This window comes from Pongo abelii, chromosome 4 (genome assembly GCF_028885655.2).
Source record: "Pongo abelii isolate AG06213 chromosome 4, NHGRI_mPonAbe1-v2.0_pri, whole genome shotgun sequence".
NCBI classification, from domain to species: Eukaryota; Metazoa; Chordata; class Mammalia; order Primates; family Hominidae; genus Pongo; species Pongo abelii.
In genome coordinates this window covers 6,987,653-8,141,085 of record NC_071989.2, presented here as the reverse complement: position 1 = coordinate 8,141,085, position 1,153,433 = coordinate 6,987,653, and the positions used below count along the sequence as shown (strand labels likewise).

The following is a 1,153,433-nucleotide window of genomic DNA, read 5'->3' as shown; positions in this document are numbered from 1 at the left end:
TCAAGGAATAAATGGGTAAAGGAAACGGGGCCCATACACACAAAGGAATACTATTCAGCCACAAAAAGAATGAAATTCTGTCACTTGCATCAACAAGGATGAACTGGAGGACATTTGTTAAGTGAAATAAGCCAGGCACAGAAAGACAAACACTGCACAGTCTCTCTCATTTGTGGCATCTGGAGAAGTGATCTCTCATTGAAGTAGAGACTGGAATAGTGATTACAAGGCTTGGGAGGATAGGGGGTAAGGCAATTAGGGAGAGGTTAGCCAACTGGGGCAAAGTTACCATTAGATAGGAGAAATAAGTTCTAGTATTTTATTGCACAATAATGTGCCTATGGTTAACAATATTGTGTATCAAAATTGCTAGAAGAGAGGATTTTGGATGTTCTTACCACAAAGAAATGATAAATGTATGAGGTGATGCCTATGTGAATCATCCTGATTTGGCTATTCCACAATGTATACTCCTATTGAAACATCTCATTGTATCCCATAAATACGTTCAATTATCATGTGTCAATCATAAACAAAATTAAAAGAAGAAAAGAGGTGCTTGATGAAAAGGTGCCTCATTCTGTTCTAAAATCTGCTCCAGTGAAACTCCACCACTGGCTCTATCATAACACCTGAGACTGTCCTCATTCTCCCTCTGGCCTCCCCTGCTGTCACAGCTTTGTCACTCTGGCATGTGACAGCACAGCTTGCAAATAACTGAAGGCCATTCACCCCATTTTCCCTTTGGCTAAGCCCCACCCCCAAGTTCATTCAGCGCTTCTTATGAGAAGCAGTCTATTGAAAGGAATGACCTCTAAAATTTCCTCTAATTTTAATGTTTTGTATTTAAAGGAAGATCTTTACATCCTGTGAATTATCTCTAACTCTGTTACAAAAAAGACCATGGCGGGGCCGAGGGGGAGGAAGGTGCTTGCTATAGTGGGACTCTAACCTCCTCAGATCTATATCATATTTATCTTTAGCTGAAAATAGTTTCAAATTTTCGTTAGCCAGAGTTTGGCTTTTGAAAAATTGAAAGAACCTTATTATAGCTAAAATATCTTAGCTGATATTGATTCTAGGAAATTTATAGAACTGCAGCGGTGTTTAATTTTATTATAATACCAGCTATTGTTCCTTTCTCCCAAAACTGCTACTGAAATGGGAAAGGTTTTCCCTTATCCCCCTCAGTGTGCGCGACGGGGTGTGGCTCACTTCTTTGGTGCCCCACAGCTCAAACTCCTAAGGGGATCATGCACACGGCAGGTCATGGGGAGAATTTTTGGGCTCCAACCCAATGGCATTGTCTAGGGCTGAGTGTTTACAGCTCCCGAAGCCCCAGTGGGCATGGGCTACAGTGTGCTCTTTCAGCTTAGCCCTCTGCAGGCAGCTTGTGTTAATGGACTCAGTTAGACCCTCTGCCTTATCATAAGGACAGAAGGGTTCCTGTATCCCAGGGTTCTTGCCTTAGTGTACCAGAAAAATCGGATCACACGTGGGCTTGGAGAATTGAGTACAAGGTTTTATTGAATGGTGGAGGTAGCTCTCAGCAGATGGATGGGGAGCCACAAGGGGGATGGAGTGGGAAGATGGTCTTCCCCTGGAGTCGGGCTGCTCAGTGGCCGGGCTCTCCTCTGACCACCCTCCGCCAAATTTCCCTTAGTGTCCACGTTGTTCCACCGTCCATGGCCTGTCAGGGTCTGTATGTTCTCCTGCCACTGTGTTCCTCTTGACATCCAGCCGCTTGTGTGTGTGCCCACCAGGGTCTCAGGGTTTTTATAGGGGGGTGGAGTGGGAAGATGGTCTTCCCCTGGGGTGGGGCTGCTCAGTGGCCGGGCTCTCCTCTGACCACCCTCCGCCAAATTTCCCTTAGTGTCCACGTTGTTCCACCGTCCATGGCCTGTCAGGGTCTGTATGTTCTCCTGCCACTGTGTTCCTCTTGACATCCAGCTGCTTGTGTGTGTGCCCGCCAGGGTCTCAGGGTTTTTATAGGCACAGAAGAGGGGGCGTGGTGGGCGAGAGTGGTCTTGGAACATGCAACATTTGGGTGTGAAAAGAACAGTGCCTGTCCTCACCTAGGTCCATGAGCATAGGACCAAGAGTGTAGCCCTCGACAGGGACACACCCCCCACCCCAGCACTAAACTGTCCCCATCTGTATCACGACTGAAAATGAAACTAAGAAGTTAATGGCATCTCCTGAATTTGGTGTTTACCAGGTAATACCTGGTAATAACAGGTATTTAGCATGTGTGAACTGTTTTATATGCATTTTCACATTTAATTCCCAGACAACCTTGATTTCAATACATTTCATTTTTGATGAAGAAATAAGCTTAGTAATCAGTGCAAAATCATTTAAATAACTAACAAGCAGGACTAGAATCCAAGCCCAGGTCTGGGCGTCTCTGGAGTCTACCTACTTGACAATGTGCAGTTTGTCTCAGGTGTCTCAGATGTTCGAAGCCCTGTTTAGATGGATTCTGAATCTGCCTCAGTGTGGGATAATCTTCATGGAAGTCATTACAGTTCACCATAATGTTAGCTATAGTATCCTACAAATGGGGGTATGGAATTACACTTTATATTATTTAAATTTTAAAGCTACCATTGTAGCTGTCCATTTGAACTAAAGTAAGCAAAGCACCATTTGAGATTGTGAACATTCTCACCTGTGGGTCTGTTGTATGAGATCCAATCTTTCTGTGATTCTCCAAGAAGGAGATGGACCATGAGGTTGTTGGCATGCTCTAGGGCTGGGGATCAGGAGGATTTTGAGGAGGTGGAAGGCCATGAAGAGTCTGAGTTCTCATCCCCCCAAGTTCAAGTGGACCTGATGCATCATGCAGAGAGGGGCTGCTCTTTATTTCTCCTGGGGGAGCAATATGGGAATTGGGGACAGCAGGAGGTGACCTATTGGCATGCCATGGAGGTCAGCCAGAGCACTACTTCTGCACATTAAATTGAACTGGAAGTCACTCCCCTGCTGTATATATCAGAAGTTATCTTAGATAGATGTGAGCAAATCATCACTAGAGAGGTTGTTGTGAAGGGATTGGGAATTTCATTTTTCTCTCATTTGTAGGCCAAAAAAAAAAAAAATTTATTAGTGACTGGTTGGGAGCTTTTAATTTTTCTATGAATCCTCTATGTGGTAGTTCTGTATGATAATGGGAAATAAAAGTATTGACCTTGGGGATTTAGTCTGTGTTCCTATTAAATCACTTTCATGCTCTTCCTTTAGGGAAGTTCCAGAGGTCCTTTTTCTGAGTTTTTGATAGATGCTGTATTTTCCTTTAAAATTATTGTCTATGTTGCTAGTGCTTAGGACACATTAAGTATGAGTAAAAGCTTCCCTATTTCCCATTGCCAGCTTCTCGCTGTGTTGTAATCACCTGGTTTGGGAAGCAACAGAAAGGAGATGTGCTCGCTTGAGAACAGAGAACAGTAAAATGGCCCCGATCCTCGCAGCAGGTTAGTGTCAGGCTGTGGGTGGAAGGGAAGGAAAGCCTGTGCCAGCGCCTCTAAGATGCTTTCCTTCTTCTGCAGAACTATGTTCTCAGGTCTGTAAACCTTGTTCAAAGCTGTCTGGAGAACAGATGCCACTCCAGAGAGAGTGCTGCATTTGCTTGCCTGTGGGAATTTCTCCTTTCGTTTAATTTGGAAATGGGGCATGCTGCAGTGGTTCCATATGGAACATTAAAATCCGCGAGCTGTGAAGCATGAGATCCTCTGCCTGATTCATCACTGGTCTTCACCACCATCACTCTGACAAAGAATGTCTGTTCAGGAGTCGGGGGTCCCACATCGCCACCTCCCCAGGTCAGTGGGAGAGCCACAGGCCTGGCTCTGGACAGGTCCAAATGAGACCCTGAGCAGTTTCCTTTCTGTAGCAGGTGTTTCTGAGCTGCCATTAGTGTGATAACTTAGAAATAGAAAAAAAGGCAAAGAGAAAAAGTGACAAACCATAACTGCTTCCTCAACACTCAAAACTTAATTAGTCATTGTTGTGACTGATACTAAAATCTATGATTTCCGTGGGACTGATGTGTTATTTAAGCTAAGATTGCAGAGGGTTTCATGTCAGAGGTGTCACACCCTCTTGAAAAATAATTCACACATGATGATAAATATTAAAGCTTCCAAATAATCACTCTGCAAACTGCCACTCCTCATCACCGGAAGTTGTCAAAAGACGACAACCAAAAAAAAAGGGGTGGGGGTGGTGGGAAAAAATACCTGAAGAGCTCCAGCTAAAATTCTAATTTATCCTTATTTTAAAATTATACTATATTCTTATTTAAATGGGGCCAGGGGATGGAGGCAACTATCACATCCTAATTGGAATTCAGATTCTTAGAACTCAGACTGGATACAGAAAATATGAAGGACAAACTGCAACTAATGGAATGGGGCTGCTGGAGACATGAGGCCCGTCCTGTTCACCGAGGGAGCAGGGATGCACCTGCTGCACTCCCCTCTGCTGGGACTTGTTTCAGAGGAACAGACCAGGCACAGGCCAAATCCTCTCACAGAGGCCATGATAGGAAGGCAATACCCACATCTCTTCCAAACGCAGAGAATCACACAGGTTGCAGAGGCCCTAGTAACCCAGCATAGTGTTCCTCACTCAGAAGACAACAGAAGCATCCATGCACTCTTTGTAGATGAATCTGCACAATGATTTTTAAAAACCAAACACCGCGTGTTCTCACTCATAGGTGGGAATTGAACAATGAGAACACATGGACACAGGAAGGGGAATATCACACACCAGGGCCTGTTGTGGGGTTGGGGTAGCGGGGAGGGATAGCATTAGGGATATACCTAATGTTAAATGATGAGTTAATTGGTGCAGCACACCAACATGGCACATGTATACATATGTAACTAACCTGCACATTGTGCACATGTACCCTAAAACTTAAAGTATAATACAAAAATAAAATAAATAAATAAATAATAAATAAATAAATAAATAAAAAGTCAATGGCATAACAGCCAGGTGTAGCCCTCGAGGTTCACATGACAAAATATAAGCCTCCACCACAGTATCTTCCAAGAAGGGCCAGTATGCAACATCGGATCTGACCGTGCCATGATATTTGCACCCACCTCAAAGATCCTGATGAAAGTCAGGGGCCTGCCTTCTACAGAGAGGAACCCCGGCCTTTTGTGCTGCAGTTATTTTTTGTACCGGAGAGGTGAGGAGATGTGGCAAGCCTCGGGCAGGTCATGACCTGGAGTAACCAGGAGATGGGTTTTCCCCACAAAAAGACCATTAAATAAGTTCCACCGTGTTCAGAAGCAAAAGACACTCTGAGTGTGATTCCTCATTTGACCCTCACTGCAATCCTCAAAGTGAACTTATTGTCTGCCCATGACCAGAGAGGGAACTGAGATTTTGAGAGACTAAAAATCTTGTCCCATATCACTCAGCTAAGGGCCAACAGAGGGGAGGATCCAATTCAAGATGTGTCTGGCCCCAGAGTTTAACTTCTGCCAGCAACCTGTATCTCCCTCTGGAAAACTTTGTAAAGGTCGTGTGTCCCTGGGGTCTTTTCCCCAGTGGTCCAGAAGGCGACTTTCTTCACCCATAGAACAGCAATCACTCAACTCATGTTGAACACACAAGGTAGTCAAGTTGTGAGAAAACAGGAAAGAAAGAACAGCAACGTGTACAGAAGGACAGAAGCTACCACATTAAAGCACTCGGTTAATCACTGCCAGGTTGAGGAACAACAGGAAGCCATGTTTTGCAGGTTAGGTGCCAGGCCTTTACTTCAGCTGCTGTGAGCTACTGGCATTCTCAAGTATGTTTTCTTGGATGTGATGGTTAATTTTTATGTCAACTGGGCAAGGCTACGGTGCCCAGTTGTTTAGTCCATTATCAGCCTAGATATTGCTGTGGAGGTATTTTTCAGGTGTGATTAAGAGTTTGTATCAGTAGACTTTGAGTAAAGTAGATTGCCTTCTATAATATTGGTTGGCCTCATCCAATTAGTAGAGAAGGCCTTATGAGCAGAGACTGAGACTTCCCAGGAAAGGAGACATCTCCTCAAGACTGTAACATAGAAATCCCTCCTGAGCTTCCAGCCTGTCCTTCTGGGAAGTCATACAGCACGTCCCCTTGAACCTCCCTCAAATTCCATTGATATGATTTGGCTGTGCCCCCACCCAAATATCATCTTGAATTGTAGTGTCTATAATCCCCATGTATCATGGGAGGGACCCGGTGGGGGGTTATTGAATCATGGAGGCCATTACCTCCATGCTGTTCTCGTGATAGTGAGTTCTCACAAGATCTGAGGGTTTTATAAGGGGATTTCACTTATGAGGATGTCTCTACAATGCACTTCTTTCCACACTTTTTTCTTGGAACTGGAACTGGACAACACAAAAAGTGAACTCTAATATAAATTCTGAACTTAGTAATAATTGATCAATATTCATTCATCAATTGTAACCAAAGTACCATGGTGATGTAAAATGCTGATAACGGAAGCAAATCAGAGGAAGAGGGTTGAGAAGGAAATAGATGGGAACTCTCTGTACTCTCTGTATGCCCAACACTGCTCTAAAAACAAAGAGAATAGTTCTCTACCACATAGTCACAAAATTTAATAAGTATAAAATATGAAAAATAGGTGGTGAAATAAGTCCTACCAGAACAGTATTTGTAGGGAAAAGTTTATTCAAAATTTATTGTGGGTGAAACAACTCCTGCACTGGATTTTTTTAAGGATCCAGGAATATTTTTCTATCAAGAGAGACACCTGCCTTGGGCTCTGAATTTACAGCTAAGGGCGGCAAACTGTGGCCCACGGGCCCAATATGGCCTACCACCTGTTTTTATACAATCTTCAAGCTAAGATTTTTTTTAAATTTTAATGGATTTTAAAAATCTAAAGAATAAAAATATTTTGTGACACATAAAATTTTATTAATTTCAAAGTTCAGTGTCCATAAATTACTTTTATTGAAACACAATAAAGTACCCTCATAAAATGTTCAATTTTGCCTCTCAGCCCACAAAATCTAAAATACTTCCAATTTGTCCTTTGCAGGAAAAGTTTGCTGGCCCTAATTTAGAGGGTCCATTGTATTATAAAAACAAAAATTTATGAAAGAACACATGTACATCTCTCTCACTCAAGGTCTCACATTTATGGCAGGTCCAGCGAGAGCAAAACTGTAAGCATCTGCTTACATTACTAACATCAGTGAGGCCCAGGGAAACATTTCTCCGCAACTGTTGCTTATATTGTTGAAACAAAAGCACTTATGTCTGAATTCCACGGAGTTTTGAAGTTTGTGCTCCCAGAAGGGCTTAAAACAGACAGCACTTTGGAGTATGGTGTGGATTTGAAGAGTAACAACACCTAGGTAAAAGAAAAGACAATTGAATAATCTCACTAAATTTTTCCTCTTACATACTAACATCAACAAAAGAGACATGTACACACGAGGTATCATCCCAAGTAATGTGGATAATATACTTTCTTTTAGTTGGATTCAAGTGTGTAGTTGATTTTGGAAGTATCCTTAAATTGGAAAGAGTTGCAATTTGCATATGATGCCTGAATAATATTTTGCAATAATAAAAAATTCAAATACTCTTAAAATTACATAGCCTAAAATATTCTTAAATTTGTATAGTCTACAATATTGTTAAGTGTATTTAGTCTAAGTAACGTGTTTGAAGTATGACATTGATTTTTTTACCTTGGCAACCACAATTGGAAAAATTTTTAGCAGGACAGCAGGTAGGAATACATATTGAATCAATATTAAAAATATTTAATATTGATTCAATATTAAAATCCATTTATCTTAATAGGAATTGCCCAAAGATGAACAGGCAATTATTTAATTACAATACATCACAGCAAAACTTGGAAACATCTCAAATGGCCTTACATAAGAGACTGATTAAAAAAAGTTTTGCACATCTATACAATGAAACCTAGTTCTAGTAGCTCGTAGATCTATTTGTGATAGGGTTAAGTGCAAAGGCACATCATTCTAGAGCATGGAGATGGGGCAGGGCGTGAATATTGCTGGCATGATGCTTGCTAGAGATGTACCTTAACCTGAGTTATTTAGAATGTTTTTTAATCAGGGACATATTTTTTAAGTATATTTTAATTCTGGAAAAATACGCTTATGTGAGCTTAGGTTGATCAGTCAATAAATCTGAAATACTGGGTTAGAATTAGAAAGCCATCTTGTACTAAAAATGGCCCATTTCTACCCTGGCTGTTCTCTAGTCTAATCTTCTGCCTGTGTTTTACTTCTGAATTGCATGAGAGATTTGTGGAATACCATTAGCTATGGCTGAGGAATTACTTTCATGCTAAACTCTTGTTCTTAGCCACTTCTAACTTCTTGAAAATATTAGCCAAAAATTTCTCTAGCTGTTTTTGAGCCAAAGATAACTTTCACTGGAAAAGCTTAGGAGGAAAAATAATTCCCCTTCGCTCCTGTTAGCTATTTATGCCTAAATCAAAGATTTTTAATGCGTTGAAAGAAAAAGAATAGCATTCACATATATTTTTATTTATGGATAACCGGAAAGGGTTTTTGCTAAATATCCCCTTAACTTGGCACGGTTTCAGGTAAGCAGAATAGAACAGGAGCAACTGAAACATTCCTGTGTTTATGGCTTCTCTGTACATGTGGAACCACAGTGTGAGTCTTTTCATATGCAAGTATCATTCTCTAGTGTGTGTTTGTTTATTTTTAATGAAAGCAGCAAGCCATGTGATTTTTCTTGTATTTTTATATTATTTCTCTCTCTCTCATTTTGGATTTTATTTAGTTTTAAATAGGTAATACACACAAGGTACAAGACTTCAATGAACAGAAGGGCAACGGTGAAAATTAACTTCTTCCACCACCCATTCCTCAGGCCCACCTCCTGAGTCAGATGACGGGCTGGACAAGCCCAGTGCATCCTTCCAGGTGTCTTCTCTACATGTGCAAGCATGTGTGCACATACAGCAGATTTCTGCTGACTCAAGTGGATTTGTGTCTATTCTGCATTGCAATCCCCGGGCCTCAGAGGGCTTTTGCTAAGACGTCAATTCAAAGAGAGGAACCATGCATGTGTGACCATCTGTGTGCTCCAGATCAGTTTCTTTATTATCTCATCAATCAGCTTCAACCAGACACCATCACCACGAGGATTCTCAATAAAAGGAATGGCTCCGTTGGCTTTCACTGTGCCTGCTTGTTCACTCTGGAGGGAAAAGCAGCAGTGGATACCAAGACCTGTGTGAACCTTGCCCTCATATTTCCATACTTGGTAAAATCTGGAGGTGCGGTCTTCTGCCCTTTGTGCCCAGCAGTCACTCTGAGTCCTCCAATTACCCTATCCCAGGCATTCACCTTTTGAACTCCAAAATAACTTACCCATGCATCCTACAAGAGAGCCAGAATGGCTCACGCCTGTAATCCCAGCACTTTGGGAGGCCGAGGCGGGTAGATCATGAGGTCAGAAGATAGAGACCATCCTGGCTAACATGGTGAAACCCCGTCTCTACTAAAAATACAAAAAAATTTAGCCGGGCGTGGTGGCAGGCACCTGTAATCCCAGCTACTCGGGAGGCTGAGGCAGGAGAATGGCGTGAACCCGGGAGGTGGAGTTTGCAGTAGGCTGAGATCGCGCCACTACACGCCAGCCTGGGCAATAGAGTGAGACTCCCTCTCAAAAAAAAAAAAAAAAAGAAGAGAGAGAGAGCCAGAATGTGCATCCCAAGACACAGAGGAACTGAATGGCCAGTAGAGGTTATCATCAGTGGCAGCAGAGACTGGCAGGATTGCACCACGTCAACAAAATAAGGATGTACTTGACATTTCCCATCCATTACTTCCTGGAACCCTCAACCAGAGAAGTTAGGCTCTGCAAAAGGAAGGGAAGGGAGGTCCCAGAACAACTCCATAGTCCCTTTCTCCACTCACCAGTGCTGGAGCAGGAAGGAGAGGAGTGAAAGAACAGACAGACCCCTCCCAAGTACAGGTTCCTGGAGCCACCAGCCTGGCCATGCATGGGGGAGAGAGAAACTTTGAGATGAAGATTGGGATTTAAAACTGAATGGATTTCTAAAATCTAGTGGATATGGTCAAGATGGAATTAAAGAAACTGCTACAAAATGGTGAAGGAAGGTTTGACATAGAACGTTACTGGCAGCGGCTACAGAAAACAAAGCCACACCACAGTCACCCCCTATCAGATTCAGACTTTTTACTATGTGTTTCCATAATCCATGACTTACGAGTTAGGGACAGATAGATAGGTAGACAACTGACCTATTGTTCTTATCACATGATTGAAACCATTTTTCAGTTTATGTATTAAAATGCTTTGATTAGAGAGTGTAGACCCAGGTGCATGTTCAGATATGTTATTATAGTCTTTGAAAATTTATTGCCCAGAAATACAGGCTTTCTTCCTTCATTTTCCCTTTCTGTGTGCTACACTCACACGCACACACATGCATAAGAAATACAGCTGCACACATCAGTATGAACCACTCTGTTAAGAAGCAGATTAAGAAGTCTGGACATAGCCAAGGAACAGGCACGGATGGTAAGGGAGACTCATGATGGGAATACAGATGGTGCCCACTCTAGCGGTCTCTAGCAGAAATACAGGGTAGAATGGAGACCAGGTAGTCAAGTGTGCCAAGAAGAGCAAATGCAGTGTCCATGGTGACAGGGAAGGACAAACGACCTGAAAAATGACTTAGGAGACAGCTTAATCACAGTTTGAGACTAACTGGATGTGGGGATAGAGGAGGAGGGGATTAGGCGGGAGGTTGCCAGTGTCTGATCTTGGCAGACTATGCATCTGGATGGAGAGATGGTGACTCAGTCAAGAGAAACAGACTCGTGGAGTTTCTAGAGAGGGGGAGTTTCTGGCACCCACCACATACCTTGAAGGACCAAGGGTGTTGGATGTGTAAATTAAAAATTAAATTCCAAGTCCTCCACTGACTGAATGGAATTCTTGTGGCCAAGAGGACCCCAGAAAAACCTTGAAGCTGAGTTCCAGGCCATGACGGGATGGGAGGTCAGACAGGCCTCATTATGCCCCCTCCCTTTTGGAGTTGAGACACAACAACTGAACAGCATTTATGTTACAAGAAAGATCCTAAAACTGACAGAACAGACTCTTTGTGACAATAAGACACCAAATTATAAACAGAACCTAAGGCCATACCAGGCAAGGGTGAAGTCATGCCCCCTGCCTTTAAAGAATGAACTATGTTCTAATTGCTCTCGGCTCACTGCAAGCTCTGCCTCTCGGGTTCATGCCATTCTCCTGCCTCAGCCTCCCAAGTAGCTGGGACTACAGGTGCCCGCCACCACGCCCAGCTAATTTTTCATATTCTTAGTAGAAATGGGGTTTCACCATGTTAGTCAGGATGGTCTCGATCTCCTGACCTCTTGATGCACCCACCACGGCCTCCCAAAGTGCTGGGATTACAGGCATGAGGCACTGCACCCAGCCAATTGTCTTTTGGTTTTTTAAGTTAACAGATGTAATAGGCAAAGCCCAGGGGAGAGGCCTGGGCTGAAACTTGGGGTGAGGGTGCCCTGAGCTGAAGGTGAGAGATGACATGGACCAGGAAAACAGCCAGATTTCAGAGTGGAAAACTGTGAGCACAAGCAGAGGCCTGAGAGAGCTACTTCTCTCTTCATTTTGTAGAGCAGTTATTTTATATTCAAAGAGTACAGCCAGGGTGTTTTTGAATCATGATGATAAAGGATTCCAGCTAGCCAGGCTTTCCTGAGAAGTTTTAGTCATTATCATCATTGTTTCCAGATGACCTGAAAATAAGGGCAGGTTCGTGCTTGGGGTTGAAGAAGACAAAAATTCTTAACAAAAAGGATTTAATTTCTGAAGAATGAAGAAAATGATGCCATTTTTATTTTGATTCATTAAAAACAATATTTGGATAAATGACTTCTCAAATCATTGTCTTTAAACATTTGAGCAGGTGCAGAAAAAAAACAAAATATCGCAATTTATGAAAGGCAAAACTTAAAAAATAAAGCTGAAGCAATGCATACATCCAAAAGCAGTGTTAGTTCCTGGGCTTCCCTAGTCATAGGCCGATAGGAACGGTAGCCATGCTCAGGAGGGCTTCAACACTGGCCCACCCCCTTACATTTTCCATCAAAGGAGCAACTGTCCCTGCAAACACACCTCGTAAGTCACAGTCCTCTGAATCACTTGCCTCTCTGCCAGCGCAATCACAGAAGAAAGCAGAAAGACTACAGCACCACATCCCTCCAGGGGGCCACAAGAGACAGGAAAGTTGCTTTTGGTGGAACCACAAGCTCAGGTGCCAGTTAATCTGCTGCCCTGGGTTCCAGCCCCTCCGCCGGTGTCTCTGTGTGGAGGCCCCACTGTGCTGCCTAAAGCCAGGCCGCCTGCCATGGATCGAACTCCCAGCTGCCCCAGCAGACCCCCTGTGCTCCACTCTTCTGCCCTTGCTACCTATAACCCCTCTGCCTTCCTTGCCCCAAGTCATTATCCCCTCTTTAAGTGGCACAAAATAATCAATCTTAGCTGCAGCTGTTATCTCAGTGTTGTGTTTGACCATCCACTGTTTTCTGTGTTGGAAATTAGAGAGCCGCTTTGCATAAACCTGCAGTGTGATGAGTCTTTAGAGGAACACCAGTACCCTGCTCATCTGACCCTGCCTAACTCCTCTGGCCCCACCTGCCAGCCCCACACCCTCCCCTGCACACTCTGTGCACTCTCCTGCCTTAGAGGAATTCCTTCCTCCCGCTTCTCCACTTTCTATCTCGGGGCAACCCTCTCCAGCAAAGTGGGGCCAAGGACCCAGCCTGGGATGCATGCTGTCTCCTGTGCTCCTGCATAATATCTCTGCATAATAATAAGCCACGAAATAAACAAATTGAGAGAACAGAATGGGAAGAGATGCCTCTGTGGGACTAATTATGGAAAACACAATGACTGTCTGTCAGTGCTGGTGTAACGGTAGAAAAACAAGACAGGCACCCCCAGTGAAGCAAATTAGGTCCCCTACTACACCCCCGTGGAGCTGAAGGAGAAAGTTCTCTGCAGGAGCCCGCAGGGTACAGAGCCCATGGTGTGTGGAAGCCTGACAGACCCAGGGCGCAAGGAGGAACCGATTGACCCAGCAGAGCACACAGTTTGGAGACAAAAAGCAAAGTTGGAGACTTAGGTTTTCGGTTCTGTGACAGTGGAGACAATGCAGGCTGAATCCCCAGAACCCTGGGGTCTCTATGTGTCTCTGGTCTCTGCACTCAGGGTGGGATGCGGGGCTGCAGATGCCTTTCTCCTTCCAAGGCTCTTGATCCAAAGCTATAAGGTCCCCAGAGTGTTGAGATACACAAGATGCAGGTGTAAACCCACTCTTGTGTGACTCCTGGGGACTGGAGCTTCCAGTGGGGCCTGGGACTGCATGCCAATTCCCTGAACTCAGGGCCACGTCAAGTATGTGGTGGGTATCACTAGAGGTGTGGTGAATGAGCAAATACATGAGCAAAAGGAAGAATAATGAATGATGCTCATCATACCCTCGGGTGAGGTGGTGCCTGCAACGCTGGACAGAAGTACCTGGACGGGGATGCTGGCAGAGCCGGTGTTTGAAACTGATGAAGTTGAACCTCCCTGCCCAGGTGCCGGCTTGGTGACCTCAGGCAAACTGAAAGAAAGTCTGGATGAGTTTAACTAAGGGATGAATATCTACACCATGAGGTGTGGTAAGTACCATTCGGAGAGTGTCTTTCAATCCAGGGGAAAGGATGTGACCAGCCATTCTCTACAGCCTGCTTGGGTGAATCTGTCCCAGGGCGAGCCACTTGTGGAAGGGCTGCTATATGTGCTAAGGTAAACTCTGCACTCAATATCCACAGCAATGCAGCAACACAGAATATCCACAGCAACACAACAATACAGAATATCCACAGTAATACAGAATAAGCACAGTGATACAACAATACAGAATAACCACAGTAATACAGAATATACAGAGCAATACAGAATATCCACAGCAATACAGCAATACAGAATATCCACAGCAATACAAAACATCCACAGCAATACAGAATATCCACAGCAATACAACAATACAGAATATCCACAGTAACACAGAATATACAGAGCAATACAGAATATCCACAGCAATACAGCAATATAGAATATCCACAGTAATACAGAATATCCACAGCAATACAGAATATCCACAGCAATACAGAATATCCACAGCAATACAGAATATCCACAGCAATACAGAATATCCACAGCAATACAGAACATCCACAGCAATACAGAATATCCACAGCAATACAGAATATCCACAGCAATACGGAATATCCACAACAAAACAACAATACAGAACACCCACAACAATACAGAATATCCACAGCAATACAACAATACAGAACATCCACAGCAATGCAGAATATGCACAGCAAAACAACAATACAGACTATCCACAGCAATACAGGAACAAGCCTAACTCTGCTCATCCTCTTTGGAGTCTTTATCTTATTACCATGACAACTTACTCCATAATTTTGTTGCCAAACACATGATTAAAAAAAATAGGACAGGGACTTTACCTAGTAAAATTGAAAATAAATCCTCAAAAGTACAAAGTAAATAATAATCCAGTATCCAAAAGAATTAAAAATGTAACTTAAAAAGTTAATTTAGTGGTGAATAGACTTTTAAATTCCTAATATTGTTAAAGCCTTTACAAATATTGAAGATATAAGTTCTCAAAAAATACAAAATCAAAGGTTAACATAAAACAATATTTGCTTGCTCAAACGATATTTTCTGGGCTTTGGAATACACCCATGCTTTATTTTACTTACAAAGGATTTTTTGAAGTCTTTCTCTTTGTAAAACAACAGAACCATCCAGAACTGAAGTAAAAACAGAAATTGCTCCTTCACTCTCTCCGCCTCACACAGCTAGTGATTTGCTTTCTCTTCCCCCAGAGCAACCACTCTTAATAGCGGGCATATTTTCATACGAATAGATAGTCTCTCTATATATATACAAAAAAAAAGTCATATATATCTTATTTTATAACAACAAAATCACTTTACAGTCATAGTAATGCATAAGAGTGCATTCAGCTGTGTCTCATTCCCTTTAATGTCTGTGTGGTACAACATAATGTGGATATACTTAAATTTTTAACCATCCTCTTATTGACCGATATGCAGGTTGTTTTCAATTTATCATTAATACTAAGAAGGTTGCGAAGGACGTTTTGTACATATGCCTTTAGGGCACAAGGCGTGATGGATAACAAAAGTAAAAGTGCTGTTCACACGATATGCACACTCGATATTTGATAGGCATTACCCCATTGTTCTTTAAATGGTCTATGAAATGCTATTCACAAATGAAAGTGCCCATTTCTTCACTGCTTTGTCTTCATATTATCAGTTTATTTTTTGCCAAGGTGATTGATAGCTATATATGTATGTATATATAATATATACATACTACATATATTATTGATTTTATAATTTGCATCCCTGATTACTGTGAGATAAGGCATTGTTTTATAAATATATTAACATTTTGTTGATGTGCTTATTTTTACTTTGCACGCTTTTCTATGTGGTCATGTATCTACTTTGTTGAATATAAGGGGTTAATCATTCATTATGGACCTTCATCTTTCCCTGTGATAAATGCTGTGTGTATCCATTATATCAAACCCATTCTTGTAGTTATATTTTTGTGGGTTTTTTCACATTATATCTTTGAATTCTAAAAGTTGAATGTCATACATTCAAATTGGATTATCAATTTCTCCTAGTATGCCATGCCACGTACTTTTTGTTTCGAGTATTTAGAAACTCTATTGGTAGCGATAGAATGAATTATCTGTGTTCTTAGTGGACTGTAATTTTCACCTCCATTTGTCCCATTTAATATTTTTCAGCTGGAGTTTTGATTTTACAACTGCCAGGCTATCTTTGTATTAACCTACTCCTGATAGATTTTTTTTTACCATGCATTTACTTTTTACAAAGGAGAGTTATTGAAAGTATAGTCTCTGGAGTCAAACTCACGGGTCAGTAATTGTGCTTAGTTCATAATGTCATTTTGAGGATTAAATGAGGTGATCTATATAAAAAGATTAGTCTACTGCTTCTAACATACTCAGCATATATTGTGTCATTGTATTTTTGGTATATGTCCTTGTAAGTGGCTTTTAGCTGGGTTTTTATTTTGTCCAAAACTGACAATAAATCTATACCATTCAAATTCATTGTAAAAAATAACATTTAGCCTTTTCTAGTCTTCCATTTGACTCACATTTAGGGAAAAACCATTTAAACACACTTTTTATTTAACATCAATAATTAAATTTTGTGTGAAGCCTCTCTAACTTGAACAAGACAAATCCATCACATGTTCATATTCGTTAATTTCTTATTTCTCATATATTTTAAACAATCACTTAGAGCATTTGCCTATGATTTCTTCTAGTAATAAATGTCTATCAATGGATGAATGGATAAAGAAAATGTGGTATATATACACAGCAAAATATTATTGAGCCCTAAAATAAGAATGAGATCCTGTCATTTACAGCAACACGGATGAACCTGGAGGAGATTATGCTAAGCGAAATAAGCCAGGCACAGAAAGACAAATACTGCGTGATCTCTCTATTTATGGAAACTAAAAAATGTAATCTCGTAGAAGTAGAGAGTAGAAAAATAGTTTCCAGAGGCTGGGGGCCAGGGAGGGGGGTAGGTAGGGAGAGATTGGTCAATGTGTATAAAGTTACAGTTACATAGGAGAAATAAGCTCTGGTATTCTATTGCACAGTAGTAGGGTGACTGGTTAACAATAATTTATCACATATTTCAAAATATCTAGAAGAGAGTATTTTGAATGTTCCCAACACAAAGAAATGATAAATGTATGAGGTAATGAATATCTCAATTACCCTGATTGATCACTGTGCATTGTATGCATATAATATATTGAAATATCACATGGACACCAAAAATATGTAAAATTATGTGTCAAATTTAAAATCACCTAGAATTTTAATTATAAATTATTTTCACAGTACACTTCTGCATTCTTGGGAATTGTTTCTTATCAACTGGAGTTTACATTGTGGCTACATTATCCACAATTTTGTAAATTGTGTAGGTATAAATACTTTTTTAAATTCCCCACCCATTTTAAATACTGTGTTCGAACCTAAATTCTGTTTTTTTCATCTCTATACTATTATTGGCCTTAGTTTGCTCTTCTTTTTCTAGCTTTTTAAGGTTAAAACTTGATTTATTATTCTGAAACCTTTCCTTTCTAATATAAGCATTTAAAGTGATAGTACTCCTCTAAGACTTGTTTAACTGCATTTCACAAATTTGTATGTTTGTCTATACTGCGGGTGGCAAATTTTTCTGTCAAGAACCAGATATTAAATATTATAGGTTTTTTAGGCCAAGAGTCAAAATTTTAAAAATTCTATAAGTACTAACAAGAGAAAAAACTTTGACAAACATTTATCGATACAATATATAATAACATAAGAATAATTGAGCAAATTATTTTGTAGTTTCACTGATGAAAAGAATGAAATTCTGATTTGGGGAATAATCTTTCTCTTTGGGGGATTCTAAGTGATACGTCATTATAAATGAAAACAAGAGCTTGATATTAGTTTGCTGTATTGTGCAAAGGTGAGAGAAGTTGATTTGAAATTGTAAGGATTGTGGCTAGGATTCAGGATGGGAAATGGAGAGAAGGAAGCAAGTGCACAGACGCCATACAGCCTAGATGCTTCTCCCATACTGTCACTCATTCATTCAACAAATGGCTATTGAGGGCCAAGCATGTTCCCAGCACTCTTCTAGGAACCTAGGATAAGCCAGTATCCTGTAGAAAAAAAACAGCAAAGATACTTGTCCTCATGGTACTCACATTTTGCAAAGTGATGTAAGGAAATGCATGGGTCAAGATATAATAGTTACATGGTTTCATGCTTTTGCATATGGCTAGGGAGTTATCCTAGCACCATTCATTGAATAGGGAGCCCTTTCTTCATTGCTTATTTCTGTCAACTTTGTCAAAGATCAGATGGCTCATTTCTGGGTTTCCTATCCTGTTCCATTGGTCTATGTGTTTATTTTTGTACCAGTATCATACTGTTTTGGTTACTTATAGTTTGAAGTAAAGTAACATGAGACCTCCAGCTTTGTTATTGATGCTTTCAATTGCTTTCTCTGTTCAGGCTCTTTTTCAGTTCCACATGAATTTTATAATTTTTTTAATCTAATTCTGTAAAAAATGATGTTGGTGGTTTGGTAGGAATAGTGCTGAATCTGTAGATTGCTTTGGGCAGTGTGGCCATTTTAACAATATTGATTCTTCCTATTCATGAGTATCAGTGTTTTTCCATTTGTGTCATCTCTGATTTCTTTGAGCAGTGGTTTGTAGTTCTTCTTGTACAGATCTTTCACCTCCTTGGTTAGCTATATTCCTAGGTATTTTATTTTCTTTGTGGCTGCTGTAAATGGGATTATGTTCTTGTTTTGGCTCTCAACTTGAATATTATTGGTGTATAGAAATGCTACTGATTTTTGTACATCGATTTTATATTCTGAAACTTTACTGAAGTTGTTTACCAGTTCCAGGAGGAGCCTTTTGGCAGAGTCTTTAGGGTTTTCAAGGTATAGAATCATATTGTCAGTGAAGGGAAATAGTGTACATTATACCGAATTAAACTAGCTCACTTGTAATAGTCTCAGATTTAGAAATACAGAAAAACTTTTGTAAATAAGTGAAAGTTAGAAATGTGCATATAAATTGTAGCTACAATTACTTAGAAGATAACTAAAATAATTCATTGCAGTTCATCCTTAAGCATATTTTACATGAACATAGACATTTCAGGAAAGCTTATCAGGGGATCATTGAGGTATTTTTATAAAATTAAAAATCAATTTCTTAAACATTATCTTAAATTTTTGTTAGAGTATAAATGGCTGTAGAAGATAACAAATATAATAGTTTTGACTGAGTCTTTGAGTTGCCTCTTTATGTAGAAAACAAAATGCAAACTTTCAAAATTTGTTTGCTTTCATTAACCAACAATCAAAATAACTTATTGCCACATTAAAATAATAAGAAATAGGAAATTATATTAATATGATACTTTACCTGATACTGAGATTGAGATTAAAGGATAATAATTTATTCACCCTATGAAGAAAGTGAATATAGAAAGATCAATGTGAAAATCCCTGCAATTCTTAAATTAATATCACAATATTATATTATGAATAAGATATAAAGTGGGATTATCATTCTACTATATATAGTATTCTTTGGGAAATACCCCACAAAAATTAATTCACAATTCTAAACTGAACAAACATATTGGCTTACATAAATTTATAAGTATTTTTTATCATAACACTTTTTCTGCATTCAGCTATATTTTTATTTTGTCGAATGCAATGTTCTTCTTCATAACAATTATGTAAAAGAAGTATATCATAAAAAAGAAACACTTACAATAACAGCATAACTATTTTAAAAACGTTCTGACTGGGTATAGTGGCTCACACCTGTAATCCTAGCACTTTGGGAGGCCAAGGTGGGCAGATCACAAAGTCAGAAAATCAAGACCTTCCTGGACAACATGGTGAAACCCCGTCTCTACTAAAAAACACAAAAATTAGCTGGGCATGGTGGTGCACGCCTGTCGTTCCCAGCTACTTGGGAGGCTGAGGCAGGAGAAGTGCTTGAACCCAGGAGGTGGAGGTTGCAGTGAGCCGAGATTGCGCCACTGCACTCCAGCCTGGCAACAGAACTAGACTCCATCTCAAAAAAAAAAAAACAAAACAACAGTAACAAAAACTAACTTTCTACAGGAAACCATATATTATTACACAAAATGATCTGTTTAGGCTCATGATGTGAATGTCTTCAAAAATTATGGTTTGAAACAGAGCAAGTAATCTGCAACATTCTGCACCAAGTAAGATACATGCACACCCCAAAAATAAATCACATGGGGCTTCCTGGAAAGATAATTTATGACTTTAAACAATTTCCTTTCTATTTAGCAACATTTAAAATTAAACCCAATGTAACTATAGTTAAAATGCACTTTTATTAAAAAGTTAATATTATTTTTGAAATTTTTCATTCTTTTAATTGTGTAGTACTATGCTTTCTTTAAAACACTGATATGGTTTGACTCTGTGTCCCCAACCGAATCTCATATTGAATTGTAATCCTGAATTGTGGCTGTTGTAAATGTGATTGTGTTCTTGTTTTGGCTCTCAACTTGAATGTTATTGGTGTATAGAAATGCTACTAATTTTTGTAATCCCCATGTGTTGAGGGTAGGACCTGGTGGGAGGTTATTGGATCATGGGAGCAGTTTCCCCCAGCTGTTCTCGTCATAGTGAGTGAGTTTTCACAAGATCCGATGGTTTTATGAGGGGCTCTTCCCTCTTCACTCGTATGCGCTCTCTCACCTGCCACCATATAAGAAATGCCTTTGCTTCTCTCTCACCTTCCCCCATGATTGTACGTTTCCTGGGGCCTTCCCAGACATGTGCAATGGTGAGTCAATTAAATGTCTTTCCTTTATAAACTACCCAGTCTTGGGAAGTTCTTTATAGCAGTGTAAAAATGGACTAATACAAACATAAAACAAAATAAAATTTTTTGAAAGATAAAAACATGTTGTCAATTCAGTTTCTTACACAGAATTGATAGGATGGCTGAAGCCTGAAAACCTTTCTCAGACTTCTGAAACTTCCCACGTAATAGCCCTTCTTGTAATTGTTCATCTGGTCCATAATCAGCAGGTTTCTTTTTTGGGTCCCTAAGATGAGCCTGTGCCAGATCCTAGGTCAGCAAGACATAGCAAGACCTGCAGGGTTCATAGATGTTCATGAAACTCTAGGTGAATTACAGGAGATCATCCAAATTAAGCAAATAAATATGGCCCCATGTGATATAAAAGCTGCATGCTGGGCTGGGTTGAAGAGTGAGGGGAAAGATGTTTGGAGAAGCCACAAACCTCTTTCCAGGGTCTACTCTGTGTGGGGCCTTCAGCAGAAAAGAAAGCAGGAGGTACAAGGTTTACAAGAGAAGATTTGGAATTAAAAGAGATTTTAGACTTAGTGATTTTTTGAGCCTTTGTAAGCTCATTTTCTCAACATTTTATACATATTAATCCTTGAATATTCATAAATGTTAATAAATATTTGTGCTGTATTTATTACAGCTTTAATAAATATTGTTTTTTCTGCTTGGTTTTTCCTTTTGAACTCACCTCCTCTCACCTCCATTCACAGTCTGTCATCTCCAGTTTTGGATAAATTTGTGAGCTGTGGCCAGCCAACCTTTTACTTTCTGTGTCCTTTTATAGAGAGCTGAATCATAGCCAGACCTCCCAGGGAACCCATCCAAGTGCTGGCCTAACTTCCTGTGGAACCTAAGAGAACCAAAGCCTTGAACCCAATCTTACCCTGAAGTCAACCCCTACGTGACTCCAGAACAACTTCATGACGTGGGAGTAGTACATGCTCAATTGAAAGAAAAGGCAGCCCAAAAGAAGACTCTGTCACTTCCAGTGCCAACATAATCAACTATCATGGTAGCCTGTGGACATTCAGGGAATATCACTGTTCTAATGAAAAGACTTTCTGGTTAACTGAAAATCAGGCTTCATGGGGGAATGCAGGTCCAGCAAGATTGCAGCTATTAACCCTCAAATTATAAGGTTAAAATTAATAAACTTTTTCTCTTCATCGGTCAGTGATGTTCAATTTTTGCAAAAGGACAATGAGTGGGGGAGGCATCAGGAGCTACAACTTCAATTTCAATGGAGAGAAAAACATTGAAATTAGAAGGAGAAGTTGATTTTCAAGGAGTTATGTTCCCATAACTTACCTCTTCATGAAGAGACTCAGGAGTTGAACAAGGAAAAAGCACTCACGTGTGATCTATGTCGCCCCTTGGGACTCTGGCAGGTGTGCAGCAAGTCATTTTACTAATAGCTGAGAACCAGTCCACTGCCTCAGGAAGAAGTGACAAAAGTAATGACCCTCATACCCTGAGATGTAAGTCTGACCACACTTTCTTTCTTTCTTTCTTTCTTTTTTTTTCTTTTTGATTTGGAGTCTCACTCTGTCGCCCAGGCTGGAGTGCAGTGGCACGATCTCGGCTCACTGCAAGCTCTGCCTCCTGGGTTCACACCATTCTCCTGCCTCAGCCTCTCGAGTAGCTGGGACTACAGGCGCCCACCACCATGTCCAGCTAATTTTTTTTTTTTTTTTTTTTTTTTTTTTTTCAGTAGAGACAGGATTTCACTGTGTTAGCCATGGTCTCTTACACCTCACCCCATGTGACAGAATCCAGAACTGCAGAGATTCCCCATGCAGGACTCTCTCAACCTCTAGAGCTGCCTAAGGGTTGAAATCTCTGCTCATCACCTCTGGATGTGACCTTGGACAACTTACTTAACCTACTGTGCCTCAGCTTTGTCATCTCTAAGATGGGCACAACAAATAGTATCCATTTTCTCATGTTATCACTAGGATTAAATGGGTCAATGTATTTAATGTTAAGAATAATATTTGACATATAATTAGGGCTACTAAACTATTATAATTATTTTACTTAGATGCCCACAATATCAAACCAGAAAGGAGCCAGGACACTGTCTATGGACATCCAACATGGTGGCCACTAGCATCCTGTGGTCACTGAGTGCTTAAAATGCGGTTGGTCTCAACTGAGATGTGCTGTAAGTGTAGACATCAACCAGATTTTCAGGACTCCTTACAGGCAAAGGAATAGAAACTATCCGCTTACTACTTACTCTTTTTTTTTTTTTTTGAGACAGAGTCTCGCTCTGTCACCCAGGCTGGAGTTCAGTGGCACAATCTCGGCTCACTGCAAACTCCACCTCCCGGGTTCACGCCATTCTCCTGCCTCAGCCTCCCGAGTAGCTGGGACTACAGGCGCCCGCCACCACGCCCGGCTAAGTTTTTGTGTTTTTAGTAGAGATGGGGTTTCACCGTGTTAGCCAGGAAATACTTATTCTTATATTGGTTACATGTTGAAATGATAATGTCTTGGATATATTGAGCTGAATAAAATATATTGTTAAAATTAATTGAACCTATTTCCTTTTAATTATTTTAATGTAGCAACCAAATTCTTAAAGTGTAGTTCACATTATATTTTGTTGATTCACATATATCTAAACTAACATCCTCATTTCACATAATAGGAAACAAGGAAAGAAACAATGTTTTGTGTCTGAACTTAGCAGGGTCCAGCTGAAATCGATAATGTCCAGTGCCCAGTCGCTACACCTCCTCCTACAACCATGACCTATGACGTCACTGTACAAATAACTTTCTCCAGAATCCAAGTGGAGAAATTATGTGAAAACTGACCAGAAAAGGTCAGCAGAATAGACCAGGCTTATTGTGTATTTTCTTACTGGATATTTTTAGTAGCTTTTCTCTCCTATAACTCTTTTTTTTTTTATTTCTAGTTTTCTACATACATTGTAAAGCAAAAGTAATAGTCATTATCCACTATGCCACATTTTCAAAAGACACTGAATTTTCTATAAATGTCTTCTGAATCTCAGCTTTAATAAAAAGAGACGCTCTCACCCTTTTATTGTCAGAGTTGCTACTCTCTGCTGCACATCAACTTCTGACAAGTCTGTAAATGAATAGCACAAAAATGAGGTTCCTGTTATTGTCTGTTAGGTTCAGCAGTCCCTGAACTCTCCAGAAAATAAAGAAATTTTAAAATCTCCCTCAAACACCGGAACACACACAAAGACAATGTCACTTCAGGAAAATATTTTTGGTTGAATGGCCTTGTTCTTAGCCTAGTTACACACCAAAAATAGTCTAAATAGCATGTACAAACGGTCTAAGTGGCATGTGAGATGAGAGAAGTACCACAAATGACCCTCAGTGATCCAGAAAGACCTGAGCTCTTTACATCAGAGGCTTCTCTGCTTCCAAGGAAATAACATGGGCACCTAGAGATAGAGGGGGGAGTCACCTGGACTTCTGAAAATATGCCTGTGAGGGATCAAAGGCCAAGGACCTTTGCAAAAACTGACCTTCCTTCAATTCTTGTATGAACAACTAATTGTTCACATTCTTGTCTTGCCTGGATTCTCTTTCTAGTGTCCTTAATGGAGTGGTCATTTCATGTCAGTTGGGAAAAAAAACAAAAAACAAAACACTCTCAGTCACATAAGATAGTTCATTCTGTTTTTACAAAAGCTCTAAAAATTAGAAAGTTTTGCAAATTTATTACTCCATTCCACATGTAAAATCCTGTTAATTCTCTCAAAATCATATTTAACTTCAATAGTTTCATGATACTGTATAGCATTAAGTTTTCCACTCGATTTTAAGTTCTGCTTATATCAACCAATCAACAGATTAATTGAGCATTTACTGTAGAGATTTCAGAGTAAATATAGAAGAAGCCTAAACAATGGGATTAAATACAAATTCTGTGTACAGATAAAAAACATCTTCACTAGAAAAAAATGAATTTATACTATTCATTCTCGTGTGTGTGCATATATGGGTGCATATACGTGTGTGCATATACATATATCCACACATTTGAATGAATAGCTTACTTTATAGGCTGCGTATTCTAAAGAGTGATATAGTGAATGCTCAAACCATCTTCTCAAACATCATCAATTTATTTCAAAGGAGGGACAGCCCTAGATAAGATCTCTCTAGACACCTCCATATCAATATATCATATGGCTGAGCCTGGATTTAAAGGAGTGTCTTCCTGTTCTTTGTTGCTCTTTACTGTTTCCAAATCAAGCCCCTCCCTCCCTCCTGGGCCTCCTTAACTTTGAATCTCAGATACCGGAATACACTGCACGACACCCACTCTGTTATTGTCTTCTACCAACCCCTGTGTGCCAGCCCTTTACTATTTGACTCAAAACAACTCATAATTTCTCTCCCCAATACCAACCCTGCCATCACTGTTCAATATCTAGGAAGATGAATTTTTCCATATAAACTGATATTTCAGTCAATTCTTTGTTCTCTTCTCCAACCATCTTCTGCTCCAAATTAACTCAACACTCACTTGGATGGTTAAACTATTGATCTTGTTACCAACTGCTGCGATACCATCCTAATCACAATTTTCGGAAGGCTGATCTCTAACATCTACCCTCCCAGATTTCTACCATACTCCCTCTCTAGCCCCACTCCAAAAATCCTTTTTCTTACAAGGACCTCAAGTCTAGTTCTCCTCCTATCTCTTCACTGTCTGACAACAGCTGTCTCATGCCCTCTGATCCTCTGTTATTCATCTTAAAATCTGGGATTTTTCACTTTAATCAAGGTTTTCATCCACCTTCCAGGTCTCTCTGTACATGCTTCCTCAAAAGATAAACAGCAACCACAACAGGAACTGAAATACACAACTCTGCACCAGTGTGGCTAAATGTGGCTGGGCAAAAACAAACAAAACAAGCTAACTGTTCTCATTTTGAAGTCATAATTTCTAATATCCAGTGGCTTGTCATGCTGCCTCATAATCCTTGTAAATTTCTTTCTTCTGTTTGCCTACTTACACCCTTCTCTCTTTTCTTCAATCTCTCTTCCTCCCCATATCCTGGCTCTCAGTGGAAGACCTGCTTTCCTTTCACTGAGAAAAGAAAAGCAATTTGAAGAGGGCTTCTGCAAAGCTCCACCGCCATACCTTCCCACCCATGTGCAACTGTGCCCTATGTGCTGGATTCTCTGCCTTCTCTCCTGGAACCACAGATGAACTGTCCCAAGGCAAATCATCCTGCAAGTAAGCTGCAGCCCATTTCCTCTTTCTTAACCATGGATATTGTTCCAGCACTTCCCTCCTTTCTCTCCTACTTCATCAGTGTTCCTCTACATATGGATCACCTCCATTACAATATCAACAATCTCTGATTTCATGCATATTTAAAAATATATAACTGTCTCCTGGCTCCACATTCCTCCCTAGGTACCAGATCGTTCCTCTGCCTCCAAGCTTCCTTTCCCACCCTTCTGAACCCACCAAAGTCAAGTTTTTGATGCCACCTGTTCTTTATCAAATCTGCTCTTTCCAAGATCACCAGTGGGCTCCCAGTTGCTAAATTCAGTAGTCTAATATGAAACTTGCTTTTACTTAATTATACTTTATTTAATTATCATTCATTCTTTCCGCAAAATGCATTTTCCCTTGTCTTCCAGGATACGCATCAATCAGCATTTCTTTTGTTATATCTTAATGGAAAAACTCTTCATTTCTTGTTCCTTCTTATCTCAGCCTCTAACTCTTCAAATCCTTGAGGGCTTCCCTGGAGCCTCTTATTTTTCTTTCTACACTTACCCATCGGAGATCTCATTCGCACCCAAGCCTTTAACTACTATCTATAATCTGATGACCAATAAATGTATCTCAAGCCTGGGTCTCTCCAAGGAACACCCAACTGTAAATCTCACTATCTTCTGAATATCTGTACTGATAGGTATAACGGGCATCTGAAAAACATAACATGTTGGAAGCAGAAACCCTGATCCCCCCAATGCACACACACACACACACACACACATACACAAACACACAATAATTACTCCAGAATTCTATCCTATCTCTGTAAAAAACAAGCCTATTTTCAGTCAGTTGAGCCAAAAACCCTGGAATAATCCTTATCTGCTCTCTCTCACACTTACTTGCAACCCTTCAGCAAATACTTTTGGTCCTAGGTGGTGAATACATGCAAGAACCCCACCACCAGCACCTTCTCCAAGCCCCTACTCTTGCTTTCTTGTGGATCATGGCAGTAGTATAGGAACTGGTCTTCTACTACATTTGTTCCTTGAGTGCTGCTCCCGACACAGCAGCTGGCGTCATCCTCTTCACATGTAAGTCAGATCACCACACACTTCTTCCCAATACCTTCCAAGTCTTCACATCTTGCTCAAAGGCAAAAACAAAGTCACTATAATCGCCTTCATGGCTTCCTGTTCCTTTCAGCTGTTAGGTACCATCCTCCCGCCCTGGGCTTGCGTTTCCCCAGGCGCACTGACCTCCTTGCTCTTGTTGGAAACAGCAAGCACTCTCCTCCCTCACAAGTTTCATACTTGCCCTGTCCACTGCCGGGACACAACTATCTCTTTATGATTTGATGCATGAAGCTGCCCAATGGCCACTCTTTGAGTAAGGTCTTCTCCGCATGATATGAAAGGGTGACTCCTGCTTTTATCATACTCTCTGTCACCCTTATACCACGTTCTTTCCATTACATTTACCAGGAAATATGTAATATATATGATATATGTATTTTATATATAACATATTATATTATATATGCATTATATATGTATAATATATACATATATCATATATGGTATATATGTCAAATATATAGGTTACATAGATAATACATGATACATACCATAGATAATATTATTTTTTATGTTTAGTATCCTCTAATTAGAATTTGGTTTTTTCTCCGCTAAGACTTAATACCCACGATAGATTTCAGTCAGTTTGGTTTACTGCTAAATCCCCAGTACTCAATACAGTGTCTGGCATGCGTAAAGCACTTAGTAAATATTTGTTTAATTAATCAGTCAATCCAAACCAAATTCTTATCCAGCTTATGTTTAAACCTAGGGAACAGATAATAACTACATTTTTAGATAATTTATTCCATTCCTAGAGAACTCTGCTGGGAGCTTGCTGCATGAAATCCAGCATGTTGACTTCTGATCAACTTTCCTATGTCTGTCTAATACAGTCAATCTGAACAAGTCTAATGTCTCTTCCTCCAGATTTTTCATAACAACTATCTTCATTAAGGTTGTGCAAGGAATTCTGAAAAGAAGACTTGCAAAAACAAGCAAATTTTTAAGCAACATAATGCATATGATATGACATAGCTCCTATGATTATATTGAGAATCCTTTTCTTGCTCAATAGCCATTGTCTGGGATTGATCAGGAGGTGACATTAATGTTCTCCAAATACTTTTTAAGTTAGCTTATAGCCAGTTCTCTTGGCTCACTGGAGGTTTCTGCTGAATATTGTCTGAAACAGTCTTCTTGGCCAATTAAAATGCAACAGACGTAAATCTGAAGCCTGTGTCTGAAAATGGAGCTTCCATAAAACATGGCAGTGACCGTGGTATTAAAAGAAAAGGCAGTAGTAACAAATAATTGCAAAGAATGTTCAAGGTTTGGGACTCCAATAAAAATTTACAAAGCCATGTAAAGTCTTAAGAGATGGCATGGGGTAGTAATTAAAAGTCAAGTTTCAGGAGCTAGTTCTCAGTATTTAAATTCTGACCCTCAATGAGCTTGTTAGATTTCAGAATTATTATTTAACAGTGAGTTATGTGTGCCTACCATTTTATCCATTTTTGAATGAGGGTCCATAGCAGTTATTCTCTACTTTTTTCTACCATAATATGTCAGGTGAGTGCTGGGGGAGGGAAGAGAAAATAAACTCTTCTTTTGAGCTCACAGGTCTGCAGATGGAGAGGTGCTATACTCAAGGACTTTACTCAGGGACACCTGGAGAGCCTCAGCCATGCCTGAACTGGAGGCAGCTGATGAGATTTAGAATTTTAAGCTGATGCTATAAAGGGTTGAGACTCTGGGGAACTTCGAGGGTGGTGAGTATATTTTGCAGCTAGAGGAACAACATTCCTCGGGGAGGGGTGGTGTGGGGAGCAGAGGGTGTGACGTGACAACCAGCTTCCAGATGGCTTCCAATAATTGCTGCCTCCTAGGATTTATGTCCTGTGTTTTTCCTCACACATAGAATCAGGGCTACCCTGTGTGGAGAATTCTGTGAACAGGAAAGTATATAATTTTTGAGGCTACGTCATAAAAGGCACTATAGTCTCTGCTTTGGGCTTTTTAATTGCTTAGACCAGAAGAAATTAACATCCATGATATGAGGCCACTCAAATAGTTCTGTAGCAGGTCCACAGTGGAGAGGAACTAAGGCTGCCTGTTAGCCATGTGAGTGGGCTTCCAAGAAAGCAAATTCTCCAGCTTGGCCAAGCCTCCATGACTATGCCCTGGTTAAATGTTATACTACAATAATACAATAGCATTGTCCTATAGCAAATATGTACAGAATAATTGTCTGATGATGGAGAGTTATTAAAAAAAAAACAGCTCAACACACGTCTATTAAGCACCTATTTGTGGCAGGTGATATTATAGAATAGGACATGCTACTTGCCTTCAAGAGTCCTTTGGCAGTGTCGGGGAGAGAGATCTAGTCACAGGAGGTCATTAAATGTGCTTAAACAGAGGCTTTTAGAGAATATTATGGAGTAGACATCTATGTCTGGAAGTTAGAAGGGCTCCCTGGGTAGGTTATGTTCACCTTGGGCCTTGAGGAACTAACATGATGGTCTTCTGCATACAGACTAGCCTAGGTTTTTGTTCACACAGCCTGGGAATAGGAGACTGACTTTACCCAAAAAAGCTGGGGCTTTAAGGCTTTGCAAGAAGATAGTGTTTGCACTTACGTGGGAAATTTGACTTACAGAAAAGGGGATAAAGAGTTTTTAGAAAGGAGGAAAAGCAGAGAGCAAGCTCAGAGGTTGGAACATGCTCAGATTTTGAGGAAAAGACCCTCCTGTGGATGGAGCATGAGGAATTAAAGGTGGAGAAGAGAATGGAAGGAGTCGACCAAAGTTTGGGGTGAGTCCCGCAGCAACGCGGCCTGAAGCCACATTACAAAATGTGCACATTTTCTGTATTTCTGAGGAATCACCTGAATATTTTAAGTGGATATTTCAAGGTCAGATATGAGTTTAGAAAATATCAGTTTGACCTTGAATGGAAAGATACAATCAAGGAAAATGAGATTAAGGGGGATGATATGGTTTGGCTGTGTCCCCACCCAAATTTCATCCTGAATTGTAGCTCCCATAATTCCCATGTATTGTGGGAAGAACCCAGTGGGAAGTAACTGAATCATGGAAGCAGGTCTTCCCCATGCTGTTCTCGTGATAGTGAATAAGTCTCATGAAATCTGATAGTTTTATGAAGGGCAGTTCCCCTGCAGACACTCTCTTGCCTGCCACCATGTAAGATGTGCTTTTTGCTTCTCCTTCACCTTTTGCCATGATTGTGAGGCCTCCCTGGCCATGTGGAACTGTGAGTCCATTCAATTTCTTTTTCTTTATAAATTACCCAGTCTCGGCCATTTCTTCATAGCAGCATGAAAATGGACTAATACAGAGGGAATGAGATGAAATTCTACCCTAATACCTCTGATGCTCCTTCTTTAAGTGAGAAAGGAAGGAGGTCAGACACCAAAGCAATAAGGACAGAAACAACCGGACAAGTCAGAGACGCACACAAGGAAACAATAAACCAAAGAGTACACCGTGAGAGAGGTAATGGGCCCTATTCTTCTAGAATAGTGAATGGTTCACTATTTTCACTGTATAATTACATAATAGCATATTTCCCTCCATTTTTCAGTAGACAGTAGACCCGTTACCTACAAATCATAAAGCTACTGGTTTTAAGGCTGCCCAGGTTTAAAAAGAAACTTTCAAATGGACTAAAGGATTTAACCCATATTTTTTATTTTTTTAATTCTTTTTTTTCTTTTTTTTATTATTATTATTATTATTATTATACTTTAGGCTCTATGGTACATGTGCACAACGTGCAGGTAAGTTACATATGTATACATGTGCCATATTTAGGGCTGCTTAATGCCCAAGGATTTGCCTCACTATCTTGAAAAGCCATAATATATACATACGTTTTGTTCACTTATTTATCCTGAATTTACAATGTACATTTAAAAAAGATAATCTGGGCTGGAGTGGATTTTATGTTTCAGTGTTTCTCATTCCTCTCACTCTTCAATGTGAATATTCTGAATAATTTCTTTCCCGGGCATGTGTTCATCACTGGATTTCACTGTGGGAGGCAGAGGTGGGCTTGAAGCCGAAGGCTGGTCCAACGCCCTGGGTAAGACGTGCACTCTGTCCAGCACCCGCCAGCTCATCTGTCCGTCCTGCTTCCCTCCAGTACTGTCTGTTCCTGGGTAAACCCATCTAGGAGAAAGAACTGCAGCTGCTTGATGACATTGAGTGAAAGCCAATGAAAAGTAAAACAAAGCACAAATATTTATTTTTTTTAACTTTGAGGATGATACCATATTCTAAGTGTTTGTAGCAGAAACCACAGCACTGATCTCTCCAATATTACTAGCAAATAAGTGTCCAGAACAACAATGGGATAATATGGAACAGCTAAATGTCAAGGCCTTCCTCAGCATTCTCAAGACAGGCCTTGAAAAAATAATCTGAGAGCACAAAGGGCCAAGATATACCTCCCATTTGCCCTCTTGGGAGGTGCTCCTATGAACAGAATTTTTTTAATGCATTTAACTTTGATTCAGGAAACCTGATATTGAGCTCTAACTACGTTAGTGGATTTCTGCAGAATCGAAAATAGTCACGTAAGCTGAAAAATTCAAAATTTTGTAAAGTAAATAGTATTTATTGTAGTGGCCACAACCTCAGGAATACAAAAAAAAATGTGCAACATTATGTTTCTGTAACTAAATGGTCTCAAGCCCAGTCCCTTCATCATGTCAGAAAATGTAATACAGCATGCATCAGGGAAAATAAGTCCTTCATTTTAAAAGGCACTCTTTCAGAATCTGTACCCTCCTTCTCCTCAGGGTAGACCTTACACCTCAAGCTTCACAAGTAACCTTGTGGGGTTGCAGGTACAAGCTACATCCACGAAGTTGCACAGTGTCATTCCCACTGCATTCTCTTGAGCACTCAGGCAATGCCACTCAGTGTGGGAAGGGACTGCTTCCCTCCTGCCCTTGGGCAGGAGGCTCAGTTCACCAGGCCACCTGGACAACTGGCTACTAGGAGGCTAGCATTCACAGAGTAAAGGGTGGTGGACAAGAAGAAAGCTACCACAGTGAGGGTGTGTAAGGGGTGTGGGGATTTGAGTCCTAGTCCTTTTAACTAGAGGAATGTTTGTGACACAGCAGACAGGAGCAGTGATGAGAGAGAAGCTGGCTGACCTCTATTGAGGGGATGCCACATAGTAACTGAATATCAGTGTAATTTAAAGAGAGAACTCATTTAGTTTCTGTAATACGTGTTAATATTGGATTGAGGAGGAAGGGGGAAACACGGGCATTGAGCATTGCTATTTCTTTTAAAGAAAACACCATTATCAACTGTACCCCAGTAAAGGACTAAGTGATACAAGTATCTCTCTGGTACTATAGATTAAAATTAACAGTAGGGGGAAATAACAGGAATGATTGTGTTATCACAAGGAAAAGAGGAGCCAAGCTTATGCTCAGAGTCAATGAGAGCCTTGAAGATTCCCAGCAATCAAAGAAGCTGTCAGCTTATTTATTTGGAAACCAGAAGTGTGACTTTGCCTTCATTACAGATAAGGAAGGCATCCACTGGGGACATGGTAACGGATGCTGCCCGGTGCAAAATGTCACAATGCATGGCCTGTTCTCCCCTGTGACGTTGTTCTGTGGTCATAACTGGATACAGGAATCACTTTGAAATCCTCAAAAGCCCCTAGGCCTTGTGTTAAACCCCACGAGTATTTAGAGTCCCACAACTACGAAGCTGAATATCAAGAGAAAAAGACAGATTCAAAAAATGTTCTCAAAGTACCTCCTTGTTTAAGTTGGCTGCCAGCGAATCAGTTCATCTCCAGCAGAACAGAAGCCGCCTTTTCAGGGAAGCGTGGCAGCTGCCAGTGAACACAAAGCAGCTCTGTGATGGTTGAAGCCGGGAAAGAAAAGCGCCCCCTCTGAGTGGAATCACAGGAAGGAAACCTCCGTGGGCAGCAGGAGCAAGTGCAATCCCTGGAGACGAGCCGAAGGTGCCCGAAGCTCCGAGAAGGGCAGGATGCGATGCTGGGTGTGTGACCTCAGCCATGGAAGGGCCACCTGCCACCGGGGGGCTGAGCCGTCAGGCCCTTGGCTGTGGAGGGAAATACGTTGGCCATTTGCTGGAGCTGGGAACGTGCAGTGATGAGCACTAGGACAAGAGGACCGTGACAAACAGACACAGAAGGTAAAACCGCCCGCGTACAGGCTGTGTCCCTGGAGAAGCCTCAGGGTGGATCTGGAAATGCAGGACAGGTTCATGAAATCCTCACACACTTGCCACATATTCAAGGAGGGTGCTGTTTACTTGATTGTTTGTTTGTGCTGGTCCTGAACATCTGACATGATTTGTGCTTATAAATGGGTGTTTGCCATTTACTATAACTATCTTGGAGTAATTTAACAAACAACAATAGGTATTGGGGCAGGTCAGTGCGTCTCCACCTGGAAGACAAAGGAAAGCCGTGAAGGCAGGGCGGGCAGCTGTGGCTCTCGGGGCTCACTTCTCTTTTTACAGAAGTCCTGTCTGTGCTGAGTGAAGAGAACACTTTGTGTTACCTCCAGGGAAGGATGTACTGGGGTCCCAACTTCCCTTCAGGGTCCAAACACCTTCGTTCCTTAGCCAGAGCATCAAGCATCAAGCACCTGACTGGGATGGCACATTCGGACGAAACCCCATGTCCCACTCAGGCCCAGCAGCCTCAGGAGGAAATCTAAGGCTAGCAGGGCATTCGTGCTGTAAGAACGGGGACAGTTCACAGCGCCAGGGAGAGGTGATCAGAACACACAAACTCACTGCTTCTGAGTACTTTAGAACTAAGGCCCTTTGTCTCATTATTTCACCTCAGGTACATTTTTGAAGGTTGCCAGGACTCACAGAAGGCTGTAGTGGGTGACAGGGGTACACAGCACTGCCCTAGGGGCCTCCAGATGGCGGTTTCTAGACACTCGGTAAAGTGATGGCCTTGGCTAGTAAATCCATCCACTGGGATGTCATCCTCCTCAAAACAAAACAGGGTTTAGACCAGCAGATCTCTGACCTTTGTGGCTTTCAGATGAGAGACCAGTTGATCATGATTGGACTGAATGTTACTGATTTCACCTGTTCATCATTCACTTATTCCATGTATCTGTAAGCCTGGAATGTGCAGGAAAGCTGGAGTAGCGGAGATCCCACGATGTGGCTGCGGCTCTAGAGCAGCCTCTACCACAATAAACAAACAGACACACAATCGCTTTTGATAATGTTGATATAATGAAGGTAACTAAGTTTAACATTTATCAGAAAAGTGTGACCTCTGCCTGCCTGCCACCTTACAATTTGAATCATTTAGTACCATGGCAGTAAGAGTCCACACCCAAAACCACTTACAACGGCTGGGTACTTCGAGCCAAAGTATTTCTTAGCACAGCTCCTTCCGCTCAGGACCCCAAGGGAGATCCATAAATAGTGCCTCATATGAGCAGGCAAAATTATACTCCTCTTCTCTGCTATGCTTTTGACGGGTTATTAAACCCTGAGATAACTATAGGATCCAATTCAGAAATTAAGACTTCTAAATAGTACCCTCCAAACCTGAAACGAGACTTTAATAAACGTCTGACAAATGCTCTGAATGACACACAACATTTTCCCCACCATCGATATGTGCAGTATCACATTTCATCATCTCATCGAGGTGTGAGGTGCACAAGGGAAAGCGGTTGAGGTTCCAGAAGTTTAGTTAATCTTCTCAAGTTCTTCCCTCTGATACACGGTGTCTACAAATTTCACACTTGGGTTTTTTAGTTGGAAATGCAGTTCTGTTTGTTGAAACAAAGGAGGTCAGTTCCCACACGGTTCGTGCACAGGTCACGTTACGTACCGGTGAGCATCGGACCTCCCACCAGTGATCGGCCCCAGCAGCACAGCATCTTGAGATGAACCCAGCCAGCTCCCTCACGGCAGCTGCTCCAGCAGCTGATGCTCAGTTTCCTCACCGCCCAGCTCTGCCCTGTGCTGCCTCTGCGGCCGCTCTGGCTTGTAAGCTGCTCTCTGCTGGGCTATTTCCTGCTTGTTCTGCTGTAGGAGGCACCAGCTCTCCGCACAGAGTCAATGAGGGGTGACCATCACTCAAATCCATGGGCGAAAGTGGAGGGAGAGACCTCACGTCACCAAGAAATCCACACTCGACTCTTACCAGATCATCATGGAGAGATTCAAAAGTCAAGGGTAATCGTAAGTGTCCCAGAAGGTCAGATTTGAGAACCACCGTCTTTCAATAAACAGGGAGGATCCCTGAACAGAGCAGCATTTGCTGTGCTTAATTTGCCTGAGGCAGCTGGTATGATGGAGAGTCCTGGAGGCTGAGGCTTAAGCGGAGCTCTCACCCCATTTACTCCGGCGGGAAAGGGCAGGTGAGGTGGGGGAAAGGCAGGGACCACGCCCCCTTTGCCTGCTGTTGAGGCACAGCAGAGTCCTGAAGAGATGGCCCCTCATTCCTAGTTGGGAACCCCTTTGGCCTCCCTGGGACCCTGTTCCTGGCTTTTCCCTCCATCAGTTGGGATGAGAATGTTTATCAAAGAATGCTTCTCACATGGTTTTCAGACGTCCTTGAAGAAAAGCTGTTTTCTACGTTGTCCTCAATATTTATTCCAAGAGCAGGATCGCTTAAAACTTAAAGCTGAAGACTGACACGAGACTAAATTCCACAAGCCATTTCATTCCCAAGTGTCCCAGCAAATACACGTCTCAAGTGCCCAATGTGAGAAGCTATGTGTGTAGAGCTGATGCACGTCCTCTCCAACCCTTAGTGCTCCTGTGCTAATGAAGGATGCTGAACGCAATCGTTGTGGTAATGAGGAGGTAGACAGCGCAACCTCAGCTTCCCTCTGTGTTCAACAGCCTCCAACAGGGCAGGCCCCACAAGGGCTGAGGCTGAGACTCAAGGCTGATGACTCAGCAGAGCAGATGAGTGTGTGTGTGAGATAGTGTGTGTGTGTCACAGAGAGAGATTGGATGTGTGTGTTTGTGTCAGATTTCTAGTGCATGTTTGTGATCCTGTGAGACTGTCAATGTACCTTTGTGAGTGTTTTGTGAGAGTGAGGCCTTGTTTGGTGAAAACATGTGTGACTGTGACTGTGTGTGTGTGTTCTGGGGGATGCAGAAGTAAGAAGAGGGATAGAGAGCCTCTTACTTTCCCCGGGAAATAATGGACACTGGAATTTCGCCCAGTCCATGGATGTGTGTCTCGATGAAGCCTCACTCTGCCCCGCAAAACTTGGGAAAGTGATGTGGCAACCCTTCAAAATGAAACATGAAATCCCTGTAAACACAGCGCTCCCAGTGATCCTGCTCATCCATGCCCTGCAGGGCGTTGATCTTGGTGGCAGCTCTCAGCTGACTGCATGGGTTCCCTTATCAAAGGAAAAAAAGCCAGCTAGCAATGTTGTACAATCTTCTTCTTACTTTATTTTTCAGCCTGTCTTTTCAGTCCCTTTATACTTTCAGAACGTACAATGCTGATCACTTCAGGTAAAAAAAAAAAAAAAAAAAAAAAATTAAGTTATTTTTGAAAGAAAATGAAGTGATTTAGAAAAGTCCATTTGCTAATTTTAGATTCTGCTTTCATACAGGTATTAAAGCAACTTAAGTAACAAAATCAGCATAAAAGCACAGAGATTTCTGAATTAGCCGTTTCCGTTTTGCCTTGAAGAAATCCCGCACAGCTGGGCACTGAGAGCTTGTTGGAAGCTCTAACCAGGGGGCTCGGCTGCCGTTTGCCACCCTCGCAGGAAGAGCATTCCTCCTCCTTCCCTGGGGAAAGCCTCTCCCAGAAGGTTTTGCTGAGGAGCAGGGAGAGGACAGGGCTACACAGCCACCCCTTCTGCCAAATCTCTCTGAGGAAACAAGTGGTGACAGCTCAGGTCCCCCAAAACAGCTTCTTTCAATCCAGGACTTTCTGTAGAAGAGGTAAATGTGTTCACTTAGGGGGCAAGCAACCATACAGAAAACAGGAAGATGGACTCAACTGCTGGAACATTCCACAGATGAGAACCTCAGGCAGGGAGTCAGGACTTAAAGCTCCATCTTCAGGCTTTTGTCTTGAAGTGTGATTCAAGTTTTTAAAATATTTTCATCCTTTATGGAAATACTCATTAATTTTTTGGGAAAACTTGTTTTAACCCTGAGCACTGAGGAGATAAGTTCATGTTAGGAAGCTTGTTTGCCACAGATTTTTCAGACCCAAGGAAGAGCTGCCAGGGGTATCACATTAACGTTGGTTGAGTTCTTCCAACAATGATGCTCAGCTAAGGCCCCGGGCAAGCAGGGGTGGAGACGATTTTATCCTCTACCTTGACCTTTGTCTTTGGTCCATTCTGTGTCTGTCTACAGTGGCTGCTGCTGCTGTTCTGTAGGGAGACAATCTACAGGGAGAAGAGACGAAGCTGAGACAGGGAAACTTGTCACTCCTAAACTGTGACCTCACTGTGACATTAAAAAATGAAAATAATACCTGTTCTAAACTTCTCAAAAGAAGACGTTGAAATGACTGAGAAAATTGGAAGAACTGTCTTATGATTTGTTTCTTCATGGATTTTCACTTTTGTGATCTCCCAGTTTTAAGATTAAAGACAGAACCAAAGAGAAAATGTCTGGTAGTACTGTGAAAAGCATTTTACAGTCATTTCTAACATATACAGTGGCCAAGATATTTTCATTTCTAAAAAGAACGGCATCTGCAGAGAGACTCTTGCCTTGAGCTTTTCTTAGTGACTTAAATAGAGACCCAGGATGTCTAAAACTTCTTAACTGAAGAATGTGCATGTCAGGGGACAAAGGGAATGACCTTCCAGATATTTGTGACACCTCTGGAAAATTATCTTTGTCATCTGTAGAAGTCCTCTCTTAATGTTTCTATGCAAACACCCACGAGCATGTCCTAGTTTTCCTTCAGCCTCAGAAAAGCACCCAAAGATTCTGTAGTATTAGGCATATGCTACAAAACATTAACAGGGAAAGAAGATAAAACAGAGATTCCACATTGATAATCAGTGTGTTTTTCATTATTTCATCAAGTATATTCAGAGTATCAAATTTTTGTATTGTTTTGTAATGATCACGCCTTGAATCCAGGGAGAAATGCATCTTCTTCAATGGAGCTGAGAATAAGTATCTCAGTTTAAGCTGGTTTTGATTTGTTATTCATTGAAAACAAAGCTAGTTGTTGGTTTTTAATAAATGTTAAAACCAATCAATAAAAAGTAAGCTGGACTTATGAAACGGTCCATTCGGGACTCATAGAATATGAGTTCATAGATGAACTAAAGCGTTTTTAGCAAAGCACCTGAAAGGTTGAAAAGATGTCGTTTCTGGAATGCCTGGAGATTTAAAGCACAAGGGCTAGAAAAGAAAACAAAGGAAAATTCAGTCCAGATTTATCAACAACATGAAGCCAGGAGACATGAAGCTGGAAAATAAGCAAGCTAATTACCCATCAATGAATAATAAATTAGACCTCCACTAAGCAGAACAACATTTATTTAAGAAGAAATAAAAATAAAAGTACTTCTTATATTGCCTGTAATGTTGCACAGCCATTTTAGTTTCTTTGTATATTCACTGGCTTTATATTATTTTGGAAAACATAATATTGGCTGTCTATACTCTGAAACGAAAAGGTACATTTGAGGATTTTAGGAGGATATCACATCTTGCCTGCACTCAGAAAAAAACATTGCTCCTGAGGAAAAATTGCTGCTCTTAAATTTGCTGTTGCATTTTTTAGCTAAGATGAGAAGATTGCTTAGTGGAAGTGGAACAGGACAAGGGTTAGCTCTTCCAACTGCTCTAAAAGAAATTTAAAAATAGAGTAATTGTAGGTAGTAATTCCAAATAATACAAAATATTTAAACTCTTGTTCCGGTAAAAGTGTCTTCCATTTGGAAAGATAAAGTAGAATTTTGAGTTTAAATTGTTGAAAATTAATGTTGAATTGTTTTTTAAATACATTGAGAAAGACACATGTCCCATTTTGTGTCCATTTATTTATATGTGCTCTGTTTCTTAACCCATACACATTTATTTTTTATATGTATATGTATTCTATACATTATTAAATATTTGATGCGCATTTATAAATAGTATATTTAGATATATACATGTCCATACATGTATATGTAAATATCTGAAAGAAAGATCATTAAATATTTCTGTGCACTGAACACTGATATTTCAAGTGATTTGTTTCTTTTTTGTGCTTCTCTGTGATGTAAACGTCTTTGTAAAATCATTATGTATTTATCCATGTCACAAGGAAAAAATGTTAGACATTTTTATTAGGGGAAAAAATGTAACTGCTTAATATGTGAGAAACAGATCTGGCTCTTTCTCCGGTATATCCTCCTCTACAATATAATAGACTTTCTTAAGGCTTTCAAGAAATGAAATACCTTTCTCGCCCCTAGACACCACCTCCATTTTAAACTAATAGGGGAAAACGAAAATTATTATTGTTTCAATTTTATTACTTTATAGTGAGCCACTGTATCTTTTAAGAGCATAAACCATATTTGCCTGGAACCAAATCATTCACTGTAGATGATTCTTGCAAACTGGATTGATGTGTGGGAAGCATATTCTGATCCACACAAGATAGATGGTTCAATATCAGGGCCAGATGCAAAGCTCAATAATTCAAAAATCTTCATTCAAATCAATGACCAAAGAGCAAAAAAGCCCCCGACACACATCCCCGACACACACATCCAACTCCATACGATGGCTTTGGCTTTTCCCAGCACACAGAGAAAATATTTTTTAAAAAAACAAAATCCTTAAAAGCCTAAGGGGTTTTAGTTTGTTCAATTAATTGCCAAAGCTGACACCAGAAATAGGAAAGTTCTCCTCATCACAGTCCTAGTTGGAGACAAATCACTGGAATTAAGGTCAATATTACCAGCACTAGTTAAGCTGCTTTTATCTTTTCCTTTTTGCCTTAGTACATTTTTTTCATAACTGTTTGTAATTTTTGTTCAAAAAAAACGCTGCTTTTACTCATTTGCTACAAAATATTTCTAATGTAAGACAAATTCAGGGTAAAATGACTTTAATTTCTTCTCATGCACAGATTAGTGAAGGCAGAAACTTCTGACAAAAGTTCAGCACTAAAGGTTATAGGAAAAGGAATCACAAAAAGAAAATGACAGGAGGAAATATTAAATACAAGAAAACCTGCTCTGAACAAACACAGTACATTGATATGTTGGTTTCATAGCATTTCCAATACCAACAGTAAAACTGTCGTACAAGGTGCCTATACTATTTTGAAGGTAAGTCAAAGGATTCAGGCACAATGGAGAGAAATCTCCACAGTTGGAGGCTGATGCCCTTGGTGTTGGCGCCAGAATTGGCATCAGGGCCTGGGTCCCAGGGTCCCTGTGTCTCAGCGGATGCTCGTGGGTGTTCACCCAAGGGCCTGACATCAGCGGGCTGTGGTCATGGTGAGTGACGTGATCCAGGGCAGGAGGAGGGCGGACCTTCGGTACCAGAGTCACTAACAGGAGCGAAAACACACAAACCAGTATGTGTGTGACACAGAACGTCCCACACAGGGGTTGGGTCTCCGAAGGGCCCCCCTACAATCCACCCATTGCCCCACCTGGGACTCTGCATCAATAGAGAAGTAAATGGGTAGATGCCTCCTTGGAGCATCACCCTCATTCCTGATGAGGACCTGTGGGGCAGGCATGCTGAGCAGCAGATGCACCCAAAGAGGACAGGGACAAGGCTGAGTGAGCCCGCCCAGCTCATTCTTCCAGAGATCCAGCTCAGGCTCGGGTGAGGAGGCTGAAGTAAGCAGCACTCACACTAGGAGCTCCCTTCCCAGTGGGAGAATCAAGGTGGGCCCAAGGCTTTCTCCTTAACACACAGCCATTAGAGTTAGATGCCCCTGACCTTGACTCTCACCCACGACTTACAGCCAGTTGGCTGAGAACCTTGCCTGATTCCCACAAGATTCCCTTTTCTCATACACAGAGGGAGAGCACAGTTAAATATGTAAAATACCTAGCAGATGCTTAAGAAATGGAAGCCAATATAGAAATTGTCACGCTATGCCTGTGCAAGTTTCAATCTTGCACCAAATGCAGTCATCTTGTTTCACTGATAGCTACTCACACATAAACATCTGTTCAGCCTGTGGTTGCCCCCACACTGCCCCTCCACTCTGGCTGTCTGTGCGGATGCTAACAGAAATTAAAATTCCTGGGCAAGGATAATGGAGCACTTTCAATTAAATGCATGCAAGTAAAACTAGTCTATAGCCAGATTTCACAACCCCTGCCCCCTGGAAAAAAATCCTCTCGTCAAGTCTACCTTCTTAATGTGAACAAATGTGCTGCCTTTATCCACCTTACAGGATGCAACCATGGTGTAGCCCCTCTTACCTGTCCCCTTGGATAGTCTCTGGTCACTGGTCCACTTCTTCCAATCTCTACCCCAGCTAATCTCAAGTGATTCTTCTAAAAATGCCAATCAATTCAAAGATTTCTGTCTGCCACAAGTCAAAATCTAAGCCTTGCACCACTCTTTAACTCCATCAAATGCAGTCGCCGCCTGGAATCCTGGGCTCCAACCATGCTTATCTTCCGGATGGGTCAGTTTCTGCCCTTCCTCTGGGCCTTGGTGTCCTCTCCTCTACACCCTGTCCTCCTCCTCCGGCCTGGTACACTTTTACCAGTTTGTTTTTGTTTTACCTAACTGGGTACTGTCAATTCTCAGATTAGAGTGACTTTTTCAGGAAAGCATTTCTTCACCTCCTGGTGCTGGAATAAGTACTTTTATTCAAGCCATCACTTCACATGTGACATTATGCTATCACTTAGTTTTCAGCTGTCCCTCTCACTAGACTGGACACTCCTCAAGAGCACAGAAGGAATCATTTCATGAGCATTTTCACTGCCAGGCACAGGGAAGACAGGCACAGGGTGTGTCTTGAGTAAACAGTTATCCAAATCCACTCAGCATTGAATGAATGAATGAATGAATGAATGGGATGTAAGTATGTGACTGTACTTTAGTGACTCTCTGCTGTTCCCAATCAATATTTCCATTGTTCCAATCACTGTTTTTCCCATCCGCAGGTTATCTATTTATAATTTTTTTCATTCCCCTACCCCTGGTTTATTCAGAGCTTCACTCACTCCTCTATATTGAATGGCCAGAATAAGACTCAAGGTCATGATCACTGTTGGTACATGATGGTGCAATTAGTAGATGTCTGAGTGTGAAGATTAAAACTTGTGCATAGAGCAAGACTCTGTTAAAAAAAAAAAAAAAAAAAAAAACTTGCAGAATCCACCTGGTGAATTCCTTTCAGAATTGTTTCTTTTAGAATTTCTTCCTTGTAGATTTCTCCCCTTTCATACACTATTTTTAAATTCTTCTCTCTGTATATCATAATTATCTCTCTCTTTTTGGTTTGATTAATGTCTACTAAGCCTTTCACTTAGATAGTTTCAGTTCTCAGCTATTTAGGACACAACCAATACCTGGGAAGATTTCTTCCTTTTGGAAGGGCTGTCAGCACCAGGGCAGAATGCAGAAGGCAGGAGGAAAGAAATGCATGACTTAGACAAGTTGTGCTAGGAGAAGGATGCAGTGTCTCCCAAGGCACTTTTCCTTCGGTGTTTCCTCATCTTATCTCTCCATAAACTGTGGAGGTAAAGAGAAGCAATGGAGTGTGTCAAGGAGAGGAGCACCTAAGTGAAAGGAAGCAGGAGACAGAGGCTTTCATCCAGGGTGCTTTGGTACCAAAATTGTGCCTCTTACACTTGGACCAGACCAGTTCATCAGGTCGTGTTCCAACATTGACCATTTGGGCCTACATTGAAAATAATAAGCTAAACATACATTTGCTGGACTTGCCAGCTCTGTCTCCCTTAGGCCTCTGCACAGATGTCCACAGGCAGCTAGCGGAGTTTGCAGAGATCCTGGACTTCAGCCATTCATCAACATCTTCCCATCATAGAGAATAATAACATCTCTTCTCATGATAAGTGATCTTCCCTCACCTAGCACCTTTGACCCCATTTATCTTACCTTGTGCCCTCAAGTTTTTAAAGCTGTGTCAGCTGTTTCTGCCTTTCCGAGGCCCCTTCCATGAGCAAACTTACTCAATTTCTGACCACCTTAAAAATAATTATTTCCTCAGCTGTATCCTTCCTTCTCCTTCTTATACAGTTGACCTATTTCTCCCCTTGATTCTTGTCAAATTTCCAGTTTTCTGTAGTGACCATATCTAGTATCTCTTCCCTTCCATTCATTGACCAGACTGCAAATCACCTCTCTTTCTTTTTCTTTCTTTTTCTTTCTTTCCTTTCCTTCCTTTCCTTCCTTCCCTCCTTCTTTCTTCCTTTCTTTCCTTCCTTCCTTCCCTTCCCTTCTCCTTTCTTCCTTACTTCCCTTCCTTTTTCCTTCATTCCTTCCTTCCTTCCCTTCCCTTCTCCTTCGTTCCTTCCTTCATTCCTTCCTTCCCCTCCCTTCCCTTCCCCTTCCTTCCTTCCTTCCTCTTTCTTTCCTTCCTTCTTCCTTCTTTCCCTTCCCTTCTCCTTCCTTCCCTTCCCTTTTCCTTCTTTCCTTTCTTCTTTTGTTCCTTCCTTCCTTCCTTCCATCCTTTCGTCTTTCTTTCTTTCTTTCTTTCTTGAATCTCCCTCTGTTTCCTAGGCTGGAGTGCAGTGGCACAATCATGGTGCACTGCAGCCTTGAACTCCTGGACTCAAAGTGATCCTCTCATCTCAGCATCCCAAGTAGCTGGGATTATAGGTATGAGACACTGCACCCAGCCTCAAACTGCAAATTCTGTAATTCCCATCTGTCTTCTGAAATCATCCCTGCTAAGGCCATCAGTTACCTAAGGTCATCAGTTACTTAACTACCTTCCTTTGTTTTTTTTTCTTTTCCAGTCAGGAGACATTTACTAATCTAGTTGTTAGGTTGTTATTACTAGATTACTAGATCATTTCTCCAGAAGAGTGTCGGAGAGTTAAAGTAGATGAAAAATCAGTACCAGACTACCTGGTTTCTGCCTCCCAGGGGCAAACAGTCATCTGCACAGTCAAAGGGTAAACAAATAATGACTGCAACTCTATGCAGGCTCCCGACCCCTGAGTAACCACAGCCAGGGAAGGGAGACAGTCAGTGAGACCAGTTTAATGCCCTCACAAGTTCTCTTCACTAAGGCATAGTGATTTTTAAAAATATATATTATCTCCTTGTGGGTTTATCCTTACTGCAATTCATTTTTATGAATCTTCTCTTTGGCTTTCTTTTTGAAAAACAGCTTGATGTTTAAGCAGCCAATCCTGCAAGTCTTGTGTTCTCACAGCTGTCAAGGGACTGAGTCCAAGTGTTAATATTAATTTGCAATTATCTTATAGAGGAGAAATGTGTATGCTGCCAGAAGTATCAGAATACCCTCATAGCAAGTCCTATTTTAAAATGTATTGCAACACGGTTTTTTCCAATTCACTGAATATTTCCCAGAGCAGAAATAAATTTAAATGTGATTATTTCTTAGAATTATCTGTTCACTACCAAAACACCCTACTTCATTTAATCTAAAATTGACTGCAATTTAAGCTGTAATGCACATCTTTTATGAAATGCTATAGTGTGAAGCAAACCTTAAAGAATCACAGGTTGTAAGTGATATTGTGTGGCTCACCCCAGCATCTGGGTGTCTCTGGGGAGCCAGACAAATTCCCATGATCCGCAGCTCTGAAGGTAGAAATCAATTAGTGAAAGAGAGAGAGAAAGATAGAGATAAAAACATTTTTAAATCGATTTTATTCTCTCTACTTTCTCTATTTGAGAGAGAGCTGATGTGTATGGCATTCATAGGTCACAACTTCATTACAGCAATAAAAATATTATGGAAAAAGATGCACTCAGGTTTAGAAAACCAGATTACTTTTTAGAGTTCAGTAAGCTACTTCTGATATAGCTTGTCCTAACTTTAAACTTGGTGTTTCTAATAAACCCAAAGTGAAGTACAAAATGAGAAACCTACTGAGGTCTGTGCCAATGAGCCAAAGCTAGAGAGATGAAATAAGAAGGTACCTGGGGAACACCTCTACCATGCAACTGAGAACCCTTGATGAGAGACAGAGGAAGCCAGGGTACCAGGAGGGGCCTAGAAGGCTCCTTTCAAAGGATTGCTTTATACCAGGAGATGGTCCACCCACAGAGGAAACTAAAGGAAAACCTCATAGCATATCACAGATTTGAAGGCCTCCCTTGGAAGAAGGAGGTGACTTATTTCAGCCTGCTCCAAACCTCCAAACTACAAAATAAGTTTAACTTTGACAGAGTAAGAATTCATTTAAATAAATGCACATTTAAAAAATATTTCAAAGCCTTTTTTTTTTTTTTTTTTGAGATGGAGTCTTGCTCCGTCGCCCAGGCTGGAGTGCAGTGGCATGATCTCGGCGCACTGCAACTTTCTGGGTTCAAGTAATTCTCTTTCCTCAGTCTCCCCAGTAGTTGGGACTATGGGCATGCGCCACCACGCCCAGCTAATTTTTTTTGTATTTTTAGTAGAGACAGGGTTTCGCCGTGTTAGTCAGGCTGGTCTTGAACTCCTGACCTCAAATGATCTGCCCGCTTCAGACTCCCAAAGTGCTGGGATTACCATAGCTCCCTCAGGTCTCTCCGATTTTATGATTCTATTCAACTACAATTTTGGAGGGAGATAATAAAATAGCCAAATATTTTGGGGGCAAAAAGCATAGACATGACATGCCATAACAAGGAGTTGGCAGTTGTTTTGGTAAAGGGCCTGATAATATTTAGTGTTTGCAGGTCATGCCATCTCTGCTGCAATTGTTCAACTCTGCTGCCGCAGCAGAAAAGCAACTACAGACTATACGTAACATAGGTGTGGCTGTGTTGCAATAAAACTATCCACAAAAACAGATTTGGCCTGCAGACCATAGTTTGCCAATGTTGTTTTATAATATTAAGTTGTGTTCTGAACTACATGTAACTATCAGCAGAATCCAAAAATTGAAATTGTTTATGGTACACTCTGGCCCACCTCCCATGTGGGCCATGTGTAGATGTGGCCTCAGTGGATGCTGAAGGTTCACATCAGGTAGGTGACAATCACCTTCCACTCTGCTCCGCTCAGCACCACACAGAACCATAGTCAGAATCCCACCTTCTGTTCTTGGGTTCAGAGACAAGGCAACACTGGAGAATGTTCCAATGAGACCAGCTACAGCTGAGACAGCTAAGCCAGCTTTGTCACCTGAAGAAAAGTTGAATGAAGACAGGAAGTTGAAGGCAGCCAGCATGTTAGCCCCAGGAGCAGGCACCTAAGAGATATTTTACCTGAATCCAAGTTTCTAGCAAATCCTAACATGAAATGATTCTCATTTATATGCAGGACAGTTACTTTAAACTTTGGGAAGGTAAATTTTTTCTCAACATAAGGTAGACGTTGACAAAAATTCGAGCTACCTCGTAATGCAATTGGCTGCCTGTGGACGTTTCTCTTTCACTCAGGGTGCTGCGTGAAGACCAAGCTAGTGCTCTGAAATTAAACTAACTGAATGGTTTTTATGTTTTTCTCTACTTCTAAATCAAGACTTAATACATTTTGTCATTTTGGATTTCCTTTCTATTTTTTGTTTTTTGTTTTTGTTTTGTTTTGTTTTTTGTAATTTAGGAAAGGTCTCTGACATGTCCTAGAGACATTTTCCCCATTGTCTTGTGGATTAACATTCAGCTCCTCCTTACTTATGCAAAATTCTGTAGCCAGCTTAAATTTCTCCTCAAAAAAAGGGATTTTTCTTTTCTATTGCATTGTCAGGCTGCAAATTTTCCAAACTCTTATGCTCTGTTTTCCTTTTAAAACTGAACGTCTTTAACAGCACCCAAGTAAACTCTTGAATGCTTTGCTGCTGAGAAATTTCCTCTGCTAGAAACCCTAAATTATCTCTCTCAGGTTCAAAGTTCCACAAATCTCTAGGACAGGGGCAAAATGCCACTAGTCTCTTTGCTAAAATATAACAAGAGTCACCTTCTCGCCAGTCCCCAATGAGCTCCTCATCTCTGTCTGAGACCACCTCAGCCTGGATTTTATTGTCCATATAATCAGCATTTGGTCAATGTCATTCAACAAGTCTCTAGGGAGTTCCAAACTTTCCCACATTTTCCTGTCTTCTTTTTTTTTTTTAATTTTATTATTACTATACTTTTAAGTTTTAGGATACATGTGCACAACGTGCAGGTTAGTAACATATGTATACATGCGCCATGTTGGTGTGCTGCACCCATTAACTCGTCATTTAGCATTAGGTATATCTCCTAATGCTATCCCTCCCCCCTCTCCCCACCCCACAACAGTCCCCGGTGTGTGATGTTCCCTTTCCTGTGTCCATGTGTTCTCATTGTTCAATTCCCACCTATGAGTGAGAACATGCAGTGTTTGGTTTTTTGTCCTTGCAATAGTTTGCTGAGAATGATGGTTTCCAGTTTCATCCATGTCCCTACAAAGGACATGAACTCATCATTTTTCATGGCTGCATAGTCTTCCATGGTGTATATGTGCCACATTTTCTTAATCCAGTCTATCGTTGTTGGACATTTAGGTTGGTTCCAAGTCTTTGCTATTGTGAATAGCGCTGCTATAAACATATGTGTTCATGTGTCTTTATAGCAGCATGATTTATAATCCTTTGGGTATATACCCAGTAATGGGATGGCTGGGTCGAATGGTATTTCTAGTTCTAGATCCCTGAGGAATCGCCACACTGACTTCCACAATGGTTGAACTACTTTACAGTCCCACCAATGGTGTAAAAGTGTCCCTATTTCTCCACATCCTCTCCAGCACCTGTTGTTTCCTGACTTTTTAATGATCGCCATTCTAACTGGTGTGAGATGGTATCTCATTGTGGTTTTGATTTGCATTTCTCTGATGGCCAGTGATGATGAGCATTTTTTCATGTGTTTTTTGGCTGCATAAATGTCTTCTTTTGAGAAGTATCTGTTCATATCCTTTGCCCACTTTTTGATGGGGTTGTTTGTTTTTTTCTTGTAAATTTGTTGGAGTTCATTGTAGATTCTGGATATTAGCCTTTTGTCAGATGAGTAGGTTGCGAAAATTTTCTCCCATTTTGTAGGTTGCCTGTTCACTCTGATGGTAGTTTTTTTTTGCTGTGCAGAAGCTCTTTAGTTGAATTAGATCCCATTTGTCAATTTTGGCTTTTGTTGCCATTGCATTTGGTGTTTTAGACATGAAGTCCTTGCCCATGCCTATGTCCTGAATGGTATTGCCTAGGTTTTCTTCTAGGGTTTTTATGGTTTTCCTGTCTTCTTTTGAGTCCTCCAAACTGTTCCAACCTCTGCCTGTTACACAGTTCCAAAGTTGCTTCCACATTTTTGGTACGTTTTCAGCAGCATCCCACTATACTGGTACCAATTTACTGTATTAGTTTGTTTTCACACTGCTGATAAAGACATCCCTGAGCCTGGGCAATTTATAAAACAAAGAAGTTTATTGGACTTACAGTTCCACATTGCTAGGGAGACCTCACAATCAAGGTGGAAGGAAGGCAAGGAGAAGCAAGTCACATATTACATGGATGGCAGCACACAAAGAGAGAGAGCTTGAGCAGGAGAACTCTTCTTTTTAAAACCATCGGATCTCATGATACTTATTCACTACCACGAGAACAGCTCAGGAAAGACCTGCCCCCATGATTCAATTACCTCCCACCAGTCCCCCAACAACAGGTAGGAATTCAAGATGTGATTTGGGTGGGGACACAGCCAAACCATATCACAGAGTAAATCAAATGAAATCCAATATGACTGGTGTGGTTATAGAAAAAAGGAAATTTGGACACAGAGACCCATATGAAGACACAGGAAGAAGATGGCAATTTATAAGCCAAGGAGAGAGGCCTGGAACAGAACCTTCCCCCATAGCCTCAGAGGGAACCAACACTGCTGATACCTTGATCTTGGACTTCTAGCTTCCAGAACTGGTGTTTAAGACCCTAGTTTGTGGTCTTTGTTACAGCAGCATCAGTAGATTGATACAGATGGTTAACTACTTACCCAGAACTTGGAAGATCATAGCTTCATAGATGCCTATCTTATCTAACAGGTGGGATGTTGGCACTGTTCTCCCCAAAGGTAAGATATTATTCTTTCAATATAAAACTGTCCTTTTTGTTGCTCCCCAAGGCTTCGCATAACTACTTTGCCCATTGCTTTAACTTTTTTTTCCAGCCACACCCAGTGATTTTTTTGTCTTTTTTTTAAGTTCTGGGATACATGTGCAGAACTTGCAGGTTTGTTACATAGGTATACATGTGCCATGGTGGTTTGCTGCACCTACCAACCCATCATCTAGGTTTTAAGCCATGCATGCATTAAGTATTTGTCCTAATGCTCTCCCTCCCCTTGCCCTCCACCCTCCGACAGGCCCTGGTGTGTGATGTTTCCTTCCCTGTGTCCTTGTGTACTCATTGTTCAGCTCCCACTTATGAGTGAGAACATGCAGTGTTTGGTTTTCTGTTCCTGTGTTAGTTTGCTGAGAATGATGGCTTCCAGCTTCATCCATGTCCGTGCAAAGTATATGAACTCATTCTTTTTTATGGCTGCATAGTAGTATTTCATGGTGTATATGTGCCACGTTTTCTTTATTCAGTCTACCATTGATGGGCATTTAGGTTGGTTCCAAGTCTTTGCTATTGTAAATAGTGCTACAATAAATATACGTGTGCATGTGTCTTTATAGTAGAATGATTTATAATCCTTTAGATAGATACTCAGTAATGAGATTGCTGGGTCAAATGGTATTTCTGGTTCTAGATCCTTGAGGAATTGCCACACTGTCTTCCACAATGGTTGAACTAATTTACACTCCCACTAACAGTGTACAAGCATTCCTATTTCTCCACAGCCTCACCAGCATCTGTTGTTTCCCGACTTTTTAATAATCTCCATTCTAACTGATGTGATATGGTATCTCGTTGTGGTTTTGATTTGCATTTCTCTGATGACCAGTGATGATGAGCTTTGTTTTGTATGTTTGTTGGCTGCATAAATGTCTTCCTTTGAGAAGTGTTTGTTCAAATCCTTTGCCCACTTTTTGATGGGGTTCTTTGTTTTTTCTTTTAAATGTGTTTAAGTTCCTTGTAGATTCTGGATATTAGACTTTTGTCCAATGGATAGATTGCAAAAATTTTCTCCCTTTCTGTAGGTTGCCCGTTCACTCTGATGATAGTTTCTTCTGCTGTGCAAAAGCTCTTTAGTTTGATTCGATCCCACTTGTCAATTTTGGCTTTTGTTGCCATTGCTTTTGGTGTTTTAGTCATGAAGTCTTTTCCTATGCCCATGTCCTGAATTGTATTTTTATGGTTTTGGGTTTTACATTTAAGTCTTTAATCCATCTTGAAAAATTAATTTTTGTATAAGGTGTAAGGAAAGGGTCCAGTTTCTGTTTTCTACATATGGCTAGACCCATGGCTTTAACTTTTTAAGAAGTTGACTAAGATCTAGAATATGTAGATATCCCCCAAATGGAAAAGTCAGATGATCATATTCAGAAATACCTTTTTCTAAGTTAACTTTTCTATATCCAAATATCTCTGATTACAGATATCTCATGAATGTATAGTTTGGAGAATCAATGATCATTTAAGTAGTCTTCATTATCTGTTTTTGTTAGTTTTTTTCTTTACCTTTCACATTATCCTTTAATAAGGCTTTGTTATTGATGGATAACTAATGGACCAATAGAGCGTCCTGTGGAGAACCTGCTGCTTTTAATCTGGTGGAATCTCCAGATGTTATACTTCACTTTGTCACCACCAGAGATAATTGAATCATATTAGTGGTTATTCTTATAAGCCATTATAAGCCATCAGTGGCTTATATATTTATAAGCCACCATTTAAAAGCTTTTGGTTATAATGGTTCACCTAGTAGAGTGCCATGGAGTTTAAATTCTCTACATTATTTAGAAAGGAAATTCAACATCACAGCACTATTTACAATAGCACAGACATAAAATCAACTTAGGTGCCCATCAGTGGTAGACTGGATAAAGAAATTGTGGTGCATTTACAGGATGGCATTCTACACAGACATAAAAAAGAAGGAAATCATGTCCTTTGCAGCAACATGGATGCAGCTGGAGGCCATTATCCTCAGTGAATTAATCCAGGGAGAGAAAATCAAATGCTGCATGTTCTCACTCACAAGTGGGAGTTAGGCTTTAGACATAAACATGGAAATAGCAGATACTGGAGACTCTTAAGTGGGGGAGATGGGAAGTGGGGAAAGGGCTGAAAAACTACCTATTGGATACGATGCTCACTACCTGAGTGCTGTGATCATTCATACCCCAAACCTCAGTGTCACACAATGTACCCATGTAACAAACCTGCACATGTACCAGCTGGATATAAAATAACTGAATAATAAAATAATAAAATAACCATTTGACCAAAACGCTGATAATATGGACAATAAAATCCAGGCTGAGGTGATCTCAAATGGAGATGAGGAGCTAGCTCATTGGGAGCTGGAGCAAAGGTGACTCTTGTTGTATTTTAGCTAACAGACTGGTGGCATTTTGCCCCTGTCCTAGAGATTTGTGGAACTTTGCACTTCAGAGGGATAATTTAGGGTATCTAGCAGAAGAAATTTCTAAGCAGCAAAGCACTCAAGAGGTGACCTGGGTACCGTTAAAGGCATTCATTTTAAAAGGAAAATAGAGCATAAAAGTTTGGAAAATTTGCAGCCTGACAATGCAATAGAAAATAAAATCCCTTTTTTGAGGAGAAATTTAAGCTGGCTACAGAATTTTGCATGAGTAAGGAGGAGTTGAATGTTAATCCCCAAGAAATGGGGAAAATGTCTCTAAGGCATGTCAGAGAACTTTGTGGCAGCCCCTGTCATCACAGACCCAGAGGTTTAGGAGGAAAAAATGGTTTTGTGGGCCAGGCCCAGGGTCTGTCTCCTGTGTGCAGCCTAGGGACTTGGTGCCCTGCATCCCAGCTGCTCCAACTGTGACTAAAATGGGCCAATGTAGAGCTTGGGCTGTGGCTTCAGAGGCTGCAAGCCTCAAGCCTTGTCAGCTTCCACATGGTGTTGAGCCTGCCAGTGCACAGAAGTCAAGAATTGGGGTTTGGGAACCTCCGCCTAGATTTCAGAGGATGTATGGAAATGACTGGATGCCAAGGCAGAAGTTTGCTGCAGGAGTGGAGCCCTCATGGAGAAACACTGCTAGGGCAGTGTGGAAGGGAAATGTGGGGATGGAGACTTCACACAGAGTCCATACTGGGGCACCACCTAGTGGAACTGTGAGAAGAGAGCCACCATGCTCCAGACCCTAGAATGGTAGATCCACTGACAGCTTTCACCATGCATCTGGAAAAAGCAGAGACACTCAATGCCAGCCCATGAAAGCAGCTAGGAGGCAGTCTGTACCCTGCAAAGCTACAGAGCAGAGCAGCCCAAGACCATGGGAACCCACCTCTTGCATCAGTGTCACCTGGCTGTGAGACATGAAGTCAAAGGAGATCATTTTGGAGCTTTAAGATTTGACTGCCCCATTGGACTTCTGACTTGTGTGGAGCCTGTAACCCCTTTGTTTTGGCCAAGTTCTCCCATTTGAAATAGCTGTATTTACCCAATGCCTGTACCCCCATTGTGTCTAGGAAGTAACTAACTTGCTTTTGATTTTACAGGCTCGCAAGTGGAAGGGAATTGCCTTGTCTCAGATGAGACTTTGGACCATGGACTTTTGAGTTAATGCTGAAATGAGTTAAGACTTTGGGGGACTGTTAGGAAGGCATGATTTGGTTTGAAATGTGAGGACACAAGATTTGGGATGGGCCAGGGTGGAATGATATGGTTTGGCTGTGTCCCCACCCAAATCTCATCTTGAATTCCCATGAGTGATGGGAGGGACCAGTGGGAGGTAATCAAATCATGGGGCACGTTTTTCCAATGCTGTTCTTGTGATAGTGAATGAGTCTCACAACATCTGATCATTTTAAAAAGAGCAGCTCCCCTGCATAAGCTTTCTCTCTTTGCCTGCTGCCATCCACATAAGATATGACTTGATTCTCCTTGCCTTCCACCATGATCGTGAGGCCTCCCCAGCCATGTAGAACTGTAAATCCAATTAAACCTCTTTATTTTGTAAATTGCCCAGACTTAAATATGTTTTTAACAGCAACATGAAAACAGACTAATACACTCTGTAAAAATTATCTCTGCAAATAAGCTCACATTCTGAGGTGGCAGGGATTAGGTCTCCAAATAGCACTTTTTTATAGGGGATACAGTCGAACCCATCACACCTTTCCTGGAACATGTAAGTCTTACTTTATATCTAAGGATCTTTATCAGCAAAATAAGGTCTTTATTTTTGCTCAGGGCAGCTCATTTCCACACTCTCTCTGTCACATAATTAGACTTGACAATGCAGGGTGGTTTTCTGAGCTATGGAGAACCATTTTATCACATGCATTCTCAGGCATTTGTGATGAGTCTATCAGAAAAATAATGTATGAATCTTCAGATAATTCCAAAGACCTCATGAAATAAAGTCTGCCTTTGACCCATCAGGAAAGACACATGTTCTCAATGTACTGCAGTTACAGAGTTGGGGCTAATAGGCCTTCAACATCTGCATTCCTGTCACATATGGTGACTGCTTTCAGCCCGAGTAAAATCTTAACTAGATGCCACCTGTACAGCACTATAGAAAAGAGCTCAGTAATAACATGGCTCGACATTTCTCAGCTCCACATGAACAGCAGCCACCCATCAGCTGGCAGAAATTGGGAGCTGAATAAAACGAGCAACTGAGAATCAATATGGGTCTCCTTAAGCATCCAGACTCATCAGGAATTGTCTATGCTGACTGTAATTGATCCCACTTGGCCACATCAGTGTGAGCAGAAACACACCCACACACTTAGAAGGAGTCCCTGGCTAACATATCGATTCACAGCCCAGGAAACAGGAGGCTGCACTTCTGTTTGGGGCCCTATTACCACTCATCCAACACAATCTTCTATTAGCACTTCCATTTTTTAGTCACTGAAACAAAGCAATCAGACTTTTAAAATATTGGTGAGGGAATGATGTCATGTTTTCAACACCATCTCAGATCATCAAAAAAATTTTAATGAAAATACAAGTATTTAAGAATTGTATCAAAGCTTATTTTCTTTTCTGGAGTTTAGGACTAGAGAATGAGGCACTATTGCGGGTTGAATTGTATCCTCCAAAAGTTATGTTGAAGTCTTAACCCTTGGGACCTCTTAATGTCACCTTATTTGAAAATGGGGTCTTTGCAAATGTCACCAAGTTAAAATGAGGTCACACGGCATTAACCCTTTCTGTTTAGAAAAAAAAAGTGCAGCTCACTGTCAGCACTTATTTAAGTTTACATAAACACGCTCTTTGAGGTTGAAGCAAATCTGACTGATTTTCAATGTGAAAATAATCCAGTCAGAAATCCAATACGACTGGTGCACTTATAATCAAAACATTTCTGAAGGTAACCAACATCAAATGAATCTTCAGCCAACAATAGTTTAAGAATTGTGTTAACATCAGGAATAGGAATGCTATGTTTTCTAGCATTTGACATTTTCAGGGATCAAGAATTACTACATGTCATAAATGGAAATAACACTACTAAAAACAGAACGCTATAAATAGAATGATGTCTTTTGTTTCCAAAGTCGATATTCTAGAGTGATGCAAAAATAATAATAAAAGCGAGATATTTCATGGTAAAGTTATCTCATGGGGAGTAAACACTGCAGCCACAAGTGTGCAGGCAAGCATTCTCCAGACACGTAGGAAAAGGGTTAAGGTGGGCACTAACCCAATAAATGGTGTCCTTCTATAGCAAGAAAATTTGGACACAGAAACACAGAGAGAATAATGCCCTGTGAAGACATAAAGGGGGACAGACACAGAGGGGAGAATGCCATGTGATGACAGAGACAGACCTCACAGTGATGCAAGCCAAGGAAAGCCAAGGACCGTCAGCAACCATGAGAAGCCCAGCAGATGCAAGAAAGGAGCCTCCCTCAGACCCCTCAGGGACAGCACATCTTTGCCAACATCTTGATCTTGGACCTTCAAGCATCTATACCTGTGAGAGAATGAATTTTTGATGTTTTAAGCTGCCCAGTTTGTAGTCATTTGTTTCAGCAATCCTGGGAACCTAATACAGGCACTAAGATGTTATTCATTAAAAAAAAATCATGAGTCCTTCCTGAGCTATGCATATGAAAAACACCATGATGAATCAATCATGACTCTTTCCTTGAGGAGTTTATCATTTGGTTAGGGAAATAATACACAAATTGTTATAATGCAGATAGAAAGTCACACTGCTTTTAAAAGATACTTATCAATTCAGTTCTATTCTCTCACCTCTGAGACTTCTTTATGGAGAGTGAAAAAATAAACTGGATTCAAGGCTTCTCATTGACATACCCCCCATGAATCTGAGATTTAGGACTTGGGGCATATATATATGGGGCAATAGGTGTGGGTGAGAGGAAAAGTTTGTAAGTTATAATAGCAGATCCGATATCAACTCTAACTAATTCTTCCTGCTTCTAGACTTTTCAGGAAGAGCCAAATTGTCTCATAGTAGATGCTTGCTTCTTCATGGAAGCACACAGCCTCAAGAAAAACAAAGCATGGTGGTTACACTAATGTCAGCCTGCCTGTTCCTCATGATGTCTGCTTGCTCTCTCTCATCCTGTTAGGGACCAATCCCCAGCAGCACATGGGCCAGAGGTGGGACTGGCAATCACCGTGTTCTTTTCCAACAAAAGAAGGAGAATGGCTACAATGGGAGACGCGGCATTGAGAAATGATCCAAAAACATATATCTGGGTCTTGCTTGAGATTACTATACGGAATTTGAAGGCAGACAAGTTGTCTCTTCCCTGAAAGGATAAGAGATCTGGGGTACCCACTGCTGTTTGCTCTCAATATGGAGAAAGTCTATCTGCGAAAAGAAGCCATGCACAACCAACCAAAACTATGATAAAGGAAGAGGCAGAATCCTGTGTACCCTGATCCAGCCACACCAAAGCCTGATCCACCCCTGCACTTCTTGACCACGTAAGACAACATACTCCATCTTTTCAGTGTGGCTCCTCCATCAGAATGAGCCCCAACCTTCACAAATATGTGCCTTTATTAATGAACACAGCCTCATTGGCCATTGCATATCACACCACCTTGTTTATACCCTCGCACAGAATCTTATTCTTACGTAAGTTTAACATTCCAAATTTGGGGGAAAAAACCCAATGCATACATTAATTTATTTTAACCACTAATTGCAGTCTATCTATCACCTATCTCTAAGTAGATACATTTAAATATAGAGATATCCTAGTAATGCAAGGTTAGCGTAACACTGAAATGCCAATCAGCATAATTTTCTATATAGATGAAATAATTCATTAATAGAAAGAAAGAAAAGCATTATAGTCTCAACAGTTTAAGAATAGCTATTTGATACAGTCTAACACCTATTAATATTTTTAAAAACATCAATAAAATAAGAATGTAAGTGAACTTCCTCAACCTGATACAATGCTTCTACAACAAACCTACATGTAAAATTAGAATTAACGGTGAAACACTGCTTTTCTCTTAAGAGCAGAATCAAAAACAAGGATATTTGCTCTTGGTACATTTATTAAATATCCTGTTGGAAGTCCTAGATAATCAGTAAGTCAAGAAAATAAAACAAATGCCATAAAATTAGAAAATTTGGGAGGAAGCCTCTAAGATGGGCCTTCCCCAGGATCTCTGATCCTGGCACTCATGCCTTCATCTAATCCCCTCTCCTTGAGTGTGGGCTGGGCTTACCCATCTGATTCTAACGAACACAATGTGGCAGAAGTGAAAGAATGTCACTCTTGATATGAAGTTCTAAAAAGATGGCGGCATTTGCTGGGCACTCTCTGGCTCTCTCTCTCTGTCAAATCACCGGTTGCTATAGCATGAAGTCACCCAGGAGGTCTGTGGAGAGGTCCACATTACAAGAAATCAGGGCCTGACAGCCACCATATGAATGAGTTTTGAAGCAGATCTTCTGAGGCCTGGAGACAGCCCAGTGAGTATGCTTGGAAGCAGACACCCCCCTATCCGAGTTTAACCTTCATATGAGACCACAGCCCCAGCTGGTGGCCTACATGCAGCCTCGTGAGAGACCTTAAGCCAGAGTGACCCAGCTAAGCCACATCCACATCCCTAACCCACAGAAACTCTGAGATATTAAATATGTCATTTTGTACCAAATTATGACATTTTATTTGAGGTAATTTGTTATGTAGCAATGAATAAATCAAACAGGTAAGTATGCAACTGTCTTTATTTGCAGAAGATATGACTTCTATTGAAAGAAACAAAGGAATCTATGAAAGAGATCCTAGAATTAATACATGAGTTATGCAAGGTCACAGGATGCAATATCAATTTTATTTCTATATACTGGCAACAAAAAAAAGGAAATTAAAAAATAAATATTTAAAGTAGAATTAAAAACATAAAATAATTAAGGGTAAATTGACTAACCTATGTGCAGAATATGTAACTAGAAACTACAAAACATTGGAAGAAAAGTTAAAGAAAATCTAAATAAATTGGGAAATACATTATGTTAAAAGATGAAAAGAATAAATAGTGTTATGATGTCAATTCTCTCCAAATTACCTATAAATTCAATAAACTTTCTGTCAAACTATGATTAGGCTTTTTAAAAAAACTTGACAAGCTGATTCTAAGATTTATATGAGAATTAAATGACCTAAAATTGGCCAAGTTTTTAAAAACTGGATGGAACATTTACGGCAATATTTCAATGTTATAATTTCTTTTCCACCCAAATGCTGTATAAAAGTTTTGTTTTGTCTTATTTTGTTTAAATTGATTTTTGTTGTTGTTCTGTTTGCATTGTTTTGACCTAACATTATTTCATAGTGGAAACTGTAGGCAGAGAATATGGCCAGGATTATTTATGCTTTGAAAATCTACTGTAATTTCATAGCTTTAATTATTCCATGAAAATAAACTTTAAAAATGTGTATATTGGATATTTGTTATTTAATATAGTGCTATAATTCAAGCCATAACTAATGCATTTCTGTAACAAATTTTTCAAAGGAAGAAAATACTTCAAAATCAGAAATGTTCCTAAAAAGGGAAGTTATTGATTTTTCAAATACTAACTGTGGGCAAGTCTAACTGTAGGCATCTTGTAGTGGTTCTCCCTTATATGATCTCTTATGGGCTGAAAATGTGCTCCCTCAGACCCCCACATTCCTAGGGTGTCTCTTTTTTTTCAGGGTATCCCTTTTTAAGGGCCCCTCCCCTAATGCTCTGCAGGCAGTCTACTTATGCTTTTGGTCTTCTATGTGGCATTTTATCACTTCTATCAAAGCAAGGGGATATGTTTTCCATTGTTATTTAAATGATATACAAGCACTGTCAGAATAATAATAAAATATTTTTTAAATATTTTGGCCAGGGGTGGTGGCTCACGCCTGTTATCACAGCACTTGGGAAGGCCGAGGCGGATGGATCACGAGGTCAAGGGATCGAGACCATCCTGGTCAACATGGTAAAACCCCATCTCTGCTAAATATACAAAAATTAGCTGGGCATGGTGGCGCACACCAGTAGTCCCAGCTACTCGTGGAGCCTGAGGCAGGAGAATTGCTTGAATCCTGGAGGTGGAGGTTGCAGTGAGCCAGGATCACACCACTGCACTCCAGCCTGGTGACAGAATAACAACAACAACAGCAAATTAAGTATTATGTTTTTCTATTATAAAGGAAAGTGTTCACAGTCAGGTTTCCTTTACATCTTAGGCCATAGGAAATGGAATTCTGCGTCCTCCACACAACCACCTACCCTCCAAATTTTTCTGGCATCTCTTCCTAGCTTCTTTAACCCTGAATTGGCCTATTTTGTGGCACGTTCCCCTCCTCTCTGGAATATGAAATTTCCTAGGCCTCTGTGACAGTATTGCTCTGTTTTTAAGCTGCTAACTGGGCAGTCATGCAATCATGTTACTAAATTCATTCTGAGTTTTCATGCTTTGTTTCTTCCCACTTCACTTCCTTCTTCTGTATGGGTGAAGCTCTCTGCACTGTTGTACCCAGTGTTTTAGTTATGCCACATTCTCAGCAGATGGAGGCCCCCGTCTGCCAAGCGCTCCTGCCTCCCTTGTGCAGTGATCCTCCATGCGCAGGTATCTTGAGAGGTGGAGGACCCTTCAGGGCTTTCTGATTCCTGCTCATTTTCTTACAGATCAAATGCCCCAGATTGCATTTAATCGCTACTCATTTTGTTCTCATTTTTCCCCAGCTGGAACTATCTAAAAGGGTTGCTGTGGGGTCAAAAAATAATAACTACGTATAGCAATGAAATTTGGCCAAATAAAGGTTTTTCAAATTTTATATTCCAGTTCTTCCAGCAGTTTCTTTTTCCCCCCAGGACTGAGGCCACAGTGGGTGTACACTCCTGCCTGATGCCCTCCCCTGCAACCTTCTGCTCGTGCCCACTGACTCCCGTGGACTGTTGGCTCTCACACTTCCCTGAGAGCTTCTGAATCTGCACCAGCAAGTGGCCAGGTAGCCTGATGGATTATGAGACTGTTGGATTTTTATCCAACTGTCATATTCAAGGGTATCTCTATATTCACCTTCATCAAAGAGTACTATAAAACCATCCAGCTGCTGCTGAGTTCTGAGCAGAGAGAAATCTATGCCTTCTTCTCTCTTCTCCCCAGACAACTGCATTCTTGTACAGTCAGCTTCCTGATCCCTGCACCAGAACATGAGGCATAAGCTTAAGTAGATCAAAAAAAGGAAATCAGAGGCTGAATGCATTTAACAATCACTGTGTTGAACCATTCCTTTCAGGAACTTGTTGTTCAAATCTTATCTAAGAAGAGTGACATCCTTTCAGCATCTGAGAGTGCAGCACAGATGTTTAAGGATCCAAGGAGCAGGAGTGAGGGATAAACAAACCAACATACTCCTACCTGCAAGGCTTCAAAAGGCAGCTGCAGAAACCATGAAACGCCCATTCGTTCAGACCACTCTTCTTCTACCAACACCTTTCTCACCAGCAGGATTGGCCTCATAATTTGCAAGGTTCTGTGCAAAGTGGAAGGTAAGGCCCTTGTTTAAGGAAGTATTAAAAAAATTCAACATAGTGACAGAAAAGCATTAAACCAAGCATGGAGCCACCTGGAATGCACATATCACATTCCCATGAAGCTGGTCCCAGGAAGCTAGTCAGCATGGAAAGTAAGGCTTGAAAAACTACCCATTTGGTATTATGCTTCTTACCTGGGTGGAAAAATTATCTGTACACAAAGTCCCCATGACACACAATTTACCTATATAACTAACAAGCACAGGTACTTCTGAACCCAAAATAAAGTTTAAAAATTAATTAATTTTAAAAAACATACCATCTAGAAACATTAGGACAACTGAAAACTGTGATATGTAGCTAATGGGAATACCAGAAGGAGAAGAAAGACAGAAAGAAACATGATAAATCTGAAGCAATAATGACTGAGATTTTTTTTCCCAACTTGTCAGATACCAAACTACAATTCAGGAAGCTCAGAGAATCCAAGATGAATGTCTGAGAAACTACACCTTGTCATATTATTTTTAAACTACAAAAAGTCAAATATTTTAAAAAAAGAAAATTTGAAACTCAGAGAGGATAAACACCATATATAGACAGCAGCAAAGGTAAGAATTGCTTCTGATTTTTTTCAGATGTTATGCAATTGTATTAGTTTGTTTTCATGCTGCTACTGATAAAGACATACCCCAAACTGGGCAATTTACAAAAGAAAAAGGCTTGTTGGACTTACAATTCCACATGGCTGTGGAGGCCTCACAATCATGGTAGAAGGCAAGGAGGAGCAAGTCACATCTTACATGGATGGCAGCAGTCAAAAACAGCTTGTGCAGGGAAACTCCCATTTTTAAAATCATCATATCTCATGATGATCTCATATCATCATGAGAACAGCACAGTCAAGACCTGCCCCCATAATGCAATTATGGGTCCCTCCCACAACACGAGGGACTTATGGGAGCTACAAGATGAGATTTGGCTGGAGACACAGAGCCAAACCATATCATTCTGTCCCTGGGCCCTCCCAAATCTTATATCTTCAAATTTCAAAACCAATCATGCCTTCCCAATAGTCCCCCAACGTCTCAACTCATTTTGACATTAGCTCAAAAGTCCACATTCCAAAGTCTCATCTGAGACAAGGCAAGTTCCTTCCACCTATGAGCCTGTAAAATCAAAAGCAAGTTAGTTACTTCCTAGACACAATGGGGGTACAGGCATTGGGTAAATGCAGCCATTCAAAATGGGAGAAATTGGCCAAAACAAAGGGGCTATAGGCCCCATGCAAGTTCAAAATCCAGCAGGCCTGGATTCAAATCCTAAAGCTCCAAAATGATCTCCTTTGACTCCATGTGTTGGGAATACAACCCCCAAAATCTGGCCATAAACTGGCCCCAAAACTCGCCATAAACAAAATTTCTGCAACATTGCGACATATTCATGATGGCCATAACGCCCATGCTGGAAGGCTGTGGGTTTACTGGAATGAAGGCAAGGAACAGCTGGCCCGCCCAGGGTGGAAAACCACTTAAAATTGTTCTTAAACGATAAACAATAGCATGAGTGATCTGTGCCTGATGGTATGTTCCTGCTGCAGATAACTAGCCAGACTCACCCCTTTATTTCAGCCCATCCCTTCATTTCCCATAAGGGATAGTTTTAGTTAATGCCATTTCCCATAAGGGACACTTTTAGCTAATCGAATATCTATAGAAACAATGCTGATGACTGGCTTGCTGTTAATAAATACATGGGTAAATCTCTGTTCGAGGCTTTCAGCTCTGAAGGCTGTGAGACCCCTGATTTCCCACTTCACACCTCTGTATTTCTGCGTGTGTGTCTTTAATTCCTCTAGCATCGCTGGGTTAGGGTCTCCCCAACTGAGCTGGTCTCGGCAAGTGGCGTCCATCATGGGGGCTTGAATTCAGGTAGAAGGGTGGCCGGAGTGTCGGTTGGATAATGTGCAACTAGCCGAAGGACACCGAAGTACTCTTAAAGCAATCCCTGTGGTGAGTAAGAAGGGGATCTTGGAAGCATCAGGGTGACAATGGGACAATTTTGGGGTCTGGTTCGTTCCACCCTGGAACTTTTTCACACTGATGATGAGGAGGAGGGAGAGTATAACGAAGTAACAGAAGAGGTTACAGAGCAGGTTTATTTGCCAGCTAAAGCTAAAGCGGCAAAGGAGGGAGAGGTTCATCCTTATCCTTCTGCACCCCCTCATTATTATTTTGAAGATAAAGACCCTCCAGATCTTTCTTTTCTGGAGGACACTGGGCAAAAAGTAGTTGCCCTAGTGACCGTTCTAGTAGCACCGTGAGTGACTGCTCTTAGTTCTATTCGGGAAGGAATTCAGCAAGCTAGAAGACAGGGTGATATAGAGGCTTGGAAGTTCTCTGTTAGAATACACTCCCCAGATCAACAGGGAAATATTATAGCTACATTTGAGCCTTTTCCTTTTAAATTCAGGAAAGCACATTTAGTTGATTATATCAAGGCCTGTGATGGTATCGGAGGTAATCTGCATAAAGCTACTGTGTTGGCACAGGCAATGGCAGGACTGAGAGTGGATAAAGGAAATACTCCATTTCCTGGAGCTTGTTTTAACTGTGGGAAGCATGGTCATACTAAAAATGAATACAGAAAAAAATCAGCGAATCAGGCTGCCAGATAGGGGAGAAAAGAAAACTGCTGAGTCTGAAATATGTCCAAAATGTGAAAAAGGAAAACATTGGGCTAATCAGTGTCACTCTAAGTTTGATAAAGATGGTAAACCAATTTTGGGAAACGCCATGAGGGGCCCATAGCGGGCCCCATTCCAAACTGGGGCATCTCCAGCTCAGGCCATTCCCTCACCCCTGTACAATGTTTGTCCCCACCACAGCCAGCAGTGCTGCAGTAGATTTATGCTGCACAAAAGCTGTGAGCCTTCTGCCTGGGGAATCCCCGCAAAAGGTCCCAGCAGTAGTCTGTGGACCCTTGCCAGCGGGGACAATAGGATTACTTTTAGGAAGGTCTAGTTTAAGTTTAAAAGGGGTACAAATACATACAGGAATCATGAGGAAATTCAAATTGTTATATCTACTTCTGTTTCCTGGAAAGCAGAGCCAGGAGAGTGCATAGCACAGCTCCTGATTGTGCCGAATGTGGGAATGGGGAAAAGTGAAATTAAATGAACAGGAGGATTTGGAAGCACAAATAAACAAGGCAAAGCAGCTTATTGGGTAAATCAAATTACTCATAAACCTCCTACCTGTGAAACAACTATTCAGGGAAAAAAATTTAAAGGTTTGGTAGATACAGGAGTGGATATTTCAATCATTTCTCTACAGCACTGGCCGTCCACGTGGCCAATTCAACCCACTCAATTTAACATAGTCGGAGTTGGTAAGCCACTGAAGTATATCAAAGTAGCTATATTTTGCATTGTGAAGGGCCCGATGGACTACCTGGGACTATTCAACCAATTATAACTTCTGTACCTATAAATTTATGGGGAAGAGATTTATTACAACAATGGGGAGCACAAGTTCTAATTCCAGAACAATTATATAGCCCTCAAAGTCAACATACAATGCATGAAATGGGGTATGTCCCTGGTATGGGACTAGAAACAAATCTGCAAGGTTTGAAAGAACTGCTTCAAGCGGAAAGAAAAAGTTCCCGCCAAAGATTAGGATATCATTTTTGATGGCAGCCATTGTTAAGCCTCCAGAACCTATACCTTTAAAATGGTTAACAGATAAGCCAATTTGGATAGAACAATGGCTGCTAAGCAAGGATAAACTGGAGGCTTTAGAGAAATTAGTTACTGAACAATTAGAAAATGGGCACATAGCTCCAACATTTTCCCCTTGGAATTCTCCAGTTTTTGTAATTAAGAAAAAATCAGGTAAATGGAGAATGTTAACTGACTTAAGAGCCATCAATTCAGTTATACAACCTATGGGAGCACTACAGCCAGGATCGCCTTCTCCTGCTATAATGCCAAAAAATTGGCCTTTAATAGTCATAGATTTAAAGGACTGTTTCTTTACTAGCCCCTTAGCTGAGCAAGACTGTGAACGGTTTGCATTTACAATTCCTGCGGTAAACAACCTGCAGCCTGCTAAGCATTTTCATTGTTTCACAGATGGGTCTAGTAATGGTAAAGCTTCTTATTCTGGATCAAAAAGTAGAATTTTCCAGACACCCTATACTTCAGCTCAAAAAGCGGAGCCTGTAGCTGTAATTGAGGTATTGACTGCTTTTAATATGCCTATTAATGGGATTTCTGATTCTTCATACGTGGTTCATTCCACACAGTTAATTGAAAATGCTAAGTTATGATTTCATACAGATGAACAACTGATGACAAAAACAAAAAAGGGGGAGAAATAGGGATTATGGGACAGCCCATATACAATTGAATCTAGCATTTTTAACTTTAAATTTTTTGAGCCTGCCCAAAGGCCAGATGTTATCAGCAGCTGAACAGCATCTACAGAAACCAGCTGCAAAGACAGAAGCAGAACAACTGGTTTGGTGGAGAGATCCAATAACAAAATTTGGGAAATAGGTAAAATAATAACTTGAGGTAGAGGTTATGCTTGTGTTTCTCCAGGCCAAAGTCAACAGCCAATTTGGATACCATCAAGACATCTGGAACCTTATCATGAGCCAGATGCCAAGGAAGAGATTCCAGGAGGATCCCAAGGACGCCCTGGTTGCAGCCATGTCGAGACTGACGCTGAGGAGGACCCCAACTGTCATGAGCAACACCCATTCAACACAGCCACCCACCTGGGGACAGATCAAGAAGCTGTCACAGATGACGTAAGAAAACCTGAGGAAAGCAGAATAACCAGTCACAATGAGTAATTTAATGGTAGCTATGATAGCGATGATCACCACTGCCATGAGTATTCCTTCAATAAGGGCTGATACAGAGAACAATTATATTTATTTGGCATGTTTATCAATCTTGGCTGGCAATAATGCCTAGATGTAATCACTCTATGACGCAGTTACACATGCTTCCTGATCTCAGTATTTACCATAATAAATCTGCTCCTATAATTGAGGCATACCGCCCTCAGAAACCTACCTGTAAACAAAATTGAACCTGACCAGAAAAAATGAACGTACCTTTTTAGGAAGATTGCATTGCAGAATAGGCAGAGGTGCTGCACAACGATTCCTATGGAATCATTATTAATTCTTCCCCTAAGGGGATGTTTAGCTTAAATTGTACCTCTCAGTCTGCATGCCATGGTCACACTATGTTCAGCTGGTCTGAACAAAATGGTCAGATGGTAGAAATAATAAGAAGTACGGCAAGAGTTCCCATTATCTGGAACCATGGTGGTATAGTAGCACCTCAACTTCAAATGATACGGCCCACTGTAGGAGCTAAACATTAAGGATTTGTGGAAACTATTAATAGCTCTTAATAAGATCAAAATTTTGGAAAGAATAAAAAAGCATCTAGAAGAACACTCTACAAACTTGTTTTTGGATATAGCAAAATTAAAAGAATAAATATTTAAATCATCCCAGGCACACCTGACCTTAATGCCAAGAACTGGAGTGCTTAAAGGAGCTGCAGACAGATTAGCAGCTAGTAACCCATTAAAATGGATAAAAACACTTGGAAGCTCTGTGATCTATTTATCAGTCAATTACAGTTTAGTACGAATAAACATAGAGCTTTTCTTAAGTGATAATGCAAGTAGAAAGAAAAGTGGTCCAATTATGAGGACGCTGGTGACGGAAGAAGGGAGAAGGGGGTCCCACTAAGTGAGGAAAATGAGCTGGGCAGGTGAACCCTCCTGGTTCAAACAGACTCTCACATCTCCACTTCTGGCAAGAGCTTGCCCAGAATTTGAGTGATCTTAATATTGACTTCAAAGAACGTCAACCAGAAAGAATCATTAAGGTCACATTAATCAGGCCCCCATTTCCACTACCTTCCCTGTGGGCTGCTGATGTGCACTTTGCTAAGAAGGATAGCAACCTCACATCTCCATTAACACGAGTAGACCCAGTTCCTTCATTCTGAAGTCTGGCTAGATTTTATCTTTGTACCGCCACGTCTTCAGCCAAGATCATATCGGATTCTGATTCTTCAACCTAAAATTGATTTCAGGAAAAGTTTCATTTGGAAATGAATGACTTTATTTTAGAGATATAAAAATTTAGAGCATTGGTTTAAATTCAGAGATGAAAATAAAATATGTGCAATAATATTGCCAGAATCACTGTAACAGGAAACTACAGTATTTCTGACCAGAAAAAAAATATTACTGATAATAATAATAGTTAAAACCAACACAAACGAATTGTTGGCTTTATTCAGTGCGTCTCATACTGCAATTGCCCACTACAGGAAATTTCAAAAGCAATGCAAAATCCTTCTTCTGGTCAGAACAAGAAATGTGAGTCCCACCTTCCTGCCTTGTTAGAGAACAGAGGGAACGGCTCTGAGGTCATGAGAAGGCTATTTGGTTTCTCACCACTCTGTGCCATAGCTGTATTAGGACCTCTGCTCCTTCCACACTTTGTCTACATAATTAAAGCCAAGTGGTGCTGATACTTCAGATTGCATGATGGTTACAAGGCTCAAAATCAAACAAAGATCATTTATGTTTAAATTTTAAACATCTACATTAGGGTGCTGTGCAAACTATAGCTTATCATTTCTTGTCTCTTCACTCTTGCTTTTTCATTACTATTCAGTTTTCCATTCCTGATCCATCTTACCTTTTTAGAATGCCTAAATTCTCTAAAAAATTCATCCTGGGTAAAGTAGAGTGCATGAAATATGTACATATATATATATATATGCACACACATATATATACATATATATTATTCATATTAGTAATTGTATTTTCACACTAAACTCTTATAAGAGAAAGGATCTGAACTCATCAGGTGATTACCAACATTGTTGCCTTATAATTCCATTGGATCAGGGAAAATCTCTAGAGAAAAGAAATGGGAGTAAAAGGAGGATGTGATTCATAGTCAAGAGCTGTAGCCACAGAAAATCTGTCATTTATTCAAGGTGTATTGAACTTGTACTTCTGAAATGTGCATTTAATGTAAAGTTTTCAATTTTAAAAATGGCACATAAGGCAAGAAGACATAGCCAAATTTAGATATGGATGAATGCTAATCTGTTCACATGCAAAGATAAATGCTTATAAAAAAATAAAAAGTATTTGAAGAACCCTGTGTGACAATGCAAGGGGTTTTCTCTGCTTCTTTCAATCTCTGCTTTCCCACAATTTCAGTGTTTGTAGCAGCAAGTGTTAGGTGACCTCAGGTCCTCACTTGGCTTCAGTCAACAAAGGATAATAACAGTTGCTTGGAAGCCATTCACAGGACATTGTAAAGATTAATGAGAAAATGTTCTCCTGCTCAGTGCTCCTCCAAAAACGATGGCATCAAACTGGAAGGCGTATTGTCTTGTATCCTTGAGAGGAAAAATACACAGAAATAAAGTGGTCGCTCTTTGAATGAATAGAAAGTTCTGCCATTTATTTGGGCAGAAAGCCCTAATTTTTAAAGTACTGTGACTGAATAAGTTTCGTGTTTGAAAAGAAGAATTTCTCCAGATTTTCATACTTATATTTCTCATTGTCCTCTTCTGATAACTTGGAAGTAAGCATTATTTAAATTTATAACCAATGCCAGAAAACTAGAAATCATGTTGAACGTTAAATAAACATATGTTTATATCTATGGATTGGTATATCTCATATAGTTCTATTTAAGGTTGAAAACTCAGTGCTTGAGGTCATTCAAATCCTCTGCATTATAATGTGATGGTCATTACATAATTTATATTACATAATATAATGTACAAGATTCATTTTGTACAAAAAAATTCTTGTTTTCTTCATGTCTTGTTTATCCTAGTTATTTAATTGTCCATTTTTTTCTCATGTTTTGAAACCAATTATAATACATTATATCTATGAAAGAATTTCAGGTAATTTTTGTATTTCATGGGGTTTTTCTAATACAAGAAAAATTTACATGAATTAGGGCCATTATATTTTGCCAACAGAATCACACATTAACATATCAAGGCCAGACTAAATTAACTCTTCAAAATTAAATATGCTTTTGCTGTTGTTAATTTGCTTAATTCTACTCCATTTAATTAGTCCTGCTGTCTTCACTCAAATCAACACCCCCTTCCCCACCTACTCTAAATTCTTATTAGCAAAGTGGTTTGGCCATTACCAAGTGCACAGTCAACAATATTTATTCATCTGTTCAGATGTAAGAATTAATGCTATGAAAAAATTAAAAGTTGAAAAGAATATTCTTTGAAAATATACCTTTTTCCCAGATACAGTGCATAGATTTTAAAGAGGCACAGGCTCTGATAAAGAGTTTAGGAGGTTCTTGAAACACAGTAAGAATAGGACTTAAAAAATGAAACAATTCAATGTTTGAACAGCACCTATCTTTGTGAAAATGATTCATAAAATGAGACATAAGATATTTGAGAATTGTGTCAAGAAAAAAACTACAGAATAAAAATGTTAGGTACTCTTTTACATCCATTTCAATGGCTGTTTAAGAAATGGCTGCTATTACCAGAGTGAAATTTAGAATCAGTTTCCTTATAGATGCTGCACAATTTATGTGGCCACTTACTATTACAAGAGCATACACAAATAATTATTTGAAGAAACGTGTATTTCTGAATGATTGTCAGAGGAGCTCAGGAGGAGGAAAAGCAATATCATGGGGGCTGAATTTGAGGGTTTCTCAAGGTTTGCTGCATGTTGGAATCACCTGGAGAATTTTTAAGGTAACACTGATTGAGTCTGTCCCAGAGATACTGATGTGATCATTGCGGGGAAAGCTGCGACATAGCATCATTAAAAATCTCCCTAGGTGATTTCAACATGAAGAAAGTTTTGAGGTTTATATTTAGTTCAGTTCACATAAATTGAAGAGTCACATTCACTGGTCTATATATTTTCCTGTTCTAACACCAAGGCTCAAACGGAGCTGCCATTTATGACTGGATTTTGGCAGAGGTCTTCTGTGTCCCTCATCCACTGTTCTCATCTGGCTGAGAGTCGTTTCCCAGACTTGAGCTTCTCATACTTTTGTGGGCTTAGGAGCCACCTGGGGATGTTGTTAAAGTGCAAATTCTGTTTCAGGCGATTTGGGGTGAGGCCCATACCTCAGCAAGTCTAACAAGCTCCCACGAGATGGTGGGTGGATGGTCCAGGAACCACATTTTGAGTGCCAGTAACTAGAATTTATTTGCTTAATGATTCTTACTTCCAAACACCATTAAAATTTCTTTTGAATGCATTTGTATTGTGGGAAGAGGAGAGAGATTCAATAAGCTATCAATATATAAACATCCTCACTAAATATTATAATGTGGATGTCGTCCACACTGTTTCTTACTGTCTCTGTGCAATGTAAATATATCAACGTTCCCATTAAGTTCTGTCATTTGTAAATGAAATTAACAGGGCAGCTTTCTTGCCTGGGAATTCCGATATTACCCATTTTTTAGGTCTATGTGATGACGTATGATAACTGATAGAAATTTCAGTCCACAGACTCACATGTGCAAAAAATGTACTTTTATTTTTCTGTAGCACCACTTAGTGTGGACTCTGAATTACCAGTTAGCCAGTAGAAAGTTTAGTGCTAGCTCTTGGCTGGAAGTGGGGGGGTTGCAGGGACAGGTTGCAGCTTTGAATGCTAGGGCTTGTCCTACAGCTTTGGACCAGTCTCATGTCAAGACACCAAGAGTTGGAGGTGGAAACTAAAGGTTCCTTTATCAGTCCATAAAACAGTATGCCATAATGCAGGAGCTACAGGCATGGGGCAGAGGGCTAACTACACGTGCAATATGCTTTGATTGGCTGATTGATTTACTATGTACTATGAGAAACATCCACTCTGGTAATTCACTCAGCCAATTTTGTATTTGTGGATGTATAAGACAATACTCTATAAAATAAACAATATGGTGGCCATATTTCATCTGTGAGCTCTTGGCCAGTTTCTAGATAGGAGAATGTGCATATGCAAAGGGTTTTGATGAGAGATTAAAAATGCATAAATATTCTTACACTATGTAAGTGCTAGTTCCAACAGCCTCCTGCCAATGCTTCTACCATTTTTTTTTTTTTTTTTTTTTTTTGAGATGGAGTCTACCTCTGTCGCCCAGGCTGGAGTGCAGTGGTACAATCTCAGCTCACTGCAACCTCTGCCTCCAGGGTTCAAGCCATTCTCCTGCCTCAACCTCCCAAGTAGCTAGGACTACAGGCACCCACCACCATGCCTGGCTAATTTTTGTATTTTTAGTAGAGAGGGGGTTTTACCACACTGGCCAGGCTGATCTTGAACTCCTGACCCCAAGTGATTTACCTGCCTTGGCCTCTCAAAGTGCTGAGATTACAGGCATGAGCCACCACACCTGGCCACTTCTACCATTTTTAGTAAATTTCTCTAATTAGATAAATTTTAAACTATTACCATTTAAATTTCCTGTTTGAAGTATTTCCCATTCATATGGCTTGCTCCTTTTTTAAACTATGAGTTTGTCTTTTAACTTGGAAGTGGTACTTCTTTTTTTTTTTTCTTTTTTTTTTTTCTTTTATTATTATTATTATTATTATTATACTTTAGGTTTTATGGTACATGTGCGCAATGTGCAGGTAAGTTACATATGTATACATGTGCCATGCTGGTGCGCTGCACCCACCAACTTGTCATCTAGCATTAGGTATATCTCCCAATGCTATCCCTCCCCCCTCCCCCCACCCCCCACCCCACAACAGTCCCTGAAGTGTGATGTTCCCCTTCCTGTGTCCATGTGTTCTCATTGTTCAATTCCCACCTATGAGTGAGAATATGCGGTGTTTGGTTTTTTGTTCTTGTGATAGTTTACTGAGAATGATGATTTCCAATTTCATCCATGTCCCTACAAAGGACATGAACTCATCATTTTTTATGGCTGCATAGTATTCCATGGTGTATATGTGCCACATTTTCTTAATCCAGTCTATCATTGTTGGACATTTGGGTTGGTTCCAAGTCTTTGCTATTGTGAATAATGCCGCAATAAACATACGTGTGCATGTGTCTTTATAGCAGCATGATTTATAGTCCTTTGGGTATATACCCAGTAATGGGATGGCTGGGTCGAATGGAATTTCTAGTTGTAGATCCCTGAGGAATCGCCACACTGACTTCCACAAGGGTTGAACTAGTTTACAGTCCCACCAACAGTGTAAAAGTGTTCCTATTTCTCCACATCCTCTCCAGCACCTGTTGTTTCCTGACTTTTTAATGATTGCCATTCTAACTGGTGTGAGATGGTATCTCATTGTGGTTTTGATTTGCATTTCTCTGATGGCCAGTGATGGTGAGCATTTTTTCATGTGTTTTTTGGCTGCATAAATGTCTTCTTTTCAGAAGTGTCTGTTCATGTCCTTCGCCCACTTTTTGATGGGGTTGTTTGTTTTTTTCTTGTAAATTTGTTGGAGTCCATTGTAGATTCTGGATATTAGCCCTTTGTCAGATGAGTAGGTTGCGAAAATTTTCTCCCATTTTGTAGGTTGCCTGTTCACTCTGATGGTAGTTTCTTTTGCTGTGCAGAAGCTCTTGAGTTTAATTAGATCCCATTTGTCAATTTTGGCTTTTGTTGCCATTGCTTTTGGTGTTTTAGACATGAAGTCCTTGCCCATGCCTATGTCCTCAATGGTAATGCCTAGGTTTTCTTCTAGAGTTTTTATGGTTTTAGGTCTAACATTTAAGTCTTTAATCCATCTTGAATTGATTTTTGTATAAGGTGTAAGGAAGGGATCCAGTTTCAGCTTTCTACATATGGCTAGCCAGTTTTCCCAGCACCATTTATTAAATAGGGAATCCTTTCCCCATTTCTTGTTTTTGTCAGGTTTGTCAAAGATCAGATACTTGTAGATATGTGGCATTATTTCTGACGGCTCTGTTCTGTTCCATTGATCTATATCTCTGTTTTGGTACCAGTACCATGCTGTTTTGGTTACTGTAGCCTTGTAGTATAGTTTGAAGTCAGGTAGTGTGATGCCTCCAGCTTTGTTCTTTTGGCTTAGGATTGACTTGGCGATGTGGGCTCTTTTTTGGTTCCATATGAACTTTAAAGTAGTTTTTTCCAATTCTGTGAAGAAAGTCATTGGTAGCTTGATGGGGATGGCATTGAATCTGTAAATTACCTTGGGAAGGATGGCCATTTTCATGATATTGATTCTTCCTACCCATGAGCATGGAATGTTCTTCCATTTGTTTGTATCCTCTTTTATTTCCTTGAGCAGTGGTTTGTAGTTCTCCTTGAAGAGGTCTTTCACATCCCTTGTAAGTTGGATTCCTAGGTATTTTATTCTCTTTGAAGCAATTGTGAATGGGAGTTCCCTCATGATTTGGCTCTCTGTTTGTCTGTTATTGATGTATAAGAATGCTTGTGATTTTTGCACATTGATTTTGTATCCTGAGACTTTGCTGAAGTTGCTTATCAGCTTAAGGAGATTTTGGGCTGAGACAATGGGGTTTTCTAGATATACTATCATGTCATCTGCAAACAGGGACAATTTGACTTCCTCTTTTCCTAATTGAATACCCTTGATTTCCTTCTCCTGCCTAATTGCCCTGGCCAGAACTTCCAACACTATGTTGAATAGAAGTGGTGAGAGAGGGCATCCCTGTCTTGTGCCAGTTTTCAAAGGGAATGCTTCCAGTTTTTGCCCATTCAGTATGATATTGGCTGTGGGTTTGTCATAAATAGCTCTTATTATTTTGAGATACGTCCCATCAATTCCTAATTTATTGAGAGTTTTTAGCATGAAGGGTTGTTGAATTTTGTCAAAGGCCTTTTCTGCATCTATTGAGATAATCATGTGGTTTTTGTCTTTGGTTCTGTTTATATGCTAGATTACATTTATTGATTTGCGTATATTGAACCAGCCTTGCATCCCAGGGATGAAGCCCACTTGATCATGGTGGATAAGCTTTTTGATGTGCTGCTAGATTTGGTTTGCCAGTATTTTATTGAGGATTTTTGCATCAATGTTCATCAAGGATATTGGTCTAAAATTCTCTTTTTTTGTTGTGTCTCTGCCAGGCTTTGGTATCAGGATGATGCTGGCCTCATAAAATGAGTTAGGAAGGATTCCCTCTTTTTCTATTGATTGGAATAGTTTCAGAAGGAATGGTACCAGCTCCTCCTTGTACCTCTGGTAGAATTCGGCTGTGAACCCATCTGGTCCTGGACTTTTTTTGGTTGGTAAGCTATTGATTATTGCCACAATTTCAGCTCCTGTTATTGGTCTATTCAGAGATTCAACTTCTTCCTGGTTTAGTCTTGGGAGGGTGTATGTGTTGAGGAATTTATCCATTTCTTCTAGATTTTCTAGTTTATTTGCATAGAGGTGTTTGTAATATTCTCTGATGGTAGTTTGTATTTCTGTGGGATCGGTGGTGATATCCCCTTTATCATTTTTTATTGCATCTATTTGATTCTTCTCTCTTTTTTTCTTTATTAATCTTGCTAGCGGTCTATCAATTTTGTTGATCCTTTCAAAAAACCAGCTCCTGGATTCATTTATTTTTTGAAGGGTTTTTTGTGTCTCTATTTCCTTCAGTTCTGCTCTGATTTTAGTTATTTCTTGCCTTCTGCTAGCTTTCGAATGTGTTTGCTCTTGCTTTTGTAGTTCTTTTAATTGTGATGTTAGGGTGTCAATTTTGGATCTTTCCTGCTTTCTCTTGTGGGCATTTAGTGCTATAAATTTCCCTCTACACACTGCTTTGAATGCATCCCAGAGATTCTGGTATGTTGTGTCTTGGTTCTCGTTGGTTTCAAAGAACATCTTTATTTCTGCCTTCATTTCGTTATGTACCCAGTAGTCATTCAGGAGCAGGTTGTTCAGTTTCCACGTAGTTGAGCGGTTTTGAGTGAGATTCTTAATCCTGAGTTCTAGCTTGATTGCACTGTGATCTGAGAGACAGTTTGTTACAATTTCTGTTCTTTTACATTTATTGAGGAGAGCTTTACTTCCAAGTATATGGTCAATTTTGGAATAGGTGTGGTGTGGTGCTGAAAAAAATGTATATTCTGTTGATTTGGGGTGGAGAGTTCTGTAGATGTCTATTAGGTCCGCTTGGTGCAGAGCTGAGTTCAATTCCTGGGTATCCTTGTTGACTTTCTGTCTCGTTGATCTGTCTAATGTTGACAGTGGGGTGTTAAAATCTCCCATTATTAATGTGTGGGAGTCTAAGTCTCTTTGTAGGTCACTCAGGACTTGCTTTACGAATCTGGGTGCTCCTGTATTGGGTGCATATATATTTAGGATAGTTAGCTCTTCTTGTTGAATTAATCCCTTTACCATTATGTAATGGCCTTCTTTGTCTCTTTTGATCTTTGTTGGTTTAAAGTCTGTTTTATCAGAGACTAGGATTGCAACCCCTGCCTTTTTTGTTTTCCATTTGCTTGGTAGATCTTCCTCCATCCTTTTATTTTGAGCCTGTGTGTTTCTCTGCACGTGAGATGGGTTTCCTGAATACAGCACACTGATGGGTCTTGAGTCTTTATCCAATTTGCCAGTCTGTGTCTTTTAATTGGAGCATTTAGTCCATTTATATTTAAAGTTAATATTGTTATGTGTGAATTTGATCCTGTCATTATGATGTTAGCTGGATATTTTGCTCGTTAGTTGATGCAGTCTCTTCCTAGTCTCGATGGTCTTTACATTTCGGTATGATTTTGCAGTGGCTGGTACCGGTTGTGCCTTTCCATGTTTAGCGCTTCCTTCAGGAGCTCTTTTAGGGCAGGCCTGGTGGTGACAAAATCTCTCAGCATTTGCTTGTCTGTAAAGTATTTTATTTCTCCTTCACTTATGAAGCTTAGTTTGGCAGGATATGAAATTCTGGGTTGAAAATTCTTTTCTTTAAGAATGTTGAATATTGGCCCCCACTCTCTTCTGGCTTGTAGGGTTTCTGCCGAGAGATCCACTGTTAGTCTGATGGGCTTCCCTTTGATGGTAACCCGACCTTTCTCTCTGGCTGCCCTTAACATTTTTTCCTTCATTTCAACTTTGGTGAATCTGACAATTATGTGTCTTGGAGTTGCTCTTCTCGAGGAGTATCTTTGTGGCGTTCTCTGTATTTCCTGAATCTGAATGTTGGCCTGCCTTGCTAGATTGGGGAAGTTCTCCTGTATAATATCCTGCAGAGTGTTTTCCAACTTGTTTCCCTTCTCCCCATCACTTTCAGGTACACCAATCAGACGTAGATTTGGTCTTTTCACATAGTCCCACATTTCTTGGAGGCTTTGCTCGTTTCTTTTTATTCTTTTTTCTCTAAACTTCCCTTCTCGCTTCATTTCATTCATTTCATCTTCCAGGGCTGATACCCTTTCTTCCATTTGATCGCATCGGCTCCTGAGGCTTCTGCATTCTTCACGTAGTTCTCGAGCCTTGGTTTTCAGCTCCATCAGCTCCTTTAAGCACTTCTCTGTATTGGTTATTCTAGTTATACATTCTTCTAAATTTTTTTCAAAGTTTTCAACTTCTTTGCCTTTGGTTTGAATATCCTCCCGTAGCTCAGAGTAATTTGATCGTCTGAAGCCTTCTTCTCTCAGCTCGTCAAAGTCATTCTCCGTCCAGCTTTGTTCCGTTGCTGGTGAGGAACTGCGTTCCTTTGGAGGAGGAGAGGTACTCTGGTTTTTAGAGTTTCCAGTTTTTCTGCTCTGTTTTTTCCCCATCTTTGTGGTTTTATCTACTTTTGGTCTTTGATGATGGTGATGTACAGATGGGTTTTTGGTGTGGATGTCCTTTCTGTTAGTTTTCCTTCTAACAGACAGAACCCTCAGCTGCAGGTCTGTTGGAGTACCTGGCCGGCCGTGTGAGGTGTCAGTCTGCCCCTGCTGGGGGGTGCCTCCCAGTTAGGCTGCTCGGGGGTCAGGGGTCAGGGACCCACTTGAGGAGGCAGTCAGCCCGTTCTCAGATCTCCAGCTGAGTGCTGGGAGAACCACTGCTCTCCTCACAGCTGTCAGACAGGGACATTTAAGTCTGCAGAGGTTACTGCTGTCTTTTTGTTTGTCTGTGCCCTGCCCCCAGAGGTGGAGCCTACAGAGGCAGGCAGGCCTCCTTGAGCTGTGGTGGGCTCCACCCAGTTCAAGCTTCCAGGCTGCTTTGTTTACCTAAGGGAGCCTGGGCAATGGCGGGCGCTCCTCCCCCAGCCTTGCTGCCGACTTGCTGTTTGATCTCAGACTGCTGTGCTAGCAATCAGCGAGACTCCGTGGGCGTAGGACCCTCTGAGCCAGGTGTGGGCTATGCTCTCCTGGGGCACCGTTTCCTAAGCCCGTCGGAAAAGCACAGTATTCGGGTGGGAGTGGCCCGATTTTCCAGGTGCCGTCTGTCACCCCGGAAGGGGAACTCCCTGACCCCTTGCGCTTCCCGAGTGAGGCAATGCCTCGCCCCTGCTTCGGCTGGCGCACGGTGCGCTCACCCACTGACCTGCGCCCACTGTCTGGCACTCCCTAGTGAGATGAACACGGTACCTCAGATGGAAATGCAGAAATCCCCAGTCTTCTGCGTCGCTCGCGCTGGGAGCTGTAAACCGGAGCTGTTCCTATTCGGCCATCTTGGCTCCTCCCCCTGGAAGGGGTATTTCTGTTATGTGGCAGCTATTTGTCTTGATTTGTCTATTGTTTTAAATCTTTAATGATAAAATATTTTTGAATATTTAAAAATGAATTAAGTAACCTATTTCTACTCATGTTTCAGTGCTATTGCCTGCTTAGAAAATCTTCCATTACCATCTTACAATATAGGAAGCTCAATTTTCTTCTAGAACTTTTATGCTTTAACATGTAACATTTAAATCTTTAATCAATCTCTAATACTTGTTTCCTCACCTTGCACCAGCATCAGTTATCCTCATTCTTTCAAGTCTTTGTCAGTCTTAATATTTTCTTTTTTTTTTTTTCAGTTCAGATGGAGGATAATAATTTCTTTTTTTTATTATTATACTTTAAGTTTTAGGGTACATGTGCACAATGTGCAGGTTAGTTACATATGTATACATGTGCCATGCTGGTGCGCTGCACCCACTAACTCGTCATCTAGCATTAGGTATATATTTTCACTTGCACTTCTGAGGCACAGCATCCCTCCTTAAAGGAGAACCGCACTTTATCAGAGACGGCTCTGAAAACCACCCACTGAAATATGGGGCAGATTAACGAGGTGTTAAACAGAGATGAAAACACTTGGATCGGGTAAAAGGAGGATCAGAGGAGTCACAAAATCTAAGGAGCTTGAGATTGCTCTTTAACCCATTTATGCCTAAAGTCCCATTATTGGGATGCTAAGCTTCTGGGAGTTGTTTTTATCCTACTGTTCAAGGTCATGGGCCAAGGTCTAATTTTTCACACACACAAAAATTGCAAACTCCGGGATAATTAGGGAGGAGAGGACCTCTGGAAGAAATGAGCAAAAGAAAGGAACTTACAGCAGCTTCTCTCCCAAGAAAACTATATCCACAGAGTCACCGGCCATGAAAGGCATGGTGCAAGGGAGATGGGAGGAGCTCTGCTTTCTGAGTTGTTGAGTTTCTAGATTGCTGAGCGTGGGGTGTGAAAGCATGAGGGGAAAGATAAAGAGAACTATGAGACCAGCTTATAGAGAATCTTAAATGCATAATTAACTATTTCAGCTCATTTTATAGCCCAAGGACAACCACTGAAGGATTGCATATAGAAGATGACTCTTGCTGCAAGAAGCAAGACTAGTGGTGCAAAACCTGACTTTAACATGAGAGGACAATGAATTCACAGCCTCCACGTCACTAATTCTTTAAATTTGCACATGACAGTCTGAATTGCAACTGACATTAAAGAAGAAGACATATTTCCTACCTAAAATGAGACGTGGGATCTCCCAGAAGAAAGATATGCAGAAAAGACAACAGTACAAGGTCACCTGAAATTGGTGCCAAAAATGAGACATGCAACCACTCACAGGGGTTGAGAGAACAAGGAATCTTCTGCTCAAGAAAATAGAGAAAGAATTCAGGGAAAAGGAGTAATGAGTGCATGAAAGAGATTATTTCAAAGAGGTTGATGAATAGATGATAGAAAGATAATGTATCAGATACATATTAGATAATATATTTAATACATATCAGATATATCTAATGTATACATTAGATATATATATGATGTATCCAATGTAATATAATATGTAATACATATGGATATTATATCCACATATAATTTCTGTGGATGTCATAGAAGTTAGGTAGACAAGAGGAAAAAAGTTATAGAGGAAAGAAAGCTTATGACACATTTTAACAATCACCAGTTTTTAACTCAACTGGAATAGTGGGGACTAAATAGACAAATTAAAAGGAGTCTGTAAATGGCCTTAACAGCCCAATTAAGAAAACCTAGCTCAATAACCACATGACCTAAGGGCCTTCCTCCCCTCTGTTCAGAGGTCAGTCCTTTCCAGGTCATAAATGGGAAGAGGGAAAAGTGTATTGCCTGATGCTCCAGAGATACGGCCTCTGCTCCTGCTCCTCAGGTCCACAGCCCCTCCCACCCTCTCTGAGTCTCCTGCTCCTCAGGTCTACAGCCCCTCCTGCCCTCTCTGGCCCCGCCCTCTCTGGGTCGCTGTCCTCCTCCCTGGTACTGCTGCTGCTCAGGAAGCTGCTCCTCAGCATAGATAAAGGTAGAGAGGCCTCACTTGTCCCCACCATTCTTCCTTTACTGCCTGTAGAACCACCCACCCAAGGCTTTACATGTGGGCCAGCATTCATGGAAGTGTGGGGTCCAATTGACCCAGGACAATTCCCGGGTTCTGAGGACATGCTTTCAAGAAGCCAAGCCCTTTCAAGGCATTTTCTTTGGGGGTCAGCTCAAGATCTACTAGTTTCTCTTGTTCACATGTCCATAGCTATCTGAGAAAGGACACCCACTCAAACCTCTAATGGGCCAATCTTTACCCACCTCTCTGGGAATGGCACTTAAAACTCACGGGGGTGGCTTTGCTCATGAACCATCTCCTCTCAGAAAAGTATATGTCGATACCTTTGGCATCTCTGGTACCAAGAATGTTCCAGGAAGGGTCGTAATGCTCTCCAATTCCAGCGGCAGAGCCCAGGGTTGCACAGACAATCCATGAAACAGGTGGAGCCACTGCAGGTTTCTAGCCAGGGAAGGGGTATGATCCAATTGGTATCAAACAGAAGAATTTCTCAGTTGCAGTGTGCATCACTGGCTATCAGGAAGATGTTTTGGAATGAAGCAATTTAGGAGACTGTAACCATGGAACAGAAATAGAATGAGCACCAGGGGGTCCATCTGGAATTCGGTAGGCTCACTGGAGCTACAGGTGTTGGTATTGAGAGTCGTGTCACGAAGACCACCCAGCTCACTGTTGGGGGCAAGAACCACTCACCTATGCATGAAGATTTATCCTGCACAGACACTGGCTGCTGACCCAACCCCACTGCAGCCTTCCTGCCACCTGAGGACCACTGGCCCAGCCCAAGCAAAGGCCTTGGGCCCCACTCCCGTCTGCTGTACCCGCAAAAGTTCTTCATCCCAGCGATACTTGGTGTCTTGTGCTCATACCTTCCTAGCATTGCTAAAGGTGGCTGTTTCATAAGCCTAATACATCTCTTCACTAAGTGTAAGAACACAGGCACCATTTCTGGCTTATCTGGACCTGAATACTCCACTCACCTGTTAGAGATAATGACACAGCCAGATAATAAGTGAGGTTAGTAAGCCTTACTTCTTCTGTCATGCCTGGACAATAGCTCTGCCCAATATTTTTCTTCTCTATTTTTTTTTATTTAAAAAATCCTCATATCTAGGGGACACAACCACAGCATTTGATCAGTGTGAAAAATCTTGAAATTCTCTGGTTTTGTTTTTAAATGTCTGCTTTGAATGTAGCCTTTGGGAGCCAAGGACACGCATCGCACAGGGACCTTCTGTGAGAGAAGCCTTATCTGTTTGATTCATTTTGGCCTTTTGTTTGCAAGAATCTAAATAACATTCTAAGAAAATACGTTTTTCAAAAGTCATGATTTCTTATTTGTCAACTAAGGGACATAACTGGCATTTTCTTGTGGGTAGAACTGCATATGAGCAAGAAGCAATAACTTAATGCTACCCTGGAAATCACAGAGCTTGAGGCTTGGTTACCATGGAGATACTACCCGCCTCTCACCTGCGGCACATTTGTGACAATGAAGATGAACTGTTGCTTTTGTACTTTGGTCCTTGGGTAGACACCATCACAGAGAGCCAGTGCTCTTCAATTTACACAGAAAATCCATATGAGGATAAAGCATTCCCTTGCTGGGCATTGCCCTCAGAGATTTTGGTTTACTTAGTTTCTGGGCCCTGAACACTGAAATATTTTCTAAAGCTTCCCAGGTGACAATAAAGTCCACCCAGGGTTATAACTTTCTGACTTAATGTGAGATAGGTACTTAATGGCAATCAATTGTTCCAAAGGCTTTTCTTTTAAATCAGTCCCCAAACTAATTTTTAAAATAAGGCAGCGAAATTCTGATTTGGGGAAGATGGAGTAGACATACTTCTTTTCTATTTCTCCAGCTGAGTACAACTGAAAACCCCAGACAGTGTACATCAGCAAACATGGAAAGACTTTGAAGACAGCACAGCTAGTGAGCATCAGCACCAAGGGAAGACACAGTGATGAGTTCCCTGGGTTGTTTTTGTTGTTGTTGTTGTTGTTGTTGTTGTTTTGTTGTTTTTTTGGTCTCATAAATTCAAGACTGGGACATAGAGAAGCCAGCATTCAAGAAACAAAAATAGGCATAGAAACAAAAAGCCCCAAATAAAGCCTGCTCTCTCCAACCAAAGGACCAGGAAAGGGGTAGCTTAGTAGGACTGCAAACTCTTAGATGGTAATTACTCTACTATGAACACCACAGAAAATACTGCAGCCCTACACCCACCTTCTCCAGCAAAGGCCTAGGCTGCCACCCTTGCTCGGCTATAACGACGTGCCCCACACCAGGGCAGGGATATCAGAGAAGGTTGAGTGGAGGTTTTCTTCTCTGCCAGACAGTAAGGGATTCCCCTATGGTGGAAATAGAGGCCATGGGGGAACCAGAACTTCCACTGTTACCTGATGGTACCAAGATGGCTGCTCCTCCTCACTGACATGGTGTTAAAGAAGGCTGCCTGGGAAGTCCATTAATGGTGATGGGGCCGTGCACCTCTACAGTCAGTGGAAGCTGCATGTGAAGTGATAATGAGGCACCTCTTCTACTTCCCAGCCAGCAGATACTTGGCAGGAAGACTGGACTCCTGGTCTTATTCCCTACAGGCCTCTCTTTCCTCACCATTTATCATGGCAACAGAAGCCAAGTGGAAATCCTGTATTTCCAGCCCCACCAGGCAGCACTGAGAAGGTACTGCTATCCCTGCTGAAGTGGTAGCAGAGGAGATCTACTAAAACACACTTTAAATAAGAACCAGAGTCTTACAATATAATGCCCAAAATATTCATAGTTCATTGAAAGTTATCTCGTGAAAAGAACCAGGAAGAACTAAACATGAATAAGAAAAAAATATCAGACACAAACATTGGGATAACATAGACGTTAGCATCATCTGACGAGGATTGTAAACCAGCCAGTATGAAAATGTTTCAAAAAGCAATGACAAATATGCTTGAAACCAACGATAATATTAAAAGCCAAAGGAAAACAATTGAAGATATAAGAAAAACAAAAACTTTAGACATAAAATTCAATATGAAAAAGTTTTTTTTTTAATGGATGGGATTGATGGCAGAACGGAGAGAAGAGAGGAAAGAGTTAGGGCGCTTGAGCATAGAGCAATTAAAAAGTACCCAGTTTGAGTGGAAGAGCAAAAATAGACTGGAAAAAAACTAGCAGAGCCTCAGGAACATGTGAGACTATAACTAAATCTATAACACTCATGTCACTGGAGCTTCAGAAGCAGAGGAGAAGAGGCAGTGGAGGTGAAAAGTATTTTTTTTAAAGGCTATATTTTTCCAATTTTGGCAAAAGGAAAACAGCCATAGACTTAAGAAGCTAAGTGAATCCCAAAAATAATAAATAAATGTAAAAATGCATACCAGGACACATTACAATCAAACTTCTGAAAACTAAAGAAAATCTTAAAAGCAAAATCATACAATGATTCATTTTTCACTAAATGACAGCAGCCTTTTAATCAAAAAACATGGATGCCAGAAGAAAGCAGTACTTTGTCCAAGTGTTGAAATCAAATGACTGTCAATTCAGGATTTAATGTCCAGCAAAACATACTGTACCTCAGGAATTAAGATGAATTCAAGATATTTTTAGATGAAGGAATTTGTTACCAGCATAATTTTTCTAAAATAATGACTAAAAGAATTTATCTAAGAAGAAAGGAAATTTTAAAAGAATAAGTCATAGAAAATTGGGAGAAAAGAAAGAACACAGTAAAAATAAAAGATGACAAATGTAAAATGTTCAGGTATTACACAAGAAGGCAGGACAAAATAGAAAAATAATAAACACAATAAACAGAAAAATAAAATGTTAGACTTAAACTATAACATAATCATTATATAAAATATTAATAATTTTATTAAATTGTATTACACATAAATGGTCTAACTACATTCATTCAGAGACAAAGTTTAGAAGCATGGATTAAAAATATGACATAACTATATGCTATCTATAAGATATTACCACTAATGTAAGAATACATGTAGATTGAAAGTAAAAAAAAAAATGGAAAAAGATATGCCATGCAAAGAAAAATGAAGAGAAACTGTGAGTGGATAAATTAATATAAAGTAGACTTCAGAGCAAAGCAAATTGTAAAGACAGAGAGGAACATTATATAATGATTAAAGGATCAATTCATCAAGAAGACATAGCAATTCTAAATGTTTATGCACCAACAGAGTTACAAAATGTATAAAGCAAACACCAATAGAATTATAAGTAGAAAAATACAAATGCACAATCATAGTTGGAGATTTCAACACCTTTCTCAACAATTGATAGAGCAACTAGACCAAAAATAAGCAATTATACAGAAGAATTTAACATCATTTATCAAAAGGATCTAATCAACATTTATAGGACATTCTACCCCAAAACAGTAGAATACACATTCTTTTCAAATGCCTACGAAACATACACTAAGAGACCATAATATAGGTCATAATACAACCCTTAACAAATTCAAAAGAGTTAAAATCATACAGAGGGTGTTCTGTAACCACAACAGACTCAAACTAGAAATTAACAATAGAAAGAAAGAAAAATCTCCAAACATTGGGAAACCGAAGAACAATTTTGCTTTTGTTTTTGAAACAAAAGACTAGCTCTGTGTCCCATGTTGGAATACAGTGGCAGGATCACAGCTCACTGCAGCCTCAAACTCCCTAGCTCAAAAGATCCTCCCACCTCAGCCTCCTGAGTAGCTGAAACTACAGGTGCATGCCACTATGCCCAGCTAATTTTCTTTTTATCTTTTTGTTTTTATTTTTATTTTTATGTTTTGAGATGGAGTTTCAGTCTTGTTGTCCAGAGTGCAGTGGCGCAATCTTGGCTCACCACAACCTCTGCCTCCTGGGTTCAAGAGATTCTCCTTCCTCAGCCTCCCAAGTCGCTGGGATTACAGGCATGCGCCACCATGCCCAGCTAATTTTGTATTTTTAGTAGAGATGAGGTTTCTCCGTGCTGGCCAGGCTGGTCTCAAACTCCCGACCTCAGGTGATCTGCCCACCTCGGCCTCCCAGAGTACTGGGATTACAGGCATGAGCCCCTCCAACCGGCCTCTTTTTATTTGTTTTATAGAGACAGCGTCTTGCTATGTTGCCCAGGCGAGTCTTGAACTCTTGGGTTCAAGCATTCCTTCCACCTCAGCCTCCAAAAGTGTTGAGATTACAGGCATGAGTTACCAAAGCCTGGCCAGAACATATTGCTATATAATTCATAGATGGTAAAGAAAGATGCGAAAGAAATCAGAAAACACATTGAACTGAATGAAAGTAAAAACATAACATATTAAAACTAGTGAGAAACAGCCAAGGCAGTGCTGAGAGGAAAATTTATACTACTAAATCTTACATCAGAAAAGAAAAAAGGTCTTCAGTTATCTGATTTTCCACTTCAAGAAACGGGAAAAAGAATAAAATAAACCCAAAGCAAGCATAAGGAAGAAACAATAAAGATAAAAGAAATCAATGCAATCTCAGAGAAGCAATAAAGGAATTCAGTGAAAAAAAACCTTATTTTTAACAGATTAATACAATTGATAACCCTCTAGCAAGGTTGACAGTGAAAAATATAGAGAAGACACAAATTACCAATATCAGGAATGAAACAGCAGAAATCATTGCAGACTCTGAAGACACTTGGAGGATAACAAAAGAATACTATGAACAACTCTACCTACATAAATTTGACAACTTAGATGAAATGTTCTAAATCTTTAAAAAAGCTACTATAACTCAAGGAATAGGAAAAAATTTGAATTGCCCTATAACTAGTATGAAATCTAAATTCATAATTTTAAATTTCTGCCCCCAAAAAGAAAGGTCCAGATTCTAATAGTTTCACTAGAGAATTTTACAAAATGTTTAAGAATGAACACACATCCTACACAATCTCTCCCAGAAAATAGAAGAGGGAACACTACCCAACTCATCTCTATGAAGCCAGAAATACCTTTATACTAAAACCAAAGACAGTACCATAAAGGAATAGTACACATCAATCCCCCTCATGGATGTAGATGCAAAAAATATCTGAAAGAATGTAGCAACATATAAAGGGAATTACACACCATAAATAAGTGGAATTTACTCCAGGTGTTCAAGAGAGGCTTATTACTCAAAAATCGATCATGAAGCAGAATGCCTAGAGATGTGTCAGAGCCTGGAGGAGTTAATGATTTCACCAGAAGCCCTGAAATTTTAGGAGAAACCCAGATGGTCCAAGCATCTAACCACTCACATATTTTCAACTTGTAAACTGAATGGGTTAAGCTGGGTTATCGTTAGGTTCCCTGCTAACATGCATTTTGGGTTATCTGTGTGATTGTCATTAAAGACTTCATAAATATGCATCTTCTCCACCCTCTTCCCAGCAGATGACAGGGCTGAACTTTTTCTCCCCTTTTAAAAGTGGATGTGGAATGTAACTTGCTGTGGCCATTGATATGTGAATGGACAAGGAATAGTTTACTGTAGGTTACAAGCTTTCAGAACCAATACATGACTTGCCCCATTTCCTTTTACACACTGTGGGAACCGTGAAAACATGTACTGTGTTGAAGCTTTCGTCAGTGTGAACCTTGAATAACTATGAATGGCAGAGGATCCCTGCCATCCCACCTTGGAAAAGTAGTATGAGTTAGAAATTAACTTAGTTATCTTTAGCCACTGAGATTTTTAGGATTATTTGTTACTTTAGTAAAACAGTTCATTCTGACTGATATCTTATAACCCAGCTTCTGAAACTTAAAATATTTAGTGCTGACTGAGAGGGATTTGGGATAATATATGATGAGAATTATGATTATGAGAGGGTAAATATTTTATTTATTAAAAAATTAAATAGGTTTTTAATGTGTGGCAACTATAAAAATGTATTTATGACTTCACTTGGTCATTGAGATTTACAGATTTCAGTGTGTTCCTAAATTTTCTGACTCTGAGGCTGAGAACTGAAAATATTACCTTATTTTGGAAATATGTCTCTAAAATGACAGCAGACAAAGCTGTAGTGAGAGCTAATTTTGCAACTCAGTGGTCAGTGAATTAGACTTCAAGGAGAGACTTCAAGGAGGAGAAGGTTCACAGAAATATAATAAAGTCAATTTTCACCTTTGGGATTATTTTATTAGGTTTAGCGTTCTATTCTTGAGATTTGTTATTAGCCAATGCTTATGGCAATGAATGAGTTAGATGACATTCAATGAGATAATATGCAAAAAATTACACGAAGAATTAAAATATCAAGATTATTAGCACAGCATTTTGCTAATGGAAATACATGACTAATAAAAATAATTATCGTCTGGGCGCAGTGGCTCACGCCTGTAAACCCAGCACTTTGGGAGGCCGAGGTGGGTGGATCACGAAGTCAGGAGATCGAGACCATCCTAGCTAACAGGGAGAAACCTCGTCTCTACTAAAAAATACAAAAACATTAAATGGGCATGGTGGCAGGTGCCTGTAGTCCCAGCTACTCGGGAGGCTGAGGCAAGAGAATGGCATGAACCCGGGAAGCAGAGCTTGCAATGAGCCAAGATAGTGCCACTGCACTGTAGCCTGGGCGACAGAGAGAGACTCTATCTCAAAAAAAAAAAAAAAAAAATTATCACATATCAGAGAGATCTATCTAAGGCTCTAAATTTAAGCCCAGAGATACAACATATCCACCAAAGAGACAGAAATAATCTAAGAGAAAAAAATGAGACACTATTTCTAAACAGTTTCTAAACAATTTCTGAAATTGTGGAATCTAACTGGGAAGAAACTTCGACTTTTTGTAAATGGAGAATCAAAGCCTCCCTAAGCATGTATCCTGGCTAGTGTCATCCTGGCTTGACTTGAATCAAAATCACAAGTGTCCTGTGTCTAGACAAGTCTTTCGATCAAAGCTCTACCTAGTGTTGTCATTTCTGGTATGATTTCTTATATTTTTGCCTCTGGTTCATGTGTTATAAAGCAGGACATTGAAACGCTAATAAGTCTTTGGCTGAACTTTAGAATCATAGCAGTGACAGCAGCAAACATACCCTGCCTTTGTTCTCTTTCTTGTGTTGAAGATACTAAAATATTCTTATCTGCCAGAGCCAAATCAGAGCCCTAACTTGCCTGATAGCTGGAACTGCATCTTTCTTTTTTATTATTCTTAACAGTGAGTACTTGTATTGAAGAATTACATGATAAAATAGATGGAAAAACACTCTTTGATATTCTTGAGAAAGATTTAGGAGCAAAAGTAATAGTCACTGAGGATGTAAAGTTTAAAGCAATAGTGAACAAGATAGGAAACATGAACACAATTAGGAGATATTGGTAGGATCTTGAAGGCTGAAGTTCAAATACAGTTTCTTGCACAAGGACAGCTGGATGTACAGTCTCAATCCTTTAGTGGAAGTCTGAGATAACCACTATCAGGTTGTTGTTCAATCATTAATATCTTGGTGAAAACCCAAATGGAATGTCTGCAGAAAAGTCTGGTGAAGGCTATTTCACACATTTTCTACAGATGCCCAGACATGTCTTCATTTTGGTATGTCGTTCTTCTGTCCATACAAGCCACATGTTGAAAACATGTTGGGTCTTGATGCTTATCCAGACCTTCTATGTGCTAGGACTTAGGATAGAAAAATCAGCAAGGCATGGCTCTTACTTATAGCTTACTACTAAGAAACAAAACAGTTTACCATTAAAAACAAATTACTTATAGTTTGCCATTAAAAGCAAATTCCTTCTCTCTTTTGATAGCTTAGCAGAGTTCAGCATGTAAGAAATTTCTCAACGAAAGAGCAGGCTATCAGACACTGTTCACCCTTCCTGAAAAAGCCACTTCTCAAACTAGGTATTGTCTACTAGTAATAGTCAAACAAGTGTTCCTTGTTTTCGACCCTATAAATTTGAAGACTATTAAAGGGATGGAGGTGTTGTATACTGGCAGGCTGGCCACCACAGGATATGAAGACTAAGAGGTGGGATGGTGAGAGCTCATGGATGTGCTGTATTAGTTTTCAGCTCCTACGGTCTTCCCGAGTAAATCCCATGTTCTAGCATTACTATGTGCTAGTGGTGTCTGACAGTAATCCCTATGCAAACTCAGGAGGGACACAGAGAAGTAAACAACCAACCCAGGGGGTGTTAAGGTAAAGAAAAAGCAATATTCTCCTTTTATTGCACAATGAAAACAAAACACTGATTTCATCTGCAATCTATGAGATGATTTCATGGAAGTTATGGTCATTAGGCTGAGCCCTGAAGGACAAGTAGAACTGGATAGAGGCAGAGAGAAGACATTGGGGTTGATGACAGGGGTTTGAGAAGGGTGCTGTGTGCCTGGTTGGTACTATGGTCTGAATGTGTCCCCCTAATATAACCTATGTTAAAACTTAATCCCCAATGTAATAATATTAACAGATGAGACCTTCAGGAGGTGACTAAGTCATGAGGGTGGAGCCCAAGTGAGTGGGATTAGTGACCTTATAAAAGAGGTACAAAGGAGCTATTTATCCCTTCTATCTCTTTTGCCATGTAAGAAGACCTACACAGCACCATCTGTGAGGAGTGGGTCTTCACCAGACATCAAATCTGCCAGTGCCTTTATCTTGGACTTCCCAACCCCTCTGGAACAGTTAAAAATAAATTTCTATCTTTTGTAAATTACCCAGTCTAGGGCATTTTATTATAGCCACACGAACAGACTAATACAGGTAGTGAGAAACCCGGTGGAGCTGGGATGTACGTGTTTTTAGTAGACTGGCTCTTTGCAGAGAGCAAAGGGCACGGGAAATAAAACCTGCATTAGTTTTTACCACAGCCCTCCTGGGAATACTCATGTCACTAGGACAGTTATCAACAGGGAATCCAGAACAGCTGAAAGGCATCTGAAATCTGTTGGAATATTTTTTCACTTCATAATGGTTTTCCACTTCTCCCTTAAAGCATTGCTTCCTTTAAAGGGAGGCAGCCTTGAGCTCCTGAATATTGCAAGCACTCTGTTAAACATATATTTACTTCAATGGACACACTTTACTAGCCATTCTCATAATTTTGTTTAGTATTCAATGATACTAGATAGATCCTACTTCTCGTAACAATTGGCTTTGTAAAGTCTAGGGTTTGAATTTGTTGATAAAGTATGTCTAAAGTCATTAGCATCAAGGGAGAAAGATTAGTTTCCTTTAGAATTTCTAAGAAAACATCTGTGTTCAGACACTACATAAAATACATCATTTCTCTGTGACATTGCATACTACAAAATTGTAAAGTAAGTCTTATTGATGTCACTGTTAGCAGTATAAATACAGGGAAAAAAATGTAAAAGGTTATCCAATTACTTCATTGTAGCTTTTTCTCAAAAATGCACATACCATTAACATGAGTTAGAATTGTAAATTTCAAGAAAAATTCTAGAAGTCAGGTGTTGACAGCTGCAGGTGTCTGAAAATGAAAATCTTAAAGACTGAGGTCAGGTCAATAATATAAATTTTATAGGAGAACACAATTGGAAATATGTTAATTTCTGCAGATATGGCATGAGTTGGTTAGAAAAAGTGGGGGCAGGCTTATCACATTAAATTAAAAACATGTGTAATGTTCTTTGTCACACTCATTTCAACTGCTTTAATTTTTTAAATACACAGCTGACTTTGACCTTCCCAAATATCCATTTTCAGAAGTTGGGGTAACTAGTTTTTCTAAATGGGCACTGGTAGGGCAAGGGGTAAGCATTATAATGTTCACCACAAATTTCTGTAATCAATTTTCAACCTAGAATTCTTCATACAGCTTTTTTTCACATGAAGATGAAAAAAAGACATTTTAGACAGCAAAAGCAAAAGCAATGCATTGCCAGCAACCTGTATCAAAAAAGTTAAATTTCTTCAGGTTGAAGGATAATAACACTTGATGGAAATTTGCATCTATATGAAGGAAGGTAGAACCATGGAAATAGTAGCTACATAAGTAAATGTCTCGGAATTTGAAACATTTATTTTAAAGCTCAATAATCTATTCTCAAACTTTTTAATCTTAAGATACCTTTAACTCGTAGCAACCTTTTGGAATTCACAGAGGTTCACAAAGAGCTTTTTTCATATATATAATTTATAGCTGCTAATACATTTAACATATTAGAAATGAAAACAGATAAATACATATTAAAGATAACAAGAATTCCATACATGTTTTAAAAATCTTTTTAAATAAATATAACTGTCTTTTTAAAACAAAAAAATTACTAGCAAAAAAAGTGACACTGTATATCTTTGCAAATTTCTTTAATGTCTGACTTAAGAGGGGACAGTTAGATTCTCCTATTTTTGCATTCAATCTGTTACAATACCATATGTTATGTAGCCTCTGAAAATGCAAATATATGCTATGATAGCATGAAAGTAAAAATGTAAATAAGGTATTCTGAAAATAGTTTCAAACTCATAAACAGCGGAAAAGAGTTTTAGGGGTTTTAGGGATTTCAAGTATCACAATATAAAAAATTATTTTGGATAAAAATAAAGAACAACAACAATAATAATATACTTTGGAGTTTAAAGCATATGTAGAAGGACAAAAAGCATATAGAATGGGAAGGAGGAAATTGAAGTACAATTTTGCAAGGTCATTACACTCTGCCAAAGCATTATAATACAATTCAAAAGTTAACCACCATAAGTCAAAAGTGTATATTAAAACTCTAAGACAGTCATACTAAAAAGAGTAAAAAATGAAGAGAGTTATAGCTAATAAACCAAGAGGGAAGATAAAAATGGAATACCCAAAAGTTAATTACTTGATCACCAAAAAGGTAAAAAAAAAAAGTGAAAAAAAGAAACAATAAACAGATAGGGTATATAGAAAATAAATGGCAAGAAGAAAGGTTAAACCCCAAAATAGTAGAAATTACATTAAATAAAAAATATGTTAAAAGTCCAGTTTAAAATAAACACACTACATCAGAATTTTTGTAAAAAGCAAGGTATTAAAACAATATTTTGAGTATAAGAGATAAGTGTTATACAAAAACACGGCGAAAGTATACCAAAAAAAGATGTATACACCATTGTAAATACTAATTATAACAAACTCCAAAAGACATACTGAGATTGAACAACATTTTCAAGACAACTATAAAAGATATTTAAGTAATGATAAAAGCTAATAAATCAAGAAGATTAAATGCTGTATATTTGTATATGTATATCTATTGTAGAGCTTTCACATACATGAAGAAAAAACTATGTCAAATAAAAGCAAAAAGATACAAGTGTACAATGGTAGTGGTAGATTTTAACAGTTTATCTCAAGTGTCATTATACATTAGAACAATAAAAGCAATAACGATTGAAAACATTTGAATAACCCAGTAACACTATCAACTAAAGTGACCTAATTGACCTTTATGAAACACTTTTGTCCCAAAAGAACAGAATATGCATTTAAGTGCAAGAGTAACTATAACATCGTTTTCAATAAATTTGAAAGATTGAAATTACGTAGTATATGCTCCGTGACCAAACACACCTAAATTAGGATTCACCACAACTATCTGAAAATTTTCCCAAATATTTGCTAATTGAACAACAGAATTCCAAATTATACATGGGTCAAACAATAAATCACAAGGAACATTACAAATGTTTTAATAAATGAAAAATAAATTAATACGTATTAACTGTATGGAATGCAGCTGGAGCAGAACTTAGAAGAAAATAGTATCTTTATCTCCTTATATGAATAAAAATAAAAGATTTAAATCACTGACCTAAGTTTATATTTTAAGAATCTAAAAGAAGAACAAGTAAAATGTGAAGTAAGCAGAAGGGAGAAAATTGTAAATACGAGAGCAGAAAAAAATAGAAAATAAGCAGTAAAGAACAATAAATAAGTCCTGGATTGGCATGTAGGCAGCTCGTAGGTCATTACCCCATTCCAACTGGTAAAAACCTAAACAAATGGAAAAATCACCAACTCTTCTTAGATCCATCTTAGAAGTGAGGCAACAGGGCAAGTGCTGCCCCTAATATTGTAGAGACAGAAGGATGAATACAGAGAATCAAAACTTTCCATATCAGAAGCTCATTAGCAGAAACCTCTACAGGAGCTGGTACTGGCTTAGAAATACCCAAACTATAATTGACAAATTGCTGGAGATTCAGAATGAGCAAGGCTGAGACGAGGAAACAGTCAGAAGGGCCTCCCACATTTTTATGAGTTTTATTTCCAAGACCTCTGCCATGGTTCTCATCATGAAAATCAGAGAAAACCCCCCTCCTGTTTCAGGCAGGGGAGAAAGCCAAGGAACCATTGTGCCATGGTGCAGGGCATTCTTTTCTATTTAACAAGGCCAGCCTTCAAAAGAAACTATTGTAGGCACAGCCTCATCTATTGTGGTTTTATCAGAGACTGACTGGCCTGGGGAAAGGTAAATATCCAACTCTACCTCCTTGTAGCCATCCCGTACCCTCTAAGGGAGTAAAACAAAAACAAAAACAAAAACAAAAACAAAACTCTGAACAGCACTTTTGAAGTTCATAGCCGAGGGGCACAGGCTCACTAAAAGACCGGGAACTAATGATGAAACTATAAAAAGATTCCCCCATACTTTACCATTACATTATTCAAAACCTATTTGCCACAGTTCCATTTACACAGTCTATTATGTCTGCTTTTACATGAAAAACGACAAGGCATACCGAAAGAGAGGGAAAAAAACACTGTTTGAAGAGGCAGAACAAGCATCAGAACCAGAACCAGAACCAGATATAAAATGAATAGTGGAATTGTCAGATGATGAATTTAAAACAACTATGATTAATATTCTGAGGTCTTCTAATGGGTAAAGCAGACAGCAAAAACAGAAGGGCAATGTAAGCAAAGAGATGAAAATACTAAGAAAGAACCACAAAGACATGCTAGAGATGAGAAACACTGTAACAGAAATAAAGAATACCTTTCACGTGCCCACTGGTAGACTGGATACAGCTAAGAAAATAATCTCTTCACTTTATGATATGTTAATAAAGCCTACAAAACTGACAATCAAAGAGAAGAAAAAAAGGCTGAACAAAATAGGTCAAAATAAAATTCCAGAAAAAGAAGAAAGGAATAGAATAAATAGTTGATACATTAATGCCTAAGAATTTCCTCCAAATTAATATCTGAGACCAAGCCACAATCCAGGAAGCTCAAAAAACACCAAGCAGGATAAATAAATAAATAAACTCTACACCTAAGTACATCATATTCGAACTGAAAAAATTAGTGTCTTAGTCCGTTCTCACGTTGCTAATAAAGACATACCTGAGACTGGATAATTTATAAAGAAAAGAGGTTTAACTGACTCATAGCTCAGCATCACTTGGGAGGCCTCAGGAAACTTATAATCACAGCAAAAGGGGAAGCAAACACATCCTTTTTCACATGGCAGCAGGAAGGAGAAGTGCTGAGCAAAAGGAGGAAGGCCCCTTAAAAAAACATCAGATCTTGTGAGAACTCACTATCACGAGAACAGCATGAGGGTAACTGTCCCCATGATTCACTTACCTCCCACTGGGTCCCTCCCATGACACATGGGGATTATGGGAACCACAATTCAACGTGAAATTTAGGTGGGGACACAGCCAAATCATATCAATTAGATAGAGAAAAAAAATTGAAAGACACTAGAAGAAAAAAATCACCTTACATATAGAGAAGCAAAAGTAAAAATTACATTTGATTTCTCAGAAACCATGCAAACAATAAGACAGTGTAGTAAAATATTTAAAATGTTGAAAAAAACTCATCAAGCTACGATTTTGTACCCTGAGCAATCCTTCAAAAACAAAGGAATCAAAATTTTTATCTTTTTATATCATGTATTCCTTAACAACATACCATAGCTTTTGTTATTTTTTAATGTTTTGATTTTTAGCTTCCATACTAAAGGCATGAATGATTTACACACCACCATTACAGTACTACAGTATTCTAAACTTAACTATATATTTAATTCTACCAGTGAGCTTCATATTTTGTTATGTTCTTATGATATCTTTTTGTTTTCCCTTGAACAGCTCTCTTAAACTTTTTATGTAAAGCAGGTCTAGTGGTGATGAATTCCCTCAGCTTTTGCTTCTTAGGGAAAGACAATGTTGCTCCCTCATTTCTGAAGAAAAACGTGGCTGAGTATAGCATTCTTGGCTGTCAGGTTTTTTGTGTTTCCTTTCAGCACTTTGAATATATCTTTAAATTCTCCTCTGGCCTGCAAGGTTTGCTGAGAAATCCACTGATAATCTAATAGGAATTCACTTATATGTGACATGTTTTTGTTTTTTCTTGCATTTATTAAAATGTTCTCTTTGCCTTTGACTTTTTACAACTTGATTATAATGTAATTAAATCTGTTAGGGAAACTTTGAGCTTTATGAATGTGAATTTTATATCTCTCTCAAGACTTGCAAAGTTTTTAACAATTGTTTTATTAGATAAGTTTTCTGTTCCTTTATCTGTCCCTTCTCCTTCTAGAGCTCCCATACTGCAAATAAGTGTACGCTTAATGGTGTCCCATAAGTCCATTAGGCTTTCTTCACTCTTTTTCATTCTTTTTGTTTTCTTTTCTTGTACCCTCTGACTGAGTAATTTCAAAGGACCTGTTTTCAAGTTTACAGATTCTTCTGCTTGAGCTAGGATACTGTTGAAGCTTTCCGTTGTATTTTTATTTAATTTTTTATTTAATTAATTTTTTTATAATTAATTCATTTCTTTAGCTTCAGGATTTCTGTTTTATGGTACCTATCTCTTTGTTAAATTTCTTATTAACATCATGAATTGATTTTCTGATGTCATTGAATTGTATATCTGTATTCTCTTGGGTCTCACTGACTTTCCTTAAGCATATTATTTTGAATTCCTTTTCAGACAATTTATAAGTTCCTGTTTTAGGGGGTTTGTTACTAGAGAATTCTGTTTCATTGGTGATATCATATTTTCTTTTTTTAAAAATGTATTTTTAAAAATATATACTTATTTATTTATTTACTTATTTTTGTAGAAATGGGGCCTTGCTATGTTGCCCAGCCTGATCTCAAACTCCCAGCATCAAGTGACCTTCTCACCTTGGCCTCCCAAAGTGTTGAGATTACAGGCATGCACCACCATGCCCTAGTCAGTTTTCTTGATATTTCATATTGTTTTATCTCTCTCTGGTGATATCTGCATGCCTGAAAGACAGATCCCAAATAAATACAACTAACAGTATGCCTCAAAGAGCTAGAAAAAGAAGAAAAACTAAACCCAAAGTTGGCAGAAAGAAGGAAATATAATAAAGATCAGAACAGAAATACATTAGTGAGTAGAAAAAACAATAGGAAAATTAATGTTTTGAAAATATAAATAAAACTGATAAACCCTTAGCTAGACTAAGACAGAGAAAAAATACTCAGATAATAAGATAGAAATGGAAACATTGCAACAGATGCCTCAAAAATAAAAAGGATTATAAGGGACTGTTATGAACAAGTCTATGCCAACAAGTTAAATAACCTAGAGAAAATGAATAAATCCCTAGGAAAATACCACTTACCAAAAAAATCAGGAAGAAATAGGAAGCCTGAAATGATAAATAATAAATAAAGAGACTAAAGAAATAATCAAAAACTTCCTAACAAAGAAAATCCCTAGACCAGTTGGCTTCATGCTAAATTCTACCAAATATTCAAAGAATAATTAATAACAATACTCCTACTTCCAAAAAATAGAGCTACAGGAAATACTTTCAAAAGCACTTTATACTGCCAACATCACTTAGATACCTAAGCCAAAAACATCCCAAGCAAAGAAAATTACAGTCCAATATATCTGATGAACATTGATGCAAAATTTCTCAATAAAATGTTAGCAAACCAAACTCAACAACACATCAAAAGATTATACACCATGACAAAGTGGGATTTGTCTCTGGGATGCAAGGCTGATTTAACATATGGAAATCAATAAATACTATACATCACATTAACAAAATGAACAATAAAAACTACACGATCATCTCAATTGATGCAGAGAAAGCATTTGACAAAGTTCAACATCCTTTCTTGATAAAAACATTTTATTTATATCTTCAAACTATCATACATAATTTTTATCAGTAATTTACTATAATTGGTGTTACAAATCTTCAAACAACCTTGTTCCCAAATTTTTGCAAACGTCTACAACAAATGTTCTTTTTATGTGAATTTTAATTTTTTTGTTTAATTTTAAAATTATTATATATTTATCATGTTATTCTCTGTTTAAAATCTCCTCCTGACATAGGATACATCCCAAATGTTATATATAAGACACATGGCCTTTTATGACATGGCCTTATTTTATACATATTATTTTGTTTTTGCCCTTTTTTGCCCTGTCTTTCCTATGCAAGTCACAGAATGCTATTAACCAGCTTCAAAACTTTTAAAAGTGTTGAAGTCATACAGACTATATTACCTAATAACAACAAAATTAAATTAGAAATAAGACTGATATCTACAAAATATCCCAAATATTTGGAAATATTTTGAAATTAAAAAATACAGTTTAAAATTATCTATGGATAAAGAAAGAAAGCACAAAGGACATTGGAATATTTTGGATGAAATGAAAATGAAAACATGCCAACATTTGTTGAATACAGCTAAATCAATGCTTGCAAGAATCTTTATAGTACTAGAAGCTTACATAAGAAATGGAGGCTGGAAGTGGTGGCTCACACCTATAATCCCAGCACTTTGGGAGGCCGAGGTGGGCAGATCACCTAAGGTCAGGAGTTCAAGACCAGCCTGACTAACATGGCGAAACCCAATCTCTACTAAAAATACATAAATTAGCCAGGCGTGGTGGTGTGCACCTGTATTCCCAGCTACTCAGGAGGCTGAGGGTAGAATCGCTTGAACCCAGGAGGCAGAAGCTTCAGTGAGCCAAGATCATGCCACTGCACTCCAGCCTGGGCAACAGATTGAGACTCCATCTCAAAAAAAAAAAGAAATGGAAAAGATATGAAACTAATTATCTACTACAAAAACCTAGAAGGAAAAAGTAAATTAACTGAAAATAATGTAGAAAGCATGATAAAACAGAAATAAACATGATTAATCAAATATAAAATAGACAAATATGAGAAAAATCAAGGAAACCAAAGCTAATTCTTTGAAACAATCAATGAAATTCATAAGCCTTTACTTAGAATGATTAAGAAAATAGGAGAAGACACAAATTATTAACATCAAGGATGAGAGACAGGACATCCTTACTACAAATATTAATAATAAGGGAATATTGTGAACAATTTTATGCCAATACATTTGACAATTTAGATGAAATGGAGAAATGTCTCAATACATTTCTGTATTAAGGTGACACAAGCAAAAACAGAAAATCTAAAGTCTCTTATTTCCTAAAGGATACAGGTTTCTGCCCTGTCAGATCCACCACCCTCCTCCCACTTTCTCCAGTTAACCCTGCTGCCGCAGCTCAAATCACTAATCTCAGTTCTGAAAAAAATAAAGAATCATGTTCCTCAATAGAACTATTGCAAAAAGCTACTACCCCATCCTCATCCTTATGAAAGTCCGTATTCAGACTTTTAAAAATAAAATGAAGACCTTTCTTTATCAGATAGGAGTTGAGGGTAGTGATGCTCTATTCTTTCCTGGATAAGCTCCCAAATCACCAAAAAATAAGTAAATAAGGAGTACCTGGTGTTTGTTTCTTATTAACACACTTTCACCCACACATAGGAATATATTTGTGTGTGTGTGTGTGTGTATATATATACACATATATACATATATATATTTAATTTTTATCTACCAGCATCTTTGCATCTTTTTCTCTATTTTTCTTCCTTAACAGATCCTGATTTTATTGGACATAATGCTCCCTAAGCATCCTAAGTAATTTATCAGCAGCTGATTCCACTTTCTTTCCTTCCTTCCTAGTTCCAGTTGCTCAGTTGGTATGCTCCAGACACAAATATGCTTCAAAATTTTATTTAAGTATTAACTTAATAGAATTCCTAATTTCAGGTATGGCCCCTAGTCATCTGAACAAATCAGATTTAGCTCATCCCTGTTGTTTATAACTGGCTGCAGAGTGGAGATGACAGTTTAGGCCAACGGGATATAAAGAGATTCACCACTGGCTGCAGATGAAATTTCTCCTCATTCTCCCAAGAGAGTGCCCAAGAACAGTCATCTTCATGCCCAGGTATGAATGAGGAATCCCCTGCATCTTAGCAGCCCCCATCCTCAGGGAAGCAGCCCTGGGAAGACCTCGATTGTAGACCAGAAAGCCTAGAGGGGAGGCAGGAAACCTGGGTCCTTCACTACTCCACTAAGCAATGGGACCCTTCAGCAAGGCCAGCAACACCTTGGGCCTCCAGAGCCTGAACTCTGGGTTTTCTTACTACTCAACACAGTTAGGGTTGGCTTCATGCAACTGAAAATACCACAAACGTTTCACAGAAGAGAGAATCAGGTTGTTTATAATTCAGTAACAATGTACATTCATAAAGAGAAGCACCCACTGAACTAAGTCCAGGAAGTTTATGTAAATAGGAGACCTGCTCAAGAGACCTGTTCACCTTTTAATTATAGACAAATTTGTTATTTCTCCTTTCTGTGCTTTAGCCTTTCCTTGGTTTTAACATTCAAAATGTTAAGAAAAACTACTTCATGGGACTCAGTGAATATGTAAATGACTGGCAATACCCACACGAAGTCCATTATAATTAAATGTATCATGCTTCCAGCTAAGTCTGAGGAAGTCAGTTTTCAGATGGTTTTAAATTAACGCTGGAATAAAATATTAGTCTCCAGTTCCTTCCCATGCAGCACTATTAACAGTCAGCCAGTCGCAGTGATTTAAATAGCACTCCATTAGGAAGTCAAGCCAGAGGAATGCCCCTGCAAAAGTCAGAGAAAATGAAATAACTTGATATGTGCATAGCCCTCTTTTGCAATGCATGCCAGCTAAGTTCCTAGATGAATATGTTTACATGACATCACAAAATGTTGATTCCTGTCTGGTCAGAGTTCCAAGGAACTTATTCTACGTCTTCCTTCCCAGAGTCACTGGTGAAAACTCTGCACCTATGGAAGGGATGCAGGGTTATAAAGTTGTTTCTATGGGCCTGTTTGAAGACATTAACTCAAGCATAGCAAACCAAATGCTCTCTCTTAGGACTTTATATCCTGAGCAAGTGACTTCAGATGATGGAGCCAGATGGTGACTGTATTATTCCTGGAGGCAATGATGATGTTGTGCTGACCAAAATCTTCCCATGGCATGACCTTTGGTCTGCTCACCACTGTCCAGACCCCCTTGATGCCTGTTCAGTTCTCAAGCACGGACTTTCAGTTTTTCCTCCAAGCACATGAGAGGATTCCAGTAAATCCCATTTTGTATTAAGATGGCCAGAATCAAATTCCTCTCTTAGTAACCAGAACGTGATTTCCACTGACATTCAGCCTTCTCCCTTTCCTCACATTCTCAGAAAATAATTATCATCTTGCTGCCATCTAGTACTTTTTGTCTGCACTGTAAAGGGAGCAAAGAGGGAGGAAGAGAAGTTTTACTGGTGTGTCCAAGGAGCATTATGGCAAGTAAAGGTGATCCTGGTACATCCAACTAGGTAAGACAATTGTTTTGATCCCCGCCATTTCCACTATGCACCTGGTCTTGTGACATCTCACTTGAACAGTGCCCTAGGATGTTGTAGTGAGATTTGAACCCTATGGCTTTGAAGCTAGTCAGTCCTATTTTGAATTTCAACCTTTGCCCTTGATAGTTTTACATTCTTGACATCTCTAATTCTCACTTCTTCAAAATGTATATGTTACTGAGCTTGCACATTATTGAAAAAATGAGAGATGCTGGAGGTAGCAACTGGGACATCTGTGTGCACCATAAATGGTACATATTATCATCATCACCAGAGTGCTCCTTCTTCTGACCTCTCCCACTCTGATCTTGCTACACACTAATGCCAGAGGAACTGAAGTCATATTATTTTTTGCAGAATAGTACAATGGCAGAAGCTCATGGTTTGAAGCTGACAGGTCTGCTTTAAAATTTGGACCTGACAACTTCCAGCAGAGTGAAAATTCAAGCATCAGTGGAGTTCAAAAAGTTGTTTATTACCAATTAGCATAGGCTGAACATATTTCAGCTTCAACCACTTTTCTGTAAAAGGTGTATAAACACCCTTCTCAAGATTTGAGAAAGTTAAATCAGACGATATTCTTAATACCCAGTACCATGACTGACTCATAGTAAGTGTGCAATTTCCATTCATTTTCTCCTTCTCCTCTTTTTCTTTTCTTCTTTCTCCTTCTAATTCTTAAAAAATAAAATAAAATCCATTCAGTTAGTCATCAAATTCCTGCTCAACTTACATCTTAGTCAGTTCATGCTGTATCACAAAGTACCCAAGACTGTGTGGCTTATAAACAACAGAAATTTATTTCTCACAATTCTGGAGGCTGGAAGCCCAAGATAAGCATGCCAGCAGGGTTAAATTCTGATAAGAGCTCTCTTCTTGGCTGCGGACTGCTGATTTCTTTTATTGCTGTCTCACGTGGTGGAAAGAGTGAGCTAGCTCTCTGAGCTCTCTTTCATAAGGACACAAATACCATTGATGAGGGCTCCACCTTTTGAATGGTTTGGATGTCTGTCCCCTCCAAATCTCATGTTGAAATGTGGTTCCCAATGTTGGACATGGGGCCTGGTAGGAGGTGAATAGATCATGGGGGTGGATGCCTCCTGAATGGTTTAGCACCATCCCCTTGGTGACAAGTGAGTTCTCACTCAGTTCATGTGAGATCTGTTTGTTTAAAAGTCCCCTTCACTCTCTCTTGCTCACTCTGGCCTCCCCCTGGCCATGTGATATACCAGCTCTCCTTTTGCCTTCTACCATGACTGTAAGCTGTCTGAGACCCCCACCTGAAGCAGACGCCAGCACCATGCTTCCTGTACAGCCTGCAGAACCATGAGCCAACTAAATCTCTTTTCTTTATAAATGACCCAGCTTCAGGTATTTCTTTACTGTGATGCAAGAACCAACTAATACAACTTTCACGGCTTCACCACCTCGCAAAGTTTCCATCTTCTAAAATTATCACCGTGAGGGTTAGAATTTAACATATGAATTGGGGGGAGACACAAATATTCAACCATAACTGCTTGGCTCCAGTTTAGCCTTCGACCTCACTTTGAAATTCCCTCGTAATGAGTCCGCCTGTCTCTCTGGAGCCATTTCTGTGCATCTTCCAATCTCTGCGCATTATGCCCGCCATCCTTGCCTCTGTCTTTGCTTCTCTCCCTCTCTGGAAGGCTTTGCCCCACCCTCAGCACCCACGGACCTGGGCAGCCCAATTTGCAGCCTGCGTCTTCACAAAGTCCTCTCCCTGCTGCAGCCTCCATGAGGTCTGCCTTCACTGCCGAGCACACTCTCTCTGTACTGCTCCTCCTCGAAGACCGTCTTGCCCTCACCTGCTGTCCCACAGTGAGGGACAGCAACTCACTTTCAGGTGTCTGTTTTCTCACTGGCTGGACACTAGGCTTCTTGCAGGAGGGAGAGAGGCACCGTATCGCACCCTCTCACACAGTGGCCACAGCAGCTTAGGGGCCCCTCTCTACCTGCCGATGTTTTCACTCCTCATCTGTGCTCCAGTGGGAGACTGGATAAATTAATTCATCTTCTCTTTGATAATTGGATAGAATGATCAATATTAAAGATGACATAAGGCTGGGTGCCGTGGCTCACGCCTGTAATCCCAGCATTTTGGGAGGCCGAGGCAGGTGGATCACAAGGTCAGGAGATCAAGACCATCCTGGCTAACACGGTGAAACCCTGTCTCTACTAAAAATACAAAAAATTAGCCAGGTGTGGTGGTGGGCACCTGTAATCCCAGCTACTGGGGAAGCTGAGGAAGGAGAATGGCATGAACCCGGGAGGCGGAGCTTGCAGTGAGCCAAGACCTGCCATTGCACTCCAGCCTGAGAGACACAGTGAGACTCCGTTTCAAAAAAAAAAAAAAAAAAAGACATAATTGAAAAAGGCAAATTTTATCAATTACATGTGTAATTTATGAATGAAAAAATGAGATTCTCAGATGAATATTATTAATCCTCATTCTTTTTATTATTTTCAGAACATAAATTATTGTACAAATGAACCAAAGAAAATGAATATTTTGGGCATCTTCTGGCTTTTTAAAATTTCAATAGATTTTTGAGGAACAGGTAGTGTTCTAAGTTCCTAAGTGGTGATTTCTGAGATTTGGGCATTTTTATGGACTATTCATCACCTCGTGATTAGAGAGGTTGCAAGAGTTGTTGCTAGAACACGGTGAATCTCAGCTCTGCAACTTGCCAGGCATGGGATCCCGGCAAGATAGGATCTCATCCCACCAGCCGTCTGGGTAGGAACCGGTTAGCACAGTCTGGGACACAAGATGAAAGTGGTATGAGGGTGCTTACCCTTCCAATTCCAGACTCCATGCTTGGGGCCAAGACTCTTGTTTAGGTGAGGGAGACTGGAAAAGGGGGTTTCTCTTTAGGCCTGTTAAGGCCCTCATGGTTTTATTCTCTAAAGCCACTTCTAGGCACTTGATTAATACGAACCAGCTGAGTGATGTCCAGCATCTGCAGTTCAGGCCAACTTGACAAGTAGTGGTTCATTGGAGTGGAAGGTTTTGACAAAATAGCCTCTCAACAATAATCATCCATAAGGATATTACCCCACATTGACGCTATGTCAGTGTGGAAGAGCACTCCCATCAGAATGATGATAAATGATCAAGTTAACTTGCTGCATTCTTCGGATGCTGACAAAAGATACACAACCCCTAGGCCAGAAACAAAGGACTTTATGACTCTTAGTATCGGCAACAGCAGGATTATTACCACAGTCCCACTGGCACCTAGAGCTACAAATCCCACTGGGTGTTGCAGAAGTCCAAGTGGAGCTGCATGGAAAATGGGGTACACAATAGGAGAAAAACTTTGAGCTTATGGAATCTGCTACTTCTGTGTAAGCTGTAACCAACCCCATTATTTGTCAGAGAAAGAACACTTTCAGCAAGAACCATGTAGTACATTCGTGGCTGCATATTTTCATCTCTTCAGTACTGCAAGCTGCATAAACAATCCTGAGAGGTGGTACAGGTGAAAGAACAGTCAGGGCATTGAGATTTTGGACCACTCAGCAAGATATGTAGGAGTGAGAGAGGCCCATGGTGAGCTACCTCCCAACACTGTCCACCAGGAAAATGCTGCCTCCCCCACCATATGCCAAAACTTACCCATGACCAAATCATTTTGTGACCGAAACAAGGACAAGACTTTATTGCAGGGATTCTTTTTTTATTGTTGGAGACAAAAGAAATGGTCATTTGATGAATTTAAAACTGTAGGAAATGAAAAGCAAAATGGCCCAATTTAAAGATATTTACTGCAACATTTGCACAGTGTAACTAAATTTATTCCAAATTTTGCAAAAGAATAAAATTATTGGAAAATTTATTGTTTAGTTACAATTATTGTTCATATAGCATAAATTTACTAGCAGACAAGTCTGAAAAAAATAATATGACTTGTAAGAACCAAATTGAGAAGTCCTGGTTTAGCAAAATATAATCACAGCCTGAATTGTCATGAGATACTGTGCCTCAAAATAGTTTATATATCAAAATTGACAAGCAATTGTTTTATCCACATATTGTTATTATCAAATATTTATAATTGAATTATTGATGCCTTTCAGTTGCCTGTATTGAGGAACACGCCTCATAACTAATGAAAAATTTAAAAGCACAATTAGAACCTATGACATAAATGTTTTAACAGATTTTTTTAATACTGTGGTTTTATAGAGGTGATATTTATAGCTTAAAATAAATTCTGAATGCAATACAGTCAGATGTGTGACTAAAAATTGCATATGTAAATGTTAATTTAAAGTGTATGATACTAGTTACAGGAAGAGCAGATAAAGATATGTTAATAGCTACATAGCTGTGAAACAGTAAACATGAAATTCCTTCCCCAGAGATCTTGCAGAAATCTTGCTGACTCTGTTCGAGAGCACAGAACAGTACCCTTTGTATTTTAATAAAAAGGAGGCAGTAATACCATATGACACATGAGTAAATAGAACACATCAGGTATTGTTCTAAGGATTTTATAAATGTGGTAGATAGAATAATAGCCCCCAAAGATACCTACATCCTATTCCCTGAAACCTGTCAATATGTAATCATACATGACAAAAGAGACTTTACAGATGTGATAAAGATAAGGATCTTAATGTAGATTATCCTGAATTATCAGGTGATCCCAGTGTAATTATACAGGTCCTTCCTTATAAGAAGAAGGCAGGTTGGACATCAGCAAGATGGGAAAATCAGACTTTCCAATGCTTATTCCCCCATAGAAAAGTCAATTTGAACAACTGTCCATGCAAAAAAATACTTTCAAAGAGCTAATGAAACCAGGTGAGGGATTATAGCACCTAGGTGTAGCTGTGAATAACAAAAGACTCATTGATGAGGGTAATAAGGACAGTTTGATATTACCTGTGTCACCCTTCCCCAAGCCCCAGGCAGCACAGGGGGAAGAGACTTATTAATACCATCTTCAGAGGAGTGGGAAGTGAGCATTAGGCTTTGCCTCAACCTTAACACCAGGGCTGCCCCAGTAAAATCCAGCACTGGCCATGTCCCAATGGCCCAAGACACCTGGCTTCAGACTGAGCCTTGTGGCCAGCCCCAGTGCCAGGCCAGATCCTACAGCCCAGGCTCCTGGCCTTGCCAGTAGGCTCAGTCTCTGGACCCACCCCTCTGCCAGGCTGGCATCCATGGACCCATCCTCCAGAAAGGATGCTGTGGATACAGACTCCAGGCCTACCCAAAACGAGGTGAGCCCCTTTGGCCTCAGGATCCAGGCCTACCCCAGATTCCAGAGCCAGGTCAGTTTATAGAGCTCTAGGCTTTGGTTGCATACCAGTCCCAGGTCAGTATCCCTGAAACAGGCACTAGGCCTGCTTAATGTCAAGTGGGTCCCAGTAGACCCACAATCCAGCAGACTGAAGGTCCAGGCCCATCCCACTAGACCTCAGTACTGGGCTGATGCCCATGAACTCAGGCTCCAGGACCAACCTTGTGGACCCAGGTTCCAGGCCAGCCAGTACGCAAGCAAGCCCTCATGAACCTAGCCTCCAGGCCAGCACCTACACACCCAGCCTTTAGAATAGACCCTGTGAACTCAGGCTCCAGGCTGGTCCCCATACCCCAGTATGTAGGCTAGCCTCAGTGGGCTCAGGCTCCAGGTGTGTCTCAGTGGATACAGGTGCCAGGCCTATCCAAGTGTCTGGCTGGCTCCTGAAGACTCAAGCTCAAGGTCCACCTCAGTATTAGGTCACTCCAACCCAGGCTTTAGGCAAGTTCCCACATACACAATCAAAATCTCTCCCTTCTCCTTGCCCTCCACCCCTGCCAGTGCATTCAGGCTCCAGGCACAACCCCACAGACCCAGGCACCAGGACCACCTACTTCTTGACCCAGGTATCAGGTACCAGGCCATGTCTGAAGATTCAGCAGCAAGCCTACCCATAGACCATAGTAGACAGCCTGCTCAGTATCTCTGGACAAGCTGACCGGTGAAGGGGGGCTTTCCCTGAAGGAACAAGTCTGCAAAGACAAAAAACAGTCCCCACTTCTTCAAATGTGCAGACAATCATGCACAACTACAATGGTGGAGAACAATCAGGGAAACATGACACTACCAAAGGAACAACAACAACAAAAAGAGCCAGTAAATGAGTCTAAAGACAGGAAAATTTGTAAACTGCTTGACAAATAATTCAAGATAATTATTTTAAGAAAGCTCAGTGAGCTTCAAGAAAATATAAACTACTGAACAAAATCAGGGAAACAATAGACAACTAAAACAAGAAATTTAACAAAGACATTAAATTATTTTTTAAAAATCCAATTCTAGGACTGAAAAATCATATTGTTAATGAAATAAAAATGCAATAGAGATTATCAACAGCAAAATTAGTCAAGCAGAAGAAACAATCAGTGAACTCAAAGACTTATTTGAAAATATATAGTTAGAGAAGAAAAGAGAATGGAGAAAGCTTGCAGAATTCATATAACAGCATACACAGAAAATATTTGAATTATAAGCGTTCAAAAAAAGAGAGACAAAGAGACAGAAATGTTATTTTTAATGTAACAGCAGAAATACTCTAAAATCTGAAAAAAATCTATTAATATCTGGGTACAGGAAGGTCGAAAGTCTCCAATAAGATTCAATTCAAACAAGACTACCCTGAGATATATTATAATCAAACTGTCAAAAATCAAATAGAAAAAGAAGATTCTGAAAGCAGCCAGATACAAGAAGCATATCACATGTAAAGTAGTTCTAGTAAAGCTAAGAGTCTCAGTAGAAAACTTATAGACCAGGAAAAAGTGGACTAATATAATCAAAGTTCTAAAGGGGGTGGGTGGAAACCCTGCAAACTAAGAATTCTGTACCTGACTATGCTGTCTTTCATAAATAAAGGAGAGATAAAGTGTCTTAGCCCAAGTTTTGTTGTTTATTACAAAATACCTAAAACTGGGTAATTTGTGTTTTTTAAAAATGAATTTATTATCTCTAGTTGTGAAGTCTAAGTCCAAAGTTGGGGAGGCACATTGGGTGATAGCCTTCTTGCTTTTGGGGACTCAAGAGTCCCAAAGCACAGGGTATCACATGGTGAGGCAGCTTAGTGTGCTAATGTGCTACCTCAGTTCTCTCTTTTCTTATAAAGCCACCAGTTCTCCTCCTGTGATAACTCAATAACACATTAACCCACTAATTTGTTCATCTATGAATGGATTAATCCATTTACAAAAACGAGCCTTTATGACCCAATCACATCTTAAAGGCACCACCTTTCAATACTGCCATGATGGGGATTAAGTTTCAACATGAGTTTGGAGAGTGGGCATTTAAGCCGTATCATTCCACCCCTGGTCCCCAAAGCTCATGTTTATGTCACATACAAATAGATTTATTCTTTACCCGTATCCCCAAAGTCTTAACTTGTCACAGCACCAACTCAAAATTTCAAAGTTGGAAATATCCTCTGTTGAGTCTGTGAAATCAAAACAAGTTATCTACATTTAAGATACAATGGTATAACAAGCATAGAGTAAACATTCCCATTGGAAAAGGGAGAAATAGGCAAGAAGTAGGGGTAACAGGCCCCAAGCAAGTCCAAAGCCCAAGAAAGCAGATATTGGGTCTTAAGACTCCCGAATAATCTCCTTTGACTTCATGTCTGGCATCCTCTGCACACTAGTGCAGGAGTTGGGACCCCAAGGTCTCAGGCCACTATGGCTTGAGTGCCACCCAGCTCTCTCAGACCGGCATTACATGCTGGTAGCTCTGCAGTTCAGGGATCTTGGTGGCAGCCCTGCGTCTATGATTCCACTAGTCATTGACCTAGTTGGAACACTCAGTGTCATCCCCAATCTCACATATCCACTCAGCATTGCTTTAGTAGGGCCTCTCTTCAGTTTCTTCTCCCTAATGACAAGTCTCTGCCCTGGATCTCAAGACTTTTGATAACATCCTCGGAAATCTGGGTGGAGGCTGCCAAGTCTCTACGGTGTTTGCTTTCTGAAAGCCTGAAGAATTAGCACCAGGTGGATGCCACAAAAGTTTATGACTTGTACATTTCAGAGCTCCAGCACAAGCCAAACCTGGGACTGCTGGGGTGACAGCAGAGCACTGTGCCAACATGTGGCTAGTAGAGTTTTGAGGCAGCCCTGGGTAATGAGCCTTAGCCTGTGGAGAGTACACCAGGGCTGTCCTCTGAAATCATTCTGCTTTCCTGGGCCTACAGAACTGTGACGGGAGTGGCAACCTCAAAGACCTCTAAAAGATCTCCAGGGTCTTTCTTCCATTGTCTTGAAGAATAGCACCTGGCTCCCTTCTAGCCATGCTAATCTCTTTAGTAAATGACCACTGGGCTATACCCTTGATTTCCTCTGCCAAACATGCTTTTCCACTTTTTTATATGGCCAGGCTGAGAGTCTTCCAAATCTTTCCACTCTGGTTCCCTTTTAGTTACAAATTCTGTTTTTAAATTATTCCTTTGCTCCAGAATCTCAGCAAAAGTAGCCAAAATTAATCATGTATCTCCTTCTATATTTTGTTTAGAAATTTATTCTGCCAGACAGGAGAATCACTTGAACCCAGGAGGCAGAGGTTGCAGTGAGCTGAGATCGTGCCACTGCACTCCAGCCTGGGTGACAGTGTGAGACTGTCTAAAAAGAAAGAAAGAAAGAAAGAAAGAAAGAGAGAGAGAGAGAGAGAGAGAGAAAGGAAGGAAGGAAGGAAGGAAGGAAGGAAGGAAGGAAGGAAGGAAGGAAGGAAGGAAGGTAGGAAGGAAGGAAGGAAGGAAAGAAGAAGGAAGGAAAGAAAGAAATTTATTCTCCCAGATACCCCAGTTCATCACTCTCAAGTTCAGCCTTCTGCAAAGGCCTTGGGCATGGACACAGCTTAGCCAAGTTCTTTCCTAATTTATAACGAAGATGTCCTTTACTTCAGTTTCTAATACCATCTTCCTCAGTTCCATCTGAAACATTGTCAGAATAGCTTATACTGCCCATATTATTCTCGTCACATCCACTTATTCAGTTTCTAAAGAGTTCCGAACTTTCCCTGGTCTTCTTGTCTTCTGAGTCCTCACCAGAATCTAGGCTTTTTCTAGCCTGCTCCTTCTAATTCTTTCAGTCTCTGCCCATTACCCAATTTTAAAGCTGCTTCTCCATATTCAGGTATTTATTATTAGCAACATCCCCACTCTTGGTACCAATTTTCTCTCTTAGTCTGTTCTATATTGCTTATAACAGAATACTTGAAACTAGGTAATTTATAAAGAAATTGAATTTATTTCTTAGAGTTATGGAGGCTTGCTTGTAAGGACTCCGTGTGCTGTCCTGAGGCAATGCAGGGTGTCACATTGTGAGGGGGCTGACTGTGCTAATGTGCTAGCTCAGGTTTCTCTTCACTATCTTGAAAAGCCACCAGTTCTTATTCCATGATAATCCATGACTATTAATCATGAATTAACATATTAATTCATGAGTGGACTAATTCATTCATGAGGACAGAACCCTCATGATCTAATCACCCCTTAAAGTCCCCACCTCTCAGTATTGCCACATTGAGGATTAAGTTTCATTGTGAAATTTTTTTTAGGGTGGGGACATTCAAGCTATAGCGAAGCCTTTCTCAGACAAACAAAAGCTGAGGAAGTTTATCACCAACAGGCTTATCTTACACGAAATGCTAAAGGAGGTTCATCAAGCTGAAGGGAAAGGAAGTTAATTAATAGCATGAAAACATATCAAAATATAAAACTCATTGGTAAAAGTATGTTTTTAGTACAAAAGTTAAAAAAACAAAAATAATTATAGCTATAATTTGTTAAAGATATATAAAAAGATACAAATTGTAATGTCAACATAAAATGTGGGGGAAAAGTAAAATAAAAATGAAAAATATTGAGTTTTTTCATGTGATCAAAGTTAAGTTGCTATCAACTTATGATGGCTTGTTATAAGTTGTTTTACATAAGCCCTCATGGTAACCACAATGCACAAACCTGTTGCAAATAACAAAAGATAAAACAATAAAGAATCAAGGCACACTACTAAAGAAAATCATCTAATCATGAAGATAGCAAAGGAGGAAGAAAGGATTTACAAAACAATTAACAAAGTGGCAATAGTACTTATCAATGAATATCTTAAATGTAAATGGATTAAATTGTCAAATCTGAAGACATATAATGGCTGAATGGAAAGAAACAGGACCCTGCTATATATCATCTACAAGAGATTTTCATCACAGTTAAGGAAATACATAGACTAAAAGTGAAAAAAAATTTTACACAAATAAAAATCAAAAGGGACTGGAGGTAGCTATACTTATATCAAACAAAATTAAAAATCTAACATTACACCTCAAGAACCTAGAAGAAAAAATAAACGAAGCCCATGGACAGAAAGAAAAAATGAACACCATATCAGAAATAAATGGTACAGAGACTAGAAAAACACAAAAGTTCAGCAAAACTTTGAGTTAGCTTTTTGTAAAAACAAATAAAGTCAACGAACCTTTAACTAGACTTAAAAAAAGAGAGAATAGTGAATAAAACTGCAAATAAAGAAGAGACATTACAGTTGCTACCAACGAAATACAAAACTCGTAAGAGGTTACTAGGAACAATTATATAGTAACAAAATGAATCATACAGAAGAAATGGATGAATTCCTAGAGGCATACAACCTACCATAACTGAATCATGAAGAAACAGAAAAAGTGAACAGATTAATGAGTAGGGAGATTGAATCAGTAGTAAAAAGGTTCCTATCAACAAAAAGCCCAGGACCTATCGGCTTCACTGTTGAATTCTATCAAACATTTAAAGGACTAATATCAATCTTTCTCAAACCCATCCGAAAAATTAAGAAGAAGGAATATGTCCAAACTCATTTTACCAGGGCAGCATTAGCCTGACAGCAAAGTCAGACAAAGTTACCACAAGAAAAGGAAATGGCCACACATGATGGCTCACGTCTATAATCCCAACACTTTGGGAGGCCAAGATTGGAGGATCATTTGAGACCAGGAGTTCAAGACCAGCCTAGGCGGCATAACAGGACCCCATCTCTACAGAAAATCTTAAACATTAGCCAGACATAGTGGCACACACATGTGGAACCAGCTACTCAAAAGGCTGAGGCAAGAAGATCACTTGAGCCTGAGAGGTTGAGGCTATAGTGAGCCATGTTCATGCTACTGCACTCCATCCTGGGCAACAGAGTGAGACCTTGTCTCAAAAATAAGAAAATAAATAAATAAGTTAAGTAAAGTAAAAGGAAAAGAAAATTATAGGCCAATATCTCTGATGAACATAAACGCAAAAATCTTCAATAAAACACAAGCAAGCAAAATTCAACAGCATATTAAAAAAATCTTTCACCATGTTCATATTAAATTTATCCCAGGGATGCAAGGATGGTGCAACAAATACAAATCGATAAATGTGATATACTACATTAACAGAATAAAGAACTGTGATTTTGTGATATTTATATATTGGTTTTCATTCATAATTCCTCTTGTAATCCCTGTTGTTTCCTAAGTAACTAAAACAATAAGCATATCTTTTGTAAAAGTATTTGGCCTTTTGTCCTTGTTTTTCAAGCATCTGTAGAACAGCTTCAGAGCAAGAAACGTGAAAGATAGTCTTTAGTTATAATTTTGGGGCATTTAGGCCTCAGAAGCAGGCCTCAGAAAACAAAATCTTTCTTTGACCTTCTCCTGCCCTCCTTCTTCTTGCTTCTTTTTCTCCCCAGGACAGGGCATAGGAACTAAAAATATGCTCTAATCTTCCCTTGCCTTTCTTTCTTGGAGCTGGCTGTAAAGAAATTCTCTGACCTTCCTTGTCTAACTGTAGGTCATAAGACTCCCATTCCAGAAGGGGTCCTGCTCCACACCCTAGAGGAAGGAATGCTGCACAGAGAGGCCAAGAAGAATCCAGACAGGCCTTGCTGTGCTTTCCTACTTGGTCTATTAGTAGTAGATCATACCCTCTTTGGCCAATCACATCTCTACACAGTTGTAAATCTTCAATCATGCCTCTTCCATGAAGTCTCCATTAACAGCCAAGAGGAGAGGGTACAAAGAGCTTCTGGGCAGCTGAGCTTTTGGAGACTTGCTGAAAGGTGAATAAGAACTCTTCCACAGGGCAGGAGTGTGGTGCACCCCAGTTCCTTGGAAACAGAAGCTCCTGTGCTCCAATGTCCTTCCAGACATTGCCGTATGTTTTTCTTCATCTGGTTGTTTACTTTTATTTTTTAAAATATCCTTTACAATAAGCCAGTAAATTAAGTAAGTGTTTCCCCAAGATTAGTCACTCACTTTAGCAAATTGTGTCTAAAGAGGGTTCATGGGAACCCCTACTTGAAGCATTTGACAAAATTCAATATCCATTTATGACTTAAAAACTCTCAACTACTTAGTAATAGAAGGAATGTACTTCAAAACAATAAAGGAAATGTGACAAACTCACAACCAACAACATCATACTCAGTGGGAAAAAGTTAAAAGGTTCCTCTAATATCAGAAACAAGACAAGGACGCCCACTCTTGCCATTCTTATTCAACACATTTCTGGAAGACCTAGCCAGTAAAATTAAGCACAAGAAACAAATAAAGGCATCCAAATTGAAAATAAACAAGTCAAATTTTCCCTGTTTACAGATGACATGATCATATACATAGAAAAACCTAAAGACTTCACCAAGAACTGTTAGAACTGATAAACAAACTTAGTAAATTAACAGGATTAAAAATCAGCATACAAAAATGAGTACCACTTCTACACACTAACAAAGAACTACCTGACAAAAAATCAAACATTCCTATTTACAATATTACCAAAAACATAAAATACTTAGGAATAAATTTAACCAAGGAGGTGGAAGACTTGTATGCCAAAAACTATAAAATATTGATAACATAAATTGTAGAAGACACCAATAAATGGAAAAATATCCCAGGTTCATATATTGGAAAAATTAATATGCTTAAAATGTTCATACTACCCAAAGCACTCTACAGATTCAATGTAATCTCTATCAAAATCCCAATAATATTTTTATATAAATAAGAAGAGAATCCTAAAATTTATATGGAAACACAAAAGACCCCAGATAGCCAAAAACATCTCGAACAAAAAGGAACGAAGCTGGAGAAAACATACTACCTAACTTCAAAATATACGACAAAGCTATAGTAATCAAACAGCACGGTACTGGCATAAAAGCAGACAGATAGACCAATTGATAGACTGAAGAATCCAGAAATAAATCCATGCATTTAAGGTCAATTGATATTCAACAAAGGTACCTAGAACACACAGTGGGTAAAGGACAGTCTCTTCAATAAATGATGTTGGAAAAACTGGATACCCACAGGCAGAAGAAGGAATTTGGACATCATATACAAAAATCAACTCAAAATGGACTGTAGACTTAAACATAAGATGTGAAACTGTAAAATTACTAGGAGAAATCATAGGAGAAAAGCTCTATGACACTGGTCTAAGCAATTAATTTTTAAATAGGACTCTAAAGGAACCAGCAGCAAAAGCAAAAATGAACAAATGAAATTATAACAAATTGAAAAGCCTCTGCACAGGAGTCAACAATCAACAGAGTGAACAGACAACCTACAAAATGGGAGAAAATATCTGCAAACCATACATCTGAAAAGCAGTTAATATCCAAAATATATAAGAAAATCAATAGCTAGTAAACAATCTATTTAAAAATGGGCAAAGGCCCTGAATAGACATTTATCAAAAGAAAACATATAAATGGCCAACAGATGTTTGAAAAAATGCTCAACATTACTAATCATCAGGCAAATGCAAATTAAAACCACAATGAGCTATCACCTCACACCTGTTAGGATGGATATTGTCAAAAAGACAAAAGATAAGCATTGATAAGGATGTGGAGAAAAAGGAACCCTTGCACACTATTTGTGGGAATGTAAGTTAGTTCACCCATATTGAAAACAGTATGGAGGCGCCTCAAAAGATTAAAATTAGAACTCCCAAATGATCCAACAATTCCACTGCTGGCATACATCTAAAGGAAATGAAATCAGCATGTTCAAGAGATATCTGCACTCCCATGTTCACTGCAGCATTATTTGCAATAGCTAAGATATGAAATCAACTGGAGTATTCACCAGAGGATGAACGGATAAGAAAATGTAGCATATATACGCAAGGAAATGCCATTCAGACTTTACAAAGAAGGAAATCCTGTCCTCTCTGACAACGTGGATGAATCTGGAGGACATTATGTTAGATGAAATAAGCCAGGAACAAAAAGCCAAATACATGTTATCACTTACATGTGCATCCAAAATCATTGAACTCGTAGAAGCAGAGAGTAGAATGGTGTTTGCTAAGAGCTGGGGTGGGAAGTATGGGATGGGAGAGATGTTGGTTGAAGGACACAAAATTTCAGTTAGATAAGAAGAATAAGTTCAAGAAATCCAGTCTATAACATAAAGAATAAAGTTAATAACAATGTGTTCTTGAAAATCACTGAGAGAATTAAGTATTAAAAAACGGTAAGTGTGTGAGGTAACGCAAATGTTAACTAGGCCAATTTTGCCACTCCATAATGTATACATATGTCAAAACAAATCCTTCTTTCTCACATCCCTCACATCCAGTCCCTCAGCCAATCCTTTCTATATGACACCAAAATAGACCCAGAATGTGATCGTTCCTTACGACATCCACCTCAGGTCCATGATCCAAGCACTGTTGTGTTGAGAATAGCATCAAATAGCAGTAGCTTCCTGGCAGCTCTATGGCTCTTGCTGGCCTTGCACAGACCCCCTGCCACCTATTATCCACAGAATGGAGGGGCCCCTTTAAGATCTAAATCAGGCCCTGCCCCTCCTCCATCAGCTCCCATCACTCAGAGTAAAACCAGATCCTCCCCACCCCTGTGCCAGCTGACCTGGCCTGTCTGCTTTGGCCCATATCTCTTTCATGCTCTCTGTCCTTTATCCTTACCCTCTGTCCTAGGGAGGGCACTGGTCTCTGTTCTAGAACCCACCAGGCAGTTTCTATTCTTAGTTCTAGTGATGAGCTCAATTGTGTATGCCCCAAAATTCATACGTTGAAATCCTCACTATCTTAGAACATGACTGTATTTGAAGACAGGACCTCTAAAGAGGTAGAGTTAAAATGAAGCCTCCATTCAGTATTACTGGTGTCCTTATATAGAAGAGTGAATTTGGACACAGACATGCATAGAGGGAAGACTCTAGGAAGACAAAGGGAGAAGACACAGGGAGAAGATGGCATCTACAGGCCAAGGAGAGAGGCCTCAGAGCAAATGCCCTGTTGACACCCCTATCTTGAACTTCCAGCCTCCAGAATTATGAGAAAACAAATTCATGTTATTTAAGTACCCACTCTCTGATTTGCTGTGACAGCCTGAGCAGGTGTGTACAGGGCCTTAATCCCCCTATGTCCTTCAGGTCTTTGTTCAAAAATCACCTTCTCAGCCTGGCCATTCCTGAACATATTTTCCACCCCTCTACCTCTGAATTTTCAAGATTGCTTGCCTCATTTGTGTTTACTTCAAACTTGGGCATTGACCCAGAATCTCCCTAGGGCCACCTGCAGATGTGATGGGAGTCTCTCATCATTTAGAACAACTTTGATGATATCTATGACTGATCTGTAACCTGCTGGGAGCCGACTTTTGTCCATATGAGTCACATAAATTACATCCCTTAATATCCTTATAAGGTGAGAACCCTGTTTGCTCTTGATTTACCAATGAAGAGAATGAGGATCATGGAGGTTAAATAGCTTGCCGAGGTTGTACAGTTTGTAAGAGGTAGAGTTTTTTCCTTATCCACTTTTCCCAAACTCCTGTTCTCTGGCTGTAACCATGCAACAACAACAGCACACTACCCTGTATCTCAGGGCCATGGCAGGTGTTGCCGCATAGGTCAAAGAAATCCACTGCACCTGCTCAGGGCATTCCCTGTCACTGTGAGAGTCAACTGTGTGCCAATTCACCAAAATGTTCACAACAAATCAGAAACAGAATGATTTAGAGCAATTTAACCATTTTTGAGATGGTAGAAATAACCTAATTGCTACATTTTTGTCATTAATTAATAAAATAGTTTAAATGAGGTGCTCTATATTGAACCAAATGATGCTGTTTGTGTTTACTAATTTACCCAGTATCTCAAGTCATCAGGATCTGCAAATACAGGACTAAATTAGCCTAGAAATATAATTGCTTCTGTCCTTGAAACGACCTTTGCAAAAATTATAACTGAGGAAATTATGACAGTGAAAGAGGTCAGACCTAACTGACTCCATCTTGCTTCTGACCTTTAAGCTGTCCTTGTTCATTCTTGGGCATCAGCCAAACTAACCTTGGGAAGGAATTTAGTTTATAGTTTGACTCTGAAAGAAAATTGATAATAGTCCTTTCCCAAAAAGACTCCCTTCTTGCCTGGGGATCAGTCTGCCTTTGTAGGGCAACCTGATTAGCTACAAGATTAGAAATTAAGAAGCACTGCTCTCCTCACAGCTGTCAGACAGGGACATTTAAGTCTGCAGAGGTTACTGCTGTCTTTTTGTTTGTCTGTGCCCTGCCCCCAGAGGTGGAGCCTACAGAGGCAGGCAGGGCTCCTTGAGCTGTGGTGGGCTCCACCCAGTTCCAGCTTCCAGGCTGCTTTGTTTACCTAAGCGAGCCCGGGCAATGGCGGGCGCCCCTCCCCCAGCCTCACTGCCGACTTGCTGTTTGATCTCAGACTGCTGTGCTAGCAATCAGTGAGACTCCGTGGGCGTAGGACCCTCTGAGCCAGGTGCGGGCTATACTCTCCTGGGGCACCGTTTCCTAAGACCGTCAGAAAAGCACAGTATTCGGGTGGGAGTGGCCCGATTTTCCAGGTGCCATCTGTCACCCCTGGAAGGGGAACTCCCTGACCCCTTGCGCTTCCCTAGTGAGGCAATGCCTCGCCCGTGCTTCCGCTGGCGCACGGTGCACTCACCCACTGACCTGCGCCCACTGTCTGGCACTCCCTAGTGAGATGAACACGGTACCTCAGATGGAAATGCAGAAATCACCCGTCTTCTGCGTCGCTCGCGCTGGGAGCTGTAGACCAGAGCTGTTCCTATTCGGCCATCTTGGCTTCTCCCAGCACGCAGCTGGAGATCTGAGAACGGGCTGACTGCCTCCTCAAGTGGGTCCCTGACCCCTGACCCCCGAGCAGCCTAACTGGGAGGCACCCCCCAGCAGGGGCAGACTGACACCTCACACGGCCGGCCAGGTACTCCAACAGACCTGCAGCTGAGGGTTCTGTCTGTTAGAAGGAAAACTAACAGAAAGGACATCCACACCAAAAACCCATCTGTACATCACCATCATCAAAGACCAAAAGTAGATAAAACCACAAAGATGGGGAAAAAACAGAGCAGAAAAACTGGAAACTCTAAAAACCAGAGTACCTCTCCTCCTCCAAAGGAACGCAGTTCCTCACCAGCAACGGAACAAAGCTGGACGGAGAATGACTTTGACGAGCTGAGAGAAGAAGGCTTCAGACGATCAAATTACTCCGAGCTACGGGAGGATATTCAAACCAAAGGCAAAGAAGTTGAAAACTTTGAAAAAAATTTAGAAGAATGTATAACTAGAATAACCAATACAGAGAAGTGCTTAAAGGAGCTGATGGAGCTGAAAACCAAGGCTCGAGAACTACGTGAAGAATGCAGAAGCCTCAGGAGCCGATGCGATCAAATGGAAGAAAGGGTATCAGCCCTGGAAGATGAAATGAATGAAATGAAGCGAGAAGGGAAGTTTAGAGAAAAAAGAATAAAAAGAAATGAGCAAAGCCTCCAAGAAATGTGGGACTATGTGAAAAGACCAAATCTACGTCTGATTGGTGTACCTGAAAGTGATGGGGAGAATGGAAACAAGTTGGAAAACACTCTGCAGGATATTATCCAGGAGAACTTCCCCAATCTAGCAAGGCAGGCCAACATTCAGATTCAGGAAATACAGAGAACGCCACAAAGATACTCCTCGAGAAGAGCAACTCCAAGACACATAATTGTCAGATTCACCAAAGTTGAAATGAAGGAAAAAATGTTAAGGGCAGCCAGAGAGAAAGGTCAGGTTACCATCAAAGGGAAGCCCATCAGACTAACAGCGGATCTCTCGGCAGAAACCCTACAAGCCAGAAGAGAGTGGGGGCCAATATTCAACATTCTTAAAGAAAAGAATTTTCAACCCAGAATTTCATATCCTGCCAAACTAAGCTTCATAAGTGAAGGAGAAATAAAATACTTTACAGACAAGCAAATGCTGAGAGATTTTGTCACCACCAGGCCTGCCCTAAAAGAGCTCCTGAAGGAAGCGCTAAACATGGAAAGGCACAACCAGTACCAGCCACTGCAAAATCATGCCATAATGTAAAGACCATCGAGACTAGGAAGAGACTGCATCAACTAACGAGCAAAATATCCAGCTAACATCATAATGACAGGATCAAATTCACACATAACAATATTAACTTTAAATGTAAATGGACTAAATGCTCCAATTAAAAGACACAGACTGGCAAATTGGATAAAGACTCAAGACCCATCAGTGTGCTGTATTCAGGAAACCCATCTCACGTGCAGAGACACACATAGGCTCAAAATAAAAGGATGGAGGAAGATCTACCAAGCAAATGGAAAACAAAAAAAGGGAGGGGTTGCAATCCTAGTCTCTGATAAAACAGACTTTAAACCAACAAAGATCAAAAGAGACAAAGAAGGCCATTACATAATGGTAAAGGGATTAATTCAACAAGAAGAGCTAACTATCCTAAATATATATGCACCCAATACAGGAGCACCCAGATTCATAAAGCAAGTCCTGAGTGACCTACAAAGAGACTTAGACTCCCACACATTAATAATGGGAGACTTTAACACCCCACTGTCAACATTAGATAGATCAACGAGACAGAAAGTCAACAAGGATACCCAGGAATTGAACTCAGCTCTGCACCAAGTGGACCTAATAGACATCTACAGAACTCTCCACCCCAAATCAACAGAATATACATTTTTTTCAGCACCACACCACACCTATTCCAAAATTGACCATACACTTGGAAGTAAAGCTCTCCTCAATAAATGTAAAAGAACAGAAATTGTAACAAACTGTCTCTCAGATCACAGTGCAATCAAGCTAGAACTCAGGATTAAGAATCTCACTCAAAACCGCTCAACTACGTGGAAACTGAACAACCTGCTCCTGAATGACTACTGGGTACATAACGAAATGAAGGCAGAAATAAAGATGTTCTTTGAAACCAACGAGAACCAAGACACAACATACCAGAATCTCTGGGATGCATTCAAAGCAGTGTGTAGAGGGAAATTTATAGCACTAAATGCCCACAAGAGAAAGCAGGAAAGATCCAAAATTGACACCCTAACATCACAATTAAAAGAACTAGAAAAGCAAGAGCAAACACATTCAAAAGCTAGCAGAAGGCAAGAAATAACTAAAATCAGAGCAGAACTGAAGGAAATAGAGACACAAAAAACCCTTCAAAAAATCAATGAATCCAGGAGCTGGTTTTTTGAAAGGATCAACAAAATTGATAGACCGCTAGCAAGATTAATAAAGAAAAAAAGAGAGAAGAATCAAATAGATGCAATAAAAAATGATAAAGGGGATATCACCACCGATCCCACAGAAATACAAACTACCATCAGAGAATATTACAAACACCTCTATGCAAATAAACTAGAAAATCTAGAAGAAATGGATAAATTCCTCAACACATACACCCTCCCAAGACTAAACCAGGAAGAAGTTGAATCTCTGAATAGACCAATAAAAGGAGCTGAAATTGTGGCAATAATCAATAGCTTACCATCCAAAAAAAGTCCAGGACCAGATGGGTTCACAGCCGAATTCTACCAGAGGTACAAGGATGAGCTGGTACCATTCCTTCTGAAACTATTCCAATCAATAGAAAAAGAGGGAATCCTCCCTAACTCATTTTATGAGGCCAGCATCATCCTGATACCAAAGCCTGGCAGAGACACAACAAAAAAAGAGAATTTTAGACCAATATCCTTGATGAACATTGATGCAAAAATCCTCAATAAAATACTGGCAAACAGAATCCAGCAGCACATCAAAAAGCTTATCCACCATGATCAGGTGGGCTTCATCCCTGGGATGCAAGGCTGGTTCAATATACGCAAATCAATAAATGTAATCCAGCATATAAACAGAACCAAAGACAAAAACCACATGATTATCTCAATAGATGCAGAAAAGGCCTTTGACAAAACTCATCAACCTTCATGCTAAAAACTCTCAATAAATTAGGTATTGATGGGACGTATCTCAAAATAATAAGAGCTATCTATGACAAACCCACAGCCAATATCATACTGAATGGGCAAAAACTGGAAGCATTCCCTTTGAAAACTGGCACAAGACAGGGATGCCCTCTCTCACCACTTCTATTCAACGTAGTGTTGGAAGTTCTGGCCAGGGCAATTAGGCAGGAGAAGGAAATCAAGGGTATTCAATTAGGAAAAGAGGAAGTCAAATTGTCCCTGTTTGCAGATGACATGATAGTATATCTAGAAAACCCCATTGTCTCAGCCCAAAATCTCCTTAAGCTGATAAGCAACTTCAGCAAAGTCTCAGGATACAAAATCAATGTGCAAAAATCACAAGCATTCTTATACATCAATAACAGACAGACAGAGAGCCAAATCATGAGTGAACTCCCATTCACAATTGCTTCAAAGAGAATAAAATACCTAGGAATCCAACTTACAAGGGATGTGAAAGACCTCTTCAAGGAGAACTACAAACCACTGCTCAAGGAAATAAAAGAGGATACAAACAGATGGAAGAACATTCCATGCTCATGGGTAGGAAGAATCAATATCATGAAAATGGCCATCCTTCCCAAGGTAATTTACAGATTCAATGCCATCCCCATCAAGCTACCAATGACTTTTTTCACAGAATTGGAAAAAAATACTTTAAAGTTCATATGGAACCAAAAAAGAGCCCGCATCGCCAAGTCAATCCTAAGCCAAAAGAACAAAGCTGGAGGCATCACACTACCTGACTTCAAACTATACTACAAGGCTACATTAACCAAAACAGCATGGTACTGGTACCAAAACAGAGATATAGATCAATGGAACAGAACAGAGCCCTCAGAAATAATGCCACATATCTACAAGTATCTGATCTTTGACAAACCTGACAAAAACAAGAAATGGGGAAAGGATTCCCTATTTAATAAATGGTGCTGGGAAAACTGGATAGCCATATGTAGAAAGCTGAAACTGGATCCCTTCCTTACACCTTATACAAAAATCAATTCAAGATGGATTAAAGACTTAAATGTTAGACCTAAAACCATAAAAACCCTAGAAGAAAACCTAGGCATTACCATTCAGGACATAGGCATGGGCAAGGACTTCATGTCTAAAACACCAAAAGCAATGGCAACAAAAGCCAAAATTGACAAATGGGATCTAATTAAACTCAAGAGCTTCTGCACAGCAAAAGAAACTACCATCAGAGTGAACAGGCAACCTACAAAATGGGAGAAAATTTTCGCAACCTACTCATCTGACAAAGGGCTAATATCCAGAATCTACAATGAACTCCAACAAATTTACAAGAAAAAAACAAACAACCCCATCAAAAAGTGGGCGAAGGACATGAACAGACACTTCTCAAAAGAAGACATTTATGCAGCCAAAAAACACATGAAAAAATGCTCACCATCACTGGCCATCAGAGAAATGCAAATCAAAACCACAATGAGATACCATCTCACACCAGTTAGAATGGCAATCATTAAAAAGTCAGGAAACAACAGGTGCTGGAGAGGATGTGGAGAAATAGGAACACTTTTACACTGTTGGTGGGATTGTAAACTAGTTCAACCCTTGTGGAAGTCAGTGTGGCGATTCCTCAGGGATCTAGAACTAGAAATTCCATTCGACCCAGCCATCCCATTACTGGGTATATACCCAAAGGACTATAAATCATGCTGCTATAAAGACACATGCACACGTATGTTTATTGCCGCATTATTCACAATAGCAAAGACTTGGAACCAACCGAAATGTCCAACAATGATAGACTGTATTAAGAAAATGTGGCACATATACACCATGGAATACTATGCAGCCATAAAAAATGATGAGTTCATGTCCTTTGTAGGGACATGGATGAAATTGGAAATCATCATTCTCAGTAAACTATCACAAGAACAAAAAACCAAACACCACATATTCTCACTCATAGGTGGGAATTGAACAATGAGAACACATGGACACAGGAAGGGGAACATCACACTTCGGGGACTGTTGTGGGGTGGGGGCAGGGGGGAGGGATAGCATTGAGAGATATACCTAATGCTAGATGACGAGTTGGTGGGTGCAGCGCACCAGCATGGCACATGTATACATATGTAACTTACCTGCACATTGTGCACATGTACCATAAAACCTAAAGTATAATAATAATAATAATAATAATAAAAGAAAAAAAGAAAAAAAAAAAAAGACTGCTAATATATAAAAATACAGCTGATTTTGTATGTTGATGTATGCTGCAACTTTTCTGAATTAATTTCTTAAATATAGTAGTTTTTATGGATTACTTATGGTATTCTATATATAAGATCATGTCACCTATGAATAAAGATAATTCTATTCTTTATTCCCCCAAAAAAAAAAAAAAAAAAAAAAAAGATTAGAAATTAAGGTTTAGGGGCCATGCAGCCTCTGGCTGTAAGAGTCTGAACCTCCTGAGATTGCTCCTGGGATAACATCACTATTGTAAAGCCTAAGATCAGTGCTTCAGACATTTTGCAGACTTTGCACTCGACGGATCAGCTGACACCACCCAGGCCTGTAATTTGGCTCAATCTTTTCTGCAATCCCACCCAGGAACAGAAGACACCAAGAAAACCTAAATTCATCCACCTATGATTCCATCTCCAACCCGACCAATCAGCACTCCCCACTTACCGAGCCCCTACCCACCAAATTGTCTTTAAAAATGCGGATCCCGGAAGGCTCAGGGAGGCTGACTTGAGTAACAACAAAACTCCAGTCTCCCACACAGCGGGCTAAGCCTGAATCACTCTTCCTCCATTGCTATTCCCCTGTCTTGATCAATTGGCTCTGTCCAGGCAGTGGGCAAGGTGAACTCGTTGGATGGTTACAACCCTCTATATGTTTTTACTATGTATATGAAAAAAATGGCGAATACTTAATAAAAATTGCAGGCCAAGGCACGTGGTTTTGTTGGCATGTAGGACTACTCCGCACAAGGATTCAGAGCCTAGGATCATTTCAACTCACAGCACACCCATCCGCAGGGCTTCATCTTCATCTGCATCCAGCCACTGTAGGGGAAAGAGTGAAGAGGAAGGTCACACACAATGCTCAGAAGCCTTGGTGTCACTTCTCATGTCTCATGGCTGTGACTCCCTCACCAGGCAGCACAAGTCCAACAGCAAAGGAGGCTGGAAAATGCAGCTTAGCCTGGTGCCAGGACACCCGTCCCATTTCCATGCAAGGTGACGAGGAATTTCAATGGCTGCCTGGTAGGTTCTAACACAGAATTTCAGAGTTTCTAATTCTGAATTTAGAAACTCTAATTCAGAGCCAACTAATTTCAGAGTTTCACAGAACTATCCACCCAGTCATGAGTCATGACCAACTGGGACAGGCCTCTGGACAAGAGCCACAGGCCCAGGTAAGACAAAGCCTAAACCAGCAGAGCAGAACCGCACTCCCTGCAGGCAAGCTCACACCCCAGAGCAAAAAAGGGAGGCGCACAGTCAACAGCGACATTCTTCATTAATTATCAATGCAGTAATTTCATAAATCCTAGTACAGAGAGAGGAAAGGGGGACAGAGGTCAGCGTGTTACACTCATTAGGCTCTTCCCGCACAGAAGGAAACATCCAGGCAGGAAAGAACAGTTCCACTCTAACATCAGCGTTCAAGGACAAACCCAGTTTCTCCTATTTCCAAGGTAACTGACCCTCCAGGCAGAAGCAGTCACCCATTCCTCTGTCTTCCTTAAAGTTGTGGACTCTCCAGTGGAATTTGTCCTGTTTCCCTTTTATCATACACATCTATTTACATATTTAGTATCCCTAAATAGACTGTGCCCTTATGAAAAAAGCTCTTTATCTCTTAGCATTTTGCATTATTTTCAGTAGCTAACACTTTGTCCTTATATACGCTAAAATCTTAATGATGAATAAATACATGATTCAGAGGTGTAAAATAAGCAAAAGTAATTGATTTGTATTTATGACAAAAGCGTGGGTTTCTTTCTCCTTGTGGCACCATGAATTGCTTACTGCATACATTTATTGCTACTAGAGAGAAAGTCCAGGTTAAAATTCTTCTCATGTGTCAAAACCCTGAAAGATATGGAACCAGTTTGGAACCTAACACGGCATGTCAATTACAAAGATGGAACACGAAGCCTGAGCTTTCCAGTTTCACTTTTGGATTTTTAAAAAGATAAACCAATTACTCAACAGTTAGATTAGCAAACCACATAGCATAAATTGTTCACAAGTTTTTTTTAAAGCAAATTTGAATATTTTCTGTTCTTGAATAACTCATTTTATTCAATGTTTAAAACAATGAATTATTAATATGACTGAAATTATTTTCATTAAAAGGCAAAGCTTCCAAAGGGTTTTTAATCCCAGAAGAAGTAAATTGTTGATCTGGCATTTGTAAATTCTAACTTAAATATATATATATATATATATATATATTCATTTTGTAGAGCTTAGGACATTTTGAGTTAAAGCATTAAAAGTAATATTCTCTCTTCCAATTAGGAAAAGTCAGTTGTTGGAATAACAGATTACCAAATATCATTTTAGAACAAAATAAGAATGTAAACTAATTGAAACCCACAGCTTTGTTATTCCCCTTTGTAACATAATTTTGAAAAGGAAATATATTCACTACTAATAATGGTAAAATTACTTTGTTTTTGCAAGTATCCCTAATTATCCACTCTGTTTACCAGGAAAGCATCTACTGGTCTGACCTTGGAAAGGCTCCTCTTGGCTCTCTCAACAGCTCGTGCATGTCTCTGGAATTGCATCCACCACTTCATCGACTCTATCGGTCCATCAGGTCCATCTCCCACATCAGGCAGAAGCCCCTCAAGGGTGGGGGCCATCTCATCCAACCAGCATGTTTCCTTGTGGCCTACACGCCCCTCAGCCCAACACCCCAAGCCCTTCACAATCTCCTCACTAGTTTCTCTAAGAGTACAATATGGGCATCCTGAGACCACACTACCTGGGCGTTCCCATTTCTGGGCTCATGTCCTCCCACTTTCCAGCTCCCTCCATTCAAAGTGGAGCAGCCATATTACTCCACCATGAAACCTCTCGTTCACAGACAGAGGCAGCATTCCCATCAGCTAATCTGTGATTGCCTTCTCTGCTTCTTTTTATTGTGATATTCTCCATTAGAATGGGCTTCGTGTTTATATATGGCCATGCTTTTTCTTTTAGACTGAATGAGAGGCTTTGTTATGGTAGTCCAAACAGAATAACACAGCCTGTTTGATTACCTTAATTCAAGCTTGTTTCACATCTCATCAAAACTGATGATTGTCTTTCAGAAAAGAAATGAATTAATATGCAAAAATAATTGTAAATTAATTGCAAAAAAATTAGTAAGTATTGCTAAGGAATACTTAGGAGGGTCATTGTAAACATAGATATTTATGTGATATGAAGACTCTTTGTTAGGATGTCAATGTCTTTTGCTTTATTGGAGAAATTAATTTGGAGGCACAAAGGGTTACTCTCTGAGGTCTAATATTCTGTGGATCAGCGGATCAAGTGTTGCTTTGGAGTAGATCATAGATACCTGACTTCAAATCTAATCTTTATATTTATCTGCTGTGTGACCAAAGACAATTTCCATAATTTCTTGAGCCTTGGTTTTTCTCATTTCTACAAGAAGGAGACAATTCTCCTCTCTCCACTGCTGGAAAGAATATGATATTGTATAGGAAGAATCTAGCAGAGGAATCATTATTATTTTTCAGGTTTTTTTCAAGCATTTTGCAGGCTTCCAGGATGCCAGAATTTGTAGAAGCTCTTCTGGAAATAGATATTACTGTGGGTATTCTCACTTCTCTATAAAGGTAATCAGAATATTGTTTTGATAGTAGGATCAAAAGATGAATTAAACTCCGGGCAGTACTTACTCAATGACAGATTATTACTATTAATATAAAGAATATTACTAGACATGAACACTGGACTCAAGACCAGAGTCTGCCACTTTTCAGGTAACTTAGGACAAGTTATTTTATTTCTGGCTTCAAGTTCCTCCTATATAAAATAGGGACAACTATCCCTTCAACTTCACAGCTGTTCGTGGGATTCAAAGGCAATCAATAAAAGTGTTCTGAAGTTTTTCTAAAAAGAAATTAGAGCCTAACACAAAGGAATCATCAGGTTTTAATGGAATCTCATTCTACAGTGACTGAGGACATTGCACCATGTTCCAAGCAGTCAATATTTAAAGGAACAACATTGGGCCACGTGCTAGGCACGAAGTCCGTGTCTAGTAACCAAAAGGAATTTGGTTCCTGCCTTGAAGGAGATTTCTATCAAGCAGGGCAGACAGATAAGAAACACGCAAGAAAACTAATACATTCATTAATCCAAGATGTGGAAGGTCCTATTAGTGAAGAGATTGGGCAGCCATGAAAAAGAATAGCTGGGGCAAGGGGACTGATTTAGACCAGGAGTCCAGGACACCTGGCAGGGTGAGGTTTATGCTGTGATAGGCAGGAAAGATGGAAGTGAGGCAGGGAGAGTGGAAGAGGCAGCCTAGGCATGGGGAGGAGCTCATGCCACTGTCCTCAGATAAGAAGCCATCATGGCCACACCTTAGAGAGCAAAGGGGCAGGGACATTAGGAAGACACAGGAAGAGGGCTGGATGAGGGAGAGGTAGGGCCAGGAAGAGCACGTAAGAGATTCTTTATTTGAACCCCCATGCATGGGCGAATCTTATTAGAAATGTCTTGATATTTCTTCCTTTCTCTCAGAAAGAGTAATGTAATCCACCAATTTCACAAAAAGAAATGAAGGCAAGGCATTAGTTGGTGCTAAGAGAGAAACCTGATTAGGGTTTTAGTCAGTATTAGTTATTTCATTGTCCTATCAAATTTCTCTCATATTAACTGAGTCTGATAAGATTGTGTGATTATACTTCAGCCTCAAAATCATAAGTTGTTTTTTGCTTCTGGTATTTTTCTGAAGTTTCCCTACATGGGCCATTCCTAAACAATTTATATTTTATTCCTTCAATTTGTTATAATAATTATTTTAATTATACCCTACTTTTATTTTGTAGCCTGTATTTTGGTTTCTTTTTCTTTTGTTTGCCTTTATGGCAAGTACACTATTAGTTTACCAAAAAAAATGGCAGGTTTGTATAACCACAACACAATAAAAATTTTAGCCATTTTTCAAGGACGGCAATTATAAAAGGAAACTTTACACTGTGGTTATACCAATAAAACCATACACAGTTTCTCAATAAAATGCGTCACAATTTGGAGTTACAAAGCTTTTAGGTTTTGATCATCACCACATTTCAACTTGTCATCATCTCTTTATTATTAATAATACCCCCTAAATTCCTTTCCTTCAGGCTTATCTGCTTTCATAATTCTCTATTCTCAGGGCTGGCAGGGAGGAAGGATGGCTGCTCTCACTAGGAGCACATGAGCCATCTGTAATCACTCATCCTGTAGGGGAATTTTGCACAGCAATTGGTTCTGTAAATCCCTTTCTTTTCAAGTTGTGAAGTGATGGATTCATTTTGTCATGCTATCTTTCATTCGCTCATGTATACATGAAGATAAATTGTAGTTTACACCATTACATCAATATAGTAGTGCCATTTTTGAATGCTGTTAAGAGTATTAGAGATGCTATTTCCACCAAATCCATGTGAAAAAAAAAAATACTGAGGTCAGGCATAGTGGCTTATGCCTTTAATCCCACCACTTTGAGAGACCAAGTTGGGTGTATCGCTTGAGGTCAGGAGTTTAAGACCAGCCTGAACAACATGGCGAAAGCCTGCCTCTACTAAAAATACAAAAATTAGCTGGGCCTGGTGGTGCACACCTGTAGTCCTAGCTACTCGGGAGGCTGAGGCAGGAAAATCACTTGAACCTGGGAGGAGGAGGTTGCAGTGAGCCGAGACTGCGCCACTGCATGCCAGCCTGGGCAACAGAGCAAGACTCCATCAAAAAAAAAAGAAGGAAGGAAGGAAGGAATGGAAGGAAGGAAGGAAGGGAAGGAAGGAGGGAAGGAAGGAAGGAAGGAAGCAAGGAAGGAAGGAAGGAAGGAAGGAAAGGGAAAAGAAAAAATGCTGATAACAACAACACTAGTAAGATTACATATCTGCATTAATTCCGTTCTCTAGAACCTGAGATGTGACTAGAGCAGTGAGTAATTAAGAATCAACTTGTTTCAGGGAGATGAGTTATGTTCACCTCTCTAGTACTCGAATGAATCTTCCTAAGGTTGAGACAGATGCTTCCAACTTCCAAAAAGCTCTGGCAGTGACCTTGTTGGGACACCAAGCCTCCCGTAGGTGCTCTCTCCTGGGAAACAGATCTGAGGAATAGATAATTTGACCTTGTGTCTCATGTTTCCAGGCTGGTCAGAACCAACTGTACCTTGAGCTACCTGCAAACAGTCAATGGTGTCAACATAGTTTATCTTCTCTATGAGCCCCTAAAGTTCATGAAACTTTAAGGACTGAAAAAACATGGGCATTTTAAGTAGCACCGGTTCTATAGATAACACAAAATTATCCAGAGAATACATTTGGCTTTGTCTTCTCATACAGAAATCTCTGCCCTCTATACAGAATAACACAATTATAAGGAGGAAAAAAAATTGCTTTAAATCCCCTTTCTATAATGCTGCAAGGTTTATATAAGACATCTATACCATGGGGAAGGAAGAGTTGTTAGTAGACCTATTCCACAGATGAGGAAAATAAGGAGAAAAAATGGCAATTCCTTCAGGGTTCCAGAGCTCACACTTAGCAGAGTCAGATTCCAGCCACCCCATGGACTCCCAGTCTTGGTCTCTTTAACGTGAGCATCCTGACCACTCCATACGGGCTATGGGCCCATGGGCCACCATCCTTCCATGCCAGGAGCTAGTGCACACTCTGTGGACTAAGGGATAATGGATGCATGAAAATCATGCATGTATTACATGATATTCCTGTGGGCATTTTTTCTTATTATTTGACTTCATATTGACCTGGCCGCATTTAAAAATAAATACATAAATAATAAAAATTAAAAAAACTATCATCAGTGTATTTTCTTATTTTGGGTCATTGTGGATTAGCTTGCTGCAGACCAACTCTTCCACCCAGAACAATTAGAAAGGCCTTGAAAAATAAAAATAAATAACTAGTTTATGTGTGCCTTCAAAAAAAGGCTGTTTTGTGATTTTCTTTCTGTATGCAGTTTCATCAGTTTTATTATGCTGAACTTGGTGTGTTTTTCTTTATACATAGTTGATTTAGGATTTATTGAGTTTTAATCTGCGGTTTGATATCTATCAATTGGTTAAAGTTTTAGGGCTTAATTTTTCAAATATTGATTCCCCTCCTCCTTTTTTTCTCCTCTTCTATTTTAGAGTGCCAATTCCACATGTATCTTTTCACCATGCCCCATATCTCTCTTAGGCTCCTATCTGTATTTTCAAGGAAAAGACTTCTCAATAGAAACAAGAGAGGCCAGAAAACCTGATAATGCAATATTCAGAGTGTTGAAAGAAAATAAATGTCACTTTAGATGTCTATACACATTTAGATTTCTATACACATGAAAAGCATCACTTATAAACAAAGACAAAATAAAGACATTTTCTAACAAGTAAAACCTGGTAGAATTTGTAACCAATGGATACTTCCTAGAAAAAACAATATTATCCCAGAAGGAAGGATAAAGACAATGGGAATAATAAAAAGCAAGAAAAAATGATAAATATGTAGGTAAACCTAAAGCATATATATATAATAATAATGCATTTGCCTTGAAATATCTAGAGAATGAAATACAGGGCAACAAAGGTACAAGATATGAGAGGGAGGTAACTAAATGGAGTTAAAAGGGCTGAAGATCATTGAAGGTAAATAAGAATTTACACCAGACTTCATAAATAATGGATTCATGTTGTAAATTCTAGGGTAACTACTCAAAATAGTAAGAAACTGTATATGTTAAAAGTATTATTTTAGAAAAAAAGAGCAACAAAAATATTTAACAAAAAATAGTCAATAAAGAAAAGGAGAAATATAGAACTGATGTTAAAAATAAAAAAACTAATAAGAAAAGGATACATTTTTAAGCATGAGTATATGTGATTACATTAAGTACAAACCAATTACATACTCCAAATAAAAAGCTTGGCAGACGGGATTTACAAAAATAAAAACAAAAATGTAAAATATCTTGCAACCTTTTTCTGAATCTGAAAAATATTCAGAAAAAGTCATTTGAAAAATTTCCACCAATATTTTGACAAAACCCTTTGAAAATAGAAATAGAGTGAAATTTTATGTGTTAAAAATTTACTTCAAATAATTTGCAAAGGAAAACACACATAATAGGAAACTGTTGAAACTTTGCCCTTAGATCAGGACTGATGTATGAAACAAACTTTTCTTCAGTGTTGTTTTACTGGAGGTCCTAGCCGAGGCAATAATACAAGAAATTTAAATAAAACAGGCTTAAAGATTGGAAAGGAAGAAATAAATCTGTCACTATTTGCAGAGATCACATTATATACTTATGCATATATTTATATACATTATGTATATATTATACATATACATTAATATATATTATGCATATATTAACAAAGTTTATGGATACACAGTTCTATTATTGGGCTAGGGCTGCCATAACAAAATATCACAGACTGGGAGGCTTAAACTATTGAAATGTGCTGCTCACAGTTCTGGAGGCAAAAGTCCAAGATGGAGGTGTCAGCTGAACTGGTTTCCCTAGAAACCTCTCTCCTTGGCTTGCAGATGGCCATCTGCCTGCTGCTACTTCACATGGCTGTCCCTCCATGAACACTTAATTCTGCTGTCTCTTTTGTGTCCAAATTTCCTCTCTGCATAAAGACATTAGTTCTATCAAATTAGAATCTCACCCATATGACCTCATTTAACCTTACTTACTCCTTAAAAGTCCCTAAATTCAAATACAGTTACATTCTGAGGTATTGAGGATCAAGACTCCAATATATGAATTTTAAGAAATGCAATTAAGTCCATAACAAAGATCAATATACAAAAATCTATTATATCTCTGCATACAACAAACAATTAGAAAATAAAATTTTAAAAATATTGCTTATAATAATACAAAACCCTGAAATTGTGAGGAATAATTGTAACAAGAGTTTTGTAAGGCCTCTGTGTAGAAAATTATTTAACATAATTGAGAGAAATTTAAGAGGACAAATAAATGCATAGATATACCATGTAAATGAATTGAAATGCTCGATAGTTTAAAGATCTCTATTTTATTCAAATTGATATATGTAATCTCAATTAAAATTCCAGCAGATCTCTATAGAGATATGTAAATTATGAAGCAAAAATCCATTTGGAAATGCAAATGGCCAAGAATAGCCAAGATAAGCTTGAAGAAGAATAGCAAAGTTGAAAGAATTTTTAGAAAGATGTCAACTGACAGAGATAAGTAGAGCATGGACTATTGTAGTATCTAGAAACAGACCCACACATAAATGGACATGTAATTTATTCAGAAGCTGGTACTGCAGTGTTGTAAAGAATATCATGATTTATTTATGATTTTGAATAAATTATAATGGCTAAAGTGGATATTCACAATAAAATAATATATTGACCCCCACTTTATACAGTGGACAAAAATCCCTTCACAGTGGACTTTATATCTAATTCATAAAAGAATAATAAAGCTTCTAAAAGGTAATATACAAGAATATCTTTTATCTTAAGAACAGGCAAAACTTTCTAAACAGAACACAAAAAAACTATAAAAGAAGACAGTGATAAATTACATTAAAATTATGGACAATTCAATATCAGAAAGTAGAAATGCAGATCAGAGTGAAAATGTATTTTAATATGTATACCCAACAAAAAAAGCATATGCAGAATTCTTTTACATCTTACAAATAATAAGTGAAAGATAGATCAATGGATTAATATGAATTTAAATTTCCTTGGCACCTGAACCAAATAATAAGAAACCAATCATTGTGACTGTTTCCAGTAAAATAAAAAGTGGAAGATACATGAAAGTTACAATACAATACTTCTGAAATATAAAGTCATACTTTTATAAAGTTGTTCAGAAATGCAGCTTGTTTTTGTTATCTTTCACTGTCTTTTTATTCATTATTTTTACATTGAATTACATGAATCAAAAAAAACTTTTCCAGTCATTTTCATTCTAAGGCAAAAGGAGGGTTGCTAAACCATAATTGTTTATTCTTTTGTTTAATTTTTGTTCATTATATTGCTATGGTTTGAATATTTGTCTCCTCCAAAACTCCTGCTGACATTTAATTTCCCATCTGGCAGTATAGAGAGGTGGGGGCTTTAAGTGATGATAGGTCATAAGGGCACATAAATTAATTAATTCATTGGGTTTTCACGGGAATGGGATTGGGGGCTTTTTAAGAAGACAGACTGCATGTGCCCCTCAGCATGCACTTGGCCCCTTTTCTTTATAAACTACCCAGTTTCAGGTATTCCATAATAAGCAACAGCAAACAAAGACATATGTATTTCTTTTTGAAGCCACTGTATATGTCAAACTCTACCAGCTTGTTATAGAAATGGCAAATGGGAAAAACAATAAGTAGTAGACAGATAGGCCACCTCATATTCAGAGGGAAGATATTTTTATATTTTCATTCACAATCATTTCTAAAATTCTGTAAATTAAAAAGATGGTATATTTTTACAATAAACATAGAAATGTTCAGGAAAAAGTATCTCTAGATTAAAACAAAGCAGAAAAGAAAGAGACTTCATTCCCTTCCAATCTATTAAAGTCTGCAAGCTATAATGAATTCATTTTCCTATTCTCTGCAATGATTATTTCAAATACTTTCACTTCTGAAAGCTCTGTGTATTTTTCAACAGAAGCCCCTGTTTCTAACTTCTTTAAGAGATTAGCCATTGATCTAGCTCAGATTTGTATTGCCATTCTACAAACTCACCTGCATTTCATTCACCATTTTCTCCTTCTCTCCTATTAACCAGGAGCAGGTGCCTCAGTTTTGTTTCAGCTCAGCTTCTCCCCAGATACCATGGAACTCATCCATGCCACCTCTCAATCATTAGGCACCCCGGTCTATAAATTATCTCCTTTCGACTGTATATTCAATCTATCTTCTGTGTATACTCATCAGCATTAAAAATTGCTTTAAAATCTTCTATCTGGCCAGGCGAAGTGGCTCTCATGCCTATAATCCCAGCATTTTGGGAGGCCGAGGCGGACGGATCACCTGAGGTCAGGAGGTCAAGACCAGCCTGGCTAACATGGTGAAACCTCGTCTCTACTAAAAAATATATAAATTAGCCAGGCGTGGTGGTGGGCGCCTGTAATCCCAGCTACTCTGAGACAGGAAAATCGCTTGAACCCAGGAGGCGGAGTTTGCAGTAAGCCGAGATCGCACCACTGCACTCCAGCCTGGGAGACAGAGCAAGACTCCATCTCAAAAAAAAAAAAAAAGCCCTCTATATCCCTGTCATTACTCATGTAACTCTTTCTCCCCACCAGAAACTTCCTTAAAACTGCTACTTTGCTCTCTCCATTTCCTCATCCCCACCCGCAACTCAGTCCTCACCTCACTCAAGTCTCTCCTACCCCAGCACGAAGTTGCAACCGCTCTCTTTAAGGCACCCAGTGATCCCCTGTGACTACATCCAATCAATGTCTCTACATCTTTCCCTGCAAAATGGATTCTGCTCCTTCATCCGCGATGTCAACAAATAAATGACAACATGTTCTACTCCGTTGTTAATGTCAGAAACCAAGCAAGAGGCAGCGTGGGGCTGGAGCCCCGTAGAGAGTGTGGGCTCACCACCCAGTTCTTATGGAATTCTGCTGTGTTTACATGGGCGACAGATGATGTGGATTCAATGCCAAACAAAAGTTCAAAGCTTTTCAAAGTTTGTCAACTGCCTAAATGTAAATGTGAGAGTTGATATTTCTACTGGAAAAGCAACTTTCCACACACCTCCGACATGACCAGAACCTTCCCGTTCCCTTCTCTCCTCAGAGCCCTGGGGAAATGCTGGATCCTGGCCCCACCCGACCCGTCCAAACGTGGCCAAAGACCCCGGGGCTCGCCAGGACTCCTGAGAGTCTGAGGCTCCCACAGGGAATGGCATAGGATGCCTCCGCCTGCTTTGCTGTTTAGTGGCCAGAGCCCGCCCTGTCTCAGGGTCCCTCGGCCTCACAGTAGACCGGGCTGAGGACTCCTCGTCTCACCTGGAGCGCCCCATGCCTGGATTCTGCCCCGACCCCAGCCAGGGTCCGCGAGGCTCCACCGTCCCCGCCTCGGGGGCTGCACCCAGGCTGGGCTCTGCGTAGCGCTGCCCGGGCCTCCCAGATCCACTCTCTCCAGGTGATGAGCCAAGGCCGACCTCATCTCAGGCTCCCTAGGCAGGTGCCCAGTCCTAGAGAAGGGCTCTCTGCAGGGCCACCGCCCTCGGAGGTCCTGTCCTGTGCTAGGTGGAAGGCAGAGGCATGGGACATATAAATTCCAGAGACTCCAGCTCCTCTGCTGGAAAATGGAATTGAAAACATATTTTGAGCGGTCAAGAGAACCATTCGCCCATGATAGCTTTTTGTAGTGACGCAAATTATCCCCTCCAATTCCGGGTTAGGGGTGTGCAGAAGCAGGGGAGCCACTGTCATATGCTCCAAATTATCCTAACGATTGAGTGGACATATTAGGGGTTTTCTTCAAGTAAGAAGTTCAGGGGTACAGTCCGGGTGCTCAGCCAGCTGAGCTCCTTCTGACTTCTTTCCACTCCTACAGGGGGATTCCAGCCTCAGGGTCACAGAGGCACAGTCCCTGCCAGAGAAAGAGCACCAGGTTTAACTGTAAGGAGGGCCGTCTCCAGGATCTTCAGTCCACATTTCACGGATCAATTAATAACTTAACACTTATAATGAACGTATGGATTGTATACATATTACTATATTAATTAATTATATATTAATTAATATATTGATTAGGCAAATATATTGATATATTTATAATAATTTTATAATAATAATTGACCCTTATTAATAAATTACAAGTAAGGCCATTTGCTTTTTTTTTTTTTTTTTGAGACAGAGTCTCATCTGGAGTGCAAGGGCACCATCACAGCTCACTGCAGCCTAGATCTCCTCAGATCAAATGATCAGTCCACCTCAGCCTCCCAAGTAGCGGGGACTGCAGGCACACACGACCACACCTGGCTCATTTTTATTATTATTAGTAGTAGTAGTAGTAGTAGTAGAAGAGTAGCAGGAGAGAAGAAGTCTTACTATATTGCCCAGGCTGGTCTGAAGTGATCCTACCATCTTGGCCACCCAAAGTGCTAGGATTACAGGACTGAGACACTGCACAGCCCATTTGCTTTTAAATTGTTGGATAATGTAAAGAAAGCGTGGAGAACTCCCACTGTTGAAAATTTTAACATTGTATGTTTCACTTCATTAGACACACAAATGCACTTCTAGATCCTTCTTCAGGAAGAACTGACTGGCCAGAGGCAGGGAGTGGGGTCAGCAGACACCAGGTCCAGCTCGCAGCCCTTCCAGGGTCAGCCTCAGCTGCAGTGAGCCACCCTGCCCATGGTCACCCCTTTTTTTGGGTGCCCATATCCAGAAGCTGAACAGGTGGAAGCAAAGCCCTGAGCTTGCTGCAGGATGACTCTGCCATCAATTCCCCAGCCCGGCTGCCCATCATGCAGGGAGGCTTGGTGACATCACACCTGGACCTTACCTCTGTCCAACCATGCCTCCTCCCTTTCCCTTCACAGGTGGTAGTGCAAATGAACATCTTGCCCCTCAAACGTCGTCTCTTGCCCCTCAAACATCATCTCAGGGTCTGCACCCAGGAAAATCAACCTGAGACACAATAGCACTATTGTTGTGCATTGTCTTCCATTTTTATTTTCAGATAGTTTGGTAAAAGTCTTTTTAAACAACGGACATAATTTAGAAAACTATGATCCATTTTTTAGAAATCTTTTACAAGAAACAATTCCAAAGTAATTATTGTATTTCTGCTATAATTCTTTCATCTTCTTCTTTTTTTTTTTTTTTTAGATGGTGTTTCACTCTGTTGTCCAGGCTGGAGTGCAATGGCACAACCTCGGCTCACTGCAATGTCCAACTCCAGGGTTCAAGCGATTCTCCTGCCTCAGCCTCTGGAACAGCTGGGATTACAGGAATGAGGAGAGATGGCCTTGGTGGTCCTCCTTAGGTTGGCAACATCCAGATGCAATTGTTCACATACCAGCTTCTCATAGCGCTACCAAAAGTCTTCAACTCCTGTGGGTTTGTTTCATATCTTGAACTACTATTTTAAATAACTCTATTATTCAATGTCAAATCAAAAGCCATTAGTATTTGAATGGCTTTTCTTGGGGACTTTTCTGTGTGTGTTTTTTTTTAAGTTGCCTACTTTCACCCCTTCAGCTTTTAATTTTGCATGTCTTTTTTTCCCCCCCCATGAACAGTAGTTGGGCCTCTCATGCCAAGAACCAGAGAGAGGCACAAAATTCCTCATTGAGATACTGTGTGTTCTACTTCCACGACTTCCACACACCATTCTTAGAAATAGGAGGTGAGCATGAACAGAAGGAAAAGGCAAAATATCATTCACATCTGACCTACATTGTTTCCAATAAGAGTAAAATTCGTCTCATCTGACAGTGACATTATTGCATGATTCTTAAGATTGTAACAGTCTTTATACATTTATCTTGTTGATGATTTAAAATAACAAAATTAAATGTGTATAAAATATTATGTTAATATAGACCAACTCATTTATTTCTTATGAAATCTGATAGCCTAGTTCAGATTGCAGAGTTAGGTTGGCAAGTTATTTTCTCCAAGAGCAATTGCACAAATTTGTAATTCAGGTAAAAGTGGCCTCCATTTCATGCTTCAATTATCAATGTTCACTGATCCTTGCAATTTTGCAATAACAGAGCAAAATAGAAAGTCATTTGCTCCAGCCATAGGACGGTAAAGAAAACTCCTAGGGTGCTAGTTCTTTCTAATAAGGGCATTTATACAAATTTTCTGAGGAAACTTTAATGCTGTCTCTCCTCTTCAATTAAAAAATGAATAAAGGAGAAAAAATTACTAATTTATTCTGACATTTTTCTATGTGCACTCCTAATGTCCAGTGATAGTAGAATATCAATGGAAAAGAAGAATATGCATGTATATTTGTGTGTATGTTTGCATATACATGTGTGTGTGCCTGTGCATGTGTGTGTGTGTGTGTGCCTGTGTGTATCAGTTACTTGACTGTTATGCCCTTCAAAAGTGCCCATGGCCAAATTTTTGTTGGTGTCTTTTATGATGTTTGCTAAGATTCTTTGCATTTTATTTTCCCTTGCAATATTTTAGACTTGGTACCCATTAGGGTTTTCTTAAGCTGCAAGTAACACAAACTTGCAAAAGTGACTTATCCAAACCCCTTTTCCTTCAGATAAGTGAACACTAGAGGTATACAGCTATGGATAGAAAATGGAATTCCAAACTGTCCCCAGGGAACCAGCCCCTCTTGCTTTCTTGCTCTATGACTGTCGGGTGTGGTGCCATCCTCATGCTCACAGGATGGCAGTTGTACCTCTAGGCATCACATTTGTATTCCAGACACACGAGACGGAAGTGGGGCCAAAATGGTGATCCAGCTCGATCTGTTTATTTTCTTATTTCTTTAACTAGGGGAAAGTGTAAATGCAGTTCCCTACTGCCACAATTATGCAGTGGAGTTTATCACATTTGGGAAAATGATAGGGGTCAGCACATGTGGAGTGCAATGGATAAGTTTTGCCGTGGGAAAATCACCTTTGTGATCATGATGTCTCCCCTGCTAAGTGAGTCTGTTTCTTTTTATCTGAAAACAGCAGTTTTCCTAGGAGCATCACCCAAGAAAATTAAGATTCTCATTGGCCAGAACTATGTCAAAAGGTCACCACTAGATGAAAGGAAGCCCACAAAATTGAGACTTTTAGCTGGACATGTAGCTAACCAACCAACAGAGGAGTGTCCTTCTAAATGAACAGAAAGTAGTGATAAATATTGAATTGACCAATCACAGTGTCTTCTACAGTTTTTCTGTGATTAGAATATGTTTTCTACATGGAAAACTTCTACATTTTTCTATAGTTGTTATATATTCATTTGTTACTTAATAATTGGCAATAGGTGATATGGTTTGGCTGTGCCCCCACCCAAATTTCATCTTGAATTGTTGCTCCCATAATACTCATGTGTGGTAGGGAGGACCCGGTGGGAGGTAACTGAATCATGGGGGTGGGTTTTCCATGCTGTTCTTGTGATAGTGAATAAGCCTCATGAGATCTGATGTTTTTATAAGGGGCAGTTCCCCTGCACACACTCTCTTACCTGCCACCATGTAAGACGTGCCTTTGCTCCTCCTTCACCTTCCACCACGATTGTGAGGCCTCCCCAGACATGTGGAACTGTGAGTCCATTAAATCTCTTTTTCTTTATAAATTACCCAGTCTTGGGTATTTCTTCATAGCAGTATGAAAATGGACTAATACACTGGGTATGGGTTAAAGATACCCATAATATTGAAATTCATAATAGTTATGGTGCCGAGAGAAGGGAGCCATGATCCTCAGGGGAATCCTCAAACCCTGGCTGACCCATGTGTGGAAGAGCCACAAGGTCCTCAGATGAGCCCCTGGGAGTAGGCCCCATCTTCCCCCTGGGCTATAGCTGTGCTCACTGGGTATCATGGTATGAGAGTGAATGGGAAGAAGGCAGACGTGAACTGGGAAGGGGCACATGTGTTGCAACTGGGGGGAAATGAAGCACAGAAACCACATTGAAAGTCTCTCCTTTGGTTGCAGTGAGCTGAGATCATGCCGCTGCACTCCAGCCTGGTGACAGAGTAAGACTCTGTCTAAAAAAAAAAGAAAGAAAGTCCTTCCTTTGTACTGAGCTGGAGATAGAGCATCACTGTTCTCCTTGATGTGGTGTTTATCACAGAGAAGCACATCTTCCTGAAATCCTGTAATCAGAACAACGTCTAATTTATCTATAGGACATTGATAATCCCAGAAAGACCATATGATGATTATTAAAAACACAAAGAACACCTCCACCATGTGCTAGATACTGAACTAGAGTATTGATCCTGCACTAGGTGCTGTGTTGGGTTCATTATCTACATTGTCTAACTTGACCCTTGTAAACCCTGTGGCACAGGGATTATTGACCCTATTTTACATATTTACACCATGGACAAAACAGGTCTCCAACTGACCAAGGGCCACTTGGTTGCACCAAGAAGTGAGTTGTCCTAAGAATAATGCCCATCAGAAGTACAGGAGAGACAGAGATACCCACAGCCTTTGAGCCCCTGGATCCAGCCATATCTGAAGCTAGAATTTTCTGTTCTATGACCTAGTGCATTCTCTTTTCCCATAAGCTAGTGTCAGTTTGGTTTGTCTGTCAAAGGATCCTTCTTTACATTCAACTTGCATCTCCTTCTTCATGATTGCTACATGGGCAACCAGCCATTCTGATTCAGAAAATGCCCTCGCAGAGACCTGCTCCTCAAAGTGTTCATGGGCCCAACAAGCCATCCCCAGTGTGGGGAAAAATAGGTCAAATGCAGCTAGTATAAAAAACAAAATGTGCATAAACACACCCACACACACCTTCCAGCCATCAGAGAACTCTCCCAGCCAAGTCTGCATGCTGATTTTTGAAGTCATGATTTGAAAAAACAAATGACTACTCATTTTAGATATAAAATAAATCTACTCACCATCCCTGCACGGTATTCCATCAGCTTTCTCTTCCTATCAAATCAAAACAAATCTAGATTTTACAAGAACGTTCCAAGTTATATTACATTGTTTTGTTTTGGGAAAATAAACATTTTCAGTCTCTGAGGATACACATAATCTTTCTTCCACATGGCATTCCTGATATAATCAGGTGAGATTGCACCTATATTCTATCCCAGAAACAACTGTAGAGATGAAAATCCCAGAGCAGGCACTTTTTCCTTGGGCAGAGCTGAGAATCCTGCCTTCACTTCACTGTGATATCCTCTCCCTCTTTGCTATCCACTGTGAGCATGAACTCAGCTTTATCAGCATGTTCTTTCATGCAGTTTCTTGATGTAATCAACATATTTTCTCTCTAAAACGTCCCTTTAGAAACTCCGATAACTCCTGGAATTCCCTAACCTGGCATGATTTTATGTTAGCAAGAAAATCACTTGCCTCATAGGTATAGCACATATTTCATATTCCATACACACATAATAGCAGGTCTTAGGTCTTGGGAAGGTAATTTAGCAGCATAAGTTGAGGCTAAGTGGATTTATATGTATATAAATTGATGCTGAGTTCTTTTATCCCATGGCTACTTTTCCAATATTATTCTCCTGTCACAGAACCTTAAATCCAATGAAATGTGTCTCGTCTCCTCTCCTTTCCACATCTATGTTTATGATCATATGAAAAGAAACACACAGCTTCGGTTTTCTTTAAGTATTGAAAATATATCACTGTCTTTCACGATGAATAAAATAAATCACTTATTTTCCTTCTAATCAGAATCTCCTCTGTTAGGACTTCGCATGTCAAGGTTAAAATTAACAGCAGATTTTCAGGCTACTTGTAATGAGTTCTGTGCCATACTACCCATTGTTAAGAGCAGCAATTAATTAAGTTACCGTAATAAATTGTCACCATTCCATTGACACTATTGAAACCACATTCGGTGATTTTTTGTTTTTGTTTTCTGTTGCTTTCCTCTAAACTTGGGGTAGAAGAGTTTTGTGTAACAAATTATTATATCATGACCAAATTGTGTTTTTTTCCCATAAGGGGTTTTATGCATTATGGCTAGTCAGAGGTCAGAGATCTGTTCTTACAGATTTTGGTTGTTTTTAAGTTGAGAGGACAAAGGGGAAACATATGTTCAGAGGGAAAAGTGTCAGACTATGGGGCATTGTCTGGATTTGTGAATTCATGCTTTATCTAGATGTGGCCACTGGGAAGTCTCTGTGAGCCCCAAGTGAACATTTATGTGTGGGGAAACCACAAATTCTTCTAAGAATTGTGACCATGAAGATGTAATTATTGGGGGTTTGGCAGTTATTGTAAAAGCAAATAGGATCCAAGAGATTGATAAGGCATAGAAAAATGTCTTCATATGAGAGGAAAAAAAAAGACTAAAAGGAAAATCCTCAGAAATCCGGACATGAATAGCACAAATTCAATACCCATTAAAAACACTAGAATGAATCAGCAAAGATTCCATTCATATACACTTCCACAACTATGGGGGACTAAGCCAAGAAATCCATCAGGCTTTGTGAAGAGTCTATTCAAGAGCCCAAACCAATTTCACCCAGTGTATTGTGACACGTTGGAAGGATCAGGGGAAGGAAGTGAGAGGACCCAGCCTGATGTGAAAGGCACTGTCCCTTCCTGTGGCTCTCTCTTGGACAAGTTAGAAAGTTTGCCCTTCGGGATCTTAGAAGACAAAAAACCAATTCATTGGTTTGCAAAGTTAACTAACACTACAGACCAGTAAAATGGAATGTAAGCCAGGTATAACTCCCATCAATGATTTACTAAGAAAATCATTCGGCAAAATAAGATGAATTTGAGGCTATCAATGATTCCGTTAAAACTAAGAAAAACAGAAACATAAATTAAGCTGTATAAATTTAGACTGAATCTCTGCAGACATATTACTTGATGATTCATTGATTTTATATTTAATCAAATTATTGCATTGTTTATGTGATTCACAATCTTTATTGAATGATGCTGTGGAAATAAACAAAAGCCAACCGAATGAGAACAAGCCAAGTCTGTTATTCTTTACTTGCTAGAGCAAGAGAGTCAGCCTCTGTTACTTGTGTTGGGCAAATTCAAAGGCAGGCAGAGGAGAGGGAGAGCTTCACAGTGGGAAAAGAAGGCCTCGAGAATGTCCTGATTGGAGGCTGTTGGTCTGGGGAAGCTGCAGGTGGGATTACCTGGAATCCGGGCACTCAGTTGGTTAGGGGTGCATATTTGGCTCTCTCTGATTGATCCTAAATTGTAACAAGAGACACACATTTCAAAAGCTGTCAGTTATTAGTCAAGTTCTGGCCATTTGGGGTCAGTTGTTGCAGGGAATATTGTTTGTTTTGCTGGATTGTTTGCCCAGAGATCCTGGTCTGACATCCTACAAGTCTGGCTTGGCTAGAAAACAGGTTAGTTTCCTGGGCTGGTTGCTGCAGATCCTGGGTCACAGTTCTATTTTTATAGATGATCTGACCACTGTCCCTTGGTGTATTCAATCTTTTACTTCCCTATGACCAACAATGACATGTACCATCCATTATTTCATTTAATCTCATTTAATCCCAATATGAAGCTTTGAGAATTCCTGTTTTACAGACGAAGAAATCAAGGTTTGATCAGTTCATATACATGTCCAACCCACACCAAACGAGTGCTAGGGTTGGTCATTAGAGTCCAATGATCTGATCCCCAAAGCCTAAGTTCTGGACAGGCATGTGTTCCTGTGTCCCAAATTCTCCCTGGTAAGGCTGGTGATAACTGTGAAAGTGAAGAGGCAACTTGACACCTGTTTCTCTCCACAGTTTATGTTTCCAATTCCACTGGAGATTTTAAGCACACTGTTTCAGAAAATTCTCACTCTAACTGTAACTTTCTCTCAAGGAGTTTAAATTAACTTCTATAGTAGAGGGTAAAACTAAAAGTCCACCAGGCCAGGCAAGTAACCTGGATATGTGAGTCTCCTTGAGTAGAAGGCCATCCATATGTGGGAGGAGTTTGTATCTGCCTAAAGGAAGAATGTTCCCATCCCCACTCCTGGCTTTCTAGTTAATTTTACCAACACTGCACTGAAAAAAAAACAAAACTTCTGGGCAGGAACTTGCGACTCCAGTTCAAATTTCTGCAGTAAAATCAAGCAAGAAATATGCTAAATTAAAAGTTGGATCAACAGTGCAATTGGTGAAGAAGAATTTGAAGAATTCTTAATGTACCTTCTGGATACATAAATTTTAAATTCATATCCTTTAAAAATAAAATAATTTGACCCATTTCTCAAAATAATAACAGCTATGTATGACAAACCCACAGCCAATATCATACTCAAAGGGCAAAAACTGGAAGCATTCCCTTTGAAAACTGGCACAAGACAGGGATTCCCTCTCTCACCACTCCTATTCAACAGTGTTGGAAGTTCTGGCCAGGGCAATCAGACAGGAGAAAGAAATAAAGGGTACTCAATTAGGAAAAGAGGAAGTCAAATTGTCCCTATTGGCAGATGACAAGATAAAATTCTTCCAGAACATGGGGGAAACGATCTTAGTTTTAGTTGTCATAATACACAATTGTGCACTGTGGACCTGCATTCTTCTTTGTTGATAAAATACACCTGGTACAGCCCACTAGGTTTTATTGATGGCATCTCTTTATTCAATACTCCTGGTGCACTCTCTCTCTCTCTCTCTCTCTGTCTGTCTCTCTCCACGTATATAGATAGAGATATAAATGTGTGTGTATCTATATCTGTGTGTGTGTGTATATATATACATATAACCTCAAACCAACATATCTGTGTGTGTATATATACACACACAGATATATATATATCCTTATATACATACATATGAGGTAACATATATAACTCAAACCAACATCAAGTGCAGCAGCACTCCATGAACCTGGACGTAACCCAAGGAGATGCGTAAATTGATACCTATCCTTAATTCAACCAGAAGATGAGTCTTGTCTGCAGGCAGCAGGTATAAAATTGAAGACAGTACCAAGCATGGGTCATGGTGAATGGGTTTCTGCAGCTTCACAGAGCTCAGAGAACTTCATTCCCTTTGCATAGCTGAGAGGGGGGCTCAGGGACCTAAGTGACACCGGCGGGAGGCAGTCCACATGGACCCTCACACACACAGAATGCTCCAACATGTGTGGGGACAAAAGCCCACTCAGGAGACTCCACCCCAGGACTCTACACAGGAGGCAAAAGTAGCATTTGGCTGTACCTCAGAAGTTGGAGGGCCAGCCCTGCCCCTGCCCCTGTCCCTGCCCCAGTGAGATCTGCCACCTAGAAATGCACTTTGCCCTCCTGCTTGAGGTTCCTCAAAGGTGGGAGGAAAGAGCTGTCACTAGATCAGCTCTGAGTGCAAGTCAAGCTGTGGTATTTTGTTCATTCAACATATTAAGGACAAATACAGGTCATGTTGAGATTTATAGCATTGTGAAGATATTCAAGGATTTTGTAATACAGTAAAGGATGTTCCTCTGTCTAGGAAGAAAGGTAAAATAAGACATTTGCTGCTGCAGCCAGAAGTTTCCTGTGATTGAGGAGCTCACTGATGATCATAAATGACTGTATGACTGCAGGAGTACAAAGTACACAGTGTCTCAAGATTTGTATTTTTCTCCAAAGAGTTTACAGAAGCCAAGGGCCATAGATTTTATTTTTGAAAGAGACAAATGGGAGGGATGTGCCCCTCACAAAATCTGAGGCATCAAGCAGTTATGGGAACAGAGTTGTGAATGCAATGTTTGTTTGTTTTTTATTTTATGAAGAGAAACAGTTTTTTTCCAGAGAAATTGTGTGTCTGCTTGAATCCAGGAAAAAAAATCATAAGGTGACAGAAATCAAAGAGGCAATATCAAAACATGTTTTTCTATGGTCACTTTAAAACAACAAAACGTTTTATGCTGATTTCACCAAAGATATCACTTTCCTAAAGATTATAAGTTTTATAAACTTCTCATTGAAATTGTTTTTTTTAATGATAGAAATTTCTAAAATCTATAGTGTATAAGTAAACTATAACATAGGAGTAAGCTATAGTGTATGAGTGAGCTACCTGTTCATCACATTCTTCTATGATCCGTTCATTGATGCAGTAGATTGCATTGAGACCCCTTTGTGCCAAGACACTGCTCTGCCAAACACTTTAAAAATGTGTGTCTAATCAGTCTTTCCTTGAGGAGGTACGGTCATAAGACATGATGGACACACAAATATTCACAAATAGCACAGTGAGAGATAAGTACTACTGAAAATTTTTCTCAGTCTGCCTAGTTTGTTTTAAAGCATTAACTCTTGCTGATTTCCTCAACAAGTCTGAAGAACAGAAAAGCAGGGGTGATATTGTCAGAGGCCTTTGAACCACAGCAACTCCATCTTGAATAGAGGGTGAGCAAAATAAGGCTAAGACCTACTGGGATGCATTCCCAGACAATTAGGCATTCTAACTCACAGGATGAAATAGGAGGTTGGCACAAGATACAGGTCATAACGACCTTGTTGATAAAAGAGGATGCAGTAAAGAATCCAGCTAAAACCCACCAAAACCAAGATGGCGACGAGAGTGACCTCTGGTTGTCCTTAAGGCTGTACTCCCACCAGCACCACGACAGGTTACAAATGCCATGGCAACTTCAGAAAGTTATCCTACATGGTCAAAAAATGGGAGGAACCCTCAGTTCCGGGACTTGCCCACCCCTTTCCCAGAAAACTCATGAATAATCCACCCCTTGTTTAGCATATAATCAAGAAATAACCATAAAAATGGGCAACCAGTGCCTCCTGCCCCTGCTCTGCCTATGGAGTAGCCATTCTTTTTCTTTTTTTTTTTTTAAGCACATTAAAAAGTAGGATTTATCCTAGAGGATGCAGGGTTGGTTTAATGTTTGAAATAAATTAATGTAACACACTGTATCAATCTGATAAAAGACAAAAACCATGTGATCGTCTCAATAGGGAAGCTGTTTGACAAAATCCAATATCCTTTCTTGACAAAAACATTCAACAAATTAGGACTAGAAGGAACTTCCTCAACCTGATAAAGGGCATCAACAAAAACCCACAGTAAAGTAGCCATTCTTTTTTTTTTTTTTTTTTTTTTTTTTTGAGACAGAATCTCACTCTGTCGCCCAGGCTGGAGTGCAGTGGTGCAATCTCCGCTCACTGCAAGCTCCGCCTCCCGGGTTCACACCATTCTCCTGCCTCAGCCTCCCGAGTAGCTGGGACTACAGGCACCCACCACCACAACCGGCTAATTTTTTGTATTTTTAGTAAAGACGAGGTTTCACCATGTTAGTCAGGATGGTCTTTATCTCCTGACCTCATGATCCGCCTGCCTCGGCCTCCCAAAGTGCTGGGATTATGTGGAGTAGCCATTCTTTATTCCTTTACTTTCTTCATAAACTTGCTTTCATTTGACTCTGTGGACTCATCTTGAATTCCTTCTTGTGTGAGATCCAAGAACCTTCTCTTGGGGTCTGAATCTGGACCCCTTTCCAGTAACAATATTGCTCCAAATTAACCAGTGAGAACACAGCCCAAGTCCCCAAGGGTGCAGTAAGCAATCAGGAAGTACAGGTATTTACTTCTTTCCAATACACCAAGCTATTCTTATAGTTCATGGGAGAGAAGCATTATTTCCAAATGTCAAGATTAGAAACCAAAGAAAGCCTATTGAATGCTTGGCTATTGACTTGAATTGGGAAGAACAGGTACAAAGTCTTTCAATGTAGTTGAGGGTGCTGAGCAGTTCAGATAAACAAAACAGCATGGGCAGAAGGAGGAGCATGGCAAAGTGTAAGGGATGCTCAGGCTACTCACTGAACGAGGCTGCTGCAAAGCCACAGGTGGAGGTGAGCCTGGAGGGCACTGCCGCATGTGTCAGGGCTGCACTATCAGCTGGAGTTTGGACTTGGAAAGTTTTTCTGCAAAAAAAATTTAAATCGTTGGGAATATTTAAGCATGAGAGTCATCGATGACATTGGTAATTTAGAAAGAGTAGCTTAGAAGCCTGTAGTACACTTACCTTGAAAGAATCTCACTGGTCTGGGGCTGGAGGGAAGTGGGAATTAGTGAGGGTAAGAAACTCAGTTCTAACTTTGAAGCACAAAAGAAAGCTTATCACTTTACACACACAGACACACACATGCACACACATACACACACACATACACACACACACAGAGTCCAGATGTGCTGATTCCTGAGCTCGGGTACTAAAACTACATCATCAGAAATCTGCCCCCCCGCCGCCACCCTCGCCTCCATTTCTGGGTTCTGCTCTCCTCAGTGGTGGTTTTTTTCTTGGGCACATTTTCTTCAAGGAGTAGGCAAGAAGGGCCTAGCAACTGCAAGCTCTTCCATGTTTGTTCTCTGGAAGCTCAGAAAGGGAGAGATATGTTCTCTCCCAGTGACATTCTCCACCCCTGAGAAAAGACTCAGGTTAGTCCCTATAGGGTCTCAGGTGTCATGGAATCCTGGCAGATAGGGGTAATCAGATCAACCAGCTTAGATCTCATGCAACCCCTGTGAAGGGAGAGCCAGGCAAGGGCCCAAGATTGACAGCCTGCTTTAGCTAGGTTGGGGGTAGGACCTGGTGACATGACAAACCACCCCTAATGTCTATAGCCTAAAGCAGCAGGCAGGCCAATGCCCTCACGGACAATTCATCAGCAGACTCTTTTCTGGACCCAGGAGGATGCAGCAGGCATTCTCAGAACCCTTACAGGCTCAGACACTGACAGAGCAAAAGAGCAGCATAGCAAAGGACACCCCGGTTCTTAAAACCCCCACCATGGAGTAACATGTGTCACCTCCATTCATATTTCACTGTCAGAGCAAGTCAGAAAGTCACCCTCACTTTTAAAGAGGCAGATTGCAATCTCATCGTGTCCTCAAGAAGAGCCAGGAAATTGTCTAAGAAAAGCACTAATGACCCCCACACAATCCCCAAAATCACAGAATTTGAGAATCATGCTACTGAAAGAAAATACTATGGCACTGCTAGGTCAAGCACTGTGCTGGGAAACTCACTGCCATACAGTTAGGAGAATAAGGCTATAGTTCAACTATCATGTGAGAATGAGAAAAGCCAGAAGTGAGATGAAGAAGTAAGAAGGGACAAAAACGGAAGTTACATCAAAGGAATAATCATGAGGACTTAGAAACAGGATACAAAAAAAAAAAAAGACAGAAAATTATAGTTAACACTGGAGATTTTTGTTTAGTTACTATTTTTCATTTATTCATTTTTGTCCTGATGCCTGGAGACGATGAGATATTCTAAACAGACACAGAAAAATCAGGATTAGGAAGCACTGAGGAAAGGAGGATTATCAGACACAAAATGTCTAGAAGGCAGATGAAAATGTGACTCTGCAGTAGCCTACAAGGTCACTGTCATAAGACTTTCTATAGCAGTGATTATTGCAGCTAATTTTGTCTTCCCAAATTTGTATATTCAAGTTCTAAAGCCCCCCACCCCAGTAACTCACAGTGTAACCATATTTGGAAATAGGGTCTTTAAAGAGTTAATTAAGGTAAAGGAGGTCATTAGAGTGGCCCCTAATCCAATAGGACTGGTATCCTTATAAGAAGAGGAGATTAAGACAGAAACATGCAAAGATGGAAGACGATGTGCAGACACCAGAGGAAGAGGCCATCCAGAAGCCGAGGAGAGGGCCTTCTAACACCTTGATCTAACCCTGCTAACACCTGACCCTGCTAACACCTTGATCTTGGACTTCCAGCCCCCAGAATTGTAAGAAAATAAATTTCTGCTGTTCAGGTCACCTAGTTGTTTTATTTTGCTATAGCAGTCCTAGCAAACTAATACAGTAACTTCAGAAGCAATTTCCTGAAGGCCAATTTGGAGTTTGAAATAAGACACTCCTAATTTCATATACCACAAATTTGCACATTGCCACAGACACTGTGTGGGATATCCTGAGGCCAGGTGCAATTTAAAGTTTCATTAATGCTTCTCTGAAGTCCACTGTGCCCATGTTGTTTGCCCTCATGCTATGTGTGACTCAAATTCTGCAACCTATATTTGAGAAAAAGAGAAGGTGGAAAATTGCCAATCCGAACAAGTAGAAAACTCCCTGAAACGTGGCAGGTTGATGGCAAAATGAAGATAATATTGACAGCTCTCATCCGTGTTGCAGAAAGTATTTTCCCATTGAAGATGCAGCAATATTTCTGGTCCCACGTGTGCTCCCCCATTTATAGGTGGATGGTTTTTCTCCTTCCCTTGAACCTGGCAGGTGAATGAACAGGATGTAGTCAAAGTGATGCACCTGACTTCTGGACCTGTCTCTCTCACTTTCAGATGCTCACCTGTGCAACCCAGTGACACACTGTGAAGAAGCCCTGGCCACATAAAGAAGCCACAGGGAGATGTTTCAGGCAAGAGGCCCAGCCAGGGTCCCGTGTGACAGCCCCTCATGTGAGTAAATGAGACTTCAGGCTGTTCCAGCCCCCAACCTTCAGCTTCCCAGGCTCATGCTTGAGAATTTCCCTTCACCACTGTTGTTCAAGTTCACCTCTGAGTGTTGGGGGAGGCCCCTTCTCCCTCTTGGCGTCTGCCCAGCACCAGCCTACAGTGTGGAGGAACAGCAGCTCTGAGACCGGCCAGGAGTTCTCAGTGTTCCTGTGAGTCTGAAGGCAGGAGGGTTCTCCGAGAATTTGCACGCTCTGCATTTTGGCCAGGGGTAATTTACCCATGGAAAATGGCAAAGGGTCAGGCTTGTTTGTGGGGATGCAGGGTCACCCTCTTAGGGCTTCCAGAAATTACTTGGAGAGAGTATCCTTGGGGGAAAGGACTGATGCTCCATGACCAACTCGGAGACTTACCTAAAGGGATGCACCAACTACATCCTTATTTCACACAAGCATGGCACTGCCCCACAGGCAGGTAGGGTGATCTCTGAGTAGAGATGGTTTATGCCTTTTCTACAGATAGGCCTCCCCTTATTCTAACTAAATGGGCTCATCATCTCAGAATCATTCAACATGCTAGATGGCATTCATCAATAAGCCTGGCAGAGATGAAACACTGAATCTGTAAAGCTACTGTTGTGCTTGGAAATAGGCAACATGACATACTGTTGATCAAGTGGACTTTTCCAGAGAGCAACATAGCAGTGACATCAGAAGCCTGAAATAGGTGCTTGACTTTGACCTGGTAACTTTGTTTACAAGAACGTATCCTTATCTCAGCATGGTGTGCATGTCTACAAAGACATTCATAACAGTCTTGTTTTTAACAGTGACTGCTGGAAACCACCTACATTTCCAAAACTGACAATTGGCCTTCATATAACGGAAATTACACTGTCTGCTGAAAATGACAAAACAGAATATGTAAGAGCATCTTGCATGGAAAAATGTGCTTGCTATAACGTTAAGAGAGAAGGAACTGGTGGCCAGGCATGGTGGCTCACGCCTGTAATCCCGGCACTTTGGGAGGCCGAGGCGGGTGGATCACGATGTCAGGAGATCGAGACCATCCTGACTAACACGGTGAAATCCCGTCTCTACTAAAAATACAAAAAATTAGCCTGGCATAGTGGCAGGCACCTGTAGTCCCAGCTACTCGGGAGGCTGAGGCAGGAGAATGGCGTGAACCCGGGAAGCGGAGCTTGCAGTGAGCCAAGATCGCGCCACTGCACTCCAGCCTGGGCGACAGAGTGAGACTCTGTCTCAAAAAAAAAAAAGAGAGAGAGAGAAGGAACTGGTTTGCAGCATTTTGAATCCACATTCTACCCTGTTTATCCTAAGAAACATGAAGATCAAAAGGCTTTTGCAGTTACCACTGCGTGAAAGGATAGCACGAAGCGTCTTGCTCTTTGTCTTCATATTGTGCGTCCTCAACACCTGCCTTCCTTACAGGCTTGATTTTCTTTGGGATCATAATAGACCCAGGCAGACAATTCCATTCTCAAACTTCCTTGAAGCTAGGGGTTCTAGTCAATGCAATGAAGCAGAGGCAGCTGCGGATTTCTGAAAAAATCCTGGTGTGGTGGAGGACCACCCTCTCCTCATTTCCTCCTATGTCCCATCCCTCCCTCTCTCCCTTTCTGGAAAACAGATAACATACTTGGAGATGGGGCAGCCATCTTTTGACCGTAAGAGAGAAAAACACTTTTTAAGAAAACAGGGGCCAGAAGGTAAAGGTAAAAGGAGTGCTGGTTCTTGAAGACACTGTTGAGCTGGCCTGGATTCATTAAATGAGACCTAAAACCCCCCGTGAGGCTAAGCCTGAATTTCTTGGGTTTCTCTTAGAAACTAACTTTTTACTTTTTTAAAATATTTTTTCTTTTCTCTGCTTTGCTTTTTTTTTTTTTTTTTTTTTTTTCTGACAGGGTCTCACTGTGTCACCCAGGCTGTAGAGCAGTGGTACAATCATGGCTCACTGCAGCCGCTGCCTCCCTGGCTCAAACAATTCTCCAACCTCAGCCTCCTTAGTAGCTGGGACTACAGCTAAGCACCACCATGCCTGGCTAATTTTTGTATATTTGTAGAGAAAAGGTCTCGCCGGGTTGTCCAGGCTGTTCTCGAACTCCTGGGCTCAAGGGATCCTCCTGCCTCAGCCTCCCAAAGTGCTGGGATTACAGGTGTGAGCCACCTTGCCCAGAGTATCTTTATTTTTCACTGTTTTAATTGGCAAGTAAAAGTTGTATACATTTAGTATGCACAGCATGTTGTTTTAAAATATGTGAAACTGTTAGTCAAGCTAATTAGCATAGTGCATTACCTCACATACATATCACTTTGTTTTAGGGTGAGAACATTAAAAAATCTATTCTTAAAAAAAATACTAAAATAGCTGGGCATGTGGCATGCACCTGTAGTCCCAGCTACTCAGGAGGCTGAGGGAGGGGAACTACTTGAACCCAGAAAGTGGAGGTTGCAGTGAGCCGTAATCCCACCACTGCACTCCAGCCTGGGCAACAGAGCAAAGCCCTGTCTCAAAAAAACTAAAAAAAAAAAAAAAAAAAAAAAAAAAAGATAAAAATGAAAATAAAATTTGTTCTTCAGCCATTTTCAGTCAAAAATACATTGTTATTCACCACAGGCATCATGTTGTACAATAGATGGTTTTGGTTTATTCCTCCCATCTAACAGGAATTCCACATTCTGTCATTTGTGAGAACATGAATGAACCTGGAGGACATTATGCTAAGTGAAATAAGCCAGGCACAGAAATACAAATACTGAATAATCTCACATATATGTGGAATCTGTAGAAGTCGAACTCACCGGAGCAGAGAGTAGAACGCAAGTTACCAGAGGATGGGCTGGTGGTGGGGCGGGGGCTGGGGAGATGTTGGTCAAAGGACCCAGAATAACATTTTAAACTAATAATAAGTTATATAATTATGAATTTTACAATATAAAGAGTCAGCTTTAAAGGTTTTCGATAAATATGTTTCTGTATTAAAATGTTAAGAGACAGAAGTAGACAGAAGCAAATAGAGAACATTTCTGACCATCCCCACGTCATTAACCAGTGTCGGGTGTGGGTTCTGGATATTCCCCCTACACCAAGCCATCGTAGGTGTCTATTTCCTTCCCCTTCCTGACGAAATAGACAATCCAGGTTATACATTTTCTCTCGTTAAACTTCATATCAGTTTGTCTTCTCAGCTTATTAAATTTTTCACCATTCTTTAATGAGTCCAATTTATTTTTCAAACTGTTACATGGAATTCTCCTAATAGCAAATGTTTGTATATTTGCATGTTTGCAAAGCATTTTCATATATATTGTTTCATAGGATTGACATTACACCAATCTCCCTACCAATATTTCATTTTTTTGTTTTTTTTTAATCATTTTCATCTTCTGGTTCTATTCACATTCTATAGGCTGAGTCACCTTTTCAGGTAAAGAACTTTATCCTTCTGATTTCTGATATCACATTAAATGTGTAATTTCCTATTGCCCTGAATACACACACACACACACACACACACATCCCCCCTTATCCCACATTGGTATTATAACCATGTTTGCCACATCCACATTTTTTTTAAAAAAGTATTTGTCACAATAAGAGTTCAGATATACATATGGAAAGTCCTTCAAAACTGTCTACTAAAAATATTTTTACAACAATGTTAAAATACATTATTGGCCTAAATATCCTTATCAAATTTCACTGACACTTTAGGACCTTATATTAAGTAAGTACTGCCCAGAACAGCGTATGGTAGTTGGAAATAATTGTAGGCATTTCTGTTAGTTTATGAATGGTGATATTTGCTATTTCCAGTTGTGTTAGCTGTCAACTAGTTGGAAAACAATGAGGACAAGCTTTACCGCTTGTCCTAGGAAAATAGACATATTTTAGCAAAAACCTTTGAGCTAAACAAAATGTAAAAGCACCACTTTAGCAACACTATAAAATTACGTCTAGAAAGCCAAAAAATATTTTGTTTTGGTTCCCAAAAAAATGCACTTGTGCCCTTAGCATCCTTTCTCTCTCTCTCTTTTTTCTCTTTCTCCCTCTGTCTCTCTCTCTCTCTCACACACACACACACACACAAACACACACACACACAGTTCCAAGCACTGATTTATTTAGCATTTATTCTGTCTAGGGAGCTGCAGGCTGTGCAATTAGGTAAAAAGCCTCACTGGACTCCCTTTAGGCTTAAAGCAGCTCATTTCTTTGATATTAGTTCCATCTCCAACATGCAGCGCTCCCTAAACCCAAAACTGTAAGAGTCTGTAAGAACTAAAAGCGTTTTCGCCTTCACATTGATTTCTCCCCAGCTCCCCTCCACCTTGTCTTTCACTTTCCCTCACCCGCCTCCTCCCGTGCCTTTGCCAATCATCTACAGAGTCTCTCTGTCCTGGACATAGAAGGAAAGCCCAGGACTTCAGTCTGAGCAAAGCCATGTCCAGTCATTTAAAAAACGATGTACAATTTCTCTCCAGCCACATTTAAAATTTTTTTATTTGTATAAATTTAAAGGAAACAAATGCAGTTTTGTTACATGGATATATTGTGTAGCAGAGAAGTCTGGACTTACAGTGCAATCATCACTGGAAAACAGTATGGCCATTTCTCAAAGAACAAAAACATAAATGTGATTCTATCCAGAAATTCCACCACTGGGTATCTACCCAGTGCAAAATAAATCATTATATTAAAAAGATACTGGTGCTCATATGTTTATCGTATTTCTTCCTAAGGCAGGAGTGGATCTTGTGTAACTGCTGGTCACTGTATTCCCATCCCACGAGGCCCTCCACGTGGCTTGTGGGTTAGACCGCTGAGCTGAGAAAGTGGAGCTTTGTAAAGTACAAGGTAGGGTCTCTGGGGCTTCAGCTCCCTTAAGACAAAAGAGTCAAAGGCAAGAAAGGGTCTAGTCCCTGAGATGATTTTGGGGTGAGCAGCTGAAGAAGAAAAGTAATAGGGCGTGTGGTCCTTAAAACATAGCCCAAAGATGTCTTAAAAATATTTATAAACACAGTAAGAAAATTTTTTCCAAGTCTCCCAAAGACACATAAGAAAATGATTATTCAAGAAATTTTAAACATGTATAACCTTAATAATTTCCCATAGAAATGTCATTTTGACAAATAGTCTATAATTTTACGACACAAACCAATTATTTTTGCTCTATTGCTATTTCTGAATATTTACTATTATACCACTAGGCTGATTAATTACTCACATTTATTTTATCTGACCTCATACAATTCTCAACATTTAGAACTAGATTTAATTAACCCTTTCCATCCTTCACTCCTGACATTCGCATACCTGCTCCATGCATATTCTTCAAATACTTGTGAATTAGTGGAAAACAAGTAGATATCTACATATGCCATCTGAAAACAATAGTGAGACTTTACAGTGTGTTTAAATGTAAATGATATATATAAACTTTTCACTACAGCTAAGTGTTTTGAGTTTGAAGTCATTTAGGTCAAGAAATTGCCAATATTCTAAAGACTTATTTCAAATACTATAAAAATTCCAAATTTGTCTATTTGCAATTTGAGTTCAGCTGATGGAAACATCTCTGCGGGAAGTGCCAGAAGATTTGAGTTCTAGTCATTTCCTAACTGAGGGTCTGGAGTAGAAACATGTCAGTTTGGTTTGTTAGTTTGTTTGTAAAATAGAGATGAAAATATTATCTTCTCTAGTGTCCCATCCGGAGGTTATTTTGATGTTAATAGGAAATGGTGTAGAAGAAACCTTAATAAAATATAAAGCACTAAGCTCATGTGAAATATGGCCACTATAATCCCACTTGCTCTTTTTTTCAAATTATGTACTTTGTGTCCAACATACAAATTCTGATGCATAGACATGTGTGGGGATAAAAAAAACACAGGGAGGATTTTAAATTAAAAGTCCTGTGTTACATCTTCATCGATAAGAAAGCATGTATAAAAGTCAAACTTCCCTTGGCCTTTTGACATGATGTTTGCCTTTGTCTGCCTAGCTGATCTTGCCTTCCCATTTTTCTAATAACAATGTCAAGATTTCCATGGAATGTTCAGGAGCAGAGAACAGGTTCCACTCCTGGACTTTGAGGGTGAAATACGTGTGCCTTTCTGCAGTGGGTGCAGAGGAGGGTGTGGATATTAGGAACACTGCCTAGTTCCAGGGTCCCAAGGTTGGGCAGCCCCGCTGAGAACAGAAACAACACAGAGAGCACAGCAGGAGTCTCGGAGAGTTAAGAGTGATGAGCAGAGCTTCAGCAGGCCTGCGTGTGGCTGGAACAGAAACCCCTGGAACTTCAATCTTGGAGCTGACAAATCTCTTCTGCTCTTGCCAGTCTCAGATAGACATTTTTGAACTTGCAAAAAAAGAAAGAAAAAGATCCTATCTAACAGGCATCTTGAGACACTAGCACTTTTTAAAATAAACATACTCTTTTTAGAAATGGTCTATTATGAGTAATATGGTAGGTTAATATGCTTCTGCCACTAAACTTTAATAGGTTACATCCTAAATTCATACAAATATGTATAAGAAAAATCTCCCAAATGGCAAATAGAGACCTATATTCAAGGCCATTTGAAAATGTGATTGGCAAAATGATGTTCAGAGTCATAAACAATTAGAATCACCTAAATGTCCCTAAAGGGGAAATTTGCAATGAAATAGCCTCGCTTGCCCTCCCAGCTTCTAATGCCGAGCTGTGTGTCAACTTGCCAACGCAGAATGTGCCCGGAGAGGTCCTCCCCAGAACTCCTAGGGCAGCAATGTGACTCCATTTGTATTCTCTGAACTGGCAACTTTTACATCCCAGCCACAGATACAACATGTGGAGAAAAAGGTGCCAAACCCCTTCCTACCTAGTGGAGAAGAAAGACACAAATTTTAAAAATTCCATGGGATTTTTCCAAGCCTTACACATGCAGTCTGTATACTCAGTAGGTGATTTGCCCACACTCCCTACCTTTTCATTTTGCAGCTGTCTACTACTTTATTCAACTACTGGTCTCAGGCCATGAAGAACGATGCTGTGATAATGGCAAGTGATGTTGCTAGCGGTTGCTTTGGACATGCTCCTTTAAGGGACTGAAGGGATGTATGTGTGTATTTATCAGGTACCAATGAGAGTTTCAAACAAATGGTGCACAAACAGCTAAACTGTGGTTCCGCATAATTCAAAGCTTCAGCAGTCAGACTCTAAGACATTTCTAATGTCTTATGGAATTTTATTTGAATGGCTGCAATTCTCTCAGTAAGGCAAAAAATCAGAGCATGATAAATCCCCGAAGCATTCTATTAAACCTTCCCACAGAAAGTTATTATGCTTTTGTATTCTATACAATTCATCAAAACTTCTGACATACACTTTTAATTTTAAAATATTTGTTTATTGTTTTCTTGCAGCTCATGCGTTTATTTTCTAGAATTAGATTGTGTTTTCTCACTTGTTGCTTTTGTTTCAAAAGGGAAGTAGCTTTGTTTCAAGTATCAAATTAGCAAATGCTCATGAAAGAAAACCACACGCTTAAAGAGTTATTAAATATTTCATCTATCTTTCTAAAGTGTTTTATGCACATATATGCTGATATACATGTAATTACAAAATGGATGGCAATACAATATGTGTAAAATGACCTTCCTTGTTTTAGACTCTTTTTCTTTTAATTTTGAGACAAGGTTTCACTCTGCTGCCCAGGCTGGAGTGCAGTGGTGTGAATATGATTCACTGCAGCCTCAACTTCCCAGGCTCAAGTGATCCTTCCCAACATAGCATCCCAAGTCACTGGGACTACACGCACTCACCACCACACCGGCTAATATTTTCTATTTTTATTTTAGTAAAGGCAAGTTCTCACTGTGTTGCCCGAGCTGGTCTCAAACTCCTGTGCTCAAGCATCCCTCCTGCCTCAGCCTCCAAAAGTGCTGGGGTCACAGGCATGAGCCACCCTGACTGGCCTGTTTTACATTCTTGAACTAGCTGACAACATCCATTTGCCAAAGCCTACTACTTTCTTTAGCCTGCACAGTGTCTTACTCTCATACTTGTTACTACCTAGGTTAAAAGCATGGTATGGCCACTCAGATTGCGATGGGCTTTCTGTTTTATTGCCTTGTATCAGTTTTCTTGCAGTTGGCCCTGGTCCTTCAATTCTTGACGATCTGATTTCTGAGGCCGCTCCAGATTCTTCACCACCTGCCTTCTTGGTGTACTTGTTAGTCCTGTCGGCTTTGGCTGTGACCTTCTACCTTCTCGAGTTCTTGATAGAACTCACTTTGCCCACAGGGCTCAGAACCACAGCCTGAAATGGAATGTGCCAAACCAAATTTGTCTATCTTCAATTTCAGTCCAGCTGATGGAAACATCTCTGTGGGAAGTGCCAGAAGATTTCAATTCTAGTCATTTCCTAACTGAGGGTCTGGAATAGGAACAATTTAATTTGGTTTGTTTGCAAAATAGAGAAGATGAAAATATTATCTATACTCTAATGTCCAATCTGGAGGTTATTCTGAAGAACGTTGTAGAAGAAACCTAATGAAATATATATGTAAAGCACTGAGCTCATGTGAAATATGACTACTATAGTCCCACTCACTCTTTTTCATCAAATGTATGTGCTTTGTGTCCAACATACAAATACCGATGCATAGGCATATGTGGAGATAAGAAAATATGGGGAAAATTTTTAATTAAGGGTCCTGTGTTTCATCTTCATCAATAAGAAAATACTATAAAAGTCAAACTTCCCTTTGCCTTTTGACTTGGACTAATGCCATTGTCTATCCAGCTAATCCTGTCTCCCCATTTCTCTGATAAGTGTCAAGATTTCCATGGACTGTTCAGGAGGAAAAAATAGGTTCAACTCTAGGATGTCGAGAGTGAAATAGGTGTGCCTTTCTGCTGTGGGTGCAGAGGAGGGCATGGCTAATTCAAGGACACTGCCTAATTCTAGGGTCCCCAAGGTAAGGCAGCTCCCCTGAGGACAGAAACAATACAGAGAGCACAGTATGAGGCTGCGGGGGTGAGAGTGATGAGTAGAGCTTCAGCAGACATGCGTGTGGCTGGGGCAGAAACCCTCGATCCTGGATTTCTGACTCTGCCTTGACCAGGGGCTTCCAGAGACTGCTCCAAGAACAAAGACCCTCACCTTTGCACATTGCCTCATATCTCAGGTCCTGGCCCTGTAATCTGTGACTCACCATGTTTATGGTTCCGACACCGAAACTAAGCATTTTACCAAATAATTAGAAATGAGATGGAAACAAAAAGATATCTGAGGTAGGACCCTAGTTTCCTAGGAACGTTGTGGAAAATTACCACAAACCTGGATGTTTAAAACAGGAGAACTTTATTCTCACATGGATCTGGAGGCTGGACGTCTGGAAGTAAGGTGCTGACAGGGCCATGCTCTCTGAAGGATCCAGGGGAGGATCCTTCCTTGCCTCTTTAAGCTTTTGGTGGCTTCAGGTGTTCTTTGGCTTTTGGCAGCATAACTTTCATCTCTGCCTTCATCTTCATATGGTTTTCTTGCCTGTATGTCTCTCTGTGACCTCTCCTTTTATACAGAAACCTGTCACTGAGTTTCAGGTGCACCCTAATCCCAGGAAGATTTCATCTCAAGAACCTCAGCTCATTACCTCTTCAAAGATCTTATTTCCACATAAGATCAATTCCAAGGTTCTAGATGGACATAAATTTGGTGGGGAACAGTATTAAGACCACTACAGGCAACAATATATATTTCCATCACCACAACTCTGAACAGATTTTGCAGTGTATAAGATGAAATTAAGGTCATGTCTTCGAAAAGGTCTGAGTTTCAAAGCTGTGTTGCAAATGAAGTCAGCATTCCATCCCAACCAATATGGGGATACAGAATATCATTCCCAAAAGAAGACATACATGTGGCCAACAATCATATCTCAAAAAAAAAAAGCTCAACATCATTGATCACTAGAGAAATGCAAATCAAAACCATAATCAGATACCATCTCACATCAGTCAAAATAGCTATTACAAAAAGTCAAAAAATAACAGGTGCTAGCAAAGTCAGGGAGAAAAAGGAACACTTACACACTGTTGTAAATGAGCTCAACCATTGTGGAAGACAGTGTGGTGATTCCTCAAAGACCTAAAGACAGAAATACCATTCAACCCAGCAACACCATTACTGAGTATATATCCAAAGGAATATAAATTATTCTATTATAAAGACATATGTATGTGTATGTTCATTGCAAGACTATTCACGATAGCAAAGATATGGAATCAACCAAAATGCCAATCAATGACAGACTGGATAAAGAAAATGTGATACTTACTTACCATGGAATACTATGCAGCCATAAAAAAGAATGAGATCATGTCCTTTGCAGGAACATAAATGGAGCCGGAGGCCATTATGCTTAACAGACTAATGTAGGAACAGAAAACCAAATACCACCTGTTCTCACTTATAAGTGAGAGTTAAGATGAGAACGCATGAACGCCTAGGGGAGAACAATGCACACTGGGACCTATCAGAGGGTGGAGAGTGGGAGGAGGGAGAGGATCAGGAAAAATAACTAATGGCTACTAAGCTTAATACCCGGGTGGCGAAATAATCTGTACCACAAACCCCCAAGACACAAGTTTGCCTATGTGACAAATCTACACATGTACCTCTGAACTTAAAATAAAAGTTAAAACTTTACATGAAATAAGAAAATTGCGGGGGGAGGAGCCAAGATGGCCCAATAGGAACAGCTCCGGTCTACAGCTCCCAGCGTGAGCGACGCAGAAGACGGGTGATTTCTGCATTTCCATCTCAGGTACCGTGTTCATCTCACTAGGGAGTGCCAGACAGTGGGCACAGGTGAGTGGGTGAGTGCACCCTGCGCCAGCCGAAGCAGGGGCGAGGCATTGCCTCACTCGGGAACTCGGGAAGCGCAAGGGGTCAGGGAGTTCCCTTTCCAGGGGTGAAAGACGGCACCTGGAAAATCGGGCCACTCCCACCTGAATACTGTGCTTTTCCGATGGGCTTAGGAAACGGTGCCCCAGGAGATCATAGCCCGCACCTGGCTCAGAGGGTCGTACGCCCACGGAGTCTCGCTGATTGCTAGCACAGCAGTCTGAGATCAAACAGCAAGTCGGCAGCCAGGCTGGGGGAGGGCCGCCCGCCATTGCCCAGGCTCCCTTAGGTAAACAAAGCAGCCAGGAAGCTTGAACTGGGTGGAGCCCACCACAGCTCAACCAGGCCTGCCTGCCTCTGTAGGCTCCACCTCTGGGGGCAGGGCACAGACAAATAAAAAGACAGCAGTAACCTCTGCAGACTTAAATGTCCCTGTCTGACAGCTTTGAGGAGAGCAGTGGTTCTCCCAGCACGCAGCTGGAGATCTGAGAACGGGCTGACTGCCTCCTCAAGTGGGTCCCTGACCCTGACCCCCGAGCAACCTAACTGGGAGGCACCCCCCAGCAGGGGCAGACTGACACCTCACACGGCCAGGTACTCCAACAGACCTGCAGCTGAGGGTCCTGTCTGTTAGAAGGAAAACTAACAGAAAGGACATCCACACCAAAAACCCATCTGTACATCACCATCATCAAAGACCAAAAGTAGATAAAACCACAAAGATGGGGAAAAAACAGAGCAGAAAAACTGGAAACTCTAAAAAGCAGAGTACCTCTCCTCCTCCAAAGGAACAGTTCCTCACCAGCAACGGAACAAAGCTGGACGGAGAATGACTTTGACGAGCTGAGAGAAGAAGGCTTCAGACGATCAAATTACTCTGAGCTACAGGAGGATATTCAAACCAAAGGCAAAGAAGTTGAAAACTTTGAAAAAAATTTAGAGGAATGTGTAACTAGAATAACCAATACAGAGAAGTGCTTAAAGGAGCTGATGGAGCTGAAAACCAAGGCTCGAGAACTACGTGAAGAATGCAGAAGCCTCAGGAGCCGATGAGATCAAATGGAAGAAAGGGTATCAGCCCTGGAAGATGAAATGAATGAAATGAAGCAAGAAGGGAAGTTTAGAGAAAAAAGAATAAAAAGAAACGAGCAAAGCCTCCAAGAAATGTGGGACTATGTGAAAAGACCAAATCTACGTCTGATTGGTGTACCTGAAAGTGACGGGGAGAATGGAAACAAGTTGGAAAACATTCTGCAGGATATTATCCAGGAGAACTTCCCCAATCTCGCAAGGCAGGCCAACATTCAGATTCAGGAAATACAGAGAACGCCACAAAGATACTCCTCGAGAAGAGCAACTCCAAGACACATAATTGTCAGATTCACCAAAGTTGAAATGAAGGAAAAAATGTTAAGGGCAGCCAGAGAGAAAGGTCGGGTTACCATCAAAGGGAAGCCCATCACACTAACAGCGGATCTCTCGGCAGAAACCCTACAAGCCAGAAGAGAGTGGGGGCCAATATTCAACATTCTTAAAGAAAAGAATTTTCAACCCAGAATTTCATATCCTGCCAAACTAAGCTTCATAAGTGAAGGAGAAATAAAATACTTTACAGACAAGCAAATGCTGAGAGATTTTGTCACCACCAGGCCTGCCCTAAAAGAGCTCCTGAAGGAAGTGCTAAACATGGAAAGGCACAACCAGTACCAGCCACTGCAAAATCATGCCATAATGTAAAGACCATCAAGACTAGGAAGAGACTGCATCAACTAACGAGCAAAATAACCAGCTAACATCATAATGACAGGATCAAATTCACACATAACAATATTAACTCTAAATGTAAATGGACTAAATGCTCCAATTAAAAGACACAGACTGGCAAATTGGATAAAGACTCAAGACCCATCAGTGTGCTGTATTCAGGAAACCCATCTCACGTGCAGAGACACACATAGGCTCAAAATAAAAGGATGGAGGAAGATCTACCAAGCAAATGGAAAACAAAAAAAGGCAGGGGTTGCAATCCTAGTCTCTGATAAAACAGACTTTAAACCAACAATGATCAAAAGAGACAAAGAAGGCCATTACATAATGGTAAAGGGTTTAATTCAACAAGAAGAGCTAACTATCCTAAATATATATGCACCCAATATAGGAGCACCCAGATTCATAAAGCAAGTCCTGAGTGACCTACAAAGAGACTTAGACTCCCACACATTAATAATGGGAGACTTTAACACCCCACTGTCAACATTAGACAGATCAACGAGACAGAAAGTCAACAAGGATACCCAGGAATTGAACTCGGCTCTGCACCAAGTGGACCTAATAGACATCTACAGAACTCTCCACCCCAAATCAACAGAATATACATTTTTTTCAGCACCACACCACACCTATTCCAAAATTGACCACATACTTGGAAGTAAAGCTCTCCTCAATAAATGTAAAAGAACAGAAATTATAACAAACTATCTCTCAGATCACAGTGCAATCAAGCTAGAACTCAGGATTAAGAATCTCACTCAAAACCACTCAACTACATGGAAACTGAACAACCTGCTCCTGAATGACTACTGGGTACATAACGAAATGAAGGCAGAAATAAAGATGTTCTTTGAAACCAACGAGAACCAAGACACAACATACCAGAATCTCTGGGATGCATTCAAAGCAGTAGGTAGAGGGAAATTTATAGCACTAAATGCCCACAAGAGAAAGCAGGAAAGATCCAAAATTGACACCCTAACATCACAATTAAAAGAGCTAGAAAAGCAAGAGCAAACACATTCAAAAGCTAGCAGAAGGCAAGAAATAACTAAAATCGGAGCAGAACTGAAGGAAATAGAGACACAAAAAACCCTTCACAAAATTAATGAATCCAGGAGCTGGTTTTTTGAAAGGATCAACAAAATTGATAGACTGCTAGCAAGATTAATAAAGAAAAAAAGAGAGAAGAATCAAATAGATGCAATAAAAAATGATAAAGGGGATATCACCACCGATCCCACAGAAATACAAACTACCATCAGAGAATACTACAAACACCTCTACACAAATAAACTAGAAAATCTAGAAGAAATGGATAAATTCCTCAACACATACACCCTCCCAAGACTAAACCAGGAAGAAGTTGAATCTCTGAATAGACCAATAACAGGAGCTGAAATTGTGGCAATAATCAATAGCTTACCAACCAAAAAAAGTCCAGGACCAGATGGGTTCACAGCCAAATTCTACCAGAGGTACAAGGAGGAACTGGTACCATTCCTTCTGAAACTATTCCAATCAATAGAAAAAGAGGGAATCCTCCCTAACTCATTTTATGAGGCCAGCATCATCCTGATACCAAAGCCTGGCAGAGACACAACAAAAAAAGAGAATTTTAGACCAATATCCTTGATGAACATTGATGCAAAAATCCTCAGTAAAATACTGGCAAACCAAATCCAGCAGCACATCAAAAAGCTTATCCACCATGATCAGGTGGGCTTCATCCCTGGGATGCAAGGCTGGTTCAATATACGCAAATCAATAAATGTAATCCAGCATATAAACAGAACCAAAGACAAAAACCACATGATTATCTCAATAGATGCAGAAAAGGCCTTTGACAAAATTCATCAACCTTCACGCTAAAAACTCTCAATAAATTAGGTATTGATGGGACGTATCTCAAAATAATAAGAGCTATCTATGACAAACCCACAGCCAATATCATACTGAATGGGCAAAAACTGGAAGCATTCCCTTTGAAAACTGGCACAAGACAGGGATGCCCTCTCTCACCACTTCTATTCAACATAGTGTTGGAAGTTCTGGCCAGGGCAATTAGGCAGGAGAAGGAAATAAAGGGTATTCAATTAGGAAAAGAGGAAGTCAAATTGTCCTTGTTTGAAGATGACATGATTGTATATCTAGAAAACCCCATTGTCTCAGCCCAAAATCTCCTTAAGCTGATAAGCAACTTCAGCAAAGTCTCAGGATACAAAATCAATGTACAAAAATCACAAGCATTCTTATACACCAATAACAGACAAACAGAGAGCCAAATCATGAGTGAACTCCCATTCACAATTGCTTCAAAGAGAATAAAATACCTAGGAATCCAACTTACAAGGGATGTGAAGGACCTCTTCAAGGAGAACTACAAACCACTGCTCAAGGAAATAAAAGAGGATACAAACAAATGGAAGAACACTCCATGCTCATGGGTAGGAAGAATCAATATCATGAAAATGGCCATCCTTCCCAAGGTAATTTACAGATTCAATGCCATCCCCATCAAGCTACCAATGACTTTCTTCACAGAATTGGAAAAAACTACTTTAAAGTTCATATGGAACCAAAAAAGAGCCCGCATCGCCAAGTCAATCCTAAGCCAAAAGAACAAAGTTGGAGGCATCACGCTACCTGACTTCAAACTATACTACAAGGCTACAGTAACCAAAACAGCATGGTACTGGTACCAAAACAGAGATATAGATCAATGGAACAGAACAGAGCCCTCAGAAATAATGCCACATATCTACAACTATCTGATCTTTGACAAACCTGACAAAAACAAGAAATGGGGAAAGGATTCCCTATTTAATAAATGGTTCTGGGAAAACTGGCTAGCCATATGTAGAAAGCTGAAACTGGATCCCTTCCTTACACCTTATACAAAAATCAATTCAAGATGGATTAAAGACTTAAATGTTAGACCTAAAACCATAAAAACCCTAGAAGAAAACCTAGGCATTACCATTGAGGACATAGGCATGGGCAAGGACTTCATGTCTAAAACACCAAAAGCAATGGCAACAAAAGCCAAAATTGACAAATGGGATCTAATTAAACTCAAGAGCTTCTGCACAGCAAAAGAAACTACCATCAGAGTGAACAGGCAACCTACAGAATGGGAGAAAATTTTTGCAACCTACTCATCTGACAAAGGGCTAATATCCAGAATCTACAATGAACTTCAACAAATCTACAAGAAAAAAACAAACAACCCCATCAAAAAGTGGGCGAAGGACATGAACAGACACTTCTCAAAAGAAGACATTTATGCAGCCAAAAAACACATGAAAAAATGCTCACCATCACTGGCCATCAGAGAAATGCAAATCAAAACCACAATGAGATACCATCTCACACCAGTTAGAATGGCAATCATTGAAAAGTCAGGAAACAACAGGTGCTGGAGAGGATGTGGAGAAATAGGAACACTTTTACACTGTTGGTGGGACTGTAAACTAGTTCAACCATTGTGGAAGTCAGTGTGGCAATTCCTCAGGGATCTAGAACTAGAAATTCCATTCGACCCAGCCATCCCATTACTGGGTATATACCCAAAGGACTATAAATCATGCTGCTATAAAGACACATGCACACGTATGTTTCTTGCGGCATTATTCACAATAGCAAAGACTTGGAACCAACCCAAATGTCCAACAATGATAGACTGGATTCAGAAAATGTGGCACATATACACCATGGAATACTATGCAGCCATAAAAAATGATGAGTTCATGTCCTTTGTAGGGACATGGATGAAATTGGAAATCATCATTCTCAGTAAACTATCGCAAGAACAGAAAACCAAACACCGCATATTCTCACTCATAGGTGGGAATTGAACAATGAGAACACATGGACACAGGAAGGGGAACATCACACTCTGGGGACTGTTGTGGGGTGGGGGGAGGGGGGAGGGATAGCATTGGGAGATATACCTAATGCTAGATGACGAGTTAGTGGGTGCAGCGCACCAGCATGGCACATGTATACATATGTAACTTACCTGCTCATTGCGCACATGTACCGTAAAACCTAAAGAATAATCATAATAATAATAAAATAAAATAAAATAAAATAAAAAAGAAAATTGCAAGGAGCTTGCAAAAACTAAAAAGAGAAACTAAGGTATTACTTCAAGGTTTCACAAAGGCTGGTCCTGGCATAAAGCTAGATCTGTTCATTTCTAGTCCAAAATTTATTCAAAATTCCCCTCTCCAAAATTAGCTTTTCATTATTTTCAACTTTATTTTAATTTGATATGTTAATGTAAGTCAACTAAATCAATGTCAGAAAAATGACTCTTACACTTGTTATCTTTCCCCATGTGGTCATCATTCCCTCTGCCCCCCTGAAGTTGAGACTTATCTTCAGTTCTCTTTTATCTACGCCAGATGCTGGAAAGTGTTCAGAGCCCCCTTAGAGAGGAAGTGTGGATTTACTAGTCTATGTAGGGGTTAGTCATATACTTCTAAACCCCAAATCATGGCTTCAGTCTTCAAAAGATCTTTCTCCTTGGTTGTATTTTTAAAATGCCATTATCAGAGAATTCTGAGAACTTACACTTTTTATTTCTCATCAATGCAAAATTTCTATAAACCCATCATTTCATAATTTCTATGAAGCCAAGAGCGATTTTCATAAGGCTTGATATTTAAGAAACTACAGTTCTTCATAGATGACCTAGAGTGCTCAAAATCACAAAACAGAACGTCTTTCTTCAGAAAATAATGTCCATTTTCTTACAAAGTACTTTTACTCTTATTGGCAAACATTTGGCAAAATAGGCTCTGTAAGTTCAAAGTCTTTTTATAAAACTCAGCAATTTTTAACATTATTTGCCCCTATTGATATAAAAAAGGCACTTACTAAATAAACAATAGTATTGAAAAATACCAGTTATATTTTAAAGAAATCGGTGTCTAAATTCCTAGTATGTGATGCATGTTTCTGTAGAACTATATAAAAATTAAATGTTTCAGTAAGAGCTAATGGAAACTAACTGTTTTAACAAATAGTTCAAACACATGGTTTGCAAATGCTTTCTCCCTTTTTGTAGGTTGCCTTTCTGTTGATGGTTTCCTTTGCTGTGTGGGAGCTTTTCAGCTTGACATAGTCCCACTTGTCTATTATTGTTTTTATTGCCTGTGATTTTGGTGCCAAAAGGGTTATAAGGGTGGATCTATAGTAAGGGGTTAATTTCAAAAATATGTAAGAAACTTTTACAAATCAATAGCAAAAAACAAACAACCCAATTAAAAACTGGGAAAAGGACTTGAACAGTTATCCAAAGAAAACAAGAGGTATATGAAAATATCATCAACATCGTTCATTAACAGAAAAATGCAAATCCAAACTACAATAAGATAACATCTCATATCTGTTAGCATGGCTAGTCCCAAATACTACCTTTGATGCAATACCTAAGTCTGCCCACCTTCTGCTAAAGATACTTTTGCCCCCAGTGGTGGATGCCTCATTGTGGGCTAGTATTATACTTGCCTCTGCCTAGACTCCTGATATCAATTCTAGACTAATTTTTGTTTGTTTGTTTGTTTGAGATGGAGTCTCGCTCTGTCACCCAGGCCAGAGTGCAATGGCACGATCTCGGCTCACTGCAACCTCCACCTCCCAGCTTCAAGCGATTCTTCTGCCTCAGCCTCCTGAGTAGCTGGGATTAATGTCACACACCACCACGCCCGGCTAATTTTTTTTTTTTTTTTTTTTTGTATTTTTAGTAGAGATGGGGTTTCACCATGTTGGTCAGGCAGGTCTCGAACTCCTGATCTCGTGATTTGCCCACCTCAGCCTCCCAAAGTGCTGGGATTACAGGTGTGAGCCACTGTACCTGGCCTAGACTAGGTTTTTTAATCCACTTTATTGAGCTATGAATTACATAAAATAAAATGTACAATTTTAAGTGTATAATTCAATCAGCTTGCATTGTTTACATTTGTGTAACCTCCATCACAGTAATATATAGAACATTTCCATCAACCAAAAATAATTCTTTTGAGCTTCTTCGCAATCAATATCTTCTCCTCCACAAAACACTGCCCTGCTTTCTGTCACCATAGTTTTGCCTTTTCTAGAACTTCGTATAAATTGAATTATACTTCATGTAACTTTTGTGTGTCTGGTTTCTTTCATTTAGTACAGAGCTTTTGAGATTTACCTATGTAGTTGTGTATATATGCAGTTGTTATTACTGAGTAGCATTCAATTGCATGATGCATAATAATTTGCAAGTTTATTTACCTGTTGATAGACATTTGGGTTGTTTCCAGTTGGGGGTAATGATGAAGAAAGCTGCTATCAGTGTTCACATAAAATATTTGTTGGATATATGTTTTCATTTCTCGTTTACTAAGGAGCGAGTGGAAATCACTGGGTTGCTAAACTTTCTGTTTAGCTTTATAGGAAACTGCCAGATATTTTGCAAAGCAGCAATATTATTTTTGCATTATTGCTAGCAATTCATGAGTTTCACTTACTCTGAATTGAATCCTTGCCAATTCATGTCATTGCCAGTATTTTTCATTTCAGTTCATGTAGTAGTTGTGTAATGGTAGCTCATTGTGGTTTTAATTTACATTTACTTAAAAACTAATGATAATATCTTTTTATGTACTTATTTTAGATCTGTATCTCTTCTTTGGTGAAATGTCCATTCAAATCATTTGCCTATTTTTGAATTAGATTTTTGTCTACATATTATAGAGTTGTGTTTTATATATATTCCAGATACAATCTCTTTAAAATATGTTCCACAAATATTTTCCATCTTTGGCTTGCCTTTTCTTGTTTTAACAGTGTCCTTTGATTTTTTTTTAAAAAGTTTTCATTTTAATTAAGTTCAATTCATTATTTTATTCTTTCATGATTTATGCTCTTTGTGTTCTCTTTAAGAAATAATTACTTAAACTAAGATCACAAAGATGATCTCTTATGCTTTATTCTAAGTTACAGCTCTTTAAGTCAAGTTCGTGATCCATTTGGAGTTCATTTTCTTATATAACATGAAGTAAACAACAAAGCTCAACTTTTCGCATGTGAATACAAAACTGTTTTGTTACTGTTTATTGATAAAAAAAAAAAGAGACCGTTTCCTGCATGGAATTACCATGGCTGCTTTGTACCATGTATGAGTATATACACGTGGATCTACTTCTGAACCTGTAACAGGAACTTGTAGTTTCTGCTCTCACTTCCCCTGTGATATTGTCAGACATCTTTGTTTTACCTATGTTAAAACTCCACTATGTAACTTTATTTAAACACTCCATTTTCTTTTGAAGCGTTTAAAAAATGACAATAATATCTTACATTTTGTCCACATACTTACTATTTCCAGCACTCCCCCTTTCTTTGTGGAGGCCCATATTTCCCTCTAGTATTTTTTCCTTCTTCTCGAAGAACTTGCTTTAACATTTTCTTTGGTGCAGTTCTACTAGCAATGAATTCTCTCAGTTTTTGTTTGACCTCAAAATTTTTAAAAGGCTTTATTTTACCCTACTTAAAGACATTTTTACTAAAATTAGACTTCTACTCTGACAGATTATTTTTTCTTTCAGCTGCTTCAAAAATATTTTTTCCATATTCTTCTGCTTTACATAGTTTCTGAAAAGGAGTCTGCTGTAATCTTATCTTTGTTTCTCTGTATAAAATGTGTTTGTATGTTTCTCTAGCTGCTGTAAGATATTCTCTTTATCATCACTTTTTAGAAATGTGATTACGATGTCCCTTAGTGTGATTTTTCTCATTTTTCTTCTGCCTGGATTTTGTTGACTTTCTGAGATCTGTAGGTTTATCATTTACACTAAATTTGGGGAATTTTTGGCCATTTATTTCTTCAACTCTTCCCCTCATTTTGTCTCTCCTCTGAGACTGCAATTAAATATAATCACTTCATGCAAGCCATCTATGTTCATTCTTTTTCTAGTTCTGTTCTGTTCATTCTTCTTCTAGTCTCTTCTCTAGACCGAGTTCTTCATTTCATGTAGGATAAATGAAGAACCCCAAGCCCATGCATATTAAGGCAGGAGGTTCTGCCACATGGGTACTAGATCCCGAAAGAGTGAGCAGAGGCTGGGCACGGTGGCTCACACCTGTAATCCCAGCACTTTGGGAGACCAAGGGGGGCGGATCACTTGAGGTCAGGAGTTTGAGACCAGCCTGGCCAACATGGCAAAACCCCATCTCTACTAAAAATACAAAAATGAGCTGGACCCGGTGGCCGTGCCTATAGTCCCAGCTACTCAGGAGGCTGAGGAATGAGAATTGCTTGAACCCAGGAGGTGGCAGTTGCAGCGAGCTGAGATGGTGCCACTGCACTCCAGCCTGGGCAACAAAGTGGGACTCCATCTCAAAAAAAAAAAAAGACAGTGAACAGCAGATGTTTTTTAGTCCTTATATTCTGGCCTTACATAAACAGGTTTAATTCTAGTCTCTTCCCACCAAACTCAAGAAAATAACTGTCCTTGTAGGAACACTGAATATCTAGTACTCAAGACAATCTTTGTTTCTGATGTCTCCACAGAGGTGTTCCACTCTCATGTTCAACATGCTCAATACCCACTCAGGCTTTGGATGGAAATCCCCACTCATTTTAGGTACCTGTGGTTTTATTTTTCATTATTGCAATCTCAGCTATGCATTTTTATTTTACATTAACTATAACTTATTCAGCATTTTTCTGTAGTTGGCATGTGTACATTGCTGAGAGGTTGAGGAGGAAGGCACTCCATGTTAGTGCCATCTCCCACAGATTGGAATTCTCATGACAGCATCTAAGGGAAATGATCCCAGAGACTCGTGGCTGCCATGGTTACTGGAAGGTCCACTGAACAAGGAGCTTGTTTCTATACATGAGTTGCCATGTGCATTTACTGAAGAATGTCATTTTTCTCAGTATTCAAAACAAATGTAGTATCTCTTTATAGCAAAGGTTGAGACCTTGTGTGTCTGAAAAAGGAGAATATACAGGAAACTCCAAAGTTTCTTATGCCTAGGTGTTGAGTACTCTACTTGAAGATCACCCACCTGAGACTTTCCTTACTCTTCCTGTTAACTGTGTAATTAAATACAACTGTAGTAAATTAAACACAGAAAAAAATGATTTCCTTGACATAACCTCAGTACAGTCCGCCTTAATTCTAATTGGCAAAATCTTCTGTTTCAAGAAACAATTTAGTTTAAAAGGTTTTAGGCATTTTTCATGTTAAAGTGTTGGCTATCACGACTTTTTCTGTAGTTTTTGTTTCCTTAGAGCTATTCTTTGAGTGTTACTAGAGTGGGCTGCAGGGAATTGGAAAGCTTGGATGTGGGGCATGCTGGCGGCCGTACTTTGGAGGTGATATAAAAGCAATGTAGGCCAGGCGTGGTGGCTCACGCCTGTAACCCCAGCACTTTGGGAGGCTGAGGCGGGTGGATTGCCTGAGGTCAGGAGTTCAAGACCAGCATGGCCAACATGGTGAAACCCCGTCTCTACTAAAAATATAAAAAATTATCCAGGCATGATGGCAGTGCCCGTAATCCCAGCTACTCTGGAGGCTGAGGCAGGAGAATCTCTTGAACCCGGGAGACAGAGGTTGCAGTGAGTCGAGGTTGCGCCATTGTACTCCAGCCTGGGCAACAAGAGCAATGTAGACCAGCTTTCCTATGGGAAAGTGTTTCAAAATCCATCTTATCACAAAAAGGTAAACCCAGTGTGATTTAGTGGATACAATAACCTTCTCCCAAAGAGACAAAAGCTGGCAACCTTCTTTCTAACATGTCCATTTGAAAGTTAGGCGTATTCACTTGTTTTTCCACTTTAGGCTGTCAAATTTTTGTAGACATTGGTGTCCATGTCTGATAACGTGAACACAGGATTCAGACGATTCAGACATGCCCTGGATTTTTCCCTCAACCCCTTCCTCTCCGTTGTTTCCAAGCATCTAATCTTTTATTTCTGTTGGCAGAATTATCCTTGCCAAAGTGAGCAAAATTCTGTCTCCACCTGCGTTGGGTAATATCTCATTTCTCATTGTTGTTTCCAAATGACTTTGATAGTTTGTCACAAAGGATGACCTTCAAAAGCTCCCCATTCTGACACAGCGCAACAGTAGGATTTGTTGTTACCTGGGTCCCATTTTAATTTTACTACACTGGCAAACTGTAGTTTCTGAAATGAAATAACCTGACTAAACTGTAAAGTTAACAGTGATGACTTTTAAGATAAACAGGACAGTTGGTTATTTTCTAAGCACTGAGCACTGGCCCCAGTATCCTGATATGCAGGCTTTGCAATTTGACATTTGCTGACACAGACAATATAGGGTCCATTTATAACAAAAAGGCACAGTCTCCCACCCGAGGGAGCTTTCATTCTCTCAATGCACCTATCATCATTCTCTCACTCTGCAATTACAAAACCTTTTCCACCTGGTTGTGCTGTAGTCATTGCCTCTGGATCTACGAATGGATTATCACTTCCCAGGGAGGGCTTCCAGGGTGCAGATTCCTTCAGAAGCAGCAATTTGATTGGAGGTTTCTATTGGTGCTGGCAGCCCCTGGCCCATGGGTAATGGGGCAGGAAAAGCACATCCCTCCCACCCCACGGCCACACCAGCTCTGCCTTTAACTGTTCTACATATTTGTGTTCCACATAAATGTTTTTATTTCAGAAAGAAGGAAGCTCTACAACATGAAACAAAAGTTAAGTGAAAGCCACTTGTCTGCAGGAGTGAGAGTTGTTTTTGTTTCTTTCTTTTTGTTTTGCAACAAAGGTAGACAAAATCCTCATCGTGAGGTTTTTCCAGGTCTAACTCCTCTCTTTCCTTCACGCTTCTCTCCACAGAAATGCTCTGTCCCTGTCAAACTCATCTGTTTACCACCAACCACTGCAACACGCCACATGCAATCTCACTGCCTTTCATCCACTAATACTCTTTCCTTTGCATAAAAAGCACAACTATTGATTGTCAACATCTGCCCTTCAGGATCTGCTCAATTCTTACCTTTTCAGGAAAGCAGCCAATTATTTCTATCTCATGGGGCTACCTCGTGATCCCCACGGCAACTTCACAACAAGGCCTTGAGGACGCTCCTTGATTGTTACTTCAGAGTTGTACACAGTAGACTTAGATCTTCTGCACGACATCACTCCTCAGCTAGTGCTTCACACATGAGAATACTCAGCCAAGAGTAGGACAGTTAGTCCTTAGAAAATTCGTTTAAGCCTACCGAGTGAAGAGCAGGGTAGCTAGTAATTAACAAATTTGCTTAAGCTTTGCAAAGTCTTACTTTTCATATACATACGACGAATGACTGAATTTTCAGAAAAGTAATATCTTTCTATGAGATTGCCGTTACCAAGAATAGATCCATATTGAGATTCAGCTGATGCGAAAGATTTGACTTTTGCAAAATTATGTTTATCCAGGTAGGTGCCAGTACCTCCCCAGCAGTGAGATGTTTGGATGCAGTCAGTTGACCTGATTTGATAAATGCCTTCCATTTTGTGAAGACAATAAGAAATGGATGATGAGAAGAAAAAAGAAAAGCGCTAAACTTGGGCATTCCTTAATGAATGCCAGTCACATCTCAGCGTAGGCATTTCTTAGCCTTACTAAAATCCTTTAAAAAGTCTATCATGCTGGTCCTCATTAATCCAGTCATTTCCCATGTGATCTCCGCTTTTATGAAAAGGTTTTCAGAACCACTCTCTGCACATGCAGTGATTCTATTATTGTGTTCAAGGACACATCATCCCACATTTGTCTGCAAACTGCACATGGTTATGTGATGCTGTTCTCCCACAAATCCAGAATTCACTCATGCACATCCACACTTCATATCCAGTGTACACGCCAATGTTCTCTCACCCGGCTCCCTCTGGGAGAGTGGCAGGAAGTGGGTGGGTTGGAGCAGAAGTGCTCATGCAGCTGAGGGCACCAGCAGGCTCACTAGGCTGCACCCCAGTAAATGTAACAGTAAATTTTACATTGTAAAATTTTAAATTTTAAAATGTAAATGATCTCAAAGACCTGAGTTCCCCTCAAAGATCAAATCACTTAAGAAATTACACTGCTCCTAGTTACCCACTCACTCCCCCTCCAGGTTTCCCAGGGCACAGGAAGTCCACACTGGTGGTGTAATTCCGGCCATGGTGTAACAGTAAATTTAGGGTCTCTGTTTTTCTAACTGTATTGTGAACTTCTTGAGGGCAGATCATTGGAATCTTTTACTTCCTTCTATCAACACTACATCTCCTAAATTACTAAAAGTCTGTGGGTTTAAACGGACTCTCCCATTTCTTGGCATATTCCAAGCTAGAAGCAGTGAGTGTTTCAGCGTCTCTCAGCACGGTTAAGGTGGCAGAACCAGATGTAAGATCATATTTTCAGTTCACGTTGAGACTTGCATGTGTGACTCCATTTGCACTGCTCCAGGCACTTGGCTGGCACGAGTTGGTTTTCAAATTTCCCCAAATTTATTCACGTCAAAAAACCACTCAAAAGCAGAGCCAGGCAAGGACTTTATAATTGATGAGGGCTGGTCTTGCTCTAAGCATTTGGCCTTTTTGTTCTATATTATTCTTTCCTTAAAACAACTTCAATTTCTCTGCCTGTCTCTAACCACAGATGTACATTTCCCAGGTGCTGCCTTATGCTGTCCCCAGTGAGGTCCAGAGCTTCTCCTGGGAGGCGGAATGGATGGATAATGCCCGACCTGGCCCCAGCTTAGAGGATGCCTCTCAAGAGCACTGATGCGTGCCTGATTATTTTGCAATGTAATCCTGTTCCCTGGATTACAGCTGAGTTTCAGGGAGCTTTCCATTCTTTCCCTTGGTTCCCTCTGGCATAAACAGCACTGTGCTCTCACATTTGGCCACCCTGAAACCTGTTCCTTCTCCCAGCCATTAGAAAGGAATTGATATACTCAGTCGCTCCAACTGCTAACCTTTATACTCTAGGAGCTGGTTGTTGAATTAGAGACTGCTTCCCTCTCACAGACCTTTGTAAAATAAATTTACAAAGGTCTCATAGACCTTTGTAAATGCTCTTGCCTATCACCTTATGTACGGATCGCATATTTTGTCTCTTGTGAGGGAGTTAACAAAAGCCTTTCAAATCTAGAAAATACTGTATGCCTATATAAATCATGTCTCCTGGGCTTCCTTTAGCCACTTTTATATCAACTTCAAAAGTTTAGGAATATATTAATTTTATAAAAATCGGCATTCTCAATTTTTTATTTTTATTAAATCTCTGTTGGCTAAGGATTTACTTGGGGTTTCTTTGTTCCTTTCCTTTGTCCTCACTACTATTAGAGGCCAAAATTAATCATGTCCACTGGAATCATACTCATCCTAGACTCTCCTTTCTTTTTCAGCATTCCATTCCTCACTGGATTTACAATTCTCATACAAAACCTGTGAGTGACATCTTTGGACGCCTTTCATCAGGATCTATAGTGCAATTACCAGGAAGTCTATATGTTGGTCCCTGGAGTTTATTCAAAAAGTAATACCTGTATTTTAGATGGACATCTCATCACCCCAGGACATAGCTCCAATGTTTCACAGACCAGCTCTCATGCCTGATCATATCTACAATAGTGAGGACTCATCCTGGGGTAAAAGTTTAAGAGTTCTGCTCAATTTCTTATCCAAGGTCATGGAGTTCAAATTTCACTAAGGAAGATTAGGCACTAGGGGCTACTTAATTAGGAAATATCCATCACAGCTCAGATTACCCTCCCTGCAGCCTATGTGTCAAGCAGACTTGTCCAGCAGGCAGTAACTTTGGCACTGGAGCTGCCCTTAGGACAGATGTGGGAGGAGGACTATACCCTTCCTCACTACAGTCTCTGTCTCTGGCAGAGTCAGCATGCATGGTTGATTCCACATTGTGCTATCGCAGCTGGAGAAGATGTAGGAAAAGACACACGCATGCTGGACCACTCTGGAAGGAGCTGCTGTCCACGATTGAAGCCTCCAGAGAAGGAGGCTCAGGTTCAAGTTTGTGGGCTAATCAAAGTGGACCATGATGGCCCCACGGCTGTCCACATGTCCTGACTTGATGGTGCTTGGGCACAGGTATTACAAGTCCTGAATGGCTTAGGTGAATCTCCTCTGCTCCTCCCACCCTCCCAAATCAGATTCCTCATTCCAGCCTTGCCAAGAAATGCATCAGCATCCATAGGGCCATTACTGCTGCTCTTCTGCTCTTCTGGGGGTTGAGTAAAAGAGCGAATCATGAAAAAACAGAAGGAAAATGTTTTGCCTGGAATGTTTCTGGGAGGAGGCACCCCTGAGAGTACAAGGTTTAATTTAGACTGTCTCTTTTGACCCCAATAGGTCAGGAGAGCCTTATGAAAAAGGTGATGCGTTCTCAGTTTTCATTCCCAATCCAATGACCATAGACAGCCTAGACTGCATTGACCTACTACAAAGCCATTCATTCATTTCAATACTGGAAATACAAAGGTGAGAGGGCCAGGCAAGAGAGGAGGAGAGAGGAGGGGGACAGCAAGGATTGTAGGGCAAGAGTGAGGGCTTTGAAGGACTGCGAGGGTTAGGGAGGTGATAATCTCTGAACAGCCATGTGGATGGTGAGCAGTAGAATGAGCTATATGACATCTGGGAGCCCTGAGCTCTGGGAACTCACTGGATGTGTATTTTGTCCCCATCAGTGGCCACCACCCAGCTCAGAACCCCTGCCCATTTCCTTCACCACCTGCCAGATTCAGCTTCCTCCACCTTATCACCCTCCCACTGGCCAAAACCCTGAAGGGGCTATATCAACATATATATATATATATATATATATATATATCTCACTCCTATATTCTATCAACAATAAACTGCAAATGAAAGAAAGAAGGAAGAAGATGGCCGAATAGGAACAGCTCCGGTCTACAGCTCCCAGCGCGAGCGACGCAGAAGACTGGTGATTTCTGCATTTCCATCTGAGGTACCGTGTTCATCTCACTAGGGAGTGCCAGACAGTGGGCGCAGGTCAGTGAGTGAGCGCACCGTGCGCCAGCCGAAGCAGGGGCGAGGCATTGCCTCACTCGGGAAGCGCAAGGGGTCAGGGAGTTCCCCTTCCAGGGGTGACAGACAGCACCTGGAAAATCGGGCCACTCCCACCCAAATACTGTGCTTTTCCGACGGGCTTAGGAAACGGTGCCCCCAGGAGAGTATAGCCCGCACCTGGCTCAGAGGGTCCTACGCCCACGGAGTCTCGCTGATTGCTAGCACAGCAGTCTGAGATCAAACAGCAAGTCGGCAGCGAGGCTGGGGGAGGGGCGCCCGCCATTGCCCAGGCTCGCTTAGGTAAACAAAGCAGCCTGGAAGCTTGATCTGGGTGGAGCCCACCACAGCTCAAGGAGGCCTGCCTGCCTCTGTAGGCTCCACCTCTGGGGGCAGGACACAGACAAACAAAAAGACAGCAGTAACCTCTGCAGACTTAAATGTCCCTGTCTGACAGCTGTGAGGAGAGCAGTGGTTCTCCCAGCACGCAGCTGGAGATCTGAGAACGGGCTGACTGCCTCCTCAAGTGGGTCCCTGACCCCTGACCCCCGAGCAGCCTAACTGGGAGGCACCCCCCAGCAGGGGCAGACTGACACCTCACACGGCCGGCCAGGTACTCCAACAGACCTGCAGCTGAGGGTTCTCTCTGTTAGAAGGAAAACTAACAGAAAGGACATCCACACCAAAAACCCATCTGTACATCACCATCATCAAAGACCAAAAGTAGATAAAACCACAAAGATGGGGAAAAAACAGAGCAGAAAAACTGGAAACTCTAAAAACCAGAGTACCTCTCCTCCTCCAAAGGAACGCAGTTCCTCACCAGCAACGGAACAAAGCTGGACGGAGAATGACTTTGACGAGCTGAGAGAAGAAGGCTTCAGACGATCAAATTACTCCGAGCTACGGGAGGATATTCAAACCAAAGGCAAAGAAGTTGAAAACTTTGAAAAAAATTTAGAAGAATGTATAACTAGAATAACCAATACAGAGAAGTGCTTAAAGGAGCTGATGGAGCTGAAAACCAAGGCTCGAGAACTACGTGAAGAATGCAGAAGCCTCAGGAGCCGATGCGATCAAATGGAAGAAAGGGTATCAGCCCTGGAAGATGAAATGAATGAAATGAAGCGAGAAGGGAAGTTTAGAGAAAAAAGAATAAAAAGAAACGAGCAAAGCCTCCAAGAAATGTGGGACTATGTGAAAAGACCAAATCTACGTCTGATTGGTGTACCTGAAAGTGTCGGGGAGAATGGAAACAAGTTGGAAAACACTCTGCAGGATATTATCCAGGAGAACTTCCCCAATCTAGCAAGGCAGGCCAACATTCAGATTCAGGAAATACAGAGAACGCCACAAAGATACTCCTCAAGAAGAGCAACTCCAAGACACATAATTGTCAGATTCACCAAAGTTGAAATGAAGGAAAAAATGTTAAGGGCAGCCAGAGAGAAAGGTCGGATTACCATCAAAGGGAAGCCTATCAGACTAACAGCGGATCTCTCGGCAGAAACCCTACAAGCCAGAAGAGAGTGGGGGCCAATATTCAACATTCTTAAAGAAAAGAATTTTCAACCCAGAATTTCATATCCTGCCAAACTAAGCTTCATAAGTGAAGGAGAAATAAAATACTTTACAGACAAGCAAATGCTGAGAGATTTTGTCACCACCAGGCCTGCCCTAAAAGAGCTCCTGAAGGAAGCGCTAAACATGGAAAGGCACAACCGGTACCAGCCACTGCAAAATCATACCGAAATGTAAAGAACATCAAGACTAGGAAGAGACTGCATCAACTAACGAGCAAAATATCCAGCTAACATCATAATGACAGGATCAAATTCACACATAACAATATTAACTTTAAATGTAAATGGACTAAATGCTCCAATTAAAAGACACAGACTGGCAAACTGGATAAAGACTCAAGACCCATCAGTGTGCTGTATTCAGGAAACCCATCTCACGTGCAGAGACACACATAGGCTCAAAATAAAAGGATGGAGGAAGATCTACCAAGCAAATGGAAAACAAAAAAAGGCAGGGGTTGCAATCCTAGTCTCTGATAAAACAGACTTTAAACCAACAAAGATCAAAAGAGACAAAGAAGGCCATTACATAATGGTAAAGGGATTAATTCAACAAGAAGAGCTAACTATCCTAAATATATATGCACCCAATACAGGAGCACCCAGATTCATAAAGCAAGTCCTGAGTGACCTACAAAGAGACTTAGACTCCCACACATTAATAATGGGAGACTTTAACACCCCACTATCAACATTAGACAGATCAACGAGACAGAAAGTCAACAAGGATACCCAGGAATTGAACTCAGCTCTGCACCAAGCGGACCTAATAGACATCTACAGAACTCTCCACCCCAAATCAACAGAATATACATTTTTTTCAGCACCACACCACACCTATTCCAAAATTGACCATATACTTGGAAGTAAAGCTCTCCTCAATAAATGTAAAAGAACAGAAATTATAACAAACTGTCTCTCAGATCACAGTGCAATCAAGCTAGAACTCAAGATTAAGAATCTCACTCAAAACCGCTCAACTACGTGGAAACTGAACAACCTGCTCCTGAATGACTACTGGGTACATAACGAAATGAAGGCAGAAATAAAGATGTTCTTTGAAACCAACGAGAACCAAGACACAACATACCAGAATCTCTGGGATGCATTCAAAGCAGTGTGTAGAGGGAAATTTATAGCACTAAATGCCCACAAGAGAAAGCAGGAAAGATCCAAAATTGACACCCTAACATCACAATTAAAAGAACTAGAAAAGCAAGAGCAAACACATTCAAAAGCTAGCAGAAGGCAAGAAATAACTAAAATCAGAGCAGAACTGAAGGAAATAGAGACACAAAAAACCCTTCAAAAAATCAATGAATCCAGGAGCTGGTTTTTTGAAAGGATCAACAAAATTGATAGACCGCTAGCAAGATTAATAAAGAAAAAAAGAGAGAAGAATCAAATAGATGCAATAAAAAATGATAAAGGGGATATCATCACCAATCCCACAGAAATACAAACTACCATCAGAGAATATTACAAACACCTCCATGCAAATAAACTAGAAAATCTAGAAGAAATGGATAAATTCCTCAACACATACACCCTCCCAAGACTAAACCAGGAAGAAGTTGAATCTCTGAATAGACCAATAACAGGAGCTGAAATTGTGGCAATAATCAATAGCTTACCAACCAAAAAAAGTCCAGGACCAGATGGATTCACAGCCGAATTCTACCAGAGGTACAAGGAGGAGCTGGTACCATTCCTTCTGAAACTATTCCAATCAATAGAAAAAGAGGGAATCCTCCCTAACTCATTTTATGAGGCCAGCATCATCCTGATACCAAAGCCTGGCAGAGACACAACAAAAAAAGAGAATTTTAGACCAATATCCTTGATGAACATTGATGCAAAAATCCTCAATAAAATACTGGCAAACAGAATCCAGCAGCACATCAAAAAGCTTATCCACCATGATCAAGTGGGCTTCATCCCTGGGATGCAAGGCTGGTTCAATATACGCAAATCAATAAATGTAATCCAGCATATAAACAGAACCAAAGACAAAAACCACATGATTATCTCAATAGATGCAGAAAAGGCCTTTGACAAAATTCAACAACCCTTCATGCTAAAAACTCTCAATAAATTAGGAATTGATGGGACATATCTCAAAATAATAAGAGCTATTTATGACAAACCCACAGCCAATATCATACTGAATGGCCAAAAACTGGAAGCATTCCCTTTGAAAACTGGCACAAGACAGGGATGCCCTCTCTCACCACTTCTATTCAACATAGTGTTGGAAGTTCTGGCCAGGGCAATTAGGCAGGAGAAGGAAATCAAGGGTATTCAATTAGGAAAAGAGGAAGTCAAATTGTCCCTGTTTGCAGATGACATGATAGTATATCTAGAAAACCCCATTGTCTCAGCCCAAAATCTCCTTAAGCTGATAAGCAACTTCAGCAAAGTCTCAGGATACAAAATCAATGTGCAAAAATCACAAGCATTCTTATACATCAATAACAGACAAACAGAGAGCCAAATCATGAGTGAACTCCCATTCACAATTGCTTCAAAGAGAATAAAATACCTAGGAATCCAACTTACAAGGGATGTGAAAGACCTCTTCAAGGAGAACTACAAACCACTGCTCAAGGAAATAAAAGAGGATACAAACAAATGGAAGAACATTCCATGCTCATGGGTAGGAAGAATCAATATCATGAAAATGGCCATCCTTCCCAAGGTAATTTACAGATTCAATGCCATCCCCATCAAGCTACCAATGACTTTCTTCAAAGAATTGGAAAAAACTACTTTAAAGTTCATATGGAACCAAAAAAGAGCCCGCATCGCCAAGTCAATCCTAAGCCAAAAGAACAAAGCTGGAGGCATCACGCTACCTGACTTCAAACTATACTACAAGGCTACAGTAACCAAAACAGCATGGTACTGGTACCAAAACAGAGATATAGATCAATGGAACAGAACAGAGCCGTCAGAAATAATGCCACATATCTACAACTATCTGATCTTTGACAAACCTGACAAAAACAAGAAATGGGGAAAGGATTCCCTATTTAATAAATGGTGCTGGGAAAACTGGTTAGCCATATGTAGAAAGCTGAAACTGGATCCCTTCCTTACACCTTATACAAAAATCAATTCAAGATGGATTAAAGACTTAAATGTTAGACCTAAAACCATAAAAACCCTAGAAGAAAACCTAGGCATTACCATTCAGGACATAGGCATGGGCAAGGACTTCATGTCTAAAACACCAAAAGCAATGGCAACAAAAGCCAAAATTGACAAATGGGATCTAATTAAACTCAAGAGCTTCTGCACAGCAAAAGAAACTACCATCAGAGTGAACAGGCAACCTACAAAATGGGAGAAAATTTTCGCAACCTACTCATCTGACAAAGGGCTAATATCCAGAATCTACAATGAACTCCAACAAATTTACAAGAAAAAAACAAACAACCCCATCAAAAAGTGGGCGAAGGACATGAACAGACACTTCTCAAAAGAAGACATTTATGCAGCCAAAAAACACATGAAAAAATGCTCACCATCACTGGCCATCAGAGAAATGCAAATCAAAACCACAATGAGATACCATCTCACACCAGTTAGAATGGCAATCATTAAAAAGTCAGGAAACAACAGGTGCTGGAGAGGATGTGGAGAAATAGGAACACTTTTACACTGTTGGTGGGACTGTAAACTAGTTCAACCCTTGTGGAAGTCAGTGTGGCGATTCCTCAGGGATTTAGAACTAGAAATTCCATTCGACCCAGCCATCCCATTACTGTGTATATACCCAAAGGACTATAAATCATGCTGCTATAAAGACACATGCACACGTATGTTTATTGCGGCATTATTCACAATAGCAAAGACTTGGAACCAACCCAAATGTCCAACAATGATAGACTGGATTAAGAAAATGTGGCACATATACACCATGGAATACTATGCAGCCATAAAAAATGATGAGTTCACGTCCTTTGTAGGGACATGGATGAAATTGGAAATCATCATTCTCAGTAAACTATCGCAAGAACAAAAAACCAAACACCGCATATTCTCACTCATAGGTGGGAATTGAACAATGAGAACACATGGACACAGGAAGGGGAACATCACACTCTGGGGACTGTTGTGGGGTGGGGGGAGGGGGGAGGGATAACATTGGGAGATATACCTAATGCTAGATGACGAGTTGGTGGGTGCAGCGCACCAGCATGGCACATGTATACATATGTAACTTACCTGCACATTGCACACATGTACCATAAAACCTAAAGTATAATAATAATAATAATAATAATAATAAAAAAAAAGAAAAAAAAAAAGAAAGAAAGAAGGAAAAAGGAAGGAAGGAAGGAAGGATGGATAAAGTCTACAAACTCTTTAAAATTACTGCTTATATCATGGGAAAATGCCAATGTCTGTTTTGACATATTTTTAGAACTGGCAGACTAATTTGCTTAGCAGTTTTCTACTAGGAATTGATGATATTTGAAATGTTGGATAAGAACAATAATGCTGTGTTTTCTGTAGCTTGAGTCAACACACCAAAATGGAAAATGTTAAGATATTTAAATTCTGATGGATGGGCTTGGGTTTTTTGACTTATTTAATTAATGGTGTGAAGTACAAAATGTCATATAATTAATGCATTGAGATTTTTAAATTATAGAAATTTTCAGGATTTATAGCATCTCTTATAATTTAAACCATTTATGATCAAGTCAAACACAACCACTTCATCTAAAAGCAAAAGTTATGAGACCTATAGAAATATCACATGTTAACCTATAAGAGGTAAATATAAAAGTGTTCCCAACTCTCCTTGTTTTCTTGTGTAAAACAGGCCTAAAATCTCTCAATCTATTTTTTTATCATTTTAGTGGATAAATCTACTATTTTAAACTTTTTAGGAGAAAACTTGTACAGAAAACCCAAATCTTTCTTTGGGAACTCAGATACGGGCTCCAGAGCTCCAGAGGACATGCCCATGTTTCTATCTGGAAAGCCTTTGAGCCATCACCAAAATTTAGAAAGACAAAACTACTGGTTTGTCGAAAAAACTCCAGGAGTAGGTACTGCATATTTAAGAAAGAAAAACAGAATAACTGAAATCTTGCATGCATTGAACAAGCTAAAAAAAAGTTACACTTCAGCTTATTTGAATCCTTTCTGTTTATTACCCATCTCTCTCCCCTGGGCTAAGAACAAGCAGAACTTCTTCCTTTAGCATTCTGACAACCTTTCCAACTCTCTCCCCTGTCCAGTTCTCCCCCTTCTCAGAGACATGGCTGTCCCGTGAGTCCACAGCTCTATTTTACAGAAACCTTAACAGCTTTCCAATGCCTGGAATTACGTTATCATTTCCTGGTTCTAACTATGATTTCCGGGGTACAGTGAGACCTTCATGTTTCCACGAGGAAGTTTATGCAAAACCAATTAATCAGAGAAAAGTAATTTCAGATTTTATTTTGACGTGTCCTATAGAAAACAGTAAATCAACTGTATTCCAGAAAAATAAAACTGGTCCAGATATTATCTTAAGAATGATTTCCTCTTATATTTGACTTTTACAGTGATGCAGTGAGTGCACGCAACCATTTTTGCTATCCTGAATAAGCTGGGCTAAAGGTGAAAATTTAAATGGAAACTTATATTATGTATTTCAAGTAGGTACAGACAGAAATTTTAGATTATAGTTCAAATTTTATTTAGGAAAAAATGAAGCAGATTCTATAAAAATTTACATATAAAAGCATCATATGAAACCATCATTTCAGAATATAGATCACTAGAGTTGCAAAGGAAGTTTCAAAAAAAAAAAAAAGTTGCCAAAAAGCAGATTGTGTCAGGACACACTTCTTCATCCCAATTCATCTCTAAACTGACAGAAAAAAAGTGTAAGCTGTTATTCAAATTCTTCAAAATGTCAATATTTTATTACTTGGAGTTTAAGATACAGTTTAATCACTGTAATATGCTTGCTTCATTAGCTCATATTGCTGTGGGTTTGGTCATTTTCTTTTCTTTTCTTTTTGCCTTCATTTCAAGAGGGCCTTTGTACACATACATGTATGTATGAGTGTACATATATTTTTAAAGGGATTATGAATATTGAAATAAGGCTGTCACTCAGTGGAGTGATTTTGCTTAGTCAGACATGTTTGTGTTGTGTGTGCTGATTGATAGCAGGAATTCATTCAAAACAAAACAAGTTTATGCAAAAAAGAAGAATTCAGTGTGCTGGAGAGAGGGTGACTATAACCCAGCTCAATACATCATTCCTCAAGAGGATCTGTGTATTTGTCCATTCTTGAATTACTATAAAGAAATACCTGAGGCTGTGTAATTTATAAAGAAAAGAGGTTTAATTGGCTCACATTTCTGCAGGCTGTACAGGAAGCATATCGGCTTCTGCTTCCAGGGAGGCCTCAGGAAACTTATAATCATGGTGGAAGGGGAAGTAGGCATATCTTTTTTTTTTTTTTTTTTGAGATGGAGTCTCGCTTTGTCGCCCAGGCTGGAGTGCAGTGGCGTGATCTCGGCTCATTGCAAGCTCCGCCTCCCAGGTTTATGCCATACTCCTGCCTCAGCCTCCCGAGTAGCTGGGACTACAGGCGCCTGCCACCACACCCAGCTAATTTTTTTGTATTTTTAGTACAGACAGGGTTTCACTGTGTTAGCCAGGATGATCTCGATCTCCTGACCTTGTGATCCACCCGCCTCAGCCTCCCAAAGTGCTGGGATAGAAGTAGGCACATCTTACATGGTCAGAGCAGGAGTAAGAGACAGCAGTGAGCCACACACTTTTAAACAACCAGAGCTCGTGAGAGCCCTATAATGAGAACAGCACCAAGGGATTCATGAAGGACCTCCCCCAACAACGATCCAGTCATCTCCCACCAGGCCCCACATCCAACATTGGGGATTACAATTTGACATGAGATTTGGTGGGGACACAGATCCAAACTGTATCAATTTGACACCAACTCCTTATAAATGGAAAACCTGGCCAACTTTCCCTGTCATGCATTTCCTATTGCCATGGACATCACAGAAGGATCACGAAGCTGGGTGCTCCCGTTCAGTTGGTGCCATGAGGGCCTCCCTTCAAGGGGCCTTAGCATCTGAATATCACACAGAGCACTTTCCAGGGTTTGCCCAGGAGGTCGTGTGCAGTCAGGCTCCGATGAATGCCCTTCTCAAAGGTTAACATGGATCTTCAGGTAGTAATCATGCCTTAGCACATGTGGGGAGACAGGGGACTTTGAGGTTATGCAAAGTAAAATGCTATTAAATTGTTTCCTAAATGGTAGGATTAATTTCAAAGCTCACCTACAATCAAATGAGACAAACAAAAACATTAGAATTTTCTTATTTTTCTTCCTAAAAAATATTAACCAGATAGAGATGAAGGGGGTGCAAAAGGAAGAATTGCTGCATTGTTAGCTATGAATTTGTTTTTTAAAACAAACAGGTTTGGGATCTAGAAACTGGCAATCCACTAACAGCAGTGGAGAATACGATGTTTTCACTTCTATAATAACAGCTAATGTTCTCTTACAAACAGGTTTGCTTTCCTCCTAGTTGAAGTTTGAAGCAGGTGTGAGCTGATTTCCAGTAATTGGTTGGGTAACCCCACCCACCCCTTCTCTGACTTCCATAATTGATCTCACGTGGCAGGTAATGAGCTCCCTGCCTGTGCTGTGACAATTTGTGTCTTAAACTGATTTCTGGAAACAGTGTTTCTGTCAGGTATCATTAAGCAACAATCTGAGATACAGACCTGGACAGTTCTCAGGGAGCATTGACCAGTAAATTGATGGACAGAAGAGACAAAAGTGACGACCACGAAAAATTTATATTTCTCATGTCTAACAACAAGATATTGAATAACTATAAAAACAAGATTTTCAGAACTGAGAAAATATATGTTGTGCCCAATGAACCAGGGAGAAAACCCAGCATTCAAACCGGGCAAGGAAATTGTATTTTTTCATTTAAAGAGAGGACAAAGGCAAAGGTGTCTCATTCAGTGAAAGGTTTATTAGAGTTAATAGACTGAATTTTTCAAATAATTTTTGAGAGAAGTGAGGTCAGTAACTTCCCGCACATTTATCAAGGGTTGAATTTGGCTTTAGAGAACATCCAATGACAAAATGAAACAATTCCAAATAGTTACATCACAAAATAGGCAACAGAAATTTAACACAGGAAGAGGCATTTAGTATTTCATGATATCTTCAGAAGTCACATGAAGTGGTATAACACAAGGGTGTTGTCACACATCTCAAAGAATTCCACATTGGACTGAATTTACACATATTTTTGCAGGTGATATAGAGTTTCAGTGTTGAATCTGGATGCTCAGATTGAAGCTTATGTATTACCTTTAACAGTGCCTAAGTTCAAGTTTGAGGTTGGTCAACAGTCACCGTACTGGGAGAAAGCAAAACTAAGGGTGAGCTCTTCTGTAAATTTGTGAAGCAGTTTGAAATTGACTTTAAAAAGTAAAAATCAGGCAATGTTCTAGGTGACTCTCATTTAGCCCTGCACCATATCTATGCCAGCTGTCACCAGCCTGTGTCTGCTTTTTTCTGTACCTATGGACTTGTCTGAAGAGAAAGAGTAACACATTCCAATTTCCATAGGCGTCATGCTGACATTCCTAGTGTAAAACACTGCAGTGGTTTTGGAAGTTGTTTGTTTATTCATTCGTTTGTTTTGGGAAGGTGTAAAATTAGAGTGACAACATATTCTGGGATGCTGAATACTGGATTAACCTAAATTCTAAGTACCCCCTGCAGCTCTTCTGGCACTACGGTGGAGAGTGCTGATGCGTTCATTGTTCATTTTCTATTCTCAATTCAAAGAGAATTATAAAATCAATTTTCTTTAAAGTACATCCAGTCAATCCTCTGCTTCTAATTGAAACCAGTAACATCCAGGTGAAATGATAAACCATCACCTTAAACAGGCACTAGCAAATTCTTGTAGGAAGTTGAGCTGTCTACACTTACAGAGATGAAAGCCAGCAATGTGACCTTAGCAACAGGTTAGAAGGAAAGTCTGGATTTTCCAGAATCCCTATCTCCCTTCTACCTTGTGACTCTATCTAGCACTGAGACATTTTACGTGTTTCACGTTACATAGCATTAAATTGCCAAACAGTTGAGAAGGAAAGGGAACACATTTGAACTGCTGACCTCTGATTACTAATTAAATAAGAGGTGGAATACAATTTTTTGTCTGACCTACATTTTAGTTTAATAAATATCATAGAGTGGTTTTTTGCCACTAGCATTGTGTAAAGAATTTGTACTACTTTTCTCTTTTTTTTGTGAAAGTGGTCTTGACTAGCTAGCTTTATCTTGTCAACATAGTACGATAAGTTTACCTGAACTAGATCTGATATCAACTCTTATCATGAGTAATAAGCTTGATTTTTTTAGTGGATGAGCTAATATGATCTTTAGAACAGACTGTATGAAATGACATTTACTAGTAACTGTACAATTGGTGTCAGTCTCTAAATTAGGTTTCTATTAATCTCTAAGCCACTTTTCTACATGAACCATATTTTCAGGAGAGAGCAGATTTTTATTCCTGATGTTTTTATACCAAATTTCTGAAAATAAACTATAGTAAAATTGAATAAAACATTGTTCCATCTTCTCAGAGAAATGTATAATTCATTTTAATATTAAGCTCATTTAAAAAGTGTATAAAATATTGCTATTTTAGAAATCACTGCCAATACTTCGACATTGCAGAGAGGCAATCAGGCTGGGAGAACGCATCGCCTTCACTGTTTTTCAGTATCCAAAAAGAAGACAATTAGGATTAGAGCAATATATTTTCTTTGGTTTTACAGTTTCAAAGCAGATAATCTGAATGCTTTAGTTCAGCATTTATTGAGTTATAAAAATTTCTTAAATCAACTATAAATCTATTATTATTCATGGCCTGGATGGAGAAGCACAGCAGAAATAAATTCTAAAATGGTGCCTTGTCTGCAAATATTGTATCCGACATGACAATGCATTGTCCAATATTTAACATTACGGTCTGTGAATTTCTCAGGTCAAAGTGAATATTACTCTGTTTCTCCCATTTCACACCCACTGATTGAAGCAGGGGACTCAATGTTTTTCTGGTGTCTGACATAGATAATCTGCTGATTGGTAATCAAATATTGACTATGTTCTGTCCAAAGAAATCACTAAGTACACCATCAACGAATAGATGTACTGGACAGAACAAATGCAATCATTTTAAAAAGAATGACAAAGGTTTTACACATGAGTTGATTTAAGGTTGCCATCAGAATGCTCTACTTATGCAGAAATGTACTACTAGAGCTGTGGGATTAAAGCGTGAGCCCCCCCCTAAAATGGAGAACAACTGCTTTGAGTCAGACGCAGTTCATCATATCTGCTAGCGGTACCTGTTACCTACTGTTTTGTACCCCATAACCATCTTTTGAGGCAGAAATGCTGAACTCAGGTAAAAGCAATAAAGATACTCTAAAAATTCATGCACACACACACACACAAACAGGGAACTGTAAAAGACACCCTGGGGCTAAAGAAAGTTGATGGTCATGGGGCAAAATTGTGACAGTGTTAATGTTCCTGATTTATTCTGAAAGTTAGAAAAACATTTTCAAGTATCCTAAAGATATTTGCAAATCCAAACATTATCAAGCTTGCACCTTCAGTGTTCATTAAGAAAGTATTCACACAAAATGATTAGCCGAGTATAGACGATATATTTTGAGGTAAAATTTCCTTTGATATTCAATTGTATGCCAATGTATCCCCTTAGACGGCCAGTTGGGGACATGGAGAACCTCTGTTGAGACTTTGTTCATGACTTTGATGGCATGACCCACTAATTCCACCAGACATTCCAGTGGGAACACTCAGAAAAATAAGCTTTGACTCCCATGATTTTCATTCTTTTGCTGATAAATAAGGAATTAAGGACACCCTTGGCTAAAACTCTGGCACTCTGGGCAGTTGATCCTGGCAGAGTCCAAAGGTCAGACCCATGGACCTGGGCAGTGGGTCACAGGCCCCGGGAACTGTCCATAGCACTCGCTGGGGTGAATAGGTCCCACCTTTCATGTCACCTACTTATCTGACCGTTTCCTCCATTTGCTTCTTTTCTCTTGATGTCACCTGTGAGCCGATGGGACCAGACCCCTGGCTCATCCCAGACCACATGAACATGAAAGAACCCTCTCTAGGGACAGAGGTTTCTCCCCAGCAGGGATGCCCTCACACTCATTCACTGTTTATAATCTCCTTTCAATTCCTTTAGAGCCTCGGCCCCACACAAACACACATATTTATTAAATGTTCTTTTTTACTCCAATATGCATGCTAATTCTAGTGAGAACCTACTTGAACAGGGTTAGGGAAACATCCCTACAAACAGGAAGAAGCTGAGATGCCTCATGTAAGTCACAAGAAGCAGCAGCATAGAAATATGCTCAGAGTGGAATGGGGAGTTCTGGAGGGAACGCCATGAGCCTGGAGACTGTGGCTCTTCTGTGTGGCAGAGCCTGACCCAGTGTCCCTGAGTTCCTTAGAATTCACTGAGTCTACATCATTCAGAGGTGACAAAGCCCCAAGTTTCACCAAAGCCACATGTCACTGGAGCTATGGGGAAGGCCACGTGCTGTCCAGTGTGCAGGAATTCTGTCCTTCTCCTTCCTGTAAACTGTCAGGGCACTGTAAAATCAATATTAGATGGTGATGAGTCTAGCCTCAAGAAAGGACCCTGAATAGCACTGGAAGTCACTTTCAAAGAATTTAAATGTAAGACTAAAGCCAGCTTCCTCACAAAAACCAGCCAATCTTCAACTGTATTCAGAAACAACCATAGAAATTAAACTGTGGTTTGTGATTAATGTCATTTGACATCGGGTTTCTCTTAGAGGGATTAAATTACTTGGTGAAGTTTAAAAGTATTGGTCTTTAATTGCATTTCTTACAGTAAAAAGAAAGATAAAAAGAAATTAAAAAGTTATACAGAAGGGAAGAGGAGGGAGGGATAGCATTAGGAGATATACCTAATGTAAATGACGAGTTAATGAGTGCAGCACACCAACATGGCACATGTATACATATGTAACAAACCTGCACATTGTGCACATGTACTCTAGAACTTAAAGTATAATAATAAAAAATAAATAAAAAAAAAGAAAAAGTAAAAAAAAAAAGTTATACAGAAATTAGAACTGTGACAAGTGTCCCCAGAAAGTTTTGGCAGGAACCCCAAACTTTCCAGCCTAAAGAAGAGATGCGTTATGAAAGAGGTTCCAGTAGAGGTGGTAGATAGCACTGCATATGCCCGCCACATGATGGTTCATGTAATAGCAAGAGGAGGAGTGCGAGTCATGAAAACATGAGCAAAAGCTATAGAGTCATAGGAAAACAAAAGTTTTTCCACGGCTGGCGAGAATATAGCTTAGAATATAGCTAAAATTGTTCTAAACCAATCACTCTTCTGCTAAATGATAATTTTAAAAGGTAACAACAATGACACACCACTGCACACCCACTAGGATGACTAAGTTCCAAAACATTGACAATATCAATTGCCGGTGAGGACGTGGAGCAACAGGAACTCTCATTCATTGTTGGTGGGAATGCAAAGTCATACAGCCTCTTTAGAAGACAATTTCGTACTTTCCTGCAAAGCTAAACATAACCTTATCATATGATCCAGCAATAGTGCTCCTGTTGGTTTTCCCCAACAGATTTAAAAATGTATGACCACACAAAAACTGGCATGCAAATGTTTATAGCAGCTTTTTTTCATAATCATCAAAAACTAGAAGAAATCAAGATGTCTTGGTTATGGATCCATTTGTGATAAATTTATCTCTTTTTTTTCTTTTTGGGAACCTCTATGAATGACGTTATCACAGTCTGAAATGTTTATCAATGATCAGTGATGACAAGACAGGAGAGTTCCCTGGTTCCCCTCACAGGGCATTCAATCCCCTCACAGGGGTGCTGCCCTCTGTTCCACCGCCGTGAGCTCAAACCCCCCTTAAGGGAGGGGGACCACACAGATGGCAAGGTGCAGGAGCTGGGGTGAGAGCTTTGGGCTCTGGCCCCGCGGTAGCATCTGGGGTGGGTGCCCACAACCCCAGTATTACAATGCTCTTTTAGCTCTGCCTTGCAGATGGCTTAAGTGTTAACCAGCTCTGTGCCCCCTCTGCCTTTCTGCAAGGGCAGAGGGACAGTGTGACAACTTTCTGTATCCCAAGCTCTTCTCCAGCATCCTGGAAGGATTGGGTCACACAGGGACTTGAAGAGTGGAGAATGTGGGGGCTTTATTGAGTGGTGGAGGTGGCTCTCAGTAGGATGGATGGGGAGCTGGAAGGGGGATAGAGTGGGATCTTCTCCTAGAGTTTGGCCATCCAGCAGCTAAACTCCTCTCTGACCATCCACAGCCAAGCTCCTCTTGGCATTCAGAGGCTCCTCCTCTTCTCTCTTTCTCTGCTGCATCGTTTTGCTGTTCATCTGCTTGTCTCCTCATCTTCTCATCTGCTTCTGGAGACTGGGGTTCGGCGTTTATAGGGGTGTAAGACAGGACGCATGGTGGGCCAAAAGGCAACTTTTTGGGAACAAAAACAGGAATGCCTGTTCTCACTTAGGGCCACAGGTATTCAGGCTTGAGGGTGGAGCCTTCGCTGGCGACCCACCCTCTTCTATCCAGTATTTCCCTGTCTCCTGTCTGTATCAATGAGACCATGAGGATCATAAAAACCCTTACTTGCAGCTACCCTGACATCCCAAGGTACATCCTGAAATGCTGTTGCCTCCATACGGAGGGAAACGGGGGTGGGTGAACTGAGCAGGCAGGAAGGCAGCACTGACATAAAATAAAAGGTACCAGAGCTGAGCATCTCCTGCTCCCCTGGCTTGGATGCAGCAAGTAACAGAGGAAACCAGGGATCACACCTCATATGGATCCAGCAGACTCCAGAAAGCCAGCTTTACACGGCACTACTGCTGTGTAAAGAGGGTGATTGCCACAAATTAGTTACACTGGGGAGATGCAAAATAAAATATTAATTTTCATTAATATCAGTTCTTTCAATATTTTTCATAACATGAAAAATACATGTTGTTTTTAATTATATTTCACTATTTTCAATATTCCCCTAATTGGTATCCATAAATATTCAAGATTTTGCTTTGCAGAGAAAGAGGAGGTGTGGAGTCTATCCAAAAGCTAAACAAGTTGTTGGTTATTTTACAGACTGGCTCTTCAGGACGTCACTATGGACCAGTCAGGTGGGCTTCCAGGCCAACAGCATGGCAGGAAGCTCCCTGGAATGTCATGAAATCCAAAAGTCAGAATAAGGCGAGTTTAGCAGCAATCTGCAGAACACATCCATGCTTCATTGTGCCTGTGCCTCTGCTCCGCTGCCTCCACCAGCAATGGCACAGAAACTGCATCAGGAGCAAGGTGGGGTGCCTACTGTAGCTTCTGCCGGTGCGGACCAGGTGGAATTCCTGGGCTTCCAAGATTAAAACACACAAGCTGCTTCCAAGAATTCCACAGTGTTATTCAGACAGAGGAACATGGGAGATCCATGGTGAATAACTGTGTGGTCACATTTATTTTCTTCATTTTATCAAATGCCACGAACCCGGGCACTCTTGGGGCGGGGATGAGGGGAATGGATTCTCAGACAAAATGCCTGTTACCTCGAATTAAACATCTTGAATATTCTCAATCAAAAGTGAGAAGATGTCCTGTTCCTAAAGACTTTTTCAAATAAAAATAAGACTATTCCAAAAGTATAAGACTATTATTTAAGAAAAAAAAAAAAAGCTCAAGAAAACAATCCACTTGTTAGAGGAAACTGGTGGAACACAATCATCAACTTCACGCTGTGACCTGCAGTGCTTCCCGTGACTCCTCCAGCTGTGCTCCTGTATCATAGACTGAATTGTCACACAGCCATGTGTAATTTTTGTTGCATTTAAAGGATGTGATTTTTGGCAAGGATGGGCACTCATGGCTTGAAGTGCGCTTGCAATATATCACTCTTCACCTCTGAAGCCTTGGAAACGTGGGGAGGCACTGAGCGTATACTTAGGGCACTGGGAAATTATGAAAGATGAAAAATATAAAAGCTCTTAGAATTCACTGGAATTCATCAGAATGATCGAGACCCAGAAAGCAGGCATTAGAAGAGGTGTTTCTGTGATGTGGCTTGAAGTATTTGCTTCTTTCCCCTAGAATCGTTTTATTATTAAACTCTAGGAAAAAAATGTTTTAAAAAATACTCAATAAGTAGACTTTGAGAAAGAGACTATTATGTTATGACTCAACTTCTCTCCAAAAGTCCTGTGATGCTAAAATGTGCTTTTTCATGGTGTTTTACCACAGATTATTCACTTCAATAAGAACTTATCATCTAGTAACTGAATTGGCAAACATTTTTCTATTTCTTCCAGTCTATTTTTCTGCTTTTGCCACAATATTTTCAAGAGAAGCTAAGCATTATTTATTATAATAGCAAACTCAAGAAACTCAGCAAATGCTTCATTTCCAATGAAGAGACACTTAGAATGTTACCAAGTATTACCCTGTGAAGTTCTGTAGACATATAAGTAGATTTCTGATTATCAAAGAAAGGTACATTCATAAGTTCCTGAAAGACCTTCTTCAGCTAAATTCCTCATGTTGCAAATGTCTGAATTACTATTCATTTGTTCCATGTGCAGTTTGTTTGAAAAGTGACTATTGTACCTATTTCTGGATATAACCTTCCTCATTCATGATGTTAAAGTAAGCTGAAATTTCAAATCATTACACTCACAGGTGGAGGGTAAGTATTGGGATGACTGGAGAATGATGAAGATGGTTGGCATAAGCCAGCCATGGGACAGGGGGGTCTGAGAGATTCATGAATGATCAGGGGACAGGTCAGTGCCACCAGAGTCTGCTCAAATGGCAGCAAGACTTCTGATTAACTCAAAAGGCTCCACATCCCAAGAGAGAACTTAGCACCAGCTAAATGACCATCCAGATTCCTGGAGTGACCACACAGCATTCATGTTGGAATCACATGTAGCCAAATCCACTTCTTTTGTCCTGGAAGTTCATTTGGAAAGTTCTCAAGACCTCTTTATACAGGAGAATGTGGAAGCTCCTTGTAAAAGCAGTTGCTTTTTCTCCTCCTCACCTCTGGGAGCCCAGTTCTGAGGGGCCGTGAGGGCTTTGTGAGTAATTCACGATGCTTCACTTCAGGACTTTCACCTGACTCATGTGAGGAGCTGATGGATTCTTTACCCCAGTTCAACCAGAGGCCCCGGGAGTACAGGCAAACTAGTAGGAAGAAACTTTAATTACAAAGGGAGATGATGTGGGTACAACAGAGGGGAAATCACAACACTCCCTAAGGATTTTAAGGGAAATAATCAAATGAATGAGAAAATCATGTTTGGTTTACCTAGTTCAGAAGAATTCCCTTCATCCACAGCTGTGAGAGTGGAGGTTGAACGCAGCCTTTCATGTCTCTTCAGGTTCCCTTGCAGCCTTGCGTCGAGGCACAAGTAAGACTACCAGCTACCCTTTGCTGAGCACATTCACCCATTTAAACCCTACAGCAAGATGGAAATACACAGCCTTTCATCCGTGTGAAAGATGAAGACACTGAGACACAGGAGGCCAAGTACCTCACCTGGGGCCACTTTGATAAGAAATGTCTGTAGGGCATCCTGTTTCAAGCCTCCAGCTATAACCACCACATGAAATCCCTCAAACAAGACCCCAATTTCATGAGCACTTAAGTGTCATGCACTGTTGAAGGCATTTTATAGAAATTGCCTCACGAAATCCTCACAACACTGCTGTAAGTGAAGGTCGTTATCCCCAGCTTATAAAGAAATGGAGGCCTAGAGGGTGTGAGCGTCTGACCCGACCGAGGTCGGCCGAGTCCAAAGCTGATGTCCTTCGCAGCCCTTCTTCCTGCGGACTAGGAGGCTGGCCCTCCACACAAAATGTCTGCTTTAAAAACTAGGGATTTAATTGTCCAATGGGGGAAAAAATACAGAACACGCCACCTCACACCAGAAATGGGAAGCTGCCTTATAGTATGCGAGGCACTTTTACTGCTCTGGAAAGAGAGCTGAAGGTGTAATTGATAACGATACAATAGTTGTCTCAGGCTGCCATCTAGAGGCAGGTGCTGAAGCGACACCCTCTCCATCCTGCCGCCTTTTCTCTGTCCCTTGGGACACGGAAGCCACAGTTTGGGCTGAGGCAGAGCTGGACACTGGACAATTACCCAACATGGGGTAGGTCTTTATTTCTTGCTTTTCCTTTGTTCCTTTATAATCTATGTACCCAAGGTGACACACCATGGTTTCACAGGCGCCCCAAAGCTAGAAAGGCAGTTTTTCATAAGGGGAACCCTTACCTGTCCCCAACTCCGCCACCAACGCCACCCCCACAGAGCTTTGCTGAAAGTCCCCGCGTCCACCTGCCTTCTGTGCACACCTGGCTGCTGCTGATGCTGCCAACTCCTTATCTTGATGGCCTCCACCGAGTCGTACTTGTCCAGTTTGTTGGTGTGGTTGGTTATGCTGGTGTTGAGGGGGGTAGGCGAGACGGGGTGGATGACAGTCGCATTGTGGGATTGCTGTTGGTGCTGCTACTGTAGGTATAGATGAGCAGGCTGAGGATGGAGCGGCTGAACCCGACGTGATCATGTGGAACACACTGAACCCTGGGGGGACAGGAGCAAAGTGGTACTGGCTCCCTTCCCCATCCCTTCCTTCCCTTCCTGAACAATTCAGCCTGTGGGTGCAGAACAAGGCAGGTATCTGAGAAGGGCTGTCCTAGCTCAGAGGCCTCAGCTTGAGTAGCAGGGTGAGAAGCCTATCCACAGACAGAAGCAGCCCAGCGAGAGAAGTGAAATGCTTGCTGGGCATCACTGCAATGGCAGGCAAGTCCACCTGGCTGCAAAGCAAAGCCTTCAGGGATCTCAGGACAATGGGAAGGGCCTGTAGGTTTTCCCCTGCACCTGAGGCCGGGGGTGTCTGCACATTAACCACTCCAGCCTCCTCCCCAGGGATTTTCCCAGCCATCTTCCCTGTGCTCATGATCCCCACCACCTGGAAGAGACTTTGTCCTGCCAGCGCCAGCCATGGGGTTTGATGTCAAAGGGTCACTCGGCCACTCTTCACTGAGTTCCCACCAGGCTTGGGTCTCCAGGGCTCTGCCTGAGTCCGTCCTGAACCTCATGTAACCCTGCAGTGTCCAAGAGGCCCTACGGGAAGCTGAGCCACAGGTCAGGAGATGCCATCAAGACCTCAACTGTGCTACTGGCAGAGGTTGACTATCCCCTTTTGTCCCTAAACCCTGAGCTTTTCCCTCTAAGTCCTGCTCCTTGGCTGTTTTAGACACCATGTTCCAGGAACCCAGGACTTTGGAGCTGGATCTGCCCCCTTGGGTGCACACACTGTGAAGGGAGGCTGCCTTCTCTCTGACTCGCTGTCAGGCAGAACTCACAACACACTCCTGACCACTGAAGTCCCAGTGGGCAATGCAGTTCCCAGCACAGGCGCCCAATGTACTCAGCACTAAGGGTTGGATCATCCCAGATGACAGCACTAGAACATTCCACAAGCATCAGCCACTCCCTGACAACCACCTCAACTTTTCACTTGCAGCTTAGTTGGTCAGTGGTTTCAGAATCATTGGCCTTTCCTGACTCAGTCATGAAGCCTCTAGGGCTGAAGAACTCCCAACCTGGGACAGCTGGATAAAGCATCCAGGGGGCATTCCACCAGCAGCCACTGGGACTTTAACACTGAAGCTGTACTTAGATAAGCAAGAGCTGCTTTCACACAAGTTCTTACTTCTCTGTACTTTAGCTGTTAGCTCTCCCCAGGGTCAATGCCTTGTACCGAAGGAAATACTTCCTGCTACACTGATAACTCATATTTCATTATAACATAAGGAAGATGCATGATGGTCTCCATATGCAGATACTGTGTCATTAGTCAAATGAATCATTCCAGCAGGTGCCTGGGAAAGGCTGGGGCCAGCTGACATCTTTATGATGATTATATAGTCTTTGTGTCTCATGCAACTAAAAATAGCTCTCTAAGATGAAAAATTTCAATGGAAGCACATTTTCTGCGTAGAGAAAAATAGTGCCCATTAAATCGTTTTTGAATCTGCTTGGTGTGGCGCTTTCTTTTGAACGTGTTTTTTTGCCATTACTGGCCAGTAAGCAGGGATGGAAACCATCCTGTTGGTTAAGCAAAGTCTGATTTTTCAATAAACAGAAGAAAGTCTACATTGTCTCCCTAAGCATCCTAGAGCAGCTTTGTCAGATAATCGCTTGTTTTTAACCTGTCAGTTCTAAAATAAAATCCATCCATTCTCTCATCTGCCTATTATGTTGATGTGTCAATATCAGCAGCCTAAAGAGTTAAAACATCATTTCTGAAGATTATGGAGTAATTAAATTTTCTATAAGTTTGATCAATATCAACATGAGTTGGGTAATCAGTTGGCCTTGCTGGCTCTGACACACAGAAGCAGCATTTTAGGATGGAAATAGGGTTTGTGTCATTTACCTGTTGCTCAAGGCCCTTGAAAAACTCCCACTTTTTAGCCCAGACAGGGTCGACCAGAGCATCTGTGTTGCTAACAGTAAGCCCCTCTTCTCCAAGTAATAGTTGACACATAGGTGAGCACTTTCATGGCACACAGATGGCATTGACTGAAAAGTCCAAATTTATTATGGAATTGAACCAGAGAATGTGGTTTCTTTTTTCATCCAAGGTTGTAGAATGCCTCTAATATGTAGGTAAATCTTCATGCTCCATTAAAATTGAGTTCATTCCAGAGGACTAGAGACTTGGCACTGACCGTCATGGATCTGCAATGCCAATGTACATAAATGCTTCAATTCTGTTTCACTCCAGTGATGTTTCAACTAGGTATTATCTAGCCATCAATTATTTAATAACACATATTTATAATTAACATACATGGCATTTGGGGTCCATGGAGTGTCTCCAGTCTCAATTTTGGCCACGAGACCAAGAAACAATTTATAAAAGATTAAAAAAAGAAATCATTAGAAAATATCAGAAAGTAAGTAGGGAAATAACCGACCTCCACATGTCCTCTCTCCTAAGTCCTGGATCTTGCTACAGATTCTTCTGGGAGAACAAAGAATACAGAAGGATGCTCACTTTAATGCTTCTCTTTAAAAATACTTAAGTAGTTTTTATTTGTACATGACTTATAGTTCTAGAAGCTTATTTTATGACTAAAAGTTATAATATTAAGCCAGGTGTTGAATATTTCTACTTTGGGTTTTATGTGTGTTTATTTGTACATCTGCTTTTGGTCAGGGATACCTTGAGGGAGGATGTAGGGAAGTTGCCCAGCACTGCCCCTCGGGCCAAAATCACAGCACTGGCCTCAGCCAAGTCCTCATGCTTGTGCTGGTTGCCTAGTAAAATGCACACTTCCGGCTGTGGAGCCTGGACAGTGCCTGCAGTGGTGGGCAGTGTTTCTGCCTCAGCTCTTTGGTTTTATCAAAGCCAGTGTTGTCCCATTTCCTGCAGAGATGGACTAATCCAGGAGAGCTCAAAGGAAGTCACCTGAACAAATAAAGTCCCTCTTCAAGAGCCTATGCATGCTCTTTGCCATCCCAAATACAAAACCCACAGCAAGCTGCCAGCGACGGGACATCTCCTACGTGTTTTAGCCCTCAAGGATAACACACCATACCGTGAGTCCAGAAATCTTTTTCTTTTGGAAGATGAGAATTGAAAGTGGGTCATGAGCTGGGCTTGGTGGCACACACCAGTAGTCTCAGCTACTCAAGAGGCTGAAGTGGGAAGATCGCTTGAGTTCAACATAGTGAGGGCCTATCTCTAAATAGAAAAGAAAGATCACACCCTTACAATTTTATTCCAATATTTAATCCAGGTGTTGATAAGGTGAAAGCTAATAATTCTCTCTAGAACAGTATTATCTTCACTATAAATAAAAGAATAAAAGTAAACAGGAGAAAAAGAGCAAAAACTTAACATTTTCCACAGACTGACCTTTGCTTTGGTTCACATCAAGACCCAGATGTCCATTGTGGCATATAGGAAATGATTTACATGTATACAGCATTACTCCTCAGGTGGGGGTGCAGTACCTGTTTGAGTTCTTTTGGAAAGCCTGTAGCATAGGGGCCCACCTGCTCTCCAAAATAAGACTGATGAAGGCTTTCTATTTTTCCGTATATATTAGGATCTCTTAAACAAAGTGACTCTTTGGTTGTATAAAATTGTATAACCAAAAATCAACACCATATTAAAACCATTAAAGGAAAGACTTTAATAGTTAAAATCAAAATTGGCTAAAACATAGTTAACAAACTAGGAAAATCACCATTCTAGAAAAAAACTAAATAATGAACTAAATTTAAGTTTTCAACTTTTGTTTTCTACATATTCATATTCTAAAGACCACAGGAACACAACAGTTGATACACCCTATTTAATATTACATATTAAAACCAACTATTCAGCTTCCTTTTGACAAATGGGGCCTGAAAAAATAGACAATTTTTTCACCCATAAATCTTTTTATCTTTAATTTTTGTGAATACATAACAGTTGTGCATATTTATGGGGTACATGTGATGCTTTGATACAAGCATACCATGTGTAGTTATGAAATCAGGGTAACTGGGATATTCTCATTGCCTCAAGCACTTATTATTTCTTTATGTTAAGAACATTCAAATTTCACTATTCTAGTTATTTTGAAATATACAATAAATTATTGTTAATTATGACCTCTCTATTGTGCTACCAAACACTAGATCTTATTCCTACTATCTAACGGTATTTTTGTGCCCATTAACCAGCACCCCTCTATCCCCCACCTCCCCGCTACATTTCCCAGCCTCTGGCAATCTTCATTCTACTCTCTATCTCCATGAGGTCAACTTTTTTAGCTCTCATATATTAGTGAGAACATGCAATATTTGTGTTTCTGTGGTTGGCTTGTTTTACTTCACATAATGGCCTCCAGTTCCAGACATGTGGTTACAAATGACAGGATTTTATTTTCTGGGGGGCTGAATAATATTCCATTGTGTATATATATTACATTTTCTTTGTCCACTCATTAATTGATGGACACTTAGATTGATTCTATGTCTTGAAGCTGTTGTGAACAGTGTTGCAATTAACACGGCAGTGCAGATATCTCTTTGATATACTCATTTCTTTTCTTTTGGATATATGCCCAGCAGTTTAGATGATAGTTCTACTTTTATTTTGAATTAATAGACACTTTTATTTTGGATTAGATGATAGTTCTACTTTTATTTTGAGGGCAACTTCCATATTGTTCTCCATAGTTGCTGTACTAATTAATTTACATTCCCACCAACAATGTACAAGGGCTCCCCTTTCTCCACATTCTTTCCAGCATCTGTTATTGCCTTTTTTTAAATAAAAGTTATTTTAACTTGGGTGAGATGATATTTTATTTTAGTTTTCTACAAAGTTGTAATAACCAAAACAGCATGGTAGTGGCAGAAAAAATAGACACAAAGACCAATGAAACAGAATAGAGAACCCAGAAATAAGTCTATGTATTTACAGTCAACTCGTTTTTGACAAAGGGGCCAAGAACATGCACTGGGGAATGAACAGTCTCTCCAATAAACGGTGCTGGGAAAACTGAATATTAATATGCAGAATAATGCAACTAGACCCTTAGCTCTCACCATATACAAAGTTGAATCAAAATAGAGACTTAAATAATAGACCTGAAACTATAAAACTACTAGAAAAAAAACACTAGGGAAACTCTCCAGAACACTGGTCTGAGTAAAGATTTCTTGATAAAACCAAAAGTGCATGCAACCAAAGCAAAAATGGACAAATGGGATCACATCAAGCAAAAAGCTTGTGCACAGTAAAGGAAATGATCAACAAAGTGAAGAGATAATCTACAAAATCCATCTGACAAGGAATTAATAGCCAGAATATAAAAGAAACTCAAATAACTTAGTAAAAAACAAAGAATCTGGTTTAAAAATAGGCATAGATTTGAATACACATCCCTTAAAAGAAGACATACAAATAGTCAACAGGTATATGAAAAATTGCTCACCATCACTAATCATTGGAGAAATGCAAATCAAAACCACAAATCACTTATAAATCTTATTATCTCTAATTGATGTGTCTGCCCTCACCTAGAATAAAAAGTACACAACTAGCTTTCCATGGTGTTTGCAGAACACCAGTTTTAAGAAAACACTAGTTTTAAGAATAGAGACATTACTAGAGAGAGAGAGAAGGCAGTTTCATAATGAAAACATGCCAGTTCATCAAAAAGAAATAACAATTCTAAATTTTTTGTACATAATAATAAAAATATGCGTTTTCAAAATATATCAAGATAATAAACCTGGTAAAAATGAAATAATTAAGAGATTAAATTCACAATTATAGCTGGAGATTTCAACACCCCTTTCTCAGATATTGATAAAACATGTAGACAGAAAATCAGCAAGGACATAGAAGGTTTGAACAACACCATAAAATCAACTTGAGCTAATTAACATTTATAAAAGTTTCTATACATGCACATTGTTTAAAAGTGAACATGAAACATAACAAAGATAGACCATATTACAGGTCATAAAAGAAGTGTCAAACATTTCAAAGTCTTTTATTATACAAAGTATGTTCTCCAACCATAGAAATTAAATTAAAAATTCATAACAGAAAGATATCTGGAAAATCTACAAATATTTGTAAAGTAAACAACATACTACCAAATAATACATCAAGCAAAGAGGAAATAATAACGGAAGATTAGAGTATTTTCAAATAAAGTCATGACATCAAAAATCATAAGATGCAACTTAAGTAGTAATTAAAAGGAAATTTATGGTGTTAACACTTACATTAGAAAGGTTTCAAATCAGTTACCTAAGCTTCTGCCTTAAGAAACAAGATTTTGTTGAAATATCATATTAAATCCAAAGTAAGTGGAAGATGGGAAAATATAAAGTTAAGAGCAGAAATCAATGACAGATGACAGAAACACAACAAATAAAACCAATGAAACTAAATCCTGGTTATTTGAAAAGATAAATAAAACTGATAAACTTCTAGCCTGACTAGTCATTTGAAAAAAGAGAGAATCCATCACAACAGATTCTATAGACAGTAGAAGGATAATGAAAAAATATTATAAGCAACTTTAGTCAATAAATTTTACAACTTGAATGAAAAAGACAAATTCCTTAAAAAACTAATTCAAAAAGAAATAAGTTGTCTCACACTACCAAATTTTCCTCACAAAGAAGTAGATGACCTGAATATTCCAATACCTATTAAAGTAATTGAATTTATAAATAAAACCCTTCCCACAAATAAAACTCTAGGTAGATTCACTGGTGAATTATACCACACATTTATGAAGGAAATAATACCCATTCTACACAAATATTTTCAGAAAAAGAAAGGAAGGAACATTCCCCAGAACTCATTCTGTGAGGTCAGTATTATCCTGATTAAGAAAAAAAAAAAAAGACATTGCAAAATAGAAAACTACAGGCCAATATATGTCATGGAAATAGATATAAAAGTTATTTTAAAAAAAATTTTAAATCAAATCTGACAATATGTAAAAAGGATAATATGATGGCCACATAGGTTTATCTTAAGACAAAGTTACTGTATTATTCAAAAATTAAGCCATTTAATTTACCATGTCAACAGACCAATAAAGAAAACCCCTATGTACATCTCAATACATGCCATCAATATTTAACAAAATCCAACATCCATTAATGGCAAAGATTCTCAGCAACTCAGAAATAGAATGAAGCTTCTGAAACTGGATAAAGGAAATCTATGAAAACCCTACAGGTAATGTCATATGCAATGATAAAAAAAATGGGCCAGGCGCGGTGGCTCATGCCTGTAATCCCAGCACTTTGGGAGGCCAAGGCAGGCGGATCACGAGGTCAGGAGATCAAGACCATCCTGGCTAACACGGTGAAACCCTGTCTCTACTAAATATACAAAAAATTGGCCAGGTGTGGTGGCAGGGGCCTGTAGTCCCAGCTACTCAGAAGGCTGAGGCAGGAGAATGGTGTGAACCCGGGAGGCGGAACTTGCAATGAGCTGAGATTGCGCCACTGAACTCCAGCCTGGGCGACAGGGTGAGACTCCATCTCAAAAAAAAAAAAAAAAAAAAAAGTTTTCCCCCAAAGATCAGAAACAAGTAAAAAATATCTCTTCTCCCCCTTTTATTCAACATTATACTGAATGTTATAGCCAGTGCAATAACACAAGAAAAAGAAATAAAGTATGTGAAGACTGAAATAATAAAGTATAATTTTCTTTACTTGCAGATTATGTGCTTATCTATGTAGAAAATCTTAAGCCATTTAAAAAACAGCTATTATAACTAATAATTGAGTTATCATGGTTACACAATAAAAGGTCAATATACAAAAATCAATTACATTTCTATGCACCAGCAATGAACAACTGGGAATTGAAACTTTTAAAAATACCATTTAAAAGCACATGAAAAAAATGAAATATTTAGATAAATTTGACAAAAACTTTCTAAAATGTGTACACTAAAATTTATAAAGCATTGCTGAAAGAAATTAAATGTCTAAATAAATAGAAGAATATCCTATGTTTTATGAAGGAAAGACTCAGTATTGTAAAGATGTCAGTTTTCCCCAGTGCAATTTAAAGTTTGAGAATAATTTTTTTGTAGAAATTGAAATGCTCATTCCAAAATTTGTATGGAAATGCAACGAACCTAGAAATATCATATTTTATAACAGAAGAACAAAGTTGGAGAATTACACTACTTGATTTCAAAACTTTGTAAACCTATAATAGCTAGTTTTGTATGGGCATAAAGATAAACACAGAAATCAATGGAACAGGTTAGAGAATCCAGAAACACAGCCACACTGTACAGTTGATCTTTGAACAACACAACTTTGAACCGTGCAGTTCCACCATATGTGGAGTTTCTTGCACTTCTGCCACTCAAGAGACAGCCAGACCAACCTCTCCTCTTTTGCCTCCTCCTCTTATTTGTATTCAACATGAAGACAATGAGGATAAAAAGCTTCATAACGAGTGTCATAATGAAACTGGTAAAGTTTCCAGTCAACAGCAGGCTATTAGTAGTTAAGTTAGGGGAAGTCAAAAATTATATGTGGATTTTTGACTACACAGGGAATCAGCACTTCTAACTTCTGTGTTGTTCAAAGGTCAACTACTGACGAGCAATTCAAATTTGCCAAAGGTACCAAGGTGATACAATAAGGAAAGTCTAATTGTTTAAATAAATAGTGCTGGAGCAACTGGATATCCATTATCCATATGCATGAAAAATGAACCACAACCCTTACCTTACATAATACATAAATACTACCTGAAAATGGGTCATAAACCTAAATTTAAGAGAAAAAATCATAACATTTCCCAAAGAAAACATAGGAGAAAATCTTAGAGACCTTGAGCTTGGTGGATGTTTTTAAGTAGAACCCAAAAGGCATTAACAATTTAAAAAAAGGAAAAGAACTTTGGACTTCATTTTAATTAAATATTTTTCCTCTCCAAATATGTATTAAAAATGAAACTGTAAGTCACCAAATGGGAAAAAATATATATTTGATGAAAACTTGTATTCTGAATATATAAAATAAAACTCTTACAACCTAATGATAAAATATAAAATATGGAAAACAGTTTTGAATGGACACTCTACCAAAGATGATAAATGAATGGCAAGTAAACAGCTGAAAATAAGCTCAACATCAGTAGTCATTAGGAGAATGCTGGTTAAAAGCACAATGAGATAACACAACACAAACATGAGAATAGCTAAAATCAAAAGAGATTGACCAGAACAAGTAGTCCTGGTGAGGATGTAAAACAAAAAAATAAGAAATAAAAATAAAAACGTCTCTTATAAAGTAGCACAACCTCTTTGGGAAACACTTTGGAAGTTTCTAAAAACATTATCTTCACATGGCCCAGTTATTCCATATCTAGGGATCTGCTGAAGTAATAAAAGCATATAGTCACACAAATTCCTGTGCACCAAAGTCACAGCAGCTTTATTTGAAATAGGCAAACACTGGAAAAACCCAAATTTTTATCAAATGGTGAATGAATCAGCAAATCATGATATATTCATACAATGGAATATTACTCAGCAATAACAAGGGATAAACTACTAATGCACACAACAACATAAATTTTAAAACACTTATGCTGACTGAAAGAAGTCAGAAAAAAGGAAAGTACATAGCATATGATTCAATTTATAGAAAGTTCTAGAAAATGTAAAGTACTCTATAGTGACATAAAGCAGACCCTCGGTTGTTTGCAACAACAGGGGTATTGAAGTGATGGAAAGTATGTGTTTCAAAGGGTCACAAAAAAGTTCTTGGTGTTCATTATTTCAACTCTGTGATATGTGGATGTCAAAAGTCACCATATTGTGAACTTTAAACATGTACAGTTGATTCTATGACAGTTATCATTCAATAAAGCTGTAAAAACTGTGATTCAATAACTGTTATGGATTGAGTTATATCCCCCTTCCCAGGTTTATACGTTGAAGTCCTAACCCCCGGTACCTCAGAATGTGGCTATATTTGATGATGGGGTGTTTAACAAGGTAATTAAGTTAAAATAGAGTCATTAGGGTGTCCAGTATGACTGGTGTCCTTACAGGAAGAAGAAATTTGAATACAGACATATACAGGGAAAATACCATGTGAAGATACAAGGAAAAGACAGCCATATACAAGCCAAGGAAAGAGGCCTCAGAAAAAGCTAACCCTGCTGACATTGATCTTCTGTGTTTCCAGAACAGTGAGAAAATAAATTTCCTTCGTTTAAGCCACCCAGCATGTGGTAGTTTGTTACGACAGTCCTCACAAACTAATACAATAACTTACCTAAACTTTCAGAATTCAACAACATTTTCTCTTTCCAATGTCCATTAAACATAATATTTCTGTTAAGGGAAAGTGAGGAATCGATCAAATATTTAACAAAAGTTATAATACTAGTAATAAGAAGGCAGCCATTTGCCTAGAACTTTATAATTTTTGAAAACACTTTCCCATATCTTTTTTGTCTCAATAGAACATTTGCTGGTAGTTTTTCTTTTTTCTCAATCTATACTATGAGTTAACACTTGTATAACCTGCATACTAAGAAACAGAAGACTATAGATGGAAAGCTCCAGTTCATAGAGCTCGGCTGCCTGGATGTACAGAGGAAGATGAAGGTCTTGTCAAGATGATGTCACTTGTTGAGATGGTGTGAGAATGAATGGCTTGTCAAGATGGTGTAGGAGCCAGCCTTGGAACCAACTTTGTGATTCGAGTTTCCTTGGTTTTTAACAAAAAAAAATCCAATGACATTTCTATGGAAATAAGCCTAAATGGGCACGTTCCCACTCATTCTAGGATCATGCACATTAATGATCTCACACCAGGAAGCTGAGGCATGTAAGCTTCCCTGCAGTATTTCAAACAGTATTTATTCCCATTCATTTTTCAATACCTACACCAGTTTGTAAGTGATCTACCCTAATGGTTGCCCTTGTCCAAACTGCCCTTCGAGTTTTATAATGAATTCTCCCAAGAAAAGCAGCTTTGCAGTGATGTGGAGAGACAAGCTGTTTGAAATGTGAGCAGGATGAGGGAGCCCTAGAGGTTTCTGTGGGCATTTGTAATAGAATCCAGTTCCTAAATCATTCTTACATGTGTGGTTCAAAGTAAACATTACACAATACCGCTATCATTTCCAATTTAACTGCCCTGAGGGCTAAATTCTGAAAGCCAAGGAAATAGATACTTCTATTATTAAGGTAAATTGAAGAAGACCTTCATATACCTCTTCAATTTTATGCTTGCTCCCTTTGCAAAACTGCCTGCTTTGGGAACCTTTTCACTTATTTCTTCCTTCATCTCCTAGACTTATTTCCATTTGTCTGGAGGCTGGCCTTTTATTCCACTGAGATCCCAGACACTTGCAGGATAACTACAACCAGCAAAAAGAACCTCATCTTCATGGACAGGGCTTTGTTTGCTGACACCTCTCTGAAGGCTCCTTCCCTCTCCTATTCTAATCCCTGCTTCTGCCTTGACCCTGCCACAGCTTGGGATGGGGCCTTGTCACCTTCATCCCTTCTACCTGGGCTTCCCACGGTCATAGGGTCTTTAACCCAAAGCCTCACGATCATATGAGTACTGTTCTGTGACTATTGATACTGCATTTGACGTCTGTCAGAGGGAAAGCTCTCTGAGGAGAGGTACTACACTCACCACAGTGACCTCAGCTCCCAGCATAGGCCTGGCACACACTAGAAATACCTATGGATGATTGTGGAATGATGAGGAAACAAGAGTTGGCTAATTGATCTTCCTTGTTGCCAGAGCACACCATTAGTTCATTCCATTTCTCCAGCAAACATTTTTGGGTAACCCACAGTGCACCACTCACAGGGATTATGAAGATGCAGTGCTATGGTCCAGGCCAAAAAAGAACTTAGAGCTCAGTGAGGTGGCCTCCTGTGAACAGTGTCAACCCAGTATGGTCACTGGCTAGTGGTCTGGTGACAACAACAGGCAGTGGTTAAATCAGCCAGGAACCAAATGAGCCGGAATCATGGCAGCTACACCAAGCAGCCTCTCCTGGGCTGAGTTTTGAGGGATGGGAAAATTGGCCAAGTAAACAAGCAGAAATTGGGAATAGGAGTCATTCCAAACATTGGTTACAATATTTAAAAGGAATGGAAGCCTGAAAGTGTGGCATATTTTTCAGGAGAAACAAGCAGCTTTATGTTGCTGAAGTCTCAATAAATTGAGACTAGGAGTGGTGATAAGAGTGCCTGAAGAGACAGACAAGGACAGAAATTCTCAATATGTTTACAGTGTGACTTATCTTATTTAACAATTTATTATCTAATAATTTATCAATTAATATAATTGTCTCCCACCCTAGGCTGTGCATTCTTTGTGGAGCACCTAGCAAGGAACAGGTTTGTAACAGGGGCTCACTGAGCATTTGTTGGATGGAGGGATGGACGGATGGATGGATGGATAAATATGTATATAAAACTAAAAACACACAGGTCCAAACTTTTTAGCTGAAGCTCCCAATAATGTTTCTGTTTGTACAGCTACATGGCTCCTCCTGAGGTGCCTCTGCCTGATTTTCTCCAGCCTCAGGAGACTCTTCCTCTGCCCACCCAGCCTTCCCACCCAAGCTGATGCCAAGAGGCTGGAAAAAGTCACCAGGCTGCTCTTTCCCAGCCCCAGTAGAAGGATTCTTTCAATGGGGGGCTGAAAAGCAGCCCATGAGTGGCTTCACTAGATTCAGGTCCATGCTTGTAAACTGGAATAAGGGCAGGTGCTATGGGAATGTGAGGGCGCCTCCACCCAACTTTGCCTCCTGGCATTCCAGATTTGATTCCTCATTGCCATCAATAGAATGTGCAGATTCCTCCAGATGCTTGGGCGCTGTCCTGGTGCAGGAGTGCGAAGGGTCCCTGTCCATCTCAGAGACACTCCATTAACCTGATCCGTTGGTTGCCTTTATTTTGGTTGATTTGGCAGTCAAACCAGAACATTTTCGATGCAGCCTCAGTATCTTGGCCCCATAGCTGTTCCTTCCCAACTTCTCTTGCTAAACAGAAGCTGCTCAAATAAAGACTGATAAACGCCAGAATGTCCTTCTTCTAAGAATAATCTTGGACTAACTATTCCAGAAACTAGCTAAACTTAGGCTTACCCACTCGCTAAGGCTCTATAAAATTTCACCTCTCCTTCTCCAAGGCAGAATATTCCTAGGGAGTAGTCTGAAACCTCGGTATCCTGATTAATGGTTTACATTAACCATGCTCTGTGCTCTGGTTGATTTTCATCCACTGAAGGATGCATCTCCCATATTGAACCTGTTCTGTGTTACATAGGGAAAACTGAGAGACAGGGTTATAATGCAGATTTAATTGACTTGGGACTTTGGCTCAGGTCAGCTCTGAAGCATTGAGGGAGAAATTCAGCCCTATTTAGGTACTATTTAAGTTCTTTTAAGAGAACCAGGTCATTTACTGCTCAGTAGGGGAGTATTTTGAGTTTCTCAGCTACAACACTTTGATTAGCCAGCAAGTGGAACTGTAGATCTAATATTCAAGGGAGAATATGGGCAAGAAGTATTTCCCATTCGCTTTTCCCTTATTTTTTGTATTTCACATTCAATAACTTTGTCCCATAGAATTTCAACATGTGTTAGTTGTTGGATCTAAAATTATTAAAGCACATCAGTGCATCACTAAGGACCACACATGGCTGCCTAATCACAGTTTATTCCCAAATCTTACTGGATCAAACCACATTCATCCTCTGGAATTTTCCAGTCTAACTCCAAACGAAAGCATCTTGAGTCGGTCCCTCTTGATCATTAGTTAATAAGGCAGAAATGCAGGTGAGTGATAATTTGCTACAACTATAGATTATCTATCTGTAGTTGCTATTAAGTATGAGCACAAATGGGAAAACAATTTGTGTATGTGGCTGATATGGTTTGGCTGTGTCCCCACCCAAATCCCGTCTTGAATTGTATCGCCCATAATTCCCACGTGTTGCGGGAGGGACCCAGTGGGAGGCAATTGAATTATGGGGACGTGTCTTTCCCATGCTATTCTTGTGATAGTGAATAAGTCTCACAAGATCTGATGGTTTTAAAAAGGGGAATTTCCCTGCACAAGCTCTCTTCTCGTCTGCTGCCATGAAAGACATGCCTTTCACCTTGTGCCATGACTGTGAGGCCTCCCCAGGCACGTGAAACTGTGAGTTCAATAAAATTCTTTCTTTTGTAAATTGCCCAGTCTCAAGTATGTCTTTATCACAAGCATGAAAATGGACTAATACAGTAAATTGGTACTGGTAGAGTGCGGTGCTGCTGCAAAGAAACCCGAAAATGTGGAAGCAACTTTGGAACTGGGTAACAGGTAGAGGTTGGAAAGTTTCGAGGGCTCAGAAGACAGGAAAATGTGGGAAAGTTTGGAACTCCCTAGAGACTTGTTGAATGGCTTTGACCAAAATGCTGATAATGATATGGACAATGAAATCCAGGCTGAGGTGGTCTCAGACAGAGATGAGGAACTTGTTGGGAAATGGAGCAAAGGTGACTCTTGTTATGTTTTAGCAAAGAGACTAGCAGCACTTTGCTCCTGCCCTAAGAGGTTTGTGGAACTTTGAATTTGAGAGAGATGATTTAGGGTATCTGGCAGAAGAAATGTCTAAGCAGCAAAGCATTCAAGAGGTGACCTGGGTGCTGTTAAAGGCATTCAGTTTTAAAAGAGCAGCAGAGCATAAAAGTTCAGAAAATTTGCAGCCTGACCAATGTGATAGAAAAGAAAATCCCATTTTCTGAGAAGAAATTCAAGCAGACTGCAGAAATTTGCATAAGTAATGAGAAGCCCAATGTTAATCAATGGGGAAGATGTTTCCAGGGCACCTCAGAGACCTTTACAACAGCCCCTCCCACCACAGTCCCAGAGGCCTAGAAGGAACAAATGGTTTTGTGAGCCCAGGCCCAGGGTCTCTCTGCTGTCTGCAGCCTAAGAACTTGGTGCCCTGCATCCCAACCACTCCAGTCATGACTAAAAGGGGCCAAGGTACAACTTGGGCTGTGGCTTCAGAGGGTGCAAGCCCCAAATCTTGGCAGCTTCCACATGGTGTTGAGCCTGTGGGTGCATAGAAGTCAAGAGTTAAGGTTTGGGAACCTCTACCTAGTTTTCAGAGGATGTATGAAAATGCCTGAATGTCTGGGCCCAAGTTTGCTGCAGTGGCAGGACATTCATGGAAAACTTCTGCTAGGGCAGTGCAGAAGGGAAATGTGGAGTGAGTGCCCCCACACAGAGTCCCCACTGGGGTGCTGCCTAGTGGAGCTGTGAGAAAAGGGCTACCATCCTCCAGGCCCCAGAATGGTAGATCCACCGACAGCTTGCACCATGTGCCTGGAAAAGTCACAGACTCAACCCTCCCATGAAAGCAGCCAGGAGGGAGGCTGTACCCTGTAAAGCCACAGAGGCAGAGCTGCTCAGGACTATGGGAACCCACTTCTTGCACCAGAGTGACCGGATGTGAGACATGGAGTCAGAGATCATTTTGGAGCTTTAAGATTTGACTACCCTGTTGGATTTCGGACTTGCATGGGGCCTGTAGCCCCTTTGTTTTGGCCAATTTCTCCCATTTGGAATGGCTGCATTTATCCATGCCTGTACCCTCATTGTATCTAGGAAGTAACTAACTTGCTTTTGGTTTTACTGGCTCATAGTCAGAAGGGACTTACCTTGTCTCAGATGAGACTTTGGATGGTGGACTTTTGAGTTAACAGTGAAATGAGTTAAGACTTTGAGGGACTCTTGGGAAGGCATGATTGCTTTTGAAATGTGAGGACATGAGATTTGGGAGGGGTCAGGGTCAGAATGATATGGTTTGGCTGTGTCCCAACCCAAATCGCATCTTGAAATGTAGCTCCCAGAATTCCCATGTGTTGTGGGAAGGACCCTGTGGGAGGTAATTGAATCATGGGGACGGGTCTTTCCCATGCTATTCTCATGATAGTGAGTAAGTCTCACAAGATCTGATTGTTTTAAAAACGGAAGTTTCCCTGCACAAGCTCTCTTCTCTTGTCTGCCACCATATGAGAAGTGCCTTTCACCTTCCACCATGATCATGAGGCCTCCCCAGCCATGTGGAAATGTGAATCCAATAAACCTCTTTCTTTTGTAAATTGTAAATTGCCCAGTCTGGGGTATGCCTTTATCAGCAGCGTGAAAACAGACTGATACAGCAGCTAAGGCCCTCAGCTGTACTGGGTCTTGTGAGAGTAGCTTGTGACAGTAGCTCACATATTTTACAGAGAAACTTCTTACAAAGAAATTACAACTTTCTCACTTCCCCTTGAAAATACTGAAGCAAAAGAAAAACTTAATAACCTACAGATATGTTCTGAAACAAAGGCAGAATTTAACTGCTCTTATACACAATGGAGTCATGATCTTTTGTTAAAGTCATCCAATTGGAAAAATAAAAACATGATTTAGACCTTTTCTGAACCTGTTCTTTGGCTGTTAACCTTTAGAAAATGAATTAAAGCTGTGAAAGGCGATGAGTTAACTGCTACTGAATAAAGGACCATGGAGACAGATGTCTGCTCTGGAACCATGTGATGAGCTGGGCACTTGCCAGGAGAACTAAAAACATCAAAATGACCTTGTTGTACATTAAATACTTCTCCAAAATTCAGAGCACACCCATCAACCTGGTGTTTCTCCAGGAACATTTGTAGAAGTGATAGTAGTAATAGTAATAGCAGTAACAGTAGCATAAATACTCATACATTTTAAATACTTATTTTGTGTCAGATATAGCTTTAAACACTTTACATATATTAAATAAACTAATGAACCACTATCAAAATTCCTATGCATTTAGGTTAACATGCCTACCCTATTACAAAGGCTGATAAAGATTTAATAATTTCCTCAAACGAGGACAATGTTAACAAAGGCTGTAACACCAAATTTGCAAATCAAAGTTCTTGGTTGAACGAGAAGGCCAGTAGACTGAGAGATACAGGAAAAATTTTTAAGCTCTACTCCTTTTTTTGTTTACCCAGAGCCCAGCTCAAAACACAGGAAGGAGTGTTTTCAGAGAAAATGATTTAGTGTCGATACTGTTTTGAGTAGCATTTGAAGCCTTAAGCCATACAAGTACTATATATACATACATATATATATGACACTAAAAAAGATAAACATTCAGAAATTAAAATGTAATTCATATATTCCAAAGTACCATCATATATATTCTAATTTGTTGTGATTAAAAAAGATGCTGAAGAGTCTACCTTGCAAAAGGATAAAGGTAGTTTAAGATGCCAAACAATCAAGAAAATGTACTATTTTTTAATGGCAGAAATAGTGAAAGGGAAGAAATGTTCCATTTTCTGACCTGCATTTTAACGGAGTAGAAAAATATAGAATGTTAAGAAAATGGTAAAATTTTTAAATGATTTTCTATTATTATTTTTAATGAAATTCTTCCTGTAGCATAATAGAAAGCTCATCACTCAGGACACTGTGTTATTTATTATGATGATCCCATGTACTTCCTCTTTCAAAAGTCATGCTTTGGTTCAGCAGTGTTATCCATAACACATTTGAAACCCAAGCAGATAATGGTTTATCACTCACATCCTTTATGTGACAAAATTCTTTTCAGTAGTAATTATGTAATGAAACATATATTAATAATGGTGGAAAAGAAACACAGTAAAAATGTTTACAGTCATTAAAAAGCACACTCAGTAAAACAGTCAGTAAAAATGTTTACAGTCAGTTAAAAAAAAAGTTTTACTGAACTTCATCTATGTATGTATCATTCCAGTTAAAAATAAAAAGTAAAATAAGTATTATAATTTAAATGAAAGCTTCCCATTCCAAAATGGTGGTGTAGAAACAAGTTGGCCTCATTACCTCCTCCCCACAGAAACCCAGAAACAAATACACAGTGCCAAGATTATCACCAGTAATATTCCAGGACTCAGATATGAGAATGAGACAGTTCCTGGAATCACAGAGAAGTAAACAAACTTTAAGCAGACAGTAAGGGAATCAGACTTCCATATTCATAATGCCCCTCCACCCAATCTGCCCATCACAAAGCATGTGGAAAATTTTCCCTCAACATACAGTCTCTACACTGAAAAAAGTGGACATCAAGGTGGACAATCAGCTTCCCCACCATTCAGGGCACCCTAGTAGGAGACCTTTCCCTTTTGCCCACAGAAACTATCAGTAGTGTCTGAAGGGAGAAATATCCCTGAGAACAGCCAGAGACAAAGAGGGAAGGTGGAACTACCAACCCTAGACCTGAAAATTTTGCTCTGTAATTTGGCCAACTAAGACACTAAATCAGAGTGGCTCTTCAGTAGCATGATGCTGTAAGAGGTTTGTTTCACAGGTCCTCTGGGCATGAACACCCAGCCTTCTCATACTACTGGGATACCCCTTTGAAACCTTCTGATTTGAGATAGGTGGTACTCTGATTGCTTACTAGAACCAAGGCAAACTTGGTCTTAAGGTGTCATCTACTGCTGAAAAGTGGGCAGCACCCTAGTAGGGGAAAAAAAGAAAAAATATCAAAAGGTAAATTATAAAGGATCTCTAAGAAAATATATCCAATAAAAAACAAAAATGTCAGCGAAGACTAATATAAATAACTAATTCTTCAATGAAAAGACACAGATGTACATCCAACAGAAACAATAGCAGAGAACCATGATCTCTCCTAAATGGACAAAGCAAGGAATCAGCAACTGACCCTAATGAAATGTGATATGTGAACTCTCTGACCAAGAATTCAAAATGGCAGTTTTAAGGAAACTCGGTGATATTCAGGATAACACAGAAAAGCAATTCAGAAACTTATCAGAGAAATTTAACTAAATGAAATAATCATAATAAAAAGTCAAACAGAAATCTTGAAACTGAGAAATTCATTTGCCAAAATGAAAAATTCATTAGAGGCTCTCAGCAGATCAGGTCAAGGAGAGGAAATAATCAATGAGCTCTATGACAGACCATTTGAAAATAAATAGTCAGAAGAGAAAAAATAATGAAAACAAATGAAGATTGGCTACAAGATATAGAAAATTACCCGAAAAGATCAAAATTAATAATTAGTGGTATTCAAGAGGGAGTTGAGCAAGAGCAAGGGATAGAAAGCTTATTCAAAAAAATAATAACAGAAAACTTTCCAAAACTTAAGAAAGGGATAAATATCCAGCTTTAGAAAGGTCAGCAAACCCAAAACAGATTCAATCCAAATAAAACTACTCCAAGGCATATAACAATCAAACTATCATAAGCCAAAGAAAAAGAGAGGATCCTAAAAGCAGCAAGACAAAATCAACAATGCACAAAGAAACTCCAATTCATTGGGCAACAGACTTCTTAATGAAAGTTATACAGACCAGGAAAGAGTGGGGTGACATTTTCAAAGTTCTGAAAGAAAAAACACTTCCATTCAAGAACACTGTATTCAGCAAAGCAATCCTTCAAATATGAATGAGAGATATCTCAAACAAAAGCTGAGAGAATTCACCACCAAGAGACCCATCTTACAAGAAATGCTAAAAGGTGTTCTTCAATCTAAAATAAATAAAAACACTTCAGTGAAAAAAGAAAACATTTGGAAGTATAACACACACTGATAGAATTAAGTACATGGAAAACCAAGAATATGCTAATACTGCAATTATGGTGAGCAATCCATTCATAATTCTAGTATGAAGAAAGAAAGACAAGTCTATCAAAACAATAATAGACACAGCAACCTGTTAAGAAATAGGCAGTATAAAAATATGAAAATTGAGACAATATAAAGCCAAAATTGGGGGATGAAGTTAAAGTATACAGGCTTTTTTCATTTTTTCTTTTCTTTTCTGTGTGATCTAAGTTTTCACCTCTTTGAAATAAATTTTTACATGTATAAGTTGGTTTTTGTAAGCCACATAGTAACTACAATGCAAAATCTATAATAGATTCATAAAAATAAAAACACTGGCATATAGAGGTCCAGAATAGACCCCAAAAGTCCAGAATAGCCACAAAAAAAGTATCAACAAATTCAAAAATGTATAAATCATATCAAGTATCTTTTCAGACCACAATAGGATAAAACTAAAAATTAACAGCAAAAGAAACTTTGGAAAGCACACAAACACATGGAAATTAAACAACACGGTTCTGAATGACCAATGGGTCTATGAAGAAATTAAGAAGGAAGTTAAAAAAATATTGCATAGCCTCACTCATATGTGGGAGCTAAAAAAAAAGTGGATCTCATGAAGATATAGGGTAGACTGGTGATTACTGGAGCCTGGGAAGGGTAGAGGGAAGGGGAGGATGAAGAAAGGTTTGACTAATGGGGACAAATATACAATTTGTTAGAATAAATAAAACCTAGTGATTGATAGATCAGTAGGGTTAGCATAGTTTACAATAATCTATTAAATATTTCAAAATAGTCAGAAGGGAATAATTTGAATGTTTCCAGCATAAAGAAAAGACCAATATTTAAGGTGATGGGTATTCTAGTTACAGTGATTTTATCTTTACAAATTATATAAAGGTATTAAATTAGCAGATATACCCCCAAAATTTATGTTTATTGGGATAAATTTTAAGAATTTTAAAGATAAAAAGCGATAAATTCTTTTTAATTGCACCAATGTGTTTTTTGGGAAAACAAGGGAAACTTACACCTACATATTGGTCTTACACCTTTGTGAATTATATTATAGTGTCTGCTTTTGATCTGTAACTTCTGCATATTTACAAAAATTAATTTTTGTATATTCACATTCTATGGATATTTAAGAGAATTTATCAGCTTTCTTCACTCAAATTGAATTGAAAAATTTACTTCTTAAATTTTAATTTTGAAAAGTTTTTTTCATGTGGACTCATAGATGTATGAAGACTTGGAAAAAGTCTTAAGTACGAGGATGAGTTTTCAGAGATTCATAAAAATTACATTTTACAATAAGCTCCAGAAATTGAAATACTGTTCATGTTTTTCTTTCTTCAGGATGGATTATAATAGTTTTCAAACATCTCTGCAATAGAAGGAATTCCTCTAAGATATTTTCACCAGAAAATTCATCATAAGTTTCTATTATAGTGGGTGAAAGCTTCTAAAGTTTTTCTTCTCTGCTAAAAGAATATAAGAAAATGGGCTAACATTAAGGAACTTGAGAATGCTTAATCCACCGCTTTAGAAGTATCTAGTTCCTGGTGGAAATTATCAAAATATTCAACACATCCTGCAATTCCTTCTGCTACTGCAAGGCCAGCAGTTGTTGTTCTTTTCCCTAATATTCTTCCCAGAAATTTGATTCTTTTTTTTTCTGTCTAAATGTCATTGACTTTTTTGTTGTTGTTACATAGTTAATAATTTTCTACACAATTTTTGTGTGCTGCTCTTCAAGGAACAATTTTAAAGCTTGAGTTTCACTATATCATTTTTAGAGTTGATTTTGACTGTTTGCAAATATTTTTATATCTAACTTACTTGATTTACAATTTCATACCAGAAAAGAAGATAACTCAAAAAAAAAAAATGCAGCAGAGGAGGAAATCTGAGAAGAAACTCTTGTGTCCACATTAACTTTCAGAATTCACTGCCCTTGAAGTTGACACAGACTTTCCAACATTTGTCTGTAGTGCATGCAAAGCTTCATAGTGAGCATATCATAACATCAGGAACAGTCTTTTCACAGTTATAACTATATTCTGAAGCATTTTTCATCTATGAGGTGACACTGAAAGAAATAATTTTCCAAATGTTTAAACAAAAGTCATCATGAGGAAAAATTCAAGTGGTCACACACACAATAATAGAACTAAAGTAACTCTATTTGTATTTCTTCGTGTTGTTTATAATTTCTATGCTATCATTTTAATTTTGAATTACTGTTTAAATGCACAGGGACTGGAGACATGGACTGCACCAAAGCAAATTCTAACAATGCTGAACTCTTAAAAACGTCTCTCAAAAACAAATCCATGAACTCTCATTCCTTGTTCATGGGAATGTAAAATGAGACAGCCACTTTAGAAAACAGTTTGACAGTTTCTTAGAAATTAGAAGAAAAACTTAGCATACGACCCAAAAATCCCACTCTGACGTATTTATCCAAGTAAATTAAAAACTTACGTTCATGCAGAAATATGTATGCAAATGTTTACAGCAGCTTAATCATAATTGTCATAAACTGGAGGCAACCAAGATTTCCCTCAATAAACGAATGGATAAATAAACCACTGTACATCCATACAACAGAATAGTACTGAGCAATAAAAACGAACCAGATACCAATTCACACAACAACACGGGTTAACCTTAAATATATTTCACTAAGTGAAATAAGTCTGACCCAAAAAGCTCAATGTTGTATAATTCCAGTTATATCACACAGTCCGGAAAAGGCAAAACTATAGGCATGGAAAATAGCTAAGTGGTTGTCAGGGGTTCTCTGATAAAAGGAATTGTGACTTACTGAAGAAATGGTTGATTCTTAACACTGGGACAGGTAAAAAACAAGGGCAACCTGGAGCATTTTAGACTACCAAAAAAAACGAAGTGCTGAAACAGTGAAACAAATTATACATATCGCAAAACATCATGTATAAACAACATTCATATATATGTGAAACTTTAAAAAACAAAAATAGTTCTGCAACTGCAAAGCCTTTTAAGATTCTGGCCCAGCCAAGGATGTCTGATCTCACTGTCATCAGCACTTCTTTGTCTCCCTTTCCATTCTCCTTAGTAAAATGGCTTGGCCCTCCTCCCCAACAAAAAAGGAGAGCATGGCAAAGGAACACAACAGTCACCCTGAGAGACGTCACATATGATCATCTGAGCAATAAAATAAGTAATACAGTATTATATTATAACCCAAAGTATTAAATAAATATCCATGAGTCCATACTTCCAGAAATACATGATAAAATAAATAAATAAATTGAGAGAAGGAACAGCTTTTCCTTGCAAAAGAATTACAAATTATACATGTAGATAGTAACCCCTCCAGGAGGTGGAGCTTAATTTCTCTTCCTTTGAATGTAGGCTGAACTTAGTGACTCATTTCCAAACAATGTCATATGAAAAGGGAAAAAGAGTAACCTCATAATAGAGAAACTGGCAGATACCATCTTACCAAAGGGATCAGGGTTGAGATCCCTAGTGATTAATCATATTATACCATATACTCCATGATATGAAATGATGAGAAAAAAAAAAAAAAACTGCTAGTGTGCTCTCCTCAAAACCCAGAAACCCAGTGTAATCATGCGTAAACCTCAGACGAACCCAAATTGAGGAACCTCCTACAAAATACCTGACCAGGGCTCTTCAAGGTCATGACAAACAACAAAAGATGAGAAACTGTCACAGACTGGAGAAGACTCAGGAGGCAAAAGAACGAAATGCAATGTGATGTCCTGGATGAAATTCTAGAACAGAAAAATGTTGGTGGGAAAAGTCAAGTCAGAATAAAGCCTGTGGTTTAACTTTTAAAAATGGGCATGCGCACAGCTTCCTAAGCACACAGCAGGTGCTCACTTCCCAAGGGTAAGGGAGGCACTGAGTGTGCGGGCAGCCCACCCTAAGGAAAGAATCGTGGGAAAAGTGCCAACCTATAAAGTCCTAACATCACTGTTAAACAGGGCACTTGACCTTGGTGCCAGCTTGGGTCTCTTCCAAGCATTCTCTCCTTTCCTTTCTTCCCTGCTCTACAGCCTTTTAAATAAACTTCCACTCCTGCTCTGAAACTTGCCTCGGTCTTTTTTCTGCCTTATGCCCCTCAGTTGAATTATTTCTTTAGAGGAGGCAAGAATTGAGGTTGCTGCAGACCCATACAGATTCACTGCTGGTAACTCAAATACCTTCCACGGTTAACACTGACCAAATGGATTTGTATTCAGAGTAAAAGCCAAAATCTTATGACGATCTGAAACCATTATCAGACCTCCCCATTTCTCTCCTGTAGTCATTACTTGTTAGTCTCCCCCTTTGTCACTGCTCAGTACCCAATGCCCTCCTTGCTGTTCCAACTTGCCTGGCAGTTATGTCACAGGCGTTTGAACTAGAGTGACTCCATCTTGAATGGGGCAGGGCAAAATGAGGCTGAGGCCTACTGGGCTGCATTCCCCGGAGGTTAGGCATTCTTAATCACAGGATGATAGGAGGGCAGCAGGATTGGTATCACAAGATACAGGGTGTAAAGACTCTGCTGATAAAATAGGATGCTGTAAATAAGCCAGCCAAAACCTGCCAAAATCAAGATGGCAACAAGTGACCTCTGGTAGTCCTTACTGCTCATCATACGCTAATTATAATGGATTAGCAGCACCATAACAGTTTACAAATGCCATGGCAACATCCAGAAGTTACCCTTTAAGGTCTAAAAGTGGGAGGAACCCTCAGTTCTGGGGAAATCCCCCCCTCTTCTTGGGAAAACTCATGAATAATCCATCCTAGCATATTATCAAGAAATAGCCGCAAAAATAGCCAACCAGCAGCCCTTGGAGCTGCTCTCTGTAATTGCCATTCTTCTGTTTCTTTACTTCTCTAATAAACTTGTTTTCACTTTATGGACTTGCCCCAAACTCTTTCTTGTGCGAGATCCTAGAACTCTCTCTTGGGGTCTGGATTAAGACACATTTCCTGTAACCATTCTATCTCAGGGTCTTCGTTCTGACTTCTTCCTCCACAAGATACTCATGATGGCTGGCTCTTTTATCTTTTTCAAGTTTTTACCTTCAGAGACTCCCTGAGTATGAAGTCACACCAACCCTCCAAGACTGCAGGCCACACATCCCATTTACTCTGACTTGTCATCCTCCATAGCCTTTATCACCTTCTCAGACCCCATGCAATTCATGGATTTATTATTTTACGTCTCTCCTCAATGTAAAGCTCCCTGAAAACAAAGGTGTTTTAACTATTTTGGCCACTGGGTGCACAGTACTTTGTGAAATAGATGAATTCTCCCCCTGGGTATTGTTCGCCTGAATTCCATGTGTACATTTAATAATTTGAGCTATGAATCATCTGCATGTGTTTAAAATGTTCCACTGTGGCCTTTGTGGGTTTTTTTGCAGTTAGTTTTTTATTACGTTAGAGTCAGTGAACAACGCTTTATTTCATGTAATTTGCTGAGTTTTCCTTTATGGCTTAGTTCATGGTCAATGATTTAAAATGGTTCAAGTGTATTTGAAATCAACGTGGGTGCCCAGTTTGTTGGGTGTAGCATATATGTCATATAGTTTGCGGTGAAATCCAAATTCTTTTTATTTTTTATCTGGTAGTTTATGACTCAATAGAATGATTGTTTCAGTACAACAGTGTAACTCACTTTAGAATAATCCACAAACACTGTATAAGTCTGAACCACAAAAAGGAACCCTCTAGATGCAGTGAGCATTCTAATCAGAAATGTCACATTGCAGAACTGCCTACTACAAGCTCTTTTGTTAATTTTATCACTGATCAGTATGAAGACTGGCTATGAAAAATAATGAGCGCTACAGTGGCTTGTTAGAATAGCAGGTTAGAAAAGGTCCCTCACTGCTAACTACTCCCTACCCCTACATAAACAAGGTTAAAGACTTCATCTAGCAAGGCCCTAGGGTGATGCCTGAGGCTTAACTGAAATAGCATGTCCAGTCACTAGGTTAGAGGATGGTTCATAGTAAGGACAAAATTTTGCCCCTGGAGTAGTCACATCCACATTGTGACGCACCTCGAGTAAACTCTTCTGCGAGATGTGGTGGAGTGCCTAAAGAGACAGCTGGAACTTCATTAGGCTTAGAAACTAGGACAGTAGAACTGTTTTGTGCCTGATTACTAATAAATCATAGATAATAATAAATAATAAAAATAATAAATAATAGATAATAAATACATATCTGTATGCACAGCAGCATTTACAATGAAATGTATTTTCACTATCCCTAGCTCGTAAGGCTGTGGGGAGCAGTTGAACGATACCCACCTAAAACTTAGATAATCCAGCAGTTTCTAGACATAATTTGGATGCTGTGTATAAGCAAATTGGCTTAGGTCAGTTTCCAACACCAAGTTATGATTGACTATTTGTCAGTTTCTTTTTATAGATAAAAGTTTTGGGTCATGTAATTATAGACAGTATTGGTAGGTGGACACAAGTTCTTGATTGTTGTATCTTATTAATAAGGAATATTTTTGTCTCTTTTAATGTTTTCACCCTGTGTATCTTGGCTGATACATACAACCTACACATGTAATTATGTATGTTACATAGTACTTGCTTAGTATATTTTCCTATCCCATATTTTTAGATTGGTTTCTATTATAAAATATATAATAATGAAGAGATCACACAGCTACAAAAACTTACCAAGTTTTAAGATTATGCCATTTCTTTCAGATCTTTATTTCTCAAAAGGATCAAAAGCCTTCAACAGAGATGTTTTAAATCCCAAGCTATCAAATAAAAATACAATATATATTAGAACAGTGGAGAAAGGTTATCATAATATTTTGTTTTGTTTGGGCAAATTATAACAGGAAATTAGACACTGGGAATCTAAAAATCCAAGGATACTAACTGAAGTCAGTATTTTAGGTCCAGGACACTGCTTGAGTGGTATCATGCAGACAAATAATGTGGGAAAACTCAAAAATGTGCCAAGCAGCAGAAATAAAAGGAGTGAAAAGAGAAGAAAAAGGTTGTATCTTTTTACTAAAATATGTACGTACTGGTACCTGTACATTGAATGCAAATGTCCCCAAATTCTGAAATTGTGACTTAAAAAAAAGTAATGCTGATAGATAAATCATATGCCAGAGTGAAATTTTAAAATACATTTCATATTTCCAGCATCATAAAAATAAATCCCTCTGTAGGCAATTATCCTAAAATATTTTTTATCAGAAATATAGCTTTAGTAACAAATAACCATTTGATAGTTATATAAACATATAACAGATACGCTCCACATGTGTAATTTAAGTACATTAATATGAGCATTCTTTATGGGTATACATCATATAAAAATAAATCATTTTCATATTTTTTTAAATGTTGGCACTGTAAGTCACAAGAATGGGCTACTCAGTCACTCTCCCTATTTCAGGAAGCCTTTGCATGGAAGGACAGAGTCTCTGTGAAGTTCTCTGGCAAGTAAAGGAGGCGCTGATGGAGACTGAAGGCTGCCTTAGCTCAGAAGAGCTCAATTCAACAGGGCAGTCTGGGGAGAGTCACAGGCACAGGAAGGGCATAGATGGAAGATACGTAAAATCACATCAGGAAGTTTTGTTATATTGTTAAATGATCCAATCCCCACTCCATCTCCTTCAAGAAATGTTGAAAGAAAATTTTCTTTTGAAAATTTAAAGTCTCAGCACTAGTAAAGCTGACTTTTAGCACTTTCAGTCAAAAAAGCTTATTTCTCTAATTTCTGGTTTTATGACCAAATATCCTGAAGATAGCGTTTTTCTTCTTTTAAAGTGGCCAGGGTTTTCATTGCTTCTAGTTTTTCAACTCCAACCTCTTTGCTTATTATTTCCACAAGGGCATCATGTACATCCTTGGCCATATTCTTAGCATCTCTAGAAAAGAAAATAATAAGATGACTGCTTACAAACAGGCATTTTTACTAAATCCTCCTTAATTCACAAGTCTAATTCCCTTTGACTGTACCACCATAGTTCTTCCCTCCCTCTTCTCGGAACATCTCACACAGATCTCCCAGCCTCACTCATGCCCAGGCCAGGCCTTTGCCTACGGTGACTATTCTAGGAGACAGAGCTGACCACACAGTTCTACAGCTCCCAATCCTCCACAGGCTCCAGGTCCCGACAGTAGGCCAAGGATTTCCTAGGTGTCAGAGAAGCATCTGAGGTCCAGCCTGGCTCCGGCCCACCTGCCGGCTCACCCCTCATTCCCTGCCCTCCACTCTCAAAGCACACAGTAGACTCGTGCTCCTGAAGGGAACCAGATCTCGCGCACACTTCTAGGTCTTTATACACATACAGTTAGTAACAGACACCTTTATTGAGGACTTAGTATGCGCCAGGTCCTTTTGAAGTGCTTCTACATCTTAACTCTTCAATTTACAAGAAAAGGGCGGTACCCCTCCTGGGTGCTCTTGCAGTCCTCTCTGGAACACGTCCAACGTTAGAAACGTCTGTTTATATGTAGCTTTCTCACCAGGGAGTAAGTTGTTTGAGGGCAGGAAGTGTAACTCACTTATCCTCTGATACAGTCTGGATGTGTGCCCTCTCCAAATCTTTATGTTAAAATGTGGTTCCCAGTGTTAGAAGTGGGGCTTGGTGGGAGGCGTCTGGGTCATGGGGGCAGATCCCTCATGAATGGCTTGATGCTATGCTCGCTGTAATGAGTTCTCCCTCTGAGTTCCTGAGAGATCTGGCTATTTCAGAGTGCGGCACCTCCCCCTACCTCTTGCTCCCTCTCTTGCCATGTGAGGTGCCTGCTCCCCCTTTGCCTTCTGTCAGAGTGGAAGCTTCCTGGGGTCTTCACCAGAAGCAGGTGCTGGCACCATATTTCCTCTACAGCCTAAACCATGAGCCCATTAAATCTCTTTTCTTTAGTCTCAGGTATTCCTCAACAGAAAAACTAATATATCCTCGTATCTACTGACATCTGAATATGCCCAAGCACTTAGCCAGCACTCAGGTGTTTGCTGAATGAAGCAAAGTGTCAGACAAGATTCTACTATGTTAGGAACTGAACATGTCCTGGCCCCTCACAGTGAAATTTCTTGAGAGGTGTCTGTCTCACCTGTCTCAAGAGGCTCTCCCCTCCACTATTCTCAGGGAACTTATACCCCACGATCCTGCTCCACTGTCTTCTCATTTGACTCATCAGTAGTATAGGCTCCCTCCCTGAGACAGCACCCTCTTGGCTTTGGGACAATTTTGCTTCTTCAGTGGCTGTTCCTTCTGTCTACTTTGTTCCTGCTTCCCTGATGGACCATCAATGTTCACGTGCCCCAGGGTTTCCTTCTGAGCCCTCTGACCACTGTTATTAATGCTTCCAAGTGCATTTCACAAACGTGACAAGTAAAGCACCAGTGATTGGGAGGAGCTATTTCTGGAATAATGTTTTAAGAGTATGGACATTTAAGATATTCTCCAAGTTCTCAATGACCAATTATCTGTGATCTGTACAATGAACTCTGCCTCTACTGTTTAGAGGTGCATCTCTAAAACTCCAGCCTGTACTTGACCACCGACGACACTGTCCTTGCCAAACAAAATGCAGATTAAATACTTCATTAAAAGCGAAGGAAAATGTAAACCAAAACAGTGTCTAGAATTTCTGCCCTTTATCGACCTAAAGCAATGTTTTTCAATTAGGAGTCAAAATCTATTGAAAGGACATGAAATCAACTTAGTAGCCAAAGCTAGCTTTTAAAGCAAACTAAATAAAATGGAAGAGAAATGATCAGAATGTGTTATAAAAACTAAACAGAAAATGTTGCTTTGTTTCATGAAACTTGTTTCAATTATCTTTATCCATATGTTCTGGGTCACAACGCCAGTATTTTGTCTTCTGCATTATAGTTGAAAAAAAAAGAACCTGACTTAGAGAATGTGTTAAATCCTAGGAATGTGTTTGGATGAAAAAGTGAATTTCTTACTTCAAAACTCCTTTTTAACTAGCAGAAATTTTTTGAGTCTCATCAAAATAAGCAAATAAGCGTTAAACAATTTTTCCATGGCAATTACAGGTTCCTGTAACAGATCTTGCCTCAGAAAGTAGATCAAATTTAGTAACACAGAATGTTTCTGGGTTTATCTCAACTTTATCACCACGAATTATGCCTAGAAGAAAAAGAATCCTAGTATCCACATTCTCAGCATCAAAAAATCATACTTTTTCTTTCTTAGTTATCAATAGTTCACAACAGCACAAACCACCTATTCTTATACACAACAAAATCAATCTGGAGATTTCAAGTCACATGATTAATGTAGTAACATGAGTGTAATTTTCAGAGGCTAAAAACAGGTAAGAAAATGGTACCAAGAATGTACAATGCAAGCATTAACTTTCACCACTATTTTCCTGATAATAACAACTTCTGGGCTATTAAATATGCCAAAATCATTTCAGAACTATTATTTCTATTCCTGTACTTAAGAATCAAATGTCTTATCCCTACATATCTAGATTATTGGCTTCTCGGTCCTTTGTTTCTTCTACAGACATCACTGATGGCCCTCTCCTACCCGACTTAGGCACGATAATGACTCACCCACACACATAAATATGGCCGTTCTCCTGGAGGAGGATTCTCGCCACCTGCTGGCCATGAAGCTGGATGTTGTCTTGAACATACTTTGCTGGGGCTTCCTCCTCCCCAACAACAGCATCTCTTGAGAAGGAAACCTTTAGATGAGTTAAGATCCCATGCTTAAAGAAATGTCTGAGCTCTTTTCTGAAATATAATATATAATGGATCACTAAAAGGTTGTCAAGCTGAAAAAGTCTGAGAATTAGAATTGTACACTCAGTGGTTGAGTACAATACTGGAATTGTACAATACCTGAATAGATAATCCCTATCCTTATGCCTGCAGCCAAAAAACAACCACATTGCTCCAAAATTTCCATCTGGGTGTTGTTCTTGGAGTTTCTCTCTAAGTGGGAAAAAAAAAAAGTTTAGGTGTGTGATATAAAGAATATGTAAAATCAATCTCTTTCATTAGGAACTACCACCAACAAACTCAGATGGATTTGTAAAATCCATCTCTGCAATTGAACATTCAGTCATTTAATTAGCATTTTACTCTCCACAGGCTGTCATGGCCACTCCAGCAGATGCCACACTAGGCAAGTGTGTGGAGAGGCAGCTACATACGACATACACAAAATGAGGACAATTCAAAGTATCACACTGTGAGATCTAGAGAGTTCTACATTCAATAACATTAATAGCAATTTTATGAATAAATGAACTTGTACTAGGGAAAAGTGGCTCAGGGCTGTGAAAGGCAGAATGTGTAAAGTGTCTATGAAATGGTGAACACACTGATGAGACAGAGACATCTGTGATTATGCTTTTGCTTCCTTAAGGAAAAAATTAAAACGAAATAAAATAACTGTCCAAAGGACAGGACTCTACTATCTGACGAATAGTACCTAAGACTTGCTCATTACTTCACAAATATAAACAGAAGTACAATTTTATTTTACTTATTTCATATCAAATACTTTTGATATAAAGTTAAACTTATTAATATTCTGTTGAAAATTACTGATGTTTGAGTTTAATGTTGAAACTTTTACTAAAATTGGATCTCTGTCGCTACCAATTGTATCCAATTAAGGGATAGATACAACAGCTGTATATCATCACAGTATGAAGGTATGCCCAATATTTGTCCCCAACCACATATGCTATAAACCACAGTGTAGCTGAGAAAAGAAAAAACTAAAAGTGCCACAGTAAAAAAGGAAGTTCTAGTACAAAGCACAATCTCTACAACATTGTGTGTTTACTTTTCCCATGGTGACAAATTACGTTACCGCACACTGAATAATAATTTTTTAAATAAAAATTTTACAATCGAAGTCCAATTATCCTCAAAATGACTAAAGAAACAAAAACGGTTACTCGGGAATACATTTTCCCATTAGCCAAAAAAAGAACATACCTATGTTGTAGGAACCCAATAAACGGGGCTATGCCGGTTCCTGGACCCACCATTATGATGGGGATTGAGGGGTCGTCTGGTAAGTGGAAAGAATTTGTTGTTCGAGGAGAGATGGATATCTGAAATATTACACCAAATGTGGTAAGTATGAAAGAAAACCTAGGCAAGAGTATATAACCAAGATGATCTTTGCTAAACAAATCAGAAAGGGAAAATTCCCATCAAAGAAACATCACTAAATAGCGGCACTAGAGTTTATTGAAACCATGAGCACATTTGTCACTATAGAAAGAAGTTTGTCTTGCAAATTTTTCTTTCCTATTCAAATAAAAAATGTTTTAAAAAATGATAGGCATGGTGTCTTTGAGGTAGAACTCTAAACAGATAATCAAATCATGTTTCTTGGTCTATGGATAAGATCTGCTTTCTGGTGGGCAGACAATAGGATATATTATGGAGAAATGTACCCTAAATATGAAGACAATAAAGATTAGCATCACGATGAGGTTGAAAAATTTTAAATAAAAGTCAGGCACCTTAAAAAGAAATTGAGGGGCTGCTCCAAATATTCTAGATAATGGTGCTGTATTTGCTATTCTGGGTCCACTATTACCCAGAATTATTTTTGTTATAACTAAACAAATCATATAATTATCAAAATCTTTTTGTTAAAATTTCAAAAGATATTTCTGAATCAATCTGAGTATGTTTCACTTCCACTTTCACTGTCATATGCAAAAGTCACAGTGATACCGAGGTTTACGAATGACAGGATTCCCCTCCACCTTGCATGGTGGTGTAACTGTATACATTTTAACTTTTAACTCAAGGACAACTGTAGGAAGTAATGATGAGCCTGAACACCATACCTTTTAAATGAAGGAATGGCAAAGCTGTGTCTCATTACTGCTCTTACTTGGGAATGAAACTAGTTAACATTACATTAGCCTTATTTGCTTCATTCATTTAACAGATTTACTGAAAGTATTCACTATGACAGGCATTAGGGATACAGAAATGAACAAAACAACACCCCTGTCTTTATGGAACTTACATTCTAGTGGAAGGAAAAGAAAATAAACATACACATTATCACATATATCCACAGAATGATGGGTAATGACTTCCCATGTCTTAGGAAGCAAAATTACACAGGGTAAGGAAATGATGGGTGTGGCAGTGAGCTGCTAATTCAAACACCAATGTCAAAGAAGGCCCATGTCTACAATGAGACCTTTGACCAAGATCTGAATCAAGAGAGTTAGCCATGCCACAGCATGTTCCTGGCAGAAAAGAAAAACACATGTACAAAGATCCTGTGACAACAGCACACTTTCTACGTTCTGGGGCTCTCTTCCTCGAAGGCTGTGGGGCTGCTTCACTTGGGGGTCTATATGGAGAGAGTATCATGGCAGATAGGAAGAAGAGAGTCAAGCTACGCCACGCCCACAGGCTTAGTGCTCCTGCTTAGATGTGGCAGATGTCCTTCTGTTCACACAGCCAGGCTGAACATCAGTGGCAAGGTTAATCTGTGAACAACTGTACTAGCTGCCATAGTAGGGCAGGGCCTGTGATGGGTCGTGCAAAAGTCAACATTCTGTATAATTTGTAATAAAACACAACAAAAGCACAGGTAATTTCAGATAGTTTTAAATTATATCCTTCATATCTGCACTTCTACTGCATATAGATTGGACAGTCAATAAAAATCTGTTAAAATGGGGAAGGAAGGAGGAAGAGAGGGAGGGAGGAAAGGAGGAGTAGGCGAAAGGCACCCATGCTTAGCGTTTACAATACACGATGGACACACATTGTTTTTAATGTTCTGGAGATCATCTGCTATCTTTATACAATCACCAAGTGACATATACTTGTATATCAGTACTATAATATTTCTTCTCAAAAAAGAAAGTTTCTATAAGGTTCCTAATATTTTGATGTATAATGAATACATGATGTATAGAGAACACAATAAAGCATCTCTCTGTTCCAGGCAGCAGATTGGAAAAATATCAAGGTAAAGGGCAATTTCAAGCAGCAATCATCCCTTATCTTCTCAAGTATATCCCAGGAAGTCTTAATTCGCACTATTGAGGTCTATGAACCTTTCAACTCTACTAACTTAAAGAAACCAAACTTCTCCTAAGACAACACTCCAAGTGAATCACTGATTTCTTCATTACCATGAAGAAAGAGGACTTCATGATAAGCCTGAAATGTTGCTTTATTTCAACCATTCTTGTGGACAACTTTAAATTGTTCCCTACACACATGGTCTTGAAATTCTGCTGAGTGCCGTATCAAAACATAAAAAGATGTCACTGAGTCCAGGTGTAAAGCGTCCATAATCTGTTGAGAAAATCACATAACCTTTTACTCCTAGGTGTTGTAAAAGTATTTACAGCCATATGTCTTCTCAATAATGGCACAAGTTCAGATGTCAGACACCACAGATAACGAAAGCAGAGAAACAGGGATACGGGAATCCTACTAGCCAAAATTGGACAATATAAAATTAATCTTTAGTTGCCCTCAGACTCCCAATGTAAAACTACTTATTTGAGAGGCAGTATACATCTTAAACATAAAATGAGACTGTCTCTCATCACCCCTCTTAAATACTTCCTAGACTGTTCTCCACCCCTCCCCAGGCCAATGTACCAAGAATATCAGCATAAAAGGTCTTCTTTTCCATGAATAGGACAAGCAAAGACCGTACTATATAAAATTCATGCTTTACACATTCAGAAAATACACACACTAGTTAAAGAGTACATGGAAGTAAACAGTTTTCTGCTCTTGCAATAGAGATTTTAAAATTCAAGAACAGCATAAATTTTCTTATGATAGTAATGAATGATGTGGGTGAGACAACATTGTTTTTTCTAATCAAACAAACAGTATGAGTTAACAATGCTGAGGTTAAGGTACTAATTTCTTACCTTAGGAGCCAGGGCTTTCCCGCTGTCTTCGTGGGATGCATGTATGTTTGGCTGAAGAACTGAAGCAACCAACAAGGCCAGCCAGCCTGTACACACTCCCTTCCGCAGAACCTCTGTTGTGGCAGTAGACACAAATTCCACAACATTGAAGACAAAATGGAGCTTTCCTGGGTGAAATAAACTTGAGCTGCAAAGATACACAGACAAGTTTTGAACTCGATATCAGTACTACTACACATATGGGTCAAACCAATCCTTTTTTTATTCAGTTTAGAAATATTTCCTTATAGGCTCTAATCTACCTTCCAAATCCTCACAGAGGAAAGCTATTATTACGTAATTAAAAACTGCCCCCAACCTTCACACTCTCACACCCTACATTTTGTTATTCAAGAAAGTTTCCAATTTTATTTGCTTGCACTAGGACTAGGTGAGATTTATAAAAACTAATATGCCCTAAGGATCTTCATGTAAAGGATTCATTCACTCAATATTTATTATAAAGATGTGAAGAAATCGGGATAAATTCTAACAAATATCCATACATTATCTACTGGTAAGATCATAAAACTTGAAAGTGACTGAAGTATACACCCAGAAAGGAGAAAACTAAAAATTCAAAGTAAAAACATCTTTAAAAGACATCCCTACAAAAGTAGATTTCTTTTCACATTACAGAGTAAATAATGCAAAAGAACTTGAGTTCATTCTTAATTCCCTTTTCAACCAAAAGAATGGTGCACTTTCTTGTATTATTACTGAAAGGCAAAAGAGAGCCAGACGGGAAAATGGTAGAGGCTGTGCAATGGAACGAAGGCCACAGGGAGAATCCTATAAGCCAGTGCTCATCAAATGTTTTTTTTTTAATTTTTTTGAGACAGGGTATCACTGTTGCCGAGGCTCGAGTGCAGTGGCACGATCTTGGCTCACTGCAAGCTCTGCCTCCCGGGTTCACGCCATTCTCCCGCCTCAGCCTCCCAAGTAGCTGGGACTACAGGCACCCGCCACCACGCCCGGCTAATTTTTTGTATTTTTAGTAGAGACGGGGTTTCACCGTGTTAGCCAGATGGTCTTGATCTCCTGACCTCGTGATCCGCCCGCCTCGGCCTCCCAAAGTGCTGGGATTACAGGAGTGAGCAACCATGCCCGGACTCATCAAATATTTTATAGTGGAACTTTTCTGTCTCCCCTGCCTTCGGCTGCCACTTAGTGAAGGTGGCTGGGCACACGAACACAGGAAGCACGTGGAGGAGCCTGAGACTCCTAAGTGGGGAAACATAGTGCTGGGCCGTGGGAAGCCACCCCAGATCTTAAATTCTATGAAGTCCCAGAGGACAGGAGCTCTGTGATTCTTCTTCTGCTTTATTATGCCTGATACTGTCTTCCATAAATCAGGTAAGTTTTCACTGAATAAATTAGTAAACTCTAAGGATTTGGAAGCCTGAGTATCCTAAGATTTTGGAGAAACAATGCTATATATTATCTGAATAAATATTAGTACCTTGCACACGAATATGGTCTGGGTTGAAGTTTAGGAAGATGTTCTAGAAAAAAACAAAAACAAGCAATTATTAATTCACTACTACTGAAAATAACCTTACCTAAAAAAAAAAACAAAATCCATGTCTTATTTAGAATACTCAAAATAAATCAAGTTCTAGTTTTAAATCATAGTTAAGAGCATGTATAAACTTTGTGTTCAAGTAAAATATTACTATTTTTTCTTTCAACTCCTAAAGTTAAAAACCACATAAGATGCATTTTCTTACTCTTAAATCAGTGTTTCTACCCAAAGGCTAATTTTGAAAGCAAAGGCTTCTAGGAATGGGTCCATGAGTTGGCTTCAGACGTGAGGAGCTCAGCAAACCCTTACTAGGTATGTGCAGTTTTCTGCAGGGAGGTGCCCAGCTTTCAGATTTAAAATAAAGTCATGATCCCAAAAAGATTAAAGGCTACTCTTTCATGAATTACTGAAAATACTAAGGCTTGAAATATTTTCCATCTTACATTTAAAATAATTAAAGTGTTTGGTTTTTAAAAAATTATCAAAAAAATTCAGTGATTTCAAAATACGTAGGTATTCTTTCAAAAGCAGGTTAAATAATCTGTATTTAAATATTGAACTATCCACTAATAAACCTTGAAATGTTTTATGTTTTGGTATGTTTTATTTTTAGCAGTCACTTAATTGAAAATTTGAAAAGGTCTATGTATAATGGCATAGTTTTAAACATCAAAATAAGGTTTAGTAGGGTGTTCAACTTAATATCAAGCTTTAGATATTTTAATTTTTCTTAATTAAAAAATAATATTTTTTATAAGTCCCAATGACTTTAATTTTTTTATGTAACTACGTAATATGTGGTATTGTTCCAAACATTCTAAAAGGTAACAAAAACTCTACGAAAAGAATTGAAATAAATTAGTATATGATAAGAGAACCTTCTAATACTACTTAGAACTCCCCACCCTGTGTTCTGTCATCCTATTCCTGCTGATGGTTCTCAAAGACTTCACTGGAGAGCGTGAGAGGGCCAGCCTGAGGACAGGATGGCGAAAAGAGCAGCCTCATTCAGCAACATGGTCTTACCATTTTGGGGAGGTCCTAAGTGGAAAGAACACTAAGAAAAAGGAGGAGAAATCAGGCCCTGACTTGCAAAGGAGGATGCCTTTAATTGTACTGGGCATCGAAAAGGATCTTGCTGGCCTAAGAGTAAAAAGGACAATACACATTTTGGTGTCACCAAAGAAAAATGCAAATGTTAAAGGCATGACTACTTACCACTACGGGAAAGGAGATGACAAAATTACAAGCACAAGAAAGTAAAAAAGGCTTTGAAGTCCTATAAAGCGCTTAGTCTTCACCCCTAGCAAGCATTTTCAATCCCTTCCTGAGAGCCACAGAGAGGACCTAGGACATCGACTGCTCAGGGACAATGCTGAGGTCTCTTCTGTTGGAGTATGAGGACTAGAAGAGTCACTCTGGGCAAAAAAATGGGTTACCTTTCATCTGAAATGGGATGATGGTTCTCTGCCTGGCAGTACCATGAGTATGTTGACTTGCACTGGTACAACACAGTCCCCTTTTGCTCTTGAAGGACCCTCGATCTGGACTTGCTCAGATGGGGGCATTTCTGCATTCTGCACACAGCACAGACTGCATCAGCCTCTATCAATTAAATATGATGTTCGTTAACTTTGAAGAAGAAAATTTTATAGAAAGCTCATTTTTAGACATTTAGCTAAACAACCTTTCTGAAAAAAGTTAAATTAGAAAAGATGCTCAATTCTGAGCCAAAAAAAGAGAGTAACAACTGACTCTATTAAGAGAGAAAATGATAGTGACACTGCTGGAAGGAAAAAAAAGAAAACCAAAAGTTTGGAAGGGGAATTCTGTGACTTCTGGAAGGGCACACAGATGTCACAGCACCCTGAAGACAAGATATAAGATGTTTACTTACCAATCACCACCATTCATTTAGATGTATTCTTTAGGCATAGGATACAAAGGGTGAGACAAGAGTAGCAAATTTTCTTTACTACAGAAAGGTGGCCCGCCTGTCAGTGCAAGAACAGCCACCACGGTGCTTGTGAAAGCGACTACTCACCGAGCAGGAGACTGAGCGGTGGCTGGCAAGAAGGGAAAGCGAGGAGGAGATCCAACAAGCAGGCACAGGCATCTCGTATAAAGCGGCTATAATCGGCTGCCCCTTGTTTACTGCACAGCTCCTGTAGCCTGCGCTTTTCAGCACCGTCACTGGTATAGTCCACAAGGGCTCGCAAAAATGCCTACAAAAAGGAGCCCGCCTTAAATTATGACACAATTTGTGGGTAGAGCTATTAGAATATTCAGTTAAATGTCTGCCTGGGGATGCACCCAATTACTCAAGAAAAAATGAGAAAGCCACTAGGAGCTATTGTCAGGAGGAGGGAATTTAATTTACCATTTGCTTTAATGTTGAAATGTTAGAAAAATTCCACAATATAAATAAATAAATAAAACTAATAAAATTCTGAATCTCAATTCTCAAAGTCTAAACTCCTGAACAAAACATCAAACTTGCTAATAAGAATCTTTTATTTCAATGCAATTACAAGCTATTAATTACACGCAGACACAGCTTATTTCTCAAGGGCTCTTTACGAACAAAGCACTTCAGTAATTATCTGCATCAAATGTTATGTGAAATGCTAATGGGTACTGCTACTTTAAATTCCATGGCTCAAGATGATTGTGTCCTGGACTTCCTTAACAGGGGGGACAAAATCACTGTTTCCAAAGGAGTCACAGGTTTCCAAAGGTTTGGCTAAAGAATCTCTGTCTAAAATACCCGGACACTAACAAATTACACGTGTTCCTCCAAGTGCCAAACTCAGCGTTGAACAAAAACAAGGACTCAGGAAACACTGCTGAAAGCACGCCCCAAATCTCTGCAAAGACTTTGGCAAGATAATAAAACAATCTACCAATAACAGTTTGTAAATTGTAAAGCCAATACAATTTCCTAAATTAAAAGCTAAAACAGTGACAATTTTAAATCCTTTAACATACTTTTTTCACTTTAGAACTACAAAAACCTTATGGTACTACCACAGGAAATACTGCACTGTTTTTGGAGAACAAGCTGACAAACCTGACAAACATTACTACAATTTAAAATGTAAATATTTTTAAAACAGCAATTCTACTCCAAGGAATCTGTTTTACAAATATACTTCAAGTAAGTATTCAAAAATTAATACAGTACAAGAAAGTTTGCCTTTCTTTTTTAATAGTGAAAAAGCAAAAATGACTCAATTGCCCATAATTACATCAACAAATAATGGTGTATCCATAGTATCCATTAAAACTCTTTCCATCCTGAAATATATAGATTCTTGATTTAAGTTAAAAAGGCAAGTTATAGAACAGCACATGTAATATAGATACCCATATTTTCCTCAGGAAAACAAAATTCAAGTGTTAACTCTGAGTGGTTGATTATAAAATACTTTGGTTTCCTGGGTTATTTATTTCTGTATCCAGAATTTTTCCAATGAGCATACTATTTTTGGAAAAAACCCAGATATATATATATATATATATACACACACACACACACACACACACACAAATATATACATACACACACATATACACACACACATATATACACATATACATACATACACACACACTTTACACAAATTTTAAAAGCGGTAGAGCTGAACCAAAATCGTGACTTAATTGGTAAGCTTTCATTACAGTAAATTAATTCTAAATTTACTCAAATTACATCTCGAGTTGATTATCAGGAAAGGAAGATGGAACATATATATATATAAATATATAAATATACATAAAAATATATAATATATATAAAAATACATATATAAATATATAAATACATATATAAATATATATAAATAAATATATATACATATAAATATATATATCTATTTATTTAGAGAGAGCTGAGCCTCTCTCTAAAGTACTTTACTCACCCAAGACTAGAAATGCAATAAACACATTAATAAAATGACACGAAAACCACACGGGGGAGATGGTGGCCTAATTACAACACTCTTTATGCTCACTGACAATACAAGTGTGGCAAGGCACATGTGAAAAATTTTATCCATTAATGGCCACTTCCCGGAACTGGTTAGAAGAAATCAGTTACAAGTAGTTTAAAAAAAAAAAAAACAGTTCCTGGTACAATACTGACATCTAGTGAATTATTCTACCTCCAAGTTAATCTAAAAATTGATTATTACCTACCAAAACCCTTCCATTTTTCCTGAAACATTCTGTTACAGCAATAAATAGTTATTTAGTATTACACAAAGTAGATCTTAACAACTGTAGGAAGTGGCAAGTGGTGGTTGGGGGGAATCTTAAGCTCTCATTAGCTTTCTGTCACCAATTAAAGCAGCAGCAGCAATGTGTAGCTGGGTAACACAAGGTCAACTGCAGTCACCTCCATCACTGTGGAATGTGCTACATAGTTAATAACTAGTAAAAGTAAGACAAAGAAAAAGCCCTATTTAGACTAAGAAAAAACCCTATTTAAGCCCTCATTTCAATAGAAAACAAAAATTTAAATGCAAATACAACATAAAAAGATTTGTATATGATAGTTACGATGATAGCACACACCCTTGAGAACTAATATTAAAAACATGCTATCAAGATCACATTTTTTAAGACTGCAAAGGTCAGATTCTAGATTTGTTTAATCAATCCTAAATAAAGCTAAGCATATTTTAAAATAGTTACCTGAAGAAGACAGAAAAAAATACCTTTTTAGGAATTGCTCGGATTTCAAGACACCAGGTAAAAATGAACTGGAGAGAACATCTCGCAGGTATATGCTGGGGTAAGGCAGCTCCTTTTCAGGTAAAGACGGGAAAGGGGTTCATGACATAGAAGATAAAGAATAAAATGTTGTACACACTCCCCAAAACACAATTACTATAGTACTTTACAGCGCATCAAAGTGCAACATGACTTGTGGCAATGTTTATTCAGCCAAAAAAATTCCCCAAAATGAATACAGTAAAAAAAACTCCACCTTACAAAAACATAAAAAGACTATAAATTCAAGACAGGCCAAATAAAAGAAAGGAAAATTATTTAAAATTAAAGAACAAAAAGCTAAAAAGACAGCAGTACTCCATTAGCATTATTATTCTCAAAAAATCAATTTAGGACTACTTCAAGATTCTAAGTAAATAATATACTTAGATTTTGAAAAATAAATAACTTCTCTTAATTATGGAAAAAGCAATTATTTTATATAATAAATGAGCAAAAACAAACATACTACGAGAAATAAATATAACAGGAAAAGAATTTTTAAAAATAACCTAGGCCAATGCTTCTCAAAAACTACATTTACACTCAGTTTTCATGTCCACAAATGTCCAATAATCAGAACATCCATTATCTTCTTATTCAGTGTAATTAACATGAAAGTTAAGAAACTAGCAATACCAGTGTATGCCTGTGTTCCCAGACCCTGATGCGCAGCTGAGTCCCAGGCATCTGTACGGCCACCACACAGGACCCTGAACCTTAGAGCCACACTCTCACCATCAGCTCCAGTCCACTGGCCCACAACACCCCAACGTCACAGCATCAGGGCTGTTACCTTTCTTCTTTGTGTCTGCCTTTATTTTCAAAAGGACGCAGTGCTCTCTTTTATCTTCAAGCTGCAGTCTTTGGAGTAGGCTTTGTACCTCAGAATCACTGTTAGGGCAGATCACGCTGAAGGCATCTCCAGGCTGATAGGAAAAGTCTGTATTCTAGAGAAGAGCCAAATTGGAAAAAAAAAAAAAAAAAAAAATACATTATATGTGTTACATAGTTTAAGCTGTAGGGTAACAAAAATATAGTTTTCAATATTATGATTTTAATATATGAACTCAGAAAACAGAATTTCAAAAAAAAAAAAAAAACACAGTTGTTTTAAAAAATAAGCCCAACTAACCAAATAAACATACTTTCATCATTAGCAGTTACCATTAAAAAGAAATCTGGTAGTTATCCAGTGTTTTGCCTTTTATCATACTTAAAGAATGGAAGTCAGACCTTCCTTGTTCTCTACAAAGTAAGGTCCTATGGTGTTTTCAATAACCCATGTAAATATAAAAATCCCTCTTACAAAAACATACATGCACACACACACGAAAACATATATTATGACCAAAAGCTAATTATGGTCCAATGCATTGGTTTTCAATTTTCTTCCCCTTACTTTACTCTTTTCCTTTAGGGGACAGGAAAGGGTACTTTATTTCCTTAAGTATAAAACATTACACCATCTGGCTTGATATTGGTTGTGAGCAAACATGGGTTGAAAAAGCCACCACTTCCCAAGTCAAGTCTATTACTAGGCCCACTGCCTCTATGCCCCAGAGTGATACAGATGCAGGCCAGGGCTCTGGGAAGGAGCCTCTCACAATGACACAAGCTCACATTTCTTGGCTAGCAAGGGAGACAGACTGGACTAAGCACAGACCAACCCTTGCCTCTTTATGACAAAAATGTAAAATACCAGAATAAAAAAATATTTTGGTGTACATAGTATTAATATTTATGGATGCAAAACCATCTAGTTTTGGCACATTGTATTTTTTTTTCTGCCAGGAAGTTTGATTAAATCTACAGACAGCCTTAATGTGCCCTTGCTTTTCTGAAAGAACAACCCACTTAACCTCTCAAGACTTTCATAAAATAAACGGTTTAGCTAAATGACTTTGAAGAGGTACTCAAACACTTGTTTTAGGATTATCAGTCAGTTTCTTAACCTAAGGTCGATGGATTCCAGCAGGGTGTGGAGGGTAGGAAGGGGGCCCATGGAGGGGGTGCATAGAGGCACAGCTCAGACTAAAACTGTATGTAAATGTTTCTGTAGAAGTTGGCCCTCCATATCCTCAGGCTCTCCATCCTCAGAATCAACCAAACCTGGATGGAAAATATTTGGGACGGAAAAAACAATAAAAAATAATAATAAAAATAATGTAAACTTAAAAATACAGTATAGCAACTACTTACGTTGTGTTAGATACTGTAAGTAATCTACAGATGACTTAAAGTGTAGGGGAGGATGTGCATAGATTATATACAAATACTCTAACATTTTACATAAGGGACTTGAGCTTTGAGGACTTGGGTATCTGAAAGGGGTCCTGGGACAAATCCTTCGAAGATACTAAGGGACAAGTGTAATCATTTTTCGGGAAAGTCCATAATTTTTTCCAAATTCTCAAGAAATCAAAACCACTGCTCTGAGGAATTAACCCTAACCTGCCTGTCTAGGTTCTATTCCTTTTCTTTTTTAAAAAAAATCGAGGCAGGGTCTCACTCTGTCACCCAGGCTGGAGTGCAGTGGCACAATTACAGCCCACTATAGTCTCAACCTTCCAGGCTCAAGTAGTCCTCCCACCTCAGCCTCCCAAGTAGCTGGGACCATAGGTACACGCCACCATGCCCAGCTGCTTATTGTATTTTTTTGTAGAGACAAGGTCTTGCCATGTTACCCAGGAACTCCTGGGTTCAAGTGACCGCCTTCAGCCTCCCAAAGTGCTGGGGATTATAGGCAAGAGCCACCTCGCTTGACCTTAGGCTCTATTTCTAACTTCCTGGCTGACCTGAGTGGACAGCTTCCTTTCCTGGGCCTCTTAGATATAAAATGCTGTTCTGAGCCCATTATTCTTTCATGGCTTATTGAGTCAGCCAGCATCTTCCTCTCAGGCTGAATCTCCTCCAGCCATTCTTCACCCTAGCCCTCCCCTGAAGTGGAAAGAAAATAGGTGTGAAAATACAAGAGAGAAAAACATCATGGGTCAGGAATAAAACGGCGAGATGTCCTGTCAGAGACCTCTCATTCTTCTGAGCATATATAACCAAGCACCACGCAACTCAGCATATGTAACCAAGCACCACGCAACTCAGCATATGTAACCAAGCACCACGCAACTCAGCATATGTAACCAAGCACCACGCAACTCAGCATATGTAACCAAGCACCACGCAACTCAGCATATGTAACCAAGCACCACGCAACTCAGCATATGTAACCAAGCACCACGCAACTCAGCATATGTAACCAAGCACCACGCAACTCAGCATATGTAACCAAGCACCACGCAACTCAGCATATGTAACCAAGCACCACGCAACTCAGCATATGTAACCAAGCACCACGCAACTCAGCATATGTAACCAAGCACCACGCAACTCAGCATATGTAACCAAGCACCACGCAACTCAGCATATGTAACCAAGCACCACGCAACTCAGCATATGTAACCAAGCACCACGCAACTCAGCATATGTAACCAAGCACCACACAACTCTTTCTGCACATCTTGACAATATTACTGTGCTGAGAAATAAATTTTGCAACTTACTGAAATGTCCAATTCTACCAGCAGAGTGGTTTTTATGGCATCATTCGTAGTAAGTTGAACTGCCTTTGAAATTGGAACTTGAAAAACTGGATCTGCTGAAGTCACAGATGCTTGGCTTTCCTCCTTGAGAAACAAATGTGACAAAATGTAAGTGCAATGTTCAATTATACCCTTCTTTCACTTAGTGACTACGGAAGATCCATAGGGGCTTATAAAACTTCCTGGCTACTCAGTATTCATTTCCAAGGTAAATGAGGGCAGACATACGGAGCTACCTTTTCAGAAGAGAGAAGCTCAATTCTATTTCAAACTCTTTATCTATTAGACATTAGAATTTCTGAAATACACATAGAAAATAAAAATACTGGCATGTTCATGTAAAGATCTAGTAGTTTTCCTAATAAACGATGTAAAGGGAAACAGTATGTATGCAAATGTTTCAGGAAGGAGAGGAGATCTTGAAGAATGTGAAGGATGTTTAAGAATGCAACATGTGTCTGTAGATGGTCACAGGAACTCCCTAGCGTGGGGCAATTGCTGTTCATATGGCTGCTGAAATATGGCTTGTGAAATATGGCTAGTGTCACTAAGAAACTAATTCTTAATTTTAACAAATGTTCACTAATTTAAATTTGAGTAGCTATATGTGGCCAGCAGCTCCTGTACTGGACATAGTAGGTCTTGGAAAACTGCAAAAAATCCCAATTCTTTATAATACTCCCTACTCCTTTTCTATATTCCTAAGTTTAAAAACAAAATATTTTAACAGTGCTAGTCAATTAATTGTGGATAAGTGGCTATATGGGAAAGCTGGGATGAAGGTCAGTTCTGTGCGTCTGGGAGCCATAATGTGGGGGTACTGAGATGTACCCCTAAGAAGACTGCCTTCTGCAAAGGCTATGGCAGTGCTGACAATGACTATCTCTGCCACCTGCAAGAACCACTTCAGCATTCTCAGGTCACACCTTGCCCCTGCCCACACCTCCTTTCAGGATGTGCCCCAACCCACATCCAATGTCTCATCAAAGACTACAAAGGTCCAGCCTCTTCGTTCCAACTTAGGACAACTCTGAAGACCCACCAGCTCCAGAAAACCCTGTGGGATTGGCTGAGGCCTTTGCTGAGACCGCACAGCAGCTCAGCTTCTCACTGTGCCCAATTCTGCTTCCATCCCTCCATGCCCAAAGATGATGCTGTCAAGAGGATGCCCTAAAAACATCTCATTGTTTGATTCCTGGGAACCAGCCTGTGACAGTCAGTGCCAGGGTAGCCTGGGAAAGATGCTAAAATGGAGTCTGGAGCTGGATCATCTGCCTGTTTGACAATGAGAACACCACACCAGTGAGAGAGCAGACAGATGGCACTGGCACACAGCAATAATACAACTGTAAGTAGAAGGGAGAGCCAGTGGAAGCAAATGCATTACCTTGCAAGATCCATCAGGTGCTTGAGAACTATAGAGAAACAGTAGAAGAGAAGACTGGTGGGACTTGGGGGGCTACTGCTAAAATTCACTCACACTTGAAAAAAAATGCAAAAAGCTTAAATGACAAATCACCAATTAAGAACTAAGTAAAACTAAAATAGAACTAAGCCAGGGGACATCCTCAGGAGCTTAGAAAGACACAGTCATCTCATGCAGCCCATGACAGTGAAGGCAGAGAAAGCCAAGGACTAACTGGGAAAAAAATCTTGAATACTCAGATTCCCTTAAAAATCCTGACTACCTAGAATCCCTTAAAAATCTTGACTACCCAGAACCCCTTAAAAATCTTGACTACCCAGATTCCCTTAAAAATCTTCCTACCCAGATTCCCTTGAACTCTTTGAGCCTGCAGATGCGGCCAGTCCCTCCCATGAAGAGTAAGAACTCCCTTCTCACATGTGGATGGTGTAAAGACCTCTGCCCACAACATATGCCTGTACCCCCACTACCACACCCCATCCCCTCTTCTGGTTGCTAGACCAATAACTGGGGTTGTTGCGACACACTCGGCCACTAAAGCACTGGGCTAGCTAAGGAAGGTAAGGGACTAACCCCTAAGAAAGTATAGGACAGAGCACTATGTCCCTACAGGAGCTAGGAGAGAATGCACACAACACACAGCTGAGGTCCTAAATTGAGGAGGGCAGAACACAGATGTAAAAAATGTGCAGCCCACAAAGGCACTGGATCAATCCTTACAATGAAAATAAATCAAGGAGGCATGTAAAACGAGCTGTAGGCATCTGCTCCAATAAAAACGATCCTTTGCCGTGTTTCCAGACCTGCAACCCACTGACTGTAGGAGACAAGTCCCTCCCTAGGAGGAGGGACTGTGAGACACTATAGAAACTGTACTTGGCAATGGCTTCTGCAGTCCTTCTCCCAAAGGGGAAATGTACACTGGGCTAAGGGGAATGTGCAAACATTCCAGGGTCTGTTAAGAGGGGGTTCAAATGAATGTTGTTACCCACAGACCCAAAGCGTCAGCACAGCTCATCTATGACAGCAAGGCACATGGGGGCCAGGCGGTAAATGGAGTCCTGGCCCAGGACCTCCAGTGGCCACTCAGCAGCTGGCACAGGGCAACACCGAATTCTTGGCCTATGACGTAAGATCTATCATCATAGGGAAGGCCAAGAAGTCTGAATTCGACACCATCCTCCTCCCTAAACACCAAGATAGAACAAGAGAAACAAAATAGCATCCTGAGAGAAATGACATCCTTAAAAAGCTGATGGACACAGGGGATGGTCTCTATGATATCTCCATTTAATTCACCAGTCTGACCACTGCAAAAACCACACAAGTCCTGGGGGATGACACTGAACTACTGGAAACTCAAACAAGTAACAGGTCCGCTGTAGCCTCCGTGCAAGCTGGTTTTCCTTGACAGAGTAGACTAGCATGGCCTCAGGTACACGGACAATGATTTAGTCAAAGTGCTCCTTCCCAACCCTATCACTAAAGAGGATCAGAAACAGTTCACTTTGAGTTGGAACAATGTATAAATTTACAATTATGACCCAGGGCTATCATAAGTCCTGCCTGCTGTTATAAGAGTCTGAATAAATGTGGAGCATCTGCAAAGCACCACACTAGCCTACTCTATCAGGGGCATTGTGCTATCAGACTGAATGAGCACAGAGGAGTGGCCAGAATAGCGGAGTCCTTGGTAAGACCCATGCCCTATGCAATTAAAGGGCCTGCAGTGTCAGCACAATTTTTAGGGTTCTAATAGTTTGGTGCACGTCAGGACATCCCCTCCCAAGTAAAGGCCACACTAGTGCACCTTGTATCTCACTTCTCCTAGAGAGAAGCAGAACCACTGCTAAGTCTCTTCAGGATCTGTGGGTAGCACATTCCATACCTGGGAGGACTGCTGAGACCCAAATACCAGGTGACAGAAAAGGCCACCAGCTTTGCATGGGGCCCAGAGCAGGAGAGGGCTCTACAGCAGGTCCAAGTGACAGTGCTCATTAACAGGTCCTGCCGCTCTACCACACAACCCAGAAGACCCTCTGGTTATTAGAGGTAATACTTCCGCATGGGAGAAAGGTACCATATGGAGAGGAGCTGACTGAGGCCTTTGTTGAGACTGCATCGCAGCTCAGCTTCTCACTGTGCCCAATCCTACTTCCAACCCCTCTGTGCCTCAAGGCAATGGTCTCAAAAGGATGCCCTACAAAACACTGTTTTTTTTTCCAATTCTTTACTCTCTCAGTATATTATTTCATATTTATATTGTCTCCTTTAAGTACTTCAGATTTGTTAAATCTTTTAACTACATTATTAACAACTCAAGCCTATTTAATGACACTTTCTATTAAGAAAAAACCCAGAAATTTTTTTTTTTTTTTTTTTTTTTTTTTTTTTTTTTTTTTTTTGAGACGGAGTCTCACTCTGTCACCCAGGCTGGAGCGCAGTGGCACAATCTTGGCTCACTGCAACCTCCGCCTCCCGGAAAAAACCCATCAACTCTTAACAGATCTTCCGGCTAATTTAAAACTCCTAGTCAGATTAATGATTAATCTCTATCCCCGCTGCCATGAACTGATTCTGTCTCTGGTGTAACACTGCACTCTGCTCCTACCAGTCCAGGCATGCGTTGTGTCTGTTCCCAAACCAGACGGAGATACACTTACTGCAATTATCTCACTTAAACAATTCACAAAATAATGAAGTACAAGTGCAAAAACAATAGCCCATAGTTGTTTATACACAAAATCACACTTACATGAAAGCTTTAGAAAGACACTATAAAAGATGCTAAAAAAATTGCTATTGTACCAGGTGTTTACAAACAGTGCTAATATACAAGAAAGATGCTGCATCCAAATTATTTCTTAAATGTCTATATCTGTCTTCATTAAAAAAACAAGAAATTAAAACTGGTGACAGCTGCAGTAAGGGTGTGGATTTTGTAAGGAAAGTCCATGTGGAACTCCAAACAGCCACTCAACAGAAAGAGGACTTAGCCCTGCATTCAAAGATCGCCTGCTCTGGAAACTTATTTTAAGCAGGTCAGAAAAACTTCAGGGTACCATACACTGACTGTGGGGAGAAATTAGCTATTATGCAACGTGATACTCAACTCACTGCCCACACAACTTATCTCTGTTTGACTCATCTAAAATGAGAAACCAAGTTGTTAGTTGTCCAAAACGATGACGAAACTGAGTTCTTAACTATTTACTTCTTCAAATACAGAGGTAATAATACAAGACCTTTTGTAATACCTGAGTGGGAAAACTTCTACTGGAAGGGGCCAAATGCCCTAGGCATTGCAGGCCCCTGTGGTAACCACTAACTCTGCTATTGTAGCTCAAAAGCTGTCATAGACACTACCTAAATGAATAGGCATGGCTGTGTTCCAGTAAAATCTATTTATAAAAGAAAGGCTCTGGGCCATATTTGGCCAGTAAGCCACAGTTTGTTGACCTCTCTTCTAATGTAATAATAATTAAAAAGCCCAAAGCAAACATCCATGATTAAATAGCATCTACAGCATAAAGAAAAACTTCCTTACCTGGCCAAGAGACTCCTGCAGATGTATGTGTAAATATTCTGGGGGTAAAGCAGGAAGATTCAGAGAGGCTTGTGAGAGTGGGGGTACCGAACGGGTAAGTGAGGACTCAAAGTCTTCAATTAGAACTTTGGATTGGTTGCTGTTCACTGCATTTTGCTTCAAAACCTCAGAATCCTTTCTTCCTGAATCATCGAATCTCAGAAGCTCGACTTGTGATTCAATGTGTAGCAGCTGTGACTTCACAAGGTCTGTCCTCGAGGACACAGGTGATGCCACCGGGAGTGCGCCACTTATCTCCTTTTGTCCTCTGCTTGACCTAAAATGCTCTCTGAGGGCCGGCCAGAGTCCAGCAATCCATGGCTCAACCACAAGTTCTAAGCTGGACAGTAAAAACAAAGAAAAAACAAAACAAATGCCTAAGTTCTCCATCTGAACACAGGACAGGATAATGACAGTCTGTCCATTTGGCAAAGTATGCACTTGTTAGAAACACTATGAAGACCATTCAGAATACAAAAAATACTTCATGATTAAGTTTTAAAAAGCAGGATATATTATGTGTTCATTAGCACTGTAGCTGAAAACATGAGTATGTATAAAAGTAAAAGAAATGAAGAGGGATAGGAAGATATTCTAGTAATAGGATGATAAGAACAGAATTCCTCTTAATGTTCCAGAATTGGTAAACTTTATTTTAAGAAGATATAACTTTAAATAGGCATACTAATGCTAACAGAACTTAACCAAAATCCAAGGCTACCATAATGCTGCAAATTCTCATTCCATCAATCAAATGCACTGTTTCTTTTTCTTTTTTTTTTTTTTGCCTAGCCAATTTACTGATCTGCTGATCTGTTTCCTACAGATTAAAATATCACCAAGAAATTACTACGGATTAATGCCAAGTCCTTGGACTAAATAAATAGTTAAAGCCCTTCTCTCAGTTCTGAACAATTTTATTTATTTTTTTATTTTAGTAAAATTCCCAGGGAGGCTGACAACAGGAGAAAAAAAAAAGCAACCATCCTTTGGGAAAGTTGAATTCATCATAAATAGATTTTTTAAATGTGGCAATCCACCTACTATTAACAAATTATGATAACAACAGCCATTCCCTGAACAGAGAAGTTTAAGTAGAGTCAGTAGATAAGACCGTGTCAGGGCTGTGGAAATAACACCACTTTTAATCACAGCTCAAAGGAGGTTGGTTCAATTAAATTCTAATTCCTAAAGCGAAATGAATATTAAGAGGAGGCAGATTTCAGGCCTGTGTCTCATTATGACTCAGGCTGCCATTTCACTGTGCTCGGTAAGTGCTCATGTGGTACACTGCTCAAAATTTGGTTACACATTAGATCTGCCCTGAGGAGCCTTTGTGAAAACAAGTTGACAAAACTACAGGTTCAACAATAACAGCTACATTTAAAATATCACTCTCGTAACTCAGAAATATTAAGGTGATAGTATGCATAACCATGAAGAGAACTAACGTTCACTGAGTGTTTACTACATGATGACAGGCACTCTTCTAAGAGGACAACATGTATTAATCCATTTGATCCTCCTACGAAGCTTACACAGTAAATAGATTACTGTTATCTATTGCATAGAGGCAAAAACCGAGGAACAAAAAGCTTAACTAATTTGACCAAGATCTCAGTCAGTAAGTGGGGGATCAAGGATTTGAATCCAGGTATTGGACTCAAGTGTGCATTCGTAACCCCATTTAGTGTGGTGGCACATCAAGCAAGAATGTCTTGAAAATATCTTCATTTCAGAAAAAGGAAAAATTCAAGTAAGGTAGTTAGGTTGAAAATCTAAGCACTGTAGTCTACTGAAATATACGGTCAAGCATTTTAATACTTACACCAATAAATCAACAGAGAAAATGACAGCCTTTGAAGAGAAGTGAAATATAGATGAGTGATGGGCCTAATGGATGACACAAGCATTACATTAACAGTTAAACACAGCTCATACAAGACTGAGCATTTAATGTCAATGAGCTTCTGGCAAAACAAAAAAGCTCAATATAAAGGTACACAGCTAAAAGTGAATTCCCAAGGAAATGTCACAAAGCTTTGTCACAATCAGGAAGAATATGTGTGCTGGGGATATGGAAAAAACCCATGGCATCACAGCTGAAGGGAAAGATGGAAGAAGTAGGCACAGGGATGAGTTCAGCAGAAATACAGTATGCCGAAAAGCAAGACATTTGCTGAATTTGTAATTTTCTCATAAACAGATTATTCAGTAACATAGTGAGTGAAAATTAAATTAACACATGGACCTACTAGAAAAAAATCAAGGGTGTGTGCTGTTATCTGGCTAAAATAGTTGAAGGCTAAGTAAGTTATAGGACAATATCTGTAAGACCACTGAATAAACACATCAGGATGATTTGAAAGGTGGCACAATGGGTGAAATACTGACTTGTAAAAACAAGAATAAAAGCAACGAAAAGATAAAGTATGCATCTGTAAACGTCTGACTGGCATGGTGGCAAATGGCCGTTCAGAGGGTAAGAGCACGCCAAGCAATGCAGCCTGCAGCGAAGGCCCACAGACCTGTGTTCTCTAACAGCGAAGTGTGGCTCACCAGCCTCCCTCCGTGTAAAGAGCCCAATCCAAAGGCTCCATGTGCATGGCAGAGAAAAGCGCATGCACGATTAAAGTTCCTAAAGAACAAGCTGATTTCTGCAAATACCTACACTGTTTAAAATAAAGATAACTGTACTGTGGCACCTTTTCTAACTCTTGCCGTTAGCATATACTGACAAGGATGAGACGGACACAAAAGAAAATCAGCAAAATAGGTAAATCAATCTCTGGCTGACCCTCTTGGGTCCTAAAGCTTAAAAAGCTAACAAAAGTAAAACATGAGGAAAATTTCAGTGTTAAGTGAAAAGCCAACATGTTTTATAAATGAACTTCCATTATGTATAGAGGGCTTATTGGAATAAACAGAGAACACTGCCCTTACCCTACACAGTCATCTGCATGTCCAGTGTCATAGAAATGCCGAGCTCCAAGCTCTTGAAGTCGTTTATCAATTATCTTCCCCCCATTGCAAAAGTAGGTGTATTCTGAATCACCGAGACCTAGAGAGCCCAAATACATAATTAATGCACAATAAGGTTTAAATTTAAGGACACAAAGACTAGGTAAATAAAATATCTAAAATAATACTATTTCATGCTCTTATGGATGAAGTAATAATGCAGAGCTTCACATTTTATTCTCCTTGAGTAATACTATGCATGTAGGCAGTTTTCTTCTATTTTACAATATAAAAGTACCAGATATAACAAACAAAATACTTATTGGCCACTGTTGAAAGAAAAGACTTCACATTTTCATCTCCATGACTATGTGTAAAAATACAGAAATCTTAAAACAAGGATCAGACAGGTTGCAAAACCACAATATCTGTCATCTGTACATTTTTTCTGATACTGAGCAGGGGTCAGCCAACCATAGCTTCTGGGCCAAATACCATGCACTGCCTTTCTTTGTAAATACAGTTTTATTAAAAGACAGTCAAGTCCATTTGTGTACATATTATTCATAATGGCAGAGTTGAGCAGGCCTGCAAAGCCTAAAATATTTACTATCTGGACCTTTATAGAGTTTACTGACTCCTGATAAAGAAAGGTACACCAGCCATATAAATAACCACAATTAACGACGTGGTATGTTTCTGTGTTGGGGAAATCAAGAATTGCTTCTATGTCTCATGGTAAAAAAAAAAAAAAAAAAAAAAAAAAGCTTAAATTCCTCAGTTGTGTAGTCATCTCCACGTTCTTTCTCTACAAAAGGGTGAGAAATGAGTGGTTCCACGCTTAGGCCTAACATTGACTAGAACAGTGGGACAGGCTTCTGTTTCTGTCTTTTCTGGATTTTCAAACAAGTACGTGTTCTCTCTTTGAAAATACAGAAAGTATAAAAACTTGAGGTTAAAAAAATTATAAATACTGTGAAATACTCTCTTGAACATGTTATATATGACAGATCGTTGCCAGGGTTACAATCTCAAATTTCTAATCAGTTATTTATTATACTCGACCCATCCTTGCTAGATACCCTCTCCAAAAAAAAATCCTCAAAGATAAAACAATATAGGTCACAAGTCAGGAATGCAGACCCTCAATTCCCCTCTGGTATCATATTGTGCTGATCTGGTCCTTTTGATCCTTTAACAGTTTTAAACTATGGTTCACAGAGTCCTAAGTCAGTTTTTCTTCACCAGGGATACGTGTTAGAATCACCTGGGAGCTTTTAAAAATAACGATGCCAGGGCCCTACCTTGGAATAATTACATCAGAATCATTGGAGGTGGGCCTAAGTCATAGAATTTAATAAAAACTCCCCTAGCTAATCCTGATGTGTAGCTGGGGAATGAAAAATCATTCATTTTGGGAGAATTGTTCTTAGAGAAGCTATCAAAATCGTTGGGAGTGTTTTGTTTTGTTCTGCTTTTCTAAACAGAGGAATGGCATGAAGGGTTGCTTCTTCAAGGACTGTTTCGGTAGGTTTAGGATGAGGCCCAGCCACTGCTATTCTGAAAATGTTTCATGGCTGCATCTGAGGTGCACCCTTAATTAAAATGCTACTCAAGAGGTTCTGCAGAGGTGTGGCTCTGGGGTAAAGTCTCGGGAAGATTCAGAAAAGGTAGCACATTACATACATTTATATATACATATACATAATATTTACATAAGAAAAACAAAACCTATATGATCACACTTCATAGTTCTGAAAGATAATTTAGATACCAGAGATATCAATAGTATACTATAGTAAGATCAGAAGAGAGAGTCCATTACCCAGTAACCCATACCGCAGGTGAGCAAAGAAATCAACCGGCAGTGTTTGGTTCTGTATTTCCTTAACAAACTTGCGGGCTGTGTCGGGTGGGTCTCCGGTGCCCGTGGTAGAAACCACAACAACAAGAGGAGCTGTTTCGGTTTTTAGGTCATACTACGAAACAAGGATATCAAGTCAGGGACCTAAGACTACATGCATTCTTGATTTAACACAACAGCAAAGCAATCAGCTTAGTTTCCTGTCTTGTATTTCAATTTTCCTCCTTGCCAGTTTTTTTGAGATGACCAGTCCAGTGACTAGGTGCTCTCAGCTTAATCAATTTGCCTAATGCAGGATGTCATTCAAGGAAACCATGCGTCTGTTTTGTTGATGCTCATCAAGAGGCTGGGGGGAATTAACACGTCTTTCTCTTCATGTTGTGTACGAGAGACAGGGACAGGCACAGACAGTACCCATCCCAGGTTTCCATCTAGTCCCAGCCTTTCATTTTTAGAAAATGAGAGGAAACAGAATATAGTCAACTCTTTGCCACTGAGTCATGGGCCAAACATTAACATGAGCTCTAATCTGCAAGGCAAATCAGCACTGCTAAGAGCCAAGATGAGGCACCTAGGCACTGTGATGAGCTGCCAAGGAGAAACAGCAGCTAACTGGGTGAAAACGTCTTTTCATAAGAAAGTAAAAAAAAGCAAGGAAAGAGGTGTTAAAATGGGGATGGGGAGACTCGGAAATAAAGAGAACTGATACATAAGCACTCAGGATTAGAATGCCAAGACAAGGAAGCAACAAGTAGAATACTGTGGTAAAGAAAGACAGCAATAAAAACACAACAGCTCTGAAATCTTCAGCAAAATATAAAACCAGCCATGTGACTGCATGTGACACTAAGGCAGAGGGACAACAGGGCATTTTAAAACTGGGAAATTAAAAGTGTTACCCCTTCTAAATCAGGGACCTGGCGATCAAGAACCGCTCATTCCCTCAGGTTTCCAGAGAGCTGAGAATATCATTAGCTATAAGCGAGCTACAAACTCTTACAAATCAAGTTTATTCTTATTCTCACGTAAGTTTAAATATTTCACATAGAGCATTTCACTGTCTTAACTCTGAGAATATCATTAGCTATAAGCTGAGCTATAAACTCTTACAAATCAAGTTTCTTTATTCTTACTCTCGTGTAAATTTAAGTATTTCAAATAGAACACTTCCTTGTCTTACTTATAAGACTCCACAAGCTTTACTGCCCATGAACACCAACGAATTTGGCTCCAAATAATTCACCTTATTTTTCACACTGATAAAAGAGGTAATGACTTGAGCTAACTTTTTACCGAAGTATTTAATGCTTCCAAGACTCTACATAAGTTGTGTGTTAAACTCTACATACACAGTTTGTATAAGTAATGTCAGTACCTTGAAAAGGACTATGTGAACTGGGAAGGAGATTAGATTATGAACAGCGAGAGGAAACCATCAGCCAGGGAGGATAAACAGCATGACTAACTTGGTGTTAAAAAAAAAATTCACCATTCATCTGACTGCCAAAACACCTGCTGATCAACTTACCGAGGTCAACCACAAGGGGCCAAATCAGGACTAGTTTTATGATACTGATGGCTCTGGTTTTGTTCAAAGTAACAGATTCAGATACTTCATCATGTGGCATTGCAATGTGAACTTAAGTTACTGCAGAATGACAGAGTCTGCTGACTGGCAGTCTCCTCTAGGAAGCTCCCTTTTCTCTGGTGTCCAGAGTTATCATGGCAGGGCTGCATAAAGGAACCAGGTGAGTCTCCTTCCATGAGCTGGGTTTATAATTCACTTGAGCTGCACACAGTCTAGTGTTCTGAACTAGAGTTTCAGGAAAGGCCAGAGAGGGTTGTGCACTTGGGTGAGAGAGCACTGGCAGGGCAGTCTCTGAAATGTTGAAGTGAATTTTAACTGCTTAGTGGCTGGCAAATCATCTTGTGGTATAAAGCCCCTGCCAACTGTTATGGCCTGAATTGTCTGAAATAGTATAATCTGGAAGCAGCAAACTAAATAAAAGAACACAAGATGGTAAAGTTGCATATACCCTAAGGTAGGAACTTCTGCAGAGAATGAACATAAACAACTAGTCCCTGAAGAAGCAGCTGAGTTTTTTCCAGATCTTTATACTACTACTTTAAATTTTATTTCACAAAAGAATCTAGGCAGTCCTTCATCAGGAGGAACTCTAACACGAACGGCAGGCCTTTCTTTTGGGGAAAAAAGTGGGACACTGAGATTCAAGAGGTGGAAAGCACACCTGAGCAGGCAAACACACACTCACTTGTTCTCACAGCCACCCTGTGAAACAGACAGAGCACATGCTACTTCAGTCATTTACAGTTAAGGAGTTCTTGTTTCAATTTTTGAGACCATTTAGTCTAATTCAATTGCACATTTCTATATTACAAAAAAAAATGCTGGTGATATCTTACTATACCATTGAACAAATACATTTCTGTTAAAAAACAAAGACTATCTGGTGGTATTTAGTGTCCTTTCATTGTTTCATAAATATCACTTCCCAACCAAAATTCTTCAAAGCAGAAAACGGTAAAATCCACTGTAACGGCTCTAACCTTATCGGATTCACTAATACAGTGAAGATCTGCAGAAAATCCATGTACCACAGCTTGCTCATATATTTCTTCTGCGATGGCCTTTGCCTGTCCCTGCTGTGTAGCATATAGTAACAGAAACCTCCTCATCACTTCAAGGCATGTAACACTGAAACTGAAAAATGGGGAAAAAAGAGATACCCTCTTTTTAATGCAGCAGTAACAACCTAAACATATTAATTCTCCTTCAAGCTTTAAGAAACAATGCAACAATACCCACACATAATATGAAATGGCCTTTTCTAAATTTGTTTTTAGCGCTAATCTCAAATGAGCCTAAATAAGAATTCATCAAATTAAGGAGAGCTTACGAATGAAACTCTAATTCCAAGGCTCAGAAATCAGATGATCGGCTCGGAACTACTTGGGCTTGAATCTGTGGTTCATAACTGCAACCCTGTAGACAAGCTCCCCAAATGATCCGTGACCACAGCACCTTTATCCTAAAAATGAGACTATTACCACCTACCTAAAAAACCATGTGGCACAAGCCAAGAACCTGGACAAAACTTGAACCACAGTATCATTCACAACAGTCTTAAATATCTTTTGGTTTTCTCTTTTTAAAAAAAGATAAAAGTAAAAACTATATTAAAATGATAGGATTCTTGGTTCTTATTTGATCCTAATGCTAAACAAACTAATCACAGTACCAAAGGTAACTGAAGCACACACTCTCCTTCATCATTTAATGCAAATCAAAAATATGTGAGTGTATGGGCGTATATACATACAGATGCATACAACGAAAAAATATTTCCAATCCACTTAAACATTTTGCTAACACACGTTTTTCCTCAAGAGATAAGCAGTAGTAAAACAAACGACACTCACAGATTTTTTTTCCATACTCATCTAACGGCTAAAACTTGTGGGCTGTCAATTTGCAGAGACAGATTTAAACTGAAACCCAAACCAAAATCTTGGCTTTTGGTGAATGAACCGCCCAGAACGGCACCTGGCATGAAACTGGTACTCGATAAGTTATCTGAATGAGTGAATAAACAATATGAAAACACTACACATTGACAGCTCACAGAAAACGGTGGAAACGATAATGAAAACCTTACTACAGCTAAAATTTCTATCACTTCCCATGAAACACACATCCTGAGGGCTTCCCAGGATCAATCAACCCCTCACCCCTGCTACCGCCCCACAATCCGGCACCACTTTCCCACGACTCTCAGCGGAGGCCCGGGCCCCAGCAGCCCCGGGGGCGGCGCGGAGGCGGTGGGCAGAGCTCACGGCCGCGTCCCGCCGGGTGGGCGCTCGGAACGTCCCCGGTTCCCCGGAGCGCGCCGCCCCAACCCGGCATGTTCCCCAGTTCCCCGCGTCCCCGAGTGCGGTTTCCCTAGGCCTGGAAAGCGCCTAGAACCAAAGGCAGAACAGGAGGAGAGACCCCACACTGCTCAGGGGCCTTCCCCGGGCAGAGGCCGACGCCGAGCCCAGGGACACGCTCCCGAGGACACCAAGGCCAAAGGTCAAAGGCCAAAGGCCGAGGCCGAGCCCGAGCCCGCGGCGACCCCCGGAGCTCGAAAGGCGTGGGAACCACGCGCGCAAGCCGGCTGCCCACCCCCGCCCCGGGCCGCCTCTCCCAGGAGATTAGTGCACGGCGAGCGGCCGGAATCCGGGAACCGTAGCCAACAGGCAGCTCACCTACACCGCGCCAGCGGAGCACGAACCTGCACAACGCGACTTCCACTAACCTTGCGCCAGTGCGCACTGTCGTAGCGCCCATGCTCGGTACCCAGGACCAATAGAAAGTTCCGAAGGGGACCTGGGCCAATCACATTGCGCCGCCGTGAGCCGTGCTCGCGCCCCGCCCCGCTCCGCGTTTCCTACGGAAGCCCACGATGCCCAGGCGCTTCCGCGACCACCCGGAGTGGTTGGCCGGCAGAGCGCGGTAGGTGTTGGTCCGGCTGGGCGTCAGACCTGGCCGGCTTTCTCCTCAGGCTGCGCCGCCAGGCCCGTGTCTCAGCGCAGGTCCCCGGGGCGCCGAGTTTGGGGGTGCTCGCCCCGCGGATCCCTTTCATTCCTAGGAAGACGCGCCGCGGGGCCTCCCGTTTGTCTGTCCTGCACACACGTGTTGCCAAATCCCCCCGCGGCGTCTTTAGATCTGGACTGGCCGCCCCACCTTCTCCCTTCATTGATCTATGTTTTGCTTTTTCTTTTCCTACCTTGTTTCCATTGACAAAGTAGACCCTTTCCTTCAACACTAACCGTCTCCTGACACCGAGGGGAAACCAACAGCTTAGGGCCTTTCCAGCGCGTTTTTACCCTTGCCTTGCTCTAACCTCGCCTAATTTTGCCCACTTTACCTGTTCTTTGTTTGATTTCTATCCAATTGCAATTTCTTCCCTCAACCAACGTTTAAGGGCCACCCTTAAGAGCTACATTGCCTGAGTTTGAACCCTAGCTCTGCCACTTAACCACCTGCATAAACTGGGCGCAGTAACTTTGTGCTTCAACTTCTTCCTCGTGTAAAATGATGGTAAAGGTACTGAATCTGTGTAAGTTAATAGAATACCTACAACAGTGTTTAGCAAGTAATAGCGATTGTTATTGTTCAATGTCAGCCACTCTTCTAACTCTAGGATACAGAGACTTTGCTCCTCTGCTGTTTATATGTTATCCATCCTTTTTTTTTTTTTTTTTTTTTTCAGATACTCGATACTCGTTTGTAGTTTCATAAACATTGATGTTGGGTCAATAATGTTCTTAACATATTTAACCATGTCTTTTTAAATTTTTTAATTTAGTTATCAAATTGAGAATCTGATGGTATGGCATTAATCACCTTGAGGAAGAACCTTTATCGTTTATCTGATTTTCGGATGCATAGAGCTCTGGCTGCTTTAAAAAATCAACCTCTAAATCATGTTCACAAGGTAGTCAAGGAGCGTCTGTGCCCTTGGTTGTGTTCACGACAACCTGAGCCTTTCAGGGTGAGATTCCATCATGCCCATTGTAAAAAGTTTCATTCGAAAAATGGAAATGACCTTCATCCACTCGGTGGGCCAGTGTTCTTTCAAGTATCTGACTGCGACAGGCTTGAACAAAATGTTAAAAATGAGGAGAGTCAGATGTTTTACAAGAGACTGAGCAACTTGACTTCATCAGAAGAAGTGCTAAGTTTTATAAGCACGATGGAAACCCTGCCTGACACTATGGCAGCAGGAGCTTTACAACGAATTTGTGAAGTGGAAAAAAAGGATGGTGATCAAGGGCTGCCAAAAGAAATACTGGAGAATAGCATCTTTCAAGCTTTATGCTTTCAGTTTGAAAAGGATCCCTCACAGCTGTCAAACACTAGTTTGGTGACTGCTTTGCAAGCTCTGATTCTGTTGCATGTGGATCCTCAAAGTAGCCTGTTACTGAACCTGGTGGCAGAATGCCAAAATCGTCTCAAAAAAGGTGGCATGGAAGTTTGCAATCTTTGTATTCTTGGGGAAAGTCTGATTAGACTGCACAGTTCAGGTTGTGTGACACTAGAACTCATTATAAATCAACTGCAAGGTGAAAAATTGGAAACATTTACCCCAGAGGATATTGTGGCCCTTTATAGAATCTTGCAGGCATGTACTGAAAAAGTGGATGAACACCAAACATTTTTAAATAAGATAAACAACTTTTCCCTTTCAGTAGTTTCCAACCTGAGTCCTAAATTGATTAGCCAGATGCTCACTGCCCTGGTGGTTCTTGATCAAAGTCAAGCATTTCCTCTGATTTCAAAATTGGGCAAATATGTCGTGAGGCATGTCCCACATTTCACTAACGAGGAGCTTAGGAGAGTCTTGGAGGCGTTCATATATTTTGGGCACCATGACACATTTTTTACAAAAGCCCTAGAGCATCGTGTAGCTGCGACGTGCCTCACGTTGGATCCTGAAGTTGTCTGCAGAGTCATGGAGTACTGCAGTAGAGAACTGATTCTTTCAAAACCCATCCTCAATGCAGTGGCAGAAACTTTTGTTTGCCAAACAGAAAAATTTTCACCTAGTCAGATTTCTGCATTAATGGAACCATTTGGGAAACTCAATTATTTGCCACCAAATGCCTCTGCTTTATTTAGAAAGCTGGAAAACGTGCTATTCACTCATTTCAATTATTTTCCACCCAAAACATTATTGAAACTTCTTCATTCATGTTCACTTAATGAATGCCATCCAGTCAACTTTATGGCAAAAATATTCAATCCTTTTTTCCTTCAACGGCTGCAAGGTGAGTTGGTTATAAATTCTGACAGTTGGAAAAAAGTAACCTTTGAACTGGCAGTGGTTTCAAGTCACATATAAAGGTAGTGTGTTGCCTTTAGTTTTTCTTCCACAGTGATCTGAAGATGAGACCTGAAGTTAACAGATGCTGGCATAAACACAAAGCATGCTAGGAAATCGTGTAGAGGGAGGAAAGCTGTCTCAGATAAACTGACTTTTGCCTTATCTGAGAAATTGCAGCATTCTTAGGAGATATGGTAATGGCAGTGGAAATAGCCACATTAACATGTTAGAACTTTTGATGAGTGAGCAACTGTATCTTTTGTTGTTGTTGTTGTTGAGAGGATGGTATTATTCATCTTAATTCAAGGCCACCCAAATAGGTCAAATTTCCGGAACTCCATAGTTAAAGGAAATTTCCACTAATTCTGTGAACATATTTTATCTCTTTTAATTGTATTCTGTAGCTAGGAGCTTGGGTTCTTGGAAGTCAATTTCATTGGTGGCAAGAGGAGGGCATAATTAATTCTAACAAGTTCATTTCATAGTGTCATTTAAAAATAGAATACTTCTGTCTGGAGTGTGTAAATTGATGTTGAATGTTCATGATGTTCTCTCATACATACCTCAATTCAGACATAACTATGACTGGGATGCTTTCTGTTTCAGGTAAAAAATCTCATTTGGACAGATTGAGTCGGGCACAACTGACCCAACTTTTCTTAGCCTCAGTCCTGGAATGCCCTTTCTATGAGGTAAAAGCATGAACTATATGTGCCTTTATTTCCCCATGGGTGCAGTTTCCTTTTAAGTTCCTTTACTTCTGATCTGTCTCAATAACCTGAAAAAGCAGAATTTCATTTACTTGGAGTCAGTTGCCACCAGATAGGCTTTTCTTTGATAAATGGACCCCATTTTTGTGTTCTTGTTCTTGAAGGAACAATTTCCTGCTGTGTAAGATTTCTTAGGAGGTTTTATCAAGTGCTGCAGGCATGTGAGTTACAGTATTTCTCCATTCTCTCTGAAGGTTTTACAGGGTTTTAGTACTAAGTTTACTACTAGGTTTCCCATAGCTGTTTGTTATCAAAGTGTGAATGTCTGGACTGAACAAATACCTAAATTATTTGCAAGTACAGTACATTTTTAAGCCAAGCCAGAAATTTCACTTTTATCTAATAGAGTTTAGTTTATCTAGAGTTCGCTCTTCCCATAAAGACCTATAAAGATTTATCCTATTATCTATCCCATTCCGTATGTAGAATCAGAAATAGCGCACCAGACTATGACATTCTCTCTCTGCTTCTCTCTACTTGACTCTGAATCATAGTTTAGAGTATCTGATTTTTGAAATAAGGTAATAAGAATGGAAAAATACCCCTTTTTTAAAACAGCTTAGACAGTACTAAGTTATATAAAGATAAATAATAGTTAACCCCAATCTCTTACCACTTCTAAAGGAACAGTATTAAAAGCAGTTTCTACACCCAAATGTATACAGATACATAAACACTGCCTATTTTTTTTCTCTTTTCAAGGAATGAGACTGACTAATCAAAGTACAGTTTGCTTTTATGCCCAGTATATCACAGCCATCCCTTGAGGCCAGTGCATACAGATCACATGCATTCTTTTTAGAAAGGCATGATATTTCATGGTGTTTATTCTACTATTGATGCACTTGGAGGTTTTTTGCAACTTTCGTCTCTATCAGGAATGCTATAATAAACATTCTTGCAAATCCTGTCATACTAGAGCCTTTTTGGTTTTTTTCATATATAAACTAGATTCCTAAAAATGTGATTACTGGATTAATTTTTGATGGATACTGGCAGATTTTTTTTCCCTAATAGTTACAGATGTCACATTTCCCCAGCAATGAATGAAGGTGGCCATGTCTCCTCCACTTCTATTGCAGTGTGTTAGTAGTCTCTTTAATTTGTGTTACTCAACTACATGAAAGAGGATATCATATCATATATTTAAGTTGCATTTTAATGAGCATTAATGAAGTTTAGCATATTTTCAAATATGTGTTGGCCATTTACATTTCTTTTGAATTGCCTTTCTACACCTTAATTTACTTCTGTTGGATGGTTTGTCTTTAAGGACTCATTGTAAAACAGATATTAACTATTATGAATGTTGTACATATTTTCCCCTGATTTGTACTCTTATTACTTTTTAATATTACTTATGATGTATTTTTAAATGTTCTGTAGTTGAATCTGTCTTTTATGACTTCCGAGTTTCCTGTCTCAAGAGCATGAATATTTTACATTTTTAAAAATATCTTTTAAATTTTATTTAGATCTTTGATCTAAAAGTAAAATTGAATTTTTATTTATGTATTCTAATTAACAAATAAAAATTGTATATACTTATTGTGTTCATGTTGTTTTGAAATATGTATACATTGTAGAATGGCTAAATCAAACCAATTAACATGTGTATTACCTCCATACCTATCATTTTATTTTGTGGTAAGAATATTTAAAATGTACTCTTGCCGGGCGCAGTGGCTCATGCTTGTAATTGCAGCACTTTTGGAGGCCAAGGCGGGTGGATCACCTGAGGTCAGGAGTTCGAGACCAGCCTTGCTAACATGGTGAAACCCTGTCTCTACTAAAAATACAAAAAATTAGCCGGGCATGATGGCACGCGCCTGTAGTCCCAGCTACTCTGGAGGCTGAGTTAGGAGAATCGCTTAACCCGGGAGGCAGAGGTTGCAGTGAGCCGAGGTCGCGTCATTGTACTCCAGCCTGGGCAACAAGAGTGAAACTCTGTCTCAAAAACAAAAAAAACAAAAAATAATAAAAATAAAAATAAAAAAGTACTCTCGGCCATTTTCAAGCATGCAGTCATTCTTATTAACTATAGTCAACATGTTGTACACCTGGAATTTATTAGAGTCTGTAACGGATAACAGAAGTTTAATTTAGTTCTTTTCCAAATAAATAACCATTTTCTCCAGCATCGTTTATTATATTGCTATCCTTTTCTTCCTAAATTGGAATGTCATTTATATCACGTTTTCCATTACAGATTGAGTATCCCTTATCCAAAATGCTCAGGACCAGAAGTGTTTCAGCTTTCAGATTTTTTCATATTTTAAAATATTCTCATTATATTTACCAGTTCAGCATCCCTAATTCAAAAATTTGAAATCCAGAATGCTTCATGAGCATTTTCTTTAAGCAGCCTGTCTGTGCTTAAAAGGTTTCAGATTTTGGAGCATTTTGGATTTTGGATTTTCAGATTAGAGAAATTAAACCTGTGTTGAAAACTTTAGTTGTGTGTACTTAGGACCCTTGGGACAATTCTCAGTTCTAAAAATGTTTCTTGAACTGTTAGCATTATTATGTTTCTTCTCACTCCCTCCTCACTCCGTTTTACCTTCCTTCTTTACTTTTTTTTCTGTTTATGGTAACCAGTGACTACTGTAAAAACACATATAAAAGACATTTTGAACTATTAGACTTGCACTGTAACAAGAGAAGTTTGCATTGTCATTTTGAGAGAGATGCCTGTCCCAATTCCTGGAAAAGTATCATGCCTATAAAGTAATGTTATATCAAACTTTTCTACCTAGGTAACCTTCAATTTATTTTCTGTTGTTATATCTTATTTTTCTTTCTCACGTTTGCACTTATGATTTTTTAGGGTCCAAAACTCCTTTCTAAATATCAAGTGAAGTCATTTCTTACCCCATGCTTTTCCCTGGAGACCCCTGTGGATTCTCAGCTTTATAGATATGTGAAGATCGGGCTGACTAACCTTTTAGGAGCAAGATTATATTTTGCTCCAAAAGTGTTGACACCCTATTGTTATACAATAGGTAAGTAGTATAAGGAGTTTTGTTGTTTTAAACCTAAACAACATCAGAATCATCAGAATTTTGGAGATATATGGGACTTAGAAGCAATAGAAGTTCTCTGGAAATGCAAAATGGAATGGTCCCTTCCCTGAAGGCAAGTTGGGGTTAGCAGCAGAGCTGTTGAGTCAAGACTGTCTGGGTTTAAGTCTCAAATATTAGCCATGTAGTAGCAGAATGTCCTGGGCAGAGTATTTAACCTTTTTCTGCTTGCTTCTTCCTCTGTAAAATGATAGTAATATTGACCTCAAAGACTTATTTAAGGTCTAAATAAAATAGTACCTGGAACGTAGGAAATGTTCACTAATTGTTAGCTACTACTATAACCTAGGCTTGTACTGTCCAAATATAGTAGCCACTAGACCATGTGGCTATTTAAATTTAAATTATTGAAAGTTTAAGAAAATTCAATTCCTCAGTCACATTTCAAGTGCTTAGTAGCCACATGTGGCTCATGGCTGCCAAATTGGACAGCGCCATTATAAAGATTTCCACATCACAGAAACTTCTCCTGGACAGCACTGACTAGAGACTCCAAGTCTTCCGTCCTTACAGTTCTTCTAACTTGATAAGTAGAAGAAAGCCTTCTCATAAAGGACAGCAGTTCATAGGCTTCAGATGGTCACTTCTCTTCTCTTTACGAAAGGAACTGCAGTTTACCAGAGGGGAAGGACAGCGAAGGCTTCTGTGCTCGCAGACCAGGTGTCTGGGTGTGGCATGCTTTCTTTACTTACCATGGAGGCACTGCAAGTTGGAATGATGGAAGTTATGAGTTGCATAGATGTCTAATGGCTTAACTCAAGGGTTTTCTTCACAGTCTGGACTGAAGGATCTCTGCCACCTATTATAAGGGGAAAGAGAAACCATGCATGGTTCTTGTCATACCCCAGATAACTTCAGAACCCATTCTGTGGTTTAGCGTTGTTGAGCTTTCTTAATTTAAGGCTGACTTGATTGATCATAAAGCCAATTCAATTAAAATTCTCACCATTGTTTGGTTGTGGTCGTTACTTTGCAGCCTTCAGTCCAATTGATCAATGCAATGTGGAAGGAATCAAAGCAAAGCAAAGGAATGAATACAGGAAGATAGTGTTTGTGAGGGTATCACACGAGGAATTTTTCCTTTCTTCTCTCACCAGATGTTGAAATTAAATTAGATGAAGAAGGATTTGTATTGCCATCCACAGTTAATGAAGATATCCATAAAAGGTACAGGAAAATGTTGTGTTTTTCGCATTACAAGACTTGTTGAGGCTAATAAGCAGTGGTATCTTTTTCTCAAGAAGGTGAATAAAATAGATATGATTCTGGAATTTAAAATACTACATTTCAGAATACCATGTTGGGAAATTCCTTGTAATATTTTATAAGCAATATTAATAAGATCAAATTCATGATTCATTTGAAAATAATATTGGCACATAGTAATAGCCAAATCCCAAATAAACTTTGGCAACTAAAATATGTAATAAATATTTTGGATTATTTTAAAAATTAAGTTTTTTTCTCCTTTTTTATTTTTCAGGATAGCACTATGTATTGATGGTCCAAAAAGGTTTTGCTCCAATAGCAAACACTTACTGGGAAAAGAAGCTATTAAACAAAGACACCTACAGTTACTTGGTTATCAAGTTGTTCAGGTACGGTTTCACCTATTTTTTTTGTTTCCCAAAAGCAAATCCTAATTCAAATTTTTTTTTCCCGGTTACTGTTAAAAAGTAATCTTGAGGCACAGTAAAATTTTAAAGAATTTGATCAGACAGCAATTATTGAATTGGACAGCACAAAACCCGAAATGGCTTGGGAACACAAGAGGGAGGCTTTTATAGGAAGAACGCAAGTACACAAAGAATCTACTTGACTGGTTACAGTTACATATTGTTGCTGCCTTGTTTGAACTATTCTGTGGAAAGTTCCTAGTTATATAATTTTTAGTTTGTGAGATGCTTCTGATTGGTTGAGCTTAAGTTCTGTTTTTCTCTAGTAGAAGTTTTACAAGGAATAGCCCAAGTTAAATTTTGCTTAACATTTGCACTTTAAGCAAAGTTAAGGTTATTTTCAAGGCCCAACTGGCTTGGTCTGCTCAGGGATTTTTCAGGCACAGGCTCCATTTTAATTTGCTTTTACAATACTAACTGGTCTGCCAGCCCAGTGGACCACCGATCTTACGTCTAGTTTAAATCCCAACGTTGTTAATTCGGCTTAAATCTCTTGACTTATATTTTGAAATACAGAATTTTCAGAGCTTTGATTTTTCAAAAGTGGGGCATACCTATATTCGTTATAAGCTATGCTTAACCCTGCTTTTAGAATTACTCAATTGTTGGAATATATGTTCTGTTTTAATTTCTCCTTGATTTAATAAATAAAAATGGACAAGATAATCCATTAAAAGAAGGAGCTTCACCAACACTTAATATTTAAGACCTTTTAAGTATTTTCACTGTAGATAATGTAAGAAGGTCTTATGTGAGGGCTCAGCAGTGCGTGAGAATGAGAGCTGCCCTAATTCTCTAAGCTGTCAGTACTAGGCAGCACTATGGTTTCATATCTGCTGACTTTTTTCTCCATCTTGCACATCCCCAGCTGAATATTCCTAAAACTAATCATGCCAGTGTCTACTCAGAAGCCTTCATTGTTTCTTTACTGCTTACAGAATAAAGTAAAAACTTCTCTATATCTTCACATTCAAGACCCTCCATGGTTGGCCTGCAGCCGGGCTCCAGGCACGTGATTACTACCTGGCCCCTCTGCTCCCAGCTGAGCAGACTCTCTCCTTCGCTGCGCCTCCTGCTGTCTCTCTCTTCATTCCCTCTTTGTCCCTGCTGCATCCTCCAGCTCTCTGAATACCTACCTTCCAGCAGTTTGTCAGCATCCCCACCCTCATCTAATGAAATGCCCACTCCCTCTTAGCACTAGATCACCAATCTACAGCTTGTTTTTTATATTTATTGTTTTTTATATTTATATTGCCACCCAAGTTGTGAACTCCTGGAGAACAAGATATCATGTTTAATTTTTATTTGCATATTCTACATATTAATTCATCAAATATTTACCAAGCCCCTTCTCAGTGCCAGGCACTGTTCTAGACATTAGGGATACAGGATGGAGAAGCTGGTTGGGATATTTGCCTTCAGGAGCTTACATTCCGCTGTGGGGAAGCGTGTAAGAAACAAACAAGGTAACCAATAGCCAGAGGAACCTCAGATTTTGAAGGATCTTGACCAGTTTTACTTTTCTACCTTTACAGATCCCCTATCATGAGATTGGGATGCTAAAATCAAGACGTGAATTGGTGGAATATTTACAAAGAAAACTGTTTTCTCAAAACACTGTTCATTAGTCACAAGAATGAATACTGACTTCAGAACTCAAAAAAATGAAAGAACTTGCATTTTTATGGAACTCAGTATTAAAAGAAAAATATAATGTGAATTAGTCACTTTGCATAATATGTTCTAGACTGGTGATCTGAAAGCATCTATAGTTTTCCTTATACTATGTATACATTTATTGTGGTAAAATTTAAAATTAATTTTAATTTAATACTAGTGTCATAGATACTTTTTGTACATCAAACAATTGATCATGTGCAGTAAAGGAATTCAATGAATAAATGTTATTTTTAAGTATTTTGTCATAGTTATCTGCTAAATGAAAATATTTTGCTCTTTAGAGACCTTTTGTTTTCTAACAGATGTAAGGAGGAAATTTTATCTCTTTGTAGGCTGTGAGTGGAAGTGAGATTTACCGTAAGGAAAAGGAGCAATGAGAAATAGAGTACAGTGCTTTGGATATAAATATTATAGAATTATGCAGAAACAATCTTTTAGTTAATAAGATATATTAGTATGGAAACTTTTTTTTAATAAACATTTAGAGAAATGGAAAAGCAATTTAGGTAGGTTTTTTGGGGAGGTGTTTGATTAGAGGGGGGATCTTCTAAATTATAAATCAAGACTGAATTAAATTGTCATTAGTTCATTGCAGATCCTTCATTGCCTCATCACAGTCAGGTTACAGTTTCAAGGGAGAAGAGGAAAAGAGGGCCGACTGCAGTAGCAGAGTGTATTTTTTGAAGGAGGGAGGAGGGACACAATTGAACCTGTAACAGGTTGAGATGATAATTACATAAAGCACCTAGAAAAGTTCCTTGCACAGAGTAAGCACACCAGTGCAAGTTAGCTGGTATTAGTCTGAACGTCTGCCCCATCATGGTTTTTACTTCACTTTAGCTTTTTGGGTCTATTTACTTATCTTTAGAACAGGAAATAGAAACTAGATGAGCTAAGATCACTTTTTGTCTCCAATTACAAAGAAAGAGAGAGGCAATGGAAGCAAATTGAGATTGAGCAGGAGATAAGCACGGTAGATTCTGATGTATCCGGGTACCCAGCTGACCTTGCCGCTCATTTGGGACCTGGCTTGGAAGGATTCTCACAGCTCTCTGAAATCTGGATAATTAGCTGATTTACACTTTTTCACAGCTCTTAGATGACTTAAAACAGGCATTCCTGACACTGAGCCTAAGATCTGTTCCAGATCATATCAGGCCTCAGAAACCCGTTTCACACCTCCTTGCAGCTGATATCCAGTCCTGTGTCTTTTTCTGCCTTTTTAGTGAACTCAGGTTCCCTCCCTGGCCTCTGGTCCACCGTCACTGTGCTGTACACCTCTCCCTATGACTCAGCTAATTCTTGGTGCGAAACTCAACCCAGAAATGTGGTGTGAGGTTAAAAGCATACAGTTTAAGGAGCAGAAAGGGACTTAACCAATTAAAGAGCCACACGAAGAGGTAATGACGGTCTGTTACAAATGCTATGAAGAAAAATACAGCACAAGCATTCTTCACCTCTGCTGTTGATGTAAGTCCATCTCATCCATTGCAAGCATTTCCCTGTTTGCTCATCAGAATCAGATGCTCCTCCTTCTGCAGTTTTCACTTACAGCCTCTGCTGAGCCTGTCTCATTTGGCTGTCCCCTACCCTCTTCACGTACGTATTCAGCAGACACTCACAGTTCTGATCACGCTGGGCACACTCAATGCTCCAGCTCTAGGGCCAAATAGGAAAGAGCCCCTGCCCTTGAGGGGCTTGAAACAGGTGAGATTAGTGAGCAGGTGACGGGAGTGGTGAGGCCTCTGGCACCCTGACACACAGGCAAGCCTCTGGGAACACAGAGACCTCAAGCCCCCCCCTGGGCAGTGAGAGAGAGCCTCAGAGTGATTTGTAAGCTGAGTTTTAGAAGGAAGAGAGCAGGGTCTAGGGGCGCAATTGTCAATGGCTGGAACACCCAGTGTAAAGCATACAGGGTTAGCCCAGGGAGGGAAGCTAGACCTGCCTCTGGCCCTGTTCAAATTTTAATCCTGAAGTACATGAAAATAATTTAGGCTAATAGATATAAGGTTGCTGGTGTCACTAATGAGCGAATTTGACAAGCTTTGTCGAATCATAAAGCTAAGTCCTTTTAAACTGAATTCTCATGCTGATGAATTCATTTGTATGTCTATACCTGTACAAACAAAAGTGATCTGAATGTGTCAGTTGCAATTACATATTCAATATGATGGCTCTTGCAACTATATATTTGATAATATTTTTAATAATTGCATAACCTTTCTACATTTGTTTTCAAAAGTAAAGCAAAGCAAGAAAAATGAGTGAAAAAAAATTGTTTTACTTACTAGCACAACCCTTGCAGCAACAGTGATAGTCTTTGGGCCTATCAATAGGGGGCACCAAAGTTCAGGACTTTGATTGGGCTGCAGCAGTTGAAACTAGAGATCTCTGGAGGGGAGAGTGGATCCTCTCTGAGTGTGTGTTGTGAGTGTGTGTTGTGAGTGTGTGTATAGATGGCAGGCAGGCAGGAGCTGTGGAAGAGTGTGGTGACAGTTCTGCCTGAACAACACAGGCAGTCTTCTTTACCTTTCCTTACCTTCCTCTATGTAAGGAATGTGTATCGCTTGGGTACATGTGGACACTTGCTAAATATTTGATAGAATTCTGGGAAAACAGAAGCAGTCAGTTCCTTCTAAAAATAAATAAATAAATAAAATTTTTTTTAAAAAAAAGTATACCTACCAGAAGATGATGGGCGCAAATCCAGAGAGGGGTCTTGGCTCAGTGAGGAACCAGGCAAATTATCCCCTTAGGGCTGAGATCTCCCAAACTGGGAATATACCCACCCCCATTTGGAGTCCAAATACTTAGTGTAGATAGTGAAATGAGACACATCTTGTAAGCTGTTTAGCCCAATTCCTGGAAAATAGTAAATACTCAGTGAACATCGGATGCGATTATTGTTATTGGTACACGTGTTCCTTCATTCTCAGTTAAACTTTATCGTACAGCTCGCGGTGAAGGTTCATGTAAGGCATGGTCTATAAGAAGGAACATAGCTAACTTGCTGGTCAGGACTTCTAGGGGTGCCACTGTGAGCCTTTGACAACTGCCTTTGTTAATTATCATCAAGGACATAGTGCTAAGAAACTTTGTTCTCTAAAGCCTTTGTTGTTTGAAATCAGATCAGTAAAATGGAACATCTAACTGTTGTCTATATGAGCTGAGCCACATGGGCCAATCTGACCAATGGAGAAGTAGCTTCAATATCCCCCTCAATTGCAGAGCTCTAGACATGGGAATTTTGCATGCAACGTTCCACATTTCTCTTCCCTTTGAGGGACCTGAATCGGCTTCTTAGGTCAGGGTTACTGTTAACTCTTTGGCACACTAACTTGCTGTGCTTGAGTCTCTGCAGCTCAGCTTCATTAAATTTTACCTGAATTCACCCCTCCCCAAATCCTACAACAGCCCTGTCTAGTCCTGTGTTTGACTCGATGTTTCTAGGCTCCTGTGGTGTGCAGTCTCCCTTGCTGCACGAGTCAGGAAACCTGCCTTTATGTTGATGTTCCCCCCACGTTGGGCTCCATCAAAAGAAATTTTGCCTTCATCCAGTACTTGTAATCCCATCCCAGAAAAAGCAAACATCTCCCTCCCAGTCCCACAGTCTCCGATACAGAGTGCTCAGAGTGTGTGGGTGGAGCTGATATTTCGGGTTCTAATGTTTACAAGAAACAATCTCTTTTAATAACCCTACTGTTTTTGCTTGTATTACAGGAAATTTTGAACACACATAAGAATTGAAAGAAAAGTATAAGAATTGAAAGAAAAGCTGGCTCAGTGGCTCATGTTGTATTCCCAGTGCTTTTGGGAGGCCACGGCAGGAGGATTACTTGAGGCCAGGAGCTATGATCATGCCACTGCTCTCCAGCCTGAGGGGCAGAGCAAAACCCCATCTCTAAAAAAAAGGTATAATAAGTTTGCAAGTTCCTCTATTCAGCATGAAAATTACCATAATTTTCCAATCATGTTTCATCTATTCTTTAACTTTTTCTTTTTTTTTTCCACTGGAATGTTTCTAGAGAAATCCAAGCTATCATATTATTTTATCCTAAATACTTCAGTATTCATCTATAACTGATAAGCATTTTTTTCTTATCTAACCATTCAGCCATTGTTACAAATAACAAAATTAGTTATTATTCCCTGTCATCATTTAATGTCTAGTCTATATTCTAAATTTCCTGTACTATCTCAAAAATATTTTTTAACTGTTGATGTTTTTGAATCAGGATCCAAAGTCCACATATGACTTTTAGAGATTGTACCACTGAAGTCTCTTATGTCTCTAACTGCCACTCTTTCTCACCTGGTTTTCATGTCATTGAGTTATTGGAGAAATTAGATCAATTGCCCTGCAGAATATCCCACACTGTTGATTTGGTGTTGTCTAACTTGTTTCTGTATCTATCTGCTGTATTTCCTATTAAACCAAAGGGCAGATCCAGAGACTTGCTTCAATTTGGCTTGAATGCCTTGGAAATGATGCCAGAATATAAAAGCAGGCAGAAAAACGTGAAAGACTAGACTGGCTTAGCCTCCCAGCCTACATCTTTCTCCCGTGCTGGATGCTTCCTGCCCTTGAACATCAAACTTCAAGTTCTTCAGCTCTGGGACTCAGACTGGCCTCCTTGCTCCTCAGCTTGCAGATGGCTGATTGTGGGACTGATATGTTTGGCTCTATGTCCCCACCCAAATCTCCATAATTCCCATGTGTTGTGGGAGAGACCCCGAGGGAGATAGCTTGAATCATGGAGGTGGTTTCCCCCATATTCTCGTGGTAGTGAATAGGTCTCATGAGATCTGATAGTTTTATCAGGGGTTTCCACTTTTGCATCTTCCTCACTTTTTCTTGCTGCCGCCATGTAAGAAGTGCCTTTCACCTCCTGCCATGATTCTGAGGCCTCCCTAGCCATGTGGAACTCTAAGTCCAATTAAACTTCTTTTCATCCCAGTCTTGGGTATGTCTTTATCAGCGAGTGAAAACGAACTAATACAGGGAACTTGTGATCACGTGAGTTAATACTCCTTAATAAACTCCCATATAAAAAATATATATAATATATATCTTTACATAGATATATATAAATCCTATTAGTTCTGTCCCTTGAGGGAACCCTCACTAATACACTATGTTTAACCCAGCCCCAGTGTGTGTCCTTACTCTATTAATTTGCCTCCTTTGAGAGGAGGGTTTTCATGCTTCTTTCATCCTCCCCTTCTCCTGCACAGAACTTTTGAGTACAAGTACAGACATGAGGAGCCTAAATGTATGACTCTGTGACCTTATATTCCACTCATGTACCTGGGAATATATAATAAGATCATATAGGAAAATACTTTTTCAAAAAGAGTATTTTGAAAAAAAGGAACTAAAGCCTCTTAATAATCAAAATTGCCAAAGTCTGCCTTGCCCATGGTTTCATCTGTCTCTGGTAACCTGCCCTGCATCCTCAGGGCCTCACATCTCATTCCACCCTCATCTCTGGTGGACCATTCCGTGGGGCTATGACTCACCTCATGAAAGAAGCATCTCACCTCCAGTACATGCCCCTGTCTTTTGCTGTCAGCCCCAGGGCTCCTCGGACACCAAGGAGGCAAGACACTGCAGGGGAGACTGTGAGGCCCTGGGGCAGTGGTCGTACAAGTTCAGGAGTCAACAATTGAAGGAGTGAGCCTCCACCGAGCAGACAGGAGCAAGTGATGAAACACGCCTCCATGTTGATCCTCTGGGTCAATTCTTCAAGGCCTCTCCAGGCCCCTCAGAAACGTTCATGGCCATGCACCAGTTGCCCTCAGCAGTGACCTGGGTAGTGCATCCTTGGTGTCTCTCCTGCTTCTTACTCCTCTTGGTCCCTCTCTCCTGTTCCCTGGAATTACCTCCCAAATAAACTCAGGCCCTTGTCTCAGACTCAAATGTTTGAGTTCCTACTGTATACCAGACTTGAGCCATCTGTATAAGTTTGTTCTCATGCTGCCATAAAGAAATACCTGAGACTGGGTAATTCATAAAGGAGAGAGTTTTAATTGACTCACAGTTCATTATGGCTGGAGTGGCCTCAGGAAACTTACAATCATGGCAGAAAGCAAAGGGGAAGCAAGGCACCTTCTTCACAAGGTGGCAGGAAGGAGAAGCACCTAGCAAAAGGGGCCCCTTATAAAACCATCAGATCCTGTGAGAACTCATTATCACAAGAACAGCATGGGGGAAACGGCCCCCATAATTCAATTATCTCCACTTGGTCACTCCTTTGACATGTGGGGATTATGGGGATTACAATTCAAGATGAGATTAAGGTGGGGACACAAAGCCTAACCATATCTCCATCCAAGAAGAAAAAGATGTAGGTAGCCTTGCCTTCAAGAGCTCTTGGTCTAGGACATGACAAAATGTCACCTACTGAAATTGAAGTTAGCAGATTCACATCTGTATAACTGTGTCAACTTTACTTATTTCTTTTACTAAGAAATTATCTCAGTCTCAATTTTAGCTGAATTCCCAAGATAATTGGTTTCAAGTACCTTCACTTTCCAAAGTATGATACCGGGTCACCGATGCAAAGCTTACAAAATCTTGTGACCATTAGTTGACCTCTCTTGTGTCTTTGGAGACATTGAGAGAGGTCGAGAGAGGCAGTAGATTATAAGGGCTTAAAAAAAAAACATATTTGGCTGCTGCTTTAATGAGGCCAAAAAAGTATGAGTCATGCCTTTCATGACTTCAGCCCATGGGAGAAAAATAAGAGCCCCTTTTCCTTCACTTCACATGTAGGAGAGATGGTGCTCCATCTCCAAGCACCAGGGATATGTCACCCTCTCCAAGTGGCTCCAGTGAGGTTGCTAGGTCCCCTGGGGCTTAGAGACATGGTGGGCAGGTGTCTGACCCTTGACTCATGGCTGACTCATGTTCTGCCTGCCCATGGAGCAAAAAGATGTGTTAGTGGGACAAAGAAGGCACATGGGTTTCTCAGGAAGCTCATGGGGACCCATGAGAGAAACAGATGTCAATAAAAAAAGCGAGAAAAAGCGTGGTGGCACCGGGATGTCTTAAATCCTGCCCAGAAGGATCTCTAGGACTCTGGAGACCTCTACAAGTGGATCACCAGGTGCCTCAGAATGAGAGAGGCATCGTAAGCCACCAGCCTGCATCATAGAATGGCAGACAAGAGATTCCTACCTAGTTGCAGGGGTGGGGGAGAAGGCAGGGCACTGCTCCTTCCATGGTCTGTAAGATCTCTCCATCAGGCCCCCGCCTATCTGTTCACCTTCACTTCCTACCAGTTTCTGGCTTCATGAGGCCACACCACCCCACTTCCTGCTGCCATTCAAACACAAGATTGCCTCTGCCTCAGAGGACCAAGTCGGCTTGGAAGGGATTGCCAGACTCACAGAACTGGCTTCTCATTATTGCTATGCTTCATCTCAAACACCACCTCCTCAGCGAGGCTGGCCTTCCCAGGCACCTGGCTAAAGCATTTCCCAAGCCTTGGTCATCATGGTTTTTTTTTTTTTTTTTTAACTTTTCTTGGCTATGCACCCACCAATCACGAGTACACAGCTTAACACATTTTCAACAAACGAAACGCAGGTATTGACCCAGCATTCCGATCAAGGGCCAAGGTAACCACATTGGCAAAGGATTGCAAGAGCCCTGTCCACAGCAGCTGAGTTCTGCCAGATTCTGTAAATTCATGCAGCCTTACACCTACACTGGCCAATACTGTAACTGCTAGCCACACGTGGCCACCGAGCGCTTCAAAGGCAGCTAGTGCCATTTGTTGAAATGATAACGTTTTGGACTTACTGAGTCAAATAAGAAACGACACACGTGGCTCTAATCATGGTTCTATTGGACAGCGCTGCCCTGGAGCCTCGGCAAGTCATTTGGCTTCTTCATGTCTTTCATCTGTCTTGTCCAGCCGACTGTAAGCTCCCTGTGGACAAGGCCTGCTCCGTTCAACGCTCGATCTCCAGCTCCTGACACACCACGCGCTAGGTGCTCAGTCACTAATGGTCTCGCGAAGGAGTGATCAGTGAGTGAAGCAGGGGCTGCTGCATGGGAAAGGTGAGCGGGCTGGAAATGGGTAGTCCCCGCGGCGTCTCCCAGACGGGCTCCTCCCGAGGAGGAAGGAAGGAGAGACCCCACCCCGGGTGTAGTCGAGGGGCCAGGAGGGAGGAGGGGAGGGTCGCTCCACCCTGGAGCGGGAATGCGCCAGGGCAGGTGGCGGTTTCCAGGCAACGACCGAACACAGACGCGAACTGGACGCTGGCGCCGAGCAACCTGAAGCCGGCAGACTCCGACTGGGCCCCTGGGCGGGCGGGACGGACCGCGGCCAAGGAGGGGGCGCTGGACGGGGGCGGCATGGAGGACGACGAGGAGGAGACCACCGCGTCCACGCTGCGGGGCAAGCCCAGGCAGCCGCCCGTCTCGGCGCAGTCCGCCTTCAGCTACATCCCGCCGCGGCGCCTGGACCCCAAAGAGCACAGCTACTACTACCGCCCGGCGCGGGTGAGGACCGCAGACGCGGCGCGGAGACCGGAAGGCTGGGCGGCTGGGCATGGGCGGGCGGCCGCGAAGGGGCGGGGGAGAGGAGATCCCCAGCCTAAGGGTCTTGGGGCGGGGCTCTCCCTCGGAGAGAGGTCGTGAGGGCGGGGCTCATCTTAGGGGAAGAGGCCTGGGGACGGGGCTCAACTTAGGGGCGGGGTCTGGGGGTGGGGTTCACCTTAAGGGAGGAGGCCTGGGGGCGAGGCTCACCTTAGGGGAGGGGTTCTGGGGGCAGGGATGCGCCGCCGGGGACAGGAGAGGAGCTCACAGCAAGGAGGGGCCCTGGGAGGAGAGGGGCCGCACCGCTAGGGATCGGGGACAGACCTCACAGCTTAGAGGGGCCCTAGAGGAGGAGCGCACCTTCGGGCAGGGACCCTGGGGGCAGGGCCTCACTACCAGGGGTGAGCTCCGAGGGGCGGGGCTGGACAGCCTGTGGAGGGGGCCGGGTGGGAGCGTGCAGAGATGGAGGGGGCGCGACAGGGTCAGCTGGGGAGACAGGGAGGGTGAGCTCCCGCCCGAGGCGCCTGGACCCCAAAGAGTACAGCTAAGGCGACTACCAGGGTCAGCTGAACCCCGCCCCGGGAACGAGGATGTGGGAGGAGCCGGGTGCGCGAATGGGTGTCTCAGCTGCGATCAGGGGCTGGAGGTCGCGGGAATTCTCAGATGGGACCCGGCGCTCTTCGGAGAAGGGAGCGGGAGCCACTAGGTGTCAGGATCCCTCAAAAGCACAGTGGCTCTGTCGGGACAGCAGGGCGCTCTTTCTGCCCGGGGTCTGGAGGGGGTCGCGGGAAGCCCGGGCGGCCCAGCGGGCTGGGCGCGGCTCCCTCTGGGGTCCGTCTGCGGCAGGCCCAGGGTAGCAAGGAAACAAGGCCTTGCCGCCGAGTCTACGCCCGGATGGTCCAGGGCGCGGGAAACCCTCTGCCCTCCTGCAAACCGAAGACCAGAAGGAATAGCTGGCGAGCCGCCTGCAGGGAGGGCTGGACTGAGAGTGGTCCCTCTGTTCTGTCCTGGCCACACCGGCCCGTGCATTTCCTGGGATAGGCTCTGCGAGACTGCAAAGGCCACTGGGCACCCTGCGTCTCCCACCAGCGGCCAAAGGCAGGAAAAGTAGCAAATTCAAAGCCAGTTGAGGGTCATCTACTCCTTTCTTCTCACCATTGTGCCTAAATGTCCCCAGTTTGTCTTGCTCAGGATGCAGAGGCAGGGGAGTCATTACTGAAAAGAAGCATTCATTGAGGACCCTCAGCCTGCAGGCGTAACTGGAACAGGCCTTTCTAATTCTAGCTGTCCTGGTGGCTTGAGTGGCTAGAGAGGATATAGATTAGCCAGGTGTCTAGGTGGAAGGAGTTCGTTTCCTCATGGTGTATAAGGTGTTCCCAGAAAATGCATCCTTCCTTTCCCCCACTCCCGCCCCCGCAATCCTAGACCCTAAATAAATTCCCCTTCTGATTGGGTTAGCACACACTGGCCTGCATGCCACACATAAAGTGTAAGCACTCTTGGACAGCCTCACCAACAGAAGCAATCGTGTTTCTGGTTTAGACAACTGCTGTCGGTTGAATTGTGTCCCCTTGAAATTTCTGTTTTGGAGTCTTAATCCGCAGTACCTTAGAATGTGAACTTATTTGGAGATAGAATTTTACAGAGATAATCAAATTAAAATGAGGTCATTAGGATGAGCCCTATTCCAGTATGACTGGTGTCTTTGAGAAAAGGGAAAATTTGGATATATAGAGACAGACATGCATGTATTAGTCCTTTCTCACACTGCTAATAAAGACATACCCAAGACTGGGTAATTTATAAAGGAAAGAGGTTTAACTGACTCACAGTTTAGCATGGCTGGGAAGGACTCAGGAAACTTAAAATCATGGCAGAAGGGGATGCAAATATGTCCTTCACGTGGCAGCATGAAGAGGAATGAGTGCACAGTGAAGAGGGAAGACCCTTATAAAACCATCAGGTCCTGTGAGAACTAACTCACTACCACCAGAACAGGATGGGAGGAACTGCCCCCATGATTCAATTGTCTCCAGACGGTCCCTCCCAGGACATGTGGGAATTATGGGAACTACAATTCAAGATGAGATTTGGGTAGGGACACAGCCAAACCACATCAGGGAGGATGATGTAAAGGGACACAGGGAGAAGACAGCCGCCTACAAGCCTCAGGGAAAGGCCTGGAACAGGGCATTCCTTCACAGCCAACTGCTTGATTTCATACTTCTGGTTCCAGTACTGTGAGACAATGAATTCTGTTGGTTAAGCCACCTCATCCGTGGTACTTAGTTTGTGCAGCCCCAGCTGGCAAATACGGCAGCCATAAACCTCAGCCTGTTCCCAGGAGGATCTCTGGTATCTGATAGCTCCTCTCTGCTTGGCTTTGAGCAATATACAAGGACGGGGGAAAAGGGACATTTGCAATCAGATCTGTCTCTGCAGCCCTGTTTGCCTGTTCTCCCAGGCTCGATTATCCTCTGAATATTAAGACAGGAGGGAAACACGAGGGAATGGTAAGTTCCCAATCTCATTGCCACCAGGGACTTCATTTTTTTCCTCCTGGGAGCAATATATTTTGAAAGAACTGTTACCTATACATAATCTCATTTATTAAATGAATTTTACATTTTAAGTATGCAATACTCATGTGACTGCCAATCAGTTTATGATTAATGCATAGCAGTAATGCACCGCATGAGATAAACAGCTGAAAAAGTAAGGAGCCTTGTTGTGTTAACTTGTTCTATGCTGTTTTGTTGAAAGGAAATAAAATTCATCTGGCTGTTGGACAGAATACAAACATTGGTAATAATGCCATTTGAGGGGTCCTGTAAATCAGATGGGGGCACCAGGAAAAAGAGCAGAATCTGCATCCCCTGTGGGCCAGCTACTGCCTAGGGAAAGGCGGTGAAATTGATCCTGGCAGGCATAGTTCATTCTTGCATTTACCAGTCTAATTAACGTCTCCACCTTCCTGGGACCAAATTAACCAAAGGGCAGAGAGATGCCCGAAGTGTGAAGTGACTGGGACTCCATCACTTGGAAGGAGGTCCGCTGGGAGTGGGCCAGAAATCTGTCCCTTTAATGCAGGGATCAGTAAACCGAGGCTCCTTGGCCAAATCTGGCCAGCTGCCTATTTTAATAAATAAAGTTTTCCTAGAACACAGTCTCATACCTATGTGTTTGCGTGTCTGTGGTTACCGCAGAGAGTTGTGTAGATTTGGCAGAGACCATGTGACCTGCAAAGCCCAAAACAGTTACTACCTGGCCCTTTACAGAAAAAGTTTCCCACCCCCTGCTGTAATGTATCACTACCTTCTGGAAGGTAGGTATGGAACTTAGAACAAATTAATGCAAAGTGGATTTTTGAAAAAACAATTTTTTTCCATGCAGTTTGGATAACTGAGGTCACAAACAAATTCAAGTCCTGAGGCCTTTAGTACCACGCAAAAGAAAATGATGCTACATAAATGTTAACATCTAAATTAAAACAGCCTTGAAAGCAACAAGAATAACAAAAGCATTTTGAAGCCCATTTGACAAATACCTACCAATGGAAATAATCCACTCCTCAGGATGATATGAACTGGGATTTAATTAGCTGCAGGACCAAAGAAACTGATTCTCTGACCTGGAGACTATTTGGAATAAAGAGGGTAAATTCTGCATCACAGGTTTTCTAGAGAACTCAGTTACACCTAAATTTACTGTAAATAATTTCAGGCTCTATTTTAGGAGGCCGAGGAGGGTGGATCGCTTGAGATCAGGAGTTCAATCAAGACCAGCCCGGCCAATGTGGTGAAACCCCATCTCTACTTAAAATACAAAAATTAGCCAGGCATGGTGGCCCATGCCTCTAGTCCCAGCTACTCGGGAGGCTGAGGCAGGAGAATCACTTGAGCACAGGAGGTTGAAGTTGCAGTGAGCCGAGATTGCACCACTGCACTCCGCTCTGGGTGACAGAGTGAGACTCTGTCTCCCAAAGATAATAATAATAGTAAGAGGAAGAATAATTTCAGGCCCTAATCAAGCTGAGTCGTAAAAACAGTACAGAATTAGTCCTTAAGACAATGCTATGGTCTGAATATTTGTGTTCCCCCCAAATACATACGTTGAAATCACAACCCCCAACATGACAGTATTAGGAGGCAGTCCTTTGGGAAGTGATGAGGACATGAAGGTGGAGCCCTCATGAATGGTATTATCACCCTTGTTAAAGAGACTCCAGAGAGCTCCCTCGCCTCTCCCAGCATGTGAGGACTCAATGAGAACGTGCCATGTAGCAACCAGAAAAAGCTCCCTCACCAGACACCGAATCTGCCAGCACCTTGATCTTGGACTGCCCAACCTCAAGAACCTTGAGAAATGAACATCTGTTGTTTATAAATCACCCAGTGTATGGGTATTTTGTTATAGCAGCCTGATGGGACTACTCTATTTAGTTTATTTCTGTGTGGCACACAGTAGTGTGTGTACTGATTAGTTGGTAGCACAGGCTGAGTCATCCTGGGTAAAAATATTGGCTCCATGTTGACCAGCCATGTGGACCTGCCATATTAACACACACTGTTTCACTCTACCCACCTTTAAGGCAAATGGTGCCAACTTCATAGAGGTCTTATATGAATGACTTTAATTAATCAATGCAAAGTAGCACATAGTAAGCCCAATGTAAGTATAGCTATTATTATGATTTGCTTTTGTTAGTGATTATTTAGAGCTTCTTTTCACTAAGTGCTGGATCCCAGTGGCAAACCTCATATCCCTGACCCTCGTTTGCTGTCAGAAATTAACACAGGTGAAGGCAAAATGTGAGTGTCAATCTGTGGCTTCTAATCCTCTGAAGAAGCTCCCTTCAGGGAGCCCACAGAGTGGATTCACTGAAGGCTGCACACTTATTTAAAACCCCAGTAATGCCTCTGAATTGTAAGACAAATTTGTCATCTAAAGCTGCCAGCAAAAATGTGATCGGCTCCTGTACTGCTCCCTAGAGAGTTCTGGTAGTGTGGGCTTTGCCCATAAAATATGGTTCCTGCGGCAGCAAAGCAGATTCCGTTCAACGGTGTTTTTTCAATTACTTTTTTCTTCTTCTGCCTTGTGCAGCATTTCTGCCGCTGAAATGAAAAAGCAGTCAAAGGACAATGCCATTTTATGAAGGTTTTGATTAAATTCCTCAAAGTCTAAGAGCTGCATTTAAAGCAATTATAACTGGTTTTAGAATCCGCTTTCCCTCATGCTGAGGGGGCTTGTGGATAGCTCTGTCCCGAGTGAGGATTTGCTGTAAAGGCCCCACCTTAGGTTTGGTGGGATTAGCTGGCTTTTCTTCTCTGTGTATGTTGGGGACAGAAGCTGACTGTTTCTTTATGCATCAAGGACTCCACCTCCCTGAGCACTGAATTTCCGTTTGCCAAATGCAGCCAAGCACCTTATACAGATGCATGTTGATATGGTTTAGCAATAAGTCCCCACGCAAATCTCATCTCCAATTGTAACCACCACGTGTCGAGGCAGGGACCTGGTGGGAGGTGATTGGATCATGGGGGCAGTTTCCCCCTTGCTGTTCTCGTGGTAGTGAGTGAGTCCTCAGGAAATCTGATGGTTTAAAAGTGGCACTTCCCTCTTTGCTCTCTTTCTCTCTCTCCTGCCAGCACGTGAAGAAGGTCTTTGCTTCCCCTTTGCCTTCTGCCATGATTGTAAGTTTCCTGAGGCCTCCCCAGCCATACAGAACTGTGAGTCAATTAAACATCTTCTTCTTTATAAATTACCCAGTCTTAGGCAGTTCTTTATAGCAGTGCAAAAATGGACTAATACACATGCTAACTGTCCAGGGGCACAAAGGGGAATCTCCGAAGGGCCTGTCAGTATACAGACAGTGCTCAATATGAGCCTCCCTAGGTTCTCCCTCTATGGATCATGTCTGCTTAGGAACCAAGCACCTTTACCACACACACTCAGCCACTCCAAGGGGGCTGTGCGAGGAAGGTGAACTCAGTTCTGTTGCTGATCTGCCTGTCAATATCTAGGCAACTCTCCATTATCCAGCAGACTCTTAAGCTTACATGTCTTTCCAAAAGAATTTGTACTGGCCCAGTGAAATTATGACCTCTCTGCATGGATCCCTCTTTCCTTCTCCCTGCCTATTTTTCTCCTTTTGCCTATTAGTATCTAACCTGCTAAGTATTTTCTTTACTTATCTTGTTGTTTTCTCCCACTAAATGTGAGCTTTGTGAGGACAATGATTTACCTTTATCACAGCTATGTCTTCAGCAATCAAAAGAGTGCCTGTCTCATAGTTGGAACTCCATAAATACCTGTTGCATGAACAAATGAGGAATGAATAATCGGAAAGCCAATTTTTAAAACAAAGGGATAAGTCACCGATTTACAAAATTTGCTTCTTAGACTAAATAGGGGCTTTCGGTTTGGATTATCTGCTGCTTTGCTTATCCCTGTCCTCGTTCTCCTCCTCTGGTATCAACAACGGCAGCGGGCTATAGTTTCTTCTCTACTTCTCTAGTTGCATTTTCACTATCCAGTGACCTGCCCTTGGAAAACTCAGGGCTTGGGGGAATGGGGCTGAATATCTTCCTCCAGGGCAGGTAGCTCCTTAAAAAGGGGTTGGTCGGGGGGCTGAGCCCAAAACCCAGTTTCCCTTGCAAACCCATGTATGAGAGAGGAATGAGGGAAAGGGGAGGCAGGCATGTTCTAGCAGAGACGTTTCACATGGTATGAAACACCGAGTGAGGGATCCATGTTCCAATGAATCAAAACTCCTGTGTGAGCATGTGCTCTGTGTCTTTTCCTTGAGTGCATGTTTGTCAAGATACGTATCTAATTTTTTTTATACAAGAACATATTCACACACAGATCACACAAATTTAGACATATATTTGCAGCTTGCCCTTTTCATTTAATAACATATCTTAGTTTTTCAAAATCACCCCCTTTTAAGGGGTACAAGCAAATGACACAAGAAGAGACATTTTTCCCAATGACTTTGACCAAGAGGAACATGTAAGATTGAATTCGAGTTTCAGCCCCTGTGGATCACTGTTTCTTCCTGAGTTGTGAATTGCTGGACTGGGGGTGATGGGGTGAGTAGGGAGCTGGTATCAGTGGAAGAGGAAAAACAATTGACTCCACAATCACCAAATTTCCAACTGGTGACAAGTTGAGCACATAGATGAATGTAGAACTCTCTGAGTCAGAACACTCTTAGAATTTGACACAGACACGAGATCAGAGGGAGGAATTATCTTGACTTCAGTCCAATGGTAAAATATCCAGATTATTTGAAAATGCATAAGAATTTCTAAAACTTGCGATATTAATGTACCAGGAGAGGACACAGAATCTTTTCCACAGGAAAAAACAAAAACCCAAAGAGAATAGTTGAGTATTGTCTTTTCAAAAATACCTAACATTGTGTCCTTCGCAAGCAACAGTCCTCAGAGATACAGAATTTTGAATGCTGTTAAAATTAATGAAAATGTCCTCATTAAGCTTCACACAATACCAAACCTCCAAGGAGATGCTCTGGATTTATTAGAAGTAAATTGAGGCCCTGATGAATCAAAGGAAACTGTTTTGGATCACCTTGGGGGTTTTCAGTTTTAAAAGTAGGTCGTTTATCCCTGGACAAGCAAACTCACGGAAAGCTTCAAGATGAGGAGGTCATAGTGCTGTGGCTTCTGAGGACAGGAAATGAGGTAGCCCACTCATAGGCTGATTAGCATATCAGACAAGGTGGGCTAGGATGTGCTATGGAAACACACCCCAAACCCAAAGAGTCTTAACCCCCGGTGTGCTGGAGCTGGCTTGTATGACTCACAAAAGCCAACTGTTAGCATTTCTTCTAAGCTCTGCATTTAATTGGTAGCCTAAAATTGACCATGATCGAAGTATTTACACCACAGAAATCATCAAATACTACAAATCAGATTTTTTTTTTTCTCCAGAAAGTGGGTTGTTAAACATAGTGCACCAACAGGCTTAACAAAATAACCATGACATCATAGAGGCTTACTTTTTTCTCATTCATAGCCCAACATTTATGTTTCTCCAGGGAGGCTCTTAGTGCAATTGCTTGGAAATCCAAGTGCCTTCTTTTTCATGGTTTCACTATTACTAGGGCCTAGAAGTTTTTGGGACTTTAGAGTCATTTATTGGATGCTCTGAATTTATTAGCCTGTGAGTGGGGAGAGAGGGTTTGGAGGGCTGCCTGGGAGTTTTTTATGGACCAGGACTAGAAGTAGTATTTATTGGAGTCACCCACATTCCTGGCCCCAGCCTAATTGTGAGGGAAACTGGGAAATGCATCTTCTGCTTGTTGTGGAAGAGGTAGTATGTTTGATGAGCACATAGCATTACCCCTGCCACAATTACATGACAAAAGGTATTAATTTTTTTCTCTTTTTTTTTTTCTTTCTTATAGAACTTACTGGTCCAACCTTATGGTGGAGAGTGAATTAATGCTTTAAACAGTCTGAAAGGGAGGAGAAAATAAAGGACTAGGGCCCCAGTTTGCTCAAAAACTTACCCCAGTTATTTGTGTGAGAGTGTGTGCAACTTCCGGGAGTAAGTGCTTCTCAGGTTGGGAGGAGTCATGGGGCATGATGGCTACTTCTTGCCAAGTGTGTTTGCCTGGGCTACCATAAAATGTACCATGGACTTGATGGCTTAAAACAACAGAAATTTCTTCTCTCTTAGTTTTGGAGGCTAGAAGCCTGAAAGCTGGGTGTTACCAGGATTTTTTTTTCTAATTTCCAACTTTTAATTTGTGAAGGATATGCAGGTTTGTTACATATGTAAACGTATGCCATGGTGGGTTGTACAGATCATCCCATCACCCAGGTGGTAAGCCCAGCATGCATTCACTATTCTTCCCGATCTTCTCCTTCTTCCCACCTCCCATCCTCTGACAGGCCCCAGTGTGTGTTGCCCGCCCCCCATGTGTCCCTATGTTTGTATCACTTAGCCCTCACTTATAAGTAAGAACATGCGGGATTTGGTTTTCTGTTTCTGTGTTAGTTTGTTAAGGATGATGGCCTCCAGCTCCATCCATGTCCCTGAAAAGGATGTGATCTCATTCCTTTTTATGGCTGCATAATATTCTGTGGTGTATATGTACCACATTTTCTTTATCCAGTCTATCATTGATGGGCATTTAGGTTGACTCCATATCTTTGCTATTGTGAGTCGTACTACATTGAACATACATGTGCATGTGTCTTTATAATGGAATGATTTCTATTCCTTTGGGTGTATACTCAGTAATGGGATTGCTGGGTTGAATGGTATTTCTGCCTCCAGGTCTTTGAGGAGTCACCACACTGTCTTCCACAATGGTTGAATTCATTTACACTCCCACCAACAGTGTATAAGCATTCCTTTTTCTCCACAACCTCACCAGCATCTGTTGTTTTTTGACTTTTCAATATCCATTCTGACTGGAGTGAGATGGTATCTCATTGTGGTTTTGATTTGCGTTTCTCTAATGATCAGTGATGTTGAGTTTTTTTTCGTATGTTTGTTGGCCACATGTATGTCTTTTGAGAAGTGTCTGTTCATGTCCTTTGCCCAATTTTTAACGGGGTTTTTTTTTCTTGTAAATTTGTTTCTTGTAGATGCTGGATATTAGACCTTTGTCAGATATATTGGTTGCAAAAATTTTCTCCCATTCTGTAGGTTGTCTGTTTATGCAGTTCATAGTTTCTTTTGCTGTGCAGAGGTCTGAAGTTTAATTAGATACTATATGTCGATTTTTGCTTTGTTGCAATTCAGCAGGATTGGTTCCTTCTAGGGGCTGTGAGGGGAAGGCTCTGTTCCAGGCCTCTCTCCTTGGCTTGTTGACGGCCATCTTCTCCCAGTGTCTCTTCACATCATCTTCCCTCTGAATGTTCATGTCCAAATTTCTCCTTTCAATAACGACATCAGTCATATTAGCTTGGAGGTCTACCCTACTCCAGGATGACCTCACCTTAATTAACTATATCTTCGATTACCTTATTCCAAATAAGGTCACATTCAGAGTTCTTGGGGGTTAGGACTTCAACATGTGAATGCTTGGAGGACACAAGTCAGCTGATCACATCCAGTGAGGTTGTTCGGCAGTGGTTCTAACTACAGCAGTGTGGTGCGGTCTCCCGTCTCACCTTCAGTCACCTGCACTTCCTACCCCCGGCCCAAGCAATTGCCCATCATTCATTCTTTTCTGCTACTGTGCTTTGTGCACACCTCTCTTATTCCATTTATATTTTTCTGTGGTTCATAACTAATGGGTTAATTTCTCTTCTCAGTCTGTGGGCTCTTTTAAGGTAGGGACTCCCCATTTCTGTCCTGGAGCCTGGCATAGTGTCTTGCACAGTAGTAGGCCTAATGTGCTGTGGAGGTTGAAAACTGGAGGCCTCCACTCTACCCACGGCATCCGCCCAGGCCTGTGGACCAGAGCAATTTCTCAGGATCGGGGTGGAGGTCACTGTGAGGGAAACTGAGGGTAGGTGATCAACCACCATGAGCAGGCTAAGGCCATGCTACATTTTAACAACATTCAAAACACAAAGGGAGAGACCACAAGGTAAAAAATGGGTATTTTCTCTTTTTTTTTTTTTTTAAGGGAACATCATCTGTGAAACAGACAATTCCTTGAGGGATTTTAATGGCAAAATTTCAGTAATTTCAGAAACTCTGTCTTATGATAGCATCTAAATCCCATTTGGTTTTTATTAGTATCATTTTGCTTCAAGCCATACAAGAATAAAAGAAAAAAAAGAAAGATTAATAATTAAAATCCAGGGAAAAGGCAGATTTTCAGTTTGATTAGTTATTGAAAATGGATAGTCACATTTCAAAGCGAGGCTGCCTGCCTGCTGATGAATTTATTTTTTTTGGTCCTTATTTTTCAATGATAGAAAAATTCACTTTTACTCTGGAAAGTTCTGAATATGCAAAATCTGCACAAAAATAAGCTTGCTAAGATTCTGATCACTCCACACCCACAAGCAGTGAGAGTCCTAGTAAACACTAAGATGTAGAAGACTTTTGGCAACTAATCCAGGGATTGTGAGGCAGGCATGGCTGCTCATAGTGGTTACTTTTATAGTGTTTTAGGAGACCTGATTAGAATGAGAAGAAATAGGCATTTTCTCTGTGAAGTTGCATATTACACTGGACTTCTTAATATAGGGAACAAAATGAATGAACATATCCTTTCTCATTCTGATAACAGTAATTGCATTCTCATTCTATTCTTAAGTCCATTCTTCCTTCTTCAGAGTTTTTCTCCCAGGATAATCCAAGCACCCCAGTAGGGGCTCACTCAGTTCAGGAGGGTTGGACCTGATTAAAAGCACTGTGCAGAAGAAAATACAAGACCAGGCAGCCACTGGAGGATCTATTTTCCCTGCTGTTCGTGCCACCCACTCGGGGGGCTGTCCCTCAGACCTGGATGATATCGTTTGGCTGTGTCGCCACCCAAATCTCATATTGAATTGTAACTCCCACAATTCCCATGTGTCGTGGGAGGAACCCAGTATGAGGTGATTGAATTGTTGGGGTGGGTCTTTCCTGTGCTGTTATTGTGATAGTGAATGAGTCTCATGAGATCTGATGGTTTTAAAAAGGGGAGTTTCCCTGCACAAGCTCTCTCTCTGGCTGCCACCATGTAAGAAGTGCCTTTCACCTTCTGCCATGATTGTGAGGCCTCCCCACACATCATCCACGCAGAACTGTTAAGTCCATTAAACCTCTTTCTTTTATAAATTGCCCAGTCTTGGGTATGTCTTTATCAGCAGCATGAAAACAGACTAATACACTGGGTGAGGGTGGCTGCCCACCTGCAAGGAGCATTATAGGGTTTGAGGGGCCACCAGACAACTCCACTTTGCCACAAGGTTCTCAGGGTGCAGGAGGAGAGAGTGCTTCCTGGCCGTGGGTGTAGCTTTCTCCCAGGGGTTCAGTTCTAGAGACTAGGTCTTCATGTTGGACACTGCAGCTGTTCTCCCCAAAATGCGTGGAACGGGGTCAGCAAGGTCAGGAGGGATTCCAAAGGCAATAGAACAGCTAGATGATGAGCAAAAGCCTGGCTACTATTGAATCCCTTAAAATATTGGGCATATGTGGAGTGGCATGGGGGTGATGGAGACCATGCTATTGGCTGGCCAGTGGCTCTGAATCTCAAAGGAAAGGTCTGGATGGCAATGTTTTTACTCTGGAGAATTTATCCTCCCTCATCCTTGCAGAATGTGTGTGGTATACTTGGGCTTCCTGTGTGTTACTGGGTGGCCCATCCCAAAAATGTTTGCTTAGCCTCTGCAGGCCAGCAGCAAATTAGCTTCTGCACCAACAGCTGCCTCTGTTATGGATATTAAAGATATCGAGATTTCTCTATCATGTCTTAAAATGTTTTAAAGTTTTCATTTTATTTGATAAGCAGATGTCTAATTTGTATGTAGTCAAAGTGATTGATATTTTCTGACATTTTTCCTATTGTTTTCATGTGTATGAGTTTTCTAATGGGTTTTCTTTTTCTCTTATTTTTCTCATCATCCAGAATTTACTTTTGGCTATAATGTGACGTGAAGGCCCAAAAAACTAGCCAATTGTCACAATACTAAATGTTGAATGGCTTATCAATTCTCCATTGATTCAGGCTTTTAAAAAATTCTATGGGTACATAGCTATAGGGTAGGTTGCCATCAGGAGACATGAGGGCCAGGATGGTTTGACGTGAACACGTCCAGAAGTTGAGCGAGACTGAAGACAATGATAAGAGATGCTTGTGTCTGGCGAACTCATAAAATGGCCAGCAGAGGCACAGAGGCAGAAGCCACAGCTCCTGGTTGGAGGTTGCTTTCCTCCTTCAAGCCGATTAGAGTGACTCTGAACTAAGACACACCAGGATCCCTGCCATGGCTGGCCAGGGGCCTTACACATGTTGCTGTTGGAATTCTTATGAATCTTAAAGTAATAATTCTTAAAGACCATGTTGTTTCCTTACTAGATGGTTCATTGAGTAAGGACAGTAGCCACGTCTGAGTTATCTTCTAAATTCCCTCAGCAGGAGCACAGCATGTTGCACATGACAGATGATCTATGAATGATTTGCTAAGGATTGGCCAAAACTACGTTATGCTCTAGTTATTCCCATTACTGGCCAGAGTGCCAAGTTCCTGCAGTCAGTGTGAGTGGGCATTACGTGTTTTCCAACATACTACATGTAAGTCTTGCATCCTTTTCACTGCCTACTTCCACCTCTGTATCCTTCTGTTGGAGGGAATCATTCTAGCATCACTGTCTGGGAAAAAAATAAAAACAAAACCAACCAAGCATAAGCTAGAGACCTAATGCTCCCAAATTCCACAGAGACATGTCTTTGAGTTTGCTGCTGGAAGATTTAAGGCAGCTGGAATAACATAAATGACAAGCCTCACTTACAAGGTGAAGATTAAAGACCAGCTAACACATGCATTCTTTTTTCTTTTACTAGATACCGAACAAGGAAGATTTTCTTTTGTACTCAGAAAAAGTTGGGATGATAAAATGGAGATAATACAGATAATAGCTCTGTTAATGGGTCATTTTCTAATCCATCAGAGCTGTGTGTGTATGTAAATTACATATGTATGATATATACGTGTATATTATATATAATATACGTATTCATATATATATGGATTACCAAGTGTTACACTTATCACATATGATTAAAGAAAAAATACTTTTATCTCTCAAGAGAGGGGTTTGCACATAGACAGCCTGACTCTTGGCTAGTGTTAGAGTTCAGGAACCAATACACCAAAATATGCCACTCTGACACTCGGCTAGTGTTAGAGTTCAGGAACCAATACACCAAAATATGCCACTCTGACACTCTGGCCTCAAGAAGAAGGCTCAAGGTCTCTCTGACCATCCCCTACCCCCGCCCCTGGTTCTTGTCTCTCAATGGTTTGTCTCTCCCAAAGCACTTGATGAAGTTGATCTCTAAAGTTCGCTTATCTGCCTAAAGTCTAGACTCACCAAAGAAGAAAGCAATGACCCCTGGTACCTTCCGTGAGTTTTCATTAGCTGCATTCATGTCATGGGAAGACAGGTTGAAGTCTGTTAAGACACCTGGACAGACTTTTGTCACAGACCATCGTCTGCTCTGTGGGCCAAACAGACTTTCTCCCAGACCATTGTATCTTCTCCAAGCCCATTGTATCCCCCTAAAAATAACTTACTACCTCCCTAAAATCATCCGCATTTCCCCATCTTCCTTTCTCGTATGAAGAAGGCTATACAAGCATCTGTAGCCCATGGTGTGGTGGGGTAATCACCCTGAGATGTCTCCTATGCACATTAATAAAAATGTGTATGCCCTTTCTTCTTTTAATCTCCCTTCTGTCAGTTGATTTTCAGGCAACCTTCAGAAGGCAGAGAAAACATCTGCCCTTGGCTCCTGCACTAGCAACTTAAAGGGTGACTCCTGTTAAGTTTCATTATCCTAGTATGTAGGTATTGTTTGTTTTTCAAAGAAGCTCAAGCTTATTATAGAAAATTTGAGAACACAAGACAAGTAGAAATGAGGGAAAAGTACACACATATATAACCTTAGAGATGTCATTTTGTTATGGTCTGAATGTTTGTGTCTCCCCAAATTCATATGTTGAAGCCTCACTCCCAATGTGGTGGTATTGGGAGGTGAGGCCTTTGGAAGGGGATTAGGCCTGAGGGTAGAGCTCTCATAAATGGAATTAGTGCCCTTATAAAAGAAGCCTGAGGGGGCTTGTTTGCCTTTCCAGCATATGAGGATACAGGGAGAAGACATCATCTGTGAATCATAAATTGAGCCCTCACCTGATATCCAATCTCACAGGGCCTTGAATTTGGACTTCACAGTCTCCAGGACTGTGAGAAATACACTGCTGTTGCTTATAAGTCACCCAGTCTGTATGGTATTTTGTTATAGCAGCCTGAATGGACTAAGATACATTTTTATTTTAAAGTTTGAGCTCTAGCAATGTAGTCAGACAGCAAGACAGCTTGGGGAGCCACCTCTCTCAACAAGGGAGGGGAAAGTTGAGAAGTGCCATGAAAATGTCCCTGCTTCATACTGGGCCTCTTAGCAACCTTCTCTTGCTGGTGAGGCCTGGGCTTCTCCCTGTTCCACGTCACAGCTGGTTCTGCTTGGTGAGGTGACCTTTCCTACCACATACTCACCACATGCACCTCCAGACTCCCTTGGGAAAGAACTGGCATCTGTGCTCCATCGGGCCTCAATGACCCAGCCTTCAAATTAACCCATGGCTTTCTTTCTCTTTTTTTTCCTAGACAGGAATTATTTCCCTCTATGATTGTGTTTTTAAGAGGCGCCTAGATTATGATCAGAAGTTGCACCGAGATGACAGAGAACATGCAAAAAGTCTGGGACTTCGTGTTAATGAAGAGGTAATATTAAGACAGAATATTAACAAGTTGTCAACAGATTACCAAAACTTTATACAGGCATATCTAGTTTTATTACATTTCACTTTATTGGGCTTCATAGATACTGTATTTTTTTACAAATTGAAAGTTTGTGGCAACCTTATGTCAAGTAAGTCTATTGGTGCCATTTTTCCAACAGCGTGTGCTCACTTCATATCTCTGTGTCAGCATTTTTTAACAGTAAAGTATCTACAAATTAAGATCTGTACATTTTTCAGACATAATGCTATTGCATACTCAATATACTATAGTATAGTGTAAAGGTAACTTGTATATGCACTGGAACACCAAAACGTTTGTATGATTCACTTAATAGTGATATTTATTGCCGTGGTTTAGAACCAAACCTGCAATATCTCTGAGGTATGCTTGTACATGTGTGTGTGTGTGTGTGTGTGTGTGTGTGTGTGGTGGGACGGTGTATGTACAGTCATTCATTGCTTAACAACAGGGATTCATTCTGAGAAATTCATTCGGAGAAATTCATTGCTAGGCGATTTTGTCATTGGGTGAACATCAGAGTGTACTTAACCCAAACCTAGATGCCATAGCTAACTCCACACCTAGGCCATATGCTACAGCTTATTGCTCCTAGGCAACCAATCTGTACAGCGTGTTACCGTATAAAATATTGTTAATGATTATAACACAATGGTAAGTATTTTTGTATCTAAACATAAAAAGGTACAGTAAAAATATAGTATAAAAGATAAAAAATAATACACTTATGTATCATTTACTTACCATGAATGAAGCTTGCAGGACTGGAAGTTGCTCTGGGTGAGTCAGAGAGTGAGTGGTGAGTGAATGTGAAGGCCTAGGACATTACTGTACACTACCGTAGACTTCATAAGCACTGTACACTTTGGCTACACTACATTTATTTTAAATTTTTTTCTTCCATAATAAATTAACCTTAGCTTACTGTAACTTCTTAACCTTATAAACTTTTTAATTTTAAAAATTTTATGACTCTTTTGTAGTAACTCTTAGCTTAAAACACAAACACACTGTACAGCTGTACAAAAATATTTTTTCTTTAGATCTTATAAGGTGTCTATTTTTAATTTTTTTAAGGTTTTAAAGTTTTTGGTTAAAAACTAAGACACAAACACACACCTTAGCCTAGGCCTACACAGGGTCAGGATCATCAGTATCACTGCCTTCCACCTCCACATCTTGTCCCACTGGAAGGTCTTCAAAAGCGATGTCACGCAACACGCATGGAGCTGTCATCTCGTAGGCTAACAATGTCTTCTCTGGAATCCCTCCTAAAGAACCCGCTTGAGGTTGTTTTACAGTTAACTTTTAAAAATAAGTTGAAGGAGTACACTCTTAAAATAGTGATAAAAAGTAGAATAAATACATAAACCAGTAACAGTCATTTATTATTATTGTCAAGTACTAGGAGCTGTACATAATTGTATGTACTATGTTTTATATGACTGGCCGCACAGTAGGTTTATTTTCACCAACATCACCCAAACACATGACGAATGTGTTGCACTACAACATGACAACAGTTATGACATGATAACTACGTCATAACTGTTAGGTGATAACTATGTCAACACTAGTTAGGTGATAGGAATTTTGCAGTTCTATTAGGTTTTGACATTTTCATGGCAAAAACAGCAGTTACTTTTTCACCAACTTAATGTTACAACCTTACGGGACTATCGTCATATATGAGATCCATCATTGAATAAAATGTCATGTGGCACATGACTGTTGTGTATATGTGTATGCATGTATATAGGCATACATGTGTGTACGTGTGTATGTATATATGTGTGTATATGTATATACAGATATGTATATTTGTATATGTGTACATATGTTTGTGTGTGGGCATATGTGTACCTATGTGTATATATGTGTGCATGTGTTTGTGTATATGCATGTGTGTATGTGTGTATCTATTATATATGTGTGTATATGTGTGTGCATGTGTGTGTGCCTGCTTGTGAATGTGTGTAAATGTGTGAATAGATGCATGCATATGTGCATATGTAGGTGGATGTGTATATATTATGTGTGTATATATGTGTGAATACATGTATATATATCATGCACATATGTATATTGTATGCATGTACATGAGTGTACATATGTGTGTACATGCATGTGTGTGTATGTGTGCACATACACGTATATATTTAATATTGTGCTCAGCTGCTTTATGTAATTTTCTTTATGCAGCTCTCCTCTTTTTGTGCCAAGAAGCTAAGGCTAACGTACTATTATAGTTCCCTCTATTCAGTCATGTCATTGTGTATTTTTCTTGATATTGTTGTTTGGTTCTTTAGAATTTAACAATTTAAGGACAGCAAAGCTAAGACATTCCCTTCAACAGATAAAACAAGTCTCTGCTTAACCTCTGAGTCCTGGCTTTCATAATTTTTCTAGAAAAGTTGGTCTTGCAGAGCTGAAATTGCACACATGAAAACACTTCTTCCAAGTTTAGTTACCAAGCCACTGTAACCAGCACATGTGTGCATTCTAAGTTGATGCAAAGTTAGTGTTTTCCTCAGGAGAAAACTGTGGCACGTAGTTTTTCAGAAAAAAGCCCTCTCAGAGCTGCCATTCCTGAAGGAAGAGAGAAAAAGGCAAAGAAATCATGGGCTGGGTGCGGTGGCTCACACCTGTAATCCCAGCACTTTGGGAGGCCGAGGTGGGCAGATCACCTGAGGTCAGGAGTTTGAGAGCAGCCTGGCCAACATGGTGAAACCCCGTCTCTACTAAAAATACAAAAATTAGCTGAGCATGGTGGTGCACGCTTGTAATCCCAGCTACTCGGGAGGCTGAGGCAGGAGAATTGCTTGAGCCTGGGAGGCGGAGGTTGCAGTGAGCCGAGATCTAATCATTGCACTCCAGCCTGGGTGACGACAGCAAGACTCCTTCTCAAAAGAAAAGAAAAAAAAAGACATGATGAGCAAATTCTAGGTAGTGATGAGTGGTATGTGGGAAGAGGAAGCCATGTGAGGATGTAAGATGGGGAAAGTGAGAGGGATGAGCAGGGAGCTGGGGAGGGGAGGGGCCAGGGAGGACCTGGACATCTGAGCCAGGATCTGGGTGGTGGGGAGAGACCAGCAGCAGCAGGAGCTGGGAAATGACCAGGAAGAGCACAGGGACAAACAGGTAGAGCAAATGGTCCGGCACAGTTTCCCAACATGTCCAATGAATACACCAGCCAGCCTTCTAGCAAATTCCATGATTCCCCGCCATAGGCTACTTCCCTGTGAAGGCCCTGGCTTCAGCGTGGAAGTTCCCTCTTGGTCTACCGTGGCGGGACCCAGGCAGGAAAAGCTCCCAGGACCCAGGCTGATGGATGCACGGGTGAGCTGTGCTGGCGAATGCAGTGGTGCTAAGTGCTTTGATAACTTTCACCAGGAACAGGAGAGGCAGGTTGGAGTGCTGACGTCTTCTGTCTATGGGAAGCGCATCAATCAGCCCATTGAGCCCCTAAACCGGGACTTTGGCCACGCCAACCACGTGCAGGCTGACTTCTACAGGAAGAACGACATCCCCAGCCTCAAGGAACCCGGCTTTGGGCACATTGCTCCAGCCTGAAGCATCCCTGTGGCCCACAGGGCATGTCATGATACCCTGTGGGCTGGCAAGTTTGCATGGAGAGAAAGTGGCGTCTGGAGCCTGCTTTCCCCTTCTCATGACACCTAGGAGCTTGGCTATGCCTGTGTTGCATCTCTACAGTGGGACACATGAACACTTTAGCAGCCTCCCTCAGGTTGCTGGGGTTAGGAGCCTGACCAACAACACCTTTGGTACATGTGAAGAGTCTCTGATGTGATGATTTTCAACTGGAATTATTTTTGATCAAATGAATCTGAAGACCGATTCATTGTGAGCACCTGAATAAAATGAAAACTTTGTTTCCCCTCGGTAATGGTTGGGTTGGTTTCTGTTCACTGGCTCTACATTTGCCAGGATTCTTTGGGGAGGCAGTCACAGGAGTGAGGTGCAGTTACTTCTCCCAAGAGTTAGGGGAACTCCTGCTGCCTGGTAACACAAACAACCCTGATATGTTCCTTTCTCCAAGAGGAGATGTAATGACAATTGTCTTTTGGCACAATTGAACTCTAGAAATTCCATTTTTGTTTTTCCAGAGGTCTGAATCACAAATAACAGAATTTTGTGCAGTTGGGACCAGGAGCCCTAGTAAGGATGGGTGGCCCTGGTGGCCAGCAATGCTCACTATTACTGCTCAGAGAGAGGGGGCCAGTCATGGGAAGAGACTAGATTTCGGTGTTCAACAAACGGGTAAAATTCTGGTTGCTGCATTTTCTAGATTTGTGTTCTAGGGCAAGTCATATCATCTATATGAGCAGACATTTCCTCATCTTTAAAGTGGAATTTCCAAACCTAGAAGAGTTCATGCGGGAGGCAATGAGCTGCTGGAGCGCAGGCATAACACAGGCACCCAGTGCATGTCCCACCCAGTGCCCCGCCATCACAGCAATGACTTGACTTTAAACAGTCTTCTTTTTGGAAGCAGTCGCTTTTAACCTAAGTTGGAAATACTTACTTTTGGAGATAATTTGAAACTTACCCAAGTATTAAAGTATCAGCTACATTTTTAATGAATGGATCCCTTGGAAGAAATCATCTCTCATCTACCATGATTAAATTTCCCACAGTTTAGCAGTGAATGGGCAGGTGGCCTAATTAATTTCAATACTGATTGCTCCATCACTGGTTTTATTGTTTTGAATATGCAAAAAGGATTCTCTAAAAATAAATGACACTGAATTCCAGCAATTTCAAGGCTGAGTGACTCCTAAATATTTCTTTATTTTTTTGAAAACAGTTTTTCAGTGTAGGTGTCTTTTATTTATTTCAAACAAATGGCAGTAGTTTATTTCGAATGCCTTTGGGTGCATTATACCATATTTATAGTAACATAATAGAAAATATATAAAGTTTGGGTTATAGAAATATTTATAAATTATTCATTATTCAGACTTGATTTCAACAAAGACAAGGCATCTGTAAGTGACTGTAATAAATTAAAGTCAAACTAAATTATTTTCATTTACTTTAAGTCAGACCTTACTCCCTTCACCTTCTACTACATACTGACTTTCAAAAGGCAGGGCTGTAATTGGCCAAGATTTCAAAAGATCTCACATTTGTTAGGCCGTAAGAGAAAATTAAGTGTATTTCTCTTGGTATCTCAATGTTTATCATTTAAAGCCAATGCATGAATGCTTGTTAAAGTCATCACACATAATATATTCTTATATTAATGGATTGTTTTGGTTTATCAAATTTTCATCACTGGGCAATTATGTTTCTTTTTCTTTTTTTCTTTTTTTTCTTTTTTTTTTTGAGACAGAGTCTCACTCTGTCACCCAGGCTGGAGTGCAGTGGTGTAATCAAGGCTCACTGCGTTCTGGACTTCCTGGGCTCAAGTGATCCTCCCACCTCAGCCTCCCATGTAGCTGGGACTACAGGCACGTGCCACCATGCCCAGCTCATTTTCTTATATTTTGTAGAGATGGGGTCTCGCTATGTTGCCCAGGCTGGTCTCAGACTCCTGGGCTTAAGTGATCCTCTCTCCTTGGCCTCCCAAAATATTGGGGTTACAGGAGTGAGCCACTGCACCCGGCCTGATGATGTTACCTGGTATCCAGAGGAAAGGAAAGAGGAATGGTTGCTGCCTTTAGGAGCACAGTGAGTTGGGAAGGAAGAATAACATCGTGGATTGATGACAAAACTTAGACACTTCTAAACAGATATGTAAAACACTGGGGTTTTTAGGCAACTGGACTGGAGGCAATTTCTATGAAAGGCTTCCTGTAAGACTTAAAGGTTAAGGAGAGCATTGGGGAGAGATTTTTTTTCCTTAAACCAATGGCACTGGGACCTGGGCTGATGAGAGGTGCACTGCCAGTTTTCTGCCTGGCATTTTTGCTCAAAGGGATGCTTTTAGCTGCCCAGAGCTTTAAGGAGCTTTGACCAGGAATAATGCTCTTTCAGATTCAAGAAACAGGCAGTTTTCCATTCTAGCCTGGCCTCAACTGCTAATCAGCTGTGGAACTCTGAACACATGTGCCTGAATTACTCTGCCCGTTTCCTCAACTGCAAAAACAATGGGGAGGGAGGGAGGTCTCAAGCTTGATCAGGGATCAGAATCACCTGGAGAACCTGTTCACTAAACAGCAATTGTGCTGGGCCCCCGCCCCAGGGATCTCAAATTCAGGGTCCTCCTTCAGGTTGGGGCCCGAGAATTTGCATTTTTGATAAGTTCCCAGGGGATGCTAAGGCTGCTGCTATGGGACCACACCTAGAAGGGCCCAGGTGCACACAGAGCTTCCCACAGTGGATTCTGACAATGACTCTGAATGCTTTTAAAAGCCTATTGTTTGGTAAGACTGGTGATATGGCTTTGGGAGAGCACGGTTCTCCTTTTGAGTTCTTTTTAGCACAAACCCAAGTTCAGTGCACCCCGTGGGGGAATGGGAGGGACTCTGTTTATGAGAACTTGGTGGACCACCCACCCAGCTGCGGGTGTTCACTCAGGGTAGGTGAACTAAGGTGACCTGTGGATGAGTGTAGCAGGATGTAACGGAGGAAGAACCCACGAGGTATGCCTGCTGCTCATCCTTACACATTTTACACCAAGGCCAGTTTGAGCTCACGAAAACACTATGGTATCCTAGTCCAGACTAGTCCAGATTTCGATTAGAGGAAAGAGAAAAGCCCTTGTAATAATTCTCTTGCTTTAATCACTGTTTTTGGAGATTTAGGTATATTAAGGCCAATGCCGAGTTGTGATTACAGGATCAAAAAAATCCCCACTGAGGCAGAATACTAAATAAGTCATGCTCTACTCATACTTCGGTGATGAAGGACGGTTATCAGCTTCGATAAGTGCCTTTTACTGGGAATGAGTCACAGTCCTGGCACAGCAGCTGCGCCCGTGCTGTGAATGTGCCACAGGGCACCTGCCAGGTTCTCTCACAGTCATTGCCTCGTTTAATCACTAGTGATTCCATGAGTTGCCAATAAGGAAAGTACTCCTAAGAGGGACTAAGAGATGTGTTCAAAGTCACACAGCCAGTAAAAAAATCAGAGCCGGGATTCGAACCAGGAACTTGTGCTTCAAGTTCGAGTTCCCACGAAGAAAAGGCTTCCTAAGAGATCATCTGGGTCCTCTACCTCTTACAGATGCCTGCCATGAGTTATAAAAAGAAAACAAGTTTGACCAACTGGGCTACAATTTGCAGTTTTGCTTTTAAACATTAGATTACACACGATTGCTCTACTTTTCACTATTTGGCAAAGTATGATTTCTTTATGTTAAAAGTACCAAACAACTTGTGTTGGATTTACAAGAACAAATTCTTCAAGGCCTTCTGTCTTTAAAAATGCATGAACGTTGGCTGTGTGTCTTCTTTAGCCTTCTCAGACTTAACAGGCAGTTTGTGGGACTTAGTACTTCTCTCGGTTAGTTCACGCTATTGTGAGACTGATTTGCATAGCTGGTTCCAAATTATTCTTTTGCAGTCTATGTCTGTTAGCTCCAGCAAAACATTCCTGTAGACAGGAGCGTAGTGGACGGAGGGGGCACTGTTGCTCGCAGAGAATCTTTTTACTATTAAAGTATTTTTCCCTGAAAGCGTTCTCTAGAGATGCCCAAATTAAAATCAGACCACTAGATACATTCAACATGCTTGCCTGCTTTCCAGGAGCTGAGTAGCCAATTATCTGCATCACACACTGCGTCCTAATCTGAATTACATCTCAGTATTGGCTTCTGGAGAGCTCTTTCTGAAACAACTGTGTCAAAAGGGAGAATGGATGGAAACCAAACTTTAATTCTGGAGCAAATCACAGGAGAAAGAAGACAGGAAAATAAAAGATACAGGCACTGTAAATCAAAGTACATAAAACTTTTAATGAATTAACTTTACAAAAGACAAATGGCATCAAAACATCAGACGAGTTTGATACAAAACTGGTCCTAGGCTGTGAGGACTAATTCTGGTGATGGATGGCGACGTGCTGCTGGCATGAGACACATGGAGCAGAGGGAAGAGAGCCGTGGGTCCCAACGGGGGCCCTTGGACACCACTGGCAATGAGACAATGGGTGAGCAGAGACTCCGTGTGGGGGACAGAATCAACTTATTCACGAATACTGTGTGTTTGAATATCAGACCAGCAGATGCGGTTGGCGAGCTACCGTATTTTCCAGAAAAGAACATGCACCAGAAGATAATATACACCCCCTAGTTTTATTGCCTTAAGAATGTGTGTGTGTTTCACCTTCCTCCTCTGTTAGTTCTCTCAACACTTTTCTTCTATCATGCGCACTTCTTTTCCCTTTTGCTTGGGAGCAAGCACAGTGCAAGTGGCAGAACGATCTGGGCACACATCAGACACCAAACGGTATGCCACTGGGTCATGGGAACGAGTCTGCAGAGGCTCCATAGGACAGACAGCACGCACATCAAAAACAAGGGACAGAAGTTGCAGTCAGAAAGTGTGTGATACCTTCCTGAAAATACAGTCTTCTTGCCAAAATGAAGGTGACTCTTCAGGATGCCACGTTGCTCTGGGAAAGGGACCTTGACATTTCTGTGTTTACAAAGTACGTCTTCAGGTCCCCCTTTCCTTTCACATTGATTATTCCTCGACAGGTGCACGTGTATCCGAGGGTCTGCAGGACGAGGCTCGTCTCCTCGGTAACCTAGAAGGCACAGGAACATGGGAAAATGGGCTTAGTAATACATTGATACAACCCATCTGACTCAAGGATGAAGAGCTAAAAAAAGCACCATGCTCTTTGACCCAGGAATTCCACTCCTGAGAAGTTAGTAGAAAAGTGAGAGTAATCCACAAGAAAAAAAGGTTGTAAAGGACAATGTTGTTTAATTCAGCGCTGGGATAGTGAAAAACTGGAAACAACCTAAAATTCAAGTACTCCAGTAAACTACGGTGCCACCATGATGCTATCATGGATGAGACAATGTCGAACCATTTCACCCAGAAAAGGAATTGAGCCTGGATCCAGGCTATGATTTCAACCACGTGATGTTGTGTATTCACACTGAGAGACCTGGAAAAAGAGTAAACCAAAATAGGCTGGAGTGGTGGGATTCTGGATGATGTTTATACATTGTCATGAATGTCCTTTCATGAAATAATAAACATTAATCATAGATTTCAGTGTCCATGGGAGGAACACCCTGAGAAGGAGCACTGAACACTGTCAACCCCTGCAAATGGTCGCGTCTGTCAGGTTTGATGCCTGTGAGTGAAGTGACCTAAAACTGAAAGAACTGTGGGAATTTGCACTGGTGTCCTCATGAGCATGACGCTCCCAGTCGAGTCTCAAAGGTCTCCTCGCTTCACTGCATTGAAATGGGGGGCTAAGGAGGGCAGCCCCTCTTGCAGGCCGCTGGCTTGACAGGACGACTTATTTCCTGCCATTGCACCGACAGGCGAGGGCCCCGGCAGCCAAACCATGTCCAGGCCCTGTGGGTCAGATGGCCGTGAACTTCCTGGCTCTGACGGCTTCCTCCTCAGTGGAGATGCACTGTCCCGTACTGGCTCTCTCAGCTTCCGCGTGTGCTGTGCCTTCCTTGGGACACCCTGTCTGGGACTGTGGGCCCGCACCTGCCTGGGCTTAGGCTGCCTGAGTGTGGAGGAGCTGCAAAAGCAGAGAACCAGTGAGGCACATAGGCGTGGTCTGAGGGTGAGGCCTCAGCTTCTGAGGCCAGGGAAGACCCCTCTGTTGGCTACCTGCTCCTCCACCCAGTGTCCCCTAGCAGGTATCTGAGTTTGGGCAGACAGAAAGCCCTGGTAATGCTGCTTTAGAACCATGAGAAAAAGGCACAAAGGAGCAATCTCCTCCCACTTCATCCGAGAAAGCAGCTGGCATGGCTGCAACAAGGGCACCTGTGAGACCCTGGCCACCTCCAGCAAAACCTGTGCCAGGCAGGTGTGGCAGGGCTGGGCAGCTTGCAAGCCACACAGCAGTGTTATGGCACACAGCAGCATTGTTGTGGCACAGCAGCGTTGTTATGGCACACAGCAGTGTTATGGCACACAGCAGTGTTATGGCACACAGCAGTGTTGTTGTGGCACACAGCAGCATTGTTATGGCGCATAGCAGCGTTGCTATGTCACACAGCCTTGTTGTTATGGCACCCAGCAGCGTTGTTGCGGCACACAGCAGTGTTGTTATAGCACACAGCAGCGTTGTCATGGCGCACAGCAGCGTTGTCATGGCGCACAGCAGTGTTGTCGTGGTGCACAGCAGCGTTGTTGTGGCACACAGCAGTGTTACGGCGCACAGCAGCGTTGTTATGGCACACAGCAGTGTTATGGCACCCAGCAGCGTTGTTGCGGCACACAGCAGTGTTGTTATAGCACACAGCAGTGTTATGGCACACAGCAGCGTTGTCATGGCGCACAGCAGCGTTGTCGTGGTGCACAGCAGCGTTGTCGTGGCGCACAGCAGCGTTGTCGTGGCACACAGCAGTGTTATGGCACACAGCAGCGTTGTTCTGGCATACAGCAGCGTTATGGCGCACCGCAGCACTGTTATGACACACAGCAGTGTTATGGCACACAACAGTGTTGTTCTGGCATATAGCAGTGTTATGGCACACCGCAGCGCTGTTATGACACACAGAAGCGTTGTTGTGGCACACAGCATTGTTGTGGCACACAGCAGTGTTACGACACACAGCAGCGTTGTTCTGGCACATAGCAGTGTTATGGCACACAGCAGTGTTGTTATGGCACAATTTTGGTTGTGGTGTGTCCTGGGGAAGGTGCAAAGGTGGGGGCCATGTCAATAGCAAAGCTCCAGCCTCCTTGGACTTGGAGACTGAGAGGGGCCTTGAGGACAGACGCCGCTGTTGGGGCAGAGGCAGAAGTGCAAGGAAACCATGAGGGGCTGTGCTCATGAGAGCCCAGGACAGCATCCAGGGACACCCAGAACCAGGGTGAATCCTCCATGCACAGATCTTAAGGACGGGCTATGGAAGAATCATCCACCCTTCTGCAATGTCATGGAAGGACAGCCCCTAGCACAAGATCCACATGTGGGTCCTCAGGACCCTGATGAGCAGAGCAGAAAGGAAAAGGAAGCACAGGTGCCAGATGCCCATGTCCTGCTGCTCTGGTCCAGCCCAAGTCCCAAGAGGAGGGCAGGAGCCCAGGGAGTGCTTTGTGTATTGGATAAGAACCGAAAGAAGATGAAGAAAACCAAGAAACTCAGGTTTGCAAATTCTGCAGTCATTGGACAAGTGGCCTTCCACACAGAGAACAAACCAATCTTTTGGTACTTTGGGGGTTAACTGTTGAGGTATTTACTGGTGCTAATGTCACTGGCATTTTAAAACTATCCATGGGTGTTCATAATGCCAAACCACCCGCCAATCAGCACCGCATGATTAATGGGAAACCGGGAGGAAGAAGCTGTCCATCTCGATGCGCACTGGTTACTATGCCTCCAGGCCTAAGAGAAGCCCGCAGCATTGCAGAGTGGGCTTGCTATGCTGTTCTTGGGGTTTCCAGGCTAGAAAGCATGCTGGGAGTTAAATGCTCTTTAATAAAAAGAACCCGTTCCTCAGGCCTAGGAGAAGCTTATTAATGGTCTGGGCATCGTTTTTTATTTTCCTGGCATCTCACTACTATTTTTTGCACATAAATGGAAAAGAGAGCTTACTGGAGTGGGGAAGTGAGCCACACCTTCGGGATTAAAAACCTACCCAAATGCAGCCCTTCCAGCTTCTGTGCTAAGGAAGCAAACACAGGTCTACAAACATGGCTCCCTACTGACAGGCAGAAACCTGTCTTGTTTCCCTCCAGGGATCAGAAGTCATGGAGCAGGTGCAGGTGGCTGACCTGCCCTGAGTCACATGGAGCTTTATGAAGCCCAATATCCTCTTTGAGACACACATGAGCTCAAACTCATTTCAAACATCGACCCCTAGGAGATTTACGATCTCCAAGAGGGAACACTCTCCATGACCTGCCTCGCTCAAATTGCTTTTGATACTTATCCCAGGTGCTTAAAAGCTGCTAGGGGAGCTAGAAAGCATATTAAAAACTGCCATAAATCTTCGGAGTATTCCGGGTGTTGTGCTGGGGACATGGGCTGGCCTGCAGGTGGGAAAGTGAGTCCTTGGTAGGGGCAGGCCTCTCTTCCCTGCCAAGATAAGACCCGGGGTTGTCCAGGATTGTAGGAGCATCCCTGGGCATTGGAAGTGGCTAGCGATGTTTATGCAGAAAGTCCCGGAAGCCTTGGTACCATCAGGAAATGATTAGACTAGGCTGCCAAAACGCCCCACGATTCTTGTTCTGGCTGGGCAACTGAGCAGTCTCCACAGATGATGACCACAGCTGCAGCCCCAGGGAGAAGAGCCTCGTCTTGCACCCTAGCATGAGGGGAGGCAGCTGGAGCCGGTGTTGGAAACTCACTCCAAGTCTGATCTCGTGAGCAGATCCTTGGCAATGGCCAGTTTGGTTGGAATATTTCCTCTCCACCTCCCATTAGTTTTCTTTTATCTCTTCCTTCTCTTTGTTGGACTTTTACTTACTTTGTAGCAAGTGTTGACTCAATCTAAATAAAAGAAGGCAGACACTTAGAAGTAATGTTTCCTCCATTCCATACAAAAATTAAAGATATCCTTTAGAAAGACCACAGGAATGAACGAGGTGGGGTAAATATGAAAGGCAGGTAAGTCGAGGTTTAATAAAAGCCCATTCTGACAACAATGGAGGGGACGGTCTTTTAAAGAGGAAAGGACGGTGCCAGTCTGTGCAGTCAATTTTAGGAGGCAAGGCTATTTGCGTGTCTTGGCTAAGCTGAGACACACACTATAGGGATTCATCAAAAGCCCAGAGGGCCACCATGATAAACCTATTGTGAGAGTCCGGTGACTTTCATATAAATTTGCCATTTAGCAGAAATTCATTTTCCAGAATGTAACATAATGGGAGTGAGACGTGAATCCACTGCTTTGTGAGAGTGAGACAAATAGAGTGTTCAGCACAGACACACACACACATGCATGTACACACACGTGCACACACGCTTCTCACTTGCAGATCCCAGCCCTTCTCTCTGGGTGTCTGGAACTGTGCACAATCAGGTGTACGTGTTCCAGCTGCTGATGATCAGCTCACTGATGAGCTCACTGGAAGGCAGATTGAATTTCACTAATTTCTAGCTATTAATAGAAGCAGAATTTTGAAGAAGGTAAGGAAGGACCATAAAACCTTGGTATCTCCAAGCTCTTCACTGAAACACCTTCTGTGTTGCTAGATGTTTGTGCCTCTGAGGGGGACAGATATTACATTGGCGTGCCATTTTGTCACTATGATAGCAAGCTTCAGGATAGCTTCTCGGCGTAATAATGGTAAAATTGAATGAAATTCTAGTATTAACCAAAATATATTAAGTGGATTTGGGTGTGGGTTGAATGGTGAAAATTTAAAAGGTAATCTCTAACCACAGTTTAAGCAAAATTTCCAAACCATGGTACAAAATGGCTTTACAGTTACATCTTAACCTTGTGAACATGTTTACCATTCTACATATATTACCAAGAGTATAATGGTAGATTTAAAATGTAATGACATGCACCTCTTCATCTTCTTATTATTCTTTTCTTAGCTGAGATCCCCTTCTTTCTTCCAAATACTGGAATGAACCATAGCTTCCTGTTTCCACTCTTGCACCCTTCCTTCTTCATTTTTGTCCATTAATGCTGCAGATGTTGCTACTCAGCTGTGAGCCCACTCTCCAACCACACACTGTTCCAATCTCCTTCCTTCACTGGGGGAACCTCAAACCACCTTTATTTTCACTGGTCCCCTCACTCTGTTCTTCCTGTGAGCATTGCCCATGTTCAGGATAATTATTGAAAGCAGCCTTGAACTCCCTTCCCCTTCTGCGCCATCAGCTCACTTCATGTCTGAAAAGGCGGTCTTCACACACTGTCTCCAGTTCCACACCTTTCTTACACAGCCTGTCGTCTGAAAATCGAGTTCTCCAGAGCCTTCCCCAGCCACACAGGCCAGCTGAAGTCCTCCAGCACAGTCACACTTGCAGTGGCACCACCGTTACTTCTGGTGGATAACGGTCGTCTCCAAGAGAACATTCGCTGTACAAGGGCAAAGTTGAGTCTGACTTGCTCATGCTGTAGCCACAGCACCTAATCAGCACGTGGGAGGAGCACAAGATGTGGGTGCGGAGCAAACTGAAGAACAGATTTGACAGAGCTTCTGTCTTTGTAGCCTCCCTTCTTTCTCTTCCTGCTCTTCCTTGATTCTGTCACTGTCAACCTGGGCAGAACCACTGCTCTTTTGTAACTTGGGTGATAGTTTCAGCATAGTTCTAATAACAGATTTTTTTTTCTATTATCTTTTCAGTGATGTTAAAATACTTTTAAAAATATGATATTATTAGTGCTATTGTAATATAGTTACTTTAACCATGATTATAATTGATTTAATGAACAACGGAAATAGTCACACAAAATAATTTTAGTTCTCTCTAACCACTGCTTTTCATTTGTTAGACCTTCCTTTCTCCCTCTTGGGTGGATTCCAGAGCTGCCATTCATATCAACCTTCTATTTCATCTCCCGCCTCTCCCAAGCCTACCACTTCCCCTCCTCCCAATTCAGCTTGAGAGAAGAAGGTGAGGGGTTGTATCTGGTTTTGGTTGCATGTGATCCCTCTCATTTGCAAAGTCCTTTTCAAGGTATTGGCACCAGGAGAAGTAATAAAGGTGGAAGAGGGCACCACTCCTGTACCGAATGCTCAGGGCTGTTGTGCCATCATGCTGGTTGCTGTTGGATCATTTGTTTTCACAGATGCAATTGCCTTTATATTGTTAGAATTTTGTTGTTGTTGTTAACAGTCAATACAGAAACTGACATTTCCCCAAAAATTGTTCTCCAAAAGATTTAAGTAAATTTCAAGGTTTACTTTTTTCCTTTGTTTTAATATATTAGTATCCTTATTATACTTATTTATGGTTCCCAAGAGAACAGACATGGTTGATGAAGGCAGCGCAGACCACACACTGCATTACCTGTATTTTGTCCAGGACTCCAGTGCTGTCCATCCTACTGGCCACATTGACGGTGTTGCCCCAGATATCATATTGCGGCTTCTGAGCTCCAATCACACCAGCTATCACAGGTCCATGGTTAATACCTGTGCCACATCAGAGTTGAGTTAGCAAGATTCATCTTATAGCCATTGTCTTTTTTTTTTTTTTTTTTTTTGAGATAGGGTCTTACTCTGTCACCCAGGCTGGAGTGCAGTGGCGCAATCTTGGCTGACTGCAACCTTCACCTCCCAGGCTCAAGCAATCCTCCCACCTCAGCCTCCCAAGTAGCTGGGGCTACAGGAACACACCACCACACCTGGCTAATTTTTTGCATTTTTGGTAGAGACAGAGTTTTGCCATGTTGCCCAGGCTGGTCTCAAACTCCTGAGCTCAGGAGATTCACCTGTCTTGGCCTCCCAAAGTGCTGGGATTACAGGAGTGAGCCACCACGCCAGGCCAAAGCTTCCCTTTTGCAATGGAAAGTTAGGTCAGGAAACAGCCCCAATACTCTTCCAAGCAGTACCTTTGCAGGTACAAAAGAGGTAAGAAATAAATTCTCCTTTGGTTTTGTGGCATACTCAGGAAAACACACTTCCAGTTTAGGCATCTCAAATAATTTATTCCAGCTCTGGCACAGGTCAGAGCACCCAGGGGTCAGCTGCTGGACACTGGCCTGCGGTTCCAGTCTTGCATCTGTCAGCTCAGCTTTTCTTCTGGCCACTGTTCATCTCTGCTTGGTCAGCAGCTCTAGGGGTGGGGAAGAGCCTGGACTGATTATTGCTGGCAACAGGGCCATCTCTAGTTAGTGTAGGTGTGTGCTCGATTTGTGGTTCCAACTGATTCTACAGTTAGATACGCTGAAAAGGATGCTAGGAGTGAATTCGCCTCATTATTTGTCCCATCACTTTTGTTGGCAATATTATTCTTCCACGTTGCTATCCCCGAACTGCCTCTGGATGTCACAGTGCATGGAGGTCAAGCAGGGAAGCCCCCTCCTGGGAGAGACTGAGGGTCTGGGGAAAGGAAGACTCAAAGGCCAAGTGAAACGTTGAGTTCGGGCTTCCTTAGAAATCTAACAAGGCTGATACATGGGGTTGAGGTATAGACTTTATCAGTTATTGGACAATCAGGGTAAAGTAGGCATTTAATGTCAATAAACACCACTGGAAGGAGGTCCATTCAATAGTTCACATGAATCTGAACAATATCACTGAAATCTAGACCAGGAAAATGGCACTTTGGATGTAGCACATGTGACTGGCAAATAGCTGTTCTGGTCCCATGCTGCAGTGCAGGGCAATATTATTTTGGTCTCCGTAAGTTTGATAATAGAAGAGGTCATTCTCCCATTGTGATAGTTAATACTAAATGTCAAATTAATTGGATTGACAGATGCAAAGTACTGTTCCTAGGTGTGTCTGTGAGGGTGTTGCCAAAGGAGATTAACATTTGAGTGAGTGGATTGGGAAAGGCAGACCCACCCTCAATGTGAGTGGGCACCATCTGATCAGCTGCCAGCATGGCCAGAATAAAAGCAGGCAGAAGAACGTGGAGAGATTAGACTGGCTTAGCATCCCAGCCTACATCTTTCTCCTGTGCTGGATGCTTCCTGCCCTCCAGCATCAGACTCCAAGTTCTTCAGTTTTGGGACTCGGACTGGCTTCCTTGCTCCTCAGCTTGCAGATGGCCTAATGAGGGACCACGCCTTGTGACTGTGTGAGTTAATTCTTCTTAATAAACTTTCCTTTATATATACATCTATCCTATTATTTCTGTCCCTCTAGATAACCCTGACTAATATGCCCATGTAATACATTTTTTTTTTTAAGAGGCATAGTAGCAACATTTGAGGAGCCCATTTTCCAAGCTGTCAAAACAGTGTAGAGTCTCTGGGGTCAAAGGGACATGCCCATGTTTGGTGTGGTCATCTCATCTTTGTGTAAGGTAGAGCCCCCGAGAGGGGTTTACTATGCACAGAACTGAGAAAGTAAAAAGAAAAATATGGCCTTTTGGGAGACTGAGGTGGGCAGATCACTTGAGGTCAGGAGTGAGAGACCAGCCTGGCCAACATGGTGAAATCCTGTCTCTACTAAAAATACAAACATTAGCCAGGTGTGGTGGCACATGCCTGTAATCCCAGCTAGTTGGGAGGCTGAGGCAGGAGAATCATGTGAACCCAGGAGGTGGAGGTTGCAGTGAACTGAGATCGTGACACTGCACTCCAGCCTGGGTGACAGAGCAAGACTCTGCCTCAAAAAAAAAAAAAAAGAAAAATGTGATTAAACACTGACAACTAATAGTACAAGTGGAGAAACACATCTCATTTGTGAAAGAGATGTAACATATTTTAGATTTATATGAAATTCAGGACATACCCATAGCAAAGGAAAAAAATGGCTTTAAATATTCAGATTTCTTTTTAAAGTTGAAATTTGTATGTAAGAGAGCGTTAAAGACCATTCAGATAGAATTTGCTGCCTGAACTGCTCTTATATAAACTGAGTCTCAGAAGAAGCAAAATGTGTTGCCAAGAAAACCATAAAATGGTCAAGGAAGCTCTTAGAAATCTGAATGGTTGCAAGTAACTGCACACATCACAACCCAGCTGTGTGTTGACTTGATGGCTTAAAACACACATTTAAAAAAACAACAATTTGTAAAAGGCAAGTAATGAAACATGCTAAAAAAAAAATCAACTTAAAGTCTGTTAAAAATTTAGAAATCAGGAAGCCTTTGTTTTCAACCAAGTAAACGTTACTTTTTTTTTTTTTTGGTGACAGGGTCTCTTTCTGTTACCCAGGCTGGATTGCAGCAGCACTATTATGGCTTGCTGCAGCCTCAACCTCCTGGGTTCAATCAATCCTCCCACCTCAGCCTCTGAAGTAGCTGGGACTACAGGCATGCACCACCAAGCCCAGCTAATTTATTTTTTGTAGAGATGGGGTCTCATCATGTTGCCCAGGCTGGTCTCAAACTCCTGGAATCAAGTGATCTTCCCACCTCAGCCTCCGAAAGTGCTGGGATTACAGGCATGAGCCACTGCACCAGGCCTAAAGGTTATTTTTTAACAATATTATAAAGAAAGCTGGATTTTTTTTTCTCTAGGATTTGAACACAATCTGAAAAGCTGTCACTGTTTCAGAACCTATGACACATTTGGTGTTCTTACAGCTTGTGGCCCCAGGAAGATGGAACTGTATTGCAACAATTCTAAGATCCACTTTTTTAAAGAAAATATTTTTACATCTCTGAAATATGGATGTATCTTATAGTTAGTGGCAGGTCCCAGTTTCATTGGCAACAGCCCATAAAATAATGCAGCAGCTCTTAGTGGATGTCTCACAGTGAATCAGCAATGCAGGACGGCTCAAGGCTGTGCGTGCCGTGTTTGTAGACAGGACCTTGACTGAGTGCAGGTAGCCTAGGTCCAACCAAAGGGGGGTTTTTTCTAATTTGTTCAAAAGTGTCCTTCCTTCTGTCATCCAGTCTTGCAATGGGATGCATTTGTAATTGTTCTACTCCAACACTGAAAGGATCATCAATATCTCCTATGACTTACTCCTTATTCCACATCTTTGCCACAACTGAAACTGAGACCTCTTTGCAGAACGTACCCACTCGCAATTTGAAGTCGTTGAAGGAGTGCTTGTTGATGGCATCCAGCTTCCCTACCAGGGCAAAAGCAAACTCCACCATGGTGCCAATGTGCATGTACTGCCGCTCGGGCTCCTGAGAACGAACACACACAGGTGGATGGAAGTTAGAGCATCACAGCTGGAAACTGTTCCCCTTTGTCCCAAACCTGAGCTTTAGGCCGAAAGGAACGCTGGCAAATTCTAATGCTACAAGGCACTGCAGACATTCTATAAGAATCAAATCCCATCTCAAGGAAGCACTGTGTGGACAAGGGGAGATGTTAGGTGCTAGAAGACACTGACTTCCGTGTCTCAGGCCCCCTCAGGCCAAACGCATCATGCAGGCTAAGGCTGATTACGGGGAACCTATATTGTATTAGTCCAGAAATCACCAAGGGAAGCTGGCTTTGAGGAGGGGCTGGCACCTTCTTCCCTCTTTTCCCCTCCACAGCCGGCCTTTGCCTTTCTCTGCTGGGCTCTGGCTCTGGTGGCCTGACCGCTAGGGGGTGCCCGCTCCTTGTCCTTGGGCTGCCAGTGGAGATTGCCCAGTGAGAGGTGCCGTGGAAAAAGAGAGCGGGGAGGAGGTTTGGGGCCTCGTTCCTCCTCTTCCCTTCTCACCGCAGGCTTTCCACAGGGGTCAGTCTTCACGGAGGACAAGCGCTACTGCCCCGGGTGGCAGCTACTGTCTCTGCACTGCAGCGCTCTCTAGTTCTGGGAACATCCCCCTCCATTTGCCCTCTTAGGCCTTGAAATGGAGGTTTTTAGGCTGAATTGTGTCCCTCCAAGTTCATATGTTAAAGTCCTAACCCCAGTCTCTCAGGATATGACCATATTTGGAGATAGGGTCTTTAAAGAGGTGATTAAGATAAAATGAGCTTATAAGGGTGGGCCCTAATCCAATATGACTGGTGTCCTTTTAAGAAGAGGCAGTTAGGACCCAGTCACCCACAAAGGGAAGGCCGTGTGAAAACACAAGAAGAAGGAAAGAGCCCCGAAACGGGGAGAACAGAGGCCTCAGGAGAGACCAACCTTGCTGACGACTTGATCTTTGGTTTCCAGTCTCCAGAACAGCGAGGCAATTAACTTCTGTGGTTTAAGTCCCCCGTTTGCAGTACTTAGTTAGGGCAGCCCCAGCAAACTAATATGCAGGGTAACAATTTCCTCATTTACTCGTCCTTGAGGGCTGTGTCATCCCACGAGGACGAGGTAATTACAGAGCTGAAGGAGAGAAGTCCTGAAGATTTCCCAGTGGGAAGAAGTGAACATTTCTATGCAGATTTCCTATTAATTTCTGTTTACCATTCCTGTTACCTGTTTATATTTAACATGAATTTGTAGCACTTACTATATTTATATTTGGAATTTCACCTTTTTAAAAGTTTCTATTTTTTGTTACATTATTAGTATATGCATAGAATTCATTTAATTCCTTTAAACGTCCTGAAGGTTCCTGCTCCCCCAATACTTAATGATTCTGGGCACCAAAGTGGGGTGGAGCACGGTTTCTGTTCCAGCCTGCCTGGTGAGCTGCTGGGCCTTTGGGGTTTCACTGACATGCGGTCCCAGGCCTGCTGGGCATGGCTGCTTGGCCGAATGGACGTCCGTGTTAGCACGGAAGCCAGTGCCTTGTGTCTTTTCAAGTCGGCATCCCTCATTGGTTTGTGAGTTCCACCAGGGTGGAGACCTTGCTCTATTAATCTGTGTCTCCACAGCAGAATAAAGTCCCTGACAAAGAAGAAGAACGCAATAAATGCTTATTGAATGACTATACTTAGGTTGGCAGTGGGATCACCAAGAGGAAATGGCTGCGAGGAACGCAGACATGGACTCATTAAGTTTTGGTGGAAGGTCAAAGGTGACCACTGTGCATTTGAAGAGCATGCACCCAGGAAGGATCATAATGTGCCTACTACAGCATGTGAGGGCTCCAAGGGAAGAAAGGAGAATAGGATAGTAGAGGGTTGAGCTGGCAATATGCCCTCGGCTAGGACATGGGTCGGGGGGAGGGAACCAGCAGGGCACACTGGGAAACAGCCGAGAGACCAGGAGAAACGGAACATGGGGCTGTTGCGGGCCTTAGGCAGTGACTTCTGAGATGAGCATTGGAGCCCAAAGGGAGGTAAATCAGAGATGAAGAAGGGTCTGGGGACAAAGAGGAGCCACCTGCTGACCTTGGGGGAGCATCCTCTACGGAAAGTGAAGAGAAAGCCCATCTCTCAGTGACTCAGAAGGGATGGGTGAGAAGATAGATGGAGACTGTAGACATAAGCACCTATTCAAGGTGACAGCAAGGTAGAGAAAAGCTACTACCAAGGTGGTAGCTAAAGGGGAGAGGAAAATGAAGAGGGGTTATGCATCCGCTCTACACAGTGTTTAATAAGGAGTGTGCACGGGGATTGCAGTAATGCAGGGTTTCCCAACCTTGGCACCATGGACACTTGAACTGGGTTGAACTGGGTTATTCTCTGTTCTGCGGGCTGTCCTGCACATCACAGCATGTTTAACACCATCCCTGGCCTCTGCCTACTGGACGTCAGGGGCATCCTTCACCTCTCATTGTGACAACCAGAAATGTCTCCATTGACAATAACAATACTCCGGGGGGTGGGGGGAGGATTAAAATTGCTCCCAGTTGAGAATCACTGCACTAAACAGTATAAATATGAATGGAGAAGAAGAATTAAATCTCTGTTCAAGAGGGAAAGACATCTTCCTATCCTCAGGTGAATTATATCATTCCAGAAAAAGTCAAAGGAAATAGAACTATTGCAGTAAATTCTCAACTTAGAGTCATGAGAGAAAAACCATATAACTACAAAATTGGAGTTACAAAGTTGACTGTCAGCTAACTTTGGTGGAATTTCAGAAGTCATTTCTTAAGAACAGTTAGTCTTTTCTATCATAGCTCACTAGTATTTTTTTGTCTCACGACTTATGGGGAAAACCTGATTTGGAGGCTTGTGCAGTCAGTTGGAAAACATCGTGCTCCTTAATAGGAGGCACAAGCTGTTAAATCAACAAGCAAAATCTTGTGTAGTAAAAATTACAGCTGTCCAAGTAAGGAGGACATATTTGCCATGGGAGAAATGATTTTGCTTTTTACCAAACCAAGGTGCAGCAAACAAGCTCCGCTCCTTGAGAAATTATTGCCCAATCTGTTTTCACACAGTTGGTTTAAACTGGAGGTTTTAAGTGACGTCAGTAATAAAAGAAGAGATTGAGTTCTGGGAATGAAGTTTAATTCAACATCAGTAACTCATTTGGGCTTAGCAAACCCTAGAAAAAATTATGTTCAGTCTCTAGAAGAACTCATTCATTTCAACAAGTCTTCATAAGTTGGGTCTCGATAAATATCTGATGGCAGTATGAAGCAGTTATTTCTCCTATGATCTGAATAATTTATGTTATATATCCCCAGATATTTAACGGGCTTCCAGCTACACAGAGAGACTACTCACTCAGTTCCCTGAAACACATTTTATAAACTGGTTGTTTTGGAAGTTTCACCAGCAAGGAACATTGCTTAAAGTAGATGCATGTTTACCAAGACGATTTTATAACCCAAGTGTCTGTTTGGTAATAACCGAGGTAATTTTTTAGGCTAAAATAAACATAACCTTCCTCTTCTGTACTCTCTTCTCCCTCTTCCTTCCATAAATATTCACTGAGCATTTGTTATGTGTCTGGCCCTGTGTTCTATGCTGAAAAACTTCTGGTGTTCAAGTTTCCCTGTATCTGATTTGGAAGATAAATGGGGATTGTTATCTAAGGAGCATTCTGTTCTCCTGACGGGCTTCAAGGAGATCTCATCAGACTTCTCCCAGCCGAGCATAAAAAACTGCATACTGTGATAATCAGCTTACCTGGGAGAGGGTTGCCAATGGAATATTGCCTGCATCAGGCAAAAATAGGTTCAGCTCCAGCTTCTGCAATCATTAGCTGTGTGGCCTTGGTAGAGTCATTTAACTTCTCTGGGCCTCAGTTTTCCTCACCTGTTAAATGGGACAATAACGCCCTACCTTTCTTTCTTCTTTTTTTTTTTTTTTTTTGAGATGGAGTCTTGCTCTGTACCCCAGGCTGGAGTGCACTGGCACCATCTTGGCTCACTGCAACCTCCGCCTCCCAGGCTCAAGCCACTCTCCTGCCTTAGCCTCCCGAGTAGCTGGGACTATAGTTGTGTGCCCACCATGCCTGGTTAATTTTTTGTATTTTTAGTACAGACAGGGTTTCACCATGTTGGCCAGGTTGGTCTCGCATTCCTGAGCTCAGGTGATCCACCTGCCTTGGCCTCTCAAAGTGCTGGGATTACAGGCACAAGCCACCGCACCCAGCCAACTCCCTACCTCATTAGGTTTCAGTTAAGATTGAATAAATGGATACAAGCAATGCATTCAGCCTGCATCCCTGGGTCTTGGGTCTTAGTCTCCTTCGTGATAGTGTAGAGATGCATGTCACTCTGCTTGACATGACAGCCATCTAGGAGGAAGATACTAGTATTGTTTTATGGCTAAGTGTGGTACTTTTGCCTCTTACTTACAGCTTTAACAACGACCAAGGTGCCTGACCTTTTAAGTGTCTTTGAGATTCTCTGTATGTATAGTGAAGAGGGACAGTTCATTTTCTTTCAGTTTTGAGTTTCCTGCTAACAGCATAAGAGCAGAAGGAAATTTCTCTCTTCTTCTGACACATCATGACAGCTTTGGGGTTTGCACAAAAATACACAGACTTAGGATTTTTTGCTTTTCATTTCCACAGAGACCTAATCTATTTTCGATTCTTACCAGTGAAGGGAATTGGGGCTATTAGTTTTAATGGACCCCTTGACTACTATGACACTGGCAGGGACGGTCTCTGAATGACTCCTAGCTTCCTCTTTGGTCCATGTGGCAGGATCTCTCTAATCTTCCCAGATTCTCTGTGCCCACCTCACACAGGAATTGCTGTTTGTACTCCCGGTTCACTCCCAGACTGTAAAACTCTGAGAGCAGTCACCAGCATGTACCTGGAACTTGGCTCAGTCAGTAGAGAAAATGTCTGTTGGATGACACAGCAGCCACATAAAGGTCCTAACAGGTGAGCCGGGCGGTCCTAACTCGGAGCAGTCTTCGGGAGTCAGTGGATGTGGACAGCAAATGTTTCCTGTTCATTGCTTTGTCAGCTCAGTTTTGCCAATAGGCTAGGAGGGTAAGGGTAGGAATCTCAGAGGTGGCTCAGATGGAGCCTAGGGTCTGATTTGGGGGATGGAGGGAGCAGAATAATGGAGCAAATTCAGCAAGAGCCAGTGGAGCAGGAGGTCGTGCTTATGAACTACTGATGACCCTCAGCCCACAAACCCAGGCCTGCCATTGGACTTGTTTAGATGTAATAAGTAAATAAAATTATATATTTATTTTAGATAATATTTGGATAAAATAATTGTTTTAAAAAATAAAATAATTGAAAAGAAAGCAAAAACTCAGATTTTTTTTTTCTTTTTTTGAGACGGAGTCTTGCTCTGTTGCCCAGGCTGGAGTGCAGTGGCACAATCTTGACTTACTGCAAGCTCCGCCTCCCGGGTTCACGCCATTCTCCTGCCTCAGCCTCCCGAGTAGCTGGGACTACAGGCGCCTGCCACCACGCCCGGCTCATTTTTGTATTTTTAGCAGAGACGGGGTTTCACCTTGTTACCTAGGATGGTCTCGATCTCCTGACCTCATGATCCACCCACCTCGGCCTCCCAAAGTACTGGGATTACAGGCGTGAGCCACCGCGCCCAGCCCAGATGTTTTTAAGAATGGAAGCAGCACCAGTGTTGACACCTTGCTGGAGAACAGCTCCCCTTTCCTCTTGCTCCCCTGCTCTCCCCTCCGTCTGTTCCAGAAGTGCAAGTTCTTTCCTTCCAGGTTGTTGGGGGAAATGGGTGTCAACCTGTTAGAAATTGTCAGTGATGGCTAGAGGTACTGCATATTACAGCAATACTACAATCAAAGCATGGGTCTGAATGAAAGTTTTCTTCCCTAAACTTTGTTTTTGACTTCAGTTCCTAGAAAAATTTGTTTGAAAAAGATCAAAACTATTTACATACTTGTTAAGATCAGAGTTATCTCTAATCTTTGATTAGGGCAGATTTCCACATCTGAAAAGCCCCTCAGATGTGGAACAGGTGAGGCTCTGGAGTGCAGCAGAAGGAATGAGGCAACAGGGAGTGGTGTGGACTACGGTAGTGGAGAACACTCCCAGTCTAATGAACAGCTGCTTCTATGCTCCAGCTGGCTGTTGTCATCAGAATGAAGATCAGGTAGATAACCCACCAATCAAACAGATAACCCACCTACCAGGTAGATAACTCAGGTAGATAACCCACTCATCAGGTAGATAACCCACCAATCAATCAGGTAGCCCACCACCAGGTAGGTAACTCACCAATCAGGTAGATAACCCAACATTCAAGCAGATAACCAACCAACCAGGTAGATAACCCATCAATCAGGAAGATAACCCACCAAACAGGTAGATAACCCACCAATCAAGCAGAAAACCCATCAACTAGGTAGATAACCCACCCATCAGGCAGATAATCCACCCATCAGGCAGTTAACCCACCCATCAGGTAGATAACTCACCCATCAGGCAGATAACCCACCAACCAGGTAGATAACCCATCAATCAGGTAGATAACCCACCATTCAAGCAAATAATCCACCAATCAGGTAGATAACCCATCAATCAGGAAGATAACCCACCCATCAGGTAGATAACCCACCATTCAAGCAGATAACCCACCAATCAGATAGGTAACCCATCAATCAGGTAGATAACCCATCAATCAGGAAGATAACCCACCAATCAGGTAGATAACCCATCAATTTTCAGGAGTACCTGGATCATTTTCCGGCAAAATATCCTTTAAAAAAAAAAAAGCACAACTCTACAAGTCAAGGAGAACATACCACAGCCACTAGTTTTCTCTAAAGTCCATGGAAAGAAACAAGCAGGGGCTGCAGGTATGAGGCTCAGAAGAGAGTGAGGTCTTGAGGGCAAAATGAAGGGCCATTGAGATGGGCAAACTCTCATTTTCTACCGACCACTAAATCCAAGCCAGGGTGTCTACACCTCAGGGAGTGTGCTCAGGGAATGAATGAAAGCCCATTTCCAGTTTAATATTTCCTTTCCTGACAAATGCCTGTTTCTTTTAAAAACAACAATCGGTTCTTACATGTAATTCAACCGTTTAGCCACATTGTTGACTTAAGCTTAAAATTGGAATGGATCATTTCATTTAAAAACTACAAATGAGGAAAAACAGAGCCAGGCACAAAAGCCCTGCCTCACTAGGTGCTGATATACTTCTATGCACGTGTTTCTCCATGGGTAAGTATGTTGTTACTGCAAACAGAAAATGCCGAGGTAATTACAAATAAAGGCTAAATTTCAAAAGGCTATTACCCAGATAATTTGCCTCTTTTTGGATTTAAGAAAAAGACATTATTCCTTGGGTTACCCCATATATTTTGTAAACTGAATATCTTTTGTTGCCAGACTAAAGATTTGGCTAAACAATAAATAGAAAATATTTTGTTTATAACTAGAGAAGCAAAGGCTTAAGCCCATTTTGGGCACGTTACAAAAGGTAAAAGTGACATTCATTTCTTATAAAAGTAACTAATATTAGCATGAATATTTATCAGGTATGTTATTTTCCCCAAATCAATTGTAATGAACTTTCCTTTCATTGCACTTCAAAATATTTCTAGGATGCCTTTATAAAGAATCTAATTAAATGCTCTAATCATAAATAGCACATACAGTACTGAGAGAATTTCCCTCCATATGACTACATATCATATTTCAATGTCCCAAAACCCTTATCTCTGTTCTATTTGAGGCAGCAATGGTACCAATATGCAAAACACAGTACAAACCACAACTATATTATTATTACTGTTAGCATTTTTATTACTTACTATGCCCGTGGAGTCAATTAAGTATTTTGCATGTTAAATATAGTCTTCTCAACAGCCTCATGTAACGGGCGTGATCACCATTTCATGCATAAGGTAACAGAAGTGCAGAACACTTAGCTATAATAGTAAGTAATAAGCAGTTTCATTTGATATTCATGCTCTTTCAACTCTACCCTGAAAACAGTCATGTGTTAACAACAGTGGCTGGGTTTGAAGTCAGTAAGCCATTCAAAGATAACCAAGAAGACAAGTTTCATTGCTGGGGCAGCTAAGGGTGGAGGAATGGGGCTCCTGGGAAGGGATTTGCTAAAGGGCTAGGAGCAGTGATGAGTGAATAGGATAGACACAAATGTAGGGGTGCAGGGATGCTCAGGAAAGGGTGGGGGCTGGTGGAGGGGCAGGTGAGCCAAGGACAACAGGAGGCAGCACCAGAGGCTGCCGTGCAGAGCTCTGGACAGACAGATACACCCAGGTCTGAGCCCTACTCTATGGCTACTTGTTTTCCCTAGAACATGGAGAAAGTTACTTGACTGCTCCGTGCCTCAGTTTCTCCATCTTTAAAGAGTTTTACTGCTTACCTCCTAGGCTTGTTGTAAGGGCTCAGGAGCCATTCAGTAAAGGTTCAAGGTCAGGGAAAGAAATTAGAGGGTTTGCATTGGAAGTGGCAGGTTTGTAAAACAGTGAAGGAAGCTAAACACTGTCTGGGAGGTGGAGTGGGCACAGGTGCAATCACTCCTTGAACAAACACGGGTGATCACTTAAAGGTCCTGCTGGGGACTTTGAAGGCCACTGCATAACACATGGCACCTGCTATAGTCTGGATGGTGGCTAAGAAACATATACACACTTCCAGGAAAGTTGAAAATGAGCAAACAGTGAAGAAAGGAAATAAGATCTGGACCCAGACAGCCAGGTGAGGAAAAGCTCCCCAGGTCGGGGCACAGGAAAGTCTTCTATGAAAGTTGGAGCCTTGGCATTCTGATGAGTGAGATTCTGAAAGGCTCCTTGACCAGGCAGGGAATCTTCTGTGAGCATCAGAATCACCTGGGTAAACTAGTGGAAATGGGGGTCCCCAGCCCACCCCAGAAACACAGCAGGCTTGGGGCTGTCTGTGAAAACCACTGTAACAACCACCACAGTTGGTGCTGCTACAGGTCATGGGTGCACCTTACCTGGAAAGGATGTGGATAGAACCCAGGTTGGTCTGCACAAAAGCACATGCATGTTTGAGGGCTGGTGTAGAGACTGTAGGGAGAAGTAGGGGATGGGTCAGGGCAGGGAGCTGGGGCAGAGGGTTGGGGCCCTGTTTCCAAAGTGGGGAGGACAAGAAGAAAATGGCAGTAGTGTTAGAAAGCAGGGTGTCTACAGGAAGCTGGAAGTGATCCAAGTCTGTCCCAAAGGTCAAGACAGTAGATAGAGGTTTTGGTGGAGAGAGAATGTGCAGAAGGGATGGATAAAGTCTTAGGAGAGGTCTCTGATGGAGAAGAGGGGTTGAGGAAAGAATATTACAATGTCCCAAAGAGAGGGACCGCAGGCTGGGGCCAGACAATGGAAGGGCTCAAAAGCCAAGGGAGGATTACTGAGCAAAGGCAACGGCCACCCACAGACAGGGCGTCACCCAGGACGAATGCTCAGAGAATGTGATTGGACTGGAGTTTTGGAATCTGGAAGTGTTTTTTTGGTCATCGAGAGTAGAATTCCTGATGGCACTCGTGAGGCAGGATTGTGGAGGCGTAGAGAGAAAGTAGAAGGTGAAATATAAAGGCAGTGGATACAAACTCTTAGTCTATAAAGTGTGGCTACAGAAAGGAAGATAAAAGACCTGGATACTTTTCTTGAAGATCCAGGAGACTGGGTCTGATGGAGGCAGAGTTAGGGTCAGAAAGAACAGGCAGACATGCACCCTGGGCTGTAGAGTAATGGGCTGTAGAGTGAAACTGAATGTGGAACAGGTCTTCACGTGGTAGTGCCTCAAAAGATCTCCCACTCCAAGGCCCTGCCAAAGGATTGGTAGTTGGCTGTCTTAAGAGCAAAGGGCTGGTAGTGGATGTGATCGGGTGAAGTGCTCCTGACGGCCCTCACTAGATGAGCTGGAGAAGCCTCCAAGTCATAGCTGGATGAGGATGAGGTAAGTGAGGCACTCACCCAGGAGTGAAACTTCAGAAGGAGAAAAAAGCTCAGCAATCATGAGAAATAATATCCTAGTGCAATATTTTTAAAAATCAAAATCAATGCAGAAAAATTCAAGATGAACTAAAATAATGAAATTTTAAATAAAGACACTGCTGTGGATAGGATTGTGTCCTCCCTAAAATTTATATGTTGAAGTGCTGATCTCCCAGGTGACTGTACTGAAGACAGGGCTTTGTTAGGGGGTAATTATGGTCAACTAAGTTGATAAGAATGAAGCTCCGATCCAACAGAACTGGTGCCCTCTTTAAAGTGGAAGATAAGTCAGCTCTCTCTCTGTCTCTGTCTCTCTCTCCCCTCCATGGGAGGCCTAAGAGAAGTGAGAAGGCTGCTGTTTGCAAGACAGAAGAGGAGCCCTCAGCAGACACCTAATCAGCCAGCACCTCAGTCTTGAATTTCCCAGCCTTCAGAACTGTGAGAAATAAATTTCTGTCATTTAAGCCACCCAGCCTGTGGTATTCTGCCTGGCAGGCCAAGCAGACTAAGACAGATAGGTCCTGACAGTGTTGTGCTGAGCATCTTAGAGCCTGAGGCAATAAGAAAAATGCCTGTGTCTATACATATTTTAATGTTATTTTTTTTAATGGCCAATGTTTTCCAGAACATTAAAGGCACTGGAGAAGCATATATTTGTTTCCATGAAAGCCAGGAAAGTAAAATTGTAATTAGTTCTGGTTTGGGTTATAAATAGAATATTTAAAGTTAAAAGAATGTTGTATATTTTAATATCTCGATTTTACATTTTTTTTCAATTTTTAACACTTTAATGTTCTGGAAAAAACCCTAACCATTAAAAATCTACAACACCATGCAGAGGGTACAGCAGTTTTCCTTTGGCCACAGACTCCATGATGGCTTGAGAGGGTGTTGCTCAGAATTCAAAGGCAGGGTTCTTCTGGGGTTTCTTTTATGGCTTGTTTCTTTTATTTTCTTTATTACTGAAGTAATGCATACTCGTTAAAAAATAATAATCTGAAGGCAACCACCTGAAGAGGAGAACCAATGGAATACATATCACTCCAATTAACTGGAAGAATGCTAGGGTTCCATCTTGAGTCAGACGTCTATCCACGTTCTACTCTTTGCCCATGAATGCATGAATGTTAAGCAGGAAACTAGGACCCTCTCCTGATATTCCTGGAAGAGGGAGCTCTGTTATGGTGCCTGCTGCCTCTCTCCCCGCTCTCACTCTTCCCATGGGAGGTGGTTATGGGAGAGGGGCTCATACATGGTACTCAGCCCTTCTTCTCTTCGAGAACCTGCCTGTCCACAGAAAGTGTGTTCTGCTAAGTGCAGTTTCTCTGTGGGTCTGCCCAGCAGAGGGCAGGCTCCACAGCAAAGGCCACTGTCCTGAGGGGAAAGGAGGTCTTTTTTACAAGCCCCTACTAATATTCCCACAAGTCACACAAGCATGTCTACGTACATGCTGTCTCTCTCTCTCTCTCTTTCTCACACACACACACACACACACACGAGAAAATCTCGAAAACCTTAGTTGATTGAAGATATTCAATTTTGCCCAAATGACATTTTCAATGAAATTTCCATCTGGCCAACTTGTTTTTTGACCACATTATTTTATTTTAATTCATTTTTTAGATGGGGTGTCACTCTGTCACATAGGCTGAAGTGCAGTGGTGCGATCTCAGTTCACTGCAACCTCCACCTCCCAGGCTCAACCATCCTCCCATCTCAGCCTCTCGAGTAACAGGGACCACAAGTGCATGCTACCACACCTGCCTATTTTTTTTTTGTATTTTTGGTAAACACGGGGTTTCACTATGTTGCCCAGGTTGGTCTCGAACTCCTGAGCTCAAGAGATCCACCCGCCTCGGCCTCCCAAAGTGCTGGGATTACAGATGTGAGCCACCGCACACGGCCTTGACTATATTCTTTTAAATAAAAAGACCTGGATCCATCCTTACTGAGTCTCCTTCAAATAACTAGCTTTCATCTTCTACTTCATTGAGTATTTATCTGTATTAACAAGCAGCTACTGATTGGTTTTTCTTCTCCTGTTGGCCAGCAGAAGGAGTTCTGTGAACAGATTCTCTGGCTCTAAGAAGTCTGGAATTTTCATCTTCTCTCATAGGACCTTGACTCTGAGCTTTAGGTTGTAAAAAATATACAGTTCTTGGGGCATTTCATGGCTGTTTTGGTCCGGGGGTGGTTTGTGAATGGGGCTGAGGTTCACCTGTGCCGTTAAGTGGCCAACACGTCTTACCTGGGAGTGCTCCTGGCTGGGCACAGCGCTCAGACCTGTTGCTGCCATGTATGTGCTGCCAATGGTCTTAATCTTTTCAACTCCACTGAATTTTGGCTTGGAAAGAAGCTGTGAAGCAATGACAACCATCCAGTTACTCAGTTGGATGCTGACCTGAAGCTGAGCATTTTATAGAGACATTCTCAAATGCTGGTTCACAGTAATGCCATGACTTGTTTCAACCACTGCGTATGCACCCTTGGGCCCTGGGCTTTTCCAGGAATGAAAACTTCATGTATTTCATACAGCACATGTCCTTGGAGGAAAGTACAGCATAATGATTTACTTCCAAGGAACACGAATTACCATTCAAACTTCGCTAGTGAAGGAACCAAGATGAATTATGATGCAAATGACAATGGGCTTGAATAAATTTCCTGACTATGCATTTGAAAGGCATAAATATAAAATTATGATTCGATGAGTGAGCTCTTTCTTGCATGGTCAGAATTATTTATGATCAAGTATTAGTGCTTCAGGTGGATGGAATAAAGATCTAAATGGTTGTCATCAGCCCTAGCCTAATACATATATTAGCAAGAGAAGCCAGCTCTCCCTCTCTCTCTCTCTCTCTTTCTCCCTTCCATGGGAGGCCTAAGAGAAGTGAGAAGGCTGCTGTTTGCAAGACAGAAGAGGAGCCATATGATATACGTGTATATATATATATATATATATTTGAGACAGAGTCTTGCTCTGTCACCCTAGCTGGAGTGCAGTGGTGTGATCATAGCTCAGTGCAGCCTCCATCTTCCAGGCTCAAGTGAACCTCCTGCTTCAGACTCCCAAGCAGCTGAGATCACAGGCATACACTACCACGTGCAGCTAATTTAAAAATTTTTTTGCAGAGACAGGGTCTCCCTATGTAGCCCAGGCTGGTCTCAAACTCCTGGGCTCAAGCGATCCTCCCACCTTGGCCTCCTAAAGTGCTAGGATGACAGGCACAAGCCAGCACAGCTGGCCCGAGCCCTACTATTTCTTGTCTTGGAATTAGTTATCAGCGTCCCACTTGACTCCTCCTTAGTCTGCTGAGTTAGGCTTTCAGCTGGGATGGAGGAAAGGCAGGGATAAGAACAGAAGCTGTAGGAAGGAAGAGGAATGGGCTTGCACGTGAAGGACACCCTGGAAGGTCTGTACCCACTCAGGAGGGCAGGGCTCAAATGGCACTGACGGGAGACCAAGAGCGTTTTCTTGCCCCTCCCTTGGATCTCTTGATTTCAGAGGAGATTCCTCCAGGATTACATATCTAATAATTTAAGACAGATGAGCAAATCCCTGTATCACCTATCCACATATCCACTGTCACTCACTCGTTAGTACTGGGGAATGTTTATTTCACTGAGGAGCAGCTGAGACCCCCAGCCGCTGTTTGTCACGATGCACCCAAGATCACAGTGGTAATCGCTGGCGGTCATGACGTCACCATGAATATCTAGCATCGACCTCACAGTGATGATGGTGGTGAGAGAAAATGCACAGGGCCCACAAGACATTTAGGAGGTTTGCCTGAAACCACCGTGTTATGTAATCTCATCATGTATTTCAAAATTCCATGAATCATCATTAACACATGCTCCTGGACAGATGTCAATTTTCTTCTATTTTGCAAGATAGTGATAAGAATAGTGTGGCTGCAATATCCTTAAACCAGAGGGGCGTTTGTTCTTACTGGGAAATAGAACACACTCTTCTCTATGTAGAAAGTTGAAAAATGACACCTATTTCAAATTCTAAAACAGACACTCTGTCCCTTCTAAAGTATGTTGTATTATCCCCCCATACAGATTGTATTTTCAATAAAATGTCATCCATGCATAGTGCAAGTTGGTATCTGACAAAGGCATTGAAGTAGGCACAGACACACCAATAGTCTATTACAATTCATTATCTTTTTATGTAGAAAAGGATGGGCAAGTATTTTACGTCAAATTCAAGCCTTTGTAGAGAATCTACTAGCACACTGGATACACATTTGATTTAACAGATTTTGGTAGCTGTTCCTAGCAGTCATACCAGCTTCAAAAATACAATGTATTTGTCTACCTCAAATTAGTCAGAGACCTAAATAAAGCAAAAGGCTTTAATGCCATCTGCCAGAAATTATGCCAAAGGACAAGTTTTTTTGGGATAGGCCACTATCCTGAAGTAACTTCAAGTGCACAGGTGTGAGACTGGGTGTACTCCTGCCCTTCAAGGGCAACTCTCAGTACCTACATCATCAAAGTCAGCGATGATCTCGTTCAGGAGCCGAAGGCATTCCAAGCCCTCCTTGTTCACGTCGGATTCTGTATAAAATTCTTTGAAATCCGGAATGGAGGCAAACATGACGCAGACGCAGTCATAGGACTGGTGGTATAGCTCCTGCTTGGAAGAAAAGCAAGAGCTGATCACTAGGAGACTGACCTTTAGACAGAAACACTCCACAGGCAAGTGGCTTGTTTATGCCGGGATTCACACAGACATCACCCAAATGCCTACTCCACTTGTCCCACCCCAGCCTCGGCCCAATCCACACGCTGCCGCTGCTCGCAGGGGAAAGCTTCTAATGAGCTGGATTCAGGCCACTACCAGTTAAGAAGAGGTGCCTTGCCAGTTAAACCTCTCTGTCATATTGACTTGAGACAATGACAAGAGACCACAGAGTTCTGGCTTAGTAAAAAGTGTCCTTTAAACAACTGAAGGGAAACAAAATAATTTCCCAAACTCTCAGATTGTCCTGAAATAACTCGTTATGGCTATAGTATTTGGATGGGAGTCTTGATGAATTTTCCTCTTCAGTGTCTCCTGAAAACAGCACATGGAATTCATCAAGTTACTTCTTATTACACCAGAAAGAACCAATAGAGCTCCTCAGTCTACTTATTTCTATTATATTAGACACTGACTATATTTATTCAAGATATTCTTTTGTTTTTAAATAGGAAGAAGCTCATAGTTCTTTATCCATAGACATGAGTTAAATTGCAATGTCTTGTAAACACAATTTCAAGGTGTTTCCATAATTTTCCCAACACAGTGACACCTTCGAATTCAATGAAGGTTCCAGAAAGGAAGAGTTGTTAGGTGGTCTTGGGGGCTAGTCCGAGGTGTGGAGGATCTGCCCTTCCACTGGCAAGGGCTCCTCAGACCCCTGAGATGGCCCTGACACAGGCAGACTGGCCAGAGACACTGTGGACGCAGTGCAGCATGGGAAACGCTTTCTTGTCCAGGAAAGGTGAGGAGAGTTCTGTTAAACAAGATGGCTGACCTCTGAGGGGAGGGAAAAATGGTTGGTGCTTCCTGTGTGTCTGGCAGGGCGAGGGAATCCATTCTACATGAACATTATCAGTAAGCCCTGCTCTTTGGGGCACCCAGATGAACTCCTTTACAGAGAGCAAGCACTTAAATAGTATTATAACTCCAAGGTTTGGTGGCACCTCAGAGGAACTGTTCTTTCCCCAGGGAGGTCCCGTCACAAACCCATCAGAGCCAGGGCAACCCAACTGAAGGTCACAACAGTTTTGAGAAAAAGATGGACTTTTTCCTTTTCTGGTTATCAGGACCAGCCACTCTATAATCCCTACTACTGCCTCAAGATCTGTACAAAGTACATGAACAATGAAATCAAGGTTTTCTTTTCTATTTTGTGCTCAATATGATTGTGCTGGTTTCTTGTGCAGAATTGTATTTTCTCTCTCTCTGCAAAGCTGCCTTTGTGAACACTCATATCCTCGGTAGGCAGCCTATGACAGCCAAGGCACAGTGCTGGCAATGCTGACAGCAGCCGGGGGGTCAGAGAACAGGGATGAGAACCCCCTAGGATCTTGTGTGGGTTAAAAATGTCAGTTTTATAAAAGTGGTATAAACTCCACTGACGTCCCTGTGCTTGAGGAAAAGGGTGCATCTAGCAAGGGGAGGACATATTTTCTTTCTTTCTTTTTTTTTTTTTGAGACAAAGTCTCACTCTATTGCCCAGGCTGGAGTGCAATGGCGTGATCTTGGCTCACTGCAACCTCCACCTCGCGGGTTCAAGCTATTCTCCTCCCTCAGCCTACTGAGTAGCTGGTATTACAGGTGTGCACCACCATGCCCAGCTGATTTTTTTATTTTAGTAGAGACAGGGTTTCACCATGTTGGCCAGGCTGGTCTCGAACTCCTGACCTTGTGATCCACCCACCTTGGCCTCCCAAAGTGCTAGGATTACAGGGGTGAGCCACTGCACCTGGCCGAGGACATATTTTCTATATCCTGCATTTCCCCACTCTCTGCTGACACTGTCCAGAGTGCTCTTTGGGGAATGATAATGATGACAAGAATAAGCACGATAACAGCCAGCACTTACTGAGTGCTCACCACATGGTAGGACGGGCACCTCTCTGAACACTTTACGTGTATGAACTCACCACAACTACAACCCTATGAGGCTGGTACTAGAGTTTTCCACCTACAAATAAAGAAACTGAGGCACAGAGTGGTTACATTACTTGCCCAAGGCTGGAGTTATCAAGTCTGACAGTAGAATCCACCCTTGTAAATGCTACACTTTATACTTTATCAAGTCTCCGGGATGATCATGGGCTTCACTGCTTGGTTTGGGGGTAGCACAGGGCCTCTGACACTTGCGGGTCCTGTCACTTTACCTTTGTCTTTTCCTCTGGAGTCTTTAAGGGTGTCTTGAAGTTGGAGATGATGAAATGCAAGACTGAACTGATGGGCAGTTTGGATCTGACATGTCATTTCATTACACAGGACCAAAATGGGGCTGCACGGGAAAATCTCTAATGGGACTTCCAAGAGGGCAGGTGCCTGGGCCTCCCCACTGACCAACTGACCCTCATCCCCTAGGCTGGGCTCCAAGCACAGGCATTGTTTTGGAAAGTTCCCTGGGTTATTCTGCTGTGCAGCCTTGAGTAAGAATGACAGATTACATGAGGAAATGGAGCTCAGGGGAGCTCGGGTTGCCACCAAGGCTCTCAGCTGGCTGAGGGGAAGGGCCAGGACCAATCCCTGCATTCTCTGCAGGCTGTGAATGCTTCTGGGGAGCTTGGACTACAAACTGATCACCCACCTTCTTTGGCAGAGTGGTCACTTGGAAGCTCTGAGGGAATGCCCAGGGTGAGCTCAGGTCACTGCTCACCTGGTCCTCAGATTCAGGGCTTCCATAAGACTATAACTACTGGGAAACCAGGGAAACTTCTAGGCTTCTTAAATTCTCTGGAGCCTGTGAAACTTGGAGGGCTGAGAACCATGCACTGAACTCGTGAGAGGTTCCCTCATGTGGTTCCATTGGGCGTGGGGCCAGAGAGGATTGCATGCTGACTGGTAGATGACTTGAGATTGTCTTAGACTTCCAGAGGACCTGGGGGCTGGAGTAGGGCAGGTGGGCAGCCTTTGAAGATAATTTGGAATTCAAGGTCTAGAATGGGTGACCCATGTCAGCATATAGCTACCCAAAAGTATTACTGAGCTTTAGAATTGAAAGTGAGTTTAGATGTCTCCTCAACACTCATTCACATGTAACCATTCTGTTGAACGAGCTCAAGGCATGAAAAGATAATCACAAAGCAACTGCATTTCTGTGGCCACTACCCCTTTCAGTTTTTGGAGTGTGGCTAGATCTTCCCTATCTTGGATGAACACTCGGGACTACTCTGGCCCTGCATGTCACTGTGTGTAATGCAACATCCTCTCATCCATAATTAGAGGCCCCAGTCCAAGAAATAGTCAAAACTCGGCCGGGCACATTGGCTCATGCTTGTAATCCCAGCACTTTGGGAGGCCGAGGTAGGTGGATCACGAGGTCAGGAGATCGAGACTACGGTGAAACCCTGTCTCTACTAAAAATACAAAAAATTAGGCAGGCGTGGTGGCAGGGGCCTGTAGTGCCAGCTACTTGGGAGGCTGAGGCAGGAGAATGGTGTGAACCTGGGAGGTAGAGCTTGCAGTGAGCCAAGATTGTGCCACTGCACTCCAGCCTGGGCAACAGAGCAAGACTCCGTCTCAAAAAAAAAAAAAAAAAAAAAAAAAAAAAGAAATAGTCAAAACTCTTGCCCTCGTTGTACCTATGGCTTGTGCTCTTCCCCAGTGTGGGCCTTTTGCAGGTGGAGAAGGGGGATCAGTTGGCTTCTACTCTCTCTCCACCACTCCTTCCACCTCCACTCTTCCTAACTTGCTAGCTGGGTTTTCCAAACCATCCAGAATGGAGAACAGGGGAAGGAGGAAGAGGCTGTGAGGCAGGACAGCTTCCTATTAGCTGCATCCTGCTCCCTGAATACTCAAACCTGGCTTTCCTCCTGTGGATGTCTTCATGGGTTTTTGGAAGACTCCCTGCCATTTCGCCCATCCCTGGACATCCCCCCAATCCTGAGTCTTCCATGATGGAGGCCATGCACGTCCCTCCTGCTCCTCACTACCCTCTCAGGTCCAGGCTTTTGGGCTATTTCTTCGAGTTTCACTGTGGAGGTGCCTTCACCTCCCACTGCCTCCCCTCCGTCCCCCAGGCAGCTTTGTAACATTGGATCTAAAACAACCCTACACCAATTCTCTTTTTCTTGCTTGATCCTTGGGCAACACTGAGCACCCTTTGCTGTCCAAACAACTGACAGTCCAGCCATGTCCCAAACCACAGCTCCCCACCCTGTGTGCCCAGATGCTCCATCAGCACCTGCATTCAGCATTTCCAAGTATCAGAACCTGCCTGCTATCGGTGTCCCCCAGTTGGAGATGCTTCCCAGGACCACTCAGAGACTCAAGTCATGGAGTGCTGCCAGGCTGAGCAGTTCTGGCCTGTTCACAAGGCTGGAGGTGAGGGGGGATCCCCACCTTCCCCTCTCGGAGGGGGCTCATCCCCACTACATTCTGCCCAAACCCTCTTTCAACCTCTAGTCTTCTGGCCAATTCATAAGCTCCCTGCAGGTCAAAGAAGGCATTTGTAAGCTCTGCACACTGTTTAATGCCTCCTTTGGAATAAGAGAGCAAGTGTCTCTTAGTGTCACAGGCTGAAATTCCCTTTGACACCCTGTTACACACACATGTGCCTTATCAAAGGGCCTGCTGTGTGCCAGGCTTCATACCAGGTGTTAGGGACACAGGGAAAAAGAACACAAGCCCTGCCCTTAAGGAGCATAAAGTCTGGTGGGAGAGACAGAGAAAATCAAGAAAACATAATAAAGCGCAGTTGGTGCCGTGGGCCCAGGTGTGGAGACGTCTGGGGCTTTTCATCCAGGTGGGCATGGGGGTTGGAGTGTTCTAGAAAACACTCAAAGCTGCCACCGGTGCTCAGGTCTCCCACCTTCCAGACCAGACTGGTGCTTTGTCTCACTGACTTGGGCTGCATAGAAGCTTTGGATCTTCCACGTTTCCTGAGTTGACCGACGTGGGAACCGTTAAGCACCTGGTGTCCCCAACTGTCAGTTAATGCCTAATTTACTCAGGGGAGTCAAATGACTAGAAAGTACAGAAATGTCTATTGAAACCCCAGGGGCATGCTAGCCTGACCCTCCTGCAGAGGACGCATGGGCATAGAGCTTAAAGCTCAGCGCTGTTGAGTGATCTGCCCGGTTGTCACTGGGAGGGCTCTCCCCAGCAGAAAGGGAGGTGCTGTTTGCACATGAGGGGCATTTCCCAAATTTCTGTGGTGGCATCCATGGCTCATGTGGCTTGTTTTGATCAGGCAAATGAGGCTCCAAATGAGGCTGTCTGGCTCACAATCCTCTACCACCCGGGGACTTGGCACGTGGTCGATTTGGTGACAAAATGCAGTCTTCTCCCCAAGTGATGAGAACTGGCTTTGATGCCCATTGAAGGGACTTTTCAGAAATGTTCCTGCCACACACAGAGGTAGGGAGAACAGGCTTCCGAAAGAGAGAAGGCTCCCATCTGGGTGCACAGAACTCTCCTGATGAGCCTGAGGGTTGTGTGGGCTGAATCTGGCCATGACAGTTAGCAGCTGATGGAGAAGCTTCAGGAAGTTTTAAGTAACACAAATGCCCAGGAGAAAGAAGAGGCACTGCAAAGCCAGGGTAGACACAGGCAGCCAACCCTATGCCCATGAGCCCGAGCACAGGCCTATGAGCACTTCTCCATTGAAATAAACCCTTTTCAGAATTGATTGTTACAGCGATTACATCATTCTTGACTCCCTATTTCTGAAGGGAAATTAATTTCCTTTGTGCATTGATGCAGTGGGTAGGAGAGCAAAAATGACATGATCTGTGTTAATGCAGGTCTTGGCATAAGCTGTGCCATTTTCCAAGGATTGTTCCAGAAGCCATGGAGTGGAGGCTATCCAAAGACGCCCTGCCCCGGACTCAAAAAGTCATCAGCAACCACAGGTTGTGCCACAGAGAGGAATGGAACTGCCTGCCTGGTCTCTCCCAGAGTCCTGACCTGTCGGTTTTGGTCCCAGGAGGCCATTCATCCTCAGGGCAGTGATTCTGCAGGGAAGCAGCTCCCATCCTGTTTATGCATGAAGTATTTCACTAGTTAAGTCAGAAAGGATGCAGGTATAAGCTGATCCCATGCAGGGAAATAAAACATGACTTCAAGTCCTTTTTTTTTTTTGGCTTATAGGTAGACCTTGTTGTATTGCGTCTTGCTTTATTGCAGTGCACAGATATTGCATCTTTCACAAAGTGAATGTTTGCTGCTGCCCTCCCTTGACCAAGTCTAATGGCACCATTTTCCCAACAGCATGTGCTCATTTTGTGTGTCCATGTCAGCATTTTTTGCAACAAAGTATTTTAAAGTTAAGGTATGTACATTTTTTTACACATAATGCTATTGAATACTTAAAACATACAGTATAGTGTAAACATAATCTTCACATGTGCTGGGAAAGCAAAAATTTGTGACTTGCTTGATAGTGATATTCACTTTATTGCAGAGGTCTGGAACCAAACCGGCAATATTGGTGAAGTATAGCTATATTTGCTTTTGCCAAAGTCTTGTTTTCCTGTGTTATTTCCAGAAGACTCACAGAGCAGTATCACCAAGAGTTTAGTGGAAATGGATTAGTGTGGTGGATGCCGGGGTAACCTACACAAAGGGGCTGAGGGCCTGCTCCCATCCACCCCACACCCCAGAAGCCTCCCCCGGGACCTCTGCATTCAGAGGCACTGAGCACTCAGCATCAGGGCTTGGCCCACCCTGCTGAGAGGGGGCTGGGAAAGCAGACGCTGCCCACAGTGCTTTTTATCCAATGCCAGGAACGGGAGCGAAGTGATTACATTGAGTTTTGTTTTCCACTTTATTCGGGCTCTAAAAATGTTGGGCAGGAGCCCTTTCTGAAAGCTTTTGATCAATTCCCAGGGGCAGTGATTCTTAAGTTTTGCATGAATCTGGGATATTTGCTTAAAAGATAGCTAACAGTATTTACTACATGCCATGCACAGTTCTAAGAGCTTCATCTAAATTATTGCTTCAAAAATTGGTAATGGTCTCTGAGAGGACTCTGAGGCCCCACAACCAAGAGGTGCCAGGGCTGGGACAGATGCTTTGCTCTCAGTCACCTCTCAGGGCCCAGGATGTCAAGGAAGGCTTGTGTGGGGACCAGGAATAGCCTGTTTAGCAGGTGCTGCAGGTGGTCCTTCACTTTCAGAAGCGCTGCTCTTGTCTGCAGGGACTTCTTTGGTCCCAGCATCAGCCACACTTTGCCATGCAGGTTCAGTAAGGGGTAGGGCTTCTGCTCAGGGAAACCTTAGGGAGGGAAAGAGCTCAGGCAGGATGTCAGTATTTGGTCCTGACACTGTAGAGGGGACAGAAACCTTGATGATAGCTACACTCTAAAACAGCATGGGCACCGTTATCATTCAGCTGTGCAAGGCCACACAATATTAGCCCCACCTGGTCTGGGATTGCAAGGTTAATATTACATCATTAGGTCAAGGAAATTGATTCTTCTGTCCAGTGAGGAGGCTACTTTAGGGCAGCAGGGTCCAACGGCCATAGGGGACATTCCACAGAAGGGAGGGGCACGACTTTGCTATGCTTTATGCACGCAGGTGGCTCTCCTTATAACACCCTCATTATGTGTTTTCAGAACCAAACAAAACTCTCCCTTTCTGAGACTCACTGTGGGAACTCTGAGAACTTTTGGCAGGGGGTTGGTGCCTCTCTTTCTTGCTCAAACCCTTTGTGTGGGCTGTGTTTTGCATGCAGTGCTGTTCCCATGGGGACTGAAGCCTCCAGAATCTCCCCACACTCACTGTTCCTGCAACTGGCTAGCAAACCTCCCCTGGGGGAGTACAGGGTCCTTGAGGAGACAGCATGTGGCTGCTCTGATTGTGGTGGGGACTGGGGGCTCCTTTTTATAGTTTAGTCCCCAAGTCTTACAATGGCTGCTAGAGTAGCCATCACCCCCATTGCTTACCCTTTTAGACAGAAATTGGTAGTAAAATTTGAAATGTTACAGCCAAAGGAAGATCTGCATTGTGTGATTAAATACAGAGAACCCTGCAGCCCGCCAGCTGAGCAGAATGACACGATCATGTCATTTCCCAGCATCATAGTGGGAATGATGATGCTCTGATTTAAGGTTCAGTGTCCACTCTTCTCCCTTCCAGAGAACCGTGTCAGGTCAGCAGCGAGACTGCAAGCCTACCAGGCAGGAATCACTGGCCTTGAGCGTCATCCAAACATCCTTGGCATGCCTGTTACAGAACGTGGAGCCATCCGTGCTGGTCCAAGTCTGAAGAGCTCTGAAACCAAGCTCTTTCATTTTCCTACAGGGCTGTAGGCTGCCCCCAGTCAGGTGTAGATTTGAGGACCCTGTATTTCCTGAATGAAGAAAGGAACCATCTTCAGGTGCTGCAACTGGAAGCTTTTTGAACAGGCACTGATCATCTGCAGGCGGATTTATTTCAATGCTTAAAGACAGGTCCCCATGTACACACAGGGCTACAGTGGCTGTGATGACACCCCCAAGGGGTTCACCTTCTTTATTTGACAAATACAGAAACAAAGCCCAGAGCTGGCTTCATCTAAATGTTCCCATTCCTGCTTTGTTCCTGGAAAGTTCCCGAGCTGCCCTTGCAGTGAGGCAGTGCCAAAACCAGGGCTCAGCCCAGGTCCTGAGTCCCCACTCTGGGCTCCTGTTAGGCCGTGCTGCCTGCCCCACTACTCAGCCTTACACCATGGAGCTCGCAGGGTGGTGAATGCTACAGGAGACAGTGTGTGTCTTTTTTGTTGTTGTTGTTGCAGTTGAGATGGAGTCTCGTACTGTTGCCCAGGCTGGAGTGCAAAGGCACGATCTCGGCTCACTGCAATTTCTGCCTCCCGGGTTCACGTGATTCTCCTGCCTCAGCCTCCTTACTAGCTGGGATTACAGGCACATACCACCATGCCCGGCTAACTTGTTTTTGTATTTTTAGTAGATACGGGGTTTCACTATGTTGGCCAGACTGGTCTTGAACTCCTGACCTCATGATCCGCTCGCCTTGGCCTCCCAAAGTGCTGAGATTACAGGCCTGAGCCACCGCACCCAGCTGACACTGTGTGTCTTTAACCCAACAGCAGCACTCCTTAGGAAACTTGGAGGAAAATGTCACGTCACCCTCAGGAGCACCAGAGGGTTGTGCAGTGGCATGAAGGTCCCTGGTACACAGCAGGGCCACGAAGGAAATGGAGGACTCACTGTGAGCTGCCAACACCCGCACTTCGCTGCTGTCTTCCCTCTCATGCATATCCCACCTGTGTGGATGTGGGTGCCGTGCACACCTCTGTGAAATGCCCGCCTCACCTGGGGGGCTGCAGTGCGAAGGCACCATGCAGATGTCCCTCAGCCTGCCTCCTGCAACTGGAAGGCAAGGCACCATGCTTCTTCTTTTATGGATGAGGACGGTGAGGCTCGGACAGGGAAGTAACCAGCTCATGTTCACAGGAACAGACAATGTTGGGAGTAAGATTTGAGGCCACACTGTGTAGCTCTAGGTTTTATTCTCCTTCCCCATCTTGCCTTTCCTTATTATTTCCAAGGAGGATAACTGTATTCTGATGCTTGCTTAGAATAAGCCAAGCAAACAAGAAAGAGCAGAGAGAACCTGCTATTCCTGGAGGTCTGGCCCAGGGAGGCTGTCAGGACATGAGACAGGGCTCTGCAGGGCTGTGAGGCTGAACCCTGGGGCCAGTGTACCTTCTGTGCTCCCCACAGACCTTCACAGAGCTTCTCAAGCTCCAGAGCTTTCCTCTGAGCCCATGTCCAGGAAGGGACCCTCCTATCAGCTCTCAAATTCTTTTTAAGATGTTTATTTATTTATTTAGAGGTGGAGTTTCGCTGTTGTCTCTGAGGCTGGAGTGCAATGGCGCGAGCTCGGCTCACTGCAAACTCCACCTCCAGGTTCAAGCAATTCTCCTGCCTCAGCCTCCAAAGTAGCTGGGATTACAGGCACCCACCACCATGCCCAGCTAATTTTTTTTTTTTTTTTTTTTTTTGGTATTTTTAGTAGAGACAGGGTTTCTCCCTGTTGGCCAGGCTGGTCTTGAACTCCTGACCTCAGGTGATCCACCCACCTTGGCCTCCCAAAATATGAGATTACAGGCGTGAGCCACTGTGCCCGGCATCAGCTCCCTTACTCATCTCCCTTTGCTCTCTTCCTGCCTGCTCCAGTGGGCTCTTCTCAGGTCTTGAATTAGGCACTTTCCTGGCACCTGTGGAAAAGTAGCCCCTTGGAGCCTGAAATGTTCTCTCCCTGTTCCTCTCTCCCCCTGGCCCCCTTCTCCCAGCTAGTTTCTAGCACTTTCTTTCCAGATTCAGAAGCCACTTCCTCATGGTGGCAGCCTTTCTGGAGTACCATATTTACACCCCCGTGTCCTTGGAGATAACAGGATCCTATCCCCAGGAGGCGCCCACGGAGGATGAGGCCACCTCTAATCCCATTCATCTCTGTATCCTGGGCCACCACCAGCCTGGCTACAGGGCAGCGGAAACATGGGGACCTTGCTGAATTTAAAAATGGGCTGGAGACCCTTGTTAACGAGAACAGAGGGCCCTTTAATAGACATCGTGATTTTATTACCTGTGATCAATAGGAAAATCAGGTGCTGAAGAACCCACCAAATGTAATAAACACCAGGAGAAGAGACAGGAAAGCCAGCGGGCCATGAGACTTGTTGTATAGCCCTGGAAGACCCACTGTGCCCTGAATGTTTCCGGGAAGATGAGAGTGGTGATGTCTAGCACCTCATCTGCCACCTGGCACCTTCTTCTTAATGCCAACTTCAAATCCGCTACAGAAAAATACTGTTCCAAGGCTTCTCACTGCAGGTTGCTTTGTGTTCTGGTATCATCTGGGTTGAGCTTATCCATTAAGGAGTTCATCCATCTACAGGTGACCCCCGTCTCTTTTGCGCATGCCTCCCACACCTCAGTGAAAATGTCCTAAGAACAGGGGTTACACCTCTGAAAAAAGAATCTCAGGACCCCAAACTCACTACAAGTTAAGCTTGGGAACTGGGTCATGCAAGAAACTACCTGCTTTTTGTTCCCACATGGATGGCTGCAACATAGAAGGGCCACAGAGCACCCTAGGTGGCCTCCCTCACAACTGCTCAGGAAAGAATTCCTTGTGGGCCCTGAAATCTTTCAGAATAGACACCCCACAAAAAAACTAACCAGAAAACAGAGTTCTGTTGACTCTCATCCTGGCAATGCAAATTAATAGCTGATCTTCACAGATACTGGACAAAGACCAGACCAGAAATCATCCCTTGGCTCAAGCAGAGGAAGGCATAATGGGCTTTTCTGACTCCTCTCTTTTCACATGGAAAATGTGGTTTCAATGAGCACTAATCAAGCCTCACAAGAATGTAACCACCTCCCGTCTACCCCATTTCTCTTTTTATTCCTTTTCCTCCTTCCCCTACTGTCCACCCTTTCCCCTTTCAGTATTGAAGTCCTCAGAACTCTCTTTGGGAAAAGCACAGGCCAAGAATCCTAGTGTAACTTGTGTTTCTTTTTCCTGGGCACCATCCTCAACCTTGGAAAATAAACCTCTAACTTGATTGAGACCTGTCTCAGACACTTCTTGGTTGACACATCTCAGACATCTGGGAAACACCACAGAATTGAGCGCAGGGCTTTGCATCCTGTGGATGCTCAGATACATCCTTCTCACGTTAAGTCTAAATGTAGACACATCTGCTTTCTCTTGCACTTCAGCAATACAATATTAAAGACATCTCACAACATCTCTCTTCAAAACCCATTTCAATATTTAACTGACATTGTAGTCTTTGCAACTCTAGCTAATCCATTCGGATAAACACTCCATGAAATTCCCATTTCCATCCACTCTAACGGATGGACTCAGGTCTTTGGTCTGCTCTTGTGTAGATAACTCCTAAATCCTGTCACACTCACTGTGTATCTGGTATCTTTGAAATTCTAAAAGCCTTGGAAGGCTCTCAGGGAAGCTGAGTGTGGGGAAACAGGGGGCGTGTGGAAGGCATGGTTTAACGCTGCCTCTTGGTTTGAGCCTCCATTGCATGCTGGTAAGGCAGGCCTCTTCCCACACTGGGGAGAGAGCAGTGGCTTCTTTGGAGGCATATTTGGGATCCTAGTGCCTCATAATAGACATTCAGAACTTTACATGATTGGGGAAAAAATCTCTAATAATGAATCCACCTCCAAACTCAGACTTTTAGAGGTCATTCTAACCCACTATTCTCAACTGATATCTCTACAACCAATCAATATTTTCTTGAAAACTGAACAATTCAAGCCAATCTTGGCCATTTTGAACACTCAGATGTGCGAAGTACTGCAGCCTTTATGTCACTGAAGAAGCTTTCAGCCCTCACCCAGGTCATCACAGCATCCAGCCCCATCCCCCAGCCCCCAGCCCCCCCGGTCTGACCTCATTCTTCAGGCTCCTGGCCAGGAAGTGCTCAGCCACGTGTGCGGGAAGCACGTTCTCCAGCAGCACGCGGTTCAGGTTCTCCATGGTTTCTATCTCCTCCCGCTCTTTTTTGAACTTGTTCTTCCATAAGAAGTCTAACCTACAGTAATATTCATTCTGTTACAAGAGGACACAGAGGTAAAGAAACAATAGGCATCTTGTCCTGCCAGAGAGTGGAGGTTTTAAAGAGAAAACAAAAAGAACAAAATGAAACCGAAAAAAGAACCCCCAAACAGAACTTCCACCCTCCCTATAAAGCCCTCTGTGTCCCTGAAATGTCCTTCAGTCAACCTCTGACATGGATTTGCAAAAAACAAGAACCAGCCTCAGACACAGGGAAATCAGCTATATGGAGGCTTAAATTCAAAGTGCCATTAAAGCTTCCTGCAAAGTTATGCTACTAAAAGATGGCTTAAATTATTTTTTGAAAAGAGGCATTGTAGAATATAAATGATGAATAAATGAAAAATGAAAAATACCTCTGTAGAGAGAGTGGATTTTTTGATGATTTGAATAAAAACTGTATTGTTCGTTTATGGCAGTTTGCCTTTAGCATTTGTAAATTAGTTTTTCCCTAACACAAATTGTATAATTATGTAATCATTGCAAAATATGGACTTTTTTTCCACTTGGGATTGTGCTGTTCTGACAGAATGCCATTCGTTACATTTAGAGAAAAGTTCATTTTGATATTAATTAAGATAGTGCCTGTTAGTAAAAACCTGTGTTCATGCTTTATAATGTATTAAAATATAATGTATTTTAAAAGTAGTTATTACTAACATTGTAGGAATGGAGAGGCCCAATTACTGACAAAGAGTCTTGGCATCATTTTATGCCTCCTATGATGTAAATAATTTAATATAATGAAATAGTCTTGAATGGATCCTCCTGTAATAGAAGGGCTTAGTGGAGAGTGTATATTTCACACAGATAGTCACTTATTGACAAATAAATGCAAAGAAGAGCTAACTGCGAGTTTTTGGTTTGCTTTGTTGAGTTGACTAATTCTACCAATGACAGTACAAAGTAAAACAAAACACACACACATGCACACAGATGGCCTCTCACGCACAAATGGGAATTAAAAAAATTTAAAATCCACATTTTGAAATTTGAAAGAACAATGGTCATTCATTAGTTATGTTTGATTCAAATTATCTGCCATACATTAGGAAAACTCCTCCTCCTCTGGTGTGGCATTTATGTTTATCTCATGTAGTAAGGTATTTTCAAAAACCTGCCAAAAAGATATTTTAAAAGTTTGTTTATATTTAGCATTTAGCCAGACATGGTGGCTCATGCCTGTAATCCCAGCACTTTGGGAGGCCAAGGTGGGTGGGTCACTTGAGGTCAGGCGTTTGAGACCAGCCTGGCCCACCTGGCAAAATCCCGTCTCTACTAAAAATACAAAAATTAGCCAGGCCTGGTTGTGTGCGCCTGTAATCCCAGTTACTCAGGAGGCTGAGGCAGGAGAATCACTTGAACCCAGGAGGTGGAGGTTGCAGTGAGCCGAGATTGAGCCACTGTACTCCAGTCTGGGAAACAGAACGAGACTGTGTCTCAAAAAACAAAAACAAAACCCCAAAAATAAAAGTTTGTTTATATTTAAAGTTTCACATTCATGCCAGAATTTCCACACCATGGACTGATAGAAATTATGCACTACATTGACTAGAAAAGCCTTCTGACTTGAAGAATGGATTTTTAAAAAAATAAATCAGTGGTGTGTCTGGCTTCAAACTAAAATTATAGATGCACCCAGTGGTGGGGGCATTGAGAAAACACAGGTGCACACTTCAAATTAGACAAAAGTGAAGCATGAGATGAAACCACCTCCAAGGGAGCAGTTAAGGCAGCAAGTCCAACCCAAGTGAGCACGAAAGGTTTCCGTGCGCCATGCTAGGATGTTGCTCAGGTTTTCAGAGCCATTGTTATTGCATAACAGGTAAGCATTTTGTAAGTCTACTAAAAATAATCAGAGTATTTTGGAACCAGCTGCACTGAACCGAAATGACATTTTGCCGAATCTATCTATCTATCTATCTATCTATCTATCTATCTATCTACCTACCTACCTTTCTATTTATCTATCCATCTATCAATCATGTATCACCTTCCCAAGCAATGCAATCTGTTTAGAATCCTCTGTCTAAACAGAGGCTCGTTTAGACACTGCTGCTGGCACATTAGCAGCTCATATGAAGGGCTCCCTCAAAAAAGACTTAAAAAAAAATCCCCAATCAAATGGAATGCATTGAATAATAATCCTCCAAAAGATAGTTCCAAGTCCTAACCCTTGTTATTGCGAATGTGACCTGATTTGGAAATAATGTCTTTACGGATGTGATTCAGTTAAAGATCTCAGGATAATATCATCCTGGATCTAGGGTCGGCTCTAAACCTCAAGACGGGTGTCCTTACAAGAGAAAGGAGGGGGGGATTTGACTCAGAGACATGGCGGGAGGCCATGCACAAGTGTCTAGCAGAGGCCAGGATGAAGCCCCTGCCTGGGTGACTCGGGGAGGGCAGTGCTGCGGAGGAGACAGAGGATTCTGTGTGCAGGGGAGGAACAGGGAGAGACACACAGGCTTCCTCAGCTTCGAGAGCCTCCCATCCCTCGGATTGCCACCCACCTCTCGGATTCTGCCTGGGGCTACTCTACAGGTTTTCAGGGGCCCAGATCCCATGAAGAGACACCGAATTTGCTTTTCATTGGCTCTATCAACAATGAGTGAGACAGAAGGAAGAGCCCGGGCGAATCCTCCAGGACATGCCTGGGACCCCATGACCCTCCCTGCTGGGGCTCTCATCTAGCACAGCCTCAAGGGCAGTTCTGAGATTTTCTGATTCTGAAAACAACCTGAGGAACTGGAGGGCTTCACATCTTTCTACATAGGCAGAAGAACCAGTCACTGGGCTGGAGTACAGGGCAGTTGGTGACCCTGTAGATGCTTGGGTTCTAAGCTTTCCTACAAAACAACAGCTTCATTCTGAGGTCATGTAGACTGTCCCCTGGTTTTATAGTATAAATGTATCCCACCTCAATGTGCTGCTGTTTAAGCTCTGCTGAGACACTAAGCTTCTTTCTTTTTCAAAAGAGACCCCTGAGTTGGCTATCACATCTATCATAAACTAGACTTTAGGTACAGCAAGTAGTACTGTACCTGTTGCACAAGAGATGTGTTATGTTTTCTTCAAGGCTACTTAGACACCTAAAGCAATATTTAGTATACTGATTTGCTCAGAAAGCAAACTTATCTCCATCATTTCAAAAAAGATGGTCATGGAGCAGGACAAATAACAATGAAAATAGGTTGCAAAATGCATATACTATCATTTAATAAACCAGTCAGGAAATACAGTAACTGAGGCCATGAATGCTTGACTTATGGCACTTGAAAAATCTTATTTCCAATATGGAGTGTTTTGTGATATACCTCCCCTCCTTTCGGGGAAGGGAGTACTAAAGCACTGTATCACAGACTTCAAAGTTCTTACCCAGAAGACTTGGGGCCTTAGTAAATCATTCACTCAATGATTTTGGTTTGCAGGTCAGCCTCCTGGCTCACCTTGGTATTTCCCACAGTGTCTTATATAGATTTGGTGATTTATAGCTGGTGTTAAAGAATGGTTATGAAGAATGGTAAATCCTTTAGAGGGAGTAATAATTTTTCTAGGCCTCTAGATGTAAATATTACTTTTTGCTACACTAAAGACAAAAATGGAATGACTCCCTATGAGACTGGTATCAACCCAATTGTGTAAAATTAGTGCTCAATCATAATATTGAACACTTTTGATTATTTATCTTAATTAGAGGGTAATGGATCAACTGTCAGCCATTGGACTCAACCATAATTATGTAGTGGTACTGAATGTGTATCATCTCAATGACCAATAACAAAGTTGGGATAATTTAATTTGATACTAGGTTCTTAAAATTTGCTGCTGTGAAGGAATCTGAGAGATGATTCTAGCAGGAAAAAGCATCTCCAGTACGAAATGGAGAAACAGGTGATCCCACAGAGGAGATGGCTGCATTGTTTTCTGAGAAATGATCATCTAGGTGATATTATTCAAGGAAGTGCAATTCTCTCACATCTAAATTATAAGGTACTCAAGGGAGAGCATGCCTGCCATATGAGTGAGAGCAGAAAGATGGCCAGTCGTGAGAAAAGAAAAATGGGTTGCAGGAGAAACCAGGGAAAAAGAACTGGATATGGTGCAGGTTGTCAAAACTGCAAGCTGAAGAATGCAGAACAGAGAAAATGCAAGAGGGGTGGTGGGGTAGGAAGAAGGGACCTCAAACAGCTTTGCAGCAGGACAGGACAGCTCGGTGCTAGGGAGATGGATGAGGGCTGCACCATGAGCTCCTAGGGAGGCTGCAGCTCACATTGCTTAGGAAGCTAGAGGAGGACAGTTGTCCCGGACTGCTGGCCTGACAGCCAGATCCAGACTCGGTCCAACTGTCTATGCAATTACTAACAGCTTTTGGGTGGGGAGAACTGGAAGCCAACTGGAAGCCAGACCCAAACTCATAAGTATATAGTGTACCTCTTAGATATTGGGCAGATTTAATTGAATTGGCATTGCTTCTTCATGGGTTCTTTCCAAATACATAAATCATTGTTTTTTGTTTGTTTCATACCACCCTTCATAGAACTTAAAACAGACTGTGGACAAGGCAGAGGTGCTTGGCTTCAGATGAGTCTTGTAGTCTTTGGGCAACTGTCTTTGTTGAAGGCAGAGGAAGAATAATTGTCTTTAAAAATCTTGCACCCACAGCCTCTATGGGAGACCAGAAGGGGTGGAGGGACCAAAGAAGGAAGAACAGTTTCATTTGCATTGCAAAATAAAACTTTTTAACAGGGGATCATATTTCTAGGAATGATTGCAAATGACAGCAAAGGTATTCAGGCCCAGTTCAAACAAGTGTGCTACATATTCTGAAATGCAAATGAAAGCCCTAGTCAAGGGGAGATTTTTTTTTTTTTTCAAATAGTGTCAGTTATTGAAGGAACACTTTCGTAGGCTTACAAAACCTACAAAATTTGTTTTGAGATTTAACAGGAAATTAACTGATTAAAATTTCAGCCATTCATAACATTTGCCTTTTGTGGAAAAAAAGAAAGATATTTTTCCTTTTGTCTATATCAAAGCATCCACACCCTGTACTAACTAGTTTTAACTTCAGTGATAAGATGATTCTGATTCTTAGATGTCTGTTTCCAAGAAGGTTAACTACAATGCACAGCAAAGCACTATTAATACAGCACTTTAGAGAAGGTATACATACATATGTATAAACAGACTTCTTACCTGTCTGCCCAGAACAAGCAGTGTGATGAAGAATATAGAGAGAGACACAGAGCCCATGGTCTTCAGGTCTTTCCAAATGCCTGGTCTATTAAAAAACAGACAGACAACAACGCAACAAAACAACATGCATACAGGACTTAGAATTTGAATATCAACAAATATCAGATTCTCTAGTGCCTGTCTACATCATATACCAGCCAAACACATGTTTCAAATCTCCTTCCAAACCCAGCTTGCATTAAAACAAAACAAAAATCCCTATTTTGAGAGCACAGTAAAATCATACAGACTTCCTACTTTATATCAAGCTATACGAAATATGAAAAGAAGACATACAAGAATATTAACATTTTCTTTATACTTCTGGGATCAATATGGGTAATTGGATCTATGGTTTCTTCAATGTTTTCATCATTACTCTCGGAAAGAGACAGTATGCTTGAAATGAGTAATCACGTGAGGTATAAACATGAAGCACGGAACTTAATTTCTGCAAGCTGAATTACACAGTTTCATATAACTTTCAAGCAGTCATCCAATCTTATTCACTCTTTCATATGATTTTGTATCACAAAGGCATAACAGAGATGAAAATTCTGGGTACACTGCCCGAGTGACCTCAGGTTCAAGTTGATAATAAATGACATCAGTCATGCATCCCTGCCAAGATGTCACTACACTGGGTGGGCTCCCCCAATCCTCACTATCACATTCCAGGCAGTGAACAACCACACATCCTTCAAATGCTGACATGTGAACATTTCCCACATAGGACTGTAACTAAGACTCGAAAAATAAAAGTGGATAATGCATGGACACCATGTCACATAAGCAGCATCGATAGCATTTGATCAACTACAAACAGCAGGTCATCACTTTCTGCTTGTGTGTTGTCCTTGCTTTTTTTATTTTTCCAGCTTCTCTGTGGGGGGTTCAAGGACAAATGAGATAACAAGAGGCTTTGGTGTAGTACTAAAAAGCCCAGGCGGGCTTTAAAGCAAGAGAGCCTGGGTTTCAATCCTGAGCTATAGGACCTTGCATAAACCCCTTCAAACATCACTTTCCCCATCAGTCAAAGGTGGGTACCAACCCCTACCATGCAGGCTGTTTTAGCCACTACATTAAATATTTATATCCCTGGCACAGAGCCTGACACATAGGAAACTCTTTCCAAATGGTACTTGTGATTTTTAACATTAATTACAGAATGATAAGTTAGGGGAGTGGGGTGGGGCTAAGAAACTAGAGAAAAAGATAAGGAAACACAAACTGGAGAATATTATTAACAGAATGAAAGACTCAAGCGCAAAGAAAAGGTGGATTCCTGCAGGAATGAGGAAAGAGAATTGCCTGGTCCCAGTGGCTTATGGGCTTAGAGCCACAGAGAACTCTCCAATAAGGTTGTGCTTGCATTAGGAGTTCTTTCCTCCCCACCAAACCTGCGGCGGCTGGAGGAATCTGAGCTCGTGAAACTTAAGGAGGTCACCATTTCTCTCTGAGAATGACGCTGGGGAGCAGTGCTGCCTTCTTGTTTCACTGGCTTTGATTTTATAAGATGAAGTTGCTCCTTTCTGAGCCTATGATTGCGGTGTCCAACAGCACAGCTGAAGTGACCGATGGGTGCAGATGTTTAAAACCAATTCTGACTCTGACTTTCATGAATTTTAAACTCTTTTTACCCTATATTGACCATGTTCATGCTATATTGAATAGTGAAAGTGGTACCACACAGCTAACAACATCCTAAGAAGCTAGTGTAGGCTGAGTTTTTAATTGGCATGCTGCTTTGTGAACATCACATTACTTTACAATTCCAAGGGGCCAGAGAAAGCATCTATGACATCCCCTTCTTCTACCCACCACCCCCATAATTCCTAAACTAAGAGTAAATCTCAGGCCAGGATTTATAGGAGCTTCATTAGTGCAACAAATCAGAACGCAAGTCCCCTTTGCATTTCTAACTAAAGGACCAGATGCCCCAAACATACAGAGCCAGCTTAGATCCCTCTCACTGACAGAGACATAGGTAGGACCCTCTTAGACAATTCAAGACCTGGCTGGGTTTTCAGTTAATCAGACAGAAAATTCACACAAGCAACCTATTGGGAGAAATCCTGTCTGGGGAGTCCTCACATTAATGCATTTGAATCTTGGTTTATGGGGGTAGAAATACCCTGCTCACCCATCTCCCAGATCTTGAGTCTTCCTGAGGAATAGCGGTGGGTGGAGGGGGAGCTTGGATGAAGCTAGACCAGCAGAGGCTCTCCCTGCAGGACTGGGGAGTGGATTTGAAAGTGCAGACCTAAATGGATCCCAGGAATCACGAGGCACCAGCAGCCCACAGAGCCAACTGGCACACCAAAACACGGCCACCTTTTTCTCTTCTGAAGTTCTCTGACAACTACTAGGGACTCCATCTGGCTTTTCTGGATTTCACTTGGATTTCTGAAGACTTCTTTCATTCCGTTAGCAAAAGAGAACTGCCAGCTTCTACTGAAGGACTTCTCTCTTGTGTGGGCCACTTGTGGATGGATGCTGTTAGGGCCCCTATGGTTTCAGTGACATTTCTCCACCGTAGATCCGTTCCTAGATCACCTCACTCTTTGTGTGTACATGGGAAAGGCGGGGAGAAGGAGGAGCATGGAGCATGGTGGGAGACAGGGAGAGGTACATTAAAATCCCAGGACATCTTTCTGGCAGAGTAGTTAGTTGTGTTGATCTCTGAATTAGCTTCCTAGAGTTGGTATAATGAGATAGCATAAACTAGGTGACTTAAAATAACAGAAATGTATCATCTCAGAGTTGTGGGGGCTAGAAGTCTGACAGTAGGATGTTCTCAGGGCCATGTCCTTCTGAAACTCTTAGGGAATGTTTCCTTGCCTTGGTCTCACTTCAGGTGGTTTGCTGGCCATCACTGGCTTTTCTTAGCTTGCCACCACGTGACTCCAATCCCTGCCTTCATCATCACGTGGCATTCCTGTGTGTCTGTCTCTTCACCTGGCCATCTTCTTAGGAGGGCATCACTTATACTGGATTAGGGGCCACCCTCCTTCAGCATTACCTCATCTTAACTAATTCCACTTGCAATGATTCTATTTCCAAATAAGGTCACATTCTGAGACACTGGGGACTGAAGCTTTATATCTTATTTTGGGGGACACAATTCAGACCACCAATCACGTCAGCTGTTTAGAGAAATATGAGCTGCACAGCTAGTTGGGTATGAGCTCTCTCTCCTCCCTCTCTCTTTCCCTCTCTCTTTCTCTCTCTCTCCTTTATGTTTTAAGGATGAAATCTACTTTGGACTCTCATGTGTTAGGGTGGCACCGTCATTGAGTTATGAAGTAGAGAAGATACAGCTAAAATAACTGAGAAAGTTTCTAACTATATGATTTCCAACACAACAATGGTAGCCAAAATGTGATGGAACACACTTCCTTTCATATCTAAAAATCAGACACTGGGGACTCAGATGCTCACGTGCCACACAGGTGTCTGCAGTTGGTCCTCTGCCTGAGGTTGTTAATGGAGTAATCATTTTGCTCATCAAGTTTCAGGAGTCCAAAAGAACACCACACCCCAACGTACTGGTGAGGGAGATGGAGGAATTGCTTAGTGAACCAGCCTCTAACCTGAAGGCAGACACTTCAGATGGAGTAAAAAAGGACATTTTCAAGATTCTCAGGAGGGAAAGCAGTCCAGGCACATAGACACAAACATTATCCCACCTTCAAAAACTTTACATTTCTGTGGGTGAATATTTTGAAAAAGAAAAGTACCCAAAGGAGTCTAATTTCTGTTGTGTCGTTAACAGTGGTTAGCTGAGGTAAAATCGTATCTTCTCAGGTCACTAATTGGGATAAATAAAAAAATTGGTTCACTGATCACTGAGGGCCACGGCTCATAAAGACCAGGCTAACAAGGAGACAATGACTTCCTTCCCCTTTACCCACACAATATCCTCATGGTCTTCAGCTAATCTATCTTTTGTCTTTCTTTCCTGCCTCTGGTTACACCATTACATTAGAAAATGCCTGGCTTTGTCCACAAGTGACCCCCAAATCCTCAGGAATCGTCAATGTCAAACGATGCAGAAAGCAAATGTCTTGTCCGAATTGATAATGCCACAAGGACGAGTCTGCTCACTGAGCCTCACTCAGCAAGGGATTGGGACCTCAATCACAGAGCCAGAAGACAACATTGTCCTGCGTAAAACAAGATAAAACACCCCAGAAAACTAATCTGAGGTTAAGATGCATAAGGCAAAATAAGTCAGTCCCATGCCTTGTCAGAAAATCTTCATCTAACTCTGACTTGAGAAGCAGCAGGGAATTGCTAAGACACACTCGGTCTACTTTCATGGTGCCCTCTCCTGCTGTGTTTGTTGCAGATCCTGTGGATTTCCTCTTTGGACTCTTCTCCCAAACTTGAGCCACTGAGGCAGTACCTTCCTCCTGGCCCATGGCTGGCTGGTAAAGTATGGGATCAACAGCTCAGCCAGGGTTCCCATGCTCCATATCAAGGGCATTCAATACAAGTGTGTTGTGAAAATGAATAAATGAGTGGACAAATGACTGTGCTGGCTTGGAAATGGCTCATCTTCCCTAAGGGGTTTCTGGGCATTCTCTCCTCTCTGGCTTGGACACAGATGGACCAGAATGCCATGTGAACTTGCAGCAAAGATGGCCCAACATCCTCCAGGGACAGATGGCTCAAAGGCTCCCGCTTTTTCAGAGCTGTGTTCATAAATGCCAAGCCAGACATGCCAGTGCTGCAGCAGAACCACAAATTAAGGAATAGGCTCCTGCTTAGAAACGAGCTCCGGAGGCAGTGGCAGGTCAGAAGAGATGACGAAAGTGTGTGTGTGTTGGGGGGTTGGACTGGGAGTGCTGGCCCTTTGCTGTGGAGACAATCATGTGTCCTGATTAATGCAGTTGTGGTTTCCTTTTGTGAAGAAGAGTGATTTTAAGTTGGAAGCCACTGCTACCTCAGTGCGATCTGATGTGGTTGGGCTGGGCATGGCTTTAGCATCACATGGAAGAACTGATGATTAGAAGCATTGCACATTCTGTGGAGTCTATGCCACAGGCCCTGTGAATCCCTCCCCCCATTCTAAAATCAAACAGAACAAAACAAAAGAGCCTAAATATCGAGTTTCTTCCTGCAGATGAGTCTAAACCACAGGACATTTTCTGTTTTAGGTCAGATAGAGAAGTAGTTCACTAACAGTTGCTCTTTATAGAAGGAAAAGAAGCTTGTTAGACCCTGCATAGCCCTAGGACGACTTGCTTTGTTGTTAAAGTTAGGCAGCTGGGATTGCTTCCCTCCCTGCTGCCCTGATAGTGGGTATCAGGCACAGAAAAGCATGCTGTGCTCCTCACTTTCTGAAATGGCATAGGGTGCAGGAAACAGGCAGAGTGGGGAAAGAGATGGTAAATCTGAAAGGAATTGAAAATATTTTCAATATTAACTTGACTATATTATGGCTTGGAATGCAAATTTGAAATATATTCTTCATTTAAAGAAAAGACATGAAAACAATTTCAGGTTCTTGGGAATATCCACAGACCATCTGCCCCAGGGTGAGGCCTGCAGCTCTTCCTGACCTTTCCTGTGTGGGATTGGTTTTCTTGTTCTTCCTCAAGACTTTCCTTCAGTTCATCATCAATCAATCCCTCGTTAGGACATTGTCAAAATACATCGCAATATCCAAAATTCCAGCCATTGGGATTTCCATGAGACACGGGAAAATCAAGGAAAGCAGAAAAATACAAGGAAGGTGCTTAGTTCATGCATCTCAATGACAGGTGCAAGTCCGAGCATCTCCAGTGCTCTTCCTGATAGGAGGCTGTTGCTAAGGCTGGGAAGGTAAACTTTTGCAGACATTTCAGCCAGTTGCAATCTAGAGCTTCTGGATGAGGCTAAGCACTGTTTATCACTGCTGCTTAAACACCGTATTTATGTGCTTTCCAGAAAGTACTTATTTTACTGGGCTAAAGTTCCAGCACAGAACTAATTGGTCTTTAGGGATCCTTGTTAGTTATCTGCTTTGTTCAAGCTCTCCATGTCCCTAGAATTAAAGGTACATTTAATTCTCCATGTCCCTAGAATTAAAGGTACATGTGTCTCTAGAATTAAAGGTACATTTCTAGCCTCCAGGTGAGTTAACATAATGGCTTGGTCCAAGTGAAGTAACACCCATCCCTTGAGACTTTTCAGTTCTGCAAGAAAAAAAACTCAGGAAAAATCTGACAACTTCTTGCAGACACAGTAGCAAGCCTTTGTCATGGGAAGGATAAGTGTCTTTGAGACAAAAACAGCTTCCAGCAACATCAGTTGTTATTAACATCACCATCACCTTGAAGAGCAGTTGGTGTCTCAACAGCTCTGGCTAAGGGATTTGGGAGACAGTGTCATAGATAGGAACCACAACCATTATTGATCAATTCACAGACAATATGGAGGACTACTGTGAACACCAAAGAATAGGAAACATCTGAGAAACTCCCGAGCTACCTTCAGCAGGAGGCGACTTATCCGAATCACGTCCCAGCAGGTCACTCCTCCTGACCTCCTTCCTAATGGATTTTCAATGGCACACTCTCTCTGAGTGGTCTTTTTTTCCTCCTGAAAAGTCTACTTTCCACACTCTTGAATGTGTAAGAATGTCTTAAATACCATTTTCTTAACTATTCATCGATAAGAAGTTTTTCTAGTGCATACCTCTCCTTTTTCCTCTGCCAACTCCATTGGTTTGTAACATCTTGTTGGCTTGCCCATGAGCAATGCCAAGTTGGTTCTGAAAAGGCCTCGCCACAGGAGCCATGATGAAGTCATACGCAGGACAAAGTATAGAGGAAGATGGCCAGCACTGCCTTTAAACAGAGATGCCCTCCCTGAACTTTCCTTTGAAATATAAAGATATAAACAGAACCTGATGTGGATACTAAAAGACACATCCTCAGTGATCTGGAGATAGACTCTGTCTTCAGGGAAGCAGGTGAGGCGAAGAGATTTCAGGAAGCCGGTGTCAGGCTCTTCCCATCGTTTGAGAGCATGACGTGCTTTTGTTCATTCATTCAACAGATGTTTTTTGAGTACTAGACACCAGGCACAGTTGCAGGCACTGTTCATAAGCCACGGTATTTGGTTGAGATCTTCTCTTCTGCGTGATTCAGAAGAGTGTGTTAAAGTCCTCAGCCCATATGTGTATATCACAGAAAAGGGGTTAACAGGCAACAAAGGCCATGTCCCCTTCATCCAGGATGGGTACCTTCCACCTTTCCTGGGTGAAACAGGACAGAGGAGCTGCTTGGTCCTCAGGCACACCAAGGGGTGAAAGCCAGAAGCTTGAGGGAGGTCTATGTATTAGTTGGGGTTTTCCAGAGGGCTAGAACCAATAGGATGTATATATATATATAGAAGGGAGTTTATTACCGAGAATTGGCTCACCGGATCACAAGGTGAAGCCCCATGACAGGCCGTCAGCAAAGCAGTGAAAGAGAGATGCTGGGAGTGGCTCAGTCCAAGTCCGAAAGCGTCAAAGCCAGGGAAACCAACAGTGCAGCCTTCTGTACTAAGAACCCTGGAGATACTGCTGTACAAGTCCCAGAGTCCAAAGGCCAAAGAACCTGGAGTTTGATGTTCAAGGGCACGAAGCATCCAGCACAGGAGAAAGATGAAAACCATAAGAGCCAGCAAGCTAGCTTATCCCACCTTCTTTCACCTGCTTTGTTCTGGCTGCGCTGTCCACCGATTGGGTGGTGCCCATCACACTGAGGGTGGGTCTTCCTCTCCCAGTCCACCGACTCAAATGTCAGTTTCCTCTGGCAACACCCTCACAGACACACCCAGAAACAATACTTTACCAGCTATCTAGACATCCTTCAATCCAATCATGTTGACATCTAACATTAACCATCACAGTGTCGTCGGAGCACTCAAGGCCAATGAGGAGCAGGTCTAGGGGCCTGGGTGGACAGGAAGGACACTGACCTGCCACAGCCAAGCAAGGGTCCCAGAAAGCAGACCAGAACAGAAGAGAGAAGGCAAGGAGTAAGAATGAGGCAAGAATGTGGTGCCCAGAGACAGGTCACCAAAGGGATGGGACAAAATGCCGTGACTTCAATGGCACAGATGGGCTTAATCAGAAAAGGCAATGCTGCCTGGCCATCCTGTGAGCCAGCTCCCGCCCTCAGGGGCACCTCTGGCTTTGGATTAAGTGATGTTCACTCTCAAGGCACCACGCCACACAGCTTTTTTTTTTTTTTTAGGATCTCACTTTCATATTGGGAAGTGTGTGTCAGCATCAATAAGCAAGGCAAAGGATGAGAAAACTGATGTCAATTATTTGATGGGGAAAAGCTCTTGCATCTCAGAAAAGAGAAAGAAAATATTGACATTGATTGGTTTTACCTCTGGCACGAGTCACAGGGTTACGTAAAACAGGCAATGAGGCTGGAGAAATTGGGGGGCTTCTAAATTCCCACTCTTAAGGGTCTCCCATGTGGGGTTAGTTTTAAGTGGACATCATAGAATATTCATTGATTTTGAGGTATTATGCTTTTCTGCTATTGCATCAGTAAGACTCATCTTTCCATTGAAGATGCTTCTGATAATATTGTGCAGCCTGTTCAGGGATCAGTTCAAGAAGTGCCAGAACTTCTGATGAAAATTAGGAAGTAGTAAAAAATAATGAGTAAGACCTACTATTTCATAGCACAACAAGGCAACTATAATCAACAATAACTTAATCGTACATTTAAAAATAACAAAGGCTGGGTGTGGTGGCTCATGCCTGTAATCCCAGCACTTTGGGAGGCTGAGGCAGGTGGATCACCTGAGGTCGGGAGATCAAGAGTAGCCTGGCCAACATGGTGAAACCTCATCTCTACTAAAAATACAAAAATCAGCCAGGCATGGTGGTGGGTGCCTGTAATCCCAGCTACTTAGGAGGCTGAAGCAGGAGAATTGCTTGAACCTGGGAGGTGGGGGTTGCATTGAGCAGAGATCATGCCATTGCACTCCAGCTTGGGCAACAGGGTGAGACTCCATCTCAAACAAACAAACAATCAAAACTAAAAGAGGCCAGGCACTGTGGCTCACGCCTATAATCCCAACACTTTGGGAGGCTGAGGTGGGTGGATCACTTGAGGCCAGGAGTTTGAGACCAGCCTGGCCAACATGATGGTGAAACCCCGTCTCTACTAAATATATATATATATATATATATATATATATATATATATATATATATATATAAAAAATGTAGCTGGGCATGGTGGCAGGCACCTGTAATCCCAGCTGCTAGAGAGGCTGAGGCAGGAAAATAGCTTGAACCCAGGAGGCAGAGGTTGCAGTGAACCCAGATTGTGCCACTGCACTCCAGCCTGAGCGACAGAGCAAAATTCTGCCTCAAATAAATAAATAAGTAAAAAGTGTAACTGGATTATTTGTAACACAAAGGATAAATGCTTGAGGGAATGGATACCTTATTCTCCATGATGCGATTATTTCACATTGCAAGATGTATGAAAACATCTCATGTACCCCATAAATATGTATACCTATTATGTATCCACAAAATTTTTTTTAAAAATTAGGAAGTGAGAGACAGGTGTGTGCCCCCGAGGAGGATGCTGGCTTTACTGATGGAAGTGAAGGCAAGTCGCTGAGGCTTCTCAAGTCAGTCTCCCTAGCTTCAAGGTCATTGCAAAGACAAACTGAGCGCAAATACAAAATACCTTTAATACAGTGAATGTGATCTAAAGGCAAAACTCCTTTTCTTCAACCTGATAACTAGTCTCCTGCTGCTAGGGTTCCACTCAGAGATTGCGTATCTCCTCAAGCGCCTCACTGAGGTCCCCAGAAGCAATTCTCTCCACACCAGAAACTTGCTAATCTGATTTCTTCTTTTGCTTCGGATGCATAACATATTCAGGTGCTTTAAATTTAATAAAGGGAAACTTAGTAGCGTTATCAGCTGCGTGTGAAAATCAATAATGCTACATTTATTTAGGAATACAACACAGGCTTTCTGGATATAGTAGAGCAATAGTAAAACATGTTTAGTTGGCAATTTTGACAATTTATTGGAAAATTAACTTCCCTTCTCATTTTGGCTAAGGAATCATAAACACAATTATGCATTTTTGCAACTCCACTGCCTTAAGCTTGATTACAGATTAGTAGAGTTTCATTGTGTGGAGGATAATGAAAATTAAATTAGGTGAAAAGAATGGGTTGCACCTTCTGCAAAGGTTCTTATTGGTAAGAAATGTCTACACAGTGCGATGACTGCCATTCCTAACACCGGGTCTCCAGTGGAGAAATAGGTGGCCATGTACTGTCAACACAAAACAACTTTCTGGAGTAATAAATCAATGCAAATATTTAAGGCATATTTTAAATATTTTAAAATAAATATAGAAATAAGATGGAGGACAGTGCAAAACACTCCTAGAAAATACTTTGACATCTGGTGGGTTCAGAAATAAACCTAACACTTGTTACAAAATGTTGTTTTGTTTTTGAGATGTGATGTGGAGAGTATCATAATTATTAAAACAATTTTTTTCAAACAAATATTCATTATAAGCTTATGGAAGTAATTTGGTAGCAGGAAACCAGTTATAAACCTGAGTGAGTGCACCTGATAGAATCATTCTTGCTGCATCTAGGCTTACGGTTGAAAGACCTAAAGCAACCATATATTTTCTTGGAAGTCAATTTCTCCATAGAACAAAGAATTTTCAGGACTGATAGTTCCCCTTCCCCATAACAGTATTTTAGAAAATCTCTAGTGAAAAATGTAACACTGTAACTTGTGAATACAGCTACTTATTTTTTCAATATTTTGCTTTGAACTGAGGGCCATTTTGCCTTCCTGAGGACATTTGGCAATTTCTAGGGACATTTTCAGTTGTCATGACTTGGGGCAGAAGAGACTCTGGCATTCAGTGGGTAAAGGCCAGGGATGTCACTAAACACCCTACCTACCACGCACAGAACAGCGCCCACAACAGAGGATTATTTAGTCCAAAATGTCAACAGTGCTGAGGTGGACAATCTCAGATTACTTTTATCAGCATAGTACAGTTATAACACAGTTCTTCTCTCCAAACCACTTCACATCTTCTGTGTGTGTTTGGGAATACATAATCAGATGTAATCTATAACAAAAACACATATTATCTTTCTGAAGCATCACTTCAAAGAAATTCTCTCAGAATGATTTATCAATGACAATGACATCGCTAACTTGCATTTACTCAACACACGCTCATGCTATCCACAGGCTGGGAAAGAACTAAAGTAAGAGAAGGAAGAGGCAGTGGCTCACCTCTCAAATAAGACCTGGCTGTAGTCGCCCAGGACATGGGCGTGGGTGTGGAGTAGGATGGTGTTGTAGCCCACCAAGGCCACCATCATGATCAACATCTTCAGCTCGTAGTTTACCCGCAGGAACACGGAACAGGATATCAGTCCCAGAATGCAGCTGTAGATAAAGTACTGAAACAGGGAAGGACACCAGACAAATACTTAGGATCTCTTCTGAGAAATGCTGAAACAATTACAATCAGGGGCCAACGCCAATCTCATTTGGTCAACATATAAGCTGGCTGTGAAGACAGAGGCTTGTTTCTTATCTTTGACCCAGTGGTCAATGCCTGGATACATTAAATTAAAAAAAAAAAAAATCATCCAAAGTTTTCCGACCCAACCTTGCATGATAAATAAAAAGAAGCATGTATATTGCCACTTTTTAGAAATAAATTGTAAAAAAAAAAAAAAACTTATATGGAAGACACATCATTATAAGCCAGTGTTATTTATTTCTTCAAAATGAAAACATTGTGGCCTCCTATAAATTCCTTAAATGTAAGTTAAGTCTATGGAATCTCTTTTGGCCTTTCAATTCTTTAATTCATTAAGAGAATATAAATCATTACAGATAACACTGTTAAAAGCATAAGGAAGCCCAGACATTTTATTAAAAGAGAAATTTGTGTGTCAGAGGGCCTATTTAAAACAGAAGGACTTAAATTAAAAGCCTTGACTAGGGTCAGTCATGAATCCCCCAGGAGTTTGACAGGCACCAGAAGAAAGTGGAAGAAGCAAGTGGGAGCCAGAGAGCTGGTATCTTCTATCTTAGGGCAGAGCAAGCTGAAGGCAGGCCTGCCCCAGGTGAGCCATTTCCTCACCATTTACCACGGCAGGCACCATTCAGATAGGCTTTGGATAGCTCTGAATTCAACCCTTCACTAACTCATTAGCTCACTTACTTTCAGCCAGTGACCTAACATGCTTATATCACAGGGTCTGCATGACACTGTAAAATGAGGGTAATCATATTCTCCTTGTAGGTCATTGAAAACAACAGAGATAAAAAAGTAATGCACAGAGCCCAGAGTCCTGCACGCCAGGAGGGACTCACTGCAGGGAAACAGGTGCCATCCTCAGAAAGGCTTTATTTGCTACATCATGGGGTTTTTGTGAACAAGGGTTTGTGTTTCTATCTCAGCATTCCTAGAACAGAGACAACACTCAAAAAAAATTAAGACTTTTAATAAAACATAGATCTTATTGATGTTTTTTAAACCTTGTCTTTAAAAATAGCCCAGCTTTTAAACTACTCAATTTTAATTTCATCATATTGAGTAAGCCTGGTAAGAACTGCTTAGTTTTGTCATTTGAACTCTTCCTTTGATTTCCTCAGCTAAAGCCATCTACATTAAGCTATGTGGAAGGCTACTGATATTAGCTCAACAGTCCTGTTCTTGTGGAAGGAAGAAAGAAAAGTTGGAAATAGGAGCTTGCAGTGATCATATGGCAGGCTTTCTCTTTGTAAGGGGCATGTTTGAGTGGAGGCACTCAAGCAGGAATGAGTAGAAATCCCATCAGTAAGGACTTCGACCTGGCACTGTGGCTTCAAAAGGAAGACCAGCACCTCGCACTGGATTACACACCAACTAGGTCACTCTTTAGAGAGTTAAAGTCTTCCTTTGCATGAGAATGTGAAGGCCACCCTTCATTTCAGGTGGCAGCATTTTAAGGAATACAGAGTGTTGTAAGCACAGTTTCTTAGCTGCAATTGCCTGATGTCGTCTCCACTCTTCTGCCTCTCATGCCCTCCCACAACAGAGAACAGGAAAAGGAAAAGAAGAGATGATGTGGGTTAATGTAGTAAAATGATAGAATCAACAGAGCTGTGAACAGGTGGACAGGCAGCATCTCAGAGGGAAGAGGGGTGTAGCATGCTCTTTGAAAGGAGACCTTATTTCTATGAGAGTTCTGCGCTTGTCACCTTAGAGAAGTTACTAAGTATCTACTTCAGGGCAGGTCTGAGGACTCTGATACAAGGTACATTAATGCTCCATGTTGCTTAGAACAAGACCACTCAAAGTACAGCAGTAAGTTCTGCAAGACAGGTACACAATGTGGATAGAAACTTGGCAGAGTAAGCTTGTTTCTGTTGAATATAATGAAATATGAGCTTGCATTTCATATGGCTTCCTTTTTAGTTCATTTTGCTGGTGATTCACCATTACATTTTTCAAAAGCATTAGTCTGTCATAGATTAGAAATTAAAAACACAAAACAAAGCAAAATGAAAAAAGGGCCTTCACAAAGAGTTTGAGAAGCCCTTATTTATAACCTAGTAGCCATTTAATCAATAGTCTTGAGTATTTTAAAACTGCTCCTTCAAACCTGGGAAATTGCCCCAAGAACTGGTGGGGGCAAGGCTCTTATTCAGTGATCCTGTCCCATCGGATTCTCCAAAGCAGCTGATCTTAACAAGGCAATCCTGTGTCTTCCATGAGTCACTCAAAGTAAAGATGATGATAACACCCATCTTGGAGAATTTTCACGAAGATTAAGTAACAAAAGAGTTTAGAACAGCCTAGTCCATGAGAAGCTTGCAAATTCTGCTATTATTACTATAAACTAAAGTCCTTTGTAAGTTTTGGTTTTTGAAACAGCTCTGTTTCTAAAATTATGCTTGAAAACCACTGTTAAATGAAAGTTATCAACCAGTTCAGCCTAATCGAAGGAGAGAGCAGAATAAGGAACCACTTATAAGAGGGTGTGTATGTATCAATGGGTATATGTGGATTGTTTGGTGTGTGGGGACCTGGGGTAAAATTTTAAAGGTTTTCACAGTTTGAACCTTTGAACTAGGTGTCAACACCTATAAAATATGCTAAGGTTTCACATTTCAAAATTCATTCTTAAGCTTTAAAATTTTTATTTTCACATTTCAGAACTACTAAAATATGTATGGTAATGGGAAGCATACTTTTAGTCCATTTCTGTTAAATGGCTTTCTAGAATGCTTGGAGACTGTGCAAGAGGTGATCTGGCATAAAAAGGTAGGTTGGGAACCTGCAAATAGCCATCCAGGGATGTGTGGGAGAGAACACTGCAGGATGCCAGGCTGGGAGCCTGTCCTGGCTCCACGGTTTAGCCGACCAGGGAAGGCTCGAGATGGTCAGCGATTCTGGCAGTAGGATACTGAACTGATTTCTATCGGAGTGTACTTACTGGTAACCTGATTGCTAGTAATGTTTATCAGTTTTGACATAATCATTGAAACCAACTTGCATTTTATAGTAAGGTAACAGCCACCATTATCGGGAGTAATTTATTAACACTAAAGTCTCTGGGTCTTGGCTTCTTCACCTGCAAAACGAGAATCCCAATAATATCTACTTCACCAGGGTCATTTTTGGATGAAATGACGTAATGCATACCAAGTGCCTGCTGTGGTAAAAACAACTTACATGGCAAAGATCTTTATGGCTAATTTGGGTATTTTAAAAGGACTATGTTTTCCCGCTACAGAAACAATATACCAGATGTTAAAAATTGGAAAATATATGAAAGGATATATATAAAAATAAGGGTCTCTGATAATCCCCAACATCCACTTTAGCCACTATTCATTATTTGTATATGTGTTTCCAGACTTTTTCTTGCTACTTATTATTGGTAGTATTATTTTAAAAAATTATAATCATACGGTTTGTATTTTTTAAAACAATACTTTTCAATGAATAATTTATTATGAATACGCATTTATATGTCATTAATTTTTTTAAAATGTCTTATGTGGTGGTTAAGCATAACGTTATCGTGTGTTACAATAAAATGTATTCTAAAATTTGCATTTTCAAATTTTTAGGTTTTCTTTCTTTTGCTTTCTTTTTGTTGATGTTATGTAAACACATGCACAAACACATTTTTGGTAAACCTTTTCACTTTTAAAATTAATTTTCAAAATTAGTGTTACAGGGTAAAAAGTAGTCTGTCTTGTGCTTTTTGATAACTATTGAAATTACCATTTAGAAGAGTTATATCACTTTATACCACCACCAGCAGTGAACTGGGCATACTTCTCAGCTTGCTGGTCAACTTCAGGCATCACATAACATGGGGTTTGAGAGAAATGACGCCTGTTTGGCACACACCCACAAAACGGCTATTCTACTGTTCCCTGGGATCCTTTAGGGAGGAAGCCAGGATGTCTCCAGGCTCCTTGGGGACTGCTAAACCCGTGAGTTCACAATGTGGTTTCTGTGCAGCCAGTCCATGCAGACCTGGGGCTTCCTTGGCAACGCTGGCCAGGATCTTCAAGGCCTCATTATTGGAAAGATAGTAGCCCGTTTACTAAATCCCACCTAGATTTTAGAGACCCTATTGTGTGCTTTTTCAGAATCTTTAAAGGTTGAATAAATGTTGCCTTTCCCCACTTTAAGTTTTTAATAATTTTCTTTGATTGCAAATAAGATATTATATAGATTTACCTAAATGAAATTCATAATGATTTCCTTATTCTTTTAGTGATGCCAAGTGTGGTGAGTTGTTCAGCTCAAACATAGTGGAAGGAGAGATTTAAAAAAATATTGCAGCTATACATTTTTTTCCTGTCGAAATGCATCTTCATGTTAAAAATTTCAACTCAAAGTGCCACGTGGATGCGAAAGGGGGACTGCTTGGGTCAGTGCACTCTCTTCCCAGCATCCAGCCTATGGATCATACGGATGCTAACACCATTGGAGCAAGGAGGAAGAGGCAGGCCACACCGTTAATTTAAATATTTCTCTAAAAAAGAGACCTCCAAATGGCCCACAAATGGCCCACAGTGAGATTACAGTCAATAAACTCTAACACTGACTCCAGCTTTTCACTTTTCACATAACTAAATAGAGAAGTCAACACCTAGCCCTCACTGGAGTTTATGATAACACCTAATTTGAAGCGCAGGATCTTCTGGGTAGGGGATGAACCTATACCACCCCCCTCTTCCCAAGCCCATGGGGACATTGCTTTTGGACCTTGGTCATCTTCGCCCATGACCTAGTCAAGGCCTCAGAAGCCTCCAGGAAAGAACACCAGAAGCCACTTCTTTTTTTTTTTTTCTTTTTGAGATGGAATCTCGCTCTGTCGCCCAGGCTGGAGTGCAGTGGCACGATCTTGGCTCACTGCAAGCTCCACCTCCCAGGTTCATGCCATTATCCTGCCTCAGTCTCCTGAGTAGCTGGGACTATAGGCGCCCACCACCACGCCCGGCTAATTTTTTGTATTTTTAGTAGAGATGGGGTTTTACTGTGTTAGCCAGGATGGTCTCGATCTCCTGACCTCGTGATCCATCCGCCTCGGCCTCCCAAAGTGCTGGGATTACAGGCGTGAGCCACCGTGCCCGGCCCAGAAGCCACTTCTATCTGTGCACGGAGCTGTGAGCTTCCCAAGAAATTAAATGGTGGGAAGGGAAAAAGGACCAGAGTAAAATATCAAGGAAGCAAATCAGAGAAGGAGGAATAGGAAAATAAATCCACTTTATTGCCATAGCTAATGGAGTTAAAAATTTTGGTAAGGAATTTTGAAAGCATACATATTAAATTACCAATTTCAGTCCCCAAAATAGTTCACTTAGCATTCTCAAAAGCCATTATTTGAGATGGAAACTAAACGAGCACAATCTGCACTACTTTCAGATAATTATTCGGAAAGTAAAAAGGACAGTAGCAAAACTTTTTTTTCAAAAACGATTTATGGAAGAACAAAGTTGTTAAGCAGTAAATAACTGACTTAACTCTCCACTTAGAAGACTAATGTGTTAATAAGTTTTGAAGTTTCAACCTAGGTCCTTTGTGACACTGGTTAAGATGAGTCAGTTAACAAGAATTACTAGGGAATAGAATCACTGGGCAACGTATGTTGCCAAAGAAGAGGGAAGATAATGAGATGTGGGTAGTTTTATCACAGCTTTAAGGGGGATAATATTAATTCACTGGAACAATTAGCAATGTCTCTAAGTAAGAAACCCAGAAACATAGTGCCTTGTAATTGAATGCCATATGGTAGGAAATATGCTTGAAATGCTGTAGTGGTTAAGAGAAGAAGGAAACATTACTGGTGAAAGCATGACCATAACATTGTAAGTTTTCAGATGTAAGTTTAGCCAGTCCCCAAGGGCCTGGACTTCTAGCAGAGGCTGACATTTGTTAATTCAGGACCACTCAGGGATTGATACCAGAGAGAAAATGCAAAGTCTAGAACAGATCTGAGACTAAAGGATATATGTTATACAGACTACGAGCATACAGGAGAGCCACCAAAGCAGTCATAATTGCAATGTTCTTACCGGGAGGAAAAATAAATTTTGCGCACGCAGAATCGCCGCCTGATTATTTGAGGCTGAAAAGCTTGTGTTTGTTGTATTGGCCGTTGGAGGGATTGTTTCCTCTGAGTCACTCAGGAAAAACTGCAAAGAGAAGGTTTTTTTTCAATGAATTAGTGCAAATTAAATTAAATAACTAGCAGGTGGGTGCTAACTTTATGAATTCTGTGTTCCTTATGCACAGTAAACAGGATTGTTTATGTGGACTCGGGAATTTCTATTGAATAAGTAGTTAACAATTTATTGTTCTATACATTCAATAGAGAATTCCAGAACTTCAAAATTCACATTAAAGGAATTAGAGTCACCTCTATCAAACAGTAAATTAAAAGTACACAAAGCTCTGGGCAGAGGGCGTGGTTAGAATTACATTTGAAACCGATATCACCTTTGAAGCCAATATCACCATGTATACATTCACCTCTCTACCATCAAATCGGAGCCTTCAGAATGTTTTTTTCCCCCAGTATCTTTGCCATCTTGGCTCAAACATTAAATGAGTCAATACAGTCCTATGAATTTTTGATGTTTGGAATGAAAATTAATTTTATGGGCAAAATGCAATCACCAGCCTGGACATTTGTATCTATTATTTGTGAGTGCTTGGCAACTCAGATCATAAGGGGTGAAAAATTTAAAAGGATGGATGTTTTCAGGACTTCTGGAAAGGGAATTTAAACTAAAAAAACAAAAAAGGTAATGCTGAGAAAATAATTAGCTCTTATGTAATGGTCACCATTATAAGCATCAGAAGGACAGTATCAACCTGTTAGCAAGGCAGGAGAAATTTGTATCTCTCTTTTTATCTCTCTCATCCTCTCTCTCTCTCGCTCACTCGCTCTCTGTCCTACAGAAGCTGCACACAGACTAAATGCCCAAGGATTAGCCACTTTTCTGTCATGTGGCTAAGGGTCAGAGGAATGTTCTGGAAACAAACCAGAGAATCATGACTTCAGCCCACTCCTTTTACTGAAAGAAATTAATCTCATCCACAAACCTATTAAACAGCTTGTGTTTTCTGCATAGGGTTAACCATACATATTCAAGGTTTAAAAAGCAAAACTTCCCTATAGTTTCTATGGTTGCTTTTGTTTGTTTCTGTGGAGTTATTTCTCTGGATTGCATAGTTCTTGTCAAATACCTAAACTAATTTATTTGGACAGATAAGAAGACATTTACTTAGTCTATTCTTGGGAACATTCCTCTCATAGTCAATAGAGATACGAGATGCGGTATTTCTGCCCATTATATCATTTGATTAAATTTGGCAAAATGCTGATTTAAGCATCAAAGAAACGTAGTAGATTTCTTTATGTATGATGAAAGAACTTGTAAAAATCGTCACATCCCTGGCTGAACTACAAATGTGCTAACATTTTGGAAAAACTTATACCAGGGATTAGAAAAAAAACAAATGGAATAATTGCTTGGCAAACATCAGGCTCCAAAAGGGTACAGATTTAGATTTAGATTTGATAGACCAAAAATTCAATTGATTTAAATATTAAAAAATCAATAAATGGCAAACAAAAGGAGATTGTTTAGCTTGGTGTGTTACTAGTCTTAAGTGCCAAGGATCTTAAAATAATTAACAAAAACTTCTTGGTTATATCACCTATAGGCAAAAAACTAGGTAAAATGAAGTGTTGCATTCTTGACACACAATGAATGAGTAGTTTACTTTGTGAAAAATGTGTCTTGCAAGGAGATTTTGCAATAAATATGATGGTTGAACTTGAAGTACAAGAGAAAACTCCAATCACTACACACGTTTCCTAACCCACTTCTGCTATGTCTTTCTAGTATTTATTAATATCAACTACCCGTAAATTCAAGAAACTCTTCATTCTGTCTAAAATCATACTACAATTTTGAATCAGCTTCCCTTCCTCTGTCTTCATTGCATTTTAAAGTAACAAACTCATGTCATTCCCTAATTGTAGCCAGTCAAATACTCAAGAGAGTTACTAATCCCTTGCCTACCTTCCCTCCAGGTAAAACTGCCCCAACTTTCTCCACTGAAAATATTTTTAGCATCACAATGATTTAGGGAGCTCTTCTCTGGACCCAATTTAATTTTCTACATCCTTTGTCACAATTGGGACAATGATGTCATCATTCTGTTCAAAACATCCTAAATAAAATGCTAATGAACACTGCATATTTTTAGTTTACTGGCAAATTTTACATTTCTCAGGCAATTTAAAATATATCAGAATTACGTTTTTTGAATCACATTAAATAGTAAACAGGTGCTTTAGTATTGTTTTATGCCTGATGACATCATTGTGTTTGTCATTTGGTGGGAATTAGAAGTCTACCTGACTAGACTACTAATTAACTATGGCTAACGCCTTGTCTGGGTGGCTCACAGATTTATATATGCTTTACTTATAGTAAATTTCTTGGACATTTCTCAGAAGAAATTGCAAAATGCTGTGAGGAATCAAGTGACGACATTCTCAAAACGTCAGGAATAAAATGGCAGCACATTCGGCCACTCATAAGTGATTCTCAACAGCCAGCTGGAGACTAAGATGGAAAAAACACTATATATGAAACAAGCATGGACAACCAATTGTTTTTCTCCACTTTTGATTGAGGTGTTGGTATCACATGGATAAACATCGAGTGTTTAAGATATCCTGTTAAAATCGCACAATTCATTGGAAATAAAACTGACTCGGACATTTTGGCATTCAATACCAATGAGTAATGAGATTTAAAAAGCCAGTTCTCTGAACACACTGTTCCCGTTGACCCTGGCTCTTGTAAGGGTCATTAAAATTCAGGCTGGGAATAAATATCAGTGACTGGAAATTGACGTGGAGCCTCGAGATGAACCAGCCCATCCACCCAGTCAACAGCAGAGACAGGTCAGGGCAGCCTCAAGCGGTCACATGTTACTCCTAATGCATCTCTCCCCTTTGAGGTACAGAGTCATGGCAGGCGATGACAGAGAGGCAGTTAATAAGGGCGCTTGCCACTGGCTGGAAAAACGCAGGGCAAACCAAGGCTCACCTGCTGCAGAGGGACTGGGGCTTCCAGAAGAAAAGGAACACCCGAGGGCACGATGCCAGGGGCAAGGAGCCAGACACAGAGGGCCAGATACTGTGTGACTCCACTCATGTGAGGTCCCTGGAATAGGCAAATTCATAGAAATAGGAAGCAGCACAATGGTGACCTGGGGCTGGGGAGAGGGAGGATGGGGAGTGAGTGTTTCATGGAGACAGAGGTGCTGTAGGGAAGATGAAAATCACTCTGGAGATAGATGGTGGTGATGGTCGCACAACATTGCAAATGTACTTAATGTTACTAAATTGTATGTTTAAAAATTGTTCAATAATATACCTTATGTTATATATATTTCACATAATTAAAAAATACATTAGAGGCCGGGCGTGGTGGCTCACGCCTGTAATCCCAGCACTTTGAGAGGCTGAGGTGGGTGGATCATGAGGTCAGGAGATCGAGACCATCCTGGCTAACACAGTGAAACCCCGTCTCTACTAAAAAATACAAAAAATTAGCCAGGCGTGGTGGCGGGCGCCTGTAGTCACAGCTACTCGGGAGGCAGAGGCAGAATGGTGTGAACCCGGGAGGTGGAGCTTGCAGTGAGCTGAGATCTCACCACTGCACTCCAGCCTGGGCGACAGAACAAGACTCCGTCTCAAAAAAAAAAAAAAAATACATTAGAAACAGAAAAAAAAAAACAAAGAAAGAAAATGAAAGCACTCTTTCTCTGTCTCAAAGGGAAAACTTAAAAAAATCACAGGTGCTATACATGAGGACATGATTGAGGCTATGACTTTAAAACGATGAAGTTTTCTGAGAGCAAATTAAATGTTCTTCCCAGTGACTTAAAGCATATGCACTCCCACAGCCCCCCATCTCCACCAACACAAAGAACTGTTATTCTTGCTGAAATGTGAGTCTGATGCCTGGATTAGTCTCACTGGGTTAACAACTGAGAAATAGAAATACTACTTGGGGATGGGGCTCCATCAGTCTAGAAAATGTGTTCAGAACAAAAAAATACTGAGAAAAACATGAAAAGCTGTACTCCTTTAACTAGAAACTGCTCCAGGATGGACAGGTTAAAGTGGGACTAGGTAAAAAGAGACAGAAACAACCCTGGGACCATTGAACTGCATGTAGGTAAAGACTAGGTTTCACTCACGTCCTCAGCAGAAGGTGTCACCTTCCTGACATGAGTGACAGGAGTCCACTTCCCTTGCACCGCCCTGCACAGGTGCTCCCTCCTAACCTGCCTGTCTGCCTGGGGAGTCTGAGTGCTGCATCAGCACCACCTGTGTGTGGCCCCGTGCATTGCCTCTGCCTCACACAGTCAGAGCACAGGAGCCCAGGGCATCTGCAGATCCTCAGGTGTGGCCAGAGGCAGAACCCCATGGACAAGTCCTGCCTCTTCTGTGATTAATAAGACATTATAAACAAGGCTCTACAGCTAGGTCATGTTACTTCCTCTCTGTACTTAACATCAACTTTCCTACAGTTTTATGATTTTTCTTTGATATAAGTACAAGAGGAGCACCCGTGTGGTTCATGGCACCAGGTATCAACACAAATGGTATTTTTCTGCACTCTTGGAGGAATTCAGTGCTTGAGTCTGCACTCTTGGAGGAATTCAGTGCTTGAGCAGCTCTGATTTCTTCTCCCCATTAATCGATAGACAGGAAAAGTGGGGGAAGGTAATTTAGCTTATTTCCTGCTCCTACTGCTACAGAAGGCAGCTTAGTATGTGGAAAATCTGCAGAAGGCACATTAAAAGTATTAAAAAGTGTGATGAATGATTTTTGAGAAAGAAATACATCTCAAGGGTCATTCATCATACTTTTAATGTGTCTTCTGTGGAGGAAGGAAAACAACATTGGAAGACATATTTCTGTTACTGAAGGCAGTTGTTCTCTCTCTAAAGGATCGTAGCTACTGTTGAAAGAATGTCTCCTCCTAAATGATCAGCTTGTCAAACATTTATAGACAGTGACTGAACCGTCTGTCAATCATGACTAATTATGCTATACAAAATAGAGTTAGCTTCCAAACCAGATTTGTTTCTCATTTATATCGTCTTTAAGAATTAGGTGATAAATCCTGGTTTTATAAGGTCAAACTAGATGTTACAAAAAGAAATCGTTTCTTATTTAAAGGGCTGTATGCTTACCTATTCATTCACTCATTCTTTCATTTAATAACTAACGAATGGAAGGCACTTTCCTAGGGCATGTGAAAAAAAACAAAGATCTCCTCAAAGTTCATTCTAGCATTATTCATAACATCCAAGATATGGAAACAATCTGTCTATTGATGGATGATTAGATAAAGAAATTTTGGGATGGGAATGGTGGCCCACACCTGTAATCCCAGCACTTTGGGAGGCCGAGGCAGTGGATCATGCGGTAAGGAGTTCAAGACCAGCCTGGCCAGCATGGTGAAACCGCATCTCTACTAAAAATACAAAAATTAGCTGGGCATAGTGGCAGGTGCCTGAAATCCCAGCTACTTGGGGGGCTGAGGCAGGAGAATCATTTGAACCTGGGAAGCGGAGGTTGCAGCGAGCCAAGTTCACCCCATTGCACTCCAGCCTGGATGACAGGGCAAGACTCCATCTCAAAAAAAAAAAAAAAAAAGAAAAGAAAAGAAATTTTGATACACACACATACACAATGGAACATTATTCAGCCTTAAAAAAGAGAAAAATCTTGTCATTTGCAACAACATAGATGGATACGCAGAACATCATGCTAAGTGAAATAAGCCAGGTACAGAAAAATGGATACTGCATGATATCGTATGTGGAATAAAACAAAGTTGAATACACAGAAACAGAGAGTAGAACAGTAGAACGGTGGTTACCAGGTGTTGGGGACGCCAGGAAATGGGGAGATGTAGGTCAAAGGGTACAAAGCTGCAGTCATGTGGGATGAATGCATCTAGATTTCTAACTCACAGCTGAAGGACTTGGTTAATAATATTCTGTTGTATTCAAGATTTGCTAAGGGAGTAGATTTTAGGTGCTCTAATCACACACACAAGAAGCTATGTGGAAGGTGACGGATGTGTTAAATTGCTTGCCTGTAGTAATCATTTCACAATTTATATGTATATCAAAACATCATGTTCCACAACTGAAATTTATATAATAACAGAGAAAGAAAAAGATGATCTCACACTTAAGTGTGTGCATATGATGTTAAATGTATTGTCCCCTAACTCATATGTGCTGCTACTGGCCAGTGAAGGTCAACTCTCAGGAAGTGTGCTCAATTTGCCTGCATGCACGGTGAACACACTCCTGACAGGCCAGGAGGAGGCTTAATTTTATGGGCATATGTCAGTCACCTGAGGGTTCTGAGTAAATCAGAACCTTAGCTTGTGCACCCTGCTCCTCTTCAAGTGTGCTTTCATCCTCAGCCCCTTGGCTACGGAGTCAACTTCCGACCCAGTCTCTCTCGCAGCTTTCACCTACCAAAGTCCACTTGGTGCTTGGCAGTGTGCTCTCCCAGGGAGCTGGATCTTGGAATAGCAGGACTAATGCATAAATGCAGGTTACAAAGTCGAGCCCAAAAAACCCATTTTAGAAAACACACTCATGTTTCTGGCATCTCAGGCCAGTGCCCCTTGCCTGCCTCTCTCTCTGTCCAGGTTCCCCCCCTGTGATTTCTTCACATCCTTGCAGTATCTAGGAAATTGCCTATGCAGAGAGCTGAGGCATTCTTGTGGCTCGTGGTGTGTCTGCAGAAAGGATCTTTCAAGAAAGCCTCTCCTTTCCCTGTCCTAAATCTCTCATCTTGAGTTCCCCGCCCTGAGGCTTTCCCCTGAAGAAAGCTCTGGGACCACAGCAAGAACACCACTCCCCACTGCCCCCATTCCCCAACCCTGTTCTTCAGGCAGAATCCCCTGGCTGGCCAGTCTGGCTCCCATGAGCAGGTGCCTCGGGTGGATGAATGGATCAGGTCTCCACCTGAGCCCTGGCGTTTCTATCTTTCTGGAGCCCAGTGGTACCCCAGGGAATTGCTTGTTGTCTAGACATGGCACATTTTCCCTCTTCAGCTGTTTCCCATTCACTCTGGATTAAGCCCTAATTGGAAATAAATGACGTTCACCATCCAGGCACGCCTGAGACCTAGAAGAGGAGGCCTCTTCCCCCAGAGGGAGGCCTCATGATCCCTGCAGCAGAAAATGAGCCTCAGGTGATGCAAACATCCAGGAAGAAGGGGAGACCCACTTTGTGCCACCGCTCATCTTACAGAAGGGCAGGAGGAGGGTTTCCAGTGGTGGACCTGGCCCGTCAGGACCTCTCCACAGGGGACTGCCAGCCGAGGGCCTGCATTAGCCCTGGGAGGCTGTGGCCTGCATGGACTTGCCTGCTGAGCCCCTCCTTCCCCAGCAACAGATGAGCCTTTGAACTAGCTGCTCCAGAGGCTGAGCGGGTGGCTGGAGGAGGTAGCTGTGGTGGCAACTTTCAGTGGCCTGCATGCCTGGGGAGCCCCACATCAGGGCTGACCTCATGTTCTTTCTTGGGGAGCTCCTGAGAGGGAGCTGGGGCACACAGGCAGGTGAGGTAGGGCTGCTGGCATACTTGTCCCCAAACTCATGACACAGGAAAACCTTCGGGAATCGCACACATTCACCTCTAGACAGTAGGGAGGACAAGCTACAGCTTCTCTCTGAAGGCCCCTTTGCAGGAGTCCCTAAGATCAATTTCTAGGCAACACAAAGCGATGGAGAGGCCATCCCACCCCTGCTGCTAGTGCTTGGCCCATCTGGGGTCCAGGTGGCGTCACCCTCACCTGAATCGTAGGTGTTTGAGAGGAATTTATGATCTCTAGCGTGACCTGGAGGACTGACCCCACGTAAACATTGAAGGTCCTAATCCACTTCTTCAGCTTTGTTTTTCTCTACTTCTTAATATGAATTTCTGCTCTTGTCCCAGATCCAAACATCCCTCTTTCTCCCCTTCCATCCACCTGCCCTTGCCCCTCACTTCCTCCAGGTGAGGCAGTCTCCTCCTTTCCGCCCTGCAGGACTCCATCTAGCAGGCCCTGCTCTCCCTTCCCCTCATGCCTGTGTTGCTGTCTTCGCCTCCTCATTTCAGAACGACTTGATGATGAGGTTACCCAGCTGTCTGTCTCCTACTTCTACTCTTGGAAGACAGAGAACTGTCTTTGGGGTCTGAGCACCCAGCACATACCAGACACATCTTTATATACAGTAAATATTACATTTTGCTGCATGAATGCTTTCTACCTTATAAAAACGATGTTATTATTATGAAATAACATATGGTCTGTCACCACAACCTGGCTTTGGGTCCCTGGAAGGCAAGGACTATATCTCCTAACACTCTGCATTTCCCACAGTGAGTGAAGCCTCCACTACAGGAAGCATCAGATCTCCTACGGCTGCTGCTGCTGCTGTGAGAACAATAAGGGCGTGTCTCAAAGCACCCTGATGAACCAAGTGTCTATTGTGGGGAGATAACCAGCACTGATGAGACTGATATAGTCAGAGTGGCCATTGGTTCAATAGTTACAAAATGGCCAGGACTGTCCTAAGTGTGGTGGGAACATTGGCTCATTGAATTCTTAGAACCACCTTGGTAGAGAAGTCTTGGTTCCCACTTTCAAAGAAGTGAAAATGGAGCCTGCGGAGTTCAATGAAAACGTCTTTCTAGTCGCGCAGCTGGTGAGACGGGGAGCACAGTGTTGCAATCGCGTCTTTTAAACTCCAGGGCAGGACACTGCACTCTCCTTAGTTTGAGGGTTCCTTTGTCCCTCATGACTATCCTTAAGACATTGCAGTCATTTCTATAGCCTGTTGAGGGGCCACCGTGAGCAAGGAAGTGAGGAACTGCTCCAAGGAGTTGCCCAGTCTCTCAAGCTGGCTCCGTGAAAGCATCCCTTTCCTTAGAGAAATGACTGCTGTAGCCATGAGATGCTAAATTTAATAGGCAGCAATTGGTGTTGCAAAGGAGCTAAATGCAAGTTTCCAAAATTCCACAGGACAGGTCCCAGAAGGGAAGAACGCCCTGCCTCCTGTGAGCCCTGACTCACCCCGGGGCTGACCATGTTGAACACAGCCATGGTGCGGGGCTTACCCTGTTGAACACGGCCATGGTGCGGGGCTTACCCTGTTGAATACAGCCATGGTCCGGGGCTTACCAAGTTGAACAGGGCCATGCTCTGGGACTTACCATGTTGAACACGGCCATAGTTAATATGATGGCTGTGGTGATGATCGTGAGAGAGATCCGTGGCCAGGGGCGGTTGGCAATGATGCCCGAGGACTTCAAAAGCCACACGAGCAGGGGAGAGGCTTTTTTGCTGCATTGCTAGGAGAAAAGAGAAAGAAAAAGAGAAGCATTGCTAGTTGATGACTTCTCTCCAGTTTCTTGATGACAATGTTTACAACCACAAGAAGCACCAACATTGTTCACAGACTAAACGTGTAGATTCTATCCTCCCCTGGGGACTCATACAAAGTCACAAACCTTATTAAAATTATGTTGGCATCATTGCTACCAATTGAGAACAAATTAAATGCCTATGACAAAGGTACAATGTGCTTGTATGTCTTTTAAAACAGACCTGAAATTATGTTTTTAAGTGATTCCTTTCTCAAAGGAAAAATGTCAGTTAATTAAATCACCCTGGGGGATGTGTTGGGTCTCTGATCACAGCTATGATGAAAGCTATCATTTATCCAGCTGATTTATGTGGAAAGAGATCAACACATCTCCTAAACCTTTTAATGCTGCATTAGCAGATCACAAGAATACAGCCCAGGCCACAGACTTAGTTTGGCGCCTGAACTTACAAATACGGTGTCTGAAAATCTCAGGCATGAGGTATGATGGCTTTGTGTGATCTCGTCTGGTCTTGTGGGGGTTTTCTCCCACACAGAGAAGCTCCTTTTTTCCCTCCAAACAATTTTTAACAGTGTTGAGAAACACATAATATAAAATGTGCCCTTCAAACCATTTTCAAGTGTACAGTTCAGTAGTGACAACCACATTCACATTGTTGTGTAACATCTCTAGGGTTTTCAATCTTACCAAACTGAAACCCTATACCCATGGAAAAACAACTCCCCGTTCCTCCCTCCTCCCAGCCCCCGGCAACCACCATTCCCCTTCCTGTTTCCACGACTGTGACTACTCTAAGACCTCGTATAAGTGGAACCATCTAGTAGTTCTCCTTTTGTGACTGGCTTATTTCTCTCAGCATAATGTCCCCAAGGATCATGATGTTGTAGCATTATGCCAAGATTTCCTTCTTTTTCAAAGCCTGAATAAAACTCCATTGTATGAATCCATACTTTTTTTTTTATCCATTCATAAAATGGACACTGAGTTGCTTCACCTTTTGGCTGTTGTGAATACGCTGCTGTACATGTGGGGGTTGGGGAAGCTTTTATGATACAAGAAGGAATTGAGATCTTTGGGGAAGGACAGCCAGCATTTGCTCCCCATTCACCATGGGGTCTCAGTGCATGAGCTCACCCATCTTGAGGGCCACCTTTCCAAGGATCCTCACCTTATTCTCACCATATTCTCCCAGGTATGAGTGTGGAGCAGTACACAGAGTTCCACTGAACTGTGGGTGACATCAACTCTGCCTATGCAGATGCTGCGTGGGCATAATTTGCATACATTATCTGATATGATAAGCAGGACGTAAAAGTCCCCCAGGGATTGACATTTTTATCTTCACACTAACGAGACTGTGGTCCCAAGGCTATGTGTCTTGGAAACAAAAAAAGGTGATGATTTCAAGAAATTCAGAAGAAGGAATAACATAAATTATGCCCTTTGATCGATACTACTAAGTTAACCTATTGGCAAACAAAGCTGGTGTGACATCTGTGAAATTCAAATTCAAATAAAGAATATTCCTGAACAGCACAAATAGGCTGCGCTTTTAGTTCTCTACTTCTTTCACATCTTCTTTTTGTATTGTTCCTAAAATTATTGTTGCCCTAAGCATTGCTGTATGTTCAATGTTGATACAACAGTTGAATGATCGTCTAAACACAGGAAAGAGGAGTTGAGAAGGGTAAAGAATCAGCCATGGCCTAGCTTCAAACCTCTACTGCTGGGAAACTTGCTGCAAGTTAATGATCCTCTCTGAAATGGGGTCCCAGTTTCTTCCTCTCTGAAACGGGGATAATAACAGTACCTGCCTCCTCTGTCTTTGCAGAGGTTTAAACGAGTTAGAGAAGGTGTGTGCAACAGGACTTACAAGTGTTAGCTCTTCCTGTTATTTCAATGAAGAAAACACAATATTTCTTAGAAACATTTTAATGACCAAAATCCTATTTGCTTTATATCTATGTAAACAACAACAAAATCTCCTCCTCTCTACTCCTTTCCACCATGTTTTTTTTTTTTCTTCCTTCCAGCTCCTGATAGGAAAAGATGAAGAATGTTTGTGTACAGCGCACATGCCCCCCTGAGGGAGACACAGGACCAGGTTCCGGGTTCACTTCTTGGGCTGATTTTCCTGCGCCCTCGTCTCATTTCTCTGAGTACCTACCAGGGAGCTTGAGCCAGTGCTGCCCTCAGCCGCAGAGGCTGCCCAGAGCTGGACTGCTGGCTGGCGGCAGGGGGCGCCCTGGGCCCAGCTCTGCAGGGCATCTGATCACGGGCAACAGAAGAACCAGATCTGTACTTGACGCTTCTACTCAAGAGCAGGTTTGGATAGGGGTTGGTGATGGCAGTAAATCTGTCATGCAGTAAGATGTCCCTTAATGCTCTGAACATGCAGCATCTTAGACGGTCAGGTAGCCAGAGAACATCCACCTACGAATGGTTATCATTAAACATCCACCCACGAATGGTTATCATTATTGTTTAATACATGCTACTTCTAATAATACTAATATCACAAAACACAGTCAAATCTGTGTTCCATAGAAGAAAGTTTTTTTTGTTTGTTTGTTTTTGTTTTTGTTTTCCTGAGACGGAGTCTTGTTCTGTCGCCACTCAGGCTGGAGTGCAATGGCACGATCTCTGCTCACTGCAACCTCTGCCTCCTGGGTTCAAGCGATTCTCCTGTCTCAGCCTCCCAAGCAGCTGAGTTTTTTTTTTTTTTTTTTTTTTTTGCCATTACATTTAAACCGCAACTACTTTTGCACCAACCTATAATACAATATGAAGAGCTGAGCTTCAAATGAAATATGCTCATCTAGCTCAGATTCCATTAGATAATGGCATTTGGTTTGATTCTCACAAATTAAGACAGCATTTATATATTCACATCCAGACTGACTACAATTAGTACCTTTAAGAGAAAATTATTAAAATCAATGCTCTTATATTTGTGAAATTATCAATAGATATGATAATGAAAATGTTAACAGCAGAACATTTAAAACATTTATGACTTCAGGGGAAAATGTACATCTAGCTAAGATTGCATATCACTGTCAATTAGGTAAAATATTATCTAGTTATTACACAGACAAATTTTTGAAATTACAAAATTAAAACAAGTTACTGTGTTTGAAGATTTAGAAAAATACGTGGTGATAATCTTGTCAAATATGCTATCTAATAGGAATATGTTATATTCTGCTCATAGGCTAGTAATTTACTAAAACAGACCTGGGCAGATAGGCAGGATTTTTTTTTCTGTTCGTGTGACATGCCAGGCAAAATGACGAATCGGCAGCACTTGCAGCTACTTACTAGACGTATGGGGGTTTGGCAGACATGGGTTTGGCACAGCAGGTTCAGGATGCACTTGGTTCAATTATTCACCCATGCATTTTCTATGAACACCTCAAAGTTCTCCCTCACAATTGTTTTAAAACTTACGCCAAATGTGTTGTTCCAGAGGTCAGGGAGACAGGCGGCTATCTTTCCTTGTCACCAAGCAGTGACAAGGTAAGTAAACCTGTTCTGAAGTGTAAAAATTGGTAGGCATTGCTGCTGGCAAGGACAAGAAAGTAGAAGAGAACAGAGAGGTGACAGATGCAATGACAGTGATGAAAGAGGAAGTGGAGGATCAAGCTGGTAGGGGGAGCAGAAGAAACGAATGATGGGGATAAGAGGAGAAACAAGACTAAGATCCTAAAACGGAAGGAATCTGATTAAGAAAAATGGAGACCCTTGATTCAGTTTGTAGCTCTGTAGAAAAATTACAACTTGGCTCTTGATATGATCATTGGCTTCAGTTTATCCTGTTTCTGATTAAGTATTAAAGGCCCTGGTGGAAAAATGTTTATCAAAATTCCGACCATCCTAATTAAATGTTATAAATGACAACATCTCAAAAAATATTTTGGCCTTTATTTGGAAGACACTATTAACTGAAAATGAGAAAATGCCTGCTGTGAGCCCAGTTGGTAGAGTCATTTGCTTTGATCTTTGGTTTAACTCCTGGCATAATTTCAACCACATCTGTTTCCTCCCTTACTTGATCATCTCACTGAACCCCATGATCGGCTCTTACTTATAGTGAGCTCACCGTGTACCTTCTAGAAATGCACTTGGATGTGAATATCACATTCATCCACTAACAAACAAGGGATTGGTACTAAATGTAGTGGGAGATGTAATAAAAGAAGAAATATAAATTTATAGGAAAATCCTAGCCAGGCACGGTGGCTCACGCCTGTAACTCCAGCACTTTGGGAGGCTGAGATAGGCAGATCACAAGGTCAGGAGTTTGAGACTATCCTGGCCAACATGGTGAAACCCTGTCTCTACTAAAAAGACAAAAATTAGCTGGGTGTGGTGGCGGGTGCCTGTAATCCCAATTACTAGGGAGGCTGAGGCAGGAAAACTGCTTGAACGCGGGTGGCAGAGGTTGCAGTGAGCTGAGATCGCACTACTGTACTCCAGCCTGAGTGACAGAGCAAGACTGTGTCTCAGAAAAAGAAAAAAAAAAGGAAAATCCTATCACAGAATTGATGATGGGACAACGAGCAGTGGGGTGTGGTAGGAAAAACATGGGAAGAATCCCAATGTTCTTAATCCAGTACATGCAGATCCTCCTCAGAAAAACAAAATGTTCATACATGCTCCACCAAAAATATCAGCCAGCTTCTCTTCCTTCCCTCTCTTTCCTTTCTTTTTCTTCCCTTGTTTTGATCCACTTGCAATGGAAACAACTGGTAGTCTCTCAAATTAAGTTAAATCTAAATTTTTCACTCTAAAATTAATTCTTCATAATTTAACTTAATCATGATAAAAGTAGACTTCATTTACAGTTTCATTAGTTTCCATTTTAACAATAAGATGAGACACTTGAAGAGAAGTAGAAGCTCATATTAAGTGAAGTTAATAAAATGAAAAAAAAATGCAGAAAATTTATAAAGATATCAGAGTGGCTGAGAAGCAAACTATTATTATTGGAAAAACAAAATCCATCTTAAAAATCTTGCTTGGAAAATATAGTGGTTTCATGTTCCATATAAACATGTACTTTTGTGTATTTGCCTAAAGAAACATCTACTTTGGCATTTTAATTAGCTGAGCACTGTCATTCTGAATGGCAGGAACAAGCCGAAGCAATAATTACTTGTAACATTTAATGTCACAAAGACTGTGATGTGTATTTTGATTATTTAATTGTCCTTTAATTTCCCATAGGAAGACTTCTTTATGCCAATCAATCATATTTTACAAAATCAACCTGTTTCTTCCTTTCGCCCTGGGTGAGCCACATCCCTGCACTGCTGCTCCACTGGGTACCACATTGCATCATTTTTGCTGACATGCTTGTCTCTGGCCAAATGCAGAGCTGATTGAGGACAGTGACCACATCGCACTTGTCTCTGTTTTCCCAGAGGCCAGTATAGTGTTTGTTAAATGGTAGGAACTCATCAAATACGTGCTGATTCTGTTTACTATTTTTAATGATGGACTCAAAGGGAAATTACCAGGGCACAGAAACAAAGAGAGAGCTCAGTGATAAAGGAACTGAGGCTGTGGGGTGTGTCCAGGAGTGTTCTGGATCAGGACTCAGGCTATGGCACTTAGGGGGTGAGCTTTTAACACCCATAGGGAAAAGAAGATATTTCCTTGGGCCAGCAAAACGTGGGCAGCTGCAACTAAGACTCTTGAATAAAATCCAGAGCCTCAAACCGCTATTCCTTCTGTACAAAGAAGTCTAGAAGAGCCCAATTCACTAGCTCAGGGAAGTATCAATAAGCTTCCAAGGATCAATCCAAACCCTAAAGTGCTGGGTTTGAAATTACATTACCTGATTCATAACAAGAATTCCAAATTGAAGGGTTGTTAATTAGGTCAAAACCAGAGAAAATCCTTGGGGCTATGGCAGAAGCAAGAATGACACTGCTGGTAAATGATACTTTAGACTACAGCATGCAGGGATGTCCCATCTGGGGGCTGGGGCAGTTCCTCCTGAACATAACCTCACAATAAAAACCAAATTATAAAGTACCTAAGGCAATGGACCATGTGAGGAAGAGTCAAAAAACATTAGAAGTAGTGGAATTAGCACCACGAGATCTGCAGATACGACAACAACCTGAAATAGCTTCTAAATTAAGATTAAAGTAACAAAAGAGGGATTATAATCCATATGAATGAGTAAGTTGTTAAGGAAAAATAACAAGTATTTTTTAAAATGAGCCACACAAACTTTCTAGAGATGAAAATGTAGATATTGAAATTAGAAACTAAATGGTTATTAAGGAACTGGATGAACTGCCCGTGAATGGGAGAGGCTAAGAAACATCTCAGGAAATAAACCATAAAATAGCACAGAAAGATAAAGAAGTGGAAAATAGGAAAAAGAGACTGAGACACAGAGGATATGATGAAGAGATTCAACATACCTTTGATAAAAGTTTGAAAAAAGCAGAACAGAAAGACCAGGGAAGAGACAAAACACAAGGAGATATTGGACAATGACGTTGCAGACCTAGAGCAGATTATGAGGTCTGTGGTTGAGAATACACAGCTGAGTCTCAAAAATAAAAGTCAGGCTGCACTTTGACACACAGAATCTACTGCCCATGATACAAAGAGCAAATCCTACAAAAACTCCCACCGAGATAAGGGACCAAGTGTCTACAACAGTTAGATGGACAGGAGAGTTAATCTCATTCCCACACAGGCCAGGAAATTATGGAATCCTGTTTTCAGAATGTTAGAAAAAATTATAAATAATCACAATGAGGAAAAGATAAAGACTTTTTAAAATACAAAATCTGAGTGGGTATATTATATACAAGCCCTCATGGGAAGGATTATAAAAGGAAGCATTTTAGTAATATGGAAACTGAGTCCAGAAAGGTGGAATGGTATTTGGAAAAAAATGTAAACAAATACATTGTTTAACAAAAACAGGAATAAACATTGAATAATTTGAGCAGTTTAAATTTAGAAAAATTTAAACCATGCTAGTATGGAAGATGAGAAAAATTACCAGACTCAGAGTATGGTCCCTGTATTGTTCAACAAGAAAGTGGAGATATTGTTAATAATACACTTTGTTAATCGTGTGTACATGTTATGTGTTTTAAGGTAATAACTGAAAAAAACAAACTAGAGTATATAAGTTCGAAGTCACTAGAGAGAATAAAAGAGAATAAACTCCAGGAGTCCAAAAGAAGGCAGAAAGGAAAAACAAGTAGAAGCAAAAAAGATACAAATTGGGTTTTAAAAGATTTTAGTAATAATTATAATACAGGTAAATGGATCACACTTGTCAAATAAGAGAGAGAGATGTTTGGATCAGAGAAAAGGACATAGAGCTACATGCTGTTCACCAGAGACACACCTAAAACCTATATCCTTTTCATTGACAAGGAAAAGCTGAAAGTAGAAAGATGGAACAAGGAACACCAGGCAAATACTAACCAAAAATAAAATATGGTGGAGGGATATTGACAGGAGAGAAAACAGACTTCAAGGGAAAAACACCGCTGTGGGGTAGAAAGCTTTTCTATTAGCTGTATGACCTACTTTCCCTTTCCCAAGGCGACCTCTGTATTTGCACTTTTATCTCTGCCTGCAAGAACGTTGGTGGGCTGGCATCGTATTATCTCTGCTATCGAAAGCAGAAGGTAACAACACTGAGAGAAAAATTTCTTCTGATATTTTCTGGAATTTTCATTTGCCGTATCCAGCATATGCATTCTAAAGGTGATTTGGGGGTTGGTTTGTTTGGTGGAATTTTTGGTTAGAGTCACTCTCTTGTATTTATCATAGAAATGTAAGTCTGCCTCAGGTAGTTTAGAAAGTTAAATCTGACTGTGAATGTGCACTTATTACTATTACTGCTACAATGACAACTAGTACTATTTTTAATTGCCAATTGTAATGAAAATGTGAACTTGAATCTCTTATTCTAGTCTTAGCTTCTGCCTAGATAAAATGGATTATTTTCATTATCAAATAAAATAATGTCTGAAAATACTCTGAAGGACTATTATATGTATAAAACATTTTGTAAAGTATTATTATAATAGTGAGTACTTTCTTACTAGATTATTTTAATCTAAATACAACTATAAATTAACTTTAAAAAATTACCAAATGTCTTTTAAGATGAATTTACACTTTGCCCAGAACCTAGTTTTAAATAAATGGGACCAACAGCTGAAAAACATATTTTAGGAAGCTAGAGTAGAGAAGAATAGGAATAGGTACTATGTGAGGTTACCATGACTTACCAATGTGATTTTGATCAATGGGTGCTGAGCAGTCACCACAAGGCAACTTTGGTGCCATGCTGGTCCATGTCCATGAACATGGGCATCCCTGCCTAGTGCTGGGCACCGTCTGCCTGTGACTCACCCCATACACAGCCTGGCACCCTCTGCAACCTGCCTCTACTATAAGGTTCCAAGGCTTGATTCCAATTCCGGCTCCAACATCTACTTGCTATATACTACTGGGAAGGCAAGTTATGTAGCATCTGTGAGCCCCCGTTCTATTAAACTGTCAAATAGATACTACCTGCAAGGGCTCTTGTGAGCATAAATGAGCCAGTAGAAGCTAAGTACCTAGCAGAGTAAGCAGGTATTTTTAATATAACATTTACTACTTATAAACTATGATGAGGCTGGAATCAGAACCACTCATTGGGATCTTGCCCATCATAGATAGTTTGGATTTATTCCAAAGGTTCTTACCCAAGAATAGGAAACCTTTGCAGACCTCGTAGTCATTGCGTTCCTGATTCTACTCCAAAGCCTCCATTTCCTTCCTCAAGAGGCCTGATTACAGCCTCTTCAGCATTTTGTGTGTGTGTGTGTGTGTGTGTGTGTGTGTGTGTGTGTGTGTGTTGGAGGGTTGGGGGAAATGTTTATTTTAAATAATTGGAAATAAAAACTCACTTAAGTGGATGGCAACTTTGGAGTCCTGGGTCCCTCATTCACAAAATTAGAGGCTGGGTGAGGTTATCTCTAGGTTCTCTCTCAGCTCTTGAGTTTTAAATTCTGTAGTGCTAAGTAGCATCTGATGTAGAAAGCATTTCAGAGTCAAGGAATCATGGTGAATGTGAGCAAGAAATTTCAATGCAGTGTGATGAAGGCCACTGACTCACCATCCCTTCTCTCATCCACACATTCCTTTACACATAGAATCTGCCCTCCTGCTAGGGCATCTGGAGAAGGTCCCTTAGGGCACATCTTTCTCTGCCTGAGAATAGTTGGCAATGGTGAGATGAAGGGGCTGCTATGTGGGCCCAGGAAGGCACCTGAGGCAGAGGTGTCTAAGGAGATCCAACAAGCGAGAACATCAGGATGCCAGGCCCAGATGCAGAGGCTGGGAACCTGCCAGAATGCAGAGCAGGATGCCGTGACTGTGAGCTGGATTCAGAGCTTTGAGTTCGGAAGGAGTCCAGTTGGGGTGAGAATGGGGGTGGAACGTTTTCTGAGCAGTGGTGCCAGGAAACCGCACTTGGGTGCAACCCAACATTTCTTCGAGCAGACTGATATTAAATATGTATCTTGTGTTTCAAGTGCCCGAAGTAGTACAAGGAACAAAACAGGGCTGCAGTGAACTTGCTGAAGATCTTTCCATCCACAAGAATAAAAGTAATAATGCAAAATGGGAATCCCGGCCAGCCAGCACGAGGGGAGTTGGTGGTGCAAAGGCAGGCTCTTCAGAGTTGGATTATGAAAGTTAGACGATAATTTCCAACCGAGGAGACAGCTGGAGGCACGTCAGAGTCAAGGAATCACGGCATATGTGAACAAGGCATTTTGATGCAGTGTGATGAAGGCCACTGACTCTCATTCCTCCTCTCATCCACACGATCATTTACACATAGAGCCTGTCCCCATGCTGGGACATCTGGAGAAGGTTCTGTAGGGGACACCTAACTCAGCCTGAGAAAGGTTGGCCTCCATGAGATGAGGGAGTGCTAACCAGAGCCGGCTGAGAGGAGAAAGTAAGAAAGGACCCCATAAAAACGCTACAGTACAAGGAACTCTATACATTCAAGGGGAAACAGAAACAATTTAGAGGTCTCAGTGAGATCTTATGCGATGGAGGCTAAGCTACGTGACACAGATTGTCAGTCCCACGGTGTAAAAAGCAGGGCTTGGTGCAGGAGTTGGTGCAGTTTCAAGGTTTCTTGGAAGGTGCCCGGTGGCTGGGCCCACCCACGTGCACAAGAACTGAGACCTGGGCAATGTGGGGGTAGCAGGGAGCCGGCATGGGACATGCCTCAGGTGGGAGTGAAGGGGCCGATGGAGGCAAGGGCTGGGCTTCTCACAGAAATAATGATCACAGAAAAGAAATGCCTGCCATGTGTTTGAGAACATGTCACTGAACAAATATCTGTATGATTTTTCTATCAACAGAAAAAAAATCTGCAATTCATCATTATCACCCTTTTTTTTTTTGCCTATTTCGATATTTTTCTACCTTTTTATGAAGGCCAGTTGTAAAACAAGCAATCAATTTGATTTATTGGCACTACGCTTTTTGTGCAACAGAGAATGACAGAAGCAAAGCTCTTGGAAGAAAACATTAGCCAGGCTGACCTCTCCTCAGCTTCCTTTATGAAGTATTATATTTTATGTTAATTCTTCATACGGAGAACTGAAAGCTGGTATTAGAGCACAAATATTGCCTTTGGCATCGAAGTTTTCACAAAGTTACCATATGTTAATGGAAGGTAAGTTTTGGGTATTAAGTACTCTTTAATAAACTCAGTATTTAATTCATAATAAATGCAAATCAATATAACACCTTACACAACTGGGAAGCTATTAAGAAGCCAGGGAAGGAGCACTTAGGAAGCGACAATGTTTCTCCACCACCACTGCGGAATATTTGTGATGAGCAGTTTTTGACTGAATTTGGATGGCAGAGTGCAGAGTACACTTAAGCCCTCTTAAATTGGCTGTACACCAATATATTTGATGTTGCAAATTAAAAAAAATCCTTACAGAATGGTTTAAACAGTAAAAAAGGACCTATTATTAAAGTGAAAAGAATTCCTTCTTGATTTTTTTCAGGGATTACATCCAAGGAGGAGGAATTGCAGCTGGCCACTAGGGGGAGCCTCATTCACGGATCTTATGGAATCAAGTTTGGGAAGACCCAGTGTCGTCACATTTAGGCTTCCTGGGCACTTTGACACCATCCAGGCTTCTTGTGAGAAGGAGGTAAGCACCAATTTATTTGTAGCCTTGAAATCTTCCCTTTGTGATACCACGGAGTCAAAACGAACTTCCTAGCATGTGGCCTGTGGAGGCCAGGGTCCTGGGAAGCTCCAGGGATGGGAGGGCAGGAAGAGCTGTGGATGTCACCTTGACAGCTTACCGGGGCTTCAGGCTGACCACAGGAGGAGTTATGGCAGCGGCAGCAGGGCGTGGGATTCCAGCAAGGCTGAAAGGGAGGCATCAGAGAGGAGCAATGCTTTCCCACAGACGCAGCACAGTTGTTCCTGAGATATTTTTTTCTGCCCCCAGCTCTATGTTTCTTTAATATAACAACTTAGTAGAATGAAAAAAAGTCAGCTTGATACCCTAAATATCATGCCCCCATATCCAAGACCAGATTCCCTGGGATAGAAAATGATAAATATGGCTAGTTAGTCACAATGATCTGAACTGACTTACTTAGAACTAGGTTGGGAATTCCAGTGGAACCACCAATGATGGTTCCTATTTTGGAAACCTGAGAAATGGGCTTCAGGAGATTTATGGGGGCAAGGAAGACAGCAGGGGAGCCTGTGTGCCTTTCCACCTGAGGGATGATTCCAGGAACATAGAAAACCAGGCTTCTTTCTACAATAAGCATTTTCAAACTTTGCCAAAGAGTTCCATCAGGGCCTTTTGGAGTGGATTCATATTAACCAAGGGTCTTCCCTCTTCTATACAACCCACAATGTCTTCAGGGGGTTTCAGAGAATCGAGATGCTATGTGTGCATTTGGGTAAAGCAGAAACCACAGTCCCATTTTTGGAAGAGCTTTCAATACAATTTGAAACATCTAAACTATCATACAGTAAACAAAATCCACACAAGTTTGCAAAGGTATAAGGCACAGAGGGCAAAGTGCTTACAGTCGACTGCGGAAAGACAGAGACAAGCTTTGGAATCTTAACCAGCTTTGGCCAAAGGCTTTCAGCACATCAGACTGGAATGCAATGAACAGCTTGGGGGTCAGGACTGCCGCTTTTCAGAGCTTTTGAAGGGAGGACGAGGATTCTAAGAGGCCCACTATTGCGTTGTCCTGATGTTGTTGCTAGCAGTAGTAGTGTTTTATGAAAAGCAAAACAACATTGCAATAAAGCCACAGATGCAAACTGTAAACCCATGCAGAATGAGAAAAAATTCTTTCATAGAAGCCACAATAGTCCTGAGAGGTAACAGACAGACCACAAACCTCAGGAGGCTTCCTTGGCAGTGTCTCTAAATGCGTTTGTTACAGTCTAACCAGCAAAAGAAATCAATTTTGACAATGTGAAAATATCTAGACTATAGTCTGTAACTGTAGAACTCACATAAAATGCATCCATTGAAAAATATTTTAAAGAACATTTCTATTTATTTTTTATAATAGGTTATTAATTATCATGTTAAAAGTCTTATTAAAAAAAATCTCTGAAGCTTCTCTTGAGAATGCCCATGGGGGCAAGGAAGAGAGCTGTTGAGAAGCTCAGAGTGGCCTGTCTGTCCCAGCTCATCTCCATTGAACAAAACGAAACAGTGGCTTATCTTCACGGCCTTCTATTCCATTGTTTGCTTTCTTAGGATGCTCTCATAGACCTATGGCCAGCTAGCAACACTTGCTTTAGACTTTCAATTTTAGATTTAATCTGTATATCCAGAACTAGCATTTAAACCTGATTGGCTTAAATTAAACACTAATAAAAGATATTTTAACATATGCTTTCCTCAACTACTCCAACATTTTATAGCTTGAAAGTGGATGTAGCAATGTATTAGGTTTACTTTTTTTTTAAAATTTACTTTAAGTTCTGGGATACATGTGCTGAATGTGCAGGTTTGTTACATAGGCATACATGTGCCATGGTGGTTTACTACACCTATGAACCCGTCATCTAGGTTTTATGCCCCGCATGTATTAGGTATTTGTCCTAATGCTATCCCTCCCCTTTTCCCCCACCCCACAAAAGGCCCCAGTGTGTGATGTTCCCCTCCCTGTGTCCATGTGTCCTGATTGTTCAACTCCCACTTATGAGTGAGGACAGGCAGTGTTTGGTTTTCTGTTCCTGTGTTAGTTTTAATTCTCCTGTACGCTGAAAGTCTCGTATTATACTTGCATTTGCTGCTATAAATACTCTGAAAACTTAGAGGAAATGAAAAAAATATATTGACAGAACCAAATAAGCAAGAATGCAACTTCTGATGTGACATCGAACGTTTTAAATCATCTTCGTATTCGTGTCTTGGTTGTGCATGAGCTGTCCCAGTCTATATTCTTGGTTGTAGACCTGAAGGGTGCGTGTTTCCTTAACTGGGATCTGGAGTTCTTGAAGTGGTAAAGCAATAAGCTCCTTGTTTTGGAAAGTTTTAGGCAAGAAATCAGCTTTCATGAAATGAGCATACTTTTCAAAGAAGCGCCACATTTGAATACCTACCAGAAGCTGTCCAGCAAAGCAGATGAAGAGGATGAAGGCCAGCAAGAGAAACGCAGCCCCAAAGGAGATGCCCAGGACGGACGTTCTACCGGGAAACAAAAAGCAGCAAGTCAGGGTGGAGATCGTTTCTCTCATTCTGGAAAGCTACCAGTAATACTTTTGGGTTAATGAGGACTTTATTAAATGCGGACTGCAATCCTCACTAAATTTTTGAGAAATAAAAATGGAGCTAAAATGCCACACACATGTCCATAGAAAAGGGTCCACACAGCGATGGCCAATTAACTTATTCTGACTCAATAAAACTGCCTCATAAGCATCAGTTCTTTAGGAAGGATAAAGAATCTTTTTAAATGACTTGCCCATGTTCCTGGCAGTTTCATGTGGCACTTGGCCACATCCCCCATCTCGGTGGCCTCTTCACTGCCAGTGAGATCCTGGCAGCTGCCGCCTTAAGGACAGCCTCACCTTGATAGCCTGGAAGTCCTCAAGTTCCACCCTTGTTCCTGTTGACCCAGGAGACATTGAGTCCTCACCCTCCCCAATCTCATGAAACCGGATTCAACCTATTTTGTTCAACATAGATGCAGCAAAACGTGTAGCGAGGCTTTTTACATGCTTGAGTGAGCCAATGAACTCAAAAGCATCCATGATCATATGAAAAACATGCCTACTGAGTTGCAAATCCTGCTACTGATAGATTACAGGTTTATTTATAAGAATTGTATATGTATCCGAAAGGTCCCTTAAATAATTAAATAATTCAAAGCCTTTTAAAAGTTAGTTTAATCCAAGGATAGAAGTTTCAGAGGTATAAAAAGGACTGAAGCACAGTGAATCATCAAAGATGAAATGCAAATGGAACATCCAAGGAGAGGTTGTATGGTGTCTGAGACCAAAATGGAACCTCATGCCAATGAGGTTGGCTAGAGACAGTGAAGAAACAGAGGATTTGGCTAAGAAGAGGAATAACATCCAGAAATGACGTATGGGATGGAAGAACCAGATATAAGCCAGCCACAAGCTGACATCCTCCTGCAGGTGCACTCCTGCGAGCCCCACAGAAAGAGAAACAAATTGAGCAGTTAGTGCCCTGAGTAAAGCTCCTGATGCTGTCATGATGAGAAGCCACCCTCAACTCTCTATCTCAGATACCTACTCCATTAAGAGAGGTGACCACAGGGACACACATCAAACATCTACAAAAACTTGAGTTCAAACCAACAATTGGACCTGACCCAATTAATGACTTTATGGGCACTGAGTCATGTCCTGGACATGATTCACAGGCTTTCAAACACCTGGCTTGATAATAATATTTGTTCAGATTTTATGAGTGATGATAAGACTCTGCGGGAGGGTGTGTATATACCAAATACACCTAGATTGTTGACTAGTCTCATGGGCCAGGCTCATGCTAGGCTGTTCTGACACAAAGATGAGTAAGATGTGATCCTGCAGCAGCGGGAGGAGTGCCAGTCCACATCTCAGAGCTATGGAGGGCGCTTGCCATCATCCTCATGACTAAAGGGGACCACAGTGATTCATCTGCTGAGCTTTGATTTGCTATCTTCTCTTCTGTTTTACGAAGGAGCTCTGACAGGTTTTTTTTTTTTTTTGGGCATTATGCTCTTCTAGCTTTTTCTCGGTGTCAAGGTAATGCCAGATTCATAAGGCTGAGTTTAGAAACAACATTTCGTCTTTTTTTTTTTTTAGGCCCCAAACTGTTTAAATACTGAATGAATGATATCTTCTTGAAGGTTTGGTAAAACTCAAGTATAAAATTATCTGATGATGATGATGATGGTGATGATGATGATAATAATGACAGTGATGGTAATGATGATAGTGGGTGATACAGTGATGGTGACAGGGATAGTGATGGTGATGTTGATAGGGATGGTGATGATGATGATGAGGATGGTGATGGTGATGATGGTGGTGATGACGGTGATGGTAATGATGATGATGGGTGATGGTGATAGGGATGATGATGGTATGGTGACAGCGACAGGGATGGTTATGGTGATGATAATGGTCATGGTGATGATGATGGTGATGGTGATGATGAGGATGGTGATGGTGATGAAGGTGATGTTGATAGGTGATGGTGATGATGTTTATGGTGATGGTGATGGTGATGATGATGATAATGAGGATGATGATGGTGATGATGGTGATGATGATGGTGATGCTGATCGTGATGGTGATGATGATGATGATGGTGATGGTGATAGGGATGGTTATGGTGATGATGGTGATGGTGATGGTGGTGATGATGATGATGATGATAATGAGGCTAGTGATGGTGATGATAATGATGATGATGGGTGATGGTAATGGTGATGGTGATAGGGATGGTGATGGTGATGATGATGGTGATAGGGATGGTGATGAGGATAATGGTGGTGGTGATGGTGGTGGTGCTGATGCTACATTCTGACATCTATAGAGTACTCACTATGTGCCAAGTGCTATGTATATATGTACATATATAGTTCACTTTATCCTCACAATAATCCTATATAGTAGTTAGTATTATTACCTCATTTTGCAAGAGAAACTGATACACAGGGAAGTTGAGGAACTTGCCTAAGTTATACCTCTATAACTTTCCTAAAGTTGTACTTCTATTAAGTGATGGTGTCTGGATTTATGTCTACCCAATTGTATTCCTGATCCAGGTTCTGTTTTAGAAATAGACATGTCACATTTCTGCCATGTTTATTGGTTCTGCTTCTTGAGTAAATTTTGATAATTTTCCTAGAAAATTATCTATTTCATTTAGATTTTCAGATGTAAAATATTCTATATAACATTTTCTTATAATTTAAAAACTCTCCATATTTGTAATTTCTTATGCTTAATGCTATTTTCTTTAGATCAGATTTGTGAGGTTTTGCATGTTTTGTTGATCTTCTCAAGGAATAAGTTCTTGGTTTATTATTAAGGTCTGTTCTTTTTTTCTATGTTAATTAGTTTCTGATTCAACTTTAAAAAATTCCTTTCTTCTTCCTTATTTAAACTTATATGCTTTATCTTGGATTGTCATTTATTAGAAAATCTTTTGTATTTTCTAATAAGTGCATTTAAGGACATAAATATTCTACTAGTTATGGCTTTTGCCAAATCCCACAACCTTTAATTCATAGCTACTCATTATAACTCTTTTCTAAAAAGCTACACTTTCAATTTCCATTTTCTTTTAATACTAAAAGTGACTCAGAAGTCTGAATTTTAAATTCCACAAGAATATTATTTTTGGTTGGTTCTTGTTATTTCTAATTTAATTCGATTGTATCAGAGATTGTGGCCTCTATTATTTCACTTTGACAATTTGTTTTTCTTCTGGGATGTGATAAATATGCTCAACTTTTATGTCTTACGAATTTTTGAAAATTATATGTATTTTTTATGCTGGTAACAAAGTGTTTCTCTAAATATAACTATTGAAGGAACCTTATGAGTTAGTCAAATCCCTAATGGGCTGGCTTACTTGATCTGTCAATGTTAGAATATATTAACATTTCCAACTAGGAGTGTAGGTTTGTCCACGTATTTGAACATTTTAACACTTTCTACTTTATTTATTTCAAAGAGATTCTGAGGTGCATAAATATTTATGACTGTTAAATTTTTGGTGCCTGAATCATAATAAAATTTTTTTAAAATGCTGAATACATTTCATTTGAATTCTTTATTGTCAGGAATTTATATTATTGATATGTCCTTTATTCTATAAGCTGTTTCCTGGAATAGCTATTCTATATTCTTTATTTCCAAACTTTCTCATTTTATTTCAGCTAGATTTCCTACACATGATGTAGATGTGGCCTTTGGTTTGTAGCCCCAATCTTTTAGCCTCTTTCCATGAATAAGACATTTTTATCCATTCACAAATATAAAATTTGTTAATATTTGACCAATTCTTTCTATCTTATTTTCTTAAAATGTTGGGTAGAATTCACACACAAATAATATGGGTATGAAGTTTCCTTTGTGGGAAAAATTTTTAAAACAAATTCAATAAATGTAATAGATACATGCACAGTTAAATTTTCTATTATGTTTCAGCTTTTGGTAAATAGTCTTTTCAAGAAACTCATTTTATCTAAATTGTAAATCTGTTTGGCCTCAAGTAATTTATGGCATTTCATATATATCCTGTTAATATCTGTAGAGTCTGTACTGAGTCCTCTTTTTTCCCTTAAATTGTTAGTTTGGGTGCTTTGTGGTCTTCTCCCTGTTTCTCTTTCTTCATCAGTCTTGCTAGTGGTTTAGGAATTTTCAAAATCTTTTTCAAAGAGCCATATTTTGGCTTTATTAATTTTCACTACTGATGGTTTTCTATTTTATTGATTTCTTCTTTTTAGTATTTATTCCTTTCTAATTGCTTGATTCTAAATTGCTCATCTTTTTCTGCTTCCTAAGATGGAAATTTGGACAACTGATTTTCAACTCTTTCCTCTTTTCTAATTTTGAAGCATTTTAAAGCTACAAATTCCCCCCTAATTGCTGCTTTAATTGCAATTCCACACATTTTGATACATTACATTTTGATATTTAAACATTTTTACATTTTTCTTGTATTTCATATTTGACTCCTGGGTTAGAAGCACATAGTTTAACACTAAAATATTTGGGGATATTTTAAAATATTCTATTGTTAAAGATTTCTAATTTGATTTTAGTGTGGTTAGACATCAGATTATATGTTTTTTTGGTCTTCATATTTGTTTCTGTATTTTCAAATTTATGGAGATGATTTATGGCCTAGTATAAGTAATATCTTTGTAGGTTAATGTTCCATGTGTACTTTAAGTAAACAAGTATTTTTCAATTCAGTTTAGTGTTTTATGAAACATCAATTAGTTTTAGGAAGTTGATAATGTTGTTCAGACCTCCTATATATTCCTATTGGCATAATAAGAACTAGAAAAGAGATACTAAATATCCAATTATGATGTAGATTTGTCTCATTTTTTTCTTTGATTTTGTCAGATATGCATAAGATGGTTTTATGGTTTTAAGTGCTTTCATATCTGTATTTTATGGATCTGTTATTAGGTATAAGCACATTTTATGATTTTATGCCTCATGGTGAAATGACCTTTTTATCATTACTTACTATCTATATTTATCTCTGTTAATATTTCTTGCCTTCATAACTACTTTGTCTGATATTAATATATGTATAGTAGCCTCCTTGTGCTTATTGTTTACATCACATACGTTTTCCATCCTTTCACTTTCAAGCTACCTAACTTTTGTATTTAAAGGACATCTCTTGTAGAGAGTATGTGGCTTGGTTATACTTTCTTTTGGAGTGTTTAGTCCTTTCCGATTTATAATGTTTGAATTTAATCTTACCCTCTGGCTATCTATTGTTTATTTGCCCCATTGCTTTTATTTGTATAGTGTGGTCTGTTACATTTGTTGCTACTATTTCAAACCTACCATTTTACTATCTGTTTTATATTTGTCTCATTTATTTTTGTTTTTCTGTTCTTCCATTATTGTCATTTTATTAATTAAATATTTAAAAGTATTTTTCATTTCCTCTTGGCTTTTTAGCTATACTTCATTTATTTTTAGTGATTGCTCAAGGCTTAATACATGCTTTACTAACTTATCATTAGTTATTTGGCATTAATATTGTGCCACTTCAAAAAATACATGACACTTACAATAATTTAACTCCATTCTCATAAGAATTCTCAGTATATGTCATATGTCATTGTTTTTGCATCAGATCACCTGTTGTCTTTTATAGACATGAAAGATAAATACATTGTCTTTTATACTCTCTCATAAAGTAAGCATGTCCAATACTTTCCATTGCTTCCTTAGATTCATGTTTCCTTCTGACATAATTTCACTTTAGCTTGAGGAACTTCCATTAGCATATCTTGTAGGTTTGCTGGTGATGAATTCCCTCTTTTTTTACTTGCAGAATGTATTTCATCTCGACTTCGAAAAGGAATATTTGAATTGAATGTTTAATTCAGGGTTGATCATGTTCCTATCAGTGGTTTACAGATCTTCAAGTGTCTTTTGCTTTCCATCATTTCTGATAAGAAGGCAGCCATTTATTCTGTCTTTTTTTGTAATGTCTTTTTTTGTGGATGCATTTAATGTTTTTCTTTCTTTTTTCCTTTGGTTTCCAGAAGTGTGACTATAATATGCCACATGTGGTTTCCTTCATATTTATCCTGCTTGATGTTCATAGAGATTCTTGCCTTTGGAGAGTGATGGATTTTAACAAATTTAGGAAAATTTGTCACTAAGTGTGTTGGTAATTTCTTGTTTGCTTTCAGGTATATTTCTATCCATCTCTTAGAGACTTCATTTCAGACTCTTTGTCAAATGTTTCTAGCTAGTTTGGCCTATGAGAACTGGTGGGAGACTGGAAGGCAATGGAAAGAAAGAGATTGGGTATTTCTCTTACTCTCTACTTAGCAGCCATTTTCTGAGTGGCCTGCAACTCCTGCCTTTTCTAAAGTTCCAGATCCTTGTCAGACAACACCTTACCGTCGTCTAGCTCTAGCTTTGCATGGTTCTACCATCTGCAAGAAAGCCCTGGAGCCTGGGTTTCTGCTAACAACATCTCTATCCTGTTTCCTTACAAGTCTAGAAGTGGTAGGAGGTTTCTTCTGTTGCTAATATCATGGCTAGTATACTACCCCCTATTTGGTTTATCAGCTTTTCTGCCATTCTGTAAATACTTCTTTTTATTAAATTCCCTTTCCGAAATACCTAAGGCAATTTGTTTTCTTTATTGGAGCCTAATCCATTAACTAGATAAAGCTTTCTCTGGGCACTATAATATCATTAATATTTAGGTAGAAACCTAGGGAAGAACTGTAACAGTGACTTCTCTAAATTCCTTCCTTTTTCTTTTGAAAACAGCAAAAAAAAAGTTTTTACTGGAAGTATTTATCATTAGAAGTATTGAGCAAATATGTATATATTCCTTGGGTTATGCCATGCTCTAATTTTTTTATAAATGGAACAAAGGATTATGGAATTATATTGGCCTTCAATTAAACACATATCAACTGATTTAGAGTAGATTAATTATGTGTTAATCTACTAACAAATCATAAGGTTTTTTTTTGTGAATCAGAGTTTAAATAATGGATTCTTGTACTACAATGAATTATATAGGCCTTTGTTTCCTAAAATGCACTTCAATGTTTCTTTTTTTTGAATAATTATTCCACTATGAAGAGAGTTGACAGAGACATTCTGAAGTCAGGTCAAATAGACCTGAAAAACAATAAGGGTGTTAAAATGTGACTCTTCCTATTTTATAATAATATGCTGGACACAGCGAAGAGCATCCCAGAAGAGTTGTTAACATTTTTTTGTGAATGTATCTGATGACCACTGCTTACTCCTTCCTCAAATGTCAAAATCTATTAAGAGCTGATAAAGGAATACAGTGTTACTAATACAGCTGACTATCTGTTTTTGATTTGCTGTAATGTATGACATGCCCATTTAAGCAGGGATGATCATTCTTAGGAGTATGTTGTGACACACAAAACTGACTAAAGAAGAAATGAAAAATATAAATAGGCTTACCTACAAAAAGTAAAGAGATTAACTTAGTAATTAAAAAAATCTACTTACAAAGAAAAAGTCATGTGCAGATGGCTTCACTGATAAACTTTCCCAAACTTTCATTTAATTTTTAAATTTTTTTTGAGACAGAGTCTTGCTCTGTCACCCAAGCTGGAGTGCAGTGGTGCAATCACAGCTCACTGCAGCCTCTACTTCCCGGGCTGCAGCCATCCTCCTGCCTCAGCCTACCAAGTAGCTGGGACCAATAGGCCTGTGCTGCCATGCCTGGCCAATTTTTGTATTTTTGGTAGAGATGGGGTTTTGCCCCTTTGCCCAGGGGTTTTGCCATGTTGTCCAGGCTGATCTCAAACTCTTGAGCTCAAGCAATCCACCTGCCTCTGCCTCTGAAAGTGCTGGGATTACAGGTGTGAGCTATCATGCCTGGCCCAAAACTTTGAAAGAAGAATTAATATCAATTTTTTACAAACTATTCCATAAAATGGAAGGGAAGGGAACAGTTCTTAACTCATTCTGAAGCCAGTATCACCCTGACACCAATACAAAAGACATCACAAAAAAAAGTAGAAATCAGTATCTCTTATGAATGTGGATACAAAAATCCTTAACAAAATATTAGTCAATTGAATCCAGCCACAAGTAAAAAGGTTTATATATCAATACCAAGTGGGGTTTACCCAAGAAATGTAAGGTTGCTTTAATATCTGAATATCAGTCAACCTATTAATAGATCACATTAATAGAATAGAAGAAAAAACACATTATCATCTCAATAGCTGCAGAAAATGGATTTGACAAAATCCAAACTATTTCACAATGAAAACACTCAACAAACTATTAATAAAATGGAATTTCCTTATCTTAATAAAAGGTCACCATGAGAAACTCACAGCTAACATCATTCTTAATGGTGAAAGGCTGAATGCTTTTCTCCTGAGATTGAATAAGAAAGGATGTGTGCTGTGGCTACTTCTATTTAACTTTGTACTGGAGGCTTTAACCAGGGAAACTGGGCAGGAAAATAATATAAAAGGCATCAGATTGTAAAGTAAGAAGTAAAACTATCTTAATTTGTAGGTGATATGGTCTTGCATATAGAAAAGTATGTGACAACCTGAGATTCAGACTTGGGGTGGCTCAAACTCTCACCAATATGCTCAACTTCAGGCTCTTCAGTATTCTAGTCTGTGGCATACTGGCATTTATGTTCAGATGGACCTCTCTTCCATCTGAGTTCTTATGGGCTTAATGCTTCTGTCCCCCAAAATCTATCTGTTGAATTCCTAACCCCCAATGTGATGGTATTAGGGAAATGGGGACTTTGGGAGGTGATTGGGTCATGAAGGTGGAGACCTCATGAATGGCATTAGTGCCCTTATGAGAACTGGCTGCAGAACTAGCTATTTCTTTCTGCCATGTGAGGATACAAGGAGAAGACAGTAGTCTGCAACCTGAAAGGGAAACCTCACCTGAACCCACTCATGCTGGCACCCTGATGTCAGACTTTTGCTTCTGGAACCATGGCTTCTAAATTTCTATTGCTGCTAAGCTGCACAGTCTATGGTCCTTTGTTAGAGAAGTCCAAATGGACTAAAACACCAGGGAACAAGAAATACTGTGAGACAAAGTAACGGTTGGTCAAATGCTCTTAATTATAACCACTTATCCTGCCTGTTCTGTCAAAAGCATGTTCAGGTCCATTAAGTATACCAAGATGTTGGTGTAACTTAATCAATTTTAATTAACAGCCCAGTTGCAAAACTGCTTCTTTTTAACCCTGAAGCATAACTTATTACGTACTTACTGAAAAGCAAACTTGAGTCTTCCCTGTCATGAGGCAAGAAAAATTACTTTTAGTGTTCATTTTTGACTTTGGTGCTTTACTCAAGTACATTGTTATGGAATATGGAAGAGGATGATTTTGGACAAGGTCCTCCTTCCTTTCTGCTTTTTTTCCCAGTCAATGAATTGCTTAAAGGTGGCCCTGACAGGGATAAGAAACACATTTATTGATGAGATAAGTCCAGTGGAGACACACATTCCCCTCAAAAAGCCTACGAAATGTATTAATTACAAGCCACCTCTCTGGGTGAATAATGAGTCTTTGGCATTCTATTGAATGTCATGACTTTCACGGACTCTCTCCTGGTTGACTTCACTTCCCTTACTTCCTCCCTAAAGCAAGCCTCTCATCAGCTCTCCACTCACATCTGTGGCGTGGGATTCAGTCAGGATGATAAGAACCAAAGGAAGCAAACTTTTCTTTTAATTATAAGTTAGCATGAAATAAAAATTCCTCTTTTTTCAATGATAGAACTTCAAAGTGAAAGGGAATTCAGTAAAAAAGAAAAGAAGAAAGAAAGAATCAAAAGTTGAAAGGAGGAAATGGAATTGAAATATTCATCACCATTACAGTAGCTTTTCTCTGATGAGAGGACTTAGCTTTGAGATGTTCTGGACACTTGAAGGTTCTGAGATGTGGGAAAGAAAAAAGAGATGATCTTTGGCCAAGTAAGAAGAGTTCTACCTTTACAGCAATGACAAGGGCTGAAGATCTGAATTTTCAGACACACTGTATTCCCCAGAAAGTACAGAGTCTTCTCTTCCTATACCCTCTACTTGGGGGAGCTCATCCCATCTTTTGGATTTAAATACTACATAGGTGTGGGTTTTTTAGACTGTATCTCCACCCAGCTCTGTAGAATCTATAGGAGCTATAGGGGGTTCAACGGAAGTTCTATAAATTCTACAGGTCACATACTCCCTTTTGTGTGAAACTCCAGCACCTGATGTGTAACACACACATGTATCTAATGTCCAGAACTGAGCCCTTGAGTTTGCTGTCCCTCCCCAACCTGTGCCTGCCCCAGGATTCTCTCTGTGTAAATGGCAGCATTTTTTCCAGTTGTTCAGGACAAAATAAAACAAAATTAAAAACCCTGCAAAACTTACTTTTTCATACTCCTTATATCTAATCCAGCAGCAAGACTTGTCTACATCACTCTGTACAACCTATCCCAGGATTTGAACACGTTTTACCACCTCTAGTATTGAGTGTTGAAATAAGTAATGACACTGATATTAGAGATCTGAGTAGAAATAATAATTCTAAGACATTTAACATTATAATTTGGTTTATTAATTTTTCTTAAGTAAAACATCATTATTTTTAGTTTTTCTTGGGCTAATGAAACACATGCACGTTATTTACCTAAATTGTGCTAGAAAAAAATTCATCCTTGTTTTAACAATTGCCCTCATGACTGGTTAAACATAATCCATTTAGTTTGGCAGATAAGATGAATGAAACTACTTAAAAACAAAAAAAGCAATTCATACTTGATCAGTTTTGGTCTTTGAAGGTAGCTCACATTTCTGATAAAGTTATACTACAGGGCAGACAGAGTGAGAGAGCAGCTCCAAAAAGAGGAGTCAACCAATAATTTAATTCTATCTATTCAAATTCTGAGACTAGAGCCAGATTCAACAATTATAGGCTGAATAAGGATGATGTTGGGCTCCCTTTCAGGAAAACACCTCCCTTTACTGGTCCTTTCCAGCTAACATATTTCTCCATTATTAGTTATTCATTCATTCATTTACTCACTCATTTAATTATTTCTTTCCCTTTTTCAAAAACACATGAGGCAATTTACCACAAAAAAAGCTAAACAAATGAAACAAAGCAAAAGTATAATTAATGAGTTAAGAAAACAAGTCAGCAGAAGTGAGAAGCACCATTATTTTAACAAAAATGCTTCATAAAATACAGCAAAATGGTTTTTTAAAGAGATGAGATAATAGGCAAGAAAGAGATTCCTAGTACATAGACGGTATTCAAATGCAGACTGCTGAGAGGTGCTGATGCTAAATGGCCCAGGAGAAACCAGGGGCTAATACCTGCTTTTGGTGTAGGATTGCTATCTACCCAAGGAAGGTGATGCTCCCAGGCATTTGACTAATATGAAATTAGAACTGAACTCTTGAATAAAGGCAGGGGCCCTGAAGGGCTGTCCCGCCAAAAAACAAGAAACAGAAAACCTCTCCACCAGTCTGGTAATTTTTAGGGAAGATAACCATCTGACTGGGGCCATAAAGAAAAGGTCAGTTTTGAAAATTGGGATTACCAATCTTGTTCCATGCCAATAGGTGTTGACCCAAATTCACTCGACCTCCTTAATGCAGGAACCTTAGTATAAGGATTTAATAAAATATTTTGACTTGAATTGGTGAATCCCAGAGATATCTGGCAAAGATACACTGAAGTCTATCCCATAGTGATGCCGTTACAACTCAGAACATACAAGACTACCATGGACCCAAATCCTTGCTGTTGATGAACATACAGACAAAATTACAGATAATACAAGGATAGACTTAACAGATAGACTAAATGGCAGAATCACATATTTATCAACCCTAAGGAACACAATAAAATAAAATTTCCACTAGGCACAGTGGCTCACACCTGTAATCCCAACACTTTGGGAGGCCGAGGCAGGCAGATTGCTTGAGGCTAGAAGTTTGAGACCAGCCTGGCCAACATGGCGAAACTCCATCTCTACTAAAAATACAAAAATTAGCTGGTGCAGTGTCAGGTGCTTGTAATCCCAGCTACTCGGGAGGCTGAGGCAGGAGAACTGCTTGAACCTGGGAGGCAGAGGTTGCAGTGAGCCAAGATGGTGCCACTGCACTGCAGCCTGGGTGACAGAGCAGAACTCTATCTCAAAATAATAACAAAAAGTATAAAAGAAGTGATATTTCCATATAATATGTTTAAAATCTCCAAGTAGGCCAGGCGCGGTGGCTCATGCCTGTAATCCCAGCACTTTGGGAGGCCAAGGCAGGCAGATCTTTGAGGTCAGGAGTTCAAGACCAGCCTGACAAATATGGTGAAACCCCATCTCTACTAAAAATACAAAAATCAGCCAGGCATGATGTTGGGTGCCTGCAATCCGAGCTACTCGGGAGGCTGAGACAGGAGAACTGCTTGAACCCAGGAGGCGGAGGTTGCAGTGAGCTGAGATTGTGCCACTGCACTGCACTCTAGCCTGGGTGACAGAGCAAGACTCTGTCCAAAAAAAAAAAAAAAAAAAAAAAAAAATCTGCAAGGAAAACAAAACAAAACTCCACAGGCAAAATATAAAATTACATATACAAAAAGGTTAGGTTTTAAGAACAACATAGACAAACAACATAGACTTCTTAGGTATGAAAACAATAATCATAAAGATTATAATCTCAATGTTGGGTGAAGAATTTATCAGAATGCAGACCAAAGAAATAAAAAAGTGGAAACTGGGAGGAAACATGACAAGACCTGGAGCCCAGGATGAGAACACAATATGCAGCTACAAGAACTCCAGAGGAAAGAATAGACAATCGAGACAATCAACAGCAACATGTCAGAGATAGAGGCAGAAAACTTTCCAGAACTGAGCAGAGATATGTGTCCTCAGATTGAAAAATCAAACCTAGTCACTTAGGTTGATGAAAATAAATACACTTATGGCAACAATATAGTGAAAATACCGCCCCCCGACCCCCAAGCAAAAAAGATACCTAAAAGCACTCAGAGAGGAAAGACAGACTCCCTAGAAAGGAATGTAATGAGACTGACAGAAATACTTCATTAACAAAAATAGAAGATGTAATGCCACAGAGTAATGCCATCATAATTCTGAGGGAAAATAAAAGTTAACCTAGAATTATATGCCGAGTTAAACTATTATTCAAGAACTGTGAAATAAAGTAGATAAAGAAATTTTAATATAAACAAAAAAGGCAGCTATTGTTACTCATAGACTCCCCCTCCAAAAACCCTAACAAATCATATACATCACCAAAAAAATAAATAAATAAATTTGAAGAAATGAATAATTTTTAAAAAGGATTGATGAGCAAATTAATTGGTAAAGAATGTGGCAGGTTTAAATAAACACTGACTATAATTACTGTCAGAGCTAAAATCCTAGGAAATCATTACATTGAAGAGAGATTATGAATAACTTTAGAATGTATTGAATTAAGCATAAATGTTAAAATTCAATTCACAATTGCCAAGACATGGAACCAACGCAAGCATTCATCAACCAATGAATGGATAAATGAAATGTAGTGTACATACACGATGGAAAATTACTCTGCCATAAAAATAAAAGAAATAATATCTTTTGCAGCAAATTGGTTGGAGCTGGAAGCCATTATTCTAAGTGAAATAACTCAGGAATGGAAAACCAAATACTGTATGTTCTCACTTATAAATGGTAGCTAAGCTGTGGGTACGTAAAGGCACACAGAGTGACACAATGGACTATGGAGACTCCAAAGGGGGAAGGGTAGGAGGGGAGTGCGGGATAAACAACAACATATTGGGTACAATGTGTACTACTTGGGTGCTGAATGCACTGAAATCTCAGACTTCACCACTCTACAATTCATCCATGTAACAAAAACCACTTCTATCCCAAAAGATATTGACAAAAAATATATAATATTAAAAACATGTAAATATACAATACATATTGTAAATAATTATATATTTTTATTCTTTAATATAAATAATATGTATTGAAATTGTAATGATAATCATTAAAAGAAAAATATACATGATGTATATTCTATGAACTTTAATAGTAATCTTTAATGAAAAATATATATCTACTTCCTAACCAGTAAAAGAAATAAAAGAATAAACAGGCTGCTCTGCCTATGGAGTAGCCATTCTTTTATTTCTTTACTTTCTAATAAAGTTGCTTTTAATTTACCATAAAAAAATAAAAGAATAAAAGAACTTGATCAATCCAATAGAAATCAGAAAAAAGAGAAAAAAGGACCAAAGAAAAGCAAGGTAAATAAAACACAAAATAAAATGGTAGAAGTGGGTCCACACACATCAGTTATAAAATCAAAATACAGATGACAAAATAAATATAGAAGAGATTAATATAAAGAAAGATATCAAATCGAATAAATAAAACCAAAATAAAACCAGGTTTTGTTTAAAGGAAGCATACCCAAATAATAACAGTGTAGAGGGTGGAAAATTGTGTCTATAGTAAAGAGCACACAGGGTAAACATTTGCAAAAGTCTGGATTGTGGACACGTGTGTGTTTATTATATCATACTCTGTACTTTTCTGTATATTTGAAATACTTCCTAGCAAGATTTTTTTAAAGACAAAGAAAAAAATGAAGATATTCACATGAAAGAAAAATGAAGAAGTCACAGAACAAGAAGCCTGAGGCTGTTACAGCAAGTGCAGGTCTGGGGGCTCCATTAGATGAGGCTGTGGATTTTCCTTAGAGCAAATGCAACCTGTGTGCACCCACAAAAATAATGGGTGATGAAGCTTGAGAGAATGAATGTCCATGGGTCCTCATAAAGATGCAACACCACAGAAGAAAGACAAGAAAATCAAAGCCAAGCCAGCAAAAACATGACAAGGATGTGTTTCTTAAAAGTGAAATCCCATGAAATGTTTTTCCTGGTTCCTGGAAGTCTTTTTGTCTTCTTTGGAGGCATCTTTTAAAATGCCCCCAGTCACTCTCCCCACCCCCAGCACCTCCCAGTAGGAGACAGATCCTGTATTACTTATAATGTAGAGAATATAGAAATGCTCGTCCAATAGGAAGATGTAGAAAAATTAATGAATCTATCTATGTAAGAGTAACAATAAGGACCCATTCCCTAGGTAATATTTATTTCACATATGTAGCTTTCAAAATGCTTTTCTGATCTACCAGTCTATAAGCCAGTGTGTACTGGGATGGCTGTTTCTCTCCAGTACCATGGTACAGGCCTGACACTAAGGAGCTTAATTTGTTAATATTTGTTTGAATGGAAAACTGATATGTTAACATTGGGAAATTTCACTGAAGATTCTGTAAGTCCTGAAGAAGGGCTCCTTTGGTCTATGTATTACACCTCCAATTCATGGGAAGAGAAGTCTACTGGAAACCCCTTCCGTAAGGGAGCACATTGCTAAGGAAGTGTACAGACATGAACAAAACTTTCACCACTTTACAATTCATCTATGTAATCAAAAACCACTTGTATCCCAAAAGTGGTTTTTGGCTATTTGGCTCAGTGCCCAGAAGAAAATCCTTTGAAGTACAGAGGCGGAGAAACAGACAACTTCTTTGTAGTTTGCTCAGCATGTTCATGAGACAAAGCGCTACTCAATCTAAGCAGTTTGAGTTGCCCACAAAGGCTGGCTGCACCGTGAGAGTTAAATGCAAGCACATAACTGAATTCTACTAGATTGAAAATGGTTGCTTTGACCTTAACAAAATAGGTTAAGAAAGAAAAAAATATATGATCAGAAGGAAAAAAAAATCTATCTTAAAATTTCTTTCTATATCCCCAGTTATTAAAAGAAGGACAAGAATTTTCTTTAGATTGTAAAATGAGAATTAGCTTTCTTGAAGAAAGTCACCTGATTGGTCTTGAACTAATTAAGAAGGTGCAAGAGAAAGATGACCTAGGGATCATAAAGCATTCATTTTTCACCGTTAAATGGAACCAGAAGGAATTCACCTCGAAGCATGAAATATGGTTTGCTCAGATTCTCCCATTTGCACCCACGTCTCTCCGGGGAGAGGTCGGCTGAACCCTGACCTATAACAATCAAAGATGGCTGCAGAGTGGATTTCAGAGAAGAGAGGGCCGTGAAACACTCAGAACTTGGACAAAATGGATGGGTGGGCAAAGTGTGTCTTATAGTGAAAGGTCATGCCCTTTCAATATAAGATAATGGTATTTGTTTATTAGAAACCACATCTGGGGATGGCACTCTTTGTGGGTAAAGTTTATTGGGCTACATTTCCTAGACTGTGTATCAGAGTAATACCAACATCAAAACAAGAAGGTTAAATTACTTTTTTTTAAATCTCTAGAAGTTCGAATTAACATGTCCACTTTGAAAATCCAACATTATGCTAAGGAAGACACATGGGGGCCACTTAACCTCCGAGGTCCTGAGTTACTCTCCCTTTAGCATGACATGTTAAATCACCCCTCTGTCTAAACATTGGCATCCTTTCACACCTTTAAATATAACTGGGCTCCAGTGGAAAGGCACTCCAAGTGAGAATCCCAATGGAAACCAGAAGTACTTACTTTGGCAGCACGAGAATCTGCACAATGAAGATGCAGAAGAATATGAGACAGGCACAAGTCACATAATACTTGAACGCTGGCAGTGCCGTGGCCCGGTACTGAGGGGGAGAAAGGAAACTGTGAGTGACAGTTCTCCAAGAGAAGAGCTGCACACAGTGCCCAGCAGCCTAGTTGTACCCACAGCATGCACCACACTCAGAAATTGTGCAGATTGCAGCCAACGTGAGCTAAGGAAAAAGCCTGTTCATCTCAGCAATGAGTTTTTCCTTCCCCTACACGAACTGTGAAGGAGTGACTTCCAAGGACCACAGTTTATGAGTGGAACTGTTCTCGAACCCATCTATAAGTAACTGAATCTCTCTAGTAAGGAGAGAGGCACCTGACCAGAAGGTTGAGTGAGTGAACTGTGAATCGTGCCTGTGCCCTGGGTCCCATGAGGGTCTGTTGTCTATGACTACTGAGGGAAAGGGCATGACTTCTCATATACTGTTTTGCTTTTGAATACTACTGAGGAAATGCAAGACATACTCATTTATTTTAGTATTTTATTATTTGTCTTAATGCTATTGAGAGGTGATGGGTAAAGTTACAAGACCAAAAAGGTTTGCCAACTTGGTTCTTAGTTGGCTTGTTCTGAGCCTAGCCAATGGGTTCCCCTTCCTTTCTCTCATTCAGTGCATTCAGCAGGGGGCCCACATGGTTTCCCATGCCATGAATAAGCTGACCAGCATTAGCTGCCTACCTATGGCTGACCCTGCTTGACTTAGGCGGGATAAAAATTCCAGATAGGGCTATAGTTACGATGCTGATGATGACCCCTGCCACATTCAGCACAGTGCCCTGCATTCCCTGCTTTCCCTGTACTAATCATTCAACCCACACAACAGCCCCTATTTTTGGATGAAGAAACTGTGGACTGGAATAATTGACTACAATCAGTGAGATACAGTGCATGGGAAACCAGGACCTTCACCAGGCTCTGAACTCAGACTCTCAACCATGAGGCTCAACTGCCTTACGAAAGGTTGTATGGTAAAATTAAAGGAAATAAAATTTTGTGCCAATGCCATTGAAACCTCCTGAAAATACTGTCAGTTTGCATTGGCTACATTTGCATAAACTTTCCCAAGTTATAGGGACACATATGTATTTCTTGGATTTTAGCCTCCCTGGTTTAGTGCTGAATGAGGGATCTCTGAGGGGTCTCCAGAGATTTCTCTTCTGATAGCTCTTGTGACCTTTTGCTCTACCTCACTCTCTGAAGGGCAGACTGGGGATAGATGGACAAAAACTGAGCTTAAGTCTTGCTGCTCTCTAAAATTTGATTTAAAGTTGGCATCCGCAAATATGTGTACATGGGGAATGTAAAGCTGCAGTTTTAAATGATCACTTTCTGTTTCTAGAATTTTGGGGGGTATATTTTGTGACTTAGTAGCCAGCATAATTTCCATGCTCATGAAGAAGCTACTTTAGCATCATTGCTGAAATGTGATTGCATTCTATGCACTCAATTAAATCTTTATCTTTTAACTTCTTCAGGCCTTTGTGCAGAGATATGAGTAGGAATTTCTTTGTGGTATTAACAAAGAAATGGACTTCTATCAGGACAGAAATAATGTAGCAGCTAAGCAATAAGTGGCCATTAATATTTGCTAAAGTTATTAAGGATAAAGTGGTCAATAGTAGTGCATTATAACAAGCATCAATTTGGTAAACTGTCTGCAGTCAATGGTCAGAGTCCTCTACTTAGCAGTAGAAAATAGATCCTCTTGACCACCAACATTAAAAAAAAAAAAAAAACTTTTGGTGTGTCCATAGATTTTGGAAGGAATTATCATATTTAATATTTCTATTTGATATTCATAAAATAATGCACTAAATTTTATCAACATAATCTTAATACCAGAGCTGCGAATGCTACCATTAATGTAACTTTTGTTCAAACTAGGCCTGTAATTATATAGTTGGATGATGCAAATTATTTCTAAGTCTGGTTCCTTCTCTAGATCAACAAAAAACAAAAGGCGAATAAAATAAAGTTGAGCTAGAAGAATGGTTGTCCTTTCTGCAACAATTAACTGAATTCATTTTAGCAAACCCATATATAGCTTGACATGTAAAAACTAAATGTCTGCTTACTTATTTGTGCCTGAAATAGCTCTTACTTTAAGAGCCATAATATGAAAGTATTTAGATGCAATAAAGCTTAAAAGTTCTAATTATCCGGAAAAAGCATTGAATGTAAAGCTCATATTTTGGTCAAAATATTAAAATAATTTGTGTAAAGACATTGTTGATTTAACAAGAAGGATTCTGTTTTTTTTAAGACTTTTCTGAGAGAATTTCACATTGAGAAGAGTAGATATTATTTCCCACATCTTTCATTTAATTGGGATAGTTCGCACACATTGCAGATACCATTTACTATCGAGAGGGTTGAGAATGGTGACTGACCAAAGATAGAAACTTGGTAACAAGAAATACAATAAAGCAATATATGCACGAAAGAACCACCAGAAAAGCCAGAAGGAGTTCGAATATAGTCAGAGGCAGTTTAAATGTCACATATAAAAAACATGAGCACAATTTCATGAAGAAATTCAAATTTCAGAAAACCCGATTGATGATTTTGAAGAAGAAAAAAGCTTACCTCTTTTTCCAGTACTTTGTTATAGAAAAGCAGTGAGATTCTCTGAATGTCTTCAGACTTGAGCCATTGCCTAGAAATAGAAAGGACCAACACATCATAAAACTGAATCTCCAATCAAACATCTGGAACTATTTTTTAAAATGACTTGCACTCTTCTTTCTTTATTGTGTATCATTCCGAACAGCATTTTTTTTTTTAAAAAAAAAACAACATGTGATGCCAACTAACTGGATATGGAATCTGGATACTGCTAACAGGATCTGAAAATAGAATATTCCTAATCACACACTTCCCTCCTTGGAAAATTCTATATTATAAACCAACTGTCATATCAATTGAAACTCAAGGGATCTGAATTAAATAACAAGGGAGATAAGTCGTCTAAAGGAGTAAAGACATCAATAATTTGATTCCCTAATGTTTTTCCAAAATCACACAGTGGTTTCACCTCCTTAAGGATCTAGTTCCTAGAGAAGCACCTTTTTTTTTTTTTTTTTTTTTTTTTTTTTGTTGGCTCTAGAGGGCAACAGATCACAGAACATCCAAACCATCAGCGTGCTTTTTAAGATTTGGGTGAGAAGGTTTTGCTTCTTTCAGACTTAGCGAAAATACTTTCATTGTCATTTTTTTTCATTTCTAGAAGGTAAAAGTCATGCTTGAATAAAGTTTTTTCTTTTCTCTTTTTCTTTTTTTTTTTGAGACAGAGTCTCGCTCTGTCACCCAGGCTGGAGTGCAGTGGCATGATCTCAGCTCACTGCAACCTCTGCCTCCCAGGTTTAAGAAATTCTCCTGCCTTAGCCTCCCAAGTAGCTGGGACTACAGGCACGTGCCACCACGTCTGGCTGATTTTTGTATTTTTAGTAGAGATGGGGTTTCACCACGTTGGCCAAGCTGGTCGTGAACTCCCAACCTCGTGATCCATTCGCCTCAGTCTCCCAAAGTGCTGGGATAACAGGCGTGAGCCACCGCGCCTGTCTAGAGTTTTTAAAAAATTGATAAAAATACTAATATAATTAGCAATCCGTTCAGAATAGGTTGATGCAAACATAAAAACGCATGCATAAATACTATGCATCTCTCAGTTGTTGACAAATAAATAAAAATTATATGGAAGTATGCATTGTACCACATTGTCTGACTTTTAAACATCTGTTTTAAGCAAGTAATTTGGAAGACTCTCACTGCCAGGCACACACCATGATTAGCTTGAACATCCCAGGAACTAGACCATCCGCAGGGCACTTTGGACTGGGGCAGGGAAGTCAGTAATTTATTCTAGACTGACTGCCATTAAAAGTGAGAACAATAAAAATACTTCTTTTTTAAAAACTTTTATTTAGTGCAGGATTGTCACATAGGTAAAATTTGTGTCATGGGGGTTTGTTGTACAAATTATTTCATCACCCAGGTATTAAGCCTAGTACCGATTAGTTATTTTTGCTGATCCTCTCCCTCCTCCCATCCTCCACCCTCCAACAGGCCCCAGCGTGTGTCATTCCCCTCTATGTGTCCATGTGTTCTCATCTCTCATCCCACTTATAAGCGAGAACATGTGGTATTTGGTTTTCTATTCCTGTGTTTGCTAAGGATAATGGCCTCCAGCGCTCCATCCATGTCCTTGCAAAGGACATGCTTTTTTTTTTTTTTTTTTTTTTTGAGATGGAGTTTCACTCTTGTTGCCCAGGCTGGAGTGCAGTGGTATGATCTCAGCTCACTGCAACCTCTGCCTCCCAGGTTCAAGCGATTCTCCCGTCTCAGCCTGCCAAATAGCTGGGATTACAGGTGCACGCCAGCACTCCCAGTTAATTTTTGTATTTCTTAGTAGAGATGGGGTTTCTCCATGTTGGTCAGGCTGGTCTTGAACTCCTGACCTCAGGTGGTCCGCCCACCTCGGCCTTGCAAAGTGCAGGGATTACAGGCATGAGCCACCACACCTGGAGGATCTCATTCTTTTTTATGGCTACATAGTTCTTTGATTCAAGGGTATAAGCTGTAGGGAAACAAACTTTTTTGGTATTTCTTATAACCGTACCAGCTGCAGAACTATTATTCTATTTCACAGGACTAGATGGAGGAATCAAAGATTGGTTAACATTAAAATGAGCAGAAAATACAACTTAAGATAAATTTTAACCATACACACTTTCAGAACGGTGTCTTTATCAAACTATGAATAATATATGCAGGTAACTTACTAAAAACAATATTTCCTTTACTGAAAAAAATATAGTTTATAAATGCTCCTGGAAAATGTCAGCTTGGGAGTGAGAGTGAAATTAAGGAAGTGAAAATAAAACCAGCACCTCCTTTACTAGTTCGGCCAGCATGCACCCAGTCTAGGTTTCCATGGCCTGTGACCTGCAGGTGGACGGCAAGGGCTTGGGATCAGGCTTCCTTGCCTTAAGTCCCCAGAACCCATGTGGTGCTTCGTGAACCCCAGCACTAGATCTGTGCTTGGGGACACGACTGAGTCCCCACCAGTGGACACACTTGCCTCCCTTTGCCAAAGCACACTGGGTCTGGCTTATGGCTTCTCCCTTGCAGCACTGATGGATGGGCCTAATTCTCACCTTCTCTTCAGAATTAAGAAGCGTATATTTTTCCTACACACTTAATCACCTCTGTGAATCTTCTGAGGTGGCCTCCACTCCCACTACTGACTTAGAACACAGGTATCTCAACATTAATTCTGTAATAAGAACAGATGCATTTTTGATGGATAGTATCTAAAATTTGAAGATTTTCCCATATAGAATATATCTTTTAAAAATGTGACTGGAGGTATCACGCTACCTGACTTCAAACTATACTACAAGGCTACAGTAACCAAAACAGCATGGTACTGGTCCAAAACAGAGATATAGACCAATGGAACAGAACAGAGCCCTCAGAAATAATACACACATCTACAACCATCTGATCTTTGACAAACCTGACAAAAACAAGAAATGGGGAAAGGATTCCCTATTTAATAAATGGTGCTGGGAAAACTGGCTGGCTATATGTAGAAAGCTGAAACAGGATCCCTTCCTTACACCTTATACAAAAATTAATTCAAGATGGATTAAAGACTTAAATGTTAGACCTAAAACCATAAAAACCCTAGAAGAAAACCTAGGCAATACCATTCAGGCCATAGGCCTGGGCAAGGACTTCATGACTAAAACACCAAAAGCAATGGCAACAAAAGCCAAAATTGACAAATGGACGCTAATTAAACTAAAGAGCTTCTGCACAGCAAAAGAAACTACCATCAGAGTGAACAGGCAACCTACAGAATGGGAGAAAATTTTTATAATCTACCCATCTGACAAAGGGCTAATATCCAGAATCTACAAAGAACTCAAACAAATTTACAAGAAAAAATCAAACAACCCCATCAAAAAGTGGGCGAAGGATATGAACAGACACTTCTCAAAAGAAGACATTTATGCAGCCAACAGACACATGAAAAAATGCTCATCGTCATTGGCCATCAGAGAAATTCAAATCAAAACCAAAATGAGATACCATCTCACACCAGTTAGAATGCCGATCATTAAAAAGTCAGGAAACAACAGGTGTTGAAGGGGATGTGGAGAAATAGGAACACTCTTATACTGTTGGTGGGACTGTAAACTAGTTCAACCATTGTGGAAGACAGTGTGGCAATTCCTCAAGGATCTAGAACTAGAAATACCATTTGACCCAGCCATCCCATTACTGGGTATATACCCAAAGGATTATAAAACATGCTGCTATAAAGACACATGCACACGTATGTTTATTGCGGTACTATTCACAATAGCAAAGACTTGAAACCAACCCAAATGTCCATCAATGATAGACTGGATTAAGAAAATGTGGCACATATACACCATGAAATACTATGCAGCCATAAAAAAGGATGAGTTCATGTCCTTTGTAGGGACATGGATGAAGCTGGAAATCATCAGTCTGAGCAAACTATCACAAGGACAGAAAACCAAACACCACATGTTTTCACTCATTGGTGGGAACTGAACAATGAGATCACTTGGACACAGGGTGGGGAACATCACACACAAGAGCCTGTCGTGGGGTGGGGGGAGAGGGGAGGGTTAGCATTAGGAGATATACCTAATGTAAATACGAGTTAATGGGTGCAGCACACCAACATGGCACATGTATACATATGTAACAAACCTGCATGTTGTGCACATGTACCCTAGAACTTAAAGTACAATAATAAAAAAAAACGTGACTTGCTGAACACATGCTGTAATTTTTTCTCTCTCCAATCACACCTCAGGTTATTTATTAGCAATTGACTTGGGAATATTTTGACTTGTAGAAAACAAGGAGATTGATAAATGTGATTTGGATATTTGGAAGGGAATAGATTTGTGTGTGCTGATTAGGTCAACTATTACTTGGGGGGATTGGAACTACAGAGAAAGACAAGATCAGTGGAGGGGAGAGGAGAGGAGAGAAGGGAGAGGGAATGTGTGTGCGCTTGATTTAGGGCCTCCTGAAATTTTTCCTGACCCCAGTGGTCTATGGCATGAAGAAAGTCAACCCCATCCTGGGTTATCACAATAAGTGATTCTCTATTTATTTATACTAAGGTCTTTTTTTTCTTTTGTCAAGAGGTTAAGGAAAATACAGGAAATTCTGAATACTATGCTTACTAGAGGGGCTTGGGTACACCCACACCTGCACCCAGATTTATTCAGGAATATGGGAATGCAAGTCCTTGCCACAAAGGAGGTACTAAATGAGAAGACCACTTTCTTATTGTTATGAACTGCAAGTTTGTGTCCCCTACCATAGTTCATCTTTGAAGCCCTAACTCCCAGTGTGGCTGTATTTGGAGATGGAGCCTCTAAGAATGAAATGAAGGTTAAATGAGGTCATAAGAGTGGGGTCCTGATCTGATAGTATGAGTGTCCTTGGAGTCCTTCTAAGACAAGACACCAGGGAGCTCCCTACCACCATGGCATGCACTGGGGAAAGGCTGAGCAGATGGTGACATCAGTCATCTTTAAACAAATGCGTGTTCAATATATCAGTGAATGAATAAGCAAAAATCTGCATAGAAATCACTGTTTTATGGCAATAGCAGGAAACAACTGAATGGTACATCAAGCCTGGAGCCCCAGTTGAGTCCTCAAGTGAAAATTCAAAGATCAGAAGAACTTCATGTCAAAGAACAAGAGGAGTTAATGAGTAAGGCATAACAAAGTGTAACTGAGGTTAATAAAAAATATATGCATAAGAGCTTCCATTTGAAAAATTTCCCTTTTATTTTTTGAGTACAGCACACTTTTCTCTATTTGATTTCTGAAACATGTTGGGAAAATTACAACATAAGCAGTTACACCAGCACTAAGCATTACTTTGGACTAAAACTACATTAAAACATAAGGTATTAACTAAACATATATTTAAATACTAAATGACACAAAGCAAACACACAATTTAAAAGCAACTTTAACAACAATAAAGCAATGCCAATGGTGGCACTCTCTGATGATTTGTTTGGTAGGAATGTTCTAAAAGGTGCATACAAAAATAATTTTAAAAGGTAGGTGTCCTGTGTGAACATACGCTGAGGTTAACTTTAGGAATTAGTTTTTAAAATATTAACATTATTATTATCATTATTTGCTAACTTTTGTCAAATAAGAAGATTCCCTCTTTCTTCTGATCTTGTGTCTTATTCTGGCGAGTCACACAGTATCAGATGCTATTTCCTCTGCTTGAATGAATGCGTCCTCCCACCTATATTTTATGAGATCAGGTGCCTCCCTAGGTTTTAGCTGCTGTTAGATTGCAGGAAGTTATTTATTTCTCAGTGTGTGTACGGTTTGAGGCAGAGGTGAGGTTGTTTTTCACACTGACCCTAGTGCCAGGCAAAACAGAGCACTGGCCCTGGTGCTGCTGGTGGGCCTTGGACACTCTGGGACAGGAAGAAGGCTTCACCTACTTGTAGCACAGGAAGGGGATCTAGACAGGTGATAATTCAGTGTTCTAGCACATCCGAATGGCAACTCTTGCCTGACCGAGATGCTTTATTGCTTAGAAAATATGCGCTCACACTCACACACAAAGGCACACACCCACCATAGACACACATATCACACTCATGTGATTCTTTCATAAGCCCTGTAAATATTCAATAATAAATACCTACAAGGAACAATCTAAGGCTGGGAGCGGTGGCTCATGCCTGTAATCCCAGCACTTTGGGAGGCCGAGATGGGTGGATTACGAGGTCAGGAGTTCGAGACCATCCTGGCTAACACGGTGAAACCCCGTCTCTACTAAAAATACAAAAAATTAGCTGGGTGTGGTGGCGGTCACCTGTAGTCCCAGCTATTTGGGAGGCTGAGGCAGGAGAATGGCGTGAACCCGGGAGGTGGAGTTTGCAGTGAGCTGAGATCGTGCCACTGCATTCCAGCCTGGGTGACAGAGTAAGACTCTGTCCCCCTCCCAAAAAAAAAAAAAAAAAAAAAAAACAACTAAAACAGGCATGCATTTCACAAAGCCATGCACTATTTGAGGCCCTGTAACTTAATTTTAGAGACAAAGAGCTCTAGGTGAAAATCATTTACACTTTTCAAGAGTCAGCTTTCATGATAAGAATTAAATAGGTCTCCATAAGGATGGAAGCTTTTCTGTGAAGGCTTTTCATTTGGACCTCCTGATGTTTTCACTACAGTTCAACTCAACAAACAGGAATGGAATGTCTGACGTGCGCCAGGCACCATACTGAGCCATGTGCCTTCTGCTCTCCATGGGTTCACTTATGACACACGTACCCAAGGAGAACATGAAGGGTGATGAGCGCAGTCATTCTGTCCAGGCTGAGAAGGCCATCACGTTCTTCAAATTGTTTCCCTCCCACAACTCTGGACCATTTAAAACCATAACAGCAATTCTTGGCCTCAGAAGCTAAATGACATTTTGTGCCCCCAACATCAGTCTTCCTCTCATTGCTCACCAATGCTAATTCTCTTCCAGGATTTAGAACACAGGTACCTCAACATTAATTTTGTAATAAGAACAGATGTATTTTGGATGGATAGTATGACATGCTAAAATCTGAAGATTTTCCCATATAGAATCTATCTTTTAAAAATATTATTTGCTGGACACATCGTGCTGTAATTTTCCTCTTTCCAATTACACCTCAGGTTGTTTATCAGCAATCAACTTGGGAATATTTTCTGGCAGGAATTAAATATTTTTTAAAAAGATGTAAGAAATACTTTTAACAAAAACTATTCTGAGGGACAACTGAAGTGAAATGAATGAATGGTCTCAGAAACTTGGCTTTGTCATGGCAACTATTGCAGAGCCTATGATAAAATACATTTGGAACATAATAAAAGATGAATGATAATTTAAGAGAAAGAAGTACTCACTTCTGTGCATTAATCCCATCAATTGCTTGAATCATCCTTTCATTCAATTCTTCTTCAAATCTCTTCTTTTGTGACTTGGTTCTATATGAAAAACAGAATATTATGGGTAAGGATATTATTAGTAAAATAAATATTAAGCCAATTTTTTAGAGATACATAATATTTTACATCCTTATGAGGTACAGATGATATTTTGTTGCATGCATGTGCAATGATCAATCAGGGTATTTAGGGAATCCATTATCTTGAGTATTTATCATTTCTATGTTTTAGAAACATTTGAAATTCTCTCTTCTGACTACTTTGAATTACACAGTACATTGTTGCTAACTACAGTCACCCTACTCTGCTATCAAACATTAGAACTTATTCCTTTTATCCAACTAAAGTTTGGGCCCACTGACCAACCTCTCAGTACCCACCCATCTCCCATCCACACACCTTTCCCAATCTCTGGTATCTATCATTCTACTCTCTACCTCCATGAGGTCAACTTCTTTGGCTCCCACATATGAGTGAGAACATGCCAAATTTGTCTTTCTGTGTCAGTAAGCCTATTTTTCTATGATGTCAAAAGCTCTGTTTAATTCGGTCAATCAAGTAGAAAAAGAAACAACAGCCTATGAGCAGGCTCTTCTCTATTAACATCCAGCCACTCTTTGGATTAAGTGAATAACTAAAGTTTTTGGGATGGTAAAGATGTTTCCTTATTCACTCACAGTGAAATTTACTAGGCATTTACAAGGCAACACTGAAAGATATATACTTGGTGTTTGAGATAAAGTAACTTTCTCTCCTAGGAGATGTATTAGCTTTTGACTTGTTGCCTTCATAAACTTTATTTTATGAAAGAATACATTGGTTCTAGAAATTCCCCTGTAAAAATGTGGCTTGGTTGACAAAATAGTCATTCCTTTTTCGTGTTTTCCTTGGTCGACTCTCAAAAATTTGCAGAACTACAGTCTTATTTCAGGTATACCAAAGCTTAATCGTATGTATTTAAATGCTCCTCAGTTTTCAAAGTACTATTCACAGAAAACTCCACTTTTATTTGCAGACCATCTCACTTAGCTGCAGAAGCAAATAACCTTTAGCCATAATATAAGATACTTTCTGAATAAATTGTGCCAAATAGTAAGAGCTCTCCAAGGTTAATTTGACAATTTGCATGAGAATGATGTCAGGAGAAAACCAAAATAGTACCTATTCTTAGAAGTTCAATATCCACTGCACAGATTAAAAGCACAGCCTGCTAGCCTGAACAAGCCTATGCCTACATCATGATTTAGGCATGAATTCTCTGTGTTATGGCTGATTAGATTACAAATGAATAGACCATCTAATCCGGAATAAAAATCACACTTTTCTGAGTTCAGAATTTCCTCTACATATAGATAAGAATAGCATTAAATATGCAAAGTCACATTTATCTGTAATTAAATCTCACAGAATTATCATTAATGAGATGGACGAGTTTTCCAATTCCATCATCCTAAGTTTGTGGATTTGTGCCTTTGGGCCCTGTCTTCTTCAAACAGGCTGAGAGCAGTCTTGGTTAAAAAAATAAAATGACTGATATTAAGTGATCCACCCAGAGATATTGAGCCAACTGAATTAAGAGGTTTTAGCATATCAAATTCCTAGTTGTTTGAAGAAGGCAAATTAATTTTTATTTTCCTTAAAAAAAAAGAAAAAGCAAGGAACCCTTTACCAAGCAACTAGTGTGGCTTGCACATTCTCATTTATAACTGAGACCTGTAGGACCTTAGACCCTTCATTTAACTTTTATCAGTCCCACATCTAGACTTGAGCTTCTTGACTTCAATTTGATGGCTTTCTCTTCTGCAAAGTCTAAGAAGGAGCAGTGTAAGAATGTTGAGTCTTACAGGAAAATGTAATTCTTTGATATTTTGTCCGGTGCTAACAATGGTATTGCCTTTGTTAACCTGTTTTAGGATTTGATTAGATGATGCCTGTAGAGAGCTCAATGCTGTAAATGTGACATGCAAAGTAGCCAATAAATGCGTACTTTCTGCATTATTTGAATTCACTAATTATCCGGACAATAATTCTTGACATACAGACACTTTTCTTGTCTCTGCAGTCTTGCGACCTCTGCCATGGAGAGGATAAGGTTCCCTGGGGCTGACGATCCTCCCACCAGGAGTCTTCATTTGCCTCCAGGACTCTCTCCCTCTGACTTCCAGCATCTCTCATCTTCCCATCCTGATGCCTTCCCTTGGGCTCCACCACTGGCCTTCCCACTGCTCTAGGACCCCAACCCCTGTGTCCAACACATCTCCTTTCTGTTTCCCTGGCTCCTTCCCCAGACCCGTGCCAACACCTTGCCTGAGCTGATAGGCCTAAGCAGGCATGGGAAGGGACATGTGACAGGAGTGTGTGGGCCAGGCTGGAGGCTCAGACAGGTATTATGAGGCAGTCCACGTTACAAAGCCCGGAAGTGCCTGGGCATCCTGGGTAAGTCTGACTCAGAACTGGGGTTCTCTCCAGGAGGCCTTGAGGCCACCAAAGATCAATGACTACAGAGACAAATGGAATAAATATGGAAGAGGCCCTTAGTAAAGCAGGCAAGCCTGAAGAACAGTTAGGAACTTGTGCTCTGCAGTCACAGAGCCTGGGCACAAATGCTGGCTTCATCTCCACCGGCCATGTGACTCTGGCATTCTCCTATCCCTTTGTGCCTCAGCTTCTTCCCTTCTAAAATGATAATGGCAACAGATTCTGCCTTGCAGTAATGCTGCAGAGACCAAATTAGAGTTTCTATAGCCTAGCGCAAATAAAAACAACAGCTTCTTATCATTGACTTCCAGACAGCACTCATCCTGGATTACGCTGCCCCACGTAATACTGGGCTTCCATGACACATTACCCACTGTAACTTCTATAGACTCTTAAAGCAGGATTGCTGGAAGGGAGAGACAGATAACAGAAGAGACTGTGAATATAAAGTGAAAGGAAGTCGGTGACATTTCTGTGGTCAGTTGCTCATAGATATGTCAGCATCTTATTGGCCAGAGGCACCGTGCGGTCTCCAGGTGTCTTATGGGCTCTCCAGTATGCCTCAAATTAGCTTAAGTTCTCTTTATTACAGTATATGCCACTTAAATATAATGCTTCAAAAGCTCAATAACCAAATTATCCTCATAACATAAAGACTATGAATGTTACATCTCAATGTTAAAATGTCAAAGTCCAAATTAGAGCTCATTCCAACAGCTACTTAGAAGGATCCTGGGCTAACGTGCCCTGTTGCCTTGTTTCAGCAGGTTACAACCTATTTTTCATTTTTACTTGGATACAATTCCTTTTCTATAGAAAATAGGTCAGATCTCATATTTTTCCTTAGTTTCTATAAAACTATCAATAGCTCCAATAAATTGACCTCTCTGGGGAGAAAGAAAGCCTGGCTTAGGGTTTGGAACTACATCTTACACTGGTTATCTAAATGTCCTAATATTGATTTGATTAACTCCCAAACCAAAATTAAAGTAAAACTCTGAGCCCGAAAGATAGAGGAACATGGGAAAAAAGGAGTTAGTGCCTGGGATTTTACAGTGGCTGTGACAGGGCGCCTGGAGACATTTGTGGGAAGCTTTTCTCTTTTTTTGAGCAAAGTGGGTAACGCTTTATTTCACTATAGACAGACTGGATTTATCTTGCTTTTACCTTTAGAATTCAACAGAAAAGTGTAATTTTTTTCTTGAGACACAGTTTCACTCTGTCGACCAGGCTAGAGTGCGGCGGTGCAATCTCGGCTCACTGTAACCTCTGCCTCCCGCATTCAAGTGATTCTCATGCCTCAGCCTCCTGAGTAGCTGGGATTACAGGCATATGCCACCACACCCAGCTAATTTTTTTGTATTTTTAGTAGAGACGTGGTTTTGCTATGTTGGCCAGGCTGGTCTCAAACTCCTGATCTCAAGTGATCCACCCGCCTCAGCCTCCCAAAGTGCTGGGATTACAGGCAGAAAAATGTAATTTTAAGCAACATACCCATTTTAAGACAATTCTTTTTTTTTACCACACATTAATATTAAGAAGAGTCACTTTAGGAAAACAGTTTAACATTCTAAAATGAGTATCAGGTGGTGTTTTCCTTCTCCCTCTCTCAATTCTAACAATAAGACCCCAATGATTCTATTTTTAGAAGCTGAAAGCAATTTAATAGGGCTTTTCAGGGGGAGCCGCTCTTTCAGAAGTAGCCTTTGAAATTACCATAATTGATGATAATTACTCTCAGAAATGAATAAAGAGCAATAAGCTTTAAAAAATCAGATAGTCAAAGAGGTACCATACCTTAAGGTGCGATTTTGAAAATTATGCTGACCCATGGGTACATCCTATATTGAGAAAAAAGATTATTAATTGTCAAAACATGTTTCAAGAAGAATGTTGCAATGATAATGAGGTGAAACATATTTCCTCTTTTATCACGGACAGTAACATTTAGGTAACAAATAATTAATTACTCGTGTAGAGAAAAAGAGCTTAATCCTAAATGTGAATCAAGGTGTAAACTCAGTTTATCTTTGGAATGTTGGTGTAATCTCTAAACTCTGGATGCTAGAAGCATCAGGATTGTTGTCTGGAGTTTTAAGATTTATAGCCTGCTATTATCAGATCTGATTTCAAACAGTGGCCTGCTGGGGACTGATATCAGAGTTACCATCAGTAACCTATAACCATGTGAAAATGGACTTTGGTATCAGACAAATATTAGAAAATGCTGTAGAAAGAACAAAAATATAACCACAAAATCTGTAGTCATCCCCATCACTGAACTGGGGTGTTAAGAAACAGCACCGTTGGTTAAGTATGTGAAATCACAAACCATCGGACAAAATGAAGAAATCAGCAAAGGGGTGCTGGTAGTTCCCAAAGGAGAAATGGAAGAGAGACAGAATTTATCAGTGGAAAAGCCACTGTCAAATATTCAATAATAGGCTTTTAAGGAAAGATTGCCTTTACACATTTATAGTGGGAATGAAAATAAAAGTTGGAACAAAACTGCTCCAAAGAAACTTTGGTTTGCTGCTTTGATTTCCAAGGTTATATTAGGATATGGATTTAGCCTATGGAAAGGAAAGATTTTTTTGAAAAAGTAATTGAGCTCCAAGTTTCATTCCATACAGTAAAGTACTATATTATTCAAGGGCTCTATCAATGTTGAATCAAGAGTGAATGGAGTTCTGCACAGGCGATTAGATAAAGGAATCACTTTCGGCAATGTCAGTTGTTTGACCCTGGGATTTATAAGTGAAAACTCCGATGAGGTCTTTCTGAAAGTGAGTGAGACACACAGTTAAGTCAAAGTGGTTTGGGCTTAATGCATCACCAAACACTTGAGACTTTCTTAAAGTATGCTATACTGCTACTAAGGCAATCCAAGCCTGGCTTTGAATCTACAACAGGTGGGACCAGATGGTTAAGAAAATAGAGTTCGTTCAAGAGGTCTTTGATTTTTATAAACAACTTTCTGAAGTTGAGGCACTCAACAGTTCTGGCCATATCTTGAAGAAGGCATCTTCATCAACACATAACACCAGATTAAAGTCAGACTGAAACCATTCCTGGATCCTACGCTCAGATAATAAAAGAGACAGTCACTCTTAAGTCTTAAGACAATAAAGGCTGATAAGAAATCAACAACAACAACAATATACCTGGAAAAGTAAGCCTTTTCCCCACAGGAACACATGAAAAACAGCACAGGAAATCACATTCAAGTATTTATATATGATTCTTATTCCTTAAAAACCAACCGACCAACCAACCAATTGCTGATGTACAATAAATCCCTATGGGAAATGTAGTTATCAGACATAACACTAACTAGCAAGACTGAGGCTAACTTATCCAAATTATCGTTTTTCATGAGTGACAGAAACATAGGCTTTCACTGGTTGGGTACTGGAGTCCTAGGATGCTGTTTCTCTAACAGATCTAAATGCCGGAAGGCCCCAGATGCCCCAGGCCTCCCACCTTGGATTGTTCTCCTCTTGATGATTTTATCTAGTCCCATGGCTTCAAATATCATCTACAACCTGATGATGTTCACATTCATGCCTCCATCTTGGACCTGTCCCGTGAGTTCTCGACTTGCAGATCCAACCATCTACATCCTCTCTGCACTTAACTATAGGTTAGAAGATGTCCAGCAGAAAAGTCTTAATTTTCCATCTTAAATAATCTGGTTTCCTCCTTGTATTTGTCATCTCAATTAATGGCATCATCATTGTTCCAGCTGTGGGGCCAAAAAGTTTGGATTCATCTCTGTTCCTAATGTTCATGCACATCCAATCCATCACCAAGTCTTATTGGCTCTACTTTCACATTAGCCCCTGAATTTGCTTCTCGTTGCTTCCACTGCTAAACTCTTAGCATAAGGTGGTATCCTTCTCACCGGGGACCCCTGCACTCTTGCTCCATTATTCCAAAGCCTAAATTATATCATGACCCTCCCTTGCTAAGATTCTCCATGACTTCCAATTGCACACAGAATGCAATATAAACTTTTACCATGGTGCATCTCACCCCATGACGTCCCTTTGCTCATTGTTCACGATGCTCCAGCCACAGCAGCTTCCTCTCTGTCTCCAGGGGACACCACACTCACTTTCATCTTTGCGCCACTGACTTTGTTCTTCTGCCACCTCCTCTTCCCATTCACTCATTTCTCCCTCTGAGATTCCCTCAGCTGACCTACTGCAGTGGCCATCCCATTTACTCCGGATGCCATCACTCAGTTTTATCTTCCTCATGGCCCTCATCAGCACCTCACATGATCTTGTTCATTTATTTGTTTTTCTATCTATGGTCCCTCCTTTGCTGTTAAAATGCAAGTGCTAGGACTTGTGCAGTCTTACGGATTGTTTGCTGGGACATGGTCTTCTGTCTGATAGTCACATTTACTTTTAGTTGAAAAAAGATGAAGAGAAGTTGGGAGAAGAAATATAAGTAAGCCAAAACATAAATGCTGAGCCCCTGCCTGTTGGGCGTGGGAGTGTCACTTTGAGACCTTGGGACAGGTGGGGGCCCAGGGCGACTGAAAAACTCCACTTTCACCTGACAACTGGCATGTTCTTTCTCATTAGACAATAAGAATTATGTAATATTATATTTTAAAAAAGCTGTAACTGCATCCTTAGCACAGTTAATAGCATTATACATGAAATTTTACCCCCAGATAGTTTTAAAATCTAAAAATACTTTGGGGATTATCCTAAGTGCTTGGTTGTATTTACTTTTCTCTCCTCCTATGGGCCTTTCTATTTTCCTTCTCCATTGCAGCCATCTTATCGCAGATGTCCCTGGTGTAAGGAGCTTCAGTGCTTTCTCATATGCTGGAAGTTGCAGGGAAACATGCAACCATAACAAGATAGTATCCACTGCTGCCAACACAGCCTGGACATTTGGGCAATGAAGAAATGGCCTTGATGATACTACTTAAACTCCAAGGGCATCATGCCTTTGTCTTTTTATTAAGAATCTCAAGGCTTTCTACTTCATGATAAAAGTTTTTCTTAAAAAACCCCTTAATTAATAAATAATTGTATTTAATTGCTACTATCAGTTGTAAATAGCACTGTCTTGGGTTATGAAGCTATAATGCAAAATCACGCTAGGGTGGAACCCTTAGCAATGTCGGCATGGAGCTCACTCATACCCTGATGGTTGTTCATAAGGGCCTCTCTGAGAAGAAGAAGGTGATAAGTTTGTTTCTTACAGACAGGAGTTATTTTGGCAGGAGATGCCCAGCCTTTGGTTTTGGGAAGTTAGCTTTCCCCCAGTGCTCAGGCATTGGAGGCAGGGGAGGTCATACCGTGGTGCTGATCTTGCCGTTCTCTGTGGTCATGCTGTCCCTGTGATGTAGGTGTGCAAAGGGCTTGGCCGCCCCCCAGGACTCCAAGTACCGGGTCATGCGGACCGAGGCCCTCATTTTGGCTCCGTCGAGGGTGTGGCGAGGTCTGAAGAGATGCTGGGGGCTCCGTCGTTCTCCCTTGGGGTGAGAAACAAAGCATCACACCTGGCACAGCACAGGGCCACACATGATCCTTTTGCCATCAACCTCATTGGACTAGGGTCATTCCTCCTGACAGCCCTCTATTCGCCCTCTGTGTTTTCTGTCCTTATTCCTTCAGTGTTACTGGGGAACACACTATTTAAGTTGAGGGAATCTTTTTTCAGCTAGCAAAACATACATGTAATTGAGACTTAGAAAATAATGACATGTTAATGGACATTTTTTATTAAGTAAATTCTTAAAACAGAATGTGCTGACCTGTCTAGCTTTTTCTTGATGGTTGTGTTTTTCTAAAGTGATAACTGTAGCTGTTTCTAATGCTACATAGCCCCAAACATCGTGTTTTGGTGTTCTTTACCTGAACATAATGTTCTTTGTACATGTATTTTTTGAGCCTTCCGCCGCCCATCACCTCCCAGTTCCTGCTGCTTGCCACACATCTATCTCCAGATCGATCATCAAGCTAGTTGAAAGTTTGTCTTCAAAGGTGAAACTGGGGCTTCCCAGATGCTACCATAAGTAAATGTCCATAAAGTTGATCTTGTTGATTTTATGATATTGGTTTTCATGGTTCAGAGGTCTTTCTTGCTGATATTTGCACCATTTACCAGCTGTGTAATTTGGGAAGAATTACATAACCCCTGAAAGCTTCAGATTCTTAATCTGTAAATAGTGATAATACCCATTTGGCAGGAATTTGAGAAGGGTTAAAGGAAACGAGAACTCTAAGCCCCTTGATCTGGCCTAAATGTGGTGTGAATGAAATAAGAGATAGTTTCTCACTGTTTGTATGGGGTGGATCATCTTCCAGGCAATAGATATTCTTATGTTACGGAAGGTAAATATGCTTATGCATACAGACAATCTCGCAAGCATGTTGATGTAATATTTATGTGTTAACCTTTCAAATATTTCTTTTCTTTTTTTTGTATATGTTCATCCTATTTTACTTAATTGGATTTTTATCTTCTAAAGTCCTAAGTCAATCATTTTCTCTTTATTTAATTTCCCAACTGACAGGTGTCAACAGCTGTGCCCACTGAGAGGCTTTCAGATGCAGCATCCACCAAGGAATACACCAACTAACACACATGACGGCCTGAACTAGCAACCTGCATCAACACCCTCATCCTGCAGACAAGCAATGCATTTCAACTGCTCATTTAATAAGTATTTGAATTCATAATTACAAAACATCTTCCGTAATTAAACCACCATATGCATTTAAAATATTTTGGGGACAAAGAGTAGCAAAGAATTATATTGGATATTGACTAAAAACACTTATGAATATCAATAATTTGCTCCTCCTCCCTTTTCATCGTAGACTCTTAAAATGATACTGACCTTGGGGTTGATTACAAAGTAGGTTTTCACCAGGTGCTGTTTTAAATATGGGTCCCTAATGTCACCATCTCCCTCCTCCACTTTATAAGCGCCATTCAAGTGCTCCAGGGTGACGGAAGAAATGTGAACACGTCTGAAATTGCATTTTAAAATCACAGTCAAGACATAAAAGGATAAGTGTGAAGAAAGGTTTCTATTTGCTCATGATTTCTGAAATAATTTATCCACCAAATGAAGGAAAACCTACATGTTCTTAGGAGCACTGACCGCAATTAAAGTTTATATTCTATTGACCACTGCTTTGGAAAGACGCTCTTAGAGGTCGTGCACTACTAGTTTTGGAGCTTCTCTGCACTCACAGAAACCTGCACGGTGGGTGTGGTGAATTACAGCAAATACAACTGATTATCTTGAATTTTTGTGAGAATATCTTTGAAATGTATGTCATGGGCATTTTAGGAAGTATGCTAATCTGTATAATAATGTAGATTTTCTTTCTCAGTGCTTGCTCTCTTGCTTCTCTAAACTATAGCCCTTGATAAAGATTCTCTTGACTGAAATATGTTATTCTCCCCAGAGAAGAATGCTGTAGTCACTTATTTTAATATAATGGTTTTAGAGGTCAACAGTTCTAGACAGATGCCATATCTGTACTGTTTTGTAAAACGTCTTTAAATCAGATCTCTATTCATACATTTGCAAATAAGTAAAAGTTTGTAATTTACTGTCTGATATTCACAGTCTTTGAACTATGGACAATAGGGGTCATGGTGTAGGGACTTGAGAACTCATCTTTATCTGCTTAACATAAGAGGCCATTGGGCATGAGTAACATGATACCAACAGAAGCAACAGAAGTGATCAAAAACTGAGCACTCCGTCATTAGGCTGATAATCTGTCATTCCTAATAGTGCTGCCTGCTTGAAGAAAGAAATCCAATGCTTGGCCTTACCCAGGGACCCCTCCAGCTTCCATGTGGTTGGCCAAGGTCACATCATGTGACCACACATCATACTGCCACTTCTGCAGACCAATCACGCCACACAGGACATTCCCAGAATGCACGCCCACACGCATGTTGATATCAACTCCAGTAGCATCCCTCACTTTCCTAAAGAAAAGGGAAGTAAGATTATGATCAAGTAACATCCACTGTTTCCTTTAACTCTTGGCCAATTTTCGCAGTATTTTATTATTCAGAATTTTTCAAACTGTCGGAAATGACCATAAACCTTCCTATGGGAGGAGATCACTCCTCTGAGCTAAGAACGGTTTTTCCTTCCAGTCACTCCAGACTAGACCAATGTTCTTGCTATTAAAGCCAGATCAGGCCAGACTATAGTGATGACAAAACATTTTGGCTATAACTTTTACTTCTGCAATGAATATGTATCAAGCAACTACCATGTGCTGGCACATGTCTGCATTTTCATACTAGAATCACGTGACATTGCCTTGTAATGTCAGAAACAGTCTTAAACAGGGTTTGCAATTTTAGTGCTTAGCACAATGTACCTCTCCAATGAATATCTTCTGCTAACAAGAGAACAATATAGCTCATTTGTGAGCTTAATAATGATTTTAGCCTACATAAGAATTTTTAGCAAAATAATCACGACATTAAGCCTTTCCAGTTGTGCACATTCTTTAACGAAAAGAGAAAAAATACTTTTTAGGACCTTATCACCAACTCATTAACAGAGAAAAATGATGAACTTCAATGAAGAAAAAATGGAAATGCTTGGCAATGCTTATTTGTTCTTGCTGGCTGAATACATTAAAGTAGTATTGCAAAAAAAGTATACAGGAAGATGTTTCTAGTTACATCTGAAGAATTACCCCAAGAGGCAATGTGGAGGGAAGCAATGATGCCGACTGCAGCACAATCAAAGAAAGACACCACTACTTGTGAATCGTAGTGAAACGAATCATTAACATCTCAAAATGGCATAGGCATGTATGTCATGCTTAAATGATATAATGATACCATTTTAGCATGCTAAAAATGATCAAACGAAATGGACCCACGATATAAAAATAAATCGCACTCTGAAAAAAGAATATAGAAAGATATTTTCCTTCCCGTTTCCTTTCCTTTTTTTCCCTCACTGTCTTCCTTTCTTGTTTTTGCAAAAAACCCATCTACCCATTTGGCTCTATGCAAGTCATCCAAACCTTTCCTTCCCGCCCCACAAAACGAGCCAGAGCATCAGCAGGACAAGGAGACCCACCCCCACCCCTCTGCCCTGTATCTGCAGGCTGTGGCTGTGCGAGCACTGGGGCGTCCCTTCCTCCAGACTTTGCTTATAATGACTCCTCTTCCTGCTCCCCATGCCCCCAAGCCTCTCTTTGGTGTCATGTGGCCAGCTGGCATTGTTCTTCCGGGCTCAGACACAGCCCCATTCAGAAAGGCGTTCTGTGCTCTCCTCTCTAGGCTGGTCTAGGCAGCCTTGCTGCCTCTGTCCTCTAACTGCCTTGAGGGCAATTAGCACTCCCTGTCTGTCTCCATCTTGGCCCTCAGCAGAAATTCAGCCTGGGTGGACACAATCTCCTCCAAGTGGATTGTTTACCTCTCAAAGGGTTCAAGGCCCAATGCAACAGCACAACTTCATACAAGTTTACTAATGGACCAAGGTCATTTTTGAAAAATGTACTGTGCTTCTGTCTTTGAGCAATGATGATTCTGAAAAATTCGTTAGAGAACCCATAATTGTTCCTAACATTTTATGTTGTTGAGAGGACATTTCCAACCACGTGATGTTTCTGTTTACCAAAATAGGCCAGCAGAGAGCCAAGGAAGCAGAAAAAAGGAGTCTCAGATTGTCCATTTGACAGAGCTGAACTCCTTAACGAGCTGACTGGTGAAAACATTAAAACCGTCTCCATGTTGTCTTCTTTTAAAAATGAGTTGACCGTGGGTTCAAATGAATCAACTAGCCACATGTTGTTTTTTTTTGCAGTGGCGCAACCTCGGCTCACCACAAGTTCCGCCTCCCGGGTTCATGCCATTCTCCTGCCTCAGCCTCCCGAGTAGCTGGGACTACAGGCGCACGCCAAACTGCGGGGCTAATTTTTTGTTTTTTAGTAGAGATGGGGTTTCAATGTGTCAGCCAGGATGGTCTTGATCTCCTGACCTCGTGATCCACCTGCCTCGGCCTCCCAAAGTGCTGGGATTACAGGTCTGAGCCACCGCGCCCATCCAACTAGCCACATGTTTTGTTGCATGTATATGCAATTTATATGATCTGTAGAAAAACGCTGAAGTCATTGCTTAAAGCTTGCAACAGTAGTAGGTAAGCAGTACAGTTTAAGAGAAGGCTTAATCCCTTATAAAATCAAGGTCCTGAATATTACTTGATTAAAAATAATTTACATGTTCATGGCAGAAAAAAGAAATGTTTCTAAGCATTGGAAATGTTCCAAAACTGCAGCTGAAGTGCCTCTGCAGTGGTGCCTGGGCTAGCAGGGAATGAGGTGCTGCTAAGTGTGGAGGTGTGAACACAGAGGGAAGAGCAGGCAGCTGTCTGGGACTCATGCTGCTGGTTCCTATGACACTGAGACCATCTGGCAAAAACCCAAGTGCCAGGTGTGCATGTTCCCCTCACCGGCTTAAAAAATGAAAATTCCTGTCTGGTACCCATCCCACCTCATGGCTCAATGAACAGGAATGGAAATGTGCATCCTTGCACGGGAGAGAGGATGAAAGTGAACAAACAATTCCTGGAACGTGCTGAGATGTTCTCTCTGTTGCTGCCCTTTCATGCGGGTGGGGGTATAACAAAATAAACTTTTTTTTTTTGGACAGAATCTTGCTCTGTTGCCCAGGCTGAAGTGCAGTGGTGTGATCTTGTCTTACTGCAACCTCCATCTCCTGGGTTCAAGTGATTCTCCTGCCTCAGCCTCCTGAGTAGCTAAAATTACAGGTATGCACCACCACACCTGGCTAATTTTTGTATTTTTGTAGAAACAGGGAAAATGGCCATACTGCCCAAGGTAATTTATAGGTTCAGTGCCATCCCCATCAAGCTACCAATGACTTTCTTCACAGAATTGGAAAAAACTACTTTCAAGTTCATATGGAACCAAAAAAGAGCCCGCATCGCCAAGTCAATCCTAAGCCAAAAGAACAAAGCTGGAGGCATCACACTACCTGACTTCAAACTATACTACAAGGCTACAGTAACCAAAACAGCATGGTACTGGTACCAAAACAGAGATATAGACCAATGGAGCAGAACAGAACCCTCAGAAATAATACCACACACCTACAACCATCTGATCTTTGACAAACCTGACAAAAACAAGAAATGGGGAAAGGATTCCCTATTTCATAAATGGTGCTGGGAAAACTGGCTAGATATATGTAGAAAGCCGAAACTGGATCCCTTCCTTACACCTTATACAAAAATTAATGCAAGATGGATTAAAGACTTAAATGTTAGACCTAAAACCATGAAAACCCTAAAAGAAAACCTAGGCAATACTATTCAGGACATAGGCCTGGGCAAGGACTTCATGTCTAAAACATGAAAAGCAATGGCAACAAAAGCCAAAATTGACAAATGGGACCTAATTAAACTAAAGAGCTTCTGCACAGCAAAAGAAACTACCATCAGAGTGAACAGGCAACCTACAGAATGGGAGAAAAATTTTGCAATCTACTCATCTGACAAAGGGCTAATATCTAGAATCTACAAAGAACTCAAACAAATTTACAAGAAAAAAATCAAACAACCCCATCAAAAAGCAGATGAAGGATATGAACAGACACTTCCCAAAGAAGACATTTATGCAGCCAACAGACACATGAAAAAATGCTCATCATCACTGGCCATCAGAGAAATGCAAATCAAAACCACAGTGAGATACAATCTCACACCAGTTAGAATGGCCATCATTAAAAAGTCAGGAAACAACAGGTGCTGGAGAGGATGTGGAGAAATAGGAACACTTTTACACTGTTGGTGGGACTGTAAACTAGTTCAACCATTGTGGAAGACAGTGTGGCAATTCTTCAAGGATCTAGAACTAGAAATATCATTTGACCCAGCCATCCCATTACTGGGTATATACCCAAAGGATTATAAATCATGCTGCTATAAAGACACATGTACACATATGTTTATTGCGGCACTATTCACAATAGCAAAGACTTGGAACCAACCCAAATGTCCATCAATGATAGACTGGATTAAGAAAATGTGGCACATATACACCATGGAATACTATGCAGCCATAAAAAAGGATGAGTTCATGTCCTTTGTAGGGACATGGATGAAGCTGGAAACCATCATTCTCAGCAAACTTTCGCAAGGACAAAAAAACAAACACTGCATGTTCTCACTCATAGGTGGGAATTGAACAATGAGATCACTTGGACACAGGAAGGGGAACATCACACACTGAGGCCTGTCGTGGGGTGGAGGGAGAGGGGAGGGATAGCATTAGGAGATATACCTAATGTAAATGACAAGTTAATGGGTGCAGCACACCAACATGGCACATGTATACATATGTAACAAACCTGCATGTTGTGCACATGTACCCTAGAACTTAAAGTATAATAAAAAAAAAGAAACAGGGTTTCACTATGCTGGACAGGCTGGTCTCAAGCTCCTGACCCCAGGTGATTGGTCCACCTCGGCCTCCCAAAGCACTGGGATTACAGGCATGAGCCACCATGCTCAGACCATAATAACCATTTTATTGATCACCTTGTCTACTATACATGAAACAAACAGAGGAAGAATGTGGAATCCCTTGTTCTGGAAGTGGCAGGTAACAGGGACGCAAAGCCATTGCCTGACTTGAGGATTGAGTTGAGGGATCAGCAAGAATTGGGAGAGGTCCCTCAAACCTGTTGACATTACTGAGATTCTGCACACATAAGATATTACTGATGCATCAATGATCAAAAATAAATAAAATGTGGTATATACCCACAGGGGAATATTATGCTGTCATCAAAAGCATCAAAAGGTGCTGACACATGCCACCACAAAAATGAACCTTGACAACACTAGGCTGAGTGACAGAAGCCAAACACAAAAGGAAAGATATTATATGATTCCATTTACATGAAATATCCAGAATAGTAAAAATCATAGAGACAGAAAGTAGAATAGAGATGGCCAGGAGTGGGAGAAGGGGTAATGGGGAGTTACTGCTTAATGGGTACAGAGTTTCTGTCTGGGGTGATAAAAAGGTTCTGGAAGTTGACAGTGGTGATGGTTACACAACATTTTGAATTTACTCAACATCACTGCACATAACTGTATATTTTTATGTATCATTGTACATTTTTATATACACATAAAAATGATTCAAAGGGTAAGATTTATGGTATACATATTTTATCACAGTAAAAAATGTAATAGTATTTCTAATGAACTGGTGACATGCCAGTGCATGTAATGTAAGGATTCTTTCTCCTAAAACATCTTCAAGACATTGGAATAACTCAAACATTATGGAACTGGAAACAGTTCATTCAAAAGCAGAAACAAGGCTTTAGTAAATGGGTGGATTCTTTAATCCAATGTGTTATTGATGCACATAATTTTGCCCTTCATAAGACTCTTTTCCGCAACTAATTGAAAAGGAAATAAAACAAATACCTCCCTCCAATAGTATTCATTTCACCTTATGTTTGAAACCAACATTGAGGTTGTCACCAGCGGCAGGTTACAAATTTGAAAAAAAAAAAAATATTTTTTTCAATCCAATAGTTCCACTGATTAGATTCACTTACATCTAGATCCATAGAATTAAAAGTAGTTACTTTTTAAAAAAAGCTAAAAACTATTTTTCATATATCAGAGAGTACATATGATTTACTTATGGGAAGAAGCAATTATGGCTATTTCTCACACTATGCATTTTGTATAGGAAACTGAGTTCACACTAACCACTCTTTCCATCTCAACTCCCTCATCGACTTCATTTCCCTCCCATTTCTGATCTGTCCGACAGAAGCATGCAGGAGTTTGCTACGGAGCTAGTGAATATGGAACATGCGGGTCTCTCCATCTCATTGGCTGAGGCTGTGTGTGTGTGTGTGTGTGTGTGTGTGTGTGCGGTGGGTGTGAGGGGGTGGGGAGTGGGGGCATTAATCTTCCCAGGACCATGCTGGGGAAGTCACCTGTTAATATTTTAGTTGCTTCAGCACATGACCAACACAGTGACAACAGGATTTGATGTATTCTCACATAAAGCCCTTTCTACTTTAATCCTGAGACAAGGAATGAGAACATCAAGCTCACAATTCCAACCCTGTTCAGATTAAAAAAAAAAAAAAAGTTGAGGGTAAGGTCAAATAATTTGACCAAAATGGACAATCAAAAACCCAATGAAGTACAATATTGCAATCATGCAGTCAGCAAACAAAAGGCTTTATTATTTATAAGAATATTCTGGCTTCTACAAAGGGCATTACTAAAGAAGGTATTGCTAATATAATTGTGATGCTGGTAATAAAAATTACCCTTTTACCTTATATTTTTACCTTGTAGCAGTCAATGGTAATGATATCATTATTCTAGGTAAGCAAATCTTCTCTGGAATCACAGTGAAAAAAATTACAGACACAATGCAGAAAACATACGTTACAAATACAAATTAAAATTAAATTCACAGAGCGGAGCATTTTTGACTCAATGAAAATATTTTTGTATTGGTTTTTACATTAACTGCAGTCTGTTTGTAAAAACTACCTCTTCCCTTACAATGTGTGTGAAGCCACAGAATTTGTCAGAAATTGGAAAGATGATAACATGTGCACACTCTCACCTTAGGATCAAAGAAGACGTTCAAAATTTCTTTTAAAAATCACCTTTGAAACAAACAAAACTGTCCTTCCCTATAGATTTCCAACTCAGTTTCACTGTAATCTAAGGCTCATAGTAACAATACTAGGCTGGGTCAGGCAGTGCATACCTGTCATGTCAACAATTTGGGAGGCCAAGGCAAGCAGATCGCTTGAGCCTAGGAGTTCAAGACCAGCCTAGGCAACACAGAGACACCCCGTCTCTACAAAAAATACAAAAATTAGCTGGATGTGGTGGTGCTTGCCTGTGGTCCCAGCTACTTGAGAAGCTGAGGTGGGCGGATTGCTTTGGGCTCAGGAGGTAGAGGCTGTAGTGAGCTGTGATCTTGTCACTGCACTCCAGCCTGGGTGACAGACCATGACCTTATCTCAAAAGCAAACAAACAAACAAAAATAATACTAAACACTTAATGAAGTCTTACTTTCCATTGCGTTACTCACATCCCAATAAATGGGTTTCTGCACAATTATATTTAAATGCACAATAATGTATTTAATGCCAGTAGGCAGAACAACAGAAATAGTCACAGGTGAGATTTACAACCCCAAATTGTTAGACAGTTAAAAAAATGCTTACTGTTGTTTCCTGACTCAGGAAACAACAGATGCTGGAGAGGATGTGGAGAAATAGGAACACTTTTACACTGTTGGTGGGAGTGTAAATTAGTTCAACTGTTGTGAAAGACAGTGTGGTGATTCCTCAAGGATCTAGAACTAGAAATTCCATTTGACCCAGCAATCCCATTACTGGGTATATACCCAAAGGATTATAAATCATTCTACTATAAAGACACATGCACACATATGTTTATTGCAGCACTGTTCACAATAGCAAAGTCTTGGAACCAATCCAAATGTCCATCAATGGTAGACTGGGTGAAGAAAATGTGGTACATATACACCATGGAATACTATGCAGCCATAAAAAACGATGAGTTCATGTCCTTGGCAGGGACATGGATGAAACTGGAAACCATCATTCTCAACAAACTAACAGAGGAACAGAAAACCAAATACCGCATGTTCTCACTCATAAGTGGGAGTTGAACAATGAGAACACATGGACACAGGGAGGGGAACATCACATACCAGGGCCTGTCGGGGAGGGGGTGGGGGGAGGGATAGCATTAGTAGAAATACCTAATGTTAATGATGAGTTGATGGGCTCAGGAAACCAGCACAGCACATGTATACCTATGTAACAAACCTGCACGTTGTGCACATGTACCCCAGAACTTAAAGCATATAACAAAATGCTTACTAAGCAGTCCACTTACTTTATGGCTTCACACATGTCCAGCCCCATTTTCACACAGTTCTTGGCATGGTTAGGGAGAGATATAGGGAGTCCAGATACACAGTAGTAGCAGTCTCCTAAAATTTTAATTCTCATGCATTCATTCTCCTGGAAGAATAAATTACAGAATTTCAGTTGCATTAAGCACTTGCAAAATGATCCAGATTCATGTAATATCATCAAGCACCAGCTCTGCTTACACCATTCCAGGGGCGTCTGGAGAGAGCAATGAGAACCAGTTGGGCTTCCCTTCATTACTCAACCAGAATGAGCTGCCCTCCCCTACATGCCGATTTCCAAAGAGGAATAAAGAAAGAAAAAGGGAAAAATGAGAAAGAAGGGAGAATGTTCTGGAATGATTTACACTTCATAGAAGCAGAGAACGATGGTGATGGGGCCAATCTCTTTAGTCTGAGCAGCTCCAAACATTAAGGGTGAAATAAAACATTCTATGCTCAGCTGAGTCTTTCAGAGTAGAAAATGATGACCAGCACTCAGTATGAATTAGAAATCTCAAGTCCTTCCCTACTGTGCTTATGGTTTATTTTATTTATTTTAAATCCAAAGCAGATTCTTACCTGCAGATATGTTGCTTCTGATAGACATCATCACACCTAATGAGCTGCCATTCAATACTGCCAAGTAATTTAAAACTTAATTCTCATCTTAGGCTCGACGGTTTTAATGTAAAATTTGACTACCTCATTATTTTCTGGGCTAAATTTTGTATTTATATTTTAATATTTAGATTAACTGCATTCATATATGTTGATCCTATATTTGTTTCTAACCCTTTGATGCAGCTTACAGACTCTTCAGTAAAATAAAAGAAAAAGAAAAGCAAAAAAAGATGTACCAAATGCAGGCATTTTTTTCTCTAACATGAACATAGGCTTATGTATAAACTGAACACATTTGAAATAATCAAGTGAACACATCTTCTCAAGCATGTGTTAGATTTGCTGAATATTTTGCATATTTTTTCCCTGTCTGATAGTGCATAAGCCAGGATGTACTTTCATATGTATCTATAGTACTACAGATGATGTGCTTAGTAATTCTTGATGACAATATCATAAATAAGAAAAAGGCAAACCATTACATATTAATCAAGCTTCCCTCCCATTCTTCCTAAACAGATATTCTGAGACTAGAAAACATGACAGTTAACAGCGAATGGCAATGGTTTTGAGTTCCTTAGTGTAAGGTTATGTGCTTTACATAGTACTCAGTGCACTGGGGTATCTGTTTGCCGACAATAACCCCCCGTTATTGAACTGTGAGCCATGAACTCATGTCGAAGGCACACTGTCCCTCTGACCAATGATGGATAAACCAATGGCTGATAGTCAGCCAAGGGTGTATACTCCTTTGTTCCAGTGATTAGAGGAAGTCATCTTGAGTACTTCTGTTATGGGTAATGAATTGTGTCCTTCCAAATTCACGTTAAAGTCAGTCCTGATACCTGTGAACGTGAACCTATTTGGCAATAGGGCTGTTGCAGATTTAATTAGTTAAGACGAGGTAGAACTGGAATTGGGTGGGCCCTTATCCTCTAAGAAGGGGAAATTTGTTCACCGAGACAGGCATGTAGAGAAGAGAATGTCATCTGAACACTGGAGTTATGCTGTTCCCAGCCAAGACTGAAACGTTTCTTCCTAACATGAATAGGTAGTCCAACAAAAATGACCTTTTATTAATTCAAACTTTTAAGGCATCATTTAAGTTTCAAACCTTTCTTTTCTTATAAATGAACACCCACAAAACTCACCCCCTTCCTCTGGCTTGGTAAAGGAAGGAAGCAGAGCTGTGCTTTTACTGATTTTTTGTAATCTCCAGCGAGAGCTGTCATGGTCAGTGGAACTACAGAAGGCAAAAACCTTTGGGAGTTTGGCCCAAGAATGATCACGCTAACATCTGCAAGCCAGATTTCTTCCGAAGAGACTCCGCTGGAATGTTCTGTCTTGTTTAAAAGTGATCTAAATCACACAGTGAACTAAATTTAGGATCTATTCTTCCATAGCTAAATAACTGATATTAGTAGGCATAATGAAGCATTTTTGTTGTGGTTCTTGGGAACAATTCAAAGAGAGAATTGACCAGAAACATTTAATGAGAAGTACAGGGCTTGCAGGAAGAAACTTTTTGTCATTGATATTGCCACCAGCAACTGTGGCAGTTCTAATAAATAACAGAGTCTAGTGTAGTTTCAGACAGTTTCATGTCATTTCCTGTCTGTGAAATTTCCCATGAAAGAGCATATGAATGGAAGATGCTAAACTTCCATTTCTGTTTAAGTGGCACAAGAATCAAAGGATTAAAATGAGACAAGAGTAAGTGAAGGCTTTGCATGGAAGATATGCATTCTATTTCAGGAGCTCTTCCAGGGTCCTGCTTAACAATAGGAATAGAGGATGTTGGCAACTAGAGGAGTGGAAATGATTCTACCAGATCTTTGACATGGAAATGCCTAAAAGAGCACCTTAAAATAATACCATGTAGAGGGATTTGCAAATGGAATCTCACTGCCTGGAATGTATTTATTATATGTGTGCTGAATTATACATAGGGGGAAGATTTAAAATAGACAAAAACGTGATAATGATATGCCATGGCGTTTTTTCATCCCTGAGACAGGTTTGAGGCTTATGAAAGATCAATAGCAAAGAAATCCAACAACTTTTACAAACAACATTCCTAAAGGATGCTTTTATGAAAAAGTAAACTATTGATAGGTGGATGAAGAAAAACGAAACCAAGAGTTTAGAAATCTTCAGAGAGGAAGAGGATCCATAATACTCACCTTTGCAATTTGATCAAACTTTCCGAAGAGCTCATTCAGCATGTGGACTAGTTCTCCCGGGGAGCAGTCACTTGCCAGCCGGGTAAAGCCAACGATGTCAGCGTATAAGATGCTGTGGGAAGAAAGGAGGTGAGGAGACAGAGTTTTCCAGTTTATACATTTTTTTAAGAAAGCAATAATAATTTTTCCACTAAAATCATGTAATTTTGCTTACACTTTATATTTTCATGAGTAAGATGTCATTTTCTCAGATTAAGAATATATAAACATTTTTTTGAACTTGTTAAGCATTTTTTGAGGTTAAACTTTTGTAATTAAGATGGGGAGTGAAGCAGCAAAATAATTTTAAAAAATTCTGTTTGTATTGAGTCAAAGAAGAAACTGGAAAAATAATCCTCTTTTTATAAAAGATTACTTAAATGATTCTGGAGTCCTTCCTATCTGCCAGGATGACGCAGACATGGAATATCTTCCTGACGTTCAGAATTTAGCTGGGAGGATGTATTGAACAAATGTGAACATCAACAAATGTCCAATCACAAATCATAAAAAGGGTTACAAAGGAAAACGAGACAGTGTTATGAGAGAGAAGAGTAGGGGCAGATTGGACAGTGAGGAGGCCGGGAAGGTCACTCTTAGGAAATGACAGAGCAGCTCCCTTCACGGGATGTACACACTAGGGAAGGCGAGTGTGAGATTCCTCAGAGCTTTTTATGTGTTTAAAATAGGAAAACACAGCACCTGTGTGCGCACTGCAACTTTTCCTACACAATAACATGTTTCTGATTTGTATCAAGGTCTTATAAAGAAGCCTAAATTTCTGCAGGTGGTTTGAGATTCACAAAGTGAATATGTATGCCTTAAGATGTCCCATGGAACAAAAACAACTACTATTTCCCAGCCATTAGGATGGCTCTTACAAAACATACAAATAATGGTTGTGGATGAGAACCTGGAGGAGTACACATGCGTTGCTGGTGGGAAGGTAAAATGATGCAGCCACTCTGAAAAACAATATGTTCGGTCCTCAAAAAAATTGAACAAAATACCATATGATTCAGCAGTGCCACTTCTGGGTATATATCCAAAGATCTGAAATCAGGAACTTGAATGGATATTTGTACACGAATGTTCATAGCTGTAGTATTCACAACAGCCAAAAGATGGAAGCAAACCGAATGTCCATCAACAGATGGATGAATAAACAAAATGTGGTCTATCCATACAATGGAATATCAGGCAGCCTTTAAAAGAAATGAAATTCTGACATGTGCCGAAACTCCTGAAAACATTCTACTAAGTAAAATAAGCCAGGTACAAAGAACAAATACTGTATGATTCTACGTATATGAGGCACACAGTATAGTCAAACCATAGGGACAGAAACTAAAATGGCAGTTTCCTGGGACTTGGGGGAGGGGGAGGTGTGGAGTTATTGTTTAATGGGTTCGGAGCTTTAGTTTGGGATGAAGAAAAAGTTCTGGAGATGGATAATACTGATGGTTGTAGAACAACGTAAGTGTCTGTGATCTAACCGAACTGTGTACTTAAAATTGATTGCAATTGTAAATGTTATGCTATGCATATTTTACAACAATAAAAAATGTACAAAAAGGGGCACCAGTCAGCAGGGTCTCAGCCAGAGCAGGGCAGGACTCTGCTGTTGGCCATACTCTGCTCCTTCTGCTAAGCCCAGGATGTGTGGCTGCACCTTAGAGGAAATACTTGCTCCTCTGCTGATGGACACGACCTGTGGGAGACCTCTGATGGTTACAGGAAAATCAGGGTTTCTAGGGCAGCTTTACCCTCCACTCTGTTCAGATGATCCCGTAGAAATCATCCCTATTTCTTCCATGCTGATTTATAGTGGCAGGGATCACAAGTGCTGAGCCATTGTGCAAGAGGAAGGATGAACGATGCTCGCTCAGAGAAAGAGTCCCTGATTCAAAGCAGTATCAGGGAGGTAGCATGTGTGGATGGGCAGTTGACTCCACTTCCTTCTTGCTCACGTCATCCACAGTGCTTCTTGTGCTCAAACTTACAGTGAACAAAGCAGCTCTGAGATAGGCTACCTGTAGATAGCTTAAGCTGGTCCAGAGGTTATTTTATAGCAAAGGGATTTAAAAAGTAAGCAGGTGGCCGGGCGTGGTGGCTCATGCCTGTAATCCCAGCACTTTGGGAGGCCAAGGCGGGTGGATCACCTGAGGCCAGGTGTTCGAAACCAGCCTGGCCAACATGGCGAAACCCCATCTCTACTAAAAAGTACAAAAAAAATTAACTGGGCACGGTGGCAGGTGCCTGTAATCCCAGCTACTTGTAAGGCTGAGGCAGGAGAATTGCTTGAACCTGGGAGGCGGAGGTTGCAGTGAGCCGAGATTGCACCATTGCACTGCAGCCTGGGTGACAGAGTGAGACTCCGTCTCAAAAAAAAAAAAAAAAAGAAAAGAAAAAAGAAAAGCAGGCAATTGTGATGCAAGGTACAAAGCTGCAAAGGATTATGGTAGAGAAAGCACGTGTACTTATAGGACCATAGAGGAAGAAAAACGCCTCGTAGAACCTGACCATATTGCCACTTTAGAAACATCACTCCTGCTGTGGCAACCTGGACGCAGGCAGTTCAGTTACAACTATATCCTTGGAACCCTGGAAAGCCCCACTGAAGGTCTATAAGGTGGTGAAATAGAAGTGGACAGACATGGGAGATAGGAAGAAGAATGAACTAGATTTGTCACTAATTTGATGTTGTAGCGGGGGTTGTCTGGGAGAGGGAAGCATTGAAAATGAAGATCCTGTTTCTGGCTGAGCAATAGAGTTCAGAAATCTAGGTTTGTGCAAATCAAAACAAGTGTGTAGGGGAAGATAAGTAGTCCAACTTTGGTTGTGCTATGCTTGATGGTGGTGTCTTAGATGCACGTTAAGTACATGAGTATGGAAAGCTATGGTTGAGGCCTGTGTATGAGCATCATTTAGGTGGGAATTAAAGTCCTGGAAGAGGACTGGAGAGAAACCGAGAGGAGGTAACAGAGAACCCCCAACATATTCTCATTTACAGGAGAGACTTGATTTAGGGAAAAGAAAAGAACAAAACAGATTGTCAGAAGAAAACTAAGGGAATGCAATGTCATGAGACAAAGGGATGGGAAAATTCTTTAAGTGGGAGGACAAGGCCAAGGGGTCAGGTACACTTGAGTGGTCAAAAAGTGACTTAAAAATATTTCCCAAGATGGGAGGGGCATTGCTGAATTTCAGACATTTAAGGCTAGAAAGAGCCATTAATAGCATAATACACTTAGATAACTAAATGTTTCTTCTATAATCGTATAGGCAAAATGCTCACAAACCTGAAGGCAAGCCAGTATTTTAAATAATTTTACTCCTTAACATGTGTGAACTTTCTTTAAATGTATTTAGTTTTTACTATCATGTATCCATCCAGTTGTGCTTCCTTAGATGCCATTCATACACATATGAATGCCATTCATACACATATGAATGCCATTCATAACATATCTGTTACCTCCTTCCTGATATGTCCTATATCACACTGACATCTGTGTATGCTTGGGTATTATATAGCTAATCTAAAATCTGGTGTCAAATGAGATTTGTCCTAGCAATGTCTTTAAGTAACAGTTAAATTTGTTTCTTATTAACAAGCTTCAAAAAACAGACCTGAAGCAGCCTCACTCTTCTAAAAACTCTAATGACTAAACTAAGACCATCAAAACATAACAGATGAGGTCAGATACATGCACAGGTTACTTATGGCGATAACTCAGTGATATGGTTTGGATTTGTGTCCCCACCCAAATCTCATGTCGAATTGTAATCTCCAGTGTTGGAGGAGAGGCCTGGGAGGTGATTGGGCCAGAGGGGTAGATTTCCCCCTTGCTGTTCTCATGATAGTGAGTGAGTTCTCACGAGGTCTGGTTGTTTAAAAGTGTTTGGCACCTTCCCCTTCCCTCTCTTTCTCCTTCTCTGGACACGTAAGACGTTCCTGCTTCCCCTTCACCTTCTGCTGTGATTGTAAGTTTCCTGAGGCCTCCCCAGTCATGCTTCCTGTAAGGCCTGCAGAACTGTGAGTCAATTAAACCTGTTTTCTTTATAAATTACCCAGTCTCAGGTAGCTTTTTTATAGCAGTGCAAGAATGGACACATACACCCAGCTAGAATGCAAAGCAGTGTATTAACATACTGAGTGGATGAAAGAACAAACCCCCGAAAGATGTGGTACTGGGAATGGGAGGGGCACAGAAGTCGAGATGGTCTGGGTGGGCCTCACTTTGCTGTGGCTCGGAGACAGAGGCAGGAGAGAAACGGGAGGGACGATCCTCTCCAGCCTGAAGTGAGGCCTCCTTACAATTTCTCTCTAGAGCTCATGGGAGACAGAAGCCCCACATCAATCTCTTTCCCTACTATAATCCCATGATGATAACATGTTAGTTTTCTAGGCACTGTAATTCCCAGAACGACTCCTGAGAAGTAGATATGAGTATACCAGTCTCAGAAAAGCAGTAACTTTCATGGTAAATTAACTAAGGTGCACATCAGTGTTCTGTGACTTTGGTCACTGGTCTTCCAGACCTGAGAAACTCATCATGCTGGTGGAGAGAGGAACACCCAGCTTCCCTGGGATGTGTTGTCTTCACAGAGGCCCTGCTCCTGCAAAGTCTATTTGGAGGACTCAGTCTTGTGCCTGGAGATCCCACAGACTCTCCCTCCAATCTTACTGCAATCTGACCACGGGGTTTCCAGAATGAAGACCCCGCTGTCCCCCTCACTCCTTTCTGTGATGGATGCTTGGCTACAGAAGCCAGGGCTGTGAAGGACAACTCAATCCAACACAGCAAACAGCATCCTATTTTCTCATCTTAATGTGAAGGCCCCGAGAGGCAGGAACAGGTGAGTGGGATGGCAGAATCTGTGTGATTATTTCCCCTGCAAAGGATCCACTGTCACAAAGGAGAGATGGTGATATGAGGTGTGAGATCCCAGGCAAAATGTCTCCAGTCAGGCAAACAGACTCCCAGACCAGCCAAGGAGCAAGCATAGCGTCATACCTCACGTTGGTATGCCGCTTCACGTACAGGTTGTGGAAGTTATTTGTGTTCTCCATCTGGCCCGCCTTGGGGCCCTGCAGCCTCTGGATGATCTCGGCTTTCATCTCCATGGCAATGTGGGCCGGCAGCAGGGAGAGCAGAAGCCGCTCCTGTACAAGGTGGGGAAGGAGGAACAAATGTCTCTCAGACACCTCGGGGGATGACCAAATAACATTGGAGATCCTCACTGATTTGTAGGAAGGCCAATTTGGGAATTCTTTCCTGGAAGCTAAAATATAGATTCTAGAAATATATATTGGGAATAAAAAGAGATTTTCTAAGGTCAGACTGTATCATGATATTATTTATTATTTATTGAATTCTAAGTGTGTGTTCTTCAGTATGAAGAATAAATGAAAGCAAAGTTATTTCCCTAAAGATTTTTTAATCTATTTTGATTTTAAAGTAGCAAAGCCAAAACAATATTAAAATTTCAGAAACCACGGGTCAGTCTGAGATAGAAAACACTCATTTTCGCCTGCATGTTCATTTCTGAGCTAAAATACTAGCTTTATTGCACTTAAGAAAGACAGCTGATATTCCACCTATTCCACATTTCTTAAATAAGATAAACGCTTTCAAAAATTTCATTTCCTCTATGATAAGCACCTAATCCTCTTTAGTAATTCTAAGCTATTATAAAAATGGAGTCAGAAATGTTAGCTTCTGTAAAATGTCATCCATAAGAAACTACAGGTGGAACACAAGGAAATGATAACATATGAGCTTTTTGAGTACTTTTGGTCTTTATATTCAGTAAGTCCAGGAAACAATAAATATTAGTAAACAATATTGTACTCATTTTAACATAAACTTATTTTAGTTAGAGTGGCATTTTCTCATTCTCCTCAATGAAAATACACAATAGTTTTTGGAGGAAAAGCCTAACAGAAGGGTAATCTTCAGGACATATAGCCATCCTGGAGAATTTTAATGTTAATACATTTTAGAAATCATCATATTCTTCAGCTATTGTAGAGTTTAGCAACTGATATTCAATGTTGATAAACAAACATTTGTTCAATGAAACACTTTATCTATCACATCTTTATCTATCACATTGTCTCTCTTTCTCTTTTTCTTTTTTTGGTAAGCTGATGAGGGATTAGGGGAGGAGGGGAAGCTCGGATTTGCTTCCAGGTTCACAGGGCCAGGTGTCTATCTCTTTGTCCACTCCTAGTGCACATCACTTTGGTGGCTGTTGGAAACTTCCACTGAGAGAGCTAAGGGTGGGTCAGGAGTTCACTCTGATGCAGATGGGATGATCCTCCCCCCGGCTCATCCCTCCATGGAAAGACAAGGGCAAAGGCAACAGAAAACACAGTATGTGGTCATGGGGGAAGCTCAGTGTATAGAAGCTAGTTTCTCCATGTACTGGCATAACTGAGCATTGATCATTTATTCATTCATTCATTCATTCGCTTATTCATTTATTCAGAAAGTATCCATCTTTGACCAATAAATGCCATGCCCTTTGTAAAGCACTAATGGTAAATTAAAGAAGGATGCAGAGACTGCTCTGCTTCAGTTGCCCTTCTGTTTCCCAAGAGTCAGGCATTAAGCTTCCTCCAAACACCAGCCTGTCCATCTAGTCTTGTCTGACAGCAAGTGCATTGTGTGTTGAAGCCTTGGTTATGAATGATATGATACCAGAGACCCTGTCGCATTCTCCTTTGATTTACCATTAGCGCTTTTGAAAGGGCATGGCCTGATCCAGCTCTCGTCTCAGAGCCCACTTGAAAAAACCAGGGGGTTTGTACTAAGTTAATGTGCTTCTATTTCTAGCTTTCATCGTCTTGATATAAAGAACTACTCCATCATCTACTCACTTTTGGCTACTCATCCCCAAAATGCATAAACTTGCCACTTGTCTTCAATTTCTCTATGCTTTGGCCTCTGTGACTCATGAAATGGTTAGACCTTTGGGAAACTCTAAAGGTAATCAAACTCGTGATGTGCCCATGGAAGTGTTTAGCAGATAGAAGTTGTCCTGTAAGTTTAGGGATTGAGTTCTGCTAGTATTGCCTCCACTGAATTCCATTTCTGCAGGTCCTCAGTGTACACTACAGTGAGGCACCCTGTGGGTGGCCACTTCCTATTCTTTCTGTTTATTGATTAATAGATGGAATAATTGGATGTGAGACCAAAATATTACATACAAAGGAGTTATAATATCTAAAGTCTATTCATACCAATAGAGGAAAGCTGGTGAGGAAAGTGTGAAATTTCCATCCACAAACATCAAAGACCTGGTCAGGCGTGGTGGCTGACACCTGTAGTCCCAGCACTTTGGGAGGCTGATGCGGGCAGATCACCTGAGGTCAGGAGTTCGAGACCAGCCTGGCCAACATGGTGAAACCCCATCTCTACTAAAAATAAAAAAAATTAGCTGGGCGTGGTGGCAGGCGCCTGTAGTCCCAGCTGCTCGGGAGGCTGAGGCAGGAGAATCGCTTGAATCCAGGAGGCAGAGGTTGCAGTGAGCCGAGATTGTGCTACTGCATTCCAGCATGGGCAATAGAGCGAGACTCTGTCTCAAAAAAAAAAAAAAAAAAAAAAAATCAGGAGATCTGTCTGGTCATATCCTCAGACATGAACAGAGGAGCCCCTGATGGGAGAAGAGAGGCATGTGGCTTTGAGGTTTCCCCTTGAATCTGTCATAATCAAAGCAAGTAGATGTTGAAAACAAATGTTAACTTCTAAAGCAGTGATAAGGAATATTAACATGTAGACTATAAATAATTATGGGTCTGGATCTAGGCTATCTATTTAGAAATTCCAGTAGCATCTGTACATCTACAGAGATGTCTTAAGATTGGCTTGATTAGGTTAAAACCCATTTTGTACTCTTTCTGATGGGTAATGAGTCAAGGGCTGAGACAAGATGAAATGCATCAAGCCACAGGTGCTCAGTGTACATAACTCTCCATTAGCAGAGCTTATGATGATAACCTGTGTGTACGTGGATTCAATACCATCTTCCATTGAATTTAAAACAATCAGTCAACTTTCTCAGTGTTTACATGAGTTTCTAGCTATCTATAGCTGAGGCTGTCAATATCCTACTCATATTCGCTTCTTCCTTGCTTGGGGGTCACTGTAGATTGTTCCTTCCTAAATGTATGGTTTCCTGTGTGTCCGCTAATGAAGAGGTAGCTGACGAATAAATACTCCAGCTTTTGCATCAACATCCCTCAGTGAGAAATCTGAGCATGGTCGGCACATTGCTCAGAGAGTCCCAGGCAAGACTGAGCCCTGCTTCCACCATCGGCCCCTTTCATGAGCTGACCTCCCTCTTTGGAGGGAGTGGACCTCATGGTCCCACACCCTCACCCTGCTAAAGAGAACCACTTCCCAACTAAATTACGGTACCCAGACCCTTGTCTTAGGATCTGCTTGTGGTAAATCTAACAGACTTTTCCAAGCATCGTCTTTCCTCCTCCTATATTCTGTAATAAGATTATGCTAAACCCCAAATCACACAGAGCCGGTCCTTCCTGAAAGATACAGATTCTAGGATCAAAAAAAGAGAATCAAATATAGTAATCCTTTTCCACACCCAGAGCCTCATTTAACAACCAAATGTAAGTTAAAATCTTTATTTTAGACCCATATGTAGAAGAATGACTGACTTAATAGGTGGTTTAAAAAATACAGAAAGTAAACTTCATATGTTGTACAAAACAAGAATTTTTTCTTTTGTTGGAAGTGTTAAAGAATCCATGTGAATTTAGACTGAAATGAAGATGTTGGTAACTGCCACCTAGCCTAATAAAAGAACTCAAGCCTTCCTCCTATCATTCAATGCTGGCACCACTGGTGGATGGTAGATAGCACCGCACCTGGTGACAGCTCAGGGTCCATGCTTTGAGTGTGCATATGCCCTCTAGGTGATCACAGTGCTGGGCAATTGAATGAGTTTCCGAAAAAAGCCTGAGCTCAAAAGTGGTAAAGCAAGACTCCTTTTAAATTTGTCTTTCTCCTCTTTAAAAATGTTCTGATCTGAAGGAAAAGACCACTATTATGGCATACATGATAAATTTCAGCCCAATTTGTAAAATCTGACAATGTTAATGCTTCCATTAATATTTTAGCATTTTGCAAATGTAGCTGTGTGCCCTGCCAAATTATCTGAAAGCAACACACACACTTAAGTGCTTAATATACTGGGTACAACTTAGCTACATTATTTTCCCAAGTTTGTTAGAGAAATTCCTTAAGGATACTTTTGAAAAATTAAGTTGTCATTAAACCGATTGATGCACACTGGTTATTACTTCTTTCTCTTTCTAGTAAAGCTCATGCAACTACTGAGAATTTGTCTAATTCCAGCATATTCAATGGTTGTCTGATTAATAACTTGCCCTTGATTTGGGGGTTCCATTTAACACATCCCTTTGTTAAACCTCCAATTATTATTCATTAGCAATACATTTTTCTTAGAACTTGTTCTTTTAAATTATGTCTGATATAAGAGATACAGAGTTAATTTAGTAAATTTCAATGTACTAGTGATCAAAGTTCAGAACAATCTGAGCTCTGAAGTGTTTCTAAACTAATGAAGCAAGGCAGACATTGTAACTATATTTTATGTCTTCTTTTTAGACTATTTCAATTGGTAGGAAAATCCAATTGAAGCAAAGAAGACTTGTACTTAAATTTTAAGCTAAGATATAGAAATACATACTATACCCTGTTCCTTCAATAAATCATGCATGTAATAGATACTTAAAGCTCCTTTACTTTCCAAATGGGAGGATAACAATGAAACACTCCTTTCATATGAACCTTTAAGTTTTTCTTTTTTAATTCTTATTTTAAATTCAATTTCAATTACATCAGGATGCTAAATCAATGGGATAAACATATAGGATGTTGTAAGTTTTTCTCCTTCTAAAAGAAAGTAGCTAACAGAGTGGACAAACACCAGATCCCTAAGCAGCCATTGGGCCACCTGTGGCTCCCTCACCCGTGTACTTAGGAAACAGAAATCATTTAATAACGTCCTCCAGTATCAAAAAGCTAGTTGTCCATCATCACAAAATGTTGCCTATGCTGCACCTCCCCCAGCTCCTATCACACATCTTCCCTTGCAGGAGGCTCCACGTCTCCCAGTCTCAGACAATAATGGTCCTCCTCCAGCCTCAGCCTTCATCACCCTGTTCTCCCAACAACTGCTACTGTTGCTGTTTCCCATTACAAAATTCAGCTTTTTCTCTTAGGTCCCTCAGTAGAATTTTTGCTTCATATCAATCAATTAAAACTCTCACTCTTACTATTTGAAAGATCTTGCTTTATCTTTCTCTGACTTTTACCAAAAAAAATTGGTCATCATATTCACATGGGATGGATAGTAGAAATGGCTCTGAAGCAGGAGAAGATGGGATTCCACCCTTTCTCTGCCACCTCAATTAAATCGGTCAGCCTTTGGGGCCCAGCTTGGTCATCTGGACAATAGGTCTCCTGGGCTAAGGAGTTGAAGGCCTCCATGTCCATGTAAGGGCGCAGCTCTTCAAAGAACCATGGGAGGCCCTTTCTAGAACTTACCTTCCAGCATCTTAGAGATGACTACATCCTGCTGCACCCAAGTGCCCAACCACTAGCACCATGCAGAGGAAAGAACCAAAGTGCTCAAATCCCCACACGGTGGTGAAGACTGCAAGTCCAGATGGCCTGAGGGCAAGGAGACTCCAAGTGGGATCCAGAACTAGCACCCAGGGAGGAGGCTGAGTCTGGGCCGTATGTTCCTTGCAGTGTCTCTGACTTGTGGGAGGAGGATGAAGAAGGGCTGAGATTACTGAGGAGCGACTTTAAGGGCCCGTGTTTTCACATCTGTGTGCAGAGGGAAAGTCAGCCTACTTCTTTCAAGCCTAGGAAACTGGAATGTTTTGTGCATATTAAAATCACTAGGCACTTCAGCAAATCAGGTGACCCTTTTATAAGACAGCAAGTGCTTTCCTTGCATGAATATCTTATTTCACTTAACAAACCCTGGTCACATATAATATCATTTAGATTTAAACATGTTTTGACAAAAAAAAAAAAAAAAAAGGCACAACAGACATAGATGTGGCTCCGAGGGACTGAAGCCAGGTGGTCGTCAGCTGCAAGTTGAGACTGGATGGAACTCGTCTTCCAGCTTCACAGCCAGCTCTTTCCATCCAGCTGGATTTGCAGGTTCAAGGAGATGACCAGAACATTTTTAGAGAGTACACTGTTAAAAGATGCTGGAAGGAATGAAATTGTCACTCACATGCGATGACTCTTCAGTTAACGGTTAGAGAAGAAAGTGCTAATCAAGTCAAATTATAAAGTATGTCTATGGTCACTGATGACAGTAAATTGGTATTTCTAAACTGGAACTGTTTATCATCAACAGTCAATTCAATTCTCTAAAATAGAGCCTCTAGGGAAATGAGAATCACTCAAAAGGTGGAAAAATATTCAATCCTTGGATAAGACTCTATGGAGGTCATCAGATGAGAGCTGCAGCTGTGCTCTCTGGAGTAGGCACAGGGCACCTCGTGGCACACCAGCACCCAAGTCAAGCCCCGCAGGCTGGTGCACCTGCAAAGCCTGAGCAAGCACGGATCAGCACCAGTGTGAGAAAATAACCCAACGGGGAATTTTGTCCTGCAAACATGACTGCCACACTCACACATCATGAAGTGAAAAAGCAAAATGCTCAAGAGGGGAGCCAAGTCTGATGTGACTTGCCTCTCAAAGAGTATCCATCCATAGGTAAGCAATGCCATCCAGCCTGACACGGGCAATGCCAGTGGAGGCACACTGGGGAGAGAATGGGTGAAGGCAGACCACGCTCCTGGGCATTGGCCAAAAACCCTCAACATAAGGTACAGAAGGCCAGGCAGGTGGTGGAGCCAGCCTTTGGATTTCTTCTGAGGAGGAGGACAAGGTGGAGATGCTGATAATATCATTGACAGAAGGAGATAAGAAGAAGAAGGAAAAAGTGGTAGCACATTGGTATCGATTTGATGAAAGGTCCCAAGGAGCAAAATGGAATATTTTTTATGTTCAAATGCAATCCCTCAGAGCAACTCTATGCTACAGATGACAGACACATGATGCAGTTATGTATGTGCTACACTTGCAATGGACTGGACTATCGTTCTGAAATGTGTTGATCCTCCCTCCCGTGCCCCCCTGGGAGGCAATGTATCTTGGTAGAACCAGTGACATGTAAGCAGCAGTGATATGTGCTCCTTCTAACAAAAGCCTTAAGAGCCACTATGGGCCTCACCATGCTTTCCTTTCCCTCCTCTTTCGGACCAGCAGTGTCACAGATAGTGACTTTGAACCTGGATCCTGTTCATGGTGCAAAGTGGCAGTCCCCCTACAGTGGACAAATACAAGTGAGAAACCACTATTGTTGCCAGCCACTTTGATTCGGGGGCCATTTTTATCACCACTTACCCTAGCTCTTGAGACATATGCAAATCCATGCAAGTATGTGCACACCAACTTATGTCCTCCGTCCCTGAGTGCTTAGGATTTTCTCAGCTGCTCTGACCTGGGGAGAGGTTGCTCATCCACTCACATGGTGCACTCACAAGCTGCAGCTTCAGGGCAAAAGCTCTGGAAAGCCCCTCTGTGAAGTGCTGATTCTTTTCCCTCACTTAGAGTAAGAGGAGGTTGAGCCTTGGCAAGGCCATTCCACCTGTGAGGAGTCTTCAGGGCAGGGACCTCATGACTTTGAAGCCCACACTGGTAACCCCCACTTGTCTGCCTTGCAGTCCATGGAAGAAAAGGCTAAGAATGTGGTCATTTCAGGGGTGTCAGAATTACACAGAGCAGGAATGATCCCACCGAGTACAGGGACAACTTTGTACTAATGTGCATTTCTTCCTCCAAAATAAAAACCAGAGGTCATGTCTCTAAAAGATTTTCTCTAACTAAAAGCTGGAGTCATGAGAATTCACTCATTCTACTTCGTGGCAGATGTTATCCTACATGCAGATTATTGTTGTTATATTCTCCAGTCAAAGTTTTAATTCTCATTGGATGCAAAAGTAATGGGGATTAATCAGCCAGTCTGGTTCCCATCCTTAAGAATGCTGGCAGCATGGCATCACCATCCTAAACTCAGGGAGGCAACACTATGATCTGTTCGGAGGGGCACAGACTCCAGCTCCCTCCCTGATGATGCTGAAACTGTGGGCTCACTTCCCTTCATCCTTGAGAATCAGCCCCTCCCAGATTCAGTCGTGAAGAGAAACAGAGCTTGGATGACAGGCTCCTCCCACATTCACGGTTCTCTTTTGGAGTAGGCTGTGCTGCCAAGCTTAGAAGCTCGAATTTATAAAACCATCATGAGTATAAGAGAAGCTTGAAGGGGTGAGGATGAGCAACAGAAGGGGGCAAAGCCATGGGAGGGGAGACCAGACCCTGAAATAGCTCTGCTAACTTTCACCTTAAAGGGGGTCTATAAACTCATGTTTGCAGTGTTCAAAGTTGTTGACTGAAAAAACGGGTCTCTTCTTTTGCACAGAAATGCACCCTCTCCTATTATTCCCAGGCGATTTTAGAACTGCTCTACTTGCATGCAGACACTGTGCTCTTAATTCAATATTCTTTCTTCCACTCAACAAATATTTATCAACCATTTTCCATGTATCAGTTCCACATCTAAACAATTTGTAAGTATTGTCTTGCTTAATTCTCTCAGCACTTAATGTTGTAGATATTATTATTTCTCCCATTTCTATGAAGAAGAAATTGGAGACCAAATAGGTTGCACGGCTTGCTAAACAACCCAAAGTAAGGAGGTGGAGGAGTTGGGATTAGAACCAGTGGGAGGAAAGTAGTTAGTGGTTAATGGCTCTTAACCAGTTTGCTAAACTGTACCCAGGAAAAAGAGACAATACATAAATAGGTGCAAGAATAAATAACATAGCTCCAGCTGGGGACAGGAGAGCAATCGTTCCATACCGAAGTGGCTTAGGGCATGACTGATTTTCTTTTATTTCAGTGGGGACAATGGCCCCCTTTTTTTTAAAGGCTTTTGAAATCGGAGATTTGAACCCAAAGCAAAACTGCTCTTGAGGAGAGTACCACAAGTATCCCACACTGTCGGCAAACTCCCAATCTCTCCCCACCAAGCCAAGCCAGTCCAGGCTGGAAGCACCTCCTGGGTGAGAGTTGGGGCCCAGAGCAAAATTGTAGCCAATATCAGAAGGCTTCCTTTGAAAATAGTGTCAACTGGGGAGGTTTCTGGAAAAAACTGCACTGCATTTCTCTCTTGAACACATGACTGAATCCTGAAGCGGTCACATACATTTTCTGCTGTGAATGCTTGGGAAGGTGAGCCTAGGACACTCCCGCACTGAGGCAGATGTCCACATCTCTGCATATTTGTTCTGATAAATTAAGTGCTCCATGCCCGCCCCCACAGAAAAGCCTCCAAAGATACAACCCAGCAGATAACAACCTTTAAATATTGTGCCTGTCTTCAAACACTAATTGTCCCTGTGGGCACTGATGTAGTTGATACCAAGAGATGTACCCGTCATTTCTGCATAACAACTTTTCAGGAAAGAATAATAAGTGAGGAAAGAAAGGCTGCAGAACTGTTCTAATTCTCACTCTGCTCATGAAGCAATGTCCTGAGCTTCTTCAGATAAGGATTAAAGATGCAAAAGGCAACTGCAGGGAAGTCATCACATCAGAAAGCTGAAAGCCTGTCATGATCCTGGAATGTTATTAAATGTAACTCAATGACTGCTGCTCAAACTCAAAAATAAAGGTGCTCTTCTGCTGTAGCTTGCTTGGCTATCAATTTTCTACACATACATATCTTATTTGTGTACCTATGTTGCTGGCACATGGTATTGTTTAAGCTTTCTCTTTGTCTTTAGAAAATGCATTCTTAGTAATTAGAATGCAGATTTTCTTTCAGGGACTCCTCCTTCTGAGTTCCACCAATAGCTTTGTCTTTGGAGGAAATCACATCAAATATTAGCTAAAAACAGGCTGTCATGTGCCCCACTACCTGACAAAAATAAACCATGGCTTAGAGCTTACAGAATTTAAGAAATCAATCACGTAATGCATTTCCTTGCAAGTTACATAGGATGAAAACTCAAGTTTACTTTATCTATGTAATGCATTGGGAAATCTTGATTGGGTGTGTTCTCTCACTCGCTTACTGAATCTGAGTATGTAAGTTCTTAAGACTCGTCAAAATTTTAAGTCCAGAAAAAGGCAAATGGCAGCCTGTGAGCTGAGCCTGGTCAGTCAGATGTACTCTGATCAGCTTGCAGAGTGCATAGTTATGTGTACATGTTTAAAGAATTTGAACCCCTTCAGATAGGTCATGCACTGTACAGCTTACCACAGCCCTTGCCATTCCTTAATGACTTGCGAGTTCACTGCACACATTTACCGCATTTGCCTATACTCTAAACCATGGTTTCTCACCCTCAGCACTATCGGCATTTTGAGAGACATGGCTCTTTGCTGTGGGGGGCTGACGTGCAAACTGCAGGATATTTAGCAGCATCTGTCCAACAGACTGAGACATAGACTAGACTTTAGTACCCTTTACCCACCAGATGTCAGCAAGACCCCCAACCCCTTTTATGACAATCCAGACTGCTCACAAACATTGAAAACTGTTTCCTGGTGGGTGTAGCAGTCTCCCTCTGGTTGAGAAACATTCCTCTAAATATAAGACCTCTCCTCTGGACTTTTAACCTAACTAATTTCCCCTATACTCTTCCCCTTCATTTACCTCTGTTCCTCTCCACCTTGGACTCTGTGGCCCATCACTTTCATTGTTGTCTTGCCCCTGTCACTCCAGAATGGCACCTATCCAGGATATCACTAGGATGTACACCATCACTTCTCACATGCCATTGGCTATACCCAGCACTAAGGGATGCAGTGACATATCTCTATTCTGGGTGAGACATACCCAGCCACAGAGATCGTCTTACAACAGAGGAAGAAGAAGACAACGAGTACTGGGAGACAATCCATTGGTCTCTGTCACATGCAGAGAACTCAAATGCAGCTGTTTACAAATGAAAACTGTCACCTTCCCTCCAAAAGCTATCCCTCCGTTTATAATCTTAGTGCAGTCAGTATCTGCTCAGGTGCCCAGCTGCCCATGCAGAAACCTGCTTTCATACCTGACTGTTCTTTCCTTCTTACCAGTCCACATCCAGTGAAGCAGGCTCCTGACATTCACACTTCAGAACCTGCCCCTTCCTCAACCTACTGCTCTGCCCAGTTCTCAGCAACCTCTGTCACCCAGAGAATCACCTCCTAACTGGCTTCCTTCCTCCTGTCCTCCTTTTCCCTCACCTTCTTTTCTGCAGTGGGGGTCTTTCTAAAATGGGAAGCAGTCAAATAAGCTCAGCTCCAGCTCTGAAGGCTTCTAACACCTGGGACAAGGCCAAAGCCCTTCAGTATATTACAAGATATGATATACCCCAGGCATCCCACCTTCTTTATTTCCTCCTCCTCCTTTCTTTGACCCTGCAACCCAGCTCTTCCGAATCACCTGCAGCCTCAGACCCGCACTGGAGCAAGCTCCCCCTGGGACCTGGATGGCTGGTTCCATCACGTCATTTCCACCCATTCCTTTGCTAAGGCTATTCCCACCAATTCTCCAGACAAACTTTCAACCACCTCCTCCCTAAGGATGCCCTCCCCACCCACAGCTAGGCTAGGTGCTGTGTGCTGTGTTAGTTGTCAACATTCACCTTGCTAATGGCCCCTGAACTCTGCCAAAGTCACCTGTTTACTTCAAGCATAGGCATTAGTGAGCCCAGACTGTGCCTTCTTCAATATTTTGTTCCCAGTACAGAACACAGAGGCCATTGCCTGGCATAGGAAGACAAACAATAAACATTTGTTGGATGGATACAGGAGTGAATGCATGATTGTGTGACCGAATGCCTCATTACACTTTGAATAAGATTTTCACTGAGAAACTCATTAAATAATCTGATTTTTCAATGACACAAGCCAGGAGAACATTCTGGCCTCAGCTCTGTCACTCTTTAAGTGGACAATGGGTAAATTACATAACCTCTTGACCTTTCGCCTGAGAAATGATGAGGTATATTACTGCTGTCTCTTTCAGTTCTAGGTGTCTCCCATTCAATAAAGTGACAGAAGGAAATGGTAAGACATCCTTGAGGGTGACAGCAGAAAAGTAAATACACTTTGAATTCTATTTTTGGTTACTGTTAAACACCTATGTGTTTTCTCCATTAGAAGAAATGATTGGAAGATGTATATAAATATATATGTATATGTTATGTATATTATGTGTGTGTGTACATCTCTCTCTTTCAATTTTATCACAATATGCATTATTGATATCCATGCATAGATTTCCAGGGGAACTGCAGAGAAGGAAGAGTATTTTAATTCTTTCCAATGTGTATCTCAAAGGTCTTCTGATATCTGATCTTTCTAGGGCTGATGAAGCAACATTCTCCTTTTTGTTATTCTGCAGGTACAGGTCCAAGCACTCATGTTAATCACATCGTTGAAGGCTACTCCTGTGGCTGACTCCAGCTACACGCCATGACGGAAGACATGTGGCCCAGAATGCAGTGTGGAAGAGCCAAAAAGGGAATGAATAACTTATAAACTGCAGCCCTGCCAAAGTGAAAAGAAGGCAAGTTTTCTGCCAGGAAACAGAAATCAAGATCAGCATGGAAATGGAAGTCATGGCTAATGAGAAAATGCTATATTACATTAAAAAATATTTATTGATTAATTTGAATAAGTACATTAGCATAAACAAACTCAGGAATTCTCAACTTTGTCATGCCAACAAAAATATTTATCAAACAGTAAACAGATGTTTAAGAGTACTAAACTGACATGTATAAAGCTGAGTCTGGTAAAATATTAAATCTTACGCAGAGATTTCTAAGGAAAATAATGTGTTATTCTCACCAGCTATGCACCCACACTGACTTGAGCTCAAGCCTGGCTTGGTTTAGGAAGCATTAATATTTCAATCATCTATTGCTGCAAAACAAATCACCCCAAAACTAGTGGTTTGGAACAACAATGATGGATTTTTTCTCCTGATTCAGTGGGCTGGGTGGCTAGGTACTGGGTCCTCCTGGTTTTGCTGTCAACAATCCCATGATTGTGCTCAGCTAGAGGGTGGGCTGACCCTACAAGCTGGCCCCAGTGACGTGTCTTTCTGGCCGTTGCTGCTGGCCATGGGCTGGGACTTTGGGTCTTCTCCATGTGGAGACTCATTCTCTGCCAGGCTGGACTGGCTTCCCTAATGGTGTTCTCAGGGCAGCAGTCCCAGAAAATGAGAGAGGATCTTCAAGAACTTATAAGGCCAGGACTCCAGAATTCACAGTCACTACCCCATTTCCTGTTAGTCAACGCAAGTCCCAAGCCCTCCCAGATTCAATCGTGGAGAGGAACCGTTCACGTTTTCCACCTGCCACAGCTTGGATGACAGGCTCCTCCCACATTCATGGTTCCAAAGGCTTGGCGGAACCAAGGGTTAAGTAATTTCCTTTTTTTTGTTTGTTTTTGTTTTTTTTAGATGGAGTCTCTCTTTTGTTGCTCAGGGTGGAGTGCAGTGGCGTGATCTTGGCTCACTGCAACCTCCACCTCCTGCGTTCAAGCGATTCTCCTGCCTCAACCTCCCGAGTAGCTGAGATTACAGGCCCGCACCACCAAGCCCTGCTAATTTTTTGTATTTTTAGTAGAGATGAGGTTTCACCATGTTGGCCAGACTGGTCTCGAACTCCTGACCTCAGGTGATCCGCCTGCCTCGGCCTCCCAAAGTGCAGGGATTACAGGCGTGAGCCACCGCACCCGGCTGGGTTAAATAATTTCTACAGTGAATCTGGGGGCTCAGGTCCTCTCCATAAGGGGCCCTGAGAGCAGGCAATACAGAAACTCCAACTTCAAGTCCAGTTTCAGCTACCTAAATTCCAGTTTGAATTTCTGTGAATTCACCTTGTGGCCAGTTCTATATTCAATATATTTCTCTTCTGTTCATTCTTGTCCAAACATATGGCCAAGGCTGGACTGAAACTCCACAGGATAAGACACGGAAGGATTGGTCCTTCTAGGAGGACATAGGGTGAATACACAAATTATTATCACTCAGCTCACACTGTGGCTTCTACCTCAAATTAACATTTGGCAAATAATTCTTAGAAATGCCTTAAAACAAACAAGACAGACAATGGAAATGAAGCAGCTGTCTACAAATGCAGTGACTCACTTTCAGTTTATTTTAAGACTGTTGTAGACGTAAATCCATATGAATTATCTCAGAAAGTGTTTTTTTTTTAAATTCATGTTGACGTTTTGTCAAGAAATTTAAAGTAAACAAAAATTAGACAGGTTTGAGAAGATTTAATAAACAATTTTGAACAAAGAAAGAAGGAAATTAATGAAATGACATTTAGGTATGTTTCATGATTCATCCTTTAGTGATCCATTGAAATATCTGGGACTGTTCTGTTCTCTATTTAGTGACTATTTAGTGATTTTACTAAAATACCTTTTTGCTAGCTGATAAAAGCATACCATAGCACTACCTGTAGCAAGATGTTCTTTGCATATGATATAAGCAATTATGACAGAGCAGAAGATCCTTAAAAGAAATGTTCAAAACTCTCAATTCAGTAGATGAATCTGAGGCTTTTTATGCAACTTGGATTCAAGACTGAAACTGACATCAAATGTCTGATCCTCACTCATCATTTACCCAATACTGCAAAGCTACAGAATAGAGTATCTTGTTTTAAAGTAACACATCTGAAAAGTAAAACAGAAGTATCTATTAACTTTCAAAGTAATTATTTCAAAAACATCATATACTTGAATTCACAAATATTCTCCTGTAGCTAAATGTTCTTTATCGGGAAAACTATACACTTGCTAGTCTTAACTTGCTAACATTATCAACATAATACCAACGATATCAATTACCTAGTAAATTCATTGGTGTCCTCTACTACTGCTAAAAGAACCTCAAGCCTAAACATGTCCATGAAGTTCATAATTGGATCCAGTCTCACCTACACACCTGCCCACCATTTCATTAACATTCTAGAGAGTTGTGGCTGCTGATTCTTCCCTGCATAGTCTCTCCTGATATATTTTGTTTGGTTTTGTTCCTACTTCTCCTTTAAAATCTGCTCTTGCCCCACAATGGTAGGGTCGCAGGGTTAAAGGAATTAATATCTACAATGGAACAGTGCCTGGTTTGCAGAAAACCTTCATATGTTAGCCTCGACAGGCACAAAGTCTCTTTTGACAAGTTCAAGCCTACATGCATCCTTCTTTTCTCTGAATTAGGATGGCGCATAGTCAGTAGTGCCCCTTGTCACTTAATTATTCTCTAACTCTTTCACTTACATTGGTCATCCCAGTTGCCCTCCAAATCATTTGGTGGGGGAAGGGCAGGCAGAAATAATGCATTTTATTTACACATTCTTTGCACTTCCAGATGTTTATTTCACTTATTTAATGATCAATAATTATGGTTCCATTTTTTGATAACCATAAAGATATGAATATGGGTGGCCAAATATTAGTGTCATATTAAAACGATTGGGCAGAACTTCCCTATACAATACCTAACAAAATAGACCAACATTTCTTTTTCTTTTTCTTTTTCTTTTTTTTTGAGACAGAGTATCGCTCTTTCGCCCAGGCCAGACTGCAGTGGTGTTATCTCGCCTCACTGCAAGCTCCACTGCCTCCCGGGTTCATGCCATTCTCCTGCCTCAGCCTCTCGAGTAGCTGAGACTACAGGCGCCCACCACCACACCCAGCTAATTTTTTGTATTTTTAGTAGAGACGGAGTTTCACCATGTTAGCCAGGATGGTCTCGATCTCCTGACCTCATGATCCACCCGCCTCGGCCTCCCAAAGTGCTGGGATTATAGGCGTGAGCCACCGCACCCGGCCAAAATAGACCAACATTTCTAAAATGCAACAAAGGAAATTCACCACTACAGCCACGACACAAAAAAGGTCATGGTTCAGTATTATAAACTTCAAAAATCAGTGGCCAAGAGGAGAAAGAAGATTCCAGAGCTGAGCATAAGATGAAGGTGTGCTTGACTTTTAACCCTCCCCACCCCTCCAAGCAGCGGCTTGGAACCGACAAAGTCAGAGAATTCTTCTGAATACCCACAAAGTGGGGCTAACAGCCATATTCAATTTCAGACCTAAGGATGATGAAAATCATTGCTTGATTGGAAACAGAGAAAGTTTTCAAAAAAATAAATAAAATGGAACAGCTTCTCTTGGTTAGAAATGAAGCCTTCCAGGCTGAGGAATGGATGGAACCCCAAATTTGTTCTCCATGGCAAGAGATCTGCTCCCCTCAGGGGGTGAGCAAACTCGAAATGGCGCGTAACCAAACACAGGGAGAAAGCCAGCCCTGCTGTCCTGTGGGCTCCCTCCCCACACCAATACTTCCCTCTGCCCCGCCACAAAGCAGATAGAGCACTAAGTATGTAAACTGCACCCACCCCACACCGAAACCACTGAATCGCCTCCCATACGGCGGGAAAAGGGGTAAGATGTGAACGATGCTCCTACTGGATCCCAAATGAAGCAGAAAACAGCTCCACCACTACTACCACAACAAGTGCAACAGGTGACACCGTGGGGGCCAGGAGGGAGCAGTGCGGGTGAATCCAACACCGAAGCTAGGGACAGCTGAAGACAGACATGCTGAGACTGGACCCTACCCTCTGGGGCCCCTGCTAGTGGGCGGCTGAACCCAGGGAACAGCCCTTCCTCCTCGTTCATCTTCCAGTTGATCATTTTCTCCCACTGGACACATGGGTGTAAAGAACTTAGAGTGCTTAGGTACCCTGACAATGTAAGTTTCTCGGGGGGTAGGAATCCCAGAACACATTCCAGTGGCCTCACAGATATGCCTCAAAAAGAATGGAAACAGCTTCCAGGATACAACAGCCCTGGAGGCTGCCCTTCATGAACTCACTGTCCAGTCCTGCTCTAAGGCCTCTGGCTACTACGTGTTGTCAGGGTCTCAGCTTCCCCTGTCTCCCACCTCTTGCCTATTGGCTTTCCTGCAGGGCCTCACTCTAAACCAGTGGTTGCAACCAGGGACAACTTTGTTCCCCACACAAGTGGATGTTGGGCAGAGCCTGGAGAAAGGCTACTTTCATCCAGTGGGCAGAGGACAGGGATGCTGCTACGCATCCTGCAGTACACAGGGCAGACCCCACCTTGATGAAGTACCCAACTCCAATGCCCACAGTGCTGAGGTGCAGAAGCTGGTTCAACACAGGCTATCACATCAGGTTTCGTGCACATTGTAGGCTTTTTTTTTTGAGATGGAGTCTTACTTTGTTACCCAGGCTGGAGTGCAGTGGCTTAATCTCAGCTTACTGCAACCTCCACATCCTGGCTCAAGTGATTCTCACGCCTCAGCCTCCCGAGATGCTGGGACCACAAGCATGTTCCACAACACCTGGATAATTTTTTGTATTTTTTTTTTTTGGTTGCCCAGGTTGGTCTTGAACTCCTGAGCTCAAGTGATCCACCTGCCTTCGCCTCCCAAAGTGCTGGGATTATAGGCATGAGCCACTGCACCCAATCATTGTAAGTTTATAAAATTCGGTTTTGCTTAAGCATGTGATGAAGTAACTTGGTTAATAAAATTACATGATATTGTACTCCTGACCCTTCCAAGGAGGCATGTCCTCTGTGAGGTGTGGGATACTATAGTGTCTCCAGCCTCAGAGGAAAGAGGCAGAGTCACAACACTGTGGGATGACATCCCAGAACTTCGAGCCTCCATTCAGGTGGAACAGAGCAGGGGCTGGCACACCACCCCTGTAAAGGGTCATAAGTGAATAGTTCAGGCCTGGAGCACCATGGCCTCTCTGCCATGACTACCCAACTCTGCCACTGTAGACTGTAAGCAGCCATAGCCAATGTGCAAATGAATGAGTGTGGCTGTGTTCCAATAAAACTTGATTTATGAAAAATAAACAATTTCATATAATTTTCATTTGTAATAAAATACATATATTTAGTTTTTAAAACATCAGCCAGAAGTGGTAGCTCACACCTGTAATCCCAGCTACTCGGGAGGCTGAGGCAGGAGGATCCTTTAAGCCCAGGAGGTCGAGGCTGTAGTGAGCCATGATGGCACCACTGCCTTCTAGACTATCCTGGGTGATAGAGCAAGACCCTGTCTCTTAAAAAAAAAAAAAAAAGAAAAGAAAAGAATCATCTAACAATATAAAAACCATTCTTAGTACTCAGGCCACATAAAAACAGGTGGCAGGCCAGATTTGACCCACAGGCTGTAGTTTGATGACTCCCAGTACAGAGAAAATTCCCTTGAAAAGTCTCAAAGTTAAAGGCATTGCAGACACATTAAAAATGTCACTGACAATTGAATTAAGGACAATAAAGGTTATATCCTTCATCCAAAGGGCGTTTTTACTATTGTCTCCATAATTTGACACTCACAGCTTACTTAACATGTTGTACCTTGCAATAAAAGCCATACAATAGATCTTTTAGAAAATAATAAATTTCAAGTTATCACTGAGTTCTCAGCTGAGAAAGAGAGTGTGGTAGCTTTGGAGTCAAGAGTCTGAATCAAATCCCACCCCACCACCTCCTTGTGTCCTGATAGTATATGGGCTTATGCAGGGACCTGATCACGTCTGAATTTAGGTGACTGCTTGCTACTGAGGTAGCCATCAGAGAGCACAAAAGTCACTGCACCAAAACCAGAAAATGGAAATTCAAGTCTGAGCTCACCCACTCATTTGAATGAGACTCCAGGTCACCACCTAACCTTCCTGGGCATCATTTTCCTCACCTGAAAATGAAGGGGCCGGACTAACAGCTGTAGAAGCTGGTGAGTCAATACTTCTGCAACTTGTATTTTTAGATAAAGCCAAAAAAAAAAAAAAAAGTCAACTTGAGTGTAGCTGCAAACAAAAGTATCCATTTCCCCACTCAATGCTAATTCTCTAGCAGTCAGAATTCAGAACACATGTTGCTTGATTTACGGTGGCAACCAGTAATTTGTGTGAGAAAGACTTAATTTAGAAGAACGCACATGTCATTTTTTTTCATAACCAAGTAAGAGTTACAATTAGTTTGATTCATATGCTGTCACGGATGTCTCCACCACACTCATAGTGAACAATAAGAAGTTTCCAAGGCAGCTCTTTGATGGAGAGAACTATTTCTCAGTTGTGTAATTAATACTAAACATAAATCCTCCTCCGTTTCCCTGTTGACTATCCCATGCTCACTTGAGCATCATTGTCCATGAGTGATCTTTAAGTAGAAAAACCACTGAATATATATTTTTTTTACTGAATTTTAATTTGTAGCATTTTGCCTTTGGGAAATTGCCAAAATTTGTAGTGAAATGCCCCAAATAACCAGCTGAAAAAGTTGGGAAATACCTTAACTTTTTTTTCCCATTATGACACATATCTTAAGCAAAATTTTAATAATATGATTCCATTGAAAACCAGATCAATCGAAATGTTTTCTAATGTTTGTTATACAAATAAAGAAGATGCAAGATTGGATTTAAAATACAAATAGGCGTGCTGTTCATAGCTGAAGAATTGAAGTGGCCATGATCATTTCTAGTTGCAAAATTCCTCTCTTGCCTAACATCTGTCTGTAAAATAATTAAAATCACATTAAAGATTGATTTCATCAAGAAGAAATAAAGCACTACCCAGAGATGGAATCTTAGAAAAGTTATCACATGGGATATGGAATAGCAGATATGGGATCAATAGAGTTCATTTTAGAGTAGGAGTCCCCAACCCCCAAGCCAAAGACTGGCTGGCCTGTTAGGAACTGGGCTGCAGAGCAGGAGGTGAGTGGTGGGTGAGTGAGCATTACCGCTAGACCTCCGCCTCTGCTGTCAGATCAGCGGCAGCATTAGATTCTCACAGAAGCATGGACGCTATAGTAAACTGTGCATGGGAGGGATCTAGGTTGCATGCTCCTTATGAGAATCTAATGACTGATGATCTGAGTGTGAACAGTTTCATCCCAAAACCATCCTCTCCCCTGATCTGTGGAAAAATTGTCTTCTACAAAACCGGTCCCTGGTGCCAAAAAGGTTGGGGATGGCTATTTTATAACACACATGTGTACACATGTTCCATGTACCATTGAGCACATATTCCTAGTATATAAACCAAGTTTTAGTTTTCTGTCATAAGGTTAAATAATAGGTTAAATAATAGCATAGTAGTATAGGTGTTGAATAAAGCCATTCATTCCATGTACATTTTGTCACAAAAATAAATATAACAATTTTTTAAATGATCAAATACTTTACACAAAATATCCACTCAATCAATATTGAGAAAATGGATATTATTATGAGACACAAGCTCAGTCCCATCGGCTTGGGCTATCACAGTCTCTTAAACTAGGTAGACATGGAATAATCAAACTGGTTGGAAAGAGGCAGAGTGAAAAGTGGGAGGGGCACCACCACTTTTCACCACTGAAAGGCCCTCAGTGCCATGCCTCCCTGTAGTGTTTGCAGGTCTCATAGTCCACATGGCCTATCTTTAGGTTGATTATGCAGTGTTTTTCATATACTGGGCAATGAATGAAAATAAATACATTAAATCCCAAAACATTAAGTAAATGAAAAAATAACATTGGTGACAACTCATCTGTCTGGAGTGGTTACCCTGTGCCAGGCACCATGTGCTGGGCCATAAGAAACACAGACAGCCCATGTGGTGGGAATGGTTACTATGCCCACGAACCATTGAGGAACATGACTGACCTAAGCTCACATTGCCTGGGGGTGGCAGAGCTACAGTATCCCAAAGCCATCCTCTACATAACCCTGCCCCTGTCATCTATCCTCTCTCTGAAACAACAGTATCTTTCTAAATGCAAAAGCTAACCCTGCTGCTTGCACTTTTAAACTCTTCAGTGGTTCCCCATTGCCGGCAGCAGTGGCTTTTGACCTGTGTGATTAGGATTGATGGACTGGAAGAAAACCCTGTGCATACACACTGATAATAAATAGTGAGAGATGTAACTGGAGCAACTGGTTCCCCCCACCAAAACTTACCTTTTCTACATGAAATTCACTGACATTTCCTATTCTAGTCTATTCTGTAAAAATGCAAATTGCAACCCATTGAATTGATTTCATGACCCACTAACCAATGCCACGTAAACTGAAAACCACCCATCTGAATGGTAAAATGCACGTTCCTTGGCCAGGGATACCAAGTTTTCTGGGATCTGGATTCTCATCTCTCATTGTGATCCCAATGCACCCAGATCCTCCCCATATCATTTGATTTGCAGTTCTCCCATTGAATGGTCTCCTGAGCTTTGTGTACAAACTCAGCCCTCTGACCCACCATGTCCATCTGGGAACTCCTGCTTAGACTCACACACCTGGACAGTCCTAGATTGTCTGGCTTCTCACCACCCTTTGACCCAGGTAAGTATTTATTAGTTTAGAGGGGAAGAGATATTCCTTCTGCTTTTCTTGGCTATTTACTCTATTGGAATTTGGACTTGGCTCATCTATACTCTTGATTCCTTTTGTTCCTACCAGTGTATTCCCTCTAATTCTTGTTCATTTGCTCCTTTTTAGAAGTGTCAGCAGTTCAGGTGATTCCCACAATATTCACAAGGTGCACTGCTTCCCACCACTGGGCCCAGGATGGCTGCCTGCTGTGGCTCCTCATACTGGGTGCAGTTAGAATCAGGCACATTTCAATATAGAATTATGTTTCAGGAAAATAGTGGAGTAGACATGGATTCTAGGCTACTCTTAAATTAGTAAAGACTGGAGCTATGGTGGATTTCAGGCTATTCCAAAATTAGTATAGACTGAACAGGTTGTTGAGCAACATCACATCCTCATCACACTTCACATCTTCGGGTTAGAATTTCAGAGCAGCTGGCATCTTCTGATGCCAAGCTGATCTCAGATGACTGGAAGATGAAAGACAAGAAAACCTTTGTCTGACAAATGTCTTAGCTATAAGACAACTAATGCCATACTCTTTTCTCTCCACCATTAAAAAAACCCCTTTCTGTTCATATCAATTATTTTTCCCCACATAAACATATTTATATTAAAAAACAAAAACTCTTGTTTTCTAGATCAGTATTTTCAAACGTGTGCTTATTGTTTTTAACTTCTCCATGTTATTCTTCTGATTTCTAGTGATCTTTGAAGTACCCATGTGTATTGTTAGTTCTCCAAAGAAACAGAAAAAATAGGATGTGTCCATTTCTGTCTATCTGTCTATTGAGAGAGAGAGAGAGAGAGAGAGAACATTTATTTTTAGAAAGTGGCTCATGTGACTGCAGGAGCTGGCAAGGTAAGATTCCATAGGGCAGATGAGCAGTCTGAAGGTAGCCTGGAGGCAGAATTCCTTCTTCCTTTGGAGATTTCAGTCTTTCTCTTCAGGCCTTCAGCTGAATGGATGAGGCTCACCCGCATTATAGTGGGTAATCTGATTTACTCAGAGTTTACTGATTTAAATGGTAATCTCATCTTAAAAATAACCTTCACAAAAACATCTAGTCTTTGACCAAATATCTGGGTACCATGGCCTACCCAAATTGACACATCATCACACCATAGTTTCAGACAACTTAAATAATGAAGCACATACTTTGTAGAAAAAATATTTCCTCTCATCCTCACTAATTTTTCACTGGAGTTGTTTGTGTTGAAATCTAGAGGGATCATACAATTCATTTTTCCTGTCTTATTCTCCAGGAGAGTAGCCCATTTACCTGAAATGGCACAGACAGGTAGCTGTCAGCAAAGAAGAAATCATTGTTCTAGAGAAGTCACACCAGATCACCATGGCATCATCTCTGCATCCCTGATACTATCCTAGTGAGCAGAACCCATGTCTACACCATCAACGCTTAGAACGTCTTCTTAATAGAGGGAGGGAGGTTAAATAAGCATTGCTTTCACCTTCAATATCCTTTGCAACTATGGAATACTTTCATTTTAATTGATTTAATTACTTACAGGCAATAAAAATTTAGTTAAGTTTAGTTAGTGGAAGATGATACACAAAATTGTTATCATATACAATGGTTACCTCATTGTGCTACCCACATCAGTGTAGAATGTATTCATTCCGACAGACAGAATGGTCTTTTCACTCCTGAACAAGTCTTGACATGTTATTTTATGAGCTTGGAAGGGAATATTATCATGTTAAAAGTATTAAGAAAAGTCAATGAATCACACATCTTAAATACTGAGGAACAGTTACTCAAAAAAATGTAGATATCTTTTGGAGTTTGGAACCAGATGAACAGGTACCAAGAATGCTGGCTCTCCTGTTCTGAGGTCTCTTTAGCCTGAAACTTTCTGATGGTTTGACAGTGGAACACGTGACCTTTGCAAAACATCTACATATTGAAGCCTGAAGGCAGAACTGAAGAAAGAACATGAAGCTTTCCTTTCCAAGACATGTCAGTCATCCCCGCCGAGACACCTATTATTTGTTTACTCTTGCACTTTCCCTCATCAGGAAAGTGGAAAAGCCTGGAAGTAGCTGCAGTAATCCTCTCCCCTTCTGACAGCTTGTGAGACAGTTTATTTGCTCATATGCTCTGAATGCTCTTTTATTTACCCGAGTATGAGTCTTGCCGTTCTTCATCCATCCATCTCTTGATATACATTGGACTATCCCATCAGGTTCCAGGACAGCACTAGCTACTGAGGACAAACAGATGCCTAGAACACAACCCATCCCTGAGGAGTCCTTAGTCTATGCAGAGGAACTGGGGCATGAAGCTGAGACTAGTAATTAACCAGCTACCTTGGTAGCTGTTTTGTAAGAGTTATGTTCCAGGGAAAAACGCAAGCACACGGAGGGAAGACCAACTGCTAGGGAATAGAATCCATGACCCTGACCCACAGTGGGAAAGGATGGAGCAGGAAGGCAGGAAGCCAGGAGGGCAATATCAGCTGAGCACAGAGCCAGAGGCACCGCCAGCACTGGCACTGAGGCCCAATGTGGGAAAGAGCTGGGCATTTAGAACCAGATAATGGGGGCTGAAATCCCAATGCAGAAATTATACACAGCTGTGCAATCTTGGACTTCACGTATGGGAATCTCAGTATCATCATCAGCTCCATAAAGAAAACTCCACCCGGCCAAGCGCAGTGACTCACGCCTGTAATCCCAGCACTTTGGGAGGCTGAGGCGGTCGGATCATGAGGTCAGGAGATTGAGACCATCCTGGCTAACATGGTGAAACCCTGTCTCTACTAAAAATATAAAAAATTAGCCAGGCATGGTGGCGGGCGCCGTAGTCCCAGCTACTCGGGAGGCTGAGGCAGAAGAATGGTGTGAACCTGGGAGGCTGAGCTTGTAGTGAGCCGAGATCGCACCACTGTACTCTAGCCTGGGTGACGAAATGGTCCTGGTGTAACAGGAGCACAAATAAATGCTAGTTCCTTTCCTCCTGGCAGCCTAGGAAATGGCCTCTTTAACATGTCGGTGATATACGGAGGTGGTTCCTATCTGTCATAGAATTTGGACAAAGTGATTAGAGATTTTTTTTCCTAAGAATTAAATAAGGGCTGGGCGCAGTGGCTCATGCTTGTAATCCCAGCACTTTGGGAGGCTGAGGCGGGCGGATCACGAGGTCAGGAGATCGAGACCATCCTGGCTAACATGGTGAAACTCTGTCTCTACTAAAAATACAAAAAATTAGCCAGGCGTAGTGGCGGGCACCTGTAGTCCCAGCTACTCAGGAGGCTGAGGCAGGAGAATGGCGTGAACCCGGGAGGCAGAGCTTGCAGTGAGCCGAGATGGCACCACTGCACTCCAGCCTGGGCTACAGAGTGAGATTCTGTCTCAAAAAAAAAAAAAGAATTAAATAAAAAAAAAAAACATAAATAGACCCAGAACAGATATCTTAAAGAGTAATATCATGTGGCCAGGCAGCAGCTGAAATGCAAGGAAAAAGAGCAGGAGAAGGAAACGGCCAGTGTTTCTCCAGCGATGACCTAAGGAAAGGCCCCAGGAGAGGCCAGGTGGGCTCAAGACTATCATCCATGTCCAGGTGTGACCTTGTCACGACAAGGCGTCCCAAAGCTCCACTTGATCTTATTTCTGCTGGTGGGGCATGATGATGAAGATAACTGACCTGCAAAGGGGAGAGTCTCACATGGGTGAGGTCGGACTGCTCAACATCAATTCATAGATAATCTACTTTCTGCTTTCAATGCCTCAGTGTCTGTGAGCCTGGTGCAAGAGTGGGGTGCGTGTTTGGGGTGCTGACAAATTACATTGCTGAGTTCCCAATGGGAAAGGCCAGCCCCGGCTGGATCGAAAGGTCTGGCTGTTATCTGGGAAACTATCTTGGTGGACATCCAGATGGACAACTGGGACATCCAGGAGGCAGCTGTGATCACTGCTGCCTCTAAATGCAGCCAAAGAAGGGAAGGAAAGGACAATGGTGTTGATGAAAAGAGTCAAGCTCTGTAAAATATTTGAAGAGATTTATTCTGAGCCAAATATGAGTGACCATGGCCTGTGACACAGCCCTCAGGAGGTGCTGAGAACATGTGCCCAAGGTGGTCGGGGCACAGCTTGGTTTTATATATTTTAGGGAGGCATGAGACATCAATCAAATACATTTAAGAAACACACTGATTTGCTTCAGAAAGGTGGGACAACTCGAAGTAAGTGGGAGGGGGTGGAGGCTCCCAGGCTATAGGTAAATTTAAACATTTTGTGGTTGACAATTGGTTTGAGTTTATCTGAAGACCTGGGATCAATGGAAAGGAATGTTGAGGTTGAGGTAAAGGATTATGGAGACCAAGTTGTATTGTGCAGAGGAATCTCTCAGATAGCAGACTTCAGAGAGAGGGCAGGTTGTAAAATGTTTCTTATTAGACCTAAAAGGGTGCCTGTCTCTTAGTTGATGACTTCCTGGATCTGGAAAGGAAGAAGGAAAAAATGGGGATTCTCTATAGAAGGTGGATTTTTCCCACAAGAGACTTTGCAGGGCAATTTCAAGGTATGGCAAGGAAATATATTTTGGGGTAAAACATTTTGATTTTCTTCCTCGTTATGCTCAGATTGGAAAGTAAGTCATGATATACATGGTCAAAGAAAACCCATGTGATGAGAATTTATGGTTTGTAGGGCATGACTCCCCAGACCTCTTAGATAGGAACTTGGGCAAGATAAAAAATCAGAGCTTAGTTCTCAATGGCAAGCCTGTCAAGCCAGTGCTCCCCAGCAGGGAGTGTCTCCTTTCCGTTCCTAAAGGGAAAGTCCTCCCTTACCATCACTCTCTGAAAGTGAAAGTCTTACTGGAGGAAAGTGAAAGTTGTAAAAAAATAGTTCTTTAGAGTTGAAGTAAAATTTTTAAAATGAGTTTTCAATTCAGCTAAGAGAAAGAAAATTCACATGTTTTTCACATTGAACAGTTTGTGGCTATGTCCTTTAGGTTATTTGGTCCCATCTTTTGCCATTAAATGTTTTTATTAGAAAGCTTTACAAACAGGTTCTTTTGAAATGTTCATTTAACCTCAATTTTGATGGTTTCTATAAATAGAAACTGCTAGTGTTACCTTGAAAACCCACTTCCAGTTTGTAGGGTTTTGTCATGCTAAACCCGGAAGCTTCCAGCTTGAGCTCCAAGGAATGCAAAGGGTATTTTAGGCATTGGATCTACACAATGGCCTCTCCAAAGAGTCGCACTTCGGAAATCCTCTTCCAGCTTGAACTTGTTCAGTTGCTTCAGATACCTTTCTGACCTCTGCAATTCCCAGTTTAAAGAAAATTTCCCGTATAGCACAGAGCATGAACCTCCTTCCAAGAGAGAGTTCTGAGCTATGCAAAACTCTGCAGAGGGTGTGCCTGGCCTCCGGTGTTTGTCTTTAATCTCAGGGCCCCACTTGCTAGAATCCCGACCCCAAGCCTATGGGCCTGACCAAATATGCTTCGTCCAACAGCCTCACACAGGGATCCATCTATGGAGGGCTCTGGCTGGTCTTCCAGAAGAAACAAGATTCAATGATCAGGATCATGAAAGTGGCAGGCCCTAAGTAATCCACATTCCAGGCTCTTCCAAAGTACCCAGAATAAACACCCTTAACTTATTTCCTCCAACATGAGATTCCCAAGCTCACTAATGCAGAAGCCATGAATATCTTCAGAGTTTCTCAGTTACAGTGCACAGTCCTGAGGTCTGTTGGTGGGCACTGAGGCTTGGGTACCAGGCTCCAGGCCCCCCAGTGGGAGGTGCTGCAATGGGCAGGATGCCAAATACAAAAGTGCACCCAGAGACATGGGGTGACTCTCATGCTAGGTGTGAATAGGGTCAGTGCCTGGGGCTTCCTGGAATTTGCTTTTCACTGGGCCATTTATGCTTTATGTGGAGTGCCTGGGTGATGAGTTGGTGCTGGTGTAGAGTTTCTTTCTTTTTTTTTTTTTTTTTTTTTGGTGTGGCTAAATCTGTATCAATCTAGAAGGTATGTACCTAACTCTGTCTACTGTAGTAATTTAATAGATGCTTAGTAGTAGAATTAAGAATTCTGCTAGTGATATAAAAACCAAGAGATAAACAGATTGATATATTCGTTGATTCTGGATTGCTGGATTTCTCCATTAGGTCTCTAATATCTACTTAATCCAACACTAAACAGATGTTTGACAATCAATTGCTAATTCAAAATGAATGTATGAGTTTCACTGCAGACATAAAGAAGCAGGCATGGGGTGAAGACCTCATACCACTCTTTAAACAGACGATGGTTTGGGTAAACTGTTGTGGTTCTATCAATTTCCTTGCTCGTGCTAGGATTGGACCTGCTTCTGAGCATGCCAAAGGCAGTGTACCCAGAACTTCTCTGTGCTCTTGCTGCCTTCTGTAAAGTCCTTTCACGAAAATCTCTTTCAGGAGATTCTTTACGCAGGCTGACAACCAGGATAGGGTGGTCTGTGTGCAACAGCATCCAGGTAACCGAGGCTAAGGATGATGAAGGAAACCGTGGTGGCTTTGGGGGTAAGAGAATAAGTATTCTTGGCAATGCTTTTCTAGACCTAACTCAAAATGTGCTCTAAGCTGTGTGAAATGCTACTAAAACATCCATGGTCCCAACACTATAAATTAAAAATAGAACTGAAGGCAGTGCTGCCGTGCTGGGCTGGCAGGAGGCTGGCCGTGCAGAGAGAGGCGGGAGGACATCTGTCTGCTGGGAAGGCTGGGAAAAGACTGACCAGGCTTCTTCCATGCTGGTGGCCACTGTGCCATGGAGCGGGCAGCAGCTGTTATCTGCACTAGCAACAGTTGGATGAAGGAGTCTCAGTTGCATTTCTGCCTGTGACCTTGAAATGAGGAGAGGTATATTCGCCAATGGTCCCTTGCTTCCAGAACACTGATGGCTGCTAAATTTTGCACATTTGCTTGCTTGGGAAATGCTGATAACCTAAACTAAGGAGTTCTGTTATCCTTTATACCCCAGTATTGTCTCCCTAAAATCTAAAAATTATTTTTTTCTTTTGGTGTTTGTGTGTGCTGTACCAATAACTTTTATGTTGTCCCTTGAGCGACAGTGATTAACAAAAGTGAGGAGGCTATGCGTGGTAAGGAGAATAATGGCTTTCCTCAAACATTCACATCTGAATTCCAAGAACCTGTGTATATGTTACCTTGCACAGCAAAAGGAACTTTGCTTTCAAAATAAAATAGAGATGAGGTGAGAAATGATCTATTTAAAAGAACATGCTATGGAGATATCATCTGTGAAAAGCATGCAATTAGAAATGTCTTTTTATGTGATTTTCTTGACAAAAACACTCTAAACACTCTCATATCCACACAGTGATATACCTTAGGAAAAGAATTTTTAAATTCAGTTAAAAATCTTCCAAATAAAGATTCAATGAGTCTTAAATCCACTTGCTTAAAAATAAAAATACAATATTTTTTGGTTGAGTTTCCAGAACTGACTGACATCAGGAAAGATGGAGACAGATCAGCTGAATTTTATCAAAACTTCCATGTCAGTGTGAACAGGATTGAGAAGTGAGTATCGTGATTTGGAAGCCAGGTCACTGAGCCTTGCATCATTGAATCATTTATTTGACCATTAAAACCAAGTGTTGGGATAAACCAAACTTTGTAACAAGTATTTGATTGCAAAGTGTTAACTAAAATTTTCCTAAACATACCTTTTGATTGGGAGTTTAATCCACTTGCATTTAATATAATTATTTATTGGGAGGGGTTGCCTTTGCCATTTTGTTCACTGTTTTCTGTTTGTCTTGTGGTTCTTTTGTCCCTCTTTTTCCCTTTTGCCAAGTATGCATTTTCCATCATAAGACTCTTACCAAAAATATTAAAGGTTTAAAGTATTTTTGAGCTATTAAAAAGTAGATCTTTTAAAGTATTTTTTAAATCTTTGTCTACCCTTAATTTTAACTTGTGATTTATGATCTATGTAAGTATTAGCACATATAATTTATGAATAAGCAAATATATATAATGACTGGTTAAAAATATTTACCCATAGGTGTGCACAGTCAAAACAGTTTGATGCCCCAAGCTTTAGAGATATATACCCCTGTCCAAATCACCCTTGTTGGTTTTCAAGTAGCCAAAGAAAATTTAAAAAACTTTACAAATAAGGAAATATACTGCCTAGGGACTTAGGGAAGCCAGTCATGCGGTGAAGATTTTTTGAGTTTCTACATTCCTTGGTGTTGGGACACTGGATTCTGCCTCCAGCAGCATGTACAAGAATCTTTCCTCACCTCCCATAGCTACCCTTCCCTGCTTCTGAGCTGAGACGGTTAATTTTATGTCAACTTCAGTAGGCCATTGTGCCCAGTTGTTTGGGCAAACGGTAGTATAGATGTCACTGTGAAAGTTTTTTTTTTTAACATGTGATTAACGTTTACAATTAGTTGACAGATTAAGTAAAGCAGATTACCCTCCACAACGTGGTTGGGACTCATCCAATCAGCTGAAGAACTTAAGAGTGAAGACTGAGGTCCCCCGAAGAAGAAAGAATTCTACCTCCAAACTGTAAAACAGAAATTCTGCCTATGTCTCCAGCCTTCTGACTCCAGACTGCAGCATCAACTCTTAGCTTACTCTCCAACCTGCTGGCCTGCCTTACAGATCTCAGACTTGCCAGCACCTGTGATCACATAAGCTAGTTCCTTAAAGTAAATTTCCTTCTCTATATATACACCTATGCCATTGTTTGTATTTCTCTGGAGAACCCTGACTGCCTCACTAATCCACATGTAAAGGAAGCAAAGTCAGAGCCAACAACCCTGTCCTGCCCATGCCTCTCTCACTCTTCAGAGAAGGATCTGAGCAGCTCAATATAGCCTCTCCTTCCCTTTTCCTTTCTCATAGTCCTCCCTCCCTCCCTCCCTCCCTTCCTTCCTTCCTTCCCTCCCTCCCTCCATCCTTTTCTTTCTTTCTTTTCCACTTTTATTTTGAGTTCTGGGTGTACGTGTACGGATTTGTTAAATGGGTAAATTGCATGTGGGTGAATCTTGGTATACGAATGATCCACTCATGGAAGTAGTAAGCATAGTACCTCATAGGTAGCCTTCCAACCCATGGCCCCTCCCACCTTCTCTCAAGCAGTCCCTGGTATCTATTGTTTCCATCTTTGTGCCCATGTGAATTCAATGTTGAGCTCCCACTTATAAGTAAGAATATATTGTATTTGGTGTTCCCACTTACATAAGTAGCTCCATCTTTTATTACTGTGTTTACACAGGTCATCTGGTTATAGCCAATTTATTATGCACAGCAGTTTGGAAAGCAGGTAGTATGTAAATGGAGGCTCTCGCCAAGTACCTGGACAGTTGTGTGTAGCTGGGCCACAGTTCCAAATGCAAAGTCGAGTTTTCCAACTACTCCTAGGAATCTCTACTTTCATGTAAATTGCACAAGAATAATGAAACTGTTTCTTGTAACTTGGGTCATTCTGGTGGTGTCGGCTCACAGCAGAGGTATTACTTATCCTTAGTAACTCAATTTCCTGGTCCCACAAATGTCCTGTTACAAGCTATGGACATAAGAAGACTAACTGGCAAGTATAACTCTCAGAAACCACAGAGCTGTGGGTTTCAACACCAATTGCTAGAGGTTTTCAGCACATTTACAGAGAAAGAGACAATAAGTTTGGCGTCAATTTAACCAGACTGTTTCCGTTTCCATTGGAAAGCTGGTGAAACACAATGAAATAACCAACACAGTACAGCAATCTGGGTACTATAAAGATAAATAGAACACAAATGTACACACTCACACATACACACAAAGAAGACATGTTGGTTTATGCCAAATCTCATCTTAAATTGCACTGCATTGGAGAGATGTGTGTAATTAGTTAAGTTACACATTATTTAACTGGAACTGGATTGAATAGAGTGAACAGCTGCAAAATAAGGAAAACCATACCTATGCTGAAAAGCAAACATCTGTAAAGTTTTAGCCAACAGCATTTCTTGTTTCTTTCATCTCAGAATCTGAGTATTAGCACATTGAAATATTTCGTTTTCAAAAGACTCTGCATAAACTGCATCTTAGTGTTTTAAACCAAATCACCAAGAAAATTCAGTGTGATGGTAAATTGTATGTGTTAAGTTGACTGGGCCATGGTGCCCAAATATGTTGTGGTCAAGCATTTTTCTAGATGTTTCTATAAGAGTTGTTTTTGGATGAAATGAGCATTTAAATTGGTGATAAATCAAATTGTTCTTCCTAATGTGTTCAAGGCCTTTAAAGAAAAAGAGTTATTTCCCCCAAGCAAGAAGAAATACTACAGTGGATACAGTGGACGGGCTTTGAACTTGAACTGCAGTATCTGCTCTTCCCTCGGTCCAGCCTGTAAGTCCACCCTGCAGGTTTTGGAATTGCCAGCCCCTATAATTGTGTGAACCAAACTTAAAAGAAATCTCTTTCCATATACACACACATTTTATTGGTTGTGTCTCTGGAGAACCCTTACTAATACACTTAAGATTTATACAATTTAATGCTTCTGCTTCATTAGATTTGTGCTTTTTACAGAAGCAATGCAGTAAATACACTTCTTGGTGGGTGTGGTGCCTCACGCCTGTAGTCCCAGCTACTCGGGAGGCTGAGGCAGAATTGCTTGAACCCAGAAGGCAGACATTGCAGTGAGCCGACATCACGCCACTGCACTCCAGCTTGGGCAGCAGAGTGAGACTCCATCTCAAATATATATATATATATATATATATATATATATATATATATATATACACATATATATATACACACATATATATACATATATACATATATACATATATATACACACACACACACACACACACAATTCTCTTCACTGGTGAAAAGGAGAAACAAAAACTTATAGAAAAAAAGCAAGTGAACATGTCAAAGAACTGCACAACCCAAGAGTGGACAAATCTTCAGGAGAAGGGATTCAAGGAATTGGTTCATGAGAAAAACCTGGAGAGGACAGCAGCTATATGGAAACAGAAACTTCAGCTCAGGAAAGGTAGAGATATTCTCCACCCAGTGTGCAGGGGTTCAAAACAGTCCATCAGTGCAGTGCATTGGTTGGATACAACTGAAGATCTCCATGTTGAGAAAAAGTCTTTGGCTGACCAGCTTTGATATCTGCCTCTTTGAACCTAGAAGAGGGTTCATGTTGAAGGGTGAGGGACTCCTGCATTCACCACTGGAGACCTGAGGAAGGCAGAGATGTCACTGCACCTGGCGGTCTGGGGTCCGGGACACTCATTGCCAATGAATGGTCCCTCCCATCCATCAGCCTCAGTGGGAGCTGGGAGCTGCCTCCGTCCTCAGTCACAGCTGTCTCCTCTGCCTGGTTCTTATGGCTTTTCAGGAGAACTAATTGCTGGGAATTTTGGCATCTAAATTTCAGCTGAGAGGGAAAAGCAAAGGTCTGGATTGTGCATATCTGAACAGACACTTGTGACCCCTGGAAACCTCATGCTGAGGAGACATTTCTATTGCGGGGGAGGCACATCTTTTTGGTCCTTGATTTGCGAACGTAGGTGATTAACCCTCACGTGTGTTTAGCCCTTAGTGCAGGAAAGAATGAAAGAGCATACCCCTATTAAGTACTTTGTTTATGCACTGAAAATTAAAAATGTGTCCTGGCATGTGTACACATGTGTGCATGGCAGGGAGATGGTGTGGGGGTGGAGCACAGACAGAGATGAAAGATACAGGAGGCAAGAATAGCATTGGCTTGGGAATGGAGAGCCACTGTGACATATTTAACCCTGATCATCACTTCATGTCACTTTAATGTTCAGGGAAGACAGCATCATAGCACATATTTATTCCCATGTTTGTAGAAGACTTTGCCCTAATCTACACATTGCCCTAATCTACACATTCTGCATACACAGAAAAGTATGCGTGATAAAGGAAGCAGACACTCAATGACTCAATGAGCTTCACTGATTTTCAACTATCCAGCACCCTGCCTCCTCAGCCCTCCAGTGGACTTACACTTTCCAAACTCCTTCATTTCGGGGAGCACGTTATTACAGGTTGAGTATCCTTTATTCAAAATGCTTGGGACTAGAAATGTTTCAGATTTCAGAATTTTTTGGTTCTTGGAATATTTGCATACACATAATGAGATATCTTGGGGATAGGACCCAAGTGTAAACATGAAATCCACTTTTGCATATACATCTTATACACATAGCTCGAAAATAATTTTGTACAATATTAATAATTTATACAATTTTAATAATTGCACATGATGAAATTTGTGTTAAGCACTGGCGTGTGGAATTTTCCACTTGTGGCATCATGTTGGCACTTAGAAAGTTTCCGATTCGGAAGCATTTCAGATTCTGGATTTTCGGATTCTGGATACTCAACCTTTACTATGTGTTCAGAATTTGACAGCTCAGTCATAGAAGACTGCAGACTCTAAAATCAGATGCTTTCATTCCTAGGGACTATACCTGAACTCAGGATCTGTCATCCCCCTTCAGGGGGATTACAATCGCACATCTGCCTGAGTCACAGTGCACTCCCTCACATCCCTCCCACTTTGCTTATGTAATGAGATGATGAAATGCTGCCATATAGAATTCTGTACTCTGGTTCAAGTGCTGTGAGTGGGGACGGGACAACTGGCTGCTCAGCTACCCAGACAAGGAGGAAGGCCCTCAGGGCCCCTTTGACATGACAGACTAAAAAGCATTTATAGCTCTATATAGACTTTCTGTTCAATAATGTCATTTAGTGAATTTTCCCAATTAATCTTCCCAGAGTGCTTATTACTTGGAATCAATTGATTAATTTTGTTGTAAAAAATCCTGAAAAATTTTAAAGAGTAGAATCAGCATAGGATCAATGCAAGTCATCTAGGGAAGTGTTTCAGCACTAGCAGTTGGCCAGGCACCGTGGCTCACGCCTGTAATCCCAGCACTTCAGAAGGCCGAGGAAGACAGATCACCTGAGGTCAGGAGTTCGAGACCAGCCCAACAAACATGGTGAAACCCCGTCTCTACTAAAAATACAAAATTAGCTGGGCATGGTGGCACATGCCTGTAATCCCAGTTACTTGGGAGGCTGAGGCAGGATAATCACTTGAACCTGGGAGGTGGAGGTTGCAGTGAGTCAAGGTCACGCCATTGCACTCCAGCCTGTGCACCAAGAGTGAAACTCCTTCTCAAAAAAAAAAAAAAAAAAAAAAGAAAGAAAAGAAAATGAAAAAAACATAACAGCTCATGTTTGAGGAGAGGTGTCTATGAGACAGGTGCTGTGTTAACTGCTTTCCATGTTAACGTCACAAATACCCTCATTTTACACGACACAGCTCACAGGTGGTGAAGAATCATCTGGGTCCAGACAGCTGAGCTCCAGAACCCATGCTGTGGAGACTCGGGTGTTTCAAAAGGTGATCAGATGCAGATGGGTGAGGGCTTTGTTTTGCTTCCCCACAATTCCTACACCATCTTTCTAATTGTACATTTACTTCTGACAAATAAAACATGTACTTTCTTATAGTTCTGTTAATTGGGCCACATGATGGTGAATTCTATGTGTCCACTTGACTGGGCCACGGCGTGCCTAGATGAGCCATGATTTCTGGATGTGTCTGTGAGGGTGTCTGCAGATGAGACTGGCGATTGAATCGATGGACTCGGTAAAGTAGACTGCCCTCCCAGTGTGAGCGACCACTGCCCAATCTCTACTGAGGGCCAGAAGAGAACAAAAGGTGGAGGAAGGAGGAATTAGTCCCTGTTTTGGCTTCCAGCCTCCTGGCTTCAGCTGGAACGTCGGTCTTTTTGCTCGTGAGCTGGGATTTTACATCCCGGACGTTTAGGCCTTCAGATTTGGCCTGGGTCACACCACTGGCTTTCCTGGGCCTCCATCTTGCAGAAGGCAGGTCTTGGCACTTCCCAACCTCCACAATTGTGTTAGTGAACACTTCCCAGTAGATCTCTTCCTGTATATATCCTATGGCTTCTGTTCTCTAAAGATCCCTGACTAATACAGTCCTAAAAACATTCAGACACTCACAAGTAACACCACAAGCAACAAAGTAACACAACCAGGTAAAGTGCCATGAACGTAGAGCCCCTTTCCTACACAACCACTTTACAGTCACTGTTGGTTCCTTAGTCCCAGCCCTCAGTCATGGGAAATGCCTGCTCAGGACGACTTCCGTGACAAAAGCCTTGGGAGCTATCCACCCCAAACTCAGAAACAACATTTCTAGATCTCTCAGTGTCTAAAACCTAACGGGGATCTCAAAGGGCATCTAAAATTTGAAACATGAATGTTTCAGCCAGTCACAACCTCTAGGTATGCATTTCAGAAGGTGCCACTCTCCAGGTAGGCAATGCTTATTTGCATTTTTTCCCCTAAACGGGGATTTCCATGTCCCAAGATCTCGGCCTCCTTTTCAGTATTTCGAGATGTCCTAGGCTGCTTCCCCTTAATATTGACAGCAGTCCTGGGCATGCACACTCCTCTGGGCATTCACATTTTCAGTGGCAGCAATGTTTATTAACTGCCCACGTTTCCCACCCCTCTGTGTTTGCATGGGTGGAGGCAAGGAAGGTGCGGTGTTTGTAGGCACAAAAGGAGTAAGTCAAAGAGCATGAGGAAATGATAAGCTTGTAAAATGAGCAGGCAGAAACACATATAACTCGAATAAAAGACAGGAGAAACAACCACCTGCCAGCATCTCCGCCTATGTCACTACATCCCTCCTCTAAGGGGGAAACATCTGCTCCTGCTCCTGTCAGAGCTTCATGGAAGGAACCCGTCCCTTCCTTCCTACTCAAGGATGTGGCTCCAACAGCCTGTCTACCTCTCTACAACATCCATGTTTCCTTCGCTGCTGGATCATTCCATAGTGTACAGGCATGCTGCTCATTCCCTCATCTTTAAAATAACCTTCTCTCGATCCTGTTTTCCCTCTTGGCCTCTGTGCTGCAGTGAGGCTTCTCCCCGCCACCCCACTAGAGCTCCTCTTGTTAGGACACAGGCCATTGCCTTCTTCTTTCCTGAAACCCTGTCTACTGGGCTGTCTCTGTCTAGACACCATGCTCACCTGTCTTTCCTCTCGCTGGATGCGCCATCTCTTCCCAAGGCCCTTTCCTGACTTCTCTTTATCTCCTGGCTCTCTGAATGTCAGGAGTCCCGTGGTGACTGTGCCTAGCCTCAGGGTGGTAAATGCTACTGCTCTGCTGGCTTCTCTCAAATGCGGATCTCTGGCCCAGCCCAGGTCCATGACCTCTAGACGTGTGGCTCCACTGGTCTTCTCAACAGCTCTTCTGGGATTTCTACCAAACTCCTCACAATGAAGTCTAGAACTGAACTCCTAATCTGCCCCCAAACTGACTCCTCCCCCAGGAGTGATAAGAATTTGAAAGCTCATGATATTTTGTGATAGGGAAATACCCACATAATAATATTTTATACTCATAAAACATGAAAAAAGTGTCAATTGCAGAAGGTTATCTAAGGCAATTTTTGTTTAAATCAATCAGCAAATATTTCTCATTTAGATCAGTATCCTCACTGTTTTAGATGCCAACATCAAGATAAAATATTTGTAATAAACTACCTAATATTTTCTAAGCTCCGTGTGCCAGGAAAAGAGCAAACTCTTCACATTTTTTTTTTTTTTTTTTTTTTTTTTTGAGACAAAGTCTCGCTCTGTCGCCCAGGCTGGAGTGCAGTGGTGCGATCTCACTCACTGCAAGCTCCGCCTCCTGGGTTCATGCCATTCTCCTGCCTCAGCCTCCTGAGTAGCTGGGACTACAGGTGCCCGCCACCACGCCTGGCTAATTTTTTTTTGTATTTTTAGTGGAGACAGGGTTTCACCGTGTTAGCCGTCTTCACATTTTTTACTCATTTAATCTTCCCTAACACTGCAGCATGCATGGGGATGATTATCATCATGACTTTTTACATCTTCAAAGTCTCAACAAAGAGCAACTTGCCTGACATCTCACAAGAGTGAAACCCACGCCCAGGCTGGCCGGCTCCAGAGTCCACACTGCCTGCTTAGGGTATGAGAGTTGTCATGGCAAAAGCAAAGGGACAGAAAAGGAAGTATTTTGAAACTATATCTCTTAGAAATTGCACTTAGCATAAAATCTAACTCCTGTTGACAGAACTACCAGCATTCTGCACTGAAATGTGAGCCCTCCCTGTCTACACCCACAGGGCTAACAGATTCATGAAATCAAAACAACATCATTTCCATCATACAGTAACATGGAAACAACTCAGCATCATGGAATTTACTCCTTTTGTCCATTCTAAAACTTGTTTCTTCATCTTTTTTTTTTCCTTTTCTACATGTTTCTTCTCCTTCTGGATGATATTTTATTGCTCTCTTCACAGAGCTCACTGAAAAATGTATGTAATAGTGACAGGTCAGTGTGTCTTGGTCAGGGCACGCCACAGAGCAAGAGAGGGTCTCTTTGTAGAAGGCAAGGGAGCATAATACCCCAGGCACTCATGAAGAACCTATGCCCAGCATTAACAGCTTGACTTAGCACGTGTTTAACCAAGTAAAATCAGTGTCAGATCAGTTGCATTCACCTCACTAAGAGCCATACACTCAACATCTTTGAGCTTTGCGCTCCTGGTGTAAAATGAGGTTAACCTGACAAAAGGAATTTTATAGACCTTGTATATAAAATTAAGGAATCATTACTCAACTGATAACAGTTATACAGAGAATACAATGTCAGTTTTTAAATAGCATATCCAAAATGCATCATACCCTAAAGAGTAGATAAAAGGGATAGTTATCTGCATTGTTGTTATAATGTTTACTATACGACCACGCTTTAAAAAAGATCAGTGGAAAACGTTTTTTATGGTTGATACTTGAAAACTGAGTTTTTGTTCAGCAAGAAAACTAGCAATTTGTATCAATCTTTCCTATTGATCTCTCTCTTTCTGTTCTCTTGCTCTCCTGTAATATAAAGGACTCATTTTTATACATGTCACTACTTAATGGGAAAGGTAAAGGAAGTGCCCATAGCTATAATCAGGGAATGATTTAAAACTTGTACTGTTAATAGTTATGTTGATCGGTTTTTATGTCTGTGATAAATGTTGGCATATCTCCTGCTCAGGGTTGGAACTCTCAGTAGGGTTAAAGTGATTTTTAAAAGAGGTGAGGCCAGGTGCGGGGACTCACGCCTGTAATCCCAGCACTTTGGGAGGCCGAGGTGGGTGGATCACAAGATGAAGAAATAGAGGCCATCCTGGTCAACATGGTGAAACCCCTGTCTTTACTAAAACTACAAAAATTAACTGGGCGTGGTAGTGTGCACCTATAGTCCTAGCTACTTGGGAGGTTGAGGCAGGAGAATCGTTTGAACCCAGGAGGCGGAGGTTACAGTGAGCCAGAATCGTGCCACTGCACTCCAGCCTTGTGAAAGAGTGAGACTCCATCTCAATAAATAAATAAATAAATAAATAAATAAATAAAGGTGAAGGTGGGAAGAGATGTTCATTAATGGACAAGGTGATGGTTAACACTGAGTGTCAACTTGATTGGATTGAAGGATGCAAAGTGTTGCTCCTGGGTGTGTCTGTGAGGGTGTTGCCAAAGGATATTAACATTTGAGTCAGTGGGCTGGGAAAGGCAGACCCACCCTCAATCTGGGTGGGCACCATCTGATCAGCTGCCAGTGCAGCCAGAATAAAAGCAGGCAGAAGAACATGGAAAGACTAGACTGGCTTAGTCTTCCAGCCTCATCTTTTTCTCCTGCTTCCTGCCCTCGGACATCGGACTTCAGGTTTTCTTGGACTTTCGACCACAGACTGAAGGCTGCACAGTTGGCCTCCCTACTTTTGAGGTTTTGGGATGCAGACTGGCTTCCCGGATCCTCTGCTTGCAGATGGCCTATTGTGGGACCTCACCTTGTGATTGTGTGAGTCAATACTCCTTAATAAACTCCCCTTTATATATACATCTATCCTATTAGTTCTGTCCTTCTAGAGAGCCCTGACTAATACAGACATGAAATTAAAATTTACTAGAAGAACTGGCCATCAAACAAATTGCACTTTTTTGTATTGTTTCCTCTATCTTTGGTACCTCGGATACACTTGCTGGACAAACAGTTTTAAAGAAGAATGCTTTGATGCTGGGTTTCAAATTAGGACCCCTGGGTTGGGATGAGTACCTGCCACTGATCATGCAGGCAGCTACATAATCTAGAAGAAGCAGAGTTGCAGAGCTGCTGGATGAATCCCAGGCTCCATTCCTCTCCACAGGCCTCCTCTCTGCCAAGTCACCAAGGAGTGGTAACCTAACCACCGAGCAATGTCTTGTCAGTAAATTAGCACCCTTTTATACAAACATTACTCCCTGGGCAACCACCCTACAAACAGAGAATGATTTCTGTTCCAGAAGCCATCCCACCTTGCTCAATTCCATTTTGTTAGGATATGGGGAAAACATGTCTTTGTTCAACTCTATTTTCGTTTTAAATTGACCCTTACTCCATGAGGCTCAAAAGAATTGAAATTTTTAAGAGAAAATCACAGTTCACACTCTGTCCTCATTATTTCATTTAGAAAAACAGCAGCAGCAATACTGGAATATACAGAAATTGCAAGCCACTGTCCAGGGGGCAGGAGCATAGAAAGTAAAGTCACAGAGGCTCCCACGCAGTGGGCTCAGGAAGGAGGAAGGCCTCTGTGGGGTTCCTCCATCCTGTGTCTGGAGGCGCACTTCTGCTACTCAAATCTACATTCCACTTATGTAGTTGGTACTGTAAAGTATTTTTTAAGACATTACTATCCCTGAATTTTACCTAATCGAATCTAATTCTTCTCATGAGGTACAAAAGACCAAAGGATATAAATTAATATTTATGGCAATGGCAGCTGTCATACACCAATGGCCTCATAGTGGCGGCCGTCATTCTAGACAGTTTTCATTTCTGAGCCTGCACACTCAGGGACAGTAAAATAAAGGAAGTGTGACGAGGAGGAGAATGTGCATTTGTGTGTGTGTGTGTGTGTGTGTGTGTACCTGTACATGGACTTGTGACCAAAGTGATGGCTTTGGGTTTCACTCCCTGGGGTTAAGATGAGGGTAATGCCAGTTAATGAACTATTTTAAAGGCTCAATGTGGCTGCTGTGTATGGATAGACTAGGTAGGCAGGAGTGTGAACAAGGACAATTCAGTGAGTGCTGAGGTCCAGGGAGAAGAATGCTGGCTTCAATGAGGATGGTAAGGGGGAAAGAATAGCATCTTTGGGTTTACTTTGAAGGTAGATCTGGGGCCATTTGCAGATGGTTTGGATACGAGGAGTGAGAGGAAAAAGTCCAGTATGGCTCTTCCTAGAGTTCTGGCCTGGGAAAGTGGGTAAATGGAGGATCATTTACCTAGAAGGGTAAAGAGGGGGAAAGTTGGTTTAGGAGGCCATCAAGAGCTCTGTTTTGGTCATGTTTTGTTTGAGATATTCATTAATTCAAATGAAGACTACACTAAGCAGTTGGACTTTGAGTCTGGATTTCAGGGCAGAGATAGGAGCTATGGAGTTATTAGTGTGTAGATGGTTATAAAGCAGTGAGAATGGGTGAGATCCCTAAGGGTGAATGGCAGAGAACAGACTGGAGACCTAAGCCCTGGTACAATCTGGCCTTCAGAGGGGTCAGGCAAGCAAGGCATCCTGCCAAGTCCTCTCCCTCTGAAGCACTGCGTGCTGTGGTCTGCAGCTTTTATTCTCCCACATAAATACAATAAACAGAAGACAAAATATGTACTTTCATTCTTCTCTTTCTCTCTCTAGAAATGTACATGATAATAGGTAGCTTAGTAAAAGCTGTTTAGATCCTCCAGACTCTTAGAATTTGTTAAGTTTACCATGTTTAATGAAGAACATTGAGAGCTCAACTGTGCTTGCTCTAAACTGATGATGCATCCATAAATAAACGCAATGTCCAGAGTGTTCAAATATCCAGGCTTAATCTTATAGCAAATCAGAATGCAAGCAACGGAAATTGTTTTTAATATCAATGTTCCAATTCACATCAACACAATATTTGTGGTTCTAGGAGATAAAGGGAAACATTTTACTCAGTTGTTACCCAAATGAGGAGCAGAGCAGGAAAATGGCATTACTTATGTTTTTCATATTTTAAAAGTTTTCATATTGTTAGAAAAAAGAACAAAGAAATTCTTTTAGTGAGGCTATATCTCTAAAAGTGGATCCCACTATGTAACCCTGAAGATGTAAAAATGATAGCATTTTCTTAGCTGAAGAAGTGATTTATCACAGAGCTCTTAAATTTATGAGACAGGTTTTATGTCCACTAAGTTCTATAGCTTATCTTCTGAGCTATCACTGTTTGCCTAAGCCATAACCATGGGCAAAAGACCTTCTTCCAATTCTAGTAGTTTTCAGAATGTGACAGAAAATCTATTTTGCCTACAATGAAAGAAATGACTCACTTCACAAATTTAAAATAATGCCTTTTTTTGCTTATCAAAATTATATTAAATGAAACAAAATGGTTTTAATTCATTTTGTCAATAGTTAATATTTTCTGGATGTTATGACCTGAGACTGGTGTATTGTATACATATTTATATATTTTAATTCTCACAGTAAGTCAGTGTTTCTAACCCCAGGGATTTTACTTGGCAAAGGTTTTCTTAAATCATTAGGAGACCCTGGCTTTTTCTATTACCATGACATTTGTCGTAGTGAGTGCTTATTACTTGAAACACTAGTATGAAGAGTAGTGAAGTTCTTGGACTGCAATTGATAATATTAATGGTAGAACCTTTAATGGCAAACCTTAATGGCAAAATCCTATTTTCCCATCATGTCATACTATTCTTCCCCATAAATGCAAAGAAGTTTCGCTTAAGAAACTTACATTCTTATGCTTTGCTCTGAAGAGTTTTTTAGAATGAGCACACATGAGTATTTACAGTTACTGAAAATAATTAGCTAGGATGTGAGTAATGTGCCATAAGAATTGAACATTCTGCCCACAAGATAGAAAAGATAGGAAAGAGTGAAAGGACTCATAGAAAATACCTGAAAATTACAGTCAAAATTGGAGATACAGTAAAACTGAAAAGAAAAAAAAGACAACCAGTCATATAATTTTCTTGGAAGGCTTCTAATAGATTGAAAATAATAACCAGAAAAATGTGAAATCTCATGGACTATTAAGGCTGGAAGAAAACCTATTATGATAAGGTCTAGAATCCTCATTTTACGCAGGAGGAAACTGAAGTCCAGAGCACATTTAAATCCCTCTTGGCATTGCACCTTTTCCCCAGGCTCCTTTAATCGGATGGAGGAAGAAAAGGAGAAGGTCCGCTTATTTGTTCTTTTGCTTTATACTTCAAGTCTGAAATATTTCAATACAGAGGGGAAAAGAGAACATTAGGAAACATCAAAGTCAAGGACAGTTGGACCTACAGCAGGTAGGATTGATGAGTCTTTGTAGATGTTTGAATTTCTAAATTTTGCCAAATGATGGTGAAGAAGGAAGAGAAGGCCAGAGTAAGAGGCCAAATGCTTGGCAACACACTAGCTGGTTTATAACCTTCACTCTCAGTACCTGTTGATCTTCCTCTAGTTGCCATTTTCTTAATTTTTAAGCTGTGTCAACAAGCATTGAACATTTCCAAAAGCTTCCTTTGGGGCTACCTTTTCTGAAATATTTAGGGCTATTTCTGAGGTGTATATGATATGTGAATTTTGGTGCAAAACCATACATTCACAGGTCATGGAAAGCAGGTGGAGACGGGTTGAACCTCTGCAAGCACACAGGGCCCACGTAAACTGTGTGCTGGCTGCCAAGCCTGCTCTAAGTCTCTGATGCCTGCAATTTGTCTCGGGAAGAATCTTGTGCGGCAGATATTATCATTGCTGACATGGCCTGCTCTGTGTCTCTGATGCCTCCTATTTGTCTCAGGAAGAATCCTCTGGGGCAGATATTATCATTACTTACATGTTACAGGTCAGGAAACTGAGGCACAGAGTGTTAAAAATCAACCAAACAAACAAGCAGAACCAAATCCCAAATGAACAGAACCAAAAATCCAGGGTTGGTCACATATAAGGCAGAGCTGAAAGGCATGTGTTAGAAGCTGAAAGGCACATTCGCACACCTCCAAAGAAGGACAAGGAAAGAGTCTGCTCAGTGAGGGAATCCTGAATAGGATGAAGGTCTCACCTTTCTTCAGGGCACAAAACTTTCTTACAATAACTTTTTATGGGGAACTCGTTCAGACTGAACACATCAGAGGATGATGCTGGAATATGGGGCAGCAAACGCAGGCGATCCCAAGACCAAGTGTTCCCGAATAAAACCTGTCCTTGAGTCTGGCCTTCAAGATCATGGCCGAAATTGCCCATTTGCTCAAGCTTTTCTCGAAAACCCAGTAATTCTCCACCCTATGCCTTGCTGGTGATAATACAACAATATGGGATCATTTTATGGAATGTGAAATTCGGTATATTTATGCAGAACTTGGTTCCCTCAGATGAAAGATGCTATGAAAACACAAACACCAACAATGCTGAGCTGTACGACGTGCTTCAGGGAATTCTGGCTTTCACAGCTTAAATGTAATAAGCATTATTTACCTGGTCCTAAAATGGAAATTTTATTGCACATAGACGGAAGAAAATAGTGAAGGCTCAGAGCACTGAACTGCATCATTCAAGGAGAGGTCTTGTCCTTGTATAAACTATGCCTTTCTCCTTCACACTGAATGTTGAATTACCATTATAAGAGAGTCTTTTAAGCTTATTAACCCATAATCCTCTTTGATGAATATAAAAATCTAATTTTCTCCTTTGAAGCTGTATGAAATTAAAAGTAAAGCATTTACTGTGATTTAAAGCAGTGAGATAAACTATTTATATAAATATGTGTATATGCACGTATATATATATATATTTCTTTATATATATAAATAATAAGTTCTCCTAGAAAATATGTCCATTACCTCAATACCTCTCAAGGTAAAATCATTTGATTAAAAACAATGTCTGGCTTTGTTATTCTTGCTGTTTTAATTAACAGTGTTATTTTACATTAGGTAACTACAATTATTTAGTCTTAATCAGGTTTTACCCATTTCTTTGCTTATGATGTTTTTTTAAAAATCCCAATTTTTTTCTCTTTTGTTTGAATTCATTTTTGTTTCACTGGAGGAAATCCACTAATGCCATGCCATAATAGACGTGCGGAAGTTGCATTTTCTGAATCCACATTTGCCTGAAAGTCTTTGTTTTAACCTTATTTACAAATAGTAGTTTGACTTCGCATACAAATTGAAGTGCAACATACTTTTCTTAAGTATTTTTAAGATGTTTGCTTTATTGTTTTTTGACAACTGGTGTTGTTTATGCAAAATGCAAATCTGACTCTTGTCCCATGGCAGATAACCTAGTTATTTTCTCTCTAGAAGCTGTTAGGATTCCTTTCTTTATCCCTAACACTGAAATAGTAGCAGCACAGCAATGAGTCTAGCATGGTTATTTGGAAAGCCTGTTGAATAAGTGAAGACTCAGGCTCATAAGGGGAGCATCTTATCATTTCCTCATTTTTTTCAACATAAACAAATGTCTGTAAATAATGACGTAAAGAAGAATGGGGATAAAGGTGTTACTGGGCAGAAATTTATGTATTTGATTAGGAATTTGTTCACTCACTGGTAACCTGGTGATCCAACCAGTCATCCTCCTTCCCAAAGTTCTTATACCACACTGGACATTGTCTCATTGGTAATGAAGGTTGAATGTCCTTTAATCTTACTGCTCTTCAGTGTCTCTTTCTTCATTGTCTGTTGGCTGAAAAAGTATATCCTTTTTGGCCTTTATGGATTGGGCCAGCTTTCTTTTCTGAGGATTTTGAAGGTGCAAATGCCAGCTCCGCTTTTATTATCACTTTTTGAAACTTTCCAGTGAATCCAGGAACACACCACTTAGGCCTCAGCCATCCATCTATCCTGATATAAAGCACTGGCTACTTTCCATGGACTTTCTTTAGGCCATTTGCAATTCAAAAAATATATATCTTTAATAAGCACATGCACCTTGAGTGATTATAAAAATGTGTAAGATGCCCACAACTTGACTAAGGCAGGTAATGTCATTATCTCTGCTCTACAGATAAGGAAACCAAGGACTTGAATGATGAAGTAACTTTCCTAAGGACACACACACAGTTATCAAGGGTTTCTAAGGATTCACAACCAAAGAGCATGAAACTACAGCCATGCTCATAACAAGGACAGAATAGTCCCTCTCAACAAACGATTCAAAGAAGAACATCAGTTAAGGGCACTGCATTATTAACTAGGGTGTTAACAGACTCAGCCTTGTTCTGAGACTAACCGTGCCTTGGGAGGATTAATATGATACTACTGTATGGCAAGAATTTGGTGGGGTGGAGTGTATGAAAACTTAAGCTAAGGGTGTAGCTTTGGGAATGGCAAATAGAAACTACAATATGTACGAAGAACTATATAACAGAGCAATTAATGTTATGGGGGACAAGAAGAGAAAGTGAAAGCCAAAAAGGGAGGTTTCGAGTTGGGGTGGGAGAGAAAAAGGTGCAGTCATACACAGAAATAGAAAGGGTGATTGAAGAATGGGATTTGGGCAAAAATGGTGTTTGAACATTCTGAGTTTATGGTGTTAATGAAATATAGATCTGAAACTCAAGACAAGATACAGGAATTACTGAATTGAAAGCCAATAATCCAGACAGGGTGACTAAAAATGTGCGATGAGCTAAAAGCTGGCCAACATAAATATGGAGAAAATGTGCCCCTGTGCAGAGTCCTAGAGAATGTGTGTGTTTGGTGGGTGGGAATAGAAACGGTGTCTCCAAAGGACATGGAGAGGAAAAAAGACGTCAGAGAACTGAATTGGTACCAGGTGATGCCTCAATAATAGTTTTTCCCCAAGTAGACAAAAATGTGGGTAGCAGAAGGAAACACTGAGGAAATCAAGGAGGAGGATGGAAAATGCCTTTAAATTTAGGAAGTGTTTTCAGTTGAATGGTGAATTTAGATGGCAGTTCAACAGCAAAGTTAAGAAGTGGGTAAGTATTGAGGAAAGGTAAAAAAGAAAAGTAACTACTTTTTCAAGAAATTTAGTGGTGAGTGAAAGGAATCAAGAATGAAGACACTACTTGTGAGATATTTAAGAAAATATAACTTTTTTAGTTTATTTTAAAATAAGAGAAACTGGAATGTGTATCAGCAAGGGATAACACAGACATGCATTATTGGAGCCATTTAATAAAAAATAATTATATTGTTAAATGTGGTAAGGTATTCTAAGATGCTCAGAAGACATGCCAGAAAAAGAAAAGAGGTCTTAAAAATAATACTTTAAAAGAAAACACACAATAGAATGTGATTATTATTTTAAAAAATTATTCCCTCACTAGTTGAGATTAAAAAAAAACTAAAATAAAATTTAGAAAGACTAGGAAACAACACTAAGTATCAGGAAACAGAATGAGAGACACTAGATATGGTATAACAATTCTTACCACAAATAAAAATGGACTACATTTATTTCTCCAAAGAGCAAACTATGTTTAGATTTAGAAGGCAATCAAAATGTTATGGATTAAAAGATAAATGTTTAAAGAAGCTAGAAAAAAAAAATCACCAAAATATTGTTAAGGTGTTATAAATTTTATTGTGGAAAAAAAAAAAAAAAGAAACCAAAACAATGAGCCTTTCCTGTGAACACAGACATAACAAATGTGCTCCATAGAATAATGTCATTCAACACAGCTTTGGTATCTCTGGATATCAGAAAATATAAAAATTTCAGGGGATGAAAACAAAAAAGTGTAGTTTGTGGAAGAGTAATGTATATGAGCTCAGGTAGAAAGCACTAGAGTGAATAGAGAATTTACTGAGTGTCTGGATACAAGATAAATGTACATCCCAACAGTATTCCTGGATATTATTTATAATCAGGTAAAATTCATGCTGAAAAAATTAATCTGTTTGCTACAGCATGCTAACCTATAAAATTTTTAGAATAGACATTTAAATTATTTAGAAAGTGCAGAGAAAACACTAAAAGCATGCTGATGGATTTAATGGCATATTTTCATAAATAGAAAAATCCAACATTTCTGAATGGGAAGGCTAAAGAAATACATTTGAAAATCTGAAAAAAAAATCCTACCACAGTCTCTGTAGACAAAGAAAAAGGATTTAAAAAAATAAAAAAAAATTCTAATTAAAAAAATATACTTAAGAGTGTTTTTTGGTAGTAGGTATGGTTCTTTCATTTCCACATTTAGAACTCCCTTAATGAGCTCTTGAAAGGCTGGTCTAGTGGTAACGAATTCCCTTAGTGCCTGCTTGTCTGGAAAATATTTTATTTCTCCTTTGATTATGAAGCTTAGTTTGGTGAGATATGAAATTCTTTGTTGGAATTTCTTTAAGAATGTTGAAAAGAGGCCCCCAATTTCTCCTGCTAAAAAGTCAAGTCTGCTATTAGTCTCATGGGAATTCAGTTGTACATGATCTGATCATTTTATGTTCATTTCTGTCAGCTGATGAAGTACATTGCTCTATAGTGGAAAAATTTTCCTCTGTTTTTCAATAAAGCATTCACAATTCCACTCATATCTTTTCAAGAGGCCCACTCATATAAAATTGTTATGTCTTCTGAGCCCAGATTTTGATCATGATCTAAATGCCTCTTTAAAGGGTAGAATCTGTGGTTTGACATTTGCCTTTTTGTACTGATCCACTCCTTGCAATGGCCACTAGTAAGTATTCCTCTAAACATTTTTTTCCTTGACTCGTTAATAAAATTCACCAGTGGAAATCTGGAATAATAATTATGTTAAGTACTGTACTTATCAATGTCAAAATCTAACACTGTTTTAAAGATTCATTACCCTGCAAACTGTCGTCACAATCGTATCCCTCAGCCAAGTGTTTTAATAAAGACTAGTTTAAATGCTTGTTCTTCCTCAGATCTGGATTAATTTAACAGGCTGGGATGATGTTGAGCTTGTGTTTTATCTTCGACATAAAAATTGCATCTTTCATAACACAAAAAATTTCCGTGTCTACATTCCCTACTGGAAGGAGACTAATCACTTCTATAACAATAAGGCTAAAATAATTCAAGTTCATAGAAATATGTCAGCCAAAATTACACTAGAAACTAGAGGAATACAGGCCTGGGAGGGAGAATGAAGCATTGTAAATCTCTGCTGTTTATCCTGGCTTGGTGTTTGAAGCTTCAAGATGACCAAGTATTACTTTTGTGAATGATGATATAAGTGAGCCTCATAATGAATAAGAAGGTGTATGCAATAATACCTGAGCTCATCCAGAGCAGTCATGAGGTATGGAGTGTGCAAAAATTGCATTTAACCTGCATAGAATTTAGAAAAGATAGAGGGAGAGATTTCGAATGGAGACACTAAATGGTGTAAGAATAATGCAAGAGTCCAAGGATTGCTATAAACGATGAGGAGTACAAAGTATTGGAAGACATGGTTTTAGGACTACTGATAATAACTAATTATCACAAAATAAAAAAGCCACAGGTGGTTGCTCCAGCCATTTCCTTGGGTTAAATGTGAGAAAGCAGCAACAGGTGTCCTGAGCCTTTCTCACTGCTGTGCAGTGGACTCTTGGTCATTTTGAAACTTCAAACACCAAGCAAGTATAAAGAGCAGAGATTTACAATGCTTTATTCTTCCTCCCAGGCCCATACTTCTATAATTAATTATATGTATGGATTAATACATATTATGAAGGTTGCTCAGAGAGAGAGAGAGCAAGAGAGAAAGAGCAAGCTAGTGCAGAACATATTTCTGTGTTTTGTCAGTTGGTGTTTGGAGAGTATATGTTCTCACTTACTCCATGAAGGGCACTGTAGTAGGTTCTAATACTCTAAAGAAAAATAATGAAATAATAGCCATTGCCCCCTGTATTAGTCCATTTTCACACTGCTGAAAAACACATACCCGAGACTGGGCAATTCACAAAAGAAAGAGGTTTAATGGACTTACAGTTCCACGTGGCTGGGGAAGCCTCACAATCATGGTAGAAAGCAAGGAGAAGCAAGTCACATCTTACATGGATGGCAGCCAGTGGAGGGAAACTCCTGTTTTTAAAACCATCAGATCTCATGAGACTTACTCACTATCATGAGAACAGCACGAGAAAGACCCACCCCCATGATTCAGTGATCTCCCAGCTAGACACTCCCACAACACATGGGAATTATGGGAGCTACAGGATGAGATTTGGGTGGGGCCACAGAGCCAAACTGTATCACCGCCAAAGATTTCAGAGTCTGGTTTCCGGATGGCAGATATGGGCCCTAAACAGGCTGGCTAGGAAGCTGATGACCCTAGGAAATGAATCTCTGAGTCACTTCATCCAGGATCAAACTCTCTGATGTCTGCTGAAATGGCTGCTGCATTCCAGTGATCCCTGGACTGGCAGAGTCACAGGAAGAGTCTGTGCTGAGACTTCTGCAAGGCACTTACACACATTGGCCTCATGCTGGGAGTGTGTTTTGTTTCTTTCATCATTGGCATCATGCCTCATGCCGGGAGTGTGTTTTCTTTCTTTCAAATGCACTTTTCTTCCTCCAATCATTGGTTCCTGCCCCGGAGGAACAGAAACACACTAGAATGGCAGAGTCCACACTACTAAGTAAACCTTGTCCAAGGGATGGTCATTTTCTTCAGGGCAGAGGTCATAGGTGCGGGCTGCTGAGCCTCAAATTCTATCAGATGGCTCTGAACTCATTCTATAGTCAATGATAAAATATTCCTGTTTTTATTCTATGCTACTGGTTTAGAAAATAAAGTCTTAATTTCCTGGAGAATCTGCCTCACGAGGAGCCAGAAAGGCATAGAAAATAGGACCACACACACAAAAATATATGATAACAAAGAAAATTCCATCTGGAGGCCAAACACGATTTGCTAACCTCCTGTCGCCTTGAATCTGCTCAATCACCAGGTGCCCAAGTCCACAGCACAGCAGTGAGAAAGGCTCAGGATATCTGTTGCTGCTTTCTCACGTTTAACCCATGATGGCTGGAGCTGCCACCTGTGGCTTTTTTATTTTTGCATTTCAGCTCTAATAATTCTACTTGCTGCTGACTGATGTTTATCTGGAGGAGAAGCTCCTAGCCTTCTTGCTTTTTCCATATTTATAATGAGGATTGTGCTTGTAGTTAAACTGCCCAACCTTGAAACTCTCAAGCTCTGGATAGCAGTTCTTTCCCGGAATATGGTTATAACGTGACATGCACTGATATGTGCAGATTCCTTTGCCTAGAGGATCAGTTGGTTTACTTTTAACATTTAATTTTATATTTTTGCTTTAATATACTTCTAAAACATAATTAAACTTAGTAGAGGCTTGAATTTCTGTCTTAATGTATTCTTTTCATTTTACCTAAAATCTTGTTGACATTTTATTCCTTTTCATGCTTTCCAGGTTATTTGCCTATTTTTAAATAACTTTTCCTTTGTTTCTATTTGGATTAAAACCTTTTTAGTAGCTATTACCAGAACATTAGCTACAATGGACTACAGCTGTGATTATTTAGTAACTGTAATGAATGTAATGCAGCAAACTCAGTTGCCTTTCTCCTTCTTCTTTTCTTTTTTTTTGAGACGGAGTCTCACTCTGTCACCCAGGCTGTAGTGCAGTGTTGTGATCTTGGCTCACTGCAACCTCCGCCTTCTGGGCTCAAGTGATTCTTCTGCCTCAGCCTCCTGAGTAGCTGAGATTACAGGCGCTCACCACTACATCTGGCTAATTTTTGTATTTCTAGTAGAGACAGGGTTTCGCCATTTTGGCCAGGCGGGTCTTGAACTCCTGACCTCAGGTGATCCGCCCGCCTTGGCCTTCCAAAGGGCTGGGATTATAAGTCTGAGCCACCGCACCCAGCCCCAACTGTTGCCTTTCTATAAAAATCAACCAACCCTTGTGCCCATCCCTTCCTTAGAATCAATGATTCAGAATACAACACATTAGGAAAACTATGTAATGTAATAAATTAGAAATAATTAACAGGCAATTTAAAATGTATTACCAAAGATGCCATATTAAGATATGTTATACAACTTTGATTTATGCCATGAGCATAGAAAATCTTGAACAAACTCCTCGGCATTTCTTGGCTCCTCTTCCCTGCTACATACATCAGAAGAGCTGTGGGAACTCACTTCATGGCTTCTGCACCTCCTGTCTTCTCTTCACCCAACCTCAGTCACTTTAGCACGATTGCTTCACTTAAACGTATTGTCCAGGCCACTGGTGACCACCATTTGTTCAAGACCAGCGGCCACTTCTTTACCCTCTTCTCACTATGACTCTTCAATATGTGACTATGTTGGCCACTATCCCACTTATACCTTCTTCTCTTGTCTTCTATTGAACAATTCTCTCTGGCTTTTCCCCTATTGTAGTGAATTCTTATAATTTTTTGTTGGTTTGGGATCAATTTTAAATTTAGATTGGTCTTACTCAGGCAAAGCCTAATCATGTTTGACACAGTTTCCATTCCCCCACCTCCTTGCAGTTTCTCAAGGTGGTCAATCAAGACATCTGCCTTGTACACTGCCTTCTGGTAACCACCTCCCCGTGGGACAGCTGGATACACCCTACTAATCCCCACACCCTGCATAGACTGCACAGGTATCCCACCCACACTGACCTTCTCTCAGTCACAGCATGACCCCATAGGGTCATGTGCCCGCTTGTTCTAAACCCACCAATTAGAAACCCGATTGCATAATGTCCTGAACCCCAATAAAGGCTTTGGCCCAGAGCTCCCTCTGTCTCTTGTTCTGCACCTGCTGGTTGAGCCTGTGTGTTCCGGATGGCTCCTTGCTTTTTGCTGGCCCTGCAAATGGTGCTGTGCCCTCTCTTACCCAGATCTGTAGACAATAAACTGCTTCTGCCATTTCACGGGTTCTGATGAGTTGCCTTTTCTACCCCATCCTAACTTCTTTCCTGGTCAGGGCTCTCCGGGAGAGTGGCTGTCTTGGTAGGAATAAACTGGATACAGGTCAGACGAGAGCCACAAGGGCATGTGTCAGGATAAACAAGCTTCCCGTGAGAGGGACACCTGGCCACAGGTTGGACACTTAGGAATCAGGCCATCTGTGAGGTCAAAGAAGGATTCCATGAAAGGCATATGGGAAACACCCACAACCACATCCCCAGGATCCCCGTCAGGGCAGGGCTAGAGTTTCCAGCCACTATCATGAGAGGGAACTCAAGACTAAATTAGGAAAAAACAAATCATCTATATAACTGGTTGATTTTTCTCAGTGACTTGGGCTTCATCTTCCTCTATTCCTGCTCAAATGTTCGTGTGCTTTGAGGTTTGGTCCTGGACACTTTTTATCTTTTCTAATCCCACTCTCTCCTTGGGGCATCTCATCTGGTCCTGTAGCTTGAAATAGCAACTATATGCTGATGCCTTTCAAGTTCACATCTTTAACTCCAGATCTTATTTACAGCTGCTGGCTCGGCATCTTGAAATTAGCTGTTAAAAACTCAACTCTGGATTTCTACTGTACCTTACCTCCCAATAAATAATGTGACCAAGATGTTGAAATGTTAGATGCCACACCAACCATCATCCAGTTACGCAAGCTCAAAACCCAGAAGGCTCTCTTCATTATTTTATTTTTATTTCACTCAGCATCTAATCCAAAAGTAACCCATACTAAATCAATTTTAAAATATGTCCTAAATCTGTCCACTCTCACCCAAGCTATTCCTGTATCCAGCCTGTACTGCTGCGATAGTATCCCATGGCTTCTAAGGAGTCACCTACTAACACTCATCCCTTCTCCAACCCATCCCCTACTAGGAGCCAGAAGGATCCTCTAAGAATGTTAATCAGTTTACGTTGCTATCTTACTCAAAACCCTTCAGTGACTTCCCACTCAATATAACATCCCAAGTCCTTGACCCACCTTCCAAGGCCCAGCGTGTAGTCTGGCTCCTGCCTCTCTCTCCCCAACTGTCCCACTGACCCCTATGTTTCTCAAACAGGCCACCCGGCTCCTGACTCAAGACCTTGGTAGTTCCCATTTATTTTGCTGGAAACATTTTTCTTCAGGCCCTCCTAGGTCTGAGAGCTTCAGCAATTCGTATTTCAACCTAGATATCACATCCCCAGAGAAGCCTCCCTGCCTGGCCTCTCCAACAGGCCTCTTGGTCTTCTCCAGCCACCATGCTTCATCACATTATCTTGTTATATCTTCTCATGAAATTATGGGTTTGATAAGTTACAGTCTGTCCCCTGCTATTAGAATTTAAGCACAAAGAGAACAGGTACCTCTAGTCTTGGCTACCTCTGCATTCCCCAACCTGGGAAAATCGCCAGCACCTAACAAGCCAAAAAAAAAAAAAAACTGTAAATTTGATAAATAGGAGAAGAGGGCTTTTCTGTATCTTGTATAATCCTGTATTTAACAGAAGAACATATGTAAAAATACTATGCAATTTGAAAAGGGTATGAATGGGTTTATGTGAGTATCATTATCTCACATGCCTCTTGCATTGCATTCTGAGTGCATCATATAGTCCACATTTATGACAGCGTTAGTCTTCAGGAGGAATTTTCACATCCAGTAACACACATATATTAAATGGCCCATCATACGTAAATACATTAAAGTACTCTTCTACAGAAGTTCTAGGATAAAATTTCCTAAAATCTTGACAGCACTCAGATAACCCCAAAAGTAAAATCTCCAAAAATAATACCATTTGAAGACACATATATGGATACCTCGGTTCAGTAAACACATCACTAGTGCCATAGGAGGTATATGTATCTGCAACTATGCTCATGGTAATATACTATTAAATATGCACGATCAGTAACTTCAACATTTTGAAGTCAGCCCCATGAAAGTAAGTTCAAAATGCCTTTCCCCCCCATTAAAAGGCATAGTGGCCTATTCGTGATTACATTTGCAGGAAGAAAAATGACGGCAATCACAGAAGACTTGAGTTTTGTTTCTATATGTGACAAATATCACAAGAATGTTTAATGAAACAAAAGGGCTAATTTTAGAATTGCTTTTTATTGGGTTTATTTTACTGTTATCAAGTGATGTCAAATTTTCTTGAATCTTTTCACTAGATTATTCTTTGCCTATTAAACATTCTTACTAGCATGAAAGTACCATATCACAGAGTATTAAAAATAGGCAGTCCCCAGGAAATAGTGAAAATTCTAGGGCTCTCAGAAACATCAAAATCAGGTCCTCTCCTTAGTACACGACTTCTGGTTGTGGGGGCTTCTTGAGTATTATCAACAAAAATCTGCTTGTGATAATCTGGAGTAATATAACTGTTTCCAGGTGTTTCTTCAACAAGACAGGTGAGTTGCTTCTTCACTGTGGACATGAGCAGGAGGTCTTGCTCAAGTTTCTTATACAGAGGAAACTTCTAGAAGGTTTAATTTTATCATTTGGCTTCTCTACTGCCATGATGTAAATAGACACCTGCAAATATTTAACCATTAAAAGAATCTCTGCTTAATTAATTGCTATAATTCTTTTTTTTTTTTATTTTTTCCTTTAAAGCAAAATGTCTATTTTTTTTCTTTTTTTTTTTTTTTTGAGATAGAGTCTCGCTCTGTTGCCCAGGCTGGAGTGCAGTGGTGTGATCTTGGCTCACTGCCACCTCTGCCTCTCAGGTTCAAGCAATTCTCCTGCCTCAGCCTCCCAAGTAGAGTAGCTGCGATTCCAGGTGCTCACCACCACACCCAGCTAATTTTTGTATTTTTAGTAGAGACAGGGTTTTACCATGTTGGCCAGGCTGGTCTCAAACTCCTGACCTCAGATGATCCGCCCGCCTCGGCCTCCCAAAGTGCTGGGATTACAGGCATGAGCCACCGCGCCCTGCCAAAATGTCCTTTTTTTTTTTTTAAAGAATGAACAAATAGTTGCTAATGTGGCTTTTGTAAACCCCTATAATGGCCTGCATTTATATTCTTTGTTAGGCATCAAGACTAGACAGTGATTCCTGAGAGTTCCTTCATCCTCCCCCTGGATCTTGGATCTGTAACTGTTGACTCCTCCTTAAAGGAGGTTGATTGCACAGTCATAGCACAATCTTCATTGCAATCTTCTCAAATATGTAGTGATCTCAACCATTCTAACTAAAGGACTTCTCAGAAAATACTGCAGACTTGATTTAAGGATTATTGACAATTTTCTGGAATTAATTTTCGTTTCTCATTTAAAAGCATCCATAAACATCATGGCAAAATTGTAGCATCCTGAAACATCTTGTACTGGAATTTCTCAGTGAGGCATAACATCTGAGCTTCATGAGAATTTAAGTAACCAATATAATACAGTGTGGTACAAACTGAAAATATTTCTTAAAGTTCATTCTGATGGATTGGAATAGCAAACACTGTGATGAGAACCTTTTATAACATCTCAGCTCTTCATTTTTTTTTCAGTTTTCAAGTAAAGTGTATGTGTCGTCTTCCACATCATTTAATGTTTCACTAATGAAAGCTGAGATAAAAGCAATAACCAACACTGGCTTAAGCTATGCTCTCTGCACTGGGGAAGAGATGCCAAAGAGAAAAGTATATACTAATCATTTACAGAATGAAAAAAATGTGATGACCAAGATGGATGGAAGTTACAGCCTCTTTATCAAGGAAGAGATACCAAAGAAAAAAATGACACAACTAATGATTTAATAAAAGATGAAAAGTGGAGATCTCAAAAACATAAGCGGGCGGTGTGGGAGAGTTTAATTAATGGTCTGAGATGTCAGAACCCAGGCAAGGCCTTTGTATCTGAGCCAAACTGTACCTGCCGCACGATGTGTGTTTCTCCTGTTAGGCTCTCTCTGTTGGGCGCATCCCCCAGCCCTGCACCTCAAAGCTCAGGCATGACATTTATATTAAAATGTGCTGCTTTAATTCTTCAGCAACTGCAGTGAGAAAGTCTCACTGGCTTGAATTCCTCTCATACTATTAATGTCCAGCTTGGCTTTATGAAAAAGTACATAACTGTTGAGATGCCTCACCTCAAGTCCATGTAACAACTCAGGTTAAGACAATTGGGTAAAACAATTAGTCTTGTCATTGATAAGTCCTCGTAAGGTCCATTTCATTGGCAAAAGGTAAACTGAACATGCAGAGATGGGGTTGGTAAAAGACTGTTTTGAATAACTCACCACCACATGTCCAAGCAGACAAAGCTGCAGACTCCTCTGTTCAATCTTCTTGCCTCCAGGAAGAAGAAAGCTGACCCTGGAGGGATCTTTGGGGATGGCATGGCTGGCATCAGACCCTCCCCATGCCTCACAGAGGGAGTAGGACGGCAGCTGATTTCTGTTGCTTCATGTTAGTGCATGAGAATTCAATGGAAGAACAGCTACGGACTGCCTTCTTAGCAGGATAACATTTCGGATGCTTAAAGTTGCTCAAAGTGGTTCCTACTCTTTGTAGGACTTCCATCAAAGAGTCCTTCATGTCCCGGAAAATCTCCAGTTAACATTCCCAGAGATCAGACCAGAAAACCCATGCAAAATCAACATGAAAGACAGAAGGGCCCTGGAAGTTACACTTACTCACTGAGTGATCTGGGCCAAGTAATGTGAACAGTTTCTTTATTCGGTTTAAATGGGAAAAAGGACTTAGGTCCTAGAGTTGCTATAGGAATAAAGAAGACGGAGAGTGGCAGGCTGACTAACGGTCCCACAAAAGTATCTCCATCTTAATCCTTGGAATCTGGGACTATGTTAGGTTACATGGCAAACCAGGAATTTTGTGGATGTGATTAAATTAAAGATCTTGAGACGGTGAGGTTATCTTGGATTAGCCTGGTTAGTCCAGTGTAATTACAGAAGCCGTAAGAGTAAAGCAGGAGGGTTGGAGTCAGAGGAAAGGAAGAAGATGCAACAGCAGAATCAAAAGTCAGAGACAGGCCGGGCTCAGTGGTTCATGCCTGTAATCCCAGCACTTTGGGAGGCCAAGGTGGGTGGATTGCTTGAGCTCAGGAGTGCAAGATCAGCCTGGACAACATGGCAAAACAAATACAAAATACAATAAATAACAAAAGTTAGCCAGCTGTGGTGGTGGACACCTGTAGTCCCTCCTCCTTGGGAGACTGAGGTGGGAGGATCTCTTGAGCCCCAGGGGGCAGAGGTTGCGGTGAGCCGAGATCATGACACTGTACTCCAGCCTGGGTGACAGAGCCAGACTGCATCTCAAAAAAAAAAAAAAAAAAAAAAAAAAAAGACAAAGAAGGAGAGAGAGAAAGCAATTGAAAGAGTCTATCTTCCTGACTTTACATATGGTGGAAAGGGGCTAGGATCTAGGAGCCAAAGAATGCAAGCAGTCTTCGGAAGCTTGAAAAGGCCAGGAAATGAATTCTCCCTTCAAAATCTCCAGAAAAAAATAGCCCTGCTAATATCTTGTCTTCAGCTCAGTGAGACTGATTTTGGACTTGTAACCTCTGAAACTGTAAGATAAAAAAATCTGTTCTGTTTTAAGCCATCAAATTTGTGGAAATTTGTTACAGCAGCAATAGGAGTCTGATACAACAGTACACACAGAGTACTACATAAACTACCCGGGATATTATAAAAACTTAAAGAAATAGTACTTGCTTCTGTTTGCTTTTCCAAATTTTAGCAGCCCAAATCTAGAAAAACTTCAAAAACTCTTCACCTTGTGAAACAAATGAGCCATAAAATGCATTCAATAAAGCCATTATAATACCTGCTATCACATTAGGATTAAAAACAGGTAAATTTGTCATTATCTACCCAGCCATGACCACCCAAGGATCACTTTCTTGTTCCACTAAATTCTGCAGAGAGGAAAACAATTTTGCATCCAAGGACAGCCAGAAAGACTACTGGTTCACTAACCCCCACAGAGAGTCACAGAATCCAGGTATAGCCTGGGGTCTCTGAGCCTCGCTTGACTAGTATTTTTTACTAAAAGGAATGTTCTGTCATATTTCATCCACAGGATGGTTCAGATTAAGTAAATCACATAAACATTTGTTAAATTATTTTAAAACAAAGACAATATATAAATTAAAGAGGGTTTATTCTCCCTCTATGAAATAGCAAACCTGGCTTTTACTCCTACGGAAACAGCATTCATTTCAACTGCCTGGGCAGTTAGCAAACAGTGTTCTTGTTTTGCTGTGAATCCAGCTCTCATTAATTCCTAAGAGCCTATTACATACCCCAGAGAGCAACACTCACTGAATATATGTTTTCTCAGGTCTGATAAGAGCCATCTGCCACACTACACGGTGCTCAGGAAACAGCCGTGGATTTTACTGTGGGATATGAAACTTAAGACAAAAGTCAAAACTCGAGACAGGTGAATACCTTCAGTTTCTAAAGCTGGCCTCAATTCCAAAGCAATGCATTATTTTCCCTACCTTGTAAAGAGTCATGATTTTTATTGTTCATAATGAGAACACTTTTAGGGCAAGAACACAACTCTGAGAAAATCTCTAGCAACATTTTTCATTCCTTCTTCCCTCAAAATCTTATAGTACAAATAGCCACTTTATTCAAGCATGGGCTTTAGTCTTTAGAAATTCATCTCACTTGCATCTGAAAAATATCACAAAATTTGAAGAAAAGAAAGCATGGGGTTTTGCAATTTTGAAAATATTTCAGAATATTTAGACAGGTCCCAATAGTTTCAGTACCCCACCCCCCATCCTGGGTGAAGAGGGACGGCTTCCTGGGCTAACCCGCCACTGCATCCTCTCCAAGGAGGAAGGACAGCAGAGAGTGGGGCTGTGAAACGAGGCCAAGGAACTCCCAAGGTGGCCGCCTCTCAACCTCTGGGAGCACCAGCTCTCTCTGACGCAGCTGCTAATGTGTACATTAAATTGGATGCTATTTATTTATCTGAACAATGACTGAAACTGTTTTCTGGCTGGTCAACACATATCCTTCCTGAATGAAGAACTTTGAAGGACATTACTGTTTGCCACAGTGACTGTGGATGAAGCGAAAGGTGGTTTGTGGTTCAGGGCAAGCAGGAAGTGACACATGGAACCCAAACCTGAATTTGATCAGTGGCCCTACTGGGCCTCAGTGTCTCAGGGGCCTCTCCCTTCTATGAAGGTCACACACATTGCCACTGGCCAGTTTTTACTAGTTTCCTTAAATCTATCAGATTATATCTTACTGATGGTTTTTTTTTTTTTTAAACCAAGATAATCTCTTCTTCCCATTTAATTACATGCTGGTCTGAGAAAAGTACAAACACATCTCGTCGTAGACACATATTCTCTGAAGCCCTAACAAGAAAGGTACTGCATTCTAGGAGTAGACTCTGGAAATGGACTTCCAACGATGGTGACAAAATGCTCTTGAGATGTAAAGTTGTATTCTATTAAACATATTTAATATCAGTTCTTATTTCTTTAAGAACTTTCTTCTCACTTTCTTTATTTTTAAAAGAATCACTGGCTTCTTTTCTGAAACTAGTAGATGCATGTCTTTCTAATGTCTCCCATGATGGTCCAGTTCTTGAGCTCCACAAGGTCAGTGTGGCTCCTCTAACCCTCAGCTCACTGTGGCAAGGGATGCCATGTGCTTTCGGCTGCTCAGGCCTCTTCAGAGAAATATGATGTGCAGGTGAGGTCAGTGACCTGAAACTGCTTTTATCAAAGCTGTTCCTAAAAATATTAGGTTATGTAATCCATCTACTTGGAATTTCTGTTCTCTGTAGCTTTAGTGCTATTTTGAAGGAGATTACAGAGCTGATGAAAAAAAAGTTAAACATGTCTGTAGGACCCAACTTGCTCCAGTCTGTACTGCTTGAGAAAGGAAACCATCTCTCCGAAAACATTTGAACCCTGTAGCATGCACTACAGCAGGACCACCCATGAATGCTAAGTGCTACTTGTCGAAACTGTGGAATTTTCTAGAACCCAGATGTAAAACATTACTGAAAATAGGTATATAAGAATAAACTGGATAATAGTCCCAAGTTAACAACTGTGTCTCTTAATTTTGAATTCAGAATATGACACACATCTAGAACAAACAAACAAAAACATCGGTTCCTGAATACCTTTGCTATACAGGTGGTAAGACAAAATGTATTTTTTAAAAAGAAACCATAATATTTGCCAATCATACCAATGCAAAGGCAGTGTTTACAGTTATATCCCAGTGCCTAGAGCCATGCCTGCCACAGCCTTGGTGTTCACTAAATATTTGTTGAATGAATGAACTAATATCCTGGATCCCTGTTTTCAAAAAAGAATGTGATTGCCATTCAGCAGTCCACACACAGACAAAGGACTAGTGCCAAAATTTAAAGGATATATTTTTTGCTCCCACCACAATACACTTTGATGAAATTTTATAGAGTGAACTAACTCAATACAACTTCACAAACAATAATTAAGGATCCATGATATGCCAAACACTGCTAAGAGCTTAGGTAATGTGATGAAGGCCCACAGGGAGGGGGAGCACAGTGTTTATGGCCAGCCATGCTAATTATTAGCTTTACAGACTGGGTTCCCAGTGAGAAATACACAAACCCAGGAACACACAGCTGTTCACATGGATATCTGCCATCACCCAGAGTGAAGCACAGCAAATCCAGGGCCCCTCTATGGCTTCTTCTCCATGTACATCTGTTGTGCCTGCTTTCCACCATCCTTGGTGTATCTTGGTCCCCGCACATCTCCTATTGTCTCCGTTGTTTGTTTTCTGTAATGCTTCCTTGCAGTCTATACATTTCCCTGATGTGCATTTGTGTCACCCACAACAATCAACCTAGGATGCCCCTAACAACGACACCTGGCTCCTCCCCAGACTCTTCAATCACCTCCCTGAGGAAGACTCCAACATTTCATCCTATGTGGACAACAGGTGCTGCAGGAAGTGCTGTGATGGCACAGTGCGGTGAGGGGGCGAGGAGGGGGAGGCTCATACTTCTGCTGGTGCAAATGCTTGTCACAAACACTAACCAGAAGTGAGCATCTTCATGAACTGTTCTTATTTGACTTCCCCAGCCACTTGTTGATGATGGTTGGCGTATGTGGCTGTGGGTGATCCTGGGTCCCTTGGTCTGAAGGCTGCATGGGGAAGATGCAGTCTTTGCTCTTTTGATCATAACTCTCTATTACAGTTTAGATGTTTGTCCCCTCCAAACCTCATGTTGAAATTTGATCCCCAGTGTTGGAGGTGAGGCCTGGTGGGAGGTGTTTGTGTCTTGGGGGTGGATCCCTCATGGACACATATATGCCCTCCCTGGGAAGGGAGTTGGAGGGAATTTCTCACTATATTGCTCCCATGAGAGCTGGTTGTTCAAAAGAGCCTGGCACTGCCCCTCCTTCCCTGCCTCTCTCTTGCTTCCTCTCTCGCCAAGTGATCCCTGCACATTACCCATTATCCATTAGTGGAGGCAGTTAAAGGCACTCACCAGAAGTAGACATGGCACAGGCTTCTTGTGCAGCCTGCAGAACCATAAGACAAATAAACCTCTTTTCTTGGTAAATTACCCAACCTCAGATATTCCTTTAAAGCAGCACTAAGCAGACTAAGACACTCCCCAGGTGCAGAGCCCAGGGTTTCTTCTCTGGTTTCTCTGAAGCTCATGAATGAATGAACCACACTCAACATTAATAGTAACAGCATCATTTTAATAATGCCTAAAGTAATGTGGATGTAAGATGAACCATGCATTACCTGTTGACGTTTTTCAAATTCCAACTTGATCCGGGACTTGATGCAATTACAGGTGTCCTGATACGTTTGCTGAAGAGCAAGTTCCATGAGGTGCTTATGGTAGGCTCCCGCCAGGTTCCCGCAGATGAAAATGATCACATTGGCCAAGATCTAAAGAGACAGAAAGAGCTGCTCAACAGGGTAACTGTTTCTCACTTGTGAATACAATCAAAACAAAGTGCACATTAGCAACAGTCTTCAGAGAGATAACTGCAGGAAGTTAATTTTACTTCTGTTTCCAATGTATCATTTTTATTTGCTTAACAGAAAACATCAATCTCCAGAAGAGTTCTGCCCTTTTCCTGGATCCATGCCCTTTGGTAGATGACTTTGCAGTCCCTCCCTCGACTTTGGGCTTAGCCATGAGATCTGCTTTGCTTTGGCTAATGCAATGTGGACAGAAATAACCATGAGCCAGATCCAGCCCAGGATTAGGAGACCTTTTGTTTTTCAGGTCACTCTCTTGCACCTCATTAGGAAAAGAACACTTCCGGGTAGCCCACCGGTCCCAAGATGAGAGACACATGGAGCAGAGCTGCCCTAGTCAACCTGCAGTCTATTATTGTGTACCTCTGAGATTTCATGGTTGTTATGCAGCATTATTGCGATACTAGGTGACTAATACAAACTGCCCTCACACCAAAACTGCATTTGCTGAGCCTGGATAAGTGACATTCACCCATTATCTTTTGTTTATGTAGAAATATGGTAGTCTTTCAAAACATATAACTCATTATTCTTTTAATGATTAAAACAATTCATGTTCATATAATTTGGGAGAAAAACAAAGATATAAAGACAAACTAAAAATAATCTCTAATTGTCCTGCCCAAGCAGAACACTCTGCTGTCCATATGGCCTTGTCTGCCTACTCCATTTTCCTCTGTATTTTCAAAATTGGTGGCATACTTTACTTTGTCAAGACCTCTATCTTGTTCCAAGAAGCTTCAGTTCATTCTGAATGTAGTTTTGTGCTTTGCTTTAACATTTAATAAAATATTTTTTAGCTCATATAAGTTCTGTAGAAACAGCATTTTAAATGCTTAGATAATATTCAGTTCTGTGACTGTATCATCCTTTAGATATGTCCATATTGTTCAATACTTATTAATATTCTGTGCATTTGTGTTATGCTATAGTGGTCAATCTCATGTATAAAGCTTTGGCTTCCTATTTGATCATTTCCTCAGACACAGTTACTGAAAAGCCATAAGTATTTTTAAGTTATTGATATGTATTGCAAAACTGCTCTCAGGAAATGTTCCATTTACATTATCATCAACAGTGTATGGCAATGGTCTTTTTAGTGTAACCCACTATTTACATAGAGCAAGCTCTTGTGTGTTCACGGCAAGACCTACAGGTCTATCTGTGAGTGGACAGACATATCTGGTTAAAATCCACTCTACCCTCCATTTCCACATGACTTGTATTCTCACCAAGACAGGTCAGTAGTGGCTTTAATAACAAGTCAGTGGCATCAGTTCCAAATATCCTATGCTCCTCCCTAAGAATCTCCCCATAACACAGACCACTTTATCACATTAATCATCCAACGTGGTGAGCAGGAGTGGCTGGAACCCATTATGGGAATTTTATTCCTAAATCTTCAAGGTTCCCTGTGACAGGACTGAACAGAGAATCATAGCTGTCCTCCCTCTCTATGCAGTGGGGGAGGTCACTCCTCCCAAGGAAAGCAGGATAAACTGGTCTAACTTGAGGGTTTGGGAAAAGGATATGAACCCTCTGCATCTTGAACCCTCTGCATCTTACCCCATCCTCCCCCACAAGCAGGGTCTTCCTCCCTGAAGTGGGTGGTCATCTCCATGTTCTGCATTCTCAGCCAAGCAGTGGACCTAGTGGGCCACTTGCCCCTGTGCTGGGAAAGACCTTGATTTGGGGACAGATGGCTGTAGTGAAAGATGGGTAAACTCAGGGGATAATCAGCAAGATCATTTATTCTTAACTGTACTCTCCAAATAGGTGTAAGTGTAATAAGGTGACATTTTGTTCTCTATCTACCCAATGCCTTGGTCTATCTCTCAAAGGGTTCTGAACACAGGAGGAAAACAGTGATATTAATTATTAGCCTCCTCAAGTCCTGCAAAATAAATGTTTGGGATACAGAGAAAAAAGAGGACAGAGTTAGAAATTAAAAGAATGATGTGATGAGTTTCTCTCTGAATAAATGCAAATGCACAATAGAAGCGGGGTCCAGAATGATGCAGATTAGAAGGGGCCTTCAATGCTGTTCCATGTAACTCACTCATTTCACAGAGATTTGGGGCCAGAGAGTTCCTAAAACTCACCCACATTCTCACAGCTAACCCCCATAATGTCCAGTTATGCATCTATATTTTATCTCCTCCACATTAGTATGGATAATTAAAATCTTTACTGGGAATTGCTCTGTGTGTGTGATCTGTGTGTGGTATATGCATGTGGTGTGCATACATGCATATAACTTGTGTGTAATCTGTGTGTGAAATGCATGCTTGAGTGACGTGTGTGCAGGTGATATGCAGGTAACACACGTGCTCTGTGTGGAAGGCCTATGTGCTCATAGTCTGTGTGTAAGCAGGTGCAGCAGCCCAGCACTTCGGAGCAATGTGGCAGTCTTCAGTATTACTTCTACAGATTTTCTAGCATCACAGGGCTCTCTTCCTTCCTATTGCCATACTGTGACGCATCACCTCTTCTGAGAATGTCAGTCCTGGAGCATGTGGAAAGCCCGGATGACCTTCCTGGCTTCTGATTAGAGGGGACCCTCCACTAGCTGAACAGGAGTTGATTTCAGCACCGTGTCCAATGGTGCATTGTCAATTAAGTCCTGCCATACTTTGCTTCTGCAAAATGACCATCTGCTTTGCTAAAAATTCTTCAGACCTTGTCATTGCTGGATATGCTTTGAAGAACAGTGCACCAAAGAATGCAGGAAACGAGAGAAGCCAACGCAAACCATGCTGCTCAGTGTTAGAAAATGCTAACTCCTTATTAGGTGTAGCTGAAATAATAATAAAAACAACTCAGTGATTATTCATGAGAGCTTTTTCTCTTCCTCCTCAGAAAATGCCTTCAAAGCAAACCCGTCAACATTTTAGGGAGTACATTCCTCCAAAATAAAAACCAAGTGTAAGCAACAGAACTGAATGAAGCCATCTTCTGTCCCTGGGCTTCCTCTGCAGGGCATAGAAACGGGGTACTTTGATACCGACACTGAGGCTCCAATATGAGTTTCTATCCTCTGGAATGTGAGTGCTGCCTTGTCCTGTTTTCCTAGAATCCCACTCCCCACTTATTTCCTCTGAATTCTCTTGGCTCAGAGGGCCTTGTTGTAACAGAACAGTTGGCCTTGAGTGTCACAGCTTTTTCCTTTATTGCCATAGGCTTTTCTTCCCCCACGTTGGGGCAGCCTGTATAGGGTAGTGCCCCCTCTGTGGCAGAATACTAACAGTAGACTGAATTCAGGGTGCTCCCCGCTGTGCTGCCTGGCCCTGTGCACAGAGCCAGTGTACCTGACCAGGCAAACGTTTCTTGTCCATTGAGAGGTTTCCAAACATTTGACAACAGAAGCTCATCCCAAGCAAGAGGAGGCCCCCTGGAGAGCAATGAGGCTTTGCATTTCTTGCTGCCTGTCTTCCAGCCAATGCTCTCCGACTGCCACATTCTACTGGCACACTTGCACTGCCACGGCAGCTAAGGAAAAACCTTCTTGGAGTCATTCATTCTGGATGCTGCATTGCTTCCAACAAATGTAATTTGAACCCCTCTTTTCTGTAGATAATGCGAAAGAATGCATTTACTGATTTTTAATTTATATATTCAAAGGAAAACTTTTAAGCAATATACAATGTAGGGCTTTAATGTCAAATAGAATATGATATGTCTTTTCTGATGGAAAACTTATCAAATTATAAGCCTGTTCCTGATACCCGGTTTCATCCCTATATTCTAAGGTTAATTGAATTGACCTTGGCATTTTGATAATGACACACATTTACAAATACAATTGATGTCCTAAATAATTTTTCTTTTAAAATGATGCATACATGGAATGACTTTATACAAGACCTAGGGCTGCGAGGAAGTGATTAGGTTACAATTTTCTTTTCAAAAGTAATATCAAAGCATTTTATTTTACAGAAGACTGTTAAGCAGAACCTCTGACAAACAATCCTATTTCCACAATGTTGAGTTTGTTTCATAGCATCATACCATCTTGATGTCTCCTTTTATCTTCTTGCTTCATTTAGCTACCTTCACATCTGTCAGAAAACAGGAGAGGAACTTGGCCTCCAGAGATGTCTTAGGAGGAAAATAAATTATTTAAGGTAATAATAGCAGTCAAGGTTTACCCTGAAGATTAAAACCAGGTCTTGAAATCGAGCATGCACGGGGTCTGGAATCTGCGTAAGTGGAACCGTGCCCACACATCCTCACAGAGGCTTGCTGTCTGCGCTGCACCCCATCTTCTCTTGATGTAAATGTGGGGTGATTTGTCAACACTTCACATGCTTCTCAGAGGATACAAATTAATGAATCCTGTACTTCTGGGAAGGGTGGTGTCTACTAGCAAATTATTATTATTATTTTGCTCCTTTCATAATGACCACCGTAGCCCTTCTAAATATACCGTCTATCTTTTCACCTTTAAAAGTACAGAGAGCAACGCAATCAGGAGAATGGACTTCTTTTATTATTTCATCTTATAGATGAGGCAACAAAAGGTACAAAAAATTAAGTGACCTGAGGGCTGTCGCCAGGCTGGGAGAGGCTCTCCAGATTGTCCCTGTATATTCTACAAAGCCCCTATTCATACGCATACAGTCAGATTTCTCCACCATACACACAACCCCCTCTAGGGCACGGGGAAGGTGTTTCTGAGGAATTTCTAAAGAGACACATGTTATTTTTTAAGAAACTAATTTTTTTCTTTATAAAGCATTTGTGTTTATGCTGTAAAGTGCTTTCATCATTTAAAGTTACATTAAGTTCTTGGAGACCATACGCCCATGGAGCCTTTACTGGTTCAGCTCATGCATCTCTGCGTGTTTAGAGGAGAGTGAGGGGAGGGTCAGGCTGCTCTCACCCAGGTCATGAGGCACAAGTGTGACCCCTCTGAGGATTATTTCACCTGGGAAGAAAACATTTAAGGGTATCAGGTCATTGTCTTTAAACATTTGAGAAATTATCACATGAGTTAGGCGACCACTCAGATCCCTCCTTGTGGCTTTGATATATTATGCATTTTAAAGAGTTTACTATTCTAATTCTTAACCTCATGTTGGGGTGGCAAACTAAAATGGCCCAAGCAGACACCAGGCAGCACCCTGCAGGCTGAGGGCAAAGCCAGGCTCCTGGTAATGAGGGAAAGGCCATCACTTAATGACAGTTTTTTTTTTTTTTTTTTCTATGAACTAACTGCACAGTGTCAAAGGAGAAAAGTTATAGCATTTGACACAGGTCATCAGCTTAAAACAAAGCAGATCATAAATATGCAAAAACACCAATTATAAGTCAAAGGAAAATAAAAGGGAAGACAAGGACATGATGAAGAGAGCTGGGAATGAATATTCAGTAAGCTCACATCTCATAAGCATCCAATTTGGCTTACAGAAAGCAATGCTCTTGCCTGGGGGAGAAAATGATCAGGTATAGTTTTCCTTAACTGATCTCTCAGACATGGCTGCAGAGAATCCCAATCCCATCTCCTTAGCATTTTTCACAGCCCTCTAAGAATTAAATTTGCTATGTGCAGTGGCCTCAGGGTTTCTGCTCTTTATCAGTCATTTAGTGACAATCAGGAACACTGTGCTTTGGTTAATGACATCCAGTGATCCTTAGAACATGTGCTAGGATCTTCTAATTTGAAGTCCCTTCAAATGAGGAGAAGTGGAGTCAGACAGTAAGGCATAAAGAAGATTGAAACACCAACTTTCTCAACAATGGATGTTATTAGGGCTTTGGGCTAAAAGACTAGAACCAAAAATTGGGAGTCAAATGCAATTTGATTTCCCATGGAAGTTTCCATTACAAAGTAGATAGTACTGTTGGTCATGATTATTATTTTCTTTATTCTTTTTATACCACATCTGTTGCTATTAAGTCTTTTTGAATAGCAGGCATCATGTTATTTTTCCAGATATATTTGGACTGAAGGGCTAAAGGGTCTTATAAGTAGATAGGTCTCATGTCTGGCTAATAACTAGAGTATGGCAGCTTGGAGGGCTCTTTGCTCCTCTCTGAACTGCTCCAGCAACTCTTTAAAAGCCAACTGGAAGAGATAAGCCTAGAAGATCTTCAGATCGTGATAGAAAGTTCCTCCCACAAATTAATTCATTGAGAACACAGTTTCCCTCCAAGAAGAGAAAGCTGAATTAACCATGCAGAAATCCAGACTTGTACTTCTCAGCTCAGTGACTGCAAACTTGAAATTGATGGGGAGAAGATTCACTTGATTATAGCTTAGAACCAGAGAAAAGGGAATAGCACGGAGTTTCCAATACTCAGGGCTCCACAGAAGAAAACAACACAAGCCATGAAGATTTATGGCTTCCCTATTTTCTGCAGAGGAGGGTACTGTCACCCTGTTTACTCTTCTGTCCATTCTGTCTTTGATTTCAAGCACACAGAACAATCTTAGCTTCAGGGTTTAACTCCTCTCCACTACGGGAAAAGAGAAGATGAAACAAGTGAGTTGTATGAGGAAGTTACAAAGATAAAAATGGAAAAGGAAAAAGGAACACTGTCATCAATTTCTATGATGGAATATCTTTAAAGAGTTACACAGAGCTTTCCATTTCTCCACAGGAGATTTCTTAGTCCTTTATGATAAGTTAAAGCAGAGAGAATCACTATCACCAAAACTCATATTCCACTTTGCTTGCATCCAAAATAGGGCAGATGCTTCCTTTTCATCCTTGACCTATTCTGCAGACCATTTCTGCAAAGCAACACTACCAGATCTTCTCCCTACTACCTTCTGTCTCAACACAGCTTCAAGCCCAATTCCGAGAGCACCTATAGACTACAAAGCATGTTTATGAGCATTAGTCTCTGTCCAGACAGCCAAAACACTGTCTCCTGACCCAGTCTGATGTTTGGATAATTGCATCTGATATTTGGTCAGGCAACAAGTCAATGATTACCTAAACTTTACATCGCCACTGATACCTATAGAAGTCATTATCTCTTTGGTCTTTTTGAGTTCAGATAGTTGAGTGAGTGTTAATTATTCCAAAGATGTTTGACCTGCTTATTTCAGAAACCCAAATTACTGAATGGTCCTGGATCTTCCAAGAGGCTTATTAAAAATGCTGGTCTCTGTGTCTTCCCAAACCCTGTCTCCCAAAGTAATGACACAACAGGAGGACACATTTTTAAGTGCTGCATCTCAATGCTTTTCAAAAACTTAGAAACATAAAATTATACACCAATTAAAACAACAATTTTTCTAGTCTTAAATCAGCTCTCCTAAGGATCTGCACCAACCAATATACACTTTGCCTGGTTCTGGTGATTTCTGTGGACTTAAATGCTTAAAAAAGAAATTTTAACACACTCTAATTCAGACTTTTCATTAATTTAGACAGATCATCTCTCTAATTAATCTGAATCAATGAAGTTTTGCTTCATTTAAACACCATTTCTAATTCTCTTCATTCACCACCACTTAATAGGTGACACATGTGGTCCACACCCACTCATTTAAAAATTTAAAAGCTGACAGGTATTTAGTTTTATTTAAAAGCATGACCAAGGCTATTAGAGAGTCTGACTTATGCAGCTTAGTTTAGGAGAAAATAATACTCCATTTTAGGGTGAACATGTGGAGTATTACCCTTCTATTGCCATAGCACACAAGAAGGGATAAAATGTATTTTGTGGATACAAGGAGAAGGTTGCATTGCTATCACATTTGCAACTGGCATTGTGACCTACCTATAGCCCCATTTATAATCTATACAATAGAAGGTCAATTTGGAATTACACATAAAAAGTTCAGAGCGCCCCGCTGATTATGACTGAATCAGAAAACACCTGATGAAAGGATATGGGCCTAAACATTGACATCAAACGTAAGAAGACAATGGAGAGACAAGATTGCGCAGAGGTATAGAAATAACAACGCAGGGATGCCACGGCCAATCTCACCTGGGGATTTAAACGTGATATTAGTAAGCACATCCGTAAGGAAATGACAGCTTGCAAAATCCTGTGAAACAGTCATGGACTCCAAATAAAGGAGAAAAATACTGAGTGCTGTGATTCACGAGGCCTACTTTGAATTGGAATGTCCTTTTTGGTGTGACCAAAATATTCTGCATAAAGTCATAATGTAATTATAAAAGGATGCATCACTGAAACCATTTGGGAAGAGGAGAACAAAAACTTTTCTATTACAAACGAAACTTTAGTTGTTTCATTAATCATACTCATTAGGAAAGGGCATGCCTGGCCGCTGCTTCCCTTGATAGAATCAAAGACTGAAAGGTACTCAAAAGCACTCTCCCCACAGTGTACTCTTGGGGTTACCACAACCACCTTCCTTCCTCTCCTTGTGTATGTTTTCCTGAAAACCATGTTCTGTAAGAATGCAAAGACAAATTTTTAAACCCATTGGCACCATACTCTGACTTCTTGTAAATTTCTGTCAGAGAACATGTATTATTTTTGCCCCAAACACCAAGTGACATCTCACGTTTTCCCAAGTGGACAAGACTGCAGCTGCTTTTCCCAGTCAATAGCATTCAAAGACCACAATCAAAAGGAGTGGGCTTTGCTAAATATGTGCATTAGTATGCTATGACTATGACTACTACTGCTAATAATAATAATAATAATAATAATAACAAAATACCACAGACTGAGTGGCTTAAACAGCAGACATTTATTTCCTCACAGTTCTGAAGGCTACAGTCCAAGGCCAAGTTGTAGTTAGGTTTGATCGAGGCCTCTCTCCTTGGCTTGCAGACGGCTGCCTTCTTGCTGTGACTTGGCCTATTTTATGCTGCAGTAGCCCACAGACTGGGTAACTTATACAAAATAGAAATTTACCAGCTCACAGTTCTGGAAGCTGTAAAGTCCAATATCAAGGTGATGGCAGGGTTGGCAGTTCTCATTCCAGGAAGGAGCCTTGAACACAGCAGCCTCTGCAGGGGAGGAATGCTTTGTCTCCCGTGGCAGAACACAAAAGATCAAAGGGAATAAAAGGGATTAACTCCCTTTTATAACGGTGTTAATCCCACCCATGAGGTCAGAGTCCTCATGACCTAATCACTTCGTAAAAGTTCTACTTCCTAATAGTGTTACAATGGCAATTAAACTTCAACATGAGTTTCAGAGGGGACAAAAATTCAGTGACCTCACAGGGTCTCTTCTCTGTGAGCACACAACCCTGGTGTCTCTGTGTGTCCTAATCTCCTCTTCTTATAGAGACACCAGTCAGATTGCATTAGGGCCCACCCTAAAGATCTCATTTTACTTCAGCCACCTCTTCAAAGGCCCTATGATTAAATACAGTCACATTCTGAGGTGGTTAGCCTTCAACATATGAATTTTGAGGGAACACAATTCAGTCCATCACAATATGACATTAAGTTTTAAAGACATTTTATTTACACATCACCAGAGAATCTACTGGAATGTCAAAATGGGCAAGCCTTAGACATTTGGGGCTGGTAGCTCTTTTGCAGAAATTCCATGTACTACCCATGATGGTTTAATGTGCACCAAGATGGGGTATTCATTAAATACCCTTTAGTCATTCCACAAAACATTTGCTGAGCATTTATTTTTAATCAATTAAATTTTGTACTCTCCCCCTAAATAAATCAATGTCATTAGAATAAGTGCAATAAAATAAGACAACAATAGAACTCAACAAAGCAAACAAACAATTTAGATGATGCAAGGCAGGCTTCTCATGAGCTGGAGAAGTGAGATTTTAATTGCAGCCACTAGGTTCTCAGAGTGAGGGCTATGAAATTTCTGCCATTGGGATCATCATTAGTTTTCTATATAAGAACATACAAATGCTTGTGATTGAAGGAAGACTGGTGATAAACTTCTTCTGACATTATTATACTTCTTCTGACATTATTATAAAACTAATTGCAAAAATAAAACCACTAATGCGAGGTTCCTGAGTTTTCCTGGTTCATAATACTCATTAATTTTTTTTATCATGTTACTAGACTAAAGGAAATTCCCAGGAGTTTTGTTTATTACTTAGTGAGGTCATAGCAACTTAAGTATTATGCCCAAACAACTTAGTACTTGATGCAAAAACCACTAGCACCACCATATATGAAAATAAGATATAATATTTTTATTTCATTCTTAAATAATCATGGTGAAATACTAATGATGATCAGTGGCCAATGTGTCTGTTGAGTGTTGCATAACTTTACAGAACATGGATTCTGATTCAATACTGCCACCTACATATCCCATTGCATCTTAATATCTGCATCGTACTGGTTTTTGCTCACAGCAACAACAAAAACCCAGCTTTGCAAAGACATGATGTCAACAAAGGAATGCTGCATGATCTAATGTTGAAACTATGAACTATCTCAAGAGTAGTTTGCTGAGCATCTTTGTATTTCCCTTGAAATTTTATAATATCCTGGAGTGCCCCTTGGTGCCTTGGAACACAGTCTGAAAACCACGTCACCAAAGAACTAAAGTTCTGATGAAGTAAATAAATATACAAATTAATTAAATAAAATAGTTATTAAAACTATGATGAACTTGCTATCTATATTCTCTTCCAAAAATTTTGAGATAGTAGCAGATACTTCCTTTCTGTGCTCATTTTTCTTCTTCTGAGGCAAGAAGTAGCCATCTAACATACCCCATGAGTCCAGATTTGCTCAAGTTCTCACTTGAAAAAGATGGCTTGCAAGAAAGAGCTATAAGTCACATGAAGTGACAGTTAAAAATTATTGGCTGGAAAACCAACAAGGCATTCAGAAGTACCCCAGGGATAGCAACAGAAGTTTCGTTACCACATACGGATCTGAGGAGGCAAGGGGAGTGATATGGTCTGGATTTGTGTCCCCCCCAAATCTCATGTTGAATTGTAATCCCCAGTGTTGAAGGAGGGGGCTGGTGGGAGATGATTGGACCATGGGGGCAGATTTCCCCCTTGCTGTTCTTGTGATAGTGAGTTCTCATGAGATCTGGCTGTTTACAAGTGTGTAGCACCTCCCCATTCTCTCTCTCTCTCTCCTGCTCCACTATGTGAAGATGTGCCTGCTCCCCCTTCGCCTTCTGCCATGATTGCAAGTTTCCTGAGGCCTCCTCGGCCATGGTTCCTGTATAGCCTGCAGAATGGTGAGTCAATTAAACCTGTTTTCTTCATAAGTTACCCAGTCTCAGGTAGTCCCTTATAGCAATGCAAGAAAACAGACTAATACAGGGAGGGAGATGTTGCTAGAACCTGGAGAAAGGTGTTACTGCTGGGGAGTCAGCTACCCAACAGGAGTTGGTGGAAGCAGTCACTGCAAACCTGTGTCCTAGCACACGGGCTGTTACAGCCTCAATCCCTGACCTCATTCTCCTCTTGCCCTGCAGTCCCCTGGCCATGCCTCCCACTTGCCTGACCCAACCTGAAGCCAGAGGGCAAAGGAGCTGGTGACACAGTGCTTCACATTCACTTCCACAGGACAGCAGGGTGAGAAGAGTGACTATGGGTCTGGAGCAGCAAACAGGGACCACCCACCCCAAGTTCAATACCTCAACCTTGTGCAAAATCACAGCTAACAAAACCAAAGGTGGACTTTTGGGCTGATCAGATTCTGTCTCCAGGAAATTAGGTTTGAGTCTTAGAGGTTGAGGGCACCAAGATGAAGACCAGGTAACCTGGCAGTTGAAGTTACCATTTTGGGAATTCTGTAATGAAATTTTGTACAGACAGAAAGGTGAACCAAGAAGCTGGCTTTGGGGAAAGGAAGGACGGGGCAGATGTACACAGAGGCAGAGATGGGCCACTCAGAGGGGATAGAGAGATGGAGGTTCTTAATCGTAGGAGGCCTGACCAAACTTTAAAAAAATGAGATGTGAGATATTTCAACATAACCTCCTTTCACAAATTTACTCAAACAATTTTGCTTTCTGTTCATTGTGATCTGGGGTCTCTGTTGACACTCATGAGATGCGTGAAGCTCATGTTGTGTCAACTTAGAATTAGCTTTGATGACTATGGATAATATTAAGTAAATTAAATATGTGTTTTTGACTGCTCAAACTGGTCAAATTTAGAGTTATATTAATTCTTCAAAGCGTGTCCTCCCAGTGCTCTCTGGGTTACCTCCTTGAGTTCTCTTCTGTCTACAAGTAACTTTAACGTAAAGCCTACTCTTCAAAGAGGCATATTCTTTTGTATAGTAAATAATATGACTGGTTTTTGTCTTTTATTTCTTGGAAGATTAAATCCTTGGGCTATCCTGAGTAATAGGAATGGTTTTGTTATTGGTGAGCCTCTTGGATTATACCTGAGTTTATCCTACAAGATAAGATGAGGCTCAGGATGGCTGATCATCTGCATAAACAATTGTGTGATTAGAGGAGTCAGGCTTTGAGCCACATAACATAAACTTAACCTCTGGGGAAGGGAGCTGGAAAGTGAGTTCAATCACATGGATGATGATTCAGTCAGTCATGCCTATGAGATGAAACCCCAAGAAAAACTTTGTACACCAAAGCTCAGTGGTTGATGAACACACTGATGTGCCAGGGGAGGTCATGGAAATTGGAATCTGTAGTCAGTTGGTTAGAAATGCAGGTGACCTGGGGACCCCCACCCCCACCCCCCTGCCAAGCATGGCTGGCATGTGAAGGACAGCCTGGTGGAATTCTGAGCCCTTAACTTGTGGGGTCTCCCCTAATGCAGGATGGTTAGTGCCACCAGCTGGTGTCAGAATATCTTCCTTTCATGAGGTGTCATTCATTAGGTGATAACTGCCCCTATACTAGAGGCTCTGGTGACAGGACACACCATATCAGCCTGCATTTCTGTAGTTGAGCTATTTGTGCCTTCTCCATCTCTGGTTTCCTGGGATTCCTAGGACTTCTCCAGTGTGCCTGTCTCAGAGCTCAGCTTATGAGTTAACAGCTCTCATGTGCAATCTTTTCTTTTTTTAATTATACTTTAAGTTTTAGGGTACATGTGCACAACGTGCAGGTTTGTTACATATGTATACATGTGCCATGTTGGTGTGCTGCACCCATTAACTCATAATTTACATTATATATTTTATTTATATATATATAAATAAATATACATATAAATATATAAATATATATATATATTTTTTTGAGTCAGAGTCTCGCTCTGTCACCCAGGCTGGAGGACTGGAGGACTGGAGTGCAGTGGTGCGATCTCGGCTCACTGCAAGCTCCACCTCCCGGGTTCCCACTATTCTCCTGCCTCAGCCTCCCAAGTAGCTGGGGCTACAGGCGCCCGCCACCACACCTGGCTAATTTTTTGTATTTTTAGTAGAGACGGGGTTTCACCGTGTTAGCCAGGATGGTCTCGATCTCCTGACCTTGTGATCCGCCCGCCTCGGCCTCCCAAAGTGCTGGGATTACAGGCATGAGCCACCGCGACCAGCCTCGTGTGCAATCTTATCCAGCAGTTGCCCTTGGGTGACTGGAGCTATCTCTTAGTTTTAACCACTCTCCTTCTCACCCTTCACTCCCATCTTCCCTGCCCCCTCCCAGAGCAGCCAACGACTCCCGTCATCAGCCATTCCCTCATATAGTCAATGACTGACAAATACAGCAGTGTTCCTGCTTCAAGGTAGAATAAACTCCAGTGCCCCCCATGAGATCAGACTGTGGTGAGGCCTCACCCAAAACCATCACTCTCGTTTGCTCAGCTTCCTCCTTCCCTATCCTGTCCCCCTCACTATGGTTCAGGGTTTGTGCTAGGCCCCCCCTCAACTTATCCCTATCTCAGGGCCTGCTTCTGGGAAGCCCAAACAAAGACACCCTGTATCTGCATTGCATAAAAACCAAAAAGCCACATATTTGACTATTTTGTCATTTCACTGAAGTGCAAAAAGACTTGTCTTTCTTGAGGAAATAACATGAGGTTTCCTATTTATAGTGCATGATGTTCTAAATACCTAATTAGGTGACTTCTAAATGGGAAATGATTCCTTTTTATAGGATCTAGGCCCTTTTTTTTCTTGCTGGTATCCAACTGTGAGAAATTCAGAATCACTTCTAAGAATAAAAAAAATGGAAACTATTATGTTTTAGGGAAAAAGAAAACATTCGATTAAGAGCTCTGTGTATTGCTAACAACTCTTTTCAGTTGAATTTGCTTTTCTGGAATAAGACGTCTCACGCACCCCTTATTACTTTGAGACTTATCCCATGTCATCAGGCATTGGATAGTACAAGAAAAAACTTCTGCCACATTAATTTGAGTCTAGGTCCAACTTCTAGAATCATCTCATTGTTGTGCCTAGATGAGCTTTGGATTACTTGCCTAACAAAACCATTGTGATTTATAAAAAATTACACACTTATGCTTACTGGGTACACTTCTCTTAGGAAGCATGACAGTGTTTTCCATATGGTGGGCTTCACACACACTTTTTCAGCTTATAAAGAAAGTAAGAGATAAACCCCCAACCTTCATTTGGAACTGTCATGGTCAAAATAAACTCTCCACTGTTCCCAAGTCTAAATGCATTTCTGGGATGAATTAACATGCTTCCTGATGGTGTGAAGAGGTATTACAAGCTAGAAATAAAATAGAAATCCATCCAAGCCTACTAGAATTTTGAAGAATGAGTATAAAATGTTAAAAATATTCATTTCCATTTTTTCCAGTGGATATATTACATAATAAACCTGCCACTAAAAAATCAAGCATAAAACAATTAGATGTTTAACAATCAAGACTAAAACTATTAGTCCAGAGGTACCAATTTTTTAAGGACCTTAATAAAGAGTGGGCACACTAGGTAACAACTAATGAAGTTTTTTTGTATCATATATAAAATGAACTTTAACAGATCAGAATGATATTTATCTTCTCATTATTTAACTACTTTTCTCATTATTTAACTACTTGAGAAACATTTAATATATTTCTTATGATTTAATAAGGCTATGTCACATATAACATTAAATAAAAGCAGCAAAAGAGTTTACCCACAGTTTAAAGGAGAGAGAGTGTCCTCATAACTCATCTTTACACTGGAAAGAGGAGAGATACAGAGTGCAGAGCTTCCCATGGTCAGGTGGCCCTATAAGTTGTTTTCCTAACAGAAACATTTAAATTCTGTGCTTGCTACAAGGAACAGTTTTCACACCTCAAGGATTTCTATAGCAATCACTGCAGTGAAAGATGCTGATGAGAAAAAAAAAAACCATGCCTGGCATCAGAATCACTTGGGAGTAGAACAGAAATGAAGAAAACCAGTTTGATTTTAGATTATGCATTTAAAAATTCCTTTATTTAGATCAAATTTGACAACCAAATTCCATAATTTGCAAGAAAAGCACTTTTTAACTCCACTTCAATGCATAAGAAAACCACATAGGCCTGGACCATCACTCTATCAATTGTCTCCAGGCAACAGGGAGTCTAAGCCACTGTGCTAACTCACTCCTGACTGCTTAATGCTACGGCATCCCTCTCTCCCTCTTTGAATCATTCCCAACAGCCAGTGAGCCTACTCCTTAGCTAACAACACCCTTCCTTAACACACACATCCTTCCATCTTCTCCATTTCTCATTTCCCTTTACAGCTGAGCCTCTAAGACTTGTCTACTTAAGCTCTTTCTATTTCTTGATCCCTGTCTCTCCTGAATCCATTTCATGTAGCAACCCAAGGCACCACCGAAACTACTCTAGGCAAGAATATCAGTTACCTTCAAGTTTGCCAAACCCAATGTCTCCTACCTACTCTCTCCTGACCTCACTCCTGAGTGTCTCTCTCAGCAGCAGCTGGGCCCTTTCTCCTATGGAGAATCCCAGCCTGCCTCAGCTGCCCTGGCATCATGCACCCTGGGGTCAGCCCATCTCACTGAATCCACTGCCTTAATTCAAATGTTGGCAATCTCCAGGGCACTGCCCAGGTCTACTTCTCTTTAAATTCCCCCAAGTTCTCCCTTGCAGCATCATCCATATACCTAACTTCTTCAACACCATCGAAGTAACACCAATGCCCAAAGATATACCTCTAGCCTACATCTTTCTTCTGAGGACTAGACACAGAAAAGTAGGCCTCTCCAATTTAATATGTTTCTCATGAAAGTATCCTACCCTAAATTCTTTATACAACCCACCCCTGTCTGCATCTGCAAATTCCATTCATGCCCTGTCTCAGCTCCACTCTAGGCACGAAGCCCTCCTCTGGGGTGCTCCAACTTGGCCAGGCTCAAGGCCTTGCACACGCACTTTTCTCTGCCTGGCAATCTCGTGCCTGGCTCTCTCCCTGTGTGGAACTCCTTCTGCTCATTCCTGGCTTGTATGTCAGGGGCTCCCTGGGCACACTCTCTGAATGCCTTCCTGCTATTCTCCAGGACAGCTTCCTGATATGTCTGCAATATCACTGGAGTAATACTCCCTGATACTTCTCCAACATCAGTAGAGTAATACTCCCTGATACTTCCCCAACATCATTTGCCAAAAGTAAATGTTTTGCATTTCTCCATCTGCTTATTGTCTGCCTTTCATGTTCTGCTCTATGTTTGTTGAGGGTCAAGATCCCACCTGTTTTATATTCCCCTATATATAGATTGGGTAATCCATATAGAACTTATTGGGACATGTACTGATAAGTATTTATTCAATGGATAAATAAAATCCCACATATACCTATGATTCAGTACCTAAGAATTGGAAATATCCTAATTCATGTATTGAATGAAAATTTATTCTTTCATTCAACAAGTATTATTGACAGCCTCTTATGTACCCCAAACTGCTCAAAGTATAGAAACTATAATTTTAAGAAAACTTTTTAAAAAGGCCAAAGCCCTGCCCTCGTGGGCTTATATTAAAATGTGAGTTTTTGCCCTAAATCAATTCAATCTACTTTTCCGCCTCTCCTGTTTAGTGAGAAAGCTTTGTAATTGCTTCATAAAATATCATCCCTGAATATCAGGGTTATGCCTTGATATATACCTGCCGTCCCTTCAGTTAATCCATGAAAATGATACTCAGAAGAGACATGAAGAATTTGGACCTGAGCTTATCCTATCAGAGTTAAACTGGAACCATGAAGCTATGTTTTGTCACCTGAAAGGGAATGAAACCTTCCCAGACTGGCCAGATTTGAGTCTGATCTGTTGGGTAAACTAAAATATCTAAAGAAAGAATATGTGCATAAAAAAGGGGAAGTGGGTGGTGAAGATTTCAATTATGGAAACATGGAGAAAGGCCTGTCTCTTAGGGGGAAAAAAACGGCACTGTCTAGAAGAGAAGGTATCCTGTCAGCAGACTTCAGTACCTGGTCCATATGGCTGGCTCACCCCTCTAGCAGAAATGCATACACTTTAGGCTTTCAGAGTTTGATGTCTTAAACTATGCATTCTCAACAGAGGTCATTGCACCCCGAGAGGGAAACAATGGTTCTTGGGGAGGGCAAAAATGCACACATCACATAAACAGATACGCAATATACCTGTGGCATTAGATTTTCATGAGAGGCCAGGTAGGAATAAAAATATCTAAAGAGTTTCCTTAGGAGGGAGTATAATAGAAAAAGATCTAGAAATACTGCTTTAAGCATTTATCTTTAATTTTTATTCTTTTGAGACAGAGTCTCACTGTGTTGCCCAGGCTGGAGGGGAGTGGTGTGATCTCGGCTCACTGCAACCTCCTCTTCCTGGGTTCAAGCAATTCTCATGCTTCAACATCCCAAGTAGCTAGGATTACAGACATGCACCACCACGCCCGGCTAACTTTTATATTTTTAGTAGAGATAAAGTTTCCCTGTGTTTCCCAGGCTGATCTCTTGAGCTCAAGCAATCTGCCTGCCTTGGCCTCCCAAAGTGCTGGGATTACAGGTGTGAGCCAACACACCCAGCCTGTTTTAAGCATTTAAATCAGCCCTCCAACTGTGTTATCTCCCTGCTCACAGGTGATCTTTGGATAAGGTGGTTTCTTACTATAGAGACAATTTAAGAAGTAGTTTCATAAACTGTCTGGTCTATCGGATAGTCATATTCCTCATGACAAATTAACAAATTAGCATTCTGAGTTTAATTAATTAGCATTTTGTGCCTGTAATTAATTAATTCTTTTCTGCCTGCTAAGTAGTTAAAACTAATCAGCATCCCAAGTCTGATAAAGGATGGATTACTCCTAGGATCATACGTCAGAGCTCTCAAGGCTGAAGGCCACTCCTTCAGAAGAGTGACCTCTCCCAAGAGGATGGATGCTACCTGTGTTGACAGGCCTCCCCAGGAGACACATCTTTGGTGTGATCACATCATTCACCAAATTAATACCAATTTATTTATGACTCCACTAGCCACAGATTTAAATATGGCCTTCTTAACTTATGTATCTTTCTCATTTGGTAATATTTAAGTTACAGCCAATTCTGCACATAAAGTTCACCAATGCTTACAACTATAATGAATCAAATAAAAACATCACCATCATATATAAATGCAAATTTCATTTATAAACTATGCTCTCGTTAGGGAAACAAAGACTTGTAATATTTTAAATCATGTCATTGATTGTAAGTGCCATGCAAATACATATTCTGATTTGTTGTTAGCTATTGGAAAGGCAAAATAAAGTTCCACCAAGGTGTTTTTCTCATGAGAGCTCATGGCTCCTCAGGGGTGCAGCAGGCTGTGCAGTGGAATCACTTGGCACTTGCAAAAGATGCACACGCGCCTGGAGCCCACTCCGGAGTGTCAGTGGGTTATTACTTTTTAAAACATAAATCTCCCCAAGTGAATATGTTGTGCACTACCAACAGAGAAACTGATGTCAGATAAGAAGCAGATGACTAAACGTGAATTCTTCCAGATCCAGAACAAAGAAACAGTTCAGGTGGAGAGAAGAACTGAGAATGTAATAATGAATGAATAATAGCTGATGCTAATGAGCATGAGCTTCCTCCACAGGAATGACAAAAATGTGAGACCTGGTGTAATTTTTTAAACCAAAAGAAAGTCATCCTTCCGCTACATCAGGAGGGCTGCTGTACTGAATAGGGAAGAGAGATGAGCAACTCAGTTAAGAGAACCAGAAAGTAAACTCAGATGAAGCTGAGGTGGTGTGGGACAAAAAGGGAGGGAAGCGAAGGCAGAACAGGATCAAAGGGCTCAAAGAAAGACAGCTGAGGCCCAGGCTCAGGTGCCCTGTGTGTGCAGGGCAGGTGGAATTTCAGAAGACCCACAGCAACAGGTGAACTAAGAACAGGGGTGGGAATGGAATGGAAGACAGTATGGACACATGACATCAAAGATTATACTCTTGGGAGGACAGGTTTCCCTGTAACTTCTAAAGGAATATTTTTAAAAATGCACTCTTTTGGAATTATAGCATTTATACATATAGTGTATGTATACATTTCGTTCTGAAAGCAAATAGCAAATATTCCATAGCTTCAATGATAAATGAAAAATAACAAGCATCAAGTGAGAACTAGTTAAATGAGTATTCTGATGTGACATATCATTCTCTTGTTTCTTTTGTTTGCTGAGTATGATAGCATTTGGGTTAGCAAATCTGATAAAGTTTGGATTAATGAGGGGATCACACTTCAGAGCCTGCAAGAACGTGCCCGGGTAGAGCCTTCAGTAATAATAAATGTTGCATTTAAATGATCATGGACCAAATTTAGATTTAAATGTAAAATAATCTCTTTCATAATATTTGCATAAATTAAATTTTGCATTAATAGTTAATGCAGATAAAATATCCACATAATTAGTTGTGTTTTTCCAGGCTTCCCTTTCATTTTTACCTCTACATCACCATTGGACATAAGCCCAAAGGGGAACATCGTCACTCAGTCAGAATTTTCTCTCCCTTTAAAAAAAATGTTTCCATATCCAAACCTGGGCCACATTTATTTTTCTATTTTCCAATCCAATTTTTGAAGTACATTTTTATCGAAGTAAAACATATGAACAGAAAAGTACATATATCTTAAGTGTCTGGCTTGATAAATCTTTAAGTGAATAAACCCACATAAACAACACCAAGATCAAGAAAGAGAGCATTACCCCAGAATTTTCTCCTGCTTGAAAGCAGATGCCATACTGGAACCTTCACTGGCCCTAACGACGGTGTCTTCTACACACTCCAGTAACACCAGTCATTAGAACATCTGTGGGTATGCTCCTACGTATGGTGAGTTTCCCGTCTAAAGAACACCCTTCCTCAGGCTCAACAGTAGCTTCAAAATGGCTGCATGGACACTCTCTGTCCGAGGAGGTGATTACAGCACCACATTCTAAGCAGCATTCACCTGTATATTTCAAGGAAAAAAAATTCTGCAGCCACGTGATTTATCAACTTGGGAGTTAATTATTGCTTACTACATCAACAGCTGTTCTGAACAATTCTGGCATTGGAGGAGATGCCAGTAAGAGGTGGGGCAGTGAGGACATGTGAACACCAGCACAACCTGGGTGGCAGAAGCCCTGTAGGGGCTCTGGCAACACAGTCAGGAAACACTGCTGATCAGCTCGTCAAGACCTGTCCCACCCCTTCTACCTGGCTACCTCCCACTACAGACGCTGAACATCCACACATTGGCTTTCCCAGGCTCTCCTGTGGCTGGAAAGGGTGATGGAACAAGATGTGAATGAAGTCAGCCTCAGGAAGGAACGGCCTCTGTGTAAGTAGCTTTTAATGTCCTAATAAAAAAGAGCAGATACTGTTCATGGGACATTTCTACTTTGCTACTTATTCCGCTTGCCTTGAGTGCAGATGAAATGGCTGGATCTGCAGCAGCCTCCTTATGAGGGTGACAGCAAAGCCAATGGGCTCCTCCAGACATCAGTCCTGATTTTATTAATTTGCCAGACCAAAGCCAGCAGCCCCCATGTCTGGACTTCCTTTCACGTGAAGCAAATAAATTCCCATTTGTTTAATCCTCTGTAGTCTGGTATTCTGTTTCTAGGAGCCAAATACAAGGCTGACTCATATATTTGGGACAGCCCAGTTGAGTCAGCAAACACAGCCTTGCCTATGCTGTAGGATAAGCTTCTGTTACATGGAGTTTGCTCAGTGAGTTTGGTGTGAAGCAAATGAATAAATTGAGACCACCTACAAAAGCTATGTATGCGGCATACCTTAAATAAACTGGCAAACTAGTCAGAGAAGGAATTCAGACCAACCTGAGAAAAGTTAGCTGTTTTATGAAGGGAATAATGCCAAGAGAAATTTAAGGGGGAGAGGTGAATGGAGCATTGTGTGGAACCAACTAGAGGAGACTTCTTGCAGGTAGAACTTGAGCAAAATGTTGAAAGGTAGGAGTGAGGCTGCCCTGTGCATGAAGGTCTGCAAGCTGAGAAGAGGCAAATCCAGCTGAAATGGGAAAGACATCCTGGAGTGTACCTGGTGGAACATTCAAGAAAGAGCCATAGAAATAAAAGACACATTCTTTCCCTCAGGGAGTTATTATATGGTTAAGAGAGTTATGTATCACCAAAGGAGGGCATCAAAGCAGATTGTGCTCAATTGCCATTTTTTGATTGTAGTGGTTTGAATGGTGACTCCCTTCTTCCACCAAAAATTATGTCCACTTGGAACCTGTGAATGTGACCTTACTTGGAAAAAATTATACCTTTGCAAATGTAACTAAGTTTATGATTTTGAGATAGGATCATCATAGGTTAGAATAGACCCAAAATCCAATGACAAATGTCCTTCTAAGAAGAGAAAACACAGTGCAGAAGGCCATGTGAAGACACAGACACAGGTTGCAGTGATGCAGCCACAAGTCACAGACCACCCTGCGTCACCAGAAGCTGGAAGAGAGAAGGGAAGATCCTCCCATAGAGCCTCCAGAGGGAACATGGCCCTGCTGACACCCTGATTTTGGACTTCTGGGTTTTGGAACTATGAGAGAGCAAATGTCACGTTGTAAGTCACCAAGTTTGTAGTAATGTATTACAGCAGCCCTAGGCAATGGATACTCTGATGCACGCAGCATGCATCACTGCTGAGGGAGCAGGAGGGAAATGCGGGAAGGCATGACACCTAAGGAAGGAAGGGAAGGAGAGAACGGGGTGCTTGGAACAGAGTGAAGAGAAGAATGAAGGGTCTGGAAGGAACATGATGACAGACCTGAGGTTTCTGTGTTGGATAATGGTGTAGATTGTCTCATTCATTAAATGAGTGATTTTCCTTCAGCAGAAGGCCATATTGTTTAAGAAGTTTCTTATTCTCTTTAAGGCAAACTGAGCTTGCCTCTTGGGGCTTAGTTCCATGTAGTTTCAATATGACCATGACTTGAAGGTGAGAGTTTGGAACAGGTGAACTTCTAGAGTCTGTACAAAAGTTACCATCCTACATAAATCTTAGTACCAGATATTTCAAATGTCCCTTTAACTGACTTTTGCCCCGTACAGAGGCCTGAGGTACATGCAAGTGTGATGGAGTTGGCTGTTCCTGAATTTCTTCCACAGTTTTTTTTTCTTTTTAATTCATCACGATATTTGTTTAAAATTGAGCTATTAATAACTTAATATTAAATTGGCCTCAAAAACTACTGTCAAAAGAAAAACCTGGATCAGGTGGTGAGGGACAATGAGGGGAATCTGGCCTTGAGTCTTGGGCAAAGGCTTTGACCACGTGTCTCCATCCTTCACCCTGGGAAAGACGGGACTGAGTCAGTCATCCTGAATTCCAATTCCAACATCATCCACTGAAGGCTTTGAGACTAGTCTAGAGGCCTCCATGGTACCAGCTTCCAAGAGATTTTAAAGGATTTCAAAATTCATGAACATAATCCACCCAAAAATTCTTGAAAATTTGTAACACCAGTGACCTTCATCCCAATTGCCAAGGCCATAATTCTGAACTTTCTGATTACATGAACCTATTCTCAGAAATCTCCGATTCCTTATCATCCATTCTTCCTTTCCAGCCTCCTATGGCCTGGCTTCACTCTAAACTTCACAGTGACCTAGCTCCCCAGGTCCTGCCATTTTCTGCTAATCTATCAGCCTATTTAATGGGAACTCACCACAGATGGTCTGAATTTACCCCCCACCAGACCCCTGGTGACCACCTGCACTGTGCCCAGCCAGTCATGAATCACTGATGGATGCCATTGTCTTATCCATTCTTCTACTCAGAGCACAATTCCAGAGGATTCCCCACGGATGTTAAGACTGAGTCACTCCAGCCTCATGGTCTCCAATCTCAGCATGCTTTCAGCACCACCAGCAAGTCACTAAGTACAGCCTTCCTCTCACTTCCGTCTCCCTCTGAGACCATCTCAGATCCTCTACAGTCTCCCCTGTCTCAGCCCTTGCCTTTGTGCCTTGAGACAGTTGTGCTTTCTACTTCTAGAAGACTGAGGCCATCCTTTAGTTCCTCAAGGTTTTGCCAATGGCTCCAATTACATTTGTAGCCATGTCCATACCAGTTTCTCCAGTCCACTGTGCCCTCCTGTTCAAGGACAACCTCTCCATCTTGACCCAACACCCCTCCCAGAAACTTCCTCTGGAGCCTCACTACAGCTCCATCCCTTCCCTCTCTCCCATTGATTCGGCCACTGAAGGGGATGCTTGCATTTCTCCAGATTCCACTCCATGCCTTCCCTCTTCATCTCTATCAAGTTTCTTGAAAGAGAAGTCAGTTCCAATTTCAAGTGTGCACCATATTTCCTCAGGGAAGCTTTGCAGAACCCTGAAGTCCATCCCACATAGAACCCAGCAAGTCAGCATCCCAGGACCCAGCACAGGAACCTGCTTTTAACAAACGGCCTGGGTGCTCCTTGTGTTGCCCGCCTGCTGATAATGTGGTCTATGCTCCTTCCTCCCTTTCCACCCTTTAACTCACTGCCCACCGGGATTCCTTTATATGCACGATGAAGTCAGTGACAACCTTTCCAATTGCCAAATCCCAGGAGTATTTTTAAGCCTTTATATACATTGTTCCTGTGTTTCTTGGAGACTTTTGACATTTGTAATTCCTTCCTCCTATTTGGCGATCTCTTTCCATACTGCACTTTGAGATCTTCTTTCACTGATGATTCCTTGAGACTCTTCTGCTCCTCTAGCTCCACACACCTTGAAACCCTCTAGGATCGCGCCTTTACTTTCACAAGATTTCATCTAAGTGACTGTGTTGGCTCCCATGGTTGATACAATCCCCCACAGTGTAATGTCCCCCAAATCTGTGTCTCCAGCCCAGACTCCCTTCCTTCCATAATTCAGGTGATCAATCATAGCCAGCTGCCTGATATCCCCCTGGTGGCCTCACGCACATTCTAGAATACGGACAAAAGGAATTCCCCATCTTCCTTCCCTGAAGTTATCCTGCCTCCATTCTCTCTATGCATTTGGTGTCTCCTCCCACTACCCAATCATTCAAACTAGCAACAGGACATTCCTTCCTGACCTATCCTTTTGCCACACCACTCATCAACAATCAGTAAGCTCTCAGTTTTGTTCACAAAATATCTCTTGAATCTGTGTCCTCCCCCTCTTCATTCCTGCTTCTCCTACTCTATTTCTCAATCAACTCTGGATTCTCACAAAAAAACTCTTACTGCCCCTGGGCTGTCCCTACTCAATCTATCTGCCCTTGGGCTGTCCCTGCACAAATCCAGCTGCCCCTGGGCTGTCCCTGTACAAATCCATCTGTCCCCGGGGGCTGTCCCTGCACAAATCTACCTGCCCCTTGGCTGTCCCTACACAAATCCATCTGTCAGAAGTCACCAAAATGCAGCAAATGAGCGCAAGACCACCTGCCTCAGTCAGGACATGTGGGGCAATGCTGTGGCAATGAGCAGCTCCCAGATCTCAGCATCTTCACACAAAAAATGTCCACGTCTCCTTCAACTTTGAAATCCACCATGGATTCCAACAGAGGGTGGGGAGAACTCTGCTTAATGAAGGCACCTGGGAGACCCAGGCTGACATGGGCGTCATCTCAATGCAGGTGTCCACAATCACTGTCAGAGGGGAGACGATGCAGTGGCTCTTTCGGGAGGTGTCACACATCACTGCTGCTCATGTTTCACTGGAAATCAAGTCACCTGAGTGCAATGGGGCTGGGAAGCACAATCCTATCGTGTGTCCACTGGAAACAACTCAAACCCCCAGCACCCACACCTAGCAGCCTTCTGCCTCGAATTCTCCAGCAATTCTCCACTGCCTTCAGGTCAGGCCCTCCAACTACCCTATGTATAATGAAGACTAAGGATGTGTGTTTAAAATACAAAATTTCAGAACCCCCCACAGAAAATTCTGATCAGTTTGAGATATAGTACAAAAATATGCATTGCAATTAACCTCCAAGGGGATTATGTTACTGGTAGCCCATGAGCCATACTTTAAGAACCTACAAGGTCAAGTATGGTGTGAACTTCTTAAAATAGTATAGGATGTCCTTGATGCTGGGACTCAGGCTTTCTCTAGAAGTCCATATTTAGGCTCACCCCTACCCTGCAGCCACCTTGCTTCTAAGGTGAGGTTACCCATGAGTCTGGCCTCGAGGTTTTGCCCTCTTCCTTGCTCCCGCTCCCACCTTTCCCTTTCTCTAATGTTTGGCCACTACGGAAGTGACTGTAGGACTCAGCACAGGAGGCACAAAAAGACGAAAGCTTCTTAGCTCCCAGTCCAGCCCAAGCTGCAAAAGGTGGCCTCTCTCATGCACTCCACCACACCATGCATATCTTGTATTTCAGTTGACCACTAATAATTATGTACATTTATGTGTTCTATGTAGTGTTTGACCTATGTATACGTTGTGCTGGGCATGTTCCAGGGCCTGGCTGGGGGCTGAATTGCTGACTGGAGAGGAAAGCTCCTTCAATAGAATTTTCCACTAAGACATTGCAAGGATTTTTCCACCCCCAAGCACAGGGCAAGGTACACAGAAGGTGTTCCATGAATTATCATGGGGTGAGTGGGTGAGAATGAATGAATGAATATCTATTCCAGCTCTACGCTACTACTGCTTTTTCTTTGTTTTTGAGGCAGGGTCTCAGTCTGTCACCCAGGCTGGAGTACAGTGGTGCAATCATGCAATCATGGCTCACTGCAGCCTCAACATCCCAGGCTCAAGTGATCCTCCCACCTCAGCCTCCCGAGTAGCTGGGACTATAGGTACAAGCTAACATGCCCTGCTGAGTTTTAAAGTTTTTTTATACAGACGGGTTTTTGTCATGTTGCTCAGGCTCATCTTGCACTCCTGGGCTTAAGCAATCCATCCACCTTGGCCTCTCAAAGTTCTGGGATTACAGGCGTGAGCCACTGCGCCCCGCCACTACTGCATTCTTTATCCTGCGTATTCTACTGCTCCTGAAGGGAAGCATCATGGATGGCAGGGTCAAACCCTGTAAGCAGCAGGGGCCTAGAAGCATCTCACTGCAGCTCAACCTTCTGCTCCCTGGAGAGGGGGCCTCTGGGCCCAGCTGGGCGCAGCCTGAGGTGCCCAACTTCTCAAAGAGGTCTCTGTGCAGCTTCTGCCTGCACTGGCTAGAACGTTTGCTTTGAATCCAGCCCAAACCGCAGCCCTGGCCTCACCCTGGCCCTGCTGCCGTTCCTTCTCCTGCCTTCAGGCATAAGACAGAAATAGCAGCTGGCAGAGCAAAGAGGGAGCAAGTAAAAGCCTAATATTGTTTCCTTGCCCTTCAGACAGCTAAAAAAAAGACCAAGATAAATAGAAATTTCTGGATTTTGCTCCCTGGATACCTGCAACCTGAGACAAATCTTTTGGGTTCTTACAGGAGCTCAAAAAGTGGCTCATGGAGCTGTACTTCCTCATTCACTAGTTTTCCTGGACTCCCTTTCTTACTTGTAGAAATATGTTTAACTTGGCTGTATCATTTGTATGTAGCCCTTCTTAATCCCTGTTTGAAATGAAATGACGACTAAATTTTTTAAAACAATGACTACTCTAATTTACTGATTCAGTATAGGCCCCAACCTTGAGATTACATTGTCTGTGGCATCTAATTCCATGAGTACTAGTTAATAACAATAATAAAATAATTACAATAACAATAGTAGCAACAGCAACAACACAGGTGGGGTAGATGCAGCTTTTACTGAGTGCCAGGCACTGTTTCCAGTGCTGTATATATATTTATTCATTTAACGGGTTTAACTCCCGTCTTAAAGATGAAGATGTGAGGATAAAGGTGTGAGGTGACCTCCCCAGGGATCTCCAGGGAACTGCACAGCCTGACTCCAGAGCTCCCAGCTCAGCCACCCACTCACTTGCCTCAGATGAGGGAATTACACTCTTAATTTTTAGAAATTTTGTTGTCATTTTAGGTATTTCTTCGTTGTTCACATTTTCTCAACTCACTAGAAGACAACTCCTTTGACAAACTAATCACTCAAGTAATTGGATCACTCCATTGTAAATAACGACTGTATTGTTAGTGAGGAAACAGTGGAGATATTTATTCCCGTGGACCTGGAGTTTCGTATTGCCTTGGGTTCTGATACCCCAGAGGTGGACTAACTGGTCGGGGGGAGTTTTTGGATTGGGCATTTGGTTATCATCAAAAAGTATCCATTGGCAAGGCTGTTATCATTTTGTGTGTCTAGTTATCCATTTGAGAAATGAACATTAAAAAATTGTTTTGTACCTGCAAGAGGAACTATGATAGCTTACTCACTATGGAAGACTGGAAGAGACAGAAAATAAATAAATTCCTCGGTAAAGAAAAGCAAAATATAAGTGCAAAACAGCATCTACTGAGGATTTAAATAATATCTGCAGAGAATTTAAATAACACCTACTGAGAATTTAAATAATACCTACTGAAAATTTTCTAAATGCACGCGCGCACACACACATAGTTTAAAAGCTTTTAACTAAGAGGCCATTAGGCAAGAATGGCTCCAGAGCTTTTAGTTCCTGGTAAGGAAACTGTAGCCAATTGTAAACAGCAAAACCAAACTGGGGACTTGACCAATCTGAAACCACCAGCTAACTCCTATCTAGGATCTTCACTGTAACCAATTATATATATTTTCTTTCTTTTCAATTAAAAACATTTTAAATCAACACATAATAATTGTATATGTTTGTGGGGCATATAGTGATGTTTTGATACATATCATGTATAGTGATCAGATGAGAGTAATCAGCATATCAATCAGCTCAAACATTGATCATTTCTTTGTGTTGGGAACATCCAATACATTCCTTCTAGCTATTTGAAAGTATATATTATTGTTAACTATAGTCATCCTACAGTGTTATAGAACACTAGCACTCACTCCTCCTATCCAGCTGTAATTTTGATTTTTATTTATTTTTATTATTATACTTTAAGTTCTAGGGTACATGTGCACAATGTGCAGGTTTGTTACATATGTATACATGTGCCATGTTGGTATGCTGCACCCATTAACCCGTCATTTACATTAGGTATATCCCTAATGCTATCCCTCCCCCCTCCCCCTACCCCACGACAGGCTCTGGTGTGTGATGTTCCCCTTCCTGTGTCCAAGTGTTCTCATTGTTTAATTCCCACCTATGAGTGAGAATATGCGGTGTTTGGTTTTTCTCCTTGTGACAGTTTGCTGAGAATGATGGTTTCCAGCTTCCATCAATGATAGACTGGATTAAGAAAATGTGGCACATATACACCATGGAATACTATGCAGCCACAAAAATGGATGAGTTCATGTCCTTTGTAGGGACATGGATGAAGCTGGAAACCATCCAGCTGTAATTTTGTATCTTCTTTGTCTTAGTTCTGAGTGAAGCCTATAAAAAGCTCATGATCCACACTGCTGGAGTGGTACTCTCTGAACCTCTTCTGGTTCTGCATGCTGCCTGATTCATGAATCCTTTGATGCTCAAATAAACTGTTAAATGTATTCTGTCTAAAGTTTTTCTTTTAACAATATATAAAAACATTTCCCCAAATGGGGAAGCTAAAGGGGGGCTTTCAAGTCAGCCAGTGCTGGTAGACACAGGATAGGGTGTTGTCCACCACCCTGCCCCACCCCTGCAGGGGAGGGGACTTCCTAAGCAGGGCTGGGTTCCTGCAGAGATATCTTGCTGCAGAAGGCCTCTGGAGACAGTGTGTCGCTAGACTTGGAGGAAGCTAAGAAAGGATTATATTAAACTAGCATCACCATAAAAAATTTCTCATATGTCTATATAATTTGCTACTATAGTCAGCCCTCCATATCCATGGGTTCCATATCTGTGGATTCAACCAACTGCAGATCAAAAATATTTCTTAAAAGATATACATTGAGTCTGTACTTAACATGTCAGACTTTTTCTTGTCATAATTCCCTAAACAATACAGTATGCCAACTATTTACATGGCATTTACATTGTATTCGATATTATAAGCAGCCTAGAGGTGATTTAATGTATCCAGGAGGATGTGCACAGGATGTATGCAAAAATTATACACCATTTTATATCAGGGACTTGAGCATCATAGATTTGGGTATCTGTGAGGTGGGGGGTCTGGTAACAAATTTCCTTTGGCTACTAAGAGATGAGTATATTTAAAAATTAAGTCACTTGTAATGTAGAGACACCAGAGCTTAGGAGATGTCAAACACTCCTAAGTTTTGAACATTAGAGAGGAATTTCTCTCTCCAACAAGAAGATATGCGAGATAAAAGAAAATAACAGGATGGTTGTTCCTTGAAGGTTCATGCTATGTTTTTAAAAATGAAGCCAGGAACTAATATCATTTCATGTATATTTGGAAAAAATAGATTTAAATGCTCCAAAATATTTTTAAGGCTTAAACATTAACACAAAGGTTTACAGGTAATGACTCATTAAAATATTAATACAGTATATAAGTATTAAAATAAATGCTCCCAAATTAGCGATGGTCAATAAGGAATGTGCTATTTAATTTTAAGAAAGGCGAAGCTAGTATTGACTCACTCTTTAATAATAACACTGTTGTTTTTAAATTTATTCCTACTTTATTTCAAAGAACTTGCACTGGGGTGTGATCAGGTGTTTGGGTACCTGTTGCAATGTAGTCATTATAAGGGGATAATTATAATTAGATAATGAACAAAACCACTATCCCTTTGTAAACCACTTTGCCTTGAAGGACAAAGAAAACAGATTAAAAGGGGAAGGGAAGGCAAACCAATTTAGAATGATATACCAATATGTCAAATAATTGGCTTAGAGAAGCATGAACAGATAGCATTTAAAAGCAGGCTCTGGACTCTGTCCTTTGAAGCTGGCCTTGAGGCTCCGTTCTTCCTTAGACATAATCTTTCTTCCTGCTATGAAATAAGGTTCATGATGTTAGTCTAAGAGGCTAACGGGGACAGCTCTTTACGTAAGAGCTTTGGATATTTTTCTTTCATAATTTTATATCTTTTCTTTTGGATGAATGTTTCCCAAATATAGAAAATCCCACCCACCTGGTGAAGTTTTATTTATTTGGTCATTTGTTCATCAAACATTTTATTGAAGACAAGACAGACAAGTCCCCTGCTCTCATCAAGATTTATGTTTTGGTTGGGGACAATAACAACAAATGCATAAACTCATTAATTAAGTCAATAATTAATTACAGACTGCAATGTGCAAGGAAGGTGCTGCAGAGAGGGTCACACAAGAGTTCCTGGCTACTTACAAACTGGGACATTTCAGCAAAATACTGTTTATTGTTTCAAAAGCTAGAAAACATCTGGGGCTTTCTCTCGAATGGCATTTGAGCTTCTCAGCTTCCTTTACTTTCAAAGGTTGACCTGGTACACATTTGCCCAACATCCCCCAAACCTTGGGGTCCTATGAGCTGCCTCTGGCTCTCTCTCATTCTCCACATCTGATTGGTTGGTGTATTTAGATATTTCAATGTGTGTAGCTCACATACTGAATACCTCCTACCACTTCCATCACTAATGCCCAGGTCCAAGCCACCATCACCTCTCGTCTGGATTTGCAGTGGCCTCTAAACTGCCCTTGAGGCCCTGTCCTTGTCTCCACCTGTCTCATCTTGGCACTGTAACCAGTGCCAGATTGGATGAAAGTCAGACCATGTCATTCATTTACTCATAATTCTTCTCAAATCAACCCAGAGCAAAAGTCAGCGCCTTTAACACGCCTCCGAAGCTATTTGTGGTCTACCCATGTCCACCTCTCCAATCTCAGGGCTGGCTTGCTTTGTCTTGTACTGTACACTGGTTTTCTTGCACTTTGTACCTAGAGTTCTCTTAACCCAAGTATCTGCATCCTTCAGTTCTCAGCTCAAATGACACTTTTACATCTCCTCTCTCCAGCTCTGTATAGCGTTTCCTGCTTTACTTTTCTTCTTATAGAAGTATCACGTACCATCATGTTTTTTTTTTTCACGTTTGTCTATTGTCTCATCTTCCCCCAATTAGAATGTGTCATCAGAACAGAGTTTTTATCATTTGTATGTATAGCTTTCCCCAACATCTTGAAAAAGGGCCTGGGGGCATTTAGCTAGTCTATGTTGAATGGATATTTTTGAATGGATATGTATCTGTTTGGGTCAGTATTCCATAACAAAGACAGTCCCAGTCTTTTCTTTTTGAGTGAGTTTTAGCAGATTTTGGCTATTTTTTTTCTTTTCTCGTCCTATCCTTTCCTTCTTTCTCCTACGCTCCATCCCTGTTGGTAACAAAGTCCTGTGTGACATTATAGGAGGAGAGAAATGAATATGCTCGTAGGGTTGGCAGAGGAAGATCCCAGACTCCACGCCTTTTCTGTTTGCATGTGAATGGCCTTGGCCAGGATCAAGCCAACAACCTCTTTAATTAAAACTCCTGCAAGACAAGTTCACTTTCTTGTCACATGTCCTGTTCATGAGCTAGTTTCACACTTTACACTGAAATAATATAGAGGTACTTTTATGCGTGGGTTGTGTGTGGGTGTGTTTGGTGCTCTATATAATTAAAGTAGGATTTTCTCCACTGCCTAGTCCCAGATGAAGCCCAGAATTTTTGTTCAAATTTACTTCATTCTAAAACCTCACTCCTTCAAGGTTTTCCTCGATTTGCACTCATCCCCCAGAGGGCGCTGGGCAGCTGCTTCCACAGCTCTCCCTCCTGCTATTGGTCCCCAAACCTATCTGCATTTTATCTCTCAGATATACAAGGCTTGGTGCCAAAAATATCTACCTATAAAATGTGAGTAACATAAAACCTCAGGCTATGCATTCTATCACGTATAACATGGTAAATCACACAATCCCAGGAGGAATTCTCTTTTTTGTTAAGTTTTGTCTTCTGAAGGAAATAAGTCATACTTCATTACTATTTAATGGAGGTGCTGTAGTGGGCTGGGGGGTGTTTCATGTTCTACACAGTTAAAGGAGGGTTTTCTTCATTGCCTGGTACAAGATGAAGCCCAGTTTTTGTTCAAATTTAATTTATTCCAAAACTGCTCTCCTTCAGAATTTTCCTCTGTTTATGTTTATTGACAGGATAATAGTTAACTGATGATTGTTTTGGCATCAATACCAACCTTGATTTCACAGTATGTTATCATTACATGGAAGGAAGGTCTTCCTTACTATTTTACTTATCTTATAGTTTTCTTATATGTTCTCAAGATTTTTTATTTTTTGTAAATTTTAACTTTTTTTTTTCCAGTTCCCCTAGTGCATTAGGTAGGAAAGAATGGGCACTGCTGGGCATTACGTCTTCCCACTGGGAGTCTCCATTGCCATGTCTCCAGATTTTATTTTCTTTCAATCGAATTATATTTTATTTGCCTATAGGTGCTGAAACATTCTATTTGAATCTATTCCTCATTTACCTCACCCATCATTATTAATAACAAACAGTTTTTTTACTATAGAATCTTTTTTTATTCATCCAACGATATCAGCTTCCATGTGAAAGAAAACATTTCTAGGGTCTGTTTTCATAATATTTAAAAATGAATTCCAGATGAATTATATTTGAATTAAAAAGCAAAAATATACTAATGACTATTTAGGAGACCCTCTTTGCAATATTGGCAATGGGAGATACTTTTCTAAACAAGACTGAAACCTAAAGGCAATAAGAGGAAAGAGCCATATGTGCATACCGCATGTTTAAATTGAGTAGTGAATGCCACTGTAAACAAAGGCAAAAGAAAAATGCCAAGTTTGGATAAATATACTTGTGACACATATTAAAAATAAAAGTTAAACATTCCTATTAAATATGTAACTTCTACAAATTGAAAAGGAAAACAATGCTATGGATAAGAAGATTGAAAAAGTTACTTCAGAGACAAGGAAATCCAAATGGCCAGTAAACATATAAATAGAAACCCAGTCTCACCAGCAGCCAGGAAAATGCAAATAAATTAAAATGAAATACCATTTTTACTAGTCCTTGGCAAAAACTAAGAGACATAACATCCAATGACTTCTAATCTAGGTGTGTTTGATTCTATGCGTGGATTGCCCTCCGGGGTTTTTGCCCAGAGCTGGAACATCTGGCTCTCCTGGTTTGAGGGCTCATGGCTGAGACGTGGTACCCCACTTCTTCCTTCTAACTCTCTAGTCCTAGAGAGAGTATTATAGGAAGAATGGAGACTTACACCGTTGCTGTATAACCATCAACGTGATCAAAATGAGTATGTTTAGTACTTTGAGGTAGACAGATAAGAGACATTAAATATTAGACCTAGTTTGGAAATGATCAAATTAAAATAAAAGGCCTCAGAAGACTCATTCATGGTAAGTAGCCTGTGGATGGGAGGTTCCAACTTGTTTCCTGACTGTATGTTCACATCACCTGTCCTGTTCATGTGCAGAACTATAAATGTGATCATTACTTTCTTAAACTTTCTCATAGAACCTACACCGAAAGGGTGGTGTTATACAAAAATTGCAAGAGTATCATCTTAGGAGTAGTAAGTTATAAAGAAGTTTCACTGCACAAAAAGCCAAAAAAAAAAAGTTCTGTCTCTGAGTTTTCTGACATAGGTATATCAACCCACAAATATTTTACTTTCCCTTAAAAAATGTAAACTGCACACTTTAGACGGTGATCAATTGAATTAAGTATAAATCCATAAACTATTCTAATTAAATAATGTCACCAGTAATCACATGAGCAATTTCAAAAGCTAAAAACAAAATCATTCCAAAATTTGCCTACTATAATTTTGAAGATGTGTATGAAATCATGATAAAACTGAATTACTTTTAAAATATAAAAATACCACAGATTTGGAAAATAACCACTTTTTCCATTTGAATATTATTTATTTTTCTAATGTTAAAATATTTAAAAAACCAATTACAGAAATAAATAATAAGAGTCTTGACTATATTAATGGTTAAGATAAATTAATACCAAACTTTCTAAATGCCTAGAAGCAAAAACATACTGGACCCTTTTCTCTATATATTAAACATAACCACATTTACATCATGGATTCCTGTGGGCTGACTTTGTCCACACCATAATGTTCATTACTTTTGGTATTATTATGAAACTATAGTATGGTCTTGTCAAATAATTTTGTGTAATATTTCACCTTTTCTGATGACAAAAAAACGGGCAACACACTTAAACTATTAAGTTATCTACAGAGAGAAAAATCTTGCTTTTTTTTTTAAACATGGTCACAAGTGAACCACTTATTTTTTTCCCCTAAATCAAAACAAGCACAAAAGTCTTGATATTTAAATATGGCTTTGGATAAAGAGAACATAAGGATCCTAGAATGACTTACATGATTATAAAACTATTTTTAAAAACAGAATTTTAAAAAGAATAGCCAACATTTAAATGTAATCTAATTTTGCAGCAGTATGTCTCCAATTTATTCTGTTCTCTGTTACATCTGTCAAGAAAAGCGTCTATCATTATCTGAGTAAATGAAATTAGATGGCAAAACTAAAAGATTTACAATATCAATTAATAATCCCCATATTCTATACTTTTTTGCAAGTGTCCCAAATTTAGCTTTCTTATACCTCTCTTTACCTTATTACTCCTTTTCGTCCTTTGCACTTAGTTGAAGTGCGGTGACTCCCCAAGTGACTCATTTCATTTTATCTCATTTCCAATAGCTCCTGTCGGCTTTGATTTTGGTTTTAGCAGACGGAGCCTAAATCCTTGCTTGGCCATGGGATTTGGGTTTCTTCAGCAGCCAGACGTACCAGTGTTGGCCACACGGTTGTGAGCCACCTGTGGCTAACACCTAAATAGACAGGTAAGGATGAAGCAGTTCATGACCAAGAGGCCTTTTGGAATCAGCTGTGAAAGGACCCATTTAACGTTGCATAACCCAGGCTTTACTTCATTGGATGGCTTTAATGTATCTGGGAGAGGAAAAAGGGGATTTAGTAGTGTTTCCTCTGGATGCACAAATAATGAAAAGTGCTGTGAGCTCCCGAGTGCTGTATCATTGGTTACCCCCAACAGCCCATCTCTGTGCCATGGGGCAGCAAGAGGGAAACCCTTCACAGATGCTTGAAATTTAGTGGACAAACAGGAGGAACACTCAGGAAAACAGGTGCAGAATTTAGGGCCCAGAGAGAGTCCCTTTTAGACTTAGAAATGTCTTCCTCACTACAATATTAGATATTCACTGGTATGTATTTTCTTTCCTTCCTTCCTTCTTTTCTTTCTTTCTTTCTTCCTTTCTTTTTTCTTTCTTTCTTTTCCTTCCTTCCTTCCTCTCTTTCTCTCTTTTATCTTTTTTTTTTTGCCAGTGGACATTGTTTATTTCTTTCCAGTCTTTTTTACTTTGTCTATGTATATTTTGTAAAAACAAAATTGGAATCATTTTTCTTTTGTTGGTTACAGTGCATGTTTTTCATCTGTTTTCCCTAGCCTTTTACTAAAGTCTTAAAAAAATCAGACACTAGCAAACCCTTTAGAAAATAAATTAGGGTGAATAAGGCAATTTAATGCTATTAATTTTTGTAATGGTCAAGGTTATTGTGCAATTATCAAGTGGCTATTAAGGACCATTACAGTGCCTTGCAAATCGGTTAGTTTTACCTGCTGCACTTCACTCTTAATTTTAAGGTGATTAAAATTAACCTTGGATAGTGAAGGTTTAACATAAGTTTTTCCCTCAGTGATGGAGCCAACTCCTAATACCTGTTTATCGGATAACTTTTATTTTCCTCCTTTACAATATTTTCCTTACTTACGTGTCGTATTATCTGTTTCTTTGCTCTTTGATCTATTCCAGGGATTGGCAAACTACAAACTACAGGCCAAATCAGTCCTGCAGCTTGTTTTTGTACAGCCCAAGAGCTAAGAATGATTTTTACATTTTTAAATGATTAAAATAAAATTCCCAAGCAACATAATGTTTCGTGACACATGAAAATTACATAAATTTCAAATTTCAGTGTACATAAATAAAGTTTCATTGGAACAGAGCCATGCTCATTTACATGTCTATGGCTGCATTTGTGCTAAAACAACAGAGATGAGTAGTTTGGCCCATGAAGCTGAAAATGTAAGTATTGTCTCGGCCTTTACAGAAAAAGCTTGCCATCAGTGGCAACAGTCCATTGATCTAGCCACTGGTTCTTAACCCATAATTGATGGTGCATTTTTTCAGATACCATGTCTGGTTTACTTTTAAAAATAAAATATAGCATTATTTTATCCAATTACCAAAAAAGGCCCAGTGGGCTGTTGATTAGTATTTTTACCATTATAAATAAATCTGGCAAAGATTGGTCTTGTTGTAATATGTACTATTTCCACCCAATAACATGGTATGTCCACACTCCCTATTTATGTGGATTTTTTTATGTGTTTCAGGAAAGAATTTTAGTTTTCTTGTACATGTTTTCTATTTTTCTCATTATTTTTTTCCAAAACATTGCATTTTAAAAACATTTCTGATAGAATCCTTTCTTTTATGATATTTTTATAACCATATTACTGAAATAAGGAAAGCTTATCAGCCTCTTACATTGCTTCTAATTACTTTTCTTAATTTTCTTGGGTTTTTCTGGTATCAACATATTATTTGCAATAACAATAACGGATTGTAATAGTAGTAATAATAAATTTATACTGTCTCTCTAATACTTACAGCTTTTTTCTTTCTCTTGACGAATTGTATTAGCTAGTATTGACACAATAATTTTAATAAGACTGTTGGCCTGTCCTGGTCATTTTAATGGGAAAGTAGAAGAAGGGACATCAGCAGTCCCAGACTTCTGGCAGCTGAACCCCTAATGAACCGATTCTCTCAATGTTTCCATATCCTCTTCTACGACCCTGTGTTTATGTTCTCTTTTATTTGCTCCTTCTCCAAATCTTTCCCTTACTTGGCCATAACATAAATAGGAATCATTTTCTAAATTGATTGCTGTCATTCTGAATATAACTTTGTTCTTAATTAAAGATGAAGGGCTTCATCCGTGAAGTAATCCAGGCAGGTTTTAATCCGCTACCACATTTCAGGCACCTGGCCCTACCTAAGATTCAAGGAATGGAAAGATAAATCCCACCTGTTCCCTAGAAGGTACAGGATCCCATCAACTGTGGAACTCTGGGGGAGACTGGTCATTGAGAAGGAAGACTGTTTTAATTTTTTTTACTACATCATGTATGATATTTATAATAGATGTCAATGCTTTGACTTAAAGTAAAAATAAAATTGAAATGAAAGAAAATGCTATGTGTCATCAAGCATCTCGCAACAGAGTAGGGAAGATGCCACATAAATAGATCAAACTCATGACACCGCTTAGTGCCACTGGACAGCAATTAGACAAGGATCCCCAAGTGATCACCTGGGAGGAGGGATGCCACCTCGGGAAGGAAGCAGGGCGAGTGGGGACACCCTGCAGCAGGTGATCCCTGACTTAAGTACCAAGGGATGAGTTGAAGTTAGTCCTGTGAATGATGGTATTGTGCAGCTGAAAGCCAGCACTTCGGGCCTGGGAAGGAAAGGGTTTGGACCTGACTCCACCTGTCATTGGGTCTATAACTCTAGACACTCTCTTCAAATCTGAGCCTCAAACTGTTCACCTGTAAACTAGGGGATTAAACGATCTATATCACCTATATCTATGTCTTTGTCTATCTATCTATATACCTGTGTGTCTATGTACAGACATAAATACTATCTCTACAGATAGATAAATGAGATGATACTGCATCTACAAATAGAGATCTGCAGGGATAGACGACGAAGATGTGGCGATGGATATAAACATGGACACAGACATAGAATAGGATCCATGTAGGAGCTCCATTCAAATGACCTTCACTTGCCTTTGCCGTAAATTAAAGAGGACTCCCCAAGGCTCACCTACCACAGTCCACACACTTACACCACCACCCTGCTGCAGGCCTTTCTCAGCCACTCTTGATGAGTTTATCACGGGCCTGTCTGGGCAAGCTAAAGACAGCCGGTGAGCTGCCTGAAGACATCCCCGAGACGCACGGCGGGTTCCTGTCAGCGGCTCATTAGATGACCTTGTCTCCTATTCGAACATGAAGACCTGCAGCAAATGTTACGGGTTGAATTAACTGCATAGTTCCTTTCCCTCACATTGGTCAGAACTCAGGAATTGACACAGAATCGTTTGGTGTCGACATAGGCCTGCACTGAGATCTGGAAAGGAAGACAGGAGGATGAGAATGGATGAAGGTGGGAGAAGCTGACAGAAAGGACAGGCCTGTTAATGTGGTTGGGACCTTGAAAGTGGCTGTTTTAAAAAATTACCATTCTGGCTTGAGTTTCCACATCAATAATTTAGTATAATTTTTTTCTCAACCTTTAAATGCCATGATCAGCTTGCCACGGATTAATCCAAATTTATCATATCGGTTTGCCAGAACAAAAGGAAAACGAGATAAATAAAACAAGTACATTACTTTCCCTTTCTAAATATAGTGCTAATCTTACCTACCAGTCATGATACAGGGAAAAATATAAGCCAAGTTGGCTGAATTTGACTTTACCAGTTACTAGAATACAAGTTGTGTGTTAAGAAAACAATGAAATGAATGATGTATTTTCACTAAACGAGAACTCGAGTTTTAAAACATTGTGATAGTCAGCATAAAAAAGTCACAGATTTGAAACAGCCCCTGTTAGTGTTATCAAGAAGAATACTTTCTTGGTTGCTTTTAAAAGAATGCCAACTAAGAAAATTTAATCTTTGATAATTGCAGTTGAAAGATTCTCAGTAGTAGCATGGTAATTTATTGCAAATATACCAGAGGACAAAGGAGAACAAACACCTACAGGAATCTTTCTTTCTTTTTTTTTTTTTTTTTTTGAAACGCTGGGCACAGTGGTCCATGCCTATAATCCCAGCACTTTGGGAGGCCAAGGTGGGTGGATCATTTGAGGTCAGGAGTTCGAGACCAGCCTGGCCAACATGGCAAAACCCGGTCTCTACTAAAAATACAACAACCAAAAAAAGTAGTGAGGCGTGGTGTTGGGCACCTGTAATCTCAGCTACTCAGGAGGCTAAGACAGGAGAATCTCTTGAACCCAGAAGGTGGAGGTTTCAGTGAGCTGAGATCACACCACTGCACTCCAGACTGGGCAACACAGTGAGTGAGACTCCGTCTCAAAAAAAAGAAAAAAAAAAAGTCCATTTTGCATTACTTAGTTACGTAGCAGTACATCACTTTCCCTCAATTTCCCTGGGCCCTTTTTCCCTACATGATTAAAAAAAAAAAGAAAAAAGGAACACATCCACATAATTGGGGTTCAGCAATAACATATTTTTTGGTCTGTTATGTTAGGATAACTCCTCTTAGCATGAGAAGGGATGATCTAATGTTTTTCAACATATCCGTGGAAGAGGGCAAGTAGAAAGCCCTGGAAAGAACTTGGGTTCTCCTTTTTACTAGGCAAGCTGCATAATTTGCCATCAAGCTGCATAATTTTTAGAGCCTCCAGGTAAAAACAGGGACATCATCTATTTTGTAGAGCTGGTTGGAGGCTAAAGAGATGAAATGCCAAGGGCAGCGATTCATGAATCAGAGCAGCCCTGGTTTCACCCTCCACTCTCTCCTTTTCCCCCGTGGCTGCCAACCTGACCTATAACAGTGGGCACCGATGTGCTAAGAATACTGACGATGAGAGGGAGTGGGGAAGAGTGCTTCTGGTGGGCGAGGGGCCTTTCTGACCAGTTTTCCTGTACTAATTTATTCAATTCTCATAAGACTCATTAGAGCAATTCCCCCATTTCATTACTATTACCCACATTTTCTTTAATTTTCTTAACTACTATTGAGTATTTTGTTAATTTCTCCCCAATATTTTATTCTGAAAATGTTCCAACATATTAACAAGAATTGAATAGTGAACACTCAGAGGTTGACAATGAACATTTTTTTTGTTATATTTGCTTTATCATGTATCTTTTCCTCTACTTACTTCTCCGTCTCTTGATCTATCTTATTTTTTAATGTATTTCAAAGTAACTTGCAGAGATCAGGACACTTTACCCCTACACACTTCAGCATGCACGTCATTGAGTGAGTTGAAAATTTGGTTGTGATTCATTTTTGAGGTAAAATTGTGCATATAATTACGTTTTAACTCTTTTCAAGAAACTGTATATATTTAAGAAGTACAGCGTGGTGTTTCACCATGTACATACAAATCGCGAAATGATGACTGCTGTCGAGTAAGTTAACACAGCCATTGCTTCACATAGTTACCTTTTTTTGGTGGTAAGAACACCTAAATGCTACTCTTAGCAAAGTTCTGGTGTGCAATCCAATGGGTTTGGATAATAATCCCGAAAGACACAAACTTGAATGCCATAATGCTAAATGTGGAAATCTTGAAAGCTGAATTCTGGGGAAGGGATTAGTGTATTTTGGGTTGTAGGTAGGAAAATTATGTTAGTTGCATCATGTTAGGTGGAACTATTAACTTTTTATTGTCTTTATTTGCATTTGAGAGAAAATTCAGATTTGTAGATTGGCTATGAAATACAGTAACTATGGAAAACTTCAGTTTAAACATGTGTCATTTGCCTGCATTAGCATTCATTCCAGTTGATGACATTCCAGGAGCATTTAATCAATTAAAACCACATTTGCCTGAAGAAGCCAGTGAAGTTCCTGACTGGATTGAAAATAATATGTGCCTGCTAGGATAAAGGGACATGCAAGATGTTGCTATTCTATCACCATTATCATTTCCACTAAATTCGTGGTCTGTGGATGAATACGTGTGGAATGGATTTCCACATACACAAAACAACATAGAGGCATGGCACAGAAGATGGGAGAATTTGACAGGGAATGCTCGTCTTGATGTATATTGACCAAATCATAGAAGAATTTCAAAAAAATTGAAATTGCCACGTAGAAAATGAATGTGAACATATTCTCAGAGGAGCCCCAGGTCCTAAAAGAAAAAAAGCAGCTATTCATTGTGATGCAAGACTTCTAAATATAGTTAATGATGGTGAAATCTGGCCACCTCTTATACACTATGTCGTGCCCATAGCCCCCTGTAATATACTTTTTCATAAGTCAAACATTATTTTTAGATTTTCAGTTGTTTCTTTTTAGAAAACATTTTTTTCCACTATTTTACGTTGTCAGCATTATTTTTACAGTTTGTGATGCTGTGTATTTCATCTCTGCATCACTTTCAATAGTGAAGGTATAAACTGTGTAGAGAATTTTAGAGAGTTCTAATTCATTTCACGCATTTTGGCAAATTTGCGTCCACAAAAGTGCATCATCACAAAGTTAACTTTTTGTATAAGTATTGTATATATTTGTAAAAATGTTGAAACTTTCTCCATAAATGAAGATGTGATCTTTTTGTACACCTACATTTGTGATAAATAAAAATTTTACAAGATCTCAGCTCTTTGGGCAACTGTGGTGGTGACCCACCATAATTTTTTATCAATTTCAGCAAAAGACATTTTTACATAAAGACTTTGGTTGTTCGTCACGGCATTTCAGATAACCACAGTTACAAAGCTGGGTGCACACAATCTCCAAACATAGTGATATGTGTCTATACATTCTTCTCTTTGATCTATTTCTTTATGAACACAGTTCATCTGCTCAAAACTATTACAGTCATACTAGTGTCCTTATTATACCTGAATATTTATGCAAAAATATGCAGATTATTGCCTATTTTATTGTGCAAAGTGACCTATGAAGTGTTCTGCCATGTTTTTATATGTTCTCAAGTAAACCCCCTTTTAGGAATATAAACTAATATCTTTAAAACGTATTTTTTCCAAAATGATATTTTTGGGGTTTTGATCCTTCAGGATTTCAACATTCGCTATCATTGTTTTTGGGATTGTGCCTTTTAGGACTATAATCACCTCCTCAATCCAATATTATTAATTATGCTTTACATTAGGTCTTTAGTACCATTTAATAATTTTTGACAAATGCATCCATCAGAGTAAAGAAAAACCCTATAAAGATGTGGAACATTACCACTATGGAAGAAATCACCCCATTCCCAGTTATTCCCTTTCCTTCTTTCCTAGAGGCAAACACTGTTCTGCTGTTTTTCATCCAGTCTTACCCTCATATAAAACAATCACACAGTACACTTTGCATTGGGCTTCCTTTCACTTAGCATATGTTTTCGTGACTTATCTATGTTGCATGTAACAGTTGTTTGTTCCTTTTGACTCCTCAGCTGTACTCCAGTGTATGAATACTTCATAGTTTGTATAGCCATTATTCTGTTCCTGGACACTTCAGCTGCTCCTGGTTTTTGCTATTTGGAATCAAGCTTATGTGGTCACGTGTTTATTTCTCTTGGGTATATACCTAGAAGTTGAATTGCTAGGTCACAGAGCAGGTGTGATTCATTTTGAAAGAAATTGCCAGATCTTTTCCCCAAATGGCTATACCATTTTGCACATCTACCATCAATATATAAAAGGTCCAGTTATCCGATAACTTTGACAATAATTGGTGCTGTCATTCTTTTAAATTGAGTCATTTTGATATGTGGGTAGTGTTATCTCATTCTAGTTTCAATTTGCATTTCCTTGATGACTGCTGAATTTGAGTCCCTTTTTATGGGTTTATGGGACATTGATCTATTGGTGGATCCTTATGCTAGGACCACTGTATCCTGATTAGCAAAGCTAACCAAAGTTAAATACTTTAACTTTGTTCTACTTTTACAAGATCACTGTGATTACCCTAAGTCCTTTGTATTTCAATATAAATATTATAATCAGTTTATAAATTTCTACAAATAGACTGTTGAGCTTACCATTAAGATTGATTCACTATGTACAACAATCTTGAGAAAATTTTCATCCTAATGTGTTTGAGGTTTCCAATTCATGAGTAAAGTACACTGTTCTGTTAACTTTGGTCTTTTTAAATATGTCTTAAATGTGTAATTTTAAATGTAGAGATCTAATTTGTCTTTTCTTAAATTCATTATTAGATATTATAATTTTTGAAAAAACTGTAAAGGAAATTAGATTTTTACTTTTATTTTACATTTTTTCCTACCAATATATAAAACACAACTGATTTTTGTACATTGACATTGTATTCTTCAACCTTGCTACACTTGCATATTAATTCTACTAGTTATTTAATCAAATTCTTAGAATTTTCTATATACATAATTGATCTTCTACGAAAAAGACAGTTTTACTTGTTCCTTGCTATGTTTTATGCCATTTTTTTCTGGCCTCTCTTCATTTGCATGCCCTGCAGTAAATATTAAATAGAAGTTCCTTGTTCCAGACTTTAGAGGAAAAGTGTTTAATATTTGACCATTGAGTAAAATGTTAGTTTTATTTTTCTCATATATGCCCTTTTTCAGTTTGAAATTTCTACTTTCTCTTCTAAACTGCTGAGTGTTTTAATCATATAAGAGGGTTAAATTTTGCCATGTAATTCTCCCATTTATTGTAATATTCATATAGAGTTTCTCCTTTGTTCTGTGCATGTGTTAAACTATTCTTAGGATAAACTTAATATGGTCAAAATATATTATCCTTTGTATATATTGGTGGATTTTATTTTCTAAGATTTTAGTAAGAATTTTGTGTATAAATTCATCTGGAATATGGGTCAGTCATTTTCTTTTCTACTATCTATGTTAGGTTTTGGTATCTAGGTTATGCTGGCCTCATAAAATGAGTCGACAAGAGTTCCTTCCTTTTTAATTTTTGAAATGGTTTGTGTAAGACTGGTGTTATTTTGTTCTCTAAGTATCACTGGTTCATTTTAAGAGGATTTGTCTCTTACTGTTTTTCATTTTAACCGTTGTTTTCAGGTATATACTTTAAGCCCATACATGTCCACAACTGTTATGTCCTCCTAATGAATGCAGCATGATATTATTGTAAAATGTCTGATAATGATCTGTCTTGAAACCTATTCTAAATAATGTTAACCTAGCTACTCCAATCTTACAGTGCCCGTTTGCCTGGTTATCTTTTGTTGCCTTTTATCTTTAACCCATGTCTTTATACTTAAAGTGCACCTCATGCAAGCAACATATAACTTGGTCTTGCTTTTTACCTATTTTGAAAATATCAGTCTTTTAGTCAGTGTTTCTAGTCCACTCACATTCAACACAATTATTCACATAGGGCTAATATTTTACTAGTTATTTTATGTTCATCCTATGTGTTTCTGTTCCTCTTTTTCCTTTCTTTCTTTCTTTTTCCTTTTTGAGACTGAGTCTCGCTCTGTCACCAGCCTGGAGTGCAGTGGCACAATCTCGGCTCACTGCAAGCTCCGCCTCCCAGGTTCAAGCAATTCAAGCAATTCTCTTGCCTCAGTCTCCCGAGTAGCTGGGACTACAGGCACGTGCCACCACACCCAGCGATTTTTTTTGTATTTTTAGTAGAGATGGGGATTCACCAGGTTGGCCAGGATGGTCTCAATCTCTTGACCTCATGATTCGCCCACTTCGGCCTCCCAAAGTGCTGGGATTACAGGTGTGAGCCACCATGCCTGGCTGTTCGTCTTTCTCTACTTTCCTCTTTCCTTCTGTAAATTATTCTTTTTAACCCCATTTCAATTAATCACTTGGATTTGCAGCTATACCTCTTTGCGTTACTACTCAAGTGATTGCTCTAGTGATTAAAGTTGATTTAGGATTAATATTATACACCTAATATAGTATGAGAATCCTGGAACTCTATGTGTTCATTCCAATTCTACTATACAGTATACACTATATATGAAATATATGTGTGTTTGTATGTGTGTACACATACACTATATACTATCCCTGTCATGTATTACAATGCAAATATTACAAATTTTTCAACATGATGTTATCACATCCATCTTAAGCTTCCATATGTGTTTTTTAAATTAAGATAAAACAGGTTTTTTTTTTTTAAATATTTACAAACATTTTACAATTTCCAAATGTTGTTTTTCCTTCCTGGCAATCCAACTTCCCATCATTTAAACTCAGTCCGAAGGAGTTCCTTTACTTTCCCATACAGTTCATGTCTGCTGGTGAATAATGCTCTCAGTTACTGTTCATTTAAAATGCCTTCATTTTGTCTTAATTCTTGAAGGATATTTTCACTTAGAGTTAGAGCTGTGGTCTAACACGTTTGTTTTCTTTTAGCATTTTAACAATGTTATCGCACTCTATTGTGGCTTCACTGATTCTGATGAAGTGTCAACAGTCATTCGTATTGTTTCCCTTCGATATGTCAGTTTTCTCTGGCTATCTTTGAGATTTTCTCTTGGTTTGCATCAATCTGACCATGACACGTCTGGTAGAGGTGTTCTTTGTATTTAGTTAGCCAGGCATTTACTAAACTTCTTGAATCTGTATTTTTATTTTCCCCCACAGTTTGGATAAATTTAGCCATTATTTCTCCAAATATATTTTCTTCTCCGTACTCTCTCACTCCTCTTCTGTGACTCCATTACAAATATGTTAGGCTTTTTGTCATATAGATTACTGAGCCTTTGCTGTCTTAAAAAAATCATTTTTCTCCCTGTTCTTCAGATTAGATAATTTCTAGTGGTCCTACTTATGTGCAATACTATTCTTCTGTCATCTCCAATATGTTGTTAATCTCACTCATTAATATATTAACATTGCAAATTAGATTTCCAGTTATTTTAATCTGGTTCCTTCTTATAGTTTCTATTTCTCTGTTAAATTTATGTCTTATTGTTCACTCTACTTTCTTTTGCTTCCTTTTTAAAAACTTAATTATAACCACTTTACATTTTTAGAGTGATTATAATTTCTTTTTTAAAAAGTAATTTTAACTTTACTTTAGATTCAGGGTATACATGTAAAGGTTTTTTATGTGGGTATATTGCAAGATGCTGAGGTTTGGGTAAAGTTGATCCCATCACCCAGGTACTGAGCATAGTACCCATAGTTAGTTTTTAAACAGATGTCCTCCTCCTTTCCCCTTCTAGTAGCTCCTAGGATCTTTATGTCAATGAATACCCAATGTTTAGCTCCCACTTATTACTGAGAATGTTTGGTATTTGCTTATCTGCTTCTATGTCAATTCACTTAGGATCATGGCCTCCAGCTGCATCCACGTTGCTGCAAGACATATGATTTTGTTTTTGTTTATGGCTCTGTGGAATTCAATGCTGTATATATACCACCTTTTCTTTGTCCAATCCATTGCTGGTGGCCACTTCAGTTGATTCCATGCCTTTGATACTGTGAATAGTTATAGCCGCTTTAAAATTCTTGCATGCTGATTATAGATTCTGTGTAATGGTCCCATTGGTTTCCACTGATTGTCTCTTTTTTAACATGGTCACTTTTTCCTTGTTTCATTTCTTTTTTTTAATTATTATTATACTTTAAGTTTTACGGTACATGTGCACAATGTGCAGGTTAGTTACATATGTATATATGCGCCATGCCGGTGTGCTGTACCCATTAACTCGTCATTTAGCATTAGGTATATCTCCTAATGCTATCCCTCCCCCCTCCCCCCACCCCACAACAGTCCCCAGAGTGTGATGTTCCCCTTCCTGTGTCCATGTGTTCTCATTGTTCCATTCCTTTCTATAAGTGAGAACATGAAGTGTTTGGTTTTTTGTCCTTGCAATAGTTTACTGAGAATGATGATTTCCACTTTCATCCATGTCCCTGCAAAGGACATGAACTCATCATTTTTTATGGCTGCATAGTATTCCATGGTGTATATATGCCACATTTTCTTAATCCAGTCTATCATTGTTGGACATTTGCGTTGGTTCCAAGTCTTTGCTATTGTGAATAGTGCTGCAATAAACATACGTGTGCACGTGTCTTTATAGCAGCATGATTTATAGTCCTTTGGGTATATACCCAGGAATGGGATGGCTGGGTCAAATGGTATTTCCAGTTCTAGATCCCTGAGGAATCGCCACACTGACTTCCACAATGGTTGAACTAGTTTACAGTCCAACATGATTGTATATCTAGAAAACCCCATTGTCTCAGCCCAAAATCTCCTTAAGCTGATAAGCAACTTCGGCAAAGTCTCAGGATACAAAATCAATGTACAAAAATCACAAGCATTCTTATACACCAATAACAGACAAACAGAGAGCCAAATCATGAGTGAACTCCCATTCACAATTGCTTCAAAGAGAATAAAATACTTAGGAATCCAACTTACAAGTGACGTGAAGGACCTCTTCACGGAGAACTACAAACCACTGCTCAATGAAATAAAAGAGGATACAAACAAATGGAAGAACATTCCATGCTCATGGGTAGAAAGAATCAATATCGTGAAAATGGCCATACTGCCCAAGGTAATTTATAGATTCAATGCCATCCCCATCAAGCTACCTTTTATTTCTTTTAATTTTGAATTGTAGACCAAGCATTATGAATGACATGTTATAGAGACCTTACATTCTGTCACATTCTTCTGGAGAATATGGATTGTTTTGTTTCATTTTAGTAGGAGTCAAACTCTGTATCTGGTCTCTCCCACAGCGGGCAGCAGCTGAAATCTCCATTCTGTTATTTATCCTCTCATCTGTGCTCCTGGGATGCTGGCTGGATCATGCTTATTTCAACAGCCAGTCTCAGGTGTCAAGTTTATATGCAGTATTGGCTGTTATCTCTCTTTCTGTGGATCTCTTTTTTTTTAGGGTTTTCCCTCATGTTTAGCTACTGTAGTGATGTTGAACTCTCTCTTCCAGTAGTATAATCCAGGGAAAACATAGATTTCCTTTTTAAAATTTTATCCATCCCAACTGGCACTGAGTGGGGTTTCCCCTAAGGCCAAAATCTATAAAAAGAGAAAGGTCATCCAGGTGCTGTTTGTCTCCTTTAAGAATTGACTCCTATGTAGCTCTGTTTCTTTTGGGTCACTTTCCAGTGCCTTCAGGTGGTTTTGTTTTATATTTTGTCCAGGATATGTATTGCTAGGTATAGAATGATTGGCTTGACGGAAGTGAAACTATATTACCCCACTGGAAAAATGAAGAGCCTGAGACACAGAGAATAAATGACTTTCCTAAGACTTATCATTCCAAGATGAGATTTTTATATTTAAAGACAATGACTTTCTCAATTCGATAGGAGATATGTCTGAGTGGCTTACGTGGAGTCCTTCTCTGTTTGTCCTAGTCCTAACCCAGCACGCTGTCAGGGTTCCCATTACTCACACTAGCCAACCAGGATGGACCGTATTTGGACTCAGAGTGGCTGTGTGCCCAACATGAAAGACCTCCCACCACAGGTTTGCAAGGAACTTACTCTGTTGGGAGCATCAAGGAGCATCAGGAATGGGAGTAGGGGATGTCAGGCACCATGGGTTGGCACGTTGACTGTTCAAATATGAAAACTAGAAATACAGAGGAGCCTCCTAGCTTTAAGACAGCTCCTACTTTGGAGTTAGGTAAAAGTAAGCTCCTAAAATAAGATGCCCACAATTCCAAAATATTTTATTTCTTCACAGAAATCAGATAAACAAACAGAAAATTTATTGCAAAAATACCTAAACCACCACCATAACAACAAAATGCAAAATACATCAACAAACAAAAACTTGCTAAAAAGAATAATTTCTCTTTTAAAAATACCTAGGCAGCAAATAGGAAGGTGTGAAAGATATTTCAGGGTGTGGAAACAGTGAGAATAAAGAGCTAAGTGTTTACACTGGGGAAACCTCCGTGCTGTATTTATGTAACTTTCTCAATAAAAAAGCACTGGAAACACACTCAAGACTTCTGTTTCAATTTGACCACTGGCACCACATCAATGCAAAGTTAACATTTCAGAAGGTCTCCTCTGGCTGGAATTTCTCAAAGTGCTCTCAGACATTACATGCCAAGAAGCAAAACACCAAGTCATCCACATTAAAAGCATTCTCCTTTCATGTATCTTCCAACAATGAATATTATGTTCATATAAATTTTGCAAGGTTGCACAAAATACACAGCAAGGAGCCTTCAGTCTGTTGGCTTTTATTTGAGATAGCTGGAGGGAGCTCTGTAGAAAATATGATGCCTTTGCTGAGAACTAAGGATGGTGCCTATGAGAGACGCAGGTAAGTATGTTCCCACCAGCCCTCCTGCCTTAGCTATAACAGTTACAGGGTTAAGACCAAGCCAAGAGGTGGGAAAATCTCTTGTCCTTCTCTGTTGCCCATTTCGCTCCATGATGGGCCCCAGAATTTGACTTTCCTTTTACTCTTGTCAGCAATCAAACTGTAAGTGCTTTTAACCAAACATTTTTCTTTTCGCTGGTCAATGGGAGTCAAGTAACAAACTCAAAATTTCACCTTTTCTCCTGTTTTAGAGGTAAACTACGGCCCTTGAATTTTGTAAGTTTTGTTGTCATTGATTTCTTATTATTATTATCATTAACACAGGTAATTCTAAAAAATTAGTCTAGGGGACACGGCATACACAGAGGGTATTTAGAATGTCATGAGACAGTCTTCTCCTAAGTTTCATCAGCTGTTCTTGGACTTATGACTGGAGCCAGGCTCACCACTTCTCCCAGCTGTTGGCTCCACCCCCAGTGCCAAATTCACTATCAACTTACTTTATTCCTTGGGTACAAATCATACACACCCTTGCCTTTTAAAATACATCTCTATCCCAGCTATATGAGTATCAAAATCCCATATACATATGTAAGTTGCAAATTTGATGGATAGTAAAATTGTTTTTAGTGCATTATAAATCGATCAATCCACTTTAAAGTCCTCTACAGACCACAGAACAGCTTCATGCACATGCTTTAAGACTATCTTACGTTTTTTGGTAATATATCTGATATGAAATTAAAATTGAAAGACTCTTTCTGATCCTGCAGTGTGAATAAGATGTCACCTCTTTAAAAGGCTTTCCCTGTCCACCCTGGAATACTTTAACAACCACATTTCTCTGGGTAGCAGAGACTGACTAATGTTTGGTATATCCAATAGTCTATGAAAAAATAATAGAGAAACTAACAATCTTCGTATCACAAACTAAATGAAAACAGAATCATATTCAGGGCAAATCAGGGGGGAAGGAATTGAGTATCTTGAGATGTTGGGACTGCTTAATTAAGATATACATTAAGCAATGCTATGATGTAAAAAAGTTACCTTTTCAGTAAAGATAAGTCTATTCAGGAAAACCAGACTTGCACATGTATTTTCCTTAAAATAGTCTGCCAATTTTAAATAGGTTGCTAGCTCTACTTATTAAGCAAGTTCTGTTTAATGTTTGGGGATGTGCTTAGAATAAATTTCTAGTCAGGAAAGCTCTTAACAGTGGTGTTGGTGGGGAAGGGGATGTGGGTAAAATGGTTCATTTTCTATCTTCATTTACAAGCTCTGTGACCTTTAAGCAAGTTTTTTAAATTATCTGAGCCTCAGTTTCATATTCTGCAAAGAAAAAACAGTACAGTTTGGTTCATTTAAAACAAAATAATATGTTGAATAATATTGCCTTGTCTAGTGTCTGGCACACAGCAAGCACTTTCAAAGGGCCTGTTGTTATTACTTACCCAAGAGCCCCTGCAGTTCTTGGATTATAATACCAGCTTTTACATAAGGTATCATGAAAAGTTGCCTTAGTTTGTATAAGCCTGTTTCACCTAAAACATCTAGCATGTCACTGTCCTGTCCATTCCAAATGCCAACCAGAAAAACACAGATGCAACAGAGAGGAATGGGAAGCATTTTCCATCTGTAATTAATGGGCTTGCCTCTGCCCGTTCACCTACTGGAGCATCTCTGGAGTTTACATGAATACACTTTCCAGCCAACCCTGTCCCTCCCCCAAGGAGTCATAAACCGAGGCTGAAGATTTAGCACAGAACCATCTGTGGCAGCCCTGTGACAGCTCTGTTACTGCTACTCGCCTCCTGGGAGGGCCTGTGTGCAGCACAATGAGCCAGAAAGAAAACATTTTCGGCTCCGCTCCAATGGGGGCTGGGAGGAGGGAAGGCAGAGGATGCCCAAACACACAGATTTCTGGTAGAGGAGTCTAAACCCAGAACATCATACCTAGCCAGAGCACCAATTTCAAAATATTTCAGTCTAAATAATCCTTCCTTGTTGCTTTAGAAAATAGAAAAGAAGTATCTCCGGTTGCCAAAAATACACAGACATACATACACACGCATTCACAGACAGGCTTAATATTTCTTAATTACTGAAAAACAGCAATATTATGTTAGAGGTAATTCATTTTAAAGATGCAGATTTTGTTTTCTCATAAACTTGATTATTTACAGTAAATTACAGGGGTTTTTTTTAGCATTGGTGTTAGAACATTTTGTTAAGGTTGGTCGATGGTACATATTTGAATATAAAAATACAGTTTAAATGACTTTAAAAAACTGATCCATAATTGGATATGTAAGGTTGGCAGTTTTCCAAAAGAGTAAATACAAAATGAATGGCTTTATCAAAGGTATGCACAGCAAGAGAGTATCTAGGACTGCGGAATATTTAGGACCAAGGAAGTCCTAAATCTTCAGAATATTTAAAATAAGAGATAATTTTCAGTTAAATCAATAAAACAAGAACAAAAAAGGAACCAATAAAAAATGAACCAATGAAAGAATGAATAAACTGCTGGAAAATGAATGCAAAAGCACTGCACTTCAAAAATTCTAAATCATCATCTTTATGAAACCTAAGCAATCATACATTACTGTTTCTTGAACATCTTTCTTACATTTAAATAAATTAAAATTGAGGTTTTTTAAAAACAGTTTTGTGTTTTTTTCATTTATTTTAATGCATGGGAAACAGACAATCCAAAAGAAGAAAAAATCACCAATAATGTCACCACTTCAAAATAATTGATTTTATTTCAATGTGCATCCTTCCAAAGATTATATTAAAATACAGACTTTTTCTCTTTTTTATTTTTTAATTTAAAAATATTTTTTATATAGAGACAAAATCTTGCTATGTTTTTCAGGCTGGTCTCAAATTCCTGGCCTCAAGTGATCCTTCCGCCTCAGCCTCCCAAAGTTCTGGGATTACAGGCATGAGTCTCCACACCCTGCCACAGACACTTTCTTTACACAAATGGAATTGTACTATTGCTATCATTTTAAAACCTGTTTTTTTCACACAATAATATAAGAATTTTCTCATATTGTTGGTCTTCACTGTCTTTATATTATTTTATTTGGGTATAAAAAAAAGGTCTCTAACCCACTCCCTAGTGTCAGACACCTAATTCTTTCTAATCTTTGCCATTCTAATCCAATAACCATTCTTAGAAACTAAATTTTTGCATGCATTCATTGGAACTTCTTGGATACATGATTATAGGCTTCCCTGGTGACTCAAAGGATGTCCTCCATGTGAAAAGCATTGCTATGTTTTACTAGATTGTCCTCTACATCTGGGATCTAATTTAAAGGTCATAGGTAGTATATGAGAGAATCCACTTGTATGGGTCTCATCAACTTTAGACATCACATAGCTTTGCCACTTTGCCTAAGGATGCTCTAATTTAAACATTGTAAATAAGATATTTGCATCTGTTAGCTATGGTATTTATATGTATGTGCGACAGAGCCAGTTACTCCATGCCCATTGCCATGGGTTTGTTTTTTGCCTCTTGCCCCATTACCTTGTTGTAGGAATCTGCTGGAAACATTTCTTAAGTCATTAAGAAAATCAACCCCGTATCCCAGAGGCTGCAAATGTTTTCCCAGTTTTTTATGTAACTTGTATTGTTGATTAGAATAATTTTAATGTACATAAATAATCATGTAGTCAAATATACATCTTTTCCCCTGTGTCTATCTTTCTAGAACCATGCATCCATGCCTGTGAAATATGTGAGCACACACTCCTGACACCCCCTCCAGTCACCCTCCACAGAAAACACCTTCAATCCTTCTCTCACAGTTCATCTGAACATGAATTTGCATGTTTACCGTGTGCTTTGTTATCTTATATCACTAATTTCAAAAGGTGAATTTTAAAGAAAACAAGCTTCACTTCAGATAAGAGCAAAACTTATATTAAACCTTATTGCATTGATTTGCTAGTGGTGTCATAACAAAGTACCACAGACTGGGTAGATTAAATCACAAAAATTTATTTTCTCACAGTTCTCAAGGCTAGACGTCCACAATCACGGTGTAGGCAGAGTTGGTTTCTTCTAGGGCCTCTCTCCTTGGATTGTAGATGGCCGTCTTCTTCTGGTGTCTTCATATGGTCTTCCTTCTGTGTGTGTCTGTGTCCTAATTGCCTCTTCAAATAAAGATGCCAGTTATATCAGATTACAGCCCACCCTAAAGACCTTGTTTAAATTTAATTACTTCTGTAAAGACTCGATCTCCAAATATAGTCGTATTATGAGGACTGGGGGTTAGGACTTCTACAAATAAACTTTGTGGGGAATAACTGGCTAGTCATATGCAGAAGACTGAAACTGGACCCCTTCCTTACACCATAAACAAAATTAACTCAAGATGGATTAAAGACTTAAATGTATAACCCTAAACTATAAAAACCCTAGAAGACAACCTAGGCAATACATTCACAACATAGGCACTGGCAAAGATTTCAGGATGAAGATGCCAAAAGTAATTGCAACAAAAGCAAAAATTGACAAGTTGGATCTAAGTAAACTAAAGAGCTTCTGCACACCAACAGAGTAAACAGACAACGTACAGAATGGGAGAAAATTTTTGCAAACTATGCATCTGACAAAGGTCTAATATCCAGCATCTATAAGAAACTTAAACAAATTTACAAGAAAAAAAAAACATTAAAAAGTGAGCAAAGGACATGAACAGACACTCCCCCAAAAGAGACATACATGTGGCCAACAATCACATGAAAAAAAGTTCAACATCACTGATCATTCAAAAAATGCAAATGAAAACCACAATGAAAAATCATCCAACACCATTCAGAATGGCTACCATTAAAAAGCCAAAAGAGTAACAGATGCTGGTGAGTTTGTGTAGAAAAAGAAACGTTTATACACTGTTGACGGGAGTGTAAATTAGTTCAACCATTGTGGAAGACAATGTTCAACCAGTGTGGCAATTCTACAAATACCTGAAGATAGAAATACCATTTAACCCAGCAATCCCATTACTAGGTATAGAGCCACGGGAATATAAATTGTTCCATCATAAAGACACATGCACGTATATGTTCATTGCAGCACTATTCACAAGAGCAAAGACATGGAATCAAACTAAATGCCCATCAATGATAGACTGGATAAAGAAAATGTGGTATATATACACCATGGAATACTATGCAGCCATAAACAAGAATAAGATCATGTCCTTTTGCAGGGATATAGATGAAGCTGGAGGCCACTATCCTTAGCAAACTAATGCAAGAACAGAAAACTGAATACTGCATGTTCTCACTTATAAGTAGGAGCTACATGATGAGAACACATGGATATACAGGGGGAACAACAGACACTGGGGCCTATTGGAAGGTAGGAGGTGGGAGGAGGGAGAGGATCAGGAAAAATAATTAATAGGTACTAAGCTTAATACCTGGGTGATAAAATAATTTGCACAACAAACTCCCATGACACATGTTTACCTATGTAACAAATTTGTACATATACCCATGAACTTAAAAGTAAAAAAAAAAAAAAAAAAAACTTTGAGAGAGGTGACACAATTCTGGCCATAGCAATAATTAATACAATCCTTAATACGGAACAACAAACTATACAAAATTTTAATTCTAGGTGTGTGCATGCGTGTGTTTCTGGAAGAGATTCACACTGAAATTAGCAGGCTGAGTAACGAAGATGACCCTCACCAATGTGAGTGGGTGTCACCAAATCCACTGAGGATCCAAACAGAACAGAAAGGCAGAGGAAGGGCAAATTCATTCTCTCTTCCCCCTTGAGCTGAAATGTCCATCTCCTCCAGTTGTTTGACATCAGAACTCCTTCTCAGGCTTTTGGATACAAACAGGACTTAACACCCTTGGCTTCCTAGTTTCCAGGTCTTTGGACCAAATTGGACCACTGGCTTTCTTGCTTCTCCAGCTTGCAGATGATAGATCATGGAACTTCTCAGCCTCCGTAACTGCCTGAGCCAATTCTTATAATAAATCTCTTCTGACACATATCCAGAATATATACTGCTTCTGTTTATCTGGAGAACCTATTGACTCTGCTTCTCTAGAGAACACTGACTAATAGATTCCATACCAAAAAAAAATCCCATAGCATATATTTACCAAAGTGTAAGTTATTGCTTCCAATTTTTATAGTAAGTCTCTAATAACATATCAGCAAAGCCTATTTCTGATAGAATCAACAATCAATGCATTAACAAGGAGAGTGTTTCTCAATCTTGCAAAATTGAAGGCCTAGGGTTTCATAATGAAAGAACATTGACAACAGCCAAGGACAGATGTCAGTGCCCTTCTATGTTACAATTTTAAACATAAATAAATAGCATCAGAGTTTTATTGCCATGAAATTAAGTTGAACCAATACAATATTTGAATTGTGATAAATTTATTGTGACTTGAAAGAAAGTTTCTAGAAGCCACATTCTTGAAGGGAGGGTGAAATTCTGTAGTGTGGAGTTCAAATATATTTAGACATCTCTTTGTGGCTTTTTTACTCCCAAACACAAGCCTTTTTTTTTTTTTTTTTTTTTTTTTTTTTTTGTCCCTTGACTACTCCTTAGCTTACATAGCTATGTATTATCTTCTTTTTTTCTGCATTTTTTCTTCATCTCATCCTCATTTCTGGTCCACTTTTAGTCACTCCTACCCATGTTCAGAGGTGACAAAACGTTGCTTCACTTTCTCAGGTCATACTGAATTAAGAGGGAATGCCTGATCAATGTTGCATAGACTTACAGAAGTTTAAATTGCAGTGGTTATATGAAATGTTGAAGAAAAAAAGGTTTTTAAACTGCATTTATTACAACAAAATTATAGGATGTTAAAATATTTTGGTTGGTCCATTTAAGTTTCTCATGATGATATTTAACACACAGTTCAGCTGTTCTGGTCAAAAAGTCAAGGCACCAACCAGTGGCTTGATCTAAGATCTTCTATGTTTTCATTTTGCCCCAGAAATATGTGACTGCCAGACTTTGTAGTCACAGCCCCTCAACAAATCCCAATTATGATCTGATTGGAAATTTAATCATTCAGGGAAAAGCTTAAGTGAAATTTTCAAGCAGAAGTCATAGGGTTACACTTACAGTAACTGTGTGACCTTAATCTAGTCATTCAATCAGTTTCCTTTTAGAAAATCAATGATACTGGTTTAAAAGATATGTAAGGTCCCTTGCACGTTCGAGATTATTAATGGTTTAATAATTAATTAATGTTTATCCATTGAAAATTCTTCATTTTCAAACCACAGTGAACTTTCCCATACACGTGTGAGTAGAGGACTGAAACAGCACAGCTAAATTAAGTTGAGATTCAATGCTCAGTAACCCCAGTTGGGTCAATTACATCAGTCTTCTTTCCTTCTCCAAAGGCAGAAAACCAATCTTTCTGTCTCTCTTAAGCCTGAGCAGTTCACCATTTCAACTATGGGCTTGGAGCTCAGGAAGTCAGAGTCATATTGAGACCACAGTTCAGAGAAATGATTAGGCAAGAAGTTAGGCAAATGGAATATGAAAAAGTCTTGTATATTCCAAGTGGCTTGGTGACCTAGGGTTGGAAGGAAATTAGGGAGCTAACTAACTGGAGTACCCTGGTAACTGAAGAACCCTAAATAAACCTCTAGGGCAGCAGCTGTGGAGTGTGTAGATGACAGATGAATAGGCATGTTCCTCAGCAATCCTGGATCATATCCTTACATTGTTTAAGGCAATTATCTCTTTAGTGCCCATAACGAAGGCCAAATTATTTGTGATGAACTATGTGTGTTTTTCATGATTTGGCCCAAGTCTTTTTCAAGCCTCAAGCACTCACCCACATCCAACAGCCAGGTCAACCCGCCCTTAGCAGGTGTGAGATTCCTGAACATACCTGCATTCTTAGATCTCTCTGTTATCCAGATTCTGTCCTGTGGTATCCTCTGCTTTGGAACCATCCCCACCTGCCTTAGGTGTTGCTTAGGTGTTGAAAAGCTCTTTCTTTGGTGTCCGTAGTGCCTTGCTCACATCATCCCTCACACCGAACTGGGTTGCTCATTTCCCTCTCTGTCCCTCCATGAGACCATATGGAACCTGCATAATGAGCTCTTTGTCTATAGCTACTAAGTAGAATCAACCTCTTAATGCAAAATAGCTTCTGTTTCAGTAGCACATTGCAGTCTACCATAGTCGTTAGTCTATTTGACAAACAGCCCATGTACAGACACTGCAGGTTTTACTGCCCAGTTTAATTGGAAAAGATGGGAAGTCTACAGATGTGCACTTAGACTCATGCAGATCCATGTCACCATGGCTGACAAACTGAGAGAAAAAATGTACTTCACACACAAGGAAAGCTATGCAGCTAGAAAGAATAAGACGTTTTATAGAACTGTTGTCAGTTGAATAGAATGAAATAAAATTTCACCTTGGTTATGCACTGTGTTGTGAGGAGAGGTGGTGAATTTTTTGATTTAACTAGAAAACTCTAAAGTCCCATATTTTATCTCCAAGAAGGGGAAAATTCCAGTTCCGGTAGCAGCAGCATCAAACAGCCTATCTGGTGTGAAACCATAGCCTTTATTAGAAGCCAACACTATGGTCATGCATCAACACCTCCCATCTTGGACTCTGTTTTCACTCCCAGTGAGAAATTCCACCATTAAACTATGGAACACCTCTGGAAGTGACACAAAGCACTCATACAACAAAATTTCCATGACCCAAGAGAAATAACTTTAAAAAACAAGGGCTGTCAACAGCTAATTATTTTACCAACATTAAGGATAATACCATGTGCTTCCTCAACTTTCTTTTAAATATATCTTAGTAAGGATTAATTAAGAGGTATGCATCTGATTAAACCGTATCAAGACTGAAAGGCTGGAGTGCCAAAGATCAGAGCCCAAGATATTTAAATCAGTTAATATAATATCAATTAGGACCGCCAGGACCATGTGGACATGAACTGGCTATGAAATAAATGCTGCTGGAGAAATGTGTGTGAATAAAAGGAAAGCTGTAGTTTGATTTTGAGTTCTCATTCCATACTACATTGAGTGCCAAATGAACAAAAAGTGAAATATTTCTAAAAATCAGATCACAAACTATTAAAAACAAAACCCAGAATGTTGTTTTCTCTTAAAGGGATAGAACCAGCTCTAATGAAAAAGGTGAGCACACAAAAAGAAGGCAGTTAAAGACAGAAGACGTCTGACAGAGAGAGAGAGAGAGAGAGAGAAAGAGAGGAAGAAAGAGCACTTTGTTGCATCTCAGCTTTGTACATCCATTGTTTTTTGATAATTCAGTGTAGGTTAGATTTTTCTTGTGTTTCTGTGATCTAACATAGTGAATTCTTTCATAGATGCTGACCAAATAAGAAAATGTGTGTTGAATAAATACAGAAATGAGGCAATTATATAAATGTTATGTACTTCTATACAGTGAAGCCCAGGAAAACCAAGACTAAACAGGAATTGAGAAACATCAGAAATAAATATGATTGGTAAAGTTTGAATTTCCAAACTGCTTAAATAAAGCTAAACTCAACACAACCATATTAACCCTGACTCAAGCCCAGTCCATTGCATCATGGCTGAAAAATTGAGAAAAAATTTATACTTCACACAAACAAAGGAAGCTATACAGCTAGAAAGAAGGCCAGAAGATCAAAGTTTACACAATATGAACTACAAAGAAGAACACAGCCCTTGAAGAAAATGTCAGCTTCATTGGTAATTAAAGGAAAAAGGACATAAATTCCTGAAGTATCAGTTTTAACTTATCATTTTAAGGAAAAAAAAATAAGCAAATGCTAAAATCCACTGCAGATAAGTTTATTGTGCTTTGATCAACAGAAACCAGAGAGAAGTCTTTTAAACTAATTCTACTTGTTCTAGGGAGCTAATTCAAAATACATAAGCAGCAAGAACTACTGCCCTTCAATTCAAAGATAATACAGTAGAAAACCTTTAAAAAATCAAAGCCTGCAGCAATAAAATGGTAAGCAAGAAGTGATTTAGACACGTACAAAAATTTATCTAAACTGTTATCCAAAAAGTGGAGAACAAATTATATTTCTATCATGATTATCTCTAAGTAAACACTATGCCAATGATAGACACAGATTGAAAAGAATCTCACAAATGTAGGTATCTGTTAAGTGATGAATTGGCAATATAATCTACTTAGAATTATTTAAAAATGCATTTTACAAATAAGTCACTTGAAACTGGTCAAGACAGACTTGAAATAAACTATAATGAACAGTTGCTATTTTCTTAGCCATTTCAATACTTCCCCCCAGGCCAAAACACTATGATATTTGAAAAGTTCCAAATGCTACTTTGCAATTTCACTGGCAAAATCCCAGAACATTTGGACAACCATACAGTTACTAATTCTGTTTTTTCTTTGTTAGTTTGTTTTGCCACTGAGGAATCTGAGGTCCCATAACCTGACGCATTTAGTATCTCACCTAGAAAGAACTGGCCCCTCTATGCCATGCCATCTCATGACACCAAGCCTCCTGGCTATTGCGAGGCGGACATCTACAGAGTGGGGCTTATTTCTACAAACACACTTAGTAAGAAGAAACAGAGTTTGGGAGTGTTCTATGAGTCTGTTACTCATAAGAATAATGTCCCTTTCTCTCTCTCTCTCTTTCTCTTTTTAGAGACAAGTTCTTAGCTCTGTCACCCTGGTTGGAGTCCAGTGGCTCGATCATATCTCACTGGAGCTTCAAACTCCTGGGCTCAAGCGATCCTCCCACCTTAGCCTCCCAAGTAGCTGGGACTGCAGACATGCATCACCATGCCTGGCTAATTTTTTTTATTTATTTTTTTATTTTTGTAGAGACAAGATCTCATCATGTTGCCGAGCTGGTCTTGAACTCCTGAGCTCAAGCGATCCTTCTGCCTTGACCTCCTAGTGTTAGGATTACAGGCTCAAGCCACTGTGCCCAGCCCAGTGTCCCCTTCTCTTAATGTTGATGGAAAGGCATCTTCGCACATGAGTATTTGATAGCTGCCTTCAGAATGCGCTGACCCATCTTGGTGCAATTCCTTGCTGAACCCAAGTTCTTCCTCCCTGATAAACACTTGCATAGTCGTTTCACTTGCTCCAAGAGAAAAATCCTTCTTGCAAAGTGAGTTTTGCTTATTATTATGAATATAAAACTAGATTTACTTTTTCTTTCATTTGGAAAAAAGCTAAGTGAGGTTTCTCAAAGCAGGTTTCTGAGAACTAGGGATACTATTAGATGTTAAATGGAAAAAGTTCCCATGGTCAAATACATTTGGGAAAAGCTGGATTGCTCAGGACTCAGTGCTCTGGGATTCTAAGGGCTGTTAATTGTCATTTGGCAATGTGGTTTCTTAGAGGAGCAGACAGCATGTGGCCATCCCCCAAAACCATCTGGACACAGGCTCTTTGCCTGTAGAGGTGTCCTCAAAGACTTGGGTCTGTGAACACATTTGGCAGATACTGGTCTATGTTATTATATAGCCACATGCCCCCTGGACTCTGTGCTAAGACAGCCACTGGCCTACAATCAATTTTATTTGTAGCTCAAACTACAATTGTGTGAGCATGACTTTGTTTTTTGAACTTTGGGATTGCCACAATCTGTTTCCAAATCTTGAGAAGAAAACTGATGTTGGAGAAAATAAGCGGCTCAAAATAGTGTTTACCGAGGCTTCATTTTTTCCCTATTGATATTAAAACGGAGGCCATAAAAATTATTACAACCAAGGGTGTCTGTAAGTTCTGCGGTTATTTTAGCACATAAGAAAGATAAGTCTAATGAGAACTACTCAATTCTGCATTCATTTCTCTAGCTTTGAAAAGAAACTGAAAGCACTTCTGATAAACGTCTTAATGAGTTGCCCAGCGTTTCATTTATGTGTGCTTTGAAAGGCTCTTGAATAATATCAAGTGAATTTGCAATTAACTTCTGAAGGTAAAAAGACCGACCCTGAAGGAGCCCAGCAAGGAGAAAGGAGAAACTTTTCCTTCTAGTCCAGCACGTGAGCTGGGCCACCGGCATGAGGGCTTTACAGCCCATGTGCGTTTATTCCAGGCTCTGAGTGGCCTGGAGATGAGCAAGTTCACATCCACCTGCTTCAGCATTTCTATTTGTTAAGTGATAAATAAAGTGATGACTGTTGCATGTGCATGACTGCTAGGAAATTTGCATAAACCTTAGAGAAACCTTTATGTAATGATGTGTGTTCTTGAATTCATCATGATCTGTGGTCTCCAATGATGCTTTTTCATTATCTCTTGGTAATAGTCTTGTACACCATTAGGTTGTTATTTTTGTGAATCCTCAAGAACAGAAAAAAACCTTCTGCTTGCTTTGGGGTGACATTCACTATGCTTTATTTGAGCTCTGTTAGGTAGTGGCGGTGCCTGGGACCCAAGTGATTTATAATGTACCTTTCCTCAAAGCCCAAGGCCCTTAGCAGGCAGGGTGGCAGGATGAGCATTTCAGGTGCAGGAAAAACTAGTTCATAATCTAGAGAAACAATAACTATGAGCAGAGAGCAATTCGAGTTTGCAGAAGCAGCCTGATGCAACTATGAAGATCACAGGCAGGGACATGGCACACAGGACGGGCTTCCAATTTTAATACCTGCCAGCTGGGTGGCCTTGAATGAATCAGTCACGCTCTCCATGCCTCCCAGGCCTGCTGTGAGGAGTGAATGGGTTAATATATGCAGAGGGCTAAGAAAAGTGCCCAGCATGCTGGAAACCCTGTAGTAGGCCATGGTTATTGTTTGCACTTAGATCACGATGAATCCCTTGAACTTCTCAGTAAGTACATCACTCATATCGTAATACATCCCTCATTACAATAAGAAGAGAATATTAAATTTGTCATCTCCTTAACCTAGCATATAAATGTGTCCTCATGCTGCATGGCTATGGTGGCTCACAGAATAGGAAGAAATAGCACTAGACCAACAGATAACCAACCCTAGTTAACTGCTTTTGGGGGAAAGGTGTTATCTAAGTAACTAAAGCTACCATGTTCAAGGGGAGAAAAGAAGGTCTTGAATATATTTACAAAGACTATATTTTACAGAATTAATCTTCAAACAAACGATCTGTTTAATTAAATTCACTTGCAAATCAAATAAGAATAAGGACATAAGCATTGCATGTGACCAGAATTAGTCTAAATGTGCAATTTCCATATGGGAAGCGATTGGGATGGTACTTATGATAAAAGCAAGAGGAGTCTTTGTTTAAGTCAACTGTAGTATCCAGCCTATTTGATCACGCACTCACACAATCAATATTTATGGAACATAAACAACAGGTAAGGTGCTGCAGGGTTACTAAGGGTCCTTACTCCCCTAAAACTTAGGACGTGAAGAGAACCAACAGCAGTATGTTTTAAGATAGAAAGTAAAATTGAGGCCAGGAACTTGCAAAGTAAGCACTGGATGCCTTAAAAAGCTATAAAGCTCCCATGTTCTCATTTATGATGCCTCTGCCTTGTGCTTTTCAGGAGGACCCAAGGTGCACCCTCACAGGGATATGCTACCTTTTGTCTAGGTAATAGAAAGCTCTATATATGAAGTTCCACTCTACTCCATATTCATGATTAGGACTGCTATGAATGTGTTATCAGGAAGACTGCAATACATGCAGCCCGCACATTTTGATCTTAAGAATTAAGCAAGTGATTCCAAAAAAACGAGTGGCTTTGGAGCAGATCTTCATAGCCCAAGTCTCCAGAGCCTGCCAGGCTCTGAGAAGCTACTGTGGACTCAGGGGCGCCTCAGGGTACAATCAGCAGCTTTCTTTTGCAGGGTACGCTCATCGCTAGTTTCCTCTGCATATTTTATTTTTTACTCACCTGCTGTGAAGTTCTATATTGCTGGACCCTAGAGGACTGTGGAAAATAGAGGATTTCTCCAGTCACAAAGACAGAGGATACAGATGGAGTGGCATTCATAAATAGTAAGTTCATGTTGGTTCCATTAAAACCATGTAATTTGCTAATTCCTTTTAACTCTACTTTCTTAAAAATAAATATCAGAGATCACCTCTTTCATAAGTAGATCCCAAATATGGTGAGATCAAACACTAAATTTGTCTCCAAGATATCAGGAATGAGAACAAGACCAATATAATGCATTTAAAACAATGAGCAGGATAGCAAAATAAGCTGATTAAACCTGAGATACAGAATTTAAAAAAATAAAATAAAGGAAATGTAGTTAATAAGAATGTCTTGCCATTTTCCTTAACTGAAATGAGAACCTAATATTGCCCTACAAAGGTGGTTCTAGCAAACAGAGAAAAGAAAATCTGATGACTTATTATTGGAGTCCCAGGCTCAGTCTAGAAAACAGTTCATAAACCCACTGAGAATAAAGAAAAGGAAGGCATTTTGTAAAAACTTAAAGTCTTGTAGTTTCTAGCTAAACTAACAGCCTTTGCTATTTTGAAACCTGTGTTCACCAATGTCATCTGTTTCCCACTACTAAGGCCATGTGTGTGTCTGTCTGTCTATGTCTGTCTGTGTACACGTGTGTGTCTGTGCACGCATGCTCCAGGATGGAAATGATTCAAAGAAACTACTTGTGTAAACTCTTTAAGTGAAATATAAAGGACTACTACATTTCCTGTTCAGCACAGAAAACGACACTAGTCATTTTGTGCAACAATGGCCCTAAACAATGAGTTGTCATGGTAAATAAAATTTTACAAAGATCATACTGAAGATAAGTAAGAGAGTCCCTTCCATTATTATCAGATGCTATGAGGATGCTCACTCTCACCACTTTTATTTAATATCTTTCCCAGAGTTTAACTTCATCAGATACATAGATGTAAATAAAAAAATAAAATCAGGGATATAAATATTAAAAATTATTATAAATGATAATATAATTATACCATGTCATAATTCACAGGCATGTTCATCTATGTGGAAAAAACAGAACAAAAACAATAGGGTTACTAAAAGTTCAACTAGTTGACTTGTTAGAAGCTCCAAATATTAAAATTGAGAGTTTTTCTTATATATCAACAATAATTAGTTAAAAACATAATTTTTAAAAAATTATAAACCCATTCACAGAATCAACAAAACTATATAAAACACTCAGAAATTAACAAGAAATGTATAAGGCCTACATACATACTACGGAGTCTATGGATGTATACAGAAAACATCACGCAAATACATTGCTAACTGTGCAATATGATATTCCTGAGTGTGAAGACTTAGTATTATAGAGAATCAAAATTAGCTTAGACCTAATCAAAATTGGCAACTTGGAGAATCTGAATAATTCAGTCTGGTTGGAGGGAAGACAGCAAGGCATAAAGGTAGCTGCAATGGCATCATGGCAACAATATGAACAGTTTATTCCTAAAAGAGAATGAGTCCCCAACACAGTGACATGTATCTTCTTAGATGCCAAACATATAACTTGTGTAATAGCTAAAGCAGGCATTCTCCATTATGTTACAATAACCATGTTTCAACACCTTGCAAATACGTGCATTCGGAAATTATTTATACATTTTAATATTACTGTAAAGATACATATTTATTATTTGTCTTCACATTCTAAAAGTTCACATTTTATACGGCCATGCACTGCATAAGAAAGTTTCAATCAATGACAAATCACATATACAACAATAGTTTCATAAAAGTATAATATTGTATTTTATTGTACCTTTTCTATGATTAGATACCCAAAAGCTTACTATTGTGTTATACAACTGCCTACAGCATTCAGAACAGTAACATGCTGCATATGTTTATAGCCTAGGAGCAAGAGGCTGTGCCACACGGCCTAGGTGTGTAGCAGGCTACACCATTTAGGTTTGCGTAAGTACATGCTATAATGTTCACACAATGATGAAATTGCCTTAACGATGCATTTCTCAGAACACATCCCTGCCATCAGACAATTCATGACAGTGTTTGAATATATCTGTTAAAAGCATTGAAAAAATAGAAACATAAAAAATGAAAATCACTAAATAGTATCAAGTTTCAGAAGGAGCCCAAGCATGCAAGCATGTGTCTTCAGGTCATGCTTAACCATAATCGTAACCTTTCCTTATGAACTGTTAAGTTCTCACTCATAGGTGGGAATTGAACAATGAGAACACATGGACACAGGAGGGGGAACATCACACTCTGGGGACTATTGTGGGGTGGGGGGAGGGGGGAGGGATAGCATTAGGAGATATATCTAATGCTAAATGGCGAGTTGATGGGTGCAGCACACCAGCATGGCGCATGTATACATATGTAACTAGCCTGCACATTGTGCACATGTACCCTAAAACTTAAAGTATAATAATAATAATAATAATAATAATAAAAAGAAGTATGATTTTTACTATCTGTAAATTATACCTCAATAAACTGGACTCACAAAAAAAAAAAAGTATGTGGGATCAAAATATCAACAATGAAAACAAACTACGAACATATTTTTAAGAAGAAAGAATAAGCAGGCCGGGCACAGTGGCTCATGCCTGTAATCGCAGTACTTTGGGAGGGTGAGGCAGGTGGATCGCTTGAGGTCAGGAGTTCGAGACCAGCCTGGCCAACATGGCGAAACCTGTTTCTACTAAAAATACAGAATTTAGCCAGGCATGGTGGTGCATGCCTGTAATCTTGGCTACTCAGGAGGCTGAGACAGGAGAATCGCTTGAACCTGGGAGGTGGAGGTTGCAGTGAGCTGACATGGCACCACTGCACTCCAGCCTGGGTGACAGAGCAAGAATCTGTCTCAAAAAAAAAATCTGTTAGTGAATTTGGACAGACTTTTTTCACATTATTGTTCTGCATAAGAAACATATGTGAACACCTTCAATTGAGGCTGGTGCAGAAGTCTCAACACCACAAATTTCAAAAAAATAAAGCTCAAAATGATAACATGAATATCAAACATGTGCATAAAGGGTCAACACCATTAAAAAAAAAGGCAGGCAGTTATTTCAAGGTAGATATGAGATAAAGACATTTTTAAGTGGCATTTTCTCCCTTGCACTAGAACATTTGTTACTATTTTTTAACTGCTTTTTAAAATTGAAAACATTCAAAAGACAGAAGAGTACAGAAAAAATAATATGGTAAACACCTTAAACTTGCTATAATACCATCTTTAAAAATGACACACCACACAGTACCATCACCAGCTAGTGAGCAACACCTAGCATCCCTCTCTCCAGAGAGGCAACTGGCATCCAGTCTCTTTCCACACATTCACCTTATGTGGATCTCATCATAAACAAAACGCAGGACTGTTCTCTATGTTTTAATTTTACAAAATGGCATCTTGACATTTACCCAGTTTCCAGCAATGGGCTATTTTTACTCAGTTTGCTGTTTTGAATAACCGTCTCTGTTAGTGCACATATATCTAGTTCATGGCATCAATCTCTGATTAATGCTCTTGTCTTTGAATAAACCACAACTAATTATTCACTTTCCTATCAATGGAGGCTTATTAGTTGTTATCAGTTGTTTACCATCATAAATGATGCTGAAATAAATATTCTAAAATCTGTCTCCTTGGGAGAACTCACTAGTCTTTCCAGGTGTAACAGGCAAGTGCCATTTCTGCTCCAAATTTTCATAAAAGTTTTATGTTTCTGAAGTAGGCTTTTTCATTTTCACCCCCAACAGCAGTATGGTCTTTCTTGCTTCTTCATATGTGACAAAGCCAGAAGCATTCCCCTTGAAAATCAGCACAAGAAAAGGATGTCCTCTCTCACCACTCCTATTCAACATAGCATTAAAAGCTCTGGCCAGGGCTATCAGGCAACAGAAAGAAATAAAGGCATCCAAATAGGAAGAGGGGAATTCAAACTATCCCTGTTTGCAGACAACATGATCCTATATCTAGGAAACCCCACAGTCTCAGCCCAAAAGCTTCTTAAGCTGATAAATAACTTCAGCAAAGTCTCAGGATATAAAATCAATGTACAATAATCACTAGCATTCCTATACACCAACAATGGTCAAGCTGAGAGCCAAATCACAAACAAACTCCCATTCACAATTGCCACAAAAAGTATAAAATACCTAGGAATACAGCTAACTATGAAGGTGAAAGATCTGTACAAGGAGAACTAGAAAACACTGCTCAAAGAAATCAGAGATGACACAAACAAATGGAAAAACATTCCATGTTCCTGGATAGGAAGAATCAATATCATTAAAATGGCCATATTGCCTAAAGCCATTTATAGATTCATTGCTATTCCAGTTAAACTACCATTGAGATTCTTCACAAAACTAGAAATAACTATTTAAAAATTCATATTAAACCCCAAAAGAGCCCAAATAGCCAAAGCAATCCTAACCAGAAATAAAGCTGGAGGCATCATGTCACCTGACTTCAAGCTATACTACAGGGCTACAGTAATCAAAACAGCATGGTACTGGTACAAAAACAGACACACAGACCAATGGAACAGAATAGAAACCCTGAAATAAGACCACACACCTGCAACTGTCTAATCTTTGACAAACCTGACAAAAACAAGCAATGGGGAAAGGATTCCCTATTCCATAAATGGTGCTGGGATAACTGGCTAGCCATATGCAGAAGATGGAAACCAGACCCCTTCATTACACCACACACAAAAATTAACTCAAGATGCATTAAAGACTTAAATGTAAAACCCAAAACTATGAAAACCCTGGAAGACTACCTAGACAATACCATTCTGGCCATAGAAACTGGCAAATATTTCATGATAATGATGCCAAAAGCAATCACAACAGAAGCAAAAATTGAAAAATGGAATCTAATTAAACTTCAAAGCTTTTCCATAGCAAAAGAAACTATCAATGGAGAAAACAGACAAACTATAGAATGAGAGAAAATTTCTGCAAACTATGCATCCAACAGAGGTCTAATATCCAGCATCTATAAGGAACTTAAACAAATGTACAAGAAAAAACAAACCACCCCATTAAAAAGTGGGCAAAGGACACAAACATATACTTTTCAAAAGAAGACATACATGCAGCCAGCAATCATATAATAAAAAGCTCAACATCATTGATATTTGAGAAATGCAAATCAAAACCACAATAAGATACCATCTCACACCAGTTAGAATGGCTATTATTAAAAAGTAAAAACAAACAGGCCAGGCACATTGGCTCATGCCTGTAATCCCAGCACTTTGGGAGAACGAGGCAGGTGGATTGCTTGACCCCTGGAGTTCCAGACCAGCCTCGGCAAAATGACGAAACCCTATCTCTACTAAACGCACAAAAATTAGCCAGGCGTGGTGGCATGCACCTGTAACCCCAGCTACTCTGGAGGTTGAGGCACGAGAATCACTTAAACCCGGGTGGCAGGGGTTGCAGTGAGCCGAGATTGTGCCACTGCACTACAGCCTGGGCAACAGAGTGAGACTCCATCTCAAAAAATAAATAAATAAATAAAACCAAAACCAAAACAAAACAAAAAAACAGATGCTGGTGAGGTTGTGGAGAAAAAGGAATGCTTATACACAGTTGGTGAGAGTGTAAATGAGTTCAAGCAAGACAATGTGGCAATTCTGCAAAGACCTAAATACAGAAATACCATTCGACCTAGCAATCCCATTACTGGGTATCTGGGTATACACTCAAAGGAATAGAAATCATTCTACTATGAGGACAGATGCACATGTACATTCATTGCAGCACTATTCACAATAGCAACAACATGGAATCAACCTAAATTCCAATCAGTGGTAGACTGGATAAAGAAAATGTGGTACATTGTGGAATACTATGCAGCCATAAAAAGAACAAGATCGTGTCCTTATGCAGGGACAGGGATGAAGCTGGAAGCCATTATCCTTAGCAAACTAACACAAGAACAGAAAAACAAATACCTCACACTCTCACGTATAACTGAGAGCCAAATGAGAACACATGGACACAAAGAGGGGAACACACTCTGGGGCCTATTGGAGGATGGAGGGTGGGAGGAGGGAGAGGATTAGGATAAATAACTAACAGGTACTAGGCTTAATACCTGGGTGATGAAATAATCTGTACAACAAACCCCCAGGACACAAGTTTACCTACATAATAAACCTACACATGTACCCCTGAACTTAAAATAAAAGCTAAACAACAAACAAACAAACATGTTGTGAGGCTATTTCAAGTATGTCAGACTTTAACATGTTGCCAGTCCCATGGTTGTGCAATTATACCTCCTTGTTATTCAATGTACATTCTTCTGATTACTAAGGAGGTTGAGCATCTCTTCCCCTGTTTACTTGTCATTTAGATACACTCACTTAAAAATGCCATCTCTTTTCCATATATATGAGTTTTACATATCTATATCACATATATATGTATGATTATTATGTATATTATATCTATAAAGTTTGTATATATATATAAACTGTTTTTGCTTCATGATTTATAGGTGAGATAACTTTCATCAGCTGTATTCATTGAAAAATCCTCTCCTGGTCCTGATTGTTTCTTTACTTTTAAAATGGCATCTTTGCACAAATAAAATTTTAAATTTTAGTGAACTAAAATGATCTATCGTTTCTTTGTAGTTGGTGCTCTTTGGGTCTAATGCAGCAGTCCCCACTCTTTTTGACACCAGAGGCCAGTTTTGTGGAAGACAATTTTTCCACGGATGAGGTGGGGCAGCGGGGTTGGTTTCGGGATGAAACTGTTCCACCTCAGAATATCAGGTATTGGATTATCACAAGGAGCACACAACCTAGAATCCTTGCATGTGCAGTTCATAATAGGGTTCCCGCTCCTATGAGAATTTCATGCTGCTGCTGTTCTAACAGAGGTGGAGCTCAGGCAGTAAAGCAAGCTCGCCTGCTGCCCACCTGATGCTGTGTGGCCCAGTTTCTAACAGGCCATGGACCAGTACCAGGGGTTGGGGACCCCTGGTCTAAAGTTCTCACAAAAGCATAAGCCATAATGGCAAAAACATATAATGTTGAAACTTCCCATATGAAAAAAGTTACCACTGGCAGAATTAAAGCACGACATACTGAGAACAGATGTTTACAATCATAATAATGGCTCAACTAATACATACCTAGTAAGAACTCTTGTGATGCAAATTTATTCACAAATTTACTATTCATTCATTCACTCTTTTTCACTCTGTTGTTTATTTTCCAGAACATAAGTCTCATGGTACCACAGATCTGCAACTATTTTTTATTTATTCCTGTAGAGCAGTTCTAGGGACACAATGGCTTCTCTACACTATTCACTGACTGATGAATGAATTACTGCACACAAAGGAGATGCAATCAATATGTGTAAAAATTTATATATAAGGTTGTTCATTACAGAATTATTTAGAATATTGAAATAGTGGGAATTACCTAAATCCATAGCTATTGGCGGTGGGTTACATAAATTATATTCTTTGAGCACCCAATATGGTAGCCGCTCACCACAAATAAGTGGCACATGTGGTTGGGAAACTAAATTTTTTATCATTTTTATCTTAAATTTAATTTTAAATAGCCACATTTGTCTAGTGGCTACCATATTGTGCAGTACAGGTCTATAACACGAGATATAATGCAAAGTTTTTGTTTTATTCATTTGAATTTTATTGATTATCACCCAAGAATCATGTCTCTGTGTGTGTGTGTGTGTGTGTGTGTGTGTATGTGTGTGCTCACATATGTGTCTGTAAAAGAAGGGAGATCACTGATTTTCCTGAGATGAATTAGAATTTAAAATTAAGTCTCATTATGAAAAGATATGTATAATTCAAAAAGATACATGAAAAGATACATGCAAATGGTGCAACCACATAAATTTATAAGATACAAATGGAGCCTAAAGTTATGGGAATGCCATATTCCTAAAACAAATTATACATGCTTTGAAAGTACCTAACGCTCTCATTTTAAGTTCATCTTTCAAATTAGCTTCCTGTGTATTTAAAGTGCTTTTTGACCATGGGCATATACAATTATACTTAAATAAATACCTGTAACATACAAACAGTTAACAAATAAAATTTGTGTTCTATCTAGAGTTAAGCAATGGAAATTATACCACGAATTAACTTTCACCAACGTAAAAGCTAAAGATCTGAACAATTTGCCAAAAATCCATTTCTACCCCAAAACACAAACAAGCACAAATATTGCAAAACATAAATATCAAGTGCCACTTAAGTTTTCATAATTTTTACTAGAATAGGTTCTTGAAAGCAAACATTCAAATATGTAGCAGGCATTCAATGGATATTTGCTGAACAAATGAATGGCGGTAACTGAGTGCAAGATGCATCTAACTCCCTGTACAATAAAACTTTCCAAGGAAGAGATCCTTGTAGGCCACATGCAGATTCAACAGGGTCATCATATAACAGTAAGTTGGATACATGATTGTCAAGATGTATCTTAAAACAGTTCAAATATAGAAAGGGACATTGATAAATTCAGTGCACACCCACTCATGTATTAATGGCATAAACAAGGCATGACTTTTGATCTGAGGATGAACTGATTATGAAACTGCCACTTCCTTCCTTCAAGCATCTTGTGGGGAAGTGGAAAGGATACATTTTGGATGACACCTGGGAAGCTGAGAGAGGACCAGGTTGCAAAGAAACAGCATAGTTCCCGTTCCTTCACATTCTGGGGATAGTCACTTACCTCTATGAATAGCTAACAAAAACTGTTGAGACATTTGCATATATATAAAATATTTCACAGAATTTCAGAAGGTTCCTAGATCCTATGAAATCTATCATGAACCATGTGCTCTAGGCTTGAATTTCTAGCCAGAGCCTGACACTTGACCTGCAAAACAACGCAGATTTGACCCAAGACCCTCTTCACTGGAACTTAAAACAAAACAAAACAAAAAACTTGATGATTAAAGGAAGTTGATCTGGCCACCGAACAGACATGCTTTTTGGCCTTAAATGATCAAATCTGCAGTCTCGTGAGCTTACAAAGAGCTTAGTACATATATTTTTTTAAAAGAACTACAATATGGAAATGCACAACCAAACCCCACCCAGACTCTTATTTATGGCAAGTAAACATTTGTTGATTATAATTAAAATCAAATATGTACTTCCAGCTCCCAAATAACCACTTCTTTATTAAGAATAGCATATTGTCCCCATTATGGTTAAAATGCAAAAGTATGTTTACTGTTTAGAACGTCATTGGAACCCTTAAGTTCTCTCATGTGGGACAAAAGTGCTCAGAATAACTAATGCCTCTATTGAAAAATCAAGACAAATCCCTTTATTTACTTACTTTTCGTTTGAAAGAAAATCTAAATTTAAGCACATTTGAAAACATTTGACTAATCATTTTCTTTTCTTTGGCTGGCCTTAGCATAACTACTTTCAGAAGTGAAATCACTAATAAACAAATTCCTATTTGTTTGCTTGTCTGTTTATTTAAACCTGCCCTTTTTCTCCAATGCCCTTTTTTTTAAAGACACAAGATGCTTGAATGGCTGATTTTCACTTGTGTAACTTCTAAGCCCTCCATGTTTCTTAAATAATTCATGCCATAGTGGGATTTTCAAAGTAACTCCAGCAAGAACTCATTTTTCTAACCTTAACATGTTTGCTATTCCCTCACATTTTCCTTTCCATATTAAGAAGGAAATAGAGGTCACTCTCGTGCTTCTAGCTCTGTGTCCCACTGGGAACACCCTGGGTTAGGTGCTCTGGATTGAATCAGAGGATTGGGTGCTCCCAAGCACTGGCTGGGGAGAGAGCGACCTTCAGTCCCTGACCACAGGGTTCATGCACAGTGGGAGTGAGGCCCTCTCGCCATGCCCTGGGGCACCCCACAGTTAATAGCCACCACACCCTCCCTGCTTCTGTCCCCTCAGCTTATCGGCAGCAATGTCATGCTTGTCTGCAGGGTCTTGGTGATGCTTCTCAAAATCATTACCCAGGCCCAACTGACTTTAGTTTAATTTAAGACCATCTGGAAGCAAGGGGGCAGGTGAGCTATTGTTTTGTATAGTCTGCCCACTTTTTCCTTCTTTTTCTTTCTTTTTCCTTTCTGGGAAGCCTGAAAAGAAGGCCCAGATTTTCCTAACACAAGTTGAGTCTGCACAACTGACGCTCAAGCCTTTTCTTTAACATAAGTAGAAAGCCCAGAAGGGCCTTCCACCGGGCCAGGTCAAAGGCCAGCAGCCTTCAGAACTGCGCTCCTCCGAAGACTGCAGTGAACGCCACTGTGGTTAACCTCACATATAATGAGATGCAACACTTTACATGTACTTTTTGATGAGTTTTGATGAATCTGGGATCCTATTTAGGCACCAGAACAGTCAAGATATGGAACATTTCCCTAATGAGGACAGAGATTGTGGGTTAACACTGAAATGCTAACTTAAACGGTTCTGTGGCCATCTTCTCTTACCAGCATGTTTTTGGGCTTAAGCATCTGTTGAGAATACTGAACTTGTGTGAGTCTGGGTCTTATTATCAGGCTTTCCAGAAAGGAAAAGGGCACTGAAAGAAACAAAAAGTGGTCAGACTACAAAACAATAGCTAACCTGTCCCCTGAGTGGCCAGTTTAAAGCCCCAGGCTTGACCAGCACAACAGCAGCCTTTTTCTTTACTAGTAGGATGGAGGGTGGCCATAGAAGGTCCTCCCACTTAAAAAGAGTAATAATAAATAATGTATTATCAGAAAAATATTTTAAAATGCCATACAGGTTCTAAAGCTTTAGTACAAAATGGCAACCTAAGAAAAAATATAGCCTTTTTAAAAAATGCTGAGATCTCCTAAAAGTTAATAAGGCCAAGTTATTTGGTACATTCATAATTCAAAATAACAAAATATTATGAGAATCTACTTAACACTTCTTTCTTCAGAGCTCTTTCTACCATTTTACTTGAATGACCTGAAAGTGATTTTTGGGGATCGGAAGAAGTTGCCACTGAACAGTTTTAAGAAGTATTGTGTTCAATAAATATTTCTAAAAAGACTAACATTACTGTATTCAAAGTCTTCCAAACAAGTTAGGCACAACAGATCAAATTTCTTCTAATATTCTTAAATATAGTATGTGGATGATTTTATTCCCTCAGCAAAAAAAAAAAAAAGATTTGCAATAAAGAAAGACGGCTTCTCCTTAGTCCTGGCATGTGCAGAGATGCTGAAAGAGTCTGTCAACCATCAAAATACTGCTTCTCACTGATGAAAGACTCAGAATCCCAGGCCCTCATTTTCAGATGGATGTTTTTAAAAACAATGTAATTAAAATGTAGATTAAGGAGAAAAGTTTGTTTTCCACTGTCTTAACAAGTCAGTTTATTTGAAGAAGTTTATCCTAGTACTTCAGCTGGTTTCATGAAAGAACCCTTTCTATACCTAATAGGAAGCTCTGTTCACTGAAAGCAATTATGACCAATTTATTACTCTTTCCAATCAATAGGTCTATTAAAAATCTACTTCCAAATATTATAGGATTCTCATTAAGCCATTGATAGTAATTTTAATTAAATGGCACAACTCTGTACTGATTTCATTATTTTTAGCTGACATATTGTTCAGGTAATAAAATTAAGTATACACAATGAACAAATAATACATCTCCCACAGGCATATACATACAGAAAAAGATATTGGGCATAAGTTTAGACAAGGTTTAGTTATGGAGTGGCTTTCAAAGGTATCTGTGACCTCTGTACGTCTCTCCAAATCTTTTTCAACCAGTTAATAATTACATACTGGACATTCAAAGAAACATTTCCAGTAATATGTGATAAAAAAGATCTATGGCCATCTCTTGAAATAAGCTTCCTACAAAAATACAATCTGCCATTGCTGATAAGACTGATACTGGTTTTGTTTGGATATCAGTGTTGGCTGTTCAACCCTTTGGAGGTTGATAATTCAACCCTTGGGAATCACTAGTGCCTGATACACTGTAGACTTTCTTAAATATTTGGAATAAGTAAAAGAACACATCGATAAAATTATTAATGTATTCTTAAAGGAAAATCATAGATATTATTTCTAAATACTTTTGAGTCTTTAGATGGAAGCTTGTGTCTACTGAGTTACAGGACAATGCAAAATAAGAACACTGATCTTGACGCTTGCCTGCAATGGAGACTTGGTTGAGTCATTTCAACCCTCTGAAGCTCAGTTTGTCAATATTTACAATGGGACAAAAATAGTAACCTTATCGATTGTCAGGAGAATTAAAAGAATTGTGAACATAAATAGTGCAGGCTCTGAATCCTAACTGTCATGAACTCAGAATAGTTTTCTTTCCTTTGCATCTCCCAACCCCAAATAAGATTTTTAGAGCTACCAAGAGAGTGAAATTTGATGCAGGGAAGACTGATTTTTGAAGACAAGGAAGCTCTATTCATTAAAAGCAATTATGACCCTTGAACACAAAGATCAGAAGGTTAAAACTTTTGCAGAATATTTTGAATTTTTGGTATGTGTAGGTCAAGGAAAGAAAGAGAAGGAAGGAAGGAAGGAAGGGAAGAAGGGAGGCCTAGCTCTCCTTGTGAGTTGTCAAGAAATGCTTCTTAAGTCAAGTGACTCTCAAGCTGATTTTAAAATGATGAATAGAAATTGTGAGAAAAGAAGGGTACAGAGACAAGAGAGAATGCCATGGAGTGTCCACTATCAGATTCCAGGGGCCCCAGGGAGCAGGTGGCTCAGGCATTTCTAAGCAGATCAGTGTGGCTGAGATGCTGAGTGTGAGTGGAACCGCATAGGTGAGGATGAAGGGCGTGGGATACCATGCTGGGATGGGCGCTGCCTCAGGTAAGTGATGACAGCCCACCAAGGTGTAATGCAGGGAGTGGACTGGGCCCAGAGGCAGGGAGACAAGACACAGGGATGCTGGCTGTGGGGCAAGAACACTCTTCCAGAATAATAGAAGGCAGGAGAAAATACAGTTCATGGCCAAGAGGGACATAGACATTTCATGGGGTCCTGACAACAGGCTTGGTCATCCCAAAGTTGACAGAGATGTCTAGAGAAGAAATGTTTATCCAAAGTACTTCTTCATATGATGCAATTTTCACTTCAGGGTCACTGCCATTGAGATATTCCCACGGAACAATGGGAGAGTCAAAGTCTCATTTTCCACAGTGATGCTCATTCTGGACTCATACTTCTTCTTTAATGATACTTCTGGGGACAGGGATTTTTAGACCCAGTAGACTGTTAATGGTTAACTTTCTCAGTAATAAGTAAAAGGGAATTTATAGAAAAATCAAGATGTGTTTTGTTCTTTAAAAAAATTTCTTCATCAATTCACAAAACAAAGAAGGCTTGGGTTCCAATTTTAATAGTGAAAAAGTTCCTAGTTGTCATTTGAGTGAAAGGTGAACCACTCAATTCAGTAGAGAGAATTTTAGAGAGGGCCATAGTGGGTGAGGATTAATCTGTATTCTTACTTTTGGAAGGCTGGAATGCCAAAACAGGACCTCAGGGTTCTATTTGCAGAATATCTCTGGGGTCCCAGGAAAACCACGTGGAGAGACACAGCAGCCAGTTGTTGGGCCACTAGATGAGAACATTCTGAATTCCAAAGAGGGAAGCTGTGAGAAAAATAAATCATGCAAGTACTGGAAATAGACTTATCTGAAGCAGGAGCTGACAGAAAGTTTGGTCTATCCAGGATCCTGTGGATAGTGGCTAGAGAAAGCTACTTCCAGGTATGACCTAGGGCTACATCCCAGCACTCACACGCTGCCTGGCCTCTTGTTGGGGGACTGCATCTCACGTTCCTGCACAATGAGAATTTTTGAAGGGAAAATATCCGGGCTACTTCGTAGGGCCCTAAAAATGAGAAACAAACGTTGGCACTTAAAACAAGACTATCAAAATTTAGCCAAAGGAGTCATAATCTCAGGGAGAGAACTCTTCAGATTCAAGTGGTGGTGAAGCCAAGGTCCACAGCAAATGAGCACTTGCTTGTGAAAGTGTCTTAAAATGCAGAGAAAATTTGAGAGGGTGATACCTTCCCATCCCATTTTCTTCAGCCATGGTCCTGTGACTTGTGATCCCCTTCCTATTCGAGGAATTACATTTTCCTGCCCAGCTGACACAAAGTTTGGCTAAAGTATGATCAGTGAAAGTGACCAGAGCCCCTTCTGAGCAGAAGCTTTAGGGACATCACAGGATTCTGCCATCTCCCTTCCATTTGCCATGAGCCCAGCAATGCTCCAGATGGGAGTGCTGCCTCCGCCAGGGATCTGGAGGAAAGAGGATGGTGTGAGAACTGCAGCCCACTATCCACAACAGAAACCTAATGTAGCAACAGAAAGCAGCTCTGCTGTCAGTCACAGGGATCTCAGGGTCATTTGTTACAGCAGCATCACCTCGCCACTCCTGCTTCATATGCAACTTCATGGCACTGATGGTCCCTTGTAAGAACTAGAAGAAAATGTGAACAGGACAGAGCCTATAGCAGTTATGTAACACTACCAGCTTCATGAATGTCTTTCTAACTTGTTTTTTCAGTATCATTATCCTCGCCTCCAAAAACACCACCTGTAATTATCTGCTGCTAACTGCAGATGCAGTAAGAACAACTCAGCCCTAGGGTTTTAGGACAAATGAATGCACTCAGCCTACTATCTCTCCTCCCAGAGTGAGAAACAAAGGCAGACAAGTAAATATTATGGTTGCATGTTTATTTTTAATTTCACAATGTTCATTTGTATGCAAATTACAGATGGCTTTGGGGTTCTAGGCAAGCTGCCAAGAAGATTCTTCAGGGCCTAAAGTATGCACATACTGTGTCGACTGGACTCCACTTTCAACATATTTCAGGGATTAGAGCACTTCAGCCTGAAAAAACATTTCAGATCCACTGCTATTAAGAAAACAACTGTTAAAGTTACTGGCAAACACTGAGATTGTAATAGCTTATTCTTGAAGGGACAGAATAATTAGAGCTGCTGGTGCAAAACTGAAATAGAAGTTGTTCATGCAGACACAGACATACAACACAATGACATGCAGGTTCATGCTCATTCTACCAGCTGTTCTAAAAAAAATTCGCTACAAATCTTTATTCTTACAATGATTTCTATGTGGCATTTTATTTTCTCACTCAGTTTTAAATTATTGGCTTTTACATTATGATATATATACATGTACACACACACACTCATATATATACACACAATTTATAACATATAAATTTATGTTATCTATACTATAGTAATATATAAAAATATTTTTACAAAGTAGACCCTTCATGACTACTTTAAGTAGATAATGCTATTTTTTCTTTTTATACTGAAGATAAAAATTAATTTAAAAAGAAATAGTTCACCTATACAAACTTCAGTAGCTAATATTTGCACTTCCCAGACAAAACTGACAAGATATGTTTGTTTAATTTGGCCCTATACAGAAAAGAAAACAGTTTCACAAATGCTGCTCAGATTCAGCCCTGAGATGGGCAGGTGTCAATGGAACTAGTGGCAGTTTCATCTTAACTTGCATGGATCCCAGAGGGAGAATATGGGGTTCCTAGAAACTAGGAGGCATTTATAAAGGAGGAGCAGCGTGCTGGGGCCACTCTCATAACTAAGACTCCTGAATCTCAGAGCATAGGAAATAGCGTAATGCTGTCCATGGGCTTCACCAGTGGAAAGCAGTGAGCTGTGGGAAAGTCCCTCCAGGATGGACGACTGCATAGTCCCTCTGCAAGAAGTCTGACATGGTGAGGGTGTGGGGAGGAGCAGCTCCATTGTCAAAAACGAAATCATGGGAGAAGTGACTGAAAGTAGACAGCAGGTCGGCCCCTGCTGACACACCTATTCACTACAAAACGTTGCGTGTCAACTCTGAGAGAGGCACAGCTAAAGATCACCTGCTTGGAACTGGGTATGCCAGGCATGCCATTGATAACACAGGAAACAAGGAGACAGGCAAGCTCAGAAGCTCTTTAATTCTGAAAGGTTGTAAGAAATTCCCAGAAAGCCCACCTTTCTGCATCTGAACCAGGGGCACCTGGCAGGTTCTCCCCGGACACTCCCGTCTGTCAGCGTGTGTCCTCAGGTAAGAAAGACAGGATGTGAGACCCATACCTATGACTGCACCATGAAGCTTTTCAGGATCTCCTGGACTGCATTAGGGCCTCTCCACCCATGCCACCCAGGCCTGGTGCTCAATTTCATTGGCAGGGAAAGAAAGGGGACTACTGTAATTATCCAAGTATGTCTGTCTTGTCCATTAGGTTATGAATTCATAGAGACACAGAGTATTTCCTGAGTCCGTATTGAAGCCCAGGCACCATAGCATTGGATGAGAGAATAAATCAAGTAAGAAAGCCAGAAGTCTCTGCTGTGGGTCCTGCTTTTACCCACTTGTGTTGTGACACCCCCACCCTTCCCTTGAGGAACATCCTATTTATGTGTAGTTCCTCATCAGTAGCAGCAGCTCTGGTATTCACCATTTGGGAGTGTGCAGGAGTAGCATATTCTGAGAGTAGATCCCACTCTCATATACCCATGGAACTTTTAAAAAAACGATGGGAAGAAAGACACTGAACAAATAATGATGTAAACTTGATATGGTGAATGCCAAATGGGGTCAGGAGAAGGAACATGGGGACTTGCCTGGGCCATAAAGTAAGGTTTCTCTAAAGAGGTGACAATTTAAAGCTGAGCCCCAAGGAAGAAGAAGGAGCCAGGAAATGCTGCATTGGAGGAGGTGTGGTGCATTCTGTAAACGAAAGAAGGAGAAGACAGCTGAAAGAGAGGCGAGCTGGAGAAGCGCAGCCCACGGACGGCCCTGCAAAGGCATTTTGATTTTAGTCTAGCAGGTTGTGCATCTTAAGCATAACACATGATCCAGCCTGCTTTTGCAAGATCTAAGTGAAGGAGTGAGGGAAGGAAGCAAGTGTGGAGCCTCATGGTATATTCTGGAATGACCCAGACTTGGAGCCTGATTGAATGCTCTGGGAAAAGGGGAATCATTGGCTGTGGGTGCAGAAGGTGGCATCTACATGCCTGCCCCCAAATCCAGCTCTGCCACTTACACACTGTGTGCCCTGGGCCAGTCACTTCATCTCTCCCAGGCTCGGTCTTCACACCAGAAAAAAGGAGGTAGGGATCTTATTACGAAGATTTAACAGAACAGAAAACGTCAAACACCTTGAAAACTGCTTGCTCCAGATAGGAAGCCCTGAATAAATACTGTTGTCAGTCACCATCTCTATTATCATCGATGTATTTAGTCATGCGTTACCATTCATTCAAAGCCAACTCTGGACATGGCTGGGAAAATAAATACCTAAGAGAAAGCGTTAGATGAACTGGATTTCTGTTCTGCCTTGTAAAGAAAGGACCATAGGAATCAGTACAAGAAAACATAACCTTATTAGGGTACTTTTCTGAAAACATTTCGTGTCCCCTAAAGGAGGGCTGTATGGCACCAGTATTCAAATACATGAAAGGAGTTACTGATGGGAGGGAAGAAGCTTATCTTTAAGGGAGGGCTTCCTAAGACAGAAGAAGTGAATTTCTGTCAATAGTTCTAGAAAATGATCATTAGGAAGAAGAAATTTCTTCAAATGTTTGGTCTGCAGTGATCCCCGTCTGCACACACCCAGTGCAGACACCTTGCCTGGAAAACCTGTGGTGGTTCTCACAGTACATTCAATCTCCCAGCCTCCAGTTACCATGGCTGAACTGCCCATAGGGAAGGGATTACCTAGGAAGTGCAACTGTGGGAAAGAAGGAAGGAGCAAAAGGGCTGTTTATCGGTTGGCGTGTAACCCACCGACCGCATGCTGAAGGACTGCCATGTCACTGTCAGAATGACCTTCAGAAAGAACTAACTGCCCTTCTGAAGGACAGGCCAGCTTCTCCAAGCACAGAATCGTAGACACTTTAAAAATAAACACTGTAGAAATAAACCCCTTTTCTAAGCAGTGACTTTGGGGCGGGGGCAGGATAGGTCTGGACAAAGTGTTCGTTCACTGGAAACTTCTACGAGTCAAGAGCACAATGGGTGCTTGTTCCTTGGCCACACAGGCACAGAGATCCTCCCATAACCAGCTCTTTCATTAACAGGAAGGTGAAACTTACCCTGGTTTTTAAGTATCCAGGACACTCAAACACTCACCAGTAGGAAACAGGTTCCCTAATAAACTATTTTTCTTTTCCTTGTAGAAAGGAGAGAAACCAAAGGCACCACATTAGTGGATACTGACCCTGGTAAATCCAATATGGTTCCCAGAAGCACTGTAGAGAGGGATGCCTGAGGACACCAAGCGGAGGGGCATGCATCTGCACAGCCAGTTTCCTGGATGGTGCCCAAGATCCACCTCCTACTGATATCTGTGTTCTGATGTTATCCCATCCACTTAAGGGTGAGACCCAGTAACCTCCTTCTTATGACCAGAATAGGCAAAAGTGATGGGTCAGATGTCACTGGCCAGATTAGGCTCCACAGACTATGGCTCCCATCTTGCTCCTATGCTCACTCTCTCGCTGGTCTCTGCAGCCCTCTTCCTTGCTAGCCCAGAGGAAGCCAGCTGCTTGATGGATGGACTCAGGGCAGGCAGGCCCAGGCCTGGCCCCAGTGCATACCCATCAAACATTCAGGGTTCCTTGTGCTTTCTCCGTGGGAGTCAGTCAGGTGGGGACAGGCAGGTTTCTCCTGGGTTTCATTTCTTTTTTATTTCTGCATGATTCCCTTTTCTCATGTCTCCAGGAGGAGGGACTTCCCTGGAAACTCTCTCCCACTCTTTTCCTTTATTTTACTCACCTCTCCTCCCAGGAGGGTATGGGCCTGAGTGTGAGCAGAACAATCTCCCCACAAGATGTCCACGTTCTAATCCCCAGGGGTGGGCTGAGCCATGGGCCCTCCAATGTCATCCACATCCTAATCCCTGGAGCCTGTGGATGCTGCCTTCCATGGCAAAAGGGACTTTGCAGACGTGATGAACCTCAGGAGCTTGAGATGGAGAGAGCATCCTGGATGACGCAGGTGGGTCCAGTTAATCACAGGGGTTCTCGTAAGACGGAGGCAGGAGTATGAAAGAAGAAATCGGAGATGTGAGGATAGAAGAAAGGGGTGGAATGATTCAGGAACGCAGCAGCCTTTCTTTGGAGGCTGGAAAAGGCAAGGATAGAGATTCTCTCATAAAGTCTCCAGAAGGAACTAGCCCTGCCAACACCTTGACTTTACCCCAATGAAACTGGCTTTGTATTTCTGGCGTCCAACACTAAAATGTGTATTGTTTCAGGCCACCAAGCTTGTGGTAATTTGTTATAGCAGCTTTGGAAACCAATGCTGCCTCCTGGCCTCAGCTGGTCTTCAATAGCTCTGCAGGATCTGCCTGTTTCTTTTCCATCGGGAGCTAATGTTCTGATGGGTGGGCTCTTTGTCATGGGGAAGGGGCTCAACCCAGAGTGGGGCAGGGAAAGGATAGGGTTAAGTGCTAGGGAGCTGACTTGCTCTTGGGCCTAATGGGGACAATTTTTTTTTTTTTTTTGAGACGGAGTCTCGCTCTGTCGCCCAGGCTGGAGTGCAGTGGCGTTATCCCGGCTCACTGCAACCTCTGTCTCCTGGGTTCATGCCATTCTCCTGCCTCAGCCTCCCGAGTAGGTGGAACTACAGGCACCCTCCACCATTCCCAGCTAATTTTTTTGTATTTTTAGTAGAGACAGGGTTTCACCATGTTAGCCAGGATGGTCTCAATCTCCTGACCTTGTGATCCGCCCGCCTCAGCCTCCCAAAGCACTGGGATTACAGGCATGAGCCACCGCGCCCGGCCAATGGGGACATTTTGATCTCTGTCCCTGCTATTTATGAGTGCATCTCTCCCTTGGTTTTGGAAGAGAGATCTAACATGATATGCACCTCTGTTAAGTTGGTGCAAAAGTAATTGTGGTTTTTGCAATAACTCTTGCACCAACCTAATAAAACCTTCATCAGTTTCACATGTGTGAAGGGACGCAATAACTGTTGGGGAACCTAGGACTGGCAGCTGAACTCACTTCAGGTTTAAAGCATTTTAGAGCCAAAATAAAATTTAGGATTTACATATTACTAATTGATCTAAAAGGGTCAACTCAAATACAAGAAGATTTATTTTTTCAAAGAAACAAAGTAAATCAAAATATTGAAATAAATACTAATCCAATTAATTAAAATATTAATCGATTAAGATATTAATTAGATTAAAATATCAATTAGCTTAAGACACTGTACTATAATAGCATTATGGTGAACATATTTATTTTAATGATGCCTTTGAATGTGATGTACACCAAGCAATGTAATAAAAATTTGCTTGATACCTTGTAAGAAGATTGTACTCCACATACGTGTTGTACGTGTTTGTATATATCTATACATAAACATATATATGCATATTTTTATTTCCTCTTTTATCATCTTATCATATAACATAGGATGCATTAATGATAGCACAGTATTTAAGTTACAGGATATAAAAAAGTGAACAGCACTCCAAAGAGTCTGCACACCCCTCTGGGGATGTCAGTGTATTTTCAGTAGTATGCAGGGCAGTTGTTTCATGCTATGAAGAAACATGGCTTTGTTACTGTCTTTGTCTAGAGAAATGGTTTAAAGTGGATGTGCCTGAGTGTCCAGTTGACAAGGGGTGGACTGTGATAGTTTTATGTGTCAACTTGGCAAGGCTATGCTACCTAATTATTCTCAAACAATTATCTAGGTGTTGCTGTGGAGGTATTGTGCAGAAGTGATTGACATTTACAATCAGTTTGACTTTAAGTAAAAATGGCTACCCTTGATAATGAAGGTAGGCCTCACCAAATCAGCTGAAGGCCTTGAGGGCAACAATGCAGTTTCTTAGCACTGTTGCGCAGCAAATGCCAGGGTGCTATCATTTCATAGCCATACTGCTACCACAGGCCTTTCACTTCTCAGTGGACCATGAGTTTCTTCCGTCTTCCTTTTTTACACAGTTTTTACATAAATGCACTACACTTTGTTTAGCAAATCATGAAAGGACAGAATTGGAACAGAGCTCAGGATCATTTTCTCCAAACTCCTCATTTTAAATATGAGGGCATTTGCTCAGGGCTCCACAAAAATAATTGAATCAGGGACACCGGCAATGCCTCAATGGCCTTGAAGAGACCCATTTTTTTTCCGTAATATTTTACCTGTCTTTCTTGTAAAGTATAACCCAGTTATGGACCCTGTGACAAAAATAAAACTCATCCCCAGTCTGCCATTAAAGACTGTTTAAATGTTTAAATTAAAATGTTACATGATTGTAATTTACAGTTTATTTACTGTAAATTTACAGTTTATTTACAGTTAATTTACTGTTTAAATTAAAATGTTACATGATTACGTGCCATTACACGTAAATCATGTAACATTTTACTTTCAACACATGAGTTCTGAGAAAGCTGAGTCTCCTATTTGGACCATTTGGAACATCAGGAGAGTAGGTTGATGGGGGGGGACTCTGCAGCCAGCCTGCCTAAGTTCGGATCCTACATCTTCCACTTACAAGCTGAGCCACTGAGTCATCTTTGGCCACTCCCTCTGAAGTAGAAGGGGCGACGTGTCATGCTGTGTAGAGTGTGGACGATCACATGAGTCAGGATGTGTAAAGTGCTTGGAAAAGTAAATGCTAGTTAACATAAGTCAGCTCAAAGCTAACTAATGAGTGAATGTTAACCCACTCATTATTATCCGTCCATTTCATGGAAATAGTTGCATTTCATAGTAAGAACATTAAGATAGAGGCTCTTGAGTTTATATTATTTGTTTTACATGTATTTTTATTATTTTTGTTCTAATCTTCAACAATTTGTCACGTGTTCTAACTGGATGAAATCTCTTTGGACTCTGTATTCTATTTCCATCAGATTTAGTATCTCCTCCAGACTTGTGACATCACTAGCTGCTCTAGAGGGGCTCCCAGCATCTCCTCCGTCACCCGACAAGCCTTTGATCTAAAATGCAGGGCAGTTAGAACCAAGGGTGACCCCTGAAAGGTGTACCTGAAAATTCCCCTTCACATGAATATGGGTCACCTGACCACTGTGGGCCACCTGCTCCATTGGGGCCAGGTCCCCAGGTGACACAGCCTTCCCAGCTACACTAATGTCTTGTCCTTGGGGAGCTCGTGTGTGAGCTCATCAAGAATGTTGCTCAAAGACAGACACCCTCTACCTCCGACATTCCCCCGATTAAACAGCCCACTGTGTGTCTACTAGGAGCATGTGTTCCCATCAGACCTTTAATAAATGGGAAAGGATGTGTATTCTGGTGAATATATTTTCATTTCACAAGTCTTGCATTTCACACCATCTGCTGATTTGGGCACTTCTCATGCTGCCAGTCAGCTTAAATCTTATTTTTAGACACCAGCTTTGGGCAGACCATGAAAACCCTGCAGGCTACATTTTCAGATATTCTGTACAAAATAACTCAAGGGTCTTTTAAGACCCCATGAAACTAGATTGTGACTCAGGAGCTTAAGTCACTTAAAATCACTTGCTTATTTCATGAAGAGAGAAACGGAAGCTGATGCAAATGTAAATGGCTCCAGTAACTGATACTCTGTGCCGAGATCATGCACACTGGTCGGGAGGGTTGACTATAGGCAGGCCATTGTATGGGAAGCAGAGCATTAGGAGAACGTTCTCAGCTGAGAGAGTGAAACCTGAGGCTGAACAAGCAGACTGCTATGACAACTCCAAAGTACAGGACGGAAGTCCTCGAGTGCCTTTTCATCTTAAGAAGTCTCTGATCTTCCCTTGCTCCCACCCCCTGAATCCGGACCAAATTCAAAAGAGAGAATAGAAGGTGGGAAAGCAGGAGAAGCACTATGAGTCAGCAATGCTTTAGTAAAATAAAGAGCAGTCTTATTTCACTGACAGGAGCCTGTCTTCTTCCAATGCAGACCCCAGCTGGGACATGAACTGGGAGAAATGCTCACCAGTGTGTCCTGGAATATTCTGAATATTCATTCTGCTCTTTGGAGACTCTTTGGGGAAATATTTAACAGTGCCCTGCAAGCTGAAAAATTATGGCATGTGTGCCTAAATTGCCCAGACACTTCCACAGTGTCGAAAAATGTAAATGTGCTTCATGAAATCCGAAGCATCTGCTTAAAATCCAGCAGAGGATGTTCAGACACATTTGGGGTATTGCGGAAATTAGAGATGGAAAAAGGATAAAAATCTTACAGCCAGAGTGGAGGTGTTGAGACCAATTAGATAAAAACTAAACCTCACATCCACCAGGGATTTAACACAAGTGAGCTTATTCTTAGACTCAAAGAACAAACAGATGAGGGTATACTTTCTTTCTTTTTTTTTTTTTGGTTTGTTACATAGGTAAACATGTGCCATGCAGGTCTGTTGTGCAGATTATTTCATCACCTGGCCTAGTATCCATTAGTTATTTTTCCTGATCCTCTCCTTCCTCTCACCCTCCACCCTCTGAGAGGCCCCAGCGTGTGTTGTTTCCCTCTATGTGTCCATGTGTTCTCATCATTTAGCTCCCACTGATAAGTGAGAACATGTGGTATTCAGTTTTCTGTTCCTGCGTTACTTTGCTAAGGATAATGGCCTCCAGCTCCATCCATGTTGTGGGGGGCATATTTTCAAGAGAAAGAGTTGTTTTGGAAGTTACATATTATAAGTTTTTGAAACAATAATTAACTGTGTTTAGTAACATAATTTTAACAGCAGACAGTTAAGGACTTTGTGGGGTGATAAATTATTCTCCTGAAAGTGGAAATACGATTACGGTTTGTTATCCTAGAGCAGACCCATGGGCCAAGCCTGAACACTGCCTATGTTTGTACATAAAGTTTTGTTGGCCAACAGTCACACCATTTGCTGACGTGCTGTCCTTAGCTGTTCCTAGAGCCAAGCTGAGTAGCAGCCACCTACACTAGATGGCCCACAGTCTGAAAATGTCTCCTCTCTGACTCTTCCCAGAAAATGACTGTCAGTCCCTGTTCTGGAACATGCACAAGCCTTCCATTGCTGCTCATAATCTCACTCGAAATACCTATTGACAACTTCATAGTTGAGTGATTGGAAAGGCCCAATATTACTTTAAGGCATCCTCTGGGTTCTAAATGCAGAATCTGGTACAGTATACATGACTTGACTATGGCTAATTATTTAGTGAACAATTCTATTATACAGGAAGCAGTTACTGTCTGCAAACTGCAGTGAATCCACATTTCTGGAGGTTAAGAACACAGGTTTCCTAGTAGATGCTAAGGTGCATGAGGTTTTTTTTTTTCAATCCCACGCATTTTGGTAGTCCTTTAAAAAGTACTGGAATATAGCAGTTGCTTAAAATATGTCTGCTGGATAGCTCAATGAACTTGCAATTGACATCAATGTAACGAATTATCTTAATTAACAAGAGACAGATTTATCAAAACTGTAATCTGATTTGTAAAAATACAATGTAGCTAAAATTTATACTCAAAAGGCTGAGCACAGTGACTCACACCTGTAATCCCAGCACTTTGGGAGACCGAGGCAGGTGGATCACCTGAGATCAGGAGTTTGGGACCAGCCTGGCCAACATGGTGAAACCCTGTCTCTACTAAAGATAAAAAATTAGCTGGGTGTGGTGACATGTGCCTGTAGTCCTAGCTACTCAGGAGGCTGAGGCAAGAGAATCACTTGAACCTGGGAGGCGGAGGTTGCAGTGAGCTGAGATCATGCCACTGCACTCCAGTCTGGGTGACAGAGTGAGACTCTGCCTCAAAAAAAAAAAAAAAAAAAAAAAAGAAAAAAGAAATTTATATTCAAAAAATTTGTTTTGAAAACCAGTGAACTACTCTTTTTGCTTGCCTTTCATGCTACATAATGGTTTCTGCAGTTTTGGACATTTAACTGTTGATCTAATTGACATAATGTTGCATTTCTTCCCATTAAGGTTTATATGATTCATCAATTAGCTGTTCTAGAAAACCATTATGGGATATCTTGCTTGATGTTTAAATGTATTAACATTTAAAATGTCAAAGTTTAAATGAGAAAACTTAAATGTTTTCTCCCATTTAAATATTTCAAGCAGAAGTTCTTTCCTAACCTTAAAGGCTGATGATGTGTGTGTTACCGAAAAATAAACAAAAAATAAGGCAGAGAGAAAGAAAGCCATAACCTAATAAACAGCCACTGTTTATTGGACACTTAACATGAGCCAAGCATTTAGCTGGGAATTACATACTCCCAATCCCTAATCCTCAGTCATATTCCATTATTGGTCCTCTTTTACAGATAAGTAAACAGATGGCCAGAGAAGCTAAATCACTTACTAAAATTCATACAACCAATTCATGCAGAACTGGGACTGGAGCTCAAGTCTTCCTGACTCCAAAATTAAAGCTGTTTCTATTATGGATCATGCTATCTTTGAAAAAGGGAAACATGTATTTTTGTTCTGGGAGAGTCAACAAAAAATATTTTATATTATGTCTGACCAGTAAGCATTATCTGCTATGTACCTGAGATCAAAGACAAAGTTCCTTCTCTCACGGAGCTCACAGGGTAGATGGAGTCAGGAAAGAGAACCCAGTGTTACTCAGGTGAGAGGAGAATTATGACTGCTCTGAGAGCTCAAATGTGAGCTTCTGGGATGGGCTCATGGGCTATCAAGGACTTTCTGTGGGTGACACCTAGGCACTGGCCAGGTGACAGTGCTGGCATGCCCCAGATGGAGATAGAACAGACTTAGCAACAGCGAGAAGAGGAACGGCCAAGCACAGTCGGGACCTGTGAGGAGCCCAGCATCTGCAGAGCTCAGAATCCATGCGAGGGAAGGGAGGGGCCAGGCTGTGGAGGCTTCAGGGCCATGTCCTACAGGGCCTTGCATGCTGCACCAAGAGATGTGGACTACGTTGTTCCGCAGGTACTAAAAAGCTATTGAAGGATTATAAAGGCAGACTTCAGTTTTAGAATGAGCACCTGGAAAGCAAAGGATGAGGCTGGGGGTTCCCGCAGCTCCCCAGGCAGTTAAGTGATGCATTCTGACCCAGGGCAGGGGCAGAGGATGAAAAGCAGGAAAGTGACTTGGGAGGAGAGCAAAGAATGTGCAATAAACAGAATCTGGTGCCTAACAAGATGGAGGGGTGAGTGTGATGGAGGAGGCGACAAGTGAGTCTCCATTGAAAGGCTGGGAAGTACAGAGGATGGTGGTGCCATCTACAGAGACGGAGGACACTTGAGCAGGAAAATACGAGTTGACTTTGGGAAATGCTTAATTTGAAAGCTTATGGGACATTGAAGCGGAGACAATGAGTTTTCTAACACTTAAGACAAACACGTATTGAAACCTGGAGCCAGGAATAAAAATGAATTTTAAATTATGTATAAATCAAAAGTCCCGTAATTAAATGGAAATGTTTTTACTTTGCAGATGTTATGAATATTAGATTTTAAAACATAGTAAATAAGAAATGAGAATTTTAAATTGGTCCAAAATGTAAGTTCAAAATAGTTTGTAAGATTTCCTATAAGAATCTAAAACCAGAATAAAATTTCTACACACTCACTGAGACTTTTAATCAAAATCCACAAAATTCTTTTATTTCCATAGGATACAGAATTAAAGACAGTAAATAACTGTGATTCATTGATTACTTAAAGTCAAATTTTGTTTATAAATGACTGTTCTTACTCTAAATATGTTAGATCAATGTGAAATCTTATTTATAAAAAAAAAACTCTTCCTGCACCCATCAACCCATCACCTACATTAGGTATTTCTCCTAATGCTATCCCTCGCCTAGCCCTTCACCCCCTGACAAGCCCCGGTGTGTGATGTTTCCCTCCCTGTGTCCATGTGTTCTCCTTGTTCAACTCCCACTTATGAGTGAGAACATGTGGTGTCTGGTTTTCTGTTCTTGTGATAGTTTGCTGAGAATGAAAAACACTGCTAGATGAGTAGGTAAAGGTAAACTCCAGTTGCGTCAAAAATCTAGAATGGTTTTGATATACAGAAGATCAAGCAACAAAAAGAACTAAAAATTTTGGGAAACTAATTTGCAATGATATATTGAGGTACTGCATGGGTAAGATCCCAGTTCCTAAAGTCATCCGAGAAAATTCTTCAAGGGAGGCAATCAATCAAGATGAGAATCAACTGACCCCATTGTTCCTGAACCGACGCTGGGGCATGTGTGGGGGGATGACAGTGATGAGTGGTGCACTCTACCTGCACAGGTGAGGGCTTTCAAGTCGCCTCTTCTTCTCAGCTGGGATCCATCCACCCCTGTCTAAACGACTATCATCTCCAGTACTGTAATGGCCAAATCTGCCCTACACGATTGGTCTGAGGGTGGAAATGTGTTCCACTGGGGGCACCCCCATGTCTGCAATATAGGACTTCCACCCCATAAGGGTCTGGATAATCTTCAGCAGGGAAAGTCTGGAGGATTGGCCAGAAGAAAGCTCAGCTTTGCCTCAGAGAAACTCCTTTGTACTAAATCAAGAAACACAATCTTTAACCTGTTAATAAGCCTTACATCAGAGTTTTATAAGCCACAGCTTGGAGCAGTAAAATACTGCACTGACAAAACTTCTTGAGCTAGGTGTAAGACAGTTTACTTCCAATTAATGCCCTCAGCGTCTCCTGTAGTATTTTTGAAAATGCCTTTTATTCTATATTAATAGGAAATCAAAATGGTGACCTTCTCTGACTAGTTAAATAGCTAAAGTTAGGTGATCTCTACTGTTCCAGAGACAAACATTGCGGGGGCTGCTTGGAATCACACACAAGCCACGATGCTTTCTACGGGTCAGCTTAATATCATTAGCAACAGTTCAAACTTAGCTCATTTTTCTGCCAGTGACAAGAAATCCCAGATCTTTGAACTTCTCTTTGCATATCCGATTTCTTATTGCTTCAATCACCTTCGTATCCTCCCTCCGATCCCTCTATAATAGAATAAATGTGAAGAGCTCAGAAAGACATGTAAATCCATGTATGGATCTCACTCATCTTGAAGAAAACAAGAGAATAACATCAAAGTTTGAGGATGCCGGAGGCGTGGTCATTTTTCATGATTATCTTTAAAGGATGCCACTAACTCAGCTACTTTACATTTAGCTGTCATGCTTAGAGATGGTGAGTGCAACAAGAAAGAACTGCTCATTATTGCCCTGGTTTGGCGATTCTGAAGACACCTGGAGGCTTTTTATTTGTCTACATTTGATCATGCATTAGAGTGATGCATTTATTCAAGCACTCTAGATTTAGTCAAGCATGAATCCATTTAATACTATGTGTACTCACTGCAAATAAAACTGTTATAAAGCTTTGGTCACTTTGGGAGGCCAAGGCGGGTGGATCACCTGAGGTCAGGAGTTCAAGACCAGCCTGGCCAACAGGGTGAAACCCCGTCTCTATTAATAATACAAAAAAATCAGCTGGGCGTGGTGGCAGGTGCCTATAATCCCAGCTACTCAGGAGGCTGAGGCAGGAGAATCACTTGTACCTGAGAGACAGAGGTTGCGGTGAGCTGTGATTGCGCCATTGCACTCTAGCCTGGGTGACAAGAGCAAAACTCCATCTCTAAAACAAACAAACAAACAAAAGCAAAGCTTTGGTTTCTGCCAAAGATCTCAGAAGCTCATCTCAAGGCCCAGGGAATGTGCAACAGAAGGAGAGGTGGGAAACACATAGAAATAAGCAGAGTGAAATATGATATGACTATGATACGAGGGGTCCTGTAGAAACTAATAATAACCAAGAGCAGGTTACAGCAGGAACATAACAGGGGGAGGCCCCCACCACGTCAACCTTTATCTTCTGATCAGTGATTTACCACTAGCCACTTAAGTCCAGGGACATTGACACTGCCACTGCCTTGGCTCTGCTTCTTGTCTGCCCAGAAACAAGTCTGTCTTCTGGCAGATGCAATTCAAAAGAGGAAAAGAAAGCAGGAATGCCCAGGGATTAGAACATCAGGCTGAGCTGCATGAGTCCTTAAAACAACGCTGAGACTCAAACCTGCTAAACTTCTACTAAACCAAATAAACCAGCCAATGGCTAGAGATCTTAGAAGAGTATCTTAAATTATGATAAAACTCTGCTCACTCTCTTTATCTTTGCTTTTCTTCATCCCTCTCTCATCTTATGTTTAATATCTCAGTCTAGAGTTTGAGGTTCAGACATGGCATAAAAAGTAAATTTTTAAGAAACTAAAGAAAAGGTTAAAAACCATTTCCAGTTAGACACACAAAGACAACATTTCCTCTTCTCCACGTGGGAATTATTCAGAACACCAAAGAAAATGAGAAACACACATGCAATTTATGTTTCCAACAACATTACATAATTGACAGAACCCTCAGCCACCAACATGGGTGTGATGGCTACCAAAAGCTAGCAGTGCCCAGGAGTAGAAGCCAAGAAAAGACATTAGAAGAGAACACAGATTAGAAGGCAGGTGTCAGTAGGGAGCAGAGATGTGCTTGTCCAAAGTGAGGGGCCTGCCCAGAGGTAGGAAAGCCAAGTCAATGAGTTGACAATGGTATGAATGCTGGCAGGAGCCCCTGCTGGATTCAGGAGACTCAGGAGGCTGGACTCCAGATAAAATGACATTATCAAGGAATATCTGTAGGAGACAGTCTATCTCAGCAGCACGAAGATCCCACAGTCAGCATCTCCATTGGCTATGGGAACCACTAGGACTGATGAGCACCACGTGATATGGGGATTCACACACAATGAATGCTCAGTAAGTTCTGGCGCTAATGGCGGAAATAAGCAGCAATGGTAGTACCAACATGTAGTTCATATTATAAGAACATATTTACAAAAAGAAAGGACATAGACAATTTCTAATCTTAATGCAGTAAAACTAAAATTAATAATACAAACAGAAAATAAATCTCCTATTGCCTGAAAATAAAATACAGGTTTCTTTATGTGAAAAGTAAATCCCAACCAAATTAGCAAAATATATAGAAAATAATGATAATGAGCACATCAGACACATAGAGGGAGAGTCATTTTTGAAGAAAAATGTATAGCCTCAATATTTATGTAAATAAATGGGAGAGAAAAAAATGTGTGTTAAGCATCTAACCTAAGATGTTAGAAATACAGAACAAAAGAGAACCAAAATGAAAACATTAATTAAAAAATCAAGATAAAAATGGTAAAACAATAAAAATAATAAATATATCCCAAATTCATTTCTTGGAGAAATAAAACAAACAAATCATCAGCCAGGTGAATCATGAATCAATAGAGAAAGAGCAAATCCCAAAAATAAGAAACTAACCAGGCAAAAGCAAGCACAAATACAGAGGGAATTAACATTGAGAAGAGATTACTCAACTTTATGAAATACAGTTTAAACCTTGAATGAAAGAGACTGCATTTATAAGAAAATATCTTTGACAAAAACAACATCCTGAAGAGAAAGTGAGTCTACACAGAAATATTTTCACAGGAAAAATAGAAAACAATATTTAATATAGTGTGTATATGCATATATGTATATATGTGTATATATACATGTATATATACATATATGTTTATATATGTATATATGTATATATCAAATGTGTATATATGTATATATATCAAATGTTTATATACACATATATACATATATGTATATATATCAAATGTTTATATACACATATATATATGTGTATATAAAAACATTTGAGATTAAAGAAGCTCATGAATAAAGCACTCAGAATCATCTCTGACTCATGGCCAGAGCTGCATAAGTGTTTGTTATTATTATTATTGAGATATATGCAAAATCCTTAATGAGTTATTGCTCAAAAGGATCAAGCCACAAATTAAAGAAAAACACAACATGACCTATTGAGGAGAATTCTGAAAATCCAAGAATTGTTCCACGTTACAAAAGGAGAGAAATCATATAGTCTTGTCCATGAATGATTTGTTTTAAAAAGTCTTTTGATATAGTTCTAGATTTACACTTAAAAACAAAAACAAAAGAGTCTCTAAATAAGAACCAATGGCTACTTCCTTCACACTATAACATTTATTTAACCTAACCCAAAAGCTAGGAGACAGCTTAAAGGGAAAACATTAGTCCTACTAAATAAAAAATTAGACAAATGTGTCTACTATGACTGCCTTGATAATTCTTTTCTTCCTGGAGGAACAAGGCAAAGCAGTTGGAAAGAGAAGAAAGTTTTAAAATATGTAAAGTGGAAATCTACTTGAAAATGATGTGACTACTTACCCAGAAAACCTAAGGGGATCAAATGAAAAACTTCTACAAACAATGAGAGAACTCACAAGTGGCTAGAGGAAAAGTGTATGCACTGAAAATCCTATGAAACTCTCTCTCTCTTTCTCTTTAATGTGAACATATCACCTGTTCGTAAACTAGGCAAGGAGTATCAAGAATAGAAGTTCAGTTGCCTTACCTATCTGCAATCATCCGGCAAGAACGCTTTCTCCGTTTGCTCTACGGATGATAGTTTTGTTTCAACAAGGGTGAAATTCCCATATGTTTCTTCACTCTGAATTTTTGTAGTTTTGCTTTATTTTCCTATGTTACCATAAATACTTACCAAGAAGCTATCTTCATATGTTGTACACTACAGAGCTTAGTAATGCCTAAGCAGGCAAGAGAAGGGAAACCCCACAGACTCTCTAGCCTTAAAGAATGCATGGAACAGTCTGCAATAACCCATGGAGGGAAAGAAATACAAGCGCAGTCCAACTGTGGGTATCGGTATCTGTGTTGGGTTGAAAAGTAGACTCACTCAAAAGTTATGTCCACTGGAAACCTCAAAATATGACTCTTTTGGAATAAGGTCTTTGCAGAAGTAATTAAGTATGCTGCAATGAGATCATCTTGGATTTAGAGTGGCCCCTAAATACAATCAATCGTGTCCTTATAAGAGACAGAAGAGAGGAAAATGCAGGGACAAAGAGAAGAAGGACATGTGAAGACAGAGGCATAGATGGGACCTATGAAGACTGAGGCGAAGGCATGCTGAGGACTGCTGGCTGCCACCAGAAGCTAGGAAAGAGGCACAAAAGCAGTCTCCCTCACAACTTCCAGGGGGAACCACCCCTGCTAACACCTTGGTTTTGATTTCTGTGAGATAATAAATGTCAGAATTTATAAATCTCTGTTGTTTCAAGCATCCAAGTTTGTAGTAATTTGTTAGAGCAGCCCTTGGAAACCAATACCATTTCTCATCTGGGGGGTGGTAGAAGAGATTCAAAGACATGGAGCTATAGAAGTGCATTTCTTCAAGACAACAAAACTTAGATGTAGCATGGTCAGATCCATATTATCAAGGTACCATGAAGCTGGTCAGAGTTAGAGGAAAACGGCAGACCTCCAGGTCGTCTGGGTAGCAGAAGTGGGCTTCTCTAAGAAACAAAACACTCTAGACAAAGAGTGGCATGATAATCTAAGATAACCAGCTTTCCATATGCCTACTGTTATATTTCTCCACCTTATTTATGCCAAGGAGTGATTTGAGGAACTGTGTCTCAAGGGTTTTCAAAGCCTGCTATTCCATTAACCTTCAGGAGCTCAGACCCTCAGGCATTAGCAGAACTTTCTAACTGCACTCATCAGTGTAGCGTAGGCTTCTAGTATCTTGCTAGGATGAAGTTCAGCCATGACTGAGGGATATTTGTACATGTATGGGGTGCTATGGGAGCTCCTTGCAGCCTGAGAAGCCAGTCCTGTGAGCCAAGTCCTGAAGGTTGAATAGGAGTTTGCCAGGCAGGGAAGGGGTAGGAAAGGCACTCTGGGCAGAGGGTACAGCATGTGTAAACACGTGGAGACGAGAATGAGCATGGCACTGTTGGGGCTCCCATGGCAGGGAGAATAGAAGACAAGGCTAGGAAGGTACATTGAGGCTATTGAAGGGTCCACAGAGGAACCAGGATTTCATTCTGAGGATGAATGAAATCATCCTCAGAGGATGAAGCCACCAGGAATTTCAGGCAGAGAGTGAAGTGATCAGAGTTGTTTTTTGGATAGATAGTTATCTGGATGAGGTATTGGGACTGGGAGACTTGGCTCTGAGATGTGTCATTTAAAATAGCTTCTCAGCAGTGGCTCATACCTACAATCCCAGCCAAGATTCCTCCTTTGGGAGGCCAAGCTGGGAGGATCGCTTGAGGCCAAGAGTTTAAGACTGCAGTGAGCTATGATCATGCCATGGTCTTCCAGCCTGAGTGTCAGGGCAGTCAATCAGAACCAGACTTGGGCTCTGACAGTCTTACACATGTATGATCCAACTCTTGCCTTACTCAATTCATAGGTCATTTGGGTTTTGATTATGAACATATTTCCCAAAGCATTTTTACACCCAGTTTCTAAAAACTTATCTAAAATTATGCAAATTTAGCAAAATACATTACTGCTGCTGCTGCTGCCTACTACTCATTGATGGCTAAGCACCAGATTAGCTTGATTCCAGGTTCTTTTTAGAGGTCATCACATCTAATCAGCACCAAGGCCAGCAACCAAACAAGGAAGTTGGCCATCGCTGCTGCCATTTTACAGATTTGAAAACTGAGCAAGCTAAAGAATTAGGCTAAGCTCATGCAGTGTTGCAGCTTGGGTTCTCCAGGAAGCAGATTCTGAAATGAGGTTGTGTTTATTAGGGAGTGCCCTCAGGATCAGTTCCTGTAGGGAAAGACAGAAGTGGTGCTGGGCACGGGGAGAAGCTAACCTGCTATGCAAGTGCAACAACTAGCAAACTCACAGACACCCTGGAGCTGAAATGGCTGTCAGAATTGCCTGCAATTGATCAAAATGGAAGGAGTTTATACCTTCAACTCTATCAGTCACGGATGTGGGCCACCCTCACAAGGGCACAACCTCAGGCTGGCAGGTGTTTTCAAGCATTCCCCAAAGAAGTTGATGGCTGAAAGCCAGCTGCAGACAACACTCTCAATGGCCAGGAAGCCAATGTTTACTTGAGGGGTACCTAGGACATCTACTTCCATGTTCACTGCAGACAGCTGTGAAGTAGGAGAAGCAGAAGCCAACCCAGATTCTGCCTGAGGACAAAATGCTTGCTCTTCCCACCCTCCCACACTCACTTCCATGTCCAGACATTCACGAGATGCTGAGAGGGGTTTCAAAAATAACTAGCCCAGAGTCTGGCCACTGGGATCTCTCATCTCCTAGGAGAGGTAAAAATTGATGCACATTATTCTCAAAGAAAGCATGCTGCGATTATTGCTGCAAAAACAGAAAGCACATCCCCTCCCTCTGCTCCCAGCCTGCCCAGCTTGTTGCACTCTGAAAACATAATAACGTTGTGGTCTACCATCAAGTAGTTATTATCTTTAATACCTGATGCTTCTGAGCACTAACTATGCACCAGGCCCACTTAAGTCCTTTTCATTTATCCCTCATTTCCTCATTCCTGCTGCCCTAGGAAGAGGCCATGATAATCATTTCTGTTTTACAGATAACTAGGATCAGCCCAGCTCTGTCTCTCCCTGGACTGTCTCCAGGTGATGATGTGTACATCCTCCTTCCATGGCACCAACTCACTGGGTTTCTCCTTACTCTTTAAAGGGAATCTCTTAGAACCAGAGCAGTGCTCTTGTTGAAGTCAAGCTGCAGATATGTGATTCTCTTCAGTTCCTATAACTTAGTAGATTCATCATTCTGTGCTGCAAGAACATAGGAGGAGTCTGTCCTGTGTGACTCGCATTGGGGATGCTGATTTTCTCATTGTCTTACACGGTTTCGAAGATTGATTACTGGTGGTTTAGTAGATGCCTAGAATTAGTATCTTTCACAAACTACCCCCTCCCTAAAAAACAAACATTTGGAATGAGCAGAGCCTCGTTATCTTTGTAAGTAATGGACCAAAGATGCAAGGATTGGGGAAATTAAGAGAAAAATCACTGCCAAGATGCCAAGTGAAACATTAGTGAGTGGTGCCTCTAGCCAACATTTAATCAACTTGTAGTAAAGTATCATATTCGACATAAACCCATTGCTTAGAATAAACAGAATACATGGTACAGATGATGGAATCAAGAAGAGGATAGAGACAGTTAATTGATGGCTGTCACTTTTCATTTTTAAATAAATTCTTCTTTTCTGTGCTCATTTGATCAAATCTCCAAGAGAAATTCATGTTATGATAGGGCTTCCCTGTACCTCTGTTCTCTCAATGCCCTCCACAAAACAGCTCCAAAATGCTGAAAATGAACCTAGGTCTCATTCTACCATTACAGTCAAATTGTTAGTTACCAACATGAAAGTTCTATGTCTCTAACTTTCTTGTATTTTTGTTCTAGAAATTGCCAGTGCATTTTTAAAGTCTGATGGCCTGCATTAAATGTTAATGCTGGTGTTTTGTCCACTGGCCGTACCAAAACTCTACCAAGGTATAGGTGTCAGGCCTGGGAAGGGACCAGGGAGGAGAAAGGAAAGCAGGGATGAGAAATGCATTTAGATTTGCTTTAGGATTTAGTCACATTAGGCACTTTCCTATTTTTAGCTCCTCCCAATCCTTACTCCCATTCCTTCCAATTTTAATGCCTTTGAAACAGGTAAGCAATGGCTTGCTAAACCTAAGAGATGGATTCTACTCAATCAATAGCTTCATGCTATACAGAATGGACAATGGTACAGTCTCCTTTTTCTTTTCCTGTGAAAAAAATTAATACCCTATGTTCCCTGAAGACAAACAGTCAGAACAGAGATCCAGATTCCTAACAATTAGTCTCTCCCACAGCCAGAAACCGGGCAGCTGGTAACCTGCTGTTTTTCCTTTGAGCTTCTCAGATTAGATCCTAAATGCAATTTAATTCCAGACTCCAATATACACTTTCTGAATTATACTTCAAAAGACTCAGTTATGTAACAAATCCACATTGCTATTGATTACACACTTGGCATAGATGATTTGCTGTATTAGGTGCAATCTAAAATTTTTCAAATTGTATCACAACTTAAATATATTAAAGCATCCACAGTGTAAACGAGTCCTATAAAATTTATCTAACATATAAGTAATCCTGTTATAAAATCAATAAGCACTCCTTAGCTTTGCTTCTTTAATAAATATGGATTCTTGCATAACTGGCTTGCTTAAGTAAATCTATATTCAAATTACCCTCTCTCTCAAGGGAAAATAAAAGATATATGAAATGAAAATTCAGAATGTGCTATGAATAGCAAGGAAATAAAAATGTAAGAAAAGTGAGTTTCAAATACAAAGTGCAATCATGATATATAAATAGGAATATATGGAAATTCCTTGAGGTTGGCTCATTATTATGCCAACAGTGATACTAACCTACAAAAGTACAGCAAATGAAGAACAGGCACGATGTATATGTACGATGAAATAAGCACTAAACACGCACAAGCTTTGGGCTGGACCAAGGCTCCTGACCTTTGGACCCACTGAGCCTGGCTGGAAGGCACGATCCCAGCCTCTGATATCCTCTGAGGGCCGCACCACTGCCACCACCCCTGGGGACCAGGCAGGAGGCAGCCGCCACAACATCAGGTGGGTGGAGAGGAGGGTTTCACATCTTCTTTTCCTAGTCCTAATTTCCCTTTGCCTTGATATGATGGTAAGCAAAAAAGACTCCTTGCTTCTATCACGGAACTTACAGTCAAATGCATGTTATCCTATGATATAAGTAAAATTTTTATTTTCTAGTTAATCATGAATTACTAAGGGCTTTTGGTTTTTACACTAAATGTATTGTATAGAAATGATATATTCTTAACGCGGCTAATATAAAACTGCTTCTCTTTAAGTTTTCTGATAATTAAATATTGTCTTCCCTTCATCATTAAGGGATTCCAGCATGTCTTCATAATCCCAGATTCCAGAAAAATGTTTCTTCGAAATTCAGTTAGGATAACAAAGAAAAAACAATTATTTTAAAAACTTGCAGAGAACAGTATGAAATAAATCAGAGAGTGACTTAAAAATATCTCTTCCTCTTTCACTAATAATTGCTGTGTTCAAAATGTGTTAGTTCTCTTTCTTGTTCTACCTTTTCTCCCTTTTTTTTTCTTTATTGATATATAATAGTTGTACATATTTTGGGGGTATATATGATATTTCAATACTTGTTTACAAGTTGTAATGATCAAATCAGGGTACTTAAGGTAGCCCTCACCTCCAAACTTAATCCTTCCTTTGTGTCGGGAACATTACAATTCTTCTCTACTAACTATTTTGAAATATATAATGAATTGTTGTAAAATACATACAATTGTTGTTGTATGTAATTTCCCTACCATTCTATCGAACACTAGAAATTATCCTTCTCTCTACCTGCATTTTTGTACTTGTGAACCAATTTTACCACCTGCTTCCCTTCCCAGCCTTCCCTTTTCTTCTTGTCCTTCTCCTTCCTTCCTGCATGATTCAGGCCTAAAGCCATCAGACAAGGCCCCGTAAGGAAGCATCTGCACCAGCAGTGGATGGGGGAGGCCAAATTCATCCAAAGATGACAAAGCTGGGTGTGAGGCGCATCCAGAATGGGAAAGCCAACCGCAGGGGGACAGAGCCTGAGCAGAGGAGGGGACACCTAGGCACGGGGCAGCCCCACACACGTGGGTGTCAGAGCTGGGACAGGGGAGAGGACACCCAGGTGAGGGGCAGCCACACACGCAAGGGGTATCAGAGCTGGGACAGGGGAGGGGATCCACACATGTGTGGGGTGTCAGAGCCTGGGCAAGGGAGGGGGACATGCTTTCAGGGTACAAGCTGGGTACAGGCATCAGAGCAGGAGCCAAGGGAGGAGGCAACTGTGCATGAGGAGGGGATGGCAGCAGAAATAGGAGGCTGGTTACAGACACAAATTGGTCCAATAAAGGAAATCTATCATAAATCATGGAAGCTAGATATTTTTTACGGTTGGTCAAGGGAGCTGCAATTGAAAGGGCAAAAACTGAAGTGAAACCTATGGTTGCTTGGAAGTGGAAATGTCCTTGTGAAGTCATGACTATTAGTATATACAAACACACACACACACACACACACACACACACACACACATCTATAATGTAGATGTAAATATGTGTGGACTTCACCTTGGTGCAGTGACACCCAACACCTAATGCCTAGATCATGCCTCTAAATGCTGTTCACTAAAAAAAAAAAGAATAAGAAAAAAAGTCAGGCCTCCTGATTCTTTCATCAGAATCAGGACCCTAAAATCAGAGAGGGCTGATTTTAGGCCTGGAGCAAACAGGAATAAGATCAGCCAGAAAGATCTTGTTCCACTAGAAAGCAAGAAAGGGCTCCAAAGATGGTGGGAATGTGTCAAGAGGACACAGAGGCCAGCTTGAAGAGGTGCCCACTGCACAAAGCAGAGACGATGTGGGCATCAAAATAAATAGTGACGGTGGCCAAGCGCAGTGGCTCATGCCTCTAATCCTAGCACTTTGGAAGGCCAAGGCTGGCAGATTGCCCGAGCTCAGGAGTTTGAGACCAGCCTGGGCAACATGGTGAAACCCTGTCTCCACTAAAATACAAAAAAGAAATTAGCCAGGCATGGCAGCGTGTGTCTGTAGTCCCAGCTACTCGGGAGGCTGAGACAGGAGAATTGCTTGAACTCGGGAGGCGGAGGTTGCAGCAAGCCGAGATTACACCACTGCACTCCAGCCTGGGCGACAGAGCGAGACTCCATCTCTAAAAAATAAATAAATAAATAAATAAATAAAATAGTGATGCTAATGGTGTATAATCGATTTAATAAAATAGGAAAATACAAGACTGTATAGATATGAATAAATAAATTGAAACAAGTTATATGCCTAGTTTCAAAGTGCCTTTCCACAAAATATGTCTTAATTATAAAGAGGAAAAGAGTAATTTCTATGTAAAAGAGTTGGATGGACAGAGCCATCATACAAGTGAACACCATAGGTAAGGAGACAAAGAGAAGCCATACAGCCCTGACTGCGCTCCGGGAGGACGCACCCACCATCACTCTGTGATTCTTGCCAAAGATGCAGAACCGGAATCTATTCATGAGGAAGCATCAGACAAACTCAAGTTGAAAGACATATTACAAAATAACAGTCCTGCAATCTTCAAAAGTGTTAAGATCATAGGGCCAAAGAACCACTAAAGAATTGTTCCATCCTGTAGAAGATCAAAGAGACTGGAGAACACATTACCATGTGTCATGCCATGCTTCTGAGCGAGGTCCTTCTGTGATGAAAGACATTGTTGGGAAAGCTGGAGGAACTTGAATAGGGTCCGGGCATCAGATGGAAGTCATAGAGCAATGTGGACTTCCCAGTGTTGGCAGGTGTCTTGTGGTTACGTAGGAGAATGGTACTGTACTAAATACACACTAAAGCTTTTGGGGTGGTGGGGCATCAGATTGGCAACTTACCTCTAAATGGCTTAGCAAAAAAAAATAATAATTCTCTGTACTCTATTTGCAACTTATTGGTAAGTCTGTAATTGTTTCAAAACAAAAGTTACAAAATATATTAGTGATTACACTTCAGGTTGAAAATGTGTTAAGGAATACCATCCATAATTTTCAGTTATTAATTAAATTTCCTTAATCAGGTGATATATCATAGCCTGAGAATGCCTTCCACTTCAAGGCAAATGCCGGTAAAATGAATTTCCCAAGAACAATGAACTCCCTTATGCAACAGGGAAGGAGAACATGGATTTATCTTAAGTGAATATTTTGATTAACAGATAAGTTCTACGTGCTATCAGTGGATTGCCAATGTTCAAATAAATAAAATGAAACAAAAACTTCCTAATATGGATCTGTGCTAAACAAAATGCACTCTTCCTTCCTTTGATGGCTTAGAAGGCAGGGTGATATTGACTATCGTTTGTGGGCAACCTCTGTCTTCATATCAGGCCAGTATCCTTATTTTACACAGTGTTACATTCAACAATTACACTGCAGCAATACAACCACCAAATTTGTATCATTCTAATTTATATACACCATGCATAAAAAGAATTCAATAAAGTGTTTTTCTGGAACCTCAAACCAGTGGTATTTTTAGGTTATATTTCCAACAGTGGCCAAGGGTACTGAAAGCTCCTTTCTTCATTACCGTGATGTTTACCTACAAACCTCCCATTTCAAATCTGTTCTCGTGTTCTACCTTTCCCAGCTCTTGGAATTACTGTGAAATTGTTTCTGAGAAAATGGGAAATGGACTTCATGTTATTCTGTTCTTTTGGGTGTTGTTCCTTTATAAAATACTATGGAGTGAAGCATTTTTATTCTTGATGCTATTTTAGAATTATCCCATCTCTGGCTGTTTGCTGATAAGATGTATTTTTCTTTGTCGGTTTTTGAAACTGAGTAAATAAAAATTTAAGGTTCCATCTTTCCCTCTTGTTTTTTTTTTTTTTTTTTTTTTTTTTTTACCAATGCAGGAAAATAAAAATGCTTAAAAAAAAACCCAGCTCAATAAAGAATATAGTATTCAGTGACCTGCGATACACAAAGTTCTTCATGCAGCACCTTCCTTTTCCCTTTTTTGTTTTAACCCTGTTTGATTCTTACAGACAGGTATTAAAACCTCTTCTTCTGAAATATTTTTTCTCCTATTACATCTGCACCAGCAGACACTTCATTTATTCCTGAAGGAGCAGAAAGGATAAGTACAAGGGATGTGTTCCAGGGTACCCCAAATAGTGAAGGTGCTGTGAGCCATGGCATGTTTTAGTGTCTGATTGCTCATGTGAGAAGGGATTTCCCACAGTTATTTTCAGCATATAAAGTGGCTGAGAAAATTGTTTTCTCATTTCTTTTTTTCTTTCTTTCTTTTTTTTTTTTTTTTTTTTTTTTTTTGAGACGGAGTTTTGCTCAGTTGCCCAGGCTGGAGTGCAGTGGCATGATCTCGGCTCACTGCAAGCTCCGCCCCCTGGGTTCACGCCATTCTCCTGCCTCAGACTCCCGCGTAGCTGGGACTACAGGTGCCCGCCACCACGCCCTGCTAATTTTTTGTATTTTTTTTTTTTTAGTAGAGACGGGGTTTCACCATGTTAGCCAGGATGGTCTTGATCTCCTGACCTCGTGATCCGCCCGCCTCGGCCTCCCAAAGTGCTGGGATTACAGGCGTGAGCCACCGCGCCCGGCTGTTTTCTCATTTCTACTGCAAAAACATGCCCACCACCCTGACCCATTATGTGAACGCCTAATGTTGAGCTTAACAGCTCAAATAAATGAGAAGACGGAAGAGTGGAATTTATAGGAGAAAGGAGAAATGCCCCACAGATACCCTCAGGAGAGGCTCTGAAGTGCAGAAACAGGAAGTGAAGGCTGGGGTAGAGATTGTATCCACAGGAGTGTTTCTTGCACTTCATCCCAGGCAAGGCTAGATTGTTCTTGTGAGTAGAAGGGTGGTTTCCAGGGGCTAGGGGTTGGGGGAAATGGGGAAAAGTTGGTCAAAGGATGCACGCTTTCTGTGATAAGATGAATAAATGCTGGGGATGTAATGTACAGCATGGGTGGTGATAGATGTGTTCATTAATCTGAATGTGACAACAATTACACAATGCATACATATAGCAAATCGTAATGTTGCACACCTTGAATACATACCACCTTTGTCATTTAAATATTTTAAAATAAACATAAAACACCCACCTTCATTCTCTCATTGGATTAGTTACTGGCTGGCCTCTGTCTGTCTCAGGTGGTGCTGGTTCCTAGCATGTGTCAAAGGCAATGCAGAGAGGAGCCATATGGCCTTCCTCTTCTTCCTGGGAGTGGACGCTTCTTAGTAATATCCAAACAAGCCATAGTGAAACTCTAGCCCACTGTGTAAAATTAGAGGCCACTGCCTCTACAGTCAGTGTGGACAAAAGATGCCTAATGAATGCAGGTTTTCCTGGCTACTCTTAATGAATGTGATGTGATAAGCAGTAGGAAATAAGCATTGAAAAAAGTGATCCCCAGAAAGCTTTCCAACTGAGAGAGACTACTATAGACCCAAGAGTGAGCCTTCACTTCCACCTCAAGTTTCCAAATGAAATAGCACATCAAGTGAAAGAAAAACTGGTTTCTCAGACCCAGCAGGGCTTAGGTGACCTGTGCCTAAAGTTCCTTTAGAATGGCACAGTGCTGTCACAACTGCAATTTTCTCAGCCCCACTGCATTTTATGTCATGGCTGCATTTGTTGCAGTTGATCTCCACAGAGCAAATTAAACGTGCTTTTAATAGGTAAAACAGAGAATGTTAAGAATAGCTCCAAATCACCCTCATGTTTATAGGTGTACATAATTAGAAATCAAACAGCATTTAAAATGCTTGTAACTAATTAAATAGAATGGCTTCTTTGAAATGCTATTTATTAGTAAGGCAAAATTTGTTGTTGTAGCATTTTAAAGAATTACTTTATTTTTTTAATGCTCATAGACCTGACAGAAAATTTTAAAATGAAGAAAATGTTTATCTTTGTAAAGACAGTTTTGAATATCAAGGTAGAGCAAAGGTGGGAACAAACTATGAAATTAATCGTATAAGTTACTTTACTATAAATATGAGTATTGAATTATAACATGTAAGAACACCTTTTGATCATCAAAATCATACCACCACCCAGCAATTGCAAAATAGAATTGTCACATCCAACTTTCCTGCTAACATTACTTTTACAGTTGCTAACTGCTAAGTGACTGTGGATCCCACTAATGGCAGTGGAGTGGGGCTGGCTCCTCAGTGTTACAGGCGGTCAGCCTCAAGGGGCAGAAAGGGAACAGCTGCAGGTACCACACTACATACACCCTGAATGGGCCAGCAGCACCTGCCTCACCCCCTGGTGGGATGTGGAAAGTCATTCTCCACGGATGTGGAGGTGCACCCACCTGCCAGACCAGGTGCTCCTTGCCTCCCGGTGTTGCAGACAGGCAGACGCTAAGCACGATGGTGTGGGAGGAGGAGGTGAGGACACTGGCAATGATGGCATCTCGCATGTTGAAGGGTAGCATGGTGTACACCACGAAGATGATGAAGAGGAAGAACGATACCTACGGGCAGAGAAGAAGAACAATAAGAGTCACCAAATATTCTGGTTTCTAAGGGCCTCCTGGTTCGATCCCATTAAAGGCTGCATAGAACAGCATGAGACGTGCTCATTTTAGAAATAATCTATGGACAAAATAGGGCAGTCGATGCAAATAAGTCCACTGGATTACAATAACAGACTAATCGTTGTGATGGAGAAAAGTTTGTTTTAAAAATTTTGGGACTTCACTTTGGTATCCAAACCACTCCATGAGTATGGATGCAAAGCTGGTCCTAAACTATCAGGGTTCTGTATCTTTGCTTTAGAACATGCACTGAGGATTCTTGAAGTGACCTAGCAAACTGCAAAGGGAGACCCACAGACGAGGGACAGGCATCATTGGGGACAGGGGTGGACAGGGTGGAGACCCATGGAGGAGGGTCAGGCGTCATCATGGGGAGTTAGTGAAAGCAGATGCTGAGAGCACAGGTATGTAACAAACAAAATAAAACAGCCGTGGATGGCTCAGCTGCCGGGGAACTCAGAGTGGCAATTCCTCAAGAAGTTAAACATACACAGCAGTTCTACTCCTGTGTATATTTCCAACAGAATTGAAAACAGGTACTGAAACAGATAAATGTACACCCATTTCATAACATCATTTTCCTAGCAAGCAACCCCAAGGTGGAAACACAAATGTTTATCACAGGATGAATAAACAATATGTGGTATATCCACACAATAGACTATTATTCAGCCTTAACATGGAGCAAGATGTGAATGCATGCTACCATACAGGAGAACCTCAAAAACATGCTAAGTGAACAAAATCTGGGCAAAAGACCTCATAGTGTATGATTCCATTTACATCAAATATCCAGAATAAGTAAACCCATAGGGATGGAAAGCAGATTGGGGGTTGCCAGGAGCTGGGGGAAGGGGACTGGCTGGGGAACGGAGAGTAGCTGCTGACTAGGTGCACAGTTTCCTTCGGGGATGATGAAAACTTCTCTGAAACCAGATGAGGTGTTGGTTGCACAACATTGGAAATGCCACCTTAAATTGGGTAATTTATGTTGTGTGAATTTCAGCTTAATCAAAACAATCAACATGAAACCTCTCAAAGAAATGTTTGGCATGAAAAAGAAAATGGTTTAGTAGGTAATAAAAAAAGATCATTTTCATTACAAAAGGAGCAGAGAGAGAAGAACATCAAAAAGGACAAAAGGTGAACAATCCAGTTGGAAGGGACTGAGGTCAGGGAAACAGGGAATGGGACATGTGGCCAGCTTCCCATGCAGCTCTTGACTCCAAGCAGAAGGGAAGCTAAGGAAAGCATGCCCCACTTTCACAGTGTGATCTGTGTCACCTGAAGGGGACGCTCAAGCGCTGCACAGCTGGAAGGACGTGGTGCAATCATGCCAGCGCTTCTGGTACCAAGTCTGGATGTGAGCTCCTGAGAAGAATGTGGGCAATGAGCTGGGCTCCCGACGGATTTAAAGAGGGAAGCCTGGGAGAAAACCAGGCGTCTTCTCTCCTGGGAATCTGCACCACGTATTACAACCTGAAAAGAACCATCTGTCACCACTTCACTATTCCAGGGTGGTGTCTGATCAGCTGTATTTGTGTAATTGTCATACACAAAAGAGCACAGGAAAGATTAAGGAGACATAGTCTAAAAATAAACGTGGGTCCTGAAAAGGCACTCTTCGATTTGGCACTCCAAGCTTTTTGGAATAGGCTTGCTGAATGAATGCTTGTTAAGGCACTCCGACCTGAAGAAGCATTCATTCTGCAAGCCTGTGTGAAGCTCCTGTGAATGCAGCCAGGTTCTGGAGGTGGAGGGTGCAGGACAGAGCCCCAGCTCTCAGGGCCCTCAGGGCCCAGCAGAAGAGATGGTCATGCATGCAGCTGTCATCTCACAGTCTGTGTCCTGAGAGAAGGGCACCTGCTCTCACTGTGAGGAGACAACGGGGTGGACTCTGAAGCACCTTCTCTAATTCTTGTGAGTCCAGCCGTCTCGGGACGACAGCCAGGAGAAACCCACTGTGAGTGGGAAAAATGACCCGGAATCCTCATCAGGAAGCCCAGATTGGGCATGGACCATCTGCTTCATGCCCCCGTCTCCTCCCATTCAATCTATATTTAAAAGGGCCCTCAGGCCAAAAACTGTGGGGGAACACATTGCCATAGCAATATTTTTCTCTGGTAAATATTTTTTCTTTCACCTCTTTAAAAATAAAGACTCTGAAGGTTTTTTCAGTAAAGCATTATTATTTAGCATCATATGCATTCCACTTGTTCCATTCCATATTTGGGATGTGAAACCAAGGCAAAAACTATTGTCTTAGACCGTTTATGTATAAAAATGCAAAGTTTGGCTGGGAAGACATATCAGGCATGCCTTTGGAGGGACTAGTAGTAAGCGATGCTCTATCTACACAGCAGGCTGGGGAACCTCCCTCACTTCATCTTCCCAAGGAAGGAACATGCATGAGTTCTAGCCCCAAAATCATCTTCCAAAACCACTAAGAGCTACCACCAGCACACACTGGTGGTGTGCTGTGCAGATCCCTTCCCAGGTCTCCAGCGAATCTGACTGAGAACCACTGAGCTATCAGAAAAGTTTCTTTAGGAACGGGAAAATCAATTGTTGTGTATTTATAGCTTATTGAGCAAATGAAATTTACTTTGGAATCTCTGTATTGCCCTCCTAATTTACAGAAAGTATGTTTGATTAAGATACTGTTTTTTCTACACATAACATTTATGTAAAATCTTATATCCCATAACAGGTATTAAATGAATAATTTCAGGTACCAGAGTTGACAATTACAAAAGAGAACCTCTCTTTTATGATTACATATTGCTTCTATGCAAAAACCTTTAGCATTTCTTTAAAATTATCATAACTTTTGAGTAGCTTAATTTTGGATAACTTTAAAATTCTAATACCATCTCCATTAAAATATACTTCTGCAAATATTTCAAGCCTTGAAATGGACGTCTGTGGAAGGCTTATCCACAAGAACCAAATGGAAAACAGATCTTCAGTTTTCCGAATACAGGAGTCCCTGTTAAGTATTCATTATGAGATGGCAAAATTAATTTTCAAGGGTCAATTGCGCAAATTGCATTAAATCAAATCAGAGGTTTCCGTGGTAGCATTTCAGGAGTTTGGCTAGTGGTGCTTGGGGGGTGTTCGGCAGGCGGGACAGGGAGGAAGAAACTCAACTGCAGCTTTGAGTCCCACAGGGAGAATGTTCTTCACTTCTTATTAATCTCAAAGAGTTCTCATTTTTTTTAAGCCTGCTTTCCAATGCAACTTCAAATAGGGCCATATGTAAAACTAAAATGGATTTGGCACATGTAAAGAATGTGTGGGTAAAAAGCTCCAGAGAGTCGAACACTATCTCTTGGGTTTCCATGTTACCATGGGGACATTCCCCATGGATGACATTCCCCTTAGATGCACCTCTGTCTAGAGGCTAAAGAGGGCAGAGCAAGGGATCTCATTCCTGTGATCCTGCGCAGAAACCCGAAGTTTGCCCAATAGCTGAGGCATCAGCACTCATTCCAATAAAACAGTTTCAAGTGTGTCTCTTAACTCCAGCTCTGCACTTGCCTTTTGCAAGACATGCCTATCTTCCTATGTATCTTCTACTTGCATCTCAAGCTCCACAAGTTTCAAATCAACCAAGAGCTTCTTTATGTTCTTAAACCTATTTGTCTTGCAGGATAACCCAAGTCTGCCCATAATGGCTCTGTCTCCAATAACCCAGGTGCAAATCCTTGAAATCCACCTTTGAAAATTCTCTCCTCACACCCACACTCAAAAACAGGTCTTCTCATTTTAGGATTCCAGACCAGTGGGTTGTCTCTGTCTGTCTGCTTCTCTCCATCCTGACCTCACTGAGCTGGTTCCTGGCATTTCTGTTTGTTAGGAAATACAGTTCTATCCTCTTTCCCTCTTTGCACTGCTTCAAACAAAGGAAACAGAGTGTGTACCCTTCCTCCTTCGTGTCCACTCCATGCCTTTCTCCAAGCCTCGGGTAACCATCAGGACTCTTTACAAATAACTATTGCTTTCTTCCTTCTGGGCATGTAATATAATTGCATTTCACTATTGTCATTTCAGTTAGGTGAGGGGCGAGTGGAAACTTTAAAAGCTCATGCACTGTTAGCCATGTCCTCTTGCCTCCTTGGCAACCATGGAAACACGGAGTTGAGGCTTCTCCCAGTCTGGGTCCCCAGACCCAGACTGAGCAGCACAGTCTCTCAGCTGACCCACACAAACCTGTGTTCATGTGAGTGGTTGACAATCCTTTGTGATGTTAAGCCCGGAATTCCTAAGCACAGTTCAGCTGGTCCTGACTGATACCAAGTTTACAGAAACACATACCCGCACTCATGGGATGTCTTACTGATGTCATATTTATAAAAATTGGGTGCTTTTATATATAATACCCTGCCATTTGCATTTTTTCAATTAACTATACATCACGGGCCTCTTTCCAGGTCTATAATCACAAATACATTATTTACTTTTTACTAGCTGCAAAATATTCCAAAGATGGGTGCACCATCTTTGACTCTAGTATTTCCCCACTGATGCTCTCCCTCCTGGCAGGATGGGAGCCCTTGTCTAACTGCTGCAGTAATGCTCCTTCAGTTCTTCCTTGCTCCAACACCATCCTTTCTCTAACCCAGACAGCATTCCACTGCCAGATGCATGATTCTGAATGCACAGGTCTCATGTGTTTCTCCCTTGGATGAAAACCTCCTGTAGCTTGCCTCAGACCACCTGCACGAAATGGAAAACCCTCCCCTGCCTCCACCCACACCCTCTAGTCCTCTTCATTGGCTTTACTTATTCACAGCATTTAAAGTCCCCATTTATTTGTTAATTTTCTACCCTGACACGGGTAAGCATAGTGACAAAACCAGGAACTTGATTCACTCATAGCCAAGACCCCAATGCCCAGGACAGTACCTCACATATGGTAGATGCTTCATGAATATTTGCTGTGTGCAGGAAAGACTATTATACATCCTAATATGAACCAAGCCGTGACCACCTCATTAGCATCTACTCACCAAATGCATCTCTAAAAACATTCCAACATCCTCCTTGTTCCAACTGGACTCGCCATTAGCTATAGACATGCTAATTTTCAAATTACCATTTCTCTATTTAGTAGATCAATTACACTGAAACACTCAACTGGACAGACATTTGTCAGATGCCTATGGCAGGCAACAGCAGATACTGGGTTGAATCAGGAGCAGCCTCAGTTTGGGCAGCCCGTGTTCTCAGCCCAGAGAAGTTGGCCCCTTGCAAGTCCCCCACTCAACTCTCTTGACTAAGCACATCTGCTCCTGCCTTCCCCAAAACATAAGATCTTCCAAAGAAGGCCACTTTTGAAGAGTTTGATACAACAAAAACTCACTAGGGAAGGAGAACATGAACACTGTCACCACTTTTTCATGAAGAAAGCTCTTTTGTGGAACCAAGCTCAAGCTCATCTTCTTTCTAGAGGGTGGGCATAACCCCCTGGGTGAGTGTGCAGTAAGAGCTCCTTGTGCTAATGAGATTCTGAGCTGAATTTTTTAAGAGGCAGTGTCATAATTGTGCAGTCAAACAACAGTAGAGTGGAAGGGACCATTTAATCCATCTCTTCAAAGGCAGGCTGCAGAAAGCATAGGACTTGGAAGACGAGCTGCTCCAATGATTTTATGGCTTCTTCAGATCATGCGTCAAGTTCATTAGCTTCTTGAAGACTGCTGTAACAAATTACCACAAAGTGGGTGGCTTTAAACGACAAAAAACTTTTCTCTCACAGTTGGGAGGCTAAAAATTTAAAATCAAGGTGTCAGCAGGGTTGGTTCCTCCTGGAGGCTCTAAGGAAGAATCTATTGCAGATTCTGGTGGCTCCCACCAATCCTGAGCAACCTCTGATCATTCCACTGCCATCTTATATGGCCTTGCTCCCATGTGTCTGTGCCTCCGCACAGCGTTCTCTTCTCCATGTATCTCTGTCCAAATTTCCCTCTTGCTATAAAGACCCCAGTCATTGGATTTGGGACTGAGCCTAAATCCAGTATGACCTCATCTTAACCTGATGACATCTGCAAAGACCCTATTTTCAAATAAGGTCACATTCACGAGTACTGCGGGCTAGGACTTCAATATATCTTTCTTGGAGAACACAATTCAACCCATAACATCAGGTTTATGCTGTAATGAAACCAGGGTTTAGATCTCAAGTATTTTCTGCCCACTTCACATCCCATGTTCCATTCCTGAGTCAGACATGAAAGGTAAGTGTCTATAATATCAAGGTTACCTACAATTTATAAGTCCAAACTAATTTGATAGAAATATTCTATTTTTACTTTTTGGACATAAAATTACTATGAAAATGGAGAAGAGTTGAGGTACAGCTTAAGCAAATGTAGACCAGAGTCATGGATAGGTCCTGACTTGATTCTACACACATCAGGTCTATTAGGGTTCCACTCTGTCTCAGGCCTCTGCTTCAAGGCCCATGGACTTTCACAGTGTGGCTCAGTATTTCTTTCAGAGTGCAATGACAGGCCAAAATATTCCCAAATATGCCAATCATAGATTAAAAGATGAAGCTTCTGGTTTTCTCTTTCAAATGACACTCAACTCTAATATATGAATGGAGTGTTTCCATTTGTTGCATTCTTCCCTGGAATGTATAAGCAAGCAGAATCAGCAAGCTAATCAAGATTAGCTACAGAAAGCACAGTGGTTCTGTGGAGAACACACCATCAGAGAAATACTTCCTATTTTTGTTAGGCTAGTAACATTAAAGGAAATAACATCTCAGTGAACATAATGTATTTTATAACCAAAGGCAGAGCAATTAATACCATTTTTCTCTCCAAAATATCTAAGAAATTAGAAATACCATAGTATTTACAGTAGTAACTTAATTTTCAAAGACAGATTTTACCAAAAGCCATAGGAATTCCAACAATAGTACCGGGGTATAGTTCTTATACATTGTATCTCATTGTTGTTGCAGAATACAACTAGAAATGCCAAAATTTAGTAAAAATAGTCCAAGGAAATTTAGAATTCTTAAACATATTAATCTAATTGAGCATTCTTAATGGTAAGTTCTAAGTTCAAAGTAATGTTTTCTCATTGGATGTCATCTATATCTCAAAGAATTGATGACTGAGAATACTGATGACTTTGATACCATTTACTAATTAGGAACATTGTTTAAACTTTCTGGAAACATAACTAGAAAGCTGTATAGTGGAAATGTACTTTAACATTTTCGATAACAAAATCTGCAAAACAATAAACATGTTTTCACCTAGATGATTATTTTCTTATCTTGTTCCTTGATAATACTTCACATAAGGATTACTCTGAGTCACAAGTTTTTTTCATATAAATATCACAAACTGTGTAAGGGCATCTTCTGTTTAATTGGGGAAACCTCATCCATCCCAATGTCTAACGCTAAACTGTCAGTGTTACAGATTCTTTGGGTATCTCTTTATGATTCCCTATTTCTCAAGTTTAACTTCTTTTCCCTTCTCCTCTCTCCCCAGATCTGTGTGTGCGTGTGTGTATGTGTGTGTGTGTGTGACATGTATTTTCCACATATTCTTCCCCACTGAAATTCCATCACATCCCAGCTCTGGTTCAGTTGAGAAACCACCTCATCCCATATCAAAGACCCAGGCGGACCCACAAGTATACAACCAAGAGAAAGGGTCTACTGTGTCTCCAGTCTGGCATCTCCTCATCTCCTCTACAGAGGTTTGGATCTCTGGACCAGGTTTCAGCAACAGTTCAGGTCTTGATGCTTCCAGATGCTTCCACAGGTCTCTTAGATTCCATTCTCTTTTCAATGACTCTGGCTTCCCCATGCTTCACAGAACTTCACATGGGGCTGCAGGCTGAGCTCCACTGGCTCAGCTCTAAGGTCTAACTCCTAATTCCCACATTCATATACCATAGTGGATTACACAGACCTTATGACCAAATTGTTAATATTATTTACAGGAAGACATGACACAGAGACTCTAGATTATCAAAACAGGCCTGGAATATGTGGACGCAATTTTCACAAGGAATATTTTATGCCCCAACTCCAGTGAATCTCTGTCCTTCTTGTACTTTCTCCCATCTCATTTAATAAAACCCCTAATCCCCAAACCTAGGAACTATTCTTAATAGTTTTCTCTTCCTCATTCTTCCCATCCCTACAAAAACATCCAGAGCCCATCTACTCCCTCCTGCCTGTGGCTACAACATCATCCAAATCACATGATCATCCCTGGATTCCTACGACAGCATCCAAATAGCCTTTCTTACACCAGTGTCCCCTAGAATGGATTTTCCACACAGAAGTCAAAGCAATATTTTAAAAAGTTAAATCTGATAACAGTAATCCTCCTCTGTTTATAGCCCTCTGATGGTTTTCTTTTCTTTTTTCTTTTTTTGACAGAGTCATGCTCTACTGCCCAGGCTGGAGTGTGGTGGCGTGATCTTGGTTTACTGCAACCTTCATCTCCCAGGTTCAAATGATTCTCCTGCCTCAGCTTCCCAAATAGCTAGAATTACAGGTGTGCACCACCACTCCTGGCTAATGTTTGTATGTTTGGTAGAGACGGGGTTTCACCATGTTGTCCAGGCTGGTCTTGAACTCCTGGCCTCAAGTAATCTGCTCACCTCAGCCTCCCAAAGTGCTGGGATTACAGGTGTGAGCCACAGCGCCTGGCCCCTTCAATGATTTTCCGTAACACTTAGAATAAATTCAAAGTCCTTATCATGCCAATAAGGATCTCTCATGATCTAGTCCTGGTGCTATCTCCAGTCTCCGATCCTACCAACTCCCATCACCGCCATGTTCATACTCCCTCCTGCTGGTCCCTGAGCAACCGCAAGACCTTTGCACTGGTTGTTTTTTTGCCCCAAAGTCCTTCCCCAAATCTTTCCTTGGCTGGCTGTTTCTAGTCATTCAAGCTTACCACTCAATTGTCACTTCCCCAGAGAGAATCCCCCTGATCTCCCTATCTAAAAAACCCCTCGTTTTCTTTCTTGCTAATCACACTACATTTTTTTTTCTTTTTTGAGACAGAGTCTTACCCTGCCGCCCAGGCTGGAGTGCAGTGGTGTGATCTCAGCTCACTGCAGCCTCCGTCTCCCAGGTTCGAACAATTCTCCTGCCTCAGCCTCCTGAGTAGCTGGGACCACAGGTGTGTGCCACCACACCCGGCTAATTTTTTGTATTTTTAGTAGAGACGGGGTTTCACTATGTTGGCCAGGATGGTCTCGATCTCCTGACCTCGTGATCCGCCCGTCTTGGCCTCCCAAAATGCTGGGATTACAGGCGTGAGCCACCGCCCCGGCCCCTACATTCTTTATGTCATTATTGCAATTAGAATGTTTATTTTTACATTTTTAATTTTTTTTATATTTTTGAAAATTTTTATCTTCTGTCTTCCCCCATACATATGCAGGCTCTATGGGGACAAGGACACTGTTGGGATGGGTCCCTGCATCTGCGAATTCTACCCAGCACCTAAAAAACCTCAATGAAGATTTGCTGAAAGAAGGAAGGAAACACTTCAGGCATAGTAACACTTGAAGGTTATGAGTAGGGAAGCCCCAAGGAGGCTGACTGAGCAGAGGCAGGTTCTCAGCGACATGGAAGTCCAGGGCATGTGTCAGGTGCTGCACACATGTGTTAATTCCCTAGTGCCTCAGGCAGCACCTCGATGGCAGTCATTTTATCCCTGCTTATCTTAACCTCTCTGCAGTAACAAAGCAGAGTATCACAACTCTTCATACCATGTTCTTCACTAAAAGACCCACGCACACTGTAAGTAAGTAAAACCACCTTAGAACAAATAATGAAAATTAAATCAATTCCTTTGCATCCACTGTATGTTCTGTACATTTGTTAACCTGGGTCTCATGACTTTTACCTGGAGAGATGCACCATCTGCCCTTTTCTCCCCAGTTCATTGAGAGAGTGGGAGGTACCAGCATCCTCAGCACTTCCCATGATTCCCTGGAACAACAATGACCCTGCATCCTATTTGATTTTGTGGAGCTCAAGATCTTTGTTAACACCAAGTATGGTGCTTGGGCCTGAGCCTAGCCACGCCTGGGAGCTTGTTAGGAATATACTCTCTGGGACCCCACCCTAAATTGACTGAATCAGACTCTACGGTAACCCCGCTTCCCAGGTGCTGTGCCAGTGATCCACACTGCTCCGAAGGGTTGTCAGTGAGTCCCGTGATCAGAGTTACTCTTGCTATAGTGACAGCCACTGCAGGGGAGTTTCCAATATTCCAACCAGATAAGGATCATGCATTCAGCTCTGCCATGCAGTTCTACTCAAAGTCTGGTGCTAAATAAACGTTGACTAAATCAATGAATCAGTGAACTAGGAAGAATAATTATGCATCTTTTGACTTGGTTACTAGTTTCTATTTCTTGACACCTCCAAACCAAGTTGATTTTAAAATAAAAACCATTGAAAAAATATATATTTCCTTTAAATTTCATTTCTACTTAATAAGAAAAAGGACCACATCAAAAATTACAGAGGACATGAGACTCTGGCCTTTTTCAGACCTTCTCTGTGTCATCATTACCCCATTCTGCTACTTCAGTTTTACTGACGGACAGCCCTTGTTTCAGAAAAGGTAACCAAACTGTCCGTTTGCATCACCAAATAATATCTCTTATTCAATACCTGACCATTTTAAGTAGAATGCCATCTTTCTTACGGTGAAAAGCATAATTGGAAATTCTTGGAAATTCATTTTATACTATTTAATAAAACCTTTTATGATCATAATTCAAGATAAAAGCTCAGGAACATGTCGATGACTAGATTGTATAAAAGATTTTATCTTTACCATACATTTACCTTAGGCTTAGAATATCAACTCTATAGAATGTGAAAATATTTCTTTAAATATTATATTATTAAGCAAAAGAATACATATTATGTTCTTTGATGGAAAGCCAGGGCTTCAAAAGAGTAATGATCAAATCAAGAATCACTGGGTAGCTTTCATTCTTCTTCTGAAAATGTTATTCAGAGTTAGAGAGATTGATGATGGAATCAAAGGTAAAACAACAACTTTCACTGTGCTTTTTTAAATTTAAAATAGGTAGGAGGTATGTCATGCATTTTAAAAAGCTTGAGAAAAAGAATAGTAGGATATAACATTAAAAAAAAAATGGGTGTCCTAAGGGAATACAGATGGCTGACTGTCTTCTCCAGCTCTTCATCTGTTCTGAACCCTCAGCCTCTACGTTGGGCAAAAGGACGGTGGCTATGGATTTTGGCCCCATTTCTCCTCCTCTTCTCCTAATCCTGATTCCTCCTTTTGCTGTGACTATCCATATGCCATATGTGTCATCTTCCCTCTCCATTCACCATGCATGCATTCATTTATTCACCAGTACTGGTTTTAACTCTACAATATACATGCATTTTCTTAGCTATTAGAGATAGCAACAAGGTCCCTGCTCTTAAGATCTCTGAAGTCTCCCAGAGTGAAGCCCTATTTCCAAACTTGTCCATTGATTTCCCAAACCTTCTTTTTTTCCCTAACACAAACATTATTAACTTCAGGATCTCTCTGAAAGCCTAATTTGTTTAGTTAAAGTCTGCAAACTTTCTACCAATAATTAACAAATGACTGTCTTATGACTGAATGTGGGCTATCATCTCTATCTTCATAGTTAAAGCAAACTCTGTTCCTTGGGCCTGGAATAATATTGCACCGTTCCCACATAGTACTCCTGTGTCCCCCAGTACCTATTCAGATTGTGAAAGACTTCTTTTGGAGGCGGTTTTCTTGGCCAACATGAGGATGAAAACACAATGGCCCCTTCCTTGCATTTTCCTCGGTTCCCTAATGTAGAAGATGTGGTGGAATGCCAGATCAGACCACAGTTCCTTCTCCTTCCTCACCTGGCCATGGAACCTGGCAGGTGAAGTGTGCTCCCTACCCACCTGAGCATAGACCTGGCTGTGTGACTCACATTGAGTAATGGAATATGGGTGGCAAAGACACCTTGCCAGTTCAGAACTGAGGCTTTTAGAAGCCTCAGTCCATATTTTAGACAGCCATCTTGGAGCTCTGACTTTCCACAATGAGACAGTTGTGGTCCAGAAAGTCACATCTCTTCAACTGAGTCCTGGGTCAAATACACATGGAGCAGATCTGGACCCAAACCAAATTCTGGAGTTCATCCTTCCTGCTGAGCTTGTGGAGAAGGCTAACAGAGATCAGACAAACTCAGCCGACCTGAAGACGAGGGGGTGTGAAATATGAAATAAATTATATTGCAATAGCCACTGAGATTTGGGGCTTGTTATTCAGTATTCTTTATCTGAGCAGAAACCTAACTAATATAACTTTTGTCAGAAGTAAGATGCTACTGTAACACAAACGTTAAAATTGGTAATTATGCTGGTGACTGGCAAAGAAGGACTTAAGCAAAATGTTAACCCATTGGAAAAGTAATTGGTAAACACAGTTTCTAAGGTAGCCATTTACCTATAATGTCCAGGCTTCCCGAGCTCTTTGAATTGTATGATAAAGTCTTTAGAAACATCAGAAGAAGAACTGAAAACAGTGAAATATTACACAAATATCTCTCCGTATATAGAAAAAAAAACATTGTCCAGCTTAAAATTGATCTTTTGTCTACCTGAAAATATTTTATAAGCAGGCTTTATTGGCAAGTTTTTTTTTAATTTTACATTGGGAAAAACAAGGTACTGAGGGATTAAGTAGTCGCCTAAAGTCATAAGGCAAAGTAAAAAGAGGCCATGATCTGCTGAAGTCTAACATTATTCCTACATAATCCCTGAAGGTTAATGGAACACCATGAGGTAAGCTCACTCAGTACACGGGGTATTCACGTTGTTCAAAATACACAGAACCTTGAGAATCCATCTGCCCTAACAAAAACACCTCATTCCAACACCAGGAGGTCCTTTTCCTTAAAAATTACCTTTCTCATCAAATGCAAAGAAAGAAAGTTTATTTGGAAGCAACCAGGTAAAGTTATGTTTATCAGAAAGTGTCTCCTTCTTATTTTTTCTAGTTACATAATTAGGAGAAAATAATGTATCTTTTGATGATTTTTTAATCATTTATTTCAGAAGGTAGTAAGTAACTTTCTACCCTAGGTTTTTACAAAAGTGGCTTTGTTACCATTTTTATCTCTGCCTGGCTCCCTTTCGATCTGCACCAGAAGAACACAAGCCCTCCCGCATGTGAAGAAATCCCCACCTCTGTAACTCGGCGTGTAGACATCAGTCAAGAACAAGGCAGGTAGATCACGAGGTCAGGAGATCGAGACCATCCTGGCTAACACGGTGAAACCCCGTCTCTACTAAAAACACAAAAAATTAGCCGGGCATGGTGGCGGGTGCCTGTAGTCCCAGCTACTCGGGAGGCTGAGGCAAGAGAATGGCATGAACCCAGGAGGCGGAGCTTGTAGCGAGCCAAGATTGCGCCACTGCAGTCCAGCCTGGGCGACAGAGCAAAAAAGAACAACGCATCACACATTTACCCCTTTCTATCGCAATTACTCCAATTTCACTTTCATTAGTATTCAGATACAAATTATACAATACACTGCCATTAAATCAAGGATTTATTCTAAGCCCACGTGTTCAAAGAGAAAGTTACAGCACTTAGGTAGCTAGTATTATAAAACAATACACTTGGACTTAGGAATTACTTAACTAGGAATACACTGACGATTCCATCTAAACAATTAATCAATCAAATATCACAGTGCCCTGGCTTTTCTTAAACCATTTTTTTCTCGGGCAATGGTAACCATGGCCTTCATTGTTATTTATCTTTCTTTTTCTGTTCAAATGCCAGCTGTTTCATCCTACTGTTAAGGACTGGGGATAAGGGAATCTTTGCTGCTTGTTTATCCAGTATATAATAACATAAGTGTTGTATGTATGACAGTTTTTAACTTTTAAATCACTGGCCTATATATAAAAACATCTAAAAATAGTCTGCATATTTTACATGTAAAAACTAGTTATACATTTTTGAAGGTACATGATCTTTTTTAACTTCATTTTTGGCATTCTTCCAACTGTTTACACACTTTGTTGAGTGTTTGGCACCATGCTAGGCTGAATCTATGGCTAATAGATTATGCCATTGGCAAATACTACCTTATTTCTATTTATGTAAAGGAAAATAGTGATGAATGAAACAATTTGGAAAATAAGTGATCACGCCCTCAATAACAGGTTGGCTTTGTAGAAGAAATGGTGTCCTGGAAAATTGCTTTGAATTATACCATTTCAGAAGTGGGGGAAAAAAAAAAGGTAAGGTCTTCATAAAAAAAAAAATAAAATGTTATATAAAAGGGCTTTTATTTATATTCACTGTTTTGGTCCTTATGAATATTCATGTCCATATTCTTTTGAAACATTAAATTTATTTAATCTGAAAGGCCAGCGCTTCAGATGAGAAAAGCTCATGCAGGGAAAATGAGTGAATTATTCATTTAAAAACAAATATTGTTTTGGGACTCCGTTTTATACTTGTGTATTCAACAACGACATAAATCAGCATCTAGTGGAGCAGTGTATTGTAGAATGGGCTCTTACCACAAAAAGACCCTCCAAGTTCTAAATGCCTTTGTTTGCTTTTCTCCTTACTGAAAGAGGACAATCTCAATAGGAAAGATGCATATCCGTGAGCTATGAACACGAATTATTTTAGCATCTGCGTTGGCTCAGTGGGGCTTTCTTGAATTACATAACATCTTCCTGCACAGTCCTCGGCTCCAACCCATCAGGAGGATGGTTGCCTGAATCCTTGTGCTCTCCCCTGTATGTTCGTGCAAATGGGGCCTCTAATGGGCAAGTCCACTGCCTGACAATAATTAAAGCACCACTGCCTACTGCACCAGCAGTTCCCTCGCATTTATATGGGACTCCATGGTTTGCACAGGACGTGGTCTTTCTAAGCCTTATTTACACCCAGGATTAAGTTTCAGGTTTATAACACCCTTATAACATGTACCATGCTGTTTAAAACAATGAGATTCAATCACTGCTATCATGAAAACCAATAAAAACTACACACCTTAACAGGCTTTGCATTACTTTAAAATCACTTCAGGCCAGGCACGGTGGCTCACACCTATAATCCTAGCACTTTGGGAGGCAAAGGTAGAAGAGTTGCTTGAGCCCAGGAGTTTGAGACCAGCCTGGGTAACATGATGGAACCTCATCTCTACAAAAAACACAAAAATTAGCCACAGAAAGGCATGGTGGTGTGCGCCTGTGGTCCCAGTTACTCGGGAGGCGGGGGTGGGAGGATCGCTTGTGCCTGGGAGGCTGAGGCTGCAGTAAGCTGTGATGGTGCCACTGTACTCCTTTCCAGCCTGGGTGACTAAATGAGAGCCTGTCTTAAAAAAATAAATAAACCCTCTCTTCCTCTGAATGCAGTAGTATACTTTAAAAAATAATAATAATAATAAGGCTGCAATTTTTGGTCAGGCATGGTGGCTCACACCTGTAGTCCCAGCACTTTGGGAGGTACAGACAGGCGGATCTTTTGAGCCCAGCAGTTCAAGCCCAGCCTAGGAAACACAGTTAAACCCTGTCTCTGCAACCAGCCAAGATCGCACCACTGCACTCCAGCCCAGGCAACAGAGCAAGACCCTGTCAAAAAAAAAAGAGAGAGAAACAAAGAAATCACTTCAAAGTAAGAAAACATGGTACTTCTTGCTGAACAGTGTTTATTTTTAAGGTGATAATGACTTGACTATTACCTAAATATTAATAGGTGTATATAAATTCCTGCCTTCATAGGCATTATGTCCCAGAGTCCAACGTTAACTAGAGAAATGGGAAAATTTCACACTCTGCATATTTTCACAATTCTATCCCTTTAAAAAGGCAGATGTTGAAACAGACTCAATTGGTTTTATCAAAAGGAATATTGTATTGTAGATTCTGTAACATTGATATTTGGGTTTGTGTCTGGGTCCATTTTATTTTTATTTATTTTTATATTTTTCTGGTTTTTAAGGGATTTTCGCTCTGTCATTTCACAAACAGGTTCTTCATTTAAGAGGTAGCCATGGGCACACATTTAACCCACACCCGGAACAACATGAAGCTCTAGGAGTCAGAACGCCTTCAGCTGATATTTTTTCTGGAAGCCCACCAGGTGTTTTTCTCAATCCCAGAAGCCAGGGCAGCTGAAATAGCTCTTCACATAAGAGCACACCTACATCAGGAGCACAGCCAAAACCTCAGCGAAACGTGCCTTTCACTGATTGCTTTCTGCGGCGGTAAACTCCCGCAAAGGACAAACCCAGGACAGTGAGCGGGTGTGTCTGCTGCTCTCGAAAAAGCCTGTGCTTTCCTGCCTGCATTCTGTTCTCTCTCCTTGAAATGCCACCCCTGCCTTCTTTTTAAAAAGTGGTTAAATGATGTTAAAGACTTGTCTTTGACTGTGGGTTGAACCAGGTGTCCATGCAATGTGCTCTTGTTGCATGAGTGCCCACATGCACACTGGCGCTGATCTCTACTATTGAAACACTTTTCCATTTCACCACAGCTGCGTGGGCCATGCTTTCTTCCTCTCTATGTTAATAGTCATCGACACAGCTGACATAACTGTGCGATAGTCCTATGAGCTATTTAATGGATAAGGAAACAGAATCCAGAGGTGAAGCACCTTGTCCAGATCCCCCCAACGGCAGGCGGCAGCATGTGGGTCAAAACCTGGGAGTCTGGCAGCTTTCTTGCCCCTATGCTCAGCCTAAAACTCACATGCAGTTATTAAACTGCCATGACTTTAAGATGAAGCCTGTCTTACTTAAAAAGTTCAAATATATTAATAATCATCTGAAAGAGTACGCAGAGGTAGGGGTGCGAGCGATTGGTTTCTCATCGTCACCTCTACTTATAAACATTTACCTCTGCATCTGTTGTGATGCACTTGAATGGCCAAGTAATTTAATACCTAATTCACTGCATACTTCTCAGGCACTTCTAAAATCTTGAGAGGAGAGTGTTAGAACAATGAAAAGCACTTATATGAGACTGACAATGAAAAGCACTTATATGAGACTGACATGAATTCAGGGGAAATCAAGGAACAAATACTCTGGGTAAAGATGAAGTCCAGTGAGATCAAACGTCATTTCATTTCTTCATTCATTAAACCATATTTATCAAGCACCTTCTGTGTGCCCAGCTCTGCATTCCACACTGGATACAAGGGGAGCAAAGGAAAATGTATCTCAATCTCATGGAGCTGGGGCTGCAGTAGGCACCAGACAAACAGCTCTGACAAAGGCACAGGAGTTGCGGATTATCCACAGGGAGTGCCACAGGAACTCAGAAGGACAACAGCTTTATCATATTATATCAATACCATATCAATACAACTGCCTCAAGAAGAACTTTCTAGGGAGAGGCACGATGCCTGCAAAGCATCGTGCTGGAGATTCTTCACATGAAACGATTTTGCTCTACTGATATCCAAGGACGCTGGGTGATTTTACTCGTGTCAAGCACAGTATTGGGAAAAGCTATATTAGTATCAGGGTCATTCCCACTTTTCCTGAAAAGCTTCAAAGGAGCTGCTAGAAAAATGTATGGGCAAATTATCCTGGAAGAGAAATGTAAAACCATGAATTCGCAGAACACGAGGATTCCACTAACTAATCTCTAATGAACATATATTTGAATGACCCCCAAATTTAATTTCCTTTTTCGTTAAGCCCACCTCTTTCTCTTGGTACCATTGGCCATCAGGGCTAAGAGATCAGGCCGGAAGCAAAGAAGAGGGCCTTGTGACGCTGAGGAAACTGGAAGCCCGAAGCCTGCCTCTCTGTCCTGGTCCACAGTGGGAGTAAGAGGTGGCTTCAAGGTGAGGAAGGCAGTGTGAGATGATGGATGCCTTCTCCACTCTCTGGACTGGAGGGGTTTGGTCATCACTGGCTGACGAAAGTGCCCATAGCAGGGGCTGCTCCCTGGCCTCATATGTGGGGCTCAGTGGGAAACAGCCTCTAATGCTGCCCTGCCTTAATTTGGAGACTGCCCCCAAGTAAATAGCATAGTGTGCTTAGGCAGAGGGAGGGCAGAGTCCCACTTGCATTTGGTGTGTGTGGTTTTCATCAGGGATCACATCCTTTTTTCTCACCATTGTTGCTGTCTTTGAAGAAGTGTGGATGTAAACACTGCTCTGTAAGCACAAGGCACATATCAGGACCAGAGAGCGGCTTTTAATTCATCCACCACCCTAGTTCCTTTTCCAGGGTACAGCGTGGTTGTGTCTGGTTTCCTTCCCAGGTAGATCAGCCATGTTGAAAGTCTCCCATTGACCGTGAATAGTATTTCCCCAGCTTAGGAAAGGGACTCTCTGCATCTGGGTGAAGGAACCATTTAGTGCGATGCCCGGGTGTTGAAATGACGAGGGTGTGGGTCCTCCTGTTACTGGACCTAGCCTGAGGGCAGGAGGAGGAAGCAAATAATCCACTGATCCTGCAGGCTCCCTGCCTGGTGGACGCCCCTTGGACTTCCAGGCCAACCAAGGCTGAAGGTGGACTCAAGGCCAAGTGAGCCCTCTCTCTTCAAAAGTCTCCACTCACTTCCCCCTGCAACATTCTTTTTCCTTTGTAACATAACTTGAAGTTACTAGGGGGGATGGAAATCTCATTCTTTTTTGATGGGATATGAGGAAACATCTACTCCTATGTCAATATCATTCCTCATGGTCTCTCACCCACTGAGTTTCCTAAAAATTATTTCTGATTTTTTATTCTATATCAAAACTAAACTTCTTCCCAAGCCAGATTACACCATTTAAAAATGTAACTAAAAAATGTCAAAAAAGTTGACATTGAAAAAGATCCATGATTCTGATTGAAAAGCATCAATATCTTAATAATTTCTTTTGTTGAATGACACCGTCTTATGCCTCAAGGTTGTTAATCTTTAGAAACGCTTCTGCATGCTTAAGTGTTTCCATCGAGTGCATGCTGTGCATGTGTGCTTAGGACCTCTAGGGAAAGCAGCCAAGTTTGACTTTGGCTTCTGTATTCCTCTTGCTTCATATGGAAGCATAGAATAGAATAAGCACTAAACAAAACATCTTGTCAACAGCCTCAGCAGGAAGTCCAATGAAGGAAGAAAATGTAGACCTTTTTTTTTTTTAAAAAAAAAAAAAAGCTTTTATTTAAATTGTAGCTGTTACTTGCGAACAAAAAAAAGATGTTGAAAGTCATCCTTAAAAACACTCGTAAAGACGTTTTCAGAAACCCTGCACCATCATTCCAACTGTGAAATCACTTGACGAACTTAGAAGTGTTTACCCACTTCAGAGACGCAGTTCTCCCTGTTGATGAAGCTTGTGTTGATCATTTTCAAAGAATGCTTTTTCATCTCAGACCTAAATCAAGAACTTCTGCAAGGATCCTAGTTTCTTTAAGGGGAAGAATATTTAAGCAGGAGCTAGGTGTGTGGAGTGACCTTTCCCCAGGGTGCCACGTTTTTCCATTCACTTTCTATGGCCACAGCTGAGAAACACATATGTAAATATTTATTAGAAATAACTGCATTCCATTTAGTTGTCATGTTTCCGGATTGTCCTCCTGGTCCTGACAATTTCTCAGGCTTTCCTCGTTTTTGATGACCTTTACAGTTGTGAGGAACACTAATAAGCTATTTTGTAGAATATTCCTCTACTGAAAGTTGTCTGGTGTTTTTTCTTCTGATTTTACTGGGATTTTGTGTTTGAGGGAGAAAGACTACCTGGGTAAAATGCCATTCTCATCACATCATAGCATGGGGACACACTGTCAACATGAGTTTTTGCTGTTGGTGTTGACCTTGGTTAATGGGCTGAGGTAATGCTTGTCAGAGTTCTCCACTGTAAATTATCCTTTTTCCTCTCACTTTCCACTGTACTCTTTGGTAGTAAGTTACCCTGTGAAGCCCATACTTAAGGAGTGAGCGGTTCTGCTCTCCTTCCTTAAAAACAGAGTATCTACATGAGTTATTTGGAATTCTTCTGCAGGAAAGAGTTGACAGTCCTCCTCATTTATCTATTTAATCACTTGTTTATTTCAGTGTGGACTCATGATTATAACCCAATGGTGTTCAAATACTTCCAGCTTTGACTCTCCTTGGAGAAATGGCTGATTCTAGGACTGGGGCAAGAAACATCCAAGATCAGCTGTGAGCCTCTTACAGTGCAAGTAAGTGCATAAAAACAAACACAAATGATCCCACAATAATGAGGCATGTGAAAGGAACAAAACATAGGAGACAACTGAGAGTTCTTCTTTGTTAGCCTTCCAGAATCACTTTGAGTCTCTTGTAAAAAGCATAGAGTTAAGTTTTATTTTGTAGTTTTTTAAATTTTCTCTTATAAGTGAGTTAAGCTCATTTACATTTAATGATATGACTGAAAGTTTCCAACTTGGCCAAGCAGTTTATCTTAATTTTACTGTGTATATAATACTGTATTTACTGTGTTTTTTCTCTATATGGGCAGTTTTCTTTGCTTTTTCATTATACTTATTTGTAGCTAGAATATATATTTTGTATTTTTTAGTGGTAACATTTTATATATATATATATATATATCCACCCACATATATGTACTTCTTTAGTGCTCTGTTCCTAAATAGGTATGTATTATTTGCTTTGTTAGCTTTAAATTATATCCTTTGACTCTCATTTATTACTTAAGCAATGATGAAAGAACTCACTTTATTTTTCTTCTCTCTTTTCCTCTCAATTGTGAACCTTTTATTAAAGTGTGGCATCAAAATACAAAAGTACAAAATTTCTAACTACACAGGAAGATGGATTTTACAAAGTGAACACAGTTGTATAATCAGGACCTAGAAACAAAATATCTCAAGCATTCCAGAAACCTGTCTTTGTGCCCCTCTCCCTCCAGCAACTACCCTACAAAAAAACCACTCGGCCAGGCACAGTGGCTCACGCCTGTAATCCCAGCACTTTGGGAGGCCGAGATGGGTGGATCATGAGGTCAAGAGCTCGAGACCATCCTGGCCAACATGGTGAAACCCCATCTCTACTGAAAATGCAAAAATTAGCCGGGTGTGGTGGCGCGTGCCTGTAGTCCCATCTACTCGGGAAGCTGAGGCAGGAGAATTGCTTGAACCTGGGAGGCGGAGGTTACAGTGAGCTGAGATGGCGCCACTGCTCTCCAGCCTGGAGACAAAGCGAGACTCCATCTCATCAACAACAACAACAAAAACAACAACAACAACAACAACAAAAAACTCTCTGATTTCAAACACCATGGATAATTTTGGCTGTTTTTAAGATTTATATGAATGGACTCATATAACATATATCCTTTTATGCTTGGCTTTTTCTGGCCAACATTATACTTGTGAGATTTATCCATGTCTTTGAATGTAATCATTATGGTTGCTACATTCTCATCGCTGTCTAGCATCCCATTGTGTAAATATAGCACACTTTATTTCATTGTTCTTCTGCTAGTGGACATGTAGGTAGTTTTCTAATTTAAACTACTACCACAGTGCTGCTGTGAACATTCTTGTACATATCTTTGATGAATATATTTTAACATTTATGTTGAATATAAACTGAGGAACGAAATTGCTGTGCAGTAGGCTGTGCACATGAACTATAGTAGATACTAATTTACAGTTTTTCAAGTAGTTGAATCAATTTACATTATCAAAAGCATTGTATAAGAGTTTTACTTGGCCGGGCGTGGTGGCTCACGCCTGTAATCCCAGCACTTTGGGAGGCTGAGGCGGCTGGATCACGAGGTCAGGAGATTGAGACCATCCTGGCTAACACAGTGAAACCCTGTCTCTCCTAAAAATACAAAAAATTAGCCGGGCGCGGTGGCGGGTGCCTGTAGTCCCAGCTACTTGGGAGGCTAAGGCAGGAGAATGGCGTGAACCTGGGAGGTGGAGTTTGCAGTGAGCCAAGATCGTGGCAGTGCACCCCAGCCTGGGTGATAGAGCAAGACTCCATCTCAAAAAAAAAAAAAACGAAAATAAAATTTTACTTACTCTATATCCTTGTCAATACTACTCCCATTTATAAGTTTGATTATCTCTATATTTTCAGAAATAATAACATTTACATATACTGTTCTCCCACGCTTGTCTCTACTTTCATTTTACTCTCAGATCTAGAGTATCAATAAAGTTTGAAAAGAGATAATATTGTCTTTACTATTATTGTTGTTTTTGTTTTACAAAATGAAGGTGTCCTAGAAAACACTGTAAATGTTCACCTATGCTTCCAGTTTCAATGAATACACTGCAGAACTCAGTATATTCACTTATTCAATGGACATCCTAAGTCCTTTTGTCTATGTTTTTCAGTCATTTCTTCTTAGATAATTCCGGTCCTTCAGTCTGGTGCTACTCAAAGTGTTGTCTACAGACTGGTAACTGGTTAAATAAATATAAGAAACTTGTGCCAAATTAAGTAAATTGTTTCACTAAGAAGATTGTTTAGTTCAGGCAACTTTTTTTTTCTGTGCAATTTCTTCCTAATTCCACCTGAGCATGGTTTCCATATCTGGCTCTGCTGGTAGCTTGTACGTGAAAGTTGATTTCTCAACATAAAAATTACATAGGTGCTTGCTAATTTCTCTCTCCGCATTACGGATGAATTATGAACGACTCTTGGATGCTTTCATTTGCTCTCCTTATTGATGCAATTTTTTTGGAGGGATGTATGAAAAAATTTAGATTATGAGGCCGCCTCAACTAGATATTACTGACACTAGAATACTGAAACTGGAAACTGTAATTTCCTGTTTTTATTCCCAAATGGTTAGCTAACACTTTTTTTGAAGACTCAAATTAATTTCCCACTGATTTGAAATGATGCATTTATACTTGAAACTATTTCTGTTCCAGCTATCCATTTTTATTCTTTTAATTATAAACTTTATACATTTTAATATCACAAAAATTCAAGTAATTCTCTACAGATCTGCTTATATAACTGCCCTGGTTATTCTTGTTTGTGTATCTTCCATATTGTTAGTGACATGTGATTAATATTCCCATACTTACATGTGTATTTTGGTTGAGACTGCCTTCAATTGAGAGATTAAAGATGGGAATTTGATACTTTTTGAAGAACACTGCATCTTCATAAGTGGGAATGTGCTTTATCTTTGGATGCATTGATAGCTTCTCTTATGGCATTCCTTAAAGTTTTATAGTTTTCTTCAAGAAATTCTGAACAATTCAAGTGTAGTTGGGAAATTAATAAGGACCTGAGTCTATATATTTAAGGGTCAATTAAGTACCTGAGAAAACTGACATAAAACGATTAATGCCAAGGAAATTCTGACCATTGCTTATGTTTATTCCTAGATATATTATTGCTGATATAGTCATATAAAATATTCCTAGATATATTATTAATGTAAATAAAGTTATTGCCCCATTATATTTGCTAACTTTTTGTTCCTTATATATTGGAAAGTAGTCAAGCTTCACTCCTAACATAATTAATCTCTCCATTAATGCTAGTGGTTTTCAATTGAGTCTCTCGTTTATCAGGAGCTAATACTAAAAATGACTAAAATTTACAGAAGGCATACTCTCTGTCAACTATTGTAAAATAATATCTTATATGCATTATCCAATTTATTTTAACAACAAAATTGTGAAGTACATGGTATTAATATTCTCAATTGAACAATTAAATATTAAAGCTTAGAGAGGTTAAATAACCTGGCCAAATTCATTCAGCTATTATATATCAAGGTCAATGTGTAATAGCCACAATTAGTGATCATTTTTTCTTACCCTTTCTGTATACTTTCATTTTTCTCCTTGTTCAACCAGCTTGGTTAAGTACAGCGTTACCCAACAGAATTAGGAGCACACACCCTCTTTGGTCTTCATCTTAATGATAATTCCTCCAATGTTACATTCCTAAGAATTTGGAGTTAGCGATTTTTATTAAAATGTTGTTGTTTATATAAACATTTTATAAAGTGTACAGGAAATTTTCTTTTGATTTTTTATCTTACTAAGCGTCTCTCCCCTATAAATTAGAGTGGACTTATCAGAACTATTTTTCAGCATGTCCTTTTGCATGGTGTGTTGTTTGCCTTCAAAATCAAATATTTAATGAAAAATCATAAGTCTTAGACAACCTCTGATAGTTCTAATCTTTGGTTCTTACATTTTAAACAGGCCATTCACACTTTAATCTTGGACTATGCAGCAGCAACAACCACCCTTCAGTGCTTGCCTAGGAGAACTGCACTTACAATGGGTTACTTTGCAGAGAAAGAACACACATGTATTGGTAGGCGTGAAAGAAAATTATTTTTATAAATTCAGTCATCTTCTACGTGATTACTCCTTTTTCTAAAATGAAAACTTTCCACTGACTGGCTAAATAATTCATTGAAAGTGCCTCCAAATCTATTTCTAAATTTAAGAAATGAAAAGTATTTCACAAACTATTTTTAGATAAGGATGTCAAAATGTTCAGATTTAGCATACTCGCATAACGTTCCAGAGGGAAAAAAGGTACAGTATGATTGTTCCAGGTTTACTTGTAATAAGACCAACTGCATTGGAAATAAAACACTATTTAAGAAGAAATTTTTATTACCAACAGATGAAATAACTTAGTCTCCTCAAGATTAAAAGCAATTCATAAATATACTCATTTTAGGTCATTTTGTGTAAAAATAACTATCCTCCTTTGCAAATAGATTTAGATTCATTTTCTGGGAACAAAGCAAAATTTCTGATATTAAGGTCTGTTATTCTTCTGCAATAATATCCCCTTTTATGCTTATAGCATTAATTTCCAAAGCTAATTAATTTATCCTATCTTAAGAGTTCATGGTAGCAGGCTAGAGTCTTCCAAACAAAAGAGCTTGATGATGTAATGAAGCTCGAGATTCCTGACACAGAGATACAGGTGTTTCCTGGCACACAAGGAACAAGGGCACAAGTTCCCACGAAGCCAATTTAACTCCTTTTATTTAGAGCATATTCGGGAGTGAAGTCAGATGCAGAACATGTAGGTGAGGCACAGGGGTGATTAGGGCTAACATACATGTGTAGGCACCTAAACATGGCTAATAGACTAGACTGCACTAAAGATAGTCACCAGGATATTAAATATGGGTTTTCCTGAGTTTCGTTTTATCTTTGAGACACGGAAAATCTGAGCAAGAAATGGTAAAAGCAAAGTGACAGCAGAGATGAGGAAAAGCTGGACAATTCCCCAGATGGGGTGTGGCCAAGCCTTGGGTACAGCCACTGGCACATCCACAACATGGCAGCTGGTCCAGTGTTCTCTCAGAGAAGCTTGGTTTGGAAGGATGGAGCCAACAGTTACAACACCTTTTCCACTGTCCAAAGTTTAGTCAAACCTACAAGTTCAACTAATCAAAATGAAGTCTGTTTCTTTTTCTTGTTCTTAACACCTTGTTGAATTCTGTTACTTGACACCCTGGTAGGTCTCCAGGCAATTCACACTTTGCTGGAAACCTACAAGAGCATTACCAAGTCCTTACTGTGACATTAAAATAGAGCTGAGAGTCTCTGCCTCCGTAATCACTAACACTAATTAAAGAGTTCACTCCCATTAGCCTTGAGCCCCCACCATCTGCCAGGCCTGGAGGAGCCCTTGGAAACAGGATCCAGATCTTGCTCACTAGGATGGGTTAAGGATGGTGAAATTTGAGCACATGTAAGAAGTACACAGCTCAGTTTTGAATAACAGGGAAAATACTACAACAAGCACAATGTCCCATGCAAAGACTTCAAAGTAGAGTGCAGCATATGCGGAGGGAGGGAAAGCGTAGAGTTGAGAGCAGAGAGAGAAGGAGAGGCCAAAGCACCTGCAGATTCATGAGCTTCAGCAAGAAGTTTAGAATTGATCAGGGGCATGAGGAGCTACAGAAGGGTTCCAAGCAGGGGGTGGGATTTGACCACACTGGAGTTTTAGTAAGATTGCCCACCCTGGTGAGAGTGGGTTGCAGAGGCTTGAGCTGGAGGTAGGGCAACAGCAGGAAGCAGGTGATTCCCGTGGATGGGTGAACCGAATGGTAAAAAGCACCTGAGGCTGCCAGCAAAGCAGGGTGCATCTCAGCACCAGAGCTCAGCACCAACTTGTGCCTCTCATCACTAGGGGCCCCTGTCTGCACGTATTTGACTGCTGAGGCACAACAAAGCCTACATCGCACAGAGCAGGAGGGACCTGGGGACCTTTCCTCTCTGCAGCTCGGCTTTTCCAGAGGATCCTCCTCTGGTTTCCACCTGGACAGGGGAGAGAGTGTTATAGGGCTGGCTGCTGGGTTTATGGACCTGGGCCAGGGGTACAGACTTGCACTTATTTGACTCAATTTCCTTTCTGCCTCAACCTGCCTTCCCCTAGCCAGGGATGCTAGAGATGGAAGACTTCCTCTGTTGCTTAGGATGAATCAGCAACAATTTGTGTACCTCAGAGCAGTTGTTGTATCCCATGATTGAACTCCTGAAGCTCCCAGCTCCACTACTATCCCTCCATCACTTTCTATGTGTGGTCCTATCTCTCTCCACTAAGAAAACAGAAGACAGTAAGAGCCAATCTCCTCAAATTCACACTCCTGCCATCCCAAAGCTGCATGCCTACTGTCTTCACATCTTCTGGGAAGGGATCCCCTTCTAACCCCACATTGTAGACATCATCGTTTCCAGCCTTAAACAACAGACTTCCAACAATTATTTATTCCTTGTCCATCCATGTTTGTGTCAATTTTCAGATCCTTACAGTTTAAAAACAGGCTCATGTTTCTTCCTTTCTATATAAAGGCACCCGATACCCGCTCTCCTCTCTCCTTCACTCCACTGTCCTCTCCTTAGAGGAGTAACAGGCACTCACTTCCTCTTACTCATCTTCCTGCCACTCCATGCATAGAAGAGCTGCTACCCTCAAAGCCCTGCTGAGAACCTTTTGGAAGGCTGCCCATGCCCTCATTGACTGCTCTTGGAGAGATGGACCCAGGCTTTCTCTTCACTGTCTTTCCTTCCAAACTTACAGATCAGTGCTGACTCCTGGCTTTCCTCCCATACCTCTTACTTTACTTCTGCTTTCTTTTTCTTCATTTTTTAACTCCTTGACCTTCTCTTACATCAATGGTTTGCAATCTCTTTGCCATTAGCCACTGCCCTGAGACACTGAGGAAGTCAAGTTGTCTCCCCACAGACACACTCTTCCCAGGACGTAGCTCAGAACCCCGGATGAGCACAAGAGCAATGGCCATGAACTCAGGATGCAGCCCAGGCCCTCACAGCTCCTCACTATGTCCTTTTTCCTTAGCAGGGGTCTCATCACAGCCACAGCATCACTACTGCACCACTGAATGCAGGTAGAAGAGCCCCGATCTATAACTGCAGCTCATCCTCCTCTGACTTCCAGAACTATAGTGTCTTCTACTTACCCTTCATTACTATTATAACACCTTCACCTCCCCAAACTGGACTCTGCAAGCCACTCCATTAACCTCCCCAAACTGGACTCTGCAAGCCACTCCATTAACCTCCCTCCTCTGGCCTTTTTCTCCTCTCAGATGCAAATCTCTGTTAAAGGCACCACCTTCCTCCCCGGTGTTTAACTTAGGAATCTCAGAGTTGCTCCCACATCTGACTGATCTATAAGATCTGACAGCTTGATGATTCAATTCTCCAAATATCCATTGCCTCTGGCTCCCTTTCTTGACTCCTACAGTCCTTCCTTTAATATCTGTTCATCTTCTGAAGGCTTATTACAGTCATTGTCTAACTGAACTCCCAGGGGCTGGTCTTAACATCCTGCAATCTAACTTCCCCATGGCAAAACTGCTAAAACATGGATATGATCACATTCCTCCAATGCCCCAAAAAGACTGGATGATTAATCAATGCTTATGCAAAAAATTCCATCCTGTGGTGTGACATTACAGGTCTTTACAATCGCACCTCCACCTACCATTGTGGTCCCTCTTCCAAACATGTCACTGACCAACATACACCCTGTCCTGTGGCCACAGCATGACACAGTGATTTGTGTTCTTCTCACCTCCATCCTTGTGATGGTCCCTTTCTAGGATCCCTCGTGCCCTTTCAACCTGGTCAATAATTTCCTACTCAAAACCCAAGTCCAGTACAGCAGGGTGATCCCTGCTGCTGAGAAGCAGACATCTACAGCACCTGGCACCCTGGCCCACGTGCCCTCCACCCCATGACACCTGTGCTCTTTCATGGCAGAGCCCCTGTGTTACTCAGTGCTGTGCAACAGACAGCCTGGCACACACAGGAAGTTCAGTTAGTTCTTTTTAAAATGTAATAAATGACCACAATGTGGAACATGGAAACAGAATATAGTAATAGATAGATGAATAAAACAAAACAACTTGTTTGGTTTAAAAAACACATTCTAAATTTTCCCAAATGGAAATAGTAATCATTAAAGAAAGATAAACATTAAGAATATAAAAAATTAGTTTCATATTATAATATGATGTCAACAACCCAGTTAGGGGCTATAACTTATTTGTTACATAAAGTAGTCATTTTAACATCAATTTTAGACCTAAAAATATCAATGGCTTATGTTTTAAATTATCTACCAAAATTATATAAACTGTTTTTCTATACATAATGCACAAAAAGAAAAGAACAAAAAATGATTATTCAAAGTAAAAATAATAATGGGTTAACTTGTTCCCTTATGAGATTCACCAGGGATCAATTTTATATAATTAGCATTTTTATTAGTTTCTAAGTCCTCTTACAAACACAAAGATAAATGGAAGAAAGTAGGTAATGTGATAAAAAATATATACATCATTTTGAGCCTGTAATCCCAGCTACTCAGGAGGCTGAGGTAGGGAAAATGGCTTGAAGCCAGGAGGCGGAGGTTGCAGTGAACTGAGATGGTGCCATTGCACTTCAGCCTGGGCAACAGAGCAAGACTCTATCTCAAAAAAAAAAAATTATTTTTAATTAGATCATTTTTGAACCAAGCACAGATATGTGAGAATACATCCTGAGTATCATAGAATTCAAGTTATTAAATAGATAAAATTATAATTTGTTGATAAACCAAGTAAAACACTCAGCTACCATTTATCAATTATAGTTAGGCATTTCCCTTGTTTAATTTTGTACCTCCTGGATGGCCACATAACATAATTAATCTAATTTTGTGCACTTTGTAATTTTCTTACTAGTATTTTAATTGTAAGGAGCATGTTATTTTTTAATGCAATAGCATCGTCCTTTCCCTCAAGTTTATGTCCTCAATTACATATACTTCATTTTCAAAGTTTCTATTTCTTACTTGTATCATATTAAATGACACCATTATTTAACAGACACCTGACTTAGGGTGACTGTGATTTATAACATTTTTAATGGGTTTTCTCTAAATTTCCAGTTAAGTGACATGTCTGTTCAGGTGGCCTTTGGAAAGGTTGCTTGGTATACCCTAAACCAAGTAGATTTAAGACACTCAACCATCTATCAGGCAATACCATCCCCAAAATGATGGTGTGCCTGTGTGTGTGTGTGTGCATGCATGTGTGTGTGTGTGTGTGTGTTTACTGGCTACAGCCTTTGAAGTATATGTGCTGATTACCTATAAGGTACATTTCTATTCTTTACATTTATTTTTCAGATTGGGACAATAAAATCAGACTAGGAGAATTTCCATGTCTGTGTATGTGCTAAAGCCTCTGTGGCCTCATTGCTCCTAATGTCTAGTGCTAAATTCACCTCATCAAGGCCGTTCTACCTCTCAGTGGCAGGCATATCTCTGTTCATGCATTGCTTCCTATTCATCCTACAGGGGTCATGAGTGGGTGAGGCACACAGTAATCAGCTTGCAATGAATTACAAACAGTTAAATACTCTCCTTTGAAAATAGTTCCATTTAATATTATGGAAAGTAACTTCTTAAAGATATAAACCATGGTATTAATGGAATAAAAGAACAACTCTTATAGAAGCTATTCTTATTAAACAACACCTACTAGTTGTAAAAGGAAAAAGAACAAATGTCAATTATGTATATTTTAATCTATGAAAACTCTTTCTTACTGTCATAGTAATAATGAACCTCCAATCACATAGCACATTGCCTCTTCTCAGAAACAGTACCCCAGCCCACCAAGAATGATCATTTTTACCACTACATTCCTTAGAGTCTTTACTTCTGCATTAAATGAAATGTTAAATCTGTATTCAAGATTCACCAAAAAGCACAGAAATCAGGAATAACAGGATAGCATTCTAATGCTGAAGCTATACGCAGCTCAAGTCTCCACATCAGTCACCCCATCTTAAGTCATCACAGGACAGCTCAGGTCTGCTAACCCGGGTCTCCAAGAGTGAACCTCCCACCACCCCACCACACACACACACACACACACACACACACACTGAAGCAGAAATAGCAAAGGCAAGTGCAGAGGGCACTGCATTGAGGATATTCTATGTTTTACATCCTGGGTACTCTCAGTCCAAATGTCCCTCCTCCAGTTGGGGTTGGAGATGCATACCCAAGACTGGGTAATTTATCAAGGAAAGAGGTTTAATTTACTCAAAGTTCAACATGGCTGGGGAGGCCTCACAATCATGGTGGAAGATGAAGGTAGAGCAAAGGAATGTCTTACATGGCAGCAGGCAAGAGAGCTTGTGCAGGGGAACTCTATTTATAAAACTATCAGATCTCATGAGACTCATTCACTACCATATGCCTAGCCAGGCACAGGGATGTGATAGAATCATGCCAAGATGACCCAGCAGTGGCCCCAGGATAAGCCAAGAGATGAGGAAAAAGAAAACAGCCCCAGTTGAAGAAGCAACCCAAGGAAGGGCTGAGTGGCAAGGTGAACCAGGGAAACTGCAACACTCAATATGTAAGTATGTCAAAAAGAAAGGAGAAAGTGGAGGGTGCAATAGTCCCTGGATTGGCGAGTGCCTCCTAGGAGTGCTAGGGGCCCTGCTGTCCTACTTGTCCTTGTATGTTTCTTGTGAGGACTCTGCTAACAGGCCTCAGAGACTCAGATGCATAATTTTAGAAAGTTTGCAACAAAGGGGGGTATCTGAGACACCCAAGATGCATGTTTCACAGTAGAAATGGGAGTGGGAGAGCCGGGCCTCAGGAGTGCTCTGGGCAGGGCAGGCAAGTCTGTGTTTTGCATATTTTTCTTACAGAAATGGTAAACTGGGGAGAAGGCAGAACTCAGCTATTTGAGTCAGCTCACATTAGAGCAATGTCAACGTGTCAGTTACTGATGAGGGACAGATGACTCGTTCTTCAGGGGAGGCTCATTCATGGGTCCCTTGGGGTTGCACAGGCAGGTCTGGACCACAGATGAGCCTGAGGAGGAGATTCACAGCTTAACCTCTCCCAGGAATCTTGGTGTTGTGGGCTGGGCACTGATGAGGGGCTTTGGGATTCTAGAAGAAATGGGCAAAGGGATCTAGGGGCGAGGGTGCTCAGGACACTGGCCTCGTGGGAAGGGCATTGGGAGAAATTCCCATCAGTGGTCAGGCCCTTTTGATCACCTAACTTCCATTTCAACGTGCTCCCCAGTGTCGTGTGTCATACTCTCTCCATTGCCCCTAAAAAATGAGCAGACAAAAGAAAAGCCACTATGCAATGCAGCCTTGATACAGGAGGGTTAAAAATTTAATGGAAGCAGAAATTCTGAGGGAGAGCTAAGTAGGAGAAGTGCAAGTCCCTTAGAAATATGCTTGAGGGACAGGGGCACAAGGAATTCCCCACACGACAGGGGGATGGAGGGAATCAGTGATCCCCAAGCCCACATACCTCCTGGAAATCCTGGCAAGATGTATTAGTCAAGATGTATTAGACATACCCAAGACTGGGTAATTTATCAAGGGAAGAGGTTTAATGGACTCACAGTTCGACATGGCTGGGGAGGCCTCACAATCATGGTGGAAGACGAAGGAAGAGCAAAGGGGTGTCTTACATGGTGGCTGGCAAGAGAGCTTGTGCAGGGGAACTCTATTTATAAAACCATCAGATCCCATGAGATTCATTCACCACCATATTACAGTATGAGGGAAACTGCCCCCATGAGTCAGTCATCTCCACCTGGCCCCTCCCTTTACACATGGGGATTATTACAATTCAAGGTAAGATTTGGGTGGGGACACAGCCAAACCATACCATAAGACCACTTGGTTACTTTTAACTTTTATGATTAATATCACAATGTTTTTTTCTCTCCTTTCAGTAGGAATCCAAACATTAAAAAGCCCTTTTAATGATGTGTGTTTTGAATACACAAGTTTTCACCTACACCACTTAGAGCTTTCCAATAAAAGAATCTCTAAATAAACAGTCTGAACTTGTCACATAAGAACGTATATTTTGGTCCTGAAAGAAAACAAAGAAATCAATTTAGATGATGACTCAAAAGTACCATATTTTAAATGGTTTCATGTCAGATGTGTTATTCTCATCAAAAGTGGAATAATCTTCATCTTCTCCCAGCACCATGACCTCAGGCAACACATTTTAAATGTCTCATTGGGAAAATGGGAAGAAAATAATGACTTCATGGGGAACCAAGTGCTTTGCCACTGAACAAACCAAATGTGTTATCTAGGGGCTGAGTACATGAAGAAGATCCAACACGGCTCATCAGCGGTCTCCTCACCCACAATGGAAAGCTCTCTCTGTATTAGACTCTGTCAGGCTCTGGGTGGCAAAGGAGAGATTGCTTCTGCCTTCACAAAGCTTCTGGACAGGAAGAGGAGACTTTCTTTTAACAAATGATAACCAAAGACATAGGTTATCTGTTTATGATGAGGCCCATAAAAGGAAAACAGTGTGCTATGGTAACAAACAGCATTGGGAAAGGAATGTGGACCTTCACGTTTGGGTGTGGCAGTGGTGATGGTGGGGGTCATTTCAGAGAAGGCTCCTCCGAGAATGTGGAGGGTATGACCCACAGCATGACAAGCAGGCACTGGGACTGACAGGTTGGGCAGGCACTTGGCTGTGATGGTCTGGAGAAGGGGTGAATCTGAATTCCAGAGATCCAGCATGGGTGGACAGCTGTGTCATATCAAGGACCATAATACTTTCCTGACAGCCCAGGCTAAGCAATCACACATGTAGCCTTTTTATGACATCTTGAAAGACAGATCTTTCATTCACAGTCATGAACTCGAACTAATGCTTGGAAACCACTGAGAGGAAGCCTGTGTCCATGACACTGCCACCTTAGCATGGTGTCTGGTCCCCAGAGGCATGTTGTCTTCCACCACATGGGAGACTGAGGCCATTCCCTTCCAGGAACTGGCCTTATCAAGGAACCCTGACCTCCAACGCACATGCCCCTTTATTCTGACTTGCCTACCTTGGACCTGTGCAGTCATTGCCAGGCACTGTCTCAATTTTAGCTCACAGGCAATAAACTTCTGATCGATCTCATTTTACCTTCAAGTCAGCTTGCTCCAATGGCAGTATGTACTCCAAAGTCAATATATATTTTTTTGTGTGTAAATTTCTCTTTGTAAAATGCCAGAATTTATGGAGGCAAGAGATGGAAGTTGCTACGTGAGCAAGGTGAAGCTAAGCATGATACTTCAGGCACCCTACCCCATTTCCTATAAAGCAAGGTCTGTTTCCACAGTGACAATCAGCCTAGAGGTGCCGGAGACATTCACCGTTGCTCAAGCAGCTATCCCCTGCTGCAAAGAGCGGGTGTTGCCCTTCCCTAAACACTGTCTGAAACTCTCAGCTTCTAACACAAAAGCTTTGTTTTAACTGCCCTTAAAATTCATTTTAAAAATAACTTGGAGAAACTCACACAGAAAGTTTATAAACCAAGTATCAGGGATGTGCCAGAAGACTCAACTAGAAATACGTGTATGTATATATATGTGTGTGCATGTTAACTCCTGTGTGTATAAGCATGGAAATATATGTATATTTGTGTGCCCATTCACATAGGTGTATCATGTCTGTGTATAAACTTTGACTATTACGATACTTCATGAAACTCTTTAAAATTTGCAACAGCACTATAATGAAGAGATAGCGAGAGTCAGGCAGTGCACACTTTGAATGCCCACCTGCCCCCTAGAGACAAAGTTTCCCCAGGAACTCATTCAATTTCTCTCATCTTATTTGTTCGTAATGAATAATATCACATATATTTTCACCTTGGATTTAAACTCAGAACTTTCCCTTAAAAGAATGCCGTGTTTTATTCTATTTTATTACTTTATCTTCATAATAATAGATATTTATTAAAATAAATGTAAAAGATTCAAATGAGGGGGATTATCACTGTAAATATCTCTAACATCCATACCCATAGATCACTCCTTTTATTATCTAGATATTTCTCCTTCTATCTGTTTTTCTAATATAAAGAACAAAAACAAGATTGCACTACATATATTGTTCTGTAATGATGTATCACAACTAGAATGTTAATAAAACTTTATATCATAGTTTATACTAATGTGCCATAGTTTTTTAAAATGTAGTGCTTCTCTACTGCAGAATGCTTCTATGAAGACTCAGTTATATATTTTGCATATTTATATAATTATGTTCTTAGGATAGTTCACCAGATGTGAAACTGATGTGTCAAAGGAAATGCACATTTTAAGACATATGAAAAAAAATCACCAAAATCCTTTTCATGAATTTGTAGCAACCTTCACTCCATCAGCAATATATGTGCGTGTCTCTTCTGCTTTGTATTATAATTCTTCCTGTTTTGAAAGCATGTCATATCCCTGACATGTTAGTTTGAATTTATTTATTATTGGTGAAACTAAACTTAATTTTTTCATGCATTTTTTTATTCCACAAAATTTACATTCATGTCTTTGTCTATTTTATTTTGATTTTATTACTAAACATAAAAAGTTCTTTATATGTAAGAATGTTAACCTTTTGCCTCTCAGATAACTTTCACGTACTTTTTCCAATTGATAGTTTATTAAAATTCTTTATATGTCTATGTTTTCTACTTAGACTTATAAAAGTTTTAAATGTCTGCATAGCGTATCTATTCAAGTTTCAGAGGGAGAAAGGAACTCTCTGTGTACAGCAAGTATAAAGAGGGCTGATAATCGGTCCACTGGATTTAGTTAGTGACATGTAAGTTACTGGTGACCTTGTCAAGATGACCTTAAGTGCAGTTTTGCTGAATGGGCTCATTCTGTGACCTGTGCTCTCCTCTGTCTCCTCTTACCTCCTTTCTGACGTCATCCATTCCAGACTGGCGTGGGGTCTAGGGAAGACTGGGACCAAGGAGCATAGACGATACTTTCAAAGAGTTTGTTATCAATGAGAAGAGAAGAATGGGATGGCCGTTTATGAGAAATCGGGTCTGAAGTGCTGAATTTTAACATGTAAGAAGTAAAACGTAAGTGTGCTGAAGGAAAACATCTAGAGAGATTTTTAGGATGCAGAAGAGAAAGGAAAACAAAAACAGCTGGGTAGCTGAGAATACCTGAAAACTGGTGCCCAAGAGAAGCTGGCCCAAGATCGGAGAGCCACAGGCACGTCATAGTTCACGATAGGAAGAAAGAGGATAGAAGTGTAGTTATTTGGATGTGGTGGTGGAAGCTCTTCAGATTGCTTAAACCTTTCCAGTGGCATACGATAAGAAACAAAGTCATCATCTGGGAGTGAGAATAGACACAGAGAGGAGAGAAGACGTGGAATTGTCCTTTGAATGCAGTTACTTTCTGGGCAGTTCCAGGAAGGGTAATGGAGCTTCGGTCTCTCTGCAGCAGTGCTCCATTCATTCAAGGCTTCTTTTAGGTCAACAGGCACACTCACACAATTTCATTATTTTCCCTGGGAAGATGATGCACATTTGTTATAAAGTGCATTCCTTAAAAACCTTGTAGGTCTTGCAAATTTGATTATTTTTCCCTAATCCATTTTCTAATTGGGTATTACTACATTATGAATAAATTCTGAATGCTGTATATTTGTTGTTTATTTAGCTGGTCACTTAGAAGACCTCTCAAAGCACCAATAATCATATTTTCAACTCAGTAGTATATAAGTAGAATAAAAGCTTGGGACATTATAATTGATTTAACATTATATTTTGTCAAGAGGAAGACTATTTCATCAATTGACAGGTGGATTAAAGTAAATATTGATGTCTTACAGGAGCATCATTTAACTTCTTGGAACCTGGGTTTCCTCACCTTTGAAAGATAAAATCTGGTCTATCAATATTATCTGATAATCAGATAATATCAATCTGAGCTCAATAACATAAGATTTTCATAAAAATGTTTGTAAATTTCCCAGTAATATGCAAGCAAATAATACTGGAAATTATTAATATTAGTTAAGAGTGAGAACTGCAGATCAGTAAAGCTTGATAGAGTAAAAGACAACTGAATCACATTTTGTGTATTGAACCAGATTTGGGAAGGAAAAGATGGAAACAGGAGGCCACTCATAGGAGGAAGGAGAGGAGGTACAGAAGGTGTATTCCAGTGGGGGTGCATGAGACCATGGACAGGGCCAGCAAGGCAGCACCTGTAAAATGTCACTCAATGGCACATTCTAGCACCTTCCACCCGGCACTCCCATGCCATGTCATCTCCCTGGGCTCCAAACACCCGAGGTCATGTCAGAACAGTACAGAAAAGTCTTAACGTGAAGAAGCTTTCAAAATGTATTACTTTAATTTGTTGGTGACCCTCTCACATTTTTACATGACATTCATGAAATGAAATGTTTTCAGTACTCTGGTTAATAATGAAACAAATGCCACTGGTCCCTCTAAGATGAAATGCATTTTTTTTATGTACTGCAGTTTTCAATCACTGAAAGGCTAGCATGTTCTCTGAAGGATTACCTAACCTGCAGATTCTTGAATCACGGTCCCAGTAGATGACTACTCTCAAAATTTTTTGATACATAATAATTATACATAGTAATGGGGTACATGTGATATTCTGATACATGGATATAATATATAATAAATTAGGATAGTTAGGATATGTATTATCTCAAACATTTGTCATTTTTTGTTGGAAATATTCTAATTCTTCTTTTCTAACTACTAAGAAATATATAATAAATTCCTGTTAACTATAGTAATCCTACTGTGTTACTGGACACTAGAGCTTATTCCTTGTATCTAACTGTATGTTTGTACCCATTAACCAATGTCTCTTCATCCCTCTTCCCTCACACCCTTCCCAGCCTCTGCTTACTATCATTCCACGCTCTACTCCATGAGATCAATGTTTTTAGCTCCCACATAAGAGTGAGAATATGTGGTATTCATCTTTCTGTGCCTAGCTTATGTCATTGAACCTCCAGTTCCATCCATGTTGCTGCAAATGAGAAGATTTCATTATTTTTATGACTGAATAGCATTTCATTATACATATATACACATATGTACACATATATACATATATACATATATACACATATATACATATATACATATATATATTATATATGTATCTCACATTTTCTTTATCCATTCATCAGCTGATGGACACTTAGGTGGATTCCATATCGTGGCTATTATGAATAGTGCTGCAATAAACATCAAGGTGCAGGTATCTCTTTGATATTAGGATTTCCTTTCCTTGGATAAATACCCAGTAGTGGGATTGTTAGATTGTATAGTAGTTCTAGTTTTAGTTTTTTGAGAAACCTCCATACTTTTGTGCATAATGAGTGTGCTAATTTACATCCACAGTACATAAAAGTCCCCACCAACAGTACATAAGAGTTCACTCCACATCTTCAAACGCAGGCAACAATGAAATAGACTAATAGGACTATTTTAAACTAACAAGATTCTGTATAGCAAAGGAAATGATCAACAGAGTGAGAAACAACCTGAAGAATAAGAGAAAATATTTGCAAACTATTCATCTGACAAGGGACTAATATCCAGAATACACAAAGAACTCAAACAACCCAACAGCAAAAAATGAAATAAAATAATAATAATCCCATAAGAATTGGGTAAAAGATCTGAGTAGACATTTCTCAAAAGGATACATACAAGTGAACAACAGGTTTATGGAAAAAATGCTCAGTGTCGCTGTTGGGTAAATGCAAACCAAAACCACAATGAGATGCCATCTAACCCCAGATCAATACTTTCTGAAAATTTAAATCTTATACCATTTCTGAGTCAGGAGGGAAAATACACATATTAACAGACTTAGAGCTATAATAATTCACTATAAATCATGATTTTCAGAACTTCATCTCAGACTAACTTCCTATAGTAATTGGACCACCTTAGAAATAAATTTAGAAATAAAATATAGTGCCTCAAACTATAAAACTACTAAAAGAAAACATGGGGGAAACACTCCAGGACACTGCAAAGGTTTCTTGAGTAATACCTCACAAGCACAGGCAATCAAAGCAAAAAAATGGACAAACAGAATTACATCAAGTTAAAAAGCTTCTGCACACACACACAAAACAATCAGCATGGTGAAGAGAAAACTCATTGGATGGGAGAAGATATATACAGACTGCTGTTCTGACAAGGAATTAATAACCAGAATAACAAACAACTCTATTGGAGAGAACCTAATAATCCAATTGAAAAATGGGCAAATGATTTGAATAATTTCTCAAAAGAAGACACACAAATGGCTAATAGGCATATGAAAAGGTACTCAACATAGGCCGGGCGTGGTGGCTCATGCCTGTAATCCCAGCACTTTGGGAGGCCGAGGTGGGCGGATCATGAGGAGAGGAGATCGAGACCATCTTGGCTAACACAGTGAAATCCTGTCTCTACCAAAAAATACAAAAAATTAGCCGGGCGTGGTGGCGGGCGCCTGCAGTCCCAGCTGCTCAGGAAGCTGAGGCAAGAGAATGGCGTGAACCCGGGAGGTGGAGCTTGCAGTGAGCCAAGATCGCGCCAGTGCACTCCAGCCTGGGCAACAGAGTGAGACTCTGTCTCAAAACAACAACAACAAACAGAAAAGATACTCAACATCATTCATTATCAGAGAAATGCAAATCAAAACTACAATGATATATCATCTCACCCCAGTTAAAATGGCTACTATCCTTAAGACAGGAAATAACAGATGCTGGCAAGGATGTGGAGAAAGGGGAACCCTTGTAAAATGCTGATGAAAACATAAATTAGTCCAGCCACTATGGAGAACAGCACAGAGGTTCCTCAAAAACTAAACATGGAGTTACCATATGATCCAGCAATCCTACTCCTCGGTATATACCCCCCAAAAATAAAATTGACATGCCAAAGAGATATCTGCATTCCCATGTTTATTGCAGCACTATCCACAATAGCCAAGATTTGGAAGCAATCTTTGGAAGCATTACTATTTTTAATTCAACTTTTATTTTAAGTTCAGTACATGTGCAGGTTTGTTATATAGGTAAGCTTGTGTCATGGGGGTTTGTTGTACAGATTATTTCATCACCCAGGTATTAAGCCTATTACCCATCAGTCATTTTTCCTGATGCTCTCCCTTCTCCCACTCTCCACCCTCCAATAGGCCCCCGTGTGTGCCGTGTGTGTTGTTTCCCTCTATGTGTCCATGTGTTCTCATAATTCAGCTCCCATTTATAAGTGAGAACATATGGTATTTGGTTTTCTGTTCCTGTGTTAGTTTTCTAAGGATAATGATCTCCAGGTCCATCCATATCCCTGCAAAGGACATGATCTCATTCTTTTTTATTGCTACACAGTATTCCATAGTGCATATGTACCACATTTTCTTTATCCAGTCTATCATTGTTGGGCATTTAGGTTGATTCAGTGTCTTTGCTATTGCAGACAGTGATGCAATGAATACTCCAATACATGTGTCCTTATAATGGAACAATTTATATTCCTTTGGGTACATACCCAGTAATAAGATTGCTGAGTCGAATGGTATTTCTGTCTTTAGGTCTTTGAGGAATCACCACGCTGTCTTCCACAATGGTTGAACTCATTTACACACCCACTAACAGTGTATAAGCACTCCTTTTTCTCTGCAACATTGCCAGCATCTGTTATTTTTTGACTTTTTAATAGTAGCCATCCCGACTTATGTAAGATGGTATCTCATTGTGGTTTTGATTTGCATTTCTCTAACGATCAGTGATGCTGAGCTTTTTTCATATGATTATTAGCTGCATGCATGTCTTCTTTTGAAAAGTATCTGTTCATGTCCTTTTCCCAATTTTTAATGGGGTGGTTTGTTTTTTTCTAGTACATTTGTTTAAGGAACTGGTTATTATTATGTTACATGAAATAAGCCAGGCACAGAAATACTAACTTTGCATGTTCTCACCCATTTGCGGCAGCTAAAAATTAAAACAATTGAACTCATGAAGCTAGAGAGTAAAAGGATGACTACAAGGGGCTGGGAAGGGTAACTGGGGGGATTTAGGGGACAGTGGGTATGGATAATGGTTACAAAAATTACTTAAAGAATAAATAAGACCTAGCATTTGCTAGCACAACAGGGTGACTATAGTAAAAAAAAATTTCAATTGTACATTTTAAAATAACTATTAACAGTATAATTTGATTGTAACACAAAAGATAAATGCTTGGGGTGATAGATACCCCATTTACCCTGATGTGGTTATTATGCATTGCATGCCTGTATCAAAATATCCCACATAACCCATAAATATGTACACCTATGTACCCACAAAAATTAAAAATTAAAATAAAATATAATGATTGCTCCATTTTATTATTGATGGAACAGATTTACTAAGCTGTAAGACTGTAGCTAAAATCAGATAACTCTTGAGACAGTTGTTGGATTTTCTTCTTACATTTGAGTAAATAACCTTATGATCCCAGCATCTGAATCATAAAGAATGAGCCAGTACAATGTTTCTGGGACACCATGGTTTATTTATAATCTTATCACTCTTATTCAAATGTGCCCCTTTTTAAGAAGTTATACTTTTATTCCAGACGTCCTCATCCTGGATTTTAACCCCTAAACACACCAGTGCATGAACTATAATTCATGAACCAAGTATATAATAATCTACTTTCGATTCCAAGGATATCACCAATAATACATCGCAAATCTATGGTTCTTGCCAGGTTTTAATCATCCAAACACTGACAATAATATGAGCGATAAAAAGTTATGCCTTTATAAAATAAAAGATAAATATTTAATTCTATAAGAGCTTATTAATTCTAAATTCAGGCATTTTACTTGTATAAATGACACGCCAAACTATCAAATTAAACTTAAAAGCATGCACATTCATGCTGGATCACAGACTGTTACTAAATGTCCTGTATGCAGTTGTGGTCATATAGAAGGATTAGTGTTTTACTACGACTCTAATACATAATGTAAAATCTATCATCCCTTTAGATGATTCTAATGTGTCATCAGTGAAAAATAAACACACTTTCAGTATCAATTGTTTTTCAGGCCAGGAACTTTCCCTTTAAAAAAACATCATCAGTGTGTGTTGAGTTTAGTAATCCTGTACAAATAGAGGTGCCTTTGTGTGCTTTCAAAGATTAGCCTTACCATAAAACATTAGCTGACAAAACAATATTACCTTATCAAATATGTTTCCCCTTTCATTCAAATGGTTCAATAAACATTTATTAAACAGCAAAGATACAACATTCATTCAACAGATATTTGAGTTTCTGGTATGTTAAGTATATTCTGTAATTATAGAGTTTATATATACACACTTATGTATACACAAAAATGTATAAGTACACATATGAGAAATTAATGTAAAAGGTGGCACTATTTTTATATGGAATAACATTTCCTCATATGCTGCTTCAATTGCATATGCTAGTTAATGGCCACATTAGTTTACATGTTTGTTTTAGCAGAATCCAGATCCTTGTTAACCCTTTTGTTATCAGTCAACTAGGCCTAGAGTGTACCCAACAGTTCAGAGAGAGAACCCACAAAGACAACCCTGCTCACCTGGAAGCAGTAGATTATAACTGCTCACAGAACCCCAGAAGGAGATATTAATAAATAGGCCCTGAGTCCAGAATATTGATAAAGTAAATGTACAAAGTTACAGAAATACCACACCACTGTCACTTATATCAGCCAATATTTTATATTCATTTAGTCAGTCAAGAAATTCTTTCTGGTTATTTTAAATCTTCCGGACACCATATGGGTTAAAAGACTAAATACAGTGAAGTAAATGCCCCTAGGTTCACAGCTGTGTCCATTCACAAAAAATAATTACTGCCACCAGGGTAAATGCATATATCTGATGTAATTAAATATTTTTGTTGCTTTATTTAAATCACTAGATGTTAAGAGTAGAGCAGTGATACGGCGATGATGACGGGTTCAATCCCCATTCACATCAGTTAATTTCGCCCAGAGATGGTTTCAATTCTCTAGCCTTAGTTCTGATTAGGCCTCAAACAATATTTTACACAAAGGTATTTTATCTAAAAACACAGAAATTCATGTAAACTGAAGACTGGATAAGAGCAAATCTTTAAAAGTTATCTAAAGAAAAATACCAGGGCCTTTAGGAACGGCCTGAGCTGTCTCTGGTGCACACTTAAGGTGTTAAATAGAAGTATGCAACCTTAGAGATTTCCTCTCAGGTGCTGTGTTTTCTGGCACCTGCTATGTGACTGACAGCAGGTGCTAGATGTTGAACTAGAGAAGAGCTCCTCTATTTCTATTTTACCCTCCAACTCAAGGTTGAAAATTCTGCAAGTAGAATATAAATGAATGCACCACTTCATCTATGTATTCCTTTAAAACTGACAGTTCCAGAATATGCAGACAATACTCTGAAGCACATAGTGAGGGCATATGAGAAACTAGGCTAGAATTAAGGATATTAAATAGCTTTTCTATTTTCATTTAAAAATTCAATATTTTCTGTCTCTTGATTTAGCCTGGCTCTTTTAATGGGGGTCTCTTTGTAAAGAAAAAAATCAAGCCTTTTCTGCAAAAGGATCCTTCTGCCTTTATAATCCATTATCATTAGAGGAAACACAGAAGAAAGTGGAGATAAATATAAATATAAGAACATGAGTGAGGTAATATTACGTGTGGAACAAGCTTTACTAGATAAATTGATGCTGGAGAATATATTTGCAGAGCTAAAATTTTATGGTTTTCAAGAAGTACTCTTAAGTTTCTTGGACACAAAGTAATATTCTAGGTGTCAAAGAAAAGCACGACACAATATTTCTTTTTCTGCTCCTCCAAAGTTTGGCTACTCCTGTCTGATATTATTACTGAGTTGCAAAAAGCAAAAAGAGTGAACTTCATAAATGTTCTCAATTAGATGCACTATATTTTTGCTTATATATTAGAAAACAAGACACTGACTTATAAATAAGAGAATAATGTGAGCAGTGGAACTTTTTGAAATGTGGAAATTAAGAGATTTCTGGAGATCATCCATTTGCTGTTGATCTTGTCCATCCTTGTGTAGACAAGACAGAACCATAGGAATCAGCTCTGAGAAGCAGCTTTTGGGAAATCTGGATCTCTTCAGGGGTCTCCATCTGTAGGTCACTGGGAACTAAACTTGGGAGCAGACTGGTGGCCTTACACTGAGACGGTTCCTGATGACACCCAAAGGGAAGAGGCCTAGAAGAAGCCAGTTCCCAGTGTTTAGGGCACATACATGTTCCAGGGCTACATTTTGACTCTCTTCCTGAGTCCCTGAGGAGTGTCAGGCTCTGTTGACCACTCTGGCATCGCCAACTCCCCACACTTTCCTCACAGGACACCGTTTTCCTCCTACCTCACTGGCTGCGCCATGTCCTCCCACAACGATGTCCAGGCGTGGGGGATCCACCAAGCCTGGCCTGTGGGCTGGGTCTTCTCCACCCATGCCGGCTTCCTGGGGGGTCTCACCCAGTCACCCAGCCCCAAGCTCCAACATTCATACTTTTTTTTTTACCCCCATCCAGACGTCTCCTACTAAATATGGAACAAGCTTTAGCAGATTCATTGAATGTGGAGAATTTTTTCAGTGCTAAAATGGGTTTTCAAGAAGTACTTTTAAAGTTCCTGGGCTTACAGTGATACCAGAAGCGTCAGAGCACAGGAAGATGCGGTATTTCTTTTCGTGCTGTCACTGTCTGTCTCCTCCTCTCTGATATTATTAGTACCAACGGGTTGAAAAACTATGGTGAACTTCAAAAATGAGTTCTCATTAAATACATTATTCATATATGAGAAGATTTTTTTAATTAGAAGAATGTATATATTAGAAGTATGACATCTCCACTTGGCTGTTCCAAAGTCCACTCAGACTTTAGATCTCCAAAATATCATTGAAGCTTTCTCCCTCGAACTCAGTCCCGCCACAGTCTCCTCATTTCGGAAAGGAGTGCAGGCTTCTGCCCTTCTCCAAAGCCTGGGAGCTGCTCTTGACTTTGCCTCACCCTTCAAATCTCATTCAACAAGTCACGCTTGTTCTCCTTTAAAAATACATCTCACCAGGTGCGGTGGCTCACGCCTGTAATCCTAACACTTTGGGAGGCTGAGGCGGGTGGATCGCCAGAAGTCAGGGGTTCGAGACCAGCCTGGCCAACGTGGCAAAACTCCGTCTTTACTAAAAATACAAAAATTAGCCAGACGTGTTGGCACGTGCCTGTAATCCCAGCTACTTGGGAGGCTGAGGCAGAAGAATCTCTTGAACCTGGGGGACGGAGGTTGCAGTGAGCCGAGATGGTGCCGTTGCACTCCAGCCTGGGCAACAAGTAAGAAACTCTATCTAAGAAAAACAAAAACAAAACAAAAAACTCAAGTTTCTCCCTGTCCTCCAGCACAGGACCTCTCCCTGCTCCTGACTTCACATCCGCCCTCTCCATTCTCCAGACCATGGATACAGTGACCCCTCAGAGGAGATTCAGGACTTGTTCGCCTCATTGCTGCCCACTTGGGATTTTCTCTTTACTTCTGATCTTCTTTGCACTTCCGGTCTTTGCATTTCTGGTTTTCTCTTCATATCCGTGCTCCGCACTTCACCTATGTGCTGGAGAAGCAGCTGTCAGAACTGGCCAATGGGTTCCTTTCCATGTTGGGTTCCTTTCCATGTTGGCTTCCGATGGGGTTTCCCACCAGAGGCCCAGGCAGGAGGTGGGAGGACACCCCTGCTGGGTCACCCAGGCCAGCGACCCTCCCGCCAAAGCCACGCCTCCCGGGAGCTCTCTGGAGGCTTGTGGCCCAGGTCCAGGGATACCCTTCCCCACTCAGGCTAGGCTGGTAACAGCTGCCCATTGTGGCTGGCCTGGGGGCCGCATCATCCGAGTTATTTTCTCTTAAACTGGCCTAGGCCTTGTTAACACCGGCTTCATTAACACTTTCCAACCACCCCACCAGAGAGGTGTTATCTATTTCCATTAGGATCCCAGTTGATACGTGAATTCTTGTACAATCCACCAGCCACTTCCCAGTGTGCTTACAGTAAAACCCAAGCTTCTTTCTTTCCACTACCTCCACAAGCTACAAAACCTGGCTCTGCCACCCCTGTCTTGCACTTCTCCTCAGGGGGTCTCTCTGCCCGGCTCAGTGGCCTTTTATTCATTCCTTTAGCAGTCTCCTCGCCGGGTTTCTTTGATATCTTCTGTCTGGAAAATTGTCTCCAAAATCCCTTCCAAAAACTGCCACAACCACAACTCTTAAGCCTTGCTTCTTTTCAGCCTTCAGATTTCTGCACCATTTCATCTCCTTAAGAGCATTGTCCAGTACACTCCCACTCCCACATCAGATCATTTTGACTCCCTATTACAGCATCTTGTTAATCTCCTTCAGAGCACTCCCATTTTTCCCTTCATTGCATTATTGCTTTATTTTCTTATATGTTTGTGAGCACCATAAAGCAGGGCCAAGTCTATCCTTGTATGCAGTATCTTCATGAGAAAGCTCTGTACCTAGCTTCCTACATGTTCAATCTTGCTTTGTTCAACAAATGAGTTAATGAATAGATTGAGAATGTAAAGTTAAGTAAGTAAGAGCTCTGGCTTCTGGTTAGAATGCAATTACCTGTAAAGAGCATTGTTCCCAGCCTATCACAAAGAAAAAGCATGATAACTTACAAATTCATATCATTCCTTGAACTCTTCAGAGAGCTGAGGTCACAGCAATGAACTGGCCTAAAATCTTAAGAAAGACAGGTGCTTCCCAGGGGAGAATGGCATGAATACTGACTCATTTGTGGCTGAATGAATGGAAGACAGGGCCACCATGCAGGCAGGTAAGATGTCAGCTGCAACTTTAATGAACTGCTAAGACCAAGGGCTAGCCTGAAAGGAGAGAACCCTGGGAATTGAGATGCAAGAAGAGCACATTCCTGTTTACAGGCTTTTCTCCACAGGCCTCCACCAAGCATTCATAAGAAAGGTTGGGAGCTAGAACAGAGAGAGGTTGAAATCTCTCCTGATAGTTCAAGTCAGGGAGAAGAGAATGCCTACCACTGCAGAAAGGAAACAGAGGACTGACCTTTCTCATGTAAAGGCCTTAAATTGCTAAGAAAAGGCATGATACCCTGTCATTCCCAGGGTGCAGGTGAAGATCTACTACACCTGGGAGAAAGGTAAAGGTATTTTAAAAGAGCCCTCTGATATGATATGGATATTTGTCCCCTCCAAATTTCATGCTGACATTTGATTCCCAATGTTGGAGGCAGGGCCTAGTGGGAGGTGTTTGGGTCATGAGGGTGGGTTCCTCAAAAATAACTTGGTGCAGTCCTTGAGATAATGAGTGAATTCTTGTCCTATTAGTTCCCACCACAGCTACTTGTTCAAAAGAGCCTGGCACCTCCCCCAACTCTCTCTTGCTTCTGTCTCACCATGTGATGTCTGCACATGCTGGCTCTCCTACTCCTTCCGCCATGTTGGAAGCAGCTGGAGGCCCCCACCAGAAGATGTGGGTGCCATGCTTCTTGTACATCCAGCAGAATCATAAGCCAAATAAACTTATGTTTTTTACAAAATACTCCGCCTCAGGTATTCCTTTAGAACAACATAAATGGACTTTGACACTCTCTATGTCTGGGGAAGGGGCAGGAAGGCATCCTGTGTCCAGATTATAAGAATGTGCCTTATGCTGGGGGAGGTGCAGGACCACTGAGAAACCCATCCCAGGGTTCCGGGAACACAGAGGCTGTCTATTACTGAGGCAAGGCCAGTACAGCAGAGAATCCCCCTCCTCTGAGACCCACTACTGGGCTTGCAAGTCTGAGTAACAAGTAGGAGCAGTGTATAAACCAACTCAGGAAGGGCAGGAGTAAACACAGAGACCCTCTCTGGGGGAAAGGGTACACAGGAGAAGCCTAAAGCTGAGAGTGGAGCATGAACCAGTATAACACTTTAAAAACTCACCAACCAACAAATCAGAACACACCCTAAGGACAAGTTAAAGTTAGAGAATGTGGTGTACTGAAGTTGCAAGACAAAACCCAAACCAAGCAGAATTCTTAGCAAGATTGATTCAGTCCTCCATAACTAACAGCCTAGCTGAAGGAGAGGTATGCTAATTTCTAGGCATAAATTTGATCTGTCTCAGTCTCTGCTGTCCTATTCATAAAGCCTAACATTCAAACAAAAATTATGAGACACATAAAAATGCAAGGGAAAATGAATTGATAAAAGATAAACCATATATATATATACTTGCATATATATATATGCATATTTCCCTTGCATCATATATTGTATATGTATATCAGAAAGGGAATTTAAAATGTCTATGATTAATATATTAAAGACTACTGGAAAAGGTAGGCAAAATCCATAAACATATGGACAATTTCAGCAGCCATAAGAGAAAAATTAAAATGCTAGAAATAAAAATTTGAAAATAGAGTTTAAGAAGCCTTTGATAGATTCACGCGTGGATTCAAGAAAGTTTAGATAAGAATCAGTGAAATCAAAATAGGTTAATCAAATTAATCCTGTGTGAGCACAAGGAAAAGAAAGCCAGAGAAAAACAAATAGAACATTGCATTCCAGAGTTGTGCAACAATACCAAGCAGCCTAACCTATGTGATCAGAATCCCATAAGGAAAAGACAGAAAGAATGGGACAGAAGAAATAATAGCTGAGAATTCTTCTACAAATAATGAAATATGTCAAGATGTAAATCCAAACAAGAAGCTCAGAGAAAACCAAGTTGGATAAGTGAAAATACAATGAAATAAAATCCAAACACATCAATTTCAAGCCACTGAAATTCAAAACAAAAAAAGACAACAAAAACAAAAAGAGGCCTCCAGGGAAGGTGAAAATACATTACAGAGGGAGGAACAAAGAGAAGAATTACACCTGACTCCTTGTTAGACACTATGTAAGAACATAAACAATGGAGTAGCATCTTTAAAATATTGAAGAGAAAAAGCTGTCAAATCAGAATATATACAGAAGAAAATGTCTCTCAAATTGATGGAAAAATGACACTTTTTTTTTCAGACAAGCAAAACATATAGAACTTATCACCAGCACAGCTACAGTACAGAAACTTGGATCTACACAAACAAATGAAGATCTCCAGAAATAAAGTAAATGTAAAATATATAATCATAAACATATTTTTACCTTTTAAAATAATTCTAAAATATAATTTATTTTATCATACAAAGATAGCCACATATTGTAGATTTGTAGCATAGGTAAAAATAAGATATATAAAAATAGCACAAAAATGGGAGGGGGAAATTGGGAGTATATTGTTATAAGTGCCTTAAATGCATATGAAGGGAAATAAAATTATTTAAAGGTAGACTATAATTAAGTGTATCCACCAAAAATGTTAAGAGGTATAAATAATAAGCCAAAAGGGGGGATTTTTTAAAATCATTAAAAATAATCAAGAAACAGGCAGATAGGACTTTTAAATGCCAAATGAACATAAGAACAAATAGAAAACAGTTACCAAAATTGTAGTCTTTAACCTTTCCAATAATTATGTCACTCTAAAATGGTTAGACACACTAATTAAAAGCCAGACAGATTGGATAAGAAAGTAATACCCAACATGATGTATGCTGTCTATAAGAAACTCAGTTTAAATATAAAGACATTGATAGGGTAAAAGTTAAAAAATTTAAAAAAAGATAAACCCTAATTGAAAGAAAACTAGAGTGGCTATATTTTGTCAGACAAAGTATATTTTGGAATGAGGAATATTATTAATAATAAAAAAGGACATTACTTACTGATAAAAGAGCAAATTCATGAAGAAGGCATAAGAAACAAACATGCATGCACTTAGCAACACAGCTTCAAAATTCATAAAGCAAAAGCTATAGATCATCTTCAAATAAACTCAAATCATAGTTGGAAAAATCAACACCTCTGTCTTAATAATTAATATATTAAGTAGACAGAAAATCAGTAACGAGGAGAAACCTGAAAAAACACCATCAACCAACTTACCCTAATTCCTTTACAGAACAATTCATCCAATAATGGTAGACTATACTTTCTTTCTTTAATTACCAATGGAAGCAATATTCATCAAAATAAAACATGTTCTGGGCCATTAAAGTATATATATATTTGTATACACACACACACATATATACATAGTAGTTTTTAAAACTGTATATACATAGTCTAATATACAATTATATAGTCTAACGTATATAATATATAATATATGCATATATTAATTGTAATATATGTATATAATTTCATATAATTAGTTATAATTAAAACTATAGTCTAATTTATATTGTCTAATACATATATTACATAATACGTACTTTGTGCTTTCACTACAATCCATGAAAAAGCCATCTATGAAAAAAGGAATAAAAATAATTCTAAAAGAGCTAAACAAAATGTAGAAAGAAAGAAGCTGAGATGTATGCAGAAATAACAAGTGAGCCCTGAGAGACAAAAACACTAAAGAATCTGTATATTGAATTACAATCAACAACCACTATCCTAGTCACATTTGACGAAATTCTAGAGGCATGTCCATAAAAATTACCACAACACAGCAACACCACTAGCAGTTGTGCTATTTATTGTTCTCTAAGGTCTAGGCAAACCAATGAGATGATAAAAAAAATCATGAGATAAAACTATTGGAAAGTCAATGAAGACTTATCTTTTAGAATACTAACCAAAATAAGTGAACAAGTTTTCAAATAAATAAAGTTAAGTTGGCCAATTATTTAAAATATGCACAAAATTAATAATATCATTGATGACAGAAAATTTGGGTAAAATTTCCTCATGCAAATTTTGAGAATAACATGGGTCTGGAGAGAAACAGAATGAAAACCTATAGAAAGTACATATAGAAAACAATGAACCCGCATTGTATATGTATGCATATATATGTATGTGTGATGCATGTATGTGTGGTGTGTGGCGAATGTGTATGTTGTATGGGTGTGCATGTATGATGTCTGTGTAAAGATTTGGGTTTAGAAGTCACTCCAGGCAGAAGCAGGAGGTTGGAACAATAACCACATTTTGCAGTGATTTCACAGGAAGGTTTCAAACCCAGAGGGATTTCTCCTCAGCCCTGAGAGCATGAAATTAAACAGAACATTGCAGCTGAGATGACGGGGACTCTGCTCTCTTTGCAGCGAGGGAAGGGGCCAGCACTCCAGGAAAGAGCTGCCCATGGACAGCGTCACCCAACAAAGTCTCCCATTCTGTACACAAGAACCCGTCACATCATCCTATACTGAGAGCCTTACCAAATCAGAAAAAAAGAATGAGTAAATAAAAAAAATAAATAAAAAGTTTCACTGTGTTCTTATATAGGAAGAGTTATTATTGTGAATTTGTTATTATTCCCAAATTAACTTTTAGCTGTCTTGCAATGGCAATAAAACTTATAAAGGAATTTGGAGAAAAATGTTTCTCAAGTGACCCATGAAAAATAAACTAGAATGAACGGCAAAAAAACCATAGAATAATAAGAAAGGATTTGAAATGTCAAACATCAGAATAGGATAAATGAAATAAAACTAAAGCCAAAGCTTAAAAAAAACGTGCAAGCTCTTTCTCCTAGAAATAGCACTTACAGAATTTTATTCTATGAAATGATCTGGGAGATATATATATAAAACATATATATACTCTCTCTCTCTCTCTCTCTCTATATATATATATATATAGGCAGGTTTAGAAAAAGACTGGAAGTTAGGTGACGCACAATAAAGGACTGTTAGGTTATGACAAATAGGATAGAGCCATTCATGTCAGAAGAATATTATTAAGATTATCATCTATAATGAATAGAACATTAATCATATATTATAAATAAATTTTGTGATCACAGTTTTAAATGTATAAAAATGAATGTACTCATACAGTCACACATATTGTATAAAGCAGAAACTACTGCGTCTTAACACTAAAAAATTACTAGTACTTAGGAATGGCTGGTTAGATAATTGGTCATTTTATTTTTTTAATGTTGGTCTTTTGCCTGGGTTATAAATTTTCTGCAAAAAAGCCTAGGTTACATTTATAATCAAGAAATAAATGAATGCTACTTATTAAAGTTCCCAGAAAATGGAAATTGTCATAAAAGTAACCACTCACTTAGGGCTACATTACTCTAATAAAGTAAAGAAGAAGGCAGATTTGACCACTCTTCTGCCTTGACCTTGTAAGGACAATATGGGTTAATCAAATACTGTGGAGTGATACAGCTTTGGCATGAATTTACAAGGCTGTTGAAAAATTACATCATAACCTTTCCAGGACATGAAATACTCAAACATTTTTTGAAGGTGTTATTTATTTAAACAGTCATTTTAGCATTTGGTTTCCAATGACTTGAAAACATGAGGAGTTTAAATGTCTGGCCTGAAGTCACAAAGTAATAGAGTTTTTTCAATAGAGTGAATTCACAGCCTCTATGCCCTTGCCTTTTATGCTAACTTCTAGACCTGGCAGATAAATAGGAAGGTTTTAGCTAAGCAGCAAGATACAAATTCAGAGCAATAATTTCCCACCCACCCACCATTAGCCTCTTCCTTTTTCAGCTAACAAACTTTTGTGATTGGTGACATAGTATTAACCAAATTTTATAATCGCAAAAAAATTAATAATTATACTCCATAAAACTGAAAAAAACAATCACAGAATCACACCTTCAGTGGCAATACAAATGAATATATTTGATCTATCATTTAGCTCTCAAATTGATAAGAAATATGCCCAAATTATTTAAGAATGCTTTTTCTTCTCTCCTACTGGGCAGCTTTTCTTTAGGAATGTCCTGGCCTAGCCAAGTCCATCACTGTTCTTTCCTCAAAGAGCACTTCACAAAGAGTCCTTCATTCATATATTCACACCTCATTTTCTGTAAGTCTCTCATGCCCTGTCTGCGATTTTAATTCCAATATCATCCCATCCCATCAAATCTGATCCTTCCCGAGTATGTTCTTCAAAAGGCTACTGATTTATTTGCTCTATTTCTGATTAAACTGAGATCATACAAACTTATAAGGAAGGGATTGATTTTTTTAAATTCTTCTCCTGAAGGACAACTATAACAGTCTCTATAATCAATACCACACACAGATCACTCATGGATATTTTTATAACATTTAAAGAAAATGGGAAGTTAATTTGACTGTTCTTCTTATGGAATTATGGTTTATAAACCAGTAGTTTTTCTTTTCATTTTATTTGCATAAAGTGGCGAGATTTTTGTTAATCTACATTCATTCTTATCTGGACTTCTCTCGAGCAATTTGCACTATCATTTAACCAACTGAAATGTCAGGATGAAGTTCTAGAAAAACTATTTCCCAATATGCATTAGAAAACATCATTAAGGAAATATCCATGCAGCAATGATTTATTTCATCATATGCCCTTTCCTCTAAGAGACTATAGAGAGAGAGGAATACGACAGTCTTCTAAAGGAGTTTTAAATACAAATGAATGTAAAAATAAAAGTGTTTCTTTGAAAATTCCACTTATTTTTGTTAGAAAGAAAGATCCTATAAATTATTTCCTTCTCCACAAAAGCCATTTATCAGGAAACACTGCCAAAGCACAGAATTTTTTCCAGAGGCAGAAGTCTGAGGATTCAAAGTTGGATTAAAAAGTCATAAGAACTCTGAAGGCCAGTTAGCACAAGTTGCACACATGCACAAAACGGCCCGCCCGTCCATGGTCACGTGGGGACCCTTCTCCATGGCGGTCAATGCTGACAGTAATCACCAAAGCTTCCTGGACACTAAGCACTTGTCAGGACTCGTGCACCCTGCAGAGAAAGGGCAATTGCCTGGAAGTGTAGAAGAGGGAGCTTGGATAAAAACATAGTTGGCTGATGCCTCAAGGGCTATCAGCATCCAAGAGTTCTGCTTCTCTGTAAGTTATGAACATGTTTGTTGCCATTGTTGTTTTAAGGGGCAAGATAGCTGAGCGGTTAAGAGCACAGGTTCAAAGCCACTATCTGGGTTAGCAGCCTGGATTTGCCATGAACTGGCTGGCATTTGGGCAATTCACTTAAGCTCTCTCTTATCTCCAAACAAGGGCTGGTGCTTGTCCACTTACAATGGGGTTACATCCCGATAAGCCCATGGTAAATTGAAAATATCCTAATTCAAAAATGCGTGGCTGACCAGGCTGATCAGGATGCTGGCACTGCCCAGCATCATGAAGGAAGGATGGTTTCTACTAAATGCACACCACTTTAACACCATCATGAAGCTGAAAAATCCTAATTCAGGAACTGTCTGTGCCTCATGGGGTGGGTGTGAGGATTGAGCAAGTAAAAGTCCTCCATGAGAATGCTGTCGGGCACACAAAAGCATGGTGTGTGTGTTACTTGCTATTATTTTTTTTCATTCCTTAAATTACAGTTGGCCCTGATTCAACTTGAAATGATGTGGACTCTATTATTTACATTTTTACCTTGAAAATACAGTCAAGAGAAACTCATTAAATTCACCAGCCTCCTTAAATGATGGGCTCTAGCAGCCAGTCTGTGGCTTCCTAGGGGGACTGTGGTGTTTTCCCTTCTCTTCCAAATGCTCATTGCAAGGTAGGATAGCACAGTGGTTAGAGACAGAGGCTCTAGAGCTGGCCTGGCAGGGCTTAAAAGCAGGCTCTGCCATGCACTGGCAGTGTGGCCTTGGCAAAGCACTTAACACCTTGTGCCTCGGTTTCACCTGTAAAAAGGGGTGCTGATATCACCTTTCTCACTAGAGCTGCTGAAATGAATAAATAAGTTAATGTGTAAGGGATCTAGGGCGGGTTGGGCACATAGAAAATGCTCTGTAGATATTAGTTGCTATGTACAAACAAGTCTGGAACTATATGAATAAAAATAAAAATAATATTCCACAGGCCACCACATGAGGTTATAACAAAAAGAAAACTTGGAGGCATATCTGGAGGATTTTACTAAGAAAAAAATATACAAGATATAGCTGAAGTTAATATTCAAAGCAGTCATAGATAAACATTTGTCTTATATTGCTAATAATTTATCATAGCAGCAGTAATAAAGAATTTCATCTTAAAGTGTTTTACTCATTATGGCACCTAATAAAGATTCTTAGTTCTAAAAGGAGGAAAAGCTATTTCAAAGAGGTAGGACTCATAGAGTTGGCGTCATCTGGAAGGTAGAAAATAGACTTTTTATTTTCTAAGATTTTCTCCAATGACATATCAATGAAGAATGTCTGGATGTCTATGATCTTCTTTCCCCAAATTTCATTGACCTTTCAGTAAGCATAGGTCAAAAAACATGCAAATGTAACACCCCCTCTTCAGTGAAACTCTCTGGGCAAGCCAGCCAGCCCCATTACACATATTCTAAGCTAAGAGAAAGGAGGATTTATTCCAAAATAATTTAGAACTGGTATATATTTATAGATCTATCTATACATACACATATGTAAAATTTCATTGAGCTGTAAAACTGTCATCCTAACATTCACACACTTTGCAGCATATAAGTAACACTTCAGTAAAAATAAAAACATGGTAATTAAAAAGGATCTGAGTAGCTTCTATCTGAAAAACCATAGGTGTCTGCATTCTCAGGAACTTCATCCCAAATACACCTTATACCTGCTCTGCAGAGCCTCTACCAATAGCTTGCAACACCTGTGCACGCGCTGTGAATCAAAGAAGCACAGAGTTAGACGGAGGCTTGTGAAGGGATTTAGGGACAGGAGAAAATGAAACTAACAGCCTGGAGAAAGTGGCTTACTTCGAACTACAAGGAAGGTGGATACTGACTCTGCTTTAATGTGGAGCTTACTGGACTTAGGAAGCATCCATATGGGATGTGAGAAAAAAGACTCAGGAGGGAGCACTCCCAGGTGTCTGACCCAGGCAACTACAGACCTCCAGCTGACATTATGTGAGATGAAGGAGACCATATGAAGGAAGTTCCCTTTAGAAGGAAAGATAATGATATGGTTTGGCTGTGTCCCCACCCAAATCTCATCTTGAATTGTAGCTCCCATAATTCCCACGTGTTGTGGGAAGGACCCAGTGGGAGATAATTGAATCATGGTGGTGGTTCCCCCATACTGCTCTTGTAGTAGTAAGTCTCATGAGATCTAATGGTTTTATAAGGGGAAACCCCTTTCGCTTGGCTCTCATTCTCTCTTGCCTGCTGCCATGTAAGACGTGCCTTTCGCCTTCCACCATGATGGTGAGGCTTCCCTAGTCACATAGAACTGTGGGTCCATTAAAAATTACCCAGTCTTGGGTCTTTATCAGTCTCTTTATCAGCAGTGTGAAAATGGACTAATAAAGATCATAAATTTAATTCTGTGACATTAGTTCGACATCCAAAGGGATATCAAGATTTTAATCAATTTAATATTGTCAACACAATATCCCATCAACTTCTCACACCTAAAATCTCCTCTTACCACCACCTACTCTTGTCATTTAGATTTGGTCATTTTGACTCCTTCACATCCAATGTTCAATCAACTACTTTTTTGACTGCATATCGAGTGTAACAGAGAGCCCTGCACCCCACCCCAGCTCTGGTCCATGCCCTAAGCTGAGGTGAACTGATGTTATTGGTTCCCCTTATCTACTGCTGCATAACAAGCTACCCGCAATCTAGGTGGCTTCAAACTGCAATGGTTATCTCACAATTTTGCGGGTTAGGAATTGGGCAGGGCCAAACTGGGAGAACCTATTGTTCCATGTGACATTGCCGTAGGTCAGTAGATGGCACTCTGACCTATGGTTTGGCTGGTCTGGATGGTCCAGAACAGCTTCACTCACATGTTTGGCACCTTATAGGATGGGTGGAAAGAGGCACTCAGCTGAGACTCTGAATCAGAGCTCCTGCCCTTCAGTATGGCGCTCTCAGTGTAATCAGACAACTTACACAGCAGCGCAGAGCTCCGAGAGAGAGAGAGAGAGACAGAGAGAGAGAGAGAGAGAGTGTGTGTGCTGGAGGACAACAGGCAAGGTGCATGCCTGATCTGACCCAGCTTCAGCCCTCAAACAGCTTACAATGAAGAGGAAAGGGTAGACAACACACACACAAAATACACAGGATATTTTGGGGAAGTAACTAGTACCAATAGAAAAATAAAATGAATCTACAGTTTGTAGAATGAACTTCCTAAAAAACTATTGATTTATGCCATTTCTCTATTCGAAATCTCCAATGGCTTCCCTTGATACCAAATAAAATACAAACTTACTTGGGTGTTATATAAGACGCACCAAAATACAGCAGCCAAAATGGAGAACGCAGGACCCGTCCCCTAAGTCATCCTCCATTGCTTTCTTTGTAGCTTTGCTGTTGCTGTTACTTCCCCCAGCATTTGTCCTTTCTTCCTGTGATCCTATCCCACCTTTTAAACCACTGTCTCCAAGAAACATTTTTAATCTTTCAATCAAATTAATTCTCTTTCTCCTTTCAACCGCCATGAATTTTTCTGGAGGGTAAGAGTAAATAATTTTATATTTTCTTTACTATGTTATTATAGAGACATTTACATGCTTAGCACATTCCTTTTCAGGACGATCTCATTCTTTTTTTTTTTTTTTATCTATCACCTTGTGCTCTCAGCATAAGCCCATCCATGTGATGAATGAGAAACAACAGTACAGCTTCAAGTTGAAAAATCTGAGCTTTGGAATTGAACTGATCTGGGTCTACATCTGAGCCCCAACAGCAAAGAGCTTGATTACACCACCTCTTTGGGTGACAGTCCCCTCAAGTGCAAAGGAGAGGACTTATAATAATTACTTCACAAGGGTAAAAAAGAAACACATCCCAGGCCTGTGGTGAGCACCACTACACCGCATGCACCACAGAACGATTGTTCTTTTTGTCCTCCTCATGACTGTGTAATGGACACTGAATAAATCCTCACAGAATTGAGGGGCAGTGTTAGCAGAGACACAATGATAGCATGAAGATTTTAAAAGACGTTAGCAGTCCTTTGATGTGGGGAAACCAAAAAACAATGGCATGTAATAGGCATAGGTACTGTATTTGGTTTCAAAAGCCAATTTTATAGGCATGTTTATTCAAACAACTTTTTTAAGAAAACACTATTGCTATTGACTCCAAGGAAAACATCAGCCAATTCAAAATGAACATCACTTTCAAAAAAAATAAATAAATAAATAAATAAATCTCAAGTTCATGGACAGCCCAAACCTATCCAAGTATCACAAAGCCCTCCATGCCACTCCCCTTTCTGAGGCATCTCTGGAATTCATCCCCTCTCCTTTCAGGCTTGCTGCATCAGCTAGGGAGGTCTCATCTGCTCAACCCCTTCATTCTCTGGACACTGCAATATCCTCTCAGAAGGAATCCACCCTGCTAAGGACAAGGGCCACAGATACCAATCAATTTATTTAATGTCTATTTTCTAATCCAACCCACACACGTGATCAAATAGGGAAACCTGCCTAACAGAGAATTGTTATTTACACCACGAATGAGCACCTGACACTCAAAAAGAACTAAAATAAAGCAAATCACATACTAAAAATACACTGGATATAATGTCACCACCCTAACAATTCAAAAGGTAGTTCCAAATCTTTAGGTATTTTTGGTAATAACTGCCATCAGTTACTATTATTGTCTTAAAAGTTTTCCTTAATAAAATGTCAAATGATTTAATTTTTGGTAGCTATGTTTAACACTCTGCATTTTTTAATAATGAGAGGAAGTATTTCCTGTAAGAGATATGAAGTGTCAATTACATTACTTATTAAGTTTAGTCAATGTCAAGAAGATAGCAGTATTGGGAATGCCATTTAATCAAGAAATTAAAACTTGGCGACTGACCTAGCATTATCAATCAGTGGCTGAAAAACACAATTTGGGGACTGACATGTTTATTACTTTCATCTGCCAGTATTTTTTAAACATTTCCATTAATTAGTCTGAGAGATTGATGACTCTTTTCCAAGTGTTATTCAACTGCTACTTGAAAATAATAAGGTTAGACGCACTAAGAGACAGTGTTTGGGTTCTTCTGCTGCTGTTAATTAAAACACATTAGGCCTAATCAAATACTCAGGCTGCATTCTGTAGACAACTCCACTTGCTCTATTTAAAGGAGAAAGAGTGAACAGCAATGATCTGCTATCAAAATGTGCAGACACCATAAACCGACCGACAGGAAAAGTGGTCATCCTCACTTCTCACCAACAGATCAAATCATAGACAAGAAAGCAGCCTTGCCCTCCATGGCATTCCTTCTCAGGGAGATTCTGACAATGTTGCAAACTCTCAAGAATGATAGGACTTTTCCTTTAAAGTGTTTTCATTATCATAGATGCTTAAATATGAGATCTAAACAGAAATCATTTTTGTCACTAGCAATCAAGTAATATTTCAAATGTGAGTTCAGAAATAAAACCGAAACATTTTTAAAGTTGCTTGGACAGTGTAACCAGCATTCATCACTCAAATTCACAAGGAAGATTAACTTGAAGATTTATCTAATAAATTTCTACTCCAAAACTGTAAGGAATTTCCTTCTTTAAAACCAAATTTAATTTTTCCATAAAGAGCCCCATACAAAAGAGTGGCTCAATGAAATTCCCAGCTCTTTTTAAAAACATGGTTTGATTGGCTGGGAAACTATGTCGGATTCTAAGATGTGCCAAAGGCACATATGTGGAAACAGAATTATAGCTTCAAGGCAGCTTATAAAATAAATAAAAGCTATGAGAAGGCAAAATATTATACTCAATTATTATGCACTCTGAATGTACCTAAAATGTTGGGATTTGATGCATATCACAATAGGCATCTATAACTACACATTCAGAATGTTCTCTAAAGACAAACTGTGCCATGTGCATTGAGGCGGAGCTTGCCAGTTGCCTCCAGTATTAATCCTTCCCTTCTAGTAAAGAAAAAGAAGCTCATTTCTTTGCTAACTCAGCCAAAGAACTACATTCCCTAGTCCCTTCCCCATAGATACGATCATATGACTAAATTCAGCCAATGAGAGACAGACAGGTCTCTAAGGTTGTAAGGTTTCTTCCTGGAAGTCTCTTTGAAAAGAACAGAGAGAACCCTCGCCCCAGGTGTCATGCCTTGTGGTGGCCTCAGACCAGCTGCCCCTGAGAACATGATGGGAATGGGGGCAGTGGACAGCAAGGAGCCAGGCCTCTGCTGGGCCATGAAGGATCTCTACCAACTCAGGATTCCAAACTCTGGACTCGAGTGATGTGAGACAGAGACAGACTTCTCTCCTATATAAACAACTGTGGCTGAGATTGCTTTTCTTGTAAATGCAGAGGAACCTACTCTCGAATGATAGAAACAAAACTTAAAGAACTTATAATGTCCATCCCCATTTCAGGCCACTCCCATCACCACGTCCAACTACTTGCAAGTTTGTGTCTCCTCCCTGCCCTTTGTCTAAAGGAAGAAAGGCTCAGAATGTTACAATAGTTTCTACATAATCCCATAAGAAATACATACTCATGTGTACAATTCCATGTCCACAAAAAAACAAATTAAGACATTTAGTGTACAAAAAGAAAAAACCAACCCCAAGTGAACCCACATTCAGGTTCTTCTTGACACCTTCATTTTGAAGATTGCTTGTAAGAAACACATCAACCACAGCTACTGAATTAATACCATGCTCCTAGGACATTAAGTATAAATTTCCAAAGATCATAACTCAAGAGTTTTAATTTAGATAACACTGAACATTTACATTTATATTTCAGCTGAAAAAAATTAAAAAAAAAAAACTATAGTAAAAAAGCCAAGTGTATGTTGGCAGCATTTTATCACTGTATATAAAAGCTGCTTGTTTATCCATGGTGGCATGGACCTATAGTCCCAGCTACTTGGGAGGCTGAGGTGGAAGGATCACTTGAGCCCAGGAAGTCAAGGTTACAGTGAGCTGTGATCGCCTCATGGCTCTTCAGCCTGGGCAATAGGGCAAGATCCTGTCTCAAATAAATAAATTAATTAAATGAAAAATGTTGTTTAATTTTTAAATGATCCCTGCTTATCAATTCTGCTAAGTAGAATTTTAGAAGGCACACAGCCCAGCAGATGTAATAGGATTAAATATTCACTTTGCAAAAAAAATGTTTAAAAATTACCTCTTAAACAGCCAGGCACGGTGGCTCATTCCTGTAATCCCAGCACTTTGGGAGGCCGAGACAGGTGGATCACAAGGTCAGGAGATCGAGACCATCCTGGCTAACACGGTGAAACCCCATCTCTACTAAAAATACAAAAAATTAGCCGGGCGTGGTGGCAGTCACCTGTAGTCCCAGCTACTCTGGAGGCTGAGGCAGAAGAATAGCGTGAACCTGGGAGGCGGAGCTTGCAATGAGCCGCGATCGCGCCACTGCACTCCAGCCTGGGCGACAGAGCCAGACTCCGTCTCAAAAAAAGAAAAAAAAAAAAATTACCTCTTAAACTGCTAGATAGTTCATTTATTTGACTTATTAAGGTTATATGTTGCTAATGTTATGTGCCATGTCTAGAGGTTTTTATTTTTAATGTACATTACCAAATATACACAACAATAACTATAACCCATTTAATTTTGGAGTTAAGGCAAGAACATACACTGATCCCAACTACTCTTCAAGTTGCCAATACTATTCTTAGAAGAAATTTAGCCATTTCAAGATCGTCACTACTAAACAAGACCCACTGCTTGGAGGCGAGTTACTAGGAAAAGCAAATCTCAAAAGTGTCTTCAAAACGTGAGCTATGGGTTTGATGTTAACCATCAGAATGTGAAATGACAATAAACCTTACATTCACCTGTGCACATCCGTGAAAAGAAACAACAGCTGCAAGACACCCGTGACTATTCTCGTCCTACTTAAACAATCCTTTGAACTGGGTTAGGCAAGTGTTCACTCTGCTCCAGTTCCCTCAATGGGCAGAGAACACTCCAGCACCCTGAGGTCTGCCTGGGCCATGTGACTTGCCGTGGCCAATGCATTGCTAGTGGACTTGATGAAACAGTGGCTTAAATTTGCTTGCAGAATTGGCTTGGTCCTTTTCCTGTGGTCATCCCCCAAGGAACTCCCGGTCCATGGGGAAAACAGAACTATGTCAGAAGATCTGCACCCACCTACAGCCTAGAGTGAGGGCAGCTGACAGTCACCAAATCCCAGCCAACGCACAGATCTGAGTGAAAAACGCATCTTCATGATTTAAGCCATTGGTCTTGGGGCAAGTGGTTGTACAGCATAATTGTGGCAATGGCCACTTGATACACCACCCAAAGTCATTCTGGCCAGTCCCTGGAGTAGCCATCCTAATGAGCAGCCCTCCATCAGCCCTTCTTGTGTGACGTGCCATTACTTCAATCAGAACACTTTTTTTCAGGCTAAAGTCAACCCCACATAACTGTTTGCCAAACAGCCCATGTGTTCTTTGTTTTGTGTACTATCGAGTCTTAGGTAAACAGTCTTTGCCATATTGTCTTGACTTCTGTAATTGTTTTACAATTGTGTGATAATGGTGATATCTGTGTTGCATGGTATCAAACTCCCTGTGGGAAGAGACTTTTTCTTGTACTTCTTTTAGACAGCCACAATGTTAGACAGAAACGCCATTAACATATGCCAGCTGGAAATGATTAGAACTTGGGAACGAGAAAGCTGAAGTTCAGAGCAGACTGACAATATCACAGAATACATGTTTTATTTTTCCTAAACGCATATTGGAGGGAAAAATAAAAGAGCATCTCTAAAAATATAAATTATATCTTAGTTAAATATATCTGATCATGATTTGCAAATAACTGCTTTATCTAAATAACTAAATAACTGCAAGTTAATGCAAGTTAATATTGCTTCCTCATTATACATTACAAAACTGTTCATTATTCTCATTAATAATTTAAAGTATAACATGAACTATTCAAAACTGTTGTATTTGTAAATAAGATAAAGGACTCTATTATTTTTTGGCCCAAAGTTCATTAATTAAGAATATATTTTTCCCACTCTTTTTCTGTTCTTTTACTTACCATGCTGTTATAATGTAAGCAGCAGCGGAATCCTATCAGAGTACTATCCATTACTCAAGTCTATTCATGACTATTATATACCACCATTCCCCCAGTATCCCTGAGGACATGTAAAACCAAGAAACCTCTACACAAAAGTATGCAGGTCATCATTTAGAATAATACATTTGAGAAATCATACAGGAAATCCAGGGCCAAAAGTGAGGAAACTATGCTTGAAATAAAAGGCATATATTTGTACTGGATTCTACTTTTTTTTTTTGTCTGCTATTATTCATCAAATTTTGAGATTTATTTTACTTTTGCAAACATGGTGACTGCCATCCTCACTGATAACAGGACGATATGGTGACTGCAAACACACTGTGTTCTGTTTTACCGATTGCCTCTTACTTCTCAGCTTCAGAGAAAAATGAGGAAGCCTTTTGGTCCCCACTCTTGATTTGAATGGACTACAGAACCGAGGGCCAGAATTCCTTAGCCAATAGGGCATTGGCCTGGATCCTGATCTGCAGGTGTGGGCAACTGTGTGCAAAAATGTTATCCCCTCCATGCCCATTCTCCCCTTTAGGGTGTGACTTTGCATCCCCTCCCCTGAAGAGGTGGAGTCCTTTCCACCACTGCTTGACGCTGGGCTGGCTTTGAATCTTGGGGTAGTCAACAGAAAAGGACAGAAGGAACACAGGTGGCTTCTGAGGCCTTGAATGCGCCTTTCATTCTCTAGGAATCCTGGAAGAGCCTGGAGCCACCTGCTGCAGGAAGAAAGGCCACAGATGGGGCAGACCGGGCTTCGCAGCTGAGGGCACCCCGAGCTCTCCAGCCCCCAGCTAAATAGCAGCTGACCACATGCACAAGGAAGCCCAGCCAGGCCAGAGGAATCACCTGGGAAGCCCGCATGCTTGTTTAACCACTAATTTCTGGAGTGGTTTGTTATAGTACTAAAGCTAACTGATATGGCAGGTTTTCATCCAAAACCTCAATCTATTTCCTAAAACCTGAAGCATCAATGCAGATGAGTATAGTAAATTTCAAGTAGGGACATTCTGTAAAAAATTTCAACATTCTTGGTTCTCAAACTGTCCTGTGCATCAGAACCATCTGTAGAGTTTGTTAAACGCAGATTGCTGGGACCTCCTCTTAAGTTTCTGAGTCAGTTGTTCTGGGGTGGAGCCTGAGAATTTGCATTTCCAACAAGTTCCCAGCTTTTGCTAATCAAGTTATTGGTGTTGGCTCCACACATTGACAATCACTGTTTTCTACAAACAAGTGGAATGAGAATAAAATATTCCCTCCCTTACAAAATCCTATTCTTATAAAACTAGAAGAATAAACACATCTCTTTTAAAACCCCTATTAGAGTAGGAAGTCCTATCAGATTTTAATACAAAAAAGGAATTATATTCATTAAGGAGACATGCTGGGCAACATGAACATTAAACTGGAAAACAATAGATTATTCCTCCTACAGTCATCAACACTTCATGAATTACCCCCAATACAACAGTTTATGATCCTATTTAAAGCTTTTTTAAAAGTGTAAAGAATATGAATCACATTAAATATTACAGCAAGAATAAGCAGTATTTCCATATACAATCAATATTTAAATTTTAAAAATCACAGCAAGTGGAACATTTATTTCTTGAGCCTGATCGCAATAATATTTCAGATAGTATTCATGTTGTTGATGCCATCCATGGTTTATGGAGTGTACACATTTTCATTTCAAGCGTCTTACTTCAATAACTTAAATATATTTGCACTCTCTGAAGCTCTGAGTTTTCCTGGCAGTAATTCCTGACTTTTTTTGAGGCACAGGAAGCTATTTCTATCCAGTCTCCTTCAATCTGTGCATCCAACAGATCATCACTGAACACTGAATCCCTAAAGACATACAATTCTTCAATGTAAATTCATTTCGTTTAAATCAATACCAAATTCATAATTTAGAAAACTGACTTTTACTTTTAAAATGAACATTATTTATTCTGTTTTCATTTCAAACTCATGATTATTAGTCCAATTTAAGGCAGTTTTAAATTTCATTATTTTATAAACTATAAATATAGCTAATGAATAATTTTAAAGCAACTACCATTTTTATATAATAGGACTACTTTCCTTCCTACAGACACTATAAAATAGTTTATCTCAAGGCCTCATTTCTTAAAGATGAAAGTGGCAGATAAAATTTTTATTTACAATTTTAAAATTTAAAATTTAAATTTTTATTTAAAATTTTATTCCTACTATGCTTTCCTAATAACTTATATAGCTTATATATTATATAAATGCATTAATATGTTATAATATACTATGCAATTTTATAACAATGTACATAATACATTATTATAAATATGTAGTGTGCCATTATAATATATTATAATAATGTATAAGAATATATGTGTTATATAATATATAGTATATATCTAAATATTTTTATATAATACATACTGTATATCATATATTATAATAACATAATTATGTTAATAATTGATATAACATAAAATGTATGTATTATAATTATATATTTGTTATATAATATATACAGTATATATACACATACCATATGTAATATAACAAATATATAATTATAATACGTACATTTTATGTTATTATATTCATTATATTCCTACATGTTTTATAATATATGTGATATTTTAAAACAAATTATGTACATTTGTGATTATGTTTTTGATTGAATAGGTAATCACATAATTTTGATCCCCTATGATAATGTGTGATATCACATTTAGTGAGAACTTTTCCCTCAAATGTCCATAGTTTAAGGAGACTTTCATCAGCTGTGTTGCAAATTTTAGTGGAACAGTATGTGATCACTGACCAGCATCTCAGACAGACTTTTAAACCTAAATCTAACTTGTGTTTTCACACAGCAGCATAAGTCTAGCCTCTCTTTACTAACAAAATATCAACAGTGACAGCAACGTAAGTCTAACTGTGGTGACTTAGCTAATTTTATCCTTCTGTTGTATCCTTCAAGCTGACATTCATTACAACATACAACACACAAAGAGAACCTAGGAAAGATGGCAGTACGCTAAGTTTGTGTAGGGAGAAAAGAAGAAAACCCAATTTCACAGGTGGGGTATAGAATGTGGAAAGTTCTGGCAACGCTGTTGGATGTCTACTCTATAGCCATATAAACACTCTTTCGGACCAGCAACTTCACTTTTACATTCAATACTAAAAAATAACTATCAAAAAGCACATAAAAAATGCTCTATGCATGAGGGGCATTTATCACAACATGATTATAATAATGAGAATATTTGGAATAACCTAAATATCTAAAAACCAAAGGAGAGTTAGGTATATTGTACAAAAAATTAACACTTACAAAGAATTTTAAACACATATGAAAAAGGCAAGCTACTAAATTGAAGATAGAATATGAGCTCAAATACATCATAAATGAAAAGAAAACATCCCATAGGAACTTCCAAAACAAGCATAGTGTCAACTCTGAAAGTTGGAATTCTCTGTGAGTTTTGTTTCCTTCATTGCATGTTAAGGTACTTACATTATAATTTTTGCAACAAAACATTGTTTTATAACATTGCATGAATAAATACTTCTATAAAAATCTTTTGCCAGATTATATGAAAAAAGAAGTGTTCACCAATATTTGGAAGAGGCAGCAAGATAGGAATCAAGGATAAATTTATCTTTAAATTCGAAAACATCTGAAAACTGTTTTCTCCATTGGGAATTGAAAAGTAAATAGACGCATACATCACTAATATTGTAGGTTGGGCTCCACACCATTGCAATAAAGAGAATGCCGAAATAAAGTGAGTCGCACCAATTTTTTGGTTTCCCAGTGCATATAAAAATTATGTTGAAACTATACTATAGTCTAAATAGCACTACTTAAAGAATGCACATACCTTAATTTAAAAGCACATTATTGCTAAAAATGCCGTTAACTGAGCCTTGAGCAAGTCATAATCTTTTTGCTGATGAAAGGTCTTGCCTCAATGTTGACAGCCGCTGACTCAAGGTGCTACAGAAAACAACTGGTCAGACATGAACAGGGCAGGAGAGGGCACCCCCCACCCAACTAGAAATATCAGGTGACCCTCAGGTGATGTTCAGGCAGTTGTCAACTTTCTCTCTAAAATAATAATTGGTTGCAGCCAGCACCAGGGAAAAGCAGTCTCCCTGTAGATAGAAAAAACCTGAAAATGGTGATCATGGTGATCATCAGCTTCTTAATAAGATCTCAGGAGTCGGGTGAGTGGGCTCACACAGGTGCATTAAGAGGCAAAATGGTGGAATTTAACTGGTATATGACCTCCTAGGGACATTCAGCTGGTAAGGGAAGATCACCCCAAGTGAGCATGAGTACAACTCCAGTAAACACACTGTGCATGCTCCCCCCGCAAGAGCTGGCAGGCCACTGTGCATGCAAACTGCCCACCCCGAGGGAAGAATCAGAGGAGAAGGGACACAAGACCCCGGAAGTATGCCAACGTATACTTTCCCAAGTCGAAAAGTCAAACCATGCACTCGTCTTTCAAGTCGCCCACTTGGCCCTCTTCCAAGTATACTTCCCGTCTTTCCTTCCTACTCTAAAGCTTTTTAATCAATTTCACTCCTGCTCTAAAATTTACCTTGGTCTTTCCTTCTGCCTTCTGCCTCCTCAGTCGAATCCTTTCTTCTGAGGAGGCAAGAATTGAGGCTGCTGCAGACACATAGGGATTCACCGCCAGGAACAAGAACTGTGGTTGCTGACGGTGGGGGTGGCTATGGTAATTTCTTACAATAACACTGATCTTTAACAAAGCACACAACAACATAAATCAGGGGGAGAACACAATGTTTAATAAATGATGCTGGGTAAACTGGATAGCCACCTGTGGAAGAATGAAACTAAACCTGCACCTCTCACCTTATACAAAAATAAACTCAAGAAGGGTCAAAGACTTAAATCTAAAATATGAAACCATAAAAATTCTAGAAGCTAACCCAGAAAAAACTCATCTGGACATTGGCTCAGGCAAAGAATTCATGACAAAGACCCCAAAAGCAAGTGCAATAGAAACAGAAATAAATAAATAGGAGCTAACTAAACTAAAAAGCCTCTGCACAGCAAAAGAAATAATCATCAGAGTAAACAGGCAACCCACAGAATGGGAGAATATATTTGCAAACTCTGCATCCAACAAAGGACTAGTATCCAGAATCTACAAGGAACTCAAATCAACAAGGACAAAAACAAATAATCCCATTAAAAAGTAGGCAAATGGCATGAATAGACATTTCTCAAAAGAAGATACACAGATGGCTAACAAACATATGAAAAAAATGTTCAACATCATTAATCATCAGGGAACTGCAAATTAAAGCCACAATGAGATATCACATTACCCTAACCAGAATAGTCATTATTAAAAAGTCAAAAAAAAATTGATGTTAGCATGGATGTGGTGAAAAGGGAACAACTTATTCACTGGTGATGGGAATATAAATCAGTACAACCTCAATAGAAAGCAATATGGAGATTTCTCAAAGAATTCAAAGTGGATCTACCATTTGATCCAGCAATCTCACTACTGGGTATCTATGGAAAAGGAAAGAAGTTATATCAAAAAGATACCTGCATGCATATGTGTATCACAGCACATTTCACAATTATAAAGATATGAAACCAACCTAAGTGTTCATCAACTGATGAGTGGTTAAAGAAAATGTGATATGCATACACCATGGAATACTATTCAGCCATAAAAAAGAAAGCAATAATGCCTTTGAAGCAACTTGTATAAAACTGGAGGCCATTATTCCAAGGGAAGTAACTTAGGAATGGAAAACCAAATGCTGTATGTTCTCACTTATAACATACAGTGGAAGCTAAGCTATGAGTGTGCAAAGGCATGCAGAGAGATATAATGGACATTGGAAACTCAGAAATGGGGAGGGCAGGAGGAGGATGAGGGATTGAAAAAACTACACATCAGGGGCTGGGCACGGTGGCTCATTCCTGTAATCCCAGCACTTTGAGAGGCTGAGGCTGGAGAATCGCTTGAACCTGGGAGGCAGAGGTTGCAGTCAGCCGAGATGTGCCATTGCACTCCAGACTGGGCAGTAGAGCAAGACTCCATCTCAATAAAACAAACAAAAACAAAGAACAAAAAAACTTACATATTGGGTATAATGTATACTACTTCTGTGATGGGTGCATTAAAATCTCAGACTTCACCACTATACAACTTATCTATCTAACCAAAAACCACTTGTACCCCTAAAGCTATTGAAATAAAAAAATTTTAAAAGGATAAAGACATAACAAAATAAGAATAAAATTAAGTTTGCCACATCCATGTACTCCTTCTTTCAAAAAAAATTTCTTTGTAGCATATGATACTAATTTATAGCATTTTACCCACACTAGAACTTCCTTCAAATTTGCAGTTAATCCTCTCAAATCCTGTCACTGCCTTATCAACTAAATTTCTGTAATATTATAAATCCTTTGTTGTCATCTCAACAATGTTTATGGCGTCTTCATCAAGAGTGGAGTCTATCCCAAGAAACTACTTTGCTCATCCATAAGAAACAACAACTCATCCATTCAAGTTTTATCATAAAATTGCAACAATTTGTTCACATCTTCAGGCTCCACTTCTGATTCCATTTCTCTTGCTGCTGTCACCATATCCACAGTTACTTCCTCCATGCCTTGAACAAAGACGAAGTTACCCATGAGGGTTGAACTCAACTTCTTCCAAAATCCTGTTAATGTCGACATTCTGACTTGCTTCCATGAACATGAATATTCTTAATGGCATCTGGAATGGTGACTTGTTTCCAGAAGATTTTCAATTTACTTTGCCCATATCCAACAGAAGAATCCTTGTCTATGGCATCTATAGCCTTATAAAATGTATTTCTGAAGTAATAAGACTTGAAAGTTGAAATTACACCTTGATTCATGGGCTGCAGAACAGATGTTGTGTTTGCTGGCATGAAAATGATATTAATTTCCTTGTACATCTGCATCAGAGCTCTTGGGTGATCAGGCTTATTGTCAGTGAGAAGTAAGATTTTGAAAGGCATCTTTTTGTATTTCTAAGCAGTAGGCCTCAACAGTAGGCTTAAAATATTCAGTAATATTTTAAGTTCATGTAGTTCATGAATATTCCAATAGCATGCTGTATACAGATACACTGTCCTCTAGGCTTTGTTGTTCCATTTATAGTGCACAGGCATAATAAAATTAACATAATTTTTAAGGGCTCTTGGATTTTTCAGAATAGTAAATGAGAATTGGCTTCAACTTAAAGTTACCAGCTGTGTTAGTCCCTAATAAGAGATTTAGCCTTTGAACCTCTGAAGCCAAGCATTGACTTCTCCCCAGCTATGAAAGTCCTAGATGACCTCTTCTTATAACAGAAGGTTATTTTGTCTACACTGAAAATCTGTCATTTAGTGTGGCCACCTTCATCAATGATCTTAGCTAGGTCATTCAGATAACACGCATCAGCATTTGCTGCTTCACCTTGCACTTTTATGTTAAGGAAATGATGTCTTTCCTCAAACCTCATGAAGCTACCTCTGCTAGATTCCAACTTTTCTTCGGCAGCTTCCTCACCTTTCTCAGCCTTCACAGAACTGAAGAGAGTTAGGGCCTTTCTCTGGATTAGGCTTTGGCTTAAGGGAATGTTGTGACTGGTTTGATCTTCTAGCCAGACCACTCAAACTTTCTCTGTATCAGCAATAAGACTTGCTTTCTTGCCATTCATGTGTTCACTAGAGTAGCATTTTTAATTACCTTCAAGAACGTTTCCTTTGGACTCACAACTGGGCTAACTGTTTACTGCAGGAGGTCTAGCTTTTGGCCTATCATGACTTAAGACATACCTTCCTCACTAAGCTTAATCATTTCTAGCTTTTGATTTGAAGTGAGAGACATGCAACTCTTCCTTGCATTGAACACTTAGAGGCTACTGTACGGTTATTAATTGGCCTAATTTAAATATTGTTGTGTCTCTGGGAATAAGGAGGCCTGAGAAGAAGGAGGGAGATGGACAACAGCTGGTCAGTGGAGCAGTCAAAAGACACACAACATGTATTAAGTTCACTGTCAAATGTGGCTGCGGTTCGTGGTGCCCCAAAACACTTAAAATAACATCAAAGATCACGGGTCACAGGTCACTATAGCAGATACAATAATAATGAAACTTTTCAAATACTGTGACAATGACCAAAATGGGACACAGTGACGTAAGTGAGCACAGGTTGTTGGAAAAATGGCACCAATAGACTTGGTTGACACATGGTTGCCAAAAACATTCAATTTGTAAAAAATTCAGTATCTGAGAAGTGCAATAGAACAAAGCACAATCAAATGAGGTGTGCCTATACTGTATATGGAGTTGGCTGTTGCCAGTGTGGAAAATCAACTCCTTTTCTTTCCAGCTCCTATAGTGAGTCATTAACTATTTCAATAGGGGAATACAGATTTTCCATTTTATTTTTACGTATTTTTTGGCTATTCATATTTAGTAGCACAGCCTGAAAGTGAAGCTGCCACCTCTTGGTTGTTCTTGTTCTGTTTTATACTAAAAAGTACCAGGCTGATAGAGTTCTGCATAGGAAAAGGTAAGGCAGAGATGCTCTTTTGTTCACCCAAGTATCAAAAATAGTACCGAATACACCGAAAACACATTTCAAGTACTCATTTTAAGGAGAATCATGTTTTTGTTTCTCAGTCTATTTTGGGGGACAACATTTCTTAAAAGAAAAATTGGTTGTTCTGGATTGAATGAATTGATGGATTTGCTTCATGAGAATCTGAACTTGAGAAGATAGCAATCACTAGAGAAATGCAAATCAAAACCACAGTGAGATACCGTCTCACACCAGTCAGAATGGCGATTATCAGAAAGTCAAAAAACAACAGACGCTGGCAAGGTTGCAGAGGGAAAAAAAAACGCTTTTACACTGTTGTGGAAATGTAAATTAGTTCGACCATTGTGGAAGACAGTGTGGTGATTCCTCAGAGATCTAGAAGCAGAAATACCATTTGACCCAGCAATTCCATTACTGGGTATATACCCAAAGGAATATAAATCATTCTGTTATCAAGATACATACACACATATGTCCATTACAGCAGTATTCACAATAACAAAGATATGAAATCAACCAAAATGCCCATCAATGATAGACTGAATAAAGAAAATGTGGTACATATACATCATGGAATACTATGCAGCCACAGAAAGGAACAAGATCATGTCCTTTGCCGGGGCACAGATGGAGCTAGAAGCCTTTATCCTCAGCAAACTCAGAAACAGAAAACCAAACACCACACATTCTCACTTATAAGTGGGAGCTGAATGATGAGAACACATAGACACATGTAGGGGAACAACATACACGAGGATCTGTCAGGGGGTTGGGGAGGGAAAGCAACAGGAAGAACGGCTAATGGATGCTGGGCTTAAAACCCAGGTGATGGGATGATCTGTGCAGCAAACTGCCATGGCACATGTTCACATGTGTAACAAACCTGCACATTCTGCACATGTACCCCAGAACTTAAAAGTTGATGAAAAAAAAATAATGAATGAATCTGATCAACACCAACACACCTACAGCTGTTACAGGCCTTACATAAAATAAGTCAGAGCCATCTGCTAGACAGAGAGAGACTCAGGGGAGAATCTCTTTGCACCAGAAACACTGAGCACGAGGGAAAAGGACAGACAGCACCTGACCTGGGTCTGGCACACGACATACTTCAGAGACCCTTGTGCATCTTTCAAGTATTCTCCTGAAAACTCCTTTGAGACAAGTAGGACAGAGTACTTAGCTCTTCATATTGAAAGAGCTCCAGAGCTGCAGCTGAGGGAAGCAATGACCAGAAATACCCCATCCCTACCTCAGGGTCTTGTGGGATTAGAAGAAGCCAGAGTTCCAGGTGTCCCCAGAGAGCACACAGGGTTTGCACACAAGAGGGGCTGTTGTAAGCAGAGCAACTTCAGGGGGTGCTTGTGCCAAGATATTTAGGAGGCCTCCTCAGGGGACACCCTCTGGTCCCCGTGTCTGTGGAGGTCTTGGCCAAGCTCTGCAGCTGCCCCCTCCCTTCTGCAGGAAGCCCCAGGTCCTCAGGAAAAGCTTCTGCAGCCCCATTAGGTCCTGCTCCCTCCCCAGGCTCTGCTCCGGCCTTTTGGACACTTTTCTTCTGGATTTTCCCTCCAGCCTCCTCATTAAGCCAACTGTAAGTGCAAGAAATTCTGCTGAGATCTGGTACAATAGCACCTTCCACCTTTGTCCCTGGAAGCCCCTTGTCTGCAGGATCCAGCTCCCCACTGTGCCGATCTCTTCCTACTCTCAGAAGAGCCTCCTTCTGCCTCTCGACCTCTTCACTGCGCAGGACCCCCTGGCTTCCCACTCACTGCCCAGCTGCAGGCTGTGGGAATGAACATTTCTGCTACAAGAAAGGCAGACAAACAAAGCTGAAAAACAGAAATCACATAAGGTGGGGGTAGGTCTGGAGATTACCTGACCAGACCTGGAAGTCACCCTGTACCAGCACAGAGCTGGACAGGCCCTGAGGTCCAAGCTCTCAATTCCCTGAACCAGATTCTGAAGTGAAGGGATCCCTATGAGACACATGCTCTCAATTCCCTGAACCAGATTCTGAAGTGAAGGGATCCCTATGAGACACTTGCTCTCCCACTGCCAGGATGATGCCCACTGCCAGGATGATGCCCACTGCCAGATGATGCTGCAAGCCCTTTCCTCTGAGGGGCAGAAATAGCCGTGGCCAGGCAGGGTCGCAGGCAGTTAGACCTCAGTGTGCAGGGCCGTCCAGACCAGAGACATCAAGAGCCTAAATTAGAGGTGAGACCACAGGAGAAATCCCAGAGTTGCAGAAGAGCTTGGGGGATTTTGTTCTGGAAGGATCCCCAGAACAAGCTTCTGAGTAAGGTCGGGTGGTGGGCACTGAGCCTATTTAACTTCAGCCCTCGTACCAGATGACCAACTGAGGGAAAGAGTGATGACAGACAGCATAACTGTGACGCGCTCCAAAAGTGAAGAAACACATACGTCACCTGCAGCTAACAAAACAAGCAGCATCCTTCAGAAGGATGAACTTAACACGAAAGGGCGGGTTCTGTGGATACTCATTAATTTCGGTAGTGCTTATAAGAGCAGGAAGCCAATAGTCCTATCAAAGAGGTATTGTAGAAGAACATTGTAGAAGAGTATTCACAGAAGGCAACAGCAAAAGAAAAATATAGTTCTAAGTGCCAAAAGAAACCATCTCCCCTTTTAAAATAAGTAAATAAAACAAAAGCAAAACAAATAGACCACATGGCAAGACTATGTATCTATACTGTGCACACATGTGGGTATGGATCCAATTGTGTGTTCACTCACAGCAGAACTGAGACCAAGAATGCTGACTGCATCGATAAACGCAAATGGCCCTCTCTCACCTATTAAAACAAGACTTTCGGGTTACAATACAATAACTCTATTCTGTATACCAAAGACTAACATTTATTATGTATGTATGTATGTATGTATGTATGTATGTTTGTATGTATTTATTTCAGAGACAAGGTCTTGCTCTGTGGCCCAGGCTGGTCTTGAATTCTTGGCCTCAAGCAACAAAGACAATTGAAATATCCCAGAAAGCTTAAAAACAAAGAAATGTAAAAGAAATTACCAGGCAAAAGCAATAAAATATAATCTGAAGTTAGAATTTGATATCACACATCATGAAATTTAGGATAAAAATTATTTAAAGGAAAACAAATACAGGTGCTTTATAATGCCAGAGACTACAACGAACAATCAAATTTCTTAAATACAGTTGATATTAAACGATCTATGAAATTCATTTCCAAAAACATCAAAAGGCATTTAACAAACTACAACAACAATTCTTTATAAAAACACCCAGCAAAAGAGGAGATGATGGATGCTTACTTAACATTGAATGTAATTATGTAAATATAAAAATTTTAGTCCAAATGCCAGCTCTTACTTAATATGGAAACACTGGAGAGATTCCTACTAGAGTGAGAAAAACTGCACAGATGCCAACTGTCGCCACTATTATTAAACATGGTAATGGATGTATTAGACGATGCAATGAGACAAGAGAAAGCAATTAGAAGCACCGGAATTGAAGGAGAAAAGACATAAAACAATCTTTATATGCAGATAAAACTGTGTGAAGATTCAAAAGTGCATTAAAAGACTGTTGAAAACAATATGAGGATTCTTTCAAATAGCAGAACATGAATTTAAGAGAGAAAAATCAATAAACCCAATTTAAAACAAAAATATGAAAAAAAGAGAAGACAGTGTCAGAAAATATCTTTTACATAATAAAATAATTGAATGAATGAATGACAAAAAATGCAATGCTTAGGCAGAGAAATTAGATACGTGCTAAACCTGTATGAGGAACTTAGAACACTCCTGAAAGAATGATTCATGTAGACATGCATAAATGGAAAATGTAATGTTTTTGGATGAGATCACAAAGTCACCACTTCTCTTTAGGTTTAGTTATAATTTTAATGCAATCCCCATAAAAACATCTACATGTTTTAATTTTTTTCTGAGGGTAGAAATTCCATTATAAAATGTGTAATATTATAAAAGATCTAGCAGATATTAAACATATAATTTTCAAAAATAAAACAGAGTGGTCCTGGCACCCACAGAGGCTAACAGAAGAAAATGAAATCGATGAAATGACCTGAGTGCAAGTGGAGATGAAGCACAGGAAAGCAGGGTGACCTTCCAGTAAACAGCGCTGGGCCAGCTGGGTAGCCACATAGATAAAGATGACACTGGATATGCATGTCACACTTTCCACAGGGACAAATGTCCCATGAATCAGTAATCTAAGTGTAAAACTGAGCTCATGAAAGTGCACTGCTTTATAACCCAGCAGTGGGGGTGAGGGGAAACAGACTTCCTAAATATGTCTCCAAACACACTATAAGATTGATTTACTTAACTACATAAAAACTTAAAATAGAACTCTTATATGCAAAACATCACACCAAAATGCAAAAGACAAGGTAAAAACTGGGGAAAATCTTTGCAACTTAAATCAAAGGTAAATGACAAATATCCCTATGAATAAAGAACTCTTAAAACTGGAGAACAACCTAATCCAATAATGGGCAAGACCATGAACGAACAGTGGAGAGGAGAAAAAATTCAAATGTCCTTTGGACACATGGAAAGCTGCTCAAGCTCACTTATAACAAACAAAATGCAAATCAAATCTGCCTTGGGATGTCGTATCTCTAACTGTGTGATAACGTACTCTCCTGATTGGCAAGCTGCAACCCAGGCACTGTTAGGCATTAGTGGGGAAGAAAAGCAGTCCAAGCCCAGGGGAGGGAAATGGACAATATCTAGCAATATCATGCTCATCCTTTGCCCTAAAAATCCTATTCCTTAGAGACCATCCCAAAGATACACGGGTAAAAATGGAAAAAATTATTCATTGTAGCATTGCTAAAAGATTGAAAATAACTCCAATGTCAATCAATATTGGAATGATTAATGAATTAAGATAAACAGTGAAATGAAACATGCAGCCAAAAAGTGAGCTCTATATACTGATACAGAGTGTTAGCTCTAGAATATCCTTTAGGAGGAAAAAAAAGGAGTAACTAAAAAGATAAAAACAGCCTGGGCACGGTGGCTCACACCTGTAATCCCAGCACTTTGGGAGGCCGAGGCATGAGGATCACGAGGTCAGGAGATCGAGACCATCCTGGCTAACACGGTGAAACCCCATCTCTACTAAAAATACAAAAAAAAAATAGATGGGTGTGGTGGTGGGCGCCTGCAGTCCCAGCTACTCGGGAGGCTGAGGCAGGAGAATGGAGTGAACCCGGGAGGCGGAGCTTGCAGTGAGCTGAGATCCCGTCACTGCACTCCAGCCTGGGAGACAGAGCGAGACTCCGACTCAAAAAAGAAAAAAAAGATAAAAACCGAAACCAGCAGAATTGGCCACCAAAAGGGGCTTGAAGAGAACAGGACAAAAAGAGCAGATATAAGGAAGATTTACCTGAAATCTCTCTGAGATTATACATAGATAGCCATATAGTTATAAGTTTGGAATTATGCATTTTATATATCCAAAAAGTCAAACTAAATTTTACAGATGAAAACTGCTGAAAATTTAAAACAAAGTCAACACAACTATATATCAGGAAGAATCACAAAAACACCAAGAAAATGTTCCAAGGGATGTCAGAACACAATGTTCTGACTGTATGTATTTCGTGAAAGGCAGCTTTAGAATGGAGACAGCAACAAAAAAATCTTAACACTCAATCAGTGGTCATAGTATTAGTGTTAATACTGGTGTTTCAAAAATGTATATTATATATAAATATGTGTATGTGCTCACATATGTATTCTAGAATAAAACAAGAATAAATAATTATTTAAAGGTGTTGAGTACATAGATTTTTAAATATAAGGGTATATTCAGGCATAAGATTGGCATGAAGTACCAATCGCATAATTTCAAATTTAAATAAGAAATGTCAGCATAAACTCATGGTCTCTTTCTCCTCAAAAACACTTCGTTTCTAGTTCTGTCTCCTAAAAATACATGAAAACAATGACATGGAGCAATGAGCCCTCCTTAAACACCATTCCCATCCCTGCTGTGGAAAAGGAAAGATGGAGGGTGTGTCAGGGGTATTTTGTTGTGCAGAAATCCAAAAGCTAAGGAAGACTAACAGGCTGTGTCCAAGGATGCAGAAGTGAACGTCATGGGGCTCTGACTAGCCAAAGAAGGGATAATTTGAGCATCAAAAATAATGGCTGTAACTGATAGAAACACATCAAATACATAAAAACATTTAGGATAATATTCAGGAGTATCAATCCAAGAGTTTATGTGATGCTCTCCAAAAAGAAAGCACCCCCCCAGAAAAATTAATCACTGAGTAACAGGGCACAGATTCCTTACTCTGAAAATTAGCAGTTGTTGAGAAAGATAACAATTTATTCCTATTTTCCTATTCAAGTTTCATTTCAGATAAACTAATTAGCCCTACTCATAAGTGAAAGTTCCTTACAGGATAATTTCAAGAAAAGAAGGGAAACAAATGAAATAATGAGTTCAAACCAGGGTGAGTGAGAAATAAAACCAGGAAATGAAAGGGCAGTGAGAGAGGGAGCAGTGGAGGCATCAGTTTGTCACCCTCTGAGTCCACTGATCTATCTCAGTCCCAGGAAGACTGGGACAGAAAGACACACTATGTCTCCTGATCACAACCAGTGGGAACACACACCACCAGGGCAGCATTTGTGTCCTCACTTCCAAAAAACAAAAGTTAAACCAAATCTAATGAAGCCATTAGAGGTATCGCTCAGTTTACAGAATGTATTCAGCACAAAGACCCAGACCCAAGCTAAAAGCCCAAGGAGACAGCAAATGGACAAATCCAGAATGTGAGGCATCGCACAACCCAAGACAGAGTTTGTAAGACGAGCAATTTAGAGGAATCAAGTTGGATAGGAACAAAAGAGGAGACACTAGTCTGGATGAGAAGACACACAGGAGGCACAACATGCAAATGCAATTAATATCCCTAATGTGGACTTTGACTACATCAAACCAAATGCAAACAACAGATGTTTTTGAGACAACTGGGGCAATCAGAATATAGACTGGATTGTGTCATAGCAAGAAGACATTGTTAGTTTTGTTAAGTGTGATAATGGTGTATCAGTCAGGGTCCTATCACAGAAATAGAATCCATAGGACCTATACCAGAAAAACAGAGAGAGTTTAAGGGATTCACTCATGTAATTGTGGCAGTTGCCAAGTCTAACATGACGAGGGCAGGCTGGTGGACCGGACACACTGAGGCAGGAGCTGAGGCTGCAGACTTGAGGCAGAATGTCTTCTGCTCTGGGAAGCCTCCAATTTTGCTCTTAAGGCCTTCCAGCTGATGGCCCATCCAGAATTTCAAGAACCACCTCCTTGAAGTCAATTGATTAGAGATGTGCCACCATATCTACAAAATCCCTTCAGAGCAACACCTAGACACATGTTTAATTGAATTACGAGGTACTATGGTTAGCCAAGTTAATACATAAAACTAACCATCACAAATATCATGGTGGTTATATAAGAATTTTGGGAGCCAGTGGCAGCTTGAAATGAACCATGGGGGCATAGTTATGCCTTGGAAAACAGCAACCACTATAAATCAGGGCTTTTTTTCCTTATTTTTTTTCCTCTGACAGGTGGTTTACCAGCACGCTATCATTCTAGTCATCAAGTCAAGAAAATGTTGTGTACATGTCCATTAACTTATACATTGACTGATTATTTTTTGGAAACCACTAAAAATAATTGAATTTCATCAATACAACATGCAATATCACTCAGCTAAGCATCTTCACTCGAAGGCACCAATTGATACTTGTTATACCCCAGTTTAGGGATTTCAGCCATCAGGAAGTAGGTTGTGACAATAGCTGCTGCTGCAATTCCATCCCGTCTCCCATGCATCAGTCTTGCCAAACTGCTCTCAGTGAACAGTTGACCAGACATTGCTGGACACCTCAACTCCAAACCTTGGAAATCCCCAGAAGTCAAGAAGTTTGTGTCCCTCAGTCACTTGATTTTTTTTTTAGGCATTCAAAATTCCTTTCTTCCTAAGAACATATCTCCAAAACCATCCTGCCCTCTACACCCTGACCATAGCCTCTGGCTGAGCTCACATCCTCCAAAGGTACAAAACCATGTTCAATTTCTGCAGCTCCATTCCCTGCCTGCACTGACTTCCTATGACTTGGGTTTCTCTCCTGTAACGTGGACACAGCAGCATCTTCTACCTCAAAGGGCTGTTCTAGCTCCAGTGGGCTCTTTGGCTCAGCCTCTCATAACCCTCCATGTGCCTGCCTCTTCTGCTCAACTCCTGGGCCACACTGCCCTTTTTCTGGCTTATCCGACATGGTTATATGTCAGCATTTATTGATTTCTTTTGTATCATAAGTTCTGTTTTTCACATTTTGAAAATCATCTGCTGCTTCCTAGGTTTTTTCCTATCTCTAAGAAATTTCTCACCATGAAGGATCACTAGCATCTTTAATCCTCATTAGCGGATCTTTCACTGTGTTTCCTCCTATAAAGCAACATGGTGGTGTTTGGGGGACTCTGGAAGGGCTGAATTAGGCTGAATAAGGGACAGAGAATGCTGTTTCCATGTAGCTTGTGCGTACAAAAGGCCTAGACTCAAAATGTTCAGTATAAAATAGGTCCCGTTAATCATTCATCTGCAAAAATGCATGTTTCAACTCTGAAACGCAAAATGAAAAGATTTTTTTTTAAAGTAGCTTAGGGAAAAAATACTTCAAAGGCTTCTGTAATTAAACATTTTAGAACATAATCATAAAAGCTGAGTGCGCACAGTGCATTTCTTCAGTGAATCATCTAGCTCCCTGTGAAAGAGAACCAAGAACATCCTTTGCTAAATAATTTAATGCGATCTCTAAGTGAGGGCTCATTTTTAATAAATATAAAAGTAATGCATGATAAAATCCTCATCTTGACTGGATAGATGTCCACTCTATTATAACAACTTGAATTTAAGCCAATCCTAAGCACCCTCTCCTCAGACCTAGGACTTCTTGACATCTGTCATTATTCTCATCATTTTTAAATTCTCTCATCTTTGACATCACAGTCACTACACATAGCTGGAACTTCTCCTGTGATGTGGATGCTGTCCACCCCTCTTCTCTGTACCTCTCACCCATCTTATTCCACAGCTTTGGAACAATCGCAGGTTTACTTTTAAACCAACCTTTCTCTTGAGCTCTGAACTCTCCTCTCACCCCCGGAATTCTTCACCTGTAGAGTGGTAAACTCCTTCACTCCCTCCCACCTGTGTCTCCCATTTCTCCTCTCTGCCACATTCAAAACTTGCAGCCAGCTTAGCTCCTCCTGCTCTTCTCCATCCTCATCCATGACATGAAGTGCCCTGGACTCTTCCACAATGTCTCCTACAATCAGATGGATTGTGTATAAAATATGGACTCTGGAACTTTCTCCGTGACACTTTCTCATTGATAGTAGTTACCATTATTCCATTTTGTTTGATATGAACTTAATAAATTATAAGCATTCTAATAGAGAATAGTTAATACTTATTAATGAGGTTACAATATGCATAATGTATATGTACACACATACTTGTGTGTGTGTGTGCGTGTGTGTGTGTATCTTAACCCAATTTGGCTATGTCCCCACCCAAATCTCACCTTGAGTTGTAATAATCCCCAAGTGTCAAGGGTGGGACCAGGTAAAGATAATTTAATCAGGGGGTGGTCTCCCTACATACTGTTCTCATGGTAGTGAATAAGTCTCATGAGAGCTGATGGTTTTATAAATGGGAGTTCCCCTGTACAAGCTCTCTTGCCTGCCGCCAGGTAAGACGTGTCTTTGCTCCTCATTCACCTTCAGCCATGATTGTGAGGACTGCCCAGCCATGTAAAACTGTGAGTCAATTAAACCTCTTTCCTTCATAAATTACCCAGTAGTGGGTATGTCTTTATCAGCAGTGTGAGAACAGACTAATACACTCTACTTCTTTATAAAATGATTTTCTTAAAAAAAATAGATCATACGTAAGAAAGTCTATCTCATGGTAATGATGTCTTCCTAATTCTGCTTTCCCTCTGTGGTCACACCAACAACAGAGAAATGCACTCACAGTGTCCAGGTGCTGGTATATTTTGCAGCATTGGTGGGAGAGAAAAGACAGGAAATGAGCCTTGTGTTGCTCCCAGGTGAGCTGGCCTGAGAGCACTGCTCAACGTGCTGTGTCCTGCTGCTGTCCTCTCTCAACCCAGGGGACCCTGAGGGTTCTCACGTCAGCTGGCGAGCCTCACAGCCCATGGCAGAATCAGGCCCTACAAATGCCACCCTGCTGCTCCTAACAGAACCTCCGACTGTTCACTCAGCATTTTCTCTGTGACACATGCAGTAAATACTAAAGGATTTATTAACCATCAAATCTGGAAACTGACCTGTGATGTTTCATTATGCCCATTTTACACATGAAGAAACTGAGGCTCAAAGAAATTAAGTCACATACAGCAGGCAAGCAGTAAAACCAAACTCAGAGTTCAGTGTTTCTGGCTATTGCTGCTCCAGCACTCACGCCTCCCTGCTGTCCCCCTAAACCACAGCCACACCCCTGAGGCCGTCTCTTTATAGGACGTTGGGCTCCCACATCATCCAAGTCATCATTGGTACCCCCACCCCAGCACTGCAGTCTCCTTCATATTATTCGCTTATTTCCCCCGCAATACTCGCCATCTTCTAACAAGTATATAACTTACTGATGCGTTGCATGTTATGTTTGCTCCTTCTCCTGGTAGAGTGTAAGCTCCATAAGAGCAAGAGGTTTCATTCCTTCTGTTTCCTGCTCTAATTTCAGGGCCTAGCCTCTCCATAATTACTTGTTGAACTGAAATAAATAATAGTGGGTAAGCACAATGCCCTAACAAGGAGAACAGGAGTCAGTTTTGAGGCTTTCAAAAATATCTTGTCCATCACCCTTCCATCTGGAATCTTCCGGTGGACCTTCTTGGCTGAAATGGAGTTGACGTTTACAACAATGTAAGAAATGCCTCTAGCCAGCCAGGCACCACACAAAAGGGAAATAAATAGATTGTAATCAGTGAGTTGAGTTATATGAAAATGCCAACACATTTCTTTTCTCTTCTTATCAAGATGATCATGGCACAGGGTTTAGCCTAAGAAATGGTGGCCAGACCACAGGAGCACAAAAATCTTGCCAACAGGGTCAGAAGAACAAAGGAAAGGGATATTCTGAGACTTGTGCTTCATTCAAAATTTGCACACCGCTGTCATTACTGCAGAAGTTTATACTCTTCTTGTGCTTTCTGATTTCAGCACATAAATTTTGCACAAGAAATACTGTTCAAACTGCTAATTAAAAAGTTACTCAAATGCAGCCTAGATCCCATTGGTATCAGTATCTTCATTACGCACCTGTTGAACAAAGGAGCTGTACCACATTCAGAGTTCAGGAAAAGATATTTTGGGACACTGGAAGACTCACTGCAATCACTAAAATGTCCTGAGTACCTATCACGCTGTGCCCAGCACTGTGCTAAGAACTATCCTTGCAAATCTCCCACAGCCCTCTGAGCTGCTGCTGTTATGATTATGATTTTATAGATGAGGAAACTGAGGACAAGTGGTTTCCCTGACCAGGGTCTTTGTAACGTGCACACGGTGACACTGAAAGTGGCCTAGTTCAGTGGATTGCAGACCTGTGCTCTTAACTTCCACTCCATACTCCTCACAGCAGTGTGCAATAACACATGTGGTCTGTGGCTCCCCAATTTTCCCTCCTGCAGGGGCCTTGGGTAGCCTGTCTCAGGAGGGGAGGCTGGAACATGTCTTAAAGTTGGGTTTGCAAAGCCAATACCATCATTTTACATAGCTCTGTAGTAGCTTGAGGGGGCTGAAAAAGATCACAGGGGAGGCTGAGCACCCATAAGCCAATCCCTTACATGCATGAGCTGCTGTGGAACATCAGCACTTTGTAAAAGTCCTGTCCAGCACATTGTAATATGTCCTAATGACACCTCCTGGCCTGAGTTCCTGCAACCTTCTGCATGATGGAGGGAAGCACTGGCCCCACAGCTGGTGCCTGCAAAGCAGAGCTGGGCCTGATCCCAGTGGCCCCTTTAGAGGGCCCCTTCTCTCCTTAAATACCACCAGAGGGACAGAAACAGCCCCTTGTGAAGGTGGAGCTGATTTCACACCACTCAGCATGGGGAAGGCGGCTCGGCTCCAACAAGTTCAGCTGGCCTGACATCAAAAGATTCCCCAGCACACGCCCTGCGGAAGAGGCAGTGGTTTTATCTGGATCAGACCCACTCCCATCACAAAAGTGTCCCAAACAGGGACATGCACACGCCTGGCATGTTATCCTTAGGCTCTCTTTACATGGCTGTCTCAGGAGCCCATGAGAGTGCCGCGATCATGCGTCACCTGATCCGCCACCTGCAGGCAATTCCTTGCCAAAGGCACTGGTGGCTGATGAGCGAAGGTCACTGTCAACATCCAGGGATCATTTATCAAAGACATGCAGACTTAGGGATCTTTGTCTCAGAATTTTAATCCTGAAATTCCTCAGTCCTTCGCATGGACCTGTTCTTCAGGTTTTCTAATACAATCACGGGTTTACTATATGTCAACAACGGGTTTAAATTGTTGAGTGGGACAAAAACACAACTCACAGAGACATCGAAGCCAAGGCATATATTGTTTCAGTACATCAGATATGAAGGTGGAGAAAGCAACGATAGAGATAGAATGTGAAGTCAGCAACTGCAATGTCATTTCCATAGGTTATTTTATTGATATTGCCATTGTTCACTTCTCCCAAGCTAAGGTATGGTCAATTCTTTTTACTTGAGGTAGTTATGTCTATAAAGTTGCCATGGACACTGAATTAGAGAAAACTGATCAATTAAATACAGGGTTACATTCCTATGCACCCCTGGTCACAATATTTTCATCAGCAAATCAATGCAGAACCTTGTTTTATGTGTGCTTCTGTTTAAAGATACTGTATTTAATATAGTGTTGATTAATTATCATTGAACTCTGTGAATGACACCAATAATTAATTTTGGAGTTACAAAGAAATTCCAGAGAGTAGGTAAATTCACAAATATGGAACCTGCAAATAATGGAAACTGACTATATTTTCACTCCATTCTGACTCTACTCAAAAACCAAGGTTAAAATGTTGAGGTTTCTGAAGGCTTCTAAAATTTTACAGTGCCTTCATTCTACAGAAGTGCACCATTACAAAGTCACTGTTGGGTGGGAAAAAACCGCTCAGTTATCTGAGAACTTTGTTCATGTCTAACAGCTACAAATGCCCAAGTCTGATGTTAAATTCTGTTGAACGTAAACATCCCAGCATTGTGAGTAAAGTTGAGTCCTGTTTGGTCCTACTATTGACACACGTGGACAATGTCCTATACTCAAAATAGAGTTTGGCTCAAAATGAGAAAGAAACCTAAGCTGCTCTTTTAATAGTCAACACATTCTCCAACTACTCTCAGGGCCATGATTTTCCAATTGGAACTATAAGAAATCTTTTTGGATTCTTAAGGAAAAGTATGTTCGTGTAATTAACAGCTTATATGCAATGAGAGTGTTTCCTGCACTTAGAAATGAGCTATTGTATGCCCTGAACTGTCCCTGCTGGCCACAGAATCTAGAACTTGCTGGGCATTTCTGCTGGAAATTCTGATTATGTCATATGACTAAAAGGATAGGTTCTCCCACTGGCAGATGTGTTAAGTCATGAGTGAAGAGGCATCAGGCAGCGAGAAGAAAAGCCGTAGCCAAAACTAAGCCCAGGTTTTCCACAAATGGCTAAGCACAATGCTAGTATTCCAAAAACATTCATTCCCTTCCCTGGGCCAAATTTAATGTAAGTGAGCTTACATCAGTTCACTTGAGAATGCTGGAGAAGCACTGACACTTATCTCACAGAATCTTCACATAACATAGCCCAAGACCACGGCACAACATAGCGACCACATAGTGTGACAGTGATACTCCTCGGATTCTGCTGTAGCCTGAAGAAAACACACAAGGAGAGCACATAATCCCCTCTGTTCTGATCTGATCCTCAAAACACACCCGACTGAATGGGTTTCCCAGGTAACCTAACACCAGAAAGAAGATATTTTGGTTAGCGATAGGAGCATTCTCTTAATAGCAATTGAATAATAAATTGGCATTTAGATGAAAGTAAATTAATTCACCACTCTCAAATCTTCCCTATAAAGCTAGGAAAGAGATTTTGGACCCATGCAGGCCTCCCACAGCACAGACGCTGAAAGAGTCTTGGCTGAGACCATTGGCTCTTTATAACCACAATGTGGGAGACACACTTTGTAGAATCCCACTTCCATCTTGCATGGGCTAGGTCCCTTTTCCTCCCTGTGAAACTCACAAATAGTCAGAGGAAAGCCTGCAGAGGCTACACCAGAAACTAGCAGGTAGATATGCTCCCAATTATAAAAGCATGCTTCTGCATTTATTAAACAGCCTATGATGGCACTTAGAGTTTGTGTGCACATCCTAAGAGCATGTGGAGTTTATATGTCCTACACTTGACCTGGGTGGCTTCCAATTTTCAATAAAGAAAGAAGTATCCATGTTATATCCAGCCTGTGAATCCCATCTTCTTCAAAGCTGTCTCTAAGGTGAAAGTGGCTTGGAATGCAAGGCAGTGAATGCAGCACACACAGCGTACTATATCTGCAGTTAAACTATGCCCCATATGTTAAAAGAATATGGGACATCATCTGATATATGCAGATGTACTTTATTCCTTTGACTCTAACTTAACATTTCATTGGATGAAAATGCCAAATCGATTTATCTAGTTCCCAGCTGATTACCATTTAGGCTATTCCTTTCTTTCCTTTCCTATAATAGACAATGCTGACAGGAACAAACGTCTCCAGGAGTCCCATGCATGCGTGTAAGACCAGTGGGTAGCTGCAAATATGCAGAACTAATTAGGATGGGTCTTTTCTTTTGCATTTACTTGTCATCATTCTTTCTTTACTTAAAATGTTTGCTTTTCATGCATATTTAGGAAATTCTTCCCTATATTGACGTCATGAGGAGATTTCCCTCTGCACTTTTTTGAAAACTTTACTAGTTTGCTTTTCTTATTTAGATTTTAATCCACCTAGAATTTGTATTTTTAACTAATTTGTATTTTAACGAATTTTTAATTTGTATGACATGAAGACATGACATGACAGAAGTAGGAATCTGATTTTCTCCAAAAGATAGCCAATTTTTTCTTTCGTTAATTTATTTCATTAATTTTTTAAATGTATCAAGTACTCCCTCCTGTTCTCACTGTTTTAATTTCACCCCGCCACATAAACAAGTCTCTTTCTGAGCTCTCCATTCTGTTCCCAAGGTCTCTTTATTTGTATCTGGGCCAATACAATACAGTTCAATTCTATTATTTGATTTATTAAAATAAATCATCCATTTTTTTTTCTTTCTTCAAGGAATTTGGCTTATCTGCTTACAAAAACAAAAGTTATCTAACTGTTCCACAATTTTTGGAGTAATGTGTTTTATGGTTTTTATGCTTCTTAGAATATTTCGTTCTTTGGCTACGTCCCTCATCAGGAAGTAAAAACTGTGATAAAAGTAATTTTTGCATCTCAAGAATATTAAAGAAATACAGCTTGGTGACCTAGGCATTGTATGTGGGTGTGCGCACACACACACACAAACCATGTACGGTTTTTTTAAGTTAACGACGTTGAAGAGAGACTGAATTTTTTTAAAACTCAGCAACTGATTTTACAATGTTTTTTAAAAAACTAATAAAATATGTGTTTGCCCAAGGAATCGTCTCCTCCTTAAGTAAACTTGATAAAAATAGAAATACTGCCATTTTCTTAGACCATCTCAGTAACTTTATTCTACTTCACAATCCTTGATAAAGGCAAGGAAGAGGGAAGGCCAAGAGTGATGGAGTGAGCATATCTGAATGCAAAGAAGGAAGGAGCAGTGGTTTCCAGCCTGGACATGTTTTTTGGCAAGTCATCAAATCTCTTTTGTATCTCAGCCTTGTTTTGTTTCATGTTTGCCATGTGAATAACACCTGTTGAAGACATGTGTTAATAGCCGGAAATGAAAAATGTGAACATTCTTTGTATGGTACAAAATCCTATACACCATCTTACACCCATACTGAGGTATAACTGATGTACAATAAGCAGTACACACTGAAAGTGTACAATTTGATGAGTTTTGACATACATAAATACCTGTGAAACTATCACCACAATTGAGATAAAGAACACAGCCATCACCCCAAAAGTGTCCTTGTGCCCATTGTACCCCATCCCTCTATGTCTTGGTCAACATTATGTACAACCAGCTTTTGACTTTTAGCAAATCTAAATTGTATGTAGCAGTACTTCACTGGGCTCTGAATTTGCATTTGCCTAATAGTTAAGAATGAAGCAGGATTTTTCCCTCACCCCTTCATGGGCAGGAACTGAAGTGTGGGCTCCGGAACTGCCAGTCACTTCCATGCCAGCTGGGGTGAACTCCAGTCACTCGAACCTGCTGTGCTCAACCCCTCTTGGGATGGAGCACGAAGGTGAGCGGGTCCAGGAGCCAGGGTGAATGCTTTTGGGTGCTGGCAGGAACAAACTCTGTACCAGCCCTGCAGCAGCGTCTAGTGGGTAACCCACGACCCCTGAAGCCCCAGAAGCAGTATTACAGTCAGTGCTCTTTTAGCTTTGTCATCTGCGGACAGCTTTAGTATTAACAGCTCAGTGGAAGGTCAGTATTACAGCCTTTTGCACCCACACACACATTCTTGTCCAGCGCCCAGGAGGAAAGAAGTCTCACAAACAAATTGGAGATGGTCAATAAAGGAGATTTTATTGCCAATGAAAGTGGCTCTCGGTGGGAAGGGGAGCTGAAAGGGGACAGAGAAGAAAAGTAATCTTCCCCCAGAGTGCAGCCATCCCCAGCTGGACTCCTCTCCAAAGCTACACTGTCAGACAGCTGTCCCTCTGAAGTCAAGACACTTCTTTCCAACGTTCAATGCTAGTCTCTGACATCGAGCTGCTTCTCCTCTCTCTGCCAGTAGAGCTTGAGGTTTTTATGGGCACAGGACAGAGGTGGGGTGGTCATGGGTGGTTTTGGAAAAGGCAACACTCCAGCGAGAAAACAGGGATGTATGTTCTCACTTTGGGCCACAGTTTCATGCTTGAGGGTGGGGCCCTCACCAGGGACCCACCCTCTTCTGCCCAGAATTTCCCTGCCTCTTGTCCCTATCAATAATACTGAGCATGTTTTCATGTGAGTATTTGCCATCCATCTGTCTTCTGTGATAAAGTATGTTTTGAAGGTTTTGCTAGTTTTTTGTTGTTATTTGTCTTATTAAATTGTCAGTCTGCTCTATATATCCTAAGTAAAAGTCCTTGGTCAGATTTTGTAATTATTTGCAACTATTTTTTCCTGCCTGTGGTTTGCATTTTCATTTTCATAACAATGCCCTTGAATGGTAACAGTGTTTAATTTTGGTCAAATCAAAACAACTTTCATAAAATTTTATCTATCAGGGTTTTTTTTTAATAGTTCCCACCTTTTTTTGTGTCATATTCAAGAAATCATTTTCTAACACAAGGGTACTAAGAGCTTTCTTCATGTTTTCTTCTAGATGTTTAATAATTTTCAATCTAAAATTTACATCTATGGTCCATTTCATGTTAACTTTTATACATTGTGTGAGGTAAGAGCAGAAGTTTAGTTTTTGCACAAAACCATCTGTTTTTTTTTCAGCAACTATTACTGATAAGCTTATACTTTTCCCACTGAATTGGCTTAGAACATTGTCAAAAATAAATTGACCACATATGCATGGGACTTATTTCTGGATAGCCTAGTGTATCCCATTGGCCTAAATGTCCATTTTTATACCAATATCATGCTATCTTGATTACTATAGTTTTATAATAAATCATGAAACCTGGTAGGGTAAGATCTCCATCTTCTGCTTTTTCAAATTTTAAGGGGTATTTTGCATTTCCATATACATTTTAGAACCAGCTTCCTATTCTCTATGAAAAAGCTTGCTGGGACTTCAATTAGGATTGCACTGAATCTCAGGATGTGTTGATCAAATTTGGGGAGATTTGGGGAGAATTAACATTTGTTGTTGGTTAAATTTGGGGAGAATTAAGATTTAACATTGTCATTGGATCCATGAACAGAATCTCTCTCCAGTTATCTAGCTCTTTAATTTCTCCCAACCACGCTTTACAGTTTTCTGTGTAGAGAAATTGCACTTATCTATTCAAATTTACTTCTAAGTATTTCCTATTTTTGAGTTTATATTAAATGGTTTTTTTTTCCATTTCTAACAGGATGATTCCAATATGTAAGAATACAAAATGCCTTTTTGGCATCTGCTGAAATGGTGACACACAGTGCACCATTGTTGAAATTATCCTTAAGGTGGTGAATCACAAAAATTGATTTTAAAATATTAAACCAACTCTGCATTCTTGAGATAAACTACATTTGTTCATGCTATCCTTTATATATATATCTAATATATATATAATATATATATACACACACACACATGAACATATAGATATATATGTGTTACTAGATTAAATGTGGTAATCACTTGATAAATTTTGATTCGAATTTTGTTTAGAATGTTTGTGTCCATGTTCCTGAAAGATACTGGTCTGTAGTTTTCTTTCTTTGGAATGTCTTTGCTTTTATCAGAGTAATGGTGGCCTCATGACATGAGATGGGAAATGTTTCCTGTTCTATTTTGTGGATGAATTTCTGTAGAATTGAGATTACTTATTCTTTAAGCTTTGGTATAATTCACCAGGGAAGCCATTTGGACCTGGAGCATTCTTTATAGGAAGATATTTAGCTACTTATTCAAATTATTTCTACATATAGAGCTATTTCATTTATCTATTTCTTCTTGAATGAGTTTTACTGGTTCGCTTTTCAATAAATTTGCCCATTTTATCTATATTGTGAAATTTAATGGACAGCTTTGTTCATAATATTTCCTTATTAAACTTTTATGGTCTGTAGAACCTATAACAATAACCCCTTTCATATTCCTAATATCAATCATTTTATCTTCTATCTTTATTCCCAATCAGTCTTGCTAGAGTTTTACCAATTTTACTAACCTTCCCAAAGAACCAGTTGGGATTTCATCGATTATTGTTTTCCTGCTTCCAATTTTGTTGTTTTCTGTTCCTTTTAATTTATTTTCCATTTTCTTAAAGTGAAAGTTTAAGTTACTGATTTCAGTCCTTTCTTCTTTTCAGCATAAACATTTAATGTTATCACTTTCCTGCTAAGCACTGCCTTAGGTGCATTCCACAGATCGTGATACATCATGTTTTCATTTCATTGAATTCAAGATACTTTCTAATTTCCCTTTAATTTCTTCTTGGACTCATGGGTTATTTAGAACTGTGTTGGTTAACTTCCAATTATTTATTAATTTTTCAGACTTTTAAATGTTATTGATTTTTAATTTAAGTCCATTATGCCCAAAGCACATACTTTGTATGATAACAACCCTTTTAAACTTGGCAACACTTTGTTGCCCAGAATATGGTCTATCTTAGTAAATAAATGTTCCACATGCATTTCAAAGAAAACACACTCTTCATTGTTGGGACGTGTTCTATAAAGATGAATTAGGTCAATTTGTTTAAAGTGACTTTTCAAATCTCCTATATCCTTATTCATTTTCTTTCTTTTTGTCTCAGCAGTTATTGAGAAATGGCTACTAAAATCTCTGAGTAAACGTGGATTTTTACATCATGTATTTTGAACTTCTCTTACTAGGGGCACAGGTATTTGAAACTGTTAGCTCCTCCTGATGTACTAATTCCTTTATCAGTAGGCAATGTCCCCTTCTCACTGAACCTGCTCTTTCAGGGCCTGTGTGAGTACCAGAAATTATTTCACCTGCTCTTTCCTGGAGCTTTTTTCTTTGGCCTCAGTAGATTGCTCTTAGGCATGTGCCTGTCAGTACTCTGCTGATGAATTGGTGGGACCCTCTACAAATCGCTAGAGCTCTCTCTTTCTCTCTGTCTGTGCAACTCTTCTCATACCTCTTGGTATTCCATCCTGAGAATTTCAGCACCTTTGTCTTCCCAAACTCAGAATTCTGTTTCCTCAACTCAGTGCAATTAGCTGGGCTCTGTTTGGGTCCCCTCCCTGTGTCACAGCCCACGGACTCTTTCCCGAAAGGAAACTGGAGCAATCCCTAGAGTTCACTTCTTTTGTTCCCCTTCTTATCAAGGTCAATTTCCCATAGTATCCTTTGACCAGTGTCTTAAAGCCATTGTTTCAAGTATTTTGTCCTGTTTTTTAGCTGTTCAAGGTGGGGAGGTAAATCAGGACTCAATTTCTGCATCATGTTTGAACACGGACATACAAAACACTGTCTACTTGGGAATGAAATTATCCCCTCACTGGTTTTAACAGAATACTTATTAATCTCAGCTTTGAATTTATCGGACAATAAAATTATGAAACTCAGCTTATTGAAAAATAATTCAATTTAACATAATTTATACCAGTACACAGAGTGGTATGTATTAATGGAAACTTGGGAACTAAAGCTTTTCTTTAAAATGGAAGCTGAACTTAAGCAAATGAAAATGGTCATAAATCATGTATCATGGAGTGAAAAGACATGTATTTAGCAGAAAAAAACTCTTATCTTTGGCTTAAGATAGTTTTTGGTGTTTTTCCCCTGAACAGAGATAAGCAGCCACTTAAAAATTATGCCTTGTTTCCTCTACTTTTCTCATTGATTCTCTCTGAGGTAAGCAGCATTCCCTGTGTTTCAGATGGCTGGAGATTCCCTCCTGCTAGTATGAATTTTTTGCCTGAAGCAAAGTCATGATACAGAAAATGTAAGTGGTCCTCAGATTCTCAAACCTAAAACCTGAAAGCTGAAATCACCTTTCAGCTCCCCGACCCCTGCCCTCTGCATGATAGCAGATAGGCCCAGCTCCCTGGGGTGTGGCCTGTGCAGCCTCGCAGGGCTCAGTCTTAGAGGGGGCCTGCCTTTGGTTAACGCTCCGTAGTTGTTGTTCTTAAATGCTTAATAATTTTTCTTTTTTTGAGATGGAGTCTCTCTCTGTCGCCCAAGCTGGAGTGCAGTGGCATGATCTCGGCTCACTGCAAGCTCCGCCTCCCGGGTTCACGCCATTCTCCCGCCTCAGCCTCCCCAGTAGCTGGGACTACAGGCACCTGCCACCGTGCCTGGCTAATTTTTTGTATTTTTAGTAGAGATGGGGTTTCATCGTGTTAGCCAGGATGGTCTCAATCTCCTGACCTCATGATCCGCCCACCTTGGCCTCCCAAATGCTTAATAATTTTTGAACAAGGGGCTCCACAATTGCATTTAGCACAAGGAGCCATGCCACATGGAGTGGATTCTGCATACAGACTAGGTCTAGATGTGAATTTTAGGTCCGCTGGGGCTTCAAATACTCCAAAGCAAATGGAAAAGTAGAAATAAAATTCTCACAATTCCCACATCTGAGTTCCTTCCTTGGTACTTGCTACTGGTTGAATTTTGGTCCCCTTCCCCACCAAAACAAAGATATGCCAAAGGCTTAACCCCCTAGAACCTCAGAATGTGACCTTATTTGGAAATAAGGTCATTGTAGACGTAATTAACTAAGATGACATCATACTGTTGTGGGGTGGTGATATGGTTTGGCTGTGTCCCCACCCAAGTCTCATCTTGAATTGTAGTTCCCATAATCCCTACGTGTTGTGGGAGGGACCTGATGGGAAGTGAGTGGATCATGGGAGCAGTTTCCCCCATGCTGTTCTCGTGATAGTGAGTGAGTTCTCACGAGATCTGATGGCTTCATAAGCCTCTTGCACTTCTCCCTGCTGCTGTCTTGTGAAGAAGGTGCCTTGCTTCTTCTTCACCTTCTGCCATGATTGTAAGTTTCCTAAGGCCTTCTCAGCCATGCAGAACTGTAAGTTGATTAAACCTGTTTCCTTTATAAATTACCCAGTCTTGGGCAGTCCTTTACAGCAGCATGAGAATGAACTAATACAGGTGGGCTCCTAATTCAATATAACTGGTGTCCTTTAAGAAACTGGCATGTGAGGACAGAGACATAGAGGAAAACACGTGACAAGGGAGGCTGAGATTGGAGTATCGCAGCTGCAAGCCAAGGGACTCCAGTGACTGTTAGCAAACCACAGAATATTGAGAAGACGCAAGAAGGATTCTTCCAGGATTTTGGAGGGAGCATGGAACTGCACCTTAATTTCAGATTTCTGGCCTCAACAACTGAGACATTTCTGTTGTTCTAAGCCAGCCACTTGTGGTACTTCATTCTGGCAGCCCTGGGACACGAATGCAGCAGACAACCACAAATATTGCAAAGTGGCATATTAACACAGCATCCTAGCTCTGTTCACCACTCTTGGCAAAGCTTTTCTCTCCTAAATTCTGCACCTGGTGAGCCTCCCATGGCCATTCCTCATTTGGGTCACACTCTTTAGAGATGGCAAGAGGAGCCATGACCTCAAAGCCATTACAGAGGGTAGAAGCCAGTGCTGGCAGCTCTAGATCTCCTGGGGGAGACCCAGGCATGTTCCACAAGCAGAGAGAAATACCAACATCTCCATGCTTATGGTGCTGAAGCTAAGATCTGGAAATGATTACAAACTCACAAACTCCAATCCAAGGCTTCCATGGTTTACATGTTTATGTCCTCTCCAAAATTCAAGTTGAAACTTAGTCCCCAGTGCAACAGTGTTAAGAGGTGGGGCCTTTAGGAGGTGATTAGGCCCTGACAACTCCGCCCTCATAAATGAAATTAATACCCTTGGAGTGCTCAGATAGCTGCCTGGTCTTTCCATCTCTTCTGACATGTGAGGACACAGCAACAAGACTGTCTTGGGAGCAGAAAGCCATTCTCGCCAGACACCAAATCTGCCGATGTCTTGATCTTGGACTTCCTAACCTCCAGAATTGAGAGAAATAAATCTCTATTATTTATAAATTACCCAGTCTGTGGCATTTTGTTATAGCAGCAAAATGGACTAAGACAAAGGCCAAATAGTTCTAAAAAGTAAACGATGAGAACTCAATATTCACTTTTAACTCAGAGAAATGTTTTATTCTGGCTAAAACTCTTATTAGAGGGCAGTAATCTTTGGACAAAAATAGAAGGTAAGCTGTCTGGCCAGAGCAGTGTTTAAAAGAATGAAATGGACTTTCCTTATGCAGGATGGGGCCTCTCCACCTCATCTCTGGCAACTCCTCCAGGGACTTCACTACCTCGCCTCTGAGTCACATGCTTGTCTCTCGCCTGGGGGTTGGGAATACCAGTTGTGAGCAAGATGACACAAAGGCTGGGCCTGATGGGAAGCTGATGGTACAGCAATGAGTTAATTAAAATCTACAGTACCTGTTAATACCCAAACTCATTCTACGAATACGAAAATTACAGTTCCAACGAGAAACACACATTAACAAAGCACTGCAAATGTAGAGAGCAAGAAAAAAATACCATGATAGTATAAAATATTCAACTGCTTTCCCCCATACTTATTCAGCATGAATCTAAAAGTTTACTGTGAAGCCTCCAGCAGGCAAATGCCTTTATTGGATTTGCAGGTGTGTACTTTACTCCTCCCTTTACGACTTGAGTGAAAATAATATTAGTTGCTGCTAAGAAAAAATATATTTGAAATACAGAATACCAGAGTTTAGTGAAGTGTTGCTTAGCAACTTTTCATAGGAAATAATTTAAACTCTGAATTTATTTTTTCCGGAGAATTTGCTACTCTAGCCTGGAGTCTATAATTCACTCTCTTACATTCCAGCAGGTTCTCTGCATGCCTGCATGGGTACATATACACAGCTCTATTCTGATGGAGACGAAGTTGTATTCGTCACAAATTCTCTTAAGAATGTTTCTTGGGATAGAACAACAGCATCCAAGACGTAATGCTCAAGTAGTTGGAATTCCATGACAAACACAAGGGAGATGATGCAGAAGCCCTAAGATAGCTGCCATTGAAAACACCTCCATTGAAACTAAGTCAAAAATAGATGTTTGGGAAACTCAGAGAACATTTTTCCTCCCTTGTAAAAGTCCAGCTCATTCAGGAAAACACTGCAAATCCCAGACCCCACTCACACCTCCTTGTTGCGCCGTTGCGTTGCCTTCCCTAGGAGGCTCTTCCAGATGCCCTGAGAGCTGCACACACAGGTCTGGGGCTCTCAAGACAGTGAGCAGCACTGGGCAGGCTTCAAGGGAAGTCACAGGACCCACGGCTGGCACCGCACAGGGAGAAGCTGGCAAGTGGCTGGACTGAACCCTGTGTGGCATCCTGGTGAATGCCCTTCCAGTGCCCTTTGAACCTGATGAGGTTTTCCTACAGGGAGGAATGGGGCCAAGGACAGGCATATAGGAGCTAGGGCAGACCCAGATGAGAAAACCAGCACAAAGAGGTACAATTATAAGGACCCTATGTATAATAAATCTCTTTAGGAGAAAGTAGAATTTCAGTTTTAGTTGATTCCCCTACAGTAATGCTGCCTAATACATACATGGGCTATTATTATTATTCCTTGGGCCAAGTTAGTGCTATTTCTCTTATTGATTCATGTGAGGAGTGAAAAATACCTCCAAATGGAAATATCATCTGGCAAATCGAAACAGTGAGAGTACCATATTTCTGCCATCTCTGCAGAAACTGCTCCCTCCCCATGAAGCTTTTCCAAACAACATCAACCCAAAAGTGGTTCAAATAGAACAATCCAGACTCACAAATATGTCCCTTTCACATCACACAATAATCTGTCATGTGCCAGGGCACAATAGGAGGGGGACACCCTAGTCACCAACGACAGTGGGCATCTGGAGATTCCATGTGATGGTGGCAGAATGCCAAGTCCAAATTCTGGTCCTCTTCCTCACTGTGTGACTTTGAGGAAGTTGGTTAACTTCTCTGGCCTTCAATTTTTTCATCAGCAAGATACAAGTGATAATATATTTACCTCACAGGGATATACAGATCAAATAAGTTGTGTATGCAAAGTAACCACATGGTGCCTGCTACTGGAGGACCTTGGAAGTGACTCTGATCATTCTATGGTAGAAGGGGCAAGTGCACAGATGCAGTATTTGTACACTCATTTGTTCCCACAATTTTTGCGATGTGATCACTACGTGTGTGGTGCTGTGTTGTGCACTGGGAACAGAGCAGCGAGCAAAAATGTCTCAAAGACCACACAGTCTTTATTTATTTTTATTTGTACAAAGTTATGGGGTACAAGTGTAATCTTGTTGCACGCATAAATTGCACAGTGGTGAATCAGGGTTTTAGGGTATCCATTATCCAAACAATTTACATCGGACTCCTTAACACACACTGGCTGTAGAGGTGGGGGTGGGAGGAGAATCACAAAGCCTGTGTGCAGGCCAGAGGACAGTTTAGTCATGATGCCAATTTTCAGTACCGGAGCCCATACTCCTCTTAAGAAAAGCACTACAGGGAAAATGAGCAGAGAGAATGTTCCAGAATGACCAACAGAATTGTCCATTCAAGGAAGATCAGGTCTAGGAAGGCCCAAGTGAGGGTTAGGGTAAATCCTCAGCTCGAGGCACAGCCAGTGTATTAGTCTGTTCTCACGCTGCTAATATAGACATACCAGAGACTGGGTAATTTACAAAGAAAAGAGGTTTAATGGACTCACAGTTCCACATGGCTGGAAAGGCCTCACAATCATGGCAGAAGAGGAGCAAAGTCACGTCTTACATGGTGGCAGGCAAGAGAGTGTATGCAGGAGATCTCCCCTTTATAAAACCATCAGATCTCATAAGACGTATTCACTATCACCAGAACAACATGGCAAAGATCCACCATGATTCAATTACCTCCCACCAGGTCCCTCCCAAGACACATGGGGACTATGGGAGCTACAATTCAAAATGAGATTTGGGTAGGGAAAGAGCCAAACCACATCAGCCAGTTTGGTTTCTCAACACTCTGGCTGGGAACTCACAGTAGGGATAACTCAGAAATGCCTCCTCTGCTCCAAAGAGCCAGAAATATGGAGGTCTCCCAATAAACACATTGCAGGCTGAGCCCAGCTCAGCTGCACTTCCCTCAAATGCACAGGTGTCATCAGGATAAGCATGGTTATTAAACAACAAAAACATATCCTCATCTTTATTGTTAATGGAAATAATTTTAATTACTGTTTAATTTTTCTCAGGTGTGTGCTTCTTCATAGTAAGTCCAAATGCCTGCACTGAAAAATCATCCTGGCACAGAGCAGCACACAGAGAAGAGTTTCTTGGGTGCACAGAGACAGGCTTTCTAGGTTGCATTTTTCTACTTTCATTCATATGCTACTCAGTTCTTCCAGTGGTAAATACATTCTTTGGTCACATTCCAAGTGACTGCACTAGAGGAAAAGCAAAAGGATTCTGCACCAGTTCAAAGACTAAGAGAAGCCTTTATTTTCTTGCATTTTCGCTCATTTTCAATAAAAAAAGATGTTTGCACACTGATGTCCTATTTTTGTAAGAAAGGACACACATGCACATGCTGAATGTCTGACATCCTTTTAGGTAACAGGACAAAGAAAGTCTCTCCTTGTAGAGAAAAATGTTAGCCTTTCGAGTTGGTGGTAATTTAACAAATCTGTAAAATAACTTCAGCATGGTCTCCCTGCCAAGGCTGAAATGGGGTTGTCAGGAATAGAAGTTTCTATTGAACTCTATTCAATGAGCTTTAGTACGAGAGAAATGCAGAAAGCTGGAGTCAGATGCAAATGTGGGTCAGCTTTCCTATCCTTCCTGACCACACTGATGACTCTTTAAGCCCATGAATGAGCAGAAGACATTCCAGGCAATTCAACCTGCCTGAAAAAAAACCATCTCAGAGGAGGGTCCTAAGTCAGTAATTATCAGCTGAAATGAAGCAGATCCATGCTTGTCAGAAAATCATTAAACAGGCTGGGCACGGTGGCTCACATTTGCAATCCCAACACTTTGGGAGGCTGAGGCAGGAAGATTGCTTGCAGCCAAGAGTTCAAAACCAACCTGGGCAATATAGCAAGACCCCCTTCTCAATTTAAAAAAAAAGAAAGAAAAACAAAATCATTAAATAAAATGTCACTTAAAAGCTTAGAGTTTACAAAGTGAATCAAAGTTTTATTTGTTTGTTTGTTTTAATGTAACAGGCAAGAAGGATTTAATCAATGTCATGAATGTAAGAACCAACAAGAAACACTTCCATGACAGGAAGGGCAGAGATAAATCAACAACGTCTAGCATGCTAACATGACTTGACAGCACTCTGTTTATTTACACAGCAATGTGATTGGACCAGTTATTTTCTCTTTACATTCATGAGTGTTGATTTGTTTCAACATGACATTCACACACAAGAACGTCTCTAATTCCTTAGAGACACAGGTTTGTATAATGGCAAAAACCCCAATTACTTTTGCACCAACCTGATAAAAGCCTCAAAACTTTCATAGCCCACATTTAATTTCAAGGTGGATTTGAAGGTTAAGGGAAAGCCGACATTAAGAGCAATTTCCAAATCTAAGAAGGAGGAGTGAACCTCAGAGCAGCACTCCACAAGATGGAAAGGCCTGTCCTACTACCAGAGAGCACCCACTTAGGGAACGTTGTCAGTTAGGAGTTGAACTGTGTCCCCTGAAAAGATAGCTTCAAGTCCTAAACCCCAGTACTTGTGACTGTAACCTTATTTGGAAACAGGGTCTTTGCAGATGTCATCCAATTAAGATGAGGTCATTAGGATGGTTGTAATCCCATATGATTGGTGTCACCATAAAAAGAGGAGAAGAGCCACAGAGGAGCTACCACGTGAAGACGGAGGCAGAGATGGAGTGATGTGTCTGCAAGCCAAGGAATGCCAGTGACACCAGAAGATGGAAGAGGCAGGGGAGGATTCTCCTCTAGAGTCTTCCAAAAGAATACAGCCCTGCTGACACTGTGATTTCAGACTTCTGCAGACTTCTGACCTCCAGAGCTGAGACAATAAATATCTTCTATTTGTTCTAAGCCATGGAACACAACTTGAAAGAGGCTTAGTTACAGCAGCACTAGAAACAGATCCAATGTCTACCCATGGGACAAATGACTGCTCTTTTTGAAATCAGTGACAGGACTCCAATAAACACATTCTGGAATTCCAAGCTTCCCTGTTCCTTCCGGTGGGACTGGTGGGTGCCACAGCAATTATGGGTAGAGATCCTTGCTGTGTTGTGTAATTGAGCTGGACAGAGAGAGAAAGATACACCCCATACACTCTGCCACTGATTTCTTAAAAATAAAAATGATCCCACTTACTAGATGCACCAGGACAGAGAAAACATACTCCTCTGCTAATTTTGAGTTCAACATGCTCATGTATTTTTAAACCATTCAGAAAAATGAAACACAATTGCAGCATCACCCTCACAGCCATCCTAACAGCTCTATCAATGGGGAATTGGAAGCACAAATGAAAGGCGTTTCACAAGGCAGTCAGGCAAGAGGCAGGCCAAAAAGACTTTCCTGTCAAATGCAAATGCTGCCCTGAACTCCTGGAGCCAGAAACTCTGCAGGTTACTGCGCAGACCTCACTCAGAGGTTATATTGTTTTAAAAGAGTTTTCATCTGGGAGGCAGCTACGTGGAATGGCATCAGCTGGGTTGAGTGCCAGTAGCACAGAGCAGAGGGAACCTTCGGGATGGGGGTGGTTTGTGCCGAACTAAAATAACGATGTTTGGAAAACCCCACCCCTTACAGTCAAAACCTGTGAGGGCAAATCTCTTGAAGGTTTGGGGTCTTTTTCCCTCCATTTTCCTTATTTTCCCAGTGACTCCTCCCAAACCAGGTTGTTGACCCACCCCCAGGGTCCCCACCCTTGTTGCTGCCTATACTTTCTCAGGGGCACACACTGAAAAATCACTCCTTTTTCCTGATCAAAACTGCCAACATCACTCTTCAGTCGTGCCGTGGCAACTTCATACAATTCCACTCACTGAGGGCTTAAGAGCTGGTTATTTAAAAGGCATTACAGAGAGGCCATGTTGGGTGATATGCGGCTTCTCAGGCTCAGCACTGGGCTGCACAATTCTTTGTCCTGTGCATTGTATGGTGATTAGCAGCATCCCCAGCTTCTGCCCGCAAGATGACAGTAGCATTCCCCCATACCCCGCCAAGCTGTGACAAATGGAAGATGTTTCCTGACACAATCACATGTTCCCGGGGGGTGCAATCGCTCCCGTTTGAGAAGCACAGGTCTCCGGGCTGAGAGCCAGCCTCAGGAGGCAGACCCCTTGGGCTCAAATTCCTTTGTACTTCAGCCTCCCTCCTGTGCCTTCGTCTCTGCACTTGGAAAGCTGGGGTAGGATGGTGCCCCGCTCATAAACGAATGAGTGAAGTCATGTAAGGGAAGCACTCAGAACAGGGCCTGGCACTGGGTCCAGACCATGCACGTGCTAGCTGTCTGTGCTTCGTGCACGTTGCTGACTGTGAGCTACACTCAAGCCACTGTACAGTTTAGAGTTAACCTTATACGAGGTCTGGCCTTGCCCTCAACTGCTGGAAGGTGATCTAGGCCCTTGGAATGTCCTGCCCGAGAAGAGTATGTTTATTTATCTGGGGGCTTAGACCCCAGGACAGTCTGAATGTGGTTTATGATGGGAACTTAGAGCCCTGTGATGTCAGTGCTGCCTCCAGAGGGGCTGGAGAATAAAAGTGTCAGCCTCACCTTCGGAAGGCTGGAGACTAAAGGTCAGCTGTGCAGGCAGGACGTGATTGAGCCCCAGTGGAGAACTCTGGACATCAAAGGCTCAGTTGAGCTTCGGCAATAGATAATTCTCTTTGGCTATTGTGACATGTGGTTGTAGGAGAGCAGCACCAGCCATGACTCCACAGACAGAGGACAACAGGGGCTCCACGTCTGGTGGATTTCCCGGGCCCTTCTCTTTGCCAAAGTGCGTCTGTATTCTCCCCATGTAGCAATCCCTAATCACAGAGATAACAGCTGTCACAAGTTCTGTGAGTTCTTCTAGAAAATTGTCCAATCTCTGGGTAGTCCTGGAAACCCCCCAGCTTGCAATTAGTATCAGCAGTGAGAGTGGTCCTGCATAGACTGTTCCCTCTGACTGCACAGCAGGCTCATTCCTGCATCACTTTACAACTATGTTGTTAATTAACCATCTTCCAGTGGGAACCATTCTATTCTAAAGGATACTGAAAGCAGCCTGCTTTCCTAAGCACACTGCTTTCTTAAGCAAAGTGAACCTGCCACAACACTTCCTAATGGCTAATTAAGGGGTGTACATATGTGAAGTCTGTAGTAAAAGACACCAGGACTGGGAGCAGTGGCTCACGCCTGTGATCCCAGCAGTTTGGGAGGCCAAGGCAGGCAGATCATGAGGTCAGGAGTTCAAGGCCAGCCTGACCAACACGGTGAAACCCGTCTCTACTAAAAATACAAAAATTAGCCAGGTGTGGTGGCATGTGCCTATAATCCCAGCTACTCAGGAGGCTGAGGGAGGAGAACTGCTTGAACCCAGGAGGCGGAGGTTGTAGTGAGCCGAGATCGCACCACTGCACTCCAGCCTGGGTGACAGAGTGAGACTCAGTCTCAAAAAAAAAAAAAAAAAAACCCAGAAGGTATACTTTTGTTTTTAATTTCATTTTAAATCCCCATTCCCATAGAATGGACAGGGGCAGCTAGAAGTGTTGGGCAGGACTTCAACCTCTAGGAGGGGCAGGACTCGATGTCTCTCCAAGAGGTGTGAGCCGGTCTACCGCATGAGGCACACACCCTGCCAATGCTTCTGGCTTGGGAATACTGGGCAAAAATAGCTACAGTCACTGAGCCTGGCTGTGGCCTTTTCCGAGCATCACGCCCTGGGTGAGAGGGCCGAGCAGACACAGCTGTGCTCCTCCCAGAAACATCCCCAGGCCACAGGTTGAGCTGGCCTCCCAACCTGAAAATTAACATGGAATACCCGGGCTGAGCCTCATATACACTCACGATCCAGGGCCCCAGTGGCGTGGGAAAGACAACCACTGAATGGTTGGGGCTATATTAGGGGCAGAGGTGAATATATTCCAATTCAAGATGTAAGTAAAAGTAAAAATGTCAAGGTACACAGGGAGAGCTAAAACCAAGAAATCTGGCCAACAAATTCAACACCTGAGAGTAGTCAGTCTTGAGAAAACGACTATGATACAAGCATGTTTATGATCCTTGGGGAGATTTTTAAAAGGAGGCAGATGGTGTCAAAAAAACAAAATACAGTTATAAAACAACAACAGCAAAAAAGGTTAAAATACAAACAATAACAACAACAAACCTGAAGATGAAAATACAGTCATCTGTCAATGAACATATGAAATGAGTAGCTACTGGCTGCCAATGGCTGGACAGCATTCTGCTAAGGGCAAGGATAGGACACTGGAGAGACAGTCACGTCCCTGCCCAGAAGTTTATGTTCCAGCAGCAGACAATCAATAAACAAAGAGAGGGGTGTGTCCTGTAATTTAAGGTTCTATAAGTTGCCCTAAGTGTCACGGAAACACTCAAGCAAGGTGAGTGATGTTGCCTTATGAAGTGACAGATGGGGTTAGGAAAGATCGTTCTAAGGACATGCAACCTGTGGACAGGAACATTCCAGACAGACAAAAGGACCTTATCCTGATTAATTGGTTCTATTATAAATAGTAACAATGATAAAGCAAACATTGTATTACTGGAATCTTCCATGTTTCCATCAAGTTAAACATCTGATGCTACTTACACTCTGTTCTTCCCCACTCAATTAGAAATCCTGGCTAAAATAATTAGACAAAATACTACATCAGAATAAGGTAAATTAAGGATATGAAAGGGAGAAAGGAAATTCTATACAAATAAATTGAGAGTCTCAGATCAAGTAACAGAACCCAGAAGAGCCCACTGACACTGTAAGGTCAACATAAAAACAATAGTATTCTTATATATAAACACCAACCAATTAGAAACGGTAATTTTAAAAATTCTGTTTATAAAACAACAAAAAGACTTTAGGTACCTAAGATTGAGTCTAACGAAAATTATTATTGATTTTATGAAGAAAAAAAAGAGTCTCTGAAGGACACAAAAAGTAATCAGAATTCTTTGAGAGACACGCCATGCCATTTGATGAAAAGACGAAACACAAAAAGAGCATATTTCTGGATGTTTTCTATACTACCCTTTTATTAATTCTTAGGCTTTAAATATCTTTCATAACAAAAATTTAGAAATTCAATATAATTTAAATCCAGAACCCAAATGGACTTTTCATTGAACATGACAAACTGATCCGTAAGAAAAAGTGAGCTAAAAACATTCTGAACAAGAAGAGGTACTTGGCCTTCCAGATAGTAAGTCTTCCTAGAAACCTGTAACATTAAAACAAGATGGCTTTGGTGCAAGGAGAGACCACCAGATCCAGGCAACAGACCAGCAGGATCTTAACTGTTCTCCTGTTTACATTACCTGGGCACCAGTATGCACGCAACAGGATGTCTAGGCTGCTGGGGGAGAAAATTTTTAAACAGTAATTTTTACAATTACCTTTTCTAATTGGTCAGTGTTGATGCATAAGAATACTACTGATTTTATATTAATCCTGCAGTCATGGTGGGCTCTCTTGTGCGTTCTGTTAGTTGATCTGAGACTCCCAGTTTATTTGTATAGATAGTATGGTCATCTGCAGATAATTAGAATTTTCTTTCTCCGTCTCATGTTTACCTTATTGTTATGTAGTATTTTGTCTAATTGTATCAGCCAGGATTTCTAATTGAGTGGGGAAGGACAGAGTGTAAGTGGCATCAGGAGCACAGAGAGTGAAGGAGAGAGCGGGGAGTGTGAGGGAGAGGAAGAAGCCAGACAGAGCATGGGGGCCTGCGCCCAGCCCTCCAAGGGGGTCTAGTGGGAGAGTGATAAAGGAGAGGTGATGGCGCCCGCCGGGTCTTGTGTCCACTATGACAGTGTCCTCTTAGAGCCATAAAGACTAACTTGAGTTCACTTAGTCCAGCCTCCTCCCTTTGCACAAGAAATGGAGGCATAAAGAGAATAATGACTTGGCAGAGGTCACATGACTACTTACCAACAGAACCCACTGTCCAGCTCATCTTTGGGCTCTTTCCAAGTGAGGTACACCAACAGCATTCTGTCCCTTGACATGGCATTTGAGCCATTCTGTCCACACCCTCTGGAAACCCTGGACACCCTCCCTGCTTCACCTCGACAGCAGTGTACCCTCACTGGCTCTCTTCTCCCCATCAGGGCTCCTCTATTCCTTTCCAGATCCTGTTCCTGGCACACCCCTGGCTCTCAATGTCCCCACCAACCCTGTGACAGCCCTCTCAGCTACTCAGTCACCCTCTCCCTGGATGGCTTCAAAACTCCATGTCTTGGTTGACAAGCTCTAAACTAGTAGCTCACATCTCAGCCTAGGCCTGTCCCCTAGACAACACACCATTTATCATGCTGTCAGATGAATATGCTGGGAGCAGCCACCCACATAGCAGCAGCACTACAGAAAAAAGCCAATAGTTAGACAACACTCTCCTCAGGATATGACCTGAGGCCCAGAGCCTCAACAGGTGCAAAATGAATGAATGTGGGTTTTTCAGCAGGTATCTGAAGCCACCCTTTCCATAGCTTGTGACCATTTGGAGGGAAAATCAGTGTCAAAGAAGTAGGAAGGGTCTTTAAGTAGGAAAATTCTAGTAATTGAGAAGGAATTTAAGGACAACAACCAGTCCTGGAGGGTTGCAGGCACCTGGAGAAATAGGAAGCCTAGACAAGGCACTCCGGAAACAGAAGGACTGAGTTGTCGAAACTGTGGTTCGAGATGTAAAACAAGGCTACGGACAGAATTGAAGCTCAGCTATCCCAAACAAGTGACAGTATGAGGCCCCGGCCAGCTCCTTGGCTGTGGTACGATGGGTTTGCTAAAATGGGGACAGAGTGACTTTGACCATGAGTCAAAGACAGCTATTTCAAAAGCCTTTGTTCTCTGTGCCTGGCTTATTTCACTTCCAGTTAGACAGGAGGAATAAGATTCAGTGATCCATTGCATAACATGCTGACCATAGTTAATAATAATGTATTGCATATTTCAAAATTGCTTAAAGAGTAGATTTTAAAGCTTCTCACCAAAAAACTATGGAAGTGACATGTTGCATATAATTAGATTTAATTTTATATTAAACACGTATGTATCCAATTATACACACACACATATATACACACACATATATATACATATACACATACATACAGATATAAATACATATACCTTGTACCCCATAATACACACAATTATATTTTGTTGATTAAAAATAAATTTTAGCAATATAAATTGAAAAAAATAGACTCTGCTCTCAGTTATAGGACTCCTCCTTATAGTTTAAAGCCAAGTTGTTTACAGAACTAAGTATGTCACAAATCAAGACATAAAAGAAGTACAAAAAATATTTTCACACCTTACCTGGTCCCAGGGAGAGACAGTGCCTCCAAAACACATGAACAGGTATCCCATGGCAACAAGGCATATCCATATCACCAACGAGAAGAGGCGCAGCAGCTTCTTAAACACAGACTCAATGCAGACCAGGATAAATATCGCAAAGAAAATCGCCAGGGCAGTTGGAACTGTTATTAGAAACGCCACATGGTCTTCAACTTCCTGAGGAGAGAAAAAAATACATGGAAAAGTTACCATTTAGAGACACTGTGATACCAATGATTTATGTTGTTAAAATGTTATCAACACTTGTCAATGTCAGAATATATTGGGTTTAAGAAATTGTTTTGAAAGTAGAACAGTTTGAACATTTAAAATTCAACTTTCATAATAAATAAGCATGTTTTTCTAAATAGATAATCCAATGTTGGATATTTAAAATAGGACAAACAATATCTCATCAAAGTTGCATCTTCCCTGATAAATGCAGAAATGGATTTTATTCAGAAGTGAACGTAAGAACACATTAATGCCAGGAGAAAATAAGACAACCAACTTCCCTCCCTAAATCAGAGGAGCAGAAATACCCTGGCCTTAGAAAACTATCTTCCAAATGGATTTTAAATGTTTTATTTAAAAAACTTCTTTTAAAATTATCTGTCTTTAAAGTGATGAGCTTTTATTTTAATGCACGGCAATTAATGTTTTGATGGGATCATAGGTTAATAGAAAAGGGTCAGAAAGTGTTGAATATGGAAAGTGAGGGAGCGGGAAATGCATAGAGGAGGGCGCCATGTTTGTTATTTCTCTCTCAAGAGAGGTGGAGAAAATAAAATAACAAACATGGCAAAAAGAAACAAGCAAAAAGAAAATTGGCATCTATTATTCACTTCTTACTAATGCATTTCTTTACATTTATTTTGGCACACAATTTTTTTTTTATTTATCTCTTCCTTACCACATGACAAAGACCCACTATTTCCATTCTACACAAGTTCAACTCCACATACAGACATTATGTTTCATTTGATTACACAAGCCTGGGCTTAGGCTTCAGCTTCTGCAAAACATTATGCTGGAAGCTTGCTATGGGCAGCGTTTACTATGGAACAGAACACAGTGTTAAGTTCTTTAATCCTCACCCAAACATGTTTAGTTACAGAAATATCCATAGACACTTCTATTAAAAAAAAAAAACCAGCCGGGTGCGGTGGCTCACGCCTGTAATCCCAGCCCTTTGGGAGGCCGAGGCGGGCAGATCACAAGGTCAGGAGATCGAGACCATCCTGGCTAACAGGGTGAAACCCTGTCTCTGCTAAAAATACAAAAAAAAAAAATTAGCCAGGCGTGGTGGCGGGCGCCTGTGGTCCCAGCTACTCCGGAGGCTGAGGCAGGAGAATGGCTTGAACCTGGGAGGCGGAGCTTGCAGTGAGCCGAGAGCGCGCCACTGCACTACAGCCTGGGCGAACAGAGCGAGACTCCGTCTCAAAAAAAAAAAAAAAAAACCCAAGGCTGGGACCATATCTGGGACTTACAAAGGGACTGTCTGTCTGGTGATCTCTATTCTTTACAGGTGGGCACAAGGTTCATTCCACCCATTGGCAGCTCTAACTTCACACTGGAAATGGCTCCATGCAAATACCAAGCAACGAAGCACAGGGAGATGGGGAAACAGAGCAGACCAGCCAAAAATCCACACGCGGTCCTGGTTCCCAAGGAGGAAAAAAACAAGCATCCAAGCCCTCTTAACTGACATCGTTTCCCTTTCTCTCCCACAATTATGTATGTTAAATGATGCCCGGGAAAGAGGCAAGAGGAACAACAAGAATGGTAAATGCTAGTTAAGTGCTACTTGTGCTAAGCAGGCTTACATATATTAACCTCTTTAATCTTTACAACAACCATCCTGGTGGGGGCAGGCAGGGTGGGGGGCACTAGTGTTAGTTCCATTCTACAGCTGACGAAACTGAGGCACGTAGAAGGGCTGCCATGGATTGTCCAGCTGATGGGTGAGACAGGCCTCCAGCCGGGGATGGCCTGTGGGTCTGTGGTCCTGCAGCAGACAGTGAGCTCAACCGAATGGGGCTAGTTGTTGCCGTGGCCAAAAGAGTGTGTGTTTCCAGAATTGGCAGAAAACAAGTGGATCAAATGAGATGTTCTTTTTCTCTCCCTCCACTGCTATTTTTATCCACGATTAAGTGCCTAAGTTATTACTGTTACCCTCAGACACAGTTTACAATTACTGCAAAAGGGTATTAGGTGTCTGCCAGGCTGCGAGCACTTCCCGGCACTCAGACACCATGAACAAATGGACACGTGGGACATGACAGTGTGTCATCTGAGGACATCAAATCTGAGATGATGATCACTACACACATGGAGCCATGAAAACTGATTTAATTTAAACCTCCCCAAATGAACCTCACTGAGCTGTGGACAGAAAACTAACCAGTAAATAATCAGGAAACCTATTTCCTAGTATGACTTTTTTTTCCAGTCATTTCATTATCCCAGCAGGGACGAAACAATCATTGACTTTACTGGCTCTTAGATCTCCAGAAAGACTGAAAAACCGTGCAAAAATATGCATGACTGTAAAGTGACAATTAGTAAAGCAGGGAACCAGGGAACAAGAAGATGCTGATATAGTCCTTCCAGGAAGCAGAGGAGAAACGGAATGACCTGTAAGAGCTTTCCCGTGCTTCTCTTTTAAAGGATCTCTCTGTCAACAAGACAGAGACCCAATGTCTTATTTTTCTGGGTAAAGTATGTGTAAGACTTGATGTTGATTTTGGTTCTAAATTGCAAACTCTCTATTTTTTCTCTCTCTTTTTTAAAAATCAGATCCCTGAGATGTGATTTGTCAGGGCTGCAGGTGACTTCTCCATCATTCGTCACAGTGAGCACAGTGTCTGGGTCCTACAACCCTCTTAGAGTCCTGCAAAAATGTTTAAATTTCTTTCAAAATGAGAGCAGCCAAAAACGCACAAACTCTTAGGGTCAAAGATTACATACATCTTTATGACAATGCAGTTGCAAACTATAAAGAGGACTTCGACCTCTGAAGTCCTAATCTAGGTCATGATCCTCGATGGCTGGTGGTGTGCCTGCCCTCACCAGATGGGTGACATTAGCAGGTGGGTTCTGCACAGCAGAGGAGGAGCATCATCCTCAGACCACACACCCCCACCTCGGAGGGTGAGCCAGAGGCTCAGATGGCCAACGGCTTGAGACAGTCAGCTGCTGCTTGTGAGGCCTGTGACCCTAACCTTTGCAAAAGCTGGGCCCACTGAAAAACAGAGACTCTTCAAGGAAGAGAACAGCCACCAGTTTGTTCTGTATCTGCCTTTGAATGCTAACTCTGAAGGCGTTTTGAGAACCTTGCATGAGGGTGTCATGGGAAGAACCGAAAAGTATTCACTGAAGGATGTACGAGCTTACAGGCCACAGTCTTCCCTGGCCTGCCTGCCTGCATCATGCATTTTTCTTAGCCTAAGTCAATGGAATAAAGAGATACCCTCAGACCTAGGATGACAGCTCCTCCTCTCTCCTGTCCAGCTCCCAGCAGATGGAGAAAGGAAGGAAGCCAGCAAGGTACACCCCGAGGCCATGTTCTTCTGATTGAGTTGTTTTCAAACATTAGAATATAAAACAGACAGACTAGCTTAAAATAAGCAAACTAAAACATTAAAACCATCATCAATTCCAATTAAATATTCCTATGTATCCTAACCCCTCCTCCCTTTGTGGAAAAAAAATACCATATAATGCAAACTAAATAAAATATACTAAAATCCTTTTAATATTACCTGAAATATACTAAAATGTCTTTTTTAAAATGGCTTTAACAAGGTAAAATAAAATTTACCATATAATGCATACTAAATGAAATGCATGAAAATGCCTTTAAAGCAGGAGATTTTGACTATGGTATCATCCACTGTGATGATAATGGGTTCCTTCCACTCTAAGCATTTTATCCCTTCATTTTCCATCCATTTTCTGGTAATTTCAGATGGCTTCTAATTGCTAGGCCTATTAAATACCCGTCACTTTTATTCCCTATGTGACAACTCCTTTGCTTCTTAGATGTTTTTCCATGCAGTAACAGCTTATCTGTATTTTCTTTCTTTTCAATGTACTTTTTCTTTTTTCTTTTTTTTTGTTAAACAGTACTATTTCGTATGTAGGTGGTAAAAGACAGTCTAATGTAAAATATTGCCTTTCTATTTAATTAAAAAAATTATATTTTAGTGAAATGCTTTGAAGTTAGCAAGACCAAAGGTAGAAACCAATTTCCATCACTTTCTGCTGTGATTTTTCAGTGGGAGAAGCCGAATGTCCCTCAGCCAGCTTCTTCACATGCAGTCATCCAGATTTGGTGTGGCTTCTGGGTGTTTCGTATGTCACAGGTATACCACAAAATTACTAGGAAAAATGAAATCAGCCTTTAGCTCTGATAAACATTTGACTACAAATGGATGTGTGGAGATATATTTTTTCATATGTATACAGATAAATAGATAGATAGACAATTTTTATTCTTATCTACATACATAGTCATACTCCATTTTACCATGAGGTGTGAAAGGAATAAATAGGCAATTATAATAATTTTAAACATCTATAAAACTAATAAAATAGCCTCAAACTGTATAAAGCAAAAATTTATAAAATCAGAGGAAAAAAAGTAAACTAATCTACTAAAAGCAGACAATTTCAGCTCCCCATCTTGCTATTGATAGGCCAAGCAAATAAAATAAAAATGCAAACAAGAAAAGATATTAAAGGATCCGAACATCATAATTAGTAATCTTGGCCTAACTGAAAAATACAGAATTCCACACGCAACCATTAGGTGGAACAATATTCTTCTGAAGTGCATATGGAATATTTATAAAAATCATGTGTCAGGCAACCTCCAAAGATTTCAAAGAAACGTTATCACACAGACCCATGTTCTTTGATTACAGCATAATTTACCTTAAAAGTTCATCACAAAAATGTAAATTAAAAGTTACCACATAGAAGATAAAAAGCACAATTCTGAATAACCTTTAGAATGAAAAGTAAAACATAATATGAATTTTATTTTATTTTTAACATTTAAGTTCAGGGGTAATTGTGCAGATTTGTTACAGAGGAAACTTGAATCCTGGGGGTTTGTTGTACAGATTATTTCATCACCCAGGTATTAAGCCTAGTACCCATTAGTTATTTGTCCTGATCCTCTCCCTCCTCCCACCCTCCTCCCTCCTCGGATAGGCCTCAGTGTGCGTTGTTCCCCTCTATGTGTCCATGTGTTCTCATAATTTAGCTCCCACTTACAAGTAAGAATATGCAGTATTTGGTTTCCTGTTCCTACATTAGTTTGCTAAGGATAATGGCCTCCAGCTCCATCTATGTCCCTGCAATGGACATGATCTTGTTGTTTTTCATGGCTGCATAGTATTCCATGGTGTATATGTACCACATTTTCTTTATCCAGTCTACCATTGATGGGCATTTGGGTTGATTCCGTGTCTTTGCTGTTGTGAATGCTGCTGCAATGAATATTCACATAAATGTGTCTTTATAATAGAATGATTTATATTCCTCTGGGTATATACCCAGTAATGGGATTGCTGGGTCGAATGGTATTTCTGTCTTTAGGTCTTTGAGGAATCGTAACGCTGTCTCCCACAATGGCTGAACTAATTTACACTCCACCAACAGTGTAAAAGTGTTCCTTTCTCTCCACAACCTCACCAGAATCTGTTTTTTGTTCTTGTTTTTTGTTTTTTGTTTTTTGTTTTTTTGTTTTTTTACTTTTTAATAATAGCCACCTGGCTAGGCACGGTGGCTCACACCTGTAATCCCAGCACTTTGAGAGGCTGCGGTGGGCGGATCACCCGAGATCAGGAGTTCGAGCCCGACTGGCCAACATGAAGAAACCCCATCTCTACTAAAAATACAAAAATTAGCCAGGCATGGTGGCACATGCCTCTAATCCCAGCTACTCAGGAGGCTGAGGCAGGAGAATCGCTTGAACCCGGGAGGCGGAGGTTGCAGTAAGCCAAGATTGTGCCACTGTATGCCAGCCTGGGTGACACAGCAAGACTCTGTCTCAAAATAATAATAATAATAATAATAATAGCCACCTAATGTAAATTTTTAAAGAATAATGAAAACAGTGCACGTCAACGTTTGCGGTGTGTGGTAACAGTGGTGTCTGGTGGGAAAATTACAAGTTCAAATACTGAACTGAGTTGCTTAGGTGTCAGTTTTGCTGTTTGTTACCTTTCCCAGAATCCCCTTCCCTCTAGAGTTCTTGGTTAGAACTGAACAGAAGGGGCCAGGCACGGTGGCTCATGCCTGTAATCCCACCCCTTTAGGAGGCTGAGGTGAGCAGATCACGTGATCTGGAGATCAAGACCATCCTGGCCAACATGGTGAAACCCCGTCTCTATTAAAAAAATACAAAAAATTAGCTGAGTATGGTGGCACATGCCTGTAAACCCAGCCACTCGGGAGGCTGAGGCACAAGAATCACTTGAACCCAGGAGGCGGAGGTTTCAGTGAGCCAAAATCATGCCAGTGTACTCCAGCCGAATAGACAGAGCGAGACTCAGTCTCGAAAAAAAAAAAAAAAAAAGAAATTTGTGCCACAATCTGTGCCAGAATTTTGAGGCAACAGTGAAGCAAGTCTTCATGGTCAGACATGACGATGGACACTCACGGGGTCCCAGGCCAGCTTCTGCACATCCTCACTCTCCCTGGCTCTATGTCCTGCTCTTCTTCCCAACTTGTGGCCAAGTGATGAATGGGGGCCCAGCAGACGCTGGCTGCTGAAGCACAGAGTCAGCGGATACACAGAAGCAACAGATGCCCATCGACCTTTTCACCAAGCTTTTCGCCACCCTTTTCGCCACCCTTTGGCTGACTAGACATGTGATACGGTTTGGCTATGTATCCCCACCCAAATCTGATGGTTTAAAAGTATTTGGCGGTTCCCCATTGCTTGCTCTCTCTCTCTCTCTTGCCACCGTAAGAAGGCATGCCTTGCTTCCCCTTCCCCTTCCCCTTCAGCCACAACTGTAAGTTTCCTGAGGCTTCCCCAGCAATGCAGAACTGTGAGTCAGTTAAACCTCTTTCCTTGATAAATTACCCAGTCTCAGGTCGTTCTTTATAGCAGTGTGAAAACGGCTAATACAACATGTTTGTCTTCAGATTTCCCTGAACGTTCTGACTTTTCCACCCAAACCAGTGCCTTACAAAGACTTCTGAGTAACTGTGCAGATAATTATTCCTCTTTTGAGAAAGAAAAAATTGCTGTCTTGTTACCAGACCTTAGAATGGTCTGAATGTTGACAATGGGCCACAGAGTCACCATGCAATCTGCGATGTCCACCACTGTTGGAGTTCATCCGACCCTCAGATAACACATTGTTGAAAACCAAATGGATAAAGGTGCCTTGAAGTTAACTTCTAAATAAGAGTGTGGTGCCAGGAAATTATTTCAACTGAACAAAATGGCACAGGGAAAAGTAAACTCAGAGTGTGTTTCCCATACGGGCTTAAAGTACATAGAAGCTGAAAGAGAGAAAGAGAGAGAGATAGACATAGCATGAGAAGGCAGAGAAAAATAGCAAACCTTTCAAGAAGCATGTCTTGAAAAGAACTCTGGCTGTGACTATTGATATTATGAGGTTGAATAAGTTTTGAGAGATTTGTGTTCCTCAAAAAAAACTAACCTGAACTATGGATGTTCTAGACTTAAGAGAAACTGTGCCTTCTTATCTATGGCAGTCAAGAGGTGAGAAAGTCACTCAGCCCCCAAGAAGGTAATATCCAAATACTCAGTTCAAATGTAGCTAAGAGGATGGTAAACAAAGAAGAAGGACCTCCCAGGGGAAGATTCAAAGGCCACATAAAACAGAAGAAAAGGGGACTATCTCCTAAACAAGAGTCTGGTTCTAATGAAGAAGAATCTCCAGTCTCTGTGCCAGGGCCCCTCACCCTGCCTGCCCAGGTGGACGTAGAATTGCTGTGAACCAAGGGCCAATGAGTTTCATTCTTCTTTTGGGACAGCAGAAGGGTTTGCTGTGGTTATCCTAGGTGTATGAGGTGGCTGGGTAGATGGCGGATAACAAGTCTTTTTAGACCACTGATCTCCAGATCACAGAAGCCACACCCAGGCTTGATGGAGAAAAGACCATTCATTGGTCCCTTTGAACAAAAGAGTGCCCTTCCCTTAGAGATCCTAGATTCTGAGCTTACTGCCCTTCACAGACAAGACTTTAGGGTCATCTCCCTTGAAAAGGGAGTATGTATATTTTCTTAAAAAAGGGAGTATGTATATTTTCTTAAAAAGGGAATAAATTGGTCTGGCACAGAGGCTGATGCCTGTAATGCCAGCATTTTGGGAGACTGAGGTGGGTAGATCATTTGGGCCCATGAGTTTGAGACCAGCCTGGGCAATATGGCAAAACTCCATCTCTACAAAAAAAAAAAAAAAAGAAAAAAAAAATTTAGTAGGGCACGGTGGCACACACCTGCGTCCCAGCTACTCAGGAGGCTGAGATGGGAGGATAACTTGAGCCCAGGGAGGTCAAAGTTGCAGTGAACTGAGATCGTGCCATGGCACTCCAGCCTGGATGACAGAGCAAGACCCTGTCTCTAAATAAATAAATAAATAAATAAATGGGAATAAACTATATATTGGGTGACCAGGTAGGTGGACTGCTGTAGTAATTAGGGTTGCTCAGCATTCTAGTTTGCTTTTCTGTTATGGCTTTTTTAAAAATCCCAATTGGCTGCAATAATCCCCTTCCCTGTATCCATGCCCATGTGTAATTCTCTCCTACACTGAGTCTGGCTCTAGCCATGTGGCTCCATTTGGCCAATCTAATGTCAGGTGCATGGCACAAGCAATAACTTGAACAAAGACTTGGGCAGTAGGGCTTGCCCCTTTCCTCTTGCTCTTTGCAAGCCCCTGAACTCCATGCAAAGAAGCTCAGGCTAGCCTGCTAAATGAGAGGAGACAGCCGAGTGACCTGGTACCCCACTCAACAGCCATGGTGGATAGCCTGCCAACTGGCCACACACATAAATGTAGCTATTTTGAGTAATCCAGTGATTAACTAACCTGCCAGTAGAGCACACAAACATGAGACAGATCAGCAGAGATCAACTGGGAAACCTAGGTCAGAAGACCCAAGACCTGACCCACATAATTATGAACTAAAAAAAAAAAAAGAGTAGTTCAAATCTGTTAAGTTTTTGGTTGTTACACAGCACAAGTTAATTGATACACCCTTCTTCCAGGCATATGGTATTTTCCACACAAGGGGACAATCTACATTTCATCCCATGTATGCTTGACATTCCTTTCATCAAGTTAGGTTCTATCCCCTTAGACTGACCACCCACCTGAGAGGGTCTTCATGATGCCTCAATCAATAGAGTATGGCAGAATTCCCTGACTTGAGAGACAGGGTCATAAAAATGTCATGCAATTCCATCTTTTTCTTTTAGGATGATCATTCTTGAAACCAGCTCCCATATCAAGAGAAAGTCAAGTAATCATGTAGAGAGGTCACATGAAGGTGTTCTGGCCAGCAGTGCCAGCTGAATCTCAGTTGCAAGCCAGCATGACCACCAGACAGCGAAGCGAGCAAACCTTCAAGGGAGGCAAGCCCCAGCCTTCAAACCACCCCAGCCGATGCATGGGGCAAGGAAGAGCCACCACTGGCAAATGTGCCCAAATTGCAGGTTCAGGAGGAAAATAAATGATGTTGGTGGTGTTTCCAGTCATTAAATTTTATGGTGGTTTTTAAGGCAACCAAAGACAACTAAGAACACTTACTCTGGCCAATAAAAAATGAATGAAAGTGATGTGTCACTTTCATGTGGAAAGTGTTCATCGCCAGTAGTTAGACATGGAAGCAAGCTTTTCCTCCTTGGTGCAACAATTAGGAAAGAAGTGTGTTGTGGGATGTGCCCTCCTTCATCCTGAAACCCTGAGTGACAGGACTGTCAGCAGAGTCCCTCTACTGAATCATCTTTACCGTGTATCCTGAGCAAAATATAAACCTTTGTTGTGTTGTGTTAATCCAGGAAGACTTTGGAGTTGTTTCCATGACATAATCTAATATGTTCTGACTGACGTAACAGGAGATAATAAAGATAAAAACACACACAAAAGAAGTAATGGATAAGATAAACAAAGAGGGATGGTTCTTGAAAAAGCTAAAAAGACATCTGGTAAGATTATACATGAAGGCATATAAAAACAATATTATAAATAAAAATCAAAAATAAAGCATATGTAAAACATCAAAAGGAGAACATTATTATCAAAATGAGAATGCAGTTAAATTTGAGAATTTGGATGAAATGCAAAAATTCCTAGAAAAACAACTTATTGAAACTGACCCAAGAAATAAAATTAGAAATACTAGACAATCTTACTACTATCAAAGATACTGAAGCAGAAGTTTCACTCTCCCCACAAACAAATCAACAATACTTATTACGGAGCTTTAGTAATTGTGTGTGTGTATGTGTGTGTGTAGCATTGAAAGGATAAAAAGAAAACAAAACAAAAACTTAGTCAATGGGGCAGAACAGCCCATAACCAACCAACCATATGTAGAATTTTGATACATGACGGATGTGAAGAAAGTAATTGAAATGGATCAGTGGCAATTGATTCTCCACAAGGAAAAAATAGGTAAATGAATCTCAATTTCTATAACACACCACACATATATATCATTTATGTGTATATGTCTATATATGATAAAACGAACAAAAAGACAAGTAAAAGAATGGCAAAACCCAGTGTCTGCTGTTCCCATCTTTGTGCCCACTTGTTCTCATTATTTAGCTTCCACTTACAGGTAAGAACATGTGGTGTTTGGAGTTTGTCTATAATAACAAATGTGCACATGTACCCCTTAACCTAAAATAAAAGTTAAAAAAATTTAAAAAAAAAGAATGATAAAACCCAATTTCAATATGAAGTTTACATTTGAGGATAGAGAGTAGAATGGAATTAGTTGAGCATATAGAAAGAAATTTGCTATTAGAGATATTTTAGTTCAAAATGGATTCATGAAAATTTATTTTACTATAAATGAGCCACATAGAGATTAATGAGGATTATGCCTGAGAATCAAATATTAATCAAATTAATCAAATGAGTAATTCTATTTTATGCACCTAAAATTTAATTCCAAAGAGCATGGAGGTTGTGTATTTGAATTCACTGCAAGTCAATGATGGGAAAGAGTTAGACATTAGGTTGACCATATGTCTGAACTATGCTAACATTTCCTCATTATCTGTTTTATTCACATTAACCTGATCTCTGTATTTAATTTTTAACATTAATAACTTTAATTAGTTCTAGTAATGGACTAGTCTAAAATTTTGTTTCTTTCATAATGTCCACAGATCATTAGTAACTTGATATCTTAATTATTTGCTCTTTTTTTCTCTATATACCTAAAAAAAAAATACAGGACACTAAAAAAACACACACACATATACACACACATAAAATAATTCAGTGTTGGGAGTAAGCACACAGGAATAAAAACCAGCACCTTTGAGCTCTGGCTTGTCCTAGCTGCAATACCCCAGCATCATTATGTCTGAGAGACAGCAAAGGACATTGATATAAATGGGTAGAATTCATAATTCCAAGATCTTGCAGGCAGGGCTCCCGTTACAATAGTGCTGATCTGCCATCTTTTCTACCAGGAACTTTCTATGGGGTGATGACCCTAGAGACCTGATTTATTCACAGGACTCTCCCAGAAAATAATGACCATCTTGAGAAATCTTCGGAATTACAATCTTTTAAAATGAAACGATTGTATTATACTTTCTGTCTATATGTTTCAAATGCAATAAATTATTTACTCAACATATTTTAATTGCCCTATAATTGAAATTTCCCATTTCCAGCATCAAGCTTTTCAGAAGTGACTTGGTTCAACTCTGAGATACAATCTGCCTTACACATCTCTATGAGCCATGGTCAGGTCTGTGTTTTCATTCTCTTTGTCTTGGCACAATTGTTCTAGAACTCTGGGCAGAGTCAGAAAACTAGCTGGGAAAGCTGCCCACAATGGTTTTTGGGTTGAGGTTTTTCTTACTGTATCTACCCCACTCTCACCTGCATCTGGCTCCTGGAGATAGAAGTATAAGCAGAAGCAAAAAGAGGGAACCAAAGGAACTATGTCTAACATTGCCAAAAACAGTTGAACAAGCAAAGTCTTCTCCTAACCCTCTCTTCATCCACTCCCTTGTGATTTTTTATCGCATCCTTATACCAAAAAAGGACTGAAGATTTAGCACAGGCTTAATTTTGTCAAATGGAGCAAACCCATGAGCTAACTTAACCCTTTTCTGTCCTCCCAAACGTTTGGATATAAGGCACGGAGATGTGGAAGAGACTTTAAGATTAGGGGAGGCAGTCAGGAAGATCCAGAAAGTGGAGAGGGTCAGAGGTGAATGCCCTCAGCTCTTATGGTCCTTAGATATGATAATGATAATGATGATAGCTTGCCCTAGAGCAATCAACAGTATTTAAGGGATCATGTCGACATGCGAGGGGTGAGCCAGTTCAGGGTGGAGTGCCATCCAGGGTGATGTCAATCACAGTGCTTGCACCCCCAACCCAGGTGCTCTAAATACTCAATGAAGGAAGAAATCAGTCAGGTTCAATGAATTGTCTCGATGTCAATATCAAGTGGTAGGAAGAACCCATATACCAGTGGAGTATGCCCAACATCCAGCTCAGACTCTCCTGTCACTAACAATTTCTCATGAAATATATCACACAAAACACCTTCAACACAGGAATATTGCAGCTTTAACAGTGTTGTTCCATTTTTAGTAGAATATTCGGTTTTAAATTATCAGTAAGAATCACGGCTTAATAGGAATGATTCTCACACCCATGGTGCATATGCCAGGACTTCTCAGACAACAAAAGCATAGCCACATTAGAGGCTCCACTTGATGGGGAAGACACTGGGGACATTTAGCATAATGAAAATAAATAATGCCAGCACGTCAGTGAATTAATTATGAGGAAGCATCTCTACTGAATTCCTTTAACTCTGGAAGAGAAAAACATTAAAGGGTAACTCCGTTACACAGAATGAAGATTGAGGCTGTTCATATCAGTAAGAAATTTCAACAAGAAAACTTGCTATTTTCCAAAACCAGCGCTGGGAATTCTAGACCTTCAATCTTCTCTAGCAAAGTCACCCAGGGAAAGTCAAACACCCTGTGACCCTGTGACAGCGTAGCAGTTGCATGACCTTGAAGAGATGAGTTCACTTCTCCGGGTCTCAGTTTCGTCATCTGTAGAATGAGCACCTTTCTGGCTCTAATGCAATGTGACTAGAGTATTCTTTCACAGTAACAGTGAAAATGCAGCTACAAAGACCTAGCAACAGCTAACAGGCCTGGAGGCTTACTTTATGCCAGGCATTGTTCTAAGGGCTTTGCATGTACTAATTGAGACCATCAGCTTACAAGGCAGGTACCATACCATTTTACAAACAAGGAAACTGAGACATAGGTTAAACAATTTTCCCAAGGTTACAGAAGTGGAAATGGACAAAGCCACAACTCCCACACAGGCAGATGCTCTCAACTATTTCACTCCACTGTCCTTTCAAAATGGGAAAGGAAGGTGCCATGTATATATTTAATCATACATTTCAATATCCAAAGGATGCTTCCAAATCCTTTTTGGCTAGTCCTCTAAATTGCAACCATCTTTCCTGCAGAAAATTACAGTTTTTCCTTGGCCTTTGTTATACCACAAGTAAATTATAACTAAAACGACTTAGAGAATTACTGGTTGCAAATTACAAGCACCTGCAGAGTAAGATTTCCTGCATGTATAGAAATACATAAAAAGATGAATCTTTAGTTACCTTTACTGCAATACCTAAGAACATGCTCTATTCCCTTCCACAAGGGAAACTAGAGAAACCATGCACAGAATTTCCTGCTTCTTAGAGGGGATGTTGGGCACATTTGTCCGCCCTCCCATCCTTCAACCCCCAAGGAAGGAGGTGATTCTTCCACCTATTGGGGTGCTGAAAGATTGTCTGCAATAATAAAGTTGGTTGGCCTCTACAAATAATTAGCTATGTTAATTTGTTTTGGAAAAATAAGATTCTTTCTCGATGTACAGACAAAAGAACCTCACTGATAAATCTGCCCTTCGAAAAAATATCTGATGCTGGAAAATTGATTCATAATAAAAATACCTCTAGTTATTGTTTTAAATATCTAGCTCATTACATCACCATAAAAGAAACAAGGTGGGCCATATTCTCAGTCACATATATTACCTATTTATAGTTAATAAAAGTGCATACCCTTATTTCAGTATCATACTAAAAAAAACTTTAAAAAAAAATCTACTTTATTTCTCTGACTACTTAAATTATGGAATACAATTTTTTCATTTATATTGAAATATTGACTATTCCTAATCATAAATTTTAGCCAAAACAAATCTGGCTGGAGCCAGCTGGTATTCTGACAAAATAAAAAAAAAATTATATCAACCTTTCTTAACACTGACAGGCAAATTGTGAAAACAGCTGGCTGATTTTGGATATAATAAATGAGAGTATTAAATTCTGAAAAAGGGTTTTCATGCATTCAGTAATAAAAACCAGTTCCAAAAAACAAAGTAGAAAGAGAAAAAAAAATGAGAAAAAGAAAAAGAAAAAGAAAAAAAATTAAAAACCAAGTGACATGATAAGACTTACGACTTAAAATTTCATTTCATTAGTTCTAAGTTTTCTGATGCCGGGGTCAAGTTTATTTTGTTCCCCATGCCCAGCATTATTGCCATTCCTGGCACTTGGTAGGCACTCAACAAGCTGATGGTGAAAAAATTATTAATCAGATTTTTCATGAATACTCTCCATGATAAACAGCAGAAACTATTACTCATATTATTAAACAGACTAAATTCAAGACATGCCATCAAATTTTATATTTACTGAGTTTCATGTCTTCAAATAATTCTTCACAAACATGGGATTAAAACTACTTAATAATTTTCATGTAGTAAATAATCAATTAACCAAGACTGTGAAGTTTCAATTCAGGATTTACTTTTACAGCATATAAAACTTTGAGGATTACTTTAACTTTAGGGCCAACAATGCAGAATCAAGGATTGATCAAAGGTTGAAATTAAATGAAATCACTTTGTGAACAATATCAATTAGGAAAATATTAAATCAAAATGAAGCTTCCTTTTTTCTTTTTAGTGTGTATTCCAAATCACTTCTACAAAGGCAATTACATACAGCAAAAAAACTCTATGTATTTGCATTATGCTAAGAGCATTTTGTAGTCCAAATGCTCTAGGAGGCTAGGGATGTGCTTTAAGAAAATTGCCAAACTTGTATAAGAACTGATGAAAGTCTAATGGAAATCAAAATCAGGCAGATTCAAGGGGAAAAAAAGGAATCTGTCCAAGATTTTAGGCAGCAAAAATAGATCTGCTTAGCTCCTGAATTGCATGACAGCCCAGCTATTCAAGTAAAGTGCTCCAGCGTGGAAACCTTGGCAGGGTCCCAAAGCAGACATTCCCACCTCCCAAGGTAGACCTCTCTGAAGTGAAGCCCTGCCAGCCCAAGAAATGAACTCATCTCTAATTACATGAACACAGCTTTACCTTAGCCCTATTCTACCTTCAAATGCCCCTACCCCAGCCATCGTTGACTATCTGGATGGAGAACATGTTTTGGAAAGCAGAGATGCTGGTTATGGTGTTTCTAAAATCAAAATAGAAACAGGCTGTTGAGAGCCCAACATCATCCCAGTCCCGACTCAGGTCCAGTTTCAGAACACAGGGCACATTTCTCCTAGGCATAGCTCCTTCCGACTTGGTCCTGCAGCTGGTCTCTGCCTGAAGGTGGCTTTTCTATCAGACTGAGTAACCCTCCCTGATTCTGGAACATTTCTGCACAGCTTATCTCTTTGAAGGGTGCACATAGTAGACATGAGACCATGAATTAGGTATGGCCAAGAACAGGATTCATTTCACTCTCTCTGGGCCTCACCATAGGTGACAGCCATGCTGTGGGAAATGCCCACTTTGTGCTTAAAATGATTTAGCTGAAGGCAAGAGGAGCATGAAAATGATTGATTTATCAAGGACAAGTAGAGATGCTTGGAAAACGTTTTGAAAAGGATACCACTACCACAGATGCACCAAGCAAAATGGAACATAAAGGAATTGAATATAGAAACACAAATATAAAGAACAAAGACAATTCAAAGAAGGGTGCTTTAAGCCCAATAATGCTAAATCTCTGCGTGACCCATTCAAGAATCTCTATCAATGAGATTTAAGAGATTAGAATTCTCCATCACAGAAAACAAAGTGGTGTGTGCAGGGGAAGCATGAACTTTACACTTGTGTTTAAATATATTAATGCTGCTATAAATAGGTCATCACCTGCTCCTTTCCATTTAGAAGAGAACAAACCAGAGCCGGTTTGAATTACAGGTTCAAGAGAATCACAAGCCGAAATGCCCCAGCAGAACAGATTTCCAAAGGAAAACTCTGATCTTTCTTTCTTCCTGGCAAGTAAAAAACAATAAGTAGATGACTTTAGAGATCCTGCTTGCCCGTGAGACTGAGCATAAGTCTCTCCCCAAGTCCTTTTTGTTCCTAAAAGTAGTAAAGAGAGATAAAAATGCCATTCCAGAGAGCATAGAAGGCTGGTTACTTGTGGAGAGAGTAAGGGTTGCTCCGGACTCGTATCTAGACTACAGGGATCAAAAGGTACTCTCTGCTCTAGGTTTGATAGTACAAGAGCCAGTGTGTGATCTGTGACTTCATGGCCTCCTACATTCTATTTTCTATTCTTACCTCATTGAACTCAATCAGTAGACAGCTACCATTGAGCGGTGTGGGGGAATTTTTTTATTTTTTAAAAACATGATGGTAACAATTCTTCCCATGCATAATATTTGAACACCATCTGGCTCCGGATATCCTAAACAAATTGCCAAATACCTATTTTATGCATGGTGAAATATAAGCAAAATCCACTTCTTTGGTGGTGGACACGTATAAATATAGGCACATATTTATATTCTAAGCTCAAAATACATCACCCAGTGGAGACATTCACAGATCAACCACTGACTAAAAAAAAAAAAAAAAAAACTCACTGGATAATCAATGCCTCGCACAAAATCTGCACATGCATGTCACAGGCAGTGCAAAAGTTTGAACCACACACTCAGAGATCAGTAACAGGAAGTTATCGCCATCTACAGACTTCCCCTCACTTTTCAAGGGAGCGAGCCAAGGATTTCTGCTTGAAAAATATAAACTGGCAAAACTGACATCAGCTGTTGAGCTGCATTATACTCCTAGTGATGAAATCCACTTTAATAACCTGTCCAAAACCCTAAACACGTTAGTTCTTTAGAAACGGGAAAGCAATCGTCCATCCCAAACGCTTCTTAACTGTAGGCTCTGAGATGAAAGATTGATTCACAAGTCAACACCACATCACTTTCCGTCTATCGGGCTAAAGGGCTAAATGCATACAGATTTAAAGGCAAAGATGTATACTTAATTTTTCTTCTTCATTTTCCTTGTCATTACCACTTTCCCAAGGCAGGCTTTCTGCAGAGTTCAATAACGCCCAATTCAAACTAAAATGCCAACTGTGGGGCCATGCCAGTGGAACCGGGCAGGAGACAGCGACTCGCCCAGGAAGCCCAGGGCTGATTCGGGAAAGACCTATTCGAGCGCTGCGGGCAGCGGTGCCCGGCGGAAAGCGCAGTTTGCCAGCGGGTGCGCAAAGATGCAAAAAGCACACGCCCTGCGCGTCCACCTGGTGAACACCTCGGGAACTTTATTTTGGGAAGAGCCTTCCCAGGAAACTTTTCTCTCGCCCGCAGCCCTTGCCAGAGCCCACCGGGCCGCGGGCCAGCAGGAGGAGCAGGGAGCCGCGGGCCGAGGGGCTGCCGCGGGCCGAGGAGCAGCCCGGAGCGGGACGCGGCTCGGCTGGCCGGGGTCCTCTCGGGGCCCGGGAAGGCGCGGCGCTGGACCCGCGGGGAGGCCACTCACCAGCCCGAGCGCGAAGAAGACGGCGAGCAGGGCGAGGCAGGAGCCCATGACGATGAGCAGCAGGAAGACGATGAGCGGGTGCTGCTGGCTCATGCAGTAGTAGGACTCGTAGAGCCAGTCCCGGGACCGCGGCAGCCCGTCTCCGCCGCCCGCCGCCTCCTCGGCGCGGTCCCGCAGGTAGCGGCGGCGCCGCATCGCCTCCTGCCACATCGGGGCAGCTCACAGGGCGCCCGCCGTGCGCGCCCGGCCCGGGCAGCGCCGCTCGCCGCGGCCGCCCGCGTCCCACCCCCGCGCCGCCTCGGCCGGCCCGGCTGCCGGCACCCGGAGCTGCGCGCAGGGGCCTCCGGCGCGGGCGGAGCTCGGCGCCCCGGGCTGGGCGCGCAGACGCGCGGGCGGGGGCCGGGCGGCGGCCTCGGGGGCAGCTCCCGGCGCCGCCGCCGCCACCGCCACCGCCACCGCGCGGGAGGGGGCGGGTTCCACGGGGCCCTCCGCCCGCCGCTCCCCGCCCCGCGCGCAGCCGGCCTCCGTGCAGGGGCGGTGTCAGCCCCCACCCGACGGCCCGGCTGCAGGCTGGGGACGGCGGGGGCTGGACGGTGGGGGGAGTGGCTGACTGAGGGGCTCCCGCTGCGCCCTGGCCCGGGGTCGTCCTCGCCCGGCGCCCTCCCACACTCAGCCACCGGGTCGTCCACCTCCTCTGCCCTATCCCGAGTGCAGTGTGGGTGGGGTGGGGTGGGAGGGACAGCCCTCTCCGCTACGAAGTGAGAACACAGCCTAAGGGGTGGAGGGAGGAAGTCCTACCCCCACCACTCCCCCGCCCCACCTTGCTCGGAGCACCGCGGGGCTCCTAAGCTCCTCTCCACTACCTCAAGCTCAGCGGGCAGGGACGCTGCCACCCTCCTGTTCCCCCCACCCCTTAGTGGGCTGCGGGGCCTGCTCCCACCCTCCCCCACAGTCACAGAGCGCAGCCGGGATCAGAGGACCCGGGGGGTCCCTCCTTTAGTACGCGGGTCAGAGGACAGCGGGGGACTCCCTCCTTTTCACTCTTTTGGGGAGCTGGAGAGGATTTCCTACCCTTCCCGCCTCCCCGCGGTGGGCACCGGTTTGCCGTCCAGCCCTTCTTCCCCTCAGCGTAGCAGGGTTGAGGGCTCCCCCACCCTCTCCACTCTCCTGAGAGGGCCGGGGCTCCCTGAGAGGGCGGCAGGGCGCGGAAACGCCAGGGGACCTAACTGGAGACCGGCACCATATGGAAGTGAAGCGGCAGTGACTGCACTGGGAGCCCCCGCCACGGCCTCGCGGGGGCAGCCTCCCTTGCGCCCTCCACGCTCAGCTTCAGTCATACTTTGGAGGTGCCGTATAAGCCTGTCATAACACAGGTTTCCAGAGGTGCCCCGTGGCTTGTCGTGGTCCTCGCCGAGCCCCTCTGCGGAGCGGGAATGGCGGCAAAGGGGCGCCGGGGAGAGCGGCTTGGCGCGGGGGCGGGCGGGCGGGTCGGCCCTGGGAGTAGCTCCCTCCCTGTCACCTTGAGGGACTGGACGCAGGAGGCGCTAGAGAGCTGGCAGGAGCGTTGTGGGGGCGGATGTCATCAGGGACAGTGTCCCCTCCCGACACGCGTGGGAGCGGAGGCCGCTGGCCTTCGCCCTGGGGGCCGAAGGGGCTTCATCACTTATCACCAAAGGAACCCACCCTTCTGGAAGTTTCCTCCTATTCGAGTGTGGTCCGGCCCAAAGAGCCCCCAAATCCCACCTCCTCCCCCAAAGCCTCACCCCAAGGAATCCAAGGCACAAGAGCCCTCCCTTCTCGTGCCACCAGCGAGCAGCCCAGAGGGCAGCCCCAGAGGGCTGTTCCATGCACTTTTCATCTCTTCCAGGAGATGACCAGTTCTCAGGACTCGGCCTTTGTCACCACCTAAGACCTCAAAACCTTCTCGAATGCCCCATGCCCCGCCTCCCTGGCTGTCCTGTCCTCCTCGCTGGCAGAGGGCTTGTAAGCTAGGTAGCTGCGTTACCCTGAGCACAGGGCCAGGCCGGGCACGGATCCTTCCAGAGGTTTTCATTTTAGCATCAGTCAGTGCCCACAGGGCCTAAGGATGAGGTCTCAGGAGCTGCACAGCTCACCCGCAGATCTCATAGAGACCAGAGGCAGGGAGGTGGCCGAGGAGACTGGGCCCAGGGCTGCGTGCAGGACCTCAGGTCCGGCCCCACCAGGCTCTCTGGTCCCTGGACTTCCCTCCTTCTGAGGACCTGGAAACAAGGAGTGGAGGAGGAGGCAATGGGTGGGAGGGTGTCCCCCTGAAGCCTCCTGTAGATCCCAAGGCTCACCTCCCACCCTGGGTCATCCTGCCCTAGCAGCAGAAAGAAATTCTCTTCCCTGCAGGGTTTATGGGCTGCTGTCCCCACCCTGTCCTGCCTGCCCTCCACTCCAACACCCTCCTGTGACTGTAACCCAGGTAATTTCAACCTCAGACCCTCCCACCAAACCTCACTGGGCTGGATGCTTTGGGCTCAGTGCTTTGCTATGAACCTCAGGATGTGATTACTATACTCCCAGATTTTAGGTTTTTGAAGGTTCTGAGAGCAAGCTTCCATGACAGACAACACTGATGAATCCGCGGTATAAATATCCAGAACCCAATCCCTTCCAAGGAAACACGGTTGAGTGGGAAGCTGGACACAGTTTCTATTGTGTTGGTTCTGTCTTCCTCCGGCTGTGTGCTTGGTCTTTCTGGGGCGGGCAGAGTTGCACATTTCCAGTCCTTTCCTGTGCTAGCAACAGACTAATTATTCATCTTCTCTCCAATCCTTGCTTCTTCTTTACCCCTTGTATTGATAAATGTTTGCCTTCACCCACTCAAGACGGAAGAAAAAATAAATAATCTGTCATTTAGGTTTATGCGAAAAGAGCTGAAAAACTTATGAGGAAAAGGAAATGCTTAATTACTGTCTCCTTCTTCCTAGTGGGGAAGTGGAATCTTTTAAATATCCAGTATCTATACCATATATATGTTCTCTGTATGGTAAAGGGAGTCTTAAGACTTTTAAGAAATGTTACAATGTAATGACATGGAGATTATTTTGCCCTTGATCCTTTTGAATTTTTTTAATTCACTCATCCTTCCATTAGTTTATTAAACTAACATTTTGTGCCTACTATGTGCTGGATGAAGGGGGCAGGGTGAGGGGGTGGGAAAGACAGGGATCCTGGGACCCTTGTAATAGTTTCCAATTTACTTTGAAAAGTAAGGCTACAAGAAGTGAAACAGGAACAAAAATCAACATTCCTACTCCTCCTTTCCTCCTGAACACTACAATTTAAATTTCATCATCAAAGACACAGGACTTAGAAGGAAAATAATATAAAAATCAAGAATATGTCAGGGCTTCTCTGAGACTTTGTTTGATCTTTGTTTTGTTTCGATGCTTATTTTTATGGGGGCTTCTGTCATTGCTTTATGTTTAATACAAAAAAAGGTGAAACAGTACGATCATCACAGTTTCTGTATTCATGTTTTAGAATCGATTGCGCTAAGTATGCCTTTTAAAAAGTTCTCCACAACAGTTTCTATTTTAAAAAGGAAAAAAAGAAAAAAAGAAACAAAATAATAACTTACAGGCCATATGAAGTAAAATGAAAAATGTCCTTTAGTACAAAGCCAGGAGCGTGGAATGTGGACTCTTGAAACTAAAGGGACCCTAAGGAGACCTCCGGTTCATTTCTGTGTCTCTGGGTAGCAAGGCTGCCACTCCAAGTGTAAGGCGTGGAGAGCAAGGGGTTCTCCCATATATTTACTCTGTAGCAATTTATTTGTGGCAAAAAGAAACCTACTGGGGAATCTCTAACTGGGCGTGTGGGAGAAAAAATAAAAAGCAAACATCAGGAAGCAGAATTCTTCTTTCCTATAACGCTAGAGGGCAGCCCTCTATCCTCATAACCCAGCAAGCAAGGCTGACTTTGGATCTGTGACTTGTGCAGCTGGTTTCAGGTTCAGCTGGTTTAAGTTTCCCTGAAATTCTTCAACATTTTTGATCAAAAGGTTCTGCATGTCCATTTTGCTCGCGGCCTTGCAAATTAGAAAGCCCGTGCTGGTAACAGGTCACACCAAACAGCACTCCAGTCTGGGCCCGCAGGCAGAGCCTATGGCAGGCCAGCCAAAGGACAAGGCCTCCTCTGCCTGTGAACTCAAGCCACCTATCCCCTCCTAATGTGGTCACCTCTCAGGGATTACATACACACTAAGACACACCTAATCGATTATAAATCTAAGCAATCACGCTGCAGGATAGGTTTATGCATCAGTGGGTTTTGGTTTAAAAATAACCCATCTTCTAGCTCCTATTTCAAATCCAGTTAGATTAGCTCAGTCAATGACGCCGTCATGTTCCTCTCAACATCCACAGGGCTCTGATTGATTAAATCAAGGCAGCCCAGCAAACTGCGCCAAGGTCAGAAGCGAACGTGTGCCAGCCAACCCGGGGCAGATTGTAGAGCTGAGCACAGAGTCTTTCCCTGTGTATTCATTTTTCTCTCTGGCAAATACATTACTAAAATTTATATAATAAAGTATGAACGGTATGTCAACAGATTCATTATCACCATGAAATATGCTTTGTGTACCCAGATAACATTTACAATTTTATTGAACCAGAGTCTGGGAATACAGAATCCACCCAACCCAAGCCAGTTTATGGCTCTTAGAAGTCAAATTAACTCTTTCAGTTCATTTAAGTACTTCTTTGCAGTTCAGTTTCCAAAGCATCAACAAAACGTTGCTGACTGTAAGATTAATATGTTCGTTTTCTTGTCCATCCTGTGCTGAATTGTCCCTACATGCCTTTAAAAGACCCTACTTAATTGGCTTATTTGATAAATTAAATTTTCAGGGACAATACCAGAATCAATATTTCAAAAAATGATCTGTAAAACCTGATTTGGAGTGACTTACTGAGATTTTTGGCCCTTAACATGTGAGAAGATGGTACTGGTATTTCAGAACAGACCTTTCACAAATGCCCACTGCCATGGAGAAGTTTAATCCTGGTACTCTTTCAAAATCCATTGACATGCTGCAACTCCTTCCATGAGCGCTGGGAGGAGTGACAATAGGTTAATGACTAATCAGTTTCCAGCACGTCTACAACCTTGTGAGAGATATCGATTTCTCGGCTCTTGCTCGGAGAATGTGATCTAAAAAGCAATGACTCATGCCACCATGGAGACGTGTGCTCAGGATCAGTTGCCTAGAGAGGTGCAGGAAGAGGGGCTTATTTAGCAAGCTTACGTAAATGGAAAGTTCAGATACCTTGGCTTTTATTTTTATACCCTTGTAAGTGTCCCTTAAAATAGTCATTAAGGAGTAACTTAATTACGCTCTAAAATTAAAAAAAAAAAATGTTTATTGAGGGACAAGACATGGACTCTATGGAACCATGCCAAGATATAGTTCATGCATGTTTTTGTCCAATTTCACCTTTCTCATTCAATTCAACCAACGTATGATTTTAAGCCACTTCACATGTTTTGATTCATGATTTTTTTTTTTAATTTGAAAATAAATCAAGTTCACTTCTAGTCTTATTCCACACTGTAGTGTAGTAATTGTGAATATTCTCAGAATTGCTTCCTTAATGTACTGGATTTTGTTCCATCTCTGATATCAACTATACATCCTTGGAGAAGTCACATAAGATCTCCAAGCTTCAGTTGATTTATTTTTAAAGTAAGAAAATAAAAAATGGACCAATTTTTCTAAGACTCTTTCAAACATGTTTGTACCACCGCTGGGTAAAGGAATGGATTTTAATCAATATTTTTAGACTGAAAGGAAAAAAAATGTTTGCATCCAATTAAAAATATATAAATATAATAAAATTGAACTGCACCAAGAAGGTTGTTGAATTTTGTCTAATTATTTAATAATAAGTACTATTTCCTTTGGTATAAAGCAAGAAAAAAAGTATTAGTGGTGTGTCATAACAATTAGTAAACACCCACAAATCCTACTTTTATATTAACGTGGCCTGTGTTCCCTCACTAAGAGGTAAGTTCTGTCAAGGCAAAAGATTTTGTTTCTTTTGTTCATTATAGTCTTCTTACCTGAAATTCGCAAAACACATAATAAGTGCTTAATAAGTATGTGCTAGATGAATGAATGAATAAATCAAGAAAGACACAGACAACTTCATTCTTTTAAAAACTGAGTTCAATTGATGAGTAATGGCAGTAGATTAAGCAAAACTTCATTTGACAAAAATATTTCCAGGTCCTGAAGAGGTTGTCTTTATATGTTTGCTATTATACTATATTAAACAGTACCCTCCACTATATCTTTAAAAACCTCATGATGTTTTCAAATTTTAAAGTGGCAAGGTTTTCATGAAAGATTGAACCTCTATTGCTACCAGTTCCACTTGACCAATAGAGCAAAGGGTAACAGTACATAAAAGGTGAGCTACTGAAGAAATAATGATAAAATAAATGTGTCCAGGAAAAGAGATTATCTGGAGAAAATATCATTGAGGTTGATTTTTTATCAAGAGAAAATGGCATCTAGTACTGTGAGTTCCCAGCAACAAATCTTGGGCAAAACATGTGTGTTCCCAGTAATACATCTTGAGCAATATCAATGAAGTCTCCCAGGATTTATAAAGTGTTAATTTAAACCTTCGTCCTCGGCCAGGCACAGTGGCTCACACCTGTAATCTCAGCACTTTGGGAGGCCGAGGTAGGTGGATTATGAGGTCAGGAGTTCGAGACCAGCCTGGCCAACATAGTGAAACCCGTTTCTACGAAAAAGAATACAAAAAGTTAGCCAGGCGTGGTGGCAGGGGCCTGTAATCCCAGCTACTCAGGAGGCTGAGGAAGGAGAATCGCTTGAACCCAGGAGGTGGAGGTTGCAGTGAGCCGAGATCACGCCATTGCACTCCAGCCCAGGCGACAGAGTGAGACTCCATCTAAAAAAAAAAAAAGAATTTCATCCTCTTTGCAGCTTAACTGTGTTGAGACATTGACATCAAGAAGGCAGAGGTAGGATGCAGTATAATGTGTGAGCTCCCTGCATGGCCACACTGATTGCCAAGTGTGAAGACCAGTGTAGGGGGTAGTAAGAAGAACGACGGCTCAGAATAGGCTTGCTGTTTGCTGGATTTTGTTTGTTCATTACACCTGGCATTTTTGTAAAATGTGAAATATTTCTAAATTTAATTTCAAATGCTGTAAGGCCCCATATTCATGGACTGAGTTACAGATTCCCTATAATAAATCCAGGATTTTTTGCTATTAAATGGAAGACTTCAAAAAGAAACCATAATAAATATTTTAAGTAGCACATTTGAGTGCTGCAGGACACGATACATATGAGTATCTTCATGCCTAAGTAACTGTGCACTTCTCTTCCAAATAGTACCCCAGCCACACCCTCAGCTCTCATAAGTGACAAGTCTGAAACTGAACTCAATGTCTGAACCCAACAAACCTTCTCCTGGCTCCAGGAGGCTTGGATTGTCCTGCTCTTACTCTGTCACTGGCCCACATCCAAACAACTGTTGTTCCTGCCAATGTTACCCAGTATTTTCTCAAGTCTCCCCCAGTTTCTTCCCCCATCATCTCCTTCCTGCTTGCAGCTGCCCTGCTTAACCCTCTAATGCCATTATACCTCTTGCTTTAGGCTCCAGAAATAATTGCAGGGAGCCCCTCAAGGTTCTGCCACCACCCTACTCCCACCCCCATTTCTGGACCTATATCCCTGTTTCTTCCTTTGTCTGCAACGGCACCCCTCACCCACACCCACCCACACCAACTCTCACCTACCCACCAGCCTCCACTTCCCTTGTGCAGAGAGCTGATTCTCATCATCTACATCTGGGGCTCTCCTTGACCTCCCTCCTTCACCCACTCTCAGCACCATTAGCTGATTATAACACTATTTCAATCCTGATTACTCTCCTAAAATAGCAAGCCACTATTGTTAAGCAATATTTTGGGTACTGGGAGGGTTAAGTAAAAGACATTTTGAGAGTACATCTTTTTAGTAATGCATTATAACGATGACTAGCATGCAGGCTCATTTTGTTCTTTATTATTTAAAAAGCATGATCATTTGTATCACTATGAACAAGGAATTCTAAACATTGGGGTTTTTTAAATAAGGTGAATACACAGATAAATAATGACTAAATTTTTATATAAAAACTAGTTAAGAAAATACTGTCAGAGTAATAATTGATATTTCAAATGAATAATCAATTGAACCTTCCTGAAAGAGACAGAATCTGCTTTTTCCTGCACATAAGCCACCTGAAATGTACTTCTCTCATCTCCTATTTCAGTACAACGTGATTCCTGGGACAATGTTTAGGGAAGGTTGCTGGGCTTATGTGGCCAATTGCCTCCAAATGACCAGATATGGTTAATGTGCCAACTCTATCAAGACAAGCTGTATTTACATTGTTACTGAGAAACGTTGAAGACATTTTCATGCTCAGCAGGCTAAAGGAATAAAAAAGCAATCTTCAACCTAGACCCTCATTATTGCATTACGGTCTAATAACTAACACGTGGGGAAAAAAAAATCTGTCTCCCTGCTGCAGGGAGCTGTTCTTCTAAATATATTCTTCCGAGGAGCCAACAAATGGAAGACTTATCTTAAACATTTAAAAAATATACACTTAGAAATTTTAAAGATATTAATATTAAAATATCTAGATTAAAATATAGAAAATATATATCAGGCTTGGAGGTTGCTCAGTATTGATTCAAATTACGTTATATCAAGTTTCATTAGAGTGCAAAGTATCTACTCTTAAGATGTACAGTTTGTAATTATGTGTTGTTACAGCGATGCGTTTACTTTTTTATATGAAGAGAAAAGTATGTAATTACATTTAGTCTTTAAATTTGCAAATAATACAATTATGTCTGTTTTGGACAAAATTTTACAAATCTAAGTTGTTAAGTCCTTGTTGCCAACCCTCTACATTGATGGTGTAGAAAAGTATCCACTAGCCGTCTTCTTTCCCTCTTTCAATGGTATTTTACAGGAAAATTCAAGGGATAAAGGACTTGAGAAGTTTGACACCAGGAATCACAGGTGTAAGTGCATAACAAAATCAGATTAGTCCAGTGATTCACACGTTGCCCATCAGATGTCTTCTTTCATTTGGAACCTTTCAGAATGTTTTTGCTTCCTGTGAGTAAAGTATTCTTGACCCAAATAATATTCGGCCCTTTTCTTCTTCGGGGTCTATCAGTCATGTTTCAGTGAATTACATCTAAACAAAAGGGCAAAATGGAGTTTATAAAATGATTTTTGTACTTAGCCTGGTACTTAGACTTCTTTTAGAGCCCAAAGTTTAAGAATGGGCTCTTATGCCGGGCAAGGGGACTCAACACCTGTAATCCCAACACTTTTGGTGGGTGAAGTGGACAGACAGCTTGAGCCCAGGAGATCAAAACCAGCCTGGGAAACATGGTGAAACCCCATCTCTACAAAAATACCCACAAAACTTAGCCGAGTAGGGTGATGCATGCCTGTGGTCCCAGCTACTCAGAAGGCTGAGGTGGGAGGATAGCTTGAGCCCAGGAGGTCAATGCTGCAGTGAGCTGAGATCGCACCACTGCATTCTAGCCTGGGCAACAGAGCAAGACAAATAACCATGGAGATTTGTATTAAGAAATGCTGAACTGCTATTGTCCAGGTATGTTTCTTATTAAATAGGTTACCATAACCAGAAGCAGAAGGGATACTTGTTCCACTCAACGCTTTCAATTCAGTGATTGTTAGATGAATAAACCATTGAAATGTCTAAAATGTTTTAAAGCATTTAAAAGATGATTACTTGTGCCTATTTACCTTCTGTTTGATCATTGCCCCAGAATAATTTATAATATTCTTACACAAATTCTTATAGTATAAGTCCTTTAGGGAAAGGACCACACTGTTTAAGCTGCTCAGACGACTGGATACTCCACATTCATGATCTTGTTTAATTAATTTACTTATTTTTACTTTTATACATATGTAATCCTGTAATCCTTTGAGTTTTGTAGCTTCTTTTAGCCATCTGGAAGCTTTTCTGTTTTTTAATTTACTGACGATTGATTGATACCCCACCCAATTCTCAAGAAGGATTAGTGGATTGATGGCAGTCCTCTGATTGTTCTATTTCAAATAGTGCTTAATTAAAAAGATAATTCCAACTGGTTTAAAAATAGGTGGAATATAAATTTCAATTAAATAATAGTGGGAGTAAGCAACTAAAGATAATTAAAACATAGCAAATTTTAAAATGATTAATGAGCACATACAAAATCTAGACTTGATTATTTTAGAATGTGTATTTAATTTCAGAAATGAACTCTAAGAAATGATGGTGAGGAACTAAGAGCATGGCAATAAGAGTAACCAAGCAGAACCTGGGCTCAGAATCTCTGTGTTGCACAGTGTGCCTGATGGAGCTTTCTTTTGATACTGTAACTCGGAAAAAAAAATGCTTCCCAGCAACACACTTCTCAAGTAGAGCTCATCTGAGCTTTATTTTTCTATAAGTGATTTCAGCTTTTCACAGAGCCCCATCTCTGGGGTAGGGAGGAGAAGAAGTTGTTGGAGTGCAGTGCCATCCATCGGGATCTGTGATAGGGTTTGGCTCTGTGTCCCCACCCAAATGTCATCTTGAATTTTAATAATCCCCATGTGTCAAGGGTGGGACCAGGTGGAGGTACTTGAATCACCGGGGCGGTTTCCCCCATGCTGTTCGCATGATAGTAAGTGAGTTTTCATGAGATCTGATGGTTTTATAAGGGGCTTTTGCCTTTACTTGGCACGCATTGTCTCTCCTGCCACCTTGTGAAGAAGGTTCCTTGCTTCTCTTTTGCCTTCCGCCATGACTGTAAGTTTCATGAGGACTCCTCAGCCATGTGGAACTGTGAGTCAAGTAAACCTCTTTCCTTCATCAATTACCCAGTCTTGGGTATTTCTTCATAGCTGTGTGAGAACAGACTAATATAATCTGTAACTGGGGTTACAGAGTGTATCATATAAGATTGCATTATATAAAGGGGTTATAATTATATATAACCTCTTATTATATATACATGTATAATGCCCTTTATATATAATATAAATATTATATATTTATATTTATGTAACCCTTTATATACAGATGTATATAAATTTGTATTTATATATAAATATATCTATACAAATTTATATACAGATAAATTATATAACCCCATATATATGGTGTTATAGATTGTTTCATATAAGATTGAGTTATATAAAGGGGTTATATTTTATATATTATATATTGATATATCTGTATGAATACAGATTGTATTTATATAAGATTGGGTTATATTATTATTACCGATTCTTATACATTATTATTATTGATTAATTGGGTTATATTATTATTGAAAAATACGAATAAAGGTTTATTTACACTATCTTGAATTATACAGATTGTATTTTTATGAGATTGGGTTATATAAAAAAGGTTATATTTATATTTATATCATGGGGTTATATTTATATAACCCCTTTACGTAACCCAATCTCTGAGTTGAAAGCAGCAGCTCCACTTTCAAGATCTGCCCACCCTTCCCAAACTTAACCAAAGTGTCCCCTAGGAGTGAGGGGAAGGGGAGATTCGTTATGCAAGAGGAATCTTAGCTTCAGACCCAGGGGCTTCTGTGATCCTCACTTGTCAGAAAGGCTCACTGTGCCAGTGGCTTCTGAAGTGTGTCTGCCCTGGGCATTGCATTAGCACTGGCTGATGGACAGTGTAACTTGTGGCTACCCCAGTCAGGGTCTGGTGGCACTCCAGTCTTGCCAGACTTCCATCAGCTCTCACGGACTCTTTTCCATCACCCTTGACTAAGGTAACTTTGCCTGGCACCCTGATAGACCCAGGCAAGATGGCTAGCTCTCACCCCAGCTGCCTTCAGGGCCTCTTGACAATCAGAGGCATGCAGGGATTTTTGAGGCATGTCCATGCCACAAAATTGGGTGTGTGTGTTGTGGGGGTCAGGGATAGGTTCTCAGCAGCAAACCGATTCTCCCCCTGCTAGCCTGCCAGGCACTATTGGTGCTGCTCTGATACAGCACCGTTTGTGAGTACAAGACACGAGTCCACACTGAGGGCTGTGCCCGTGCCATACTGGTTGTTGAATGTTTTGACTATCACACATGTCCTAAATTTTTCTAACATCTGCCTCCTCCTATGGAGGTTCTAAGAGAACACATTCCCCGCTTCCAAATCCTCCCTAGCTCTCCCTCCTTTCTTTCTTCTTACTACCCAGTCTGGGGCTTTCCACTTCCTATTCTTCATAGGTTCTTTTTCTCTGTCCTTGGAATTCAATGAAATTCTTAGATCTGTGTCTGCAGGCCTGCCTTTTGATGTGCTAAAAGTGCAGTAGTGGTTAGGATGGCTTTCAGCATCAAGGAAGAGGATTCCTGACCACCCAAGACTCAATTATCTAGGTAGTTAATAATTGCATCCAACAAGATGTCTGGAGGTGGCTCCATGAGGTCCTATATTCCCAGGGCCATTCATCACTTTGCTGTACCATCCTTGGCACAATGACTACTCTTCCCTAAGCTTGTCACCTGTTGGGTACAAGTAACCACTGGAGCAAGAAGTGTCCTGTACTCCCATAACAGAATTCTGAATAGAAATGTCATGGGAACAAAAGGGTTTTCGCCTCCAGGACATTTTAGAAAGAAGAATTCTGCCTGTAGCCATTGGCCAGAACAAAGCCATGTACATATCTTCCAGCCAATCATAGGAAGAGAAATGAGATCACCATAATGCCAATATCCATGAGGATTCACTCCCTGGAGCCTGCCTCTCCAGAGCCTGTGCTGAGCAGATGCCTAAACAAAATCAATATTGGTTGAGTTAGCAAGGAAAAAGAGAAAAGTTCTGGTTAAACTGACAAGCTGCTGTGTCCATCCCAGAGGAGATAAAAAAATTTATAATAGTCATTTCTCTCCCGACAAAGACTTTGATAATCATTGCTTTGCTAAAGAAGTCAAGAAGGTCAATTTTAAGATTAAAAAGTAATCAGTGTTCTCTTTGTTTTTAGCAATGTATATCCTTACCTCTTCTGGGGTTACAGTGGCACATGGTTTCGAGGAAAAATTAAAAAAAAAAAAAAACTTCTGGTTTAATTTTAGTAAAATTAAAGAGCTATTTTGAAATATTTTCAGGCTTGTGATCTCATCATTTATCTAAATAGTGGATATACAGTAGGAACTGGTATTGAGCTCTGAGCTAACATCTGAAAGAAGCTTATCTGAGAAGATTCAATGAGATAAAATTTAAAATGATAATTTGAAAATTAGGAGAAATACATCTTGGTACAATAAAAGAACTTTTCTCCTTCTGCTAGTTAAGATGTAACAGATTCTCTAGGGAGTTAGTAAATGTGAAGAATGAGATCTGTGATAGATATAGACTGGACAAGATGACTTCTGATTTTCCAATTTCAATATTTTAAGACACTTGGACCAAATCTAATAAGCGTGACCACCACAAATAGGCAAACAATAAACATTATCATGCTACTCTATGGGAGTGCTATTTATGTTAAAATTCTGAATATAATACCATGAATTTAATGTGCACTTATCCTTTGGAATGCCGAATAGCTGACTGACAGCAGATCTAGTTTTATTACCACTTATTCTTAGAAAATTCACACATGGTAAATGTCTAACCCTTACCATATGTTTTTGCCTGCCAGCGAAGCTTGACATATTTTCATGGGATCTATCCATCATTCAGATATAATATGCGTAACATTGTGAGGCTGTTTCCTGAGTAAACACTCTTCAACCCCCAAAAAGAATACTTTTAGAAAATGTGAAGCATCCGTTTTAATTTGAGAGTTTGGATTACAGAATCAAGACACCAATGGCACTAGAGAAAATGAATAAATAGTAGTGATCATCCATATTTTGTATTGTCATAACATTTTTATTTTCTTTCATACATGCAGAGAAACCTGGGGTAACTTGTTTTATTCACCTAAAACCAAATAAATGATATATTATGATACTTAATAATAAAATGTTTGTATTTATGAATTATAGTTTTCTGTTGGCAACCTTCCCTATCAACTAATGATTGGTTTTAGAATTCCATAATTTTATTTTGCAAAGATAAAATGAATTTAGGCCAATATAAATAATGATGAGAATTATTGTTAACTGGATACCAATTCCAGTGTAAGGATTAATTTAATGGCCATCTGCATTGGCGTTATAATTTAGTAAATGTAAGATTTTTTACAAATATACTTTTGTTTCAAATGTACATTTAATTCTCTTTTTACTTCCTGCCTAGTATATGAATTTGAAAAAAAATAATAAAAGTTGATTTATGCTATCTTGAATTGTTAATATTTTTAAATAGTGCTCTAAGAGTTATGATTTCTGTGAAAGCAGAATGGATATATCGAAACAACCCTGACCAGAAAATAATGCACAACTCTGGAAATCAGCATTCCACACTCATATACACACATGCACACAGACTCGGACTCATTAACTGAGAAGTCCATATCAAGCAGAACATGAATTTGAAATGAAGACTTTTAAGATAAATAAAATCTGAAAAAGATTAATTACCAGTAGACCTGTACCATAAAACATTTTCAGCATGAAGGAAAATGATATCAGATGGAAATGTACATTTACACGAAAGAATAGAAATATGTAGGTAGATGCAACTGGCAGGGTGGCTCAAGCTTGTAATCCCAGAACTTTGGGAGGTAACTGGCAGAGGATCACTTGAGGCCAGGAGTTTGAGACCAGGCTGGCCAACATCGCAAAACCCCATCTCTACTAAAAATACAAAATTTAGCCGCGTGTGGTGGCACACACTTGTAATCCCAGCTACTCGAGGGGCTGGGGCATGAGAATCTCTTGAACCTGGGAGGCGAAGGGTGCAATGAGCTGAGATTGCACCACTGCACTCCAGCGTGGACCACAGAGAAAGACTTCCTCAAAAATATAAAAATAAAATAAGAAACATGTGGGCAGACGTAAAAGACGGTATTTTTTCCTCTGTTATTTTATCTAAGAGAAAACTAGATATTTAATGCAAAAATTATTTAATTGTAATGTGAAGTTTATAGCAAATACTTTATAAAAATTATGACACTAGCAAAACACAGGTAGATAGGTTAATTTATACACTGACAGCTTTTATAATGTATGTGAAGTAATATTTATAGTTTTAAACAGACAGTGATAAATTAAGAATGCATATTTTGATTCCTAAAATAACCACTAAGAAGAAATATAATGTATAACTAAAAAAGTATAATTTAAAATATTTTTCTCATTTGGTTTGGATTATTTCTACTATGCTACTTTTAATTCAGTACAAGTACAGATTTCAGTTGAACTAAATATTGAAACAAAATTCAATCAAAGTATTGAATTGGAATTCTAGTAGCAATAATCTAACCTAAAATAATATAGGAAGGGAGAAACAAAGGAATAAATGACACATGAGACAAAATGAAAATGCATTGCAAGGTGGAAGAACTATGACCAATCATATCAGTAATTGCCTTAAATATAAATAGACTGAATACTCCAGTTAAAAAGCAGAGACTGGAAGATGAGATAAAAAAATCAGGTTCAGCTACATAATCTAAAATCTCAGATAAAGAACTGTGTAAAGATGGAGGAAAGATATAGCATACAAAAGTAAGAATAAGGAAGCTGGTAGAATTAGATTAATATCAGACAAAATTGAATTCAAGATTAGAAATATTACCAGAGATTATGAAAGACTTAAAAAACATATTAAAAGGCTCATTTTGTCAAGAATACATAACAAATCACCAAAACATTAATTTAAGATGGATCACTGCCCTAAATATAAAAGTTAACATTAGAGAGCTGCTATTGGAAAATATTAGAGCATAACCTCAGGACTTTGGTACAGCAGCAGTGATATTTAGTCCACAAAATGGACTCAACATAAAAGGAAAAATATGATTAATTGGATGTGATTTTTTAAAAACTCTGTTCATAATATATGATTAAACAAATTATAATGTAAACCACATTATAAAAGAAAATATTTGCAATATGTATACTTGAGGATTGTCATAGATCCAGAATTTATATAATTCTTATAGCTTAATAAAAAGAAAAAAAAATCAAAATTAAATAGGCAAAATACTTAGACATATGTTTCAAAAAGAAAATATACCAGTGGCCACCAAGGGCAAGAAAATATGGTCAATACCATTGTTCATGAGCTAAACCAAAATTACATTCACAAAAAGCATTTCATCCTACTCCAATGGCTAACATCAAATAGATCAATACACCCAATGTTGGAGTGGTTGTGGAGGAATTAAGACTCTCCTACATGCAAAATGTTACTTTGGAAAGCAGTTCAGCAGTTTCTGAGAAATGTAAACTTACACCAACCCTAAGATCCAGCAATTCCACTGTTAGTAGGTATTTACCAAAAACAAACAATAATGCCCACAAAAAGTCTTAAGAATGTTTACAGTTGCTTTTCCCATAACAACCAAAACTGGAAGAGGCCATGCGTCCATCAACAGAATAATGTAAGAAGCTGTGGTATGTTTATACAATGGAATATGATTCACTAATTTAAAAAATACACGGACTACTGATACAAACAACAGCATGAATGAATCTCAAGAACTGTGAATAAAAAGAGCTTAATTATGCTCCTGCCTGGTTCCATATATTGAAATTCAAGAACAGGTAAAGTCTTGATGCTACAAACCAAACCCGTGGTTGCCAGGGGCATCACCTGGAAGCGGGTGTAAGAGAATTTTTGGGGTAATGGACATGTTCTTTGCCTTGATTGGTGTATACATTGCTCCATCCTCATTGCATTGCACACTTAAGATCTGTATGTGAAAAAAAATAAGAAGTATTTTGTAGGATGGAATATTTATATAGAAATAAATTCAGACAAAATTATTCTAAAACAACAAAATCATTAATATATCATTTAAAGGATTGCCAAATTTGACTGTGGTATATATAATATCAAACATTTTAAAATTATATTTTAGGATATGTATTCATTTCAAAATTTCTTAGACCATGTTTTTTTCCTATATTTCACAAACATTTGTATTGAAAATAGTTCAATATGACATTTTAACTTCTGATTGGAAACTCTGATCTGAAATCAAGTTATGGTACGGGTAGGAAAGTAATAGTAAAACCACTGTTAAGAATAGGAAGATCTGAGGGCCTGGCACAGTGACTCACATCTCTAATCCCAATTCTTTGGGAGGCCAAAGTGGGAGAATTTATTGAGGCCAGGAGTTCGAGACCAGCCTGGGCAAGATGGGGAGACTCCATCTCTACGAAAATAAAAAATAGACAGTAGGAACATATAAAATGTTCAGTTTAATACACAATGTGTGAAAATAAAAATAAAATACATCTTTCTTATAGATACTAAAATAAATGAAAAAGTAATAGATACAAAGCTAAAAGATCAGTGTTGATAAAAAATGACATAATTTTCAGTAATAAAGCTCCTATCATTAAATATTCATCCAACAAATCTCACCTTGAAGTAAATATTTAATTTAGTTGTGCTAGGTAATGGCCTAAAGTATAAGTTATTCACATGATAAAGTCATAGGTCTCTAGTCAAAATTAAATAGGTAAAATACTCTAGCAAGTGCATACCACAATTCATTAAACTCCAATCCTATAGAGTATTTCTCTCACTTTCTGATTTATTCTCTTTCCTTCTCATGCCTCTTCTCCACCTCAGTATGGTTACCTTCCAGAATCTCAGAATTCTGAGGATAGAGCCCCATTCTTTCCAGAGGTTTTGTTTTGGGAGCCTCAGAAACCTAGGTCAGCTAGAGGCTGTGAGTGGGAGAACGCGCTTCACATAAGCCCCAGGTACAGCAAACTCTAAAGGCCTCTACCTCTTCCTTTCCTGGGACATAGAGCCACCCCCTCCCATCCTGAGTGCTGCCCAGATGTCCCTGAGGCCACGGATCCTCCAGTGGAACATAGACACATGGTGAACCAGAATGAGTGTCTGCAGCTGTCCATTCATCACTCTGCCTTGGAACAGGAGCTTACACACAGTACTGAGCATCCCCACTCATTCCTGAGAGGAGGAACAATGTTCTCAGGGCTCTTCTAGGTAGTTCTTTGGTGGTCATTTTCATTGAAGACCTCCCACAGAATGGCAGGTGTGAATGTAGGCACGCATTTCCTCTGTGGTTTTATTTACTCATCCCATATGTTGTGCCACGATTTTTGTGTGCGTTTGTGTACAGGCATTTGATAATGTTTACCTGAATCATACATGAACTATCTTCCTGATGTTCTTCTTTAAAGAATGTTATTTGTTAATTTGATAGAAGTTTGAAGTTTGAAGGACCAAGCAGTAAATCTTATCATATAATAGCTATAGTGTGAGTTTTCAACAGCATTTTGTAAGTTCCCTGAGTGTACTTGCAGCCCATTATAATTACTTCCTGTTCACTTTGAACAATTTAGAGAACTCCAAGGTCAGCCTATACTCCCCTGTTAAAATGATTGTAATTCATCTCCCTGGAGTGGTGGGTTTAGTTGCATAACCTAACTTAGGAAAAACAGAGAACCTGGAAAGTGTCCAATTAAGGCAATATGAATTGCTACACTTTATTAGAAAATGAACAGTGTCTCTCTTTGTATGTAACCTATCACTAATGGTGCAGTTACTTAGATTTGTTTTTCTGCGTCATATCCAGTAACATGTTTTCATTGTTCCCTTTATGACTAAGATAATACATATTTGAGAAAATTGTCTGAAGTTATTAAGATATGAATTCACGATGTTATGAAAATCGGATGAAATGAGATGAAACTTGCCTTATTTGTGCTTTGATGTGAACCACGGAGCCTCCCATAAGATATCATTCCAATTGTGGGTCAGAACTTACTCTTGTGTCTTCATAAACTTGGGCCTGCAGTGTTAGTGCTCAGTTCTGATTATTTGTTGACTAATGTCAGCCCTGAAATGATGGAAAAGAACATGATTCATCATATGCTTCTTGAATGCCGGCAATGGGGAGTGAGAAAGATGCCTCATGGCTGAGTGAGACAAGAGGCTATCCAGGCAGATGCAGCACTCAGCTCACCAGTCATTCTACTTCATAAAACATGATCATCAGTGAACATTTACTAGCTAGATTTTCTGCAAGATATTCGAATAGTGCCCTTTCTTAATAGGGCTACACTCTCTGCATGTGTCTGGCCAATATTTTTGTGTCTGCAGTGTATACATGTAACCATTGTTTCCTGAGAAGAATTTGCATAGAACTACTGACAACTGGGGAGAAAAGAAAATTTTGCAAGAAGGCAGGGAGATGACAGTGATTAGGAGATGGGAGGTCACCCCCCTAATGCTAGGAAGAGAACAAGCCCTGGATGAGAGCCAATGTGAGGCAGAGAGAAAGCAAAGAGGAAGTTAAACTTAAAGCTGTGCATTTATTTCTTCTCTTTCCTCCCTTCCTTATTTCTCTCCCCCAAGAAGTTCTTGTCACCTGTCCCATCTCAAACCCCATCTTGTGGAAAAGTTCCTCAGAGGTCTGAAGCATTGCCTTTGTGCCCTGGTCAAGAGACCTCCAGGGACTCCTAAAGGAGGATTCAAGTGTCAGCCTGATTGAGGATATTTTTAATGTCATTATATTATTGATAACACTGTTTTTACACTTGGTTGCTGATGTAACTAATTTTGCTCTTTCAGAAGAATAGTATTCTGAAGGAAGAAAGGGAAATAAAAAGAGAAGGCAATAGAAAGTGGAAACACTCTGAGAGAGCTGGGCAAGACTGAAAGAGAAGCTGACACAAAACTAAAGGTAAAGGTGTTGGAGATAACGTGCATTCACACGGAGAAGGGTGGTCCAAGTGGGAAAGCTGCAAGTGAACAGCTCAAGGAAAGAATTAACAGGCAAGGGAGGAGGCCATGGCAGGTTGCAGGGGTTGGGTTCTATGACCTTGGAGAGGAGGGATGGAAGAGTGGAAGGTCCTGGGCTTGGAGTTAAGTACATGGACTCAGCCCTGATGCTGCTCCACTCTTTGTAATGGCCTGGGGCCATGTCTTAACTTCTCTGAACCTCAATTATAAGTGGATGTGTTTGATAAAGTAAGTTCATGGGTACGTGAAGCATCTAGCAGTAGCTCATGATCTGACAAAAGTAGGTTTTGTTGATCTGACTTCCTCTTCTGCCCCATCCTTATCAGAGAAATATAGAGAATGAGCCAGGCAGGCTCATGCCCCTGAAGCTATCATTCTGATGTATCCAGCCACATCCTCTGCAGGGCAAGGAAGACCCAGGCCAGTTCTTACTGGCCTTGCAGGGTCATTGGCCTGAATATTTCAAACCAACTGTATTATGGAACCCTGTCTTTAAAGTTGATAGAACCTGCATCCCAAGACCAACAAGATGGAAAGATATTATCTTAGGATTGAAAAGAAAAAAAAGAACGAAAGAAAGAAAGAAAAAAGAGTGCTTGTGATAAGAATCAGAACCTTTTAGGCTGGGATCCAAAGACGGCTTTTGGAACATTACATTTACAAAATATGTTTATTCCTTCTTAATTCTAAATTATCTCAACCAAAATCCTTTTAACACATAAAGTTATTTTAAAAGTACACTGTCATTTCCTGCTGAAGGCTAATGGGGAAATGCTACTATAATAAAACTAGAAATAAAAAAAATCAAGCTACATCTATGAGAAGAGGAATGTAGTATACATTTTGTGTATTTCCTGAAAGAGACTCAGAATTGGATGTGTGTGCCTGTTTACATCAGCCACATAAATCAGTGTAGTCTCAGGCACTAAAAGAATTCACTCTAGAACAAAACAACAGAGGAAATATGTTTAGAAAAATCTCAGGCATCAGAGAAGTAAAATCTTTAATTAATCATCCTCCCATTTCACTGTCCATTTGGTGAGGTTTCCATAGGAATTGGTGTTTCAGGACATTAGATATTTAGTGGTGCTGTGGATGGGTGAGCTGGCTTGAGGCAGGTATCCTAGGAACTGTAGGAGGCCAGAGGACATCGTTTTCTGCTTGGTGAAGATATCACTGAATTTTATTCACATGATTCATATAATGTATCTATTGAAAATCAGCACGATTGCTGAAATTTGTACAAGTGCAATCAAAGTACACACATTTAGGGTTACTCAGTATCTAAAAGGATAGTATGAGATGAGCACTTAAGCTAAGCTATCCCTAATGTTCATGTTTTCAAAAAAGTTGGGAAAATTATTCCATAGTATTAAATGAATAGTTAAAATATTGATCACTCATTATTTCAAATGTTTAAGGTAAGCACACAAGGAAACCTTATCGGTGATAAACTGTGGGCCGGGTGCGGTGGCTCACACCTGTAATCCCAGCACTTTGGGAGGCCGAGGCGGGCGGATCATGAGGTCAGAAGATCGAGACCATCCTGGCTAACATGGTGAAACCCCACCTCTACTAAAAATACAAAAAATTAGCTGGGCTTGGTGGCGGGCGCCTGTAGTCCCAACTACTGGGGAGGCTGAGGCAGGAGAATGGTGTGAACCCGGGAGGCGGAGCTTGCAGTGAGCCCAGATCGCGCCACTGCACTCCAGCCTGGGTGACAGCGAGACTCCGTCTCAAAAAAAAAAAGTGATAAACTGTGGATGGTGGAAGTATTGGTGACTTATGCATACAATTTTTTTTTTACTTTCCACATTTTCTGAAATGACTATGTGTTCCATTTATAATATATTTTTAAAATCTTCAAAAAAAAAAAGAAAGCATTCTGATGTTAAGTCAAGGACTAGAAACAATAACAAGAATATATTCGTTATTTATGCCAATATAGACACATCATTTAAACATATCAGGGCCTTGCTTCAACTGCTTACTGAGAATTAATGAGAAATAAGTCATTTTTGATGTTGGTCACCTGGTAAAACACCTGGTAACAGCCTTCAGGGAACCAAGTTCCAGTTCAGTAAGTAACTAATGAAATATACATTGCCTTGTAAGCACATCTTTGAGATGCCATTGGGGAAATCTCTAGGTTTGAAAGATAAGGGATTAACTGCTTAACACACTTAATCCATGCCCAGCTGTCAAGCAGAAATTAAATGTGTTAACTCTCAGTGAGGAAGTAATGAAAGAGTCGGGAATATCGCTCTTTTATTTCTCAAAAAACATTTAAAAAAATCTAGAGAAGCCCTCTGTGTTCTGCAACATAACAAGATGATTCATTGGACATTCCCCTGTGGCCGACACCTCTGTATGGTATAGGGTAAAAAGAGCTAAAGAAAAATAAGATACAAATAACTTCTTCATTTTGAGTTCTGCTGGAAGCAGCAGCTGAACCTTTTCAGCTTTATTAAGTGCAAGATGATGATCTTGCTGCCTTTACAGTGTTTTCTCTTTCTCTGTCGTCTTTAAGTATGAAGGAAGAAATATTTTACTTATGATCATCCACAATTTCTCCCCAGCCAATTTAGCTTTGGCTGCAGTAAGAACATGTTTGCACTGTATCAGCATAATCTCTTTCATTCCTTGTTGACTTGAGAGTCAAATGTGTTCATCATGCAATATACTATAAATTAGTAAAGAGAGGGAATCATAGGATTATTCTTTCTTAATACCTTACTTTGAAGATAATAGATGAAGATTTAAATTCTGTATTTTCGATTAAGTCAACTCTATGAATTTTCTGGTTTGGATATAAGAAGCAAGGGTGATGTCCACGTAAATATTGCTACATAAGCTTATATCTTAAATAAATTTAATATCTCCACGTATTTTCATAATGTTTTAATAATATGCTATGATTATTTTGATTTGACATTGTTACTTATTTAAGAATTGGTTGCAAATAACAAAAACAGAAGATTCTCACCTCTCAGATGGCTAAAGCACAAGCAGATTTGATACAGCTGTGTTTTTCAGATGGAGTCTCACTCTGTCGCCCAAGCTGGAGTGCAGTGGCGCAATCCCAGCTTACTGCAACCTCCACCTTCTGGGTTCAAGCGATTCTCCTGCCTCAGCCCCCCGAGTAGCTGGGACTGCAGGCGTACACCACCACACCCGGCTAATTTTTTGTATTTTTAGTAGAGATGGGGTTTCACCATGTTAGTCAGGATGGTCTCGATCTCCCTCCTCAGCCTCCCAAGGTGCTGGGATTACAGGCATGAGCCACCACGCCTGGCCTGATACAGCTGTATCTTTAAAGCTCCAACATGTAAGGAGGTTCAGCCTTGAGGGGCCTATCAGGAACCAAGAACCACAACATTCTTTTCCTTTCTGAGGTCATAGCCACTGTAAGTCTTTGCTTCTCTCTGCATCTGTGAGGCCATCTCCCTTTCTGTAGAGCATATGACCTTTACTGATGCACCTGCATCTGGCTCAGACTTAGTCACCCAGCCCTGAAATTATATCATATCACAGGTCATTCTCTGAGTCTCTTAATGTGAGGCCTTGAGAGAAAAATCAACATGTCTTCTGTTGGATGAAGACCAATCAGCAAGGTGGTGGTGGTTGTGGTACAGGTGGTGGTGATGATGGTGGGGGTGGTGGTGATGATAGTGGAGGTAGTGGTGATGGTGGAGGTAGTGGTGGTGATGATAGTGGTAGTGGTGATGATGGTGTTGGTAGTGGTGGTGATAGTGGAGGTAGTGGTGATGGTGGGGTAGTGGTGGTGTTGAAGGTGGTAGTCATGGTGATGGTGGTTGTGGTGGTGATGGTGGAGGTAATGGTGGTGATGGTGGTGGTGGTGGTGATGGTGGAGGTAGTGATGGTGATGATAGTGGTAGTGGTGATGATGGTGAAGGTGGTAGTGGTGATGATGGTGTTGGTAGTGGTGGTGATAGTGGAGGTAGTGGTGATGGTGGGGTAGTGGTGGTGTTGAAGGTGGTGGTCATGGTGATGGTGGTTGTGGTGGTGATGGTGGAGGTGGTGGTGGTGGTGGTGGTTGTGGTGGTGATGGTGAAGGTGGTGGTGGTGATGGTGGTGGTGGTGGTGATGGTGGAGGTAGTGGTGGTGATGGTGGTGGTGGTGGTGGTGATGATGGTGAAGGTGGTGGTGGTGGTGACGGTGGAGGTGGTGGTGGTGATGATGGTGGTGGTGTTGGTGGAGGTAGTGGTGATGGTGGAGGTAGTGGTGGTAATGAAGGTGGTGGTGGTGGTGATGATGGTGGTGGTGTTGGTGGAGGTAGTGGTGCTGGTGGTGGTGTTGGTGGAGGTAGTGGTGATGGTGGAGGTACTGGTGGTAATGAAGGTGGTGGTGGTGGTGATGGTGGAGGTGGTGGTGCTGATGATGGTGGTGGTGTTGGTGGAAGTAGTGGTGATGGTGGAGGTAGTGGTGGTAATGAAGATGGTGGTGGTGGTGATGATGGTGGTGGTGTTGGTGGAGGTAGTGGTGATGGTGGAGGTAGTGGTGGTAATGAAGGTGGTGATGGTGGTGATGGTGGTGGTGGTGGTGGTGATGGTGGAGGTGGTGGTGATAACGATGGTGGTGATAGTGGTAGCGATGAAGTTGGTGATGGTGGTGATGGTGGTAGTGGTGGTGGTGATGGTGGAGGTGGTGGTGATAACGATGGTGGTGATAGTGGTAGCGATGAAGTTGGTGATGGTGGTGATGGTGGTGGTGGTGGTGGTGATGGTGGAGGTGGTGGTGATAATGATGGTGATGGTGGTGATGGTGGTGGTGGTGGTGGTGGTGATGGTGGAGGTGGTGGTGATAATGATGGTGGTGATAGTGGTAGCGATGAAGTTGGTGATGGTGGTGATGGTGGTGATGGTGGTGGTAATGAAGGTGGTGGTGGTGGTGATGGTGGAGGTGGTGGTGATAATGATGGTGGTGATGGTGGTGATGGTGGTGATGGTGGTGGTGGTGGCGATGGTGGTGGTGGTGATGGTGATGGTGGTAGTGGTGATGGTGTTGGTGGTGGTGATGGTGGAGGTGGTGGTGATAATGATGGTGGTGATAGTGGTAGTGATGGTGGTGATGGTAATGATGATGGTGGTGGTGGTGATGGTGGAGGTGGTGGTGATAATGATGGTGGTGATAGTGGTAGTGATGGTGGTGATGGTAATGATGGTGGTGGTGGTGGTGATGGTGGAGGTGGTGGTGATAATGATGGTGGTGATAGTGGTAGTGATGGTGGTGATGGTAATGATGGTGGTGGTGGTGGTGATGGTGGAGGTGGTGGTGATAATGATGGTGGTGATAGTGGTAGTGATGGTGGTGATGGTAATGATGGTGGTGGTGGTGGTGATGGTGGAGGTGGTGGTGATAATGATGGTGGTGATGGTGATGGTGGTGATGGTGGTGGTGGTGGTGATGGTGATGGTGATGGTGGTGGTGATAATGATGGTTGTGATGATGGTGATGGTGGTGATGGTGGTAATGATGGTGGTGATGGTGGTGATGGTGGAGGTGGTGGTGATAATGATGGTGGTGATAGTGGTAGTGATGGTGATGGTGGTGGTGTTGGTGATGGTGGTGGTGGTGGTGATGGTGGTGGTGGTGATGGTGGAGGTGGTGGTGATAATGATGGTGGTGATAGTGGTGGTGATGGTGGTGATGGTGGTAATGATGGTGGTGATGGTGATGGTGGTGGTGATAATGATGGTGGTGACAGTGGTAGCGATGAAGTTGGTGACGGTGGAGACCATGGTGGTGGAAGTAGCGAAGGGCCCTATGGTAGAGAGAATTTCCGATTCAGGGTGGTGATGGGAGGGTTTATTGAGAAAACATTAGGAAACAGAGAGGGTATTTCTGGTATCTCTGAAATAATAATAATAATTTCCTAGCTCTGTAACAGTGCAAAAGTCAGAAGTGGTCAAAATGCAAAATTCAGGTAAAGAAAGCACATTTTAATCAAATTCCAAATCATATCTGTTCATAATATTAGGCCAGTTTCTCGTCTAGCCTTATCAGTCTTTATGCGTTTTTGTTGTTGCTGTTGCTGCTGTTGTTTTGTTTTTTTTAGACAAAGTCTCACTCTGTCACCCAGGCTGGAGTGCAGTGGCATGATCATGGCTCACCACAGCCTCGATCTCCCGGGCTCAAGCAAGCCTTCTACCTCAGCCTCTTCAGTAGTTGCTCCCACAGGTGTGCCACCACACCTGGCTAATTTTTTTTTTTTTTTTTAGAGATGGGGTCTCACTATATTGCCCAGGCTGGTCTCAAACTTCCTGGGTTCAAATGATCCTCCCATCTCAGCCTCCCAAGTTGCTGGGATTACAGGTGTGAGCCACCGACCTTGGCCCATTATGCATGTTTTGAGTCAGATTCCCTAGATGCAGGTCCACAAATTGCACCACAGTTACCCTGCATCAGGCCAGGTGGCCAGTCTTTGACACACCATGGTGGTTGGCCATCGGCTGCTGGATGCCCTACCTGCTCAGGGAAGAGGGATATGTGGTCTCCAAGACAAGACAGTCCCTGTCCTGCAGAAGGCCATAAATAGAGAAGACGGCAGCTGTGACCCATCAGCTGCCAAACTCAGCAGCTTGGGGCTGGGTGCAGCTGTTAGGAGAGAGACCCCCACAGTGCTTACCACACACAGCACAGCACAGAGGCCCAAGCATGACTGGTACTGCACAAAGCAAATGCAAGGTCCAGTTGGATCATCTCAATGCTGCCTTCTCATTTTTCTGTACACCCTTCCCTAATGACTTGCTTCTGGAGCTCATCACTCCGGGCCAGACTCTACCATGGCCTCAAAATCTCCTGTAACCTGGGGCTGCCTCCTTCTCCTGCCTCATTCCATGCCCCACTACGGCTGCCCACTCTCTCCAGCCACGCTGGCCTTCTCTTGTTTCTTCACTGGACCAAGTTCCTTCCTCTCCCAAAGCCTGTGCGCAGGCCCCTCCTACTGGTCACAGAACCCTAGAAAGCTCTTCCAGGCTTTATCCAGACCAGTCACTCCTGCCTTTTATTCCTAGGCTCAGAGGGACCTTTCTTTTTCCCACTCCCACCCCCATCCTTAGAGCTTCTATATCACACTTAAAAAATTACAGTTGTTTTGTGACCATCCTTTTAATGTCCCTCCAGGATCCTACCACAAAATTAGTGATTTTTAAACTCTCAGTTTGTGACTTATTAGGGAGGGACTCATGACATCAGTTTAGTGAATGGGGACAGATACTTTTAATAACATTAGAATACATTGTAAGAGCATAGAAAATATGACAGTACACTGCACTTAGTAAAATACATATTGTTGGTGACACTTTAATTCCAGATACATGTGTTTAATTGTGCATGTGTTTGTGTGTGTGTGTGTGCATGTGTGCGTGCCTGTATACCGAATCATGATGTAAAAGCTATTCTAACTCTGGGTAAGAGATCAAATACATTTGAAAGCCACTCTACTAAATTGTAGGCTCCATCTTTGATTAGATATGTGGCTTTGGACACATCACTTGACTCTTTCTGTGCCACAATACCCTTTTTATAGAGTCCTTGCAAGGATCAAGTGAGTTGAAATCCATAAGGTGCTTGGGAGAATGCCTGGCGTCTGTGGAAGCACTGTGTGAGTATTACACAGCATTACATTTATTTATGCGTTTTGTTTGTTACCCTGTCCTCCCTGCCTATCTTAGTGCCTGACACACCCTAGCTCTCAACAACTACTGACTGAACAAACAGCAAGGAGCCTGCGGCATGAGCCACGTTGCATGTACCTATGGGTGAGAACACAGCACATGTGGATTCAGTGCATCTTCTTAGTAAGTAGCTGAGGAGGTTTCAGGGTGATTTCCTGCTAGTGAATCTGCCCCTCTTCCTGCTCCCCAACCACACTTCCTCTTACGGAAAATCAGCCTGAGCCAGTATGTATTTATCGATATGTCTGGCCACCTTTAAACATTACATAAATAAGTAACGGGAACCAAAGACAATGGGTGGGAACGTCTTCATTTATGAATGAAGTCAAGCAAAACCCAAGCATTCCTTCCATCGTTTTTCAGAAGATGCTCCTTTGGGGCCAAACCATGGGCAGCTGCACGAGGAGTTTACTGTGTCTGATTTAGGCAAAACTGAATTGTTCATTTTATTCTTAAATCTTCCTCCACCAAACCTAAGAGAGACCCAAGGGAGGCGGCATGAACTACTAACATTGTTGAGGACCAGATGATCTAATTCAGAAGGACCAATTATATTTCTATTCTTCCAAAGGCAAAAGTAAAATTCTGAGTCCCTTTTCACTGGAAATAGGTTAATGGTTTATTTCCCGTTGTGACTGTGGCTGATCCTGGAATGGTCACTCATAAATCACATCCAACTTTGCTCCCTGGCCACCTTCTAGGGAAGCAGACCCTGGAATATGCCAGTGACTGTTTTCTTATCTCATGAAGGAAGAATCGGTGGACGTTAGATGAAGGCAGGTTTAAAGTTAACTAAAGGACAATTGAGTTGGCCAGTGAAAACCAACACCTAAGAAAAGAGCTGTGGCAGTGTGAATGTCTATCACTGAATGAGCCCACCCGAGGACTAGATGACCATTTCCGTCTCTTTCAGGGGTTTACACCGGGGATGTGTCAGTCCATTTTTGTGTTGCTATAAAGGAATACAGGAAACTGGGTAGCTTTATAAAGAAAAGAGGTTGATTTGGCTCATGGTTCTGAAGGTTGTACAAGCATGGCACCAGTATCTGCTGGGCTTCTGGTGAGGCCTCAGGAAGCTTTCAATCATGGTGGAAGGTGAAGAAGGAGCTGGCATATCACACGGCAAGAGAGAGAGAGGAGGAGGTATCGGGCTCTTTTGTGCAAACTAACAGAGCAAGAACTCACTCATTACTGCAAGGACAATACCAAGCCATCCATGAGGGATCTGCCCCCATGACCCAAACACCTCCCACAAGCCCACCTCCTACATTAGGAACCACATTTCAACATGAGATTTGGAGGGGACAAACGTCCAAACTATATAAGGGGATTCTAAGATCTCTGTCTTTCTCACCATTCTCAGTGCTGCAGTAATTCTGCTGACGTCATCCCCATACTTGCCATCCTCTTGCAGGGGTGTAGGTTCTAAGGCTGGCCTCCATGGGGTGGTTCCACCCTCTTCTCTTGCTGTGTCTTTAATGTGATGTATCAGGTATGCCATTACCTTTATCTATGTCTTAGGTCCAAAGCACTAGGCTTTCTTTACTCTGAATGTGAGAAGGTGCCTGTGCACCCTCGCCTTGGTGAGGGAAGTGGCTGTGTTCTTTGACAAAGATCAGCCTCTCAAGGCACATGGACACCCAAGCTTATAACCTATTTATATATCAGAGCCTGTTGTCATCATTTTTGTGTGGGAGTAATTATTATATCTTAGATTTTTCTTTTTAAAGTTGAAGTTGGATTTGCACAAAATGTTAAGAGCGTTTTTACAGCTTTTCTGTTGTATGAAGAGTATGACTTTGAACATATGAATCTGGATAAAGGATATAATTTTGTGTAGGATGTTGATTCAAAATGAAAAGGTAGAGTTGTCATTTTAAATAGGAGTGGAATTTACTTCGTAGAAACCCACGTACGTACTAGATGGTTTAGTTTTTCCAAGTTTTCTTTGCATTAAAAAAAGAAATGTTTATTTTAGACAGAATTTCACAGTTACTTTATTGAATGCAGATAGCCTTCAGACAAATTCCATCACATCACTCCATAAGTGTTCATTGAATAAATGAATCCATAACAAGAGTACTTATGGCTAATGTTTTTACAGTTTTGGAGGATGGGAGAGATGGGAGAGATGAAATTGTCATTGGTACGAATACACAAATGTTTTCTAAAATATCCAAACTATTCTAGAATCCATGAATTAAATTAAATATCTAGTTTTTTTCTTGAAAAGAACTATCAGAGAAGAAATTGAAGGAAGAAAAATAGAACTCTTTTCTTTGGGTACAAACATTTTAACACAAAGAAATACTCAGACCTGTCTGGTTTTATTTACTCAGAGTTATAAAAAATGTTACTTTGGATTAAATTAGTCCAATTATGTATACCTTCTGCTGAATTAAGCACATATTCTAGAAGATGGATTATGTATACATAAAATTTGTGCTAACTAAAGGAATGAAGGAATGAATGTATCTAAAACGAGAGTCATTGTTATTACTTTCTAACCTGATATAATACCACTCCTCAAAATGAAATACATAGAGATAGGTTTCTGAGAAAATTCTATTTTAGAATTTGCTCAAGAATTGTCAAAATATGCTTAAAATCACATGAGCTGTGGTTGATGTAGGTTTTATTTATCAGTTTTTATTACATGAGAAATTCAAACAGAGGGATTTAAAAACATGTATTCATTTATTTAAACTTATTAAGCCAATCACATGTATACATAACTTTTTCTAATGAAAAGTATATTTTCCCAAACCAAAAAAATAGTGATATGGGTGGTATTGATTCAATTTTTGCAAGTCTGTTTGATGTTTGGTTTAATAAAAGATGCCCGGATTCTCATATCTGCTTCTACATTCAATCTGTTGTGTTATGTCATTTTGGTTGAAATATATGAAGAAAATCTGGCTTACTATGGATATACAGATGGAAAAGGGAGAAATATTTTAATAGCCTTCTCAGATAATTGTAAATAGTCTTTTTGGTTACCACATCAAATCTCAAAATATAGTAATTCTTTAAAGGTTAATTGCAATGTAAAATCTGAAACCATAACAATGATCTTTCTATATTCTGTATACTCATGACATTGAGAAACCAAATACTGATTTTGGATTATTAAGAAAAATTTGGAGTCTCCAGTTTTTCTCGTATAACACTGTGAGAACTGTTGTTTTAACCGCCCCCCCATCCCCATTTTGCTGTAGTAGTTTGGAAGGTAAGTATAAAGGAGAGAAGTTTTTAAAATACGTCTTAACAATCCCAGAAGACTTCTTTTGGAAATAATAACAAACACCAAAATCAATACTAAAATTTACATTGAAAGGTAAAGAACTCAGAACAAGCAAGGCAACCTTGAAAATGAATAACCTTGGAGGATGCACAGTCCACAGTCCTCTTTTTTTTTTTTTTTTTTGAAACGGAGTCTCACTCTGTCGCCCAGGCTGGCGTGCTGTGGCACGACCTCGCCTCGCTGCAAGCTCCGCCTCCCGGGTTCACGCCATTCTCCTACCTCAGCCTGCTGAGTAGCCGGGACTACAGGCGCCCACCACCACGCCCGGCTAATTTTGTTTTTGTATTTTTAGTAGAGATGGGGTTTCACCGTGTTAGCCAGGATGGTCTCAATCTCCTGACCTCGTGATCCGCCCGCCTCAGCCTCCCAAAGTGCTGGGATTACAGGCATGAGCCACCGCGCACAGTCCTCATTTTAAGAGTACTGTACAGTTACCCTGTCATCAGGATAGTGCGATCTGGTTTCAGGATAGGTGAATGAAACTGAATAGAGTCCAAAAGCAGATCTGCATATATGCAGAAAGATTAATTTTGACAATTGTGCCAATGTCATTCAATGAGGGAAAGGAAAGTCTTTTTTAGCAAATCATACTAGAACAACTGGTTATTCGTATAAAAACAATTGAAACTTTATCTATCCCTAACCTGAAAATGAACAGAAATGGATGGATTACAGATGAAACATAAAAGCTAAAATTTTGAAACTTTCTATAAAAAACCTGAGGGGAATCCTTTTTGTGATATATGTAGTCAAACATTTCTCAGAGAGATTGCAAAACACTTTATTAGAAAAAAAGAAAAGTAAACTGGATTCATGAAAATTAAAAATTTCTGTTCTTCAAAAGAGTGTTAAAAAAAAAAAAGCGCATCATAGACTAAGAGGAATGTTCCTAACCTATATATGACAAAGGACTTGAATTTGAATTACATAAAGAACTGCTACATGTCAAAAACAGTAAGACAGACAATCCAGTAAAAATTTTCAGAGGAGTTGGATAGATATGTGAGCCCCAAATATCTGAGACAGGTCTCAGTCAATTTAGGAAGGTTATTTTGCCAAAGTTAAGGACACACGCCAATGACACACCTGATGACATGTGCCCAAGGTGGTCTAGGCACAGCTTGGTTTTGTAGACTTTAGGGAGACATGAGGCATCAATCATATATGTACATTGGTTCCATCTGGAAAAGTAGGATGACTGGAAGCGAAGAGGGGGCTTCCAGGTCATAGATAGATAAGAGACAAATGGTTGCATTCTTTTGAGTTTCTGATTAGCCTTTCCAAAGGGGGCAATCACATATGCATTTATCTCAGTGAACAGAGGGATGACTTTGAGTTCTGTCTGTCCTTTGTCCAGGAGGAAATTCCTTGTGAGGGAGGTATGTCGCTTTGTTATCTTAGTAGCTACCTTTTTTAGGAATAGAATGGGAGGCAGGTTTGCCCTAAGCAATTCCCTGCTTGATTTTTCCCTTTCCCTTAGTGATTTGGGAGTCCCAAAATTTATTTTCCTTTCACAGATATTCCAAAAAAGAAGATATAAATATGACTATAAAAGACATGAAAAGATGTTTAAACCTGTTAGTCATCATGGAAATGCAAATTAAAACCACCATACAGACACTAGAGTGGTTTAAATTTGAATGACTTCCAACACCAAATGCCAGACAGGACATAGAGCAACTGGATGTCTCATGCTCACTGGTAGGAATGCAAAATGGTGTAACTTCTGTAGAAAACTAATTGGTAGTTTCTTATAAAATTAAATGTGCACCTACCTTATTTATGATCCAGCAATTTAACTCTAAGGTATTTCTCTAGCGGAAATGAAAACATATGCCTACACAAACTACTTGTACACTAGTGTTTATTGCGGCTTTATTTATAATAGCAAGAATGTTAAACAATCCAAAAATCCATCAACAGGAGAATAAATAAACAAATTGTGATATATTCATACTATGGAATAATAGCAGTAGAAAGAAATGAACTAGTGGTGCACACAACATGGATGAATACCAGAAATACTATGCTGAATGAAAGCAGGCAGACTTAGATATGATATCTAGACATTTCCTTTTTTATGAAGCTCCAGAACATGCAGAACTAATCTATGGGAACATAGTTCAGCATGGTGGTCTTTCTAGATATGGGAAAGAGAATATATGCCAATAAACATGAAAGACTTTCTAGGTTGAAGGCAGTGCTGTATGTCTTTACTGGATGTTGTTTCCAAGGGTACATACATTTTTAAAAAACATCACGGTATGCACTTAAGATCTTCACATTTTACTATATGTAATTATACCTCAATAAAAATTAAAAAACCCTAATTATCACAACTGTTATGAATATTTTCTTGGTTTATTAAATGAGGCATTCAATCAAATATGCATTTTGATTGCATTATGAATATGAAACATGCTGATTACCAATTCATATTCATTTGGAAACCTACAGGCAGAAGGGAAAACTACTGTGTGTGACAGGAAGATGGACTTACCCAACCTTCAGCATTCTCAATCTCTTGTCTATTAACATAGTAATTGCCTTTAATGACTTTGTTCTCCTCGGTGTAATCAGACAGGAAACTTTAGAGGGAAAATGCATAAATTATTCTAACTCCTGCCAGGGAAAGAATCCAGACTTTAATCAACTTCTGTGCATTTTATTCTTCTATTAAAAAAGCTTTCTTTACATTTGGACTCAGTCAACAAGCTCTCTTGTCTAGAAGAACAATCCCTGTTTTGTGCTCCCATCAGTAGGACTATGTCCCCAATGTAGAAGACAAATGGCCTTCTTGTTCAAAGAGGGCCATCTGTAGTACTGAAAGTTTATGCAAACTCATTTGGTTCTCTCTGCCCTTTTCAAATAGCATCTCATAACAGTATCAACACTATTGATGGTGCTAATTTTATATAATTCTTTTCAGTGTTTGAAACATGCATTCAAAGCAAACATCTAGGAGGAAGATGGGAAAAGCATTCTTGCCCCTGTTCTACAGAAGTAATTGAAGTTCATGACATTCAAGCTCATTCATCAGTAAATGAATTTGGGTCATGCTTTATGTCTGTTGTAAACACAGTGAAAATTTCCCTCTGTTTCTGAAGCCTTTCTAAATTGAACTTCTCTCACTTTTTGAAAAACCTATACAACCCACACTCTCAGTATTTGAGACACCAAGGAGTTGCTGCATTTAAGTTCTCTATCTAACACAGTAATCCTGGCGAGGAATTGGATGGGAGACTTAGGTGGAATCCACCATGGAGCCAAGGAGGATAGAGAACAATGCATGATTTTGACAGGTCTTGTTTGCAGTCTGGCCCACAAACTGTGTCACAATGAAGCAGGTGGTAAAACAAATGAACACCCTTCCTTTTCATTCTGAAACAGGCTGCCTCTTCTATTGATTTGCAGTTCAGCACTTATTGGGTTAAGGAAACACTAAACATAAATATTCTATTTGATTCTACACCACATTATTCTAAACGTCGATTGTCGAAGAAACATCCTATACAGGGTATCTTCCCTGTCCAAGTATTTCCAGGGGAACTCAGTGCACACCTATGTTACAGGGAAAAAAATAACTAAGATAGCACACAGTGTGGTGCAAAGAACTGTCAGCAGTGTAGAAAACAAGTTTCAGCCTTGGAAAGTTTGGGGTCAGGAATGAGTCCAGGTATAAAGCCTAACACAAGGACAGCCTTAGATCAATAACCTAGTCAAATAATGTCTTTAAACATCAGTTTCCTTATCTGCAAAATGAAGATAATGATATAGTCCTATCTATAACCCAGAGGGGGACCTTCTACTGAATTGGAGAATAAACAGAAAGCATTTTTTGAAGCTTAGAGTTATGTACAGCAAAAATTGTGGTTTCCACTGCTTTTTGCTGTTGTTTCTCAGCCTTTCTGAAGTGCTGATGGGTCTGGACTTCTTCTGGACTCATCTCTTGGGTTATATTCATCCTTTTAAATACCACAGGCTTCTTCTAATAAACATTTGGTTAGAGGGCCATTGCTGACTTTTTGGGGGTTTTTTAGGTGCCTTTATTTTACACCATCTTTTTGAATGGTCAATTTGTATACATGAATGCCCACCCTGACAGCAATAGTGTGCATATAAGTAGAAAAGAGAAAAGGAAAGAAAACAGAAAACTGTTTCTTTCCCACAGAGGAGTCTTAGTTGTGAGTAAAATGAGAAGAGGAGATGTTTTGGCCCGTAGAACTGGAGTGTCTAAGAGTCTGCCAAGACATGACTCAAGGGCACAGATGAAATCCTCGGGATCATCTCAGTCTCGCTTTTTTCCCTTCTCAGCTCTGCTTTCTTTGGTGTTGGCTTCATTTTCAGAAGGACTTAGGTTCTCCCTTAGAGGTCTCCGGATGGCTACCCCTCCCCATCTCCAGGCTTACAGTCTATCTTAGCATAATAGCTATCCAGCTACAGAGAGAATTCCCCTTCCCCGATGGCACGAGCAAATGTGTGGCAATTAAGTCTCACTGACTGGAATGGTTGGCTGGCTTGGGCCCCTCACCATACCCATAGCAAACACAGTGACCAGGAACAAGTCAGGGCACCACTGTCTCAGGTCTGGGTCACATGGGACTTACGATCAAAAGACAATCCCATCTAGACATTTCTCAACAATTTCCTTTCTTCAGCGATTCAATGAAAAGTGTATGTGTTTCTTTGATGAAGGTAGTCAGGCAGCAATTCGTTTTTCAGACACTCGCATGTTCTGGTTTTGGTTGGTGTATTAGCATCGTATGGCTGCTGTAATAAATTACCACAAACTCAGGAACTTAAAACAACACACCTTGCTTAGTTCACAGCTCTGGAGGTTAGAAGTCTGACATGGGTCCTACTGCGCTAACGTCAAGGTGTCAGACGGGTTTACCCTCCTGGAGGCTCTAGGGGAGAATCAATTCCCTTTTCCAGCTTCTGGAGCAGGAATCCCCCTACATTCCTTGGCTCACAGGCTGCTCCTCCACCTTCAAAGCCGGCGCTCTTACTGTGACAATCTTGCCTCCCTAACATCTTCCAACTTCTGTATCTTTCTTAGACCTTTGACCATGCATGCTTTACTCCCTTTCTCAATTCCAAACCAGGTCAGGTCTTTAATATCACCAGCATTTTCTATCAAATATACTTGAAAATAGAGAATGTATTAAATTTGTTTAGATGGTATTCTTTTAAGTTTTGGATGTATAATAATTTGATAAAATAGAGGCTGACCAACAAAATTGTGTGTTATAGAGTAATGTTATGCATTTTTTTCCCTCAAGCCCAGCTACTAACTCAAGTTTACAGAAAGAATTTAGTTTAATTGTCAATGCCCAGAAGAAATAAGAGTAGAAATGGAAGATGTGTGAGCCACTCTACCAATGAATGTGGATTTGTTAATGCCTTCATTTTTAATAGGATTCTTTTGTTGCCCAAAAGAACATGTCTATGGATTCGTGGGATTTCTTAGAAACTGATTTTGCCCATGACATTAAAATGGTAGAATGAAGTTTTATTATGTTTATTTTATTTGCCAATAATTAATGTGTCATGTGGTGCTTCTCGCATGCTTTTTATTTTCCTTTTGTTCTTAGAAGTTTTCTAGGAATCCCTTTTAGGAAACTCTATAGATTTAATGTTTAGCCTTGAATTATTACTTAGTACAATGTCTTTTCAAATAGTACAGATAAAATAATATGTTTAAATTATTTTTAAAATCTACCTACCCTTATTGAGTTAAAAGATACACATTGTGTTTTCTCTTTGTTTTACAAAGGCCATCAAGTGCCTTAGAAAGTGCCAGTACTGAAAGTTCTATGCACTCCAAGTTTGCAGAGAAAGGCAGAGAACCTGCAATGTGCCTAGAGGATGTCCTGCATCCTCTACAGCCAGTGTTCCCTGCTTCCGTAGGAAAGCAGAACAGCACGTTGCTTACATCTTGCATGATATGGCAATTACCATGAGGCAGAAGAGCAGAACTGTCCCAAAGGTAACTTAATCAATGGATACTTCAGATGAGCTTCCAATCAGGTGAGAAAATGTCTTCCTATTGTAAAAACTTATTGAAAGGACAATGCGAAAATTGCAAGACTTCCTATGTTGGTGTCCCTATACTTGTCAGAGTGTTTCAGTGGTTTCATTTTATTCAATTTATGTTCATTAACTAAAGCATACAGCGTTTTTGTCACCAATATGGAAAACCTTTGGAGAGAAGTAAATGCATTAAACCCTTGCTACTTCTTTTATTATATATTCTTATAAAACTGCTGAGCTAGTAGGATCTATAAGCACAAAGCAGTGTGTTAAAAATGGCCTCAGTTAAAAGCAGGTATAAGGCAACAGCAAGAATTATGTAGCATTCTACAGACAAATTGTGTGATTTGAGGAGGAAGTGTGAAAATTTGCTCTTTTTTTTTTTTTTTTTTTTTTTTTTTTAGAGAAAATACCCAACAGATGCTTTGAGATTTTTAAAACCTTTTCAGTTGCACAGGAAGACAGTTGCTGCAGAAAGGTTGAATTTATAGAGCAACATCCTAATGTGGATAACTTTGTGGTCAGACCCAGATTAGTGGTGCAGGGCGCCAAGGTTTGTACTAAGGATGTAAAATTCTGATTCTATAGGCAGATACACTGCAGGATGTAATAAAATGCGGGTATATACTTATTCTAATGAATGGTTCCAGGAGCAATACTTAAACTGGGTGTCTGAAGTATTGTTTAATCAAGGAAATATTGTAATAGAGCAACAGTTGGACCCAGGGTCTTTAATTCTTCAAATATGGCGGCTGTCCTACCTCCACCTATGGTCCATTCCCGCTTGCACTAGTGGCAGCTGATGTGTGACCTTGGCCTCCCTGAGTCATCTGGCAGCACCTAACAATTCTATCCCATTTCCCATTCTTTCCTCAGATACCCAAGTATGTCCTGTCAAAGAGCTGCCTTCTCTAGGGCAAAGAATTTAGGTCCTGAACTCTCTCTGGGCTTCAGCATAGATGGCATGAAAGTGGATAACTTCTTACTCTTGAGTATAATTCCTACATAAAGTAATGTGCTTGTATTTATAGCTGATATTTCCTCATAGTGCTGGAAAATTTGGTAAACTTTACAATGATAGGCTGTATGCTATGCTAACAACATTTCAGTGTACAGTCATCCCCTGGTATCACAGGGATTGGCCCCAGGTCCCCTGCGGATATTAAAATCTGTAAACCCTCAAGTTCCTTATATAAAATGGCAAAGTATTCGCATATAACCTACACCCATCTTCCTGTATACTTTAAATAATTCTTAAATTATGTGTAATACTTAATACCATATTAAAGTATTAATACTTAATAATTTCTCCTCCCTTCCTTTCATCCTTCCTTCCTTCCTTTCTTCTTTCTTTCCTTTCCTTCTTTCTCTTTCCTTTTGTCTTTCTTTCTCTTTCTTTCTTTCCCTCTATCTTCTTTCTTTTTTTCTCTTTCTTTCTTCTTTCTTTTTTCTCTTTTCCTTTTCTTTTTCCATTTCTCCCTTATTTTCTTCTCTAGTTTTCCAGGAAGTAAGATCAACTATACATACCTTTAATCACAAATTAGAAACTGTGGAGTGATAATTATATAGTTGACTTCTTTTGATGGAGAACAAATATACTTCCCCAGAGTTCTGACTATCCTTCTCACACTGTTCCCGGGCAATTGAAATTGACAAATGGGTCTTTATCAGTGACTCTTGACTCATGCTCAAGAGCTTTAGAATTTTAAATCTGTTGTAACCTCATCTTTATCTGAAGGTTTGGCTGGAAAGTGCACACACACAGTGTATATAGAGACTGTATAGAGTATTACCTACTGCCTTTATTCTGCTGCTTTTCTACCAAAGAAGTTTCCTGTTTGCTTTTGGTTCAAAGCCAAAAGCTCCCATCTTAACATCCAAGTTATCATTAAACACACCTGACAACAATCCAGTGTTTTCTTTTACTCCTCATCCCCTCCCCTCCACATTTAGTTCTAAATAAACAGCTTTTATTCTATTAGGCATCTTTCAAATCCCCAAACTCCAGTCTTGTCCTATCTCCTACTTCTAAAATCCATTTTGGATGGCTCTAAACTCTTCTCCCCCTGTCAAATCAAATCCTGCAGGTCTTTTTAAGTCCAAGATGAAGATTCTGGACATAGAAGTAAACTATTAAATTAACTCTGTTTTGGAAGGCTCTTTCCCTTGCTCTGAGGTCTTGCAGCATGGAAGTATATCCTCTACACCACCTTTGCTTTTCTTCATTTTCATATTGGTTCCTTAATTGGTAATTAGCATTTTTGTTTGTGTATGTCATCTCTCCAGAAAAGGATAGTATCATTGACTTCTTTGTAATCTCTTATAGCACACTGAATGATTCTCTGGTACACCAAGAGTTCATAACAAACTTACTGAATTGACGTTTATTGTACAATGAAAAAATATTGTCTGGTGAATGACATTTTATTAAACTATTATGATTCCCCAATGTAAGACTTTTCTACTGAATTTTTAGTGCTAATCTAAAAATGAGCAAAATAATGAAGATGATTTCTAAGAAGTGCAGTTTTGAGGAAACCATCTAGTATTAATACAGATATGTTCTTCTCCCCTGTGCTACTTATACTCAGTGGAGAGAATCAAAGTCCAGAAGGTGATGCGAAATCCTTATCCAAATATGCTTACTCAGTAGCGTTGATAAAAAAGAAATTAATGCATTTAATAGAAATGTTTATGACTGAGACAAATAAGACTTTTCATTTTAAATCTCTGATATCATAATCATTATTTTTGTCCAAACATCTACATATTGATGGATAGTTTAAGTCAAAGAGATTTCACTGGATATAAAATTTTAAAACATCAAAATAACACTTAATTTATATTTTTAGATGTTAGCACAAGCAAATTCCCAGCTGCTTGAGAAAATCTTCAAGTAACTAATTTAAAAATAGTATCATAGAACCATGCTTTTTTTGCAGTATTTGTGCACAAAGGCCAAAATTTTAATTTCCTATAGATCACAGACTGATACTTATGTAAAATACAAAACTATGTTTATGGATGCCACAGCAATGTTAAATTACTATAAAACCTTCCATGTGGTTGCTGTCACTTCCTGCACTTATGTAATGGAGCAGCAACAAATGATTCATGGGAGCCAACAATCTGTAGACCACATTTTTAATAGCAGAGCCGTGGATTTCACTATAACAAAAATATCACCTGAAGGAAAGAAAAACCAAATAAGTTTTTGCAAAATAAGGAAACTGAAAAATTTGAAGGAATTCTATCCAGACAAGCAGATTCTATAGTTTATAGGCAGAGGCTAAAGACCCAGAATAGCCTACACTATATTGAAGAATAAGAACAGAGTTGGGGTGCCAGGTGTGGTGGCTCATGCCTATTATCCCAGCACTTTGGGAGGCTGAGGCAGGCAGATCATGAGGTTAGGAGATCGAGACCATCCTGACTAACATGGTGAAACCCCATCTCTACTAAAAATACAAAAATTTAGCCAGGCATGGTGGTGCACACCTGTAGTCCCAGCTACTCAGGAGGCTGAGGCAGAAGAATCGCTTGAACCCAGGAGGCAGAGGCTGCAGTGAGCCAAGATCACGCCACTGTACTCTGGCCTGGGTGACTGAGTGAGACTCTGTCTCAAAAAAAAGAAAAAAAATAAAGAACAGAATTGGAAGACTGACACTGCCTGACTTGAAGCCACAGTAACCAAGACAGTGTGGTATTGGCAAAAGAACAGACAAATAGATCAATAGAATAGAACAGAGATCCCAGAAATAGACCCACATAAATTTGGTCAGCTGATCTGTGACAAAGAAGCAAAGGCAATAGAATGGAGAAAAGGTACTCTCTGTCAACCAGTGGTGCTGGAACAACTGGTTATTCACATGCAAAAAATAAATCTAAACATAGATCTTCTAGTCTTCACAAAAATTAACTCAAAATGGATCACAGATCTAGATGTAAAACGTGAAACTATAAAAATCCTGGAAAATAACATAATGGAAAATCCAGATAACCAGTGCTTCAGTAATCACTTTCTATACACAACACCAAAGGCATGGTCCATTAAAGAAAGAATTGATAAATGGGACTTTATTAAAATTAAAATAGTCTGCTTTGTGAATGACACTATCAAGAGAATGACAAGACAAGCTACAGACTGAGAAAAAATCTTTGCAAAGACATATCTGATGAAAGACTATTAACTAAAATATATAAAGAACTCTTAAAACTTAACTATAAAAAACAAAAAGTTTGATTTTAAAAAGGGCCAATGATCTTAACAGACACCTAATGTAAGAAGATATACAGGTGACAAATAAGCTTATTAAAAGATGTTCCACATCCCATGTCATCAGGGACATGCAAGTTAATACAACAGTGAGATACAACTACATACCTATTAGCATGGCCAAAATCCAGAACACTGACAACACCAAATGCTGGCAAGGATGTGAGCAGCAGAAACTCTCAGACACTGCTGGAGAAATGCAAAATGGTACAGCCCATTCGGAAGACAGTTTGGGTGTTTCCTACACAGCTAAATATACCCTTACCATATGATCTAGCAATCATGCTCCTTGGTATTTACCCAAAGGAGCTGTGTTGGTAGAAGAGCTGAGGCAGGACTTGCTAGTCTTGACATAATATAAAAAGAGTCTTGGAACATGTCCTGGGTCCAGGGTCTAAAACTCCTCGTGGCCTATGGAACACCAAGCTCTATGTTTAAGGGTGGAAGGCTGGCCTGCCACACTACAATCTAAGCCCAGAGCATTAAACCCCTTGTGGCTTGGATGGAATCCAGGGCTCAGGGCATAAAACCCCTCGTGGTCTCTGGAATGTGTTCAGACTTGCTGGCTCCTTGCTTCTTGCTCTCCCAGGATCATAAATCAATTGTATCTTGAGTTAGAAGGACATGTTCCCCATTATCTTGAGTAGCCAAACATGTTCCATATGCTTCAAAGAAAATGCTAAACTGACACAACTATAGATCAAATGCTTGATGCACCACTTCCTTTTGACCCCCATGTCCTCACTGCCTGCTTCTTTGTTTGATCACCAATAAATAGTGTGGTCTCCCAGAACTTGGGACCTTTGCAGCCTCCATACTAGCATTGGCCCCCTGGACCCACTTTCACTCTTAACTTGTCTTGTCTCATTCCTTTGACTCCAATGGACTTCGTAGCCCCCATGGCCTGGTGTTGGGGTCTGATCATCCCAACAAGCTGAAACCTTCTTCTCACACAAAAACATGTACATAGATGTTTACAACAGCCTTATTCATAACCGACAAACTTGGAAGCAACCAAAATGTCCTGCAGTAGGTGACTGGGTAAATAAACTCTGGTACATCCAGACAATGAAATATTATTCAACACAAAAAAGAAATGAGCTATCAAGCTAAGCTATAAAAGATGTGGAGGAAACTTAAACGCATGTTTAAGTGAAAAAATCCAATGTGAAAAGGCTGGTTACTGTACAATTCCAAATATGTGACATTCTGAAAAATACAACTATGGAGACTGTGAAAAGGTTAGTGGTTGCCAGGGGTTGGGGGAAGTGGGGGATGACTAGACGGAGCACAAAGCATTTTTAGGCCAAACACCGATACTTCTCTAAAATACAAAACCATGCTCATGAACACCACAGCAATGTGAAATTACACTGTATGACACTCCAATGGTGAATACAGGTCATTATAAATTTTTCCAAATCTGGAGGATGTACAACACCAAAATTGAACTGTAATGTAAACTATAATCTTTTAATGATGTGTTGATGTAGGTTCACCAGTTTTAACAAGCATACATCCTGGTGGGGGATTTTTATGATGAGGGAGGCTGTGCAGGTGTGGGGGCAGAGTGGGTACGTGGGAAATCTCTGTACCTTTTGATCAGTTTTGCAGGAAACCGAAAGATGTGCTAAGAAACAAAGTCTATTAAGAATTATATCCAGTAAAAAAAAAATAACGCTTTAGTAAAGATGTATTTGTAGATAGAGTTGGGATAGTTGCAACTCTGTAAGAGACATAGTTATTCGGCATTAATCAAGGCAAAATGTTCTAGGCAGCAAGTTCCATTCAGTCTGAACAAAGTTTACCAATGCAAAAGGAAATGGACCAAGAAGTCTACAGCAGACTGCCAACCTTTCTTGTGAGAAGTTGTTTTGCAGGAGAATAGATAAATAAACAAGATGAAGCTGATGAGTCAACAAGAGGTAGACATCAGGTGTACAAGCGCATTAATTCTAAATATCCTTCCATGGTTACCAGATAGTTTAGGCTCTGATTCTCTACAGCCTTTTATTTTCTCCTTCACTACAGAGTATACTCTGTGTGGCAGTGACCAAGAGGCATGAGATGAGATGACAATTACGACATGGTCAGCTGATTTCAGGGCAGGTCTCCCAAGGTACCCAGCCTTGGAGGGGGCCAGAGCCCAGGGTCTTATCCTCAGCTTTGTGGGTGCAGAAATTGATTTCTGTGCATGTAGTTAGGGTTGAAGGGCATCCACTCACAGCAACAACTATACAACTTTCACAAGGGTCTGACGTGTAGACAAGAAAGCCAAGTTATTAACTGAAAATGGGAACTAAACTGGCCAATAAATGACCATGTTTGTTAGCGGGAGTTGGGGGTAGACACATTTTCTCCATGACATCGGTGCTAAAGGGAAATCAATAGAAATTGTAAGATTATTTCATGTGCATAATATGAGAAAATTAGGAAATAAAGTGTTATTTGAATGACCAGTGTGATCAACCTAAAAATTTAATGCATTAATGCATTAATATTTCCCTTTCTCTCTCTGTCTCTCTCTTTCTCTCCTCATAATATAAGGTATATGTATATACATAATTTTTGTTCATCAGGTTGCTTGCTCCATTGGAAATACCGGGGATATGTTAAGCTTCAAATCCTCACTTTTTGGAATCCCACACAAATAATTCAGTTTTAGATTTATTAATGACTTTTTTTGGTTATATTTGTCTTTCATATTTAGTCCAAAATATACTAAGAATTCTACTTTGACTTGAAAAATATTCCCTCATTTAGGAGAACTGTGCTGAGAACTAACCTCTACATGGATTTCACTAATTCAGCTCTCAAGGGACAATATTTTTTGCAGTCTTAACAAGTATTGGCATCATGAACCAATGACTTTTTTCTTAAGTAAATGTGTATGTGTGTCTATGCCCTTATATCTTATAATCACACATATTCATATAATTTTCAGCACAAAATATGAATCTGATTTACCACTGCTCATAATCAATTTGTTATCAGATTTTAAATTTCAATTCGATTTTGAAAAAAGAAAGGGAAATTCCATTCCTTGGACATAAAATATGATTAATAGGTGCTCAGCTTAAGTTTCACTTAAGTTTCAAAATGTATAACTTGAGTTAAGAAAACTCTTATTCCCCAACTACTAGCCATTATTATTATGACAGTAAAAAATAAGGAAATAGGGACAGAACAATTATAAAATTAATGTTAGGTACAAGTAGAGTGAATTACAACTTAAATTTTGTTACTCTAAGTGTAACGTAGGAAAATTTATTGTTTTTTTTTTTTTTTTTTTCCAAGACAGCATCTCACTTTGTTTCCCAGGCTGGAGTGCAGTGGCATGATCACAGATCACTGCAGCCTTGACCTCCCAGGCACAAGCTGTCCTTCTGCCTTAGCCTCTGAAGTAACTGCGACTACTGGAGTGCACTACCACACCCAGCTAATTTTTTATTTTTATTTTTAGAGATGGCATCTGACTATGTTGTCCAGGCTGATCTTGAACTCCTAGGCTTAAGCAATCTGCCTGCCTCAGCCTCCCAAAGTTATGGGATTGCAGGAGTGAGCTACTGCACCTGGCCTGGAAAATTTATTTCTAAATAAGAAAATCATAAACCTTTAATAGGCAACTCATGATGTGATGAGTTTTTACTCTAATTAACTTACACGAGAGTTTTATATTTTTAATTATATAGATATACATATATATGTGTGTGTGATGTATGTGCATATGTGTGTGTGTATATCATACACACCTGAATATATATGTGTGTATTTATATGCATGTATATATGTAAAGGGGTAGGTGTGTGTGTCTTTGAAGTGGCATTCTTGTCTGAGGTAAATACCTGGGGTTCAATGTCTCTTGCCAAGAAGATTAATGACACAGACACACACATGGAGTGGGTTAAGGAGCAGAAAGTTTAATAGGCAGAAGAAAGAAGAGAGGAGAGCAGCTTTCTGTCTCTCTTGTTAGAGAGGGGTGTCTGAAAAGGAAAAAGTGGTGGACTACAGCAGACTTTATAGGCAGGCTTGAGGGGGCAGTGTCTGATTTACGTAGGGCCCACATACTGGTTCCACCAGGTGTGACATTGACATGGTGCTCAGGTGACATTGCTTATTATGCAAATGGACTTTCTGCTTGGCTAGTGCCATCTTCCCTGCTCCTTGCTGTACATGTGGCTGGCAAAAAGAGAAAATGGAGCCACCGTTTTGAACATGCCTATTCACAGGTTGTATATTCCTATTGGCACAACTGCCAACATTCTTCTGTGCAAGCTTCCAGCTTGCTTGTCTATTTCTGCAGCTCAATTTTACAGGCTGCTCTTTGTTAGAAAAGAAAATGACTTGGGGGCTGCTTTTTATTGAAAGGAAAACCTTACTGAGGACTCTGTACCCTCATTATCTGCCTAAGTACTTTCTTCTTAGCTCGTGCATCATCTTCATTTCCAAACACACATAGAAGTTAGCATACATATGAGAAAATAAAAGTGCAGAGCATGCTTATTCAAGGGACACAAACAAACAACAGAACTGAGTGGGCTTTTCATGTCTCAGAACAATTCTTAAAGCTCTCCTTTCATAGACTGAAGAAACAGAATACAGACCCCAGAAATAGACACATACAGACATGCTCAACTGGCTTTTGACAAAGGTATGAAAACAATTGAGAGAAGAAGGGAGGAGGGAGAGCCTTTTCAGAAAACGGTGCTTGAGAAACTGGGCATCCATAGGCAACAACAGGAACTGCAATGAAACCTCATATCTCATACAATAATTGAGTCAAGATAAGTCATGAATTTATATGTAGACCCTAAAACGATAAAACTTTTAGTAAAAAATAACAACAACAACAACAAAACAAAACATAGGAGACTTTGGGATCTAGGCAAAGAGTATTTAGACTTGCTGCCAAAGTACAATCCATGAAAAAAAGTGGTAAATGAGGCCTTGTGAAATGTAAAAACTTTTTCTCTAAGAGGAACCATATGAAGAGGATGAAAAGACAGGTGGCAGACTGGGAGAAAATCTTGGCAAACCACACGTCCAACAAAGGACTAATATTTAGCATATAAAAAGAGCTTTCCAACTCAACAGTAAAAAACTGAACAATCCAAATTGAAAATGGGCAAGATACCTACAGACCTTCGCCAAGAATAATATACAGATGGCAAATAACCACATGAAAAGATGCTCAACATCATTAGCCATCAGGGAAATGCAAATTAAAACCATCATCAGTTATCACTACACACCTACTAGAATGGTTAAAATAAAAAATAGCGACAACACTAAATGCTGGCAACGATGCAGAGAAACCAGATCACTCACACATTGTTGGTGGGGATGTGAAATGGTACAATCTGGAAAGCAATTTGACAGTTTCTTATAAAACCCAGCATGAAAATACAAAATAACCCAGTAATGGCACCCACAGGCATTTGTCCCAGAGAAATGAAAACTTATGTTCACACCAAAAACTACACACAAATGTTCATCACAGCTTTATTTATAATAGCCCCAAACTGGAAGCAGCACAGATGTTCCTCGAAGGTAAATGCTAAACAAACCATGATATATCCAGATCACAGACCATGAAGCAGTAAAAGGAACAAACTACTGATACACCTGACAACTTGGATGAATCTCTAAGGAAATACATTGAGTGAAAAAAGCTAATCCCCAAAAGTTTACATACTATATGATTCCGCTTGCACAATGTTTCTGAAATAACAATATGTTAGAAATGCAGAGGAATAGATTAGTAGTTGCCAGGACTTAGGCCCTGGGAGGTTAGGAGTGGAGCCAACAGAAGGCGGGTGTGGTTTTAAAAGAAGGAAAAGCCGTACAGAATTGTTCTGTATGTAGATATCTAGACTGTGCTGGTGCATGCAGGAAGCAGGAACCTACATGCGTAATAAAATTATGCAGAACTAAACACACACACACACGCCATACAAATGAATACAAGCAAACCAAGAAATCGGGGTCAGGTTGGTGGATTGTATTAATGTCTTATACCCTGGTTGTGATAACTGCACTATAATTTTCCAAAGTGTTGCCATTGGGGGAAAATGAATAAAGGGTAGAGAGGAGCTCTCTATATTGTTACTTACAAATGCAAGTGAATGTTCAATTATCTCAATAAATAGTTCAACTAAAAAAACACCATTCTTTCATTGATTTCTTCAATAGATGCCATTTTGGGGCTGCCTTTCAATGGAATAGAAACGGAATGGCTGCCATTCGTCAAGGCAGAACTCTGATCATTTTCATCAGGGTGTGGAGCACACGTGGACGGAAGCCTACTTGTTTAGCAAAGCACAGCCTTGACAGCGTTATTTTCTCACAGCCAACCGTCCATGAAGAATACCCTAATGGTTCTACCATTTTCTTTTGCTGCTAGATTCTTAAAATAGATACCAGGAAGAACCTACTCTGCTGTCTTGCCTGAGGACTGACCTAAATCTCTGAATATCTTAGCACACCCATACTTTTGCTTGTATTATCTAGTGAAGCAGTCTCATTATCAATACTGAGTTTGTTTTAAAAGTTGTATGGAAGTTTGTGTGTATTTTGTGTATTTTCCATAGCCCCCAGTGAGTGCCTGAGCCCACTAATTTCAGTCAGAATCAGAATGCAATTTTACACTTTTAAAAATATAACAAGTTCAAGGGCATTCCCAATACTTTTGTGATAATAATAATTTTAAAAAATTATTGACTTTGATCCTATAAATATAGGCTCAATCTTATAGAAAAAAAAATTTCATGCAGCAATAAATACAACTGCAGCATAAGCCTGTTCTGAATAATGCAATTACTATATTTAGTTACACACATTTCTTCCAGTCCAGAACTCCCAACACTCCCTTCTTCTCTCCTGTCTCATGAAGAACAATACAAAATTATATTCCCCTGAGTGATTTCTCATTCTTCCCATTTTGAGGCAGCAACATGGCTGCCCACAGAGGTTCCCCCAGGGCTTCAAGGATATCAATTAATTCAGTAGCTAGGTAGAGAGTTTCCCTTTTAGAGGGACTGTTACATAACGTTGAATGAAAGGAGAATGAAAGGAGATGCAGACAGCTCCTGACTGCTGCTCTCAAGCTCAAGTGGGAGAACTAAGACAGCCTCATTCACTGCTCAGCACTTCCTTTGCTCTGATGATCATCAGAAATCATCTCAGCCTTCCTTGCGCTGGTCCTTCTTTTCCTGAAGTTCAGATGCTCTAGCTTCAATCCTCAAACTTGGAAAAAAAAAAAAAGGAAATATCTGTAGTCCTTGCAACTGCTTTCTGAAGTTGTGCTCGGGCCCCTGTTGTTTCTCTATTGAAGCTTGCAGCGTGCTTTCATCAGAGCTGGCCCCTGCCCCAGCCAGCACCAGACCTCAAAGACTTTTTTATTCTAACATAGCCCGAGTATGTTAGGAAACTAGAGCTACATAACCACTGCCTCTTAACTCTGCCAGCCCTGGCATCTTACCTGTACAATTTCTGCAGTGATGGGAGGGAAGCTAGTAGCTCTCTAGTTCATTAAACGGAATGTCTGTCTAGGAAGCTACCAGGAAGATATTTTATAAATGAATGTCGATATTTTTCCTTCCAATGTAATTAGATATTCTGTTTCAATCTAAGGCTCTTCTTACAGGCAAAAGGAATAATGAAGCTTTCAACCATGATACAGCTGAGAAGATTTCAGCATCCACATAGAAAGAAAAGCAGGGCAATGCACCCTCCAAGCTTAGGAAGGAGGCAGCCAGAGAACTCCTGGCTCCTTTGTGGGGTGAGAGAGCTGCCCTAAGGAACTCCAGGCCCAAAAGAGAGAGCAAGTGGGATTAGCTGCTTATTGTGTAAACTTAGAAAGGGAAAACAGAATTAAAGTGAGGGGTAAATGGGAAAAATAGAGGAGTAAATTTTCCTATTGCTTTAGAAAAAAAAAATCTAAATTCATATGTGATTTTGTATCTACTTGTTTCCCATCTCTACAGGCTTCACTGAGAAGATGAACCTGCCGATGAAGTGTGCAGAGAACTTTGGCTGCACAAGTTAAGAGGAAGAGGCTGAGTCTCAGCTCAGAGAGCGCTGGTAATGCCAAGCACAGCAGAGCTGCCAGAGGGATCTACTTGGAATCTGGGGAGGCCCTGGGGAGACTAACTGGCTGTTAATCTGGTACAATTTAAAGAGAGGCAAAGTAAATGATAAGTGGGGCAATCATGTGAAAAGCCTGCTGCCTTACAGGATGGACTCCAGCTGCTCAGTGGGACGGGCTGTTGGGGGCTGGGTTTTGGGAGGGCAAGAGGGCCCCAGATGAAGTGATGGACACTCTAACTCACTACTCAGCCATGCAATACAGTCCAGATTGTTCAACAACTCTGAGAATAAATGCTCTTTTTAAAAAAATTGGTGTCAAACCTACTGTACTGGGTTGATGTGAAATTGAAATTGAAATAAGTTGTATATAAAATGTCTGGCACATAGTAGTGATCAATAAATATTAATCCCTTCCCCAGACCAATGTTGTATTTCCATTTCCTGGGCGTATGCCTCATTGTCTAAATCAATGTTTTATTCACTCATACATCAAAGATAATGGAAACACTTATATTTTAGAAAGAACTTACTATACATTTTGTATTCTTTTTGGTAAATTGAATAAACACTCTTCAGAGATATATAAACCTAGATTTCCTGATAGACTTTGCATTAGAACATTGGTGGAAGAGAATGCACCAGAAAATCTCCTCTTTATTTTTAGGTGCCCACTTCTGGGCTTTAGTCCTCCAACCCTAGAGGACTAGTTACTCAGCCCAGAGTTCAGTGAGGCCATGGGTGAAGTGGATGAGCTAGTTCTCTAAAGCACAGGCATGAGGGAGCCATGTCTCTCTGTCATATTCAATCATCCTAGCAGGGGTGTGGGGGACATGTGAAAAGGGGAATATAGATGAAGCAAAGGTGCAACTGGGCTCCGTCTGGAGTCTTACCCAGTTCATAACTCAATTATCTCTAAGGAATATGCAGAAAAAATGTGCTTATTTATTTTATTTTTATTTATTTATTTATTTTTTGAGACAGAGTCTTGCTCTGTCACCCAGGCTGGAGCACAGTGGCACGACGTCAGCTCACTGCAACCTCCACCTCCTGGGTTCAAGCAATTCTCCTGCCTCAGCCTCCAGAGTAGCTGGGATTACAGGCGCCCGCAACAACACCTGGCTAATTTTTTTGTATTTTTAGTAGAGACGGGGTTTCATTATGTTGGCCAGGCTGGTCTGGAACTCCTGACCTCAAGTGATCTGCCTGCCTTGGCCTCCCAAAGTACTGGGATTACAGGCATGAGCCACTGTGCCTGACCAGAAAAAAAAAAAAAAGTGTTTAGAAGAATAGATATTTGAAAAAACAAAACTAGTAATTTGCAAAACATCTAAATAATAATAATAATGTCAACCCTGTTTTGACTACTTGTTACATGCCAGACACTGTTCTAAGCATTTTATATATATTCACTCACACAATCTGCCCAACAATCCAATGAAACAGGTACTATCATCATCCCCATTATAGGGATTAGCAAAGTAAGGCACATGGGACATTCAGTGAATTGTTCAAGATCTGAAGCCAAGTGGCACAGCAAGTGTTTGAATCCATGGTACACCAGGTTCTGAGCCTGGGCTCATGACTGTTAATTTGTTTCATTGATTAACATCCTAGGGATTGTTTGTACAATTTTTTGCCCGAAGAAAAGCCCTTCACTAATTCCCAAGTTTAAGTCCATAGATTTGTTTAATCAGTACTGGTGCAGGGTATTGGGTAACTGGAGTAGTCTCAGCAAAAAGCAATTATGACTTCATTTGAAATCCAAGTAGATTAGGCATTGTTGATTTTATTTTCAATGGAAAAATCTTTCAGTTGGGTTTATTGGTCATTGTTTTTCAGTGATTTGTTTGCCATTGACATTAGTCGTGTTGTATAACAAAGAAGTGTCCATTAACTTTCATCAATTGTCTCTTAGGCTGAAAGTCCTAACCACGCAGTGCTCCACTGACACCACCTGAAGGGCAGAAGCAGAGGGGTGGGCTTTGGGATTGAGAAGAGCCTTTGGATGCTCACTTAACTGTAATTTCAGAAGCACAGACAAGCAACAAGACGACAACTATAATAAAAACAAAATAATACAAATAATATCAGTGGCAGCCTTTACCCAGCAGTGGCTGTGCCCAGCCTGTTGTGTGTCCTGAGATGTGGAAACTCATCCAGCCTCGCCCTAGGAGGAAGGTCCAATTCATCCTCCCATTTTACAGAACTCTAAAAGTTATCCCAATTTTACCCAAAGCAAAACCCTCATGGCCATATGGCTTTGATACAATCCTGGACACCACCATTTCTGATGGCAAATTCACAGCAAAGTAATGTCCCCGAACTTCAGCTTCCCATACCCTCCTCAATTCTGCAAATGGCAATACCCAGAGCTGCTGATGTGGTTCATGAAAGAACTCTAGGGAAGTAGGGAAGTGCTCAAAGGATTCCTGCCACAAGATGGTCAATAAATGGAAGGTGTTATTATTGCTATCTGGAATGCCCTAAAAAATGATCAAGCTGAGGCCGGGGGTGGTGGCTCATGCCTGTAATCGCAGCACTTTGGGAGGCCGAGGCGGGCAGATCACGAGGTCAGGAGATGGAGACCACCCTGGCTAACATGGTGAAAACCCATCTCTACTAAAAATACAAAATTAGCCGGGCCTGGTGATGGGCACTTCTAGTCCCAGCTACTCGGGAGGCTGAGGCAAGAGAGGGGCGTGAACCCGGGAGGCAGAGCTTGCAGTGAGCCAACACTGCCCCACTGCACTCCAGCCTGGGCAACAGAGCAAGACTCCATCACAAAAAAAAAAAAAAAAAAAAAAAAGATCAAGCTAAGATTGTTATTTAAAGTTTACCTAAAACCCAATTTTTCCTCTGAGCAGCTTCTGATAATTGTGCCAGGAAGAGGCTCTTGGTGTTAATCTCCTGGGACTGCTGTGACAACGGGTCACGGTCTGGGTGGCTCATCAGAACAGAAATACATTCCCTCCCAGTGTGGAGGTGAAAAATCAGAAATCAAGGCATCAGCAAGGCATGCTCTCTCCTGAGGCTCTAGGGGAGAGTCTGCTCCAGGCCTTTCTCTCAGTCTCCAATGCCGTTGGCTGACCTGGGCATTCCTTGGCCTGTGGATGCATCACTCCCATCTCTGCCTTTGCCATCATGTGGTGTTCTCCCCATGTGTCTGTGTCTCTTTCCTTTCTCTTGTAAGGACACCAGTCATATTGGATTAGGGACACTCCAATGACCTTATTTTAACCCTATTATATCTGCAAAGACCCTATTTCCAAAAAGGCCACCTTCACAAGTACCAGGGGTTAGGACTTCAGCATACCTTTGTAAGGGACACACTTCAACCCTTAACAGGTGCCCTGCAGATTGGTTAAGAGACCTGTCCCTGAGGAGGCAGGGGATATGGTTCTAGAAACTAAGCTCTCCTATTCGCTCTGGGTGTGCCAGTTTTTGCTTAGTATATTAGTCTGTTTTCATGCTGCTGATAAAGACATGCATACCAGAGACTAGGAAGAAAAAGAGGTTAATTAGATTTACAGTTCCACATGGCTGGGGAAGGCTCAGAATCATGGCAGGAGGTCTCAGAATCATGGCGGGAGGTGAAAGGCACTTCTTACATGGCAGAGGCAAGAGAAAATGAGAAAAATGCAAAAGCAGAAACTCCTGACAAAACCCTCAGATCTTGTGACACTTATTCACTACCATGAGAAGAGTAGGGGGAAAACCGTCCCCATGATTCAAATTATCTCCCACCAGGTCCCTCCCACAACACATAGGAATTATGGGAGTACAATTCAAGATGAGATTTGGGTGGGGATACAGAGCCAAACCATATAATTCCGCCCCTGGGCCTGCCAAATCTCATGTCCTCACATTTCAAAACCAGTCATGCCTTCCCAACAGTCCCCCAAAGTCTTAACTCATTTCAGCATTAACCCAAAAGTCCACAGTCCAAAGTCTCGTCTGAGACAAGGCAAGTCCCTGTAAGATCAAAAGCCAGCTAGTTACTTCCTAGATACAATAGGGGTATAGGTATTGGGTAAATACAGCCATTCCTAGTGGGAGAAATGGACTAAAACAAAGGGTTACAGGGCCCATGTAAGTCTGAAATCCAGTGGGGCAGTCAAATTTTAAAGGTCCAAAGTGATCTCCTTTGACTCCAGGTCTCACATCCAGGTCATGCTGATCCAAGAGGTGGATTCCCATGGTCTTGGGGAACTCCACCCGTGTGGCTTTGCAGGATACAGACTCCCTCCTGGCTGCTTTCATGGGCTGGTGTTGAGTGTCTGTGGCTTTTCCAGGTGCGCAGTATAAGCTGTAGGTGGACCTAGCATTCTGGGGTATGGAGGATGGTGGCCCTCTTCTCACAGCTCCACTATTCGGTGCCCCAGTAGGGACTCTGTGTGGGGGCTCCAACTGTGCATTTCCCTTCTGCACTGCCCGAGCAGAGGTTTCCCATGAGAGTCCCCCCACCACAGCAAACTGCTGCCTGGGCATTCAGGCATTTCCATACATCTTCTGAAATCTAGGCAGAGGTTCCCAAACCCCAATTCTTGACTTCTGTGCACCCACAGGCTCAATACCATGTGGAAGCTGCCAAACCTTGGGGCTTCCACCCTCTGAAGCCACAGCCTGAGTTCTATGTTTATCCCTTTCAGCCATGGCTGGAGCAGCTCAGATGCAGAGCACCAAGCCTGTACACTACACACAGCACAGGGACCCTAGGCCTTGCCCATGAAACCATGTTTTCCTCCTAGACCTCCGGGTCTGTGACAGGAGGGGCTGCTGCAAAGGTCTCTGACATGCCCTGGAGACATTTTCCACCTTGTCTTGGGGATTAACTTTCAGCTTCTCACTACTCATGCAAATATCTGCAGCTGGCTTGAATTTCTCCTCAGAAAATGGGATTTTCTTTTCTATCGCATTGTCAGGTTGCAAATTTTTTGAACTTTTATGCTCGTTTCCCTTTTAAAAGTAAACACCTTTAACAGCACCCAAGTCACCTCTTGAATGCTTTGCTGCTTAGAAATTTCTTCTGCCACATACACTGAATCATCTCTCTCAAGTTCAACGTTCCATAAATCTCTAGGGCAGGGGCAAAATGACACCAGCCTCTTTTCTAAAACGTAACTAGAGTCACCTTTGCTCCAGTTCCCAACAAGTTCCTCAGCTCCATCTGAGACCACCTCAGCCTGGACTTCATTGTCCATATCATTATTAGCACTTTTGTCAAAGCCATTCAACAAGTCTCTAGGTTCCAAACTTTCCCACATTTTCCTTTTTCTGAGCCCTCCAAACTGTTCCAACCTCTGCCTGTTACCCAGTTCCAAAGTTGCTTCCACATTTTCGGGTATCTTTTCATCAACGACCCACTCCTGTATTAGTGGATCGACCAACTTACTGTATTAGTCCATTTTCACACTGCCTGTAAAGACATACCAGAGACTGGAAAGAAAAAGAGGTTTAGTTGGACTTACAGTTCCACATGGCTGGAGAGGCCTCAGAATCATGGTGGGAGGTGAAAGGCACTTCTTACATGGTGGTGACAAAAGAAAATGAGGAAGATGCGGAAGCAGAAATCCCTGATAAACCCATCAGATCTCATGAGACTTATTCACTACCATGAGGACAGTATGGGGGAAACCTCCCATGATTCAAATTATCTCCCATCAGGCCCCTCCCACAACATGTGGGAATTATGAGAGTACAGTTCAAGATGATATTTGGGTGGGGACACAGAGCCAAACCATATCACTTAGTTTATGTTTTTCTGACTCTATTCTTTATCAAGAACTGCAAGATAATAACCCAATTTTTAGAAATTTCAAGATTACACTGGAAAAAGAAAACATTTTTCAGTTATTAACATTAAAAAACACTCAAGTCTGAAGATAGAGTCATTTAAGCCAACAACAATAGAAAATGTTCAATGAATTCTGCCCCAATATATCTTCAGATTTTGATGTGTTTCTAGTTTCTCTTTGCCTGTGCTTAACTGTGGTGTTTAGAACACCTGGATGCAATTAGCACCAATATAAATCCACACATGCCGAGGAGGGAAAAACTAAGGCACTAAACAATTGTATAATTAGTCCACAGTAATTACTTGAAAAAAATTCAATGATGAGAGTCTTTCTTCACCTACACTTCTCTGTTGAAGATATTGTGGAGCATTGTTAGTGATATCTGAGAGGGAAGGAATTGAGCCAAGTTCTGCCTACTGAGAAATGGTCAGCCCAACCTCCCAGCAGAGCTGTATCTTCATGGCCATTCTGTTTTGAGCAGACATCTGTCTCCTCCATTGTCAGACCAAAGGAAGGGTGAGGCCACAGAGCTCATTGCTGCCAATAGGGAGGGATACTGTCTCCCAGAAAGCACAGATGCATAAGAGATGATCCAAAACATGAAATTTATAATAAGGAAGTTGAAGCCCCACCACACAGCTGAAAGGTCTGAAATCTGGGTTTCCCCATGAGTGGAAACCTCATTCTCCCTCAACATTTTTCTCCCCCAGCCCTAAGCACCCAGTAATTACTTTCTGTTTCTACAGAATTTCCTATTATGAAATGGCAATGGAATGGATAAAATGGTAAATGGAATGGATGATAAATGAATGATTATTTGAGGTCCCTTTTCCACCAGGGCAGTTCCTATATTTCATGTCATTATCTGGCCCTCTCACTAGTGTTTTCCAAGTGAGAGCAGAAAATGGAAAGCATTACTTATCTCTTCAGCAGTTTTATGTTGCACCTGATGAATTCTGTTTCAATCCATAAGTGTTTTACGTGAGCTTCTCCCTAAGCCATGCTCTGTGCTGGTCCCAGAGACATTACAATGCAGGAAATGTTTTTTATTTAATTATTAAACTTTTTATTGTAAGATATCTAATTGATGAAAATTGTATATATTCAGGGTGTACAATGTGATGATTTGTATGCACTCTTCCTATGTGTGTGATGATGAGGACACATAAAATCTGCTGTCTTACCAAATTTCAAGTAAACAATAAAGTGGTATTCACAGTAAATGAGACATAGAAATGGTGTCCATCCACAGATAATGGATAATGAAAATATGGTAAATATATTATACACACACATATACACACACGTTCAAGGGAATATTATGCAGCCAGGAAAAGGAAGGGAACTCTGCTATTTGGGACAATGAGGAGTTGGTGTCTGCCTAAAGGATGCCATGCACATGACCAGGCACTCACTGTGGCAACGTGGGCCGATCATCAGCAAGTGTTAGGTCTGCAGGTCCTGTGTGTGTCAAAGTCCTGATACAAGCATATTCAGGAAAGGCATTGGATGAGGATAAATTTAAACTCCCACTCACTCTACTTAAATATGTGTTTTGCTTCATTTTAAAAGAGGAAGAAAGTAGTAAGGTGGAACATCCTTTTATTTTAGGGATTGTTAACTTTTGACTTGACTAGGAATACAAGACAAGTGAATTAAGTTTTCTTAGAATGTATCCATTATTAATCCATTTAAGCAAACACTTATTAACTGTTCATTAGGTGCAGGACATGAGTTCCCAGGCATGAGAACTGTGCAGTGCACAGGGCACTGAACTTAGAAGGGCAGCAAGCTTGATTAAATGTTCTGCTATGGCCATCTTCAAAACTTTTGAACTAGAGGGCCTGAATTTTCATTTTGGATGCTGGGCCTTACGCACTGTGCAGCATATTCCAGGTGGTATCAGGCACCCTGCACTGGGAGGATCCTTAGAATGCCACAGGGTTCCGTCTTTGAGAGATGACATCTCTCCTGTTTGCTTATCTGTGCTCTCTAATCACTGCTGATGAAACCAAGTTGCTGTCATAAGAAAGGAGTTGCCTTTATTTTAAAAAGACTTATGCTTTTATAGATAAATATATTTAGACTTGAACATATTCAACAGCATAATTTTAGTTCAAAGAAGAGAATGCAAAATGTTTGCTGTATAATCCCACTTCTCCAGTCATGTTATATGCATTACACTCTTATTACATGTTAGAGTCTTTAGAGGCAAGGCAAAGACCCAAGGGCCATTCTGGTTTGTCTCCTTGAAACATTTTTGCACAATGTTTTCTTTATCTTTGTAATTCAGAAAAAGAACACAGGATCTATCTAGCCATGAATATTTTCTTTCTTCACTTTTCCTTTAGAATGCTGTGATCTCCTTTAACGATGCACACATAGATCTTTCTTCAATTCAGGAATATCTTCTCTCTCCATCTCACTCTCTGCCTTCCTCTCTCTCTCTCTCTCTCTTTCTCTCTCACTCTCTCTGTCTCCAGGATGTTGAGATATAATCCACTACCATACAATTCAGTTCATCCACTGAAAGTATAACACTTACTTCTAAGCACGTTAACAGAGTTATCCAACCATCACAGCAATCTAATTCCAGTGCATTGTTATAACCCCAGAAATAAATCACATCCTGTACTCATTAGTATCATTCCTTCCTTATTCCTCCCGTCAAAAACCTCTCCCAACCTCTCCGTTAGACAGTCACTACTTTCTGTTTCCAAAGATTTGCCTATTCTAGACATTTCATATGAATGGAATAATATCATTTGTGACCTTTTGTGACTGTTCCTTTTATTTGCCCTAATGTTTCCAAGGTTTGTCCACATTATAGCACACGTCAGTTCTTCATTCATCTATATTGCCAAGTAATATTTTGTTCTATGAATATACCATGTGATATTTATCCATTCATCAGTTGGGGAACATTTGTATGATTTCTGCTTTTTGGGCTATTATAAATAATACTATGATGAGCATTTGTGTACAAATTTTCATTTCTTTTGGGTATACACCTAAGAGCGAGTTGCTGGGTCATATGGTAACTCCATATTTAATAGTTTGAGGAGCTGTCAGAATGTTTTCCACAGCAGCCACACCATTTTATATTCGTACAAGCAATGCACAGGGCTCCAAATTCACAAACTAGTCAGGACTTGTGATTATCTGTATTTTTTAATAAGCCATCCAATGAATATGCAGTGGTATCACATTGCAGTTTTGATTTAAATTTCTCCAGTGACTAAAAGTGTTAAGAAACTCTTCATATGCTTATTGTCCATTTGTATGTCTTCTTTGGAGAAATGTCTACTCAAGCTCATTGCTTGATATGGTTTGGCTGTATCTGCACCCGAAATTTCATCTTGAATTGCAATCCTCATAAGCCCCATGTGTCAAGGGTGGAACCAGGTGGAGATAATTGGATCATGGGGGTGGTTTCCCCTATGCTGTTCTTGTGATAGTGAGTGAGTTCTCAGGAGATCTGATGGTTTTATAAGCATCTGGTATTTTCCCTGCTTGTACTCACTCTGTCCTGCCACTCTGTGAAGAAGGTGCCTGCTTCTCCTTTGCCTTCTGCCATGACTGTAAGTTTCCTGAGGCCTCCCCAGCAATGCAGAACTGTGAGTCAATTAAACCTCCTTCCTTTACAAATTATCCAGTCTTGGGTATTTCTTCATAGCAGTGTGAAAATGAACTAATACATTGCCCATTTAAAATATTGAGTTAGTTATCTTTCTGTCATCTCTGCTATATTTTTAAAATTATTGGTTGTATTTAATTTGTTCTGCTGTGCTCTCCAGAACCAGCTGGCTGTATGTTGACCTTCTAACTTAGGATGTTAACTGTTATTTCAGATATTCCTCTAGATGTTGCAGTGGGCCATTTTTAGAGGGAGGCTCTTTCATGGGGCACTTTTTCATTGGCCTCCCCCTAACTCTGCAGGCAGCATTTAGTATTTATTACTAGATGGGATGCACTTGGTTCTGCTTTCTGTGTCCATAAGAGATATTACAATTTGCAGGTCAAAGCTGCTGAAGCGTGGCCATGACCTGCCTAGTATGCGCTGGTCTCCTATAGCTCTGTGTACAGAGGAGGTGCCTCCCTGAGACTGTTTCTGACATCTCAACAATGTCCTGTTTTTGTCCCTGCTCCTATCTACTGTCCTTCACTCTGGGCTCTTCTCCCTTACTTCCTGTCACAATGTCCACTCTGGTCTCCTGCAGAGAGTGAGACCTGCGAGACCTCTTGGTGTGTGCAGGTGGCAGAGGCTGTTAATGGTTCTCTATGACTTTCCAGGCAGTTTTTGTTTCACAGAGTGTGGCCAGGGGCTGCAGTGACACGAGGCCTTAAAGTCAATGTGATGTCTGCCAGGACTTGCCCATTAGACCATCTGTCTTCATTTTCAGTGTGAGATTTTCTTTTCATCTTGTTATTAGTGTCCTGGTGTCTTTAAAGGTATTGGGGGAAAAGTCTGGAGAGGTGGTATTGAGGGTTGCTACATTGGAATGTATTATAAGTAGAAAGTTCCATAAACTCCATTTCAAAATGTAAAGCATATCTTTGTATTTTAGTAAAAAAGATAAAGGCTCTCTCATGCTTTAAAAAAATTGTCACATATTTCTATGCTATGGCTAAGCCAAGGGAGATGCTTTGATCATGTGTCTGTCCTCTATATAATGGGATAGTCTTACAAGTGAAGGAAGTTGTATAATGAAGTTCTGGTCTTTTCGGAAATAATCATCTTCGGTAGAGCAAAAGAAAGACAGGCTGCAGCTTTTTGGAAAATAATATTAAAATGAATTGCTAATCACTGATCATGATTGGTGAGTACTAGCTGAAGGTTTCACACCCAAGAAACCAATCCTTCAGTGCACTGAGGTCACACCAATGAACAAGCCCAGAATTACAAGTGACACTTTTTTACATGTGAATAGCTTTAGAGCCATTTTCCAGCTCTTGAAAAGTGTACTGCTAGCTCCAAAAAGTCACTCTCTCCTGATGAATAATTCTTGAGGTCATTTGCTGCCATCAGTAACTAAACTATTAAAGTCTTTCTTATCTCTTCACCAGCAGGCAAATAGAGAAGTTATTGGAATCGTGAGTGCTTCTCTTCTGACAGCATGTGCTGTTTACTCTGCATAATTTTAATCTAAGCTGTATAGCCAGGCTCCCAGTAGAAAGAACTCATAAGCAGAGAAGTGAAGCTGGAAGCCATGTTATCCATATTCTAGGGGAACTTTGGTTTGCAGATTTTTTTTCTAGTACAGGCTTTCAATCACCAACAACCACCTCCCATGGGAAAAATAAACATTATCATCTAAATGTATGTATTGCACTCCATCAGGAAGCATAATTTAAAGCAGAAAGGGTATAGATGATGAAGCAGAATCCCAACTTCATTATTCATGAAACAAGCATGTATTGTCCATGTTGCAGGTTCAGTTCTCCTGGAAGTAGAGTCTGAGATGGAGATGTGTATGTAGGACATTTATAAGGATATCTTGGAATTGACACCAATAGGAAGGAGAGGGAAGAGGCCAGACTGGACAGAGGGAGAAGCTGAGTGGTGACACAGTCCCAAAAAGGTTCTTGGCAAACTCTATAGGGTGCTCTAAAGATGAGATGGTCCTTCAAGTTGTCCCAAGTTGGGGGAAGAGGGTCATACAATTACCCCTCGACATTGAGCAGTCGTGGGATATGGCTGTCCTTGGAAGGAGGCAATTCCCAAAGAGGACTGAAAATGGTGGGCTGTCTCTATGACAGTATGCCCGGGGGCTGGGGGAAGTCAATACCAAAGAGAAATCTGGATGACACTTGGCAGCATCCACTAAACCAGGTGACCTTGGGGAAGTTCTGTGTCCACTGTCACAGCTTTAGTTTCTTTATTGATAACCAGATGATTACAATGTCTCTCTGTAAGGTGGTAGAAAGGAATCCTAAGTAACAGAACAATGGTGAAATGTTCAGCTCAATAAGTATACATATAGAATTTTTCCCCCGAATATTGACCCTGGAAAATGAAAGAACAAACATCATTATTTAAAGAATGCTTCATTCTGGTGTAGATCCTACAAACTCTCCCATTATGGGACAGATTTTTAAACATAAATTACAGATTTTTAAACATAAATTACTTCTCAAACTACCAAAACCTTGCCATGTTGCTATGGTTTGAATGTGCCTCCCAGATTTCAGGTGTTGGGAACTTAATCCCCAGATTCATATGTTGATTAGAGGTGCAGCCTTTGGGAGGTAATTAGGATTACATTAGGTCATCAGGCTGGGACCCCTATTATGGGATTAATGGCTTTATAAGGAGAGGAATAGAGGCTGGAGCTATCACACTTGCTCTGTCTCACCATGTGATGCCTCCTGCCATGTCATAACACAGCAGGAAGGCCCTCACCAGATGCTGGTGCCAGGCACTTGGACTTCCCAGCCTCCAAAGCCTTTAGTTAAATAAACCTCTATTCTTTATAAATTACCCAGTCTGTGGTATTCAGTTATAGCAATAGAAAATGGACTAAGACACATGTACTAAATTTCATTTCTCACTAATATTTTCTGATCCTTTCCCTTTTCAGATGTACTTTATGTGAAATCCCTGTATTAGTTTCCTATGGCTACTATTACAAATTACCATGAACTTAGAGGCTTAAGATAACATACAGTAACCTCTTACAGTTCTGGAAGCACATAAATTGAGTCCAAAATGAGTCTTACAGGGCTAAAGTCAAGGTGTCAGTTGGGCTGGTTCCTTCTGGAGACTCCCAAGGAGAATCTGTCTCTTGCCTCTCCATTGTCTGAAGCCTGTCCTCATTCCTTGGCTCTTGGCCCTGTGTCACATGGCCTTCTCTTTTACAGTCAACTCTGCCTCTGCCTTCCTTCTACAAAGACACTCATGAGTGCATGTTGGGCCTCCCTGGATAGTTCAGGATATTCTTCCTGCCTTATGATGCTTAATCACATCTGCAAAGTCCATTTTACTACTTAAGGTCACATTCACAGGTCCTAGGATTTAGGAACTGAACATCTTTGGAGGCCATCATTCGGCCTCCCACAAACCCATAAGCCCTTCATCTTTTAAGTCACATTGTAATCTGCCCATATTGGCCTGTGAGCTTCAGAAGAACAGGGAAGCACATCTGAGTTTTGCTTACAGGAAATGCAAATGTGATACACATAAGATGTTCAGAAATGTCTGCTGCATTGAATCCAAGTTTGTCTCTATATTAAAGCATGAAGTTATCATGTGGAATTGACAGGCTCAAGCTGAGAGTCTCCTGTGTGTGAGAAGCTAAGGTAAGAGGTGCTTTTGTTCTATGAAAGTATAGGAGAGTTGCTCAGTATAGGAGAGTTGCCAGATTGATTGACAGTCAATCTGGGCATTGCCCTGAATCCATGGTCAGTGACAACCCTCACTTTAGGTAGTCAAGGGGCTAGTTTACATGTGGTTGAACCACTGATCCAATGTGAACTTGCAGGCATTTTTTTCTTACATTACTGCTTATTTCAACTCTGGTGTTACATCCCAATATACAAATCACACCTAGGATCCAAGGCCCAGACCAACACTCATCTCTTCCCAGCCTCTTGTAGAAGACTCAACTCTGCTTTCAATGATGGAAGCTATTGAAACGTAAAACTAAAATTTACAGACCAGGACCCTAGCTTCTTACTTTACTTTCAATACAAAGTAGACCTTGAAAAAATAATTTTTTAAATATTTAAGCCTTTTAAGGCTATCCTTTCTTAATGGAAAACTTTAAGGATTAAAGCAGCAGCATTGTCTTCTCTGATGTTTAGTCAGGGTCCCAGTGTTCTTATCTTGCACAGTGGATACTTTCTAAGGATTTTAAAAAGTAAACGAAGAACAATATGAATCATCACAAAACTTATTTCCGAAAGACAAAGCAAAATTAATTCAACAAAATGATTTGAATTCTTCTAAAAACAAAAGTGATTATGAATATTGTTTTTAGGCTCAAGAAATAGAATCAAAGCAAACACTCAACCATTCAGTTGACGGGTACAGTCTAGGCACCAGGAACCTGTGATACTAGGATTTTTTTATTTTTTCCCTGTACCTGAGTGTTGAGGACTATTGTACCTCTGTTTGTTTTGAAGAGCAATGTTCCACTGTGATGAAGCAAGTTGTCAGATAAAAGGTCATTTGATAGCTTCCATCATTGAAAACAGAGTTGAGTCTTCTAAAGGAGTCCAGGAAGAGATGAGTGCTGGCATGGGCCTTGGATCCCAGGTGTTATTTGTATACTGGGGTGTCACACTTGGGCAAGGGGGAAAGTGAGCCAAAGCACAGGGGCCAAATTGAGCATGGATGGGTGGTGAGGATGGAACACCCACAAGAGACTGTTTTGCTTGGAAAAGACTGTTCACTTTGCAGGGCTCATTCTGGAATTCGACGCTCTCTGTGATCTGAAGGGGGGACTTTAGGAGCCCAGTCCAAGGGATGGTTTGCCACAGATCCCTGAGGCTACAGGGAGGCCTGAAACTCAAGCTGGCCCATCTTTGTGACCCATCCACTTTGACAGGGGGGAAACGTCCAAGTGGGCAAAGGGGCCAAGCAGGGCCAATGAGAATTCCTCCACAGGCGGTGTGATGGCGAATTTTCCTGGGACACAGGGTGTGCAGATATTTGGTTAAACATTCCTCTGGAGTGTCTGTGGGAGTATTTCTGGATGGGATTAACATGTGAATTTGCAGACTGAATCAAGAGATTGTCCTCCCTAAAGTGGGTGGGCCTCATTCAATTTGTTGAAGGCCTGAATAGAACAAAAAGGTTGAAGGAGAATTTGCTCTGCTAGCCTGTCTTTGAGCTGGGGTACAGCTCTTCTCCTGCCTTCAGACTCAGACTGGAATTGACATCATCAGCTCTCCTCAGTCGTGGATGGGAACAAGACCATCAGCCCTCCTGGGTTTCCAGCTTGCTGATGGCAAGTCTTAGGAATTCTCAGCCTCCATAACCATGTCAGCCAACCCCTTATAATAAATATCTATCTCTCTCTCTCTCTCTCTATCCATCTATCCATCCTTCCATATATCTATTCATCCATCTATCATCTATCTACCCATCTATCTATCATCTATCTACCTTTCTATCTAGCTAGCTACCTATTATCTATCTTCTATATTCTATCTACTATTTTTTCATCTACCTACCTATTTTTTCTATCTATTATCTATCTTTATCTATCTGTTATCTATCTAATCTATCAATCATCTATATCATCTATTTTCTATCTATCTTCTACTATGTATTTTTTCTATCAACCTATCTATTTTTTCTGTCTATGTATCTATCTTCTATCTACTTATCTGTCTACTATCTGTCTGTCTGTCTACTCTCTGTCTATCTATCTTTTATTTGTTCTGTTTGTCTAAAGAACCCAGAATTATACAGGTAGCTTTACGGATATTGTGCACAAGAAGTCCCTTTTCTGCTAGGATTCTTAAGTTAGTAACCAGAATCTGGGACTGTGGCTGGTGGAGCTCAGCATCCTGCAGTTTTTCTCTAAAGCCCTTAACACCCTGGCCTGGGCAGCCGCACAGACCTGACAGAGCAGGCTCCCCCAGTCTCTTCCTCTGTGACAATGACAGCCCCAGAACCCACCTGCTTTCCCCATCCTGCTGCTGCCAATTTTGTACACTAGGGTTTACCATTTAAACTTTTTGTTTCCCAGTACTGTGAGTATCATCCTACTAGCATAAATTAAGTGCCTGGTGTCTACTACATAGTGGGCACTGCTAAAGGCCTTATTAAAAAGAAAAGCCTGGCCACTTCCTTGAAGATATTTCCAGGGTAGTTAGGAAAGACCAGTCCGACAACTTGTCAAAAGAAGCAAGCTGAGCATGGAAAGAAACTCAGCACTGCTGAGAGGGCTTTAGAGGACAAATGGATCAGACAGAAGGTCTGATGGAGCTGAGTGCACTTTATCTGCTGGGCTATGGCCACCTGACTATGCTCCAGCAGCAATGCTTCTTCCAGTGTTGCTGGGACAGGAACTCAGTGCTCTGGGGCTACAAGTAAAAACATTCATGGCAAAGTAAGACAAGTCACAAGAAAAAGGAGGAAGGAAAAAAGAGAGAGAGAGAGAAAGGATACATTTGAGATTGTGTCTAGTTAATAAAATGTGAGTTGGTTTATATGGATATTATATTTTATATATTATAGATTTCTATTTTATAGATTTAGCCCTAATATGAACATACATCAGAGCTTTCCCCCTCTGCTCAGGGCAGTTCATGCTGAGTCCTACAAAATCAGTGGTAGCAAGATCCATGCAATCCCAAGTTCTAGTTTCTCAGACCTGTTTTCCCACTGGGCTGCTTTGATTAAGTCACTCTTTTTCCTGACACAATGACACCAGTTAGCCACCTAAGGCAGAGAACATCTGAAACAGAGATTGACAGTGCATGCTTCATGGCGCTACTCTCTCGCCATCTTTGGAGGAGACATTGCAATAGAGCCCCAGCGAAACAAAGCATAATAACTTTGATGATGAGTCTACACTGTGCTTCATAATGAGGTCAGTGAGACTCCGCAGAGCCATTGTCTGAGGGCACTCTTTGCTCCGTCAGCAGTAATTCATTCCAGGGCCGCCTGAGTTCAAGGGAGGGCCCCTAGGGGACACCACAAAGGCTCTTGAAACACTTCAGCCCAGCAAAGAGAGAGAGCATGCACTATGCTGCGTGTTCCCTGCAAAAATGAAGAAAAATGGCTTCAAGTATTGAACCGATTATTTCTTGTTTCTCACATTAAAGAAAATGCAACACCAAGACTGTATACTGACCTTTTAGGGGTCAAAATTAAACATCCCCAATTCTCAAATTCAAGGTAAACACAAAACATTTTAGGAACATAGATGTCTGAGAAAATATTTTCTACACTAAAACAACAAGAACTCTTGTATTACATATTGAGTATTACATCTCCAAAATGATTAGGACCAGAGATAGCGTTTCAGATTTTGGATTTTTTCAGATTTTGGCATACATGCATATGCAAAATGAGAGATCTTTGGGAGGGAAGCCAAGTCTCAAAACAAAATTCATTTGCTTCATATGCACCTTATTCACATAGCTTGAAGGTAATTTTATACAATATTTTAAAGTCATCTTGTGCATGAAACAAAGTTTGTGTACATTAAAGCATCAGAAAGCAAAGGTGTCACTATCTCAGCCACCCGTGGGGACAGTCTTGTTATTTGGCACCTCCATCATTCCTGACTCTGAATTTATATGCTACTACTGATAAGCAATCATTTTCTTACACTTACTCACACATAAGTAATTAGCAGTAAAAAATATGGCACACCTTTAACACAGTGAAAAAATAATGTGTTCAGGGTAACTAAGAAAATGATAAGCAATCATTTTCTTACACTTATTCACACATAAGTACTTAGCAGTAAAAAATATGGCATACCTTTAACACAGTGAAAAAATGTGTTCAGGTTAACTAAGCAGCACAGTAGCATCCCCAGAACACTTGCATCAGCTGTTAAACAACCTCAACGACAAACAATGCAAGCTTCCAGTCTCCACCTACATGCTGTGTTTTAACTAAAAGGTTCCTGCACACTGAATTTATTTTTTTCTGTGGGAAAAATCATCCGCAGCATTTGAGGGGCCAGGAAGTGAGTCCTCTAGGGATGAGGAGGCATTCTGCTGGGTGGCTTTTTAAATGTTTCCTCCAGAGTCATCTCAGCCTCATTAACGACTGTTTTTGTCTCGAAAGTCTCTGATTTTGTAAGCTGACATGATTTCTTGGTATTTTAAGAATGCACACTTCTCTAGTTCTTCAATAAGCCCATCACACATGTTCACCATGCCATCTTTAGGTACTTTTCCTGCAGTGTTAACAACGTCATCTTCATCGTCACTGTTATCACAATCACCTTAATTCAGAACAATTTCTGCCATTTCACCACTGGTCAATAAATAAACAACAGGGCTTCATTATCGATGTTAAAAACTTCTATACTATCCACTTCTTTCAGTTTACTGACAGACTCTGAAGGTGTACGTTTTGCACATGTAAGGAGGTCAGACGTCATTTTTTTTCTACTTGACATGTGAATCGTTCAAAGTTACCACCTTGTTTATCATCATCATTGAACGTAGCTACAGGATAGAGGTTGTGTCAGGCATGCACAACTGTGTCTTTAGTCACTGTGTTCCAGGTGTTGGCCACAGCATATCAGCAGCCTTCATGCTAAACTCCTTTTAAAAATCTTCCACACCTGTGCCTCTGTTCACTGCTGCTAGAGTGCTACTCAAGAAAGAATTTTTATATTTACTCTTCTTTGATCTAAGGATACCCTGGTCACATGGCTAAATTAATTAAGTCAATATGGGAGAAAGTACATGGCATAGATATTATTTTTGATGAAAATTTCTCCTGAAAGATTAGCAGAACTGTTGTCAGGGAATAAGAAAATCTTGCAGTCATTATCCAGTCCAGCTTCTCTGCAGTAAGCATGAGCCACAGGTACAAAATATTTGTAAAACCAGTCAGAAAAGATGTCCCTGGTGATCCATGCCTTTTTATTACGTCATAATGAACTGGTAAGATAGTTACTTCTTGAAAACAATGAGGCCACAAGCTTTTGCCTATCACAGCAAGATTACACTTAGGCATGCCTGCTGCATTGGCACATCCTAGCGTAGTTATTCTGTCCTTGGCATTTTTAATCCCTGCAGGAGCTCCCTCATCAACTATAGTCAGTATCCTTCTGGGGACAGTAACACCAAAGCAATGATGTTTCCTCAGCATTATAGATTTGTTCTGGCATCAGATTTCGACCTTGCCAAACTCCTCAATGAATTTCTCCACCTCTTTGTGATCAGCAGATGTTTTATTAGCACAAATCTTCAATTATTTTATGTTGTGTCTTTTCTTAAATTTCTGCAACCAGCCTGTTGAATATTCACAGTTCCCTTCAATTTCCAGTTCATCATCATGAATATTTACTTTTCATGATCAGCATTCCATTAGGGGCATGTGTTCGGTGAAATGCTGAGGCATCCATTCTTTTAATACAGGATGGAGGTTTTCATCTGTAGCTTGATTAGCAGTGTTTTTCTTCTTTACATTAACTTTTCTTCATTGCTTTCAGCAAAGAAATTCAACAGTTTATTCTGTTTCCTCAGAAGGATACATATGGTGATTTTTCTGTTTCCTCAGAAGGATACGTATGGTGGTCATTCCAACATCATACTCATCTGTAAGACCTTTCTGCTAATGCTGCTGTCTAGTTTTACCAACAGCTTGATTTTCTGTGCTTCAAATAAACATAAATGTTTCCTCTTTTTCCACTGTTACCAATAGGAGTATCCTCAGGCCTTTTTGACATTTTCAACAATATATTTCCACCATAGAGCAGAGAATAAGCAACAAAAATTATAGTAAATAATGCACATAGGTCTTGACTCTATGTGGTGCATGGTGGGGAGCCTGCTATTGATGTCTCTGGCCTGCACAAGTGCCATTTTAGTATCCTTTGTGGGCATTTTTGAGTAGGGAAATCTGGATGTGTGTGGAAAAGATATATCACAGCTGAAGGGGGCTGGGAGAGTCTTTTTTCCTGTAGGGATACTGAATAAACTGTTGTACACCTGTGTTTTGACTGCAACCCATTGTATAAGACCTTCTGGATGCTTCCAGATGCTTCAGAAGCAGTAGGGAGAATTTCCTTGATTTTGGCAAATGCAGTTCTGCTATTAGAAGCAATCTTAACAATTCCTTGGTTTACTCCAGAAGAGAAGAGTCTGGTGACTAAGAGTTGCTTCTGAGAGCACCCCTAGAGCCTGTTTCTCCAGGCTTTGATGATTTTGTATATGTATACTTCTTTGAATTAAGTATCTTTTTACTTAAACCTACTAAAGTAGACAATAGCATCTGCAATCACACCCTAATCCATGTAAAAGTGAAGCATTGGCCAAGAATGAATTCCAAATCACCAAAGCTATGCGAGTCTGAATGTACACACGTTTCTTTGTGCAAAAAAGGCAAAAAATGAAAAAAGACCTTGCGTGAAGGTCCCAGGGCACATTTTCTGTACATCTCTGAGTCAAACCTCAATGGTTATTATAAGTGGTTATTATCAGAGTTGAACAAGGGCAGAAGTCTCCAGGCTTCTCTGTGAATGGCTTGGTTTCTTGGAATAGTGTGGGTGCTCGATGCCTGGGGAAAACACTTGCTGGAGGTGAGCAGATCCTGAGAGCCAGCAGCCACAGAAGTCCAGGATCCATGTGCAGAGGAAGTGCACTGTTAGGGAAGAGCACTCCAACCTTTCTTCAGAAGGTCCTCTGCAGATCCAGGAGGCCCTGCTGTGAAGAAATGCTCCTGTCAATGATGCGACCTTAGAATCTCTGAAGATTACAAGAGGCTGGTTTAAAGATGCTGGGATACTTTGGCCAGCATTTGTATACGGAGCCGTTGGTAGGGTGTTCTTCACAAATAAACCCGTGACCAATTTGGTTCTTCCTGCTACAAGGGGCTGCCCAAAGTCAAGATCATGAATGCTGTCTTGATAAACTGTACTTTCTAACTTTTATACTGTCAGAGTACTTATGGTACGGGCTACTTTTTCCACATGTGAGACTGATTAATGGTGGTGATTCAAACCAGCTGAAGCAGTATTATGGAAATTATTATTTCATTTAATACTTTTTGCCTGCAGATAAATTGCAAAGTTTGCAAATTTTAAATATCCAAGTCTTGTACCAATTCCCTCATATTTATTGGTCACCCTCATATTTATTGGTTTCAAGAATTTTGGAGCTGATTGAAGAAAAGACAGGACTAGGAGATGACAGTATTGTACAACAAGCTTTATTGAGTGGCACTTGGGCAGGGAAGATGTTGCTCAGCAGTGAGGTGGGGCGTCTCTGGGTCATGGAGCTCTTAGAACAGCAGAAGTTTGGGTCCTTTATAACCACAGAGTTTGTCTTATCTATAGCTAGCAGATGTTGACTGCACTCTCACGGGATATGCAAAGCAGACAGGCTCTAAATAGCTAAAAAAATATGCTTATGTGAGCTATATGTAAGTGATAGAATGTGTAAAATTTTGAGTTTGGTGCTGGCAGGTTTTGCGTTAATTGTCTTATTCTGAAGAAGTAAAAAACATAGGGTCCAGTATACAGGGTTCCTCTTTGGCCAACTTACACAACAGTGTTCGCACAGCTCTTGGTAGCCCAGGAGTGCGTGAAGCTTCTCAGCACTCACCCATGCTTGCTGCTTCAGCAAGATGAGGGGTCAAAGAACTCCACGTGCCTCACCCTCTCCCTGGGTTCCAGATGATGAAACACAAATCTTTTCTAGTCTTAGTTTCCAAATTGATCCAGAAATTCTACAAAAAAAAATTTTAAAGTGAATCATAGAGTTGGCAAGGATTCCACAGAGGCTAAAAAATTAAAAAGTTTAGAAAACTTTGGAGGCATGTTCTGGGCCAATCTCTCAGCCAACTCCTGCTCAATAGTGGGGACGATCTGATGACTCGTGCTTGGGTACCCAATCACCTCATATTTGCACCCCACATGCAGTTCAGTTCCTCCCATCCCAGAGCCAAATAAAATCAGGTTCTTTTATGTGAAGATAAATAATCTATTCTTGTGCCAATATGTGTTAACTCTTATTATATTTTAGTAGTTGGATTATTTGCAATAAGTGTGATAAAAAGAGTATTGAAATTAAATCTGGCTGGGTGCAGTGGCTCCAGCCTGTAATCCCAGCACTTTGGGAGGCCAACGTGGGCAAATTGCTTGAGGCCAGGAGTTAGAGACCAGCCTGGCCAACATGGTGAAACCTCCTCTCTACTAAAAAGACAAAATTTAGCTGGTCATGGTGGCTGGCACCTGTAACCTAAGCTACTCGGGAGGCTAAGGCAGGAGAATCACTTGAGTCCAGGAGGTCGCAGTAAGCCGAGATTGTGCCATTACACTCCAGCCTAGGCGACGGAGCGAGGCTCCATCCCCTCCTTAAAATAATAATACAATTAAAAAGAAAAAAAAGAAATTAAATCTTCCCTGAAAATTCAATGCCTGGGATTTTCATTACAACCAATATTGACAGGGGAGAGTAACTAATTTACTCAATAAATGCTTATTAGATGTTTACTAAATGCTCACAATATTTTATACCTAATTAATGAATGAATGATAATTTTTTTCTAATACATTTTTAAGTAAAAAATTTCAACCTAGCCCAATTATTTTAAATCTTCTTTTTATATTGAGAAGTATTTGTTGTCTGTGGTGAGAGGTTATTTTCCACTAAACATTGTTGATGATGTAATCTATGATGAACAGATCTCACTATTTCTGTAGGCTTTTTTATTATTTTTTCTAGTATTTTGACAGGGCTTCAAGGAGGAAAATAATGGTAAGCCTAACAATCTTAACATTTCGTTCATTGATCAGCATATCTGAAACACGGATTTGCTTTATGATATGCAAAATAATTATGTACAAGAATATTGGTTTATCTGCAAGTTTTTAAAGTGAAAGAAATATGCCTCTAAAGAAAAGAAAGCCAATAGCCAGGTAAAATATCTCAGGGCAGTATTTAAGTCTGTGAACTCTTCTTTCTTTGCTAAATCCACTCTATTTCTGGAGAAAAATCCACAGCACTGATATGAAGATGGTTGAGGTTTTATTTTAGCTTTTCAAGACACTTTGTGTTGAAGAAAATGTGCTACCATGGTTTAGCAAAATAATCCAAGTCCACTGATGTTACCACTGAATCTATAAGCAGTAAGCATAAAACTACTGAAGTAAAAAATAAAAGTGGGGTGGGCCCAGCAAAACTGAAATAAATGATCTAGACTAGAATGTTAAATCTCATCCCTTAGAAATCCAGTAGCTAAGGAATTGGCTATACAAGTTTATGAATTCAGAAAGTGTCATCTTGTAAAAGTTACATTATGGAAGTGTAAGTGTATTTGTGTGTGGGCTTCTAGGGGCTTCTAGGGCTATCCGTGATGTTATCAGTTTTAGGTTCAGCAAACAAGCCCTGTGTCTTTCAGCGACCTTCCATGAGTGGGCCAAAGCCTGCACCCACCTCACAGCTGATGTCAGTCCATGCACAGCAACAGAACCCAGGACCCACCAACTGCAGAGGGCTATGTGTAGAGTAGTGTTTGTTTCAATAGAGGAGGATATTGTATGTAAGAACAATGCCATCATATATCAGATTTTTAATTTATAAAAATAACCTTAGCTCAGAAGATATCAGTCTCTTTCAACATTTCAGTGCTAACTAACCATGTTTGCTCTATCTTATTTAATTCCTGTTTTTAACCAATTAGGCTTTCAAGAGTTAAGCACTATGCTCAAGTTTACCAACTAGAGATACCAGGGCCAGGATTGGAACGCAGATCTTTGATTTGTCAATTCAAGACTTTAATGACTGCACTATGCTGCCACTTTCTTTACAGTTAATCCCACAGTTCTCTCCAGAGTCCTTATTTGGGATGTTACAGACACTATGATGTCATCATTGCTTCAGACAAAGGGAAATTCAGTAGTATTGCTTGATAAGCACAACTCAAATATCAATATTGTTTTAAATTGTTTTTCTTTCAGTTTCTTCCACAGATTGCAAAGGTTCTGTTTAATTTGATGATTCTACTTGATGCACTGATTTTGCTAAGAAACGCTATTCTCCATATACTAGTTGTTTAGCTCTCTGAAAGCCTCTTTCTGCTGGGGTGAACCCCACACCACAGACTTTACATGGTTCTCATCCCTGGCAACCCAGCCCCTTGGCTTTTGTAACTGGTCTGTCTTACAGTTATAAGAGTGACGAGGAAATGTGTGCTGTCTCCATCTCCATTTCTCCGTCTCCATTACCGCCAACTGCATCCTCAGGGCTGCAGGGCAATCCATCAAGTAGGAGAGGGTGGAGCGGGCCACTTGCTCTAATAAATGTGCCTCATCTGTAGGTTTTCTCTAAATATCTTTTCTCAGTTTACTTTTTGAAAGTCACCCACACATTTGGATACTGACTGTTACTTTCATCACTGTTGAGTTTTGTGATCCATGATGTCCCCCCTTTTTTTCTCTCTCTTCTTTTCTTTTCTTTTTTTTTCTTTTTTTATTTGTAGATGGAGTCTCACTCTGTCACTTGGACTGGAGTGCAGTGGCATGATCTCAGCTTACTGCAACCTCCGCCTCCCAGACTCAAGTGATTCTCCTGCCTCAGCCTCCTGAGGAGCTGGGGCTACAGGAATGCACCATCATGCCTGACTAATGTTTGTATTATTAGCAGAGATGGGGTTTCACCATGTTGGCCAGGCTGGTCTTGAACTTCTGACCCCAGGTGGTCCACCCACCTCAGCTACCAAAGTACTGGGATTACAGGTATGAGCCACCATGCCTGGCCAATGTCCCAAATTTAATATGAAACAATTAATTTTCCAAATATCAATCTACATGTTCCTGATAACAATAACAATCAAGAACTTAAATATGCCATGATGTTAGCCATTGCCTTATGCAATGAGATTTGTGGAAATGGAAAAACATTGCTTTTATTTAATTAAAAGATTTTCCTTTCTGTGTGACAAAAAAAGTTAATAGAAAAAGGATAAATGAAAAGAGCATAGATAATACATATTTGTGTTTTGTGGTTTCCATATAATACCTTAAACTTTCAATTATGTAAATATAATTATTTTCTGGAAAGATACATTTCATTGGTTAGGTGTTAGGATTCCTCAGCATCTACTGATATTTGGGGCTGGTTAATTTTCTGCTGTGGGAGCTACCTGTGCATTGCAGGGTGTTCAGCAGCATCCCACCAAGCCCCAACTGAGACGACAAGAATGTCTGCAGACATTGCCCAATGTCCCTGGGTGGGGGACAAAATCTCTCCCAATTGACAAGCACACACGCACACACACACACACAAACACACACAGACACACACGCGCACATCTTTTTTTTGACTTTAATATTTTTCAGGGATATAAAATTGTAATGAGAAAAAAAAATCTGCTATTTTAAGTTAAAAGGCTAGCATCCCTACATAAAATCACTATACACATACACAAAAAATACATTAATAGGAAAAAATCCTTGATTTAGTGATCACACTGTGTTAATTGGTGTTGCTGTTTACCGAATTATCTCCAAACATAGCCATCTAACAAATATGTACGATCTCAGCCTCTGTGGGTCAGGAAATCAGGAGTGGCACGACTGGTGCGTGGTTCTGGTCCAGATACCAGTAAGGGACCCAGTTGTCTCAAGGTTCACCTGAGGCTGATGAAGTCTCTTCTAAACACATGCCTGTGGGCCCTGGAAAATGTCAGCCCCTCCTGGGCTGCTGGAGGGAGGGCTCAGAACCTCACCAGGTCATGCTGGCTTCTCTACAGGGCTGCCTCTGCAGCAGGGTGACCAGCTTTTTCCAGCATGAGCCATTTGAGAGAGAGAGAGAGAATGCACACCCCAGATGGAAGCCACATGCTTTTCATCATCTGCTCTGGGGACTTATATCCCATCATTCCTGTATTAGTCCATCTCTTAGAAGTGAATCACTGTGACCAGCACATACTTGTGGGTGGATCACACAAGTGCATGATTAGTGTGCGGGCTGCCAGAGAGGCTGCCTAAGACGGGCTCCTTTATATAAAAAATTCACTTCCTTGAGAAATGAGGGTCAGAACTCTCCTTCACTATGCTGGGACCTCTTTTCAACAAACAGGGCTCAGCTGAGCCAGCGCTGCTTCCCAGGGCCATCAGTTGTGCTCAACCCAGCCAGGGAGTCTCCTGAGCCACAATGGAGTGCAGTCCCCTATTGCACACCCATCAATGCCCATCAGAACTCCTCCCATCAGAACATCCAGTGACCTGCAGGAATCACCATCAGGGGCCCAGCAATAGGGGAGATTCTCCTTTTCTGGGGGGTTGGGGCAGTAGACAAGGAGATGGCTCTGGTGGCCTTAGGTGCAGTCTAGTTTCCAATCCAAGCTCCATCTCTTACCATGTCTCTTCAAGCCCCATATCTGGCTTGTCTGACCCTCAGCTTTTTTTTGTTGTTGTTGTTGGTAGCTTGGGACTAATAGCACCTACCTCTTAGGATTATGGATTATGGAGGGAATGAAATGAAGAAATGCATAGAAACGTCCCAGGACATGGTAGAAAACATGAAACCAATGTTTTCTTACTGTCATTGATTTTTATAACTTACCTGCACATTGCGCACATGTACCATAAAACCTAAAGTATAATAATAATAATAATAATAATAAAAATAATAAAAAACAATGTAGAAGAAAAAAAGATTTTTATAAGGGAATAGTTGTTAGTGATGTTTCATACACAGGGCTCAGCCTTTGTGTTAAATGACAAACAAGTGCTGTTTGAGTTATCAGGCTAGCCTGGGCTTTAACCAGCAGTGAATTCCGAGTCACTTTGGGGAAAAGGCTCTGAGTTCCAAAGTGTCTGGCTTGGAATGAGCTTTTGAATAATAGCTTATGTTAATTTGGGGACAGCCTGTGAGAGTTCAATTTGCTTCCTGTACTTACTAATGATTTTAACTAGAACTCCTGACAGAAACATTATTTTAGTCAGAGTGCAGGAAATATTCCTGGAATACAAAACAAGCATTCTGGAACCAGGCCTGCTACCAATTGTGGGGGTCATTCTGGGCAGGTGGCTTGATTTCAATTGGCCTCATTTTTTCCAAGTTTACAATGAAAGACACATATGGATGAGGCAATTTCCAAGGCCACATCTGATAAAATTCTATGCTATTCATCTTTTTCTAAACAATCATGTCATGGAGAAAATCACCCAGTAAAGCAGAAAAGATTTTCTAAAATATCCCCGTAACTTTTCTGTGTCATTTAGAAAGAACTGATAGTCTCTAAGTCAAACCAGGTTTATTGAGCCAGATGATTTTGCTGCTGCTTGCAAATCACAGTGGAAACTAGTGAAAAGTCTTTCTTTAATAGGAACTGGTAACTGTTGGAGGATGCTAGTGACTGACTTATTTTGAAAACAAGTAAGGTAAGGGGCAGAATCAAAACTGTACTGTGTTTTTCTCAGATTGATGGTACCAATGGCTAACCAAATAGTGGATGACAAGGTTTTTGTTTATAGTATTCCAGCTAATAAATGAAGAAGGAAGAACAGCGTTAGAAGAGGATCATTTTGTGATCCCAGTGAATTAATGGACCTAGGCATAGACTACCAACATCTGCTAACATCATGGAATGAGAGATGGCCCGACCCTGTGCACCTCCTCATGGGGGTTCATGATTCCACCATTAAAGTCCTTTGGGCATAAAAGTTGAGCCTGAATCAGATGAAACTCATCTAGATCCACTTCTCTGTATAAAGAAAATACACAGGGAGAGGAAAGATGTAAATAACAGCATGTAGAAGCAAACAGCAAAATTCAGTCTGCAAAAAACTCTAGAGGACAAATCAATTTTTATTTATTTTGCAAATATAAGGAAAACATTATATGAAGAGAAAATTCAACTGATTAAAAGAGATATAAGAGAGGAACAATTAATCATAATGTGTGGACCCAAAAAATCCTTTGTGTGTCCAGGCTTAAACAAACTGCAGAAAATGTAAAGAATGACATTTGCAACATTTTTGAGACAATTAGAGCTTTGAATACTGACTGGATATTCAATATCTTAATATTGATGGTATTAAGAAATTATAATTTTAAAGATATAATAGTGATATTATAGTTATGCTAAGAAAAGGAAGTTATTATGTTTGAGATACAGTCTGACACACTTGTAGATGAACTGGGGTGGGAAGTAAAGTAGTGAGCACATAAATGCAGCAATGGTGGAGGTGAGGGAGTAAAATTTGGAGGCAGAGGTGAGACTGAAATGGCCAGGAGTTGAAATAGTTAAAGGTAGGTGATGGACACAGGGAGGTTTATTTCATAGATCTGTCTATCTACATGTTTGGAATTTCTCACAGCAAATAGTTAAAATATAAGTAGACACCAGCAACTGAAGAAAATTAAATAGAACACATTATCTCCAAAGTCCATTCTGCATGTATAAAGCCAACTGAAAATTGAACTTGTGTATCTAAATGTAGTCTAAAAGGGACTTTCTTCATAAAAATTCAATTTTATAGCCAATAATAAACGCTAATTTTCCTCCTAAGAGTTGGAAGTGGGATACAAAGAGTGGTACATTGGAATCAGCTCATAGAAACTCAGGAGAATCCATGATAAAATTTTTCAGTTGTTGAACAGTCATTATTAAAATTAAATTCTATAGTTATAGTGAAATAAATTCCATATGTTTAAAGATAGTAAGTACAGTAATCAAAATTCTTCACTTCTAAGTCGCTCACTATCTGTGCTGTCAGAGTTATTCTACTGAGTGTGTGACGGTAGCAGTGCTAAAGCATGGTGGATAGGGTAATGCATGTCTTCGCAACTCCATGTCTAATGAGGCCATGTTGGTTGGAACTGGACATGGTAGTAATATTTATACTATGGGAACTGGGGAATGCTACATACTAAGGGCCAGTTGTTAATCATTTATCAGCACACCACTTATATACGGAGTTGTTCATTTGATTCTAATATAAGTAATATACGGATAGAACACTTAAAATTAATTAAAGAAATACTAAAGAATCAACTATGTCTATCACTACACTGTCTCATCCTTTTATACCTGTGCATGTATGTGTCTGTCTCCTCTACTCATCTGTGAGCTCTTTGAGGGTAGTGAATGCATTTACTCATCAGTCTATTTTATTCACAGTACTAGAAGAGTAGCTGATACATTTGGCTGGCTGAATGATGAATGAATAAAATTCTATTTATTTAATGTCTTCAATGAGCTCATCCTTGCACCTAATATTATGGAGATTCAGAAGAGATTTTCTTTTCCATCAAAATTTTTTTTGTCTAATTGGGACAACCTACTGATAGATTACCCCATAGTAACAGTGACATATATTGATGTGCTAATTTGTTAGATAGAAACTAAATTCTAAAAGAGAAAAATGAATGAGAAGGTCAAAGAGGGCAGTGAAATGTTAGTTATCTTGGGTTAATTCTCATCAATTTCAGTTCCTTGTTTAGGAACTTACCATATACCAGGCTAAATAGTTTATATATATAATATTTTATTTAATAATATTAATGTTACTCTGTGGTAGATATTACCACCCTTATTTTGTAGATGAGAAACTGAGCTTTAAAGAGGTAATGTAATCTTCAGCAAGAGGTAAGACTCACATTTTAACTCACGTTCCTCTGCTTTCAAAGTGCCTGACTTTCAGCATGTTATGTACTGTCTTAGAGAAGAGGAAGAATAGAATTCGTTTCTAAAAGATTTCGTATAATTTGAAAAGTAGAGAGAAGGAAAAGATATTTTATATAATAAGAGAAGGACCATTATCAAGATAAGGCATCAGGAGTAAAGGGGGTATCTGGAGCTATGAAGAGCCTGTCCTGGAGGAGCGGCTGACTCATTTTGGGAGAGGATGACTATGTGGCTGGCCGACAGGACTGATTTTCCTGAATGATTTGAAATCCAGGCAGAGAAATTTGGCTCTCAAATGGGGAGCCATCTAGGTTTCTGAGCTAGAGAGTACTATAAACATTATGGAATTCAAAACACATTAGAAAATATGCCAGGTGGATTGAAAATGCAAGAATGGCAACAGATGTTGTGGTAATAAAGGTATGAAGCAACATAAAACTGAAATAGAATAATAGGTATTTTCTTTGGGCTTTTGGAGTGTTTTTCATAAATTATTGCTCTTAAGCAGTAATAATGAGGAAATCACAAAACAAATTCCCATAATTGGACAGGAAATGACTAGGTTTTTGTTTTGTTTGTTTTGTTTTTAGTAATCATAGTAAAATCCAATATGCTGCCATAAAGGAGACTGAATCCTATAGTGTCATCTAGTCTCTAGCACACTTCAGGTCCTTTCAGTGTATTTTGGGTGAGCAGGCTCTTGAGTAGGAAGTAGAGCATCTTTTGTTTCAGGGTGCCCAAAGCCAGCATTAGACCCATTCCTACCGCTTGCTGGCACTTCCCTGGCACCTTCCCAAATGTCCCATTGGGAGGATGACCATCCCCAGTGGAGGACCACTCAGGGTAGCAGACCACCTCTTGAATTCAGTTTCTTGTTCTTTTTACCAGAAGTATCACAACCACAGAGAATGCTTCATATCAAACAACATATATTTCATTTCCAGGGAAGACTTTATAGTGATTTAATTATTCATCACTTTGACCTTCCAAGTCTCTGGCCAGAAGATTTGGTTGACCTCATTTGAAATGTTTCTTGATGACAAAAAGGTGAATTGCATACAAATACCATGAATATAATTTCACAAGAGTAAGTACAATGTATAAACAATCATTCATAAGAATGAAATCACAGCTTATTCAGGTTGCAAGAAATTTGAGGCGATGATCATTTTAGTGTACATTCAATAAAGCAAAGGAAAAACAAGTGTAAATTCCTCTGAAGAAAGAGAAAGATGAATGCTGATTGAACATGACTAGTGGGTTTTTAAATAACTTACTACATCTGTCAATGAGAACCAACTTTCAAGCCTTTAGTTTGTGGAGACTGACTGCATTTTCAAAGTCCCAAAGTCCCGTTCAAAATTTATGTTTTACAAAAATGAGTAGGTGGAGATGAATAGGTTTTACTGATCTCCTCTAGCTCCAACTCATTTGCTGCTGTAGTTCACAGGAAATGGCACTGCCGCCCAAACCCATCCCTTTCCAAGCTTCTGGGTTCAAAAATTCTAACAGACTACATGCCAGAGGGACATCTTCATTCTTTTTACCAAAAGTTTCTCACCAAATTCTTAAAATGCACTATCGGTAGAATCACAGGCAATAGATTAGCAGGAGACGGGGATCAAAAACTGGGTAAAGAAAATTTTATCAAACCGAGGAGTTTAGAGAGGGAGAAGCTGGAAGGAGTTGAAATGCCTGCTGTGCAGTCACTGAGAGGAGAGTGAGACAATGGGAGCTGCCCAGGTGACAGGAGCTGTCGGGTCTCCCTCTGAAGAAAAAGTCCCAGCAGAGCCTCTCTTCAGAAAGGGAGGAGGCCGAGTCTCAGCCCTCAAGGAGCTGAGAGCCTGCTTAGTGGGACTGAGAACTCAGCATTTGAGACCACATGACAGAGAAGAGTGAATGCTGCTTTAGGAAGATGTCAAAGGAAGCAGGGCCCACCGATGCTTGGAAGGTCAGGAAGGCTCTGTCTACACAGAGCCTGGACTCTGGTAGCATTGATGCAGTTCTCACATAACCAAGTAACTCTAATTAGTGCAATATTGGGTTTTGTTTAGTATTTGAATACATAAATTTAAAACACCTAATTCTATTCAAATATTTAATTATGATGGTCCGTCTTACAATGGCTTGGACATTTTGAGTTGAACTCACTAGTCTTCCTACAACCCCTTCCCTCTGTTCTATTTTCAACACACCATCCTGTGATCCTTGGAAAAGACAGGTCAGACACACTTCCTTCCTCAAATCCCACCAATGGCTTCCCATGGCGTTGGTAGCCACAGCTGAAGTTTTCGGAGTGGCTGCCAGAGCCCTGCCTTATGGGACCTGTCACTGCTCTGACTTTGTCTCCTTCTACCTCTCATTGCTGTCTGCACCAGGCTGGTCGTATCACTAAGACACATTCTCTCTAAGATCTGGACCTAGGCTCTTCCCTCATCTTGGAATTCCCTTCTCCTGTTGCCTACCTAGCTCCTACCCTCACCCCCTTCAAGTCTTTGCTCAAATGTCACCTTCTGAAACTCCTCCCCTCCCCATAATCACCCTGTTGAAAATGGCAGCCAGCCTATCCTGTGTTCTCCCAGTTATGCTCTAGGTTGTCCTTTCTCTCTACCCCATCCTGGAGCACTGATCACTCCAACATGACATTAATTTGCTTTTGATGTTCTTAATTTACTGTCAGTCTCCACCCTCTAAAACAAAGGATCTTTCCTGATTTGCACAGTGCTAGATCAGAGACAAGCATATGTAGACATCAAATATTTGTCTACTGAGTTGACTCATTAATCAATTCACCTTCTCTTTACATCTGATGGGCATACTGAGGGTGTCCAAGGCTGAGCTGTAAAGAAACACAGTGAAGTTCGGAGTCTGTGCAGGGCTCCCTTATTTTCTGGGAGACAGACTGCTTCTTTTGGAGCTGAATGTCGACATCCTCAGAAACCCCTGCTTTCAGATGCTGATTATCTTTCTATTTCCTTAGCTGCTTTCTCCCTAGCAGCACATCAATCACTCACTCTCGCTTTCTCACATGATGTATAGTGCTGACAAAGCCCATTCTCACTTCATCATGTCTATTGTGTCCACATTTTGCACAACTTACATTCAACACCCTTTCCCATCTGACCACCTGGGCATGCATAGATTTCAGTATCACCATTTGCAACCTTCTTTGCTAGCCTAGAGATCTGGGTGGCAGCAGGAGTAAAGAGTTGCCTGCTTGAACCTTGAACACGCTTTGGTACCATATACCATGCAATGGAAATCGAATTTGTATGCAGTGTACATTATCTAGTTAGGGACTACTACTTACCTGATTTTCCAGGCCTCAGCACAGCAGACTTGACTGCAGTTAATTGGGCTCACTCATTCAGGAACTTCTTAGCAACTCCTTAAAAGGTTCTTGAGCCTGTATAACAAGACCGTAAGGAATTGCCTTTGAGCAAGTGAAGATACAACACACATGAACTAATGATAATTGAATGACTAAATTCTTAAGCACTAATATAAATATCTAGCTATAACAACAGTGTGATTCATGCATTTACCTGATTGTTCCATCAAAATGAAGGCCTCATGGGGGCAAGAACTGGATTGGTCCTGTTCATCACTCAGCCTCTGGGTTGGCAGACAGGGGCTGAGTAATTCTTGCTGAATGGACAAATAGTGCTTCACGTCCAGGGAACACCAGGCCTCCTTCTGGTTATGAGCATGGGCTCTGTCCCCTTGAGGGCTCTGTCACCTGGCCATGTGTGTAAATTCACAAGTTATTTGTGGTCCCTGTGCCTCAGTTTCCTCATCTGAAGAACTATGGGTGATATTAGTTTTTGATTCATAAACATGTGTGAGGATGAAATGTATGAATGTGTGTAGGACCTCTGGGATTGGTGAGTGGCATAAGGTGAGTACTTCTAAATGCGGACTCTTACTGATATGTGGTTACCACTGGGGGCCACAGAGACCTTCCTGCTGTGCTTTCCAGAAGGCAACCATTGCGGACATTGTGGGGCTGTTAGGCAACCTTTCAGTTGGTGAAAAATTGCTCCTGGAGGCTTCCCAAGTTGTCACCATAGAGTTCCTGCTACTGTTTCAGTGTCCACAAAGCTGGCCCTGGTCCCATTTGTGGCAGCTGGCCCCTTCCTATGTGGTCACCATCAGTGATCCACAGATAACACCCCTGAGGGCCCTGTCCAGACCTTGAACTATGAGTGACCCTCAAGTCTACTTTGTTTGGCTGATGACCGTGATGAGCCCCTGATTTTACATTTTCTAGGGCCCTGGGCCTTTGCCACGGTGCTCTTCCTGTGTGGACTTCCCCAAGGGCCTTGGTGCTCCCGAATCCAGCACCTCAGATCTGCCATGTCTCTGTCTGCGCCTCTCACCAACAAGTGCAGGATGGCAATCCCCTTGTGGTGGGGCTGATAGAGTAATTAGGGGGCTCTTAGCTACCCACCCTAATGATGCTCTTTTCACACTTAAAATAAGCAGTTATTTAGTGCAAGCTAGTTCTGTTTCTAACTGTCACTTCCTAATTAGCTCTGCCAAACTTTTTTGTTGTTGTTTTTATAGATGGGTCTCACTCTGTCACCCAGACTGGAGTGCAGTGGTGTGATCATAGCTCACTGCAGCCTTGAGCTCCTGGGCTCAAGTGACCCCCAGCCTCTTGAGTAACTGGGACTACAGATGTGCCCTACAAGGCCTGGAATTTTTTTTTTTTTTTTTTTTTTTGGAGAGGGGTCTTGTTATGCTGCCCAGGCTGATCTTGAACTCCTGGCTTCAAGCAACCCTCCCACCTCAGTCTCCCAAAGCATTGGGATTACAGGTGTGAGCCACTGCACCTAGCCAACTCTGCCAATCTTGACCTAAGAGAAAAAAATATTCTGAGGTTGAGTATCTTTAACAATCATACCCGCCCTGGTCATTCTGAAGCCACATACAAGACACCCCAAGCTGCACCATCAGATTCTCCCCAGGCTACATGCACAGACACTGCGCTTAGAGGATCATAGCAGAGCTACTCCCTGCAGTTAAGGTGAAGGGCAGAGTTTCCATGTTTTCTTACTGTGGCTAGTTAAATACCTTTATTCTCATCAACTTGACACAATGATATTCTCATCATCTATTATGTTACAAACTGATATTAATGTTGGTAGACACTTCTCTCACCAATATAACTAAACTTGTTAGTACATGAGCCACACATAACTTGAAGTGACAGGTGTATTTGAATGCAACAAAAATTGTGCTAATGATTCTTAAAATAATTGATAACAATTGGTTAAAATCTTTGGGGAATTATATCTAGTACTCTATGTATATTATAAATTGAATATTTATAAAAGATTATTTTACTCCCAAAAAGAAATCTTGTAATCAATACATTCAATGCCTAACTGGTGGAAAGTGCTCATGGCCATGCGTGGTGGCTTACGCCTGTAATCGCAGCACTTCAGGAGGCTGAGGCAGGCAGATAGCTTGAGCTCAGGAGTTTGAGACCAGCCTGGACAACATGGTGAAACCTCATCTTTACAAAAAATACAAAAATTATCTAGGGGTGATGGCCTATGCCATCCCAGTCCCAGCTACTTGGGAGGGTGAGGTAGGAGGATTGCTTGAGCCTGGGAGGTAGAGGCTGTAGTGAGCTGAGATCACGCCACTGCACTCTAGCCTGGGTGACAGAGTGAGACCTTGTCTCAAAAAAAAGTGCTCATTATTGCATAAATAATATCAAATATATTATTATAAGCAAAGGTGATAGAGTAACCAAGAGTAACATTCGCAGTGAAGCCTCTTACATTAATAGCTCTAAAACTTCTTCCAAAAATTAAAAAATTGTCAAATAAAATTTCACAATTGTACAGTATTTATTTGAAAATCAGATCAATTATTCATTATTAATTTTAGCTGCTTTGGGTGTCTGTAATTTGAAGAAAAATATTATTTTATGAGTGATACATGTTTTAGCATCTAAAATTAATCATTTGTAGTTTGGGATCAATGTATCTATTCCCACAAATCAGAATGTGCTAGAATTTAGTGAAATTAAAAAAATCAAGTAAATGTATATAGTTGGTTGATGGGTAGTGCAAAGAATTTAACTGGCATTCAAGAGGGTTTTAACTTGGATCCATTGTGAGGATAGAATATAAATAATACAATCAAGTCGCCTATTTTGTTCATTTACCGTGCTATGGGAGGAATAAAAGGGATTGATGATGAAGAAGCAAGTCATTAAAGGGCAAAAGAAGGATGGAAACCACATATGAAAGTTGGGAAGGATTGCTATATCCAAGCACAGTGTAAGTGTTGAGTTAGAATTCACATCCACTTATCAGGAGCCTGCCACACTCCGGTGTCCTTTATAGGCACAGACTCATTTAAGTACAGAAAGAAATAATTTTGCACAAAGAAGGCAGAAAAATGTCTAGGAATCAGATGATGCTTTATAAAAGAGAGCTAAGAATCAGGCTAGCTACAAATAGAGCATTTGTAAATGAAAATTGAGATGCCATGGTGTGATGGCAAGCTCTCCTCCTGATAACACGGAGCTCATCCCAGCAATGGTGTTAGGCTTGCCTCACTAGCATCAGGTAACATGATCATATCTCTATAGTTAGATTTTGAGAGATGGAAGAAAATCAGGATTCCTCAGCTTATAGATGGCAAGAAGAACTTGAAAAGTTTTGATGGAAAGATCCAAAAATTATTCGTGGATTTAGAAAACAAAACAAAACAAAACAGATTCCCAGAGGAGGAAATAATTGTTTAGCCTTAAGAAAAAGGACTGAAGAGAGAGTAATGTACAGTAAGTACCTTATATATCTCTATCTCAGTTTTACATACTATATATACACTTTATATGCACAAATTTTTATGACATATGTACACCATATATATATACACAATATGAATAATTTATATATAAATATAAAGATGCGGGTAAAAACCCCCACCTTTATTTTGAGACTGACTACATGTTACATTAAACCAGAAAATAGTGGGATCTCTTCTTTCCATGTGTGTTGAAAAATAGGACAAATTCCCATTTATCTGATGTTGACATGGATATGTCCTGGAGCAATAGAAGGGCAGGGGTGGCCCTCTACATGCTCTCTACCTCTCTCAACCTATAATTCTCTGCTTATACATTCCTTTTATTAGAACAAGTCAATAAAAATTGTCCATAAACAAAAGCAAGCTTTCCTCCCTGAATAGTTTGGCTCAAAGTATTGAGAAATGGAACTGCAAACCCAATTTTCCCCTTGGTTCCTTTTTGGAAATAAAAAAAAAAACAACCAATATCAAGAAGAGGGGTCTTTTGACCAGTGAAAAACACCTCAATTAATTGCATGTGAAAAGCAGCTTTTTTTTTTGCTGTCGGCTGCTAGTGGCCATCCTGAAATGCCTGCCTGTGATTTGGCGTGGGAATATTAGCATGTGACAGTGGAACTTCAGCGCCTCTGTTTTCCCCAATACAGAAGCACACAGAAATCACTTCTCCAGGTCAGAGGAAAAAAGGAAAATGAAACTCACATTAGTGGAGTCAATTCCAACTTTATGAAGCATCTACAGGTCTATTTCCTGGGCTAGTGCAAGGAAGTGTTCCCGTCTGAACTTGACACATGAAAAAATTAAGGCACAGAGAATGAAGGAGATTATGTATGGGAACACGTAGCTTTCCACCTCCAAAACTTACACTCTTTACTGCTACCTGAATCTGCCATGCCGATTAATTACCACAGATCCTACAAAACATATGGCACATTGATGACTAATCTGTGATTACTTTATGTTTTATGGAAACTGCTGACGGCATTGATATCTGCTTTGCCATCTTACCATATCAGCCAGGACATGTAGTCATTGCAATTTGTTATTGTAGCCAGATTCCCCCCACCAAACTATTGCCAGGTAACAGTTTATTCTTTGTAGATAAACTTACCTTCCTGTCTCCCCCAGAAAAATCCCCGATTTCACTAGGCTTCTTTAGCAAACTTCCTGCTTTTAAAATTTAAGTGCTGAATCATTCATCATTGGTGTAAAGAACAGTTCTACGGGATGTGAAATTACTTAATAATGTGTAGATTTCAAGCTTCAAGAGCAATCAGAAGGTTAACAAGAGAGCTTGTCAAGAAACTAGAACATAGATCAACATTTGAGGTATAAGAAAAACACATACTGGCTGGGCGCGATGGCTCACGCCTGTAATCCCAGCACTTTGGGAGGTCGAGGTGGGCGGATCACGAGGTCGGGAGATCGAGACCATCCTAGCTAACACTGTGAAACCCCGTCTCTACTAAAAATACAAAAAATTAGCTGGGCGTGGTGGCGGACGCCGGTAGTCCCAGCTACTCGGGAGGCTGAGGCAGGAGAATGGCGGGAACCCGGGAGGTGGAGCTTGCAGTGAGCCGAGATCGTGCCGCTGCACTCCAGCCTGGACGACACAGCGAGACTCCATCTCAAAAAAAAAAAAAAAAGAAAAGAAAAACACATATTACAAGAGGAAGAGTCCCTAAAATAAGGTAACAACTAATCATTGTTATAGCATAGGTATGATTGTAGAAATAATATAAGGATTATCATATAAATAATTCATTTTTTCTAAGAATTTTTGAATCATTGTATCTTGGTTTCATCAAGATTCTATTTTATATAGTTTCCCCTTTTCTGTTTTACCTCAGACAGCAAATTTTTTTAAGTTATTCTCAAAATTGATGACAATTACAACCTCTTGTTCAATTAAAAATAAACTGTCTATAGACTAAAATTTATTCCAAAATCGTAGATATCAAAGAAAGCATTGAAGTAAGTTTTCTATTAATTAAAGTTTGGAGTATTGATTTTTATCCTTAGACATTCTAAACTATGTATATTGTTTTGAAAAACATAGGAGTCAACAAAAATGACTTTTCTCTAGAGTTTGTGGGAATTTTCATTAGAGTCTGTTGAAGTACAGAAATCTTGTTTGTCCTTCCTCTGGGTCTCCAAGAGGTGGACAGTGAAAACCAAAATAAAATGTGACTGATTGCACCCGTGCCCAACAGAGATAGCAGTACACTGCCATGTGCATCCTATTGGTAAAAGCCCAGCGGCTGGATGAATGACATGCGATGCAGGGAATAACTTGTTTTCTTAGATAAAGGAAATTGACATAAATAAAGGATGCATGTAAAACCTCTAACCAATCTTAGGTGGGAAAATTTGAGGGCTACATTTTTTCAAAGTCTTGGTGAGATAATATACACAAAGGAGTAGCAAAATTCTCCAATATTTATCATTAGCTCAGGGTCAAACTGTCCTATTTTTATTCAAAATGAGGAAGAAAGAGATAGTGGGAACTTGGAAAAGCATAGGGTGGAGAGTCAGAAAGACAGAGGTTTTTTTGGAGAAACTGTTATTAACATAATTTAAGATCTATTATTTTTCAATAACTATTCTCCTCCACGGCAAATAGGACAGTTTAGACTCATTCTTTATGGTTCTCTCTACAGTTCTGAAAGGAAGTGTTATTATTCCCACTTCACAGGTGAGCCATCTGAGGTTTAGCTCGATTTAATGCCTTGCTCAAGGTCACCCAGCCAGGTCATGCCAGAGTCAGATTTTGGCCCAGGTCTTCCAGACTGCTAGCTCTGGGGACTTTCCTCCACCATCCCACAGTGTTGCACTTCAAGTGGGCATCTCCCAGCAATATAGAAAATTAAGGCTTATGATCTATAATTTCTTTAAATGGTAAGTTCCAGTATTATCTCCAAAGTTTGTAACTTACTTCACTTAAGAATTCAAGACACTTCAATTGAATTTTAATAATTTAGAATTTATTGGGCAAGAACCAGATTGAATGGTTCAATTATTAGCTGAAAAAATATCCAGTAGAATGAGTTTTATCATATATATTACAATGACATATGAGTTATATTTTTTAATTTATTTTTATTGTTTATTTTTTGAAATGGAGTCTCACTCTATCACCCAGGCTGGATTGCAGTGGCGGTGGTGTGATCTCAGCTCACTTCAACCTCCACCTCCCAGGTTCAAGCGATTCTCCTGCCTCGGCCTCCCGAGTAGCTGGGACTACAGGCAGGCATCACCATGCCTGGCTAATTTTTGTATTTTTAGTAGGGACGGAGTTTCACCATGTTGGCCAGGCTGGCCTCAAACTCCTGACCTTGGGTGATCCACCTGCCTCTGCCTCCCAATGTGCTGGGATTACAGGTGTAAGCCACCACGCCAGGCTGAATTATAATTATATACAATGTATTATATAATATAGAACACATGATATTATGTATATATATACACATGGGTATTCAAAGGGTATACATACCCTTTGTATAAAATATATCCTTTTAAAAATTATAAACAAAATCATTTCATTTTTTATTAGTCTTAGTAATAACATTTTAGAAAAGTACTTTCTACTATTTAAGAAGTATCATACTATCATATGGTTTCTATGTGTTCACATTTGGGAATCATTTCTTACACTTTTTTCCTTCAGACTGGCCATTTTCTCATTAACTCTTCTTATTAAGTTACCTCCTTTAATCCTCAGAAGAGCTGGTGGGAGAACAGAGAAGGGCCATTCGAAAATGATGCTTTCCAACTTGCAGATCCTGCTGAAGATAGCACATGTGATAAGCATGGCCCTGTGAAAGATTGTGGCAAAGGCTGGGATTTCTCGTGCCCTGGAAGTTGGGGTGTGGGGAGGGTGGAGCTTATCAAAAATACAGATTTTGGCCGGGCATAGTGGCTCACGCCTGTAATCCCAGCTCTTCGGGAGGCCAAGGCAGACGGATCACTTGAGGTCAGGTGTTTAGCCTGGCCAACATGGCGAAAGACTGTCTCTACCAAAAATACAAAAATTAGCTGGGCATGGTGGCACACACCTTTAGTCCCAGCTACTTGGGAGGCCTGAGGCAGGAGAATGGCTTGAATCCAGGAGGCGGAGGTTGTAGTGAGCCAAGAGCATGCCATTGCACTCCAGTCTGGGCAACAGAGCAAGATTCCATCTCAAAAAAAAAAAATTAAATAAAAATAAAAATTAAAATTAAAAAATTAAAAAAATACAAAAAAGATACTCAGTGTTATATATGATGCATACCTATAATTCAAAAAATAACTTTTATTCTCATTAAGAATAGCTCATGTTAATTATTTATAGATATTATAAAAAAGACAAAAAGAATTATAGAAAAGAAATAATCACCTATATATACATCATTTTAAAAAACCTTCTAATATATTTGGTGGAAATGATCCCAATCTCAAGTTTTTTTGGCTGTTCTTAAATATACACATATTTTATTATATGGCTGTTAATTAATATATATTAACCTGCTGTAACAAATACTCCCCCTTAGTGTCTTAAAAAGGAATCACATTATTGGAACCTCACACCACAATCTGAATGAAGGTGGGTGTTTCAGGTTGTCAAGGGGCTCTGTTCCACACAGTCTTTCAGGGATCCAGGCCATGAAGATCTTGTCATTCAACGTGAGTTTGTCAGACTTGCTCTATCCTTGGTATTTTCACCCTCTGTCTGGTTAGAAAGTGGAAAAGGAGAATGTGCAAGACAAAACTCAATCTCACTGCCCTGGACTAGAAGGGACATACATGCCTCTTGCTCTTATTCCATTTAAATGAACTCAGAGCCACAGCCACATTTCACTGCAAGACAAGTTGAGGAATGCTGGACAGTCTGTCCCATCTACAAGTCTAGTTTCCTATTGAAAAGGGGATGAGGGCCAGGCACGGTGGCTCACACCTGTAATCCCAGCACTTTGGGAGGCCAAGGCGGGTGGATCACGAGGTCAGGAGTTTGAGGCCAGCCTGGCCAACATTCATTGTCTGTACTAAAAATACAAAAATTAGCTCAGTGTGTTGGCAGGTGCCTGTAATCCTAGCTACTTGGGAGGCTGAGGCAGGAGAATTCTTTGAACCTTGGGGGGTGGAGGTTGCAGTGAGCTGAGATCATGCCATTGCATTCCAGCCTGGGTAACAGGGTGAGACTCCATCTCAAAAAAAAAAAAAAAAAAAAAAGGAAAAAGGAGTTGAGACCTTCTGATGGATACAGCAAAATTTCCACCATTGGCAACTTTGGTCATATTTTCACTGTTGAGTAATGTTCTGTAAGCTACAAAAACCAGTTCATTGACAGAAACATAACCAGTACAGTATAAATAAAAAACATTTTATTTTACTAGCATTTTTACCTCTCTCTGATGTATCTTCTTCTTTTCCATTATCACACTGACAGGTTCCTTTCCAGCTGACAGAGCTTTTAAGCCAGTAACAGATTTCAGGCACTAACAAATGGTCTCTTTTAAAACAGTGTTTTAAAGGCAAGACCAGTCTAATATAAAACAAAACAGTCAATGTCATATTCAATTTAAAGCTATGTGACCTTCCTACTTCTCTCTCTTTCCCCTTCACCCTGTGTAACTAAGTTTTGTCTGTTTTATTAGTCTCAAAAAGCAGCTTTTCTGTATTGATGAAAAAAGGTACTCTTTTACGGTTATTCATTTTGTTAATATCTGTTTCTGTTTTCATTAATTCCTACCGTTCACATTCTTAGTGATTATTTTATTGCTCTTTTTCAATTTCTTGGCTTGAAAATCTATTTCATACTTTGCATACTCATTAATTTCTTTATGAATGCATTCACAAGTATAAATTTTCCTTTAAACTCCAGGTTCATCTCACAGTTTCAAAAAGCTATTGTCATTCATATATATATATATGCACACACACATACACAAACACACATATATATTGTTTGCTTTTAATTTCTGGTTTTATTGCACTTTGGTGCAATATTATTTCTCTGAAATTTATTATGCTCGGTAAACATGGCCTGTATGATATCAATGATTGGGAACTTTGAGCCCTTGGAGATGAGAAAACTTTAATATTCAACCCTAATACTGAAATTACATTTTGAGTATGGAATTCTAATCCAAGTTATTTCTCTTAGAGATTTCAAAATGTTTTTATTGTCTTCTTATATATGTTGCTACGTTTCTGAATTCTAATGTTCATTTGGTGCATTTACATTACTGTGCTTTGTCTTTTTTTCTAGAAGTTGAAAAATTGAAAAGATTTATATTTTATACATGGTTTTCTGAAATTCAATTACATATGCCTACTTGATCATTTTTTAAAAAGTACTTTCTGATAAATTCTGAGAGTCCTTCGAAATTTCTGCCTTCTCCTCCCCTGTGGAGCCTTCCCTATTACTTCTCTTCATCCCGCTTGTTCTCTGTACCCTCTATTCCCTCTTCTGAGTGGCACAGGAGATGAATGTTAGAATCTGTGAATCTGTTCATGATGCTTCTTAATATTTCTTTCTTACTTTGTCTTTATCCTCTCAGGTCACCTTCTGGAAGAATTCCTCACCCGAATCTTCTGGTCGGCTAATTTTTTCTTCAATTGTGTCCATTATGTTATTCAGCTGATCTGTTGCACTTTTAATTTGCATGAGCGAGTTTTTAATTCTCACACTTCTTATTCACACGAGATCCGCCTTCAGCATCTCTGAAGGTCCAGCATGTGGACTTCTCATGGCTGCCATCTGGTTGTTCAGTTATCTGTGTTTCACTGGGTGGGCGTCCTCCCCTCAGTTCTCAGGGTTGTTAGTTCTCAGTCTGCCCACCACGTTAGAATTTGGCTCTCATCTGTATGAGAAGCCCTGTTGCCTTCCTTTGTAGGCTTCCTGGGAAAGGGAAGGAGGGCTTCTGGTTCCTTGGTTGTTTCCGTGAGAGCAGGAGAGGCCTTGATCTGCTGTGAGCCATGCCATCTTGGCGATGTGCCATAATCCCTTTCAGCCTGGGGCCCTCTAACCATTCAAGGCACTTCCCTGCTTTCAGACCCAAGCTCTCACACCATCCAGATAGTCCATTTACAGCAACCCGGCCCAACAAGGTATGTAGCTGGCAGGCTGTGGAGCATGGGCAGGAGCAGCTGGAAGCCCCTTCTGGTGTCCCTGTCCCTTCCCAGGTTTTCAGGGCCCCTCCTGCCACCGCCTCTAATTAAGGTGTGATGTTGTGCTTTTCCCACAATTTCATAAATTTTTAGTTTTCTATTTCAACACAATTGATGTCTGCCTTAATACCTTTCAAGGATTTCTCACAGTTTTTAGAGCCAGTGTATGCTTTCTTGTTTTCCAACTGGTTTTGGATTTTTAAAAAAAACTTTCAATCATTTCTAGAAACTTGGAGTATGAGAAGCTCCACTGTGGTATGGATATCCCTACCTCTGCTAGATAAAAGGAACCTGAATAAGTAAAATAGACAGGGGACAAGACAAACTTGGGGAGTCCATGCCCTGGCTTTATTCATGTTAAGATTTCTTGACTCTTGGAACATAGCTGTTGTTCACATGAAAAGAAAGCATTAAGGTGAGCCAAAGAAGATGTAAGATTTGACATTTCAAATGCATAGCAAATTTATGAAAAGAAGAATATTCAGGGAAAATGCAATTTCAATTGAGTAAAAAGAATCAATGAAAGGTCAAGAAGAATCCATCTCCATCTGCCACATTTGAGCTGATAATCAATGTATCATATATTAATTGAATATCCATCCACACATGTACAATACACTGAATCAGTTATAAAAGATAGGAAGTAAAATGTGTAATGATATAAAGGCATGTGAAGTTTAAGGCATCAAATACTGCATTCGCTAGGATGATGCTAGATACTCTATCAAGCAGACTCCAAACTGTACAATGCTTAATCACAGTAAGACTTTATTTGTCATTCATATGACAGTCCAAGGCTGGCCCATGAGGGTGGTCATCCCTGTGGTCATATCGGGATTTTGGTTGAGAGAGGTCTGCCATGTTCCGCATAAGGCTTTTATGGTGGTTTGGTTGTATCCATTCCAATCTCCTAGAAGGGTAAAGAGTATGACTAGCACCTGTGGGAAGTTTTGGAGACCAGGGCTGAGACATGGAAGTGGCACACATCACTTCTGTTCCAACTGTGCTATATAGAACCTCATCACAAAGCCAAACTCAACTGCAAGGGAGGCTGGGAGATGTTGTCTAAATGTGTGCCCTAGCAGAAAATGAGGACAAGGATTCTGTGAACATCGGCAGTCACCGGCACAAATTGCTTTGAGTAAAAGGAAAAAGTCCCATAAGGTTGTCCTCAAGGATAAGCTGAGGTTTGTTAGACAATAGTGCCATGTCAACAACAGCAAAAACCCTAGTAAGCATAAGCCTACATGATTGGAACTAGGAGAAGGCCTACTACCCGGTCTGAATGCCAAAACATGACTCTTGCCTTTAAGCGTATTCCACCTTCTCCAAAGAAACAGTCTCTTTAAAGTCATCAGGTACCCAAGCAAAGGTAAGGAAGTGATAAGTTGAAGGTGGGAGACTGTGTTCAAAAATGGACTCCCATAACTGTGCTGCCATAACAACGGCAACAATAATAATTATCCACTCACAGTTCTGGAGGCTGGAAGTCCAAAGTCGAGTTGTTGTCAGGGCCATGCTTCCTCTGAAGCCTCTAGGAGAGGATCTTTTCTTGCCTTTCCATCTTCCAGTAGCCACAGATTGTTCACTTCAATCTCCACCTGCACCCCACATGCTATCTTCCCTGTGTACCTGTGTCTTCACACGGTATTCTCCTACGTGTGTATTTGTGTGTGTCCACAAGTTCTTCTTAGAATGACATTGGTCATGTTGCATTGAGGCCCATTTTAATGGTTCTATTCTTAACTTTATGACAACTGCAAAGAATTCACATTTACAGGCACTGGGGCTTAGGTCTTTGACACATCTTTTTGGGGGGAACACAATTCAATCTGTAACAGAGTGCAGCAAAGGGAACTCTGCTTTGCCAAGCAGGACTGTGGGTGATGGACCTGAGACCTTTCATCTTGCTAAGGTACCAATGAGTGACTCCTTTGGCTGATATATTTCCACAATGGAAAGTAAAGCTGTCTCAGGAGAAACCTGCCTCTGTAAGTCTGATAAGATCTGCAGTCTTTCTTCTGTCTCCTAGTTTGCCATGAAATGGCCTAAGAATCTCCTTTGCTACTTTGCATGATCAATAAATGTGATTGTATGAGGAGAATGTACAAAACTACAGCCTCTTTTCTCCCGGGACTTTTCTTCCTTCCTTCATTATTCTTGTCTAATTGTATCACTAGGATACAGACAAGATCTTTAGCTTTTGACTCAGCTATGACCAGCCAATTCTGTCTGCTGCTACCCCAGCAACTGTGGTCTCTGCCTCTAAATCTGCCAAGTCAAACAGCAGCCAGTGCAGCCTTCGTCTGGGCTCAGTGTTTTATGGGCGTGAGAGTACCATAAGGAAGCTGAGCCTCAGCCAGAAGAGGAATTATCGCCGGATTGACATTTTATCTGTGGGGCATTGAGTTATTCTAATGGACGTCATTAAATTTCCCTTCTCTTCATGCCTAATTTTTCAGGGAAGAGCACCTTCGGATCTGAGAATTGTTTCTTCAAGCCATGTGGTTGAAAAGAGAGCAGACATATTATTTTTACCACCCTGACACCCAGCCCCCAACAACTGAAACTGGAAATATGCAAAATGCCTTCAACTCACCCATTGAATTGCTTGGTGGGGCGACAGGGACTTGCTATCCTAGTGCTGGGAGATGGGGTGCACTTGTCATGCCTGATACACTGTACACGCATCTTATGGTTCAGGCTTTTGGTGGAAAGCACATCAACTAAGGTAGTCATTTAAATATCAACTAATTTACTTTTTAATATTTCTCTGAGAAAAATCCTCTTTAATAATATGAGGAAAACATCTTTAATTGTTTAAAAAAACACCCTCACTAAATTGTTTTGGCAAAAAGAAAAAAAGTACATTATAAAGCATTTAAGCAGTGAAGAAAAGTACCAAAATGGCAAAAGAAAATAGGACTCTAAACCCCATCATCAGGGAAAACCAATCCTCAATATTAAGTAAACATTATTTCATGTTTTTTGCATATATACAAATGCTACATAGGGGATATATGAATAGTTAGACAAACAGGTAGAAATAAATACACTTTTATAATTATTTCTCTATGACTTTACCCACATTATGCTTTATTGAATTAATATAATTTTATAGTATGTCTTAACACTTGTTGTCAATTTCATCTCATTATTTAAATTTTTCAAAATACCCGTTGTTATTCTGGGATGTTTATTCTTCTGTAAGATTTTGATAATTTTACTTTTGGAGTTAATGACCACATATCATTGAGAGTTCCCATTTATTAACGTTATTTGTCCTGTGTTCGGTTCTTTTATCCTTTGGCAAAATTTTGTAGTATCATCCATTAAGTGCTTGTACATATTTTGTTTGTTGGGTTCATTCTTAAATATATTATCATTGCTATTGTGAATATTTGTTCCTAGTATACTTTTAACAAATAATTTCTGCTGTTGTTGATGTTTATATGTTCATCTTATATATTCATCTTGCTCTTTAATTTATCTGTTAGCTCTCTCAATTATAGACTATTTTCAACAGTCTACAATTATGACACATTGGGTCCTTCTGTTTCACTCCTTACATACTCTTTTTCAGTCATATTATATATTATATCACATATTACTCAAATATTTAATACTAGTGAAGATAGAAAATATAATATTCTTTACTTAATGGGAATTCTTCCATTTACAAATGGTTTTTGCAAGTGTTTTGATTAAGTAATTTTCATCTTCTACTTTACTAAAGTTCTACATTTGTTAAAAATCAAAAGTGAGTTTTGAATTTTATTCCAATATTTACAATTGATATGTTCATTTGGTTGATGTTCTTTTGCTGATTGTTGTGGTGAATTATAATTGATAGACTTCCCACTGTTATGCCACTCTTTGTTTTTAGGAGACAAATCCTAGTGTGTCTTGAAGACATTTTTCATAATTATACTGCTGAATCCAATTTCCCCATTTAAATTTAGACTTTTTGTATCTACTTCATGGTATATAAGGTATGTAATTTTCTTACTCAGTTCTTATTCAGAAATGTTATCAAGGTTATATTAGCCTCATAAAAAGAACTTTTACTGTACTTTGTGGAACAGTTAGCATAAGGGAGGACTCATGCAATAAATGATTTACTCCCACACAGCCAGAAGCCTTCTGGCCCTGGTATCATTTTGGGGTGAAAGATAAGGTTAAGATAAAATGTTTTGCTCTCTATTCCAAATGTTTTTTAACAATGGTTAGGTTATCTAGGTAATCGCATCCTCTTGACTCTATTTAGTTATTTTTTAGCTTTCTAGAAAATTATCCATTTAGTCTGTAGTTATCTATATTGTACGATTCTATTATCTATGCTTTCAGATGTATTGGCATCATGTTATTAAGTTCTGGTTTTCATACTCTCCCCTCCAGGTGCAGCTGTGACCTTCCATGCATTCCTCACATTATTCATGTGTTCACGTAGGAGAAAGCCTACTACCTGGTCTGAATGCCAAAACATGACTCTCACCTTTAAGCTTATTCCACTTTCTCCAAAGAAACAGTCTCTTTAAAGTCATCAGGCACCCAAGCAAAGGTAAGGAAGTGATAAGTTGAAGGTGGGAGCCTGTGTTCAAAAATGGACTCCTGTAACTGTGCTGCCATAACAGCAGCAACAACAATAATTATCCTCTCACAGTTTTTGTCTTTTTCTTGATTACCTTTGTTAGTGTGTGTCAATTTTATAGTATTTTCAAAACACTAGATTTTGGTTTTAAATATTTCTGTTTTCTACTCCTGTACTTTGTATGTTATTCTGTTTACATCTATTTCTTTCCTTCTATCATCTTTGGATTTAATTTGCTGTCCTTTTTCTTATTTCTTCAGTGGGAATGTTGATAACATTGATTTACATCCTTTCTTGTTTCATAATCTTGCAATATTTCAGTCTTTAAATTTCCCTCTAACCATGCCTTTAATTTCAAGCCACATTTTGGTATGTAGTGGCTTACTGTCATTCAGTTTAAAATGCTTCTTTAACCTTCTATTGTAATTTTGGTGAGGACATTAGATATTTAGAAGTATAGTGCTTAATTTCCAAGTGTGAAGATACCCTAGTTATCTTTTTTGTTATATTTAATTTAACTTCAGTGGCGTTAAATAACATGGTTCTAGATTATTCCACTTGAGTCTGAAAACATGAATTCGGTCCTTAAAAATTCACTAATACTTCCTTTATGGCTCAGCATATGCACAGTTTTGGCAAATCGTTTGCATGCACATGAAAAGGTTATGTTCTAAAGTTGTTGAGTAAAAGTCTATATACATTGTCATCAGATCAAATTTGTTAATCTTGTTCAAAATTTTAATATTATGTTAACTTTTTCTGCTTATTATTTTGGGTGGGTTAAAAGCATTTTTCTTCGTATTCTATCAGGTGGTTTTCCTTATCTTTTTAGTTCTGGTAAATTTTGCTTCTTATGTTTTCGAGATATAAGCCTACACAATTCTTAGGCATTGTTAATTTTTGAACTTTTATTATTGTGAAATATCCACCTTTATTTCTAGTAAGGCTTGTTGTTTTAAAGTCCATTGTGTTTCACGAGTGGAGCTACACCATCTTGCTGGATGTGAACTGTATCTTTTTTCATCATTTTTCTGAGTTTCTTTTGTCGTGTTTCTATAAATTGCATTTAATTGGCATGCTTTTTTTCTAATGTGTTTATCATATTTTCAAATTGTAACTTTCATGCGCGTCCGTGTGAAGAGACCATCAAACAGGCTTTGTGTGAGCAATAAAGCTTTTAATCACCTGGGTGCAGGCGGGCTGAGTCCTAAAAGAGAGTCAGCGAAGGGAGATAGGGGCGGGGCCATTTTATAGGATTTGAGTAGATAAAGAAAAATTATAGTCAAGGGGTGTTGTTCTCTGGCGGGCAGAGTGGGGGTCACAAGGTGCTCAGTGGGGGAACTTTTGAGCCAGGATGAGCCAGGAGAAGGAATTTCACAAGGCAATGTCATCAGTTAAGGCAGGAACAGGCCATTTTCACTTCTTTTGTGGTGGAATGTCATCAGTTAAGGCAGGAACCGGCCATCTGGATGTGCACGTGCAGGTCACAGGGGATATGATGGCTTAGCTTCGGCTCAGAGGTCTGACATTCCTGTCTTCTTATATTAATAAGAAAAACAAAATGAAACAGTGGTAAAGTGTTGGGACGGTGAAAATATTTTGGGGGTGGTATGGAGAGATAATGGGCGATGTTTCTCAGGGCTGCTTCGAGCGGGATTGGGGCGGTGTGGGAACCTAGAGAGGGAGAGATTAAGCTGAAGGAAGATTTTTGGTAAGGGGTGATATTGTGGGACTGTTAGAAGAGACATTTGTCATTTAGAATTATTGGTGATGGCCTGGATAAGGTTTTGTATGCATTGAAAAACTAAACAGAATAAGAGAAGGAGAAAAACAGGTATTAAAGGTCTAAGAATTGGGAGAACCCAGGACATCTAATTAGAGTGCCTAAGGAGATTCAGCATAGTCCTTTCAGCAAAGATTATTTATTTACTTCAAGAGTTAAGAGTGGCAGTTTGGGGATAGCACCAGGAGATATCAGCTGTGGTGGCTTGGAGAAACAGTGTAAACTGGCAGTGTAAACAAGAGCAGGGCATGTATGAGTAGTTGAGAACGGTGAATAGGAGTATGACTAGACAGAAGATAGTAGGGATGACAAGTTTTTTTGGGGCACAGCCTAAGTTGGTCTGGTGTCTGGAATGAGACTGGGGCCTAATAAAAAGGAGCGTCTATACAGGAGCTCAAATGGGCTGTACTTTGTAGCATTCTGAGGACAGGTCTGACTTTTGAGAAGGGAAAGTGGTAAAAGTATTGTCCAGTCCTTTTTAAGTTGGTGGCTGAGCTTGGTGAGGTGTGTTTTTAAAAAACCTTTAGTCCGTTCTGCTTTTCCTGAAGACAGAGGACCGTAAGGGATATAAAGGTTTCACTGAATACTAAGAGCCTGAAAAACTGCTTGGCTGATTTGACTAATAAAGGCTGGTCTGTTATCAGACTGTATAGAGGTGGAAAGGCTAAACTGAGGAATTATGTCTGACAGAAGGGAAGAAATGACTGTGGTGGCCTTCTCAGACCCTGTAGGAAAGGCCTCTACCTATCCAGTGAAAGTGTCTACCTAGACTAAGAGGTATTTTAGTTATCTGACTCGGGGCATGTTGAGTAAAGCTAATTTGCCAGTACTGGGTGGGGGCAAATCCTGGAGCTTGATGTGTAGGGAAGGGAGGGGGCCTGAATAATCCCTGAGGAGTAGTAGAATAGCAGATGGAACACTGAGAAGTTACTTCCTTGAGGATAGATTTTGACGATGGAAAGAAAATGAGAGGTTCTAAGAGGTGGGCTAGTAGCTTGTACTATAGCATAGCCTGCCTTTGCTGGTGTGTGGCGATTAGGCCTGGTGGAACTGCCATCAATAAGTCAAGCGTGATCAGGGTGAGGAACAGGAAAGAAGGAAATCTGGGGAAATGGGGTGAATGTCAGGTGGATCAGAGAGAGACAGTCATGAGGGTCAGCTGTGGTATCCAGAATAACGTGGGAGGCCGGATTGAAGTCTGGGCCAGGAACAATGGTAATTGTGGGACTTAAAGAGTGAGTACAGCTGAAGGAGCCGGGGAGCAGAAAGTATATGCGTCAGGTATGAGGAAGAAAATGGATTTTGGAAGTTATGAGAAATGTAGGGAGTGAGTTGAGCATAGTTTGTGATTTTTAGGGCCTCTAACAGTATTAGAATAGCGGCAGCCACTGCATGCAGACATGAGGGCTAGGCTAAAACAGTAAGGTCAAGCTGTTTGCACAGAAAGGCTACAGGGTGCAGTCCTGGCTCTTGTGTAAGAATTCTGACTGCACTAACCATGCCTAGGAAGGAAAGTGTTGTTGTTTTGTAAGGGATTGAGGTTTGGGAGATTAATCAGACGTGATCAGCAGGGAAAGCACGTGTGTTTTTATGAGAATTATGACGAGATAGGTAACAGATGAGGATGAAATTTGGGCTTGACTGAAGTAATGGGGGCTATCTGCGAAGCCTTGCGGCAGTACAGCCCAGGTAATTTGCTGAGCCTGATGGGTGTCAGGGTCAGTCTAAGTGAAAGCGAAGAGAGGCTGGGATGAAGGGTGCAATAAAGAAAGCATGTTTGAGATCCAGAACAGAATAATGGGTTGTAGAGGGAGGTATTGAGGATAGGAGAGTATATGGGTTTGGCACCACGGGGTGGATAGGCAAAACAATTTGATTGATAAGGTGCAGATTCTGAACTAACCTGTAAGCCTTGTCTGGTTTTAGGACAGATAAAATAGGGGAATGTTAAGAAGAGTTTATAGGCTTTAAAAGGCCATGCTGTAACAGGTGAGTGATAACAGGCTTTAATCCTTTCAAAGCATGCTGTGGGATGGGATATTGGCATTGAGTGGGATAAGTAAGAGTGATTAGGTTTTAATGCGATGGTAAGGAGTGCATGATCGGTCGCTAAGGAGGGAGTAGAGGTGTCTTATACTTGTGGGATAAGGTGTGGAGATACAAGGGAAGGATGTGAAGAAGGCTTTGAACTGGGGGAAAAGGTGGCAATGAGGTGCAGCTGTAGCCTAGGAACAGTCAGGGAAGCAGATAATTTAAAGTGTCTCGGCTTAATAAGGGAACTGGGCAGGTGGGGATAACTAAAAATGAGTACTTAAAAGAGTATTGTCTAAGTTGGCACAAGAGTTGGGGAGTTTTAAGAGGTTTAGAAGCCTGGCTGTCAATACGCACAACAGTTATGGAAGCAAGGGAAACAGGCCCTTGAAAATAAGGTAATGTGGAGTGAGTAGCCTCCATATTAAGAAGGGGACGGGCTTACCTTCCACTGTGAGAGTTGCCTAGAGCATCTGTGATGGTCCTGTAGGCTTCTGAAGTGATCAGGCAGTGTCAGTCTTCAGCTGCTAAGCCGAGAAGATCTGGGGAGGAGTCAGTCAGAGAGTCTTGGGCCAGAGTTCCAGGGGCTCTGGAAGTGGCTGCCAGGTGAGTTGAACAGTCCAATTTTCAGTGGGGTCCCACACAGATGGGACACGGCTTAGGAGGAATCCTGGGCTGTGGGCATTCCTTGGCCCAGTGGCCAGATTTCCAGCACTTGTAGCAAGCTCCTGGCAGAGGAGGTTCTGGAGGAACCCCTGGCAGCTGCGGTTCAGGCGTTTGGAGTTCTTGTGTGCTGGAGATTTGGCTGGGGTTTGTCTCACAGTGGAGGCAAAGAATTGCAACTCAGAAATATGTTGCTACTTGGCTGCCTCTACTTTATTAATTGTACACCTTGAAGGTGAAGTTAATTAAGTCCTGTTGTGGGGTTTGAGGGCCGGAATTTAATTTTTGGAGTTTTATTTAATGTCGGGAGCAGATTGGGTAATAAAATATATATTGAGAATAAGACAGCCTTTTGACCTTTTAGGATCTAGGGCTGTAAACGTCTCAGGGTTGCTGCCGAACGAGCCATGAACTGGGCTGGGTTTTTCATATTTGATGAAAGAGCCTAAACACTAACTGATTTGGGAGAGGTCAGATAAAGAAAAAGGAGCATTAACCTTGACTATGAGAAGTTTCTTGGGCTGGTCGGTCTGAGGACTTGAGGTCAAGATGGACCTTTCTCACGGAGCAAAGAGCAGAAGGACAAGGGATTGATCTCCCAAGGGAGGTCCCCTGATCCGAGTTACGGCACCAAATTTCATGCGCGTCCATGTGGAGAGACCACCAAACAGGCTTTGTGTGAGCAATAAAGCTTTTAATCACCTGGGTGCAGGTGGGCCGAGTCCGAAAAGAGAGTCAGCTAAGGGAGATGGGGCAGGGCCATTTTATAGGATTTGAGTAGATAAAGGAAAATTACAGTCAAAGGGTGTTGTTCTCTGGCTGGCAGAGTGGGGGGTCACAAGGTGTTCAGTAGGGGAGCTTTTGAGCCAGGATGAGCCAGGAGAAGGAATTTCACAAGACAGTGTCATCAGTTAAGGCAGGAACAGGCCATTTTCAATTCTTTTGTGGTGGAATGTCATCAGTTAAGGCAGGAACCAGCCATCTGGATGTGTACATGCAGGTCACAGGGAGTATGATGGCTTAGCTTGGGCTCAGAGGCCTGACAGTAACATGTACCACAACTTCATTCCTTTTTACTGTCAAATATTTCATTTTATTTATCCATTCATCAGATGATTACTATTATTACTATTTGCATAACATATATTTTCCATGATTTTGCTTTCATCCTATTTGTATATTTGAATTAAAATATGGCTACTCTAGACAGCATTAATTGGATCTTACTTTTTTATCCAATCTGACATAATCCCTGCCTTTTGATTTGCTTATTTTATCCATTCACATTTAATGTTATTATTAATATTGTTGAATTTATGTCTGCCATTTTACATTTTGTTTTCTATACATCAAGTCTTTTTTTTTCTCTAGTTTGCCCTTACTACCGCCTTTTGAATTAAGTGACTATTTTAAGGTAATAATGTAATACTTTTGATAATCTTTTCACTATATTTTTTGAGTTAATTTCTTCCTGGTTGTTCTAGGGATGATAATATGCATATTAACTTGTCAAAATTAACTTCAGATTTATACTAACTTAATTGCAGGAAAATATATAAATGCTATTTATATGCCTGTTTCTTTTCTTTTTCTGTGTTATTACTATTATGTCTATTATATCTATAGGTGTTAGAATTGTGACAGAACACTATTACAGCTCCTGCTGCATAATTTTATGTCTTTTAAAGAAGCTTAGGGAAGAAAAAAAGAGAAAAGCTTTACTTAAAGAGTTGTTAAATAAATGAGCCAAAGACAGCTCTTGTATGTTGGCCCTATGGTGTTTACTTCATCATGGCAGCCTGAGACATTTAGTGGAAAATTTCTTTTACACAGGTTTTAATTATAGCCCAAGGAAGCAAAAATGTGGGCATTTAGAGCCTTCCTTTTCTGAATAACCCACAAAACTATGCCCAACACCTACTTGTAATAGATAAGGTAAGCCCCGGGCAATAAAAACCCCAAGCCACTGCTGCCTTGGATTTCTCTGACCCGGAGACCCTCCCTCTCATCATCCTGCTGAGCAATAGCCTCTAGATAAGTGAACACTCTCCCCAGTTCCCCACTCCTGCAGGAATCCCTGTGTACTCCTCCTGTCCTGGGCTGTGGCTCCCTGACATTGTCTTTAGAAGGTCTCAGGCTCTGAGGAATTTTCCTCTCCCAGGCAATCCTTTCAAAGCAGCACTGAAATAAAGCTTGTTGTGCTTTACTGCCATCTCGTGTTCATATATTTTTCCTTGCTAGGCCCCAAATCCCTCAAACTCACTGCAAGAGTTTTCATGTTAGACTTCCTATTTACCTTTTGTGGCTTTCTCCATTGTTTTCTTTCAATTTCAAGTTACCATTTGGTATCATTTCCTCACCCCAATATAGCTTTGGTCCCAAACACATCCTTGATCAAATATATTTCTATAGGTTATAAGCCCAATAATACAATTATATAAATGTTATAGTATTGCTTTTTTATGTTAGGTAAGAGAAGAAAGGAGAAAAAATAAGCAATCATGCCACCTTTTATAGGTACATGATGGCCTTTGCTGATGATCTGTGTTTTTATGTGGAGGGGAGGGATTTGAATTGCTAAGGTTGCTTACTTTCAGTCTGAAGCTCAAATGCCATAGAATCTCACTGTCCTTGGTGAGAATTAGTAAAGTTTCTTGAATAAGTGTTCCTTCATTTGTTACATGCCCTTAGGACAATTCCCAAGGGCATTCCAGAGAGAGAGAGAGAGAGAGAGAGAGAGAGACAGAGACACACAAACACAAACACACACACACACACACACGCATACACACACATTATATATAAAACCATACATATCAAAATTTTAACCAGTGGTGGTTGGTTGTTTCTACAGATCTGTTTACACTGCCATTCCAGAAGTCATTCTCTCATCTTTGTCTAATTTTAAAGTTAGTCTTGTTGTTTTTCTTTTTACCTGATAAACCCTTTGCACCTAAGTGTTTTCACTGCATTTATCCTGTGCGAGGTTCATGTGTTCCTTTTCTGCTTTTTCCTCCCTGGGCTTTGCATCCACTGTCTCTCCATCTTCAGCCTAGATAATTTATTTCTAATTTGTCTTCTAGTTCACTAATTCTCTCCTCAACTAAATCTATTCTTGCTTTAACATTATCTGTTGAGTTCTTTTTAGTCATTCTATTTTTTAATTTTAGAATTTTCATTTTTTTATATTTCCAAATTATCACTAATTCTGTTTTGTTTTTTAAAATTCATTTGTTAACACTGTGATTTTAACATCTGCATGTAGCTACATTAACTGGATTTCTTTTTTTTTTTTTCTATTTTCTCTCTTTGTCCCTTGGTTTTCATTAATTTTGTTTTTTGGATATCTGATTTTCTGCGATTGAGTGTCATATAATTTTTTTGATTAGTTGCATAGATAATTTTAAGCTTTAGATTATCTTACATTTCTACAAAGCATTTTGCAACTGGCAGGCAACTAGGCGAGTATCATTATCAGTCTCAGAGCACTTAACCCCAACTAAATACTGGTATGAAAAAAATGTGAGCTTCAGTCCACACAAGAGCTGACCTTTTCCCAGTTAATCCTTGATCCCACACAGAGAACCTCAAGACCCTAAGCCAAAGCTAGTGTGTTTTCTGGAACTTCCACTTCTTGGTAGTCTTACCCCTCTTGTGTTGTGTCTTTTCATGGGCCTTGGGTCTGAAATTTCTCTGTACTTGGTAGCTCTTCAGTGCCTTCAGACAGATTTTTGTTTTGTTTTGTTCAAGTTTCCCTTTTTCTTTTCCAGTAGGAGAATTAGTCCAAAACCATTTCTGGTGTGCCATTACTAAAAATTAAACTTCATAAATGTTTTTGGTGATCACCACTTAAATATATCTTAAGTAAAAGCCACAGGGATAATACTAAATTATAACTCGTTAAGTATTTTTAGTAAGGTAGTATTTAATGAATTCTAGGTATAGTATTTTCAGATTAAATAAATATAGGACTAGAGCCTAAAATTCTAAAGATATTGATATCTCACATTTCTCCTAGATTACCACTCCCTAATAGGTTACTTATACTTTTGTTAAAAGTACTTTTAAGAATCTGCAAAGTGCGAATTCAAAATTTACCACTGTAGTATACTTGGAATACAGATAAATTCTTTGTAGATACCTCAAGATTTTATAGCATGAAGAAATTATTTTGTCTGGAAACTTCATGATTATTTGTTCCTAATCAGAGGCATTAACTTTACAAATTACATGAACAGTTCTCATCATTCTGATAAGTGTACATTACAAATGCAGATATCTGCCCTGCAGAAATGAACTCGGTTATGTGAGTGCAGATAACAAAGAATCATAACCTGGCAGGACAGCATATCAGCAGTGACTCATCCAAAGGACAAAATACAGGAATTAAGTGAGCACCAAGCCAAACACACCAGGAGCAATAATGCATGTGAATGCCTGGTGACATTGAAGAAGTGACACATTTTTTGATGAGCTGAATGAAGACCTATGTGGAAGGTACCCAGAGGGAAAGTAATAAGATCTGAGACTGCAGATGTGTGCAGAGAGTAGGTCATCCAGTACTTGCAGGTCATGCTGAAATCCTTGGCTGATACTGCACAACAGCCATGAGTGAAATATTTGTGTGATTTAAGCAGAGAGATAACATCCCATTTTCATAGGAAAATCATTCTTCTGGTTTTTGTGTGGAGATTTAAATTGGAAGAGAAGCAATAATCATAAGTTATTAACTGCTCTGAAAGACAAAGTGAGAGTACTATATTCTGTGATTACAGGATATAAAATCCATGCAGATGGAAAAAAAACATTTTGGATATTGTAGTCATACATAAAATTTAGAACCTTTGAAGGTCTTGGTTAGAATACCTCCATTTTAGGAAACAAGGCTGTTTTAAGGAATTACGGTGGTATATATTGAAGATTGTCAATATTTATGCAGTAAGATCAAAGGCCACAGAAATAAAATATTGTTAAATCTAAATCAGTGTTACAGTTGCAGGAATTTTAACTTTGGTTTTCTACTTCATTTTCATTTTGAGTGTTGTGCTGGATGGGGGCGTGGTCCCCCAACATCTGCTCATCAAGAGTCCTTCAAGAAGCAATTTTCTCTCAGCCACAGCTCGATAGGCTGCCTATCTTCCTTTTTAGAAATCTACCCTTTTTCATCATATTATTAACTGTTCTCCACTACCACTGGTAGGGATCAGGATAGATTGAACAGATGAAGAATTCCTAGTAGTTGTGAGCACTCAAGAACAGCACGTGTTGTAAGTTTCATGACATTGCAGGGATGTGAAAAACCCTCTCTAGAAACAAAGTATAATTCCTAACGACATTTTGAGCCAGATAATTCTTGGTCATGGAGGCTTTCCTGTGCATTGCCTGATGGTTAGCAGCATCCTGAATCCCAGCCTCTAGGTTCAGCAGCACCCTTCTAGCTGTGGCAAACAAAACTGTCCTCAGACACAGCCAAACACCCCCCCTTAGATCAAAACTGTCCCTCTCATTTAGATTTCAGAGTTAGGGTTTTACTGTTTTGTTTTGATTATTATGATTGTTGAAAATTTTTATAATAGAGACTGTTAGTTTTGTGTTTAATTATTTTAAATATACTATTAACTTCCTCCAATCAACGGTTTCAGTTTTGGAACTTGAATAGAGGAATATTTGTTTCCATCATAGCAAAAATGAAATGTTCCAAAATAAGAAATTGGTTAAACAAATGTGCTATGTACTTAGGAAAAAATTCAAAATATTTATTACAAATATATAAGAAAAAGACCAATTTATATAGAAAAATACTCCTGATATGTTGCAAAGTGAGTGAAAAAAGCTTCAAAGCAACATGTAGAGTGTGATATCAAACTATATATGTATCTATATTTGTATACACTGCAAAGATACATAGCACACTGAGATGGCATTTTATATAATTTTTGTCATTTTTATTTCCTTTGTGCATCTCTGTGTTCTTTATGCTTTAGAAGTGTGTTACATTGGCAATGACAAAAAAAGTAAACTATAAATGCTGTTCCATAAAATGATCACATTTGCAGAACTTTGTGTATTTTGTATTTAATATCTACTTACTTCTGAAATAGTATGACTGAAATCAGCATTATATTCCTAGAAATCACAACAAACCTGCACACACCTCAAAGGATTTTCATTTTAAGAAAGACATGCATCAACCTAATCACCCAATAACTCAGAACTACTAATTTAAAGTAATTAATTCTTAGCTTTTATATTATGAGACTACCAAATTTCCATGTGATTAAGAGAAAAAAAAAACACAGCCATTAAATTGACTGCTATTGTTCCCTCCCTGACTATAAAGGCAACAGATAATTACAAAGAAAATCACATTAAAATACAGAGAGAAAATGGACAAGTTTTAACAGCACTATTTCCTGAAAATGGAACTTTGCAATATATATTATTTTTCTGCTTTGATAGTGTTGCTTGAACATTCTGTTTACAAAGGAAGTTCAATAACAATGACATAATGGACTATTTCCTACTAAGAAAACAGAGACACAATGATATCTCCAAAACAATATAACTAGAGAGTATTTGAACTATTTACAGGCAGTTATCATTTTACACCATCCAAGTTGCATCAAAAGATGAACTATTGTTTAATAGGTCTATGCTATTACAATATATGACTAATATGCTAACTCTAGTGACCATAAAACTTATTGTTAATAATTAAAAATTTCTTAGAATTCTGCAGTTCATTTTAGAATTGAGTAGTGCTAACCTTAAAAACATGTCCAAAGAAGTATATTTGTTTTATTTCAATGTATTCCAAAGAATATCCAATAGATATACACTTAATATAATTCTGCTGTCCTTAGACATTTTCTCAAAGTACCATAAAGAAAAACACTAAAGGTTGGTACTATGATTTAAATGTCTGTTTCCTCCAAAATTCATATTAAAGTTTAATTGCCTTTGTAACAGTAGTAAGAGGCAGGATTGGTGGGAATGTAAATTAGTGCAACAATTGTGGAAAAGAGTATGGAAATTTCTCAAAAAACTAAAAATAGAACTACCATACAATCCAGCAATCCCACTAACTAGGTATTTATCCAAAGGAAAGGAGATCAGTATGTCAAAGGGATATCTGTACTCCCATGTTTATTGAAGCACTACTTACAATAGCCAACATATAGAATCAACCTACATTTTCATCAACAGATGAGTAAAGAAAATGTGGCATATACACACAGTGGAACCTGGCATTCTATTTCATTTCAACTAAAAATTTCAAAATTCACCTATCCAACAAATCCAACACTTACTATTCCATCACCAAAAATAATAGAATCCTGTTATTTGAGGCAACATGGATTAGTCTGGAGGACATTATATTGAGAGAAATAACTCAGGCACAGAAAGATAAATATCACATGTTCTTAGTCATCCATAGGAGCCAGAAAAAGTAAAGAGTAGAATAGTTGTTAGGAGAGGCTGAGAAACACATGGGAGGAGGGGAGAATAAGGAAAGGTTTGTTAATGAACACAAAATTACAGCTAAATATGAGAAATACGTTCCAGTGTCCTACAGCACTGTAGGATGAAACTAGTTAACAATAATTTATTGTATTTTTTCAAAAAGGTAGAAGAGAGTGTTTTGAATATTCTCAATATAAAGAAACGATAAATGTTTGAGGTCTAATTATTCTGATTTGACCATTACACATTTGTATACATGTAGTGAAATATCACTCTGTATCCCATAAACATACACAACTATTTTGTGTCAACTAAAAATAAAAGGAAATTTTAAAAGGAGGTGAGACCTTTAAGAAGTTGTTAATTCATAAGGGATCTGCCCTTACAGGTGAAATTAATACCATTATTAAAGAACAAATTTGGCTTCCTCTTGCTCTCTCACTCTTGTACTTTTCACTATGTGATGACGTAGCAAGAAAGCCCTCACCAGATGCCAGCACTTGATGCTGAACTTCCCAGCCTCTAGAATTGTGAACCAATAAATGTCTGCTCATTATAAATCACTCTATCCTGTGATAGCAGCACAAAACAGACTGTGACAGTTGATATTTAGAAGGGATCATCTAATGTAATCTGTTCAACTCAGGTATTAGGAAAATAAATGCAAATGTAAGACAGGAGTGTATTTTAGTTTTATATGAAAAGAATTTCCATGTTTACTCAGGGATTAGAATAGTGTGGCTGGTTATGTCTTCCATCATGATTAAAGGAAAACCATATATATTACAATAATATAAATATATCTTAAAGACATTTATATAATTGGAATCCCAGAAAAGAGATGAGACAGAATGGAGTGGAAGCAATATTTGAAGAGAGAAGGAAATAAATTATGAAAAACTATTAAAGGGACTTTATATATTAAAAATGAATACCAAAAAAATACCCTCACTGAGGTGCAAATATTAAAAAATTGAGAGAAAACCTTAAAAGGAGAAAAAAACCCACATCACTCTCAAGGAAACAACAATCAGAGAGACAGATGAATTTTCAACAGAAACTGGAAGCTGGGAATCATCATTAAAACTTAAGAAAGGCATCTACACTTCTCTACCTTGAGAAAATGTCCTTAGATATGAAAGTAAAATAAAGACATTATCAGATTAATCAAAGCTGAGAGACATTGTCACTGGCAGGCGAACACTCTAAAGAATAATAAAGAAAATCCTACAACCTGAAAGAAACACAGAATCTCAGAAAGGAATGAAGAGCATTGGAAAATGTCCATATGTGTCTCTATAAGAGAAAATGTCTCCTCATGCCCCCTTGTAATTTTTTAGAGTCCTTATTATTAACTAATTTATTTTTGTTGTCACCAAAGAATGTATTTTATATGACTTGGATTTTTAAAAATCTATTAAGCCTTGTTTTCTGGTCAAGAATATGGTCTATCTTGGCAAATGTTCATGTTTAACTGAGAAGAATGTATGTTCTATTATTGTTATTGTTCTGTAAATATAAATTAAGTCTACTTGGTTCATAGTGGTGTTCAAAACTATCCTAAGAATACATAAAAAATCTACATATTCCTATATTTGCATTGCTTCTATAATTTAAAAAAATGCTTAGAAAGTAAGCTACAGGCACAGATGGCTTCCCCGCGCATTCTAACAGACACTTAAGGAATAAATCATACCAATTTTAAATAAAAATTTTCAGAAAACAGAAAAATATAAACTGTTTCCCATTTTCTTTCTAAATGCAAGATTAATTTTCATACCAAAATCTGACAAGACTATTACAAGTCAAGTAGATTCTAGACCAATGTCTTATTAACAGATGCAAAATTTCTTAATAAAATATTAGCAAATCAAAGCCTAGGCTATATTAAAGGGATGATATTCTGTCACCCAGTAGAGTTTATTTCATGAACAGGAGGTTGATTTCACATTTGAAATCCAGTCAATGTAATTCACCCCATGGATAGATAAGGCAGAATATTCATATATTCATCATCTCAACAGATATAGAAAAAGAAGTTGATAAAATTCAGTACCCAACCATAATAAAAGCTCTCAAAATGTAGTAATAGACAATTTGTCAATCTGATAAAGGGCATGACCAAGAAATCTAGAACTAACATCATAGTTAATGAGGAAATATTCAATAATTTATCTTGAAATTGTGGAAAAGACAAGGATATTCACTATCATCAAGGTTTTAACGAGTACAATTAAACATGAAAAAATTAATGTATAAATATTTAAAAAGTAATACTCTTTTATTTTCAGATGATGTGACTGTGCTCTCAGAAATCCAAAAACATAAAAACGAGTGGAATTAACAAGTGAATTTAGCAAAGTCATAGGATTCAAAGTCAATATGCGAAAATGAGACATATTTTGAGGTTATTGCAGTAAACAGTTGAAAAACTAATAAAAGTGTTAAATTTCAAGTATTTTCAATAACATCAAAAACTCAAAAACTTAGAAATTAATTTAACAAGGATGTGACAGATCTCTGAAAACTACAAAATATTATCTAGAGAAATTAAAGGAGACCTAAATAAATGAGTGAATAAATAAATAAAAAGAAAAGGTGCTCAGCTTCCATACTCATTAAGGAAATGCAGATGAAAGGCATGATGGGATATCACACACAACCTCTGGAAGGCCATGATTACAAACACAAGTGTCAGCAAGGATGTGGTGCACACAAGCTCTTGCCAGTGCCCTGGAAGTGAGAAATACATAAGCACTTTGGCAGACCCTGTTTGACAGTTTCCACTAAAAATAATATTAAAATTAATTGACCCCACAATCTTACCCTTAAATATATAAATGAATGTAAATATATTCTAAAGAAACATTTTCTGGAATGTTTATAGAAGCTCTATCCATAACAGTCAAAAAGTGGAAAAAACTCAGATACAACAGGTGAGTGGATAAAAAATAATACCCAGTGGAATAGTACACATCAATGAAAATAAACTATTGGTCAACGCAACAATCTGAAAAGCTCTTGGATATATTAGTTGAGTGAAAAAAGCCTGATGTACAAAATCACGTATTCTGTGATTTCATTTCTATAAACTCAAAACAAAACAAACAAATTCAACACAAAAACAAACAAAGCTAGAATGAATAGATGCTCACAGAAGTCAGAATTCGTAGTTATTTTTAGAGGCATAGAACTGAAATTGAGTTCTGAAGATATATCTTTTTAATACTAAGGGCTTCACACTTAAAATTATTGCAGTAACTTTATATATCTCAATAAAATGTTTTAAAAGACCTCTGAAATGTTCAATAATTTTTCATTAAACTGTGGAAAAGACAAGGATATTCATTGTCATCAAGCTGCTTCAACATTGTATTGAAGGTTTTAATGAGTACAATGAAACATCGTTAAAGTTTATTTTAATCTAGAATTGCATAGGAACAACAAAAAAATTCATTGAGAAAAGCAGGTGTTCAGATTAAAGTACAGTTTACAACTGTAGATAATCTGACATTTTTAACATGGTGAAGAGGTGACTGCAGTATGGCTAGAGGCAGATCTCTCTTCCCTAGATGTCTATTGAGGCTCTTTAATCAGTGCTGTCCTTTAGAAATATAACATGAATTATACATGTCATTTTAAAATTCTAGTAATCACATTAAGAAATTAAAAAGAAATAGGTGAAATTAATCGTAAAAATATATTTTTATTTAACCTAATATCTTAAAATATTACCATTTCAACATGCAATCAAAAATTTTAACTACACTTTATATTCCCTTGGACTCAGTCTGTGAAATATGGGGTGTATTTTTTACCTGCAGCACATCTCAGTTTGGACCAGCCATGTTTCAAGTGCTCAATTGCCTTATGCAGCTAGTGACAACTGCGTAGAGCAGTAGAATCTTAGACAGGAGGCAAAGGGAAGTCTCCATTCTAGTTTTGTTAATTTTTCCGAGTGGGTTGGAGGAGGTAGCATGGGAGGAGAGTGGTGGCGGGAGGCACAGAACCCAAATGCACGTCTTTTAATTTGCACGTGTTAATCAACAGTCTTTTCTCATCAGTTTCAGCTCATCTTACACATGTTTTGCACCTGCGTATATTTCTCAATTTTTGTGTACACAATGAAAGACTTTTAAATATATATACCTACTATATTTAAAAATATAGTATATACCTACTATATTAAATATATATGTAGTATATATATTTAGTATATATATTTAATATAGTAGGTATATATAATATATATATTCTATATATTTTTTTTCCTTCATTACAAAAAGGGGTGGGGGTCCTATTTACTCATTTCTAGCACTCTAGGATTTTTCACATTCCCTGTGATTTCTCAGAGATTGTTGAGTTTCTGACCTCATATCTGCAAAACTTGCACTCACAAAGAAGTGAGGTATCTTCTTCCTGTTTTCTCTCTCACTAGGACGTCTTTGCCTCTTGTGTTTCTGTCTGTTATGCTCTTTGAGGGAAAAGTAGAACTTGTTGTTAAATAATTCTACCTCCTTTCTTGCCATCTGTTGAAATTACATAATCTTGCACTAACTATGCTGTCATCTCCATTTCCTCTTATTTTACTGCAAATACAGAGAGAAACTAGGCTTATTATCTTAATATGTTTCACCAAGCTTTTTATCATGTTGAGAATCAACCTTCATGGAAGATGAGCTATAATCTTTTATCCTTGTTCTTGGATCTCTGTAGCTTCTTTAATCTTTTCTATTTATTCCATGAAAACTGAAGCTGAACAGAGATCTCCTAGTAAAATAATGTTTACTCCACAGAATCAGAGAAACAGAAATTAACCAGCAACAACTCTATGCTCAATAACATGGCAGCTTCAACAATGAATACTTTTTAAAATCAAACAGCTGACATGTGTAGAGGCAGAATATCATCAGCTCCAGAGTCCTGTCTTTAACTTTTATTATTATCGGTGTTGTTGTTTAAAATATTATGTCTATTAGGTCATATGCTCTGTGGTTTAGCTTTAGCCTATGCTAGAAGTTTTTCCTCAGTCCCTTAAAAATAAACCCTTCCTGTTTTGCAAGATAAATTCTGGGCAGTCAAGGGCAGATCTGTTGATGAAAATCCAGAATGAGAGAAAATTCTAAGCGGCAAAACCATTTTAGGAGACTTTCTTTTAAAAGATGTCATCGGGAAATATTATAAGAAGGTAATCCTTTTTTGTATTTAATAACCACAAAAATTCCGTTCTGCCTATAATAACTTTGTAAGATTGTTTGTAAAAGTCCATTTTGGATATTTGGATTTCAGAGATTTAATGTATTTCTTGTGGAATGACTGTATTTAATCTCTTAAGCCTCTTATTCAAATTGGTCACCATAGGTAACAATATTAAATTGGTGTCTTTAACTCTCAAAAGGGGATAAAGGGTCCATTTTTTTTTTTTTTTTTGCATATTAGAAAGAAGAGTCTTAGACCACCATGTTCTCTTCTGCCTCATTCTTCAAACTAACTATATCAAGGACTCTGGTAGGTTTCTTAGCTTAAAATAATGTACACAGAAATTTCTTTGTGTCCACTTGGCATCTGCACTCAGTTGGCTGGAGCCAATTGGCAGATAGAAAAAACTGTGGGTGTGTGGCATGACCAGCAGCACTCAGCCCAGAGGAGCTGCTCCTTGGTCTCCATCAGCACATTGCTGTCTCTGTGCAAGTCTCTAAGCCATGGATGAAACTGCAGTGACGAAACACCTGCAGGGTCTGTACCATTGTAGAAATGGAGCCAAGAAAATATAAACATCCATACAAGTATTTTCTTTTGGTGATGTATTCATCACTTTAACAGTAATCTTGCTGAACTTTTATTCTTGTTTTCTTTGGTGCAAATAATTTTTCATGAATTTGAAAATTTGATGAGACACAAGTACCTTCTTTCTTCTTTAAACTGAAGAATACATTTCCCAGTGATGGGAAGAGGTGGTTTTTCAATCACTAATAAGCTAAATAGAACGCTGACATCTGTAGGACCAAAACCATCACAATCTCAATGTCAAATTATCTCTTCCAACAACTATCTAATCTTTCAGCTCACTGCTTTCAGTACCCCAGCAACAGCAATGCTTCTACCCGCTAGGAGTCTCATTCCATTCCATTTCACTGTCTATCACCATTGTTGTGGATTTTTTCCCCTTATCACTTTAAAACTCAGCTTAATCCCACAGTCAGTCATTCGCTCTTAAGTTCAATTCCATTTTCTTGATTTTTTTAATGTGCTAAGCTAAAATGCAACATAGGTAAAATTCAGTTCTCCCTCTATTTGCGTGTACTTACTCAGCAGTATATGGCTGGAAAAAAACACACAACAGGCAGGTTCTTCTCATTTCAATTCATGATCACTAATCTCAAGACAGCAGATCACCCTCCAGCCTGGTTATCTTCTGACATTTTTCAACTTGTGTCTCCTACACTCCTATATTTCCTGACTTTCTCTAGTTATCTTTCCCACGATCTTAGAAGATGGTTTTACTCTTCCCAACCCCCATCTTCTCCAAACTCTAGCAGTTTCTCCCCACATCCATGAGAGTCTTCCCTCTCATATGATCACCTGCTTTCCTGTTTCACTAAGAAAATAACCCCTACACATTCCTCTTCACCACAAGGGCCAGCTTCTTGCCTCTGTGCCCATATACCACCTTCACCTTGCTGCTGGAGGTGAACTGTCCCTGCTCCTGGCTTAGCCCAGCTCCCAACCTGTGTACTGGACTCCACCACCACTCACTCACAAAACACAGTTTTCCAGCCTTCTTATCCTCTGCCTTTTGCTCATTGATTTACCTCTCTCCTTAATCATTCCCAACAGCACACAAATAGGCTATTTTTCTCCCATGTTAACTAGGCATTGAGCAGACATGGACATAAATATGGGAATAATAGAGACTGTGAACTACTGGAAGGTGAGGGGGGCTGGGTTAAAAAACTCACCTCTTGGGTACTATGCTCACTACAAGGGTGATGGGATCTGTACTGCAAACCTCTGGATCATGCAATATTCCCATGTAACAAATCTGCACATGTACCCCAGTCTCTAAAGGTTGATTTTTTTTTTAATTCTCTTTTGTCTTTTCTCTCCAGTTAGTATCCTATTTATTTCCTTCTCCTTAGGTCAAAACTCCTTAGAGAACCATCCATGCTGGTTATTTCCAGTTGTCTCTGATGCATCTCCTCTATCCTTTCTCAGACTCACTACAGTCAGGCTTCCCTGCTCCACCGCACTTCCCACCAAACTGGGTCTTGTCTGTTGACGAACAAACTCCATGTTTCTACATCCAGTGGCCGGTTCTCCATCTTAGGCCACATTTGACACATTTAGCCACATGTTTTCTTCCTGAAACACTTTTCACTCATTTTCTAGGATGCCATTCCTTTTTCCTCTTACTTCTCTGAACCCTGCTTCTCAGTCTCTTCTTAATGCTCCTGCCTCAACCACCAAATCTCCAAATGGTTGAGTATCTGGGGCTCAGGTCTTGGCCTTCTTCTATTTTTCTGCATATGCTCACTGTTTAGGTCATCTTATCTATTTGTATGACTTCAGTTCTGTCCACATGATGATTATTCACAATAAAGCTTCCAGCCTAGAACCCTCCTTTACTCAAAACCCCTATGCCCAATTGTCTACTTGGCCCCTCCATTTGGACATGTGATAGACATCTAACACAAACTCCTCATGTACTCCTGCTGACAAAATCCTCCCACATTCTCCCCAATCACAGTTAATGGAAACCCAAAACTTGAACCACATTTGTCATTTCTCCCTCCAAGTATTAGGTCTGCTCAAATCTCCATTCACTCTACCTTCAAAATGTACCCAAAACCGACAGCTCCTCACCACTGCTCTCAGCATTGGCCATTACAATTGCTTTCTAACTGGTGTCCCTGCTCCTAGGCCTGTCTGCTTATCAGCAGCCCAGGATCCACAGTGACCTTTTTTTTAATGGAAGTCGGTGTTGGTCACTGGTCTGCTCACAGTTCTCCTGTGTTTCCCAGTGTCACTGGGCATGAAAATCAGAGAGGCCCACTGTGGCTCCTCCCCAGGCTCATTGTCTTCCTCAAGTTGTCATCTGCTCTGCTTCTCCTGTTCACCCTCTCCACCCACGACAGCGTCCTCACTCTCCCTCCTTGGTGCCAGCTGCTTTCCCTTCTGCCTAGATATCTAGGTGGCCACTCCCTCCACGTTCCTCAGATCTTTACTCAAAAGCTACCTTATCATGAGGGCTTCCTGGATCATCTTATTTCAAATTCCAATTCCTCCCTGAATGCTTCTACCCCCTCCATGCCTTCCATTTTACCCTTAGCACTTAGCACTATCTAGTATAGTACATATTTAACTTATTTACATCATTTCTTGTCTATCTTCTGCAACGGAATATCTGTTTGCTCCCCTTCCAGGGCACGGACAGTGCCTCACAAGGAGTAGGGGCTCCAGGAGAATGGGTTGAATGAATACATGAGAAGCACACAATCAAGATGCAAGCACATGCTGTTCTAAGTGCCATAACCCAGGAAGGAAGTGGTATGAGAAATAGAGAGACTTATTTATTTGAGAAATCAGGAGGGGTTTCCTGGAGCCCAGCCTGTTTACATGGTCGCCTCAAGTGAAACAGATGCTGATGGACAGAAAGAGCATCCTGCCTGGCATGGTGACTCATGCCTGTAATTCCAGCACACTGAGAGGCCTGGGAAGGAGGACTGCTTGAGGCCAGGAGTTCGACACCAGCCTGTGCAGACCTAATTTCTACTAAAAATTAATTTTATTATCAGAATTTTAATTTTACATCTTCTCTACCATCTTGAGCTATAGTCAATGTTAGGTTGACTCTAGGGAAGGATTCCAATTCCTTCTCTCAATTGTTTGAAATAAACACTTTTTAATTTCTTCCCTGTTTTTCTCTTTGCCTTTCTTTAGTTAGAGAACAAGGCAGTATCTGACACTTCTCCAGCTAACACAGGGATTTTACTGCTTTGCATCTGTGGCTCTCTCTACCTTGGCTGGCGGCCCCCTACTCAGCTCTATCTAGCTGCGGCATCAGCTTCTTTATGGAGTGTCTCTCCATTATGAAACAGCTTGTGGCCTTCCTCCTTCTCCTACCCTTCTGATCTCCGTTAAGGAACTGGTAAAATGTTAGCAAACTGCTTGTTCACATGACCTGCTCCCCCTTCCATGGGGGTCAGGGATCATGTCTTGTTTCTTTGTGTTCTCAACATTTTTCCCAATGCCAAAGAAATCAATAAACATTATCTAAAGGATCAGATACTGGAGCTAACCCTTCCATTGACAGAATTCAATGATGTAGGTCACACTTTCTCTAACACCAAAGAATTTTTCTGCATCACCAACCACTTTGCCATGCATGACTGATTCATAGTAGTTGGTGACCGTAAGGTAAGGTGTAGATGAATCTTGTTTAAGGTCCTTGAGCAACCAATGATTTGCATAATAAAAAGGGCCTCACACTTTTCTCCTTTCAACCAGTCATTGAATTTTTTATTTTAATTTTAATTTTTATTATTTATTTATTTATTTATTTTAATTTTACTTTAAGTTCTGGGATACATGTGCAGAATGTGCAGGTTTGTTACACAGGTATACATGTGCCATGGTGGTTTGCTGCAGCCATCAACCCATCATCTTTACAAATAAAAACGTCAAATGTCACAGGACTAGAGAATCAGGACAAACACAGTGCTAGTCTGAACAGCCACATGACCCTCTTAGCAGATGGTTTCTCTTCATTTCCTTTCATTCTTCCATTTGAACCATTCCTTCTTTCTCATCCAAGAGATACAGCAATAGAGCACTCCACTGTGAGATGTCATTTTAATTTTATTGATTTGGGGAGACCGTTAAAGCCCTTAGAAAGTTATCGCATGGGTCTGTGCTCATTTTTGAAAAAAAACCCAAGTTTTTGTAACATATGGGAGTCATCATTTATTATATCATAAGCTCATTTTTATACAAAATAAGTAGAAATTTAGAAAATGTCAAAAATTTGCATTAAGGGAAATATGAAATATAAATACTTCTTTTAATTTTAAATTTTAAAACGTAATTGATGGCTGATTCTTCTCATTCCTGTCTTCTTTGGATATTCTGTGGGAGAGTGCCCAGCCGTTGTGGTGTAGGATGGTTGTGTTGTTTCATTTAATTACCAGAGCTGGGGCTTTGAGGAGTCTTCCCATGACATCGGAGCAGCTCTGTAGGTGGAAAAGTAGTTACCAGGGAGGAGGCCGACATATCCCTTCCAAACCACCCACTGACACTTTTATAGAAATCATTTCATGTTGGAGAAAGGGCCCCAGGGTAATGTTAAAGCAGTTTTAATCATAGCTTCTAATTATAAACAGTAAGTCAGTTCAACAATTTCTTGTGTCTCAAATATAATACAAAGAATAATTAACAGCCAGCAATAATTCTCAGGCTGGTAGAGTTACACAGCAAGGAATTTGAATTTTGTGTCTCAGTAAAGTAAACTGCTTTCTAGAATGTCTATCTACCTGATTTATTACAAGAGACAATTGACCTCTGGTCATACCAACAGCAGGTATTCCTGCAAGCACTCAGGATGTTACCCACCAACTGTGGAGGTAATTAACGCTCCTGAACACTCGTGCCATTACTCACAGATAGTTAGGTTTGCAAAGCAGGTTATTGCAAACCACCCCAGGAGAGCTCCCAGTGCTCATGTATGTTTGAAGCAAATACTACCAAATCTTAGTAGTGGCTATTCAGTAATGATCTTATCAATGCTTTCATTTTTCTTCTTTATACCTTTATTGTCTTCCAAATACTGTGTGATGAATTGGTATTCCTTTTACAATCAGAAAGCAATTAATGTTTCATACAAAAAATCCCTGAGAGGCACTTAACCTTTCCCACATCCTTCAAGCTGCAATCCCAGCTGATTTTCCCTCCTCTGAGACTTTCCAACCTGCCCATGCTCTCCAGCCTCTGTCCCTGGATCCTCCAGCCTCCCCCTGCTCCTTGTCTCTGTCCTTAACTTTAACTTTCAGCACTGGCAGAACAGTTAATGAAAAATGCATGATTTTACCTGTTGTAAAAAATAACTGTAACTCAGCCATCCTGCTTCACGTGCTCCTTTGAAATATTAGACTTCTTGACTTCCAGCTATGCAAATGGGGAGAGACAAAGAGGATATCTGGGAAATGGGGCTTATGGTCACACCTAAAATTGGCTGCTATTAAATCTATTCAGATTCTGTTGTCCAGAAGCCAATCACACAGCCCCAGCAGAGCTGCAGGGGAAACTGGGAATTGCCTTTATTTTTCTGCCCAGGAGAAGGAAGTGGGGTTGGAAATGGGATGTCATCAGGTTTTGTAGCACAAGATCAGAGTCCAGAGATCAGGTCTTGCTGCAGCGCAAGACCACAGGAGGAGTCCCTAGTGCAGTGTCCAGTGTTTCCCGTGGGCCCATTGACTGTGCTCTGGTCTCCTGACCTCAGCTGATGTGGGATCCACTTCCAGCACACTACATTAGAGAGGCCATTATTCCTCCCGGAAACTCAAATAGCCAGGCACTTAATAAACAGCTCAATCCCATTCTTACTTCAAGCCATAAGGATATCTATGTAGAGTCCCCAAAGTAAACACACAAATTAATGACCATAGGTTGCAATAGACATTTTTTATTCCCAATATTTCAAATAACATCCTTTCTCCCACACTCTGCTAGAATTCAGCTTATTCGAAATTTATTTATTTTTCTTCTTCTGTGGAAGTAAAGAGAGAGATCTGCTTGGAACCATCCTCAGAAAATATGAAACAGCTTTGAGTGCAAATGTATGATGCCTGCTCTCATGCCTCTCACTTATGAAGTAGGGCAAGATGTTCCTCATTGTTATTTGCTGTGGGTCTTGTCTGAGTTTGTGTTTGTAGAGTGCTCACTTAGTCTGAGATGTTCTTCAGAGCATCTGTGCCATGATTCTTCTGCGGCTTCCACCTGCACTGGGTGACGCTAGCCTGGGACTAAAGCTTCTTCCTGCTGCCTCACTCACTGTTCTCCCAGCCAATGGCCTCGCCCCTCCATGCTCTGCAGTCCTCAGGCTCCAGCTCGATGATACACTTGTATCTTCCATTGTCCTTGTGGGAGTGGAGGGGGATCTTATCTAATCTGCCCTGTCCTTGAACCACCTTCCCTTACTCCCTGTGGATGCGTCTCATCTCGTTTCCTTTTCTACTTGAAAGAAGACACTGTAATATCTGCCTCTTGTACTCAGCTTTCACTCACTCTTCAATAAATGCCTTCTCCTTATACCAGAGATTGCCAGTAGTCTGTCTGCAGTGAAGATCACCTTCTGAGCTGCTGGCTCATGTGGAAGGGTCTCATGTTTATGTCTTTCCACGTCCATGTCCCACATGCATCTCAAAGACATTGTTTCCTAAAACAAATTCAGATGTCCTGGGTGGCCATCTGGCTGTCCTGCTCGTGTGTGACTTTAGGTCATTTGCCTATCCTCTTTGGCTTCAGTTTTCTCTTTTGCAAAATGGAGACGCTGTGGGGTTGTAGGGAGACAACACATACCAACTGCTCCGAAAAAAAAAAAAAAAAATGTTGCCAGGTAGGTCTTACCTGATTTGCTTGTTATTTCCAGTATTACTGTTATTTTCTTTCCTGCCCCAAACTGCTCCTTTTTCAATCATCTCTTTTACAGAGAATGGCACCCCTAGCTGCTCAGGCTCCATACCCAGAAATCTCTCCCACCCTCTCATGTGCATTGCTAAGATTTACCAATCGTCTCCAAAATCTACCTTCAATATACGAAGTTGTCTCTCTCTCTGACATTGTCTTGTCTTGCCTGGATTGCTGTGAGCATCCTGGGTGCCCCCTTCCATTCTTGCGCACCCCAATCCACTGGAGTGACCTGGATCACACCAGCCCTAGCATCAAAGCACTCAGTGGCGCATGTGGCTCAAATGAGACCCCTCACTAGCACCTTCTGTGGCCTCTGGCTCTTTTCCTTAATTACCCCTCGCAGATCCTGTCATCTGCCTCAACCACCAAACTACAAGCTTCCGGAAGGCAGAGCAGAAGGGCTCGCTGTCTCTACTCTATCCCAGCAATTAACATGCAATGGGCACTCAAGAAACATATGTTGGAGTGAAAATTGAAAACTTCTACTTATTGAATTAATGTGGGCCCTCACCTCTCCTTGGAGCTATTCCTCAAAGTGGCTGAATCCAGTGCCTTTTCTTATTGTTCATTTTCATAGCACAGTTCTCCTGGCTCTCAGCCCGCTAATGGCTTTATCTCTGCTGAAGCTATTATTGAAGATTCCTTCTTCCTTTTTTTTTTTTTCTTTAAGCAGCCTACTGCTTTATCTGCCAAAACACATTCAGAATTGGATGAACTTGTCTCTTCTTCCATTAGACTCTTCCTGCCCCTCCTCAATCACTGGTAGCCTCTGCTTCCCATGAGTGCCTTGCCACGTCGTGCTTGTCCTTTGGAACTAGGTGACTTCTGCCTTGTTTGGTACAGACATTTATGCATGTTTGTCTGACCTCAATGGCTACTTGTTCCCACCAGTCCAGGATGGTTCTGCTCAAACCACAGGCATTTAATATCTTCTATTATTTGTAGTTCTACTCTGGGGGTGAGAAAAGCAAAATTAATGGCAACATGCTGGCTGTGAGGGACTCACAATGCTAATGCAAAGCAACAGTTCATCCTGCCCAGGTATCCCCACTGACTTCATTCCAAAACATGTGCTGTGGTGTGGATACAGCTCCAGGCTGTTTTCACTGTTTACCTAAAAATATTCATCCTATATTTAAAATGCTTACTTGATATGTGGTCACAAGTTTTTTCTTAAGATATACAGAAGACTGAGTCTGTCATAGCTGAATAACAGTAACTAGTTAATGATCTGTTAGAAAATAATCTGTTTTCAGCCATATAAATATATGAGTTCTCTAGGAAAACAATGTTCTGTCTGTTTCTCAGCTTAATATAATCTAGCTTTAATATTGTCTAGCTTTTTAATATATTCTAACTTTAAATCTGGAAACACACACACACACACACACACACACACACACACACACACATGCAGAGTTTATTGTGGCCAATTACATTTTTTCAAAACTCAGTCTATTTCCTAAAGAATCAAGAAGTTTAGGAGAGGTGACTGTAGTAATAGAAAATTAACAGTCCACTTATTTTAAACCTTAAAATCATATCCTACTTGTATTGCTTACAACAATAGTTATGGGAGCATTTTCTGGAATATTGCATTACTGCAAATTATAAAATGTATGGCATTGGAATAATATGAATGAGAATATACATTTTTTATCCTGGATGATGGAGAATTTACTCAGCAAAAATGTATTTTCAGGCTACTCTATTATGCGCTCTCTTCCTCTCAGTTCCACTGGGTTTTAAGGAATATAGATATATATTTATTATACTTTTCTCTATTTCTTTGCAGCTAACTTTCAATTGCTGCATGTGTTATTAATCTTTAGGGTCAAACTTGGTTTCTATTTCATAAAATCTCTGCCAGGGTGCAAGAGATTATGGTCATCAGAAATACAATATATAGGACAAAAAAGTCCATTTATATTATTTCTAAGTAAGCTTACGTTGCTTAAAATATAGTTTTATCTGAGTGTGTCACTTATTAAATAAAGGTGCTGCAAACAACTATTTGAATTAAAAATGTCATTTCCATCATGTTCAAAATCTTGACTCATAGGAGTCTTCCTATGAATTCAAAGACCATAAGCATTGACTTAACTAAGGTCACTGCTGTCAAAGCTTAGAGGGGAATGCCCTTTAGTTTCCAATTAAGTGAGTGTTTTTGAAGAATGTGCACATGAGGCATAAAACAAGGAAGCAAGATAATAGCAGTTACAGAAGACAAAGACATGTAGTGTGAATTACACCCTCGTGTATCCTGAGCCACTGATTAAAATGCTTTAGTTAAAAATAGACAGATAGGGCTCACAAGTGATAGATAGACCAACAGATAAATCAATTGATTGTTACACAGGAAGGCAAGGTCCTAGAACAGCTACAACTATTTTGAAAAAGCAAACTGAAGGGAATATTTTACCCAATAAATAGGTAAAATATTATTTAGCCATTAAAAGAATGATATCCTGTCATTTGCAACATGGATGGAACTGAAGGCCATTATGTTAAGTGAAATAAACCAAGCACAGATAAACAAATATTGCATGTTCTCACTTATACATGGGAGCTAAAACATGGATCTCATGAAGAGAGAGAGTAGATTGGTGGTTACCAGAAGCTGGGAAGGGGAGGAGGATGAAAGGGATAAAAGGAATATAAATCTATTTATTGCCTACAACTGAACTGTACATTTAAAAATGGTAAAGATGGTAAAATACATGTGCATATTTTACCTCAATTAAAAAAGAGCATTTTTTTTTTTTTTTTTTTGGTGTTCAGATGAAACAGTTCTGAATCTTGACTGGTGGTGGATATGTGAACCTGCACATCTAAGAACATTATATACAACTAAACACACGCATATGCGCACACACACATATGCAGGGAACACTGGGAGACCTAAGATGGGTGGATCATGTCAATGTCAACATCTTTTTTATTATTATTCTTATTTTTGAGACGAGTTTCACTCTTGTTGTCCAGGCTGGAGTGCAATGGCGTGAACTTGGTTCATGGCAACCTCTGCCTCCCGGGTTCAAGCAATTCTCCTGCCTCAGCTTCCCGAGTAGCTGGGATTACAGGCGCCTGCCACCACGCCCAGCTAATTTTTGTGTTTTTAGTAGAGACGGAGTTTCACCATGTTGGTCAGGCTGGTCTCGAACTCATGACCTCAAGTGATCCACCCAAGTAGCTGGGATTACAGGCGCCTGTCACCACATCCTGCTAATTTTTGTATTTTTAGTAGAGATGGAGTTTCACCATGTTGGTCAGGCTGGTCTTGAACTCCTGACCTCAAGTGATCCACCCGAGTAGCTGGGATTACAGGTGCCTGCCATCATGTCCAGCTAATTTTTATATTTTTAGTAGAGACAGAGTTTCACCACGTTGGTCAGGCTGGTCTCAAACTCCTGACCTCAAGTGATCCACCCGCCTTGGCCTCCCAAAGTGCTGGGATTACAGGCATGAGACACCACGCCCAGCGATGTCAACATCTTGACCATGAAAGTGTAGTGTAGTTTTTCAAGATGTTCCCACTGGGGGAAACTGGGTAAAGCGTACATAGGATCTCTGTGTTATTTTCTACAATTACATGTGGATCTATAATTATCTCAAAATACAAAGTTTAACTAAAAAATAAATGGTAGTTAGGTCCAGTTTTTATAAGCTAACTCCTTCATATATTGTATTGGGGTCAGCTATCTCTGAGAGAAAAATCACACACAGAAGGCAAAATTAAAGTGAATCACTCCAGTAAAACAAGTATAAAATGATATAAAATATGCTGAAGTTCTTTATCATGGCCAGTTCAATAAAACTAAATTAACAAAAAGATACAGTTTAGGTAGCTTGAAAAGCCTTTTGTTTAAGAAAAAAAACTCAAATCATCTTGATTGTGAACATTTTAGTTGCTGTGATTTTCTAAGTTCCTTTTTAATTCCCTATCATAATGGTTTGGCATTCCTAATCTCTTGCTGAATCACGCATAAAATATTCATTCATTGGTTTTGTACTATTCATGTTCTGGCTTAATAAGAATTTATGCAGCAAGACCCTGCATTAAATTGTGAACAATTAATTAATATTTCTGAAGTTTCTGCCACAAATTCCATATTTAGGACTTATTATGTAATTCTCATTTTTCCGAAAAACAAGAACATCACACATGCATATTACATATTTAGAAAAAAAATGTAGAATAGGGAGGAACTTGTTAATCTTATGATTGCTATGCATTCCACACGTGGCCCAAGCAATGCTGTTTCTTCAATTTTTAGAGTTTTAGCCAACAAAGGCACAAGGAAGGAGACCAGGAGGACAAAAGACAAGAGATAGGCAAGATATTTAAGTAAGAAAAGCCCCCAGCATTTCTTACCTCCTTTCAATTCCTAAACAGACACCTTGGGCCTTCTGCACTCCCATCCTCCATTCGCCACAGATCAGCCCAGTGTTCCCTCAAAACATACAGCAGGCCAGGCCCAGTGGCTCACGCCTGTAATCCTAGCTTGGGAGGCCGAGGCGGGTGGATCATGGGCTCAGGAGATCAAGACCATCCTGGCCAACATGGTGACCCCGTCTCTACTAAAAATGCAAAAATTAGCCAGGCGTGGTGGCATGTGCCTGTAGTCTCAGCTACTCGGGAGGCTGAGGCAGGAGAATCGCTCGAACCCAGGAGGCAGAAGTTGCAGTGAGCTGAGATCGTGCCACTGCACTCCAGCCTGGGCAACACAGCGAGACTCACTGTCAAACAAACAAACAAACAAACACCGTACAGTAAATTATTTCAGTGTCTCCTTAAAACCCACTGTGATGTTTTATTATGCTTTGAGTAATATCCACATGCCCTATCAAGGCCTGCCACTCACCCATCTCTCAGATGCTATCTTGGACAGCTAGACCAGCAGCTGTCTCAGCTTCAGCTGAGAGTCTCTGTTCTCTGCCTGACTGCTCCATCTGCAGGTTTCCATGGCTGTCTCCTTCCTATTATTAAGTCTCGGATCAGATGCTAGCTTCTTGGAGAGTCCTTCCTTGGCTATTCATTTAAAGGCAGGGCCCCTCGTCCCTTCTCTGTCACACTCCTCTGTGTGTCTGCTGTGCATTTCCCCATTTTGCCCATTCATCTTATCTTATGTATAATTTGTTTCCCACCTCTGTGCTCTCAATGAATTTAGCCCCCGTGAGAAAGGCCATCTACCTTTTCTACAAATATATTTACAGTACCTAGAAAAGTGCCTGATACATGGTGTGGTAATACATAATTGCTGACCATCCAATAAATGAATAGGGCACCCGGGTGGATTTCCATATGCATCTTGAGGTGAATTACTATGAACAGTTAATAAGCAATTTACATGTAAATGATTTCTTATGAAAAGATGCCTTTCCACTTCTGAGGTGCAGCTCCTGGAGAACCAGCGCTCAAGAAGCCAAAGACAAGTCTATGGTTCCAGGTGCAGCAGGGCTCTGCCCATTGGTTGGGACATGGCACAGTGGCTGCTTCCCTGTTCCACTGTCTGGGATTCCAAACTACCCCACCCACTGCACCCAGGGGGTTGAGGCTGGCAGGAAAACACTCTCTGTCTCCCTCCTACACATCTGTGCACAGCTTTGCTCCTGTTTGCACCTCGTTCTCTGCTACTCTGAGGCAGGAGTAGCTCTCTCCATTCCAAGCCTTCTGGTTTTAGTACAGACAGCATCTCCTCCTCTCTGCTGGGCTCACGAGAGCCATCAGCGATCTTCCTTCTGCCTCCCAGCCCTCCCTTCATCTTAAAATGGTTGAGCTCTCATCTTGAATAAAAAGGTCCCATCACAGCTCTGTTGTCTGAGTTCCAATCTACTTTCCTTCCTTAGTGTTTGCTTCACTGCCTCACTTCCTGACAATCGTCTCTCCTCAGCATCCTCATTGCCACTTCCACCCCCTCAAACCTCAACATTCTGCCTTCTGTCCGTAAACTCCACTGAAAGGGTTTCAGCAACATCACCTCTTCTTGTCAAGTCCATTGGCTTTCCTTGCAAATTCTGATTGCATTTGAATTCAATGAGCAAGTGGAATTACATAAATGCCTCTTTTATCCACAGATACAGTTATTCCAGCATCATTTATTCAAAATCATTAATTCCCCCATTAAGTTGCTATGACACCTTTATGAGAAATCAGTTGATCTTATAAGTGAAAGTCTATTTCTGGACTTTTTATTTCTTTTGTTGATCTTTCTTGTCTTATACCAACACCATATTCTCTTGATTACTATAGGTTTTTAGTAACTCTTGAAGTCAACAATTTTAAATCTTTCAACTTTGTTCTTTCTCAAAATTATTTTGATTATTCTAGATCCTTTACATTTCCATATAACTTTAGAGTCAACTTGCTAATTTCCAAAGAAAACGTTCTGGCAGTTATGATTAAGATCGCCTTGAATGTATGCTCGATTTGGGGAGAACTGACTTCTTTATAGTACTGAGATTTCTAATACATTAATATGTATCTATTTTCAACTTTGCTCTTCCTAAACTAGAGGTGGCAACAGTTTCCCATTGTTATTACACTCTGGGTTACCTCCCCATCCTGTCTGGCTTTTCACTTCTTCCATCACCACTTGTATAACCAAATACCTATATTAAGATAGATTTGAAAGAATTCTGAATTATTTTGGAATTCTAAGATTCTAAATGAGCCACACTAGAGTCTCCTCTGATCCCTTCCTCAGAACCCGTGTGGTACACCTGGTCAGCTTTTTCCAGATATATGGTGTCCATTGTACTTCTCTGCTTACCTACGTGGCAGGTAATGGCAAATCAATACCCGCCTACTGCCTTTGCTCTTGCCCCACCCTCATTTTAGCATGAAAGTATCAGGAAAATTGGAGAAATCATGTCACCATACGTGATATTTAAAACAAGTACAAACCAACAAAGAAGTGTATGTGAGCTGCCGTGAAAGGAAATCCTGAAATGGCCTCTGAAGGAAGAGAACGCTAGATGTGTGCTCTGGCTGCTACTTCCTCAGCACAATTGCAAGGCCTCCTGCTATCCAGGCCTTGGTGAAATCTCATTATCCCAGCTTCCCGCAGAGCAATACTTACAGACTCCACCGTCTCTGTACCCCAACTCCAGTGTGATTTTCTACACTCACGAGCAGGTTTTAAAAGGAAACTTCCATTTTCATGTTTTCTTCTGGGGAAATGATTTTGATGTTGAAAATATAGCCCTGTAAGAATGTGACAAGGTGATGATTTCTCCAGTCATTCTTCCACTGGAAGCTGCAAACCAAGGCCTCTGTGTCCAACACCAATCAAAATTGATTATGGGGAGTGAAGATGTTACTGTGTGTGGTTGCCAGCCTCTGAGTAAAGCACATGCCACAATGAGTGCTGAGAATGCAGGGGAGTCGGGAAACTTTCATTAACGTAAAAGCCACTAGTAGAAACCACACGGGCATCTGATTTTTAGTTTTCTTTTTTTATGATACAACAGCAAAGCATGCTTACGTTGAAACCTTTTGAATATACACAAAACACAAGGGTACAATGAAAAGTACTTATAATCTCATCACCCAGGAGCAACTGCTACTAACATTTTGGTGTTTTTCTAACCAATATTTTTAGAGAACTTTCTAAAAAGTGGGTGCATATAAAATTTTGTATCTTCATTTTTACCTTTTTGTGCTATAGCAGCACCGCTGCTGATATTCTTCAGCATTTGCGAACGTTACTTGAAGTCTCACGTTTTATCCTATGCTCTCTTCCATCATTGAGCCTCAATAGGTTATTTACAATATTTAACTTTATATATACCACTGTTGGGACCACCTTTGTCAAGACATTGAAGTATTTCCTCAAGCGTCTTACATATTATGTCTTCAGGAATTGAAATTACTTTTCAAACAAAAATAATTCTAGAGGTTCTAGCTACATATTTCCAAGTGATTTTCCAAAAAGTAACTACCAATTTCTGCCGCCAAGGTGTGTCCATCTCACTATAGCTCTGCCAGTATAAAGCACCATTAGTCCTGAAGTATGTTAAATGCTGTCTAATTTTACCTTATTATTATTTTGAACAGTGTATCTCTGTTCAGTAGTGTGGATAAATGTTTTTCACCTCTTTTTATAACTACATTTTTATTTTTGTGTTGTCTTTTTATATTCTTTGCTTTCCTGTGCCTCTTAAAATGGGTCCTGAATGAGTTTTTAATTATAATCTGTAAATATTTAGCATGTTAATTTTTAATCATATTTTCCCAGATATTGCTTAGGCTATTTTTTGAAAAATTTATGTTTTAAATTTTTATGAAGGGAAAATAAGTTTCCTTTGTTACTCAGACACTTTAAAAACAAAACTGACACTACATTCTGAAGTACACATTTCTCATGAAAATATTTCAGCTCAATGTTACCATTCTACTACGTGGGATTTTCTCAAAAATATCTCTTCTGGTAACATAGAGTTTTGACATTAAAAATAAAGCAAAATGCTTATAGACTATCCAATTGGTTTTGCTTCCTTTAGTTTTTCTTACTTTGCAGTAGACTTCTGTGGCCCTAAATTCTCTGGGGTCTGGCCCATGAACTCTTATGTGATTTTACCCAGACTTAGGCTTAGAATGATGTGAAAGTGGCATGGTTATTGTGTTTTAAGAATCACTATTAAAAATAAAATTTATAAGATAGATGCAGGTATTCTTAAAAATGCTTTAAACAATATGTAGCAAAAAAAAAAATCCTTTATTTAAGAAGTAGAGCATCCTGTATGAGTTGGCATTATTCCAATATTGCTGCCGACACAGGAGACCTGGCTGACCTGCATGCTCTATGCCACCATGCCAGGAACTTTGCTGCTGCCTGGACAAGTATAAAATGTTATAGCACTAATCTAAAGTGTGATCTTTAATACACCCTGCACACACACTCCACACAAGTCCTGCTCTGTAATCTCTTCCCCCCATCAAAGTGAGACTTATGGAAGTTCCAAGGCAGCCCCCTGCCCAGGGCAGAGCTTTCTGGGAGCCCCTTTATTCCCCTCCCTATATCCTGGCTTAGCTACACCCCACCCTATGTGAGGTTTGCAGGACCTGGAGAGTGGGGGGTAGGCATTATTGCAAAAAGATATAGAAACTCAGAATAGGCAGGAGATCTGGGCTTTCATCCGCTTTCTCAGTAACTCACACTAAGACCTCATGCAGCCCTAAACCTCTCTTGGCTTCTGTTTTCTGGTGAAAAGGGAACATGGGATACTCTTATGAAGTGCATTAAAAATACAGTTAAAAAGACACTAAGAGGTATTAACTCATAAGTATTCTTATTCATCAACTTTCAAACTCAAACCTCTTTTCCTTACCTTTTTTCAAGTGTCAGCTTATTTCTAAGTCATTGCCATTTTCAGCCTGTATTCCTTAAACCATAGCTTACATAAGGAAATTGTTTTAATCCCTTCACAGACAGATGTATCTGTCTGATTTTTCTGTCTGGCTTCCTTATTTATAGATTAGGTGGATGAGAGCCACAGCACTGCACTGATTACCACATAGTAGAGATTTCTTTGCATTCATATAGGGCCAAATTGAGAAGCAACATTCTCCAAAAGTCACCAGGACAATAGCCGTCACATCTCCACATCATGTGGGAACATGCTGGACATGCCAAGCTGCAGAGCCAAAGCTGCAGGCTACAACATCACAACCTCTTCCTGGCAGTGCTGCTCTTCACACAGGAAGAATATGAAATCTACAGAGGTACTGGCAACTTAAAAATATTTCAGACCTAAGCCAAAATACCTCATGCACAAAGCTACATCATTGTCCTGGTTATGAGCCATTCCTGCACCTGGAGAAAGAATCCGAACATCATCCCTGGATGGTGTTGGCTGAGCAGGCAGGACCTTGAGTAAGTCTCAGCAGGGACATACAGACTTGGGCCAACATGATCACTGTCAGCCAGGTCCCTGGCGCTACAAAAGGCCAGGGCCAGCGAGCATGAGACTGAGCAGAAGTGGATTTCCTAGTGGGCGAGGGGCCATCTCTGGGTTGCCTGGGGAAGCTTCCCTAGGCAGGACACGAAGTTATCGCCAGGCCTCTGAGCATCAGGAGACAGTCGGGGTGGCATGCACCCAGAAGGGCAGGCATCCAGTGTCTGGAGAATGAGACAGCTAAGCAGGGTCTTGGCTGATGGAGCATCAGTAGGGGTGGGATATGAACGAGGCAGGGAGAATGAGGGAACATCACATCCAAAATCTGGCTAGGTCAGATATTTCTTAGGGAAGATTTTTAGATCCTAAGAAGCTGAGTAGAGAACCTCAAAGAGAATGGCAGCGAAACATCCCCATCAGGAGTCCAATTGTTTAAGATTTCATCTTTAAGAGGCCAGGAGATGGATGGTTATTCAAGAGATTGAAATGTAACATTTTTATTTGAAACATCACAAAAGTAGATGTTTGGGGGCCAAATGGGCAAGTGCTACTCAGTGGAAGGAATGTAGAAACTCAACATTTCAGAATTGTCCCTGCTGGGCTTTGACCATCTGATGGAATTTTGAGACAGCATGATGCGACTAGTTCTAGGTTAAAAAGACACACTTTTATGTCACCTGAACATAACACGTGAGATGAAGGTGATAAACTTTTACACCCACCCAGGCTGAAGCAAGAGGGGAGTGGAGTTTCTGAAGCTGTGGCACATGGTGCACGGGTCCAGCAAGTTCTCGGGCATCAGCAGTGCCCACAGTGGAAGACAGGCAGGACAGATGAGGGTACAGGAAGGAGCCCAGGGCAGAGCCAGGACAAAGCTTGCTGGACAGTGTCACTCATGGAGTGCCCCTAGCTTCACCCCATCTGTGACAAATATTGTCAAGATTTCCATTTTTAAAAAAGTGTACTGAAATAATGAGTGTATGCTTTTCTGTCTTTTTTTTTATACTTTAAGTTTTAGGGTACATGTGCACAATGTGCAGGTTAGTTACATATGTATACATGTGCCATGCTGGTGTGCTGCACCCATTAACTCGTCATTTAGCATTAGGTATATCTCCTAATGCTATCCCTCCCCCCTCCCCCCACCCCACAACAGTCCCCAGGGTGTGATGTTCCCCTTCCTGTGTCCATGTGTCCTCATTCTTCAATTCCCACCTATGAGTGTGAACATGCAGTGTTTGGTTTTTTGTCCTTGCAATAGTTTACTGAGAATGATGATTTCCAATTTCATCCATGTCCCTACAAAGGACATGAACTCATCATTTTTTATGGCTGCATAGTATTCCATGGTGTATATCTGCCACATTTTCTTTATCCAGTCTATGATTGTTGGACATTTGGGTTGGTTCCAAGTCTTTGCTATTGTGAGTAGTGCCGCAACAAACATATGTGTGCATGTGTCTTTATAGCAGCATGATTTATAGTCCTTTGGGCATATACCCAGTAATGGGATGGCTGGGTCAAATGGTATTTCTAGTTCTAGATCCCTGAGGAATCGCCACACTGACTTCCACAAGGGTTGAACTAGTTTACAGTCCCACCAACAGTGTAAAAGTGTTCCTATTTCTCCACATCCTCTCCAGCACCTGTTGTTTCCTGACTTTTTAATGACTGCCATTCTAACTGGTGTGAGATGGTATCTCATTGTGGTTTTGATTTGCATTTCTCTGATGGCCAGTGATGGTGAGCATTTTTTCATGTGTTTTTTGGCTGCATAAATGTCTTCTTTTGAGAAGTATCTGTTCATGTCCTTTGCCCACTTTTTGATGGGGTTGTTTGTTTTTTTCTTGTAAATTTGTTTGAGTTCATTGTAGATTCTGGATATTAGCCCTTTGTGAGATAAGTAGGTTGCAAAAATTTTCTCCCATTTTGTAGGTTGCCTGTTCACTCTGATGGTAGTTTCTTTTGCTGTGCAGAAGCTCTTTAGGTTAATTAGATCCCATTTGTCAATTTTGGCTTTTGTTGCCATTGCTTTTGGTGTTTTAGACATGAAGTCCTTGCCCATGCCTGTGTCCTGAATGGTAATGCCTAGGTTTTCTTCTAGGGTTTTTATGGTTTTAGGTCTAACATGCAAGTCTTTAATCCATCTTGAATTAATTTTTGTATAAGGTGTAAGGAAGGGATCCAGTTTCAGCTTTCTCCATATGGCTAGCCAGTTTTCCCAGCACCATTTATTAAATAGGGAATCCTTTCCTCATTGCTTGTTTTTGTCAGGTTTGTCAAAGATCAGATAGTTGTAGATATGCGGTGTTAATTCTGAGGGCTCTGTTCTGTTCCATTGATCCATATCTCTATTTTGGAACGAGTACCATGCTGTTTTGGTTACTGTAGCCTTGTAGTATAGTTTGAAGTCAGGTAGTGTGATGCCTCCAGCTTTGTTCTTTTGGCTTAGGATTGACTTGGTGATGCGGGCTCTTTTTTGGTTCCATATGAGCTTTAAAGTAGTTTTTTCCAATTCTGTGAAGAAAGTCATTGGTAGCTTGATGGGGATGGCATTGAATCTATAAATTACCTTGGGCAGTATGGCCATTTTCACGATATTGATTCTTCCTACCCATGAGCATGGAATGTTCTTCCATTTCTTTGTATCCTCTTTTATTTCCTTGAGCAGTGGTTTGTAGTTCTTCTTGAAGAGGTCCTTCACTTCCCTTGTAAGTTGGATTCCTAGGTATTTTATTCTCTTTGAAGCAATTGTGAATGGGAGTTCACTCATGATTTGGCTCTCTGTTTGTCTGTTATTGGTATATAAGAATGCTTGTGATTTTTGTACATTGATTTTGTATCCTGAGACCTTGCTGAAGTTGCTTATCAGTTTAAGGAGATTTTGGGCTGAGACAATGGGGTTTTCTAGATATACAATCATGTCATCTGCAAACGGGGACAATTTGACTTCCTCTTTTCCTAATTGAATACCCATTATTTCCTTCTCCTGCCTAATTGCCCTGGCCAAAACTTCCAACAGTATGTTGAATAGGAGTGGTGAGAGAGGGCATCCCTGTCTTGTGCCAGTTTTCAAAGGGAATGCTTCCAGTCTTTGCCCATTCAGTATGATATTGGCTGTGGGTTTGTCATAGATAGCTCTTATTATTTTGAGATACATCCCATCAATACCTAATTTATTGAGAGTTTTTAGCATGAAGGGTTGTTGAATTTTGTCAAAGGCCTTTTCTGCATCTATTGAGATAATCATGTGGTTTTTGTCTTTGGTTCTGTTTATATGCTGGATTACATTTACTGATTTGCGTATATTGAACCAGCCTTGCATCCCAGGGATGAAGCCCACTTGATCAAGGTGGATAAGCTTTTTGATGTGCTGCTGGATTCGATTTACCAGTATTTTATTGAGAATTTTTGCATCAATGTCCATCAAGGATATTGGTCTAAAATTCTCTTTTTTGGTTGTGTCTCTGCCCGGCTTTGGTATCAGGATGATGCTGGCCTCATAAAATGAGTTAGGGAGGATTCCCTCTTTTTCTATTGATTGGAATAGTTTCAGAAGGAATGGTACCAGTTCCTCCTTGTACCTCTGGTAGAATTCGGCTGTGAATCCATCTGGTCCTGGACTCTTTTTGGTTGGTAAGCTATTGATTATTGCCACGATTTCAGCTCCTGTTATTGGTCTATTCAGAGATTCAACTTCTTCCTGGTTTAGTCTTGGGAGGGTGTATGTGTCGAGGAATTTATCCATTTCTCCTAGATTTTCTAGTTTATTTGCATAGAGGTGTTTGTAGTATTCTCTGATGGTAGTTTGTATTTCTGTGGGATCGGTGGTGATATCCCCTTTATCATTTTTTATTGCATCTATTTGATTCTTCTCTCTTTTCTTCTTTATTAGTCTTGCTAGTGGTCTATCAATTTTGCTGATCCTTTCAAAAAACAAGCTCCTGGATTCACTAATTTTTTGAAGGGTTTTTTGTGTCTCCATTTCCTTCAGTTCTGCTCTGATCTTAGTTATTTCTTGCCTTCTGCTAGCTTTTGAATGTGTTTGCTCTTGCTTTTCTAGTTCTTTTAATTGTGATGTTAGGGTGTCAATTTTGGATCTTTCCTGCCTTCTCTTGTGGGCATTTAGTTCTATAAATTTTCCTGTACACACTGCTTTGAATCTGTCCCGGAGATTCTGGTATGTTGTGTCTTTGTTCTCGTTGGTTTCAAAGAACATCTTTATTTCTGTCTTCATTTCGTTATGTACCCATTAGTCATTCAGGGGCAGGTTGTTCAGTTTCCATGTAGTTGAGCAGTTTTGAATGAGTTTCTTAATCCTGGGTTCTGGTTTGATTGCACTGTGGTCTGAGAGACAGTTTGTTATAATTTCTGTTCTTCTACATTTGCTGAGGAGAGCTTTACTTCCAACTATGTGGTCAATTTTGGAATAGGTGTGGTGTGGTGCTGAAAAAAATGTATATTCTGTTGATTTGGGGTGGAGAATTCTGTAGATGTCTATTAGGTCCACTTGGTGCAGAGCTGAGTTCAATTCCTGGGTATCCTTGTTGACTTTCTGTCTCGTTGATCTGTCTAATGTTGACAGTGGGGTGTTAAAGTCTCCCATTATTATTGTGTGGGAGTCTAAGTCTCTTTGTAGGTCACTCAGGACTTGCTTTATGAATCTGGGTACTCCTGTATTGGGTGCATATATATTTAGGATAGTTAGCTCTTCTTGTTGAATTGATCCCTTTACCATTATGTAATGGCCTTCTTTGTCTCTTTTGATCTTTGTTGGTTTAAAGTCTGTTTTATCAGAGACTAGGATTGTAACCCCTGCCTTTTTTTGTTTCCCATTTGCTTGGTAGATCTTCCTCTATCCTTTTATTTTGAGCCTATATGTGTCTTTGCACGTGAGATGGGTTTCCTGAATACAGCACACTGATGGGTCTTTTCTCTTTATCCAATTTGCCAGTCTGTGTCTTTTAATTGGAGCATTTAGTCCATTTACATTTAAAGTTAATATTGTTATGTATGAATTTGATCCTGTCATTGTGATGTTAGCTGGTTATTTTGCTTGTTAGCTGATGCAGTTTCTTCCTAGCCTCGACGGTCTTTACAATTTGGCATGATTTTGCAGTGGCTGGTACCGGTTGTTCCTTTTCATGTTTAGTGCTTCCTTCAGGAGCTCTTTTAGGGCAGGACTGGTGGTGACAAAATCTCTCAGCATTTGCTTGTCTGTAAGGTATTTTATTTCTTATTCACTTATGAAGCTTAGTTTGGCTGGATATGAAATTCTGGGTTGAAAATTCTTTTCTTGAAGAATGTTGAATATTGGCCCCCACTCTCTTCTGGCTTGTAGAGTTTCTGCCAAGATATCCGCTGTTAGTCTGATGGGCTTCCCTTTGTGGGTAACCCGACCTTTCTCTCTGGCTACCCTTAACATTTTTTCCATCATTTCAACTTTGGTGAATCTGACAATTATGTGTCTTGGAGTTGCTCTTCTCGAGGAATATCTTTGTGGCGTTCTCTGTATTTCCTGAATCTTAATGTTGGCTTGCCTTGCTAGATTGGGGAAGTTCTCCTGGATGATATCCTGTAGAGTGTTTTCCAACTTGGTTCCATTCTCCCCATCACTTTCAGGTACACCAATCAGATGTAGATTTGGTCTTTTCATATAGTCCCATATTTCTTGGAGGCTTTGTTCATTTCTTTTTATTCTTTTTTCTCTAAACTTCCCTTCTCGCTTCATTTCATTCATTTCATCTTCCATCACTGATACCCTTTCTTCCAGTTGATCGCTTCGGCTCCTGAGGCTTCTGCATTCTTCACGTAGTTCTAGAGCCTTGACTTTCAGGTCCATCAGCTCCTTTAAGCACTTCTCTGTATTGGTTATTCTAGTTCTACAATCGTCTAAATTTTTTTCAAAGTTTTTAACTTCTTTGCCTTTGGTGTGAATTTCCTCCTGTAGCTCAGAGTAGTTTGATCATCTGAAGCCTTCTTCTCTTAGCTCGTCAAGGTCATTCTCTGTCCAGCTTTGTTCCGTTGCTGGTGAGGAACTGCGTTCCTTTGGAGGAGGAGAGGCACTCTGCTTTTTAGAGTTTCCAGTTTTCCTGCTCTGTTTTTTCCCCATCTTTGTGGTTTTATCTACTTTTGGTCTTTGATGATGGTGATGTACAGATGGGTTTTTGGTGTGGATGTCCCTTCTGTTTGTTAGTTTTCCTTCTAACAGACAGGACCCTCAGCTGCAGGTCTGTAGGAGTTTGCTAGAGGTCCACTCCAGACCCTGTTTGCCTGTGTATCAGCAGCAGTGGGTGCAGAACAGCAGATTTTCGTGAACCGCAAATGCTGCTGTCTGATGATTCCTCTGGAAGTTTTGTCTCAGAGGAGTACCCGGCCGTGTGAGGTGTCAGTCTGCCCCTACTGGGGGGTGCCTCCCAGTTAGGCTGCTTGGGGGTCAGGGGTCAGGGACCCACTTGAGGAGGCAGTCTACCCGTTCTCAGATCTCCAGCTGCATGCTGGGAGAACCACTGCTCTCTTCAAAGCTGTCAGACAGGGACATTTAAGTCTGCAGAGGTTACTGCTGTCTTTTTGTTTGTCTGTGCCCTGCCCCCAGAGGTGGAGCCTACAGAGGCAGGCAGGCCTCCTTGAGCTGTGGTGGGCTCCACCCAGTTTGAGCTTCCTGGCTGCTTTGTTTACCTAAGGGAGCCTGGGCAATGGCAGGCGCCCCTCCCCCAGCCTCGCTGCCACCTTGCAGTTTGATCTCAGACTGCTGTGCTAGCAATCAGCGAGATTCCATGGGCGTAGGACCCTCCGAGCCAGGTAAGGGATATAATCTCCTGGTGCGCCATTTTTTAAGCCCGTCAGAAAAGCACAGTATTAGGGTGGGAGTGACCCGATTTTCCAGGTGCTGTCTGTCACCCCTTTCTTTCACTAGGAAAGGGAACTCCCTGACCCCTTGCGCTTCCCGAGTGAGGCAATGCGTCGCCCTACTTCGGCTCCTGCACGGTGCGCTCACCCACTGTCCTGCGCCCACTGTCTGGCACTCCCTAGTGAGATGAACCCGGTATCTCTGATGGAAATGCAGAAATCACTCGTCTTCTGCCTCGTTCACACTAGGACCTGTAGACCAGAGCTGTTCCTATTCGGCCATCTTGGCTGCCTCCCTGAAAGAAAACCTGCACGCCTGGGGTCCCAGTATTGCAGGCTTGCCCCTCCCATCCGAAGATGACTTCATCCTTCTCTTTCAGTCCCGGTGGGTCTTCGGACTGCTGCCGCCTCTCCTCGGCCTGGGCACGCTGGGTCGGCAGGGTCCCGGCTTGCGTCCCTGTTGGGTGGCTGCGGCGCGGGTGGTGGCAGGACAAGGCGCCGCTTTTCTGTCTTTAAGTGAGATTAAATTTCCAATAAACATTTATAGACAGCCAGGCCCAGAAGCAAAGTGGAGCTGAGAGCCAGAGGCAACATCCTGAGAGGCAGTAGCCACTCTAAGGGTGTCTGTTGCCTGAGCAGTAGATGAGCTTGCAGGTTCAAAGCCCATGTATAAAACTGCAACTCTTAGAGGGCTGCAAAGCCAGAGAGAGAGAGACAGACACATTCTGCCTCCTCCTAGGACAGGGAACAACTCAGGTCTGCCTTGCCTCTGAGAAAATATCTTCAAGGAGAAATTAAAATTCCAGACCACAATCTCACCTGAGTAAAAATTCACATTTATGCTGCACAGGTAGCATGGGAAAATCTAATTAGAAGGATTAATATAAAAAGTGGTCCTAGTCCACTGATGATGCTGAGTCATCTCAAATAATTAAACCAAAATCCAAAATTAAATGCAGGGATATTTTATCCATTGAGGCTTTGTGGGATTGACACATACAAAACAAGCATGACTTGAAAATTATAAAACACATGTGGAAAAATCCTATATGAAAATCTTACAGAAAGTACAACTAGGAGTCCTAATACCAGAGAAACTTAAAATTGTAAAATACTGAGTTCAAAAACTTTATATAGGCTTTAAATTATGTAAAATACAAATGTAAGTTATACAAGCTATTTTAAAAAAAAACACAGTAAAAAAAGAAAAAATATGTGATAAGAAAAGAAAGCCATAGGGAAAAAAAATAACATCAGATATCTAATTCACACAATATCAACAAAATTCCGGATAATTAAAGATCTAATTGTAAACATGAAATGTTAAAAATTTGAGAGTTCTGTTTTCTACTCAGGGATGTAAAGAGTTGGAAGAAATACTGCTTACACTGTTACAGCAAGAACAAAATTAGGCAAATTGCAAGTTCCTGATGATTGAGTTGCACCCATCAGAGAGCTGAGGTCACAGAGCAACTAAAGAACCCAAACTCTAGGGAGCAACCAGTGTCCATAGAAAGAGATGAGACTCTAGCACCTGCTGCCCTGGCTCAGATGCATCTGGACCCAGTTAGTAGAGTTCTGTAGAAATAGTCAATGAATCCTGGTGAAGGCCAAATGCAGGCTGGTGAGAGCCTGTGCTGCTCCTGGGGGATGGAAATAATTGGGGTGGGGGTGGAGAGTTGCATCTTCCTGAAGATCTTTCACCACAAATTCCACCAGATGCTCCAGGGAAGACTGTGGAGTCCTGACAAAGTTGCCGGGGGCATAGAAAGGTGATGCAAAAATCAACCTGGATCCCTCTGCCCCATTTTCCCATCGCAATAAAGTTTTCATCTGCTGGGGGGTAAGATGGGCAACAGAACTGTCTTGCAGCTGAGGGAAGGGAAGAGAATAAAGACTGTCAGCCCTGGAGGAGGGGTGAGAATACATATCAGATCAAAATCTCCAGCTGGAGAAGAGGCATGGTTCTTGTGGAGGCCATGAGACCCAGGGATACAAGCTGTAAGACCAAGGGATAATCAGGACATCAGAACTCCGTCCATCCCAGGGCAGCAAATAAGCATCAGTTAAAAGTAATATTGAAAGATTACTAGGAAGCATGCATGAGACAGGCTCTCCCTGAGGATCAGGGAAAAGGGATACTTAAAGCTGAAGATGGGGCAGACCTTAAGAAGAAACCTCTAGAAACCCAGATTCCATACAAAACTCAAGGTATTGCTAGGAGAGTTTGAAGCCTGCAATACTCTGAAGGTAAACACAGCAACAAGAGACCTCAAGCCCAGCACAATTGCTGACTGGATCAAGGATCAGCAAAACATGGCTCACAAGGCAAATGCCTACCCTGCCTACTTGATAAAGTTTCATTGGGGCACGGCCATACCCGCATTTTATGTATTGTCTGAGGCCACTTTCATGAGACAGTGGCAGAGCTGTAGTGACCTGATGGCCCGTAACCCTAAAATATTTACTAGTTGCCTCTTTACAAAAAAAAAAAATTATCCTGATCTTTTGACTAGATTAACAAAACCCACCACAGGAATGAATGAGCAAAAGAAAAGGTGTACACAGAAATATTTACTCAGTGTTGAAGTATTCTGGATGTCTTTCAGGCAAAAAAAAAAAAAAGCAATAAATGCCCCAAGATACTAAACAGTAAACAAAACCAGACTCAAGTATGACATAGATAGTAACTGACCAAAAATTTTAAATAACTATTATTAATATGTTGAATTTTCCAATAGAAAAACTATATACCATAAAAGATCGATGAATAATATTAGCAAAGAGGTGGAAACTGTAAGAAAAAATCAAATAGAAATGTGACAAATGGAAAACACTGTAACAGAGATGCAGAATGCTTTCAATGGGCCCATAACACAGCTAAGAGGTGGATCAGTGTACCTGACAATATGTCAATAAAATTACTCAACTGAAACACAGAGAAAAAGACTGAAAAGTAAAAAGAACGGAGCATCCAAAAGCTATAAAAAATATCAAATCATTGGTTATGTGCATCACTGGAAACTCAGATGGAAAAGAGAAAATAGTGTGTAAGAAATATTTTAGGGAACAATGTGACAATTTTCCTAAGTGATTTTCAGACATCAAACCACAGACCCATGAAACTCAGAAACCTTCTGCAGAATATATGCTAAAATATAAAACAAACACAAAACATCTAGACACATTTTCAAATTGTTGTAAACAAAAGATAAAGAGAAACACATGAAAAACGACATATAAAGGAACAAAGATAAGAATTTCAGCAGAATTCTTGCCAGAAACCATGAAAGTAAAAAAAACAATGCATTGATGACTTCAAAGTGCTGAAAGAGAATAAGGTTTGTCAATACAGAATTTAATGCTCTGTGAAAATATCCCTCAAAAATGTAAGATAAATACTTTCTTAGACAAAAACTCAAGAGAATTCATTGCCAGCAGACCCACTTTACAAGAAGTGGTAACGTCAGCTCTGCAAGGCAGAAGAAATACAATACTGGGTGAAAACTTGAATCTACAAAGTAAAAGAATGTGGAAAATGTAATCTATGTGTTATGAAATTCATGTTTTTTTATTTTCTTTTTCCTCTGAATTGCTCTGAATAATAACTGTGTAAAGCAAAAATTGTAGCACTGTGTGATGTGTTCATAGTATATGTAAAAGTGAACTGTAAGGCAACAACATCACAAATGGTAAGAAGGAAGGATTTGGAATATACACTTTTATGGTTTTTATACTACACATAAAGACATGTAATATTAATTGAATATAGGCTCTTATTATGTAAGGATCTACATTTTAAAGTCTAAGCTAACTATCAAAAACATGAAAAGAGTTATAAATAATAAATAATAGAAATAAAAATGGAACCATAAACATTGCTCAAAAAACCCAAGAGAGGGCAGGAAAAGATAAAGGAAGTAGGAGATGGAACAAATAGAAAACAGCTAACAATATGGTGTGTTTTAATGAAAATATCAGTAATTACATTAAATGTACGTTGTCTTAACGAGCTAAGTAAAAATACTGTTAGATAGAATAAAAACAAGACCCAATTATGTGCTATACAAGAAACTCACTCTAAGTATAAACACATGGGTAAGTGAAAATTTAAATATAGGAAAAAATACACCACATAAACACCAATCAAAAGAAAGTTGGAGCAGCTATATTGATTTCATACAAAGTTCTCTACAGAACAAAAGTATTGTCAGGGATAAAAAGAGACATTACACAATAATAAAGGATTTAATCTTCTAAGAAGGCAGAATGATAATATATGTGTACGCCCATAATACAAGAACTTCAAAATAGATGAAACAAAAACTGATAACACTGAAAGGAAAACAAATCAACAATTAGAATTGGAGTCTTCAATATTTGTCTCCCTATAATTAACAGAATAAGTTAGGACATTGAATCACTGAAGAACAACTTGATAAACCAGCACTTCATTTGAAAACAGAAGTATATACATTTTTAAAACTGCATATGGAATATGTATCAAGATTAACCATACTCTGGGCCATAAACGAAAGTTAACAAAGTTAAAAGAATAAAAAAAACAACATATTTGCTCAAGTCTAGAATTAAAACTAGAAATTAATAACAGAAAGATGTGGAAAAATCTACAAATCTTTGGAAGTTAAACAGTATATAACATAATAACCCATAGGTCAAAGAGGAAGTATACAGGCAATTTAAAAGTGTTTTGAACCGAATGAAAATTATGGAGATACCACACATTAAAATTTGTGGGAGCCAATTAAAGCAGTGCTTGGAGGGATATTTATGTAAAAAAAAAATGCTCATTTTAGAAAAGAAGAAAGGGCTCAAATCCAAAGAAGAGAAAATTAAATGCTTTACTCTGATTAGTACTTTGGTTTCTCACAAGCTATAGGTTAGCAATTCTGAACAAAGAAACCCAAATTGAGGGAAATTCTCCAAAAATAAAACTAACCAACGCTCTTCAAGGGTGTCAACTTCATGAAAGGCAAAGAAAGACAGAACCTGTAAAACACAGAAGCAGATACGACAACCAGATGCAATGTGGGATCCTGCATCAGATTCTGGAACAGAAAAGGGACGTCAGTTTTAAAATCTGGTGAAATCCAAAGTCTGTAAATTCAAAGTCTATCACGTCATTTCTGCTGATAAGTGTAGGCTGTAGCTTATTCATTTTCTTTACTACTTTGGATTCTATTATTTGCAGATTTCATAAATTATCACGTGTAGTCACGCAGAAAAAAAAAAGTATTTAAAATCATGGTGTATCTTTTTTTTTCCATCCAGCCCAAAATGTCAATATGGTGTATCTTAATGGGAAAATTATTTCAACGAGACACAAAAATCACTATCATGAAAAAGATTAATACCTTTGACCATATTATAATTAATTCTAGATATTACAAATAACAGTGGACATGCAGGTGAAGGGACATTCCACAGACCAAGAGAAACCACCGTTTACGCATTTAACTTTAAAGAAAAAGATTATCTAGCCTGTTCAATCGCTCCTGCTTAGATGTATACAAAAAGGCAAATAGTGTATTTGGGGACCAAAAATAATTGTGAATAAATTAGTTACAGAAAAAGGTACTGAATGACTAAAAAGGAGGAAAGATGCTTATTATGAATCAAGGGATTGCTATTTAAAATGACAGTTCTGTTTCATACCCATCAGACTGACAAAAATCAACTTGACTTGCACACCCCACAAGGATGTGAGAGACAGGAAATCTATACCTTGCCGAGGTGAGTGTGAATTAGGCCAACCACTCTGGGGAGAAGCTTGTCTGTACCTGATGTATTAGTCAGGATTTCCCAAAGAAAGAGAGTCAAAAGGATGTGTATATGGAGAAGCAGATTTTTTACAAGGAATTGGCTCATGCAATTATTGAGGCTGGCACGTCCAAATCTGACGTGCGGGCTGGCAGGCTGGAGATCCGGGAGAGGCGATAGCACAGTTCCAGTCTGGAGTTCATCTGCTGGAGAATTTCCTTCTGCTAGAGGAAGCTGGTCTTTTAGTTTTATTCAGGCCTTTAACTGATTGGATGAGGCCCAACTATATTATTAAGGGCAATCTCCTTTACTAAAGTTGACCAATTTAAATGTTAATCTCATCCAAAAACACCCTCCAAATTGACACTTAAAATTAACCACAATACCTAGTGAAAGTATCCATAAAATCCGCCCATCATATCCATCAAATCTTGTTGCACAAGAAAAAAACTACATGTACACACATACATGTATATATGCATACATATATATTAATAAATCTCAAAAAATGCCATGTAAAAACTGAACATCAGAAGTATGTATTCTATGCATTATATATGTATATATAATCACATGTACATGTCATAGATATAATCAAATACAGACAGTCCCTGACTTACAATAGCCCAACTTTTCAACCCTTATTATAAAATATGCTTTGTGTTAAGAGAATTTTGCCTAACTGTAGGGTAATGTAAGTGTTTTGAGCACAATTTAAGGTATGCTAGGCTAAGCTATGATGTTTGATAGATTAGGTGTATTAAATGCATTTTCAATCTGTGGTATTTTCAACTTAGAATGGGTTTTTCAGCATGGAAACTAATTGTAGGTCAAGGAGCATCTATATATATAACTCATATAAACATGCATGGAAATGGTGTCTCTTAACCTCAGAAGAGCAATTAACTACCTATGGGAAGGAAGGGGATTAGATTTTAATTGGCTTTTTAACTCTTTACTTCTTTTAAGAAAACTCAGGAATCTAACACTAATTTTCTAAATTTTAAGACTTATTAAATCTGAGCATTTGAGTTTGTAGGTGATTATTATGCTCTATACTTGAAATATTTCACAATTTACAAAGAAAAATACAAAGATCAATTTGCAGCAGCTTGGTGAGTACATTGAAGAGAAGTTAAGGTGGATGGGGTATGATCATTCAGAAAACTACTTAACCAGTTCGAGGGGTGGCTTCAAGGCTTCCATTTGGCATGCTATATTAATTTTTGAGAGTATACCAATTCAGATTTTCAAAATTATTATTTTTTCTTTTTATCAGTCTCTACTTGGTGTAAGGGAACACCAGTATGTACACGAGGATATCTCTGGCCCCAGGCAAACACTCAGCTGGCAGTCCAATTTGAGTTGTTATGCTGTAATTACTAGGCAAATAAACAGAACTAGAATCTGAGTTAGACCATTCTTTATTAAATTATTCAATTTTCTATATGAAGAATGTGGCCAGTTCACACCCCATAAGGGAAGTCAACCTCAAGAAGACTGGGTTTTCTCTTTCCTAGTGCTGGTCCTTTTGCAACTCCAGACCTGTGTGTCCTTGGATGGTCAGTTACAATAGAGTAGACATTAGAAGGCAACTGGCCAGCTGTCATCTTTCACAATGAGACAGTATCATGTCCCCACACTGGAACACCTACAAGTAAGATGACAGAATGATAGCCTGGAACATCCTTCGTCCTTTTTCTAAGAAAATTAGATGTGGACCGGAAAACTGCTTGTCAATATTTCAACATGAATTTATCCCTTTGATTTTTGCATTTCCACTCAAAGAATTTTAAACTTAGCTTTGCACAAGACTCCTACATTCAGGTTAAAAATTCCAGCATAACAACTCAAATTGGACTGCCAGCTGAGTGTTATTTATATCAAAATTCTACAATTAGCAGGAGCAATGACACTTGGTCTTAGTGGTTTGTGTGGCTGTAAAATAGAAGAACCCAGGATGTGTTCAGAGAAGCAAAGCACCTTCTGGGTTGTTTTTGTTCTCATGACCTCTGAACCCCTTTCTGTGGTCATGCATCACTATTCCAGCCACAGTCATTGCCTACATGACTGGTCAAGGGGAACTTTGCTGTACTTGCATCCTAGGAGCACCCACTTTCAGTTGATTTCTCTCCTACTGAGGGGAATGTGCAGCGTGACTCCCTTGAAAGGAGTAAATGTATTATAGGATGAATGATGCTAGTGATAGTCGTCCAACTAAAGCTGAACTGTGCTTTACTCCCCACTCCTCCATATAATCATCATAATGAGGAACGTGCACAATCATTGAATTCAAAGGATGTCTTTCTGTTCGTGCATCTGTCCACAGCTCACCGAGTGCTCCTTGTGTGTCAAAGGTTCTGGCAGGTGCTGGGGCTCCATGGGGAAACGCAGCCCCTGGCCATGAGGAGTTATTCACCCAGTTGAGGTCACAGACAACTCAGCCAGAGGATTTCAGGAGCCAGGTCTCAGAGAAGAAGGGCTGTGGGAGCATGAGGAAGGAGGGTCTCTGCCTCAGTGGGCAGGCATGGGGGAGGCACCCAGAGGAGCTGCAGCCTGGCTTGGTCTCTGAGGCTGTGGAAAAAGCAACAAAAATGGTGAGGAAGGGGGAGAAACAGAGTTCAGACCGAGGAAGCAGCCAAGGTACAGAGGTGATGAAGAAGAGCCTTGTGCTCACAGCAGTTTATAACTGGAATGTTAGATTAGAGGCCAGGGAAGAAGCCTGGGTGAGGATCCACAGGCAGAAGAACTTAGGGGCCAACCTGCTGGAGAGTGATGGATTCTAAGTTGCTGGAGGAGAGATATATCTTCTGCAGTAACCTGTCTCAATGTTTTTGTTTTGTCAGTCTTATTAAATCACAATGTCACATGCATCCACCTGAGACCTATTGTACAAAATGTATGAGACAGAGCAGTGAACATGGTTCATTGATTCTTGCACTCCTGGATTTTCTGCTATTCATCTCTGGCAGTTACCTAAGCCCTTCGGCAGACTCAGGGCATTCATGTGTATGAACGTTGCTTTGGTATTTTCTTCTAGGCATTAAAGCTTGAAAAGTTTACCACTGTGCTATCATTACATTCTCTTGTAGGAATTTTTTTCGAAGACATAATATTTAAGTGCCTAAATGCAGGAAGATCCTTTCTTCCACAGGAGTTTTAGATAAACTCTTGTTTCTGAACAAAAATGATAAAATTTAAAACAGTACACCAGTAGACTTTATAGGTATGTTCAAGAGCTGGGTAGTTGAAAAAAACAGTATCACAACACCTGAGATTATCTAATTAAGAGAGAATACATCTAGAAATGGGGACACATCATCTTGGAGGCTTAGGAGACAGTAAATACTTATTCAAATCATGGTGGCCACTGCCAGCGACATCCCCTGCATCAATTTCACCCGCCATCATTTCCTATGGCCACCCACCCCTCCAGAACTTATTCCTGATGGAAGTATACTATGAAGATGCATGGTTCCGTCCTTGTACTGCTAAAATAAACAGAAGGAAATTCAGAATATTTTGGGTGAAGGGGAAAATGTGGAGCTTGGAACTTCATGCTGTAACATGGGTCTGTGGACTGGGACAAGTCCCCTTTCTCATACCTCAGTGTTACTTGCTGTTATCAAGATTACTAGAAAGACAATTCACAAATCAGTGCTTGGTCTTAAGTCTATATTCCAAACATCAGCAACTTGGAGTGGAAGGGTGAAACACAAGATACCTCCCTCTCCTCCTCTTGTAGGCTGGAGACTAAGAAGGAAAGAGAAACTCTCTTTGTTTCATTTTCTGTTTTTCTGGTTGACTCAGATTGGCATTGGATGCCATCTTTATGGCCAGCATCTGCATGCTTGCTCCCATGTGGCACAGTGTGTTTTGCTTCTGGAGACCATTCAGGAAGCCCCACTGCACATTTTCCTAACCTAGGAGATGGTACCTGACTTGCTTCTTCCAGTGACCCTCGGCTCTGGTTCCCCTGGCTTTCTGCAAATTGTCTTCTTAGGTGTAAAAACAATCTAAGCCAGTTTATTTGCTGCTGGGGCCACTAGACCCAAATGAAACCCAATCACCCCTAGCCATGAAGTGGTGGGAGTGCAGCCTGATTTACTGCCACTGGCCCCTTCCCTGACATCCCCCTCCACCCCATGCCCACTCTTGCTTAAATAAGCAGAGGGGTGAGTTGACAAGTCAAACTGCAGACTGAGGAGAAATGAGATGTCAGCCTCCCCTTTCTGAACATACCTCCAGTTTTTACAAAGTAAGTCTCTCAACACTGTCTTCAGTAAGTTTGAAGAAGTCTTTCCTTCTGGAAAGGAACATAAGCCCTAGCCGTCTCCACTAGCCCCATGCATAAGTCCTGACTCAATCGTTCTTATTGTCTCTTTGCCACTGCATCACCTCCTCAAATGGGCTGAGATGATGGTTGTGCATGGCAGAGATGGCTCTCAAACCTCCTAATAGGACTTCAGGAACTGTTTGTTTCTCTTCCACTAGGACAACTTATATTATGTCTTACATTTCTTTTTTTTTTTTTTTTTTTTTTACTTATTTATTTTTTTTTATTTCTTTTTTTTTCTTTTATTATTATTATTATTATTATACTTTAGGTTTTATGGTACATGTGCGCAATGTGCAGGTAAGTTACATATGTATACATGTGCCATGCTGGTGCGCTGCACCCACCAACTCGTCATCTAGCATTAGGTATATCTCCCAATGCTATCCTTCCCCCCTCCCCCCACCCCACAACAGTCCCCGAAGTGTGATGTTCCCCTTCCTGTGTCCATGTGTTCTCATTGTTCAATTCCCACCTATGAGTGGGAATATGTGGTGTTTAGTTTTTTGTTCTTGCGATAGTTTACTGAGAATGATGATTTCCAATTTCATCCATGTCTCTATAAAGGACATGAACTCATCATTTTTTATGGCTGCATAGTATTCCATGGTGTATATGTGCCACATTTTCTTAATCCAGTCTATCATTGTTGGACATTTGGGTTGGTTCCAAGTCTTTGCTATTGTGAATAATGCAGCAATAAACATACGTGTGCATGTGTCTTTATAGCAAGAAAATAAATCAATGAACCCGGGTTGAAAATTTTATTTTAGAGAGATAATATTGAAATCAATCTGGAAATATGTTTTTGTACATGCAGTCTATCCAAGTTGAATGTCCTATTGACAAGTGGAAAAGATTAGAAATACATACTCTTAACTAACTAGTTCATAAAAATCTAAGATTGAGGAAATTGTTGAGGGAAAGAGTGGAAAGGAAGAAGAGAATATAAGGTCAAAATGCATTTGTTGAATGACCACTGCTTGAAGTGATTCCAGAGGTGCTTTGGAAGGGTTGAGGATGGGTAGGCAGAAAGGTAGGCATTGTGTGGCATTGTTGAAAAAAAGAGGAACATCTTTTTGAGTCAGAAAAAAATCCTGACAAAGACTAGATGGTGATATGATAGTAGTAATATCCTGAATTAAGGCCCAGAAAGAGAAGAAAATACATGATAATAGCAATAATAATGGTGATAATGATGATGATGATGATGATGGTGACGATGAAGGTGATGTGATGGTGATTATGGTGGTGATGATGGTGGTTGGTCATGATATGATCATGATGGTGATGATGATGGTTATGATGATATGATGATAATGATGTTGATGGTGATGACGAAGGAGATGATGATGGTGATGATGATGTTGATAAATATGGTGATGGTGATGATTATGTGATCATGATGGTGATGATGTTTATGATGATAGGATGATAATGATGTCGATGGTGATGATGAAGGAGATGATGATGGTGATGATGATGATGTTGATGGTGATGATGATGATAGTGATGGTGATGGTTATGATGTTGATAAGAGAGGCAGCTAATATTTAGGTAGCAGGTGCTCTGAACTAATACATAATCCACATTTACTGGCCTCCTTGAACTTCACAACCACTCAATGAGGTAAGTAGTGTTTTTCTCAACATAGTACAGATGAGAAAAGTAAGATAAACTCTACATTTGGATTTTATAAGAGCTACTTTATGGAGAATTGTTGCCTCTTCTGGTCTCAGTATTCTTCAATAGTAACTCATGAACATGCTCTGAGCATGTCTGTAAATAGCCCTCCAGAGCCATTCAAGACTTCGAAGCTATGATCAAATGCAAAGGGAAAAGTAATCTCTTTCCCTCAAAGTACTAAAGAACACAGGCCTGATAATCTGAGGCTCCCAGATATAATATGTTTTTGAAGCTGAGAATGCCTCAAACACTACAGTTAAAAGTAACTTTTGCCTTCAGAAAGGTAACTACATTTGTCTTTGCCATCTCTCCAGCTATCAAAGAAATAATAGTAATAGCTAATGTTTATTATGTGGTCATCTGTATGAGCATGGGAACTTCAAGTCTCACAGCCGGGTTATGGTGGCAGGATTTGAGCTCTGGTGCCAGGGTTTATAAATTTAACTTTTTACCACACCTGTTTCATATAAAAGCCAATGTCTATGTTTCATCAGAAATCATTGAAGTGGCTGAGATGCCTAAAAAACAGCTTTAGTAGATTCTAATTAGCATCTCCAATAGTTTTTTCCCCATTCAAGTTGTGGCTGAGATGCCTAAAAAACAGCTGTAGTAGATTCCAATTAGCATCTCCAATAGTTTTTTCCCATTCAAGTTGTGGCTGAGATGCCTAAAAAACATCTTTAGTAGATTCCAATTAGCATCTCCAATAGTTTTTTCCCATTCAAGTTGAAGTTGTAAATCTCTCAGAAAAAATGCTTACATTCAAAACCACCCAGAAATGAGAGGTTTATACCATTTAAATAACCTAATGAGCTTGCAGTATCATGATAGAAGTCTTTCTTATATTTAATACCACTGCTGCAGATATAGAATCGTATTGATGTCAACACAAGTTGGGAGGTCATCTGCCCTTTAGAACAGGACTTCAGGTAATTTTTCAGTTGTCCATACCAAACACTACCAAATTTAAAAAATAATAAATTTCTGGCCGGGCGCGGTGGCTCACACCTGTAATCCCCAGACTTTGGGAAGCCGAGGCGAGTGGATCATGAGGTCAAGAAATCAAGACCATGGTGAAACCCCATCTCTACTAAAACAAAACAAAACAAACAAACAAAAAAACATTAGCTTGGCATAGTGTCGCACATCTATAGTCCCAGCTACTAGGGAGGCTGAGGCAGGGGAATCGCTTGAACCTGGGAGGCAGAGGTTGAAGTGCACTGAGACTGCACCACTGCACTCCAGCCTGGTGACAGAGCAAGACTCCGTCTCAAAAAATAAATAAATACATACATAAATAAATAAATACATAAATAAATAAATTTCTATATAAGCTGCCAAGTTAGTTGTAATCTATTCAACAGCAATAGGAAACTAATACATTAGTGAATTGGAAAATAGTTTCTTTAACTACTGTCCTTCATTTTAGTTTATTGCTTAAATTTTTCTCATGACCTCATCTAAACCTAATTATGTCCCAAAGTCCTACTTCCAAATATTATCACATGGTGGGTTAGGGCTTCAACATATGAATTTTTCAGGAAACAAACATTCAGCCCATAACCCCATGACCATGCTTCTTGAAGAAATTGTTTTAAATCTTTTTCGTATTTTTTTCCACAAATATCAGAACACTCATTATATAGTAGGTACTCAAGAAATACTTAAATATGATACCAACTCTTTCTCTTTCTATGGTACTGTATTAACTTGTGTTGTGGCTACACAGGAATGAACACTAATTATTCCAAATGGTTTCTGGAAATCTTTCATATCCTAGCATATCTGTTAAAAAATGGCACTTAGGAAGCAAGGCACTCGGTCTTGTGCCCAGGGAAAAGGTACATTTTCTGAGACAGAGATATATGATTTTATGGTTTGGTTCCTTACAGGTCTAAAAGAAAACTATGATACTGTAAGTCTATATCACTACTGTTTCCAGTTGTTCAAACTGACAGGAAGAGGGGAGTAAACAGGAAACATTTTAAAATCGACTGAATTTAGTTTACAGGTAGATTTCATGCCAAAGTCTCTGAATGAATATTGTGGATAACACAAAATTTGATTGAATAATATTATTTAACAAGAAAGTTATAATGTAAGTATAATTTAAGAAATAATTTTCTCCAATCATATTGAATAAGTTAGTGCTAGGGAAAGATTGAGAAGTTTGGCAAAAAAATAAAAAATAAAAGCTTTTTGAGCCTTTTGAGACAATGGCAGTAATTTGAAGGATTCTGTAAAAATCTAACGTACAGGTCAGATATCAGTATGAAGAGAGGAGCGGAGAACTGGAGGTTGAATATTAATGTGGTTTCTGCAATTGGCAAGCCCTGTAACCTTGTACAATCACCACTTAACCCTCCAGGGCATCAGTTTTCTCAGCTGTAAACCAAGGAGACTAAAGTCAGTATCTTTAAAATTATTTTATTTTCAAATCCTATAACTCTGATATTAAAGGTGTTGTATTGGGAATTTTTATATTTTATAAAGATAGTAACAAACATGAAATCTTGCTTGGTTAATGAAATATTGGTTTAGCTGCTAATTTTTTTTCAAACTCTTATTTTTAAGGAGAATCAACTCATAGTAAAAAAACAAATAAGAAACATTTGATTCTGGCTGGGCGCAGTGGCTCACGCCTGTAATCCCAGCACTTTGGGAGGCTGAGGCGGCCGGGTCACGAGGTCAGGAGATCAAGACCATCCTGGCTAATACAGTGAAACCCCGTCTCTCTAAAAATACAAAAAAAAATTAGCCGGGCATAGTGGTGGGCGCCTGTAGTCCCAGCTACTCGGGAGGCTGAGGCAGGAGAATGGTGTGAACCCGGAAGGCGGAGCTTGCTGTGAGCAGAGATCGCACCACTGCACTCCAGCCTGGGTGACAGAGTGAGACTCCGTCTCAAAAAAAAAAAAAAAAAAAAAAAAAATTTGATTCTTATGATTTGTTCCAAAAACAGTTTGAAAACAAGGCATCTTTTGAAAGTGATGGTAGCACATCACAGATCCCGGGATTTGAGTTGTCTCGAAACCTCCCCAAGGATCTGAACCTGATAATGACATTCACACTAAGTAGAAACCTGTCCAGCAAGCCAGATGGCCTACATAGAGGTCTGAAAGAATATTTTGTACTATTAAAATCACAACAGTAGGTCGTTTACACTTTAATAATGATGAAAATGTCAAATTGTATATTTCTTAAGAAGAAAAAAACAAACATTTTAGTAGGTGTTTGTAGGCTTTAAATGCATTAAGACTATCTGGGGATTTTAAGAAAGAATAACCCCATGTCCTTCCAAAAATGTTACAGCAACTTAGGGTGTTAGAGTGGATTAAATAGTGTCCCACCAAAATTCATATCAGCCTGGAATCTCAGAATGTGACCTTATTTGGAAATTGGGTCTTTGTAGATGTAATTGGTTATGTTACTATGAGGTCACACTGCTCAGACTGGGTCTTAAATCCCACGTATGGTGTCCTTCTAAGAAGGGAAAAAACACACACAGACATACATAAGGAAGAGGTGATGTGAACACAGAGGTAGAGACTGGAGAGCTGCAGCCACAAGTCAGGGAAAACAGGACTGCTGCAACACCAGGAGCTAGGAAGAGGCAGGGAAGCATTCTCCCCCATACCTGTCAGAGAGAGCATGGCCCTGCTGACATTTCACTTTGCACTTTTAGCCTCTAGAATATGAGAGAACCAATTTCTCTTGTTTTATGCCACCAAGTTTGTGGTAATTCGTTACAGTAGCTCTAGGGACTAACATAAGTGTTAATTGGATAAAGTGATAGAAAATGGGGGAAGGAGACTACATATGCTGAAACCCGGGTGTAACTGTGCACTTTTCACATTTTATCCACTTCAATTCTTATAATAACATTATACGTATTATTACCCCCGTTTTACAAAATGAATAAATATATGTTCATGATAATATAGCTGGTAACTGGTGGATAAGGATAGAAACCAGATCCAAGTATCAAAGTTGTGCTTTTCCTACTATCGTCATTAAGAGGAGCAGAGGGCTCGGTCAAATATCTCAAAATATGGCAAGTGGAGGAAAACAACCCAGCTCTGGTTATTCAAGAGGAAAAACAGGAAGATGAGTGGTCCTTAGAGGCAAAAGATGGTGAACATGAGTCTTCATTGGAGGCAGGAAGTGTGGACACCCATGTTCATGGGAGGCAGCAGGTGTGAACCCCCGTGTTCATGGGCGGCAGCAGGTGTGGACCCCCGTGTTCATGGGAGGCAGCAGGTGTGAACCCCCGTGTTCATGGGAGGCAGCAGGTGTGAACCCCCGTGTTCATGGGAGGCAGGTGTGGACCCCCGTGTTCATGGGAGGCAGCAGGTGTGGACCCCCGTGTTCATGGGCGGCAGCAGGTGTGAACCCCCGTGTTCATGGGCGGCAGCAGGTGTGAACCCCCGTGTTCATGGGCGGCAGCAGGTGTGAACCCCCGTGTTCATGGGCGGCAGCAGGTGTGAACCCCCGTGTTCATGGGCGGCAGCAGGTGTGAACCCCCGTGTTCATGGGCGGCAGCAGGTGTGTACCCCCGTGTTCATGGGCGGCAGCAGGTGTGAACCCCCGTGTTCATGGGAGGCAGGTGTGAACCCCCGTGTTCATGGGAGGCAGCAGGTGTGAACCCCCGTGTTCATGGGCGGCAGCAGGTGTGGACCCCGTGTTCATGGGAGGCAGCAGGTGTGGACCCCCATGTTCATGGGCGGCAGCAGGTGTGAACCCCCGTGTTCATGGGAGGCAGCAGGTGTGAACCCCCGTGTTCATGGGCGGCAGCAGGTGTGAACCCCCGTGTTCATGGGCGGCAGCAGGTGTGAACCCCCGTGTTCATGGGAGGCAGGTGTGAACCCCCGTGTTCATGGGAGGCAGCAGGTGTGAACCCCCGTGTTCATGGGCGGCAGCAGGTGTGGACCCCCGTGTTCATGGGAGGCAGCAGGTGTGGACCCCCGTGTTCATGGGCGGCAGCAGGTGTGGACCCCCGTGTTCATGGGCGGCAGCAGGTGTGGACCCCCGTGTTCATGGGAGGCAGCAGCAGGTGTGGACCCCCGTGTTCATGGGCGGCAGCAGGTGTGAACCCCCGTGTTCATGGGCGGCAGCAGGTGTGGACCCCCGTGTTCATGGGCGGCAGCAGGTGTGGACCCCCGTGTTCATGGGCGGCAGCAGGTGTGGACCCCCGTGTTCATGGGCGGCAGCAGGTGTGGACCCCCGTGTTCATGGGCGGCAGCAGGTGTGGACATGTGCTTATTTGAGGCAGGGGTCACGGACACGTGTGCTTTCAAGGCAGCAGGTGGCCAATATGAAGCTAGTTGCTCCAGACAGTGGAAGTTGCAGAGGGACAACCTGAAGGTAGCCTGAGCCCCCATTCTCCACGAGGGTATTCCCAGGCACTGTCTCTGCTGGAATGATCAATCTGTGTGAAGGAGGCATACATAGAAAATGGAACTGTATGGTCACATAAAAACAGAAGTGGAAGATTCTGTGTGTCAAACTTGCCTATTCCGATTGCATTATGCCTTCATTATAACTGGCACTGCAGGTATCACAAAGATGGGTACAATTTTTAATCCAGTTCTGTAGTGTAGTGGAGGATAAGTCACACATAGACACAAGCAACTCATTCATTATCACCCTCACCACCGTGCAGAACGATGGTGTGCATGTCGATGCACCCTCCTGGTAAGAATATTCAAGGCCCAGCTCTGTGACGATGGTGTGTTTTCTAGATTTACTGGAAATCTATGTCCCTGGTCAAAAATCAAATGTGGATGGCCCCCTGAGTTGTCCTTTTTAATGCATGGCTCACTTTATGAAATAGCCACTCAAAAAATCTGCCAGGGAAGTGTATTATCTGTGGATTAAACAATTTTCCCCTTTGACTATCTGATGAAATCAGAATGCTGGAGTACTAAGATTGAAAAAGATTACATTTCAAAATATAAAACCTTGGATCTATTCTTGCAGAGGAAAGAAACATTTTCTGGTCTTGATTATACTTAACATGGACATCAGAACTGCTAAGGGAAGTTGTTCCCCAGACTCCTACAAGATCTGGCAGGCCCTGTGGTTGCCTCTGTGCTCCAGTCCTTTCTGTCTGTGTTTTCTGTCTTGTGATTCCTGAACACCATGGATCAGGTCTCTGAATCTCCATAATTCCTGGCACACAGAAAGCACTGAGCAGTATTAATTAACCCTGCCTCACCCAGCCTTATTTAAACATTATCCAAAGCTAGATAATGGCAAAGATGATGAGCATATACCTGCTGATCAAAGGTCAAGTCCACCTACTCAGTCTTAACCATAAATTCTATTACAAAAATACAAACTGCCTACTATTCTAGACAGTCTCCCTGTAAAATTGAGTACTATCACATAAGGGCCAATTTTAGAAACTGTCTGTATTCATAACTTCTAAAATCAACAAAAACCAGGTATATGACCCTGAAAAAAAAACCTGCCTTCTATGTTCAAGAGGAAACTGTTAGTGAAAATGTTTTGAAAATGGTGATAATGTCCAAAGCTTTGTCTGCTGGCGGAGTAACTGAAATTTCAGCCACTTCACTCTCCACCGCCTGTTAAATGTATTCCCCCATCCCCAACTCAAGTGGCCGATAATGGCCTTAATTATAGTACATTTAGGTTCCAAAAGTAGGGGGAAAGGAGAAGAAAACACTGCTTGGTTCCAGCTTACTGGTCAAAGCCAATTTAAAGTGATTTATTTTGTCTAAGAAATAGCAGTCTCATGCAGTGATTGAAGATCAAATAACTTCATGTTTGTCAGAGAAAGGAAAGGACACCGAGTTCCAGAAATCTCATCTGGAACAGGAAGCCGAGGGGGCTCCTCCGGGATTTGTCAGCCACTGGCAGACATGGGCGTGCTCAGTGGAGCAGGGACAGGTGCCAGCAGGAGCTAGACCGAGGCTGCTTACCTGGACATGGGCCCTTTAATAAGGCAATCAATCTGAAATCAGGCTGGGAGAGGAACCGGGCTCTGGATGTTTTGTTTTTCATTCTCCTTTCCCTGTCTACTGCCATTCAGGCCTTCACTTCTATAAATCTCTCTGTTTTCCTCTAAAAAGCATGCTTCCTCTGCCCTCTGGTCAGAATGACTAGGTGGGAGGGTTTTTGCGGGTGTCTTATGGGACCTCCACCTCTCAGACTGAAGGGCCTGTGGGTCTGTGGGAAGGTTGCTCAGGGGCCCTGGAATGGGGGTGCCCACAGGAAGACCCCCACTTCAGAGGGCTATAGAGGATCGAAGTCTGACTGCTTGTGGTGGGCTGGTCCCTCTCTCTCAATCAATGGGATGAGAGTCAACTCTGAGACTGAATATGAAGGAATCAGTACCTCCTGGGCCCACGGGGGTGAGCTGGGTCTGGGCCCACAAGGGTGAGCTGGGTCTGAATCCACAGGGGTGAACTGGGTCTGAACCCACAGGGGTGAGCTGGGTCTGAACCCACAGGGGTGAGCTGGATCTGAACCCACAGGGGTGAGCTGGATCTGAACTCACAGGGGTGAGCTGGATCTGAACTCACAGGGGTGAGCTGGATCTAGGCCTATGAGAGTGAGCTGGATCTGAACCCACAGGGGTGAGTTGGGTCTGGGCCCACGAAGGTGAGCTGGTTCTGAACCCACAGGAGTGAGCTGGGTCTGGGCCCACAGGGGTGAGCTGGGTCTGCACACATGGAGGTGAGCTGGATGGGCTGGGTCTGCATACAGCCTGGAGACCTTGGCTGGAGAGGCTAGTGAGGAGCTGCAGGCATTTCAACACATTTTTATGTTTGGTTTGGACCAGAGAGACCTGGGTTGAATTACCTGCCACTCAGTAGCTGTGTGGCCTGTGGTACCTGAACCACTTGTCACTTCCATTTCCTCATCTATAGAATGAAAGGAAATGGCTCCTATGGCCCATTGCAGTGGCCCTCTGAAGCCACTCCCCTCATGCTCATGGTCAGTCCTAGAACTCCCATTGCCAGTGATTGGAACACAGCCCATACCTCATCCTAAACCCCTCAATTCTCAGACAGTGGTTTCCAAACTTCACAGCTCACATTCTCTTGGGGTGGATGGTCAAAGTAAACACAAGATGCCCAGTTAAATTTGAATTTTATATAAATAATTTCAGATACTTTTTAAAGACTAAGTGTGTCCATAAAACCCTTGGGGCACACCTATTCCAAAATATTATTCATTTTATCCATAGCATGAATTTCAATGGTGAGAATCTCTGGTCCTATGGTTGGTTGTTAGACAAAGGCACTGAAGGCTGCAAGCCACCCTGCAGCCCCTTGGATCACATGACATTTCCAGTTATTTCTGTACAAGGGACTCAGTGGCCCAGGAGAAAAAGTGTCATTACCAAAATTAGATACATATAGCACACCACTAGCCGACGGTTACAGATATCTTGTTCTTGTCATGTACCGATATCCAAAACTTGAGCTTGGCTTTACATCAGGGTAAGAACATGGAGAACTTCGGTCTCTAGGTAGTTATGCACGTGTTATAGTTGTTGAATCCTAAATGCTTTGGTTTAACTACAACCAAGGAGCCAGAAGTGATTATTTGGACCTGAGCCGCTCCTGAGCACCACTGTGTAATGACATTGTGAAAAATGCAGCTGAGACTTGCTTAGAACACAAGCCCTGACCATTGTCTACTGACAAGACACAATATAAGGTAAGGAAGGAAGGAAGGAAAGGAAGAAGGAAGGAAAGAAGGAAGGAAAGTAGGAAGGAAGGAAGGAAGGGAAGGAAAAAGAGAAACGAAAGTCTATGGCAAAAAGTATATTATAAAAATTCGATTATTTGTAACTTCTGCCTCTAAAGAATAAATAATAAGTAACTCTTTTTTCATTTATATCTCATAATCGTCCTTTCCATTAAAATCTAGGTTGGATTTTATTTATTTATTTATTTATTTATTTATTTATTTTTGACCTAGGATCTTGTTCTGTCACTCAGTCTGAAGTACAGTGGTACAATTATAGCTCACTGTAGCCTCAAATTCCTAGGCTCAATGAATCCTCCCACCTCGGCCTCCCAAAGTGCTGGGATTACAGGTGTGAGCCACTGCACCTGGTCTAGGTTGGAATTTAATAGGCAATGCAATGAGGGCTTTAAAGCATGGCATCTAGGATTCCCAGAATTCAACCGGCACCTTCCCCTGGGCTTTGCCCACAGTAGTGGGGGTGTCCAGAGCACCACGTGTTCTCGGTAAACTTCTCTGCTAACTGCCTTTATGCCCCTGTCCCCTTCTTCCAACAGGATGTCATTCCTCCCAGAACTCACACCACAAACCACCTGAGAGATCAACCCATAAAAAAATAGATTACCTATGTGTGACTAACTGACCACCGGCAGCAGCCCCCAGCCTTGCGTCATCCCCATTTACTTCAGCTGAGATGCCAGCCACCCATCAGCACCACTCCTGCTGCCATCCACACTTGACTTCCACATCCCCAGATTTCCCACCCTTCTCTATTCTCTACCCCACCCCAGCTTCACCATGCGCCTTCATGGGATGTCAACTGCAGAGGCATTTGTACTTTTATTTATTCATTTAATTTTTTTTAATTTTTATTTTTTTCGAGACAGAGTCTCACTCTGTCACCCAGGCTGGAGTGCAATGGTATGATCTCAGCTCACTGCAATCTTCGTCTCCTGGGTTCAACCAATTCTCCTGCCTCAGCCTCCCAAGTACCTGGGATTACAGGCTTGCACCACCACGCCCAGCTAATTTTTGTATTTTTAATAGAGATGGGGTTTCACCATGTTGACCAGGATGGTCTCGAACTCTTGGTCTCAAGCGATCCACCTACCTTGGCTTCCCAAAGTGCTGAGATTACAGGCCTGAGGCACTGATCCCAGCTCATCTGTACTTTTAAAGGCTTCTCTTGAGTTCAAAGCCATGATTAACTGAGACCTATCTTTACTTCAGGACCCTGCTTCTCCTGCCAGCCTCTCAAACAGAGCCCTCATTTTCTCTTTCCCAATCCCACATACATCTGGATGGGAGGAAGGTATCCTCCTTGTTCCTCATTGCATCCAGGTAGCTATGTCTTCTTTGTCCTTCTCTTTTAAAAACCCAGGTTCCATTGACATGGGTGCCATCAGAGTGTCATTGGCCACCCCTCCTTGGAGGCTGCCTTTCCATGTGGCAGTTGTATACAATACATCCAGTCTTTTCCCACCATTTGCTGGGAATTTCGGCACATGACTCACTGGCTCACCCTGTTCATCACTATTCTTGTTTTCTTTCTTCACAAATTTAGTATCTGTCAAGAAGAAGGTGATCCCTTTACAGCCTTGAATTTTTACCTGCTTGGTCACTCCTTCCAGCCCTCTGAAGCCACTCTCCTCATGCTCACAGTCATTCCTAGACCTCCCATTGCCAGCTGCAATGGTTAATATTGAGTGTCAACTTGATTGAATTGAAAGATGCGAAGTATTGTTTCTGAGTGTGTGTGGAAGGGTTTCGCCAAAGGAGATTAACATTTGAGTCAGCGGACTGGGAGAGGCAGACCCATCCTCAATCTGAGTGGGCACAATCTAATCAGCTGCCAATGCAGCTAGAATAAAGCAGGCAGGAGAAGATGGAAGAGCAGACTTGCTGAGTCTTCCGGTCTTCAGCTTTCCCATGCTGGATGCTTCTTGCCCTCAAACATCAGACTCCAAGTTCTTCAGCTTTTGGACTCTTGGACTTACAACAGTGATCTGCCAGGGGCTCTTGGGCCTTCAGCCACAGACTGAAGGCTGCTCTGTTGGCTTCCATACTTTTGAGGTTTTGGGATTTTGACTGTCTTTCTTGCTCCTCAGCTTGCATATGACCTATTGTGGGACTTCACCTTGTGATCACGTGAGTCAATACTCCTTAATAAACTCCCCTTAATATACACATCTATCCTATTACTTCTGTCCCTCTAGAGAACCCTAACTAATATACCAGCAATTGGAACACTGCCTATATGTCACCCTAAAGTCCTCAATTCTCAGACAGTGGCCTCCAAACTTCACAGCTCACTTTCTCCTGGGATGGGTGGCCAGATAAAACACAAGATGACCAGTTAAATTTGAAGTTCAGATAAACAATTTCAGATAACTTTTTTAAGATTAAGCATGTCCATAAAACACTTGAGGCATGCTTATACCAAAATATTTTTTTATTGTAAAATTAAAACGTAGCCGGGATTCCTGTATTATTGGTTAAATCTGGGAATCCTACTCTGCACCTTAATCCCAACAGTCTCTGACTGCACCAGGAGCTTCAAGCCTTTGTCCTGACCTTTTTCTGGGGCCAACTTTTTTCTAATCTCTTCCTCCCATTACTTAGATTCCACAGTCCCTCCTTGCTCACTACTTCCATATTTGTGTGGCAAAGCCCCAATGTTGGTTAAATCCAATTATCTGCCCACTTTGTGACTGCACCTGGATAGCATCATATGGATTCATAAAAATATGTAATTATGCTCAATGATCTTTATTTTCAATCTATGACCATGAATCTGAAGTAGATCCTTAACACTGTCCAATAATTCTACTACATTTCTTTTGCAAATTGTGTTTATGTTCCTAGAGAAGCTGATTCAAATATCCTGATTTTTCTATAACCTCTAAATACCAACTTCCTGGCTTATTCTCAGTTAATGAATCTGTTTTCTATTTCACTGAGAAAATGGGAAAAAAATGAGAGTGACTCTGTCGTTCATCACAAATGAACCAACTCTCCCTCTAATGAGGCCATGTGTTCTGTCTTCCCTCCTGTTTCTATTTGGGCCCATTCCTCCACTTGTATCCAGTATTCCTTGTCTGTTTGCCCACTTTAGGTCTCTGCTTTTGCTATTACCTATTTTTTTATATTGTCAGTAAATGTTTCCATCTTTTTTTAATTTCAATTTTTATTTCAGATACAGGGGATACATGTGCAGGTGTGTTACAAGGGTATATTGCATCTGGGTAGTAAGCATAGTAACCAATAGGCAGTCCTCCGTCCCCACTGTAGTAGACTGCAGTGTCTATTGTTCCCATATTTATGTCCATGTCTGCTCAATGTTCAGCTCCCACTTATAAGTGAGAACATGCAATGTTTGGTTCTCTGTTTCTGTATTAATTTGCTTAGAATTGTGGCCTTTGGCTCTATCCTTGTTGCTACAAAGGACTTTATTTTATTCCAAAGGAAAACAGATCCTTATACCAAAAAGACACATGTTCTCATTTGTTCACTACTGTGCTATTCACAATAGCTAAGATATAGAATCAACCTAGGTACCTACCGTGGGATACCATGGAATACTATATAGCCATAAAAAATGTTTCCTTCTTTAAGAGATCTTCCCAATCAGCATGAATATGCATTGTATTAGGTCCCACTTTAAAAAATAATCCTTTACCCAACATCTCCCTTTGCTATCATAGAGGATGGCCTTGTTTCTCTCTACTCATGTATGCAGCAAAACTCCTCAACAGAGTTGCTGACCAACACTTCTTGAAAGTGCATACAAATAATCTAGATACTTTTCTGAAATTCAGGCTCTGATTCAGTAAGTCTTCAGCATTCCCATACTCTCAGCTACTTGAGAGGCTGAGGCAGGAGGATCTCTGGAGCCCAGGAGCTTGGGGTTGTAGTGTGCTATGATTGTGCCCTTGAATAGCCACTGCACTCCTGCCTGGGCAACACAGTGAAACCCCATCTCTAAAATAAATAAATAAATAAAACAGAAAGAGAGAGAGAGAGAGATTCTGAATACTTAACAAGTTTAATAAGCTCTCAGGTGATGCCAATGGTTTTCCACTAAGGACCATGCCTTGAGGAGCAAAGGTCTGTAGATACTTCCTATTCTCTTTTTGAGCCCCTCCAACCAGGCTTCACCTCTCTCCATTGCCCCCTTGGGTTGCTACAAACTGCTCTGGCCCATTTTAATGTCAGTGCTCAATTCTTCTTGACTGTAGAATTTGACTCTCTTGAGAGGCTTTCTCCTCTTGTCTTCTAGGACCCCTCCTACCTCACTGATTTTGCCTTCTTTGTGGATCCTCTCAATCTTTCCAGAGTCTACACAATGGAGGTTCCAGGGTGGAGATGTCCCTTCTCTATCCACAGTCTCTCCTTCTGTCTGTGTGATTGCATCCAGATGCATGACTTCAAATCCTCCAAAAGCTGATAATTCCTGTGTTTGTGCATCCATCTCTAACATCTCCCCTGAGCATCCAAATGTTTCCTTAATATTTCTACTTGGAGATCTCAGGAGTCTCAAACATGTCATGTGCAAAACAGGATTTTTAAATTCTCCCCAATACACTCCCCTCCTCTCAGGAATTAGTACCATAATTTACCCAATTTCCTAGACTAGAAATGCAGGATTCATCTTTGTCTTCACTCTTTCCCTCACCTTCCTCATACAGTTCATTAGCAAATTGGACTCTCAAAATATATCTCAATTCTGAGACAACCTTCTAAGATACTACAACCCTTATCCAATCCTTTATCCTCCCTTTTTGAAATGATTGTACTAATCCCTAACAGGGATTTCTGCCTCTACTATGATAAGGCATGGGTCCACCATAAAAAACTATTTTCAAAGACATCTTTGACATACAGAAGCTAAAATGCCTTAAAGTATCCTTAAAAATGTTCAGAATGATATTGGTAAATATCCAGCAGGCCCACCTTCAAGTCATTCATTTTGTATTGTATCTATTAATTTTAGGTGAGCTTGAATAATTATATGTGATATTCCCAAATGAGCTATTAGCAACACCACTCTAAGAAGAAAGAATACTATATTTTCCCTTTTATCCACTGACTAAAAATATTGTCTTCACTTCTGAAATATTATCTTCTAGAACAAGGCAATTATTTTCATTTCCAAGTGTTTTCTGAGAACACAGTCTCATAAACTGTTACATGGAGGAGCATATGAAGGAAAGGTATAACTTGGGAAGCTGACATTCTCAATACTTCTCAGTCCACTTTAAAAAGATCAACTCTGAAACCATAAAGACGGGGAAAACTAAATTTTGTCCTGAGACCTTTGAGGTCAACAAACTCCAATTCATATCCCTGCCTTTAAAAGTACTTAAGTTAAGCTGTTAAAAATGGAAGTCAGATCCAAGGTACTATACTGATTTTAAGGCTATATTATTGTAAACTTAAATTTCCCCATAGCTAAGTTTTCTTTCTTTGATGTTGCTGTTGTTCTTCTTCTTTTCTTTTTTCTTTTAAGAGAAGATAGATGTCCAATAGCACACCAAACCTGTCATTTGGGGATCAGCAATCTATGGCCCGCTGCCAGTTTTTGCATAGCCCACAGGCCAAGAATGGCTTTTACATTTTTTAAATGGTTTCATGTTAAGTGTCTATGTGAGTAGCTATATAATATCCTTGATTGTACCTTTCGGTCCATGAAGACTAAAATATTTACTATCTAGACCAGTGTTTTTGTTTCTGTTTTTGTTTTTGTTTTTGTTTAGACAGAGTCTCACTGGAGTGCAGTGGTGCAATCTCGGCTAACTGCAACTCCACCTGCTGGGTTCAAGTGATTCTTCTGCCTCAGCCTCCTGAGTAGCTGGGATTACAGGCGTGTGCCACCACGCCTGGCTAATGTTTTTGTATTTTTAGTAGAGAGAGTTTCACCATGTTGGTCAGGCTGGTCTCCAACTCCTGACCTCGTGATCCACCTGCCACGGCCTCCCAAAGTGCTGGGATTACAGGCCTGAACCACCGTGCCCAGCCTACTATCTAGACCTTTAAGGAGAAATTTGGTGAACGTTATACTCTAAGCTCCCCTGAGAGTACTTACTTGAACAGAAAATCAAGTAAGTTTTCTGTATATTTCAGATCTTTCGTTCTCCCAAAGGTTGTTGTTCTCTTTTTTTTTTTTTTCAACTTTTCACTTTTTCTCTGATAAGTTACAATGAGTTGCTAGTCTCCCCAGTGCTTCATCTACAGATGCCGTTTCACCCGCAGCTGGATGTTTCCTCCTCAGCACTCTGAGGGCTCCCACCCCTTGATCTCCCAAGAAAGAAGGGTATTGACAAGCATCCAGCAAATGTCAGGTTAAAGAATATTTTCTGAATCAGAGCAACTGGAGGTGGAAATTCTGGCATGACAGTTGGGGAAGTTAAAGATGGAGTAGTCCTATTTTCAAATGGCAAATGGCTCTCTACTTCCACTCACCTGAGGCAGAAGTAATGAGGGAAGTGCCTTCATGTTTTCCTTGTGGGTTTCCATCCATGATGGATGACTCCATCATGGCATGAGGTGACTCCAACATGGCGTGAGATGGCTTCATCATGGCATGAGATGGCTCCATCATGGCATGACATCACTCCATCATGGCATGAGATGACTCCTTCATGGCATGAGATGGCTCTATCATGACATGAGATGACTCCATTATGGCATAAGATGGCTCCATCATGGAAAGATATGACTCCACCATGGAATGAGATGGCTCCATCATGGCATGAGATGAGTCCATCATGGCACAAGAGGGTTGGTTGGAACCATTTGGATGGTTCTCAGCCAAATACTAACACCAGAGGCACAATGCGCAAGACAGAGGAGAGTGGGCTCTGCTGAGTAGAAGTGTCTGAGTCTAAACTGCTCTGCCTGCCACCCTTTCCTCTAGAGTTGCTGGTTAGTAGTTCTTCCATCCAGGGTTGCTGGTTAGTATTTCTTCTCCTCTGGGGTTGTAGTTAGTTCTTCTTCTCTCTAGATTGAACTAATAATAGAGCCCTTTTACACTTATTTGCCACTCCCCAAAATGCTCAGTGATAATATACACCCCCACCTCTTCTTGAATGCACTGTTGATGCCTAAAATGTATTCATTTTTGTTACAGAGCTATGCTGCACCCTTGGTGCCAAGGTTCTGTATAGTTCACATAACATTGCTAGACATTATATGATGCCAAGAGCTCTGGAGACAAACATCTTTGATTAGTGATGATTCAAAAGAATGCCCACAGTTATAGTGATGGTCAATGGCTGGAATTCAGAGAGAATCATAAAACACTGTAATGAGAGAAGAGTTATTTTATTTCCCTGTAAGTTATATGCTTTTTTCAAAATACACCATTGTGAAATAGTTATTCTATCTTCTTAGTCTATGAGTCCAATATTATAACATCAACAAAATTTTCCAAGAAGTTCTAATATAGACAGAACAACCAAAAAGAGATTCTCAGATGGATAATAGATATACCGTCAACTTCTCAAACATGTGTGGCCTAAGTAGCTAGCAATGGATTGTTGGCTAAGGACCCATCTGTATGCAACTCAGAACTTTTAAAGAGAAAGAACTTTTATTGAAGAATATAAATGGTGGTTCTGTATTTCTAAAAATGCCAAAATTTTCAGAAAAAAATATACTTTTCAGTTTTCTTTTTATTTTAATATAAATTCAGTCACATTTGTGACATTGGTCTTCTGAGACTGGATGCCAGGAAAACCTTGTTGTTCAGTACTAGTGCTGTAGACACATGGCCGGGAGAAGGTGAGGTGAATGATACCTACACCCTGACTCTACCTTCCGGAAATAAAACAACAGCAGTAAATTTTCCAGCATCATATATGTGTTCATGATATGCCTGCCCGTCCTCACTTTCTCCTAACACATAGTTGGGAAACATCATGTAAGGACTGTTTGGGAAATCCAGCAGAGATATAGTACCACTTGTTTGCTCTGTACTGGGCACCTCCTCCAACCTTTAACTTATTCAACAACAGTAAAGTCCCTATTCATTCCGTCTTTAGCATGTTCTAGGATCTCTCATAAGCATGAAGGATACAGGAGAGAATTAGGCAGACAAGGTCTCTGTTCTCATGCATCTTCAATTATATGAGCTGCTCATTTAAGGGGAGTCTCATGGGCTGAATTGTGTCAGCCCCCAATTCATATGTTGAAGCCCTCTCCTCCAATACCTCAGCATGTGGCTGTATTTGGAAACACAGTTGCATCTTTAAAGAGGTAATTAAATTAAAATAAGGTCATTAGGGTGGACCCTAATCCAACATGACTGGTGTCCTTATAGGAAGAGATTAGGGTAGACTCACGGACGGAAGACCACGTGAAGACACCGGGAGAAGATGGCTACTCCACACATGCCAAATGGAAGTCTCTTTATTCTTCAGAATGCTTCGATAAGCCATCCTGTGCAAATTTGGGATGAGATCCTTATTCTGAATAAGTGAAAGAATGAAAGAAAGGAATCTTCATAGAGCCATCCTGAAAGGAGAACTGAAGAGCTGGGAGAGGTGGATGAGAAGCCAGCTGGGCTGAGGAAAGCTGCCCCACTGCACTGTGACCCTCTCCCAAAGTCCAAGACATTTCCCAAGCTCACTAAACTCAAAATCAATGGCCTACGTGGATTTCTTATGAAAACTGGTGAAGGGACTGTGGTTATATCTAAACTGATATGGGGTAAAACAGAGAGAGTGGACAAAAGATGGGAGGAGGTGGAATTTTGAGAATCTAGATCTTCTAGCTTTGCAGATGCTGTGAAGAGGATCATGAAATGTCCAGGCAATGAAATGAGAGTGTAAACCCAGTTTAACTAGTTTTTTTGGCCTCTATTTTCTGCCATATGATTATACCTAGAAGCACATAAAAAGAGCAATATACCATCCTGGCTAACATGGTGAAACCTCGTCTCTACTAAAAATACAAAAATTAGCCAGGAGTGGTGGCAGGTGGCTGTAATCCCAGCTACTTGGGAGGCTGAGGCAGGAGAATTGCTTGTACCAGGGAGGCTGAGGTTGCAGTGAGCTGAGATCGCGCCACTGCACTCTAGCCTGGCGACAGAGTGAGACTCTGTCTCAAAAAAAAAAAAAAGCAATATATGTAATTAAATCCAAAATGAGTTTTGGATTTTAGATCATTGAACACGAGTTAAAATGTGTGTGTGTGTGTGTGCGCGCGTGTGTGTGTGTTTACAAAAAGAGTAATGAACACATTCCACATGTCATCCCACATCTATAATGTGAGCAGCTGTGATGATGGACTCTCGTGGAGGTGGGGCAGAGCAGGTTGGAGAATACCAACACAGTAAGTCCACGTTTTGAGAAAGGAAGACCATGTGCAATCTTGATGGACCCAGCATTGTAAAACTAAGCACAACACTTTCTTCCTTTGATCAATAGCAATATTTGGCAAAAATCCAAACATAAAGAGAGTTGAAAAAAAATCAGGGGTTATGGGATAGTACCTCAGAGGAAACGGAATTCTTAACTCCAGCTGCCATTCAAAAAACATGGGTGAGTGTGATATCTAAAGTATTTTAAAAACTATCAAGATGAGCTTTATAGGAAGTTTCTGGAGCTTGGCATTTCTTGGCACCAAATAAAAGGAAGCCGTTTTAAAATTTCTGGAATGATTATGTGACATTGAATCTCTCTACTGAATCTCAAGAGAACAAACTTTCCTGTTGTGTTGATGCCAGGTTTCTAATGCACTTGAGTATTAAACAAAAAGCATCTTATTTTACAAGTTTATGACAAACTATTACTAGCTATTAAAAGGCTCATGATGGTTCTACGTGTGCTGGGCAAATCACAGAAGTGTGCATAAAAGATACTTGCCGTGTCACAGCTGAGTCCTCACACTGAGCAAAATGGCTGGAAAGTGGAGAGGGAGGGGCTGCCTTTGCTCACCTGGCCCAAATTCAAAGCCATCCATCTACTGTCTTAATGGTAGTAAGAATTACAACCACTTGTGTCTATACAAGATTTGCCAATATTAATGGCCTGAAAAAAAAACAACAGCCAACATTTTACCCTAAGCAAGCAGGACATGGCAAATACAATTTTCTGCATAACAAGCAAATGTGGGTTGGATTTGTAGTTCACACATGAAGAATTTTTATTTTTCAAAGCCTTGAGTTGACCTGCTGGCATCTGATCATCTTACATTGGACTTTACAGTGGCTCAGGAAAGAGCTAATTCATGAATGATAAAACACTAAAAGAAGCCTTGTTTATCCTTCACAAATATAGAAAATAACTAAATGCAGAAACTCTGCACAGAGAGTCACCCCGGGGATGGTGAGGGACACACGTGTTCTATGTAAGGCACGTCAATTAGGTCTTCAACTGTGATGTCAGAATCTGAGTAGACTCTGGAGCTGCTTTTGTCTCACTGACTCCTTAGACTTGAGGCTGGGAGGAAGTATTTATCTCTGTGCTGGGAGATTTCCCAAGGAGCACTTTCTCACCCTCAGCTTGTTCCCTTTCATTGGGAGTCCTCTTATCAAGGAATGTGGCTCTGAGAAGGTCAGAAACTCTCAAGTGGTGTCAATAGTTACTGACCCATGTGACCTTGAGCAAGTCACTTCTCCTGGCCTCATTTCCTTATCCTAAAATGAGAATGGAAGGCTGGGTGCAGAGGCTCACACCTGTAATCCTAGCACTTTGGGAGGCCAAGGTGGGTGGATCATCTGAGGTCAGGAGTTCGAGACCAGCCTGGCCAACATGGTGAAACTCCATCTCTACTACAGATACAAAAATTAGCCAGGCGTGGTGGCAGATGCCTATAATCCCAGCTACTCGGGAGGCTGAGGCAGGAGAATCACTTCGACCTGGGAGGCGGAGGTTGTGGTGAGCCGAGATCATGCCATTGCACTCCAGCCTGGGCAACACAGCGAGACTCCCTCACAAAAAAAAAGAAGAAAGAATGAAAATAGTGGCTGCCACATAGGATTTTTATGGGGATTAAGTAAAACCATGCTTAGAAAGCACTTGGCAGGAGCCTGATACATAGCACACTTTTTCAGCAAGTTGTTGCCTTGTCTTTTTATTTATCATCATTGCAGTTGTCTTTTCTCAATTCAGCAACCATTTACTGAAAGGCAGCTTTCTATCATACAGCAGGCTAGCTTTTATTTCTTTAGCACATGTGATACCTGTTTAGTTGGTTTCTTCTCTGAGTCTCACAATTAATCCACAGAGTCCTGCAAACCTTCAGAACAGGCAGGACATAACGTTTATTAGCACATTATCTTAACATTCATTTCAGCTTTATCCTTACCAACATTCATCCCTGGAGATTTGAAACCCCAAATGCATTATCAGTGCCTAAAAGTTATGAAGAGCTTAAGACCAGGGGCAACTGAACATGGGAATAGGTCTTTCACTTAGTAATTTCCCACTAAAGTACAATAGCATTAAAGGCATTTTATAATAAAAGGGGAAAAAGGCATTAAAATCCCAGGTGTTATCTTTGGATTGATAATAGCTGTGAAGTATTAATTGATGTTTATTTCTATGCATCTATTATTAACCTAACGCATTTGAAAAGAGAAGGGCCACATCTGCTGTATCCACTTGCTGAAGCTCTATTGGAAATGTGTCTCTATGGAGCCAATTTTATGTTTTCTCTGGATTCCTGAAAGAATTAATGTAACTTCTTCAGTAGAGCACAGTATGAGCATTGGGAAAAATCAGAGCTACTCAATCCATCACTCAGTTCAAACTGTATGTTTCACTGATAAGAAAGCTATCTGTCAAGAGAAAAGCATGAGACAAATATAAATTGAGGCACATTCTGCAAAATACCTGACCAGTATTATCAAGGTCACCAAAACAAGGAAAGTCTGAAAAATTGTCACAACCAAGAAAATCCTAAGTAGCCATGATGACTAAGTGTAATGTGGTACTCTGAAGGGATCCAAGAACAGGAAAAGAAAGTCAGATTAAAAACTAAGGAATATGAATAAAGTATGGACTCAAGTTAATAATGATGTATCAATATTGTTCCATTAATTGTGGCAAACACATACCACACTAAAATAAGCTATTAATAATAGGAGAAACTTGGCCAGGTGCGGTGGCTCACGCCTGTAATCCCAGCACTTTGGGAGGCCAAGGCAGGCGGATCCATGAGGTCAGGAGTTTGAGACCAGCCTGGCCAACATAGTGAAACCCTGTCTCTACTAAGAATATGAAAAAAAAAAAAAGGCCAGGTGCGGTGGCTTACGCCTGTAATCCCAGTACTTTGGGAGTCCAAGGCAGGCGGATCACGAGATCAGGAGATCAAGACCATCCTGGCTAACACGATGAAACCCTGCCTCTACTAAAAATACAAAAAATGAGCCAGGCTCGGTGTCGGGTGCCTGTAGTCCCAGTTACTCGGAAGGCTGAGGCAGGAGAATGGCCTGAACCCGGGAGGCAGAGCTTGCAGTGAGCCGAGATGTCACCACTGTACTCCAGCCTCGGCGACAGAGTGAGACTGTCCCCCCACTCCCCCAAGCCAAAAAAAAAAAAAAAAAAAAAATTAGCCAGGCATGGTGGCACATGTCTGTAGTCCCAGCTACTCAGGAGGCTGAGGCAGGAGAACTGCTTGAACCCGAGAGGCGGAGGTTGCAGTGAGCCGAGATCACGCCACTGCACTCCAGCCTGGGCAACAAACCAAGACTCTGTCTCAAATAATAATGATAATAATAATAGAAACTCTATGTCACCTTCGTTATTTTCCTATAAATCTAAAGCTATTCAGAAATAAAAGGTTTATTTTTAAAAAATATACAAAATGTTCATGATGGAAATACCAAAAGCAATGGCAACAAAAGCCAAAATTGACAAATGGGATCTAATTAAACTAAAGAGCTTCTGCACAGCAAAAGAAACTATCATCCGAGTGAACAGACAACCTACAGAATGGAAGAAAATTTTTGCAATCTATCTTTCTGACAATGGTCTAATATCCAGAGTCTACAAAGAACTTAGACAAATTTACAAGAAAAAACAACCCCATTAAAAAGTAGGCAAAAGACATGAGCAGACACTTCTCAAAAGAAGACACTCTTGCAGCCAACAAACATATGAAAAAACCCTCAACATCACTGATCATTAGAGAAATGCAAAGCAAAACCATAATGAGATACCATCTCACTCCAGTCAGAATGACTATTGCAAAGTCAAGAAACAACAGATGCTGGCAAGGTTGTGGAGAAAAAAAGGAACGCTTTTACAATGTTGGTGGGAATGTAAATTAATTCAATCATTGTGGAAGAGAGTGTGGCGATTCCTCAAAAATCTAGAAGCAGAAATACCATTTGACCCAGCAATCCCAGTACTGGGTATATACCCAAAGGAATATAAATCATTTTATTATAAAGATACAAGCATGCGTGTGTTCACTGCAGCACTATTCACAATAGCAAAGATATGGAATCAACCCAAATGCCCATCAGTGATAGACTGGATAAAGAAAAGGTGGTAACATATGCACCATGTAATACTACGCAGACATAGAAAAGAATGACACCATATCCTTGCAAAGGATATGAACTTTGCAAATGGATATGCATATGAATCCTTGCAAATGGATAGAACTGTTATCCTTAGTTTGCTAAGCATCCACGTCCTTTGTTATCCTCAGCAAACTAACACAGGAACAGAAGACCAAACACTGCATGTTCTCACTTGCAAGTGAGAGCTGAAAGATGAGAACACATGGACACATGGTAGGGAACACACTGGGCCTGTCAGGGGCAGGTGAAGGGAGGGAAAGCATCAGGAAGAATAGCTAATGGATGATGGATTTACACCTAGGTGATGGGTTGATTTGTGCAGCAAATCACCATGGCACACGTTCACCTATGCAACAAACCTGAACATCCTGTACATGCACCCCTGAACTTAAAAGTTGAAGAAAAAAAATCCATGAAATTAAATGCAAACAAGTGAATTAGCTACTGAAATTAAAAAAAATATGTTCATGAACATTTTTGGACGAAAGCATATACTGTTGCTTTAATGTCAGGGATTCCCACAGGTTATAATAACAGCATTTGTGGTCTGGAGTACTGGAAAGGCTGTGAGTTAATTTCCATAGAAGTGTGCCTCTCTGAATCTCACTGCACTCAGTAGTCAAACCATAGTAATTATAACTGCTTCCTATATTATATGTGAAGATTCAATTCACCACCGTGAACCTCCATGCATAGCGTCTGATGCACAGTAGGTACTCTGTTAATAGGAATTATCTTCTCATTCCCTTAACCTTTTTTCCAACATGGGATTAGTCGTGCTCTGGTTTTTATTTCTATCATAAGGACTTGATCAAAAATTACAAATTGTTTTGGCCGTTCTATGCATTGATTTTCCCATAGGAGATAAATTCTCAAATGTTGAATCCTTATTGATTTTTAATCATCTGTGAACCGTCTGAAAACAAAGCTAGAAACTCTAAAACTAAAATGTTAAAAGGCTTAAAAGAATCTGGTTGAGATGTTGCTTTTGCTTCTTGTTTTGGAGAGAAAATATTGAGGTAGAACCTGAAGTAACTATATGTTCCAAAAAGACAGTACTGTGTAGAAATAAATTAATCTACCTGTGTTTACAATTTTTCTGAATTAGGAAAGATAGGTAGAGAATGGAGAGAAACATACCTATTCTGATAATCTATAGCTCTCCCTTGAGGGATGTGGATGATTCAAATGGAATTTTACTTACTCGTTTAAGCAACTAACTTTTTTTTAAACTTTTATTTTAGGCTCAGAGGTACATGCGCAGGCTTGTTATATGGGTGAATTGCGTGTCATGGGGGTTCGGTGTACAGGTTATTTTGTCACCCAGGTAATAAGCACAGTACTCGATAGGTGGTTTTTCGATCCTTACCTTCCTCCCACCCTCCACCCTCAAGTAGTCATTGGTGTCTGTTTTTCCTTTCTTTGCATCCATGTGTACTCAATGTTTAGCTGCCACTGATAATTGAGAACATCCAGTTAGGTTTTCTGTTCCTATGTTAGCTCATTAAGCAACTAACTTCCAACAACCCACCAGATGTGAAGTTCCTTGCTTGATGCCAAAGATAGAGGCAAAGGTGATCTCAGCTATGGAGCTGCTCACAAGGTGATCTAGTAGATTCTACATTGTAAGATTTGATCCTTGGCCAAGGTTGGGGGTCAGGGAAGTGCTTGACAGTTCGCAGTTCTGCTGGGTTTTAAAGGCTGTCTTGAAGGAAAATGGGCATATGAGGAGGATGCAGGTTTAACCCCAAAGCCCATTCCCCCAATTCCCCCAACTGCAGACTGCTGCTGGCAGAAGTACAGAATGTAAAGGGATGGCTGGCAGATGAAGCCCAAGAGCAGGCAGTGGCCAGGGCTTCAGTTCAGAATCGCCCAGCTTGGGAGTTAAGAGAAGAGTCATATGCCCAGGATTCCAGTGTAGACAGAACTCTGTGACTGAAGGGTGGGGGATGAACTGAAGCGGGCTGATTGGAAGCAGAGTGTGAAGACTCTTGATAAATCTCAGGTAATAAGTGATGATAAATTAAATAACATAATGGCCAAAAGAATAAAACCCAAGCCTGTGTTGGCATTGATGACTTGCTGACCAACTGAATATGGAACCAATTCATCCATATTGAATGAATGAATTCATATTGAATAATATGGATAATTCATATTGGATAATCTTTCTCAAGAAATTCACATTTCATCAATTATATTAACACATTTCTGTCATTCTATTAATGTTTCATGGATTAGAAAGTGCGTGTACATATGTGGCCTTATTCATTTTCAAAACAGCATTTTGATAGGATATCTCCCAGGTTTCTGACTCAGGCCACTGAGACAGAGTGAAATTATCAACATAGGAAATGGAACAGGTGTGGAGGGGAGGATGATTATGAGAGCTTCAAATATGAAAATGCTGAGCTTGAAAAACCTGTGAGATGTCTGAGATACAATTGAACATACAGGCAAAAAGAAAACAGTAACTCTCAAGATGATAGTGATGGCAATAAAAGCCATTTGAATTGGGGGGAAAATATCAGGGAAGGTGCTGATAGTGAAAAACTTATTCATGGTGATTTCTTTCTTAAATAAGAGGAAGTGAAATGAATTTCAATAAAATATTGGCTGTAAGAATGTAGAACAAGAAAGCATTGTTTAAGAAACAGCTGAGAAAGAGGAATCTGGGACCACTAGTGGAGAGGTGGTACTTCAAGTGCAGGTGGGAATCCGTTTGCTCACAGGAAGTACAGTAGGTTCATGGGAAAATAATTAGTCTGTATCTTTGGCCTGCTTGCCATGCATTTGAAAAATGCACAGGACTGGTTTTAGAGAATTTGCTTCAAACCGAACTGTAAAGCTACGATGCAGAAAGCAGATTGAAAATGTTCTGGCCAGGCACGGTGGCTCAAACCTGTAATCCCAGCACTTTGGGAGGCCGAGGTGGATGGATCACTGAGGTCAGGTGTTCGAGACCAGTGGGGCCAACATGGTGAAACCCCGTCTCTACTAAAAATACAAAAATTAGCTGGGCATGATGGCGCATGCCTGTAATCCCAGCTACTTGGGAGGCTGAAGCAGGAGTATCACTTGAACCTGGGAGGCGGAGATTGCAGTGACCCAGCCTAGGCGACAAGAGCAAAACTCTGTCTGAAAAAAAAAAAAGGAAATGTTCCGAGATGTCAAGATTTATCCTGTTCATCCTCAGTGATCCTCTCCCTGCAAGCTGCCATGCCTTGTCCACTGACGATGGGCAGCAAGAAATAAGATGTGCAGGAGTTTCCATCTGAGCCTCTACCATGCAGGAGAGTTGAGATTAGATTTCTAGGATGAGTCAACATTGATTACAAGCAGAAGCAACACTCCACACAATTCGTGTTCAATGAAAACAAAACTAAGAATATAGCAATAAAATAGAATGTTGTGTTTACTCAACTATTAGAAAACTTTATAAAGGTATTATGGAAAAAAGCATGTGACAGAAAACCCAAAATAACAGTGGCTTAACAGTGGCGTATGGGGCTGTGCATCATGATTGTCAGGACCTCAGTCTCCAGCCGTGGAATTGCTCCATCATCTTGAACATGTGGCTTCTACCTCCTGTCCCCTGGTGTTCCAGCCATCTCACACACATTTAGGCAGAGGGAAGGAGGCAAGATACCTACTGAACTTGGACAGGAGACGTTCCCCTCCACCTACTGCTCAGATCCGAACCACATGGCAAGGTCTAGCTGCAAGGAAGATTGGGAAATGCAGTCTTTCCTCTAAATGGCCATGCACCCAGCTAAAAATTGAGAGTTTTATCACCAGGAAGGAATGGGGAGAATGTGTATTAAGAGCGTGATCATTGTCTACCACACCATGCTCTTTAAGATTGGGAGGGTCAGATTTGAGAAAGTGTTGAGATATAGACAGACAGACAGGCAGACATATAGATAGATACACACACATTTGTATATTATATTCCATCCAAATATTACATATTCAGCCTCTATGATGTACCAGGCATGTTTGTAGACAATAAGGAACCAGCAGTGAACAAAACAGAAACTTTGTCCTCATATAACTTGAATTTTAATGAGAGATTGCTCTTTTTTTATTTTTTATTTATTTATTTATTATTATTATACTTTAGGTATATCTCCCAATGCTATCCCTCCCCCCTCCCCCCACCCCACAACAGTCCCCAGAGTGTGATGTTCCCCTTCCTGTGTCCATGTGTTCTCATTGTTCAATTCCCACCTATAAGTGAGAATATGCAGTGTTTAGTTTTTTGTTCTTGCGATAGTTTACTGAGAATGATGATTTCCAATTTCATCCATGTCCCTACAAAGGACATGAACTCATCATTTTTTATGGCTGCATAGTATCCCATGGTGTATATGTGCCACATTTTCTTAATCCAGTCTATCATTGTTGGACATTTGGGTTGGTTCCAAGTCTTTGCTATTGTGAATAATGCCACAATACACATACGTGTGCATGTGTCTTTATTGCAGCATGATTTACAGTCCTTTGGGTATATACCCAGTAATGGGATGGCTGGGTCAAATGGTATTTCTAGTTCTAGATCCCTGAGGAATCGCCACACTGACTCCCACAATGGTTGAACTAGTTTACAGTCCCACCAACAGTGTAAAAGTGTTCCTATTTCTCCACATCCTCTCCAGCACCTGTTGTTTCCTGATTTTTTAATGATCGCCATTCTAACTGGTGTGAGGTGATATCTCATTGTGGTTTTGATTTGCATTTCTCTGATGGCCAGTGATGGTGAGCATTTTTTCATGTGTTTTTTGGCTGCATAAATGTCTTCTTTTGAGAAGCATAAATGTCTTCTTTTGAGAAGTATCTGTTCATGTCCTTTGCCCACTTTTTGATGGGGTTGTTTGTTTTTTTCTTGTAAATTTGTTTGAGTTCATTGTAGATTCTGGATATTAGCCCTTTGTGAGATAAGTAGGTTGCAAAAATTTTCTCCCATTTTGTAGGTTGCCTGTTCACTCTGACGGTAGTTTCTTTTGCTGTGCAGAAGCTCTTTTGTTTAATTAGATCCCATTTGTCAATTTTGGCTTTTGTTGCCATTGCTTTTGGTGTTTTAGACATGAAGTCCTTGCCCATGCCTATGTCCTGAATGGTAATGCCTAGGTTTTCTTCTAGGGTTTTTATGGTTTTAGGTCTAACATGCAAGTCTTTAATCCATCTTGAATTGATTTTTGTATAAGGTGTAAGGAAGGGATCCAGTTTCAGCTTTCTCCATATGGCTAGCCAGTTTTCCCAGCACCATTTATTAAATAGGGAATCCTTTCCCCATTTCTTGTTTTTGTCAGGTTTGTCAAAGATCAGATAGTTGTAGATATGCAGCATTATTTCTGAGGGCTCTGTTCTATTCCATTGATCTATATCTCTGTTTTGGTACCAGTACTATGCTGTTTTGGTTACTGTAGCCTTGTAGTATAGTTTGAAGTCAGGTAGTGTGATGCCTCCAGCTTTGTTCTTTTGGCTTAGGATTGACTTGGTGATGCGGGCTCTTTTTTGGTTCCATATGAGCTTTAAAGTAGTTTTTTCCAATTCTGTGAAGAAAGTCATTGGTAGCTTGATGGGGATGGCATTGAATCTGTAAATTACCTTGGGCAGTATGGCCATTTTCACGATATTGATTCTTCCTACCCATGAGCATGGAATGTTCTTCCATTTGTTTGTATCCTCTTTTATTTCCTTGAGCAGTGGTTTGTAGTTCTCCTTGAAGAGGTCCTTCACATCCCTTGTAAGTTGGATTCCTAGGTATTTTATTCTGTTTGAAGCAATTGTGAATGGGAGTTCACTCATGATTTGGCTCTCTGTTTGTCTGTTATTGATGTATAAGAATGCTTGTGATTTTTGTACATTGATTTTGTATCCTGAGACTTTGCTGAAGTTGCTTATCAGCTTAAGGAGATTTTGGGCTGAGACAATGGGGTTTTCTAGATATACCATCATGTCGTCTGCAAACAGGGACAATTTGACTTCCCCTTTTCCTAATTGAATACCCATTATTTCCTTCTGCTGCCTAATTGCCCTGGCCAGAACATCCAACAGTATGTTGAATAGGAGTGGTGAGAGAGGGCATCCCTGTCTTGTGCCAGTTTTCAAAGGGAATGCTTCCAGTTTTTGCCCATTCAGTATGATATTGGCTGTGGGTTTGTCATAGATAGCTCTTATTATTTTGAGATACGTCCCATCAATATCTAATTTATTGAGAGCTTTTAGCATGAAGTGTTGTTGAATTTTGTCAAAGGCCTTTTCTGCATCTATTGAGATAATCATGTGGTTTTTGTCTTTGGTTCTGTTTATATGCTGGATTACATTTATTGATTTGCGTATATTGAACCAGCCTTGCATCCCAGGGATGAAGCCCACTTGATCATGGTGAATAAGCTTTTTGATGTGCTGCTGGATTTGGTTTGCCAGTATTTTATTGAGGATTTTTGCATCAATGTTCATCAAGGATATTGGTCTAAAATTCTCTTTTCTGGTTGTGTCTCTGCCAGGCTTTGGTATCAGGATGATGCTGGCCTCATAAAATGAGTTAGGGAGGATTCCCTCTTTTTCTATTGATTGGAATAGTTTCAGAAGGAATGGTACCAGTTCCTCCTTGTACCTCTGGTAGAATTCGGCTGTGAATCCATCTGGTCCTGGACTCTTTTTGGTTGGTAAGCTATTGATTATTGCCACAGTTTCAGCTCCTGTTATTGGTCTATTCAGAGATTCAACTTCTTCCTGGTTTAGTCTTGGGAGAGTGTATGTGTCGAGGAATTTATCCATTTCTTCTAGATTTTCTAGTTTATTTGCATAGAGGTGTTTGTAATATTCTCTGATGGTAGTTTGTATTTCTGTGGGATCGGTGGTGATATCCCCTTTATCATTTTTTATTGCATCTATTTGATTCTTCTTTCTTTTTTTCTTTATTAGTCTTGATAGCGGTCTATCAATTTTGTTGACCCTTTCAAAAAACCAGCTCCTGGATTCATTAATTTTTTGAAGGGTTTTTTGTGTCTCTATTTCCTTCAGTTCTGCTCTGATTTTAGTTATTTCTTGCCTTCTGCTAGCTTTTGAATGTGTTTGCTCTTGCTTTGCTAGTCTTTTAATTGTGATGTTAGGGTGTCAATTTTGGATCTTTCCTGCTTTCTCTTGTGGGCATTTAGTGCTATAAATTTCCCTCTACACACTGCTTTGAATGCATCCCAGAGATTCTGGTATGTCGTGTCTTGGTTCTCGTTGGTTTCAAAGAACGTCTTTATTTCTGCCTTCTTTTCGTTATGTACCCAGTAGTCATTCAGGAGCAGGTTGTTCAGTTTCCATGTAGTTGAGCGGTTTTGAGTGAGATTCTTAATCCTGAGTTCTAGCTTGATTGCACTGTGATCTGAGAGATAGTTTGTTATAATTTCTATTCTTTTACATTTGCTGAGGAGAGCTTTACTTCCAAGTATGTGGTCAATTTTGGAATAGGTGTGGTGTGGTGCTGAAAAAAATGTATATTCTGTTGATTTGGGGTGGAGAGTTCTGTAGATGTCTATTAGTTCCACTTGGTGCAGAGCTGAGTTCAATTCCTGGGTATCCTTGTTGACTTTCTGTCTCATTGATCTGTCTAATGTTGACAGTGGGGTGTTAAAGTCTCCCATTATTAATGTGTGGGAGTCCAAGTCTCTGTACGTCACTCAGGACTTGCTTTATGAATCTGGGGTCTCCTGTATTGGGTGCATATATATTTAGCATAGTTAGCTCTTCTTGTTGAATTAATCCCTTTACCATTATGTAATGGCCTTCTTTGTCTCTTTTGATCTTTGTTGGTGTAAAGTCTGTTTTATCAGAGACTAGCATTGCAACCCCTGCCTTTTTTTGCTTTCCATTTGCTTGGTAGATCTTCCTCCATCCTTTTATTTTGAGCCTATGTGTGTCTCTGCATGTGAGATGAGTTTCCTGAATACAGAACACTGATGGGTCATGACTCTTTATCCAGTTTGCCAGTTTGTGTCTTTTAATTGGAGCATTTAGTCCATTTACATTTAAAGTTAATATTGTTATGTGTGAATTTGATCCTGTCATTATGATGTTAGCTGGTTATTTTGCTCGTTAGTTGATGCAGTCTCTTCCTAGTCTTGATGGTCTTTACATTTTGGCATGATTTTGCAGCAGCTGGTACCGGTTGTGCCTTTCCATGTTTAGAGCTTCCTTCAGGAGCTCTTTTAGGGTACGCCTGGTGGTGACAAAATCTCTCAGCATTTGCTTGTCTGTAAAGTATTTTATTTCTCCTTCACTTATGAAGCTTAGTTTGGCTGGATATAAAATTCTGGGTTGAAAATTCTTTCCTTTAAGAATGTTGAATATCGGCCCCCCTCTCTTCTGGCTTGTAGGGTTTCTGCCGAGAGATCCACTGTTAGTGTGATGGGCTTCCCTTTGAGGGTAACCCGATCTTTCTCTCTGGCTGCCCTTAACATTTTTTCCTTCATTTCAACTTTGGTGAATCTGACAATTATGTGTCTTGGAGTTGCTCTTCTCGAGGAATATCTTTGTGGCGTTCTCTGTATTTCCCGAATCTGAATGTTGGCCTGCCTTGCTAGATTGGGGAAGTTCTCCTGGATAATATCCTGCAGAGTGTTTTCCAACTTGGTTCCATTCTCCCCATCACTTTCAGGTACACCAATCAGACGTAGATTTGGTCTTTTCACATAGTCCCACATTTCTTGGAGGCTTTGCTCGTTTCTTTTCATTCTTTTTTCTCTAAACTTCCCTTCTCACTTCATTTCATTCATTTCATCTTCCATGGCTGATACCCTTTCTTCTATTTGATCGCATCGGTTCCTGAGGCTTCTGCATTCTTCATGTAGTTCTCGAGCCTTGGTTTTCAGCTCCATCAGCTCCTTTAAGCACTTCTCTGTATTGGTTATTCTAGTTATACATTCTTCTAAATTTTTTTCAAAGTTTTCAACTTCTTTGCCTTTGGTTTGAATATCCTCCTGTAGCTCGGAGTAATTTGATCTTCTGAAGCCTTCTTCTCTCAGCTCGTCAAAGTCATTCTCCGTCCAGCTTTGTTCTGTTGCTGGTGAGGAACTGCATTCCTTTGGAGGAGGAGAGGTGCTCTGCTTTTTAGAGTTTCCAGTTTTTCTGCTCTGTTTTTTCCCCATCTTTGTGGTTTTATCTACTTTTGGTCTTTGATGATGTTGATGTACAGATGGGTTTTTGGTGTGGATGTCCTTTCTGTTTGTTAGTTTTCCTTCTAACAGACAGGACCCTCAGCTGCAGGTCTGTTGGAGTACCCAGCCGTGTGAGGTGTCAGTCTGCCCCTGCTGGGGGGTGCCTCCCAATTAGGCTGCTCGGGGTCAGGGGTCAGGGACCCACTTGAGGAGGCAGTCTGCCCATTCTCAGATCTCCAGCTGCGTGCTGGGAGAACCACTGCTCTCTTCAAAGCTGTCAGACAGGGACATTTAAGTCTGCAGAGGTTACTGCTGTCTTTTTGTTTGTCTGTGCCCTGCCCCCAGAGGTGGAGCCTACAGAGGCAGGCAGGCCTCCTTGAGCTGTGGTGGGCTCCACCAAGTTTGAGCTTCCCAGCTGCTTTGTTTACCTAAGCGAGCCTGGGCAATGGCGGGCGCCCCTCCCCCAGCCTCGCTGCGGACTTGCTGTTTGATCTTAGACTGCTGTGCTAGCAATCAGCGAGACTCCGTGGGCATAGGACCCTCTGAGCCAGGTGCGCGATATAATCTCCTGGTGCGCCGTTTTTTAAGCCCGTCAGAAAAGCGCAGTATTCGGGTGGGAGTGACCCGATTTTCCAGGTGCTGTCTGTCACCCCTTTCTTTGACTAGGAAAGGGAACTCCCTGACCGCTTGCGCTTCCAGAGTGAGGCAATGCCTCACCCTTCTTCGGCTCGGGCTCGCGCACGGTGCGCGCACCCACTGACCTGCGCCCACTGTCTGGCACTCCCTAGTGAGATGAACCCGGTACCTCAGATGGAAATGCAGAAATAACCCATCTTCTGCATCGCTCACGCTGGGAGCTGTAGACCGGAGCTGTTCCTATTTGGCCATCTTGGCTCCTCCTCCAGCCATTGCTCTATTTTTATCCTCAGGATTAGGCCAACATTTATGCACAACTGAGACAAGGGGTGCACAAACCTTGTCTTTTTGTGGTTGAACTAAGAGGAAGATAAGGTTGACAATCCCAACGTCAGTCAGAATAACTTGCATCTAACACACAACTTCATTGGAGAAGAATAATACATTCCCAAAACAATGTAAAGGTGAGCCTCTCCAATCCCAGCATGCGATGCCTTCAAATCCTGTATCTGTTGAACTTTTAGGCACAAAACAAAGAGGTAGCAGGGTTCAGAATCTCCCTTGTGTCCTCTGTCATGCTACTAGTTGATATGTGCCATTATGGAGTTCTTTGGTCTTGTGTGCCGTGAAATTATTTAGGGTGAGAATGGTCCCTTTTGGGCTCGCCATGTAACATGGGGTCATCAGGTGCTGCTTCTTGGCCAACAATGAGTAGAATAGGGTGTAATTTTGAACTACTCTGGAAAGAAGAGGGAGGGGTCAAGCTTTAGATATAATATCAGGAGTTCATCTGTCCCTCTTGTGTCTGTCACTAATTACAGGTCCATGAACTTTCCATTCTCAGTCTAAGAACTGAGAAGCAATGTGGAATAATGGAAACTTTGGTTTGCTATATTTTCATAAGCCAGTTATATACATTATTTGAAATGTAATTTTATCATCTATAATTTTAAAAAGAAAAAAATAATATTTCTTACCTCAAAATGCTGTTTTGAAAATGAATAAGGTCACATATATACACACACTTTCTAATCTGTAAAATATTAATAACATGTCAGGAATATGTTAACATTAATGAAATGCAAATGTCTTGAGAAAGATTATTAAATAGACTAAGATTTTATAAGTAATGTTCACCATAATTTATCTTTTTAGAAAAGATAATCATTCAAAGGGTTTTTATTTTTAGTAGGCGTTTAGATAAGCTTAGTTGACCTTTTCCCAAATCTTGACAATTAGTGATGAAACAAGATATTCCCTGTGAGGAGAACACAGGGTGTACTTTGCTGCCCTAATAAGACGAACAGGAAAGCCAATACCGGGTAGATTGCTGTGAAGGCAATTAAACTTTGAAAAGGGTGACAGTGCAACCTTTGACCAAGCAAACAGCAATTTCTGTACCAAGTAGTGCTTTGATTTGCCACAAGTCCTTTTATTTTCACCAGTGAAAGAGCTGAAGTTGTTTTTGCTGGATACATTTCCTATTTCTCCAGAATAAAGTTTATTTTTGAGTTAGATATTCCAAAGCCATCAGGTTGGGGTCATCTTTTACATTTGTAGAGTGTTCTGGTGGCTGCCGTGACTAAGCTAGAAATTTTGTTGAGATATGTGTTGTATTTTTACAGATACAAGGGGCTCTTACCCCCACATGAGGGGTAGGCTGGAGAAAGGGGATGCAAAGGTTAGTGGATGGCAGCAGACAGAAAATCCCAAAAAGAATGGCTGGGAGAAAATAACAGAGACCTAGCAATGCAGAGTTCTTCAAAGCCAGAGAGATGATGATTCTGACCTGTTTTTAGAAGGAACAGTGTTGGCCTTCTATTGCAATTGTTGGTTGCTTGCTTTGATGTTTTCTTTTAAAAGGGTGACACCACTTCCTTAGAAGGCCAGCCCAAAGTTCTGTTGATCTTAGCATATTATACTGATATTTTTTTCAAGAAAAAATAAAAATTGGGTTAGGCAAAATGACAAGGCAACAAAATGTCTTGCTGGTTACAGCATCACCAAGAGATCAGAGAACTAGAAAACTCATTAATAATTCCTGGAAGATGGGAGAGTTATCTGTCAAGAGAGAAAGAATTCAGAAACATCTGCCATGAAAAGGTCCCAGATAGGTCTATATGATTTACTAAACATTCTTGATTCCAGAACCTCAGGAAAGACATACCTCAGGGAGATGAGTGAGGCTGTGAAAGGGAGAAGTCAGGCCCTGGGACATCCTGCAGCTGCCAGGCAATCATCTGAGAGTGATGGTGAGATGGACTCTCCAAGCCCAGGGTGAAGATCCCTCCAAGGATGTCCCTGTTGGCACCCTAGCCCTCTGGAGGACCCTGGGGGCTTCAGGGCCAATGAGCTTCCTGTTATTAAGTGGCCCTCCCATGGAGTGTCTATAGGAACAGCCCCTCAGTCTTCCCCTAATTGGAGTTCCAACTCTCAGCACTCCAGAGACATTCTCAGTAGAAATGGAAAAGGGTTTGGCCCTAGAGCACAACTTGAGGGAGCTAAGTCTTCCCTACTACACAATCAGATTTCCACATTTGGTGGAGATGATTCTGCCTTTTCTTTAGATTATAATGTTCTGAAGTCTAAAAAGCTCATTGTGCAGGATGCATTATTACAAAGAAAGGAAATGCTGCCCAAAGAGAAATCAATTTAAAAAGAATTATCCTCTCTACGAAATGTGCCAGAAGGTGGCTGTGGGAAGTGGGCAAACAGGAGATTAGAGGGACTTGAACATTAACTTAGCTCTCTAGATGTAATACTTTTTAAACGCGTTTAATGCCATTTACAAAGGGAAATGCACAATTGTCCTGGGCTTTCCTTTTAAGATTTGGTCCTTAGGATGCCAAGTGTCTCCTATGACTCTCATGACCCCTGCAACATGTCACCATAGCCCCTCTGTTGTCATCCTCCCATGTGTTGCCATGTTTTCTTTTACATTTTACACCAAATATTCCAATGAAACTGTGATCACAGAGCCACCATTTCCTGTCTCAGGAATAGCTACTGATGGAATTCTGCCCACCCAAAGGTTATCACACACCACGAGGCAAGCCATTTTCTCCAAAGCTATGGTAAAGTTAAATTAGTTCATAAGATAAGGAGAACATGTATTCAAATAGTTTGGAAAATGTACTCAACATGATTTTTATTAAATGAATCCAGATCTCAAATTCAAAATTATGAGTAGACTCAAATTGTTTTCCCACTAAATACTACTATCAATATTTTATTTTATATTTTTCATTTAATAACAGGCTCTTGCTCTGTCACCCAGGCTGAAGTACAGTGGTGCAATCATTGCTCACTGCAGCCTCAAACTTCTGGGCCCAACTGATCCTTCTGCCTCGGCCCCCTGAGTAGCTGAGATTAGAGACTTGCGCCGCCATGCCTAGCTGTTTTTTATTATTTTTGGTAGAAAGAGGGTCTGGCTCTATTGCCCAGGCTGTTCTCAAACTCCTAGCCTCAAGTGATGCTCCTGCCTCAGCCTTCCAAAGTGCTGGCATTACAAGTGTAAGCCACTGTGCCTGGTCAACTATGCACACTTTAAAACTAGTTTTTGTACTTTAGTGATTCATATCTCGAGGAAAGGGGCATATTTCAATGTGGAGAAGTGAGATAGAGAGGAAGATGGTATGAAATAACAGTGGAGTTGTGGCTTTACAAGCTACCTCAAGTTTTTAAGATTTCTCTATGTGACTTTTTATTGTTTTATCAAGTTAAGCACAGACGCCTACTAAGTAATCATAATCCTCCAGTTATAGGGTGTCAAAGAGCACAGAGACTCAGTGACTTGGAAGAGAAGACAGAAGTCTGGGGAAGTGTACTTCAGATGCTTGGAGGACAAGGCACATTCATCCTTCGCTTGTCCTCAACTTGTTGTGCTAATGAACTGTGATCAGTATTGACCCTACGTATTGAGTTTTCCATCTTGTTTTTATTAAGCACCCATTGGAAAATAATTGCTGCAGGCACCTGCCACAGAAACAACTCATGTGATTCATACCCACTGGACTTTTTTTCTTTCCCACTCAACATAACAAGATGGCTTCTAGTTATGTTGTCTTTTCTGACCCTAACATTTTACTTGCGTCTTAGCAAGCTTCAGATTAGTATTACATGTAAAGAATATGAAATAATTTTGTTGCTATTAATTCCAAGATCTTGACACACATTCTTGTAATTGTCTCTCTCTGTAGTGGTTACTAATACCAGCAGGGATAAGTCAGGCAAACAGAGGTAGATAACCAAATATTTTAACTTACTAGGCAAACATTCTTCCTCTTCAGGCATAGATATTGATAGAGACCAGTTGTTCAGTCAAACATGATCACGTGATATTCTGTTTTCTCTTGACCTGACTCTTCGTATCTATGGGAGAGAAGAAGGAAATAAAAGAAAATGATGTTCGCTTCATTTCCTGGTTGCTTTAGATCCACATAATCACGGTGTAACAACAAGAAAATGGGTAACAACATGAATGTCATTTTTGATCTGCTAATAGGATAATTTTATTAACCAAATTATGTAATGCCATAAGAAAGATAAAAACTTAGACTGGATGTCAGGAAATGTTTCTTGATAATAGGAAATATTTGATTAATAGAAAGGCTCTCTGGAGAATGGATAGAAAGAACTTCTACCACTCAGGACATTTCAAATTAGATTCTAAGCCAGAAAAATGGAAGCTGGGCTTTGTTTACATCAAATATCTCCTGGGCTTTCCTCATCCAGACCATCCAATATATGATTGAGAATATTCTATGTTAATCTGGACCACACTGTACAGTAAGCAGGTCGTTGATGGCAATATTCTTCTAATACTAACTGTACTTTCCAATTTCTGAATGAAGGCCATCTTTGCAACACAACTCAAAAGGAATGGTTTCACTGAATCTAGGAAAATAAAAGGATTTACAATATACTGTGGCTTAAGACCTGGGCCTTTTCTTATATCCTTTACATATGTCCATCATGGCTTTGAAGTTGACCTGTGAGGCAAGATTTCCTCTTTTCCATAAGGACTTTCAGTCAGCTTCTGAGAGTGTACAGGTAATCTCTTTCAGGATTTAAAAAGCCATCACTTACTGAACACATCAGTGTGCAGCTGTTTTGCTCTTATGTGTTGATGTGCAGCACTCTTTACATAGAAAGGCTCATTGGATGGCAGCACCCACTCTGTGAGATGTGTAGCAGGCCTATTTGTTTAACTTTCCACTTTAATCCTTATGTGAGTTCTTGAATATATTCTTATGTTTAAATATTTAAACAAGGAAGAAATGCAAAATAAAAAGTTAAAGTCTTTTCTCTCGCACACTTACCATCCACACTCCAGATAGGTATGTATCGTTTCAGAACCTATTCTTTTAATAACTCACACATACACTTACGTGCACAAGCAACGTGTTTTTAACTTAAATAGAATCATTCTATTTTTATTGTTCTGTATCTTTCTGTTTTCCATTAACAGTGTATCTGTGAGATTTTTTCCAGACTAAAACATATGGATCTATGTCATTCTTTAAAAATACTACATAGTCTTCAAAATATTGGCATTATTTATATAGTCATTTCTTAAATTAACAGACATTATTTCTAATTTTTCACTTGTACAAAGAATGTTGTAATGAATATTTTTGTTTCTGTATTTTATGCATGAGCATGAACATTTTATAACACTATATAGCATTTCCTATATGCCAGGCATTGCTCTTTGCATTTTGCAAATATTATCTTATTTATTCCTTACAACATCCCTATGGTGCAGATACTGTTATCATCCCTAGGTGAGTAAACTGACGCAGGAAGAGGCTAATTTTACCTGTCCACCATGGTAGCTGGGATGTAAACCCAAGCATACTAGTACAGAATGTAGGCTTCTCAGGTTCTGCTATATCTCCAGTAAAGCAATATTTTTTAGTATTTGTTGCTTCCACAATTGGGACCCTTTTTCCACTAAATATTCTAATTGGCTATTACTGGTTTATTTGAAAACTATTTATTTTCAAATATCAGTATTTTAGTGAATATTTGCATTAAACTTATTCATATGATTTAATCATTTTGGTTGATTGCTATGATTTGTTTTAAAAAGGTTCATTGAGATATAAATTACACATACCATAAAATTTGCCTGTTTAATTACACAATTGATAACTTTTAGTAAATTTACCAAGGTGTGCAACTAGTACTATTAACTAATTTTAGAACATTTTTATAACAACTCTGATAAGATCTCTCTTGCCTCTTTATAGTGAATTCATTCCTGTCTTCAACCCCAAGCAGCCTCCAGTGCACTTTATGTCTCTATAGATTTGCCTTTTCTGGACATTTCATTTATATGTAATCATATAATATGTAGCCTTTTCTATCTGGTTTCCTTTATTTGGCATAATGTTTTTGACATTTATTCATGTTATAGAATGTCTAAGTATTTTGTTGCCTTTTATTACTGAATGTTATTCCATTGCATGAATAAATCACATTTTGTTTATCCATTTACCAGTTGATGAACTTTTTGATTTTTCCACATTTTGCTTATTATAACATTGTTATGAAGATTAAGATGATACTTCAATTTGAGTTCATGTGAATTCATTTCTAAATGGATCTATCAACTGTCCAGTAATAGACATAAGTTTTCACTATTCTTGGGTAACTAACTAGAAAATAAGTACTGGGTGATATGATAAGTTTATGTTTAACTTCTTAAGATACAACTAAACTGTTTTCCAAAGAGCTACGTTTTACATTTCCACCAGCAATGCCTAAGGGTTTGACTGCATTAATGTTCTAGATAAATAATTCATTTTCTTTTTATAGACAAGAAAAATCAAGGTTTAAAGAAGTTGAGTAACTTTTTTTGGTCCCATTCTGTAAGTGGTAGAGTTAAGAATCAAAGTTGGGTCTTTCTGATTCCAAATTTCACACTCTTAACTACGGTAAAATTATCACCTTTAAGATAATTGTCAACTATTCTCTTGAGGGCAAATTCAGTGTTTCTAATTATCTGTTTTTCAAAAAAATTTTAAGTCATATACATATAAAATTGTTAGCAGTCTACTTTTACTTAGCGGAAGGAAGATGAGTCATCAGAAGGAAAGAGAAAATGAGGAATGACATTGGTAGTAAGAACCTATGTAACGAAGACAGGTCAGACACCTCTCCCAAGTAGCTCAGTCTCTGTTCCGGCTGATTCCTCTGTATGAATCATCAGAGCCCCACTTCCCTCCTTTCATTTAGGTGCTCATACTTGTCCTTCAAGACTTAACCTTTGCATAAGAGGATAGCAGGCTAATGGATCACCCATTCATTGTTGATGTGAGTAAGTTTGAACTGAATGATGTTATATAACCTAAAATCCAGAGACGACATCCTGTCTTTACCTGTAACATCTCTCCTGAGAAACTGCCATCCAGTGGCCACTGGCCCAGTGCTGTCCTTCTCAGTGTAGCAACATGTCCTGGCCACAGGGAGCCCAGAGAATGCCCTAGCCCACTCTCTGGTTGATGTGATCAGTGCTAAGGCTTACCTAGCTTAGTTGGACTCTTAGAGAAAAAAGAAACAGAGATTTCTACGTATCTCACTAAGTAGGCCTTATTTTATTCAACATGCTCAATATTGTCCCACTTTTTCCCCTTTTAGGAGCTACTGTATAGTTGATAGATCAATTTAGAAATTGATTCACATGAATTTAAGTTGAAGTATTACCTTATACATTAAATTGAATCATATGAAATCCCCACTATACATGGCAAAAGCAGGCAAATAACTGCAATTTCACGATTCAACCAAATAACTGAACTCATCTCAACCCATAGGTAATTCTATCATACTCATAACACAATACTATCCCAAGCCTGTAACATGCTGTGCTGACTTGGATAGTATAATAGAATTGCTAAGTTGAGAATTACAGCAAGTTTTTTTTTTTTTCAAACAGCCAAAGCTTTGGGTCTCTCTGACTATTCTAGACATTAATTTATTAAATCTATGAGTTAAATACCAGCTTCACACAGGGTCTTCACAAGACTTGCTTTATTCCAAACAGTTTCAGGAGAATCTATATGTGCAAATACAAAAATAGGCAAATAAGATGATTTTCTAGCAGTAACACAGATCATTTACTTAAACTCTGTCAACTGAACAAATAATTTTCAGCATGTTTATTAAAAATATAGATTGATTTTCTCTGAATCCCTTGGAATTTTAGCAAAAATGCCAATGATACACTCAAGGAAAATACGCATCTGGCTTAGAGGAACTAAAAGGAGACAGAATGGTTTTTAATACACCCTATTCCCCATCTCTGTCCCTTAGGGGTTTAAAAAGAAAGCAAATGATGTTAAATAAACCAAATGAACAGCCAGGAAGAAACCAGAGAAGGCTGTTGGGGATACATTTTACATTTTGCTGACAGTTTACAAATTCCACTGGTGAAATAAGATGTAGTTGTTGGAAGGCAGCCTCCATGAGCTGTTTCTGGTATTAGTTCAACAACTCGATCTTTGGCTCTTCCAACAAGTAGCTCATACCTGACATTCCTTGGTGAAATTTTAGGAAATATCTTCTTTTCAGTCACCTGTATGTTATTAATATTTTGGATACCAAACATGTTTGGTTTAAAAACTCTCACTTTGTTTTCAAACATTTACTTGTGTCCCTCACTTAAAAATCGGCAGAAAAAAAAAACCAAAAAAACACTTTCATTAGAAAAGAATCCCACAACAAAGATTCTGGCATAACTCTGTAAGCATAGCATAGTTTATTCTTTTTATGGGTTTGAGGTGGATGAAAATACTTATGATAATGGAAATTTTTTAGAAGAAAAAATTTTGAACATGAACCCATAATAAGTAATTCAAATTTTCAAGACTTATTGGGATTCCATTAACTTCTCCATCAAATGTTGAATTAACTTATGATAGGGAGGAGGAGCCAAGATGGCCGAATAGGAACAGCTCTGGTCTACAGCTCCCAGCGTGAGCGACGCAGAAGACGGGTGATTTCTGCATTTCCATCTGAGGTACCGTGTTCATCTCACTAGGGAGTGCCAGACAGTGGGCACAGGTCAGTTGGTGAGCGCACCGTGCGCTAGCCGAAGCAGGGGCAAGGCATTGCCTCACTCGGGAAGCGCAAGGGGTCAGGGAGATCCCTTTCCAGGGGTGACAGACAGCACCTGGAAAATCGGGCCACTCCCAACTGAATACTGTGCTTTTCCGACGGGCTTAGGAAACGGTGCCCCAGGAGATTATAGCCCGCACTTGGCTCAGAGGGTCCTACGCCCACGGAGTCTCCCTGATTGCCAGCACAGCAGTCTGAGATCAAACAGCAAGGCGGCAGCCAGGCTGGGGGAGGGGCGCCCGCCATTGCCCAGGCTCGCTTAGGTAAACAAAGCAGCCAGAAAGCTTGAATTGGGTGGAGCCCACCACAGCTCAAGGAGGCCTGCCTGCCTCTGTAGGCTCCACCTCTGGGGGCAGGGCATGGACAAAAAGACAGCAGTAACCTCTGCAGACTTAAATGTCCCTGTCTGACAGCTTTGAGGAGAGCAGTGGTTCTCCCAGCATGCAGCTGGAGATCTGAGAACGGGCAGATTGCCTCCTCAAGTGGGTCCCTGATACCTGACCCCCAAGCAGCCTAACTGGGAGGCACCCCCCAGCAGGGGCAGACTGACACCTCACACGGCTGGCCAGGTACTCCAACAGACCTGCAGCTGAGGGTCCTGTCTGTTAGAAGGAAAACAGAAAGGATATCCACACCAAAAACCCATCTGTACATCACCATCATCAAAGACCAAAAGTAGATAAAACCACAAAGATGGGGAAAAAACAGAGCAGAAAAACTGGAAACTCTAAAAAGCAGAGCACCTCTCCTCCTCCAAAGGAACGCAGTTCCTCACCAGCAACGGAACAAAGCTGGATCGAGATTGACTTTGACAAGTTGAGAGAAGAAGGCTTCAGACGATCAAATTACTCTGAGCTATGGGAGGATATTCAAACCAAAGGCAAAGAAGTTGAAAACTTTGAAAAAAATTTAGAAGAATGTATAACTAGAATAACCAATAAGAGAAGTGCTCAAAGGAGCCGATGGAGCTGAAAACCAAGGCTCCAGAACTACGTGAAGAATGCAGAAGCCTCAGGAGCCGATGCGATCAAATGGAAGAAAGGGTATCAGCCCTGGAAGATGAAATGAATGAAATGAAGTGAGAAGGGAAGTTTAGAGAAAAAAGAATAAAAAGAAATGAGCAAAGCCTCCAAGAAATGTGGGACTATGTGAAAAGACCAAATCTACGTCTGATTGGTGTACCTGAAAGTGACAGGGAGAATGGAACCAAGTTGGAAAACACTCTGCAAGATAATATCCAGGAGAACTTCCCCAATCTAGCAAGGCAGGCCAACATTCAGATTCAGGAGATGCAGAGAACGCCACAAAGATACTCTTCGAGAGGAGCAACTCCAAGACACATAATTGTCAGATTCACCAAAGTTGAAATGAAGGAAAAAATGTTAAGGGCAGCCAAGAGAAAGGTCGGGTTACCATCAAAGGGAAGCCCATCAGACTACCAGCGGATCTCTCGGCAGAAACCCTACAAGCCAGAAGAGAGTGGGGGCCAATATTCAACATTCTTAAAGAAAAGAATTTTCAACCCAGAATTTCATATCCAGCCAAACGAAGCTTCATAAGTGAAGCTGAAATAAAATCCTCTACAGACAAGCAAATGCTGAGAGATTTTGTCACCACCAGGCCTACCCTAAAAGAGCTCCTGAAGGAAGCGCTAAACATGGAAAGGCACAACCGGTACCAGCTGCTGCAAAATCATGCCAAATTGTAAAGACCATCAAGACTAGGAAGAGACTGCATCAACTAACGAGCAAAATAACCAGCTAACATCATAATGACAGGATCAAATTCACACATAACAATATTAACTTTAAATGTAAATGGACTAAATGCTCCAATTAAAAGACACAGACTGGCAAATTGGATAAAGACTCAAGACCCATCAGTGTGCTGTATTCAGGAAACCCATCTCACATGCAGAGACACACATAGGCTCAAAATAAAAGGATGGAGGAAGATCTACCAAGCAAATGGAAAACAAAAAAAGGCAGGGGTTGCAATCCTAGTCTCTGATAAAACAAACTTTAAACCAACAAAGATCAAAAGAGGCAAAGAAGGCCATTACATAATGGTAAAGGGATTAATTCAACAAGAAGAGCTAACAATCCTAAATATATATGCACCCAATACAGGAGCACCCAGATTCATAAAGCAAGTCCTGAGTGACCTACAAAGAGACTTAGACTACCACACATTAATAATGGGAGACTTTAACACCCCACTGTCAACATTAGACAGATCAACGAGACAGAAAGTCAACAAGGATACCCAGGAATTGAACTCAGCTCTGCACCAAGCGGACCTAATAGACATCTACAGAACTCTCCACCCCAAATCAACAGAATATACATTTTTTTCAGCACCACACCACACCTATTCCAAAATTGACCACATACTTGGAAGTAAAGCTCTCCTCAATAAATGTAAAAGAACAGAAATTATAACAAACTATCTCTCAGATCACAGTGCAATCAAGCTAGAACTCAGGATTAAGAATCTCACTCAAAACCGCTCAACTACATGGAAACTGAACAACCTGCTCCTGAATGACTACTGGGTACATGATGAAATGAAGGCAGAAATAAAGATGTTGTTTGAAACCAACGAGAACCAAGACACTACATACCAGAATCTCTGGGATGCCTTCAAAGCAGTGTGTAGAGGGAAATTTATAGCACTAAATGCCCACAAGAGAAAGCAGGAAAGATCCAAAATTGACACCCTAACATCGCAATTAAAAGAACTAGCAAAGCAAGAGCAAACACATTCAAAAGCTAGCAGAGGGCAAGAAATAACTAAAATCAGAGCAGAACTGAAGGAAATAGAGACACAAAAAACCCTTCAAAAAATTAATGAATCCAGGAGCTGGTTTTTTGAAAGGATCAACAAAATTGATAGACTGCTAGCAAGATTAATAAAGAAAAAAAGAGAGAAGAATCAAATAGATGCAATAAAAAATGATAAAGGGGATATCACCACCGATCCCACAGAAATACAAGCTACCATCAGAGAATACTACAACCACCTCTACACAAATAAACTAGAAAATCTAGAAGAAATGGATAAATTCCTCGACACATACACTCTCCCAAGAGTAAACCAGGAAGAAGTTCAATCTCTGAACAGACCAATAACAAGAGCTGAAATTGTGGCAATAATCAATAGCTTACCAACCAAAAAAAGTCCAGGACCAGATGGGTTCACAGCCGAATTCTACCAGAGGTACAAGGAGGAACTGGTACCATTCCTTCTGAAACTATTCCAATCAATAGAAAAAAAGAGGGAATCCTCCCTAACTCATTTTATGAGGCCAGCATCATCCTGATACCAAAGCCTGGCAGAGACACAACCAAAAAAGAGAATTTTAGACCAATATCCTTGATGAACATTGATGCAAAAATCCTCAATAAAGTACTGGCAAACAGAATCCAGCAGCACACCAAAAAGCTTATCCACCATGATCAAGTGGGCTTCATTCCTGGGATGCAAGGCTGGTTCAATATACGCAAATCAATAAATGTAATCCAGCATATAAACAGAACCAAAGACAAAAACCACATGATTATCTCAATAGATGCAGAAAAGGCCTTTGACAAAATTCAACAACCCTTCATGCTAAAAACTCTCAATAAATTAGGTATTGATGGGATGTATCTCAAAATAATCAGAGCTATCTATGACAAACCCACAGCCAATATCATACTGAATGGGCAAAAACTGGAAGCATTCCCTTTGAAAACTGGCATAAGACAGGGATACCCTCTCTCACCATTTCTATTCAACATAGTGTTGGAAGTTCTGGCCAGGGCAATTAGGCAGGAGAAGGAAATAAAGGGTATTCAATTAGGAAAAGAGGAAGTCAAATTGTCCCTGTTTGCAGATGACATGATAGTATATCTAGAAAACCCTATTGTCTCAGCCCAAAATCTCCTTAAGCTGATAAGCAACTTCAGCAAAGTCTCAGGATACAAAATCAATGTACAAAAATCACAAGCATTCTTATACATCAATAACAGACAAACAGAGAGCCAAATCATGAGTGAACTCCCATTCACAATTGCTTCAAACAGAATAAAATGCCTAGGAATCCAACTTACAAGGGATGTGAAGGACCTCTTCAAGGAGAACTACAAACCACTGCTCAAGGAAATAAAAGAGGATACAAACAAATGGAAGAACATTCCATGCTCATGGGTAGGAAGAATCAATATCGTGAAAATGGCCATACTGCCCAAGGTAATTTACAGATTCAATGCCATCCCCATCAAGCTACCAATGACTTTCTTCACAGAATTGGAAAAAACTACTTTAAACTTCATATGGAACCAAAAAAGAGCCCGCATCGCCAAGTCAATCCTAAGCCAAAAGAACAAAGCTGGAGGCATCATGCTACCTGACTTCAAACTATACTACAAGGCTACAGTAACCAAAACAGCATGGTACTGGTACCAAAACAGAGATATAGATCAATGGAACAGAACAGAGCCGTCAGAAATAATGCCACATATCTACAACTATCTGATCTTTGACAAACCTGACAAAAACAAGAAATGGGGAAAGGATTCCCTATTTAATAAATGGTGCTGGGAAAACTGGCTAGCCATATGGAGAAAGCTGAAACTGGATCCCTTCCTTACACCTTATACAAAAATCAATTCAAGATGCATTAAAGACTTAAATGTTAGACCTAAAACCATAAAAACCCTAGAAGAAAACCTAGGCATTACCATTCAGGACATAGGCATGGGCAAGAACTTCATGTCTAAAACACCAAAAGCAATGGCAACAAAAGCCAAAATTGACAAATGGGATCTAATTAAATTAAAGAGCTTCTGCACAGCAAAAGAAACTACCATCAGAGTGAACAGACAACCTACAAAATGGGAGAAAATTTTTCAACCTACTCATCTGACAAAGGGCTAATATCCAGAATCTACAATGAACTCCAACAAATTTACAAGAAAAAAACAAACAACCCCATCAAAAAGTGGGCAAAGGACATGAACAGACACTTCTCAAAAGAAGACATTTATGCAGCCAAAAAACACATGAAAAAATGCTCACCATCACTGGCCATCAGAGAAATGCAAATCAAAACCACAATGAGATACCATCTCACACCAGTTAGAATGGCAATCATTAAAAAGTCAGGAAACAACAGGTGCTGGAGAGGATGTGGAGAAATAGGAACACTTTTACACTGTTGGTGGGACTGTAAACTAGTTCAACCCTTGTGGAAGTCAGTGTGGCGATTCCTCAGGGATCTAGAACTAGAAATTCCATTCGACCCAGCCATCCCATTACTGGGTATATACCCAAAGGACTATAAATCATGCTGCTATAAAGACACATGCACACGTATGTGTATTGCGGCATTATTCACAATAGCAAAGACTTGGAACCAACCCAAATGTCCAACAATGATAGACTGGATTAAGAAAATGTGGCACATATACACCATGGAATACTATGCAGCCATAAAAAATGATGAGTTCATGTCCTTTGTAGGGACATGGATGAAATTAGAAATCATCATTCTCAGTAAACTATCGCAAGAACAAAAAACCAAACACCGCATATTCTCACTCATAGGTGGGAATTGAACAATGCGAACACATGGACACAGGAAGGGGAACATCACACTCTGGGGACTGTTGTGGGGTGGGGGGAGGGGGGAGGGATAGCACTGGGAGATATACCTAATGCTAGATGATGAGTTAGTGGGTGCAGCGCACCAGCATGGCACATGTATACATATGTAACTTACCTGCACATTGCGCACATGTACCGTAAAACCTAAAGTATAATAATAACAATAATAAAAAAAAGAAAAAAAAAAGAATACATCAACACTGAAAAAAAAACTTATGATAATAAATAGAATACAAAGTATTAAAATATTTCAGATATTTAATATATAGTAGTTTCATAGGTAAACATACAGAAGCAGTGTCTGTGGTTTGATTATCCTATGGTCAAAATTTTGTGGGTAAGTTTTAAATGCTATAAAAAGCTCTATGGGCATCTTTTGGACAGCACACATGCTTCTCTTTCCAAAGACTCCTTCATGAAATTCAATTCATTTGCACAGCAATAGCGCCAAAATCATAGTTTGGGAGAAAATGTCATGTAAGGGGATTAGAAGAAATGTGAGCTTTTAAAAAACCTTCCAGAGGAAAATCAGAAATGGAATGTTGTTGTATCAGCTGCCCTTCTAAAGGTTACCATGCTACTCTTCAAAACCTCAAAAAGGCCAAAATGTATCAGTGCATTTATTGCCATTACCACTGTCAGCAGCAAACAATCCGCTTGAATAAGAGCACATAATTAAACTGAATGATTTTCTCAGTGGAGTAAAGTACTTTTCTCAATGGAGTATACACGCACATAGACCCGTATAAAAACTATACATATCAACATATTATTTATGTATACATATAAACATACTAACATTTTAAAACAGGATATTCTCCATTGAGGGTGTTAGAAGTAGACACGAATTTCCTCGGTCTATAAAGTCTTATCTAAGATGCAAGATACATACCAAATTGGGGAAGCAGCTTCTCTCCCCTTAAAGAAGAATCCTATTTAACTATGCATGTTCTGTATGTGAATATCCTATAACCCATACATAGTTCTTAAGATGCAGTGAGTTTAGGAAACAGCCACTCTCTGAAACAGTGATTGCAAGGAGCAATGTTGAAAGTGTGAGCCTAGTTATCTGCAGAGCAACCTATTCTAAGATATTATTTCTATGTAGGAGTGAAATCTCTATCAGTAGCCCAAGGGAATATTCTCAGGAAACACAGCTGGCTTGTGATAGTGCCGTCTTCTGTTACCATAAGCCAGTTCTCAATTGATGATGTCTCTGCCAACATCAAGAAGAGCGTCTAAGCTTGTGGCCTTCAAAATTCCTTTTGAGTTTATGTTTAAGTGCCCCCCTCTATGAACAGACAGATGCACTTTTCAAACGGGGTGGCCCATGTTAAAAAGTGAGGCGCTCTGGTTGAAGTGTTCTAGTATGTGGGAGATGGGGCTTGGGGAGCAGAGGGACAGTGACTCACCTAAGCCACCTCCATGTGCCTTGGTACTATTAAAACATCTTGAAATCCACTCTCTGAGCAATTTGCCCAAGGAGGCAGATGTTTTTGGTTGGAGGTCTTAGAAGGATTTTTTTTTTTTTTTCAGACAGAGTTTCACTCTTGATGCCCAGGCTGGAGTACAATGGTGTAATCTTGGCTCACTGCAACCTCCACCTCCCGGGTTCAAGTGATTCTCTTGCCTCAGCCTCCCGAGTAGCTGGGATTACAGGGGACCACCACCACACCCAGAAAATTTTTTGTATTTTTAGTAGAGATGAGTTTTCACTCTGTTGGCCAGGATGGTATCGAACTCCTAACCTCAGGTGATCCACTCGCCTCAGCCTCCCAAAGTGCTGGGCTTACAGGCGTGAGCTATCGTGCCAGCCCAGAAGGGTTTGATACATCACAATGTGAGTTTGTCTTTAAGATTTTCTAACTACCTACTTGCCTCATTTTTCAATTCACCAAACATTGTCAGCTTTATTTTTTCTTTCTTTTTTTTTTTTTTGAGACAGAGTCTCGCTCTGTCACCCAGGCCAGGCTGGAGTGCAGTGGCAGGATCTCAGCTCGCTGCAAGCTCCACCTCCCGGGTTCACGCCATTCTCCTGGCTCAGCCTCCAGAGTAACTGGGACTACAGGCTGCTGCCACTATGCCTGGCTAATTTTTGTATTTTTAGTAGAGACGGGGTTTCACCATGTTAGCTAGGATGGTCTCTATCTCCTGACCTCGTGATCCACCAGCCTCAGCCTCCCAAAGTGCTGGGATTACAGACGTGAGCCACTGAGCCCGACCATGAGCTTGATTTTCTTAGGGAGTCATATACTTGAGAGAGAATGTACAGAACTTTTGATAACAATGGTTTAGTCAATAAATCTTTTTTCTTTCTTTCTTTTTTTTTTTTTTTTTGATGAGTCTCGCTCTCTCACCTAGGCTGGAGTGCAGTGGTGTGATCTCGGCTCACTGCAACCGCTGCCTCCCGGGTTCAAGCGATTCTTCTGCTACAGCCTCTTGAGTAGCTGGGATTATAGATGTGTGCTGCCACGACTGGCTAATTTTTGTATTTTCAGTAGAGATGGGTTTCACCATGTTGGCCAGGTTGGTCTCGAACTCCTGACCTCATGTGATCCAGATCTTCAAGTGAGGCGGATCCTGCCTCAGCCTCCCAAAGTGTTGGAATTACACACGTGAGCCACGGTGTTTGGCCTGGTCAATATTTCTAATGATAAGTTAACAAATGGGCATTTTGTTTGTCAGGTGGAATCTTTGGATACTGCAAAACAGATGTCCTATGCTGGACCAAACCTTATATGAATTTAAATAAAGTTTTTGAACTTGTAAAGCTGAAATCCAATCCCTAGACAAAAGGTAACAAACTTGCATTCCTACAGGAGCAGGCAGTTGAGTGAATGAATAGTGGGTAGGTTGGTACCTACTGCAAACTGAAATGAAAGGGAACCACTGTTTGCTTTGAGCCAGTGGTGACCCTCTGGGGATTTAAGACCTCTTTGTGGTCAGATCCTCTGATTTCCAAGAGGAGATAAATATCCAAGTTGTTATGTGAATACTCCTAATATTTAAATGTTAGTACAAACATTCAGTAATCATCAGTTGGGATAAAGAAAACCTACCTGGAAGCAGGACTTGGCCTGTGGATAAAAAAGAGGTGATTCTGCACTAGCCTTGTTCTAAAAGGAAGCAGTCCTGTTTGGATTTCGGGAAGGCTTCTTCGCTTACCAACATTGTGTCTCTAATCTAAAAATGACCAACAGGTCTCATGTATTCAGAATAAATTGTACAGTTCAGTTAGTTTCCCATCTTTAATCCTAGATAAGTTAGCAGTAGGTATCAAAATAAATAAATATGAACACAATTACAAATAATACTTTCTGTACACATGTATAATTTTATAATTATATATTCATACTTGCACAACTGGAGAGTCTTTTCATCCCAAGGAACCTAAATCATTCTTCCTGTTTTGTTATTTTGAGTTAGAAATGTTAAGACACAAAGATCTGCAATGGCTTTTCCAACCATAAAGACTCTCTCATGTGTGCTGTCAGATCTAATACTTCTAGACAATCTGCAAGGTCATCTTTCTCTGTCGTAACACATAAAAAGGGAGATGAATTCAACTCTTTTAATAAGTGGGATGGATGTTTTCCAAGGAAGAGTTCACAGTGATGCCTTTGTAATGATCTCAGTATCTCATTGTATCTCAATGCCCGCAGAGATTTTCACTGATCCTATCAATTAACCTCTCCATGGGTATGTGTTCTTGCTCATCTGTTTGATCTGAAATAATAGCGATGTCTTTACAAATTGTCTAGATCAATCATTGCCTCATCAGTGTTTTCTGCCTCATGTGATGCCCAAATATTGTCTCATTTTACTTTACGTACAATAAAAATATAAAGAAATAAAATCAGTCTTATTTGCCAAAAATCTCAAAATGAGGCAGAGTGGGGGGATTCATACTTAACTCTTGATTCAGTGATGAATCTTAGAGGGATTGCCTCATTTCACCTTTCCAATGATGAAAGTTAGCTCATGAGGTGGTGTTTATAAGCCCAGGCAGATATGTTGGGAGAAAGAAGTCAAACTCAAGAGCTTTCACTTCAGTCTCCTGGTCTACACAGGGTGCAGAGTGGAGGCGGGGATGAGAAAGGATGGTCCATAACCTCTCTGCCTCAATTTCTTTCTGTTACAGTTGAGCAAACAAACTACAGATTATATTTTAGACTGTATTTCTCTCTTCATTACCTCCTTATCAATGTCTTCTTTTGTTCTTAAGCAACCAATGTGGTGAGGCTCTTTCAACCCTTGTCATAATCTGAAGTATCTGGAAAAAAATTTTTGTGGAAATATTAGAAATATAGTGGGATAATTATCACCAAACTTGAATTTTAAGAGTGTGAAATGGGGAATTATATAATTTAGTAGAATTACTGCCTAACAGTTATATCTCTGTCACTACGGTTCTTAGATGAAGTAGAAAGGGAGAGAACAAGAGAGAGTGAGAGAGTGAAAGTATCGTCTTAGGAGTAGCTTTTATCTTGTTGAAAATCAGATCATGGGCCAGGCAGGGTCGCTCATGCCTGTAATCCTAGCACTTTACCAGGCCAAGGTAGGAGGATAGCTTGAGCTCAAGAGTTCAAGACCAGTGTGGGCAACATGGTGGAATTTCACCTCTACAAAAAATAAAAATTAAAAAACTAGCTGGGCATGGTGACATAGCCAGGTGTGGTGACATACGCCTTGATACTTGGGAGGCTGAGGTAGGAGGATTGCTTCAGCCCAGGAGTTCGAGACTGCAGTGAGCCATGATCAGGCCACTGTACCCCAGCCTTGGGGACAGAGTGGGACTCTGTCTCAAAAAGAAACCAGATCATGAAGATAATGACTTTATTAAAAATCCACAACAAAAAGACAAATAATAAGACTCTTGACCAAATTTTATCAAGTCAGTAAAGCAGCATTTCTGCTAAACTGTGTGCTAACTGACAAGTACCATGGCAGTTAAAGTCCCAACATTAAGGAGGGCTGGCAGGATGGCCAAATAGAAACAGCTCCAGTCTGCAGCTCCCAGCGAGACCAACACAGAAGGCAGGTGGTTTCTGCATTTCCAACTGAGGTATCCGGTTCATCTCATTGGGACTGGTTAGACAGACGGCCAACAGAAGCAGGGTGGGGGCATCACCTCACCAGGGAAATGCAAGGGGCCAGGGAACTCCCTCCCCTAGCCAAGGGAAGCCATGAGGGACTGTGCCATGAAGTATGGTGCTATTTGGCCCAGATACTATGGTTTTCCCATGGTCTTCACAACCTGCAGACCAGGAGATTCCCTCAGGTGCATACACCACCATGGCCCTGGGTTTCAAGCATAAAACTGGGCAGCCATTTGGGCAGACACCGAGCTAGCTGCAGGATTTCTTTTCATATCCCAGTAGCGACTGGAATGCCAGCAAGACAGAACCATTCACTCCCCTGGAAAGGGGGCTGAAGCTAGGGAGACAAGTGGTCTTGCTCAGCAGATCCCATCCCCATGGAGCCCAGCAAGCTAAGATCCATTGGCTTGAAATTCTTGCTGCCAGCATAGCAGTCTGAAGTTGACCTGGGATGCTCAAGCGTGGTGGGCGGATGGGTGTCCGCCATTACTGAGGCTTAAGTAGGCAATTTTCCCCTCACAGGTGTAAACAAAGCCGCCAGGAAGTTCAAACTGAGCAAAACCCACTGCAGCCTGGCAAAGCCACTATAGCCAGACTCCCTCTCTAGATTCCTCCTCTCAGGCCAGGGCATCTCTGAAAGAAAGGCAGCAGTCCCAGTCAGGGGCTTATAGATAAAACTCCCATCTCCTGGGGACAGAGGACCTGGGGGAAGGGTCATCTGTGGGCACAGCTTCAGCAAACATAAATGTTCCTGCCTGATGGCTCTGAAGAGAGCAGCAGATCTCTCAGCACAGCACTCGAGCTCTGCTAAGGGACAGACTGCTTCCTCAAGTGGGTCCCTGACCCCCGTGCATCCTGACTTGGAGGCACCTCCCAGCAGGGGTCTACAGACACCTCATACAGGACAGCTCCGGCTGGCATCTGGCAGGTGCCTCTCTGGGATGAAGTTTCTCAAGGAAGGAGCAGGGAGCAATCTTTGCTGTTCTGCAGCCTCCGCTGGTGATACCCAGGCAAACAGGGTCTGGAGTGGACCTCCACCAAACTTGCAGCAGAGGGGCCTGTTAGAAGGAAAACCAACAAACAGAAACCAATAACATCAACATGAACAACAAGGACACCAACGCAAAAACCCCATCCGAAGGTCACCAACATCAAAGATCAAAGGTAGATAAATTCACAAAGATGAGGAAAAACCAGCGCAAAAATGCTGAAAATTCCAAAAAGCAGAATGCCTCTTCTCCAAAGGATCACAAATCCTCACCAGCAAGGGAAAAAAAACTGGATGGAGAATGAGTTTGATGAATTGACAGAAGTAGGCTTCAGAAGGTGGGTAATAACAAGCTCCTCTGAGCTAAAGGAGCATGTTCTAACCCAATGCAAGGAAGCTAAGAACCTTGATAAAACGTTACAGTAACTGCTAACTAGAATAACCAGTTTAGAGAAAAGCATAAATGACCTGATAGAGCTGAAAAATACAGCATGAGAACTTCGTGAAGCATACACAAGTATCAATAGCTGAATCAATCAAGTGGAAGAAACGATATCAGAGATTGAAGATCAACTTAATGAAATAAAGCATGAAGACAAGATTGGTGGAAAAAAATGCAAAGGAATGAACAAAGCCTCCAAAAAATATGGGACCATGTGAAAAGACCAAATCTACTTTTGATCAGTGTGCGTGAAAGTGACAGGAAGAATGTAACTAAGTTGGAAAACACACTTTAGGTTATTATCCAGGAGAACTTCCCCAACCTAGCAAGACAGGCCAACATTCAAATTCAGGAAATACAGAGAACACCACAAAGATACTCCTCAAGAAGAGCAACCCCAAGACACATAACATCAGGTTCACCAAGGTCAAAATGAAGGAAAAAATGTTAAGGGCAGCCAGAGAGAAAGGTTACCCACAAAGGGAAGGCCATCAGACTAACAGCAGATCTCTCTGCAGAAACCCTACAAGCCAGAAGAGAGTGGGGGCCCATATTCAACATTCTTAAAGAATTTCAACCCAGAATTTCATATGCAGCCAAACTAAGCTTCATAAGTGAAAGAGAAATAAAATCCTTTACAAACAAGCAAATGCTGAGGGATTTTGTCACCACCAGGCCTGCCTTGCAAGAGCTCCTGAAGGAAGCACTAAATATGGAAAGGAAAAACCAGTACCAGCCACTGCAAAAACATACCAAAGTGTAAAGACCATTGATGCTATGAAGAAACTGCATCAACTAATGTGCAAAATAACCAGCTAGCATCATAATGACAGGGTCAAATTCACACATTAAAATATTAGCCTTAAATGTAAATGGGCTAAATGCCCCAATTAAAAGACACACACTGGTAAATTGGATAAAGAATCAAGACCCATTGGTGTGCTGTATTCAGGAGACCCATCTCACGTGCAAAGACACACATAGGCTCAAAATAAAGGGATGGAGGAATATTTACCAAGCAATGGAAAGGAAAGAAAAGCAGGGGCTACAAGCCTAGTTCTGATAAAACAGACTTTAAACCAACAAAGATGAAAAAAGACAAAGAAGGGCATTACATAATAGTAAAGGGATCAACGCAACAAGAAGAGTTAACTATCCTAAATATATATGTCCCCAATACAGGAGCACCCAGATTAATAAAGCAAGTTCTTAGAGACCTAAAAAGAGATGTAGACTCCCACACAATAATAGTAGGAGACTTTAACACCCCACTGTCAAAACTGGACAGATCAATGAGACAGAAAATTAACAAGGATATTCAGAACTTGAACTCAGCTCTGGACCAAGTGGACCTAATAGACATCTACAGAACTCTCCACCACAAGTTAACAGAATATACATTCTTCTCAGTACCACATCATACTTATTCTAAAATTGACCATATAATTGGAAGTAAAACACTCCTCAGCAAATGCAAAAGAACAGAGATCATAACAAACAGTCTCTCAGAACAAAGTGCAAGCAAATTAGAACTCAGGATTAAGAAACTCACTCAAAACCACACAACTACATGTAAACTGAACAAACTGCTCCTGAATGACTACTGGCTAAGTAATGAAATGAAGGCAGAAATAAATAAGTTCTTTGAAACCAATGAGAACAAAGATACAACATATCTGAATCACTGGAACACAGATAAAACAGTGTGTAGAGGGAAATTTATAGCACTAAATGCCCACATGAGAAAGCGGGAAGGATCTAAAGTCGACACCCTAACATTACAATTAAAAGAACTAGAGAAGCAAGAGCAGACAAATTCATAAGCTAGCAGAAAACACAAAATAACTAAGATCAGAGCAGAACTTCATGAAGGAGATAGAGACACGAAAAACCCTTCGAAAAATCAATGAATCCAGGAGCTGGTTTTTTGAAAAGATCAACAAAATAGACCACTAGCTAGACTAATAAAGAATAAAAGAGAGAAGAATCAAATAGACACAATAAAAAATGATAAAGGGGATATCACCACTGATTCCACAGAAATACAAACTACCATCAGAGAATACTATAAACACCTGTATGCAAACAAACTAGAAAATCTAGGCTAGGCACAATGACTCATGCCTGTAATCCCAGAATTTTGGGAGGCTGAGGCAGGTGGGTCACGAGGTCAGGAGTTCAAGACCAGCCTGACCAACATGGTGAAATCCCGTCTCTACTAAAAATACAAAAATTAGCTGGGCATGGTAGAACATGCCTGTAATCCCAGCTTCAGGAGGCTGAGGCAGGAGAATCACTTGAACCTGGGAGGTGGAGGTTGTAGTGAGCCGAGATCAGATGGGAAGGACCTCTTCAGGGAGAACTACAAACCACTGCTCAACGAAATAAGAGAGGACACAAACAAATGGAAAAACCTGCCATGCTCATGAATAGGAAGAATCAATATTGTGAAAATGGCCATACTGCCCAAAGTAATTTATAGATTCAATGCTATTCCCATCAAGCTACCATTGACTTTCTTCACAGAATTAGAAAAAACTACATTAAATTTCATATGGAACCAAAAAGAGCCCATATAGCCAAGATAATCCTAAGCAAAAAGAACAAAGCTAGAGGTGTCATGGTACCTGACTTCAAACTATACTACAAGGCTACAGTAACCAAAACAGCATGGTACTGGTACCAAAACAGATCTATATATAGACCAATGGAACAGAACAGAGGCCTCAAAACTAATGCCACACAGCTACAACCATCTTATATTTGACAAACGTGACAAAAACAAGAAATGGGGAAAGAATTCTCTATTTAATAAATGGTGCTGGGAAAACTGGCTAGCCATATGCAGAAAACTGAAACTGGACCCCTTCCTTACACCTCATACAAAAATTAACTCATGATGGATTAAAGACTTAAATATCAGACCTAAAACCATAAAAACCCTAGAAGAAAAACTAGGCAATACCGTTCAGGACATAGGCATGGGCAAAGACTTCATGACTAAAACACCAAAAGCAATTGCAACAAAAGTTAAAATTGACAAATGGGATCTAGTTAAACTGCACAGCAAACAAACTATCATCAGAGTGAACAGGCAACCTACAGAATGGGAGAAAATTTTTGTAATCTATCCATCTAACAAAGGGCTATTATCCAGAATAAACAAGGAACTTAAACACATTTACAAGAAAAAAAATAACCCCGTCAAAAAGTGGGCAAAAGGTATAAACAGACACTTTTCAAAAGAAGACACCTATGTGGCCAACAAACATGAAAAAAAAGCTCATCATCACTGGTCATTAGAGAAATGCAAATCTTCCCCAGACAAGCAAATGCTAAGGAAATTAATCACCACTAAATTTGACCTACAAGGAATGTTCAAAGGAGTTCTAAACATGGAAACAACAGGGCAATACTCATCATCATAAAAGCACATGAAAGTATGAAACTGATCTTACAAAGCAATCACAGAATTGAGACCACAGAGCAGCCAAGTAACAATTATCATTATGACAGGAATAAAACCTCATATATCAATATTAAATATTGAATGTAAACAGACTAAATAGTCCATTTAAAAGATATAGACTGGTGGAATTGATTTAGAAAACAGGATCCAACCACATGCTGCCTGCAAGAAACCTACCTAAATGGTAAAGACATTTACAGACTCAAAGTAAAAGGGTGGAAAAAGATATTTCATGCAAATTGAAGCTAAAAGTGAGCAGGGGTACCTATGCTTATATCAGATAAAACAGTCTTTGAATCAACAACAGTGGGAAAATACAAAGAAGATAATTATATAATTATAAAGAAATCAATTCCATGAGAAGACATAACAATCCTAAATATAAATGCACCCAACACTAAAGCACCCAGATTCATATAACAAATACTACTAGACCTAAAAAAGGAGATAGAAAGCAATACAATAATAGGGAAAAACTTCAACATCCCACTGGCAGCACTAAACAAATCATTCAGACAAAACATCAACAAAGAAAATCCAGATTTAAATTGTACTCTAGACCAAATGGACCTAACAAATTTTTACAGAACATTCTACACAACAACCACAGCATATACATTCTTTTCATCTGCACATGGAACTTTCTCCAAAACAGACCATACACTAGACCACAAGGTAAGTCTAAATACATTTTTTAAAAATGAAAATTATATCAAGTATCTTCTTGGACCAAACTAAAATAAAACTAAAAATCAATACCAAAAGGAACTCTCAAAACTATAGCAATAAATGGAAATTAAACAACCCATTCCTGAATGATGATTGCGTCAATGATGAAATTAAGACAGAAATTAAAAGGTGTTTTGAAATGAATAAAAATAGAGACCAAATATAGCAAAATCTCTGAGATATAGCAAAAGCAGTGCTAAAAGAAGTTTATAGCACTAAATGCTTACATTAAAAAGATAGAAAGATGACAAGTTAACAATCTAATGTTGCACCTAAAGAAACTAGAAAAACAAGAGCAAATCAAACCCAAAGCTAGCAGGAGCAAAGAAATAACAAGGATCAGGGCAGAACTAAATGATATTAATACAAAAGAAAAGGATCAAGAAAATTAAAAGTTACTTCTTTGAAAAGATAAACAAAATTAATAGGCTGCTAGCAAGATTAGCCAAGAAAAAAAGAAAAGATTCAAATAAGCACCATCAGCAATGATAAAAATGACATTATAGCCAATGCCACAGAAATACAAAAGATAATCATCAGAAAATACTATGACCATCTCTACACACACAAACTAGAAAACCTAAAGGAAATGCATAAATTCTTAAAAACATACAACTTCCCAAGATTAAACAAGAAAGAAACACAAATCCTTAACTGACCAATAATGAGTAGTGAAAATAAATCAGTAATAAAAGATCTCCCAAGAACAATAAAAAGAGCAAAGGACCAAATGGATTCACGGCCAAATTTTACTACACGTACAAAGAACTGGTACCAATCCTACCGAAAGTATTCCCAAAAAAATTGACGAGAAGGGAATCCTCCTTAATTCATTCTGTGAAGCCAGCATCACCTTGATACCAAAGCTAAGCTAAACAAGGACACAACAACAACAACCAAAACCTACAGGCCAACATCCCTGATAAATACAGCTGCAAAAATCCTCAAAAAAAAAAAAAATACTAGCAAACCAAATCCAACAGCACATCAAAAAGATACACCATGATTGAGTGGTGTTTATTCCAGGAATGCAAAGATGGTTCAACATATGGAAATCAATAAATACGATTCACCAAATAAAAATAATTAAAATTTAAAACCATATGATCCTCTTAATAGATGCAGAAAAGTATTCAATAAAATTCATTATCCCTTCATGATAAAACCCTCAACAAACTAGACATCAAAGGAAAATACCTTAAAGTAATAAAACCTATACAAGACAAATCCACAGCCAATATCATATTAAATGGGGAAAAGTTGAAAGCATTCCCCCTAAGAACTGGAGCAAGATAAGAATGCTAGCTTTCACCACTCCTATTTCAACATAGTACTGGAAGTTTTAGCTAGAGCAATCTAGCAAGTGAAAGAAATAAGAGTCACTGTTTGCTCCATGATACAATCTTACACCTAGAAAACTCCAAAGACTCCTCCAACAGACTCCTAAGTTTTATAAATGACTTCAGTAAAGTTTCAGGATACAAAATCAATGGTATTTTTATACATCAATAAAGATCACGCTCAGAACCAAAACAAAAGCTCATCTCATTTACAATAGCTACAAAACAATAAAATCACTAGAAATACATTTAACCAAGTAGGTGAAAGATCTCTATGAGAAGAACTACAAAACACTGATGAAAGTAATAGTGGATGACACAAACAAATGGAAAATCATTCCATGCTCACGGATTGAAAGAATCAATATCATTAAAATAACCATATTATCCAAAGCAATTCACAGATTCAATGCAATTTCTATCAAATTACTAATGTCACTTTTCACAGAATTAGAAGAAACAATTCTAAAATTTATATGGAATCATAAAGGAGCCTGAATAGCCAAGGCAATCCTAAGCAAAAAAGAACAATACTGAAGGCATTACATTACCTGACTATAAATTATACTACAAGTCTACAGTAATCAAAACAGCATGATACTGTGCATAAAAATAGACACATAAATCAGTGGAACAGAATAGCAAACCCAGAAATAAAGCCAAATACCCGCAACCAACTGATATTCAACAAAGTTGAAGGATACCTTGTGCAAAGGACACCCTATTTAATAAACAGTGTTGGGAAAATTGGATAACCATGTGCAGAAGAATGAAACTGGATCCCTATCTCTAACTATATACAAAAATTAACTCAAGATGGATTAAATTCTTAAATGTAATACCCAAAACTATAAAAATTCCAGAAGAAAACCTAGGGAAAATTCTTCTGGACATTGGCATAGGCAGGTAATTTATGACTGAGACCTCAAAAGCAAGTGCAACAAAAATAAAAATAGGCAAATGAGATGTCGTTAAAATAAAGCTTCTGTAAAGCAAAATAAATAATCAACAGAGTAAACAGACAACCTACAGAATTGGAGAAAATATTTACAAACTATTCATCCAACAAAGCCCTAATATCCAGAATGTACAAGGAACTCAAATTACTCAACAAGAAAAAAACAAATAACTCTATTAAAAAGTGGGCAAAAGACATGAAAAGACATTTTTCAAAAGAAGACATTCAAGCAGCTAACAAACATAGGAAAAAATGCTCAACATCACTAATCATCAGAGAAATGCAAATTAAAACTACAATGAGATTTCTCCTTCCACCAGTCAGAATGACTATTATTATAAAGTCTAAAGACAACAGATGTTGGGGAGGGTGCAGAGAAAAGGGAACAATTTTACACCATTGGTGGGAATGTATATTAGTACAATCTTTATGAAAAAGAGTATATCACAGCCCTATTCATAACTGCAAAATCTTAGAATCAGCCTAAGTGTCCATCAACAGAGGTTTGGTAAAGAAAATATATATATAAATTTTGTCTGAATTATTAAAAATCTTGTCTGAATTCAGCCATAAAAATACTATTCCATTATATATATATGGAATAGTATCCAGCCATAAAGTAACAAAATCATGGTTTCTGCAGCATCATGGATGGAATTAGAGGCCATTATTCTAAGTAACATCACTCAGAAATGGGAAGTCAAATGCCACGTTTTCTTCTGTAAGTGGGAACTAAACAATAGGTACACATGGACATACAGAGTAAAATAATAGACAATGGAGCTCTGAAGGTGGGAAGGTAGGAGAGAGGTGAGGGTTGAAAACTACCTATTGAGTACAGTGTTCATTATTTGGGCAATGAGTACTACTAAAAGCCCAGACTTTGCCACTACACAGTATATCCATATAACAAAACTGCACTTGTATCCCCTAAATGTATAACAATAAAACAATAAATAAAATGGGGAAAATGATACTATATAAACAAGAGGGCTTCAAAAAGTTAATAGAAAATGTGTATTATAAAAAAACTCTGCACGTATTTCAAAATTTTTTGCACCAAAATAAACTCATACTAACTTTTATTACCTGACTGAATAGGATCTAGTTTGAGGCATTAGGAAGCATAAGATATCAGTTTGAAAAGATTCCCTAATTAAAGCAATAAATTCTGCTAAAACTGGAGCAAAAACAAACATCAAATTTATGGTGAAGCTGGGGTTGAAGAATGGTAAAATCATTGACGCTTTACAAAAAGTTTATGGAGGCAAGGCTCCTAAAGAAATCAGCAGTTTATAAATAGATAGCTTGTTTTAAGAAGAAACGAGATAATGCTGAAAATGAGGCCCACAGAAGCAGACCATTCACATCAATTTGCAAGGAAACAATTTAATTTGCTTATGCCTTAATTGAAGAGCACCAATGATTAACAGCAGAAACAATAGCCAACATTATAGACATCTCAATTGGCTCAGTTTACACAATTCTGGTTAAAAAATTAAAGTTAAACCAACTTTTTACTCAATGGGTGCCAGAACCATTGTGCCCAGGTCAACTGCAGACAAGAGCAGATCTTTCAATGGAAATTTTAAACAAGTAGGATCAAGATGCTGAAGCTTTTCTTTGAAGAATTGTAAGAAGAGATGAGACAAGGCTTTACCCATATGATCGCGAAGACAAAGCAAAATCAAAGCAATGGCTACCAAGAGGTGGAAGTGGTCCAGTCAAAGCTAAAGCAGACCAGTCAAGAGCAAATGTCATGGCAACAGTTTTTTGTGATGCTCAAGGCATTTTGCTTGTTGACTTTCTGAAGGGCCAAAGAATGATAACATCTACTTATTATGAGAGTGTTTTGAAAAAGCCAAAATGTTAGCAGAAAAACACCTTGGAAAGCCTCACCATAAAGTTCTTCATGACAACAATGCTTTTGCTCAGTCTTCTCAACAACAAGGGCAATTTAGCAATAGTTTTTCTGGGAAATCATTAGGAATCTACCTTACAGTTCTGATTTGGCTCCTTCTGACCCACAGTTCTTTAGGGATGAACCAAATAGCTGGTATTATTGCTTACAAAAGTGTCTTGAGTTTGAGACTGAGCTGAGAAACACAGTGAGACCCCCGTTTCTCTAAAACTAAAAAAATTAGCTGAATGTGCTTAACTGCACCTGCAGTCTCAGCTACTTGGGAGGCTGAGGTAGGAGGATTGATTGAGCCCAGGAGGTTGAGGCTGCAGTGAGCTATGATTGCACCACTGCACTCCAGCCTGGGCAACAGAGTGAGACCCTGTCTCAAAAAATAATAATGATAATTGTCTTTACCTTGATGGAGCTTATGTTGAATAATAAAGTTTATATTTTTTATTTTTATCTTTTAATTATATTTTCCATTAACTTTTAAAAATCCCCTCATTTAAGAGGGTTCTTTTGAGAATTTAATTAATTAATTAATGTAAATGCTTATAAGAATGCCAGGCATGTATTAAACACTGTATAAATCTCAGCTATTATTATTAAGATCATATATACTTGTAAGACAGGTGATTAACTTGTTAAAAGTAACTTGTGGAAGTTCCAGATTGCTGATAAATTAGCACTGGGAATTATCGTATTTTATATACATGCCTTGCTATTTTTCAGATCTGGGAGAAAGCACAAAATTCATCTACGAACAACTTTCTAATAACTTATTATGATAGAATCTTCCTGGAATAATCCAGTGGCTGACTAGTCATCTGACCAACTGATAAATGCAATTTGTAATCAATAACAAGCATCCTCCAGTTGATGTAATTTACAATGTTATTTATTAGCTGGATGAGTTTGGAAAAGTTACCTAACCTCTCTGAACATCTGTAAAATTGAGATGTGGTATGTGGCATCACAGATGGACAATTATATGAAAACTGTAGAGTCTGGATGTGGTCGTTCACACATGTAGTCCCAGCCACCCAGGAAGCTGAGGAAAAAAGATTGCTCAAGTCCAGGAGTATGAGTCCAGCCCTGGCAACATAGTGAGACCTCATATAGTCCATGTAAGCCACTTATCAGCTTCTAGTGGATATATTCATCACCAGATAGTCCTGATTTGTACTCTCAGTTCTGAAAAAGTCAGGGATCCCTGTTGTATAACTGCCCCAGAGATGGTGAACTGTTACGGGAACTCTTCACATCATAAGTGTCTTCATTGGAGCCAACCCGTCTTCCTCCTTTCCCTTGGGAAATTATTGCTGCTATATTACTCAGAGTTCAGCCAGGGAAACAGAAACCACTCTAAATATGTACAACAACAAAAAAGAGGATTTAATTCTGGAGATTGGTAACTTGATAATGAAAGAAGTTGAGAGGCCAACAGGACATTGGGGGGAGACCCAGCTATTGGCAAACACATGAAGTCACTCCCACTGCTAGGCTTGGCTGACCTAGGGAGGAGGCAACACTGTGAGTCCAGAGACAGGAGTGGGGCCACCAAGTCCTCTCTGGTGGGATCTGGTGCTGCAGTCAAGGCTGAGACCACACCTGTTCTCTTCTTTCCATCCTTTTATCTCCTGCCATTGGCTGAACTAGGTCAGGAGCCATCTATGCTGCCGCCAAGGCAGAGACTGAGGATGTGGAGGAGAACAGGCAATGGGATGGGACTTGGGGGAAACGGATAAGGGCTGGAGGATTGCCTGCTTACAGTGCTAAAATCAGTACAAACCTCTGTTCACCACAAAAGCCACACTCTGGAAACAGAAAGCTTCATTGAGTAGGTAGAGCTGCACAGGATAGATTTTATTGTAGGCAAAAAAAATGTTATATGTGGCAGCAAAGGCCTGATGGGATTTTATGCCTGATCTTTCAGCTCAGATTTGGATTTTTCAAATGTTTGGGGTAAATATAACCTTAAAGAACTACAAAAATGTTCTTTTTTGGCTCCTAAAATGGTGCCAACAAAATATTCAATTAGTCTTTATTTTATAGAGGTGGCTAGCTTCCTCTAGATAAAAGTGTATAGAAATGATTTTCTGGTGGTTTACAGTGCTTTTACAGTGGTTTCTAGAAATGTATTTTCAAGCACTTTAGTTTATTCTATAAAATATATAGGTTGGTCTAGATGTGTGCAAAGTCACCTCTTTCAAAAAGTTAGTTCTCCCGTGCCTTGCAAATTCTTGTAATCTACTATTGCTTTGTAATGATTCATCCCTTTGGTAATTCAATATTTATTCTTTAGCTTTGTTTGATATACAAATATGAATAAGAAATCTGCTGCCATAAAAATGTATAGTTTATTTAGTAAGGAATGTAGGACAAAAGAACAAGAAAATTATGACGTGAAAGTATAGTAAGGTAAAAAAACAAGAAAATCCTAACATTTTCGACAATGTGGAACAGCCAAGAGGACACAGGCTGAGTGAAATAAGCCAGGAATAGAAAGACAAACACCGCATGATCCTCATATATGGAATCTTAAAAAAACAAATTCATAGAAGCAGAAAGTAGAATGGTAGTTACCAGAAGCTGGGGGTGGGGAGAGACTGGGGAGAGGTTGGTCAAAGGATACAGAATTTCAGTTAGACACAGCCAACAAGTTACATGATCTCTCTAAGCCTTTCGGCATGATTTGTGGTGATAATTAGAGAATATGAAGCATCTACTTTAGGCCCCAACCTCCACTGTAAATACTTAAACAATGGAATACTTAAAAGATTCTGTAGAGATGGGAATTTTTGTGTGTTTGTTTTGTATGGGAGAAATGAAGACCAAGAAAGATTTGGTTTCTCTAAACATATTATAAAATAATAACTGGATGCATAATCAACCAAAAATATTCAAGTGTGGCCACAGAGATTTCTTGGTAACTGCTTCCTCGTGCTGGATAGGGTGTAGGGCTATGAAGAAGGACACTGCACACCTCTCTGAATGAAATGGGAGAATCTCTCATGGGGTCAGAACGGGAAAGCTTCCTTCTGGGGAACTAGGTCCTTTGCATCCAGTGGACCTGACAAATTGACACCATCATTTAATGGAATAGGCTGGACTCTGCAGGCTACAATCCTGGAAACAAATAATTTTTGCAAATAGGCTCAGCCAGTTCACCCTGTGCTGCGTATGAAAGATACCTTGGATGGATTCCAAAGATTTTGGGTTCCTTTCAGGTATTAGAACAGTCTCATTATCAGATATCATAACATTAATAAAATCTAAAAAAAATCCTGTTTTTCATTCACTTTTCTCTACACCAAAGAGAGGAAAATGTTTAGTCTTTTCTAGAATTTACCTTGCATCTTCTCTTTTTTCATTGGATTCACCTTCAGGATATAGGGTCTGGGATAAGAGAAAGAAGAAATAGAACATTAATACAAGACATTTTATTCAGCTGGTGCTTTAAAAAAATTATCTTGGCTACCAAAGGCTGTCAGGAGAGACATACCAAGGGTTCCCACCTCCTTGGGTGCTTGTGTGACTCTTTGTAGACATCCCTCTAGGAATCACAAACCTATGCAGTCTCATGAGCTAAGTGACGTCACCTCAGCAGGCCTCTCTCAATGCTCTCTCAGCACCTCCCCGCTGAGGCCCCACCACACAGGCCCCTTGTACAGGCTCTTTCAAGGCCTCTTTCTGCCCACCTTCCCAAGGCGTCACAGAAAAGGTAGCTTTTGCTGCAGCCCTCTTACCTGGAACCTCCATTGTAACAGCTCCACAGCCAGTTTCCCACCTTCAGGTTTCTGGAGGCAAGGGGTAGATCCCAGTGTCTACACCCCCCAAACTTGGAGTGTGGGCACCAGTTCAGATATTGTGCTACATTTGAATAGCACCGTTTGAACAGAGTGGGCTTGGAATAACCCATGGCTCAGCAGGCATCCAGCCAGGATGAGATGCTACCCTTCCTTTTTGCAAGCCACTCTCCTCCTCCCTCCTACCCCCACGCCTACCTTTTGACTTGGGGAGGCTGGGAGGATATGAACATTGGAAGATGAAAGAAATGATGTCAGTTCTCTACCTCTTTAAATGAATTTCTTCCACTGAAGCCTTGGTCTTCTTTTAGGTGGTTACTGGGGATGGTGTTCACGAGAGAACCAAGTTGGTCATTGCTGGGAATTTGGTAGGAAAGTATCCAGTGCTTCCCTTTAGAATGTGGGCTAACTTATTACCCCACTATTCTCAGCTTCAAGACATTAGACAAAATTCAGGACAGCAAAAAACTCTCAGTCTCTGTTTGATTGCATTAGAAATGTACAAATTTTTCATTGTGGAAGCAAGAAAGCACAAAAATTCTGAAGCTCCCTGGGAGGGGTGGTTTCATGCCTGGAGGGCTTTGACTGCTGAAGGCCTCGCCATATTCTCTTTGCCTTATTTTTCCTGCAGCTCAGTGTCATCATTTATTTGTCTTTAATCTGTTGTTTCATGATCCTATGTTAAAATAAGGTAGGATTTAAATAAGTCCATAAATGTGGCCACTAAATTTCAATCATTGCTTTTATAAAGCATAAATGAAGAATACAGCTATTATTATCTCCACTTTACAGGTGGGGACCTGGGGTAAAGTTAGTTTAAGTGAGTTGCTCGAGGTCACCAAGCTAGTGACTGGCATTCCAGATACAAACACTTTCGAGCTCTGGAGTCTGTGCCCCCAACACTGTAATATAAATACAACTTAAAAGGAAAAATAAATGAGACACAGCCTTGATTATGTGCCTGACTCCATTGGGGCAGGTCTTGCTATGGAATGTTGTCCTTGTAGCATATTTGTTAAAACTTAGGTGCCCATAAAAGCATGAATTTAGCTTGAATCCTATTCCCTCTGTTGAGAACCCTTCCAGAGACTTAACTGAATACGTAAAGTCTCCCTAGAAATCCATGGCCCTTTTATCCCTCCTGAGAGAGGTCAGGAGCTCCACGGCACAGCTTATCAAGTCAAATGCTCCAAGTCGCAGAACATATGTGGGCTAGCTTCCTGGGCAGGCAGTTGGGATGGGGTGTAGCAAACTGGGAGCAAAATTCTTTGTATTGTCACAGGCTCAGTAATGAAGAAAGACTTGTTTTTCCACTTTCAGTACAGCTACTTTCATGTGAAATCTGTCTGCTTCTACATATATTTGGAAGAAGTTGAAAAATGGGGTATAATAAAATGTGCTTGGCATCTCCTAATTATTACAGCAAGAAGGTAAGAATAGCTTGTACCTGATCCAGATCTCCTTCCTACTTTCATTCTATTGAACGAATATCTACTTTATAGAAAAAAAAAACATTAAAAACCAGCTCCCACCTATCTGCAATATGACCTGGGTTGTCCAATTAATTTTTTTAAAAAATACACACATGTCAGTTTTCTGGGGAAGTGGACAGAACATTTTTGTAGGACTCAGGAAATCTAGATTTTAGTACAGTTTCTTCCAACTGACAGATGATACCTTTAACTTAATTGCTATGAGACTGGAATTCTCAAATGTAAAATAGGAGAGAAGGACCAGGTCCAAGATTTTTAACTTTCTTTAACATCTATTTGAAAAATTTCAATCTTACAGAACAGTTGCAACTATAGTACAACTATATAAGCTGCAGGGTCCCATTTGCCTAGATTCATAGACTATTTATATTGTCACATTTGCTTCTCTCTCTTTATATAATAACAACAATAATAATGTGAAGTATATAATTATTAATATTTGACAAACTACTTGAGAGTAAGTTAGAGATCGTTTACCTTTTAGGCCAAATACACATACTTCTGTGTATATGAACAAGAGCAACCACTTCCAGAACCATAATGCAATTATCAAATTCAGAAAAATTTACATCAACATCATGGTGAGTGTAAATTAACCATAAGCCCAGCTGTAAAATTCCTCTCTTTGTACTCTTTCTCTTTATTTCTCAGACCGGCCGACACTCAGGGAAAAGAGAAAGAACCTACGTTGAAATATTGGGGGCTTTAATTCACAATCCATATTCAAATTCCACCAAATGTCTTAATAATGTACATTGCAGCAGTTTTCCCCATACCTGAGTGGAGCCCAGGATATCACTTTGGTATGAGTCGTCTTGCCTCCTTGATCTCCTTTAGTCTGAAGCACTTTCTCCTAATTCTTGGTCTTCCATGACATTGACCTTTTAGAAGAGTACAGAGCAGAGATTCTATAAAACAGTCCTCAGTTTGAGTCAGTCTGAGGTTTCTTCATGCTCAGGTGGCAATGAGCATTTTGGGTGGAGACAGCGGAAGTGAAGTTGTCTTTCTTGCACATCTCTTCAGGAGGCTGAAAGGCCAGTTTGTCTTGTTGGTGACATTCACTTTGCTCACTTGGTTAGAGAGGTGTCTACTGTGTTTCCTCACTGCAGAGTTAACATTTTTCCCTTTATATAAGTAGTAATTGATCCATGTGAAGACACCGTAAGGCTGGGTACATATTCTTTCCTCATGAAACATGCATCAATGACTTAAGCTTTCTTTGATGAATCATGCAGGTAGCAATCAGTCTTGTGATGGATGTATAGATTTTTTTCATCCTTTCTTCTACATTTAAATATTGGCCTTCTGCTATAGGAAGAAGTTTCTCCTGTCCCATTTAGTGACTTATTGACCTATCTATTTATTTTTTATCATTATGGACTTACGGTTCAAATTTTGATATAGACGTTTTTAATTAACTACATAATGGACTGGCTCCCTAGTGAAGAAAAACACACACAGACACTAACCAAAGTGCTTATTTTCTGGTGCTAATGGATCTTTGAAGTTTATTCATGGCCCAGACCCTTGAACTTTGTATAGTGACATTTCTGCCTCTACAATGCAATGATACTTCTGTCCCTGTTGAAATGACTTGAGAGGAAGCAGATAGTTGGCTTTAATTAGAAAAGTTTCTTAGAATGATGGTTTCCAGCTTCATCCATGTCCCTATAAAGGACATGAACTCATCATTTTTTATGGCTGCATAGTATTCCATAGTGTATATGTCCCACATTTTCTTAATCCAGTCTATCATTGTTGGACATTTGGGTTAAAAACCAAACACTGCATGTTTTCACTCATAGGTGGGAAATGAACAATGAGAACACATGGACACAGGAAGGGGAACATCACACACTGGGGCCTGTTGTGGGCTGGGGGATGGGGGAGGGATAGCATTAGGAGATATACCTAATGTTAAATGACGAGTTAACTGGTGCAGCACACCAACATGGCACAGGTATACATATGTAACTAACCTGCACGTTGTGCACATGTACCCTAAAACTTAAAGTACATTAAAAAAAAAAGTTTCTTAGAAAGCAGGCTATTTGGTTTTTTCAGTGAATATTGCTGCAAAAGTGCTTTCATCCGTACCTTAAAAGCTTTGCAGTTTGACTTTAACGCTCAGAAAGTTAGAGAAACCCTCCCTTTGGCTCCTCCTTCAACCTCCTTCAAGCCTCAGCTTTTGGGTCCCTGTTGCTTGGAGAATGGCGTGTGCAGGCTCTGTTGATTCTATCACAGATATGTGAGGCTCCAAGTCATGTTTCATCCTCAGGCTGTCTACTGCAGGAGACGGCAGGAAGAGATCTCCCAAGAGTGACCTCTACAAACTGTGTCACATTTATGTGAAAGAAGGAGCAATATGGTCAATAGCAGAAGTAATTAGTGTCCCAGGCTCTGCAAACAGACAGACCTTATTTCCAGCCCCAGGTAGAAGTAGAAGTCTCTAGCCTCTGCCAGATAGGCCTGAGCCCTAACTCTTCATTTGCACACATGGGTAATGGGGATCATAACTGCGTCCCTGCATTCGGTGGTAGCATGTAGCAAGCACGCCATGGATGATACCCTTGGAGCCTTGTTTGCCCCATGCCTGGGGCCTCCCTGCTGTATGTTGTGTGTGGGCAGCTCAGTCCAGCCCTATTCATTTTGGAAGGTTTGCCAGGACCTCGGCTCCTGGTCCATGTCTCCTTCCACTGCCTGGATTGCTGTGACGCTTACATCAAATGAGCCAAGTTTTGGTCCTCAGCCCTTCAAATTCAGCTCCTCTAAGCTTTGCCAAGTGGTAAATAGCTAATCTGAAGAAGAAATCTAAATCATCCGACTTCTGCTGCTCATTTCCTTGTTCAACCCAGAGGAGTGGAGGTGGCCATTGCAGCGTGGGGAGGGCAGGCTTGCAGCCGTGCAGGGGGAAGAGCTAGGGACTGGCAGTGACTCAGCCTCATGGGATGCAGGGTCTCCACTTGATCATTCAATCTTTGAATCTCTCTTTCCTTCCTTTCTTCCATCAGCAAACATTTATGCAGAGAGACTATGTGCTGGTAAGTATATGAAGTACTGGTTCTGGTTCCTTATATTAAGGAAAAAATATCAACTATAAATATGGTAATGACTTCTTTGAGAAAAATTAAGCAGGTTCTATGCTCCTTGAAGCCTTATCAATGTCAAGAAATTACTGGAATATAATTTCTAGAAATGCCGTATGGTTCTATGTTACTATGTATTGTTCAGATCACTTATCTCTACTGTTCCTCATTTTTTTCCTATCAAAGATGATTTTGGATAATCATCTCATTATCTTCATTATTATAATATTCTTACTATTTTAGCATAAGAAGCAGAAATTTCCACTGCCCACACTTCCTCTCATTGGCAGAAATTTCCTGCTTCTCTGACAAAGTAAAATAAGAAAAGAAAGGGAAAGACTATGGAGGAAGACTAGTACTGGGGAGCATCAATGTGCCTTTGAAAGTGAATGATTCATTTAAGAAGATATCCTCAAGTAATAAGCACTATACTAGGTGTCTAAATTACCCAAAGTGTGAATTCAAGTATCTCTCTCTCTCTCTCTCTGTCTCTCTCTATATATATATACACATACACATATATATACACATATATAAACACATATAAACACATATATGTGTGTATATGTATATACACACATATATACACACATATACCCACATATACACACATATACACATATACACACACATATACACACATATATATACATACCATATATATATACACACATATATATAAACACACATATATATATATATACACACACATACCAATCAAAAGATGAGATTGTATTACCTATTTTCTTTTTTTTATTATTATACTTTAAGTTCTGGGGTACATGTGCAGAACGTGCAGGTTTGTTACATAGATATCCACAGGCCATGGTGGTTTGCTGCACCCATCAACCCGTCATCTACATTAGGTATTTCTTATAATGCTATCCCTTATCTAGCCCCCCACCCACCGACAGGCCCTGGTGTGTGATGCTCTTCTCCCTGAATTCAAGTCTTTACTTCCAGATTATTCACTCCTTGATTAAAAAATACATGTTATTATGTCAGAGAAATTCAGAATCAGATACAGTCCACACCATATTCGCTGAGGATGGACTGTGGTAGTTGGTGGAAAGGAGGGACCTTTTTTGGAAGGAGTGGTGGGGTGTGGGTGGGAGTGGAGGAAGGGGCTGGGGGTGGGTGATGAAAGAACCCATGACTTGGAGTTAAATTAACATCTGGCTCAGTCACTTGATAATATTGCTACCTTAAAATGAGGATAAAATGTTCTATGCCTTTACTACATGGACTACTCGTAAAAATCAAATGAGGCAATGTAGGATGTTTATATAAACTTTAATGTGATGGACAAATATAATAACTTTTAGGAAGGGTTTTTTAATTCTGGAGAAATACCATATGATCACCATATGGCCATAACATTGTTTGCTTTATGTCCACTCAAGGTGAAGAATTACAAATGACATTCCCTGCAAAAATTTGCACATGAATGAGCTTCTTGTTCTAGAAAACATGCCATATTAAAGTGTTTTAAGACAATTGGATGAAACTGGTGTTCATCCACTAGTAGACTAATCACTCAGCACTGATGGAATTTCTACTATCATCTAAATACCAGGCTAGGATTCAGAAAGCACAGGGCAAGTGTCAGATGAGGACAGACAGCAAGGGAGGAAGCGTAATATGGCTTGATTACTAGGGACACGGCCTCGGGGTGGTAGTGGAACTCCAGGAAGATTTCCTGAGAGAGTGAGGCTGGCATGGAGACAGTATTTGAACTGAGAAGAGAAGGAGTGACAGAGTGCCTGAGAAGAGGAATGAGAGAGTCAGAGGACATGTGGTGGGCTGAGCTGTGATTCCCGGCAGGAGAAGTACCATGTGCACCAACCAAGGTGAACTTAACAGTCCCCTCAGCTCAACTAAACTGTAGACAGTTTTCTTCCTGACTCTAGACCCCTGGCCTTTCTTTTCTCAGAGCATTTACTATAGAAATCTTGCCTCTATACATTTTTTCCTACCCTTTTCAAATGTAGACCTTCTCCCAGTCTCTTGCTAGTTTTACAACCTAGAAAATGTCTTCCTGGTGGATCTTAGAGCTAGGCCTTTGAAATGTAATCACTAAGAAAGATAGGGCTCCTATCTCCAGTCTCCTTTCGAGGACAGGAGCCTAACTTCAATTAGCACCAATTAGCAAGCACAGATGGCCTCATCACATCAACCAGCCTCTCTCCCTGATAGACACTTTCAGTACTTTTCTACTGACTCACCCCAGAGTTTAAAAACCTTCCCACCTTATGTTGTAAAGGAGTTGAAGTCAATCTCTCCCACTGCAATAGTCATGAATAAAGTCTTCCTTGCCCATTTAACTTCTCTGGTGAAATTTTTCTTAGACAATGCCCACAGCCCTGGCCTACTCCTTTTGTTCATCACAGGAAGCAGAACATTCTAGATGGCAGATGTTTTATCTGCAAGCTGCCCATTCTTCCAAGTCAGCAGGAGCAATGCCCACTGGTGCTCTGGATCCTTGCTAATTACATTGTTCTGCCAACTGAAGACAGCACTATCTGCTGCACTGCAACACACAGGAACTCAGGGAGGCTTCTAGGCCACAGCACTGGTCGGGGAGAAGCTCATATCCTGCACTCTGGGGCTGAGCCTCTGCAGAAATCCTGGATCATCATTAGCAGAAATCACAACACCACTCTCATTTGAATTGACCACAAGCCAGGAGGCCAATGGTTTACCAACTCCCTGGGCTGGATCTGACATCTAGTTCACTTTGGCATAACATCACTGGCATCATTTAAGGAAAAAAAAAATGAGGAGAAATTAGAGTTTGTATGAAGTCCTTCCTGAGCTTTAAGGCTTTCAGAATCTAATTCCTATCTACAAGTAAAGAAAGCCCAATGTGTAAACTATTTGCAGGCATGACTTTGAGGTTAATTCAGAAATTGGGTGGCATATAACATCTTTATCAAAAGTGAAAAGTAGGTAAGACTTATGGGTCTGCATTTTTATACTAAGCTTTCCCATTAAGGAAGAAGTCTTAAAAATTCTAGAAGTAATATCAAGGAGAGAAAAAAAATGAAAAAGATCTTAAGAAACAGGGTTTTCAAAATTTACTAGAAGAGCTTCTTTATAAATCATATTTATAAGCATATTAGGGAATTTTAATCAACTCAGTCAAATTTCCTCTGTGATCCACATGAGTTTTGTCTTATCAAACAGCTCACCAACTCAAACCACTAGATAAAAAGTCGCAATTGAAATTTCATTAAAATTCAGTGTATGTGTATGCACATGCACTGTATATCACTAAAGATTTATGTTGAACATGAATTTAGTGAGATCTCTTAGAAATTCATGTATAATATTTCCTTCGGTGGTGTAAACAAGATATCAATTCAGAGTGTGAGTGGAAGACACCAATACTAAATAAGAGAATGGCAGAACAGTTTGTCGGCATCACCACATCCTTTTGTAAAATTTTGATGCTGAAATAATCAAAGAGAATGACCTTGAAATCAAAATATCTGATGTTGTCTACCATAAGGAAGGTGACGGCAGAAAGCAGCAAGCTGAAGGGCTGGGGCTGCTTCAGTGTGCACTGCCTCAGTTTCCTCATTTGTTAAAAGTAGATATTAAAAGTCCCTATCACAGTTGTGTTTTGTGAGAATGAACTACATGTGATTACAGTTAGCATGGCTAAGGTGTTTGGAACAGTTCCTGGCACATTATAGATGCCCAATAAAGTTTAGCAATTACATGATTTTTGTTAACTACTGAAATCCTGTTATGGGCTACAACATAGACACTTCCAAGTTCCTTCATGAGTCCTCTCACCATTGTACACCTAGATAAGTATACGCCTGGACACTGGAATTATTTGTGTGTGTGTGTGTGTGTGTGTATATATATATATATTTGAACAAAGAAGGAAGACACTATGTCTTCACAGAGACATAATGTCAGTGTGGTGGGGAGTGCTGGGTCTCCCCAGTATCTGATCTGCCTTTTTACCCTTAGTAAAATAAGAATTAAGATTTCTGGCTGTGTACACAGCTGCCACGTTTAAAGACCACATTTCCCAGCCTCTCTTAGGCTAGGGATGACCAGATGAGTAAGTTGTGGCCAAAAGGAGGTAGGAGAAATGTTTTGTTCAACTTCCTGGAAGTGTTCTTAAAATCGAGGGCTCACTCTTCTTCACCTGCTTTCTCCTTCCTGTGGAAGGAGCCCCAGCAGTGTGCAAACAAGCCAGGGATGAACAGTCATCAGGGAGGAGAGGTCTGGGTCCCTGATGACCACAGAGAGACTGGTAGTCTGCGGCTACTTATATTAGGTCTTCGTTATGCAAGATTTTAAAAATCTTGTTTAAGCCACAGTTTTATTATTACTTTTGCTTGAATTTTTAATAATTTGCAGCTGAACCTAATCCTCCTAGCAGACACTGTCTTTTTCAAACTGTAATAAAGCATTCCATCTCCACTTTGCTTGAATAAATTCCTTGCATCTCTGCAGTCATACTACTTGGTAAAGTAATTCTAACCAGTGGGCACAAATAAATATATATCACTTACAATACTTTTCTTAGTTCTGTTGCCAAAGATAGACCCAAGCATGTGAATTCTTACAACTTATGGCTTTATTTGTCAAGGAAATATGACATATCACCTTTTCTTTTTATTACTCTTATCATTCCAGGAGATTATGGGAGTGATGGATGACCTTATCTTTGAATAAATGAATATTGGCTTTAAAATTAAATTTTAAGTGGAAAAGGATGATGGTGTGTTATATAGAGAACTTAGTGAAAAAAGAAAAAGTTTTTTTGAAAAAAAGATTGAAGAAGTTTAGTTTATCTATAGGTAGACAGTGATTTATAACTGCACAAAAATAAAAAAGATGCCCAATAACTCAATTTGTGGGTAATAAACATTGACTACAATCTCCAAAAGAAAGAAAAATTCGTAATTAGTGAAGATATACTTAGGTCTATGGTTATTCCAGATGGCAGAAGAAAAAGCAAAATAATTCAAATCAATGTAAAAAAGAAATAGAAAGTGGGTGAGGCCTATGAATCCTGAGGCCAGCTGGCAGGAAATCTCTGTGACATAGCACTACCTTGGTGTCACAGCAGAAGCTGATGCTGAAGGGATGATGAGCATGGGCTATTTGGTCCATGGCCAGTGGGTAAGAGCTGTGAGAGGAAGAAAGGTCAGTCCACTGTTACCATAAGAAAAATGGGGAAGAGTGATCAAAACAGCATTACCATACCCCTCAGCTTAACTAAACTTTCGACAGATTTCCTCTTGACCCTAGGCTTCTTGCCTCCTGATATGGTTTGGCTGTGTCCCCACCCAAATCTCATCTTGAATTCCCATGTGTTGTGGGAGGGACATGGTGGCAGGTAATTGAATCATGTGGGCAGGTCTTTCCCATGCTGTTCTCATGACAGTGTGTAAGTCTCATGAGATCTGATGGTTACTCTAAGAGGGGTTTTTCCTGCAAAAGCTCTTTTTGCCTGCTGCTATCCATGTAAGATGGAACTTGCTCCTCCTCGCCTTCCACCATGATTGTGAGGCTTCCCCAGCCATGTGGAACTGTAAGTCCAATTAAACCTCTTTATTTTATAAATTGCCCAGTCTTGGATATGTCTTTATCAGCAGTGTGAAAATGGACTAATACACCTCCCTTTTCTTTGAGCATTTGAGAAAACTTTCAATTTTAAATCTTTCTCTGCCCCTTTGAGATGTAAATCTTCACCCAGCCTCTTGCCAGTTCTGCAACCCATTCTGTGTTTCCCAAGGACATGCAACTCATCCTTTTGAAATGTAATCATCAAGGAAGATATCATCGACCCTATCTCCCAGTCTCTGTGAAAAAGCAGGAGCCTAAATTTGATAAGCACCAATTAGCAAACACAAATGGTCAAATTTCACTAATCAACTTATTTCCTCCCAACCTTGGGTACTTCACTAGCCCATCTCAGCACTTAACTCCCTCCTTTGTTTCCACAGTGTTGAACTGAAGCTCTCTCCTCTGTTGTAATCATTTTGAATAAAGTCTTCCTTGCCTGTTTAACTGGTTCAGCATAATTTTTCTTTTATAAGCCAAACACACAGGAATGAGGACAGAGAGAGATAAACAGAAAATTAGAACAAACACGGATGAGCTGTAGCTCCTGCGGTTGCTGGAGCTGCTTAGATTCTGACATGCTTGTAGTTCTATGTTCCAGGGCCTGGGCTTCCAGGGCTGTCAGGGATGCCAGTTTGTTCAGCTACATCTGCCTTGACAAGAGGAAGCCCCATAAGAAAAATCAACATTTCCCACATCACTGGGCTACTCACAATATATAACTGCCCTGAAATATATAGCCACCACCTACCAGTGCATGATTCAGAAAGCTAGAAGACACTTTCCCAAAGAATGCAGTTGGCATTGGCTTTGAGAAAAAATGTCCCAATTTTTAAACATTGATGGATTGGAACTTTTGTGATCTGTAACGGGGTTAAGGTGCCTCAGTGGCATGGAGAGATAGAGCAGTAATAAGAAGAGAGGAATTGGGAGTTAGAATAGCCAGAGTGGTGTGCACAGGAAAAGAATCACACCTTGGTCTCTTCATTTGTGCATTCCTTACAGTGTCCATTGGTGCAGTAGTTACAATTCCATCCCCAGTTTGTTCTTCAGTGGTGTACTCAGGTGCTCAGCAGTTAACTTAGTTGACCTGCTGGTGGCTAGTGATCAGCCTGGTCTTTTGAATCACCCTGGATTCCAAGTCACCAGTGTTTTGTAATGGGGTTACCTGACTAGACATAAGAGGGACCTCAACCAGCATTGGTGTTTCTGGGTGGCCCTGGTGGATGGTAGCTGTGTGGCCAGAATTGAGTTTTTTCGACAGGCTTCCTGTGGCAACTTACTATCCTTAGCATATTGATAGCCATCAGCCATTGTTGGTTATATCTGCTCATTGATATGCACCAGTGGTTTAAACTTACATAATCTTTTACCTGTGTTGGAATCTGAAAGACCAACGTGTATAATCAGAGGCTTATCAAAAAGTATTATCCAGCTAGGACTGCAGGTACCTTTTCCTTCTAGCTGCTGGGAATTGAAGGAATAATATCTCACAATAATTTCTGCTGAGATTTTCTTTTTCTCAGCTATAGTTTCTAATGCTGTAGATCTTCTGAAACTTTTTTCCCTTTCCTGGCTACCTCGAAAATGAATTTTTGTGTTCACAATCTATAAATCAAAGATTCCCCTAGTCATTACCTGAAAGTGTATGGGTACTTGGGAGGGACAAAAAGTTTCCCAGTGCTGAAAGGGTATCCTTCAGCCCTCAACAGAGCAATAAGGCACTAATTGATTCCTTAATAAGTTCCCTGCACCCTAAATCTACTAAGGAAACTGAGGAGTCTATGCAAAAAAAGACCTCTATTTAAAGATGGCATTAATGTATCCCAAAATTACTTTTGGAACTTAGCCCCTTTGGAATATCTCTTTTTCTACAAGAAGAAAGGCTTGATGCTTGTGGGCAAGGCTTAAAGAGGTGGTGAATTTAGGATCAGTCCTGCCATTGAATTGTCACGTGATCAAAGGTGAGCTATTTAGACTGTAGGTATCTATGAAGACTTTGGCATGGGGCCCAGTTTGGTTTCTCAATACTCAAGCAATATGGGCAGAAATCCAGTATTTTTAAAATGCCCATCTCTTGGCAAAATTCAACCAAAATTTGTTTCATTCAAAGAATTTGAACACATTGAAGGAGAGTCCACCTCGCTGAAAAATGTCCATACATTTTTTTTTCTCAAATATTAAATCCTGAAATAAAAGGCAGTCATAAATCAATCTCAATAGCTTCATGTAGAAACACTAAATAACAACTTTAAAATTGACATCACCTGATATCCAATTCTGTGAGTAGACAATAATCATAAGCAATAGGATAGGCAAATCCTTTGCCTGCAAACAGGTGCATGTTTTAACTTCCCCGGAGAACAAAGATCGGGCTGGTTTGTCTCCCCCAACTTCTCCCTCACCCCATGATTTTCAGGAGATCACCTCATGATCTTTGGTGGCTTATTCTAGTATTTTGGCCAACTAATAGTCAGAAAGTTCCTCCTTAAGTTTAATCTGTGTTTCTTCTATTTAATTTAAACATTATTTGGATTTATTTTAACTGGTAAATAAATATCTGTCTGAGATTTCTTAGCCCAACATAACAAAGTACAATAGACTGGCTGGCTTAAACAACAGAAATTTACCTTCTCACAGTTCTGGAGGCCGGACATTCAGGATCAGAGCACCAGTAGGGTTGGTTTCTGGTGAGTGCTGACACAGCCTTTTCTCTGTGCAAGCAGGCGGAGAGCAGAAGATCAAGCTCTCTAGTGTCTCTTTTCACATGGGCCCACTAATTCTGCCAGAGCAGAGCTGTACCCCCATGGCCTCATCTAACCCTAATTACCCTCTAAAGGACCATCTTTAAATATCATCACATTGGGAGTTAGGGCTTTAACACAGAAATTTACATTTAGTCCATAACATCATCCTATCTCTATATTTCTTTCCTTTAGGTTTAATAACTCTGAAATTCTAAATATTTCAGAAGACTTACTTTATATTCTTTGAAAAAATTAATTAATGACTTTCTCTTAGTCCTATGTATTTCTTTCACCTTTTTAAACATGTGATGCTGCACAACTATATTTAACACATATATACACAAATACATATGCGTGTGTACTGTCTAGCTAGCATCTAAGAAAAAATGATAAATTTGGATTCATATTTTATTGCTTATATCAAAATAACCCCCAGACAATTATAAAAAGGCAATTTAAAAAATTAAACCTTAAAGCCAGGCATGGTGGCTCATGCCTGTAATCCCAGCACTTCGGGAGGCCGAGGTGAGTGGATCATCTGAGGTCGGGAGTTTGAGACCAGCCTGACCAACATGGTGAAAACCCCTCTCTACTAAAAACAAAAAATTAACCAGGTGTGATGGTGCATGCCTGTAATCCCAGCTACTTGGGAGCCTGAGGCAGGAGAATAGCTTGAACCCAGGAGGCGGAGGTTGCTGTGAGCCGAGATTGCGCCATTGCATTCCAGCCTGGGCAACAAGAGCAAAACTCTGTCTCAAAAACACAAAAGCAAAAACAAAAACACAACAACAACAACAAAAACTAAACCTTAAAAAGCACTAAGAGAATACAGAAATTTTTCTAAACTGAGAGTTGAGGAGCATTTTAAGCAAAATTAAAAACTCAAATTGACAAAAGTTAGATGACACTTGTCACGAAAAGTTAAATAGACAACATGAAAAGTTAAAATTTACTGCATGACAAAAAAATGCCAGAAATAAAGTACAAAAGAAATTCAACTAAAAAGATATTTATAGCATATATTACACACAAAGAGCTGATATTTTTAAAACATAGAACTTTTACAGGTCAGCAAGAACAAAAAACAATCCAATAGAAAAATGGGCAAAAGATGTGAAGAAATACTTTGAAACATATTTTTTAAAATTCAACCTCACTTTCATCCATGTCCCTACAAAGGACGTGAACTCATCATTTTTTATGGCTGCATAGTATTCCATGGTGTATATGTGCCACATTTTCTTAATTCAGTCTATCATTGTTGGACATTTGGGTTGGTTCCAATTCTTTGCTATTGTGAATAATGCCGCAATAAACATACATGTGCATGTGTCTTTAGACTGTTGTGGGGTGGGGGAGGGGGGAGGGATAGCATTGGGAGATATACCTAATGCTAGATGACGAGTTGGTGGGTGCAGCGCACCAGCATGGCACATGTATACATATGTAACTTACCTGCACATTGCGCACATGTACCATAGAGCCTAAAGTATAATAATAATAATAATAATAATAATAAAAAGAAAAAAAAATTCAACCTCACTTATTAAAAAATAAAATAAAAACTAAAAGGGACATCATTTTCAATTATTAGATTATCAAAAACATTTGTTTCAATGTGATAAATGTTGGCAAAAGTATAGAGACATCTATTAGTATATGTTGCTAGTTGAAGCATTCATTAATGTTGCTTCTTGAAGAGTAATATTACAATACTGTATTATCATACTTTAGAAAGTTGATATCCTTTGACTTGGTGACTGTCTCACAAGAGGTCATCCTGTGGACATGCTCACACATATGGGAAGGGATGCGGCCCAAAAACTCATACTGGAGCATTGCCTGGAGTGGCAAAGACTAGAAATCATCACATGCTCATCAATGTCTACCTGGTTTAGCAGTTGATTGCGTTCAGTGAAATACCATGCAACCTTTTAACGAATGAGAAAGGCTCGCCTTTTAAAATATTTTACAGTGTGAAATAGGTTTTGTTCTAGTGTTTTACATTAAAAACGAATGCATCAATTACAGCCCTGATGACATTTTCTGTGGAAAAGAATTCTATCCAGGAATATAACCAGCCTGAAACATCCCATACTCCTTGTTTCCAATTAAGCACATCTCAGAGTTATGAGTGTTATTGTCCTTAATTAGCACTTGTTCATGTCCCATCTGCCCAATGGATGAGACTTAGTGTATTGCTGAATGAATAGCAAATATGCATTCATTATTGTCGAGGGTCTATTTTGTATCCATTATTTTGTACTTTCCACAGAAACCTACATTTGCTGAATGCCCACTGTGTGCCAGCCCTTGCTAGATACATAATGCTAACACTAAAACAAAGAAAGGGAAGGCATCATAAAAGTCCAGTTGGTAGCAATAACTCAATTTGAACGAAACTTCTCCAATAATTAGGTAATAAATAGGACTTCCATGGGGAAATATTTTTGCACATCTCAATTTCCAAAGCTGGAAATAATAATGTAATAATTATTTTAATAGCCAAAACAATAATTTTTCCTGTGTAATAATAATGGTATAATTCTAGACAGTTGGAAGTCATGAAACAACAAAACAGAATACTGAATTTTGCTTTGAGGTTCATTATTCACTCAAATTCTTTTTCTAAGGTTCAAATGGGCTTTTTTTTTTGTTTTACTTCTTTTTCTTTTTTTTTCTGAAAAAAGCAGCTAAGCTCAACTAGGTCAAGATGGTTAAAAAAGAAAATCATTTTTAGCCAGTTAGCCAGAAAATTTGTTGAAAGTGAATTTTCTACCATCAAAAAATGCTGTGTAATACTGCTTTTTTTTAAGTACATGGTATTTGGAATTTTATTTCCTGGAACAAATTCCTGGTGGAGGAAAGTCCCCGACTTCTTTTTCACATTGCTCTGTTTTGACTCATCTACTTTTAAAAATACTGTCACTCTTACTAATGTAGAAATGTCTACGTGTGGATTATGTTAATGTGAATTACAGTAATTCTTGACATAAATTATCAGACAGCAAATAATGCAAAATAATGATTTAATTAATATGTGTTGTAAACTGTGTTAGCATGCCATTATTTTTATTTAAAAACTTAAATTTCTAAAAAGAATTAAGCAAATAAATGTGTTTTTTTAAAATGACAAAATTTGGAACCTGGAAAACTCCAAATTGTGTAGTGCTCTGTGGCTGTGCCCTTGGAAACGTGAACATCTAGATATATTTTTCAATAAAAAATGTAATTAGGAGACATCATAAAATCATTATGTATTTGAGCTGACTGGAAGCAATTCTTTGTTCATTTTCTCTCTTGCACTCTGGGATATTAACCTTCAGAATATTTCCCAGCAGACTAAAGTCATTACTTTTATAGAAAAGGCCAATTCAGCTTAGATGTGCAGTGTGGTTCTATATTTACCACTCAGTAGATGCAGCTCTGGGTGGAGCTGAGATGTTTAAAGGTGAATCAAACACTGTCAAGTCTGGTTAAAGGAGATGCATCACCCAGCAGGGTGCTTCTTCAACGAGCAGCAGCAAAGCTCACGTGTCCAACCCTGCACTTTGTCGCCCAAAATGTCTGGACAGGAAAGGCAAATACGAGGCTGAGGGGAACTACGTGTGAAGCTTCCTGTGGGACAAAAAGACCATGCTGCTTTCAGCAGAGGCCAGGTGGCCTCAGAAGGAGTGCAAGTGGACAGCAAGATTATGGATGTGGGGTAGTGAAGGCAAGAGATCAAGGGAAAGGTGGATTGAGACCCCCAGATCATAGGCCTGGGACTGTTGGATAGGCACTGGTGTTATTAACATCAGATTTCTAAAATACACTTGAAGGTACTAAAAGGCTCCAAATATTAGTAAACAAGTCAATGGCAAATACAACAAATCACTCCTACACTGTAGAATTGCCTCATTGCCATCAGCCACATCTATACCAATCCTCAGGCATTGAAAATTGTCATCATTGTTGTCATAAGTAAATAGATTCAGTGATGCCGCTGATGATGTTTGGTTCTGTATCTAAGATTCCTCTTATGTTCTAGGAAGTGCATGACTCCTGCATACAGCAGCCCATGACTGACTAAGCTCAAGATCGCATGGCTAGCATCTCTTCATATGTGCTCATCAGACCTCTCCACCTTTAGGGATGGTCTGGCTCTAGCTTGCAGGTGTACTCAGGTATGTTTTCAAGGCTGTACCAGGCTGATGATCCTCCCTTCAGTGCACACCTTCATTCAATGGCTTTCAGCCCCAGGCTGGTCAGAACCATTTCAAAATTGGAGAAGACCAGGGGCCCTAGGCTACAACCTCCTCAACAGGCTGTGGAGGGGCAAGTTCAGGGAGCCACAGGCAACTTTACCCTATTGCCTCTATAGCACCACTAAAGGTCTCTACAGGACTCTGAGTTTAATAAAAAATAGGGGTTGTGAAAAGGGAGTTATATCATCGGAAGAGAAAATTATAAACGATGAGTCTCAAATGATTGTTCCCTTAATTCAATGAAAGAGCCCTGATAGAAGTTAAATTGCATCTGGAGGACCCTGTGTCCTGGCTGTGTGTCAGGCTCTGCTCACTGCTATTGTTTCTGCCTCTGGGATAGGACAGTTCCCACCAGACCTGCAAGAGCTGCATTACCTCACCTACCAGGTGGCCCAAAGACACAGAAATCCCCAGCAGAATCTTTCCCCTTGTAATCAGTTCAATTGTGTCCCCTAAAATGGTATTTCCAAGTCCTAATACACAGGTAGAGATTGGATTGATGTGGCCACAAGCCAAGGAATGCCAGGAGCTACCAGACCTGGAAGAGCCCAGGAGGTTTTCTTCCCTAGAGCCTCTGGAGGGAATGCGGCCCTGCTGGCATCTTGATTTTGAATTTCTGACCTCTAGAACAGTAAGAAAATAAATTTCTGTTGTTTTAAGCCATGCATTTTGTGGCAATTTATTGTGGCAGCCCCAGGAAACTTGTGTTTCACAAGTTTTCTGGGGCTGCCACAATAAATTGCCCCAAATTTGTGTTTTTTAGTCTAGGATAGCTTAACACCATGGCAGGCAGAAAAGAAAAGTGGGCAGAAATTAGTGGAAGGGGCTGAGCCTTAGAAGAACACCAGAGGACACACCATGTAATGACAAATTTAGTCTTATGTCAAGTACTTTTGTGTTGAGCATGAAACATCATTTTTCATATACATTGAACTGGATATAATTGGACTGAATTGCCACTGAATCAAAGACCACTCAACAATAACAAGCAATGGGGGAGAAGACTCCCTATTCAATAAATAGTGCTGGAATAACTGGCTAGCTATATGCAGAAAAAATGGAGCTGGACACCTATCTTTCACCATATACAAAAATCAACTCAAGATGGATTAAATGTAAAACCCAAAACTGCAAAAATCCTAGAAGAAAACCTAGGAAATACCAGTCTGGACATTAGCCTTGGCAAAGAATTTATGACTAAGCAGCCAAAAGCAATTGCAACAAAAACAAAAACTGACAAGGGGCATGTAATTCAACTAAAATCTTCTGCACAGCAAAAGAAACTGTCAACAGTTTAAACAGACAACCTACAGAATGGGAGAAAATATTTGCAAACTATGCATTGATAAAGATCCAATATCCAGAATCTATAAGGAATGCAAACAATTCAATAAGCAAAAATACAAGTAACCCTATTAAAAATGGGCAAAGGACATAAACAGACACTTCTCAAAAGAAGACATACATATGGCCAACAAACATAGGAAAATATGCGCAACATCACTAATTAGAAAAATGTAAATCAAAACTTCAATGAGATACCATCTCACACCAGTCAGAATGGCTATTATCGAAAAAGAAGAAAAATAACAGTGTCAGTGAGGTTACAGAGAAAATAAAATGCTTATACACTGTTGATGAAAATGTAAATTAGTTCAGCTACTGTGAAATGCAGTTTGGAGATTTCTCGAAGAATTTAAAACAGAGCTACCATTTGACTCAGCAATCCCATTATTGGGTAGATACACAAAGGAAAATCAATCATTCTACAAAAATACACATGCACTTGTATGTTTGTCACAGCATTATTCACAATAGCAAAGACATGAAGTCAACCTAGATGTCCATCAACAGTGGACTGGATAATGAAAATGTGGTACATAAACACTATGGCGTACTATGCAACCAAAAAAAGAAGAAAATCATGTCCTTTGCAGCAATGTGGATGCAGCTGGGAGCCATGATCCTAAGCAAATTAATGCTGGAATAGAAAACCAAATACTTGTAAGTGGGAGCTAAACATTGAGTACACATGGGCATATAGATGGGAACGATAGGCACTGCGCACTGGGAACTACTAGAAAGGTGGGGTGGGAGGAGATGTCTGAAGGTTCAAAAACCACCTATTGGGTACCATGCTTACTACCTGAGTGATGGGATCATTTGTATACCAAACATTAGTGGCAAACAATTTACCTATGTAACAAATCTGCACATGTGCCCCCGAACTTAAAAGCTGGAAAAAAAAACCATTCACTTACATATCCCAAAGATAAATCCTGAAAGAGGGTGGAGTCTACTTCAACATAAAGGAAGAAAACCCTTTCCCCAGAGGCAGGCAAACCTACTGAACTCATTTTGCAGGTAAGAAAGCTGGACATTGAAAGTGACTTGCTCCAAGACACACTGTGCTAGGAAAAGCAGAGCTTCAGTCTCAACCTATTCCCTTAGACGAGGACTCTCATGAGTTGGAATGAGTCCTCTAAAACAGATATGTTGAAGTCCAAAGCCCCACAACCTGTGAATGTGACCTTGTTTGGAAATAAATAGGGTCTCTGTAGATATAATCAAGTAAACATGAGGTTATTCAAATGGGCCCTCATCCAACGTGATTGGTGTCCTTAAAAGAGGAGGTCAGAACACAGACACATAGAGGAGAAGGTCTTCTGAAGACAGAGGCACAGAGAAAAGATGGCTACAGGATAATGGAGGCAGAAATGGAGGTGACACTACAACAACCCAAAGAACACCTGGCTCATCCAGAAACTGGAAGAAGTGGGGAAGGATCCTCCACTAGAGTCTTTGGAGCAAGCAGAGCCCTGCCAGCACCTTGACATTGGAATTCTGGCCTCCAGAACTGAGAGACTACACATTTTTGAGGTTCACAACTCAGTTTGTGATGCCTTGTTACAGAAGCCCTAGGAAACAATTGTAGAAACCTAGTGAAATTACTAATTTTTTCTCCTATTTGTATTTATATTTTTTATTGTGAAATATGATATTTAGAAAAATAATAGACCACTAAGTAATGAAGCAAGCACACTTGTAATCATCTCCCAGGTCCAGAAATACAAAATTTTCCAGGACCTCAGAAGCCTCAGAAGCTCCATGGATAAAACTATTCCAAATTTTACAGTGATCACTTTCTTGCTTTTTTGTTTTGAGATGTGTATATATACAACATGGTATCTTTTGCACCTGGCTTCCTTTGCACACTACTACATTGATGAGATTCATCCACACTGTTGCATGGAACTCACCAGTAGACAAAGTTCTCTCACTGCTGCCTTCTTTAAGAGGCTTTAGCTACTACTGGCGTCTTTCTTTCCATAAAAAATTTGGAATTAGCATGCTAAATTCCATTTAAAAACAGCTGTTGGGATTTTTATTCCATTTCATCGACTCTATACATAATAATGGGGAGAACTGCATCCTTTGAAACAGATTATTCTAATATAGAAACTTAAACACCTATTGATTTGTTTACTTCTTGTTTCTTTCTCAAACATATTTCACAGATTACTGGGTAGAATTATTGTGCCTACTTTATTAGAATTATTATTAAGTACAATCATTCCTTCGTATCCATGGGGAATGGGTTTCAGGACCCAACTCCCAGCCACAGATACCAAAATCCACAGATGCTCAAGTCCCTTATATAAAATGGTGCTGTATTTCCATATAGCCTATGCCTACCCTCCCATATGGTTGATATCATCTGCAGATTGCTTATAATACCTAATACAGTGCCTACACATCACTTTGTTCTCGTGGATTCAAGGTAGTACTCAGCACATGGCAAATTCAAGTTTTGCTTTTTGGAACTTTGTGGAATATTTTTCTGAATATTTTGATATATTGATCCACAGCTGGTTAAATCCACAGATGCAGAACCCATGGATGCAAAGTTGACTGCACTTGCTGTTTTCATGATTTTACATATTTTTTTAATTTCATGTTTTGCTTGTTTCTTATCTATGGAAAGAATTTATTTTTTAATTGACCATGTCTTAATATCAACCAAACATGTTAAACACACTTATTAACTCTAATAATTTGACTAGATTCTGTTATATTTTCTATATATTTATATAATATACCAGCATTTACTTTTTTTCTTCCTTTCTAAAGATTACACATTGTTTGTTATTTTCCTGACTGCACAGGCTAGGACGTCTAGTACAATGCTAACTAGAAGTGGCAAAGTGAAGATTCTTGTCTTGATCTTAATCACAGAAAGAAATATTCCAACATTTTGCTATTTTGGTGATATTTTCATCTAAGTAAACAATGTTTACTACAGTTTTTAAAAATATATCTTTATAAGTTTAAGGAAATTTCTATTACTGGCACATAAAGATTTTTTTAAAATAGCAAATACTCATTATTATGTACCACATTTCCTGCATCCATTGAGATGATCATACTATTTTATTATGTCTTCAACTCTATTCATGTGCTGAATTAGAATATTGATTTTTAAATGATTTTGCATTTGTTAAATAAATTCAGTTGATGGTGATATATGCTCATCTATATTTTAATGGAAAAATCAGACATTTTCAGGAATGCTTCCATCTTCAAGGGAGTACATCTTTCTCACCATGTGAGTTACAGTATCAGAAAAACATTAAAGGAGGTGATGTATCCTAGGCAAAAGCAAAACTGGTGTGAGAAGAAGCTTGTGAAAAGGGAAATTACGATAAAGTAGTGATGATGATTCTCATGACAGCAAGAGTGAGGGTGAGGAAAATAAAGAAGGTAAGAAAATGAACTCATGTTGAAAAGAATGAAGAGGAGTGTAAGGAGGACAATGAGACACAGGTGGAGAAAAGGGTGGGGATAGTGATCGGGCAAGTTGAGTGAGAATGAAGCAGAGATGCAGGTGTGGATCCCAAAAAAGAAGTGGAGCATGAAGACTAAAAGGCTGTCCAGTTGAATTACATAAATTCTGGCTTCCCCAGAGTTCCTGGAGGAAGCTGATCTCTGAAAGTTTGTCAAGGGTCAACCCTGGAAAACATTCCCAAAGTCAGGCTGTTCTTGCCGCTGGCACACCTAAGGCTGAACTGTGTAAATAGTGGTCCATTTGGCTGTTCATATATTCCACATGGTGGATAGAAAACATGTATACATATAGGTGAACATGGCCAGCCCTCCAAATACAATTTCTAATCTAAACTAGTAAGTATATGCATATCAAGTAGTTTCATTTTTAATAAATATCCCATGTTTGTTCATCATTCCCATAATGAAATAGGCAATATCATATTACGATTGTGGGAATATAAATTGTTATAACTGTTTTGGGAAACAAGTAAGCATCATTTACCAAGACCCTTCCCATTTTTCTTTCCTCTTTCCTCATTAGTGCTAGTCATAGGTAATTATATTAAGGAAATGATCACTTAGAGATGTGCACAAAGACTTGTATTCAAAGATGTTCATCAAATTATTATAGATATAAACAAATTGACAAAAACAACTTAATTATACAAAAGAGTTGATTGGTGAAGTCAATGGTATGGGTGACCTATTCGTTTTTGCTGCATAACAAACAATTCCAAAGTTTAGTGGCTTAAAACAATAACCATTTATTCTGCAGGTTGATAGTTTGGGCTGGGCTCTGCAGGGCAGTTATTCTGGCATCCTCTGAATTTGGCTCTCTTGGTTGCTTTGCTTGTCATATCTGATGCATCACTGGGAAGAATGGGAGGTCTGGGGCTTCTCTCCACAGGGTCTTCATCCTCCAACAGGTTAGCCTGGCACCAAAATGTGAGTGTGGAAATGTGCAAAGGCTCTGTAGGCCCAACCTCAAAACTCACAAAATATCATTCCAGCCACATTTTATCAGACAAAGCAGTTCACAATCCAGCCCAGATTCAAGAGTGAGAGAATAGACTTCATCATGAGAGGTGCCCATTTTTGCCTTCTACCACAGGAACATTCTCCAGCATGGCTTTTGGATCCCAACAACTAAAATACTCTGAAACCATGAAACATAGTGTCTGTACAGTCACACTATGAAAAAGCTTATGGCAATGTTAAATGAAAAAAACAGGTCAAGTGATAGACGTATTAATTAGCTTGTTTTCATCATTGTACAATTTATATATGTATCAAAACACAATATTATACCCCATAAATATACACAATTACTATTTATGGATTAAAAATAAAAATTTTAAAAAGTGGATGCAAATTTGAATATACGACATAATAGAAAGTATATTAAATATAAGAACTTGCTAGAAATATGGGAAATAATACAGTTGAAAGTTAACAGTGATTGTATTTTGGTGGCAGAATGATGGAAGATGTTTCTGTTCCTTTTACACATTCTGTACTGTAAAAGTACTACTATACATGTGAACACCTGTTTCTGTATATGTGTGTGCAGTATTATACACTATCCTGCACTGTCTCCAACTGGATAGACACGTATTTTGTGGCAAAGTAGGGGAAGGGTGGGGACATTTTCAAAACGCATTACAGCTCAGCTGCCACACTATTTACAAAAGCAGTTGTTTGCTCCTAATAGGGAAGGGAAAAACACTAAATCTACCTAACTGCTTTCAAATAGTGTGTCAGAAAACCTTTAAAAAAAGTTACAAGCATCATTAAAAGAGCACATATAATTAAAACGTAAAGAGGAAAATTGAGAACAGCAGGGACTCGATGCAAGCAGCATGGATGCTTTTCCAATGGAGCTAATGTTCTAAATATATGTGTGGTTGAATTCTTCCTCTGGGAACACAGAGCTGCAAATAAGAGCCCGTGATACCCAATTACACTGTAATGGGCCAACAGAAGAGCAGAGAGCATGACTTAACATCTAGGAGGTGAAAACCCGAAAGGGACACTGTACCAGCTGCTCATTCAAGCTCTAAAGGCCTAAATCACAGACAGAGCCTAATGTTGGAAAAACAGATTATTTGTAGAAGAGCAGACCTCCAACCAGTCTTGATGTTTATAATGAAAATGTTTAAACTAAATGTCTTTTAGACAGAAGAAAAACCAGAAGCCCATCCTGAATTAATTATTAATTAATTAATTAAAGAATTGTCTTCTCACTGTGTCCTCAGATAGCAGAAGGAACAAGGGAGTCTCTGAGGCCTCCTTCATAAGGACACTTACCTCATTCCTGAGGGCTGCACCCTCACACCCTAATCTCCTCCCAAAGGCCCCACCTCCTAATGCCATCACATTGAGGGTTAAGATTTCAACATATGAACTTGTGGGGAGGCACCAACATTCAGTCTATAGCAGAATAAATCATGAAGATGGAGCCAACACACTTAGCTGACAGACTTTAAATGCGGGGTATCAAAGTACTGAGCCAAAGCTTTTGGCCTAAGCAACTGAAGTCCCCTTTCATTGAGATAAGCAATAGTAGCCTCTTGGGAGGAAATCAAATTTTTTTAAAAGGCATGTTAAGTTTGAGATGTGTAATAGCCATCCAAGCTGAGATCACAGGTCAGCTGCTGGATCTATAAGCCCAAAGTTCAGACAACAAGATAGGAGCTGGAGATAAAAATTTGGAAACCGTCATTATATAAATGGGGTTGAATGAGACCACTTGAAGAAGAGATGTATAGAGAGTAAATCATGAATCACATGGAGGTAAATCTTGTCCACAGAGAGAAAATTAGTATTGTAAACGTCACTTCTCTCCAAACTTACCTATAAATTTGATGTTATTCCAATCAAAATCCCAAAGGAATTTCTATGGAACATAAGCCACTAATTCTGAAAAGTATATGCTGGTGAAGTTGCAGAGAAAGGGAATACATATACACTGCAGGTGGGAATGTAAATTAGCTCAGCTATTGTGGAAAACTGCTTTCTGATTTCTCAATGAACTTAAAACAGAAGTGTCATGTGACCCAGCAATCCCATTATTGGGTGAATTCCCAAAAGAGTATAAATCATTCCACTATAAAGACACATGCATCATATGTTCATTACAGCACTATTCACAATAGAAAAGACATGGACCCAACCTAAATGCCCATCAATGGTAGACGGGATAAAGAAAATATGGTACATATACACCACGGGATACTATGCAGCCACAGAAGAAGGAGATCCTGTTCTTTGCAGCAACATGGATGAATTTGGAGGCCATTATCCTAAATGAACTAATGTAGGAACAGAAAACCAAATGCCGTATGTTCTTACTTATAAGTGGATGCTAAACATTGAGTACACATGGATGCAAAGAAGGGAACAACACACATTGGGGCCTACTTAAGGGTGGAGGGTAGGAAGAGGGTGAAGACTGAAAAACTATCTATTGGACACCATGCTTACTACCTGGGTGATGAAATAATCTGTATGTCAAACCTCTGTGACACTCAATTTACCTGTATAACAAACCTGCACACGTATCCCTGAACCTAAAATAGAAGTTTTTAAAAAGTATATCCACCTATTTCAAGAGGCTTTGGCTTCTAGTAATAGATAATCCAAAGTAGTTTCGGGGAAAAGGTTATCTTCTGGATTGTTTTATCTGAAAGTTCAGTGACAGAACTGTGTTAGATTGATTTATTTCCTCAGGTTAGGATTCATTTTACTTCGAGTTGCTGGGCTATATTTTCCTCTAAATACTGTCTTCACCTTCGGGCTGGTTTCTTGGAGTGCAAAACTGATGTTGCTGTCCTAGCTTCATGGCATATTGTGAATACATTCCTGAGAAAGAAAGAACACCTCTTATGGGTCCTCTAGAGATTCCCTCCTGAAGTAAGGGAATCTCCCCTTGGAGCTCCTCCCAAGAAACCTTCCTGCACTCATCCTTGGCCTGCCCAGGGTGATGCACCCATGAATCACCCATTCCTGGGGCACAATCAATATCATGTGGGTGCTCCGAACAATCAGTTCCTGGAGCGAGGCTGTATCAACCTGTCCTGAGCAGCACGGGTTGCCTGGCAGAGGGCAGGCCACTGAATGAAAATTGGCATATATTTGGGGGAGTGAAGAGGGCAATGGGTACTGAGTGGGAAACCAATAATTATATTACTGCCTCACATAAAAAATGCATGCAAAGAGCAAATAAATGTTTAGAAAGAAAGACAAGAGAGATTTACATTCCTAAATAACAAAACAACCTATAAAACTATAGTCATAAAAATGTTGCCTCTTGCTACAGGATTGGACAGAAACATCAGTGAAAGATAGCAGAGCCCCATACAGACCCTGATACAGTGGACAAGTTTAGTAGATGATGGATAGGCCATCTCAAACCAGTAGATAACAAATGGACCATTCAGTGAATGGCATCATCTGATCATTTATCCATTCAGGAGAAAATTAAGCTGGTGCCCAGCTTCCCAAAAGACACAAAAATAAACTCCAAATACAAATAAAGGGCTTAGGATAAAATATGTGTCTTAATTCAAACAGAAATGAGAAAGTATGTTTACAATGTTTTGGTGAGGAAAAGCATTTCTAAGTAAGTCACAAAGCCCAGCAAGCATAAAAAGAAAAGGCTGTCTAATTTAAGATATGAAAACTGAAAAAAAAAATTGGATGACAAAGATGACATTCCAGGTTTAAAAGATACCCTTGGAAAAAATGTTGGCACTTATGGGGAAATAAGTTATTAGTTATTTAACTGATATTCAAAATACAGAAAGAGTGTCTATGTACTTTTAAGTCAAAGGCCTTCAAACTAAGAGAAGTCCCTGCTCATAGCTGACCTTTTTGGGGAGGCTTTGGAGAATGTCCTCAGTTGATAGAAGCCCCTCAGAAATCCCCCAGAGACAGCAGGCAAAGGATCAGACTCTGTCTCAAAGAGGACCACTCTGTGGTGTCATTCAGAACCTCCCACCTTCAAACCGGGGCCGGTTCTGGCTGAACACCCCCTGTCGCTTCATCTTGCTCAGCTCCTTCCCTTCCCTGTCCTGCTATTCTTTGCTCGCTGAAGATCCAGCTCTCAATAATTCCATGCACATGCATCCTGTGGTTTCCACTGTCAGAACCTCCCTGCCCCTACTGCCTCCTGCATCCTTCCTCCTTCGCATAAAAGTCACTCCAAAGGGCATCCCCCTGACCCTCCAGACTAACACAGCTCCCTCCGTTATGAGCCCCGTAGCTTCCTGACATTTTAGGTGAGACACTAACAGGATAAGGTGAGCAGAGGGCTGCAGAAAATAATGCTCCATGCCAGCAGCTCCCTTCAGAGGGGAGGCAGGGAGGCCAGGGGTTGGGGCAGGAGAGGCATTGGAGAAAGTCCATTTCTCTCTTTGTGTCTATATAGCTATATAGACACACACACATACATGCACACACATATATATAGATGCACACACATATATAGATACACACGCATATACTCACATACGTTTATATATATATTTAACTCAAGCACTTCAAAACTGATTCAGAAATGTCACTGCTTTAAAATATAATGTATTGTTGCTTATTTCTTTCAATTAAGACTATGTTGCTTCTATAAGATACAAAAATCTTTTATAAAGCCTTGGCTTAATCGTTGAATGTGTTTGAATTAAAAAGGAAATGTCAGATACTGCATGTTTGCACTTAGAGGTGGAAGCTACATAATGTGCATGCATGGTCCTAGATTGTGAATGAAGCATGGGAGGGTTGAGGGAGGATGAGGGCTGAGAAATCACTCAGTGGGTACAGTGAACACTATTCGGGTGACGGCATGGACATAGATTATGAATGAAGCATGGGAGGGTTGAGGGAGGGTGAGGGCTAAGAAATCACTCAATGGGTACAGTGAACACTATTCGGGTGATGGCATGGACATAGATTATGGATGAAGCACGGGAGGGTCGAGGGAAGATGAGGGCTGAGAAATCACTCAATGGGTACAGTGAACACTATTCCGGTGGGTACAGTGAACACTATTCGGGTGACGGCACGGACATAGATTATGGATGAAACACAGGAGGATTGAGGGAAGATGAGGGCTGAGAAATCACTCAATGGGTACAGTGAACACTATTCGTGTGGCTACACTAAAAGCCCAGACTTTGACACCATGCAATGTATCCCTGTAACAGAACTGCACTTGTACCAATTAGATTTATGCAAATTTTAAAAAAGAAAAAAAAAGGAAATACACTCAGACATGCGAGAAGAAAACAGGAATCTTTTCCAACTCTCACTTCATAGGTTAAAACTGAGATCTGGTAAAATTTACATTAAATGTAAATATCACTTAGCCTTGGATCCCAAGCCCACTGTCCCCAGGCTAGAAAGGGAGGGGGCTTCTGAGTCTGGATCCCAGGTATCTGCAAGTGGCTGAGGCAGGATTCACCTCCACTGCCAGGGCACAGGAAAAGGAGAGCCCATATGAAAGACAGGCCCTTCCTCTTCTGGGTCCTTTGGGCTTCTTGGGCCTAAATGTTCACTGATGGATGAATGGATAAAGAAAATGTGGTATGTGTATGCAATGGAATATTACTCAGCCTTAAAAAAAGGAAATGCTGACACATGCTACAGCATAGGTGAACTCTGAGAACATTATGCTCAGTGAAATAATGCAACCACAGGAGGACGAATACTGCAAGAGCCCACTCATATAACATATCTAATATAGCCAAGCACATAGAAGCAGAGAGTAGACTAGTGGGTGCCAGGGGCTGGTAGGAGGGGAAAATGGGGAGTTACTTATCAATAAGGATGAAGTTTCAGTTAAGCAAGGTGAGTATGTCCTAGAGGTCTGCTGTACATCATCATTCCTATAGTTAATAATACTGTGCCCTGAAAAATTTGTTAAGAGGATAGATCTCATGTCAAGGTTCTTACCGCAATACAATACAATACAATACAATACAATACAATACAATACAATACAATACAATACAATACGGTACGGTACGGTGCGGTGCGGTGCGGTGCGGTGTGGTTCGGTGCGGTGCGGTACGGTGCAGTACAGTACAGTACAGTACAAAATTTAAAACAGGTTTTTCCTGCACTAATTAATCCCTCCTACATCATTGACTTAGAAAATCATCACAAGCACAGAATCCAAAACTTTTTATAACAAATATGTATATTTTACTTAAGTTTAGGTGGTTTAGTGTGTGTGTGTGTGTGTGTGTCCCACGTGTGAAATTACATTGAACAGTTTTTAAATTTTCCTGTCTTCATTCCTGTTTTCTTTCCTTCCTCCTTTCCCTTCTTTTCCAACAGTAAAAATGTATGAAGCATTTACTTTATACTAGTCTCTGTTCTATGCCCAAGAAGTGCAGCAATGAACAAAATACACAGTAATGTCTGCTCTGACTCTTACAGTCAGGCAAATAAACAAAACATGGAAGAGGTCAGTGGGCCACAAATGCTATGTGGGCACAAAAGGCTAGGGAGGGAGCTTTAGCTTATACAGGTGAATATGGAAGGGATTATTACTTGTGCATGGTACAAAGAAAAGTCCAACATTTAATTTGTAATATTGTCAAAGTTGAGTCAGCTGTGTACATATGATTGCTGGTGTCTTAATTCACAACTGAACTGGATGAAAAGAAAGGTACTAATGGAACTTCCCTTAGTAATATTTCCTCATGATAACATCTCTCCTGAAATGATAAAAGAGTAAGAAAAAGGCTCAGGAAATAGGGAGAAAAATGGAAAAAACACTGAGAAAGATTGCCACCCAAATGAGTAAAGTCAAGTAAACTCCTCAATTCATTTCTGAGAGCAGACTAGATTGAAATCCAACTGTAGTGAGTAGAAACCATTTGACTGGTAAATCAATTTTTTAAAAACAGCCAAATGGACAAATAACAAAGTATGACAGGAGTGGTGAAAGAAAATATAATGAGTCCTTTGGAAAATAGATCTAACAGCAAAGAGAGATCGATTCCCCACTGTGAGCAGTCACCCTCACTCTTACAGAATTTCCCTTGGGCACTTCACTGGGTCACTAGATCTTAGTGACAGGAAGATGCTATTGGAATGAACAAGAAAAAACATAAGCTTAGGGACTGCTCATGCCTAACATGGATAGCCCATTGGACCGAATATTTTTACCTCTTGTATAAGACTCTCTTGGCCATACAAAGGCTGAATTTTCATCTATTTAGTAACTTTTTCCTGCAGTTGTGAATTCACCCTCTCCACACCATCAGTTAATCTTAGTTGTCTTACACAGTTGGAAGGATGCTGCCATGGATTTGAATTACTCATTAAACTATCACGAACATGGGAGTGATTTTTTAAAACATATTGCTTGAATTGAAAGGAATTCTCCTGAACGTAACATCTCAAAATACCTGCATAATTTCTCACAAACGAAACCTCCAAATCTCCAAAACAGAAGAAAACTAGCAGGCAAAAAAATCATAGGAGGGAGATTAACTGCACAATAAACGTTATGGAAATTACATTGCATATACATTGTTGTGGAACGGTGAAACACTTTGCAGACTACCAAAGACAAAAAGAGACAATACATAAATATATAAAGATATATCAGATATATTATATGGTATATGTAATTACTATCGTGAATTGCATAGAGATTCAACACAAAACCAGTACAATGATTAAAATGCATGTTAAAGATAAACATTTTCATTCAGATTCCAAATAATAACTTTTAGACTGTGTTTACAGACTTTATTTTTTAAAGCATCTTCACTTTTACAATAAAGTGCAGAGGAAGGTATAGGGACTTCCCACAGATTCTAGGTCTCCATACATGCATGGCCTCTCCCATTATCAACATCCCCCACCAGAGTGACACATTTGTTACAATGGGTGAACCTACATTGACACATTATTATCTTCTAGTGCCCATAGTTTATATTAGGGTTCATTCTTGGTGTTGTACCTTCTATGAGTTTGTATAAAACTATAATGACATGTATCTGCCATTATGATATCCTACAGAATAGTTTCACTGCCCTAAAAATCCTGTGTGTTTTGTGTAGCAATACCTCCCTCCCTCCCCACTAACTCATGGCACCACTGATCTTTTTACCGTTTCCATAGTTTTGCCTTTTCCAGAAGTGCTGTAGTTGGGTGTTAGTCTCTTCAGGCTTCTGCAACAAAATTTCAAACACTAGCTGGCTTATAAACAACAGAAATTTATTTCTCAGAGTTCTGCAGGCTGGGAAGTCCAAGATCAAGAAACCCAAAGACTTGGTGTCTGGTGTGGAACTACATTCTCATAGATATCTGTCTTATTCTAACCTCATATAGCAAAAGGGTGAGGAGTCTCCCTCAAGCTTCTTTTATAAAGGCACTGATTGCATTTATGGGGGCCCCACCCTCATAATCTAATCACTTCCCAAAGGCCCCTCCCTCCTAATATGGGGGTTAGAATTTCAACACATGAATTTCAGATCATAGCAAGTTGGAATCATATACATAGCCTTTTCTGATTGCTGCTTTCACTAGTAATATGCATTTAAGTTTCTTCTATGTCTTTTCATGGCTTGATAGCCCATTTCTTTTTAGCACTGAATAATATTCTTTTGTCTGGATGTAACAAAATTTATTAATCAATTAACCTACTGAAGGGCATCTTGGGTGTTTCCAAGTTTTGGCAATTATGAATTAAGCTCCTGGAAACATCTGTGTGCAGTTTATGTGAAAATACAATTTATTCTCTTCGGGATATGGCCATTTTTTAAAATAAAAATAATAAAAACTGACCTTCCCCACTGGGCTGTTAATGAGCTAATGTATGTTTGTGTGTTAAACTCAGAGCTTGGTTTATGTAGGTGGTGAGGAAATGTTACTTTAATGTGAAGAGTTATCATTCAGTCCTTTGTTAAGAAATGCCGCATTGCCTTCCTTAGGGTCAGTGTCTCTGAGCAGTTGGGCATTCCTATACATGTCTTCATATCCTCCCATGTCTTCCTCGCCATTCCTTTATCCTCACTTCCCTGCTCTTACACCTTCCAAATAAAATATTAGCACTGTATTTTTTTTTGTTTCAGGTTTTGTCTTTATAAAGGAAACTGAAACACCATATGTACCAGACTAGCATTTGACAAGCATGGCCAGAGGCATGAAGAAAAGTTCCGGTAGAATCTGGATGGTGAAAGACAAGTAGAGTAGGATTTGCCTTGGTCATTATATGGTCTGGATTTTTTTTTTTAAACAACTCATGGGCAAGAGGACTGGAATGTTTAATATGAAGGCAATATTGTGTATTATTTACAAACTACTGCATAAAGTTGCAATTACATATGTATTGCTGCAAGTAGATAAGTGAATGCCATTTATTAAAGACTCAGGTGCCCAGGTTGGGTACTAAATAGCATAATCTAAAGTAGAGCCCAATTGGGGATTTTTCTTGCCTAGATGAGTTACACTTCACAGTAGAAACTTCTAGGAAACATAAAACCAGGCAAGGTAAATCACTCCCATCCTAATTCAGTACACTGAGCCTGTCAGTACTAGGCTGGCACAGTAAATCACCTGGATTTGTGATATAAACTATTAGTGGTCATTTGGCAAATGGCTCTAAAGATCTTTTGTCTTTCTTAGCAAAAGAGAAATATGAGTCTATTGTCTTTGGCATAATAGTCTGATTTTCATAGTTCTACAGAGAAACTCTTTTAAAAGAGAAAAGGAAGCTCTTGTGTAGGTCAAAGATTATTCTCAAGAGATGATGAACTAGCAGTGAGCCGCAGCCTCGGAGGGAACTAAGTCTTAATTTTCAAAAATGTGACAATGAAATCAAGCGTGATCAGGAAGCTGATGATAGCAAGTTTTTTACAAAACCCAGAAAAAGATTTTAATCACTTATTTATTAAACTTTAGTTTCTACTGTTTACCCACTGTCCCCATTTGCATTCTGAGAGAAATAAACACAAAACTAGACATCATTTCTAAGTTAAAAAAATAAACAAATAAAAATTGCCACACAGTTCAAGCATAGTTTTAGCAACTGGTTCACTAAATCTATGTATAGACTGCTAATATATTCTACCAGAAAAAAAATGTCACAAACAATTGCAGCCATGCTTTCTGCTGAAATGCGGAATGAATCATATGAATCTGTTACAATGCCCTTTTTAAAAATCAAGGTTATCCTATACAGAAACTTTTGTTGAAAGAGAAGAGAATGACTTCTTGGCCATTTTACATGTATCCATAAAGAAGAGAAACGTGTCGGAAAATTTTCTCTAAATTAACCAAAAGAATGATCCAGAAACTAGAAGACCTTAAATTATGTCTACAGGAGTCTCTGCTTTAAGTTCACACTCTTTGAAATGCCGCACATTATTTTCCAAGTTCTCTCATATTTGCTGTGTCATTGAAGTTGAGGAATTTGGAGGGAATAGGTGATAAGGCAAACTTTTTAATTATTCCCTCCATTTTATTGATATTCTAAAGATCCAGTTCACGATATTTGATTTGAAAAGACCTATTCCGAAACTCTTGGTCGAAAGTAGCAACATGACTCAAGGGTGATGTTAAGAAACATAGGACCTTGGAGAAATTTTCTGGTCTAAGATATTGAATTTTTCTATTGCATTATTTTTATGTCAGTTAAGATCTTTCCAGAGTAAGAAATGTCCAGATTATAACTGGACATCCTAATTCTTCTTTTTTTCTATTCTAATTTACTTTTCTCTCTGGTATAGAAAATGTAACAGACCTTTTAATGATCACCATTTTAACTGGCGTGAGATGGTATCTCACTGTGGTTTTGATTTGCATTTCTCTAATGACCAGTGATGATGAGCTTTTCTTCATATGTTTGTTGGCCACATAAATGTCTTCTTTCGAAAATTATCTGTCCATATCCTTTGCCCTCTTTTTGATGGGGTTGTTTGTTTTTTTTTCTTGTAAATTTGTTTAAGTTCCTTGTAGATTCTGGATATTAGCCCTTTGTCAGATGGATAGATTGCAAAAATTTTCTCCAATCTGTAGGTTGCCTGTTCACTCTGATGATAGTTTCTTTTGCTGTGCAGAAGCTCTTTAGTTTAATTAGACCCCATTTGTCAATTTTGGCTTTTATTGCAATTGCTTTTGGTGGTTTTTTTTTATTATTATAAGTTTTAGGGTACATGTGCACAATGTGCAGGTTAGTTACACATGTGTACATGTGCCATGTTGGTGTGCTGCACCCATTAATTCATCATTTAACATTAGGTATATCTCCTAATGCTATCCCTCCCCCCTCCCCCCACCCCACAACAGACCCTGGTGTGTGATGTTCCCCTTCCTGTGTCCATGCGTTCTCATTGTTCAATTCCCACCTATGTGTGAGAATATGCGGTGTTTGGTTTTTTGTCCTTGTGATAGTTTGCTGAGAATGATGGTTTCCAGCTTCATCCATGTCCCTACAAAGGACATGAACTCATCATTTTTTGTGGCTGCATAGTTTTCCATGGTGTATATGTGCCACATTTTCTTAATCCAGTCTATCATTGTTGGACATTTGGGTTGGTTCCAAGTCTTCGCTATAAATTTACAAGAAATATCAAACAACCCCATCAAAAAGTGGGCAAAGGATATGAACAGATACTTCTCAAAAGAAGACATTTATGCAGCCAAAAGACACATGAGAAAATGCTCATCATCACTGGCCATCAGAGAAACACAAATAAAAACCACAGTGAGATACCATCTCACACCAGTTAGAATGGCGATCATTAAAAAGTCAGGAAACAACAGGTGCTGGAGAGGATGTGGAGAAATAGGAACACTTTTACACTGTTGGTGGGACTGTAAACTAGTTCAACCATTGTGGAAGTTAGTGTGGCGATTCCTCAGGGATCTAGAACTAGAAATACCATTTGACCCAGCCATCCCATTACTGGGTATATACCCAAAGGATTATAAAACATGCTGCTATAAAGACACATGCACACATATGCTCATTGCTTTTGGTGTTTTAGTCATGAAGTCTTTGCCCATGCCTATGTCCTGAATGGTATTGCCTAGGTTTTCTTCTAGGGTTTTTATGGTTTTAAGTCTTCCATTTAAATCTTTAATCCATCATGAGTTAATTTTTGTATAAGGTGTAAAGAAGGGGTCCAGTTTCAGTTTTCTGCATATGGCTAGTCAGTTTTCCCAACACCATTTATTAAATAGGGAATCCTTTCCCCATTGCTTGTTTTTGTCAGGTTTGTCAAAGATCAGATGATTGTAGATGTATGGTGTAATTTCTAGGACCTCTGTTCTGTTCCGTTGGTCTATATATTTGTTTTGGTACCAGTACACAAGAGATTCTGGGGAGAGGATGGGAATGCTTTTACACTGTTGGTGGGAGTATAAATTAGTTCAACCATTGTGGAAGACAGTGTGGTGATTCCTCAAGGATCTAGAACTAGCAATACCATTTGACCCAGCAATCTCATTACTGGGTATATACCCAAAGGATTATAAATCATTCTACTATAAAGACACATGCACACGTATGTTTATTGTAGCATTATTCACAATACCAAAGACTTCGAACCAACCCAAATGCTCATCATTTTTCAAAATTTTGATCTGTTATTCATGGCTTACTTCCTCTGTGTGGGTTAGCTGTATTCTTCCACATGCACAGACACCATCTTTCATCTTTTATTATCTGAAACATTTGTGACATGCAAGGGTCAAAAAGAAGAAGTCAAGACATAAGACATAGTGTCAGACAAAACTACCAATAATATATTGTTGGTCTTGTTTTTCTTGGGTGTAGCATTTTTACTTTGTGCTTAAATCTTAAAAAACTGTTCTTGTGACATTTATAATAAAATTCTGCTGGGCAGAAATTGAGTTCAGTGCGTATAGAATCTCTAATTCATGCTAAATGATGTTTCACTAAATGATAGCCATGAAAATCAGTGCAATTGAGTTAAAAAGTGTGGAGAGGGCTTGTGATAGCAATGATTCAGGCTCACTGATTTATCAAGCACCCATTTATCAATATCCTGGTTTCTATCCTGCTGCTATTTTCAACCCCACTATGAATGGAAGAATCTGTAAGGATGACTATTTTATATACTTTAGATCTAATTTCCCTAGAGGAAGGGTCCCCAACCCCAGGCCACAGACCAACTGCAATTGGTGGTCTGTCAGGAACCAGTCAGCACAGCAGGAGTGCAGGAATTGAGTGGCTGGCAAGTGAGTGAAGCCTCATGTGTATTTATAGCCACTCTCTATCATTCACATTACCACCTGAGCTCTGCCTCCTGTCAGATCAGTGGCAGCGTTAGATTCCCATAGGAGCGCAAATCCTATCATGAACAGTGCATGCAAGGGATCTAGGTTGCCTGCTCCTTATAAGAATCCAACACCTGATGACCTGTCACTGCCTCCCATCACCCTCAGAGGGGACCATCTAGTTGTAGGAAAACAAGCTCAGGGCTCTCACTGATTCTACATTATGCTGAGTCGTATAATTATTTCATTGTATACAATGTAATAATAATATAAATAAAGTACACAATAAATGTAATGCACTTGAATCATCTCAAAACCATTCCCCCACCCCACCCCCACCCTACCGTCCATGGAAAAATTGTCTTCCATGAAACCGGTCCCTTGTGCCAAAAAGGTTGGGGACTGCTGCTCTAGAGGTCAAAAGACATGATACATTTAGTTACCATACACTGCAGGATTAAAATTAACAAAGAATATAATCAATGACTGAATTTGCTGCAAAGTGGTTTCCAAACTCTTTCAGTACTTTAAATAAAATACTAAAATTCTGTTTTCAGTGAGCCATAGATGTAATAATTTAACCATTATTAGTGTTTACTTTTTTAAAGTAGTTGATAAAGTGGCTGCTTATGAAACAGAAAAAATAAAATATGCATATAAAAGTAGCATAGTTGAGGTACTATAACATTACCCTATTAACCAAAAATACTTGACTACTTTAGAGTAGTTTAGAAATATCTGCTGAAAGATCTTCATAAAAATTCGAATATTTGTCTTTAAAAAATGTGTCCCACTAGAATAAAATGTTATTTTATATAATTTTTTAGCTATGGGAGTTTATCAGAAAAAAACATGGCATCGATGATACATGCTGTTTTAAAAATATATATATATATCCTAATTTTAAAATCCATGTTAAAACAAAAATTATGTACACATCAAAAAAAGTTATTTAGAATCCAAGAGTTTTGAGGAGTTGACAAGAAGCAATACAGCACGGTGAAATAGAAATTAGTAACTCTAAAATAAAATTTAATTTTTAAGCTTTGAGAGGTGGTAGAAACAACAGGAAAGATAATTATTAAAAAGGAAATAAATATACATTAAAATATGGTGAAATAAATATATATATATGTTTCACATATATTCTTAAATTTATAAATATTACTGGTTACTTTAACATCAGTACTACACTGTACACAGAATCCATTCAAGCCAAGTAACTCTTGACATTTCCTGGGCCATGCTTGAGAGAAAATTCAAAGTTCAGAATCCCCAAGCCTAATAGTGTTGTCCTCCCTCAAGATTATCACCAGTGATCTACGTTAGCAGACACATGGTATGTAATAATATTCCAAAAAAAAAAAAAAGAAAATTTTGACAAAATGCATAAGCATATAGATCTGACAACATCTTATTGTAATGCCTGTAATTCCTACTACATCAAGCAAAACTGTTCTTCTTTTGCTTGGTGCACTTGAAAAGAGTGGTTAATACAGAAGATACCCCTGCCCACACTCACTCACAGCTCAAAATCATATTCCTAGAGGTAGATGATCAGTCCACCATAGTACCATTCCTACTGCTATTATTTCACTGTTACTTGGTTCTCTCGTAGAGCCATTTAATCCTGGCTGTTCTAATAAGCCTGCTCCCTATGATTTTAATATTCATATTTTAAGGGTTAGTGGTTATCACATAATTATACAAAGATTCTCCAAAGGCTATTATAATAATAATGTTTATAATAATATAATCATAAATTTGTTTCTGAAATTAACTTAGTAATTATCAACAGATTTGTAAAACCAAAAGAAAAAAATTGATGATTTAATATGAAGTCTCATCAGAAACTGTAACATTCTGCCAAGTAATGCTGGAAGATAATGTTTTAACAATTATGGTAGAGGCAACTGAGTCCAGTGTTATGATCAACTGACAAGACCATGGACTGGAAAAGTCTGGAAACCGCTTCTTCAGGAAACTGAGTTATAGCAAACCCCAAGAAACAATTAAAATCTTATTGATCCAAATACTGAGTAGAATAACAGGAGCATAGTGATGTTGAAATTTTAACCTTGTAATCAATTGACAAACAAACAAGTGAAAAAAGGAAAAGACCCTGAACCAGAGTCCCCCAATTAAGCTGTTCCCAAATTCTTGATCTGTAGAAACTCTGAGATAATAAATGCAAATTGTTCTAAGCCACTACGTTTTGAAATATTTGTTAACAGCAATAGATAACTAATACAACAAACCTCACAGAGTATATATGAATATTCAGTGTGATAATGTCTATGAAAATCCCTGGGATAGAAATATTTAGTAATTTAAGGCTTTACATAAATCTTCAGTAATCAAGATCATCTATATATGGTGGTAGCTATAGTGACAGTAGAACAGCTTCAATGCTCTAGGAAATGCGCCTATACCAAGTTTTTAACCCATGAAGGCAAGGGCTGTATAAATCCTCCCTCAGTTCCTTCAAAACTGATGCCATTTCTGAAACAGAGTAGCTTATTACTAAAGATTTGTTAAGTGAATGAATCAACCAATTCTGAGCAAAGCATTCATATTCTCTGAACTCCTGTTGTAAATTTTAAGGTTGCACTAAATGGTCTCAGATATTTCTCTTGGCTAAAGTTATTCTGAAAGGCAGTAGGCACAGAATCATATAATTACTTTTTTTATTTTTTACTTATTTTTTTTTTTAGAGACAGAGTCTTGTTCTGTTGCCCAGGCTGGAGCACAGTAGCACAATCATAGCTCACTGTAACTTCACCATTCTGGGCTCAGGTGATCTTCCTGCCTTGACTTCTCAAAGTGCAGGGATTACAGATGTGCCACTGTGCCTAGCCTTATCTTTTATTTCAAACATTCATTGAGTTCTCGCTATTTGCTATGTGCCAGGCAGTATATTAAGTGTTATGCAGGTATCTCCTTAACTTATCCTCTCACACACCCTAGGAGATGAATAATATTATTTTCCTGATTTTACAAATAAGAAATTTGTGGCACAGGGGAGTACCATGTCCTTCCTAAAATTACCGATGGTAAGTGTGAACTAGAAGACTGACCACAATAACCCAAAGATGAACCTGTTTGAAGTCTTTGACTTTATGGTATGGTCAGCTAGTATGTCTTCATGATAGATGCTAAGTTTCTTAGGACAAGGGCAGTTTCTTATGAATCACTGTATTCTAAATGCCTAATATATAGCAAATTCTCATTAAGTGCTTATTGAATAAATGAATGCATGCATGCCTGAATGAACAAACACACATGAGGTGTGGATATATCTTTAGCTCACACTAAATGTGGTTGCAGAAGTGATTAAGTAGTTAAATACTTAGAATTTCATAAGTTGTTCACTTGTTTCTCTTTAGTTACTAGGACTCCTAATGGGTGTTATAGAGAAAGCTGACCTTCTAGTCCTCTCCCTAAGCCCACCTAATCATCAGATTGTTGCTATACACTCTGCCAACATAAATGAGCCACAATTTAGAGAAATGTCATTATTACATTTCAATACAGGGAGTGGAGTAGATACCAATCATGAAGTTATAAAAAGTCCCAAAGTTACCTCTCTCTAAAGTGAAGAGATTTCATCAAATGTACCCTGATCAAGCCTGTTGTTAGCTTGAGTGTGGAACTGGAGGAACTAAGAATTGATGAGAATCTTTACATAAGAATTTAAAATTTCAAAACTAGCCATAATTTGAATATTATATCCCCCTTTTTAGGAGATGAATCACTGAAGTCACTAGAAAGGATGGCTTCCAAATTGCACTAAAACAGCAAATGCACCACCAGGATTTTTTCCCTCTCTTTCAAAACTGTGAGGGAAGATACATGGCAGTCTTAGATGAAAGACTTTGGGCTGAGAGAGCTGTCAGAGAAGAGGTGAGGTGACAGGCTGCATCCGACATGCCAGCTTGCTTACGAGGGACAGACATAGAGGGCACAATACTGTGGACAGAAGTAGCAGTCTTGCAATGGAGGAAACAAATGATAATAAACATGACATTCTAGTCTCCATGTGATCAACTGTACTTCCAAAATTGTGTTCTGTGAGAAAATGTCAAGTTGTGTGTTTTTTTTTTTTTTTTTAATTTTGGAAATGAAGACAGACCTCACCCTGGCTCCAGACCTGTAAGTCATTTTTGCTCAGTTTTATGGATTCTATGCTTTTCCCATTGCTTCTTTACTCGAGTTATTTACTTTGATTCTTCACTAACTGGGTAGATTCATGATCTAGTCTTTTACTCAATAAGGATTTACCTTATTGTATGTGTCTCTGTGTTGGTATGCATGCATGTGTATGTATGCATGTGTGTGTATGTGTATTTGTATCTCCTAAGCTCTTTTGTGCTTATATGTCTAAATCTGCAATGATGATTTGACAGACACTAATGTTCTTTCATTCTTTTGTTTGTTAGGAACATTGCAGATACTGAATCTTGCTCTGGAGTAGTCATGGCCCAAAGCATCTTCCCCCTTAAGACTGACTTACCCTCTTTTCCTTTGCCCTTGATGTCATCCCTGAATTGGCTTTGTGTTAAAGATTGCATAGCAATTTTTTTGACCCCAGTGTGCACATCAAATCTGTGGATTCAGTTCCTTTCCAGTTCAGGGATTTTTCAAGTAGCTTTGAAGACTACTGTGATTTCAATCTCAAGGACAGCAATTAAGTTAAATAATTTTAGTCTACTTTTCATATCTACTACCTTCTCTTATAATGAAATGCTTGTTTTGATTACTCGCACTTTGATCATCTCTGGTCACCTCAAATCTTCTCAGTGAATAATCTGATTTTAGTGTGGGTTCCATTCTTGTCCTCACAGTCTCTTATTTTATGTATTATTTCAGTAAAAATATTATAATCCTTAAATGTATTTTTCTAGGCATGCCATCTTCCTTTTCATCTCATTGTCTTGTTTATTCATCTTGTCTTTGAGCTGGGATTTCTTCGAATATTTGTGTTACTAACTTGTCACACAGCATGACACAACTGTGATGTATTCTCTAACGAATCTCAGATTTTGTTTTCTTTTTGACTTTTTTGTCTGTCTTTTACAGGGCATGTTCCTCTCTCCTGTGTTTTGTGAGGAAGTGTGTCTGTAGAGTTCCCAGACGAATGTCTTTCATCTTGCTTATGATTGGACAGCTGTGCCAACTCACTCTAGACTATGCATGATGTGATGCTGCCGATTTCTTAACTTTCTGACTCTTCTCCTCTTGGATCCAGAATGGTTTGTTTTCCCATTTGAACTTGAGTTTGAGGTCTGGGTATGAGGGGTGCTATTTGCCCTTTCTGTGGCCTAAGGGCGTTGACCAGAGAGAAAGAGGGTTTGGCTGATAAGGTGGTATCTCTTCTCTCACCTTTCACATTGCTCACTCTATTAAATGCCCTGTACTTGACTGGGGCTGAAGTGCAGCCCATTCTCACAGGATGATGCCCCAAGCCTCAGACCTGGGCCCCATGCCGTGGACCATGGAGTCCTCACTTCCCTTGCTCCTTAGCCCCTCTCACCAGTTTCTCCCCAACAGCTCTTTCCAATGCCTTTCATTGAGGAGGGGAGACACAAGGATGCCTCTTGGCTTGAGCAACCACAGATTTGATGAAGTAGAGATAAAAATCTCATGATTTGTGAAATCGCCACATTGCTGTTTCGGGAACACCCTAGAGTTAGGAGTGAGCAAAGCTGTACTTTACTCAGAATCATAATCCTCTTTTGGTTTCAAGTTTGGGGTGCTTATGGAATCCCTGTAAGGGGATTATATCCCTCCTTGCTTGCTGTAGGTACTTTGGGGTGGGTGCTGGGTTTCTACTAAGTGTTTGCTCTTCAGATACAAGAGGAGAGATCTTCTATAATACAATTTAAATTTCTATCTATCTTAATTTTCAAGCTGATCTTTACAGCAAACCTCCAGCATCTTTATTTTAAAACTTTTCACTTTATTTTGGGTATCTTTTTGTGGATTTATCTTTTGTAAGAAACCAAATGATTCCTTTTTGAGATGATAGCAATATAGCTGCCTTGGTTGACTTAAGTAAAGAACTCCATTTTTTACATTTCTCTTGTTATTAGTATAAATACAATAAATGCTCACTGTAGAGTTGGAAAGGAAATGCAAGTGATTTAGATGCTAAAGTGTATTTTATATATGTTAACAAAATAATTGAGAGGAAAGAGAAGTCAGATTCTTCCTCTGTTCTTTTTGCCAACGTTCTAGCAGAGCAGAGTGACTGTGCTCTTTGTGGATGGGTGGACAAGAAAAGTACATGAGAAGGTGGACTCTTGCTTCTCCCCTAGCCATCCTTATGAGTCTCAAGAACATTGGAGAGTAATAGTAGTCCCTTACAGAGCAAGTGCAGCCTTAAACTGGCTATGCAGTTCCAAGCCTTGTGTCTGGTGACCTCTGTATCATGGCTGACCTTTCATGTCCAGGTACACAGGTGTCCTCTCTGCTCTTCCAACCTGCTGCAGCCTTTCCCGCCTCTTCTTCCTCCCTGCAATGTCTGTCCCCAGCTCTCCCAGCAGCAGCTTCCTCATCTCTTACATCACCTCCACAGGACTCCATTCAGTACCCTTGCAGGAGTCACACCCCTCGAGGGAATCCACATCACCTGGCATTTTTCTCTTTGCTATTCTTGTGAACATCTGCAGTCACTGCTTCATTGAGGCATTTGCTGTGTCCACCAGAATGTGAACTCTCTGATGAGGGCGACCTGATCTGGCTTGTCCAATGCTCCATTTTCAACATGAAGCAGATGTTCCTCATCAGATGAATAAAGCGAATTTCTGAAACATCACTCAAGTTTGCAGAACTGGTCCTGGGCCTCAGCCTCCTACTTGACTTTCAATTCCTCACCCAGCTTCTGAGCTCCCTAAGCCCACCCCTCACTTGGGACCTCTCCATTTTCCTGGCTCATCCTTTCCCCTGGGATCCTGCTTAGCCCTGAATACCCACCCCAGCCAGCAGCTGTCCTTACTGAGCCTGGTGAAGACCCTCATCCACATGCATCCCTGTAGCTGTGCCTGCATCACAGTGACACTGCCAGATCCCTGGACCTCACCAGGTCAGGTTGGACTCTGAACGCTTCAAGAAAATGAGGGGAGGGTGACAAGCAAAGGGTCACAGTGGCCCACTGCTCTGATTTTAGCTCACATCTAAAACCTTTCCTGACCACTCTGGGATAGCACTGATGGTCTGAGTTTGACTTTTTGAACATTCTGCAGCCAGAGAGGACAATTCTCTGACCTGCCACTTAACACCAGCCACTGGGTCTTCTCTGTGCTTCCACCAGATTCCCCAGTGCTGAAGTGCTGAAGGATAGAGTTGGCCACTCTCCGACAACACATTTCACTGTAAAGTTAGTACGAGAAAGCTTTAGGAGCAAGGTACCAACTTTGTTTTTGTTCTAGCATGCAGCTCTTTGCAGGAGAACGTTGTTGCAATTCAGAAAAAAAAAAAAAAAAAAACATTGATGGTGGCTTTGTCTCTGTCACCGTTTTTAATTGTATCTTTTGTGTTCAAGCCTATGACAAGTCTGCTGGGGCTCACATCCAATTGCCAGGCACAGCACGAGAGCTTTGGTCTCTGAATGTCACAGGTGTTCCTTGGAGTCAGCTGGTGGGGCCTGCTGGAGAGAGTGGCCTACTACATAGATAGAATCCAAGAATCCCCGTCTAACACAACAGCCGAACCAGAATCCCTGCAGAATCCCCCATTTTCTCTCTCCTCCAATTGACAGGCAATTTCCTCCTAGTAGAGTCACGTCCCAGAAAATCACTTCCAAGAGGGCTTTGACTTCACAAGACTCAAATGGGGAGGAAAAGAAAAAAGGGGATTGCGTGGCTTCTCTACTGTCCCCAAGAGATCAGATGAAATTATTTTAAGCTCACATGTGGAAATGTAAGTCAGACTGTTTCCACCTGCCAGCAGGAATAAGCTTCAGAGGAAAGGTTTGGGTGGAAATATAGGATTAGGCACAGATAGGAGTCAGCACTGAGTGACACACTCTTTGCTTTTTGTACCTGAAGAGCCAGATCGCCTTTGCTATTTATTCTATTTATAAAACTTGCTCCTGGTGAAGTCACTTTTAGTACCTGCTGTAAATTGGAGGTGGATGATTTCTGGCACTGTTACCTCTCTGAACAATCAGGAAAGTCTCTTTGTTACAGCTTTTAGACAAGGAGAAGGGGCGGTCAGCACAAGAGGCATGGCTTGGTGGGGCCTGCAAGTATTACGAGGGTTTGTATGAACAAGTCAGCCAACACGAACCACGGAGCTTGCATCTCGTACCCAGTCCTAGGCTAGAGGCTGATGCTGGGAATCAGAGAAAAATACAGCTGATGGTCTTTAGCCCGAGGGAGTGTACCAGTTCACAGGTGAAGGGGGTTCCAAGGTGACTGTGAGTGATGGACATGGAATTCCAATGAGATAAGTTCTGTTTACATCTCAGGGGAGCTGAATGTTGAAGTTCTGTTGTACTACACTTAGAATATTTTATACTGTTGCTATAAAATCTATCTACTTATTACTAATTAGAATAGTATTTTAAACATCTATAACCTGTGGAGATCCTGCATGAGCTATTAAAATTATTAACTCTGTTTTAAAATAGAATTTTTAGTTACTGGGACATCAATAAATAGCTTCTTAACTGCTGGTAACCTGAGCAATAAAAAGCTAAACTAAATAAATATAATCTAACAATTAAAGAAGATAAAGGAGCCAGAGCACTCATTTAAGAACACTTTACCTATTTATAATTATTTTCATCAGACAGATTGTCAGATTTTTTGTGGTCAGATTTGTTTTTAAGAAATTGGATTTAAGTGGAGTCTCAGCCTCTACCACCAGTGTTTTCAGGCATGTATTTATGTGTGTACATGCATGTGTAGGTGTATGTGTATGTGTATCTGTGTATGTGTGCATTGTGTATGTATATGTGTAAGTGTGCATATGTATGTGCATCTGTGTGATAATGGGTGTATGTGTCTCTGTGTTAGTATGCATGCATGTGTATGTATGCATGTGTATTTGTATGTGTGTACATGTGTGTCAATGTGTGTGTGCATGTGTGTATGCATATGTGTGATTGTTGTGTGTGTGTCTGTGTGTGGGTATGCATGCATGCATGTGTACATTTGCATCTGTCTGTGTCAATGTGTGTGTGTGTGTGTGTGTATATGTGTCAATGTGTGTGTGTGTGCACATGCAGTTCTTTGCACTGTGATCCCATATGTGACCACCACCATAATCAGAATACAGAACTGTTATGTCACCAAAAAGGGCATTCCTCAGTGCTGTCTTTATAAAGTTGCATCAACACTCAACTGTGTCCCTGTCCCCTGGCAACCACTAAGTGGTCTCCTAGTTAGATTTGATCTTAACTATCCTATTTGGCCCACCACACTGGCTTGGTCTTGATAGAAAATCTCAGCTAGAGACTGCTTAGCATCCAGATGGATTAAACATTAAGGAAAAATCGAAGTGAGACAGGGTAACCTTCTAGAAAACTAAAGAAGGTAATTCATTTACTTTGTTGTTCTTTTCTTTTTTTTCTGGTAGAATACATTTTGGTTGCTCTTTTCTGTAAATGCAGAAGGTAAGCTCTTCAAAGAAAATGTAAAAGGAAAAGGTCAGTTTATAGAAAAATATAACAGTACAATTTCATTTAAATTACAAGCAAATATATTCCTCAATACTTTAGCAAAACACCTATCTTAAGGATGATAACAAACATTATTCTGGTAACTTAACAAGAGTTTCATAATGTCATTGTTCTCCCAATTGTTAGAAAAAACTCCAAATTCTGATCTGACCCTCAAGTCATTCTTATCAAAATCACTTCTTACCATTTTCAAATAACTACATAAGAAGTTCCTAAGGGATGTTTCATCATTCATAAACCAAAGAACCAGCTTTGAAACATCTGGATATTTGTAATTAAATTTATAGTTTTAAAAGTGTTTTCACACAACTGTTTGGCAAGCTTACATTTCTAAAATATAATTATTCTTCTATAATACTTACATGGTGGTTATATGGTTACTATGTATATGTACAATAATAATATAGAACACATTTATGTTAACGTTATATAACACATTGAAATATAACTATTATGTTATCACATTATTATGTAGTACTAATGTGTATATTTTATATATAATACAAATATGTAATATGTCATTATTATATACAGTGCAAGTACATATAGTGCTACGTGTAGCACTTACTATATATTATTATTTATATATTTTATATGTAATATGAGCCATTCACAACATATGAATTTGAGAACATTGCTGTATATTTGCATTTTGCATTTGACATGTGAAAGGATATTCAGGTAATCAGCTTTGCAAAGTGACACCAATGGCATTTACCAGGGGAACAGACCTTGCATTTTCCACAGGGTACTGAGCACCTGAGTGTGTAATTAGTATGCGTTCATTCAGCTTTTTGATTGGCTCTGTTGGGGCCACATCTTACTGCTTTCTGGATTCAAATAATGTCCAATCACAGTGCCTATTAGGTGTGTAATGAATGGACAAGTTGGATAAATGGTGGTTAAAATATTTCTGCTGAAATGAAAAACAATTCATTCTAAAGATTGGCTGGGTACTTTCTCCTGTAAAAGCCTTGAGGTTTCCAGTGCAATGTGAAGGGGGTAGTGACACATTTCTTTGTCACTTGTCACTGTCCTTGGTGCTGACCATAGCTCATTCTGCTGGTACCAACACTAACGCCTAGCAAAGACATTTTATTTGGGCCCATTTTCTAATGGGCCCTCGCAACTGTTCTAGACTTGTAACCATGAATTATGTACATCATTGAGGCTCCTTGCAACTGTTCTGGACTTGTAACCATGAATTATGTACATCATTGAGGCTAAATATTTAATTCAGTCTGACTACACTAGAAAGTGCCTTCTTGTTTTCTAACATTTCATTTTAAGAATATTCAAACAGAAAGACAAATACCCATACTACTACCACTTACACTCGATTTTTACTGTTTTTTTTTTACTATATTTGCCTCACCACATGTCTATCCATCTATCAACCCCTCTATCCATCTATCAAGCTATCCTAATTTTTACACATTACAAGCTGTTGGCATCGTTACACATTATACCTAAACCCTTCAGCATATGTTTTATAAATTAGAGTTCAATATTTTTAAGTTATTTTTATTAGAACATCTTGTTTATAAAAGCCATTCCTCCCATAGTTTGACATTCTGCTATGAATATTACAGATAAAATCAATCTAATATCACTTTTGTTGATGCATATTGCCTGGTTGAGATATCTGGGTGTAATTTCAGACAAAGTAAGTTGAGATCACCCCAGATGCACAGTCATGGGCATGTTCCTTGCCTTCCTGAGAGGGAACTCTGTAACACTCCTTCCCAGGAGTCTCCTTGCAGGGTCAGCCAGTGTAAGCCTGTCCTGGTGCCATTGCAAGGAGCCATAGCTCCCCTCTCTACCTGAATCAGGGTAGGGTCCCAGTGGGACCCAGGGACCTTCTAGAAGAAGCTACCGCCCTACTCCCTGCCCCAGACATGACTTTCCTCCACTGAGATAAGGGCTCTGGGGAAAACTACCCTCTAGCCTTCATGGAGCTCATGCATCTTTAGATCTAAGTGATGCGTCCACCTGTGCTTCTTCCTCTGCCATTAGCGCTCCAAGTTTTCCTGTTACTCATTTTCTATATGGGCTCCCTAGAGCATTTTCTTTAAAATGGGTGATGTAGTTATTTGAGATTACAGTGTACAAATAAAAAATGTGTGATTCCTGTGGTCTGTAACAGAAACTGGCCTTCTGGTGAGCCACATTTTGGATGGCCAAAGGGGCCCATCTCCCAAGGACACACAGGTCCCCAGACCGGATGTCTAGAATTTTCCCAGACTTAATACAAAGGTTTACTAAGTTCTATAGCTTCCTCTTTTTCTAACAGAAAATGAAACAGGTCATTTAATAAAGTTCTTTGCCAATACCTCTACATATTAGCTTTGAGCTACTTCTTTTTATGGGACACATCAAAAAGAGCCTAGAGATTATTTTGTATAAAAAGATTAATAACAGCAATACTGTAGAGTACACATTAAATACTAAAATATGCCAGACCCTATCTAAGAGCCTTAAGTACATTAACCTATTGAATCTTTTCAGCAATGCCATGGACTGGGAACTCTTACCATCAATATCTTACAGCTGTGGAAACCAAGGCCAAGATAAAGAGAGTAATTTATTCATCCAGAGGCACACACTGAGGGAAAGGCCAAGCTGGGGTTTTAAACCGGGTCACTTGTTCCAGTTTAACGCATTCTGCTGCCTCCAAATCTAGGTCATAAGGAGGACACCTTTCCCAAGAGAAGAGGCTTTAAGTGCACCCTTCTAAAGTGGACCACTCTTATCATTTTTCAGAGCACTCGACTAATCCCATTCTCAGCTAGCTTTAATGGAACAGAGTCTGACTCTGTTCTTGATGTTTCACCACTGACTTCTCTGTAAGCCTCACCCTCCCTTTCCTCTCCTGCTCCACATCTCAACAAGCCCCTAAGAACTCCTGCACCGTAGCCTCCTCCATTGGCTCTGGTGGGGAATTGAAGCCTCCTTTTCCCCATTCCCACCTGCAAGCCATTAAACAGGCTACTCGTTTGGTTTTCTCCATGCCAGCCTGGACCTGAGTGTGCTGCCCAGACATCCCAGGAGTAGCTGTGTGACCCGGAAGCTTCCTCTCCAATTCTCTCTTGGTGTGTAAAGTGTCAGAAGCCTCAACATCCCGGCCAAATTTATTTTAGGGAGAATCACTCCAATTCTGCCAAATTCCCACAGATCACTTTTAAAATCTTGGTTTAGCTCAATGTTTAGGTCTTTATTATTCACATCATCTCTTATAATTATACAATATAGAATTAATTAAGATGCGTTAAGGTAACGACATAGAATTTTACTCTCCCGAGACTGTTATTACAATTTTCTCCAAACTGCTTTTTATGAGTCTATTGTTTCAAATCACATGTTCCTATTAATCGCCTGATCCTTTTATGGCCTATTTATCTGCTGACTGCCACAGTATTCCTGGCGCAGAGGCAAGGATCACTGAGTAATCAGGGCTTGCCTCGACCTACACAGGTGTCCCTGCCACTAGAAGGCCGAAGTTCATATGTTGATGGACTTGCAGGTGGGGAAGACCTGCAAATGTCTTTATGCTCAAGGGACTCTGCAATGCACAGACAGCAACACTGGTTTCTATCACAAATTGCAAGAAATATGTTGTGGATAATCTCCAATCTCATAAAATTCCTGTATCTGCAATTTCATTGAGGAAACTCTGTTTCTCTCCAACCTGAAACTCTCCCAGAATGACAGCCTCATATATACAATTGACTACTCCGCATTTACATTTGGATCCTGAGACAAAGATTGGGGATTGTCCCTGAAAATTTCAATTAGATAGACCCCCTAGTTGTAGTTAGGCAGAGGGCCACTCCCTCAGAGAACACATATCCAGCCTCCCTTGCAGGTAGCTGTGGCCATGTGACTGCATGTGGCTGATGATGTCCAAGCAAGTGTGGTGAGGCGTGCCCTCTGCTCCCCTTTCCACTCCCACGGCTCCAAAACAATGCATAGGAGGAGAACCTAACCCCCAGAAGACGGGGTGGTGGGACAGCAAAAATGGAGGAACCTGGTTCCTAGACTACCCAATGGAACATAGTGCCCGCCTGCATCTCCAAAGCCCAGGGCCACTCAGGCTGCCTCTGGACTATGAATGGTGTTCCACAGGCAGAAATCACTCAAAACTCTTGCTCCTTTAGGCTGCCTGCCTTAATAGTATCTACATCCATCCAGTGGCTCAAGCCAAAAACTGCAACAATCATCTTTTCCTCATTGCTCACATTTGACAAAATTCCATACTGTATCTGTGTCACCATTATCTCACATCTTATGGCTTCAGTGGCTTTCCAAAATTATCTCCCTGCCTCTCCTTCCACCTTCCATCCCAAATCAACCCTCCACTTAGCATTCAGAGTAATCTTGCTTAAAAATCTGAATGCAATTGCCATTCCTCTCTGTAAAACCCTCTGATAACAGCATTTTACTTTAAATGAATCCAAATACCTTACCCTAGTTTATATTGCTGTGAATTTTTTGATATGCTGGAGATACATGAAGAGAGGATTTATTATAACTAATTGGGTTATAAGTCAATATCCAAATGACTAAGGAGGATAAACTTTACAAATTAGTTTTCCTTAAGCTCTTAAGTTCCAATTGTAGAGCTGTTTATATTATCAACGCAGCTAACAAAATAAAAACAATCACCTTCTGATAATTATTATTTTATTAATATTAGACTAGCTCAAGCCTTAGCTTGGCTAAACTTCCTTAAATTATTTATATCATTTGCAAATTTATTTAATTAAATTTCCTTGGAAGTGTTAGCTACATTTATACAATTAGTGGTCTATATTAACTAAATATTTCCAGTAACTGACTGGGCAAGTGTAAGATCATAGTAACTTTCCAAGCATTGACAATTCTGTGTCTAACACTGGGAACAGAAAACTATGGCCCCTAGGTCAGACCCACCTGCTGCCTGTGTTTGTAGATAAAGTTTTACTGGAACACCAGCACACTCAATTGTTTACATATTCTCTATGACTGCTTTTGTGTTACAATGCAGAGTTGAGTAGTTGCAACAGAAACCATATAACCAAAAAGTGTTTAATATCTGACCCTTGAGAGGAAAAGATTGCTAAGCTCTGGTCTAAGATTTTTTAAATACATATATATATAACAAATCTCAAATTCTCCTAATTATTATATTACTTAATACAAACTAAAATCCCATCTCTGTTAAAAATACAGAAAAACTAGCCAGGTATGGTGGTGGGTGCCTGTAATCCCAGCTACTTGGGAGGCTGGGGCAGGAGAATTGCCTGAACCAGGGAGGTGGAGGTTGCAGTGAGCCGAGAGTGCAACACTGCACTCCAGCCTGGGCAACAAGAGCCAGACTCCATTTCAAAAAAGAAAAGAAGAGAAAAGAAAATCTTCAAACATACAGAAAAGTTAAAGAATTGTACAATGCTCACCCGCCTGTCTCCACAACGTTCTATCTTGCTATATTTGTTTTATGGCATTTCTAGCCATCCATCTATTTTTTAATCTGCCCACCAGCTCATCTCTCTTTTTTTTTCCTTGGATGTATTTCAAAGTTACATATCCGTACATTTCACCACTAACAAACCAGGCCCCACCTCTCCAAGCTACCCGCTGTACTTGGAATTCTTTTTCTAGATCCATATTTGAATGGCTGGTTCCTTCCCACTGTTTAGGTCTCAGCTTTAATGTCAGCATTCAGAGAGGACTACCCTGACCTTGCAATCAAAAGAAGTGTTCTGGTTTTGCTGCTGACCATTTTTCTCTTCCTCTTGAGTTCTGTATTTTGTTGTTTCACAGTTTTCTCTCCTTCTTATGCCTTGCAGTGAGGTCTGTGTCTTTTTCACTGCTGTAGCTCCAGAACCTAGAACAAGGCTGGAGCAGAATGGGTAGACAGGGAACACTCCACGAATAGTGAAGGAGTGAACGAATGAATTAATGAATGATTTGGTGATTTGCTTTTATTTGATAGAGCAATGGTCTAACATTGAGTAGAGCTAACATTTCTCAGGAAAACAAAACAAAGGCTAACCTAAATAACTCATCTAAATTTCAGATCTGGATAAATCATGTCTATTTAATGACTCTGCAATTCAGGAAAAGTCTCCACACTGGTAATATGATGGTCTCCTTGCCTGAACTGTTCTTTGCAAGAGATTTCATATCTCTAAGACAGCTGTCACAGGCCAGGGGGCTTCAGCCATCATTGTCTGGGTTCCACTTGCTTGTTTGGTTTGTTTTGAAGACATTCTTTGTCCATGTGGGTAAAGGGTTTTGAAATGGAAATGAAGGTGGACCTGGTAACATTAGCCCTGGGATATTCTATGCAAACCACTGAAACCTGAATGATAATCCATGCCAATCGAAACACTATCAAGCCCTGCCAAAGAAACATTAATAGGATAGACATATCAGAGATGTGCACAACAGGCCATATGTCTGCTGTCCCAGAGCCTGCTAGCTTTTGTGCAAAAGAGAAATCAGAATTTTAAAAACTCAAGCAAGTGTGTATACTAGAACTGGAAAACAAATATGGGTTAAAAAAGAGGGAGCTGGAAGTCAATGACACGGATGTTGGGTATTGATTTGGGAGGCATGTGAGTCTGTTGTTTTCACGAAATCTGAACTCACATCTTCCAAAAGAATCTCAAATCCTAAAACTATTGGAATTTGAAAGTTCTAGCTGTATTTCTCATTCCTAATTTCCATTATAAGACATCTTCAGGACATAATGGCCAGCTGTATTCAGCACTCACATTGGTGAGATAATGCTCCTGCAATTTCAGATGTTAATTAAGCATTAGCTGAGGGTAGATTGTCATCAGCTGCCTACTGAGACTAATGACAGACACTGCGGAATGTGTGAGCAAATGTGGGCCGTTATCTCAAGGGTGTCGTGTTGAATTGTGAGGGTAATTACAACTCCCTACTCTAAAAAATACAGCATCCGAAGACTCAGGAAATGGCCTCTTACTCATCAGTATCTCAGCATCTCAGGGAAGAATCCAAACACTCCGTGAAGAATGTGAGCATCAAAGACAGAGAAAACTCTGACTACAATATCCCCTGGATCACAAAATTAAAGTAATAAAGTATTAAATTGTTTAATACCACACATTCTCACTTACAGGTGGGAGCTAAACCTTGAGTTCCCATCAACATAAAGATGGAAACAATAGGCCGGGTGTGGTGGCTCACGCCTGTAATCCCAGCACTTTGGGATGCCAAGGCGAGTGGATCACCTGAGATCAGGAGTTCGAGACCAGCCTGGCCAACATGGTGAAACCCCGTCACTACTAAAAATACAAAAATTGACAGGCACCTATAATCCCAGCTATTCAGGAGGCTGAAGCAGGAGAATCACTTGAACCTGGGAGGCAGAGGTTGCAGTGAGCTGAGATTGTACCATTGCATTCTAGCCTGGGTGACAAGAGCGATACTTTGTCTCAAAAAAAGAAAAAAAAGATGGAAACAATAGACACTGAGGACTCCAAAAGGAGGGAGGGAGGCAGTGGAGTGTAAGGACTGAAAAGCTTCCTATAGGGCACTGTGTTCACTATCTGAGTGATGGGATCCACAGAAACCCAAACCTCAGCATCATCTGATGTGACATTTTTCTTGGCCCCCTCACCAGACTTGCAGAAGGGGCATCCCATTTACTTGGCCTGCTGCAGTCAGTCCCTTGTGGGAGGGAGCACATGAGCGAGCAAGTGCGGGATCCAGCCATCTGCTCCAGGTGCTGACACAGAAGCAAGCTCCATGCGGGGCCCAAGGCCAGACCAGGCATGTCACCTCAAGGGGAATGCAGCAGCACCCAGATGAGGGTGCCTGCAACCCCAAAGCCCCAGAGGGGGTGTTACAGTGCTCTTTTAGTTCCATGGTTAGCAGTCCAATGGATGGCAGTGTGTTAGCAGCTCAGTTGGCCCCTTGCTTCATCAAGTGAGGCAGCTGCCCTCTGCTGGCAGGGGAAAAGGGCCAGTGTGACATCCTTTCTGGGTACGTGCACTCAGCAGGCCCCAAGCTCTTGTCCAGTGTCCAAGAAGAATGAGGTCATGTGGACAAGTGAAGGATTGTGAAAGCAGAGAATCTGATTGAGTGATGAAAACGGCCCTCAGTGGAGAGGGGAATTGGAGAGGGTTGCTGGAGAGGGCACAGGAAGGGCAGGTCATCTTCCCTGAAGCCAGATTGTCTCTTCCACAAAGTCAAGCCATCTCCCCTTTCCACCAACTGAGTCCAGGGTCTTTATAGGCACAGGATGGGGAGTAAGTACTGATTGGTTTGTGAATATGCAAAAATGGTTAAAGTGAAGACACCACCCAAAGGTGGGCATGACAGTGTAGAAAACCAATTAGGAAAGGATAGATATATATATACAAAATAGGTGAAGGGTGGAGATCAATCAGAGGAAAGTGTGCCAAACAGGAGGACAAGCTCTCAATCCAGTCAGAAGATTTAACTTATAGTTTAACTTTCAGGCTTTAAACTATCTTCAGCTTGGAGGTGGAGTTTCACTGGGTACCCACTCCATCTGCCTAGGCATTTGGCTGCCTTCTGTTGCTATCAATGCAATATACCTTTGTAACAAACCTGCACATGTACCTCTTGAATCTAAAAACAAACAAACAAACAAAAAACCCAAATATTTTCAAAAAGCATTTCGTTTTATCAACTAAAAGAAAACCATGACCAGATTATCATAGGCCCTTTGCCTATTACCAATGGGCCTATTACCAAACTCCTCTTATTAGGAAAATCTTCAGAATGAAATGAAAAATCACAGGCTTATGTCAAGAATCTCTATGTGCCATACAAGAATTTACTGTAAAGGAAATCTTTATAAGTCTTTTTAAATTTATCTTATCTATGTCAATTCTCCAAACTTAAACATGAACCCCAAACATATATTGTTGGGCAGCAGAATGGAAAGCTGGCACTTTGTAGATAAAAATGAACATTGGAGTAAGATGTAGGTGTTGAGCTGGGGAGCCTTGATCATCTTAAGCAGAAGGATTAGATGTCCAAGATTTCTCGTCTTTTCTGTTCACGGACATCTGTAGGAACTGACCTTGGGTGTGCAACTATGAGGAAGAGGAACAGGAATATTTTTGTACCAAACCACGAGGGTTAGAACAGGCAGCCCCTAAATCAAGAACAGTAGCATTCAAGTATCAAGCTGAATTATTCATCCTCTTCCCCCAATTCACCGTTCTCAGGCCTGATTGCAATCATGCGAATCAAATAAGAGGAGTTTTTTTTTGAGTGGGGAATGAAGGAGTCAGAATTAACCAGGCCCACCTTTCCCTCTGTCACCAGGGCATTTTGTTCCCATTCCGGTACAATCAGTTACCATGCTGAGTTTTACCGAGTGGAACCTGTGCTGCCTTCTCTACTCCCTGAGTTTCACAGAGGCTGGGAGGGGCTTCATTGTCTCCCTACCCTTAGCACAGTGCTCAGCAACCAGTAGATTTTTGTTGAACCAATAAATATGAACAAAGTGCTGATTTTGCAGTGAAATTTTTACTGCTGGATGGTCTTGATTATAAGTATCCCAGGTTCTTGTCATGTCGAACAAAGAACTGGACAAAATTTACAATCACAGCAATGAAAGAATGAAGCACAGATTTATTGAAATGAAAGTACATCCCATGGAGCAAGTAGCTCAAGAGCCCTGGTTGCAAAATCTTCTGGGGTTTAAGTACCCATTAGAGGTTTCCTATTGTTTACACCCTATGCAAATGAAGGCTTGGCCTGTGATCAGTTGGAGGCTGAAGTCGAGGCTCCCTATCTCCAGACCCTATGCTTCTGCCTCAAAATGAGTTTGTACTACATGGACAAGGAATTTTAAAAGTACAATCACAGCAACAGGAGAAGCAAAAATCTAGATGATCATTTAAAGAACATAAATGTAAGTATATTTGGAGCCTCCTGAGAGCTGGTAAGAGGTATCAGATGCTCTGTGGATGGTAAAGAAGTCACTAGCCTAGCATCTGACTGATATTCATTATTTCTCTGGGGCATAGAAATCAGGCCCCCGCTTCCCCTAGCAGTTTCCTCTTCTGCCCAGAGACCTCCCATAACCAGCAGGGCCATCGAGCAGGCTGGAGGTAGGTAAGTAAATGGGCTGCCACAGGGTGTCATTCTCAAGTGCAATTTTGAGCCTTAAGAAAACGTTAAGTCCTTATGATCAAGCACTGGATTTTTCATAAAGGCCACGGAGCAGGGTTTGAAGGTCTGCCTTCTCTGAACTATCATGCCCACAGTCATGCCAATGACAACACAGTCAATCACCAAAGTCATCAATCCTGACCCAGCTCTTGCAGGGGTTGGGCTTGGGCACAGCGGATGGGGTGTACAGGGCACAGCTGCTGCTTCTAGCACAGCCTGGCTGCTGTAAGATTCAGAATCAGGCAAGGGCCCCACGCTACCCCACTCGGAATGCCTACAGCAAAGGTATTGTTCATATCCACAACTTATCAAATTGTCTTTCACTGTCACACCCATCTCAGAGAGTCCACAATGCACTGTACTCACTCTGCTCCACTAACTCTACTGCACACAGTTCTTTTCAGGTTGCTTATCTGTTTTAATAGAAAACAGCCCTAAATGTTGCAACTATGTTGCATGTGTTAATAAATAGGTCACTGATGATGAGCATTTTTTCATGTGTCTTTTGGCTGCATAAATGTCTTCTTTTGAGAAGTGTCTGTTCATATCCTTCGCCCACTGTTTGATGGCGTTGTTTGTTTTTTTCTTGTAAATTTGTTTGAGTTCATTGCAGATTCTGGATATTAGCCCTTTGTCAGATGAGTAGGTTGCGAAAATTTTCTCCCATTCTGTAGGTTGCCTGTTCCCTCTGATGGTAGTTTCTTTTGCTGTGCAGAAGCTCTTTACTTTAATTAGATCCCATTTGTCAATTTTGGCTTTTGTTGCCATTGCTTTTGGTGTTTTAGACATGAAGTCCTTGCCCATGCCTATGTCCTGAATGGTAATGCCTAGGTTTTCTTCTAGGGTTTTTATGGTTTTAGGTCTAACATTTAAGTCTTTAATCCATCTTGAATTAGTTTTTGTATAAGGTGTAAGGAAGGGATCCAGTTTCAGCTTTCTCCATATGGCTAGCCAGTTTTCCCAGTACCATTTATTAAATAGGGAATCCTTTCCCCATTTCTTGTTTTTGTCAGGTTTGTCAAAGACCAGACGGTTGTAGAAATGCGGCACTGGCCATCAGAGAAATGCAAATCAAAACCACAATGAGATACCATCTCACACCAGTTAAAATGGCAATCATTAAAAAGTCAGGAACAACAGGTGCTGGAGAAGATGTGGAGAAATAGGAACACTTTTACACTGTTGGTGGGACTGTAAACTAGTTCAACCATTGTGGAAGTCAGTGTGGCGATCCCTCAGGGATCTAGAATTAGAAATACCATTTGTCCCAGCAATCCCATTATTGGGTATATACCCAAAGGATTATAAATCACGCTACTATAAAGACACATGCACATGTATGTTTATTGCAGCACTATTCACAATAGCAAAGACTTGGAACCAACCCAAATGTCCAACAATGATAGACTGGATTAAGAAAATGTGGCACATATACACCATGGAATACTATGCAGCCATAAAAAATGATGAGTTCATGTCCTTTGTGGGGACATGGATGAAGCTGGAAACCATCATTCTCAGCAAACTATTGCAAGGACAAAAAACCAAACACCGCATGTTCTCACTCATAGGTGGGAATTGAACAATGAGAACACATGGACACAGGAAGGGGAACATCACACACTGGGGCCTGTTGTGGGGTGGGCGGAGGAGGGAGGGATAGAATTAGGAGATATACCTAATGTTAATGGGTGCAGCACACCAACATGGCACATGTATACATGTGTAACCTGCACATTATGCACATGTACCCTAAAACTTAAAAGGTATAATAAAAAAGAAAAAAATAATAAATAGATCATGTGAGATTCAGGTGACATAGCCATCCTAACAGTTGGGATGAAAGAAAGCAGTGTTTAGAGAACGTACATTAAAGAGAACTGCTTTAACACAAATGGTTTGCAGCAGGGCAAATCTTACCAGCTGCCTCTAACGAAAAAGTGCACAGCTGACCAACTTTGCTTCAAGCAGCAGGTCTATGTTTGTTGTTTCAATCTGGAAGCTGGTGGATTCTTAGAAAGGAAAAAAAGAAAATTCCCCTCCCTTTGTTTTGCATACTGTGCAGAATTTTTGGGACTGTTTATGAAGCTCTTCTCAGTGCCTGTAGAAGGCATCTCACTACATCCAGACACAGATCCCAGACCTTGCATGTGATTTTTCCAGCTTCCAGACCTTTGACTTGTTATTCCCTTTTGCTCAGATATATTCTCCAGATCTTTACAGAGCTACCTCTTTCTCAAAATTCAGGACTTTCTGCCTATTTCATCTACTCAAAGAGACCCTTCCTAGTCTCTCTAAATAAAACAGCCCTCAATCACTCACCCACCCAGTTACTCTGTTAGGTTTTCTTCAGAGCACTTGTTCACTACTGTGACTACCTACGTCTTTATCTTTTGCCTTCCTAGACAGAAATGCCACTCCTGTGAGGGAAGGAGGTGTCTGTCCTGTTCCCTTTGAATCCTGTGTGCCTGGCACAGAAGAGAATGCTCCACACGTGTTTTGGAAAGTTGGGGAAATGACGCCTGCTGTTCCACATCCTCATGCCCCAGAGACACTTTCAGGATGAAGAGTTTGCATGTTTCCCTGAGACCCGCCCTTTCTTCCCCAGTGTCCACACTGCTCTCACATGGGGGCTGCCTGTTTTTGCTTGTTTCTGGGGAAAATTAAGGTCTAATTTCAGGTAAACGAATGGCAAAAGGAAGGTTAATAGCGTGACAAGTAATGCAAATCATCTGATTTACTTTTAAAACCCCCCTCCCACCACAGATGCCCTGAAAAGGCATTTACACATTTAAGGGTCCCATAGAGTTTAACTGAAATTAAAATGACAAAGGGATTTATGAAGCACAGATTCCCCTTTCACTTTGCTTTATTCTTCTAAAACCTTAAAACAAATGGAAGAATTCAAGCATTAATCACGCAATAAGTGTTCATCGAGTGATGAGTTCATGGGAGAACATCTGAAGTGGTTCTTTGCTTCAAGACAAAACTTAATTTATAGGATCAACGATCAGGAAGGGGAACCAACAGAATCCATAAAAACTGAATCCTGTTTCCAGTTTGTTCCTCAACAGGTGAACATTCGCACCATTAGCAAAATTAAACAGATACCAAGCCACCAAGGGGGATCTTGGTTTCCATTACCCTAAAACGTAATGGAATTGACCCTAGAGTCTCCTGAATCTGTCTCTAAAGGTAGCTTTATATTGCCATATTAATTAATGCTTATTTTTACTTTCTTTAATTTCTCCTTTGCAATCTCATAAATGAGCATTTGTTTTAGGTGTTGGGAAACCTAAAACAGCAAGGTTTTGTTTCTCTGTTCTAAACTGGGTAGAAACCAGGCTCCCTCTGACTTCTAAGGACTCTGTTCCTCTTCCAAGTTGAATAACCCAGCACGCCAGGACTTTCTGCCACCAACATTGTGTGTTTGGCTTATAAGTCATGTTTTTCATTGTTATTGTTAATTTTTATTTTTGAATAATTTTATATTTACAGAAAAGGTACAAAGATAGTACAGAGTTCCCACAGTGATGAAAACGATTTGGAACTAGATAGAGGTGATGGTTGCCCAACGTTCTCAATGTACTCTATGACACCGCATTGTACACTTTCAAATGATTACTGCTTTTAACATATTTGTTTTGTGTCAACTGCCTTACTAAATTTATACTCACTTAAAATAGGTTTTCAGCTGCCAATCCATTATCTACAGCCAATCCATTGTCTTCCTATAATGCTAAGTTTCCTTTTCACATTCAGATCTTTTTTTTTTTCTCCTTGTATTACACTGGTTGGAACTCCAGGATGCCAATAAATAATATCAGTGATGGTGGACTTTCTTTTTTTTTTTTTTTTAAATATGGAACGCTTCATGAATTTGCATGTCATCCTTGTGCAGGGGCCATGCTAATCTTCTCTGTATCGTTCCAATTTTAGTATATGTGCTGCCGAAGAATAAAAGAAGGACTTTCTTTTATTCTTTAATATTTAAAGGGGAATTCTTCTATTGTTCCTGCCACATGGTTCCACAAAGACATTTTTGGAGATGAATTTTGTTGTTGAATTAATTCCTTCCTTAGTTATTGATCTGTTATCTTCCATCCTGAGTCAGACACTGTTCTCTGTTCTGCTTCTGCCCTCTTTTCACATTCCATTTCACGCTTTGGGGAACAGAAGGAGCCCAGACTCAGAGTCCCTCACACTCTCAAGGATGCTCTTAACTCCAAGTGCAAACGTCTGCCTGCAGGCCACTGCTCCAGCCTCCCTCTTACAGCACCGCCAGCCAGGGGACGCTCACTGCCCTGCAGTGCTGAGCTTTACTGGTGCTACCCCGATGTCTTCCTCCCCTTCCACCCACTCCCTGTCTTGGAGACGACTGCATGTGCACAGTCTTGTTGGTGTTTAGGTTGGGGCAGTGATCCTGAAGTGCATGCTGTATGCTATAGGTTTCAAGGCACTATTGAAAGTTTTAAAACGCACAAATGAATGAGAAAAGTAGTAGATGGGGAGAATACATTTTCAGTGGCGTGCAGGAAGGTATGTAGAAAGAGTGCCAGCACAAATGCCGAGGGCTGTATGGAGAAGATAGAGGAGGATTATGACCTCTGCCCTGATGTAGCTCATAATCTTTATTGGCAGGCAGAACTAGGGCATATAAAATCATTTCTGCTGTTCTCTGAAATTAGCTGGACACTGGCACTCTCTAATAGGGGCTCATTTCGTCACATAACCAAAAAAAAAAAAAAAAAATGAGAGGAATACCTCAGTAAGTTAGTGGAACGAATGGACAAGAATATTTATGTGAATTAGTAAATGCAAGATACCGAGCAATGTGACCTTACTGAATGCTTGAATCCTTATCATGGATACCAAATGAAATTGAAAAACAAAAACAAAAACTCAAGGAAAAAAATGCAATAAGGCCTTAGGAGAAGGTTGCCACTCCATTATGGAATATTGGGCCTTTTACAGACCCACATCTTTGCCGGTGATCTCTCTGTGCATGTATCGGTTTAGGAGGAAGGAATAGGAAGCAGTTTGAATTTAAGGATACAACATGAAAACAAAGGGTGGGTCCACAGAAGCACCCAGGTTAGACAGTGCTCAGCTGGCAGTGTTGCTGTCAGAAGGCAAAGATCATCAGGACTGCTGCAGTCATGCCCACAAAGCCTGTAGAGAAGAGTGGCCTGAGTTTGTGAATCAATGTTTCATGTGTGTGTAGATCAGTTTCGCCCTGTCTGCTACCTGATTCAGTCTACATTTTACCTACTGGCTGCCACTTTTTAATTTTTTTCAATGTTAAATTATTTATTGTTTAAACTTCTTCATTTTCACCCTGAAGGGACCATAAATTACTCCTGTTCCTTTTCCCCTACTCTATTTTTTTTGACTAGCATTTTCTCTTACTGCAATTACCCTAAGGTATTAAATGGATATACTATTTCCTTACAAGAAAGCTAAAGAAGAAAGCAACATAAGAAGAGAAAAGCAATGTGTGCTTTCATGAAATAAAAGAATGCCAAAAACGGAGAAACATAGACCAAACTTGTCAGCACTGTTTACACAAGAGATTGCATCATATTTTAATGAAAATCCTTTTTTATGAAGGAAATTACTAGGCCAGGACTATTTCCCCAAATATGCAGAAAATGCACTCAATGGAGCTGCCAATATAATATTATAATGGATGCTTCTCAGATGTAGTCTAGGGTTGTTATAAAAATAGGGCATGGTGTTTAAAACAAGACTGGTTAACAGTAAGCACACACACACACACACACACACAAAGCCTCTGAAAACAATACAAAGAGGAGTGAAAGATTTTGACCTTCCCCCTTCTGGGAAGGGAAGGCGTTTGTCAGAATTCTCCCTGTGAGCTCTCTGTGGACGTGCCATTCTCCCTGCTTAACAAGGAAAGACCACCTCAGAATTGAATCAGAAAAATGCCCCCTACAGAATGTGTGCTCTCCAGTGAGTGAATTCTTTTGAAGGGAAGGGGTATTATTTACTTCTGTAATCAGATATGTAGCCTCTGAGAAAGGTAAATTTTGCTGGCAAAGCACTTTGAGCCTCAGATGGTGGAGCCCCTTGTTCTATGAAGCTGCCAAGTCGTCCCGCACAGGATGCTGTGGTTGAAGATTCGGGGGAGTCTCCTTTAGGAGAAACTGTACCCTTTGGGGCATACTCACACCTTTCAGGTTTCTTTAAGAGTCCAAGCAAAAATTAAACAACGAATGGGTTGATGTGTCAGCATTAATACAAAGTTTTAAAATTTTACACAGCTACAAGCAGTTTGGAAGAAAGCCACGGTAAGTGGAAAAAGAACCCAAGAAAGGCTCTCCTGATCTCAACGGATAGAGATGTAGAAGAAAGGAACAAAAGAAAATTCACCAAGACTGTGAAATATGAATCCTTGTTATCTCTGGGTTATCGGATTGTAATCAATTCTCATGCTGCTTGGATCCTTTTGTAATTGTCGGCAAGGGGTGTGCATTAATTTATCACAAGGGGGAGATTAAAAACAAGCCACAGATGTTCGTTTTTAGACATGGCAAAGTTTTTTCCTTCCTTTCCAGATGACCCACAGGAAAAGCATTTTCAGTTGAGAATTAGGAGCAGCCAGTGAGTGGGGCTTCCTCGGATGGTTGAGACGGAAGGTGTGACCTCTGCAGGGGAGCTTTACGTGGCCCAGTGGTGCCCTCTGCTGATAACTGGGTCGTGGCTTACTTAATTCATACATTCTTTCACTCCGTCACTAATTTGACAAAAAGCTATTGAGCACTTACCTGTGCTAGAGATGGTGGTTCCTATGCTATGTGTACTAAGAGAACCAGAAATGCTCCCTCTCTGTCCCCGGAGCCAAGCGGTCACGGCGGGAGGAAATGTGACACACTGGAGTATGAATCATAAGAAAGCCTGGCCCAGCCAGGCTTTGAAAACCTGCACAATACCTTTGAAATAAACTCCAAATGTAAGTCTATGCTTTCCATTCTTAATACATTGAGAAAAAATATTGCCTGTGGGCAAGCTTACTTCATTTTCACTGTTATCTCCTTCAGAAATACTGTGTGCCTGTGTTTAACTTTTTAAAATTAATATTCATAAATCTCATTCATTCAAATGCATAAGGGGAGAAACAGAACAGATATGGTGTATTTTCTGACCCCAAAGAGCACACAATCTGGGAGGAAGGATATCCTTAATTTGAAGGAAACCACTAGAAAAAAATACATCCTAAAGTGGAGCACGAGACATTTATATCAAAGAGCGGTGAGGAGGTGGAAGAAGTGGGCAGTGCATAGGGTGAAGTAAGTCAGGAAAAAACTTCTTGGAGGTGGGACATTGCTCTCTGAAAAGAAACGAATGTGACAGTAGACAAGGCTATGGAAGCTTCAGATCCTGGGAGGGGCTAGTCTTGGAGGTAGCAGAGCCCTGCTCACTAGAAGGGGTGTGCCTGGCTACACAGGACCCCTTTGGCTCACAGCAGCGCATCTGTGGAAACCAAGGTTACCACTGTGTGCCTCATCAAAGTCTGCCTGCTGGTTGGTGACATCACGCTCCGGACCTGTCTCTAGGAGCCGTGTGACTGAAGGTCAAGGGTGTCTCCAGGGAGCTCTCACCTGCCTGGTTCGCCCCTGCCCTGCCCTCTGGTTATCCACACACCCACAAAGTTGTTTCACTCTCTGCTCTAAAACGGTACAGGATTTCTGGTGGTAAGGGATGTAGCCTTCATTACCACCCCCCAACACAAAGCAGAAGATCCAAAACAAATGGAGGCTTCATATGTTTTGGCAGCAAGTCCTTGCCCAGAAATCTGGAGATGCAAATAAAGGCCCCCTTGAATAAAACTCGCTAAACGTGCTGAGTGGCCACGAGCCCATCCAAGATAAAACTAAACTGGAAAACATCTAAAGGCACAGAGGAGGAGAAGGAAGCCAGGCTGTCAGCCCTGGCTGTGGAGGAGCTCCGCTCTGAAGGGCGAGGTCTGTCCACCAGGGAACAGGGGAGCCTGGTCTCTGGAGCATGGGAACCACACCTGCCACCTTCCCCCGCGCACCATGGTGGATGCTACAGACAACAAAAGACTAACTTTATTAGAAACGTTTATGTCTCGGTGCCTTATCTCCTGGGGAAACCCCTGATTACTTCACTCTACGACATCCCCACTGAGAACTGCCACCAGCTCTACAGGCGATCAGTTCTCATGTTAGGACTCAAATGGAAGAAGGCTTTCCCCAAAACTTGTCAAAATTTAATATTCAAACTCATATAGCTATCTGCATCTGATTCATCTCACAAAGAATCTTCTCCAGAACCCAGGGGCTCTACAAGAAGCCAACAACTTGCATGTGCTTAGAAATCTCTGAGCAACCAGGGGTTCGTGTGTGCATCCCTGGACACCAGGATGGCCCTCATGATGCTGTTAATGGGCCCCGTGGTCCCAACTGCTAAGGTGCCTGGGAGCAGCCTGCGGAGAGGGAAGCGCTGAGAGTGAGCCTGGAGGGAGCCTGGGATCACTGTCACAGAGTTTGTACCTGAAAACTCCCCTGGCGGGTGCCAAGTCAGTAATCCGGAAACCCTGGCACAATCAAGAAAGGAGCATGAAGGGAGGGGCGGTGGGAGCCACTGAGGACAGAGCCGGATGGGGGTCCACCTGGCTTCTTGCCTCCCTGAGCAGTTTTTGACTGAATACTGTCTTTCTAGATCTTGATTTCCTCATCCTTCAAATGCAAAAGACCTGAATTAGATATCCCAGCTGTAGCATTCTCTGACTGGGGGAATTTTAAAGAACAGGATGTGCACGCATCCCTTATGGAATTTCTTATTCGACAGAATTCATCCTAGAAACCCTATTCCTGCACTGGTAATGGATGTTGAGAACATGAGGGGAAAAGGAAACTTATTTTGTTGATTTTGAGTTTACACTTTATAAATGATATTAAATTAATATAACCTAGATAATATATTAATTATATGTAATACATGAATAATATGTATTGTACTCTATAAGTCTAATTATCCTATATATGTATATACTTGTATATGAATGGGATATGCCTATACAGTACCCATATAGACATAGTGTACATACACTATACGTGTCTATTATACAAATATAACTAATATGTACTATATATTATATAGTATATACATACTATATATTATACAATTAATACGTTATATTGCATATAATTATAAGATATGTTATATAATATATTATATAATTAACATATATTAATTAATGTAAGATTTTACATGAATATTAAGACATTTTGTCTGTACTTGTTTCTTTTAAACCTTTTTTTCTGAATGATGAAGCTCCCAACAAATAATATTAATGATGTAGTTTGTTTCTCCCTAGCAAATTTCTCTGTGAATCTTGTAAAATTTCTCTATAAAGTGATTCTGTCCTGAGTTTCAGCATAGCAAGCAGATGCTGACATATTTCTCCCAGATTGAATTTTTTAACCCAAACAAAAATTCAGATGAACTGGAGAAAGTTCCAAGAATGAACCTCTTGCCCAGCAAAAAATACTAGACTGATAGGTTTTTTGTTTGTTTTTTACCAATCCAGCCCTAAAAATCATACTGACACCTCACAAAAATAAATGGTTTCTAATCAGTGGCAAAGCCCAAGAGTAGAAAATACATGGTATATACATTTTAACACTTTCCATTTTCTAGGAGGCTGCCTCTACAAAGCAAGAGAGGAATGTACCATCTCACAACAGTCTTACAGTCTTACAAGGTAGACCATTGCTTTTGTCATTCTTAAGGATTTTGATCAATATAGAAAGCCTTGCTGATGATCCGTGACCATACTCTGAAAACCTGCACAATACCTTTGAAATAAACTCCAAATATAAATCTATGCTTTCCATCCTTAATACACTGAGAACAAATATTGCTTGCAGGCATGATTACTTCATTATCACTGTTATCTTCTTCAGAAATACTGTGTGCCAGTGTTCAACCTTTTTTAATAAGTGTTCATAAATCTCATTCATTCAACAAACCATTTAGTGAGCATCTACTATGTAGAGGGCATTGTGCTATGTGCTGGGTAAAAAATAAAGAAACACTCCTGGCCATCACTAGCACACAGCAGCTGGGGAGAGGCATTTCAATACACAACAGGATCTCAGCATCAGGAGGCCTACAGAATAGCATTGCTATTTCTCACTGAGGGAGGCTAAAAGGAACAACAGCTTTGGAGTAAGAGGAGCAGAGTTCTGCTGTATGAAGGGCTGATTTTATGAGTTTATAAATCATACAAATTGAAGATCAATAGAGATGTGGATCTTGGGAGGAGAGGCTACAGAGTGCAGCTAGAATACAGCTGATCTCAGCATGCCCAGGAGTGAGGGCCTGGGGCAGGGGAGGCCTGACATGGACACCAGTTAGCTGAGTGGAATGCCTGGCCCATTGCCTGTGTCAGTGTTCTCAACTAAATTGAAAGTACAGATACAAAAGCTTCCATTTCTATTGAAAAATAAGTGTGAGTGTGTGTGTGGTGAGCAAGGAGAAAGACAGGAAGCAGGCAGAATCATTTGGCCTCGTTTTAGTTAAAATACACAGAATGGGCCATTTAGCCACAGCCACCATCTCTCCCTTCTGATGAACAAGTGAAGATTTTAGACAGAGTGATTAACTTTCTTTTCCTTGTTTCTCCACTACAACCCATACACTAGGGTTAGACAACCAGTGATTTATGAGTTTTTCTTACCTTAGATATCTGTACTCAAAATGAATTCAGTTATTTGTGAAAATGCTTTGTTTCATTTTATCTTTGTGAAAATTCAGTTTAAATGTATCCCAATTTAAATTTTTTAAAGGATGGAGAGAAGGAAGTTCTTTTTAAATTGATACTTTAAAATATGTATTTTCTACTCAAATCAATTTTAAAACAATAAAAATAATTAAAATGTTATGGTAAATGAAATATAGCAGCCATGTAAAATGAATTTTAACATGGTTTTTATCTTGACATTCCTAATCATTTAATTCCATGAGATTTCCAAATTAAAGATTTGCTATACATATTGTGACCAAAAAAAAAAAATCCACCTAGTATCCACCCGAAGATTTGTATTTTAAGTATTTAACTCCTATGTTGATGTGTTTCTTTGAGAAATAATTTGGAGGAGCTCAACCAAAACACCAAAACCTACAGCAAAGGACTATGAATTTGCAGTTAGGGAAAAGAAGAGGAGAAACCGAGGAAGAATAGAGTTAGGGCTGAAATAAAGCGAAGACTGTCCTCTGTGACAGCTGGAAACACAGACCTCACCTCACAGTGGATAACATCTGCAGACATTTAAGATATCAACAGCAAGGACCCAGACATTTAAAATACCAACAGTAAGGACCCAGACCACCCGGGGCCCTGAGGATTTATACCTGTTTGTGGTATTGAGATTGGAAAGAGATTATCTGAATGGTTGGCATAGAACATGATCAGTGCCCTTCACAAGTACCTCAGGCATCCTCCAGTGAGCACTGCAGGGGGCATAGGGCTGGTTCTTTTTTTCTTTTATTTATTTATTTATTTATTTTTTGAGATGGAGTCTTGCTCTGTCACCCAGGCTAGAGTGCAGCAATCCCGGCTCACTGCAACCTCCGCCTCCCGGATTCAAGCAATTCTCCTGCCTCAGCCTCCTGAGTAACTGGGATTACAGGCATAATTTTTATATTTTTTAGTAGAGATGGGGTTTTACCATCTTGGCCAGGCTGGTCTTGAACTCCCGACCTCGTGATCTACCCGCCTCGGCCTCCCAATCTCACGACTGGATTACAGACGTAAGCCACCGTGCCCAGTCAGGGCTGGTTCTTATGAAGACTTTAGGACAGGATGGGGGCTCTGGTGCTATGTATACGTGTGTGGTGTCTATGTGGTGTGTTTGTGGGGTGGAGCGGTTGTGTGTCTGTGGATGGGTGTTTATATGTGTGTGAGTGCATGTATGAGTGTAAATATGTGTGTTGTGTGTGTGGATATGTGTGTTAATGTGTGGATATGTGTGTGGGGTGTGTGAATGTGTGAGTGTGCTTAGAAGGAATGTACAGCATGACCCAATAGTGTTATCCTGCTTTCTGCCCATCTGCCTTGATATCAGGATTTATCTGTGAGCATCTGGGTCATTAGGTTAATTTTCTTGGAATACTATGTTTTTTCTCAATGGAGGCTTGGATGAAGATCGAATGGAGAGATATTAAAAACACTCTTTTGTACATGGTCAAACAAAAGGTGTCATATGATTTCAGCTGAGCCTAGCCCTCAATATGGAGTCTGGATGGAAGATCATACACCTTCTGCATGCGGAGGGCCTAGGAGCTAGTCCTGCCAGCAAGGCAGGGCTTGTCTTTATAATTTAGTTTGAGTCTGCTCAATTGCACAGTGGAGGATGGCTGAAGCCTCACATGGCTGGTCCACCTAGCATTCCCAGAATGGTTGTAGCTAAACAAAGTTTAGAACAGGCTTTATCAGACACCCACCTCTGTGAAAAGGGAACCTCAGTGCAGCATCCCTGAACGTCCGAGCTTTGAGCATTGCTACTTCCCTGTGCAGCCTCTATGGTTCACTTTTGGAGGACACACCAAAGATCAGCAGATGAAGTACTTTGCCCATTATTATCTATATAGGAGTTACAAGCTAGAAAAGTGAATACCAGATTGACTATGTGGCTCTGTCATCCCTCCTGGCAATAGTAAGATAGTGGCATTCATTGAATTGAACCTTCCAGAGAACTTGGTAAACTCTATTCTTCTCTATGTTCTCAGATACATAATCATCTAAGGGGAGTTTCCAGTGAGGGGTAATATCTGAGAGGAAAAATGCTGGGTCAGGGAAATGTAGGTGTTTTGTCTCAGCTTCATCATTTATTAATTGTGCTCTTGGCTGAGTCATTTGTCCTCTCCGTGCTTTCCCTCATGGACGTGGATGGGATGAAAATGTCCCCTTAGTCCCATTTGCATGGGTGTCATAGAGATTACGTGATCTTTACATAGAAAAATTAAAAGTATGATATAAGCGAAACTGCTGGATTTCATTTCATTTCTCTGGCTGCAGAGGCCATCACTTTCTTGTAAGTTAGGTAGTAAAATGCTTGAGATTTTTTTAAAAAATTGGGTCACTTTAGAATCCTTAGAATAAATCTGCATTAAAGGACCTCTCAAAAAAATGCTGGTTCTTCATTCAACGTCTGTCACCTTAGCCCACCCACGTCTCTAAAATTACCTTCAGCAATTCTAGTGATTTATTGGTCAGTAAGGCTAATGGTAAGCAATTTTCAGTGACCACAGGGTGTTATAAAATGCAATTTCCTTGAATTCAGCCTGACCATGGGAGGTAACACAAAATTGTGCTGATTTGTTCAGAGGCATATTTTGAGTAACTTGAAACTTCAGCCCAAGTTGTGCTAGGCCTAATTGGAGAGTGTATGTGTTTGCACATTTAGATTTCACAGCAGTCCACAAAATGAATTTTCAAAGAACTAAGTATGCAGAACTATTTTAGTCTCACATCATTGAAAAAGTCTGTTCCTGCAGATAGGAAGGGTGCTCCGAGTAGCAGGAAGAAGGGTGGGCGTGTTTGTGGGTGAGCTCATTCCTATAGGGGCTGGACTGGTTTGTGTAAGGTGAGGGCTTCGATTCCATTTCTCTGCAGGTGAGAACACGATCAAATGATGCTTGAGTAGGAAAATTAATTTTTAAGAGTATCATGTGACCACGTTTTCATTTGAAAGGGTCACATGATAGTTCTGAGAAGACAACTGTGGCTAAGACAGGGCAAGCCTAGGTAGCAGGCTGCAGCAGAGGAAGGCCAACCTCAACTGCCTGTGCTGTCTCCTTTTCTTTCCAAATTAATCCATGATACAGATGTGAAAAGGTGGCATTTTTAGTCATGAGTATGCATGACTGTTTTATTAATTCTCCTTTTTTTTTTTTTGTATTTGTTCGCTTAAAAAAAGAAAAGGAGAGCCAGATGCACTGACTCATGCCTGTAATCCCAGCACTTTGAGAGGCTGAAGCAGGAGCATGACCAGAGGTCAGGAGTTCAAGACCAACCTGGCCAACATGATGAAACCCCGTCTCTACTAAAAGTACAAAAATTAGCTGGGTGTACAAAATTACAAAATTTAGTACAAAAATTTTGTACTAAAAGTACAAAAATTCACCTGCAGGAGAATCACTTGAACCTGGGAGGTGGATGTTGCAGTGAGCCGAGACCCCGCCATTGTACTCCAGCCTGTGCAAAAAGAGTAAAATTCTACCTCAAAAAAAAAAAAAAAGAAAAAAGAAACAGAAAAAAAAAAAAAGGAAGACAAAGCTAAGGAAGACCACCACGATGAAGAAAATAAAAGAGAAGAGATGACTATGATGACCGTTCGCACAACTGTCAGGTGCAGGTCACGGTGGTTAAATGCAACAAAGCCCAGAGATGTCTTGCCTGCCTTTCCTACCTTTACTAATCATCAAATATATCCACAACCAGTTGCTCTTCATCAGGATTTGCTGGGTGCTACAGACTGAATGCTTATGTCCCCATTACAATTAAGGGATTGAGCGTTCTTATAAAAGAGACTCCAGAGAGATCCTGCGTCCCTTTCACCAGCGTGCTCCTCCACCTGTCTGCATGTTGGTTGCTGCATCCATATGAAGTGCTGCAGGGATATTTCGAGAAGCTAATAAGACAAGTCAATGTGCAAATACCTTGAAAGTACCTAAAATGAAAAATGTGAGCTCTTCTTCCCCAAGCAAAGAAAAGACCCAAATAAAAAATAACACGTATGTAGAGGTTATCTATGATATTTTAGATTTTATGAGCTCTCTATAAATGAACATTTGTTTCCTTTGTTCCTGAAATGAAACCATTACCTGTTTTTCTTGTTTGCCTTTTCCAGCCTATCTGCCAAAAGTTATTTTATTTTATAAAATGTCTTCCTAAATTATCCAATCCTTTTCCTTCTGAACATTTAAAACCATCCAAAAAACCCAAAGTACATTTTGATCTAAGCAATTAAGTTTCTTTACATCAGTAACCCCAATGTCATGTTGCGAATGCCATTCTAGAAAATGTCCCACAGCAAGTTTCTAATGGCCTGTAAGCAGAGGCTTTAAAGTAAGAACATTTTTAAATGCTGGGTCAGGAAAAACTCCAGTGAGGCTCCAGCCCCCTGCCGCAACCTTTCTGCTGACATGTCTCTGTTGACGCCAATATGGAAATCCACTTGTTTCCAGGCTTTCTCTCTTCATACCTCATTAGGATTCTGCACTGTTACAAAGTAAAACCACTGCCAGGACCATGAAATATGAGGCAATGGAATACTCTAAAATCCCACACCATTCTTCATTTACTCTCTTTCCAACAAGTCACCAAACCAAAACTATCAAATTGATTGTACAAGGCAAGAGATATGACAGAGTTAGATGCCCAGAACATTTTTTGCAATCCTTCTTGTGGGGCGGGGTGGAGATCTGAAAATGTATCCCTTCTAGGTTTCTGTAAGTAATCAGAAGAGCTGCAAATTATACTTTTGTTTTTGCCAAACTTTTAAGCTTGACATGATTGAAACTTCTAGATTTCTCTAGTTTTCTCCTCTAAAAGCAACACTGCCAGCTAGGTTTAGCTGCTTCGCTGGAGAGCATGCTGCAATGTACCAAGCTTACCATGATGTCCCAGACATGCTTTAATATACAGCTAGCATAAGCATGCCTATTTGACTAAGGATTTTCATTTAATTTTGTCCTTCTATAAAACTGTCTAACCTTAGGCAGTATTACAGATGACTCCTGATCACGTGAGTAGGCCAGAGATTAGGGATTTGGATATGAGGTGCTCCTTAGGATTTCCCTGTCCAAGCATTCCCTGCTGGTGTGTTCCAATCACAAAAGATAGCAGTGCTGTTGGAAAAGGCGGTGGCATTTTCGCCATCCGGGATGCAGATGCCTTCCTCGCTCCTGGGATGGTAGCAAAAAAAACTCAAATCTTCACAAAGTGAATACCAGCATTGATCTTTAAGTTCAGTGATGGAATTACTCTCAGAGGCTTCCATAACTAAATTGAAATCTCCCTAATTCAAAATTTCAAAATAGAGTTTTCTTCTTACCCTCCATTTTTGCCTGAATGCAGTTCCGTCTCTCTCTCTGCACCATAACAAATCTCGGAATTGGCTTCTCCAATTTCCACCAATTGCCCAGCACTGGAAAGTCTAGTCTGTGCCCCCACCAGGCCACAGTGACCACCGTGTGGCTAAGCCAACCTCTGCTCCACATGGGGGCCCCTCTGGCCACGCCAGGACCTTTCATCTCAACCACCCACCGAAGCAAGTGTCAACATCTCCTTACAGATTTGCATCAGAAATGTTAAGAAATGTTACTACAGGCAGCAGAAGAGCCACTCCTTACCTCCTGTTAAAACATTATAAAAGAAGGAAATGTGTGAGGAAGAAGAGCATGGGTTTGTGTATTAAATCTCAGAAGAGCAGCTTTTCAAAACTCTGTCAGGCCTGGGAGACAAAGGAAATATATCTTGACCCCACAGACAGCATTCAGGTGGGAAAAAGTGATTTTTTTAACTTGAAATTTACATTTAACTAAAATGAATTTGTCTCACAATGAAGAAAGACTAAATAAATCATGGTATAGCCTAAGTGGAAAATGGTTCCACCGTTAGAAATCCGCATTGATAAAAGCCATTCACTGACATGGGTGAGGCAGGAGAACAGGGTCTGGAGGAAGAGAACATAAGGCCGATTCACACTGATTTCCTAGAACTAAATCAAACGGAAACACTTCAGTGATGACAGGTAATACCCTCTCCATTTACATAGGGCGTACACAGAGTAAATAACTTTGTAACTTAACTTCATCCTCTTCATTACATAGGGGGTACACCAGTATAAACCAATGAAAGTAACCAATGGAAACATCTAGAGGGTATTTAAACCCCAGAAAATTCTGTAACTGGGCTCTTGAGCCCGTGTGCTAGGACTGCTCCCACCCTGTGGAGTGTACTTTCATTTTCAATAAATCTCTGATTTTGTTCTTCATTCTGTCCTTGCTTTGTTTATGCATTTTGTCCAACTCTTTCTTCAAGATGCCAAGAAGCTGGACACCCTGGTAACATGGGGAGATTCGTGCATGAAACGAAGTCAAGCAGGTTAGGACAGGGTGTGCTGTGGGGACAAACAGCCCTGATCTCAGTGGCTCTGCACGCTCACAGCTTATTTCATGCTCGTAGGAAATCTGACGTCGGGTGGGGCTCTCCAGCCTGGCTCCCCTCCATGCAACTAGGAAGTGCCTGATGTGGAAATGAGTGTGGCAGGTTCTGCAGATAGGAAACTGGAGGGGAATGGCGTAATGGCCAACAGGGCAAGGCGGGGAGAAGCGCCAGGTTGCTAGGGCAGGGCTTCCCACCTCCTGCACTGCGGATATGTGGGCAGATCCTCCCTTGCGGTGGGGCTGTCCCTCACCCTGCAGGGTGCTGAGCAGCGCCCTTGGCCTCCCTGCACTCGATGCCAGCAACACCGCTCCTTCTAGGCGTGGTGACAAAAAGTGCTTCCAGACACTGCCAAGCCTCCACCTGGCCTGTTTGGGAACTCCCAGTGCAGGGTGGGATGAGCCCGGGAAATGCATTTATATTTGACTGGCACTGCAGTGGGAAGCCAGTGGATGGTAGCAGACAGTATAATGATGTGACCAGATCTACACCTTAGCAACGTGATTCCAGGCAGCACAGGAACCAGTGAGAACACCCACTAAGCTGTTTCTGTTGTTCCATCAAGACACAATGACTGATTTGCTCAGGAAGGTGGCAGGGTAGGTAGGTGGTGTCATTGGTCAGATTTGACATATATGATGTTGGTGAAAGCTACGGAGCTTGCTGGTGTTTAACATTACATGCGAAGGAAGGGGAGGAATCAATGATAAGGAATCAATAATCGTGATATATACCCATGGCTCCTAGAAACCTGTGTTTCAAATTGGACTGAGTTGGTCTTATAAGAAACCCCTAGGGAGCTTGTTAAAATTATAAATTCTTGAGTTGCACAATTGAAAACCTGAATTTATTAAACCTGGCCAGTGGCCCAGGAATCTATTTGTAACATATTTCTTCAGGGATTCTGAAAGGAAGTTGGTTTTAGGGCTCCTGGCAGGCATCCTGTGAGTTTATGTGGGAATATACTACTGGTGGGTCACTACTGTATATTATTCTATTTATACAGTAACATCCAAGAATAATAACTGGAGTTACTTCGGAGATATGGAACTAGGGGTGCTTTTTGCCTTATTTTTCACATCTGTCTTAATTTCAGGTTAATAATAAGCAATGGCTAGTTCATAATCAGAAAAGTGTGTATTATATATAATAATGTGGCTAGAGTCTACAAAGAAACACATCAAACCTAAAATATAGTAAACAAAATGATGTTTAGCATACTTTCAAATACAGGCTCAATGCAGATGGTATGAAATGGTTATTTGGTGTGGGAAATATATTTTTTAAATTCATGTTATGAGCCTGTTTACTAAAACATATATGCTGAGAAATATAAGATCCTTAATCAAATGTTACTTGATCCTTGAGGAAAAGTATCTGCCACTGAAAAGTCTGCTCAAAGGGAGATTTATATAGATATTGAAGTTACAGTCTGTGAGCACTGAAAATACAGCTGGAACCATAGCTCCATGTCTCTCAGAGAAGTATTCTCTTTTTCAGAGCAAGACAGATTTACACACTGACTCACATCCTTTCTTCTCTACTTCCAGGAGTAAACTCCCCACCCTCAAAGTGAATGGCAGCCATTTTTCTAGCTACAGAAGAGCAAAGTGCAGTACCACATGCTCCTCCAGGCTGGAGCTGTCCTTGCTGGTGCTGTCTCTCCATTTCTCTCTTCTCCTCCTGTGATGACAGTGGGTGCACATGTTCACACAGAGATGTCCAGGGTCCGAGCAAGTGGCCTGAAAGCCTGAGCCACAGTCCAGAGGGCAGGCACCCGGACAGGAACCCAGACCCACAGCAGACTTTGTCCAAGCAATAGCGCTCCTATGTCACGCCACTGAGAGTGTGGTGTCATGTGTCACCGTAGCATAATCCAGTCTAACCTGACTGATACCTCTGTTTTGAAAACAAACTGCTGCAAGAATTGCCTTGGGGGTTCAGTGCATGATCCAGAAATTCACTGGTGAGCCTTTGAGGCATCTAGATTGGCATGAACTGTGTCTCAAGGGAAGAGAAGCCACTGGCATTGAAATGGTTAATACATGTGATAGAAATTAAAGCAGCAGCCTCGAAAGACTGCCATGGATATTGAGAGAACATAAGAGTTTGTAGAACACACCAACATGAAGTTTGAGATATTCAAAGATCACTGAAGACTTCACAAACCCGGTCTATTGGGATGTATACCTACCCTTCCAGAATGTAGAATATTTTCAAGAAGAAGGAATACTCTTAGAAAATAATTCGTATTTGATTCACCAAGGTGACGTCTAGGATTGTGATCTTAGTTCTCATTCTCTAGAATCATGTACCCTTCCTGTGATACTGAAATATTGAATTTGTGTTCAATAAAACTTGAACATAACTTGAACAAAAACAAGGATCCTACATTAAAAATCCTCACTATAATGAGAAATGGACGTACCTACACATCTCCAGGAGGAAAAATAGGAAGTTGACCATAATAATAGGAGTGATTTATCAAGAATTCCCATCAATACCTTCAATAATATGTTTTCACAAGGGCTTCTTCCAAACTCTATTGATGTTGAAATGCATTTTAAAAGATTGTAATTGTCCTGTGGCTGATGCTAGGAGAAGCTGAGCTATGAAAAGCAGATGAAAACGTGCTTCTTGGTGAATGGTATGATACTGAATCTCCTGGTCAAGGAGCTGGCTCACCCCATGGTGACCTCTGCCATCCCAGCCAGGTGCCCGTTCATGAAGACCAGCCCCACAACAGTGGAGTATCTTGAGATTTTCCCAGGAATGCTAAAAACAATGGAGCTATTTTAAGGAATCAACCCATAATCATTAGCTTATCCAAATCTAAGCCCCACCAAGTTACTTGGAAGGTATAAATGTGTCTTTGAGTATATACAAATAAAGATGCTGTTTATCCGGTCATCTCTACATGTGTTGTAAGCCCCACAATGCCAGGGCCTCCCAAACACTTGATACGGTCAGGGCACTATCACTGGCGCAGAAACGTAGGAGTGACACCACGTGCATGGGGCTCTACTGGGTGCTTTTGCTGAGGGAAGAATTTTTCTAAACTTGACCTTGACTGAAGTTACAGTTTATTGTGGATGATGCTTCTGGAGATGCTCAAAATCAGGACTCAGTCTTTCCATGGGACTTTTCTGGGTCTTGTGGAGAAGGGAATAGAGAGGTTTTACTCTAGGGCTCTGTTGTGGCACAGTAATTCTATTTATTCTGTCATGGAATCACTAGAAAATAAAATTCTGGAAGTCTGCTAGTATTTTGCTACATCAGCTGTCCAAAGGAAAAAGAGACATGAGATATATAATCTCCTTACTTGGCCATAGCAACACTTCTGATGTTACTTCCACCCAAGATGAGGTCCACCTGCATGTGAGTCTCACCACCTCCTACAAAGGACTTCCACCATGTTCCTCCCACAAAGTGGAGTGTTGTACCAGTCCATTACTGGTTAGAAAATTCATCTCATAGGACTAAACTCTCCAGCTTTGGATGTTATTAACATGCCGTGGAATCAAATCTGAATTTACTTTGGCAAATTATTAAAATATATGAAAAATTCCAGTTTTGGCTAACACGGTGAAACCCCATCTCTACTAAAAATACAAAAAATTAGCTGGGCGTGGTGGCGGGCGCCTGTAGTCCAAGCTACTCAGGAGGCTGAGGCAGGAGAGTGGTGCGAACCCGGGAGGTGGAGCTTGCAGTGAGCCGAGATTGCGCCACTGCAGTCCAGCCTGGATAACGGAACAAGACTCCATCTCAAAAAAAAAAAAAAAAAAAAAAATTCCAGTTTTGTATCTTTTATGCTTCATCCTTTTTTATTAGAAACACTAGCTAGTATCAAAGTATACTTTTTCAGAACAATGCCAATTATGAACAAGTAAAGAACTTTTTAAAAAGTTTCCACTGGCCAGGCTCCATGGCTCACGCCTGTAATCCCAGCACTTTGGGAGGCTGAGGCAGGCAGATCACTTGAACTCAGGAGTTCGAGGTCAGCCTGGACAACACGGTGAAACCCCGTCTGTACTAAAAATACAAAAATTAGCCAGGGATGATGGTGTGCGCCTGTAGTCCCAGGTACTCAGGAGGCTGAGATGGGAGAATCGCTTGAACCTGGGAGACAGAAGTTGCAGTAAGCTGAGACTGCACCACTGCACTCCAGCCTGGGTGACAGAGCACACTCCATCCCTAAACAAAAAAAAAAATTCTACTGTTACCTCAAAGGGCAAGACAGCAAGACAGTTCTTAAGTGCCTCTAAGACGTTTTGAAACTTATCCTATCTATAAGTTTGGTTTTGGCTTGTTTAAAAGGGTTATTACGATAATATTTTTCAATGCAAGTCACAAATATAATTGAGGATTAAAGCAATGAAAATCACCTATAACTTCCCTTTAAGCCACTTTTACGATCACTTTTATAACCACTTTTACAATTGGGAAGATGGTTCTAAATTTTTTTGTGTGTGTATTTATGCACTAACATATGTTAAGTGAGGGTATTCTGTATATGTTATTTTATTATTAGCTCTTTTCAGTTGTATTACTCATTTTACATACCTACATTGTCTATATCATTTCTTTACATGTCATATATCATTTTTACATGTCAAGTACAGTTTTCCACACAAAAAATTGGTAAATTGGCAAATTGATAAATATAAAATACATTAGTACCATACTTCAAAATGTAGGATTTTAAAAATGTACAAGTTAAACCTTCTTCCTTCCATCATTAACTGGATAATTATATTTCAATGAGACTTCTAAGATGCAAGAAATTGGCTGAACCTAGTGGGTCTGACTCTTCCCTCTCTTTTGTTCTCTGCATAAGGACAAATTCTTCATCTGAATTTCCTCATAATTAATGCTGTCAGGCCTCTGAGCCCAAGCTAAGCCATAATATCCCTTGTGACCTGCACGAATACATCCAGATGGCCTGAAGCAAGTGAATAATCACAAAAGAAGTGAAAATGGCCAATTCCTGCCTTCACTGATGACATTCCACCATTGCGATTTGTTTCTGTCCCACCTTAACTGAGCAATTAACGTTGTAAAATTCCTTTTCCTGGCTCAGAAGCTCCCCCACTGACCACCTTGTGACCCCCGCCCCTGCCCACCAGAGAACAACCCCCTTTGACTCTAATTTTCCACTACCCACCCAAATCCTATAAAACGGCCCCACCCGTATCTCACTTAGCTGACTCTCTTTTCAGACTCAGCCCACCTGCACCCAGGTGATTAAAAAGCCTGTTTGGTGGTCTCTTCACATGGACGCACGTGACATTTGGTGCCGTGACTTGGATCAGGGAACCTCCCTTGGGAGATCAATCCCCTGTCCTCCTGCTCTTTGCTCTGTGACAAAGATCCACCTACGACCTTGGGTCCTCAGACCAACCAGCCCAAGGAACATCCCACCGATTTTAAATCGGGTAAGAGGCCTCTTTTTACTCTCTTCCCCAACTTCTCTCACTATCCCTCAACCTCTTTCTCCTTTCAATCTTGGTGCCACCCTTCCATCTCTCCCTTCCCTTAATTTCAGTTCCTTTCCTTTTCTGGTAGAGACAGAGGAGACATGTTTTGTCCGTGAACCCAAAACTCCGGCACCAGTGACAGACTCGGGAAGACAGTCTTCCCTTGGTGTTTAATCACTGCGGGGATGCCTGCTTGATTATTCACCCACATTTCAGAGGTGTCTGATCACCACGGGGATGCCTGCCTTGATCCTCCACCCTTAGAGGCAAATACCACTTTCCTGGGGTGGCAAACACCCCCCACCCACACCCTCTCTCTGTGTCTCTACCCTCTCTTTTCTCTGGGCTTGCTTCCTTCACTATGGGCAACCTTCCACCCTCCATTCCTCCCTCTTCCCCCTTAGCCTGTGTTCTCAAGAACTTAAAACCTCTTCAACTCACACCTGACCTAAAACCTAAATGCCTTATTTTCTTCTGCAATACCGCTTGACCCCAATACAAACTCGACAGTGGTTCCAAATAGCCAAAAAACGGCACTTTCAATTTCTCCATCCTACAAGATCTACATAATTCTTGTTGTAAAATGGGCAAATGATCTGAGATGCCTGACATCCAGGCATTCTTTTACACATCGGTCCCTCCCTAGTCTCTGTTCCCAATACAACTCATCCCAAATCCTCCTTCTTTCCCTCCCACCTGTCCCCTCAGTCCCAACCCCAAGTGTTGCTGAGTCTTTTCAATCTTCCTTTTGTACTGACCCATCTGACCTCTCCCCTCCTCCCCAGACTGCTCCTCCTCAGGTCACTCCCCACCAGGCTGAATCAGGCTCCAATTCTTCCTCAGCCTCCTCTCCCCAACCCTATAATCCTTCTATCACTTCCCCTCCTCACACCCAGTCTGGCTTACAGTTTTGTTCTGCGACTAGCCCTCCCCCACCTGCCCAACAATCTCCTCTTAAAGAGGGGGCTGGAGCTAAAGGCATAGTCAAGGTTAATGCTCCTTTTTTCTTTATCCAACCTCTCCCAAATCAGTTAGTGTTTAGGCTCTTTTTCATCAAATATAAAAACCCAGCCCATTTCATGGCACATTTGGCAGCAACCCTGAAACGCTTTACAGCCCCAGACCCTGAAGGGTCAGAAGGCTCTTATTCTCAATATGCATTTTATTACCCAATCCACTCCTGACATTAAATAAAGCTCCAAAAATTAGATTCTGGCCCTCAAACCCCACAACAGGACTTAATTAACCTTGCCTTCAAGGTATACAATAATAGAGAAGAGTTGCAATTACTTGCCTCTGCTGTGAGAGAAACTGCCTAAGCCACAGCGGTTAGGCATTCTTTCAGGACCTCCTCCATCAGGATCTTGCTTCAAGTGCCAGAAATCTGGCCACTGGGCCAAGGAATGCCCGCAGCCTGGGATTCCTCCTAAGCCGTGTCCCATCTGTGCGGGACCCCACTGGAAATCGGACTGTTCAACTCACCCAGCAGCCACTCCCAGAGCCCCTGGAACTCTGGCCCAAGGCTCTCTGACTGACTCCTTCCAAGATCTTCTCAGCTTAGCGGCTGAAGACTGATGCTGCCTGATAGCCTCGGAAGCTTCCTGGACCATCACAGATGCTTTCAGTAACTCTTACAGTGGAGGTTAAGTCCATCCCCTCCTTAATCAATATGGAGACTACCCACTCCACATTACCTTCTTTTCAAGGGCCTGTTTCCCTTGCCTCCATAACTGTTGTAGGTATTGACAGCCAGGCTTCTAAACCTCTTAAAACTCCCCAACTGTGATGCCAACTTGGACAACATTCTTTTATGCATTCCTTTTTAGTTATCCCCACCTGCCCAGCTCCCTTATTAAGTTGAGACATTTTAACGAAATTATCTGCTTCCCTGACTATTCCTAGGCTACAGCCACACCTCATTGCCACCCTTTTCCCCAGTTCAAAGCCTCCTTCATGTCTTCCTCTCATATCCCCCCACCTTAACCCACAAGTATGGGACACCTCTACTCCCTCCTTGGCAACCGATCACATCCCCATTACTATCCCATTAAAACCTAATCACCCTTACCTCGCTCAATGCCAGTATCCCATCCCACAACAGGCTTTAAGGGGATTAAAGCCTGTTATCACTCGCCTGCTACAGCATGGGCTTCTAAAACCTATAAACTCTCCTTACAATTCCCCCATTTTACCTGTTCAAAAACTGGACAAGTCTTACAGGTTAGTTCAGGATCTGCGCATTATCAACCAAATTGTTTTGCCTATCCACCCTGTGGTGCCCAACCCATACACTGTTTTGTCCTCAATACCTTCCTCCACAACTCACTATTCCATTGTTGATCTTAAGGATGCTTTTTTCACTATTCCCCTGCACCCCTCGTCACAGCCTCTCTTTGCTTTTACCTGGGCTGACCCTGACACCCATCAGTCTCAGAGATTTACCTGGGCTGTATTGCCGCAAGGCTTCATGGACAGCCCTCATTATTTCAGTCAAGCCGTTTCTCATAATTTACTTTCTTTCCATCCATCTGCTTCTCAACTTATTAAATATTTTGATGACCTTCTACTTTATAGCCCCTCCTACAAATCTTCCCAACAGGACACCCTCCTGCTCCTCCAACATCTATTCTCAAAAGGATATCTCGTATCCCCTTCTAAAACCAAATTTCTTCCTCATCCATTACCTATCTTCGCATAATTCTTCATAAAAACACATGTGCTCTCCCTGCTGATCATGCCTGGCTAATCTCCCGAACCCCAACCCTTTCTACAAAACAACAACTCCTTTCCTTCCTAGGCATGGTTAGGTACTTCCGCCTTTAAATACCTGGTTTTGCCATCCTAACAAAACCGTTATATAAACTCACAAAAGAAAACCTAGCTGACCCCATAGATCCTAAATCCTTTCCCCACTCCTCTTTCCGTTCCTTGAAGACAGCTTTAGAGACTGCTCCCACACTAGCTCTCCCTGACTCATCCCAACCCTTTTCATTATACACAGCTGAAGTGCAGGGCTGTGCAGCTAGAATTCTTACACAAGGACCGGGACCGTGCCCTGTAGTCTTTTTGTCCAAACAACTTGACCTTACTGTTTTAGGCTGGCCATCATGTCTCTGTACAGTGGCTGCCACCGCCCTAATACTTTTAGAGGCCCTCAAAATCACAAACTATGCTCAACTCACTCTCTATACTTCTCATAACTTCCAAAATCTATTTTCTTCCTCACACCTGACACATATACTTTCTGCTCCCTGGCTCCTTCAGCTATACTCACTCTTTGTTGAGTCTCCCACAATTACCATTGTTCCTGACCTGGACTTCAATCCAGCCTCCCACATTATTCCTGATACCACACCTGACCCCCATGACTGTATCTTTCTAATCCACCTGGCATTCACTCCATTTCCCCATATTTCATTTTTTCCTGTCCTCACCCCGATCACACTTGGTTTATTGATGGCAGTTCCACCAGGCCTAATCACCACTCACCAGCAAAGGCAGGCTATGCTGTAGTATCTTCCACATCTATCATGGAGACTACCACTCTGCCCCCCTCCACTATCTCTCAGCAGGCCAAACTCATTGCCTTAACTCAGTCCCTCACTCTTACAAACAAAAGGACTACGTGTCAATATTTATAGTGACTGTAAATATGCCTTCCATATCCTGCACCACCATGCTGTTATATGGGCTAAAAGAGGTTTCCTCACTATGCAAAGGTCCTCCATCATTAATGCCTCTTTAATAAAAACTCTTCTCAAGGCTGCTTTTCTTCCAAAAGAAACTGGAGTCATTCACTGCAAGGGCCATCAAAAGGCATCAGATCCCATCGCTCAGGGCAATGCTTATGCTGATAAGGTAGCTAAAGAAGCAGCTAGCCTTCTACTTCTGTCCCTCATGGCCAGTTTTTCTCCTTCTCATCAGTTACTCCCACCTACTCTCCCACTGAAACTTCCACCTATCAATCTCTTCCCACACAAGACAAATGGTTCTTGGACCAAGGAAAATATCTCCTTCCAGCCTCATAGGCCCATTCTATTCTATTGTCTTTTCATAACCTCTTCCATGTAGGTTAGAAGCCGCTAACCTGCCTCTTAAAACCTGTCTTTTCCTTTCCATAATAAAAATCTATCCTCAAAAAATCACTTCTCAGTGTTCCATCTGCTACTCTACTACTCCTCAGGGATTTCTCAGGCCCCCTCCCTTGCCTACACATCAAGCTCAAAAATTTGCCCCTGCCCAGGACTGGCAAATTAACTTTACTCACATGTCCTGAGTCAGGAAACTAAAATACGTCTTGGTCTGGGTAAACACTTTCACTGGCTGGGTAGAGGCCTTTCCCACAGAGTCTAAGAAGGCCACCGCGGTCATTTCTTCCCTTCTGTCAGACATAATTCCTCGGTTTGGCCTTCCCACCTCTATACAGTCCGATAATGGAACAACCTTTACTAGTCAAATCACCCAAGCAGTTTCTCAGGCTCTTGGTATTAGTGAAACCTTCATACCCCTTACTGTCCTCAATCTTCCCTTCACTGACTCTCTTTCTGGACTCAGCCCGCCTGCACCCAGGTGATTAAAAAGCTTTATTGCTCACACAAAGCCTGTTTGGTGGTCTCTTCACATGGACGCATATGACAATGCCATGCTGGTTGTGGGCTCTGCAGATTTGAAGATGCATTTGTCTCTAGTCCTGAAAGAGAAAGTACTGGTCCTGATGCCACGGAGTTGCGGCTGCAGCATGGGTGCTCTAGTGACATTTTCTCCACCATAGGTTTCTATGTTTAAAAACGCCTCCCAGGCCGGGTGTAGTGGCTCACGCCTGTAATCCCAGCACTTTGGGAGGCCGAGGCGGGCAGATCACAAGGTCCAGAGATCGAGACCATCCTGGCTAACATGGTGAAAACCCGTCTCTACTAAAAATACAAAAAAAAAAAAAAAAAAAATTAGCCGGGTGTGGTGGCAGGTGCCTGTAGTCCCAGCTACTTGGGAGGCTGAGGCAGGAGAATGGTGTGAACCTGGGAGGCGGACCTTGCAGTGAGCAGAGATTGGGCCACTGCACTCCAACCTGGGCAACAAAGCGACACTCCGTCTCAAAAGGCCTCCCCTGCCTGACTCTTCAGGTGACGGAATCACACCCTTACTTAGGGAGTGGGGCACTCAGTGGAGAAATGGCCTCAGAAAACCCAGCCATTTGCACCGTTAACAGCAATCTTTCACAGCAAAAGATTCTTCTGGGAAAGGCAACTCGCTGGCTCAGAAATTTACACCTAATTCTCTTGACTACATCTGACACATAGTAGGAATTCAAGAAGTATGGAATTAAATAAAATTAAATGCCTAAATTGTTAAAATAGTGGATTAAAATGATATCTGACTAGTTTTCTATAAATGTTTCTGAAAAATCACATTAATTTTCAACTGAGATCTAAAGAGAAAAACACCTGCCTAGGATGTAACTAGGATGTATAGTCAACCAGTCCCCAGAATTTGGATGAATTTCCACTAATTACATTAACAAATAAGTAGGATTGAAAAGCAAACAAAAAAAATAGATTACTTTACTTCTTCCTCTGGCCAAACAAGCATGGCTATCAGAAAGTATGGTGTTTATTGAGGGAAAAGTCAAATTCTGGGCAGTGTTCTAAAAATATCTCTATTGTACTAACCACTCATCTTTACCTGAAGAGTACAAAGAAGAAAAGGATGGCTTTTCCTAAATCCAGTAGGATACGAACAGGTTTTATTCCAGTCTATTCCACTTACTAGTAAGGTCAGTGAAATATTCAATTGGGTAAATATTGCAAGATTCAACTTTCTGACACAGGATTATAATTATTAACTACAATTTCCAACAACAAACAAGTAAAAAAAAATGAACAACTCAAGGTTAAAAGTTCTGCAGGAATCACTGGAGTTCAAGCAGCAGAGTTTCCTGCAAACAAACACTCTTACGGTGACAAGGCAGAACAATCTTCATTGATAGAAATACTGATAGAAATCTTGTACACTTCCACTTTGCTATTCTTTATATTCTTGTGTTGGTAAATACTTTCCAACTTTATTCTTTGCAATAGCAAGAAGAATAAGCCCCCCTAGCCCCCACCCAAAGAGGTCTCCACTTTAATCCCCAGAATTTGTGGATACTTTACCCTAGATGGCAAAAGAGACTTTGCAGATTTGATTAAGATTAGGAACCTTGAGACAAAGAGATGGTCCTTAATTATCTAGGTGGATCTAATGTAATCACAGGTGGAGACTTTCCCAACTGTAATGAGAGAAGTGATGACTGAAGAAAGGTCAGAGAGATGTGATGTGAGTCAAACTTGTCATTGCTGGCTTTGAAGATGGAGGAAGAGGCCATGAGCCAAGGAGTACACATTTCCTCTAAAAGCTGGAAAATATAAGAAAACAAATTCTCCCCTAGAGCCTCCAGAAAGAAATACAACTTTGCTGACTTCTTGATTTTAACCCAGTGATACAAAAGTTGTCAGACTTCTAACTTAAAAAACTAAAAATAATGAATTTGGATTATTTAAAACAGCACAGTATAAAAACTAATCACTCTTATCTATAAAAGCAAAGCAATGAATAGCTTGGGGCATTTCACTATCCATGTCTTACGTCAATAATTCTGAGTTTCTCCATATTTCAAGAAAATTTTTACTAGAATGTGTGTTCTTTTTTGTTAAAAATTCATTTAGCTTTTCATTGAAATTATAGATGAATTTTTAAATGTGTATTTATCATTTTTAATTTGATAATAAAAAGCACTTTGGGCCATCTGTGCTTTGCAGTTTAGAAATACAAGCTCTTTACCACTCAGAAAAATGTTCAGTTGTCCCTTTTCATCTTGGCTGCTACTTCTAGAAGCAGCCTTACTTCTGATCTCTACCATTGCCTACACACATCTGGAGGCAGCAGCACTCTAGAAATAGTCAGGGAGAAAGTGGAGCAAGACAGACAGGAAGAAGCACATGGCATCTTATGGATTTCATTCCACAGTGTAGGTAGGAACAAGAGCAGAAAGAAGCACAGGGGCACTAAATGCTGGAGATTATAATGGGTTTCAGCTGTTTCAATTTTGGAATGTAAGAAAGTCAGGCAGAATCAAAAAAACTGAAACCTAAAAAACTGCACAAAATGTGAAAAAGAAATAGATACTACAAAAAAAAGAAAAAAAATGAAGGCGTCATGAAAAGTCAAAGAAAAGCACGTCTCTGAAAAAAATTAGCACTATAAGCAGAAGATAATTTAGAAATGTGTTGGGTATTGTTGCTAAAATCCAAGTTGATATGTCCTCTGAAAAGGAGGAAAAAGCCATTAGGGGAAAATAGGCTGAGATGGCAAGGCAACCAAGGAGTGACAGAAGAAAAGACTGCAGATAAATTGAATACTCAGTAGTTGATTCAGAGGAACAGTAGAATACTCAATATTTGATTCAGAAGCAATGAGAAGAAAAATTCAGCGCAGAATATTAAATCAGTGACAGTGGGGTCAATTGATATGTTCTATGTGCATAGAAAGAGAAGAAGGCTCATGCCTGTAATCCCAGCACTTTAGGAGGCTGAGGCGGGAGGATCACCTGAGGCCAGGAATTCAAGATCAGCCTGGACAACATGGTGAAATCCCATCTCTACTGAAAAATACAAGAATTAGCTGGGCATGCTGGCAGGCGCCTGTAATCCCAGCTACTCGGGAGGCTGAGGCGAGAGAATCACTCAAACCTGACAGCTGGAGGTTGCAGTGAGCCGAGACTGTGCTATTCCACTCCAGCCTGGGCAATAAGAGTGAAACTCCATCTAAAAAGACAAAAAAGAAAAGAAAGAGAAGAAGAAAATTTATAAAATGCTGGAGCAAGCAGCAGAGATGGGAGACACAGAAGGCTTATTCTAAATAAGAATTGTAAGTCATTTCCACAGAAGAACCGAAAAAATTACAATGAAGATAAAAAGCACAGGCCTAATCAAAAACATTTTACCAAGTTGAATAAATAAGTTTTTACAGAGATTGAAAGGAGTTACCATCTAGCACTAATCTATCCTTCCTGGTTCCACTCATCAACACTCTGTGTACTTTGTTAACTCTTTTAACAATCAGTACATTTATTGTGATCTCCAAAATTTAAAAATGCATAGGATAAACTAAAATTTGATCCTGACTAAACTTGGTTTCACTGAGTAATTTTTGATATATTTTTCTGTGTTTTCCCAGTTTTCGACACCGGGTATATGTTATTCATAATCATAAAAAATTACAAGATTTGTAAATTTAAATACACTGATATAGTGTTTAACCAAACAATTGGGCACTGCAACCTAGCCTAGCTGACAAGTAATCACTATCACAATGCTATCTCAGGGCACAACTCTGTCTTCCTCAGCTGTCATTCACACTCTCCACTCTTCATTCAGCTACAGTAAAGACCTAGAATGTGGGGAAAGTGTATGCTACTTAGTCTACTCACAAGTGTTATTTAAACATAAAAAACTTTTATGGAGAAAAAGTAACCTGTCGCTCAGGCCCTTTTGGAGCCATCCATCGTCACTGGGCTCCAGGATAACTCTTGTGTCTTAATAAGGAGGATGCTACACTTCTCCTCTAGCCACCACAAATGACTTGCCATTTCATTTTTTATTAATTCACAAGTAATTAGTGTATATATTACATATTTATGGGGTACAAAGCGAGGTTTTGATATGTGTTTACACTGCAGAATGATTAAGTCAAGCAAATATATCACCTCACATCTTATCATTTTTTGTGATGAAACATTTAAAATTCATTCTTTCAGCAACTTTGAAATATACAATCCATTATTATTTATTCTAGTCACCATTCTGTGCAATAGAATACTAAAGCTTATTCCTCCGGTCTAACTGAAACTTTGTACCCTTTGATCAACATACCCCCTTTTTTCATCCACTCCTTCCCTTAGCCTCTGGCAACCACCATTCTGCTCTCTACTTATGTGAGTTAAACTTTTTTAGATTCCACATATGAGTGGGACATGCATTATTTGTCTTTCTGTGCCTGAGTTATTCCACTTAGCACAAAGTCCTGCAGGTTCATCCATGTTGTCACAAATGACAGAATTTCCCTTTTTTTAAGGCTGAATGGTATTGCATTGTGTATAGACCACATGTCTATATCCATCATGTAACACAGATGTCTCAGCAAAGTTTCGTCAAAGATGTTAGCTAGAAGGAAATCATGTAATGTATCTTATAAATGACTGGATCAACTTTCCCACATATGGGGGGCATTTCAGAAATTCTAAGGCTGCTTCCTGGCCATCATAAATGACCTGCTGTTTCTTTCTGACATTCACAGTAGTGAAGAATTGTCTCAATGAGATCAGCTCATCCTTGTTTTGTGTTGTTTTAAATGCTACCTAATACAATACTAATATATTTACTAATTTTTTACCTGTTGAGTTTTGAATAAGGCATGGAAACTCTCTCTAATCAATTCCAAAACATTTTGTGATGAAATTCAAGACTCATTCATGTTCTAAAGTAGTCTTCTCACACTCTGCTATAAATCTGCTCTGTGAAAGTTGCTACTTGGAGAATGTTAGTTAAACCTTTGAGGAGGACTCCAGATACCCTAAGCTTCCTTCTCCAAGGGGATCATCTGTATCCTCGGTCAGCAAAACCTGAAACATTAATATCCAGGGAGACTGACTTCTGCAATTTTCAAACTCAGAAACAAGGGCCAGCTTTGAATCTTCTCTCCTTCATTGTTTGAATTTTTTTTCTACCTTAAGGCAGTTGGGACTTAGCCATAAATTTTGATTAGCAAAACATTAAAAGTTACTATCAATGCTTAAGGGAGATTTGTTCTTCCCTTTAAAATTTTATTTTCCTCTTTGGCTTAAAAATAGAATTGAACTTTGTAAACCTGGCCTCATTTTAGGATTCTGTTGAGACTCATAAATTGTCAATGCCAGTAGGCTAGTTTGCATACCACAAAGATAGTACAAGTTACATTGGTTTTTATTTCAAAAATTTTTATTCTGATTTTGCAAGTTCTAGTGGGATTATGGAATATTCTAATTGGATATGGACACTTTTTGAGAATTAAAATGCACATGAGGTTATTTCTTGAAGTATTCTTCATTAAATGTACAGTGCTATGTCTAAAGAAATAACCAAAATACATTCCAGGGAAAGTTTTGATAACATCACTATTAGCCTTAAACATCATTTTTCTAAAGATAATTACTTGACCTGTCAGTTTTACAGAACATATGTAGTTGAAAGATTGGCAGATTGGCTTTGGACACCTGCATGAATATGTGTACTTAGGAAGGAGAGATGGAAACATGAAAGGTATATAAACCTGTTTTCCAGGCAGAAAAAAATCAAGTTAAAAATAAATTGGTTCTTATTAAATAGTCATGGAAGCTCAGTGACATTTTTTTTTTTTTCTGGCAAACAAAAGCAGTGGAATGCCCAAATGAAAAAAGTTGGAAGTCTTTAGAAATGTGCACATTAATTTCCTCTTGAGGCATACAATATTGTGGTCTGGAGGAAGTGAACATACTAGGGCATTCACATTTCTGTGTCCCTTCTGACATATTTAAGGAAAGGAATTTTATTCATTGGAGGAACACCTTGGGGACTATTCTGGCTGTAAGGTTGCACCCACTGGCCTCAAGGAGCTTAAGGGTGGATACAACTGCAGACTCCGTGTGCATCTGTAAGTTGAAACAGGCCTTCCTCATTGTCCAGAACAGAGAAAACATGGCAGCAAAGTTCTAACCTATGCTATTTCTAAAGGAGTTTCTCAGCAACTGAAATTCCAAAGCTGATGAAACTAACAGCAATAATAATGTAACCTTTCATTTGTTTTCTTCATTACCTTTGGCTTTGCAGATATCAACAGGAGCCAGATTCATTGTTGACACCATTATTATAACTGTTAAGTACCAGTTTTATTGTTTGGTGGGTATGTGTCTCAATGCACTAAAATTGAGTCCAACCAATACTTCAAGTGTTCACTCCTTAAAATTACTTCACATAAATAACCATTATAGTGCAGTGTCTGCTAACATGCAAATATTCTTTTTGAAAAAGGGGATTTTTTCCCCTATTACTGTAATACCTTTTTTTCTGATAGACTTGGGAATAATAATCTAACACAAGCAGACATTTATGTAACTTTTCCAATTAGCACATTTCCTGCAAAAATGCTCCCTCTTTTTACGAAGATTAAGTTTTGGTGCAGATTGTGTAATTTTCCCTTGGAGACAGAATAGCTAGGGCAAAGGTGCCATACAATAGTGAAAAAGTGGCATTCAATTCTCCTGAATTATGTTGTTATTTTTCATTTAAATTTATTTAAATGAATTGCTTGGCTCTCCTTCAAAACATGTATTTCTCCTGTTGACGTCTACGAGCAGTAAAGTCCCTCTCGGGCCAGAAAGTTGGAGATTTACAATGCCCTGCTGGAAGCCTAGTTTACTTTTCCACACCCCGTTTGGATATCGTCAAACATTAGTCTTGGCAGGATGGTAGGAGCTGTCAGAAACAGCTGGATAACTTGATGGCTGTCCCGGGTACTTTGTCCAGTGATAGCAGAGGTGTAGAACCTGCCCTCATCACTAGGGGAGAACAAATCAAATAAACTGACTTTCACAATTGTGCCAGACATGAGTGATGTGGCACATTCTGGCCAATATATGCCTGGTGACGATGGCCAAGGGGGCTCAGGGAGGGCAGCTCTGGAGAGTTCTGCAGACTCCTGTTAACAAGCACATCAACTGCAAGAGCAATGTCCTTGGGGCTTTTTTTCCTGCCCGATTTATAATACAAAGTTGTCATATTAGATTATTTTTTTCTACAATAATTGTACCAACTTTCACATCTTGTTTTTGCTCAATAGAAACCAACTCTCACAGTGACCTAAGCCAAATAGAATCTGGAAGCCACTATCCAATGTCTTTCAAAGTCAAAAAGAACTTAGGATTTTAACTAAAATGTGTTTCTCTGCTTCTCTATATCAGCCCAGATAGAACTGATGCATTTGCAGAAATATGCAGCAGTAATGTGCTAAAAACAAATCCAGATGTTTAAAAGATTTTTATAAAAACCAAGATGCAATGAAATGGAAACACACACACTGCTGAAGGAAATGTAAGTTGATATAATTCTTCTAGAAGATAATTTGGCCTTTTAAGCAAAGGCTTTAAACAGATTCCATACCCTTTGATCAGAAATATTATTTTTATTTTTTTATTTTAAAATTTTAGATTTTATATCAACCCTGCAACACCTGGTATTCCCATGTGGTCTCCCATACCAAGTCCTAACCAGGTCTGACCCTGCTTAGCTTCCAAGATCAAGCACATTCAAAGTGGTATGGCAGGAGACCAAAAATTTTATTTTTAAGAAGGTATGAAAGCTGCAAATTATTTTCTTTTTCTTTACATACTGTAAGGTTGAATGTCTTAGGACTTTTATTCCCCCTCAGGATACGAAACTCTCTTAGGGATAAATAATGACATATCAGGGCATCTCCTTAAAAATTGAAGGCCTCCCTAAGTGCTAGTGAAAAAAATCTCAGAAAAATAAGGAGGCAAAAAATTTCCCTTTTTCCTACACCTTGAAAAAAGCTAATATTGTTCTCTGACATATTCTGGTTCGATAAACTAAGAAAAATTGAAAACACGTATGAAAATTTGAGTCCTCATTCTCTTGCCCAATGTGAAGCCTTATGATAAAATGTAGAATCTTGTTCTGTTGCACGTGTGACAATTGTCCTCGAGTGCCTTGTGAATTAGGGACACGAAGACCTCAAACATTTTTGTTGCATCCTGTGAAGCACGACTAATAATTCCAAAGCCTGAAACTCTTACATAAGTGTCCTGATTATAAACTGTAAATTGACACCTCTGTTTTCCAGAAGGGTCAAATACTTTTTGAGTTATCTCTGTGAAGCTACAAAAGACACTTAAAGGCATGTTCTTCCTTTCCCACGTGGCTGGAAGTAAAATTAACTCACAGCTCTGTTGGAGTCTATGATTAAACTGAAAGTTTCAGAGTTTTTTTAAAAATTCATATTAATAGTATCTAAGGAAATAATTATAAAATTTTATTTAAAAATGTGTGCCCAGAATGCTTTTGAGTGTTATTGATAATACCCTTTGATCCAAAATCTTATTCTTAAGAAGGTATGATAGCTGCAAAGTTTTTTCTTTTTCTTTACTTATTGTAAGTTTGAAATTCTCAGGACGTTTTTTTCCCCTTAGGACATGAAAGTCTCTTGGGGATAAATAATGACCTGTCAGTGCATGTCCTTGAAAATCGAAGGCCTCCCTAAGTGCTAGGGAAAGAAATCTCAGAAAAATAACAGGGCAAAATAGCTATGAAAATCAGCCACAATGTTGATGGCCACAGGAGAAAGGTTTGACCATCTGCCAGGTCAAACATATCATTACATGCATAGATCAGGTGATTGTGTCACACTTTTCAGTTTATTGAAAATGTGGTATATACCAACGGGAAGATAAAACTCTAAACACAGTCAGAGCTACAGGTTTAACAATCTATATATGTACTGTGGTTGGCATTAAGTGGAAAAATTATGAGTGATTTGAGGGTTTTTAAAATGTTCATCTAAAGTTTTCACTTTGTCTACAGTGAATATGATTTTTATAATTTAAAGATTATTAAAATATAATGAGAAAACTCAACAAAATAGTCGTAAGTGTCCCAATACTTAAGCATGCTGTACAAAAACACTATCTGATTTTAGCTCCATCTCCATATTTCAGAAAAGTCGAAGTCTAGATGGGAGGTTGATTTAATTGCACTGATACTGTCCTTCAAACACTGACTGACTGTCCTTTTCTACCATGCTCTGCCTGTCTCTGAAGGGAGGGAACTACTGGTAAGAATCTGGATTTTTCTCTGATAGTTTTTTCTTCTTGTCAATTTCTAAGAAATCTGCACTGAACAAAAACAAATGTTATTCTTCAAAGTGTTACTCACTTATTTTACTGTCAAAATAATTCAAAAATGTATATAACTACTGAAGACTGGAAAAGTATATAGAATTTATGGACCAAACTGTGGACCTAATGAAATCTAAAAATCCGTGGTAATGTCCTAATTTTTGAGAAATTTGAGCAAATCATGGAAACCATACCTAATTTCTGGAGCAATTTATTAGCCCTACCTAGAACCCTATGTAGTAGGTTAAATCAGAAACAGCTTCTTTTTGAAGAAATGAAGCTGTACACATACGGCACCATAGCATTGAACCAGGAATGTATTTACTTGCTTCTATTAACTTGGTATCCTTTCTCATATTTTTCATTTGGAGGCAGTTTCCTTTTCCCAAGAGTAGCAGGAATCGAGCAAGACAAGCAACGGAAAAGGTGCATGTTGGCCGGACGTGATGGCTCACGCCTGTAATCCCAGCACTTTGGGAGGCCAGCGGGGTGGATCACTTGAGGTCAGGAGTTTGAGACTAGCCTGGCCAACATGGTGAAACCCCATCTCTACTAAAAATACAAAAATCAGCCAGGCGCGATGGCGTGTGCCTGTAATCTCAGCTACTGGGGAGGCTGAGACAGGAGAATTGCTTCAACCCAGGAGGTGGAGGTTGCAGTGAGCCAAGATCATGCCACTGGACTCCAGCCTGGGTGACAGAGTGAGTCTCTGTCAAAAAAAAAAAAAAAAAAAAAAGAAAGGAAAGAAGGAAGGAAGGAAGGAAGGAAACACAGAGCAGGGTTCATGACTGTTCCTGGATTTAGGATTAGGAGATATTGGACCTCAGCAAGGAGGCTTTCCCTTAAATATTAAAAAACATTTGCAAACTGATAGTGTTGGCATGAGTAAAACTCACATGCTCGTTTGCAAATTACTGTAAAATGCTCACAATAGAATGGAGATTTGTAGCCACTCAGAAATCCTTGTCGTGTGGTGAAAGAAAGTAGAAACAGAAATATTACATCAATATTCTCACAAGTGTATAAATATGAACAAGTTTACTACGAATAGAGTTTACTATGCTAGGAGACCAATTCTTTTAAAGCATAAGGTTTGTGGAGACAAACTTGGCTATGAAAGAATGTATGATTTTAGCTCAGGAACAAAGAGACAGAAGTGCCTATTGAATTTTTTCTTAATTTTCACAACTTAGGGATCCACATCCTTTCATATCCCTGATCTGCTAAGGATGAATGGTGAGAACCGAATGGCCTTCCAAACTTGTTGTTCGGATAGTCACATCTATCTAGATACTGTAGCGAGTCCATCACTAAATCAGTTGTCCCTTGCCAAAGTCTATAAGGACTTGTTGGTGCCTATAGGGGTCCCCAGGACCAAGCATGGACCCAGGAAGGAGGCTTTTAGAAGTGCACAAGGGAAAGAGCAATTGTAGGGTCTATAGAATTACAGAGAGAAACACGCAGAGCAAGAGAAACTGCTGGTGGAGCTTCACGTAAAGCCTGAATTCAGTGACTGCATCTGTGACCTGTTCTCTGTAAGTATAGTTACAACTCTGACCCACAGAATGAAGGAAACATACAGAGAAAATTGTTAGAAACACAAACACACAACCAGGCAAGGGAGAAAAGAGGGAGACCTGAGCAGATCATCCAGAGCTGTATGTGAAGGGGTCATGAGTGCTCATAACAGATGCGATCAGAGGTTATATGGTAGGCCAAAAAAGTATCCCAAAAGATATAAACATCCTTATCTCAGAACCTTGTGAATGTCACCTCATACAGTGATAAGGGATTCTGCAGACGTAATTAAGTACCTTCGGATGGGGAGACTATACTGAATTATCCAAGGGACTTTCAACGCAAGCCTATATATCCTTATAAGAGGGAGGCAGAGGAAAAATTTATACCCATGTAGAAGAGGAAGAAGCCATGTGAACACAGAAGAGAGACTGGAGTGACGTGACCGTAAGCAAAGGAATGCTGGCAGCCACCGGAAGGTGATGGAGGCCAGCAGGGGATCCTTCCTTAGAGATTCCAGAGCAAGCGCAGCCTGGCCAACACCTTGGTTTTGAACTACTGATACCAATTTCAGACTTCTTGCCTCTAGAACTGTAAGAGAAGAAATCTCTGTTATTTTAAGCCACCAAGTTTGTGGTGCTTTGTGACAGCAGCCACAGGAAACAAAGTCATCTTTGCAGCTGCCTTTCTTAATATTTTGAGTTAGTTTTAATTGCCTGCTTAAGTGTGAGTTCAATAATCTGCTAATTATGTTGTCAATATTGTAAAGACACACGTTTACAATTTTTTAAATAAGATCTCAGTGGGATATCTGGACCAGGTGAGAAGCAGCAACATCATCCAGAACTCCAGCCCTGAGCTAGGACCCTATGGCAGCAGAGTTCCCTATCCTCGGAAATCAAACACACAAGGAAATAGTGATGCAGCAGAGCTTTCGTAAACCCTAGTGTGGGATCTCACTATCACATGCAAGTGGAAGCCATTGAGGGCCTCATGGGTGGAGTGAAATGATTCTGGCTGTTGACTGCGGAAAGGCTAGGAAGGGAACAGAGCAAGAGCAATAGTGCAGGCTGCTCCTTGCCGCAGAAAAGCGTTACCAAAACACAGGCACTCCACAGACTATTTTTCATACAGTATCCTACACAGTACTAAGGGAGGAGACCACCCCTCATATTGTCTTATGCCCAATTTCTGCCTCCAAAGAAAGAAAAAGTAAAAACTAGGCAGAAGTGAAATCCACAAGCAGACAGCCCGGCGCCACACCCTGGGCCTGGTAGTTAAAGATCGAGCCCTGACCTAATCAGTTATGTTATCTATAGATTACAGACATTGTATAGAAAAGCACTGTGAAAATCCCTATCCTGTTTAGTTCCAATCTAATTACCGGTGCATGCAACCCCCAGTCACGTAACCCCTGCTTGCTCAATCGATCACGACCCTCTCACGCACACCCCTTTAGAGCTGTGAGCCCTGAAAAGGGACAGGAATTGCTCACTCGGGGAGCTCGGCTCTTGAGACAGGAGTCTCGCCAACGCCCCCGGCCAAATAAACCCCTTCCTTCTTTAACTCAGTGTCTGAAGAGTTTTGTCTGCGGCTCGTCCTGTTACAGTACTACTGTTATCCCTATTTTGTACACAGGGAAACTGAGTCTCAAAAAGGCTAAGAAATGAAACCAAGATCACACAGTAGCCTTATACTACAGTAGAAATCTAAGCCAAGCTTGGTCTGACTCCATAACCAGTGCTTTTCTCTTTGTTTTAGTAGCTCAGCCTTCCATACTCCACCCGCCTTCCAGCATCGGCATCAGTTACAATTGCTTGTTTAGTGCACAAGTTATAACAGCAAAATAGGATTGCTACAATAAAATATAACAAACAGCAGCACAGACACTTCATAGATACTCATTTTCTGAAATTATAATTACAGTTGTCCCTCGGCAACCATGGGGCTTCGTTAAAGGACCCCTGCGAATACCAAAAACTGTAAATAGTCAAGTCCTGCCATCGGCCCTGCAGAACCCGACATGAGAAGCTCAGTTCTCTGTACATGTGGGTTTCACATCCCAGGAACACTGTATTTTCAATCTGCATTTGGTTAAATAATCCACATAAATGAATCCACATAGTTCAAACCTGTGTTGTTCAAGGGTCAACTGTAGTTCAAAGCAAAGCAAAGAGAGCAAATACCTACGATCCCAGCATGTCTACAGCTCAGTTTGCTGCCCTCAGTGGGCTCTACTTGCATGAACTTGGCCGTGGAGGTGCCCCGCCTCATCACAGTACTGGCATGTTCTCTGTTCAGGTTTTTCTCAGAAGCTCGTCCGCAATGGCACTCAGTGTAGTAGCATGCCTCTGTTGTTTGGGACACTTTGTTTTTGAATGCTTTACCCCAATTTAAAAATTCTTTGATCTGAAAACACTGCTTTGGAACTCTTCCGAAGTGGCTTCTCACGTGGCCCAGCTCAGCGTGCAGCCATCTCAGCAGCTTCCCCTCTTCTCCATCATGGAATAGCCTCACATGTGAAGCTCGCCAGGCCCCGGGCTTTTGCTTGCCACCTGGAACTTTGCTTAAATGCCCAGGCCTTTGAAACTTTCTACTCATCCCAAATCTTTTTAACCAAACAGAATGCACCCCTCTCCTAACCCTCCTCCTATAAGGAATTATCTTGGCACAACTCAGGCCAATACCTGACAGTCCTGGGACCACTCCCCTCTCTCTCATCACCCCTCAGTCAATTCTCTCCCAACTGCTCACTCTCCCTCTCTAAGCCATTGTCTCTCTGTTGCCCTGAGGATTCACCAGGGTCAAGACAGACTTACCTTCTGCATGGTTCCTCTATATGAGCAACTAAGACCTTGCTTGGGGGTCTTTGCTGGTCCCCTAACTTCCTGTAGCCTCGACCCCCCTTTCATTTAGTTCATCTTCAATGTGATTTTATCAAAACAAAACCTATATAAATTCCTTCAATGAGATTTCATTGTTTCCATACAATGAGTGCATCCGTAATGCTACTGATAAGGATCTCTCCTGACCTGTCCCCAGTTACCGTTCCCATCCTTGACAGTTACAGGTTGCCCAGCGACACAAAACTATCTACAGTCTCCTGGATGAGGTGTGCCCTCTCCTGCCCTCCTGTCTTAGCTCAGGACATTCCTACTTCCTTGGACTGAAGGACTCTTCCCCAGATACTCTGCCCAATGAATCCCAATTTCCCCCAAGGCTACACTAAAGCAGCCTCTTGATGAAGCCCTTTCCCACCTCCCCATACTGGGGGAACTTCAATGCACTGGCCATGACCTTCATTGCAGCATCCAAATCCTGAGCTCTGATGGGTGGTTTCTTTCTCTTTCCACCACTAAGACCTGCTTAAGGACTTTTCTGTCCCAATGTATCCTCATTCCTGGCCCATAATGGGCATTCTGAAAAGTTCTGTGGAATAAACAAGTGTATAGATGGTTCACATAATTACAGCATCACAGGGAAACCTAATCAGTCTATGTCCTACTTATATTTAGGGAATATGAAGGAATACACCAAGTTAAAAAAGATATCAAGGTAAAGAATATAATGTGAGAAGGATGGAGGCAAGAAGAGGGAAGTGTATTGACCCCCCAGATTGGATTTATTAAAAAGGGATTCTTAGGAAGTAAAGCGAGCTTAATTATGAAGGTAGTTTCTGTCTCTAGTTAGCAACAGAAACAGCATCCTAAATTACTCGTGTTAAATTAAGTAGACTGGTACTCTGCAAGCAGCAGGTGGTCTAAGAGATGAGCAATTACAGCTCTTAAGTAGCAGAGGTGATATATCCTTGGCTCCTGTATTCTCAGTTAAAATCTTCCTGCTCTTCTTCTAATTAAAAAGGGCCCAATTTGCCTCCTTATTGTGCCAGATGCGCATGATTAAAATGAATAAAATATGTGTTCTTTCTTGAAGTCACCAGAGAATTGGTGTAGAGATGCCTGCATCACCAGCAACAAGTGTGGCCCAGCCCACTCTAGAGAGAGAATGGTTGACAATGGCTCAGGAAGCATGATTATGCATTCAAACTTCTTTATACTACACTTTTTAGACTCAATGTTCACTCCATGTTTAATGAGGGACAGTTTTAAAAATTCAAGAGTTTGGTTTCCTTGTTTCAACTCTGGCTTCTTAATTGAGTTCCGATTTGCAGTGTCTCACTCATCCCATTAATTGGGAGCCAAGACTTTCCCCATTACCTTCTTCCATTCCTTTCTAAGAACCAGCAGTTTATTCTCATAATCTTTAAAGAAATTTGGCCTGGGACAAGCACAGGATATAGATTTACTCCCCAAGTTTTGCCTTAACACATAAGCAGCCTCTTCTCCCCCCACCCCCGCCACGGTAGGTCTTGAGTGAATTTACAGGCAGTCAGAATTGTTCTTCCTCCTCAGTTAGAATTAGAAGGAAGGAAAGCATTGGGCAGAAAACCAGACCTGACAACCTGCCTATGACTCCGTTTCAGTGGAGTCACTAGACGATCAATATTCTCCTCTTGGTTTTTATTTCCCGATACTCTTTTATTTTTGCCTGGAAATGTAATGGTTACCCTCATCAATCTAATATTACTACCACAACCACTAACTCAATTTTTGAAATGGCTCCTTCATTGAAGAGCAGAATCTCTTATTTAAAGATTAATATTGGCAAGCCAATAAATAACTAACACAATTTCTGAAATGGCCTGCCTAAGCAAAACCGTTTACATTTCTGGGCCATTTTTTTTTCATATAATGTAAACAACACTTAGAGCAACATGGGACATCTCTCCTGAGGCAGCTGACTCACCAAATGTGTAAGAAACGACCACAAAACAAATATGGAAGACTCCTCTGCCTGCTTTCCACAAAGAAGGGAAATCAAACCCGTTAGGATGAGAACCCGACGTGTATTCTTTGGAGCAGTTTTGATCAACAAATTGTTAAGACGTGTGCTTCATGTGTAAAATGGTGTTAGTGCCTGAGGATTATTTAAATGACTTATTCCACATAAAACACTCATAGCCATTCTTGGCACATGATAAGTACTGTGTGACAGGTGGTAGATTATGGAAGGGTGCAAAATTTCTGCTGGAAGAAGAGACTTACCTGACGTACCCCAGAACATGGGGATCCATTAAGACCAGGTACAAGCCAAATTGAAAAAGAGGGACTTTTCCAAATACCATAGAAACCCAAATATCATAATGCATCTATTCTTCTTTCCCGATTTCACACCCTCCTATTATCACGTAGCAGTAAGTGTGGTGGCAGAACTTTCTGATGCTTCCTCCTTGCCAGAGAACATTTCAGATTCACACTACCACCTGCAGGATTGAACATACCAGTGGGGTTGGCTTTCATCTGGGCAATTGTGGAAGAATTATTGGTATTTTAAGGTAATTAACTTTAAAATAATAGAAAGTAGAAAAGGTTGATAAGGAAGTCATCTTATCCAAGTCTTTCCAGTCGAAATTGTTTTATTGTCTGCCATGAAGAGCCTGTCAGGAAAAGGAGACAGCCAGAAATTTCAAAAATATCCTAACTAAATTTTTTATTCTCCTTACATTTTAATGTCAGTGTTTCTTCTGAGAATGAATGTTTTACTAAATACAAATGCTTTTTTTCTTATTTTGCTACATTAGGTAATTATTTTTAATGTATTGCAAAAACCCTGAAATACTCAGAGACTTGAACCAATAGCTTTTCTTTTGTCATAACTTTTCACTCAAAACAGCTATTCTCACTCAGGCAGACATAAAAATGGGACCACTGTGGTACTGGATTTCACCTTCATAAGCTTTAGCACCAATTTTCCTAGCTCTAGCCCACTATGAGAAAAAACATCTCTCAGAATTTTGGAGGTATACTTTCATTAATACCCTTCATAGAAATTGAGATATTTCATCTCTCATGAAGATGGACTAGATCAGTCTAAACTATAAAATAGTCCTGGTGAGCTTGGAAAGGAAGTAATGAGAGTAAACCAGTCACTTTATAACGGGCTCAGTGTAATCACATGGTCCTTATAAACGGAGAAGCTTTCCCAGTCCTGACCAGGGAGAGATGTGATGTCATTGATGGCTTTGAGAGTGGAGGCAGGCACCACACACCAAGAGATGCAGGCAGCTTTGAGAAGCCAGAAAGAAGGAAATTGATTCACCCTGAGAGCCTCCATAAGGGAATGCAGCCAGGCTGGAGCCTTGATTTGAGCCCAGGAGGCCTGTGTTGAATTTCTGATCTCCAGAACTGTAAAATAACAAATGATGTTATTTGTAATAATTTGTAACGGCAGCAAGAGGAAACGAATGTATCAGTCAAAAAGCAGATGAGCTCAGCAAGAATGAAAACAAAAAGCAGCAGCAGCCCTGGCTGCTTTTCCCACAGCAATGAGCTGAGCTGGCAGATAAGCAGCAACATCTGTGTGTGTGTGTGTGTGTGTGCACGTGCATGTGTAAACATGGATGTATTCATGCACGTGTGTGCTACAGAACATGTCTGTGTTACACAAGGGACTGCCCTTTCTCAACATAAATAACAAAATGACTCCTGCTTCACTCCCAACCTCCAAATCTCAAACAAGGCCTCTTGTGGCCCATAATAACTGGGAATGTACCGAGAAGAGAACTCTGGGAAATATTTTTTAGTCAAGCCACAGCAACACCTTCAAATCCACCACAGTCCACCCCTTGCCAAATTATCACTCATACAAATCTCTCTAAACCATAACTAATTTTCAAATAAAGAAAATAACAGCATCATGTTTTAGACTAACATGATAAAACTATCTTATGTACAACCCAAAACACACTAACATTCTTTTCCCCAGAAGACCAGGTGCTTATCTCATGTGTGTGGATTTGCTGAGGATGCCGCAGAAGCAGCAGAAGGAGGATGACAACTCTAGCTGGTATCATGGGTGGATCAGCTCAGTATGAGCGGATGGGCTCAGTATGAAGGTGTAGGCCAAGAGTAGGTGGCAGCTTGCTGCAGCCTCTCTCAAGTGTGGCCTTGAAAGACAGTGGAAAGGAAAACTTTCTAATGGGCAGGGCTTTGAGCAATACACCTAGCCATCCACTGTGTGTAGAGAAAAAAGTGACCAGAAGGTATAGACCTATGGGCAGTGATGAATGGCCTGACCAACTGATCAGAAACACAGAACGTAGAAGATTGGATGATGGGCACAAGGAAGTCTGAGTAGAGGCATGTGGAAGGACATACAAGTGGGTAGACGCAAAGTATGATCATCCTCATATCCCATGAGAGCATCCATCATAGGAGAGGCACTAAGCAGCCACATAGGCAAAATGACTCAGCTGACACTAACCATTCTTTGTCATTGGCCAAAATCATAATAGATTCCTTCAGACTCTGACCCTCTTGAGGATAAGGACTGTGTCATATTGATTGATCTTTGCACGTCGTGTGCTTTCCATAAGCTCTGGCACATGTAGGCACTCACCAACGTTCATGGAAAGAATGAATAGCTTCTACTTCATCCTCCTTCTTCGGTTTGTTTGTCTTTGTTTTCCATTTTCTTTTTCCCTCTGCTTGGAAAAAAGAGAAAAAAACTAATGCATTGAAAATAACTGTGCAGTGTATAAATCATTTTCACAACCAAGGACAAGGGGGATTTGTCTCCCAGAAAGTATAACAAGACAAGCTTGGTTGTGCTTTTTATTACCTCCATGCGTGGACCTTGAGTTCAGAGGAATAAGTACTTGGCATGCTTGGTCACAATAAGATAACTAAATGCCAAATTTTTCCACACACCATGAACCATGCTCAGGGACTCCAAGATACTGAAAGTGTGGAATAATAAACTCATATTTATGTTTTAGTTAGAAGAAAACCTTAGTCTTTTTTTTTTTTTTAGACAATAATTACATCAACCAAGTTTGACAGCCTAAGGCTGTTTTTCTCTTTCCCAGACAAGGTCTTTCTTACAGTAAGATATAAATAATGGCACAACAGTTTTAGACTCAGTAAGCCCACACATACTGTAAATTTATAGTTGTCTTCCATCTGTGAAGACAATAAGGGCATCGTGATAAAAAAGAAAAAATCTTGAATTTTTTCAACTCTATAAACCTACTCCTTTATTAAAAATAAAAAGGTAAATCCTTTCAGCCCAAATGTTGTTAATTTTACCTTGAAAAATTGTATAAAAATACATTTGAAATTTAGTTTGCATTTTAATTCAAGAGACAAAAAAACAATTTAGTGATAATATATAGTAGTAGCATGAATAATAAAATTTGCTGTTCCTACATATTTTTGTGGTTTGGAAAATGGGAATCTTCAGGTATCAGGAGTCTGGATGATGTGCAGATTTTGAGCAGCTCTCAATTGGCACTTGCAATGAATGCCTTGTGTTGTGTGTCCATGTTGAGTTTTTTGTCTACAGCTGGCCAAATCCAGCCCAGACTCAACTATGAATTCCCCACAGTACTCAGCCCACTGCCCTAAGCAGGCAACAATAGTTGCTCCATGAACAAATGGATTCTAAAGGCCATTTGCAACATTCCAATTTCTATGTAAGTCGAGAGAACTGAATCTACAGCCTTCTCAAGTTTTTCAGAAACCAATTTTAATTTAGAAAATCATTCTACTATAAAGACACATGCACACGTATGTTTACTGCAGCACTGTTTACAATAGCGAAGACTTGGAACCAACCCAAATACCCATCAATTATAGACTAGATAAAGAAAATGTGGCACATATATACCATGGAATACTGCGCAGCCATAAAAAAGAATAAGTTCATGTTCTTTGCAGGGACATGGATGAAGCTGGAAGCCATCATTCTCAGCAAACTAATACAGGAACAGAGAACCAAACACCACATGTTCTCAGTCACGTGTGGGAGGTGAACAATGAGAACACATGGACACAGGGAGGGGAACATCACACACAGGGGCCTGTCGGGGATGGGGGACAATAGGAGGGAGAGCATTAGGACAAATACCTAATACATACAGGGCTTAAAACCTAGATGATGGGTTGATGGGTGCAGCAAACTACCATGGCACATGTATACCTATGTAACAAACCTGCATGTTCAGCACATGTATCCCAGAACTTAAAGTAAATTAGATAATAAAATAAAATACAAAGAAAATCAAAGCTATTGAGAACAGATGACAAGTTCATCAGCCACATTTTCATCTACATAGAGTATTGCAATGATGTTCCACAACACATAGACACATGATTTGCTAAGGGTTGCTTTTTGAGCTAGGGTATCATTATTCTGAAAATTGCTGCAAGATGGGAAGACAGAGGCTAAGCCGGTGAAATGGCCCCGACTCCCATAGTCACAAGGCTGGTAAATAGCAGAGTGGAAATTCAAGCTAACTCCTGCCTAATTCTTGGAACTACACTCTCACATGCTCCGGAGACACAATTCCAACACTAAGCTGTCTGATTTCTAAGAACAGAATGGGAGAGGAGCAAACTCCACCATGGCCTCTGGAGGTGGCCAGTGGTGTGGCGGCTACAGTCTTCATCATTGAACACTTCTTCCCGGAGGCCAAACTCAGGACTTCCTGCTGTCCTATTTACTTAGAAATGCTTATTTTCTTATTATTAGTAAAGTTAGACATCTCATGATATGTTGATTGGACATTTCATATGTTTAACATCTGTCATCTTTATCTTTCTTGTTTATAACCATTATCCATTTTCCTGTTAGGTCTTTGTTCTCCTCCTCCTTGTTGGATCTTCATGGTGTTCAGGTTAATTCCATCTGTTACACATCATAAACACACTCTCCTGGTCTGATACTTGCGGTTAGTTCTGCCTATGCTGTATTTTACTCCAACTCTTTCTTTTTGCATGCAGTGAAATGGATCGTTTGTATTATATTATTTCTTTTGGATTTTATTTTTCAGAGAAAAACATAAGGTCTTAAATTCTTTTATTGAATAAAGATGAAAAATTTAATACCTCAGTTGCCTTTCATTAAGCAAAAATGCAAATTATTGAATAAGTTATTTATCGCAGTCTATCTCTCCCTTTAGATATAGTAATGTTTTCTTTATATAATTGGGAGCTCCAGTGTTGGGTGCCTAAATATTTATAATTGTTATATCCTCTTGCTGAATTGATCCCTTATCATTATATAGTGACCTGCTTTGTCTCCTTTTACAGTCTTAGGTTGGTGGTCTCTTTGATCTGATATAAATATAACTATGCCTGCTCTTTTTTGGTTTCCAGTTGCAGGGAATATCTTTTTTTACCCCTTCACTTTCAGTCTATACGTGTCTTTGTAGATGAAGTGGGTTTCTTTTAGGCAGGAAATAGTTGAGTCTTGTTTCTTCATCCATTCAGCCACTCTATGCCTTATAAAATTAGAGAATTGAATCTATTTGTATTCAGTATTATTACTGATAAATAAGGACTTAATACTGCCATTTTGTCACTAGCTTTCTCATTTTTTTTGTAACTCCTCTCTTCCTTTCGTTCTAACTGTCTTCCTTTGTGGTTAAGTGGTTTTCTCCGGCACTATGTTTTAATTTTTTGCTTTTTATTTTTAGTGAATCTATTATAGGTTTTTGTGTTGTGGTTACCAAGAGGCTTACAAAAAAAAATCTTATAAATATAACAAGTTATTTTAAAGAGAAGACAACCTATCTTAAATTACAAAGAATAGAAACAAAGGAAAATGGAAAAAGTTCTACACTTTAACTCCATCCCCCCATATTTTGACTTTTAATTGTCTCAATTTACATGTTTTTATATAATCTATGTCTTCCCAGATTGCTGCAGCTATTATTGTTTTTGATAAATTTGTCTTTTGGATTTAATGCTAGACTTATGAGTAGATTGTACACCACAATTACAGCAATACAGTGTTCTGGGCTTGTCCATGCACTTAATTTTACCGGTGGGATTTGTGAAAGGAAAATAAATCTTGGGGCCCCAAAATCACTAAGCTAAAGGAAAAAGTCAAGCTGGGAACTGCTTAAAAAAGACCCGCCTCCCATTCTATTCAGTCATCCCTCTGCTCACTGAGATAAATGTATATCTGATTGTCTCCTTTGGAGAAGCTAATCAGAAACTCAAAAGAATGCAACTGTTTGTCTATCACCTGTAACCTGGAAGCCCCCTTTCTGCTTTGAGTTATACTGCCTTTCTGGACAGAACCAAGGTACATCTTAGATATGTTGATTGATGTCTCATGTCTCCCTAAAACATATAAAACTAAGCTGTGCCCCAACCACCTCGGGCACATGTTGCCAGGACCTCATGAGGCTGTGTTACAGGTGTGCATCCTTGGCAAAATAAACTTTCTAAGTTAACTGCGACCAGTCTCAGATATTTGGGGTTCACATTTTGATAACCACAGAGGGATTCTGAGTGGAGGTGCCCCTGACCTTTGACAAATCTCCTATAGCTTGGCACCAGCTTGAGGTATCTTTATGACTCAAACCAACAGGAAAATTTGTTGTGGCCTGGAAGCACCCCCTCCAAAGATTCTCTGATCTCCTAAAATCTGGTTGAGATCTAAAGTTTACTTTGCTGTACAACTCCGTTTTCTTGGAGTTTACTCACTTCCAACACAAAGAAGGCAAGTTTTCCTGCTTCTATGATGATGGAAGGCAGGTAACTCCTTTCTGGAGTTTGAGCTTGCTTCCAACAGGGAAGAAGAGTTTGAGTTTTTTCCTGCTTCTAGGATGTAGAGAGCAATCTTCAGCCTGAGGCCCAACCCTAGGTAAGTAACTGAATTAGGGTTTGTCTTGGCTAAAGTTAAGATTAACAACCAGCTGGTCTTAATTTCTCCTTACCATTAGAGTGCTCAGTAATCACCTAAGTTGTGTGATCGTTTGTTTGTTTTGCTTAACTGTTTTTTGGTTGTTGTTTGTTTGTTTTTGTTGTTGCTTCAGTCTTTTTCCATTGGGTTTGACTAACTCTATTCAACTTGATCAAATCCGAAGGAAGGTTCCAAATTATGGGGAACAAGGCTTCTGAAGTGGCTAAATTCCTGCATACCTACATACAAAAAAGGTGGTGTGGTGGGGGAAGAAGCACGGCTAGCAAAAGAAAAAAAAAACAAGGAAAGATTTTTTATTTTTACTACTAAAGGATTTTATTTACATAACAAGGCAACCTTTTTGCGAGTCAGGACAAACTGAAAGAGCAATGGCTGTCACCCCGTGCTGCAGTCCCACAGCTAACGTTCTGCCTTCTTTTTTCACCACGACAGACAGCCGGGGTTTGGTTCCTAAATCAAGCCCTTTCTGGTTTGATACTTGCTACTTCTAAAATAGCAGCAATTTGTCCCAGCTGAAATATGGTAATGAAATTTAAAACGATTCTTTTAAGGAGCTCTATGGTTAAAAGTCAGCTTCATTAAAAGCTAACATCCAAGATGTGTGTGTATGTGTGCATGTGTGTATACTTTAAAGGCTTTCATGTTTTCGTTTTTGTTTTTTTCTCTTCTGAGACCTTGTCCTTTTTTTTTTTTTTTTTGAGCAAAAGTTTTTTTTCTTCTCAGTTGACTGAATTCTGTTTTCTTCATTTACTTCTGCTGTCTCTCCTTTCTCTTGCACCCTCTGCTGCATGAGGAACCTAAAATAATTTATAACAGCCTGGGGTTCCTCCCTGGGGTTCCTTAATAGCCTGGGGTTCTGGAGAAGATTCCAGTCTCCCTTTGGGGGAGACACCTCTGGGGTTTTTTTATGGAACCCCAAGAGTGTAAACAGACAAGATCCTCTCAACTCTTAAACTGATTGCTTTTGTATCGTGTTAACTGATTTTTTGACTAGAATAGTTATTGCAGCAGAAGCTACTCTTGGGTTTTTAAGGAAAAATATAGATTAGACACTTAGAAGTGTCTTTGTTTTAAAAAAAAATTTTAAGTGCAGTATAAAAGCATCACATGGTCTAGCCTCGTAATAATTCTCCCTTTTTGGAGACCCAGGAGTCAGTGTGGGTTCTGCCCAGAGCTCAGAGTTCCCGGTAAAAGACAGGTAGTCCCTATCTAAATAAAACTGGTTTCCTTATACAATCCAGTGATAGGTTTCTATAGTTTTATGTTTAATTTGGCATCCATCTTTAATCTCCATTTAGCACAAGGAGACCTTTTCTCTCTGTACCTTGAGATGTAAATTTTCCAATCTGATTTTTCATCTAAGAGTTGTTTCCTTATATGCAGATTTAAGGCTATTTAGCTGACAACTGCCAGGGTAATGAAACAGGTTATCAAGAGTTTGCAAGTCTAAGAAAGGAAAAAATGAAACAGGAGTTCTTAGGAATCTGTAAGATGTTCTTCTATTAGTATGCCTGATACGTCTATGTATTTATGTGTTGCGTACATAATGTTTTACTATTAAAAATACATAAAAGAGCTCTAATTGGTTTAAAGAAAAATTAAAGTGCCTAAATAAAATACTTTATCAGAAAAAAAGAACTAGTCATATGCTTTTTCAAGTTTATCTGACTTAAGTAAAATCTTTAATAAATTAAAATCTTTAATAAACAATCTTTAATAAAATTATTGGTAAATATTAGAAATGTCATAAGAATTGCCAGCATACATTTTGTTTGCATTTATTAATCAAGCAACTTCATACTTACCCCAGAATACTATGTCAAAATTTGGCATAGGGGTTACGAAACTATAAACCCGGCCCAAAACAGAATGATATTTTTGCTTGTGTAATTTTCAATAAATAAGACATTGATATTAGCTTAATGAAAATAGCAATCTCCTTAGCATGTACTGATACAATAAATAAGAAAGTACATCTAATTTGTGCATAGTAATTATATTTATATTATTATTAAATATATATAATTATTTATATATTATATATATTTACATTGTAATTATGCAAAGTAAATATACTATGTGCATGCCTAATGCTGGGCATTTTCAGTGTGATTTAATCTTCACAAAACAAATTTAAAGGCAGCTGTATTCATTCCTATTTTAAAAAAATAGAAAATGATATTTAGAAAGTAACTTAAATTTGCCAAGACCCAACTAAACCAAGACAGCTATTATATGACAAGGTAGCAACCCAGCCAGTACTGTCTCTATAAATGGTTACAGTGATGAGAAACAGAACTCATATGTGTAGGTCTATAATCTCAGAATATTAAAAAAATGTATTGTTGCTACACAGAGGAAAAAAATGATATAAGTGCATTCTCATTAATAATTTACAATGGCAGCTAAACTCCAGAAAAATAAAGGATTACCAAGTAAAACCATTGTTTCTTTATCAGAGGTTAAAAATGGGAGTAGTAATAGCAGTTAGCCCATGGGATTAAACTAGATAAAGGACTGTGGTTAGCATAGTGCCTTAAACAGAGCAAGCACCTTAACTATTAGCTATAAAGATTATGGAGAGGAAGAGGAAGGGAAGACAGAAAAATAGATCCAGTGAAGGATACATGAAGAGAAAAGGGAAAATTGATAATCAAGAAACTTTGAAGTCATCTGATTTTGAGCTGCTAAACTTAAAATTAAATTCTAGCCACATGTCCTTGATCCTCAAAACAACCCTAAGCTAACTAACATAGATGGTATTTCCATTTTACAGATAAATGTAGATTTTCAAAGAAGTTAACTGGTGTGTACTCATAGCGGTATTAAAATGCAGACTTTGTTGCATTGTCATCAGCAGCAAAAATTTTCCCATTGGAAAGGAATCATTTCATTAGAAGCCCAAACCTTGGCATCACACAATATACCCATGTATCTTCTCAACCTAAAATTAAAAATATAATGAAATTTAAGAAAAAATTTGTTTTTAATTCTGGGATACATGTGCAAGATGTGCAGGTTTGTTACATAAGTAAACATGTGCCATGATGGTTTGCTGCACCTATCAACCCATCACCTAGGCATTAAGCTATTTTTCCTAATGCTCTCTCTACCCCCCTCCACTCCCTGACAGGCCCCAGTATATTTTTTTAGAAAATACAGTAGTTATTTCCATCTCCCAACGGTAATATAACTGCCAGTTTTTTATTAAGTTTACTGCTTAAGTTACATGCAATGGTTCCTCTGACCTCTGCAGCCATTCATTCAACTGTTCAATGACTATTTAATGAAACTTTCTAAGGACCAGGTCCTGCACTTGACACAAGGGACATGGTGGCAAATGCAACAGACACAGACTCTGCCCTCATGAATCTTATAACACTGAAGCAGCAACAGGCGTAAACCAAGTAATGATTAGAGTGATGGGTGGACTTTTAACAGGTGCAAAACTACCCCAACCTGTGAAGGAAAAAAAAACACTTTCCTGAGAAAGCCATATTTGATCAACCAGGTGAAGAAGCAGTTATTTCAGTGTTTGGGGGAAAGGTGGGATAGAGAAACAGGGAGACAAAGAGAGAAAATATGATACACAGTAGTATCTGCTAATGTCATCTTTGAGGTGATTATATGCCTCAACCTATTAAAGTTGATGATATTATTTGATTTAGCTAATGGAATGTGAATGAAAATAACATAATTTACTCTTGGATAGAAATTTCTGGAGCCAGTGTGAAGTGTGATGTGCTCTTCTTTCCTTGTTCCTGTGATCATACAAGCACATGTCCAGATGGAAACTGTCAATCTGAGTACCTGAGTGTCTCATACAAAGGGTACTGTTGCTGACCATAATGAATACAAATGAGAAATGTCTTTGGGCCGAGCATGGTGGCTCACACCTGTAATCCCAGCACTTTGGAAGGCCAAGCCAGGTGGATCACTTGAGGTCAGGAGGTTGATACTAGCCTGGCCAACATGGTGAAACCCCGTCTCTACTAAAAATACAAAAATTAGCCAGGCATGGTGGCAGGCACCTGTAACCCCAGCTACTGGGGAGGCTGAGACAGGAGAATCACTGAAACCCAGGAGGATGGAGACTGCAGTGGCAGTGAGCTGACATCGTGCGACTGCACTCCAGCCTGGGTGATAGAGCAAGACACTGCCTAAAATAAAAATAAAAAAAAAGAGAGAGAGAGAGAAATGTGTTTGAAGCAGCAAGAATAAATGAAGGGTTATGAAGCTATTACAATAGTGTCGGTTAGACATGCTGGTGGCTTGGCCAAAGACAAGAGTAATAGGGATAGGAAGAAATGGATACATATGTGAGACATGTAGAAGTAATCAGTAAGGTTTGCAGAGGTGAGTGACAATACGGAACTAACCATTGGTAGGAATTAAGGACAATTTACAAGCATTGCCTGTTAGTGGCAATAATGTGTACCTGATAATAAGAAGCTCTGTGCAAAAATGCTAATCATGAACTTACTTCCAATTATTTTAATAGAAAAATTATGATGCACTATACCTTAAACAAAACCTTTGACCAGTTCCTAAAAGCGTGCATATGACACAGTAGAGCAGATAGACATAAATTGCACCTCTCCTATGACTGAACAATTACTATTGTGAACAACAGTTGCTTTTAATTTAGTAATATGACCTCTCTCATGGCCAGCTACACAGCAGATGTATGACATTTTTGACAAGTGATTTGCTTTTCAAAAAGATCACATGCACACTGGTCTTATGTTCTGCCAATTGATTATATATAACAGATTTATTGAGATATAATTTGTATACCATACAATCTACTACTTAAAGTGTTCAACTCAGTGATTCTTAATATATTCACAATGTTGTATGACCATCACTATAATCAATTTTATAACACTTTTGTCATCCCTCCAAACAATCCTGTACCCATTAGCAGTCACTCCCCATTTCTCAACACCCTTCAGCCTTAGGCAACCACTAACCTATTTTATGTCTCTATGTATTGCCCATTATGGACATTTTATAGAAATGTAATAATACAATATTTGGGCTTTTATGACTGGCTTCTTTTACCAACCGTAATGATTTCAAGGTTCATCCATGTTGTAGCAAGCATCAGTACCTCAATCTTTTTTCTTGCTGAATAATATTCTATGGTATAGATATACTACATTTTGTTTATCCATACACCAGTTGGTGGGTATTTGTTTCCACTTTTTGTCTTTTATGAATAATTTGTCTATGAACATTTGTTTATACATTCTTATATGGCTATATGTTTTTATTTCTCTTGGATATGTATCTAGTAATGAAATTGCTGGGTACATACCCATACTAGTTACCACATAGGCAACTCCATATTTAATCTCTTGAGGAAACGTCAGACTGTTTTCTAATGTAGCTGCACTATTTTACATTTCTATCAGCAGCTTATGATAGAAACATCCCACTCTTGCTATTATAGCTTTCCTTTAATTATAGAGATTTTGGTAGGTATGTAGTGATATCACATAGAGTTGATTTGCATTTCCCAGGTTGCTAATGATGTTGAGTTTATTTTTATGCTTTTAAGGGTCATTTGTAATATCTAATTTGGAGAAATGTCTGTTCAGATGTTTTGCCCATTTTTAAATTGTCTTTTATTATTGAACAGTAATAATAGTTCTTCATATCTCCTAGATACAAGAAGATTTACTCCTATGTTTTAGAGTTTTCTAGTTCTAGCTCTTACATTTAGGTTTATGACCCAATTTCAGTTAATGTTTCTATGTAATATGAAGTTGTTGTCCAACCTCATTATTTTGCATGTGAATATTCAGTTGTTCCAGCAGCATTTGTTGAAAAGACTATTCTTTCCTCATTCAAAGGTATAGGTACTCTTGTAAAAACAGAAAATTAAATCATGGATGTGAAGATTTGTTTATGGACTCTCAATTCTATTCAACTGTCCTATATGTCAGTATGTCAATTTTATACAAGTAGCACAGTGTCCTCATTACTGTAGCTTTGTAGTAAGTTTGGAAATCAAGAAGCATGAGGCTTTCTCATTTGTTCTCAAATTTCAAGATTGTTTAGGCTATTCCGGGTTTCTTGAATTTTCAAATAAATTTTACATCTATCTTCTGACTTTTGCAAAGAAAAAAGCTGAAATTCCGCTAGGAATTATGTTGAATCTGTAGATCAATTTGAGATGTAGCATCATCCAATCCATATATGTGAGATATATTTTCATTTACATAGGATTTTAAAATTTTCATTCAACAATGCTTTGTAGTTTTCAGAGTACAAGTCTTATACTCCCTTTCTTCAAGTTTAAAGTATTTTATTATTGTTACTATTGTGAGATTATTTTCTTAATTTAATTTTTGAATTATTTATTTTTAGTGAATAAAAATGCAATTGATTTTACATATTTATCTTGTGTCCTGCAATCTTGCAAGACTCATTCATTAGTTATAATAACATTTAGTGGATTCCTTAGGATTTTCTATATGCAAGACCACGTAATCTCTACATAGTTTTAGTTCTTCCTTTAAGTCCAAGTACCTTTCATTTCTTTTTCTTTCTTTTTTGCTTTTTGCCTAATTGCTGTGGCTTGAACTTCCACTACAATGTTGACTAGAAGTGCTGAGAGCAGACATCCTTACCTTGTTCGTGATTATAGGTGACATTTTCCAGTCTTTCACCATTAAGTATGACGTTAGCTGTGAGATTTCACAGATGCTCTTTATCATACTGAAGAAGTTTCCTTCTGTTTCTAGCTGGTTGAGTGATTTTATCATGGAGAGGTGTTGATATTTTCAATACTTTTTCTGTGTCTATTGAGATCACCATGTTTTTATTTTTAATTCTATTGATATGATGTATTATATTAATTGATCTTCAGATATTAAACCAACCTCACATTCCTGGCATTAATTTTAATTTGGTCATAATGCATTTTTTTAAATATTTTGCTGGATTCAGCTTGTTGAATTTCATTTCGTTGAAGATTTTAATATCTACATTTGTAAGAAATATTGGTCTGTGGTGTTCTTTTCATATGATGACTTTGTCTGGTTCTGATGTCAAGGTAATTTTGGTCTCATGGAATAAGTTGGGAAATTTTCCAGCCACTTCAACTTTTGGAAGATTTTATGAAGAATTTGTGGTATTGTTTAAATATATTTTGATGTTATATTGAATTCACCAATAAAGCCAACTAGCCTAAACATTTCTTTGGGAGAAGATTTAAATTAAATTTAAATTTAATCACATTACTTTTACAGGCCTATTCATATTATCTAATTCTTTCTTTATACTAGCAATAAGCAGAACTAAATGGTATACATAGCCAGAGATAAGTATACACTATCTTAAATCTTTGAATTAAAACAAAATGCTTCATATATACTCCCAAATTATTGTTTCTAAATAGCCTAAATTCTCCCAAGAAATAAACATTTCAATTTGTTATTTCAAATAAGAATATGGAGAAGAAAGAGAACAAGTGAATATGTTATTTATCACTTTGAAATTTGGAATTTTGCTGTATAACATAACCTATCTTCTCAAAGGTCAAAACCTAAATTGGCCTAATGACTAAATAAATGATTTCATTAGAGTCAGAAAAATGTTCTCCACTTATCATTATCAGGTAATGTTGCTTTAAATTAGGCATGAAGTAAAATTCAATAGTTCCATGTTCTTTATCTCACACTTTGATTTCAAGTTGGGAGGAAATATGCAATACCACCTGTATTCCAAAACCCCTCATGTCACATACTCAGTTTTTCTCACCTTTTCTTATTGGCAGAGCTACATTGAGAACTAAGTGTCCTACACAAAGGAATAATTTTATCCTCTTCAAGCTAATATTAAAGATAAGCAAAAGTGTTGTGAATGAAACCATAAAACATAGGGAAAAGGCTTCTTGACATTTATTAGGGCAATGGATTTTTTTTGGATATTACAGCAAAAGTATAGACAACAAAAGCAAAAATAGACAAGTTAGACTGCATCAAACTGAAAAGCTTCTGCACAGCAAAGGAAACAATCAAGATAATGAAAAGGCAACATACAAAGTGGGAGAAAATATTAACAAACCATATATCTCATAAATGGTTAATATTCAAAATATGTAAGGAACTCAACAGCCAAAAAAATAGCAAATAAATAAATAACCTGATTTTAAAAATGGGCTAAAGATCTGCATAAACATTTTCCCAAAGATATACAAATGGCCAATGAGTATATGAAAAGGTGCTAATCATCAGGAAAATGCAAATTAAAACCACACTGAGACATCAGCTGACACTTGCCAGAATGGCTATTATCAAAATGACAAAGTATAACAAGAATTGGCAAAGACGTAAAGAAAGAGGACACTTGTACACTGTTGGTGGGAATGTAAATTGATATAACCATTATGGGAAATATTATGGAGCTTCCTCAAAAAATTAAAAATAGAGCTAACATATGATCCAGTAATCCCACTTCTTGTATGCATCCAAGGGAAGTGAAATCAGTATGTCAAAGAGATGTCTGCAGTACCATGTTTATTATAGCACCATTCACAATAGCCAAATTATAGAAACAACCTAAGCGTCCGTCAATGAATGAATGAATTAAGAAAATAAGGTATATACATATAATGGAATATTATTCAGCCTCAGAAAAGAAAATCCTGCCATTTGCACAACATGGATGAACCTGGAGGACATTATTCTACATGAAATAAGCCAGGTACAGAAAGGCAATTACCATGTGATCTCACTTACATGTGTAATCTAAAAAAGTCCAACTCACAAAAGCAAAGAGCAGAATGGTGGTTTCCAGGGGGCAGGAGCATTGAGGAAATGAGCAGATGTTGGCCAAAGAGTACAAAGGTTTAGGTACACAAGATGAATAAGCTCTGGAAATCTACCATACAGCATTGTAACTAAAGGTAACAATGCTGTATGGCAGTCATGAAATTTGCTAAAATAATTGCTCTTAGGCAATCTCAACATACAAAAAACTTGTAACTATGTTAAGTAACAGATATATTAATTAGTTTGATTGTGGTAATCCTTTCACAGTGTATATAAAAACATCATGTTTCATGCTGACATGGAAAGGGGACAGGGAAGTGCTGGCTAGAGAAATCCGGGTCCCTGGCTAGGGCTCCACCCTCAGGCCTGTGCCCATGGACCTAGGTGAGAGAGGCACTCCTGACTTCACGCCCAAATGTTGCATTTCCCAAGACCACCCTGGCCCACTGTGCCCCCATCCTGTGCCTATAAAAAATCCCAAGACCCTAGCAGGCAGACACACAGGTGTCTGGACATTGAAAGGAGCAAATTAGTAGAGGAAGGCACAGGCAGCTGGACTTCGAGAGGAACGTACCGGTATAGGAGCACACCGGCACACTGGTAGGCCATCAACCTGTGGAAAGACGCAGAGTTTGGCTGGGGTGGTTGGAGAAGAGTCAGGCCGCCAAGCGACCTTATTCCAGGGGAAAACTGTCTCCCTTCTGGCTCTGCTGTCTGCTGAGAACTACTTCCACTTGATAAAACTTTGCATTCATTCTCCAAGCCCATGTTTCAGCCAATTCTTCTGGTACACCAAGGCAAGAATTCCAGGATACCAAAAGCCCTCTGTCCTTGTGATAATGCAGGGGTCTAACTGAGCTGACTAACACAAGATGCCTATGGATGGTTAAACTAAAAGAGCACCCTGTAACACTCACCCACTGGGGCTTCAGCTGCAAACATTCACCCCTAGACACTGCCTTGGGGTCACAGCCCCATAGCCTGCCCATCTGCATGCTCCCCTCGAGGTTTCAACAGCATGGTATTGAAGAAGCAAGCCACACCCCCATCACACACGCTGTGAGGGGGACAAGGAAAGTTTTCTCATCTTTACTGGGGGCTCGTCCAGGATCTCAGAAGGTGAGTGTGAGCAGGGGGAGGAGCCAAGACGGCCAAATAGGGACAGCTCTGGTCTACAGCTCCCAGCATGAGCAACGCAGAAGATGCGTGATTTCTGCATTTCCAACTGAGGTACCAGGTTCATCTCACTGGGGAGTGCCAGACAGTAGGCGCAGGATGGTGGGTGCAGTGCATTGTGCGTGAGCTGAACCAGGGCGAGGCATTGCATCACCTGGGAAGTGCAAGGGGTCAGGGAATTCCCTTTCCTAGTCAAAGAAAGGGGTGACAGACGGCACCTGGAAAATCAGATCACTCCCACCCTAATACTGCGCTTTCCCGACGGGCTTAAAAAATGGCACAGCAGGAGATTATATCCCTTACCTGGCTTGGAGGGTCCTACGCCCATGGAGTCTCGCTCATTGCTAGCACAGCAGTCTGAGATCAAACTGCAAGGCGGCAGCAAGGCTGGGAGACGGGCGCCCGCCATTGCCGAGTTAGTTGTTTGATTAGGTAAACAAAGCGGCCGGGAAGCTCGAACTGGGTGGAGCCCACAACAGCTCAAAGAGGCCTGCCTGCCTCTGTAGGCTCCACCGCTGGCGGCAGGGCACAGACAAACAAAAAGACAGCAGTAACCTCTGCAGACTTAAATGTCCCTGTCTGACAGCTTTGAAGAGAGCAGTGGTTCTCCCAGCATGCAGCTGGAGATCTGAGGACGGGCAGACTGCCTCCTCAAGTGGGTCCCTGATCCCAGACCCCCGAGCAGCCTAACTGGGAGGCACCCCCCAGTAGAGGCAGACTGACACCTCACACGGCCGGGTACTCCTCTGAGACAAAACTTCCAGAGGAATGATCAGATAGCAGCATTCGTGGTTCACAAAAATCTGCTGTTCTGCAGCCACCACTGCTGGTACCCAGGCAAACAGGGTCTGGAATGGACGTCTAGCAAACTCCAACAGACCTGCAGCTCAGGGTCCTGTCTGTTGGAAGGAAAACTAACAAACAGAAAGGACATCCACACCAAAAACCCATCTGTACATCACCATCATCAAAGACCAAAAGTAGATAAAACCATAAAGATGGGGAAAAAACAGAGCAGAAAAACTGGAAACTCTAAAAAGCAGAGCACCTCTCCTCCTCCAAAGGAATGCAGTTCCTCACCAGCAACGGAACAAAGCTGGACGGAGAATGACTTTGATGAGTTCAGAAAAGAAGGCTTCAGACAATCAAACTACTCCAAGCTACAGGAGGAAATTCAAACCAAAGGCAAAGAAGTTAAAAACTTTCAAAAAAAATTAGAAGAATATATAACTAGAATAACCAATAAAGAGAAGTGCTTAAAGGAGCTGATGGAGCTGAAAGCCAAGGCTCGAGAACTACGTGAAGAATGCAGAAGCCTCAGGAGCTGATGTGATCAACTGGAAGAAACGGTATCACTGATAGAAGATGAAGTCAATGAAATGAAGTGAGAAGTGAAGTTTAGAGAAAAAAGAACAAAAAGAAATGAACAAAGCCTCCAAGAAATATGAGACTATGTGAAAAGACCAAATCTGCGTCTGATTGGTGTACCTGAAAGTGACAGGGAGAATGGAACCAAGTTGGAAAACACTATGCAGGATATTATCCAGGAGAACTTCCCCAATCTAGCAAGGCAGGCCAACATTCAGATTCAGGAAATACAGAGAACGCCACAAAGATACTCCTCGAGAAGAGCAACTCCAAGACACATAATTGTCAGATTCACCAAAGCTGAAATGAAGGAAAAATGTTAAGGGCAGCCAGAGAGAAAGGTCGGGTTACCCACAAAGGGAAGCCAATCAGACTAACAGAGGATCTCTCGGCAGAAACTCTACAAGCCAGAAGAGAGTGGGGGCCAATATTCAACATTCTTAAAGAAAAGAATTTTCAACCCAGAATTTCATATCCAGCCAAACTAAGCTTCATAAGTGAAGGAGAAATAAAGTACTTTACAGACAAGCAAATGCTGAGAGATTTTCTCACCACCAGGCCTGCCCTAAAAGAGCTCCTGAAAGAAGTGCTAAACATGGAAAGGAAAAACCGGTACCAGCCACTGCAAAATCACGCCAAATCGTAAAGACCATCAAGGCTAGGAAGAAACTACATCAACTAACGAGCAAAATAACCAGCTAACATCATAATGACAGGATCAAATTCACACATAACAATATTAACTTTAAATGTAAATGGACTAAGTGCTCCAATTAGAAGACACAGACTGGCAAATTGGATAAAGAGTCAAGACCCATCAGTGTGCTGTATTCAGGAAACCCATCTTACATGCAGAGACACACATAGGCTCAAAATAAAAGGATGGAGGAAGATCTACCAAGCAAATGGAAAACAAAAAAAGGCAGGTGTTGCAATCCTAGTCTCTGATAAAATAGACTTTAAACCAACAAAGATCAAAAGAGACAAAGAAGGCAGGCCATTACATAATGGTAAAGGGATCAATTCAACAAGAAGAGCTAACCGTCTTAAATATATATGCACCCAATACAGGAGCATCCAGATTCATAAAGCAAGTCCTGAGTGACCTACAAAGAGACTTAGACTCCCACACAGTAATAATGGGAGACTTTAACACCACACTGTCAACATTAGACAGATCAACGAGACAGAAAGTTAACAAGGATACCCAGGAATTGAACTCAGCTCTGCACCAAGCGGAACAAATAGACATCTACAGAACTCTCCAACCCAAATCAACAGAATACACATTCTTTTCAGCACCACACCACACCTATTCCAAAATTGACCACATATTTGGAAGTAAAGCTCTCCTCAGCAAATGTAAAAGAACAGAAATTATAACAAACTGTCTCTCAGACTACAGTGCAATCAAACTAGAACTCAGAATTAAGAAACTCACTCAAAACCACTCAACTACATGGAAACTGAACAACCTGCTCCTGAATGACTAATGGGTAAATAATGAAATGAAGGCAGAAATAAAGATGTTCTTTGAAACCAATGAGAACAGAGACACAACATACCAGAATCTCTGGGACGCATTCAAAGCAGTGTGTAGAGGGAAATTTATAGCACTAAATGCCCACAAGAGAAAGCAGGAAGGATCTAAAATTGACACCCTAAAATCACAATTAAAAGAACTAGAAAAGCAAGAGCAAACACATTCAAAAGCTAGCAGAAGGCAAGAAATAACTAAGATCAGAGCAGAACTGAAGGAAATAGAGACACAAAAAACGCTTTAAAAAATTAATGAATCCAGGAGCTGGTTTTTTGAAAGGATCAACAAAATTCATAGACCACTAGCAAGACTAATAAAGAAGAAAAGATAGAAGAATCAAATAGATGCAATAAAAAATGATAAAGGGGATATCACCACCGATCCCACAGAAATACAAACTACCATCAGAGAATACTATAAACACCTCTACGCACATAAACTAGAAAATCTAGAAGAAATGGATAAATTCCTTGACACATACATCCTCCCAAGACTAAACCAGGAAGAAGCTGAATCTCTGAATAGACCAATAACAGGCTCTGAAATTGAGACAATAATCAATAGCTTACCAACCAAAAAAAGTCCAGGACCAGATGGATTCACAGCCGAATTCTACCAGAGGTACAAAGAGGAGCTGGTACCATTCCTTCTGAAACTATTCCAATCAATAGAAAAAGAGAGAATCCTCCCTAACTCATTTTATGAGGCCAGCATCATCCTGATACCAAAGCCTGGCAGAGACACAACCAAAAAAAGAGAATTTTAGACCAATATCCTTGATGAACATCAACGCAAAAATCCTCAATAAAATACTGGCAAACCAAATCCAGCAGCACATCAAAAAGCTTATCCACCATGATCAAGTGGGCTTCATCCCTGGGATGCAAGGCTGGTTCAACATACGCAAATCAATAAATGTAATCCAACATATAAACAGAACCAAAGACAAAAACCACATGATTATCTCAATAGATGCAGAAAAGGCCTTTGACAAAATTCAACAACTCTTCATGCTAAAAACTCTCAATAAATTAGGTATTGATGGGACGTATCTCAAAATAATAAGAGCTATCTATGACAAACCCACAGCCAATATCATACTTAATGGGCAAAAACTGGAAGCATTCCCTTTGAAAACGGACACAAGACAGGGATGTCCCCTCTCACCACTCCTATTCAACATAGTGTTGGAAGCTCTGGCCAGGGTAATCAGGCAAGAGAAGGAAATAAAGGGTATTCAATTAGGAAAAGAGGAAGTCAAATTGTCCCTGTTTGCAGATGACATGATTGTATATCTAGAAAACCCCATCGTCTTAGCCCAGAATCTCCTCAAGCTGATAAGCAACTTTAGCAAAGTCTCAGGATACAAAATCAATGTACAAAAATCACAAGCATTCTTCTACACCAATAACAGACAAACAGAGAGCAAAATCATGAGTGAACTCCCATTTACAATTGCTTCAAAGAGAATAAAATACCTAGGAATCCAACTTACAAGGGACGTGAAGGACCTCTTCAAGGAGAACTACAAACCACTGCTCAAGGAAATAAAAGAGGATACAAACAAATGGAAGAACATTCCATGCTCATGGGTAGGAAGAATCAATATCATGAAAATGGCCATACTGCCCAAGGTAATTTATAGATTCAATGCCATCCCCATCAAGCTACCAATGACTTTCTTCACAGAATTGGAAAAAACTACCTTAAAGCTCATATGGAACCAAAAAAGAGCCTGCATTGCCAAGTCAATCCTAAGCCAAAAGAACGAAGCTGGAGGCATCACGCTACCTGACTTCAATCTATACTACAAGGCTACAGTAACCAAAACAGCATGGTACTGCTACCAAAACAGAGATATAGACCAATGGAACAGAACAGAGCCCTCAGAAATAATGCCGCATATCTACAACTATCTGATCTTTGACAAACCTGACAAAAACAAGAAATGGGGAAAGGATTCCCTATTTAATAAATGGTACTGGGAAAACTGGCTAGCCATATGGAGAAAGCTGAAAGTGGATCCCTTCCTTATACCTTATACAAAAATTAATTCAAGATGGATTAAAGACTTAAATGTTAGACCTAAAACCATAAAAACCCTAGAAGAAAACCTAGGTAATACCATTCAGGACATAGGCATGGGCAAGGACTTCATGTCTAAAACACCAAAAGCAATGGCAACAAAAGCCAAAATTGACAAATGGGATCTAATTAAACTCAAGAGCTTCTGCACAGCAAAATAAACTACCATCAGAGTGAACAGGCAACCTACAAAATGGGAGAAAATTTTTGCAACCTGCTCATCTGACAAAGGGCTAATACCCAGAATCTACAATGAACTCAAACAAATTTACAAGAAAAAAACAAACAACCCCATCAAAAAGTGGGCGAAGGATATGAACAGATATTTCTCAAAAGACGACATTTATGCAGCCAAAAAACACATGAAAAAATGATCATCATCACTGGCCATCAGAGAAATGCAAATCAAAACCACAATGAGATACCATCTTACACGAGTTAGAATGGTGATCATTAAAAAGTCAGGAAACAACAGGTGCTGGAGAGGATGTGGAGAAATAGGAACACTTCTACACTGTTGGTGGGACTGTAAACTAGTTTAACCATTGTGGAAGTCAGTGTGGCGATTCCTCAGGGATCTAGAACTAGAAATACCATTTGACCCAGCCATCCCATTACTGGGTATATACCCAAAGGATTATAAATCATGCTGCTATAAGGAAGACACATGCACACATATGTTTATAGCAGCACTATTCACAGTAGCAAAGACTTGGAACCAACCTAAATGTCCAACAATGATAGACTGGATTAAGAAAATGTGGGACATATACACCATGGAACACTATGCAGCCATAAAAAAGGATGAGTTCATGTCCCTTGTAGGGACATGGATGAAACTGGAAACTATCATTCTCAGCAAACTATCGCAAGGACAAAAAACCAAACACCGCATGTTCTCACTCATAGGTGGGAATTGAACAATGAGAACACATGGACACAGGAAAGGGAACATCACACACCGGGGACTGTTGTGGGGTGGGGGGGCAGGAAGAAGAAGAAGAAGAAGAAAAAAAAAAAAAAGGTGAGTGTGAGCAAATGCGAAACTGTCAGGTCTCCCTCTCTCCCAAAACCCTGCCACCTTCTCTCTTTCCTGTAAGAGGCTCTGTTTCCCTTCACAGAGTTTTAAGCCACCCTAATCAGGATGGTCAAAACCCCCAGACTTTGTCTCTTTTCTCTCTCACAAGGTTTGAAATGGCTCTTATCTCTTACTTTATAATGTTAAGAGTTTTGCTACAGGCTATGGCAATGTTACTAACTAAAATAAGCACTTGGATCAGCCACCAAAGGTGCAAATCAGATGAACTGTTCTTAGAGGTATGGTCTATGACTCCACTACAATGGCTGCAGGCACGCATGGCTCAGGGCACCTCCCATTACCCTTTCCCCTCCCAGCTCACGTGCCTGGGCATGCCCACAGCAGGCAAAGGTGGAGCCCAACAGCCGCAGTGTAGGCAGGAGAAAGCCACGGTAGTCACCGTGACCCCACAGGTCTAACAGATGGTTGCTTCTCGCCTGCTGTGCCAATGGAATCTTTCCTCCCCAGCCAAGGAAGTCAACCCGGGCTGAACTGGGGGAAAGTTATAAGGATTAGAAATGCCAAGTTGCACTAAACAAGAGGTTCCTCCCTCTCAATATCCCACTTTTTGCACTTACATGGTTTTTCTCTTTTTTCCTTTTCTAAGTGAGAAGACCCCCACCCTCACTCTGTTTCTGACAGGGAAGTTAACAGAGGAGAGGCCCCTGCTGGCTGAGAACTGCATATTTGGCAGGGCTTCTTTGAGACACTAAATGGACACAAACAGCCTCTGAAATACATTTTCAGTCCCAAACTTGATTCCAAGCTTCAGGCTGAGGCCCTAGAATGAAAAAACCCGGTCTGAGGGATCCAAACCCAGGCAACAGGCACAATGTAAATGGGCAGGACCAATTCCTGCTGACTGAACCCCACCCCATGGAAGGAGGCCATGCTTCATGGCATAAACAGGCCCAGGGAACTCAAAGGTTGTCAACAGCAAGGAGAAAGGGAGGCATAGGTGAGGGCAGTTAATTCGTATTTCCAGGTTTTCCCTGCTTCATGGATACATACCGCATTGGTACCTATGGCCAGCACCTGCAAAGGTCACTGGGGCTCAGGGATAAGAAGTGGAGAGTGAAGGGAGGATGCTCACTTTCTCTCTCCATCACACCCTGAATTTTCACTGAAAGAAGGAAGGACGTGAGGGATGTCCCTATTCCCTCTTTCAGAATAGGCAAGCAGTTCTCTTCACCACCCCCAGCTTATACTCCTCTGGAGTGTATCCTGAACCATTGGGACTGCTTTGACCCTCAGAATCTGGAGTAAAAAGCACCTCATAGCCCTCTGCCCAAAGGCTTGGCCAAACTATGATTTACGGGAAGGACTGGCTTGGCCTCAGAAAGAGACCATTCATCTCAATAGCATCGGCAATTGGAACTTTTCTGTAGACAGGAGGACAAATGGTCTGAGGCCCCATATGTGCAGGCTTTCTATACCTTGCAAGACAATCCAGACCTTTGCCGACAATGTAGGATTGATCCAGCGCTCCTGTTTACAGTCTCAGGAAGGCCACAAGGGGCAAGTCCAGGGAATTAAAGATGCAAGTCCCAGAGGCACTCCCAGCAGAGGAGTCAGTTCCTTCAAGCCCTGTTCCTCTGGGTCCACCCTAATCTCCCTATCCAGCTTCAGCCTCTCACTTGCCCCCTCCTAGAAATCCTCATCCTCAACAAACCCTGGTCTCACGCTTGCCCCTCCAACAAATGCCCAGTGAATTTGAGCCCAGTAAAGTCCAAGTTCTCTTTTCCCTACAGAACTCAAAGCAGTTTAAGGGGGATCTTGGCACGTTTTCAGATGACCCTGATAGATACATAGAGGCTTTTCGAAATTTCACTCAAATATTTGAACTCTCCTGGAGAGACGTTATGTTACTTTTGAATAGGACACTGAGAAACAGGCCACTCTGCAAGCAGCAGAGATTTGGGGATGAGCTTTGTATCACATATAGCATCAGGGAAGGGGGTGAACTTTATCCAACTGGGAGAGAAGCAGTACCAGTGAATGATCCTAAATAGGATCCCAATGACAAGATGGAAGACAGGAAGAGGAGACACTTTCAGGTGTCTGTAATGGAGGTCTTATGTAGGACTAAGAGCAAGTCTCTCAATTACACTAAGTTGTCCATGATCTACCAGGGATTTGATGAAAATCCCACTGCCTTCCTGGAGAGGCTAAGAGAGGCTTTGGTAAAGCACACCTCTCTATCTCCTGATTCAGTCAAAGGACAGCTAATCCTAAAGGATAAATTTATTACTCAGGCAGCTCCTGACATCAGGAGGAAGCTGCAGAAACAGGCCCAGGGACCAGATAGTACATTAGAGGACCTCCTGAAAGTGGCCACCTCGGTCTTCTACAAGAGATAAAGGGAGACACAAGAAAGAGACAGAAGCTTTAATGGCCACTGTGCAAGCCCACAAACCCTAGAATTCCCAGGGTGCACCTGTTAACTGCTAAAGCTATGGCAAGAACAGGTATCACTCTTCTAAAGTTTAACCGCTCCCATACAAGGTTTAATTTGTTTCACCAGGGTGAAACAGCTCAAGATATGGTATTGTTAGTATATTTCACTTCTTATCTCTGTAATCTCTTGAACTAAATTATTTTCTTCTATAATACACATATCTAACCCATGCATACTTAACTTTATATAACTTTTTTTTCTCTCATGCCTAGAAGCCATCAAATTCCAAATGGTCAGGCAATCAGAGCCTCGGACAATGGCTCCCCTTTGCTAGAAATCCTTAGCTAGACCTCTGGGAAGACTCTGACTGCCGTTTTCCCCAAAACAACACCCACTCTCAACAGAAGGGGCATCATCCATATTCTAATGGCAGTTAGATGTACCTCTTCAGAGGGCGGAAATGATATGGAAGGGGGCCAGGGAAGTGCTGGGTAGAGAAAGGTGGGTCCCTGGCTAGGGCTCCACCCTCAGGCCTGTGCCCACGGACCTAGGTGAGGACAGGTACTCCTGCCTTCTCACTCAAATGTTGCGTTTTCCAAGACCACTCTGGCCCGCCATGCCTGATCCTGTGCCTATAAAAATCCCAAAACCCTAGCAGGCAGACACACAGGTGTCTGGACATTGAAAGGAGCACATCAGTAGAGGAACACACGGGCAGCTGGATACCGAGAGGAACACACCAGTGTAGGAGCACACCAGCATGCCAGTAGGCCATCAACTGGTGGAACAACATGGAGTTTGGCCAGGCAGTTGGAGGAGAGTCGGGCTGCCGAGTGGGGGAAAATCATCTCCCTTCTGGTGCTCCCATCTGCTGAGAGATACTTCCACTCGATAAAACTTCACACTCATTCTCCAAGCCCACGTGTGATCTGATTCTTCTGGTACAACAAAGCAAGAACCCCAGGAAACAGAAAGCCGTCTGTCTTTGTGTTAAGGCAGGGGGTCTAATTGACCTGACTAACACAAGCTGCGCATGGATGGCTAAACTAAAAGAGCACATGCCCACTGGGGTTTCAGCTGCAAACATTCACCGCTAGACACTGCAATGGGGTCAGAGCCCCGCAGCCTGCCGGTCTGTATGCTCCCCTAGAGGTCTGAGCAGCAGGGCACTGAAGAAGCAATCCACATTCCCATCACATGCCCTGAGAGGGGGATAAGGGAACTTTTCCCATGTCTATGCTTTAAATAGGTAAAATTTTCATTTGTCAAGTACACCTTAATAAAGCTAGGGGAAAGCAGCGTTGTGAATGCTGATTTGGGGCTATGCACCTTGTGGAGAAAAAGAGAAAGCCAACACCAGGGGCAGTGCTCACTTGCCCCCTAATGCCCTCTTAACCTCATAGCACCCAAAGCTAAGGGCCAGAACGCCCAGGCAATGTCACTCTGGCATGTTCCATGGTGGGCCCAGCCCCCACCTCAAGTAGCTTATTAAAATATTCCTGTCATTTACTTCTAACTGAAAATAGTTTTGGTAAAGCAAGTTCTTCAAGCTGTTATTATTATGAGATATTTCACCACTCTTGTGGCAGTCGGCTCTCTCATATTGGCTCTATAAGGCCATATTAGGTTCCCCCTCAGTGAATATATGCGTCATGCATATATAATGAGCTGAATGACGCTGTGAGCCTTACAGATAATCACAACCCACACTGCCAGATGGTTGATGTTCCACATTTGCCTTTGTGGTACCAGAGCATTAAAAGCTCTTGTTAAAATGCATGTGTGTTATTTGGTGTGACCAGTGCAGGGAGGGATCAGTCATAAAGATGGCATCTCAATTAATATTTAGACTAGTACGTCAATCAACAAACATTTGAATAACTACAACCAGCCTTACCATAATTGAATACAAGGCCAATGTGTTTCAAAAGAGACAAGGGGGAGCAGTGTGAGGAATGCCATGCTGAGATGTTGCAGGGAGTCAGGAGTTGGCATTGACAACACTAGAGATAGAGAGATCTGGGGAATTATGGATGTGGAAAAAAAGAGGTAGGGGAAATTAAAGTTAGGTGAGGGCTGATGGCAAATTCTGGAGGACTAAATCCAAGGAAGACTGACTGGTAGGATGCATTTAGTACTACTCCCTTAACAGATCCAAAATAGATCATCAGGTTTGGTACATTTCATTTTTCAAATAAATTCTCAGTCATGTAGTACTCAATCTCCTTTTGACATGTTCTTCACCTACCTACAATGAAGCAACAAATTTGTATGTGAAAAACAATTTAGTTTATTGTCCATGGATTTTAGATAGCATTTATGAGGACATACTGTACATTTTTTAACAAGAGTTAGAGGGATATAAAAATAATAATTCTAAGATCCAATTCTTCACAACCAGATCACAGCCTCTACTTTTCAGGGAAAATATTCATCTCTCCACATTGGTCCTTTTCCATTTAAACAACACTGTTTGCTGCCCTTACATTTAAAACAGAGTTGAAGGAATAGAGTTTCCTTAACTCATACTATCAGACGTTGGGAAATTGAAATATAAACAGGCTTTCTTGTCTGCGATGTTTTAAGACAACTGTATATGCGTTTTCCCATTGTTTATTAAGCTGTTTCTGGGAAACGGCAGATCTAAGGTGTTCTGGGGCCAATTAGAATGTTTAAGTCCAATTCAAGAAAATAATTCACGTTTCTTACTTTTTTTTCCAGTGAGACGTACTTAATGACTATTTTTTAATCATGTCCTTTAAAAGGTAGCTGTGGAGGGATGTGATTCTGAATGTCCTTTTCTTCCCCAGAGTTTTTCTGACTTTTCCTAGGTTATATGAAGAACCAACCTACAAAGACCAGAAAACTAATCACCTTCTAGTGATTCAAATGGCCTGACCTCAGAGAGGTGTTGGCCATCTGGCCATCACACCATGGAAACCCTCCAGTGGCCCAGGTTCAATGTGACAACACAGCCAGATGGCTGGCAGCTCGCTGCACGAGGTGGTCCGTTAGGTCAGGAACATGCTGAGTTCTCCTGAATTTCAATTGCTTATGAACACTAACTTTTCCAACCTGGGAGGGGAGATGCAACTCTCCCTTGCAGTGAATGGCAAATGGACTGGCTCCTTTCTTCTGCTACTCAAGCCTCTAAAATTCTTTGGAAAATAGTATCTCAAAATGATACACTTTTTTTTTTGAGACAGTGTTTGTCGCTCTTGTTGCCCAGGTTGGAGTGCAATGGCATGATCTTAGCTCACTGCAACCTTCACCTCCCAGGTTCAAGCGATTCTCCTGCCTCAGCTTCCCAAGTAGCTGGGATTACAGAAGCACGCCACCACGCTGGCGAATTTTTTTGTATTTTTAGTAGAGACGGGGTTTTGCCACGTTGGGCAGGCTGGTCTCGAGTTCCTGACCTCAGGTGATCCACTTGCCTCAGCCTCCTAAAGTGCTGGGATTACAGGCGTGAGCCACTGCAACCAGCCATGATATACTTGTTTATATCAGGCAGCCCACTTAGCTATTTGGCCCTAACGCAAGGTTTCTGTTTTGTAGTCATGACTGTGCTCAAATGTCAGGTGCAGTCAACTCCTAGTCCCATCCTGGGGATACCAGGGTTTTCCTTTTTCCTATTTTACCCCTTTAACCCCTGCAGACCCTCCCAATTCCAAATGTTACTCTGTCCCTTTTATTTTCCCGTCTCTCAAAAAATAAGAAAATCTGCTGTTTAAGTCAAGAGAAAGGGGCATGGAGCAAAATATCTCCCATTTCTACTGCTGCTTTTTTCCCACAACCTCAACTTAACCTGATGCACACGCACGCACACACCTCACTGGGAAGAGGAAGAAGAAAAGGAATTAAAGGTGAAGAAGGGAGAGACAAAAACAGCCCAAATGCTGGTTGGTATTAGGTAAGAATGCCATGAGCCACGAGAAACAGGATGCTGGAATTTCAGTGGCTTAAACAATTTGGGGTATGTTTTTTCTCCTCTAACAAGGAATCTAGAAGTAGTTAACTGCTCATGTTACTTTAGAAGCTCACTCCTGTTAGAGCCACCTACTGGCGGGAAATACTGCCCAACTCCACTCACAGTTGCCAGAGCTGCCACGTTCAAGGCAGAAAAACATGGCGGGAAGACAGCCTCAGCCATGGTCTCCTTTTCAGATGTCTCCCTTCTGTTTCCCTCCCATAGCTCATGGGCAAATCCTGAGGCATATGGTCCCTCCTAGGTACCAAGAAGGCTGGAAAAGTAACTATCTCACCAGGAGTAGGCACAGTGCTTGTCCAAGCAAAATTAGGTGGTGCTGACAAGGAAGTAGGACAGGCCAGGAACAGCTGCTACAACTTCCCCTGCTTTACCCACCTCCCTGGCTCATCCTCATTCCTCCCACCTTACCCAAGGACTCTGGAATTCCAGATTCCTGGCAAACTATATGCTAGCTGAGCTGGTTTATGTGGACTTGACAAGCAAGTCACTGTACAAATAAGAAACTCACATTTGAACTCTTGGAGTACAATTCGTTTGCACATTTTGGAGTGTCTGCCTTTTAGTTACAGAAGAGGAGTCCCAGGGTCAATTTGCAAAATAGCAAATTATAAAAACCTGTCTGTAATTATTAATCTATATTTTTGTGAAAGCAATAGTATTCCAATTCCCATGATTATGCAAAGTTTACCAACTGTCATTGTAAAAATTTATTTTGTAATAAGAAAACTAAGAACATGTAAAATTAAATCATTAGAAAAATAAAGAAATTACCCAAATTAGCTTATTTGAAAATATAAATTTTTTTAACCTTTTGACTGTTTTAAATTGTTACTTTGTTACTAAATATATTTATAAATTCTCCTCTTAGTTAAGGGAGTATCAAATATTAAAAGTGGTGTCATAAAATAGCAGAACTATATTGAATGGCTCTGAATTACAAACCTAAGGTAGCATTGTCTTCATCAGCAAAGAAAAACTTACTGAACCAGAAAAAGGACATGTGGTAATTTTTAGTTCCATCCATTTCTTCAACAAATCAGAAAAACTGAAAAATATAAACAAATGTTTCTATACAGTTTTTTCCTCCAGAAATATGTTCTTAAAGAAAGAACAACTCAAAATTATAAATCATCAAGTGCAGTGTGTCTTCTCTTTTGAGATGTACACATATACCAGCTGAAACTTTAAATAACAGAAAACTGCTTTCTCCTTTTTAAAAAACATATTTTGTGTTTCACAACACTTCATTTTATGTGGTAGTTGGATCAGTCCCATATCTCTCTATTGTTAATCAATAGTTAATTCACAGGCAGTAAACAGATCATTATATTTGGCAATTCCCTCAACTTACACAGATATCTTAGATATACCAAATAGTGTTCAAAAAGTTCATTTGTTGTGAATTGACTCATTTGCTTCCAAGCTTCTTAACCACATAATGCTTGATATAAATATATTCAGTGTACTGTTCCCCAAATCTAAATAACACTATTCATATACACTCAATTTATAATAGTACATATCCCTCAATTTCACACTGTGATGAAAAACCAGCCATAAAATACATAAACTTATTAAAGGGAAATCCTTTATGAAGATACCAAGTGGATTGGCAAAACCATTTGCTTCTGTCAGTCAGCCTAATTTTTCTTATTAGAAAGTTGTTACATTTAAATTTAGAATTATTTTAACATAAGTCATGTTGAGTGTATACCCTAGCCACAATCATTTTCTCTAATCATGTTGTCACTAAGATATTATTCATGATGAGAGTATTGACAATAATAATGACAATAATAACAAAAATAGTAAGAGGTATACAAGGAAATAGAATGAATTCTTCACTATGGAATATTAAGGTATAATTAGCACTTGATAGAATAATTTTGCAAACTAAGTCTTCAAAGCCTTGGCCTATTAAAATTTAAATAATTTTATTTAAATATATAAATAATTATATTTATTTATTTATAAATATAATTATATTTATGAATTAGTACATCTTCCCCATTTTCCTCCAACAGTGGAGGAAAAAAACAGAAATCGTTTTTTTCTCTTGTGGAAAGTATTGTGTTTTAGATAAATAAAGCATACATATCTATGAAAATGGGAAGTGAAAAAAAAGAACTCGGGAGGAGCCAAGATGGCCGAATAGGAACAGCTCCGGTCTACAGCTCCCAGTGTGAGCGACACAGAATACGGGTGATTTCTGCATTTCGATCTGAGGTACCCGGTTCATCTCACTAGGGAGTACCAGACAGTGGGTGCAGGTCAGTGGGTGCGCGCACAGTGCGTGAGCCAAAGAAGGGCGAGGCATTGCCTCACTCGGGAAGCACAAGGGGTCAGGGAGTTCCCTTTCCTAGTCAAAGAAAGGGGTGACAGACGGCACCTAGAAAATCGGGTCACTCCCACCCTAATACTGCGCTTTTCCGAGGGGCTTAAAAAACGGTGCACCAGGAGATTATATCCCGCACCTGACTCAGAAGGTCCTACGCCCACGGAGTCTCACTGATTGCTAGCACAGCAGTCTGAGATCAAACTGCAAGGCGGCAGCGAGGCTGGGGGAGGGGCACCAACCATTGCCCAGGCTTCCTTAGGTAAACAAAGCAGCCAGGAAGCTCGAACTGGGTGGAGCCCACCACAGCTCAAGGAGGCCTGCCTGCCTCTGTAGGCTCCACTTCTGGGGGCAGGGCACAGACAAACAAAAAGACAGCAGTAACCTCTGCAGACTTAAGTGTCCCTGTCTGACAGCTTTGAAGAGAGCAGTGGTTCTCCCAGCACGCAGCTGGAGATCTGAGAATGGGCAGACTGCCTCCTCTAGTGGGTCCCTGACCCCTGACCCCGAGCAGCCTAATTGGGAGGCACCCCCCAGCAGGGGCAGACGGACACCTCACACGGCCGGGTACTCCAACAGACCTGCAGCTGAGGGTCCTGTCTGTTAGAAGGAAAACTAACAAACAGAAAGGACATCCACACCAAAAACCCATCTGTACATCACCATCATCAAAGACCAAAAGTAGATAAAACCACAAAGATGGGGGAAAAACAGAGCAGAAAAACTGGAAACTCTAAAAAGCAGAGCGCCTCTCCTCCTCCAAAGGAACGCAGTTCCTCACCAGCAATGGAACAAAGCTGGATGAAGAAGGACTTTGACGAGCTGAGAGAAGAAGGCTTCAGACAAATTACTCCGAGCTACAGGAGGATATTCAAACCAAAGGCAAAGAAGTTGAAAACTTTGAAAGAAATTTAGAATAATGTATAACTAGAATACCCAATACAGAGAAGTGCTTAAAGTAGCTGATGGAGCTGAAAACCAAGCCTGCAGAACTATGTGAAGAATGCAGAAGCCTCAGGAGCTGATGCGATCAACTGGAAGAAAGGGTATCAGTGATGGAAGATAAAATGAATGAAATGAAGCGAGAAGGGAAGTTTAGAGAAAAAAGAATAAAAAGAAACGAACAAAGCCTCCAAGAAATATGGGACTATGTGAAAAGACCAAATCTACGTCTGATTGGTGTACCTGAAAGTGATGGGGAGAATGGAACCAAGTTGGAAAACACTCTGCAGGATATTATCCAGGAGAACTTCCCCAATCTAGCAAGGCAGGCCAACATTCAGATTTAGGAAATACAGAGAACGCCATAAAGATACTCCTCGAGAAGAGCAACTCCAAGACACATAATTGTCAGATTCACCAAAGTTGAAATGAAGGAAAAAATGTTAAGGGCAGCCAGAGAGAAAGGTCAGGTTACCCTCAAAGGGAAGCCCATCAGACTAACAGCGGATCTCTCGGCAGAAACTCTACAAGCCAGAAGACAGTGGGGGCCAATATTCAACATTCTTAAAGAAAACAATTTTCAACCCAGAATTTCATATCCAGCCAAACGAAGCTTCATAAGTGAAGGAGAAATAAAATACTTTACAGACAAGCAAATGCTGAGAGATTTTGTCACCACCAGGCCTGCCCTAAAAGAGCTCCTGAAGGAAATGCTAAACATGGAAAGGAACAACCGGTACCAGCCGCTGCAAAATCATGCCAAAATGTAAAGACCATCGAGACTAGGAAGAGACTGCATCAACTAACAAGCAAAATAACCAGCTAACATCATAATGACAGGATCAAATTCACACATAACAATATTAACTTTAAATGAAAATGGACTAAATGCTCCAATTAGAAGACACAGACTGGCAAATTGGATAAAGAGTCAAGACCCATCAGTGTGCTGTATTCAGGAAACTCATCTCACGTGCAGAGACACACATAGGCTCAAAATAAAAGGATGGAGGAAGATCTACCAAGCAAATGGAAAACAAAAAAAGGCAGGGGTTGCAATCCTAGTCTCTGATAAAATAGACTTTAAACCAACAAAGATCAAAAGAGACAAAGAAGGCCATTACATAATGGTAAAGGGATCAATTCAACAAGAAGAGCTAGCTATCCTAAATATATATGCACCCAATACAGGAGCACCCAGATTCATAAAGCAACTCCTGAGCAACCTACAAAGAGACTTAGACTCCCACACAGTAATAATGGGAGACTTTAACACCACACTGTCAACACTAGACAGATCAACCAGACAAAAAGTCAACAAGGATACCCAGGAATTGAACTCAGCTCTGCACCAAGTGGACCTAATAGACATCTACAGAACTCTCCATCCTAAATCAACAGAATATACATTTTTTTCAGCACCACACCACACCTATTCCAAAATTGACCACATACTTGGAAGTAAAGCTCTCCTCAGCAAATGTAAAAGAACAGAAATTATAACAAACTGTCTCTCAGATCACAGTGCAATCAAGCTAGAACTCACGATTAAGAATCTCACTCAAAACCGCTCCACTACATGGAAACTGAACAACCTGCTCCTGAATGACTACTGGGTACATAACGAAATGAAGGCAGAAATAAAGATGTTCTTTGAAACCAACGAGAACAAAGACACGACATACCAGAATCTCTAGGATGCATTCAAAGCAGTGTGTAGAGGGAAATTTATAGCACTAAATGCCCACAAGAGAAAGCAGGAAAGATCCAAAATTGACACCCTAACATCACAATTAAAAGAACTAGAAAAGCAAGAGCAAACACATTCAAAAGCTAGCAGAAGGCAAGAAATAACTAAAATCAGAGCAGAACTGAAGGAAATAGAGACACAAAAAACCCTTCAAAAAATTAATGAATTCAGGAGCTGGTTTTTTTAAAGGATCAACAAAATTGATAGACCGCTAGTAAGACTAATAAAGAAAAAAAGAGAGAAGAATCAAATAGATGCAATAAAAAATGATAAAGGGGATATCACCACCGATCCCACAGAAATACAAACTACCATCAGAGAATACTACAAACACCTCTCTGCAAATAAACTAGAAAATCTAGAAGAAATGGATAAATTCCTTGACACATACACCCTCCCAAGACTAAACCACGAAGAAGTTGAATCTCTGAATAGACCAATAACAGGAGCTGAAATTGTGGCAATAATCAATAGCTTACCAACCAAAAAGTGTCCAGGACCAGATGGATTCACAGCCGAATTCTACCAGAGGTACAAGGAGGAACTGGTACCATTCCTTCTGAAGCTATTCCAATCAATAGAAAAAGAGGGGATCCTCCCTAACTCATTTTATGAGGCCAGCATCATCCTGATAGCAAAGCCGGGCAGAGACACAACCAAAAAAGAAAATTTTAGACCAATATCCTTGATGAACATTCATGCAAAAATCCTCAATAAAATACTGGCAAACAGAATCCAGCAGCACATCAAAAAGCTTATCCACCATGATCAAGTGGGCTTCATCCCTGGGATGCAAGGCTTTTTCAATATATGCAAATCAATAAATGTAATCCAGCATATAAACAGAACCAAAGACAAAAACCACATGATTATCTCAATAGATGCAGAAAAGGCCTTTGACAAAATTCAACAACCCTTCATGCTAAAAACTCTCAATAAATTAGGTATTGATGGGACGTATCTCAAAATAATAAGAGCTATCTATGACAAACCCACAGCCAATATCATACTGAATGGGCAAAGACTGGAAGCATTCCCTTTGAAAACTGGCACAAGACAGGGATGCCCTCTCTCACCACTCCTATTCAACATAGTGTTGGAAGTTCTGGCCAGGGCAATTAGGCAGGAGAAGGAAATAATGGGTATTCAATTAGGAAAAGAGGAAGTCAAATTGTCCCTGTTTGCAGATGACATGATTGTATATCTAGAAAACCCCATTGTCTCAGCCCAAAATCTCCTTAAGCTGATAAGCAACTTCAGCAAAGTCTCAGGATACAAAATCAATGTACAAAAATCACAAGCATTCTTATACACCAACAACACACAAACAGAGAGCCAAATCATGAGTGAACTCCCATTCACAACTGCTTCAAAGAGAATAAAATACCTAGGAATCCAACTTACAAGGGATGTGAAGGACCTCTTCAAGGAGAACTACAAACCACTGCTCAAGGAAATAAAAGAGGATACAAACAAATGGAAGAACATTCCATGCTCATGGGTAGGAAGAATCAATATCGTGAAAATAGCCACACTGCCCAAGGTAATTTACAGATTCAATGCCATCCCCATCAAGCTACCAATGACTTTCTTCACAGAACTGGAAAAAACTACTTTAAAGTTCATATGGAACCAAAAAAGAGCCCACATTGTCAAGTCAATCCTAAGCCAAAAGAACAAAGCTGGAGGCATCACACTACCTGACTTCAAACTATACTACAAGGCTACAGTAACCAAAACAGCATGGTACTGGTACCAAAACAGAGATATAGATCAATGGAACAGAACACAGCCCTCAGAAATAACGCTGCATATCTACAACTATCTGATCTTTGACAAACCTGACAAAAACAAGCAATGGGGAAAGGATTCCCTATTTAATAAATGGTGGTGGGAAAACTGGCTAGCCATATGGAGAAAGCTGAAACTGGATCCCTTCCTTACACCTTATACAAAAATCAATTCAAGATGGATTAAAGACTTAAATGTTAGACCTAAAACCATAAAAACCCTAGAAGAAAACCTAGGCATTACCATTCAGGACATAGGCATGGGCAAGGACTTCATGTCTAAAACACCAAAAGCAATGGCAACAAAAGCCAAAATTGACAAATGGGATCTAATTAAACTAAAGAGCTTCTGCACAGCAAATGAAACTATCGCCAGAGTGAACAAGCAACCTACAAAATGGGAGAAAATTTTCACAACCTACTCATCTGACAAAGGGCTAATATCCAGAATCTACAATGAACTCCAACAAATTTACAAGAAAAAAACAAACAACCCCATCAAAAAGTGGGTGAAGGACATGAACAGACACTTCTCAAAAGAAGACATTTATGCAGCCAAAAAACACATGAAAAAATGCTCATCATCACTGGCCATCAGAGAAATGCAAATCAAAACCACAATGAGATACCATCTCACACCAGTTAGAATGGCAATCATTAAAAAGTCAGGAAACAACAGGTGCTGGAGAGGATGTGGAGAAATAGGAACACTTTTACACTGTTGGTGGGACTGTAAACTAGTTCAACCATTGTGGAAGTCAGTGTGTCGATTCCTCAGGGATCTAGAACTAGAAATACCATTTGACCCAGCCATCCCATTACTGGGTATATACCCAAAGGACTATAAATCATGCTATTATACAGACACATGCACATGTATGTCTATTGTGGCATTATTCACAATAGCAAAGACTTGGAACCAACCCAAATGTCCAACAATGATAGACTGGATTCAGAAAATGTGGCACATATACACCATGGAATACTGTGCAGCCCTAAAAAATGATGAGTTCATGTCCTTTGTAGGGACATGGATGAAATTGGAAATCATGATGCTCAGTAAACTATCGCCAAGAACAAAAAACCAAACACCACATATTCTCACTCATAGGTGGGAATTGAGCAATGAGAACACGTGGACACAGGAAGGGGAACATCACACTCTGGGGACTGTTGTGGGGTGGGTGGAGGGGGGAGGGATAGCATTGGGAGATATACCTAATGCTAGATGACGAGTTAGAGTTAGTGGGTGCAGCGCACCAGCATGGCACATGTATATTTATGTAACTAACCTGCACATTGCGCACATGTACCCTAAACCCTAAAGTAAAATAATAATAAATAAATAAATAAATAAATGAAAGAAAATGGGAAGCGAAAAATATAAAGACTAATTAAAGTTACCTGTATTCTAACACTCTAAGATTAATATAGGACATTTAAATCCATGAGCTTCATTTTTTCCATCCATAATGTAGGGATAATAATCTCTTCACGTGGTTGTTGGATAATAGAATGAGATAGTACAGAAAATATGTTATTTTCAGTTCCTGACATTTTATGGTAGGCACGTCTTAGCAGAGGCAGATATCATTGATTAAACCCAGGTTGTTGTTATTGGTAATTTTAATTTTCTTTATGACTTTTTAACATCTGATACATATTACTTTTATAATCATAAAAAATCGACATACTTTTAATATTTTGAAAAACACATACAAACACACAGAGAGAATCATGATTGTTGTTCTTAGTATTAAAAGTTTCTAATCAAAAACAGATCTATAGGCTAATGAAACAGAATACAGAGCCAAGAACAAAAGCATGCATATATGGTAAACTGATCTTTGACAAGGGTATCAAGAATACCCAATTTAGAAAGGATAGCCTCTTCAGCAAATGGTGCTAAGAGACTGGATATAGCATGCAAATTGTACCCTTATCTTACACCATGCACAGAAACCAATCTAAAATAAATGGAAGTTTTAAATTTAAGATCTAAAACTATAAAACTCCTAGAAGAAAACACAGGGTAAAAACTCCATGGCATTGTCTGAGCAATGATTCCTTGAATATGACAGCAAAAGCACAAACGACAAAACAAAATTAGATAAGTGGAATTAAACTAAAAAGCTCTGCACGCAAAGGAAACAATGAACAGAATAAAAGCAACCTGCAGATTGGGAACCATACATCAGATAGATTGCAATCTGCAGATTGCAAACCATATATCTGATAAGTGATTAATATCCAATATATGTGGATCTCCTACAGCTCAATAGAATAAAACAAATAATCCTATTCAAAAATGGGCAAAAAATTTAAATGGACATTTCTCCAAAGAAGACAAGCAAATGGCCAACAGGTATACAAAAAGATGCTCAACATGACTAATCATCAAGGAAATACAAATCAGAACCACAATTATCACCTCACAATTGTTACAATGGCTACTTTCAAAAAGTAAATAAACAAAATATAATGAGTGTTGGTGAGGATAGAGGAAATTGGAATTCTTGTAGACTGTTGGTGAGAGTATAAAATGACCACAGGTACTATGGGAAATGGTATGTAGGTTCCTCCAAAAACTAAAAATAAAATCACCATGTGATCCAGCAATCCCACTTATGGGTATATATCCTTTAAAAATGAGACACTACAATATAAAAGAGATATCTTCACTCCCATGTTCACTGCAGCATTATTCATAATAGCCAGTTTATGAAAACAATTTAAATATCTATCGACAAATGAATGGATAAGGAAAATATAGCATATACATGCAATGGAATATTAACCTTTAAAAAGAGGAAATTCTGTTATAACCAACGAACATGGATTAACCTAGAGGATATTATGCCAAGTACAGTAAGCTCATCACAGAGGAACAAATACTGCATGGTTCCACTTATGTAAGGTATCTAAAATAGTCAAACTCATGGAAACAGAGAGTAAAATGGCAATTGCCATGGGCTGGCAGGGGGAGGAAGAAATGGAAAGTTGCTCTTCAAGGGGTATAATGTTTCAGTTCAGCAAGATGAATAAGTTCTAGAGATCTACTATACAACATTGTGCCTATAATTAACAACACTGTCTTTTACAATTAAAGATTTGCAGAAAGAGTTTAAGTGCTCTTGCCACAAATAAATAACAAATTTCTAAATCCCTTTTTCTCTCTCCATGGTTCTGAACCAAAACCATTTGTTTATGAGAAGCATAACCTACTCTAAAATGTAATGTTATCAATCAAACCAAACATTTTGATTATAAAATACCTAAAGTATACCTAAGGCACTTAGGTTTATGAACTCTATATTAAGAGGGCTGATATGGTCTGGCTTTGTGTCCCAACCCAAACATCATGTTGAATTGTAATCCCCACGTGTTGGGGAGTGACCTCATGGAGGGGCTATTAGATCATGGGGGCAGTCCCTCCATGCCGTTCTCATGATAGTGAGTTCTCACGAGATCTGATGCTTTTATAAAACACTTTCCCCCCCTTCACTATGCACGTCTCCTTCCTGCTTCCATGTGAAGGACATGTTTGCTTCCCCTTCTGCCATGATTGTAAGTTTTATGAGGCCTCCCCAGCTATGCTGAACTGTGAGTCAATTAAACCTGTCCTTTAAAAATTACCCAGTCTCAGGTATCTCTTATCTTAATAGCTGCGTGAGAACAGACTAATACAGAGGGCTATTTTGGTGACCTCACAGCTGAGGTCTGTGTCCCAAGATGAACATCTCCCATGTCCCTGGAGCTCAAGTCTGAGCATGGATGATCTCTGGGGCTTATCCTCTTATGAGATATGATCATCATACCAAGGTTTACTTGTCGAGCCTTTTATCTTCTTATGGTATAATTAATATTGAACTGCACCTTATTTTTTCCTCCATATCAGTTAAAAGAAATTGGATTGTTCTTGTCACACCTCTCAAACTTGTGACACTGTCTGGGGTAACATTAATAATTTTTGTCACTTATTTAAAGGCAACAATCCTTAGTTTTCAAAGAAGAGAGAAAATGGATGTTACAGTTCTACAATATAGGCAAAAGTGAAGTCCTGCTAGAATCTAAGTATAGGTCAAAATTAATTAGAAAGTGATCAAGGGTTTTTTCCTCATGGCTTTTTAAGGAAGTCATCTCCAAATATATAAAGACAGTAGCAAAAATCCATGGGATCAATGACATTTTCAAAGTCATCAAGAGGGGTATGTAAGAAAAAATCTGAGAATCAATTCCGTGACACTCTGCCAGCCTCCTCTTTTACTTTCTTCCCTTTGGATGTCCCTCTGCCTCCTTTCTACTATTCAAAAAAGCCCTGCACCTTCCCATCTCAGAACCCTATATATGCTGTGCCCTCTGCTTGGGATTCTTTTTCCACACCTTCACATCTTCTTATCCTGTCAATCTTGACTTTAATCTCACTTCTGCAGAGCTTTTCCTGTCTACTCTCATTAAGTAGCTCTCGGCCAACCCGTTGCTCCTGATCATCTCAACTTTGATATTTCCTTCACATCTTTAACCACAAAAGATTAACACCTTATATATTTACTTTTAGTTCTACAGTTATGCTTATGTATTGCCTCTCCTTGTCCGGGAGGCAAAGTTTTATTAGGTCTGCTTATTCCCCACTCCCTCACTTCAGCACCTAGAACAGCGCCTGTGCCAAGGTAGTGCTTAATAAATACAAGTAGAATGAAGGAATAAATGCATAACTAAATGAATTTTATGTTCACTGCCTACTTATTTTCAGAATCAGAAATTCAAGTGTACTTACAGGAAAACATGATGGCATGTCTGGCGCCATTCACATGATATAATATTTAAACAAAGTATGTTGAAGGTGTTAGTTCTTCATGTGTACCCTTCCTGCTTGTTTCTGAACTGCATGTAGGAGCTACAGTTCTTCACTGTCCAAACTCCCCTCAAGAAGAGTAACCTGGTTGGGTCACATGGAGCTTCAGAGGGCTTACAATCTCAAATCTGAAGTCTGCCTTCCTGGTCAGAAATCGTACTGAACTTTAATGCGCTGTCAGCAGCTTCTTTTTCTGGCTTTACATCTAAAGAAATTTGAGGGCTAGAATTTCTGAACTTCTCAAAATTTTTGCCCAAAATAAGACAGGACTATAAAGAGCACATTCCACCCACTACATTTCCTCCATGAAAATCAGAATTGGAGCATACTTTATCTCTCCTTTAGGGACTGTAACCTATGGGTCATCTCAAGTAGGTGTATAACAAAAGGTATTAACCTCAACAGATAACATTCCGTGCCATGAATTTGAGTACAGAGAGCATCCCTTCTGCACTTTTGGTGAGAAATTACATTGCACACTTCCTGCATTTGTAGCCAATTGCTTGCCTCAAACCATTCTGGTCAGACAAAATTTACCTTCAAAATTACTATTACATATATGGAGTGAAAATCATAATTACTGACAAATTCAAATCATGTAAAACTTCAATTTATGCATGCATATGTACATACCACATATGTACATACACACACAAATACATACAAACAGTATTAGGAAAATATTTTTGCATACCAGTGACAATTTCAAGCTCATTAAATGTGCACTAGTCTAACTATACAGCTTATTTTGGTTTCCAAAATATATTTTAAAGGTCCCCATAATTTGATGGAGACATTTTAGTTAGGGGTCAGGGTACAGTCCCTGGAGTGCTACTGTCTAGATTTGAATCCCAGGTCTCTCTCTTCTGCATATGTGATCTTGGGCAATCACTTGAGCATCTCTGAGCCTCAGTTTCCTTTTCTTTAAAATGGGGATAACAGTAGTGTCTACCTAATATGTTTGTTTTGAGATTCAAAAAAGTTAATATATTTGTAAATTCAGAGGTTTGTAGCACATTATAAGCATAAAAGATAAATTCGTTAAATAAAAAATCACATTTCTCAAATTAAAAATATTACCCTGTGTGCTCAGCTATGTGCCTTGGGGAGCTCAGCACCACAGCATGCACACCAGACATCTTCCTGATGTGTCAACTTTAGTCCATGATAGGTAATAAAAAATATCATTTTTATTTTAAAATAAAGAAAGATACATTATAGAGTAGACATTTTAAGATAAAATATGAGCTTCCAAGAGATTTATTTCCCACAGCTGGCTCCTCAGGCTACACTGCAAGACACTCATTTCTGTCCATTATATCTTTCATGCCTTCCCTACAATAATCTGAATTCCAATTCAATTTTCAGTTTTCTGGCACCATCCATACCTTCCTATACCTGTAACTTTGTCACCACTGCCTGTGATGGCCACTTCCCCCACAGTGTGGATGTCCATGGAAATCCAGCCCCACTTCAAAAACCACAAAACATTTCCCTTGCTATGAAACTTTCTCAAGTCTGCCATTATGTGTAATTTCCCTACCCTGAGTGGCCAGAACACTGTGTATTTCATGGCAGTTGTCATATGCTGTATAATAATGTCGGCATGTATGTTAACACTCCCCACTTCCCCTGTCAGGCTATAGGTTTCTTGAGTTCAAATACTCTTCCCATTACTTAACATCTCCCTCTTCCCATCCCCCAAAGTGCCTAGCACAGTGCTTTTCCATGTATTAAATGTTTCTTGAAGCAACTACACCTCAAGCCTCCTTAAGAATAGCCTGTCACGGGCAGTTAGAAATCATCCATCTACTATCACAATGACATCAATGAAAAGATGACTACATCCAATGGGTTATTGACTACAGTTCCATAAAAGTACTAAGAAGAAATGCTCTAATTAGTCATTTGACCACAAACTTGTAATGTTCAGCTGAGCCCCATCTGCATTTCCCCAGGGAGCCTGTTAGGTTGGCTCAGCATCTGCAAAGAGAAGTGATCCAATGAAGTAAGCAACACCTTTAATGAGCAACCTATTTGCAACAAGGCCTAATTCATAACAGTATGAAAAGGAAGACTAAACAGGCTTCCTGGAACATATGTTGACTGGTAATTTTATATCCAGCCAGGCCCTTGGAGAGTCTCCTAACTTCATCTTTATTTTGCTGATTTTCTTTAGAGATAGTCATATCAGAGTTTATAAGAAACAACATAAAAGCATTAACTGATTATAAAAACATATTTCCTGGATGCTCACTATATACCAGGCACTGAGGTAGATAATAAAGAACCAGAAATGTTCAACATGGAGCTTATTTAAAGTAAACTGTGAAATCAATACCACTACATAGAAAATACACACAGACTGATGTGTGCCATGACAATGGTCATACAGTTTGCCAGAGGAACACATAGGAGCTTGATTCAATAGAATTTGGTTATTGCTTGTAGAGTGTAAGAGAAATCAAGGAGAAATGCTAGCTTTTTGTTTTGATCACTCAAGGAACATTGGAAAATAAGTAGTTTCATGTGGGGAAAGGGTGAGAATGAAGGCTGAGATGACTTTGATGTTGGGCAGATTCATAATGAAAGGTCACCAGGACATTTAAGTAGAAATGAGCAATAGAAAGCTATCAGTTCAGGAGCTTAGAAGAGAGATCACAATCAAGATATAGATTTCTCTGATACAAAGCAACCAGTGGTAATTGAAACGCAGAAATCCTTGAGACTGATAAGAGAAAATGCCTTTTGAGCAAGCAGAGTAATGGAGACACTCCCAAGAAGTAGGAGGAAAGCCAGTAGTAATAGGCTAAATGTCAAGGGAGGGATTTCAAGAAAAGACTGACTAGGCACATCCAACTCTACTGAGGGATCAAGAAAGATGAGGGCTCTACAGGGGCCTGGGATTTAGGCACAAGAAGGCTATGGGAATCTTGAATTGTGTCATGTCAATGAAGTTACAGGGACAGTATCCAGTAAGATGTGGTGAGGAGTGACAGAGCATGAGTAAAACAGAGATGCTAAGTGTAGACTGCCCTTCTCAGAGGCTTGACTGTGGAGGAAAGAGATCATTTCAACCTCAGAAGAAGACCTTGGCACAAAGAAGGATTCTTAAATGATATTTGGACCTTAAATATTAATATATTTAAGTATTTATAGAAAATAACCAGTAGGAAGAAAGAGGTTAAAAATTCAAGAGAAAAATGGAACAGTGTATGGAGTAGAGTACCAGAAGATTGGACACTCCTGGTCTAGATGAATGGTTCTCAACACAGTAACTAACAAATTGTACCCTTATCACAAATTCTTAGACAGGAATATCAGCCATGGATCTTTGAAAGGCAAGTGCCCCACTCTGGACATGGCCAACCAGGATCTCCAGAGAGCAGCCTAAGGATAGTATAGAATGTGTCTACTCTGCAGCCAGACATATGGACCCTGGCTTAGCCAGCACCTGAGCCCTGTTTCACTAGTGGCCATGTGTTTTTAATATTAGGGAAGATCACCTTTTTCCTAAACTTCTGCTTCATCTTCAGACTTTCTAACAGCCAGCTGAAGCTTCTGTGTTTTCCCCTTTCAAACTTCAGTTACTTGCATTTTCTATCTTATCCAGACATCACTAATGTCTGCTCATAGTAAAGCATAAGTAATAATTGTGCATGACCAGTTTTTTCAGTTCAATAGCTCATTCTTCCCTCTCCGAAGTTCCTTCTATAATAGGAATTCTTGACCTTTTTTGGTAGTGGACCATCTTAGAGAATATGATGAAAGCCAATAGATACTTCTCCTACACATGTACATACATACATGTCTACAAATTACATATGGTTTGAGAGGTTGGGGAGGTTATAATTCATCTGAGGCAAAGCTACCAGTCTAAGAATTTGTGATCTGCAGCCTTACTACTCAGTCTGGTCTTCAGATCAGCAGCATCACCTAAGAGCTTGTCAGTGATGCAGAATTTCAGGCTCCACCCCAGACTTACTGCATTAGCATGTGGATTTTCACATATGATGTGGTCATATTCACATGGAAGTTTGAAAGACACTGGACAACAAATTAAACAGTAACAATTAATTTCTACACATAGTAATAGGCACAGTAAGTTATTCAAATTCTGTTTTGTCTACTACAAACAAGGATGGTAGTTAAGCAGTTCCCACTCTGGGGTCTCTCCAGAAGGAACTGTGAAATGAGAAAAGACTAGGAGAAAAGACTGTCTCAACGATTGTCTGCCAATAAGGCAAGAGTGGGTGAGATTCTTCATCCACTTGCCCCTCCTCACCTGGGCTCCACTGCCCCCTCCATCTTTACCTTATAAATATCCACACTGAGCATCTTTCCTTATTGAAATCTCTCTGACTCTCAGGTAAGAGGAGCAACATTCAAGTTACCAAAAGAACTCCTTCTACTGTCCTTTGAACTTCAAATAATAAATCACAATTAAAAATGGTGCTCTCTCAAAACATTTCCATATGTACTGACAATATGATTCCATTGCATCATTTGCAAACTTCACACACCAAATTAAAATCTGTATTTATTTCATTTCTTTGGTATGAAATGACCCCAAAGAGCCTGACCTTCTCTGAATGTTGCCACTACTGACAAATCAATCTCATTACAATGCACAGTAAGGGAGACACTTCTCTGCTCCTTGAGCAGCTGAAATGTACACCTGTCTCTTGTGCATATTTTAATTAGAGAGTTGTATTAATCTATATCCTGTGGTTTTTGGGAAGGGAACACATTCTAAGTCTCATGATAAAAATAATGATATTTCATGATGCAAATTTATGCAACAGAACACAGGTGTCGAACATTTTCCACCTGGACTTCCGTGTCACCGCTGAAGAATGGCAATGTTAGTTCTCAAGACTGAAAGTTAGAGAGGAGAGAGGACAAAATGAGGTAAAAAGAAAGCAGCATGTACAATTTCAGAAACGTTGTTGTGACCTCTAAAGTTCAGCTGTTCTCCTTCTCCCTTCTACACTGTAAAACAAAGCATGGAAGAGGAGAGTCGAGTACATTTCGAGTTGGCTACCAACTTTTAAAAATAATAAATAACATATTCTATTCTGTTTGATCTGGGTTACTCTTTGAACTTTCAATATCATACAATATGACATTAAAGTACAATGTGTATTACAGACAATTAAAACCAATTCAATAGTAAATAATTATTTAATGTCTCCTTGAATCTGATTAAGCAGATATTTTGGTAAGAATGTTCAAAACTGTTGAATAACTAAGAGGGAATATAAAATCAGAATTCACTTTTCTATACTCCTTTTCTGAAACCGATCATGATATCATGTCCTTATAGTCACTTGGTTTATTCCTAGGATATTTCTTAATGAGATTTATTCTGAATGTGAATTTTGTATTTGAGTGTTGTCTTAGTCCATATGAGTTGCTGTAACAAAATACCTTAGACTGGGTAGTTTATAAACAACAGAAACTTATTACTCCCAGTTCTGGGGCCTGGGAAGTTCAAACTCAAGGTGCCAGCAGATTGGGTATCTGATGAGTCTCATTCACCACAGACTGTGTCTTTGCCATTTGTCATCACAAGGCAGGAGGGGTGAACAAACTCCCTCAAGCCTCTTTTGCAAGGGTACTAATTCCATTTATTATTAGACTGAATTATCTCCCAAGGGCCCTACCTCTTAATACTATTATATTGGTGACAAGTTGTCAACATATGAATTTGAGGAGACACAAACGCTCAGACCATAGCAGGCATCCACTTTAGAAGGTGACAAATTCTTTATTATTTTTAGTTTGAATTACAGAGCTCTGTGTTAGTGGGATTTTTCCACTTATCCAGGGTTAGGAGAATTTTCTTCTACTACATTACTGGCCAGTTGATAATTGACTTGCCTCTACTATATCCCTAGAATATGGCTGCATAACTCCTTTTTTTTGCTACTAACTTTTTGCTTCATAGATTTAAATAGGTAAGTTCCATGATTTCATGTCTTGAATTCCCCTGTTCAATAGGCTATTGACACTGTCTTCCTTCCCTCTGTTTCATCTCTCGTTCTTGAAAAGGAGATATCATGAACACTCCCCTTCCAGGACACACCATCAGTGTATATACAAAAACCTCACCTTCCCACTTAAAACAGAAGGAGCCTTCTCCAAATCATTTTAAGTGCAATCCTCACACCCTGTCCAGCACCACTCCCAAATCCCCTTACATACACATATATACACACACAGACACACACGTTCAGACACATTCAATAACATTTTAAAATACTGGATAGAAATGCTTAATGCATGTAGAAAGATTCAAAATTGAGTGTAAGGTATAAACATGGCTGAAAATTAGTATCATTTTTTGTACAGAAGCCTGGAGAAGGTGAGGAGAGAAGACACATGGGTCAGAATGTGTTCTGACTTTAAATAATTTCTTTCTTTCTTTTTCTTTCTTTCTTTTTTCTTTCTTTTTCTTTCCTTCTTCCTTCCTTCTTTCTCTTTCTTTTTCTTTCTTTTCTTTTTTGTGAGATAGGGTCTCACTCTGTTGCCCAGGTTTGAGTGCAGTGGCACAATCTCAGCTCTGCAACCTCCCATGCACAACCAATCCTCCCTTTCAGTCTCCCAAGTGTACCTGGGACTAAAGACATGCACAACCATACCCAGCCAATTTTTTTGTAATTTTTGTAGAGATGAGGTCTCACTATGTTACCCAGGCTGGTCTTGAACTCCTGGGCTCAAGTGATTCATTCGCCATGGCCTCCCAAAGTGCTGAGATTACAGGCATAAGCCACTACACCTGGCCTAATAATTACTGTTTCTAATGTAGTGAGATGCTGACATTCTCTTTGTCTTTGATTCCTGGTCCAAATCTTCACCTCAGTGTCAGCCCCAAACCATGAATTTCCACTATATACCTGAAATTGTAGTAAACTATGATACATGACCATGGGCAGTTTCATACGACTCAGTTATCTTAACTTACACATGAATTTTGAGGATATCCCCCTGCCCTGGTTGTCTATTTTAAATTGTGACTTTTTCAAAGATACCATTGGGTTGTATTAGTCAGGGTGGTTGATGCTAAATACTAAAACTAACTTCCTCCAGATCAGGAGATGAGGACAATCACATGTTTATTTCTCGCCCACGTGCACAGTCCAATGACATTTGGGAGACTCTCTGTCAGGAATGAGCTCAACCGCCCATGTTCTTTCTGTCTTGTGATGTTATCACCTTCAACATGAGCCCTTTCAAGACTAGCATGGGCAACACAGCAAGATCCTATCTCTAAAAAAATTGTTTTTAAAACATGAGCCCAAGGGGAAGAGAATTCATGGAGAGTTATGTGGGCAGCTTCCAGTCTGGGCTTGGAAGTGGTCTATATCACTACCATCCTCATCCCAGTGGTGGGACCGAGCTGCAAGGGAAGCTGGGAAATACAGTCCTCCTGTGTGCCAAGAGAAAGGCATGAAGTAGGACTTCCCTGACCTTCTTTTGGCTCTCTGTGTCACAGTTTATTGTCAAGAGATACCCAGGGAACACTGCTGAGCTTAACTTCACCTCTCAATGTGACATTATAGAAAACTGTCTGTAAATTTCATGGAAAGCAAATACATGAATGATTTCCCCAATATGCATGCTGTAATTTCAAGTTTCCCCTGCTACTGCACATGGTTAATTTTCCTAAAGTAACAGCAAATTGTGTGTATGTCTCATTCTTTGTGTGTGTGTGTGTGTGTGTGTTTGTGCCTGTTAGAATGTAACCTCCTCCTCCCAGAAGCAAAGTTTTATAAGAATATTTACAAATACATCTTTCTTGAGAATCTTTGGAAGTCTAAAACTGCAAAGTTTGTATTTCATTTTGCATTTTATCTAATTTTGACCAGATTCTATTCATCTCACCAACTCATTTCAGATTCTCCATGCCCTTCTCCCCAACAAGCACATAGACTTTCCCTGAGCCAGAGGCCTTCGTTTGAACTAAAATAATAAAAAATAATTTGATGCTGAAGGATAAAAAGTATTCAAATCATTACAAATAAATTGAGTACAGGGTGGACCCAGAATGCATGAAAATTCAGTTCATGGTAAAGAAGTTTTGGGTTTTTTGTTTGTTTGTTTTTTGAGACGAGTCTCGCTCTGTCACCCAGGCAGGAGTACAGTGGCGTGATCTTGGCTCACCGCAACCTCCACCTCCCAGGTTCAAGCAATTCTCTACCTTAGCCTCCCGAGTACCTGGAATTACAGGCGCCTGCCACCACACCCGGCTAATTTTTGTATTTTTAGTAGAGACGGGGTTTCACCATCTTGGCCAGGCTGGTCTTGAACTCCTGGCCTCGTGATCCAACTGCCTCGGCCTCCCACAATGCTGGGATTACAGGCATGAGCCACTGCGCCTGGCCAATAAAGGATTTTTTTAAGAGCAATTTAAAAAGAAGAATTATTTGATAAATGTTATTAGTACAAGTAGTTTACTGTTTGAGTAATAGCAAAACATAACCTCATCTCACTCCACCAAAGTAAATTTCAGATAAAAAAGTAACATTAAAAATTGACATCACAAAAATTCTAGAACAAAATTACAGATAAATTATTTATGATATTAAAGGGGCTTTGAAAAATAGCAGGTAATATGTGCCAGTTACATTAATAAATTTGACATTGTAAGAGTTTAAAACTTCTTTATTATGAAATATGTAGAAAACTGTTTGCCAATCACTCACTATTCTTTTCTGTAATTTAGTATTTCATAATTTTAAATATTCACATGCCCAAAATAAAGAGGAATCAGGAATATCTCTTAGTACACTAGGTTTAATACTCTCAAATTGCCAAAAGCTTATACAAATCAATAAGCCAAATATAAGAAAAGGCTAATCAAAGAATAGCAAAGAACTCTGATGGGCATTTATAGAAAAAGAGCTGACTGATAACCCACAGCCATCAAAAAAAATTAATATCATTCAGAATTAAAGTAATTCGAATCAAAAGTAATAATGATGTGTCATTCTTTTAACCTACCAGATAGTCATACCAGATAAGCTGCTGTCCTTAACAAAAAGGAGATTAGGATGCAGACAAATACAGAAAAAAGCAGTATGAAGACCCAGGGAGAAGACAGCCATCTATAAGCCAAAGGAAAAGGCCTCAGGAAGAACAATTCTGCTCACAGAGCCATTGCTCTTGGACTCCCAACCTCCAGAACTGTGAGATAGTAATTTTTTCTTTGCCAAGCCACCCAGCTTGTGGCACTTTGTCATGTCAGCCTGAGCAAACTAACACAGGCTCCTTGGGGTGCTTTTAACTCAGCCCTCATCTCACAGTATTGTAAGCATTGGTAGATGTTCTCATCTCCCCACCCACTAGACAGGGAGATTTAACGGAAGAAATGTTATCACTTTTTGCTTCTCTAGGACAAAGCAGACCTGGCCTCCATGGCTCTAAAACTGAAGTCTCCAGTCAGACTAACAGCTCCTCCATTCTGTGCTGACATTTATGCATTCATCTTGCACAAAACCACTGTGTTCTTCATTATCATTCCTAGCACTAACTGGTGTCCAGTGTCTGTTATTTGGGCGCCTACAACTCTTCTCCCTGCATTTCCCTCTGATGCCCAGTTCAGCAGTCAGTGCCCAGTGGGCAGTCAACAGTGATTGATGACAGCCTTGACGGGAGAACAAAAGCCTGAGAAAGCAAATCAATAACAATTTCCAAAGTGAAAGAGTGGCTGGTATAGTGTTCTCTCTTTGTTCTATAATGAGACTAAGAATTAAATTTACACATCATGGATTCAGTTTCGATAACTGGGAAATGATACAGACCTGGGAAGCACTCTGTCTGGTAGTTTTAACCACATGAGACGGTTTCAACGAATGTGCAAATTAGACTTAATACAGAGCCTAACAAATGCCTTGGCCATCAGGGTAGCATCCCATAAACTCCCTGGAAGCTCACACCTCCTGGTGTTGCTGACCATGAACATCATTGGTCCACACCTGTCTAAGAGTCAAGCACAAAAGAAGACAAAGACAACATTCAATGCCTCAGCAACCTGTCAGAGGAATTACCTTCTGGAAGCAAGACGAAGGCACAAGCCCCAGATGACCGTAAAAAATGTAGGGTACTCTTTGGGCTCATGAATATATTTTACTCTTTGGGCTCATGAATATATTTTAGAAAAGGCAAAAGTAAACATTGAAAATATGAAGTCCTAAATGATTACAAAGTGAGTAAAGGTTCTTCAAGATTTGATGAGAACAGAAACACGTAAGACTAGGTACACATGAGATTTTTTTGGAATCTGTGGTAGTCCTGAGAGAGATAATTTTGAAGACCATTTAAACAGGCAGTCCTATTCCCCCACAAAATCTTTTCTAAACTCCTGCCTGCTTTCATCCCATGCACTCTCATTATGAGTCAGCCTGCATTTCTTTATTCTTGCTTTAGCCTTTTCTTCCCACGTTAACTATTGTTTTTTCTTCTCTTACGTGCAGCAAATACACTCCAATTTCTATACATATTCATCCCACACCTACTGTACCTGTCTTCTCTGGGGAGTTACCTGTCATCTCTGAAGTACTGTTATTGTCACTTCCTGTTTCTGTGTAACCCCACATAAGGCATTGTGTATGGTATGTAGTACATCATTACTCAACAATGAAACACCAGGAGAGATGGAAACGAGTTGTATATGCACTTTAGAACAGGAAAAAGCTGATTATGCTCTTGGAAAATGAGAATTATCATTTACTGTATTCTGCTATTCACGAATGTATTACTTATCAGGAGCTCAAGGCAAGCACTGAGAAATTAACATAAATTCAGGTTTCTTATATTGTCTGTAGCTTACAAGCAGTACTCTTAGGGAGAGAAAGTCATAAAGCATCATTACCAGATGTTCTTTTTGGAAGCCTTTCATTATTTCCCGACTGCTTCCTGTCTTTTTAAAGATATCCGTCTGAGAGAGCTCCTAATTCATTCTCGTCTGCTTTCTTAGCCACTGGAGGGACCTCTCCTTGAGATTGGAAGTTCTTCATCTGTATCTGCTGCTCTCCATAGACCTGGCATGACAGAATACCATAAGCACCTCCAGCAAATGAGCTCAGGGTTTGGAAATATAGTGGGCGAAAACATCCCGTGTGGATAACAAAAGGAGAAAATTATGATGATATTAATCTCAATAGAAACACCAAAAATTAAGAAACAGAATATGGTGGCTGTACACAGGACTGAAGACTCACATTCTTCACATACCATGACTGTTTGGCTAGACTTAAGAAATACTGATAATTCAAAACATGTTTTCTCTCAAATTTACTTTTTATCTGGAAACTCTAGTCTTACAGGTGATCACAAAGATTGTTTCCCCTTTTTGACACTATTCCACAAGATAGAGAAAGAAGGAACCCTCCCTAAATTATTCTATGAAGCCAGTATCACCCTAATACCAAAACCAGAAAAGGACATAACCAAAAAAGAAAACTACAGACCAATATCCCTGATGAACATAGATGCTAAAATCCTTAACAAAATATTAGCTAGCCAAATCTAACAACATATCAAAAAGATAATCCACTGTGATCAAGTGGGTTTCATACCAGGGATGCAGGGATTAACATAGACAAGTCAATAAATGCGATACACCACATAAACAGAATCAAAAACAAAAATCACATGATCATCTCAATAGATGCAGAAAAAGCATTTGACAAAATCCAGCAATGTTTTATGATTAAAACTCTCAGCAAAATCGGCATACAAGGGACACACGTCAATGTAATAAAAGCCATCTATAACAAACCCACAGCCAACATTATACTGAATAGGGAAAAGTTGAAAGCATTCCCTCTGAGAACTGGAACAAGACAAAGATGCCCACTCTCACAACTCCTCTTCAACATAGTACTGTGTCCGGAATTTATTCCTTCCAGTGGGTTCTTGGTCTCACTGACTTCAAGAATGAAGCCGCAGACCCTTGCAATGAGTGTTACAGTGCTTAACGATGGTGAGTCCGGAGTTTGTTCCTTCAGATGTTCAAATGTGTCTGGAGTTTCTTCCTTCTGGTTGGTTCATGGTCTTGCTGACTTCAGGAATGAAGCCACAGACCCTCACAGTGAGTGTTACAGCTCTTAAAGCTAGCATCCAGAGTTGTTTCTTCCTTCTGGTGGGTTCGTGATCTCGCTGACTTCAGGAATGAAGCCGCAGACCCTGACAGTGAATGTTGCAGCTCATAAAGGTAGTGCAGACCCAAAGAGTGAGCAGCAGCAAGACTTATTGCGAAGAGCAAAAGAACCTCCCACAGCATACGAGAAGACCCAAGCTGGTTGCCGCTGCTGCGTTGGGTGGCCAGCTTTTATTCCCTTATTTGGCTTCGCCCACATCCTGCTGATTGGTCCATTTTACAGAGTGCTTATTGGTCCATTTTACAGAGTGCTGATTGGTCCATTTTTACAGAGTGCTGATTGGTGCATTTACAAACCTTTAGCTGGACAAAGAGTGCTGATTGGTGCATTTTTACAGAATGCTGACTGATACATTTACAAACCTTTAGCTAGACACAAAGCGCTGTTTGGCGCGTTTTTACAGAGAGGTGATTGGTGCATTTACAAACCTTTAGCTAGAAACAGAGCGCTGATTGGTGTGTTTTTACAGAGTGCTGATTGGTGTGTTTACAAACCTTTAGCTAGACACAGAGCACTGATTGGTGTGTTTCCAATGCTCTAGCTAGACAGAAAAGTTCTCCAAGTCCCCAACTGACCCAGAAGCCCACCTGGCTTCACCTCTCAGTACTAGAAGTCCTAGCAAGAGCAATCAGACAAGAAAAAGAAATAAAGGGCATCCCAATTGATCAACAGGGAGCCAAACTGTCATTATTTGCTGATAATATAATTTTTACCTAGAAAACCCTAAAGACTCCTCCAGAAAGCTCCTAGACCTGATAAATGAATTCAGCAAAGTTTCTAGATTCAAAATCAATGTACAAAATTGAGTAGCTCTTCTATACACCAACAGTAACCAAGTTGAGAATCAAATCAAGAACTCAACCCCTTTTACAATAGCTACAAAAAAATAAAATACTTAGGAATATACCTAACCAAGGACATGAAAGACCTTTACAAGGAACACTACAAAACACTGCTGAAAGAAATTATAGATGACACAACAAATGGAAACGCATGCCATGCTCACAGATCGGTAGAATCAATATTGTGAAAATAACCATACTGCCAAAAGCAATCTACAAATTCAACACAATTCTCATCAAAATACCAACATCATTATTCACAGATTTAGAAAAAACAATCCTAAAATTCATATGGAACCAAAAAAGAGCCCACACAGCCAAAGCAAGACTAAGCAGAAAGAACAAACCTGGAGGTATCACATTATCCAACTTCAAACTATACTATAAGGCCATAGTCACTAAAACAGCATAGTACTGGAATAAAAATAGGCACATAGACTAATGGAACAGAATACAGAACCCAGAAATAAAGCTAAATGCAGCCAACTGATCAATGACAAAGCAAACAAAAACATAAGGTGGGGAAAGGACACCCTATTCAACAATGGTGCCAGGATTATTGGCAAGCCACATGCAGGAGAATGAAACTGGATCCTCATCTCTCACCTTACACAAAAATCAGCTCAAGATGGATCAAGGACTTAAATCTAAAACCTGAAAGTATAAAAATTCTAGAAGATAACATCGGAAAAACCCTTCTAGACATTGGCTTAGGCAAGGATTTCATGACCAAGAACCCCAAAGCAAATGCAACAAAAACAAAGATAAATAGATCAGACTTAATTAAACTAAAGAGCTTTTGCTCAGCAAAAGGAACAGCCAGCAGAGTAAACAGACAATCCACAGAGTGGAAGAAAATCTTCACAATCTATACATTTGACAAAGGACTAATATCAAGAATCTACAATGAACTCAAACAAATTAGCAAGATAAAAACAAATACTCCCATCAAAATGTGGGCTAAGGACGTGAATAAACATTTCTCCCCAAAAGAGGATATACAAATGGCCACAAACATATGAAAAAATGCTCAACATCACTAATTATCAGGGAAATGCAAATCAAAACCACAATGCAATACCACCTTATTCCTGCAAGAATGGTCATAATCAAAACAATCAAAAAATAATAAATGTTGGCATGGATGCAGTGAACAGTGAACACTTCTACACTGCTGGTGGGAATGCAAACTAGCACAACCACTATGGGAAACAGTGTGGTGATTCCTTAAAGTACTAAAAGTAGAACTACCATTTGATCCAGCAATTTCACTACTGAGTATCTACCCAGAGGAAAAGAAGTCATTACTACCTGGAAAAGATACTTGCACACACATGTTTATAGCAGCACAATTTGCAATTGCAAAACCTGGAACTAACCCAAATGCCCATCAATTAATGAGTGGATTAAGAAACTATAATATATATATAATGGGATGCTACTCAGCCATGAAAAAGAATGAGTTAATAACATTTGCAGCAACCTGGATGAGACTGGAGACTATTATTCTAAGTGAAGTAACTCAGGAATGGAAAACCAAACATCATATGTTCTCACTCATATGTGGGAGCTAAGCTATGAGGATGCAAAGGCATAAGAAAGACTTTGGGGACTCAGGAGGAAATGGTAGGAAGGGGGTGAGGGATAAAAGACCACAAATTGAGTGCAACGTATACTGCGCAGGTAATGGATGCACCAAAATCTCACAAATCACCACCAACTGAATACCACCTGTTCCCCAATAACCTATGGAAATAAAAAATATAAAAAATTTAATTAAACAAAAAAGAAATAGCAAGGAAAATTAGAACACAGTCTTTATAGATAACTACTGGTAAGAAAATACTAATTCCTATTAGAAAAAAAATTTTACTTTGATCATGACTTTTCTCTCAGTATAACAGTGTAATAGTAAAATTAGATTAAAAATAGATGTAAGACCATTAAGGTATTTCTCCTAACTGCACGCTAAGAAGCCATATTGGGGCTCCCAAATTTAAAACAGTTTCCTCACATTCTAATCTTTTTGAAAGTTTAGCTCTAGGATAATGTATTTTCGAATTCTCAGGTTTCTGCCAGCCCTTTGAAACACAGTTATTTTTAAAAGATTACAGCCTTTCTGTATTTGATTTAATGACTTAAAGTAGAACCAGACTACCAGGAAAGTGGCAGTGGATGCTGTGGATGACATTTCATTTTTGGATTAACCTGAGAGATTTATTTAGTTTCCAAAGAGGATGGAAAAACTAACTGAATCAATTTTTATTTTTGTTTTGAAGATTTGTGGCTCTGATTTACGGTGTGTAAATGAATCCCTCTCCAGAGCTTGAGAACATTTCATCCAATTAAATAGATTAAATATGCCTTCTGAAGTACTCTTTAAACTGTTGTGTTATTTAGCTAACATTCTCATTCTTAATAGCACGAGCATCAATATAAACTTTTCTACAAGTGCACAAAATTCGATATAAGTTGTTCTCAATGAGTGAAAATTTGCTACATATATTCACTTTGACCTTAAAAAACAAAATGATTTATTAAAATTAAGATTTTTAAAAATCTATTAAAATAAATATTAAAATTTATTTTAAAATAAGATGTATGGAAGCCAAATGTGCTTTAGGAAACTAAGCAAGAGTGTATACTCTTTATTTTTAAAGGGATAAGGATGAGCAAGGGTATAAGATTTTAAATCAGAGACTCGCTCTTGACCACAGACAGATAGAAGCAAAATATGCTCAAAGGAGGTGGTAATGGATGAGTGACATTAGGAGGACATATCGGGCAATGCCGCATGCAGAGGAAACTGAGCTACCGTTGCCTCTGAGCTGCCAATCACCCCATCAAGCCATTTGCCCTTCCCTCCTCAGTGACCTTCACAACCACATTCAGGCTGACAGGAAAGGTTGACATATGTGAATCGTAATAATTGCAGCTTCAGTTAATTCTAGAGAAGAAAAGGATATCTCGCTCATAATTTATAAACAGAGTTTCCTAGTTTAAGCCGTTCTAAAGTTTAATCAGGCCATTACTTTCCACTTGCCTGGACCTAAAAATGATTGTTAAAAATGTAAATCACCAAGTTACCTAGAATATTTCAGGTTCTTCTCACTATCTACCTTTTTTCTTACAGAATAAATACTTTACAATGTGCATTTTATACATTAAGCAAAATAATGTAATAAGCATCGATCAAGTATAGTGTGATTTTTTTCTGAATGTTCTTGCACAGTTACTATAATATGAAGAAATAAAATGGTTTGAAACCACTTATGGTAGAGACATCAATGAAGCCAATGTGTCACCACTTGGAAAAAAAAAAAAGGTTTTGAAATCAATTAAAATAGTTGATCATGCTTAACATTTATTGAGAAGAAAAAGCCCTCAAATATATTTCAGGTACTAAACCCATATGTATTTCAAGGAACAACTGAGCTTCCACTTGCAAAGATGACAAAGAAGCTTATGGGAGACCAGCATTCCAGACAAGGACTACTAAAAGCCTAGGTAAAATTAAAAGTACATCTCTTGGAAGGGACCTGCGAGCTAACGAAGCAACAGACAATAGAAAAACCACACAGAAAGTTCAGACAACGCTTTTCCCGGAATGCTTGCCAACCCTGGACACAGGACAAGTGGTAGAAGATGCAGTCCTAGGATCTGTGCAGAAGCCACCACTGAAAGACAGCACGGCAGCAGAGATTTTCATCATCTCATGAGACTGGAAAGATGGAGAGTAGAAACAAGAGAGGTCAGGGTGGCTGTGGGCAGGGAGGAGCAGGAAACTGAGTCCGATCCTACACTGGTTTCACCCTCAAGACATTTTCAGATATCTTAAATTGCTTTGAGAGTGAGGCCAAGAATTCGAAGAGAGCAGCGTTTGAAAGTCTTGTGGTGTTAAGGAGATATACAGCAGAGTCCAGAACCAGCTGGGGGACAGAACCTCACTGAACACCCCAGGCTCTCAAATGGGACTGCTGGAGGGTGACACCCAGAATCAAAGGTGAAGTGCAAGTCAACAAAGACTGGAAAACGACAACTCTCGTTCAGGGCAGCTCATTTCCTGACTTTGGCTGTCAGTCATCAGTCCCCACTCTAGCTCCCTGCTGTATGAATTAAGCCCTCCCTAGGGGAACATGATATTGTCCAGAGGCTCTGTAACTTTCCATGTATAACGTGCAGTAATACCAGCATGCCAAGAGACACAGTTAATGCCCAATGCTAAAACACTGGAAACAGACTCAAGCATTATGGGAGACTGTAGATATTAGAATCAACTTTAAAATAGCCATGATTGGAGTACTATTCAGACATAAAAAGAATGAAATCATGTCTTTTGCAGCAACTTTAATGCAACTGGAGGCCATTATCTTAACTGAAGTAACTCAGGAATGGAAAACCAAATATTTCATATTCTCAGTTATAAGTGGGAGCTAAGTTATGGGAATGCAAAGGCATACAGAGTAGTATAGCAGTCACTGGAGACTTAGAAGGGGGCAAAGTGGAAGAGGGGGTAATGGATAAAAAAGTATCTATTAGATACAATGTACACTATTCAAGTGACGGCTCACTAAAAGCCCAGAATTCACCATTATACAATTCATCCATGTATCCAAATACCACTTGTACCCCTCAAGCTATTACAATTTTAAAAAGTAAATAAAATAAAATAGCCATAATTATAATGATGAAAAAAGGAAAAAAAAAAAAACAAATAACTTAGCAAAATAATTGACTTTTATAAGAAGAATCAAATTTATACTTTAGAACTGAAAATACAATAACTACAATTAAGGACTAGAAGGACAGAATAAATAGTAGACTAGACACAACAGAAAAGAGGATTCGTGAATTAGAAAACAATAAGTCAATAATATATACTAGTTAGACTGAAACAGAGAAGAAAAGGGAGGGAAATGCAAAAAAAAAAAAAAAAAAAAACTACAAGAAACATGTGAAACACAATAAAAATATCTAACATAAGAGCAATTGTAGTACCAGAAACGGAAGGGAGAGAGAATGAGGCAGAAGAAAGATCTAGAAAGAAATGGTTGAAGATTTTTTTCAAAACGTATTAAAAAATGCCAACCCACAGACAGGTTCAAAGAGCTCTGCGTACATCAAGCAGAATAAATACAAATAAAACCACAACTTGACAAATCACAGCAAAGTCCATTTTTTTAAAAAAAAAAAAGAAGACCAGCCTGACCAATATGGTGAAACCCCATGTCTACTAAAAACACAAAAAAATTAGCCAGGCATGGTGGCGTATACCTGTAGTACCAGCTACTCCGAGGCTGAGGCAAGAGAATCGCTTGAAGCCAGGAGGCAGAGGTTGCAGTGAGCCAAGATTGTGCCACTGCAAGCGACAAAGAAGAAGAAAGGAGGGGGGAGGGAGGAGGGGGGAAGGAGAGAAGGGGGGGAGGAGGGGGCTGGGGGAGGAAGTTGGGGAGAAGTGGGGAAGGTCGGGGAGGAGGAGGAGGGGAAGAGGAAGGGGGAGACGGGAGAAGACCAAGAGAATACTCTTAAAGCAGCATGGCTGGAATGGAGGGGAGAGACACATTATCTTCAAATTGGCAACAATAAATGACTTCTAAGTAAACACAATGGAAGGCAGAGGATAATGGAATGACACTTTTAAAGTGCCAAAAAATGCTTGCCAAACTAGGATTCTATACCTAGCAAAAATATCCTTTTAAAATGAAGGCAAATTGATGCTTTCAGAAGCAAGAAAATGAGACACTTTTTTACCAAGAGAGGTTTTTCACAAGGAAAACGATCATAGTCATATGCACAGAAAAACAGGAAGGGAAAAAGAGCAATGGAAGATGCAGTGTGGGCCATGTAGTAAACATGTTAGGCATATGGGCCACATACTCTGTGTCATGACGATTCAGCTTTGCCGCCGTAGCGCAAAAGCAGCCAGAGATACTACATGTTAGGCATGGCTGTGTTCTAATAAGGCTTTATTTACAAAAACATGAAGCAGGAAAATGTAAAGCAGGAAAGGTAAAGTCAGGATTGAAGCAGGAAACGTCACGTCAGGATTTCACTCAAGAATTACTGTCTACCAACCCTACTATAAAACAATGAAAATAATGTCTTGTGTTGTTTAAATCTTTCTGAGCTGTGTGTGTGTATATATATGTGTGTATATATATACATGCACACACCCCAGAAAGATTTAAACAACATGAGAAATTACACATATACACATACATATATATACATTTATACACACACACACATATATATACACAAGGGTATTACATTTTTTAACATAAGCACTTTAATTGTGATAAATTACTGAAAACACTGCATACAAATGCTTTCCTTAATTGAGCATCTTGAAAGAATAAACTATCTCTACAAGATGATCATAATATATATATAGTTATATATATTTAGTGTATATTTGCTATATACACTAAATACATATAAATGATTTAAATTAAATTAACAGTATAAAGCAGTGATTGGCAAACTTTTATTAAAAAGGACCAGACAGTAAATATTTATATAGTGTATATAGTTATATACATTTAGTATATATAATACACACATATATATAATAGTTATATATATATAACTAAAATCTATGATTGTAGCATTATTGAAAAAGTTGTAAAATCAGTGAACATATATTCCACACATGTAGGCTAACTTTAATATAGTTGTTAAAGTCCTCCCATGTTCTTTTTCAAATAATGTTCTCATCATTGTGCCTAGTGAGCAAAGTAAGAGAAGCTTTTTGCATGTTCCAGAGAATGGCTTATTTTATTTACTTCAGATTCATGGTTACTGCCCTATGTGCAATTATCTAATGCTATGCTCTGTCTTTGCCTTCTGGCTTTTTAAGGTATTGCATTTTTAATACAAGCAGCTTAATGGTGATAAATTACTGAAAACATTGCATATAAATGTTTTCCTTTATTGAGTATATTAAAAGAAAGAATAAACTAGCTCTACAAGATAATCATAAGTCACACACACACACACACACAGAGAGAGAGAGAGAGAGAGAGAGAGTAACTGAATAATTGAAGACTGAATTGAGTGATCTCCCCAAGTGAGTTCCTCGCCTTAAAATCTTATGAGTATAAAATTCCATGATCATCTGCAAGGTTTTGCTTCAGAGAGACCATCTGGATTCATAGCTAAAGTGTGGAAGCAGAACCAGGACACCTGAGCTTCAGACTGACATTTAAGTTCCTTGAATGTCAACTTTCCCTACAGTCTCAAATGGGGAGAGTAAAATCTGCTGCTCTTTTACTTTCTAACACATTATTTATAGAAAGACACTGAACTCTTAAGAAAAGATCAACTCTCGTAGGCTAGAAGGGTAAGAAAGTATCATTAACACACAGTGTTGCAACTTATAGGTTATTTAAACAGTTGTCCCCAAAAGAATTCAAAATAGGTAAAAAAATAAGAATTGCCTTTTTTTCAAATTAATATAATTACTTTTAATTGAGAAAATCATATATATTTATTGTATACAACGTGATGTCTTAAAATATGTACACATTGTAGAATGAATAAATTGAGCTAATTTTAAAACACCTTGTGAATCCAATGAACCCAATATATTTTCCAAATTAATCCATAGCTTCATAAATACTGATGCAGATAACTCAGTGTACTCTAATAAGCAGTTAATATGAGAATTATTTTTTCCTAGCGCCCAGTCCCAACCCTGGTGAGCTAAGCAGTAAACCCAACACCCAATTTAGAGATTTCCAGTTGGAACATTTTATAATTAGCAAAGTTATAATCCCAGAAAATTACTGTCAAAAACATCAAGTATACAACAAAGTGGTTGGCTGAAAACAAGAAGCCTTATTCTCTTTTAAAAATATATATACTTAAAAATTGGTGCTTTAAAAGTTACTGAAATAAAAATTAAAATTGCAAATCCCTTTCCTAAATGGAGCTATGAGTCATTTATTTCAATATAAAATATTTTGGAAAAGAAAGATTTTACGAATGATAAAATTAGCCTCTTTGTTTGAAGAATACTTCGTTGATTGTTTGACCAAAGTTATCACAGCATTTATTCCCTGTAAGTGCCCAAGAAAAACTGAAAATGTAGATTAATAATGTAGCATTTTATACCCAATGATAAAGCTCACCTGTTTACCCCTGCTAACCCCAGGCAATAGAAAAAGAGGTAATGATTCTTTTCAATTTCCCTTCATTCTCCTTGGTTCCTTTATTCTAAGTTTTAGCACATTCTCTTGAGTGCCCAAAACCCTATACTGTTAATACTGTTATCTAATTTCCATCCTTTTAGTCAATGTGATGCCTTATCTAGGCTAGCCTTGTCCACATAAAATCTGAATCCTTTGACCCATTCAAAAGGTAGCACAAAACAAAACTCTTAAATTCCTAATAATCCAATCTTTCAGCATAGCATTTAATAACAGGAGCAAATTCCAACAAATCATCAAACTACTTTATATTAAAGCAATTCTACGTAAAGAATCTCACTCTCTGTACAGTGCTTGAGGCTCCTCACCTAAAATTTCTTGGGACCAGGAGACCTCATTCTCATGACTGTTTCTCCTTAACTATATTGAAAACGTCCTAGACATCATCAGTCTCCATTACTCACTATCACACCTTCCCAATCACCTCTCTGTCTTTCTGATTCACTGTGAGGATTCCGTGAGGGTTTAGCTCATAGTCGTTTGTTTCTCTGTAAGTCCAATTCTCTTCGTGAGGAACTTCACTGCCCATATGGGAAGCCCATCCAAGATGCTTGCCTCAAAGTTTTTCCACTTGTTTGGTTTCTATGACCTTCTTTTCCATTTTATCTCAGGTATTCATTCCCTTGGTCACATCCTGGATCTTTTTATCACCTGGAAATTCTTCACATGCAAAAAAAGAACCTCAAGTTATCACACTAAATACAACTTCTTCCTCTTGTCCTCTCACTCTCTTTTTCCCACCATATATGTATTTTAATTTTTCAATGGTAGCTAATTATTTAATTTGCTGACACTAATTAAAGGTCTCACCAGGACCTCACTGGGCGAATGCCCTCAGCTCATTCTTTCTTGCCTTTTGCTGAATCTGCCTAACAAATGCTGCAGCTGCACCAATCCAGCTGTCCTCCCCTGCACATGGAGCAGATTCCTGCTGAAAAAAGTGGCAGAGTCCTATATACCGGTGCCGATACAAATTCACGCTTCCTCCAACACTTTGTGCCAGGTCACTCCCTCTGCTTCCTGGGGACAACTACCTCCACCATTTCCTTTGCTGACTCATAAGCTTGAGTCTTCTCCACATTCATCAGTTCATATATCTATTCACAATTAATGTTTATAAAACTTTTTCTTCCACCTATTCTCCTGTTTACTCAGCCATTTATTCAAACGTGTTTATTAAGAATCTACAGGGGCTGGCAGCCAAGATGGCCGAATAGGAACAGCTCTGGTCTACAGCTCCGAGTGTGAGCGATGCAGAAGATGGGTGATTTCTGCATTTCCATCTGAGGTACTGGGTTCCTCTCACTAGGAAGTGCCAGCCACTGGGCGCAGGACAGTGGGTGCAGCGCACTGTGCATGAGCCAAAGCAGGGCGAGGGATTGCCTCACTCGGGAAGCGCAAGGGGTCAGGGAGTTCCCTTTCCTAGTCAAAGAAAGGGGTGACAGACGGCACCTGGAAAATCGGGTCACTCCCACCCTAATACTGCGCTTTTCCGAGGGGCTTAAAAAACAGCACACCAGGAGATTATATCCCGCACCTGGCTCGGAGGGTCCTACACCCATGGAGTCTCGCTGATTGCTAGCACAGCAGTCTGAGATCAAACTGCAAGGCGGCAGCAAGGCTGGGGGACGGGCGCCTGCCATTGCCCAGGCTGGATTAGGTAAACAAAGCAGCCAGGAAGCTCAAACTGGGTGGAGCCCACCACAGCTCAAGGAGGCCTGCCGGCCTCCATAGGCTCCACCTCTGGGGGCAGGGCACAGACAAAAAGACAGCAGTAACCTCTGCAGACTTAAATGTCCCTGTCTGACAGCTTTGAAGAGAGCAGTGGTTCTCCCAGCACGCAGCTGGAGATCTGAGAACGGGCAGACTGGCTCCTCAAGTGGGTCCCTGACCCCAGACCACTGAGCAGCCTAACTGGGAGGCACCCCGAGTAGGGGCAGACTGACACCTCACACGACCGGGTACTCCTCTGAGACAAAACTTCCAGAGGAACCATCAGACAGCAGCATTCGCGTTCCACGAAAATCCACTGTTCGGCAGCCACTGCTGCTGATACCCAGGCAAACAGGGTCTGGAGTGGACAACTAGCAAACTCCAACAGACCTGCAGCTGAGGGTCCTGTCTGTTAGAAGGAAAACTAACAAACAGAAAGGACATCCACACCAAAAACCCATCTGTACATCAACATCATCAAAGACCAAAAGTAGATAAAACCACAAAGATGGGGGGAAAACAGCAGAAAAACTGGAAACTCTAAAAAGCAGAGCGCCTCTCCTCCTCCAAAGGAACGCAGTTCCTCACCAGCAACGGAACAAAGCTGGACAGAGAATGACTTTGACGAGTTGAGAGAAGAAGGCTTCAGACGATCAAACTACTCTGAGCTACAGGAGGAAATTCAAACCAAGGGCAAAGAAGTTAAAAACTTTTTAAAAAATTTAGACGAATGTATAACTAGAATAACCAATACAGAGAAGTGCTTAAAGGAACTGATGGAGCTGAAAGCCAAGGCTCGAGAACTACGTGAAGAATGCAGAAGCCTCAGGAGCCGATGTGATCAACTGGAAGAAAGGGTATCAGTGATGGAAGATGAAATGAATGAAATGAAGTGAGAAGAGAAGTTTAGAGAAAAAAGAATAAAAAGAAACGAACAAAGCCTCCAAGAAATATGGGACTATGTGAAAAGACCAAATCTACGTCTGATTGGTGTACCTGAAAGTGATGGGGAGAATGGAACCAAGTTGGAAAACACTCTTCAGGATATTATCCAAGAGAACTTCCCCAATCTAGCAAGGCAGGCCAACATTCAGATTCAGGAAATACAGAGAACACCACAAAGATGCTCCTCGAGAAGAGCAACTCCAAGACACATAATTGTCAGATTCACCAAAGTTGAAATGAAGGAAAAAATGTTAAGGGCAGCCAGAGAGAAAGGTCAGGTTACCCACAAAGGGAAGCCCATCAGACTAACAGCGGATCTCTTGGCAGAAACCCTACAAGCCAGAAGAGAGTGGGGGCCAATATTCAACATTCTTAAAGAAAAGAATTTTCAACCCAGAATTTCATATCCAGCCAAACGAAGCTTCATAAGTGAAGGAGAAATAAAATACTTTACAGACAAGCAAATGCTGAGAGATTTTGTCACCACCAGGCCTGCCCTAAAAGAGCTCCTGAAGGAAGTGCTAAACATGGAAAGGAACAACCGGTACCAGCCACTGCAAAATCATGCCAAATTGTAAAGACCATCAAGGCTAGGAAGAAACTGCATCAACTAACGAGCAAAATAACCAGCTAACATCATAATGACAGGATCAAATTCACACATAACAATATTAACTTTAAATGTAAATGGACTAAATGCTCCAATTAGAAGACACAGACTGGCAAATTGGATAAAGAGTCAAGACCCATCAGTGTGCTGTATTCATCTCATGTGCAGAGACACACATAGGCTCAAAATGAAAGGATGCAGGCAGATCTACCAAGCAAATGGAAAACAAAAAAAGGCAGGGGTTGCAATCCTAGTCTCTGATAAAACAGACTTTAAACCAACAAAGATCAAAAGAGACAAAGAAGGCCATTACATAATGGTAAAGGGATCAATTCAACAAGAAGAGCTAACTATCCTAAATATATATGCACCCAATACAGGAGCACCCAGATTCATAAAGCAAGTCCTGAGTGACCTACAAAGAGACTTAGACTCCCACACAATACTAATGGGAGACTTTAACACCACACTGTCAACATTAGACAGATCAACCAGACAGAAACTCAACAAGGATACCCAGGAATTGAACTAAGCTCTGCACCAAGCAGACCTAATAGACATCTACAGAACTCTCCACCCTAAATCAACAGAATACACATTTGTTTCAGCACCACACCACAGCTATTCCAAAATTGACCACACAGTTGGAAGTAAAGCTCTCCTCAGCAAATGTAAAAGAACAGAAATTATAACAAACTGTCTCTCAGACTACAGTGCAATCAAACTAGAACTCACGATTAAGAATCTCACTCAAAACCGCTCAACTACATGGAAACTGAACAACCTGCTCCTGAATGACTACTGGGTACATAACGAAATGAAGGCAGAAATAAAGATGTTCTTTGAAACCAATGAGAACAAAGACACAATGTAACAGATTCTCTGGGACGCATTCAAAGCAGTGTGTAGAGGGAAATTTATAGCACTAAATGCCCACAAGAGAAAGCAGGAAAGATCCAAAATTGACACCCTAACATCACAATTAAAAGAACTAGAAAAGCAAGAGCAAACACATTCAAAAGCTAGCAGAAGGAAAGAAATAACTAAACTCAGAGCAGAACTGAAGGAAATAGAGACACAAAAAACCCTTCAAAAAATAAATGAATCCAGGAGCTGGTTTTCTGAAAGGATCAACAAAATTGATAGACCGCTAGCAAGATGAATAAAGAAGACAAGAGAGAAGAATCAAATTGACACAATAAAAAATGATAAAGGGGATATCACCACCAATCCCACAGAAATACAAACTACCATCAGAGAGTACTACAAACACCTCTCTGCAAATAAACTAGAAAATCTAGAAGAAATGGATAAATTCCTCGACACATACACCCTCCCAAGACTAAACCAGGAAGAAGTTGAATCTCTGAATAGACCAATAACAGGCCCTGAAATTGTGGCAATAATCAATAGCTTACCAACCAAAAAGAGTCCAGGACCAGATGGATTCACAGCCGAATTCTACCAGAGGTACAAGGAGAAACTGGTACCATTCCTTCTGAAACTATTCCAATCAATAGACAAAGAGGGAATCCTCCCTAACTCATTTTATGAGGCCAGCATCATCCTGATACCAAAGCCTCGGAGAGATACAACCAAAAAAGAGAATTTTAGACCAGTATCATTGATGAACATCGACGCAAAAATCCTCAATAAAATACTAGCAAATCGAATCCAGCAGCACATCAAAAAGCTTATCCACCATGATCAAGTGGGCTTCATCCCTGGGATGCAAGGCTTTTTCAATATATGCAAATCAATAAATGTAATACAGCATATAAACAGAAGCAAAGACAAAAACCACATGATTATCTCAATAGATGCAGAAAAGGCCTTTGACACAATTCATCAACCCTTCATGCTAAAAACTCTCAATAAATTAGGTATTGATGGGACGTATCTCAAAATAATAAGAGCTATCTATGACAAACCCACAGCCAATATCATACTGAATGGGAAAAAACTGGAAGCATTCCCTTTGAAAATTGGCACAAGACAGGAATGCCCTCTCTCACCACTCCTATTCAACATACTGTTGGAAGCTCTGGCCAGGGCAATCAGGCAGGAGAAGGAAATAATGGGTATTCAATTAGGAAAAGAGGAAGTCAAATTGTCCCTGTTTGCAGATGACATGATTGTATATCTAGAAAATCCCATTGTCTCAGCCCAAAATCTCCTTAAGCTGATAAGCAACTTCAGCAAAGTCTCAGGATACAAAATCAATGTACAAAAATCACAAGCATTCTTCTACACCAATAACAGACAAACAGAGAGCCAAATCATGAGTGAACTCCCATTCACAATTGCTTCAAAGAGAATAAAATACCTAGGAATCCAACTTACAAGGGATGTGAAGGACCTCTTCAAGGAGAACTACAAACCACTGCTCAATGAAATAAAAGAGGATACAAACAAATGGAAGAACATTCCATGCTCATGGGTAGGAAGAATCAATATCATGAAAATGGCCACACTGCCCAAGGTAATTTACAGATTCAATGCCATCCCCATCAAGCTACCAATGACTTTCTTCACAGAATTGGAAAAAACTACTTTAAAGTCCATATGGAACCAAAAAAAGAGCCCACATCGCCAAGTCAATCCTAAGCCAAAAGAACGAAGCTGGAGGCATCACGCTACCTGACTTCAAACTATACTACAAGGCTACAGTAACCAAAACAGCATGGTACTGGTACCAAAACAGAGATATGGATCAATGGAACAGAACAGAACCCTCAGAAATAACGCCACATATCTACAACTATCTGATCTTTGACAAACCTAAGAAAAACAAGCAATGGAGAAAGGATTCCCTATTTAATAAATGGTGGTGGGAAAACTGGCTAGCCATATGTAGAAAGCTGAAACTGGATCCCTTCCTTACACCTTATACAAAAATTAATTCAAGATGGATTAAAGACTTAAATGTTAGACCTAAAACCATAAAAACCCTAGAAGAAAACCTAGGCATTACCATTCAGGACATAGGCATGGGCAAGGACTTCATGACTAAAACACCAAAACCAATGGCAACAAAAGCCAAAATTGACAAATGGAATCTAATTAAACAAAAGAGCTTCTGCACAGCAAAAGAAACTACCATCAGACTGAACAGGCAACCAACAAAATGGGAGAAAATTTTCACAACCTACTCATCTGACAAAGGGCTAATATCCAGAATCTACAATGAACTCCAACAAATTTACAAGAAAAAAACAAACAACCCCATCAAAAAGTGGGCAAAGGATATGAACAGACGCTTCTCAAAAGAAGACATTTATGCAGCCAAAAAACACATGAAAAAATGCTCACCATCACTGGCCATCAGAGAAATGCAAATCAAAACCATAATGAGATACCATCTCACACCAGTTAGAATGGCAATCATTAAAAAGTCAGGAAACAACAGGTGCTGGAGAGGATGTGGAGAAATAGGAACATTTTTACACTGTTGGTGGAACTGTAAACTAGCTTAACCATTGTGGAAGTCAGTGTGGCGATTCCTCAGGGATCTAGATCTAGAAATACCATTCGACCCAGCCATCCCATTACTGGGTATATACCCAAAGGACTATAAATCATGCTGCTATAAAGACACATGCACACATATGTTTATTGCGGCACTATTCACAATAGCAAAGACTTGGAACCAACCCAAATGTCCAACAATGATAGACTGGATTAAGAAAATGTGGCACATATACACCATGGAATACTATGCAGCCATAAAAAAGGATGAGTTCATGTCCTTTGTAGGGACATGGATGAAATTGGAAATCATCATTCTCAGTAAACTATCGCAAGGACAAAAACCAAACACCGCATGTTCTCACTCATAGGTGGGAACTGAAAAATGAGAACACATGGACACAGGAAGGGGAACATCACACTCTGGGGACTGTTGTGGGGTGGGGGTAGGAGGGAGGGATAGCATTAGGAGATATACCTAATGCTAAATGACAAGTTATTGGGTGCAGCACACCAGCATGGCACATGTATACATATGTAACTAACCTGCACATTGTGCACATGTACCCTAAAACTTAAAGTATAATAATAATAAAAAAGAAAAAAGAATCTACAATGTGCTCGATAGTATACTGTATTGGACAATAGCATAAAAAAATACATGACATGGAGTGCTTATTCTCAGGAAGCTCGTGCTTCAGCAAAGGAGACAAATATGTCAATAATTGCACTCTGTGTTTCAGGGCTTGTTATTATGTTAATGATCTTTCTGACTGTTAGAAATGGACCGTGAACATATAAATAATAGAGCTTTGAAACAGCCTTTCTTTCCTTTCTTTCTTTCCTTTCTCTTTCTTTTCTTTCTTTTTCTTTCTTCTTCTCTTCCTTTCTTCAATTACAGCTGAGTTTTAGCTTACACTTTGTACTTATTTATATTTACTCTAAAGTTTATTAATTGAGTTTTTAGAAAGAGTCTTGCCCTGTTACCCAGGCTGGATTGTAGTGATGCAGTCTGCAACCTCCACCTCCGAGGTTCACACAATCCTCCCACATCAGCCTCCCAAGTAGCTGGGACCACAGGCATGCACTACCACACCTGGCTAATTTTGTATTTTGTGTCGAGATGGGGTTTCACCATGGTGCTCAGGCTGGTCTCAAATTCCTGGGCTCAAGCCATTCACCCAAGTCGGCCTCCCAAAGTGCTGGGATTATAGGCATGAGCCATTGCACTGGGCTTGTATTATTCTTAAAATAAGCGGTAGGTCCAAAGAAACTAATGCACACACACACACACACACACATATATATATTTTTAAGGAATTGACTCATGCAATCATGGGGCTGACAAGTCCAAAATCTGTAGGACAGGCCAATGGGATGAAAGCTCAGGCAGGATTTCTATATCAGTCTTGAGGCAGAATTCCTTCTTCTCCAAGAAACCTCAGTAAGGAGGGTAATCTCCTTTACTTAAAGTTAACTTCTTGTAATTGTTCATCACGTCTACAAGATTCCTTCCTAGCAACATCTAGATTCGTGTTTGACCAAACCCAACAACTGAGTGTCATTGCCTCGCCAAACTGCCAAATAAAGTGTAACCACTACAGGACATTATTATAAAAAGAGAGAGAGAAGAAGGAAAAGACAACCTATTAAAGGCAACATTTGGGAAAATACTAATTTTTCAATCTTGGCTGTATATCTGACTTGCCTAGGGAACGTTTAAAAGTCCAGTTTCTAGGCCCTGGGGATTCTCTGGGTAGGGCTCAAGGACATGTACACACACAGAACTTTCCGTTCGGAAGTAGTCTAAAAACCAGCTGCACAGCCCAGAGGGTGTGTGAAATGGAACTGTGGTTTCTTCTAAGAAGAAACCATGAAATTTTTATTTCTATATTATAGAGTTGTATTTTAAAAAAGAGAATTTTGGCCTGAATCATATTTAATATGTGTATTCCACTGGTACCCCTTTCAGCCCAATATCAGCTGATCACAGGTCACATGTGGATAGACATAGGACGTTGTGCAAACAGAATGAGACTCCAAGCTGGACAGGTTAACAAGTGATCCCCGCTCCTTCACTCACCCTCAGTAAATGCTGCCATTGCAGTCGTGTAGGCAGCCAACTTACATATCATAGTAAATAGAATTATGGATATAGTCAAGTCTAAGTCAATCCCCACAAAATGGACAGCAGGCATTAAAAGAGTCCAGTAAAGAAAGTACTTAGTGAGCACAAAATTTACAGTGCAATCACAAGTGACTAACAGAGGAAGGACAGGCATTCTGAAAAGTCTCCATTAACCTCCATAGGAGGCAAAGAACGATGGTCTATGTTCTCACGTATAAGTGGGGAGCTAAATGATGAGAACACATGGACATAAAGAGGGGAACAACAGACACTGGGGCCTACTTGAGGCTAAATGGTTGGAGGAGGGAGAGGATCCGGAAAAATAACTATTGGGTACTAGACTTATTATCTAGGTGATGAAAATTCATACAACAAGCCCCCGTGACACACGTTTACCTATATAACAAGCCTGCACATGTACCCCTGAACCTAAAATAAAAGTTTTTTAAAAAGAATGATGGTCTAATCAGGTCTGGCAAAAAGTCAGCCCAAAACATTAGAAATTATCAGAAAACTGTTAGCAGTACAGATTTATATTCATCCACATTAACAATGATACTGTGCATTGAGCTATTAGCAAATGATAGTTTGACACTGTGGCAATTAACAATAGATTTTTAAATTATGTTCACTTTCTCTTTATCATAAGATGTTTTATCTCTTTTGGGGGATATGTTGTGTGAAACATAATACATTACATATAATACATATAATACAAGTATATAATACATACAGTACATATTAGCACATTAGTACACACACAGAGTTTAGAAATAGATACACCTTTATTGAAGATTCACAATGAGAAGATTTTCATGAATAGAGACACAAAGAAATAAAACAAGCAACAAAGAAAGAAACATGGGGAGCTGTATTAGTCAGCTTGGGTTCCCATAGCAAAATTTCATCAACTGTGTGGCTTAATATCAGAAATTAGGGTTTTTTTTTACAGTTCTGCAGGCTGGAAATCTGAAAGTCATATCAAGCTGCCAGCATGGTCAGGTTCTGCTGAGGGTGCTTCTCCTGGTTTGCAGGTGGCTGACTTCTCAATGTGCCCTCACATGGCAAAGAGAGAGACAAAATGAGTTATCCAGTCTCTCTTCCTAGAAGAACATTCACCCTATTTGATCAGGGTCCTACCTTTATGACCTTATTTAATCTCAATGACTTCCATGAAGGCTCTCTCTCCAAACACAGTCATATTGCATATTGGGAGCTGTTACGGTTTCATCATACAAATTTTTAAGGGACACAATTCAGTCCACAGCCGGGATCGTGGAATTAGAGGTACAATTTTTTTTTTTTTTTTTTTTTTGAGACAGAGTCTTTCACTTTCACCCAGGCTGGAGTGCAGTGGTGCGATCTCGGCTCACTGCAAGCTCCGCCTCCCGGGTTCACACCATTCTCCTGCCTTAGCCTCCTGAGTAGCTGGGACTATAGGCGCCCACCACCACGCCCAGCTAATTTTTTGTATTTTTAGTACAGACTGGTTTCCACTGTGTTACCCAGGATGGTCTCGATCTCCTGACCTCATGATCCACCTGCCTCAGACTCCCAAAGTGCTGGGATTACAGGGGTGAGCCACTAAGCCCCGCTCAAAGTTATTTTTTTTTAATCTGCCTGGTGGGTACATATCAAATACCTTCAAATTGTCTTGTGTTACATTTGTAACTGTAAAATGTTATTTCAAAACAGCAACTAACTAACTAAGTAAATTTAGTGAAGGCAATGTTTTTAATGGGTAGTTCTTACCTGTTCTGTCCACTTTAGTTATATGAATAATGACTCAAGAAGTCAGGAACCCTTAGTCACGATTTGTTAACTTATTGATGCCTTTATTTTCTTGTTCAACATATGTATGTTGAGCTCCTCTTATGGACTGGTCATTATTTTAAGCACCGAAGATATCATAATAACCAAACTGGCAGTGCTCCTTGCACATCTGGAGGTTATATTTTAGTGGGAATAAATAAATAAAGTCTGAACACATGCATGTCAGGTAGTGAGAAGTGCATGAAACAGAGCAAAGGTATGGAGAGAGCTTTCTGTGTAGTTGGAACTTAAGGCCCTGCATATGTGTGAAATTACCTACCAGGTAAACGTAGCTAGGTCAGTGATCACCTCAAAATCCATGCTGATCTTTAGAGGAATAAAAGAAGGAGACTGAGAATGAGAAAGTTCAGCAAAGCCACATGAAACAAGGGTGTGAAGAGTGAGGTCTGAGCACTCTACCAAATGCTGCTGAGGAATGGAATAGACCGTGATACTTGGGGACATGGAGGAAGTTGGTGACCTTGACAATAATGATTTCAGCAGGATTGCTGGGTCAAAGCCTGCTTGAAATACATTCAAATCAGAATGAGAAGTGCTAAAGTAAAGACAGAAAGAGGCAACTCTTTTTAGGAATTTTGCTCTAAAGACAGCAGTGAAATGGGGTAGTAGCTGGATGGGATAATTCTGTCATGGGAAGGATATTTTAAAGGAAGAAAATATAGAATTTTATATGCTGATGTAAATGACCCACTAAAAATTAAAATTTGATTATATAACAGCTAAAGGAAGTAAATTTAGTCACAAATTTCCAGAATAGTAGAGAAAGAAGGAAATCCGGCACACCAAGGCATGTTGGGTAGCGGAGGCCGGACTTTGCTAGGACAAGGAAAAGTCATTTTCCTTGGAAAGGTGATAAAGTTTATGGATATGGACCCGGACCATCAACATGTTTGGCAGAAGATGATGATGAAGCTCTCCTATGATTGCTTCTCTATAAGATCAGGATTAAGGCTGTCGGGGTAAAAGTCTACATATGCCAGTAGCTATCTGTACAAGTTCTTCAACTGGTGACCAAAAGAGGCTTCTTGGTGAATGACAATCTACATCCTAAAATAAGTAAAGTCTGCAGTTTACCCTAATTATCTTGACTATCTTCAAACACGGCATGCTATAAGCAACGGTGCATTGACTTCCAATTTCTCTTTACTATGGAGTTAGAGTAAACCCCTAGTTATCTCTTTCTGGCCCAACCCACTTCATATATTGTCTGGTTCCACTGATTCTCTTTCGTATCTTGCACAGCTCTTGTCCCACTCTGGTCTATACCAATGTCATGTCCTCCTGTCTGGAATCTTATTGCCATTTTCACAAAGATCCAGACTTGCTCAAAGTTCTCTTAAAATAGATTCAGCCCAATTGCACTGCTCCATAAAATCATGTTTGCTTTTCAAAACGTTGTCAGATGCCTGTCCTGGCTGAATCCTTCTCTTTGCACAAAGTTGCAGGATCCTTCGATTCTCATCTGTGGGTCCCCACCAGGTGCCTCCTGCTTCCTCTGACCAAGAAAAAGAAAAATACTTCTAGATTGGGTGCAATTTGAAAAACAAATTCTTCATTATGCCAACAGCCTATCCATCAAGATAATGACTGCACCCTAGTGTGCAGTAGCCCTCTAACTGCAGAGCCGAGAGTTGATCATGAACCAGCTTGGCTCCCAGTGCCTTGTTGGCATGGGCCAACAGGAGCAGGTTCAAGTTGATAAGGAAGAACGGAAAAAGGCCTTCACGAAACTGACTGCACGCTAAGTGAAGAACCTGACCCCACCCAATGGCACTCACGTGAAGTCTTAGAAAGTTCAGTGCCTGCTCCACCTGCTTCCTGTTCATTTAGCAGACTAAATACACCCTCTTCTCATTCAAGCTCCCTCTAGGACTCTTCACGATGATTTTTTTCACTCTGTGCACAAACACAGGGAATCCTGGTAGTCAAAGCAAGTAAAGGACTCCAACTTGAATCTTCATTTTGAACAGCACTCTCTGGCAGTATTAGAGCTATTAATTGTGGCAGGAAAAAAAGTGGAGTTATGTAACCTGCCTGTTGTCAAACATTATTATTTTTATTATGACCACTCAACACTACCCAAAAGTAAGCTAAAATCCATAAGAGTCCTTTTTGCAAGACAGAGCATGGCAACTTTAGGCAAAAGAAATGTGGCAAAACACAGCCCCATAGATGCTCACAAAAAGGAATATGCAGTTCAAGGCTGAATCTGATGGGCTTCATTTTGCTAAAAGCAATTCTTGGTTAAGGGGCTGGACAGAGACGTGGCCCAGGGCCCCATAATGTCACAGGGTTATCAACAGGAGACAAGGGCAGCTATGCTACACTGGGTCTTCTGGCCTTTACATGAAGTCCAGCATGTTTTCATTTTGTCTCTTTGTACTAACTCACTTCCAGTTTTCTTTTCAGGGAACTTTATCTTGACCGACTTAAAATCGCTGACTTGTCATGTCTTTTTTTATCATGCATCCAAGAGCCAGTTGGTTGTAGGCAAGGAAGGAAGTCCTTGAAAAGCTGTAAATACATCTAAGTCCTCTTTTAGTTATTTTTTTCCCCTTTCACACTGAAGTCTTGAGGAAAAAAAAATCATAAGATTTTTAACATAATGTCCTTCATTCTTCAGTCCACAGAGGTTGCCAGTGAAATGCATCAAATTAGAGAAACACGAAAATTGCGCAAAGGAGGGGAACAGGTGGCCCAGGGTGACTCCCCAGCAGGAAAGAGCCTGTGAATCCCAAAGAACTAAATATTTCAGTTTTCCGAGAAGCCAAAGAAGTTTTTGGCATTGCTTATGCAAATACTACTAATGATTCATTTCCTACCCAAACCAGGAAAGCCTAACAAGGTTAAAAATGGAAGTTAATATCAAATTCCATAGGCACCTATTTTGCTGGTACCTATAAAGAACAAAGCACTTCAAACAGAATAACAAAAAAGGCCATTAGTCATTTAGCCACAACATTTGTTCATAATCAGTATAAAAAAATTCAGACAAAACAAATATTTAGAAATTGGTTTCTTGGGGAAAGCAATTCAATTTGATAAATTTTATTAAAATGCCAAATCAGTTGTTAGATTTGGGCCAACCTGCAAGATTCATGTTTACTTTATTGGTCTTCAACTTGATTTAATCTTGCCATCGTTTTTATATTTAGTCACATACCAAAGAGAAGAGTAAAATTTAAAAGTTAGCAGCCCTGAACCTTCACCATTTGTTCCCACTAAGGTTTTTCTAGCTGTATTTTAGATAAAGTGAAAAAGTTATTGGTTGTTTGATTGCTTGGTATACTTGATTCATTTGGTGCTGCCCAAAGCTGCCAATAAATACCTGTCTGAGGACAAACACAGATATATAAATTTTTCTTTCTAGTCCTAGGATTTCAAATCTCGAACATGTTCCCTTGGCAAACAGAAATTCAGAATCAAAGAGTGCATACCAACAAAGAGAGCAGAGGAGAAACGAAGAAGGACAAAAGTAATACAGAGGAGGATGAAGAAATGTGTATTCTGAATTTAGGGGAAGAAGTGGCTACAGTGGGCTGGAGAACACTGGGAAGAATTTCACATTTAAGGAGAATTGAATTGAGTCTGGAGGTCTGCAGCCATACCACCCTGAACACGCCCAGGGAGAATTGAATTGAGCCTTGAGGTCTGCAGCCATACCATCCTGAACATACCCGGTCTTGTCTGAATTGAGCCTTGAGAAATGGGCTGGCTGTGAATTGAATCGAGTCTTGAGGTCTGCAGTCATACCACCCTGAACACACCCGGGGAGAACTGAATTGAGCCTTGAGGTCTACAGCCATACCACCCTGAACACACCCCGTTTTGTGTGAATTGAGCTTTCAGAAATGGGCTGGCTGTGGAGAGGTGGGGTTCATATGGAATAAGATTTGGAGGGGAAATTCTCATCAGAAAGGGTGAAGAGGATTAGTAAAGTCGGAGGCTTAGGATAACACAGAACAACTTTAGAAGGTGGTGTAGCAGAGGCAAGGGTCTTCTAGAGAAATGTGGGACTATAAAGACAGGCCACACTGGGTGATGGAAAGCCTTGAGCACCAAGCACAGGAACTTGACCTTGATCTGAATAGACAGTAGGGAAATCTTAAACACTGTAAAGCTGAATAATGACCTGATAAAGCATCAATTTAGGAAGGTTAGGCTATGTCAGCATATGTCACAGGGTGGGGTAAAAAGCTTTTAATTTGAAAGCCATTGTACCAGTGTGAGGTTATAATGACCTGCACTGAGAGAAAGTTGGAAGGAAGGAGAAGATGGAAGAAGGTAATAGGGCTTCATGATGGAACACACTGTGTGAGCTGAAAAAGTCAAAAATAACAGCATTCACTGGAGAGGCAGAGAAAATGGTAACAATAAGGGGATTTGGGAAATCGGAAGGAGAAGCATCTGAAAAGAACCTGAACTCAAAGTCGAAGTCATTGATGTTGAGATAATAGGTGAATCACTGCAAATGCCCTGGATGGACTAGAGTGGGGATGGAAGTAAGGACTGGAAATTGATTTGGGAGTCACCTGTGTAGTGTTGAGTCCTCCAGGTAAAGACTCTGGAAAGAAAAACAGGGATAAAATCTGAATCTTAGATAGAGGCAGTCCTTAGAAAGGAGCAGCAAGAGAAAGTTAAGGAAAGAAGCTAGAATTATAGAATATAAAGGGGACATGAGCACCAAAGAAAGAAGGGTCAGTCAGGTTGAAGACTGGCGAGGGGTCAGAAAGCAGGCTCTGAGAAGGCCATCAGACTCGGTGGTAGCTGCTGAAGTATGCAGGTTTAGTAGGTTGAGGGGGCAAGGGCAGGCTTGCGGGGGAAAGAAGTGGAGAATAGATAATGTGGTTGTGCTACGAGGTAGACCATCAAAAGAAGGAAAGACTTGTGATGCAACCAGAGGAGATACAAGGCCTAAAAAAGGCAATTAAAAGTAGAGGGGGATGAGCTAATGTAGTGAAGAGCCTGGAGAATTAGGTGGTTCCTAGCATTGAGGGTTAATGGAAGGAGGGGACCGTTTACCTCTGATACCTGTCAGAATATAACCTGTCTACAGACTCAGGGCTCTTCCACATAGAGCTGGACACACTAGTAGAGTGAGTCCTCTGGAGCCACTATTCAATCTGTGCAGGTCAAAGAAAGAGTTACCTACCACCTTCCAGACACTTCACGGAAAGACAGCAAGAGAATGAGCCTGGGAAGAACAGAAGGCTAGACAATGAATGCAGTCAGCAGTGGCAGGAAGGAACAGATAGAGAGAGTGAGGGTCACAAACAGCAGAAAAGTACTGAAAAAAAGGACATTCATCCAGTTGCCCATGATTTCAGAATTTTGCTTAATCTAATTTTTATGTCTAAGCCCTATCTTGATGGTATTCATGAATTTCATTAAAAAATACAGAGAATTGGTGAAAACATATGAGAAAATAAACTATTTTTTATTTGTATATTATTAGTCATTTAAAAATAAACATACTATTATCAGTGCTTTTGTTATTTTGTGAACCAAGGTCAGGCACCTACCCCGCTAAATAAATGTTTATTGAATAGAAGAATGGATGCATGGATGGATGGATGGATAGATGAATGGGTGGATGGATGGACAGATGAATGGATGGATGGATGGATGGATGGATGGCTGGCTGGCTGGCTGGCTGGATGCATAGTTGGATGGATGGACAGATGGATGGATGAGTACTAGGGTAGTGTTAGTTCTTGTGATATGCTACTAGAACCAGGATTTGACTCTCAGTAACTGCTTGTATCTTAAAGAAGTACATCTTTAATAAAAGGAGAAAGTTTAGCAAGACTAAGATATCATACAACCATGGGAACCTTCCTTCCATCTAAGCATTTGGAACCAGGTTCAACCACATGACTGTATGAAGCAGTTGCCACCTAAACTAGGAGGCAGGAATGAGGGCCTTAGGCTCATTCGGCTCTGCTCACCAGTTGTAGTACTTATTGCACGTCTCTGGCCATCACCAGATTCAGCTGCAAGTCATGATAATTATGCCCTCTTTTGCTGGAGGCAAAAGATTCCTTAGAGTTTATTTCCTTGCCTAAGGCCTCTGATACAGATAATAAGAAGTGACAATCCTTCCAGTTCAAACATAGTGGGTAGAACATACACTACAAGCTCTAGTTCCTTCTAAGCCCTGCTATAGCAGACTAAAGGGATAAAAAGAAAAAAAAGAAAAGAAGAAACCCTCATAAAACCACAAAGACAAAACAAACAAAAGGGAAGAAAGCCGTGAGTGGAAGATGTCAACAAAATGTTGAGAGCTGGAGAGCAGGTGGGCAGGAGGTAACTGATTTAGCACAATAAAGAAAGTGTAAATTAAGTGCATACTGAGGGGAGAGCAGGGGACAGTGGTGTCATGTCACGCAGTGAGGAAGATCCAGCAACACAGTCACCACCTACAGAGAAGCATCTGATAGCATAGGTGGGAGACACACAGCCTCCACCTCCACTCCAACCTAAAAATGCAGTTTGCTTTCTGGAGTGGCTGTATGGGAGAGATTCTAATCTCAAGGCACTAGGCCCAGCCAAGGGCAGGTTGCCTTCCCGAATGTGAAGCAAAGTCTGAAACAGCACTCCTCAAATGAACCTTCAAAGGTTATGAAAATGTTCTATATCTGACCTGCCTAATTATTCAAGAGCTAACTCTGACCTGTGGCTCTTAAAATATGGCTAACGCAACTGAGGAATTAATTTTTAATTATTTTAATGAATTCCATTGTAAATAGCTACATATGGCCAGGGGCTGCTGTGTTGGACAGCACAGGTCTAGAGACTATAAGTTGATGTCTCTGCACCCAGTTCTGACCCAGAGCCTGCAGCAGCCAGGTTATACCCCAGGCAGGAGAAGATGGCAAATTTCTCCTGGGACAACAGACCAGCTCAAGACAAAAGACCCAGAGACAGATACTGTGGATTCTCCAACAAAATAGTGAAGTCCCCATTGGGACCAACTGCAGGCAGCTCCCGGTCAGAAAGGCACTCCCATGCATAGTGCTTCTCAGATGTCTATCCAGTAACTCCCTTTCACATAAAAGCAGACCAGCCAAGCATCACTGGTTACCTGGAGAAACTCTCTAACGTGTAAGGACAAGACCATGACAAAGAAAATTTGACAGAAGAAACAACAACAACAAGAACAACAACAACAGGAACTCTAAAGGAACTGACATGACTCAATGTCTACAACCAAAAAAAATCACACACCCTAATAGTCTCAAAAAGAAAAGGGAAGACACTGCATCCAGGAAGACATGATGCCAGGGGGAAAGGGAACATTAGAGCAACAATTGCAGAGCTGGGGAAATTATAAACCAAGGAAGAGAACAACTCAAGAGTTGTTAGAAGGTAAAGAAGGCGGGGAAATCCCCCACTGAAGGGCTGAGACCACTACGAACAGATGGTGTGCATGAAGAAGCCAACTTTGTGAGGTCAAAAAGACGTCAAGCCTGCCAAGTTCCCTGGAAATGCATGGAAATTTCTTGGGCAGCTTGGCCTCCCACAGACTGTACAGTTGCTCGGGCATAATAATGGAGTGGGTCAGGAGATTCAACACAAATTCTCTCACCCCAAAGGGCTAAGAAACTGCAGCTGACATTGGGAGTTTACTTTGAAAATGAAGTGCATTAGCTCGGGAACCCAACTGCCAGAGTCCACCAGCTGCCACCTGTGTGGTGAGGGGGAACATTCCCTGCAGGCCAACTGCCCCCCATTCCATGCATAGCCCTGAGGGGGCTGGATTTCACACACTGCCTCATGAAGTGGGCATCTGACAATGAAAACTTCCCAATTTAGAGCCACTTCAAACAAACATTTATTTAGAACAAGCAGATAATGAGTGATTATTTTCATTTCTGGAACATCACAGATGTGGTTCATTAGGGTATGTCAAATAGGAATAATTCTTTCATTCATATGAGCTCATTTTCAAGAATTCCCAGGGTTTCATTTGAGCAAAACTGAATGACTTCTGCATAACCCAATTCTAACATCTAAGGAAGCCACAGAGGTGGAGATGCAGAGGCTGAGGAGAGAGCCCAAACTGAGACACAGCCTTTTCGTTTCAGTACCTTGCAATCAATAGAATGCTTTTCTAATTGATTTCTGCACATGGTTCACTTTTGGTAATATGTGTCTCAAGGTGAGTAAAACGACCTCCATATTCTAAAAACGGAAAGCATGACTAAGTGGCATTTTGGAACTCAAATTCATTGCCAGCATCTCCAACATGATCAATAAAGATAAATATTTAGATAAGTCACAGAAGCTCTGAATGGAAATCCCAGCTCTGATACATGCTAGGTCTGTGACCTTAGCTGAGCCACCTACCCTGTCTGGGCTTTGGTTTCCTCTCAGATATATGAGGCATTGTGCTTTAGACTAAAAAAAAAAGTCATAAAAATGAAGGTGTTAGTTGTTGAAGAAAGGCCAGAGTCTGGAAAACGTATGTGTGTACCCTAGCAGTATGGATCTATGAATATTAAGCAAGACTTAGCTATCCAAAGAAAAGTATGTCAGAGTCACTTGCTTAATTTAACAGGTTATATTTAATTCAGTGTAGTTACTGCCTTCTCCAAAAGACATTTGTCAATATTTGCATTTCATTTTCTTGCTTACGTGAAGTTTCAAACAGAAGTACCATTGGTGTTTTGGTGTTTTGTATAAAATTAGCAAAAAGCCTCTTTCCAAAATTATTTAAATAAATATTACCTTTTTCTCCCAACACACACACACAAATTCACATCCAGAGTATACCTTACAAAATGTTATTTATGTAACTGATTTAGCCGGTTGTAGAGAGTTCAGGGATCTCCTCAACTAACATAGATAGATTCATAAATAAAGAGATAGATAGTAATTTACATATACATTATTCATTTTCTCCTGTTGGTATTCCCTAAAGACTATGATAATGTACTGCCAAACTTTGGAAGAAATAGCTGTTGCAAAAACTGCATTTATCACTTAATTCAATATCCTCTATGATATTCTTAATGTATTAGTCCATTTTTGCATTGCTATAAAGAAATACCTGAGATAGGTTAATTTATAAAGAAAATAGGTTTAATTGGCTCACAGCTCTGCAGGCTGTACAGGAAGCATGATGCTGGCATCTTTTCAGCTTCTGGAGAGGCCTCAGAAAATGAACAATTATGGTAGAAGGCAAAGGGGGAGCGAAATGTCTCACATGGCTGGAGCAGGAGGAAGAGAGAGAGCAGGGAGCTGCTATACACTTTTAACAATCAGATCTCATGAGAACTCACTATCACAAAGACAGTTCCAAGGGGATGAGAAACCATCCCCTTGATCCAATCACTTTCCACCAAGCTCCACCTCCAACACTGGGGATTACAAGTCAACATGAGATTTGGGTGGGGACACAGATCCAAACCATACCATTCCACCCCAGCCCCTTGCAAATCTCATGTCCTTCTCACATTGAAAAATACAATCAGCCCTTCTCAACTGTTGCCCAAAGTCTTAACTCACTCCAGCATTAACTCAAAAGTCCAAAGCCTCATCTAAGACAACATAAGTCCCTTCCACCAAGAGCCTGTAAAATCAAAAACAAGTTAGTTACTTCAAAGATACAATGGAGGCATTGGGTAAACACTCCCATTCCAAAAGGGAGAAACTGGCCAAAAGAAAGGGGCTACAGGCCCCACATAAGTCTGAAACCTAAGAGGGAAGTCATTAAACCTTAAAGCTCCAAAATAATCTCCTTTGTCTCCATGTCCCACATCCAGGGCATGCTGGTACAAGGGGCAGGCTCTCAAAGCCTTGGGCAGCTCCACCCCTGTGACTTGGTGGGGTTCAGCCCCCACAGCTGCCCTCATGAGCTGGTGATGGGTACCTGCAGCTCTTCCAGGTACATGGTGCAAGCTGCCAGTGGAGTTACCATTCTGGGATCTGGATTACTTTGGAGCTTTAAGATGTATTTGGACTTGTATGGAGCTTGTAGCCCCTTTATATTGACGAACTTCTCCCTTTTGGAATGGGAGTATTCACCCAATGCCTATACCCACATTGTACCTTGGAAGTAACAAGATATTTCCACCTATGAGCATGCAAAATCAAAAACAAGTGATTTTACATGCTCATATGTGGAAGGACCTCACCTTGTCTCAGATAAGACTTTGGACTTTGGACTTTTGAGTTAATGCTGGAATGAATTAAGACTTTGGGCAACTGTTGAGAGGGGATCATTGTATTTTTCAATGTGAGAAGGACATGAGATTTGGGAGGGGACAGGGTTAGAATGATATGGTTTGGATCTGTCTCCCCACCCAAATCTCATGTTGGATTATAATCACCAATGTTGGAGGTGGGGCTTGGTGGGAGGTGATTGGATCATGAGGGCAGTTTCTCATGGTTCCCTTGAGAAACACCATTCCCTTGCAGCTCTTGTCATAGTAGTGAATTCTCATGAGATCTTGTTGTTTAAAAGTGTGTAGCACCTCCTCCCTCCCTCTCTTTCTCCTACTCCAGCCATGTGAGACGTCTGGCTCCCCCTTTGCCTTCCACCATGATTGTTTGATTCCTGAAGCCTCCCCAGAAGCCGAGCAGATGCCAGCATCATCATCCTTCCTGTACAGCCTGCAGAACTGTGAGCCAATTACTTTTTTTATAAATTACCCCATCTCAGGCATTTCTTTATAGCAATGTGAAAATGGACTAATATACTGAACATGTGTCACAAAAGGCCCCATGAGAGGTGGTGACAATGTGAAACAAAAGTAGAGGTTGATGAGGCTAAAAGAAGGGTGAATGCCTGAATTCAGAGTCAGGGGCTTAATGACAGAGTTGGGGCACTCTTGAATTTAAACTTATGTGGTCTTCAACTAACAGTCCTTGGAGGTCACTTTGAGAAGCAAAGTCCTTGAGACTTTAAGGTGAGCATCTTGTGGGCAAAGAAAATACTTTACACTTCTCTGGGCATCAAAACCCTCCAACACAATGCCCAAAAGCATGTCCCAAGCTTCTCTGGTGACGAGGATCTCCAGGACTGTGCTTCTTCAATGCAGATGTAATTCAAATCCCCAGGAGGAAGAGGGGTTTTGTTAAAACATAGCTTCTTATTTGGTAGGTTCAGGGGGCAACCTGCGAGTCTTCATCCCTAACACACTCCCAAGTGACATCCATACTGTTGCTGAGACCATATTTAGAATAGTCAAAGCTTGGGGATTGTAGCATGGGTCCCAGGTATTTCTCATTATCAAGGAAAAATAAGGACTGGATACCAGCTTAACACATAGTAACTGCTAAGTAGATGCTTACTGAAGGATGGATAGATTGATGGATACAATCAAGTGAGTAAATAAACTAGTAAGTGAAATAATCTGAGAAGCTTTCTGAACTTCGGTTCTTCGGTAAGTTGGGGCAACACCTGACTTAAAGGTGCTGGTAAAACTCAGAAGCAGTAAGGAAAAAAAGAGTCACAGCACAGACTTGAGTCCAGCTCTGTATCTCCACACTTCCTCTCGGCTCCACCATTGCAGTCCCCAGTCACCCCAGAAAGTCCAGCTATGTCCCTGCTTTGAGTTAAATGTTTTAGTCACTCAAGAGGAGGATGAATTTTAACGAAGGACCAGAACAAAGATATTAATCAGCCGAGCATCCCTGAAACGTTTTTGCCTTTCAGAATATAGGCCACGTTGCAAAACATGAAATCCAAAAGGATATGAAAATTAAGCTAATAATAAAATACTTAGGTCTTAAATTACAGCAAGGGTAGAAGCGGCACCAACTCTAAAGCAGTGAGAAGGATTAGCGCTGCGTTCTTCCCAGCCTGCCAAGGCAAAACACACAGGCTTCTGCACCCATGGCAAGAAGCAAGCAAGCAGCCTGGCAGAGCTGAAAAATAGATGGGGATCTGGGTTTTTCACTATTGAACCAGTTATATGGCCTTAGGTAAGTCACCTATCCACACAGGGCCTTAGCTTTCTCATCTGTGAAATGGAGACATCTGGCCTTTACTTTGTATGTCTCATCCTTGTAATCCCATCACTTGGCAACACGTATGCATTTTTGATTGAATCATAGAGAATTCCAGTTGGAAGAGACAATATATATTACCTGGTGTTAATCTTACCTGCTCACTTTAGCAAATTTGAATGCATCATGCAGAATTCATGATACATTTTATTGGCAGTATTTTTGATCTTTGGTCTGGTAATGAATTCATACATACCATGTTTTTATATTTTACTAGCTCTACTCTGCTTTTTCATTAAGGGCTGTTGAGAGGGGAGAAGAGAGAGAGAGGTAGCAAGTGAGAGGGGTTTGGGCTTTGAAGTCAAATCCCACCTTTGCCACTGACTTTCTTTGTGCCTTAATTTCTGAGCCTCACCAATTTTCACTTTCTACTGGTATAAAATGATAACAATGATAGTCATGGAAATATGATAAGTGAGGTGACAGGTATATCACATGTAAGGGCTTATTACATAGCAAGTGGTTCAATTCTGCTGGATATATAGAACAAAACCTGCAGAATAAGAAAGTTTCATAAAGGAAAATGCTTTGAAAAGTAAAATCTTGCTCCTTTAGAACATTACCCTTCTTCAGAGAGCATGGCAAAGGGACTGATAGAATTTTTGTTCTTCCCCAATCAATGTAAATTTTGCTAAGATAATAGGGACTAAAAAGTGTTGCTGTAAACTTAGGGCTGGTGATTTCAGGAATGATCAATATGATATTCACACACCCAGCCTTTAACCTCTAGGGCTATTTCTATAGTGTTTGTATTCATATTAATAGGCTAAGATTTTACCAGTATATCATACTTTAAAACATATTCCAATAGTACCTACATTGCTATTTTGAAAAACTGATTATCTAAGGTCCTATTTACTGTTTTTAAAGTTAATAATCAAGCTGTTATAATTATCCAACATAAACATTAAACTGTTAAAATGCTGATGTAAAAAGCTTTTCACTTCATGCTTTGATAAAAATTTCATTTATTTAACATGTAGAACTCAATATTTAAAACCATCTGGCTTTATAAAAATTTTCTTTTCCTATTTCATTATCAAGAGAGAAACCCCAAAGTACAGTATAGTCAGAAGGGGCTTTCTCAATTCTTCAACAACACCCTTTATCTCATAGTGGTGTCTGGCCCAGTAGGCCATAAAGCTGGCATGCACTTTATAGAAGTGAAATATATAGGATGGGGCTCAAGCAGGCCCTGAAGGCACAATTACTTGTGGTTCAAAAGAAGTGGCCCAAATGTCCATAATCCCCATGCCTGCCATACGGCCCACTCTCTCCTCTCTTCTTATCATTGCTGAGGATCTAGAGGGAAGTGGCTTTTTCACAGCCACACTACTGGGTCAGTTCTGCTGATTCCAAGCCCAGCGCTCCTTCATTGCTCTACTTCATCTAGAATCCAATAGAAACAATAACGTCCAATGAACTGGCCTTGAACTCTGCTAACAATATTAGAAGCAGGCATGAGCACACCATGTTATTGCAATTCTACCACAGCAGAATTCTGAATTCTTTCTAATTTTATATTTTAATGTTTGACAGTGCTTTGAATTATAAGTTGCCTTATTCAGTTGCAAATAATAAATATTAAAAATAAATGTTTATGTGTCACTCCTAGTGTTTTGAGAATACATATATCAGTGGCTCCATTCTTTTCAGGCTATCATGGGGTAACGGAAACGTAACTGCCCCAGCACCACTGCTTGCCTTTATAAAACAGACACACCAGGACAGAGATGGTGAGACTGATGCTACCAATGACAGCCAACAAGCAGATGTCTTTGTCAATTACATGACAGCCAATTAGAGATTTATTTACAAACTATTCTTACAAGCATTGTATCTTACTTATTATATTTGAACCATTCCAATGTTCAAATACCTAGTCTCAAAGTAAAGAGAGAAAGAAACATCTGGTCTTGTTTACTTTTCATCGCACATCAGAATATGTTCCTCAGAAAAATAAATTGTGAAGAGGAGTATTTGCAAAGAGCAAGGTATGTAAGGGTTCCTTAAACAAAAGGAGTGAGTGATCATGGTGTACAAACCCCATTAAGTTCAAATCCTATACAATATGTGCTTGAATAATTAGTTTTGAGAAATATGTAAGGAGATGCTTGAATCATACTTTTGGCTAAAAGTGAATAAGCAAACAACATTGAAACCATGTAAAAGAAGCTAACATATTGTATAAGGCTAAATGCAGTCTCAGTGCATATAGTATCATACATTGAGTAGAGAATCAGCACAATGACATTGATTTTTAGATAAAGATTACAATTACACAAATTAAAGCTGTTTCATTCTTTCCATTATAGTGGTCTAGATCCATCTTGTCAAAGGAAAACTCCCTTTAAAATATCTGAGCTACTATCAGTGATCAACTGCTCAGTTGTGACAATTGGTAAAATAAAAACATTCTATGATAATAAAAATAACAAAATACTCAGGGACTAGCTTAACAAGATATGTGTAGGGCCTTTAAGAAGAAAACTAGAAATAAAAATAACATAAAAATATGAAGTGTGATAATAGGAAGATTAACTACTGTGAAGTTATTTATATATTTCTTCAAAATTAAATTAAAATCTCAATAGTATATTTTTATAACATCACAGAATGGATGTGGAGTTCCTTTGGAAAAATGAACAAAGATAGATGATTAAAAATATACTGTAGGATTAATGAAGGAAATTTTCCTACTGCATTTTAATACTGAATATAAAACTGCAATGAAAAAGCAGAGTAGAACTAATAAAATAACAAAACAAGTTATTTATGAATGATTAATTTACGGATAGTTTGCTTTTACCCTTTCATATTCTTCAGTGATTTATTTGGTGACTGTGAAATTTTCTCATAATTAGACACAGTACATTTTAAAAACAATAATAATCATTACCTCCACTCTCCTGTCTCGTTTGTATTTGTTTCATAGTTTTATGTGAATTACTAACTTAATTCTAACAGCAAATCAGTTTTCCTTTTCTCTACTGTTTTATGTCCATCAGTTTATGACTATCTTCCCATATTAAAAATAAAATCCTCCCTGTCCCTCATACCACCTCCAGTCTCACTTCCCCTTCGCAACACATTTCTTCTAGAAGTTTATCATTAGTGCCTCCTAACACTTACATCTCATTCCCACTCCATCTGTTCCCACAGGTCTTCTTTTCCCATCTCTTGGCAATATCATACTTGGATCAATTGATGTTGGTGACATTGACATTGGGAAATCGCCAATGATCCCCAGAATTCAGAATCCAGTGGTCACATCCATGTCTTCATTTCACTTCACCTGGCAGCAGTATTTGCTGCCGCTGACCAGGTCGTTTTTCTTGAACCACTTTCTTTCTTGACTTCTATGACTTTACACACCCTTTATTTTATCATCCACTGTATTATGTAGCTCGTTATATAGTTATTATCTTTTCTTATGTGTCTTCCCCAGCTTGCTGTGAGCTCGCGAGCAGACCACAAATTAGTCACTGGTTGGATTTATAAAAATATTATAAAATATAAAATAAAAATAAAAATATTATAAAGAATTCATATTTCTGAAATGCCCATCATAGATTAATGGTGGTATGAGGAGGATCTAGAAAGCGGACACTGGTCAAAATGGCAGGTGGGAGACAGCATTAATATTAGTGAAATATCTAGCAAATAGTCCACCTTGGTACATAGCCAAGGTCCAAGTTGAGTGACAAAGAATATAATTTACATAAGTATGTTTCATCCTTGTAATCCCATCATTTGGCAACATGGATACATTTTTAATTAAATCATAGAGAATTCCAGTTGGAAGAGACAATATTTATCACTGGGTGTTAATTTTACCTGCTCACTTTAGCAACTTTGAATAGATCATGCAGAATTCATGGTACATTTTATTGGCAGTATTTTTTGATCTTTGGTCTGGAAAGCCATTTCTTAGGCATACAATAATATTCTTACTATTTTGTTCTCTTTCTAGACTTTATACAAGCTATTACCTTTTACTATACCAGAAGTTGTAATTAAATACAAATCTCAGCTTGTATTAGTTGTGATGTGTCGTCCTGAGTGAGACTGGAGAGAAATCCTAAATCTTGGAGGAGATAGGGAGAGCATTCTACTTTCATCAGTAAGACAAGCTCTGTGAGAGATTTTAGGACTTTTTGTGCATATGAACATAGATACACTAAAAACTATCTTCTTCTCTCTATGCACCTCTAGCAAATGATTAGCAAAGACGAGGGGGTAACCCAGAGCCTTGCACTTCTGCGTAGGCATCTTCTCAAAGTCATAAACACCAAGAAATACTTCTTTGGGGAACAAAAATCCACATAATATCCAAATCGACTTCTAAAAAAAATAGATACATCACTCATTTGGAAACTGGTAAACACAAATTTTATTATCTCCTTCAAAGTGGAAACAGCAATACCTGGACTAGTGAAAGAGGAAACAAAATTCTCCCATTGATATCAATCCAGCTGCCATCCATGTCATTGTCTGGAGAGGGCTGAGACAGTCATAGTTGGGCTTCAGACCATTTTACAATACTGCAGATGTGTAATTCACAGATCAGATAACTGGCAAGAATTACTTGGTTTGTCATTTTATTGGAATTTCTCAAAAGCCTCATTCGTGTAGAAATGACTGCAGACCCCATACAAATGTGCATAGCAAGACTAGTCTTGGTCAGTTTATCTCATAGTGCCTATTCGGCAATTAAAGCTACACTGAAGACTAACAAATAAGTAATTAGAGGATTTATTAAAAGTTCCAGGTGCCAGAACCGAAGTGAGTCAAAGAAAAACCCCCACTTTTGGTAGGTATATTCATTCTTTTTTTTTCTTTTTTTGAGACAGGGTCTCACTCTGTCACCCAGGCTGGAGTGCAGTGGCAAGATCCATGGCTCACTGCAACCTCCAACTCCGAGGCTCAACTGTACTTCTCGCCTCAGCCTCTTGAGTAGCTGGGACAAACATGCATGACCGTACCCAGTTAATTTATATTAATTTTTTGGCAAGACAGGGGTCTCGCCATGTTGCCCAGGCTGGTCTTGAACTCCTGGCCTCAAGTCATCCTCCTTTCTCAATGTCTCAAAGGGCTGGGATTACAGGAGTAAGCCGCTGCACTCAGTCCCCTCTCTTTGCTCTTCAGGGAAATTCTTTCATGATTAGACATAAATTCTTTCATATTAGACATAGTACATTTTTGAAAACAATAATTCCCTCCACTCTTCTGTTTCATTCGTATTTGTTTCATAGTTTATGTGCATTATTAATTCTAACAGCACATCAGTTTTCTTTTTCTCTACTGTTTTATGTCCACTGGTTTATAAATATCTTCCCATGTTAAAAAACAGAATCTTCCCTTGTCCCTCATATCACTTGCAATCTCAGTTCCTCTTCACAAGACATTTCTTCTGGAAGAAATTTATCATTAGTGCCTCCTAATGCTTACATCTCATTCCCCCTCCACCCATTCCAATAGGTCTTGTTTTCCCATCATTTGGCAACGTTGTACTTGGAACAATTGATGTTGGTGACATTGATCTTGGGAAATCACCAATGATCCCCAGAATTCAGAATCCAGCGGTCACATCCATGTCTTCATTTTGTATAAAAGGAGTGATATTTTATAAAAGGAGTAATTACAAAGAAAATGTTGGTGGGAATTTGGCAAGGAAGAGCTCGGGTATTCAGCAGCATGTGCACAATGACAGCTTTGCCTGGCGAGTGACAGTCGGTGTGGAGACTTACTCATTAGTGAGACAGCACAGCCGCTCTCAGCATGGCTGGGAAGGCCCACCTGACACCCTGTGGTGGATTAGTCACCCCATCCAAGTCTAGCTGTCAGCAGGAAAGTGAGACTATTAAGCAAAACAGTGCATTGGCAGGGGTATTAAACATAAATCAATGAACAAATTACCTCCATAAATCACTTCACTGAGCAGAGCTTTAGAGCCTGTGCCCAGTGTTTGATAAAACAAATAAATGACAAGCACAACAAAACCGTTTTCTCCAGAACATTTTACACCTTTACCTTAAATGAGTTCCACCTTGTGACCAAGACAAAATGTTTGCCATCTTTTTAAGAATGTATTATGAACGAATTCACTGATGAATGAGCATTCCTGAGAACTCGCCCACACTATGCTGGGTAGTAGATCTGCAGAGAAAGGCATGGGACGTGCAACCACTGCCTGGCTCACGTTCTGAAACTCTCTCTCCCTGGCTGAGGACCATGGGCTGGGGACGCGTCTCCTCTGCACCTCACTTCTTCACCTAGGCAGTGAGGTTGATAATAATCGCTACTTTATACAGTTGTTATGATAACTAAACGGGTCCATTTGGTAACATATTCTTAGAAAAGTGTGCAGCAAATTTTTTTATGGTTGTGGAGGGGCGATGATGCAGTTGGAGAGGGGAAATACACAGAAACAAAATTAAAACCTAAAGTTCCAAGTGTGGACTGCCACAAGACTACAGAGGAGGGAAAGATAAATCCTACCTGGGAGCATCGGAAAATTCTCCCCAGTTTGAGCTGAGTCCCATTAGTCAAAGTCCCCTATACAAAGAAGGGCTGAAGGGCACAAGTCAATGAAGACACTATTAGCACAGTGCAAAAATGACTAATACAGAAAAAAGGTTTCTCCTGGTAAAGATAATACATCTGTGCACCACACATGTATGTGTTTGTGTGTGTGTCTGTTTATGAGTGTGTATGTGCCTGTGTTTGTGTGTGTGCTTGTGTATGTCTGTACATGTGTTTGTACATTTGTGACTGTGTTTGTGTATAACTGTATTGTTTGTGTGTTTTTGCATGCTGTGTGTGCCTGTATGTGTGTTTGTATGTTTGTGAGTGTATATGCACCTGTATGTTTGTGTGTGCTTGTGTGTGTCTGTATGTTTGTATGTTTGTGTGTGTGCGCCTGTATTTGAGTCTTTGTGTTTGTGTTCATATGTATGTGTTTGTGTGTGCTTGTGTGTGTCTGTATGTGTGTTTGTATGTTTGTGACTGTGTGTGTGGTTGTGTGTGTTTGTGTGTATTTAGATGTGTGCTTGTGTGTGTGTTTGTGTGTGTGTGTTTTGATGGACAGGGTAAGGGGTATGGAGAGGATGGGGTTCCACACAGCTACGAGAATATGAGATATGCATGCATGTATAGCAAAATTTGTTGCAATCCAGGTATAGACTGAAACTATCAAGACTGAGAATAAAATGGGACTGCCTCAAGGTCTCTATCATGAATCCTCCACAGGCTTTCTGTGTGTTGCCATGCACTGACATTTCATGGAGATATTTGGCCTTAAGTTCCTGCTCCCTCTAATTCTTGACCTCACTCACACTCCCCTTTTTTTTCTTGCATTTCCTTTAAAATACAAATATTCTCCATACATCCAGGCATGGAACTAAGCTCTACCGCCTTGATTTACCCCAAATCTTAAAAGGACTCTACAGGCATCTATGGGACTTTAATAAAGGTTTACGGAATAATTTTGCATCCATAAAAAAGGGATGATATTTTATCAAAGGAGTAGTTACAAAGAATAAGAGAATTAACAAAGAGTTTTTTTTTAAATGGGGCAGTAGAGTGCAGGACTAAGGGAATTGAGAGGAGACCAGAAGAACGACTTGAATTTAAAAGATCAAGAAATCACCCTGGCCCAGAAAATAGAATGAACATGACCTCCCCCAAAAATGGAAAACAGAAGACAATACTGGACAAGAAGAATGTGGTAAGTTTAGAATCTAAACAATATAATTTCTAAAAGGAGAAAGCAGAAGGAAAGGAACTATCACATAAACCATATAAATACAATTTTATAACATTGAAGAACATGATTTCCCACATTGAAGGGGCCCACACAATGTCCAGTTGAGGGATTTTAAAAATGACCCACACCAAGGCACAGAACTGGAATCTCGGAACATGGGAGATGCCAAAAGTTGAAACAGAAGATCAGGAATCACAACGGCATTGGGCTTCTCAATAGGACTGGAATCTAGAAGTTCGAAATACAGAAGGAAAAATCATGTCCAAACCAGAACTCTATACCTGGAAAGAAATTTTCAGATATATAATGTCTCTAAAATAGTCACTTCATGGATCCTCTCTCTGGAAGCTACCAGAGGACATGCCCCACCAAATGACAGATCCAACCAAGAAAGGAGGAAACATGGGGCCCAGCAAACAGAATTCAATGCAGGAGTGACAGAGACAATGAGAATTCCCAGGACAGTGATGAAGTGGGGCTTCAGTAACCCAGCTCTGCAGGCTCTAGAAAGCTCCAGGTTGGAGAAGAATAGGTGGCTTCAAGAGAGATGTCTCCAGAGGAAAACAATAAAATAAAATGAATAGAATCCCTGATGTATTTGACCAGATAAGAGAAATCTTATTTATAATTCTGTAGGGGAGATTAGCATGATTAAGCCTCTGGTATACAGAAAACTAAGCAAATAAAATATGTGGCATAATTAACACCAGGGGGAAAAAGTACAATAAAATAAATACAGTCCTAGGACACTCTGCAGCTCAGTGGTGGGACACTGCTTACGTAGAAATAATAACGCAATCTCTAAATACGGTTTTGCCCCAAAACTGACATACAGCCATGTTAAGAGGATAGAAAAGTGAGTATATGTTGGGGGTAGGTAAGAGAGTCTTAAATCCTCACCTTTGGTAATATGAAGTCAAAATAAATCCTTATAATTGGAAATTCAAGCAATGGAAATATGGAGTCAGTGATCAGAGGAAAGAGCCTAAAGAAATGAAAGTGGTTGCCTCTAGGGGAGAAGACTCAAAGACAGCGAACAGCGAGTAGAAGCCCACTATTTTGTTTTTGTTGTGTTTTGCTTTTTTTAAAAAAGTAAATTGTTTAAACTCTGTACGTGTATGACTTTGATAAAAACTAAAATTCTATACAAAACTGAGTTAATCAGATGAGACTCTTCAATTCCTAACTCCAATATGCCTCACTTAATCTGTAATTATGGCGCCCATTCCTTCAATTAACCACTCCTCAACCACCTGGTCAGCTTTTAGCCATAATCTAGTTGTGCCACAGCCTATAAAATTCAGATACTGCAAATATGCTCTTAGTAAATTGGCAGTAAAGACCTACAGAAATGAGAAAAGGAGCTTGATTGGTAATTCCAAAGGTAATGAAGATTGTTTGCTTGTTTTATTTAGCACACCCTACTAACTAAAAACACCAGAGTGAATGCAAATTCAATCAAGGCAATTAAACTCTGCCTTTCTGAATTTCAATTATAAAAAAATCAGCCTGTGCTCCTTAACCAACTGAATGAAATTGTTTGTAGAGAAAAATTAAACAAAAAATCAGTATAATTTAAGTGCAAAGACTAATGCATGCTTCTCAGACACATTAATACTTTTACTCAGTACTAAGGATTTTCCATTTTTACATTGACCATAATTTTTTAGTTTTATTGAGGTATAACTGATATACCCCAAAAGCACAGATTTAATGTACACATCTTGAATCATTTGAACAAATGCGTATACCTGTGATACCACCACCACAACCAAAGTACTAGACATATCCGTCACCTCCAAAAATGTCCTTGTATCCTTTGTTGATTTTCTGTTTGGTTGGTTGGTTGGCTGGTTGGTTGGTAAGTTGTTTGGCAAAATCACTTGACATGAGATCTAGCCTCTTAACATATTTTAAAATGCAAAATACTGTATTCTTAACTATAGGTACTATTTTGTAAATCAGATCTCTACTCTTTACTCATCTTGGATAACAGAAACTTTATAGCCTTTCAAGAACAATTCCTCATTTCACCCTCCCTCCAGAACATAACTTTTTAAAAATTTTTTAAATTCTATTTATTTATTTTACTTTAAGTTCTGGGATACGTATGCTGAATGTGCAGGTTTGTTGCATAGGTATACTTGTGCCACGGTGGTTTGCTGTACCTATTAACCTGTCATCTAGGTTTTAAGCCCCGCATGCATTAGGTATTTGTCCTAATGCTCTCCCTCCTCTTTCCCCCCACCCCTCAACAGACCCCACTGTGCGATGCTCCGATGCTCCCCACCCTGTTTCCATGTGTTCTCATTGTTCAACTCCCACTTATGAGTGAGACCATGCAGTGTTTGGTTTTCTGTTCCTGTGTTAGTTTGCTGAGGATGATGCTTGCTAGCTTCATCCATATCCCTGCAAAGGACATGAATTCATTCCTTTTTTATGACTGTGTAGTATTCCATGGTGTATGTGTGCCACATTTTCTTTATCCTGTCTATCATTGATAGGCATTTGGATTGGTTCCAAGTCTTTGCTACAGTAAATACTGCTGCAATAAATGTATGTGTGCATGTGTCTTTATAGTAGAATGACTTATAATCCTTTGGGTTTATACCCAGTAATGGGATTGCTGGGTCAAATGGTATTTTTGGTTCTAAGATCCTTGAGGAATCGCCACACTGTCTTCTACAATGGTTGAACTAATTTACACTCCTACCAACCGTGTAAAAGCATTCCTATTTCTCCTCATTCTCGCCAGTATCTGTTGTTTCCAGACTTTTTAATGATCATCATTCTAACTGGCATGAGATGGTATCTCATTGTAGTTTTGATTTGCATTTCTCTAATAACCAGTGATGAGCTTTTTTTCATGTTTGTTGGCTGCATAAATGTCATCTTTTGAGAAGTGTCTGTTCAAATGCTTCACCCACTTTTTGATGGGGTTGTTTCTTTCTTGTAAATTTGTTTTAACTTCCTTGTAAATACTAGACATTAGACCTTCGTCAGATGGATAGATTGCAAAAATTTTCTCCCATTCTTTAGACTGCCTGTTAACTTTGATGGTAGTTTATTTTGCTGAGCAGAAGCCCTTTAGTTGAATTAGATCCCATTTGTCAATTTTGGCTTTTGTTGCAATTGCTTTTAGTGTTTTAGTCATGAAGGCTTTGCCCATGCTTATGTCCTGAATGGTATTGCCTAGGGTTTCTTCTGTGGTTATTATAGTTTTAAGTTTTACATTTAAGTCTTTAATTCATCTTGGGTTAATTTTTGTATAAGGTGTAAGGAAGGGTTCCAGTTCTGTTTTCTGCATATGGCTAGCCAGTGTTCCCAGCACCATTTATTAAATATGTAATCCTTTCCCCATTGCTTATTATTGTCAGGTTTGGTGAAGATCAGATGGTTGTAGATGTGTGGTATTATTTCTAAGGCCTCTGTTCTGTTCCATTGGTCTAAATATCGGTTTTGGTGTCAGTACCATGCTGTTTTGGTTGCTGTAGACTTGTAGTATAGTTTAAAGTCAGGTAGTATGATGCCTCCAGCTTTGTTCTTTTGGCTTACGATTGTCTTGGCTATACAGGCTCTTTTCTGGTTCCATGTGAAATTTAAAGTAGTTTTTTCTAGTTATATGAAGAAAGTGAATAGCACCTTGATGGGAATAGCATTGAATCTATAAATTACTTTAGGCAGTATGGCCATTTTCCTGATATTGATTCTTCCTATCCATGACCATGGAATGTTTATCCATTTGTTTGCATCCTCTCTTATTTCCTTGAGCAGTGGCTTGTAGTTCTCCTTGAAGAGGTCCTTCACTTCCCTTGTAAGTTGTATTCTTAGGTATTTTATTCTCTTTGTAGCAATTGTGAATGGGAGTTCACTCATGATTTGGCTCTCTGCTTGTCTGTTATTGGTATATAAGAATGCTTGAGATTTTTGCACATTGATTTTGTGTCCTGAGACTTTGCTGAAGTTGCTTATCAGCTTAAGGAGTTTTTGGGCTGAGACGATGGGGTTTTCTAAATATACAATCATGTCATTTGCAAACAGAGACAATTTGAATTCCTCTCCTCCTATTTAAATACCCTTTACTTCTTTCTCTTGCCTGATTGCTCTGACTAGAACTTCCAACACTATGTTGAATAGGAGTGGGGAGAGATGGTATCTTTATCCCAGTTTTCAAATGAATGCTTTCAGTTTTTGCCCATTCAGTATGATATTGGCTATGAGTTTGTAATAAATAGTTCTTATTATTTTGACATGTGTTCCATCAATACCTTGTTTATTGAGAGTTTTCAGTATGGAGCAGTGTTGAATTTTATCGAAGGCCTTTTCTGCATCTATTGAGATAATCATGTGCTTTTTGTCATTGGTTCTGTTTATGTAATGGATTACATTGACTGATTTGCATATGTTGAACCAGACTTGCATCCCAGGGATGAAGCCAACTTGATCATGGTGGATAAGCTTTTTGATGTGCTGCTGGATTCGGTTTGCAGGATTTTATTGAGGATTTTCCCATCGATGTTCATCAATGGGATGTGTCTCTGCCTGGTTTTGGTATCAGGATGATGCTGGCCTCAAAAAATGAGTTAGTTGGGAGTCTCTCTTTTTCTATTGTTTGGAATAGTTTCAGAAGGAGTGGTACCAACTACTTTGTGTACCTCTGGTAGAATTCAGCTGTGAATCCGCCTGGTCTTGGGCTTTTTTTTGGTTGGTAGGCTATTAATTACTGCCTCAATTTCAGAACTTGTTATTGGTCTATTCAGGGGATTCCACTTCTTCTTGGTTTAGGCTTGGGAGGCTGTATGTGTCCAGGAATTTATTTATTTCTTCTAGATTTTCTAGTTTATTTGCATACGGGTGTTTATAATATTCTCTGATGGTAGTTTGTATTTCCGTGGGATCAGTGGTGATATCCCCTTTATCATTTTTTATTGTGTCTATTTGATTCTTCTCTCTTTTCCTGTTTATTATTCTGGCTACCAGTCTATCTATTTTGTTAATATTCTCAAAAAACCAGCTGCTGGATTCCTTGATTTTTTGAATCATTTTTTGTGCCTCTATCTCTTTCAGTTTTGCTCTGATCTTAGTTTTTTCTTGTCTTCTGCTAGCTTTTAAATTTGTTTGCTCTTGCTTCTCTAGTTCTTTTAATTGTGATGTTAGGGTGTCAATTTTAGATCTTTCCTGCTTTCTCTTGTGGGCATTTAGTGCTATAAATTTCCCTCTAAACACTGCTTTAGCTGTGTTCCAGAGATTCTGGTATGTTTTCTCTTTGTTCTCACTGGTTTCAAAGAACTTATTTATTTCTGCCTTCATTTCGTTATTTACCCAGTAGTCATTCAAGAGCAGGTCGTTCAGTTTCCATGTGGTTGTATGGTTTTGAGTGAGTTTCTTAATCCTGAGTTGTAATTTGATTGCACTGTGGTCTGAGAGGCTGTTTGTTACGTTTTCTGTTCTTTTCCATTTGCTGAGGAACGTTTCACTTCCAATTATGTGGTCAATTTTAGAATAAGTGTGCTGTGGTACTGAGAAGAATATATATTCTGTTGATTTGGGGTGGAGAGTTCTCTAGATATCTATTAGACCCACTTGGTCCAGAGCTGAGTTCAAGTCCTGAATATCCTTGTTAATCTTCTGTCTTGTTGATCAGTCTAATATTGACAGTGGGGTGTTAAAGTATCCCACTATTATTCTGTGGGAGTCTAAGTCTCTTTGTAGGTCTCTAAGAACTTGTTTTATGAATCTGGGTGCTCCTGTATTGGGTGCATATATATTTAGGATAGTTAGCTCTTCTTGTTGTGTTGATCCCTTTACCATTATGTAATGCCCTTCTTTGTCTTTTTTGATCTTTGTTAGTTTAGAATCTGTTTTATCAGAGACTAGGATTGCAACCCCTGCTTTTTTTGCTTTCCATTTGCTTGGTAAATACTCCTCCATCCCTTTATTTTGAGACTATGTGTGTCTTTGCATGTGAGATGGGTCTCCTGAATACAGCACACTAATGGGTTTTGACTCTTTATCCAATATGCCAGCCTGTGTCTTTTAACTGGGGCATTTAGCCCATTTACATTTAAGGTTAATATTGTTATGTGTGAATTTGATCCTGTCATCATAATGCTAGCTGGTTATTTTGCACATTAGTTGATGCAGATTTTTCACAGTGTCATTGGTGTTTATATTTTGGTGTGTTTTTGTAGTAGCTGGTACCTGTTTTTCCATTCCATATTTAGTGTTTCCTTCAGGAGCTCTTTTAAGGCAGGCCTGGTGGTGACAAAATCCCTCAGCATTTGCTTGTCTGTAAAGGATTTTATTTCAGCTTCACTTATGAAACTTTGTTTGGCTGTATATGAAATTCTGGGTTGAAAATTCTTTTCTTTAAAAATGTTGAATATTGACCCCCACTCTCTTCTGGCCTGCAGCTTTTCTGCAAAGAGATCTGCTGTTAGTTTGATGGACTTCCCTTTGTAGGTAACCTGACCTTTCTCTCTGGCTGCCCTTAGTATTTTGTCCTTTGTTTCAACCTTGGAGAACCTAATGATTATATGTCTTGGAGTTGCTCTTCTTGAGGAGTATATTAGTGGTGTTCTCTGTATTTCCTGAATTTGAATGTTGGCCTGTCTTGCTAGGTTGGGGAAGTTCTCCTGGATAATATCCTGAAGAGTGTTTTCCAACTTGGTTCCATTCTCCTGGTCACTTTCAGGAAACCCAATCAATCCTAGGATTGGTCTTTCCACATTGTCCCATATTTCTTGAAGGCTTTGTTCATTCCTTTTCAATCTATTTTTCTCTAATCTTGTCTTCACACCTTATTTCATTAAGTTGATCTTCAATCTCTGATATTCTTTCTTCTGCTTGATCAGTTTTGCTATTGTTACTTGTGTATGCTTCATGAAGCTCTCGTGCTGTGTTTTTCAGCTCCATCAGGTCATTTATGTTCTTCTCTAAACTGGTTATTCTAGTTAGCAATTCCTGTAAACTTTTGTCAAGGTTCTTAGCTTCCTTGCACTAAAGAGTTAGAACATGCTCCTTTAGCTCAGAGGAGTTTGTTATTACCCACCTTCTGAAGCCTCCTTCTGTCAATTTGTCAAACTCATTCTCTGTCCGGTTTTGCGTCCTTGCTGGAGAGGAGTTGCAATCATTTGGAGGAGAATAAGAATTCTGGTTTTTGGAATTTTCAGCCTTTTTGCACTGGTTTTTCCTCCTCTTCGTGGATTTATCTACCTTCAATTTTTGAGGCTGAAGACCTTTGGATGGGGTTTCTGTCGGGGAGGGGGGGTTCCTTTTGTTGATGTTATTGTTTTCTGTTTGTTAGTTTTTCTTCTAACAGTCAGGCCCCTCTTCTGCAGATCTGCTGCAGTTTGCTGGAGGTCCACTCCAGACCCTATTTGCCTGGGTATCACCAGCGGAGCCTGCAGAACAGCAAAGATTGCTGCCTGCTCCTTCCTCTGGAAGCTTCATCCCAGAGGTGCACTGGCTTGATGCCAGCCAGAGCGTTCCTGTATGAGGTATCTGTCAACTCCTGTTGGGAGGTCTCTCTCAGTCAGGAAGCATGGCAGTCAGGGACCTACTTCAGGAGGCAGTCTGTCCCTTTGCAGAGCTCGAGCACTGTGCTGGTAGAACCCTCCTAGTCAGGATCCGCTGCTCTCTTCTGAGCCAGCAGGCAGGAATGTTTAAGTCTGCTGAAGTTGTGCCCACAGCCGCCCCTTCTTCCAGGTGCTCTGTCCCAGCGAGATAGGAGTTTTATCCGTAAGCCCCTGACTGGGACTGCTGCCTTTCTTTCAGACATGTCCTGCTCAGTGAAGAGAAATCTAGAGAGGCAGTCTGGCCATAGCTGCTTTGCCGTGCTGTGTTGAGTTCTGCCCAGTCTGAACTTCCAGGCCTTTTTAGCGCCATCAGGGGAAAACCACCTACTCAAGCCTCAGTGATGGCAGATACCCCTCCCCCCACCAAGCTCAATCATCCCAGGTCGTCTTCAGACTGCTGTGCTGGCAAGGAAAATTTCAATCAGTGGTTCTTAGCTTTCTGGGCTCTGTAGGAGTGGGATCCCACTGAGCAAGAAACACTTTTCTCTCTGGCTCAGCCCCCTTTCTAGGGGAGTGAATGGTTCTGTCTTGCTGGGGTTCCAGGCACCACTGGGGTATGAAAAAAAAGGAACTCCTGCAGCTAGCTCAGTGCCTGCCCAAACAACCGTCCAAACAGGCCCAGGGCCCTGGTGGTGTAGGCTCATGAGGGAATCTCCTAGTCTGCAGTTGCAAAAACCATGGGTAAAGTGTATCTGGGCTGGATAGCATAGTCCCTCAAGGCTTCTCTTGGCTTGGAAAGGGAGCCCCCTGCTCCCTGCACTTCCCAGGTGAGATGACGCCCCACCCTGCTTCTGCTCACCCTCCGTGGGCTACACCCACTGCCTAACCAGTCCCAATGTGAAGAACAGGGTACCTCAGTTGGAAATGCAGAAATCACCTGCCTTCTGCATTGGTCTCGCTGGGAGCTGCAGACCAGAGCTGTTCCTGTTTGCCCATCTTGCCAGCCAGCCCCCCAGACCATAATTTTTTAATCACAAAATCAGAAACCATTATCTGAGTGCATTTATGAGAATAATAGTAAAATACTTGAAAAACCTGTAAAAATCATCAATTCATATATGACTCCAGTATTTTTGTACATGAAATTAATTCTAGATTAGTTATACTCATCATACATTATAAAACTCTTGCTCATCAGAAAGCTAGAAGTTACACTGGTAGAAAATAAGACAAAGTTAAGTGAATCCAGGATTAAACATGGTGTAAAATTATCTTCCTCACACTGGGAAGATGAGGAATTTTTTAAGACAACTATAATACAGCAATGAGAGAGATGTCCTTGTTTTCACTGGAAACCTAATTTCCAGGATTATGCTTTCCATACATGAGGAAACAATGTGAAATCATAGCAAAATTAAAGCTGCTTCAAGTTAAAATATGCTGGTTGTCAATCATTTCACCTTTATGTAAATTTGAGCCTTGGACTTAAGAGACAAACAAACACAAAGAATATTGGCACACTCTTAATAGGATTTTGCCGATGTTTGCAAAGACAAATGACAAGTCATACTAGATTTGTTACAAAATACTTTTGTCCACCATCTACTGGGGTCCAGTGAAAACGAAATGCAGCACTGAGTGATCCTTAGGAGTGTTGAGGAGGAGAGAAATAAATAGAAATGCAGTCATTGTCTTGGACAGAGAGAAAGTTTTGTTTTCTGAATTCTCACCAAATTACTGATGCTCTGTTTTTCACTTACAAGTGCCCTGGTGGTTTCCAGTAGCACAACCTCACGGCCACCGAGGAAAAATATTCTCCTTGTTCATTAGGAAAGCCTTTTCCCAGCTTAGAGTGTGGATTTTTCCATTAGAATGGTTAGAAATTCATTTCTCCAGCTCCTTCCACTGAGTTTCCTAATGGACTCAGCCTCATCGGATGGAGCTAAATAAGACAAAATCCCCCTAAGCAGAAAGCTAAAAGTTCATCAACGGGGAAAATGGGGACTGTGACCCACAGAACAGCTCCTCAAGATTTACTTTATCAATCAGATTCCAGTTTGCTGCCTAAAGCCTTGATTAATGTGTTTTTGAGAAGAAAAATGCCACCAGTAAGGAATACAGTATTTATCATGAATTTTCATAAAAACACATATTTTGGCTAACTGGGTAACAATAACCAGAAAATAACAAAGATCCGAGAATCACTGCACCTGCCAGTGAGGGTCAGGCCAGGAACTCTTGAGGCTTCTGACTTCTTGAACAGCCCCACAGATGTTACCAACAATGTATATTTTCCATTAAATGGGAGAGCATTAAACATTTCACTATAGAGCCTGGCACTATCAAAGCTCAGGCTGACTAATATCTCCCTGTGACTCAGCAAGTAAACTCTCATAAAGTTTGCGGCTGCCTCCAATGTGTTAATGACCAGGACAATTCAGTGAACACTTTCTCTTGTTACAGTTCATAAAATAAAATGAAGGTGTCTGCCTGTCTGTGGCCTGCACTGTGGATGGGAAGCTTGAACATCTGAACGTGACTGTGGCACTGTTCAGGACCAGCTTCTTTCCTCAAGATGTACAGTTCGAGCAGCAGTCTTTGTCTTCTTTCGTCAGACACCATTATCAGTAGAGAGATTAAATACCTCCGCCAAACCATCAGCCAAAATCAAAGAGCACACACAATTTACAGCCATTTGGAGGACAGAGCTATAAACGATTCACGCATGCTGTGTCGGTTCAGGTCCTCTGAGAGGCAGACACCAGGAAATAATTCTACAGGCAAGGATCATTCACGGAAATGCCGTGAAGGATAACAGGGAGGGATCAGAAGTAGTGAGGAGAGCTTCCAGATTGCAATGCAGCCCTGGCACCTGTGAAAGAAGAGAGCAGGAAGGATTGGGTAGAAAGAGCCTCAGACTATGGGGCAGTACTGAAAGAGCCTTGCCCAGGCAATGTGGCCGAACTAACATTGCCCAACAGAGGAATCCTGCATCAGGCAGACATGGCCCAATTCTAGTATTCTGCCTCGCTTAGTCAGTGGCTGGAAGTGGCCCGAATGAGTGGAGAGGGGTCCAAAGAATGGTGTCTGGAGACTGCCAACCAGCCACGTTCCAGAAGTGGGTGCTCTGAGCCGGGCCCCACGACAACCCTTCTCACTTCTCTCTCCTTCGTTCAGAGCCTCTACGGTGAGGGCATCTGTGGGTTTTGCAACTCAGCATTCATTTCCCTGCCTTATGGTCACAGCACTTAGATTTTCCTTGGGAAAACTGCAACTATGTTCTAGTCCATTTGTTTTGGGTGAAACAGATTCTCTGTTTCCCTGCAGATGTGGTCATATGACCCTGGACAATAAGAATGTGGTGTGCTCCAACCTCCAGGGACAGATACCACACATCCAGAGCCACGGAAATCACCCCAGGGCTTTTTCTGTGGATGTTGAAAGCAGAGATTCTATCTTTCTACTGGGATTGCTGAGAAAATAAGAAGAAGCTGGGAGATATTGGGAGCAATCTTGACCTCACGAGGAAGAGCCTACCTGAGAATGGAGCCAGAAGAGAGAAAAGCAAGGCAGGAAATGGAGAAAACCAGGCTTAGATATTATGATGGACATTGAGTGCTTTGGCCCAGCTCTATTTGAAGGCAGGCCTTATCCCCTGTCCTCTGGGCCCTCAAATACATTAGGTCAGTAAAGTTGGCAATATTATTAGACCATCTGAAGCAATAGCTTTTTCTGTCAATGACTAATTTTCATAGTCAAATGTCTTTACAAGGACAATGAACTCCAGCTCTAAGCTGTCCTCCCGTGATAACTCAAGGGCCCAGTTTTTGCTGTGTCATTCAGTCAACGAGCCAATATTACCCCCTTTTTGCTTAAGCTAAATTTTGTGTCACTTGCCACCATGAGTTTTGATTGACATAACTATGTGTCACAAATAACTTTGGTGGTTTAAAACCCATATTCTGGTCCTTTTGTAAGAGACTAGGAATATAATTTTAGGCATCTTTAAAACAATCTTTAGATCACATTTGTGTTGCCAGTGAAATTGCTGATGTAGGAATTTTGCTTAACATCATTAGTGATGTCATCTATATTACTCAGGCCCCAGGAATCATAGCAGTTAACGTAACAAAGAATTTAGTATAAAGAACCATTAGCTAGGTGGAAAGAACTGTTAACTAGGTAACTAAAAAGACAGATAGAGAACACTAAGGTGTCCCATAAGAGCACTAAACTATCACAGCTATCACCACTAGGGCTAAGAGAAAAACAGGAAAACACTGGAATCATTAAAACTTGAAAGCTGGAAACCGTCATTCTCAGCAAACTAACACAAGAATAGAAAATCAAACAGTGCATGTTCTCATTCGTAAGTGGGAGTCGAACAATGAGAACACATGGTCACAGGGAGGGGAACATCACACACCAGGGCCTGTCGGGGGGTGGGGGACTAGGGGAGGGATAGCATTAGGAGAAATACCTAATGTAGTGACAGGTTGATGGGTGCAGCAAACCACCATGGCACATGTATACCTATGTAACAAACCTGCACATTCTGCATGTGTAACCCAGAACTTAAAGCATTTAAAAAAAAAACTTGAAAGCTTAGAGGAAGGGACCTGTGGTGCTGAGGCTGAGACCTCACATGAGGATGTCTGTGAGCTCAGAAGGGCCCCATGGGCCTGGGGGCTGTACTTCTGAAGAGGGGGCACCTGCTGGCTGGTGCTGCTGTCTCTGCGAAGGGTGTGATAAGGCTCCTTCAACAAGTATTAAAAGAAAACCACCAACCAGATTCCACTCTTTCTATGGGAGGTCAAAGGGATGTGCTGGGTCAAAGAGCATAGGCAAGAAGTCCAAAGAGAGAGTGAGCTGCATCTTCCCCATCTGTCTCCAGTCTGTCTCTGGCACCCCACATTGGCAAAGCCTGTGTTGACCCAGTAAGCAAAGGACTAACGTGGCTTCCAGAACAGAGGGGTGGGCTTAAAACCGAGTCAGTAGCATAATGGCTGGCACAGGGTCCAACAACCCAGCGGGTCCAGCAATTCTGAGACAAAGGTCATGGTGCATGAGAAGATGAAGGACAATAGGAACAACGAGGTATTGACATCCAGAGAAGTAACCTCATGCTTGACTGTCCAGGAAATGCCGAGAAAGACTATTTCCAATGCAAAGAGGTTTTCTGAGCCCTGGGAGCAAGATCGGCTGACATATCAGTGTAGCAGAAAGTTCAATCGCTAAGTAAGCAAAGACATCAGAAACACAAGTGCTGTGATGGGGCCCAAATCTCTACTGCCTTCAGCTCTTCAGGCCATGACTGCAACCTGTACATGGGACCTCTACTTTTTTTAGTGTAAGCTAAGAATTATTTGTCACCAGGTTTAAAATTAAAGTTGAAAGGTAGTCTTATCTTTTTAAATAAAAGTCATATATATATTAAACTAATGTCTTTTAATCTATTAACTCAAGCAGAACACTATAAAATGTCAGACCTCTGAATGGACTGTTTTTTACTCTGCACAATTTATGAAGAATAATTATATTCTAAAGCCCTACATGAAGGTGGGGTTTTTATTTTTCTCGCCTTAAAAGATGCATGTATGATTTTTTTGGGAGGCAGTCCTGGTGCAGCACAGCTCTGTTTGCATGTGGGTTGTTCAGATATTTAAGGCTGGGTTGTTTAGATAAGGATGAGTTGTTTTTTTAAAATTCAACCTAACAGTGATTTCATGCCATCTTCTTCCTGGGGGATTTCAATGGTGAAAGATGATGGGGCAATATATCAGAGGATTTTTATTGTCTCCAATACCCAGACAGTCAGGGCATAATCTGCCATTTCTGCTGACAAACCAGGCACTGTGTGGGGACATCATGCCAATATGCATGTGCCTGGGTGGGTCCCTGGTGGAAGAAGATCTGATTAAAGCCCATTCACATATCAGTCCCCTGTTCCCTGAGTCTCCAAATGCATTGGGTCACTGAAGGTGGAAACATGATTAGGCCATCTGAAGCAATAACTTTTTTCTGTCAATGACTAATTTTCATGTTCAAATGTCTTTACAGGGACAATGAGCTCCAGCTCTAGGCTCTTCTCCCTGCTAACTCAGGGACCCAGCTTTTGCTAAGACTTCAGTGACCTTAAGCAATTATCTGGAGAGTTTTGCTGACCTTCATTTCAATCGTAGTAGGTGTCAAAAAATTGCTTTTCATGGTATTCAGTAATTTTGGTCTCTAAATACTGCAATTTTTTTCAAAGAACTTATAGGGTTATGAACTTTGCTCTAATCTTCTATGTGCAGAAGAGCTGATAACACACTGCTTATTTCCTATAGTGCTGACACTGCTTGTTCAATGCTGAGGATATTTTTAAGTTTTTTGCCTCTCAGTATTTCAAAACACTTTCACCCTGATTTCTGAGTTTTCATCCTGATTTCTGAGTTTTCATCCTGATTTCCTCTAAGTTCAAATATCCATTCATTTTAACATCATAAGATTCCTTACGATTACCTGGAGATGCAATCATGTTGATCATAAATATATCCTAAAACAAAGAAATAGCACCTTTGGATAGTTTCCCTGAACACCAGCCAGTCAGGTCGGTTACACACGTACTCCAGGTAGGAAACTGGAGTAAGCTCTGGGATCTGAGGTGCATGACTCAATTGCCACACTGAAGACAAAACTGTCCAGTTGATAACCTGAGATAAAACAATTCAATGTTTAAAAAGCATTAACTCTAGAAATAGGAGCTACTGCACTAACCAAGGAATGATTTCCAGAGAAACACATTTTATAATCTAATCTACTCCTGCCTTTGGAATACGCAAATCAGCTACTTTCTGGAATTAATTTCAAACAAGATGCATTTCTTCAAAAGACACTATCTTTATTTTTCAAATAAGCACAAAATATCACTTTTTCCTAAACTCCTGGAGTGGATAAATAGCAGAGTGGTGAGGGAGGACAGGAGGCATGGGGAGAAGAGCTGTTGGATGAGGGTCCTTGCATGCAATTTGCCCTCTGAGTCCCTTATCCTATGATCCCTAGATCCCTACATCAGAGGGATCTCACATTTTTCCACTTAGAGAAAAATCTTCACCTAGACCCATGAGGCCTGTGAATACTTGATCCTGTTCATTGTGGGCTCCATGAGGGGAAATAGATCTCAAAGAGAAAAAAGTTTAGCAAATCGATACAGATGAACCACTTTACTACCTCACAAGGTTGCCTGTCACTCTCACACATTCTCCTGATGTCCTATCTCCACAACCTGGGAACTGCCTAAAGACAAGGACATCATCATAGATTTCTTATGGTACAATTTGAACATCCAGGAATATCATATGTGCAAACTGAATTAAATTCATTAAAGCAAGTTATAATCTAAAAACGAGGCTTCTGAAAAACTAAAGGGAATCTACTCTGGAACCTCTTTCTTGTCTGAAATCTTATATGAAATGAATTAACATTGTTGGCTTAAAATTTGGAGCTAAGTCAGCTTCCTTCTTTGTGACAGCAGCAGACAGGCACACTGGGAGAGCGATTATTGGAGTGGATTGTCAATGTACTTATGTTTCCCCTTCCTTGTCATTATAAAACTGGATGAACCAATGTGGAAAATCATGCTCTGTCCAATATAGCAAGTCAGCATCAATTTCTCAGCATGTAGCCTCATTAGTAACCTAGAAAGGGGATAACCTGCTCCCTGGAGGATGGCCAGATGGCCAGGGCAGAAGCAGCGAGTCCTGGTGGATCTTAACGCACCCTCTACCCTCATCAAAAAGGCTGTGGGGTAGGGGGATGGGGGAGGGATAGCATTAGGAGATATACCTAATGTAAATGACAAGTTAATGGGTGCAGCACACCAACATGGCACCAACATGGCACATGTATACATATGTAACAAAGCTGCACATTGTGCACATGTACCCTAGAACTTAAAGTATAATAAAAAATATATATATATATAAAAGGAAGCTGCAAGAGCCATAATTAAAAATCAGCCAGCGAGGGCCTATGAAAAACAGCCTCTACTCCTGGCCCTAAAGCCAGAATCAAGCAGCCATTGTCCCCATTTCTGAGGGGAAGAGAGAGCTGAATAGCACAGGTCCCTGAGAGCTTATGGGCCAGAGCTGCCTTCTCATCCTCCATGGGTAACAATGCCATGAGACAGTGCTGTCTCTGGGAACATGGGAAAAGAATTTGGTAAGTTCAAATGTCTGGCCTTCACCAGTCCAGGCAGTGTCTATATTGGCTCTTCTCAGTCACTGTTGATGCAGAGAATTGGGGAGATTCCGTGCTGATATGATATGAAAGAACTCAAATTAAAATGTGAAGACGTTCACATTTTGTGAAAACGTTTTCACATGCACCTTCCACAAATGTTATTTCATTAGTTTCCAAGGCGACCCAATGTGAGAGACCTCTTCCTTTTGGCAGAGGAAAAGGAATAAAGGAAACACTAAAAACAAGAGACATCAATTGGGTGACTGGAGAGGCCCAAGAAAGTCAAAAGTTATCAGGATAAGCGATTATTGTAGAAACTGTCTCTGAAATTCATTAGGCTGTGTCCAGTGGGTGATGACTCAGCACACTAGGATGTCCTGAGACTTGGAGCAAAAGTCGTGAAACAATATCATGCAGACGCATTCCCGCTGTGTTCTCTGGATACTGCTATTCAATTGTCTGGGCCAGGATTACATGGCTCCAAGGGCTCCCTGACAACAAGTGCCTCCTGACAATTAAATGAGTTCTGAGAATGTGGCCTTAAAGCACAGAACAGTGATCTTTTGACAAGGTCATCCTCTGTTTGGACAGCAGAAAGAGTAATGGAATTGATTAGCAACCATGAGGTAATGTGGGTCACCAAGGTGACAATACTTAATGCTAGATATTGCCAGGGACCTACCACCAGCATTCAGCACAAACTGCAGCCTGATATTTAAGAACAGAGGTTCACCCGCAGCCCCCAGGAGCTAGGCCCTACCGGTGCAGAAAGGACTGAGGGGCTCTCATTCAGCTGGGTGGAGCTGAGTGGGAGGGTAACGATGGTGAGGAAAGGTGCTACCTGGTCAACCAAGCATAATTTCCATGGTGAGAGGAAACAGCAGTTCAGAGTCCAAACAAACTGTCAGCACAGGGGGTCATTCTGACAGAAAGAGTGGCCAGAAGGCTGCAGTGATGGGGAAAGCCACTGAGAAATACCTGGACACAGAGGCCTGCAGACCATCAGCTCAAGGCAGCCTGCAGTAAAAGACCAAGGTCCTCTGGGAACAGGGGCAGGACTACAGCCTCTGGAAGGGAGAAATCCAGAAAGCATTCAGCTTGTGGGGGGCTTCACTTGCAGTCTCCCATGCAGTGCAATAAGATGCTGGCTGAGCTGCAGTTATCCAAGGCCTCAGCTATGCTGGATGTCAAGGTGCTCATCAGGTGACCATCAGACAGGAAACTCAGTTCCATTCCATTTGAGCCTCCACATTGGATTTTTTGAGCTTTCTCAAGGCATGATGACTACATTCCAAGAGGGAGCCTCCCAAAAGGGAAGATGTTGCTGGTGAACACCCCAGGGGAAAGGAAATGGAGGCCACATAGTCTCTTGTCACCTAGTTTTAGCTGTCCCAAGACATCACTTCCACTGCATTCCGTTGGTCAAGAAAGCCATGAGTTCAGCCCAGATTCAAGAGGAGGAACAATATATGCCATCTTTCAAAGGGAAGAGTAGCAAAGAATGTGTGGTCATCTCTAATCTCCATACCATCCTTACTGAAGAGCATCCAATTATGGCCGCCTAGGGCTACCTCAAAGTTAACCACTTTGCATAAATGACAATAGATTCAGGATCCTTCAAAATCTGCAAGACACCAATTTTGTCCATGTAAATGAATTTCCACCAATCCCAGACAGTCCCTGCAGATGCAGAAGAGATAGCATCAGCTTCCTTGTGGCAAGTCCATTCCTTCTAAGATGGTGCCTCTCCCTTCTACAATCCCCACTGAGTACCACAAATACTTGTCATTTTCAATACCAGGCAGCTCGATAGATTCCCTTACTTGAGCCTACACTGACTCTCCAAGGGGAAGCTTCTAAGAGGAGTTTCAGAGAGCATTGTCCATCCTTCCACCTCATCCCCCAGGATGCCCATCTCATTTGGGAAAAGGAGTTCGAGAAATTAGAGATGCATAAAATATTAGGTATTAAACCAGTTTAGAATTTTTCCTAGATATTAATACTTTAAATACTGGACTTTGGGTAAATCCAAACCTGGTCCAGATATGAGAAAGAGGCCACTGAAAAGATGCCATCCAGATTCATTGACAAAAATAGAGCCATCATTGTTAGTTCTCCTTCCTCCCACCTCAAGAGCCATGAGTTTCCATGCTCAAAGCCGAGTGCAAAAACAAACGAATGCTTTGTCTGGGGCAGGTTATTTGGATTTTCCTTATTCTGCACTTTGATTACAGAACTTGGTTTTGGAATCTGTTCAATCCTGACACGATTCCCGCTAAGAAAATCAGGATTAGGCTACTATGTGCCTGCCAGGGTTGTTGCAAGAACCAAGATTTCACACGTTGAAGCACTTAGTTCCTAGCACACATGCAGGATGACTCTGCCAGCCTGTTCTCCCAGCCATTGACTTGGCCCTGCCCCTGGCACCACTGCCTTCTAAGCCAAGTTGATTCTTAAGTCCTGGGATACAGCTCCCAGGGCCAAATGTAGTGTGAAAACTGCCAAAGATCAACACTCCTCACTTTTGAACACTTCCTTTGTGTGTACATCGTGTTTTCCTTTCTAGATATTTGAGTAAGATTTTAATAAAATAAAACATTCCTTCTAAATTCATGGTCAATATTGACAACATGCTTAGATAACAGTATATTTACAAAGTTTCCTTAGAAATTAATGCTACATTAATAGAAAATGTAGCCATGAGGCACTTCTAGCATTAGTCTGGCTTATTATGGAATGTTCTAGTTTTGCTATTCATATCAACCTCTTCAACAGGCATGCACAATTTGCACTTTTACAAGAGACTAGTTCTTTAAAATAGATTTATCATTATCCTAAGCACCCTCTGAATTTCTCTATATAACTATGGCTTATTTCAATAAAGGCCAAAAATACATCTGGTCATTTGGCTGTTACAGTGCTTCCAAGCCTTTTAAACATTTTTTAAAATTTCATCATAGCCAGAGGAAATTATACAGTTCAGATCATTGACATAAATGTTGGGACTGCTAACAGCAAGAGCTAACAGGCCTGGGATCCAGCAGATCCATGGACTGAGGGAATCTATGAGTGCCTCCCAGCATGAAGGTGGGGAAGCTCCATTTTTGTATACTGCCATTGGTAATCACTGACCAAATGAGAGAGGTACGTACCTACCAAACCTTGCCAGCTGCAATGAACACAGACACATGAGGATGACAACCACCCTCAAAGAGCTCATAATAACATTGGGGACACTGGGATGGTCACAATCATATGAAATAAATGAAAGGATTAAAGCCATCAGAGCAAAATATACAGGACAGACCAC

General features: G+C 40.3%; 4 protein-coding genes, 2 long non-coding RNA genes and 2 other non-coding genes across 17 annotated transcripts; 2 read left to right on the top strand and 6 right to left on the bottom strand.

The window, feature by feature from the left end:
• Window positions 1-137,799: 137,799 nt before the first annotated feature.
• Window positions 137,800-137,962, bottom strand: LOC112133667 (U1 spliceosomal RNA). Its single transcript, XR_002915291.1, has one exon. It is a non-coding gene; the product is annotated as a U1 spliceosomal RNA (small nuclear RNA).
• A 55,564-nt stretch (window positions 137,963-193,526) lies between these two features.
• LOC129059324 (uncharacterized) lies at window positions 193,527-202,436 on the bottom strand. Its single transcript, XR_010139918.1, has 4 exons — window positions 199,456-202,436; window positions 198,832-198,878; window positions 196,198-196,426; window positions 193,527-195,299 (listed from the first exon to the last, which is right to left on the bottom strand). It is a non-coding gene; the product is annotated as an uncharacterized LOC129059324 (long non-coding RNA).
• Window positions 202,437-222,777: 20,341 nt separating this feature from the next.
• MTRR (5-methyltetrahydrofolate-homocysteine methyltransferase reductase) lies at window positions 222,778-255,129 on the bottom strand. Of its 5 annotated transcripts, none has more exons than XM_054555194.2 (15): window positions 255,092-255,129; window positions 253,344-253,497; window positions 250,737-250,890; window positions 248,894-249,011; window positions 245,912-246,290; window positions 240,900-241,022; window positions 238,136-238,289; window positions 237,285-237,373; window positions 234,611-234,791; window positions 232,504-232,546; window positions 231,003-231,189; window positions 228,061-228,179; window positions 226,951-227,043; window positions 226,660-226,842; window positions 222,778-223,987 (listed from the first exon to the last, which is right to left on the bottom strand). In XM_054555194.2, exons 1-15 carry the CDS (start codon window positions 255,121-255,123, stop codon window positions 223,843-223,845), a joined length of 2,154 nt encoding a protein of 717 aa, XP_054411169.2. In that variant the 5' UTR covers window positions 255,124-255,129; the 3' UTR covers window positions 222,778-223,842.
• A 59-nt stretch (window positions 255,130-255,188) lies between these two features.
• FASTKD3 (FAST kinase domains 3) lies at window positions 255,189-265,105 on the top strand. Of its 4 annotated transcripts, none has more exons than XM_002815414.6 (7): window positions 255,189-255,288; window positions 256,145-257,606; window positions 258,269-258,354; window positions 261,260-261,434; window positions 262,610-262,679; window positions 262,996-263,110; window positions 264,724-265,105. In XM_002815414.6, the coding sequence occupies exons 2-7, from the start codon at window positions 256,169-256,171 to the stop codon at window positions 264,814-264,816; spliced, it is 1,977 nt and encodes a 658-aa protein (XP_002815460.4). In that variant the 5' UTR covers window positions 255,189-255,288; window positions 256,145-256,168; the 3' UTR covers window positions 264,817-265,105. The 4 variants fall into 4 exon arrangements, 3 of the variants coding, with proteins under 3 accessions (XP_002815460.4, XP_054411373.1, XP_054411374.1); XM_054555398.2 differs by having other exon boundaries at window positions 255,270-255,895; XM_054555399.2 differs by having other exon boundaries at window positions 255,279-255,882.
• LOC134761377 (uncharacterized) lies at window positions 260,513-273,094 on the bottom strand. The gene is made up of 2 exons (XR_010139917.1): window positions 272,676-273,094; window positions 260,513-262,311 (listed from the first exon to the last, which is right to left on the bottom strand). It is a non-coding gene; the product is annotated as an uncharacterized LOC134761377 (long non-coding RNA).
• CFAP90 (cilia and flagella associated protein 90) lies at window positions 272,928-292,788 on the top strand. Its single transcript, XM_002815413.6, has 3 exons — window positions 272,928-273,380; window positions 288,726-288,842; window positions 292,275-292,788. The coding sequence occupies exons 1-3, from the start codon at window positions 272,928-272,930 to the stop codon at window positions 292,452-292,454; spliced, it is 750 nt and encodes a 249-aa protein (XP_002815459.3). The 3' UTR covers window positions 292,455-292,788.
• Window positions 292,789-296,782: 3,994 nt separating this feature from the next.
• ADCY2 (adenylate cyclase 2) lies at window positions 296,783-727,203 on the bottom strand. 3 transcript variants are annotated; one of them, XM_054555396.2, is made up of 26 exons: window positions 726,835-727,108; window positions 708,729-708,926; window positions 602,856-603,017; window positions 496,403-496,552; window positions 434,076-434,224; window positions 429,016-429,127; window positions 426,193-426,320; window positions 418,043-418,201; window positions 417,090-417,222; window positions 415,542-415,718; window positions 412,016-412,059; window positions 407,699-407,779; window positions 400,311-400,380; window positions 397,661-397,758; window positions 380,956-381,040; window positions 378,669-378,734; window positions 367,107-367,244; window positions 357,857-357,976; window positions 351,551-351,720; window positions 340,210-340,294; window positions 334,846-335,004; window positions 322,229-322,375; window positions 319,979-320,086; window positions 307,601-307,715; window positions 303,966-304,090; window positions 296,783-297,596 (listed from the first exon to the last, which is right to left on the bottom strand). In XM_054555396.2, exons 1-26 carry the CDS (start codon window positions 727,042-727,044, stop codon window positions 297,444-297,446), a joined length of 3,342 nt encoding a protein of 1,113 aa, XP_054411371.1. In that variant the 5' UTR covers window positions 727,045-727,108; the 3' UTR covers window positions 296,783-297,443. The 3 variants fall into 3 exon arrangements, with proteins under 3 accessions (XP_054411371.1, XP_024103376.2, XP_054411372.1); XM_024247608.2 differs by lacking the exon at window positions 378,669-378,734 and having other exon boundaries at window positions 726,835-727,203; XM_054555397.2 differs by lacking the exons at window positions 296,783-297,596; window positions 303,966-304,090; window positions 307,601-307,715; window positions 319,979-320,086 and having other exon boundaries at window positions 322,239-322,375; window positions 334,846-334,987.
• Window positions 727,204-1,002,504: 275,301 nt separating this feature from the next.
• Window positions 1,002,505-1,002,609, bottom strand: LOC112133689 (U6 spliceosomal RNA). Its single transcript, XR_002915305.1, has one exon. It is a non-coding gene; the product is annotated as a U6 spliceosomal RNA (small nuclear RNA).
• Window positions 1,002,610-1,153,433: the final 150,824 nt, after the last annotated feature.

Bases quoted from the DNA above. Each gene is read 5' to 3' on its own strand.
- MTRR (XM_054555194.2), bottom strand. From the start codon at position 255,123: ATGGGCGCTACGACAGTGCGCACTGGCGCAAG. The intron at 246,291-248,893 runs GTAAGGGCAGTG...TTTACTGTCCAG, and splicing joins CATGCAGATGACTGTGTAGG to CTTAGAACTTGTGGTTGAGC. The intron at 241,023-245,911 runs GTAAGGAAGTTT...TTGTTTCTCAAG, and splicing joins TGCAGGAGTCTCTTGGCCAG to GAGGAAAGCCAAGCATCTGT.
- CFAP90 (XM_002815413.6), top strand. From the start codon at position 272,928: ATGGGAAAGGTGAGCGGGCTGGAAATGGGTAGTCCCCGCGGCGTCTCC. The intron at 273,381-288,725 runs GTGAGGACCGCA...TTTTTTTCCTAG, and splicing joins ACTACTACCGCCCGGCGCGG to ACAGGAATTATTTCCCTCTA. The intron at 288,843-292,274 runs GTAATATTAAGA...AACTTTCACCAG, and splicing joins GACTTCGTGTTAATGAAGAG to GAACAGGAGAGGCAGGTTGG.
- FASTKD3 (XM_002815414.6), top strand. From the start codon at position 256,169: ATGGCATTAATCACCTTGAGGAAGAACCTTTATCGTTTATCTGATTTT. The intron at 262,680-262,995 runs GTACAGGAAAAT...TTTATTTTTCAG, and splicing joins AATGAAGATATCCATAAAAG to GATAGCACTATGTATTGATG. The intron at 263,111-264,723 runs GTACGGTTTCAC...CTACCTTTACAG, and splicing joins TTGGTTATCAAGTTGTTCAG to ATCCCCTATCATGAGATTGG.
- ADCY2 (XM_054555396.2), bottom strand. From the start codon at position 727,044: ATGTGGCAGGAGGCGATGCGGCGCCGCCGCTACCTGCGGGACCGCGCC. The intron at 708,927-726,834 runs GTGAGTGGCCTC...TTCTCTCCTCAG, and splicing joins TCTTCTTCGCGCTCGGGCTG to GAAGTTGAAGACCATGTGGC. The intron at 322,376-334,845 runs GTCAGACCGGGG...TCTTCCAAGCAG, and splicing joins CCAGGAGCCTGAAGAATGAG to GAGCTATACCACCAGTCCTA.